The following is a 1,153,433-nucleotide window of genomic DNA, read 5'->3' as shown; positions in this document are numbered from 1 at the left end:
AGAAGAATACTATTTGTTACACAAAATTATAAATTCCTGGTTTCAAATCCAGACTTGTGGTTAGATGCATGTAATATTTATAAGTAACAGTGTAAATGAAACTATTTTTGCCCAGAAATAAGTGTGAATATGAAAGGTGCACAAGCAATGAATATCTATTATGTTTATATAAAAATCATTCAAAATCCATATTAACATTCTAATTTTTATCCCAAAAAGTTTTACATTTCACTGAAATAAACACATATGATTGTTAATCTCTAATGCACACTGTATGGCGATATGTATAATATCTCGAGTGGACATCTCACCACCTCACCAATATGAACTTATTGAACATCCGGTTCAAAAACAATAGACAGTGACATAGGCCTTACTTGCTGCCAAATTTCTATACCTCACTCTTGTGGAGTAAGTGTGCCTTTTCACCCCAAAAAAACATGTAAGAGTTGTAAGGTCAGACACTTCTAATACATGCTTCAATTCATCCTAAGAGACCAGTGATCTGTGCTGATCTTTTGACCTCATCCAAACCATGGTTTTTAGGGTCATGATTTGCTTTGTTCAGAGACACAGTCATGCTAGAGAATGAAAGGGAAACCAAAGGAAAATGGACACCTGAGCTAAATAAAAAAATTCTGTTAATTTTATTGCAAGATAATTAAAACAAAAATTAATACATACAATAGAGACAAAAACTATTTAAAAATGTGAAAACAACACCAAAGTGCCACGTCCAGGCAGGAGGCGTTGGAGAATATAATCAGTGAGCCAATCGGTCAAACTGAGCAAAATCAATCCAAATTGATATGTATAACAATAGACTAAGTACAGATGATGTAATCAAATATATATGAGGTAATATCCCTAATAGTGAAGGTTATATACAGAAAATTAATTAGTACAAATCCATAGTCCCAATGACATAATTGCAGGTATAACCTCCCCTTCAGTAGTTAGAATATACGTATATACATGGATATTACGAAGGCTCAAGAAATAATCAAATTACAGCAGAGTTAATTAGAAAGGTAGATATAGTAAGGTGCATAGTGCCATAGTGCAATATAAAATGAAATATAGTATGGCCACAATTGGCTTAAAAAATGGAAGGTCCTTTAGTATAAGGACATTAAAGAAAAGACATAGAGGTAAAGGTACCTAATAATATGGGAAGTCCTGCAACCTTATAGGAAACCCCACAATATTGAAATGAAATAAAGCATAGGTAACAGATACATGCATGATCCAACCTGCAATGGATGCGGAAGGAGCGAGACCCCAACACGCGTTTTGCACACTGCTTCTTCGGGGCGTGAAAGGGCCTTTCCAAAACTGCTGCCACAAATATGAGACAACAATCTAAAATTCTTTTGTGTGATGCAGCATTTATGTTACTTTAGACTAGAAATAAAGGGAACAGTTCAGGCCCAATTCATCCTCTACTTTAACAGTATGAACTGTACACAAGGTAGCATTCTCCATGCATCAGCTAAAGCTAGATTGATCTATCATCACATTGATTCATCACTTCATAGCACATTTTTCCACTGCTCATGAGTCACTTGGCAGTCTGATTTACCACACTTCAGCCAATGCTTGTTATTATGCATGGTCATCTTAGTGTGCATCTCCTGGACTATGGAATTCATGAAGCTCCCAATGCACAGGTCTTGTGTTTATACTGGTCACACAGGTAACTGTTAGTGGTCATCTGGCAGCTGTAAAAATGGCTACCATGAACCGTCTTGGTGCTAGCCACTCCATTTACCAGATCCACAGGCTTGTCTTGGCCTTCGTCCTTTAAGCACTGTACAGGAATATGGACTCACACAGGGACCACATAGTTGGCTGCTGGCTGGTGGTGCAATCTTGCAACATGAATAGTCGGGTAGCCGGGTGAGAACCAGGAGGTACCGGTAAGTACAAAATCATCAGGGAGGAGAAAAGCCAGTAAACAACCTTAAGCCAAAATCAGGACTATGCAAATAGATGCAGAAGCTTTGATTCATGCAAGAGCTAGTTAGGCCCTACCCAGCAGTGGGAACTGATTCTCAGGGGTTTAAATAGTGAACAGCCCCAACCCAGGGCTGACAGCAGGAAGAAAGATCAACTAACTAGAGGTTAACCCAAAAGGTTTCAGACTTGCCCGAGTCACATGCCCCAGCAGTAAAACAGGCTACTGAATAGTCATCCAGTGTAGGCCAAGGATTAAAGTGGGACTAGACAGAGGCAGTTTGTGACTCTTTAGCGATGTGAACAGAGAAGGAGCTATTTTTATGTGCTACACGCTTCACTTGACCATTGAACATCTAGCAGATCAGAAAGTTGAAAACTGAGTTATGTCAAAGATGGCATCTTATGACAGTGCTGTGTTTAAAGAGTATTTCTTACTTTGTCTTTTCAAGAGCTCCCTGCTCCTCAGCCATCTTGGTGGGCAAGTTTCCTGGGGGCAGGAACCCCTGCCTGAGTGACACTTCAGGCCAGCAGCATTAAGGTACCTTCACACGAAGCGACGCTGCAGCGATAGCGACAACGATGGCGATCGCTGCAGCGTCGCTGTTTGATCGCTGGGGAGCTGTCACACAGACAGCTCTCCAGCGACCAACCATGCCGAGGTCCCCGGGTAACCAGGGTAAACATCGGGTTGCTAAGCGCAGGGCCGCGCTTTGTAACCCGATGTTTACCCTGGTTACCAGCGTAAAAGTAAAAAAAACAAACAGTACATGCTCACCTGCACGTCCCCCAGCGTCTGCTTCCTGACACTGACTGAGCTCCGGCCCTAACAGCAGAGCGGTGACGTCACTGCTGTGCTTTCACTTTCACTTTAGGGCCGGTGCTCAGTAAGTGCTCTTTATTATACTATACCTATATCTCTCCGCCGTATCTGTGCATTATGAATCGTGGTATGTGTTATAGGGGCCTATTGAGAGTCTTTTGCTTGGGGCCCTCAAAAACCTGGAGCCGGACCTGCCAGTGCTGTTCTATTGGCAACAGGAAACTTACCCACTGTATGGCAGATGGTTTTAATTTTATGGTTGACCATTAGACAGCCCAGGAATTTATAGGAACTGGAGGCTATTTGCCAAGAAGAGTGGGCAGCTTTACCATCTGAGAAAATATAGAACCTCATTCACAACTACCACAAAATACTTCAAGCTGTCATTGACGTTAGAGGGGATTAAGAAATGGGGTATGTGAACTTATGATCAGGGTCATTTGGATGTTTTGGGTTGTCATTATGATTTAAAAAGAGAAAACACGGTAGTTTGACAATAAATGGCTTCACCCAACCACTAACCATGAGTGGAGAAAAAGTTTTGGTGTTATCATTCATATTCTCTTAAAAAAGGCCAAGAAAGCAAAAATTCTGACAGGGTATGTAAACTTTTGAGCACAATTGTAAGTTGTAACAGCTGGGAAAAAAAACTAATACTCACCCCACAAATGCCTCTGCTCCGATGCTCACTATCCGGTCATCTTCTTTCCACCATTGCATGCTGTATCTCCAACCTTTTCACTATACCCTAGGTTTTCCAGCTGTGTCCAGGTCTGGAGATTACTGAGTGTCATAAAGTCATGACTTCAGTCTTAAGATGTGCAGCGACCTCTGTTGCCTGGAGGCCTCCAAAAGGCTTGGCACTCCAACACACAATCCAGCACACAGTGGCGGAAAGGAGAAAAACAGACGGCAAGCAGTGAGGCGGCTGGAGAGGTGAGTATTAGGGTATGTGCACACATCAGGATTTCTAGCAGAAATTTTCCTGACAAAAACCGGACATTTCTGCCAGAAATTCGCATGCGTTTTTTTCGCGTTTTTTCATGCGTTTTTGACGCTTTTTTTGTGCGTTTTTTTCCAAATGCATAGAATTGCGGGAAAAACGCGGAAAATCCGCAAAATTAATGAACATGCTGCTTTTTTTACCGCGATGTGTTTTTTTCGTGGAAAAAAACGCACCATGTGCACAAAACATGCAGAATGCATTCTAAATGATAGGATGCATAATGTATGCGTTTTTAATGAGTTTTTATTGCGAAAAAACCTGAACGTGTGCACATACCCTCAGTGTTATTTATTTTATTAACCAATACTCACCTCTTCAGCTGCCTCGCTGCTTGCTTTCTGATCTTTTTGTCTACAGGCAGACCACTTCCCCAGACTTTTCACTATAGGCCAGGACTTCTGGCAGCGACAAAGCCTCAGAGGTTAGAGCTCCAGCCTGGATGAAGCCAGGAGTCCAAGTCTATAGTGAAGAGGCATGACGGTGTAAAGAATAGGACTGGACAGCGTGACCAGAGAGGTCAGTGGTATGGGTTTATTTTTTTTAACATTAGACTGTCGTAACTAGGGATCACATATAACACATCCCTAGTGCTCTACAACCTAAAAAACATACTACATATCAACCACTATGTACAATAATGAGGTTTAGGGGTGTTTTTTTTTTTAAGGTAATGCGTAAAATTTTCAAAAATCGTTTTTGTCATTTTTAAGACTCTCACTGTTGAAGTTACTCATGTGAATAGAAGTCTTGACGAGACAGGCGGAAGACATTGTGCAGTGAAGCAATTAGAGTGGTGACCACAATACAATGTGTAATGAAGCAATCAGCTTCAGAAGAGGAACTCTGTCTCTCCTCATAAAACAGATTGGATTTGGCCACTTTGTTTTGCTCAGGGTAGAATTGGTTCTTTTAGTTGCCAGCATGAAACATATGAAAGTATGTGGTAAACAGCTTGTGTATGTTCAGAATTATGGTGTGCAAAGTGTCCACAAAAAGCAATAAAAAACTACCGACGACATCAATTAAGACACAATTACAGTCAGTCTCTATCGAGTGATCAGCAAAACGACCGATGAAGCGAACAGTTAATCGGCTAAAGGCTTATTATTCTTAGAAAAGGAGACACTATAGGAAACCACAGATACTGAAAATAATGTCGGAACGTAAAATAATTACAGATTATTAGGATCAATTTAAGCCATCAATATGGGCATGTAGGTCATAGGCAGCTGAATAAACTGACACCTTGATGTCTGCGATCTGATGTATTATTCCAGAGAAATCCACGGTTTTCTAACATGGAAATGACAATATGCTCAAAAAAGAGAAAGGAAAGCACCTCCAAAAATCATACAATGATCTAATGCCTCTCGGCAAAAATATATATAACTGAACATGAGGTTCTTAGTTTAACATTCTGATCAGACTGTATGAAACCCACTGCCACGTCACGGCAAACCTCGTAGCGGGTCCTACCGCCCTAACGGAGCGGAGCCGTGTGCCAACCATCACCACAGCAGCAATGCACCAGCTGTAGATAAGCCCCCGATGTAACCTGAAAGAGCAGGAAAACAAGTTAGATTATATTCACCTGGGGGGAGCGGTCCGATGGGCGTCGCGGTCTGGGGCCTCCCATCTTCATACGATGACGTCCCCTTTTTTGCTTCCTGTCACGGCTCCTGTTCAGGCGTACTGATTTGCCCTGTTGAGGGCAGAGCAAAGTACTGCAGTGCGCAGGCGCTGGGAAAGGTCAGAGAGGCCCAGCGCCTGCGCACTGCAGTATTTTACGCTGCCCTCAACAGGACAAATCAGTACGCCTGCACAGGAGCCGCAACAGAAGCAAGGAAGAGGACGTCATCGTATGAAGATTGGAGGCGCCGGACCCGGACCGCGACGCCCATCGTACCTGACTGCCCCTGGGTGAGTATAATCTAACTTGTTTTTCTTATCTTTCAGGTAACATCAGGGGCTTATCTACAGCATTACAGAATGCTTTAGATAAGCCCCTGATGGCGGTAGCCTTAAGGGTATGTGCACACGTTCAGGATTTCTTGCAGAAATTTCCTGAAGAAAACCGGAAATTTTCTGCAAGAAATCCGCATTTTTTTTTTGCGTTTTTTTTCCGCGTTTTTTTAGCATTCTGCAAGCGTAATTAGCTTGCAGAATGCAAAAATTTTCCAAGCGATCTGTAGCATCGCTTGGAAAACTGACTGACAGGTTGGTCACACTTGTCAAACATACTGTTTGACAAGTGTGACCAACTTTTTACTATAGATGCAGCTTATGCAGCATCTATAGTAAAAGATAGAATGTTTAAAAATAATAAAAAAAATAAAAAAATGCTTATACTCACCCAGACATCTCCTCACCGGCGTCCGTTCCTCTTCCTATAGCTGGTCTGTGCGCACAGGACCTTCCGTGACGTCACGGTCACGTGAGCGGTCACATGACCGCTCACGACCAATCACAGGACAGTGACGTCATCGGCAAGGTCCTTCACCGCACATCAGCTACAGGAACCGAAGCGACAGCGTGTAGTGGAGGCGGGAAGACATCGAGGGTGAGTATAGGACTGTTTTTTATTTTAATTCTTATTTTTTTACCAATTATATGGTGCCCAGTGCGTGGAGGAGAGTCTCCTCTCCTCCACCCTGGGTACCAACCGCACATAATCTGCTTACTTCCCGCATCGTGGGCACAGCCCCGTGCGGGAAGTAAGCAGATCAATGGACCCCTAGGTGTGCGGAATCCCCTGAAATTCCGCATTTTAATGAACATGTTGCTTTTTTTTCCGCGATGCGATTTTTTCGCGGAAAAAAAGGCTACATTTGCACAAAAAATGCGGAATACACTTAAAATAATGGGAGGCATATGTAAGCGTTTTTTTCGCGTTTTTATCACGTTTTTATAGCGAAAAAACGCGAAAAAAACGTGAAAAATACTTAACGTGTGCACATAGCCTAAGGCCCCGTCTCACATAGCGAGATCGCTAGCGAGATCGCTGCTGAGTCACAAGTTTTGTGACGCAACAGCGACCTCAGTAGCGATCTCGCTATGTGTAACACGTACCAGCGACCAGGCCCCTGCTGCGAGATCGCTGGTCGTGTCGGAATGGCCTGGACCTTTTTTTGGTCGTTGAGGTCCCGCTGACATCGCTGAATCAGTGTGTGTGACATGGATTCAGCGATGTCTTCACTGGTAACCAGGGTAAACATCGGGTTACTAAGCGCAGGGCCGCGCTTAGTAACCCGATGTTTACCCTGGTTACCAGTGTAAAATGTAAAAAAAACAAACAGTACATACTCACCTTCACATCCCCCGGCGTCCGCTTCCCACACTGACTGAGCGCCGTAAAGTGAAAGTGAAAGCACAGCACAGCGGTGACGTCACTGCTCTGCTGTTAGGGCCGGCGCTCAGTCAGTGCAGGAAGCGGACGCCGGGGGACGCGAATGTAAGTATGTAGTGTTTGTTATTTTACATTTTACACTGGTAACCAGGGTAAACATCGGGTTACTAAGCGCGGCCCTGCGCTTAGTAACCCGATGTTTACCCTGGTTACCAGGGGACCTCGGCATCGTTGGTCGCTGGAGAGCGGTCTGTGTGACAGCTCTCCAGCGACCAAACAGCGACTAAACAGCGACGCTGCAGCGATCAGCATCGTTGTCTGTATCGCTGCAGCGTCGCTGTGTGTGACGGGGCCTTTAGCTTATAGGCGTAAAATGGGGTGACAGATTCCCTTTAAGTCATAGCAGAAAAAGGATGTTAGGTATAACCTTTGTGCTAACTAGTTATAGGGTCCTACAATTATTTTGATTTGTACTAAAAACACCTGTAATTGTGTCCAACATTTTGACCCAATTATAATTAATCAAGCATGTCAGATGCCATGCTACCTGCTGATTGTGCACACATCCTGACCGGTATATGCTGATGGAATGTCCTCATAATGCAGAAATGTGAGGCACAGGACTACCCCTCAGGGTATGTGTCCACGGTCAGTAAACGCTGCTTGTTTGACGCTGCGCAGAGCTGCAGCGTCAAACACGCAGCGTCCAGATGTTCCAGCATAGTGGAGAGGATTTTTTGAAATCCCGTGTCCACTATGCGTGGAAACACGCACGCGTCGGCCCTGCGACTCCGGACATGCTGCGCGTCTTTTCAGATCGCAGCATGTCCGTGTTACCTGTGGCGACGCTGCGTCGCCGCAAGTAATATCACAGGGCGCTATGCGAGGGTGCAATGATCCCGGATGTGTACAGTTAACACATCCGGCATCATCGCGTCCCAGAAAGGGGGCGGGGCTTAGCGCCGAGCGGCTTCGCCGCTCCGACGATACCGCCGGCCATCCTGACCGTGGACACGCACCCTAAGGGTATGTGTCCACGTTCAGGATTGCATCAGGATTTGGTCAGGATTTTCCATCAGTATTTGTAAGCCAAAACCAGGAGTGGGACAATTAGAGGAAAAGTATAAAAGAAACATATGCTCCACTTCTGTATTTATCACCCACTCCTGGTTTTGGCTTACAAATACTGATGGAAAATCCTGACCAAATCCTGATGCAACCCTGAACGTGGACACATACCCTTAGGGTATGTGTCCACGTTCAGGAAACGCTGCGTTTTTAACGCAGCGCTGAGCCGCAGCATCAAAAACGCAGCGTCCAGATGTTACAGCATAGTGGAGGGGATTTAATGAAATCCCGTCTCCACTGTGCATTAAAAAACACATGCGTTTTTCCTGCAAAAACGCACATGTGGTGCATTTTTTCAGAACGCAGCATGTTGCTACAATGAGCAAAACACGCAGGAACACCGCAGGTGACCTGCCAGTGACCTCAGGTGCATTTTTGGTCAGGATTTTACCTGCATAAAATCCTGACCAAAGCCTGAAGCAAACCTGAACGTGGACACATACCCTTAGAGGACTTTTCAGCATTTTTGTGTTATGACATACTGTATATGGCTCTGTGAGGAGAGCAGAGCTCAGTGTCAGATTGGTGTATGTAGTGAAAGACACAGTGAGATCTCTGTGTGACCTGTGTAGACGCATCAGTCACAGGAGATCACACAGAGAGCCTGGTTTACGCTTCTTTGGGGCATAGTTTTTTTTTCCCCTGAATGACACTGCCTGCTTATGATTGGCCAAACTCATGCAGGGGAAGAAGCACACGCCCCCAGAGAGTAATCTCTGGTAACGCCCAGTTGCTTTTAGAGAAAATTATAACCTAAACTTTAAAAGCGAATATCCCCACACTGGAGAGGAGGGACTAAAGAATACAAGCTAAAACTAGCGAAGGTCCGCCTTGAGGGAAAAACACGCTAAGGGCTCACGGATACTCAGTCTTTTCCACGTATGAGAAATACGGACCGATTATTCTACGCAGACTTTAATCGCAGTTTGACCAGACTGTGGTCCGTGTGCCAACAGTGGACCCTCGGATCAAACTCCGACATGTCTCTGATATTTTCCACGGACCAGAGGAAAAAATCATACACGTGCACATCCCCATAGAATATCATGTGCTCTCCGTGAAACCCATGGATACCGCTTAGCTGAGAAAATCGCTTATAACCGGGTTTTCATTTCTGTGAAAGCTGCAGGACAAAAAAAACATTTTTCTAAATCAAAAACGCAAGAAAGTCGCAGTATGCGCGACTTCAGCTGACGCACAACTGCAGAAGCCCGCAGCAATGTACGAGCCCATCGTGTCCCCGGTCCCCTTCTCATCAGTTCCCCAGCTTTCATAGAAGACAGTGGAGGAAGCGTTCCCATGTTGCCCCCTAGTGCCGGGAGCCAGGCAGGACACACGCCCCCCGGTCCCGACTCCCTCAGGTCTGTGTGAGGAGCAGGATACCGCGCTCGCTCGTCAGAGGAAGACGCCGGCGCCCCCCCGTCTCCTGGGACAGTGCACTACAGCGTCCTTCCCTCCACAAGAGGTGGAACTTCTGCACCAATCACAATACAGAGTGACGTGTGAGGCCGTGAGTGACCGCGCATGTGACCAATCAGCTCCCGGGGATTCTCTAGGCTTCCATGTGTGCGGCGCTACAGGAGGTTGTTGTGTTTTCCAATTTCCAGCAGCGGAGACATCGGGAAGTATCAGCTGTCCGGTCACAGGCGACGGCTATAGATGTGCAGGTGACATACGGGTGTCTGAGGCGGGAGCACCAGCGCTTCACTGGGGTAATGTCTGCGTCACTGTGCTGGGTGTACATATGTACACTAGATACCCACTGCAGGAGGGCTGGACAGATAGCCTGGTAATGTAATAGCCATGGCATAGCCTGGTAGTGTAATAGCCATGGCATAGCCTGGTAGTGTAATAGCCATGGCATAGCCTGGTAGTGTAATAGCCATGGCATAGCCTGGTAGTGTAATAGCCATGGCATAGCCTGGTACTGTAATAGCCATGGCATAGCCTGGTAGTGTAATAGCCGTGGTATAGCCTGGTAGTGTAATAGCCGTGGCATAGCCTGGTAGTGCAATAGCCGTGGCATAGCCTGGTAGTGTAATAGCCGTGGCATAGCCTGGTAGTGTAATAGCCGTGGCATAGCCTGGTAGTGTAATAGCCGTGGCATAGCCTGGTAGTGTAATAGCCGTGGCATAGCCTGGTAGTGTAATAGCCGTGGCATAGCCTGGTAGTGTAATAGCCGTGGCATAGCCTGGTAGTGTAATAGCCGTGGCATAGCCTGGTAGTGTAATAGCCGTGGCATAGCCTGGTAGTGTAATAGCCGTGGCATAGCCTGGTAGTGCAATAGCCGTGGCATAGCCTGGTAGTGTAATAGCCGTGGCATAGCCTGGTGGTGTAATAGCCGTGGCATAGCCTGGTAGTGTAATAGCCGTGGCATAGCCTGGTACTGTAATAGCCATGGCATAGTCTGGTATCCTGCACTGTAATAGCCGTGGCATAGCCTGGTAGTGTAATAGCCATGGTATAGCCTGGTAGTGTAATAGCCATGGCATAGCCTGGTAGTGTAATAGCCATGGCATAGCCTGGTAGTGTAATAGCCATGGCATAGCCTGGTAGTGTAATAGCCATGGCATAGCCTGGTAGTGTAATAGCCGTGGCATAGCCTGGTAGTGTAATAGCCGTGGCATAGCCTGGTAGTGTAATAGCCATGGCATAGCCTGGTAGTGTAATAGCCATGGCATAGCCTGGTAGTGTAATAGCCATGGCATAGCCTGGTAGTGTAATAGCCATAGCATAGCCTGGTAGTGTAATAGCCATGGCATAGCCTGGTAGTGTAATAGCCATGGCATAGCCTGGTAGTGTAATAGCCATGGCATAGCCTGGTAGTGTAATAGCCATGGCATAGCCTGGCACTGTAATAGCCATGGCATAGCCTGGTAGTGTAATAGCCTTGGCATAGCCTGGTAGTGTAATAGCCATGGTATAGCCTGGTAGTGTAATAGCCATGGCATAGCCTCGTAGTGTAATAGCCATGGCATAGCCTGGTACTGTAATAGCCATGGCATAGCCTGGTAGTGTAATAGCCGTGGCATAGCCTGTACTGTAATAGCCATGACATAGCCTGGTAGTGTATAATAGCCATGGCATAGCCTGGTAGTGTAATAGCCATGGCATAGCCTGGTAGTGTAATAGCCATGGCATAGCCTGGTATCCTGTACTGTAATAGCCATGGCATAGCCTGGTATCCTGCACTGTAATAGCCATGGCATAGCCTGGTAGCTTGTATTGTAATAGCCATGGCATAGCCTGGTAGCCTGTACTATAATAGCCATGGCATAGCCTGGTATCCCTCACTGTAATAGTCATGGCATAGTCTGGTATCCTGCACTGTAATAGCCATGGCATAGCCTGGTATGCTGCACTGTAATAGCCATGGCATAGCCTGGTAGCTTGTACTGTAATAGCCATGGCATAGCCTGGTAGCCTGTACTATAATAGCCATGGCATAGCCTGGTATCCCTCACTGTAATAGCCATGGCATAGCCTGGTAGCCTGTACTATAATAGCCATGGCATAGCCTGGTAGCCTGCACTGTAGTAGCCATGGCATAGCCTGGTATAGCCTTGTACTATAATAGCCATGGCATAGCCTGGTATCCTGCACTGTAGTAGCCATGGCATAGCCTGGTATAGCCTTGTACTATAATAGCCATGCATGCTCTATTCTTGTATAACTAATACTGTAGTTATCACACAGCCTCGTACTGCAATAAGCATTGATACTGTACCAGCCAACGTGTGCAGAGAAGGCACTACACTACGATAGCCATGTGTAATAGATTGTACTGGTACGGGTGGCTATTACATTGGTGGGTTTGGGCCCCAAAATGTTGTGATATGATGAGAAGCAGGTGATGCGAAGCTCAGTACTGTGTACGCTTCATGAAGACCACTCGAAGGCGTCTTTCACACATCCGTGTCTCCGGTACGTGTGGTGTCAGTTTTCATACGTACCGGAGACACTGACACACGTAGACCCATTCAAATGAATGGGTCTGTGCACATGTCAGTGTGTTTCCACGGATTGTTTGTCCATGGGCAAAACACGCTGCATTTCCATTTTCTACCATCAGCAAGGGCCGCAAAATGTCCCGCACACGTGCACATGGATAGCACACATTGATGTCATCCGAGTGACACACATCGGCGCCAGGGAAGAAGCGTTACAGTAAGTGCTGTTCCTTGGCAGCGGGTGCTGAACAGGGCTCTCATCATTCTCCCCTGCTCTGCCGGCGATCGGCGGTAGCAGAGGAGAATGATGAGAGTTATATTAAAGTCAGAACAATGACAGCAGGTCGGGGCTTTTGGGACTATTACTCCCATCAACTTACACCTGCTGCCGCTATGAACAGTGACAACAGGAGTGGATGATGGGGGTTTTCCTCACCCGCAGCCTGCAATATATCTAAATGAATGAAAACCCAAAAGTCACTATCTCAGTAAATTAGAATACTTTATAACATCAGTTTGAAAAATGAGTTTAAAATCCAAAATGTTGGCCTACTGAAATGTATGTTCAGTAAATGCACTCAATACTTGGTCGGGGCTCCTTTTGCATCAATTACTGCATCAATGCGGCGTGGCATTGAGGCGATCAGTCTTTGGTATTGCTGAGAGGCTATGGAAGCCCAGGTTGCTTTGATAGCAGCATTCAGCTCATCTGCATTGTTGGGTCTGGTGTCTCTCATCTTCCTCTTGACAATACCCCATATATTCTCTATGGGGTTAAGGTGAGACAAGTTTGCTGGTCAATCAAGCACAGTGATACTGTTGTTTTTAGACCAGATATTGGTCCTTTTGGCAGTGTGGACGGGTGCCAAGTCCTGCTGGAGAATTCAATTTCCATCTCCAAAAAGTTTGTCAGCAGAGGGAAGCATGTAGTGCTCTAAAATTTCCTGTTAGACGGCTGCGCTGACTTTGGTCTTGATAAAACACAGTGGACCTACACCAGCAGATGATATGGCTCCCCAAACCATCACTGATTGCGGAAACTTCACACTAGATCTCAAGCAGCTTGGATTGTGGCCTCTCCACTCTTCCTCCAGACTCTGGGACCTTGATTTCCAAATGAAATGCAAAATTTACTTTCATCTGAAAACAATGCCTTGGACCACTAAGCAACAGTCCAGTTCTTTTACTCCTTGGCCCAGGTTAGACACCTCTGGCGTTGTCTATTGGTCATGAGTGGTTTTACACAATGAATGTGACACTTGTAGCCCATGTCCTGGATACAGCTGTGTGTGGTGGCTCTTGAAGCAACGACTCCAGCAGCAGTCCACTCCTTGTGAATCTCTCCCAAATTATTGAATGGCCTTTTCTTAAAGAGAACCTGTCACTCCCAAAATCGATGGTGAGGTAAGCTCACCGTCATCAGGGGCTTATCTACAGCATTCTGTAATGCTGTAGATAAGCCGCTGATGTAGCCTGAAAGAGGAGAAAAAGATGTTAGATTATACTCACCTGGGGCGGTCCCGCTCCGATGGGCGTCTCAGGTCCGGTACAGCGCCTCCCATCTTCATGCGATGACGTCTTCTAGTCTTCACGCCGCGGCTCTGGCGCAGGCGTACTTTGCCCTGTTGAGGGCAGAGCAAAGTACTGCAGTGCGCAGGCGCTGGAAAGGTCAGAGAGGCCCAGCGCCTGCGCACTGCAGTACTTTGCTCTGCCCTCAACAGGGCAGACAAAGTACGCCTGCGCCGGAGCCGCGGCGTGAAGACCAGAAGAGGACGTCATGGAATGAAAATAGGCGCCGGAGCGGACCTGAGACGCCCATCGGACCGGACCGCAGCGGGACCGCCCCTGGGTGAGTGTAATCTAACCTCTTTTTCTCCTCTCTCAGGATACATCGGAGGCTTATCTACAGCATTACAGAATGCTGTAGATAAGCCCCCGATGATGGTGAGTTTACCTCATCATCGATTTTGGGGGTGACAGGTTCCCTTTAACAATCCTTTCAAGGCTGCGGTTATCCCGGTTGCTTGTGCACCTTTTTCTTCCACACTTTTTCCTTCCACTCAACTTTCCATTAATATGCTTTGATACAGCACTCTGTGAACAGCCAGCTTCTTTAGCAATGATCTTTTGTGGCTTACCCTCCTTGTGGAGTGTGTCAATAACTGCTTTCTGGACATCTGTCAAGTCAGCAGTCTTCCCCATGATTGTGGAGCCTACTGAAACAGATGAAGAGACCTTTTAAAGCATTTAGGAAGCCTTTGCAGGTGTTTTTTTGTTAATTACCGTATTCTAATTTACTCAGATAATGACTTTGGGGTTTCATTGGCTGTAAGCCATAATCATCAATATTAACATAAACACTTGAAATAGATCACTCTGTTTGTAATGACTCTATATAATAAGAGATTCACTGTTTGTATTGAAGAACTGAAATAAACTTTTTGATATTCTAATTTAGTGAGAAGCACCTGTACCATGTTATGGCCTCAAGGTTAAAATGCAGTATATAGTGTAAGACTGTGGGTCATCAGATGTGTTTCCTAACTGCCCCTTCATTCGGTCTGCCCTCTTTCTTTTTTCTTGCATTCCTCTGGATGATCTCTGTAGCAGTATAGGGTGGATTTGATGACCCCCATGTATTTTTATTCTTCTTATAAACTATACTGAGATATCTTTATACTGTAATATTCAAAAATCACTTGGCACTCAGAAGAATACTTTTGCAAGTTGATTATTCCATTTATTTGTGCATCCAGTTAAAGAATAAACGTTTTCGGTCAATACATCAGACCTTCATCAGAAATTCCTTTTTATCAAACTGGAAAAGTAATGCACATGGGTATATCAAGGCCTAACAGGCCAAAGGCTGGGTAGCCCGGGACAAAGGCAGAAAGCCTCTATATGCCTGAAGAGGTTATACTGGGTGAGGGCGCAGAACCGCTGCTATGGATGGCGCTTGAGACGCCAGCTGTGTGGCGTGCAGACTGAAGTTCCCGGGGACCGAAAACGTTTATTCTTTAACTGGATGCACAAATAAATGGAATAATCAACTTGCAAAAGTATTCTTCTGAGTGCCAAGTGATTTTTGAATATTGGATTTAAGGGCTGGAAACCCGACTTGAGCACCATACAGGAACCTTGAGTGCCGTGTGCATTTTCTTTATCTTTTTATACTGTAATAGCCATAAACACCTAAAATAATTTCTGCAGAAGAAGGGTAATATGAAAGATATTACTAAATGGTTTAGTGGTCATATCCATCAGTGCGCTCATTCTAGGCCTTCTATAACCAGATTTTACATGGGGAAAGTAGAAAGCAATGCTTGCTGGTTGGCTGTGTTCAATATTTAAGTTTTATTTTTCTGCTATTTTCTAACACTTTTTTTTCCCAATAAGCTGATTGCTTTTACCTGTCCATACTATGGCAACATTCACATGAGCAGAAAAAAAACTGTCTGATTTTCATCCAGAGGAAAACGGATGATTCTTCATCTCTGTCACCTGTATGCAATTTGTATGTCCATTTACAGTTATCTGTTAACAATTGTACCTTATTAAAAGAGTAACGGTGAATTGAGCAGCAGGCTTTTGCTAATGCCGGACGTAAGCGGATCAATGCATTCCTATGTGTGCGGAATCCCCGCGATTCTGCACAAAGAATGAGCATGCTGCATATTTTTCCGCAATGCGATTTCGCCGCCGAAAAATATGCAGCATTAGCACAGCATTGCGGAATCCCATTGAATTCAATGGGTTGTGTTTGTGTATGCGTTTTCGAAGCGTTTTCGCAGCGAAAAACCGTGGCAAAAACGCATACAATCCACAACTTGTGCACACAGCTAATCTGAGAGAAGCATAAAATAAAGCAAGAAAGCCTGATTCCAGTGATGCGTCACTTACTAGGCTCTGTGTTGTAGTTTCAGTGCGATCAGTGTTGTATCAGCAAGAGACTATCACTGCCTGAGTAGGTAGGTTTCATGTCCTCAGTAGTCCAGCTAATCTGTGTAACCCTGTCCTCAATACGTAAACTGCACAACTCCGTTAACCATAATATGGATTGGTCCTCAGTACTTTGGTGAAAAACACCTTTAGAACTGCTAGAGAAGTCCTATATGTATGGTTATGTACAGGGGCGTAACTACCGCGGTCGCCACTGCGACCGGGCCTGGCAGATCAGGGGCCCGGCAGGTCAGAGGCACCTGACTCCCCCCACCACCGCCGCAATAAACTATACCGGTGTCTATGACCTACATGCCATATACAGGCTTAGGAGGAACCATCCTACTGTCAGGCTCCTGTGACTGCTGTAAGGCACTGCTCCAGAAATTGTTAACCTTCCTCGCTGCCCATGTGTCCGCATTACAGGCAGCGGTCCTATATGGTCTCCATGCGCCCCGTAGCCCTCACCGCCGCCATCACCGCATCCCTCACTAGTCTAACCCCGCACAGAACGGAGCCTACGCTGACAGGTTTCCATAGTGATGAGCGCAGCGCCGAATGGTGACAGGCATGTCAGGGAGCACAGGGCCGTGACGTAGGCGGCGAGGATGCGGTCACCTGCAGCTCACTGAACATGGAGGAATCCCGAGCAGAGGAGACTGGACAGAACGAGGCCGAGGGTCAAGATTGATGTGGAGGAGGCTGCGGGGAAGATGAAAGTCGCAGGGAGGAGGTGGGGCAGGAGGCGGGGCCAGCACCTCAGACCCTCCGTGCTGGACATTCAGGTGTGTGTGCTCCCGGTGGCGTCCTCTCCTCCCCATGGGGATTCTGCCAGTGCAGCCCTGTCTGCAGATGGTGCTGGTGTGCGGGGACGTTATTTTCTGTGCATGATGCATAAGGGGACATGTAACTACCGTGTACACACCCTGTAACTACCCTATACATGGCCAATAAATACTCTGTACCTACCCTATACACATCCTGTATCTACCCCTTACACACCCTGTACATGGCAAATAAATACCCTGTACCTACCCTATACACAGGGGCGTAACTACCACGGTTGCAGTGGTCGCCGCTGCGACCCGGGCCTGGCAGGTCAGGGGCACCCTACTCCCCCCGCCGCCACCGCAGTGAACTGTCTTTGACACCGGTACAGTTCATAGCAGTGATGGAGGAGAGAGTGTCAGATGACGCTCCTTCTCCCATCATTCCCCTCTGCGTCTGACACTGTGGGTGCACGGTGATGTAACTTCATCGCGCACCCACTGTGCAACATCTGCAGAGGTGATGGCGGCTGCCATATTGGCGGAGCCTGTGGCGGCTGCTGGGACTGGGAACAGGCAGCTCCAGAGCTGGCAGGGGGGCAAGTGGACCGAGCCACCCAGGAAGGTGATGCCGCAGCGGCTCAGCCACGTTGAGGATTGGAAAATGGAGGTGTACGAGATCGGCGGCAGTGAGGTATGTCTGCTGCCCATGTGTCACCGTGCCAGGCCCCCTGTGACACCAGCCCCGCTTCCTCCCTGCTCTCCCGTGCCCCATGTCCTCGTAGGTCCCCAGGTTCAGGTCATTGTGCTCCTCCGGGCCCCCATACGTGCCTTGTCCCTCCTCCCATGGTCCCCAATGCTCCCCATCTCCCAAACCCTGAGTCCTCCTGCACCCCCCATTCATTCCCTGCCCCTTGTCCCCGTGTGACACATCTGCCCTGCTCTCAAGTCTCCCCTGTCCCCTTTCTCACCATGTGTTGTCCATCTACCCTGTCCTCGTAATCCCTGTGCCCCCTTCTTCCCAGTCTCCCCCCCCCATAATCTTCCCCTGTCCCTTTGCAGCCCCGTCTCCCCGTGCATCCCTATCTACACTATGTTCCAAATTATTATGCAAATGACATTTTTCTCTGATTTTCCTAAAAGGTTGGTGCAAATGACAGTCAGTCTAATAAAAGTAATCACCCGTTAGAGTGTACATCGAATTTTATTGAATAAACCTCCCAATGATAACAGTATAATCTCCAAAATGAATAAAAACTCAAAATGCACTGTTCCAAATTATTATGCACAGTAGAATTTCTAAACATTTGATATGTTTTAAAGAACTGAAAATGCTCATTTGTGGAATTTGCAGCATTAGGAGGTCACATTCACTGAACAAAAAGCTATTTAACTCCAAAACATCCTAACAGGTCAAGTTACATGTTACCATAGGACCCCTTCTTTGATATCACCTTCACAATTCCTGCATCCATTGAGTTTCTGCTTTTTTTCTTTGCATGAAGTCAGAATAGCCTCCCAGAGCTGCTGTTTTGATGTGAACTGCCTCCCACCCTCATAGATCTTTTGCTTGATGATACTCCAAAGGTTTTCTATGGGGTTGAGGACAGGGGAAGATGGTGGCCACACCATGAGTTTATCTCCTTTTATGCCCTAGCAGCCAATGACTCAGAGGTTTTCTTTGCAGCGTGAGGTGGTGCATTGTCATGCATGAAGATGATTTTGCTCCTGAAGGCACGTTTCTGCTTTTTATACCATGGAGGAAAGTTGTCAGTCAGAAACTCTATATACTTTGCAGAGGTCATTTTCACACCTTCAGGAATCTTAAAGGGCCCTTCCAGCTGTTTCTCCATGATTTCGGCCCAAAACATGACTCCTCCACCTCCTTGCTGTTGTTGCAGCCTTGTTCAGACATGGTGGCCATACACCAACCATCCACTACTCCATCCATTTGGACCATCCAGGGTTGCTCAACACTTATCAGTAAACAAGAATGTTTGGAAATTAGTCTTCATGTATGTGTGGGCCCAATGCAACCATTTCTGCTTGTGAGCACTGTTTAAGGGTGGCCGAATAGTAGGTTTATGCACCACAGCAAGCCTTTGAAGGAGCCTACACCTTGAGGTTCGAGGGACTCCAGAGGCACCAGCATCTTCAAATAACTGTTTGCTGCTTTGTAATGGCTTTTTAGCAGCTGCTCTCTTAATCCCATGAACTTGCCTGGCAGAAATCTTCCTCATTATGCCTTTATCAGCACAAACACATCTGTGCTCAGATACAGCCACAAATCTCTTAACAGTACGATGATCACGCTTAAGTTTTTGGGAAATTTCTAATGTTTTCATCCCTTCACCAAGGCATTGCACTATTTGATGCTTTTCAGCAGCAGAGAGATCCTTTTTCTTTCCCATGTTACTTGAAAACTGTGGCCTGCTTAATAATGTGGAACATCATTTTTGAGTAGTTTTCCTTTAATTAGAATCACCTGGAAAACCAATTATCACATGTGTTTAAGATTGATTTCAGTGATCCATTGAGCCCTGAGACACAATACCATCCATGAGTTTATTTGAAAAACAAAACAATTAAATCTTTATCACACTTAAATCCAATTTGCATAATAATTTGGAACACAGTGTACTCTGCCCTCGGAGTCCCATTGTGTCCTCTTGTGCCTGTCTCCCTTGCCCCCTTGTGCCCTTCTCCCCTTACTCATAGACCCCATGAGTCCCCTTGTGCTTGTGTCCCTTGTCCCCGTGTGTCCCCTTGTGTCATTCTCCCTTGCCCACTAGTCCCCGTGTATCCCCTTGTATCAGTCTCCTTTGCCCACTAGTCCCCGTGTGTTCCCTTGTCAGTCTCCCTTGCCCACTAGTCCCGGTTTGTCCCCTTGTGTCAGTCTCTCTTGTCCCCTTGAGTCCCCTTGTCAGTCTCCCTTGTCAAGATGGAATATAAACCAGCTCACCCGTGATACATAAACCAAACCTCGGGAGCACGGACCCGCTGTGTCCAGGCGTATAAAGTCCAAAAAAGAAAAGAATGTCCAGCTTCACCGAGTCCGTAAAAAAGAGTTTTCTTTATTCACAAACTTTAAACATGGAGGATACAGACTTCAGCACGAACCATATGGGTAAGAATCTCAACGCGTTTCTGGAGACTAAGCTCCCTTAATCATGACATGAAAACTCTTTTTTACGGACTCGGAGAAGCTGGACATTCTTTTCTTTTTTAGTCTCCCTTGTCCCCTTGTGTCAGTCTCCCTTGCCCACTAGTCCCCGTGTGTCCCCTTGTCAGTCTCCCTTGCCCACTAGTCCCCGTTTGTCCCCTTGTGTCAGTCTCTCTTGTCCCCTTGAGTCCCCTTGTCAGTCTCCCTTGTCCCCTTGTGTCAGTCTCCCTTGCCCACTATTCCCCTTGTGCCCTTCTCCCCTGCCTCCTAGCCCCGTGTGTCCCCTCGTGCCTGTCTTCCTTGCTCCCTAGCCCCCCTGTGTCATCCTTGTGCCTGTCTCCCCTAGCCCCCTCGTGCTTCTCCCCTGCCCCCTAGTCACCGTTTGCCCATGTCTTTCTCACTGCCCCTGTAGGGAGGGGCTGCATTATACTATGAGCGGGGCTGCATTATATCCTATGGGGGTTACATTATACTGTATGGCGGGGCTGCATTATAGTTTTGTGTGGTGGCTGCATTATACTATATGTGAGCTGCATTATACTGTATCAAGGACTATGGGGAATACATTATACTATATGAAGAACTTTGGGGTGCATTATACTATGGGAAGTGAATTACATAGTTACATAGTTATTAAGGTTGAAGGAAGACTAAGTCCATCTAGTTCAACCCATAGCCTAACCTAACATGCCCTAACATGTTGATCCAGAGGAAGGCAAAAAAAACCCATGTGGCAAAGAGTAACTCCACCATGGGGAAAAAAATTCCTTCCCGACTCCACATACGGCAATCAGACTAGTTCCCTGGATCAACGCCTTATCAAGGAATCTAGTGTATATACCCTGTAACATTATACTTTTCCAGAAAGGTATCCAGTCCCCTCTTAAATTTAATTAATGAATCACTCATTACAACATCATACGGCAGAGAGTTCCATAGTCTCACTGCTCTTACAGTAAAGAATCCGCGTCTGTTATTATGCTTAAACCTTCTTTCCTCCAGACGTAGAGGATGCCCCCTTGTCCCTGTCTCAGGTCTATGATTAAAAAGATCATTAGAAAGGTCTTTGTACTGTCCCCTCATATATTTATACATTAAAATAAGATCACCCCTTAGTCTTCGTTTTTCCAAACTAAATAGCCCCAAGTGTAATAACCTATCTTGGTATTGCAGACCCCCCAGTCCTATAATAACCTTGGTCGCTCTTCTCTGCACCCGCTCCAGTTCAGCTATGTCTTTCTTATACACCGGAGACCAGAACTGTGCACAGTATTCTAAGTGTTGTCGAACTAGTGACTTGTATAGAGGTAAAATTATGTTCTCCTCATGAGCATCTATGCCTCTTTTAATACATCCCATTATTTTATTTGCCTTTGTAGCAGCTGCCTGACACTGGCCACTGAATATGAGTTTGTCATCCACCCATATACCCAGGTCTTTTTCATTGACGGTTTTGCCCAGAGTTTTAGAATTAAGCACATAGTTATACATCTTATTACTTCTACCCAAGTGCATGACCTTACATTTATCCCCATTAAAGCTCATTTGCCATTTATCAGCCCAAGCTTCTAGTTTACATAAATCATCCTGTAATATAAAATTGTCCTCCCCTGTATTGATTACCCTGCAGAGCTTAGTGTCATCTGCAAATCTGCAAATCTGCAAATCTGCAAATCTGCAAATATTGAAATTCTACTCTGAATGCCCCCTACAAGGTCATTAATAAATGTTAAAAAGAAGAGGGCCCAATACTGACCCCTGTGGTACCCCACTGCTAACCGCAACCCAGTCCGAGTGTGCTCCATTAATAACCACCCTTTGTTTCCTATCCCTGAGCCAGCTCTCAACCCACTTACACATATTTTCCCCTATCCCCATTACTCTCATTTTATGTAGCAACCTTTTGTGTGGCACCGTATCAAAAGCTTTGGAAAAGTCCATATACACTACGTCCACTGGGTTCCCTTGGTCCAGTCCGGAACTTACCTCTTCATAGAAGCTGATCAAATTAGTCTGACATGAACGGTCCCTAGTAAACCCGTGCTGATACTGGGTCATGAGGTTATTCCTCTTCAGATACTCCAGTATAGCATCCCTTAGAATGCCCTCCAGGATTTTACCCACAGTAGAGGTTAAGCTTACTGGCCTATAATTACCGAGTTCAGTTTTTGCCCCTTTTTGAATATTGGCACCACATTTGCTATACGCCAGTCCTGTGGTACAGACCCTGTTATTATGGAGTCTTTAAAGATTAAAAATAATGGTCTATCAATGACTGTACTTAGTTCCTGCAGTACTCGGGGGTGTATCCCATCCGGGCCCGGAGATTTGTCAATTTTAGTTATTTTTAGACGCCGCTGTACTTCCTGCTGGGTTAAGCAGGTGACATTTAATTGGGAATTTTTATCACTAGTCAGTCATATTGTCTGCCATGGGATTTTGTTTTGTAAATACTGATGAAAAAAAGTCATTTAGCAGATTGGCTTTTTCCTCATCCTCATCCACCATTTCCCCCAGATTATTTTTAAGGGGGCCAACACTGTCATTTTTTAGTTTCTTACTATTTATGTAAAGAATATTTTGGGATTATTTTTACTCTCTCTGGCAATGAGTCTCCCTGTCTCAATCTTTGCTGCCTTGATTTGCTTTTTACAGAATTTAATTTTCTGTATTTATTTAATGCCTCCTCACTACCCACTTCCTTTAATTCTCTAAATGCTTTCTTTTTGTCCCTTATTGCGCCCCTTACAGCTCTATTTAGCCATATTGGTTTCCTCCTATTTCTAGTATGTTTATTCCCATACGGTATATACTGTGCACAGGTCCTATCCAGGATGCTAATAAATGTCTCCCATTTTCTTTGTGTATTTTTGTGTCTCAGGATATCGTCCCAGTTAATTGCACCAAGATCCTCATCCGTTGGAAATTTGCCCTCCTGAAGTTTAGTGTCCTTGTCACCCCCCTACTACCCATCTTATTAAAGGTTACATGAAAACTTATTATTTTGTGATCACTATTCCCCAAGTGACCCCCAACCCTTATATTTGATATGCGGTCTGGCCTGTTGGTTAATATTAGGTCTAGCAGTGCCCCCCTCCTTGTTGGGTCCTGAACCAGTTGTGAAAGGTAATGGTCTCTCATAGTTGTCAAAAACCGATTACCTTTGCTGGAACTGCAGGTTTCTGTTCCCCAATCTATTTCAGGGTAGTTGAAGTCCCCCATAATAATGACTTCTCCTTGAGTCGCAGCTTCATCTATTTGCTTTACGAGGATATTCTCCATTGCTTCCATTATTTTTGGAGATTTATAACAAATCCCTATCAGTAATTTATTATTTTTTCCCCCTCCCCTTATCTCCACCCACAGGGACTCTACATTTTCATTAGATTCACCTATATTATCACGCAGGATGGGTTTTAAGGAAGATTTTACATATAGACACACCCCTCCCCCTCGCTTATCTGTACGGTCATTTCTGAACAGGCTATAGCCCTGCAAGTTAACAGCCCAGTCATGGCTCTCATCCAGCCACGTCTCAGATATCCCCACCATGTCATAATTATGCTCCAACAACATTAGTTCTAATTCATCCATTTTGTTGGCGAGGCTTCTGGCAGCCTAATTCCCTGAAATCATCTTTAAGGACCTTCCACCTACCTCTAACTTTGTCATTTGTGCCAATGTCCACCATGACCGCTGGGCTCTCACCAGCCCCTCCCAGTAATCTGTCCACCCGATCAGCGATGTGTCGGACTCGAGCGCCAGGTAGGCAGCACACCGTTCGACGATCCCTGTCTTTGTGACAGATTGCCCTATCTGTTCCCCTAATAATTGAGTCCCCCACTACCAGCACCTGTCTGGCCTGCCCTGCTCTCCTATTTCCCTCCTTACTGGAGCAGTCACTCCTCCGGCTTTCAGAGGACATGCCTGGCTGCAGCAGTGCTACCCCTGTACTGGCACCCCCCTCATCTGCCAACTTAACAAACTTATTGGGGTGTGCCAGATCAGGACTAGCCTCCCTGGCACTCTTCCCTCTACCCCGCCTTCTATCTGTCACCCAGCTAACTGCCACACTGTCCTGCAGCTCCATCCTACCATCCCCCTCCTCATCTATCCCATTGAGCGTCTGCTCTGTGAGCAGAAGACTCCTCTCCATATTGTCTATGGATCTCAGTGTTGCCAGCTGCACATTTAGATCCAGTATCTGGGTTTCCAAATGCACAATGTGCTCACATCTCGCACAGCAGTATGCACCCTCGACCAGCTGGTCAAGGACTGCATACATGTGGCAAGATGTGCACTGGATGGCATTAACAATAGTGGAGCACATTTCCTAATGGGGATTGCACCACACAGAAACGTTAATTAAAAATAAATACAAAGTATTAATTAAAAAAAAACAAAAAACAAAACAGAAGCAATTCCTCCCTTGGAAACTCCCTGATTCTAAAGTCACTGAATCACAAGTCACACACTTACCGCAGTTCACACTTACACTCAGGTCACACTCAGCTCGCTCACACTCGCTGTGCTGAAGATTTATAGATATTTTTTTTTTCTCTCTATCTCCCCTCAACAGCAATTCACCTTGCTGTTCAGATGCAGTTCCAAAAAGGACTTGAGCCCCAAACAGCTGCCCCTTATATCCCCTTAATTATGAGCCCCCACCCTAAGTTAACTCCTTATGAATATAGCTACTCCCAATTCAGCAACTCACACAAATTCACACAGGTATTTGTTAAAGGCCTTCCAAATACCTCCTCACTGAATCACAAGTCACACACTTACCGCCGTTCACATTTACGCTCAGGTCACACTCAGCTTGCTCACACTCGCTGTGCTGAAGATTTATAGATATATTTTTTTTCTCTCTCTATCTCCCCTCAACAGCAATCCACCTTGCTGTTCAGATGCACTTCCCAAAAAAAAATTGTACAACATGGATGACGATGGCGGTGCATTATACTATATGGAGCACTATGAGGAGTGTATTATACTATATGGAGGACTGAGCAGTGTATTTTAATATATGGAGGACTATGAAGAGTATTATACTATATGGAGGATTGAGGAGTGTATTATACTATATAGAGGACTGAGCAGTGTATTATACTATATGGAGCACTATGAGGAGTGTATTTTAATATATGGAGGACTATGAGGAGTGTATTATACTATATGGAGGACCGAGGAGTGTATAATACTATATGGAGGACTATGGGGAGTGTATAATACTATATGGAGGACTATGAACTGTGCAGTATATTATATAGAGGACTGTGGCGTGCATTATATTATATGCAGGACTATGGGGGTGCATTATACTTCTTATATGGATCCCCATGACTTCTATGTAAGCCCCTGATGAGTATAATGGTTTATTTCCTTTTATACATTACATAACAACGGCAGTACGGGGACAAATATATACCAGGATGGGGCACCGGATAGTTACGCCACTGAGGTCACACTATACAACAAAGTTATAATGTGCAAAATGAATAGGGAAGATTTGAATTTGGGTGGAAAATATTTTGGCATGGTGGGGGAGCCCCATTTGAAAGTTCGCACCGGGGCCCATAACTTTGTAGTTACGCCACTGGTTATGTATAAAACTGTGATAGGCTTGTGCATGTAGCATTTCAGTATATTTTTGTGGAAAAGTGAAATCTATAAGATGTGTAGCTATCTGTGTGAAACTGGTGGTTGTGTTTGAGATATTCAGTTAAGACAGTGGAAAGTGACAAATAATGGAGGAAGCGCTGGGGCCGCTTACCGCAATGAGGAAATGCAGCATACTTCTATATGATCCTGTAAGCAATGCTTTACCTGCAACTCTTATTCCCTGAATTAAAAAAGGTTTTCCCACTTCAGCTTTTTTCACGTCATCGGTTTGCACACCTTCCCTGCTCCAGCGTTCACTCTCCACCGCTGCTGCAGATATGTAACAGCTACAGCACCCATCACCGCTGCAGCCTCTCACTGCCCTCAGCTGCTCCGCAGATGTAGATGGTGCGAGACTCTGAGCCCAGTGAGTGGCTGCGGGTGCTGGAGCAGTGAGGTGGAGTATCGCTGTTCTTATTTTCATTATCTGGAAGTCTGTGAGCTGTAAAAAGTTGAAGGGTAAAACCCCTTTAAGTTTATCAGTAGAGGAAAATAGCCTAAATTACAGGATCGTTTTTAATGTCTTGAGTTCAATCACAATAGAGTAATATACTAGGCTATTTTTGAGAAATCTGTGTATGGTCCTGTGCACACATTGCAGATTTGTCGTATTTTTTTCCGCACAGATTTGTCACAAGCCCTGAAGGGTTACCTGATGCCAGCAAAGGGCATGAGAATCCTGACATCTCATGCACACGTTGCTTATTTGTGACTTACAAATTTGGTGCACATATAAATCTGCTGAATGTCCATTCTTTCAGTGTTCTTGTTGCAGATTTCACCCATACTAATTATTATTAACCCACACTTTATTGTATTTCGACATTGGAATGGTGCTAATAATGTAAGTTTGCTGCCCCTAGTATTATACTCATCTGCTGCTGTCTTCAGCTCTTCCCGTCGCTGCTCGGGTCTTGATCCGCCATCTTGTGACTGTAACTTCTGACTGACCGAAAGCCAGAGGTAACCGTCTCAAGCTTTCAGGGTAAGTCTATGGTGGGTGGGGGCCTCGTTCTGGCTCTCATAGACTTACATTGAGTTGTGACTTCTGGCTCACTCAGGAAACACTGGAGCGATCTGGGAAGTCACAGCCTGCCGAAGAAGACCAGAACGGCGCTGGGAACACATCTGAAGACGGCAGCCGATAAGTAGAAGACTGGGGGCAAGAAACTTAGATTTGTGGCACCATTCCAGCGCTAAAATGCAAAAAAAAAAAAAAACGCTAAAGTGTATTGCTTACACCATATCTCACTGCTAAACTAGCTGTATTGCTACACTATTTAGGTACACAAACTATTTTTTAACGCTCAGTGACTTAATAGTTAATTAATTTTCTGTTTTGTATGATATTTTTCAGTCTTATTGCAGATTGTGAGTTGTTTCTCCTTCTTGCTTCCTTTTTCGGCATCGCTGTGAGTAAACATACCTGAGAGGCAGCGACTTGTGGTGTGATCATATGAATGTGATGGGTGTGACTAATTCAAGTATCTTCTTATTTCAGTCAGTTCACCTCACTCTTATTACTTCCGCAGGTTTCGGTCTGCTCTGTCCATTCTGCAGTGGAAGTTGCGCCCACTTTGATGAGATGAAGGAGTGATCCAGTACCCTGACAGAGAGAAACCATGAACAGCACGGTAGATCTAATAGAGAATGTCAAGAAGCTGGTTGTCCGCCTTAGAAATGTGGAGGAAGGGAAGCAGATAGACAATCTGGTTCAGATATTGGAAGATTTGCATGCTCACACCTTTTGTGATGACGGTACGTTTTGTCATGGATTGCTGCTGTGTCTTCTCTCTGTAATTATGAGAGCTAACACTGTTATGTATTTTTTATTAAATATCAGCTCCAGAAATATTCAGTCATGTGAACGTCCATCTGCCCCTGTTACTGGTGCTAGAGTCCTACATAAAAGTCGCTGTCATACAGGAGGTAATGTAACCTCATACAAGAATGCTTGTTTGTTTTTTTTCATTATTTGCTTTTTGGGTCAACCTCATGACTACATGTTTTACATACCTCGGTTCCTGTAGCGTGCAGTGCTCGATAGTTTCTACCTGGTAAAGCCTGCTGGACGCTTCATCAAGCAGGAAGCATACCTTATTTTTCTTTACAAAGTAATCTGATAACCTGACAGTAGAAAGTGTAACGAGGGTTTGATACCAGGTTCAAAATGGCAAGTTTTTACACTTTATTCCATTGTGTGATTTCCTGAGTAATCCATTTTTTTTAACGCACCGTACAGTTCCAGAAATATGGACCTTTTTATTTAGTGCTAATTTTATGGCTTTAACTAAGGGGGCATGGTTCACAGATTTTCCTGAAGACGTGTCTCAGTCTGCTGTGCATTATTAAAGTAAAGTACTGCAGTGCACAGATGTCAGGGCACTTTCACCTTTCCCTGCACTTGCGCATTGCAGTACTTTGGTCAGCGCAGAGAAAAGTACGCCTGCGCAGGAGCTTGCTGTCAGGGAGACTGTGTGGATGACGTAGGACGCATCATCCTCATTAGGCAAGAAGAAGGGAGCCACTGCACCGAGACCGCAATGCCCGTTGGACCCGACCACCTTGTTGGTATTAAAAACAGGGCTGTAGAGTAGAGTTGGAGTCGGTGTCCATTTTGGTGGAGTCTGTATAAAATGGACCGACTCAGACTAAAAATATATTATTATTATTATTATTTATTTATATAGCACCATTAATTCCATGGTGCTGTACATGAGAAAGGGGTTACAAACAGAGTTACAGATATCATTTACAGTAAACACGTTTACAGTGACAGACTGGTACAGAGGGGAGAGAGGACCCTGTCCTTGCGGACTTACATTCTATGGGACTAAAAATATATAATAAATTGGGTACAGTAGTACAATGCAGGATATGCTGTAAATGTTTTTCATAATAATTTGGGAAAGTTACGAAATGTCCTATAAATGTCTGTTCTGTTCCTGATCTAAGGATCTCGGCTTTTAGTTGAGATGAATCTGTGCTGCACTTTATGTACATGCTCAGTAGGGGGGATGAATCTGTGCTGCACTTTATGTACATGCTCAGTAGAGGGCAGTGCTGTGGAGTTGGGAGTCAGGGAAATGGAGGAGTCTGAGTCGGATGTTTCGCTAACCGACTCCACATCCCTGATTATAAAAGGTCTTTTTCTTGTCTTGTCAGCTAGATTGGGGGCATATATACAGCATATTAGAATGCTGTATATCAAGGCTGAAAAATACTGACCTTATCTCACATGGTACAAATCTGGTGACAGATTCCCTTTAATCTAACTGCCAGCCAAAAAACTGTGCACCCTAACCAAAAGAGTACTAGCTCAGACATGATTTTTTTAAAAAATCGATAGAGAATCAAGTTGTTCTGAAAAGAAAACACAAATTTTCCAATAGAACAAAATTTTGCATGATGAAGTACTCATTACTTCAGTGTTTACCTTTGTGGCACAGTAAAGGGGAGTCAAAACATTATATTATTGGCAGAATCCACCTAAAAGATGCCTAGGGTTTTCTATTGCAACCATGGGCACTGAAAAAAATATGTATATTTACAAAAGTTGTGTTGGGAATTCCTTTTTTATTTGGTGCTCCTCCACAGTATGTGTGATGCCTATGTCTGGGGATACTTGACAAACTTAGTTACATAACGGTATAGTCCGATGACTGAAGATTTAGGTGAAAACGCTGAGATAGAAGCTTTGTGTAATTTGCTTCCTCTATCGCTTCTGATTGCACCAAAGTTATGGCTGACAGTAACTATGGCGTGATGTGCCAAATCATATAACAGTCACATCCTATACATTGGCATGGGAGCCATGGTTCACTTTTTTGTAGTGCGACATACCGATATTTTTACTAAATTCAATACAATTGGGGAGAAAATAGTCACTTGAAAGTTGAGCAAAAGTGTCCTGTGCGATCTAGTATGGCATAACCACAGTCATTATGTCATACATATTGGTTAGTTGGACAAATGACAATGTGTTATGCGTTCTTTAATACCATAATAAGGCTGTAGCTGTATTAACAGTACCTTTCTATGGAGCTGTAACATCATAAAGTGTACTGGTGATGATCAAAGGGGTTGTCCACTAAGTGTCCACTTCTTAAAAGCCTATACTCACCTCCCATGCCGGCTCCGTTCCAGGTGTATCAGCACTCGCTGTCCCGGGATGAGATGCAGTGGAATGACAAGTGGTGTCCGGACCCCAATCAGTGCTGGTGTCACTGTCTTCGCCTTCAGACAAACTGACCATGAAGAAGAAGTCCGGGCTGCAGCTGATCCCTGGCTTCCTCTTCATGTTCAGTTTGTCCAAACGTGGAGACAGTGATGCCAGCGCTGACTGGGCACAACACCGCATCACAACCCCGTGGAAAACAAGTGCCAACAACATGGGACTGGCGCCGGCACGGGAGGGTAGTATAGGCTTTATTATTTTATTGGGGCCGAACATTTAGTTTAAGAAGGGCTTTTCCTAGTAGTGGACAGCCCCTTTAAGGTAAATCAAATGTGGACATTCTGTTCCTTCATCCATTAGTAGCAAGTGCCTCCTTCAGACATAATGATTCTTATCTCACAGCCAGCTCTGTATACTGAAATGTTTGTTTTAAACTTGCCTTGATTTGGAAGTATTTGAATCAATTGGTCAATTAAGCAATCTGCCTGCAAAAGTAAACCTATTAGCATTATGCAATAGTAACCTTTCATGCATGGCAAGCGTAAAGGCTAATATTTGTATTGTTCAAGATTATTGTACTTGTTTTTATTATGTATACCCCTCCTCACTTGTAAAGCGCCATGGAATAAATGGCGCTATAACAATAAATAATAATAAATAATATTTGCTTTACAGCTACAAATATTCATGTAACATGCATTTGTTCGCCACCAAATAACTAGCCATATTGTATTTGCTATCTGTAAATTTCACTACTATGGTAGTGTTATGGAAAGCAATCTTCCCCTTCCAAACACATTTATCTCCAATGCGTTTGCTATGTGATGAAAGGTTTTTTTTTTAGTGTGGGGTCCCACTGATTACTGCATAAGGCTGCTGACATCAATAACATAGGCATTAAATGGAGTGAATGATGGATGCCTGGGTGATCACTGCTTTAGGGCTCTTTCACATCTCAGTGTCTTCAGTACGTGTGGTGACAGTTTTCACACGTACTGGAGACACTTACAAAGGTAGACCCATTCAAATCTATGGGTCTGCACACATCAGTGTGTTTCCACGGACTATCCCTGTGCAAAACATGTAGACATGTCTGTTTTTTACCAGCAGCACAGTCCACAAAGCATGCCACATCTGTGTGTCATCAGTGTGACACCGACGACTGGGAAAAACTTTACAGTTAGTGCTGTTCAAGGCGCCGGTTACTGAATCCAACTCTCATCATTGTCGTCTGGTCTCCCTGTATGTGTATCGCTCACATAAAGTTAATAAAAACAGCATGAGGTCCCCCTTATTTTTCCGAACCAGTTGAGGCAAAGCAGACAGCTGGGTGCTATTATGATTGTGGGATGGAGCCAATAGCCATAAAGGTTCCCAGCCTATTACATAGTTACATAGTTACATAGTTATTAAGGTTGAAGGAAGACTTTAAGTCCATCTAGTTCAACCCATAGCCTAACCTAACATGTTGATCCAGAGGAAGGCAAAAAAAACCCATGTGGCAAAGAGTAAGCTCCACCTTGGGGAAAAAAATTCCTTCCCGACTCCACATACGGCAATCAGACTAGTTCCCTGGATCAACGCCCTATCAAGGAATCTAGTGTATATACCCTGTAACATTATACTTTTCCAGAAAGGCATCCAGTTCCCTCTTAAATTTAAGTAATGAATCACTCATTACAACATCATACGGCAGAGAGTTCCATAGTCTCACTGCTCTTACAGTAAAGAATCCGCGTCTGTTATTATGCTTAAACCTTCTTTCCTCCAGACGTAGAGGATGCCCCCTTGTCCCTGTCACCGGTCTATGATTAAAAAGATCATCAGAAAGGTCTTTGTACTGTCCCCTCATATATTTATACATTAACATAAGATCACCCCTTAGCCTTCGCTTTTCCAAACTAAATAGCCCCAAGTGTAATAACCTATCTTGGTATTGCAGACCTCCCAGTCCTCTAATAACCTTGGTCGCTCTTCTCTGCACCCGCTCCAGTTCAGCTATGTCTTTCTTATACACCGGAGACCAGAACTGTGCACAGTATTCTAAGTGTGGTCGCACTAGTGACTTGTATAGAGGTAAAATTATGTTCTCCTCATGAGCATCTATGCCTCTTTTAATGCATCCCATTATTTTATTTGCCTTTGTAGCAGCTGCCTGACACTGGCCACTGAATATGAGTTTGTCATCCACCCATACACCCAGGTCTTTTTCATTGACGGTTTTGCCCAGAGTTTTAGAATAAATCACATGGTTATACATCTTATTACTTCTACCCAAGTGCATGACCTTACATTTATCCCCATTAAAGCTCATTTGCCATTTATCAGCCCAAGCTTCTAGTTTACATAAATCATCCTGTAATATAAAATTGTCCTCCCCTGTATTGATTACCCTGCAGAGTTTAGTGTCATCTGCAAATATTGAAATTCTACTCTGAATGCCCCCTACAAGGTCATTAATAAATGTTAAAAAGAAGAGGGCCCAATACTGACCCCTGTGGTACCCCACTGCTAACCGCGACCCAGTCCGAGTGTGCTCCATTAATAACCACCCTTTGTTTCCTATCCCTGAGCCAGCTCTCAATCCACTTACACATATTTTCCCCTATTCCTATTATTCTCATTTTATGTAACAACCTTTTGTGTGGCACCGTATCAAAAGCTTTTGAAAAGTCCATATACACTACATCCACTGGGCTCCCTTGGTCCAGTCCGGAACTTACCTCTTCATAGAAGCTGATCAAATTAGTCTGACATGAACGGTCCCTAGTAAACCCGTGCTGATACTGGGTCATGAGGTTATTCCTCTTCAGATACTCCAGTATAGCATCCCTTAGAATGCCCTCCAGGATTTTACCCACAGTAGAGGTTAAGCTTACTGGCCTATAATTACCGAGTTCAGTTTTTGTCCCCTTTTTGAATATTGGCACCACATTTGCTATACGCCAGTCCTGTGGTACAGACCCTGTTATTATGGAGTCTTTAAAGATTAAAAATAATGGTCTATCAATGACTGTACTTAATTCCTGCAGTACTCGAGGGTGTATCTCATCCGAACCCGGAGATTTGTCAATTTTATTGATTTTTAGACGCCGCTGTACTTCCTGCTGGGTTAAGCAGGTGACATTTAATTGGGAATTTTTATCACTAGTCATATTGTCTGCCATGGGATTTTGTTTTGTAAATACTGATGAAAAAAAGTCATTTAGCAGATTGGCTTTTTCCTCATCCTCATCCACCATTTCACCCAGACTATTTTTAAGGGGGCCAACACTATTATTTTTTAGTTTCTTACTATTTATGTAAAGAATATTTTGGGATTATTTTTACTCTCTCTGGCAATGAGTCTCCCTGTCTCAATCTTTGCTGCCTTGATTTGCTTTTTACAGAATTTATTTAATTTTCTTTATTTATTTAATGCCTCCTCACTACCTACTTCCTTTAATTCTCTAAATGCTTTCTTTTTGTCACTTATTGCGCCCCTTACAGCTCTATTTAGCCATATTAGTTTCCTCCTATTTCTAGTATGTTTATTCCCATACGGTATATACTGTGCACAGGTCCTATCCAGGATGCTAATAAACGTCTCCCATTTTCTTTGTGTATTTTTATGTCTCAGGATATCGTTCCAGTTAATTGCACCAAGATCCTCTCTCATCCGTTGGAAATTTGCCCTCCTGAAGTTTAGTGTCCTTGTCACCCCTCTACTACACATCTTATTAAAGGATACACGAAAACGTATTATTTTGTGATCACTATTCCCCAAGTGACCCCCAACTCTTATATTTGATATGCGGTCTGGCCTTTTGGTTAATATTAGGTCTAGCAGTGCCCCCCTTCTTGTTGGGTCCTGAACCAGTTGTGAAAGGTATTTGTCTCTCATAGTTGTTAAAAACCGATTACCTTTTCTGAAACTGCAGGTTTCTGTTCCCCAATCTATTTCAGGGTAGTTGAAGTCCCCATAATAATGACTTCTCCTTGAGTTGCAGCTTCATCTATTTGCTTTACGAGGATATTCTCCATTGCTTCCATTATTTTTGGAGATTTATAACAAACCCCTATCAGTAATTTATTATTTTCCCCCCCTCCCCTTATCTCCACCCACAGGGACTCTACATTTTCATTAAATTCACCTATATTATCACGCAGGATGGGTTTTAAGGACGATTTTACATATAGACACACCCCACCCCCTAGCTTATCTGTTCGGTCATTTCTGAAAAGGCTATAGCCCTGCAAGTTAACAGCCCAGTCATGGCTCTCATCCAGCCATGTTTCAGATATCCCCACCATGTCATAATTATGCTCCAACAACATTAGTTCTAATTCTTCCATTTTGTTGGCGAGGCTTCTGGCATTAGTATACATGCACTTGATGTTCCTCTCTGTACCTCTATTCTTTCTTAAATTATTAACTGTTCTAACCCCACCTCCCATGCCACCGCCACCCCCAACTTCCTTATTTGTGCCCAGGTCTCTATCTGCACTATCTTCCCCTCCTATAAATTGAATACCCTCCCCCCCAATCCCTAGTTTAAACACTCCTCCAACCTTCTAGCCATTTTCTCCCCCAGCACAGCTGCACCTTCCCCATTGAGGTGCAGCCCGTCCCTAGCGTAGAGCCTGTAGCCAACTGAGAAGTCGGCCCAGTTCTGCAGGAACCCAAACCCTTCCTTCCTACACCAATTCTTGAGCCACTTATTAACCTCCCTCATCTCCCGTTGCCTCTCTGGCGTGGCACGTGGTACAGGTAGTATTTCGGAAAATACCACGTTGGAGGTCCTTGCTTGCAGCCTAATTCCCTGAAATCATCTTTAAGGACCTTCCACCTACCTCTAACTTTGTCATTTGTGCCAATGTCCACCATGACCGCTGGGTTCTCACCAGCCCCTCCCAGTAATCTGTCCACCTGATCAGCGATGTGTCGGACTCGAGCGCCAGGTAGGCAGCACACCGTTCGACGATCCCTGTTTTTGTGACAGATTGCCCTATCTGTTCCCCTAATAATTGAGTCCCCCACTACCAGCACCTGTCTGGCCTGCCCTGCTCTCCTATTTCCCTCCTTACTGGAGCAGTCACTCCTCCGGCTTTCAGAGGACATGCCTGGCTGCAGCAGTGCTACCCCTGTACTGGCATCCCCCTCATCTGCCAACTTAGCAAACTTGTTAGGGTGTGCCAGATCAGGACTAGCCTCCCTGGCACTCTTCCCTCTACCCCGCTTCCTAAATGTCACCCAGCTTGCTACTTCACTGTCCTGCAGCTCCATCCTACCATCCCCCCCTCATTTATCCCATTGAGCGTCTGCTCAGTGAGCAGAAGACTCCTTTCCATGTTGTCAATGGATCTCAGTGTTGCCAGCTGCACATTTAGATACAGAATCTGGGCTTCCAAATGCTCAACGTGCTCACATCTCGCACAGCAGTATGCACCCTCGACCGGCTGATCAAGGCCCTCATACATGTGGCAAGATGTGCACTGGATGGCATTAACAATAGTGGAGCACATTTCCTAATGGGGATTACACCACACAGAAAAAGTTAAATAAAAAATAAATACAAAGTATTAATAAAAAACAGACAGCAATTCCTCCCTTGGAAACTCCCAGATTCCAAAGTCACTGAATCACAAGTCACACTTACCGCCGTTCACACTTACACTCAGATCACACTCAGCTCGCTCACACTCGCTATGCTGAAGATTTATAGATTTATTTATTTTTTTCTCTATTTCCCCTCAACAGCAATCCACCTTGCTGTTCAAATGCACTTCCAAAAAGGACTTGAGCCCCAAACAGCTGCCCCTTATAACCCCTTAATTATGAGCCCCCACCCTAAGTTAACCCCTTGTGAATATAGCTACTCCCAATTCAGCAACTCACACCAATTCACACAGGTATTTGTTAAAGGCTTTACAAATACCTCTTCACTGAATCACAAGTCACACTTACCGCCGTCCACACTTACGCTCAGGTCACACTCAGCTCGCTCACACTCGCTATGCTGAAAATTTATAGATTTTTATTTCTCTATTTCTCCTCAACAGCAATCCACCTTGCTGTTCAAATGCACTTCCAAAAACAGCTGCCTGCTTAGCCTTTGCTGGTTAGTATGATGATATGGGGTCCCCCTATTTTTGCTAACCAGCAAAGGCTACACAGAAAGCTGTGGGCTAATATTAAAAGGCCGGGAAGGGGTCATGGATATTAGCCCCTCCCAGACTGAACATCAGTCCTCAGCCGCTCCATAATAGGGGCATCCAGTAAATGCACCAATTCTGATGCTTAGCTTTCCCACTTGCTCTGGTGCGTTGGCAAGTGGGGTAATAGTTTTGGGGTTGATGTCTGCTGACATCAAGCCCACAGGTTAGTAATGGCGAGGTGTCTATCAGACACCCCCATTACTAACGCCGGTAGTCAAAATTAATAAGGACACACAGAGAAAAGTCATTTTAATAGTACAAATCACTCCCCGACAATTTCCTCTTTTACCCATTTATTAATCTAAAAATAAATATCAAAATTTCTCACAGTGCAAGCGGTGACATCAGTAAGGTTAAAGCGATTCACATGCCGGCTCACACAGAGCTTGCCTTCAGAACTGCTGCCTGTGACCTACGGTAATCTTAATTATGTCATTGCAGGAGGAAATATCTCACGGTTCTCTCATTGTGTCCTGGCTGGCGTGGTGAGCGTTCCTGATGTCACCGCTAACCACACCATCCAGATGTAGCAGAGTTGGGGATCATCATTATGGAGTAATGGCAGACAGATGAGGGCTACTTAGATTTTTAATTTTTTTTGTATTTTTGGGGGTTAATTAGCCATCTTCAGAACTTAGTCATGCGCAGTGCGCCTTTGAAGCTATGCGTACATTCCTGGGATCAGAGGCCCGCACTGTGCATGTCTGGAAGTTTAGAAGATGGCTTCTGGTCATGCCCAGTGCGCACTTCTGAAGCCGATAAACATACACCTGGCTTGAGAGACGCAGTGATGCTGCTGGAATGAGCAGCGCGCATGTGCTAGATTTATTAGAATACACAGATGCTCCAATAAAAATTAAACCAATAATAATACAAGATAAAATTCAATAAAATATATATTGTATATCGGTGCTCTGTGAAAGGTAGTGACTAAACACTCAAGTAAGAAACAACCGCCACAGTCAGGACATGGAATGCCAGAAAGAGTTGACCCACACAGGAGATAGATATAAAATAGCCTTTATTATAGTGAGTGGCAAAACAAGAAGAGTTATATATACATAAAATTTGCAATAAAATATAGGATAAAGACAAGTACGCGATTTACTTTCAGGACAATAGAAAAAAATATAAAATATTTTATAATATATGGTGCCCTCCAATCATGGTTGGAACAGATAGAAACCTACTTAAATAAATATAAAAATTGTATAAACAGTGACCACCTAAGATATCACCTCAATAAAACGCATTAAAGTGCATAAGTGAAAAAAGTTTTATGGTGGTAGTGTGTGGGACTGCAGAATATAAAAGCACACCATTCAATGCGTGCAAAGCCACTCACAAAAGCAGCATGTAGCTGCACAGTGAACACACCAAAAAAAAGTGCAGAGTGCAAAGAAAATAGAGGGGTATTCTATCTGTAAATTACCAGTGAGGAGAGACGCCAGGTCCTGACACCGCGCACCCCTAAGGGGTGCGCGGTGTCAGGACCTGGCGTCTCTCCTCACTGGTAATTTACAGATAGAATACCCCTCTATTTTCTTTGCACTCTGCACTTTTTTTTGGTGTGTTCACTGTGCAGCTACATGCTGCTTTTGTGAGTGGCTTTGCACGCATTGAATGGTGTGCTTTTATATTCTGCAGTCCCACACACTACCACCATAAAACTTTTTTCACTTATGCACTTTAATGCGTTTTATTGAGGTGATATCTTAGGTGGTCACTGTTTATACAATTTTTATATTTATTTAAGTAGGTTTCTATCTGTTCCAACCATGATTGGAGGGCACCATATATTATAAAATATTTTATATTTTTTTCTATTGTCCTGAAAGTAAATCGCGTACTTGTCTTTATCCTATATTTTATTGCAAATTTTATGTATATATAACTCTTCTTGTTTTGCCACTCACTATAATAAAGGCTATTTTATATCTATCTCCTGTGTGGGTCAACTCTTTCTGGCATTCCATGTCCTGACTGTGGCGGTTGTTTATGTGCTAGATTTGCATAAGCGGCAATGACTGCGCTCGTGCACATTATGTTATAAAGCCCACAGGGGCGTGATAACGTGGAAAAAGGACTGACTAGTCTGTGGAACTAACACCCCATCGACTAGTCAAAGCCCTCATTAGCGTAAGAAAATCGGAGGTTATAAATGTCTTTTTAAAGCATTTATTTAACCGAATTATGTTATACAGGGCTGATTAGGGAGGGAGTTTAATCACACATAGCTGAATGCTGCTGGATTGGAGGGAACGGGGGACCTGACAGGTTAATGTTTGCATGCAGTGTAGCTCTTGCAGAGTGCTGTTGTATTCTTTTGTTTGTATATTATGCAGCTTGCACCTGTTCAGTTACTTTATTATGTTCTGAAGCGCTAATTAGAGTTTTGGTTGTTGTATTAGCACGTACCCTCTGAATAATTAATAAAGGGGTCTTCTCACAAAGTAAATTTACAGGGAACCTGTCACCCCCAAAATCGAAGGTGAGCTAAGCCCACCAGCATCAGGGGCTTATCTACAGCATTCTGTAATGCTGTAGATAAGCCCCCGATGTATCCTGAAAGATGAGAAAAAGAGGTTAGATTATACTCACCCAGGGGCGGTCCCGGTCTGGTCCGATGGGTGTCTCGGTCCGCTCCGGCGCCTCCCATCTTCTTACGATGACGTCCTCTTCTTGCCTTCACGCTGCGGCTCCGGTGCAGGCGTACTTTGTCTACCCTGTTGAGGACCTTTCCCGGCGCCTGCGCACTGCAGTACTTTGCTCTGCCCTCAACAGAGCAGACAAAGTACACCTGCGCCAGAGCTGCGGCAGGAAGACAAGAAGAGGATGTCATCGTAAGAAGATGGGAGGCCCCGGACCGGACTATGACGCCCATCGGACCCGGACCGCATCGGGACCGCCCCTGGGTGAGTTTAATCTAACCTCTTTTTCTCATCTTTCAGGAGACATCGGGGGCTTATCTACAGCATTCCAGAATGCTGTAGATAAGCCCCTGATGCTTGTGGGCTTAGCTCACCTTCGATTTTGGGGGTGACAGGTTCCCTTTAAAGGGAATCTGTCACTATGATCAACCCTCTTAAGCCGGCTATATGGGCATGTGCAGTTCATAGGAAACTGAATAAAATGATATTTTAATATCTGTGATCCAATGTCTTAGTCCAGAAAAATCCACATTTTGCTTGAGTTATAAATGAGCTGTTAAGATCTATTGGTCAGACATAGATCTCTCTGAGAACCTGCCTCCAGAGCTTATTGTAAATGAATGGGGCATTACCAGTGTGAGACATGTAATGACTGACAGTCTGTGCTCCTCATCACCATGCTATTTCTGTGTTTCAGGCGGGCTGGTCTCTGCTATGCAGATTGATAACGGTGTGCCCAAATATACTACATAGTTTACATACACCAGTAGATATTGGGCATGAGTGGGAAGTCCTTGGCATCCATCAGTAAGTAGATGTGTTCTTAATTTATAGAATAATGGCATTTATCATTTAGATCTCTTTTGTTTAAAAGGTGTCATGATCATAATTGGTTTAGGATTACTAAATGATCATTTAGTGATGTAATAGGGTTATAGATGTGACCTCACCAATGCAGCTGATCACCAGAGACCAGTGGTGGAGACCCAACGTTGGATCCAAGAATGGCGAGCTCAGTTAGTTTGTATTTTTACTCATAACTGAGCCGATAGGAAAACGTTTGTGAAAGAGGACAATCTTTTTACTTGACTGTGGTTTTTGGAGTCCACACAACCAGTATTAATGAATGGGAAGTGGTTTTGTTGTTGTGTTGAAGCATGCTGGCATTTTTCTTTATACAATGCAACCATCTCATGGTGTGACATTATTTACAAAGAGGAAAAGAGGAAAAACCACAGGCAGAAAACAAAGATAGCATGCAGCAGTATTTGTCCAGTATTTCTTGGAGTAATTTTACTAAAATGTCAAAGGAAAACACCAATGGCGGGGAACATACAAACTTCATGCAGGATTCCAAGTTGCCCAGATATAATATCTTGATTATCACTGCCCCCCTGTCTGTCGCCCCCAAAACTAGAATTGAACAATTTACACTTTCATATTGGGGACTTGGCCTCTATAAAAATCATCCTGACACAGTAGAATTTAGTAAATGTGTTTTTATAGAAAAAACGTTTTATTACATATGTAAATGAGGGGGCTTCGGTTCACTATTGATGAGGCCAAGGGCTCATTGCACCTTTCCATCTCCTTAATTACGCACCCCATAGTGACTGGCAGCAGCCTCTTCAGAGCCCTGCCTGATCTAACTCCCCAGCACTGCGCGCACTAACACTGGTGTGGTTGAGCCAAGTTATTATCCCTTTCCTCTGTATAGCAGCCGTTCGCTACACACAGGATCACACTGAAGCTGGTGACTATAGAAGGGGCAGATGGGAGCGTGCATACACTGACATTGGTGACTACAGGGGGGCAGATGGGAGCGTGCATGCACTGACATTGGCGACTACAGGGGGGCAGATGGGAGCGTGCATACACTGACATTGGTGACTACAGGGGGGCAAATGGGAGCGTGCATACACTGACATTGGCAATCACAGGAGGGGCAGATGGGAGCGTGCCTGCACTGATATTGGCGACCACAGGAGGGGCAGATGGGAGCGTGCATACACTGACATTGGTGACTACAGGGGGGGCAGATGGGAGCGTGCATACACTGACATTGGCGACTACAGGGGGCAGATGGGAGCGTGCATACACTGACATTGGCGACTACAGCGGCAGATGGGAGCGTGCATGCACTGACATTGGCGACTACAGGGGGCAGATGGGAGCGTGCATACACTGACATTGATGACTACAGGGGGGCAGATGGGAGCGTGCATACACTGACATTGGTGACTACAGGGGGGGCAGATGGGAGCGTGCATACAGGGACATTGGCGACTACAGGGGGGGCAGATGGGAGCGTGCATACACTGACATTGACGACTACAGGGGGGGCAGATGGGAGCGTGCATGCACTGACATTGACGACTACAGGGGGGGCAGGTGGGAGCGTGCATGCACTGACATTGGCGACTACAGGGGGGGCAGATGGGAGCGTGCATACACTGACATTGGTGACTACGGGGGGGCAGATGGGACCGTGCATACACTGACATTGGCGACTACAGGGGGCAGATGGGAGCGTGCATACACTGACATTGACGACTACAGGGGGGGCAGATGGGAGCGTGCATACATTGACATTGGTGACTACAGGGGGGGCAGATGGGAGCGTGCATACAGGGACATTGGCGACTACAGGGGGGGCAGATGGGAGCGTGCATACACTGACATTGGCGACTACAGGGGGCATATGGGAGCGTGCATACACTGACATTGACGACTACAGGGGGGGCAGATGGGAGCGTGCATGCACTGACATTGGCGACTACAGGGGGGGCAGATGGGAGCGTGCATACACTGACATTGACGACTACAGGGGGGGCAGATGGGAGCGTGCATGCACTGACATTGACGACTACAGGGGGGGCAGATGGGAGCGTGCATGCACTGACATTGGCGACTACAGGGGGGGCAGATGGGAGCGTGCATACACTGACATTGGTGACTACAGGGGGGGCAGATGGGAGCGTGCATACACGGACATTGGCGACTACAGGGGGGCAGATGGGAGCGTGCATACACTGACATTGGCGACTACAGGGGGCATATGGGAGCGTGCATACACTGACATTGACGACTACAGGGGGGGCAGATGGGAGCGTGCATGCACTGACATTGGCGACTACAGGGGGGGCAGATGGGAGCGTGCATACACTGACATTGGCGACCACAGGAGGGGCAGATGGGAGCGTGCATACACTGACATTGGCGACTACAGGGGGGAGATAGGAGCGTGCATACACTGACATTGGCGACCACAGGGGGGAGATGGGAGCGTGCATACACTGACATTGGCGACCACAGGAGTGGCAGATGGGAGCGTACATACACGGACATTGGCGACTACAGGGGGGAGATGGGAGCGTGCATACACTGACATTGGCGACTACAGGGGGGGCAGATGGGAGCGTGCATACACGGACATTGGCGACTACAGGGGGGAGATGGGAGCGTGCATACACTGACATTGGCGACCACAGGAGTGGCAGATGGGAGCGTACATACACGGACATTGGCGACTACAGGGGGGAGATGGGAGCGTGCATACACTGACATTGGCGACCACAGGAGTGGCAGATGGGAGCGTGCATACACTGACATTGTGCGTGTTCTCATCCCTCTTCTGTCAGCGTCATGCGGCACTGCATGCAGTCTAAGGCTGCTGTGAAGAGCGATGAGACCTCGGCCCCTGTGCACACTGACGCCGTGTATGCAGGCACTCAGCCGCTCTAGTGTCAGTATGTGCAGGGCTCGGTGCTTAGATCTGATAGTGCTTCAGAGCGATCACGGCCAATCACCATGAGGAAAGTGGAGGAGTTTTGTAATTGAGTGAAGTGAAGTGTTACACCGAGCCCTTGAAATATAATGTACCAGTATGATTTTTATAGGGGCTAAGTTCCCAATCTGAAGGTATAAATAGTTTTATTTTCACTTTTGAGGGTGACAGACTCCCGTTATTAACCTTTTTTTTTACATTTGTTTCTGATAATTATACGTCTTGTTGTCATGACATTTTTTTCTTATTGCCTTTTCAGACAGATTCTGAAGATCCTGTCTGCTTATCTCACAAATCTCAGGGTCTTGACGATTGGATTACAAGCTTTGACCATAATCCTTGAATCGGGTACATTGGATAACATTTTTAATCTGTTTGTTTTTAATTATAATCCTTGACATTTCCGAACAATCTGTCTTTGTAAGAGCCTGTTTATTTGCCTCCCTTACTGGCTGATCTAACCACATAATGGCATGGTTTCCAGACTAATAATCTAGAAATGGGACTGCTAATTTCACATGTCCTGTTTATCCAGTCATTCAACAGTAGAGATTGTGTTTTATTATGTTTTTATCATCTTACTTTAGAGGTTTTTTCCCTTGTATGTCTTGTACTGTTATTATCATTCATGCATGAGGAAAATGGGGTATTCAGCAGGTACACTACTAATAAATCAGAAAGTCTCCAGTATTATTAGTGGAAGGAATTACAGGGCATACATTTAAAGAAGCCCTTCTATGAAAATTTGTTTAATTTCTTTATTTTACTAAATCTGTGTATATGTGTATGTAGTTTGTTGATATATTCACCTCCTGCCGCCTTCTCCGGGATCCAGATTTGCTTTGCTCCTTCCCAGTGATATCCCCACTATTCAGACAATCCTGCTCACTTTATGATCTATGTGTGAGACGTAAGTTTCTTACAATGTATAATGTTGTGATGCTCCATAGACTTACATTGTAAAAGCCCCTTGCGGGTCACATAGAACACAACGTGACCCGGACTGTTTGAAGAGCGGTGATGTCACTGAGAAGAGAAGCAGAACGGATCTGGTCACCGGACAAGATGGCAGTAGGTGAGTAAATTAATCCACTGACACTACACCACGTATATACACAGATTTATTAAAAAAAATCTTCATGGGAGGGCTTTTGTAATAAAATGCTTAATGAAAAGGGATATATGTCCTTCACATGGCCAGGGCAGATATTACCCCTGGCTTCTGCATTTAGGAACAGAACATTCAACTATGAGTGTGATCACTGGCGGTCTTACTGACACTCATTCAGCACCCGTACTTTCTAGATATGAAATATTTATATATTTTTTTTCTCCTAGATGTAATACATCTTCTAGTTTTGGATCATGAAGCCGATGTTTTTCTGTTGATTTTTGAAGCCATGAAGCTGTTTTCTGACAAGGAAGATATTCAGATATATGGCTGCCAAGCTTTATATTTGCTTCTTATGAAAGGTATAGTGTGCTGAATTATGCAAATATTAAAGTAGTCCTAATTTACTTCTAGAGATCTTCTAGGCGTCTTAGTCATATTTAGGCTTAGTGTATCTTCTACATGAATGTGCACAAAGATTATATGCAAAACAATCAAGGAAAAGAAAATTAGTAGAACTAAAGGCCCCGTCTCACATAGCGAGATCGCTAGCGAGATCGCTGCTGAGTCACAAGTTTTGTGACGCAACAGCGACCTCAGTAGCGATCTCGCTATGTTTGACATGTACCAGCGACCCGGCCCCTGCTGTGAGATCGCTGGTCGTGTCGGAATGGCCTGGACCTTTTTTTGGTCGTTGAGGTCCCGCTGACATCGCTGAATCGGTGAGTGTGACACCGATCCAGCGATGTCTTCACTGGTAACCAGGGTAAACATCGGGTTACTAAGCGCAGGGCCGCGCTTAGTAACCCGATGTTTACCCTGGTTACCATCGTAAATGTAAAAAAAACCCAAACACTACATACTCACATTCCGGTGTCCGTCAGGTCCCTTGCCGTCTGCTTCCCGCACTGACTGACTGCCGGCCGGAAAGTGAAAGCACAGCACAGCGGTGATGTCACCGCTCTGCTGTTAGGGCCGGCGCTCAGTCAGTGCAGGAAGCGGACGCCGGGGGACGCGAAGGTGAGTATGTAGTATTTGTTTTTTACATTTTACACTGGTAACCAGGGTAAACATCGGGTTACTAAGCGCGGCCCTGCGCTTAGCAACCCGATGTTTACCCTGGTTACCCGGGGACCTCGGCATCGTTGGTCGCTGGAGAGCTGTCTGTGTGACAGCTCTCCAGCGACCACACAGTGACTAAACAGCGACGCTGCAGCGATCGGCATCGTTGTCTGTATCGCTGCAGCGTCGCTATGTGTGACGGGGCCTTTAGAAATCCTGAATTGTAATGTACCAGTGCTTTGGAGTTATTGTTTATATTACTCTTTTAAGACTACAGTCACACTATCAGTATTTGATCAGTATTTCACATTAGTATTTGTAAGCCAATACCAGCAGTGGGTCAAAAATGCAGAACTGGTGCACTTGAATTGGTAGGTAGATCATCACACCAGATTGGTGGGCGTCCTCCACCCGGCACCCCCTCAGATCAGGTGATATAAGCTCTGGAGGCAGCTTGGTGTACATATTAACCCTGGTTCGGCAAGACTGACGTTTTCAACACCAGCCTTGACAGATCCATAAGAAAAAAAATGTGGATGTAAGGTGTATGATAAAAAAATGGATATACTTGCTTTAACGAGAACCTGTCAGCAGCATTTATCACTATAAAGTAAAGGTATGGCCATAATGGTGCTATTGCACTGATTAAATTGATACCTTTGTTGAAGGAATCTGATCAGTGGTTCTTTTTTAATCATAGTTTTCTTCTAATGACTTCTTATGTGCTCTGCTCGGTTCTCGATCTGCGCATGCGCCAACTATGGCGCCATTTTATTGAATATCAGACATGGAATCTCAAACTGTTCACACGCTGCCCAATGAATGATGGTGGCAGTGTGAAATTTCAAAACTGAGGTAGGTCACTGAATGATCATTGACCTATAGAAACACAATAGGCAGGCAGAGGGGTCGGAGAAAACTCAACTTCCCCATGCCTGCCCTGATGTACAAAAGACGTCATCAGAAGAAAACTTAAAACCATGATTAAAAAAGAAACACTGATCAGATTTCTTCAAAAAAGTATCAATCTAATCAGTGTTAGGCTATTTGCACAGGTTGCGGATCCGCAGCGCTTTTGCACGTGTGGAATTGCACCAAATCCGCAGTGTAGTGCACAACCGATGTTAGTCAATGGGAAATCCAGAATTGGTGTGCACATGCAGCGTTTTATTTTCCGCAGCATGTCAATTCTTTTTGCGGATCTGCAGCGATTCTGCATTCATTGATTTACATTGAGTCAGTCAAATCCGCAGGTGTAAAAGGGTCTGTGGATTTGCTGCGGATGTGTGTGCGAAAAACGCTGCAGAAAGGCAGGAGAAAGAGTGTGTGGGTGGGTGAAGACTGTGAGCGGAGGAGATGTGCGTGTCTGTGTGCGGGTGTCTGTGTGCTGGTCTGTGTGTGTGTGTCTTTGTGGGTCTGTGTAGGCAGGCATCGTCTGATGGGACTCTGCTCCCATCCGGCTATGTCTGCTGCCACATATGACAGTGACAGCATTAGCCGATGATGGGACAGATGCCTGTGTTCAATTGTAAAAAAAAAACATACAACATACAGTACATACTCACCAAACAGCTAGTCCCCCACGCCCTCATTCTCCTGTAACAAAAATAAAATAATAAACCACCATATACTTACCTTTCCGCCGTAGTCCATTTAATAACGAGTGTCCCATGACATCTCCCGTGTAGAACAGTGATGTCGGGAGATGTCACTGTTGTACAGGGCCTCCCACGATGTACTGACAAGAGGTAATCCTCCGCAGTGTATCCCTCTGCCCCCGGAAGAGAGGTCACCTGAGTTCATGCTGTCACCGGCAACGCTGTCTGAGAAAATTCTCACGCAGAGGAACCGTAAAGTAAGAGCCCAAACTTCGGTGACCTCTTCAGTGATGCACTGCAGGAGCCATGTGTTTTGGAAGCCGAAACGTTGCACTACGCCATGTGGGCCCAATATAGTCCACTTATATTTTTGCTAAAACCTGGAGTGCTGCCTTCCATTTTTTGGTCCCTATCTATCTATCTATCTATCTATCTATCTATCTATCTATCTATCTACAGAGCCTTGCGACAGTATTCAGCCCCCTTGAACTTTTCAACTTTTTCCCACATACATGCTTCAAACATAAAGATACCAAATGTAAATTTTTGGTGAAGAATCAACAACAAGTGGAACACAATTGAGAAGCTGAACGAAATATATTGATTATTTTAAATTTTTGTGGAAATTCAAAAACTGAAAAGTGGGGCATGCAATATTATTCGGCCCCTTTACTTTCAGTCCAGAGAACTCACTCCAGAAGTTCATTGTGGATCTCTGAATGATCCAATGTTGTCCTAAATGCCTAATGATGATACATATAATCCACCTGTGTGTAATCAAGTCTCCGTATAAATGCACCTGCTCTGTGATAGTCTCAGGGTTCTGCTTGAAGCACAGAGAGCATCATGAAGACCAAGGAACACAACAGGCAGGTCCGTGATACTGTTGTGGAGAAGTTTAAAGCTGGATTTGGATACAAAATGATTTCCAAAACTCTAAATATCCCAAGGAGCACTGTGCAAACGATCATATTGAAATGGAAGGAGTATCATACCACTGCAAATCTACCAAGACCCGGCCGTCCCTCTAAACTTTCATCTGAAACAAGGAGAATACTGATCAGAGATGCAGCCAAGAGGCCCATGATCACTCTGGATGAACTGCAGAGATCTACAGCTGAGGTGGGACAGTCTGTCCATAGGACAACAATCAGTTGTACACTGCACAAATCTGGCCTTTATGGAAGAGTGGCAAGAAGAAAGCCATTTCTCAAAGATATCTATAAAAAGTGTCGTTTAAAGTTTGCAACAAGCCACCTGGGAGAACAAACATGTGGAAAAAGGTGCTCTGGTCAGATGAAACCAAAATCGAACTTTTTGGCAACAATGCCAAATGATATGTTTGGCGTAAAGGCAACACAGCTCATCACCCTGAACACACCATCCCCACTGTCAAACATGGTGGTGGCAGCATCATGGTTTGGGCCTGCTTTTCTTCAGCAGGGACAGGGAAGATGGTTAAAATTTATGGGAAGATGGATGGAGCCAAATACTGGACCATTCTTGAAGAAAACCTATTGGAGTCTGCAAAGGCCTGAGACTGGGATGGAGATTTGTCTTCCAACAAGACAATGATCCCAAACATAAAGCAAAATCTACAATGGAATGGTTCACAAATAAACATATCCAGGTGTTAGAATGGCCAAGTCAAAGTCCAGACCTCAATCCAATCGAGAATCTGTGGAAAAAGCTGAAAACTGCTGTTCACAAACGATCTCCATCAAACCTCACTGAGCTCGAGCTGTTTGCCAAGGAAGAATGGGCAAGAATTTCAGTCTCTTGATGTACAAAACTGATAGAGACATACCCCAAGCGACTTGCAGCTGTAATCGCAGCAAAAGGGGGCGCAACAAAGTATTAAGTTAAAGGGGCCAAATAATATTGCACACCCCACTTTTCAGTTTTTGAATTTCCACAAAATGTTAAAATAGCCAATAAATTTTGTTCAACTTCACAATTGTGTTCCACTTGTTGTTGAGTCTTAACCAAAAATGTACATTTGGTATATTTATGTTTGAAGCATGATATGTGGGAAAAGGTTGAAAAGTTCCAGGGGGACGAATACTTTCGCAAGGCACTGTATGTCTATCGATATATCTATCTATAGATAAATCTGTATATCTATCTATAGTTTTATCTATCTATCTATCTATCTATCTATCTATCTATCTATCTATCTATCTATCTATCTATCTATCTAAAAAAAGAGAAGAATTAGAGCAGCACAAAACTACAAAAGGAAGAAGAAGAAAATATTGGGTGCAAAGCCCCCCAGGCATAGACCAAATCCCAATTAGAGGAATCCAAAAATTGGAGGCAGCACATCATTCTCAGTGAAAAAAAGCAGGAGCTGCTTTTGTTAGCCCATCTCAGCAACGTTTTGGTTCATAAAGATGTGAACCTTTTTCCTTTGTGAAACGTTGCTGAGATGGGCTAATAAAAGTAGCTCCTGCTTTTTTTGTCACAGAGAATGGTGTGCTGCCTCCAATTTTTGGATTCCTATCTATCTGTCTATAGATATATCAATCTATCTATAGATATATCTGTCTATCTATAGCTACAGTACAGACCAAAAGTTTGGACACACCTTCTCATTTATAGATTTTTCTGTATTTTCATGAAAATTGTACATTCACACGGAATGCATCAAAACTATGAATTAACACGTGGAATTATATACTTAACAAAAAAGTGTGAAACAACTGATATTATGTCTTATAGTCTAGGTTCTTCAAAGTAGCCACCTTTTGCTTTGATGACTGCTTTGCACACTCTTGGCATTCTCTTGATGAGCTTCAAAAGGTAGTCACCGGGAATGGTTTTCACTTCACAGGTTTGCCCATTTCAGGTTTAATAAGTGGGATTTCTTGCCTTATAAATAGTGTTGGGACCATCAGTTGTGTTGTGCAGAAGTCTGGTGGATACACAGCTGATAGTCCTGCTGAACAGACTGTTAGCTGATGTTTTCTTGCCATAATACAAATTCTAAGTAAAGAAAAACGAGTGACCATCATTACTTTAAGAAATGAACGTCAGTCAGTCCGAAAAATTGGGAAAACTTTGAAAGTGTCCCCAAGTGCAGTGGCAAAAACCATCAGCGCTACAAAGAAACTGGTTCACATGAGGACCGCCCCAGGAAAGGAAGACCAAGAGTCACCTCTGCTTCTGAGGATAAGTTTATCTGAGTCACCAGCCTCAGAAATCACAGGTTAACAGCAGCTCAGATTAGAGACTAGGTCAATGCCCCACAGAGTTCTAGCAGCAGACATATCTCTACAACAACTGTTAAGAGGAGACTTTGTGCAGCAGGCCTTCATGGTAAAATAGCTGCTAGGAAACCACTACTAAGGACAGGCAACAAGCAGAAAAGACTTGTTTGGGCTAAAGAACACAAGGAATGGACATTAGACCAGTAGAAATCTGTGCTTTGGTCTGATGAGTCCAAATTTGAGATCTTTGGTTCCAACCACCGTGTCATTGTGCGACGCAGAAAAGGTGAACGGATGGACTCTACATGCCTGGTTCCCACCGTGAAGCATGGAGGAGGAGGTGTGATGGTGTTGGGGTGCTTTGCTGGTGACACTGTTAGGGATTTATTCAAAATCGAAGGCATAGTGAACCAGCATGGCTACCACAGCATCTTGCAGAGGCATGCTATTCCATCCGGTTTGCGTTTAGTTGGACCATCATTTATTTTTCAACAGGACAATGACCCCAAACACACCTCCAGGCTATGTAAGGGCTATTTGACCAAGAAGGAGAGTGATGTGGTGCCACGCCAGATGACCTGGCCTCCACAGTCACCAGACCTGAACCCAATCTCGATGGTTTGGGGTGAGCTGGACCGCAGAGTGAAGGCAAAAGGGCCAACAAGTGCTAAGCATCTCTGGGAACTCCTTCAAGATTGTTGGAAGACCATTCCCGGTGACTACCTCTTGAAGCTCATCAAGAGAATGCCAAGAGTGTGCAAAGCAGTCATCAAAGCAAAAGGTGGCTACTTTGAAGAACCTAGAATATAAGACATAATTTCAGTTGTTTCACACTTTTTTGTTAAGTATATAATTCCACATGTGTTAATTCATAGTTTCTCCTTCGCCTCATTGGGGGACACAGACCATGGGTGTATGCTGCTGCCACCAGGAGGCTGACACTAAGTATTACAAAGAAAGTTAGCTCCTCCCCTGCAGTATACACCCCTCTGCTGGCTCCCAGCTAACCAGTTCTTGCTTAGTGTCCGTAGGAGGCACACGGACTGGTCTGCTATTCAGACCCAAAGAATCTTTTTACTTTTACCTTTTACCGGACGAAGGGGGCGACGGATTCTTTCATGTTCCGATCTCCCCCGAACCAACAACAGGTGAGCACGGGAGTTTCACCTCTCCGTATCCTCTCCTGCGACGTGGGAAGCCACTGCCTGAGCTGATTCTAGGGGCGACGGGCCCTTTCATGGGACCGATCTCCCCCCTCCCTTATCAGACGAGCACTGGAGTGTCACCTCCAGTATCCTCTTCTGCAGCCAGGCCTATTGCCGGACATCAGCCCTGACCACCAGGTTTTACCCTCGGCTGTTCAGAGGCACAATCCAATGTGGCGTCCGAGCAGCCCCCACTGCACCACCACTATTAAGAGCGGATGGTACAAGCAGGCGGACGGTTCCTCTCCTCCTCCCTAACAAACGGATGATGGATTGAGGTTTATCCCTGCACCGTCCACGCTGCACAGAACAGCGCTGAAACCCACATCCGCGGCGGCTCCATGCCGGGACGCGCAACGATGGTGAGTGGACCCATCTTCAGAGGGATATCCATAAAGGCGCAGGCAGCCTTAGCCACTTTCCTGTGGCCCACCTCTCTGAGGTAACACTCTGGCCGGCTACAAAAATTTAGCCCCTGGCTTCGGCCGATGTGTAGGCCGCATCCCGGAAGTCTCCTGAAACGCCCCGCTGGTGTCGCCCGCCTGCTACAGAAATTTAGGCCCCGGCTTGGGCCTATTCAGCATCGTGTCCGTCGCTCCGCCCCCCGAGTTGGCGCTTCTCGCTCTCTGCGAGATTTTATCTACTCTGCAGCTCACAGCGGCCATCTTGGTCCACCCGGCCGGCTCACACTGAGGCAACGATTTTTAGCATTAAGGGGGCACAACCACTCTACATCAAGGCATTAAACGCGCAAGTATTCTCCCTTCTTAAAGGCGCATGTAGTATTGTCTGGTTTTAAAGGCGCATGTCCAGTATTGTCTGTTCTTAAAGGCGCAGGTCCAGTATTGTCTGGTCTTAAAGGCGCATGACCAGTATTTTCTGTTCTTAAAGGCGCATGTCCAGTATTCTCTGTTCTTAAAGGCGCATGTCCTGTTTTGGCTGGTCTTAAAGGCGCATGTCCTGTTTTGGCTGGTCTTAAAGTCGCATGTCTCGTATTGTCTGTTCTTTAAGGCGCATGTCCAGTATTGGCTGTTCGTAAAGGCACAGGTCCAATATTGTCTGTTCTTAAGGGCGCATGTCCAGTATTGTCTGGTCTTAAAGGAGCATGTCCAGTATTGTCTGGTCTTAAAGGCGCATGTCTAGTATTGTCTGGTCTTAAAGGCACGTGACCAGTTTTTCCCTGGTCTTAAAGGCGCATGGCCAGCATACCCTGGTCTTACGCACATGGCCGGTATGCCCTGGTCTTAAAGGCGCATGACCAGTATTCCTGGTCTTAAAAGCACGTAACCAGTATTCCCTGGTCTTAAAGACGCATGACCAGTACTCCTTGGTCTTAAGGGCACATGTCCAGTATTACCTGGTCTTAAAGGCACATGACCAGTATGTCCTGGTCTTAAAGGCACATGACCAGTAGGCCCTGGTCTTACGCACTTGGCCAGTATGCCCTGGTCTTAAAGGCACATGACCAGTACGACCTGGTTTTTAAGGGCACATGACCAGTATGACCTGGTTTTAAAGACACATGACCAGTATGCCCTGGTCTTAAAGGCACGTGACCAATATGCCCTGGACTTAAAGGCACATGACCAGTATGCCCTGGTCTTAAAGGCACGTGTTCAATATGCCCTGGACTTAAAGACACATAACCAGTATGCCCTGGTCTTCAAAGCATATGACAAGTATGTCCTGGTTCTTAAAGGCACATGACCAGCATGCCCTCATCCTAAAGGCACAAGACCAGTATACCCTGGTCTTAAAGGCGCATGACCAGTATTTACTGGTCTTATGGGCACATCATCAATACTAAGCTGGTCACTCTAACTGAGCTCCGGAGCCTTCCGCCGCTCATCCCTAACCGCAACCCAGATATACATGGTCCCTTTCCTACATGGGAGCGTCCGCTAGCAGGGGCCGCAAGTGTTCTAGAAAAACGTACAGGCGTCTGCAAAACGGAAGTTTTCATTTCCTAATCTCTCCCCCATGATTTGTTGAGAACAACGCTGAATATGGATCGCATATTGCCTTGGATTGCAAGAGCTTCAGAAAAGGAGGGACTCTCCTATTTATACCATCAACAAATCGACGAGCAATTCACTGGACAGAAGCCGCTAAGTAGGTTGCCATACCTGGTCTGGTTTTTATGGGCGACGGATCCTTTTAAGGGCACCGATTCCTCCCACATCTTCAACAGACGAACACATGCAGTGTCGCCTCCATGTATCCTCTTCTGCATCCAGGCCTAATGCCAAACAACCTGCCCTGTCCACCCGGGGACCTCAACTCTGGGGATGTACAGAGGCACACATCTTTGGCGTCCGAGCACCCCCCTTTGTATCAATTTAGGGGATGATGCAAGAAAGCGGACGATTCCTCTCCACGTCCCTGTTAACAGAATGGTGGATCGAAGGTTCCTAATTTTCTACTCTGCACGAAGATGGCAAGAGGCCTGCTGGTTGCAGCCCCGCATTCTGCCACTTGGCAGTCTAACCAGGTGGAATTTCTTGAGGTATACCTACCAGTATCCCTGCCCGATGTATCATCAATTAAAAAAACCACAGACGGTTGGATAGCAAATCTGGTTCGTTCCGTCTTGTGGCTTCGGGTTCAGCGCTCTACCCTTCTTTAGCGCCACATGATGTTGCTTGACCAATAGTGTCCTGGTCAGACCTTATCTACTTCAATTCAAATCAAATCTTCTGAGCGGGAGACTAACAAGGGATCGTATTTTTTCTACAGACCCATCCAGCAGTAGAAGCATTGTCCTGGACAGTCTAGATCTAAGGGATCTTGGTTTCACGAAGGAGAAAAGGGAAACTATGATCATTCCTGGACCTCAAACTTCTAACAACCTTTGACAAGGCCCTCCTTTTTCAGATGCAGTTCCTCCGCTCAGCCATTACTTCAACAGAAAAAAAAAAAAAAAAAAAAAAAGAGTTTTCTGGCATCCATCGACATTCGGTTTTCTTACCCTCACATGTCTACTTTTTTTTTTTTTTCCCCTCTACAATTATCTCTTCTCCTTTCCATTCGCGAACAGCATTTTCAAGTCACGACCTTGCCCTTCAGCCTGGCTACCGCACCACAGTGGTCGCAACGCTCATAGCAGTTGTCATGTGCTTCTTGCACCCTAGAAACATGGTCGTCCTGCCCTACTCGGTCGACTTTCTAGCCGCTCTACAAGGACTACGCTAAGTCGTCTATATCACTTGCAATACCCTCTCACTTGGGCTAGCAGCTAAACTTAGACAAGTTTTTTTTTTTTCCTCATTCCCAGCCCAGCAGATCCTCTTTGACGATGATCCTGCACAAGAAGGATGGTAATTCTCTCTCTCGAGTCAAGGTCGTGGCCCTTCAACACGGAGCTTGTGCACTTGATCACTCATTCCCTCGGTTCATTCAATTAGCTAGGAGGGTTCTGAACAATAAGACGAAAACGGAAGTAGTTTTCTTTTGCTCCGCTCGTTTTCAGCAAGTCAATCAGGCTTTCAAAAGGTAGTCTCTAAGCTCCTTCCTCATCCAGAGCCTTCTTCTGGTCCAATGGTTATTAGGGATACCAATGCCCGTCTTCTTCTCCCGATCATTTCTCTGGGGATCCGAACAGTACGGCTAATCCTACAGCAGGTCCACTGCCCTTAGGCGGGTCAACCATCCGTCTTCAATTTGGATAATGCCACGGCTGTGCCATACGTCAATCATCTCGCAGGTACCCACAGTCAAGCGCCATGGCCGAGGTACCTCGCACTCTCTGATGGGCCGAGATCTATCATTCGGTGATCTCAACAGTACATGTCCCTGGAGTAGAACACTGGGCGGCTGACATATTCAGCCGTCAGGGTTTTTCTCCTCTAGTGAGTGGGAACTTCACTCGGAAGTCTTCCTTCACATCTGCCTTCACTGGAGTACTCCAGATGTAGGTCGGATGGCGTCCAAGCTGAACGCCTATGTACTCCAGTTCATGGTTTGGCTTCAAGATCCAAGTCCATCGCAGCGCATGCTCCGTTTCTTCCACGGTACCAATTTCCATAACTCCTCTTCCACTACGTCTGAGATCTTTTTGGAAGCAGAAAAGGCCCCCAGTGATCCCGGGAGACCCGCACTGACCATGTCAGGTTTTCTCGCTTGCGGTACTAGTATTTCTCCGTCTTATTTCGTCAAAACTGGAAATATGGACCTTCTCGCAGGGAGCCTTCACCTGTAGTTCTTCCCTACCGCGTACCGTTAGATCTAGGGGACCTTAATGGTCCTGGGGATCTTACAGTAGACTCCTTTTTCGATCCAGAAAGACTTTACTATCAGGGAACGTCACTCACCTTTTTTCTCTGCGTTCTTGTCATCCTGATGAGTCTTCAGAGCTTGCCACTCTGTTCTTTTCAGTCTTTTTTCCTTATTACCATCAATGCATCGTTGCCCTCAAGCCATCCCCTTCCCTCATTGCCAAGGTGGTTTTGTATTCCCACTGTTGCAGGGGCATCGTCCTCTCATCTCTTTCGGCTCCAGTCCACACAACGGAATGGGTTCGCCATAATCCGGAAGAAGTGAGTGCTCCAAGTGGGTACGTATCGAGGACGGCGTCCTTCCGAAGGTTGGACACTTTGCTTGGGCTTCTCGATGGTAAGTAGGCTTCCCGATGGTCACAGGAAGGGTTTAGCCGTGTTCATCGGCCACGTTAGCCTGGTGGATTCTTTTCACCATCCAGGAGTCCTTCCGTGCTAGATGTCAGCCTATCTCCCTGTCTCAGGGCTCTAGGCACCAGGCGTCGGCAAGCACGACCGCAAGCTTGCGAATTCCTCCAGTCCGCATGCATTCTTGAAGCACTATAATTCACACACTTCCACAGATGTGAGTCTGGGCAGGCGGACTTTGCAGGCCGCCTTGGCGCACTTGTAAGTAGCGGTTACACGGCCTGATCTGATGTTGTCCCCACCCAGGGACTGCTTTGGGACGTCCCATGGTCTGTGTCCCCCAATGAGGCGAAGGAGAAATAGGGATTTTTGTGTACTCACCGTAAAATCCTTTTCTCCGAGCCATTCATTGGGGGACACAGCTCCCTCCCTATTATTAGTTGTATTTGTTTTTATCATTTGATATGTTATACTCTCATATATAATGTGACATGCTATACACTTATATGTTGTTATTGATCTCCTACTGCTTTTGCACCGAACTGGTTAGCTGGGAGCCAGCAGAGGGGTGTATACTGCAGGGGAGGAGCTAACTTTCTTTGTAATACTTAGTGTCAGCCTCCTGGTGGCAGCAGCATACACCCATGGTCTGTGTCCCCCAATGAATGGCTCGGAGAAAAGGATTTTACGGTGAGTACACAAAAATCCCTATTTTGATGCCTTCAGTGTGAATGTACAATTTTCATAGTCATGAAAATACAGAAAAATCTTTAAATGAGAAGGTGTGTCCAAACTTTTGGTCTGTACTGTATATCTATCTATCAATAGATATATTGATCTATCTGTGTATAAAAATTATTCTTCAATAGAGTATGTAAAAGAGAAGGTTGGACAAGGAAATTACATCACAATTCTTTTTTTTTTTTGTTAAATAATATATCTTTATTTAGCTTACAAAAACGCATACAAATCCGCATGAAAAACACGCATGAAAATCCGCATCAAATCCGCATAAAAAACGTGCTGATTTTCAACTGCGTTTTCTGCCAAGAGAGGAAGAAACTGCACAGAAAATTCCACAGGCAAATCCGCAACGTGTGCACATAGCCTTATAGCACCATTACGGCCATACCTTTACTTTCTTGTGATAAATCCTGTCAACAGGTTCCATTTCAGTGCTTCTGTTTGTGTCAGTTCTCCCAGTTTGTTTTTACAATTCTAAAAACATTAGGCGATTGAAAATTCCGAAAATGTGGTTTGAAGCAGACGGGCCTAAAAATTGACAATCATAGTATATTCCACTAAAGGTCTGATACAATGTAATACACTTCTTGGCGTGAATAATCAGTAAGTGCTCAGATTAGGTCAAACTATATAACCCGCTTTTGACAAGAGTCTCTAGAACTCAGCTGATTCTGGTCATTGTTATACATAGGAGGCTTGGAGCCATGGAGAGAGAATCCACCCCTAAGGACAGGAAACCCTACAGCTTTAAAAGATGGAGCCCTCTAGTACACTTCAGTGGTTTCCTGTCCTTGAGAGAGATACTACAGTTCCCAAGTGCTGCCAGGGAGAAAGGAGTCTACCTGGGCTGCTGTGACAGCATCGCTGACATCGGTCAGTTTTCAGCCAAATGTCTCTGGTCTGGAACAGCTACATGCATGGTGCAAGCAGGAGACAAGGGCATCTCTGGCAGGAGCATGGCCCGGTGGGGCTCAGTGCATCCCTGGCATCCAGCTTAATGGATGACGTCATTTCCTTTGACACAGCTTGGCATTGTGCGGTGCTTCCACGGAACGGAGGAGAGCGTCTGATGTCACTACCAGGGGCATGGCCTGGTATGGGGCAGTGCATCCCCGGAATCAAGCTGGCTGAAGTCACTTCAGGGAGCACGGCCTGGTATGGTTCAGTGTATCCCCAGGCAGGAGCAGCACTATCCTCGGGAGGGTGGGGCAGGACGCATCCTCAGCCCACCCGTGACTTGATCCAGGTGGAACCGGGCAGAAGAGGGTTTGAAGGGGATAAAAACCTCTCCTTACAACAGGACCATGTTGCAGAAAAGGGATTCCATATGCATGTTAATAACCAGCCTGGAGAGCCTATGGATGCAGCCCCTCCAATTTTGGTAGTCCTGAGTCAGGTGGGGGTGAATCGGGTTCGATCCCTGTGTAAATGATCCTAAATGCCTGTATTTTTATTTATATGTTTTGTAGGACAGGCCCAGGAAAGTGCAGTCTAAATCAAAGCACAAGGAATGTGCATTATGCAAGGGCAGACTAGCGGTCTCTTACACTAAAAATCTATGTAAGGAATGCATCGAAAGAACCCTATCCCATTCCTTTATGGAGGGATGATCAGATCGCCTGTATGTAGCAGAATTGCTGACTTGCTAAGAGCGCCGACCACCGGAAGTACGTGTTAAATGCCAGAGTTTGACAGTGGCATTTAATGGGTTAACAGCCGCAGGAGGATCGGGATTCCTCAAGCGACTGTTAGTGGCAAATGTCAGCTGTTCAAAACAGCTGACATGTGCCAGAAAAGTTGTGGGCTCGCCCCCGGATCTCACATCAAAGGGTGGGTGTCCGACATCGGCGTATTATTACGCCCGATGTCGGAAAGTTTAGTTAAACTAAGCAAACGGAGTTCCTCTTGTGCTCTGTAAACCACTGAAGCATACTAGAGGGCTCTATCTTTTAAAGCTGTAGGGTTTCCTGGTCTTGGGGGTGGATTCTCTCTCCATGGTGCTGTCGTTGGTTCTGGAAAATCCGATTCCCAGTAAGTAATCGTCATTTTAATAATCTTGGAGCATATTTTTAATATTTTATTTAAAACCAGCATGCGTTATGACTGTTGCATCATTTATGGCATTACATTAGGAATACCCATATGAGGGAAATTTTGTTTCTGACTTATTGTGAAAGTCTCTAGTCATCAACTTCCTCTTTGATGCAGCTAAGCAATGAAACAGGACCTGGCGGTTCTCTTGACATGTCTATTTTAGTAAATGTGTATTCTTCCTGAAATAATAATTCCGGAGCATCTTTTCTCATAGCTCTTCTTTGTGTTGTTCCTCTTTTATTCCTCCTCGAAATTTGGGAATAAGTTAGTAACTGGGAGTTACCAGTTGAGATTGTGACCCTTCACACACAGACACTGTCCACCTTTCTAGGTGCAGCTATGGTCAGGAGAGATTCAGCATATGATCAGAATTTATTTTGTCAAATATATATTGAATTATTATTACTTTTACCTTTTTTTCCCATTTTTCTCCAGTTCCAGAAGAGCAATTAACCGAATTTGTAGAGAGCAAAGATCATCTGATCATCCTGAAGGTTCTTACACAGTATAAAGATACAGAGTCTGTCATTTACCAAGCTTTACGTGTGTTGATCCCATTGGCAGGCCCACGTAAGTTACTATAATATTAGCATTTCAAAAAAAGCCTAGCTTTTCTTATTCTGTGTGCATGATGGGTTCACACAGAGTGCTTCAGGTACATTTTGACCTCTTCAGCCGTACACACAACGTACTTTTTTTTTTTTTTTAGGAAACGCCTCATTCCATGCACTATTGGCAATTTTTTTTTCCACTATAGTTTTCTATTGTTCTTCCCTATTGATTTTCATTGGGAACACTTTGTCATACAAAGTCATATGTTTCTTTTATATTATTTTCTGTAAAAATTATTTTGTGCTTGATTACATTGCAAAGCATCATTCAAAAATTGATAAAAGATAAAGTAAACCTTTTACTTTCCCTCTTAGGCCCCAAATCATCATTTGGGGTTTTCTTAAAGTACCACTTCAGACTTTTTTTTTTTCGATCCCTGTTTATGTCAGTACTCCCTGGTCAGTGTCTTAATCTGTTTTCTGCCCCGGCTCAGTCGCCCTGGCACCATTGAATTGCTTTTATAAGCTGCTGGATTGCTCTGTATTCCCAAAGTCATTTTTCTCAATATGAGTATAGGACTCATAATGTGGCTACAGAGCCTCGCTCTAAATCCCCATAGACTTTGCATTGAGAAGATTTAAAAAAAGTGACTTCATATTAATCACTGCGTGATCGGGCAGGTCACAAGTGCAGTCTTTCTAAAATTGGTAACATTTTACTGTTTTGTTTTTTTTAAAACTTATTACATTCGGCAACATTTTTCAAAAATTCTGCAAAAGAATTCTGCTGTATGTAAAATCTCTACAGTGGGAAATTGCACGTACATTTGCGCAAAAATGTTGAAATATTTTTAAAAGTTGCAAACGATGAATCAAATTAAACCCAACCAACAATGGCGACCTGAAAAAAAAACGGACCAGACAAATACATAAAAAAATGACTAAAAAAAGGCAAAAATGAAAAGATTACTATAGATCAAACAAAAAGAAAATGCAAAACACGCAGAATTAGAAAAAAATGGAAAAGTAATGAAGAATTTGTGTCATTGATGTTTTTACATACTGCACTACCTGGGGTAGAAACACTACGGCAAGCCAAAGTTTTTATTATTTTGAGTGAAATTTCATACATGCATATGAGAATACATATTCTAATGCCTTTTTATTGTAATGTTAACGTTCTTGCTCTGATCGTAGATGTGACCACTTTCTGCACTTATTCGCATGTGGTTATAGACGTATCTTGCTCTTTGCCCAAATTTATGTAAATTACTAGATGGTGGCCCGATTCTAACACATCGGGTATTCTAGAATATGTATTTATGTATGTATATAGCAGCCACATAGTATATAGCACAGGCCACGTAGTATATAGGAGCCATGTAGTATATAGCAGACAAATACTACGTGGCCTGTGCTATATACTATGTGGCTGCTCTATACATACATACATATTGTAGAATACCCGATGCGTTAATACAGGCCACGCAATATATAACAGTGGCCACGCAGTATATAACACAGCCCAAACAGTAAATAACACAGCCCACGCAGTATATAACACAGCCCACGTACTATATAACACAGCCCACGCAGTATATAGCAGCCACGCAGTATATAACACAGGCGTCGTAGTATATAACACAGGCCACGTAATATATAGCACAGCCCACGCAGTATATAGCAGCCACGCAGTACATAACACAGGCACACAGGTGACGTAATATATAACACAGCCCACGCAGTACATTACACAGCCCACATAGTATGTAACACTGGCCAGGTAGTATATAGCAGCCACGCGGTATCTAACACAGCCCACGTAGTATACAGCAGTGTGGGCACCATATCCCTGTTAAAAAAAAAAAATAATTAAAATAAAAAATAGTTATATACTCACCCCCTGGAATCCAGCGAAGCTCCAGCGATACGCGCGCGGCTGCCGCCATCTTCCGTTCCCAGGATGCATTGCGAAATTACCCAGATGACTTAGCGGTCTCGCGAGACCACTAAGTCTTCTGGGTAATTTCGCAATGCATCTCTGGGAACGGAAGATGGCGGCAGGCACGAGCGCATCGTCGGACGACGGAGGGTGAGAATAGCAGGTTTTTTGTTTTTTTATTATTTTTTAACATTAGATCTTTTTACTATTGATGCCGCATAGGCAGCATCAGTAGTAAAAAGTTTGGGACACACAGGGTTAATAGCGGAGTGCGTTACCCGCGGCATAACGCGGTCCGTTACCGCCGGCATTAACCCTGTGTGAGCGGTGACTGGAGGGGAGTATGCGGGCGCCGGGCACTGACTGCAGGGAGGAAAGAGCGGCCATTTTGCCGCCTGACTGTGCCCGTCGCTGATTGGTCGTGGCTGTTTTGCCGCGACCAATCAGCGACTTGGATTTCCTTGACAGACAGAGGCCACGACCAATGAATATCCGTGACAGACAGACAGACAGAAGGACAGATGGAAGTGACCCTTAGACAATTATTTAGTAGATGTTATAGTGTAGAATATTTCTAAAAAATATCTTATTTCTGTTACAGCTTGCAATGTGGAAGTGCTAATGTCTGGCAATGTCAGATGCTACAACATAATAATGGAAGCAATGAAAACATTTCCAAACTGTGAAAACATACAAGAAGTCTGCTGTTGTTTGTTCCAGAAACTTACATTTGGTGGGTAAATGAATGTGTCTCAAATCAGTTTTCTATATAATTTTAAGAAAACAATTAACTGTTTATTTGGGTAGAAATAGTAAATGGGTAATATGTACATTTCTCAAAAAATAGTGGGAACACTTCAACAACACAATGTAACTCCAAGTCAGTTACACTTCTGTGGAATCAACCTGTCCAGTTATGAAGCAACACTAATGTAATTGTGAATCCGTTTCTCCTGCTTTTGTGCAAATGAAACAAACAGGAAGAAATTATAGGCAATTAGCAAGACAACCCTATAAAGGAGTGGTTCTGCAAGGAGTGACCACAGACTATTTCTCTGTTCTCATCCTTTTTGGCTGTTGTTTTGGTCACTTTGGCATTTTGTCATTGCTCTCACCCCTAGAGGTACAGTAGCGACCCACAGAAGTTGCTCAGGTAGTGCAGCTCATCCAGGATGGCACATCAATGCGAGCTGTGGCAAGAAGGGTAGCTGTGTCTGTCAGCACCATGTCTAGAGCATGGAGTAGATGCCAGGAGACAGGCCACTATACCAGGAGACTTGGAGGCGGCCGTAGGAGGGCAACAACTTTAGCATTCTTTTCTTATCTTGAAGCATTTATACTGAAGTTGGATTAGTCTGTAATTTGATTTTCCACTTTAATTTTGAGTATCATTTCAAATCCAGACCTCCATGGGATATTCATTTTTAGTTTCCATTGATCATTTGTATGTTTTATTGTTGTCAACGCATTCCACTATTTAATGAATAAAGATTTGCAACTGGAATATTTAATTCAATGATACCTAGGATGTTGTATTTTATTTTTTTGAGCAGTGTATATGTTTTATGATTTTATTTGTGTATGTATCTTCAATCCTTCATGTTGAAGTCATTGAAACATGATCGCTGAGCCCCATGATTGACTTCAATGGTCAAGTGCGCTGTAGTTGTGACATCACTGCTGCGGCCTGTCATCAGATTGGGGGCAGTGATGGGAAGCCGCTGCTGGAACAGAGTAAAGCTTTGTTGATTTTTAAGTTTTTGAAAGCCCTACTAAATACTGTATTCTTGGAAAACACTATGAATGGTGGAAAAAATTTTTTTCTTATTTTGCTTTCACATATTTTGTAACTAAAATAATAATGTTGTTACTTTATATCTTTTTAAAGGAAGCTTTTTTAATATCCTGGTGTTAAATGAAGCCCATGAAGTCATTATAAAAGCTCTGATAAGCTATTCTGCAAATTCAAGACTGCAAGCAGCTGCGCTAACATGCATGGCTCTTCTTAGTAAGTCTTCACTTTTCCCCATCCTTCCTCTACACATAAGAAAAAACATGTATATTTATGCACTACACCCCCCCTAAAAAGTTTGTGCTGCCTAACAGTTCAGCTATAATTAATTTATCATGTGGCGCAGTAATAATTTTAAAGGTGTAATCAGATGTTAAAAGGATTATCCATTACAAACCATTCCAGCAAAATCTGAACTCCAATTTGGTGCTTCTTTCGTTCTGTGCATCAAAAGTAGTACTCGACCACATATGGGGTACTCAGAAGAAATTGCACAACAAATTATATGGTCCGCTTTTCTGCGTTACCCTTGTTTGAATGAAAAATTTGGGGCAAAATCAACATTTGTTTGGGAAAAATTTTATTTGTTCATTTGTGAAGCACCTGTAGGTTGAAGGTGCTCACCACACATCTAGATACATTCCTTGAGGGGTCTAGTTTCCAAGATGGGGTCATCTTCAAATATGACATGATGTCCGCTAATGATTCTAGTAAATTATGCATTCAAAAAGTCAAATGGCGCTCCTTCCCTTCCGAGCCTTCCGTGCACCCAAACAGTAGTTTTTTCCCACATATGAGGTATCGGCGTACTCAGGAAAATTGCACAACCAATTGTATGATCTATTTTCTCTTGTTACCTTTTTGAAAATGTAAACTTTGGGGCTAAAAGAACTTTTGTTTTGTGGGAAAAATATGATTTTAAATTTTTTTATTTTCATGGCTTTACGTTATAAACCTCTGTGAAGCACCTTGGAGGTTCACGGTGCTCACAACACATCTAGATACATTTCTTGAGTGGTCTAGTTTCCAAAATGGGGTAATTTGTGGGAGGGTTCCACTGTTTAGGTGCCTCAGGGGCCCTCCAAACTCAACATGGCGTCTGCTCTTGATTCAAGCTATTTTTGCTTTCAAAAAGTCAAAAGATGCTCCTTCTCTTCTGAACCTTGGCGTTTTCTCCCACAAATGGTGTATTGGCTTACTAAAGAGAAGTTGCACGAGTTGTGAAAGCAAAAACATTTGGGGCTAAAGTGAAAATTTGTAAAAAAAAACAAACAAAAAAAAAACCTATAAATGTTAATTTTTTTTCCTTCCACATTGCTTTAATCACTGTGAAGCACCGGAAGGGTTAATAAACTTCTGGAATGTGGTTTTCAGGACTTTGAGGGGTCCACTTTTTAAAATGGTTTCATTTGGTTTTTGATTTCAATGGTTTTTGATTTGAACCTGCTATAATTTGATCACTTATACTAGTTCTGCAAGTGGGCAGTATATAGTTAAATTGAGGCTCTCCAAAATAGACCAGGCACAGTGAGCTTCATAGGGGGATCAACAAGGATTATATGGGCCTTCACCAGGACCCTGACTATTGTAGTAACCTATTGGCACTCCACAGTCACATTACATGGTCAAGGGTTCCATTTAAATGCCACTTTCAGTAATTGACAGCGGCATTAAAAAATGTAAACCTCAACGATTGAAGTTCCTTCTGGGTATGATGCAACCTCAATTCCTTATAGTGCCTTATACACACTCTGGCCCTATATCATGTAAAGTTATATTATTTGGTTGCTATAGGTTTATAGGTCACTTAATGCACATAATGGAAAAGGAGGTTAGGTGCTTTATAATAATATTTTCAATGTTAAATCAAGTATTTTGATAGATCTGCCCCCTATGACTTTAGCCGTGCAACTGTTGATGAATAAGTCTGTGCACAGAAATGGCCTTTTCTAGAAGTTTTAGGAAACAATAACTGCAGTGCAACTTGCTACTATTTATTTATTATTTATTGCTATAGGAAAAAAAAATTAGTTGCCCAACTTGCCTGCAATTGTTGTACAACTTATAGCCTAGTCTACACTCTATTGTAGTGTTTTTAATTCTGGAAAACAAACATGCCATGTGTGACCTTCCCCTCAGAAGGGTGCTTTGAAATCAAACGAAATTGCATGCAAGGAAGCAGGATGGCCAAAGATAACTTTTGGTCATTAACCCTGTGGCATGCTCTGCTTTGCCATGCAGTTTGGTTGTTACAGATGCACTCAGTAAAGTGGTGTTATTAGTACTTGCCTAGTACAAATAATGGTTTTATGTTAAATAATTCCCAAAGTTACGATTTCCCTGCTACATGTAGTAATAATAATAATAATCTTTATTTTTATATAGCGCTAACATATTCCGCAGCGCTTTACAGTTTGCACACATTATCATCGCTGTCCCCGATGGGGCTCACAACCTACATTCCCTATCAGTATGTCTTTGGAATGTGGGAGGAAACCGGAGAACCTGGAGGAAACCCATGCAAACACGGGGAGAACATACAAACTCCTTGCAGATGTTGTCCTGTGTGGGATTTGACTTTTTTTTTTCATTTTAATCTCTATTTGTTTTCTTTTATATTTTCTTTATAAAGCGGAAACTATATTTTTGAACAAGGACTTGGATGATGGAGAAGACGCCGGCAATATTAGAGGGCAACTGTATTGGTTTGAAGCTTCATTTAAAGCTTTAAAACTTCATAAGAAGAACACAGAAGTCCAGGTTGGCAAATTGATGCGTAACATATGACAAATGTGTTATTTATTAGCAAGATTGTCTCATTAGACGTTGGCTTAACTTCAAATGTACAGTACAGTTTTGTAAAGGGATCCACATGTCCACAGCTACCAAATCACTCGGGGACAGACATTGCATACATATCACTTGGATAAGCCGTCCATGTCTGATTGGAGGAAGTTTGCCAGCCTTGGTACCTTCATTAAACAGTAAAACAAATTGGAAAGGATGGTGGAATATCTGACACCCTGGAAAAGTTTCTGTAGCTGGTGAATGCTCCACCATGTTGCTTAGTAGCACTTTTGTCACTTCTGGCAATTAGATGGGCTCACAGTGGTCGGACTGCCACTAATTAGACAGTGATGTTAGAGATGATAGGAACCGATTCACATTACCTGGTCTAGAGGTCAGTAACCTGTGGGCATCAGACAGGGGCCCGGTGAACCACCTCTAAACTAATGGCATGTAGGACTCCTCTTGTGATCTGCTGGCTTGATGCAAAGAGTAGCGACAGATGCAGGGAGGTAAGAGGCAGTCCCCAGAGCTCCAATTTAATGGCTACAGAATACAGACCTGGCCCCTTTAACGGGTGCTGTGAGTCAATTGTCACCATCTCTAATTGATGGCATAACATTATAAATGTCATGAGACAACCATTCAAAGGAACACTAAACATTCACAAAAGACAAATATCCCAGCAATTTACCAATTAATATTCACCTTTCCTTTGATTCTTATTGTGTTATACAAGAGCTCAAACCTAAGAAATGTTTAAAAAAAAAATCTGTGTGTCCAAGGAGCTCAGCCACCTTCCCACTCTTCCTCCCTGTCTTGTGTATGGCTGAAAGGGAAAATCTGCAAAGCAGAATTTATCGTCCTTGTGCTGCTTTGTAATGGAACTTAAAAAAGAAAAAAGAATTGAACCATTCACACATCATTTTTATGTTTGGTGCATGTCCTACTTTGGCTTTCTTATACGTTTGGATAGGCCCTAACACTACCATCTACAGTAGGACATGTAGATTGCAGTTTGCCTTTCAATTGGTACAGATGAGCAGAACTTTGTGTTCTCTTAAAGATTTGTAAAAGATGCTTTGTGTCAAAAATGTGCAGACTGATAAGCCGTATGGACTAGTTTATCTTCACTTTACTATTATTGATTAGTTTTTTTAATGTTTGAGTACAACTCAATTGGTGACATTATCAGTAGCTGGAATTCTACAAGTCTTACCTTTTTAACAAGTGAAGAAAAAATGACAGTGTTATTTGGAAATCCCTTTAAATGGTTAATTTTAATACAAAATGTATTGTTTTTCATTCATTGTGCTGCAGAATAGTTCTACTCCAGATGCAAGAAAATATTGTCTAATGTTACATTTAGGAGGGTAATTGTTTTCGCTCTTCTATGAGATCTGTTCAGACTACTTTTTAGAAAAAAATCTGGTTCTTAAGACTTCTTAGGGTAGGTGCACACTGTAAGTAAACGCTGCGGGTTGGACGCTGCATACTTGGGCATAGTCCAACCCGCAGCATCCAGATGTTACAGCATAGTGGATGGGATTTTAAGAAATCCCATCTCCACTATGCGTACACAGATGCCCACGGCTCACCCATGGAGACGGACATGTGGCACGTCTTTACAGACCGCAGCATGTCTATTTATCTTGCGGAGTCGCACAGTCTCTGCAAGATAAATGTCACAGGTACAATGTATTGGGCGCTTGTGATTCCGCACGATTCAGTGATCACATGCGGAATCGCCTGCATTCAGCCAGCAGCACTTTGGACACAGCAGACATGTGCTGTGTCCAAAGCGCTGCCTAATACTGAACGTCTGCACCTACCCAAAATGTTAATTTGATGTTTAAGGTATATTGTGTCAGTTCTTTTAAGATTATCTTGTTAATTTCTGCAACTGATCTTTATATCTAAATAAGGTTTGTAAAACTTTAAGGCCCCTTGCACTTTTAACCATTAAATGCCATATTAAAGGGAACCTGTCATGTAAAAAAGCTCTAATAATCTGCAGGTGTGTGGTTAATTTGCAGGTTAACAGCATTCTAAAGCTGCCTATTCCCCTTACTGAAAGCTTAGAAATTAACTGTATTACTCCCAGCAGCCCTTGGTTTTCAGTCAGAGGCGCAGCTTCAGTCACTGCTCAGTACATAGTGAGCGGTGGTGGCTTTGACCACGTAAGCACTTATGCAATGCAGTGCCAGCTGTCAGTCACTGCCGGGGCTGTTATGGACCTGGTGGTTAGGAGCACCTGGAATGACCTGATGAGTAAACTAAAAAACGGAACTAGCTCTGGGGAAGTGGGAACTCTGCTGACCGCAAACACTACTCCTATCGCACACACTAGAAATAGCCGTGGAGCGTACCTAACTCTCCCTAGACGCCTCTTCACAGACCAAGAGCTAACTACCCCTAAAGATAGAAATAGAAGCCTAACCTTGCCTCAGAGAAATTCCCCAAAGGTATAGGCAGCCCCCCACATATATTGACTGTGAGTTAAGAGGAAAGTCACAAACACAGGAATGAAACAGGTTTCAGCAAAGGAGGCCAGACTTAACTAAATAGTCAGAGGATAGAAAAGAATACTATGCGGTCAGCATAAAAAAACTACAAAACCACGCAGAGTATGCAAAAAGACCCCCGCACCGACTCACGGTGTGGAGGTGCAACACTGCACCCCAGAGCTTCCAGCTAGCAAGGAAATATCATGATAGCAAGCTGGACTAGAATTAAGCAGTAATAAGAAATATATTCAGGCAGCAGTAACAACAAATTAACTAGCAGGGACTTAGCTTCTGCTGGAGTAGACAGGTCCTCAGAGAAGTCCAAGAGAGATCTGAACCAATTCTGATACATTGACAGCTGGCATGAGGTAACGATCTGAGTGGAGTTAAATAGGGAAGCCAGCATAGCAACATAACGAGAGCAGCTGATAAAGCCCACCTCAGTGAGCAGCAGTTCCGCTCGAAGCCACCAGAGGGAGCCCAAGAGCAGAACTAACCAAAGTACCATTCATGACCACAGGAGGGAGTCCGAGAACGGAATTCACAACACGGGGCGTGGTTATGGCCGCCGCTCACTATGTCCTGATTGATGACTGACGCCACACCCCTATGACTGAAAGCCAGAGGCTGCTGGGGGGAATAAAGTTAGTTTTCTCCTGGTAGCTAGGCTTTTAGGTGTGCGGCTGCACAGCTTTTATAACTCTATTACTCTGCAGATTATCCCCATATCTGCAGGTTGATAGCTTTTGTAGCATGACTGGTTCCCTTTAAATGTAGAGATTGGCTAATTCTAACCACAACATGATGAATAAATTAGAAGCCACATATACATTCTCTGAATTGCATTGATGATAGATTATTAAATATTGTACTGATGGAAAATAGTATAAATTGAAGATCATTTCTAAACTTTTAAGAACATTATTATTTTTTTTACTATTCTTATTACCAGGAAGCTGCTTGCTGGTCCTTGAATAATCTTCTTATGTACCATCCTGAGCTTCATGATAGAATCGGTGATGAACAAAATCAGTAAGTAGTAATCGTTATTTCTTAGGTGGAAATGTGGTTAGGCCCTTGAGATTTAACCATGCGCACCTCCATCAGGTACCCTTTACACAGAGAAGTCATGCTGTCCATGCTGATGCACTCTTCTTCCAAGGAGGTTTTCCAGGCAACCACAACTGCTTTGGCCACTCTCTCTGGACACAATGGTAATATACTTTCAGTTCATTTTCTTTGTGTTATAGAATGAGTTGAGCTATAATTTGCCTCAATGATACAACTAGTTAATATTCAGATCAAAATGCCAGACTCCATAAATGTAGCTTTTGTAACTTTGCTTTTCTCATATTGTACCTTGCATTACACTTGAACGAACTACAGTTTTTTTCTTATAAATGTCTCAAGCTAACTTCAGAATCTTGCTGGTCTTCCATTGCTGGAGATCTTATGATACTCTGGATATTCACAGACAGAAGAGGTGATAAATTACTGAGTGTTGGTGGTCCCACTTCTGTCACCTCCGAGATTCGTAGCATGGTAGCACCATTTGTGGCCAGGTGATCACTTAGTAAGGCAATCCCATTAGGCAAGGGCTATATGGCAACATTTGTCGTCCAATATAAAAATCGCAGCTTCTTATTGTTACATTGCATCTAATGCTTGTCTATAGAGTCAAATATGATGCATGACCTACTGAGACCCCAATTATGCCATTGCAAAAATAAACAATGTTTGATTCATGGTCACAGTTCTTATGCAACTTTCCCCCCAAAGGCTTCATTGTAAGAGGTGGGCAACATGTGACTTAAATGTGACCCATATTTTAATTATTTATTTACTTTTTCTTACATCTTCCTTGCGCGCTGTTAACCATTCTTGAGCATGAGACGTCATGCAGTGGGGAAAAAAAGAACATTCCTCCAGAGAAGGTTATCACAGTGTGAGATACACACGTGGTTAAAATTACTGGTACCCCTTGTTTAATGACAGAAAAACCCACAATGGTCACAAAAATAACTTGAATCTTATTTTTTTTTTAATTCTTTGGAAGCATGGTTGAAAAGCAATGTCTGACTTTCATTTGTTCATTTTCGTAGCGCTTTTATTTATTATTACTTTTGTCAGATTCAAGTTATTTCTGTGACCATTGTGTGTTTTTCTGTCATTAAACGAGGGGTACCAACAATTTTGACCACGTGTATGTAGTAACACGCTGCTGTCCTAACTGATCTCTCTGCCAGCATCTACTGTGATTCCAAAGGGGAAGGAGACCAGATCTGTATGTCACTACAAACACATCTGCAGCTCTCCTTTCATATTGTTGTGAGAGGAGAGCTGTAGAAGTGTTTGTAATGATGTGCATCTCTGCTCTACTCCCCACCTATACTTGTAATCACATTAGTTGTCAGCAGTGATATCAGTGAGCAGAGCAGGGCTGTGTGTCATTATCTCTCACTCAGTCTGTTCTGTCCTTCTTCTGTTAATGAAAGGTCAACATCATAGTGGGTAAGATATACACTCCCCTAGACGAATCTCTGCTAACACCCTCTTGGTGTTACTGAAAGTTGAAATCATAACTTTACTACCGAATATCTCCATAACCGAGATGAGAAATTAAAAATAAAAGCTACGTTTTATTCCGCTCTGCAGCCATTATTCCATGAGGTCATTTTTTTTTAATTTAAACTATGGCATGTTATTAAAAAGGAAAGCTACATTGCGAATATTCTCCAAATTTCATAACTTTACCTCATTTCCAGCAATCATTAGAAAGATTTTATTGGAGAAAGGCGTTCATATCAATGTGCTTGAAATCATGAAGGAACATCTAGATTCTCCGGAAGCTGCAGAAAGTGCCTGTCGAGTCCTTTTTCAGCTTTTTAATGGAAGGTACGTATACATCTTTTTACTATTAAATGAACATCCTAGAAAGTTCTTGTTAGAACACTTATCATTTCACATTTGCCTTACATGCTGTGGAAAGAGATGGTGGGTCAGAAATAGATTATGAAGAATGTCGCTGTCAGGAATAGTTACAAACTCCTTGCATTGTCATGAGAAATGAGCCGTGCTAGGAGTTGTCCAGATTTTGCTCGCTGGAGGTTCATGTCTCTCATGACCCTGTCTAAAACTAGATGGGGGAGAGCTTAACATGTATTAACTTAAAATACTGTTCAGAGACGCTGTATTTCTTAAAGGGGATCTGTCACCAAGTCTTTGCTATTTAATCTGAGAGCACAATAATATAGGAGCAGAGAATCTGATTACAGTGATGTGTCACTTTACTGGGCTGTGTTTTGCTGTTCCAATACAATGGGTGTTTTATCAGGGGGAGATTATCACTACAGGACAAGTTACCACGTGCTTCCTAGTCCAGCCACGACACCCAGCATGCTTTCTGTCACTACACATTGTGCACAGAAAGCTTTGGTGTGTGCGCGGTTATACACAGCTCAACAATTGAGCTCTGCTAGATCTGCAGCAGAGAAGACTGTGACTCTTATTACAACTGCTTCACCCAGTAAACTAAGTGATACATCGCTGGAATCAGGATCTGTGTCCCTACTTCATGTTGCTGTTAAATTACATAGCAAAAACCTGCTGACAGATTGAAAGTTGCATCATAAATATTTTCTCTAAGGTGTATATACTATTAAATAGATAGCGCTTTTAACCTTAAAAAGTAACCTTTATTTTAATTTTTATTTAAAAAAATCAATAGTACAAATGAAAATAAACAACTTTGTAATATATCTTATTAGAGAAATCTGCTTCTTTCCTCTCCTGGATTCATCTTTCATTCTCAATTAATGGGTATAATCTGTATTCAGTGAAGACAGACTCTCCCATTACTGAGATAGGAGACGGTGGTTGGTGCTTTGAACCCCTTACGATCTGCATACCTATACATCTTGGGCCACCTCACTCTCTTTGATGCTGGCTCCGGCACTGAGACTGCATCTTTTTAGGCTCATGACAGCTGATCTGACCAGCTGTCATGTGCACCTAACAGTTGCTGGTGGAATCGCGATCCACCCACGCCTGTTAATATGAATGCCGCTGTCAATCTCTTGCAGCCATTTAACATGAGCGCTCTGGAAGCTTGTCAGAAACTACACCCATCGGCGCCCTTTGTCACATGATCGCTGTAGGAGACCCCTGTGCATATCATTACAGATCTGCTATGAGCGCCACCTTGTGGCCGGCGTTCATAGGAGATAGTGATTTTTGCTAAACATTGCAGGGCTGAAGCACAGCTTCAAGTCTCCTAAGAAGACTATTGAAGCAAGTAAAAAAAAAAAAGTTTTAAAAAATATAAAATAAATACGAAAACATAACTTAAAATCACCCCCTTTTTACCCCATTCAAAAGAAAACAATAAAAAAAAATCAAAAATACACATATTTGTTATTGCTGGGTTAAAAAATGCCCGATCTTTCAAAATATAAAAATAATTAGTCTGATTGGTAAACGGCATAATGAGAAAAAAAAAATAAAGCCCCCAGAACTGCACTTTGTTTGGTACCTGCAACAAAATGCAATGAGAGGCAAGTAAAACATCGTATCAACTCCAAATTGGTATCAATAGATGCATCAGCTCGGTGAACAAAAACTAAGCCCTCACCCAGATCCAGAAAAATGGCGATGCTATGGGTCTCGGAAAATGGCCTCTTTTTTTTTTTTTCAATTTATTTATTTATTTTACGAACTTTAGATTTTTTTTTCTCCACTTTCTGTGACCTCGTAATGACCTGGAGAATCAGAATAGCCGATCAGTTTTAGCATTTACTGAACATAGTAAAAACAACAAACTGTGGAATTGCACTTTTTAAAAAAAATTTCACCTCACTTGGTATTTTATTTCCCATGTTCTATTACAATATATGGTAAAATCAATGGTGTTATTCAAAAGTACATTTCGTCCCGCAAATACCAAAGTGGCTATATTGACGGAAAAATAAATAAGCTATCGCTCTGGGAAGGAGGGGAGTAAAAAACTAAAATGCAAAAAATTTTCCACTCCTTTCATTCACTGATGACAGATTTTACCTGTGAATTTTGTGAGTGAAGGAGGAGAAAGAAGTGGCTTTCTCTAATGAGATATATTGCAAAATTGTTATTTTCAAATGTACTATTGATCTATGACGAAACAGATTTAAAACAAGGGTCACTCTTTAAGTCTTTTTTGGTTGTCTCTTTTTCCCAAGCTTCTTTAATTTGGATGTGCTGACTGTGACAATGGCAAGTCTGTTGAATGTCATGAAAAGGCACAAAAAGGTTCCTGGGGTCCAGCTGAAGGCTTTGCGGGTAATGGTGCAGATTATATGTGATGGTAAGTGCTTATATATCATTGTCTTTATGTACATATTAGCCTGCAGGGGTCTTCAAAATATATTTCTTTTCTTTCCAGACACTACATACGATGAGACAAATAGTCCTATAAAAACAGAAGAGAGTTCCTTCCTAAATCTGCCACGTAAAGTGATTAGGAACCAGTGCTTGCTTGAAGGCACGCACAAGTTCATTTTGCAAGCCCTCAACAAGGTACGTGCAATTGAACCCTATTCCCTTTACTAAACACTAAATAAATACAACATTTAGACTTGAAATTCATTAATTAACGAATATTTTGTGTAATTCATCAGCTGCTTTAACCCCTCCACAACATATGATGTAAACTTACATCATATGTCGTGTCCCTGCCTTTCATACGGACTCACCCAAATTTTTCCCCGCACATGATGGCTGATTTAATCAGCCATCATGTGCCATTAACAGCCGAGGACGGAGCTGAGCTTGTGGTTGTTAACCCGTTAAATCCTGCTTTCAATCTCTGACAGTGGCATTTAACACGCTGTTCTATGCTCCTCTCTATATTTGGTACATTCGTAAAAGTCCGATCTATCAAAAATTATAATAAATTAATCTGATCGGTTAAATGGTGTAATGGAAAAAAAATGACACTTTACATTTTTTTGGGTGTCGCAGCAGTGTAGTAAAATGTAATAAGATGTGATCAGAACATTCTATCTACCCCAAATTGTATCAGTAAAGACATCAGCTCGTGGTGCAAAAAATAACACCCCACATAGCCCTACATCCCAAAAAATGAAGACATTACGGGTCTCAGAAAATGGCAAGGAAATGATTGTTTGTTTTTTTTTCAAATTTCCTAAATTATTTTTACCACTTCATTAAAAAAAAATAAAAAAAATCCATGTTTGGTATATGCGTACTCGTCCTGACCTGGAGAATCCTAATGGCAGGTCCGTTTTACCATATAGTGAACATGGTAAATAAAAAAAACCTTCAAAAAGTTGTTGTGAAATTGCACTTTTTTTGCAGCTTCAACGCACTTGGAATTTTTTCCATTACACTATGTGACAGAATGAATTATGTCATTCAAAAGTACAAGTTGTCCTGCAAACAACAAGCCCTCGTACGGCTATACTGATGGAAAAACTAAAAAAGTTATGGCTCTTGGATAGTTGGAACATGGCCATGGTGTGACGGGGTTAACATGAAATAAGACTATTGGAGAGATTTGACAAAGTGGAGAGCAGCGGACAAGTGGACGAGTTGCTTATAGCAGCGAATCTAAGTGCAGGCCTTATTTCTCAGAGGCTTTATCGTAAATTAAAATGGTTTCTAGACAAATCGAATGGTAACAGCCTACAATGAGCACGGTCACAAATTCCAAAAAATAGAAAATAATTTCATTTTTTTTTTTTATATATAATACATTTTCTTCCGATTTTGTATGTCGATTTCTCATTAGCCAGTAGTCCTTTCCCAGTGTAACTTTCTATCCATCCTTTTGTTTTCATAGTTTATTTCTAATCCAGGAATACAAGAATGTGGGCTGAAAGTAGTGCGTTGTCTGTCCCAATGTTCGGGGTCTCTGGAGTTGCTGTCAGAGCAGGGAGCTTTCGATACAATTTTACACAGTATCCAGATGTATCCTGGAAATGAAGGTGATGCATGTAACAAAACGTTACTGTGGAAATGAGGTCATGATGGCTACTTGATGGTTATATGACTTGCCTCCTGGCTCCGTTTTGATCACATTTTTTGCTTCCTATTTGGTTGAGTGCTAATTTAATTCTGTACTTTAATGTAAGGGGAGTACTGGTTCTCTTTAAGGCCATGTTCACACAGTGCGTTTTTTACCGCGGAACCGCGGCGGTTTTGCCGCTGCGGTTCCGCAGCTGTTTTCCATGCAGGGTACAGTACACTGTACCCTATGGAAAACAGGACACACTGTGCACATGGTCCGGAAATTTAAAAAAAAAAGCCGTGCTGAATAGCTCCCGGAAAAAAGAAGGAGCATGTCAATTCTTCTTCCTGAACCGCAGCGGTTCTGCACCCATAGACCTCCATTGTGAGGTCAAAATCGCAGTAAAACACGCAGATCAAAAATATATCTGCGTGTTTTACTGCGGTTTGATGTGCAGAACCGCTGCTGCAGGAAGTGCGGGGAAGCCGGCGGAAGTGCGGGGCCGGAAGTGCGTGGGCGGAGAGACATGGAGGCATAGCGTCGCATGGGGATCGTGTCGGCCGTTTGATTGATTTGGTGTGTGTGTGTGTGTGTGTGTGTGTGTGTGTGTGTGTGTGTGTGTGTGTGTCCCCGTCCCCATGCGACGATAGTGCCTCCATTGTGCTAAGTCGCCGTATGGGACTACTACTCCCATCCGGTATTAGGATGGGAGAGTTGTCCCTGTGTCCGGCGACTTAGCACAATAGTAAAGTTTACACCAAACACCTACACACAATACACAAACATGACACACAGTACAGTACATACAACACATAACACAGAGTATATACTCACCAACAGCACACTGGTAGGCGAAGCCCTCGATCCTCCAGGAAAAAATCCAAAAATAATAAACCAAATCCATACTCCCTGTCCGCAGAATCCATAAAACGAGTGTCCCACGCCGATCCCCTGCTCTCCGGCGATACACTGCCAGGAGCGAAGCTCCTAGCAGTGTATCGCGTACTGTTCCGGAGTTCAATGGCTCCGGCGTCTCGGTTAACAGCAGTACAGCTGCGTTGAACTTTCCCACGCAGCACTGCCGTTAAGCGAGAGTGCCGGGGTCAATGACCGCCGGTAAACTCGCTCGCGCATGCGCAGTGACACACCGACAGGAACTATGGCTCCTGTCAGTGTGTTGCTGCAGCCGTGGAGAGCAGACATATCTCTGGATGTGTCTGTTCTCCATGAAAAATCTTCGTGGGATACGTGGATACTTAAATACGTGACACGTGTCACTTAAATACGTGATACGTGTCACTTAAATACGTGGCACGTGGCACTTAAATACGTGGCACGTGGCACTTAAATACGTGATACGTGGCACTGAAATACGTGGCACGTGGCACTTAAATACGTGATACGTGGCACTGAAATACGTGGCACGTGGCACTTAAATACGTGGCACGTGGCACTTAAATACGTGATACGTGGCACTGAAATACGTGGCACGTGGCACTTAAATACGTGATACGTGGCACTGAAATACGTGGCACGTGGCACTTAAATACGTGGCACGTGGCACTTAAATACGTGGCACTTAAATACGTGGCACGTGGCACTGAAATACGTGGCACGTGGCACGTGGCACTTAAATACGTGGCACTTAAATACGTGGCACTTAAATACGTGGCACTTAAATACGTGGCACTGAAATACGTGGCACGTGGCACTGAAATACGTGGCACGTGGCACTTAAATACGTGGCACGTGGCACTTAAATACGTGATACGTGGCACTGAAATACGTGGCACGTGGCACTTAAATACGTGGCACGTGGCACTTAAATACGTGGCACTTAAATACGTGGCACTGAAATACGTGGCACGTGGCACTGAAATACGTGGCACGTGGCACTTAAATACGTGGCACGTGGCACTTAAATACGTGGCACTTAAATACGTGGCACGTGGCACTGAAATACGTGGCACGTGGCACTGAAATACGTGGCACTGAAATACGTGGCACGTGGCACTTAAATACGTGGCACGTGGCACTGAAATACGTGGCACTTAAATACGTGGCACGTGGCACTTAAATACGTTGCACTTAAATACGTGGCACGTGGCACTGAAATACGTGGCACGTGGCACTGAAATACGTGGCACGTGGCACTGAAATACGTGGCACTTAAATACGTGGCACTGAAATACGTGGCACGTGGCACTGAAATACGTGGCACTTAGGCTATGTTCACATTTGCGTTGTGCGCCGCAGCGTCGGCGCCGCAACACACAACGCAAAGTAAAACGCAGCAAAACGCATGCACAACGCTGCGTTTTGCGCCGCATGCGTCCTTTTTTTGATTGATTTAGGACGCAGCAAAAATGCAACTTGCTGCGTCCTCTGCGCCCGGATGCGTGCGCTGCAGTGACGCATGCGGCGCAAAACGCGGAGCGCTGTCATTCAAAACACGTCCACTCATTTTGGTGTTTAGTCCCAAAATGGAGGATGGAAGAAGAAAAGGGTTGGACAAGGAAATGACATCATTTTTTTTTTTTTTTTTCCCCCCACTGCAGTAAACTTTATTTCTGTCAAACACAGACAATCTGCAGACAAAACTGCATCAAAAAACGCACTAAAAAACGCACTAAAAAACGCACCAAAAAACGCACCAAAAACGCACCAAAACGCACCAAAAAACGCACCTGCGTTTTCTGCAGAGACCTGCAGTTTCAGTCAGGAAAAAAAAAGGATGGAAATCCTGAACGTGTGAACATAGCCTAAAGCACCACTCTGGCATTTTTGTTTGTTACAGTGCTGGAGTGGTGATTCTAATCTAAGGTTTCTGCCCCTAGTTTTATGCTTTTACAGCCGCCGTCTTCACCTTCTATAGCCACCACTCCCTTCGGTCTCCAGCAGTTTTGTGACTTGCCGGACCGCTCCAGTACTTTCTGGAGTGAGCTGGAGGTCATTTTTCAATGTAAGTCTATGAGGGCCTCGTTCTGGCATTTAGAGATTGCGACAACTATCTCTAATTTCCGATCAGTCAGAAGTTATGGTCCCCAGATGGCTGCATAGGACCGGAACTATACCGAGAAAAGATGATGAGGCCGGCGGGTAACTATAAGACTATGGTCAGGGGCCGCAGATTAGACGCACCACTCCAGCGCTGAAGTAAAAATGCCGGCATGGTGCTTTCAAAGAGACCAGTTGAGTCTTACAGTCAGTGCTCCATGAGCGAACTTAGCTGGTACTTGTGTAATAGCTTCTTCTGTTTTGTGAGCAGGGCTGTGGAGTCGGTAAGCCAAACCTCCGACTCCTCAATTTCCAGGACACCGACTCCGCCAAAATGGGCTCCGACTCTACAACCCTGTTTGTGAGAGAGCTAATCTGCACAATTAGTTGATTTGCTTTCTGAAAAATTAATCAAGGGGTATCAGTCAGCAGGTTTTGCTATCTAATCTGAGGACAGCAAGAGGTAGGGGTTAAAACACAAATTTCAACAATGTGTCACACGTCGGGCTGGGTGCTGTTGTTTACGTACAATAAATGTTTTATCACCTGGTGATTCATTGTCTGTACTACAGCAGCTCGTGCATGCTAGTCAGACTGTTAATATGCAACGTATGTAGAGAGCTGTGGTGTGTGTGGAGTTACCTTTCTCAACTCTGCTTCATCCTATATATAAGAACTCTGATTGTGTGAAAACGGTGAAAAAGTGATACTTGAGTGAGTTGCATTCATGGTCTCTTTGCCTACATCATGCTGCTCACAGATGAGGTAGCAAAAGCCTAGTGACAGGTTCCCTTTAAGGATTCCAACATCTGACAATATTCAATATTTTATTGTGACTTGCTAATGAGACTGAAATTCATATTGCATCCACTGGATGGCGGCATAGAGCAAGAACATCTACTGCGAAAGTATAAAGAAATCATGTTTGTTTTTTTTTGTTTTTAAAACTGGGTCATAATTTGCTTATTATCTCTGGATATGTCAAGACAAGAGAAAAAAGAAGGAAGGACACATCTGTACTTTGTATATATTCCATTATTTATCTGCTCACTATCTTTCATTTTGTTTTATGAACCTTGTTTATTCTTGAGTGACGCGTCAGAAATGGTTTCTTAAACTTATTTTTGCTCATTTTTTCAGACATTCAATACTTTGGTATCTCTCTCTTGTCTTTTCTAATATCAAGAAAAAACTTATGCATTGCAACAATGCACTTATTATCAAGTCATTTGGTTTCTACATTACAGCGGTGTAAGGATGCTGTCAAAATACAAGAAGAGGTCAGCGGTGTTTCAGCAGTTATATTAGTATTGTTCATTACTCTGTGAATAAAATTGGTTGAACCCTCAGCTGTAATTTTTTTTTCCTTTGTATTTTTGCACTTGCAGGGATTTCGGGCTGCTCTAATACTTATAAAGCTTTCATACAGTTTTGCAAAGCTTTTAGAGCTGCAGGATTTTGACACTGTACTTTTTTATCAAATGTCTATGTGCTTGGCAAACAAACGGGATCAGAAGGTAATCCAAGATTTCTTGTTTATTTTGGTACATTTTCCTTCAAAGGAAATAATCTTCACAGAATGGCCATTAGATGTTATAAGTTTAGAAATAATCCAACGATTGTGCTAGAATTAAAACAAAAAAAACATATTTACTGACAGGGGGGTCAGTAAATATGTTTTTGCTTTTTTCTTTCTCCTTTTTTTTGGCGTCACTGGCAGCAGTATGTAGAAGTGACATGGGTCCAGTACCGTAGATGAATATGTGTTTTTTATTTTAGAACGAACATGGGCCCAGTTTTATACTCATAAGGTTCAGTGAAAAAAAAACCTTTTGATACATTGAAATGATGACACCGGTGCTCAGGAAGGATATAATGGAACTAGAGCGAGTACAAAGGAGGGCAACAAAATTAAGGGGATGGGGGAACTACAATACCCAGAGAGATTGACAAAATTAGGATTATTTAGTCTAGAAAAAAGATGACTGAGGGGCGATCTAATAACCATGTATAAGTATATAAGGGGACAATACAAATATCTCGCTGAGGATCTGTTTATACCAAGGAAGGTGACGGGCACAAGGGGGCATTCTCTGCGTCTGGAGGAAAGCAGGTTTTTCCAACAATATAGAAGAGGATTCTTTACTGTTAGGGCAGTGAGAATCTGGAATTGCTTGTCAGGAGTTGGTGATGGGGAACTCGGTCGAGGGGTTCAAGAGAGGCCTGGATGTCTTCCTGGAGCAGAACAATATTGTATCTTACAGTTATTAGGTTCTTTAGAAGGACGTAGATCTGGGGATTTATTCTGACGGAATATAGGCTGAACTGGATGGACAAATGTCTTTTTTCGGCCTTGCTATGTTACTATGACAATGTTGAGAAATTAAATACTTTAGCCCCATCATATTTAGCGTAGACCTTTAAAAATTCTGTTTGTGATCTACTGCTATATACTGAGTAAAAAATGTTTTCTTTTTCTCTGCATTCTTCATACGATCGCTGTCTGTGGTTTAGTTTCAGGTTTTATGTTATCGCTGTTTTGCTGAAATGACCTTGGAAGACGATTTAAAGAACAGATTGCTGGTGAAAGCCTGTGCAGAAAATAATTTGGTCATTGTGGAAGCTTTACTATTGCTTGGAGCAGATATCAATAAGATAACCAAGCCCACATCTTTAATTTTTCAGGTACACTGCAATTTAGTCTCTACTTTGGGTTGTCTTTGTAAATCTTTTCTTCTTTTTGTCCCAGGTCTCTTTTCTTAGGGTACCGTCACACAGTGCCATTTTCATCGCTACGACGGCACGATTCGTGACGTTGCAGCGTCATATGATTATCGCTCCAGCGTCGTAGACTGCGGTCACACGTTGCAATGCACGGCGCTGGAGCGATAATTTCATGACGTATTTGCGATGTAGAAGCCGTTGGTTACTGTGCGCACATCGTATACAACCTGTGTCACACAATGCAATCATGCCGCCACAGCGGGACACTAGACGACGAAAGAAAGTTTCAAACGATCTGCTACGACGTACGATTCTCAGCGGGGATCCGGATCGCAGTAGCGTGTCAGACACTACGATATCGTAACGATATCGCTAGAACGTCACGAATCGTGCCGTCGTAGCGATGAAAATGGCACTGTGTGACGGTACCCTTACCCTCCTTCATCAAACCACTTAGATGCTATTGTTGTTGTTGACCAGGATATCTAAGGGTTTAATCTGTTAAAATCAGATTATATCCCGCTTTATACACTTAACATGCATAATTGAAGTATTTGAATATAGCTTATCCCTTCACTTCTGAAGGTTTCACACTTCAGTTTACTTTTTTTTTTTTTTGTATATATTCTTTATTTAGAAAATTTCAATAATATAACAGGAAAGGAAAAAAGGATAAATATTTTCCAGAAATAGTAAAAGTATAGAAAAACAAACAAACAAAAATACAATCGTAATAAACCACAACGATAACGCTACAAGGCTGCAGATTTGCGAACCAAAATGGTTGTAAGAAGAATTTAAAAAACAAGGGGCAGTGGTGGGGAGGGACACGGGAAGGAAAGGGAAGGGTAGGGAGTCAGAAAGTCCTGCTTAAAATATAGAGATTAACTAAGCGATTTGGGAGATCAAACTCAAATCAAGGCATCAACATTACAGAACAGACTATATGTAAGGCCTGTTTCACACGTCAGTGGCTCCGGTACGTGTGGTGACAGTTTTCTCACGTACCGGAGACACTGACACACGTAGACACATTAACCCCTTCCCGACCTTTGACGCATACGCTGCGTCATGAAAGTCTGTGCCAATCCGACCTATGACGCAGCGTATGCGTCATGGAATGATCGCGTCCCTGCAGATCGGGTGAAAGAGTTAACTCCAATCTCACCCAATCTGCAGAGACAGGGGGAGTGGTGCTTCACCCCCCCGTGGCTACGATCGCTCTGATTGGCTGTTGAAAGTGAAACTGCCAATCAGAGCGATTTGTAATATTTCACCTAAAAAACTGGTGAAATATTACAATCCAGCCATGGCCGATGCTGCAATATCATCGGCCATGGCTGGAAATACTGAAGTGACCCCCCCCACACCCACCGATCGCCCCCCAGTCCTCCGTTATGGGGTCCGGTCCCCTCCGTCCGCCTGCCGGCTCCCCCGTCCTCCTGTCCGCTCCCTCCCTGTTTGGATTCACCCCCCTGTGGTCCGATTACCCCCCTGTGCTCCGATCCACCCCCCCCACCACCCCTTCATACTTACCGATCCTCCCGGTGTCCGTACGTCTCCTCGCTGGGCGCCGCCATCTTCCAAAATGGCGGGCGCATGCTCAGTGCGCCCTCCGAATCTGCCAGCCGGCAGATTCCTTACAAGTACATTTTGATCGCTGTGGTAGGTTCTATCACAGTGATCAAAATAAAAAAAATAATAAATAAACCCCCCCCTTTATCACCCCCATAGGTAGGGACAATAATAAAATAAAGAAAATATTTTTTTTTATTTTTTTTTTCGTTTTCCACTAGGGTTAGGGTTAGAACTAGGGGTAGGGTTAGGGTTACGGGTAGGGTTAGGGTTAGGGTTATGGCATGTGCACACAGTGCGGATTTGGCTGCGGATCCGCAGCGGATTGCCGCGGATCTGCAGCGGATTGGCCGCGGATCCGCAGCGGATTGGCCGCGGATCCGCAGCGGATTGGCCGCGGATCCGCAGCAGATTGGCCGCTGCGAATTCGTAGCAGTTTTCCATCAGGTTTACAGTACCATGTACACCTATGGAAAACCAAATCCACTGTGCCCATGGTGCGGAAAATTCCGTGCAGAAACGCTGTGTTGTATTTTCCGCAGCATGTCAATTTTTTGTGCGGATTCCGCAGCGTTTTACACCTGTTCCTCAATAGGAATCCGCAGGTGAAATCCGCACAAAAAAACACTGGAAATCTGCTGTAAATCTGCAGGTAAAACGCAGTGCCTTTTACCTGCAGATTTTTCAAAAATCGTGCGGAAAAATCTCACACGAATCCGCAACGTGGGCACATAGCCTTAGGGTTAGGGTTGGAATTAGAGTTAGGGTTGGAAATAGGGCTAGGGTTGGAAATAGGGTTAAGATTAGGCTTGTGGTTAGGGTTACGGATAGGGTTAGGGGTGTGTTGGGGTTACAGTTGTGGTTAGGGTTGGGATTAGGGTTAGGGTTGGGATTAGGGTTAGGATTAGGGTTAGGGTTGGAATTAGGGTTACGGGTGTGTTGCGGTTAGGGTTGTGGTTAGGGGTGTGTTGGGGATAGGGTTGTGATTAGGGTTATGGCTACAGTTGGGATTAGGATTAGGGGTGTGTTGGGGTTAGTGTTAAAGTTAGAATTGAGGGGTTTCCACTGTTTAGGCACATCAGGGGTCTCCAAACGCAACATGGCGCCACCATTGATTCCAGCCAATCTTGCGTTCAAAAAGTCAAATGGTGCTCCCTCCCTTCCAAGCCCCAACGTGCGCCCAAACAGTGGTTTACCCCCACATTTGGGGTACCAGCGTACTCAGGACAAACTGGGCAACAACTGTTGGGGTCCAATTTCTCCTGTTACCCTTGCAAAAATAAAAAATTACTTGCTAAAACATAATTTTTGAGGAAAGAACAATTATTTTTTATTTTCACGGCTCTGCGTTATAAACTTCTGTGAAGCACTTGGGGGTTGAAAGTGCTCACCACACATCTAGATAAGTTCCTTGGGGGGTCTAGTTTCCAAAATGGGGTCACTTGTGGGGTGTTTCTACTGTTTAGGCATATCAGGGGCTCTGCAAATGCAACGTGACGCCCGCAGACCATTCCATCAAAGTCTGCATTTCAAATGCCACTACTTCCCTTCCGAGCCCCGGCATATGCCCAAACAGTGGTCTACCCCCACATATGGGGTATCAGCGTACTCACAACAAACTGGGCAACAAATATTGGGGTCCAATTTCTCCTGTTACCCTTGTGAAAATAAAAAATTGCTTGCTAAAACATCTTTTTTGAGGAAAGAAAAATGATTTTTTATTTTCACGGCTCTGCGTTGTAAACTTCTGTGAAGCACTTGGGGGTTGAACGTGCTCATCACACATCTAGATAAGTTCCTTGGGGGGTCTAGTTTCCAAAATGGGGTCACTTGTGGGGTGTTTCTACTGTTTAGGCACATCAGGGGCTCTGCAAATGCAATGTGACGCCCGCAGACCATTCCATCAAAGTCTGCATTTCAAATGCCACTACTTCCCTTCCGAGCCCCGGCATATGCCCAAACAGTGGTCTACCCCCACATATGGGGTATCAGCATACTCACAACAAACTGGGCAACAAATATTGGGGTCCAATTTCTCCTGTTACCCTTGTGAAAATAAAAAATTGCTTGCTAAAACATCTTTTTTGAGGAAAGAAAAATGATTTTTTATTTTCACGGCTCTGCGTTGTAAACTTCTGTGAAGCACTTGGGGGTTCAAAGTGCTCACCACACATCTAGATAAGTTCCCTTGGGGGTCTAGTTTCCAAAGTGGAGTCACTTGTGGGGAGTTCCTACTGTTTAGGCACATCAGGGGCTCTGCAAACGCAACCTGACGCCCGCAGAGCATTCCATCAAAGTCTGCATTTCAAAACGTCACTACTTCCCTTCCGAACCCCGACGTGTGCCAAAACAGTGGTTTACCCCCACATATGGGGTATCAGCATACTCAGGAGAAACTGGACAACAACTTTTGGGGTCCAATTTCTCCTGTTACCCTTGGGAAAATAAAAAATTGTGGGCTAAAAAATCATTTTTGAGAAAAGAAAAATTATTTTTTATTTTCATGGCTCTGCGTTATAAACTTCTGTGAAGCACTTGGGGGTTCAAAGTGCTCACCACACATCTAGATTAGTTCCTTGGGAGGTCTAGTTTCCAAAATGGGGTCACTTGTGCGGGAGCTACAATGTTTAGGCACACAGGGGCTCTCCAAACGCGACATGGTGTCCGCTAATGATTGGAGCTAATTTTCCATTCAAAAAGCCAAATGGCGTGCCTTCCCTTCCGAGCCCTGCCGTGCGCCCAAACAGTGGTTTACCCCCACATATGGGGTATCATCGTACTCAGGACAAACTGGAAAACAACATTTGGGGTCCAATTTCTCCTATTACCCTTGGGAAAATAAAAAATTCTGGGCTAAAAATCATTTTTGAGGAAAGAAAAATTATTTTTTATTTTCACGGCTCTGCGTTATAAACTTCTGTGAAGCACCTGGGGGTTATAAGTGCTCACTATGCATCTAGATAAGTTCCTTGGGGGGTCTAGTTTCCAAAATGGGGTCACTTGTAGGGGAGCTCCAATGTTTAGGCACACAGGGGCTCTCCAAACGCGACATGGTGTCCGCTAACGATTGGAGCTAATTTTCCATTCAAAAAGTCAAATGGCACGCCTCCCCTTCCGAGCCTTGCCGTGCACCCAAACAGTGGTTTACCCCCACATATGAGGTATCGGCGTACTCAGGAGAAATTGCCCAACAAATTTTAGGATCCATTTTATCCTGTTGCCTATGTGAAAATGAAAGAATTGAGGCTAAAAGAAATTTTGTGTGAAAAAAAAGTACTTTTTCATTTTTGCGGATCAATTTGTGAAGTACCTGGGGGTTTAAAGTGCTCACTATGCCTCTAGATAAGTTTCTTGGGGGGTCTAGTTTCCAAAATGGGGTCACTTGTGGAGGAGCTCCAATGTTTAGGCACACGGGGGCTTTCCAAACGCGACATGGTGTCCGCTAACGATGGAGATAATTTTTCATTCAAAAAGTCAAATGGCGCTCCTTCCCTTCCGAGCCTTACCATGTGCCCAAACAGTGGTTTACCCCCACATGTGAGGTATTGGTGTACTCAGGAGAAATTGTCCAACAAATTTTAGGATCCATTTTATCCTGTTGCCCATGTGAAAATGAAAAAATTGAGGCTAAAATAATTTTTTTGTGAAAAAAATGTACTTTTTCATTTTTACGGAACAATTTGTGAAGCACCTGGGGGTTTAAAGTGCTCACTATGCTTCTAGATAAGTTCCTTGGGGGGTCTAGTTTCCAAAATGGGGTCACTTGTGGGGGAGCTCCAATGTTTAGGCACACGGGGGCTCTCCAAACGCGACATGGTGTCCGCTAAAGATTGGAGCCAATTTTTCATTCAAAAAGTCAAATGGCGCTCCTTCCCTTCCGAGCCCTGCCGTGCGCCCAAACAGTGGTTTACCCCCACATATGAGGTATCAGCGTACTCAGGACAAATTGAACAACAACGTCCATGGTCCAGTTTCTCCTTTTACCCTTGGGAAAATAAAAAAATTGTTGCTAAAAGATCATTTTTGTGACTAAAAAGTTAAATGTTCATTTTTTACTTCCATGTTGCTTCTGCTGCTGTGAAACACCTGAAGGGTTAATAAACTTCTTGAATGTGGTTTTGAGTACCTTGAGGGGTGCAGTTTTTAGAATGGTGTCACTTTTGGGTATTTTCAGCCATATAGAACCCTCAAACTGACTTCAAATGTGAGGTGGTCCCTAAAAAAAATGGTTTTGTAAATTTTGTTGTAAAAATGAGAAATCACTGGTCAAATTTTAACCCTTATAACTTCCTAGCAAAAAAAAAAATTGTTTCCAAAATTGTGCTGATGTAAAGTAGACATGTGGGAAATGTTACTTATTAACTATTTTGTGTCACATAACTCTCTGGTTTAACAGAATAAAAATTCAAAATGTGAAAATTGCGAAATTTTCGCCAAATTTCCGTTTTTTTCACAAATAAGCTCAGAAATTATCGACCTAAATTTACCACTAACATGAAGCCCAATATGTCACGAAAAAACAGTCTCAGAATCGCTAGGATCCGTTGAAGCGTTCCGGAGTTATTACCTCATAAAGGGACACTGGTCAGAATTGCAAAAAACGGCAAGGTCATTAAGGCCAAAATAGGCTGGGTCATGAAGGGGTTAAATTCAATGTGTCTCTGCAGATGTCAGTGATTTTTCGTGGACCGTGTGTCTGTGTGCAAAACATGGAGACATGTCCACATTTCTCCGGCAGCACGGTCCGCAAAACGTCCCGCACACGGAGAACAGTGTGCACTCTTCTCCGTGTGCACGTACCGCCGCAGGAGAAACAGCGCTAGAGTTAAGCGCTGTTCCCTGCTTTTGGTGCTGAAGCCGGCGGGAGGTGACCCCAAACTTTATTTTTAACAAAAAAAATTAAGAAAAACCTTGAGTTTTCATTCCTTCTCTCCAGCCAACGCTGCTGGGGAGAAGGAATGAATGCCGGCTTCAGCACCAAAAGCAGGGGACAGTGCTTAACTCTAGCGCTGTCTCCTGCATGGTCCGTGTGGTCCTCAGTTGGCACACGGGCGTCACACAGCTGCCGTACGTGTGCCACACTGATGTGCCACGTGAGCACACGGACACGGATAACTCCGGTACCGATTTTTCCGGTACCGGAATTATCTGGACGTGTGAGACTGGCCTAAAGAAGAAAGAGAACAAGGGAATAACAAAGGAAATTTGTAGGGAGACAGAAATTAAGGATTACTGGTTGTGCTTATTTGGTGATCCTCTGAGGCGTTCTACCAGGCTATCCATGCGTTTAGAGTCTTTAGGTTTTTAGATCCTGAAAGTCTAATTTTCTCGAATATACCCATTTGGTTAGATTATTTTATCCATTCTTTGCAAGTAGGCGTCTCTGTATCTTTCCAATGTCTTGCGATGATTATTTTAGCTGCGTTGAGCAGGTGAGGTATCAGTGAGCCTTTTTCAAAGTGTACATTTGAAGGATCCAGATTGAATAGAATGAAACTTAACGTTAATGGGATGTCTACGTTTAAGGTTTTCTTTATATGCTCTCTAACTCTCTCCCAGAAACTTTTAATTTTTGTGCATTCCAACCAAATTTGAGATGGAGAACCCTTCTCTTTGGTGCATCTCCAACAAAGAGGGGAGATTGAGCTGTCTATTTTATTCAATATGTCAGGTGTTTTATACCATCTTGACATGATTTTATAGTTAAGTTCTTGGAATCTCACTGAAGATGTTCGGAAGTGGATGTTTTTGAAGAGTGTATGAATTTCTTCTGGGAGAAATGCTGTGTTTACTTCTAATTCAGTTTACTTTTTATATTTTTAGGTTTGTGAGAAGGGAACAAATGCTAAGCTGGTGGAGCTTTTGCTAAATCATGGAGTTCATGAACAGGATTCACGGAAGGCTCTTGAAGCGAGCATTAAGAATGGCAATAATGAGGTTATCAGCTTGCTGCTGAAAAAACTTGGCTTAGATGCGGCTAATAACAGCATTTGCTTGGGAGGTTTTCATATGGGAAAGATCCAACCTTCATGGCTTAATCCTCTGTTCTCAGAAAAACAAAATGCACTTAAACATCCTTCAGTAGATCTTGAAGCTAACCAAGGTATGTTTTTTGCTTGCATGTTTTTATGTTATTTTTATACTAATGAGGCTGCTATCATTACCAGAGCACACTGTTCACATTTTCTCCACTGAAACAAAACATCACCTACAACTCTCGGCCAGAAAACAGTAATATATGATCAACCGATGCAGAATCTAAAGCGAGAAACAGATGTAAAATTATTTTTTTTTAATTAGTCTATTTAACCCCTTTACCCCCAAGGGTGGTTTGCACGTTAATGACCGGGCCAATTTTTACATTTCTGACCACTGTCCCTTTGAGGTTATAACTCTGGAACGCTTCAACGGATCCCGGTGATTCTGACTTTGTTTTCTCGAGACATATTGTACTTCATGGTAGTGGTAAAATTTCTTTGATAACTACCTGCGTTTGTTTGTGAAAAAAACAGAAATTTGGCGAAAATGTTGCAATTTTCCAACTTTTAATTTTTATGCCCTTAAATCACAGAGATATGTCACACAAAATACTTAATAAGAAACATTTCCCACATGTCTACTTTACATCAGCACAATTTTGGAATTTGGAATTTTTTTTGTTAGGGAGTTATAAGGGTTAAAAGTTGACCAGCAATTTCTCATTTTTACAACACCATTTTTTTAGGGACCATGTCACATTTGAAGTCATTTTGAGGGGTCTATATGATAGAAAATACCCAAGTGTGACACCATTCTAAATACTGCACCCCTCAAGGTGCTCAAAACCACATTCAAGAAGTTTATTAACCCTTCAGGTGTTTCACAGGAATTTTTGGAATGTTTAAAAAAAAAAGAAAAAAAAATGAACATTTAATTTTTTTTCACAAAAAATGTACTTCAGCTCCAATTTGATTTATTTTACCAAGGATAACAGGAGAAAATGGACCCCAAAAGTTGTTGTCCAATGTGTCCTGAGTACGCTGATACCCCATATGTGGGCGCCATTTGACTTTTCAATGCAAAATTGGCTGGAATTGAGATGGAACGCCATATTGCGTTTGGAGACCCACTAATGTGCCTAAACATTGAAACCCCCCACAAGTGACACCATTTTGGAAAGTAGACTCCCTAAGGAACTTATCTAGATGTGTGGTGAGCACTTTGACCCACCAAGTGCTTCACAGAAGTTAATAATGCAGAGCCGTAAAAATAAAAAATAATATTTTTTCACAAAAATGAACTTTTCGTCCCCAATTTTTTATTTTCCCAAGGGTACCAGAAGAAATTATACCCCAAAAGTTGTTGTGCAATTTGTCCTGAGTACGCTGATACCCCATATGTGGGGGTAAACCACTGTTTGGGTGCATGGCAGAGCTCAGAAGGGAAGGAGCGCCGTTTGACTTTTCAATGCAAAATTGGCTGGAATTGAGATGGGAATCCATGTTGCGTTTGGAGAGCCCCTGATGTGCCTAACCTTTGAAACCCCCCACAGGTGACACCTTTTTGGAAAGTAGACCCCCAAGGATCTTATCTAGATGTGTTGTGAGAGCTTTGAACCCCCAAGTGTTTCACTACAGTTTATAACGCAGAGCCGTGAAAATAAAAATTATTTTTTTTTTCCACAAAAATTATTTTTTAGCCTACCAGTTTTGTATTTTCCCAAGGGTAAAAGGAGAAATTGGACCCCAAAAGTTGTTGTGCAATTTGTCCTGAGTACGCTGATACCCCATATGTGGGGGGGAACCACCGTTTGGGCGCATGGCAGAGCTCGGAAGGGAAGGAGCGCCATTTGGAATGCAGACTTAGATGGATTGGTCTCCAGGTATCACGTTGCATTTGCAGAGCTCCTGATGTACCTAAACCGTAGAAACCCCCCCACAAGTGACCCCCATATTGGAACCTAGACCCCCCAAGGAACTTATCTAGATGTGTTGTGAGAACTTTGAACCCCCAAGTATTTCACTACAGTTTATAACGCAGAGCCGTGAAAATAAAAAATCATTCTTGTCCCACAAAAATGTTTTTTTAGCCCCCCAATTTTTATTTTCCCAAGGGTAACAAGAGAAATTGGACCCCAGAAGCTGTTGTCCAATTTGTCCTGAGTACGCTGATACCCCATATGTTGGGGTAAACCCCTGTTTGGGCGCACGGGAGAGCTTGGAATGGAAGGAGCACTATTTTACTTTTTCAAGCAGAATTGGCTGGAATTGAGATCAGACGCCATGTCGCGTTTGGAGAGCCTTGATATGCCTAAACAGTGGAAACCCCCCCAATTCTAACTGAAACCCTAACCCAAACACCCCTAATCCCAACCTGACCCCTAACCCCAACCCTAACTAAACCCCTAACTCCAACACACCCCTTACCCTAATCCCAACCATAACCCTAACCACACCCCTAACCCTGACACACCCCTAATCCCAACCGTAAATGTAATCCAGACCCTAACCCTAGCCCCAAGCCTAACCCTAGCCCCAAGCCTAACCCTAGCCCCAACCCTAGCCCTAACCCTAATGGGAAAATGGAAATAAATACATTTTTTTAATTTTTTTTATTTTTCCCTAACTAAGGGAGTGATGAAGGGGGGTTTGATTTACTTTTATAGCGTTTTTTTTTAGCGGATTTTTATGATTGGCAGCTGTTACACACTAAAAGACGCTTTTTATTGCAAAAAATATTTTTTTGCATTACCACATTTTGAGAGCTATAATTTTTCCATATTTTGGTCCACAGAGTCATGTGAGGTCTTGTTTTTTGCGGGACGAGTTGACGTTTTTATTGGTAACATTTTCGGGCACGTGACTTTTTTTGATCTCTTTTTATTCTGATTTTTGTGAGGCAGTATGACCAAAAAAACAGCTATTCATGAATGTCTTTTTTGGGGGGGCGTTTATACCGTTCCACGTTTGGTAAAATGGATAAAGCAATTTTATTCTTCGGGTCAGTATAATTACAGCGATACCTCATTTATATAGTTTTTTTATGTTTTGGCGCTTTTATACGATAAAAACTATTTTATAGAAAAAATAATTACTTTTGCATTGCTTTATTCTGAGGACTATCACTTTTTTATTTTTTCGCTGATGACACTGTATGGCGGCTCGTTTTTTGCGGTACCATGGTTATTTATATCTGTCTTTTTGATCGCGTGCTATTCCACTTTTTGTAAGCCGGTATGATAATAAAGCGTTGTTATTTGCCTCGTTTTTTTTTTTTTTTTTTTTTTTTTTTAACGATGTTTACTGAAGGGGTTAACTAGTGGGACAGTTATATAGGTTGGGTCGTTACGGACGCGGCAATACTAAATACGTGTACTGTTATTGTTTTTTTGGTTTTTTTTTTAGATAAAGGAATGCATTTATTGGAACAATATATACAGTTAGGTCCATATATATTTGGACAGAGACAACATTTTTCTAATTTTGGTTATGGACATTACCACAATGAATTTTAAACAAAACAATTCAGATGCAGTTGAAGTTCAGACTTTCAGCTTTCATTTGAGGGTATCCACATTAAAATTGGATGAAGGGTTAAGGAGTTTCAGCTACTTAACATGTGCCACCCTGTTTTTAAAGGGACCAAAAGTAATTGGACAATTGACTCCAAGGCTATTTCATGGACAGGTGTGGGCAATCCCTTCGTTATGTCATTCTTAATTAAGCAGATAAAAGGCCTGGAGTTGATTTGAGGTGTGGTGCTGCATTTGGAAGGTTTTGCTGTGAAGTAAACATGCAGTCAAAGGAGCTCTCCATGCAGGTGAAGCAAACCATCCTTAAGCTGCGAAAACAGAAAAAACCCATCCGAGAAATTGCTACAATATTAGGAGTGGCAAAATCTACAGTTTGGTACATCCTGAGAAAGAAAGAAAGCACTGGTGAACTCATCAATGCAAAAAGACCTGGGCGCCCACGGAAGACAATAGTGGTGGATGATCACAGAATAATCTCCATGGTGAAGAGAAACCCCTTCACAACAGCCAACCAAGTGAACAACACTCTCCAGGAGGTCGGCGTATCTATATCCAAATCTACCATAAAGAGAAGACTGCATGAAAGTAAATACAGAGGGTTCACTGCACGGTGCAAGCCACTCATAAACATCAAGAATAAAAAGGCTAGACTGGACTTTGCTAAAAAACATCTAAAAAAGCCAGCACAGTTCTGGAATAACATTCTTTGGACAGATGAAACCAAGATCAACCTCTACCAGAATGATGGCAAGAGAAAAGTATGGCGAAGGCGTGGTACAGCTCATGATCCAAAGCATACCACATCATCTGTAAAACACGGCGGAGGCAGTGTGATGGCTTGGGCATGCATGGCTGCCAGTGGCACTGGGTCACTAGTGTTTATTGATGATGTGACACAGGATAGAAGCAGCCGAATGAATTCTGAGGTCTTCAGAGACATCCTGTGTGCTCAGATCCAGCCAAATGCAGCCAAACTGATTGGTCGTCATTTCATACTACAGATGGACAATGACCCAACAATGACCCAAAACATAAAGCCAAAGCAACCCAGGAGTTTATTAAAGCAAAGAAGTGGAATATTCTTGAATGGCCAAGTCAGTCACCTGATCTCAACCCAATTGAGCAGCATTTCACTTGTTAAAGACTAAACATCAGACAGAAAGGTCCACAAACAAACAGCAACTGAAAACCACTGCAGTGAAGGCCTGGCAGAGCATCAAAAAGGAGGAAACACAGCGTCTGGTGATGTCCATGAGTTCATGACTTCAGGCAGTCATTGCCAACAAAGGGTTTTCAACCAAGTATTAAAAATGAACATTTCATTTAAAATTATTGAATCTGTCCAATTACTTTTGGTCCCTTTAAAAACAGGGTGGCACATGTTAAGTAGCTGAAACTCCTTAACCCTTCATCCAATTTTAATGTGGATACCCTCAAATGAAAGCTGAAAGTCTGAACTTCAACTGCATCTGAATTGTTTTGGTTAAAATTCATTGTGGTAATGTCTATAACCAAAATTAGAAAAATGTTGTCTCTGTCCAAATATATATGGACCTAACTGTATATATTTTTTACATTTATTTAGGATTTTTTTTTTTTTACACAATTTTTTTTTTTTACTTTGCCCCAGGGGGGGCATCACAGTAAAGTGACAGATCGCTGATCTGACACTTTGCTGTGCACTGTGTTAGATCAGGGATCTGGCGTGCACTCCTGCAGGCTTGCCGGCGCCTGCTCTGAGCAGGCGCTGGTAAGCCACCTCCCTGCAGGACCCGGATGCAGCCCCGCGGCCATTTTGGATCTGGGGCCTACAGGGAGAAGGTAGGAGACCCTCGGAGCAACGCGATCACATCGTGTTGCTCCGAGGGTCTCAGTGAAGCTCGCAGGGAGCCCCCTCCCTGCGCAATGCTTCCCTATACTGCCGGAACACTGCGATCATGTTTGATCGCAGTGTGCTGGGGGTTAATGTGCCGGGGGCGGTCCGTGACCGCTCCTGGCACATAGTGCCGGATGTCAGCTGCGATAGCTATGACGTTCTATCCCGTCGAGGGTCAGATAGGCCCAGATAGTACGTCTAAGTCTCGACTGGATAGTACGTCTAAGGTCAGAGAGGGGTTAAGATGATGAAAAAAAACCAGGAACTATGGTTATTCACCGTAAAATCTGTTTCTCGGATCCTTCATTGGGGTCACAGGAAACCACGGGTGTATGCTACTGCCACTAGGAGGCTGACGCTATGAACAAAAAAATTAGCTCCTCCTTCGCAGTGTACACACCACCGACTGGCACTAGTTTAATCAGTTAGTGAGAAAGCAGTAGGAGACGCATCATGTAAAAGAAACAAACACAACTCAAACTGTAACAATGTATCACAGTAAAACATGGGAATGTGCTGTGTCCCCCAATGAATGCTCCGAGAAACAGATTTTACGGTGAGTAATCAAAAATCCTGTTTTCTCTATCACTTCATTGGGGGACACTGGAAACCATGGGACGACCCAAAACGGGACTGGGGCGTGGAACAGTTAACGAAAACTGACTGTCACGGAAAGCCAAGGTAAGTTAGGCTGATTACCCGGGACCCTGCGATAACCCTCAGACTAGGGGAAACCCTGTCTGTCCCTCTCCCAGAATTTACACTAATGGTGTGCTTGTCTGGGCCACCAGGCCTGGCCCTAACTCCTGTTTCAACCCTATGCTGAAACCGCCACCCGCCACCCAGTGAAGAGATAACACACCAACTACCACAGAAAGCACAGACAGGGAAAACTAAAAACGCAACACACCGCTGACGAACTGGAAAACACAATAATGTGCTCAGGGCAAAACAAATACAAATATAGGAAGGAGAAATATAACAAAGGATAATACACCACCAGATACGATACTCCTTCTACCAGACCACCACTCCAGACCGGAAACACTAGGCACGAGGCACAAGCTATAATCGGCGACGCCCAAAATCCAGCACGACTATTTAAAGGCCGTGGGAGTGACCCAGCCTTCAACCCGAGTACCAGCCAGATTAACGCTGGACAACCTGGATAAAGTCTAGCCGGCGCCACTGAGCGTATAGTGGACGTAAGTGGAATTACCGCTGTCTGTCGGACGCCCTAGTGTGAATAGCGTCCGACATGACACTGACATTGCGGATACACCCATATATTGTCAAAAGTGAACCTACTACTGACAGTGAGGGCTGCTCCCAAGCATATATAAGTCCTACAGAGAAAAATGGAGCAAAAATGCTCTCAATAACTGTGGTGAGGCAAATTGTAAAAAAATATAGATTTTATTTATAACTCACTCACAAACATAAATTATAATTAACACATACAAATATATGGACAAGTGAAAGAGGGGAGGAATGTCAGATACACAACAACTCCATCTGATTCCATCAAAGCATCAAATGAGGGCACATAGTATCAAAACTTCATTATAATTAGTCTCCAATAGGAGTCATCATTAATTTATAAAATATCTCCATATGAAGGGGTTAGCATAATGTATGTCTGCGCACAAGTGTTGCTACTATCCCTACATATAAAGTGCCACTCATAGTGCAAGATTCTGATAGTTCTTACCCATGTGGGGAGAAAAAAGCAGTGGATCGATGATCAAAGACGCATGTATCCATAGCCCCGACGCGCGTTTCGCGTATTCCGGCTTCTTCGGGGGGCTTCGGGAGGGAACAGCAGAAACTTCGTTCAGGTCGGAAAATACACCACTGCCACCTGCAAGACCCGTCTACTTATGCTGGCATCCGCCGAAGCGTAGATATGGACCCTATAAAATTTGGCGACCGTGTGGATGGAGGACCAGGTTGCCGCTTTGCAGAGTTGCAGGGCAGATGCCCTATGGTGTACCCCCCAGGGGATGCCCACTGCCCGGGTAGAGTGTGCCTTAATCCCGGGGGAGATGCTCTGTTCTTTACCCAGTATGCCTCCAAAATTGCCATCCGGATCCAGCGAGCAATCTTGGCCTTGAAGGCCTCTACGCGCACCCTCAGGAATGACAAAAAGAAAGTGTGTCTTCCTAACGGGGGCGGTCCTAGCCAGATAGACCCACACCGACCTGACCAGGTCTAACCTGTTTAGTGAATGCTCTAGAGCAGGGGTGGGGAATCTTTTCTGTGAAGGGCCATTTGGATATTTATACCATCCTTCTGGGGCTGTACAAACTCTGCCCACAAAGTATATCCTGACTCTGGCACTGGTGTCAGGACGTAATCTTTCATTGCATGCCCTTCAATGTTCAGTAGTGAACACTGTGTGTGTGTGTGTGTGTGTGTGTGTGTGTGTGTGTGCGCTAACAGAGCAAGAAAAAAATAATGAGCTGGTGGCAATCAAAATACAGATCCTTGGGGGCATGGCTATGTAGTACAGGAGAGAGGACGCACGTCGTGAGAGCTCCGGTCATCCTGATCCTAATCCTGCCATAAATCCCCCTGACTCACTGATTGCACCGGCTGGAACGGTGCTCTTAGGACCTCAGGAGACCGGCGATCCCCGGAAGTGGCAGTTTCGGAGCCCTGAGACGTCGGGCGGTGAAGTGGCCTGGACAGGCGGCAGAATCCCTGTGCTGCTGCGGCCATTTTGGGGCGCGTGTTCCAGCAAGCAGGACACAGCGCCGGCGGTTGCCTAAGCCGGGTGCATTCCCCTGGAGGCGGCAGATACCTGCACTGAAGCGGGAGCGCTGTGGAACGCTGATATACAGGTGCTGGGTCTGAGGCAGCGGGCGGTACCTGGGGAGACGGCAGCCATCACTGCAGTGCGCTCTCCAGCAGTAAGGAGAGCGGCGCTATACAGCATGACCGCGGTACAGCTCAGGAGGTGAGCACATCGCTGAAATAATAGAGGGGTGGTGCGGTGTGTGCCCTGGAAGATTGGGCCCTGCAACCCCCTTATCTGACAAGCTCCTGTCTGTGCCATAAACTTTAGAGGGATTAACCCCTCCCTCCCTGCTGTTCTGCCTGTGGAAGCTGTGGGCTGCTCTGGGGCGTAGTGCCTGGGTGAATCCTGAGTTGCTGCTTCTATGAATATCTGATAACCCCCTTATCTGGCTGGTGATCTTCCTAGGATCTATTCCAGTGTTTAACTTTGCCGGGTCAGCTGTTGGAGAATAGACCAGCTATAACTATACGTGTGATCATTCTGAAGGGTCCTTCTGCTGACCGCCATGCAGCATTCCAAATTAGCGGGGGCTGCTGATAAATTAAAGAAATATGCCAGGGAAGACGCCTCTGATAATGTACGCACTCTCAGAAATAATCCCACGCAGAACCAACGCAAAAATCGTCTTTCTGACAGTAATGAGGAGGGAGAACAGGGCGAACTGACTCTTAAACAAGCGTCTGAGCAATTGATGCAGGCCATATACCTCACTAGATCTTCTCTTACTGAGAAAATAGAAGACGTACATACTGAAGTGGGTTGTTTACGACATGATATGCAAGCTATGAGAGGGCGTATTTCGGAGGTTGAAACAAGAGTGTCTCAGAAGACACCATCACCCCTATGGAAACTAAACTGTCAAAAGCCGCCGGGTCCGTGAATGCCTGGAAACAAAAAGCAAACGACCTGGAAAACAGACTGCGCCGTAATAACATTCAAATTATTGGCCTGCCGGAGCGCTCGGAGGGTCAGCAACCTGAGCAATTCCTAGAGGATTGGCTTAAAACCTCCCTGGGAGATGGATTCTTCTCAACATTTTCTGTGGAGAGGGCCCATAGGGTTCCAACGAGGCCTCTTCCCCCCGGAACTCCACCATGGCCCTTTTTGGCGCGTCTTCTTAACTGCAGAGACAGAGATGCGATACTCCGCCTGGCAGAAGGGCCCTATTAAATTCAACAACACTACTATATCAATTTTCCCGGATTTCTCCATGGAGCTCCAAAAACAGCGAGTTCAATTTGTGGAAGTTAAGAAGCGGCTCAGGGATAAAAACATCATTTATTCCATGCTTTACCCAGCTCGACTCCGCATTGTCCATGATGGCTCTTCCTTGGTTTTTACAGATCCGGCGGAGGTAACCGAATGGTTATGAACATACAAGGTGTGTAATGTGCCGGACTCCTGAGCAATCTCCCTTATCTAATGGCAACACAAAATGGAGCTCTCCGTACAGGTGTTGAGCTTATCAACAATACCGAACGCTGATTCCAGTGAGGGTATCCCCTTTCTATTTGACTGTAGGAGTGTAGGATTATACTCCTCCACTGTTCAAGCTTTGTTTTGTTTGGGTTTTTACACCAGTTTTGATTGTTGGATATGTTTGTTAGTCGCCATTGATAATTCTGTGCTCTGCGTGGTGTCCCTGATCTCTACACGGGTTATGGTGTATATTATTCCTTTTCTTAAGTGTAGATATGGGGTCTGAGCTTGTATGCATGACGTGGAATATACGGGGTATTAAGACTCCCCGTAAGAAAATCAAGGTATTTTCACAGATTAAACGGTATCATCCCCATGTTGTAGCACTTGTAGAGACACATCTGACCAGAGACACAGCTAAATGTACACAAAAGCCATGGGTGCAGTGGTCCCTTCACGCATTTCATACCAGTTATTCAAGAGGGGTCTCTCTGCTAATCCATAGAAGTGTTAGATGGGAGGCCAGGGAGGCACGACGAGATCCCGAAGGTCGCTTTGTTTTTGTACATGCCTTTATTAACACGCGGGAATACGTGATACTGTGCGTCTATAACCCACCCCCGGCTAATATATCGGTTCTCCGCATGGCAATGGGATTCTCCCTAAATTATCCTGATGCTAGTATTATTTGTATGGGAGATTTTAACTTAGTCATGGATAATTCCTTAGATTGAGACTGGATGACTGGATGTCTGGGGGGCCTCCTCCTCAATCCCCCTCTCAATTGGCACTGTTTATGAGTGGTAGTGGATGGCTGGAACTATGGAGAATACGTCACCCTGAGATAAGGGATTACACTTGCCACTCGTCAACTAGGCGGTCTCTATCTCGTATAGACTATATATTTGGATCTAGTGACCTAGCATTATGGGTGGATAGTGTTGAGCATGGCAATAGGGGGATATCGGACCACAGTCCAGTTATTCTTAAATTTAAATACGGTCAGTCAAATAATACTATACCCTGGAAATTGAATCCCTTCTGGTTGAAATTAATAGAGTCTAGCGATAGAACGGTGGATCAGCTGAACTGCTTTATCTTTACCCACTCAGACCCCTCAAATCTTAGTCTGTTTTGGGATACGCTAAAAGCATATCTAAGGGGATGTCTGTCTTCCACAATTTCTTATATTAAAAGGATGACGGCGGGAGAGGATGACGAGATGGAGTGACGGCTGAAGGAATCCGAGGCCGCCTATGTAACCAATCAAACTAGTGGCAACGGTGGCATGGCTTACTTCCCAAAGGTTATATACCCAACATATAGACACTAAATCAAAACGCAAATTATTCTTTACCCGTCAATCCTATTTCAAATTGGGGAACCAGGCCAGTAAACTATTGGCTTTTTTAGTACGCCAACATAACACCTCTAATACAGTATTACAGATCCGGGCACTTGATGGTTCATTGGTATCCTCTACTAAGGAGATTCTCCAGTGTTTTCATGATTACTATAAATTTTTATACAGGTCTGGTAGTGGTTTTGGTGTTCCTGAATGTGTAGACTGTTTATCGGATATAACATTCCCCTCACTGAGTCCAGCTCAGCAAGCCTTTATGGAGGCTGAGTTTACTCTAAAGGAAGTGGAGCAAGCTATAATGGACATGGCCACCGGGAAGGCCCCTGGACCTGACGTGTTTCCTATTGAGCTGTATAAGAAATATCGGGGTCACCTGGCGCCACTTTTATTGAAGGTACTTCGGAGTATATGGGAGGGAGAATCCATGCCTGAAACATTTTATGATGCAAATATTATTGTACTTAAAAAAGAAAGGAAGGATCCTTTGGAATGTGGATTGTATCGCCCCATATCACTGGTAAACGTAGATTACAAAATTTTCACTAAAATATTGGCTACTAGACTAAATACGGTCATATTAGACCTTATACACCCAGATCAAACCGGCTTTATGCCTGGGAAAAGTACTTCTATCAATATCAGGCGGGTCCAATCGGTGATTCAATATAGCTCTCTAGAGCCGGATAATAATTGGGCACTAGCATCGTTAGATACGGCCAAGGCGTTCGACTCTCTCGAGTGGCCTTTGCTCTCTGCGTGTCTACAGAAATACGGTTTTGGAGAGAAATTTATTAGGGGGATAGACACACTGTATAAGAATCCCAGGGCGCGTGTAATTGTAAATAACTCCATCTCTGATTCTTTTACCTTACACAGGGGAACCCGTCAGGGATGTCCTCTGTCCCCGGCTCTCTTTGCCCTTGCGATAGAGGCTTTGGCAATATGCATAAGATCCACCACGGATATCAAGGGAATAAATATTGCGGACCGTGTGGATACCATTGGCCTTTATGCTGATGACATGATAATATTTATGGATAAAATAGAAGAAACACTACCACAAGTGATAGCGACCATAGATAAATTTAGTAAATTCTCCGGTCTATATATAAATTGGGATAAATCTGCCCTGATGCCTCTATCTCGTACTTCAGTACCCTGTCTTGGGACTCTCTCGTCGCTACCTGTGGTCTCCAATTTCAAATATCTAGGTATTCATATGTCTCAATATAGTCGGTTAGACCTACAACTTAACATCTATCCACTGCTGGATTTGGTCAAATCTAAATTTATAACCTGGAGTAGACTCCCCCTCTCTGTTGCAGGCCGCATTAATCTAATTAAAATGATATTGCTTCTCAAACTTAATTACTGCTTTCAACATAGTGCTGTACCAATACCCAAGTCATTTTTTGCAAATTTAAACTCCTTAATCACATCCTTTATATGGGGGAAGACCAGGCCCAAACTTAAACTATCTACTCTACAGAGACCGAAAAAGGGGGGTGGGGCGGCCCTACCAGACCTCTATCTATACTACCTTGCCGGGCAGGCTAGGGCGATAAGCAAATGGATGCCCAATAACTCCCTACCTAATTCCGAGAGTCATTTAATTTATTCTGCCCAGATTGATTGCCCACTGGGATTCTTGGAGATAGAGAAAGTTAGTGCTTGTCGTCTGTTGCCTTTGCTCCGGCTGGCGAGATTAATATGGAGACAAATTAAGAGTTATTAAATTTGTAGATGTCATAGCCGAAATGCCACTGTGGAATAATAGTTATCTCCCAGAACTACTAAATCACCCATCCACTGATTTCTGGATTTCCTGTGGTGTTCTCTCGGTGAGCGATATACATGACCAGGGGTTTTTTGTAACCTTCGAACAATTACAGAATAATTACAACATCCCGAGATCTCAATTCTTCCGTTACTTACAGCTAAGGTCAGCTTTCCAATCGCACATACGAAATGTAGGTACGGGTCGGGCGATCTCATCTTTACCTTTGATAGGCATCCTCAACTCACAGGGTCCTCGAGGACTCATTTCCTCTTTATATACATATTTATTATCCGTGGGAGATGGGTCTGTCATCAATTCTATCAAGGGGAAGTGGGAGGAACTTCTTCCCGATGTACTGGGTGAGGAATGGGAAGATATTCTAGAATCTCCAACTAAAGTTTCTCCTTCAGTCAATAATAGGATGACCCAGTTATATATTATATATCAGACCTATTTGACCCCGACACGACTCTTTAAAATGGGTCGCCTACACTCGTCAGATTGCTTACGGTGTCATGCGCATGATGCAGATTTTATCCATATGATTTGGAGGTGTCCTGTAGTTCATTACTGGAAAGAGGTCACAACATTACTAACGTCTTTACTGTCGATCCCTGTCCCGCTTGAGCCATTGACCTGCTTATTCGGGGTATGGGATATGGAGACCTGGGATCATTATACTGGGATCTTTCTCCGAGAGACCCTCTTTTTGGCACGGAAGGTATTGGCGTTGAGATGGATGGGTGGCTCCCCCCGCGACCCTTAGAGTTTGGATTGACCTGGTGAATTCGATTGTCCCATATGAAAGTACAATATATCAAAATAGAGGTTGTCCAGGTAAATTCGAAAAGATATGGGGCGGATGGAATTCCTCTTATCGTACTCTATAGTCTGCACTGACTGGACATTTAAATAGGAAGGTGGGCTTGTGGTTTTTGGGGGCAACACCTATAGAGCAGGATTTAAATCTGTTTTTTTCCTTTCGGCGACTCACTATTAATGGTTAAAGTTGTATAATAGGTATTTTATAAGGTACTAATGATTTAACATGCACAGTCCATTACCTTTGTAACCTCTGGATATGACGATATTCTGCAACTACTTGTATTCCATGGTATAATTAATGATGATAATTGCAAATGTGTGCAATGTTTGTTTTATTCTGAACTAATAAACGAATTAAAAAAAAAATACAGATCCTTGCCCAAGGATGCGGTCCCTGAGAATCTGCTCGAGAGCCTGATAAAAGGTCATCAAGGGCTGTAAATAGCCCTGGGGCCTGAGGTTCCCCACCCCTGCTCTAGAGGATAAGTTGGATGCGGGCAAAAGGAAGCGAGGACAATATCCTCATTTAGGTGAAGGGCTGACAACAGCTTGGGAAGGAAAGGAGGTAGAGACCGCAAAACCACCTTGTCCTCGTGGAGGCGACAGGAAAGTGGGTGACAGGAAAGAGCAGCCAATTCCGTGACGCGCCTAATGGAGGTGATGGCCACAAGAAGCACCACGTTCCAAGACAGAATGGAAAGAGAGACCTCTCGGAGTGATTCAAAGGGAGAACTCCTAAGGGCCTCCAGGAATAGATTGAGGTCCCAGGGCTCCACTGGTGTCTGGTACGGGGCAGCCGCGGGCGCTAACCCTTGGAGAAAGGTTCTGACCTGAGAACGGGAGGATACATTTTTTTTAAAAAAAGAATAGGAAGTGCTGACACCTTGCCCTTTAGTTAACTAAGAGCAAGATCAGCGTTAAGTCCCGCCTGGAGAAACGCCAGAATGGAAGGGAGCGCAAAGGACATAGACGGGATGTGATTAGGCTCACACCAGCTGAAGTAGACTTTCCAAGTCCTATAATAGACCCGGAACAACGACGGCTTGTTAGCCTGGATCATGGTCTGAATCACCTGATCTGAAAACCTGGAGGCTCTTAAAACTGCGGTTACAACAGCCACACCAATAAATTGAGCGAGCAAGAATTCTGGTGGCAGATCGGCCCTTGGGACAGAAGATTTGGTCTTACTGGGAGCTTCCGCGAGAATATTAATAATCTCTACGAACCAAGACCACCTGGGCCAATCCGATGCTATCAGAATGACTGACATCCCTTCTGCCTTGGTCTTCTTCAACAGCCTTGGAAGAAGTGGGAGGGGAGGAAACAGGGAAGAACAAACTGTGACCAGGGTATTGCAAGAGTGTCAGCGTCCACCATGAGAGGATCGCGGGACCTGGAAATGAACCATGGAACCTTCCTGTTCAGCCGGGATGCCATGAGGTCTACAATCCAGAGTGCCCCATCGAAGGCAAATCTGATGGAAGACTTCCTATGTAAAGACCACTCTCCCACTGTGAGACCCTTGTGGCTGAGAAAGTCGGCTTCCCAATTGTTCACCCCGGGGATAACTTACCTGAACCTCCTCAACACCTCTGGACAGGAACCTGAGAGGGAGAAAAAACGAGATGTACCTCTACATTGAAGACCATCGATAGATGTCCGAGCCTCTTGGATTGAGGGATATCCATGCCTCCTGAAACCTACAGGCTCTGGTGGGCGAGTGGGTAGGAGACGGGGGCCAGGACTAAAGTTTGGATCACCTAAACACTCTTCATGTGTTAGGGGTTGGGTTCCTGCCAGGTAGACCTATGAGAATACAGGGTGGTTGTACACGCCGTACTCATAGTCTCTGTGACTGTTCACACTGTATCTCTCCAGAGGTAAAGGAGAAGATCCATCTAAAAAATAAAAAAGGGAGATGTTACAGGAAAACGCCCAAAACAGAGGTGGATATGGGTATAGTAAAAGACATGTGTCCACCTCCTACTGACACTAAGCTAAAACTGATTAACCTTGTGCCACTCGGTGGGTAGTACACTGCGGAGGAGGTGTTAACTTTTTTTGTGCATAGTGGCAGCCTCCTAGTGGCAGCAGTATACACCCATGGTTTCCTGTGTCCCCCAATGAAGCGATAGAGAAAACAGCAATAAAACAATACAAAACTGTTATCTAATGTGAGGGGTTGACTCACTCAGCTGCTTCCAAAGGTAGACAGAAGGAACGCTTCTTGTGGTACAATACCTGCTGGTTTATTATGGAACAGCATAAACCTTAGCAGGGTTCAGCAAAGTAAACATGGCCTTTCTGGCATAATGACAAAACAAAAAGATAATGTAGCAAAGTCCATATGTCTGAGGGATTCGCCCGCTCAGACGATCATGTGTCTTCAGCTCCACATGGAGCCACGTCTGGTGTCTCTCCTCTCCACACCTCAACACAGAAAAAAAAATTGTGGCCTTACATTTAGGCTATGTGCACACGTCAGGATTTCTGGCAGAAATTTTCCTGACAAAAACTGGACATTTCTGCGAGAAATCTGCATGCGTTTTTACCGCGTTTTTGACGCGTTTTTTGTGTGTTTTTTTCCCAATGCATAGAATAGCGGTAAAAACGCAAAAAAAACGCAAAATTAATGAACATGCTGCTTTTTTTTACTGCGATTCTTTTTTTTGCGGAAAAAAAACGCTCCATGTGCACAAAACATGCAGAATGCATTTTAAATGATAGGATGCATAATGTATGCGTTTTAATGAGTTTTTATAGCGTTTTTATCGTGAAAAAATGCGAAACAAACGCGAAAAAACCTGAACGTGTGCACATACACTTAACATCCCAGCCACACCCTTTAGGTGGAGATATGGTGAGTAGCCCATCTCTTATTTTCCTACAAATCTGTCCCAACATGGATGGATAGCTTGATGAAGAGAAACTTATAGGTGTTTAGATCATGGAATAAAGCAATCTTCGTGACACATATCTCCCCTCATATACCGTGCCAGTGACCCTGTCACACTAATCAAACAAGTGGTCATATATACAACAAAAAAAGAAGTCACATTGTTACAGTCTGGGAGAACATATACATGGAGCAGATGTATATGGGCTAAAAAAGACATCTAGACTGATTCAGAGACCCAAGCAAAATGTGAAAGCAACGCTGGTACTAGGTCTCCATCACTACAAAGAAAAAAGAAAGAAACTAAAAGAAAAACAGAACACATATAGTAGAAAAGAACACAACAGAAACCAAATGTAATTACTGTGATACCTAAGGGTTGAGGGTTAGAAGACTATCTATCCAAAGACCCCAAACCTTTTGGCCTTTACCTGGACATACTCTATTTTGAAAGTCATCTTTCAAATTCCATTTCAATGCATTTACTCTGCCCCTTTGAAAATAGCAATGTTGAGGTTTCATATGTTACTCGAACAGAACTAATTTACCGTATTGACAAAATAAATTACACACTCCGCAGAGTGCCAAATATACCACCAGAGCCATGGGGCTCACAGTGGGTATGAATATCTGTCTGTAGTATGCATACATTTGTTGGAAGATTTCATTAAAATTACTAGAATAAGGCTTTGTTACTTTGTTACTGCGTTTTGAATTGATTATATGTAACGTTCACATTTCTTTCAGACTATGGGCCCATTTTGGCAAGAATGGTTTTTCGTTACCAAAGCAAACACTATGGCTGCAGATCTTCAGGAGATTTAAGTTCTGTGCATGACTTACTTGATAAAGACGATTCCTTCTCACATGATGGTTTTGATGATGTATTTGCGAACGGTGATGACATAGATAGTGAAGGTAATGTACTTTCCACAAATGCTTTTTGGTTTTGTGTCTTGGGTAATTTTCATGAAAACTTATGTATTAGGAAATATCTCTTGTATAACGTAACAAATATAGAACATCTTTTTCTATGCTTTGGGCTGTTGTTCCTCTGTTATTTTTCCTGGAAATTAATGAATAATTTGACAAATGGGTATTGTATTTTCTCTTGCCCATAGGGGATTTTCCTATAATATTTATTATTTATTTTAATTTATGGGTAATTCAAGTATATACTAAAAATGTAAAGGGACCTGAGAGGGCCTTTAAGGGAATGTATTTTCTTTCCAAAAAAAGTAATTGCATTTTTACATTGGCCACTACAGCATTTATAATTGCCTGATAATTCCCTAGTGAAAAAAAGGGAAATTGGGAACCTCATGCAGAGGATGAATCTGTTACATGAGTGATTTAAATGGCACTGGAAGGACACCATTGACTATACGAACATAGCCTAACATAGCCTGTGTATGGTGTGGGCTGACTGCTTTCTATGGCTCAGGGGCACCTTTAGCTTAGTGTCAGGGTATCACTTTTTACTGTATAGGTTGGTATACTATATGTGTGGTGCTAAGCTGTCTTGAAGTCTTTTTCAGATCATAAAGGGTTTGTGAAAAGTATGTGTGCCTCTACTTGTTCTAAGACTTCTTTCACATTGTGTTTTTGCCCACTTTTGCTTGTGTGGTCGGGGCTTGCGCCTGAACCCCCTCGCAAAACGGGATTCGAGCGTATATGTCAATGAGGCCTTTGACTATAATGGTGCTGGCAGTCAACGCGTCCTTTGTTGTTCATCAATCCCCGACAGGACCAATGAACGTGGGCAAAAACGCAATGTGAAAGGAGCCTAAGATAATCATTACCTGTTAATCATCATTTAAATGATTACTTCTTATTTTATGTTTAAAGGCAGTGAAGGAACACATCCTGTGAAAAAACCGCACTCATTTGTCAGCCTTGATATTCATAAGGAAAACTCAAAGCTGAATCATGTGACATCAGATCAGAGGCAGACTAACTCCTTGGTATGATGTGTTACTTGGTGTTAAGGCATGTTAAAGTTGACTTTCAGACTGATTGCTTGTCTTTAGATCCCTATTTCTCCCTGACCTCCTGATAAGACATGGTTACACTTCAAGGGGTTATCCATTTTATCTTGATATTTGCAAATTTTTGGGGGACATGATTTTGTGGCACGTACTAATTTATAAACATGACAAGCCCATATTAGTATAGCTTTTCTCACAGACTGCGCTTCTGTCCATAAAATGGCTGCTGGAGGAGCAGGTGACCAGACCTGTCCATCGGCCTACTACAGCTGAAATTCAGATTTCACATGTGACATGTTTTTTAAATGAAGGAGGCTAGGTCAGGTCAAATGCTCCTACACTCCCAGCCATTTTAAGGATTGTGTTCACCAGTCTGAGGCTAGCAACGCTAACAAGGAAAACCTATAATTCTTGTATGTCCATAGGAGCTACAAAATCATATCCCAAACAGAGCTGTTAAAATAACAATGAAGTGTCCTACCCCTTAATCTTCAGACTTTCTCTAGGATTGCTGCTCCATGTATTGTCTACAATAAAGGTAAATGGCACTAACAACATTGTTCTCCAAAAAGCCGAACAAAGAAACAATAAGTCCTTAGTCACTTTTGGTCTTGTTTTGTTCTGTAAAATCTACAAAAAATGTTTGTGTGATGGTGTAATCTGTTAAAATTTGAGGCCCACTTTTAATTTTTGCCCATGTCTACACCTCGTCTAAAACCGGCCCAGACACTGCCAGAAGATGGTGTCTGTCTATGCAACATGTTTGCACAGGTCATCACAGCCAAAAGACACACTAAAGATGCTTGTTATTAATTGATTGAATAGTCTTGAGATTTTGCTGTTGAATTTGGAGAAACCACTTGATATATTAGTTGTGCTGAAGTTATTTTTGGTTCATTGCGAAAGCAAAAGGTTTACTAGTTTTGATAGTTAACCTAGTTTGCAAAGGGGGTTTGCAGCGTACTCACCACATACAGTCATGTACTCATATAAATTGTTACAATATACATGGATGCAGTCCTACATACTCCCCTCATACAGTGATGCACTCATACACACATTCAATATATGCATGAATGCACACATTCACCATGTGTATGGACAGCCTTTTACATGTTCACCATGTTTAGCAACAGCGATGAGCTCTCTCCACCCCCACTCTCTATAGTAAAAATGATAGTGGCAAATCTTTGAAATATTGCCTAAAAATAGGCAACCCACCAATAATTACAGTGACTGCAACAAAGCCTGGCAGTGCCCCACCCCATAATAACAACAGTGACTGCGGCATACTCACCAAGTGAAATTCTGCTTTTTATACAGAGAAAGGGGGTTCTCCTGTTCACATCGGCGTCCTTCTCTTACATTGTTCTGTTCTGTTATAGGAGCAGAACAACACAAACTATAGTAGTGCCGGATCCGTCTCATTACAGACATCGGCTGTGCCCAAGGGATTCAATTGACTATAATGTAGTCAGTCGAGTTTCCGTCTTTGTGTGTTCTTGTACCAGACAAAGATTTTTTGGTATTATTCACTGATTGGCAACTGAATTTCCAACACAGAAATGAACAGATTGTTGTAAATAGTATGAGGCAGTGACCCTGGTCATATGCGAGGGTCGCTATGTGTCCCCCAGGATGCGCACACATGCATATTGAGGCCGTGGGAGTGCATTGCAGCGCAGAATAAAAGTGAATATAAGTCTTGGGCAAGCTATTTGTCCAAGGCAGATTTAGGAAAACCTGCCATGGGCTTTTATTTTTTAAACGACTACAGAAAGGTAGTGGGGCTGTCTATTTTCTTCCCTACCGGGTTTTTTCCATGTGGTCTATGGCCACAGGTTCCTTGTAAAAAAACAAACAAACAAAACCCTGCAGCAGAGGGGTGTGCCAGATTGGTTTTGCAACCGTGCAGAGCAGAAGGCTCTGTAGAGATCGATCTGTGGGAAGCAACACAGAACCTAAGCAAAGCCAAAAGGCCTGGCACCCCTCAGGATACACGGCGGTGCAGTCCCCCTCGGTAACCGGGTGCATTTACAGACAGTCTTGTTTACCGGCTGTGATCTGGAGGATACCGTTGTTTTGTTTTTGGACATTAAAACTACGTTTACTTTGATCTTTGCTGGGTCACTGCCTCATCACTGCACAGTGTGGACACCGCTGTGCTACAATGGGCAAAAGGTAAATGTGTACCAAAATATTTATTATAGGGGTAACTGCAGATGGGGACTTGGCAGGAGACACACAAAAGCTGGTGACAGGCAATAATTCATATTTTCTGTTATTTGGATATGGATTATTAACTTTCACTTATTTTTTAGTCCCCCTAGCAGTCACAGATTTCCATGCTAATGGCCTGAATGCAGTCGTGTCTAAATGCTTAATGCAGCACTTGTTTTTATTGTATGAGGGACATTGACATTTTTGCTCAATTTTTTTTTCTGCCTCTCAAGTACTAGATGCTCCTTGGTGCAGAAGTCTCATGCCAAGTAGTAGGCTTTTACTCTTACTAGGGTATAAAACCGGGGCATTCTGACCTCCTAGAGTTAGATGCATCAATTTAAAATCCAATCATAAATTTTGGCTTTTGTTTTTAGCGCTGCATGTTTTTAATCAGTGAACTCAAGCAGCAACATCAGCCCGATAGTGTGGCCTTCCTGCATTTTGAACATTAAATGGAACAAACGCTACAAAATTCCCAGGTTTCAAGTTCGTTGTGTGCAATGGGATTTTTAAAGTTCCTATTTACTTAGAACTGTTACTTGTACAGCGCAAAAAAAAAAACTGAAAAAGTAAACATATGCTAGCTGTAAACTTGGTCTTAAGGAAAAGTAAATTAAAAAAAATGTATGTTTAATTTTTTTTATTAATTTTGTTAGTTTTTTTTGTTTGTTCAATAGGGCGGATTTGGGGATGAACCTAATTTACGTCGCAGAAAAGATTTTCCTCAAATTGAATATCCTTGTAAGTTTGTGAGACTGGCAGCATGAAAATCTCCGCTCTTTTGCAATCATAGTGTTAAAAGAACTTTATTTATATGTCTTTAAAATAGTGTTTGTTTTCTTTAAGTGGGTAAAGCACTTTTTTCACTGCACATGAAGCGAACCGATAGCACCTCTTCCTTGACTGAAAAAGAACATATTCGATCGTTAGACCTGTCGGCAAATGATCTGGAAAGCATAGATTTAATAAATAAAAAGTCCCAATTGACCATTCACTTGGAACGTCTTGAGAAATTAGAGCTCCAACAGAATACTTTAACATCTATTCCTAAATCGCTCTGTGATGTAAGTTGAGATTTGTTTGAATTCTAAAAATTAGTTGAAGTACCGTATATAGCTGCAGGAATCCTAATTCCATGTCAGATATTCAGTGTCTGGAAATTTTAGGGGGATGAGTATGTGAACATTTGTGTAGCTGTAAACCAGTTCATTGTAAACTGTTAACCAGTTCCAGAAGAAATGATAAATTGGATAAATAAATTTGTTGTTTTATCCAGGTTTTCAAATCTTTGACTTATCTTGATTTGCGCAATAACAACTTCAAAACGTTCCCTGCTGCTATTTTGGAAATGAGTAGTATCTCATTCCTTGATATATCAAGAAATGAAATTGGACCCTTGTTAGATTTGCAAGCAAACACGATATGCCTAACATTGAAGCATCTTAATCTGTCATACAATCAGCTGAAAGAAATTCCTGAATGTATTGGAAATATCACACAGAAACTAGAAGAATTAATCCTTGAAGGGTAAGGTATCTTCCGATGTAGTGTGGAGAAATTCTGTCATATAATTGTTTTTGTGTATGCAATGTGTTATCATTCTAGACCAAGGGTGCTCAACATTTTTTGTATCGAGGCATAACCTATGAACAGTGAAACACAAGGTTTACAAAATGTCACTGATGACAAGTTCACACCAGTCTAAATGGCTGCATTAAGCTTAAAAGGGAATTAAATCTGAGAGATCTCAAAATCTGTAATACTGTATGTGAAAAGTCAACTTTCAACTTATTTGTTGAATGGGGATCCTCCAAATGCATGTGGGTGTCTCAATTAAAGAGCATTGGGTTTTGATGATAATCTAGCCTTCAATAACTCATATAAACTATAATTGAGAGTTATGTGCATAGACAACCACCTCTCTAAGGCCCCTTTAACACATCAGTTTTTTGCCATCGAAAAACTGATGCGACGGATTTATTTTTTCGACGGATCCGACTAGCGGATCTGGCTAAATAAATCGGAGCATGCTCAGTTAATAAAAACCAGAATCCGTCGCCCATAGGCTTCCATTCGAGGAAACGACGGATGGCGATGGATCCGTCGCTGTCCGATTTTTCAATGTACACAAAAAACGTTACTTTATCCGTTGTCACCGGCCGCCAGACAAACCATTTTCGACGGATCCTGCGAACGATGGATGAAACGTGAGGCCATCCATCGCTAATACAAGTCTATGAGAAAAAAAACAGATCCAGCGGCATCAGTCACTGGATTCGTTTTTTTCGAAATTCGACGGATTGTGACTGATAGCAAAAAAGTGATATGTGAAAGGGGCCTAAATCAAAAATTTAGGTCCTTACAGGAGCCAAGTAATCCCACTGTAATAAATAAAAATTCAAAAGTCATATGCATCCTAAAAACGGTATCAATAAAAATCACAGCTCAGTACAGATTAACAAGCTCTCATGAATCTCCATTGATAAAAAAAAAGAGTCTTAATAAAAGAAAAACAATTACAGAAACCCAAGGTTTATTTTACAACATCCGGAATTTTTTTTAAAAGCTATAAAATATATATATAAAAAAAATAAATTTGTTGCCTCCATAATTGTTCTGTCCTGGTTAACTTTTACGAGCCTATCGGTGCTAAGAAGATAATTTCCAAAAAACAATGTTAGAATTGTGGATGTTTTTAATCAATTTTCTCCGTTTGGAATTTATTTCTTACTTTTCATTACATTTTAGGGTAATATATATTCTACTGCTTAAAACAAACCCTAAAATTTCAAGTGGCCCTTGTATATGTCTTGTGTGTATCTGTTTTATTTTAGGTGCCATTGTGGGTTGTAGTAGAGCCTTTTCAGATTGCTCTTGCGCCTATCTAATGGCAGCAATGTAATAGATCAGTGACATAAAACTGCTGTCCCCTTACCCTGTAAAGTATTAAAGGATATGTCAGCAGGTTTTTGCTATCTCCTCTAAGAGCAGCATGATGTAGGTAAAGACAAGCTGAATCCAACGATGTATCCCTTAGATTACTGGGTGCGTCTCTTCTGTTACAATCAGAGCTGTTCGATTTAGAATGAAGCAGAGCTGAGAAAGCTAACCCCTCCCACTTCAGGTTCTGTATCTACAAAGTCCATAGATAGCTGGTTTCTTGCTGGACTAGTCTGGCAATGTTAAAGGGAATCTGTCACCCCAAAAATCGTATATATGAGCTGCGGCCACCGGCATCAGGGGCTTATCTACAGCATTCTGTAATGTTGTAAATAAGCCCCCGATGTATCCTGAAAGATGAGAAAACAGGTTAGATTATACTCACCCAGGGGCGGTCCAGGTCCGATGGGCGTCGCGGTCCGGCGCCTCCCATCTTCATACGATAATGTCCTCTTCTTGTCTTCCTGCCGTGGCTCCGGCGCAGGCATCCTTGTCTGTCCTGTTGAGGGCAGAGCAAAGTACTGCAGTGCGCAGGCGCTGGGCCTCTCTGACCTTTCCCGGTGCATGCGCACTGCAGTACTTTGCTCTCCCTCAACAGGGCAGACAAGGATGCCTGCGCCAGAGCCACGGCAGGAAGACAAGAAGAGGACGTCAGCGTAAGAAGATGGGAGGCGCCAGACCGGACCGCGACGCCCCTGGGTGAGTATAATCTAACCTCATTTTCTCATCTTTCAGGATACATCGGGGGCTTATCTACAGCATTACAGAATGCTGTAGATAAGCCCCTGATGCCGGTGGCCTTATCTCATATACGATTTTTGGGGTGACAGATTCCCTTTAATGTCTTAGTGATAAATCCTTCACAGTTAGTAAACTACAGTACACACTTTAACAAGTGACACATCCTTGAATTCTGTGTCTCAGCCTCTTTCTCCTGCTGTCTTCAGTTTGCAAAGCAAAAACCTGACAGATTCCATTGAAGTCCCCTGCTTGTGATGTCTTTCTCCTTTTAGCGGCTTCACATTGCTAAGAGCATTACATAAAAACAGCAGAAAATGAGCATGGCAAAATATAAAAAATGAACATATTTATATCGTTGTGTGCAAAATTGCGCAAACTGAATTAATAAAATATAAAGGTATTTATCCCATAAGGTGAATGGCGCACCACATTTCCACCCAAAAATGCAAGAGAAAGTGATCAAAACTTAGTATGTTGCCACAAACGGTAACAGTGAAAAGTACAGCTAGATGTTCAAAAAAATAAGTCCTCCTATGGGTCCAAGGACTGAATAATTAAAACAGTTTTGGGTCTAAGAAAAATGCGTCACAAACAAATTTTATTTTTATTTTTTTACAAAGTTCTGATATCTTTTTAACCACCAAAATATAAAAAACCTTTTGTTTGGCATCATCATATTCGGACTGACCTGGAAAATCATGTTGCCAGATTATTTGGTTGCACAATGAACACTGTAAGGCTACGTTCACATTTGCGTTGTGCGCCGCAGCGTCGGCGCCGCAGCGCACAACGCAAACAAAAACGCAGCAAAACACATGCACAACGCTGCGTTTTGCGCCGCATGCGTCGTTTTTTTCATTGAATTTGGACGCAGCAAAAATGCAACTTGCTGCGTCCTCTGCGCCCCGACGCGGGCGCCGCAGCGACGCATGCGGCGCAAAACGCAAGTGCGCCGCATGTCCATGCGCCCCCATGTTAAATATAGGGGCGCATGACGCATGCGGCGCCGCTGCGGCGCCCGACGCTGCGGCGCTGGCCGCAAATGTGAACGTAGCCTAAAAGCAAAATACAGGGCGTAATTGCGGGGTGTTTTTTTCTCACCGTTTTAGTGCACTTGGATATTTTTCCTAATTTTTGCAATAAATGGCAAAATGAATAGTGTCATTCAAAACTGCAACTCGTCTCACATAAGTGGAGCCCTTACATGGCTACGCTAACTGAAAAATAAAGTTATAAAGATAAAGGGGAGGAATAACCTAAACAAAATCGCCTTGTTGTTTAGGGGTTAACAATACCACCTGGCTTTATTCTGAACCAAGTATTTTATGTTTTAATAATTATATTTTAAATTCTTTATTTGTACAGATAAGCTGTTTTGTGTATGTATTGCTGATTTTACAAGCATTGAAAGAACGTTTCTCTTTGTACAGTAACAGTATTTCCCAAATTCACGTACCGCTATGCCTGCCTGAGCTCAGGACACTGAATGTGAACAAGAACATGATTTCGGCACTTGGGCCTAATATCCTGAATAACTGTGTTAAGCTAGAGGTGTTTTGTGCCGCGATGAACCAATTAGGTGAGTGAACACGTTCTAATGCATACATTGTGTAATTTTCTCCAAATTCTGAGCAAATCACAGAATGCTAACATTATGGGTTACTTAACGTGGCATGTGGAAAGTGCCGCATTATGCCGCTCTCCTTATATCAGTGGTCTTGTGCTATATTTAAATGACTTCACAAGCCATCAATTTAATTCTTGTTAGATATGTCTCATACGGAAAAGTTACTGATCACAATCAGATCATGTTCTGCTCAAAATCATATTTTAACACAACCAATTGTGGAACTTCTTTTTATGCCGAAATCTATTAAATAAAATGTGCTTTGTTTTTGCGTAAAGCCTTTTAATGGACAGAACGACAGAACAGCAGGTCTAGAAACAGCCACACATGGACTTTATCAGCGTTGCTACATTGGGTCCATGTTGCTTCCTTTATTCCAGTAATCTACAGGGTGGGCCATGTATATAGATACACCTAAATATAATGGGAATGGTTGGTGATATCCACTTCCTCTATGACATCAGAGAGCAGCATAATGTAGGAAATGAGACCCTAAAGACAAAGTGCTCGGACCTGTGCTCACAAGCTGCTGTAGTCCCGCAGTGATAATGTCCTAGTGTTAAAACCTTCATTGCAAGTAAACCGTACACAGCCAAAAAAGTGACACATCGTAGAAATTTGTGTTTCAGTTCCTATCTCCTGCTGTCTTCTGGTTACATAGCAAAAACTGTTGACTGATTCTCTTTAAGATGTTTTTTCTTTACACATGCAGCTTTTTTATTCCATTTTGTGTAGTACCACAGGTGATGAGTGCCTGGAAAGACCAAGCTGCACTACGATAAATTGAAGCATTGCCCCTGCCTCTGTTAATAACATAGCACTAAAACCATAATAAGTCACATCAGCTTTTTCTACGGGGTGTGGAGGTTCTCTCTGACAACTAGGCACTTTTTATCACTTGCATAATGACTAGTAGAAGTATTTTATGTCTGGTGGTGAATATTGTTATATACCATGATAAAAAGCCATTGGTAATGTACCAAATATTCATAGTACATAATGTAACAGTGTTTTGTTATTATTTTCAGCATCGTTGCCCAATATTCCTTCAAAATTAACAACTTTAAGGCTGCCCCATAATAAATTTACAAATTTCCCGAAAGAAATTCTTCACCTCTCATAGTAAGTACACCCCTTTCTTTTGCAATTATCTTTTAAAATAAACTAATTAATGAAAAGATAAATGAAGGTGTTGTCATTATTCATGTAGAATGGCACCTTATTCTTCAATAGTCCACTAAAAATGTTATATTGCTATGCTTACTACAGTATTAGTTATTCACTGGCACTGAAACTAACTAATAACCATGAAGGAAAAGTTACAGAATATGCAGCATCTTAGTGCAAGAGTCTCAGCAGAGGCTTAAAGTATATTTCTTTATCGCCTCTCATTGGGGGACACAGGAACCATGGGGGTGTATGCTGCTGCCACTAGGAGGCTGACACTATGCAAATAAAAAGTTAGCTCCTCCTCTGTAGTGTACACCCCACCGACTGCCATTATACTCTTCAGTTTTAGCTTAGTGTCAGTAGGAGGTGGACACGGGTCTTTCATTAGACCCTTATCTACCTCAATGTGCGTCGTTTCTTTTCAGGTTTTTTTCCGGATGGGATACAGGGTGAACAGTCACACCTGTGTTCCCACAAGGCGGACTATGAGTACGGCGTGTACTGCCACCCCGTATCCTCATAGATCCCTCTCCAGGACCAAGAGCCTAGCACACAAGCGTGCTCAGAAGTCCGGTCCTGGCTCCGTCCCTCACCCACTCGCCCACCAGAGCCTGTCGGTTGGAGGAGAAGAGGACGTCCAGCTCCACGGACGTCTAATACTTTCCACGTTTTAAGGTTAGTACCGGACGGTGTGGGATGTTAGGTGAGTATTTTTTCCCCCTATCAGTTTCCCCTTAGGGGGCCTCTGCGGACTCCCTTCCTTTCCTGCGGCCGCATCTTTACTCTTGCGGCGCTGCGCCTTACAGGCAGCCGCACTGCTATTACTGCGGCCGCACTTCTATACTGCGGCTGCACCTTTTTCTGGCAGACCCCCGCAGCAGTCTGGGCGACAGTCCTATCGTTTGCGCGGGGCCCTGATGACCGTTCGCGCTGCTCGGCGGCCGCATTTTAGCGGCCGCATCTTTTCTCTCTGTGGCGCGGCCCCCTACAGGCAGCCGCGCCGTTTTCCCCGGCGCCGTACCTTTCGGAGCTGACTCGCGGCCCGCGGTCCTCTCCAGCATCCGCCGGCTTCTAATATAGGCCCCGGCTTTTCCCGGAGCCTACTGCCTGCGGCAGCACTTCCCTTTCTATGCGGCGGCTGCCACGCCTCTCAGCCGGGCAGCGCCCGCACCGCTGTTTACCTCCAGCGGTCGCCGGCTTCTAATTTAGGCCCCGGCTTTTCCCGGGGCCTACTTCCGGTGCCGCGCTCCGCCCACTTCCGTTTTCATCTGGCGGGCTTTCTCCCGCCCGACCATCTCTGTCCGGCGCCATCTCGGCTGACTCCGCCCCTTCCTCTATGCCGCTGCCGGCACATTCTCAGCTGTATTCTAACCCACAGAGCGCACATTCCTGACCTGACCCCCTTCAGCGGTCACCATCTGCGCGGATTGCAGCAGGGGCTCGTCTTCTCTCCGGAGATCCACCGCAAGCTGGACAGCTTCCTCCACCTGGTATCCGTTTTCTCGTCTGCCGTGAGTAGCTCTGCATTGCAGACTGACACCCCCCTCTGCCCCACTGTCCCATAACCCGCTGACATTTTCTTCAGGGACCTCTTCAAAATGTCTAACTCTAAAGGGGGCCACTCTCATCCTCCTACTTCTTCCTCTTCTGCCTTAGTCAAGTACTTTGCATGTTCGTCCTGTAACAGCAAACTTCCCACAGGTCAGTCCTCTCCGCTCTGTCAGGCCTGCAGCAACCCGATTGTCCCCACCGCCCAGGATCCCTCGGCCGATCCGCCCGAGAGTGATACCCCCATCCCAGGCTGGGCCTCCTCTCTGTCACAGTCGGTGGCCGATCTAACATGGGTGTCTCAAACTTTGGTGTCCGTGCTGGATCGATTACCTCTGCAGACCCTCGCAGTAGCCAGCGGGTCGCAGGAGCCTCCGTCCGAGACCTCCTTGATAAGCCGAAAAGGTCCAGACAGGAACGACGGTCTGAGTCCTCTTCTCGCTCCTTCTCGCCACACGGTCCTCCTCTGCGGTCGGCGTCCTCCCGATCCTCCTCCCCTGAGTCAGGCGAGGCGTTCTCTGATGCGCCCTCGGAGGATTTTTCGGAGCTGGATTCTAACCAAATCGCCACCATGAGGGATATGGTTCAGAATCTCATTAGAGCTATAAACCAAACCTGTGTCATCAAGGATCCCTCTACGGAACCCGCAGATCAGGCGGTTTCGTTTAGACGGGCTAAACCACCTTCCAAGTTTTTTGCTCCTCATCCTGAATTCGAGGAAATCATGAACAGAGAAAGCGAGAACCCGACCAGACGTTTTCAGAGGGGAAAACGCCTTGGTGTTTTGTATCCTTTTTCTCCATAACTTACCGCCAATTTGATGGTCTGTCCCTTCGTGGATCCCCCGTTTTCCAGGCTGTCCACCAACACGGTGCTTCCACTGTCCGGCGGAGCATCTCTGAAGGATTCTAACGATAGAGTTATAGAATCCTTTGCGAAGTCAGCCTTTGAAGCGGCTGCAGCTGCTCTATGCCCAGCCTTTGCTTCTACTTGAGTTTCCAAATCCATTTCCAAATGGGCCAAAGAACTCCGCCGAGATATCCTGGACGGGGTGCCTCCCGTGCAGCTGGCGGAGCTTGCCAACCAGATTGCCCACGCTGGTGAATACCTGGTCTCCGCCTCTCTGGATGCCGCGTCCTGTGCTGCTCAGGCATCCAGCAATGCTGTTGCCATCCGCCGGACCGTTTGGCTCAAAGGCCTGGCAGGCGGACTTATCTTCCAAAAAGTCCCTTACCAGTCTGCCCTTTCAGGGCTCGCGTCTCTTTGGTTCCAAGCTGGACCAAATCATTAAGGACGCCACCGGGGGTACAAGTTCCCTTCTCCTCCTGGCTAAGCCTCGTCGTCCTCCTCCTAGACGGCAATTTCGGTCCTTTCGGCCTTTTCGTCGCTTCGCGGCATCAAACTCCTTTTCCCAGCAGCAACAGAGGCCACAGGCGCGTCAAGAGAAGAAGACAGTATCCTTTAGGCCCACTCCGTCCTGGCGTCCTCGCTATTCCCAGGGTAGATCCTCCAGGTCCAGGACTGGAAGATCCACCTCGGCATGACTCTCGGCAAGACCCCAGCCCACCTCCCAGGCTGGGCGGCCATCTTCTCTTCTTCAGGGACGTCTGGATCTCCTCAGTAGAGGACGCATGGGTCAGGGAAGTTGTATCCTAGGGATACAAAATAGAGTTCGTTTCCCGACCCCGGGATCGTTTCTTCGAATCCCGACCTCCAAGAGATCCCGCTCTAGTTTCGGGTTTCTTTGCAGCCATCGCTTCTCTTCTCAAAGCCGGGGTAATCGTTCCTGTCCCAGAAAGAGAACGGTTCACAGGTTTCTATTCAAACCTTTTTGTGGTACCGAAAAAAGACGGCAAGGTTCATCCCATTCTGGACCTCAAATTGCTGAACAGGAGAGTTCATCTGAAGCACTTCAGGATGGTATCCCTTCGTTCAGTAATTGCTTCCATGGAGGCTCAGGAATTTCTGTGTTCCATAGATATTCAGGACACCTACCTCCATGTCCCGATATTCCCCGGACATCACCGATTCCTGCGCTTTGCGGTGCTCCAGGATCATTTTCAGTTCGTCACCCTGCCGTTCGGTCTTGCAACCACCCCAAGAGTCTTCATGAAGATCATGGCAGCGCTGATGGCCATCTTGAGGGTCAGAGGCCTGGTTCTGTTTCCATACCTCGACGACATCCTCATCAAGGCTCCGTTCTTTTCTCAGGCTCACGAAAGTCTGTCCATCGTTCTCGACACCCTAGCCCGTTTCGGGTGGCTGGTCAATTGAAAGAAGTCCTGCCTTATTCCCTCTCAGCGCATCATCTTTCTGGGCATGCTTTTCGACACTCGTCAGACCCAGGTCTTCCTTCCCAAAGACAAGAGATCCACCCTTTGTCAGGACATACGTTTGCTCCAGGGTCCTCGGCCTCCCTCCCTCCGATCGGCCACGAAGGTTCTGGGGAGGATGGTAGCAACTTTAGAGACGATTCCCTTCGCCCAATTTCATTTGCGACCCCTTCAGCAAGCCATTCTGTCTCAGTGGGACAGGTCCGTCTTCTCCCTGGATCATCCGATCCGACTCTCTTCTCGGGTCAAACGGTCCCTCAACTGGTGGCTGACGTCACCTCTCATCTCCCAGGGCAGGTCCTTCCTTCCAGTTCACTGGCAAGTGGTGACGACGGACGCCAGCCTGCTCGGCTGGGGTGCGGTTTTTCGCCACCTGATGGTTCAGGGCCGTTGGTCGGCGCAGGAGTCATCTCTGCCGATCAATGTCCTCGAGATTCGGGCCATCTTTCTGTCCCTCCGCCACTGGGAAAGGATTCTCAGGGGCCTGCCAATCTGAATCCAGACAGACAATGCCACGGCTGTGGCGTATATCAACCATCAGGGGGGGACTCGGAGCCCCTTGGCCCTGGCCGAGGTATCCAAGATCCTCCTTTGGGCAGAGGCAACGGTTCCAGTGATATCCGCGGTGCATATCCCAGGCGTGGACAATTGGGCCGCCGACTTCCTCAGCCGCGAGGGCCTTTCGGCAGGGGAATGGTCCTTTCATCAGGAGGTCTTCCATCAGATTTGTCTTCGATGGGGGACTCCGGACGTGGACCTCACGGCATCTCGAATGAACAGGAAGGTCCCGCAGTTCGTCTCCAGGTCTCGCGACCCTCTTGCAGTGGGCGTTGACGCTCTCGCCATTCCTTGGTCACAGATCGTGCTACCCTACCTGTTCCCACCCCTTCCATTACTTCCCAAACTGTTGAAAAAGATCAAAGTGGAAGGGGTGCCGGTCATTCTAATCACCCCGGATTGGCCCAGGAGAGCTTGGTTCGCGGAGCTCGTCAACCTTCTCGCGGACGCTCCCTGGCGCTTTCCAGACAGGCCCGATCTGCTGTCTCAAGGTCCGATCTGCCACCCAAATTCTCGGTCGCTCAGTTTAACGGCGTGGCTGTTGAGACCGCAGTTTTAAGCGCGTCCGGCCTTTCGGATCGGGTGATTCTCACCATGATCCAGGCTCGGAAGCCTTCGTCTTCCAGGATCTACTATCGTACCTGGAAGGCTTACTTCCGTTGGTGCGAGTCCAACCGCGTTTCATCTATGTCCTTTTTCCTGCCTTCCATCCTGGCCTTCCTTCAGGCAGGACTGGATTCGGGCCTTGCTCTGAGTTCCCTCAAGGGCCAGGTCTCTGCGCTTTCCATCCTTTTTCAGAAGACTTTAGCTTCTCATTTCTTATATTCACTTGTAATATTTATTTATGCAGAGTCTGTTGAAATGACAATGACTATTAGAGTTTTTTTAGTAGATTACATAAAAGTGGTTTTATATGTGAAGTTTTACTGTAACCGTTTATAGCTTCGCATTATAGTGTCTCGTCTTTCTAAGATTAAAGATGGGTATGGTGGGTGTTTTCTGTAAATTGCTGTAGTATTGCATCATGGTGATTATTTTGGCACCAGAGGTGTGCCAGAGCCATCACCAGAGAGTGCTGGTTGTAACTTCAATCCTGGGGATGAAAGACCAAGTTCGCTGCCTGTCTGTGTATCTCAAGTATGCTTTCACATTACCTTCTGTGTCCCCGTCGGGACATATGTCCGAAATCCCCCGCAAGAAGCGGTCCGGACGCATGCGCCGAAGGGGCTTATAGACTGTAATGGTGATGGCAAAGCTATCGTGGTTTCTGCTGCGCTCTTTTTTGTGGAGTTTATGTCTACAGGAGGCGGACACTTAGACGTAGTAGACTGCATCTGAGTGTCCGCCTCCTGTAGACGTACACTCTCAAAAAAAGTGCGCGGCAGAGTGAACGTGAGGCTGCGCGCACGATCAGACAGGATCTTTGAGCACCTCTGGGGAGATTTGAGTGATTGGTGGGGGGTCTCAGGAACTACATTCCCACCAATCTGCTTGCAATTAAAGGGGCACTCGAATATACAAAGAAAAGATAAAGGCTTTATTTAGTTACTGCTTAACTTTAATAAAACATATTTTTTCACTATAGATCTATTATTTTTTATAAAGTTAAAATGATAATTCTGCTGCCCTGTGGAGGAAGTAAAAATATCAGGAAAACTACTTTTGTTGTATAAAGGCGTACATTGCGACTGACATAATTACTATTGTCGTGATTGTAATGACCCATAGAAGTATAAATATTAAAGGGAATCTGTCACCTACTTTTTCGTATATAAGCTGTGGCCACTACCATTAGGGGCTTCTCTACAGCATTCTGTAATGCTGTAGATAATCCCCCGATGTAACCTGAAAGATGAGAAAGATAAGATATATTATACTCACCTGGGTGGGGGCGGTCCTGTCTGATGGGTGTCGCAATCCGGGTCCAGCGCCTCCCATCTTCATACGATGACATCCTCTTCCTTGCTTCCTGTCGTGGCTCCTGCGCACGTGTACTTCATCTGCCCTGTTGAGGGCAGAGCAAAGTACTGCAGTGCGCAGGCGTCGGGAAAGGTCCGAGAAGCCCAGCGCCTGCGCACTGGAAGTACGCATGAAGATGGGAGGCGCCGGACCCGGACCTGTGACGCCCGTCAGACACAGACAGGTTACATCTGGGGCTTATTTACATCATTACAGAATGCTGTAGATAAGCCCCTAAAGGCGGTGGCGGCATCTTATATACAAAAAAGTAGGTGACAGATTCTCTTTAAACAGCATGGTAAACAAGTGAAATTTTGTAGTCCCCTTTCCCCCCTCAAAAAATCAAAACATTAAATGAATCATTGATTTATAAGTAGTCCAAAAATGGACTACAATTAAACATAAGTCATCCTACAGATGACAATATAGGCACTCAGAGTTCACAATATAGTGATTTATATAAAAATAAAATTACCTCTGTTAAGACCGCTGGAGATAATAGTATAGGTCTCGGCTCTCTTGTCAACCCCATAAACAGTGAATGCAGCCGAGACCATTGTTTTTAACCGTAAATGCTGTATAATGTCTTATTGCATAAACGGAATATTTTACTATGTAATGTGAGAGCAGTATAATGTAGGGGCAGACACATAATTGAAATTAAGCTATCACTTACTAGACTGCTTGATATAGTTTTGATAGAATTTCTATTTTCTCTTATTCTCTGTATTAGGCTGCTCACTCCCCTGATTGGCATCTTGTGGAGAGTTCACAGTAAACACAAGATGCTGCCAATCAGTGGTGGGGGCGGAGTTAGACAGATTAGCCAGACTGCTCTGCATGTGAGACCTGGTCCGGAAACAATAATCTTCTGCTAATAAAACACTTATGGTATTGAAACTTCAACATACCGCCTAATAAGTGACACATCCCTGAAATCAGGATCTCTTGCTCTACATCATGCTGCTCTCAGCTTAAATAGCAAAAATCTGCTGATAGATTCCCTTTTAAGAAAAAATCAAGAATGAAAATAAAATACTCCTCAGTAAGTGGTTCACTTGTTGACTTGCATTCCTGTGTTTTGGCTCTTAGTTTACGGACAGTGGATTTGAGCAACAATCAGATCAATAGTCTGCCCGCTCCACTGGAATGGACTTCAGTAAATCTGAGAGAAATCATGTTGAACCACAATCAGATTAGCGTGTTGAATCTCAAGGACCTCCGTAAAGATGCAAACAGATGGTCACGTCTTGAGAAACTACATCTTTCCAATAATATGATCAAGGAGGTAACGCTGCACATTGCAATCATAGTATAACCGCTCTTCAGAATTCAGGACTTTCATGTTAATGATTGGCTGTGTTTTAGATACCACCTGAAATTGGCTTTCTTGTGAATGTCACTTGTTTTGATATAAGCCACAATCCAGATTTAAGGTCATTTCCGGATGAAATGGGAAAGCTTACTAAAGTGTGGGATCTTCCTCTGGACGGACTACATCTTGACATTGATCTGAAGCATATAGGGTGCAAAGCTAGAGACCTTATCCGGTACGGTGTTTTCTTTATCTCCTTTTATTATTGCACTGTTAATTTAACTATATTTATAGGGCTTTGTGTATTATTATATTAAAGCAATATTCATTAGCAATGTTTAGCTACGCAACTTTACCATTGAGCCACCTAACCATGAGAACTACCAACGTGATTGGCTCTGAGGGTCATTGTGGTTATTCCAGGAGTGAAGTCATGGGTATGGTTATGCACTTGCTTCGTTCATTCCTCATAGATATAAGGGTAGACAATGTCAATATGCTGTGCTTCTGCTACACTTAAAAGGAATCCGTAAGCAGGTTTTTGCTATGTTATCTGATAACAGCATGAGGGTTAAAACATAGAATTCAATGATGTGTCACTTACCAAGCTGTGTGCTGTTGTTTACTTACAATAACTGTTTTATCACTAGGAGATTATCATTGCCAGGTCTGTGTATGTGACTGGTAGTCCAACTCCACCTTACTGTCTATGGACAGTAAAGCTACACAGCCTGGTATGGGCGGGGTTAGCTTTCTCAGCTCTGCTGCATTATGCTAAATCTAAAAACTGATTTTGTCAGAACCTCTGCACCCAGAATACTAATTGATACATCGTTGGATTCAGGGTCTCTTTGACTACATAATGCTGCTATCAGATGAGCTAGCAAAAACCTGCTGACAAATGCTCTTTAACCCCTTCACGACATTGGGATTTTCAGTTTTTTGTGTTTTCTTTTTTTGCTCCCCTTCTTCCCAGAGCCATAACTTTTTTAGTTTTCCATCAATATGGCCATAAGAAGGCATGTTTTTTTGCAGGACGAGTTGTACTTTTGAACATCATTAATTTTACCATTCAGTGTTCTGTAAGATGGGAAAAATTGCAAGTGCGGTGAAATTGCCAGAAAAGTGCAATTCCACAATTTTTTTTAATTTTTTTATCATGTTCACTAAATTAAAACTGATTCTCCAGGTCATTACGCATTCTCAGATACAAAACATGGATAGGTTCTTTTTTATTAACGTGGTGAAAAAAATCTCTAAAGGTTTTTGTAAAAAAAAAAAAATGTCACCATTTTCAAAGACCCGTCTAGTGTCTCCATTTTTCCAGATCTGGGGCTGGGTGAGGGCTTATTGTTTGCTCGCTGAGCTGATATTATAGCAATGTTGCGGCAACCGTAAAAACATAATTCTGGTCTTTTGATTTTTTTTCTTGTTACACCATTTACTGATTGGATTAAATCTTTTTATATTTTGATAGATTAGGTGTTTCTGAATGCTGTGATACCAAATGTGTATTTTTGTTTTTTATAGTTTTGTTTTGAATGGTGCAAAAGGGAGGCGATGTGAATTTTTTTTTCTCGATTTGGAGCGAGGCATGGACCTTCACACAATGGTTCACCAGCAATTAATAACAAGCTAGTCCAAATGTGTATAGTCCATCAATGCTCCCTGACTCATAGCAGGTTGTATAAAACGGTTAGATCCACCATTGCAGACTGCCATAGGTGTGGAGAAGACGCAGCAGATTTTATACTCCTGATGTGGTATTGCCCTCCTATTGCAGACTTTTGGAAAGAAGTCATAGGTATATTCATTGAGGTTATACAATCCCCTGTTCCACTTTGCCCTAACCTGTGTTTATTAGGAATCCTAGATGAGAAGATCTGGCCTCACTACCCTCACACTCTTTTCAAGGAAATATTGTTTTTGGCTCGCAAGGCTATCGCCGTGATATGATTCCCCCTTGACTCACATTAGTCCCCCACCCAATGAGAAGTATTCACTCATGATAAAGTATGTGATATTTGGTGCCTGACATGAGTGTCTTATAGATTTGGATTAAGATATGAGACTCATGGTATGTTAAGAGTAGGGTTAACTTTGCCAGCCAGCATTAATGACGAGAATTACTCTTTGTTGTTTTGTTCTATGATGTTAACTTTTTATGTTGTATACCGTAATTGTCGTGATATTGTAACTGGATTTCCCAGGAAAATGGGCTCCTCTATCCCTAAAGCTGAAGGGCGCCCTTGCTATCCCTGCTTCCCGGACTGCTTCCTAAATGCACACTTTTTGTGTGATCAGTATTTTGTGCTTTGCTGCGTTTTTTGGACATAGAGCATGTCACATCTTTTAGCGTTTTTGCTGAGTTTTTTTACCCATTGACTTGAATGGGTATCGAAAAAAACACAGGTATCATTATTTGCTGCATTTTTGCTGCTGAAAATCCAAGGACATTAGCATGGACAAAGAGAAAAAAACGCACAAAACAATTCATTAAAAAAACGCACCAAAGACGCAACAAATATGCAACAAAACAACAGCTTCTTTCCTGCCAAGATGATCAGGTTTTGCTGCAAAAACTAAAGCAGCAAAAATGTCCTCTGTAAACTTACCCTTAGGCTGCTTTCCCACAATGAGCTTTTGGTGCGTTTTTGACTCTGCATATTTTTGCTGCATCAAAAACAAATCATTTTACAGAAAAGTGAATGGGATTTACAGAAATCTCATGACCACTGTTTTTTTTTATTCACTCAGCGTAAACTGACCTATAGTGCGTGTTTCAAAGCCGCAAAATGTCAATTTCTCTTGCGTGTGCACTGAGGTTTTTTTACCGATTTTTCCCTGTCGACTTTCATTAGATGCAGAAAATACACAAGTAAAAAAAAAAATGTGTTTCGGATCAAAAACACATGTAATCTGCACCTAACTATATCAGTAGAGTTTTGTCAAGACCAAATACCAGGAAATATCAAAAGCAAAGCAGCTTTAGGCCGGTTTCACACGTCAGTGTCTCCAGTACGTGAGGTGACAGTTTCCTCACATACTGGAGCCACTGACACACGTAGACCCATTAAAATCAATGCATCTGTGCAGATGTCATTGAATTTTTGCGGACCGTGTCTCCGTGTGCCAAACACGGAGACATGTCAGTGTTCGTGGGAGCGCACGAATTACACGGACCCATTAAAGTCAATGGGTCCGTGTAAAACATGGACCTCACACGGACGTTCTCTGTGTGCGGTACCTGTGGCATGCAGGAGACAGCGCTACAGTAAGCGCTGTCCCCCCCACATGGTGCTGAAGCCGCGATTCATATCTTCTGTGCAGCAGCGTTTGCTGCATAGAAGATATGAATAATAGTGTTTAAATGAAAGATCTACCTGTCCGCCGCCCCCCCACCCCCTGTGCGCCCCCCGCTGTTCAGAAAATACTCACCCGCTCCCACGTTGGCTGTCGCTGCTTCCTGGTCTGGCCCCGGCTTCTACTGTATGCGGTCACGTGGGGCCGCTCATTTACAATCATGAATAGTCGGCTCCGCCCCTATGGGAGGTGGAGCCGCCTATTCATGACTGTAAATGAGCGGCCCCACGTGACCGCATACAGTGGAAGCCGCGGCCAGACCAGGAAGGAGCGACAGCCAACGAGGGATGCGGGTGAGTATTTTCTGAACAGCGGGGGGGCGCACAGGGGGTGGGGGGGCGGCGGACAGGTAGATCTTTCATTTAAACACTATTATTCATATCTTCTATGCAGCAAACGCTGCTGCACAGAAGATATGAATCGCGGCTTCAGCACGATGCAGGGGACAGCGCTAAACTTTAGCGCTGTCTCCTGCACGCTCCGTGTGGTACCCACTCGCCACACGGGCGGCACACGTGTGCCGCACGTATGGCCTACGTGAGCTCACGGGCACACGGACACGGATAACTCCGGTACCGATTTTTTCCGGTACCGGAATTATCTGGACGTGTGGGACAGCCCTAAGTTAAAGCATGAAACACCAAAAGAAACAAAGAAATGTAGCTGTAAAAATTCATGTTAAAAAAAACGGGCACACAAGCGCTTTGAAAAGTTGCAAGTAACCCAATTTAAATAATATGTGCAGAAATTATTTAAGTAAAAAAAAACTCAGTAAAAGCTCATAGTGGGAACATAGCCTGAGGTTTCAGACAACACGCACTCTGGCCAGGCAAGAGCTGCCAATCAGAATCAAGGAACTGCTCAACATGCACATGAGGGTGCGTAAAGGTGCACCAAGCTCTTTGCTATGCTAGAGGTGCACCAAAACCCCCTCATTTACATATGGAATAAAATGAGTTTGAAAAGTAATTTAGCTGCCTAATTCCATTTTGTATTTCGGGGTGATAGACCCTTTAACTAATGTGAGGTTACAGTACTATTACTTTAGTGCCAATTTCCAAAGAGAATGATGAATGAATGGCACCAGGGGAATATGTACTAGTAGACAAAAGATCCGTTTTTAAACCGGAAGCTAGCGTTATAAAGCAATGGGTATATGGTGCTCCGCATCAAAAAATCATAAGACCGTTTTTGTATAGAGTGAACAGTGATGCGGCACTCACCCGCGTGCAGAAAAAAAGAAGTCCTTTATTGTACCATTGCAAGGTTAAGAACATTGTCCATTGGAACAGCAGGTGTGCACAGGGATGCGGGGAAGGAGAGACGGCCGTTTTGCACGGCAAGCGCTTCAACGGGACCTGGACCTGTTGGAAGGAGGTGGCTGCCATGTTTTTGAAGCCTAGTGCAATGGTCTTGATCAGCAAAGATGGGCTTGTTATAGAATGGCTGCGACGGTGGATAGGGGCAGGAACAGCTCTAATCACATTTATTAGGGGCAAATCAGTGGATTTTAGTGCAGCTGAGGTGGTTATCCTCCCCTTCCTTTTTTGAACGCAAAAAAGAAGAGGAGTGACATCACACCGGTGGGAGTAGTGTCAGTGCATTTATGCAGCAATTGTAAAGTTACATAGCACTACTAATCATTTTCTTGGCAAATGTGAGCAGCTGCTCCCTCTACTGTCCAAGGGTGAGAAATATGAAAAAAAACCTAAATTTATAGGAATTTTTTAAAGCAAAATGGTTGCAAATTGCATATGTGTGTAAATATACAGGTGCCTCTCACAAAATTAGAATATCATCAAAAAGTTAATTTATTTCAGTTCTTCAATAGAAAAAGTGAAACTCATATATTACCGTATATACTCGAGTATAAGCCGACCCGAGTATAAGCCGACCCCCCCCCTAATTTTGCCACAAAAAACTGGGAAAATTTAATGACTCGAGTATAAGCCTAAGGTGGAAAATGCAGCAGCTACCAGTAAATGTCAAAAGTAAAAATAGATACCAATAAAAGTAAAATTAATTGAGACATCAGTAGGTTAAGTGTTTTTGAATATTAATATTGAATCAAGAGCCCCATATAATGCTCCATAAAGTTTATGATGGGCCCCATAAGATGCTCCATATTAAAATATGCCCCATATAATCCTGCATAAAGGTTAATAATGGCCTCATAAGATGCTCCATAGACACATTTGCCCCATACAGTGCTGCACAAACGTTGATTATGGCCCCATAAGATGCTCCATAAAGATATTTGCCCCACACAGTGCTGCACAAACGTTAATTATGGCCCCATAAGATACTTCATATAGACACTTGCCCCATATAATGCTGCACAAACGTTGATAATGGCCCCATAAGATGCTCCATACAGACACTTGCCCCATATAATGCTGCACAAACGTTGATAATGGCCCCATAAGATGCTCCATACAGACACTTGCCCCATTTGCTGTTGCTGCAATAAAAAAAAAATTTAAAAAAATCACATACTCAGCTCTCGTCGCTCAGGCCCCCGGCACTTGCTATATTCACCTGCTCCACGTTCTGGTGCCGCTCCGTCTTCAGCGTTGTCACGCTCACGCCCTGACTGGTAGGCGTGAGCTTGGGGGGTTTGTGGCCCCACTGTGCCACAAACCAGACTACCCTGGAAGGGGCGTGACTATGACAGCTGCCTGGGTTTTCACTGGAGCCCCTGATGGTGAGGTCAGGCTTGTGCAGCAGGCAGCTGCCAGGTGCTACTCCAGGGCGGTGTCTGGCTGTGGCTGCTGATCCCACTTGGGAGACAGGAATACCAGGATTGGTGCGGGCATCAGGCAGGACTGGCAGAAGAGCACGGCTGAAACTCAGACAAGTAGGCTGGCACGGCTGAGACAGGGCTGTCAGAGACTCGGCAGAGATCACAGGGCTGGCAGAGACACGGCAGAGAACACAGGACTGGCAGGAACACAGGACTGGCAGGGACGGCAGGAAACACAGGACTGGCTAGGACGGCAGGAAACACAGGACTGGAAGGCACGGCAGGAACGGTAGGACTGGCAGGAACACGGGATTGGCAGGAACGGTAGGACTGGCAGGAACACGGGATTGGCAGGCACGGCAGAGAACACAGGACTGGTAGATGTGGTGTAAGAAGGAACAGGTAGGGACCTGTTCACACTAGAGGTGCAGGTACGGATATGTAGTTAGGAGGAACAGGTAGGGACCTGTTCACACAAGTGGTGCGGGAAAGGATATGAAATATGAAGGAACAGGTAGGACCTGTTCACACAGGAGATGTAGGTATGGAAATAAACCAAAAGGAAGGGAGAATGAAGGAACAGGTAGAGCAGCAAGAGATAGCGCAGCAATAAAAGCAAAGCAGAGCAGAACCGCAAGGAATGCGGAGAGGAGCTGCAGAAAGAGATTCTTACAGCAACGGGAGCGGAGCAGAGAAGAATGGAGCAGAACCGCAAGGAATGCGGAGAGGAGCTGCAGAAAGAGATTCTTACAGCAACGGGAGCGGAGCAGAGCAGAACGGAGCAGAACCGCAAGGAATGCGGAGAGGAGCTGCAGAAAGATTCTTACAGCAACGGGAGCGGAGCAGAGATGAACGGAGCAGAACCGCAAGGAATGCGGAGAGGAGCTTCAGAAAGAGATTCTTACAGCAACGGGAGCGGAGCAGAGAAGAATGGAGCAGAACCGCAAGGAATGCGGAGAGGAGCTGCAGAAAGAGATTCTTACAGCAACGGGAGCGGAGCAGAGAAGAACGGAGCAGAACCGCAAGGAATGCGGAGAGGAGCTTCAGAAAGATTCTTACAGCAACGGGAGCGGAGCAGAGATGAACGGAGCAGAACCGCAAGGAATGCGGAGGGGAGCTGCAGAAAGAGATTCTTACAGCAACGGGAGCGGAGCAGAGAAGAACGGAGCAGACTGAGAACACAAGGAAAGACACAGCAGGGAAGGAAGCCACAGACAAGGAGACAGAGATAAGACTAAGTACAGACAAGGCAATGGAACAAGACACAAGGACAAAGACACAGGGACCAGGATATTCTGCCTCCTGGAGGGCGGACAACAAGACCAAGGCAAAAGTACAGAGAAAAGCCTCCAGAGAGGGAGTAACTCATAGCAAGGCCTGGCAAACTCAGAAGCAAAACACTAACTGAGCTAACACATTGCACAGGCCCAGAACACTGGGTGGAGCTGCACTATATACTGGAGGCCTCTTGGTAATTGGTCAGGAACAGATTAGACAGATGCACCTGATAGCTATAAGAACCAGAGACTTCAGGCGCCGCCCCCCTATACACAAAGCCATGAAGCATGCAGAGAGCAGAGACACAGAACATGGAGCTGGCATAAAACAGAAACCACATCATGGCCTGGAGCAGTGGGTAAGATAGTGTGAGAGATGTGAGGCCATGCCGTGATGCCAGCAGAGTTGTTACAGTACCCCCCCCTTTACGGCCCCTCTTCTTCAAGCCCGCCAGAATAACTTGTAGAAGAAGGATAGGAGCACACATAGTCCTGGCCAACATGACATCTTCAGAGTAGAATAAGGCAGGCGGGCCACCAGGAATCTCAGAAAACAAAGTCTCTTTGTGCTCTGCAGGGTTAGCTTCATCAGAAATCTTGGATAGCAAAGTCTCGTTGTACCCAATGGGGTTAGCTTTCTCAATGGACTGGACCATTTCCTCAGGGTAGACAAGAAGCAGGGACTTGGAAGCTACCGACTTGTTATCCTCACCAGCCGGCCACACGGAAGCCGAAGGAATCCAGAGACAATCGTCCAAACAGCGGGGATGTTCCTAGGAACGGATTACAGGTAGAGTCGTAGGAGATGTGTGGAGAGATCGTCACCGCTCTCTCATCTTCGGTGACGTTAGCACACCTTGACTCGACGACTAACTGTTTACTGGTATAGTCGCTGGAGATGTGTGGAGACATCGTCACCGTTTCCCCATCTTTGGTGACGTCATCACACCTTGACTCGACAACTAGCAGACCAGCTGAAGAAGATGTCACTGATGAGCGTCTTTGACGCATGGGAACCAGATTGGGCAAGTTCAAACGAAGCACTTTACTGGAATTCTTGACCAGAGCAGGTGGTTGAGTCCTAGACTCAGAATGACCCATGGGCATAACAGACAGCATACGGAAAACAAACTTCTTCGTGTATAAGGCTCCAACTTGGAGCTGTAGTTGTCCTTGCAGGACTAGACTGCTCTTTAGCAGGGCTCGGCCATTACCAGGCAACGCCCACACCGGGTTCTGGAGCTGTAGAACGGAGACCATACACCGACCCCGTATGACAGGCGGCTTAAACACACCAAAGCTCCCAGAAGGTAGAGAAACAGTCATTAACTTAGATGGAGAGGGAGTACTCTCGCCAGGGACAGTCTCTCCTACTGGCCCAGGGTTTTGGAGTACAGGCTTCACAGGGCAAAGACCATCAGAATGTTCCTTACAACCACAGGGATGCCGTATTTCAATCTCAGCACCAGATTCAGGCTGCAGATTTGCCAGCCCCCTCTTATTAGACCTCTTGGATCTTACTCGGGTGGCTGCTTTGGCAGGTTGTGGAACAGGTGAGTCTTGGACGGTCATTGATGGAAGTGACGGTTTACCTACAGGTTTCTTTCGTCTGGACCGTCTCTGTGAGCTTGGAGGGGAAGACTTCTCAGGAGATGCAGTACTTGGCTCATCGAAGGCTTTACAGAAGGCCACCAGGAAGGCCGGCAGATTCGAGGTGACGGGATCCCCTGCTTCCCAGAGGGGGTTGAGCCACATCAAGGCATCTCCTCTTAGGTAGGTCATTAAGAAACCTACTTTAACACGGTCTGTGGCGAAATAGGCACCATGCCACTTGAAATAACGCAAGCACCGCTCCAAGAACACACGACATTGCTTTGGATCCCCATCGTAACATGGAGGATCTGCTGGGACGGGTTCATCATTAGGAGCGCAGGCTTGAAGTCGATCAAACAGCTCATTAGAGATGACAATTGTGGGAGGAGCAGAGAAGGACTTGATTTCAGACCGGGTAAACTTTTCACTCGGAGGCCAATACTGGCAAGAAGAGAGTTCATCTTGCTCCGAGAGCGAAGGCACATGGAACTCAGCGGGGACCATGGCCTGTGCAAACTGTCACGCTCACGCCCTGACTGGTAGGCGTGAGCTCGGGGGGTTTGTGGCCCCACTGTGCCACAAACCAGACTACCCTGGAAGGGGCGTGACTATGACAGCTGCCTGGGTTTTCACTGGAGCCCCTAATGGTGAGGTCAGACTTGTGCAGCAGGCAGCTGCCAGGTGCTACTCCAGGGCGGTGTCTGGCTGTGGCTGCTGATCCCACTTGGGAGACAGGAATACCAGGATTGGTGCGGGCATCAGGCAGGACTGGCAGAAGACCACGGCTGAAACTCAGACAAGTAGGCTGGCACGGCTGAGACAGGGCTGTCAGAGACTCGGCAGAGATCACAGGGCTGGCAGAGACACGGCAGAGAACACAGGGCTGGCAGGAACACAGGACTGGCAGGGACGGCAGGAAACACAGGACTGGCTAGGACGGCAGGAAACACAGGACTGGAAGGCACGGCAGGAACGGTAGGACTGGCAGGAACACGGGATTGGCAGGAACACTGGATTGGCAGGCACGGCAGAGAACACAGGACTGGTAGATGTGGTGTAAGAAGGAACAGGTAGGGACCTGTTCACACTAGAGGTGCAGGTACGGATATGTAGTTAGGAGGAACAGGTAGGGACCTGTTCACACAGGTGGTGCGGGAAAGGATATGAAATATGAAGGAACAGGTAGGACCTGTTCACACAGGAGATGTAGGTATGGAAATAAACCAGAAGGAAGGGAGAATGAAGGAACAGGTAGAGCAGCAAGAGATAGCGCAGCAATAAAAGCAAAGCAGAGCAGAACCACAAGGAATGTGGAGAAGAGCTGCAGCAAGAGATTCTTACAGCAACGGGAGCGGAGCAGAGATAAACGGAGCAGAACCGCAAGGAATGCGGAGAGGAGCTGCAGAAAGAGATTCTTACAGCAACGGGAGCGGAGCAGAGATGAACGGAGCAGAACCGCAAGGAATGCGGAGAGGAGCTGCAGAAAGAGATTCTTACAGCAACGGGAGCGGAGCAGAGCTGAACGGAGCAGAACTGCAAGGAATGCGGAGGGGAGCTGCAGAAAGAGATTCTTACAGCAACGGGAGCGGAGCAGAGAAGAACGGAGCAGACTGAGAACACAAGGAAAGACACAGCAGGGAAGGAAGCCACAGACAAGGAGACAGAGATAAGACTAAGTACAGACAAGGCAATGGAACAAGACACAAGGACAAAGACACAGGGACCAGGATATTCTGCCTCCTGGAGGGCGGACAACAAGACCAAGGCAAAAATACAGAGAAAAGCCTCCAGAGAGGGAGTAACTCATAGCAAGGCCTGGCAAACTCAGAAGCAAAACACTAACTGAGCTAACACATTGCACAGGCCCAGAACACTGGGTGGAGCTGCACTATATACTGGAGGCCTCTTGGTAATTGGTCAGGAACAGATTAGACAGATGCACCTGATAGCTATAAGAACCAGAGACTTCAGGCGCCGCCCCCCTATACACAAAGCCATGAAGCATGCAGAGAGCAGAGACACAGAACATGGAGCTGGCATAAAACAGAAACCATATCATGGCCTGGAGCAGTGGGTAAGATAGTGTGAGAGATGTGAGGCCATGCCGTGATGCCAGCAGAGTTGTTACAAGCGTCTTCTGCACGGACGTTCAGGCAGAGGGCGCGCACTAACCACGTCACCGCGCCCTCTGACCTGAGCGTCACTGCAGAAGACGCTGAAGACGGAGCGGCACCGGAACGAGGAAAGGTGAATATCGCGCAGCGCTCCCCCACCCCATTATACCCACCTGCTCCTGGCGCGGTCCCTGCAGATCCCTGGTTCCCCGGCGCTGCAGCTTCCTGTATTGAGCGGTCACCGTTACCGCTCATTACAGTAATTAATATGCGGCTCCACCCCTACGGGAGGTGAAGCCGCATATTCATTACTGTAATGAGCGGTACCATGTGACCGCTCAGTACAGGAAGAAGCTGCAGCGCCAGTGAACCAGGGACCTGCAGGGACACTGTGCCAGGAGCAGGTTGGTATAATTAGACAGCCCCCGCTCCCCCTCCCCTGGTGACCCCTGGGTATGACTCGAGTATAAGCCGAGAGGGGGACTTTCAGCCCCCAAAAATGGGCTGAAAATCTCGGCTTATACTCGAGTATATACGGTATATAGAGTCATTACAAACAGTATGATGTATTTCAAGTGTTTATTTAGTTAATGTTGATGATTATGGCTTACAGTCAATGAAAACCCACAAGTCATTATCTCACTAAATTAGAATACCTTTATAGCACCAGCTTGAAAAATGATTTTAAAATCCGAAATGTTGGCCTACTGAAATGTATATTCAGTAGATGCGCTCAATACTTGGTCGGTGCTCCTTTTGCATCAGTTACTGCATCAATGCAACGTGGAATGGAGGCGATCAGCATGTGGCACTGCTGAGATATTATGGAAGCCCAGGTTGCTTTGATAGCAGCCTTCAGCTCCTCTGCATTGTTGGGTCTGGTGTCTCTCATCTTCCTCTTGACAATGCCCCATAGATTCTCTATGTGGTTAAGGTCAGGCGATTTTGCTGACCAATCAAGCACAGTGACACTGTTGTTTTTAAACCAGGTAGTGGTACTTTTGGCAGTGTGGACAGGTTCCAATTCTTGCCGGAGAATGAAATTTCCATTTCCAAAAATCTTGTCGGCAGAGGGATTCATGAAGTGCTCTAAAATTATCTGGTAGACGGCTGTTCTGATTTTGGTCTTGATAAAACACAGTGGACCTACACCAGCAGATGACATGGCTCCCCAAACCATCACTGATTGTGGAAACTTCACACTAGGCCTCAAGCAGCTTGGATTGTGGCCTCTCCACTCTACCTCCAGACTCTGGGACCTTGATTTCCAAATTTTTGAATGGCCTTTTCTTAACAATCCTTTCAAGGCTGTGGTTATCCCGGTTGCTTGTGCACCTTTTTCTACCACACTTTTTCCTTCCACTTAACTTTCCATTAATATGCTTGGATACAGCACTCTGTGAACAGCCAGCTTCTTTAGCAATGACCTTTTGTGGCTTAGTGTATGTGTCCACGTTCAGGAAACGCTGCGTTTTTGACGCAGCGTTGAGCAGCATGCATAAAAAACGCAGCGTCCAGATGTTACAGCATAGTGGAGGGGATTTCATGAAATTAAACAGAAATACTTCACATAGATCACTCTATTTGTAATGACGCTATATAATATGAGTTTCACTTTTTGTATTGAAGAACTGAAATAAATTAACTTTTTGATGATATTCTAATTTTGTGAGAAGCACCTGTATATGTAATTTTTTTATATTTTTTTTTGTGTGTGTGTGACAGATTCCTTTCAATGTGTTATTGATGCATCCCTGGTGGTTTAGAGCCGTGAAGCAGTTAGTTTCACGCTCACTTGCATACTGTATTCTTTTATATATTTAAACAGACCCAAAATTCTGCACTGATCAATGTCCTAATGTACAGTATTTTTATTAGGAGTGCCTTTTGTTCTCCATTAGTCAATATAACGTGTGTGTATGTGTATATATATATATATATACATATATATATATATATATATATATATATATATATATATATATATATATATATATATACACACACACACACGAGTTCTATATATAAAATGTGTGTGTATGTAAGTGAAAAAAAAATCCATGGGCGGATGCAGATGTGCTATCTGTTTAATAATTCTACTTAGGCTGATTCATTAACCAAACAGTATGTACTAGTTAAAAGGATGTCCACTACCTAGACAACCACTTTTTAAGTCAAGTTTTCCCACTTGTAAATAAATATAATAGATCTTCCCCTCCTACAGCGGCACCATTGTAGCTATGTCAGTGTTGGGTTCCCTGAGGCTCAAGGTTCGTTATGCCACGTGAGCCCCACTGCTTCAGCTCAGTAGTGGCCGGGTTTGTGTAGATCTCTGTATAGACTTTTCTGTTATTGTTCACATCCATAGTAGATGAGACAGCAGGTTGCCTAGATCCTTCAAAGGTTATATACAAAGTGCTGACATCCTGTTTCTCCTCCAAAACATCCCAAGTCAGACTGCTTCCTACAAAAATGGTTACCCTAGGGCAGGGGTGGGGAACTTTAGGCTCCAGGGCCATTTGCAGCCCTCGATGACCTTTTATCAGGCCCCCGGGCAGATGCTCAGGGACCGCATTCTTGGGCAGGGAGCTGCATTTTGATTGCCACCAGCTCAGTAATTTCTTCTTGCTCTGTTAGCACACACATGCAGTGTTCACTACTGGTCACTGAAGGGCATGCAATGAAAGATTACGTCCTGACACCAGTGCCAGAGTCAGGATGTACTTTGTGGGTGGAGTTTGTACGGCCCCGAAGGATGGTATAAATATCCACATGGCCCTTGGCAGAAAAAAGATTCCCCATCCCTGCCCTAAGGCATTAGTTTTAATTGTGGTCAAAATATGCTTGCAATACAAGTAGGTCGTCAGAAAATTAAAGATGTGATGTTGATGGCCAATTTATTTAAATTTTTTTTTCTGTACAAAGTATTCTATGGATTGGTACATATGGCTTTGCTTATGTTCTTAAGGTATATTAACTGAGCTATAAAACACAGATTTCATACACCTAATAACACCATATACCTTGTTTAGATTTCTTCAGCAACGATTAAAAAAAGCTGTTCCTTATAATCGTATGAAGCTGTTGATCATGGGAAATACCGGAAGTGGCAAGACAACGCTTGTACATCAGCTAATGAAAGAAAGGCACCCAGGGCACGGTGCGGAGAAGGCCACCATCGGCATTGATGTGAAGGACTGGCCCATTCTAATAAGGGGGAAAGTTAAGAAGGAAATCACCCTGAATGTCTGGGACTTTGCGGGTAATAAACCTGTATACATTTATTCTTGGATAGCTTGTTACATTTTCCAATTGGTGCCAAATGGGTTGTCCACCTTTAGAGATCCTTTCTTTTCCGCTTAAATGAATATAGTTGGGACTAAAAAAATGTTTTGCATTTGGGATTCATCTAAAAAGTGGCGCAGAACGACTTTTACAGGCCGTTTGTTATGCTGCACAGTCAAACTTGATATGGCAGGTTTTCATATATCAGCAGGTAGGGACTCTGGAAAAGACAGACAAGAGTTAAATGCTCCCTGTCAGACCTTCTCACTGATGAATCCTCTGTTAACTCATTCCATAACCAGCAATGGACAGTTTAGCACAAAGGATAAAGGGGTAAATCGGAATTTTTTTTTATTGAAACCCAATTGAAAAGAAAAAGAATTTTAACCTCAAATATAAGCACTCAATCCTTAACGACACATGATGTACAGTCATATGGGGGCTCGCAAACAGTCTACTTCTATTCTAGCATATGATAGTTGTACTAGTTAGCCTTCATCTGCCACTAAAAGCCGCAGGTGGAGCAAACCTCCTCCCGCCGCTATTAACCTGTTAAATGCCCTTTTAAATCTGTGACAGCAGCATTTACAGGAGGGTACGCTGTTCTAGTCGCCCATCAGTGAGGTGCAGATGGATTGCCGTGACGGCCAGGGTCTGTTAAAGGCCTTCTGTGCCTTTGAAGACAGTACTTCTATGAAAGCTAGCCCGTGGCTGGTGTTCTTAGGAGACAGAGATTTTTATTATATACTGCAATACTGTGTTATTTTTTTATATATAGTACAGACCAAAAGTTTGGACACACCTTCTCATTTAAAGATTTTTCTGTGTTTTCATGACTATGAAAATTGTACATTCAAACTGATGGCATAAAAACTATGAATTAACACGTGGAATTATATACTTAAAGGGCCACTGTCACCCCCCTCCAGCCGTTATAAACTAAAAGAGCCACCTTGTGCAGCAGTAATGCTGCATTCTAACAAGGTGGCTCTTTTAGTTTTTGGTTCAAGTATTCCCAAAATAAAGCGTTTTGAAACTTATCCAAAATACCTGTCTTTAGCCAGGGAGGCGGGTCCTCACTCCCCAGCTTGAACCGCTACTCTGCCGTCACTCAAATCTTCAGGGGCTTTCAGCGCCGCCCCCTCCGCGCTTTTTTCGCTTCAAAACCGGCACCTGCGCTGTGTTTAAGCTCTGGCCGTCTGACGTCCCAGCCAGGCTTGCAGACTGTGCCTGTGCGGGCATTGCGGCCACCCACCTTGGGAATCCCAGCCCCTCAGTGTGTTATGCATTATGCACAGTGCGGGGCTAGGATTCCTGGGCATGCGCACTGCATGTGTCAGCCTGTCACCCAGGTCCCCCGCCTTACAGCGTCTGTATACTGTATTCAGCTGATCGTGCCTCCTCATACAGTACAGTATACAGTACAGTACAGTACAGTATAAAAAAGCGTGGAGGGGGCGGCGCCGAAAGCCCCTGAAGATTTGAGTGACGGCATGGCTCACCCGTAGCTGTCCTGGTATGTGTGGCTCCCCCCCACACTAGCTGTCCTGGTATGCGTGGCTCCCCCCGTAGCTGTCCTGGTATGTGTGGCTCCCCCATAGCTGTCCTGGTATGCGTGGCTCCCCCCCTCGTAGCTGTCCTGGTAAGTGTGGCTCCCCCCCTCGTAACTGTCCTGGTATGCGTGGCTCCCCCCCGTAGCTGTCCTGTCCTGGTATGCATGCTTCCAATTAAAAAAAAACAACATCCAGCGTGCTGTCGCAGCACCTCGTTTCGGCGCCAGCAGCTCTTCCTGTGCTGTGTGATCACGTGGTACCGCACCTTAAGATAATGAATATTCCCTGCCTGCCTATGGGAGTGGAGACGCGTGCATATTCATTACCTTAATGAGCGGTGCCTTGTGATCGCTCAGCACAGGAAGAGCTGCTGGAAGCCGTAACCAACAAGATGCTGTGAGGGCGCCGGGACCATCGAGATGCTGCGAGGGCACGCTGGAGGATGAGTAGCATGTTTTTTGGAAGCCGGCGGCTGTGGGTGTCACTGTGCGCGCTATAAGAGAAATTAATATTAATTTCTCTTTAGCCGCGGCACAGGCTTTAGCCCCAGCCGCTGGTTCCTGCCTCTGTGACCAGCTGCTCCCCCTGCCCCGCTGACTTTGAGACAATTGACTCTTGTATAAGCTGAGGGAGGCGTTTTCAGCACAAAAAATGTGCTGAAAAACTCGGCTTATACACGAGTATATGCGGTAACTCCCTTTTCCTTCCATTAAAAAAATGTAAAAACTACACGTATATGATATTGCTGAGTTTGTAAAAGTCAGATGTAGCAAAATATAAAATAAATTAATCTGATCTGTAAACCGCATAATGGGGGAAAAAAAAAGAAATGCGGAATTGTTCTTATTTTTCAAAATGAACCACACCCAGGGGTGGAGATATGGTGAGTGTGTATCTATCTATCTATCTATCTATCTATCTATCTATCTATCTATCTATCTATCTATCTATCTATCTATCATATATGTGTATATAATATGTGTGTGTGTGTGTATATATAAACCACAACTAATATCCCAAGGAGATTTGGAGTTGAAATGATGCTCAAAATCAAAGTGGAAAATGAAGTTACAGGCTGATCCAACTTCAGTGGAAATGCCGCAAGACAACGAAATGATGCTCAGTAGTGTGTGTGGCCTCCACATGCCTGTATGACCTCCCTACAGCGCCTGGGCATGCTCCTGATGAGGCGGCGTATGGTCTCCTGAGGGATCTCCTCCCAGACCTGAACTAAAAGCATTCGCCAACTCCTGGACAGTCTGTGGTGCAACGTGACGTTGTTGGATGGTGTGAGACATGATGTCCCAGATGTCTTCAGTCGGATTCAGGTCTGGGAAATGGGAGGGCTAGTCCATAGCTTTAATGCCTTCAACTTGCAGGAAATGCATTGTCCTGCATTAGGAGGAACCCAGCGCCAACCGCACCAGCATATGGTCTCACAAGGGGTCTGAGGATCTCATCTCTGTACCTAATAAGGCTACCTCTGGCGAGCACATGGAGGGCTGTGCGGCCCTCTAAAGAAATGCCACCCCACACCATTACTGACCCTCTGCCAAACTGGTCATGCGGAAGGATGTTGCAGGCAGCAGATCGCTCTCCATAGGGTCTCCAGACTTTGTCACGTCTGTCACATGTGCTCAATGTGAACCTGCTTTCATCTGTGAAGAGCACAGGGTGCCAGTGGCAAATTTGCCAATCCTGGTGTTCTGTGGCAAATGCCAAGCGTCTTGCACGATGTTGGGCTGTGAGCACAACCCCCATCTGTGGAGGTCGGGCACTCAGACCATCCTCATGAAGTCGGTTTCTAACCGTTTGTGCAGACACATGCACATTTGTGGGCTGCTGAAGGTCATTTTGCAGGGCTCTGGCAGTGCTCCTCCTGGTCCTCCTTGCACAAAGGCTGAGGTAGTGGTCCTGCTGCTGGGTTGTTGCCCTCCTACGGCCCCCTCCTCATCTCCTGGTGTACTGACCTGTCTCCTGGTAGCGCCTCCAGCCTCTGGACACTACGCTGACAGACACAGCAAACCTTCTTGCCACAGCTCGCATTGATGGGCCTTCCTGGATGAGCTGCACTACCTAAGCCACTTGTGTGGGTTGTAGAGTCCGTCTCATGCTACCACGAGTGTGAAAGCACAACCAACATTCAAAAGTGACCAAAACATCAGCCAGAAAGCAGTGGTACTGAGATGTGGTCTGTGGTCCCCACCTGCAGAACCACTTCTTTATTGAGTGTGTCTTGATAATTTCCATCTGTTGTCTATTCCATTTGCACAACGGCTTGTAAAATTGATTGTCAAACAGTGTTGCTTCCTAAGTGGACAGTTTAATTTCACAGAAGTTTCATTTACTTGGAGTTATATTCTGTTGTTTAAGTGTTCCCTTTATTTTTTTGAGCAGTGCATATATATATATATATATATATATATATATAACAAACATTCAAAATTTCAAGTCACCTCCTTTTTCCCATCAAGTACACTGCTCAAAAAAATAAAGGGAACACTTAAACAACAGGATATAACTCCAAGGTCATACAGGCACATGGAGGCAACACACAACTGAACATCATTTCCTTGTCTTGAGACATTTCCACTGAAGTTGTATTAGCCTGTAATTTGATTTTCCTCTTTGATTTTGAGTATCATTCCAAATCCAGACCTCCATGGGATATTCATTTTGATTTACATTGATCATTTTTATGTTTTATTGTTCTCAACACGTTCCACTATATAAGGAATAAAGATTTGCAACTGAAATATTTCATTCAGTGATATCTAGGGTGTGGGATTTTAGTGTTCCCCTTATTTTTTTTGAGCAGTGTATAATAAAAAATATATGTGAGATATTTGATATCACCCCATTGATAAAATATAAAATTAATCCAATCTACAAGAAATAAGATCAAAATGCCAGAATTGGCATTTTGAGGCACCACTCTTCTCTAAACAATGCAATAAATGCGGATCAAAAACAAGCATTCACTTACCACAATCTATTAAATAATAAAGTTTACTAGTCTCAGAAAATCATTCCAAATACTTTTTAATATAGAATGTATGCGATAAAGTCAGCAAGCTCCTTCCCCACCAAAAAAAATCATGGCAATATTGATTTCTTTCACAATTTCCCCATGCTTTGAATGTTTTTGAATTTTAAAACAAATTGATCTTTCAAATCATTCAAAACTACAGTTTGTAGAGCAAAAAATAGGCCCTCATTAGGTTATATTGACTGATTAATGAAAAAAAGGTATTGATCCCTACAAAGTGAAAAAGTATGCCATATTTGTTTAATTTACATTACATACAGTGCATAATTCTGAAGAGTATAAGATTTGGTTTTTAAATTTTTTTTGGCCATTTTTTTCTGATTTTTGTTACGTGAATAAAGTTGGTTAGTGATTGTGATTTGTTTGGTTTCAGGCCAAGAGGAGTTTTATAGCACTCACCCACATTTTATGACTCCACGTGCTTTGTATCTGGTGGTTTATGATCTTAGCAAAGGGGCCTCAGAAGTTGATGCAATAAAACCTTGGCTCTTTAACATAAAGGTAATCTTTTTGTATGGTGTTAAATAATGTTAATAAGAGAATGAAAATATAAACTCCTACTCCACTAATACAGCCTTCTTTTAGTGGTGAGAGCAACAGAAAATGAAGAACAGTTCCTAGTACTCGTCCTCTATGGAGAGACAATTTTCATATTTCCCAGAGTAGCATTGCAAGGCTTAAAAGTTTACTCAACTTGGCATGTCAGGCTTGAGATGTCACTCTCCGCAATGAGAAATGTTACCCCTTTGATCCTAGACAAGAATAAGGAATACATAGTACACATACATATGCACATATACATAGTACATAGATTCTATTAAAAAACAGATGCCAAAGTGTATGTATGCTCTATTGTAAGTGGAATCATAGATTAATTTCACTGAATTGTAAGCTAACATTAGCATAGGTAATAAAACGGGACACTTGTAACCTCCTAAGTAGGGTTGAGCGAAACGGGTCGGCCATTTTCAGAAGTCGCCGACTTTTGGCAAAGTCGGGTTTCATGAAACCCGACCTGACCCCTGTGTGGGGTCGGCCATGAGGTCGGCGATCTTCTGAAACTGGTATCGGAATTCCGATACCGAGTTCCGATATGTTTGCGATATCGGAAATCGGTATCGGAATCCACATTTAAGTGTAAAATAAAGAACTAAAATAAAAAATATTGATATACTCACCTCTCCGGAGGCCCCTGGACATCGCCGCTGGTAACCGGCAGCCTTCTTTGCTTAAAATTAGCGCGTTCAGGGCCTTAGATGACGTCACGGCTTGTGATTGGTCGCGTGGCGGTCACATGGGCTGCCGCGACCAATCACAAGCGTGACGTCATCTAAGGCCCTGAACGCGCTCATTCTTAAGAAGGAAGGCTGCCGGAAAGAAGCAGGGCGCGTCCGAGGCTTCTTTCCGGCAGCTTTCCTTCCTAAGAATGAGCGCGTTCAGGGCCTTAGATGACGTCACGGCTTGTGATTGGTCGCGGCAGCCCATGTGACCGCCACGCGACCAATCACAAGCCGTGACGTAATTCTCAGGTCCTAAATTCCTAATTCTAGGAATTTAGGACCTGAGAATTACGTCACGGCTTGTGATTGGTCGCGTGGCGGTCACATGGGGGGCCGCGACCAATCACAAGCCGTGACGTCATCTAAGGCCCTGAACGCACTCATTTTAAGCAAAGAAGGCTGCCTGTTACCAGCGGTAAGGTCCAGGCTGCGTCGGAGAGGTGAGTATATCAATATTTTTTATTTTAATTCTTTATTTTACACATTAATATGGATCCCAGGGCCTGAAGGAGAGTTTCCTCTCCTTCAGACCCTGGGAACCGTAGTATCCCATTGCACTGCATTGGGTTTCGTGTTTCGGCCGACCCCGACCCAGACTTTTTTATAGGATCGGCCGATTTCACTCGACCCGACTTTTGAGAAAGTCGGGTTTCGTGAAACCCGACCCGATCCTATAAAAATAAAAGTCGCTCAACCCTACTCCTAAGGTTAAGTGTAATTTTACAGTAAATTTAAAGCTCCGGCAGTTAAGGGTATGTGCACACGTTGCGGATTCTGCTGCGGATTTTTCCGCAGCGGATTTGGGAAAATCCGCAGTGCAAAACCACTGCGGTTTTCACTGCGGATTTTCTTGCGGTTTCTTCTGCGGATTCCTCTGCGGTTTTTCAACTGCACTTTCCTATTGGTGCAGGTTGAAAACCGCTGTGGAATCCGCACAAAGAATTGACATGCTGCGGAAAATAATCCGCTGCGTTTCCGCGCGGATTTTTCTTCAGCATGTGCACAGCGGGTTTTTTTTCCCATTGGTTTACATGGTACTGTAAACTTTGGGAAAACTGCTGCGGATCCGCAGCGTCAAAACCGCTGCGGATCTGCAGCAAAATCCGCAGCATGTGCACATACCCTAAAGCTCCAGCAATCTAGCAGGAACAGATCGAGTCTTTGTGTGTCAAACACAGCCAGGGACCATGGGGAGAAGACAGAAGTTGTTTATTACAGCTCCTGTCTTCTATTTTGAGTTACATAACTCTCATTGAGTGCTATGTAGTGTACAAAAGCATCAGCAGTGCCGAACCTTCTGTAGAACCTGGTGATCACGAGTCCTTGCAGCCCCAATACCAATGCTTTGCCAAATCAGTGACAAAAAGTCTATGTCAGCTATGTCAGTGAAAAAAATGTGAATAGTTGTGGTTACTGAAAACCAGAGATGCAAAAATGGAAAACAGTTGGAAGTTCGTTAATGGGTTAATAGAATTCGTTTGTATTTTCTCTAGGCCCGTGCCTCTTCCTCACCTGTTATTCTTGTTGGAACACACCTAGATGTGTCTGATGAAAAACAGCGAAAAGCATGCATAAATAAAATAAAAATGGAGCTGTTTAATCAGCGCGAGCTTCCATGTGTCCAGGATTACCATTTTGTGAACGCTACAGAGGAGTCAGATGCTTTAGCAAAACTTAGGAAGTCAGTCATAAAAGAGTGTTTGAATTTCAAGGTAAGTGTACCCCAGACCTCTGCGCTGGGTGCACGGAGCCATTTCATTGCATTCTGTACACCTGTTTACAGCACAGTTTATCCATGTAACCTAATGGAGAGGGAATATTACTGACAAGTGGATGATGCACACCGCTGCAACTGATTGCAATTCCATATTTCTTGAAAATAAAGAAGACTGCGGGAAAAAAAGTGCATTCCTTCTTTTTAAGAATATATCAAGTTGTTGATTTAGCAATTCAAAAGTCTCTCCTATCCCTCTGCTTGTTTTGTTTTTTTTCGCAGTTTATTTCTGGCCTCTTTCCTTGTATTGGCACTTCATTAGACTATGAACAGCTACCAAATGCAAATTCTATACATGAAATTAAAAGGAATCTTTCATTTGCTCTGACTGTCCCAGCTGCCACTGTAGGCTACTTATGAGGATTTTTTTTTAAATCTGATGATGTTTGATGTGGATTTCCAAGGCTGCAATCTTAGAAGAATGCACTTTTATCCTGCTTTTTTCAGATGATAATGAGCAAGGACTAGTCAGCCAGGGTGTCTTTCCATGGACTAGTACCACTCAGATCTTCTAGTCATGTCTCCCCAGGAGTGATTGACCATCTTCATAAGACTGGATTGACATTTATTCGCCTCATAGACTGTAAGCTTGCGAGCAGGGCCCTCTCTCCTTTTGGTATCTGAGTTATGTGTTATTCTGTATTGTCTTTATTGTCTGTACAAGTCCCCTCTAAAATGTAAATCACTACGGAATATGTTGGTGTTATAGAAATAGAAATTCTTATAATTATTACATGTCCATATTTCAGAGTCCGAGTACAGACCGCGGTACACAGATAGTCCTCAGGTCTTCTGACCTGATCTTCATAGGTAGATATGTCTATGTGGCTTTGAGTTTGGATCAGGAGAACAGCGGCTGGTTAATGAATTGCCTTCCATACAAGAACTGCAAAACACTGATGTGTGAATCCGGCCTTAACGTCCTGCTATAACGAATATTATACGCAGTCTGTCAATCACATCTGGTGACGATTCATTGGGAGATCCAAGGCAGGACTAGTCTGGGGGAAGAGGCACCCATTGGACTGGTCCTGCCTAATTATCATGTGAAAAATAAAAGTATATGTTTCGAAGATTGCACAATTAGTAATCTAATCAAACATCTTAGCAGATGAAAAATCTGCATGAATGCCTCTATAGTAGTGTTTGGAGACAATCGGGGGACCTTACATTACGCAGGACCCTTTTTCTCTTTAATTTGTCATTCGCCATAACGGACCATGTAAATCTTCACCTGTCTTAGTTGTAAGCCTTTGAAAATGGAGGAATTATAAAGAAGTAACTGGAAAGTTGTTGTTTCCAAAATACTTAGAAACTATTTTGGTATTTTATTATGCCTTAGAGCACTTTTTTTTATACTTTAGTATTGTTCCTTAATTTATTTAGATCCGGGACCAAGCAGTTCTTGGGCAGCTGATTCCTGATAGTTATCTGGAACTTGAGAAGAGAATTCTTATTGAAAAGCAAAATGCTCCAGTTGAATTTCCTGTAATTAACCACAGGAGGCTGCAAGATATCGTACAAGAAAACCAGCTGGATTTGGATGAGCACGAACTTCAGCATGCCGTTCATTTTCTAAATGAATCTGGTAATTGAATTGTTTTTGTATATTACCAAAGTGCTTGCTTATGCAGTGAAAAAGTACTCTCTTGTCTTGTGCCTGTAGCATTAAAGGGGTTTTTCACTTTTGTGAAAGTGTACCCTAAATGCTCTAAAATACCTATGATATTAGACAGAGTAGGTACTCGTCCTCCCCAGGTGCAGTGCTAACTCTCTGCTGCTACTCCGGACTTGTTTTGGCTGCAGTGGTGCTGTCACGTTGACAGCGCTGATCACCGCTGTAGCCAGTCTCTGAGCAAAGATGATACAAGCTTCCGAGCTCCGTGATTGGCCACAGTGATGCACGTTGTTGACGTAAGGTCACCACTGCAGCCAAAACACCGAGATCCGAGAAGAGGTGGGGACTTGGTGTTGGACCTCTGGAAGGTATGTATTAGTTCTGTTTGTTATTTTAGGTATTTTACAGTGTTTTGGTCCAATTTCCAGAAAGTGAAAAGCCCTTGAATGCTTTACTGGTGTCTATGAGCCACACAATCCATACCAACCCAAAATGTTGCTGTGGCTCCGGTCACCAGTCATACAATCCTAACATTTTATGTAGAAAAAAAAAGAGAAAAAAATATTACCATAAAAAAGGTGTAAAAAAAAAAAATCTGTGTTAGCAAAATGAAACACATTATTTTGATAGCCCAACATATGATGAAGTTAGGGTCTTTAAATTGTCATGTGTGCACAATCACTAATATGTGACTGGTGGTTTAGAAGCAAAATGCTCTAATCGTAAATGGGTTAAATTGCCAAGGCAAGATAGAAAATGATTTGCTTTATTATACATTAGAATGCCGTAAACCATTTCAATTTATGGGAAAAGCTGTATATTTATACTATACCTCTGCATGTCAGCTACAGTGAGAGATTTAATTTAACTGATAGGTACGCATAGTTTAAAAAATAAAAACTAAAAAATAATAATGTGTTCTCGAGTCTATTAATATTGAAAATGAGCAATTAAATTGTATCCTTGCTTCTTTATAGCTTTGTCTTCATTTATATTTTGGCAGGAGTATTACTGCACTTTGAGGACCCTGCTCTACAGCTGCGAGATCTGTATTTTGTGGACCCTGAATGGCTCTGTAAAATAATGGCACAGGTTATTATTCTAGTCTATCACTGCATTTATTTTTCCCGGATAGCATACAATATAAAAAAAAATGTCTGCATAAAAGAATTAGCATTAAGAGCTTATCTCTTATTTTCTTTAGGTGACATTATTAGTAAATTTCCTAGTGTCTTTCTTTACATTATGTGTACAGTGAAAAAATGAAAATTTTGCTCATATTCCTAATTTTTTAAAAATGTGCCCTAATGAACACTTTGAGGATTCATGTGACTTACCATCCAGATAGAAAAAAAACGGTAAACTTTTCGTTTGTGTGCATTTTTTTTAATTTTTATAGACTATGCTCAAATATAAATGAAAATGTATATTTTATTGTTGTTTTTTATATTTTCTTTTTTTTTCTTTCTTTTCAGATTTTGACAGTAAAAGTTGAAGGATGTCACAGATATCCAAAAGGGATTATCCACTGTCTAGATGTTGAAAAATTTCTATTTAAAAAGAAGAAATTTCCTGAAAGCTATATTTTACAATATTTTAAGCTTCTGGAAAAGTTTCAGATTGCTTTACCCTTGAGTGAAAAGCAACTTCTCATTCCAAGCAGGTATTGGTGTTGGCACATGTCATTCGTTGGAGCACTTGTGCATGCTCTTGACGTGACCTGCAAATCATTTGGCTGCGTCTATAGAACTCTAAATATAGTGTGTATGTAGTATGGTTTTAGGATAATACATTATTACTGTAAAACATTGCCATTCTTCTTGTTTAAATTGGTTTTAATTACATTAAATTATTTTTTGTTTTGTAGTTTATCTGACCAACGACCAGTGATAGAACTACCTCACTGTGAAAATTCAGAGGTTATCGTAAGACTGTATGAAATGTCATATTTTCCCATGGGATTTTGGTCCAGGCTCATCAACAGGCTTTTGGAAGTGTCGTCATACATGCTTTCTGGCCGAGGTGTGCAATCCATTTTGTGTTCTTGTTTATTAGTGTTTCTAAAGCACATAAAGAGAGAAGATCTGCCCCCAAGAAAAGTAAACCCTAAAGCCTTAAAAGGCGAAGTCCTCCAGTACGCTTCAGTGGTTTGCTGTCCTTGAGGGAGACTTTACAGTTCCCCGGTGCTGAAGTCTTAGGCTTCTTTCACACTTCCGTCTTTGAGCTCCCTTCGAAATCCGTCGATTTTTGAAAAAACAGGATTCAGCAAATTTTTCTGCTGGATCCTGTTTTTACCCATAGACTTGTATTAGCGACGGATTGTGACGGATGGCCATCCATTTCATCTGTCGAGCACTGGATCCGTCGGAAAATTGTTGTCCGTTGGGCGGAGAAAACGTTCAGAGGAACGTTTTTTCTGTACGTCGGAAAATCGCTCAGCGACGGATCCTGAGCTGCCCGTCATTGGCTATAATGGAAGCCTATGGACGCAGGATCTGTCGCTGACTGTCAAAAGCAGGAATTCAGCGACGGATGCTGTCTTTTGAAACTGAGCATGCGTGAAAGAATTTCCAGTCAGGAAAATTCTCTCTCGCTCGCTCTTTCTCTCTTTTTACTATTGATGCAGCTTCAATAGTAACAAGATATAATGTTAAAAAAAAAAATCGCAATATTCTTACCTTCCGGCGTCCCGCGCAGCGTTGCCGATGCTCCCAGCAGCTAGCATTCCCAGTAATGCATTGCGAAAAGACCCGATGACGTCGCTACGTCATCAGAGGTCATTGCACGCAAGGCATTACTGGGAACGTCAGCTGCCGGGAGCATCGCGAGCATCGGTAACGCTGCGCAGGACGCCGGAAGGTAAGAAAAATGCGATTTTTTTAAAATTATTTTTAACCTGGGTTGTGTTGTGTATGCGTTGTGAAGACGCATACACAACAGGTGCGCATGGCCTTGATGGGTCCATCAGAATAACGGGCCCAGTGGACCCGTATTTTATTTTTCAATCTGCACAATTTTGACGGATCCTGTGCAGATTGTAAAAACTGAAGTGTGAAAGAAGCCTTACCTGGGGCTGTGGTCCCAACATCGTCATTGCATTTTCCATTCAGATGTCCCAAGCAGGGCATCTGACATCACTTTCAGGGGCACAGCCTGGTATAGCTTAGTACGTTCCCAGATAGGAGCAGAGGTGGGAGGGTGGGGTAGGAAACGCAAAGTGACACTGGTAAGTATTGTAACATTTGGTCTGGTCACATAGGTGAAAACAGGCTTGGGAGTAAAGGAGCTACAGCGGTAAAGTTCCACAACAGATCTTGTAATTATTAGGCAGTGCAACGTTGAGCTGTGTATGTTGTCTTACCGACAAGTTAGTGATGTTAAACAGCAGATGATGCTCTGTTGATGCATATGGAAGATAATCCTCTGCCATATGCATCAACAGAGCAGTATTTGCAATTTTACATCACTGATCTGTCAGCAGTAGGCAGCAAACAAAGCACAACTCTGCAATGCCTAGTAATTACAAGCTCCATTCTGGAGAAGTGCAGGAGAGTTGAGCTCTGGGAGAAATCAGTTATGTAAAAACACATAGGCTGCTATGCTGATGTACTTGACAGGAAAAAAAACGGTCAGGTTGGGTATTGTATAGAAGACAGCACAGAGAAGCATAAAATGTATTATAAAAGCTAGAATACACTTTGTCAGTGATGGAAGTCATCTTAGAAGCACTGCACTCTGTGTATGATCAACCAGGATTATTGTAACTACAGCAGGACGGTTCCAATGGCAACTGGAGGGAAATAGAGTTTGGAGGGGCACTTTTGGGAGGTGATATGTGCAAAACAGGGCAGCATTATTTATATTGGCACGAATGAGTAAATATATGTACTGTATACGTTATTATAAGATCACGTGCTGATTTTGGGAATCCCCATTTAACCTTTTAGTGACAGAGCCAATCTTGTACTTGATGACCAAGCCAATTTTTACAATTCTGACCACTGTCAGTTTATGAGGTTATAGCTCTGGAATGCTCCAACTGATTCTGAGATTGTTTTTTCGTGACATATTGTACTTCGTGACATATTGTACTTCATGTTAGTGGTAAAATTTCTTTGATATGACTTGCGTTTATTTCTGAAAAAAATGGAAATTTGGTCAAATTTTTTAAAATTTAGCAATTTTCAAACTTTCAATTTTTGTGCCCTTAAACCAGGGGTGGGGAACCTCAGGCCCTAGGGCCATTTACGGCCCTCGATGACATTTTATCAGGCCCCCGGGCAGATTCTCAGGGACCGCATTCTTGGGCAGGGAGCTGTATTTTGATTGCCAACACCTCATTAATTTCTTCTTGCTCTGTTAGCACACACACACAGTGTTCACTACTGAACACTGAAGGGCATGCAATGACAGATTACGTCCGGACACCGGTACCAGAGTCAGGATGTACTTTGTGGGTGGAGTTTGAACGGCCGCCGAAGGATGGTATAAATATCCAAATGGCCCTTGGTAGAAAAAAGATTCCCCACCCCTGCCTTAAACCATAGAGTTATGTCACACAAAATAGTTCATAGATAACATTTCCCACATGTCTACTGTACATCAGCACAGTTTTTGAGACATATTTTTTTTGTTAAGAAGTTAGAAGGGTTAAAAGTTGATCAGCAATTTCTCATTTTTCCCTAAAATTTAAAAAAACATTTTTTTAGGGACCACATCATTTAAAGTCAGTTTGGGGGGTCAATATGACAGAAAATACCCAAAAGTGACACCATTCTAAAAACTGCACCCCTCAAAGTGCTCAAATCACGTTCAAAAAGTTTATTAACCCTTCAGGTGCTTCACAAGAATTAATGGAACATCGAAGGAAAAAATGAACATTTAAATTTTTCCCACAAAAAATGTTACTTTAGTGCCAAATTTTTCATTTTCACAAGGGAAACAGAAGAAAATGCCCCACAAAATTTGTTGTGCGATTTCTCCTGAGTACGACAATACCACATATGTGGAGGAAAACTACTGTTTGGGTGCACGGCAGGGCTCGGAAGGGAAGGAGTGCCATTTGACTTTTGGAATAAAAAATTGGCTTGAATTAATGGCCAACGCCATGTCGCGTTTGGAGAACTCCTGATGTGCCTAAACAGTGGAAACCCCCCACAAATGACCTCATTTTGGAAACTATATCCCTCAAGGACTTTATCTAGATGTGTGATGAGCACATTGAATATTCAAGGGCTTCACAGAATTTTATAATGTTTTATAATGTTGAGCCATGAAAGTTAAGAAAAAAAAATTACATTTTTTTTACCACAAAAAAAAATGTTTTGGTTCCAGATTTTATACTTAAACATTGGCAAATAGGTACAAATGGTGCCAAAATGTGTCACACAATTTATGCTGAACTTGGCAATACCCCATATGTGGCTGTACAGTACTGCTTAGTCACACAGCGAGACTCGAGAGGGACAGAGCGCTGTTAGACTCTTGGAGAACAAATTATTAATTAATAGTTTCCAGACTCCATATACAGAGCCCCTAAATGCCAGAAAAGCAGAATACCCTCTCAAGTGACCTCATTTTGGGAATTTATTTACAGGTGTAGTGACGATTTTGACTCCACAAGTGATTTCCGGAAAAAAGCAGCAGTGGATGTTGTTGAGTGAAAATTGCAAACTGCCGTTGTAGTGACCAGTACATTAAGCGCAGCCCATGCTTTTGGAGATATGCACTTGTAAATTAGACGGGCTCTCATCGCTACAGAAATGCCAAACACGCGGACTTTAAATGTGGATAAAGCACACTGAGGCTCAGAAGGGGAGAGGGCAATGGAATTTGGGAGCGCAGAATTTGCTGAATTTCTTTTATGGGGGTGAGGAGCCATTTTGCTTTTCCAAAGCCTTTGTGCTACCAGTAACGTAGAAGGCTGCTATTTTTCCTTTAACAGATGACGGACCTGAGTGGGAACTTGCTTTTTTTTGTAGATTGAGCTGAAGCTTTTTTTGGGAACATTTTACATAACGTTTGGGATCACATTTATCCGGCGCTCTGAGCACTTACTTTGGGGTTTCCATCCAAACCTCAGAGTGACGTGATTCAGATGAAACCCCTGATAGATCCATTCACTATAATGAAACAGCAGCATTACTCTGGACTCCGTCTGTCCTCTGTTCAGCGGTGTCCTTCTTTTCAGAGGTGCACAAACCTGGCGGACCGCTCTTTTATGTATGACTAAATAGACGGACACCGTTGGATCACAGCTCAGAGAGCGTCCACAGTGTCTCCATCTGCCTCATAGTAGGGGGTTCTGTCTGAATCATGTATTTCCGGGATTTACACGGAAGCCCCGATGCGAGCGCAGGATAAATATGAGCCCAGCATTACTGCAATCTTTGTGAGACAAAATGAACAACTCAACGGCAGGAGAAGAATTGGTTTTATTTATTTTTTACGCCATGCCTCGTACGGTATAAGTGATGAGGTGACTTTATTCTTCAGATCGGTGCAATTACAGTGATACCAGATTTATTTCGGGGTTTTATGTTTGGCTGCTGTCACACACTAAAAGATGCTTTTTATTACAAAAACAAGTTTTTGCATCACCATATTTTGAGAGCTATAATTTTTCCATATTTTGGGCGACTGAGTCATGTGACGGCTTGTTTTTTTGCGCAACAAGTTCATGTTTTTATTGATACCATTTTCGGGCACATGACATTTTTTGATCGCTTTCTATTCTGATTTTTGGACGACAGAATGATCAAACACTAGCAATTTAGGAATTGTTTTTTAGGGTTAATATTTATGGCCATTCTGCGTGTAGTAAAATTGATAAGGCAGTTTTATTCTTTGGGTCAGTACTATTATAGCGATACCATATTTATGTTGTTTTGGCGGCATGACAAATTTATAAGTTGGCTCGTTCTGGACTCGGCGATACCAAATATGCATACTTTGTTTTTATATAAGTATATGTATTTATTGGTAAAATATTTTTTTTCTTCTCTTTTTCTAATTTATTTTGTGATTTTTTTTTTTACTAGTTTTAAAACATTTTTTAACTTTTATGTTGCTTTTTTACTTAGTCGCTCTATGGGACTTCAATTTTTATTTCTCTGATCACTGGTTTCATACAGTGCAATACAATATCTCATGTGTATTTTTCTTTAATCTTTATTTTATATGGGAAAAAGAGGGGTGATTTGAATTGGTGTGGTTTTTTATGTTATTTAAAATCATTAAATTTTAGATTTGTTAGTCCCCATAGGGGACTTAAACCTCCAATCATTCAATCGCTTGTATTATATACAGCAATACCATAGTATTGTAGTGTATAACAGGGGTGTCAAACTGCATTCCTCGAGGGCCTCAAACCATGCGTGTTTTCAAGATTTCCTTAGCATTGCACAAGGTGCAGGAATCATTATCTGTGCAGGTGGTTAAATTATCACCTGTGCAATACAAGGAAATCCTGAAAACATGACCTGTTTGCGGCCCTCGAGGAATGCAGTTTGACACCCCTGGTGTATAACACAAATCATGGTCTCCATTGACCATCAGCCAGAAGCCTTGAGCAGACCTCCGGTTGTTATGGGAACCCATGGTGGTTGATGAGCAGTTAGAACAGTGCATCCTCCAGGACGCAAACTGTTAATGCAGCTGTCACAGAGAAAGACAGCAGCATTTCACAGGTTAACAACTGTGGGTGCAGTGGTTAAAGGCAAATGGTGGCTGAATAACATAGCCATCATCTGCTGGGAATTAAATAGGCACAGTTCTTGATCCCTCTCCATTCATCCTTTGCAGAACAGTAGTAGTTAGGGGTTAAAACTCCAATAATAACTCAAAAGAAAATGTAAAAGAGCAGTAATCATAGTAATCAAATCAGTTGAAAGAAATGAATGGTATATTCCAAGTCGTTTAAAGGGCTTGTACATTACTAGGGCAACGTGTTCTTGATCTAAATGTTTGGCGGCGATAAAATAAAAAAAACTTATACTCCTCTCACGTGCCAGCGCCGTTCCAGCGATGTCTGCACTCGCGTTTCTGGGGCTTTTGTGCGGTTGTTATGTTACATGAGCCTGGAGTTCAATCATTGCTGGAGTCACGGTCTTCAGACAAATCGAACATCAAGAGGAAGTGATGGATAGCAGCTGCAGTTCTGACTTCCGCTGTGATGTTCAATTTGTCTGAAGGCGGAGACAGTGATGCCAACACTAAGGACGGGTTCACATTAGTGTATGTGTGCGCAGCGTACAATACACATTGATCCGCGTACATATCTTTAACATGGTGTACGCAGGGACACTCTTTTGCATGCGAATGCATACGAATGCGTCTTGTGGTTTGCGGCGGTGTCTGGCGAAACGCAACATGTTGCATTTTTTGAGGCGTCAAATATTGTGCATGCGGACGATTGCAGATGGTTGCTTCCAAAAATGCATTACTGTCTATGGGAACGCATTGGTACGCAAGGACATGTGTACGCATGCGTTCGATAAGCGTGCGTACTTTAGACTTCGCATGTCCAGAAAATGTCACTGCCTCCACCATGCACATAAAAAACACAAACACATGGCAAAACGCATTTAAACGCATGCATATGCAGCGTTTTTGTTTGCGTCATGTGCAAAACGATGCGCAGGCGTAAGCATGCTCTGGCATGCGTTTGCGCATGCAAACGATACGCTGCGGACACATACGCAAATGTTTTTTGGGCACCAGGCTCATCTGTCATCATAACCGCATGAGAGCCCTGGGAACGCGAGTACTCACACCACTGAAACGGGAAAATAAACTTTTTTTTAAATTTATTTTATTGGGGCTAAACTTGGGCATTGTAAACCCGCGCAGCCGTCTCACTGAAAGCCCATCTCCTGGAAGGAAATTAACTTTATTCCTCCTGGCAGCCTCCGGACCTCAGTCGTAGAGGTGTGCTCAGGTGTGCTCAGCTTGGCTTCAGCCACCGATCAGTACATAGTCAGCAGTGGCTGTAACTTTTCCCCCGCTAAGATGACTGACAGACGTTTATGCTTTTCATTAGTGCTGCATATACCACAGAACTTCTCTTCGGGCATTTGCTTTTTTCTCCCTTGTCGCCGGCCAATCAAAACACAGCCATACCCATATAAAAGTTCTGTGGTTTACGCCCAGTTGGATGTTGGATTATTATCATGGGGCATAACTTTGGAATGGAGGGGCACAGAAGAAAAGGAAAAACAGTTTCAGAAACCGTGGAACAGCTATAATTGTAGGAGGTACTCGAATTGAAAAAATCCAGTTAAAGGTGGTCTTTAAAGACTAAACAGTCCTAGTGATTATGTGCACATGAACATTTCTAAAAGAAGCAGGGAAGTAAATGTGAAATTCTCATTGGCCTAAAAGTTTTTGTTTGTATTTTCTTCACATATAAAATCAGAAAGAGTCCAGCGTCCTAACAGGATGTACTGGAGACAAGGTATCTACCTTAATTGGTCTCCCGAAGCTTACTGTTTGGTGGAATCGACAAGCCTACACGGCAGCCCAAATAGTTTTTTGAAAATTACCGTTCCATCCTGTAGAAAAGGTAAATTATAATTTTTTTGTTATTTAGGAGACACCATACTTGACATGCATCAACAGGCAGACTTCATGGTTAACCAAGACATTTAATGTATCGTATGTATACAATGCAAAGCTATCACTAATTAGAAGAACAAAGTTTACAGCACGTTACTCTAATTACTAGCTTAGACATTACGCGACCTCTAAGCCAGTAATTACAGTAACACGTTTTAATCTTTGAGCGGAAGCCACCCTTGGAGAGTAAATGTAGGACATTTAAAAGAAAGGTTCACACTTATTATTATCATTACATGTGAAAAGCGGTATACATAATAAAAAACAAGTACAATAATCTTAAAGGGAACCTGTCACCCCCCTCAGGCGTTTGTGATTAAAAAAGCCACCTTGTGCAGCACTAATGCTGCATTCTGACAAGGTGGCTCTTTTAGGCTGGTTTCACATTTGCGTTTCCCTGATCTGCGGACGGCTGCGGACTTCCTCAGTGAAGCCCCGCCCTCCGCCGCTAGCTCCGCCTACTTCTGCATGCGGCCCGCATGCGACCTGCGTACCTATCTTTAACATTAAGTATGCAGGTCGTGCGGCTGTATGCGGAGGCTGCCGCATGCGTCGTTTTGACGATGCGGCGACCAGCGTAGGACGCAGCCTTTTTTTCCGCATCGTCAAAACGATGCATGCGGCAGCCTCCGCATACAGCCGCATACAGCCGCACGACCTGCGTACCTAATGTACCTAAAGATAGGTACGCAGGTCGCATGCGGGCCGCATGCAGAAGTAGGCGGAGCTAGCAGCGGAGGTGCGGCCGAGGGCGGGGCTTCACGGAGGAAGTCCGCAGCCGTCCGCAGACCAGGGAAATGCAAATGTGAAACCAGCCTTAGTTACAAACGCCTGCACACGCTGAAATAAACACTTATAAAATGTGCCCCCACATACCCTAAAATAGTCCCGGGGGCGGGACTTTCCTTCCTAATCAGATGCAGCACAGCCGTCACTGCGGGCCTGTGCACGCCGGGCACCGCCTCCTCTTCCTGCAATATCGTCCCCGGTGCCTGCGCTGTAAGTTTTTTCCAGGCATGCGCAGTTGCGCTGCCCTTCTAACTTACAGCGCAGGCGCCAGGGACGATAATGCAGGAAGAGGAGGCGGCGCCTGGAGTGACGGCTGTGCTGCGTCTGGTCTGATTAGGAAGGAAAGTCCCGCCCCGGGACTATTTCAGGGTATGTGGGTGCACATTTTATAAGTGTTTATTTCAGCGTGTGCAGGCATTTGTAACTAAAAAGCCACCTTGTCAGAATACAGCATTAGTGCTGCACAAGGTGGCTCTTTTAGTTACAAACGCCTGAGGGGGTGACAGGTTCCCTTTAAGTAATACAAGTCACGACTGGTACAGGAGGAGAGAGGACAGTTAGATGTTGAATTAGTAAACGTCTGTTCATATATGCACTGCAGCCAATATTCCTGTATTTTTGGCTGAACAAATAGCAGAGGCTGCATTTGTATTCTTGCTGTCAATAAATCCTGGAACCAGATGGACCACCATTAAGTTAGGTTCGCCAGTAAACATTTGGATCAATTGAATATTAGGTACCGCTAGAGTATCATCGCTAGTGTTATAATTGGAAGCCATGTCACTTGTTTTTTTTCATCACTTTCAAAAAAATTATTACTTAATATAATGTTTCATTTAGGATGCATTCTGCTGGGACAGGTTGTGGATCATATTGATTCCCTAATGGAGGAATGGTTTCCTGGTTTGTTAGAAACTGATATTTCTGGTGAAGGAGAAACATTATTAAAAAAGTGGGTGCTATACAGTTTTGATGACGGTCAAGAGCACAAAAAAATTCTACTATCTGATTTGCTGGTAAAAGCTGAAGAAGGTAAGATTTACACATAAATCTAATATAGCTGTTTATCATTTTTTAAGCAGTAAGTGTTTGCCTGATATTTCACCTGGTAGACAATTTTTGATATTTAAACTAAATAGTTCATGACAACATGTTTTACAACCTCATAGTGATAATTCCTCTCTAACTTACCCCAGAAGGGCAGCTATGTACTACAGTAACACATTATTTCCTCCTCCTCACATATCAGGAATCCCTGGGACACTTAGCAGACTAAAACTGAGAATAGGCCAAAATGTTCTCGGTTTCCTTCTTCCATCATTGTGCCTCCATTTTCACTGATAGTAGTAGACACCTCATCACTTCTTTTATGTTCCAATATCCTCTCTATACAGGTCACCTAAATGTATCTGGTCCGGACTTTGTGGTCCTGATTCTCCATTAGCCATTTTTTCTTCCTTGTGATTGTTTTTTTTTTTTACCGGCCATTATGAATATTGGTCTTTCTTAAATATTATATTCCCCCATGTAAAATAAAAATGAGAGATAATCATCTACTGCATCGGTGCCATGTCTCCCAGGGCTCATGTAACATTGTTATGCCACATGTGCCTTAGATTCGACCAAAGGAAGTGAGAGTGAAGCAGTCCATTACCGATTGCTGACTGGCTGCAGTGTTCACGTGGCATAAGAAACATGAGCCCTGAAGGTGAGTTTCTATTATGTTTATTTTACACAGGGGAATATAGTATATAAAGAGGGGTTTGTTTGAGAAGTGTACAGATCCTTTAATCTAGGCAAGGCTAACCTTAGGATTTTTCTCTTAAAATTTGCTCTCCAGCCTGAAATATCCATAGTTCTCAACAGCATGCCACAGTCGCTATCCCAACAAAATTTGCATAGGGGGAATCTTTAGAGCTGGCACTGAAATTTAATCCTTATGTTAACGTTTTCTACTCCCATTGCGATTGTATTCCACAATCGTCATGTTGTCAGCTGCAAAGAAAATTCCTTTTCTTGACCTTTCTTGAGTTGCTCGTTGTTGTATCTGCTCCTTTTTCTAATAGATAGTAAAGATATATGGAGAGGGCTCAAGTTATCAAGTTAATTGTATAAGAATTCTTGTACAATTTTTGCTCCCTCACCCCCAAAAAACAAAATTCAGTCTTGCACCATATATATGTGTTATGGACCCTTTATCTGAAAAGGAGGCGAAGGTATGCTGTAAAAAGACCTGGACTAACATGCAATATCATGAGCAAAAAATTGCACAAAAAATTTGGCTCGAATTTCTGTCACAAAGTAAGCCAACTAATCGGTAATGTAATCTTTAGACTAGACAGTCTTATAATAAAGCATACAGAATTAGACTTTACCTCTAGTCAAAAATTAATTATCCCTGACAAAGGAGGTGCTAGCTCCGAAATGCGTCACAGCCAGTGAAACGTTGAGTTACCAGACAGTGACTGTTAAATGCTGACGGGGAATTTCAGACAGAACCTTTTTGGGACTTCGACGCTTGGATTTATAAGGAAAATACCATTATTTGTATAGAGAAAATATTTGGAAGATGCTTTCATAGGAATGATACCAGTGCATTGCAGCTAGATCCCCTGATAGAGCAGATTAATTCATATTAAGGAGCATAGCTCATTTCTGCTTATATATGATATTCCCTCTAAGTTTCTATTTCTTTTATTTATTCAGTCTTTTGGTTATTTGCACACACAGTATTGATAAATTTACCCTTTTGTGATTGTTCCAATGCTTTACTTTCCATAGTGTTATGTTAAGGATTTTTGGAGCTCATGGTGCTATTTGCAGGGAATTATTACTAAAGTACAGGTTCTACAGATGTGTTTTAAAAGTATAGTAAACGTCTCTCATCTACAGGTGACTTGTTGGTGAATCCGGAAGATCCAAGATTTACAGTTCCAATCTCACAAATTGCTCCTGATATTGTTCTAGCTGATTTGCCGAGAAATATTATGTTAAATAACGAGGAGCTAGAATTTGATCAGTCTCCTGAGTACTTACTGGGTATGTATTTTACTGCGGAATAATATTTTTATCTTCAACTTTCTGTGCTAACTTGTGGAATCATAACGGCAACGGTGTTCATTTCATGTATGTAGTTATTTTACGTACAAGATATGATTGCTGAAAATTGTTATGTATGTATGTAATAGGAGGAACAGCTCTGAGGCCCAAACCGGTACAATTGAAATTTAGTTTAAAATAAGAACAGAGAAAACCATTAACCCCATAAGTTTAATTACTTGGGCACAGATGCACCTTGGAGTGTGAAACCTTCTAAGTCTGGCAGGAACATGCTAAGTGTAGATATGGCTCATCTGATCATGGAAATTAAATGGCCAAACCATTAAGCTTTTTAGATACACCCTGCCATCATCTTCCAAGCTGTGAACAAAAATAAAAGTTTACCCAACTTGCTATGATCCTTTTTTTCTTTTCATTTTTTATAGGGTAGCACTGATTAAATGAGGGGGTGGAGGGCTGTCTGTAGGGAAGGTGCTCACCTTTTTCCTGGTGTGTCCAACCCCAACAACAATAGTGGCAGGTAGTCAATTTCCAGAAAGGAGCTACAGATGTAAGTGGAAACACCAACCAAAACAGATCCTGGGCAAAGAAAAATTTCCAGGCACTAACTTCCTCCTGGTAAAACACTGGTGCCTTTAATTGTTTCTAAAAATAAGAAAAAACACTACGCTGCCATGTGGAATAAAAACAAAACCGAGAATATCTCCAGTGTAAACATGTCCATAGAAACTGCTTGGGGAAGACCTAGATCCAGAAAAATAAAACTAGAACATCCCACTCTGTCAGTCCAGTTTAATGCCCGTAGATATATTGCAGAGTGAAATGTTCTAGTTTTTAATTTTTTTTGTATCTAGTACTTTCCCATGAATGATCTGATTTGTGTACACTGGACAAATTCTGTCCCGCGTAGCAGCTCGGCGATATGTCTTATTTTTGGTCTAGTGAATGGGATTGTTGACCGATCCTGTCCACGCAGTGGGCTCTGATGGGGACTTTTTTGGATTGATGCAGCTATACCTACATGAGTTTTACTTATGTTTTTTTTAATTGTTTCTACTACTTTTGTTGACAAATTCCCTATAGTGGGACATGTATCTACCATACAGTATTGCAAAATTAGTGTTCAAGAGACATATATGCCTTTTGATATCTCAGTGCTACATTTTGTCTCTTCAATATTCCCCTTATTACATATCATAGGATCCAATTCGCAAGTGCAATTTAAATTAGGATTAAGCATAGCCAAAATCCTGTCTCAGAATCAAATTAACTTCGAACCTCGCCGTAATAGATGCATTAGATTGGCATCATGTCTAAGGCATTTTGGATACTTTCAATTTTGTCTCCTTTCCATCTTGAGCATTTTTTAGGTGTATGTGTGCAATGAAAGCTTTGAAGCGAAAAATATTGACATTGCAGAAATCTAAGGATTTGTGTTCATAGCTAAATTAATATCAGAATGGAATAATGTTGAGCTTTCACCAACACCCTCTTTTCTACTTTTGCAAACACATATGTAGTGATCATGCATTATACATCTCATCATTATATTATAATACAACAAGCAATGTGATTTTCCTAGCCTTGGTATGCTTTAACCCTGTTCATATCTCTTATTCTTGTGTTTTTTGAATTTTTTATTAAGTAGTAAAACTTTAAAAACCTTATCAAATTGATACTTCTATAAACAATACTGAATGGAAGAGTTACAAATTAAGTTGTGGCATTAAAAAATACAAATTTTTCTTCCAAAACACAAGCTCTTACACAGGTATGGCAACAGAAAATTAAAACTGTTACACCTCTTGGAAAGCTGTGATAACAAATATAAGATCCAAAATGATAATTGGTCTGGTTTTGAAGAGGTTAAGAAATGAATTTGATTAGAATTCACCACATTAAGTGTACCTATATCAGTTACTGAGTAGACGGTAATTTATCAGTTGTGCATATCTAAACCAGTCATGATCTCACATGCCAAGTTCATCTCAAAACACTTCAAATTATTTGTAATTTCCGCGTATTAACAAATCCGCTAAAAATGCTCTGTATTCCCTCCAGTGTAACTTCCCTTCTGATTCTGTAGTTGTTCCAAATGATTCTGCCAACTATCAACACCAGAATCATCTACTGCTAGTTTAGACACTAAAGTCACATGTGGACAAGGAGACCACAGATTCAAATATTCATATTTCAGAATATAAATGTGTCTTTCAGGTGACGGTGGCTTTGGATCAGTCTATAGGGCTGTGTATAGAGGTAAAGATGTAGCAGTGAAAATTTTCAACAAATACACTTCCCCAAGGCTTTTAAGGCAGGTAAGAAACCCAAGTAGAGCAAATCTATCATTATATACCTCTTTCTATTTTATCCTTTTAACAGTTGCATAAAAATAATAGACTGCAATTGTTTTCCTTATTTTGTTATGTAAAATCGGTCAAATGTGGCGACAGATTCCCTTTGAAAGACGTATCCCGACAAGGGTCTAGTCCAGCTCTTCTCAGGGTCTACTAGCGTTGATTGATGGGTCTCTTGTTATGGCCACGTTCTCAGTATTTGGTCAGTATGTTACATCAGTATGTGTAAGCCAAAACCAGGTGAGGAAAAGTATAATAGAAACACGTCACCACTTCTGTATCTATCACCCACTCCTGGTTTTGGCTTACAAATGCTGATGTACTTTGTGCTGGATCTGAGTTAAAGTGAACTTGTTGCCAGAAAAGTTGTTGTTAACTTGCAGATATGGGGTTCATTTGCAGGTTAATAGCGTTACTAACCTGCCCGGCACCTGCATGAAGCCAAACGTTGCGGGGAGAAAATTAACTTTATTCCTCCTGGCAGCATTAGGTTTCAGTCAAGGGGATGGCACTGGGGCTAGGTGTCACTGCTCTGAAAATACAGAGCGGCGACTGTAACTATGCCCCCAACCCTGACTGCCTCCTCCAATGCAGAGCCAGTGTCAGTCAGGTTCAGGGACGCGGTTCAGGTGACTGAACCAGCTCCGTCGCCGCCCCGTGGCTGAGACCGGGATTCTGCCTAGTAAAATAAAGTTTATTTTCTCCCCACAGCGTTCGGCTACGTGCAGGCAATGGGCAGTAATGCTATTAACCTGCAAATCAACCCCATACCTGCAGGTTAATAATGTTTTTTTCTGTTGTCAGGTTTCCTTAAATAACATGATAGGATCACTAAAATCATACACTCATGTAATATCATTGTCATTCCAGGAACTGACAGTACTTAGTCATCTCCATCACCCAAGCCTAGTGTGTTTACTTGCAGCTGGGGTTCGACCTAGAATGCTAGTAATGGAACTCGCTCCAAAAGGTTCCCTTGATCATCTGCTTCAGCAGGACAGCAGTAGCCTGACTCGAACTCTTCAGCACAGAATAGCTCTTCATGTTGCTGACGGGCTCAGGTAAAAGTGAAAAAAATAATGAATTTCAAGGGGTGTTTTCATGTTATTAAATTGTTTAATTAAGCAGCATAGAAATAAGCAAGTTTGTAATTGACTTTGCTATTTACTTTCATTCTTCTGCAATGAAAGCCCATATAATGCATAGCTTTTTGTCAAGAAAATAGACAATATGAGGCTGGCCTAGTGTACGCCGACGTTCCATTACAGGAGAGGAGTTAACTCCTAACATTTCACTTAGCTCAATCCAACCAACTGATTTCCATACAGAAGCTATGAGCAAAAACAGCATGAAAAACTGATTGAGAGCGACAGTCACCAATGGTATGTGAAAAGCAGCACTTTATTGTGGTTGTCACATGTGGCGAGAATGCATAAAGAGGAAAGTACGGGACAGCTGTTTAGCTTAAGTTATGCTTCTTTTGGCTCAGAAGAATTGTAGTTTACGCGAAGCAGCTGTCTCTTACCTCTTTATATCTACTCTCCTCATGGAAAGACCATAACAAAGTGCTTCATATGCCGCTCTCATTCAATTTTTCATGCTGTTTTTGCTCACAATTTTGCACTGCTTTATCTCAAGCTGAACACCACTATATCTGGCAATCTGCTAGTCATGTTTGCCTGAATGCATTAATGCAGGGTGTGCTATCAGTGCCTCTATTTCTGCTATTATTTCTGTGATTTTTATATGTGTTGGACCATACATCAGTTAGCTGCTTCTCTCCTTCCCCTTTCCCTCTCATCTCCTAACCAAGGTTCTCTTATCAGTCCTGTATAGTGTTGAGCGATACCATGCGATACTTGAAAGTATCGGTATCGGAAAGTATTGGCCGATACCGGCAAAGTATCGGATCCAATCCGATACCGATACCCGATACCAATACAAGTCAATGGGACTCAAGTATCGGACGGTATCCTGATGGTTCCCAGGGTCTGAAGGAGAGGAAACTCTCCTTCAGACCCTGGGATCCATATAAATGTGTAAAATAAAGAATTAAAATAAAAAATATTGCTATACTCACCTGTCTGACGCAGCCTGGACCTCAGCGAGGGAACCGGCAGCGTTGTTTGTTTAAAATTCGCGCTTTTACTTGGTTACGTGAAGTCCCGGCTTGTGATTGGTCAAGGCGGCCATGTTGCCGGGACGCGGACCAATCACAGCAAGCCGTGACGAAATTACGTCACGGCTTGCTGTGATTGGTCCGCGTCCCGGCAACATGGCCGCCATTAACCAATCACAAGCCGTGACGTCACGGGAGCCTGGACACGCGTGCTTTTTAAAATACGCGCATGTCCAGCCTCCCGTGACGTCACGGCTTGTGATTGGTTAATGGCGGCCATGTTGCCGGGACGCGGACCAATCACAGCAAGCCGTGACGTAATTTCGTCACGGCTTGCTGTGATTGGTCCGCGTCCCGGCAACATGGCCGCCCTGACCAATCACAAGCCGGGACTTCACGTAACCAAGTAAAAGCGCGAAATTTAAACAAACAACGCTGCCGGTTCCCTCGCTGAGGTCCAGGCTGCGTCGGAGAGGTGAGTATAGCAATATTTTTTATTTTAATTCTCTCTTTTACACATTATTACATTAATGTTGTTGCGATACCCGATACCCGATACCACAAAAGTATCGGATCTCGGTATCGGAAATTCCGATACAGCAAATATCGGCCGATACCCGATACTTGCAGTATCGGAATGCTCAACACTAGTCCTGTAGCATCACAATGGGTGCCAGCATGTGCAGTTTCCATAGCAGTGCTTTTAATCAGGGCTTCCACTTTCCTGAGTCTTGTGCTTGTTTCCATGTCCTGTTATTCCTAAATGTAAATATAGTAATAACAGTGTAGAACACATACTGACAAACCGTTAATGTGTAATAGCAAGTCGGAGCTCCTGACCAGAAGTGTTATTCAAGGATGAGTACCTGCCCCTTAAGCAACAAGAAAGTAATGCGACTACATAGCTCCGAGCTGCACAAGAGACAACTTGGGAATACCCCTTTTAAAACAGTTGTCCACTAATTGTATAATCCCTTCTGAATCCCCATGTTTCCCCCAGCAAAATAATAACACTTTTATACTCCCCTACGGTGCTGGCGCTGTTTTAGCGTTCCTGCCATTGCCACTCCTGGGGCTCGTGTGACATTATGTCATGCGATCCCTGCAGCCAATCAGTACTGGCTTCACTCTACTCTCCTGCAGATGTAGCTGACATCCGGAGAAAGTGAGAGGGCAGCAGCTCCCATTTACTCCAGATGTCTTGAGTAGAGAGTGAAGCCAGAGCTGATCGGCCTCAGGGATCGCATGGCATAATGTCACACAAGCCCCAGGAGAACCAGTGCCTACACGGCATAGGCATCAGAGGTGAGTATAAGTATTATTTTACTGAGGGGGAGAAATATAGGGATTCAGGCGGAGTTGTATGAGCAGTGGACAACCCCCTTTTTAATGTTGATTTTGTTTTTTCTAAATAGCAATGATTTTACTTCATTTACAGGCCATGTGACAACATGTAAATCATACTTTTTAGCGACATTCTGTATTACTTATTACATTCTAAAGTTCAGTAGATTCAACTGTCTTTTTATTGCAAATGTTTAGATCATGCATCATCTATACCGTTCCCTCATTCTCTGAACAAGCATACACATTCACTCTTACCAGACAGCAAACTATTAACATTTTCTAACTTATCATGATTGTAACTCCCCCTGTTCTAGTTCTCACATATAGCTTGTTAGTTATATTAAATTCTCTTAGTTTACTAAAAAGGTAAATTTAGCGCTTTTTTTACATTTTATACATGTTGTAACTGAAGATTTTTGCATACAACTCAATCATTCTCTGAGATTCTCTGTATGTACGCTAATTACTAATTTAAGCAATTAACATATCCAGTGATTTATTGCTCCAGTTTGTTGGCTTATATTATGCATTTGAACTCTATTGTTTTCTCCAAAAGTTGTATTCTCTATATCCTTATGTCATAGGTACCTTCATTCATCTATGATCATTTATCGAGATTTAAAACCTCACAATGTTCTGCTGTTTACGTTACATCCAAGTTGTGAAGTTATTGCCAAGATTGCAGACTATGGTATTGCTCAATATTGTTGCAGAATGGGGATCAAAACTTCAGAAGGCACCCCAGGTAATGATGATCCCACCTTAACCATAGACCTTGCTAAAGTATAAAGTAACATTCTCAGTGGTTTCTGTGTAAATATATATTGTACATGAAACACAGTCTTAACATGCTCAGATTTTTTGCACCTTGACCTGAAAGATTCCAAATTGCTCCAACATGCAGAGGGACAAACATTGATATTGGTATATATAAGGCAAATATTGGCAAACCCAGTTAAATGACAAAAATCCAAACCACATATTTAAAGGACTAACACTGGTGATTTATTTTTATTGCCCACCCACCCCTCTTCCTGTTAAATTGTGTGTAGAGAGAATGTATAGAAATACTCACCGGGTGCCATCATCTGACATTTATTATCAATACTCCAATAGTCTGCTTGGCATGACTTGACCACATTTGTGACCTGTTGTCTCACACAACTTGTGACGTGACAGGTCACTAATGTGGTTACATGATGCTTGCGAAGCAAACAGCTGCTCAGTTGTAGTGATGGGGGTCAGAACTTCATCTGTCCAATATAGATGGCTTATCCTAAAAATAGGCTATCCTAAAAATGGCTTATCCTAAAAATAGGTTAAATTCCTCAGCACCGATTTTTAAAGGCACTAAGGAATAACAGTATAGCGCCGCCTGGCAGTGGCAATTGATAGCTTACACCTTCCGGTAACATCCACGGCCAGTTTTGAAGACAATTGAAGCTGATTAACACCTTTAATCTCGACATTGATATTTACAGGGTTACAATGGGGTCACAAGACCCCCTTAGTAACCATCGGAACTGCACGATAAGAATCGCTGGACCTTATGTGATAACCCCAGGGTACGGTGGCCTATGAGATCCAGCAATAAGCAGTGACTGCTCTCATCCACTGCAGTACACAAGTATTTGCAGCAAATACAGAAATTTCATTTTTACACCTAAAATGTCATATTTCCAAATCTCAATGTTATAAAATTCTGTGAGGCACCTATGGGTTCAAAATACTCACTACACCCCTAGATGAATTCTTTAGGCAGTGAAAATTCCAATATGGAGTCACCAGGGGGCTTTTCTGCTGTTCTTGCATATCAGAGGCTCAGCTAATGGAGCCCACAATCTAGTCAAATGAAATCTGCATTCTAAAATCCAAGTAGCGCTCATTCCCATCCAATCCCTGCCGGGGGCTGCAAAAGTAGTGTCCAACCACATATTGGGTATTGCTACAGTCAGAAGAAATTGCATAAAAATTGTGGGGTCAAATTTCTCTCGAAGACGAAAATGTACGTAGTATAAGGTCCTCAAAACTGCTAAATAATAAAAAAAAACTTAAAAGTCACAAATTTTATTAGAAAATATTAAAATGGAATAACTTTTAGGGTATGTTCCCTCTGGGCGTTTTTGCTGCTTTTTTTTTACTGCATTTTTGTATGCTAATTTTCAACTGCTTTTTACAGTACCAGTAAAGCCTATGAGATTTCAGAATCATTTTTTCTTCCACCTGAACCTGCAGGGTAGAGCGTGTCTGCATTGCCATGTTTTTTAACCTACTATTTCAGCAACCCTACTCGGTGATCTAATTACATATAAAGGGGCCGCACCTTCAAACATATCACACAATTGTGATTCTATACACTTAGGGTATGTGCACACGGTGCAGAAATGTGTGCGGATTTTTACATGCTGATTTTGGTAAATCTGCCGGAAATTCGCACTGCGGATTTACCACGGTTTTTCCGCAGTTTTTGTGCGGATTTCACCTGCAGTTTTACACCTGCGGATTCCTATTATGGAGCCGGTGTAAACCCCTGCGGAATCCGCACAAAGAATTGACATGCTGCGGAATAAACAATGCAGCGTTTCCGCTCGTTTTTTTCTGCAGCATGTGCACTGCGGATTTTGTTTTTCATAGGTTTACATGGTACTGTAAACTCATGGAAAACTGCTGCGAATCCGCAGCGGCCAATCCGCTGTGGATTAACAGCAAAATCCGCAACGTGTGCACATACTCTACCTGAAACCATGGGTTGAATTGTATTTGTGCTGGCTATATCCTCTATACCCACGATTTTAACAACCCTATTTAGTGATCAAGCTACATATAAAGTACCCCACCTTTATTTATCTCACACGTTTTGAGACTACTGGCATCATTGTCACTTTTGTGTTAGCACATACCCTCGAGCGTGGTATCATTTACTGTTCAAGATTTCAGAAATCTCATGCACACACATTGATTTTTTTTGTCACCAGAATTTTGTGCTTTGCAGTGTTTTTTTGATATGGAGCATGTCACTTCTTTCAGCGTTTTTTCAGTGTTTTCACCCACTGACTTGAATGAATGATGAAAAAACGCTGCAAATATGCAGGTTGACTTTTTTTTGCAGCTTATTTGCTGCAGAAAAGTCAAGGACAGCAGGATGTGACCTTGCAGTCTGCTCTGTTATCTCTAGATGGCAGGCTGCATGGTTGCATGATGCGTCCATACAGCCTGTCATCGAGAAGAGACACTGAACAGCGGACCCAAACCCCATTCACTTAAATGGGTCACCAGATAATGCAGTGCTTGCCAAACTGTCGTGTTCATGACAGCACGGCAAACACCGTTTCTGATCGGCGATGAAACCATCCCCACCAGTCAGAGAGCCGCGGTTCCCATGCTGTTAAAAGACCAGGTGAGCCAGCAGCTGTGATTGGAAGTATAAATTTTACCTCTGGTTACTGGTGTCGGCTGATGGGACTACCGCTCCCATCGTCCGACACCTGCTGCTAATAACAGTGAGAGCTGGAGCAGCTGATGGGAGTATTCATCATCGTCTCCTGCGCTGTAAATAAATAATAAAAAAAGAACCCTGCATGTGTTCCCCGTATTTTTGATAACCAGCCAGGCAAAACTCACAGCTTGGTGCTGTAACCCTCAGCTATCAGCATTAGCAAGGCTGGTTATCAAGAATAGAGGGGTCCCCAAGCTGTTTTTTTTTAAATTATTTAAATAAATAATTAAAAAAAAACAAAACGGTGTGGTGTCCTTCCCCCTATTTTTGATAACCAGCCCTTTTAAAAACAGACAGCTGGGAGACAGCCGCCCAGAGAAGCCACATCTGTTAGATATGCCAATTTTGGTGCTTTCCCGAATCTTCCCACTTGCCCTGTAGAGGTGGCAAGTGGGGTTCATATTTGTGGGGTTTGTCACCTTTGTATTGTCAGGTGACATCAAGGCCACGGATTACTAATGGAGAGGCGACTATAAAACACCTATCCATTACTAATCCTATAATATACATGGTAAATAAAGACACAGCCAGAACAAAGTCCTTTATTTTAAATAAAACAAAACACACTTTTGATTTTTTATTTTAAAATAACAAACACATTTATACTCGCCTAATGCCTAATTCCACCGAAGCCCCCGTCTTCTGTAATAAAACAAAAATAAAAACAACAATATCCCTCAGCTCTCCGTCGTTCTGTCCCACGCCGTAATCCATGTCTGGGGGATAAACATTTTTCAACCTGGACCAAGCCATCCAGGCTGAGAAACACTGGTGAATGAGCTGTTGCGAGCCCAGCCTCAGTGACTAGCTGTTATGTCACGGAGGCTGCGTTCCCAGCCGGGCTGAACTGCGGTGACCTCGGTGAGATCTCCGATAGCACTGTGAGAAAGTCAGACGGTGTAGCGGCAAGTTCACCGCTGTTCAAATTCACCGCAGTGAAATTCTCCCTGTGAACTCGCTTCTGCACCGTGCGACTTTCTCACGGTGCTAGCAGGGATCTAATTCATTCATGATATCACATTAAATATCCACAACCTTCTACAGTAGATGATATAGCAGATTGATATTTGTCTTGATACTGAACCCAGACAGTGTAATAGACAAAGGGAAAGGGACTACTAAGGTACCATATTATAATAAAGTGCCAGTGCTTAATCTATAAACATGGTCATGCAAAGTAGCTGATGTTAACACACCAGATACTATAGAATAGTATTGTGACAAGATTCCACAATAGAATGGAGAACCCAACAGATAAATTGCCTATGCTGTAATTATACACATAAGAACTAATGTTTACTAAAAGACTGAAACACATAAGACACTATTAGATACTTAATCTTATCATTCCAGATTCAATTGGAGAAATAAACAAATATAGTGCCTATACTTTGATAAATGCAGTCCACAATAATAGGATATGAGCAATTTATCACATGCTGAACTGCCCCAAAACAGGATAATGCAACATCCATTCCTTATGAGGCTGATCTATGTCCATGGGTTACTTATTTCTAATCTTGTTTCCCGTATGTGTTTCCCCCATTGAAATTTCATCAGGAGGCTTTGATAGACATGTTGGCCAGTCATGAGGTCAGATAAAGGATCTTTGATTACTTGTAGGGTTTTTACACTGGTTAAGCATATCAAGGGCCCTCCAAACACGAGCCCGCAAACCATTCCATCAATGTCTGTATTCCAAAACGTCTCTCTTGCCTTACTGAGCTGTGCTGCGCGCTCAAACAGTAGTTTTCCTCCACATATGGGGTATCTGTGTACTTAAAAAAGAAATTGCCCAACAGAGTTTTTGGTCCATTTTCTACTGTTACCTTTGTGAAAATAAAAAATGTTGGGCTAAAACTATATTTTGCAAGACCTTTTTTTTTTCATGGCTCTACATTATAAACTTCTGGGAAGTACCTGGGAGTTCAAGGTGCTCAACACACATCTAGATACATTCCATCAGGGGTCTAGTTTCCAAAATGGGGTCATTTTGTGGGGGGGGGTTTCACTGTGCTGCACATCAGGGGCTTTCCAAACACGACTTGGTATCCACTCTCGATTCCAGAGATTTTTGTGTTCAAGTCAAGAAGCTCTTTGCCTTCCTAGCCCTGCCATGCACCAAAACAGTTTTCCCTCACATATGGGGTTATCGACGTACTCAGGAGAAGTTGCACAACAAATTTTGGGGTCTATTTTCTCCTGATACTCTAGTGAAAATAAAAATTTTGGGGCTAAAGTAACATTTTTTTGAAAAAAAAACTAAACTGTTCATTTTTTTCCTTCCACATTGCTTTGGTTCCTGTGAAGCACCTGAAGGGCTAACGAACTTCTTGAATGTGGTTTTGAGCACATTGGGAGGGGTGCACTTTTTAGAATGGTGTCACTTTTGGGTATTTTCTGTCGTTTAGGTCCCACAAAGTCACTTCAAATGTGGTGTGGTCCCTAAAAAAAATGGTTTTGTAAATTTTGTTGGAAAAATTAGAAATTGTTGATCAACTTTTAACACTTCTAACTTCCTAACAAAAAAAATGTACGTTTAAAAAATGATGCAGATATAAAGTAGACATGTGGGAAATCTTATCTATTAACTATTTTGCGCGACATATCTCTCTGGTTTAAGGGCATAAGAATTAAAATTTGAAAATAGCAACATTTTCAACATTTGCACGAAATATCCAATATTTTTACAAATAAACAATAATAAATCAATGGAACAATTCTTTTTAAGGCCCCCGTAAACATTAGATTGTTGTCAGCGGAACAGTGCTTCAGCCAAGCATTTGGCCAACAGCCATCTTGGCCGTCTATCCCATACACAGAAGCTCCCTTTCAGCTGTGCACTCCTGTGTTCTCTGTGAAAATGCCGAAAGACATGTCTGCCAGTGGTTTATCTCCAGGAGAATAAAGTGATCGGATATCCAAAATCAGACATGTCTGATCAGCATCTCCTTTGACAATCAGTTCGCTGACACCACCACACACACAATCATGTAGGGTCGGACATATCATTGGTGCAACGTAGGCAGCCACAGAGGGGCCCAAGAGGTAAGGGGTGCCACTTTCACCTTCAAGTTAACAAACAGTTTCTGTCATAGACACAAAGAGAGGGTCATATACTGTTCTTGCACATGGGCCCTCTCCATTTATGTCCGCCAATACTTCTGTTAACCAAACCTATCGATATCAGTGGGTGCAGCCGACATTAGTTTACGGGAGCTTTAGATTGCTGTTTAAAGGTTTGTTTTATAACATACTGACCACATTATTTTATTGTATTTATTGTTTTAGGATTTAGAGCACCTGAAGTTGCAAGAGGAAATGTAATTTACAACCAGCAAGCTGATGTCTATTCGTTTGGATTGTTGCTCTATGATATTCTGACAGCTGGAGCTAGGATGGTTGAAGGGTTGAAGTTTCCAAATGAATTTGATGAATTGGCTATCAATGGGAAATTGCCTGGTAAGTTTTCTGTCTGTCGAGCTATTATGCCAAATTCCCTGTCCACCTTCACATCAGGACTAATCTGCTAAAACTATGCAAGAAAAGGTGTCTCTAGCCAGTGAGATATTATTTATCTGCTCGGAAAAATAAAATTTACTGTCTGTCTGGTTGCTATGGGCAGTAATGTCAGTGTTTCTGTTAATTTAGATTATTGCCGCCCTCTTCTTTCCACCATAATCGCTCTTTGTATAACAGCCTAGCAGATCTGACTTTATAGTACACTGCAAGATATTTAAGATATTTACATCCCATATCCACCTTAATCACAATGTGCGAGTTGATTAATGTTCACTTTTTGCATGTCTTAATGTTTTAGATCCAGTCAAAGAATATAATTGTGCTGCATGGCCAGAAGTTGAAGTATTGATTAAAAAATGCTTAAAAGAAAATCCTCAAGAACGTCCTACATCTGCCAAGGTACACAATTCTGGGAAGGACACTTTTTGTGAATATATATACTAGCTGAAGAGCCCGGCGTAGCCTTGGCATAGTAAATATCTGTGGTTAGTTATAGCACCTCACTTCTCTTATTTTCCCATCACGCCTCTCATTTTCCCCCTCACATCTCTCATTTTCTCCCTCACATCTTTCATTTTCCCCCTCACATCTCTCATTTTCTCCCTCACACCTCTCATTTTCCCTCTCACTCCTCTTATTTTCCCCCTCACTCCTCTCATTCCCCCCTAACACTTGTCATTTCAACCTCACATCTGTCATTTTCCGATCACTCCACTATTTTCCGTCACTCCTCTCATTTTGCACTCACACCTTTTCATTTTCACCTCACACCTCTCATTTTCACCTCACACCTCTAATTTTCCCCTCACACCTCTCATTTTCCCCTCAGTATATACATGTTTGTCATCTCCTTTATATATAGTATACACCTGTATGTCATCTCCCCTGTAAATAGTATATACCTGCTGTATGTCATCTCCTCCTGTATATTGTATATACCTATGTGTCATCTCCTCCTGTATATAGTATATACCTGTATGTCATCTCTTCTGTATATAGTATATACCTGTATGTCATCTCCTCCTATATATGGTATATACCTGTATGTCATCTCCTCCTGTATATAGTATATACCCGTGTGTCATTTCCTAGTGTATATAGTATATACCCATGTGTCATCTCCCCTGTATATAGTATATACCTGCTGTATGTCATCTCCTCCTGTATATAACTATGTGTCATCTCCTCTTTTATATAGTATATACCTGCATGTCATCTCCTACTGTATAAAGTATATACCTGTGTCATCTCCTCCTGTATATATAGTATATACCTGTATGTCATCTCCTCCTGTATATAGTATATACCTGTAAGTCATCTCCTCCTGTATATAGTCTATACCTGTGTATCATCTGCTCCTGTATATAGTATATACCTGTCATCTCCTCCTGTATATAGTATATACCTGTAAGTCATCTTCTCCTGTATATAGTCTATACCTGTGTGTCATCTGCTCCTGTATATAGTATATACCTGTCATCTCCCCTGTATATAGTATGTACCTGTATGTCATCTCCTCCTGTATATAGTATATATCTGTGTCATCTCCTGTATTAGACCTCGTTCACACGTTATGTGGTCAGTATTTTTACCTCATTATTTGTAAGCTAAATTGGCAGCCTGATAAATCCCCAGCCAACAGGAAGCCCTCCCCCCTGACAGTATATATTAGCTCACACATACACATAATAGACAGGTCATGTGACTAACAGCTGCCGTATTTCCTATATACATTTGTTGCTCTTGTAGTTTTTCTGATTATTAATCAGATTTTTATTTTTGAAGGATAATACCAGACTTGTGTGTGTTTTAGGGCGAATTTCATGTGTCAAGTTGTGTATGTTGAGTTGCGTGTGGCGACATGCATGTAGCGACTTTTGTGAAATGAGTTTTATGTGGCGACATGCGTGTAGCAACTTTTTGTGTGTCGAGTTGCATGTGACAGGTTAGTGTAGCAAGTTATGTGCAGCAAGTTTTGTGCGTGGCGAGTTTTATGTGTGGTGCTTTTTGAGTATGTGCAAGTTTTGTGTGAGGCAACTTTTGCATGTGTTGCAACTTTTGTGCATGTGGCAATTTTTCTGCGTGTGGCGAGTTTTCCATGAGGTGAGTTTTGCACGTGTGGTGAGTTTTGCGTGAGCCTAGTTTTGCATGTGGCGAGTTTTGAGTGGCGACTTTTGTGTTTCGACTTTTATGTGGAGAGGTTGGTGTATGTGTGGAGAAATGTGTGCTGAGGGTGGTATATGTGTTCAAGCACGTGGTAGTGTGTGGCGCATTTTGTGTGTGTGTTCATATCCCCGTGTGTGGTGAGTATCCCATGTCGGGGCCCCACCTTAGCAACTGTACGGTATATACTCTTTGGCGCCATCGCTCTCATTCTTTAAGTCCCCCTTGTTCACATCTGGCAGCTGTCAATTTGCCTCCAACACTTTTCCTTTCACTTTTTCCCCGTTATGTAGATAGGGGCAAAATTGTTTGGTGAATTGGAAAGCGCGGGGTTCAAATTTCGCCTCACAGCATAGCCTATGACGCTCTCGGGGTCCAGACGTGTGACTGTGCAAAATTTTGTGGCTGTAGCTGCGACGGTGCAGATGCCAATCCCGGACATACACACACACACACACACACACACACACACACACACACACACACACACACACACACACACACACACATTCAGCTTTATATATTAGATTGTTTCTTTTCATGGGACAACACTGAAGATATGACACTTTGATATAATGTAACGTAGTCGGTGTACAGCTTTTATAACTGTATGAATTTGCTATGCCCTCTAATTAATTCAACACACAGCCTTAGGCTACTTTCACACTAGCGTCGTGCACTGCACGTCGCTATGCGTCGTTTGGTTGAAAAAACGCATCCTGCAAAAGTGCTTGCAGGATGTGTTTTTTCACCATTGATTTGCATTAGTGTCGCATTGCGACGCTTTGCCACACGTCGCAACCGTCGTGCGACGGTTGCGCCGTGTTGTGGCGGACCGTCGACTGCAAAAAAGTTACATGTAACTTTTTTGCTGCAGATAAACCGCCATTTCCGACCGCGCATGTGCGGCCGGAACTCCGCCCCCACCTCCCCGCACCTCCCCGCACCTCACAATGGGGCGGCGGATGCTCTGGAAAAATGCATCCGCTGCCCCCGTTGTGCGGCGCATTCACTGCTAGCGTCGGTACGTCGGCCCGACGCACTGCGACGGGCCGAGTACGACGCTAGTGTGAAAGTAGCCTTAATGTTTAAACCGCTGGCAACAAAAGTGAGTATACCTCTAAGTGAAAATGGCCAAATTGTGCCCAAAGTGTCAATATTTTGTGTGGCCACCATTATTTTCAAGCACTGCATTAATTTTCTTGGGCAAGGAGTTCACTACAGCTTCACATATTGCAACTGGAATCCTCTTCCAATCCTCCATGATGACATCACGGAGCTAGTGGATGTTAGAGATCTTGCACTCCTTCACCTTAGGTTTTAGGATGTCTCACAGATGCTGAACAGGAGATATGCTCGGTCAGTCCAACACCTTTACCCTTAGTTTCTTTAGCATGTCAGTGGTCATCCGGGAGGTGTGTTTTGGATCGTTAACATGTTGGAATTCTGCTGTGGCCCAGTTTCTGAATGGAGAGGATCATGCTCTGCTTCAGTATGTCACAGTACACCAAATAAGTTTATATTGGTCTCATCAGACCACTTTACATGTTTCCGGTAAGCCATGTTCTCAGTCTGCTTGCCTTCAGCAAACAGTTTGCAGGCTTTGCTGTGCATCATCTTTAGAAGAGGTCTCCTTCTAGGACGACAGCCATGCAGACCAATTTGATTGTATGGTCTGAGCATTGACTGGCTGACCCTCTACCCTTTTAACCTCTGCAGCAATGCTGGCAGCACTCATACGTCTATTATGAAAAGACAACCTCTGCATATGATGCTGAGCATGTGCACTCATTTTTTTTGGTCGACCATGGCAAGGACCGTTCCGAGTGGAACCTGTCTTGTTAAACCACTGTAATGTCTGTCTTGGCCACCTTTATGTAGAGCAACAATAATTTTTTTCAGATCCTCGTCAAGTTCTTTACTGTGATGTGCCTTTTTGTACTTACAGTGACCGGTATATGAGAATGTGAGAGCGATAGCACCAAATTTTACAAACCTGCTCCCCATTCACACCTGAGACCTTGTAACACTAATGAGTCACATGACACTGGGAAGAGAAAATGGCTAATTGGACACAATTAGGGGTATATTCACTTTTGTTGCTAGCTGTTTAGACAATAATGACTGTGTTGAGTTATTTAAATAGAACACCAAATTTACACTGTTACTGTACACTGATTACCTTACATTGTTTCAAAGTGTCATATCTCCAGAGTTGTCCCACGAAAAGATATAATAAAATATTTGCAAAAATGTGAGCGTGTACTCTATTTTGAGACAATGCTGTGTGTGTACTGTATGTGTGTTTTTGTAAATAGGTTCTTTAAAAAAAAAATTATATATACACATACTAGATGGTGGCCCGATTCTAACGCATCGGGTTAGAATATGCATGTAGTTTATTTATGAAGATTTAAGAATAATGCAATGAATACACAGGATTTTCCGGGTAAAATATATACATTATCAGTGAAGCGGTGTTTAAATCTTGCGCCAATGTCACCGATTGGTCGCGCCCGGCCGGCCGCAACCAATCAGCGAAGCGTGGTTCAAATCCCATGCCAATTCACGGACGGACTGCTCCTGTTGCTGATTGGTCTCGCCAGCTGCCCGTGACCAATCAGCAACGTGGGATTTCCGTTACAGACAAACAGACAGAATTAGACGATTATATAGTACATACCCGATGCGTTAGAATCGGGCCACCATCTAGTATTCATATAAACATTGGTGCTTACATTTATGTTTTAACCCATTGGACACACAGCCATTGTTTTTCTCCTGTCTTTAATTTAAGAGTCAAAACTTTATTAGTCATCTATCGCTGTATGACAGCTTGTTTTCTACAGGATGACTTATAGTTTTCAAAGACCCCATATATTTTACCATATGATAAACTTAAAAATGAGGAAAATTTTTATTCTCTCCCTTACACACTGTCCTCCATGTTGTTCTCTCCCTCACACACTGTGCTCCCATGTTATTCTCTCCCTCACAGACTGTCCTCTATGTTGTTCTCTCCTTCACAGACTGTCCTCCATGTTATTCTCTCCCTCACAGACTGTCCTTCATGTTATTCTCGCCCTCACAGACTGTCCTTCATGTTATTCTCTCCCTCACACACTGTCATCCATGTTATTCTCTCCCTCATAGACTGTCCTCCATGTTATTCTCTCCCTCACAGACTGTCCTTCATGTTATTCTCGCCCTCACAGACTGTCCTCCATGTTATTCTCTCCCTCACACACTGTCCTCCATGTTATTCTCTCCCTCACAGACTGTCCTTCATGTTATTCTCTCCCTCACAGACTGTTCTCCATGTTATTCTCTCCCTCACAGACTGTTCTCCATGTTATTCTCTCCCTCACACACTGTCCGCCATGTTATTCTCGCCCTCACAGACTGTTCTCCATGTTATTCTCTCCCTCACAGACTGTCTTCCATGTTATTCTCTCCCTCACACACTGTCCTCCATGTTATTCTCGCCCTCACAGACTGTCCTTCATGTTATTCTCGTTCTAGTATATGTGTGTGGTTTATTTATGAACGCTGTTTGGTCGCGCCCGGCCGGCCTCGACCAATCAACGATGCAGGATTTCGGTTACAGACAAACAGACCCTTAGACAATTATATATATAGATATATATATATATATATTTTTTTTTTAAAGAACCTATTTTCATAAAATCTTTTTGGGTTGGTGGAAACTATTTTGAGCAAGCCTACAGGTTGAGCCTTATTGGTGTGCAATTTGGCACTGTTGTGGGCCTTCAGTAGGCCCCATCTGCCATGTACACCTATTAGCATCCTTCGCAAGTGTTAACAAACCACCAAATTTATGGTATTACAATTGCATTTTTATAGCCAACTTCATCAGTAGTCTGTGTCCATGAGCTGTTCTTCTATTGGAGGCTTCTGATGAACAGGTCGGGTCACATGCTCCTCCATCAGCAGTCATTTAAGTGGACCGGAGAACATTGCAGTCTTTGATGAAGGCTAGGCTAACAAGTGGAGGAGAGCCTGTAATAATTAGACATTAGTTAGCTCCACAATATCGTGACCCAATACAACTGATAAAATGAAGATAAAGTGGCCAATGCCTCTAATGAGGCACTGTTTTTATTTCATCATTTACAAGGTTGCAAAGCATTGGTGTTTTAGAGGGGATTTGTTGCAGGTTTGCAATCTTAGCCTTGGCTAATTGGCGTCTACAGGTGGCAACAGTTCTCTTACCTTGTTTTTATTACTCTAGACGCATTTTGGCCAAAAACCACACCACTACAATACTACAGTAATTCTCTGTAAAATGTGCGTGTTTTATTCGGACTCCCATGACGGCACCACAAGAGAGGGGATCCGCCCATTAGGAAGAGGAAACCTACAGATACAAAAGGGCGGCACCTCTCACACGTATCAGTTGGTTTCCTGTTCCTAAAGGGACTGGATCCTACAGAAGATTTTTAGGAATCCCAGGCCGGCCGGCCGATTCAGGTAGCGGTGGGGGGTCTCCTACCTCGGCCGGTGCGGAGCACCTGAAGTGGTCACGGTGGTCCTGGCAGGGCTGCACGGCGGTGACATGATCACCAGGGAGCGGTCGCCGGTGGTGTCCTGTCTCCGGGGCCGGCGCGCGGTAAGTATCTCTGGTCCCCCTCCCTCGAGTGCTGTGCGGGCTCTGTTGGGGCGGCGGCATCAAGGTGGCGCAACACCCGGAGCGTGGCTGGCTGGCCTCGGCGTCCCACGTTGTTTGCAGCGCTGACAGGAAGCGCTGCGGGCCGAGGGTGACGTCGGAAGGCGGAGCCGGCGATGACTTCCGGGTCGCGGGGTTTCTGCGCATGCGCTGGGGCTCCAAGATGGCGGCACCCTCCGGAGATTGCATGCCGCTCACCCTCAGGCCCTGGGGCGATCCCCTGCAGCTGCGGGGAGGTGGGTGGGTAACCGAATGAGCGCTGAGCAGATATGCTGACCGAAGGAGGGGCTATATAAGAGAGCTCCAGGTGCGTGTTCCTTGCTTCTGGCCTCCAAATTTCTAAGGATGGAGTCTGATCAGGATCAGCAGCCCTTGCTGCTGGACAAAGTATCCCAGAAGCCCATGGATAAAGAACACGAGAAAAGGAGCAATGGATCTGGCTGCAAAAGCTCCTCCAGACAGGGGTCTGGAGCATCAGCCAGAAAAGATCCCCCTCGTACTTCGGTATCTCTGTGGGTGTGGGCAACCACTGGTAAGTGATCTTCGAGAAAGTTCACTCAGTGACCGATCTCCCCTCGTATGTTTTGTCATAGGGAAAGAAAAGCATCAGTAAGGCGACGCATAGGGAATGTGCCATCTGCGGGGTTCCCTTGCCTGACTCGTGCCCTAAAAAACTATGCGACCCCGGTATCCAGCAGACGGTGAGGTCTTGGAAAGGGGGAGGGGATATGGCATTAGATCTTTATAGACTAGTCTGCCTTACTTGCCCCCTCAGGTAGCGGAAGAATCCTCTTCTATTGCGGCCAGTCTGAAGGAAATGGTTAGAATGGAAGTTACACAGTCCATTAGGAACCTTTCACAAGCAGGAGGCTCTAAGCAAAAAGCTCAGTGGACATCCGATTCGTCTATGGATAAGGACAAGAGCGAAATCTCAGACGATTCAGCGGCATCATCCTCCTCTTCGGATGAAGACGCTGCTCGTTTTTGCTTACCCCTAGAGAGGATAGATAAATTAATAAAGGCGGTCAGAGGCACAATGGGTATAACAGAACCCAAGCCTCAACTATCTAAAGAAGAAATGATGTTCAGTGGACTAGAGCAAAAGAGACGTAGAGTTTTCCCTCTGAATGAAAAAATACAGGAACTTATTAACAGGGAGTGGAAAAAACCTGAGAAAAAAGGTTCCTTACCGCAAGCACAGAAGCGTAGGTATCCTTTTGATGACCCAGCAGTCAACAATTGGGAAAAAGCCCCTAAATTGGATGCGGCAATTGCCAAGGTGGCAAAGCGATCCTCTCTCCCATTTGGGGATATGGGAACTCTCAGAAACCCCCTGGATAGAAAGGTGGACACCTTCCTAAAAGGTACTTGGGAAATGGCGGCCGGCTCCTTAAGACCTGTGGTGGCGTCAACCTGTACGGCAAGGTCAATGATGGTTTGGCTGGACCAATTAGAGACTCCGTTAAAACAGGGGGCCTCTAGAGACTCTATACTCTGTCATGAATCCCCAATGGCTAGGGATAGCACAGGACAAGCAAAGTACAAATGAATAACGGACGAGCTCTAGGATGATGGAACCTGGGCTGACCGCTGCCCTACGCCTGACAAACGCAACTAGAGATAGCCAGGGAGCGTGCCTACGTTGGTTCTAGACGCCACGCACCAGCCTAAGAGCTAACTAGTACTGCAGAGAAAATAAAGACCTCACTTGCCTCCAGAGGAATGAACCCCAAAAGATATAGTTGCCCCCTCACATGTATTGACGGTGAAATGAGAGGAAGGCACACACATAGAGATGATATATATAGATTTAGCAATTTGAGGCCCGCTGTAAACTAGAAAGCAGAACGATACAAAAGGGGACTGAGCGGTCAGCAAAAAACCCTAATCAAAAAACCATCCTGAGATTACAAGAACCCATGTGCCAACTCATGGCACATGGGGAGAACCTCAGTCCACTAGAGCTACCAGCTAGCATAGAGACATAATAAGCAAGCTGGACAAAAAACCAAACAACTGAAAATCAGCACTTAGCTTATCCTGAAAGATCTGGGAGCAGGTAGGCAGGAACCAAACAGAGCACATCTGAATACATTGATAGCCGGCAAGGGAATGACAGAAAGGCCAGGTAAAATAGGAAACACCCAGCCTCTGATGGACAGGTGGAAACCAAAGGCCGCAACCCACCAAAGTCACCCAGTACCAGCAGTAACCACCAGAGGGAGCCCACAAACAGAATCCACAACAGTACCCCCCCTTGAGGAGGGGTCACTGAACCCTCACGAGAACCCCCAGGGCGATCAGGGTGAGCTCTATGGAAGGCGCGGACCAAACCAGTCGCATGAACATCGGAGGCGACCACCCAGGAATTATCCTCCTGACCATAACCCTTCCACTTAACCAAATACTGGAGTTTGCGTCTGGAAACACGAGAATCCAAGATCTTCTCAACAACATACTCCAATTCTCCCTCCACCAGCACCGGAGCAGGAGGCTCAACCGAAGGAACAACGGGCACCTCATACCTCCGCAACAACGACCGATGGAACACATTATGAATAGCAAACGATGCTGGGAGATCCAAACGAAAAGATACAGGGTTAAGAATCTCCGAGATCCTATAAGGACCGATGAACCGAGGCTTGAACTTAGGAGAAGAGACCTTCATAGGGACAAAACGAGAAGACAACCACACCAAATCCCCAACAAGAAGTCGGGGACCCACGCGGCGACGGCGATTAGCAAACTGCTGAGTCTTCTCCTGAGATAACTTCAAATTGTCCACCACCTGATTCCAAATCTGATGTAGCCTGTCCACCACCATGTCCACTCCAGGACAATCCGAAGACTCCACCTGACCAGAGGAAAAACGAGGATGAAACCCTGAATTACAAAAAAAAGGAGAGACCAACGTGGCAGAACTAGCCCGATTATTAAGAGCAAATTCGGCCAGTGGCAAAAAAGCAACCCAGTCATCTTGGTCAGCAGAAACAAAACACCTCAAATAAGTTTCCAAGGTCTGATTAGTTCGCTCCGTCTGGCCATTCGTCTGAGGATGGAATGCAGACGAGAAAGACAAATCAATGCCCATCTTGGCACAAAACGTCCGCCAAAATCTAGACACAAACTGGGATCCCCTGTCAGAAACGATATTCTCCGGAATCCCATGCAAACGAACCACGTTCTGAAAAAACAAAGGAACTAACTCAGAGGAGGAAGGCAACTTAGGCAAGGGCACCAAATGAACCATCTTAGAAAAGCGGTCACACACAACCCAGATAACGGACATTTTCTGTGAAACCGGGAGATCAGAAATAAAATCCATGGAAATGTGCGTCCAAGGCCTCTTCGGGATGGGCAAGGATAACAACAACCCACTGGCCCGAGAACAGCAAGGCTTAGCTCGAGCACACACTTCACAAGACTGCACAAAGGTACGCACATCCCTAGACAAGGAAGGCCACCAAAAAGACCTGGCCACCAAGTCTCTAGTACCAAATATTCCAGGATGACCAGCCAACACAGAAGAATGGACCTCGGAGATGACTCTACTGGTCCAATCATCCGGAACAAACAGTCTTTCTGGTGGACAACGATCCGGTTTATCCACCTGAAACTCCTGCAATGCACGTCGCAAGTCTGGGGATATGGCAGACAATATTACCCCATCCCTAAGGATACCAGTAGGCCCAGAGTCTCCAGGAGAGTCAGGCACAAAACTCCTGGAAAGAGCATCTGCCTTCACATTCTTTGAACCTGGCAGGTATGAAACCACGAAATTGAAACGAGAAAAAAACAACGACCAACGAGCCTGTCTAGGATTCAAACGCCTGGCAGACTCAAGGTAAATGAGATTCTTGTGATCAGTCAAGACCACCACACGATGTTTAGCACCCTCAAGCCAATGACGCCACTCCTCAAATGCCCACTTCATGGCCAAAAGCTCCCGATTACCCACATCATAATTGCGCTCGGCGGGCGAGAATTTTCTAGAGAAGAATGCACATGGCTTCATCACCGAGCCATCAGAACTTCTCTGTGACAAAACCGCCCCCGCTCCAATCTCGGAAGCATCAACCTCAACCTGAAAAGGAAGTGAAACATCTGGTTGACACAACACAGGAGCAGAAGAAAACCGGCGCTTAAGTTCCTGAAAGGCCCCCACAGCCGCAGGAGACCAATTAGCAACATCAGCACCCTTTTTAGTTAAATCAGTCAAAGGTTTAACAATACTGGAAAAATTTGAAATGAACCGACGATAAAAATTAGCAAACCCCAAGAACTTCTGTAGGCTCTTAACAGATGTAGGTTGTGTCCAGTCACAAATTGCCTGAACCTTAACGGGATCCATCTCAATAGTAGAAGGAGAAAAAATGTACCCCAAAAAAGAAATCTTCTGGACTCCGAAGAGACACTTTGAGCCCTTCACAAACAGAGAATTGGCCCGCAGAACCTGAAACACCTTCCTGACCTGTAGAACATGAGACTCCCAGTCATCAGAAAACACCAAAATATCATCCAAATACACAATCATAAACTTATCCAGATATTCACGGAAAATATTGTGCATAAAGGACTGAAAGACTGACGGAGCATTGGAGAGTCCAAAAGGCATTACCAAATACTCAAAATGGCCCTCAGGCGTATTAAATGCGGTTTTCCACTCATCACCTTGTTTTATCCGCACCAGATTATACGCACCGCGAAGATCTATCTTAGTGAACCACCTAGCCCCTTTAATGCGAGCAAACAAGTCAGTCAATAATGGCAATGGATACTGATATTTGACTGTAATCTTATTCAGAAGGCGATAATCTATACAAGGCCTCAGGGAACCATCTTTTTTTGCCACGAAAAAAAACCTGCTCCCAGAGGGGACGAAGATGGACGAATATGTCCCTTTTCCAAGGACTCCTTAATATAATTCCGCATAGCAGTATGCTCTGGCAGTGACAGATTAAATAAACGACCCTTAGGGAACTTACTGCCAGGAATCAATTCTATAGCACAGTCACAATCTCTATGAGGAGGGAGCGAATTGAGCTTAGGCTCCTCAAAAACATCCCTATAGTCAGACAAAAACTCAGGGATCTCAGAAGGAGTAGATGAAGCGATAGAAATCGGAGGTGCATAATCATGAACCCCCTGACATCCCCAGCTTAACACAGACATTGTTTTCCAGTCCAGGACAGGATTATGAGTTTGTAACCATGGCAGACCCAGCACTAGTACATCATGTAAATTATACAGTACAAGGAAGCGAATCACCTCCTGATGAACGGGAGTCATGCGCATGGTCACTTGTGTCCAATACTGCGGTTTATTCATAGCCAATGGTGTAGAATCAATTCCCTTCAGAGGAATAGGGACTTCCAGAGGCTCCAGACTAAAACCGCAGCGTTTAGCAAATGACCAATCCATAAGACTCAGGGCGGCGCCCGAATCCACATAGGCATCAACGGAAATGGAAGACAGTGAAAAAATCAGAGTCACAGACAAAATGAACTTAGGCTGCAGAGTACCAATGGCAAAAGATTTATCAAGCTTTTTTGTGCGTTTAGAGCATGCTGATATAACATGAGCTGAATCACCACAATAAAAACACAATCCATTTTTCCGCCTATAACTTTGCCGTTCACTTCTGGACTGAATTCTATCACATTGCATAGTCTCAGGTGCCTGTTCAGAAGACACCGCCAACTGGTGCACGGGTTTGCGCTCCCGCAAACGCCGATCAATCTGAATGGCCATAGCCATAGACTCATTCAGACCTGTAGGCGTAGGGAACCCCACCATAATATCCTTAATGGCCTCAGAAAGACCATTTCTGAAGTTTGCAGCCAGGGCGCACTCATTCCACTGAGTAAGCACCGACCATTTCCGAAATTTTTGACAATATATTTCCGCTTCATCATGCCCCTGAGAGAGGGCTAATAAAGCCTTTTCAGCCTGAATCTCCAGGTTGGGTTCCTCATAGAGCAATCCCAATGCCAGAAAAAACGCATCCACACTGAGCAATGCAGGATCCCCTGGTGCCAATGCAAATGCCCAATTCTGAGGGTCGCCCCGCAGGAAAGATATTACAATCCTGACCTGTTGAGCAGGGTCTCCAGAGGAGCGAGATTTTAAAGAAAGAAACAATTTACAATTGTTCCTGAAATTCAGGAAGGTAGATCTATCTCCAGAGAAGAACTCTGGAATAGGAATTCTAGGTTCAGACATGGGAGTGTGAACAACAAAATCCTGTATGTTTTGAACTTTTGCCGCGAGATTACTCAGGCTGGAAGCCAAACTCTGGACATCCATGTTAAACAGCTAAGATCAGAGCCATTCAAGGGTTAAGAGGAGGTAAGAAGCAGCTAGACAGCAATTAAGGGCTAGGCAGCAAAACTCTGAAGGGAAAAAAAAAAATTTCCCTTAAACACTTCTTTTTCTCCTGCTTCAGCCCAAACAATTAACATTTTGTGGGCCGGCTATACTGTCATGAATCCCCAATGGCTAGGGATAGCACAGGACAAGCAAAGTACAAATGAATAACGGACGAGCTCTAGGATGATGGAACCTGGGCTGACCGCTGCCCTACGCCTGACAAACGCAACTAGAGATAGCCAGGGAGCGTGCCTACGTTGGTTCTAGACGCCACGCACCAGCCTAAGAGCTAACTAGTACTGCAGAGAAAATAAAGACCTCACTTGCCTCCAGAGGAATGAACCCCAAAAGATATAGTTGCCCCCTCACATGTATTGACGGTGAAATGAGAGGAAGGCACACACATAGAGATGATATATATAGATTTAGCAAATTGAGGCCCGCTGTAAACTAGAAAGCAGAACGATACAAAAGGGGACTGAGCGGTCAGCAAAAAACCCTAATCAAAAAACCATCCTGAGATTACAAGAACCCATGTGCCAACTCATGGCACATGGGGAGAACCTCAGTCCACTAGAGCTACCAGCTAGCATAGAGACATAATAAGCAAGCTGGACAAAAAACCAAACAACTGAAAATCAGCACTTAGCTTATCCTGAAAGATCTGGGAGCAGGTAGGCAGGAACCAAACAGAGCACATCTGAATACATTGATAGCCGGCAAGGGAATGACAGAAAGGCCAGGTAAAATAGGAAACACCCAGCCTCTGATGGACAGGTGGAAACCAAAGGCCGCAACCCACCAAAGTCACCCAGTACCAGCAGTAACCACCAGAGGGAGCCCACAAACAGAATCCACAACAATTCTCGCAGCATTACCAGTAAATCAGGAGGGGGCTGCCTTCTTGTCAGACGCTTCCATTGATTCCGTTAAGTTGGCAGCTAGAGCAGCAGGACTCTCCAATGCTGCTAGAAGAGCCCTATGGTTAAAATGCTGGCCGGGGGATATGCAAGAAAAAGCAAAGCTCTGTGCTATCCCTTGTAAAGGAGAATATTTATTTGGACCCACCTTGGACGAACTCCTAGAGAAAGCAGGAGATGACAAGAAGAAATTTCCCAATTTATTCGGTTCATATTGTCGTCCCCTCAACAAATGGAGGTTCAATAGGGGAAGGAAGCGCACCTTTTCACCCGTTAGAGATCGATCCAGATGGGATGATAAGCGGAAACGAGGTACAGGATTCATGTTTCGCCATTCCTCGAGAGAAAGGAAAAAACAGGACCAATGACTAGCAATCCCGGTGGGGGGGAGATTGTTACATTTCTCTGCAGAATGGTCGAGAATCACAAATAGTGTGTGGATACAAGACACTATATCCCAAGGACTCAAACTCGAGTTTATTCATACTCCACGGGGTAAATTTAAGTTAACCCTCTTAACGTTCATCTCCCACTGAACAATCTGCTTTAGAAGAGGAAGTGACGACTCTTTGTTCTAAAAATGTCCTGATAGAAGTTCCGCATTCTCAGAGAGGAAAAGGTTTTTACACTCCCCTATTCCTGATTCAGAAACCTGATAGTTCTATAAGTCTTATTATAAATCTTAAAGGTCTCAATAAATTTTTGGTCAAACATACTTTCAAAATGGATTCCATCAATTCAACAATAAAAATGCATTTTAACAACTGTTTTATGGTGGTAGTAGACTTAAAAGACGCCTACTATCATGTACCCATTCATGCGGATTTCCAACAATACCTGAGGGTAGCGGTGTTAATGGGGGGAACGATTTTACATTTTCAGTTCAGAGCACTTCCCTTTGGGATAACTTCTGCCCCTAGAGTATTCACAAAACTAATCGCTGAAGTCATGGCACATTTAAGAGCATCAAATATCCTTATAATCCCCTATTTAGATGATTTCCTCATTGTGGGAAATTCGGTAGATCACTGCCTGTCACAATTGGAGATTACTAAAACTAAATTAGAACACCTAGGCTGGGTCATAAACTACGAAAAATCTAGGTTACAGCCCCCAAATATTCAAAAATTCCTGGGGTTAATATTGAATTCAAAAACGCAAGTGCCTTCTCCCTATAGAGAAATTAGAACAGATTCAGAATCAAGTGTTGAAAGCAACTAAAACACCCTCCATGACGCTTCGACAAGCTATATCCCTACTAGGGTCCCTCACATCATGCATTCCAGCGGTTAAATGGGCTCAGTTTCATGCCAGATCCCTACAAAAAGAAGTCTTGTTCCATGACAGAGCTTTAGGAGGCGCTTTAAATAAAAAATTAACGTTGGGGTCAATAACATTGGAATCCCTTAAGTGGTGGCTAGATAAACGAAATTTATCAGCGGGTGTTCCCTGGATAGTAGATATTACCCGGGTGATAACCACAGATGCCAGCTCTTCGGTTTGGGGAGCCTATATGGGGGACATGGTGGTCCAGGGGCAATGGGAACCCTTCACAACATCCTCATCCAATCAAAGGGAGTTGTTGGCGGTTGAATTGGCTGTAAAAAAATTCCTCATATATCTGCAGGGCCAGCACGTCAGAATCCTATCGGACAACAGAGTTGCAGTCGCTTATATAAACCGTCAAGGGGGAACACGTTCCGAGACATTAATGCAGATCACGGATCGCTTGTTCCAGGTGGCAGAGTCAAATTTTTGATCTTTGACGGCTCTTCACATCAAAGGAAAAGAGAATGTGACAGCAGATTTCCTCAGCCGCAATATATTAAAGCAAGGGGAATGGTCTCTCAACAAGGACATTTTCAATCATATCGTCCACAGATGGGGTTTGCCAGTGGTGGATCTGTTTGCCACCAGAAGCAACAAAAAAGTAAAAAAATTTTGCTCTCTAAATCCCAGGGAGAATCCCCTGGCGGTGGACGCATTCCTAATAAAATGGGATTTCCCGCTGGCCTATGCTTTCCCACCGTTGAACCTGTTACCTCTAGTTGTGAGAAAAATCAGGGAAGATCGAGCAAAAGTTATCCTTATCGCCCCCTTTTGGCCCAGAAGAACCTGGTTTGCCTGGCTCAGGACAATGTCAGTATCGGTTCCCTGGGTACTACCAGAGATCCCGGACTTACTTTCTCAGGGACCGATCTGCCATCCACAAGTGGCAGCGCTCCATTTAACGGCTTGGAGTTTGAGCGGTCATTGTTAGAAGCTTCTCTCCAAATTTGGTGGAAACACTCCTAAAGAGTAGAAAGCAGATAACTACGAGAATCTACTCTAGGACCTGGAGGAAGTTCTTGACCTGTTCAAAATTTAATATCCAAGAAGGGGTGCCAATACATCAGATTTTAGAGTTTCTGCAGAAGGGGTTTGAATTAAATCTCTCTACTAGTACCCTAAGAGTGCAGGTCTCAGCCCTGGGTGCCCTGTTTTCCTGCAATATAGCTAACAACTATTGGGTAGCGAGATTTATTAAAGCAGTTAGTAGAACTAGACCAGTACTTAAAGACAGAACGGTTCCATGGGATCTAAATTTAGTTCTCTCATCTCTAACAAAAACCCCCTTTGAACCTCTACAGGATGCCTCAATCAAAATATTGACCCTTAAGACAGCCTTTCTGGTTGCCATAACCTCAGCTCGCAGGATAGGGGATATCCAGGTGCTTTCTAGACTTCCCCCATACACGGAATTCTTATCAGACAGAGTAGTCCTTAGGCCAGACCCAGCATACCTACCAAAGGTAGCGACACGATTTCATAGATCACAGGAGATAGTCTTATCATCCTTTATTCCTAATCCTTTTAATCCTAAAGAGCAAGAGCTTCATACGTTAAGGTACCGTTACACTAAATGACTTACCAACGATCACAACCAGTGATACGACCTGGCCGTGATCGTTGGTAAGTCGTTGTGTGGTCGCTGGGCAGCTGTCACACAGACATCTCTCTCCAGCGACCAACGATCAGGGGAACGACTTCGGCATCGTTGAAACGGTTTTCAACGATGCCGAAGTCCCCCTGCAGCACCCGGGTAACCAGGGTAAACATCGGGTTACTAAGTGCAGGGCCGCGCTTAGTAACCCGATATTTACCCTGGTTACCATTGTAAAAGTATTTACAAGACAGTTTCAACGATGCCAAAGTCGTTCCCCTGATCATTGGTCGCTGGAGAGAGCTGTCTGTGTGACAGCTCCCCAGCGACCACACAACGACTTAACAACGATCACGGCCAGGTCGTATCGCTGGTCGTGATCGTTGGTAAGTCGTTTAGTGTAACGGTACCTTTAGTGTTCCCTTTATTTTTTTGAGCAGAGTAGATAGATCTATCTGTCTATAGATCTATCTATCATCTAGCTATATATCTATCATCTACCTATTATCTTTCTATCATCTATTTATCTATCATCTATCTATATATCTATCTACATATCTATTTTCTATCTATCTATAGATGTATCTATTATCTATCTGTGTGTATAAACATTATTCTTCAATGGATTATGTAATGAAGAGGTTGGACAAGAAATGACATCACAAATCTTTTTTTTTTTTGTTCAATAATAGATCCTTATTTAGCTTTCAAAAATGCATACAAATCCGCATGAAAAAAATGCATGAAAGTCCGCTTCAAAAACGAGTGGATTTTTACCTGCGTTTTCTGGCAAGAGATGCAGAATCTGCATAGAAAATTACACAAGCAAATCTACATCGTGTGCTTATACCCTTATAGTTATAATAATGTTGAAACGCTTCCTGAAATTTGAGTATTTTAATTTTTTGTTTTGAGTCCGTTAATATTGGGCACATTTGAGCAGGTTGTAACACAATTTCAGATTTATTACTTAAAAAAAAAAAGCCCCAAAATTAAAAGCTAATGAAATTGTATTATTTTAAAAATAAGTTCAAATGTATAACCTTTCAATGTTAAGGTGCACGATCCTAATGAATTGAAAGTTGCATTATATATAACGCTTACCTTTCTGTCAAGGTTGTTGTTGAATTTTAATTAATTAAAAACGGTTTGTATTAATGTTGCAAGTATTTGCGCTGGCGTGGAGGATATAGACATTGTGTCTCGACATAATTGAACAGTGTTCATTACATCTTTAAATATTTACTTTTCTTTTGGTATGTTAATCATTTCAGTTTCTTCCACTTTTAAGACTTACCAGGAGTACTATATCATACTTCTCACCTAGGTTTAAATAGGTTTATGTATAGTATCACTTACGGTTTTATAATGATATTGTTAACATGAGTTAGGCATTAGTCTTTATATTCAATTTAGTTACAAAAAGTATTCAGACAATTAAAACGCACAATACTTCTCCTAAACAGTCAATAAAACCTTTACATTACCTGACAAGAAGTCGCTTGGATAATATGAAAATAATTTTCATGTGACTTTTATACAAAAATTGCACAACATTGATAGCATATGGATCATACTTAAAGGGTCTGTCTACTGCTCGGACAACTCCTTCTCAATTACGGTACAATGTTTCCTCCCAATAAAATAACACTTCTACTCTCCTCTGGTGCCGGCGCTGTTCCAGCCATGTCGGCATTGGCTCTCCCGAGGCTCGAGTGACATTGTTATATCATGCGATAGCTGCAGTCAGTCAACAGCTGCTTCAGTGACCCTTACTGTTGACGTAATTGACATCCAGAGGAAGTGACATTGTAGCCGCAGCTCATGACTTCATCCCAATGTCAATTATGTCCGATAGAGGGGTCATTGAAGCCAGCACTTATTAGCCACAGAGATCTCATGACATAACAATGTCAATCAAGAGTCGGTTCCGACACCACTGAAATGGCACTGGCTTTGGAGGGTGAGTATGGGTGTTGTTATTGTACTGGGGGGGAAACATATTGATGGGTTGTCCGACTATTGGGGAGGCGTCAGTGCGAGGTCAGTCACCGCTCTGTGTATAGCAGTGTTTCTCAAACGCCAGTCCTCACAGCTCCACACATTATGTTTTCAGGATTTTCTTGTATTGCACAGGTGATGGATTTATTATTACAGCATAAGAAGCTGCCACTGGTTTTCTCACTTGTGCAAACCTAAGGAAATCCTGAAAACATGATGTTTTGGGGGCCGTGAGGACAGGGTTTGGGAAACACTGGTGTATAGAGAGCGGTGGCTGTAACTGCTGTTGTGAATTCCGTTGTCGGACTCCCTCCTGTGGTCATGAATGGTACTTTGGTTAGTTCTGCTCTTGGACTCCCTCTGGTGGCTTTGAGTGGAACTGCTGGTCACTGAGGTTGGCTTTGTCAGCTGCTCTCGTTTATTGCTTGCTGGCTTCTCTATTTAACTCCTCTCAGATCGTTACTTGATGCCAGCTGTCAATGTTTCAGTACTGGTTCAGATCTCTCTTGGACTTCTCTGAGGACCTGTCTGCTCCAGCAGAAGCTAAGTCTTTGCTAGTTCATTTGTTGTTACTGCTTCCTGAATATATTTCTTAGTATTGCTAATTTCTAGTCCAGCTGCTATCATGATATTCCCTTGCTAGCTGTAAGCTCTGGGGTGCAGAGTGGCACCTCCACACCGTGAGTCGATGTGGGGAGTCTTTTTGCTTACTCTGCGTGGTTTTTGTAGTCTTTTGTGCTAACCGCATAGTTTCCTTTGCTATCCTCTGACTATTTTAGTGAAGTCTGGCCTCCTTTGCTAAAACCTGTTTCATTCCTGTGTTTGTGACTTTCCTCTTAACTCACAGTCAATATATGTGGGGGGCTGCCTTTACCTTTGGGGAATTTCTCTGAGGCAAGGTTAGGCTTCTATTTCTATCTTTAGGGGTAGTTAGCTCTTAGGCTGTGAAGAGGCGTCTAGGGAGAGTTAGGTACGCTCCACGGCTATTTCTAGTTTGTGTTATAGGAGTAGGGTTTGCGGTCAGCAGAGTTCCCACTTTCCCAGAGCTTGTTCCGATTACTAGTTTACTCATCAGGTCATTCCGGGTGCTCCTAACCACCAGGTCCATAACAGTACAGCTGGCCAACAAAGTGTTAATGCATCTCAAAAGAGGGATAAGAGAAGTTCTGAACCCATTTTTTTTTCTTTGCAGTGTGTTTTGTCTCTCTTTTCCCCTTAATCTCTGGGTGGTTCAGGACTCAGGTGTAGATATGGATATTCAAGGTCTGTCCTCTTGTGTGGATCATCTCACTGCAAGAGTACAAAGCATTCAAGATTATGTAGTTCAGAATCTGATGTTAGAGCCTAGAATTCCAATTCCTGATTTGTTTTCTGGGGATAGATCTAAGTTTCTGAATTTAAAAAATAATTGTAAACTGTTTCTTGCTTTGAGACCCCGCTCCTCTGGTGACCCCATTCAGCAAGTAAAAATTGTTATTTCTTTCTTGCGTGGCGACCCTCAAGACTGGGCATTCTCCCTTGCGCCAGGAGATCCTGCATTGCTTAATGTAGATGCGTTTTTTCTGGCGCTGGGATTGCTTTATGACGAACCGAATTCAGTGGATCAGGCAGAGAAAATCTTGCTGGCTTTGTGTCAGGGTCAGGATGAAGCTGAGATATATTGTCAGAAGTTTAGAAAATGGTCTGTGCTTACTCAATGGAATGAGTGTGCCCTGGCAGCAATTTTTAGAAAGGGTCTTTCTGAAGCCCTTAAGGATGTTATGGTGGGATTCCCCACGCCTGCTGGTCTGAATGAATCAATGTCCTTGGCCATCCAAATTGATCGGCGGTTGCGTGAGCGCAAAATTGTGCACCATTTGGCGGTGTCCTCTGAGCAGAGGCCTGAGCTTATGCAATGTGATAGAACTTTGACCAGAACTGAACGACAAGAACACAGACGTCAGAATAGGCTGTGTTTTTACTGTGGTGACCCCACTCATGCTATCTCTGATTGTCCTAAGCGCACTAAGCGGTTCGCTAGGTCTGTCACCATTGGTACTGTACAGCCTAAATTTCTTTTGTCTATTACTCTGATTTGCTCTTTGTCATCCTACTCGGTTATGGCATTTGTGGATTCAGGCGCTGCCCTGAATTTGATGGACTTGGAGTTTGCCAGGCTCTGTGGTTTTTTCTTGGAGCCTTTGCAGTATCCTATTCCATTAAGGGGAATTGATGCCACGCCGTTGGCCAAGAATAAACCTCAGTACTGGACTCAGTTGACCATGTGCATGGCTCCTGCACATCAGGAAGATATTCGCTTTTTGGTGTTGCATAATTTGCATGATGTGGTCGTGTTGGGTTTGCCATGGCTACAGGTTCATAATCCAGTATTGGATTGGAAATCAATGTCTGTGTCTAGTTGGGGTTGTCAAGGGGTACATGGCGATGTTCCATTGGTGTAAATTTCTGCTTCCACTCCTTCTGAAGTCCCTGAGTTTCTGTCGGATTACCAGGATGTATTTGATGAGCCCAAATCCAGTGTCCTACCCCCTCATAGGGATTGTGATTGTGCTATAAATTTGATTCCTGGTAGTAAGTTTCCTAAGGGCCGACTTTTCAATTTATCTGTGCCAGAGCACGCCGCTATGCGGAGTTATATAAAGGAGTCCTTGGAGAAAGGGCATATTCGCCCGTCTTCATCACCGTTGGGAGCAGGGTTCTTTTTTGTGGCCAAGAAGGATGGTTCTCTGAGACCCTGTATAGATTACCGCCTTCTCAATAAAATCACGATCAAATTTCAGTACCCTTTGCCTCTGCTGTCTGATTTGTTTGCTCGGATTAAGGGGGCTAGTTGGTTCACCAAGATAGATCTTCGAGGGGCGTATAACCTTGTGCGTATTAAACAGGGCGATGAATGGAAAACAGCATTTAATACGCCCGAGGGCCATTTTGAGTACCTGGTAATGCCATTCGGGCTTTCAAATGCTCCATCTGTGTTTCAGTCCTTTATGCATGACATCTTCCGAAAGTATCTGGATAGATTCATGATTGTATATTTGGATGATATTTTGGTCTTTTCGGATGATTGGGAGTCTCATGTGAAACAGGTCAGAATGGTATTCCAGGTCCTTCGTGCTAATTCCTTGTTTGTGAAGGGGTCTAAATGTCTCTTCGGAGTTCAGAAGGTTTCCTTTTTGGGCTTCATTTTTTCCCCTTCCACTATCGAGATGGACCCTGTTAAAGTTCAGGCCATTTATGATTGGACTCAACCTACATCTGTGAAGAGCCTCCAGAAATTCCTGGGCTTTGCTAATTTTTACTGTCGCTTCATCGCTAATTTTTCTAGTGTGGTTAAACCTTTGACTGATTTGACAAAGAAAGGTGCTGATGTGGTGAATTGGTCCTCTGCGGCCGTTGAGGCTTTTCAAGAGCTGAAGCGCCGTTTTTCTTCGGCCCCTGTGTTGCGTCAGCCAGATGTTTCGCTCCCTTTTCAGGTCGAGGTTGATGCTTCTGAGATTGGAGCAGGGGCTGTTTTGTCTCAAAGAAGTTCTGATGGCTCTGTGATGAAGCCATGTGCCTTCTTTTCTAGAAAGTTTTCGCCTGCTGAGCGTAATTATGATGTTGGCAATCGGGAGCTGCTGGCTATGAAGTGGGCATTCGAGGAGTGGCGACATTGGCTTGAGGGAGCCAAGCACCGCGTGGTGGTCTTGACGGATCACAAAAATCTGGCTTATCTCGAGTCTGCCAAACGGTTGAATCCTAGACAGGCTCGATGGTCGCTGTTTTTCTCCCGTTTCGATTTTGTGGTCTCATACCTTCCAGGTTCTAAGAATGTGAAGGCAGATGCCCTTTCTAGGAGTTTTGTGCCTGATTCTCCGGAAGTCCCTGAGCCGGCTGGTATCCTCAAAGAAGGGGTAATTCTGTCTGCCATCTCCCCTGATTTGCGGCGGGTGCTGCAGGAGTTTCAGGCTGATAGACCTGACCGTTGTCCAGCAGAGAAACTGTTTGTCCCTGATAGATGGACTAGCAGAGTTATTTCTGAGGTTCATTGCTCAGTGTTGGCTGGTCATCCTGGGATTTTGGGGACCAGAGATTTGGTGGCTAGGTCCTTTTGGTGGCCTTCCTTGTCACGGGATGTGCGTTCTTTTGTGCAGTCCTGTGGGACTTGTGCTCGGGCTAAGCCCTGCTGTTCTCGTGCCAGTGGGTTGCTTTTGCCCTTGCCAGTCCCGAAGAGGCCTTGGACGCATGTTTCCATGGATTTTATTTCAGATCTTCCTGTCTCTCAAAGGATGTCTGTCATCTGGGTGGTTTGTGATCGCTTTTCTAAGATGGTCCATTTGGTACCCTTGCCTAAATTACCTTCTTCCTCTGATTTGGTGCCATTGTTTTTTCAACATGTGGTTCGTTTGCATGGCATTCCGGAGAACATTGTGTCGGACAGAGGTTCCCAGTTTGTCTCTAGGTTTTGGCGGTCCTTTTGTGCTAAGATGGGCATTGATTTGTCTTTTTCTTCGGCTTTCCATCCTCAAACAAATGGCCAAACCGAACGAACCAACCAGACTTTGGAAACCTATCTGAGATGCTTTGTTTCTGCTGATCAGGATGATTGGGTGACCTTTTTGCCATTGGCTGAGTTCGCCCTTAATAATCGGGCTAGTTCGGCTACTTTGGTTTCGCCTTTTTTCTGCAATTCTGGTTTTCATCCTCGTTTTTCTTTGGGGCAGGTTGAGCCTTCTGACTGTCCTGGTGTGGATTCTGTGGTGGACAGGTTGCAGCAAGTTTGGACTCACGTAGTGGACAATCTGACGTTGTCCCAGGAGAAGGCTCAACATTTCACTAACCGCCGTCGTTGTGTTGGTCCTCGACTTCGTGTTGGGGATTTGGTTTGGTTGTCTTCTCGTTATGTTCCTATGAAGGTTTCTTCTCCTAAGTTTAAGCCTCGTTTCATTGGTCCTTATAAGATTTTTGAAATTCTCAACCCTGTGTCATTTCGTTTGGTCCTTCCAGCTTCTTTTGTCATCCATAATGTGTTCCATAGGTCGTTGTTGCGGAGGTACGTGGCGCCTATGGTTCCCTCCGTTGATCCTCCTGCTCTGGTGTTGGTTGAGGGGGAGTTGGCGTATGTGGTGGAAAAATATTTGGATTCTCGTACTTCGAGACGGAAGCTTCAGTACCTGGTTAAGTGGAAGGGCTATGGTCAGGAGGATAATTCCTGGGTTGCCTCCGATGTCCACGCTGCCGATTTAGTTCGTGCCTTTCATTTGGCTCGTCCTGATCGGCCTGGGGGCCCTGGTGAGGGTTCGGTGACCCCTCCTCAAGGGGGGGGTACTGTTGTGAATTCCGTTCTCGGACTCCCTCCTGTGGTCATGAATGGTACTTTGGTTAGTTCTGCTCTTGGACTCCCTCTGGTGGCTTTGAGTGGAACTGCTGGTCACTGAGGTTGGCTTTGTCAGCTGCTTTCGTTTATTGCTTGCTGGCTTCTCTATTTAACTCCACTCAGATCGTTACTTGATGCCAGCTGTCAATGTTTCAGCACTGGTTCAGATCTCTCTTGGACTTCTCTGAGGACCTGTCTGCTCCAGCAGAAGCTAAGTCTTTGCTAGTTCATTTGTTGTTACTGCTTCCTGAATATATTTCTTAGTATTGCTAATTTCTAGTCCAGCTGCTATCATGATATTCCCTTGCTAGCTGTAAGCTCTGGGGTGCAGAGTGGCACCTCCACACCGTTAGTCGGTGTGGGGAGTCTTTTTGCTTACTCTGCTACTACTACTACTACTTTTTGTAGTCTTTTGTGCTGACCGCATAGTTTCCTTTGCTATCCTCTGACTGTTTTAGTGAAGTCTGGCCTCCTTTGCTAAAACCTGTTTCATTCCTGTGTTTGTGACTTTCCTCTTAACTCACAGTCAATATATGTGGGGGGCTGCCTTTACCTTTGGGGAATTTCTCTGAGGCAAGGTTAGGCTTCTATTTCTATCTTTAGGGGTAGTTAGCTCTTAGGCTGTGAAGAGGCATCTAGGGAGAGTTAGGTACGCTCCACGGCTATTTCTAGTTTGTGTTATAGGAGTAGGGTTTGCGGTCAGCAGAGTTCCCACTTTCCCAGAGCTTGTTCCGATTACTAGTTTACTCATCAGGTCATTCCGGGTGCTCCTAACAACCAGGTCCATAACAAACTGCGTCCCCTGCACTCAGGGCTGCCACCATAAACTTCAAGGTATCATAATAGCAAAATTTTCAGGCCCTCGTGAGACTCTGCCCAGGCACTACCCCAGCTCCTCCTCCACCCCTCGAACCTTCTACTGTTCACTCTTGGAAAAAGTCCACGTCTTCACTAATCACACATTAGCAGTCCCTGTCGAACACCATATCACATATATAGCCATCAGCTTTTGTTTTGGCCAAAAGATTTTTTAAGCCTGCCACCACCACAAGTTAGACTCTTTTGGCAGGGCCCTACTGTAGTCTAACCTATTAAACATTTGTTAAGATATCCAATACACTTTTTACGTATATTTTTATTTAATTTTCTTTAGGGGAATGTGTCACATACATTTTATAAAATTACCAATAATACCACATACAAGGGACAAATACTGTTACACTATGGCTGGAACACATATTACCACGGCATAGTGACCGAATAGTACCATCTGCAAGGGACAAATACTGCCACACCAAGACCAGACCATATATTACCAACAAATTGTGACCAAATAATACCATATACAAAGAACAAATACCACCACACCATGACCAGACCACATATTACGACTAAATAGTGTCCGATTAGTACCACATACAGGGAACAAGTACCGCCACACTTTGACCAGACCACATATTACCACCATATAGTGACTGTATACTACAATACTGATCTCCCATCCAGGCCCATGTGTCTCCATCTTGCCGCATAAGTCTCCATCCTGCTGCATATATCTTCATCCTGCCCCACTTGTCTCCATCCTGCCCCACGTGTCTCCATCCTGCCCCACGTGTCTCCATCCTGCCCCACGTGTCTCCATCCTGCCCCACGTGTCTCCATCCTGCCCCACGTGTCTCCATCCTGCCCCACGTGTCTCCATCCTGCCCCACGTGTCTCCATCCTGCCCCACGTGTCTCCATCCTTCCCCACGTGTCTCCATCCTTCCCCACGTGTCTCCATCCTTCCCCACATGTCTCCATCTTGCCCTACTTGTCTCCATCCTGCCCCACGTGTCCCCATACTGCCCGCATCTTGTTTCTACTTTCTGGGCCTCCATATACCAGTACAAGCATTAATGGCCCTGATGGCATTCGTGCCCGCACTGACTGACATCAGTATCAACATTAGGGCGTTTTCTCACGTGACAAGTTCCCTTTAAGTCGTGGAAACCTGTTTCACTTTCAGGCAGAGTTACGTACAAAATTGAGTTCAGCAGATGCACCATACACTACCAGAATGCATAGCCCCTTCTGTAAATGTTGATGTAGGAAAAACAATACTGTTTGGTTTTTTTTGGTTCGGGTTCAGCTACACCCCTATTTTTAGAAAATGTTAGGTCTGACTTTTTTTCCCCAACAACTGGAAAAAAAACATCTTTTGTTTCAGCATAACTGACCTCCTGTGCACAAATTGGAGTCTAGAATCTCGGGTGTCTCACACAAAGCCCTAACGTTCACTCAGCTAAATATCAAAAAGTAACAGTGTAACAGGCATCACATATATATTAATGAAGTGCTAACCTAAATATGTCTAAAACATATGCAATAAAAAAAAAATGGGAAAAGACTCATACAAAAATCGGTTGCACTTCCTGAACTGAAACTATAGAAATACTTATTATGTAACAAACACAAAAACCTAGACAACACAAATAAAAGCATTTTAAAAAAACTGTCACTGGAATCCAACTCGTGTGACCGGCATGATAACCAATAGAGCCATGTAAATATAAAAGATATCTAAAATAAGTATGAAGACACACTTCCCCCTAAAATGATGTCAACGTTCACTCAATTGAATACCATTGCAAAAGCTAGAAAACTGCTTACAAGCTAGATCTTCATGTGCTTCATTAATGCCTGACATCACTAATGCACTTAATTGAGTTTAACTTAAACAAATTGGACTGGCCAACAAACACATATTAGTCATGATCAGGTCTACATACAGTACATGTGGCCATATGGAATATATTTAGAGCCAAATTTATTATCACATTTGGATTTGGTGATTTTTGGCTGTTTTTAATTTGCATCAAAATCTTCTTTTAATTTGCTTTACAATAAAAAAAAAAAAAAAAAAGTCAAAAATTGCCAGTATAAGAATAAGACAAATCGCCCAGAGGATCTGCCTCCAGAGCTTATTTTAAAGCGTAACTGTCATTTTAATTTGTATTAAATAATAATGTAGAGCAAGCAATTTTAATAATCTTACAAATATTGTCTTGGTTGACGTCACAGAGCTCCTCTGCCTGTCAGCTGTGTGGTAAACACTGGAGGGAAGTGCCAATGTTACTAAGCTTCTTCTGCCACGTCAGCTTATTGTCTTGTGTGTTTGTGCTATACACTGAGAAGTGCCGATGTCACTGAACGCACAGGAACCGCTGACAGGCAGAGGAGCTGTTAGGCAACAACCAACAGCTGACAGACCTCATGCATAATGTGACTGAGGTAACCTGCTGAAGCACTGACATACAGTGCATGGGACACAGCCAGGAGCGCTATCTATCTGTAGAATGTAAGTCCACAAGGACAGGGTCCTCTCCCCTCTGTACCAGTCTGTCATTGTAAATTTGTTTACAGTAAAAGATATCTATAACTCTGTACGTAACCCCTTTCTCATGTACAGCACCATGGAATTAATGGTGCTATATAAATAAATAATAATAATTTTCAGTTTTGAAGATGAGTTCAGAAAGGGTTTGAGCACCGCAGTTTACTGCAATTATTTCAGTTACGAAATTGGCAGGGGTTAGAATAGCAGACCACAGTTGATATAGAAGTGTACGTCAGGCCAAGTCTACTCTTAAGAACTATCTGATACGCTATACATGTCTGACCCTTTTTTTCAAGTGCCCACACACAATCTCAACTGAAAATTGATAAGTGGCTTCTACCACCCTAGTATGCCCCCATCCTATTAGAAAATGCATGGGCAGAAATGTATATAACTGATATTTACAACACCTATAAATCATTATTACCTTTATACACTGTCCTTTGCTTTAGAGACAAATTAAACATGCTACCAATTGTCTTTATGTTAAGGAAAAAAATAATGTTATTAAATTTTAATGTTTAAAATGCTCCTGTAAGTGGTTGTATCTGATTTCTTACAGGTATATGAGATCCTCAACTCTGCGGAGCTCCTGTGTTTAAGGAGGAATCTTGTAATTCCAAGCCCTTTAACGGCTGAGTGCATGGTGGCTGCTAATCCACGTCTTAAGGTGCCCACTGTTTTGGTTGGAAGCGGCAGCACTGACAAGGGGCAGCTATCTTGTTTGAACTTAGTGAAAGGTGGACATACTTGTGAGGTAACGTATTTAGTCTTCAAAACCACATAAATGGATTTGTGCCATTACATCCTCATTTACATTTTTTCCCTATAAATACGTCCGTTCTATAAACTCCTGCAAAACATGTTCTACCCTTACACACCATTATAGCAATACATGGAGAAATAAGGTGTGTTCTCTGGGAAGCTTTTGTAAATCACTTTGAGTTGGAGAGATTCTTTTCCTAACAGAACTTTGTTCCTGCTAATTTGCTCTAGGAGTTCTTGCTTCATTGGTAATATTGTGATTAGGACAGACAATTTGTTATGTTTTTTTAGAACATGAAATGATATTGTTAGGAAGAAAATATGTCAAACTGGTTAGTCTTCTATGTTTCTGCACAGGTATGTCAAATAGTTGAAACGGAATGTAATTCATGGGGATAATTTCTCTCCCCAACAACTTACAATATTGCGGTGTGTTCATAATTTGTCAAGTGATTCATGCTGCCCCAGCCAGAAGAATCAAAGATTGGATCTTATGTTGTAGATAACTGTGACTATTTCTGAAACTCTAAGGTATTTCGGAGGAAGCATACATTACTTAGGGGACGGTAAAAAGATGACTGAGAAGACCATTAGCCAAGGTGGATCCTCTCTGCCTTTTACCCTACTGACTCTGCTTGAAAGACAGGTCTCCACTTGTGTGTATAGGGAGAGACCTGTGAATCAAAAAGAGCCAGGTGGAGAGAAGCCAGTGACTTGTTTTCTCAGTTAAGTTGTAGTTTATTTTTAAAATGTGTATTCGAGTTCATAGCTTCATTGACAATCTACGTGAACTTGTCAGTGTCTAGTCAGGGATCTGTCATGGTTAGGGATAAATTGTTACTAAAACTAAATTCAAAGACAAGGTTCAATGATTGAAATGCATGGGAAATAACTAGGGCAAGTTAACATTAAAAGGAACTTGTCATATCCCCAGATTCTATTAACTTGCCGATGTGGGGTTAATTTGCAGGTTAATAACGTTCTAATGCTGTCCAACCACCTTACTGAAAGTGCAGCTATCAAAGAAAATGAATTTTATTCCTCCCGGGTGCTCCTGGTTTTCAGTGATCGAGGCATGCTTGCAGTGGCTACAGTCACTGCTCATAACGTTGTGTAAGCACACCTCGACACTTAGATTGACAGCTCACTCTACAGCTTACAGACACTGCTAATTGTGTATTAAGTGATGAGTGTAGCCTGGCAAACCTCAGCTGAAAGCAAGCGGCTCCTGGGAGGATTAAAGTTCACTTTCTCCTGATAGCAGCGGCATGCAGGCATCCAATTCCCTGTGGAGTATTATTAAACAAAGAGGAATATAGAATCTACTCTTCTGTACTAGTTAGTTCTGATGAAGGTCCTCCTGTGGACCGAAAACGTTTAACAAAGTATTTGCACAGATGCACAGTAAATGTAACTCTCTTTCCATATTCTTTGAGTGCCAAGTTTTTTCAATTCTTTTTAAAGAAGTAACAGTCACTTTGTGTTTTGTCTTGCCTCTGTTTCGGCACTGTCAACCTTATTGAAGCACAAAAGTGTGGTTGACCGCCGAGAACAAAGTCACTCAGTCTCCCTCATTAAAATTTGCCCCAATTCGGTATCCGCTTGAATTCCATTTTTCACGGCTTCAGACAGAAGCACCAACAGAGGCACAGACGTGTATCAAAAACGCAATATTAACACAGCCTTACAAGTAATGTACCTCAAGTTTCTCTTCTGGATCATGCTCTTAGTATTTTTGCAAGTTGCATAGGATAAGGCTTGGTAGGTAAAATTTGCCTGTTTGCTGATGAAATAAAATTATTCAATAAGGTTGATAATTCCTGTATGCATCTACGTTATGGAAAATGATTTCGCATTTCCAGAAATGGTGAAAATTATGGCGTTTGCAATTCAGTATTTCTATGTGTATAATTACAGACTTGTGAAGATTCTCAGTTTGAGTATTGTTTTGGTAGTTCTGTATTAGGGAAACTAATTTAGAAAATGAATCAAAAATGGGTCAATGCCGTTAGTAAAACGTGTTAAGCAGTAGAAAAAGAGAACTTATGATCCCACTGTATAGAAATACCTTATGTAGAATACTGTGTACAGTTCTGGAGACCTCACCTACAAAACACATAGATAAAGTAGATTCTAAAGGCTAAGTATACAGTTGTGGGCTTATATTAATAGCCTGGGAAGCTCCATGGGCATTGGCCCCTTCCCAGGCTATAAACATCGGCCCCCAGTCGGCGGCTTTCCCTCTTCTGGTTAAGAAAATGACGTGGGAACCCATACAATTTTTTTCAGAAACATAATCTTTTATTAATTAAATACATGTACAGTAAGCTGCACACACACTGTACTAATTATATTTGTCACAGACATCTATATATCTACCTATTCTATATGTATTTACTGTATGTAATACATATATTCTATCCTGTTGGGTCCTGCAGTGATTTTATACTACGGGCTGCTGAATTGCCAGCTTTTCATCTATCTATCTATCTATCTATCTATCTATCTATCTATCTATCTATCTATCTATCTATCAATCTATATATGTGTGTCACTGACATCTATACATCTATGTATTCTATGTGTATATATATCTATTCTATCCTATTCTAACCTGTCACTCTGATTTTACTGTACGCGGCAGATGAATTGCCGGCTTTTATTGTATCTATCTGTTTAAAAAAAATAAAATAAAATAATATATATATATATATATGTGTGTGTGTCACTGACATCTATATATCTACCTATTCAATTTGTATTTACTGTATGCAATCCATCTCTTCTATCCTGTCGGCTCCTGCTGTGATTTTATACTACGGGCTGCTGAATTGCTAGCTTTTCCTCTATCTATCTATCTATCTATCTAATATACATATATATATATATATATATATATATATATATATATATATATATATATATATATCTAATATACATATATAAAATTGGAGCAGCATCAAGTATTACCTTACAGATTATGCAAAGCTCTCCCAACCAGCAATCTAATGGTCTCCAATAGTAGAATCAAATAAAGGAAAGCAGCACAAAAAAGCTAAAGAGAATAAGTGGACTTTAATGCCTGAACGGCGTGGCAACGTTTCGGATGTAATATCCTTTTTTAAGCTTGAAAAAGGATATTGCATCCGAAACGTTGCCACGCCGTACAGGCATTAAAGTCCGCTTATTTTAGTTTTTTTGTGCTGTTTTCCTTTTTTTTATTATATATATATATATATATATATATATATATGTCACTGACATCTATATATCTATGTAATCTGTGTGTATATATCCTATTCTAACCTGATATTACTGTGCGCGGGCATGTGAACTTGCCGGCTTTTCCAAGGAGATTGGTGTGTAAAAATCGGACAGCACTCGCATGGTCCGAGTGCTGTGAGATTTTTTTTTCTCGCACCCATTGACTTCTATTGTGGGATGCGATTGCAATCGCAGCATACTGCAAGTTGTTTCCAGTCCGATCGTGATCAGATCCAAGCTGGAGAAGAAAAAAACGCAGATGAAAACACAATTATAGAATAATATTGGTCCGAATGCAATCTGATTTATAAGTGGGAATGAGCCCTAACACATTTGTTTCCTGAGGGACACTTTGTATGGGGAAAGACTAGATGGACCATGTGGCAAGGATCGTGAGCTGCTTTTATGACTTTCTAACATTTATGTTTAATGTGTTCACAATTATTCCACTTTCTTTTCAGGATTTTTGTGATGGTACAATCCTTTGTCTTGCATGTGTGACTGTCCCTGATGAAAGAGAACATTGGATCTTGGTGGGGACACAGTCTGGTGACATTCTGGCTGCACGTGCAGAAGACGTAAAGACAAAACATCGTCTTCAGAAACTGTCTGACTCTATTACATGTTTCTTGTTTTCTTGTCAAATACGACAAAGGTATGATTTTAAGTAGTCAACATTATGATAACTTGTATTTGTACCGTCTGAATTGTAAAATGCTGTAGAATACTGCTCTAAAGGAATTTGAGTTACAAATTGACTGGCATATTAATCTAGCGTATAAATTAAATCTATATAAATATATTCTGTTTATAACCTATTTATTTAATTTTAGTCAGAAGAAATATTTTCTCCTGGTTGGAACAGCTAATGGCCACATTGCAGTTTTCGAAGCTGCTACAATAAAGGTTAGTAATTCGGATTTTGCATAATCTATCTTCTTACAGGCTTGTCTTTCAGCAAAAAAATACCTTTTCATGTAAGTGTCAAATTGTAACATAATTTTTGACCACTAGTGCACACATTTCTACACTTTCTTTCTCTGTTGTTCAGTGTAAGTTATTATTCGAACTCTTTTTTTTTCCATTAGCAAGAGCAATCCACACCGTGCTTGGTAGATAAATCTCCAATCCGGGCTTGGTGTGTCGTGGAGACAAGCTCAGCCATTTTATATCAAAATACTACACTACTTGCTAATGTGTGGACGTAACAGCTATCTGGATTGTTATGAATTCAGATCAACGTCCCAGAGATTTTTTTTACCTGTTCTATCTCATAGTTCTTTTATAATACTTACAAATTTGTTAACAACCATTTGGGGTTTTTAACTTAATACTCTTAAACTTTTATTTCATAAAGAAGAAAAATAACAATTTTCAATCAACTAGAGCTGTGCAGGAAGTAATGGTGCACCCAAGTTTTGATTCATGCCGCCAATAGTTTAGGCAGCATGAACCAACTGACAGATTTCTTTAAAATAAAATAGAATGGCCAACAAATATATATGGGCAGGTAGGAAGCCCAGAGTTAAAGCAGACATGTCATAAGATTTCACAAGAAAAACCAAACACATTAATAAATAGATCTCGGATTAGACTAATTGCCTCTTCAGAGAGGAAGAGTGCTTGAACTCTAGTACTAACTATTGGAAGTAGCAGTCCTGAAAGTTACTTTCAACCCTTTAACCCCTTAACGACTAGAGGTATTTCAGTTTTTGCGTTTTCGTTTTTTGCTCCCCTTCTTCCCAGAGCCATAACTTTTTTTATTTTTGGGTGAAAATGGCCATGTGAGATCTTTTTTTTTGCGGGACGAGTTATACTTTTGAGTGACACCATTAGTTTTAACATATCTTGTACTTGAAAACGGGAAAAAAATTCCAAGCTCGATGAAATTGCAAAAAAAGTGGAATTCCACAGTTTTTTTTTCTTTAACCATGTTCACTAAATGCTAAACCTGACCTGCCATTATGATTCTGCAGTTCATTGCGAGTTCATAGACACTAAACATGTATAGGTTCTTTTTTTATTTTACTTTTTGCATGCTTCAATAGTCTCTATGGGAGACTAGAAGCTGCAGTGTTTAGCAGAAATTCTCACTTGCTATGAGCGCCAATCACGGGGTGGCGCTTTTAGCAATCTGGCAATGACAACCATAGAGGTCTGCTTCAGACCTCTGGTTGTCATGCCAACCCATCGGTGACCCGCGATCATGTGACTGGGACACCGATGGGCGGGATTAGCAATGTGCTTCCACTAAGCTCGAGTTAAACTAGTTAACAGCTGCTGAATGATTGCTATCCCACCCAGGGATGTTGCTGGCACATGTCATCTGTATAGATCAGCTGTTATGTGCCTGGAAAGGTGTGGGCTCCGGCGCTGAGCCCGCACCAAACTGGGAGCCCGGCATCAGCGTACTCTTGTGCCCAATGTCGGAAAGGAGTTATTGAGCCTTGCCACATGACTTATGATAGAAGCCAAACCAGAATCTCAATCTTCAAATATAAATATGCAGGATAGATAAAATAATTATCAATTGAAGTTTCTTCCATTAACCAATTGTTCCAGGGAATATCAGAAATTGCACCCACATTTATGTGCAGGATATATACTGATGTATCCTTTTAGCCAGAGATCTCCTGATGACCTAACGTCCTGTGAGGAAAGTCGTCTAGATGGAACCTAGATGAACATGTGGACTGATAAGTACCAGGACACATGTTTCTCTATCCTTAACATGTTCTTATCTTGTTCCACATTTATCTTTATCCTGATGCTAGGAATCTATTTATATTATATACTGTCTATGGTTTGATGGAAATACGCCTACCCTTCATAGTAATACTGATAGTACTCACTTATTGATTATATCTTACCCTTACCTTTGGTGTGTCCACACAATCAGTGGAATTAGGGACATACAGGGATATTGAGGGTCAGACGACTAGTGAGTGGGGGCGCCACTGGCAAGCAGGAATAGGGTGGCAACCTCCACGGACTGGAAGGGTAAGTGTAAAGGGTATATCGAGTATAGAAAGATATTTTCCCTTTAAATTGGTGATATATTAGGTACACAAACCATCCCCATATACCTTTGTCCAACATTTTTAAATACATAAACTATCATTTCTATGAGTTAAACTAATTGCACCTATTTATTCTGTCTGTCCCTATTATGTCCAAATTATAGGGACTTCTAGGGAAACTGAGGGACAAGACGACATGTGAGGGGGGGGGGGGGCACCAACCTCCTCGGACAGGAAGAGCGAGCTTAGGTGATATTAAGGATAGTATTTTCCCCTTTTTGCTTGGGTACCTGTTTTTGATCCTGACAGTAATTGTAACTAAGCATCTATCTTATGCTTTAGCATCTTATTCACTTTACTTAGGTGGGATTATTTTGGCTTGAGAACTATTTTAATGCTTGTAATAAAATATATATTTTTTTGTATTGCACTTGCCCAAGTTATACACTCGTATGAGCGAGCTCTAACACAGCCTTTCAAAATACATACTGTCACAATATAGAAGATCCTGCAAGGGGTCGGTCAACGGATGGCACAGCGCTCACACAACGGGAATGGTAAAGGGGAGAGGAAGGCCCTACCGATAGGGAATGAGGGATGGTCACCACCTGAGCTGAAAAATGAGCCTGTCCCTGCACTCCCCTAACGCCCTAAGTGGGTCCTTCCCTCTGCCGCCGTCAGGAACCTCGTCCCTTGCTATCACCTCATACTGCCCTGGCTAATGCACTGGCCGGCAAGGGTGTGAGCCTCACCACTGCAGATGGTACAACACGGGACAGTGACAAACACGAGACAGATGAGGTATAAGCGCAACACTTAGCTTCCAAGCTACTGCTCTAAAATCCACTCAGCATAGAATACAAAACCAGGACCTCAAACTGCTGATACACGCCGGCACCAGAGAGCTCCTCACACATTGGCTGGTCTCCAGAGAAACTATCACTAACAGTCAGCTGATGCATCAGGTGACCATCTAAAGGATGGTGGGAGTGGTCACCACCCACATCAGCTGACACAGCAACTCTGCAGTTGCAGCAGATTGCCAGCGAGGAAAAACTGACATTAACCCTCGCTGGTCCTGAAAGGAAATTCTACATTTAAAACAGAGTGGAACCAGAGCTGCCACGAATTCAAAAATGGATCATGACACATACACCAGCCTCATGAGGTCTGAGATCTATTTAATATAAGCAATTTGTATGGTTCATTTTAGTGACAGACCTTCTTTAAATATACGCCTAGACTATATAATTGCAAAGTAAACAAGGAATAATCATGGAATTATGGAAATCACAGGATTGATAGACGTATTTCTGATATTCAAATTATGAAAAAATGGAAACAACATTTTCTAAACATGTCGACTTAGTCTTTGTTGAGTATGAGTGCCACTTGTAGAAATACATGCATTTACACTCCTTGGCATGCTATTAGTGAGTTTATTAATGGTTGAGGAAAGTTCTGTTTATTGAATGGACTTGGCCTCGCAAATCATCAAGATCCACTGGTGGCAGCATCCATTGCAATTGCTGACCAATGAATTCCCAGATGTGCTCGATGGGATAAAAGTGTGAAGGCACTGCAGACCATTGTGGCACGTTTAAGCCATGCAGACTGCTTACAGTAATGTAAGCAACATGCGGTATGGCATTGTCGTGTGGATACAAAAACATCCAAAGACTTTATTGAACATATGTAAGTTATTTTAAAAGATCAAATGAAAATAGATATCATAGTGAGAAAAAGACTAGTAAGATTTTTGAGCTTATAATATTATTTATATTACATTTAAAGGGTTATTCTCAGTATCTCATTGGTCTTTAGCAGGGTACATGCATACTTATTGTTAATATACATACTACGCACAAAGTAACATTTTTTTTTATTGTACCTGTGTCTTTTTTCATCTCCTTCTGCACCTCTGTGCATCCAGCTTCACATAGAAAAATTGGCTGTCCTATACTTATCTGCTAAAACTGTATTTGCCAGCAGCATTTGCGTTTCCTCAGTGCTGCAGAACCAGTCCTACCTTTTCTGTGTGCCCTTGACTTGCCCCACTTCTTTGAGTTATCATCAAGCTAATCTAGATGTAAAATTCCTTTATTATTCTGTGCACTTTCTGCTCCTGTGCAGTACCCTACCTGGCCGATTTTCTGTTATGTCATCTACATCAGTAGAGCTGCCTGTGTGGTTCTTACATCGTTAGCTAGTTATAGCAAAGCTCAACTGTCCTGCCCTCTTCTACAGCAAAGCTGGCAATGCAGAGCATTTTTTGTTGCCTGGTGCTGACAGATATGTTTTCTGAAACCCAATCCTACCTCTACTCTCCTTCAACATTCCTACTTTTAAAGTACAATCTGCCTATGTCCAAGCTCTTTCCAAGTTGCCATCATATACTAACCCCCGGGCTCTGCCACTGCCTTTAATGACCACTTAACCATCTGGCTTCTACACCATTTCTTTTGATATTCCTGCCTTCATTATGAGTGATTTAAAAATCCTTATTGACACCAACCAGTCAGCAACCTCCAAACAATTTTCACTTGCTTCATCCTTTGGTCTCATACAATGGTTTTCTACAACCACCCATAAAGATGGTAATACCCTAGATCTCATCTTCACCCACCTCTGTTCCCTATCTAACCTTGTAACCTCACCTCTCCCCCTCTCTGACCATCACCTACTTAAATTCTCATCCCTGTTTTCTTAAACTGCCTCTCAAGTCTAGCAATTGTCACACCCTCGCAGAAACCTCAGGAGTGGACATTCATACACTCTGACTCTCTTCTAACTCTGTCCACCATATTCTCACTCCAAGACATAAACACAGCCAGTGTTTTCCAAAACACCACACTCACATCAGCTGTGGCCCCTCTCGTACATAGCAGAATGCAACAAATAGACAACCCTGGCACACCAGCCTCACAAAAAGAGCTGCATCCAGGGTTGGTTTTGACTTATAAATATGGATGAAAAATAGTGACCAAATACTGAACGTGTGAATGTTGCCTAAAAGATGTAGCGGCTTTCAGCTGAATTTTTATAAAATCTTAGCAAACTGCTTATTGTTTATCTGTTTACCGCCTGTGCGGCCGCCCTGCCTGGGAATCCCCGCCCTGCAGTGTCTTCTGATTTATTCTCACTGCGGGGTTGGGATTCACAGGCAGGGCGGCCGCACAGGTGCAGTCAGCTAGACTGCATATGAGGACAGAGGACGGGCAACGCTCACTGCGCCTGCCCAAGGCATGACAAAAGAGCGCAGGCGCCGGCTGATTTCAAAACAGCGCTGAGGAGGCGGCGCCCGGCGCCAAGAAGACTTGAGTGACGGCTGTGTGGCGTCTGCAGCAGGGGGGGGAAGACCTGCCTCCAGGACTGAAGAAAGGTATTTAGGACAAACTAGATGGTGGCCCGATTCTAACGCATCGGGTATTCTAGAATATATATGTCCACATAGTATATAGCACAGCCACGTAGTATATTGCCCAGTCACGTAGTATATTGCCCAGTCACGTAGTATATTGCCCAGTCACGTAGTATATTGCCCAGTCACATATTATATTGCCCAGCCACGTAGTATATAGCACAGCCCATGTAGTATATTGCCCAGCCCACGTAGTATATAGCAATGTGGGCATCATATCCCTGTTAAAAAAATAAAATAAAAATAGTTATATACTCACCTTCCGGAGCCCCCGGATCCAAGCGAAGCGGTTACCGACGCTGCTCGTGCACTCCAGTCTCAAGAGTACGTAGCGGTCTCGCGAGACCGCTACGTCATCATCTCGCGAGATCGCAGCACGGACCGGTTACCGGAGCGTCGCGAGCGGGAAAAGCCTGTTGTCGATCCGGGGGCCGATGGACGGTGAGTATGTAACGATTTTTTATTTATTTTTTTATTATTTTAAACATTAGATCATTTTACTATTCATGCTGCATAGGCAGCATGAATAGTAAAAAGTTGGTCACACAGGGTTAATAGCAGCGGTAACGGAGTGCATTACACCGTAGCATAACGCGGTCCGTTACCGCTGCCATTAACCCTGTGTGAGGACAGACTGGAGGGGAGTACGGAGCGGGCACTGACTGCGGGGAGGAAGGAGCGGCCATTTTTTCGCCGGACTGTGCCCGTCGCTGATTGGTCTTGGCTGTTTTGCTACAACCAATCAGCGACTTGGATTACATGACAGACAGAGGCCGCTACCAATGAATATCCGTGACAGACAGACAGACAGACGGAAGTGACCCTTAGACAATTATATAGTAGACTAGCTGAAGAGCCCGGCGTTGCCTGGGCATAGTAAATATCTGTGGTTAGTTATAGCACCTCACTTCTCTTATTTTCCCATCAAGCCTCTCATTTTCCCCCTCTCATCTCTCATTTTCCCCCTCACTCCTCTTATTTTCCCCCTCACTCCTCTCATTACCCCCTAACACTTGTCATTTCGACCTCACATCTGTCATTTTACGATCACTCCACTATTTTCCCTCACTCCTCTCATTTTGCACTCACACCTTTTCAATTTCACCTCACACCCCTCATTTTCACCTCACATCTCTCATTTTCCCCTCAGTATATACATCTTTGTCATCTCCCTTATATATAGTATACACCTGTATGTCATCTCCTGTATATAGTATATACCTGTATGTCAACTCCCCTGTAAATAGTATATACCTGCTGTATGTCATCTCCTCCTGTATATTGTATATACCTATGTGTCATCTCCTCCTGTGTATAGTATATACATGTGTGTCATCTCCTCCTGTATATAGTATATACCTGTATGTCATCTCCCCTGTATATAGTATATACCTGTATGTCATCTCCCCTGTATATAGTATATACCTGTATGTCATCTCCTCCTGTATATAATATATAGCTGTATGTCATCTCCTCCTGTATATAGTATATACCTGTGTGTCTTCTCCTTCTGTATATAATATATACCTGTAAGTCATCTCCCCTGTATATAGTATATACCTGTATGTCATCTCCCCTGTATATAGTATATACCTGTATGTCATCTCCCCTGTATATACCTGTATGTCATCTCCTCCTGTATATAATATATAGCTGTATGTCATCTCCTCCTGTATATAGTATATACCTGTGTGTCATCTCCTCCTGTATATAGTATATACCTGTATGTAATCTCCTCCTGTATATAGTATATACCTGTATGTCATCTCCTCCTGTATATAATATATAGCTGCATGTCATCTCCTGTATATAGTATATACATGTATGTCATCTCCCCTGTATATAGTACATACCTGTATGTCATCTCCTGTATATAATATATAGCTGTATATCATCTCCCCTGTATATAGTATATACCTGTATGGCATCTCCTTCTGGCTGTCAATTTGCCTCCAACACTTTTCCTTTCACTTTTTCCCCATTATGTAGATAGGGGCAAAATTGTTTGGTGAATTGGAACGCGTGGGGTTAAAATTTCGCCTCACAACATAGCCTATGACGCTCTCGGGGTCCAGATGTGTGACTGTGCAAAATTTTGTGTCTGGCTGTCAATTGGCCTCCAACACTTTTCCTTTCACTTTTTCCCCATTATGTAGATAGGCGCAAAATTGTTTGGTGAATTGGAACGTGCGGGGTTAAAATTTCGCCTCACAACATAGCCTATGATGCTCTCTGGTTCCAGACGTGTGACTGTGCAAAATTTTGTGGCTGTAGCTGTGACGGTGCAGATGCCAATCCCGGACATACACATACACACATACACACATTCAGCTTTATATATTAGATTACAAAATGGATTACCGTATATACTTGAGTATAAGCCGAGATTTTCAGCCCAAATTTTGGGGCTGAAAGTGCCCCTCTCGGCTTATACTCGAGTCATGATCGGTGGTGGGGTCGGCGGGTGAGCACTGGCATATACTTACCTAGTCCCGGCGATCCTGGCGCTCCCCCTGCCTGTCACACTGTCTTCGGTGCCGCAGCCTCTTCCCCTGAGCGGTCACGTGGGACCGCTCATTAGAGAAATGAATAGGCGGCTCCACCTCCCATAGGGGCGGAGCCGCCTATTCATTTCTCTAATGAAGCGGTGCCGGTGACCGCTGATAGAGAAAGAGGCTGCGGCACCGAAGACCAGCTGTCCGGGGGAAGGAGCGGGACGCCGGGAGCAGGTAAGTATGACATATTCACCTGTCCTCGTTCCACACGCCGGGCGCTGTCTCCATCTTCCCGGCGTCTCTCCGCTCTGACTGTTCAGGCAAAGGGCGCGATGACGCATATAGTGTGCGCGCCGCCCTCTGCCTGATCAGTCAGTGCGGAGAGACGCCGGGAAGATGGCGCCGAGGAGCTGCAAGCAAGACAGGCGAGTATGTTTTTTTTATTTTTTTTATTGCAGCAGCAGCAACAGCTATGGGGCAATAATGGACGGTGCAGAGCACTATATGGCACAGCTATGGGGCAATGGTGCAGAGCACTATATGGCACAGCTATGGGGCAATAATGGACGGTGCAGAGCACTATATGGCACAGCTATGGGGCAATGGTGCAGAGCACTATATGGCACAGCTATGGGGCAATGGTGCAGAGCACTATATGGCACAGCTATGGGGCAATGGTGCAGAGCACTATATGGCACAGCTATGGGGCAATGGTGCAGAGCACTATATGGCACAGCTATGGGGCAACGGTGCAGAGCATTATATATATGGCACAGCTATGGGGCAACGGTGCAGAGCATTATATATATGGCACAGCTATGGGGCAACGGTGCAGAGCATTGTATATATGGCACAGCTTTATGTGGAGTATCTATGGGGCAATGGTGCAGAGCATTGTATATGGGGCACAGCTTTATGTGGAGCATCTATGGGGCCATAATGAACGGTGCAGAGCATTATATATATGGCACAGCTATGGGGCAACGGTGCAGAGCATTGTATATATGGCACAGCTTTATGTGGAGCATCTATGGGGCCATAATGAACGGTGCAGAGCATTATATGTGGCACAGCTTTATGTGGAGCATCTATGGGGCCATAATGAACGGTATGGAGTATCTATTTTTAATTTTGAAATTCACCGGTACCTGCTGCATTTTCCACCCTAGGCTTATACTCGAGTCAATAAGTTTTCCCAGTTTTTTGTGGCAAAATTAGGGGGGTCGGCTTATACTCGGGTCGGCTTATACTCGAGTATATACGGTATTTCTGCAGTTACAGCACCAATAACTAAAAGAGCCACCTTGTCAGAATGCAGCATTACTGCTGCACAAGGTGGCTCTTTTAGTTTCAAACACCTTGGGGGGGGGGGGTGACAGGTTCCCTTTAAAGAATAACTTCTCATTTAGATACATAACTAGAAAGTGGAGACATAGCAGGATTGATAAATGTTACAAGTTAAAGCTTTCATCAGTTCTACCATTTTATTTGGCCTATCTGTTTAGGCTACAGTCACATTTTCCGTATTTGGTCAGTATTTCAAATCTGTATTTCAAAGCCAAAACTAGAAGTGAGAGAAAAATGCATAAGTAGTGACGTGTTTCTTTTATATCTTTCCTCTCAGTGCTCTTCACCTAGTTTTGGCTACAAATACTGATGTAAAATACTGACCAAATACTGCTAGTGTGACCATAGCATAGCCTTAGTTCTATAATCTGACCTTTTCCACCTTTTGTCCTGTGTTTAAATGATGCATGTTATAAGCATTGTGTTGATGAAGAGCTGTTTCTCAGGCTTCTAATTATTAAAATTATTATTTTTTATTCTAGAGCAGTAATGTTACTCCTATGAAGATACTTAATGTGGGAGATATCCGTACACCAGTCATGTCCTTGTGCGAATCAACCTATTCCTCTGAGAAGACTGCTGTATGGGGGATTTGTGGAACAAAAATCTTATTCCTTTCTAATGATTTTTCCGTTCAAAAGACTATTGAAACAAAAAACGCCATGCCGTGAGTCTAAATCTCAACTTCAATTTTTTGTCATTCTGCAAATGACTGTGTATTACTTTCTATTAATTGAGGCACTATACTTCTTTATAATGGAGAAACCCACATTTTCTGATCTGTACCCTTTCTGGTTACAGCTTGTTCAGGAGGGACAAGTTTCTTGTTGGCAGTGCCCTATACAATACATCTTGGGGTACTTTCACACTAGCGTTTTTTTGCATACGTCGCAATGCGTCATTTTGGCGAAAAAACGCATCCTGCAAAGTTGTCTGCAGGATGCGTTTTTTCCCCATAGATTTATATTGGCGACGCATTGCGACGTATGCACACACGTTGCAACCGTCGTGCGACGGTTGCGTCGTGTTTTGGCGGACCACCGGCAGCAAAAAACGTTACATGTAACATTTTTTTTGTGCCGGAACTCCGCCCCCACCTCCCCGCACCTCACAATGGGGCAGCGGATGCCTGGAAAAACAGCATCCGCTGGCCCCGTTGTGCGGCGCATTCACTGCTAGCGTCGGTACGTCGGCCCAACGCACTGCGACGGGCCGAGTACGACGCTAGTGTGAAAGTAGCCTGTTTAATTTTTTGTCTCACTTTGGCTGTCGTTAAAGTACACATTTATTTAGTGTTAGATACTTAATAAATAAAAACACACCCAGTTTATAGAGAATAAGTGCTTGCTTTTTCTGCAGAGCTTACCAGCACGTAGTCACTTTTGGCTTCCAGCTAATTTATGGTAATAAGCCTGTTAATTTCAGACCAGGGAAAACATGAAGTCATTATTTATTGAATGCAAAAATGGTACAAAATGAAACTAAGATTAGTAAAAAAAAAAAATAATTATAGACTGTGTTTGGCTAGTTTCACACTAGCGTTTTGCTGAGCTGCAGAGGGCTGCGGACTTCATCCGTGAAGCCTCGCCCTTGGCCGCACCTCCACCCCTCAGCTCCGCCCACTTCCGCATGCGGCCTGCGTACCTATCTTTAACATTAGGTACGCAGGTCGGGCGGATGTATGCGGATGTCTCCGGAACCCTAACACCAACACAACCCTAACCCTAGCTCCAAACCTAACCCTAACTGCAAAGAATGCAAAAAAATACATTTTTTTATTTTATTATTTTTATCTAACTAAGGGGGTGACAAAAGGGGGTCAATTTACTAATCTTTTTTATTTTGATCACTGTGATAGGGCCTATCACAGTGATTATTATTATTTATTTATATAGCACCATTAATTCCATGGTGCTGTACATGAGAAGGAGTTACATCAAAATACAAATATCACTTACAGTAAACCAACTAACAATGACAGACTGGTACAGAGGGAAGAGGACCCTGCCCTTGCCGGCTTACATTCTACAGGATGGTAGGGAAGGAGACAGTAGGTTGGGGGTTGCAGTAGCTCCGATGGTGTTGAGGTAGCCGTGTGGTCATTACAGGTTGTAAGCTTTATTGAAGAGATGGGTTTTCAAGTTTCTTTTGAAGGATCCAAATGTGGTGGATAACCGGACCTGTTGGGGAACAGAATTCCAGATGATGGGGGATATTCGGGAGAAGTCTTGGAGGTGATTGGGTGAGGAGCGAATAAGTGTGGAGGAGAGAAGGAGGTCTTGGAAGAACCGGAGATTACGTGAGGGAAGATATTGAGAGATTATGGATGGCTTGGTAGGTCAGTGTTAGGAGCTTAAACTAAATACGCAGGGAAATTGGGAGCCCGTGAAGGGATTTGTAAAGAGGGATAGCAGGAGTGTAGCGAGGAGATAGGTTAATTAGTTGGGCAGCAGAGTTAAGGACGGACTGGAGGGATGAGAGAGTGTTATAAGGTAGGCCACAAAGTAGGATGTTGCAGTAGTCGAGGCGGGAGATTAGGGCATGCACAAGTATTTTGGTAGAGTGAGGGTTGAGGAAAGTATGGATTCTGGAAATATTTTTGAGCTGGAGGCGACAGGAGGTGGCGAGAGCTTGGGTGTGTTTGAAGGACAGGGCAGAGTCAAGGGTTACTCCGAGGCAGCAGATTTTGGGGACAGGGGAAAGTGTGATTTCATTTATTTTGATAGATCAGGTAGGGAAGATATGCGAGATGGAGGAAAGATAATTAGTTCAGATTTGTCCACGTTGAGTTTGAGGAAGCGAGAGGAGAAGGAGGATATGGCTGATAGACACTCTGGGATTCTGGAGAGCAGAGAGGTGACATCTGGGCCCGAGAGGTAGATCTGAGTGTCATCAGCATATAGATGGTACTGGAAGCCATAGGACCTTATGAGTTGTCCCAGGCCGAGTGTATAGATTGAGAAGTAATCAAAATGAACCAATAGGAAAAATCTCCTATTGTTACCGGGTACCGGCCGACAGATCTCAGAGGCCGCGCTGCGCATGCACCCGCCATTTTCTTACAGGAAGATGACATGGAGGGATGGAGCCAGAGATACCGGGGTGGCTCGGTGGACCCCATTTCTCTCTCCTCTGGTATGCTAGATCATATCAGAGAAGAGAGAAATTAATGGGAAAACCAGACTTTTTTTCTTTTTTTTTTTTTGTGATCGCCGTTTTTTTGTGATCGCCGGTGATCACGTGACTGGGGACGGTAAAAATCGTCCCAAATCATGTTCTCCAAAGTCTCAGCCACCCCCGGAGATTTTCTGACGCTTGGGGCGCTATACATTTATTTTTCGGCGCCATTAAAAAGCGGCTCTGAGGAATAAGGCCCCTTGACTGCCGGTGTTAAAAGGCATGTCGGCGGTTGTTAAGGGGTTAACACCCTGTTTTACATGTATGCTTACTGAGCGATTTGTGATTGTTCGATGCGTACAGGCTGCTATTGATCTTGGTAGCAAAGGTCTTGTTGATCTTTTGTGCAAAGCAAGAGATAATTTCACCTAATGAACTAGAGTTTTGCTCATTCATCATTTCCTAAGTAAATATATTTCCATAGATGCTATTGACATGAAATTCTCACCAGATGTCAGTATCAACCCAACCAGTCCACAAAGTGAAAGAAATCAAACCATACATGCCCATAAATTATGTGTAATAATGAGAAAAGATACAGGGGAAAAGTATTGAACACATGAGAAAGAGGTGTAGAAAGCCACGGAAAGTTATGTCACCAGCTGAAATCTATCATTAGTTAGAAAGCAATCCTGCCACTTAGTGAAAAATATCAGCTGGTTCAACTGATCGCCTATAAAAAGGTGTCTCATTACGAAGGTGCCACACAAGAAACCTCTCAATGGGTAAAACCAGTGAGCTGTCTCAAGACCTTCACAACCTTATTGTTGTAAAACTTGTTGATGGCATTGGTTAGAGAAGAATTTCTAAATTACTGTAGGTTTCAGTGAGCACTGTTGGGGCCATAATCCATAAGTGGAAAGAGCATAATTTATATAATAAAATACACACTTTAGGATTTCCCATTAGACCTCATCATGCTCTAAAAGAGATTTTCCACTGTACGTTAAAAGCCATACTTAATTATGGCTATGACATAGTATGAAAAGTTGCATGACAAAAACATTTGTGTGACTTGCCATCGCACAACTATTTTAGAGCTCTGATTTTTCTGTAATTAAAACAGCAAAGTTGCAGACAAGTTGGATTGAAGACTCATGTGACTTGTATTGAAATCTCGCAAAGTCTAAAAAATCTCGCAAAGTCTAAAAAACTCTCTGGTTCTCACTGAGTGCTCTACGGGGCACTGTATTGCAACAAGTGCTGATAGGGAGTGAAAGCTGATGGTAGTGCAGCAGGCACTGTGTGCTAGCCTGTCAACCACAAAGATAAGTGTATCAATAAAAGCCGCACTATTGGGAACAGGAGCCACTGGTAAGCTATTAAAGTGGCTGGAAGATTTTTTTTTTGTGAGAATACCACTAAGTATTAAAACACAGATAAAATTAAGTTAAACAGAATTATCCAGTTTCAGCTCTTTTCGGATGGGTAAGGTGTCAATTCCTGTGTCTGATATTAAAAGTGCACTTACAAGTAAATTACGAAGTTCTTTTTTTAAAAGCACTTTGCAATTTTACCAATTTTAGTGGTTGGCGCTCATAGCAAGTGAGCATTTCTGCTACACAGGCGAGCTGATCATCGCCTGTGTATAGCAGAGACGATCAAAGTATTTCAGCTTCTAGTCTCCCATGCAGACTATTGAAGCATGCAAGAAGTAAAAAAAAAAAAGATTTTAAAAATATTAAAAAATATAAAAGTTCAAATTGCCCCCTTTCACCCCATTCAAAATAAAACAATAAAAAAAATAAAAAATCAAATATACACGTTATACACATATTCAGAATCGCCCAATCTATCAGTATATAAAAAGAATTAACCAGATCGCTAAACGGCGGAACGAGAAAAAAGTCAAAATGCCAAAATTATGTTTTTTTTGGTCACCACTGCATTGCAGTAAAATACAATAATGGGCGATAAAAATATCGTTTCTACACCGAAATGGTATCGCTAAAAACTTCTACTCTTAATACATATGTATTTTAATCTTGTTTAAATAAATTGTATTTTAATTTTGGTACTTTCTACTGTGGTCTTCTCTTGTGGTGCATAGAGTTCATTCAGTTTTCTGTGCCCTTGACATTTAGTATGGGTTTAATTGTAAAGTTATATCATCTGAGAGCAGCCTGATGGTAGGCAAAGAGACCCTGATTCCAATGATGTGTCACTTAGATTACTGGGTGCAGCAGTTGTGACACAGAGTTTTTGCAACGGAGCTGAAGAATCTACCCCCTATATGTACATTGTTTATAGACAAAGGTCTGCTTATCGCAGAAGGGGGCGGGGTCAGTCTGACATGTGGCAGCTAGTTAGAGCAATGATAATGTCCAAGTGAGAAAACCTGTAGTGTAAGTAAACAGCAGCACACAGCTTGTTAAGTGACACATTGTTGAATTCTGTGCTTTAACCCCTACTTCATGCTGTCCTCAGATCACATAGCAAAAACCTGCTGACAGATTCCCTTTAATTCACACTGTTTTTATTTAAATTCTTGTCCTCATGTTTTGCTAAGACTTCATGGCTTGAATGTGTTGTGTTTTATTTCTAGGTTTTCACATGGATCAGTGAGTGATTCAAATATCACTTCTGTTGCGGTTGACAAATACATCTATGTGGCAAAAAAATACAGTCCGTATGTGGAGATTTGGGATAAAAAGACAGAGAAACTATGTGAAGTGCTTGACTGTGCCCAGCTGCTAAAGTAAATAATTGCTTACTTTTTTCTCTGCAAGGATCTGTTCACAATGTCCGTTTACGCTTCCATTTATAACAGGAAAACAGGACTGTGTGTGGAATCGGGCTGTGTGCATATGCTCGGTATTTGCAGCATTTTTCTGTTTGGTAGAAAACACGCTGCGTAGAATACGTGGGTTTTTACGTGCATTTATTTATGCATTTTGTTACACAGTTATTTGGCTGAAAAATGCTGTAAGAATGCTGAAAGAGTTGACATGCTGAAGGTTTGAAAAAAACAAAAACGCTTTGGTTCATATCTTCAAGGAAAAACTAAGCCGCATGCGCATTGGTTTGAGAAATCTCATTCACTTTGCTGGTGTTGCAAAACGCGGTGTTTTTTTCCTTGGCAAAAATGCAGCGTGTGAACAATCTCTAGGCATCTTGGGCTCTTCCTGTTTGAAATCGAAGCAGTAGGGGGGGGTTACTACTGGGTCTATTCACTTTCCGTTTGTGTTTTGAACAGAAAAAATAAAAAAGATCCCGCAGGCAGGACTTTCTGTAAAAGAACATAACGCAGACAGATCCCATATAAGCATTGTGGTCCCTTCTGTATGACAAAGGAATGCGAGCAGACAACAGGAAAAGATAAACTGACATGTGACCAGAGTCTTATCAGCATGATTGCCTGTGTACTGGGATTGTCAGATACGGTCAATTGCTACACGAGGTTCTGTGCTCCGGGCCACTAGCCTGATACATCTGCCCTACTGGCTACAAGAACCGCAGTTTATAGTGGCACCTAAACAAATCCTATTTATCAGTATCATTAGTTTTCTCACTTCTATGATGGTAAATGCAATATTTGTCCAGCTGATAATGTAGGTTACGGTAGTTACGGTATATTGTTGTAACCATAAAGTACCGGTATGTGGAAACAAATTTGTTATAAAGTGGATCTGTCATCATTTGTGACAGTCGCCTTGATACATTTTTGTTTTATTATTTTGAATCATTTATTCTTATTAATCTTTGTTGTAATGTTCCTCAGTTACTCCTCCTGAAAATGTGGGAATATATTGACAGCTGGATATTACTGGTTGATGGTGTTTACATATATAATATACTAGATATTGAACTCACTCTATGCCCAGGTGGCGGGCATTTTTATTGATCCATTTATACAGTGCTTTTAATAAAATGGCGCCGGAGATCGCGATATGCGCACATGCTGACTCAGCGCTATTTCTTTGAAGTAATGTTCTACAACGTCAACATAGCAGTGCGCACAAGCCGCCTATTGCTATTATCCCTATGGCCAGCGCAGTGTGGCGCCGGAGTCAGTGCACGCACATTCCATAATATCCCCCGCCATTTTGTTGAAGACGCTGTGTAAGCGAATTTGCATAGACAACGTCTTGAATAAAATGGCGCCGTAGTGAGGTATGCGCGCACACTGACTCCGGCGCCGCACTGCGCAAGGTGTTGCCCATCCAGGCTTTGGCCAGAAGATCGTATCCACCATTATATAGAAGATGTCCATATATTTTATAGAAACACACAATGGAGCAACCATCAGCTCACCAGGTTGAGAGATTCCTGGAATAAGGGTGCCGTGCACAGAGACTTCAGGCTGGTTTCCTGAGTAAGTGAACCGTGAAAAAAAAGGGAAAATCCAGCAACCGCAAAAGTCCTAAAACATCACATTAGTAGATTAAAACATGAACGGTTGACGCGTTTCGAGCTACACTAGATCTGATTAAGAGCTAGTGTAGCTCAAAACGCATCGACTGTTATCATGTTTTTTACATTTTTCCCTTTCATGTTTTAATCTACTAATAAATGTGATGTTTTATGACTTTTTCGGTTGCTGGATTTTCCCATTTTTTTCACGGCCCATATATTATATACTGTTCCAGTCAGTGCTGACTGTATCAAGTTGTGCTGTCAATGCATTCGTAGATATCTAGTAGGAATGAGTAGCTGTACAATATAGGGTTGTAAGGAAATCTGTTCTAGAATTGTTGTTTTCTGGGAATTACATGTATATTTCTCACGGAAACATGTCAGGAGATGGTCTGCCTTGTGTACAAGAATGCACTTTTGACAATAGTGTTTTTCTGTTTTAGAGAAGAAATTGCAAAGCAGAGAAAATTAAATAAAGAAGATGCTTATACTGCTCGAGTCAAAGCGATGTTTTTACAGAAAAATACGGCTCTTTGGGTTGGAACAGGCGGAGGACATATCTTGCTTATTGACATTTCGACTCGACGACCGATAAGAATCATCTCTAGTTTCTGTGACTCTATTCGCTGCATGGTTCCTTCTCAGCTAGGTAGATGTATATGAGACGAGAATGCATCGTTTTAGCTGCCTTTTTTATAGTTTATATCATCTGACCTCGTGCCCAAAACTAAGAATTACTGGAACATAGAATTTTTCAAGCTGCTGTGTAGACAATGCAAATTTAATGGAAATACTGCAGATCTGATTTTTAATATTTTAGCTTTTCATAGATATTGTTATTTTGGAATGCAACATGCTACTTATAGGTCTGTTATTTTATTTATTTTTTATTTCTTTTTATTCCTAGACAAGGGAAATGTAAAGAATGTTGTGCTTGTATTAGGATGCCGCGGCTCACAACATAAAGGTAAATGTCTGTTTCTGAAGCATTTGTTCCCTTTTATTCTTTAAAATTAAAAAAATAGGAATGCTTTTATTTGTTTAAAAAGCCTTAGGCCATGTTCACACTTTGCGTTTTTTACCGCGGATCCGTGGCAATTTTGATGCTGCGGGTCCGCAGCAGTTTCTATTGCGTTTACATTTACATGTAAACCCTATGGAAACCGCAAACCGCAGTGCACATGCTGCGGGAAAAACCGCGCAGAAACGCAGCGGTTTACAACCCGCAGCATGTCACTTCTTTGTGCAGAATCGCTGCGATTCTGCACCCATAGGAATGCATTGAACCGCTTACTTCCCGCATGGGGCTGTGCCCACGTTGCGGGAAGTAAGCGGATAATGTGCGGGTGGTACCCGGGGTGGAGGAGAGGAGACTCTCCTCCAGGCCCTGGGAACCATATTTGGGGTAAAAAAAATAATTAAAATAAAAAATCATGTTATACTCACCTCTCAGCGCTGCACGCGGCCGGCCGGTCAGAGTTGCTGTGCGAACAGGACCTGCGGTGACGTCGCGGTCACATGTCCGTGACGTCGCGGTCACATGACCGTGACGTCACGAAGGGTTCTTCTCGCACAGCATCTTTGGAACCGGAGCGCCTTGTGCAGCGCCGAGGAGATCGAGACGTCAGAAGGTGAGTATATAAACTTTTTTTTTTATTTTTACATTACTATTGATGCTGCATATTGCTGCATATGCAGCATCAATAGTATAGGCGGAAACCCGCAGCGGAAACCGCCGAACAAACCGCGATAAATCTGCAGTGATAACCGCAGCGGTTTTGCCCTGCAGATTTATCAAATCCGCTGCGGGAGAACCCGCAGAGGGACGCCGCAAAGTGTGAACGTGGCCTTAAGGTTATAACAATACTTTGTTATAGAAAGTACTAGATGGAGGCCTGATGCTATCGCATCGGGAGGGTGGTAATGTAACGATGGGGTCAGGCTTTGCAGCGTTGAGAATCTCTCCCCCTATGTGCTCACCCACCTATCCACTCTCTCTTTCCCTTTTGTGAGGTAAAATATTTTTTAAAACCAGTCAGTGAAATATTTTACCTCACAAAATGAATCCTCTGTGATCCCCTGCTGTAATGTCAGTATTGTATTTTGCTTCCTTCCCTGCCCAGGAGATGTGGTATGTTCGGTACACGGTCAGACAGACAATTTTTAACCCCTTTCTGACCTCGGACGGGATAGTACGTCTGAGGTCAGGTCCCCCTGCTTTGATGTGGGCTCCGGCGGTGAGCCCACATCAAAGCCGCGACATGTCAGCTGTTTTGAACAGCTGACATGTGCACGCAATAGCGGCGAGTTGAATCGCGATCCACCCGCCGCTATTAACTAGTTTAATTCCGCTGTCAAACGCTGACAGCGGCATTTAACTACCGCTTCCGGCCGCGCGGCCAGAAATGCGCTCATCGCCGACCCCCGTCACATGATCGGGGGTCAGCGATGTGTCGGCATAGTAACCAGAGGTCTCCTTGAGACCTCTATGGTTACTGATGCCGGCTTGCTGTGAGCGCCACCCTGTGGTCGGCGCTCATAGCAAGCCTGTAATTCAGCTACATAGGAGCGATCTGATGATCGCTGCTATGTAGCTGAGCCGATCAGGTTATGCCATTGAAGGCTATTGAAGCATGGCAAAAGTAAAAAAAAAAAAAAATGCTTAAAAAAATATGAAATAAATAAAAAAAATATAAAAGTTTAAATCACCCCCCTTTCGCCCCATTCAAAATAAAACAATAAAAATAAAATAAAATATACACATATTTGGTATCGCCGCGTTCAGAATCGCCCGATCTATCAATAAAAAAAGGACTAACCTGATCGCTAAACGGTGTAGCGAGAAAAAAATTTGAAAGGCCAAAATTACGTTTTTTTGGTCGCCGCAACATTGCATTAAAATGCAATAACGGGCGATAAAAATAACGTATCTGCACCAAAATGGTATCACTAAAAACGTCAGCTCGGCACGCAAAAAATAAGCTCTCACCCAACCCCAGATCACGAAAAGTGAAGACGCTACGGGTATAGGAAAATGGCGCCATTTTTTTTGGCGAACTCTGCTTCAGGAATATGTCCGCCGCGATCTCCATCTGCGCACGCGCGGCATCCCGCGGCCATTTTCCTGAAGCCCCGGGCAGCAGAGCGCTCGATCTGCGCACGCGCGGCCACAGGAAGATGGCCGCCCCCACCGATCACCAGGGGAATAGCGCAGATCGCGCTATTTTCCCTCCCCTGTGCAGTGGATTCTGGACTTGGGCATGCGCACACCACTACGCCACCAACGGAAAACTAAGCAAGATCTGGGGGAAGACACCACACCCATCTGACCAGACCAGCCTGATTGACAGGCGAAAACGACTACTTTGGTAACGTATTTCGGCAGCATAGGTGGGGAATCGGGGTCCACAAAATACACTATTGTAATGCACAGCTCAGGTCCTATTTAACAGTATTTTTATCTCATACGGAAAAAACGGGGTGACAGGTTCCCTTTAATATCTAGACTTCTAATGTGTTTTCTGGTATTTCAGAAATACAGTCATTTCTTTCTGTGTGGGATATGAACCTTCCTCATGAGGTACAAAACCTTAAGAAGCATAATGAAATAAGACAGGAGCTGGCAGAAAAATCAAGAGGTTTATCACTGGACTGATAGACGCTGGTAAGTCATAGAAAACAGTGGTAAGTCGTAGTGCTGTATATGTCACTCAGCAGTCCATGTACCTCATATGCATATAACCTTTAACTACTTACGATGGCTTGGGACTCAGTATTTTGTGAAACTGGTAGCATAGTTTTGTAGATCTGACATTAACCCCTTCACATCCTTTGACTTAAGTTTACGTCATGGTCAGAAAGGGGTTCATAACTTATGACATAAACTTATGTCATGACAATCGTGCAGGCACAAGCGTTGTGCCTGCGCAATTGACCCTGGGAGCTCGGCGTAAGTAATAACTGAGATCCAGCTGTCACTGCCAGGAGCAGTGCCCGCACCACCATTGGCCATTTAACCCCCTAAATGTTGCGACTGATATCAATCACAGCATTTAAGAGACTGTGGGGAGGGGCTTCCTCTTCCTTCCCATCGGCACCCCCGCGACATGGTGAGGGCTTGATCATTGCCATTGCAACTCAAGATCGTAATGACGAACTCCCGGTCAGCCAGATAAGACAAGCCTGTTAGACCATGCTCGGAGCCTGGTGTACGAGGCTTCTGTTGGTGTAGTACCGACAGGTATAATGCATTGCGATCAAAGTATATACATACATTTTTCGATATACTTATATGTCAAAACAAAAATAAACAAAGCATGCATATTTAGCATCGCCGCTTCCGACCCAAACTATCAAACTGTCACAGTAGTTAACCCCTTAAGTGTACACTGGAAAAAAAAAAAAGGCAAAACATTATGTTTATTCCTCAAAAAGTGGACTTAAAACACGATCAAAAAGTAGAATGTAAATAAAAATGGTATCGCTGAAAATGCCATCTTGTCCCATCGAAAAAACAACACACAATACAGCTCTGCCAGTTGAGAAATAAAAAAAAGTTATAACTTTCAGAATAAAGTGGTGCAAAAACAATTCTATTTTCCCCAAAAAAAATTATTGTAAAAGCACCAAAACATAAAAGATAAAATTAAATTAAAAAATGTTTGTGGTATCGCTCTGCCATATCACGTTTACCAGGGAACGGCATAAAAAAGCACGTTAGATCCGTTGAAGAGTTCCAGAGTTATTACCATATAAAGTGACACTGGTCAGAATTGTAAAATTTGGCCTGGTAATCAATGTGAATACAGGCTCCGGAGTAAAGGGTGTAAGTTAACTGTTCATTTACAGGGAAAAAAAAGATTTGAGATGATTTAGTCACTATTTTAATCTCTAAATGCCTATAACAAAGTTGTATAACTATAAAAAGTTTAAATGTCCTCAAATAAAAATTATGTGCACCCAGGCTGTTTCCTACCCAACATGCGATGTACTATTATGTCATATGGCGGAACTCCATCTTTGATGCAGGCTCAGGAGCTGAACCTGTGTCATTCCCAGCAGACCCTGGCTGTGTGGCACAGCCTTTATTTGTCTCTAACAGCACAGCTGAGCTCTACCTGCTGCTGTTAACCCCATACATGTCTGTCAATCTGTGACGGCAGCTTCTACAGAGCACTGTCCCTGGCGCAGCACTCCACACACCCATTGGCTTTGCTGCGATATGAGTGCCAATGTGTTCCCATAGTTGCCAGTCTGCCTTGGTTGTGCTCCTATAAAGACCACTCTGTGGCTTGTGTTCATATAGGACCATGATTCTTTACAAAATACTGCAATGCTGTGTTATTACAGTATATAGGATAAACAATCGTCCGGACGATCACAGGTTGAAGGTTCACTAAGAAGACAAAAAAATGTTTTTAAAAATATAAAAAAAAAATTCAAAATTCTAATTGCCCCCTTTTAGCTCATTGTAAAAAAAAATATTTCTTTTACACATATTGGATATTGCTACATCCATTTGATTTATCAAAATGTTTAATGTTTAACTCTTAAGGAGAAAAAAAATCAAAACCCCAGAAATGTGTATTTTTGGTCTCAGCAACACCGCAATAAATGCAATGAGAAGTAATCAAAACATAGTCACTACCCCAAAATACTCTTTATTTAATTTACTCACTTATATAGCGCCATTATTTCCTTAGCGCTTTATAGACATCATCACAACATTCCCCATTGAGGCTCACAATCTAGATTCCTTATCAGTATGTCTTCAGAGTATGGGAGAAAACTGGAGTACTCGGAGGAAACCCACGCAAACACGGGGAGAACATACAAACATCTTACAGATGGTGGGATTTGAAGCCAGGACCCCAGCTCAGTAAGGCTGTAATGCTAACCACTGAGTCAGCGTGCTGCCCTAAGAATATAAACATAAGCAAGATGGAAGCCTCCATTAATGCAAATATGAAAATGTTAAGGGGTCTCGGAAAATGGCAACACTTGCAGTTTGTTTCATTAAAAAAAAATATATATATATGTTTTTTTTAGGTGTTGAAAAAAAATTCAGAAACAAACTACAAGTTTAGTGTCACTGTAATTAATGAATTCAGTAGAAACAAAGGTTTTGCGGGTGCATTTTTTGTCCATGTTAATCACAGCTGGATTATTCCCGTTTTTCCTGTACAATAAATAATACATTAAATTGGGTCATTTAAAACTAAAAATTTTAGTGTTAAAAAAACAGTCCTCATACAGCTATGAGGATAAAAAAATAAAAAGTTATAGTTATTGGAATGAGGCGGAAAAAAAAATGAAAGCTGAAAATCGTAAAAAAGTGCCCATCAGGAAAGGGTTGCATAGGGGATAGTTTGTTGTCACCAGACAACCCATTTACAGAACTTATTAATTGTCGGGGGACACTGACAGAATAGGGAACTCCTTAGCTAGTTAGAATGGATAGAACGGCCGATCATATGCTCAACTGTATAGGATTGCCAACCGCTGTGCTTGTTTGTTTATGGCAGTACCATAGAGAATGAATGGGATAAAAGTGCCCCGTTAGGGAAAACAATTTCGTGTTCTGACAATCAGTGTGAGTCCCAGATAGGTAATTACCGGTGATGAGCGAACGTGCCCGGATAAGGTGTTATCTCAGCATGCTCTTGTGCTAATATAGTATCAGTGTGCTCAAATACAGTGTGTGAATCGCCACGGCTGCATGTCTCGCGGCTGTCGAACAGTAATAACTTGTTTTCACCAAACAACCTGTTTATCTCATACCATCCAATAGAATGGGTACTTCTGAAGTATTACACACTTGTTCGATTTGTAGTAAAATAGTTATTTATGATCAAAATAGCACCTTTTATAGTTGTAGGATCATCACTTATAGCAAATGTTTTCTTTTAGCAGTAGAATCATCTATCAACATTTTGCCTTTGACGAAAACCTCAACATGACTGCAACCCTACCCCATACTGCTCCTGGAGAGCTACTGTATGAAGACAAAGAAAAAAATTATGTATATTGTACTTCAGTGTCTATTCATAATGAATCCATCTTCATATTGATTTATTTTAGATATACATTTAATATTTTGTCTTATTTTGTGCATGTATAATATGTATGTAAATATCAGTATATATTTCTGATATATTCTGCAGATTTTTTTATATTTAAAGGGAACCTGTCAGCAGGATTGTGCACAGTAAACTACAGACAGTGTTAGGCGGGCGCCTTTATACTGATTAAAATGCTACCTGGGCTGATGAAATCTGTCTTCTGGTTGTTTTTTTTTAATCTTTATTTTCAGTTTTGAGCTAATAATATGCTCGTGCTCCAGGGCAGCCTGTTGGGGATCTTCATGTGGTGCTCTGATTAGGGATATACATAATACAGACTGCTGACCGGTCACTGATCCCTCACTGTCCTGCCCCCTAGTTTAAATAATAAATATACTAATGTGTGTATTTGAAAAAAAAAAAAAGTTGCGTCATCAAAAAGTGCGCAGACGCCGTCAATCATGTGTCAGTTTCTGCATATGTAGCCTTGTTTAAAAAAAAAAATCACTTCATCAAAATGGCGGCACATGCACAGTATCATCTATCGCATTCCAGTAGATACTACTGCGCAAGCGCTGCCATCGCCGACTTGTTGCTGGAGCTATTCTCTTTTTTATTTTTTTATACTACAACAGAATGGCACCAAAGGCAGCGCATGCACAGTATTATTGGCAATCGATCCTGTCAAACTGTGCATGCGCCACCCACTGTCTTCAGAGGACCAGTGCGCAGGAGCTCCCACAAAGAGGAAATCACCCCTGAACACAACAACTTAGTGCCATGGTAAAATAGTTATCAAGTACAGAATAATGTTTTCACCCCCAGTGTGACACCAAGTATTAAAATTGATAATGAATATTACTAAACTGAATGGCTACATGATAAGATGGTAATAGGGTGAGATAGTATAGGTGTATACATAGGGCTACAGTGGGTACAGAAAGTATTTAGACCCCTTTAAATTATTCACTCTGTTTCATTGCAGCCATTTGGTAAATTAGAAAAAGTTATTTTTTTTTCCTCATTAATGTACACTCTGCACCCCATCTTGACTGAAAAAACCCAGAAATGTAGAATTTTTTGCAAATTTATTAAAAAGGAAAAACTGAAATATCACATGATCATAATTATTCAGACCCTTTGCTCAGACATTCATATTTAAGTCACATGCTGTCCATTTCCTTGTGATCCTCCTGAGATGGTTCTACTCCAAGGAACTGGCCAAGGCGCTCAGAGACAGAATTGTGGCAAAGCCCTGATCTAGCCAAGGTTACAACAGAATTTCTGCAGTACTAAATGTTCCTAAGAGCGCCAGTGGCGTCATTAATCCTTAAATTGAAGAATTTTGGGAACACCGGAAGTCTTCCTAGACCTGGCCATTCATCCAATCTGAGCAATCATGGGAGAAGAGCCTTGGTGAGAAAGGTAAAGAAGAACCCCAAGATCACTGTGGCTGAGCTCCAGAGATGCAGTCGAGAGATGGGAGAAAGTTCCACAAAGTCAACTATTACTGCAGCCCTCCACCAGTCGGGCCTTTATGGCAGAGTGGCTCAACGGAAGCCTCCCCTCAGTGCAAGACCTATGAAAGCCTGCATAGAGTTTGCTAAAAAACAAAACAAATGAAAGACTCCCAGACTATGAGAAATAAGATTCTCTGGTCTGTGTGTGTGTGGAGAAAACCAGGCACTGCTCATCACCTGCCTAATACAATCCCAACAGTGAAACATGGTGGTGGCAGCATCATGCTATGGAGGTGTTTTTCAGCTGCAGTGACAGGACGACTGGTTGCCATTGAATGAACCTTAAATGCGGATCAGACTTGGCTGAAGGTTCACCTTCCAACAAGACAATGATGGTAAGCACACAGCTAAAATAACAAAGGAGTGCCCCCAGAACAACTCTGTGACCATTCTTGAGCCCTGACCTAAATCCAATTGAACGTCTCTGGAGAGACCTGAAAATGACTGTTGTGGATTCTGTTTTTGGGCTCCCTCTGGTGGTTGCGACTGGTACTGGGTGACTTTGGTGGGTTGCGGCCTCTGGTTTCCACCTGTCCATCAGAGGCTGGGTGTTTCCTATTTAACCTGGCTTTCCTGTCATTCCCTTGCCGGCTATCAAGGTATCAGTGTGTCTCTGTTACCTTTGCTACCTGCTCCTAAGGCCTTCAGGACAAGCTAAGTCTGATTCCCCTGTTTCATGTTTGCTTTCATGCTTTTAGTCCAGCTTGCAGATATGTAATTCTCTGTTGCTGGTTGCTCTAGTGGGCTGAAATTACCACTCATGTACCATGAGTTGGCACATGAGTTCAAGTAATTTCAGGATGGTATATTGCAGGGTTTTTAGCTGACCGCGCAGTTCACCTTTTGTATCCTCTGCTATCTAGCTTAAGCGGGCCTCATTTTGCTGAATCTGTTTTCATAACTACGTTTGTGCCTTCCTCTCATTTCACCGTCATTATATGTGGGGGGCTGCTATTTCTGTGGGAATATTTCTCTGGAGGCAAGACAGGTCTATTATTCTTCTGATAGGGGTAGCTAGATCTCCGGCTGGCGCGAGACGTCTAGAGTCCCCCCAGGAACGTTCCCCGGCTGCTGTTAGATGAGTGTTGAGGTTCAGGATCGCGGTCAGCTCAGGTTCCATCACCCTAGAGCTCGTCCTGTATTTTCCCGTGTTATGTGTTTAATTCCCTGCCATTGGGAATCATGACAGTATAGCCGGCCAACAAAGTGTTAATTGTTTGGGCTGAAGCAGGAGAAAAAGAAGTGTTGAGGGGAAATTTTTTTTTTTTTTTTTTTTTCCCTCAGAGTTTTGCTGCCTAGCCCTTAATTGCCGTCTAGCTGCTTCTTACCTCCTCTTAGCCCTTGAATGGCTCTGACCTTAGCTGTTTAACATGGATGTCCAGAGTTTGGCTTCCAGCCTGAATAATCTTGCTGCAAAAGTTCAAAACATACAAGATTTTGTTGTTCACACTCCTATGTCTGAACCTAGAATTCCTATCCCAGAGTTTTTTTCTGGAGATAGATCTACCTTCCTGAATTTCAGGAACAATTGCAAATTGTTTCTTTCTTTGAAATCTCGCTCCTCTGGAGACCCTGCTCAGCAGGTCAAGATTGTAATATCTTTCCTGCGGGGCGACCCTCAGAATTGGGCATTTGCATTGGCTCCAGGGGATCCTGCATTGCTCAGTGTGGATGCGTTTTTTCTGGCACTGGGATTGCTCTGAGGAACCTAATCTGGAGATTCAGGCTGAAAAGGCTTTATTAGCCCTCTCTCAGGGGCAAGATGAAGCGGAAGTATATTGTCAAAAATTTCGGAAATGGTCGGTGCTTACTCAGTGGAATGAGTGCGCCCTGGCTGCAAACTTCAGAGATGGTCTTTCTGAGGCCATTAAGGATATTATGGTGGGGTTCCCTGCGCCTACAGGTTTGAATGAGTCTATGACTATGGCCATTCAGATTGATCGGCGTTTACGGGAGCGCAAACCTGTGCACCAGTTGGCGGTGTCTTTTGAACAGGCACCTGAGACTATGCAATGTGATAGAATTCAGTCCAGAAGTGAACGGCAAAATTATAGGCGGAAAAATGAATTGTGTTTTTATTGTGGTGATTCAGCTCATGTTATATCAGCATGCTCTAAACGCACAAAAAAGGTTGATAAATCTTTTGCCATTAGTACTCTGCAGTCTAAGTTCATTTTGTCTGTAACTCTGATTTGTTCACTTTCATCCATTTCCGTCGATGCCTATGTGGATTCGGGCGCTGCCCTGAGTCTTATGGATTGGTCATTTGCCAAACGCTGCGGTTTTAGTCTGGAGCCTCTGGAAGTTCCTATTCCTTTGAAGGGAATTGACTCTACACCATTGGCTATGAATAAACCGCAGTACTGGACACAAGTGACCATGCGCATGACTCCCGTTCATCAGGAGGTGATTCGCTTCCTTGTACTGTATAATTTACATGATGTACTAGTGCTTGGTCTGCCATGGTTACAAACTCATAATCCAGTCTTGGATTGGAAAACAATGTCTGTGTTAAGCTGGGGATGTCAGGGGGTTCATGATAATGCACCTCTGATTTCAATCGCTTCATCTACTCCTTCTGAGGTCCCTGCGTTTTTGTCTGACTATCGGGATGTTTTTGAGGAGCCTAAGCTCAATTCGCTCCCTCCTCATAGGGAATGTGACTGTGCTATAGAATTAATTCCTGGCAGTAAGTTCCCTAAGGGTCGTTTATTTAATATGTCAGTGCCAGAGCATACTGCTATGCGGAATTATATTAAGGAGTCCTTGGAAAAGGGACATATTCGTCCATCTTCGTCCCCTCTGGGAGCAGGTTTTTTTTTTGTGGCTAAAAAAGACGGTTCCCTGAGGCCTTGTATAGATTATCGCCTTCTGAATAAGATTACAGTCAAATATCAGTATCCATTGCCATTATTGACTGATTTGTTTGCTCGCATTAAGGGGGCTAGGTGGTTCACTAAGATAGATCTTCGCGGTGCGTATAATCTTGTGCGGATAAAGCAGGGTGATGAGTGGAAAACCGCATTTAATACGCCTGAGGGCCATTTTGAGTATTTGGTAATGCCTTTTGGACTTTCTAATGCTCCTTCAGTCTTTCAGTCCTTTATGCACAATATTTTCCGTGAATATCTGGATAAGTTTATGATTGTGTATTTGGATGATATTTTGGTGTTTTCTGATGACTGGGAGTCTCATGTTCTACAGGTCAGGAAGGTGTTTCAAGTCCTGCGGGCCAATTCTCTGTTTGTGAAGGGCTCAAAGTGTCTCTTCGGAGTCCAGAAGATTTCTTTTTTGGGGTACATTTTTTCTCCTTCTACTATTGAGATGGATCCCGTCAAGGTTCAGGCGATTTGTGACTGGACACAACCTACATCTGTTAAGAGTCTTCAGAAGTTTTTGGGTTTTGCTAATTTTTATCGTCGGTTCATTACAAATTTTTCCAGTGTTGTTAAACCTTTGACTGATTTGACTAAAAAGGGTGCTGATGTTGCTAATTGGTCTCCTACGGCTGTGGAGGCCTTTCAGGAACTTAAGCGCCGGTTTTCTTCTGCTCCTGTGTTATGTCAACCAGATGTTTCACTTCCTTTTCAGGTTGAGGTTGATGCTTCCGAGATTGGAGCGGGGGCGGTTTTGTCACAGAGAAGTTCCGATGGTTCGGTGATGAAGCCATGTGCATTCTTTTCTAGAAAATTCTCGCCCGCCGAGCGCAATTATGATGTGGGTAATCGGGAGCTTTTGGCCATGAAGTGGGCATTTGAGGAGTGGCGTCATTGGCTTGAGGGTGCTAGACATCGTGTGGTGGTCTTGACTGATCACAAAAATTAGATTTACCTTGAGTCTGCCAGGCGTCTGAATCCTAGACAGGCTCGTTGGTCGTTATTCTTTTCTCGTTTCAATTTTGTGGTTTCATACCTGCCAGGTTCAAAGAATGTGAAGGCGGATGCTCTTTCCAGGAGTTTTGTGCCTGACTCTCCTGGAGACTCTGGGCCTACTGGTATCCTTAGGGATGGGGTAATATTGTCCGCCGTCTCCCCAGACTTGCGACGTGCATTGCAGGAGTTTCAGGCGGATAAACCTGATCGTTGTCCACCAGAAAGACTGTTTGTTCCGGATGATTGGACCAGTAGAGTCATCTCCGAGGTCCATTCTTCTGTGTTGGCTGGTCATCCTGGAATATTTGGTACTAGAGACTTGGTGGCCAGGTCTTTTTGGTGGCCTTCCTTGTCAAGGGATGTGCGCACCTTTGTGCAGTCTTGTGAAGTTTGTGCTCGGGCTAAGCCTTGCTGTTCTCGGGCCAGTGGGTTGTTGTTATCCTTGCCTATCCCGAAGAGGCCTTGGACGCATATTTCCATGGATTTTATTTCAGATCTCCCTGTCTCACAGAAAATGTCCGTTATCTGGGTTGTGTGTGACCGCTTTTCTAAGATGGTTCATTTGGTACCCTTGCCTAAGTTGCCTTCCTCCTCTGAGTTGGTTCCTTTATTTTTTCAGAACGTGGTTCGTTTGCATGGGATTCCGGAGAATATCGTTTCTGACAGAGGATCCCAGTTTGTGTCTAGATTTTGGCGGACGTTTTGTGCTAAGATGGGCATTAGTTTGTCTTTCTCGTCTGCATTCCATCCTCAGACGAATGGCCAGACAGAGCGAACTAATCAGACCTTGGAAACTTATTTAAGGTGTTTTGTTTCTGCTGATCAAGATGACTGGGTTGCCTTTTTGCCACTGGCCGAATTTGCCCTTAATAATCGGGCCAGTTCTGCTACTTTGGTTTCTCCTTTCTTTTGTAATTTGGGGTTTCATCCTCGTTTTTTTTCTGGTCAGGTGGAGCCTTCAGATTGTCCTGGAGTGGACGTGGTGGTGGACAGGCTACATCAGATTTGGAATCAGGTGGTGGACAATTTGAAGTTGTCTCAGGAGAAGGCTCAGCAGTTTGCTAATCGCCGTCGCCGCGTGGGTCCCCGACTTCGTGTTGGGGACTTGGTGTGGTTGTCTTCTCGTTTTGTCCCTATGAAGGTATCTTCTCCTAAGTTCAAGCCTCGGTTCATCGGTCCTTATAAGATCTTGGAGATTCTTAACCCTGTATCTTTTCGTTTGGATCTCCCAGCATCGTTTGCTATTCATAATGTGTTCCATCGGTCGTTATTGCGGAGGTATGAGGTGCCCGTTGTTCCTTCGGTTGAGCCTCCTGCTCCGGTGCTGGTGGAGGGAGAATTGGAGTATGTTGTTGAGAAGATCTTGGATTCTCGTGTTTCCAGACGTAGACTCCAGTATTTGGTTAAGTGGAAGGGTTATGGTCAGGAGGATAATTCCTGGGTGGTCGCCTCTGATGTTCATGCGACTGATTTGGTCCGCGCCTTCCATAGAGCTCATCCTGATCGCCCTGGGGGTTCTCGTGAGGGTTCGGTGACCCCTCCTCAAGGGGGGGTGCTGTTGTGGATTCTGTTTTTGGGCTCCCTCTGGTGGTTGCGACTGGTACTGGGTGACTTTGGTGGGTTGCGGCCTCTGGTTTCCACCTGTCCATCAGAGGCTGGGTGTTTCCTATTTAACCTGGCTTTCCTGTCATTCCCTTGCCGGCTATCAATGTATCAGTGTGTCTCTGTTACCTTTGCTACCTGCTCCTAAGGCCTTCAGGACAAGCTAAGTCTGATTCCCCTGTTTCATGTTTGCTTTCATGCTTTTAGTCCAGCTTGCAGATATGTAATTCTCTGTTGCTGGTTGCTCTAGTGGGCTGAAATTACCACTCATGTACCATGAGTTGGCACATGAGTTCAAGTAATTTCAGGATGGTATTTTGCAGGGTTTTTAGCTGACCGCGCAGTTCACCTTTTGTATCCTCTGCTATCTAGCTTAAGCGGGCCTCATTTTGCTGAATCTGTTTTCATAACTACGTTTGTGCCTTCCTCTCATTTCACCGTCATTATATGTGGGGGGCTGCTATTTCTGTGGGAATATTTCTCTGGAGGCAAGACAGGTCTATTATTCTTCTGATAGGGGTAGCTAGATCTCCGGCTGGCGCGAGACGTCTATAGTCCCCCCAGGAACGTTCCCCGGCTGCTGTTAGATGAGTGTTGAGGTTCAGGATCGCGGTCAGCTCAGGTTCCATCACCCTAGAGCTCGTCCTGTATTTTCCCGTGTTATGTGTTTAATTCCCTGCCATTGGGAATCATGACAAATGACTGTCCATCAACGTTCACCGTCCAACTTGGTCGAAATGGAGAGGATCCCCAAATCCAGGTGTGAAAAACTTGTTGCATCATTCCCAAGAAGACTCATGGCTGTACTAGCTCAAAAGGATGATTCTACTCAATACTGAGCAAAGGGTCTGAATACTTATGACCATGTGATATTTCAGGGTTTTTTTTTAATAAATATGCAAAAATATCTAAATTTCTGTTTTTTTCAGTCAAAATGGGGTGCAGAGTGTACATTAATGTGAAGAAGAATGAACTTTTTTGAATTTACCAAATGGCTGCAATAAAACAAAGAGTGAAAAATTTAAAGGGGTCTGAATACTTTCCGCACCCACTGTATATAAATAACCTACTCATCTACTATTGACAGCTGCTGACCTTTGATGTCTGAGGATGTACATCCAATTGACGTTTCTGCTGGTGTCGGCGGGCCCCTGATCCGCCAGGCCCCTGATCCGCCAGGCCCAATCGATGTGACGAACACAGTCATTACGCCCGTTTCCATTTATCTCCATACTTCTCTGGCTCACAAAAGTATTGAGGCAAGCATAATACAATAACAAATGAATAGCGTATATCCTGTATGGAACTAAATCAAATATGCAAAAGGGACTGATAAGGATCAGCTGCAAAAAATGCAACGCAAAACAACCAAGAAACAACAGCCATGAAGATCCTATATAAAATATTTTTATTTAAACATCATTAAAAGTACCAAAAGTGAGCAGGTAGAGAAGCACAAGGGAGGGGGGCACCCATAGAACCATGACTAAGCCAGAATACACAGGACCATGCCTATAAATAAATATCCAAGTCATGGGCAGTGCAGTACTGCAAAACAGTCACCATATCAACATGTACATACCTGAGCTGCAAGACCGGTGCACGGGCAGGACAGCTGGGCCAAACCCCAACGCGCGTTTCGGAGCTAACACAACGCTCCTTCCCCTGAGGTATGTACATGTTGATATGGTGACTGTTTTGCAGTACTGCACTGCCCATGACTTGGATATTTATTTATAGGCATGGTCTTTAATTCTATATGGGCTTGTGCAGTACATAATCTGGTATAATGCTGTACCTCTGCTGCCGACCTGGTTCATGAATGGACACCTGGTCCTGTGTATTCTGGCTTAGTCATGGTTCTATGGGTGCCCCCCTCCCTTGTGCTTTTCTACCTGCTCACTTTTGGTACTTTTAATGATGTTTAAATAAAAATATTTTATATAGGATCTTCATGGCTGTTGTTTCTTGGTTGTTTTGCGTTCTCTGGCTCTATGAAGACAGAGCTGTCAATCAAAGATATTGAGGGAAAACAAGCAGGTGTGAAGGTGTATTTAAGTGATTGGCCCTTCATGATGTACGAAGAGCCTGTGCTTGGTTTAAACAGCCATTCTGTGTTGACAGAGTCCCTTTAAAGAGCTGGTACCTGGGAGAAGATGAACTCTATTCCTCCTGGAAGCCAACAGCTTTGACACAGGCATGCCGAGGAGGCTACAGCCGTCACTTACAGCATTGTGCGCTGTGGATGTACCCCCCCACCCGCCACTTTGACAGACGGCTCTGCATTGATGCCCTGCACATTTCTGTCAGGCAAAGGCCCAAGATGTACTTAGTCACTGCTCACTGCGTACTGAGCAATCACTGTAGCCATGCCGCAAAGTCTATGTTACTGAAAGCCAGTGGCTCCCCGGAGGAATAAGATTATTTTTCTCCCAGGTGCCGCACTTTCAGTACGGCGACAAGGCACTTTCCAAACTCTATTGACCTGATCATCAGCAGACACAGGCAGAAGAAGCCCCTGTGCAAGAACAATATGTGAGCCTTTTTCAGTCCCATATCCCATTATAATGCACAATCCCACCTTCTTTGGAATTGATAGAGGGTCCCCTTACCATCAGGTTCCTATAAGTGTCCACTAAAGTAGAAGACTTGTGGAACATGTGATTTAATTTATTGGAAAACTGAGCAATTTGTAGAACATTATTTCTCCATTGTGCAGTTTTAAAGCTGTTTTTCCTGATCATAAGAGTATTCATGTTTTTTCAAAAGTGCAGATAACACATCTGAGGCAATAAGGGCGCATATGGTGAAATACAGAATTATAGATAGCTAGCTAAAGTCACTTTGAGTGGTTTATCAGTACAAAAAAGATAACAGCTTTTACCCTTATGAGTAATGTTTGTCTTTTCCCTAGTAATCTTCTCTTAATCTTCTGTATGTGCTACTGTCTGGTGCCTTGTAAGACAGCTATCTATTCTATATAATGCAAGAGACAAGACAAGAGAGAAATGTCACCGAGCTAACTGACTAGCAGAATAGATTATCTGACAATATGAATGTAGGCTATGTAGATTACTACATTAGACTAAAGAGGACCGTACTGATGAAAATACAATGGGGTGTATTTATCAATACTGTCTAATTTTCAGACAGAGCAATCTTAAACTAGACAGTCTCCAAATGCACAAAGTTTTTATCATTTTGGTTCAAGCTCTTTGATAAATATGGTGCAGACAAGATGCAGAAAGTCTCTAAATGACATAATAAGCATGGCACATGCCATGAATGACAGTTTTTTGGCACAATTTGTGCCAGAATTCCAGCACACTTAGCTTGATAAATATGCCTCAATGTGAGTGTTTTAAATATATTTAAATACAAATTGGCATTTAATAGAAAATAGGTTTATAGTCAAGCTGAATTCCTCATTCAGGTTAATCTACCTATGAATAGATGGGTGGCTAAATAAATTAGATTATTATTAGAAAAAACTTTAAATCCATAAGACATCTCCGGAGAGGGGACATATCACCCTCACATTGAACATATGTGATTATTTATAGCTGAGGAAGAGAGAAACTAATTATAACTGGGGAAGTGAAAGAGAACTAACACTTCAACCTCCATTGCAGTAGGGCCCTCACGAAGTGAACAGATTTGCTATGGAAAAAACACACCAAGACAAATTCTTTTACGCAGAGGCTGGGAAGTGCACTTCCGGCATAAGCCTCTTCTGATGAAAGCAAGGCTCACAGACCTTTTGGAGCCAAGGGTCAGTGTTGGATATAAGGGTTTTCATTGATCCAATATTTATGGGACATATATTTTTGGCGTCGTAGCAAAGGGACGAACATAATGCATTCACATCACCGTAAGAATGGCAGCACCCATGGATGATGCTATCCATGCTATGTTTCATCTCTATAGACAGGTAAACTCACGATAAGAAACATGACTACAATACTGCATGGGACCTACAGGTGCGAAGGTATCCTGTAAGTTGTGGATCTCCTAAAATTCTAAAGAACATAGCACAACCCACAACCGGCCCCCACATGAGCTCACCAAGGGGAGGTATGTGGGCTTAACCTTGATATACACTGCTCAAAAAAATAAAGGGAACACTTAACAACAGAATATAACTCCAAGTAAATCAAACTTCTGTGAAATCAAACTGTCCACTTAGGAAGCAACATTGTTTGACAATCAATTTCACATGCTGTTGTGCAAATGGAATAGACAACAGATAGAAATTATTGGCAATTATCAAGACACTCAATAAAGGAGTGGTTCTGCAGGTGGGGACCACAGACCACATCTCAGTACCAATGCTTTCTGGCTGATGTTTTGGTCACTTCTGAATGTTCGTTGTGCTTTCACACTCGTGGTAGCATGAGACGGACTCTACAACCCACACAAGTGGCTCAGGTAGTGCAGCTTATCCAGGATGGCACATCAATGCAAGCTGTGGCAAGAAGGTTTGCTGTGTCTGTCAGCGTAGTGTCCAGAGGCATGAGGAGACAGGCCAGTACACCAGGAGATGTGGAGGGGACCGTAGGAGGGCAAAAACCCAGCAGCAGGACCGATACCTCAGCTTTTGTGCCAGGAGGAGTACTGTATATATACAGTCATGACCAAACCTGTTGGCACCCTTGAAATTATTCCAGAAAATTAAGTATTTTTCCCAAAAATTATTGCAATTACACGTTTTGTTATAAACATGTTTATTTTCTTTGTGTTTATTGGAACAACACAAAAAAACAGAAAAAAAGGACATTGGATGTAATTTGACACAAAACCCCCAAAATAGGCAGGACAAAATTGTTGGCACCCTCAACTTAATATTTGGTTGCACACCCTCTGGAATAAATAACTTGCAGTCAATCACTTCCTATAACCATCAACAAGCTTCTTACACCTCTCAACTGGAATTTTGGACTACTATTGTTTTGCAAACTGCTCCAGGTCTCTCATACTTTAAGGGTGCCTTCTCCCAATAGCAATTTTAGGTTCTCTCTGTAGGTGTTTAATGGGATTTAGATCTGGACTCATTGTTGGCCACTTAAGAACTTTCCAGAATGCTTCAGAATACTTAATTTTCTGGAACAATTTCAAGGGTGCCAACACTTTTGGCTGTGACTGTATATTCTATGCATTGGAATCAGAGGTGTATGTACCTTATGCTCACTGGGATCTCCCCAATATCCGGCCTAATAGTGGAAGCAGCCGCGGCTTCGTCCGTCACTCGGCAATCAATTGTGTAACTGTCCTGACGACTGGAGGCAACGGAGTTGCGCCTCCATGACATACACTGATGAGCGAAAGGGTAACAATGTTTTGAACTCTTGAATTTCAGGCTCCATATCTTACCATCCATTACTGCTTCAAATGTGAGACTACCATCATTTGATAGACAGTAATCTTGGCTATCTCATACATAAATTTGACTTGCAACTATTTAGCATATGATTAGTTATGAAGATTCTTGTCATGTCACTGCATAGTTACTGTTTTGCTGGTGGTGAAAAAATATTACTACAAAATACAACCTGTTCTCACATTCACATTCTGACATCACCGCACGAACACTGCCGGAAAAAGCCAAAGACTGCCGAGTGCAGTGAATACCGCCGGAAGGTAATGAGGGTCCCCGGAAGCAGATGCAGCAGGGAGACAGCGGGACTGGAGGACGCATTGCTGGACAGGTAAGTATAATTATAATGTTTATTATTTTATTCTTTCTTTCATAGCCCCCCGCCCCATCCCATATCTGTAGTGTCCAAGTTCGGGGTTCGGACGCAAGTCCACGTCATCTCGGGCCCTGAATTCGAACTTAACAAAAAAATTCGAGCGAACCCGCTGATCCCGATTATCGGGGGTTTCGCCCATCACTAGTCACGAAATGTAACGACCCAACAAGGGGGTTGGTCAGCAGACAGTACAACAAACACTCAACAGGATAGAAAAGTGGAGAGGAAGGCCCTACCAATAGGGAATGAGGGATGGACACCTGCTCCAACCTGAGCCTGTCCCTGTATTCCCCTAACACCCCAAGCGGGTCCTTCCCCCACCGCCGTCACGAACTTCATTTCACTGCTGTCACCTCGCACTGCCCTGGCAGTCGGCTCATCACAAGGTCTATCGGTTCTGGAGGGACAAACATGGCAGTGGAGGTGGATCATATGCTTTGTAATAGTAAGATCACAGACGTCCCTGCAAGCACCAAGCAATGCACGTTAGACAAGTCTGGAATGGTGGCCCAAAATAAGGTGTAGAAGCCTCCATTTCAATATTGTAATAAGAAGTCGACAGTAAAAGATTGGAAAAGGGTGATATGGAGAGTTGAGACTAAAGTCAATAGACTAGGCTCTGATGGGTGCAAATGGGTCTGGAAGAAACAAGGGAAAAAGGCTAATGGATCGAGAAATTGAAGGAACTGTCAGGTTTGGTTTTGGTGGTGGAAGCCTGATGATATGGGATTATTTCACAGCCAAAGGCATTACAGGATCGATGATGGTCTCAATGCTGAGATATGTGTGAGTATCCTACAAGACGAGTTACTTCATACACTTGAGTACTGTGGGTATGAAAAGGATGATAATGGTGTTCTAGTAGGACAACTACCCAAAGCATATGTCGAGATTGACAAGGAAATGGTTCAATGTCAATGAAGTAGAGGTGCTGGATTGTCTCACACAGTCCCCAGACCTCAACCCAATCAAACACTTGTGGGTAGAGTTGAAGAAAAAGCTGTATACATAGCCAAGTGAAACGACCAGTACGCACTAACTTTGGGAACGTATAGAAGAGTCCTGGGATCATATTTCGGTCGAGTCATACTCAAATCTGATCAAGAGCATGCCTAGAAGTATTCGGACAGTGTTGAGTCAAAGGTGGATTTACATAATAATAAAAATTAAACTTTAGATTTTTAGGAGCAAAACAGTAACAATGCAGTGACATGACAAGAATCTGCATAACTAATCATATGCTAAATAGTTGCAAGTCAAATTTAAGTAATTGATAGTCAAGATGATTGTCTATAAAATGATGGTAGTCTCATGTTCGAAGCAGTAGTGGATGGGGAGATAAGGAGCCTGAAAATCAAAAGCTCAAAACATTGTTACCCTTTTGCTCATCAGCGAAGATGAAAAGAAAAATGAGCAGATTTGTATAAAAAGATAAAAAAACAATATTTATACTTGGCAGATTATCACTACCACTATAAGTTTAGATACAATTTAATAGGAATGTCTTCTGTGTTCTCCTCCTCCCATGCCCTATCAGATTATGTTATGTTGAGTTAATAGAGGTAAGGCCTTCCAATGGAAACCCCTCTATTAGTAAGAGCTAAAAATAATTTCTGTTGAAGCATTTGGCACCAGGATCCTTGATGTCCGGTAAAATGTAAACCTATCGATTTTGATTTGTGCCACGTAATGGCTAGTAAAGGTCAATTACACAGCATTTATCCTTGTCATAATATCTGGCTACTTCATATCAAAACATGTCTAGCGTATGAAAGGGTTGTGACTGGTGGAAGCACCGTGCCCAGCTATCATGGCAGAAGACAACCCCTTTAACCCCTTTCTGACCTCGGACGGGATAGTACTTCTGAGGTCAGATCCCCTGCTTTGATGTGGGCTCCGGCGGCGAACCCGCATCAAAGCCAGGACATGTCAGCTGTTTTGTACAGCTGACATGTGCCCGCAATAGCGGCGGGTGGAATCGTGATCCAGCCATCGCTATTAACTAGTTAAATGCCGCTGTCAAAAGCTGACAGCAGCATTTAACTAGAGCTTCCGGCCATCGGGCCGGAAAAGCGCACATCGCTGACTCCGCCACGTGACCGGGGGTTGGCATGACAACCAAAGGTCTATTGAAGACCTCTATAGTTGTTGATGCCGGATTGCTGTGAGCGCCACCCTGTGGTCGGCGCTCATAGCAATGCAGTAAATCTACTACATAGGAGCGATCTGAGCATCGCCTCTATGTAGCAGAGGCGATCGAGTTGTGCCAACTTCTTGCCTCCCATGGAGGCTATTGAAGCATTGCAAAAGTAAAAAAAAAAAAATTAAAAAAAAATATGTAAAAAAGAAAAAATATATAAAAGTTTAAATCACCCCCTTTTCGCCCCATTCAAAATAAAACAATAAAAAAAACCCCTACACATATTTGGTATCGCCGCATTCAGAATCGCCCGATCTATCAATTAAAAAAAGGATTAAAAACCTGATCACTAAATGGCTTAGCGAGAAAAATATTTGAAATGCCAGAATTACGTTTTTTGGATTGCCGCAACATTCCATTAAAATGCAATAATGGGCGATCAAAAGATCGTATCTGCACCAAAATGGTATAATTAAAAACGACATCTTGGCATGCAAAAAATAAGCCCTCACCCAACCCGAGATCACGAAAAATGGATACACTGCGGGTATCGGAAAATTGCACAATTATTTTTTTTTTTTAGCAAAGTTTGGAATTTTTTTTACCACTTAGATAAAAAACAACCTAGACATGTTTGATGTCTATGAACTCGTAATGACCTAGAGAATCAAAATAACAGGTCAGTTTTAGCATTTAGTGAACCTAGCAAAAAAAAACAAACAAAAAATGTGTGGGATTGCACTTTTTTGCAATTTCACCGCACTTGGAATTTTTTTCCCATTTTCTAGTACACGACATGCTGAATCCAATGATGTCATTCAAAAGTACAACTTGTCCTGCAAAAAATAAGCCCTCACGTGGCCATATTGACGGAAAAATTAAAAAAGTTCTGGCTCTGGGAAGGAGGGGAGTGAAAAACAAAAACGCAAAACCGAAAAAAGCTGGGGTCATGAAGGGGTTAATGGGAATCTGTAGCTAGATTCATGCTGCCCAAACCATGGACTACATGAATCAGTACCTGACAGCATGACTTCAGCCAGATAAGTCTAAGAATAGAGAGATGCGGCGTTTCAAAGAAAGCACAGTTTGAAAAGCCGGACAGGGACTATAGAGAGACACCTGACTAGTCCAGAGAGGCTTTTCCCCTCCCTGCTCCAGTTGATTGACGGGTCCTTTGCTATGTAAACATGAGAGAGATCGGTCAATCAACTGAAGTGGTGCAGGGAGAAGCCTGACAGTGACCACATAGGACTTGTCAGGTCTCTCACTTTCCATCTCTGAAATACCTCAGCATTAACAGAAAACATACCTGGCTGCAATGGGTCAGCTAGGCTCTTATTCATGCTGTCTGTGGTTCTGGGAGCATGAATGTAGTGACAGGTCCCCTTTAAGGAATAATTCTGATAATTCAGAAGGTTGCAAAATTATAAAGTACCGCTGTACCAAGCACTTGAAATCTTTTACTATTCATTAAGAAAAATAATTTGTAGTATCTTGCTAAACATTCATTCTTGATTATCTGTAATTTAATGATGACAAAGTAGAAGTTTGTAAATTACTAGGTAATAATCTGAATCTCTGAATAGATGTGGCAGTATATTAGGAAGGTTGAAAAATAGGTCCAAATGGCATATTTTGATGTTAAGCATTAATAATTGTTGAATATTAAATCCTGTGTGAACACAGAGAAGAACTACGCTGTAATGTCAGTGTCAATGATCAAAGTACTAGTCTATGCAAAATGATAAGATGCCTAGCTGTGACCAACCTTAAGATAACATTGTTACTGGCAAGAAGGCTGTTTAATCCAGATAGAAGGTCTTATAAATACTGAGGATTGTAAGGTTTTTCTTTCAGAAATTCTGGAATTAGAACATACATTATTGTAGGACCTTACCTTGGGTGGCCACTTGGACCTTGAGAGTGCAGGTAAGGCTTTTACAAATCTTATAGCAATGTTCTACTGATACATCTAACATGCTCATGTTTGAGGCACGGGTCCATGTAGGTACATACTACATTTAGTCAACAGTCATTTTTGGCGTGGTACTGAGCAGGCATTTTTGTGTATAAGTAACAAGATGCCAACCAATGATGTGATGATATGTTTGCCGAACCACCTAAGTTATTCATGCACAGAAAAGTAACCAAGCAGTTGTGAGACGCGTACAAGAACACCTTATTAAAATTATGTTGTTGAAGTAATCCACTTGTGCTATCAGGCCTTAAAGCTACCCATCACCCAAATTTATTGTTTGTCAAAGGCCTCGTTCACACGTCAGTATCTGGTCAATATTTTGCATCAGTGTATGTATCCCAAAGCCAGGAGTAGAATTTTCAAAAACTGTAATTGAAAGGTTGACACCTGTTTTGTGTTTTGGAGACACTCCTGGTTTTGGTATACTAATACTGATCAAAAAATACTGACCTGTGAATAAGGCCTAAGCGAATACCAAATACGAAAAATCCTCAGAATCATTATTAAAATCTGCTTGTGGGAAATCTGACTTTTATTGTTGGTTTTGGTATGGAATTAAATCTGTGACAGCAAATTAACAATGCCCACATCTTCCCTTATGACCTGAATCTTTGCATAAAAAAAGTGATTAGTCTCAATTGCTGTTGATGATATTAGTTAAAAAATAGAGCTACGCTCCAAATGTACATTGACATGGAATGGAAAAATCCATTGCAGGTTTTGCCACAAGGATGTCTCAGATTTGCCATGAAATTTAACCTGCCCATCACAAAGGCAGAAATCCCTGCCTAAAATCCTCACATACCTTCGTTTCTGCATTATGACAATACTTGTAATAAATTAATGGAACCCATTTCTGGCAGCTGTATTCTGCTGCACAGTTTCAAACTTGAAAGCTGGATTGAAAAAACATAAAAAGTGCATGTACAAAACATTATAAAATAAAATACCACAAAAAAAACCACTACACAATATTGAATTTGCAACGTAAAGAAGACAAAGTCATGAAATTATGGAAATGACAGAATCTATGGACATGTTAATGACACGCAAATGATGAAAAAATGGAAACCAAATTTTCAAAGCATCTCGATTTATTCAGTATGAGCACCACAAGCAGAAATAAAGTACATGCACTTACTTGTCTAGGCATGCTATCAGTGAGGTTGTTAGAGGAATGTTCTGCCATACTGAGTGCAGTTGGGCATGCAAATCAGCTGCTGGCAGCTCCCTTTATGATTGCCAGCCAATGACATCTCAGATGTGCTCTATCGGAGACAAGTCTGGAGACGATGTAGGCCATGGTAGCCAGTTCAGGCTAAGCAGGCTGTTTACAGTAGCATGAGCATTATGCAACCTGGTGTTGTCACGTAGACCTCCATTCCTGTGTCCATTGCAGTCTTACTATGCACCATAATAACCTTTGAGAGAGATGGTGTGAGGTTGATGGACACCTGGACATCTATGTTGTAGCCCAATATGCAAATGCTTTCTAATAGTTTGTACAGACACTATTTGTCGCCTTAGGCTTTGCATGTGATCTCCAATTTCCCTTGCAGTACAGAATGGATAAATCGTGGAACTAGTGCAATGGTCATTTCTCCAAGAGCCGTTATTGAATTGCGATCCACCCGCCGCTATTAACTAATTAAATGCCGCTGTCAAACGCTGACAGTGGCATTTAACTACCGCTTCCGGCCGCGTGCGCTCATCGCCGACCCCCGTCACATGATCGGGGGGTCAGCGATGCGTCGGGATAGTAACCAGAGGTCTCCTTGAGACCTCTATCGTTGCTGATGCCGGCTTGCTGTGAGCGCCACCTTGTGGTTGGCGCTCATAGCAAGCCTGTAATTTAACCCCTTTCTGCCAGCTGATGGAATAGTACGTCAGCTGGCAGATCCCCTGCTTTGAGGTGGGCTCCGGCGGTGAGCCCACCTCAAAGCCGCGACATGTCAGCTGTTTTGTACAGCTGACATGTGCGCGCAATGAGCGCGAACGGAATCGCGATCCGCCTGCACCCATTAACTAGTTAAATGCCGCCGTCAAGCGCTGACAGCGGCATTTAACTAGCGCTCCCAGCCGCGCGGCCGGAGGTGCTCGCACTGCTGACCCCAGTCACATGATCGGGGGTCAGCGGTGCATTGCCATAACAACCAGAGGTCTCCTTGAGACCTCTATGGTTGTTGATGGCTGATTGCTTTGAGCGCCACCCTGTGGTCGGCGTTCAAAGTACACCTGGATTTCTGCTACATAGAGGTGATCTGTACTACACCTCTATGTAGCAGAGCCGATCGAGTTGTGCATGCTTCTAGCCTCCTATGGAGGCTATTGAAGCATGCCAAAATGAAAAAAAAGTGTTTAAAAATATAAAAAAATAAAAAATATATAAAAGTTCAAATCACCCCCCTTTCGCCCCAATCAAAATAAAACAATTAAAAAAAATCAAACATACTCATATTTGGTATTGCCGCATTCAGAATAGCCCGATCTATCAATAAAAACAAAAGATTAACCTGACCGCTAAATGGCGTAGCGAGAAAAAAAATCAAACCGCCAAAATTATGGTTTTTTGGTCGCCGCAACATTGCATTAAAATGCAATAACGGGCGATCAAAAGAACGTATCTACACCAAAATGGTATCATTAAAAACGCCAGCTTGGCACACAAAAAATAAGCCCTCACCTGACGCCAGATCACGAAAAATGGAAACGCTACGGGTATCGGAAAAAAGCGCAATTTATTTTTTTTTTTTAGAAAACTTTGGAATTTTTTTTCACCACTTAGATAAAAAATAACCTAGACATGTTAGGTATCTATGAACTCGTAATGACCTGGAGAATCATAATGGCAGGTTAGTTTTAGCATTTGGTGAACCTAGCAAAAAAGCCCAACAAAAAACAAGTGTGGGATTTGCAATTTCATCACACTTGGATTTTTTTTCCCGTTTTCTGTTACACGGCATGGTAAAACGAATTATATCGTTCAAAAGTGCATCTCGTCCCGCAAAAAATAAGCCCTCGCATGGCCATATTGATGGAAAAATAAAAAAGTTATGGCTCTGGGAAGGAGGGGAGCGAAAAACAAAAACGAAAAAACGGAAAAAGCTCCGGGGGTGAAAGGGTTAAGCTACATAAGAGTGATCTTATGATTGCAGAGCCAATCAGGCTATGCCCGCTTCTAGCCTGCCATGGATGCTGTTGAAGCATGGCAAAAGTAGAAAATATAAAAAATAAAAAATATGAAAAAAATATAAAAGTTTAAATCACCCCCCTTTCGCCCCATTAAAAATAAAACAATAAAAATAAAATCAAATATACACATATTTGGTATCACCGCGTTCAGCATCATCCGATCTAGCAATAAAAAAAAAGGATTAACCTGATCGCTAAACGGCGTAGTGAGAAAAAAATTTGAAACACCAAAATTACGTTTTTTTGGTCGCCGCTACATTGCATTAAAATGCAATAACGGGTGATCAAAAGAACATATCTGCACCAAAATGGTATCATTAAAAACGTCAGCTCGGCACGCAAAAAACAAGCCCTCACCCGACCCCAGATCACGAAAAATGGAGACGCTACGGGTATCAGAAATGGCGCTTTTTTTTTTAGCAAAGTTTTGAATTTTTTTTCACCACTTAGATAAAAAATAACCTAGACATGTTTGGTGTCTATGAACTCGTAATGACCTGAAGAATCATAATGGCAGCTCAGTTTTAGCATTTAGTGAAGCTAGCAAAAAAGCCAAACAAAAAACACGCATGGGATTGCACTTTTTTTGCAATTTCACCGAACTTGGAATTTTTTTTCCCATTTTCTAGTACACGACATGGTAAAACCAATGATGTTATTCAAAAGTACAACTCATCCCGCAAAAAGTAAGCTCTCACATGGCCATATTGATGGAAAAATAAAAAAGTTATGGCTCTGGGAAGGAGGGGAGTGAAAAACGAACACGGAAAAACGAAAAATCCCAAGGTCATGAAGGGGTTAACAAGTCTATCGACCTTTGATCCTGTTATTTCCATAATCCCATGATTTTTCTTTCATGGTTTTACAGTTGCAGTGCTCAGGAGTCTAAATAAAAAAACACAATAAAACATGCTTGAAACACATGTAATTTTATTACATAACAATCTATAGCATACATTTCCGTCATAGGTCGCCAAGGAAAGTACAAAATCAGCTAAGGAGCTGAGACTGCTTCCTACCAGACAAATACCAACTGGATTACACAACCGGCATCTGCCTGTAACAGTGACTGGAGCTTTCTCCAGTTGCTGCAACTAAACCAATTAAGCGTCACTCTCAACCTCTGACAGTGGCATTTAAATTACACCATTACCGATGGGTGCGCGTGCTCCCATCAGCCTCGCTTGATGCGATTGCAGGGAACTGATGAGTTACGATGACAGCCAGGATTCAGCTGAAGGCCCCTGTAACTACCATCTTGGTCCTCCCGTGAATCTCAACCAAGAGCTGAGCTCTATTGGAGAATTTCGATTTCAATATACTCTGAAATGCTTACAAGTAGTGTTGAGCATTCCGATACCGCAAGTATCGGGTATCGGCCGATATTTGCGGTATCGGAATTCCGATACCGAGTTCCAATATTTTAGCGATATCGGGAATCGGGATCGGAATGCATATTCATGTGTAAAATAAAGAATAAAAATAAAAAATAGGGATATACTCACCCTCTGACGCGCCCTGGTTGTAACCGCTGCAACCGGCAGCCTCCGTTCCTAAGAATGAGCGAGTGAAGGACCTGCGATGACGTCGCGGTCTTGTGATTCGTCGCGTGAGCGGTCACATGAGCGGTTACGCGACCAATCACAAGCCGCCATGTCATCGAAGGTCCTTCACTTGCTCATTCTTAGGAACGTAGGCTGCCGGTTAACACCGCTAGATCCAGGGTCCGCCGGAGGGGTGAGTATATCCATATTTTTTATTTTTATTCTTTATTTTTTACATGAATATGGATCCCAGGGCCTGAAGGAGAGTTTCCTCTCCTTCAGACCCTGGGAACCATCCAGGATAGCTTCCGATACTTGTGTCCCATTGACTTGTATTGGTATCGGTATCGGCGATATCCGATATTTTTCGGATATCGGCCGATACTTGAAAGTATCGGTATCGGATAGTATCTGAAGGTATCGCTCAACACTACTTACAAGTGATCGAGGTACAAGGTACAAATTCCCCAAGTGGACTAAAAAATAATATAAAGTGCATTGAAAGAGTATTCATACCCTGTGACCTTTTCTACATTTTTTCACAATACACCCACAAGCTTAAATGTATTTTTTTTGGATTTTATGTGATGTAACAATACAAAGTGGCAATTATTTGTGAAGTGTAAAGAAAATGACCCGTGGTTTTCTAATTATTTTAGAAATATAAATCTGAAAATTGTGATGTACCTTTTATATTCAGCCCCTCTGAGTCAGTACTTTGTAGGACCACCTTTTGCTGCAGTTACTGCTGCAAGGCTTTTGGGGGTAAAGCGGCATGTAAAAATGTTGGCACCCTTGGTCAAAATTACTGTTATTGTGAACAGTTAAACAAATTGAAAATGAAATGATCTCTAAAAGGCCTAATCTTAAAGATGACACATTTCCTTTGTAATTTAGGTATATATATATATATATATATATATATATATATATATATATATATATATATATATTCAAAAAAGAAGGCAGCACTCCATTTTTCTTTACAAATGTGCAGGATTTTAATCAGACCCACATGTCTGTGCGACGTTTCGGCTCTGAATGAGCCTTTCTCAAGCTGGCTTGAGAAAGGCTCATTCAGAGCCGAAACGTCACACAGACATGTGGGTCTGATTAAAATCCTGCACATTTGTAAAGAAAAATGGAGTGCTGCCTTCTTTTTTGAATTTATGGACTTTGGATAACCAGTGGACAGGTTGCCTGGAGGCTTTGCACCCAGAGATAAGTAAAAAGTGTTGTGCTGTTCCTTTTTTGTGAATATATATATATATATATATATATATATATATATATATTATATATAGATAGATAGATATATATATATGTGTGTGTATATATATATATATGTGTATATATATATATATATATATGTATATATATATATATATATATACACTGCTCAAAAAAATAAAGGGAACACTTAAACAACAGAATATAACTCCAAGTAAATCAAGCTTCTGTGAAATCAAACTGTCCACTTAGGAAGCAACACTGTTTGACAATCAATTTCACATGCTGTTGTGCAAATGGAATAGACAACAGATGGAAATTATTGGCAATTATCAAGACACTCAATAAAGGAGTGGTTCTGCAGGTGGGGACCACAGACCACATCTCAGTACCAATGCTTTCTGGCTGATGTTTTGGTCACTTTTGAATGTTGGTTGTGCTTTCACACTCGTGGTAGCATGAGACGATATCTACAACCCACACTAGTGGCTCAGGTAGTGCAGCTCATCCAGTATGGCACATCAATGCTAGCTGTGGCAAGAATGTTTGCTGTGTCTGTCAGAGTAGTGTCCAGAGGCTGGAGGCGCTACCAGGAGACAGGCCAGTGCACCAGGAGACGTGGAGGAGGCTGTAGGAGGGCAACAACCCAGCAGCAGGACTGCTACTTCAGCTTTTGTGCAAGGAGGAGCACTGCCAGAGCCCTGCAAAATGACCTCCAGCAGGCCACAAATGTGCATGTGTCTGCACAAACGGTTAGAAACTGACTCCATGAGGATGGTCTGAGTGCCCAACGTCCACAGATGGGGTTGTGCTCACAGCCCAACACCGTGCAGGATGCTTGGCATTTGCCACAGAACACCAGAATTGGCAAATCCGCCACTGGTGCCCTGTGCTCTTCACAGATGAAAGCAGGTTCACACTGAGCACATGTAACAGATGTGACAGAGTCTGGAGACGACATGGAGAAAGATCTGCCTGCAACATCCTTCAGCATGACCGGTCTGGCAGTGGGTCAGTAATGTGTGGGGTGGCACTTCTTTGGAGGGCGGCACAGCCCTCCATGTGCTCTCCAGAGGTAGCCTAACTGCCATTAGATACTGAGATGAGATCCTCAGACCCCTTGTGAGACCATATGCTGGTGCGGTTGGCCATGGGTTCCTCCTAATGCAGGACAATGCCAGACCTCATGTGGCTGCAGTGTGACAGCAGTTCCTGCAAGATGAAGGCATTGAAGCTATGGACTGGCATGCCCGTTCCCCAGACCTGAATCCGATTGAACACATCTGGTACATCATGTCTCGCACCATCCACCAATGTCACATTGCACTACAGACTGTCCAGGAGTTGGCGGATGCTTTAGTCCAGGTCTGGGAGGAGATCCCTCAGGAGACCATCTGCCGCCTCATCAAGAGCATGCCCAGACATTATAGGGAGGTTATACAGGCACTTGGAGGCCACACACACTACTGAGCATCATTTCCTTGTCTTGAGGCATTTCCACTGAAGTTGGATCAGCCTGTAACTCCATTTTCCACTTTGATTTTGAGCATCATTCCAACTCCAGAGCTCCGTGGGATATTAGTTGTGATTTATGTTGATCATTTTTAGGTGTTATTGTTCTCAACACATTCCACTATGTAATGAATAAAGATTTACAACTGGAATATTTCATTCAGTGAGATCTAGGATGTGGGATTTTAGTGTTCCCTTGTGTGTGTGTATATATATATATATATATATATATATATATATATATATATATATTCATTCATTAAGTTTTAAAAATTACAAAATGGAAAATTGGCACTGGAAAAGTTTGGGCACCCTGCATGGTTAGAAAAGCTGTGATACTTGCAAAAGGGGGTGGTACTAGGCAGTAGTACCCCATTTTGCAAGTATCACAGCTTCTAAATGCTTTTGTAGCCAGACAAAAGTCTTTCAATTCTTATGTGAAGGATTTTCATCCATTCTTCCTTGGAAAATTCTTCTAGTTCTGTGAGATTCCTGGGTCATCTTGCATACACTGCTATTTTGAGGTCTAGCCACAGATTTTCAATGATGTTCAGATTAGGGAACTGTGGGGGCCCTGTAAAACCTTCAGCTTGTGCCTTTTGAGGTAGTCTATTGTGGATTTTGATGTGTGTTTAGGATCATTATCTTGTAGAAGCCATCTGTCATGGGTTTACCGCAATGGAGCAGAGCCAGAAGACTGCAGCGTTTGGTTGTGCCTACTCTGCCGCTGAGTAGAAGCACTTCACCTGGCCGTCCCTAACAATGATAGTGAACATGCCATAACCCTAACAGGATAATTAAGGTCTGAAACCTTGGTCAAAGTTATTTGAGCATACAAATTTCCAAGGGTGACTAAACTTTTGCATTAAGCCATTTTCCTTTTAGTAATTTTTAAAGTGTAAAAAATGACAATACCTTTTTTGCCTAAAAAACAAAGAAAATGTGTCATCTTGAACTTTAGGCCTTTTAGCGATCATTTCATCTTCAACTTTCTAAACTGTTCCCATTTACAGTAATTTTGACCAGGGGTGCCCAAATTTTGAAATACCGCTGTATGTCATTACCAGCTTTGCACATCTGGAGGCTGACATTTTTGCCCATTCTTCTTTGCAAACTAGCTCTAGCTCAGTGAGATTGGATGGAAAGCTTCCGTGAATTGCAATTTTTATACTGCAATTTCTACTAAGCTTAGTAAATTGCCCTTCATGTGTCATGATTAACTGAGATAAAACACTATATTTATGATATTTATGGCTACCCTATAAGTTATAATATATAATGGGGTAGAGGAGCAAAATCACTTCATAATGCAACATTTAGATTTACAGATGTAGTATAAGTAGTATAAGTTAAAACATAATGCACTCAAAAGAAAAGTTTGGGCACCCTGCATGGTTAGAAAAGCTGTGATACTTGCAAAAGGGGGTGGTACTAGGCAGTAGTACCCCATTTTGCAAGTATCACAGCTTCTAAATGCTTTTGTAGCCAGACAAAAGTCTTTCAATTCTTATGTGAAGGATTTTCATCCATTCTTCCTTGGAAAATTCTTCTAGTTCTGTGAGATTCCTGGGTCATCTTGCATACACTGCTATTTTGAGGTCTAGCCACAGATTTTCAATGATGTTCAGATTAGGGAACTGTGGGGGCCCTGTAAAACCTTCAGCTTGTGCCTTTTGAGGTAGTCTATTGTGGATTTTGATGTGTGTTTAGGATCATTATCTTGTAGAAGCCATCTGTCATGGGTTTACCGCAATGGAGCAGAGCCAGAAGACTGCAGCGTTTGGTTGTGCCTACTCTGCCGCTGAGTAGAAGCACTTCTCCGGTTTGTTAAGTGTTAAGTGTTTATTTCTTCCAGCAGAACAGGGGTTAATCAGCCATGGTGGAAATTCCTGTGTTCAGCTGTGCTCGTTTAGCCACTCCTTTTCCCTATGAAATCTGGGCTCTATTACCTAGTCCTTGTCAGAGTTAGCACTTGCTTCATGACAATAGGAGGGAGAAAAGTTGGTTTGAGAAGGATTGGCAGAAGAGTTAGAAGCAACTGTTGCTTTGTTTGTATGCTTGGTAATTCCTTATCCTTCCCTGTTTTGCTTTCTTCCCCTTCCTGCACACCCTGTTAGATTCCTCTGTTATATGTGAGAGAATATTTTTGTGTGTGTGATGTTTTCAGTTTACCCCAGTCTTTGTTGCCCTGTTTGTTGGGTTAGTGTACTGCGGTGCACAGGAGCACCCTTGCTTTCCTGGGTGGGGGAAGGGGACAGACAAAGGGCTAACTTAGGAGATAAGGCAAGGGTGGAGGCCCGGCATCTTTGCCATCTGAAAAATCCCAGCGAACAGGGCAAGCTAGGGCGTCCCCTAGTGTTAGGGCCAGGAAAGGAGCCCCTGGTCCCTGGTCACTCGACAGTTGTGTTGGGACACCATCCTCTTTTCAACTTCAACTCTTTTCAGCTTTTTTACAGATGGTGTTATGTTTGCATCAAGAATTTGTAGAAATTTCATTGAATTTCATTGAATCCATTCTTCCCTCTACCCGTGAAGTGTTGCCTGCGGCTGCAACACAACCCCAAAGCATGATTGATCCACCACCATTCTTAATGGTTGGCAATATGTTCTTTTCCTGAAATTCTGTGCCCCTTTTTTCTACACATATTTTTGATCATTATGGCCAAAGAGTTCTATTTTCACCTCATCAGTCCACAAGACTTGATTCCAAAATGCATTAGGCTTGTTTAGTTGTTCTTTTTCATACTTCTGATGCTGAATTTTATGATGAGGATGCAGGAGAGGTTTTGTTCTGATGACTTTTCCATGAAGGCCATGTTTGTGCAGGTGCCTCTGAACGGTAGAACAATGTACTATAACTCCTGAGTCTGCCTAATTTTGCTGGAGGTCTTTTGCAGTTAAGTGATGGTTCTGATTTGCCCCTCTAGCAATCTTACGAGCAGCTCTCACTGAAATTTTGACCTTATCTTAGCCTCTACTGTTCTTGTTAACTGTCATCTCTCAATTACTTTTCAAACGAAGGAAATGGCAACTTGAAAATGCTTTGCTATCTACTTATAGCGTTCTCCTGGTTTGTGGGCCTCCACCATTTTCATTTTCAGAATGCTAGGCAGCTGCTTAGAAGAACCCATGGCTACAGTTTTTTGGTGCAAGGTTAGACGAGGCTGGGTATTTCTAAAACTGGCAAATTTGCATCACCTGGCCGTCCCTAACAATGATAGTGAACATGCCATAACCCTAACAGGATAATTAAGGTCTGAAACCTTGGTCAAAGTTATTTGAGCATACAAATTTCCAAGGGTGACTAAACTTTTGCATTAAGCCATTTTCCTTTTAGTAATTTTTAAAGTGTAAAAAATGACAATACCTTTTTTGCCTAAAAAACAAAGAAAATGTGTCATCTTGAACTTTAGGCCTTTTAGCGATCATTTCATCTTCAACTTTCTAAACTGTTCCCATTTACAGTAATTTTGACCAGGGGTGCCCAAATTTTGAAATACCGCTGTATGTCATTACCAGCTTTGCACATCTGGAGGCTGACATTTTTGCCCATTCTTCTTTGCAAACTAGCTCTAGCTCAGTGAGATTGGATGGAAAGCTTCCGTGAATTGCAATTTTTATACTGCAATTTCTACTAAGCTTAGTAAATTGCCCTTCATGTGTCATGATTAACTGAGATAAAACACTATATTTATGATATTTATGGCTACCCTATAAGTTATAATATATAATGGGGTAGAGGAGCAAAATCACTTCATAATGCAACATTTAGATTTACAGATGTAGTATAAGTAGTATAAGTTAAAACATAATGCACTCAAAATAAGCTTAAAGGTGTATTCTCCAAAATTGCATGCCAATATTTGGTAGGTGTAATGATAATAATAATATTAGAAAATCTTATCAGAAATGTCGTATAGTTCTTCACAAGGGATATGTCGCATACCCCATGTGCAGGGCATTGCAGTAGCTTAGATATCCATGGTTATGACCAATAACAACTACCGTATTTTCCGGCGTATAAGACGACTTTTTAACCCCCGAAAATCTTCTTAAAAGTCGGGGGTCGTCTTATACGCCGGGAATCGACTTGTACGCCGGTGTATATGGTGGGTGGGGAGGGGGAGTGATCCTGATGACGAGGGGGCGTCTCACAGGAAAGTGAGTAATCCCCATTACCTTATCCTAGCGGTGCAGCGTGGGGGTGTCAGTGCTGGGAGCGGCGGCGGCTGCTGTGTTCTGGTGCGGCGGCTCCTCTTCTGTGTGGGGCCTCTGTGCTGTGAGGTGGCGGCGGCAGCGGCGTATCTTTATCCAGTTGGGGCTCCTCCGGCATCTCCTTAGCCCTGGAGGCCCCGCCGCAACTCCATCGGTGCAATGTGGTGGCCTCCGGGAAAATGGCCGCTGCTCAGATTCAGATCTCGTGTCCCGAGATTTCGGGACGAGATCTGAATCTGAGCAGCGGCCATTTTCCCGGAGGCCACCGCATCGCACCTATTGAGCTGCCTCCGGGAAAATGGCCGCTGCATTGCACTCATGGAGTTGCGGCGGGGCCTCCAGGGCTAAGGAGATGCCGGAGGAGCCCCAACTGGATAAAGATATGCCGCCGCCACCGCCACCGCACAGCACAGAGGCCCCACACAGAAGAGGAGCCGCCGCACCAGAGCACAGCAGCCGCCGCACCAGAGCACAGCAGCCGCCGCCGCCACTCCCAGCACTGAGACCCCCACGCTGCACCGCTACGATAAGGTAATGGGGGATACTCACTTTCCTGTGAGACGCCCCCTCGTCATCAGGATCACTCCCCCCCCCCCCCCCCAAAAGGCACATATTCACCGGCCCTATAAGACGACATAGGGTGTATAAGAAGACCCCCGACTTTTAAGAAGATTTTATATTTTAACTGGTAAAGTTGGGGGGTCGTCTTATACGCCCAGTCGTCTTATACGCCGGAAAATACGGTAACTAATTAACTGTCACTATATGAGTGGTCGTAACTGGATACCTAAGCTACTGCAATAGCCTGCACATGGGGTAAGCGACATAGCTAATCAGAAGAACTATACTATATTTCTCATTGAAAGTATTTGCTAATATTATTATTACATCTACTACATATTGGGATAGGATGTTGGAGATGGGAATTCCCTTTTTAATATTAACTTTATAAACATTTTATTCTTCTATTTTCTCCACAGGTATGAGTAATTCTTGTTTTCTAAGAAAAGAATCCATAACTATTAGGCTTTTCTTGCATTCACAATGAAAGTAATTTCTATATTGCTAAAGACACTATTTTTACTAACACTGAGGACTTCTTGCCAATTGGTTAAACAAAGAGCATCAGCCGGAATGTACTCACCCTTTGTGGCTATATGGAATGCACCAACTGAACTGTGTATGAGAAAATACAGAATCCCTATTGATGTCAGTTTATTTGAGCCTGTGGGAAGCACGCTCCCGACTGCCACCAGCCAGAACATTACTTTATTTTACACTGATAGACTAGGCTACTATCCATACATAGATCCTGCTACTGGTATTAGTTATAATGGAGGTATTCCTCAAATAAGCAATATGGCACAACACTTAAAAAAAGCCGAAGAAGATATTCGTTATTATATATCGTCAGCATCACAAAAAGGACTTGCCGTTATTGATTGGGAAGATTGGAGGCCAACCTGGATAAGAAACTGGGCTTCTAAGACAATATACAAGAAACACTCTATTGACTTTGCTCAGCAAATAGACCTGACACTTGATCATGCAAAGGTAGAATCTACAGCCAGACTACAGTTTGAATCTGCAGCAAAAAGCTTTATTCTAAACACGCTCCGACTCGGGAAACAACTGAGACCCAACCAACTTTGGGGGTTCTATCTATTTCCCAACTGCTATAACTATGATTATAAGCAAAATCCTCATCAGTACACGGGACGCTGCCCGGACATTGAAATGATAAGAAATGATAAATTGTGGTGGTTATGGAAAGAAAGTACAGCACTGTTTCCAAACATGTACTTAGAGACTGCGCTAATGTCTTCACACCTTGGCGCTCTATATACACGTCACCGTATCCAAGAAGCAAGAAGACTATCGACACACTCAAATAAGCTTCACCCCCTTCCCATATATATGTACAGCCGCCCTGTATTTACTGATCATGCTGAGAAATATTTGACACTGGTAAGAAATCTATGAATTACAGATAAATTGAGTAGTTCATGAAATTTTTTTTTCGATATTATTATTTAAATTTTTTTCCCTCTATATATGTCATACATAGTTTTACCTCTTCAACAACATAAACAAATGTAATAAGAGGCAATTAAGACATAATATTTACCCCAAAATTATATCAATCAAGACATGAGCTCTATGCGCAAAAAATAAGTCCCTCACAGCGCAATATCCCAAAAATTGAAAACGTTATGGCTCTCTAAAAAAGATATCTAAGCACACCTAAATACACAACATTAATAACAGAACATGTATTATCAGTGGATCTAGAAAGCTAAGCAGCTAAGCATAAAAAATTATATCATTTCTCTGCGATTCATAAAACAATTTAGTTTTATTAAACAAGATTATAAAATATTTTTAAATACATACAGTACAGACCAAAAGTTTAGACACACCTCATTTAAAGATTTTTCTGTATTTTCATGACTATGAAAATTGTACATTCACACTGAAGGCATCAAAACTATGAATTAACACATGTGGAATTATATACTTAACAAAAAAGTGTGAAACAACTAAAATTATGTCTTATAGTCTAGGTTCTTCAAAGTAGCCACCTTTTGCTTTGATGACTGCTTTGCACACTCTTGGCATTCTCTTGATGAGCTTCAAGAGGTAGTCACTGGAAATGGGTTTCACTTCACAGGTGTGCCCTGTCAGGTTTAATAAGTGGGATTTCTTGCCTTATAAATGGGGTTTGGGACTATCAGTTGTGTTGAGCAGAAGTCTGGTGGATACACAGCTGATAGTCCTACTGAATAGACTGTTAGCTGCTTTTTTCTTGCCATAATACAAATTCTAAGTAAAGAAAAACGAGTGTCCATCATTACTTTAAGAAATGAAGGTTAGTCATTCCGAAAAATTGGGAAAACTTTGAAAGGATCCCCACGTGCAGTTGTAAAAACCATCAAGCGCTACAAAGAAACTGGCTCACATGAGGACCGCCCCAGGAAAGGAAGACCAAGAGTCACCTCTGCTTCTGAGGATAAGTTTATCCGAGTCACCAGCCTCAGAAATCGCAGGTTAACAGCAGCTCAGATTAATGAACAGGTCAATGCCACACAGAGTTCTAGCAGCAGACACATCTCTACAACAACTGTTAAGAGGAGACTTTGTGCAGCAGGCCTTCATGGTAAAATAGCTGCTAGGAAACTACTGCTAAGGACAGGCAACAAGCAGAAGAGACTTGTTTGGGCTGAAGAACACAAGGAATGGACATTAGACCAGTGGAAATATGTGCTTTGGTCTGATGAGTCTAAATTTGAGATCTTTGGTTCCAACCACCGTGTCTTTGTGCGATGCAGAAAAGGTGAACTGATGGACTCTACATGCCTGGTTCCCACCGTGAAGCATGGAGGAGGTGGTGAGATGGTGTGGGGGGTACTTTGCTGGTGACACTGTTGGGGATTTATTCAAAATTGAAGGCATACTGAACCAGCATGGCTACCACAGCATCTTGCAACGGCATGCTATTCTATCCGGTTTGCGTTTAGTTGGACCATCATTTATTTTTCAAAAGGACAATGACCCCAAACACACCTCCAGGCTGTGTAAGGGCTATTTGACCAAGAAGGAGAGAGATGGGGTGCTACGCCAGATGACCTGGCCTCCACAGTCGCCAAACCTGAACCCAATCGAGATGGTTTGGGGTGAGGTGGACCGCAGAGTGAAGGCAAAAGGGCCCACAAGTGCTAAGCATCTCTGGGAACTCCTTCAAGATTGCTGGAAGACTATTCCCGGTGACTAACTCTTGAAGCTCATCAAGAGAATGCCAAGAGTGTGCAAAGCAGTCATCAAAGCAAAAGGTGGCTACTTTGAAGAACCTAGAATATAAGACATAATTTCAGTTGTTTCACACTTTTTTGTTAAGTATATAATTCCACATGTGTTAATTCATAGTTTTGATGCCTTCAGTGTGAATGTACAATTTTCATAGTCATAAAAATACAGAAAAATCTTTAAATGAGAAGGCGTGTGCAAACTTTTGGTCTGTACTGTAAATGTAAAAAAACAAGGAGGGAGACACATAGTACAAATTGTAAGGGTATACACAGACAAGGGGCAAACAAACCACTATAAAAGTAGGTCAATAGATTATAATTCTATGGATGTAAATGATTACATTGTAGAGATTTATAAATAGTAAAATGTATCCAAGAGGTGTATAAAATGACTGCATAAATGGGAATACCCGTGATTGAGGAAATTATATAAATCTAAATAAAATACAAAAATTCATCATCATAGTATAACTTTAACCTCTTCCCGACCTGTGACGCCACGTAGGCGTCATGAAAGTCGGTGCCAATTCGACCTGTGATGCCTATGTGGCGTCATGGAGGGATCGCATCCCTGCAGATCGGGTAAAAGAGTTAACTCCAATTTCACCCCATCTGCAGGGACAGGGGGAGTGGTAATTTAGCCCAGGGGGGTGGCTTTGCCCCCACGTGGCTACAATCGCTCTGATTGGCTGTTAAAAGTGCAACAGCCAATCAGAGCAATTTGTAATATCTCACCTATGAAATTTGGTGAAATATTACAATCCAGCCATGGCTGATGCTGCAATTTCATCGGCCATGGCTGGAGACCGCGATCTGACCCCCGCACCGACTGACAGCAGCGATCTGCCGCCGCTGTCAGTCTTTCCTCCCTCCATTCGGTGCTCCGCTGCCCTCTGCTGCTTTTTTCCCCTCCGGTGCCCTCCCGCTGTCCGATCCCACCCCCCGTACCGCTGGAGTCCCGGGAGTTCCGTCCGGCATCTTCGATGGGTGCCGCCATCTTCCAAAATGGTGGGCGCATGCGCAGTGCGCCCGCCGAATCTGCCAGCCGGCAGATTCATTACAGGTACATTTTGATCACTGTGATAGGTTATATCACAGTGATCAAAATAAAAAAAATAGTAAATAAAGCCCCCCTTATCACCCCCATAGGTATGGAAAATAATGAAATAAATAAAATATATTTATTTTTATTTTTCCACTGGGGTTAGGGTTAGAACTAGGGTTAGGGCTAGGGTTAGGGTTGTAATTAGGGTTAGAATTAGGCTATGTGCACACAGTGCGGATTTGGCTGTGGATCCGCAGCGGATTGGCCGCTGCGGATTCGTGGCAGTTTTCCATCACGTTTACAGTACCATGTAAACCTATGGAAAACCAAATCCGCTTTGCCCATGGTGTGGAAAATACCGTGCGGAAATGCTGCGTTGTATTTTCCGCAACATGTCAATTCTTTGTGCAGATTCCGCAAAGTTTTACACCCGTTCCTCAATAGGAATCCGCAGGTGAAAACCACACAAAAACCACTGGAAATCTGCAGTAAATCCGCAAGTAAAACGCAGTGAGTTTTACCTGCGGATTTTTCAAAAACGGTGTGGAAAAATCCGCACACGAATCCGCAACGTGGGCACATAGCCTTAGGGTTAGGGTTGGAACTAGAGTTAGGGTTGGAATTAGGGTTAGGGTTGGAATTAGGGTTAAGATTAGGGTTAGGGGTGTGTTGAGGTTAGGGTTATGGTTAGGGTTGGGATTAGGGTTGGTTGTGTGTTGGGGTTAGGGTTGGGATTAGGGTTAGAGTTGGGATTAGGGTTAGGGGTGTGTTGGGGTTAGGGTTGTGATTTGGGGTGTGTTGGGGTTAGGGTTGTGATTACGGTTATGGTTAGAGTTGGGATTAGAGTTAGGGGTGTGTTGGGGTTAGTGTTGGAGTTAGAATTGAGGGGTTTCCACTGTTTAGGCACATTGGGGGGTCTCCAATCATGACATGGCGCCACCATTGATTCCAACCAATCTTGCATTCAAAAAGTCAAATGGTGCTCCCTCCCTTCTGAGCCCCGATGTGTGCCCAAACAGTGGTTTACCCCCACATATGGGGTATCAGCGTACTCAGGAAAAATTGTACAACAATTTTCGGGGTCTAATTTCTCCTGTTACCCTTGGAAAAATAAAAAAATGGGGGCTAAAAATTATTTTTTGGGGAAAAAAAAGGTTTTTTATTTTCACGGCTCTGCGTTATAAAATTCTGCGAAGTACTTGGGGGTTCAAAGTGCTCACCACAAATCTAAATAAGTTCCTTGGGGGGTCTAGTTTCCAAAATTGGGTCACTTGTGGTGGGTTTCTACTGTTTAGGTACATCAGGGGCTCTGCAAACGCAACGTGACGCCCGCAGACCATTCCATCAAAGTCTGCATTTCAAAAACGTCACTACTTCCGTTCTGAGCCCCGACGTGTGCCCAAACAGTGGTTTACCCCCACATATGGGGTATCAGGACAAACTGGGCAACAACTATTGGGGTTCAGATTCTCGTGTTACCCTTGTAAAAAAAACAAATTGCGGGCTAAAAAAATCATTTTTGAGGAAAAAAATGATTTTTTATTTTCACGGCTCTGCGTTATAAACTTTTGTGAAGCACTTGGGGGTTCAAAGTGCTCACCACACATCTAGATAAGTTCCTTGGGGGGTCTAGTTTCCAAAATGGGTTCACTTGTGGGAGGTTTCTACTGTTTAGGCACATCAAGGGCTCTGCAAACGTAACATGACACCTGCAGACCATTCCATCAAAGTCTGCATTTCAAAAAGTCACTACTTCCCTTCCGAGCTCTGCCATGCACCCAAACAGTGGTTTACTCCCACATATGGGGTATCAGCGTACTCAGGACAAACTGCACAACAACTTTTGGGGTCCAATTTCTCCTGTTACCCTTGTAAAAATAAAAAATTGCGGGCTAAAAAATAATTTTTGAGGAAAGAAAAATATTTTATATTTTCATAGCTCTGCGTTATAAACTTCTGTGAAGCACTTAGGGGTTCAAAGTACTCATCACACATCTAGATAAGTTCCTTGGGGGGTCTAGTTTGCAAAATGGTGTCACTTGTGGGGGAGTTCAAATGTTTAGGCACACAGGGGCTCTCCAAACGCGACATGGTGACTGCTAACGATTGGAGCTAATTTTTCATTCAAAAAGTCAAATGGCTCTCCTTCCCTTCCGAGCCTTGCCGTGTGCCCAAACAGTGGTTTACCCCCACATGTGAGGTATTGTTGTACTCAAGAGAAATTGCCCAACACATTTTAAGATCCATTTTATCCTGTAGCCCATGAAAAAATGAAAAAATTGAGGCTGAAGGAATTTTTTGGTGAAAAAAAAGTACTTTTTCATTTTTACGGATCAATTTGTGAAGCACCTGGGGGTTGAAAGTGCTCACTATGCATCTAGATAAGTTCCTTGGGGGGTCTAGTTTCCAAATTGGGGTCATTTGTGGGGGAGCTCCAATCTTTAGGCACACAGTGGCTCTCCAAACATGACATGGTGTCCTCTAAAGATTGGAGCCAATTTTTCATTCAAATAGTAAAATGGCGCTCCTTCCCTACTGAGCCCTGTCGTGCGCCCAAACAGTGATTCCTCCCCACATATGGGGTATCGGCGTACTCAGGACAAATTGTACAACACCTTTCGGGGTCCAGTTTATCCTTTTACCCTTGGGAAAATAAAAAAATTGTTGCTAAAATTTCATTTTTGTGACTAAAAAGTTAAATGTTAATTTTTTCCTTCCATGTTGCTTCTGCTGCTGTGAAGCACCTGAAGGGTTAATAAACTTCTTGAATGTGGTTTTGAGCACCATGAGTGGTGCTGTTTTTAGAATGGTGTCACTTTTGGGTATTTTCAGCCATATAGAACCCTCCAAGTGACTTCAAATGTGAGGTGGTCCCTAAAAAAATGGTTTTGTAAATTTTATTGTAAAAATGAGAAATCGCTGGTCAAATTTTAACCCTGATAACTTCCTAGCAAAAAAAATTTTGTTTCCAAAATTATGCTGATGTAAAGAAGACATGTGGTAAATGTTATTTATTAACTATTTTGTGTCACATAACTCTCTGGTTTAACAGAATAAAAATTCAAAATTTGAAAATTGCAAAATTTTCAAAATTTTCGCCAAATTTCCGTTTTTTTCACAAATAAACGCAAAAATTATCGACCTAAATTTATCACTAACATGAAGCTTAATATGTCACAAAAAAACAATCTCAGAATCGCTAGGATCTGTTGAAGCGTTCTTGAGTTATTACCTCATAAAGGGACACTTGTCAGAATTGCAAAAAATGGCCAGGTCATTAAGGTCAAAATAGGCTGGGTCATGAAGGGGTTAAGAGACATATCTAATAGGTAGAGCCTACATTCCGGCGTACATTTCACACACAGCATTAGCATTTTTTTTTTTTACAAATTTCTGAATTTTTTTAAGTAAAACTAAAACTATGGCTCTGCGAATAAGGGGAGGAAAAAACTAACGCACCAGAAATGAAAGATCCCCATGTCCTTAAAGATTGACTGTAAATTTAGAATTACTGGATAAAGTTTAAGTGGTTCAGAAATTCACAATACTGAATTTGCACTGTATATATCAACTCTTTCAACAGTAAGGCCCTCTGACGCCTCAATACCTAGTATAAATATTTTTTTAATTTGGTATTTTTTGAAGGACAGGGATTACTGAATGTGTAGTTTTATTGTAGAAATACCGTTAGAATTGCTTTTCTTTTCTCATTTTCAGCCTGATCTTGTTAATACAATTGGTGAAAGTGCTGCTTTGGGAACCAATGGATTTATAGTATGGGGTAGTGTGAACCTGACACGAAGTATGGTATGTAGTTTATACTCTGACCATTAGAATGCATTTACTTTTTTTTTTTTTTCAAGAAATGTGCCGTTATTGTGCAAAAGTAGTAAAATATCACTTGTAAAACTTAAAGCTATAGGAATTAATATTAGATTATATATAATGTTCCAAGGGCAATGGAAGAATCTTGCACTGCTGATTAAATGATAAACCACAATGAAATGAGGAATTATTGGTTTCATATCAATGCATTTCAGAGTCACTCCGACGCCTTCTTTAGGACAAACCAAAAATAATTTTGGTTTGCCCTGTAGAAGGAGTTGGAATGAGTCCGAAACGTATTGACATTAAGCCAATAGCTCCTCATTTCATCATGGCTTATTGTTTAATCAGCAGTGGAAGATACCTCCATCGCCCTTGAAACATTATATATAATCTTTGAAAGGGGATAACTCTTTTATTATTGTGCTTTATTGCTTTGTATAAGGTTTTGTAAAAAATGAACAGTAGGTAGAACTTATTTATACATAATGACCAACTTACTTTATGGAATACGCATTATATATTTGTGATAAAGATAGATCTAATCTTTATGTTGTTCTTCTTTTTAGAACACGTGCATGAAATTAAATTCTTTCATCATCAACACTCTGAACCCATACATCATTAATGTTTCATTATCCGCTAAACTGTGTAGTGCTGTACTTTGCCAAAATAATGGAGTCTGCGCCCGCAAAGACTGGAACACAAACACTTACCTTCACTTAAATATAACAAACATTACAATAGAAAGATATAAAAACAGTTATAAGGTGAGTGGAAGTCCAAGTCTAGAAGACCTAAAATATTACACTGACAAGTTTATCTGCCATTGTTATGCTGGATATCAATGCAAAGAGCCTCTAGAGCGGCTTAAAATTAAATCCATGAATGTTTGCATGGCACAAAATATCTGCGTTAAGCTAAATAAAAAATTATTGTAAGTTTATGCTAAGTATAATATGTAAAGCACTAGCATTTTATATTTTAAAATGTTATGTACATGTTTCACTTTTATTGTGGTGAAGGATGGACTTTCCCATTTTTGTACAGTACAAGTTCCATGTGATATTTATATTAACTATAAGTCTGTCACAAGTCTGTTGTGAGAATACCAGGGGCCAGGGGCTCCTTCCCTGTCCCTAACGCTGGTCACAGATCAACACTCCAAATGCCTCTACCAACAAACAACTCCACTCCACATCAGGCTGTGCAAGACGAACACTGGAAATCCAGTATATATAGGAGTGGCCAATACTGAACAGCTGAGACCATCAAAGCAGGGATGCTTCAAAGACTCTAAGCTAAACAATTTAACTCCTGCACTGCTAAAAGAAACCTGCACTACTTAATATGAAAAAGTGTTTCAAACCAGTGCAGGAGTACGTGAAATCAGACGCTACAGTCTTCTGGCCCCTCTCTGTCGCGGTGAACCTGTGACAGTGTCATTGTGTAATTTCATTTTTTTAGGCCTCATGCACACAACAGTTTTAGGCACAATCCATACTTTGGACCCATATTGTACTCCATCCACTACAGTTATTACCATAGGCACTGAATACGCTGTTTGCCACATTTTTTGCTTCTGCTAATATTTTGTGTGAAAACACCATAAAATTACAGAATAACTATATATTCATCAAGACTACTCCACAAGTTTAGTGCTAGAACCAAGCATAATATATACATTTTTCAACATTGAAATTGCAACACCAAGAAGGAAAATTTGTGCAAATGTGGAAATAACAGGATTGATAGCCATGTTAATGATATGCAAATGTTGAAAAAGTGGAAAAAAGTTTTCAAAACATCTCAATTTATTCAGCATCGAATGTGAGCATCACACACAAAAATACATACACTTCACGTCTTGGCATGCTATCAATGAGGTTATTAATGGTTGTCTGAGGAATGATCTTCCACTCTAAATGAACTGGGACATGCAAATCCTTTTGGAATTGCTGATTAACAATGTTCTAGATATACTGAGTGGTAAAAAGAAGTCCAGAGATGCTGCCAGACCTGGTAATTAGTGTTGAGAATTCTGATACTGAAATATCGGGTATCGACCAATATTCGCGGTATCGGAGTTCTGATACTGAGTTCCAATACTTTTAGAATATCGAATACCGGAATTGGAAGTTCCCATAATGCAATGAGCCAGTTTGATTTTATTCAGCCAATGAGGATCCTAAAAAGTGTGGACACATCCTGTTAGGCATGTTAGGCGTGTTAACTAATGGCATGGCTGTGATTGGCTGCTGAAATGATGTCATGATGCACTATGAAAGCCGCCGCTGACATTTTGGGTTCACTCTGCTGTGAATTCAGTTAGGGACAGGACGCTGCTGTTCTGAGGGACAGTTTGAGCTAGCGATTTGCTTTATTGTGCTTTACCCAGGCTACTTTATCAACCGCTGTGTGAGAAGCTTTCTTTTGCCTTGCAGCGCTGTTCATGGCTGTCTGTGAGGTCTCTGTGTGTGAGGGCAGCTCATGCTGTAGTGTGTTCTGCAGCCACCTCCGGTTGTAGTCTGCTCAGCGTGCGTCACTGCCTCATACATTGTCCTTTTTTGCATTAGTGCTGCTCATTTTTCCTGATTTCTCCTATTAGTGTGGTTCCATCCTTATCCAGCTAGATTGCTTGCAAACACTATATAGGAGTAGATAGAGGAGCCTTTCTGCAGCCTTTCAGCGCTAGTGCACAGTTCTCTGCACTGTTCACGGCTGTCTGCGAGGTCTCTGTGTGTGAGTGCAGCTCACGCTGTAGTGTGTTCTGCAGCCATCTCCAGTTGTAGTCCGCTCAGCGTGCATCACTGCCTCATACATTGTCCTTTTTTGCATTAGTGCTGCTCATTTTTCCTGATTTCTCCTATTAGTGTGGTTCCATCCGTATCCAGTTAGATTGCTTGCAAACACTATATAGGAGCAGACAGAGGAGCCTTTCTGCAGCCTTGCAGCGCTAGTGCACAGTTCTCTGCACTGTTCACGGCTGTCTGCGAGGTCTCTGTGAGTGCAGCTCACGCTGTAGTGTGTTCTGCAGCCACCTCCGGTTGTAGTCCGCTCAGCATGCGTCACTGCCTCATACATTGTCCTTTCTTGCATTAGTGCTGCTCATTTTTCCTGATTTCTCCTATCAGTGTGGTTCCATCCGTATCCAGCTAGATTGCTTGCAAAAACCTATATAGGAGTAGATAGAGGAACCTTTCTGCAGCCTTGTGCCCTGCAGCCCCAGCCAGATTAGTATTAGCCTATTTTTTGGAGCCTCATCTATTGCATTGTAGGTTACCTTCCTGCATTGTAATAGCTACAAAAAGTTTGTGATACTATCGGTTTTACATCTTTGGGCACATCCAGTGTCTTTTTGTGAAAAAAAAAGTTAATAAAGTTCACCAAACACTCCACTTTACAGTTGTGTAGGCCACATTAGCTCATATTAATCTGATGATGAGACTCAGGTGCCACTTTCTGGTGCGTACTGTGCTGTGGAGACTACCCAGGAGAAGCAGTTGTTGAAGAGGGTATTGTAGATAATGAGGTCCTTGACCCATCATGGCGTAAGGTACAGGAAGGTGGTGGGAGCAGCTCTGAGGAAGAGATTCCCCGAATGGCCCAAAAAGGAGGGAGAGGGAGGGGGCAGACTTGGTTACCTGTAGCCTCCACTTCGGCACCCATTAGGAGCATGCATCTTCCAAAACCAAAACGGGCGCTCCCAAGTCTTGCAGTGCCTGGTCCTTTTTTGACACAGTTGCAGATGACATTTGCTTTGTCAAATGCAAGCTGTGTAATCAGAAAGTGAAAAGAGGGAAAAGTGTCAGCAACCTCAATACCACAAATATGTGGAAACATGTGCGGACCAAGCACGTGGTGGAGTTACAAAAACACACTGAAGACCTAGGCCAACCTACAGCGGCACCTACCACCTCTGCAGCCTCTTCCTCCAGCTCACACACAGCTGGTTCGGCTTCCTCACATGATCGCCATGGAAGAACCTCTGGCACTGTTGTACAGAGACACAGTGTCATTCCATCCACAGCACCACGTTCCCTGTCATCCTCACACTCCAAGGCCAGTCTACAGCCATCGGTAGCACAGGCATGGGAGAAAAGGTGCCCATACTCGGCAAACCACACTGTTATGACCCCAATGACAGAGGGTCTCTGCAATAAATACCAAGTCTGCAAACTCAAAAAACCAGCTCATAGGGCAGTGGTAACTGGGCTGACTGTATATCTAATCCTAGCACCACAAATAGCAGCAGCCGGGGAACGTGCCTACGTTGGTTCTAGACGTCTCGTGCCAGCCGGAGAACTAACTAACCCTAGAAGGGAAAAGATAGACCTTTCTTGCCTCCAGAGAAAAGACCCCAAAAGTTGGATACAAGCCCCCAACAAATAATAACGGTGAGGTAAGAAGAAAAGACAAACGTAAGAATGAACTAGGTATTTAGCAAAGAGAGGCCCACTGACTAATAGCAGAATATAGTAAGATGACTTATACGGTCAGCAAAAACCCTATCAAAAATATCCACGCTGGATATTCAAGAACCCCCGAACCGTCTAATGGCCCGGGGGGAGAATACCAGCCCCTTAGAGCTTCCAGCAAAATCAGGAATCACATTTAGTACAAGCTGGACAAAAAATGAGAGCAATACAAATAACCAAAAAACAAGGAAGCAGGACTTAGCTTAATTTTGCATGAACCAGGACCAGCAGACAGGAGCAAACAGAAAGGACTGATTACAACGATGCCAGGCACCAGACTAAGAATTCAGGAAGTTCATATAGCAACACCCCTGGACTAACGACCCAGGTGGGTGCCAAACTAGGAAAAGACAATCTCAGAGTCATACCACTAGTGACCACAAGAGGGAGCCAAAAAAGTCTAATTCACAACACCACCCCGAGCACAGGCTCTGAATGCTGGCATTGCAAAACTACTGTCCCTTGAAATGCTCTCATTCAGGCTGGTGGAGACTGACACCTTCCGTAACTTCATGGCATTGGCAGTCCCACAATACAACATGCCCAGCCGCTTTTATTTCAGCAGGCAAGTAGTCCCTGCCCTGCAAAAGCATGTGGAGGAAAACATTAAACATGTGCTACTAAACGCCGTCAGTAGCATGGACCACTCAGAGTTAGAAGAACAGCGCTCCAGCTGGGTGTTATGGTCCAATAGAAGAAATCTTTATTTCAGCCATGATAAAACAGCAACGTTTCGACCGCACAATCGGTCTTTTTCAATGCTTGAAAAAGACCGATTGTGCGGTCGAAACGTTGCTGTTTTATCATGGCTGAAATAAAGATTTCTTCTATTGGACCATAACACCCGGCTGGAGCGCTGTTCTTCTAACTCTGAGTATACGTTTCACCCAGGAGGGTTCCCTGGATTTGGAATGAGCGCCCTAAGAAGTGAGTGCTGCTAGTCATCTAAACATTGTAATAGTAGCAAGGACAACCTGACCACCGATGCATGGACCAGTAACCATGGACAGGGACAATACCTTTCCCTCACTGCCCATTGGGTAAATGTTGTGGAGCCGGGTACAAATCTTGAGAGTGGCACTGTACGTGTTCTGTAAAAGATCAATCTGAGGGCAAAAATAAGATATGCAGAATATATCTTTTATTTATCTTCGACCAGACATACAATAATACGCCAACGTTTCGGCCAAATCTGGCCTTTTGCACGGCAATTTATCTAGAAATACATTCCAGGAAACAAAATTAAATCACAATAAACAAAATAAATTGCATGTCACATATAAATCAATATCATTTAAGTTCCTCATGGTCGAAAGTAACAAAACAGAAGTTTCCATCCAAAGTGATATATCCACTTGATGATCCTAATATTCATATATACAAAAGAAAGGAAAAGTAGAAAATAAAGGCAAATCCTAACACCAAGCAGTGCTATAAAGTCCCAACAAGATAGACATATAATCCTGGTATATCAGAGTCAGTCCAGTGGGTCTAAAAGGAAAAGGTGAGAAGTGAAATAAATAATTACCTGTATGTCGGTATAGGTAATAATGCTGAAATAGTAAGGTGAGTAATAATAAGTAGACCGATCAATAGATAGGTGCTCAATCAGAAAGGTGAAAAAAAGAAGAAACAACTAAACATACCTGAGCGTGTACGGGAAATCCGGATACAACCGGCAAGGAGCGTGGTGTACTGAGACGCTAGTACAGCGCCTATTTATGACGTTAGAAATCCGGGACGCCGGAAATGAGGAAGCGCTGCTAATGTGTCACGGCGCATGCGCAAAATAAGATAGCGCGTTTGCGCAATGAAAAGAAAAGGACGGAAGTGGGGCAATGAAATCCAGAAGAAGGAAAAGTCGATGTTATGAGACTGCGCAGGCGCGGGTGCATGACAGTACGCTTGCATAATGAGGAGAAAAAGAGGAGGAGGGAAAAGGGGGGAGTAAATGCCGATAATAAAGATAATGAAGATAAATGGTAACGTTGTACTATAATATAATATGCTATCAGCATGTACTCGCGCTCTAAGATATGTGCTGGATCTTGGTAAGTGACATATGTGTGTAGGACGTGAATAATATACCAGAGGTAATATTATAAGAATTCATGGTGACAGATAAGAGAAATACAAGAGGGGAACAAACATAAAGGGGAAACCCACAAACCTGTTAAAGAACCGGACACCCAATAAGTGAAAGACCACTGGACTATGTCTGAAAAAAAGAGAAAGAGGACAAATTTTACATAGAAGAATAAGTAAAAATATGGGAGATCTCTCACAATTATGGAAAGCAAAAATACTAAGTTCAGTGTACTATATACTTGAGACCCACTAGTTTATCCATTACTAATAAAACACCTCATATTCCCTATTCAAGCCATTAGGTTCCAAGGTCTGAAGAGTGTATATCCAATAAGCCTCTTTTTCTTTTAATTTGGAGATCCGATTTCCTCCTCTTCGTGCTGGAGGTATACTATCAATAACTTGATATCTTAGCTGTGATATGTTATGATTATGAGAGATGAAGTGGGCTGGTATGGGCAGCATTAATCTTTTACACCTAATGGTGGATTTGTGTTGGGAAATACGGTCTCGGATATGTTGGGTAGTTTCACCAACATACCCGAGACCGCAAGGGCATTTAATAAGATAAATGACATATGTGGCGTCGCAGCTGTAGAAGTTGCGAATGGAGAATAGTTTCCCAGATCTTGGGTGAGTAAATGTGTCCCCTTTTGTAATATTGGAACATTGGAGACAGTGGTGACATGGAAAGGTGCCCCTCCGTGTTGTCGTTAAAAAAGTTTGTCTTGCAACTATTTTAGAACTTCCAATATCAGCTGAGACCAAAAGGTTACGTAAATTTGGTGGTTTTTTATGGCACATGAGTGGAGGGACGGAGAATTCGGGAATATCGGGATATGATTGTCCCAGTACTGGCCAGTGTTTATGGATGATGCCATGAAATATCCGCATAAACGGATGATGTGTGTTTACGAAGGCCATCCTTTTAATTTTAGGTCGTTTTGTAATGGAATTTGTGGTTATCGGGGGAAATTCCAAAAGAGTATTGGGATATCCCCGATTGCGAAATTTATTGGCCATATCATTGAGTCTCAACTGACGTTGTGAAGGATCAGAAACAATTCTATTGATTCTCTGGAACTGAGATTTGGGAAGGGCCCTAGTGATGTGACGAGGATGACAGCTTGTGAAGAAAAGTAAGCTGTTTTTATCAGTCGATTTGATATATAGATCCGTGGATAACGATCCATCCTCATTAATAATGACCCTAGTGTCCAAAAATGCAATGGATCTCTGATCATATTGTATAGTGAAGGTGAGCTTGGACAAACTATTATTAATATTATCATAAAAAGACATCAATGATTCCAGGTCACCACTCCATATCAGGAAAATGTCGTCTATATATCTCTTCCACAATACTCCGTATTGTTGGAAGAGAGAGTGTGTATACACAAATTTCGACTCAAAATCTGCCATAAAAATATTGGCATAAGGGGGCGCCACATTGCTCCCCATTGCAGTCCCGTTCTGTTGAATGAAGAAATCGTCCTCAAATAGAAAAAATTTTTTTGTTAAGACAAATGTAAGTAAAGAAATACAAAATTGTTTCAAATCCGGATGAAATTGGGTCATATTGTCCAGAAATATTTCCATTGCTTGGATACCTTTGTCATTGTCAATGTTGGTGTATAAGCTATTTACATCTAGCGTCACCAAATAACAGTCAGAGGCATCTATATCAATATCCCTAATATGGGTCAAAAATTGAGATGTATCACGGAGAAAAGAGGGAATATGCTTCATTAATGGAGATAGGATTTTTTCTAAGACTATTGCTAAAGGGGAAAGTAATGAACCAATAGAGGCCACAATTGGTCTGCCCGGGGGATCAGTGAGATTTTTGTGAATCTTGGGTAGTGTATATAGTACCGGACAAATAGGGTGTTCATTAATCAGGAATTCTGCCAATTTCTGATCTATCACTCCTCGGGTCCTGAATTGATGAGATAAATTACGAATTTCTTTAGTGATCTTAAATGTGGGATCATTTGGGATCAAACGATAAATTTCAGAGTCATTCAATTGTGAGCGAATTTCGCTAATGTAACAATATTTGTCCATAACAACAACAGCCCCGCCTTTGTCCGCGGGTTTTATGGTCAAATTTCTATTCGACTTTAAGCTATTAATGGCTAATTTTTCTGTTTGAGTCATGTTACTCGTTACATTCAGTCGACTATGTTGAATATCAATTAAATGTTTATTTAGTTCTCTCTGAACCAATGAAATAAATGTCTCTACTGGATGATAGGTTCTAGGGGGAGAGAAGTTACTTCGTTGGATCAGATCAAGTTTCTTCAAGGTTAATGTCTCAGTGGATGGTACAAATGTGTCAATGTCAGGTCTCAGTAAATTAGAAAAATGTACTTTCAGGCGAAGAGATCTGTAGAACCGATTCAACTCTTGATCTAACAAAAAACCATTGAAGGGAGGAGTAGGGCAGAAGGAGAGACCTTTTTGTAAAACGGAAATTTCCGTACGTGTTCTGCCAACTCCAAGGATTGCAGGAATCCAGTCTGTACACATTAACTCCTCCTCATACTCCAGTTCCTCTGAATCAGCGCTGAAGGAGCCATCACAGTCTACCTCCACATGGACCCATGAACATTTACCTGTTATGACCGATATGAGCACAGCCGTGACCAAACGTCAACAGGCCGTATTGAAATTAATTTATTTGGGGAATCGAAGCCACACAGCGCAGGAGCTCTGGAATGCCATCAAGCAGCACAGCGACATGTGTTTTGTGCCAGCGAATCTCCAGCCAGGCATGGTGGTGTGTGACAATGGCCGAAATCTGGTGGCAGCTCTGGGCTTAGGCAACCTCACTCACATCTCATGTCTGGCACATGTGCTCAACTTGGACGTGCAGAGATTTTTGAGGGCCTATCCGTATCTTGATGCACTGCTGCACAAGGTCCGCATAGAGGGCGCTCACTTGCGGCGTTCCAGCATGGCAAGATCGCGCATTGCAGCGCTGATTCCGCCTTCCGGAACATCGCATCATATGTGACCTACCCACCAGGTGGAATTCAATGTTACATATGTTGGAGAGGTTGTGTGCGCAGCAGGCAGCAGTAATGGAGTACCAGCTGCATGAGGCGCAAACAAGTCGCACTGCGCACCGTTCACACTTTACCAACAATGAGTGGGCCTCTATGAAGGACATCTGCCACATTTTGCGTGCCTTCGATGATTCCACGTGGATGGTGAGTGCAGATGATGCACTAGTCAGCATGACTATCCCCCTTATCTGCCTGCTTGAAAAAACACTGCACTAAGGGAGGAGGTTTTGGAAGAGGTGGAGGATGAGGAGTCACAAATGCCATCTTCTTCTGTACAGTCTGCGCAACGTGGTTCCTCACAAAGGCATAGGCAGGGGACACTTTGTGAGGAGGATGAGGAGGAGTCAATGGAGGAGGAAGACATCTGTCCAGAGGAGGGAGCTACACAATGCTCTAGTAGTCATTATGTAGAGCGAGGGTGGGGTGATGCAGAGCAGGCAGAGATGACGCCTCAAGCAGGGGACAGCATTTCCTGGCCAGTTGGCAGTCTGAAGCACATTGTTGATTTCATGTTGCAGTGCCTGAGAAACGGCCCCCGCATCGCCCACATTCTCAACACTGCTGATTATTGGGTGTACACCCTCCTAGATCCTCGCTACCGGGACAACTTACAAAGCCTCATAAGACCATTGAACCGGGAGCGTAAAATGTGGGAGTACCAAGACACACTGGTGCATTCCTGTTGTGAATTAGACTTTTTGGCTCCCTCTTGTGGTCACTAGTGGTATGACTCTGGGATTGTCTTTTTTCTGTTTGGCACTCACCTGGGTCGTTAGTCCAGGGGTGTCGCTATATTAACTTCCTGGATCCTTGTCCAGTGCCTGGCATCGTTGTAATCAGATCCTTCTGTTGCTCCTGTCTGCTGGTCCTGGCTCTTGCAAAATTAAGCTAAGTCTTGCTTCTTTGTTTTTTGAGTTACTTGCTTTGTTACTATTTTTGTCCAGCTTGTACTAAATGTGATTTCTGACCTTGCTGGAAGCTCTAGGGGGCTGGTGTTCTCCCCCCGGCCGTTAGACGGTTCGGGGGTTCTTGAATATCCAGCGTGGATATTTTAATAGGGTTTTTGCTGACCATATAAGTCATCTTACTATATTCTGCTATTAGCTAGTGGGCCTCTCTTTGCTAAATACCTAGCTCATTCTTATGTTTGTCTTTTCCTCTTACCTCACCGTTATTATTTGTTGGGGGCTTGTATCCAACTTTTGGGGTCTTTTCTCTGGAGGCAAGAAAGGTCTTTCTTTTCCCTTCTAGGGTTAGTTAGTTCTCCGGCTGGCGCGAGACGTCTAGAACCAACGTAGGCACGTTCCCCGGCTACTTCTATTTGTGGTGCTAGGATTAGATATATGGTCAGCCCAGTTACCACTGCCCTATGAGCTGGTTTTTTGTGTTTGCAGACTTGGTATTTATTCCTGAGACCCTCTGCCATTGGGGTCATAACACATTCCATCATATTCTCCATTCCACCCGAGAGCAGTGCTGCTAGTGCTTTACAAAGCAGCTCAGTGTGTCGAGGCAGTGGAGGAAGCTCTGCACAAAGAGGGATGCGAAGCAGCGCCTCAGCACAAGGCAAGACCAGTATGGCCCAAATGTGGCAAAGTTTTGTGTCCCCGCCACAAATGTCTACACCATCACAGACGGCTCCAGTCAGCAGGAGGCAACGTTTCCGTCAGATGGTGACAGACTACATGTCTTGCCCTCTCAGTGTTCTCCCAGACGGCTCTTCCCCCTTCATGTTTTGGGTCTCTAAGCTGTATACATGGCCAGAGTTTAGCCAGTATGCATTGGAGGTGATGGCTTGCCCTGCTGCTAGTGTATTATCGGAACCCGTCTTTAGTGCAGCAGGTGGTGTACTAACAGACCGTCGCATGTGACTATCCTCCAATAACGTTGACCAGCTTACTTTTCTGAAAATAAACAAGGCCTGGATCTCACAGGAATTTGCCAGTCCTCTTCCATATTAAATAATTGGTTGGCAACAGTATCCAGGTCTCCTGTTGTGTTCATGTTTCTAACACCTGAACTGTAATCCCTGGGCTCCAACACCGCCAGTTGCTGCTCAGAAGTGCCATCTGCACAGTCAACACATGCTCCAGTGTTATTGGGGTTCAGTAAAGTCAGCTGATCCCCTGCTGTGTGTCCGGCAATTTCTCCTGCTCTGTCCACATTCACACTACTACTGATTTTAAACTTGCTCCAATTAGGTCTCTGGCTACACTCTGTTTCTAGTACTTACCCTGGGCTCCAACACCACCAGCTGTTTCCCAGCAGTGTCTTTGGCATGGGTACTCCCTCCTGCCCAGCCTGGTTCCAGCACGCCAGCTGTTTCCGGGTAGTGTCAACATCATTTTGCCTCCAATACGTTGTCCTGTCGGGTTGCGGTCAGGTTAGCCGACTCTATGGTGCCTGCAGTTTAGGTGCTTCCTATGTGGGCTGCGGGATCTGGCAATGAAGGCTGGTTCCATAGTGCCAATAGGACAAGCTCCCCCTGTAGGACTGTGGGTTTCGGTGACTCTGGCCGGCTCGCGGCCTTGCAACTTTTTTTTTCATGTGCACCTTCTGCTGCCTATCTGAGTTCCAGTACCGTTAGCTGGTTCTTTGGAAGTCAATCTTGAATATGTCCCCCTGGGTTCCAGTAACATCAGCTGGTTCCAGGCAGTGCCTTTGGCTTAGGTGCCTCCTTCTCGGTATCCGAGTTCCACCAACGTCTGCTGGTCCTTGGTAGTGCTTTCTGGCACAGGTACTTCCTGCTCAGTAACCGGGTTCCAGTACCATCAGCTGGTCCTCAGTAGTTCCATTGGCTCTTGTACCTTCTGCTGCCCATCAGGGTTCCAGTACCATCAGCTGGTTCTCGGCAGTTCCTCAGCCTTCTTGTACCTTCTACTACATTTCCAAGTTCAAGCTTTTTGAAATGGTTTTTGGTAATCACTCTGGATCTCCCTGACGACGACCCTGAAGACGGCGACCCTGAAGACCACCCCGAAGAAGACGACGACCCTAAAGACAACGACCCTGAAGACCACCCCGAAGAAGACGACCCTGAAGAAGACGACCCTGAAGACCGCCCCAAAGAAGACCAAGAGGATGATGAAGGAGAAAGTGTGGGAGAAGTAAAAAAGAAGGTATAGAGCATGGAAGTAGTGAAACATAGATATCTGACAAAATATAAAAAAGCTTAACATAGTCAATATCTTTGTAACTCCGAACGTCTTAAAAAAAAATTAATTCCTGCTATTCCATTTGATGGGGCTAAACCTCTATGCCTTTAATGTCTCCTCCACTTCCCCAATACATTCCACATTATTCTTAGTTGTTTTCCTTCATGTAGAATTAACCTACAAGGAAAGAAAGGGTTTTTTTCTTTTCGATATTTGTGTCCCATTGACTTGCATTGGTTTGCGGTATCGGAATCGGCGATATCCGATATTTTTTGGGTATCGGTCCGATCCAATCCGATCCGATATTTCCCGATATCGGAAGGTATCGCTCAACACTACTGGTAATACATGTAGGTCACCCTGGCTGCCCATAGTAGCACAAGCAAAGTGTGGCATGTCATTGTGTTGAATAATAGCTCCTGAGACACTTTGGCGAAAAGGCCATACCACTGGTTGCATGACTGAATCAATGTAGCACCGAGCTGTTAGTGTACCTAGAATGAAGACTAAGCGGGTCCAACTACCGTATGTTACATCACACCAAGCTATAATCTTGGGAGTAGGACTGGTGTGATGTTCCTTACTAAAGGCCTCTTTATGCCATAACCTACATTGTCTAGAGATCAATCTATCATTGCATGCAAAACAAATGTGGGACTCATCGTCTGTAATTGAGGATAAACCTCCATTCCAGCCTCCATTGACATCTTGATCTGCACCATAATTGCTTTTGAGAGCAGTGGTGTGAAGTCAATGAAATACTCGTAGCTGGATGTCAGGCTTACTACCTAATGTTGTGCAAGTGCCTGCTGATTGTTTGTTTTGATGCCATAGTCTTGTCATGGGGTGCATGTACAGAATTGATCAATTGTGGAACTAGTGGAGCAGCCATTTATCCAAAGTATCCCAGAAGCCATTTTTCAACACCAGGCCATATGCTACTTGTGTTTCTGGGAACAGCCTGCATGGGTCATTATTACTATCATTACCTGCAGTATATCCAGATTTGGCTTGCATCGAGCACACCTGGGATGTGATTGGTTGGCAATGGCAAAGAGAGCTGCGAGTAACAGATTTTGAAGGTTTGCATATCTATGTGCCTTCAGCATGGTAGAACAATTCTCAGACAATTATTAATAACCTCATTGATAGCGTGCCAAGGTGTCTAAGTGCTTGTATTCCTGTGCATTGCGCTAATACTCTATACTGAGTAAATCGATGTTTTGAAAATTTTGTTTACAATTTTTCATCATTTGTACATCATTAACATGTCTATCCATCATGTGATTTCTCCTTCTTATTGTTGTAATGTGAAAGTGAATCTGTCAGCAGGTATTTGCTAGGTGATCTGAGAGCAGTATGATGTAGTGTCAGAGATCATGACTTTAGTGATGTGTGCTTGTGCTTACTGGGCTGCTTCTCATAGTTTCAATAAAATCAGTATTTTATGAGCAGGAGATTATTACTAGAGGACTAGTTGTCTTGTACCATGTCATCATCCTGCTGTGTGATACGCTGTCCCTACTACTGATTAACAGCTTTCTGTCAATGTACACTACACATAAATCTGCCAATTAGCGGTGTGGGTGGGCTTACGCAGAGCTCAGCATTTAGTGAACTGGTAGGTCTGCAGCAGAGAAAACAGTGATGATTTCAAAATTGCACCAAGCAGACCCTTAAGTGATACCTTTCTGGAATCAGTCCTTGTCTTTATATCATGCTCCTGTCAAATTGCATAGCAAAAACCTGGTGACAGATTCCCTTTAATGACAATAGATGGAAACTTGCTATATACAGTAGGTTCCATAACAGAATCAAGACTGCAACCTAGATAAGGTGACAGATCCAATGTTACTGTATTGGTACAGTAAAAGAACCAAGCGAACTATATAGATGTGGTAACAAAACCAAGATCACTCCTTAAATAGATAAAAAAACCATGTTCAATGTATAGATACAGGTATATACTATATACAGAAGAGATGACATACAGGTATATACTATATACAGGAGGAGATGACACATAGGTATATACAATATACAGGAGGAGATGACATACAGCGGGTATATACTATTTAGAGGGGAGATGACATACAGGTATATACTATATACTGGGGAGATGACATACAGGTATATGCTATATACAGGAGATGACATACAGGTGTATACTATATATAAGGGAGATGACAAACATGTACATACTGAGGGGAAAATGAGAGGTGTGAGGTGAAAATGAAAGGTGTGAGGTGAAAATGAAAAGGTGTGAGTGCAAAATGAGAGGAGTGAGGGAAAATAGTGGAGTGATCGGAAAATGACAGATGTGAGGTCGAAATGACAAGTGTTAGGGGGCATTGAAAGGAGTGAGGGGAAAATAAGAGGAGTGAGGGGGAAAATAAGAGGAGTGAGGGGGAAAATGAGAGGTGTGAGGGAGAAAATGAGAGATGTGAGGGGGAAAATGAGAGGCGTGATGGGAAAATGAGAGAAGTGAGGTGCTAAATGAGAGGCGTGATGGGAAAATAAGAGAAGTGAGGTGCTATAACTGACCACAGATGTTTACTATGCCCAGGCAACGCCAGGCTCTACAGTTAGTATAACAATATATCACAATTTCTTAAGGGTGGTAGGCAACAATGACTGATTGCAGGTGTACTAATGTCAATTAACAGTGACTTATATACCTGAACTACCCACATTTATTAGTTATGTAATGGTATACTTGTGCAAGATTTGTGTCCTAATATTTTATGTACTGCTGTTTGTATTGCTGCTGTAATAACGTAATTTCCCCCGGGATCAATAAAGTGTATCGTATCGCAAGGAAAAATTTACCACAGAATTTACATGCAATTTGAAATTGTTTCAAAATCGCTATCTATGTTGGAAACGTCTATGACAATTCCCCATACAACTCATTCAGTACTTTTAGTTTACAAAATTGCAAAAAAAGTAGTGGGCATGACCTTACAATGAAGAGATCAACCAAAAAAAGCTTTTTTAATTTTTTGTACTCTTTTTTTTGTGGTTTGTTCTATATTTAATAAAATAATTTATTGTTATTTATAGGTGATCCATGTGTTTTGCATACCCCTTTATCTTTTGTTACGGTAATTTTAGTTCACAAACACAAATGTGAATTTGGTTTATAAATATGGGACAATGATTTACCAACTTGCCCATAAATTTCAATAGCTAAATGTAAGGCAAAAGAATGTGCTTTTGGCCTATGTTTTGCCGGTATACATCTCTCTCTCTCTCTCTCTCTCTCTCTCTCTCTCTCTCTCTCTCTCTCTCTCCTCTCTCTCTCTCTCTCTCTCTCTCTATATATATATATATATATATATATATATATATATATATATATACACTGCTCAAAAAAATAAAAGGAACACTAAAATCCCACATCCTAGAAATCACTAGATCCTAGATCCACATAGTGGAATGCGTTGAGAAGAATAAAACATAAATATGATCAATGTAAATCAAAATTAAAATCCCATGGAGGTCTGAATTTGGAATAATACTCAAAATCAAAGTGGAAAATCAAATTACAGGTTTATCCAACTTCAGTGGAAATGCCTCAAGACAAGGAAATGATGCTCAGTAGGGTGTGTGACAACCAGGTGCCTGTATGACCTCCTTACAACGTCTGGGCATGCTCCTAATGAGGCGGCGGATGGTCTCCTGAGAGATCTCCTCCCAGACCTGAACTAAAGCATCCGCCAACTCCTGGACAGTCTGTGGTGCAACGTGACATTGGTGGATGGTGCATGACATGATGTCCCAGATGTGTTCAATCGGATTCAGGTCTGGGTAATGGGCGGGCCAGTCCATAGCTTCAATGCCTTCATCTTGCAGGAACTGCTGTCACACTCCAGCCACATGAGGTCTGGCATTGTCCTGCATTGGAGCAACCCAGGGCCAACCGCACCAGCATATGGTCTCACAAGGGGTCTGAAGATCTCATCTCGGTACCTAATGGTAGTCAGGCTACGTCTGGCGAGCACATGGAGGGCTGTGCAGTACTACAAAGAAATGCCACCCCACACCATTACTGACCCAATGCCAAACCGGTCATGCTGAAGGATGTTGCAGGCAGCAGATCACTCTCAACGAGTGTGAAAGCACAACCAGCATTCAGAAGTGACCAAAACATCAGCCAGAAAGCATTGGTACTAAGATGTGGTCTGTGGTCCCCACCTGCAGAACCACTCCTTTATTGAGTGTGTCTTGATAATTGCCAATAATTTCCATCTGTTGTCTATTCCATGTGCACAAGAGCATGTGGAATTGATTGTCAAACAGTGTTGCTTCCTAAGTGGACAGTTTGATTTAACAGAAGATTGATTTACTTGGAGTTATATTCTGTTGTTTAAGTGTTCCTTTTATTTTTTCGAGCAGCGTATATATACGGTGGGTACGGAGAGTATTCATATCCCTTTACATTTTTCACTCTTTGTTTCATTGCCATTGCAGCCATTTGGTAAATTCAAAAAAGTTCATTTTGTTTCACATTAATGTACACTCTTCACCCCATCATGACTGAAAAAAACAGAAATGTAGTAATTTTAGCAAATTTATAAAAAAAAAACAAACCCTGAAATATCAAATGGTCATAAGGTATTCAGACCCTTTGCTCAGTATTGAGTAGAAGCACCCTTTTGAGCTAGTACAGCCATGAGTCTTCTTGGGAATGATGCAAGCTTTTCACACCTGGATTAGGGGATCCTCTACCATTCTTCCTTATAGATCCTCTCCAGTTCCGTCAGGTTGGATAGTGAACGTTGGTGGACAACCATTTTCAGGTATCTCCAGAGAAACTAAATTGGGTTTAGGTCAGGGCTTTGGCTGGGCCAGCCAAGAATGGTCACAGAGTTGTTCTGAAGCCACCCCCTTTGTTATTGTAACTGTGTGCTTAGGGACATTGTCTTGTTGGAAGGTAAACCTTCGGCCAAGTCTGAGGTCCAGAGCACACTGGAAGAGGTTTTCATCCAGGATATCTCTGTACTTGGCCGCATTCATGTTTTCTTCAATGACAACCAATCGTCCTGTCCCTGCAGCTGAAAAACACCCCCACAGCATGATGCTGCCACCACTATGTTTCACTGTTGGGATTGTATTGGGCAGATGATAAGCAGTGCCTGGTTTTCTCCACACATAAAACTTAGAATTATCACCAAAAAAGCCTATCTTCATCTCATCAGACCAGAGAATCTTATTTCTCATATTTCTCAGTTTTGGAGTCCTTCATGTGTTTTTTAGCAAACTCTATGCGGGCTTTCATATGTCTTGCACTGAGGAAAGGCTTCCGTCAGGCAACTCAGCCATAAAGGCCCGACTGGTGGAGGGCTGCAGTGATAGTTGACTTTGTGGAACCTTCTCCTATCTCTCTACTGCATCTCTGGAGCTCAGCCACAGTGATCTTGGAGTTCTTCTGTACCTCTCTCACCAATGCTCTTCTCCCACGATTGCTCAGTTTAGCTGGACAGCCAGGTCTAGGAAGACTTCTGGTGGTCCCAAACTTCTTCCATTAAAGGATTATGGAGGCCACTGTGCTCTTAGGAACCTTGAGTACTGCAGAAATTCTTTTGTAACCTGGCCAGATCTGTGCCTTGCCACAATTCTGTCTCTGAGCTCCTTGGCCAGTTCCTTTGACCTCATGATTCTCATTTGGTCTAACATGCACTATGAGCTGTGATGTCTTATATAAACAAGTGTGTGCCTTTCCAAATCAAGTCCTATCAGTTTAATTAAGCAAAGCTGGACTCTAATGAAGAAGTAGAACCATCTCAAGGAGGATCACAAGGAAATGGACAGCATGTGACTTAAATATGAGTGTCTGAGCAAAAGTTCTGAATTCTTATGACCATGTGATATATCAGTTTTTCTTTGTTATTAAATGTGCAAAAACTTCTACATTTCCTTTTTTCTCAGTCAAGTTGGGGGGCAAAGTGTACATTAATGTGAAAAAATGAACTTTTTTGAATTTACCAAATGGCTGCAATGAAACAAAGAGTGAAAATTTAAAGGAGTCCGAATGCTTTCTGTACCCGCTGTGTGTGTGTGTGTGTGTGTGTGTGTGTGTGTGTGTGTGTGTAATATATATATATATATATATATATATATATATATATATATATATATATATATATATATATATATGTATACAGGGTCGGCCATTTATATGGATACACCTGTGTGGGCCAACTATAAAGTTGCATTAAAAAATGGCAGACTTTAATGTTCTCCATGGTCACCACCCATCTTCTAAAGTTCCCCCCCACATACTAATGTGCCACAAACAGGAAGTTGATATCACCCACCATTCCCACTTTATTTAGGTGTATCCATATACATGGCCCACCCAGGTGTATCCATATAAATGACCCACCCTGCATAAATAAATATATATATATATATATATATATATATATATATATATATATATATATATATATATACAGGTGCTTCTCACAAAATTCCAATTTCATCAAAAAGTTAATTTACTTCAGTTCTTCAATACAAAATGTGAAACTCATATATTACACTATGTTCCAAATTATTGTGCAAATGACATTTTTCTCGGATTTTCCTAAATGGTCAGTGCAAATGACAGTCAGTCTAATAAAAGTCATCACCCGCTAGAGTATACATCGAATTTTATTGAAGAAACCTCCCAATGATAACAGTATAATCTCCAAAATGAATAAAAACTCAAAATGCACTGTTCCAAATTATTAGGCACAGTAGTATTTCTAAACATTTGATATGTTTTAAAGAACTGAAAATGCTCATTTGTGGAATTTGCAGCATTAGGAGGTCACATTCATTGAACAAATATGCTATTTAACTCCAAAACATCCTAACAGGCCAAGTTACATGTTAACATAGGAGCCCTTCATTGATATCACCTTCACAATTCTTGCATCCATTGAACTTGTGAGTTTATGGAGAGTTTCTGCTTGTATTTCTTTGCATGAAGTCAGAATAGCCTCCCACCCTCATAGATCTTTTGCTTGATGATACTCCAAAGGTTCACTATAGGGTTGAGGTCAGGGGAAGATGGTGGCCACACCATGAGTTTATGTCCTTTTATGCCCATAGCAGCCAATTACTCAGAGGTATTCATTGTCATGCATGAAGATGATTTTGTTCCTGAAGGCACGTTTCTGCTTTTTAGACCATGGAATAAAGGTGTCAGTCAGAAACTCTATTTACTTTGCTGAGGTCATTTTCACACCTTCAGGAAGTTTAAAGGGCCCTACCAGCTGGTTCCCCATGATTCCAGCCCAATACATGACTCCTCCACCTCCTTGCTGACGTCGCAGCCTTGATGGGACATGGTGGCCATCCACCAACCATCCACTACTCCATCCATCTGGACCGTCCAGAGTTGCTCGACACTCATCAGTAAACAAGACTGTTTGAAAATTAGTCTTCATGTATGTCTGGGCCCACTGCAACCTTTTCTGCTTGTGAACACTGTGTAGGAGTGGCCGAATAGTAGGTTTATGCACCACAGCAAGCCTTTGAAGGATCCTACACCTTGAGATTCGAGGGACTCTAGAAGCACCAGCAGCTTCAAATAACTGTTTGCTGCTTTGTAATGGTATGTTGGCAGCTGCTCTCTTAATCCAATGAATTTGTCTGCCAGAAAACTTCCTCATTATGCCTTTATTTGCATGAACTCTGTCTGTGCTCTGTTTCAGTCACAAATCTCATCAGAGTTTGATGATCACTCTTAAGTTTTCGTGAAATATCTAATTTTTTCATACCTTGTCCAAGGCATTGCACTATTTAACGCTTCAACAGCAGAGAGATCGTTTTTATTTCCCATATTGCTTGAAACCTGTGACCTGCATAATAATGTGGAACATCATTTTTGAGTAGTTTTCCTTTAATTAGAATCACCTGGAAAACTAATTATCACGTGTTTAAGATTGATTTCAGTGATTCATTGAGCCCTGAGACACAATACTATCCATGAGTTTATTTGAAAAACAAAACAATTAAATCTTTAAGACACTTAAATCCAATTTGCATAATAATTTGGAACACAGTGTATATAGTCATTAAAAACAGAGTGATCTATTTTGAGTGTTTATTTCTGTTAATGTTGATAATTATGGCTTACTGCAAATGAAAATCCAAAAATCATTATCTCAGTAAATCAGAAAAATTAACAAAAACCACCTGCAAAGGCTTCCTTAGCGTTTAAAAAGGTTCCTTAGTCTGTTTCAGTAGTCTCCACAATCATGAGAAAGACTGCTGAGTTGACAAATATCCAGAAGGCAGTCATTGACACACACCACAAGAAAAGTAAATTTTGCATTTCATTTGGAAATCAAGGTTCCAGAGTCTGGAGGAAGAGTGGAGAGGCACACAATCCAAGCTGCTTGAGGTCTAGTGTGAAGTCTCCACAATCAGTGATGGTGTAGATCCATTGTGTTTTATCAAGACCAAAGTCAGCGCAGCCGTCTACCAGGAAGTTTTAGAGCACTTCATGCTTCCCTCTCACGACAAGCATTTTGGAAATGGAAATTTAATTCTCTAGCAGGACTTGGTACCTGTCCACACTGCCAAAAGTACCAATACCTGGTTTAAAAACAATAGTATCACTGTGCTTAATTTGCCAGCAAACTTGCCTGACCTTAACCCCATAGAGAATCTATGAGGTATTGTCAGGAGGAAGATGAGAGACACCAGACCCCACAATGCAGATGAGCTGAAGGCTGCTATCAAAGCAACCTGGACTTCTATAGCACCTCAGCAATGCCACAGGCTGATTGCCTCCATGCCACGCCACATTGATGCAGTAATTGATGCAAAAGGATCCCCGACCAAGTATTGAGTGCATTTACTGAACATACATTTCAGCAGGCCAACATTTTGGATTTTAAAATCATTTTTCAAGCTGGTGTTATAAAGTATTCTAATTTACTGAGATAATGACTTTTGGGCTTTCATTGGCTGTAAGCCATAATCATCATCATTAACAGAAATAAACACTTGAAATAGATCAGTCTGTTTGTAATGACTATAAAATATGAGTTTCAATTTTTGTATTGAAGAACTGAAATAAATTAACTTTTAGATGATATTCTAATTTTGTAAGAAGCACCTGTGTGTGTATAGTAGAGACCAAAAGTTTGGACACACCTTCTTATTTAAAGATTTTTCTGTATTTTTATGACTATGAAAATTGTAAATTCACACTGAAGGCATCAAAACTATGAATTAACACATGTGGAATTATATACTTAACAAAAAGTGTGAAACAACTGAAAATGTTTTATATTCTAGGTTCTTCAAAGTAGCCAACTTTTGCTTTGATGACTGCTTTGCACACTCTTGGCATTCTCTTGATGAGCTTCAAGAGGTAGTCACCAGGAATGGTTTTCACTTCACAGGTGTGCCCTGTCAGGTTTAATAAGTGGGATTTCTTGCCTTATAAATGGGGTTGGGACCATCAGTTGCGTTAAGCAACTGGTGCATACACAGCTGATAGTCCTACTGAATAGACTGTTAGAATTTGTATTATGGCAAGAAAAAAGCAGCTAAGCAAAGGAAAATGAGTGCCCATCATCCATCATTACTTTAAGAAATGAAGGTCAGTCAGTCTGGAAAATTGGGAAAACTTTGAAAGTGTCCCCAAGTGCAGTTGCAAAAACCATCAAGCGCTACAAGAAACTGACTCACATGAGGACCGCCCCAGGAAAGGAAGACCAAGAGTCACCTCTGCTTCTGAGGATAAGTTTATCCAACTCACCAGCCTCAGAAATCGCAGGTTAACAGCAGCTCAGATTAGAGACCAGGTCAATGCCACACAGAGTTCTAGCAGCAGACACATCTCTACAACAACTGTTAAGAGGAGACTTTGTGCAGCAGGCCTTCATGGTAAAATAGCTGCTAGGAAACAACTGCTAAGGACAGGTAACAAGCAGAAGAGACTTGTTTGGGCTAAAGAACACAAGGAATGGACATTAGACAAGTGAAAATCCGTGCTTTGGTCTGATGAGTCCAAATTTGAGATCTTTGGTTCCAACCACCGTGTCTTTGCGCGACGCAGAAAAGGAGGTGTGATGGTATGGGGGTGCTTTGCTGGTGACACTGTTGGGTATTTATTCAAAACTGAAGGCATGCTGAACCAGCATGGCTACCACAGCATCTTGCAGCAGCATGCTATTCTGTTGTGAAATTGGATTTTGGGCTCCCCCGGTGGCCACTGGTGGAATTGAACTGGTGTGCATCATCCCCTCTGTTCACCTGTTTCCATCAGGATGTGGGAGTCGCTATTTAACCTTGCTCCTCTGTCACTTCCATGCCGGTCAACATTGTAATCAGAAGCCTTTCTGTGCATGTTCCTGCTGCTAGACAACTCCCAGCTAAGTTGGACTTTAGTCCTCGTTTGTTTTTGCATTTTGTTCCAGTTCACAGCTGTAGTTTCGTTTCTGTGTCTGGAAAGCTCTTGTGATCTGAAATTGCCACTCTGATGTTATGAGTTAATACTAGAGTCTTAAAGTAATTTCAGGATGGTATTTTGATAGGGTTTTCAGCTGACCATGAAAGTGCCCTTTCTGTCTTCCTGCTATCTAGTAAGCGGACCTCAATTTTGCTAAACCTATTTTCATACTACGTTTGTCATTTCATCTAAAATCACCGCCAATATATGTGGGGGCCTCTGTCTGCCTATCGGGGAAATTTCTCTAGAGGTGAGCCAGGACTATATTTTCCTCTGCCAGGATTAGTTAGTCCTCCGGCCGGCGCTGGGCGTCTAGGGATAAAAAACGTAGGCAACGCTACCCGGCTACTGTTAGTTGTGCGGCAGGTTTAGTTCATGGTCAGTTTAGTTTCCATCCTTCCAAGAGCTAGTACTTATGTTTGCTGGGCTATGTTCTCTTGCCATTGAGAACCATAACAGTTTGACCGGCCTAAAAGGGTTAAATTAATTGACAGAGAAAGGAGAGAAAAGAGAAGTCTGCTGAAGATTTTTTTTTTTTTTTTTCCCCTTCCCTTCAGTTCTGAGTGTGCTTGTAATTGAATCTCTTGCAAGTCTGCCTATATTGCAGCCTTTCTCTCTCTCTCTCTCTCTCTCTCCTTCTAATCCTGGAATGGCTCTGTGTTCACCTGTTTAAAATGGATATTCAGAGTTTAGCTGCAGGTTTGAATAATCTCACCACGAAAGTTCAAAATTTACAAGATTTTGTTGTTCATGTTCCTATATCTGAACCTAGAATTCCTTTGCCTGAATTTTTCTCGGGGAATAGATCTTGCTTTCAAAATTTTAAAAATAATTGCAAGTTGTTTTTGTCCCTGAAATCTCGCTCTGCTGGAGATCCTGCTCAGCAGGTCAGGATTGTGATTTCCTTGCTCCGGGGCGACCCTCAGGATTGGGCTTTTGCATTGGCTCCAGGGGATCCTGCGTTGCTCAATGTGGATGCGTTTTTTCTGGCCTTGGGGTTACTTTATGAGGAACCTCAGTTAGAGCTTCAGGCGGAAAAGGCCTTGATGTCCCTATCTCAGGGGCAAGACGAAGCTGAAATATACTGCCAGAAATTCCGTAAATGGGCTGTGCTTACTCAGTGGAATGAGTGCGCCCTGGCGGCGAATTTCAGAGAGGGTCTCTCTGATGCCATTAAGGATGTTATGGTGGGGTTCCCTGTGCCTGCGGGTCTGAATGAGTCCATGACAATGGCTATCCAGATCGATAGGCGTCTGCGGGAGCGCAAACCTGTGCACCATTTGGCGGTGTCTACTGAGAAGACGCCAGAGAATATGCAATGTGATAGAATTCTGTCCAGAAGTGAACGGCAGAATTTAAGACGAAAAAATGGGTTGTGCTTCTATTGCGGTGATTCAACTCATGTTATATCAGCATGCTCTAAGCGTACTAAGAAGCTTGATAAGTCTGTTTCAATTGGCACTTTACAGTCTAAGTTTATTCTATCTGTGACCCTGATTTGTTCTTTATCATCTATTACCGCGGATGCCTATGTCGACTCTGGCGCCGCTTTGAGTCTTATGGATTGGTCCTTTGCCAAACGCTGTGGGTATGATTTGGAGCCTCTTGAAACTCCTATACCCCTGAAGGGGATTGACTCCACCCCATTGGCTAGTAATAAACCACAATACTGGACACAAGTAACTATGCGGATTAATCCGGATCATCAGGAGATTATTCTCTTTCTTGTGCTGTATAACCTACATGATGTGTTGGTGCTTGGATTGCCATGGCTGCAATCTCATAACCCAGTCCTTGACTGGAAAGCTATGTCTGTGTTAAGCTGGGGATGTAAGGGGACGCATGGGGACGTACCTGTGGTTTCCATTTCATCATCTATTCCCTCTGAGATTCCTGAATTCTTGACTGAATTTCGTGACGTTTTTGAAGAACCTAAGCTTGGTTCATTACCTCCGCACCGGGAGTGCGATTGTGCCATAGATTTGATTCCGGGTAGTAAATACCCTAAGGGTCGTTTATTTAATCTGTCTGTGCCTGAACATGCTGCTATGCGAGAATATATAAAGGAGTCCTTGGAAAAGGGACATATTCGTCCTTCGTCATCTCCCTTAGGAGCCGTTTTTTTCTTTGTGGCTAAGAAAGATGGCTCTTTGAGGCCGTGCATTGATTATCGGCTTTTGAATAAAATCACGGTTAAATATCAATATCCGTTGCCACTGCTGACTGATTTGTTTGCTCGCATAAAGGGGGCCAAGTGGTTCTCTAAGATAGATCTCCGTGGGGCGTATAATTTGGTGCGAATTAAGCAGGGGGATGAGTGGAAGACCGCATTTAATACGCCCGAGGGCCACTTTGAGTATTTGGTGATGCCTTTTGGTCTTTCAAATGCCCCTTCAGTCTTTCAGTCCTTTATGCATGACATTTTCCGTGATTATTTGGATAAATTTATGATTGTGTATCTGGATGATATTTTGATTTTTTCGGATGACTGGGACTCTCATGTCCAGCAGGTCAGGAGGGTTTTTCAGGTTTTGCGGTCTAATTCCTTGTGTGTGAAGGGTTCTAAGTGCGTTTTTGGGGTTCAAAAGATTTCCTTTTTGGGATATATTTTTTCCCCCTCTTCCATCGAGATGGATCCTGTCAAGGTTCAGGCTATTTGTGATTGGACGCAACCCTCTTCTCTTAAGAGTCTTCAGAAATTTTTGGGCTTTGCTAACTTTTATCGTCGATTTATTGCTGGTTTTTCTGATGTTGTTAAACCATTGACTGATTTGACTAAGAAGGGTGCTGATGTTGCTGATTGGTCCCCTGCTGCTGTGGAGGCCTTTCGGGAGCTTAAGTGCCGCTTTTCTTCCGCCCCTGTGTTGCGTCAGCCTGATGTTGCTCTTCCTTTTCAGGTTGAGGTCGACGCTTCTGAAATCGGAGCTGGGGCAGTTTTGTCGCAGAGAAGTTCCGATTGTTCCGTGATGAGACCTTGTGCCTTTTTCTCGCGTAAATTTTCGCCCGCCGAGCGGAATTATGATGTTGGGAATCGGGAGCTTTTGGCCATGAAGTGGGCTTTTGAGGAGTGGCGTCATTGGCTTGAGGGGGCTAGACATCAGGTGGTGGTATTGACTGACCACAAAAATCTAATTTATCTTGAGTCCGCCAGACGCCTGAATCCTAGACAGGCGCGCTGGTCGTTGTTTTTCTCTCGGTTTAATTTTGTGGTGTCCTACCTGCCGGGTTCTAAGAATGTTAAGGCGGATGCCCTTTCTAGGAGTTTTGAGCCTGACTCCCCTGGTAACTCTGAACCTACAGGTATCCTTAAGGATGGAGTGATATTGTCTGCCGTTTCTCCAGACCTGCGGCGGGCCTTGCAGGAGTTTCAGGTGGATAGACCTGATCGTTGCCCACCTGGTAGACTGTTTGTTCCTGATGATTGGACCAGTAAAGTCATTTCTGAGGTTCATTCTTCTGCGTTGACAGGTCATCCTGGAATCTTTGGTACCAGGGATTTGGTGGCAAGGTCCTTCTGGTGGCCTTCCCTGTCTCGAGATGTGCGAGGCTTTGTGCAGTCTTGTGACATTTGTGCTCGGGCCAAGCCTTGTTGTTCTCGGGCTAGTGGGTTGTTGTTGCCCTTGCCTATCCCGAAGAGGCCCTGGACGCACATCTCGATGGATTTTATTTCGGATCTTCCTGTTTCTCAGAAGATGTCTGTCATCTGGGTGGTGTGTGACCGTTTCTCTAAGATGGTCCATTTGGTTCCCCTGCCTAAGTTGCCTTCTTCTTCCGAGTTGGTTCCTCTGTTTTTTCAAAATGTGGTCCGTTTGCATGGTATTCCGGAGAATATCGTTTCTGACAGAGGAACCCAGTTCGTGTCTAGATTTTGGCGAGCATTCTGTGCTAGGATGGGCATAGATTTGTCTTTCTCGTCTGCTTTCCATCCTCAGACTAATGGCCAGACCGAGCGGACGAATCAGACCTTGGAGACATATTTGAGGTGTTTTGTGTCTGCAGATCAGGATGATTGGGTTGCTTTTTTGCCTTTAGCGGAGTTTGCCCTCAATAATCGGGCCAGCTCTGCCACCTTGGTGTCTCCTTTTTTCTGTAATTCGGGGTTTCATCCTCGATTTTCTTCTGGTCAGGTGGAATCTTCGGATTGTCCTGGAGTGGATGCTGTGGTGGAGAGGTTGCATCAGATTTGGGGGCAGGTAGTGGACAATTTGAAGTTGTCCCAGGAGAAGACTCAGCTTTTTGCCAACCGCCGGCGTCGGGTTGGTCCTCGGCTTTGTGTTGGGGACTTGGTGTGGTTGTCTTCTCGTTTTGTCCCTATGAGGGTTTCTTCTCCTAAGTTTAAGCCTCGGTTCATCGGCCCGTACAAGATATTGGAGATTCTTAACCCTGTGTCCTTCCGTTTGGACCTCCCTGCATCTTTTTCTATTCATAATGTTTTTCATCGGTCATTGTTGCGCAGGTATGAGGTACCGGTTGTGCCTTCCGTTGAGCCTCCTGCTCCGGTGTTGGTTGAGGGCGAGTTGGAGTACGTTGTGGAAAAAATCTTGGACTCCCGTGTTTCCAGACGGAAACTCCAGTATCTGGTCAAATGGAAGGGATACGGTCAGGAGGATAATTCTTGGGTGACTGCCTCTGATGTTCATGCCTCCGATCTGGTCCGTGCCTTTCATAGGGCTCATCCTGATCGCCCTGGTGGTTCTGGTGAGGGTTCGGTGCCCCCTCCTTGAGGGGGGGGTACTGTTGTGAAATTGGATTTTGGGCTCCCCCGGTGGCCACTGGTGGAATTGAACTGGTGTGCATCATCCCCTCTGTTCACCTGTTTCCATCAGGATGTGGGAGTCGCTATTTAACCTTGCTCCTCTGTCACTTCCATGCCGGTCAACATTGTAATCAGAAGCCTTTCTGTGCATGTTCCTGCTGCTAGACAACTCCCAGCTAAGTTGGACTTTAGTCCTCGTTTGTTTTTGCATTTTGTTCCAGTTCACAGCTGTAGTTTCGTTTCTGTGTCTGGAAAGCTCTTGTGATCTGAAATTGCCACTCTGATGTTATGAGTTAATACTAGAGTCTTAAAGTAATTTCAGGATGGTATTTTGATAGGGTTTTCAGCTGACCATGAAAGTGCCCTTTCTGTCTTCCTGCTATCTAGTAAGCGGACCTCAATTTTGCTAAACCTATTTTCATACTACGTTTGTCATTTCATCTAAAATCACCGCCAATATATGTGGGGGCCTCTGTCTGCCTATCGGGGAAATTTCTCTAGAGGTGAGCCAGGACTATATTTTCCTCTGCCAGGATTAGTTAGTCCTCCGGCCGGCGCTGGGCGTCTAGGGATAAAAAACGTAGGCAACGCTACCCGGCTACTGTTAGTTGTGCGGCAGGTTTAGTTCATGGTCAGTTTAGTTTCCATCCTTCCAAGAGCTAGTACTTATGTTTGCTGGGCTATGTTCTCTTGCCATTGAGAACCATAACACTATTCCATCTGGTTTGCGTTTAGTTGGACCATCATTTTTTTCAACAGGACAATGACCTCCAAACACACCTCCAGGCTGTATAAGGGCTATTTGACCAAGAAGGAGAGTGATGGGGTGCTACGCCAGATGACCTGGCCTCCACAGTCACTAGACCTGAACCCAATCGAGATGGTTTGGCAGAGTGGAGGCAAAAGGGCCTACAAGTGCTAAGCATCTCTGGGAACTCCTTCATGATTGTTGGAAGACCATTTCTGGTGACTACCTCATCAAGAGAATGCCAAGAGTGTGCAAAGCAGTCATCAAAGCAAAAGGTGGCTACTTTGAAGAACCTAGAATATAAGACATGTTTTCAGTTGTTTCACATTTTTTTGCTAAGTATATAATTCCACATGTGTCAATTCATAGTTTTGATGCCTTCAGTGTGAATTTACAGTTTTCATAGTCATGAAAATACAGAAAAATCTTTAAATGAGAAGGTGTGTCCAAACTTTTGGTCTGTACTGTATATATATATATATATGTGTATATATATATATATATATATATTTACATACATATATATATATATATATATATATATACATACATATATATATATATATATATATAATGTCTGCTGATTTTTGGGGACAGATGTCTAAATCATTCATGTGTATTTTGAAATATGCCATTGTTTTGCATGTTTTACAGTTCACTGTCAATCGAACATGTTGTCATAGCACCAAATGAAAATTAATTGTGATTTTTTTTTTGTCTTAGTAGTATATAGGTGGATGAAAATAAGTAATGATGCTGACTGGATTTTCCAAGTGATAAAATCAAACAACATTTGGTGATTGGAAAAAAAATGAGAGCGGCACTTCCAGCAGCTCAATAAAAAAAGGCTTATTTAGCAAGCCATAAAAAAGACAAACGGGGTTAAAAAAAACTGACGCGTTTCTGGCATTCAGGACGCCCTTAATCATATATGACCATCACATATGATTCATAGATTATCACTATGATTCATTTTCAGTCCCACTCACCATCTAATTTCCTTACATTGCTGCTGTGCTGCACCAGCTGGAGACATGGCACCCATCGGTTTTGTCTCACATGGACTCAAATATTACAAGAGTAGAAAGCTCCAACCACCACTTTTTTCTCAACATATGGTGCTTGTTGTTAGTGACTCCATCAAATAACATGGCATTACTATCTGTGAGTTTTCATTTTAAAGGGTTCTTCTCATGTTTCATCTGCAGGAGCAGAAAGATGTCCAGCTCCCAGACTTTCTGTTGAGAGAGGGTTGGTACGCTCCTGAAGATTGACAGCTTCAACCGATTGCATGATTGTGGACTCTCCACTGTTATGTAGCGCGGCAGTAGCTACAGGCATACACGTATCTTCTGTGACGCCCTGGCACGCTACATGAAAGAGTTGGTCCTGGCTGGGTGTTGGTATTGGTACTGTGAGAGCTTTGCACCCATGCAGGCTTCTGGTAGCCAGTGGTGTAGGCTAGCCAGGACAACAGGTTTCAAAGTTTCAAAGTTCAATGAAGGAGACTCCCGTTTTCAAACACAGTCTTTACTGAACGGTAAATAGTTAAGAGTTATGTACAAGAATAGCAGGTACAAAGTCTTATGGACATTTCCTTCACAGTGTAAATCATTTTCATACACATCATTTCCTTCCAATGTAGTTTACTCCAGGGCTGGTGAAGCATACTGTTTTGCCCTACTTTGTCACAGTCCAGCTCATCACCACAGTACTGATCAGCAAATATCTGTCACGTAGTGACCAGGAACAGTGGGCGCCTACCTGGTCCATCATACTAGGGGGCATCCTAATTTCTCCCTGTCCCCTCCCAGGTAGGTGTGAAGCTGAAGTGTATAGAATTACACTAACTAGACAGACACAGATGAAAGAAAACTACAATCAATCAAATATACTTACAAAACAATAAAGTGGAACACAGGGGAAGGATGAGTAAGAGAAACCAAATAGGATAGGATGAGTATAAGCATGCAAAGCAGAAATCTCCTGAATGACTATCCAACCACCTTCTCCAAATATTTAAACTTTTTTTTTCTTGTGTTTACTTTTTTACTTTGTCCCACTATGGAACTATCATTTTTTGCATTCTGGTCACTTGTACATACTATGCAAACTGTCAGCTCTGCACTGACAGTGTCATGTCTCACGACTTGGGAAATCATTCAATGTTTGCATTGCTTGTGTTCTATCCTTCTTTCTAGGCAGAAGTTTGCTTTTCCCTGTATTTTGTCCCAACTCTCTCACTGTAGTCCTGTGATGTATGTTTGTTCACGCCCTTATTCTCCATTTTGTCATCATTCCTCCATCTGTATGCATCCTACTACATGTCCTCTGTTGAATATTCCTTTTTACCTGCTACTTTCATCATAATACAAGAGTTTCAGTTAAAGCAATCCTCTTTTCCTGGAGTCTTCTTACATGAGATCGTGGCTGAGTTAAGCTATCTGATAAATTGGTATGAACGTGAGTACAGGTCAATACGGAAGCGCCCAAAAGAAAGGCCTATCCAGGCACCACTGCGTTCTACATATCCATGAGTCAGAATAGACAGATAAAGTTGCTCATCATGCTCTGAGCATCATCTAGCAACTTTATTAGCTCTGGTGACCCGGATATCGTCATGTCGACATCGGGTCACCATGGTAACGATCGGGAACCTGCGTCACGCCGTGCGGTCTCTGATCCAAGGGCAGAGTGGCTCTCATCCCTCTGCCTGCTCCCAGAATGCTGGGATCGCAGCATTTAGGGGGTTAAAGTGCCTGGAGCAGTGCAGGACTGCTCTCTTGGCACTTAGTGCTGGGTGTCAGCTGTCAGAATCAGCTGACACCAGGCGGCGATCTCGCACAACCTGTGTGGGCACATGATTGTGATGCAGAAATAATATGTCCCTGGTCAATGAGGCCCAGGGCACAGGGATGTATTATTACTGAAAATGTTGGAAAGGGGTTAGAGGAAGTCTATCAGCAACAAAATGCCTTTTAGACTAACTATACAGTGATATAGAGGACTTCACTCCTATAAAAATCATACAAGTGCTGTAGCTGTTATTGGTACATTTCTTGTGAAAACAACTTTTAATCCATAGGCCAATGAGAGGGCTTTGGTCTGACAATGGCATGGCCATGAGCTGGGTGCACAGAAATGAGCCCTGAATTTTTGCCTTGTGGAATGTCTTAGCTTGTAATGGACATCACTCACACCTAGTGTGAACTCTGCCCTGCATATATACGCTGTGCCAACTTTTCTTCCTGGTGCACGAGCGGCATTAGCAGACAAGACCATACCAGGAAGGAGAACATGCCCAGCCACTGTGTGCGTCTGTGGCTGGCACAGCCAGTATCCGTGTACACGTGCAGACACACAGGGCAGCATTCACTCTTGCAGTTAGTGCCGTCCTTCATAAGCTAGGGAAGTAGCCAAGATGCAAATTGTGGGGGTGAAACAGTGCACTCACCTTATTGCTATTTCATGGGTGTTCACTGTTATTTTTTCAAACAATGTACCAGTAATAGGTACAGTGTTAGTATGATTTTTTATGGGTGAAGTCCCCTGTCACTGCATAGTTTGTCTAAAAGACATTTTAGGGGTGACAGAGTCTCTTTAAATCTCAATTCTGCCTCTAAAATGGGCATTCATGTTGACCTGTATGTAGATAACACACAAAAAAATTCAAGCTACTTCTCCTATGTACGTTGAACAACAACCTATGTTTAGAATATACAGAATAGGATTATTACTGCAAAAATTAATTACGGCATTATGTTGACGTTGCTGTAAGTTCAGCAAACAAAGTTGGGGAAGTATGAAATATAAAGTTGAATTTTGGCAGAATCTGATGTTTGCTTAGATGTTCTGATTAGAGGTGCCATGTTTTCTATGCAAAGTAACCTGAAAGTACATGTCATATAAAAGCTACCTGCAAAGCAAATCTATACAGCTGAGTCTATGATGCTCATGATAGACTTCTAGTTTTAACAATGCAGTTGAAAACAATTGTCCTTCTAGGTCTTCTTGTCATTCTTCTCCAGCTGTGTTCATGCTCAGGTGAGTCTGACATCGTGATTTCTCTCTGTAATTTTAAATCAGATTCTCCAAGTCACAGAGTAATAACTCTGTATGTTATTTTATCTGTTTGAAACTTAAGGGCTCTAATAACCAAACATGAAAACTTTTTTTTTTTTTTTATTGTTGCAATTGAAGAGCTATATTATTTCATTTTTATATTGTTCTATTGACATATTCATCATCATTGTATCTTGGCTTGGTTTTTGTTTAACAGCCTGTATCTTTATGGAGCACGTATAATATATTTAAAATAGTTTTTTTCTTTTTGTTTTCTTTTTTAGTAAAAATAAAAAAAAATGTAATTAAGTAATTTGGAGTTTTCAGATTTCATTTTTACAGCATTATCATTTGGTAAAAATAACGTGATTTTTATTCAGTGGATTAGTCCGATATTGGCACTACCAAATACATGTAGTAATTTATACTAGCCGTTTTCTGAGAAACACGACTTTTTTTTATCAATTGAGCAGTGTAAGTCTCATTCAGACCTCTTATTATTATACATTTTTTATAGTGCCATCTATTCCATTGTGCCTTACAAATGGGCGAATATAGACAAACACAATAAACATGAGCAAAAGCAAGGCACTAACAGGTACAGAAGGAGGGAGGACCCTGCCCTTGAGGGCTCACAGTCTACAGGGGATGAGTGAGGATACACTAGGAAAGTGTAGAGCTGGTTGTACGGCAGTTCAGTAGGTTGAGGATCACTGTAGGCTTGTCAGAAGAGGTGAGTCTTCAGGTTCTTTTTGAATGTTTCCGTGGTAGGCGAGAGTCTGATGTGTTGGGGTAGAGAGTTCCTGAGTATGGGGGAAGCACGGGAGAAGTCTTAAGGCCCCGTCTCACATAGCGATTTACCAACGATCACGACCAGCGATACCACCTGGCCGTGATCGTTGGTAAGTCGCTGTGTGGTCGCTGGGGAGCTGTCACACAGACAGCTCTCTCCAGCGACCAACAATCAGGGGAACGACTTCGGCATCGTTGAAACTGTCTTCAACGATGCCAAAGTCCCCCTGCAGCACCCGGGTAACCAGGGTAAACATCGGGTTACTAAGCGCAGGGCCGCGCTTAGTAACCCGATGTTTACCCTGGTTACCAAAAAAACAAACAGTACATACTCGCCTTTCGGTGTCCGTCAGGTCCCTTGGCGTCTGCTTCCTGCTCTGACTGAGCCGCCGTACAGTGAGAGCAGATCACAGCGGTGACGTCACTGCTGCGCTCTGCTCTCACTGTACGGCCGGATCTCAGAGCAGGAAGCAGACGGCAAGGGACCTGACGGACACCGAAAGGCGAGTATGTACTGTGTTTTTTTTGGTAACCAGGGTAAACATCGGGTTACTAAGCGCGGCCCTGCGCTTAGTAACCCGATGTTTACCCTGGTTACCAGTGAAGACATCGCTGGATCGGTGTCACACACTCCGATTCAGCAATGTCAGCGGGACCTCAACGACCAAAAAAAGGTCCAGGCCATTCTGACACGACCAGCGATCTCACAGCAGGGGCCTGATCGCTGGTACGTGTCACACATAGCGAGATCGCTACTGAGGTCGCTGTTGCGTCACAAAACTTGTGACTCAGCAGCGATCTCGCTAGCGATCTCACTATGTGAGACGGGGCCTTTAGATGTGGTTGTGGGAAGAAGAGATAAGAGGGGAGTAGAGTAGGAGATCTTGAGAGGTGTAGGTAAGTACCAGGAGACCATATTACAGATGTATGGAGGAGATAGGTTGTGGATGGCTTTGTATGTCATAGTTTGAACTGGAGCCTCTGGACAATAGGAAGCCAGTGATGGGCTTGGCATAGGGGAGAAGCTGGGGAATAGCGGGGAGACAGGTAGGTTAGTCGGGCAGCAGAGTGTATGATGGATTGGAGTGGTGCCAGAATGCTAGAGGGGAGGCCAGAGAGTAGGGGGTTGCAGTAGTCTAGTGTTGTGAACTCTGTTTTCGGGCTCCCTCTTGTGGTTACTGGTGGTATGGTGTGACTTTTGCTTTGGGCTCCCCCTGGTGGCTTTGTTTGTTATCCTGCTGGTCTCTGGCTATCAGCTGGTTCGTTATCCTCTGGGAGGTTCCTATATAGCTCTGTTTTACTTCCACTTGTGGCCGGCTGTCGATGTAATCAGTGCTACTCAGATTCCTTCTGACTACCTTGCTCCCAGTCCATCCAGGATAAGCTAAGTTTTGTTTGCTCATTTTTTGATCAGCAGTGTTTATCATGTTTTCTGTTCCAGCTTGCTAAAATGTAATTCCCTCGCTTGCTGGTTGCTCTAGTGGGCTGAGTTTCTCCCCACACACCGTTAGTTGGTGTGTGGGTTCTTGAAATCTCAGGATGGATATTTTGTAAGGGTTTTTTATTGATCGCATAGACCCCTGTTCTATTTTCTGCTTTCTAGTACTAGTGGGCCTCTTTTGCTGAATCTGATTTCATCCCTATGTATGTGCCTTCTTCTTACTTCACCGTTAATATTTGTTGGGGGCTTCTATATCTTTGGGGATTATTTCTCTGGAGGCAAGCGAGGTCTTTCTTTCGCTTTAGGGGTAGCTAGTTCCTCAGGCTGGCTCGAGACGTCTAAGAATTTTTTAGGCACGTTCACCGGCTACCTCTAGTTGTTTTGGATAGGTTCAGATTTGCGATCAGTCCAGTTACCATCTCCCTAGAGCTCGTCCTTAGTTTAATCACTTGCTGATCTATTTGTGATCCTCCGCCACTTGGGTGTTATGGTTCTCAATGGCAAGAGAACATAGCCCAGCAAAACATAAGTACTAGCTCTTGGAAGGATGGAAACTAAACTGACCATGAACTAAACCTGCCGCACAACTAACAGTAGCCGGGTAGCGTAGCCTGCGTTTTATCCCTAGACGCCCAGCGCCGGCCGGAGGACTAACTAATCCTGGCAGAGGAAAATATAGTCCTGGCTCACCTCTAGAGAAATTTCCCCGATAGGCAGACAGAGGCCCCCACATATATTGGCGGTGATTTTAGATGAAATGACAAACGTAGTATGAAAATAGGTTTAGCAAAATTGAGGTCCGCTTACTAGATAGCAGGAAGACAGAAAGGGCACTTTCATGGTCAGCTGAAAACCCTATCAAAATACCATCCTGAAATTACTTTAAGACTCTAGTATTAACTCATAACATCAGAGTGGCAATTTCAGATCACAAGAGCTTTCCAGACACAGAAACGAAACTACAGCTGTGAACTGGAACAAAATGCAAAAACAAACGAGGACTAAAGTCCAACTTAGCTGGGAGTTGTCTAGCAGCAGGAACATGCACAGAAAGGCTTCTGATTACAATGTTGACCGGCATGGAAGTGACAGAGGAGCAAGGTTAAATAGCGACTCCCACATCCTGATGGAAACAGGTGAACAGAGGGGATGATGCACACCAGTTCAATTCCACCAGTGGCCACCGGGGGAGCCCAAAATCCAATTTCACAACAGTACCCCCCCCTCAAGGAGGGGGCACCGAACCCTCACCAGAACCACCAGGGCGATCAGGATGAGCCCTATGAAAGGCACGGACCAGATCGGAGGCATGAACATCAGAGGCAGTCACCCAAGAATTATCCTCCTGACCGTATCCCTTCCATTTGACCAGATACTGGAGTTTCCGTCTGGAAACACGGGAGTCCAAGATTTTTTCCACAACGTACTCCAACTCGCCCTCAACCAACACCGGAGCAGGAGGCTCAACGAAAGGCACAACCGGTACCTCATACCTGCGCAACAATGACCGATGAAAAACATTATGAATAGAAAAAGATGCAGGGAGGTCCAAACGGAAGGACACAGGGTTAAGAATCTCCAATATCTTGTACGGGCCGATGAACCGAGGCTTAAACTTAGGAGAAGAAACCCTCATAGGGACAAAACGAGAAGACAACCACACCAAGTCCCCAACACAAAGCCGAGGACCAACCCGACGCCGGCGGTTGGCAAAAAGCTGAGTCTTCTCCTGGGACAACTTCAAATTGTCCACTACCTGCCCCCAAATCTGATGCAACCTCTCCACCACAGCATCCACTCCAGGACAATCCGAAGATTCCACCTGACCAGAAGAAAATCGAGGATGAAACCCCGAATTACAGAAAAAAGGAGACACCAAGGTGGCAGAGCTGGCCCGATTATTGAGGGCAAACTCCGCTAAAGGCAAAAAAGCAACCCAATCATCCTGATCTGCAGACACAAAACACCTCAAATATGTCTCCAAGGTCTGATTCGTCCGCTCGGTCTGGCCATTAGTCTGAGGATGGAAAGCAGACGAGAAAGACAAATCTATGCCCATCCTAGCACAGAATGCTCGCCAAAATCTAGACACGAACTGGGTTCCTCTGTCAGAAACGATATTCTCCGGAATACCATGCAAACGGACCACATTTTGAAAAAACAGAGGAACCAACTCGGAAGAAGAAGGCAACTTAGGCAGGGGAACCAAATGGACCATCTTAGAGAAACGGTCACACACCACCCAGATGACAGACATCTTCTGAGAAACAGGAAGATCCGAAATAAAATCCATCGAGATGTGCGTCCAGGGCCTCTTCGGGATAGGCAAGGGCAACAACAATCCACTAGCCCGAGAACAACAAGGCTTGGCCCGAGCACAAACGTCACAAGACTGCACAAAGCCTCGCACATCTCGAGACAGGGAAGGCCACCAGAAGGACCTTGCCACCAAATCCCTGGTACCAAAGATTCCAGGATGACCTGTCAACGCAGAAGAATGAACCTCAGAAATGACTTTACTGGTCCAATCATCAGGAACAAACAGTCTACCAGGTGGGCAACGATCAGGTCTATCCGCCTGAAACTCCTGCAAGGCCCGCCGCAGGTCTGGAGAAACGGCAGACAATATCACTCCATCCTTAAGGATACCTGTAGGTTCAGAGTTACCAGGGGAGTCAGGCTCAAAACTCCTAGAAAGGGCATCCGCCTTAACATTCTTAGAACCCGGCAGGTAGGACACCACAAAATTAAACCGAGAGAAAAACAACGACCAGCGCGCCTGTCTAGGATTCAGGCGTCTGGCGGACTCAAGATAAATTAGATTTTTGTGGTCAGTCAATACCACCACCTGATGTCTAGCCCCCTCAAGCCAATGACGCCACTCCTCAAAAGCCCACTTCATGGCCAAAAGCTCCCGATTCCCAACATCATAATTCCGCTCGGCGGGCGAAAATTTACGCGAGAAAAAGGCACAAGGTCTCATCACGGAACAATCGGAACTTCTCTGCGACAAAACTGCCCCAGCTCCGATTTCAGAAGCGTCGACCTCAACCTGAAAAGGAAGAGCAACATCAGGCTGACGCAACACAGGGGCGGAAGAAAAGCGGCGCTTAAGCTCCCGAAAGGCCTCCACAGCAGCAGGGGACCAATCAGCAACATCAGCACCCTTCTTAGTCAAATCAGTCAATGGTTTAACAACATCAGAAAAACCAGCAATAAATCGACGATAAAAGTTAGCAAAGCCCAAAAATTTCTGAAGACTCTTAAGAGAAGAGGGTTGCGTCCAATCACAAATAGCCTGAACCTTGACAGGATCCATCTCGATGGAAGAGGGGGAAAAAATATATCCCAAAAAGGAAATCTTTTGAACCCCAAAAACGCACTTAGAACCCTTCACACACAAGGAATTAGACCGCAAAACCTGAAAAACCCTCCTGACCTGCTGGACATGAGAGTCCCAGTCATCCGAAAAAATCAAAATATCATCCAGATACACAATCATAAATTTATCCAAATAATCACGGAAAATGTCATGCATAAAGGACTGAAAGACTGAAGGGGCATTTGAAAGACCAAAAGGCATCACCAAATACTCAAAGTGGCCCTCGGGCGTATTAAATGCGGTCTTCCACTCATCCCCCTGCTTAATTCGCACCAAATTATACGCCCCACGGAGATCTATCTTAGAGAACCACTTGGCCCCCTTTATGCGAGCAAACAAATCAGTCAGCAGTGGCAACGGATATTGATATTTAACCGTGATTTTATTCAAAAGCCGATAATCAATACACGGTCTCAAAGAGCCATCTTTCTTAGCCACAAAGAAAAAACCGGCTCCTAAGGGAGATGACGAAGGACGAATATGTCCCTTTTCCAAGGACTCCTTTATATATTCTCGCATAGCAGCATGTTCAGGCACAGACAGATTAAATAAACGACCCTTAGGGTATTTACTACCCGGAATCAAATCTATGGCACAATCGCACTCCCGGTGCGGAGGTAATGAACCAAGCTTAGGTTCTTCAAAAACGTCACGAAATTCAGTCAAGAATTCAGGAATCTCAGAGGGAATAGATGATGAAATGGAAACCACAGGTACGTCCCCATGCGTCCCCTTACATCCCCAGCTTAACACAGACATAGCTTTCCAGTCAAGGACTGGGTTATGAGATTGCAGCCATGGCAATCCAAGCACCAACACATCATGTAGGTTATACAGCACAAGAAAGCGAATAATCTCCTGATGATCCGGATTAATCCGCATAGTTACTTGTGTCCAGTATTGTGGTTTATTACTAGCCAATGGGGTGGAGTCAATCCCCTTCAGGGGTATAGGAGTTTCAAGAGGCTCCAAATCATACCCACAGCGTTTGGCAAAGGACCAATCCATAAGACTCAAAGCGGCGCCAGAGTCGACATAGGCATCCGCGGTAATAGATGATAAAGAACAAATCAGGGTCACAGATAGAATAAACTTAGACTGTAAAGTGCCAATTGAAACAGACTTATCAAGCTTCTTAGTACGCTTAGAGCATGCTGATATAACATGAGTTGAATCACCGCAATAGAAGCACAACCCATTTTTTCGTCTTAAATTCTGCCGTTCACTTCTGGACAGAATTCTATCACATTGCATATTCTCTGGCGTCTTCTCAGTAGACACCGCCAAATGGTGCACAGGTTTGCGCTCCCGCAGACGCCTATCGATCTGGATAGCCATTGTCATGGACTCATTCAGACCCGCAGGCACAGGGAACCCCACCATAACATCCTTAATGGCATCAGAGAGACCCTCTCTGAAATTCGCCGCCAGGGCGCACTCATTCCACTGAGTAAGCACAGCCCATTTACGGAATTTCTGGCAGTATATTTCAGCTTCGTCTTGCCCCTGAGATAGGGACATCAAGGCCTTTTCCGCCTGAAGCTCTAACTGAGGTTCCTCATAAAGTAACCCCAAGGCCAGAAAAAACGCATCCACATTGAGCAACGCAGGATCCCCTGGAGCCAATGCAAACGCCCAATCCTGAGGGTCGCCCCGGAGCAAGGAAATCACAATCCTGACCTGCTGAGCAGGATCTCCAGCAGAGCGAGATTTCAGGGACAAAAACAACTTGCAATTATTTTTAAAATTTTGAAAGCAAGATCTATTCCCCGAGAAAAATTCAGGCAAAGGAATTCTAGGTTCAGATATAGGAACATGAACAACAAAATCTTGTAAATTTTGAACTTTCGTGGTGAGATTATTCAAACCTGCAGCTAAACTCTGAATATCCATTTTAAACAGGTGAACACAGAGCCATTCCAGGATTAGAAGGAGAGAGAGAGAGAGAGAAAGGCTGCAATATAGGCAGACTTGCAAGAGATTCAATTACAAGCACACTCAGAACTGAAGGGAAGGGGAAAAAAAAAAAAAAAAAATCTTCAGCAGACTTCTCTTATCTCTCCTTTCTCTGTCAATTAATTTAACCCATTTTGGGCCGGTCAAACTGTTATGGTTCTCAATGGCAAGAGAACATAGCCCAGCAAAACATAAGTACTAGCTCTTGGAAGGATGGAAACTAAACTGACCATGAACTAAACCTGCCGCACAACTAACAGTAGTCGGGTAGCGTAGCCTGCGTTTTATCCCTAGACGCCCAGCGCCGGCCGGAGGACTAACTAATCCTGGCAGAGGAAAATATAGTCCTGGCTCACCTCTAGAGAAATTTCCCCGATAGGCAGACAGAGGCCCCCACATATATTGGCGGTGATTTTAGATGAAATGACAAACGTAGTATGAAAATAGGTTTAGCAAAATTGAGGTCCGCTTACTAGATAGCAGGAAGACAGAAAGGGCACTTTCATGGTCAGCTGAAAACCCTATCAAAATACCATCCTGAAATTACTTTAAGACTCTAGTATTAACTCATAACATCAGAGTGGCAATTTCAGATCACAAGAGCTTTCCAGACACAGAAACGAAACTACAGCTGTGAACTGGAACAAAATGCAAAAACAAACGAGGACTAAAGTCCAACTTAGCTGGGAGTTGTCTAGCAGCAGGAACATGCACAGAAAGGCTTCTGATTACAATGTTGACCGGCATGGAAGTGACAGAGGAGCAAGGTTAAATAGCGACTCCCACATCCTGATGGAAACAGGTGAACAGAGGGGATGATGCACACCAGTTCAATTCCACCAGTGGCCACCGGGGGAGCCCAAAATCCAATTTCACAACACTTGGGATCATAACAGTCAAGGCAGGAGATAAGGGCGTGCACTAGTGTTTTTGTGGTTTCCTGGTCAAGGAATAGATCCGGGAGATATTTTTGAGTTTGAGATGGCAGGAGGAGGCAAGGGTGTTGTGAATTTGGATTCTGGGCTCCCCCGGTGGCTACTGGTGGAATTGAACTTGTGACATCATCTTCCCTGTTCACCTGTTCTGATTAGATCTGGGTGTCGCTATATAACCTGGCTTCTCTGTTAGATGCTTGCCGGTCAACAATGTTATCAGAAGCCTCTCTGTGCTTGTTCCTGCTCCCAGACATCTACTAGATAAGTTGGACATTCGTCCATGTTTTGTTTTTGTATTTTGGTTCCAGTTCACAGCTGCAGTTTCGTTACTGTGTCTGGAAAGCTCTTGTTGATCAGGAATTGCCACTCTGGTATTATGAGTTAATGCCAGAGTCCTAAAGTAATTTCTGGATGTGTTTTGTTAGGGTTTTCTACTGACCATGAAAGTATGCTTTCTGTCTTCTGCTATCTAGAAAGCGGACCTCAAATTTGCTAAAACTATTTTCCTGCTGCGTTTGTTGTTTCATCTCATATCACCGCCAATATATGTGGGGGGCTTCTGTCTCCTTTTTGGGCATTTCTCTAGAGGTGAGTCAGGTCTTATATTTCCCTCTGCTAGCATTATTTAGTTCTCCGGCCGGCGCTGGGCATATAGGGATAAAAAGTAGGACATGCTACCTGGCTACTTCTAGATGATGCGGTAGGTTTAGTTCATGGTCAGTATAGTTACATCTTCCAAGAGCTTGTTCTTATTGAGGCTTATGCTAGTTCTCTGGCCATGGAGATCATGACAGTTTGACCGGCCCACTAAAGGGTTAAAATCCTTGGCTGAGAAAGGAGAGAAATAAGAAGTCTGCTGAAAATTTTTTTTTTTTTTTTTTTTTTTTTTTTTTCTCTAGTAGTTAGTGTGCTCTTAATTGGATCACTTGCCAGTCTGTCTATGCTGCAGTCTTTCTTTTTTTTCTCTCTCCTTCTAATCTTTGAATGGCTCTATGTTCACCTGTCTATAATGGATCTACAGAGTGTAACTGCAGGTTTGAATAATCTCGCCACGAAAGTACAAAGTTTGCAAGATTTTGTTGTTCATGCTCCGGTATCAGAGCCGAGAATTCCTTTGCCGGAATTCTTCTCAGGGAATAGATCTAGCTTTCAGAATTTTAGAAATAATTGTAAGTTATTTTTGTCCCTGAAATCTCGTTCTGCTGGAGACCCTGCACAGCAGGTTGGGATTGTGATTTCCTTGCTCCGCGGCGACCCTCAAGATTGGGCTTTTGCATTGGCACCAGGGGATCCTGCGTTGCTCAATATGGATGCGTTTTTTCTGGCCTTGGGCTTGCTGTATGAGGATCCTCATTTGGAACTTCAGGCAGAAAAAACTTTGATGTCCCTATCGCAGGGGCAAGATGAAGCTGAAATTTACTGCCAAAAATTCCGTAAATGGTCTGTGCTTACTCAGTGGAATGAGTGTGCCTTGGCGGCTACTTTCAGAGAGGGTCTCTCTGATGCCATTAAGGATGTTATGGTGGGGTTCCCTGTGCCTGCGGGTCTGAATGAGTCCATGACAATGGCCATTCAGATCGATAGGCGTCTGCGGGAGCGCAAACCAGTGCACCATCTGGCGGTGTCCACTGAGAAGACGCCAGAAAACATGCAGTGTGATAGAATTCTGTCCAGAAGCGAGCGGCAGAATTTTAGACGGAAAAATGGGTTGTGTTTCTATTGTGGGGATTCTACTCATGTTATATCAGCATGCTTTAAGCGTACTAAAAAGCTTGATAAATCCGTTCCCATTGGCACTTTACAGTCTAAGTTTATTTTGTCTGTGACCCTGATTTGCTCTTTGTCATCTATTACTACGGACGCCTATATCGACTCTGGCGCCGCTTTGAGTCTTATGGATTGGTCCTTTGCCAATCGTTGTGGGTATGATTTAGAGCCTTTGGAGACTCTTATTCCTCTGAAGGGGATTGACTCTACCCCATTGGCTAATAATAAACCACAATACTGGACACAAGTGACTATGTGTATTAATCCGGATCACCAGGAGACTATTCGTTTTCTGGTGCTGTATAATCTACATGATGATTTGGTGCTGGGATTGCCATGGCTGCAGTCTCACAACCCAGTCCTTGACTGGAGAGCTATGTCTGTGTTGAGCTGGGGATGTAAGGGGACTCATGGGGACGTACCTTTGGTGTCCATTTCATCATCTATTCCCTCTGAAATCCCTGAGTTCCTGTCTGATTATCGTGACGTCTTTGAAGAACCCAAGCTGGGTTCACTACCTCCGCACCGTGAGTGCGATTGTGCTATAGATTTAATTCCGGGTAGTAAATACCCAAAGGGTCGTTTATTTAATCTGTCTGTGCCTGAACATACTGCTATGCGAGAATATATAAAGGAGTCCTTGGAAAAGGGACATATTCGTCCATCGTCATCTCCCTTAGGAGCCGGTTTTTTCTTTGTGTCAAAAAAAGACGGCTCTTTGAGACCATGTATTGATTATCGGCTTTTGAATAAAATCACGGTTAAATATCAATACCCATTGCCGTTGCTGACTGATTTGTTTGCTCGCATAAAGGGGGCCAAGTGGTTCTCTAAGATTGATCTCCGTGGGGCGTATAATTTGGTGCGGATCAGGCAGGGGGATGAGTGGAAAACCGCATTTAATACGCCCGAGGGCCACTTTGAGTATTTGGTGATGCCTTTTGGTCTTTCTAATGCCCCTTCAGTCTTCCAGTCCTTTATGCATGATATTTTCCGCGATTTTTTGGATAAATTTATGATAGTGTATCTGGATGATATTCTGATTTTTTCGGATGATTGGGACTCTCATGTCCGGCAAGTTAAGAGGGTTTTTCAGGTTTTGCGGTCTAATTCTCTGTGTGTCAAGGGTTCTAAGTGCGTTTTTGGGGTTCAGAGAATTTCCTTTTTGGGATATATTTTTTCTCCCTCTTCCATTGAGATGGATCCTGTCAAGGTTCAAGCTATTTGTGATTGGACGCAGCCCTCTGCTCTTAAAAGTCTTCAGAAATTTTTGGGCTTTGCCAACTTTTATCGTCGATTTATTTCTGGTTTTTCGGATGTCGTTAAGCCATTGACCGATTTGACTAGACAGGGTGCTGATGTTGCTAATTGGTCCCCTGATGCTGTGGAGGCCTTTCAGGAGCTTAAGCGCCGTTTTTCTTCTGCCCCTGTGTTGCGTCAGCCTGATGTGACTCTTCCTTTTCAGGTTGAGGTCGACGCTTCTGAGATCGGGGCTGGGGCAGTGTTGTCGCAGAAAAGTTCTGACTGCGCCGTGATGAGGCCTTGTGCCTTCTTTTCCCGTAAATTTTCGCCCGCTGAGCGGAATTATGATGTTGGGAATCGGGAGCTTTTGGCCATGAAGTGGGCGTTTGAGGAGTGGCGCCATTGGCTCGAGGGGGCCAGACATCAGGTGGTGGTATTGACTGACCACAAAAATTTGATCTATCTTGAGACCGCCAGGCGCCTGAATCCTAGACAGGCGCGCTGGTCATTATTTTTCTCTCGGTTTAATTTTGTGGTATCGTACCTACCGGGTTCTAAGAATGTTAAGGCGGATGCCCTTTCTAGGAGTTTTGAGCCTGATTCACCCGGCAACTCTGACCCCACAGGTATTCTTAAGGAGGGAGTTATCTTGTCAGCCGTTTCTCCAGACCTGCGGCGGGCCTTGCAGGAGTTTCAGGCGGATAGACCGGATCGTTGTCCGCCTGATAGGTTGTTTGTTCCTGATGATTGGACCAGTAGAGTCATCTCTGAGGTACATTCTTCTGCATTGGCAGGTCATCCTGGAATTTTTGGTACCAGGGATTTGGTGGCAAGATCCTTCTGGTGGCCTTCCCTGTCACGAGATGTGCGAGGCTTTGTGCAGTCTTGTGACGTTTGTGCTCGGGCCAAGCCTTGTTGTTCTCGGGCTAGTGGATTATTGTTGCCCTTGCCTATTCCTAAGAGGCCTTGGACACACATCTCGATGGATTTTATTTCAGATCTGCCTGTTTCTCAGAAGATGTCTGTCATCTGGGTGGTGTGTGACCGTTTTTCTAAGATGGTCCATTTGGTTCCCCTGCCCAAATTGCCGCCTTCTTCCGAGTTGGTGCCCCTGTTTTTTCAAAATGTTGTTCGTTTGCATGGTATTCCTGAGAATATCGTTTCTGACAGAGGAACCCAATTTGTGTCTAGATTTTGGCGGGCATTCTGTGCTAGGATGGGCATAGATTTGTCTTTTTCGTCTGCTTTTCACCCTCAGACTAATGGCCAGACCGAGCGGACTAATCAGACCCTGGAGACATATCTGAGGTGTTTTGTGTCTGCTGACCAGGATGATTGGGTTGCTTTTTTGCCATTGGCGGAGTTCGCCCTCAATAATCGGGCCAGCTCTGCCACTTTGGTGTCCCCGTTTTTCTGTAATTCGGGGTTCCACCCTCGATTTTCCTCCGGTCAGATGGAATCCTCGGATTGTCCTGGAGTGGATGCGGTGGTGGAGAGATTGCATCATATCTGGGGGCAGGTGATGGACAATTTAAAGTTGTCCCAGGAGAAGACTCAGCTTTTTGCCAACCGTCACCGTCGTGTTGGTCCTCGGCTTTGTGTTGGAGATTTGGTGTGGTTGTCTTCTCGTTTTGTCCCTATGAGGGTCTCATCTCCTAAGTTTAAGCCTCGGTTCATCGGTCCGTATAAAATATTGGAGATTCTTAACCCTGTTTCCTTCCGTTTGGACCTCCCTGCATCCTTTTCTATTCATAACGTTTTTCATCGGTCGTTATTGCGCAGGTATGAGGCACCGGTTGTGCCTTCCGTTGAGCCTCCTGCTCCGGTGTTGGTTGAGGGTGAGTTGGAGTACGTTGTGGAAAAAATCCTAGACTCCCGTGTTTCCAGACGGAGACTCCAGTATCTGGTCAAGTGGAAGGGATACGGCCAGGAGGATAATTCTTGGGTCACTGCATCTGATGTTCATGCCTCTGATCTGGTTCGTGCCTTTCATAGGGCCCATCCTGATCGCCCTGGTGGTTCTGGTGAGGGTTCGGTGCCCCCTCCTTGAGGGGGGGGTACTGTTGTGAATTTGGATTCTGGGCTCCCCCGGTGGCTACTGGTGGAATTGAACTTGTGACATCATCTTCCCTGTTCACCTGTTCTGATTAGATCTGGGTGTCGCTATATAACCTGGCTTCTCTGTTAGATGCTTGCCGGTCAACAATGTTATCAGAAGCCTCTCTGTGCTTGTTCCTGCTCCCAGACATCTACTAGATAAGTTGGACATTCGTCCATGTTTTGTTTTTGTATTTTGGTTCCAGTTCACAGCTGCAGTTTCGTTACTGTGTCTGGAAAGCTCTTGTTGATCAGGAATTGCCACTCTGGTATTATGAGTTAATGCCAGAGTCCTAAAGTAATTTCTGGATGTGTTTTGTTAGGGTTTTCTACTGACCATGAAAGTATGCTTTCTGTCTTCTGCTATCTAGAAAGCGGACCTCAAATTTGCTAAAACTATTTTCCTGCTGCGTTTGTTGTTTCATCTCATATCACCGCCAATATATGTGGGGGGCTTCTGTCTCCTTTTTGGGCATTTCTCTAGAGGTGAGTCAGGTCTTATATTTCCCTCTGCTAGCATTATTTAGTTCTCCGGCCGGCGCTGGGCATATAGGGATAAAAAGTAGGACATGCTACCTGGCTACTTCTAGATGATGCGGTAGGTTTAGTTCATGGTCAGTATAGTTACATCTTCCAAGAGCTTGTTCTTATTGAGGCTTATGCTAGTTCTCTGGCCATGGAGATCATGACACAAGGGCTTGGATATGTGGCTTGAAAGAGAGGGCAGAGTCGAGGATCGCCCCGAGGCACCAGGCGTGTGGGACTGGGGAAAGTGAACAGCCATTGACATTGATGAATAGGTCTGGTGGAGGGGTAGAGTGAGATGGGGAAAGATGATGCATTCTGTTTTGTCCATGTTCAGTTTTAGAAAGCAAGCAGAAAAGAAGGCTGAGATAGCAGACAGACAGTGTGGGATTTTGGTGAGTAAGGAGGAGAGGTCTGGTCCGGATAGGTAGATCTGCGTGTCATTGGCGTAGAGATGATACTGCAAACCGTGGGATTCTATGAGCTGTCCCAGGCTGAAGGTGTAGATGGAGAAGAGTAGGGGTCCTAGAACTGAGCCTTGAGGAATGCCGACAGACAAGGGGCGAGGTGAGGAGGTAGTGTGGGAGAGGGCGACACTAAATGTTTGGTCTGTTAGATATGACGAGATCCAGGATAGGGCCAAGTCTGTGATGCCAAGAGAAGAGAGAATCTGTAGCAGGAGGGAGTGGTCCACAGTGTCAAAGGCAGAAGACAGGTCCAGGAGAAGGAGGACAGAGTACTGTTGCTTGCTCTTGGCAGTTAGTAGGTCATTGATGACTTTAGTTAGGGAAGTTTCATTTGAGTGATGGGGTCGGAAGCCAGATTGTAACTGGTCAAAGAGGGAGGAGAGGTGGGAGGACAGTTCAAGATGGACATGCTGTTCCAGTAGTTTTGAGGCATATGGGAGAAGAGATATGGGCCATAGCTAGACATGGAGTATGGATCGAGAGAGGGCTTTTTGAGGATGGGTGTGATGAAGGCATGCTTGAAGCATGAGGGGAAGACACCAGTTCTGAGTGAGAGGATGAAGAGGTGTGTTAGGGTTGGGATGAAGACTGTGGTGAGGTTAGGGATGAGGTGGGATGGGAGCGGGTCAAGCGTGCAAGTGGTGAGATGTAATCTTGACAGAAGGGTGGAGAGCTGATCTTCTGTCATGGTGGAGAAGCTGGTTTTGGAGGAAAAGGGTTGAGCAGCTAAGAGGGGCATTGTGGGCTGTGGGCCAACGCTTTCTCTGATTGCATCAATCTTCTGTTTAAAGAAAGAGGCAAAGTCTTCAGCAGAAATGAGAGGAGAGGGAGGAGGTGCTGGGTGACGGAGTAGAGAATTTAAAGTGTTGAAAAGATGTTTAGGGTTGTGAGACATGGAGGATATGAGAGATGAGAAGTAAGTTTGTTTTGTTGCAGTGAGCGTGGACTTGAAGTTGGCGAGGAACTGCTTGCATGCAATGAAGTGGTCAGCAGAGCGGGATCGCTTCCATCTCCACTCAGCGACCCTGAAAGCCCACCTCAGTTCTTTGGTCAGGCTGGTCAGCCAGGGCTGCCTGTTAATTGTATGAGTTTTGCTTTGTATGAGGGGGGCGGCCGAATCAAGTGTTGCTGTTATTGTGGTGTTCTAAAAAGTGGCAGCAGCATCTGTGTCATGAAGGGAATCTATGTCTGTAAGAGGGAGAAGGGACTCGGAGAGAGATTGTAAATTGAGGTGTTAGAGATTTCTGCGTGGGTGAGTGAGTTTGTGGAGTGGGGTTTGCGCACTAGGAGAGGAGAGGGAAGAGAATGTCAGTAGGTTGTGGTCAGACAGGGGGAGGGGTGAGTTAGTGAGATTAGTAAGGGAACAGAATCGGGTAAAGATAAAGTCCAGCATTTCACCATCTTTGTGAGTGGCCGCAGAGGACCATTGAGTGAGGCTGAAGGAGGCAGTGAGTGATAAAAGTTTAGAGGCAGCTGAGGTGGAAGTGTCAATGGGGATATTGAAGTCACCCATGATGATAGTGGGGATGTCAGCAGAGAGGAAGTGAAGTAGCCAGGTGGTGAAGAGGTTGAGAAAGGTGGAGATTAGTGATGAGCGAGTATACTCGTTGCTCGGGTTTTCCCGAGAACGCTCGGGTGGTCTCTGAGTATTTGTGACTGCTCGGAGATTTAGTTTTTGTTGACGCAGCTGCATGATTTACAGCTGCTAGCCAGCCTGAGTACATGTGAGGGTTGCCTGGTTGCTAGGGAATCCCCACATGTAATCAAGCTGTCTAGTAGCTGCAAATCATGCAGCTGTGGCAAGGAAAACTAAATCTCCGAGTAGTCACAAATACTCGGAGACCACCCGAGCGTGCTCGGGAAAACCCGAGCAACGAGTATACTCGCTCATCACTAGTGGAGATGGCTAGTTCTGGGGGGCAGTAGATGACAGCCAGCTGGAGATTGGAGGGGTAATAGTTGTGGACAGGAGCAAGCCAACTCCACCATGTTTGTTGCTGGGGCAAGGGGTGTGAGAGAGGTGGAATCCGCCATAGGAAAGTGCAGCTGGAGAGGCTGAGTCAGAGGGGGTGAGCCAGGTTTCAGTTATGCCAAGGAAGGAGAGTTTGTTAGTGATGAAGAGGACATGGATATATGACAGTTTATTGCAGATGCAGACCGAACGTGCGTTCCATAGTGCTCCAGGTAGGGGGATTGTGGGAGTGGGAGCTGGATGAATGGGTATGAGGTTATCATGGTTGGGAAAATGTGTAGAGGATCATGGCAGGTGGTTAGAAAAGAGAGTGGGGATGTGTTGAGGAGGGCCAGGATTTGGGGATACGTCACCAGCTATGAGGAGTAGCAGACAGAGTGTTAGAAGGTGGGAGCAGGATAGGACATGATGCGGCCGTGTGTGTCTTGAGAAAAAGGATTGTATGTGGAGGAACAGCTGTGAGGAGGAGGTCAGATGGCTGGGGAGGATGGAGGGGGAAATTACTAGGTCCTTACTAGGTGGGGGGATTACAGGAGGTAGGGAAAATAGAGTATTATGGTGGTGAAAGTGAAAAGAAACCGAAACATTGCAGTGGTTTTATATTCCATTACCTTACAGTCAAATTCCAGTCCAATTCTAGTCTTATTCAGAGTAATGTAATTAGAAATTTGTAATTTGGAAGATGGAATTTGAAAGATGCCTGAATCAGACTTCGTCTGAATCAGACCCATGGCTCTGAATATATCTGGGATTAACACTGCTCAGCTGTGAGAGAATGTGGGTGTGTGGGGCCAGGACACATGTTCACAGCTAAACAAAGGTCATAAAAGGGGAGAGAGGTTACACTGACCACTCGGATATGGGTGCAAACACAGGAGCAGTGAAATACATCGTGGATACAGAGTGGTGGGGTAAGCACAGCATACTATAGAAAATCAATGCAATTTACAGAGACATTCAGGAGCCGGAAAAAGTTGGAGACAGTCAGTGCATACCTGTCGGAAGAGGAGAACAGCTCGAATTAGATGGTACAGATGGTGATGATGAATGTTTGTGTTCTCTCCATACCATTATTGTCTATGGGGTTGTTCACATGTCTGTGTTTTTTTTTTAAGATAATGTATCAATGCAACAATTATGGAGACATGTTTTTATTTTTTATCGGCATCACAGATGAAAACTACCAATGCAAGCCAATGAGTCTGTGAAAATCACGGACAGCACATGAACGGATCAGTGTGCAGTTTGTGTGCTGTCTACAATAACAATGCAAAGAATAAGAGAAGCTTTGTAATTTATTTATCCATATGTCAAATCACTAATGAAAAACTAATGGTAAAAACTGACACTGACCAAACACGGATGTATCCAAAACACTGATGAGACTCACAGACATCTGAATGAGGCCGAAGAGCTTCTTTTTGTTGTTGGAGGAGTTAATTTTTTCATTGGTATTTTTTTTTATCTCTTTTCATCAATCTTTTGAGATACAGGAGAAATAAACAGCAAAAATTCTTGCATTTTTTTTTACATATTATTCTTTATGGAGTTTACCAAGCAAGTTAAATAATTTGATAATTTTATAGTTAGGATTTGGCAATACCTATTATATTCACTTTCCCCCTTTTTTTTTTTTTATACAATTTAACTAGTTTACTGGGTGAATTGTTGTTTGTGCTCTCTTTAGTAGTTATAAACATTTCGCAACATTTTTAAAATTTTTATTTTAACCTTCCCGACCAGACAATTTTCCATTTTTGTCCTTTGTATTAACTGTCCCTTATTCCAAAAGCTATATCTTTTTTTATTTTCCCATCGACATAGCTGTGTGAGGGTTTGAGCTTTGCAGGATGAGTTGAACTTTTGAATGGCTCCATCCACTTTATAATGTAATGACTGGAAAGTGAGGAAAAAAATCCAAGTGCAAGAAGTAGTGAAAAAAGTGCAATTCCGCATATTTTCTTTTATTTTCAGCATTCATTTTACTGTAAAAATTACCATGCAATATGATTATCCAAGTCAGTACGATTATGCAGGCATACTTTTTATTTCATTTAAGTGATGAAACAAATTTGGAAATTTGTGAAAAAAAATAAAATATTTAGATTGTATCTCCATTTTTCGAGTTCTGTAATGTGTGGAAAATTTAAAGGGGTCTGAATACTTCAGTGGGTTTATTATAAAGGCAACAAAATGTTAAATACAAGTACAGTTCATGATATGGATAAGCCACATATGTGGAGAGAGTAATGTATATGAATAATCTATAGAATAATGTGTGCGAATAAGCCCGTATAAAACAGGACATTCTGTCTATAAAATGTATGTCCCTAAAATTGCTGCAATTGAGGTTGATTTGTAAACTGAACATAGTTTGATTTTTGTGTTCATTGCAATATGAAGCTAATAAAACCTGTATCACATACAGCATTGGACTGGAGCACCTTGGGCCCACCAGAAAAACTCTGGAGCACCTTGGGGCCCACTATGTAGCTACATAGAAATAAATACAAGACCACCAATTGTGCTGTAAAACACTTTAATATCAGGGTATAATATAAGGCAGTACACATCTTAATTATGTAGCAGGGGTTGGGGTAGCCCCCCTTATAGAATATAACGTAGCCCCCTTATAGAATATCAAGTATCCCTCATATAGTATAATGCAGCCCCCTCATAGAATATAATGCAGCCCCCGCATAGAATTTAATGCAACCCTCAAATAGAAAACAATGTAGCCCCCTCATAGGGTATAATGCTGCCAGCCTCATATACTGTAATATAATTCAGATCCCCACAGAATATAATGTAGCTCCCTCAGAGTATAATGCAGCCCCCCATAGAATATAATCTAGCCCCCTCATACAGTATAATGCAGTCCCCTCATAGGGTATAATGCATCCCCCATAGAATATAATGTAGCCCCCTCAAACAGTATAATGCAGCCCCCTCAGAGGGTATAATGCAGCCCCCCATAGAATATAATGTAGCTCCCTCATAGGGTATAATGCAGCCCCCCATAGAATATAATATAGCTCCTTCATAGGGTACAATGCTGCCCCCTCATATGGTAAAATGCAGCCCCCTCATAGGGTACAATGCAGCCCCCATATAATATGCTGTAGCTCCCTCATAGGGTAAAATGCAGCTCCCCTTCATATGGTGCAATGGAGCCCCCCATAGAATGTAATGTAGATACCTCATAGGGTATAATGCTTCCCCACTCGTAGAGTATAATGCAGCCCCCTCATTATGCATAATGCAGCCCCCCATAGAATATAATGTAGCTCCCTCATAGGGTACAATGCTGCCCCGCTCATATGGTGTAATGCAGCCCTCTCATAGGGTATAATGCAGCCCCCCATAGAATATAATGTAGCTCCCTCATAGGGTAAAATGCAGCTCCCCTCATACGGTATAAAGGAGCCCCCCATAGAATGTAATGTAGTTCCCTCATAGGGTATAATGCTGCTCCCCTCATAAGGTGTAATGCAACCCACCTCATAGGGTATAATGCAACCATGACTCACATATATATATATATATATATATATATATATATATATATATATATATATATCTCTAAAAACAAACACAATACTCACCACTCCTCATTCCCATGCTGATACTGGCTCTGCTCTGGTCTCAGTAGCTGCACTGCAGTCTGACTGGCACACAGCGGGTACACGATGAAGTGACATCATCATGCACCTTCTTTGTCAGAGGCAGAAGGGAATGATGGGAGAGGGAGCATCATCTGACGCTCTCCTCCATTATTGCTTTCAACTGTATCGACATCTATGATGCCAATACAGTTGAATGCGGCGCGCACAGGGGGCTGCGCTGGCACCAGGCTCCCCTGACTTACGGCCCCCTAGCAGCCACGTGGGCTGGGGGCCCCTGTGGGGCGGGGCCATGGTCTTCCAGCTATGATAGTGGGCAGTGTTAGCCGGCTGTTGCGGCTAACACTGCCCGCTATTAAAGTGAATTGAAAATGTACCCCTCTCAACGCCCATGGGGGTGTGGGGAAGATTGAATATTGATTTCTCTTTAGCAGCGGGGACAGGCTTTAGCCGCAGCAGCCAGCTTCTGCCTCCTGTCACCCACTGCTGGTCTGCTGGCACCGGGGGCCCCATAGCAGCTGCGTGGTATGCCGCTATTAGTGACACGCCACTGGCTGGGGGGCCCCTGGAGCAGCGGGGGCCCTAGGCAGCTCCTGGCTCTGTATGCCAGCATCTGTCTCCACCCTTCTCTGGTTCTGTGAAGCCAGAGCTGTCAGTCAAAGAAGACTGGGGTGGAAATTGAGGGAAAACAAGCCGGTGGGAAGGTGGATTTAAATGTTTGACCCCGCCATAAGGCACTGAGCGGCGGGACTTAGTTTGAGCAATCATTCTGTGCTGATAGTGTCCCTTTAACATCTATTTCTAGATGATGGAGAAAAGCAATTGTATTCCTTATTTTTTTATGTTATGATAAGGTTCTTATAATAGTTTACTATATTTTTAATCCCCATAAGTTTTAAAGTAGGGAAAATCCAATTAATTTTATTATGATTACCATTAGAGATGAGAGGATAACTTCGCTCAACCCTGGTCAATGGTCCAGGTCAGTGCTCTCTGGCTGTGGACAGGAGCTGAGAGAATTTCCTTATCCTTATGATTAACCTTATAATTAGGCAGGCTGGCAAGATGTCACTAGTGTGTGCCACAGGCGACAGCACATTAGGCCATGAATCAAACTCCACGCTGGGGAAACCTAAGGCTCAGGAAATTTGTAAAACTCCTGTCCAAAGCGAAAGGGCACTGACCTGGACAGCAGACCACGGTTGCATGGAGCGATATGCTCATCTCTACAGTACTACAATGATTGTGAGAACTCCAAATACTTTAAAACTTTATAGTTCACTGTTATTTTAATTAAAGCACATCTTCAACCAATCCTATGAAACAACAGGTGGAAATAAGACAGCAGAATAAGGAGTTAAAGCACTTGTCGAATTTGAAATTTCTAGTTTTTCACTCCCACAAGTAAGAAAAATAAAAACAGAACCATGGCAGGGTGACAAGATTGTGTGAATTTGTGACAAAAAAACTAATTCAATAGCTGCTAAAAATGGCTAATACCACTATTTAGTTCCTTGTCGTGACTAAAAAAGTAAAAGATATCTGGTGGTGTTAGAAAAAAGCATACCTATGAGTCATGGATTAGGAACCATTTCATCACAATTGAATAACATTTTTAAGTAGATTGTTTTAAGTTGTCTGTATTCATAACAAAATGTAAATGTTTGCTAAAGTTAGTTCTCCTGGACTTGCTAGTTGTGTAGTTGTGTTAAAGGGGTTATCTGGGACTTTACTTATTTTTCCCTATGGGGATAAGAAATTATAGGCAGGTAGTTGCTAACCACACCTGCCTGTTCTGCCCGCTGCTGATCTCTACCAGTTCAGAGCGGAAACAGATCACTCCAGCTATTCTGCAGTTTCCAGCAACGTCGAGTCAACAAAGCAGCTTCTTCTCTTCCGCTCCGCTCTGTTGACTAGATGCCATGCTGATTTACAGCTAACTCCCCGTTGCCTAACTGCAGGGACTCACCACATTCACTAGCGCCTCCAGAAGAATAAGTGAGTGCACTCCGGTATTTGCAACAATCAGAATCTATCTCCCATGAAGTCTTCTGGGCAAATAATGGTAGACATGGTAGACATAGTGAAAAAATAAAGTAGTTGTTGAAAAAAATTCGCAAAAATCAAACAATAAATGTATAACTATTTAGAAGGCACATAGTACTCTGTACTAATTTGACAAAAGGCTTTGCACTTATTTACTTTACTAGAGATAAAAGAACATATACACAACGGTCCACATCAAAGAACATCACGTATTTATGGTGCGCAGCGGGTAAAGCTATTTAGATAGATAACTTTTTTACCTTAAATGTGGGCGCTGCTAAGGAGTCGTAATTTGTGACAAATATATTATTGGGGAGGCCCAGTTTTTACTGCATATACAGTTACGTCCATATATATTTGGACAGAGACAAGATTTTTCTAATTTTGGTTACAGACATTACCACAATGAATTTTAAACTAAACAATTCAGATGCAGTTGAAGTTTAGACTTTCAGCTTTCATATGAGGGTATCCACATTAAAATTGGATGAAGGGTTTAGGAGTTTCAGCTCCTTAACATGTGCCACCCTGTTTTTAAAGGGACCAAAAGTAATTGGACAATTGACTTCAAGGCTATTTCATGGACAGGTGTGGGCAATCCCTTCGTTATGTCATTCTCAATTAAGCAGATAAAAGGCCTGGAGTTGATTTGAGGTGTGGTGCTTGCATTTGGAAGGTTTTGCTGTGAAGTAAACATGCGATCAAAGGAGCTCTCCATGCAGGTGAAACAAGCCATCCTTAAGCTGCGAAAACCGAAAAAACCCATCCGAGAAATTGCTACAATATTAGGAGTGGCAAAATCTACAGTTTGGTACATCCTGAGAAAGAAAGAAAGCACTGGTGAACTGAATCTGAATTGTTTTGTTTAAAATTCATTGTGGTAATGTCTATAACCAAAATATATATGGACTTAACTGTATTACATAAGAGTTGGCTAAGTAAAAGTATAGTATCTATGAGTGATAAATAATCCCTTATGTCTTACATTACATTCTTATATGCGGTACTGGACTCTGGCCATTACAGCCAATTTACCCTTTTGTTGTATTCTTTATTGGAGCAGACTTCAGCAGGCAGGTCACATTTGCTTTGTAGTGATCTCAGGATTGATAATTTAAAATATATATATATATATTGCTCTTTTTTTCCCTTATTTTGTAAATATCAAAGACTAATACACTTTTTGCTACTTTGGGGCATGTCCTAGTTTCTAGCATGCTTCTTTCAGTATATGAAACGTACATCCATCCCACATCATCGCTCAGTCTTTTTCTTTATATGTTTGCAGGCCCATTGTCTCTTATTGGATGCAAATTCTGTTGGCCAGGTCTAAATTCATGTTGTCTTACTATTAGACAGCATTAGGCCCAATATGTATCCTCAGAATAACTTCTAAGAATAACTAGAAAAATTAATGGAAGTTATAGATTGAGATTGTTTTAATGTTGGCCTTGTTGTTTTTTGCACTGTAAACAATCACTACTGTCTCTCTTTTAGGAAAACATGGCTCAGGTATGTTTTAGATGCTGTTAATTATTTATGGCCAATGATCAGCCTGTTATACTTTAAAGTTCAGAAATGCCAGATGATAAAAAGTAGCAGTAGAATAAATATAATAATTGTCAGATATAGAACTATCACAGAGCGAAAGACATCAGCTTTTTAATTTTTTTTTATTATTGTTATTATATAATAATAATAATATATTTCCATGAATACAATGTTTTGACAGATTGCAAAGTTTGGACATTTCCCTGCTGCTTTTTTTAATAATATTCAGATGTTGCCTCTATCCATCAAACCAGTCTATCTAATGCAGCTTAGATAATATTGGAGTTTATTTGCTTAAAGAAATATTTATTTTCCTCACTTATAAAACACCATTAATTCCACAACGTTTTACAGACATTATCACTGTCCCCATTGGGGCTCACAATCTAGATTCCCTATCAGTATGTCTTTGGAGTGTGGGAGGAAACCGAAGTACCCGGAGAAAACCCACGCAAACCCAGGGAGAACATACAAACTCCTGGCAGATGTTGTCCAAGGTGGGATTTGAACCCAGGACCCCAAGGCTGCAGTGCTAACCACTGAGGCATCGTGTTGCCCCAAAAATATAATTTTAGTCATTACAATTTGTATTAGTGAGGCCTGGAATAAATTCCATCTGGGTCATTAATTTATTATAAATGATAAATGTACTAATTAAAGTATGATTTATTTACAGATTCCAAAGAAAATAAAGGCAAGTATTCACATGGTGCCGAAATGTAGTCCATTTTGTTATTTTTACATTAATTATTCAAATCAATTAAATCTACTATTATCTTCTCCTATAAACTTGTTGGCAAGTTGTCTCAAAGGAAAAATGCATGTAGAAAAAAGTTGTCTTTAATTTAAATGATTGCTTTTAATATAAATGTATGATCCACAAGCAGCAGGAAAAAGAGCCGAGATCTACGCTTACAAATTATTATGTTTTACTCTGCAATGGTGCAGCATATATTCAATATATTCAAATGCTGGAGTGAGGAGTGACAGAACTGACAGGATTTGTCATTGTTTTCTTTGCCCAGTTCTTCATAATTGACAGGTCATTGACCTGTGTATGTAAAGGCAGAGACCGGTCAGCCTGTAGCTGTGTGGGCAAGGAAAAGCCAGCATGGAGGACCCCGCCCCATGACTAGTCCTGCCAATCATGTTCTTCACAACTCCTAATTTCAACTGCATTTTCTTTGAAATTGTGCAGCATTTCAGAGTAAAACATACATGTTATAATTATGGATATGGCCTATAATTCATGTTGGCTATGGTTCACAAAGCTTGGTGGTCCATGGAGGCAGACTAGCAACACTATACAGAGTCTGCATTCATCTCACCTTTCACCCCTCAGGCGGGCTATACACAAGAGAGGGTTGTGGTCTGCAGCTGAGCGCTCCCCCTGACTGACACGTTGGTCAGTGGCTTATCTCTGGGAGAACTGTTGTGAATTCGGTTTTTGGGCTCCCCCGGTGGTCTGTTATGGTAGTGTCTCTTATGTGCCTTCCTCCATCTCTGATTACCTGTCGCCACCCTCTTGGGGAGTTTCCTATTTAAGGCTGCTTGGCTGTTAGTCACATGCCGGCCAACAATGTGCTAGTAGCATTCTGTTGCATTCACCTGCCTCAAGTTCCAGTTCAGCTAAGTTGAATTTTGTTTCTTGTTTTGCTATTTTTGTCCAGCTATCTGCAATGTGACTCTTCAGTGCTGGAAGCTCTTGTGGACAGAAAATTACTACTCCAGTGGCATGAGTTGTCACTGGAGTTTAAAGTAATTTCTGGATGGTGTTTTTGAATAGTGATTTTTAGGTCGACCGTGAAGTAACTCTTTCCTGTCCTTCTGCTATCTAGTAAGCGGACCTCACTGTGCTAAATCTGCTGTTCATCCTACGTATGTCATTTCCTCTGAACTCACCGTCAATATCTGTGGGGGCTTACTATCATCTTTTGGGGTTCCTCACTGGAGGTAAGGCAGGCCTGTATATTCCTCTTATAGGGGTAGTTAGATCTCCGGCTGGCGCGTGGTGTCTAGGGCATCGTAGGTACATCCCCCGGCTACTGTAAGTGTTGGGTCAGGTTCAGGTCACGGTCGACCTTAGTTTCCATCACCCGAGAGCTAGTCCGTTTTGTATTTTTTCCCATGGTCATTGGGGTAACCATAACAGTTTGGCCGGCCAGTAAAAAATCTATGTGTTAAAATATGCACTAAAGTAGGAAGGAGAAGAAAAGGTTTTTTTTTTTTTTTTTTTTTTTTTTTCTGTGTTTGAAAGTGCACCTTAGTTTGATCATTTGTATTCCTTGCTTAAACTGCAGTCTTCAGCCTTTTTTTTCTCCTCTCCTCTTAACCTCTGAATGCTTGGGTTACACCCATTTGAAACATGGATCCACAGAGTTTAGTTGCGGGTTTGAATAACCTTGCGACAAAAGTACAGAACCTACAAGATTTGGTTATACGTGCTCCAATGTCTGAACCTAAGATTCCTCTGCCTGAATACTTTACCGGAGACAGATCCCGGTTTTTGAGTTTCAGAGAAAATTGCAAATTGTTTTTGTCTCTGAGATCTCACTCTGCTGGTGATCAGACTCAACAAGTTAAAATTGTTATCTCTCTACTGCGCGGCGACCCACAAAGTTGGGCATTTGCATTATCGCCAGGGGATCCTGCGTTGTTAAATGTAGATGCGTTTTTTCAGGCTTTGGGGTTGCTTTATGAAGAACCTAATTTGGAGATTTTGGCTGAGAAAGCCTTGATAGCTCTTTCCCAAGGGCAAGATGAAGCTGAGATATACTGCCAGAAATTCCGTAAATGGTCGGTGCTTACTAAATGGAATGAGTGCGCTTTAGCAGCTAATTTCAGAGAAGGTCTCTCTGATGCCGTGAAGGATGTCATGGTGGGGTTCCCTGTGCCTACAGGTCTGAATGATGCCATGAAATTGGCTATCCAGATTGATCGGCGTTTGCGGGAGCGCAAATCTGTGCACCATATGGCGGGGTCTTCTGAGGAAGAATCTGTGCACCATATGGCGGTATCTTCTGAGCAAAAACCTGTGCACCATATGGCGGTGTCTTCTGAGCAAAGACCTGTGCACCATTTGGCGGTGACCTCTGAAAAGGCATTAGAGCATATGCAATGCGATCGTGTTTTGTCTAGAGGCGAACGTCAAAATTACAGGCGCAAAAATGGATTGTGCTTCTACTGTGGAGATCCAGCTCATGTTATATCAGCATGCTCTAAACGTATAAATAAGGTTGATAAAAAGGTTGATAAATCTTTTTCTACAGGTACCTTGCAGTCAAAATTTCTTTTGTCCGTGACATTGATTTGTACCTTATCATCTGTGACTGTGAATGCTTATGTGGATTCTGGCGCCGCTCTGAGTCTCATGGATTGGTCCTTTGCCAAGCGTTGTGGGTTTGATTTGGAGCCGTTGGAAGTTTCTATTCCCCTGAAGGGTATTGATTCTACACCTTTGGCTAGCAATAAACCACAATATTGGACACAAGTGACTATGCGTCTTACCCCAGACCATCAGGAGATTATTCGTTTCCTTGTATTATATAACCTACATGATGTCTTAGTGCTTGGATTACCATGGTTACAGATTCATAATCCCGTCTTGGACTGGAAATCTATGTCTGTGTTGAGCTGGGGATGTCGGGGTATTCATGGGGATGCACCTTTGGTTCCTATTTCTTCATCTACTCCCTCTGAGATCCCAGCATTTCTGTCAGATTTTTATGATGTCTTTCAAGAGCCTAAAGTTGATTCTCTCCCTCCCCACAGAGAGTGTGACTGCGCTATTGAATTGATCCCCGGTAGTAAGTTTCCTAAGGGTCGCTTGTTTAATTTGTCTGTACCTGAACATACTGCTATGCGGGAGTATATCAGAGAATCCTTGGAAAAGGGTCATATTCGCCCCTCGTTGTCTCCACTAGGGGCAGGATTTTTCTTTGTAGGTAAAAAGGATGGTTCATTGAGACCTTGTATCGACTATCGACTTTTGAATAAGATTACAGTTAAATACCAGTACCCGTTACCTTTACTGACTGATCTGTTTGCTCGTATAAAGGGGGCTAAGTGGTTCACTAAGATCGATCTACGTGGTGCGTATAATTTGGTGCGGATTAAGCAGGGGGATGAGTGGAAGACCGCATTTAATACGCCTGAAGGCCATTTTGAGTATTTGGTAATGCCTTTCGGTCTCGCAAATGCCCCTTCCGTTTTTCAGTCCTTTATGCACGATATTTTCCGTGAATATCTGGATAAGTTTATGATTGTGTATTTGGATGATATTCTTGTTTTTTCGGAGGACTGGGAATCTCACGTTCAACAGGTCAGGAGAGTTTTTCAGGTTTTGCGAGCTAATTCTCTTTTTGTAAAGGGCTCAAAGTGTAGTTTTGGAGTTCAGAGAATTTCCTTTTTGGGATATATTTTTTCCCCTTCATCTATGGAGATGGACCCTGTCAAGGTCCAGGCTATTTGTGATTGGATGCAACCTACTTCTTTGAAGAGTCTGCAAAAGTTCTTGGGTTTTGCTAATTTCTATCGCCGATTTATAGCGGGTTTTTCTGCCATTGCTAAACCTTTGACTGATTTGACCAAAAAGGGTGCTGATGTTGCTAATTGGTCCTCTGCGGCTGTGGAGGCCTTTCAAGAGCTTAAGCGCCGCTTTTCTTCCGCTCCTGTGTTACGCCAACCTGATGTGTTACTTCCGTTCCAGGTTGAGGTGGATGCTTCGGAGATCGGAGCAGGTGCAGTTTTGTCGCAGAAAGATCCTGACTGCTCAGTAATGAGACCATGTGCGTTTTTCTCCCGAAAGTTTTCGCCCGCTGAGCGAAATTATGATGTGGGAAATCAGGAACTTCTGGCCATGAAGTGGGCGTTTGAGGAGTGGCGTCATTGGCTTGAGGGTGCTAGACACCAGGTGGTGGTCCTCACTGACCACAAGAATCTAATTTATCTTGAGTCGGCCAGGCGTCTGAATCCTAGACAGGCGCGCTGGTCGTTGTTTTTCTCCCGATTTAACTTTGTGGTGTCATATCTGCCTGGGTCCAAGAATGTGAAGGCGGATGCCCTCTCTAGGAGTTTTGAGCCTGACTCGCCTGGCGATTCCGAACCTACCGGCATCCTGAAGGATGGGGTGATATTGTCAGCTGTCTCCCCAGACCTGCGGCGTTCTTTGCAGGAGTTTCAGGTGGATAGGCCTGATCGCTGTCCGCCTGGTAGACTGTTTGTCCCTGATGATTGGACCAGTAGAGTTATCTCGGAGGTTCATTCTTCCGCGTTGACAGGTCATCCTGGAATTTTTGGCACCAGGGATTTGGTGTCTAGGTCCTTCTGGTGGCCTTCTTTGTCTCGAGATGTGCGCATGTTTGTGCAGTCTTGTGATGTTTGTGCTCGGGCCAAGCCCTGCTGTTCTAGGGCCAGTGGGTTGTTGTTGCCCTTGCCTATTCCTAAGAGGCCTTGGACGCACATCTCTATGGACTTTATTTCTGACCTTCCGGTTTCTCGTAGGATGTCTGTCATCTGGGTGATTTGTGACCGTTTTTCCAAGATGGTTCATTTGGTACCTTTACCCAAATTGCCCTCCTCCTCTGAGTTGGTTCCTCTATTTTTTCAGAATGTGGTGCGTTTGCATGGTATTCCTGAGAATATAGTGTCTGACAGGGGTACTCAGTTTGTGTCTAGATTTTGGCGGACGTTCTGTGCCAGGATGGGTATCGATTTGTCTTTTTCGTCTGCATTCCATCCTCAGACTAATGGCCAGACTGAGCGTACTAATCAGACCTTGGAGACTTACTTGAGGTGTTTTGTGTCCGCTGATCAGGATGATTGGCTTGACTTTTTGCCATTGGCAGAGTTTGCCCTTAACAATCGGGCTAGTTCTGCCACTTTGGTTTCTCCATTTTTTTGTAATTCAGGGTTTCACCCTCGGTTTTCGTCCGGTCAATTGGAGTCTTCGGATTGTCCTGGAGTGGATGCTGTGGTTGATAGGATGCATCAGATTTGGGGACAGGTTGTGGACAATCTGAAGTTGTCCCAGGAGAAGACTCAACAGTTCACTAATCGTCATCGGCGTATTGGTCCTCGTCTTTGTGTTGGGGACCTGGTGTGGCTGTCTTCTCGATTTGTTCCTATGAAGGTCTCGTCTCCTAAGTTTAAGCCTCGGTTTATCGGCCCTTATAGGATTCTGGAGGTTCTTAATCCTGTGTCCTTTCGTTTGGACCTCCCAGCATCTTTTAATATCCATAATGTTTTCCATCGGTCATTATTGCGGAGGTATGAGGTACCGGTTGTTCCTTCTGCTGATCCACCTGCTCCTGTGTTGGTTGAGGGTGAATTGGAGTATGTGGTGGAAAAGATCTTGGACTCCCGTGTTTCCAGACGGAAACTTCAGTATCTGGTTAAGTGGAAAGGTTATGGCCAGGAGGATAATTCTTGGGTGACAGCATCCGATGTTCATGCTCCCGATTTGGTTCGTGCATTTCATAGTGCTCATCCAGGTCGCCCTGGTGGTTCTGGTGAGGGTTCGGTGCCCCCTCCTTAAGGGGGGGGTACTGTTGTGAATTCGGTTTTTGGGCTCCCCCGGTGGTCTGTTATGGTAGTGTCTCTTATGTGCCTTCCTCCATCTCTGATTACCTGTCGCCACCCTCTTGGGGAGTTTCCTATTTAAGGCTGCTTGGCTGTTAGTCACATGCCGGCCAACAATGTGCTAGTAGCATTCTGTTGCATTCACCTGCCTCAAGTTCCAGTTCAGCTAAGTTGAATTTTGTTTCTTGTTTTGCTATTTTTGTCCAGCTATCTGCAATGTGACTCTTCAGTGCTGGAAGCTCTTGTGGACAGAAAATTACTACTCCAGTGGCATGAGTTGTCACTGGAGTTTAAAGTAATTTCTGGATGGTGTTTTTGAATAGTGATTTTTAGGTCGACCGTGAAGTAACTCTTTCCTGTCCTTCTGCTATCTAGTAAGCGGACCTCACTGTGCTAAATCTGCTGTTCATCCTACGTATGTCATTTCCTCTGAACTCACCGTCAATATCTGTGGGGGCTTACTATCATCTTTTGGGGTTCCTCACTGGAGGTAAGGCAGGCCTGTATATTCCTCTTATAGGGGTAGTTAGATCTCCGGCTGGCGCGTGGTGTCTAGGGCATCGTAGGTACATCCCCCGGCTACTGTAAGTGTTGGGTCAGGTTCAGGTCACGGTCGACCTTAGTTTCCATCACCCGAGAGCTAGTCCGTTTTGTATTTTTTCCCATGGTCATTGGGGTAACCATAACAGAGAACAATACAACCGGCAGTCCGTAATCCATGTCTCTCCAGACCATCAGTCAGATGACACCCCTATACACCTTAGACTGTCGGTCAAGTGCATTGATATTGGCGGGTTCAGCCAACTTTAGTCTCATGTGTATGGGAGCTTTTAGACTCTAGGGGAGGATGATGTCTGGGGAGATAAGGATTAGATTAGGCAGATAAACAGCTGCCACATGATTCTGACAGATGTTTACTCAGCTCTCCCCATTGAGGACACAGGAGTGTTCAGCTGAGAAAAGTGTTCCTGTGTGTGGGGAAGTTGGCAGAGATAGTTGGCCAACAATTATCTAACGTGCATGGCCAACTTTAATAACACATGTATGTTACACATATGTTTACATATTGGTTACTAAAATTACAATGCCTATTGGGCAACCACATATTTGGACTTGAAGTGGTATTCCCATCTCCAGGATCCTAACCCAATATGTGGTAGGTGTAATAATAATATTAGCAAACACCTCTAATTAGAAATGTAGTATAGTTTTTCTACCACTAGATGGCAATATATAACCACAAGTGCAAAAAAAGGAATAATGTCTGTCAGTAAAAGAGAAGCAATATAGCAAATGTACTAGAACCAAGGGATATAAGGCCCCAATCCATTCCACAAACAGGTGTGGTCCCCAAAAAAGCCCCCCTCCAAAGAAAGCCTGATGACGCTAGAAAAAAGGTGGCATACACCCACAGTAATACAGTCAAAGTGAAATAAGGCATAATAGCAGGGAGCCAGGGACCCACCTCATATGGGTCTCTTTTGGAAAGCTTGTCCAGGGGTAAATCAAGTAGATTTATTAATACTGTAATTAAAGGGAGTTTCCAGGCTCAGCAGAATAGCACTATTACGTGGTGTGAATTAGAATCTAATCGTCATATAACTATGCCAATTGCATACTTGCAGAAAAGTTGTGCTGGAGATAGAGGGGAATTAAGAACACTCACAGTATGCTCAATGTCACAATTTGGTATTTCTATGGTCTCTTAAAAACCCCTTTAACTATCAGCAGAAATATACAATAATTTGTATATTGTTTCCTTAAACATTGTGTAACACACCGGAGCACAGGGTCAAACCCTCCAGTACGTTGGGCGTGGGTTGGATCCTCTGGTCCCTGGTACATGGACGGTGGTGGCCGTGCCAGCGCCTGGTGCTTTGGAGGCAATGCAAAGAGAGGCACATGGCCGTTGGTTACCTGGGGGTTAAACACCGGTTTTACTGTCCCCTCTGAGTATGATGGGAATAGCGTTCCCCATGATGGAACAGGTTAACTCTTACTTTGAGCACAGCAAGGAGGATGACAGCCATAGGTGCTACAATGGAAACAAGTGCAGATGGCAAAACAGTCCCAAATCACAGACAGTATATGGTAGCAGAGGCAGAGAACCGGGTGCATAAGAGAAGCGCATGACAGCAACTCCCTCCAGTGTCTAAATCTGGTGTCCAGTACTGACGCTATGGAAATAGCTTCCATCCTTTCAGGGCTGCAATCCCTGGACGGCCTCCATGTCCTAGCCTCACTTACCTTCATTATGTGTGAGTCGTGTTTGCAGACGTTTTCCCCATAGTTGCTAAGTAACTTATTTCTGGTTGAGTGTTCTTCCTGTATTCTAGGCATGCTTGTAATGCAGTTCTCTGTGTGCAACAGCGAATCAGGGCATCACAACACACCCAGTAGTAGACAGTTTCACTCACACTCTCTTCCAACTAGCTGCTCCATAACGGCCTGGTGGAACAGGGGAATGAACTCCCTCACATATTTCTGCTAGAGCTGTTATTCTGCTCTGTGGCTCATTGAACTTCCCTTCTAGACTCCATACAGAATGTTGTAGACTCTAGACTCCATACTGAACTCTGTAGACTCTAGAGTTTATACTGAACTCTGTAGACTGTAGACTCCATACTGAACTCTGTAGACTCTAGACTCCATACTGAACTCTGTAGACGCTAGACTCCATACTGAACTCTGTAGACCCAACCTGAGATCACGGAAAATGGAGACGCTACGGGTATCGGAAAATGGCACAATTTAAAAAAAAAAAACTTTGGAATTTGTTTTCACCACTTAGATAAAAAAGAACCTAGACATATTTGATGTCTACACTGTGTTCCAAATTATTATGCAAATTGGATTTAAGTGTCATAAAGATTTAATTGTTTTGTTTTTCAAATAAACTCATGTATGGTATTGTGTCTCATGGCTCAATGGATCACTGAAATCAATCTTAAACATGTGATAATTGGTTTTCCAGATGATTCTAATTAAAGGAAAACTACTTAAAAATGATGTTCCACATTATTAAGCAGGTCACAGTTTTCAAGTAACATGGGAAAGAAAAAGGATCTCTCTGCTGCTGAAAAGCATCAAATAGTGCAATGCCTTGGTGAAGGGATGAAAACATTAGAAATTTCCCGAAAACTTAAGCGTGATCATCGTACTGTTAAGAGATCTGTGGCTGTATCTAAGCACAAATGTGTTTGTGCTGATAAAGGCATAATGAGGAAGATTTCTGCCAGGCAAGTTAATCAGATTAAGAGAGCAGCTGCTAAAAAGCCATTACAAAGCAGCAAACAGATATTTAAAGCTGCTGGTGCCTCTGGAGTCCCTCGAACCTCAAGGTGTAGGCTCCTTCAAAGGCTTGCTGTGGTGCATAAACCTACTATTCGGCCACCCTTAAACAGTGTTCTCAAGCAGAAATGGTTGTATTGGGCCCACACATACATGAAGACTAATTTCCAAACAGTCTTGTTTACTGATAAGTGTTGAGCAACCCTGGGTGGTCCAGATGGATGGAGTAGTGGATGGCCACCATGTCCCAACAAGACTGCAACGTCAGCAAGGAGGTGGAGGAGTCATGTTTTGGGCCGGAATCATGGAGAAACAGCTGGTGGGGCCCTCTAAGGTTCCTGAAGGTGTGAAAATGACCTCTGCAAAGTATATAGATTTTCTGACTGACAACTTTCCTCCATGGTATAAAAAGCAGAAGCGTGCCTTCAGGAGCAAAATCATCTTCATGCATGACAATGCACCATCTCATGCTGCAAAGAAAACCTCTGAGTCATTGGCTGCTATGGGCATAAAAGGAGATAAACTCATGGTGTGGCCACCATCTTCCCCTGACCTCAACCCTATAGAGAACCTTTGGAGTATCATAAAGCAAAAGATCTATGAAGGTGGGTGGCAGTTCACATCAAAACAGCAGCTCTGGGAGGCTATTCGGACTTCATGCAAAGAAATACAAGCAGAAACTCTCCAAAAACTCACAAGTTCAATGGATGCAAGAATTGTGAAGGTGATATCAGAGAAGTGTCCTATGTTAACATGTAACTTGGCCTGTTAGGATGTTTTGGAGTTAAATAGCTTTTTTGTTAAGTGAATATGACCTCCTAATTAGGGTTGAGCGAAACGGGTCGGCCATTTTCAGAAGTTGCTGACTTTTGGCAAAGTCGGGTTTCATGAAACCCGACGCGACCCCTGTGTGGGGTCGGCCATGAGGTCGGCGATCTTCTGAATCTGGTATCGGAATTCCGATACCGAGTTCCGATATGTTTGCGATATCGGAAATCGGTATCGGAATCCACATGTAAGTGTAAAATAAAGAATTAAAATAAAAAATATTGATATACTCACCTCTCCGACGCAGCCTGGACCTTACCGCTGGTAACCGGCAGCCTTCTTTGCTTAAAATGAGCGCGTTCAGGGCCTTAGATGACGTCACGGCTTGTGATTGGTCGCGGCCGCCCATGTGACCGCCATGCGACCAATCACAAGCCGTGACGTAATTCTCAGGTCCTAAAATCCTAGAATTAGGATTTTAGGACCTGAGAATTACGTCACGGCTTGTGATTAGTCGCATGGCGGTCACATGGGCGGCCGCGACCAATCACAAGCCGTGACATCATCTAAGGCCCTGAACGCGCTCATTTTAAGCAAAGAAGGCTGCCGGTTACCAGCGGTAAGGTCCAGGCTGCGTCGGAGAGGTGAGTATATCAATATTTTTTATTTTAATTCTTTATTTTACACATTAATATGGATCCCAGGGCCTGAAGGAGAGTTTCCTCTCCTTCAGACCCTGGGAACCATAGTATCCCATTGCACTGCATTGGGTTTCGTGTTTCGGCCGACCCCGACCCCGACTTTTTTATAGGATCGGCCGATTTCACTCGACCCGACTTTTGAGAAAGTCGGGTTTCGTGAAACCCGACCCGATCCTATAAAAATAAAAGTCGCTCAACCCTACTCCTAATGCTGCAAATTCCACAAATGAGCATTTTCAGTTCTTTAAAACATACCAAATGTTTAGAAATTATACTGTGCCTAATAATTTGGAACAGTGCATTTGAGTTTTTATTCATTTTGGAGATTATACTGTTATCATTGGGAGGTTTCTTCAATAAAATTCGATGTATAATCTAACGTGTGATGACTTTTATTAGACTGACTGTCATTTGCACCGACCATTTAGGAAAATCTGATAAAAATGTAATTTGCATAATAATTTGGAATATAGTGTATGAACTCGTAATGACTTGGAGAATCATAAAGAACTTCAGTTTTAGCATTTAGTGAACCTAGTAAAAAAGCCAAACAAAACACAAGTGTGGGATTGCACTTTTTTTGCAATTTCACCGCACTTTGATTTTTTTCCCATTTTCCAGCACAGGATATGTTAAAAGCAATGATGTTGTTCAAAAGTACAACTCGTCCTGCAAAAAACAAATTGATGAAAAAAATGAAAACGTTATGGCTCTGGGAAGAAGGGGTGCGAAAAACGAAAACGCAAAAATGAAAATACCTCTGGTCATGAAGGAGTTAATATGCACAGTTTACATTAAGTTATGACATAAAAATAAATATAATTCTAATAATAAAGAGAAATACATGTCAACGTAAAATTGCGGTTGTAAATGTTTCTTTTTTTAAATCTAAGGGAAATGGGGGTTAGCAGCTCATTCGATTCCTTAACAATTAAACTTTTAATAACTGAATACATACCGTACTTTAAAGGCTTTGTCCAACTTAGCAATTAGTTGGAATCCAACAATAATTACAATTACCGATGTATTCTTCATTACTTCAGTGGATTGACACTTTACTACGTCTTTGAATATTTTTTTCTGATATTGGCTCTATCCATTAACCCCTTCCTGACATCAGACGTACTATCCCGTCGAGGTGGGGTGGGCCCGTATGACCACCGACGGGATAGTACGTCATCACCGATCAGCGGCGCTCACGGGGGGAGCGCGGCCGATCGCGGCCGGGTGTCAGCTGCATATCGCAGCTGACATCCGGCACTATGTGCCAGGAGTGGTCATGGACCGCCCCCGGCACATTAACCCCCGGCACACCGCGATCAAACATGATCGCAGTGTACCGGCGGTATAGGGAAGCATCGCGCAGGGAGGGGGCTCCCTGCGGGCTTCCCTGAGACCCCCGGAGCAACGCGATGTGATCGCATTGCTGCGAGGGTCTCCTACCTCCTTCCTGGCTGCAGGTCCCGGATCCAAGATGGCCGCGGCATCCGGGTCCTGCAGGGAAGGAGGTGGCTTACCGAGTGCCTGCTCAGAGCAGACACTTGGTAAGCCTGCAGCCCTGCACAGCAGATCATCGATCTGGCAGAGTGCTGTGCACACTGCCAGATCAATGATCTGTGATGTCCCCCCCTGGGACAAAGTAAAAAAGTTAAAAAAAATTTTTTCCACGTGTAAAAAAAAAATAAAAAAATTCCTAAATAAATAATAATAAAAAAAAATATATTATTCCCATAAATACATTTCTTTATCTAAATAAAAAAAACAAAACAATAAAAGTACACATATTTAGTATCGCCGCGTCCGTAACGACCCAACCTATAAAACTGCCCCACTAGTTAACCCCTTCAGTAAACACCGTAAGAAAAAAAAAAAAAAAACGAGGCAAAAAACAACGCTTTATTACCATACTGCCGAACAAAAAGTGGAATAACACACGATCAAAAAGACTGATATAAATATCCATGGTACCGCTGAAAACGTCATCTTGTCCCGCAAAAAACAAGCCACGATACAGCATCATCAGCAAAAAAATAAAAAAGTTATAGTCCTGAGAATAAAGCGATACCAAAATAATTATTTTTTCTATATTTTAGTTTTTATCGTATAAAAACGCCAAAACATAAAAAAATGATATGATATAAATGAGATATCGCTGTAATCATACTGACCCGACGAATAAAACTGCTTTATCAATTTTACCAAACGTGGAACGGTATAAACGCCTCTCCCAAAAGAAATTCATGAATAGCAGGTTTTTGGTCATTCTGCTTCACAAAAATCGGAATAAAAAGCGATCAAAAATGGTCACGTGTCCGAAAATGTTACCAATAAAAACGTCAACTCGTCCCGCAAAAAACAAGACCTCACATGACTCTGTGGAGCAAAATGTGGAAAAATTATAGGTCTCAAAATGTGGAGACGCAAAAACTTTTTTGCTATAAAAAGCGTCGCTGGTTTCACACTTGCGTTTTTGTCTGCAGCGTTTTTTGCACAAAAAAACGCATGCGTTTTTTCCCTATATTTAACATTGAAAACGCATGCGGTTTTTTTGTACGCGTTTGGTCGCGTTTTCAAACGCATGCGGTTTTTTTCTGCATGCGTTCATTTTCAGAAATACAACCTGCAGTATTTTCTTGCGTTTTTAAGCACATGCGTTTGTTTGAGTTAAAAACGCATGCATTTTTATCGAAAAAAAACAGAAAACACACTGAAAAGCCACCCACCACCATCAAGGTGATAAAGGGATCCAAACCCTAACTCTACCCCTAACCTCACCCCTAACCGTTTAATGAACATTTTCTGACAGTCATAGTGCCACGAATTTCAGTGCCACGAATTTCAGTGCCACGTATTTAAGTGCCACGTATTTCAGTGCCACGTATTTCAGTGCCACGTATCACGTATTTCAGTGCCACGTGTTTCAGTGCCACGTATTTAAGTGCCACGTATCACGTATTTCAGTGCCACGTATTTCAGTGCCACGTATTTCAGTGCCACGTATTTCAGTGCCACGTATTTCAGTCACGGTTAGGGTTAGGGGTAGGGTTAGGGTTAGGGCTAGGGTTGGAGGTAAAGTTAGGGTTGGGGCTAAAGTTAGGGTTGGGGCTAAAGTTAGGGTTAGGGTTTGGATTACATTTACGTTTGGATTAGGGTTGGGATTAGAATTATGGGTGTGTCAGGGCTAGGGGTGTGGTTAGGGTTACCGTTGGGATTAGGGTTAGGGGTGTGTTTGGGTTAGGGTTTCAGGTAGAATTGGGGAGTTTCCACTGTCCAGGCACATCAGGGGCTCTCCAAGCGCGACATGGCGTCCAATCTCAATTCCAGCCAATTCTGCGTTGAAAAAGTAAAACAGTGCTCCTTCCCTTCCGAGCTCTCCCGTGCGCCCAAAAAGGGGTTTACCCCAACATATGTGTTATCAGCGTACTCGGGACAAATTGAACAACAACTTCTGGGGTCCAAGTTCTCTTGTTATCCTTAGGAAAATAAAAATTTGGGGGGCTAAAAATCATTTTTGTGGGAAAAAAAAGATGTTTTATTTTCACGGCTCTGCGTTATAAACTGTAGTGAAACACTTGGGGGTTCAAAGTTCTCACAACACATCTAGATAAGTTCCTTGGGAGGTCTAGTTTCCAATATGGGGTCACTTGTGGGGGGTTTGTACTGTTTGGGTACATCAGGGGCTCTGCAAATGCAACGTGACGCCTGCAGACCAATCCATTTAAGGCTGCATTCCAAATGGCGCTCCTTCCCTTCCGAGCTCTGTCATGCACCCAAACAGTGGTTCCCCCCCACATATGGGGTATCAGCGTACTCAGGACAAATTGGACAACAACTTTTGGGGTCTAATTTATCCTGTTACCCTTGTGAAAATACAAAACTGGGGGCTAAAAAATCATTTTTGTGAAAAAAAAAAAGAATTTTTATTTTCACGGCTTTGCGCTATAAACTTTAGTGAAACACTTGGGGGTTCAAAGTTCTCAAAACACATCTAGATAAGTTCCTTGGGAGGTCTAGTTTCCAATATGGGGTCACTTGTGGGGGGTTTGTACTGTTTGGGTACATCAGGGGCTCTGCAAATGCAACGTGACGGCTGCTGACCAATCCATTTAAGTCTGCATTCCAAATGGCGCTCCTTCCCTTCCGAGCTCTGTCATGCGCCCAAACAGTGGTTCCCCCCCACATATTGGGTATCAGCGTACTCAGGACAAATTGGAAAACAAATTTTGGGGTCCAATTTATTCTGTTACCCTTGTAAAAATACAAAGCTGGGTGCTAAAAAATCATTTTTGAGAAAAAAAATAAAAATTATTTTCACGGCTCTGCGTTATAATCTGTAGTGAAACACTTGGGGGTTCAAAGCTCTCAAAACACATCTAGATAAGTTCCTTAGGGGGTCTACTTTCCAAAATGGTGTCTCTTGTAGGGAGTTTCAATGTTTAGGCACATCAGGGGCTCTCCAAACGTAACATGGCGTCCCATCTCAATTCCAGTCAATTTTGCATTGAAAAGTCAAATGGCGCTCCTTCCCTTCCAAGCTCTGCCATGCGCCCAAACAATGGTTTACACCCACATATGGGGTATCATCGTACTCAGGACAAATTGCACAACATTTTTTGGGGTCCAATTTCTTCTCTTACCCTTGGGAAAATAAAAAATTGGGGGCAAAAAGATCATTTTTGTGAAAAAATATGATTTTTTATTTTTACGGCTCTGCATTATAAACTTCTGTGAAGCACTTGGTGGGTCAAAGTGCTCACCACACATCTAGATAAGTTCCTTAGGGGGTCTACTTTCCAAAATGGTGTCACTTGTAGGGAGTTTCAATGTTTAGGCACATCAGGGGCTCTCCAAACGCAACATGGCGTCCCATCTCAATTCCAGTCAATTTTGCATTGAAAAGTCAAATGGCGCTCCTTCCGTTCCAAGCTCTGCCATGCGCCCAAACAATGGTTTACACCCACATATGGGGTATCATCGTACTCAGGACAAATTGCACAACATTTTTTGGGGTCCAATTTCTTCTCTTACCCTTGGGAAAATAAAAAATTGAAGGCAAAAAGATCATTTTTGTGAAAAAATATGATTTTTTATTTTTACGGCTCTGCATTATAAACTTCTGTGAAGCACTTGGTGGGTCAAAGTGCTCACCACACATCAAGATAAGTTCCTTAGGGGGTCTACTTTCCAAAATGGTGTCACTTGTAGGGGGTTTCAGTGTTTAGGCACATCAGGGGCTCTCCAAACGCAACATGGCGTCCCATCTCAATTCCAGTCAATTTTGCATTGAAAAGTCAAATGGCGCTCCTTTCCTTCCGAGCTCTGCCATACGCCCAAACAGTGGTTTACCCCCACATATGGGGTATCAGCGTACTCAGGACAAATTGTACAACAACATTGGGGGTCCATTTTCTCCTGTTACCCTTGGTAAAATAAAACAAATTGGAGCTGAAATAAATTTTGTGTGAAAAAAAGTTAAATGTTCATTTTTATTTAAACATTCCAAAAATTCCTGTGAAACACCTGAAGGGTTAATAAACTTCTTGAATGTGGTTTTGAGCACCTTGAGGGGTGCAGTTTTTAGAATGGTGTCACACTTGAGTATTTTCTATCATATAGACCCCTCAAAATGACTTCAAATGAGATGTGGTCCCTAAAAAAAATGGTGTTGTAAAAATGAGAAATTGCTGGTCAACTTTTAACCCTTATAACTCCGTCACAAAAAAAAATTTTGGTTCCAAAATTGTACTGATGTAAAGTAGACATGTGGGAAATGTTACTTATTAAGTATTTTGCGTGACATATGTCTGTGATTTAAGGGCATAAAAATTCAAAGTTGGAAAATTGCAAAATTTTCAAAATTTTCGCCAAATTTCCATTTTTTTCACAAATAAACGCAAGTTATATCGAATAAATTTTACCACTAACATGAAGTACAATATGTCACAAGAAAACAATGTCAGAATCGCCAAGATCCGTCAAAGCATTCCAGAGTTATAGCCTCATAAAGGGACAGTGGTCAGAATTGTAAAAATTGGCCCGGTCATTAACGTGCAAACCACCCTTGGGGGTGAAGGGGTTAAAGGGGTTGTCTGGTCTAAAATGATAAGCCTGCAGTCACTCTGTGTGACTTTGCCAAGTTAACCTAATAAATATCTTTCTGTGAAAAATGTATTCACCTGATAAACTACATTTTTTGACAAAGTAATGAATTCCATCTATGTTTTGCATTTATTATGGATGACTGTTGTAGTAATTAATGCATTATTATCTTTTTTACAGATTCTAAGGAAAATAAAGGCAAGTATTCACTTGATGATGCATAGCAAAATGAAATAAAATGCCCATTTCGTTAAATTCGATGTTTAAAAGTTTTTTTCAAAGATGAAAATGTTCCATGCCATATGCTTCCACATGTAAAAAATAGCAAACTAATGTTTGCTTATTCTCCTCCACCCCAATGCCAACTCTCCGCTGCAGCCACTGATCTTTTAATAGGCTGCAGTGGTGATGTCATGGCTGCAGTGTGCTTAACAACTGTAGCCAATTACAAAGCTCAGCAGGCACATGCCAACCAGGTTGGAATAACCGCTAAGCCAAGATATTAAAGGTGTAATCCCATCTCCAAGATCCTATTCCAATATGTAGTAGGTATAAAGGTATGTTCACACTGGGCGTTTTTTCTGCATTTTTTTCTGCAGCAAAACCTGATCCCTTGGCAGGAAAGAAGCTGCGGCAAAAACGCATGTTTTGGTGCATTTTTGTTTGCGTGTTTGTTAATAAACTTGTGTGCCCTCAGAGGAAAAAAAACGTACTTCCTGCAGAACCATAGATCCTTTGAAAAGCCAGCAATTCATCTGCCGCGTACAGTAATATCACACTGACAGGTTAGAATAGAATAGATAGAATAAATATATACACATAGGATAACAGGGATTGCCTGTTTGTTAGGGAATCCCCACATGTATTCAGGTTGTCTAGCAGCCGCAAATCATGCAGCTGCAAGGACTCAAACATATTATAAGAGCACGCCCAAGATAATCGGAGAACACCCGAGCATGTTCGGAAAACTCAAGTAATGAGCACACTCTCTCTTCACTAGATGTCAGTGACACACACATATAGATATGTATTTATATTACATACATACAGTAGATAGAAGAAAAGCCGGCAATTCAGCAGCCGCGTAGTGTAAAATTACAGCAGGAGCCGACAGGATAGAAGAGATGGATTGCATATAGTAAATAAAAATAGAATAAGTAAATTTATAGATGTCAGTGACAAATACAATTAGTACAGTGTGTGCAGCTTACTATACATGTATTTAATTAATAAAAGATTATTTTTCTGAAAAAAAAATGGTGTGGGCTCCCACGTAATTTTTGTAACTAGCAGAGGGAAAGCCGATGTTTATAGCCTGTGAAGGGGTAATACCCATGGAGCTTTCCAGTCTATAATTATCAGCTCACAGCTGTATCCTTTACTGTCTATTAAAATGGGGGACTCTATAAAAATGAGTTAGGGTCCCCCTATCATTGATAACCAGAAAAGGCTATGCTGACAGCTGGGGGCTGATATTAATAGCCTAGGAAGGGGTCATGGACACTGGTTCCCCCAGGCTAAAAACACAGCGCTATGTAATATGATGACTGCAATATATTAGGAGGATAAAAACTTTGATTTAATTGAACATTAAAAAAGTTTTAGTTGTAGTTGGAGCGCCCCCAGACGCAGGGCCGCGGGGTACTCAGTACCGGGCCTCTCTGTCTCGGTCCTGGGGTTGTCACGGTGGCTAGACCCGGTCCGAGACCCTGCTAAGGGGCGTCCAATGAAAGGTGTGATGGTGGTGCGTGGTGCACGTCGCGATGAATAACGAGGACACAGGGTTGCAGTCTCTTTACCTCTTTACTGAAGGCTTCAGGGTCCGCAATCCAGAGCACTGCTAACAGGGCTGGCTGAGACCGGCCGGTCCGAAGGCACATCCAGAGTTCCCTTTGCAGGTGGAAATCAGTGCCTACCTTCTAGCGCCTGTGTGTTGTAGTACCTCCCTGCTGAGCACCACGGGATAGTCCTCACAACTGTTGTGTCCGTTTCTGATGTTCTTTCTCACAACTCTCGTTTCTGTTCTGATGTTCTTCTCCGTCTCCCAGATGATATGGCTAGGATGCACCCGTATGACGGGTAGGCCTGGAGTTCTTCCGGGACCCTAGAGTCGCCCCTCTCCCACAATTGCCTCCTATGTCTGCTTAGGTGATTTAGGTGTGACAGCCAACCTAAAGTCAACTGCCCTGCCGCTGTTTGAAGTAATGCTTGGAGCCCAATGCTTCCTCGGCGTTCCGTCCACCGGCTACGCGCCTCAGTAGGATGTTGCCACGATCTTAAGGCACGACTCCTACTGGTTCTATTCTCCTTTGTGCTGTGATCTCGTTTCTCACTTCTCCACAATAAACCTCGCTTCTTATCCTTTCTTAAGATACCGCCGCAATCAGGTGCAGGCGTGGTTCCGTAACGATCTGTTCTTTTCGCTAGGCCTCTGTCAGGATCCCACCCCTGACAGGGACCCCCCTGAATCTTCCCCTGCAACAGCCTCTGCCACAGGATGTTGCCTGGATCAAACCCAGTCAGCTTCTCACTAACTTCCTATCCAACCCCCAGTTTTACCAGATTGTGAGGAGTGGCCTAATACATAGAACCCTTTGCTCCCCCTGGAGGCCAGAGTGTGAAGTGTAATGTGTGACTGTGATACCTGGTCAGGTGAACTCCTTAAGTGCCATCAGATGTACCATCACTCCCCTTAGTGGCGGAGCGTCAGTACTGCAACGACCAGGACTCTGGGGCACTGCACTATTCCTTGTAAGATTAGCAGAATTTTACTAATTAAAGGGGTTACGTGGGACTTGTTTTTTTCTTAATGGGCTAAGATCTTACAGGCTGGTAGCAACATACCTTTCTGCACTGCAATGATTCATCCTGGTTCAGAGTGGTGATGAGCTTCTCCTTCTGGTGATGTCACGTTGATAGAGCTTTGCCCTGTTGAAAAGCATCTTTGCTAATGTCATGCCGATTGATAACTGGTCCCCTGCTGCCTAATTGTGGGGAGATGGCTGTCAATTAACATGACATCTGCAGTTATGCCCTGTCAAAAGAAGGGTCTGTTAGGCTATGTTCACATTTGCGTTGTTGTGTGTTGCGTCGGCGACGCATCGGCGATGCAACGCACAATGCATGCAAAACGCATGCAAAACGCATTGTTTTGTGACGCATGCGTCCTTTTTTTGCTTGATTTTGGACACACAAAAAATGCAACTTGCTGCGTCCTCTGCGCCCTGACGCATGCGCCGCAGTGACGCATGCGTTACAAAACGCAAATACAACGCATGTCCATGCGCCCCCATGTTAAATATAGGGGCACATGACGCATGCGTCGCCGCAGCGGCGCCCGACACTGCGTCGCACAACGCTAATGTGAACGTAGCCTAAGAGAAGGGGCTGCTCTGTTTACGTGTGGTCAATAAACGCAAAGTAATCACCATCTGGGCCGGGAAAGATCTTTCCTGGGTAGAACAAGTAAGTTCTTAACTCAATGGAAAAAATGTAAGTCCCAGATAATTAATCGGTTAATATTTGAATAGGTAGTATAAATTTCTATATTTTAACCTATCTCTGTTTTTGTCTTCATTTTTTTTATAGGAAAGCACCTCGGTTCAGGGAACAATTGCATAATATTTTTAATTGCTCCATATATTATACAGGCAAAAACCATTACTCACGAAAGTACTATTAGTATCATTATCATTTCTTTACTTAGAAACTATCAAAGTTGAATATTTTGGTAATATTTAGACAGTGTAGTACAGGCAAGTAAAATGTTAATTACAAGTTACTATAGAAGCTCTCCATATGAATTTACAATCTATAAGGAATAGGGCATAGCTACAAGTGGATGAATAATGATACAAGTTGCTTTACATATGCCAGTTGGAGATCTTATTGGAATACCAGTTGGGTGACCTCTTCCAGTTCAATTTCACTCTACTTTAGTGTCATTGTGCATGAGAAACATAGAAGCGGAGCAGCGCTTTTAATGGGAGTCCCAAACATCAGACACATACCATTCATACATGACTTGCCCCATTTTTTGTTACATTTTATTTTATGAATGTTCATTAGTTACCATATATTATATGCAATATAATTGCATTATATTGTACGTTACATATTTTTTATGTAACTTGTTCTTGTTGTGTTTGTCCATATTCTGTAGGAAAGAAGATAAATTCAGGTAATAAACTTAATTATTAATAAAACCGAATAGAAAGTCTTCTTCCTCATTTGTCCATGACATACATAACACTTGAATCCACAGGTTTCATTTAGGAGCTCTGAAAAATGTGTACTCATCCCCATTTAAGAGTTCATATAGACTAATATATTAAACATCTGTGTTCATATATTAAACATCTGTGTTCTGTCCATGTGCAAAACTGAGAGAATACAGAAAGCACACTGATCAATGCAAGACAATGTGGTAATTCACATGAATATTTTCACTCATGGTCTGCATGTGAAAAATCACAGCATACTATACCTTGACCCATATTTTGAATCAGACTCGTCCATTGTAAGTCAATGGGTGCATGAAAAATGGATCACGCACTGGTTACCATCTATATATCATGCATTTTTCTTTGATACATTAAAATGATAAAGATAGGAAACTGTGTTTGTCCTGTGTTATTAAATTGCTCATGTAAAAAATGGATGCCATACAGATTAACAAAATGTTAGCAAAATTAGTCCACAAGTAATCTATCAAATCATACTTCTCAAATCAATAATAATGCTACAGCTTGACTCTAGATGTGTATCACTAGGTGACAAGAAGAAGTATATAAAGTATAGTGTTTAAATAAAAAAATTTTATTTCACAACAAAATGTTAAAACAGTTACTTAAAAACATACATGATTAATATAGAAAGGTGCTGGAAAAAGAAGGGAATAAGTACCAACATTGTGCAAAGTGTTTCCAGGCAGCTCAGAATAATAGATGATATATATTTAGTATAAAATAGGTTAGGGAGATATTAACCATTTTTCGCTGCTATCATTAGCATGCTTAATGTTGTGGTCACTCCCTTGTCCCTGTAAAAATGCAAGTTAAATATAACTGACAAGTGTGGCGTTTAGGGACTCATTTTTTACTGTATTAAGATCCTTGGTTGTAAGGTGCATAAAGTGTCACAGAGAAATAAATCATGTCAGAGTTCCTAATGTGATTTACAATAGCTGTAATAGCTGAGCCTCTATTGTGCAAGGTGGAATCCCTGTAACCCGACGCACGTTTCGCGCCGCTTCTTCGGACATACGAATGGCACAAGGACGTAAGAAAATGTGCAAACGGATTGCATATGCATGGATATGCCACTTGCTCAGCAACTTGCTGTAGTTTTCAGTACAGTCAGTGTTTTATCAGCAGGAGAGTATCACTAAAGGAGTAGGTCTCTCCTGCAAGTCAGTCCAGCTAATCTGTGTCACCCCACTGTAACGTCCGCCACAGGCTCAAATAGGCTACCTCAGACAGACTTGGCACAAATAGTGAGGATAAATATTACCTGATGGGGTCCAGTGGATTGCTACGTACAGGAGGTCTGCAGTTTGGAAGTGCGAGCCAGGAATGGTCACCAAGCTGGGTCAAAGCCAAGAAGTCTTGTAAAGGACAAAATCAAGATATTCAAAATAGTCAGAAGACATAAGCCAAGGTCAAAACACTGAGCAATGATAACAGCAAAAAGCCAACAGACAGGAATGAACCAGAAAAGCGCAAGACTACATCTGGCATCTTCCAGCAGCTGGAAGGTTTAGTAGGTTGTGGTGCTTTCCAATAGGCTGTAGTAAGTAGCAGATAACTTAAGATAGACAGCGCACACACATTCTGTCAGACTAGATGGCACTGCAGGTACCGGCCACTCTAAACTTAGTGGCCAGACACAGCCTGAGGCATCCAGAGCTTCTAGCACTTCTGACATCTCTTCTATCATCAGCGCCACCCATAGAGTGAATATGGCAGTGTCTGACAACAGAAGCAGACATTGCAGGAGCAGGTTCTGGAAGAACCAAAAACACTGGACATGGATTAAAAAATAAAAAAAATAATGAAAGTATAAATAAGTTTTTTTTAGGAAATATATCTACTATATAATCTGGATTAGTATAGAACAAGGCTGACAAAAAAACTAATACCATAAAATCTATAAAGTTTATTCAAAAAACCAACCCAAACGTAAAAACATTAATATTAAACCAGGTCACTATTTATTGACCCACCATGCTAGACAACATCTAAGGTACGTAAGGGTATGGGTATACCTAATTCACCCTTTCCACCCCTAACTTAACCCTTCCTATCTGCGGAGGTTGGCACCCACTTGTACGCAATATGGCGCCCCCCGCTCCCTGGCAGCTCACCCTTCTATAAAAATATCTTACATTACTGGCAACCTCCGCTGGCAGGTAGGGATCACCTTAGGGATTCACTAGGGTCACTATAGCTGTCCCATTAGTCCATGATTGTCTAAATGGTTAATTTGTACTAGACAGAGTTTTTTGTGGTGGTGATGTCTTAAGTAGAATTTCCTGGTTGGGTACATACTGTTTCAGTAATGTAAGATGTTTTGTACGGTATGTTTTTTTGTGGAGGTATATCCGGTAACTCCAATTGATGTTATAATTAGGGATAGAAGGGTGAGCCGCCGGGGAGTGGGGGCACCATATTGCGTTCAAGAGGGTGCCATCCTCCGCAGATAGGAAGGGTTAAGTTAGGGGTGGAAAGGGTAAATTAGGTATACCGATGCCCTTACATACCTTAGATGTTGTCTAGCATGGTGGGTCAATGAATAGTGAACTGGTGTTATATTAATGTTTTTAAGTTTGGTTTGGTTTTTTGAATAAACTTTATAGATTTTATGGTATTAGTTTTTTGTGAGCCTATGTATTTGAAAGTGAATTAGCAAATACTAGGCACTATGTGCAAGAGTGCCCACACACATACATAATAAAAGAAAATTGAAAAAGAAAAAAGACACTTGTATATAACATACAAATAATAGAGACAAAATGGGGACCACATACTGGTTGTAGTGTATGGAGGGACTATATACCTATAGACAATAATGAATCAAAATCTAATCGAAATAATATAGATTAAGTCCCTGATGATACCAGAAAAATCAATAATAAAAGGTGTGATCAAAAAGATAAATACCCAGGGCAGACATATAATTGTGTATAGGAATGTGCCCAACATAATCTGAATATAAACCAGTAATGATAATGTTACTCATCAATAATATCCATGTGCCTAAAGAAACTCACTTAGATATGTAAATCAATACACCATAATGGAATACCAAAGGTCCAATATCAAGGACTAGGCAATCAAGCAAAAAGAGGTGTATATAAAGCGGTATACACATGGATATAGATAGTATAAGTAGTGAGGATAAATATTACCTGATGGAGCTCTAGTGGTGGTCCCCGGTTTGAGGTGCGGCGCACGCCCCAATCTATCATCAGCGCCACCCGTAGAGTGAATATGACAGAGTCTGGCAACAGAAGCAGACATTGCAGGAGCAGGTTCTGGTGGAGATCCACACCCAGCCCACCAATATATGGCAGCTTGCTGAGAATGTACAATGTACACAGAAAGCTGGCAATCAATGGTTTGGGTAAGATTATACACAGCTCAACATTCTGGCCACTGCTACATTTACAGCAGAGAAAACAGGGATCCTATCAAAGCTGCACTATGAAGCACAGTAAGTGATACATAGCTGGAATCAGGCTCTCTGTCCCTAAATCAGGCTGCTCTCAGATTCTGTAGCAAAAACCTGCTGAGAGATTCCTTTTAACCACAAACTTCTCCCTTCAGGTGCAACAAAATGTTCTGACAAATGCCTTCTTCACACGTTTGTTTTTAGTGTATGTATGCGGTCCCTTTTTTTTAAGGGCTGCAAATATAGACACACGCACACCCATTGTATTCAATGATGGTACGCACATATCAGGTTTTTCACATGGACCATGTATCAGTGAGAAAAACCCGCAGACATGTCAATTTTTTTGCGCAGCTTGAACAAAAAGTGTGCTGCACACGTGCACAGTGATGACACACGGATGACATCTGTGTGTCATCAGCGTGACACATGCTGGCGCCTGGGAAGAAGTGGTACAGTTTGCACTGTTCCCAGGTTCCGGTGGCTGAAGGCAGCTCTCATCATTGTCCTCTGAGATCAGCGTGACCAGGGACAATATCCCATAAGGTTCCCAGGCTATTAATAACAGCTCATAGCTGTTTGCTTAACCTTTACTGGTGAATTTATGGGGACCCCAGAAAAAAAATGATGTAGGGTCTCCCTATAAATTCAAACCAGCAAAGGCTAAACAGACAGCTGTGGATTCATATGAATAGCCTGAGAAGGGGTCATGGATGTTAACCCCTCCCATGCTAGCCCTCAGCCGACCCAAAAATGGCACATCCATAAAATGTGCCAAATCTGATGCTTAGCCTCACTCTTCCCACTTTCCCTGGTTAAGTTTCAAGTGGGGTAATACTTGTGGGGTTAATGTCAGCTTTGTATTGTCAGCTGGCATCAAGCCCAGGGCGTCTTATAGATGCCTCTACATTACTAACCTCTGGGCTTGATGTCACATGACAATACAAAGGCATCAACCCCAACCCTATTACCCCACTTGCCACGGCCAGAAGACAAGTGGAAAAGCGAGGTTAAGCACCAGATTTGGCGCATCTTAAGCATGCACCATTTTTGGGGCAGCTGAGGACTGATGTTGGTAGCCTGAGAGGGGGGTAATAAATGTGGCCCCATCCCAGGCTATTAATATTGATCCACAGCTGTCTTTTTAGCCTTTGCTGGTTTTAATTTATAGTCATTTTTTTCTGGGGTTCCTTGTAATTTCACCAGAAAGGCTAAGCAAACAGCTATAAGCTGTTATTAATAACCTGGGAACCTTATGGGAATTTGGTCCTTTTCCAAGATTACATCAGCTGTGGGCTTTCCCTCTGCTGTTTATGAAAATTGTGCGGGAACCTACACCTTTTTTTATTTAATTCTTTATTTTACATGGGAGGGACAAAGCTGCTGATGAATGCAACTTCCATTATTGTTGCCTGGTCGTGCTGATCTCAGGTAGACCAAGCAACAATGATGAGAACTGCCTTCAGCAGCCGGCACCTGGGATGACATGTCACACAGACTGCATACGGATGCCACACTGATGTTAAACCCGGACATACGGAATCAGACAGCAAACAGACACACTGATGCCACATACGTACATGCAGATGGATTACGGACACAGATCCCAGATCTCACCAGTACTGAGTTTTCCTGTACAGGAATCAATAGGATGTGTGAAGGAGGCCTAATACTAATCATCCATTTCTTAAAACATCATCACTAATATTGTGGTATTTTCTCTTCTTCACAGATTTTGATGAAAACGGTATGTTTTACAGTATATTAAATGTATATAGTTAGTAAAAGTAGATTGGAATAATGTATACATAGTATATTTATTTAACTTGAAATACTCACTACTTCCACTAAAATAGTGTAGTAGTACTGAAATCTACTTTGATTCTCAGATAGAGATATAATAATTGCATATTTAAATAGTATCATACAGCACATTTGTGTTTATCAGTTTAGAAATATCTGTACCGGTATATAATATATGTGTTCTCCTTCCCCAAGATTCACATAAGCAAAAAGGTAAGCATTTTAAATATATGTATATACACATACGAATATATACAGCTCTGGCAAAAATGAAGAGACCACTGAAAAATGTTTAGTTTGTCTGATTTTTCTCTTTATAGGTATATTTTTGAGTAAAATGTAAATTGTTAATTTATTCTATAAACTTCTGACAACATGTCTGCGAATTTCCAAGCAATACATTTTGTATTTTTTTTTCTGAAAAGGAGAAATGGTCAAAATTAAAAAAAAAAAAGACCCAGTGCTTTCAGACCTCAAATAATGCAAAGAAAACAAGTTCATAATCATTTAGAAACAACAATACTAATGTTTTAACTCAGGAAGAGTTCAGAAATCAAATTTTGTGGAATAACCATGATTTTTAATCACAGCTTTCATGCGTCTTGGCATGCTTTCCACCAGTCTTTCACACTGCTCCTGGTGCAAAAATGTAAGCAGTTCTTCTTTGTTTGATGGCTTGTAACTATCCATCATCCTCTTGATTACAGTCCAGAGGTTTTCAATGGGGTTCAGGTCTGGAGATTGGGCTGCCCATGACAGAGCTTTGATGTGGTGGTCTCTTAATTTTTGCCAGAGCTGTATAGATAGATTAATAGATTAATAGATTAATTAATAGATTATTCTTGGTATTTGACTCTTATAATATAAGTTAAAGTGTACCTTACATGTTGCACGTGCACGCCTATATGTGGTCAGCATAATTTATAGGCAGATTGATATATGGTTTTGTTGGGAAAGACTCAGTGGACTCGTGAATTATTCATTTAAATTATTTTTCTTTCTATGCTTAGAAGTCCAGTGGGTGGTCCTAAAGAAATTGACAACTATTTTTATGTGCATATTTTTATAGAGAAGGCATAATAGGATGTATTTTAATCAATTTATGCTCTCTTATCTGACAACTGGAATTATATAGTTCATGTATATAGGGAAACCTCTTTTGAGTAAAATACTCCAAATTACATGGGAATAACATGACATTGGAGTATTATTAGAAGCAGAAGTATTGACACATGAAACAATATTGAAACAGAAGTAGTGATGGCTTAGGTGTAATACAAAATTACTGATGCAAGTTGGAGTGGCAGAGGTTAGAAGACAATGATGACATAATAAAATACCAAATAAAAAAAAATAGCTTGAATAATTATAACTTTCTGGAATAAAAACAATCAGATAAACAAGATAAATCCAGTAGTTTTGGCTATTTATTCATATCTGTCCATGGAAAAATATTTTTACTTACATTTTCAAATTATACCAATTCTATTACCGTACTTTGATGTGTTAATATACATTTTGCAATTTTGTATATTTACAAGAGTGACTACCCTTTTCTGCAAAATCGGGACAGGGTCCTCATATGGTCACCCCCACCAGGGAAGCTCCTGGACAAAGTATCAACCTTGAGATTTTTGACCCCTGGATGGAAAGTGACTACAAAATTTAACCTAGTAAAAAACAGGGACCATCTAGCTTGCCTAGGGTTGAGACGTTTAGCCGATTGAAGATATGACAAGTTCTTATGGTCAGTGATAACAGTAATGGGATGGACAGCCCCTCCAACCAATGTCGCCATTCTTCAAATGCCAATTTAATTGCCAAAAGCTCCCTATTACCCATGTCATAATTTCTCTCAGCCAAAGGAATTTATTTTGGAAAAGAAGGTGCATGGATGCCATTTACCAGGGGATGGACCCTGAGACAACACAGCCCCAACCCCCACCTCCAATGCCTCAACCTCCACAACATTGGGCTGGGAAACATCTGGTTGGCTAAGTATAGGATCCATGACAAAACAGCTCTTAAGGGAGGAAAAGGCCCACAGGGCATTGTCCGACCATTTGGAAAAGTCCAACCCCTTCCTTCTTCTGAATAATTCCATATGAATTTCTGGTAAAAATTAGTAATGAACTGATCCCACCCTCAGTCGTACATTCTGTACAATATGAGTGAGAGCTTTCTGTGCAAGTGGCGCTGAGTCAATGGCAAAGATGGGAATGGGCTTAGCTAAAGCACAGCAAACCAGCCCATGAGCTCTGGCAAACTCAGCATCAACTATGCTGACTACAGCAGGAGAAATGGGAATATCCAGCACGTCCATCCAGTGTAAGTAAAATAACCAAAATTTATTAGAACATTTTAAAAAACAATTTTAAAAAAAGAGAGAAGAACCCTCTTTGGTGATGCGTTTCTGGCGCACCACAGCGCCCTTAGTCATAGGAACTAATACAACATGGATAAACAGGTTTATATGTGACAGGGAACCAATCACAGACATAGCATTCAATTACATTGGAAAAGGCTGCAGCTAGACTCACATAACAGAACTTTATCTTATTTTTCTCCAAATAAATTGAAAATACATGAATATGTTTTAAATATCCACAAAATCTGTTTGTCAATTCAATATATATAAAAAAGATCATTTTTGTAATTCATACCATGTGGATATTTGGTGTCTAAAGTTAGAATCCAAAAGGCTTCCCGCAGAGCTAATTGCTTCCTCCAATCTCCACCTCTAGGTGACTGACTAACCCTTTCAATACCAAAAAAAGAAAAATCTGATAGATCGCCTCTGTGCACAGAAATAAAATGTTTAGTAGCCCCAGAATAACCTAAATTATTGTTTTTTATATTTGCTATATGTTCCGAAATTCTTTTTTTAATTTTCCTTGTGGTATAACCTATATAGCAAATATTGCAAGCTTTACATTTTATGCAGTATATGACATGATCAGAGTCACAATTGATAAATGATTTTATATTATAAGTAACATTGTGATTTGAGGAAAAAGAAGTTCTTTTGTTGTCTGCAAATTGGCAGACATTGCATCTATTACCAAAACATTTAAAGAAACCCTTCACTGATAGCCATGATGTGGGAGTTTTTTTCGGGCGCACCATACTGGGAGATAAAACATTCCCCAGTGTGCAACCTCTTTTAGCCACTACCCTGCATCCGTTTTGAAGAATTGTACATAAAGATCTATCTTGATTGACTACAGGAAGATATTTGAGAATGATCTGTCTGATTTTGTTATACTGACTGCTGTAAGCAGTAGAAAAGGTGATCTGCGTTTCAGGAGCGGCACTTGCATTCTCATTTTCAGAATACAATAAATTGGCACGTGGAATTTTGGAAACTTGTCTGAATGCATGCTTTATGTTAGATTGTTTGTATCCTCTATCAAGTAATCTGTTAGAAATAATGCGGCTTTCCTTATGGAAATTTTCTTCACTGGAGCAAATTCTTCTCACTCTAGTGAGCTCACCCCTAGGAATGGCATGAATGGTGTGACGAGGGTGTGCGCTTGAAGACATTAGGATCGTATTACCAGAATTGTCTTTTCTATAGAGTGAGGTGTTAACCCTCTGTGTTGTGTTACTGCCGGTAAGGAGTACATACAAAAATGAAACTTCATCCGATGGAATGCCGCTGGTGAAACGCAGATTGAAACACACGTGTGCACAAGCCAACACACGTGTGCACAAGCCTGTATATACATATTCCCCCTTTTTTTGTCTATTATAAGTGCAATACTTTTTTTAGGAGTGTGATAGCAAATGAACACACTCTTTGCACTAATTGTGACAATTATTTGTCTGTCTGTTGTGTATGGTCTGCTGGATGTGTTATTTCTATTTTTCTGCATGACAGGGTTTATTAGGGCTAGTTAGGATCAGTCTATGTTGAGCAGGGGCGCCATTGCGCAGGTATATATAGGGTTCCAACCTCTGCTGCTAGGAAGGGTACAGATAGTTGGTCCAGTAGGGAGTTTGTGCACCCTGTATCTTTGTCAGCAGCCATACGTGTATTAGATCGTGTATGTGGTATAGAGAGTTTTATTTAAAAGAAGTAAATGTTAAGTTTTATTGTGTTATTTACTCTATTTGAAATAGTGTCTTTTTCTGCGGTGATGAAACGCAGATTGCACTGATTGTCATTCAGGTAGGACATAAAGTCAGAAAATTTAGTCGCTTCCCCCTGCCAGATTAGCAAAATATCATCCACAAATCTCCCATACCAATTAAGGTATGGGAGAAATGGATTGTCATCTGTAAATATGTAAATTTCTTCCCACCATGCCATAAATAAAACTGCTAAAGATGGAGAGAACTTAGACCCCATAGGAGCACCCATGGTCTGAATATAGTACTCATTTTGGAACATAAAGAAATTGTGCTTTAGTAAATAATGTAAAGACGCAAGAATAAACCATTTCAATGAGTCTGAGTAACTGCTATACTTATTTAGGTGATATTCAATTGCTGTCATAGCCAAAGAGTGGGGAATGCATGAATATAAATTTATGACATCACAAGTTACAAAAGAATAATTGTGGCACCATTGAAAAGTGTCAAAAACCTTCAAAACTGATGAGGTATCTTTAAGATACCCTGGAATTCTGGGATCAAAGGCTGAAGATACTCGTCAATCAAATTACTAAGATTTTCATTTAGGGAACCCATCCCAGAAATTATAGGTCGCAAAGGTGGAGGGAAAACATTTTTGTGTGTTTTTGGGAGCCCATGAAAAATGGGAATAATTGGATGTTCAGGAAGTAGCCATTTATAAATCTTGTTGTTAATGACCCCCAATCTCTGTGCATTATTGAGTATATCAGTCATGTCATATTTGAAAGACAATGTAGGGTCAGATCTTAAAGAAGTGTATGTGCTGGTATCCTGTATAATAGATATTATCAATTTACAGTACAAAGCAGTATCTATGACTACTATACAGCCCCCTTTGTCCGACTGACGGACTGTCAAATTATGATTGCGTTGTAAATCTCTAATGGCCTGAGATTGATCTTTACTCAAGTTACTTCGATAGTTAGCATTCCGAGTTTCAGCATGTAATTTTTTCAAATCCTGTTCTACTAAAGTCTGAAACAGGTCTAGAGCAGGAACTCTTGAATGGAGGGATTAGATGAAAGCACCTGCACATCTTCGTCCTTTATTTTGTCCTCATCAGAATTTTCCTCCTGCAGAGAGGTTAAAGTAAGTAGCGTGCATTGTTCCATAAAGGAAAGGGACGCATTGTTTTCCCTGGTGCAATATGATCTTTTACTACCAAGATTAGTCATTTTGATTGTCTGAAAAAAAGTGTCTTTTGATCGTAAGAAGACGAGTAAATTTGTTGACATCTTTAATAGTCTCAAATAAATTGAAATTGCCAGTTGAAACAAAGTTCAGACCTTTGGCCAATACTTCAATTTGTGTAGGGGATAGAATGGTAGGAGTCAGAACTATGACACTATCCAGGTGCTGACTCAATACTGATATCTGCGTTGCCTTTCCCTCCTGGGATATCTTCTCCATTCGTCTCTTGCGGGCTCTCCTGCCCCCCCTCCTCCTCCGGCGTTTTTTGACATAGCAGTGTTGTGAACATGTCTGGCATCTGCACTGGAAAAAGACGCATCTGTTTCACAATCCGATGGATTATACTCTGATGAAGAAAAAGACACAGATTTTCTACGTGCATGTTCACATTGATCCCACTGAGGTTGATTTCTAAGTATAGGCTTGGGTGTATTGTCAGTCCGTTTTTTCCATGAATACACTTTGTCATTTTTGTAATCAAAAGAGTCTCTGTTGAACTTAGATTTTTTCATTTTTATAATGGAGTCCTCCATAATCTTTTTGGAAAGCATATCAAAATCAGGCTGGTCAGTATATTACCCTCTCCTGTATGGGTTCACTGCTAGACTGCTCCCCTGGCAAAGGGGCAATACCTCAAAGAGGCTCTGGAGAAGGTGGTCTAACCCACCTATCCCAAAGGTGTCTGTCAACATATATAGCCAACGACATAGTGGCCTCCAAGGACTCAGAGGTTTCATATACTGCCAAATCATCTTTCAAAGTTTCAGTGAGAACCTTAGCTTTTGAGAGCTGGATTTAGCATCAGTTGCCCACCTGCAGAATTCGGAGCTATACGTCTCCACTGGCCGATTCCCTTGCTGAGGGCAATGCAACCTGGACTCAGCCATGGCGACTTGGTCAGGGTTATCTTACATAAGGGCTAGAGCCCCAAAAAATCCCTCAACAGACTGGAGACAAACCAAATCCTGTGGCAAAGAGAAAGCCCAGGACTGTGGATCTCCCTGTAGTAGAGAGATCACAATACTGACTCATTGCTCTTCATTTCCGGAGGAGTGAGGATGAAGTTTAAAATAAAGTTTGCAAGCTTCCTTAAGCACAAAAAACTTGTTTCTTCCTCCGGAAAACCTGTCTGGGAGGGCAACCTTAGGCTCAGGTTGGATCGGCCTACCTGCAGAGACCCCAACATCAGCGACCTGCAGCCGCTGTCACAGCTGCGGAACCTCATATCGGAGGTCACTCACCTCCAGAGATAGACAGCATAGCTGCTCTGTCAGCCCTGCAACCGAATTCATACCAAGTGAGAAAAGGAAAAAAAAAACACACATGAAAAAAAAACACACACAAATAAAACCAAGTGTCATTTTTTTCCCCCTTAAATATGCTGGTGATAATGTCACGCATGGTGTAGGAAAGACTAAGTGCAACACAAAGGTATGAGGGGAAGGGGGAAGTGGGGACTAGGGTTGAGCGAAACGGATCGGTCATTTTCATAAATCGCCGACTTTCGGCAAAGTCGGGTTTCATGAAACCCGACCCGATCCCAGTGTGGGATCGGCCATGTGGTCGGCAATCTTTGCGCCAAAGTCGCGTTTCATATGATGCGTTCAGCACCATTTCTCAGCCAATGAAGGTGGACGCAGAGTGTGGGCAGCGTGATGACATAGGTCCTGGTCCCCACCATCTTAGAGAAGGGCATGGCAGTGATTGGCTTGCTTTCTGCGGTGTCACAGGGGCTATAAAGGGGCGTGCACGCCGACCGCCATCTTACTGCTGCCGAGCTGAGCATAGGGAGAGATTGCTGCCGCTTCATCAGAAGCAGGGATAGCGTTAGGCAGGGTACATTATTCCCCAAACCGCTTGTGCTGTAGCGATTTCCACTGTCCAACACCACCTTTTCTTTGCAGTGACAGTGGAGGCTAGCTTTTTCTTCATCAGCTCTGTAGCTTATTGGGCTGCCCTAGAAGGCTCCCTGATAGCTGCATTGCTGTTTGTACGCCGCTGTGCAAACCAACTGCTTTTTTAAAAGCACAAATCCTGTTGCTCCTTCCTTTCTGCACAGCTATCTTGTTTGTTTGTCCACACTTTTGTGTGCAGCAGTCCTTTTTATTGCTGCCTGCCATGCTTTTCTGAGATTATTGTAGGGAGATAGTAATTGTAGTACAGTCCCTTTTTTTTATATATATATCTTCAAGCCACTTTCTGCCCCTGAAACTGTGTAGTGTAAAACAGTGGGCCTGTATTTTTCTGCACTGTCCCACACCTAAAAAGGGAGATTAATATTGCCAAATCTGTGCATCTGCGCCAGGCCTGTCTGTGGTATCTGTCAGACATTTTCTGCCACAGAAACTATACAGTAATACAGTGGGCCTGATTTATTCACTAGTCTCCCATATAAAAAAAAAGGGAGATTAATATTGGCAAATCTGTGCATCTGCGCCAGTCCTGTCTGTGGTATCTGTCAGTCATTTTCTGCCACAGAAACTATACTGTAATACAGTGGGCCTGATTTTTCTGCTGTCTCCCACACATAAAAAAGGAGATTTAAATTCACAACAAGTTTACGTACACCTTCTACCTGGTTTTACAGGACCATATAACGGTTGTTAGTTTGGTTACATTTTTCCAAGAATGAGGAAGTCTGGTGGAAGAGGTCGTGGCCGTGGGCGGTCATTTCCAGCTGGTAGTGGTGGTGGTCGTGGAGCATCAGGTGGTCGTGGGAAAAGCAATATAGCCCCTAAGTCTAGAGTTGTTGAGCCAGCATCACCATCTGGCTACACAAGGCCTCGAATGCTCCCTTTTCTGGGAGTAGGAAAACCGCTTTTAAAGCCGGAGCAGCAGGAAAAAGTTTTTGCTTTCTTTGCTGCCTCTGCCTCTAGCTCTTTCGCCTCCTCTTCGGAAAGTGCAAAATTTAAAAGCAGCGCGTCGTCAGTGGATGCTCCCGGTCAGGAACAAGTCGCTTCCTTGTGTCCTTCACCCAGAACAACAGTGAAGGATGCGTCAGGTGACACAACAGGTTACTCCATGGAGCTCTTTACACATACCGTGCCTGGGTTAGAAAGGGAAATTGTTAACAGGCCATACCCATTACAAGATGAATTGGACATGGAGTGCACAGATGCACAGCCACAGCTAGATCATTATGCTGTTCCATTGACTCAGATCACAACATTGCCCTCGCAGTGTACTGAGCCAGAATCTGACCCTGATGAGACTATGGTGCCCCGTCCCGAACGCTATAGCACTGGCTTACACGGTGACACAGAGGAAGGTGCACAGGACATAGAAGAGGAGGTGATAGATGACCCAGTTGTTGACCCCGATTGGCAGCCATTGGGGGAACAGGGTGCCACTGGCAGTAGCTCTGAAGCGGAGGAGGAGAAGCCACAGCAGGCATCAACATCGCAACAGCTTTCATCTGGCAGGCCCGTATCTGGCCAAAAACGTGTGTCAAAACCAAAAACAGTTGTAGGACAGCGTGGCCATCCGGTTAAAGTAGCACAGTGTGCCTGAAAAGGTATTCGATAGTAGGAAGAGTGCAGTCTGGCAATTTTTTAACCAAGATCCGAATGATCACCGCAAAGTGATCTGTATAAATGCTCAAGGACCTTTAGCAGAGGTCAGACTGTCCAAAATGTAAATACAACTTGCATGCGTAGACATTTAACCGCCATGCACTTGCAAGCCTGGACTAACTACCAAACATCCCGTAACGTTGTTGCACCCGCTCACAATGAAGCTAGTCAGCAACGCTACATTCCTTCGCTCACTGTAAGCCCACTGTTTACGACACCACCTGCAGCAAATGTGGAGGTATCGTCGCAAGGCCAAAGCAGTCAGGGAATCACCAGGTTGTTGGTAGGAAACACTGTATGTAGGCCAACAGCAAGAATACCCTCACCAACCCTCTCTCAGTCTGCCATGTCCACCACCACCCCCGCTAGTTCCACCATATGCAGCTCTCCAGTCCAGCTCACCCTACAAGAGACTCTCGTTAGGAAAAGGAAGTACTCAGCCTCTCATCTGCGTACACAGGGTTTGAACGCCCACATTGCTAGACTAATCTCGTTAGAGATGATGCCCTACCGGTTGGTTGAAAGCGAAGCTTTCAAAGCCCTGATGGCCTACGCAGTACCACGCTATGACCTACCCATTCGACACTTCTTTGCGAGAAAAGCCATCCCAGCCCTCCACCAGCATGTCAAAGACCGCATTGTCCATGCACTCAGGCAATCTGTCAGTAGAAAGGTGCACCTCACAACAGATGCATGGACCAGTGGGCATGGCCAGGGACGTTACGTGTCCATCACGGCACACTGGGTTAATGTGCTGGATGCAGGGTCCACAGGGGACAGCCATAGTGGGACAGTTCTGCCTAGCCCACGGTCTAGGAAACAGTTGGCTGTAGGCGTTCGCCACCCCCCCTCCTCCTCCTCCAGCAGAAGCGAGAGCTCGTCCACAGACCGCAGTCACACGACCACTCCATCCGCAGCTGCCAGTGTTGCACACGAGGTGTCCCATTATGGAACAGCTAGTGGTAAGCATCAGCAGGCTGTGTTGGAAATGAAGTGTTTGGGCGACAACAGACACACCGCGGAAGTTCTGGCCAAGTTCTTGCAGCAAGAAACTCAGTCATGGCTGGGCAGTGTACATCTTGAGGCAGGCAAGGTAGTCAGTGATAATGGAAGGAATTTTATGGCTGCCATAGCCCTTTCACAACTGAAAAACATACCTTGCCTGGCTCACACCTTGAACCTGGTGGTGCAGTGCTTCCTGAAAAGTTATCCGGGGTTACCCGCCCTGCTCCTGAAGGTGCGAAGACTTTGCTCGCACATCCGCTGTTCGCCCGTACACTCCAGCCGTATGCAGAACCATCAGCGATCTTTGAAGCTTCCCCAGCACCGCCTAATAATCGACGTTGCAACAAGGTGGAACTCCACACTGCACATGCTTCAGAGGCTGTGCGAACAGAGGCGTGCTGTTATGTATTTGTGGGAGGATACACATACACGGGCAGGCAGTTGGATGGCAGACATGGAGTTGTCAGGTGTGCAGTGGTCGAAGCTACAAGACCTGTGTCAAGTCCTTCAGTGTTTTGAGGAATGCCCATGCCTGGTTAGTGCAGACGACGCCATCATAAGCATGAGCATCCCCCTAATGCGTCTGCTGATGCAAAGTTTGACGCACATAAAGGAGCAGGCGTCTGCAGCCGAGGACGAGGGAAGCCTTGATGACAGTCAGCCATTGTCTGCTCAGGGAAGTCTCCTGGACGAGGTGGAAGACGAAGAGGAGGAGGACGAGGAGGATGATGGGGATGAATATCTATGGGAGGAGGAAGCTTCTCAGGGGGCAATACAAACTGGTGGCTTTGCAAGGTCAGGTACAGGGTTTTTGAGGGAGACAAGTGATGTTGATTTGCCAGAAAGTGCTCCTCAACCCAGCACAAGCAGTGAATTGACACCTGGAACATTGGCCCACATGGCGGATTATGCCTTGTGTATCCTAAAAAGGGACCCCCACATTATCAAAATGATGACCGATGACGATTACTGGTTGGCCTGCCTCCTGGATCCACGCTATAAAGGGAAATTGCAAAATATCATGCCACATGAGAACCTTGAGCAAATATTGGCTACCAAACAAGCAACTCTTGTAGACTGCTTGGTTCAGGCATTCCCAGCACACAGCGGCGGTGATGGTTCTCACACAAGCTGCAGGGGGCAACATGGCAGAGGTGTTAGAGGTGCACAAATCAGAAGTGGCATTGGACAGAGGGGTTTTATGACCAGGTTGTGGAGTGATTTTGCAATGACCGCAGACACGACAGGTACTGCAGCATCGATTTAAAGTGACAGGAGACAACATTTGTCCAGTATGGTTACTAACTATTTTTCATCCCTTATCGATGTTCTCCCTCACACGTCATTCCCATTTGAATACTGGGCATCTAAAATAGACACCTGGCCTGAATTGGCAGAATATGCATTACAGGAGCTTGCTTGCCCCACTGCTAGTGTGCTATCAGAAAAAGTATTCAGTGCTGCTGGTTCAATACTGACCGAAAAAAGGACTCGTCTGGCTACCCAAAATGTTGATGATCTAACCTTCATTAAAATGAACCAATCATGGATTTCTAATTATTTTGCCCCACCTTTCCCTGCTGACACCTAGCTTTCCTGTAAAAAGGTCTTGCTTTTGGACTGGTCTTACTGACTGTTCCAATTTCTCAATTTGCAGCTGCTGTATGTCCAGCATACGACATTTGTAAACCACCCTAAATGGGCTGACTCCACCCATGGGGCCGTGGTCAGTCACCACTTGGCGCAAGCACCCGTGAGAGTGCCGTTTGTCTGAAGAGGTGGGTGTGCCCACTTTTGGGCAATGGCACTGGCACAGGGTCCCTCATAGTACAATGAAGTGTCTCTGGCGGTGGTGGTGCGCACCCAACATCAGACACACCATTGTAACATGAGGGGCCATGGGCCAGTACCGCCGCCCACGAGAGAGTGTTGTACCGCCGCCCACGAGAGAGTGTTCCTCCCAGCTCAAACAGTGCTCTACCACTTGCAAAATTATCTCTCACTGCTCCACCACTGTTTAGTCTATGCGGTTAAATCCTTCAATGGCACTTCCAATAACAATTTGTTAACATGTATGATACTAGTAAAAATATTCAGGGGCCCTGTCCTACATTTACACCAGTTAATACTTTGCGCCAAATACCAATGCCTGCAAGTCAGCAGAGGAGCCCAACCCTGTACCTAGGTATGCCACCTGTTCATTTATTTTTTTTGTTCTTGGGTGAGACATTAACACGCATTTATTATTTTGGAGTACTAACTGTGTCAGACACTCCTTCCAATTGTCCTCCGCTGACCACAGCAATGCTGCCTGTGTACCCCTGTAACCTAATAAAACCTACATCGAGCCAACTTTTTTAATTTAAGGCCTACTAAGTCTGTCTGCGGTCCCTCCTTCCAATTGTCCTCCGCTGACCACACCAATGCTGCCTGTGCACCCCTGCAACCTAATTAAACCTGCATTGAGCCTGATTTTTGTTATTTTAGACCTACTAAGTCTGTCTGCGGTCACTCCTTCCAATTGTCCTTCGCTGACCACAGCAATTCTGCCTGTATACCCCTGTAACCTAATAAAACCTGCATCGAGCCAACTTTTTTAATTTAAGGCCTAGTAAGTCTGTCTGCGGTCCCTCCTGCCAATTGTCCTCCGCTGACCACACCAATGCTGCCCGTGTACCCCTGTAACCTTTTTTAAACCTGCATCTAGCCAACTTTGTGGTGTAAGGCCTACTACAAGTGTCTGTCTGCTCCACTAAATACAGCTGTCCTCCTTTTAAAAAAGCTGAGCTGCAATTGTCAGGTTTTCAGCCTATCGGAATTTGAAAACTGCATTGGGGCTACAAGTTTGGTTGGGTTCTACAAACGGTGTCTGCCGCTCCAAGGTGTTCTCCAGGTTTACTTTCCTGAGCTTCAATCTTCAGGCTCTCATTAATTAGTTGTCAATATAACACTGCATTAGGCCTACTAGTTTGGTTGGGGCCTACTAACGGTGTCTGCCGCTCCAAGGTGTTCTCCAGGTTTACTTTCCTGAGCTTCAATCTTCAGGCTCTCATTAATTAGTTGTTCATATAGCACTGCATTAGGCCTACTAGTTTGGTTGGGGCCTACTAACGGTGTCTGCCGCTCCTTGGTGTTGTCCTCCACTGAACAAAGCTGAGCTTCAATCTTCAGGCTTTCGGCCTATATCAGATATTAAACTGCATTTGGCCTACTAGTTTGGTTGGGTGTTGTGAAATTGGATTTTGGGCTCCCCCGGTGGCCACTGGTGGAATTGAACTTGTGTGCATCATCCCCTCTGTTCACCTGTTCCCATCAGGATGTGGGAGTCGCTATTTAACCTTGCTCCTCTGTCACTTCCATGCCGGTCAACATTGTAATCAGAAGCCTTTCTGTGCATGTTCCTGCTTCTAGACAACTCCCAGCTAAGTCGGACTTTTGTCCTTGTTTGTTTTTTGCATTTTGTTCCAGTTCACAGCTGCAGTTTCGTTTCTGTGTCTGGAAAGCTCTTGTGATCTGAAATTGCCACTCTGATGTTATGAGTTAATACTAGAGTCTTAAAGTAATTTCAGGATGGTATTTTGATAGGGTTTTCAGCTGACCATGAAAGTGCCCTTTCTGTCTTCCTGCTATCTAGTAAGCGGACCTCGATTTTGCTAAACCTATTTTCATACTACGTTTGTCATTTTCATCTAAAATCACCGCCAATATATGTGGGGGCCTCTGTCTGCCTTTCGGGGAAATTTCTCTAGAGGTGAGCCAGGACTGTATTTTCCTTTGCCAGGATTAGTTAGTTCTCCGGCTGGCGCTGAGCGTCTAGGGATAAAACGTAGGCACGCTACCCGGCTGCTGTTAGTTGTGCGGCAGGTTTAGTTCATGGTCAGTTTAAGTTTCCATCCTTCCAAGAGCTAGTTCATATGTATGCTGGGCTATGTTCTCTTGCCATTGAGAACCATAACAGTTTGACCGGCCTTCAAAGGGTTAAATTAATTGGCAGAGAAAGGAGAGAAAAAAGAAGTCTGCTGAAATTTTTTTTTTTTTTTTTTTTTTTCCTTCAGTTCTGGGTGTGCTTTCAATTGAATCACTTGCAAGTCTGCCTATATTGCAGCCTTCCTCTCTCTCTCTCCTTCTAATCCTGGAATGGCTCTGTGTTCACCTGTTTAAAATGGATATTCAGAGTTTAGCTGCAGGTTTGAATAATCTCACCACGAAAGTTCAAAATTTACAAGATTTTGTTGTTCATGTTCCTATATCTGAACCTAGAATTCCTTTGCCTGAATTTTTCTCGGGGAATAGATCTTGCTTTCAAAATTTCAAAAATAATTGCAAGTTGTTTTTGTCCCTGAAATCTCGCTCTGCTGGAGATCCTGCACAGCAGGTCAGGATTGTGATTTCCTTGCTCCGGGGCGACCCTCAAGATTGGGCTTTTGCATTGGCTCCAGGGGATCCTGCGTTGCTCAATGTGGATGCGTTTTTTCTGGCCTTGGGGTTGCTTTATGAGGAACCTCATTTAGAGCTTCAGGCGGAAAAAGCCTTGATGTCCCTATCTCAGGGGCAAGATGAAGTTGAAATATACTGCCAAAAATTCCGTAAATGGTCTGTGCTTACTCAGTGGAATGAGTGCGCCCTGGCGGCGAATTTCAGAGAGGGTCTCTCTGATGCCATTAAGGATGTTATGGTGGGGTTCCCTGTGCCTGCGGGTCTGAATGAGTCCATGACAATGGCTATCCAGATCGATAGACGTCTGCGGGAGCGCAAACCTGTGCACCATTTGGCGGTGTCTACTGAGAAGACGCCAGAGAATATGCAATGTGATAGAATTCTGTCCAGAAGCGAACGGCAGAATTTTAGACGAAAAAATGGGTTGTGCTTTTATTGTGGTGATTCAACTCATGTTATATCAGCATGCTCTAAGCGCACTAAGAAGCTTGATAAGTCAGTTTCAATTGGCACTTTTCAGTCTAAGTTTATTCTATCTGTGACCCTGATTTGTTCTTTATCATCTATTACCGCGGACGCCTATGTCGACTCTGGCGCCGCTTTGAGTCTTATGGATTGGTCCTTTGCCAAACGCTGTGGGTATGATTTAGAGCCTCTTGAAACTCCTATACCTCTGAAGGGGATTGACTCCACCCCATTAGCTAGTAATAAACCACAATACTGGACACAAGTAACTATGCAAATTAATCCGGATCATCAGGAGATTATTCGCTTTCTTGTGCTGTATAATCTACATGATGTGTTGGTGCTTGGATTGCCATGGCTGCAATCTCATAACCCAGTCCTCGACTGGAAAGCTATGTCTGTGTTAAGCTGGGGATGTAAGGGGATGCATGGGGACGTACCTTTGGTTTCCATTTCATCATCTATTCCCTCTGAGATTCCTGAATTCTTGTCTGACTATCGTGACGTTTTTGAAGAACCTAAGCTTGGTTCATTACCTCCGCACCGGGAGTGCGATTGTGCCATAGATTTGATTCTGGGTAGTAAATACCCTAAGGGTCGTTTATTTAATCTGTCTGTGCCTGAACATGCTGCTATGCGAGAATATATAAAGGAGTCCTTGGAAAAGGGACATATTCGTCCTTCGTCATCTCCCTTAGGAGCCGGTTTTTTCTTTGTGTCTAAGAAAGATGGCTCTTTGAGGCCGTGTATTGATTATCGGCTTTTGAATAAAATCACGGTTAAATATCAATATCCGTTGCCACTGCTGACTGATTTGTTTGCTCGCATAAAGGGGGCCAAGTGGTTCTCTAAGATAGATCTCCGTGGGGCGTATAATTTGGTGCGAATTAAGCAGGGGGATGAGTGGAAAACCGCATTTAATACGCCCGAGGGCCACTTTGAGTATTTGGTGATGCCTTTTGGCCTTTCAAATGCCCCTTCAGTCTTTCAGTCCTTTATGCATGACATTTTCCGTGATTATTTGGATAAATTTATGATTGTGTATCTGGATGATATTCTGATTTTTTCGGATGACTGGGACTCTCATGTCCAGCAGGTCAGGAGGGTTTTTCAGGTTTTGCGGTCTAATTCCTTGTGTGTGAAGGGTTCTAAGTGCGTTTTTGGGGTTCAAAAGATTTCCTTCTTGGGATATATTTTTTCCCCCTCTTCCATCGAGATGGATCTTGTCAAGGTTCAGGCTATTTGTGATTGGACGCAACCCTCTTCTCTTAAGAGTCTTCAGAAATTTTTGGGCTTTGCTAACTTTTATCGTCGATTTATTGCTGGTTTTTCTGATGTTGTTAAACCATTGACTGATTTGACTAAGAAGGGTGCTGATGTTGCTGATTGGTCCCCTGCTGCTGTGGAGGCCTTTCGGGAGCTTAAGCGCCGCTTTTCTTCCGCCCCTGTGTTGCGTCAGCCTGATGTTGCTCTTCCTTTTCAGGTTGAGGTCGACGCTTCTGAAATCGGAGCTGGGGCGGTTTTGTCGCAGAGAAGTTCCGACTGCTCCGTGATGAAACCTTGTGCTTTTTTTTCTCGTAAATTTTCGCCCGCCGAGCGGAATTATGATATTGGGAATCGGGAGCTTTTGGCCATGAAGTGGGCTTTTGAGGAGTGGCGTCATTGGCTTGAGGGGGCTAGACATCAGGTGGTGGTATTGACCGACCACAAAAATTTAATTTATCTTGAGTCCGCCAGACGCCTGAATCCTAGACAGGCGCGCTGGTCGTTGTTTTTCTCTCGGTTTAATTTTGTGGTGTCATACCTACCGGGTTCTAAGAATGTTAAGGCGGATGCCCTTTCTAGGAGTTTTGAGCCTGACTCCCCTGGTAATTCTGAACCTACAGGTATCCTTAAGGATGGAGTGATATTGTCTGCCGTTTCTCCAGACCTGCGGCGGGCCTTGCAGGAGTTTCAGGCGGATAGACCTGATCGTTGCCCACCTGGTAGACTGTTTGTTCCTGATGATTGGACCAGTAAAGTCATTTCTGAGGTTCATTCTTCTGCGTTGGCAGGTCATCCTGGAATCTTTGGTACCAGGGATTTGGTGGCAAGGTCCTTCTGGTGGCCTTCCCTGTCACGAGATGTACGAGGCTTTGTGCAGTCTTGTGACGTTTGTGCTCGGGCCAAGCCTTGTTGTTCTCGGGCTAGTGGATTGTTGTTGCCCTTGCCTATCCCGAAGAGGCCTTGGACGCACATCTCGATGGATTTTATTTCGGATCTTCCTGTTTCTCAGAAGATGTCTGTCATCTGGGTGGTGTGTGACCGTTTCTCTAAGATGGTCCATTTGGTTCCCCTGCCTAAGTTGCCTTCTTCTTCCGAGTTGGTTCCTCTGTTTTTTCAAAATGTGGTTCGTTTGCATGGTATTCCGGAGAATATCGTTTCTGACAGAGGAACCCAATTCGTGTCTAGATTTTGGCGGGCATTCTGTGCTAGGATGGGCATAGATTTGTCTTTCTCGTCTGCTTTCCATCCTCAGACTAATGGCCAGACCGAGCGGACGAATCAGACTTTGGAGACATATTTGAGGTGTTTTGTGTCTGCAGATCAGGATGATTGGGTTGCTTTTTTGCCTTTAGCGGAGTTTGCCCTCAATAATCGGGCCAGCTCTGCCACCTTGGTGTCTCCTTTTTTCTGTAATTCGGGGTTTCATCCTCGATTTTCCTCCGGTCAGGTGGAATCTTCGGATTGTCCTGGAGTGGATGCTGTGGTGGAGAGGTTGCATCAGATTTGGGGGCAGGTAGTGGACAATTTGAAGTTGTCCCAGGAGAAGACTCAGCTTTTTGCCAACCGCCGGCGTCGGGTTGGTCCTCGGCTTTGTGTCGGGGACTTGGTGTGGTTGTCTTCTCGTTTTGTCCCTATGAGGGTTTCTTCTCCTAAGTTTAAGCCTCGGTTCATCGGCCCGTACAAGATATTGGAGATTCTTAACCCTGTGTCCTTCCGTTTGGACCTCCCTGCATCTTTTTCTATTCATAATGTTTTTCATCGGTCATTATTGCGCAGGTATGAGGTACCGGTTGTGCCTTCCGTTGAGCCTCCTGCTCCGGTGTTGGTTGAGGGCGAGTTGGAGTACGTTGTGGAAAAAATCTTGGACTCTCGTGTTTCCAGACGGAAACTCCAGTATCTGGTCAAATGGAAGGGATACGGTCAGGAGGATAATTCTTGGGTGACTGCCTCTGATGTTCATGCCTCCGATCTGGTCCGTGCCTTTCATAGGGCTCAACCTGATCGCCCTGGTGGTTCTGGTGAGGGTTCGGTGCCCCCTCCTTGAGGGGGGGGTACTGTTGTGAAATTGGATTTTGGGCTCCCCCGGTGGCCACTGGTGGAATTGAACTTGTGTGCATCATCCCCTCTGTTCACCTGTTCCCATCAGGATGTGGGAGTCGCTATTTAACCTTGCTCCTCTGTCACTTCCATGCCGGTCAACATTGTAATCAGAAGCCTTTCTGTGCATGTTCCTGCTTCTAGACAACTCCCAGCTAAGTCGGACTTTTGTCCTTGTTTGTTTTTTGCATTTTGTTCCAGTTCACAGCTGCAGTTTCGTTTCTGTGTCTGGAAAGCTCTTGTGATCTGAAATTGCCACTCTGATGTTATGAGTTAATACTAGAGTCTTAAAGTAATTTCAGGATGGTATTTTGATAGGGTTTTCAGCTGACCATGAAAGTGCCCTTTCTGTCTTCCTGCTATCTAGTAAGCGGACCTCGATTTTGCTAAACCTATTTTCATACTACGTTTGTCATTTTCATCTAAAATCACCGCCAATATATGTGGGGGCCTCTGTCTGCCTTTCGGGGAAATTTCTCTAGAGGTGAGCCAGGACTGTATTTTCCTTTGCCAGGATTAGTTAGTCCTCCGGCTGGCGCTGAGCGTCTAGGGATAAAACGTAGGCACGCTACCCGGCTACTGTTAGTTGTGCGGCAGGTTTAGTTCATGGTCAGTTTAAGTTTCCATCCTTCCAAGAGCTAGTTCATATGTATGCTGGGCTATGTTCTCTTGCCATTGAGAACCATAACAGTTGGGGCCTACTAACGGTGTCTGCCGCACCTTGGTGTTGTCCTGTGTTTTTCTCCTGAGCTTCAATCTTCAGGCTTTCGGCCTGTATTTAGAATTTTAAACTGCATTTGGGCTACTAGTTTGGGTGGGCATACTAACGGTGTCTGCCGCTCCTTGCTGTTCTCCTCCACTCAACAAAGCAGTGCCGCCTGTTTACAACTGTTACCAATTTTGAACTGCATTTAGCCTACTTACTTATTTGGGCCTACTCACTGTGTCAGCCTCTCATTACAGTTGTCCTCCACTGAACAAAGCAATGCCGTCTGGTTAGTCCTGTTACCAATTTTGAACTGCATTTAGCCCACTTTATTATTTGGGCCTATATCTGTGTTTCCTGTTATGACCCCAATGGCGAGGGTCTCAGAGGAACGTGGAAGTCTGCAGAATACAAAAATCCAGCTCATAGGGCAGTGGTAACTGGGTTGACCATATATCTACTCCTAACGCCAACACTAGAAGTAGCCGGGGATCATTCCTACGTTGATTCTAGATGACACGCGCCAGCCGGAGAATCTAGCTACCCCTAGTAGAGGAAAACAAAGACCTTTCTTGCCTCCAGAGAAGGGGACCCCAAAGCTGGATAGAAGCCCCCCACAAATAATGACGGTGAGGTAAGAGGAAATGACAAACACAGAAATGAACCAGGTTTAGCACAGAGAGGCCCGCTTACTGATAGCAGAATAAAGAAAGGTAACTTATATGGTCAACAAAAACCCTATCAAAATCCACACTGGAAATTCAAGAACCCCCGAACCGTCTAACGGTCCGGGGGGAGAACACCAGCCCCCTAGAGCTTCCAGCAAAGGTCAGGATATAGATTTGGAACAAGCTGGACAAAAATACAAAACCAAAACAAATAGCAAAAAGCAAAAGGCAGACTTAGCTGATATAACTGGAACCAGGATCAGTAGACAAGAGCACAGCAGACTAGCTCTGATAACTACGTTGCCAGGCATTGAACTGAAGGTCCAGGGAGCTTATATAGCAACACCCCTAACTAACGACCCAGGTGCGGATAAAAGGAATGACAGAAAAACCAGAGTCAAAAAACTAGTAACCACTAGAGGGAGCAAAAAGCAAATTCACAACAGTACCCCCCCCTTAGTGAGGGGTCACCGAACCCTCACCACGACCACCAGGGCGATCAGGATGAGCGGCATGAAAGGCACGAACTAAATCGGCCGCATGAACATCAGAGGCGACCACCCAGGAATTATCCTCCTGACCATAGCCCTTCCACTTGACCAGGTACTGAAGCCTCCGCCTGGAGAGGCGAGAATCCAAGATCTTCTCCACCACGTACTCCAACTCGCCCTCAACCAACACCGGAGCAGGAGGCTCAGCAGAAGGAACTACAGGCACAATGTACCGCCGCAACAAGGACCTATGAAATACATTGTGAATAGCAAACGACACAGGAAGATCCAGACGAAAAGATACAGGATTAAGGATTTCCAATATCTTGTAAGGCCCAATAAAACGAGGTTTAAATTTGGGAGAGGAGACCTTCATAGGAACAAAGCGGGAAGAAAGCCACACCAAATCCCCAACGCGTAGTCGGGGACCCACACCGCGGCGGCGGTTGGCAAAGCGCTGAGCCTTCTCCTGTGACAACTTCAAGTTGTCCACCACATGATTCCAGATCTGCTGCAACCTATCCACCACAGAATCCACCCCAGGACAGTCAGAAGGCTCCACATGACCCGAAGAAAAGCGAGGATGGAAACCAGAGTTGCAGAAAAAAGGCGAAACCAAGGTGGCGGAACTAGCCCGATTATTAAGGGCAAACTCAGCCAACGGCAAGAATGTCACCCAATCGTCCTGATCAGCAGAGACAAAACACCTCAAATAAGCCTCCAAAGTCTGATTGGTTCGCTCCGTCTGTCCATTAGTCTGAGGATGGAAAGCAGACGAAAACGACAAATCAATGCCCATCCTACTACAAAAGGATCGCCAGAACCTGGAAACGAACTGGGATCCTCTGTCTGACACAATATTCTCAGGGATGCCGTGCAAACGAACCACGTTCTGGAAAAACACAGGAACCAGATCGGAAGAGGAAGGCAGCTTAGGCAAAGGAACCAAATGGACCATCTTGGAGAAGCGATCACATATCACCCAGATAACGGACATGCCCTGAGATAGCGGAAGATCAGAAATGAAATCCATGGAGATATGTGTCCAAGGTCTCTTCGGGACAGGCAAGGGCAAGAGCAAACCGCTGGCACGAGAACAGCAAGGCTTAGCTCGAGCACAAGTCCCACAGGACTGCACAAATGACCGCACATCCCTTGACAAGGAAGGCCACCAAAAGGACCTGGCCACCAGATCTCTGGTGCCAAAAATTCCCGGGTGACCTGCCAACACCGAGGAATGAACCTCGGAAATGACTCTGCTGGTCCACTTATCCGGGACAAACAGTCTGTCAGGTGGACAAGACTCAGGCCTATCAGCCTGAAATCTCTGCAACACACGTCGCAGATCCGGAGAAATAGCTGACAAGATAACTCCATCTTTAAGAATACCAACAGGATCAGCGACTCCAGGAGCATCAGGCACAAAGCTCCTAGAAAGAGCATCGGCCTTCACATTCTTTGAACCTGGTAAATACGAGACAACAAAATCAAAGCGGGAGAAAAACAATGACCAGCGGGCCTGTCTCGGATTAAGGCGTTTAGCAGACTCGAGATACATCAGATTTTTGTGATCAGTCAAGACCACCACACGATGCTTAGCACCCTCGAGCCAATGACGCCACTCCTCAAATGCCCATTTCATGGCCAACAACTCCCGATTGCCCACATCATAATTTCGCTCGGCAGGCGAAAACTTCCTAGAGAAAAAGGCACAAGGTTTCATAACAGAGCAACCAGGGCCTCTCTGCGACAAAACGGCCCCTGCCCCAATCTCCGAAGCATCCACCTCAACCTGAAAGGGAAGTGAGACGTCAGGCTGGCACAAAACAGGCGCCGAAGTAAACCGGCGTTTCAACTCCTGGAAAGCCTCCACGGCAGCAGGAGCCCAGTTAGCTACATCGGAGCCCTTCTTGGTCATATCCGTCAAAGGTTTCACAATGCTAGAAAAATTAGCGATAAAACGACGGTAGAAGTTAGCGAAGCCCAAGAACTTCTGAAGACTCTTAACTGACGAGGGCTGAGTCCAATCAAGAATAGCTCGGACCTTGACTGGGTCCATCTCCACCGCAGAAGGGGAAAAAATGAACCCCAAAAAGGGAACCTTCTGTACACCAAAGAGACACTTTGAGCCCTTGACAAACAAAGAATTTTCACGCAAAATTTTAAAGACCAACCTGACCTGCTCCACATGCGAATCCCAATTATCAGAAAAAACCAAAATATCATCCAGATAAACAATCAAAAATTTATCCAGATACTTCCGGAAAATGTCATGCATAAAGGACTGAAAAACTGAAGGCGCATTGGAGAGCCCAAAAGGCATCACCAAGTACTCAAAATGACCTTCGGGCGTATTGAATGCGGTTTTCCATTCATCACCTTGCTTAATGCGCACAAGGTTGTACGCACCACGAAGGTCTATCTTGGTGAACCACTTGGCACCCTTAATCCGGGCAAACAAGTCAGACAACAGCGGTAAAGGATACTGAAATTTGACAGTGATCTTATTCAAAAGCCGATAATCAATACAAGGTCTCAAAGATCCGTCCTTTTTTGCCACAAAAAAGAATCCCGCACCAAGAGGGGAAGAAGACGGACGAATATGTCCTTTTTCCAGAGACTCCTTGATATATGAACGCATAGCGGCATGTTCAGGTACCGACAGATTAAACAGTCTTCCCTTAGGAAATTTACTGCCTGGGATCAAATCTATAGCACAGTCACAGTCCCTATGAGGAGGCAGTGCACTGGACTCAGACTCACTGAAGACATCCTGATAATCAGACAAATACTCCGGAACTTCCGAAGGCGTAGAAGAAGCAATAGACACAGGCAGGGAATCCTCATGAATACCACGACAGCCCCAACTTGAGACTGACATAGCCTTCCAGTCCAGGACTGGATTATGGGTCTGTAACCATGGCAGCCCTAAAACAACCAAATCATGCATTTTATGTAAAACCAGGACACGTATCACCTCGCGGTGTTCAGGAGTCATGCACATGGTAACCTGAGTCCAATACTGCGGTTTATTTGCTGCCAATGGTGTAGCATCAATACCCCTAAGAGGAATAGGATTTTCTAATGGTTCAAGAGTAAATCCACAGCGCTTAGCAAATGAGAGATCCATGAGACTCAGGGCAGCACCTGAATCTACAAACGCCATGACAGGATAAGATGACAGTGAGCAAATCAAAGTTACAGACAGAATAAATTTAGGTTGCAAATTACCAACGGTGACAGGACTAACAACCTTAGCTATACGTTTAGAGCATGCTGAGATAACATGTGTAGAATCACCACAGTAGTAGCACAAGCCATTCCGGCGTCTATGAATTTTCCGCTCATTTCTAGTCAGGATTCTATCACATTGCATTAAATCAGGTGTCTGTTCAGACAACACCATGAGGGAATTTGCGGTTTTTCTATCACATTGCACCGAATTAGGTGTCTGTTCAGACAACACCATGAGGGAATTTGCGGTTTTGCGCTTCCGCAACCGCCGGTCAATTTGAATAGCCAGTGCCATAGTATCATTCAGACCTGTGGGAATGGGAAAACCCACCATAACATTCTTAATGGCTTCAGAAAGGCCATTTCTAAAATTAGCGGCCAGTGCACACTCGTTCCAATGTGTCAGCACGGACCATTTCCGAAATTTTTGGCAATACACTTCAGCCTCGTCCTGCCCCTGAGACATAGCCAGCAAGGCCTTTTCAGCCTGAATCTCAAGATTGGGTTCCTCATAAAGTAAACCGAGCGCCAGAAAAAACGCATCAAGATCAGCCAATGCCGGATCTCCTGGCGCCAGCGAAAAAGCCCAATCCTGAGGGTCGCCCCGTAAGAACGAAATAACAATTTTTACTTGCTGAGCAGAATCTCCAGATGAACAGGGTCTCAGGGACAAAAACAATTTACAATTATTCACGAAATTCCTAAACTTAAACCTGTCTCCGGAAAACAGTTCAGGAATCGGTATTTTAGGTTCTGACCTAGGATTTCTGATAACATAGTCTTGTATGCCCTGCACACGAGTAGCCAGCTGGTCCACACTTGTAATCAAGGTCTGGACATTCATGTCTGCAGCAAGCATAGCCACTCTGAGGTAAAGGGGAAGGAGAAAGAAAAAAAAAAAAACTCAGAATCTTCTTTCTTATAATCCCTCTTCTGCAATGCATTAAACATTTAATACTGGCCTGGCAAACTGTTATGACCCCAATGGCGAGGGTCTCAGAGGAACGTGGAAGTCTGCAGAATACAAAAATCCAGCTCATAGGGCAGTGGTAACTGGGTTGACCATATATCTACTCCTAACGCCAACACTAGAAGTAGCCGGGGATCATTCCTACGTTGATTCTAGATGACACGCGCCAGCCGGAGAATCTAGCTACCCCTAGTAGAGGAAAACAAAGACCTTTCTTGCCTCCAGAGAAGGGGACCCCAAAGCTGGATAGAAGCCCCCCACAAATAATGACGGTGAGGTAAGAGGAAATGACAAACACAGAAATGAACCAGGTGTTTAGCACAGAGAGGCCCGCTTACTGATAGCAGAATAAAGAAAGGTAACTTATATGGTCAACAAAAACCCTATCAAAATCCACACTGGAAATTCAAGAACCCCCGAACCGTCTAACGGTCCGGGGGGAGAACACCAGCCCCCTAGAGCTTCCAGCAAAGGTCAGGATATAGATTTGGAACAAGCTGGACAAAAATACAAAACCAAAACAAATAGCAAAAAGCAAAAGGCAGACTTAGCTGATATAACTGGAACCAGGATCAGTAGACAAGAGCACAGCAGACTAGCTCTGATAACTACGTTGCCAGGCATTGAACTGAAGGTCCAGGGAGCTTATATAGCAACACCCCTAACTAACGACCCAGGTGCGGATAAAAGGAATGACAGAAAAACCAGAGTCAAAAAACTAGTAACCACTAGAGGGAGCAAAAAGCAAATTCACAACAGTTTCCTCCTCATCCTGCCCATTGCCCATCCAGTGCTAGATGAGTCTGCTGGTACATTGACCTAGACCACTACATTCCCCTTGCACGCTACACAGCCAGAATCTGACCCTGCTGAAAGTCAGGTTCCCCTTCCCGCATACTATACCACCTTACACGGGGACAAAGAGGAAGGTGCAGATGAAAGTGCAGGTTCCTTCATCAGGTGGGGGGGCATACTCGTTGGCGACGTCACTGGCACAGGGCCCCTCATAGTACGCAAAAGTGTCGCTGCCGGTGGGAGGTGCCCCCGCCGTGCAAACACACCGCCGTACTTTGAGGGGCCCTGTGCCAGTGCCAATGCGAACGAGTGGGCCCCCCCTGCTTGCTCAGGATCACAGCACTTGCAAAGTTGAAATACTTACCTCTCCCTGCTCCACCGCCGTGACGTAGTCAACGTTTCCTGGGCCCACTAAAAACTTGAACCAGCCCTACCCCCCACAACTTTAGCCAAATGACCCCCAATTTCCTTTGCCTAACTATTAATATAAAGTTAATTAAGATTGACAAGCTTCAGTAACAAGAATGGATGTTTTTGGCATTAAAATGGGCACTGTAGGTGTTTTCCTGGCCTCCACTCACTGCCGACTATGCTTCCCCATTGACTTGCATTGGGTTTCGTGTTTCGGTCGATCCCCGACTTTTCGCGATAATCGGCCGATTTCACTCGACTCAACTTTTGAGAAAGTCGGGTTTCGCGAAACCCGACTCGATCTTAAAAAAGTAAAAGTCGCTCAACCCTAGTGGGGACCGCTAGGCAGATCTAAAGTCAATCTGTCTGCCCTAAATGTCCTTAAATAGGTTCTGCACTTATCGCTGAGCAGGAACCTAATCCCTGTCTGACCCTGGCAATATGCCCTGCTTAGGGAAGGATAGGATAAGCACTAGTCAATCCCCACTACAACTAAAGACAGCTGGGATAAATAAACAAGAGGAACATTTATCTTGAGAAGACCCAGAGAGATAATACAGACATCCTCCAGCAACACCAAAGAGGAAGATAGCCGACTGCTATAGCTCCAAGCCTCAACAGGGGTAAACAGAAATATCACTGGCAATTCCCAGAAGCAGACAGGAAGTCTATAAATACGCAGTCCAGGTGTGTCAATTAGAGCCAGGGGAGGTTGCCACTGAGTCCAAGAGTCAGAAGGACTAGGAAGGCGTCTGCAAAGCCAGCCGCAGAGACCTTCTGCAGCCAGACGCTGTGCGACTGTCTGCAGCCTCTGATACATGGTGATAACTAGTTTACTATGAGACCTACCTCATTTTCTGCTGTATAAAGCTCTATGGCTAAAAACCATATTATAAAAATGTGGCAACAAATGACAGCTTTCATTTTTAGAACACTTTAAAAAACTTAAATCTGATCTCTGCTTATTTCATAGAAACATAAAGACCAATTTTTCAGTTAGGGTCCTGTCACACAGTGGCACTTTTGTCGCTACGACGGTACGATCTGTGACGTTCCAGCGATATCCATACGATATCGCTGTGTCTGACACGCAGCAGCGATCATGGACCCTGCTGAGAATCGTACGTCGTAGCAGATCGTTTGGAACTTTATTTCATCGCTGGATCTCCTGCTGTCATCGCTGGATCGTTGTGTGTGACAGCGATCCAGCGATGCGTTCGCTTGTAACCAGGGTAAACATCGGGTTACTAAGCGCAGGGCCGCGCTTAGTAACCCGATGTTTACCCTGGTTACCAGCGTAAAAGTAAAAAAAAAAAAAACCGTACATACTCACATTCCGGTGTCCTTCAGGTCCCTTGCAGTCTGCTTCCCGCTCTGACTGACTGCCGGCCGTAAGGCAGTACAGATCACAGCGGTGACGTCACCACTGTGATCTGCTTTCACTTTATGGCGGCACTCAGTCAGAGCGGGAAGCAGACGGCAAGGGACCTGACGGACACCGGAATGTGAGTATGTACTGTTTTTTTTTTTTTACTTTTACGATGGTAACCAGGGTAAACATCGGGTTACTAAGCGCGGCCCTGCGCTTAGTAACCCGATGTTTACCCTGGTTACCCGGGGCCTTCGGCATCGTTGGTCGCTGGAGAGCGGTCTGTGTGACAGCTCTCCAGCGACCACACAACGACTTTCCAACGATCACGGCCAGGTCGTATCGCTGGTCGTGATCGTTGGAAAGTTGCAGAGTGTGACAGTGCCCTTAGACATTTTGATAAATGATGCCTATAGTCTATTCCCTTTAAATGGGGTCTTTCAAAATGAGTAGGTCAGTGCATCTTAGTTCTCTAAATAATGACAAAAATCATAACTGTATGAATTTTATTTTTCAAGGTTCTGGCTCTCATGAAAGGTGTGCCAAGATTTACAATGTTGAGCTTTTTTTTTTTTTTTTTTTTTAGAAGGAAGATGATGTTAAAGTTGATGCAATAGTGTTATCAGCTTGGAAGTCAAGGGGGAGGTCCTACAGGGATTAACAGCTATACCAATATAATAAATAAATGTAATATATTTATATTATGTATAAATATACTGTATAATTAGCAGAGTTTTAATGGTAAGGCTGTCAATCTATAAAGAGGACCAACTACTTGACTTCTAAGCAGAGAAAGAACAGGATTGTAAAGTGGCCTTCCTTTTGAATTTTTAATGCAAATAAATTCCTCACAGACATTTGTATTCTCTAGAAACCTATTTAAATAGATGAAATGTATCAACTATGCTAAATATATTACTATACTGTATATTAACTTGCTCATCTTATGTTTGGCTCAATTACACTGCCTTCAAATTGAACACCAAATTCGATATGACAGGGTATCATTAGCTTTAAGAGAGGTCATGATTAGAGATGAGTGAATTTGATCGGGTCAGGGCTTATTCGGCAAGCTATTGCACTTAACAAATAAGCTGCAGCAGGAACCCGGCTTCCTGGATCGCTCCTAGGGTTGAGCGAAACGGGTCGTTCATTTTCAAAAGTCGCCGACTTTTGGCAAAGTCGGGTTTCATGAAACCCGATCCGACCCCTGTGCGGGGTCGGCCATGCGGTACGCGACTTTCGCGCCAAAGTCGCGTTTCAATGACGCGAAAAGCGCCATTTCTCAGCCAATGAAGGTGAACGCAGAGTGTGGGCAGCGTGATGACATAGGTCCTGGTCCCCACCATCTTAGAGAAGGGCATGACAGTGATTGGCTTGCTGTCTGCGGCATCACAGGGGCTATAAAGGGGCGTTCCCGCCGACCGCCATCTCACTGCTGCTGATCTGAGCTTAGGGAGAGGTTGCTGCCGCTTCGTCAGAAGCAGGGAGAGCGTTAGGCAGGGTCCATTAACCACCAAACCGCTTGTGCTGTAGCGATTTCCACTGTCCAACACCACCTTCGGTGTGCAGGGACAGTGGAAGTTACATTTTTTTTTTTTCTCTCAGCGCTGTAGCTCATTGGGCTGCCCTAGAAGGCTCCCTGATAGCTGTATTGCTGTGTGTATGCCACTGTGCAAACCAACTGCTTTTTTCAAAGCACAAATCCTCTTGTTCCTTCCTTTCTGCACAGCTATCTTTTTTGTTTGTCCACACTTTTTATTTAATTTGTGCATCAGTCCACTCCTTATTGCTGCCTGCCATACCTGGCTGAGATTACTGCAGGGAGATAGTAATTGTAGGACAGTCCCTGTTTTTTTTTTTTTGTTTTTTTTGTGGGAGATTAAGATTGGCATTTCTGCTAGAGTGCCATCCCTGTGTGTGCCATCTCTCACTCAGTGGGCCATAGAAAGCCTATTTATTTTTTTGCTTGATTTGGGTTCTAAAATCTACCTTTAAAAAAATCACTACATCAATCAGTGGGAGAAAAATATTGGCCTCAGTCAGGGCTTGTGTGCCACTCCTGTTATGGTTCTCAATGGCAAGAGAACATAGCCCAGCAAACATAAGAACTAGCTCTTGGAAGGATGGAAACTAAACTGACCATGAACTAAACCTGCCGCACAACTAACAGTAGCCGGGTAGCGTAGCCTGCGTTTTATCCCTAGACGCCCAGCGCCGGCCGGAGGACTAACTAATCCTGGCAGAGGAAAATATAGTCCTGGCTCACCTCTAGAGAAATTTCCCCGAAAGGCAGACAGAGGCCCCCACAAATATTGGCGGTGATTTTAGATGAAATGACAAACGTAGTATGAAAATAGGTTTAGCAAAATTGAGGTCCGCTTACTAGATAGCAGGAAGACAGAAAGGACACTTTCATGGTCAGCTGAAAACCCTATCAAAACACCATCCTGAAATTACTTTAAGACTCTAGTATTAACTCATAACATCAGAGTGGCAATTTCAGATCACAAGAGCTTTCCAGACACAGAAACGAAACTACAGCTGTGAACTGGAACAAAATGCAAAAACAAACAAGGACTAAAGTCCAACTTAGCTGGGAGTTGTCTAGCAGCAGGAACATGCACAGAAAGGCTTCTGATTACAATGTTGACCGGCATGGAAGTGACAGAGGAGCAAGGCTAAATAGCGACTCCCACATCCTGATGGAAACAGGTGAACAGAGAGGATGATGCACACCAGTTCAATTCCACCAGTGGCCACCGGGGGAGCCCAAAATCCAATTTCACAACACACTCCTGACTCCTGTGTGTGCCATCTCTCACTCAGTGGGCCATAGAAAGCCTTTTTTTATTATTATTATTTGGTTTCTAAATTGTCCCTGAAAAAATCATTTTATCTTATTTGGTTTCTAAAGTCTCCCTGAAAAAAAATAAAAAAATAAAAAAACAGTGGGAGATTAATATTGCCCTTTCTGCTTGTGTGCCAGTCTTGACTCCTGGGTGTGCCATCTCTCTCTCTCAAATTGTGGGCCATAGAAAGCCTATTTATTTTTTTGCTTGATTTGGGTTCTAAAATCTACCTTTAAAAAAATCACTACATCAATCAGTGGGAGAAAAATATTGGCCTCAGTCAGGGCTTGTGTGCCACTCCTGACTCCTGTGTGTGCCATGTCTCACTCAGTGGGCCATAGAAAGCCTATTTATTTTTTTGCTTGATTTGGGTTCTAAAATCTACCTTTAAAAAAATCACTACATCAATCAGTGGGAGAAAAATATTGGCCTGAGTCAGGGCTTGTGTGCCACTCCTGACTCCTGTGTGTGCCATCTCTCACTCAGTGGGCCATAGAAAGCCTATTTATTTTTTTGCTTGATTTGGGTTCTAAAATCTACCTGAAAAAAAATCACTACATCAATCAGTGGGAGAAAAATATTGGCCTCAGTCAGGGCTTGTGTGCCACTCCTGACTCCTGTGTGTGCCATCTCTCACTCAGTGGGCCATAGAAAGCCTATTTATTTTTTTGCTTGATTTGGGTTCTAAAATCTACCTTTAAAAAAATCACTACATCAATCAGTGGGAGAAAAATATTGGCCTCAGTCAGGGCTTGTGTGCCACTCCTGACTCCTGTGTGTGCCATCTCTCACTCAGTGGGCCATAGAAAGCCTCTTTTTTTTTTTTATTATTTGGTTTCTAAATTGTCCCTGAAAAAATCATTTTATCTTATTTGGTTTCTAAAGTCTCCCTGAGAAAAAAAAAATAAAAAAATAGGTGGGAGATTAATATTGACATTTGTGCTTGAGTGACAGTCCTGCGTGTGTGGCATCTCTGTGATTTGGTGCCACAGAAAACAGAGTGTGTAACATTGTGCCTGATTTTCCTTGTGGTCTCACCAACCTGTTAAGGGATATTGAAATCATACTGAAGTTATAGCTCACCGTGTAAGTTGTTTGACAGCAACAAATAAAGTTACTTTGGTTAAGTTTTTAAAACAATGAGGAAGTCTGGTGCAAGAGGTCGTGGCCGTGGGCGTTCATTGTCAGCTGGTAATGATGGTAGTGGTAGTGGAGCATCAGGTGGTCGTGGGGATAAAAATATTCCACCTAAGTCTGGAGCTGTGGAGCCAGTTTCGTCATCTGGCTACACAAGGCCTCGAACGCTCTCTTTTCTGGGAGTAGGAAAACCGCTTTTAAAGCCGGAGAAGCAACAGCAAGTTTTGGCTTACATTGCAGACTCAGCCTCTAGCTCTTTTGCCTCCTCTTCTGAAACTGGTAAATGTAAAAGCAGCGCGTCGCTTGTGGATGTTCACGGTCAGGGACAAGTCGCTTCCTTGTCCTCTTCAGCAAAAACTACAACAAGAGAGAAGGATGCAGCAGGCGACACAACGGGTTACTCCATGGAGCTCTTTACACATACCGTCCCTGGCTTAGAAAGTGAAACACTTAACAGGCCATGCCCATTACAAGTAGATTCTGACATGGAGTGCACTGATGCACAGCCACAGCCAGAGTACTATGCTGCTCCTTTGACTCAGACCACAACATTGCCCTCTCAGGGTACTGATCCACAATCAGACCCTGATGAGACTATGTTGCCCCGCCACGAACGCTATACCACCGACCGACACAGTGACACAGACGAAGTTGCACACGAGCTCGAAGAGGAGGTAATAGATGACCCAGTTGTTGACCCCGATTGGCATCCATTGGGGGAACAGGGTGCAGGCGGCAGTAGTTCAGAAGCGGAGGTGGAGGAGGGGCCGCAGCAGGCATCAACATCGCAACAGGTTCCATCTGCCGGGCCCGTATCTGGCCCAAAACGCGTGTCAAAGCCAAAATCTGTTGGAGGACAGCGTGGCCATCCGGTTAAAGCTCAGTCTGCAATCCCTGAAAAGGGATCCGATGCTAGGAAGAGTGCAGTCTGGCATTTTTTTAAACAACATCCAATTGATCAGCGCAAAGTCATCTGTCAAAAATGTTCAACTAGCTTAAGCAGAGGTCAGAATCTGAAAAGTCTCAATACTAGTTGCATGCATAGACACTTAACCACCATGCATTTTCAAGCCTGGACTAACTACCAAACGTCCCTTAAGGTTGTAGCACCCTCGGCCAATGAAGCTAGTCAGCAACGCAACATCCCTTCCGGCACTGTAAGGCCACCATTTTCCGCACCACTGGCAGTATCTGTGCAGGTTTCTTTGCCAGCCAAAAGCAGTCAGGGTCAGGGAATCACCAGTTTTGTAGGAGGAAATATTGCATCTAGGACACCGGCGGAAACAATACCGTCTCCAACCGTCTCTCAGTCTGCCATGTCCACCGGCACACCCGAAAGTTACACGATCTCCAGCTCTCCAGTCCAGCTCACACTACATGAGACTCTGGTTAGAAAAAGGAAGTATTATCCTCGCATCCGCGTACACAGGGTTTTAACGCCCACATAGCTAGACTAATCTCGTTAGAGATGATGCCCTACCGGTTAGTTGAAAGCGAAGCTTTCAAAGCCCTGATGGAGTACGCTGAACCATGATACGAGCTGTTGTGAATTTGCTTTTTGCTCCCTCTAGTGGTTACTAGTTTTTTGACTCTGGTTTTTCTGTCTTTCCTTTTATCCGCACCTGGGTCGTTAGTTAGGGGTGTTGCTATATAAGCTCCCTGGACCTTCAGTTCAATGCCTGGCAACGTAGTTATCAGAGCTAGTCTGCTGTGCTCTTGTCTACTGATCCTGGTTCCAGTTATATCAGCTAAGTCTGCCTTTTGCTTTTTGCTATTTGTTTTGGTTTTGTATTTTTGTCCAGCTTGTTCCAAATCTATATCCTGACCTTTGCTGGAAGCTCTAGGGGGCTGGTGTTCTCCCCCCGGACCGTTAGACGGTTCGGGGGTTCTTGAATTTCCAGTGTGGATTTTGATAGGGTTTTTGTTGACCATATAAGTTACCTTTCTTTATTCTGCTATCAGTAAGCGGGCCTCTCTGTGCTAAACCTGGTTCATTTCTGTGTTTGTCATTTCCTCTTACCTCACCGTCATTATTTGTGGGGGGCTTCTATCCAGCTTTGGGGTCCCCTTCTCTGGAGGCAAGAAAGGTCTTTGTTTTCCTCTACTAGGGGTAGCTAGATTCTCCGGCTGGCGCGTGTCATCTAGAATCAACGTAGGAATGATCCCCGGCTACTTCTAGTGTTGGCGTTAGGAGTAGATATATGGTCAACCCAGTTACCACTGCCCTATGAGCTGGATTTTTGTATTCTGCAGACTTCCACGTTCCTCTGAGACCCTCGCCATTGGGGTCATAACAGTTTGCCAGGCCAGTATTAAATGTTTAATGCATTGCAGAAGAGGGATTATAAGAAAGAAGATTCTGAGTTTTTTTTTTCTCCTTCCCCTTTACCTCAGAGTGGCTATGCTTGCTGCAGACATGAATGTCCAGACCTTGATTACAAGTGTGGACCAGCTGGCTACTCGTGTGCAGGGCATACAAGACTATGTTATCAGAAATCCTAGGTCAGAACCTAAAATACCGATTCCTGAACTGTTTTCCGGAGACAGGTTTAAGTTTAGGAATTTCGTGAATAATTGTAAATTGTTTTTGTCCCTGAGACCCTGTTCATCAGGAGATTCTGCTCAGCAAGTAAAGATTGTTATTTCGTTCTTACGGGGCGACCCTCAGGATTGGGCTTTTTCGCTGGCGCCAGGAGATCCGGCATTGGCTGATCTTGATGCGTTTTTTCTGGCGCTCGGTTTACTTTATGAGGAACCCAATCTTGAGATTCAGGCAGAAAAGGCCTTGCTGTCTATGTCTCAGGGGCAGGACGAGGCTGAAGTGTATTGCCAAAAATTTCGGAAATGGTCCGTGCTGACACATTGGAACGAGTGTGCACTGGCCGCTAATTTTAGAAATGGCCTTTCTGAAGCCATTAAGAATGTTATGGTGGGTTTTCCCATTCCCACAGATCTGAATGATACTATGGCACTGGCTATTCAAATTGACCGGCGGTTGCGGGAGCGCAAAACCGCAAATTCCCTCATGGTGTTGTCTGAACAGACACCTAATTCGGTGCAATGTGATAGAAAAACCGCAAATTCCCTCATGGTGTTGTCTGAACAGACACCTGATTTAATGCAATGTGATAGAATCCTGACTAGAAATGAGCGGAAAATTCATAGACGCCGGAATGGCTTGTGCTACTACTGTGGTGATTCTACACATGTTATCTCAGCATGCTCTAAACGTATAGCTAAGGTTGTTAGTCCTGTCACCGTTGGTAATTTGCAACCTAAATTTATTCTGTCTGTAACTTTGATTTGCTCACTGTCATCTTATCCTGTCATGGCGTTTGTAGATTCAGGTGCTGCCCTGAGTCTCATGGATCTCTCATTTGCTAAGCGCTGTGGATTTACTCTTGAACCATTAGAAAATCCTATTCCTCTTAGGGGTATTGATGCTACACCATTGGCAGCAAATAAACCGCAGTATTGGACTCAGGTTACCATGTGCATGACTCCTGAACACCGCGAGGTGATACGTTTCCTGGTTTTACATAAAATGCATGATTTGGTCGTTTTAGGGCTGCCATGGTTACAGACCCATAATCCAGTCCTGGACTGGAAGGCTATGTCAGTCTCAAGTTGGGGCTGTCGTGGTATTCATGAGGATTCCCTGCCTGTGTCTATTGCTTCTTCTACGCCTTCGGAAGTTCCGGAGTATTTGTCTGATTATCAGGATGTCTTCAGTGAGTCTGAGTCCAGTGCACTGCCTCCTCATAGGGACTGTGACTGTGCTATAGATTTGATCCCAGGCAGTAAATTTCCTAAGGGAAGACTGTTTAATCTGTCGGTACCTGAACATGCCGCTATGCGTTCATATATCAAGGAGTCTCTGGAAAAAGGACATATTCGTCCGTCTTCTTCCCCTCTTGGTGCGGGATTCTTTTTTGTGGCAAAAAAGGACGGATCTTTGAGACCTTGTATTGATTATCGGCTTTTAAATAAGATCACTGTCAAATTTCAGTATCCTTTGCCGCTGTTGTCTGACTTGTTTGCCCGGATTAAGGGTGCCAAGTGGTTCACCAAGATAGACCTTCGTGGTGCGTACAACCTTGTGCGCATTAAGCAAGGTGATGAATGGAAAACCGCATTCAATACGCCCGAAGGTCATTTTGAGTACTTGGTGATGCCTTTTGGGCTCTCCAATGCGCCTTCAGTTTTTCAGTCCTTTATGCATGACATTTTCCGGAAGTATCTGGATAAATTTTTGATTGTTTATCTGGATGATATTTTGGTTTTTTCTGATAATTGGGATTCGCATGTGGAGCAGGTCAGGTTGGTCTTTAAAATTTTGCGTGAAAATTCTTTGTTTGTCAAGGGCTCAAAGTGTCTCTTTGGTGTACAGAAGGTTCCCTTTTTGGGGTTCATTTTTTCCCCTTTTGCTGTGGAGATGGACCCAGTCAAGGTCCGAGCTATTCTTGATTGGACTCAGCCCTCGTCAGTTAAGAGTCTTCAGAAGTTCTTGGGCTTCGCTAACTTCTACCGTCGTTTTATCGCTAATTTTTCTAGCATTGTGAAACCTTTGACGGATATGACCAAGAAGGGCTCCGATGTAGCTAACTGGGCTCCTGCTGCCGTGGAGGCTTTCCAGGAGTTGAAACGCCGGTTTACTTCGGCGCCTGTTTTGTGCCAGCCTGACGTCTCACTTCCCTTTCAGGTTGAGGTGGATGCTTCGGAGATTGGGGCAGGGGCCGTTTTGTCGCAGAGAGGCCCTGGTTGCTCTGTTATGAAACCTTGTGCCTTTTTCTCTAGGAAGTTTTCGCCTGCCGAGCGAAATTATGATGTGGGCAATCGGGAGTTGTTGGCCATGAAATGGGCATTTGAGGAGTGGCGTCATTGGCTCGAGGGTGCTAAGCATCGTGTGGTGGTCTTGACTGATCACAAAAATCTGATGTATCTCGAGTCTGCTAAACGCCTTAATCCGAGACAGGCCCGCTGGTCATTGTTTTTCTCCCGCTTTGATTTTGTTGTCTCGTATTTACCAGGTTCAAAGAATGTGAAGGCCGATGCTCTTTCTAGGAGCTTTGTGCCTGATGCTCCTGGAGTCGCTGATCCTGTTGGTATTCTTAAAGATGGAGTTATCTTGTCAGCTATTTCTCCGGATCTGCGACGTGTGTTGCAGAGATTTCAGGCTGATAGGCCTGAGTCTTGTCCACCTGACAGACTGTTTGTTCCGGATAAGTGGACCAGCAGAGTCATTTCCGAGGTTCATTCCTCGGTGTTGGCAGGTCACCCGGGAATTTTTGGCACCAGAGATCTGGTGGCCAGGTCCTTTTGGTGGCCTTCCTTGTCAAGAGATGTGCGGTCATTTGTGCAGTCCTGTGGGACTTGTGCTTGAGCTAAGCCTTGCTGTTCTCGTGCCAGCGGTTTGCTCTTGCCCTTGCCTGTCCCGAAGAGACCTTGGACACATATCTCCATGGATTTCATTTCTGATCTTCCGCTATCTCAGGGCATGTCCGTTGTCTGGGTGATATGTGATCGCTTCTCCAAGATGGTCCATTTGGTTCCTTTGCCTAAGCTGCCTTCCTCTTCCGATCTGGTTCCTGTGTTTTTCCAGAACGTGGTTCGTTTGCACGGCATCCCTGAGAATATTGTGTCAGACAGAGGATCCCAGTTCGTTTCCAGGTTCTGGCGATCCTTTTGTAGTAGGATGGGCATTGATTTGTCGTTTTCGTCTGCTTTCCATCCTCAGACTAATGGACAGACGGAGCGAACCAATCAGACTTTGGAGGCTTATTTGAGGTGTTTTGTCTCTGCTGATCAGGACGATTGGGTGACATTCTTGCCGTTGGCTGAGTTTGCCCTTAATAATCGGGCTAGTTCCGCCACCTTGGTTTCGCCTTTTTTCTGCAACTCTGGTTTCCATCCTCGCTTTTCTTCGGGTCATGTGGAGCCTTCTGACTGTCCTGGGGTGGATTCTGTGGTGGATAGGTTGCAGCAGATCTGGAATCATGTGGTGGACAACTTGAAGTTGTCACAGGAGAAGGCTCAGCGCTTTGCCAACCGCCGCCACGGTGTGGGTCCCCGACTACGCGTTGGGGATTTGGTGTGGCTTTCTTCCCGCTTTGTTCCTATGAAGGTCTCCTCTCCCAAATTTAAACCTCGTTTTATTGGGCCTTACAAGATATTGGAAATCCTTAATCCTGTATCTTTTCGTCTGGATCTTCCTGTGTCGTTTGCTATTCACAATGTATTTCATAGGTCCTTGTTGCGGCGGTACATTGTGCCTGTAGTTCCTTCTGCTGAGCCTCCTGCTCCGGTGTTGGTTGAGGGCGAGTTGGAGTACGTGGTGGAGAAGATCTTGGATTCTCGCCTCTCCAGGCGGAGGCTTCAGTACCTGGTCAAGTGGAAGGGCTATGGTCAGGAGGATAATTCCTGGGTGGTCGCCTCTGATGTTCATGCGGCCGATTTAGTTCGAGCCTTTCATGCCGCTCATCCTGATCGCCCTGGTGGTCGTGGTGAGGGTTCGGTGACCCCTCACTAAGGGGGGGGTACTGTTGTGAATTTGCTTTTTGCTCCCTCTAGTGGTTACTAGTTTTTTGACTCTGGTTTTTCTGTCTTTCCTTTTATCCGCACCTGGGTCGTTAGTTAGGGGTGTTGCTATATAAGCTCCCTGGACCTTCAGTTCAATGCCTGGCAACGTAGTTATCAGAGCTAGTCTGCTGTGCTCTTGTCTACTGATCCTGGTTCCAGTTATATCAGCTAAGTCTGCCTTTTGCTTTTTGCTATTTGTTTTGGTTTTGTATTTTTGTCCAGCTTGTTCCAAATCTATATCCTGACCTTTGCTGGAAGCTCTAGGGGGCTGGTGTTCTCCCCCCGGACCGTTAGACGGTTCGGGGGTTCTTGAATTTCCAGTGTGGATTTTGATAGGGTTTTTGTTGACCATATAAGTTACCTTTCTTTATTCTGCTATCAGTAAGCGGGCCTCTCTGTGCTAAACCTGGTTCATTTCTGTGTTTGTCATTTCCTCTTACCTCACCGTCATTATTTGTGGGGGGCTTCTATCCAGCTTTGGGGTCCCCTTCTCTGGAGGCAAGAAAGGTCTTTGTTTTCCTCTACTAGGGGTAGCTAGATTCTCCGGCTGGCGCGTGTCATCTAGAATCAACGTAGGAATGATCCCCGGCTACTTCTAGTGTTGGCGTTAGGAGTAGATATATGGTCAACCCAGTTACCACTGCCCTATGAGCTGGATTTTTGTATTCTGCAGACTTCCACGTTCCTCTGAGACCCTCGCCATTGGGGTCATAACAACGAGCTACCCAGTCGACACTTTTTTTCCAGAAAAGCCATCCCAGCCCTGCAGCAGCATGTTAAACAGCGCATCGTCCATGCACTCAGGCAATCTGTGAGTACAAAGGTGCACCTGACTACAGATGCATGGACCAGTAGGCATGGCCAGGGACGTTATGTGTCCATCACGGCACACTGGGTGAATGTGGTGGATGCAGGGTCCACAGGGGACATCAATTTCGGGACAGTTGTGCCTAGCCCACGGTCTAGGAAACAGTTGGCTGTAGGCGTTCGCACCTCCCCCTCCTCCTTCTCCTCGTCCTCCTGCAGAAGCTACAGCTCTTCCACAGACCGCAGTCGGCCAACCACTCCATCGGCAGATGACACTGTTGCACACCAGTTGTCCCATTATGGGCCAGCTACTGGCAAGCGTCAGCAGGCTGTATTGGCTATGAAGTGTTTGGGCGACAACAGACACACCGCGGAAGTTCTGTCCGAGTTCTTGCAACAAGAAACGCAGTCGTGGCTGGGCACAGTAGATCTTGAGGCAGGCAAGGTAGTGAGTGATAACGGAAGGAATTTCATGGCTGCCATCTCCCTTTCCCAACTGAAACACATTCCTTGCCTGGCTCACACCTTAAACCTGGCGGTGCAGTGCTTATTGAAAACTTATCCTGGGTTCTCCGACCTGCTCCTCAAAGTGCGTGGACTTTGCTCACATATCCGTCGTTCGCCTGTACACTCCAGCCGTATGCAGACCTATCAGCGGTCTTTGAACCTTCCCCAGCATCGCCTAATCATAGACGTTGCAACAAGGTGGAACTCAACACTGCACATGCTTCAGAGACTGTGCCAACAGAGGCGGGCTGTTATGTTTTTGTGGGAGGATACACATACACGGGCAGGCAGTAGGATGGCAGACATGGAGTTGTCAGGTGTGCAGTGGTCGAAGATACAAGACATGTGTCAAGTCCTTCAGTGTTTTGAGGAATGCACACGGCTGGTTAGTGCAGACAACGCCATAATAAGATGAGCATCCCCCTAATGTGTCTGCTGATGCAAAGTTTGACGCACATAAAGGATCAGGCGTCTGCACCAGAGGAAGAGGAAAGCCTTGATGACAGTCAGCCATTGTCTGGTCAGGGCAGTGTACAGGACGAGGTAGCGGGCGAAGAGGAGGTGGAGGATGAGGAGGATGATGGGGATGAGTATATTTTTAATGCGGAAGCTTTCCCGGGGGCACTGCAAATTGGTTGCGTGGCAAGGCCGGGTTCTGGTTTTTTGAGGGACACAAGTGACGTAGATTTGCCTGAAACTGTCCCTCAACCAATCACAACCGGAGATTTGACAACTGGAACTTTGGCCCACATGGCGGATTATGCCTTACGTATCCTAAAAAGGGACACACGCATTACGAAAATGATGAACGATGACGATTACTGGTTGGCCTGCCTCCTTGATCCACCCTATAAAGGCAAATTGCAAAATATTATGCCACATGAGAACTTGGAACTAATATTAGCAACCAAACAATCAACTCTTGTTGACCGTTTGCTTCAGGCATTCCCAGCACACAGCGCACGTGATCGTTCTCACACGAGCTCCAGGGGGCAGCAGACTAGGAGTGTTAGGGGTGCACACATCAGAAGTGGCGTTGGACAGAGGGGTTTTCTGACCAGGTTGTGGAGCGATTTTGCTATGACCGCAGACAGGACAGGTACTGCTGCATCAATTGAAAGTGACAGGAGACAACATTTGTCCAGTATGGTTACTAACTATTTTTCATCCATTATCGATGTTCTCCCTCAACCGTCATTCCCATTTGATTACTGGGCATCAAAATTAGACACCTGGCCAGAATTGGCAGAATATGCATTGCAGGAGCTTGCTTGCCCGGCAGCAAGTGTCCTATCAGAAAGAGTATTCAGTGCTGCAGGTTCAATATTAACCGAAAAAAGGACTCGTCTGGCTACCCAAAATGTTGATGATCTAACATTCATTAAAATGAACCACAACTGGATTTCGAAATCTTTTGCCCCACCTTGCCCGGCCGACACCTAGCTTTCCTATGAAAAGCTCTTGCCTGTGGACTACTGTGAATTACTTTTCTGATGTCTAATTTGCTGCAGCTGATTGTCCAACATGTTTACACCTCCCTAAATGGCCAAACTCCCCACATGGGGCCATGGTATCGCGACTTGGCGCAAGCACCCGTGAGACTGCTGTTTGTCTGAAGAGGTGGGTGTGCTCGCTTTTGGTCGACGGCATTGCTACTGGGTCCCTCATAGTACAATAAAGTGTCTCTGGCGGTGGTGGTGCGCACCCAACGTCAGACACATTGTTGTAACATGAGGGGCCCTGGGCCTGTACCGCCGGCCACAAGAGAGTTCACCCACCCCCAGGTCAAACATTGCTCTACCACTTCCACAGTTATCTCTCACACTTCCACCAATGTTTAGTCTATGCGCTGACATCCTTCCATACCTGCCACTAACAATACCATTGTGTTGACATGTATGATGGTACTTAACATAGTCAGGGGCAGTGTCCTCTATTTACCACAGTAAATACTTTGCGCTAAATTAGTAGGTCTGAAACAACGCAGAGGATCCCACCCCTGAACCTAATGATTGCACCCTTTAGTGTTTTTGTTTTGTTTTAATGCGAGACATTCACATTTATTTGTTGTTTTGGACTACTAACTGGCAGACACTCATTACAATCGGCCTCCGTTGACCAGACCACTGCTGCCCGTGTACCCCTGGAACCTATGTTACAGTGCCTACAGCCAGCCCATTTTATGATGTTAGGCCTTCGAAGCCTGTCTGCGGTCCCTCCTTCCACTAGGCCTCCACTCACCTGACCACTGCTGCCCGTTTACCCCTGGAACCTATGTTACAGTGCCTACAGCCAGCCCATTTTATTATGTTAGGCCTTCGAAGCCTGTCTGCGGTCCCTCCTTCCACTAGGCCTCCACTGACCAGACCACTGCTGCCCGTGTACCCCTGGAACCTATGTTACAGTGCCTACAGCCAGCCCATTTTATTATGTTAGCCTTCGAAGCCTGTCTGCGGTCCCTCCTTCCACTAGGCCTCCACTGACCAGACCACTGCTGCCCGTGTACCCCTGGAACCTATTTTACAGTGCCTACAGCCAGCCCATTTTATTATGTTAGACCTTCGGAGCCTGTCTGCGGTCCCTCCTTCCACTAGGCCTCCACTCACCTGACCACTGCTGCCCGTGTACCCCTGGAACCTATGGTACAGTGCCTACAGCCAGCCCATTTTATTATGTTAGGCCTTCGAAGCCTGTCTGCGGTCCCTCCTTCCACTAGGCCTCCACTCACCTGACCACTGCTGCCCGTGTACCCCTGGAACCTATGTTACAGTTCCTACAGCCAGCCCATTTTATTATGTTAGGCCTTTGAAGCCTGTCTGCGGTCCCTCCTTCCACTAGGCCTCCACTCACCTGACCACTGCTGCCCGTGTACCCCTGGAACCTATGTTACAGTGCCTACAGCCAGCCCATTTTATTATGTTAGGCCTTCGAAGCCTGTCTGCGGTCCCTCCTTCCACTAGGCCTCCACTGACCAGACCACTGCTGCCCGTGTACCCCTGGGACCTATGTTACAGTGCCTACAGCCAGCCCATTTTATTATGTTAGGCCTTCGAAGCCTGTCTGCGGTCCCTCCTTCCACTAGGCCTCCACTGACCAGACCACTGCTGCCCGTGTACCCCTGGAACCTATGTTACAGTGCCTACAGCCAGCCCATTTTATTATGTTAGGCCTTCGAAGCCTGTCTGCGGTCCCTCCCTCCACTAGGCCTCCACTCACCTGACCACTGCTGCCCGTGTACCCCTGGAACCTATGTTACAGTGCCTACAGCCAGCCCATTTTATTATGTTAGGCCTTCGAAGCCTGTCTGCGGTCCCTCCTTCCACTAGGCCTCCACTGAACAGACCACTGCTGCCCGTGTACCCCTGGAACCTATGTTACAGTGCCTACAGCCAGCCCATTTTATTATGTTAGGCCTTCGAAGCCTGTCTGCGGTCCCTCCTTCCACTAGGCCTCCACTGACCAGACCACTGCTGCCCGTGTACCCCTGGAACCTATGTTACAGTGCCTACAGCCAGCCCATTTTATGATGTTAGGCCTTCGAAGCCTGTCTGCGGTCCCTCCTTCCACTAGGCCTCCACTCACCTGACCACTGCTGCCCGTGTACCCCTGGAACCTATGTTACAGTGCCTACAGCCAGCCCATTTTATTAGTTAGGCCTTCGAAGCCTGTCTGCGGTCCCTCCTTCCACTAGGCCTCCACTCACCTGACCACTGCTGCCCGTGTACCCCTGGAACCTATGTTACAGTGCCTACAGCCAGCCCATTTTATTATGTTAGGCCTTCGAAGCCTGTCTGCGGTCCCTCCTTCCACTAGGCCTCCACTGACCAGACCACTGCTGCCCGTGTACCCCTGGAACCTATGTTACAGTGCCTACAGCCAGCCCATTTTATGATGTTAGGCCTTCGAAGCCTGTCTGCGGTCCCTCCTTCCACTAGGCCTCCACTCACCTGACCACTGCTGCCCGTGTACCCCTGGAACCTATGTTACAGTGCCTACAGCCAGCCCATTTTATTATGTTAGGCCTTCGAAGCCTGTCTGCGGTCCCTCCTTCCACTAGGCCTCCACTCACCTGACCACTGCTGCCCGTGTACCCCTGGAACCTATGTTACAGTGCCTTCAGCCAGCCCATTTTATTATGTTAGGCCTTCGAAGCCTGTCTGCGGTCCCTCCTTCCACTAGGCCTCCACTGACCAGACCACTGCTGCCCGTGTACCCCTGGAACCTATGTTACAGTGCCTACAGCCAGCCCATTTTATGATGTTAGGCCTTCGAAGCCTGTCTGCGGTCCCTCCTTCCACTAGGCCTCCACTCACCTGACCACTGCTGCCCGTGTACCCCTGGAACCTATGTTACAGTGCCTACAGCCAGCCCATTTTATTATGTTAGGCCTTCGAAGCCTGTCTGCGGTCCCTCCTTCCACTAGGCCTCCACTCACCTGACCACTGCTGCCCGTGTACCCCTGGAACCTATGTTACAGTGCCTACAGCCAGCCCATTTTATGATGTTAGGCCTTCGAAGCCTGTCTGCGGTCCCTCCTTCCACTAGGCCTCCACTGACCAGACCACTGCTGCCCGTGTACCCCTGGAACCTATTTTACAGTGCATAGAGCCTATTTTTTTATTTTATTTAATATTAATAAAGCCATGATGGACTACGCTGTACCACGCTATGAGCTACCCAGTTGACAATTCTTTTGCGAGAAAAGCCATCCCACCCCTCCACCAGCATGTTAAAGACCACATTGTCCTTTCATTCTGTCAATCTGTGAGTCCAAAGGTACACCTGACAACAGACACATGGAGCGGTAGGCATGGCCACGGAAGGTTACGTGTCCTTTGTGGCGCAATGGGTTAATGTATTGGATGCATGGTCCACACAGGGGACAGCCTGGTAAGTCTGTCTGCAGTCCCTAATTCAAGTTGTCCTCAACTGAATAAAGCTGAGCTTCTACCTTCTGGCTCTGATTAACTGCTGTTTTTTAAAAAATTGGTGGTTCCGGCCTACTAACGGTGTCTGCCCCTGCCTGGTGTTGTCCTCAACTGAATAAAGCTGAGCTTCTACCTTCTGGCTCTGATTAATTTTTTTTTTTTTTTTTTTTTTTTTAATTGCTGGATGGGGCCTAATACCTCTGTTTGCTGCTCCCTGGTGTTTGTCCTCAACTGAATAAAGCTGAGCTTCTACCTTCTGGCTCTCATTAAGTGCTGTTTTTTAAAGATTGTTGGTTATGGGCCTACTAACGGTGTCTGCCCCTGCCTGGTGTTGTCCTCAACTGAATAAAGCTGAGCTTCTACCTTCTGGCTCTCATTAAGTGCTGTTTTTTAAAAGATTGTTGGTTATGGGCCTACTAACGGTGTCTGCCCCTGCCTGGTGTTGTCCTCAACTGAATAAAGCTGAGCTTCTACCTTCTGGCTCTGATTAACTGCTGTTTTTTAAAAAATTGGTGGTTCCGGCCTACTAACGGTGTCTGCCCCTGCCTGGTGTTGTCCTCAACTGAATAAAGCTGAGCTTCTACCTTCTGGCTTTCGGCCTATACTATCAGATATTAAACTGCATTTGGCCTACTAGTGTGGTTGGGCCCTTGAAACAGTGTCTGCTGCTCTTGGGTTTGCTACTCCACTGAACAAAGCAATGCCGCCTGTTTAGTCCTGTTACCAATTTTGAACTGCATTTAGCCTACTTTATTCTTTGGCCCTATATCTGTTTCCTCCTCATCCTGCCCATTGCCCAGCCACTGCTAGATGAGTCTGCTGGTACATTGACCTAGACCACTACATTCCCCTTGCACTCTACACAGCCAGAATCTGACCCTGCTGAAAGTAAGGTTCCCCTTCCCGCATGTTATACCACCTTACACAGGGACAAAGAGGAAGGTGCAGATGAAAGTGCAGGTTCCTTCATCAGGTGGGGGGGCATACTCGTTGGCGACGTCACTGGCACAGGGCCCCTCAGAGTACGCAAAAGTGTCGCTGCTGGTGGGAGGCGCCCCCGCCATGCAAACACACCGCCGTACTTTGAGGGGCCCTGTGCCAGTGCCAATGCGAACGAGTGGGCCCCCCCTGCTTGCTCAGGATCACAGCACTTGCAACGTTGAAATACTTACCTCTCCCTGCTCCACCGCCGTGACGTAGTCCGCGTTTCCTGGGCCCACGAAAAACTTGAGCCAGCCCTACTCCCCCCACAACTTTTGCCAAATGACCCCCAATTTCCTATGTCCAACTATTATTATAAAGTTAATTAAGATTGACAAGCTTCAGAAACAAGAATGGATGTTTTTGGCATTAAAATGGGCACTGTAGGTGTTTTCCTGGCCTCCACTCACTGCCGACTATGCTTCCCCATTGACTTGCATTGGCTTTCGTGTTTCGGTCGATCCCCGACTTTTAGTGATAATCGGCCGACTGCACTCGACTCGACTTTGGACAAAGTCGGGTTTCACAAAACCCGACTCGATCTTAAAAAAATGAAAGTCGCTCAACCCTAATCGCTCCTGCTGATCGGCTGTCTGGCGCCGCAGCTGCATGTGTCGCGGCTGTGTGAGTAGGAAAAATCTGCATAAAAAATGCAAGTAAAAAAACACAACAAAAATGCAGTGTTGCCTGGTTGCTACGGAATCCTCACATGTACTTATGCTGGCTAACAGATGTAAATCATTCAGCTGTGGCAATAAAAAACTAAATCTCCGAGCACTAAAAATTACTCGGAGACCCCCGAGCATGCTCGGGAAATCTCGACTAACGAGTATATTCGCTCATCACTAATAATCAGCTGTTCTGCCAGACTGAATCGGCATATTTTTTCAGTAAATCCTTCTACAGGGTATGGAATTTCAATTTTAACTACAGATTCCCTTTTTGCATGTAGGATGTCTGTAGTGTAGTATGCTGCTAAAATTTTTCCTATTCTAATAACTAAAAAGAAACAATTGCCAATTCAGATTAAAATGCGATGTAGATGTTTGTAGTATGTGAAATCCGGCTCCCTGTTTGATCTGGACAGCAGTAAGCATACACCTCTGTGCCCTTTGGCAATACTCTACTGCAGGGGGCGTGGCCTATGTCTTGAGACATGAGGACATAGGAACCGGGTGCTCCTGTGAATCCCACACAATCCGACTCAAACAGCTACAGATCTGAACCATCAAAGCACAGATTCCATCCTATCATCATCCCAAGAAGCCACTAGACCGTTTGGGATCAATTTCAATCAATTTTGGACCTCCTTGAGGCCTTTGCGGCCTTCCTTTCTTGCAGGCCTGAAGCCAGGGGCTAAATTTTTACAACCGGCCCGGCTCCTCCCGCATCCTCCTAAGAAGCCTGCGACAAACAGAGACCTCCTCATACCCTCCAGGACTACACAAGTTGTCTCCCTGAAGAGAGAAGTAGCACTAAAGCTCCCTGAGAAGCAATCACCAGTGCAATACAAAAGGCCACAGTCCATGGCCTGAACCGCCACAGCCTTCCCGACTAGGCTTCCGCAGTTATAGGACTCTTACTAAAGATCAGCTGACCCCTACATCCTCGCAAGGACACACAGCTGACGAGGATCCAGATCCATAGCAATGACACCTCAGCAGCGGACAGCCCAACAACATCACCACAAAGTCATCGGGCTTCTCTAGCCCCATCCTTCACCATAGGAACCAGCCCTGTTCATCACTGGTAAGCGCTCGCCATTATCAGAAAAGACATCGCTACCCCCCACTCACCGGCACGGAATCTCCAGGCGCGGCCTATATCAGCTGTCTTACCCGGCTGGAAGCGCGGCTCCCTCTGAAGTCTCGACATCTCCAGCATCCCTCCTGCTGGGAGACTAAGTAATTCGTCAAGCGGCGCTCATCCATCCACCCCAGCAGCAACACCGAAGAGGAGGTAGGCGGCGGCACATGAGAGCTGTGGTTGCAGAGGTGACCCGCTGAAGCTCCGGTGCACTGTTCCACCCACCCCTTTACTAACAGAGCGGCAGGGAGGCAGGCTATCTGTCAGAAGCGAGCAAGGCACAGGGGACAGGTCGCTGGGATTATTCCACCAGTTCTCAGATCCAGTTTAAAGTTCTTTCTGGGTCGGCAGCCCTACGGACACCGGCCAAGCTAGACACAACCAGCTCTATTATATTAACCAACCAGCCTTGCTGCATCAGCCTAGCTGTTTATTACAATTATCTTTTAAAGGGGAAGCCTACTACCCTCTCTTCCTCGAGAGTTTATACCTGCCACTATAACCCAAGTAAGAAAAAAGGTGGGACTGATTTTGCCCTATAGATTTACCAAACCTTACCCTATCTCCAGAATGAGTAACACCAAACATAAAGCGTTTTCTCCTGCCTCAAAAATTCCTAACCCACCAAAAAGTAGTAAAGCTTATCCACAACGCCAAGCCAACAGAGATAGAGCTAACACTGCAAATAGAGACAGATCTCGCTCACCATGCAGACTCAATTCTCCTACAAAACAAACCTCTTATTACTAAAGCATACCCGATAATCTGGGTAAAAATAATCAGCCCCTTGCGGAGATGAACACATCTCAAAGTCTCAAAAGAAGTGCTTCAGGAGTATGGGGAAATGTTTACACCTCCTCACATGAACAACCCGACTCGGACGTAGAGTCGGAGGACATTTCTCCGAATTGCTCCCCTGCCAAAACCAAGGCTAAGAAAAATCCCTCAAACTACAACTACGAAAAAGACTTTCCATCTTTAGTGAGACCCAAATCAGGTCTTGAATCGCTACTGTCATGTCGGACGCTGTTCAGACCAGGTCGTTCGACAGACAGCGGTAATTCCGCTTTTGACCACTATGCGCTCATTGGCGTCGGCTAGATTTTATCTAGCTGGTCCAGGGTTAAATTACCTGGTGCTCGGATTGGAAGCTGGGCCATGCCCACTGCCTTTAAATAGTTCTCCTGAACATTGGGCATCGCCGATTATAGGTTCTGTCTTGTGCATGTTATCTCAGTCTGGAGTGGTGAGCTAGTAGTTGGAGTATCGTTGCTGGTGGTGTATTTCCCTTTGTCTTATTTGCTCCTTCCTATATTTGTATTTATTTTTCCCTTTGCATTTATAGTGTATGCCTGAGTGACTGCGGCGTGGTGCTTATTTTTCCGTTATCCTTGTCTGTGCTAACTGTGGGTATTGGAGTGTGGACTCTTCACTGGGTGGTGGGTTGTGGTTTCAGCCTAGGGTTGAAACAGGAGATAGGGCGAGGGTGGACATGCACACCATCAGTGTAAACTCTGGGAGAGGGTCAGTCAGGGTTTCCCTAGTCTGAGGGAAATCACAGGGGCCCGGGTTATTAGCTCTTTCCTGCCTAGGTCTCCCGTGACAGCTACAGGGTGATGTACTATCCTGCTTGGTCAACCTATCCGAGAAAATTGAAAACATGAGAAGAGATATGGACAAAAATTTCAAAGATCAAAGACAACCGTTTGACCTCAAATTGGATACCATGTTCGAAAAGTTCTCCGAAAAAATTATCAACCATGAAGAGAGACTACAAAAACTCAAACGCAAATCTGCTGACTCGTCCTTCAACATACAGGAACTCTCTGCAGAGGTCCATAAACTCAAACTCAAACTCTCAGACGTGGAAGACAGAAGTCGCCGCAATAATTTAAAGATATGCGGCATCCCGGAGAGTGTCCCACCAGAACATCTTTTCGACCATATCAAAGATATTTTTAAATCAGCCATCCCAAAACTTTCTTCATTTGATCTCGAGATAGACAGGGCCCATAGACTTCCACGGCCCCCATAACTAGCAGCCGACATACCCAGGGACACAATCCTGAGGGTACACTTTTTCCAGACGAAGGAAAAAATCCTAAAGTACCTAAGAGAACAAAAAGTGTTTCCAGACCCATACAGTAGCCTGAAAGTCTTCCCAGACCTGTCAAAATCTACGTTGGAAGCTAGACGCTCCTTTTCCAGCATCACCTCTGCCCTCAGAGACAGAGAAATCTCGTACAATTGGGGCTTCCCTCTTAAACTCCTAATATGCTACCAAGGTAAAACTATTCCCGTCTTCACCCCAGAGGAAGGTTCCAATTTTCTAAAGTCCATCTCAAGACCAAGACAAAGTAATGGAAAATAATAAGTAACTTCACTGTTTACTAGGTTCTTCTCATGTTTACACTGGGTTTCACTATTACCCGTCCACAAGTAATACCCCGAGTGCTTAGTAGCGGTTCACTATTGAGTGAATTGCCTATGTTTATTGTTCTATTCTGTTTCTTTTCACAGGTCGACTCTTGCTGAATCTCACTGATTGTATTTGAGTATTTGAGTATTTTCTATAATTGTAATTGTTTGTTACAGGATACACAGTTACTTACTAAACATTCTTGCACCTTATCCAAACTAGATCTATCATAAGCTTTAAACTTACCTCTTACAACGTGAAAGGCTTGAATAGCCCATGGAAGAGGTTCTCCCTTTGGAGGGAATTAAAAAGATCTCATACTGATATCGCCTGTATTTAGGAGTCTAAATTTATGATTAATAACCATCCACACCTTAAACATAACAAGTTCCCCCATATTTTTGAATCTTGCGGCCCTCAGAAAAAAGCAGGAGTAATCACCATGATTGGTCACTCCACTCCCTTTGAAGCTATAACTGAATACAAGGACGCTAATGGAAGATACCTCATCTTAGTCTGTAAAATTAATGAACAACTTTGCACTCTAGTAAACCTATATGCTACTAACCGCCACCAGATTCACTTTTTAAACAAACTCCTGAAAATTATTTCCAAAGTTAGAAAAGGGGAACTAATTCTCGTTGGAGAATTTAATATCACACCGAATAGTACTGTAGATTCCTCCTCATACATTCGTAGTCCCTCAAAAAATCTAAACCAGTGGATTTTCAAAAATGAACTATTCGACGCATTCCAGTGCCTTAACACGTCATCAAGAAAATATACATTATTTTCTGACACTCACCAGTCCGCATCTCGGATTGATTTAATCCTTACGGATGTGTTCACTCTCCCCAGACTTCTGGATGCTTCCATAGGTAAAAAGTCTTTTTCCGATCACTCACCAGTCCTTAGTCTAATTCAATTAGGTCCCCCTCTCAAAAAAGCCAACATGTGGAAATGCAATTCTAATATTATTCACAATCCCATTCACAAGCAAAATATAGAAAAGGCCATCTATCAATTCTTTCTAGACAACAAATCCTCTTATACCAACCCTTTTAACAATTGGTGCTCCCACAAAGCCGTACTTAGAGGTACCCTCATTGATATCTCGTCAAAAATTAAAAAAGAGACTAGAAGAAAAATTTTAGAAACCCAAACCCAAATCCATAATAAAGAATCAGAAATATTAGCCCATCAACCTCAATCTTCCTCTCTCCAATCTGAACTTTTAAATCTGAGACAAAAACTTAAATCACTAATTTCCATTCCCTATGATGCCGCAGTAAAATCCTCAAAATATAAACACTATTCCGCACTAAACAAACCAACATCTTTTATGTCAAATAGAATAAACAATAAAAGAATCCACAACAGAATCAACAAAATTGTAGCCACCTCCAAAAATGATATTTTAACTCATCCCCAAGATATAGCAAACGAATTCGCTCAATTTTATCAAAAATTCTATAACCTCAAACCAACCTCCTCCCCCTCACAACCCAATCTTCCAGATATTAATGAATACCTCAAATCAATAAATCCCCCCTCTCTATCAACCGATGACCTAGCTTATATGTCTGCCCCTTTCTCCCCTACCGAAATAGAAGATACCATCAACAAGCTAACCCTTCACAAATCCCCAGGCCCCGACGGATTCAACAACTCATACTGTAAAACCTTAAGTAAACTTTTATCTCCCCACCTTGCTGAAGTATTTAATTTTGCTGCAGACCAGGGATTATTTCCAAAGGAAATGCTTTAGGCTTCGATTGTCCTAATACCGAAACCAAAAGGAAACCCTGAACTAATGACCAATTACCGTCCCATCTCTCTTATTAATACAGACATAAAATTATTCTCCAAAATAATAGCCAATAGACTGAGTAACTTTCTCCCGAATCTACTGGTCAATGATCAAATGGGATTCACCCAAGAGAGACAACCCTCAGACGCCACAAGGAGATCAATAAACGCTATTAGGTACGCTAACTCAACCAAAACTCCAACCACTTTAATTTCACTTGATGCCGAGAAGGCCTTCGATCGTATAGATTGGGACTTTCTTCGGCACACTCTCTTCAAATTTGGCTTTAATCAAGAACTTGTGACCACTATCATGGCATTATATTCCAATCCAAGTGTAAAAATACTCTCCAATAACCACACCTTGAACTCCTTTGCTATCACAAATGGCACCAGACAAGGGTGCCCCTTGTCACCCTTACTTTTCAATCTAGCCCTTGAACCCCTAGCCGAATGCATCCACAATAACGACCAAATCAAAGGTATCCTTACCCACCATAAGGAACATAAAATCAGCCTATTTGCAGATGACATCATACTGACACTAACTGACCCTCAAAATTCTACATCTGAGGTTTTCAACGAATTGGACAAATTCTCGGTTCTATCTAACTATAAAATCAGTTAAAATCGAATATCCTCCCCCTTAACCTCGATACTAAACAAATAGATGCAATAAAGGATAAAACATCTCTTAACTGGTGTGACAAAGAAATTCCCTACTTAGGCATTACTCTTTGTAACAATCTCCATCATATGGTGAAAATAAATCTGAGAAATCTGTCAGAATCAGTAAGTAAGGACTGTTCAATTTTTAAAGAGAAACAACTTTCATGGTGGGGGAAAAACTACACTCTAAAAACATTTATCCTTCCAAAAATTTTATATGTTCTCCGATGCCTGCCTCTGCCCATTCCTGTCCTACTTTTGATAAACATTCAATCCATGTTAAACACATTCTTGTGGGGAGGAAAAAGAGCTAGGACTTCTACCCTATCATTATACAGGAAAAACGGGAACGGGGGCATGGGCCTTCCCAACATTATTGCCCACTACCAAACTTTGCTGATCAAACACAGTGCTCATTGGATTTTCCAGCATGAGCCTCCAGCTTGGTTTGACTTAGAACTATTTTTAAATAATGGTAAACAACTAAGAAACATTATTATTCAAGCAATCTCCAACCACCTTCCCAACCTTAATGCCCATCCTCTTTTCCTTGCCATTGCCCAAGCATGGCGCAAATTCTCCAAACCAAGGAGGCGGACACACAAATTCTCCATTCTGAAAAACTTACCCCTCACTCTCATTTTTAGCCCCACTAACAAAACTCTCCCTGCCGTTTGGTCAGAATTGAAAATTACAAAATTAGGGGATATTCATAATGGCTCAAGTTTCCTAGATTTTGTATTGCTGAGGAAAAATTTCAATGTCTCCTCTTCTCTATTCATAGAATTTATTCTCCTAAAAGATAATGTCTTTACATTTCTCAATTCAAAAATGAACTTCACCCATGCTTCCATAAAAGTCCTAAATAACCCGCATCATAAAATCTTCTGGAGCCATGGCTTCCTTTACGACTCCTTCAACAATGACGAAAATTTGTCAAAAAGCCCTTACATGATTTCCTGGGCAAAAACCCTTGACTCTACCTTTTCCCCAGAGCAATGGGAAGAGGCTCTCTCCATAACTTATAACTCCACAATCTCATTTCCGTTTCAAGAGACGCACTTCAAAACTATCAGCAGATGGTATCTTACGCCGGCAAAACTGGCACACTTTGGCTCCTCAACCCCAACCTCACCCCTCTGCTGGAGAGATTGCGGCCTCAAGGGAGACCTAATGCATATGTTTTGGGAATGTCCAGGTGTCAAAACAATTTGGTCTTGGATTTCTAATACTTTCAATAAACTTTCCAATAAAGTCATTACCCTCACCCCTCAAATGGCCCTTCTATCCCTTAATCTGGGCGAATTGGATTTGGCACTCCAACCTTTATTCATTCATTTATGTCTTGTAGCAAAAAATACCATCACTTTCCACTGGAAAAACAAAACACTCCCAAATCCTGATATCATTCTACAATTATTTCAGCAACATAGATCTCGTGAACTGAATTTCGCTCTGATCAATAATCAGTTTGGAAAATTCTACAAGAAGTGGAGCAAATGGGATAAGGCCTTTCCGCCACCCATTACTTAATTCATTCACCACCAACTTTTAGGTGCAATACTATTCAATTGTATTTTTCTGTTCATTAACTAATTGTTAAATTGTTGTTTACATATGATTGGCCTTAAATGACTTGCAATCTTATTTTTTCTGTATCTCATATGTCCCCAGAATTTCTGGGCATTATGTATACTTTAATTTATAATCTAATATGTGTTCCTTTAGTCATATTACATGAAGTGAAATAATTGCTATACTTGCTATATTTGTTTTGTTTGTATACCGTTCCCCTATGTCCCCCTCTCTCCCCCTCCCTACCCCCCCACCATTCCTCCCCCCTCCCACTTTCCTTCCCGCCCTTATTCCCGAATTGCCTGTTTATCTTAAAATTAAAATAAAATCTTTGGAAAAAGAACTGGCTACTGTAGAACAATGCAGGTGGCCCAGAATCTATGACTCCCTTGCACCTGGAATTATTTAACAATTCCATTTCACCTGTGTCTTAAAGTGGTTGTTTGGGATAACATTTTAGTAGGCCATAGGGTTGCAGATGTAGAAAAAAGAAACACAGATATACACACCTTCTTCAGGTCCGGCCCTACCTCTTGCTTCCTTCTCATTTATTAACAATCACTGGGCTGAGCGGCTTTTGGCATTACTGCTGCATCCAGTGATTGCTGGCAGTGGTCACTTGTGCAGTATTTGGGTTGTGTTGCTGCTTCAGCCTTTAAAAAAAGATTGGGGAAGAGACAGAGACACAGTGCTGGACCTGGGCCGGGCTGTATATCTGTTTTTGTTATTTTCTACAGCAGTATCCTTATGGTAAAGTAAAATGTAAATCTGGAAACTCCAGGATCTAAAGGACCCGAGTCACCATTTCTTTTCCACCCAATTCCTCTGAACTATTATTTTAATAACTGCTTTGGAAGAATCAGAAATAGACATCTTGAGCAGTGTTTCTCAACTCCTATCCTCAAGACCCTCCAACAGGTCATGTTTTCAGGATTTCCTTAGTATTGCATAGGTGATGGAATTAATGCATGAGCAGGTGATGAAATTATCACCTGTGCAATACTAAGGATAGCCTGGAAACTTTACCTGTTGGTGGGCCTTGAGGACTGGAGTTGAGAAACACTGTTCTAGTCGCATTTATACTTAAAATACCCAAGGTCATCCCCACTGTGTAATGGATATTGGTCTCTCTCTCTCAAGATATAAAATTATACACTCTCTCCCCCATATATATTTTAAATGCATTAATGTGAACTAAGTTTTGGCTAGGTGTTCACTTTCTACTGCAATTTCTCACTAGAATGTGGCTATCCTATGTTGTATGTTTCCCAACAGATAGGTCAACAGTATACACTTGTTTATTGCAGTCTATATGACATGTCAAACTTTACCTTGCCCTGCTAACATTGAATGTAAACCCAAGTTATTTCTCCAGAGGGATAAGGGAGGAGAAGTACCCTGCTGGCACTTATTCCCCCTTACCATCGAGACTATACATTTCTTCAGCTAGTCAGAATGAACATGTTTACATGTAGACCTAGGAAGCATATATTGGGAGACAGATAGGCTTTCCTACATTTTATAGAAAGTAATGATAGCTCTAATTGACACGCCCCCTGACAGAGCTTGGGTGAAACGCGCGCTGGGGATGGAGTATCACACTATACTTTACCCAACTGAGTGCATCACTTGATGTAAGTATTATGCCTGCTCTGTCTATGTTCTTTTGTTATCAGTACACACCATTCTATTTGTTATAGTCGAGAGCTTGAGGCCGACACATTGCTGTCTGCGTACTTTGTATATGTTCTTTATTATTTACATATTTATGTATAGTTATTACCCCTTTTTGGATACTCTGCATTTATTTAATATCTTTACTTACCTTGTATTGTTTTAATATATTCAATAAATTGTATATTTTATGAGACTAAGTTAGCACTTTATTGGTTTCTGCTGGTATTGTATGTTTTCATGTAGACCTAGGAAGCATAGATTGGTAGATAGATAGAACTATCAATACTTTCTGGAAATTGTAGGAAAGCCTAATTTACGCAGTGTACAGTAAATAGTTAATCCAATTATAAATATTGAAATCAATGGTAGCATCTTCCACACCTATAAACGACTTACTAACAAAAAAGTTATTAATTAAGGGAAAACCAAAAAATAGCTTACAAAGAGAAGAATATCCCCCATAAAATGGAATACTTTATTGAATATTACACTAAAAAATACATATAGCCCTTATCTAATAAATCAGTGCAATGGGGCAATAAACCCCAATATATAAACACACGCCCTATACTGAAAATATACCAGAGATAAACATCATAAAAATGTCCTATTCAAGTGATATAACATAGGTGGTACAATATATACCTAAAGGGTGTCAGGATATATGTGCACTACTCCTAACAATAAGGCAATAATTAATATGCAACCCTATGGTATCTCCCTACCTAGGTGCGGGGGTTGGCACCCTAAGAAAATACGAGAATGGCGCCCCCGCTCGTACGGCGGCTATCCCTGGTCTCCTAACAATTCCCTATAAGGGATAGAGTGAGAAACAGAAGGCCAGTGGGCTGTATTAACTTGTCAAAATATGTGATACCATTAACACAGTATATTAGGCCCGCATTCTGCAATGTGCTGTAAGATAGGGATAGAGGTAGAAGTTAAATATCACTCATTAACGGAAAAATGATATCTAATAAACAATGAACATATACGATATATTCAGCATTATAAAGGACTAATACCATGAAGTATATTAATGCCATAAAAAGCAATAATCACAACGAGCCCCCACCACATAAGGCTGGATATGGACAAATTAATGCAATCAGCTCAGTAGAAAACGCAGTAAGTGATGGAAATACATATAAATAAAGATTGTAGTATACTCATCTGCTGCAAAAAACAACCCAGCCGAGCGTCCATCCAGCAATAGTGGCTCATATAGTGAATCAGGGCAAACCAGCTCCATAAAAAACCTCTCGACGCGTTTCCCCCATAACCATGGGTTCATCAGGAGAGTTAGGATATCAACATGGCAGTAAACGATATATGTAGATACAAACAAAGATAGGGCTGCAGCGACATACCAGAGGCTTATTGTTTAAATAGATGGTCTCCCAACAAGGAAATCAGTGTGTTTCCTGTTCCCTGATAAAAACCTGTGGCCGTCTCTAAGTACAGAGTATAAGCATAGCAAGTGTGGGTAAACCAACACAAACCGCCATCTTAGTGGAGTACATAGCGGCCCCACACGGAAGTATAAAGTGAGGACTGCCTCTATCAACCTCATCACGCCGATAGTGTCCGGTATCAGCGCTAAATTCAGCGCATGCGCCGAGCTCAATACAAAGATAGAGCAAAACCCCTCAATACGCCATGATGCTGGAGTCCAGAGATGCGCTGTATAAATGATAGAAATAGCGCATACGCCGGAACGCACAAGTAAGTGCGAATAAACCACCATCATGCTAGGGTACAGGGGGTACCCCAAACACAGGGTATATGCATATAAAGCGCCCATTAAGGTGATACCAATACAAAGATACTTATTATAATAGATACACCGGCCTGGGGACAGGAGAGGCATAATATACTGAGCACATTAATATATGCGCATACAGACCAAACATTAAGAGTATGGTAATGTATCCCCACCCCCCGCGGGGGAAAGGAAAAACTGAGCTACATATACAAAACTAATATAAATGATAGAACAATGAGATAAATGTGCTACATCCTAAATAAATAAATAACTTTACTACCAATAAATAAAATAAATACATAAACGGTGAAACAAATGAATTAATATGTTTAACAGACCACTGTACAATGGGAAACCACATGGTGACGCTGCAAAAAACGATGTGTTAGAATAGATAAATACAGATAAATGTTATAAACCGGGAAAAATAACCCAGACACAGACTAGCTAGTATTAATATACGGACCCATCATAGGAAGCAGCAATAATTTTGCTGCTCATTCAAGCCATGTGGTGCAAGAGTGCGTAGCCTAAAAATCCATTGACACTCCTTTTGAAGGAGCAATTTATTAAGATTACCACCCCTGGAATTGCGTCGCACAACTTCAAGCACACAGAAGGAGATAGCTCTATTATCATTCAAATGAACACACCTAACATGTTTGGCTATTGGTGTATCCCGCTGATGTTTTATGTCCCCCAAATGTTCACCGATACGTCTCCGTAACTCTCTCTTAGTTTTCCCAATATAACTGAGTGGACATGGACAGGTAGCCATGTATACCACTCCCTCAGATTTACAATTGGCAAAATCCCTCATGTAGTAGATCTTATTTGATGTGGTGCTCTTGAATGTTTTCTCCTTTCTTACCCATGGACAGAATTTACAGCTACCACATCTAAACGTACCACATGGTTTACGATCCAACCAAGTACCAGATGCTATGGGGCGTTCATAGAAGCTATGGACTAAACGGTCCTTGATTGACCTACCCTTCTTGTATGTAATTCTTGGGGTAGAGGGGACAAAATCCTTAAGATCAGGATCCGCCCTAAGAATCCCCCAATGTTTTTTCAAGATGTTTTGTACCGCATTTGATCTGTTATCAAACATACCAATAATTCTCGGTACCTCAGGTAAGTCCTCTTTACGTGGTGGATGAAGCAAATCTTGCCGAGGACAGTCAGCTGCATGTCTCAAAGCCCCATCCAAAACCCCCCCAGGGTAACCCCTCTGGCCAAATCTACACCTGAGATCATAGGCCTGCTCAGAAAAATCATGGTTATTGGAGCAGTTTCTCCTGATGCGCAGAAATTGACCTTTGGGGATCCCTTTACGCAGGGGGCCAGGATGGAAACTATCCCACCTAAGGAGACCATTGGTGGACGTGGGTTTCCTAAAGGTCTTGGTGGTAAGCCTACCCCTCTGATCCTTACTTATATTAAGGTCAAGGAAGTTGATGGATTCTTCCTGAATCTCGGATGTGAACCTCATATTGATGTTATTCTTATTAATACACAAAATAAACTGGTTGAATTCAGTAACAGTGCCTGACCATAGTACGAACACATCGTCGATAAATCTCGACCAAAATAAAATCTTGGGGAACCACCAAGCTTCTTCCACAAAGATAACGGTCTCCTCCCACCAGCCCAGGAAGAGGTTGGCGTACGATGGGGCACAGGAACTCCCCATCGCCGTCCCCCTGAGCTGGTGGTAGGTCTTACCAGAGAAAAGAAAACAATTATGGTTCAGTATGAATGTCATTAATTCAACCATAAATTTGTTATGCGGAATACATTGGGTGGCACGTGTATTGAGGAAAAACTCCATCCCCCTGATACCTGCCTCATGCGGAATGTTGCTATACAACGCTTCCACATCTATGGACGCCAAAAAAATGTTGGTATCAACGTCCAGATCCTCGAGTTTGGTAAGTAAGTCCAGGGTATCCCTAAGGTATGAGGGCAGAGACACAACAAAAGGGCGGAGGATCTTATCGATGTAGACCCCCACATTCTGGCCCACAGAATTAACCCCCGACACTATAGGACGACCTTTGAGGGGCGAGAGTCCCTTATGAACCTTAGGGAGACAGTAGAAGGCAGGTACCAGAGGGAAGGAGGGGGAGAGAAACTCAAATTCATCTTTGGTGATCAACCTAAGATCAAGGCCCCTAGTAAGAAGACACATTAACATATCCGTATATTGGGGAGTTGGATCCTTATTGAGAATTTCATATGTCTCTCTATCATCGAGTATCAACTTACACATGGACATATATTGGTCATGGTTCATTATGACCATGTTGCCCCCCTTGTCGGAGGGCTTGATTATTATATCTTTGTTTTTCTCTAATTCAGTTAGAGCCAACATTTCCGATCTAGTCAGGTTAGACGATAGAGTATCCCTCCTCTCCTTGGGATCAATCCTCAATAAATCATCCTCTACCACTTTGAGAAAGATGTCAATGGAGTCCAAACCCCCAGCCGGGGGTACCCTAGTGCTTTTGCGTTTAAGTGATGTAAAGGGACCCAAACCATCATTGCGTTCATTATCCCTCAATAGGTCAGTCAAGATGTCAACAGCTTCAAGGTCATCGACCGAAATACCCAAATTTGCACACCTTTCTCTATCCTTATCAAGATGGAACTTGTGCCATTTAAGTTTACGCGCGAACAAATTAATGTCTTTAACCCAACCAAAAACATCAAACTTAGTTGTGGGGACAAAATTAAGACCCTTGTAAAGGACATTGCATTCATCAAATGATAACTTATAATTACTCAGGTTAATGATTTGACTAGACCCCACATGTGCTAAGCCATTCTGTTTCTCAGTGGATAGCCAAGTGGGGCCCTCTGCTCCAAAAAAGGAGAGGAGGAAGGCAAGGAGAGTGTAGATCCAGATGCTTGCATGGGGAGGGATGGCTCGCCCAAACCAATAGTGGAGCTGTTTGTTTGTATACCTCCTTGTGTCTGTATACCCATGTTGGTGGGACCCGTAGGGGTATGTACGTGTGTGCCATAACCTTGCCATCTCTGTGCAAATTTGGGTATTTCGGTCGATGACCTTGAAGCTGTTGACATCTTGACTGACCTATTGAGGGATAATGAACGCAATGATGGTTTGGGTCCCTTTACATCACTTAAACGCAAAAGCACTAGGGTACCCCCGGCTGGGGGTTTGGACTCCATTGACATCTTTCTCAAAGTGGTAGAGGATGATTTATTGAGGATTGATCCCAAGGAGAGGAGGGATACTCTATCGTCTAACCTGACTAGATCGGAAATGTTGGCTCTAACTGAATTAGAGAAAAACAAAGATATAATAATCAAGCCCTCCGACAAGGGGGGCAACATGGTCATAATGAACCATGACCAATATATGTCCATGTGTAAGTTGATACTCGATGATAGAGAGACATATGAAATTCTCAATAAGGATCCAACTCCCCAATATACGGATATGTTAATGTGTCTTCTTACTAGGGGCCTTGATCTTAGGTTGATCACCAAAGATGAATTTGAGTTTCTCTCCCCCTCCTTCCCTCTGGTACCTGCCTTCTACTGTCTCCCTAAGGTTCATAAGGGACTCTCGCCCCTCAAAGGTCGTCCTATAGTGTCGGGGGTTAATTCTGTGGGCCAGAATGTGGGGGTCTACATCGATAAGATCCTCCGCCCTTTTGTTGTGTCTCTGCCCTCATACCTTAGGGATACCCTGGACTTACTTACCAAACTCGAGGATCTGGACGTTGATACCAACATTTTTTTGGCGTCCATAGATGTGGAAGCGTTGTATAGCAACATTCCGCATGAGGCAGGTATCAGGGGGATGGAGTTTTTCCTCAATACATGTGCCACCCAATGTATTCCGCATAACAAATTTATGGTTGAATTAATGACATTCATACTGAACCATAATTGTTTTCTTTTCTCTGGTAAGACCTACCACCAGCTCAGGGGGACGGCGATGGGGAGTTCCTGTGCCCCATCGTACGCCAACCTCTTCCTGGGCTGGTGGGAGGAGACCGTTATCTTTGTGGAAGAAGCTTGGTGGTTCCCCAAGATTTTATTTTGGTCGAGATTTATCGACGATGTGTTCGTACTATGGTCAGGCACTGTTACTGAATTCAACCAGTTTATTTTGTGTATTAATAAGAATAACATCAATATGAGGTTCACATCCGAGATTCAGGAAGAATCCATCAACTTCCTTGACCTTAATATAAGTAAGGATCAGAGGGGTAGGCTTACCACCAAGACCTTTAGGAAACCCACGTCCACCAATGGTCTCCTTAGGTGGGATAGTTTCCATCCTGGCCCCCTGCGTAAAGGGATCCCCAAAGGTCAATTTCTGCGCATCAGGAGAAACTGCTCCAATAACCATGATTTTTCTGAGCAGGCCTATGATCTCAGGTGTAGATTTGGCCAGAGGGGTTACCCTGGGGGGGTTTTGGATGGGGCTTTGAGACATGCAGCTGACTGTCCTCGGCAAGATTTGCTTCATCCACCACGTAAAGAGGACTTACCTGAGGTACCGAGAATTATTGGTATGTTTGATAACAGATCAAATGCGGTACAAAACATCTTGAAAAAACATTGGGGGATTCTTAGGGCGGATCCTGATCTTAAGGATTTTGTCCCCTCTACCCCAAGAATTACATACAAGAAGGGTAGGTCAATCAAGGACCGTTTAGTCCATAGCTTCTATGAACGCCCCATAGCATCTGGTACTTGGTTGGATCGTAAACCATGTGGTACGTTTAGATGTGGTAGCTGTAAATTCTGTCCATGGGTAAGAAAGGAGAAAACATTCAAGAGCACCACATCAAATAAGATCTACTACATGAGGGATTTTGCCAATTGTAAATCTGAGGGAGTGGTATACATGGCTACCTGTCCATGTCCACTCAGTTATATTGGGAAAACTAAGAGAGAGTTACGGAGACGTATCGGTGAACATTTGGGGGACATAAAACATCAGCGGGATACACCAATAGCCAAACATGTTAGGTGTGTTCATTTGAATGATAATAGAGCTATCTCCTTCTGTGTGCTTGAAGTTGTGCGACGCAATTCCAGGGGTGGTAATCTTAATAAATTGCTCCTTCAAAAGGAGTGTCAATGGATTTTTAGGCTACGCACTCTTGCACCACATGGCTTGAATGAGCAGCAAAATTATTGCTGCTTCCTATGATGGGTCCGTATATTAATACTAGCTAGTCTGTGTCTGGGTTATTTTTCCCGGTTTATAACATTTATCTGTATTTATCTATTCTAACACATCGTTTTTTGCAGCGTCACCATGTGGTTTTCCCATTGTACAGTGGTCTGTTAAACATATTAATTCATTTGTTTCACCGTTTATGTATTTATTTTATTTATTGGTAGTAAAGTTATTTATTTATTTAGGATGTAGCACATTTATCTCATTGTTCTATCATTTATATTAGTTTTGTATATGTAGCTCAGTTTTTCCTTTCCCCCGCGGGGGGTGGGGATACATTACCATACTCTTAATGTTTGGTCTGTATGCGCATATATTAATGTGCTCAGTATATTATGCCTCTCCTGTCCCCAGGCCGGTGTATCTATTATAATAAGTATCTTTGTATTGGTATCACCTTAATGGGCGCTTTATATGCATATACCCTGTGTTTGGGGTACCCCCTGTACCCTAGCATGATGGTGGTTTATTCGCACTTACTTGTGCGTTCCGGCGTATGCGCTATTTCTATCATTTATACAGCGCATCTCTGGACTCCAGCATCATGGCGTATTGAGGGGTTTTGCTCTATCTTTGTATTGAGCTCGGCGCATGCGCTGAATTTAGCGCTGATACCGGACACTATCGGCGTGATGAGGTTGATAGAGGCAGTCCTCACTTTATACTTCCGTGTGGGGCCGCTATGTACTCCACTAAGATGGCGGTTTGTGTTGGTTTACCCACACTTGCTATGCTTATACTCTGTACTTAGAGACGGCCACAGGTTTTTATCAGGGAACAGGAAACACACTGATTTCCTTGTTGGGAGACCATCTATTTAAACAATAAGCCTCTGGTATGTCGCTGCAGCCCTATCTTTGTTTGTATCTACATATATCGTTTACTGCCATGTTGATATCCTAACTCTCCTGATGAACCCATGGTTATGGGGGAAACGCGTCGAGAGGTTTTTTATGGAGCTGGTTTGCCCTGATTCACTATATGAGCCACTATTGCTGGATGGACGCTCGGCTGGGTTGTTTTTTGCAGCAGATGAGTATACTACAATCTTTATTTATATGTATTTCCATCACTTACTGCGTTTTCTACTGAGCTGATTGCATTAATTTGTCCATATCCAGCCTTATGTGGTGGGGGCTCGTTGTGATTATTGCTTTTTATGGCATTAATATACTTCATGGTATTAGTCCTTTATAATGCTGAATATATCGTATATGTTCATTGTTTATTAGATATCATTTTTCCGTTAATGAGTGATATTTAACTTCTACCTCTATCCCTATCTTACAGCACATTGCAGAATGCGGGCCTAATATACTGTGTTAATGGTATCACATATTTTGACAAGTTAATACAGCCCACTGGCCTTCTGTTTCTCACTCTATCCCTTATAGGGAATTGTTAGGAGACCAGGGATAGCCGCCGTACGAGCGGGGGCGCCATTCTCGTATTTTCTTAGGGTGCCAACCCCCGCACCTAGGTAGGGAGATACCATAGGGTTGCATATTAATTATTGCCTTATTGTTAGGAGTAGTGCACATATATCCTGACACCCTTTAGGTATATATTGTACCACCTATGTTATATCACTTGAATAGGACATTTTTATGATGTTTATCTCTGGTATATTTTCAGTATAGGGCGTGTGTTTATATATTGGGGTTTATTGCCCCATTGCACTGATTTATTAGATAAGGGCTATATGTATTTTTTAGTGTAATATTCAATAAAGTATTCCATTTTATGGGGGATATTCTTCTCTTTGTAAGCTAGCATCTTCCACACCTCCCTAAGACTACAGTCACATGTTCAGTTTTTGGTCAGTATCTTACCTCAGCATTTTTAAGCAAAAACCAGGAGTGGGTGAAAAATACAGAAGTGGTGACAGGTTTCTATTATACTTTTCCGCTGATTGTTCCACTCTTGGTTTTGACTTACAAATACTGATGTAAAATACTGATAGTGTGGCTGTAGCCTTAGTTATAGTCCCTCATGGAACTACCTTCCATAGCCATAAGAAGGCATGTTTTTTTGCAAGATAAGTTGTAGTTTTGAATTACATCATTGAATTTACCATGTGATCAATGATTAAAAAAATGCATGATATAGGAAAGATATATATCTTGGTACCGTGTATCAGATTTTTTTACTTTTATGTGTATAGCATTCATCATTTGGTAAAAATTATATGGCCGTATTATTCTTCAAATGCACAAATACAGGGACAACAAACCAATAAATTCCAAACTTTTGCAAAAAAAACCAAACTGTTTGCGTCACCATTGTATGAGCCCCATAAGTTTTTTATTTTATTTTGCCAATGTGCAAAATGTAATTCTGGCAGTTCGTTTTTTTTTTTCTCGTTACACTGTTTACTGATCAGATTAATTTATTTTATATTTTGATACATGGAACATTTCTGAACACAACAATACCAAATATGTGTATTTTGTTAATCGTTTTATTTTCAATGGTGCAAAAGGGTGATTTGAACTTTTTTCATACTTTTTAAAAATATTTCTTCACATTTTACTTTATTTAATTGTCCCCTTAGGAGACTTGAAGCTGCAATTATCCAATCGTCTGTGTTATACATAAGAAAAATCACGATCTCCTATGAATGTCGGCCATGAGTCGGTGTTCACAGGAGTATCGTAATGATAGGAACACATTGGCGCCCCACAAACATGAGAAATGGATGCCGATTGTTTTTACTAAACAAATTTGCAAACCATATGCACATTTGATAGCAGGAATGACACTTAAGCAACATATCTTCTGTACAGTACAGTGGTGCAAACTTGATGGTTAGGAATGGTGGCACATGGCTTGTTGTACATAGTACACTGTGGCAGCAAACTTTAGTGAGGGTCTCGATCTTCACTAGGGGAAGGGCCACACGGGTCAAGTTGTATTGAGGCAGCACATCACAAGCATGATTATCTTCCAATTCATAAGAGCCACACAGATAGAGGTGTGTCGCTGTGGCTTTCATGAGAAATGTGCCCTACCATGACAAAATTAACATTTATTCACTAAAGCTTTCAGGTTTGGCTAACACTTGGCTGCTGTATGAGGTTACTTCTGCCACTTGGTTTCTTCAGGAATTGTTACCTGAGTATAACCCCTCCTCTTCTCTACACATAATACCCTTAAAAAGTTGTTGGGTGTCCCAGGATCATGGGCTCCTTCCCTGTCCCTAACGCTAGGGGTGCCCTAGCTCGCTCTGCTCTCTGTATTACTTCTGATGGCGAAGACACTGGCTCTACGAATCTTGCCTTAGCTCCTTAATCCGCCCTCAGTCTGTACCCTTCCCCCACCAAGGGAAGAGGGGAGGAAGTAGTGTAATGTAATACAATAACCCGACTAATAAAGTAATCCGAACAGGGATAAAGGAAAATACTAATCATACAAGTATACTCACAAAGACAACAAAGGTAAACACCAGGGAGTGGAGGATGGGGTTAAACCAAACTAAGAGAATAAAGGGAAATATCACACATTCAAAAACTAGCAACAGTCTCAGATAAATCTACCAAATGACTTCTCAAATAACAGCCACCAACCAGCAACCTCCAGCAATGCAGCATAGGCTATCTATGACAATAAGTGCTAGCCAGAGCCCAGTTTATATAGGAGATTGGAGAGGCTAACAGTGCACAGTTGAGAGCCTTAATGCAGGAAAGCTTAGAAGAGCTCTCAACTGAGCAGATTAACTCGTGCACTTCTAAACGAAATTTACAGCTTTTAATATGAAGGTGAAGGACTTCTAATCAGTGGAGAAGTATTAGAAATCAGAAGCTGCAGTCTTCTGGCTCCTCTCTGTTTTAGTAAACCTGTGATAGGTTATTGGAGAATTGTTATAAAATAAATAGATAAAATAAATAATACTCATTTAAATATTAAAACTTTTTCTACATACCTTTATTTAGCAGAAAATGTATGCTTTATCTACTGCACTCCTTCAGGATTTTAAAGATGTCAACTGACATAAATCATTGTGCACCCATGAAAGATTTCAGAGGACATGCAATAAGATGGAAGCACTGGGTAAAGAACATCTGCTTGAGATAGAGGTCAGATCAAAGCAGAGTCCTGTCAGGCATCATGAACGCACATTCCTCTGTTCAGTTAAGCTGAAAGGATACTGGGTGGAGCCTGACTAAAGGAGAAGTTAAACACTTTCTTCAGCTGACTGAGTAGGAACATCCATATCAGTTAGCCTGACAGTTTAAGTGTAATGCAAGGACAGGGCCACTTTTAGGCAGAGTGGGGCCCTAGGCTAAAGTTTGAAATGGGGCCCTAAATGCTAACATATTGCACATCACACAGAAGCATTTCTGTTGTATTTACGTGCTCTGAGTTCAGGCCGCTAAACGAGTGTGATCGACTGTATTGAAGTCGTTCAACACTTGTCTCCTGGCCTCTTTACTCCAACTGAGAAAAAATGATGGGAACAGAACAATCACTATTAGATCAATTTGTCCCCATACAGTATCATGTTATCAGCAGCACATCTACAGTTTACACCGGCGATGTGCTGCTGAGAATAATGATTTCTGTTCCGGCATAAACAATCCAATCACTCGATGAATATGCAGCATTTTGATTGCTTAGTATAATACACCCCATAGTCCTCCATATATTATAATGTGCACCACAGTCCTCCATATAGTATAATACACTCCGTATAGTACTTCATATATTAAAATACACTCCTCAGCCCCCCATATAGTATTATACACTTCCTATAGTCCTCCATATAGTATAATACACTCCTCATAGTCCTCCATATATTAAAATAAACTTCTCAGTCCTCCACATAGCATAATACACTTCTCATAGTCCTCCATATATTAACATGCACTGCTCAGTCCTCCATATGTAAAACCTACAAGAGAAAAAGTGAGCAAAAACCATGCTGTAACTAAGTAAATAAAAAGCAAAAAAGTGCATTTAAATAACAGAGTTTTTAGTAATACTTCTAAAAAAAAAAAAAAAAAATAGCACAAAAGCCATCCCATCACGTCAAGGTAACTCTGATCGGGACAGTCCTACACTGTCTAATATTAAAACCTTACCATGTGTCAATGTTGACCTCAGTATGAATAAGGGCAGATAAAAGGACTGGGCCCAACCAGTGAAACACCAGACTGGGGAAGCCTTATATACAATTTCCAACTCAGGAGAGGGGGAGGCCACACCCCGGCTTGCACAGAATGCAATAATACAGTACAAAGACAAAAACACAAAAGTTGAGCTTCACTTAAGTTGGTACACAGGCAGAATTTAAACGCATGCTCACATTGGCCACAAATCATATAAAACCTACAAGAGAAAAAGAATATAATGCAGCCCCCATAGAATACAATGTAGCCCCCTGATATAGTATAATGTAGCCCCCTCATAGAGTATGATGCAATCCTCCCTCATAGAATATAATGTAGTCCCCCATAGAATATAACAGAGCCCACCTCCCCATAGAATATAATGTAGCCCCATCAAAGAGTATGATGCAATCCTCCCTCATAGAATATAATACAACCCCCATAGAATATAATGTAGCCCCTCATAGAATATAATGCAGCCCCCCCATCGAATATAATGTAGCCACCCATAGAATATAATACAGCCCACCTCCCCATAGAATATAATGTAGCCCCATCAAAGATTATGATGCAATCCTCCCTCATGGAATATAATAGAGCCCCCATAGAATATAGCACAGTCCACCTCCCCATAGAATATATTGTAGCCCCATCAAAGATTATGATGCAATCCTCCCTCATAGAATATAATACATCTCCCCATAGAATATAATGTAGCCACCCATAGAATATAACTAGATGTTTCCAGCCAGCTAACGCTCGGCACGCTCATTGCTATCTAATTAACACTGCTGGTGATTAAACTAAAGTAAATAATGACAACACTCAATAGCGCTTACGCAGGTGGTAAATTAACTTAAAATGAAGTTAATAACAATAGTGTGGTGATGTTTTGGGGGCGGGATTATGTGTGGTAATGTGGTGGGGGGCAGGATTATCTGTAGTAATGTGATGGGGGCTGGATTATGTGTGGTAATGTGGTGGGGGGGCGGGATTATGTGTGGTAATGTGGTGGGGGGCGGGATTATGTGTGGTAATGTGGGGTGGCGGGATTATGTGTGGTAATGTGGTGGGGGGCAGGATTATGTGTGGTAATGTGGTGGGGGCAGGATTATGTGTGGTAATGTGGGGGGGGCGGGATTATGTGTGGTAATGTGGTGGAAGGCAGGATTATGTGTGGTAATGTGGGGGGGCGGGATTATGTGTGGTAATGTGGTGGGGGGCAGGATTATGTGTGGTAATGTGGTGGGGGGCAGGATTATGTGTGGTAATGTGGTGGGGGGCAGGATTATGTGTGGTAATGTGGTGGGGGCAGGATTATGTGTGGTAATGTGGGGGGGCGGGATTATGTGTGGTGATGTGGTGGGGGGCGGGATTATGTGTGGTGATGTGTTGGGGGCGGGATTATGTGTGGTAATGTGGGGGGCAGGATTATGTGTGGTAATGTGGTGGGGGCGGGATTATGTGTGGTAATGTGGGGGTGGGATTATGTGTGGTAATGTGGTGGGGGGCGGGATTATGTGTGGTGATGTTGTGGGGGGCGGGATTATGTGTGGTAATGTGGTGGGGGCGGGATTATCTGTAGTAATGTAATGGGGGCGGGATTATGTGTGGTAATGTGGGGGGGATCATGTGTGGCAATGTGGCGGGGGGGCGGGATTATGTGTGGCAATGTGGTGGGGGAGCAGGATTATGATTGGTAATGTGGGGGGCGGGATTATGTGTGGTAATATGGTGGGGGGCGGGATTATGTGTGGTAATGTGGTGGGGGGTGGGAATATGTGTGGTAATGTGGTGGGGGGCAGGATTATGTGTGGTAATGTGGTGGGGCGGGATTATGTGTGGCAATGTGGTGGGGGGCGGGATTATGTGTGGCAATGTGGTGGGGGGATTATGTATGGTAATGTGGGGGGTGGGATTATGTGTGGTAATGTGGTGGGGGGCGGGATTATGTGTGGTAATGTGGTAGGGGGTGGGATTATGTGTGGTAATGTGGTGGGGGGCGGGATTATGTGTGGCAATGTGATGTGGGGCGGGATTATGTGTGGCAATGTGGTGGGGGTGGGATTATGTGTGGTAATGTGGTGGGGGCGGGATTATGTGTGGTAATGTGGTGGGGGTGGGATTATGTGTGGTAATGTGGTGGGGGGCGGGATTATGTGTGGTAATGTGGTGGGGGCGGGATTATGTGTGGTAATGTGGTGGGGGTGGGATTATGTGTGGTAATGTGGTGGGGGGCAGGATTGTGTGTGGTAATCTGGGGGGCGGGATTATGTGTGGCAATGTGGTGGGGGGCGGGATTATGTGTGGCAATGTGTTGGGGGGGATTATGTGTGGTAATGTGGTGGGGGGTGGGATTATGTGTGGTAATGTGGTGGGGGCAGGATTATGTGTGGTAATGTGGTGGGGGGTGGGATTATGTGTGGTAATGTGGTGGGGGGCGGGATTATGTGTAGTAATGTGGTGGGGGCGGGATTATGTGTGGTAATGTGGTGGGGGTGGGATTATGTGTGGTAATGTGGTGGGGGGCGGGATTATGTGTGGTAATGTGGTGGGGGCGGGATTATGTGTGGTAATGTGGTGGGGGGTGGGATTATGTGTGGTAATGTGGTGGGGGGCAGGATTGTGTGTGGTAATGTGGGGGGCGGGATTATGTGTGGCAACGTGGTGGGGGGCGGGATTATGTGTGGCAATGTGTTGGGGGGATTATGTGTGGTAATGTGGTGGGGGGTGGGATTATGTGTGGTAATGTGGTGGGGGCGGGATTATGTGTGGTAATGTGGTGGGGGGCGAGATTATGTGTGGTAATGTGGTGGGGGGCGGGATTATGTGTGGTGATGGGGTGGGGGGCGGGATTATGTGTGGTAATGTGGTGGGGGGGCAGGATTATGTGTAGTAATGTGGTGGGGGCAGGATTATGTGTGGTAATGTGGTGGGGGCGGGATTATGTGTGGTAATGTGGTGGGAGGTGGCATTATGTGTGGTAATGTGGTGGGGGGGCGGGATTATGTGTAGTAATGTGGTGGGGGGCGGGATTATGTGTGGTAATGTGGTGGGGGGCGGGATTATGTGTGGTAATGTGGTGGGGGGCGGGATTATGTGTGGTGATGTGGTGGGGGGCAGAGCTACTGTGCTGGGGGCGGGATTAGCGAGTAATCACGATGCCTCTTATATATATAGATACAGCCCACCTCCCCATAGAATATAATGTAGCTCCATCAAAGGGTATGACGCAATCCTCCCTCATAGAATATAATACAGTCCCTCCATAGAATATGATGTAGCCCCCATAGAACATAATACAGCCCACCTCCTCAAAGAATATAATGTAGTCCCATCAAATATTATGATGCAGTCCTCCCTCACAGAATACAACATAGCCCCCCATAGAATGTAATGTAGGCCCCATGGAATTCCCCCTGGGAATTGCTCCACAGTTCAGTACTCACTCACTGATGTATTTTTTTAAAAAAAGGAAAAAAACCACAATCCTCACCTCTCCCGGTGCCCAGTGCTCCTCCAGGCTTGGCTTCGCTCTCAGCGGCGGCACACAGTGTGTGCGTGATGAAGTGATGTCATCGTGCACCCACAGTGTCAGAGGAAGAGGGGAATGATGGGAGAGGGAGCGCAGGTACGGACTGGAGCTGAAATTCAGTCCTGGCATTGGAAATCGCACAGGCCCATGTTGCCCCCATCCCCATGAATCAGATGGGATATATTAATAATATTACCCTGGATGCAGGAAAGGAAGATTTACTACAAGACCAATATTTCTAATGATACTCGTGGCCTGCTGGGGTAAGTGACTGAGTCAGCAACTTTGTGCTCCATCACAACTCTTAGCAGTATGGATGTCTTGAGAACACCGATTCTGTTAACAACATAGCAGGCAAGGCGGCCCATGATCAGACAGGCCCTTCTGGCATTTGCCAGAATTACAAGATGGCTAGTCCGGCCCTGAGGGAGCGTCATCTGACGCTCTCTCCATCATTGCTTTGTACTGAACTGGAGTCATAGACGCCAACACAGTTGAATGTAGCGGCGGCAGGGGAAGTCGGCACTGGTGTTAGGTGGGCCCCCCGACTCACGGGCTCCATAGCGGCTGCATGATGTGCCGCTATCAGTGGCACACCACTGGCTGGGGGCCCCTGGGGAGCGGGGGCCTTAGGCAGCTGCCTGGTCTGCCTGCTACTAACGCCGGCCCTGTGCAGGGAGAAGGTCTGTCTCACCAGTCCTAGGGCGGCTGCACACTGCTAGATGGAAGTTGCCATCATTAAAATATTGACAGAATGTACTGCATAAAGCATACCTTTTTGATAAATATAGGGATATAGAAAATTATTTTCATATTTAAAAGTATTTTAATTATTTATTTTATCACATTTCTCGAAGAACCCATTTAAACAATGCTGGTCTGCAAATATGGGTTCCTTCTTTTCCAAGGCTTTGTCTGACTCAGTAGAAAGAGGGACTAACTTTCTATGCTCACTTAAATTCTCCCATCATGGGCTGGCCCAATTGTTAATCCTGTCCCACATCTGTAAAAGTCTCAGAAAATGACAACACAAACCATTTTTATTTATTTCTAGAGAGTTTTTTGTTTTGTAACTTATCTTGTTAGCTAACTACTTTCTATGTCCTTATGGAATGGACTGCTTCCTTTTAAGACATACTGATAGGGAATTTAGATTGTAAGACCCATCGGGGACAGCGATGATAATGTGTGCAAACTGTAAAGTGCTGCGGAATATGTTAGCGCTATATATATAAAAAAAAAGACATGAAAAGTCGTCTGCAGATTCCATGCACAATTGTGCATTACCCAGAGAACTTTCTGCTACAAGCTCAAACAAGGCAGAAGGAAGTGAGCAGGGTGGGTGTTCAAACATGGCTGAGTCAACTCCTTAGATGTGCGTGGTCAACACCAACTGCTACATTTAAGGTGTTTGACAGACGGGCACTCCCTTTCACAATTGGCACCTTGGAAAGCAATTGTGGGATCTGATTATGTAAGAGGCATTTGCCAGTTTGTATGCCAATTTATACTGACAAGCAATCAAACCTTGGAATACTATGTATTTGAAAACATTACATAAATAAATGCTCATGTCAATTATGGGTCCCCTGAGGTCAACATCTAATTTCATATTGCCTATAAATTGTGATGGTAGCAACCCCATTTATTTTCCTTGTGATGGTGCCTCCATGAATTCAAACATTTCTAGATTTCCCCATAGATAACAACTGAGAGTTCTAGAAGGGGTTCATTAGTGATCTTATTATCAAGGCACTTTCCAACAAGTATGGTCTGTACAATGCCTGTGACAATGTTGACTCAAAACCATATAAATATGTAAATATGTTAACCCCATAGTGACAGGTCCAAATTTTTTCCATCTGACCAGTGTCACTTTATGTGGAAATAACTCTGGAACGCTTCAACATATCCCAGTGATTTGGAGATTTGTTTTTTCTTTATGATAATGGTGAATTTAGGTTGATGTTTTGTGTGTATTTATAAAAATATCCTAAATTTGACAAATCTGTAAAAAATAGCAAACTTTCAATGATTATCCCTTTAAGGCCGGCGTCACACATAAGGTATAAAAATACGGTCCGTTGTTTACGGCCGAGATACGCAGAAATGTTCCGGAACAGTGATCCATATGTCATCCGTGTGCAATGCGAGGATACGATTTTTCCTCAAAAAAGTATCCGTGTGACATCGCAATGGCATCCGTATGGCGAGATTTTCTCGCCGGCTTGCAAAATGGACATATAATGGATTCATGGGCTCAAATATTCGAGAAAACATATATATAGTCTATATATATTTATATATATATATATATGTCAGTGAAAAACATATATATATATAAATATTTATATTTCTTACAGAGTTAGATAGCAGAAAGCCGGTAATTCATTTGTTGGCTTTTGCTAAATCATTACGGAACCCGACAGGATATGAGACACGGTTTACATGCAGTAAACCATTGTATATCTGTTATACTTTTATATATCCCTCCCTAATAATGTTAGTAGTGTGTGTAGAATTTTGGAGCTGTAGGTGTTAAATTAAAGGATTAATTCACAGAAAAAACTGGCGTGGGCTCCCGTACAATTTTCTCCGCCAGAGTGGGAAAGCAGGTGACTGAGGGCCGATATTAATAGCCTAGAGAGGGAACATGGTTATAGGACCCCCCCTGGCTAAAAACATCTGCCCCCAGCCACCCCAGAAAAGGCTCATCTGTAAGATGCGCCTATTCCGGCACTTAGCCTCTCTCTTCCCACTGCCCTGTAGCATAGGCATATGGGGTAATAAGGGGTCAATGTCACCTTGCTATTGTAAGGTGACATTAAGCCTGATTAATAATGGAGAGGTGTCAATAAGACACCTATCCATTATTAATCCAATAGTATGAAAGGGTTAAAAATACAAAGTAAAGAAAAAATGACTAAGACCATTAGGTCGAAACGCGTAGATCGTCATTAGGTTCTATAGCCAGTGTGTACTGAGTGCTGGATACCATATATATGGATATATTTTTAATTTATTTTCATTAAAAGTTATTTTTACGTCACCACTCGCTGGACACACCTACTTTTACTGTTGGTTAAAAATACACACACACATTAAGAATAAAGTATGTAAGATAATGTAAGACTATTCTTACTGAGTGTATTGGGGGACACTCGCTTGGCCGCGATATTCAGCAGACGGGCACGGGTTTTTAAAACCAAAACAGTCCATGCGGTTTATTATGCCTCATAAACCGGGTTATGCACAGTTCATTGTGTACATCTCATGAAACACAAGCAGCACCAACTGGTGATATAAACTTGCAGCTTTAACTTACACTTCATTTACGGCTTTGACTCACGGACACTAAACACGCTGGTCCTCACTGACCAGTTGCCGTGGGTCTACCTCGCCGTTCATGTTACAAGCACCAACAGTTTATGGAGGTACCTTATGGGAGCTCCTGCTCCATCTGCTGACTCCTTGTCAGTCCTCACTCCTGGGGAAACTACCTTACGGGGTTCACCAACTTGCCTGGCCGGCACACAACAGTCAGTCCAGAGCCACCGAAGGACGGTAGCTTCCCCAACACTGATCAACCAGGTCCACAGTCTCTCAGGTGCTCCAAGAAGACTCCACTCACCGGAGCTTCTCACACAGACTGTCTAGGACCAGGATCATACTGTGGTCTTCAGAACGTCCATCCCACCTGGGACCGTTCAACACAGAGGCATGTGGCCTGTCTGGGTGCTATTCAGGACTTAGTCCAACACCACAGGCCACCAGGTCCAAACCATGTGCATACACAGGAAGCCTCCTCCCAGGGCTTCCAACACGGGAGCACACAGCTCATGCACAGGCTTCCAGGACCTTGCACTTGGACCATTCAGGTCCAAACACTGGAACCACACAGGAACCACACAGAAGACCATGTGACCCACACCCTGGCCACATTATGTACCCGTAAGCACACCCACAGTAATGGATCACCTGGGCGGGTCACGTGATCCTGATGGAGCGCCCCCACACCGCCGCAGGGCCGAGGGGTACCCGGAGCCGGGCCTCTGGGATCTCAGTCCTGGGGTTGTCACGGTGGCTAGACCCGGTCCGTGGCCCTGTCTGTCAGTGGGGGACGTCCGGTGCAATAAGTGGTGTTGTAACGGTGCAGTTGTGGGGTGCAGGTCGCGATAAATAATGAGGACACCAGGTTGCAGTCTCTTTACCTCTTTACTGAAGATCTCTGGGTCCTCAATCCAGAATACGGCTCACCAGGCTGCGCAAGTCCGGCCGGTCCAATGACACTTCCAGAGTTCTCTTCACAGGAGGAAATCTGTGCCTTCCCCCTAGCGCTATGTGTTGTAGTCCTTCCCTGCTGTGCTTACGGAAAGTACCCCACAACTGTTGTGTCTGTTTCTGATGTTCCCTCACAACTCGACTAGATGATGTTCTGCTAATCCTCCGTCCCTCCCTGAGGTTCGGGTAGGAACGGCACCCGTTTGACGGGTAGGCCTGGAGTTCTTCCGGGACCCTAGAGACGCCCCTCTCCCACAATTGCCTCCCAAGACTTCATAGGTGATTTGAGTTAGACAGCCCGCCTGAGACTGACTGTCCTGCCGCTGTTTGGAGTATTGCTTGAAGCTGAATGTTGTTCTACTCCCTCGGCGTTCCGGCCACCGGTATTGCGCCTCAGTAGGATGTTGCTTCGGTCTTACAGCACGACTCCTACTGGTATTTCTCCTTTGCGTGATCCCGTTTCTCACTCAGCACAATCTATCTCTCTTCTAATCCTTTCTTGGGCACCGCCGCTACCCGGAGCAGGCACGGTCCCGTTACGTTCGTTCTCGTTGCCAAGCCTCTGTCAGGATCCCACCCCTGACAGAGACCCTACTGTATCTTCCCCTACAACACCCTCTGCCACAAGGTGTTGCCTGGTTCCAACCCAGTCAGCTTTCTGATCTAACTTCCTGCCTGACCCCCAGTTTACCCACTATGGTGGGGAGTGGCCTAATGAATAGCACCCTTAGCTCCCCCCGGAGGCCCGGCTGTGAAATGTATTGGTGTCTGTGATACCTGATCAGATGAACTCCTTCAGTGCCATTGGACGCACCATAGCTCCCCATAGTGGCGGAGCCACAGTACTGCAACGACCAGGACTCTGGGGCGCTGCACTGACATCACTGCAGGTCAATTCTCATGGCCTCAATACGACTCCGTGCACATACCGGGGAGACCATGCAGCGCCCCCTACCTGTTATAGGGGTCACTGCTTCACAAGTATTAAAAGTATTATTGAAATAATGAAACACACAGGTTTAACATATTTATTGCATGCTCAATCCAAGAGAAGCCCTCGTTCTCCTGTAAAAAATTCCTAATTAAAAAGCCAACAATATCCCATACCTGTCCACTGTACAGTCAAGTCCCACGCTGTAAATCCATCTCAGGGGGTTAATTAGTTCACAACCCGGAGCGGTGCTAATGCTACCGGCTGAGCTGTAAACCACAGAGGAATGAATGAAAAGCTGCCTGCGCAGCCTCCCCACCTGACTGGACATGAACTCTGTAGTGTGGGAAAGTTTCTGAGCATTTTCCCACGCTGTCAAGTTCACCACGTTAGGCGGGGAGTCAGAGCATGCTCAGTGACTACTACCGCTGATGTCACTTACAGCTACACCTTTTCTGGGGTGACTGGGGGCAGATTTTTTTGGCTAGAGGGGGGCAATAACCATGGTCCCTCTCTGGGCTATTAATATCTGCCCTCAGTCACTGGCTTTTCCTCTCTGTCAGAGAAAATTGCGCAGGAGCCCACACCAGTTTTTTCCGTGAATTAATCTTTTAATTTAACACTTACAGCTCCAAATGTTTACACAAATACACTGTTAACATTATTATTGAGGGACATATATAAATCTAACTGTTCTGCAATGGCTTACTCTATGTAAACCATGTCTCATATCTTGTTGGGTTCTGCAATGATTTTGCAGAACCCGACAATTGAATTATTGCCTATTTTGATATCTAACTCTCTATGAACTATAAAGATATATATATGTGTGTCAATGACATATATATATATATATATATATATATATATATATATATATATATATATATATATACACCTATACTATGTGTATACATTGATTTTATCTATTCTATTCTAACCTGTCAGTGTGATTTTACATTACACCGCACTGAATTGCCGGCTTTTCTATAGGACACCGGTGCGTATTTCTCGCAAGTCACACACCTGGTCAGTGTGGTGTGTGAGTTTTTCTCGCACCCATAGACTTGCATTGGCGTATTTCAGGCGTAATACGGTGACAATCGCAGCATTCTGTGGTTTCCTCAGCACGTATAATACATCCAAGAAAACAACGGATGATGGGAGCTTCCCCATAGATTAACATTGGTCCGAGTGCTATGCGATTTTTTATCGCATAGCACTCGTCCGTATTTCTCTCTAGTGTGATTCCGGCCTAATCCAAATAGTCATACCACAGCAAAACATTAATTAATAACATTTCCCACATGCCTGCTTTACATCAGCACCATTTGTAAAATGTTCTTTTATTTTGTTAGCATTTTAGGAGGTTTAAAAATGTAGCTGCAATTTTTCCTTTTTCCCAGGAAATTTACAAAATATATTTTTTTAGGGACTTATCCAGGTTTGAAGTGACTTTGGGGGTCCTATATATTGGAAAGTCCCAAAAGTGATACCATTTTAAAAACAGCACCCCTTGACATATTGAAAACTGCTGTCAGGTAGTTTATTAACCCTTCAGGTGCTATTCAGGAATTAATACAAAGTGACATGACAGGAATGAAAAAGTATTTTTTTACCACCTAAATGTTGCTAATGTCTGAACATGTAACTATAGCCGGTTAACTCTAAGGCTGCTATTTGGTCGTGAATTGCCATGGCCAACAGCAGGACTACACAATAATGATCTCAGGCTGCCGATGGGGATAAAGAGAAGCCCCCATACTCTGTTAACCATTTATATGATACTAGATGGTAGCCCGATTCTAACGCATCATGTATTCTAGAATATGTATGTAGTTTATTTATGAAGATTTTAGAATAATGCATTGAATACACAGGATTTGGCTGGCTGGGCGCGTCCAATTAGCGAAGCGTGGTTCAAATCCCGCACCAATTCGTGGCCGGACTGCGCCTGTCGCTGATTGCTCGCGGCCGGCCACGTAGTATATAGCACAGCCACGTAGTATATAGCACAGCCACATAGTATATAACAGCCCACATAGTAAATAGCACAGCCATGTAGTACATAGCACAGCCACGTAGTATATTGCACAGCCACGTAGTATGTTGCCCAGCCCACGTAGTATATTGCACAGCCACGTAATATATTGCACAGCCATGCAGTATATTGCACAGCCACATAGTATATAGCACAGCCACACAGTATATTGCACAGCCCACGTGGTATATTGCACAGCTACACAGTATATTGCACAGCCACGCAGTATATTGCACAGCCAAGTAGTATATTGTACAGCCACTCAGTATATTGCACAGCCACGAAGTATATTGCACAGCCCACGTAGTATATTGCACAGCCCACGTAGTATATTGCACAGCCCACATAGTATATTGCACAGCCACATAGTATATTGCACAGCCCACGTAGTATATTGCACAGCCACGTAGTATATTGCGCAGCCACTTAGTATTTTGCACAGCCCACGTAGTATATTGCACAGCCACGCAGTATATTGCACAGCCACGCAGTATATTGCACAGCCACGTAGTATATAGCACAGTCACGCAGCATATAACACAGCCCACATAGTATATTGCACAGCCCACATAGTATATTGCACAGCCACGTTGTATAAAGCACAGTCACGCAGTATATAACACAGCCCATGCAGTATATTGCACAGCCACGTAGTATATTGTACAGCCACGCAGTATATTGCACAGCCACGAAGTATATTGCACAGCCCATGTAGTATATTGCACAGCCCATGTAGTATATTGCACAGCCCATGTAGTATATTGCACAGCCACGTAGTATATTGCACAGTCACGCAGTATATTGCACAGCCACGTAGTATATTGCACAGCCCACGTAGTATATTGCGCAGCCACGTAGTATATTGTGCAGCCACGTAGTATATTGCACAGCCACGCAGTATATTGCACAGCCCATGTAGTATATTGCACAGCCCACATAGTATATTGCACAGCCACGCAGTATATTGCACAGCCACGTAGTATATTGCACAGCCACGTAGTATAAAGCACAGTCACGCAGTATATAACACAGCCCATGTAGTATATTGCACAGCCACGTAGTATATTGCACATCCAATGTAGTATATTGCACAGCCACATAGTATATTGCACATCCAATGTAGTATATTGCACAGCCCACGTAGTATATAACACAGCCCACGTAGTATATAGCAATGTGGGCATCATATACCTGTTCAAAAAAAGAATTTAAATAAAAAATAGTTCTATACTCACCCTCCGTTGGCCCCCGGATCCAAGCGAGGCGTTTACCGATGCTCCTCGCACTCTCCGGTCCCAAGAGTGCATTGCGGTCTCGCGAGATGATGACGTAGCAGCCTTGCGAGACTGCTACGTCATCATCTTGTGAGATCGCAATGCATGGAGCGGTCACCGGAGAGTCACGAGGAGCAGGAAAGGCCTGTTCCTGATCCGAGGGGCTAACGGACGGTGAGTAGATAACTATTTTTTTTAAAATTATTTTTAACATTAGATCTTTTTACTATTGATGCTGCATAGGCATGGACTGTGCCCATCGCTGATTGGTCGTGGCTGTTTTGCCGCGACCAATCAGCGACTTGGGATTTCCGTTACAGACAGACAGACAGATAGAAGGACAGAAAGATGGAAGTGACCCTTAGACAACTATATAGTAGATAGTCTCTATTGACAGCAGCATCTAAGGGGTTAAACAGATTTGGATGGTGCCAACACTGATCGTGGCTGATGCAGCAAGTTGTCAGCTATAGTGTACAGCCGACAGCTGTTCAATTGTCACCTGTATGGGGATTCTATTCTCTTACAGCTCAGGTCATTAAAAAGACATATTGGTGGTCATTAAGGGGTTAAAATAAATTGTTAAATTGACTTATTCATAAATCGCTTCAACACTTGTATTATCATTTTAACAGAAAAGAAAGATAAGCATGATAATCAGGATAAATCAGGTATGTTGTATCTATCTATCTATCTATCTATCTATCTATCTATCTATCTATCTATCAGTAATAACATATCTATCATTATTTAGTGTGTTTACTCTTTATTTATGAACACCCAATTGCCGGTTTAGGCTTCATCACCACTTCTGTTGGGTTACCATCTACAACAGAAATTATACCCTAATCTGTGGCATAGCAGATATAATTTGCAAATGACAGTATATCCTCTACTGTGAAACTTTAACCCCTTTCTGATCTCGGACAGGATAGCACGTCCTAGGTCAGATCCCCTGATTTGATGCGGGCTCCTGCGGTGAGCCCGCAACAAAGCCGGACATGTCAGCTGTTTTGAACAGCTGACATGTGCCCGCAATAGCGGCGGGTGGAATCGCGATTCACCCGCTGCTATTAACTAGTTAAATGCCGCTGTCAAATGCTGACAGCAGCATTTAACTAGTGCTTCCAGCCATCGGTCCGGAAATGCTCGCATCGCTGACCCCGTCACATGATCGGGGATCATCAATGCATCGGCATAACAACCAGAGGTCTCCTTGAGACCTCTATGGTTGTTAATGCCGGATTGCTATGAGCGCCACCCTGTGGTCGGCGCTCATAGCAATGCAGGAATTCAGCTACATAGGAGCGATCTGAGCTTCGCTCTTATGTAGGTGAGCTGATCGAGTTGTGCCAGCTTCTAGCCTCCCATGGAGGCTATTGAAGCATGGCAAAAGTTTAAAAAAAGTTTTAAAAAATATGAAAAAATAAAAAAAATATAAAAGTTTAAATCACCCCCCTTTCGTCCCATTCAACATAAAACAATAAAAAATAAATCAAACATACACATATTTGGTATCGCCGTATTCAGAATCGCCTGATTTATCAATAAAAAGGATTAACCTAATCGATAAATGGCGTAGCAAGAAAAAAATTAAAAACGACAGCATTACATTTTTTTAGTCTCCGCGACATTGAATTAAAATGCAATAACGGGCGATCAAAAGATTGTATCTGCACCATCATGGTATCATTAAAAATGTCAGCTTGGTGCGCAAAAAATAAGCCTTCACCCGACCCCAGATCATGAAAAATGGAGACGCTACGAGTATCGGAAAATGGCACAATTTTATTTTATTTTTTTTAGCAAAGCTTGAAATTTTTTTTCACCTCTTAGGCTGGTTTCACACTTGCGTTTTGATCTGCAGCGTTATTAAAAAAACCGCATGTGGTGAAAAAACGCATGTAAACGCGGCAAAACGCCGCGGTTTTTAGACGCATGCTTTTTTGCATGCAGAAAAAAAACACGGCGTTTTGCCGCATTTACATGCGTTTTTTCCTGCGTTTGCGTTTTTTAAACGCATGCTGAGAAGTGTGTGACAGCTGCCAATCATCAAAATCAACTAGAAAACCTACTATAAACAGAAATAGCTAGTGTTAGGGTTAGGGTTAGGATTCCTAGTAACCCTAGGGATCCTAACCCTAACCCTAACCCTAGGGATCGTAACCCTAACCCTAACCCTAACTCTAACCCTAACCATAACCCTAGGGATCCTAACCCTAACCCTAACCCTAGGGATCCTAACCCTAACCCTAACCCTAACCCTAACCCTAGGGATCCTAACCCTAACTCTAACCCTAACCCTAACCCTAGAGATCCTAACCCTAACCCTAACCCTAAGGGTTAGGATCCTAACCCTAAGGGTTAGGGTTAGGATCCCTAGGGTTAGGGTTAGGGTTAGGGTTAGGATCCCTAGGGTTACTAGGGATCCTAACCTTAGGGTTATGGTTAGGGTTAGGGTTAGGATTCCTAGGGTTAGGGTTAGGGTTATAGTTAGGATCCCTAGTAACCCTAGGGATCCTAACCCTAACTCTAACCCTAACCCTAGGGATCCTAAACCTAACCCTAACCCTAACTCTAACCCTAACCCTAACCATAACCCTAGGGATCCTAACCCTAACCCTAACCCTAGGGATCCTAACCCTAACCCTAACTCTAACCCTAATCCTAACCCTAGGGATCCTAACCCTAACCCTAACCCTAGGGATCCTAACCCTAACTCTAACCCTAACCCTAACCCTAGGGATCCTAACCCTAACCCTAACCCTAAGGGTTAGGATCCTAACCCTAACCTTAAGGGTTAGGGTTAGGATCCCTAGGGTTAGGGTTAGGGTTAGGGTTAGGATCCCTAGGGTTAGGGTTAGGGTTAGGATCCCTAGTAACCCTAGGGTTAGGGTTAGGGTTTTCTTGTTTTTTCTTGTGTTTAGGGTTAGGGTTTTCTTGTTTTTTCTTGTGGTTAGGGTTAGGGTTTTCTTGTTTTTTCTTGTGTTTTTCTATAAAAACGCATGCGTTTACATAGACAGCAATAATATTTGCCGCGAATAAACGCATGCGTTTTTTGCGGCAAAAAAACGCCGCTAGAAATTACTACAGGTTGCATTTCTGCAACTAAACGCACGCGTCAAAAACGCATGCATTGCCGAAAACGCGTCCAAACGCATGCTAAAAAACGCATGCGTTTTTTAGCGCTAAAACGCTGCAGATCAAAACGCAAGTGTGAAACCAGCCTTAAATAAAAAATAACCTAGACATGTTTGGTGTCTATGAACTCGTAATGACCTGGAGAATCAAAATGGCAGGTCAGTTATAGCATTTAGTGAACCTAGCAAAAAAAGCCAAGCAAAAAACAAGTGTGGGATTGCACTTTTTTTTCAATTTCACCGCACTTGGAATTTTTTTCCCGTTTTCTTGTACATGATATGCTAAAACCAATGATATCGTTCAAAAGTACAGCTCGTCCCACAACAAATAAGCCCTCATATGGCCATATTGACAAAAATATAAAAAAGTTATGGCTCTGGGAAGGAGGGGAGTGAAAAACGAAAGCGAAAAAGCCAAAATACCCCGGGTCATGAAGCGGTTAATATCATACTTATCATTCTTTAGTTTTTACTCTTTATTTATTCATCCACACTACTGTTGGGGTTACTATTTACAACAGAAATTATGGCCTAATCTGTGGCATAACACATATCATTAGCAAGTGACAAAGCCCTTGGATTCCTCTGACGTTCCAATCACTTTGACATGAAAAAAAAAAATCCTAGCAGAATAGAGTATCCGATATAGATGTTAACTCACTCAAGAAAAAAAGGTCAAAAGGCAAAGTAAAATGAATAAATAAAAATAAATACTGATATGAGATCTACATGTATATCATGTAATGCTGCTGCAGTGCAGTATAGCGCAACCTCCACCAGGGGATGCTGGTGAGGGAAGAAAGGTTGCACACAAAGCGCAGCACTTCTGGGCAGCAGCACTACTGGGCAGCAGCACAGGGTGCCACCAGGTGGCACAAGAGTAGTCAGATGGGCTGAAAAGCAACAGTCAGGAACAGAAGTACCAGAGGTCACAGCAATACACGTGGTCAAATACAAGACAGAAGTCAGAGCCAGACGGGAGCAGAGATAACCAAGACGTGAGACAGTAAAACAGGTCAGAAGACTATCCGGGTAACATACCAAGAGGTCCAAGCACAGGGAGCGAACACTAAGACAAGCGGGGTGGCAGGAAAGGGAAGTCATGGGAACAGAGCAAATGGGCAGAGGACAAAATACGGTATCAAGGGGTCAGCTGCTCTATCCTGGGAGCATGAACTATCACTGACATTGGTCTGCAGGCCACAGCAGACTGAAGTAGCCATAACAAATCCAGAACGAGGCAGAAAATGTTAACCCCCGCATGACCAGACCGAGGAGAGAATAATAAGAAAAATCCCAGCCTGGATCATGACATGTCACATGTAAGGTATCAATGTATAAAGTGGGCTCAGGAGGAGAACCCGCTCCATGCTCAGAACACAAAGCGCACAACCTCATTAAACATAATATACTTAGGCCTCGAATTATCAAGACTTTATTCATTTGATGAGGGGGCGTGCAGGAGTCAGATGCTCCCGATTCAATAAAAAGGCTCACACCTCTTCATGAATCAGGAGTCACCACGTAAATTCTCTCTGCAGCTCTTGCCTTAGCAAGGAAGGGTCACCAGGTTTTCCCGCTGGGCCGCAAGTCTCTCTTTGACATAGTTTATTAACACATGTTGGGCTTGCAATGCACCAACCTGTTCTCCTAATCCAAGCCAACCCTGGTACTGTAGGGTATAGCTGGAAGTGATGGCCCTGCTCACTAGTGTTGTTCCACCGCAATTGGAGGCATGCCTCCCCTGTTGCAGTCTCCTTGCAGATTTTCTTGGCTTGATGTCGACTGACATCCTTTAGGCTCGGGTTAAAGAGAACTAGGCTCTTGGGAGTCGACACCAGGTCTCGGAGGCTTGACCAGCCCAGGGCATGGATGCTGGTCCTGACCAGCGTAGGCAGAACTTGGAGTTCTCCTGAGGGGAATCCAGACCTGGCCAAGCGGTGACCGGCACCTTGGTTGTGTAGACTTTGTGCTGAGGCCTGTCATGCTGGTCTCAGCAGCATCTCTGGAGCACATCTGCTGCACTCTCTTCCCAGGTACCAAATCCACCTGTGGTTTGACGCACAGGGCTTTTAAATCAATGAAGTCCTTCCTGTGGGTCACCTGATCAAGTTCCACTGATTACACCCCTGCAAATCTTCCTGCACAATTTGGTTCCGCTTCATTTCACCTTGCCAGTAGATAGCAGTCTCTCCTCATTAATGGCACATCCTGCAAGGGCTCTTCAGGGATATCAATGCTTCTTATTACAATAACACAGTAATTGCAAAATATTTTTTTCAACTTTTCAAAGCAATTTACTCCAGAATTCTGGAAAATGTATTTGATGAATTAGTAGTCATAAAAATATGAAAATGTAATTCTAGACTTAAAAAGTGACCTGTCTTATTCTAAAACTTCTTCAAGACTTCTGTTATAATTTTACCATAGGAAAGAAAGACAAGCATGATAATCATGATAAATCAGATATGTTGTAACATTTAAAGATGTTACATTACAATTGAAGAAGCTGAATGAGGCTACTTTCACACTAGCGTTAACTGCATTCCGTCACAATGCGTCGTTTTGCCGAAAAAACACATCCTGCAAAAGTGTTTGCAGGATGCGTTTTTTCGCCATTGATTAACATGAAGCGACGCATTGTGGCGGATTGCTACACGTCGCACCCGTCGTGCGATGGATGCGTCGTGCAGTGGCGGACCGTCGGGAGCAACATGTAACGTTTTTTGCTCACGACGGTCCGCTTTTTCCGACCGCGCATGCGCGGCCGGAACTCCGCCCCCACCTCCCCGCGCTTCCCCGCACCTCACAATGGGGCAGCGGATGCGCTGGAAAAATGCATCCGCTGCCCCCGTTGTGCGGCGGAGACAACGCTAGCGTCGGGAACGTCGTGAAAGAAGCCTGACTTGCTGGGTCTGAAAGGCAGACAAACTTAAAAATAGGTCTATTGTAGAGGTTTGTATTCACTCAGCTGCTCGTGAGGTAGGCACAGGAGGCAGTTTCCATGCAATAGTCCAGGCAAGTTTCTTTCACTTCATAAACCGCTCCGGGAGGCAAAACAAAACAGAGCATCTTCTGGCATAAAGTGAAAACAAACTGAAAAGAAATCCATATTGTATTGCGTGTCTGCTCGCTCAGGTCAGTGCCTTTAGCAACACACACTGAAGGTAAACACGAACTGCAGGTAAATAGTCCATATAGCCCTGCGGGTCCACCTACTCAGGTCAGTGTCTTTAACAACACACACTAGAGGGCTCCACACCTCCAGCCACAGACCCTGAATGAAAGACTCGGCCTCCATTTTATCTGCCAAACCACGCCCCTGAGGTTGGGATATGTGAGCTGTCATTCCCACCCATCTATTATTACTGCTCGTAAAGCCTGGCCGTGGAATGGCCCAAATAACTCTCTCAGCACTATAGGTGCTAGAGCATACTTCCGAGCTCACATCATCGCAGCTATCAGTCACGATGACACATATCTCTCGTCAAGGACTTGTCTGGCGGCCATCTTACACTATCTATCTATCTATCTATCTATCTATCTATCTATCTATCTATCTACAGTGGCATGTAAAAGTTTGGGCACCCTTGGTTAAAAATACTGTTATTGTGAACAGTTAAGCAAGTTAAAGATAAAATGATCTCTAAAAGGCCAAAATTTAAAGATGACACATTTCCTTTGCATTTTAGAAAAAAAAATATATATATTTTCAACTTTTACATTTTACAAATTACAAAAAAGAAAATGGGCCAATGCAAAAGTTTGGGCACCTTTGGAGGTTTGTATGCTCAGATAACTTTGACCAAGGTTTCAAACCTTAAATTAGACTGTTAGAGTTATGGATTGTTCACAATCATTATTAGGAAAGGACAGATTATGCAAATTTCCCAGCTTTATAAAATCCCAACCTCCTCTAACCTTGTACCAGAAAACAGCAGCCATGGGTTCTTCTAAGCAGCTGCTTAGCACTCTGAAAATGAAAACGAAAACGGTGGAGGTCCACAAAGCAGGAGAAGGTTATAAAAAGATAGCAAAGTGTTTTCAAGTTCCCTTTACGCAGTTTGAAATGTAATTAAAAAATGGCAGTTATCAGGAACAATGAAGGTCAAGATAAGGTCAGGAAGACCAAGCAAAATTTCAGTGAGAGCTGCTCGTATGATTGCTAGAGAGGCAAATCAGAACAGCCGCTTGATTGCAAAATATCTTCATAAAGATTTAGCAGAGTCAGGAGTTGTGGTACATTGTTCTACTGTTCAGAGACACCTGTACAAATATGGCCTTCATGGAAGAGTCATCAGAAGACAACCTCTCATGCATCCTCACTATAAAATTAAGCATCGGAAGTATGCAAAAGAACATCTAAACAAGCCTGATGTATTTTGGAAACAAGCCCTGTGGACCATGGTGGCTAAAATAGAACCTTTCTTCCACAATGATCAAAGGTATGCGTGGATAAAAAAAGGGCACAGAATTTCAGGAATAGAACATCTCGCCAACCATTAAGTGTGGGGTGTATCAATCATGCTTTGGGATTGTGTTGTAGCCAATGGAATGGGGAACATTTCACAGGTATAAGGATGAATGAATTCAATAAAATTTCAACTACTTATTGATGCAAACATAACACCATCTGTTAAAATGCTGAAGTGTAAAAGTGGAAGACTTCTACAAATGGATAATCAAACACCCATCAAGATCCATAATAGACTACCTCAAAAGGCGCATCTGAAAGTTTTCCAAAGGCCCTTCCAGTCCCTTGATCTGAGCATCATTGACAATAATAATAATAATAATAATAATAATAATAATAATAATAATAATTTGTGCCAAGATCTCAAAATAGCAGTGCATGCAAAATGACCCAGGAATCTTACAGAACTGGAACAATTTTCCAAGGAAGAACTGAAAGACCCTTGGCTGGCTACAAAAATTGTTTACAAGCTGTGATACTTGCAAAAAGGGGATGCTAATAGGTACTAACCATGCAGGGTACCCAAATGTTTGCAGTGGCCCTTTTTATTTTTTGAAATTTTTATGATGTAATATATATATTTGTTTTGCTTAAAATACAAAGGAAATGTGTCATCTCTAACTTTGGACCTTTTAGAGATTATTTTATCTACAACTAGCTTAACTGTTCACAATAGCAGACATTTTGACCAGGGGTGCCCAAACTTTTACATGCCACTGTATCTTTCTTTTTTTCCTTTCTTTCGTTTCTTTTTCATCCAGTTTACATTTCTCAAACAAACAATCACACTGGCGCTCACCACAAGGTGGATCGGTAGCTCAAAAAAGAGAGAAATTAATATAGGACGAGAAGAACCGCCCCTAGCTGCTGGGATCAGGAGCAGGATATGTGCCTATCCTGTAAATGCATAAAATAACTACCATAATATATGATACCACGCTTGGGGTTCGGTTGTCAGGGACCCTGATGAAGAAGGTCATTCACCTTCGAAACGCGTTGGTTACCCTCCTCTATTGCTCCTAACACCGCTCCGTAGCTGTGTGACGTCACATTCAGGCACGTGTGAGCAGGTACCGGTAGCCATTTCCTCCAGCTGTAACTAGGGACGCCTTCGGCCGAGGCTCCCGTGTTATCGCACAGCTGTGGCCCGCTCCCTGCTCCCTTACTAGCAAATAGCAAGCAGCAAGCCTCACACGACCCCCTTCATGTTCAACGCCGACTAGTCGGACCAATCCTCAGGGATCCTGGCACAAGAACGTACTCTCACGGCAACTAGGGTAAGCGCTGATCATTGCAATTGCCCATAGAACTTAGAAAACACTGAGGGGTGATGTTTTAATGCCATGTCTGCTTTGCACATTTATCACTAATATACCTTTCCTGTGAAGCTCTTATAATAAGAAAGTGGGTAAATACATTGACAACCGAACCCCAAGCACGGTATCATATATTGTGGTAGTCAGTTTATATTTCTGGTTCATCTATGATAAATTGCTAGATCATTCTGCAGATGTGGCAATGGGAACCCTTTAGCCTGTATTTAATATTCATAAAAAAACAATCGCAGTGTACTGAAATGTTTAGGTGCCTATTATATTTTTGTGCAGACCACAAGAGCATAGAGGTGTGCTTGATACCTTAGAATGCTCTAATAGAATAGTTTATAAGAAATTGTCTGTAGGACAAAATAATTATTCCCCAAATTATGTTATCCCATGACTATAGGATAGATCCCGATAACTGTGCTCTGCAGAGCCCCCTCATGAAAGGCTTGGAGGTGCACATTCTCGACCTCTGCTTCATTCACTGTCTATGGGATTAATTAAAGAGCAGAGCTCTGCACTCCCTTTTCTCCCACAGTTCCATAGACTGGACTAAAATACTGATCAATAATTAAATCTGAAAGGCGAATACAGTGCTCAGCTTTTTTCGGCAGTACCATAGACAATGAATGGAGCATAATTTGAGCATGTGCACCTCTGCTACATGCAAATGGATAATTAGTAGTGTATAACTGGAAGGACAAAAAGCATAATAGGGTCTTATCCAGGATGACAATTATGATGGTAGATGAGAAATTGCTCACCTGGTATAGCTGTGTGTCCACAACCAAAGATGATACCTTATAAAACTGCTGCCATAGATAAGATGGAGAGAAGAATGCTGGAGGAAGAGAAGGGGTTAAATCTGCGCTGCAAATGGACTTATGGAGCCATGGAACTTGATGAAGTAGGAATATAGTACAATATTGGCGCATTTCAAAGTTACACCAAAACATCTTCTTCATGGCAAGTCAAAGGTATGGTTTTTCCTGAAGAAGAAGTTTTGGTGTAACTTCGAAACGCTTTGACATCAAACTACATTCCTACTTCATAAAGTTCTCTGGCTTCATATATTGAAAAGGAGACAGCAGAACCTAGTTTGTGGGATCTAGAGCCCCATCTCAGAATAACTGGATGTCTTAGCAGTTGGACCCTCAGCGACCAGTAAGTTACTCTGCATCCTATGGATAGGGAAGATTTACAATTTTGGGTATTATCCTTTAACCCCCTTGCCAGAAATGACATGGAGTGTAGACCCTAACTAGTATGGCAAAAAATAATTGTGTTTGTTTTAAAAATAAATCATAGTCGAAATCCTTTTCCATTGTGAATAGAATAATTTAAAGTAATAATTTAAGTAAGTCCATGTTCTTAATGAAGATAAAAATGTTAACTATTTTTATACTATCTACCATTTATTTATAAGGTTCTGGTTCTGATGAAGAAGAAGGTAAGCATCTGACTTTAGGCATTTTCAAAAATATATGTACACTACTGTGCAATTTCAAGTAATATTAAAGAGTAACTGTCATTATAATTTTTATCTAATAAATTTAAATTATACGTGAAAATAAGAAATAAGCTTTTTTTTCCTCCTAAACTGATCTTTCACTCTCAATTTACAGGTAAAATCTGTAACATTTAGATTATTCAGTGAAGACAGATTTTATCTGTGAATTTGAATTGAGAATTTTAAGAAGGAAAGATCAGTCCCGGAGTAGAAAAAAGCAGATTTCTCTATTAATACAGTATATATTACAGTTTCGTAATTTCAGGTTTAATTTATGAAAAAATAGAAATGAACAAACAGTTATACTTTAACTCCTTAACAACCACTGATACACATTAAAATGGCGGCCACTAAGGGCTTTTTTTCCCTTATTTGAGAATAAGCCTTTAGCGCTCCCCAGATTCTGAAATTTTCCAGAGTCTCACTGAGACCTCCGAGAACATGATCAGGTCCAGATATTTTCTGGTTCCCGATCACGTGATCGCCGTTATTCAATAGATATCGACGATCACGTAAAAAAATAGTGTGCCCACTATTAAAATAATTTCCCTCTCTTCTGACATGATAAACATGTCAGAGGAGAAGGAAATGATGTCCCAAAGCCTCCCTCTGGTACCTCCACCATTCCCCGGGCTCTCCTGCTCAGTCCCCCAACCCTTCATCTCCTCTTCCTGAAAAGAAATGGCGGGCGCATGCTCAGGGCTCTTGCTGAGATCTGCTGGCCAGCACTTGGCAACAGCAGGTATTTCATATTGGTTCCTTTTCATCACTGAGACAGACCCTATCACAGAGATGAAAAGTCAATAATTAGTATGTCATCCCCTGGTGTTTGGGGTTAAGAAATAGTGTTGGGCTTAGGTTTACAGTTGGGCTTAGAGTTAGGATTGGGGTTGAGCTTATGGTAGGGGTTAGGTTTAAGGATAGGGTTGAGGTTAGGTTTGGTTTTTTTTCAAAAGTAAAAAAAATGAAGACGATATGATGACTAGTATTGAGCGCAAGTGATCGCTACTCAAGTTTGTGTCGGATTCTAGGGTATGCAAACCCTGCATGTTTATTTTGGGTGTCTAACAGCCACAAAAAATGTGGGGCGGAGACTCAAGCATATCACTCGAGCGCTTGCGATCCTTGGTGCATACCGAAGCGCCTAATGCAAACTCAATAAGCAAGCAATTGAGCTAAACAGTAATGACTACATGTTCATTTTGACAACCTAATGTTATTAAATTCTATGCAGTATCTTTGATTTCAAAATCCTTACTATACCCCTGAATAAAATCATTGAGGGGTGTAGTTTCTAAAAATGGGGTTAGATGTGGGGGTTTCTGCTGTTAGGTCGCCTTAGGGGCCCTGAAAATGTCACATGTCGCCCACAATCTATTTCATCCAATTTATGTTCCAAAATTCAAATATTGCTCCTTTCATTCTAAGCCCTGCCGTTTGTCCAAATAAAACTTTTTGACTAAATGTAGGGAATCGTCGCACTCTTAAGAAATAATGTCTAATAGACTGCTGGGTTCACTTTTTGGTGTTATCTCTTGCAAAAGTGAGAAATTTGGGGTTAAAGCAAAAATTAGAGTTAACATATTTTTTTCATTCCACTTTACATTAATTCCTGTGTAGTAATCGTAAAATATTTCCCAACAACAGTATTAAAGTATTTGAGGGGTGCAGCTTTAAGAATGGTATCCCTTTTGGGGAGTTTCCAATTTATAGGCCCCTCAAAGTCCACTCTCTCAGCAGGTCATGGCAATCATAGCAGTAAAATCTGCACTAAATAATGGCACTCCTTCCCTTCTGAGTATTGCATTGTGCCTAAAAAATAGTTCCCGATTACATTTAGAGGTATTGGTGTACTCAGGAGAAATTGTGCAACAAACTCTGAGGTCCATTTTTTCCTATTAGCCCTTATAAAACTAAAAAAATTGGGACTAAAACAGCATTTTTACTGTAAAAATTTAATTATTCTTGCTTCACTGCCCAGTGGTATAATTTTCTGTGAGGCACATATGGAGTCGACATGCTCACTGCACCCCTAGATGTATTCATTGGCAGATGTAGTTTGTAAAATGATGTCACTTTTATGGGGGTTTTCTGCTGTTCTTACACCTCAGTGGCTCTGCCAGTATGATATGGCATCCTTAAACCATTCCAGCAAAATCTGAACTCCAATATAGCACTTCTTCCCATCTAAGCTTTGCACTGTGCCTCAAAAGTAGATTCCGACCACATATAGGGTATCAGTGTACTCAGGAGAAATTGTACAACAAATTGTATGGTCCATTTTTCTCCATTCCTTTAACATTTGTGAGGGCTCTCACTCCTACATTTGGGAGGACCCTCCCTCATACCAATAGTTAGCAAGATAGTGGAATATATATTTCCCATCTCTTTACAATGCCATTTCAAACATGCCCATGCACGCCACCACCACCATGTCCACCACCATGTCATTATGCATCCCTCGCTGAGTGCCAGCAGGTGCCTTGAAACCTGAGTTTGGTTAGGGCCCTCAGGCGGCCCTGTATCATACATTTGGGAGAGCTCTCACTCCTACATTTGGGAGGTCCCTCCCTCATGCCAAATAGTTAGCCAGATAGTGAAATACACATACCCCATCCCTTTACAATGCCATTTCAAACATGCCCATTTGAATTTTGGGCTTTGCCCGCCACCATGTCATTATGCGACCCTCACTTACAATTTGCAGAGGGTCAGCAGGTCTGTGAAACCTGCTTTTTTGTAAGCTCTTCAGTTCATTTTGGTCACCAGATCCCAATGGAACAACTGTCATAGCGGGTAAAGCCAATGTCAGGTGAATATAATACAGGAGTTGGGGGAGCTGTATGATCAATGTCAGTAAATTGGATTCTACCAGACACCAAAAGCATTAGAAATAAATTCTGAATACAGTGTATGCAAATGAGGGCCTGTATTGTGGTCAGTCTGTCAGGTCTGAAACCCATGTCAGGAGCATGTACAAGTCTCATTTTACTTGGAAGCACCCTCCTCAAGGGAAAGAGACAGGAGTGCAATTTACCAATCTGCACAAGCCTACACATTTTCTATTGGATTAATAAATAGCGTATCTTTATCTAGCAGTTGTGCGACTGGCGCAAAGCCTGCAGAGATACGCAAACATATTTATTAGACTATTTATCTCTGATTTTCATGAGTCTGTTGTTGCCATGTGTAATAAAGCTGATATCTTAAAAAAAAATTTCCACGCACTGCTAGATATATTGAATTTGTACATAACACCTCTGTGAGGGTACTTGTTAAAAATAAAGCCAGGAATTTTTTTTTTCATAAGCATAAAGCATTCAATATGAGAAAGGGTGATGTTAAGGGACGTGGATGTGGTGGTTTCCACCAAAGCTGTGTTACAGATCAGAAGGTGACTGAATCTCATTCTAGTTTCCTGACAAAATGTGGTCAGCGCGGTACACCACTGATGAACCCAGACAATTGCCAGGATGTTGTGGGTTGGATGGAAGACAAAGGCTCCAGTGTGTCGACAAGTAGCACCATGAAGTCTTCCACATGGTTCAGTCTCAGTAGCCAAGAGGCTGGGCCTCCTTCCTCCCACCATCAAGAGTCCCAGGGGACTGGCCACTGGCCACTGTGAGGAACTGTTTGTGCTCCCTTATAATTTGTCAGGCCTCTCAGTGTGCTCCATTAAATAGAGTCATGGGGAGGTGGAGTGCAGTGATGCCCAAACATTTGAGCGCCCACGACCAGGAGAAAGCCACGTTGGGGAAGCTCAATTCATGTCTGAAGAGGTGGAGGATAATCATGACTCAGTGTTGCTATGAGGTCAGCCTAAAATCACAGCCCAGAAGGAGGATCAGAGTGAGGAATTGGAAGATGACGTGGTTGATGATGAGGTCACTGATCCAACCTGGCACGGTGGTACACCTAGTGAGCACAGCAGTGCAGACAGGGATGGATCCATAGCACAAAAGCAGGCAAGAAGAGGTAGTGGTTTGAACAGAGGGAGAACTTGGTCAACTGTTCCACAGAGGCCCTGCACTCGGCTAGATAACAGGTCAAGAGTGCGTTTTTCCTTGTATGGCAGTTTTTTCTGAAATTCCTTCAGACAAAACAATTATAATTTGCATCCTCTGCCAAACCAAGCTAAGAACAGGCAAGAACACTGCCAACCTGAGCACCACCAGCATGCAAAAGCAAATGGCAGCCAAGCACCCCAGTAGGTGGGCAAAACGCCTGAGTAGAAAATCTTTTTCTGATGATGAACCCACTGCCCCTTCCCCTGTGTTATGGCCTTCCAAATCTGCTGTCTATGAAGGAGACGCGCTGATGCTTCCGGACCACAAACTGTAGTTGCACGGACACAGCAGTCAGCAACCATGTACAGTTCGTTGAACCAGTGCAGCTCTCGCTTGTCCCTGCCCCAGACGCTTAACAGAAAGCAGAAATATCCACCCACCAACAGGCAAAAACTATAAACACCCACTTTGGCAGATTCATAGCCCTGGAAATGTTGCCGTTTTGACTTGTGGGAACTGAGTCTTTTCACGACCTCTTGTCGGTGGCAGCACCATGGTTCTCGATTCCCATCCGACACTATTTTTCATGGTGTGTCATCAATGTGTTACATAAGCAAGCACGTGTTACACAATATCAGCCGTGCTGTGGCCAGCACAATCACAGGAAAGGACTACTTTACCACAGACACAGGAACAAGTTCTTGTGGACAAGGATGCAGCATTTCCCTTATGGCACACTGGCTGAACCTGGTAGAGTTTGAGACAGTCAGAGGCTGGGACATCACACATGTTACCCACACCAAGAATAGCAGTCCCAACTTCCATCAGGGTTTCAGTCTCTCCTCCTCCTTACCGAAAGTATCCTCCCCATCACTCCCCAGCTGGGAGGTCTGCAGCACTGCCTTGGCAAAGCTGCAGCACGCTCTGCTAAAGCCCATCTGTTTTGGTAATAAAGCTCATAATGCAGCCGAGCTTTTGAAGGTGATAAAAGAACAGACTGATCATCTCTCTCCGCTGAACCTCCAACCAGGTCTGGTTGTATGCGATAATGGGTATAGCTTGATGGCGGCTTTAAAGCTTGGCAAGCTGGTAAACACGTTTCTTGCATGGCCCACATGCTGAACTTGGTTGTACAGCATTTTATAAAAACATACGCCGACTTGCCGGACCTACTTGCCAAGGTACAGAGTGTCAGCGCACATTTGCGGAAGTCATCTCAGGCTTTCACCAGATTAGCTTTGCTGCTGCCTCGCATTAGTTTGCTTTGTCACCAACTGATTTGTGACCTGTCCACACACTATAATTCGACCTTAAAAAATAAATAAAAATAATAATAATAAATCATAATAATTTCTATAGCGCCAACATATTCAGCAGCACTTTACATTTTACTGCCATAAATCTGTGTGCACCCATGAGAGATTTCAGAGGACATGCAAAAGGATGGGCTGGGTAAAGAACATCTGCTTGAGATAGAGGTCAGATCAGAGCAGCCTCCTGTCAGGCATCATGAACTCACATTCCTCTGTTCAGTCAACCTGACAGGATACTGGGTGGAGCCTGACTAAAGGAGAAGATAAACACCTTTCTTTAGCTGACTGAGGAGGAACATCCATATCAGTTAGCCTGATGGTTTTACTGCAATGCAGGGAGTAGGTCTGTCTCCCCCAGTCCTAGGTAGGCTGCACACTGCTAGATGGAAGTTGCCATCATTAAAATACTGACAGAATGCACTGCATAAAGTATACCTTTTTGATAAATATAGGTATTTATAAATTTGTTTTCGTATTTAAAAGCATTTTAATTATTTATTTTATCACATTTCTTGAAGAACCCATTTAAACAATGGTGGTCTGCAAATATGGGTTCCTTCTTTTTCAGGGCTTTGTCTGACTCACTAGAAACAGGAACTAAGTTCCTTTGTCCACTTAAATCCTCCCATCATGGGCTGGCCCAATTGTTAACCCTTTCTTCAGGCTAACTGTTGCAAGTAGTGTTGAGCATTCCGATACCGCAAGTATCGGGTATCGGCCGATATTTGCGGTATCGGAATTCCGATACCGAGTTCCGATATTTTTATGATATCGGAAATCGGAATCGGAAGTTCCCAGTGTATGGTTCCCAGGGTCTGGAGGAGAGGAGACTCTCCTTCAGGCCCTGGGATCCATATTCATGTAAAAAATAAAGAATAAAAATAAAAAATATGGATGTACTCACCCCTCCGGCGGAGCCTGGACCTTAGCGATGTAACCGGCAGCCTCCGTTCCTAAGAATGCAGTGAGTTTAGGACCTGCGATGACGTCGCGGCTTGTGATTGGTCGCGTGAGCGGTCACATGAGTGGTCACGCAACCAATCACAAGCCGCGACGTCATCGAAGGTCCTTTACTCAGCATTCTTAGGAACGGAGGCAGACGCTTGGACCGGTGAGAGCCAGGGGCCGTCCGAGGGGTGAGTATATCAATATTTTTTATTTTTATTCTTTATTTTATACATGCATATGGATCCCAGGGCCTGAAGGAGAGTTTCCTTTCCTTCAGACCCTGGGAACCATTCCGATATTTTGTGTCCCATTGATATGCATTGGTATCGGGTATCGGTATCGGCGATATCCGATACTTTTTGGGTATCGGCCGATCCAATCCGATACCGATACCTTTGCATATCGGAAGGTATCGCTCAACACTAGTTGCAAGCCACAAAGTAGTTAAAACACACATATAAAACAGATACACTCACCGGCCACTTTATTAGGTACACCATGCTAGTAACGGGTTGGACCCCCTTTTGCCTTCAGAACTGCCTCAATTCTTCGTGGCATAGATTCAACAAGGTGCTGGAAGCATTCCTCAGAGATTTTGGTCCATATTGACATGATGGCATCACACAGTTGCCGCAGATTTGTCGGCTGCACATCCCAAAGATGCTCCATACAAGGCAGGATGGATCCATGCTTTCATGTTGTTTACGCCAAATTCTGACCCTACCATCCGAATGTCGCAGCAGAAATCGAGACTCATCAGACCAAGCAACGTTTTTCCAATCTTCTACTGTCCAATTTCGATGAGCTTGTACAAATTGTAGCCTCAGTTTCCTGTTCTTAGCTGAAAGGAGTGGTACCCGGTGTGGTCTTCTGCTGCTGTAGCCCATCTGCCTCAAAGTTCGACGCACTGTGCGTTCAGAGATGCTCTTAGGCCTACCTTGGTTGTAACGGGTGGCGATTTGAGTCACTGTTGCCTTTCTATCAGCTCGAACCAGTCTGCCCATTCTCCTCTGACCTCTGGCATCAACAAGGCATTTCCGCCCACAGAACTGCCGCTCACTGGATTTTTTTTCTTTTTCGGACCATTCTCTGTAAACCCTAGAGATGGTTGTGCGTGAAAATCCCAGTAGATCAGCAGTTTCTGAAATACTCAGACCAGCCCTTCTGGCACCAACAACCATGCCACGTTCAAAGGCACTCAAATCACCTTTCTTCCCCATACTGATGCTCGGTTTGAACTGCAGGAGATTGTCTTGACCATGTTTACATGCCTAAATGCACTGAGTTGCCGCCATGTGATTGGCTGATTAGAAATTAAGTGTTAACAAGAAGTTGGACAGGTGTACCTAATAAAGTGGCCAGTGAGTGTAAATGAGTTATATTATTACAAGGTCTTCAGAATGGATGCCAACAGCTTTTCCAGTCCTCTGCAGTATCACCACATCATCAAAAATCTCAGAAAATGGCAACACAAACCAATTTTTCTAATTTCTAGAGAGTTTTTTTGTTAGCTAACTACTTTCTATGTCCTTATGGAATGGACTGCTTCCTTTTAGGACATGAAAAGTCTTCAGATTCCATGCACAATTGTGCATTACCCAGAGAACTTTCTGATACAAGCTCAAACAAGGCAGAAGGAAGTGAGCAGGGTGGGTGTTCAAACATGGCTGAGTCAACTCCTTAGATGTGTGTGGTCAACACCAGCTTCTACATTTAAGGTGTTTGACAGATGGGCACTCCCTTTTACAATTGGCACCTTAGAAAGCAATTGTGGCATCTGATTATTTATGTAAGAGGCATTTGCCAGTTCGTATGCCAATTTATACTGACAGGCAGGGCTGCCACTAGTTATTTTGGGGCCCCATACTGGCAAATTTTTTTTGGCCCCCTTGAGACTCCACCCAGGCTCCACGCCAGCCCCACCTTCACCCCTCGAACTGTCCACAGTCCCACCACGCTCTCTTGGAAAAACTTCACTTCTCACCTATCACACATTAAAAGTTCCCATCACCAGATCACACATATAGCCAGCAGCTTTTGTATTGGCCAAAAGATTTTTCTAATCTGCCACCACAACAAGGTAGACTCTTTTGGCCGGGCCCTACTCTATGCTAACTGTTATGGTTCTCAATGGCAAGAGAACATAGCCCAGCAAACATAAGTACTAGCTCTTGGAAGGATGGAAACTAAACTGACCATGAACTAAACCTGCCGCACAACTAACAGTAGCCGGGTAGCGTTGCCTATGTTTTTTATCCCTAGACGCCCAGCGCCGGCCGGAAGACTAACTAATCCTGGCAGAGGAAAATATAGTCCTGGCTCACCTCTAGAGAAATTTCCCCGATAGGCAGACAGAGGCCCCCACATATATTGGCGGTGATTTTAGATGAAATGACAAACGTAGTATGAAAATAGGTTTAGCAAAATTGAGGTCCGCTTACTAGATAGCAGGAAGACAGAAAGGGCACTTTCATGGTCAGCTGAAAACCCTATCAAAAACCATCCTGAAATTACTTTAAGACTCTAGTATTAACTCATAACATCAGAGTGGCAATTTCAGATCACAAGAGCTTTCCAGACACAGAAACGAAACTACAGCTGTGAACTGGAACAAAATGCAAAAACAAACGAGGACTAAAGTCCAACTTAGCTGGGAGTAGTCTAGCAGCAGGAACATGCACAGAAAGGCTTCTGATTACAATGTTGACCGGCATGGAAGTGACAGAGGAGCAAGGTTAAATAGCGACTCCCACATCCTGATGGAAACAGGTGAACAGAGGGGATGATGCACACCAGTTCAATTCCACCAGTGGCCACCGGGGGAGCCCAAAATCCAATTTCACAACAGCTAACCTATTAAAAATTTGTTAAAGTATGCAATACAATTTAGGTAAATTTTTATTTATTTTTCAATTTTGAAAATAACCAATAGTATCACATCCAAAGGGACAAATATCACCACACCATGACCAGACACCATATTACCACCACATAGTGACCTATAATACCACATACAAGGAACAAATACTGCCACACCATGTCCAGATCCCATATTACCACCACAGTGAACGAATAATAGCACATACAAGGAACAAATACCATTGCACCATGTCCATACCACATGGTGACTAATAATACCACATACAGGGAACAAATACCACCACACCATGACCAGACCACATATTACCACCACATGGTGAAGAATAATACCATATACAGGGAACAAATACCGCCACACCATGACCAGACCACATATTACCACCACAGTGACCGAATAGTAGCACATACAAGGGACAAATACTTTCACACCATGGCCGGACAACATATTTCCACCACATAGTGACTGAATACTACAATACTGATCATTAATAAAGAAAAAACACAATACATAGTGTCGCTCTGCACAGTAACAGGACCACCCCTCCATAAATTAGCCCCTATGGTAATAATATCCCCCATCCTGGCCCTGTGTATCGCATTCCTGGCTCCAGTCATATGTTTTCCTATTCTGCCCTCATGAGTATCCATTCTGCTCCATATGATCTCCCCATTCTGCCCCATCTGTCCCATGATCCTGACCCATCTGTCCCATGATCCTACCGCCCCATCTGCCTCTATTGTATCCATCCTGCACCATGATCCTGCCCCACCTGTCTCCACCTGCCCCATCTGTCTCCATCCTGCCCCCATGTCTCACATTCTGCCCCGTGTCTCACATCCTGCCCCCCGTGTCTCACATCCTCCCCCTCTGTGTCTCACATACTGTCCCCTTTGTCTCACATTCTGCCCCCTGTGTCTCACATTCTGCCCCCCTGTGTCTCACATTCTGCCACCTTGTGTCTCACATTCTGCCATCCTGTGTCTCACATTCTGGCCCCATGTCTCACATCCTGCCCCCTGTCTCACATTCTACCCCGTGTCTCAAATTCTTCCCCCGTGTCTCACATCCTGCCCCCCTATGTCTCAAATTCTGCCACCCTGTGTCTCACATCCTGCCCCCTGTGTCTCACATCCTGCCCCCTGTGTCTCACATTCTGCCCCCTGCGTCTCACATTCTGCCCTGTGTCTCACATCCTGCCCCCTGTGTCTCACATTCTGCCCCTGTGTCTCACATTCTGCCCCCTGTGTCTCACATTTTTCCCCCGTGTCTCACATCCTGCCCCCTGTGTCTCACATTCTGCCCCCCCGTGTCTCACATTCTGCCCCCTGTGTCTCACATATTTCCCCCGTGTCTCACATTCTGCTTCCCTGTGTCTCACATTCTTCCCCTGTCTCCATCCTGCCACCTGTGTTGTTTCCATTCATGCCCCCTGTGTTTTCATTCCTGCCCCCTGTGTTTCCATTTCTGCCCCCTGTGTTTCCATTCCTGCTCCCTGTATCTCCATCAAGCCCCCATATCTCCCATCCTGCCCCCGTGTCTCCAATCTGCCCCGGGCTTGCTGCATTCAGTAAAAATAAAAAAAACCCACCTTTCTCCTTACTTGGCCGCACTCCAGCGCCGACGTCCATCCCAGGCATTTCAGTGCAGACTCGTCAGCGAATGACAATGACGTCATACGCCAGCAACATGCACGCTGACGTCAGCTGCCAGCCTCTGATTGACTGGTGGCTTTAACTACTGCCTTGTGGTCCCACACGGGCCCGCAAGGCAGTAGCATAACTGAACCTGCATCTCGGTACCGTCAGAAGCCTGCTGCCGGGGCCCAGGCCTGATGGGAAGATGAGATGGGGCCCAATGTGAGCACCCTCTGCCTACCGGGCTCCATACACCAGTCAGGGCAGTAATGCGCTGATGGCGGCCCTGCTGACAAGCAATCAAACCTTGGAATGCTATGTATTTCAAAGTATTACATAAGCGATCAATAAATTCTTGTGTCAGTTATGGGACTCCTGCAGTCAACATCTAATTCCATATTCCCTGTAAATTGTGATGCTAGCAACCCCATTTATTTTCCTTGTGATGATGCCTCCATGAATTCAAACATTTCTAGATTTCCTAATTACAGAAAATATAATATATATTAAAAAAATATATATATATATATATATATATATATATATACCTGCGCTAAGATATGCATATACAAAAAACCTTAATTAATTACCTATCAAGAGGGGAGGCGATGTTGAAGATAATAAGATGATCCTTAGTAAAACTGTATAATAATCCGTATGTGAATCTACCAGGAACTTCCAACTCTAAGAACAAGAATAATTACATGGAATGGTGAGCAAGAGGATTTGGAACTTAGTACAACAGCTACACTTTGTACAGGATTGCGAAACTACATTTAAAATTGCGCGTAATAGTAACCAAAAGAAAAAAGGTGTGTTACATACTGTTCAGCGTGCAGACCTTTGAAGCTGAAGAACGCCGGTAACGAAGACACTGGTGCCCTTATCCAAGTTGCGATAGATGATTTACTTTCCTTGTTGGTGAGCAACGATATGCAGAGGTAGTGATCCCTTCGGCGTGCTGTCCCGGCCAGTGACAGCCGCCCGTGCAGGGAGAAGTAGATATGAAGTGAGCGCTCGATAACGTTGCAGCTGACAGGACCTTCGGTGTATTCGGGTCACGTGACCAGTACGTCACGTGGTGCCCTAGTTTGAAGGTACGGAGCACTGTAGGAGCCAACGCGTTTCGGAATAAACACGGATTCCTTCTTCAGGGTATGGCTCCCGTTGTGCTTTGTTAGCTATATATAGCCTTGGCTCCCATATTAAGTGTCAGTCAAATGCAAAAAGTTCCACTCCCGTATTAAGTCCCTTCGGCTTTAATGTGTCTAACTCAAAGATACATCTAGTTTCCTCCCTAGACATCTGTCTAATATAATCACCTTTGCGCCAGTCGGTGTGGACCACCTTAATTCCAGACACTTTGGTCCCTGATACGGAACCCCCATGATAAATTGAAAAATGTTTTGAAAGCGGGTGATCCCCACATTTTTTCTTTATATTGCGGAGATGTTCACTAATTCTCCTATTGAGAGAACGTTTTGTGCGTCCTATATAAAGTTTCTTACAGGGACATTCAATTGCATAGATCACTCCTTTGGTGGTACACGTGATGAAATCAGAGATTTCTATCTGTGACCCATTGTGAGATGCCACAAATTTTTGTTTCTTTAAATTGAGTGATCTACACATTCTGCATTTCTGGCATGGGAAAAAACCTTTGATTATTTGTTTAAAAGGACCTACATATTTCTCTGTTGTAATTGGACGCTGTACAGTGGGGGCGACCAGGAGACCTAAATTACGTGCCTTTCTAAACACAAAGCTTGGATGGCTTGGGAGTTTATCTCCTATAATTTTGTCATCTTTTAAAAGTGGCCAATGTTTTTTAACAATATTTCTAAGAATCTGGGTGTTCGAATTATACTGTGTGATGATAGGGATAGAAATCTTCTCATCACTTTCTATACGGATATCCACATTACCAATCTGATTACTCAAAAGTTGCTCCCTGGAGATGTCCCCCACATCATTTCTTGTTCTAATCAATTGGTTACGATCATAGCCCTTGTTTACAAATTTCTCTATCAAAGTATCAGATTCCTTGGTATAGTCATCCACTTTAGAGCAATTTCGATTTAATCGCATAAACTGGCTACGTGGGACATTAAGTAGCCATCTAGGGAGATGACAACTTCCCATAGAGATGAAACTATTAGAATCCGTCGGTTTTTTATATGTATTTGTTTGAATAATGCCATTTTCTATAAAAATATTTAAGTCCAAAAAATGAATACTTTATTAATAGTTGCAGAAAATTGAAGATAAAATTTGTTAGTATTAATACTGGTTAAAAACTGATTCAGTGAGACATCATCGCCCTCCCAGATAAAAAGGATGTCGTCTATGAATCTAAGCCATAGGGCCAGGCCCGCGCGCAGACTGCCCCCCTGGAAGATGTGGAGATCTTCCCACATACCTACATAGAGGTTTGCATAGCTGGGCGCGAACCTGGTCCCCATGGCTGTACCCCATTGCTGGGTATAGTAGTCCGCCTTATATTTAAAAACATTATGATTTAAAATAAAAATTGCGCAATCCTTTAAAAAATCAATTTTAGTCGAAGAAAAAGATTTCGATGAGTTTAAAAAGTGACTCATTGCTGTAGTGCCTTTTTCATGCTGTATAACCGTGTATAGCGAGGCTACATCCAGAGTACCAAATATATAGTTTTCCTTCCATTTTATATTATTTAAAACTTGTAGTACATGTTTACTGTCCTTTAAATAAGCTGGTAATGTTGGAACCAGTTTTTGCAATTCCAATCCCCGAGATAATGGGGCGGCCTGGAGGGTTAGTTGCATCCTTGTGGATTTTCGGAAGATGGTAAAAGATAGGGGTCCTGGGATGTAATGTATAAATATAATCAAACTCTTGTTTATTAATTAGGCCCTGTTCTAGGCCTCTATCCAAAAGTATTTTTAAATCTTGCATAAATTGCACTGTGGGATCCCTATCTAGCCTTTTATACATCCTTGTATCGCCCAGGAGTCGTCGTGATTCTTTATCATAATAAGCCTCATCCAGGATGACGATGCCGCCCCCTGAGGCTTATTAATGTTTTTTGTGCTAATGTTTTTAAATATAAGGCGGACTACTATACCCAGCAATGGGGTACAGCCATGGGGACCAGGTTCGCGCCCAGCTATGCAAACCTCTATGTAGGTATGTGGGAAGATCTCCACATCTTCCAGGGGGGCAGTCTGCGCGCGGGCCTGGCCCTATGGCTTAGATTCATAGACGACATCCTTTTTATCTGGGAGGGCGATGACGTCTCACTGAATCAGTTTTTAACCAGTATTAATACTAACGAATTTTATCTTCAATTTTCTGCAACTATTAATAAAGAAAGTATTCATTTTTTGGACTTAAATATTTTTATAGAAAATGGCATTATTCAAACAAATACATATAAAAAACCGACGGATTCTAATAGTTTCATCTCTATGGGAAGTTGTCATCTCCCTAGATGGCTACTTAATGTCCCACGTAGCCAGTTTATGCGATTAAATCGAAATTGCTCTAAAGTGGATGACTATACCAAGGAATCTGATACTTTGATAGAGAAATTTGTAAACAAGGGCTATGATCGTAACCAATTGATTAGAACAAGAAATGATGTGGGGGACATCTCCAGGGAGCAACTTTTGAGTAATCAGATTGGTAATGTGGATATCCGTATAGAAAATGATGAGAAGATTTCTATCCCTATCATCACACAGTATAATTCGAACACCCAGATTCTTAGAAATATTGTTAAAAAACATTGGCCACTTTTAAAAGATGACAAAATTATAGGAGATAAACTCCCAAGCCATCCAAGCTTTGTGTTTAGAAAGGCACGTAATTTAGGTCTCCTGGTCGCCCCCACTGTACAGCGTCCAATTACAACAGAGAAATATGTAGGTCCTTTTAAACAAATAATCAAAGGTTTTTTCCCATGCCAGAAATGCGGAATGTGTAGATCACTCAATTTAAAGAAACAAAAATTTGTGGCATCTCACAATGGGTCACAGATAGAAATCTCTGATTTCATCACGTGTACCACCAAAGGAGTGATCTATGCAATTGAATGTCCCTGTAAGAAACTTTATATAGGACGCACAAAACGTTCTCTCAATAGGAGAATTAGTGAACATCTCCGCAATATAAAGAAAAAATGTGGGGATCACCCGCTTTCAAAACATTTTTCAATTTATCATGGGGGTTCCGTATCAGGGACCAAAGTGTCTGGAATTAAGGTGGTCCACACCGACTGGCGCAAAGGTGATTATATTAGACAGATGTCTAGGGAGGAAACTAGATGTATCTTTGAGTTAGACACATTAAAGCCGAAGGGACTTAATACGGGAGTGGAACTTTTTGCATTTGACTGACACTTAATATGGGAGCCAAGGCTATATATAGCTAACAAAGCACAATGGGAGCCATACCCTGAAGAAGGAATCTGTGTTTATTCCGAAACGCGTTGGTTTTTTGGCTCCTACAGTGCTCCGTACCTTCAAACTAGGGCACCACGTGACGTACTGGTCACGTGACACGAATACACCGAAGGTCCTGTCAGCTGCAACGTTATCGAGCGCTCACTTCATATCTACTTCTCCCTGCACGGGCGGCTGTCACCGGCCGGGACAGCACGCCGAAGGGATCACTACCTCTGCATATTGTTGCTCACCAACAAGGAAAGTAAATCATCTATCGCAACTTGGATAAGGGCACCAGTGTCTTCGTTACCGGCGTTCTTCAGCTTCAAAGGTCTGCACGCTGAACAGTATGTAACACACCTTTTTTCTTTTGGTTACTATTACGCGCAATTTTAAATGTAGTTTCGCAATCCTGTACAAAGTGTAGCTGTTGTACTAAGTTCCAAATCCTCTTGCTCACCATTCCATGTAATTATTCTTGTTCTTAGAGTTGGAAGTTCCTGGTAGATTCACATACGGATTATTATACAGTTTTACTAAGGATCATCTTATTATCTTCAACATCGCCTCCCCTCTTGATAGGTAATTAATTAAGGTTTTTTGTATATGCATATCTTAGCGCAGGTATATATATATATATTTTTAATATATATTATATTTTCTGTAATTTTTAGATCATTTCTTCACCCTTTGTGGTTTAGGGGCTATACCAGCTGCTTTTTTATGCTTCCCCCTCCTTTTCATTAGCGCCGCTACACCACCCGATTACATTTCTAGATTTCCCCATAGATTACAACGGAGAGTTCTAGAAGGGGTTCATTAGTGATCTTATTATCAAGGCATTTTCTAACAAGTTTGGTCTGTACAATGATTACAAAAATGTTGACGCAAAACCATATAAATATGTAAATATGTTAAAATAAATTGTTAACTTGACTTATCCATAAATTGCTTCAACACTTGTATTATCATTTCAATAGAAAAGAAAGCTAAGCATGATAATCGAGATAAATCAGGTATGTCATAACATCTATCTATCTATCTATCTATCTATCTATCTATCTATCTATCTATCTATCTATCTATCTATCTATTTACAGTATATTCTCTACTGTGAAACTTTAAATAATAGAATACCTATCACTATTTAGTGTGTTTACTCTTTATTCATGAACACCCAACTGCCAGTTTAGGCTTCATCCACACTACTGTTGGGGTTACCATCTACAACAGAAATTATAGCCTAATCTGTGGCATAGCAGATATCATTTGCAAATGAAAAAAACCATGGATTCCTCTGATGTGCCTATTATTTTGACTGGACAATATAATTCTTAGCAGAATGGACTATCCAATTTAGATGTGAACATAAAATTACTTAGGAAGGAAGCAAAAAGGTAGAAAGGTAAAGTAAAATGAATAAATAAAAAGGAGGTTAATGCCATACTGACTTGAGATCTACATGTATGTCACATGTCGGGTGTCAGTGTATAAAGTGGACTCAGGAGGAGAACCCGCTCCATGTTCAGTACACAAAGCGCACAACTTCGGTAAACATAATATACGTAGGCCTCACTTCATTAAGACTTTATTCACTTGATGAGGGGGTGTGCAGGAGTCAGATGCTCCCAATTCAATAAAAAGGCTCACGCCTCTTCATGAATCAGGAGTCATCACGTAAATTCTCTCTGAACCTCTGGCCTTAGCAAGGGTTACCAGGTTTTCCTGCTGGGCCCAAGTTTCTCTTTGATGTAGTTTATTAACGCACATTGGGCCTGCCACGCAACAACTGGCCCCCTCTCAATCTGTTGTCCTAATCCAAGCCAACCTCGATACTGTAGGGTATGGCTGGAAGTGACGGCCCTGCTCAATATCGTTGTTCTTCCGTAATCGGAGGCATTCCTCTCCTGTTGCAGTCTCCTTGCGGATCTTCTCGGCTTGATGTCGGCGGAAGTCTCTTAAGCTTGGGCAGAGAGGACTGGACTCTTGGCAGGTCTTGGAGGCTTGACCAGCAAAGGGCACGGATCCTGGTCCCAACCAGCATAGGCGGAACTTGGCATTCTCCTGAGGGGAATCTGGACCTGGCCAGGCGGTGACCGGCACCTTGGTGGTGTAGATTTTGCCCTGAGGCCTGTCACGCTGGTCTCAGCAGCGTCTCTGAAATACATCTGCTCCACTCTCTTCTCAGGTCTCAAATCCACCTGTGGTTTGATGCACAGGGCTTTTATATCAAAGAAGTGCTTCCTGTGGGTCACCTGATAAAGTCCCACTGATTACACCCCTGCAAATCTATCTTCCAGTACAATTTGGTTCCACTTCATTTCACCCTGGCCAGTAGATGGCAGTCTCTCTTCATTAATGGCACACCCTGCAAAGGCTCTTCGGGGATACCAATGCTTCTTATTACAATAACACAAATAATTGCAAAAAAATGTTTTTCAACTTTTTAAAGCAATTTACTCCAGAATTCTGGAAATATTTGTCTGGCAAATTAGTAGTCATAAAAATCTGAAAATGTAATTATAGACTTAAAAAGTGACCTGTCTTATTTTAAAACTTTTTCAAGACTTCTGTTATAATTTTACCATAGGAAAGAAAGACAAGCATGATAATCATGATAAATCAGGTATGTTGTAACATTTAAAGTTGTTACATTGCAATTGAAGAAGCTGAATGACTTGCTGGGTCTGGAAGGCTGACAAACTTAAAAATAGGTCTATTGTAGAGGTTTGTATTCACTCAGCTGCTCGTGAGGTAGGCACAGGAGGCGGTTTCCATGCAATAGTCCAGGCAAGTTTCTTTCACTTCATAAACGGCTCCGGGAGGCAAAACAAAACAGAGCCTCTTCTGGCATAAAGTGAAAACAAACTGAAAAGAAATCCATATTGTATTGCGTGTCCGCTCGCTCAGGTCAGTGCCTTTAGCAACTCACACTGAAGGTAAACACGAACTGCAGGTAAATAGTCCATATAGCCCTGCGGGTCCACCTACTCAGGTCAGTGTCTTTAACAACACACACTAGAGGGCTCCACACCTCCAGCCACAGACCCTGAATGAGAGACTCGGCCTCCATTTTATCTGCCAAACCACGCCCCTGAGGTTGGGATATGTGAGCTGTCATTCCCACCCATCTATTATTACTATCTATCTATCTTCAGTGGCATGTAAAAGTTTGGGCAAAAATACTGTTAATGTGAACAGTTAAGGCTACTTTCACACATCAGTTTTTTGTCTTCAGGCATAATGCGGCAAATTGTTAAAAAAACGGATCCGGTGCAAATTGTGAAAAAACTGATTCACCGGATTCGTTTTTTTGCTGGATCCATTTTTCTTTACCGGGCATTGAGTTTGGACTTCCTGTTCCAGGGAAAAGGAGAGAGAGAGAGGGAGAGGGAGAGAGACTCAAGCATAGAAAACGAAGTTATGGTGCATGCTCAGTGTAAAAATACCGGAATCGGTAGCCCGATCCACTCATTTCACCTCACGTTCCATCTGTTTATTGCTGGAACCATTGCTGTGCATTTTTTCGCCGGACAGAAAAAAGGTTCTTCTGAACGTTTTCTCCGTCCACCTGAAAAATCATTTTTGACGGATCCGGCAAAGACCGGATGAAACATGTGGCCATCAGGCAGAATCTGGCGCTAATACAACTCTATGAGAAAAAAATGGATCCGAGGAAAAAAAAACGGATCCGTTTTTTTCAAAATTCGCCGGATTGTGTCTGAAGGCAAAAACCCGATGTGTGAAAGTAGCTGTTACGGCTGGCGGAATGCACCGAGTAAATATGGAGATAGTATAGGTGCGTTCGCAGCCCGGGGTCCATTGTGCAGGAGTGGAACCTGCTGCTAGTAGTTGGTGGCACTATATGGCGGTACTACGCCTGAATAGACACGGGTTCCGTCACCTGGTCTGTATAGGAGCGAACCCTGTTGCTTCACAGAGTTGCTGGATTAAAGGTAACGCTGTGCTCTGTTAACTTCACAGAGGATCACAGCTCACTAACGGAGCAGGTAGCATACAGTGGTTGTTCAGTCAGCAACAGCACACAAACAACTGCTCTCCGGAGCTGGTGGCTATACGCCAGCCCTAAATTCACTCACACAAACTCCTCTCCGGAGGTGCCGGAATTCTAGTGGCTATACAGCCAACCCTGAGCACATGCTGACACAGACCACAAAGTAGCTAAGCTACCTTCCTAGTGGTCCAATAGGAACTGCTTCAGGACCTGAGCATGTGACCCCTGACCTCCAATGAGAGGTCATCCCTTGGGCATGCTCAGTAGCAGAAAAGCAGGACTTAGTCCCAGGAGCATCTGCTTGCCGCTGAACAGTGCTGGTTACAATGGCTGAGCCTGGAAGATCTGCAGTAACCAAGCGCACAGTATCTGACTGAGCCAGATGCTGGGACCGACCTCTCCGCTGAGCAGGTTCTGCTGCAGCTGAAGAAGAGTGGGAGACCACAGTGGAGGTGGCTGGGGATTCCCCCTGTGCAGCGGTTGGAACTCGACACCTAACAGTAGCATAAGCATGTTGAAGATTAAATGCTATCTAAAAGGCCAAAAGTTAAAGATGACACATTTTCTTTGTGTTTTAAGCAAATGTATTTATGTGTTTAAATATTTTCATCTTTAACATTTTACAACTTACAAAAAAGAAAATGGGCTGATGCAAAAGTTTGGGCACCCTTGGAGATTTGTATGCCCAGATATTTTTGCCAAGGTTTCAAACCTTAATTAGCCTGTTAGAGTTATGGATTGTTCGCTATCATGATAATGAAAGGCCAGATAATGCAAATTTCCCAGCTTTATAAAATCCCAGCCTCTTCTAACCTTGTGCAAAAAAGTAACAGCCATGGGTTCTTTTAAGGAGCTGCCTAGCACTCTGAAAATTAAAATGGTGGAGGTCCAAAAAGCAGGAGAATGTAATAAAAAAATAGCAAAGCGTTTTCAAGCTGCCCTTTCCGCATTTTGAAAAGTAATTAAAAAATGGCAGTTATCAGGAACAATGAAGCTCAAGATAAGGTCTGGAAGACCAAGCACAATTTCAGTGAGAGCTGCTCTATGATTGTTAGAGAGGCAAATAAGATAATAAAAAAAAATAAAATAACAGCTGCTTAATTGCAAAAGATCCTCCGAAAGATTTAGCAGAGTCCGGAGTTGTGGTACATTGTTCTACTGTTCAGATACACCTGTACAAATATGGCCTTCATGGAAGAGTTATCAGAAGAAAACCTCTCCTGCATCCTCACCATAAAATTCAGCATCAGAAGTATGCAAAAGAACACCTAAACAAGCCTGATGTGCCTGATGTATTTTGGAAACAAGCCCTGTGGACCATTGTGGTTAAAATAGAACTCATTGGCCACAATGATCAAAGGTATGTGTGGAGAAAAAAGAGCACAGAATGTCAATCATGCTTTGGGATTGTGTTGCAGCCAATGGCATGGGGAACATTTCACAGGTAGAAAGATGAATGGATTCAATGAAATTTCAACTAATTATTGATGCAAACAACACCATCTGTAAAAATGCTGAAGTTTAAAAGAGGATGACTTCTACAAATGGATAATCCTAAACACATCAAAATCCACAATAGACCACCTCAAAAGGCGCAACTGAAGGTTTTCCAAAGACCCTCCCAGTCCCCTGATCTGAGCATCACTGAGAATTTGTGCCTAGATCTCAAAATAACAGTGCATGCAAAATGACCCAGGAATCTCACAGAAGTGGAACAATTTTAAAAGGAAGAATTGAAAGACTCTTGGCTGGCTGCAAAAAGACTTTGCAAGCTTTGATACTTGCAAAAAAGTGGGTGCTACTAGGTACTAACCATGCAGGGTGTCCAATTGTTTGTGCAGCGCCCCAGAGTCCTGGTCGTTGCAGTACTGTGGCCCCGCCACTAAGGGGAGCTATGGTACGTCCGATGGCACTGAAGGAGTTCATCTGATCAGGTATCACAGACACCAATACATTTCACCGCCGGGCCTCCAGGGGGAGCTAAGGGTTCTATTCATTAGGCCACTCTCCACATACTGGTAAAATTGGGGGTCAGGCAGGAAGTTAGACAGAAAGCTGACTGGGTTGGAACCAGGCAACACCTTGTGGCAGAGGGTGTTGCGGGAGAAGATTCGGTAGGGTCTCTGTCAGGGGTTGGATCCTGACAGAGACTTGGCAACTTGAGAGAAAGTAACGGGACCGTGCCTGCTCAGTATAGCAGCGGTGCCCAAGAAAGGTTTGGAATCGAGATAGATTGTGCTGAGTGAGAAACGAGATAAAAGCAAGAAGGAGAATACCAGTAGGGGTCGTGCTGTAAGACCGAGGCAACATCCTACTGAGGCGCACAACCGGCGGCCGGAACGCCGAGGGAGTATTACAATATTCAGCTTCAAGCAATACTCTAAACAGCGGCAGGACAGTCAGTCTAAGGCGGGCTGTCTCACCTAAATCACCTATGCAGTCTTAGGGGGCAACTAGTGGAGAGGGGCGACTCTAGGGTCCCGGAAGAGCTCCGAGCCTACCCGTCAAACGGGTGCCGTTCTAACCGTAACATCAGGGAGGGACGGAGAATTAGCAGAACATCATCTAATCGAGTTGTGAGGGAACTTAAGAAACGGACACAACAGTTGTGGGGACTTTCCGTAAGCACAGCAGGGAAGGACCGCAACACATAGCGCTAGAAGGAAGGCACAGATTTCCACCTGCTAAGAGAACTCTGGAGGTGCCATTGGACCGGCCGGACTTGCGCAGCCTGGTTATCCGGATTCCGGACTGAGGACCCAGAGATCTTCAGTAAAGAGGTAAAGAGACTGCAACCTGGTGTCCTCGTTATTTACTGCACCGCACCACTACAGCGTCACCACCACCACCATCATCTACCCACATCTATCACTGTACGCCCCTCAGCAGGGTCACGGACCGGGCCTAGCCACCGTGACAACCCCAGAGCAGAGACTCACAGGCCCGGTACCGGGTACCCCTCGGCCCTGCGGCAGTGGGGGCGCTACATTTGCAGTGGCCCATTTCATTTTTTTTAATTTTTAAGATGTAAAATATTGCTTTGCTTAAAATACAAAGGAAATGTGTCATCCCTAACTTTAGGCCTTTTAGAGATTATTTCATCTTCAACTTGCTTAACTGTTCACAATAACAGAAATTTTGACTAGGGTTGCCCAAACTTTTACATGTCACTGTTTCTTTCTTTCTTTTCTTGCTTTCTTTCTTTTCTTTCTTTCTTTTCTTTCCTTTCTTTCTTCCAGTTTATATTTCTGGCTAATCTATGATAAATTGCTATATCATTCTGCAGATGTGGCAATGGGAACCCTTTAGCCTGTATTTAATATTCATAAAAAAGTAATCACAGTGTACTGAAATGTTTAGGTGCCTATTATATTTTTGTGCAGACCACAAGAGCATAGAGGTGTGCTTGATACCTTAGAATGCTCTAATAGAATAGTTTATAAGAAAATATCTGTAGGACAAAATAATTATTCCCCAAATTATGTTATCCCATGACCATAGGATAGATCCCGATAACTGTGCTCTGCAGAGCCCCCTCATGAAAGGCTTGGAGGTGCACATTCTCGACCTCTGCTTCATTCACTGTCTATGGGATTAATTAAAGAGCAGAGCTCTGCACTCAGTTTTCTCCCACAGTTCCATAGACTGAACTAAAATACTGATCAATAATTAAATCTGAAAGGCGAATACAGTGCTCAGCTTTTTTCGCCAGTACCATAGACAATGAATGGAGCACAATTTGAGCATGTGCACCTCTGCTACATGCAAATGGATAATTAGTAGTGTATAACTGGAAGTACAAAAAGCGTAATAGGGTCTTATCCAGGATGACAATTATGATGGTAGATGAGAAATTGCTCACCTGGTATAGCTGTGTGTCCACAACCAAAGATGATACCTTATAAAACTGCTGCCATAGATAAGATGGAGAGAAGAATGCTGGAGGAAGAGAAGGGGTTAAACCTGCGCTGCAAATGGATTCATGGAGCCATGGAACTTGATGAAGTAGGAATATAGTTCAATATCGACGCTTTTCAAAGTTACACCAAAACATCTTCTTCATGGAAAGCCAAAGGTATGGTTTTTCCTGAAGAAGAAGTTTTGGTGTAACTTCGAAACGCTTTGACATCAAACTACATTCCTACTTCATAAAGTTCTCTGGCTTCATATATTGAAAAGGAGACAACAAAACCTAGTTTGTGGGATCTAGAGCCCCATCTCAGAATAACTGGATGTCTTAGCAGTTGGACCCTCAGCGACCAGTAAGTTACTCTGCATCCTATGGATAGGGAAGATTTACAATTTTGGGTATTATCCTTTAACCCCCTTGCCAGAAATGACATGGAGTGTAGACCCCTTACTAGTATGGCAAAAAATCATTGGTTTGTTTTAAAAATCATAGTTGAAATCCTATTTTTTTTTTTAAATAATTTAAAGTAATAATTTAAGTAATTCCATGTTCTTAATGAAGATAAAAATGTTAACTATTTTTATACTATCTACCATTTATTTATAAGGTTCTGGTTCTGATGAAGAAGAAGGTAAGCATCTGACTTTAGGCATTGTAAAAAATATATGTACACTACTGTGCAATTTCAAGTAATATTAAAAAGTAACTGTCATTATAATTTTAATCCAATAAATTAATATTACATGTTAAAATAAGAAATGAGCTTTTTTTTATCCTCCTGAACTGATCTTTCACTCTCAATTTACTGGTAAAATCTTAAAATTTTTGATTATTCAGTGAAGACAGATTTTCCCATTGATGAGAAAGCAGACATTCTGCTGAAAGTCTGTATTCACCAAACACATATTTTTACCTGTGAATTTGAATTGAGAATTTTAAGAATTAAAGATCAGTCCCGGAGGAGAAAAAAGCGGATTTCTCTAGTAATACAGTATATATTACAGTTTATTAATTTCAGGTTGACTATTGATTTATGAAAAAATAAATAAACAGTTATACTTTAACTCTTTAACAACCACTGATACGCATTAAAATGGCGGCCACTAAGGACCTTTTTCCCTTTATTCGAGAATATGTCTATAGCGCTCCCCAAATTCTGAAATTCTCCGTGATCTCACTGAGTCCCTGGAGAACATGATCAGGGACAGATATTTTCTGGTCCCTGATAACGTGATCACCATTATTCAATAAATAACGGCGATCACATAAAAACAAAAGTGTGCCCGCTATTAAAATAATCTCTCTTTCTTCTGACATCGTAAACATGTCAGAGGAGAAAGAATGATGTCCCACAGCCTCCCTCTGGTACCTCCACCATTCACCAGGCCCTCCTGCTCAGTCCCCTAACCCTTCACCTCCTCTTCCTGAAAAGAAATGGCGGGCGCATGCTCAGTGCTCTTGCTGAGATCTGCTGGCCAGCACTTGGCAACAGCAGGTATTTTTCATATTGGTTCCTTTTGATCACTGTGACAGACCCTATCACAGAGATGAAAACCCAATAATTAGTATGTCATCCCCTGGTATTAGGGGTTAAGAAATAGTGTTGGGCTTAGGTTTACAGTTGGGTTTAGAGTTAGGATTGGGGTTGGGCTGATGGTTGAGGTTAGGTTTAGGGATAGGGTTGAGCTCAGGGTTAGAATTGGGTTTTTCAAAAGTAAAAAAAAAATGAGGACGATATGACTGCTAGTATTGAGCGCAAGTGATTGCTACTCAAGGTTGTGTCGGATATTAGTGTATGCAATCCCTGCATGTTTATTTTGGGAGTCTAACAGCCACAAAAAATGTGGGGCAGAGACTCAAGCATGTCACTCGAGTACTTGCAATACTTGGTGCATACCCAAACAACCTGACGGAAACTCGATAAGCAAACACTTAAGTTAAACAGTAATGATGACATGTTCAATATGACAACCTAATATTATTAACCCCTTTACCCCCAAGGGTGGTTTGCACGTTAATGACCAGGCCAATTTTGACAATTCTGACCACTGTCCCTTTATGAGGTTATAACTCTGGAACGCTTTAATGGATCCCCGTGATTCTGACATTGTTTTCTCATGACATATTGTACTTCATGATAGTGGTAAAATTTCTTTGATATTACCTGCGTTTATTTGTGAAAAAATGGAAATTTGGCAAAAATTTTGAAAATTTCGCAATTTTCAAACTTTGAACTTTTATGCAATTAAATCACAGAGATATGTCACACAAAATACTTAATATGTAACATTTCCCACATGTCTACTTTACATCAGCACAATTTAGGAACCCCAATTTTGTTTTTAGGGAGTTATAAGGATTAAAATTGACCAGCAATTTCTCATTTTTACAACACCATTTTTTTTTAGGGACCACATCTCATTTGAAGTCATTTTGAGGGGTCTATATGATAGAAAATAACCAAGTGTGACACCATTCTAAAAACTGCATCCCTCAACGTGCTCAAAGCCACATTCAAGAAGTTTATTAACCCTTCAGGTGTTTTCACGGGAATTTTTGGAATGTTTAAATAAAAATGAACATTTAACTTTTTTTCACAAAAAATTTATTTCAGCTCCAATTTGTTACCAAGGGTAACAGGAGAAAATGGACCCCAAAAGTTGTACAATTTGTCCTGAGTACATCAATACCCCATATGTGGGGGAAACCACTGTTTGGGCGCATGGCAGAGCTCGGAAGCGAAGGAGCACCATTTGACTTTTCAATGCAAAATTGACTGGAATGGAGATGGGACGCCATGTTGCGTTTGTCTGATGTGTCTCAACATTGAAACCCCCCACAAGTGACACCATTTTGGAAAGTAGACCCCCTAAGGAACTTATCTAGATGTGTGGTGAGCACTTTGACCCATTAAGTGATTCACAGAAGTTTATAATGCAGAGCCGTAAAAATAAAAATTCATATTTTTTCACAAAAATGATCTTTTCACCCCCAATTTTTTATTTTCCCAAGGGTAAGAGAAGAAATTGGACCCCAAAACGTGTTTTACAATTTGTCCTGAGTACGCTGATACCCCATATGTGGGGGTAAACCACTGTTTGGGCACATGGGAGAGCTCGGAAGGGAAGGAGCGCCATGTTACGTTTGGAGAGCCACTGATGTGCCTAAACAGTAGAAACCCCCACAAGTGATGCCATATTGGAAAGTAGACCACCCAAGGAACTTATCTAGATGTGTTGTGAGAACTTTGAACCCCCAAGTGTTTCACTACAGTTTGTAACTCAGAGCCGTGAAAATAAAAAATCTTTTTTTTTCCACAAAAATTATTTTTTAACCCCCACTTTTGTATTTTTCCAAGGGTAACATTTGAAATTGGACCCCAAAAGTTGTTGTCCAATTTGTCCTGAGTACGCTGATACCCCATGTGTGGGGGGAACCACCGTTTGAGCGCATGGCAGAGCTTGGAAGGGAAGGAGCGTAATTTGGAATGCAGACTTAGATGGATTGGTCTGCAGGCCTCACATTGCGTTTGCAGAGCCCCTAATGTACCTAAACAGTAGAAACCCCCACAAGTGACCCCATATTGGAAAGTACACCCCCCAAGGAACTTATCTAGATGTGTTATGAGAACTTTGAACCCCCAAGTGTTTCACTACAGTTTATAACGCAGAGCCGTGAAAATAAAAAATCCTTTTTTTTCCACAAAAATTATTTTTTAGCCCCCAGTTTTGTATTTTTCCAAGGGTAACAGGAGAAATTGGACCCCAAAAGTTGTTGTCCAATGTGTCCTGAGTATGCTGATACCCCATATGATGGGGTAAACCCCTGTTTGGGTGCACGGGAGAGCTCTGAAGGGAAGGAGCACTGTTTTACTTTTTCAACACAGAATTGGCTGGAATTGAGATCGAACGCCATGTTGCATTTGGAGAGCCCCTGATATGCCTAAACAGTGGAAACCCCCCAATTATAACTGAAACCCTAATCCAAACACATCCCTAACCCTAATCCCAATGGTAACCCTAACCACACCCCTAACCCTGACACACCCCTAACCCTAATCCCAACCCTATTCCCAACCGTAAATGTAATCCAAACCCTAACCCTAACTTTAGCCCCAACCCTAACCCTAACTTTAGCCCCAACCCTAACTGTAGCCTTAACCTTAGCCCCAACCCTAACCCTAACCCTTGCCCTAACCCTAGCCCTAACCCTAACCCTTTCCCTAACCCTAGCCCTAACCCTAACCCTAGCCCTAACCCTTTCCCTAACCCTAGCCCTAACCCTAACCCTTGCCCTAACCCTAGCCCTAACCCTAACCCTTGCCCTAACCCTAACCCTAACCCTAGCCCTAACCCTAACCCTTGCCCTAACCCTAGCCCTAACCCTAACCCTAATGCGAAAATGGAAATAAATACATTTTTTTTAATTTTTTTTATTTTTCGCTAACTAAGGGGGTGATGAAGGGGGGCTTGATTTACTTTTATAGCATGTTTTTTAGCGGATTTTTATGATTGGCAGCCGTCACACACTAAAAGATGCTTTTTATTGCAAAAAATATTTTTTGCGTTACCACATTTTGAGAGCTATAATTTTTCCATATTTTGGTTCACAGAGTTATGTGAGGTCTTGTTTTTTGCGGAATGAGTTGTCATTTTTATTGGTAACATTTTCGGGCACGTGACATTTTTGATCGCTTTTTATTCCGATTTTTGTGAGGCAGAATGACCAAAAACCAGTTATTCATGAATTTCTTTTGGGGGAGGCGTTTGTACCGTTCCGCGTTTGGTAAAATGAATAAAGCAGTTTTATTCTTCGGGTTAGTACGATTACAGCGATACCTCATTTATATCATTTTTTATGTTTTGGCGCTTTTATACGATAAAAACTATTTTATATAAAAAATAATTATTTTTGCATCGCTTTATTCTGAGGACTATAACTTTTTTTTTTTTTCTTTGATGACGCTTTATGGTGGCTCGTTTTTTGCGGGACAAGATGACATTTTCAGCGGTACCATGGTTCTTTAGATCCGTCTTTTTGATCGCGTGTTATTCCACTTTTTGTTTGGCGGTGTGATAATAAAGCGTTGTTTTTTGCCTCGGTTTTATTTATTTTTTTACGGTGTTCACTGAAGGGGTTAACTAGTGGGACAGTTTTATAGGTCGGGTCGTTACGGACGTGGCGATACTAAATATGTGTACTTTTATTGTTTTTTTTATTTAGATAAAGAAATGTATTTATAGGAACAATATATTTATTTTTTTTGGAATTTTTTGGGGGAATTTTTTTAATTTTTTTTTACACATGTGAATATTTTTTTTTTTACACTATAACATTGCCCCGGGGGTCATTATGTTATAGTGTAAGATTGCTGATCTGACACTTTGCTGTGCACTGTGTCAGATTGGCGATCTGACATGCACAGCTCCTTGCTTCCCGGCGCCTGCTCTGAGCAGGCGCTGTGAAGCCACCTCCCTGCAGGACCCGGATGCCGTGGCCATTTTGGATCCAGGCCTGCTGCAGCAAGGAGGAGGTAAGAAACCCTTGAAGCAACGCGATCACATCGCGTTGCTACGGGGGTCTCAGGGAAGCACGCAGGGAGCCCCCTCCCTGCGCGATGCTTCCCTATACCGCCGGAACACTACGATCATGTTTGATCGCAGTGTGCCGGGGGTTAATGTGCCGGGGGCAGTCCGTGACCGCTCCTGGCACATAGTGCCGGATGTCAGCTGCGATAGCCAGCTGACACCCGGCCGCGATCGGCCGCGCTCCCCCTGTGAGCGTGGCCGATCGCATATGACGTACTATCCCATCGGTGGTTATACGGGCCCACCCCACCTCGATGGTATGGTACGTCTAATGTCAGAAAGGGGTTAAATTCTGTGTAGTACCTTGATTTCAAAATCCTCACTATATCCATGAATAAAATCCTTGAGGGGTGTAGCTTCCATAATGGGGTTAGTTGTGGGTGGTTTCTGCTGTTAGGTCACCTTAGGGCCCTGAAAATGTAACGTGTCGCCCAATTTGTGTTCCAAAATTCAAATATTGCTCCTTTCATTCCTAACCCTGCCGTTTGTCCTAACAGAACTTTTTGACTGCATGTGGGGCATCGCTGTGCTCATAAATTGGGTAACAAACTGTGGGGTCCACTTTTTTATGTTACCTCTTGCAAAAGTGAGAAATTTATGATTAAAGATTTTTGTGTAAAAACTTTTTCAATATGATAATGCTGTGGTGATGAAAACGAAATCTCCGACCACGCCCAAATACTCAGAGACCACCTGAGCATGCTCAGTGAAACACGAGTAAGGGTTCATACTCACCTGCGAGAAACTCAGATGAGTCTCGCATGTTAATACCCGGCACTGCACCCGTCACTCAAATCGGAGCGTGCAGCCGCATAGGAATACATGCAGCCGCACGCTCCGCTCCTGAGTGCCGGCAGCAGCGCCGGGTATTGACGTGTGAGACTCATCCGAGTTTCTCGCAGGTGAGTATGAGCCCTAACGAGTATACTTGCTCATCACTAGTGGCTAACAGACTGCTGGGTTCACTGTTTAGTGTTACCTCTTGCAAAAGTGAGAAATTTTGGGCTAAAGCAACAGCTGGAGGTAAAAAAATATTTTTCATTCCATTTTACATTAATTCCTGTGTAGTAATTGAAGGGTTAAAAAATTTCCCAACAACAGTTTTAAAGTATTTGAGGGTGCAGCTTTTAGAATGTATCCCTTTTGGGGAGTTTCCAATATATGGGCCCCTCAAAGTCCTTTCTCCCAGCAGGTCATGGCAAACATAGCAGTAAAATTAGCCCTAAATTATGGTGTGCCTTTCCTTCTGAGTATTGCATTGTGCCTCAAAAATAGTTCCCGATTACATGTAGGGTATTGGTGTACTCAGGAGAAATTGCACAACAAATTCTGAGGTCCATTTTTTTCCTATTAGCCCTTATAAAATTAAAAAATGGGACTAAAACAACATTTTTATGGTAAAAATGTGATTATCCTTTCTTCACTGTCCAATGGTATAATTTTCTGTGAGGCAAATATGGAGTCCACATGCTCACTGCACCCCTAGATGTATTAATTGGGAGATGCAGTTTGTAAAATGATGTCACTTACGGGGGTGTTCTGCTGTTCTTACACCTCAGTGGCTCTGCCAGTGTGATATGGCATCCTTAAACCATTCCAGCAAAATGTGAACTCCAATATGGCGCTTCTTCCTATCTGAGCTTTGCACTATGCCTCAAAAGTAGTTTTTAACCACATATAGGGTATTAGTGTACTCAGGAGAAATTGCACAACATATTGTACAGTACATTTTGCTCCATTACCAGTGATGACTGAATAGTGAAATATTTGGATTTGGGAAAATCGGCACAAATAATTTCTAATATCCAAATAACAAATCCAATGCAAGTCAATGAGAAAGCCAAATATTTTCTGCTGGACCCAACTAACAGGTCTGGGGGCATGAGAAAAATGCTGAAATGGGCGGGAAAGAGCTAAAACTAAATGGGAACGGCATGGAGAAGATGCCTGCATTCCTTTCTGACTCACGTATCATATTTGGGAATAATGTTGTCAGACGATTGCGCTGGCTTCACGGATTTTTAAAAAGACCTACTAAACCAAGCTAAAAAATTTTTCAGGGAAAAATGCTAAGAAGCATTATTTCCTACACAATTGCATGTATATAAAGCAAAAAAATATATATATACCTCCCCTTTGGCATATGTTCACTTGGAGCATTTTGGCTTTAGTTTTTCCTTTAAAATTTGTGAGGGCTTTCACTCTTACATTTGGGAGGACCCTCCCTCATGCCAAATAGTTAGCAAGATAGTGGAATACATATTACCCATCTCTTTACAATGCCACTTCAAACGTGCCCATTTAAATGTTGTTTTTTGCCCACCACCACCACCACGTCCACTGCCATGTCATCATGCGGCCCTTGCTGACAATTAGCAGAGTGCCAGCAGGTGCCATGAAACTTAAGTTTGGTAAGGGCCCTCAGATGGCCCTGTATCATACGTTTGGGGAAAGCTCTCACTCCTACAATCGGGAGGTCCCTCCATCATGTTAAATAGTTAGCCAGATAGTGTAATACATATTCCCCACCCTTTACAATGCCATTTCAAACATGCCCATTTTAATTTTGGGCTTTGCCCGCCACCCCCACCACCATGTCCACCGCCATATCACTATGCAGCCTTCGCTGACAATTAGCAGAGTGCCAGCAGGTCCTTTGAAACTTGCGTTTTGTAAGCTCCACAGTTCATTTTTGCCACCGGATCCCAATGGTACAACTGTTATAGCGGGTGAAGCCGCTGAAAGCTGAATATAATACAGGAGTTCGGGGAGTTGTATGATCAATGTCAGTAAATTGGATTCTACCAGACACCAAAAGCATTAGAATTAAATTCTGAATACAGTGTATGCAAGCGAGGGCCTGTATTGTGGTCAGTTAGTTAAGCCTGAAACCCATGTCAGGAACATGTACAAGCCTCATTTTACTTGGAGGCAGCCTCCTCAAGGGAAAGAGATAGGAGTGCTATTGTCCAATCCACACAAGCCTACACATTTTCTGTTGGTTTAATAAACAGCATATCTTTAACAGTTTTGTGACTGGAGCAAAGCCTGCAGAGATACGCAAACATATTTATTAGACTATTTATCTCTAATTTTTGTGAGTCTGCTGTTGCCATGTGAAATAAAGCTGATATATTAAAAACTAGACTGTGGCCCGATTCTAATGCATCGGGTATTCTAGAATATGCATGTCCCTGTAGTATATGGACAATGATGATTCCAGAATTCGCGACAGACTGTGCCCGTCGCTGATTTGTCGAGGCAACCTTTATGACATCATCATCTCCATGGCAACCATTATGACATCTACGTCGATACTGTGCCCGTCGCTGATTGGTCGAGGCGAATTCGCGGCAGACTGTGCCCGTCGCTGATTGGTCGAGGCAACCTTTATGACATCATCGTCGCCATGGCAACCATTATGACATCTACGTCGATACTGTGCCTGTCGCTGATTGGTCGAGGCGAATTCGCGGCAGACTGTGCCCGTCGCTGATTGGTCGAGGCAACCTTTATGACATCATCGTCGCCATGGCAACCATTATGACATCTACGTCGATACTGTGCCAGTCGCTGATTGGTCGAGGCCTGGCGTCTCTGATTGGTCGAGGCCGCCACGGGTATTCTAGAATATGCATGTCCCCGTAGTATATGGACAATGATGATTCCAGAATTCGCGGCAGACTGTGTCTGTCGCTGATTGGTCGAGGCAACCTTTATGACATCATCGTCGCCATGGCAACCATTATGACATCTACGTCGATACTGTGCCCGTTGCTGATTGGTCGAGGCCTGGCGGCCTCGACCAATCAGAGACGCGGGATTTCCAGGACAGACAGACAGACAGACAGACGGAAAAAACCCTTAGACAATTATATATATAGATAATTGCCACACATTTCTAGATATATTGAATTTGTACAAAACACCTCTGTTAGGGTACTTGTCAAAAATAAAGCCAGGAATTTTTTTTTCTCATAAGCATAAAGTATTCAATATGAGAAAGGATGATGCGAAGGGATGTGGTGGTGCTTGCCAAGGCCGTGTAACAGATCAGAAGGTGACTGGATCTCTTTCTAGCTTCCTATCAAATTGTGGTCAGAGTGTTACACCACTAAGGAACCCAGACAGTTGCCAGGATGTTGTGGGTTGGCTCCAGTATGCTGACAAGCAGCACCACGAAGTCTTCCACATGGTCCAGTGTCAACAGCCAAGAGGCTTGGCCTCTGAATCCTCAACCTGATCCTCCTTCCTCCCACCATCAACAGTCCCAAGGGATATATGACCCCAATGCTGGCCACTGTGAGGAACTGTTTTCATTCCCTATGTAGTGCAGCGGTATCCACACTGTGCAGTGATGAGGCAGTGACTCAGCAAAGTTCAAAGCAAAACGTGTTTTAATGTTCAACTCAGAGAAATACATAGCACGATATCCTCCAGATCGCAGCCGGGAAAATTATCCTCCAGATTGCCGCCGATAAACAAGCCAGTCCACCACCGAGACCGGTTACCGTGGTGTTGTGAATTAGACTTTTTGGCTCCCTCTTGTGGTCACTAGTGGTATGACTGGGATTGTCTTTTTTCTGTTTGGCACTCACCTGGGTCGTTAGTCCAGGGGTGTCGCTATATTAACTTCCTGGATCCTTAGTCCAGTGCCTGGCATCGTTGTAATCAGATCCTTCTGTTGCTCCTGTCTGCTGGTCCTGGCTCTTGCAAAATTAAGCTAAGTCTTGCTTCTTTGTTTTTTGAGTTACTTGCTTTGCTACTATTTTTGTCCAGCTTGTACTAAATGTGATTTCTGACCTTGCTGGAAGCTCTAGGGGGCTGGTGTTCTCCCCCCGGCCGTTAGACGGTTCGGGGGTTCTTGAATATCCAGCGTGGATATTTTAATAGGGTTTTTGCTGACCATATAAGTCATCTTACTATATTCTGCTATTAGCTAGTGGGCCTCTCTTTGCTAAATACCTAGCTCATTCTTATGTTTGTCTTTTCCTCTTACCTCACCGTTATTATTTGTTGGGGGCTTGTATCCAACTTTTGGGGTCTTTTCTCTGGAGGCAAGAAAGGTCTTTCTTTTCCCTTCTAGGGTTAGTTAGTTCTCCGGCTGGCGCGAGACGTCTAGAACCAACGTAGGCACGTTCCCCGGCTACTTCTATTTGTGGTGCTAGGATTAGATATATGGTCAGCCCAGTTACCACTGCCCTATGAGCTGGTTTTTTGTGTTTGCAGACTTGGTATTGATTCCTGAGACCCTCTGCCATTGGGGTCATAACAGTATGCCAGGCCAACATTGAATGTTTAATGCATTGCAGAAGTGGGATATAAGAAAGGAAATTCTGAATTTTTTTTTTTTCCTCTCTTCCTCCCCTTTACCTCTGAGTGGCTTGAGCTTGCTGCAGACATGAATGTCCAGACCTTGATTACAAGTGTGGACCAGCTTGCTGCTCGTGTGCAAAGCATACAAGATTTTGTTACCAGTAGTCCTATGTCTGAACCTAAAATACCTATTCCTGAACTGTTTTCTGGAGACCGATTTAAGTTTAGGAATTTCAGGGATAATTGTAAATTGTTTCTATCTCTGAGACCCCGTTCATCTGGAGATTCAGCTCAGCAAGTTAAAATTGTTATCTCTTTCTTATGGGGCGACCCTCAGGATTGGGCTTTCTCGCTAGCGCCAGGAGATCCGGCATTGGCAAATATTGATGCGTTTTTTCTGGCACTCGGATTGCTTTACGAGGAACCCAATCTTGAGGTTCAGGCAGAAAAAGCCTTGCTGGCTATTTCTCAGGGCCAGGATGAAGCTGAAGTGTATTGCCAAAAATTTCGGAAATGGTCCGTGCTTACTCAGTGGAATGAGTGTGCTCTGGCCGCAAACTTCAGAAATGGCCTTTCTGAAGCCATTAAGAATGTGATGGTGGGTTTCCCCATTCCTACAAGTCTGAATGATTCCATGGCACTGGCTATTCAAATTGACCGGCGTTTGCGGGAGCGCAAAACCGCTAATCCTCTGGTGGTGTTGTCTAAACAAACACCTGATTTGATGCAATGTGATAGAATTCAGACCAGAAATGAGCGGAAAAATCATAGACGTCAGAATGGGTTGTGTTTTTACTGTGGTGATTCTACACATGTTATATCAGCATGCTCTAAACGCCTAACAAGGGTTGTTAGTCCTGTCGCCATTGGTAATTTGCAACCTAAATTTATTTTGTCTGTGACTTTAATTTGCTCATTGTCCTCTTACCCTGTTATGGCGTTTGTGGATTCAGGTGCTGCCCTGAGTCTTATGGATCTGTCATTTGCCAAGCGCTGTGGTTTTGTTCTTGAGCCGTTGGTTATTTATTATTATTATTATTATTTATTTATATAGCACCATTAATTCCATGGTGCTGTACATCAGAAGGGGTTACATCAAAATACAAATATCACTTACAGTAAACAAAACTAACAACGACAAGCTGGTACAGAGGGAAGAGGACCCTGCCCTTGCGGTCTTATATTCTACAGGATTATGGGGGAGGAGACAGTAGGTCGAGGGTTGCAGTAGCTCCAATAGTGTTGAGGTGGCCGTGTGGTCTTTACAGGCTGTAAGCTTCTTTGAAGAGATGGGTTTTCAGGTTTCTTTTGAAGGATCCAAAAGTAGTGGATAACCGGATGTGTTGGGGCACTGAATTCCAAAGGATGGGTGATATTCGGGAGAAGTCTTGGATGCGATTGGGTGAGGAGCGAATAAGCATGGAGGAGAGAAGGAGGTCTTGGGAGGACCGGAGATTACGTGAGGGAAGATATTGAGAGATTAGTGTGGAAATATACGGAGGAGAAAGATTATGGATGGCTTTGTAGGTCAGTGTTAGTAATTTAAACTGGATACGCTGAGAAATTGGGAGCCAGTGAAGGGATTTGCAAAGAGGGGAAGCAGGAGTGTAGCGAGGAGAGAGATTAATTAGTCGGGCAGCAGAGTTAAGGATGGACTGGAGGGGTGCGAGAGTGTTAGAAGGTAGGCCACAGAGCAGTATGTTGCAGTAGTCGAGGCGGGAGATGACTAGGGCATGCACGAGCATTTTGGTAGAGTGTGGGTTGAGGAAAGGACGGATTCTGGAAATATTTTTGAGCTGGAGGCGACAGGAGGTGGCGAGAGCTTGGATGTGCGGTTTGAAGGACAGGGCAGAGTCAAGGGTTACTCCGAGGCAGCGGATTTTGGGGACAGGGGAAAGTGTGATTTCATTTATTTTGATAGATAGATCAGGTAGGGAAGATATGCAAGATGGAGGAAAGATAATTAGTTCAGATTTGTCCACATTGAGCTTGAGGAAGCGAGAGGAAAAGAAGGAGGATATGGCTGATAGACACTCTGGGATTCTGGAGATCAGAGAGGTGACATCTGGGCCAGAGAGGTAGATCTGAGTGTCATCGGCATATAGATGGTACTGGAAGCCGTAGGACCTTATGAGTTGTCCCAGGCCGAGTGTATATATTGAGAAGAGTAAGGGTCCTAGGACAGAGCCTTGAGGGACACCAACTGAGAGGGGGCGAGATGAAGAGGTAGTATGTGAGAAGGAAACGCTAAATGTGCGGTTGGCAAGGTATGAGGAGATCCAAGATAGGGCAATGTCTTTGACCCCAAAGGAAGAGAGGATCTGTAGTAGGAGGCAGTGGTCAACTGTGTCGAAGGCAGAGGACAAGTCTAGGAGGAGGAGTATAGAGAATTGTCTGTTAGCTTTGGCTGTAAGTAAGTCATTAGTAATTTTGGTCAGGGCAGTCTCAGTGGAATGGTGGGGACGGAAGCCAGATTGTAGGTTGTCGAAGAGAGAGTTAGATGCAAAGTGAGAGGAAAGTTCAGCATGGACGTGCTGCTCAAGGAGTTTGGATGCAAATGGGAGCAAAGATATGGGGCGATAGCTGGACGTAGCGCTTGGGTCAAGGGATGGCTTTTTGAGGATAGGTGTGATTGTGGCATGTTTGAAGGCAGAGGGGAAGGTACCAGAAGTTAGTGAAAGGTTGAAGAGATGGGTTAGGGATGGGATTAGTGTGGTGTTGAGGTTGGGGAGGAGGTGGGATGGGATGGGGTCAAGTGCACAAGTGGTGAGGTGCGATTTGGAGAGAAGATGAGCAAGCTCCCCTTCAGAGATTTTGGAGAGTGAAATTATGGGGTTTGGGCATTGGTCTCTCATACAAAGGGGTTGTGGTGGTTTGACAACAAAGACTTGCCTTGTTTGGTCTATCTTATTTTTGAAGTGCGTGGCAAAGTCCTCGGCAACGATTAGGGAAGTCGGAGGGGGCAGTGGTGGGCGGAGGAGGGAGTTAAAAGTGTTGAACAACTGTTTGGGGTTGTGGGATAAGGTTAATCCTATCCCTTTGAGGGGTATTGATGCTACGCCATTGGCGGAAAATAAACCGCAGTTTTGGACACAGGTAACCATGTGCATGACTCCTGAACATCGGGAGGTGATTCCTTTTCTTGTTCTGCATAAAATGCATGATTTGGTCGTTTTGGGTTTGCCATGGTTACAGACTCATAATCCAGTCTTGGATTGGAAGGCAATGTCTGTGTCAAGTTGGGGCTGTCAGGGTATTCATGGTGATTCCCCGCCGGTGTCTATTGCTTCCTCTACTCCTTCGGAAGTTCCTGAGTATTTGTCTGATTATCAGGATGTGTTCAGCGAGTCCAGGTCCAGTGTTCTGCCTCCTCATAGGGACTGTGACTGTGCCATAGATTTGATTCCAGGTAGCAAATTTCCTAAGGGAAGACTATTTAATCTGTCTGTACCTGAGCATACCGCAATGCGTTCGTATATCAAGGAATCTCTGGAGAAGGGGCATATCCGTCCTTCCTCTTCCCCTCTTGGTGCGGGATTCTTTTTTGTGGCCAAGAAGGACGGATCTTTGAGACCTTGTATTGACTATCGGCTTTTGAATAAAAACACTGTTAAATTTCAGTATCCTTTGCCTCTGTTGTCAGACTTGTTTGCCCAAATTAAAGGTGCCAAGTGGTTTACCAAGATAGATCTTCGTGGTGCGTACAACCTTGTGCGCATTAAGCGAGGAGATGAATGGAAAACCGCGTTTAATACGCCCGAAGGTCATTTTGAGTACTTGGTGATGCCTTTTGGGCTCTCTAATGCTCCTTCAGTGTTTCAGTCCTTTATGCATGATATTTTCCGGAAGTATCTGGATAAATTTATGATCGTTTATCTGGATGATATTCTGTTTTTTTCTGATGACTGGGACTCGCATGTAGAGCAGGTCAGGATGGTGTTTCAGGTTTTGCGTGAGAATGCTTTATTTGTTAAGGGCTCAAAGTGTCTCTTTGGAGTACAGAAGGTTCCCTTTTTGGGGTTTATTTTTTCCCCTTCTGCGGTGGAGATGGACCCAGTCAAGGTCCGTGCTATTCATGATTGGACTCAACCCACGTCAGTTAAGAGTCTTCAGAAGTTCTTGGGTTTTGCTAACTTCTACCGTCGTTTTATTGCTAACACAAGTCAACAAAAAAAAAATTTTTTTCTGGTGTCCAAAATATTTTAATGAATTTGGGGTATTTTTGGGGTGCTGATTCTGAATATGCTATCAGTTTTGCCAGATTGGCTCAAGTTTTTGACATTTTTGGTATCTTATTTATAGCACTTGTTGGTAAATGCGACGCATCATCTCATTAATTTCTTTGGATTAGTACTTGAACTGAGCAGTTCTCAATATAGTTTTGTGTTAATTAGTGTTCTAAAAGTTTGTTCATAGCTTGATTTTTGCACTAACTTTATGTTGTTGTCTGTTTTCCAGTGAAAAGCATGAACTCATCAAGAAGAAGTTGTCTTAACGATCCAGACTCATTCTGTTATATTTGTGGTGAATACACACTGCCAAAACATAGAAGAAACATAACAGACTTCGTAAAAAAAGTGTATTTTGCCTATTTTGGGGTTATGCTTGGGGACCAAGACAAGTTTTGGGCACCACACATAGTGTGCAAAGCATGTATCGAATTATTACGAAAATGGAGCAAAGGACAAAGAAAAAGCTTCAAATTTGGTGTTCCAATGGTGTGGAGAGAGCCAAAAAATCATCATGATGACTGTTATTTATGGTAAACACAGGTACAGGCACATCTTCACAATGAGGGACAGGCCTTCTTGCAGATTCCATGTTACTCCCATTTTCGTTTCTTATGCTTATTGAATCCTTGCACTTGCGATGCACAGAAATAACAGTCATCATGATGATTTTTTAGCTCTCTCCACACCATTGGAACACCAAATTTGAAGCTTTTTCTTTGTCCTTTGCTCCATTTTCGTAATAATTCGATACATGCTTTGCACACTATGTGTGGTGCCCAAAACTTGTCTTGGTCCCCAAGCATAACCCCAAAATAGGCAAAATACACTTTTTTTTACGAAGTCTGTTATGTTTCTTCTATGTTTTGGCAGTGTGTATTCACCACAAATGTAACAGAATGAGTCTGGATCGTTAAGACAACTTCTTCTTGATGAGTTCATGCTTTTCACTGGAAAACAGACAACAACATAAAGTTAGTGCAAAAATCAAGCTATGAACAAACTTTTAGAACACTAATTAACACAAAACTATATTGAGAACTGCTCAGTTCAAGTACTAATCCAAAGAAATTAATGAGATGATGCGTCGCATTTACCAACAAGTGCTATAAATAAGATACCAAAAATCTCAAAAACTTGAGCCAATCTGGCAAAACTGATGACATATTCAGAATCAGCACCCCAAAAATACCCTAAATTTGATGAAATATCTTTGGCACCAAAAATGCTGTTGACCAGTGTAATTTTTCTAGCATTGCTAAACCTTTGACGGATATGACCAAGAAAGGTTCTGATGTTGCTAACTGGGCTCCTGCAGCCGTGGAGGCTTTCCAGGAGTTGAAGCGCCGGTTTACTTCGGCGCCTGTTTTGTGCCAGCCTGATGTCTCACTTCCCTTTCAGGTTGAAGTGGATGCTTCTGAGATTGGGGCAGGGGCCGTTTTGTCGCAGAGAGGCCCTGTGTCATGATTCCCCAATGGCATGGGAACATCAGAAACACAAAATAACAGACTAGCCCTCGGGTGATGGAAACTCAAGCTGACCGTGACCTAAATCTACCACACAACTAACAGTAGCCAGGAAGCATTCCTACGGCTGCCTAGATGCCATGCGCCAGCCGGAGAACTAACTACGCCTGGAAGAGGAAGGAACAGACCTGGCTTACCTCCAGTGAAATTCCCCAAAGATGATAGTAGCCCCCACATATATTAACGGTGAGTTCAGAGGAAAAGACATACACAGTATGAAGGTAGATTTAGCAAAGCGAGGTCCACTTACTAGATAGAGGAAGGATACAAAAGAGGACTTCACGGTCAGCTGAAAAACCCTTTCAAAAACCCATCCTGAAATTACTTTAAGACTCCTGTGTCAACTCATGACACAGGAGTGGCAATTTCAGTCCACAAGAGCTTCCAGTAACAGGAAATGACAAACTGTAAACTGGCCAAAAAATACAAAACAAAAAGGACAAGAGTCCACTTAGCTGATCAGCAGACTGGTAGCAGGAACATGCAACTGAAAGACTCAGGTTACAATGATGACCGGCAAGGAAGTGACTGGAGAGCAAGGCTAAATAGGGAACTCCCAAAACTGATGGAAGCAGGTGAGCTGAGGCAGAAAAGAACACACAAGTCTCCAGTACCACCAGCCACCACTAGGGGAGCCCAAAAAGCGGATCACAACAGTACCCCCCCTTAAGGAGGGGGCACCGAACCCTCACAAGAACCGCCAGGGCGACCTGGATGAGCCCTATGAAAGGCACGAACCAAATCCGAGGCATGAACATCAGAGGCAGTTACCCAAGAATTATCTTCCTGACCATAGCCCTTCCATTTAACCAGATACTGGAGTCTCCGCCTGGAAATACGGGAGTCCAAGATCTTCTCTATAACGTACTCCAATTCACCCTCAACCAGCACAGGAGCAGGAGGCTCAGCAGAAGGAACCACCGGCACCTCGTATCTCCGCAACAACGACCGATGGAACACATTATGGATAGCGAAAGATGCCGGGAGGTCCAAACGAAAGGAAACAGGGTTAATAATCTCCAAAATCCTATAGGGACCGATGAACCGAGGCTTAAATTTAGGAGAAGAAACCCTCATTGGGACAAAACGGGAAGACAACCACACCAAGTCCCCAACACGAAGGCGAGGACCAACCCGACGCTGGCGGTTAGCAAACCGCTGAGTCCTCTCCTGGGACAAATTCAAATTGTCCACCACTTGTTCCCAAATCCGATACAACCGATCCACCACAGCATCTACTCCAGGACAATCCGAAGACTCCGCCTGACCAGAAGAAAAACGGGGATGAAACCCCGAATTGCAAAAGAAAGGGGAAACCAAAGTGGCCGAACTAGCCCGATTATTAAGAGCAAACTCCGCCAACGGCAAAAAGGCAACCCAATCATCCTGATCCGCAGACACAAAACACCTCAAATACGTCTCCAAAGTCTGATTAGTTCGCTCCGTCTGGCCATTAGTCTGAGGATGGAAGGCAGACGAAAAAGACAAATCAATGCCCAACCTGGCACAGAATGCCCGCCAAAATCTAGAAACGAACTGGGTACCCCTATCAGAAACGATATTTTCAGGAATACCATGCAAGCGAACCACATTTTGAAAAAACAAAGGAACCAACTCAGACGAGGAAGGCAACTTCGGCAATGGCACCAAATGAACCATCTTAGAAAAACGGTCACACACCACCCAGATAACAGACATCCTCTGAGAGACAGGAAGATCAGAAATAAAGTCCATCGAGATGTGCGTCCAAGGCCTCTTCGGAATAGGCAAGGGCAACAACAACCCGCTAGCCCTAGAACAACAAGGCTTGGCCCGAGCACACACATCACAAGACTGCACAAAAACACGCACATCTCGAGACAGAGATGTCCACCAGAAGGATCTAGCCCCCAAATCCCTGGTACCAAAAATTCCAGGATGACCCACCAGCGTAGAAGAATGAACCTCCGAGATGACTCTACTGGTCCAATCATCAGGAACAAACAGTCTACCAGGTGGACAGCGATCAGGTCTATCCGCCTTAAACTCTTGCAAAGCACGTCGCAGATCTGGGGAAATAGCGGATAATATCACCCCATCCTTAAGGATACCTGTAGGTTCCGAATCACCAGGGGAATCAGGCTCAAAACTCCTAGAAAGGGCATCTGTGTTGTGAAATTGGATTCTGGGCTCCCCCGGTGGCCACTTGTGGAATTGAACTTGTGTGCATCATCCCCTCTGTTCACCTGCTCCTATCAGGATGTGGGAGTCGCTATATAACCTTGCTCCTCTGTCAGTTTCTTGCCGGTCAACAATGTAATCAGAAGCCTTCTGTGCTTGTTCCTGCTACTAGACTACTCCCAGCTAAGTTGGACTTTTGTCCTTGTGTGTTTTTGCATTTTGTTCCTGTTCACAGCTGCTGTTTCGTTACTGTGTCTGGAAAGCTCTTGTGATCGGAAATTGCCACTCTGGTGTTATGAGTTAATGCTAGAGTCTTAAAGGAATTTCTGGATGGTGTTTTGATAGGGTTTTCTGCTGACCATGAAAGTGTCCTTTCTGTCTTCCTGCTATCTAGAAAGCGGACCTCGATTTTGCTAAACCTATTTTCATACTACGTTTGTCATTTCATCTAAAATCACCGCCAATATATGTGGGGGCCTCTGTCTGCCTTTTGGGAAAATTTCTCTAGAGGTGAGCCAGGACTGTCTTTTCCTCTGCTAGGATTAGGTAGTTCTCCGGCTGGCGCTGGGCAGCTAGGGTTAAAAAATGTAGGCATGCTACCCGGCCACTTCTAGTTGTGCGGCAGGTTTAGTTCATGGTCAGTATAGTTTCCATCTTCCAAGAGCTAGTTCTCATATTTGCTGGGCTATGTTCTCTCGCCATTGAGAATCATGACAGTTTGACCGGCCCAAAAAAGGGTTAAATTACTGGCTGAGAAAGGAGAGAAAAAAAAAGTCTGCTACAATTTTTTTTTTTTTTTTTTGCCTCTAGTTCTGAGTGTGCTCTTAATTGAATCACTTGCTAGTCTGCCTATACTGCAGCCTTCCTCTCTTTCTCTCCTTCTAATCCTTGAATGGCTCTGTGTTCACCTGTTTCAAATGGATCTTCAGAGTGTAGCTACAGGTTTGAATAATCTCGCCACAAAGGTACAAAATTTGCAAGATTTTGTTGTTCATGCACCTATGTCTGAGCCTAGAATTCCTTTGCCTGAATTCTCCTCGGGGAATAGATCTCACTTTCAAAATTTTAAAAATAATTGCAAATTGTTTTTGTCCCTGAAGTCTCGCTCTGCCGGAGACCCTGCACAGCAGGTCAGGATTGTAATTTCCTTGCTCCGGGGCGACCCTCAAGACTGGGCTTTTGCATTGGCACCAGGGGATCCTGCGTTGCTCAATGTGGATGCGTTTTTTCTGGCCTTGGGGTTGCTTTATGAGGAACCTCATTTAGAGCTTCAGGCGGAAAAGGCCTTGATGTCCTTGTCTCAGGGGCAAGATGAAGCTGAAATATACTGCCAAAAATTCCGCAAATGGTCTGTGCTTACTCAGTGGAATGAGTGCGCCCTGGCGGCGATTTTCAGAGAAGGTCTCTCTGATGCCATTAAGGATGTTATGGTGGGGTTCCCTGTGCCTGCGAGTCTGAATGAGTCCATGACGATGGCTATTCAGATCGATAGGCGTCTGCGGGAGCGCAAACCTGTGCACCATTTGGCGGTGTCTACTGAGAAAACGCCAGAAAATATGCAATGTGATAGAATTCTGTCCAGAAGCGAGCGGCAGAATTTTAGACGAAAAAAATGGGTTGTGCTTCTATTGTGGTGATTCAACTCATGTTATATCAGCATGCTTTAAGCGTACTAAGAAGCCTGACAAGTCTGTTTCAATTAGCACTTTACAGTCTAAGTTTATTCTATCTGTGACCCTGATTTGTTCTTTGTCATCTATTACCGCGGACGCCTATGTCGACTCTGGCGCTGCTTTGAGTCTTATGGATTGGTCCTTTGCCAAACGCTGTGGGTATGATTTGGAGCCACTGGAGGCTCCGATACCTCTGAAAGGGATTGACTCCACCCCATTGGCTAGTAATAAACCACAATACTGGACACAAGTGACTATGCGTGTTAATCCGGATCACCAGGAGGTTATTCGCTTTCTGGTGCTGTATAATCTACATGATGTTTTGGTGCTGGGATTGCCATGGCTGCAATCTCATAACCCAGTCCTCGACTGGAGAGCTATGTCTGTGTTAAGCTGGGGATGTAAAGGAACTCATGGGGACGTACCTTTGGTTTCCATTTCATCATCTATTCCCTCTGAGATTCCTGAATTCTTGTCTGACTTTCATGACGTTTTTGAAGAACCCAAGGTTGGTTCACTACCTCCGCACCGGGAGTGCGATTGTGCCATAGACTTGATTCCGGGTAGTAAATACCCTAAGGGTCGTTTATTTAATCTGTCTGTGCCTGAACACGCTGCTATGCGAGAATATATAAAGGAGTCCTTGGAAAAGGGACATATTCGTCCTTCGTCATCTCCCTTAGGAGCCGGTTTTTTCTTTGTGTCTAAGAAAGACGGCTCTTTGAGGCCGTGTATTGATTATCGACTTTTGAATAAAATCACGGTTAAATATCAATATCCGTTACCACTGCTTACTGATTTGTTTGCTCGTATAAAGGGGGCCAAGTGGTTCTCTAAGATTGATCTCCGTGGGGCGTATAATTTGGTGCGAATCAAGCAGGGGGATGAGTGGAAAACCGCATTTAATACGCCCGAGGGCCATTTTGAGTATTTGGTGATGCCTTTTGGTCTTTCAAATGCCCCTTCAGTCTTCCAGTCCTTTATGCATGACATTTTCCGCGATTATTTGGATAAATTTATGATTGTGTATCTGGATGATATTCTGATTTTTTCGGATGACTGGGACTCTCATGTCCAGCAGGTCAGGAGGGTTTTTCAGGTTTTGCGGTCTAATTCCTTGTGTGTGAAGGGTTCTAAGTGTGTTTTTGGGGTTCAAAAGATTTCTTTCTTGGGATACATTTTTTCCCCCTCTTCCATCGAGATGGATCCTGTCAAGGTTCAGGCTATTGGTGATTGGACGCAACCCTCTTCTCTTAAGAGTCTTCAGAAATTTTTGGGCTTTGCTAACTTTTATCGTCGATTTATTGCTGGTTTTTCTGATGTTGTAAAACCATTGACTGATTTGACTAAGAAGGGTGCTGATGTTGCTGATTGGTCCCCTGATGCTGTGGAGGCCTTTCGGGAGCTCAAGCGCCGCTTTTCTTCCGCCCCAGTGTTGCGTCAGCCTGATGTTGCTTTTCCTTTTCAGGTTGAGGTCGACGCTTCTGAAATCGGAGCTGGGGCGGTGTTGTCGCAGAGAAGTTCCGACTGCTCCGTGATGAGACCTTGTGCTTTTTTTTCCCGTAAATTTTCGCCCGCCGAGCGGAATTATGATATTGGGAATCGGGAGCTTTTGGCCATGAAGTGGGCTTTTGAGGAGTGGCGTCACTGGCTTGAGGGGGCCAGACATCAGGTGGTGGTATTGACTGACCACAAAAATTTAATTTACCTTGAGTCTGCCAGGCGCCTGAATCCTAGACAGGCGCGCTGGTCGTTGTTTTTCTCTCGGTTTAATTTTGTGGTGTCGTACCTACCGGGTTCTAAGAATGTTAAGGCGGATGCCCTTTCTAGGAGTTTTGAGCCTGACTCCCCTGGTAATTCTGAGCCCACAGGTATCCTTAAAGATGGAGTGATATTGTCTGCCGTTTCTCCAGACCTGCGGCGGGCCTTGCAGGAGTTTCAGGCGGATAGACCTGATCGTTGCCCACCTGGTAGACAGTTTGTTCCTGATGATTGGACCAGTAGAGTCATCTCTGAGGTTCATTCTTCTGCGTTGGCAGGTCATCCTGGAATCTTTGGTACCAGGGATTTGGTGGCAAGGTCCTTCTGGTGGCCTTCCCTGTCACGAGATGTGCGAGGCTTTGTGCAGTCTTGTGACGTTTGTGCTCGGGCCAAGCCTTGTTGTTCTCGGGCTAGTGGATTGTTGTTGCCCTTGCCTATCCCGAAGTGGCCTTGGACGCACATCTCGATGGATTTTATTTCGGATCTGCCTGTTTCTCAGAAGATGTCTGTCATCTGGGTGGTGTGTGACCGTTTCTCTAAGATGGTCCATCTGGTTCCCTTGCCTAAGTTGCCTTCTTCTTCCGAGTTGGTTCCTCTGTTTTTTCAAAATGTTGTTCGTTTGCATGGTATTCCTGAGAATATCGTTTCTGACAGAGGGACCCAATTCGTGTCTAGATTTTGGCGGGCATTCTGTGCTAGGATGGGCATAGATTTGTCTTTTTCGTCTGCTTTCCATCCTCAGACTAATGGCCAGACCGAGCGGACTAATCAGACCTTGGAGACATATTTGAGGTGTTTTGTGTCTGCGGATCAGGATGATTGGGTTGCTTTTTTGCCTTTGGCGGAGTTCGCCCTCAATAATCGGGCCAGCTCTGCCACCTTGGTGTCCCCGTTTTTCTGTAATTTGGGGTTTCATCCTCGATTTTCCTCCGGTCAAGTGGAATCTTCAGATTGTCCTGGAGTGGATGCTGTGGTGGAGAGGTTGCATCAGATTTGGGGGCAGGTGGTGGACAATTTGAAGTTGTCCCAGGAGAAGACTCAGCTTTTTGCCAACCGCCGTCGTCGTGTTGGTCCTCGGCTTTGTGTTGGGGACTTGGTGTGGTTGTCTTCTCGTTTTGTCCCTATGAGGGTTTCTTCTCCTAAGTTTAAGCCTCGGTTCATCGGCCCGTACAAGATATTGGAGATTCTTAACCCTGTGTCCTTCCGTTTGGACCTCCCTGCATCCTTTTCGATTCATAATGTTTTTCATCGGTCATTGTTGCGCAGGTATGAGGTACCGGTTGTGCCTTCCGTTGAGCCTCCTGCTCCGGTGTTGGTTGAGGGTGAGTTGGAGTACGTTGTGGAAAAGATCTTAGACTCTCGTGTTTCCAGACGGAGACTCCAGTATCTGGTCAAATGGAAGGGATACGGTCAGGAGGATAATTCTTGGGTCACTGCCTCTGATGTTCATGCCTCCGATCTTGTCCGTGCCTTTCATAGGGCTCATCCTGATCGCCCTGGTGGTTCTGGTGAGGGTTCGGTGCCCCCTCCTTGAGGGGGGGGTACTGTTGTGAAATTGGATTCTGGGCTCCCCCGGTGGCCACTTGTGGAATTGAACTTGTGTGCATCATCCCCTCTGTTCACCTGCTCCTATCAGGATGTGGTAGTCGCTATATAACCTTGCTCCTCTGTCAGTTTCTTGCCGGTCAACAATGTAATCAGAAGCCTTCTGTGCTTGTTCCTGCTACTAGACTACTCCCAGCTAAGTTGGACTTTTGTCCTTGTGTGTTTTTGCATTTTGTTCCTGTTCACAGCTGCTGTTTCGTTACTGTGTCTGGAAAGCTCTTGTGATCGGAAATTGCCACTCTGGTGTTATGAGTTAATGCTAGAGTCTTAAAGGAATTTCTGGATGGTGTTTTGATAGGGTTTTCTGCTGACCATGAAAGTGTCCTTTCTGTCTTCCTGCTATCTAGAAAGCGGACCTCGATTTTGCTAAACCTATTTTCATACTACGTTTGTCATTTCATCTAAAATCACCGCCAATATATGTGGGGGCCTCTGTCTGCCTTTTGGGAAAATTTCTCTAGAGGTGAGCCAGGACTGTCTTTTCCTCTGCTAGGATTAGGTAGTTCTCCGGCTGGCGCTGGGCAGCTAGGGTTAAAAAACGTAGGCATGCTACCCGGCCACTTCTAGTTGTGCGGCAGGTTTAGTTCATGGTCAGTATAGTTTCCATCTTCCAAGAGCTAGTTCTCATATTTGCTGGGCTATGTTCTCTCGCCATTGAGAATCATGACACATCTGCCTTCACATTCTTAGAACCTGGTAGATATGAGACCACAAAATTAAACCGAGAGAAAAACAACGACCAGCGCGCCTGTCTAGGATTCAGGCACCTGGCAGACTCAAGATAAATCAGATTCTTGTGATCAGTCAAAACCACCACCTGATGTCTAGCACCCTCAAGCCAATGACGCCACTCCTCAAATGCCCACTTCATGGCCAAAAGCTCCCGATTACCGACATCATAATTTCTTTCGGCGGCAGAAAATTTTCGAGAAAAGAACGCACAAGGTCTCATCACTGAGCAATCGGAAGTTTTCTGCGACAAAACCGCCCCCGCTCCGATCTCGGAAGCATCGACCTCAACCTGAAAGGGGAGAGAGACATCAGGCTGGCGCAACACAGGGGCAGACGAAAAGCAGCGCTTAAGTTCCCGAAAGGCCTCCACAGCGGCAGAGGACCAATTGGCAACATCAGCACCCTTCTTAGTCAAATCCGTAAGAGGCTTAGCAACACCAGAAAAACCAGTTATAAATCGACGATAAAAATTAGCAAAGCCCAAGAACTTCTGAAGACCCTTTAGAGAAGTAGGCTGCGTCCAGTCACAAATAGCCCGAACCTTGACAGGGTCCATCTCAACAGAAGAAGGGGAAAAAATGTACCCCAAAAAGGAAATCTTTTGAACCCCAAAAACACACTTAGAACCCTTTACACACAGAGAATTCTCCCGCAAGACCTGAAAAACCCTCCTGACCTGCTGAACATGAGACTCCCAGTCCTCAGAAAAAATCAAAATATCGTCCAAATACACAATCATAAATTTATCCAGATATTCACGGAAAATATCATGCATAAAGGACTGAAAAACTGAAGGTGCATTAGAAAGGCCGAAAGGCATTACTAAATACTCAAAGTGGCCCTCAGGCGTATTAAATGCGGTTTTCCACTCATCCCCTTGCTTAATTCGCACCAAATTATACGCCCCACGGAGATCAATCTTGGCGAACCACTTAGCCCCCCTTATGCGAGCAAACAAATCAGTAAGCAGCGGCAACAGATACTGATATTTGACAGTAATTTTATTCAGGAGTCAATAATCAATACAAGGCCTCAGCGAGCCATCCTTTTTAGAGACAAAGAAAAACCCAGCTCCTAAAGGTGATGAAGAAGGACGAATATGTCCCTTTTCCAGGGACTCCTTAACATACTCTCGCATGGCAGCATGCTCAGGTACAGATAGGTTAAACAAACGACCCTTTGGAAATTTACTGCCTGGAATCAGATCTATGGCGCAATCACACTCTCTGTGGGGAGGGAGAGAACCAATTTTAGGCTCTTCAAAAATATCCCCAAAATCCAACAAAAATGCCGGAACCTCAGCGGGAATAGATGACGAGATAGAAACCAAAGGTATGTCCCCATGAGCCCCCCGACATCCCCAGCTTAACACAGACATAGTTTTCCAGTCCAGTACTGGGTTATGAGATTGCAACCATGGTAATCCAAGCACTAACACATCATGTAAATTATGCAACACGAGGAAGCGAATCATCTCCTGATGGTCTGGAGTCATACGCATAGTCACTTGCGTCCAGAACTGTGGTCTATTACAAGCCAGAGGTGTAGAATCAATACCCTTCAGAGGTATAGGAACTTCCAGAGGCTCCAAATCAAACCCACAGCGCCTGGCGAAGGACCAATCCATGAGACTCAGAGCGGCGCCAGAGTCCACATAGGCATCCACGGTAATAACTGATAATGAACAAATCAGAGTTACAGACAGAAGAAATTTAGACTGTAAAGTGCCAATAGAAACAGACTTGTCAACCTTCCTAGTACGTTTAGAGCATGCTGATATAACATGCGCGGAATCACCACAGTAGAAGCACAAGCCATTTTTGCGCCTATAATTCTGCCGCTCGCTTCTTGACAGAATTCTGTCACATTGCATTTTCTCTGGCGTCCCTTCAGAAGATACCGCCAAATGGTGCACGGGTTTGCGCTCCCGCAAACACCGATCAATCTGAATCGCCATTGTGATGGACTCATTCAGACCTGTGGGCGTAGGAAACCCCACCATGACATCCTTAACGGCATCAGAAAGGCCTTCTCTGAAAATTGCCGCTAGGGCACACTCATTCCACTGAGTAAGCACAGACCATTTACGAAATTTTTGGCAGTATATCTCAGCTTCATCTTGCCCTTGAGACAGGGCTATTAAAGCTTTTTCAGCTTGAATCTCCAAATTAGGTTCCTCATACAGCAACCCTAAAGCCAGAAAAAACGCATCCACATTGAGCAACGCAGGTGTCGTGAATCCCCAATGGCTAGGGATAGCACAGGATGAGCAAAGTATAATAAATATCGGACGAGCTCTAGGGTGATGGAACCTGGGCTGACCGCTGCCCTACGCCTGACAAATGCAACTAGAGATAGCCAGGGAGCGTGCCTACGTTGGTTCTAGATGCCACGCACCAGCCTAAGAGCTAACTAGTACTGCAGAGAAAACAAAGACCTCACTTGCCTCCAGAGGAATTAACCCCAAAGATATAGTTGCCCCCCACATGTATTGACGGTGAAATGAGAGGAAGGCACACACATAGAGATGATGTATATAGCTTTAGCAAATAGAGGCCCGCTGAAAACTAGAAAGCAGAATGACACAAAAGGGGACTGAGCGGTCAGCAAAAAACCCTAATCAAAAAAACCATCCTGAGATTACAAGAACCCATGTGCCAACTCATGGCACATGGGGAGAACCTCAGTCCACTAGAGCAACCAGCTAACCAAGAGACATTCTAAGCAAGCTGGACAAAAAACCAAACAACTGAAAATCAGCACTTAGCTTATCCTGAAAGATCTGGGAGCAGGTAGGCAGGAACCAAACAGAGCACATCTGAACACATTGATAGCCGGCAAGGGAAATGACAGAGAGGCCAGGTAAAATAGGAAACACCCAGCCTCTGATGGACAGATGGAAACCAAAGGCCGCAACCCACCAAAGTCACCCAGTACCAGCAGTAACCACCAGAGGGAGCCCGCAAACAGAATCCACAACAGTACCCCCCCCCTTGAGGAGGGGTCACCGAACCCTCACGAGAACCCCCAGGGCGATCAGGGTGAGCTCTATGGAAGGCGCGGACCAAATCAGTCGCATGAACATCGGAGGCGACCACCCAGGAATTGTCCTCCTGACCATAACCCTTCCACTTAACCAAATACTGGAGTTTGCGTCTGGAAACACGAGAATCCAAGATCTTTTCAACAACATACTCCAATTCTCCCTCCACCAGCACCGGAGCAGGAGGCTCGACCGAAGGAACAACAGGCACCTCATACCTCCGCAACAACGACCGATGGAACACATTATGAATAGCGAACGATGCTGGGAGATCCAAACGGAAAGATACAGGGTTAAGAATCTCCGAGATCCTATAAGGACCGATGAACCGAGGCTTGAACTTAGGAGAAGAGACCTTCATAGGGACAAAACGAGAAGACAACCACACCAAGTCCCCAACAAGAAGTCGGGGACCCACGCGGCGACGGCGATTAGCAAACTGCTGAGTCTTCTCCTGAGATAACTTCAAATTGTCCACCACCTGATTCCAAATGTGATGTAGCCTGTCCACCACCACGTCCACTCCAGGACAATCCGAAGACTCCACCTGACCAGAGGAAAAACGAGGATGAAACCCCGAATTACAAAAAAAAGGAGAGACCAACGTGGCTGAACTAGCCCGATTATTAAGAGCAAATTCGGCCAGAGGCAAAAAAGCAACCCAGTCATCCTGATCAGCAGAAACAAAACACCTCAAATAAGTTTCCAAGGTCTGATTAGTTCGCTCCGTCTGGCCATTCGTCTGAGGATGGAATGCAGACGAGAAAGACAAATCAATGCCCATCTTGGCACAAAACGTCCGCCAAAATCTAGACACAAACTGGGATCCCCTGTCAGAAACGATATTCTCTGGAATCCCATGCAAACGAACCACGTTCTGAAAAAACAAAGGAACCAACTCAGAGGAGGAGGGCAACTTAGGCAAGGGCACCAAATGAACCATCTTAGAAAAGCGGTCACACACAACCCAGATAACGGACATTTTCTGTGAAACCGGGAGATCAGAAATAAAATCCATGGAAATGTGCGTCCAAGGCCTCTTCGGGATGGGCAAGGATAACAACAACCCACTAGCCCATGAACAGCAAGGCTTAGCTCGAGCACACACTTCACAAGACTGCACAAAGGTACGCACATCCCTAGACAAGGAAGGCCACCAAAAAGACCTGGCCACCAAGTCTCTTGTACCAAATATTCCAGGATGACCAGCCAACACAGAAGAATGGACCTCGGAGATGACTCTACTGGTCCAATCATCCGGAACAAACAGTCTTTCTGGTGGACATCGATCCGGTTTATCCACCTGAAACTCCTGCAATGCGCGTCGCAAGTCTGGGGATACGGCGGACAATATTACCCCATCCCTAAGGATACCAGCAGGCCCAGTGTCTCCAGGAGAGTCAGGCACAAAACTCCTGGAAAGAGCATCTGCCTTCACATTCTTTGAACCTGGCAGGTATGAAACCACGAAATTGAAACGAGAAAAAAATAACGACCAACGAGCCTGTCTAGGATTCAAACGCCTGGCAGACTCAAGGTAAGTGAGATTCTTGTGATCAGTCAAGACCACCACGCGATGATTAGCACCCTCAAGCCAATGACGCCACTCCTCAAATGCCCACTTCATGGCCAAAAGCTCCCGATTACCCACATCATAATTGCGCTCGGCGGGCGAGAATTTTCTAGAGAAGAAAGCACATGGCTTCATCACCGAGCCATTAGAACTTCTCTGTGACAAAACCGCCCCCGCTCCAATCTCGGAAGCATCAACCTCCACCTGGAAAGGAAGTGAAACATCTGGTTGACACAACACAGGAGCAGAAGAAAACCGGCGCTTAAGTTCCCGAAAGGCCTCCACGGCCGCAGGAGACCAATCAGCAACATCAGCACCCTTTTTAGTCAAATCAGTCAAAGGTTTAACAATACTGGAAAAATTAGCAATGAACCGACGATAAAAATTAGCAAACCCCAAGAACTTCTGAAGGCTCTTAACAGATGTAGGTTGTGACCAGTCACAAATAGCCTGAACCTTAACGGGATCCATCTCAATAGTAGAAGGAGAAAAAATGTACCCCAAAAAAGAAATCTTCTGGACTCCGAAGAGACACTTTGAGCCCTTCACAAACAGAGAATTGGCCCGCAAAACTTGAAACACCTTCCTGACCTGTAGAACATGAGACTCCCAGTCATCAGAAAACACCAAAATATCATCCAAATACACAATCATAAACTTATCCAGATAGTCACGGAAAATATTGTGCATAAAGGACTGAAAGACTGACGGAGCATTGGAGAGTCCAAAAGGCATTACCAAATACTCAAAATGGCCCTCAGGCGTATTAAATGCGGTTTTCCACTCATCACCCTGTTTTATCCGCACCAGATTATACGCACCACGAAGATCTATTTTAGTGAACCACCTAGCCCCCTTAATGCGAGCAAACAAATCAGTAAATAATGGCAATGGATACTGGTATTTGACTGTAATCTTATTCAGAAGGCGATAATCTATACAAGGCCTCAGGGAACCATCTTTCTTTGCCACGAAAAAAAAACCTGCTCCCAGTGGGGACGAAGATGGACGAATATGTCCCTTTTCCAAGGACTCCTTAATATAATTCCGCATAGCAGTATGCTCTGGCAGTGACAGATTAAATAAACGACCCTTAGGGAACTTACTGCCAGGAATCAATTCTATAGCACAGTCACACTCTCTATGGGGAGGGAGCGAATTGAGCTTAGGCTCCTCAAAAACATCCCTATAATCCGACAAAAACGCAGGGATCTCCGAAGGAGTAGATGAAGCTATAGAAATCAGAGGTGCATCATCATGAACCCCGTGACATCCCCAGCTTAGCACAGACATTGTTTTCCAGTCCAGGACAGGATTATGAGTTTGTAACCATGGCAGACCAAGCACTAGTACATCATGTAAATTATACAGTACAAGGAAGCGAATCACCTCCTGATGAACGGGAGTCATGCGCATGGTCACTTGTGTCCAATACTGCGGTTTATTCATAGCCAATGGTGTAGAATCAATTCCTTTCAGAGGAATAGGAACTTCCAGAGGCTCTAGACTAAAACCGCAGCGTTTAGCAAATGACCAATCCATAAGACTCAGGGCAGCGCCTGAATCCACATAGGCATCGACGGAAATGGAAGATAGTGAAAAAATCAGAGTCACAGACAAAATGAACTTAGACTGCAGAGTATCAATGGCAAAAGATTTATCAACCCTTTTTGTGCGTTTAGAGCATGCTGATATAACATGAGCTGAATCACCACAATAAAAACACAACCCATTTTTCCGCCTATAATTTTGCCGTTCACTTCTGGACTGAATTCTATCACATTGCATAGTCTCAGGTGCCTGTTCAGAAGAAACCGCCAACTGGTGCACGGGTTTGCGCTCCCGTAAACGCCGATCAATCTGAATGGCCATAGCCATAGACTCATTCAGACCTGTAGGCGCAGGGAACCCCACCATAATATCCTTAATGGCCTCAGAAAGACCATTTCTGAAGTTTGCAGCCAGGGCGCACTCATTCCACTGAGTAAGCACCGACCATTTCCGAAATTTCTGACAATATATTTCCGCTTCATCATGCCCCTGAGAGAGGGCTAATAAAGCCTTTTCAGCCTGAATCTCTAGGTTAGGTTCCTCATAGAGCAATCCCAATGCCAGAAAAAACGCATCCACACTGAGCAATGCAGGATCCCCTGGTGCCAATGCAAATGCCCAATTCTGAGGGTCGCCCCGTAGGAACGATATAACAATCTTGACCTGTTGAGCAGGGTCTCCAGAGGAGCGAGATTTCAAAGAGAGAAACAATTTACAATTGTTCCTGAAATTCAGGAAGGTAGATCTATCTCCAGAAAAAAACTCTGGAATAGGAATTCTAGGTTCAGACATGGGAGTGTGAACAACGAAATCCTGTATGTTTTGAACCTTTGCCGCGAGATTACTCAGGCTGGAAGCCAAACTCTGGACATCCATGATAAACAGCTAAGATCAGAGCCATTCAAGGGTTAAGAGGAGGTAAGAAGCAGCTAGACAGCAATTAAGGGCTAGGCAGCAAAACTCTGAAGGAAAAAAAAAAAAAAATTTTCCTTGAACACTTCTTATTCTCCTGCTTCAGCCCAAACAATTAACACATTGTGGGCCGGCTATACTGTCGTGAATCCCCAATGGCTAGGGATAGCACAGGATGAGCAAAGTATAATAAATATCGGACGAGCTCTAGGGTGATGGAACCTGGGCTGACCGCTGCCCTACGCCTGACAAATGCAACTAGAGATAGCCAGGGAGCGTGCCTACATTGGTTCTAGACGCCACGCACCAGCCTAAGAGCTAACTAGTACTGCAGAGAAAACAAAGACCTCACTTGCCTCCAGAGGAATTAACCCCAAAGATATAGTTGCCCCCCACATGTATTGACGGTGAAATGAGAGGAAGGCACACACATAGAGATGATGTATATAGCTTTAGCAAATAGAGGCCCGCTGAAAACTAGAAAGCAGAATGACACAAAAGGGGCCTGAGCGGTCAGCAAAAAACCCTAATCAAAAAAACCATCCTGAGATTACAAGAACCCATGTGCAAACTCATGGCACATGGGGAGAACCTCAGTCCACTAGAGCAACCAGCTAACCAAGAGACATTCTAAGCAAGCTGGACAAAAAACCAAACAACTGAAAATCAGCACTTAGCTTATCCTGAAAGATCTGGGAGCAGGTAGGCAGGAACCAAACAGAGCACATCTGAACACATTGATAGCCGGCAAGGGAAATGACAGAGAGGCCAGGTAAAATAGGAAACACCCAGCCTCTGATGGACAGATGGAAACCAAAGGCCGCAACCCACCAAAGTCACCCAGTACCAGCAGTAACCACCAGAGGGAGCCCGCAAACAGAATCCACAACACGCAGGATCCCCTGGTGTCAATGAAAATGCCCAATTTTGAGGGTCACCTCGCAGCAAAGAAATCACAATCTTAACCTGCTGAACAGGATCTCCAGAGGAGTGAGGTCTGAGAGAAAGGAATAATTTACAATTACATTTGAAATTCAGAAACCGAGATCTATCTCCGGAAAATACCTCTGGTGTAGGAATCTTAGGTTCAGAAATAGGAGTACATATAACATAATCTTGTAAATTCTGAACCTTCGTAGCAAGATTATTTAAACCTGCAGCCAAACTCTGAGAGTCCATCCTTAAACCGGAGAGATCAGAGCCATTCAAGGATTAGAAGGAGAGAAAGGCAAGGCTGTAAATAGAGCAGAAATACAACTGAGCCAACTAAGTAGCAAACATGTGAGGAAAAAAAAAAAAAAAAATCTACAGACTTCTTTTACTCTCCTTTCTTCTGCCAATTACTTTAACAGTGGCCGGTCATACTGTCATGATTCCCCAATGGCATGGGAACATCAGAAACACAAAATAACAGACTAGCCCTCGGGTGATGGAAACTCAAGCTGACCGTGACCTAAATCTACCACACAACTAACAGTAGCCAGGAAGCATTCCTACGGCTGCCTAGATGCCATGCGCCAGCCGGAGAACTAACTACGCCTGGAAGAGGAAGGAACAGACCTGGCTTACCTCTAGTGAAATTCCCCAAAGATGATAGTAGCCCCCACATATATTAACGGTGAGTTCAGAGGAAAAGACATACACAGTATGAAGGTAGATTTAGCAAAGCGAGGTCCACTTACTAGATAGAGGAAGGATACAAAAGAGGACTTCACGGTCAGCTGAAAAACCCTTTCAAAAACCCATCCTGAAATTACTTTAAGACTCCTGTGTCAACTCATGACATAGGAGTGGCAATTTCAGTCCACAAGAGCTTCCAGTAACAGGAAATGACAAACTGTAAACTGGCCAAAAAATACAAAACAAAAAGGACAAGAGTCCACTTAGCTGATCAGCAGACTGGTAGCAGGAACATGCAACTGAAAGACTCAGGTTACAATGATGACCGGCAAGGAAGTGACTGGAGAGCAAGGCTAAATAGGGAACTCCCAAAACTGATGGAAGCAGGTGAGCTGAGGCAGAAAAGAACACACAAGTCTCCAGCACCACCAGCCACCACTAGGGGAGCCCAAAAAGCGGATCACAACAGCCCTGGTTGCTCTGTGATGAGACCTTGTGCCTTTTTCTCGAGGAAGTTTTCGCCTGCTGAGCGGAATTATGATGTTGGCAATCGGGAGTTGTTGGCCATGAAGTGGGCATTTGAGGAGTGGCGTCATTGGCTCGAGGGTGCTAAGCATCGTGTGGTGGTCTTGACTGATCACAAAAATTTGATGTATCTCGAGTCTGCTAAACGCCTGAATCCTAGACAGGCCCGCTGGTCATTGTTTTTCTCCCGTTTTGACTGTGGTCTCGTATTTACCAGGTTCAAAGAATGTGAAGGCTGATGCTCTTTCAAGGAGCTTTGTGCCTGACTCTCCGGGAGTCGCAGAACCAGTTGGTATTCTTAAAGAGGGAGTTATCTTGTCAGCCATTTCTCCGGATTTGCGACGTGTGTTGCAGAGATTTCAGGCTGGTAGACCTGACTCTTGTCCACCTGACAGACTGTTTGTTCCTGATAAGTGGACCAGCAGAGTCATTTCCAAGGTTCATTCCTCGGTGTTGGCAGGGCATCCGGGAATTTTTGGCACCAGAGATCTGGTGGCTAGGTCCTTTTGGTGGCCTTCCTTGTCACGGGATGTGCGGTCGTTTGTGCAGTCCTGTGGGACTTGTGCTCGAGCTAAGCCTTGCTGTTCGCATGCCAGCGGGTTGCTCTTGCCCTTGCCTGTCCCGAAGAGGCCTTGGACACACATTTCCATGGATTTCATTTCAGATCTCCCGGTGTCTCAGGGCATGTCTGTCATCTGGGTGGTATGTGATCGCTTTTCTAAGATGGTCCATTTGGTACCTTTGCCTAAGCTGCCTTCCTCTTCCGATCTGGTTCCTGTGTTCTTTCAGAATGTGGTTCGTTTACACGGCATTCCTGAGAATATTGTGTCTGACAGAGGATCCCAGTTTGTTTCCAGGTTCTGGCGATCCTTTTGTGCTAGGATGGGCATTGAGTTGTCGTTTTCGTCTGCCTTTCATCCTCAGACTAATGGACAAACGGAACGAACTAATCAGACTCTGGAGGCTTATTTGAGGTGTTTTGTTTCTGCGGATCAGGATGATTGGGTGACCTTCTTGCCGTTGGCTGAGTTTGCCCTTAATAATCGGGCTAGTTCCGCTACATTGGTTTCGCCATTTTTCTGCAACTCTGGTTTCCATCCTCGTTTTTCCTCGGGACATGTGGAGCCTTCTGACTGTCCTGGGGTAGATTCTGTGGTGGATAGGTTGCAGCAGATCTGGAATCATGTGGTGGACAACTTAAAGTTGTCACAAGAGAAGGCTCAGCGTTTTGCCAACCGCCGCAGCGGTGTGGGTCCCCGACTTCGTGTTGGGGATTTGGTATGGCTGTCTTCTCGATTTGTTCCTATGAAGGTCTCCTCTCCTAAATTTAAGCCTCGCTTCATCGGTCCTTACAAGATATTGGAAATCCTTAATCCTGTGTCCTTTCGCTTGGATCTTCCTGTGTCGTTTGCCATTCACAACGTGTTCCATAGGTCTTTGTTGCGGCGGTACGTTGTACCTGTGGTTCCTTCTGTTGAGCCTCCTGCTCCGGTGTTGGTTGAGGGCGAGTTGGAGTACGTGGTGGAGAAGATCTTGGATTCTCGTCTCTCCAGGCGGAGGCTTCAGTATCAAGTGGAAGGGCTATGGTCAGGAGGATAATTCCTGGGTGGTTGCCTCTGATGTGCATGCGGCCGATTTAGTTCGTGCCTTTCACGCTGCTCATCCTGATCGCCCTGGTGGTCTTGGTGAGGGTTCGGTGACCCCTCCTTAAGGGGGGGTACTGTTGTGAATTAGACTTTTTGGCTCCCTCTTGTGGTCACTAGTGGTATGACTCTGGGATTGTTTTTTTTCTGTTTGGCACTCACCTGGGTCGTTAGTCCAGGGGTGTCACTATATTAACTTCCTGGATCCTTAGTCCAGTGCCTGGCATCGTTGTAATCAGATCCTTCTGTTGCTCCTGTCTGCTGGTCCTGGCTCTTGCAAAATTAAGCTAAGTCTTGCTTCTTTGTTTTTTGAGTTACTTGCTTTGCTACTATTTTTGTCCAGCTTGTACTAAATGTGATTTCTGACCTTGCTGGAAGCTCTAGGGGGCTGGTGTTCTCCCCCCGGCCGTTAGACGGTTCGGGGGTTCTTGAATATCCAGCGTGGATATTTTAATAGGGTTTTTGCTGACCATATAAGTCATCTTACTATATTCTGCTATTAGCTAGTGGGCCTCTCTTTGCTAAATACCTAGCTCATTCTTATGTTTGTCTTTTCCTCTTACCTCACCGTTATTATTTGTTGGGGGCTTGTATCCAACTTTTGGGGTCTTTTCTCTGGAGGCAAGAAAGGTCTTTCTTTTCCCTTCTAGGGTTAGTTAGTTCTCCGGCTGGCGCGAGACGTCTAGAACCAACGTAGGCACGTTCCCCGGCTACTTCTATTTGTGGTGCTAGGATTAGATATATGGTCAGCCCAGTTACCACTGCCCTATGAGCTGGTTTTTTGTGTTTGCAGACTTGGTATTGATTCCTGAGACCCTCTGCCATTGGGGTCATAACACCGTGGGCGATTGCACCGCCATGTATGTTGTGGTTGCCAGGCCTTTCAGCTCCCTTGGCCTTTTGGCTCTGCTTGCCCGTGTTACCACATACAGGTGGAGCTCTTCAGGCCTTCTGCTGTGCACACTTGCAAAAACCACCCTCTGTTTCAGGTTTTTTTTTTACAAGGAACCTGTGGTCATAGGCCACATGGAAAACCCTGCTGGGAAGAAAATGGACTGCCCCACTACCAACCTGTAGTCCCTTTCAAAAATAAAAGCCCAGAGCATTTTTTGTTAAATCTGCCTTGGACAAATAGCTTGCCCAAGACGAACACTTAATTTTATTCTGCATTGCAATCACAGCTATGCCTGTGACTGCAATGCACTGCCAAGACCTCAATATGCCTCTGTGTGCATCCTGAGGGAGACACCCAGTGACCCATGCATGTGACACTGGTCACTGCCTCACACCTTGTAGTTTGTCAGGCCTCTCAATGTGCCCCATTAAAGAGGGTCATGAGAAAGTGGAGTGCAGTGATGCCCAAACATTTGAGCACACACGACCAGGAGAAAGCCACTTTGGGGAAGGTCAATTTATGTCTGAAGAGGTGGAGGATAATCATGACGCAGAGTGGCTATGAGGTCAGCCTAAAATCACAGCTCAGAAGGAGGATCAGATTAAGGTATTGGAAAATGACGTGGCTGTAGAGGAGGTCACTGATCCAAACTGGAACTCTGGCACGCCTAACGAGCACAGCAGTGCAGATAGGGATAGATCCTTAGCACAAAAACAGGCAAGAAGAGGTAGTGGTTTGACCAGAGGGAGAACTCGGTCAACTGTTCCACAGACTTCCCCTCACTTGGCTAGATAACCTGCAAAGGGTGTCTTTGTTCCCCTGTATGGCAGTTTTTTCTGAAATTCCTTCAGACAAAACAATTATAATTTGCATCATCTGCCAAACCAAGCTAAAACAGGCAAGAGCACTGCCAACCTGAGCACCACCAGCATGCAAAAGTACATGGCAGCCAAGCACACCAGCAGGTGAGCGGAGCACCTGAGTTCAAAATCTTTGTCTGATTGGTGAAACCATTGCCCCTTCCCCTGTGTTACGGCCTTTCAAATCTGCTGTCCATGAAGCAGTCGCTGGTGCCTCCTACCCACAAACTGCAGTTACACAACAGACAGCAACCACGTCTTTGTTGTTCCAGTGCAGCGTTCATTTATCCCTGCCCCAGACGCTTAACAGAAAGCAGAAATATCCACCCACCCACAGGCAAAAACTTTAAACACTCACATTGGCAGATTGGTAGCCCTGGAAATGTTGCCGTTTCGACTGGGAACTGAGTCTTTCCGTGACCCCTTTGTGGTGGCAGCACCACGGTACTCGATTCCTATCTGACACCATTTCTCACGTTGTGCCATCAATGTGTTACATAAGCAATCACGTGTAACACAATATCACAGGTAAGGACTACTTTACCACAGACATGGAGACAAGTTCTTGTGGACAGGGACATTACATTTCCCTTATGGCACACTGGCTGAACCCTGTGGAGTTTGGGACAGAGTCAGAGGCTGCGACATCACACATATTACCCACACAAAGAATAGTGGTTCCAACTTCCATCAGGGTTTCAGTCTCCTCATATTACAGTTCCTGTCTCTCCTCCTCCTCACTGAAAGTAGCCTCCTCATCACTCCCCAGCTCGGAGGTCTGCAGCACTGCCTTGGCAAAGCAGCATCACGCTCAGCTGAAGCTCATCTGTTTCGGTAATGAAGCTCATGATGCAGCCAAGCTTTTGAAGGTGACAAAAGAACAGACTTTCCAACCAACCATCCAGGTTTTCCCCGCTGAACCTCCAACAAGGTCTAGTTGTGTGTGATAATAGGTGTAACTTGGTGGCGGTTTTAGGCTGTGTGCACACGTAGCAGATTTTTGCGTTTCTTTCGCGGTTTTTCGCTATAAAAACGCTATAAAACCATGAAAAAAACGCTCACATTAAGCATCCTATTTAATAGAATGCAAACCGCATTTTTTGTGCACATGCTGCGTTGTTTTCCTGAGCAGAAACGCTTTCCAGAAAAAAACGCAGCATGTTCATTAAATTTGCGGAATCGTGGGTGTTCCGCACACCTAGGAATGCATTGATCTGCTTACTTCCCGCTTGGGGCTATGCCCACCAGGCGGGAAGTAGGCAGATCATGTGCGGTTGGTACCCAGGGTGGAGGAGAGGAGACTCTCCTCCACGGACTGGGCACCATATAAATGTTAAAAAAAGAGTTAAAATAAAAAATCGTGATATACTCACCTTCTGATGGCCCCGGAGTCTTCCCGCCTCTCAGCAGTGCACGTGGCCGCTTCCGTTCCTATAGATGCTTTGTGTGAAGGACCTGCGATGATGACCGTGATGTCATCGAAGGTCCTGCACACAAAGCGTCTATAGGAACAGAAGCTGCTGAGGAGATCGAGGGCCATCAGAAGGTGAGAATAACCATTTTTTTTATTTTTTTCATTATTTTTAACATTCTATCTTTTACTATTGATGCTGCATAGGCTGTATCAATAGTAAAAAGTTGGTCACACTTGTCAAACACTATGTTTGACAAGTGTGACCAACCTGTCAATCAGTTTTCCAAGCGATGCTACAGATCGCTTGGAAAATGCTAGCATTCTGCAAGCTAATTATGCTTGCAAAACGCTAGTGTTAAGCGGGAATATGCATGCCAATTCTGCATGCGATATTCCCGCGGCAGGAGTTGCAGAATTGCCGCGGAAATTTCCGCGGCAATTCTGCAACATGTGCACTTAGCCTTAAAGCTTGGCAAAGCTGGTAAACACATTCCATGCATGTCCCACATGCAGAACTTCATTGTACAGCATTTTTTAAAAACATACCCTGACTTGCCTGTGCAAATTTGTGAAAGTCATTGAAGGCTTTCGCCAGATTAGCTGTGCTGCAGCAGCGCATTAATTTGCCTTGTCACGAATATTTGTGCCCTGCCCACAAGCTATAATTCAAACTTTAATAATAATAATAATAATAATAAAACTAAATCATAATAACATAATAATTTTATTTCTATAGCGCCAACATATTCCGCAGCACTTTACATTTTAGAGGGTACATGTACAGACAATAAAAGACATTGCAAAATAACAATAATAACATAAACAACAGATACCAAGAGGAAAGAGGGCCCTGCTCTCAAGCTTACAAATTATGAAAAAATAGGGAAGCCATGAAAGGTGAATGGTAACAATTTTTTTCATTGTTCTGACCAGCCATAATGTAATAAATCGGGTGTTCATGTAATGCTGCATGAACGTGTTGCCAACCAGTATGTGTAAAAGTACAGACACAGAAGGCTATTAAATGCGTAAAGCCTGTGAGAACAAGATACAAGGATCCTGGTTATGAAGAAAATTTTGAATGGGCAACACAGGGATAGTTAGATAAATGTGTTGAGGCAGTAGGTGGTTCACATGTTGACAACGCTTATTGAGCAGCAGATGGCAGTGTCTGAATTCCAGCTTATTAATGCCCATCAGAGTAACACTCAGCCCCCACACATAACAACTGCCATTTGGGTATGGATCGATGACATTTCTGAGGTTCTTCAAAACTTTGAGTACTGCACCAAGATGGTGTGCGCTGATGATGCTATTGTCAGCATAACCATCCCACTGCTCTGTCTATTAAAATGTTTGCTGCAGAACCTCAAAGAGGAGGAGGATAAGGAGGAACAGGAGTTTTTGGTCTGCGCTTTGTGGGGACTCCCAATCCCGGCTTCATGCTTGTCCAGCATGGATGGCCTGAAGAGGAGGATGAGGAGAGGATGGCTAGTGTTCTTCCTGGTGAGGACACTGAATGTTTGACTCTTTGTAGTCTGCCACACATGGCAGAGTTCATGTCCAGATGCCTTTCCCAAGACCCTTGCATGAAATACATTTTGTCCATCATGAAATACTGGATGTGCACCATTCTTGACCCACAGTACAAGGAGAAATTGCTTCTCTCATATCTGAGGCAGATGGGACATTTTCAGTGCATGCATGCCAGGGGGCCTTTGTGGAAGACTTGCTAAAAAGATTATGCTCAGAAAACGCTGCTGGCAGAGGTACTGGCTCTTTTCACTCATAAGGATTACAGGGGAGGGTGACAAACACCAGGTGCACCTCAGAGGGGGGAAGAAATGTCCACCAACTGGGCCATTTTTATGAGACTGTCATATCAGCAAGGGCTATCTGTGGGTGTAACTATGATGAGGAGGGAGAAGTTGACCAAGATGGTGAAGGACTACTTACATTACCATACCAGTGTCCTTCCTTATTCTTCTGTGCCCTTTAACTATTGGTTGTCCAAGTTCCACATTTGGCCCAACCTCTCCTTCTACACCTTGGAGGTTCTGCCATGCCCTGCTGCAAGTGTGTTGTCTGAGCGGGTTTTTAGTTAAGCTGGTGCAATCGTAACGGATAGGTGCACACACCTGTCAACAGAAAATGCAGACAGGATGACTCTTCTAAAATTGAATAAGAGCTGGAATTAGTGTGACTTTGTAACCCCTATGGATGACAGCAACGTAATGTAAAAGCAGCCCAAACATTTTTTGGGGAAAGTTGTCTTAACATTCATCCCTTACCATCCACACCCATTTTGTTCATGAATTCACCACCTCCTCCTGCTTCTGCAGCAGGTACTTAGTGGTCATGTATGTAAACTTCATGTGGCTAATGTTTTGTACTTGGTGAATACTTGGCACATTGTGCAATGGTGAAACTCGTACTCCCTATTGGTTGTCTTGCTGACACACTTCAACAGTGGAATAATGAAGATTATTACCCCTGCTAAATTGTCATGTAAGATTATCTTTATTCAGAATGCGCCAGTTGCATAACTGCTAGACAAAGAAACACTATTTTTTTTAAACAAATATTCTGTGGGGGGGATTTTTTTAACCCCTTCCAGCCATCAGACGGAATAGTAAGTCCAATGGCAGATCCCCTGCTTGGATGCGGGCTCCAGCAGTGAGAATAGATAGAATAGAAATATACATATAGAATATATATAAATATATATATACATGTCAGTAACACATATATACAGTATATATTTTATTTAATTGGTTCAAAAAAATTTGGAAATTTGTCAGAAAAATGTTTGCTTTCTTTTCTGAAATCCAGTTTTTGTTTATAGGGATATGGGGCTGTGGGATAGCTTATTTTTTTCACCCTGAGCTAACCTTTTTATTGATACCATTTTGGGTAGATACAATGTTTTAATTGCCTTTTATTGCATTTTATTGCAATGTTGTGGATGCCAAAAAAAACAAATTCTGACTTTTTGAATTTTTATTTAATTACGCAGTGTACCAATTGGTTTATTTTCTATTTTGGTAGATTATACATTTCTGAGCGCAGTGGTACTTCACCAACCGTTACACCGATGCCTCTACCGTGTGCCAGTCATTACACTGGCTACCCATCCACTCCAGAATCCAGTACAAAACTACTATCCTCATCCACAAAGCACTCCATGGCTCAGCACTACCCTACATCTCCTCTCTGGTCTCAGTCTACCACCCTACCCGTGCCCTCCGCTCCGCTGATGACCTCAGGTTAGCATACTCAATAATCAGAACCTCCCATTCCCGTCTCCAAGACTTTACACGTGCTGCGCCGATTCTTTGGAATGCACTACCTAGGTTAATACGATTAATCCCCAATCCCCACAGTTTTAAGCGTGCCCTAAAAACGCATCTGTTCAGGCTGGCCTACCGCCTCAACGCATTAACCTAACTATCCCTGTGTGGCCTAAAAAAAAAAATAAATTAAATAAATAAATAAATAAATTAAAAAAAAAAAAAAACATAATGAGGTTCCTCGCATCATGTTCTCATACACTCTATGCAGTCAATAGCCTCTGTGTCTGTACTGCTACATACTTAGGCTGTTAACTGGTTCATGCAGCTTTACATGAACACCCGAGCCTTACACTATGGCTGATCCAAATAACTAAAGCAATTGTTACCATCCACCACTTGTGTCTCCCCTTTTCCTCATAGTTTGTAAGCTTGCGAGCAGGGCCCTCATTCCTCCTGGTATCTGTTTTGAACTGTGATTTCTGTTATGCTGTAATGTCTATTGTCTGTACAAGTCCCCTCTATAAGTTGTAAAGCACTGCGGAATATGTTGGCGCTATATAAATAAAATTATTATTATTTATTATGTTTTATTTTTTAACTGTTTTATTCTCAATGAGGCAAAAGGGGGGTGATTTAAACTTTTTTATAGTTTTTTCCATATTTTTAAAGCTTTTTTTTTTTTTTTTTTACTTCTCTTTGTATTTAATAGTCCCCTTAGAGGAATTAACATTTCAATCATCCGATCGCTTGTGCTATACATAGCAGTGCATCATCATGCATAGCAGAAACCATGATGTCCTATTGACATCCTGGTTGATGACTGGCATTCACAGGAGGATTGCAATTACAGGCACAGGGGTCATCAGCAGAGCTACGGCTGTCATGACAACCCATTAGTGCCTCGCGATCATGTTATGGGTGCCCCGATGGAAGCGTGGAATGACCTGCTCCCTACCAGCTTGTGTCCAATCCCGGAGTCCACTGCAAAGGACTTATACGAACATTCCGCCTGCGAACTGGATGATAAATATTTGAATTTATTTTGTAAATTGGCAAATAAAGATGTTTAAGTTGAACTTACTTGGGCCACTGCCTCCTTACCATACGGATATGAAAATCCGCTTCCTTACAATGTGTATTGGGAGGACTTTATATTTTTTTTTGATCAAGCAAGACACAGTTGTTTAATCTGAGTAAAAGAAACATGTCAACTTTTTAAATAACGTCAAATTTATATTCCTAAAATAGTGCATATGGAACACTGAGTAATACACTTAAAAGGATTAATTTCTCTTTTTCTCCATGCAATTTATACAACAGCAGCTCAATGTAAGAAGTTTGTGTTTTTAAATGTATACATATCACCCCTTAAAGGATGCCCCTCTTGGTTTGACTTGTCCTACTCTTAATATTGGAACAGTCTTGCTGAAATTCTAGTGCTCCTGGTTGATGGAGTTGGGGGGAAAGGACGGTTTACTTCCAAGCACAAGCTAACAATGAGTCACGCCTCTTAAATGCTACAGTCAGAGATTGATTATAGTAAGATTTAAGTGGTTAAGCAACAGCCATCAGCGCTCCCTACTGTTTCAGTGGTCTATTAGGTGCATTTTGCTCTGCCATACATGTACATTGGATATTAGGAAGGGGTTAAAATAGTTTTGGTTGGAAATTAATGCTTCTAAAACCCAAATTCGAAGCAGAGAATTTGGCTCAAACCCCTTAGAGACACAGATGAATTGAGTTCCTGCTGTATCAAGGGTATGTTCAAGCATGGCAGAGTTGTGAAAGAAAATTCTGTGACTGTTTTTCACTGTTTTGTATAAGTTCAGGTGTACATATTGTGGTAGATCGGCTCTCTCGGCTGTGCATGGAGGAACACTGTCTTTTGAAGAACTTCCTTTGGTTTATTATAGCTAGCATAATCCAAGGAGTAGTAAAACAAATACAGCCCTCTGGGTAAAAACAGCAAAACAAAAAAAAAAATGGCAGCACAAAGCACAGTCCTTCTGAGAGTGGGGTTCCTCCTGCTCATCGCTAGCTGAACACACACAGTTCAGGTTGGTTCCAGCACAACCGCTTATCTGGAGTGTTTCCTTTCCAGACACCGAACAACTACTTCCTCTAAAGTCCAACTATTTAAGCCCCAGACCACACCCTGGGGTTGAGATAAGGTGGACATCCTTCCACCCACTCTATGGATGTCCATGTAAAACTCATTCCATTCTGCAAATTGGCTGTTAACCCCTCACCACACTTAATGTGCTGGAAGAAAATCGCTGAGTTTTATATCACTGACGACATTAAGAGCAGCACTTTACCAGTGACTTTGTCACAATATACATTTTTTTGTTGCAAAAATCTCTGCCATCAATTTGCCATTCGCCATAGAGCGATAGTAACATTATATCCAATATGGTCTATTTTTATTCTATAGCAAAGAACCAAAGTTGGCCAGCAATGTATGTACATATTCTTGTCTCTTCCTATTAAGCATAGTATTTTATTAGCTGTAACAATAAGTAAACCTTTTTTTAAGGGGACATCTAAAATGTTTCTTTTTTTTTAACATTTTAATAGTAATCATGGAATCACCACCAGAAGAGCGAGAAATGTCTGGTAACTATATTACACATGCTGTATTTAATTACGTAGATTATTGCATTGATTATAGATTTTTGCATTCATTACTAACAAATGTGTCACAATTATGGACAAACACAATCAAAACTAAAAAAACACCAACAATTGTGTTGTTCATGTCTTTTACTGTGCACGAAATGCAGAGACAAAAAACAAGTGAATTCTTGAATTCAATGAACTGTAGATGCCTTTTAGCAGCAATCATTTTCACCAAACACTTACAATAGAAATTAGTACATTTTGCACATTTAGACGGTGCTTTGGACCATTGCTCCTAGCAAATGTGTTTCAGTTCATTAATATTTCTGGAATTCCTTGAATACGCAACCCTTCAACTAATGCCAGAGTAATTCAATATGGGTATGGTCAAGACTTTGTCTTTGAAATTCCAAAACAATTTTTTTAAAAAAATTATTTCGTTGATTTACGGTACTTGTGACATTTGGATCATTGCCTTCTTGCAGCACTCAGTGTCTCCTCAATTTGAGTTTATGACCTGCTGCTCTTTGATACGCATTTGGATGTGTTGTTTTCTCATTGATCTCGTGGCTTCCAGGCCCAAGTAAGGGGTGGGGGAGACCAGTCCTAAACCATGAATCTCCCTCCAGCATGCTATGTATAGTTGGGATGAGGCTTCGGTGTAGGTGGGAAGTTATTTTTTTAATTTATCTAAACATATTTTGGAGCATTTTTGGTAAAACGTTTCACTTTTGTTTAATCTGTCCATTAGAATATTTTCTCAGAAGTCTTACAGAACATAAATTTGTTGCAATGCTTTCTTTGGACAGCAATGTTTTCTTTTATATAGTCATTTCATTAACACCATTCTTATTCTGTGTTTTTGTAATAGTTATTTGCAGTTTGAATAGTTTACAGATTTTTTTTGCTGTTACCCTTAATTTTTTTCAGACAATATTTGATAATTGCTGCAAAAATATAGATACTGTATATTCAAAAGACTCACTTTTTGCCAACTTGTTTAGCCTTTATTTTGACAAATAGTAATTGTACCCTTCCTTTACAGGCCTCTGTGGTACATGGGGAAAAGGAGGTTATAAAACATTACTTGGCCAAGTATTTTATGCTAAATGCTCAAGCACTGTAGCTTTATGCTATCACCATATTGAAGAAGCTCCTGAATTCAGTGTCCAAGCAAAGCGCAGTAGTGATGGATCACTAGAAAATATTCATGTGAAATTTGACAGCATTGAAATTGAAGTCAGTGCTATTGGTATCAACGTTAACAGTGAACTGTGAGTAGAAATACTATTCTAAACATCACAAATCTTATCATATTTCTTAAAACAGTCACCTTTCTTTAAATAACTACATAATGACTGCTTGTTAAATAGGATCTTTCACTTTTTTGTATATGTTAAACTGGTCACATTGTGATAAAGTAGCTGAAGATCTGAATAAAACAGTTTTTTTTTAAATAGTGTTTATCATCTTTGTTGTAGATTTGCTCTATAACCAGTGGGGCAATAGCAGAGACTCTTCACTGTTGGTGTATACTTTTTCCCCTTCATTATGTTGCCTAATCATAAGGAGAATGCGTCAAGCAGCTGGGGAAAAAGAACACCCCAAAGAAGTTCAGAACGGCCTTTCTCTGTGTGATATGGTAAGACTGTATAACCATGTTACACTGATCTCACTGCTTGCTGCTTGCACCTACTGTGATTACAATTGCAGGGGGAGGAAAGCATTGCTGTGAGTCGATCATTACATATATCAATATGCATCTATACCAAACACACAGCTCTGCTTGCCTCTTAGCACTTGAAATCACAGATGATGCAGAGTAGGGTATGTAATGACACCCTGTTCTGCTCTCCTCACCAAGTCACAGAGAAATCGCTGTGAATAGAAGTCCTGGGTCAAGAGTAGAGCAGTGTGTGGGATGGCTGCAGAGTGATGTATGTGATATGCTGCAGCTCTCATCTCACATCACTGTCAATATGGGCGGAGGAGAGCAGAGTGGTGTGTCATTACATACACAGCTCTGTACTACCTGAGATTTAAAGTGTCAGGAGTAGAGCAGTGCTGCGTGTCTGGGATAGATGCAGAGGAGTGTGTGTGACACACAGCTCTGCTCTCCTATCCATCACACTTGTAATCACAGTAGGTGCCGGCAGTGTGACTTGATTGGACATATCAGTCTTACCATATCGCATAGAAAAAGCCTGTACTAAGGTTCTCAGGGGTGTTTACTTTTTTTCTCTGCTTGACACTGTTCTTATGATTGGGCAGTGTCATAACAGGTGAAAAGTAAATACCCGCAGGGAAGAATCTCTACTAAAACCCCCTTCATTACATTCCGAATTAGCGTATAAACTTTACAAGTTAATATTTCCGCAACAAAGATGAGAGACAATAAAATAAGGCCAGTTTAGCATGTAAAAAATGGTGACATGACCTCTTTAACTAGCATAATATTGCTATCTTAGTGAATGGCCAAGATGGCTAATTGCCACTGTACAACTTTTTAACTTTTATGTGTTTAATGGATTAGATGACTCTTAAATATTTAATTGGGCTGCAGAATATAAAGGTATCACTAAATAACAGCACGCAAAAACTTTAGGAAGTTGCATGCAAGCATGGAGGTAGAAAACCAGTGTAGATCAAAAAGATGCAGTGTTGAATTGGTTGCATGATGGACATCATCTTCTGACTTATCCTATTGATATATAATAGAGTCTGTCACATTCCCCATTTGGTGTTCATCATTACAACTCGAAGAATAGCCCAACAATAGATCTTTTTCTTGCCATCAAATATAATGGAATTTGTGAAAGAGGCTTTGACAGAGCTTCTAATTATAAAGTGGAAATGTTTACCTATTTTTGCTTGTTACACTGAATTCACAAATGCAGTTTATTTAGCAAATATCCAGTTTTAATGCTGTTTTCTGCGCCAATGTCAAAAGTGGTAATGAATATAAAAATGAAAAAAAAATGGAAATCATCTAAAAAAAAGTATAAATGTGCAGTACTGTGCAAAACTATTAGGCAAGTGTGTTTAAAATGCTTTATAATAGAAATGCTTTTAAAAATACAAGTGCTAAGGAGTACAAGGGGTGTGAATGTATCGGTATAAAATATGTATTTTGCTATGATCATTTCAATTATTAAAATTATTATTCCTGATGTTATATCTATTAGTATATTGTTATTGTAGATCAGGGAGGAAAATAATTATACCCCAGACCGATATCCCCAATATATTATCATCCAGTCAGTATTGTATGATAGTCTCTTGTTAGGGGAATCACAATAAGACGGGCGATGAGGAGCAGACATAAGATAGACTGGAATGTACTATTAAATAGCTGTATTATCTATCTATCTTTTAAATCAGTACACTGATTATATTAGAAATTATTATAATACACATAGCCAAATCAGTTCTCATGCTTCGCACTGACGAGGGCCAACAGCCCGAAACACCGTGTCTGCGAATTGAGATACTGATTTGGCTTTTATCCTAAGTCATATTGAACGGCTCGTTAAAGGGTTGATTGTGACTTGTAGGATCGCTACTACCAACAGGTGGCGCCATAGAGTTAAGTCCTCTTTTTCTCAGAAGAGGCAATTTGCATATTTAAATTCCCAGAGGAGCATTGCACGGCGAATAAGCCTCGTTACCTTGACAAGCCAGCTGGTATGTCACTCTCCATAAGGAGAAACATTACCCCTTAGACCCCAGTCCAGAGCCTCTCACCTAGCCAAATCAGTTCTCATGCTTCGCACTGACGAGGGCCAACAGCCCGAAACACCGTGTCTGCGAATTGAGATACTGATTTGGCTTTTATCCTAAGTCATATTGCATGACTCATTAAAGGGTTGATTGTGACTTGTAGGATTGCTACTACCAACAGGTGGTGCTATAGAGTTAAGTCCTCTTTTTCTCAGAAGAGGCAATTTGCATATAATATACAGTAACTCATCACTTGAAAGAACATTATATGGTTCTATAGGAGCATTAATATCATACATATACAGTAAATGCAATTTTATCAACACGACCCTTATTTCAGGTGTCGGTTGTCTCCCTATACTAATGTCAAGATTGATGACCCAATGTGTGTTTTTCCCTGGTTTCCTGGCTTCTTCCAGGGATATAACACTGGGAAATAATTTTTAACATAACTTATTTGAACATCATTTCTAACATAATTTTTGTTGAGTTTGACTTTTTAACTGATTTAGACTTAAATAGGCATGCTGATTTCAAAACTGCGGTTAGTTTTTTTTATCACATCAGGTTTTTCTCTACAACTTATCTAAATGCAAATACTCTAGGCTAGAACGAGGGTAACACTAGTGCTATCCTATTCACTGTGAGTGAACACCCTCGAGAGCTGTGTAGGGATGGGCGAACCCAAACTGTAAAGTTCAGGACCGTACCGAACACATAGTGTTTGGTCACACGGTTTGGTCATTCTAGAATGCTGTAGATAAGCCCCCGATGTATCCTAAAAGATGAGAAAAAGAGGTTAGATTATACTCACCCAGGGGCGGTCCCGGTCCGGTCCGATGGGTGTCGCGGTCTGGTCTCATCAGATGACGTCCTCTTCTTGTCTTCACATTGCGGTTCCAGCATAGGTGTACTTTGTCTGCCCTGTTGAGCGCAGAGCAAAGTACTGCAGTGCGCAGGTGATGGGCCTCTCTGACCTTTCCTGTCTTAGCAGTAGATACTGCAAACTCCCACAGAGTGCGCTGCCACACAGATCTCCTCTATCTGGATGACTGATGAAGGTCAGGTATTGACCGAAATGTCTCATTTATGTCTGGAAATTCTTCACTCAGTAAATAAGTTCTTCAACACACCTATACAAGTGCCAAGTATTTCTACATCACAGCTGACGGATTTGGTTATCCTACTTGAGCACCACCAGAATTCCATAAGTGCCGTGTTTTCTTAATTACCTGTGAACTCGTAATGACTTGGAGAATCATAATGGCAGGTCAGTTTTAGCATTTAGTGAACATGGTAAAAAAAAAAACAACTGTGGAATTGCACTTTTCTTGCAATTTCATTGCACTTGGAATTTTTTTCCCATTTTCTAGTACACGATATGTTAAAACCAATGGTGTCATTCAAAAGTACAACTTGTCCTCCAAAAAAACAAGAACTCACATGGCCATATTGACCAAAAAATAAAAAAACGTTATGGCTCTGGGAAGAAGGGGAGGAAAAAGCAGAAATTCAAAAACTGAAATACCCCTGGTTGATAAGGGGTTAAAGCATACAACTTCTTCATCAGGACAAGCACAGCAGCGCAGAACAACCCATTTGCTCCTTCTTTTATGCATATTTTCTACCTATACATTCATACTCCTCCTGCTTTCCTTTTCACTAAAAGTAATTTCAATATAAATTTGGAGCCAATGAGATACCTTCAAGAACTATATATTGGTTTCCAGTACCATCTCTATGCTGATGACACCCAATTATACACCTCTTCTCCTGTTATCACGCTGACCTTTTTAGAAAACACCAGTGATTGTCTTACCGCTGTCTCTAACATCATGTCCTCCCTCTATCTGAAACTGAACCTGTCAAAAACTGAACTCCTCGTGTTCTCTCCCTCTACTAACCTACCTTTGCCTGACATTGCCATCTCCGTTTGCGGTTCCACCATTACTCCAAAGCAACATGCCCGCTGCCTTGGGGTCATCCTTGATTCCGAGCTTTCATTCACCCCCCACATCCGATCACTGGCTCGCTCTTCCTATCTGCATCTCAAAAACATTTCTAGAATTCGCCCTTTTCTTACTTTCGACTCTGCAAAAACTCTTACTGTCTCACTTATTCATTCTCGTCTGGACTATTGTAACTCTCTACTAATCGGCCTCCCTCTTACCAAACTCTACCCGCTCCAATCTGTCCTGAATGCTGCAGCCAGGATCATATTCCTCACCAACCGTTACACCGATGCCTCTACCCTGTGCCAGTCATTACATTGACTACCCATACACTCCAGAATCGAGTACAAAACTACTACCCTCATCCACAAAGCACTCCATGGCTCAGCACCACCCTACATCTCCTCTCTGGTCTCAGTCTACCACCCTACCCATGCCCTCCGCTCCGCTAATGACCTCAGGTTAGCATCCTCAATAATCAGAACCTCCCATTCCCGTCTCCAAGACTTTACACGTGCTGCACCGATTCTTTGGAATGCACTACCTAGGTTAAGAAGAGCGAGCCAGTGATCGGATGTGGGGGGTGAATGAAAGCTCGGAATCAAGGATGACCCCAAGGCAGCAAGCATGTTACTTTGGAGTAATGGTGGAACCGCACACAGAGATGGCAATGTCAGGCAAAGGTAGGTTAGTAGAGGGAGAGAACACGAGGAGTTCAGTTTTTGACAGGTTCAGTTTCAGATAGAGGGAGGACATGATGTTAGAGACAGCGGTAAGACAATCACTGGTGTTTTCTAAGAAGCTCGGCGTGAAAGCAGGAGAAGAGGTGTATAATTGGGTGTCGTCAGCATAGAGATGGTACTGGAAACCAAATCTACTGATTGTTTGTCCAATAGGGGCAGTATACAAAGAGAAGAGGAGGGGGCCTAGGACTGATCCTTGAGGAACCCCAACAGTAAGGGAAAGGTGAGAGGAGGAGGAACCAGCAAAACATACAGTGAAGGATCGGTCAAAGAGATAGGAGGAGAACCAAGAGAGAACGGTGTCCTTGAGGCCGATGGAGCGGAGCATAGTGAGGAGGAGCTGATGATCCACAGTGTCGAATGCTGCGGAGAGATCCAAGAGAATTAGCATGGAGTAGTGACCATTAGATTTAGCTGTTAGTAGGTCATTAGAGACTTTAGTGAGGGCAGTTTCAGTAGAGTGTAAAGAGCAGTAGCCAGATTGAAGAGGGTCGAGAAGAGAGTTATCTGAGAGATAGCGGGTAAGACGGGAGTGGACCAGGCGTTTGAGGAGTTTAGAGATGAAGGGAAGATTAGAGACAGGTCTATAATTAGCGGCACAATTTTGGTCGAGGGAGGGTTTTTTAAGTAATGGATGTATGATTGCAGTGTGTTTTGTCTCTCTTTTCCCCTTAACCTCTGGGTGGTTCAGGACTCAGGTGTAGATATGGATATTCAAGGTCTGTCCTCTTGTGTGGATCATCTCACTGCAAGGGTACAAAGCATTCAAGATTATGTAGTTCAGAATCCGATGTTAGAACCTAGAATTCCAATTCCTGATTTGTTTTCTGGGGATAGATCTAAGTTTCTGAATTTCAAAAATAATTGTAAACTGTTTCTTGCTTTGAAACCCCGCTCCTCTGGTGACCCCATTCAGCAAGTAAAAATTATTATTTCTTTGTTGCGTGGTGACCCTCAAGACTGGGCATTCTCCCTTGCGCCAGGAGATCCTGAATTGCTTAATGTAGATGCGTTTTTTCTGGCGCTTGGATTGCTTTATGACAAACCGAATTCAGTGGATCAGGCAGAGAAAATCTTGCTAGCTTTGTGTCAGGGTCAGGATGAAGCGGAGATATATTGTCAGAAGTTTAGAAAATGGTCTGTGCTTACTCAGTGGAATGAGTGTGCCCTGGCAGCAATTTTTAGAAAGGGTCTTTCTGAAGTTGTCCTAAGTGCACCAAGCGCTTCGCTAGGTCTGTCACCATTGGTACTGTACAGCCTAAATTTCTTTTGTCTGTTACTCTGATTTGCTCTTTGTCATCCTACTCGGTTATGGCATTTGTGGATTCAGTCGCTGCCCTGAATTTGATGGACTTGGAGTTTGCCAGGCGCTGTGTTTTTTTCTTGGAGCCTTTGCAGTATCCTATTCCATTAAGGGGAATTGATGCCACGCCGTTGGCCAAGAATAAACCTCAGTACTGGACTCAGTTGACCATGTGCATGGCTCCTGCACATCAGGAAGATATTCGCTTTTTGGTGTTGCATAATTTGCATGATGTGGTCGTGTTGGGTTTGCCATGGCTACAGGTTCATAATCCAGTATTGGATTGGAAATCAATGTCTGTGTCTAGTTGGGGTTGTCAAGGGGTACATGGCGATGTTCCGTTGGTGTCAATTTCTGCTTCCACTCCCTCTGAAGACCCTGAGTTTCTGTCGGATTACCAGGACGTATTTGATGAGCCCAAATCCAGTGTCCTACCCCCTCATAGGGATTGTGATTGTGCTATAAATTTGATTCCTGGTAGTAAGTTTCCTAAGGGCCGACTTTTTAATTTATCTGTGCCAGAGCACGCCGCTATGCGGAGTTATATAAAGGAGTCCTTGGAGAAAGGGCATATTCACCCGACTTCATCACCGTTGGAAGCAGGGTTCTTTTTTGTGGCCAAGAAGGATGGTTCTCTGAGACCCTGTATAGATTACCGCCTTCTCAATAAAATCACGGTCAAATTTCAGTACCCTTTGCCTCTGCTGTCTGATTTGTTTGCTCGGATTAAGGGGGCTAGTTGGTTCACCAAGATAGATCTTCGAGGGGCGTATAACCTTGTGCGTATTAAACAGGGCGATGAATGGAAAACAGCATTTAATACGCCCGAGGGCCATTTTGAGTACCTGGTAATGCCATTCGGGCTTTCAAATGCTCCATCTGTGTTTCAGTCCTTTATGCATGACATCTTCCGAAAGTATCTGGATAGATTCATGATTGTATATTTGGATGATATTTTGGTCTTTTCGGATGACTGGGAGTCTCATGTGAAACAGGTCAGAATGGTATTCCAGGTCCTTCGTGCTAAAGTTTGTGAAGGGGTCTAAATGTCTCTTCGGAGTTCAGAAGGTTTCCTTTTTGGGCTTCATTTTTTCCCCTTCTACTATCCCTTTTTCCCCTTCTACTATCGAGATAGATCCTGTTAAAGTTCAGGCCATTTATGATTGGACTCAACCTACATCTGTGAAGAGCCTCCAGAAATTCCTGGGCTTTGCTAATTTTTACCGTCGCTTCATCGCTAATTTTTCTAGTGTGGTTAAACCTTTGACTGATTTGACAAAGAAAGGTGCTGATGTGGTGAATTGGTCCTCTGCGGCCGTTGAGGCTTTTCAGGAGCTGAAACGTCGTTTTTCTTCGACCCCTGTGTTGCGTCAGCCAGATGTTTCGCTCCCTTTTCAGGTCGAGGTTGATGCTTCTGAGATTGGAGCAGGGGCTGTTTTGTCTCAAAGAAGTTCTGATGGCTCTGTGATGAAGCCATGTGCCTTCTTTTCTAGAAAGTTTTTGCCTGCTGAGCGTAATTATGATGTTGGCAATCGGGAGCTGCTAGCTATGAAGTGGGCATTCGAGGAGTGGCGACATTGGCTTGAGGGAGCCAAGCACCGCGTGGTGGTCTTGACGGATCACAAAAATCTGACTTATCTCGAGTCTGCCAAGCGGTTGAATCCTAGACAGGCTCGATGGTCGCTGTTTTTCTCCCGGTTTGATTTTGTGGTCTCATACCTTCCAGGTTCTAAGAATGTGAAGGCGGATGCCCTTTCTAGGAGTTTTGTGCCTGATTCTCTGGGAGTCCCTGAGCCGGCTGGTATTCTCAAAGAGGGGGTAATTCTGTCTGCCATCTCCCCTGATTTGCGGCGGGTGCTGCAGGAGTTTCAGGCTGATAGACCTGACCGTTGTCCAGCGGATAAATTGTTTGTCCCTGATAGATGGACTAGCAGAGTTATTTCTGAGGTTCATTGCTCGGTGTTGGCTGGTCATGCTGGGATTTTTGGTACCAGAGATTTGGTGGCTAGGTCCTTTGGTGGCCTTCCTTGTCAGGGGATGTGCGTTCTTTTGTGCAGTCCTGTGGGACTTGTGCTCGGGCTAAGCCCTGCTGTTCTCGTGCCAGTGGTTTGCTTTTGCCCTTGCCAGTCCCGAAAAGGCCTTGGACGCATGTTTCCATGGATTTTATTTCAGATCTTCCTGTCTCTCAAAGGATGTCTGTCATCTGGGTGGTTTGTGATCGCTTTTCTAAGATGGTCCATTTGGTACCCTTGCCTAAATTACATTCTTCCTCTGATTTGGTGCCATTATTTTTTCAACATGTGGTTTGTTTGCATGGCATTCCGGAGAGCATTGTGTCGGACAGAGGTTCCCAGTTTGTCTCTAGGTTTTGGCGGTCCTTTTGTGCTAAGATGGGCATTGATTTGTCTTTTTCTTCGGCTTTCCATCCTCAAAGAAATGGCCAAACCGAACGAACCAACCAGACTTTGGAAACCTATCTGAGATGCTTTGTTTCTGCTGATCAGGATGATTGGGTGACCTTCTTGCCATTGGCTGAGTTCACCTTTAATAATCGGGCTAGTTCGGCTACTTTGGTTTCGCCTTTTTTTTGCAATTCTGGTTTTCATCCTCGTTTTTCTTCGGGGCAGGTTGAGCCTTCTGACTGTCCTGGTGTGGATTCTGTGGTGGACAGGTTGCAGCAAATTTGGACTCACGTAGTGGACAATCTGACGTTGTCCCAGGAGAAGGCTCAACGTTTCTCTAACCGCCTTCGTTGTGTTGGTCCCCGACTTCGTGTTGGGGATTTGGTTTGGTTGTCTTCTCGTTATGTTCCTATGAAGGTTTCTTCTCCTAAGTTTAAGCCTCGTTTCATTGGTCCTTATAAGATTTCTGAAATTCTCAACCCTGTGTCATTTCATTTGGTCCTTCCAGCTTCTTTTGCCATCCATAATGTGTTCCATAGGTCGTTGTTGCGGAGGTACGTGGCGCCTATGGTTCCCTCCGTTGATCCTCCTGCTCCGGTGTTGGTTGAGGGGGAGTTGGAGTATGTGGTGGAAAAAATTTTGGATTCTCGTATTTCGAGACGGAAGCTTCAGTACCTGGTTAAGTGGAAGGGCTATGGTCAGGAGGATAATTCCTGGGTTGTTGCCTCCGATGTCCATGCTGCCGATTTAGTTCGTGCCTTTCATTTGGCTCGTCCTGATCGGCCTGGGGGCCCTGGTGAGGGTTCGGTGACCCCTCCTCAAGGGGGGGTACTGTTGTGAATTCCGTTCTCGGACTCCCTCCTGTGGTCATGAATGATACTTTGGTTAGTTCTGCTCTTGGACTCCCTCTGGTGGCTTCGAGCGGAACTGCTGGTCACTGAGGTTGGCTTTATCAGCTGCTCTCGTTTATTGCTATGCTGCTTCCCTATTTAACTCCACTCAGATTGTTACTTCATGCCAGCTGTCATTGTTTCAGTATTGGTTCAGATCTCTCTTGGACTTCTCTGAGGACCTGTCTACTCCAGCAGAAGCTAAGTCTTATCTAGTTCATTTGTTGTTACTGCTAATTTCTAGTCCAGCTTGCTATCATGATATTCCCTTGCTAGCTGGAAGCTCTGGGGTGCAGAGTGGCACCTCCACACCGTGAGTCGGTGTGGGGAGTCTTTTTGCTTACTCTGCGTGGTTTTTTGTAGTCTTTTGTGCTGACCGCATAGTTCCCTTTTCTATCCTCTGACTATTTAGTGAAATCTGGCCTCCTTTGCTAAAACCTGTTTCATTCCTGTGTTTGTGACTTTCCTCTTAACTCACAGTCAATATATGTGGGGGTCTGCCTTTACCTTTGGGGAATTTCTCTGAGGCAAGGTAAGGCTTCTATTTCTATCTTTAGGTGTAGTTAGCTCTTAGGCTGTGAAGAGGCGTCTAGGGAGAGTTAGGTACACTCCACGGCTATTTCTAGGGTCTGTGATAGGAGTAGGGTTTGCGGTCAGCAGAGTTCCCACTTACCCAGAGCTAGTCCCGATTTTGAATTTACTCATCAGGTCATTCCGGGTGCTCCTAACCACCAGGTCCATAACAGTTTAAAGTTATTGGACAGCGAGGTGATGAGGGTGTTGAAATAGGTTTGTTTGGAGAGGTGAAGGGCAGAGTTGTATGTTTTTAGCATGAACTTATAATGGATGAAATCTTCGGGTAGATTAGATTTTCTCCACAGACTTTCGGCGCACCTGGAGCACCGCTGCAGGAAGCGTGTTTGCAGCGTGTGCCACGGTTGTCTCCGTCTGTGTCGAGTTGTTCTATGTATAGGAGGTGCAGCTTCATCCAGGGCACTTTGCAGGGTTTCATTGTAATGCTTCAGAGCAGAATCAGGACATGAGATGGAGAAGATTGGGGCCAATGAGGACTGCAAGTTCTTCATAAGTTTCTGGGTGTTAATGGCCTGTATGTTTCTATAAGTTTGGAAAGTGGGGGTGACCTGAGCGGCATGGCAGTTCTTGATAGAGAATGAAAGAAGGTTGTGGTCAGAGAGCGGGAGAGGGGAGTTTGTGAAATCATCCAGTGAGCAAAGCCGGGAGAATACCAAGTCAAGGGAGTTTCCATCTTCATGCGTTGGAGAGTTAGTATGCTGCGAGAGGCTGAAAGAGGAGGTTAGAGATAAAAGGTGAGAAGCAGATGGGGAGAGGGGAGAAGCAATGGGGATGTTGAAATCACCCATGATGAGGGTGGGGGTGTCACAGGAGAGAAAGTGTGGAAGCCAGGTGGCAAAGTGATCCAGGAATTGATGAGAGGGGCCGGGAGGACGATACACCACCGCCACTCGCATGGAGATGGGGACGTAGAGTCTGACAGCATATATATATATAAATATATATATAAATGTACACAAATATTAAGAATACATAAGATATGTCATTTTATGTATGAATATGTATTATTGACCCAGCTACTGCTGACAGCCTCATGAGGGTCAGAATTTGGCCAAATGACACGTCATAAAAAGGCGTAAAGTTCAATTTCCTGATTTAGCCCTTTGGGTGCCAGGCTGTCAAGGGAGAAGATCCATTTATATTCAATTCTTGACATGGTTTTGATGTAGTGGCCACCCCTTGGGTTCTTTGGTACGGTTTGGATACCGTAAAAGGAGATACCCTCAAATGATTTATTGTGTTTCTCATAGAAGTGTCGGGATAAGGGATGACCTTTGAAACCCAAGGGGTAATGATTACTCATTTAGTAAGGGCTCTCTTATTCATTTATTCATCTATTTTTCATTTTATTGTTCGTTTTTGTAGACAGCGCAGGTGAATACCACTTTTTTTTTTATTTCTCCAATTGTTAACCATCACATGAACATAAATAACAGCTTGAACTGGAAGCAGAGCTTGATTGTGGAAGTGTGAAGTACTGTATGTATTAAAGGTATTTTTGAGTCAGCAAGGCTCAGCTGCGAATGCTGGTGGTAAGGTACAAGGCATATATTTATATTTAGTGCGTAATATTTTCATGGGTACTATTAATTTATTAAATAAAAATTAAAACAACTGTTACTCTTTAAATTGGTGTTTAGGCATTATGATTGATTTGCATGCAGTTAATTAGCTTTTAAATATAGTAGGGAAAAGTAAACATTACGAGTAGTGTTGAGCATTCCGATACCGCAAGTATCGGGTATCGGCCGATATTTGCTGTATCGGAATTCCGATACCGAGATCCGATATTTTTGTGGTATCGGGTATCGGTATCGAAACAACATTAATGTGTAAAATAAAGAATTAAAATAAAAAATATTGCTATACTCACCTCTCCGACGCAGCCTGCACCTTACCGAGGGAACCGGCAGCGTTGTTTGCTTAAAATTCGCGCGTTTCCTTCCTTACGTGAAGTCCCGGCTTGTGATTGGTCGCGTGCCGCCCATGTGGCCGCGACGCGACCAATCACAGCAAGCCGTGACGTAATTTCAGGTCCTTCAGGATTTTAAAATTACGTTCCGGCGTTGTGATTGGTCGCGTCGCGGTCACATGGGCGACGCGACCAATCACAAGCCGTGACGTCACGGGAGGCAGGACAAGCGCGCATTTTAAAATTATTATGCAATCGGGGGTTAAATAAAAATACCCTAGAACGATAAAAGACAAGCACACATACGTTACGTAGACAAACATATATAAATTACACCTGTGTAGAAAAAGTCAGTGTTAATCTAACAAATAACATACTATCAGTATTTAAGGTATATGCCGGTTTGTCAAATCTGGTCTGACAACACCATTGGTGACCTAAAGACCAAATGGAGGAAAAGTTTGGTTTCTTTTCTCAAGCTATATTAGTGGAACATACGTCCTATACATATATTCAGAGCTATTATTAGTCTTTTTTAAAGGGAAAATATTAGTTATGATTCAAAGTGGTGAATGAACAACATCAGTAGTCCATGATTTTCAAGTGGGATGAAGATCCTTTGTAGACGGGGGTATACCCCCGGGAGGAAACGTTGAGGAGATAATTCCAGCATTTTTAAGAAAGTTAATACCCTCTTCTGGAGATTGAATAGTAATAAACTTGGAGGCAAATGTCACATGTAGAGTGGACATTTGGGACCAATTATAGTATATACCTGCACACTGAAGTTCTCTTGTAGTTTGATAAAATGACCTGCATTTTTGTATACTGTTTCTGGATAAATCCTTGAAGAAAGTTAAATTATTATAGGGCGATGAAAGGAAGATTAACTCTTTAGAAATGCCTAGGAGCGTATTTCTCACCCAATTAGGGTAGAACGAAACAATGACATCTCTGGCTAAGTCAGATGACAGAGAGGGTGGTCTTCGAATCCTGAATGCTCTCTCAATCAGATTTTTCCCCTTGATATCTGGTATCAAATGGCATTCCATTGAAGAGATGTAGTCCTTCAGTCGAGATGAATTAATTGATTCCGAGATTCCTCTGATCTTCAGATAATTTTTCCTTTTTAAATGTTCGTAGTTGGACAGACAACATCTGAAAATAATGATATTATTCTGAATATTTCTCAGAGATTTCAAGAGTCCATAGATACGATGCTTGGAACGTTATTAGAATACGAGATTTCTTGATTATTATTTGAAGAATCAAGTATTTTTGAGTCTTGGGAAGTGTTGAATACAGTATTAGGCTTTACATCGATATCTCCAGCTATTGATAATAATGTGTCTTTAAATAGTTTCTTGATAAAACTCTCTGATGCCATGACTATGTCTGTGTGCTGAGGGTATATTTCTTTATGTATAATTTCAGACGGTAGTCCTGAATTACCCTCACTGTTAGTAAGTTTCCCCAGAGTATCCAATGATATTAAAAATTAAAATTGCATAAATTAACTAAAAAAACCTTCAGTGGGGTCTTTGTCGGAAGCTGGGATAGTATCTAATAATAAAGTGTTAATCATAGATTCTCCAAGACCCGCACCAGGTTCCTTTTGAACCATATTAAGTTTATCAGTTTGTAATAAAGATCTCTGTTCATATTCAATGCTCTCATAGTAAAAAGAATTCTCTGAAGAAGGGTAAAATGAAGAAACTTCATCAGAATCTGCCTCTTTAGAAGGGTCATTTCCCATATCCTCAGAAGAAACCATCTCATCAGTAAGCTTTTCCAAATGTGTACTTTCTGGCTTTTCCCCGGATTCAGAAGACATATCTGATTCAGAATATAAAATATGGTTTGAGTCTGACTGTTCTTTTTGTTCTTTTATATCTTTATTGAAACTACGAAAGCTGACAATCAAGTGCCTATTATCTTCAAACATAGAGTTTAAACAGGATTTATAATTAGCTATTGATTGTTCAAAGGAAACATTTGATTGATTATTAAGAGACAGGTTTTTGTCTGGTGGACTGCTTTGAGCTGTGTTATTATTCTTTATAGACCGTGTCTCAGAATGTTTACAGATAGATGGAGTGGACTCATGACAGACGGTTGTAAATTCAGAGGAGTTGTCACTTTTAACACCAAAAGCTTCCCCTTTCTTTGATGGTGCTAAGAATGGTCCCTCCAGAGTCACAATAGATATAAATATGGTCCCATTTCCCTGCAACCCCCCACTGGAGGAGGTAGTAACACTTACAGGTAATATACCTTCCATATTATATTGATAATTAATAGGATTCTTTAATCCAGAAGAAGGCTGCCCTTCATTATATTCTGGTAGCGACTTTTCACTTACCGCTCCAGATAGTAGCTGAATTGAAGCATCTTTAATGAGATTGGCAGTTTTCGGGGAGGATTTCTCCCCTGTCTCAGATTGTCCCAACCGATCACCAAGGTGTACATCCTCTCTGCTATCAGGAGGAAATCCTTCTGGCAAGCGATGCTGTTGTTGGGAGTTCCCCACCACCACCGTCTCCGTCCCAAACACCCGGCTTTTACTGATACCTGCAGCAGCATGTACGAACTCCTTTGCGTTGTGCCGAAGGCCGGGTTATGGAGGGTGATCTGACAGCTCTGTGCAGCGACGGAGCAGGAAGCTCTGATCCAGCTCTCCCCATCAGCGGCTCAGCCGCGGCGTTTACCTTGATCTCCCGGAGCTTCTTTAAAGCTTCAGCGTCTGGAGCAGGAGCCGTGCAGAGCACAAGAAACTTCACCACTGATGTCCCTGGGGTTGTCTGGACTCCACTGGATCTCGAGTTCACCAGCTTGTAGCTTAGATCAGCTGCTTGATGTGCTGACTTAGTTTGCTTACCTCCAGGCCAGAATAGTCCTAAACTTGCACACCTCACTTCTCCAAAACAGGTGTAGGTAAAACAGCAGCTTTACTACATAAAGGAAATGTGCTTATATTAGAAAGGTTAGTAAGACCCAATAACTGCAGCGAGTGTGATGTCTATTAGAATACAAGGAAGACAAAGATTAAATCCAAGTAGATGGAAGTACTTACAAAAGTGCCCAGTGCTTTATGAGGTAGATTGCAGCTTGTCACCACCCCTGGGTGAAGAGTGCGAGTTTAGGACTGTTCTGGACAGTATATTTGACAATATTCAATGCCCATTATGATAATTTCGACTGTAATCATGATCGCATAAGTCTGCACGTGTCACTTTTATACAACTTGCTTGAATTTTTATTACCTTATACTGTTTTAAACAATTTGAATTAAAATTCTGTGATTTTTAATTTATTTTTGTGCAATAGATACTCCTTTTCCCTAAACTATGCTATATTTAGGCTTGTGTTGACACCTGAGCACAATGTAAGCCTAGTAATTTTTTCAATAGCCCAATATTGGTATAAATACCAAACCTGGTCTATTATATGCAAGATTTCTTTAAATTAACAATTTTGTTCTAAAACTATTTGCAGTACTATAATTTTCTAATTATAATTGTCAGATTTATAAAGAGCTAGTTTTATTTTTATTTTCTTTGTATTACATTGTTTTATTTTTAATTTTAATGCAGTGTTACAGTACCTTATATGAACAAGAAGTTCCACATCCACAAAAGTGGCATTTATACTAAGATCACCAGCCATCGGAATATTTTATCTTTAACATTCAGTTTAAGACTAAGTCATTTAGATGTAAGTATTTCCATATTCAATTTAAATTAAATTTGCAACATAAAACAACCAGGATTTATTATTATTATTGTTATTATTATTATTATTATTATACAGGGTGGTCTGTTTATATGGATACACCTAAATAAAATGGGAATGGTTTGTGATATCAACTTCCTGTTTGTGGGACATTAGTATAGGGGAGTGGGAAAACTTTTCAAGATGTGTGGTGACCATGGCGGCCATTTTGAAGTTGGCCATTTTGGATCCAACATTATTTTTTCCAATGGGAAGAGGGTCATGTGACACATCAAACTTTTTGAGAATTTCACAAGAAAAACAATGGCTTGCTTGGTTTCAACGTAACTTTATTCTTTCATGAGTTATTTACAAGTTTATGACCACTTATAAAATGTGTTCAAAGTGCTACTCATTGTGTTGGATTGTCAATGCAACCCTCTTCTCCCACTCTTGACACACTGATAGCAACACAGCAGAAGAAATGCTAGCACAGGCTTCCAGTATCCATTGTTTCAGATGCTGCACATTTCGTATCTTCACAGCATAGACAATTGCCTTCAGATGACCCCAGCTTCTGAAACAACATATACTGGAACCCTGTGCCGGCATTTCTTCTGCGGTGTTGCTGTCAGTGTGTCAAGAGTGGTAGAAGAGGGTTGCATTGAAAAGTCTCTGCTTCATTCTCTACTAATATCCTTTTTATTAAACTCTAAGACATCTGTATTGGACTCTCAAAAAATTCACCTTTGGAGATAATATATATGATAACTAACCAAATATCCTTTTATCCTGGAAAGATCTTGGATTAAAATTCATTAAAAATGTACTTGGTGGGAATAATTTTCTTCCTTTTATTCAACTTAAACTAAAATATAAAGTTCCTGATTTGATATCGCTGCGGATATGTTGGCGCTATATAAATAAAAATTATTATTATTATTATTATTATATTACTGAGGAAAACTATTAGGGGACTTTTCGATTCTAAATACCCTTTTCTCAAGTATGGGAATTTAATTTGCAATCACAACAACGAAACTTTGTGGAAAACCAAAAAGATCTAGACTATTCAACCAAGATTATGATCTCCAAAAATGTTCACAGATAAGCAATTGGGAAAGAGATCTAAAGAAATAATTTCCTATTGAAAGCTCGAAAAAAAAGCTATTTCCTTGTCATACACATCTAATCTCTGTGTCTCTCTTCACAAGGCATTTTTTAAGATGTTATCAAGGTGGTATTTAAACCCTGATAGATTGGCTGAAGCCATTAAGAATCTTACACCTCTTTGCTGGAGAGAATGCGGAAATAAAGGAGACTTGATCAATATTTTCTAGTATTTCTCTAAAATCCAGAGTTTTTGGAGTGACATTTCCACTTTAATAAAAAATTTTTTTACTTGTAGCGACATTATTATCACCCCACAATTAGCTCTTCTTTCTCTAGAAATAGAGCATATCAACTCACAACATAGATTTATTCTAATACACATTTTCTCAGTGGCTAAAAATGCTGTAACGTTAAATTGGAAAAGAGCTACTATTCCTACACTTCAAAATATAATAGAGAAAACATCATTACATAATTCTTACAAATATAGACTAGCAATTGTTAATAACACTTGGGAAAAATACTTATTTAAATGGAAACCATGGCTTACCTTTTTGGAAAAAATCTCAGGCTGGCAACCTACTAGTCTAGATTTTTCTGTGTTCTTTAATTTTCGCAGTGCTGATGTTGCTGTAAGTTATTTCATAACAACTGTATCTCCCTTTTTTTCTCTAAGATTTGGTTTACCTTTTTCCTTTGTCCATCCTTTTCTCCCTTCCTCTCTCCTTTCTTTACTTAAGGGTATCAAGATCTGTATAATACTAATCCCTGACTTACCCTAATGTCTCCCTTTTCTAAATAGTTAAAATTTGTTAATAAAAATGTATTTAAACAAAAACATTACAAAACAAATGCAATCAATTGTCTTTAGAAAAAAACGCTGCTGTAATTTTTCTGGAGTGTCTGTGTTTGTAAAAATCGATCAATATATCGTCTTCTAAAAGACACCATATACAGTGCCTTGCAAAAGTATTCGGCCAACTGGAAATTTTCAACCTTTTCCCACATATCATGCTTCAAACATAAAGATACCAAATGTAAATTTTTGGTGAAGAATCAACAACAAGTGGAACACAATTGTGAAGTTGAATGAAATTTATTGGTTATTTAAAATTTTTGTGGAAATTCAAAAACTGAAAATTGGGGCTTGCAATATTATTCGGCCCCTTTACTTTCAGTGCAGCAAACTCACTCCAGAAGTACATTGTGGATCTCTAAATGATCCAGTGTTGTCCTAAATGCCTAATGATGATAAATATAATCCACCTGTGTGTAATCAAGTCTCCGTTTAAATGCACCTGCTCTGTGATAGTCTCAGGGTTCTGTTTGAAGCACAGAGAGCATCATGAAGACCAAGGAACACAACAGGCAGGTCCGTGATACTGTTGTGGAGAAGTTTAAAGCCGGATTTGGATACAAAATGGTTTCCAAAACTTTAAACATCCCAAGGAGCACTGTGCAAGCGATCATATTGAAATGGAAGGAGTATCATACCACTGCAAATCTACCAAGACCCGGCTGTCCCTCTAAACTTTTATCTCAAACAAGGAGAAGACTGATCAGAGATGCAGCCGAGAGGCCCATGATCACTCTGGATGAACTGCAGAGATCTACAGCTGAGGTGCGACAGTCTGTCTATAGGACAACAATCAGTCGTACACTGCACAAATCTGGCCTTTATGGAAGAGTGGCAAGAAGAAAGCCATTTCTCAAAGATATCCATAAAAAGTGTTGTTTAAAGTTTGCAACAAGCCACCTGGGAGACACACCAAACATGTGGAAGAAGGTGCTCTGGTCAGATGAAACCAAAATCGAACTTTTTGGCAACAATGCCAAACGTTATGTTTGACATAAAGGCAACACAGCTCATCACCCTGAACACACCATCCCCACTGTCAAACATGGTGGTGGCAGCATCATCGTTTGGGCCTGATTTTCTTCAGCAGGGACAGGGAAGATGGTTAAAATTGATGGGAAGATGGATAGAGCCAAATACAGGACCATTCTTGAAGAAAACCTGTTGGAATCTGCAAAAGACCTTAGACTGGGACGGAGATTTGTCTTCCAACAAGACAATAATTCCAAACATAATGAAAATCTACAATGGAATGGTTCACAAATAAATGTATCCAGGTGTTAGAGTGGCCAATCAAAGTCCAGACCTCAATCCAATCAAGAATCTGTGGAAAGAGCTGAAAACTGCTGTTCACAGACTATCTCCATCAAACCTCTCTGAGCTCGAGCTGTTTGCCAAGGAAAAATGGGCAAGAATTTCAGTCTCTCGATGTATAAAACTGATAAAGACATACCCCAAGCGACTTGCAGCTGTAATCGCAGCAAAAGGTGGTGCAATAAAGTATTACGTGAAAGGGGCCAAATAATATTGCATGCCCCACTTTTCAGTTTTTGAATTTCCACAAAAATGTAAAATAAGCAATACATTTCATTCAACTTCACAATTGTGTTCCACTTGTTGTTGATTCTTCACCAAAAATGTAAATTTGGTATCTTTATGTTTGAAGCATGATTTGTGGGAAAAGGTTGAAAAGTTTCAGGGGCCGAATATTTTCGCAAGGCACTGTACATACACCCAAAGCCTAAGGCATCAATATCGAAGCCCTGCAAAACCTTGTTCTGCTCTAAATCATTCCTCCTCTTAGAGGAATATTCCTACCTTGGCTCCGACTGTCTGGAAAGAGCAAGATGGGACTACATTCTGAAAATAAATGAGGGTCCCCAAAGTGTGACCTGCACTTTTCAGATATTTATTCTGGGAATATATCATAAATGTCTGTGGTAGGAATATCAATGTAAGTGGACAAATGTTACCTTATTTTTCAGACTATAAGACGCACCAGACCATATGATGCACCTAGGTTTTAGAGGAGGAAATTAGGAAAAAAAAATAAAGTAAAAAATGTGGTCAATTCTGTACTTAATATCCCCTATCCTGGTATATATGGTCCCCTCATCCCAATCCTGATACACATAGCTCCCTCATCCCCATCCTGGTATGCATGGTCCTCTTCATCCATACCCTGGTATGCATGGCTCCCTTATCCCTACCCTGGTATGCATGGTCCACCTAATCCCCATCCTGGTATGTATGGTCCCCATCATCCATACCCTGGTATGTATGGCTTCCTTATCCCTACCCTGGTATACATGGTCTCCCTCATCCATCACCATCCTAGTATGCATGGCTCCCTTATCCCTATCCTGGTATGCATGGTCCCCCTCATCCATACTCTGGAATGCATGGCTCCCTCATCCCTATCCTGGTATGCATGGCTCCCTCATCCCCATCCTGCTATGCATGCCCCCTTATCCCTATCCTGGTAGGAATGGTCCCCCTCATCCCTATCCTGGTATGCAGGGTCCCCCCATCTTGTCCTAGTATGCATGGCTCCATCCCTATACTGGTATGCAGGACCCCATCCTGATACTGGTATCATTGGCCCCCATCCCAGTCCTTGGTATGCATGGTCCCATCCTTACCCTGGTATGATTGGCCCCATCTTTATTCTGGTATGATTGGCCCCAAACTCCACTCCTGGTATACATGGCCCCATCCTTATGATTAGCCCCCACCCACACACCCCCATCCTGGTATGCATAGCCCCATCCTTATGATTAGCCCCCACCCACCCACATTCTGGTATGCACTGTCTGATCTTTATGATTGGCCCCCACCCCATCCTGGTATGCATGGCCCAATCAGAAAACATTAAAAAATGAACCATTATACTTACCTTCCCGGCGCCCCCTGGCAGCATCCTGTTCCGATGCTTTATCTTTGTAAGCAGCGCATGGCAGGGACAAGCAGAGCATAGCTGCCGGAATACTCAATGCTTTGCATGCCGGGACTGTGTGTGCGCAAAGCAGTTAGTATTCATTGCTCTCTAGCGAGCACAGTGTCAGATGGAGACTTCCTGCTGCTGCCGGCGGTCATGTGTGTCGATACTTAAGAGAAATCAATGTTCATGGAATCAGGTGAATATTCAATTCTCTTAAGTAGCTGCACACATGACCGCTGGCAGCAACAGCAGGAAATCTCTGGCTGACACTGTGCTCGCTAGAGAGCAATGAGAACTCACTGCTTTGCACGCACACAGTCCTGGCGTGCAGACCATTGAGTATTCCGGCAGCTGCCCTTTGGCTTGCGAGCAGCGTATGACTTCCCTGCCATGCGCAGCTTACAAGCATAAAGCAGTTGCTGGCATTGGAACAGGACACTGCGGGGGAGCACCAGGACGATAAGTATAATGGTTTGTTTTTTTAATATTTTCTGTTGGGGCCATGCATACCAGGATGGGGCCAATCATACCAGGATAAGGAAAGGATGGGACCAATCATGCCAGGACCTGGATGGCGGCCAATCATACCAGGATGCCATTAAGAGAAATGAATATTCATTGCCCTCCACTCCCATGGGCTTGGAATGCAGTGAATATTAATTTCTCTTTAGCAGCAGGAACAGGAGTTAGCAGCAGCAACCGACTCCTGCCTCTGTGACCCCCTGCTCCGCCAAAACCGCTCCCCCACCTCCCCACCATAGCCAGAATTGGTACATCCGGACTATAAGATGCACCCCCCATTTTCCTCCACCTTTTTAGAGGGAAAAAGTGCTTCTTATAGTCCGAAAAATATACGGTATCTGGAGAATACGTTATAAAAAAATCTTTATTGATTTCTTGTCTTTCTGTAGTATATAAAAATAAAGAGTTGTAGTAACAAAAATTTTGTTATTAATTTTCAGATACACCTTGAGAAGAGTTTTAAAACCGGTGGACTTTTGGGAGAGTCTAAACTTATTTTAGGTAAATCTATTTATCTATCTATATAAAGATGCATAATCTGGAAAGTTTAAAATTAGATGTGAAATGCTATTTTTTTCTTAGATTAATACCAGTATATAGAAAACATAAGGAATTTGTTTAGTCATGGCTGCAGCCATGCACTGGTGTAGAATCGGGTCTTTTTCACTTATACAGAAAAACTTTTACATAGAGGGTGAAATAAGTATTGAACATGTCACCAATTTTCTAAGTAAATATATTGCTAATGGTGCAATTGACATGATATTCTCACCAGATGTCAATAACAAGCCATCCAATCCACACAGGCATGAAATCAAACCATAAATTTTGTATAAGAATGAAAAAAGACAAAGGGAAAAATTGAGCACATGAAGAGAGGTGCAAAAAGCCATGTAAAGTTTTGACACCAGCTGAAATCTATCAGTAATTAGAAAGCAATGTTGCCATTTAGTGAAAAATAATATCAGCTAGTTCAACTGATGGCCTATAAAAAGATGTCGCATTGCCAAGTTGCCTCAAAAGAATCATCTTATGATGGGGAAAACTGGTGAGACCTTTGCACCCTTGTTGTTGCAAAACATACTGATGGCATTGGTTACAGAAGAATTTCTAAGCTACTGAAAGGTCCAGTGAGCACCGCTGAGATCATAATACGGAAGAGGAAATAATATAATTTCTTCATAAATCATCCACGACAAGGTGCTTCCCACAAGATTTTAGACAGAGTAGTGAAAAAATGATCAGAAGAGTTGTCCAAGAGCCAAGGATCACCTGTAGAGAGCTAAAGAAAGACCTGAAATCAGCAGGTACAATAGTTTCAAAGAAAACTATAAGTAATGCCCACTCATCATAATGACTGCATTGCTGAACAAAAAAGCATGTTCAATCACTTTTAAAGTTTGCTCAACAACATTTAGACAAGCCTGTGAATTACTGGGAGAATATAGTTAGGTCAGATGAAACAAAAATTGAACTCTTTGGATGCTCTTATGTAACCACTGTATGTTTTATTGCAATGAATATTGCAACTAATGAATCCTAATGGGTAGCGTTGAAAAACTTGTGTTTGGAAGTAACATTGTCAAAAGTTGTTTTCTGCTGCAATCACTGTAAATCATATATAAAAGCATTTTTTTTACTTAACTACTTAAATAAGTACATTTGTATGAATCCTTCACATAACTTAAGTCTTTCCCTCATCACTCTGCTCTTCTAACTGCAAGACTTTATCCTGATAACTATGTCAAGTATAAAGTGAAGCGGGGCGGTAGCTGTGGGCGAGACACTAATCTCTTATGCCATAGCATGTTACCTGAAAGTGGAGGTCCCGGCTGGGTGTGGACTTGTGCTGTGAGAGCGCTACACCCATACAGTCCGCATGTAACCGATGTTGCTGGTTTGCCAGGACCAGATGTGTTACAGTTCAATGAGGGATACCACCATTTAAAAATAAACTTTCTTTTATTTAAGAATAACTTGGTAAGAACAATATACAGTAGATAGTAGGCATTTATCTTCAAGGATGTTTCTTTAACAACAAGCAACATCACACTCTATATCCCATGGGCACTTCCACTTTTGCACAGCCCAGCACACTATCATGGGAGATTCTGCTTTACTCTATGGGGACTGAACGGGTCGAAGTGTAATGCTATGGGCCCTCACAGCTATCTTGGGAGCTTCCATTTTCGCATGCTGGCATAGAGTCCCAGTATGGACGGGCTTTTCAGGACATAAGCAAGCAAATAGCTGCACAAGTGACTTTACCCTCTGGGCAACCGCCACCAGCTAGCCCACCTAAGTTGCCCCCATTCAGATTTAATGGTGATCGCGACAAATTTCGTGGCTTTGTGAATCAATGTATGCTATATTTTGATGTGCATGCTGACCGTTTTTCTACTGATAGATCCAAAGTATTGTGTGTAATAATGCTACTGACCTCACGAGCGCTCGCCTGGGCGAATCCGATGATTGAGTCTCGTGACCCACGGTTAAATAAAATGGATGATTTCTTGGCCGCTATGGCATTAATGCTTGATGACCCTAATCGCCGTGCAACCACTGAATCTGCTTTGTTGTCTTTACGCCAGGCTAAACGTTCTGTTATTGAGTATGCCACTGAATTCAGGAGATTAGCAGTAGATACCAATTGGGACAGTTATGTACAATTGCCTATTTTTAAAAGGGGTCTGTCTAGTATTATAAAAGATGAACTAGCTCGCTCTGAGTCACCACAAGAGCTAGAGACATTTATACAGCATTGTGTGCGCATAGACATTCGCCTTACTGTGTGTAGGCAGGAGAAATTTGCTGCATATAACCGTATTTCTAACTTTTCCCTTCCTCCCAAAGAGCCTGCAGGTAAAACCTCTCGGGAGGTGGAGGAGGTGCCCATGCAAATTGATTCCGTTCAGAGGCGCGAGATCAATGAGCGCCGGGAGCATCGCCTTCGTGAAAGTCTATGTTTCTACTGCGGCCAGTCTGACCACTTCTTGATCAATTGTCCTAAGTGTCCTACACGGCCTAACAAGGTGCTAGCAGCAGAAGGGGAGTATGACAACTGTGATGATGAATCTGACATCTCTGAATGTAGCCTGCCTTTAAACGCTGTATTCCATTCACTTTCTATGACTTCACCCCCCAAGGAGCTGAAAGAGAAGAACTCTCACTGTTCTCTCCCTATTAAGATCCTGTGTTCAGGACAGTGGATTACCAGTGCAGCTATGATTGACTCTGGTGCAGGTGGCAATTTCATGGATATCGCATTTGCCAAGGAACATGGTATTGAAATTCAGTAAAGAGCCTCTCCAATTACCATGGAAACAGTGGATGGGTCACCTTAAATCCCTGGGCATGTGGATCAGGAGACCGTACCCCTTGAAATTTTGTTGGAGCCTAATCATCAGGAGCAACTTTCTTTCTTGCTAATTTCTTCTCCTCATTTTCCTGTGATTTTAGGCATTCCTTGGTTGCGTTCTCAGAACCCAATTATCAACTGAGAGACCAAGGAGATTATCTTTCCAACAAGGAGCAACTCAGGGTTAACAGAAGCTGTCCCTGAGTCCACAGCTACGGAACCACATGTACAGGCATTTTCTTTACATCCAGCATATAAAGAGTTCTCTGACATCTGTGACAAGAAGAATGCAGATCAGCTTCCTCCACACAGGCATTATGACTGTCCCATTGAGCTGCTTCCTGGGGCATCTATTCCTTTTGGTAACATATACCCTTTGGCGGCACCTGAGCTTCAAGCCTTAAAGGAGTATATTGATGAAAATCTGGCCAAAGGCTTCATACGTCCTTCTTCCTCACCAGCAGGGGCACCTATATTTTTTGTAAAAAAGAAGGATGGGACCCTGAGACCCTGTGTTGAGTATCGGGAACTCAATAAGGTAACCGTACGAAACCGTTACCCTTTGCCTCTGATTCCCAAATTACTGGAAAGAGTCCGCCATGCTAAGGTGTTCTCTAAACTGGATCTTCGTGGGGCTTATAATTTGTTGCATATTCATCCAGGGGATGAGTGGAAGACAGCATTCCGATGCCGGTATGGACACTTTGAATATCTTGTGATGCCCTTCGGGCTTTGTAATGCCCCTGCAACGTTTCAACACCTTGCTAATGACATTTTCAGAGATTTGTTGGACCAGTTCGTGGTGATCTATTTGGACGATATTCTAATCTTTTCTGACTCTCTACAGGAACATGAAGAACATGTCAAAGCTGTGTTAAGACGTCTGAAAGAGAACCATCTGTATATCAAGCTGGAGAAATGCGAGTTCCATCATTCTGAGATACAGTTCTTAGGTTATATCATCTCTCCCCAGGGGCTGAACATGGAATCTGGTAAGATTCAGGCTATCCTTGACTGGCCGGTACCCAAGAACGTTAAGGAGGTCCAACGTCTTATTGGTTTTGCAAATTTCTACAGACGCTTCATTCGAAATTTTTCTGATATTGTCCGTCCCATTACTTCTTTGACAAAGAAGGAAAAGCCCTTTAAGTGGTCATCACAGGCTCAATAAGCTTTTGATCGGCTTAAGATCTGTTTCACATCAGCACCGCTGTTGATACACCCAGATCCAACACTTTCATTCATTCTGGAGGTGGACGCTTCTGATAATGCTTTGGGGGCTATTCTCTCCCAAAGAACTGGAGAGAAGGGTCTGCTACATCCTTGTGCTTTCTTTTCCCGTAGACTAACCTCAGCAGAGAAGAATTACGACGTGGGAGAGAAGGAATTGCTGGCTATTATTGCGGCTTTTAAAGAATGGAGGCATCATCTGCAAGGAGCTGCACAACAGATCATAGTGCTAACTGACCATCGCAATTTAGAATTCCTTAGATCCGTTAGATGTCTTTCTCCTCGTCAGGCTCATTGGAACTTATTTTTAAATCAATTTAACTTTGTTATCTCGTACCATCCAGGTTCTCGTAATGGGAAGGCTGATGCTTTATCCCGAATCCATGCTACGGATTCCGTACCTGGAGACCCGTCCAAGACCATTCTATCTGATGCCAATTTCATCGGAGTTATCCACGATCAGGACTTGTGGAAGGAGTGCAGGGAGGCGTATGACAGTGATGTATTTCTGGCCAACTCACCTGTGGATATTAATCTTGTCTTTAAGGGTGGCATGTGGTTCAGAGATTGACGTATCTACATCCCTGAGGTCATCCGTCTGCAAATCCTCAAGTTGGTACATGACTCCAAGTTGGCTGGTCACAGGGGGGTACAGAAGACACAAGAGTTCCTGAGCCGATTCTTCTGGTGGCCAACTTGCCTGAAGGATACCAAGGACTATGTTCTCTCTTGCGAGGTATGTGCCCGTTACAAGACTCCTCATGTGGCACTTACGGGTCTTCTACAACCTGCTGCCTACATCGGGGGGCATGAATACAATCATTGTGGTAGTTGATCGCCTGACTAAAGCTACTCATTTTGTTCCATGCACCGGCCTCCCCTCAGCTAAAGATACAGTGAACTTGGTTATACAGAATGTCTTTCGGTTGCATGGGGTTCCGGATTAGATCATCTCTGACCGTGGAGTACAGTTCAGTTCAAGATTCTGGAAGGGGTTTTGCTCTGCACTCAATATAAATGTCTGTCTCTCTTCCGCTTACCATCCCCAGACAAATGGTCAGACTGAGCGTACCAACCAGACGCTGGAACAATATCTAAGATGCTATGTCAGCCATCTCCAGGATGATTGGTTGGAGTTGCTGCCGTTAGCCGAATTTTCATATAATAATTCTCAGAGCGCCTCCACTAAATTTACACCTTTCTTTGCCAATCTGGGTTATCATCTGTGTATTTTACCTAGGTCTCCAATTAATTCTCTGGTTCCGGCAGTGGAGGAAAGGCTGACTGCGATGAGACAAAATCTGGAGGTTCTGAAGGAATGCCTGACCACAGCTCAAGAACGTTATAAGAGATCGGCTGATAGATTCCATAAACCTGCACCCATGTTCAAGGTAGGAGATTCCGTGTGGTTATCAACTAAGAATCTGAAGTTAAACGTTCCTTCACAAAAACTTGGACAGAAATTCATTGGCCCTTTCAAGATCAATGGTATTGTGAGCTCTGTGGCCTGCCTCCTGAAGCTGCCTAGGACTATGAAGGTACACCCAGTTTTTCATGTATCTTTACTAAAGCCTGTATCTCCTAATACCTTCCAGGGACATGTTGTGCCACCTCCGCAGCCTGTGGTGATTGATGGGCAAGAACAATTTGTGGTGGAGGAAATTATTGATTCCAGGATTCGCAGGAATCGGCTCCAATATCTGATAAGATGTCAGGGATATCCCCCTGAGGAAGACTCTTGGGAACCTGTGGAAAACATCAATGCCCAACAGAAGATTTCTCGTTTTCATCAGAGATTCCCTGAGAAACCAGGTCCAGGATCGTCCTGAGGCCGCTTCTAAGGAGGGAGTAATGTCAAGCCTCTGAACATTTTTTACCTTTTGTGCATTACTGCCCTTTTCCAAGATGGAATCTTTGGTCTCATGTGCACTGTGTCTTCCTGCTATAAAACTCCACCCCAGCCTCCAGTCTGTGCTAGAGTATTCTGCCTTGCATCCAGCTCCTGACCTGTGAACCTGTGTGGTGATCCTGCTACTCTGCTCTGAGTTCCTGCTGCATACACCAGATCCCAGTAATCCTCCTTCATCTGCTGCTCGTGTTTACTTCCATCTCATTTACTGGACATGTAAGCTGTTTCTGCTCTGCAAAAACCTGAGACTATTAACCAGGCCTCCCTGGTTGAGCTAAGATATGATTTGAACTGCCTTATAAGCATATCTATCTGTGTTTTGGACTAAGCAAGGATTTATTCGTGTCAAGTATCCTCAAGAATAACTGTGCTTCATAGACTTTCTGCTTGATTGCATTTTCCTCTGAAGTTTCCTATAGACTGCTAAACTGCATTTAATATTTACTCCAAGTGTTGTGGACTTGAGTTTCTCTCTGCACCTGTTTGAATCACCGTGTGATAATATAGACTTTACCACTTATAAAACTGTGTCCTGTAGATGTCTTGTTCCACGCAAGGAGTCTCCTGAGTTATCCCCTATAATTATTACACCCTAGCTTCCTCAGGGACCTCTCGACCACCTGGTACCTTTCTACGAGGCCCACCAGTTCATCTGCACTCCAGGGGTCTCCTTGGGCAACCCAGGTCTGCACTGGCTTGGGTAGCGAGTGAACAAATCTGTCAATGACGACCTGCTCGACAATCTGAGCTGGAGATGAGGACTCTGGCTGCAACCATTTCTGAACCAAATGCAGCAAGTCAAACCTTTGTGAGCGGAGAGGTTTGTCACCAAGCTATGCCCAGTGATGAACCCTTTGGGCTCTGACAGGCATAGTGACCCCTGAGTGTGCCAGTATCTCTATTTTCAACATGGCATATTCCTGGGCATCCTGCAAGGTCAAGTCAAAATAAGCTTTCTGGGGTTCACCTGTCAGATAGGGGTCCAACACCTCCACCCACTGCTCCGGCGTCAGCCTCTCCCACTCTGCACCCCATTCAAAAACAGTCAAAAATGCCTCTATATCATTCCCTGGGGTCATCTTTTGCATGGCTCATCTTACAGCTTTCCGGACGTATGAGTCATCACCTTTTTGTGGGGGATGGGTGGTTTCTCTGCTGCGGACATTTCCCACCAGAAGTTCCATCTGTTTTTGCTGTTTGTTGCAGCTGCTGTATTAGGAGCTTATTAGTCTCTTGCTGTACCTGGTGCTGTTGCTGCTGGCTCAGGATCAGGTGCTTGAATAGCTCCTCCACTTTGTTGGAACACTGTTCCATCCCTGTACCGCCTTCACCCAGGACATACGGTTTATCCACCGCTGCTACACGTGTTCCTGGACGTTGCGTTGTCTGCATTCTCCACCACTTGTGAGGGGTTGACAGGCTTAGCTGCTCCTCGAGGTAGACTCAGGCACACGGGTGGTTAAAGTCTCTCTGTGTTTTATTGCCTCATAAACCAAAAAAACAAAATATGTGCAAGTAGAGATAGAATGGCACCAGGTGTTTTCACCACAGATTAAATATCACGTGGAACTTGCCTTAATCTCAGATTCCAAATGTGGACAAAAAAGACTCAATTTAGAACCACTACGGCGTGCATTTAAGCAATAGCGTTGGGGCGGTGCTCAACATCAGCAGCAATGCAAATCCAAAATGTGAAGAAAGAGAAGTGGCACTCACCCGATGATGCTGTACAAAAAATGTCCTTTATTCAGAGCATACACTCACAGACATATAATGGAGAGGCGGCTGGTGAGGAGAGGAGTGCAAGGGGAGGCAAGAGGACGACGGCCGTTTCGCGCCTGCGCGCTTCCACGGGTCCAGGGACCCGTGGAAGCGCGCAGGCGCGAAACGGCCGTCGTCCTCTTGCCTCCCCTTGCACTCCTCTCCTCACCAGCCGCCTCTCCATTATATGTCTGTGAGTGTATGCTCTGAATAAAGGACATTTTTTGTACAGCATCATCGGGTGAGTGCCACTTCTCTTTCTTCACATTTTCAAAAAAACAAAATGGTAACAGAAAAACAGCCTGTCTCAAATCAAAATAAACAGTTCATACACCGTCCTGCCAAGGTCCTCTGGGATAACACACACTGCAGCTCTCGCAGGAGCTAGCCATCTGGAGGCTTGCTTTCCTCCACGCACATAGACAGAGAAGAAAAAATGGCTGGACATTTATCTCCCCTCCAGCCACACCCTGGAAGTGGAGATATGGTGGGTTGGCGTCCCGCCCAACTCTGAACTACCCGTCCATGAAAGCCATACCCATATAGCAACTGGATTGCTCTCAGGACATAACATGCTGGAGAAAACACTTATGGCTTTCACATCAAACAGGAAAGCAATCTTTATGACACATATCTCCCCTCATATACAACATCAGTGACCCTGTAGCAATACCTTACTTACATACTCTTATATAAATATGCTTTACTTACTTTTATACTTGCCTTACTTTTATAATGTGAAAAGTAATTTTGTCATGCATACAGCTATTTACACATTGTACACACATTTTATATGCATATTTAATTGCAATATAATTACATTTGTTTATATATTCTTTTAGAAAAAGACTTGGAAGCCTTCTTTTCAAAATATGTTATTGGGCATGAGGACACAATTGAGATTCCACGCAGTCTACCTCCTGTTGATGGAACAGCTGTAAGTATGAATATCCATGTTTATACTGTATGGATGCAAACAAATATCCTGATGTTACATTTTTAAAAATAAGAAATTTTCACTGTGCAGTATGAGTGTTTGAGCATCTACATGGTTTAAAGGATTCAATGTGGAAAAATATAAAGCTACTGTATGTATCAGGGTAGTAAAAATCTGTGAACATCAAACATGTCTAGTGTAGTGCAGTGGGGTTGGTGCAGTGTGACAGACAGGCAGTGACCACAGGTAAAGTTAAAAAACAAAGTCTCTTTAATAGCCAACGTACTCACAGATGGAAAAACAAATGGAGTCCTCCAGTTCACAGCCGGGAATCAAGACAGTCTGTGTCCAAAACTGGTTGCTGTGGGCGACTGCACCACCATGCTACACTGAGGGGTGCCAGGCCTTTTGGCTTTGCTTGGCTCCATGTTACTTCACACAGGCTCAGCTTTGTAGAACCACCTGCTCTGCAAGTTTGCAAACCAAGACTGACACACCCCACCCTTTGCCGCAGGGTCTTTTAAAATGGAATCTGTGGCCATGGGTCACTTGTATGACACGGCATGGAGGGAGCGAACTGCCCCACTACCATCCTGTAGTTAACTCCAAAAATAAAAGCCCATGCTGGGTTTTCTTAAATCTGCCTTGGGCAAATAGCTTGCCCAAGACCAAACTTACTTTTATTTTGCTTTGCACAGCTATAGCTGTGACTGCAATGCACTCCAGCAGTTTTAATATTTTTCACATGCGCATCCTGGGGGACACAAAGAGACCCTCGCATATAACACCTGTCACTGACTCACCCCCCTTCTGTTCAAACTTGTGGGGTTGAGCATTTGTCACCATACAGGGGGCCCGTGACAGGGTATCCGCATTTCCCTGCAATTATTGGCTGAGATAGTATGGATACAGATACTGAAATGTGGACTTATGGCTGGACCACACAATTAGCACTCCAGATTTTTAGGCTGGAAGTTCAATTTGACACAGTAAAACATCTAACTATTACCTGAGAATAAACCGCCTAGCTAACAATCTGACTACTTGCAGCAGCAGCCTCACTATGCTGTTACAGTCACAAACTGGCACCAAAGCCACATGTCAGCTTTTTATATGGAAAGGGACAAGTTACTTTGGCAGTCAATGACACAGGCCCTTGTGTCTGGACATTGTGGATGGTTTCTGCACCCTGATTAGCTCCCAGAATGTCCACACATTAATTTAATAAAAAAAAGTAAATAACAGTCTGCTGCTCCTTTGACCTCTCCCCACACTCTTCCCTCATCAAACACATCCCCCGCTCATCACACAGCACCACTATCCTAGCCAATGTCTTAGCAAAAGCTTTAAAGAAAACTTGATCATTTACCGAACTTTGGCCAAATTTGACTGATTTTGAGAAAAAATCTGAACATGATTCCGAATGTGCAATGTTCGTGCCGAATTTGAGATTGGCTAGAATTTCCGATCAAGTTCACTCATCTCTAACCCTGTGGATGCTGTTGAGGAAGATGGAAATGAGGTACCCATTCCCCTGTTGGTCCTACTGTTGCCACTACATGCCAACAGTCTTCTGCCATGAAGGTTTGGAACATGTTTACCACCTACTTCCTGACAGTAGAGAGTGCAATTCCCTGGCAATAGTCATGTGTTGCTGTTCCCTTAATTTAAATTGTTATGTAACGTTTGTCATGTGTTTACAGTACTTATATTTTTGGACACCTAAACTTGTTTTGTACCTGCTTGATCCACTACCCACACGTGTATTCCAAAAAGCAAGCAATATAGGATTTATTTGTTCAAAAACATTTTTGTTCACTAATAAAGTTGTAGCCAACCTGGCAACGTGATTAATATTTCTTTCAAATAAAGACATAAATTAAAATGGGTTAAAAATAAAACCACATCTAAATAACCAGAAAATAAAATACCACTAATAGAGTACAGGACATCACGCACACATCGCAAATTGTGATATGTGATGGGGGGTTGTGGATGAGAGGCAGGGTTGGTTACTGCATGTTGTTGTGGTGCTGACCGATATTGCAGCCAAAAGGTTTGGGTTCTGGAACCCAAAGTCAAAGGAGGCCTCTGTGGATGTGACTTGGTGGTGAAATAGTATGGTCCACTTATGCCATCATATGCGGCATCAATAGGCACATGGCTGGACCATGGGCACTGCATCTGGCCCCCACTGATGCTGGCCATTGAAGGGCCTGGCACTGGCCACTCAGCTTGACTTTTGGTGCTGATGAGTTCATACACAGCGAGTCCTTGTTGCACTTCTACCGGCAGTGGTGATGGTGGAAGATGTTGCAGTGGTGTTGGTTGGTTTGAGGCCACGTGCTGCTCCACTTCCTCTGGCAGGCAGAGACAATTGCCTTCAGACTGCCGCCACCATTTAAAGTACTCAAATACCTGTCATGGGTTGTTGGGTGTTGTGCAGGCATCAAGCAAAATGTGGATGCACTTCTTGAACAGCTTCCCAGACCTGGCAATGTCATGCAAATGCATCCTCCCCATCATCCTTTACAGTGCGAGATAGTCTGAAACTCAACTATCTACCTCACACCTGGGCCTACTGGTGGGGAGATCCCTCATGCCGTGGACTTGTTGTGGGATGGGTTCCATTTGGGGGAGTTATCCAGCAAAATCAGATGTCATTTGGATTGTCTGTGTGGCATCCAGTTTTTCATCACAACCATTGAATTCCATTAGCAAGTTTTGTCCGATGTTCGGGACAATAACAGCATACTGAGATTTTTTTCTCAAGCTGAATTCAGTTGAGAAAAAAATTGCAGGTATGTACTGCACCATTGAATAACATTGGTCAGAGTTCAATCATTACTTTTATCAGATTGCACTCGTCCGATTTTTTATGCTCATGTGAGCGGGCACATAGTGAGGTCTAATTTGGAATATGAAATTCAATTTCGGGCACCAATTTACACAAAGCATGCGCTGGAGCTAGAAAAAGAAGTGACACAAAGCTAATATGGGGCACGAAAGATCTTATTTATGAGGAAATTAAATAATTACATTTATTTATCTTTGAGAATAAACAACTAAGGGGGTGGTGACATGATTAACTTATAGAAGTTCATACGGTAAATGGATCATACAAAAAACAGTCAAAATATGTTTAATATAAAAATCCTTGCAAGACATGGGGACACTTGTGTCACACATAGTGTGACTGCAGACTTTAATCCCAATCCTGGACGACGCCTTTAATTAATAAAATTACAAGTAATTTTATAATTACTTTTCTATTTAATATATTTATTATATTCAGTATTTTTTGTAAGGAAAAATGTCATCATATAAACCCCAAGTATCAATACACTGCCACCATAGTGTTGTGCATAATAATACTAGCTTTTGAAAACCTCTCTGAAATGGATGTTAACCTCTCACTCCCTTTGATGTGGGCTCCAGCACTGAGCCACATCTTTCCCGGCACATGTCAGTGGAGCGGCCCCCAGACTCAGGGCAGCGGGATACTCGGTACCGGGTCCCTCGGTCTCGGTTCTAGGGGTGTCACGGTGGCCCGACCCGGTCCGTGGCCCTGCTAAGGGGCGCCCAAATAAAGGTGTAGGTGAAAGTTTGTCAAGTGTTCGTGATGCCACCTGTGGTATTCGGTCAGGGTGACCGACGCTGCTAGGGGTCCGCTGGGGTGATGGAATGGCAGCTAGATGTTGTAACTTCCCACAGGTGAAGTATGTCCCCAGGGCTACCCTTGATGAGTAGATGGTAATGGTGTAGGCCGCAGTAAATGACGAGGACACAGGGTTGCAGTCTCTCTACCTTTTTACTGAAGGCTTCGGCATCCGCAATCCAGAGCACTGCTAACAGGGCTGGCTGAGACCGGCCGGTCCGAAGGCACATCCTGAGTTCCCTTTGCAGGTGGAAATCAGTAGCCATCCTACTAGCGCCTGTGTGTTGTAGTACCTCCCTGCTGAGCACCACGGGATAGTCCTCACAACTGTCGTGTATGTTTCTGTTCTTTCTCTCCGTCCCCCAGATGGTTTGGATAGGACGCACCCGTATGACGGGGTAGGCCTGGAGTTATTTTATTGGGATCCTAGAGACGCCCCTCTCCCACAATTGCCTCCGTTGTCTTCATTAGGTGTAAAGGTGAGACAGCCAACCTAGAGTTAACTGCCCTGCCATAGTTCAAAGTAATGCGTAGAGCCTATTACTTCCTCGGCGTTCCGGCCGCCGGCTACGCGCCTCAGAAGGATGTTGCCGATCTTGGGGCACGACACCTCCTGGTTCTATCTCCTTTGTGCTGTGATCTCATTTCTCACTTCTACACAATATACTTTGCTTCGTGTCCTTTCTTAAGATGCTGCCGCAATGAGGTGCAGGCACGGCTCCGTAACGATCTGTCTCATGCTAGGCCACTACCAGGATCCCACCCCTGACAGGGACCTCCCTGAGTCTTCCCAAGCAATGCTCTCTCTCACTAGATGTTACCTGGGCAAAACCCAGTCAGCTTCTCACTAACTTCCTATCCGACTCCCAGTTTTACCAGAGTGTGAGGAGTGGCCTAATACATGGAACCTTTTGCTCCCCCTGGTGGCCGGAGTGTGAAGTGTAGTGTGTGACTGTGATACCTGGTCAGGTGAACTCCTTTAGTGCCATCAGACGTACCATCACTCCCCCTTGTGGCAGAGCGAGAATACTGCAACGACCAGGACTTTGGGGCGCTGCACTCCCCCCCGTTATATCCAGTACTCCCGGACTGGGAAAAGAAGAACAACAATACATGTTAGCAAAAGACATACAAAATTTTGGAATGCTGTAAACAAGTAAATTTAACAGTGCTTCCCTTTATGGGAGGTGAGGACACTTGAACGTTGCAAACAGAAACATATTTACATTGTGCTTAAGATTTTAAATAACACTTATAATTAACTAACTATAAATAACTATCATTACTCAGCCGGGCATACTATCTACTTTCTACTAAGTGCAAACTTTTCTTGAACAATAACTTAACTTTTCCTTTAAGGGCGTAAGGGCAAGTACCCACTAAAGGTATATTATCTAACGCTACAGTACAAATTAACTCTTCTTTATTTTCCTAAGTGCAAGATTTATCAACCATCTATCTATGGCTCTCTAGAGGACTCACTAACCCCTACGGGTTCACTTTCATTGAAATTCGGCTTTCAACTTTTCTTCTGTCCTCAGTTTCTATTTCTCATCATCATCAAACATTTCCTATTATTAGCTTACCAACTACATACTACTACGTATCAACATTATTACTATCTAACTTCTTTAAGGCACATTATGGTTTTGGCTAAGTGCAACAATTAGACATTCCCTTTAAGAGGAAACCAAGTCTCTTCTGAGGTAGTGCAAATTATTTGCAAGTCAGTTTAAAGTAAGAACTTCTGCGCTGTACTCAGGAACAGTCTCTTCAAAAAGCTCTTCTTTCTGTAAAACCAGTAGGGGCACCTTTAAGGAGGTGCAAACTATTTACAAGCAGTTTGTAATCATGCACAGTTCATGATTCCAGTGTTCTTTGAAAAACAATGATAAACCAGTGCAAAACTTGAAAACAATAGGGATCCCGGGTCAACAAAGGGATCCCTTTAAGAAGTAACCATAGACGGGTTTAGCAGCAAAACAGAAAAACAAACAGTTAACTATGTACATACTCGTGGTTCCAAGGTTTATTCTCATAGTAGGTTGCAAGGCATCAGTCGGTAGCGGATGCTTCCTGACCGGGAAAGCTTTGATTCCATGTCCTCATCTGATGTGGTGTCAGTATCAGTGGTTCGTCTCTCAGGTGCGGCCAGGTCACCAGGGGTCTGAATTCAAATGTCAGTTTTGGTAGCAAATTCAGTAGCGGCAATAATGCACACAGTGGTGGTAGTAGTAGAATTTGTCATGTCAGAGTTAGCCGTAGTCAGGACAGCAGGTGGCGCCACTGCAGGCTCACACCATTGAACGTTCCGAGCGCACCACCCTTGCGCACTCTGATGGTGAGTGTAGGTCACCTGGTCCTCTCTACGTAGAAGTTGGTTGTCATATGCGTTGCGGAACAGGGTCTTCACGTTGTAACTGGTAAAGAAGACTTTAGTTGGCAGTCCCGGCTCCTGTATAAAGCCCCAACCCCGTTTCAGGTGAAAGGCTAGTACAGTCCCCTGTTTTACCGAGTCTTTCTTACCGCGTTCAGTCTTTGGTTCTTGTACTTTCGGTGGGTCTCTTTGTTCTGTCTCTTTTTGTTTTTTCCAGTGTAGAATTAAGCATTGTTTATATTGTTCCCAGGTGAGCACAGCAATGCTGAGGCCCTCCTGCCTGGCCCCATCTGGTCCAATCCTTGGGGTATCCCATTGGAAGATCACCCCCTCTGAGCTCACATCTAGTGGTTCCCCCATAGTTGTCGGTAACGGAGGCACCAGCTTCTCCATAGTGTCGGGGGTTATCACTACCAGCTCAGCGGCGAGGAATCGGTCATTGTCGGGACAGGGAGCGGTCACGGGAGCAGGATCGGTCGGTGGAGCAGGGGCGCTTTCCATACCTGCATCTGATGTGGTTCCATCGATGCCGGTCCGTTCCATTGACGAGGACACTGGAGTCGGCAGCGGCTCGGACCGCGGTTCTTCCAATGCGACCCTCTGGGACAGCTCCGACTTCCATTGCTTCACATCTGCTGGCTCCGTGTTCGGGATAGGTTGACTCAGCTGCTCCGCCCGCGGCTCCAAGAGGTGCGGATCCTCCAGTGTCGGCGGCTTCGGGTCCGCCTCTGGTCAGCAGGGACATTCCTGGATCACTTGTCGTCGTTCAGGTACTCGCTGGTCACCCTCGCTGTTTCGCGGTCGGCAGCTGCACACACATATGGTTCCGCCATTTTCTGAGGGTGGGGCTCCTTCTCGTCTTGGTTCCCGCCGTTGCAAATCAGGGGGCGGTTCTCCTGTACTTCAGGGCATGTCGTCTTCTTGCAGCAGTAGTCGGAGGGGGCGGTTGTCACTTTTGGCGTCACTTTGGTAGTTCCCTCCCATGGCATGCCCTTCTTCTTCTCCTGCCCTCCTCATTGCGCTGTAATGGCAGCGGTTTTGGCGGGAATTTTTGGCGGCAAATAACAATACACAGTCTTTGGAATAAATCACAATTCAAGCACAATTCAGTCACAGTTCCAAGGCACACATGACCTGATTCTCAGGCTTAAGTAGATCCTGTTCGTGATGCCAAGTTTTGGAGCGGCCCCCAGACGCAGGGCAGCGGGGTACTCGGTACCGGGTCCCTCGGTCTCGGTTCTAGGGGTGTCATGGTGGCCAGACCCGGTCCGTGGCCCTGCTAAGGGGCGGTGTAGGTGAAAGTTTGTCAAGTGTTCGTGATACCACCTGTGGTATTCGGTCAGTGTGACCGACACTGCTAGGGGTCCGCTGGGGTGATGGAATGGCAGCTAGATGTTGTAACTTCCCACAGGTGAAGTATGTTCCCAGGGCTTCCCTTGATGAGTAGATGGTAATGGTGTAGGCTGCAGTAAATGACGAGGACACAGGGTTGCAGTCTCTTTACCTGTTTACTGAAGGCTTCGGCATCCGCAATCCAGAGCACTGCTAACAGGGCTGGCTGAGACCGGCCAGTCCGAAGGCACATCCAGAGTTCCCTTTGCAGGTGGAAATCAGTAGCCTTCCTACTAGCGCCTGTGTGTTGTAGTACCTCCCTGCTGAGCACCACAGGATAGTCCTCACAACTGTCGTGTATGTTTCTGTTCTTTCTCTCCGTCCCCCAGATGGTTTGGATAGGACGCACCCGTATGATGGGGTAGGCCTGGAGTTATTTTATAGGGACCCTAGAGACGCCCCTCTCCCACAATTGCCTCCGTTGTCTTCATTAGGTGTAAAGGTGAGACAGCCAACCTAGAGTTAACTGCCCTGCCGTAGTTCAAAGTAATGCGTAGAGCCTATTACTTCCTCGGCGTTCCGGCCGCCGGCTACACGCCTCAGAAGGATGTTGCCGATCTTGGGGCACGACTCCTCCTGGTTCTATCTCCTTTGTGCTGTGATCTCATTTCTCACTTCTCCACAATATACTTCGCTTCGTGTCCTTTCTTAAGATGCCGCCGCAATGAGGTGCAGGCATGGCTCCGTAACGATCTGTCTCGTGCTAGGCCACTGCCAGGATCCCACCCCTGACAGGGACCTCCCTGAGTCTTCCCAAGCGACGCTCTCTCTCACTAGATGTTACCTGGGCAAAGCCCAGTCAGCTTCTCACTAACTTCCTATCCGACTCCCAGTTTTACCAGAGTGTGAGGAGTGGCCTAATACATAGAACCTTTTGCTCCCCCTGGTGGCCGGAGTGTGAAGTGTAGTGTGTGACTGTGATATCTGGTCAGGTGAACTCCTTTAGTGCCATCAGACGTACCATCACTCCCCCTTGTGGCAGAGCGACAATACTGCAACGACCAGGACTCTGGGGCGCTGCACTAGCTGTTTTGAACAGCTGACATGTGCCTCTAACAGCCGCTGGTGGAATTGCGATCCACACACGTCTGTTAACCCATTAAATGCCGCTGTCAATCTCTGACAGCAGCATTTAACTCACGCTTCCTGAAATTCCGCCCATTGGTGACCCCGGCCCCGGAAGAAGCTGGCTGCAAAACACGCACCAGGGTGAGGGAACGCTGAGCAGACCTATGTGACCTGTTGCTACTGGTAATGTTACCTTTACTAATAATAGCTTTACTTCTGGGCATAACAGACAATCTCCATCACAGCTATTATATCATTATTATTGCCTTTGCTCTTTGGGTGTTATGATATTGGGATTCATACTGTCTTATGTCTCATCTATTTATGGTACCTATTTATAAGGGGGAACGTCATTAGGATATTGTTCACATATAATTTTGCACTGGTTATGGATTGTACCTACTTATAAACTTGAACAATTATTGTTCTTATAAGGTGGGCCTTTTTCATATCTATCCCTTGCCCTTGGTTACTAATATTAATTTTGGTGCAATATTCCCCCCTTTTTTCTGCTTGGTGTCCCTTGATGGTATTTTGCTTTTCACATGGTATTTTTTAATTAATACTTAATAAAGTTGATTTTTAATATTAATTTGCATTGGATCTCTTCATGTTCCCATGGGTATTACACATATGGGAGTTTTCTATTGTTACATTTAGAAAGCTATTACTAACACAGTATGTATAACATCAAGATGTCAGATTAGTCTTGTTAGAAAATAATTCTCAACATGAAATCATTCTCAAACCCCAAGAAGAGTTTACAGTTGTGCTGATAGTTGACTATATTTATTACTCTAGATCTTATTGTCTTTCAGTATTGTGCTGGAGTCATCAGACGCAACTTTTTGCAACTAGAACCTGAGGATCAAGATAATTATATCAACATTTGTGCCTATGAATACAATGACTGTGAAGATACAGACAAGAGATCATGTGCATGTTCAACATTTACGAACATAGCGTTTCTCTGTGGCAAGAATGGATGCTCAGACTCTCTGAGTGCTTGGAGAAAAGATCAACATGTAGTATGTGGTATGTACTTTGATGAAAGGCAAGTGACAGTGACCACATTGTCAGTCCATAGGCACTGACAAAGAGCCTTTTGAACCTCCTCCTACCTCATGGCAACCCACATCTTTATGATCATCTCTATAAGTAATATTGTGTGCAAATGAAAGTATGAATTAATGCATGGACCTTGCTTTATGCTTTCACAAGGGGTCTAGATATTCCTGATTGTGCTCTAAGTACTTTAGTGTACAAAACTAGATGGTGCTTTAAGTAAAATTTTCTTTACCAGCAATTATATTGGTCATAAAAAAATAGTCATGCTAGAATAAAGACCCATTCAGAGTTAGTAATCTAAATAGAAAAAAATACATCTCTGATATTTTATCAAACTGAGTAGAAGATATGAACGTGTCTGTGTCTATACATTTCAAAGTAATTAACTGACTATACAGTATTTATAAATAATGTATTAAAATAAAGTTTTAACTTTAAAATTTGTAGAAAGAATGTGATTCAGTTAGGAGTTCTTTATATATTGTATATTTATAGCTATAAAAGTGTACTTGATTTACGAAATCACCTTTAAAGATCCACTTTATTTATCTGTCTAGGAGCACCAGTGTGTCCAAAAACACAAATCTTTGACGAATGTTCCCCTATTTCTCAACGGACATGCTCGAATCTATCTCCTAGTGAAGTTGTAGAAGTTGTAGCCGGCTGTACATGTCCTGAAGGTAAGATGAACATAAAATTTTATATTTTGTGTGTATCTATCTCATACATCTATGTCATATTCTTAGGATATTCCATATATGTATAGATGTGAGTCTACCCAACAGTACCTACATCTGTCTAGAAAAGAGGACCCAGCCAGAAAAGGGTGCTGTCAGGGAGAGGTGGTCGGAACTGCAATACATATGAGTAGGAATTGTGACTATCTTCTCTGCTTACATCAGTGAACACCAGGGCTGTTCTAAAACCATTCTCTAGACATCCGACATAACATGACGGGACATCCTTTAAGACATGTCTTAATCCCTTCACGACATGCGCCATACATGTATTGTACATGTCGGGTCTCCCCCTTTGATGTGGGCCCTGGCGTTCTGATTTTGTGTCCATTTATATCGCCTTTTAAGTGCGCCCTAAAAGCCATAAATAACTTTATGTTTTAGCAATATTTTTTGCAGGACAAGTTGTAGTTTTCAATTGAATCATTCACTTTATGACATGATACATTGAAAAAGAGGAAAACAATTGCAAATGGGTTTACATAACAAAAGAAAAAATGCAATTCCGCCATTTATTTTTTTACGGTCTTTTTTGTATAGTAAGCATGCTCTGGTCTAATTAATTATTGAGATACTAAACTGAATATTTTTTTTATTATTATTGTCTTAGTGTTTAAAAAATTCAAAATTTCATAAAACAAAAATGTTTTTTGTTGCCATTTTCTCAGACTTGTAACTTTTTTTTATATCTAAACCAATGGAGTTGTGTGAGGACTTACTTTTTGAGTGGAGAGCTATCATTTTTATTGATACCATTTTAGGGTACATATTATGTTTTAATCAATTTGAATCATTTTTTTAAATTATTATGGATATAATGTAAATGATGGTTTCCTATGTAGCGATGCCTGTGACTTGGCTTCACAGGAGTATTCAGAAGGCTGCTATAGGGTTTTCCAGCAGTGATTGACAATGACATCTAAATAGATAAACAGCATCAATTGTAGCTCTCTTGGGTTGTCGCTGTTAGGTGCTGGCTGTATAGCACAGATTGCATCTGCCTTGTGTGGAGCAAGCTCAGCTCATGACTCTGCGTTACAAAGGGGGACCCTGGCATAGATATACAGTTATGTCAGCTATCACAGTGATCTCAGCACCTTGACCTCAGCTAATTAAAAAAATAAATGCTCACCAATACCAGTTCAATTTATACTCTCAGCAGTCTTGAAATCCACAGAGAAAACTTGTCAGCTTCAGTCAATAAATATGAAAATAGAAAAAGCGCTGCTAGATTTATAAAAAAAAATATGAATCCTTTATTTAAACTTAATTAAAATTACATATGAATGTCTGGAAAAGCAGTAACAAATGATGAGTTTCGACCCTTAAATTTTCTTAGTCATATCAAGAACAATTTAGACAGGAAATCCTATTTAAAAGCAAAGACCACTCCCCTTTCACTATTTACATATGACTTATCAAAACTAAATTTAATTAAAGGACTGTGGATATGGGGAAGCCTATGCTACCACTAATTAATAAATATTTAATAAATCACTGTGAAAATTAATTCCACTATGAAAGCGAGTATTGAGCTACAATGCTTCCAACTTATACAGGACTTTATGCTAGTCTCCACCCCCGTTTGGGCTTACTAGCCTCTTAAATCCCCAAAATATGTAAAAATTGTAAGCTGCCATTATGTTTATCTAAAAAATTCTAGGAAGTTCCCCATATATTTGCAGCTTACTTTTATTTATACATATCAGCTATATATTCAGCAATATTTAATTTAATTTTTCGTTTTGTACAGCCAACATATCTGAGTTTGCAAGGGGTGTATTCTTTAATATAAACTGCATGTGTAGTCCCACAATTTATGAAGGATCAAATTATTTTTCTGACTCTGCTGTTTGTGGAAAAGTTTTAGTTTTATTTGCAAAGTGACAAAGAACTTGCTGCCATCATATTTGACAAAATTCATGTAATGACAAGAAGTTGTTGTTAGATTTGGCAACATTGAAAAGTAGCTAGGAGACTGAGTGATTTCAATAGAAATCGACCTTTTTTAAACACTTTTATTGCCATATTGCAATATTTTGTGGAGTGACACATCCTGATCAAGAATAGGTAAATATTTTAAAATAATTGTTGTAATTTAATTGGAAAAAATGGTAAGTATTTACCCATATTAACATTTTTATTTTTGTGGTTATTTTTTTCTTTCAACCCCTTAGGGTAATGTTCCCCAACTCCGGTCCTCAAGAGCCACCAACAGGTCATGTTTTCAGGATTTCCTTAGTATTGCAGAGGTGATGGAATTATTGTCTGTGAAGGTGATGCAATTATCACCTGGGCAATACTAAGGAAATCCTGAAAACATGACCTGTTGGTGGCTCTTGAGGACCGGAGTTGGGGAACACTGGCTTAGGGTATGTTGCATGGTCGTCAGTAATTGCTGGGATTGGATGCTGCATACAGCTGCAGCGTCCAATCTGCAGAGGCCAGATGTTACAGCATAGTGGATGGGATTTTATGAAATCCCAACTCCACTATACGGTACAAAGACGCAGGTGGCAGATCTGCGTATACGCACATGTGGTGCGCCTTTCTAGACCGCAGCATGTCCATTTAACTTGCGGAGATGCTCAGTCTCCGCAAGGTAAATTACACAGTCTATGTATAGGATGCGGTATTTCCACCTGTGTTCAATAAGCAGATGCGGAATCACTGCGTGTTCAAAAGCTGGCAGCGCTTTGGACAGAGCGGGTATTTTCTGCGTCCAAAGCGCTGCCTTTAAGGAACGTGGAAACATACCCTTAGTGACCAGGCCAAATTTTAGAAATCTGACCAGTGTCACTTTTTGTGGTAAAAACTATGGAACTTTTCAATTGATCCCACAGATTCTGAGACTGTTTTTTCGTGACACATTGCACTTCATGTTATTGGCAAATTTTGGCCTATATTTTTTGCATTATTTGTGGAAATATTGCAATTTGGTGAAAATTTTTAAAAAATCGCAATTTTCAAACTTTCAATCCTAATATTCTCCATCCAGTTAGTCTTGCTGTACAAAATAACTAATAAATAAAATTTTCCATACGTCTACTTTATATCTGCATCATTTTTGCAATGTCATTTTAATTTGTTAGAATTTTAGAGGGGTTAAAAGTCTAGCAGCAATTTTTCATGTTTAAAACAATTGTACAAAACCTGTTTCTTAACCCCTTTCCCCCCAAGGTTTGTTTGCACGTTAATGACCGGGCCAATTTTTACAATTCTGACCACTGTCCATATATGAGGTTATAACTCTGGAACGCTTCAATGGATCCTGGTGATTCTGACATTATTTTCTCATGACATATTGTACTTCATGATAGTGGTAAAATTTCTTTGATATTACCTGCGTTTATTTGTGAAAAAAAACAGAAATTTGCGAAAAGTTTGAAAATTTCGCAATTTTCCAACTTTTTATTTTTATGCAATTAAATCAGAGATATGTCACACAAAATACTTAAAAAGTAACATTTCCCACATGTCTACTTTGCATCAGCACAATTTTGGAACCAACATTTTTTTTTGTTAGGGAGTTATAAGGGTTAAAAGTTGACCAGCAATTTCTCATTTTTACAACACCATTTTTTTTAGGCACCACATCTCATTTGAAGTCATTTTGAGGGGTCTGTCTATATGATAGAAAATAACCAAGTGTGACAACATTCTAAAAACTGCACCCCTCAAGGTGCTCAAAACCACATTCAAGAAGTTTGTTAACCCTTAATCTGTTTTACAGGAATTTTTGGAATGTTTAAATAAAAATGAACATTTAACTTTTTTTCACAAAAAATTTACTTCAGCTCCAATTTGTTTTATTTTACCAAGAGTAACAGGAGAAAATGGACCCCAAAAGTTGTTGTACAATTTGTCCTGAGTACGCCAATACCCCATATGTGGGGGTATACCACTGTTTGGGCACATGGCAGAGCTTGGAAGTGAAGGAGCGCCATTTGACTTTTCAGTGCAAAATTGACTGGAATTGAGATGGGACGCCATGTTGCGTTTGGAGAGCCCCTGATGTGCCTAAACATTGAAACCCCCACAAGTGACACCATTTTGGAAAATAGACCCCCTAAGGAACTTATCTAGATGTGTGGTGAGCACTTTGACCCATTAAGTGATTCACAAAAGTTTATAATGCAGAGCCGTAAAAATAAAAAAATCATATTTTTTCACAAGAATGATCTTTTTGCCCCCAATTTTTTATTTTCCCAAGGGTAAGAGAAGAAATTGGACCCCAAAGGTTGTTGTACAATTTGTCCTGAGTATGCTCATACCCCATATGTGGGGGTAAACCACTGTTTGGGCGCACGGGAGAGCTTGGAAGGGAAGGAGCACTGTTTTACTTTTTCAACTCAGAATTGGCTGGAATTGAGATTGGACGCCATGTCGCATTTGGGGAGCCCCTGATGTGCCTAAACAGTGGAAACCCCCAATTATAACTGAAACCCTATTCCAAATACACCCCTAAACCTAATCCCAATGGTAACCCTAACCACACCCCTAACCCTGACACACCCCTAACCCTAGTCCCAACCCTATTCCCAACCGAAAATGTAATCCAAACCCTAACCCTAACTTTAGCCCCAAACCTAACCCTAACTTTAGCCCCAACCCTAACTGTAGCCTTAACCCTAGCCCCAACCCTAACCCTAGCCCTAACCCTAGCCCTAATCTAACCCTTACCCTAGCCTTAACCCTAACCCTAGCCCTAACCCTATCCCTAACTATAACCCTAGCCCTAATCCTAGCCCTAACCCTAGCCCTAACCCTAACCCTAGCCCTAACCCTAACCCTAATGGGAAACTGGAAATAAATACATTTTTTTAATTTTTTTATTTTTTTCCTTTAATTTTTCCTTACTCGGGTCCTCCGAGTATTGTTTAGTGCTCAGAGATTTAGTTTTTCTTGCCGCAGCTGAATGATTTACATCTGTTAGCCAGCATAAGTACATGTTGGGATTCCCTAGCAGCCAGGCAACCCCCACATGTTCTTATGCAGGCTAACAGATGTATATCATTCAGCTGCGGCAAGAAAAACTAAATCTCCGAGCACTAAAAATACTTGGAGGACCCCCGAGCATGCTCGAGAAATCTCGAGTAACGAGTATATTCACTCATCACTATTATACACCTCAGGAAAAGACCTCAGTGACCTATCAGCTGTCTGCATTATGGATACCTAATCAGAGCACCACATAAAGACCACCCCTCCATGCCCACCCTGGGGCACGAGCATATGTGTGTCAAGAGTGGGAGAAGAGGGTTGCATTGACCAATCCAAAACAATGGCCAGCACTTTGAACACATTTTATAAGTGGTCATAAACTTGTAAATAACAAATGGAATAATAAAGTTACGTTAAAACCAAGCACACCATTGTTTTTCTTGTAAAATTCTCAATAAATTTGATGTGCCAGATGACACTCTTCCCATTGGAAAAAATAAAGTTGGATCCAAAATGGCCGACTTAAAAATGGCCACCAATGTCACCACCCATTTTGAAAAATTTCCCCCCTCCCATATACTAATATGCCACAAACAGGAAGTTGATATCTCCAACCATTCCCATTGTATTTAGGTGTATCCATATAAATGGACCACCCTGTATATTCCTCATGATGATTATTATATATAATCTGTTAATTATTATTTATATTTTTATCTGTTAGGTCTGGTGCTCAATGACATTGGAATAGGACCAATTAATCAATGTGTAGATATTAATGATTGCCCCTGCTCTTATGGTGGGATATTTTATCAACCTGGATCATCACGTGAAAGCACATGCAATTCTAAATGGTTAGTATGTAAAACATATTATTTTTGTACATATTTAAAACATTTTTTTCTTAATGTTTGATATTGACATATTGATGTATTTTGTTCTAATATTTATGGTTAACGCGAAATTCATGGCAAGGCTTGCTGCAGAAGCAAATCTAGGCTTTCCTACATGCAGGAAAAAATCAGTTCCTTCCTATATATAACATATAGGGGTTGTCTACTTACTCAGACAACCCCTTCTCAATTACTGTATTCTCCCACGTAGAATAAAATATATACTGTCCTCCAATGCCCCATCACGTTTCATCAACATCAGCACCATGTGTTACAGAGCTCACTGAACATTGTTATGTCACCTTAAATCTGCAGCCAATCAACAACTACTAATGGGCCACATCAGTCTTGCTTCCTTCAGATGTAAATGACATATCGAGGAAGTCAGAGAGCAGCAGAAGCTCTCACTTCTACTGGTTGTCAGTTTAATCTGACGAAAGTGATCGTGAAATGGCACATTAATGGCCATGGATTATCTGTAAGGGATTATGTGACTAATTCAGATGTAGTAATCCTTAAGTTTTCAGACCGTACAATACTTTACTAACATAGCGATGTATAACATTATGTGACAAATTATTAATTGCTGCCTGTATACTGGATTAAAATCATTAACTGTATATGTATACATCACCATAACTGCCAACAGTATGAAAATACATAATTACTACTACCATCAGTACAGATATACATCACCAACACAACCAACAGTACAGAAATACATCACTAGATCTCCATCAGTACATAAATACATCACTAGAACCACCATTAGAACAGAAATACATCACCAGAACCACCTACAGTACAGAAAAGCAGCATCATAATCACCAACAGTACTGGAATGCATCACCAGAAGCACCATCAATACATGAATACATTACTAGACATACAATTAGTACATGAATCCATCATCAGAACCCCACTCAGTTCATGAACACATCACCAGAACCACCAACATTATGGTAATACAGCATCACAATCACCAACAGTACATACTGTAAATACATCAACAGAAGCATTGAAAGTATGTAAATACATCACCAAAACCCCCTATCAGTACATACTGTAAATGTAGCACAAGAACTATCATTAATGAATGAATGCGTCTCCAAGCTTATTACAGTGATCAATTGCCATTTTAATTGTATTGCATGAGCTTACAGCTCCCAGTATGTCCTCAACAATGTTAAGGTAATGTTGATACTGGGAGTTGTTGTTAACAACCTTCATCAGACGGTGGGTCACACAGGAATAACAGTACTGATAAGGCATAGTCATTATATCACAAATAAACATTTACATCCATTACCTTATAGGTGACATTTTCCCTATTCTGTGCCTTCTACCCAGACACCTCCTTCTGCATTTCTGCATGCTGTACTCTTTCTGCAGTGCGCTCACACTGTCCCTCGACACTGCCTACTCTCTATCTTGCCCTCCCGCTACCCAATCTCTGTACTCTGGTTCTCTACACTTCTCCCCCCACACTATTCCCTCATGCTTTCCCCCATATTGCCCTCTCACTTCCAACCCTACTGTACCCTCACATTATTCTCCAATACTGTCCCCTCACAATATCCCCCCATACTCTTCCTTCACACTTCCCCCACACTGTCTTCTCACACTTTTCTTCCCATATTTCCCCTCATGCTTTTCTCCCCCATACTGTCCCCTTACACTACTCTCCCGGCTCACTATTCCCACATACTTTTCTTCCCCATACTGTGTTTTCACACTTTTATCCACTATATTGCTCCCAAACATTTTTCTCCTCATGCTGTCGCCTCACATTTCCCCCCATACTGTTCCCTCACACTATTCCCCCATATACAGAATGCTGTAGATAAGCCCCCAATGGTGGTGGCCGCAGTTTATATATGAAAAAGTAAGTGACAGATTCCCTTTAACAGAGCTGTGAGCTGTCCTCCTAAAACTGTCATGTCGGACGCTAGTCACACTAGGGCATCCGACAGACAGCGGTAATGGTGGTGTATTATCCTTTGTCATATTTCTCCTTCCTATATTTGTATTTGTTTTGCCCTGTGCACATTTCAGTGTTTTCCTGTGTGTCTGCGGCATGGTGCGTTTTTAGTTTTCCCTGTCTGTGCTTTCAGTAGGGGTTGGTGTGTGGTCTAATCACTGGGTGGCAGGTGGAGGTTTCAGCATAGTGCTGAAACAGGAGTCAGGGTCAGGCCTGGCAGCCCAGACAAGCACACCATCAGTGTAAATTCTGGGAGAGGGACAGACAGGGTTTTTCCTAGTCCGAGGGATATTGCAGGGGCCCGGGTAATCAGCGGTAGTCTACCCAGTACACGCATGACAATATAATCAGCCTAAATAAATTTTGGATGCCATGGATCCCATGACTTCCATAACCCGCCAGTTGGAGGCGCTGTCCTTACAGGTCACTGAGTTGAAGGGGGCAGTTCAGCAACAGGGTCTTGTAATATCTAATGTGCAAGCTGAAAATGCAGGTAGAGTTGCAGAGCCAAAGATTCCTTTACCTGAGAGGTTTGCTGGGGAACACAGTAAATTTGTTGTTTTTCGTGAAGCTTGCAAATTATATTTTTATATGCGCCCAGTTTCCTCAGGTAATGAGGCTCAGCGTGTGGGCCTGGTATTGTCATTACTGAACGGAGACCCCCAAGCATGGGCATTTTCATTACCATCTGATTCAGCTGCATTTAACTCAGTGGAGTTTTTTTTCTGCTCTTGGGCTCATATATGATGATCCTGACAGATTGGCTCTAGCAGAATCTAAAATACGCGCTCTCCGCAAGGGGGAGCGAATGGCGGAGGATTACTGTTCTGAATTTCGCTGCTGGGCGGTGGACACACAATGGAATGACCCGGCGCTGCGGAGTCAGTTGGTATATGGGGTTTCGAGAAGGGTTAAACAAGCCCTCCTGATGTATGAGACTCCTGCTTCTCTAGAGTCTGCTATGAGTCTTGTTGTCCGCAATGATCGCCGTTTGCATCAGGGGGTGCAAGAGACGCCGCTTATGGGGGAGGGTGTAGGTGCACGTGAGGTTGCTGCAGGTGAGCCCACGGAGCCTATGCAAATCGCAGGGGGTGTCACATCATCGAGCCCCCTCACTCAGAAAGCAGGGAGCCTGTTTTTGCTGTGGTAAAAAAGGACATTATGTTAATGTTTGTCCTCTGTTTTCTAAGAAAAGCGCAACGGCGGAAAACTACTAAGCTCAGAGGGTATGGAGGAGGCCAATCTGAGCTTATGCATATCCTCCATGGTGGTCTCTCAATGTATGCTTCCTGCCAGAGTTATGGTCGCTGGCAGAGAGCTGCCAATCACTGTTTTTGTGGATAGTGGGTCGGCCACTAATCTCATTGATGAGGAGTTTGCGCGCACGGCTGGGTTAACGGTCGGAAAACTGCCTCATCCTATCCAGGTGGTCACCATCAATGCTACTCCACTCCCACAGGGGGAGATTACTGAGTTTGTGGCTGAGGTTAAACTCCACATTGGGGTCCTACATTCTGAGCAAGTTACATGTAGAGTGCTCAGTAATCTTCCTGCACAAATGGTTCTGGGTTTTCCTTGGTTGTCTATGCACAACCCGGTAATTGACTGGAAAACTCAGGACATAATTCAGTGGAGCGGATTCTGCCAGGAGAATTGCCTGGCCATATATGTGTCCGCTGTGACTTCTAGCATTCCTGAGTCACTGCTGGAGTTCGCAGATGTGTTCTCTGAGAAGGGTTGCTCAGAATTGCCACCACATCGACCCTATGACTGTACTATTAGGTTTAAACCAGGGGCCAAATTGCCGAAAGCTAGGATGATTAACACCTCTGGTCCTGAGAGGCAAGCTTTAAAAGACTACATTGCTGAGAGATTGAGCAAAGGGCACATCAGGCCTTCGTCCTCGCCGGTGGCAGCGGGGTTCTTCTTCGTTAAGAAGAAAGATGGCGGACTACGCCCGTGTCTGGATTTCAGGGAGTTAAACCAGATTACGGTTCGTGATCTATACCATATGCCACTGATACCTGATTTGTTCAACCAGGTGGCTGGTGCTAAGTGGTTTTTCAAGCTTGACCTCAGGGGGGCGAACAACCTCATAAGAGTCCGTCAAGGTGATGAGTGGAAGACGGCTTTTAATACGCCTGAGGGTCATTTTGAAAATTTGGTGATGCTATTTGGGTTGACAAACGCGCCTGCTGTATTTCAACATTTCATAACTCATGTGTTCTCACATGTACTGGGGAAATTCGTTATTGTGTACCTAGATGACATTCTCATTTATTCATGCGACCATGATACTCATTTAGAGCATGTGAGGCAGGTGTTACAGCTACTCAGAGAAAATAAGCTCTGTGCAAAACTGGAGAAATGTGTTTTTTCGGTTCAGGAGTTGCCTTTCTTGGGTTATATTGTGTCTGCTTCAGGGTTTAAAATGGATGCCGCTAAGGTGCAAGTGGTGCAGTACTGGGAACGGCCTGATAATCTAAAAGCACTCCAGCGGTTCCTTGGATTTTCTAATTATTATAGAAAATGTATCAAAGATTTTTCTACCATTGCTAAACCGCTTACTGACATGACGAAAAAGGGTACCAATTTCTTCGCCTGGCCTGAGGCTGCTGTGCGCGCATTCGAATTTCTGAAGAACAGTTTTGCTTCGGCCCCCATTCTGGTGCAACCGGATGTATCAAAACTGTTTACCATGGAAGTCGATGCATCTGAGATTGGAGTGGGGGCGGTGCTGTCACAAGGCTCATCCTTAGGCGAGTTGCGTCCATGCGCCTACTTTTCCAAGAAGCTGTCACCCGCCGAACGTAACTACGATATCGGCAACAGGGAGTTGTTGGCTATCAAGTTGGCTTTTGAGGAATGGCGACACTTCTTGGAGGGGTCTGTCCACCAGGTTACAGTTATCACCGACTATAAAAATCTGCTTTATTTAGAGTCAGCCAAGCATCTGTCCCCCAGGCAGGCTCGCTGGGCATTGTTTTTCACGCGATTCAACTTTTTTGTTACGTACCGACCGGGTTCTAAGAACACTAAGGCAGATGCTTTATCCAGGTGTTTTCCGAGGGGAGAACCTTGGAAAGATCCAGTACCCATCCTCCAAAAGGGTGTAGTGGTCTCGGCTCTCACGACAGAGGTTGAGGCTGAGATTGCCGAGGCTCAGGAGGAAGTACCACCAGAGCTTCCCATTAACAAATCATTTGTACCACTCCATCTTCGCCTAAAGGTGTTGGGTGAGCATCATGATGCTGTTCTGGCTGGCCATCCAGGGGTTAGGGGTACCTTGGAGTTGGTGTCGCGTCGGTTTTGGTGGCCCAAAATCCGACAGGATGTGGTCTCGTACGTGTCAGCATGTACCACGTGTGCTAGGGCTAAGACGCCTCGCTCCCATCTAGCTGGCTCGTTACATCCTCTAGGGGTACCCAGTAGGCCATGGACAGAGATATCTATGGATTTTATTACAGACCTACCCTCCTCAGCAGGGAACATGGTCATCTTGGTGGTTGTTGATCGGTTCTCAAAGATGTCGCACTTTGTGTCCTTGCCTTCGTTGCCTAACGCAAAGACTCTGGCTCAGGTTTTTGTGCAGGAGGTGGTCAGACTTCACGGGGTCCCGTCTGACAGTGTCAGATAGGGGTACTCAGTTTGTGGCAAAGTTTTGGAAAGCATTTTGCTCACGGCTGGGGATCAAGTTGTCGTATTCTTCGGCGTTTCATCCTCAGTCAAATGGTCAGACCGAGCTTATGAACCGGAATTTGGAGCAGTATTTATGCTGCTTTGTTTCTGATAATCAGGAGGAGTGGTCGACGTTCCTTCCTTTGGCTGAGTTTGCCATTAAAAATCACCGCCAGGAATCGTCTGGGGAGTCCCCGTTTTTTTGTGTTTACGGGTACCATCCTCAATTTTGTACTCTGCGTCAGGGTAACTCTGCTGGCGTTCCGGAGGAGGACCAGCTAGGAGCACAACTGTCATCCGTTTGGAGGAGAGTGAAACAGCGCTTGCTGAGTGTGGGTGCAAGGTACAAGCGAGTGGCTGACAGTAGACGTGTGCCAGGTCCAGACCTGAGTGTGGGTGATTGGGTGTGGTTGTCCACAAAAAAACATAAAACTCAAAGTACCATCCCTGAAATTGGGTCCAAGGTTTATTGGTCCATTTAGGGTCGCCTCCATCATTAACCCGGTAGCCTACCGATTGGAGCTTCCTATGGTTTATAAGATACACAACGTGTTTCACAGATCTCTTTTAAAGAAGGTGGTGGGTTCCGTGGACGCGGCGCCGATGCCACCTCCAGTCTTGGTAGATGGCAATTTGGAGTTTGAAGTCTCCAAGGTGGTTGACTCTCGTATAGTGCGCCGCACATTACAGTATCTGGTACACTGGCGTGGTTATGGGCCGGAGGAGAGGTCTTGGGTACCAGCTTCGGACATACATGCGGACCGGCTGGTCAGTATGTTTCACCGCTGCCATCCGGACAAGCCGGGTCCTATAAGTCGTGAGGCCCCTGGGGTCCCTCGTAGAAGGCGGTGTACTGTCATGTCAGACGCTATTCACACTAGGGCGTCCGACAGACAGCGGTAATTCCACATTCGTCCACTATACGTTCTGTGGCGCCAGCTAGACTTTATCCAGGTTGTCCGGGGTTAATCTAGCTGGTAATCAGGTTGGAGGCTGGGTCACACCCGTGACCTTTAAATAGTCATTCTGGACTTTGGGTGTTGCCGATTATAGCTTGTGTCTTGTGCCTGGTGATCTCGGACTGGAGTGGTGGTCTAGGAGAAGAAATATCGTATCTGGTGGTGTATTATCCTTTGTCATATTTCTCCTTCCTATATTTGTATTTGTTTTGCCCTGTGCACATTTCAGTGTTTTCCTGTGTGTCTGCGGCGTGGTGCATTTTTAGTTTTCCCTGTCTGTGCTTTCAGTAGGGGTTGGGGGGTTGGTGTGTGGTCTAATCACTGGGTGGCGGGTGGAGGTTTCAGCATAGGACTGAAACAGGAGTCAGGGTCAGGCCTGGCGGCCCAGACAAGCACACCATCAGTATAAATTCTGGGAGAGGGACAGACAGGGTTTTCCCTAGTCCGAGGGATAACGCAGGGGCCCGGGTAATCAGCGGTAGTCTACCCAGTACCCGCATGACAAAAACAGTAGATTGTCATGAACAGTTCCTCAATCACTATATTACTTACACTACAAACAGGTGATGGTTTTTACTTCATAGCCCAGAATTATGCAATCTTAGTATTATGGAAAAATCCATATAATCATTTAAAACTATTGCTTATATATATATTTAGTAAGATTTCTGTTTCATTATAGTTTTTTATATTAATATTGTCAAACACATATTGTATACTGAAGCAGTTAGTTAAATTGGTATTTTAAGTTGTATCTATTTGACAGTCAATGTGTAGCTGGAGAATGGAAATGTTCAGATGCAAAATGTCCTGGAACCTGCAAAATTGAAGAAGGTCTATATGTCACAACCTATGATGACAAGAAATACAATCTTTTTGGCAACTGTGAATATATCGTATCACATGTAAGTACATTGATGATCTCAGGTTTCATGCTGGGTTTATGAATTCATAAATGTATGTTTTTTTCTTCAATATGTAACACATCTTTTTTACTAACCCCATACTATCTAAGTCTGTTTTTACCTTCCTGACTAGGACAAATTTTTCAAACCTGATAAGTGACACTTTATATGTTATTACGGTATACTCTGGAATGCTTCAACATATCATTGCCGTTCTGAGATTGCTTTTTTTTTCATTTCACATTGTACTTCATGATAGTAGTGATTTTAGATTTATATAATTTGTTTTTATTTATAACAATTTCTAAAATTTGACGAGAATTTAGAAAAATTCAACATTTTCAAATTTTTAATGTTACGTCCATAAATTAGATAGTCACACCACACAAAATAGTTGATAAATAACACCGCATATTTTTTCATTGAAATATAAAACCTGTATTTTTAGAGACTATTTCACTTCTGAAGTGACTTTGAAGTGCATATATGTCACAAAAACCACACACGGGACCCCATTTTAAAAACTCTTTAACCCCTTAACCCTCCGAAGCTTTTTTCGGTTTTGCGTTTCCATATTTTGCTTCTCTTATTTTCAGAGCCATAACTTTTTTATTTTTTCGTCAATATGGCCATGTGAGGACTTGTCTTTTGCAGGACAAGTTGTACTTTTGAACGACACCATTGGTTTTACCATGTTATGTACTACAAAACGGGGAAAAAATTCCAAGTGTGGTGAAATTGCAAAAAAAGTACAATCCCACACTTGTTTTTTGTTTGGCCTGTTTATAAGGTTCCCTAAATGCTCATACTTCAATGAGGTCCAAGTCCATGATGTCTTGGTGGTGGGATAACACTCAAGCTTGCTTCCTACGTTCCCTCCCACAAACTATGGACAACAGAGAGAGGATTATTATCCTTTTCCTCTCCTGACTATTGCACACCCATCACCTCTTCTGCACCTTCACTAACAGTTTGTCTGGTACCATGAACCCCCTTGATTGCTGTAATTCACCCTCCGATGGCACTCGCTGAACTTTGAGATATTGTTATCCCTTCTGCATCCTCCTCTGATTCTACTACTTCCTCTGGAACCACCACCTCCTCCTCCCGCAGATTATTCAAAGTGTGCTCCAGCATGTAGATCACCGGAATAGTAATGCTGATAATGGCATTATCAGTGCTAACCATCTTAGTAGCCATTTCAAAACTGTGCAGAAGGGTGCAAAGGTCCTTCATCTGTACCCACTCCGCAAGCCTGATTTGCACCACATCTGGACTGCGATGGCCCAAGCTATGCAAAAGGACATACAACACCAAAGATCCTCACTGCTGCTGCAGTCGCTGCAACATGTGCAAAGTGTATTTCCAACGTGTAAGCACATCGCATATCAACAGGCAGATGCAGTGGAGGAATTGTGAAATACAGAGATTTGTCCTGCAATCCTTGGGGATTCCAAGACTTGCTGTCTGTTTGCACCTTGTTGTCTAATGGTTTAGTTCACCATTCCTTGTTGTGTAGTGGGTTAGTTCTCTTTCCCCTGGTGTGTAGTGGTTTATTTATCCATCTCAAGATGTTTAGTAGTTTAGTTCTCCTACCCATGTTGTGTAGTAGTTTAGTTCTCAATCAACTGCTCTGTAGTTATTCAGTTCTCCATCCCTGAGGGCCCTGCAAACCTTGGGAATTCCAAGAATGTGGAGCAGACCATCACCTGCCCCCAGCACCACCAGAGTCACACAGTGCCCAGTCAATGAGATGTAATGCCCCTGGCCATGCTTGCTGGTCCAGTTGTCAATTGTGCAAGGCACGCTCACAGACATAGGTTTTTTCAAGGAATGAGTGATGTTGTCTGCAACATGCTGGTGTACTGCAGGCACAGCTTTATTAGATGAAAAAGACAACTGGGAATTTGGTACTGGGTGACAGCTTTTGGAAACCATCGGTTTGACAAACTGCTGTACTGTGAATGAGGTGCAGGTGGAGATATTATAGTGGAGTGAGAAAGATATGAAGTGCTTTGATGTCCTAAGGTATGTGTACTGGAGACTGAGGGTATGTGCACACGTTGCGGATTTCTTGCAGAAAATTCCTGAAGAAAACCGGAAATTTTCTGCAAGAAATCCGCATTTTTTTTTTGCGTTTTTTTTCCGTTTTTTTCGCGTTTTTTTAGCATTCTGCAAGCGTAATTAGCTTGCAGAATGCTAAAGTTTTCTAAGCGATCTGTAGCATCGCTTGGAAAACTGACTGACAGGTTGGTCACACTTGTCAAACATAGCGTTTGACAAGTGTGACCAACTTTTTACTATAGATGCAGCTTATGCCGCATCTATAGTAAAAGATAGAATGTTTAAAAATAATAAAAAAAATAAAAAAAATGCTTATACTCACCCAGACATCTCCTCAGCGGCGTCCGGCTCCTCTTCCTATAGCTGGTCTGTGCGCACAGGACCTCCCGTGACGTCACGGTCACGTGAGCGGTCACATGACCGCTCACGACCAATCACAGGACAGTGACGTCATTCGGCGAGGTCCTTCAGCGCACACCAGCTACAGGAACCGAACGGCAGCGTGCGAGGAGGCGGGAATACATCGAGGGTGAGTATAGGACTGTTTATTATTTTATTTCTTATTTTTTGACCACTTATATGGTGCCCAGTGCGTGGAGGAGAGTCTCCTCTCCTCCACCCTGGGTACCAACCGCATATAATCTGCTTACTTCCCGCATGGTGTGCACAGCCCCGTGCGGGAAGTAAGCAGATCAATGGACCCCTAGGTGTGCGGAATCCCTGCAATTCCGCATTTTTAATGAACATGTTGCTTTTTTTTCCGCTATGCGATTTTTTCGCGGAAAAAATCGCAACATTTGCACAAAAAATGCGGAATACCCTGTAAATAATAGGAGGCTTATGTAAGCGTTTTTTTTCGCGTTTTTATCACGTTTTTATAGCGAAAAAACGCGAAAAAAACGCTAACAATCCTGAACGTGTGCACATGGCCTGAAACTGCCTCCAATTAGGATAAACATCTCCTGTGAAATATCTAATCAGGTAGCTCTCTGTTTGAATGCCAACAATCCTTTGTTAGTAAATAAGCAAATTACTGGTCATTTACATTCCTTTGTTAGATAAGTGTAACAAAAACTGGTTATATGCACTCACTGGACAATTGACTATGTGGTTGAACAAGTTTCAATGACCGTCTGCGAACTCCATTCAGTAAAGGTACCTTCACACTGAACAACTTAACAACGATAACGATAGCGATCCGTGACGTTGCAGCGTCCTGGATAGCGATATCGTTGTGTTTGAAACGCAGCAGCAATCAGGATCCTGCTGTGACATCGTTGGTCGGAGCTAGAAGGCCAGCACCTTATTTCGTCGCTGGATCACCCGCTGACATCGCTGAATCGGTGTGTGTGACTCGGATTCAGTGATGTCTTCACTGGTAACCAGGGTAAACATTGGGTTACTAAGCGCAGGGCCGCGCTTAGTAACCCGATATTTACCCAGGTTACCATTGTAAATGTTAAAAAAAACAAACACGCTTACACAGTGCAGGGAAGCTGACGCCGGGGGACCCGACAGACACCGGAATGTAAGTATGTAGTGTTTTTTTTTTTTACATTTACACTGGTAACCAGGGTAAACATCGGGTTACTAAGCGCGGCCCTGCGCTTAGTAACCCGATGTTTACCCTGGTTACCCGGGGACTTCGGCATCGTTGGTCGCTGGAGAGCTGTCTGTGTGACAGCTCTCCAGCGACCACACAACGACGAAACAGCGACGCTGCAGCGATCGGTTGTCTATATCGCTGCAGCGTCGCTTAATGTGACGGTACCTTAAGGATATACTGAATATTATATAATAAACTGATTGAAACCATATCAATATTTCAATAATTAGTATTAATTAATTGGAGTGTTTGAAACCATTAACCCCTTAACGACCGCCGATACGCCTTTTAACGGCGGCCGCTAAGGGTACTTAAACCACAGCGCCGTTAATTAACGGCGCTGTGGAAAAAGTGAATAGCGCCCCCCAGAGTCGGATTTTCTCTGGGGTCTCGGTTGCCGAGGGTAGCCGAGACCCCAGAGAACATGATTCGGGGGGTTTTTACCGACCCCCGAGTTGCGATCGCCGGTAATTAACCGTTTACCGGCGGTCGCAACAAAAAAAAAAAAAACGCGATTTGCCGTTTAATTTCTCTGTCCTCCGATGTGATCGCACATCGGAGGACAGAGAAATGTGGTCCCCGATGGCCCCCAATAGCCCCCCAATACTTACCTACCTCCCCCGGTGCTCCTCGTGTCTCCCCATGGGCGCCGCCATCTTTTTTCCGGGAAAAAATGGCGGGCGCACGCGCAGTACGCCCGCCGCCCGGCACCCGGATGTTCTTTGGGGTCTCGGCTGCCGGGGGTAGCCGAGACCCCAAAGAACATGATCGGGGTCGATTTGCACCGACCCCTGCTTTGCGATCGCCGGTAATTAACAGTTTACCGGCGACCGCAAAAAAAAAAAAAAAAAAAAAAGCGATCAGTTATTTCTCTGTCCTCTGATGTGATCGCACATCAGAGGACAGAGAAATAGGGGGATTCGGGGACCCTATCATACTCACCCGGGGTCCCTGGGTCCTCTTCTGTCTTCTCCTGCCAGCCGGCTTTTTCATCATGGCGGGCGCATGCACAGTGCGCCCGCCATCTGCTGCCATCTGCCGGCCGGCAGGAGAAGACAAGTTGGGGCTAAAATTAGGGTTAGGGTTAGGGTTAGGGTTAGAGTTAGGGTTAGGGTTAGAGTTAGGGTTAGGGTTGGGGCTAAATTTAGGGTTAGGGTTAGGGCTAGGGTTAGGGTTAGGCTACTTTCACACTAGCGTTTTTTGGCTTCCGTCGCAATGCGTCGTTGGAGAAAAAACGCATCCTGCAAAAGTGCTTGCAGGATGCGTTTTTTCTCCATTGGCTTGCATTAGCGACGCATTGCGACGGATTGCCACATGTCGCATCCGTCGTGCGACGGATGCGTCGTGCTTCAGCGGACTGTCGACACAAAAAAAACTACATGTAACTTTTTTGTGCGACGTGTCCTACATATTTCAGTGCCACGTGCCACGTATTTAAGTGACACGTGCCACGTATCAAAGTGCCACGTGCCACATATTTCAGTGCCACGTATCAAAGTGCCACGTGCCACGTATCAAAGTGCCACGTGCCACATATTTCAGTGCCACGTGCCACGTATTTAAGTGACACGTGCCACGTATCAAAGTGCCACGTGCCACGTATCAAAGTGCCACGTGCCACATATTTCAGTGCCACGTATCAAAGTGCCACGTGCCACGTATCAAAGTGCCACGTGCCACATCTTTCAGTGCCACGTGCCACGTATTTAAGAGACACGTGCCACGTATCAAAGTGCCACGTGCCACATATTTCAGTGCCACGTATTTAAGTGACACGTGCCACGTATCAAAGTGCCACATATCACGTATTTCAGTGCCACGTATTTAAGTGACACGTATCACGTATAAGTGCCACGTGTCACGTATTTAATTGCCACATATTTAAGTGCCACGTATCAAGATTTTCCATGGAGAACAGACACATCCAGAGATATGTCTGCTCTCCACGGCTGCAGCAACACACTGACAGGAGCCATAGTTCCTGTCGGTGTGTCACTGCGCATGCGCGAGCGAGTTTACCGGCGGTCATTGACCCCGGCACTCTCGCTTAACGGCAGTGCTGCGTGGGAAAGTTCAACGCAGCTGTACTGCTGTTAACCGAGACGCCGGAGTCATTGAACTCCGGAACAGTACGCGATACACTGCTAGGAGCTTCGCTCCTGGCAGTGTATCGCCGGAGAGCAGCCGATCGGCGTGGGACACTCGTTTTATGGATTCTGCGGACAGGGAGTATGAATTTGGTTTATTATTTTTGGATTTTTTCCTGGAGGATCGAGGGCTTCGCCTACAAGTGTGCTGTTGGTGAGTATATACTCTGTGTTATATGTTGTATGTACTGTGTGTCATGTATGTGTATTGTGTGTAGGTGTTTTGTGTAACTTTACAATTGTGCTAAGTCGCTGGACACAGGGACAACTCTCCCATCCTAATACCGGATGGGAGTAGTAGTCCCATACGGCGACTTAGCACAATGGTGGCACTAGCGTCGCATGGGGACACACACACGCACACACACGCACACACACACACACACAGAAGGACTCCATGCTGCTTCACTGGGGGGCGGGGGCTTCCCTCTTCCTGTCCGACGTCACGTCCGGTCCTGGGTGTCAACCCCTCCGTACAAAGACGCCAACACCCAGGACAAAGGCGCTGTGTGTGGAAGGTAATATGGGGCCCTAGGGGGATACGCAGACACGCCGCTGCGTAAAGAATTGACATGTCAATTCTTTTTACGCCGGCGTGTTTGCAGACAAAAGCGCCGCGTTTTTTTGCGGTGTGTCTGAACGGCAAAGTGAATTTCTCATTCACTTTGCCGGCAGACGAAAATGACATTGCGCATTTTTGAAAAGCGCCCGCAAAATAGCGCTCAAAAATGCGCTATGTCTGAAAGTAGCCTAAGGCTTCTTTCACACTTGCGTCGGTACGGGGCGGTCGCAATGCGTCGGCCCGATGTACCGACGCACGTTGTGAAAATTGTGCACAACGTGGGCAGCGGATGCAGTTTTTCAACGCATCCGCTGCCCAGTCTATGTCCTGGGGAGGAGGGGGCAGAGTTACGGCCACGCATCCGCGGAAATGGCGGACGCGACGTACAAAAAAAAGGTTACATTGAACTTTTTTTGTGACGACGGGGGCTAAAGTTATGGTTAGGGTTGGGGCTAAAGTTAGGGTTGGGGCTAAAGTTAGGGTTAGAGTTGGGATTAGGGTTAGGGTTTGGATTAGGGTTGGGATTAGTGTTACGTTTGGGATTAGGGTTAGGGTTGGGATTAGGGTTACAGGTGTGTTGGATTTAGGGTTTTGATTAGGGTTATGGTTAGGGTTGAGATTAGGGCTGTTTTGGGGTTAGGGTTGTGATTATCGTTAGGGTTGTGATTAGGATTATGGATCGGGTTGAGATTAGGGTTAGGGCTGTGTTGGGGTTAGGGTTGGAGTTAGAATTGGGGGGTTTCCACTGTTTAGGTACATCAGGGGGTCTCCAAACACGACAGCCAATTTTGCGCTAAAAAAGTCAAATGGTACTCCCTCCCTTCTGAGCTCTGCCGTGCGCCCAAACAGTGGTTTACCCCCACATATGGGGCATCAGCGTACTCGGGATAAATTGGACAACAACTTTTGGGGTCCAATTTCTCCTGTTACCCTTGTGAAAATAAAAACTTGGGGGCTAAAAATCTTTTTTGTTGGAAAAAAATATATTTTTTTATTTTCACTACTCTGCATTATAAATTTCTGTGAAGCACTTGAGCTTTCAAAGTTCTCACCACATATCTAGATAAGTTCCTTAGGGGGTCTAGTTTCCAAAATTTGGTCACTTGTGGGGGTTTCTACTGTTTAGGTACATTAGGGGTCTGCAAACGCAACATAACGCCCGCAGACAATTCTATCAAAGTCTGCATTGCAAAATGGCGCTCCTTCCCTTCCGAGCTCTGCCGTGCGCCCAAACAGTGGTTTACCCCCACATATGGGGTACCAGCATACTCAGGACAAATTGGACAACAACTTTTGGGGTCCAATTTCTCTTGTTACCCTTGTGAAAATAAAAATTTGGGGGCTAAAAAAATCTTTTTTGTGGGAAAAAAAATATTTTTTATTTTCACTACTCTGCATTATAAACTTCTGTGAAGCACTTGGGCATTCAAAGTTCTCACCACATATCTAGATAAGTTCCTTGGGGGGTCTATTTTCCAAAATGGGGTCACTTGTTGGGGGTTTCTACTGTTTTGTTACATTAGGGGTCTGCAAAGGCAACATAACGCCCGCAGACAATTCTATCAAAGTCTGCATTCCAAAATGGCACTCCTTCCCTTCCGAGCTCTGCCATGCGCCCAAACAGTGGTTTACCCCCACATATGGGGTACCAGCATACTCAGGACAAATTGGACAACAACTTTTGGGGTCCAATTTCTCTTGTTACCCTTGTGAAAATAAAAACTTGGGGGCTAAAAAATCTTTATTGTTAAAAAATATATATTTTTTATTTTCACGACTCTGCATTATAAACTTCTGTGATGCACTTGGGCATTCAAAGTTCTCACTACACATCTAGATAAGTTCCATGGGGGGTCTAGTTTCCAAAATGGGGTCACTTTTGGGGGGTTTCTGCTGTTTAGGCACATCAGGGGCTCTCCAAACGCGACATGGCGTCCGATCTCAATTCCAGTCAATTTTGCATTGAAAAGTCAAATGGCGCTCCTTTGCTTCCGAGCTCAGCCATGCGCCCAAACAGTGGTTTACCCCCACATATGGGGTGTCGGCGTACTCAAGACAAATTGTACAACAGCTTCTGGGGTCCATTTTCTCCTGTTACCCTTGGTAAAATAAAAATTTGGAGGCAAAAAGATCATTTTTGTAGAAAAAATGCGATTTTTTTATTTTCACGGCTCTACGTTATAAACTTCTGTGAAGCACCTGGGGGTTTAAAGTGCTCACCACACATCTAGATAAGTTCCTTAAGGGGTCTAGTTTCCAAAATGGTGTCATATGTGGGGGGTCTCTACTGTTTAGGCACATCAGCGGCTCTCCAAACGTGACATGGCGTCCGATCTCAATTCCAGCCAATTCTACATTGAAAAAGTAAAACGACACTCCTTCTCTTCCAAGCTCTGCGGTGCGCCCAAACAGTGGTTTACCCCCATATATGGGGTATCGACGTACTCAGGAGAAATTGCACAACAACTTTTGTGGTCTAATTTCTCCTGTTACCCTTGTGAAAATAAAAATTTGGGGGCAAAAAGATCATTTTTGTAGAAAAAATGAGATTTTTTATTTTCACGGCTCTACGTTATAAACTTCTGTGAAGCACTTGGGGGTTCAAAGTGCTCACCACACATCTAGATAAGTTCCTTGGGGGGTCTAGTTTCCAAAATGGTATCACTTGTGGGGGGTTTCCACTGTTTAGGCACATCAGGGACTCTCCAAACGCGACATGGCATCCGATCTCAATTCCAGCCAATTCTGCATTGAAAAAGTCAAACGGTGCTCCTTCACTTCCAAGCTCTGCGGTGCGCCCAAACAGTGGTTTACCTCCACAAATGGGGTATCGACGTACTCAGGAGAAATTGCACAACAACTTTTGTGGTCTAATTTCTCCTGTTACCCTTGTGAAAATAAAAATTTGGGGGCAAAAAGATCATTTTTGTAGAAAAAATGAGATTTTTTATTTTCACGGCTCTACGTTATAAACTTCTGTGAAGCACTTGGGGGTTCAAAGTGCTCACCACACATCTAGATAAGTTCCTTGGGGGGTCTAGTTTCCAAAATGGTATCACTTGTGGGGGGTTTCCACTGTTTAGGCACATCAGGGACTCTCCAAACGCGACATGGCATCCGATCTCAATTCCAGCCAATTCTGCATTGAAAAAGTCAAACGGTGCTCCTTCACTTCCAAGCTCTGCGGTGCGCCCAAACAGTGGTTTACCTCCACATATGGGGTATCGACGTACTCAGGAGAAATTGCACAACAACTTTTGTGGTCTAATTTCTCCTGTTACCCTTGTGAAAATAAAAATTTGGGGGCAAAAAGATCATTTTTGTAGAAAAAATGAGATTTTTTATTTTCACGGCTCTACGTTATAAACTTCTGTGAAGCACTTGGGGGTTCAAAGTGCTCACCACACATCTAGATAAGTTCCTTGGGGGGTCTAGTTTCCAAAATGGTATCAGTTGTGGGGGGTTTCCACTGTTTAGGCACATCAGGGACTCTCCAAACGCGACATGGCATCCGATCTCAATTCCAGCCAATTCTGCATTGAAAAAGTCAAACGGTGCTCCTTCACTTCCAAGCTCTGCGGTGCACCCAAACAGTGGTTTACCTCCACATATGGGGTATCGACGTACTCAGGAGAAATTGCACAACAACTTTTGTGGTCTAATTTCTCCTGTTACCCTTGTGAAAATAAAAATTTGGGGGCAAAAAGATCATTTTTGTAGAAAAAATGAGATTTTTTATTTTCACGGCTCTACGTTATAAACTTCTGTGAAGCACTTGGGGGTTCAAAGTGCTCACCACACATCTAGATAAGTTCCTTGGGGGGTCTAGTTTCCAAAATGGTATCACTTGTGGGGGGTTTCCACTGTTTAGGCACATCAGGGACTCTCCAAACGCGACATGGCATCCGATCTCAATTCCAGCCAATTCTGCATTGAAAAAGTCAAACGGTGCTCCTTCACTTCCAAGCTCTGCGGTGCGCCCAAACAGTGGTTTACCTCCACATATGGGGTATCGACGTACTCAGGAGAAATTGCACAACAACTTTTGTGGTCTAATTTCTCCTGTTACCCTTGTGAAAATAAGAATTTGTGGGCGAAAAAATCATTTTTGTGAAAACAAATGCGATTTTTTATTTTCACGGCTCTACGTTATAAACTTCTGTGAAGCACTTGGGGGTTCAAAGTGCTCACCACACATCTAGATAAGTTCCTTGGGGGGTCTAGTTTCCAAAATGGTGTCACTTGTGGGGGGTTTCCACTGTTTAGGCACATTAGGGGCTCTCCAAACGCGACATGGCGTCCGATCTCAATTCCAGCCAATTCTGCATTGAAACAGTCAAACGGTGCTCCTTCACTTCCAAGCTCTGCGGTGCGCCCAAACAGTGGTTTACCTCCACATATGGGGTATCGGTGTACTCAGGAAAAATTGCACAACAAAATTTGTGGTTAAATTTCTGTTTTTACACTTGTGAAAATTAAAAAAAATGGTTCTGAAGTAAAATGTTTGCAAAAAAAAGTAAAATGTTAATTTTTTTCTTCCACATTGTTTTAGTTCCTGTGAAGTACGTAAAGGGTTAATAAACTTCTTGAATGTGGTTTTGAGCAGCTTGAGGGGTGCAGTTTTTAGAATGGTGTCACACTTGGTTATTTTCTATCATATAGACCCCTCAAAATCACTTCAAAGGTGATGTGGTCCCTAAAAAAAACATGGTGTTGTAAAAATGAGAAATTGCTGGTCAACTTTTAACCCTTATAACTCCCTAACAAAAAAAAAATTGTTTCCAAAATTGTGCTGATGTAAAGTAGACATGTGAGAAATGTTATTTATTAACTATTTTTTGTGACATATCTCTCTGATTTAAGGGCATAAAAATACAAAGTTTGAAAATTGCAAAATTTTAAAATTTTTTGCCATATTTCCATTTTTTTCATAAATAATCGCAAGTAATATCGAAGAAATGTTACCACTAACTTGAAGTACAACATGTCACGAAAAAACAATCTCAGAATCAGCGGGATCCGATAAAGCGTTCCAGAGTTATAACCTCATAAAGTGACACTGGTCAGAATTGTAAAAATTGGCTCGGTCATTAAGTACCAAATTGGCTCTGTCACTAAGGGGTTAAGGATAATATAGCATACTACACATACCACCCCTGTTTTCAACCACTTTAATTAATCCTACAACTAAGCTATGCAAATTCTTCATAAAGCATTTTAACATTTTTGCCTATATATTTATTTGGTGGCTACCCATAGAAAACCACTTTGGTACAACAACATTAGACATAAAAACAAAACATTGGACCAAACACAAAAGAAACAAAAACAAAAACATTGGACCAACAGGTACTGGAATATCAACTGTCTTTGCAGAAATCTTCTTTTCTTTGGCTCTTCTTAGACCACACATCTAAATTGGTCTCTGGTGCAGGGAAAGCAAGGGGATTATTATGCCCTCATTATCTTAAATGCCAAGATGACATCACTACTCTCCCTGGATAGCAAAAGAACAGACTCATAAAAGCAACCTGTCCCTGCCCTTTATGACATTAACCCCTAGTTTCTTCAAAGCAATGGGTGAGGGGAGTACAGGTGTCCATGGCTGAACATAAGAGTGCCTTCATCTTCTATTGCTGCAGCTGGCCAGGGCCTCATTTTATAGGCCATTTGGATTCAGGCAAAAGCTTCTAGGGTTAGTTCTCCCCTCGCTTGTCATTAGCTGGCAGTTATGATGATTCACCCTGGTAATAGTTTAGCAGCATCTGGGCGTGGTCTCAGCGCTCAGTTGGATATTTGCAGCATGTGCACAGATACAGCCTGCACTGTGGGAAAGTAAAATTCAAAGTCACACTTGCAAAAGTTTCAAAATCCTGGTAGATGTAAACTCAGTGCAAAGCAACAGTCCAAGATAGATTAACTTGGTCCAAGATAACTCAGTCCATTATAAATTCACAGTCCTGGTGGCTTGTTTCTCCACCCCTTCATCAAAATGAATAAAACAAAATTACTTGGTCCAATTATACTGTGCCCAGAACGACCTTTTACATTTTCTACGGTAGCAAATAGATATTTCTAATCTACATCATAACTACTAAATAAAATATGTGTATCATATATATATATACATATATATATATATATATATATATATATATATATATATACATATATAAATATATATATATATATATATATATATATATATTGTAGGGGTTTCACTCACTCAGGTGCGACGGCTGACACTTAGGAGGCAGGTTCCAACAAAAGTTCAAAAGTTTATTGCTCCATAAACCAGTTAGCATAAACAGAAAACAAATAGCCTTTAGCTCAGGCAAAGGACAAAAACAAGTGTCCATTCCTTCAGGCTCAGTCCGAGAGCCTTAACACCCTCTGGAGGCTAGCACCTCCACACATATCCAGTGTGTTAAGCATTAGGCTGTCTTATATAGAGCTAACCACACCCAGTAACCTATCACATGATTAGCCATGTGGTCTGACATCACCACAGGTCCTGGAACATATATATATATACACATGGTTATGTGCAACAAAGAAATACTTCGGGCTACATTACAGCAACAAGCCAGCTATGCGACACATATCTCCATTCGACTACACACCCTTTAGCCATGCTACATACCTCCCCCCTCTGCCTAAAGCTGTGGGGCTTGGCACTTTCCCCCACTAAACAAGGGATTCTTGATAGGGCATCTGCATTACCGTGCCATCACCATGTATGCACCGCACTCCGACCTTCTTTCCTGGGAGCAGGTGGAGAGGAAAAGTGGCCCTCACCAGGGTCACTAGGCTCCCCGAGTCTAACAGTGCCGTGACTGCTCGACCGTTCACCTTTTCGGGACACGCTTGAGGTCCCTTGTTGGGCGGAGAGTTCACACTGCAGGCTGGATACGCATAGTATGAACAATGGCGTCCCATGCTGCAGTCCATCTGCTCAGTGGTCTGGGAACAACGGGCAGCTATATGTCCTGGCCCGTGGCACCTCCAGCAAATAATATCACCCGTAGGGACCTTGGGCACCACCTCCCCCGCCCTTTGTGACCTTGGACGCGCCACCCCTTTTTGGGACTCAGCAGCTTTCTGGGACCCCCAGTACGGCATGGGCTGCCTCCCAAAGGAGCCTTCCATCCCTTGGTATCTCTCGACCAGTCCGATCAGTTCGTCGGCATTCTGGGGATCACCCTGGGCAACCCAAGTCTGTATGGGCCTCGGGAGGGAATGCACAAACCGATCCATCATCACCCATTCTACCATCTGTGCAGGCGTAGAGGACTCTGGCTGCAGCCATTTCTGGACCAGGTGCAACAGGTCAAACATTTGGGAGCGAGGCGGTTTGTCCCGGTGATAGGCCCAGCAGTGAACTCGCTGTGCCCTAACAGTCAGTGTCACCCCCAAACGTGCGAGAACCTCGGCTTTCAATTTGTGATACTCTTTAGCATCCTGCAAGGTCAAATCATAGTATGCCTTCTGAGGTTCCCCCATCAGGTAAGGCGCCAACACCTCTGCCCACTTCTCTGGCGGAAGTTTTTCCCTCTCAGCGACCCTCTCAAACACCGTTAGGAAGGCCTCAACATCATCCCCGGGAGTCATTTTCTGTAATGCGCGTCTTACCGTCTTCCGGACGTGGGTGTCATCAGCCAAACCTGGGGTTTTGCCCTGGATGGCGGTTGCCAGAAGCTGCATCTGCTGGCTCTGCCATTGCTCCTGCTGGCTCTGTTGTATCTGCTGCTGGCTCTGTTGTATCTGCTGCATCAACAGCTTGTTGGTCTCTTGCTGCCGCTGCTCCTGCTGTGACTGCAACTGGACCAAGTGTTTCAGCAGGTCCTCAATTTTCCCCGCCAATGCTTGCTGGTTTACAACAGACTTGACCCAGGACATCCAATAATAGACTTACGTCTCCGCTGGGAACGCTGCCCGCACGTCTACCACCAATTGTAGGGGTTTCACTCACTCAGGTGTGACGGCTGACACTTAGGAGGCAAGTTCCAACAAAAGTTCAAAGGTTTATTGCTCCATAAACCAGTTAGCATAAACAGAAAACAAATAGCCTTTAGCTCAGGCAAAGGAAAAAAATAAGTGTCCATTCCTTCAGGCTCAGTCCGAGAGCCTTAACACCCTCTGGAGGCTAGCACCTCCACACATATCCAGTGTGTTAAGCATTAGGCTGCCTTATATAGAGCTAACCACACCCAGTAACCCATCACATGATTAGCCATGTGGTCTGACATCACCACAGGTCCTGGAACACATGTATATACACATGGTTATGTGCAACAAAGAAATACTCCGGGCTACATTACAGCAACAAGCCAGATATGCGACACATATCTCCCGCCGGCTACACACCCTTTAGCCATGCTACAATATATATATATATATATATATATATATATATATATATATATATATATATATATATGTCTGGACTGCACTGAAATGTATCATAACTCCAGAATATCAAACACCAGTTATCATATACATCAAATTCATGTCAATCACATTTGCATAATAATGATGATCATAATTACTAGTAAATCATGTCAATCCAAATTACAAAATTATGTTAATACTAATGAAAATCAGTAATTAAATATTTCCACTTTTTTTCTGAAAAAACAGAACCGAAACCAATATGCTTTTAAACCAATTCTAGCAAATTATTTTTCATATCATAGCAAACACATTACATCCACACACTATCCCTGACTTCAGCAATGCATTCATTCAGTAAACATTAAAGTTTCTCATGTACATATAAGCAAAGAAACATACACTTTGGGTAACCCACACATTTGTATTGCATGCTAATAATGTACTCAAGTGTAGATGAACATCAAGAACAAAAGACTGATATTAACAAACAAGCATTCACTAAAATAATTTCTTTTTAATGTATACGTTTTTCAAAACTCAATATGCATGGGAGCTCCCAAAAACAAAAATATGAAAAACTCAAAAATAAAAGTCAAATAAAAATATTCAGTACTGCAAAAATGAACTATTTACTGTGCACTGTAATCTCATTAAATGGCCAAAGGTTTCTTCTTTCACTCCTGCAGACAAAACAAAAGGTTAATTACACTATCCCGCCCTCCAATCCAACATTTAGTGGTCTGAAAGGAGAAAATAGCTCCTTTCATAACCAAACACAGTACAAAAAAAATTGAAAGAATGAGAAACAAAGAAAAAAATAAAAATGCCACCTGATTTTCTCTTTGGCTGTGAACCAATGTAAACAAAGGATATCCATGACAATTAAGCTGGAGTCACACTAAACGACTTACCAACGATCACAACCAGCGATACGACCTGGCCGTGATAGTTGGTAAGTAGTTGTGTGGTCGCTGGGGAGCTTGTTGTGAACTCTATTTCTGGGCTCCCTCTAGTGGTCACAAGCGGTACTGTGTAGTGTTCTTTCTGCAGGTTGGCTTCATCAGCTGGTTCGTTATCCTTGGTTGGTTTTCTATTTAGCCCACCTGGATACTCAGTTCCTTGCCTGCTATCAATGTATTCAGTGCTCTTCAGATTCCGTGTGTCTACCTTGCTCCCAGTCTCTCCAAGACAAGCTAAGTTTTTGTTTGATCATTTTTTGATTATCAGTGTTCATTATGTTTTTAGTCCAGCTCGCTAAAATGTGATTTCTTCACTTGCTGGTTGCTCTAGGGGACTGAGTTTCTCCCCCCACACCGTTAGTTGGTGTGGGGGTTCTTGAAATCTCAGAGTGGATATTTTGTAAGGGTTTTTTACTGACCGCATAGATTCCCTTTTCTATTTTCTGCTATCTAGTATTAGTGGGCCTCATTTGCTGAATCTGCTTTCACCCCTGTGTATGTGCCTTCCTCTTACCTCACCGTTATTATTTGTTGGGGGCTTCTATATCTTTGGGGATTATTTCTCTGGAGGCAAGAGAGGTCTTTCTTTCTCTCTAGGGGTAGTTAGTTCCTTAGGCTGGCTCGAGACGTCTAGGAATTCAGGCACGTTCACCGGCTACTTCTAGTGTGTTTGGTTAGGTTCAGATTTGCGGTCAGTCCAGCTTGCCACCTCCCTAGAGCTTGTCCTATGTTTGTTACTTAGCTGGAGTAATTTGTGATCCTCAACCACTAAGGATCATAACAGTATAGCAGGCCAAAAAGTGTTTAATGCATCGCAGAAGTGGGATAAAAAAAAGACCTGAGTACATTTTTTTTTTTCCTTCCTCCCGCTTTTCCTTTGCTGCAGTCTGTTTAGCTTCTTTCATCCCCTTGAACTCTGGGTGGTTTTGAGCTCAGCTGCAGACATGGATGTTCAGACTCTGACTTCTAATGTGGATGCGTTTTTTCTAGCTCTTGGACTGCTTTATGAGGAGCCTAATCTTGAGAATCAGGCAGAAAAAGCGTTGCTGGCCCTTTCTCAAGGGCAGGATGAAGCAGAGGTGTATTGTCAAAAATTTCGGAAATGGTCAGTGCTTACTCAATGGAATGAGTGTGCCCTGGCTGCAAATTTCAGAGAAGGTCTTTCTGAAGCCATTAAGGATGTTATGGTGGGGTTCCCCACCCCTACAAGTCTGAGTGATTCTATGGCTTTAGCCATTCAGGTTGATCGGCGTTTGCGGGAGCGCAGATCTGCTCATCCTTTGGCGGTATTTTCTGAACAGAGACCTGAGTCTATGCAATGTGATCGAACTCTGACCAGAATTGAGCGACAAAGTCATAGACGTCAAAATGGGTTGTGCTTTTACTGTGGTGATTCTGCTCATGTTATCTCAGCATGCTCTAAACGCTTAAAAAAGGTCGCTAAACCTGTCACCATTGGTACTATACAGCCTAAGTTTATTTTGTCTGTTACTTTGATTTGTTCTTTGTCGTCCTACTCGGTTATGGCCTTTGTGGATTCGGGTGCTGCCCTGAATCTGATGGATTTGTCATTTGCCAGGCACTGTGGTTTTGTCCTGGAGCCTTTGGAATTTCCTATTCCTCTGAGGGGAATTGATGCTACGCCATTGGCTGAGAATAAACCTCAGTATTGGATGCAAATGACCATGTGCATGACTCCCGTTCATCAGGAGGTGATTTGCTTTCTTGTTCTGCATAATTTACATGATGTTGTCGTTTTGGGTCTGCCATGGTTGCAGGCTCATAATCCAGTTTTAGATTGGAAAGCTATGTCTATGTCTAGTTGGGGTTGTCAGGGAATTCATGGCGATACTCCATTGGTGTCTATTGCTTCTTCCACTCCTTCTGAGGTCCCTGAGTTTTTGTCTGACTACCAGGATGTATTTGATGAGCCCAGGTCCAGTGCCCTGCCCCCTCATAGGGATTGTGACTGTGCTATAAATTTAATTCCTGGTAGTAAATTCCCTAAGGGATGACTTTTTAATTTGTCTATACCAGAGCATGCCGCGATGCGGAGTTATATAAAGGAGTCTTTGGAGAAGGGACATATTCGCCCATCCTCTTCCCCTCTTGGTGCAGGATTCTTTTTTGTGGCCAAGAAGGACGGTTCTTTGAGACCGTGTATAGATTATCGCCTTCTGAATAAAATTACAGTCAAATTTCAGTATCCTTTGCCACTATTATCTGATTTGTTTGCTCGGATTAAGGGTGCCAGTTGGTTCACCAAGATAGATCTCCGTGGTGCGTATAATCTTGTGCGCATTAAGCAGGGAGATGAATGGAAAACAGCATTTAATACGCCCGAAGGCCATTTTGAGTACTTGGTGATGCCTTTTGGACTCTCTAATGCTCCTTCTGTGTTTCAGTCCTTCATGCATGACATTTTCCGAGAATATCTGGATAAATTTATGATTGTTTATCTGGATGACATTTTGGTCTTTTCTGATGATTGGGAGTCCCATGTGAAGCAGGTCAGGATGGTGTTTCAGGTCCTGCGTGCCAATGCTTTATTTGTGAAGGGCTCAAAATGCCTCTTCGGAGTACAGAAGGTCTCCTTTTTGGGTTTTATTTTTTCTCCTTCTGCTGTGGAGATGGACCCAGTCAAGGTCCAGGCTATTCATGACTGGACTCAGCCCACGTCTGTTAAGAGTCTTCAGAAGTTCTTGGGTTTTGCTAATTTTTACCGTCGTTTCATTGCTAATTTTTCTAGCGTGGTTAAACCTTTGATGGATTTGACCAGGAAGGGCTCTGATGTTACTAATTGGTCTCCTGCGGCCGTGGAGGCCTTTCGGGAGCTTAAGCACCGGTTTTCTTCAGCTCCAGTCTTATGTCAGCCAGATGTCTCTCTCCCCTTTCACGTCGAGGTTGATGCTTCCGAGATTGGAGCAGGGGCTGTTTTGTCACAGAGAAGTTCTGAGGGCTCTGTGATGAAGCCGTGTGCTTTCTTTTCAAGAAAGTTTTCGCCTGCCGAGCGAAATTATGATGTTGGTAATCGGGAGTTGTTGGCTATGAAGTGGGCATTTGAGGAGTGGCGTCATTGGCTAGAGGGAGCTAGACATCGTGTGGTGGTCCTGACTGATCACAAAAATCTGATTTACCTCGAGTCGGCCAAGCGCCTTAATCCTAGACAGGCTCGTTGGTCGTTGTTTTTCTCCCGTTTCAATTTCGTGGTCTCATACCTGCCTGGTTCGAAGAACGTGAAAGCTGATGCACTTTCTAGGAGCTTTGTGCCTGACTCTCCGGGAGTTTCTGAGCCGGCTGGTATTCTTAGAGAGGGAGTGATTTTGTCTGCCATTTCTCCAGATTTGCGACGAGTGCTGCAGAAATTTCAGGCGGATAGACCTGACCGTTGTCCACCAGAGAGACTGTTTGTCCCGGATAGATGGACCAGCAGAGTTATTTCCGAGGTTCATTCTTCGGTGTTGGCGGGTCATCCTGGGATTTTTGGTACCAGAGATTTGGTGGCTAGGTCCTTCTGGTGGCCTTCCTTGTCGCGGGATGTGCGTTCCTTTGTGCAGTCTTGTGGGATTTGTGCTCAGGCTAAGCCTTGCTGTTCTCGTGCCAGCGGGTTGCTTTTGCCTTTGCCTGTCCCGAAAAGGCCTTGGACGCACATCTCCATGGATTTTATTTCGGATCTGCCAGTATCTCAGAGAATGTCTGTCATCTGGGTGGTGTGTGATCATTTTTCCAAGATGGTCCATTTGGTGCCCTTGCCTAAGCTGCCTTCCTCCTCCGATTTGGTTCCTGTATTTTTTCAGAATGTGGTTCGCTTGCACGGCATTCCTGAAAATATTGTGTCGGATAGAGGATCCCAGTTTGTGCCCAGGTTTTGGCAAACTTTTTGTGCTAAGATGGGCATTGATTTGTCTTTTTCGTCGGCCTTCCATCCTCAGACTAATGGCCAAACCGAGCAAACTAATCAGACGTTGGAGACTTATTTGAGATGTTTTGTTTCTGCTGATCAGGATGATTGGGTGACTTTTTTGCCATTGGCCGAGTTTGCCCTTAATAATCGGGCTAGTTTTGCTACCTTGGTTTCGCCTTTTTTCTGCAATTCTGGTTTCCATCCTCGTTTTTCCTCGGGTCAGGTTGAGTCTTCTGACTGTCCTGGGGTGGATTCTGTGGTGGATAGGTTGCAGCAGATTTGGAGCCATGTGGTGGACAATCTGAAATTGTCACAGGAGAGGGCTCAGCGCTTTGCCAACCGCCGCCGCGGTGTGGGTCCCCGACTTCGTGTTGGGGATTTGGTGTGGCTGTCTTCTCGGTATGTTCCTATGAAGGTCTCGTCTCCTAAGTTTAAGCCTCGCTTCATCGGTCCTTATAAGATCTTGGAAATCCTTAACCCGGTGTCTTTTCGTTTGGATCTCCCGGCATCATTTGCCATCCATAATGTGTTCCATAGGTCTTTGTTGCGGAGGTATGTGGTACCTGTGGTTCCTTCTGTTGAGCCTCCTGCTCCGGTGCTGGTTGAGGGCAAATTGGAGTACGTGGTGGAGAAGATTTTGGATTCTCGTATCTCTAGACGGAGACTTCAGTATCTGGTTAAGTAGAAGGGCTATGGTCAGGAGGATAATTCCTGGGTTGTTGCCTCTGATGTTCATGCGGCCGATTTGGTTCGCGCCTTCCACGCAGCCCGTCCTGATCGCCCTGGGGGTCTTGATGAGGGTTCGGTGACCCCCTCCTCAAGGGGGGGGTACTGTTGTGAACTCTATTTCTGGGCTCCCTCTAGTGGTCACAAGTAGTGTTGAGCGATACCGTCCGATACTTGAAAGTATCGGTATCGGAAAGTATCGGCCGATACCGGCAAAGTATCGGATCCAATCCGATACCGATACCCGATACCAATACAAGTCAATGGGACTCAAGTATCGGACGGTATTCCTGATGGTTCCCAGGGTCTGAAGGAGAGGAAACTCTCCTTCAGGCCCTGGGAACCATATTAATGTGTAAAATAAAGAATTAAAATAAAAAATATCGCTATACTCACCTGTCCGACGCAGCCGGGACCTCAGCGAGGGAACCGGCAGCGTTGTTTGTTTAAAATTCGCGCTTTTACTTGGTTACGTGAAGTCCCGGCTTGTGATTGGTCAGGGCGGCCATGTTGCCGGGACGCGGACCAATCACAGCAAGCCGTGACGAAATTACGTCACGGCTTGCTGTGATTGGTCCGCGTCCCGGCAACATGGCCGCCATTAACCAATCACAAGCCGTGACGTCACGGGAGGCTGGACATGCGCGTATTTTGAAAAGCGCGCGTGTCCAGCCTCCAGTGACGTCCCGGCTTGTGATTGGTTAATGGCGGCCATGTTGCCGGGACGTCACTGGAGGCTGGACACGCGCGCTTTTCAAAATACGCGCATGTCCAGCCTCCCGTGACGTCCCGGCTTGTGATTGGTTAATGGCGGCCATGTTGCCGGGACGTCACTGGAGGCTGGACACGCGCGCTTTTCAAAATACGCGCATGTCCAGCCTCCCGTGACGTCCCGGCTTGTGATTGGTTAATGGCGGCCATGTTGCCGGGACGTCACTGGAGGCTGGACATGCGCGCTTTTCAAAATACGCGCATGTCCAGCCTCCTGTGACGTCCCGGCTTGTGATTGGTTAATGGCGGCCATGTTGCCGGGACGTCACTGGAGGCTGGACACGCGCGCTTTTCAAAATACGCGCATGTCCAGCCTCCCGTGACGTCACGGCTTGTGATTGGTTAATGGCGGCCATGTTGCCGGGACGCGGACCAATCACAGCAAGCCGTGACGTAATTTCGTCACGGCTTGCTGTGATTGGTCCGCGTCCCGGCAACATGGCCGCCCTGACCAATCACAAGCCGGGACTTCACGTAACCAAGTAAAAGCGCGAAATTTAAACAAACAACGCTGCCGGTTCCCTCGCTGAGGTCCCGGCTGCGTCGGACAGGTGAGTATAGCGATATTTTTTATTTTAATTCTCTTTTTTACACATTATTACATTAATGTTGTTGCGATACCCGATACCCGATACCACAAAAGTATCGGATCTCGGTATCGGAAATTCCGATACAGCAAGTATCGGCCGATACCCGATACTTGCAGTATCGGAATGCTCAACACTAGTCACAAGCGGTACTGTGTAGTGTTCTTTCTGCAGGTTGGCTTCATCAGCTGGTTCGTTATCCTTGGTTGGTTTTCTATATAGCCCACCTGGATACTCAGTTCCTTGCCTGCTATCAATGTATTCAGTGCTCTTCAGATTCCGTGTGTCTACCTTGCTCCCAGTCTCTCCAAGACAAGCTAAGTTTTTGTTTGATCATTTTTTGATTATCAGTGTTCATTATGTTTTTAGTCCAGCTCGCTAAAATGTGATTTCTTCACTTGCTGGTTGCTCTAGGGGACTGAGTTTCTCCCCCCACACCGTTATTTGGTGTGGGGGTTCTTGAAATCTCAGAGTGGATATTTTGTAAGGGTTTTTTACTGACCGCATAGATTCCCTTTTCTATTTTCTGCTATCTAGTATTAGTGGGCCTCATTTGCTGAATCTGCTTTCACCCCTGTGTATGTGCCTTCCTCTTACCTCACCGTTATTATTTGTTGGGGGCTTCTATATCTTTGGAGATTATTTCTCTGGAGGCAAGAGAGGTCTTTCTTTCTCTCTAGGGGTAGTTAGTTCCTTAGGCTGGCTCAAGACGTCTAGGAATTCAGGCACGTTCACCGGCTACTTCTAGTGTGTTTGGTTAGGTTCAGATTTGCGGTCAGTCCAGCTTGCCACCTCCCTAGAGCTTGTCCTATGTTTGTTACTTAGCTGGAGTAATTTGTGATCCTCAACCACTAAGGATCATAACAGGAGCTGTCACACAGACAGCTCTCTCCAGCGACCAACGATCAGGGGAACGACTTCGGCATCGTTGAAACTGTCTTCAACGATGCCGAAGTCCCCCTGCAGCACCCGGGTAACCAGGGTAAACATCGGGTTACTAAGTGCAGGGCAGCGCTTAGTAACCCGATATTTACCCTGGTTACCATTGTAAAAGTAAACAAAAAAAACACTACATACTCACATTCTGATGTCTGTCACGTCCCCCGCCGGCGTCCACAGGGTTAAAACTGCTTTCGGCAAGAGCGCTGCTAATGCACGCGCTGCTGCCAAGAGCTTCCCTGCACTGAATGTGTCAGCACCGGCAGTAACAGCGGTGACGTCACCGCTGTGCTCTGCTTTAAGGCCGGCGCTGACACAGTCAGTGCAGGGAAGCTCTAGGCAGCAGCGCGTGCATTAGCAGCGCTCCTGCTGAAAGCAGTTTTAACCCTGTGGACACCGGGGGACGTGACAGACATCAGAATGTGAGTATGTACTGTTTTTTTTTTTAACTTTTACAATGGTAACCAGGGTAAATATCGGGTTACTAAGCGCGGCCCTGCGCTTAGTAACCCGATATTTACCCTGGTTACAAGTGAGCACATCGCTGGATCGGCGTCACACACGCCGATCCAGCGATGACAGCGGGTGATCAGCGACCAAAAAATGGTCCTGATCATTCCCCAACGACCAATGATCTCCCAGCAGGGGCCTGATCGTTGGTCGCTGTCACACATAACGAGATCGTTAGCGGGATCATTGCTACGTCACCAAAAGCGTGACGTTGCAACGATATCGTTAACGATATCGTTATGTGTTACTCAGCCTTTACAGGGGTTGCACAAACACATACAGTGACAAACAACATGTAGTACAAATACGTCATTAAGTCATCTATTACTTTAGTCAACCCCATGATATTATCAGTCATCTCACTTGTCTTAAATTCATTGTCTGTCTTTCACTCCCTCTTTTCCTTGTATGCCTCTTTCACATGGCTTTCACATAGAGTCATCTTGCATCTGTTGTGATCTTTTGCCATTTAAAAACATCAAAGTCTAGCACCAAGTGACAGTGGTATGTCAATTGGAAGGTATTACAAACCCTAAAATGAGAAATGCACATTTATGCATCACCAAGATCAAACCAAATTTATCATATATCTCAGCCAGGGCATACAACATAGTATGCTTACAGGGATATTTCTCTTCTTAAAAAAAACAACTCTAGAACGAAAACAAAAATCATTAGATATCAAAAATGGCAAAAATGTTCAAACACGATTCTCATAGAATGTTCCGCAACTTTTATCTTAAAATCTGCAATTAAGATTAGTCCATGAGAGAATAAGGACATGGTATTGGAGGAGTGAAAGGGGTGGTTGCAGTAGGGACTTTGTCATCAGGTGTCCCACCTCTATCTTTCCAATCCCTTATCTCATTTGTTCCCACCCTCCTAAGCTTAGCGATTTGCAGTTTGCCTTTTCTCCTCAGATCTTGCCATCTTCTGAGCAGGTCACTAGTAGAGATCCCATCTATCTCCTGGAATGGAACTCCACTTGCTATCAGGTCACAAAACAACTCCTTCCTGCTCTTTCTAATTTGGGTATCATCCTGTTTTCTCCTTTCCTGATCTACTCTCTACAGTGAAATTTTTTTACACTTTTGCTTTCTCTAGAGCAGATAACTGGGAGATTAAATTGCATGCTGTGTAGACAGTAGTGGAATTTCCCATAAGCGCACTAAACATGGTAAATAATGGGGATTTGTAAGCAGCTGGGGCACCCTCTATGAACTTATTCTTCATCAATACTGTCTGCATTGCAGCATCTGGTCCCTTCCAATTCTCAACAACAGCAAAGTGATCATTCAAATCTGGCAAAGGATTGCGAGTTATACCACCTATGCACTCGATTTCTGTCAATCTCTGAATTCCGTCTGCAAGATACTCCAATCGTGTTTGTGTATTAATTCAATAGGAGTGTCATACATTTGTGCCACAGAATCCCTCACGAAATGCTATAGGGAAAAATTATCTGCAGTGTCCCTTGCACGTCTTACTTTTAGACGTAACATAGGATCAACACAAATACTACCAATTCCTACTGCCTCAAGACAGTTCAAAATTATAGTATCAGCTCCCTGATCCCATAATCTGAGAATCCATGTTAACAAATGCTCTCCTGCTTGCTGCCTGTATCTGGTAGCTAATTCTGTTAACTCTCCTGTGGTATAATTCCTAGTTTCCTCTGTCATGGCGGCTTGTGCTCCAACAGCTGAATTTCCTGCATCCATCCTATCTCCACTATGCTGTGTGACTTCTCTCCTAGGTTTTGTTATTACAATAGGTCTGGCATGCCTTTCTTCCTCATTTGTCTCACTGTCAGAGCCATCTCATTCTAGCAAATCTGACCATTTCTCGTGTGCAATTATAGTTGTAATCTGTGTAGTATGAATAGCTGACACTGGCTGCTGTCTCCTGCACTTATTCTTATTCACATTTTTTACTACATAAGCTTCAAAACTCCTTTGCATATTGTGATGCTGTTTTACTTGGTCTTTCAAGGCTGATTGCAAGCTGATCCTTTGCTCTATATCCGTTAGCAGCTCTAAACGCAAGTTATCAGTCTCCTCCTGCAAACTTTGAAGTGCCTGGACACATACCCATCTGACGCCTGCTGCTGATTTCTGCTCTTTTGAATCATAACTTGAGTGATCAAATTTGGCAGCCACATCCTGGGGATTTGGTAAATGCTGTTCCTCCATATACGTATTACATTCCTGTGCCTTTGGGGTCCACGATCCTGATAACACCCATTCTGGCTAGGATCTGACACTCAACTGCTTTCTTATTCCTAGCAAACTTATTCAATTTTGCAAACATTTTTATTCAAAACAATCCCACTTCTGACACAACTTTGTCTTGTTAAGGATTCTAGGAATTGTGATGAATAAATAAATGCTCACACGAAAATTGAATAAACAAAAATGAATTTACCTAATAAATAATAAGAAAATACAGTCACTAAAAACAGTAAAATAACATTATATACATTACATCATTATGGTAGAAGTAAATCAGGCTTGTCTCTCTCTGTCTATGTATCTCCTCATCTCTCTTCCATCTGTCTGTCTGTCCTTACTAAAATTCAGTTCTCTTTTTATATGTTAAACAACTGTACATTTAAACTTCTCTAAAGGCTTTATTTCCCAAGGTAAGTGTACTGGAGACTGAAACTGCCTCCAATTAGGATAAACATCTCCTGGAAATATCTAATCAGGTAGCTCTCATCTTTGAATGTCAACAATCCTTTGTTAATAGATAAACAAATTACTGGTCATTTACATTCCTTTGTTAGATGAGTGTGCAAAAACTGGTTATATGCTCTCACTGGACAATTGACTATGTGGTTGAACAAGTTTCAATGACCTTCTGCGAACTCCATACAGAAAGGCTATACTGAATATTATATAATAAACTGATTGAAACCATATTAATATCTCAATAATAAGTATTAATTAATTGGAGTGTTTGAAACCATTAAAGATAAAATAACATACTAGACACTCACAATGAAACTGAAGTTTAAGAACACTCCACGTGTTCGAAACGCATCCAGTTGTTTCAGGCACTCTTCCTCCAGTATTACCGACATAATTGTCCAACAGCTTTGTTTCTCATTTTAAGCTATATAAATAAAGATTTTTTATTTTGTTTCCGAAGCTGGATATCTTTCCGTACTTTCTATGTCACTCAATACCTATGATATCTGGTGCATACCCGAGCACCCGATGCAAGCGTGAGTAGCGAGCACTCATGCTCAACACTAATGACGACATATTCAAGATGACAATCTAATGTTAGTAAATTTTGCATCGTACCTGTAGGTTCAAAATGCTCTCTATACCCCTGGATAAAATCCATGAGAGGTGTAGTTTCCAAAATGGGGTAATTTGTGCTTGGTTTCTACTGTTTAGGGACATTAGGGGCTCTCCAAATACAACAAGGTGTCTGCTCTCAATTTCAGCCAATTTTATGCTCAAAAAGTCAAACGGTTCTCCTTCCATTCTGAAAACAGTGGATTTCCCCCACATATGTGGTATAAGCGTGCTCTGTAGAAATTGCACAACAAATTTTTTCACCCAATGTTAGGGGTCGAGTTCCCGCCTCTGCACAGGGGGAATCTCGAGCCATCTCCGCTGCGGTCTCCCATTCTTCTCCTGCCACAGTGGTGTCTGCTCAGCGGAGACGTTGATCCCAGCATCTCGCTCAGTCTGACTCTGTGCAAAGGGTTACTGCTGTCTTTCCAGCTTCTGCCATTGTAGCCAGTACTGGGCAGCGGTGAGCAGATGTTTTTGGGACTAAGTCCTGCTTTTCCCATTCTGAGTATGCCCAGGGTAAGATCTCTCATTGGAGATCAAGGGTCACATGCTTAGATACTGCAGCTAATCCCATTGGTCCTCTAGGAAGGTCCTGAAGGTACTCAACTTCTGTGGCAGCCTCCCATTGGTCCTTCTGGGAAGGTCCTGTACTTGCTGCAGCTATAAAAGGTTTGCATGACCGTATGGCCATGAGCTAGTATCAATCCAAGTTATGTGCTTTGCGCCAGTGTGGTTATGTGTGATTGTATTCAGGGACCCGGCTGAAATAAGCCCCTAGAATACCGGCACCTCCGGTGAGGAGATTGTGTGTTTGTATTCAGGGACCCGGCTGAAATACGCACCTAGAATACCGGCACCTCCGGTGAGGAGATTGTGTGCTTGCATGATTACTGACTGCTATCAGTTCAGCAGTTAGCTTGTGCTCCTGTGAGTCTAACAGGGCACAGTGCTTTCCTTTCATGGCTATGCTGTGAAGTAACAGAGCTAGCCTATACTGCCAAATAGTGCCACCATTCACTAGCAGCAGGTTCCTCCTGCACGGTGGACCCCGGGCTGCGAACGCACCAATAACAATAAACATCTATATTTACTCGGTGCGTTCCGCTAGCCCTAACACCCATTTTCTCATGTTACCCTTGTGAAAATAAAAACATTTGGGTCAGTAAATTTTTAGTGAAAAAAGTCAAATGCCCATTTTTTCCATCCACATTGTTTCAGTTCTCGTGAAGCAACTGAAGGGTTAATAAACTTTTTGTATGTGGATTCGAGCACTGTGAGGGGTACAGATTTTAGAATTGTGTCTTTTTTCGATATATTGTGTCATATAGGCCTCTGAAAGTCACTTCAAATGTGATGTGGTACCTAAAATGTTGTTGGAAAACTGAGAAATCGCTGGCCAACTTTTAACCCTTCTAACTTTCTGACAAAAAATAGTTTCCAAAATTGTGCTAATGTAAAGTAGATATGTGGGAAATGTTATTTATTAACTATTTTGTGTGACATATCAATCTGATTTAAGGGCACAACAATTAAAAATGTGAAAATTGCAAAATGTTAAAAATGTTTGGCAAATTTAATTTTTTTTCATAAATAAACGCAAGTCATATTGAAAAATTTTTTACCACTGTTAAGGAGTACAATATGTCTTGAAAACACAGTCTCAGAATCAGTGGGATCCATTGAAGCATTCCAAAGTTATTTGCTCATAAAGTGACAGTGGTCAGAATTGTAAAATATGGCTTGGTCATTAAGGTCAAAATTGACTTGGTCACTAAGGGGTTAATTTTATTCACATGAGACAAGCATCATATAGATCTGCGGTTTCATAATTTCTACTGAAAACATACCTATTTTGCATGAATACTTACAAATACTTTTTTTAATTAACAGGATGACAGCTGGCTTATTTCTGTAAATGTAGCACAGACTGCAAATGCTCAATCAACAAGTTCCATAAATAGCATTACTCTACTCTTTAATAGGGTAAGTTGAATATGTGTGACCACTATTAATTAATATGGCAAAACCTAAAATAAAAAAAATAAACTAATGTATCGTACCATACAGGCTGATTCACTCACTACTTTACCCCCAAAATTGGTGTACCTTTTAAAAGAGATGATCTATTGTACTGCAATTTGGACTGCACATACTTTGGTTCATAAGAAACTGATCTTTTAAAGCAGGTGTTGAAAATGTTCACCATTCGCATCCAAGCACGCCTGCACGCACCATTCCATATTATTGAATGTATTCCGTCAGGGGTCATAGCCTGAATTTCTCGCTATAGGTTTTTTCAAAGTGCCTGTCATATTTGAGGCTTTTCTCTTGGTGTGGCCCTTTCAATTGGTGAATGACAGTGACTTTTTACGGGTGAACACGACCTTTATTGGCTACTTGTTGACATGTGTAATACGACATGCCTGTCTCCTGGGAAAGTCTGTGCAACAAGGAGATTCCAGAAGTCACTGTTTCACATCTTAAATTGTTTCTACACACATTTTCAGACATCCTCCATCATATATATCCAATAATGTTCCTGTACATTCCAGCTTACTCTCCAATGACAGAATACGTGGCTTGGACAGTGGATTTCAACCTTCAAATGCTTTAGAAGCTCACTTTGACACCTCTTTAACAACTCAGTTTTCCAATAAGTTTTCACAATGAAAATATGCTCCTCCATACTGTATCTGTACATTGTTAACAAATGAAGAATTAATTCAGCAGGAGTGAAATGTAAGCTCCACACACAAACTATCAACATAGAAAGATGTAGCCTTTGATTCTCGTGAATGGCCCTTTCTGTCAGCATGCTTACAGAGGTATGGTTTTGGGGATACATTTCTGAAATGGATCAATATACTATACATGAAACCTAAAGCCCGTATAATTGTAAATAACTCTATTTCTGAGTCCTTCTCATTATATAGGGGGACCTGTCAAGGGTGCCCCCTTTCTCCAGCTCTTTTTGCTCTCACAATGGAGGCAATGGCAATACGTATAAGATCTTCCCCTGACATTAAGGGTATAGATATAGCGGGTCGTGAGGATACCATCAGTTTATATGCTGACGACATGGTGATATTCATGGATAGGGCAGAGGAAACCTAGAAAGATGCGTGGCAAATCTATCTCATAGTGATGACGTCCGATGGGGTGAAAAGTCGACGGTGCCACTCAGCATGAAGATGTTTCTCTTTGCTCTAGCTGAGGTTCATTACACTCTCACTTCTTAAAGGGAAGGTGCCATCCCAAAAATTTTTTTCCCAGTGATTGAAAAAATGTAAAGAATTAAAATTAAGAAAAGAAATTTTCTTAAAAAATATTATCATTTGTTTATAATTTAGTAAAGTATGAAAAATCATTTTAAAAGGTGTGGCATTTCCACTTTTAAACACTAGGGGGAGCAGCTACTGAAATTTGACAAAAAACCTAGTGTACAACTAGCTCACATTACTGCACTGCAGTAATTATGGGCGGAGTCTGCTGACGTGTGTGATGTCACTCCTCTCCTCCCCTTCTGGGTGTTTGCCAAGGCCGGTTTCACACATCAGTGGCTCCGGTACGTGCAGTGACAGTTTTCTCACGTACTGGAGAAACTTATACACGTAGACCCATTCAAATGAATGGGTCTATGCACATGTCTCCGTGTTTTCATGGACCGGGTGTCCGTGTGCAAAACTCGGAGACATGTCCGCTTTTCTCCGGCAGCACGGTCCGCAAATCGTCCCGCACACATGCACATGGAGAACAGTGTGCACTCTCCTCCGTGTGCACGTACCGCCCGCAGGAGAAACAGTGCTACAGTAAGCGCTGTCCCCCCTGCTTGTGGTGCTGAAGGCGGCATTCATCTCTTCTGTCCTGCTCAGCTGAAAGCTGCACTTGCAGAACAGAAGAGATAAAAAATGATGTTTAGTTTTTTTTTCTTCTTTAAAAATAAAGTTTGGGGGTCACTTCCCGCCTCAATAGTAAGCTTCAATATGCAGCTCCACCTCCCATAGGGGTGGAGCCGCATGTTCATCACTGTAATGAGCGGTACCACATGACCGCTCACACAGGACAAGCAGCCGGCGCTGAGAGGAGGCATCGCGGGAGCTGGGTGAGTATTTCTCTGCAAGCGGGGGGGGGGGGCGCACAGGGGGTGGGGAGGAGTGGTAGGCGGGAGGTGACCCCCAAACTTTATTTTTAAAGAAAAAAAAACGTCATTTTTCATCTCTTCTGTTCTGCAAGCGCTGCTTTCAGCCGAGCAGGACAGAAGGGATGAATGCCGCCTTCAGCACCACATGCAGGGGACAGCACTTACTGTAGTGCTGTCTCTCCTGCACGGTCTGTGTGGTCCTCAGGCGGCACACGGGCGGCACACGGCTGCCGCTCGTGTGCCACACTGATGTGCCACGTGAGCACACAGACACGGATAACTCCGGTACCGATTTCTCAGGTACCGGAATTATCTGGACATGTGAGACTGGCCTAAGGGATAAGAGCGGATGATATTCAGGAACCCAGTGAGCAGCCATTTTGCTGGTGACTGCAGAGTTATACTGACAAATAGACAGTCACAGAGGATGGCAGGCAGCAAGGATTCTGGGAGATATATGGTGGAGGGAGCAGGGTGACAGCAGCACAGAGTATTTCAGGAGAGCAGTGTGCAGGTCTATGGGGGGCACCATGTTTGGTGTGCGGACTCGCCAGCGATTGTACATGGACGCTGTCTTTTATACACATGGATGGAACGTCTGCTTGTCTGCTCCACAGAAATCCAGGAAACATTTCTGTGGATTGATGGCCTGTTCTGATCCAGACATTGCATGCAAAGACCCCATTCCCCTCCTCAGATCCTGTCCTGGCAATGACTGAAAGCAAGGCGACAGGTGCAGTCAGGGTGACGCTGGGGGGAAATGTAGCCACATAGTAACGATAAAAATGAGACCCCTCTCTTCAGCTGCACCTAACTGGAGGTCATGCTGCCCCCTCTATTACCCCAGACCCGTGTGCAGCTGCTCAACCAGAACCACCCTAGATTGGGTCCCCTTTCTGAAGATAATACTGCCGTAGTGTTCTCACATAATACCGCCATATAGATCACACATAATACTGTCCTATAGTTCTCACATAATACCATCATATAGATCGCAAATAACGACGCAATAGTGTTCTCACATAATACCGACATATAGATCTCACATAATACCACCACATAGAGCACACATAATACCACCATATACTTCACACATAATACCGCCATATACTTCACACATAATACCGCCATATACTTCATACATAATGCCGCCATATAGATCTCACATAATACCGCCATATACTTCACACATAATACCGCCATATAGATCTCACATAATACCGCCAGTGTTCTCACATAATACCGCCATATAGATCACACATAATACCGCCATATAGATCACACATAACAGGGGGAGAGGAGTGCATAGGAGAGGATTAGATACACAGCTCAGTCAGTATCATACAGGATAGGATTAGATACACGGCTCAGCAGACAGTATCACACAGAAGAGGATTAGATACACAGCTCAGTCAGTATCACACAGGACAGGATTAGATACATGGCTCAGCAGACAGCATCACACAGGAGAGGATTAGATACACGGCTCAGCAGACAGTATCACACAGGATAGGATTAGATACATGGCTCAGCAGACAGTATCACACAGGAGAGCATTAGATACACGGCTCAGTCAGTATCACACAGGATAGGATAAGATACACAGCTCAGCAGACAGTATCACACAGGAGAGGATTAGATACATGGCTCAGTCAGTATCACACAGGACAGGATTAGATACATGGCTCAGCAGACAGCATCACACAGGAGAGGATTAGATACATGCCTCAGCAGACAGCATCACACAGGAGAGGATTAGATACACGGCTCAGCAGACAGTATCACACAGGATAGGATTAGATACACATCTCAGCACATTATCATACAGGTTAGGATTAAATACATGGCTCAGCAGACAGCATCACACAGGAGAGGATTAGATACATGCCTCAGCAGACAGCATCACACAGGAGAGGATTAGATACACATCTCAGCACATTATCACACAGGTTAGGATTAGATACATGGCTCAGCAGACAGCATCACACAGGAGAGGATTAGATACATGCCTCAGCAGACAGCATCACACAGGAGAGGATTAGATACACGTCTCAGCACACAGTATCACACAGGACAGGATTAGATACACATCTCAGCACATTATCACACAGGTTAGGATTAGATACATGGCTCAACAGACAGTATCACACAGGAGAGGATTAGATACATGGCTCAGCAGACAGTATCACACAGGAGAGGATTAGATACACGGCTCAGTCAGTATCACACAGGACAGGATTAGATACATGGCTCAGCAGACAGTATCACACAAGTAGGATTAGATACATGGCTCAGCATACAGTATCACACAGGAGAGGATTAGATACTCATCTCAGTACACAGTATCACACAGGACAGGATTAGATACACATCTCAGCACAGTATTACACAGGGTAGGATTAGATACATGGCTCAGTCAGTATCACACAGGATAGGATTAGATGCATGGCTCAGCAGACAGTATCACACAGGAGAGGAGTAGATACACAGTCAGCACAGTAACACACATGGGAGGAGATACAGTGCTCAGAGTCAGCATCACAAAGGATAGGATTAGATTGCCTCTCCCCCTCCCCCACTGATACTTCACTGCTCCGCTGCTGAGTCCTTTCTCCCTCCTGTCCTTGGTCTCCTCCTCCTCCTATAACCACAGGGCTCCAGCGATTATACTGGGAAACTGGAGCTCACAGATGCACTGTGAGCTCCAGAAAGATGGCGCCGATCTCCTGCCTCTGCTGTGGTGTGGACGGCTCAGGGGGCGTGGCCACATCACAGCAGGGAGCAGCTCAATGTAAAGTATAGGGTCGGATGCTGACCGCAGATCTCTATGCCCAGGAAAGCCGTATTTGCAGAGTGTAAGTGTCGTGCAGCTACACTTACACTCCTGCAAAGCAAAATGGCGGCGGTACAGCCAAAGTATGTACAGTCCAAATTTCAGTACGGTCGACCGCTCTTTTAGAAGTTACAGCAATTCAGGTAAAGTAGTGAGTCACCCCGTACTATAATATACATTTATGTACTCTGAATGCTGCCTAGGATTCTTTTTATTTCATAATTAGTGTAGGAAGAAATTGTGTTCTCCATCTTCTCCTCACTTGAGCTACAATTCTCTTATCTTCACTAAGCTGATACTCAGATCAGAGTTTGATTGGAGTGTCATTAACATAATGGATCCAATTCTCTCAGTGGAGTGAATATACATTCCTGTGACAGGGACATTAGAATATTAAAAATGTACCAAATGTATTTAAAGAGTAACCATTGTTTTATTTTTTTCCATTCATTGATAGTACACAAGAAAATAAGAAACTGAATTATATCTCATCAGAGAAATGTTGTTTTTTCTTTTCCTGGGCTGATGACAGTTGCTGCTCATAACGTTGTATAGAGAGGTGAGGAGGAGGAGCTAGAGACATGTACAGACATTCTGCTGCAAGTTCTCCTGAAACTACAGCTACTTTTTAAAAATGACCTTTGACCCTTTCATGTTGAACTGGGTGAACAATTTAATAGTAGCTACAAGCGGTATTAAACATTTTTTTTTACTTTCACCTCTCTGTTGTGGAGATATTAACAATCAAAGTATTTAGACACCTGATGAGTTAACTTTTTTTTAAGCTCACGTGGGGTATCACACAGTTTTCCCTGGGGGTATGTACATCTTCTCCCCTGTGGTGTGCTGACCAATCATAAGCAGGCAATCAAGACAAGGAAGAAACCACATGCCCACCATAGTTTAGAGCAGGGGTGGGGAATCTTTTTTTCTGCCAAGGGCCATGTGGATATTTATACCATCCTCCGGGGGCCGTACAAACTCTGCCCACAAAGTCCATCCTGACTCTGGCACTGGTGTCAGGACGTAAGCTTCCATCGCATGCCCTTCAGTGTTCAGTAGTGAACACTGCATGTGTGTGCTCACAGAGCAGGAAGAAATTAATGAGCTGGTGGCAATCAAAATACAGCTCCCTGCCCAAGAATGCGGTCCCTGAGAATCTGCTCGGGGGCCTTATAAAAGGTCCTGGGCCTGAGGTTCCCCATCCCTGGTTTAGAGCAAGCTTTTGTATGTGAGATATAATGATGCAGCTCTAATCTCCTGGTTAAATCTCCTGCAGGAGTCAGTGTGGGGTGAGGGGCAGTGCAGCTTTGTTTAGCTGTGTCACATTTCAAACGTTTATATCAGCCTTCATGATTATAAAGTTGTGGCAGTATCGCACTTATATCTGTTGTATGGAAACAACTTGTAATTCCTCAGACAGTAAGATCAGGGCTGTCATTATATCTCACACAGTAGTAACCTGGCTGTTCTGGACTCCTGCGTTAGATGTATTTAGACTCAATGCAGAGCAAGTACAAGTTAGCACAACAGACATAAGTGTGATAGTGACACATCTCGGGACGGGCAGTGTTTAGTGTGGGGAAAGGGCAGTACGGCAAAGGTGACAGTGCTATGAGAGGAGGAGAGCTGATGGAAGGGTCTGTAATGTGATACAACTAAACTCATCTGTACTGCTCCTTCCTACCCAGGGACCTTATCTGAAAGGTGTGAGTTGTCTGGGCTATCTAAACATGCATAAAGTTGGACCAGGAGATCAGGGCTGTCTGACAATATACATCTCAGTCTGTGAAGACGTATTCTTCTTTTCTTTGAGTGTTGCTGCCTGCTTGATTGGTTAGCATCACACATGGAGAAGAAATATACATCCCAGTGAACACCCACTTGGACTTATAAAAAGTGACCTCATTACGTGGCAAATATTTTTATTGCTAATATCTCCACAATGGAGAGGTGAAATGAAAAAAAAAATTTTTTTCCTCTCTGTAGCCACTATTACATCATGTGTCAAGTTCAACATGAAAAATTTGGTGAAAGATCCTCTATAGAGGTGTTGCATCTTTTAATGCCTTCAGCTCAAATCACTACAAATGCCTTTTTTATTTTGATTGGTGTAAAAATATGTTGACAATTTTTATGTTTCCATGTATCCTTCCAACTGGTATTTCTTTCCTTCTGGAGCAACAGAGGGAAAACTATTGTAAGAATTGATCATTAATTGTTTGTTCCACGTGATTGGTTTTAGAACCAGATCAGAAAATGCTACAATCAGCCTATAGCTATCTCTCTATGAATGCTAAACCAGTGCAAAATGTGCACACTTTCTGATCAAATAGTGCAAAATACATCCAACCAGGATAAGGTGTACCTTTTATATGTGTCTCATCTCTCTGCATGCAAAGTCAGGACTCATATGAACTTGCAAAGTGAAAGGAAACCATTCATAGCTCATAATTAAACCTTTGTTAGGGAAAGATGGGTGGATATTGGTGCTTGACCTAGGATGGTGCCCTCCTCCTCAAATGCATACTACAAAATAAGCAATAAACAAAAAAGGGCCTCCAAATCTTTAGTATTAAAGGGAACCTGTCAGGTCCCCCGTGCCCCCAGAACCACCAGCAGTTGTGTCTGCATATGTAAAAACCCTGCCTAACAGTCCTTGTATTGCATTACACGCATAAACACATCTTTAGAAAAAGTATTTCTAAAGTCCATTTATGATATGTAAATAAGGGCTTTGACTAGTCAATGGGGCGTTAGTGTCCCAAGACTAGTCAGCCACTTAGCATGTTATCACGCCCCTCTGAGCGTGATAACGTAACCTACAAGCACCGGCGTCATCGCTAGTGCTATACTTACCTTGCACATGGGCATGGCTTCTTCCCCTCTCATCATTGATCCTCTGGAGCTGGGTGTATGCGTCCCAGCTTCAGAAGGGCACACTGTGCATGATTGGAAGTTTCTGCACTTTCGATCAATTGTAATGTGCCTCTCTGAAGCTAGAACGCATACAGCTAGCTTTAAAGGCTCAATGATGAGAGGGGAAGAAGCAGTGCACATGCGCAAGGTAAGTATAGCGCTAGCGATGACGATGACACCTGTAAGTTATGTTATCATACCCACAGGGGCGTGATAACATGCTAAGTGGCTGACTAGAATGGGAGAATGACGCCCCCTTGAGTAGTCAAAGTTCTTATTTACATATCATAAACAGACTTTAGAAATACTTTTTGTAAAAATCTGTTTATGTGTGTAATGTAATGCATTGGCTGTTATGGAGTGGTTTATATATGCAGACACAACTGCTGGTGGTTCTGGGGGCACGGGGTCCTGATAGGTTCCCTTTAATTTAAAGGGAACCTGTTACCCCCAAAATCGATGGTGAGGTAAGCTCACCGGCATCAGGGGCTTATCTACAGCATTCTGTAATGCTGTAGATAAGCCAAGATGTATCCTGAAAGATAAGAAAAAGAGGTTAGATTATACTCACCCAGGGGCGGTCCCGCTCCGATGGGCGTTTCAGGTCCGGTACAGCACCTCCCATCTTCTTACGATGCTGTCCTCTTCTGGTCTTCATGCCGCGGCTCCGGTGCAGGTGTACTTTGTATGTCCTGTTGAGGGCAGAGCAAAGTACTGCAGTGCGCAGGCGCCGGAAAGGTCAGAGAGGCCCAGCACCTGCGCACTGCAGTACTTTGCTCTGCCCTCAACAGGGCAGACAAAGTAGGCCTGTGCCGGAGCCGCGGCGTGAAGACCAGAAGAGGACGTCTGTTGTGAAATTGGATTTTGGGCTCCCCCGGTGGCCACTGGTGGAATTGAACTGGTGTGCATCATCCTCTCTGTTCACCTGTTTCCATCAGGATGTGGGAGTCGCTATTTAGCCTTGCTCCTCTGTCACTTCCATGCCGGTCAACATTGTAATCAGAAGCCTTTCTGTGCATGTTCCTGCTGCTAGACAACTCCCAGCTAAGTTGGACTTTAGTCCTTGTTTGTTTTTGCATTTTGTGCCAGTTCACAGCTGTAGTTTCGTTTCTGTGTCTGGAAAGCTCTTGTGATCTGAAATTGCCACTCTGATGTTATGAGTTAATACTAGAGTCTTAAAGTAATTTCAGGATGGTGTTTTGATAGGGTTTTCAGCTGACCATGAAAGTGCCCTTTCTGTCTTCCTGCTATCTAGTAAGCGGACCTCAATTTTGCTAAACCTATTTTCATACTACGTTTGTCATTTCATCTAAAATCACCGCCAATATTTGTGGGGGCCTCTGTCTGCCTTTCGGGGAAATTTCTCTAGAGGTGAGCCAGGACTATATTTTCCTCTGCCAGGATTAGTTAGTCCTCCGGCCGGCGCTGGGCGTCTAGGGATAAAACGCAGGCTACGCTACCCGGCTACTGTTAGTTGTGCGGCAGGTTTAGTTCATGGTCAGTTTAGTTTCCATCCTTCCAAGAGCTAGTTCTTATGTTTGCTGGGCTATGTTCTCTTGCCATTGAGAACCATAACAGTTTGACCGGCCGGAAGGGTTAAATTAATTGACAGAGAAAGGAGAGAAAAGAGAAGTCTGCTGAAGATTTTTTTTTTTTTTTTTTTTCTCTCAGTTCTGAGTGTGCTTGTAATTGAATCTCTTGCAAGTCTGCCTATATTGCAGCCTTTCTCTCTCTCTCTCCTTCTAATCCTGGAATGGCTCTGTGTTCACCTGTTTAAAATGGATATTCAGAGTTTAGCTGCAGGTTTGAATAATCTCACCACGAAAGTTCAAAATTTACAAGATTTTGTTGTTCATGTTCCTATATCTGAACCTAGAATTCCTTTGCCTGAATTTTTCTCGGGGAATAGATCTTGCTTTCAAAATTTCAAAAATAATTGCAAGTTGTTTTTGTCCCTGAAATCTCGCTCTGCTGGAGATCCTGCTCAGCAGGTCAGGATTGTGATTTCCTTGCTCCGGGGCGACCCTCAGGATTGGGCTTTTGCATTGGCTCCAGGGGATCCTGCGTTGCTCAATGTGGATGCGTTTTTTCTGGCCTTGGGGTTGCTTTATGAGGAACCTCAGTTAGAACTTCAGGCGGAAAAGGCCTTGATGTCCCCATCTCAGGGGCAAGACGAAGCTGAAATATACTGCCAGAAATTCCGTAAATGGGCTGTGCTTACTCAGTGGAATGAGTGCGCCCTGGCGGCGAATTTCAGAGAGGGTCTCTCTGATGCCATTAAGGATGTTATGGTGGGGTTCCCTGTGCCTGCGGGTCTGAATGAGTCCATGACAATGGCTATCCAGATCGATAGGCGTCTGCGGGAGCGCAAACCTGTGCACCATTTGGCGGTGTCTACTGAGAAGACGCCAGAGAATATGCAATGTGATAGAATTCTGTCCAGAAGTGAACGGCAGAATTTTAGACGAAAAAATGGGTTGTGCTTCTATTGCGGTGATTCAACTCATGTTATATCAGCATGCTCTAAGCGTACTAAGAAGCTTGATAAGTCTGTTTCAATTGGCACTTTACAGTCTAAGTTTATTCTATCTGTGACCCTGATTTGTTCTTTATCATCTATTACCGCGGATGCCTATGTCGACTCTGGCGCCGCTTTGAGTCTTATGGATTGGTCCTTTGCCAAACGCTGTGGGTATGATTTGGAGCCTCTTGAAACTCCTATACCCCTGAAGGGGATTGACTCCACCCCATTGGCTAGCAATAAACCACAATACTGGACACAAGTAACTATGCGGATTAATCCGGATCACCAGGAGATTATTCGCTTTCTTGTGCTGTATAACCTACATGATGTGTTGGTGCTTGGATTGCCATGGCTGCAATCTCATAACCCAGTCCTTGACTGGAAAGCTATGTCTGTGTTAAGCTGGGGATGTAAGGGGACGCATGGGGACGTACCTGTGGTTTCCATTTCATCATCTATTCCCTCTGAGATTCCTGAATTCTTGACTGAATATCGTGACGTTTTTGAAGAACCTAAGCTTGGTTCATTACCTCCGCACCGGGAGTGCGATTGTGCCATAGATTTGATTCCGGGTAGTAAATACCCTAAGGGTCGTTTATTTAATCTGTCTGTGCCTGAACATGCTGCTATGCGAGAATATATAAAGGAGTCCTTGGAAAAGGGACATATTCGTCCTTCGTCATCTCCCTTAGGAGCCGGTTTTTTCTTTGTGGCTAAGAAAGATGGCTCTTTAAGGCCGTGCATTGATTATCGGCTTTTGAATAAAATCACGGTTAAATATCAATATCCGTTGCCACTGCTGACTGATTTGTTTGCTCGCATAAAGGGGGCCAAGTGGTTCTCTAAGATAGATCTCCGTGGGGCGTATAATTTGGTGCGAATTAAGCAGGGGGATGAGTGGAAAACCGCATTTAATACGCCCGAGGGCCACTTTGAGTATTTGGTGATGCCTTTTGGTCTTTCAAATGCCCCTTCAGTCTTTCAGTCCTCTATGCATGACATTTTCCGTGATTATTTGGATAAATTTATGATTGTGTATTTGGATGATATTTTGATTTTTTCGGATGACTGGGACTCTCATGTCAGGAGGGTTTTTCAGGTTTTGCGGTCTAATTCCTTGTGTGTGAAGGGTTCTAAGTGCGTTTTTGGGGTTCAAAAGATTTCCTTTTTGGGATATATTTTTTCCCCCTCTTCCATCGAGATGGATCCTGTCAAGGTTCAGGCTATTTGTGATTGGACGCAACCCTCTTCTCTTAAGAGTCTTCAGAAATTTTTGGGCTTTGCTAACTTTTATCATCGATTTATTGCTGGTTTTTCTGATGTTGTTAAACCATTGACTGATTTGACTAAGAAGGGTGCTGATGTTGCTGATTGGTCCCCTGCTGCTGTGGAGGCCTTTCGGGAGCTTAAGCGCCGCTTTTCTTCCGCCCCTGTGTTGCGTCAGCCTGATGTTGCTCTTCCTTTTCAGGTTGAGGTCGACGCTTCTGAAATCGGAGCTGGGGCGGTTTTGTCGCAGAGAAGTTCCGATTGCTCCGTGATGAGACCTTGTGCTTTTTTCTCGCGTAAATTTTCGCCCGCCGAGCGGAATTATGATGTTGGGAATCGGGAGCTTTTGGCCATGAAGTGGGCTTTTGAGGAGTGGCGTCATTGGCTTGAGGGGGCTAGACATCAGGTGGTGGTATTGACTGACCACAAAAATCTAATTTATCTTGAGTCCGCCAGACGCCTGAATCCTAGACAGGCGCGCTGGTCGTTGTTTTTCTCTCGGTTTAATTTTGTGGTGTCCTACCTGCCGGGTTCTAAGAATGTTAAGGCGGATGCCCTTTCTAGGAGTTTTGAGCCTGACTCCCCTGGTAATTCTGAACCTACAGGTATCCTTAAGGATGGAGTGATATTGTCTGCCGTTTCTCCAGACCTGCGGCGGGCCTTGCAGGAGTTTCAGGCGGATAGACCTGATCGTTGCCCACCTGGTAGACTGTTTGTTCCTGATGATTGGACCAGTAAAGTCATTTCTGAGGTTCATTCTTCTGCGTTGGCAGGTCATCCTGGAATCTTTGGTACCAGGGATTTGGTGGCAAGGTCCTTCTGGTGGCCTTCCCTGTCTCGAGATGTGCGAGGCTTTGTGCAGTCTTGTGACGTTTGTGCTCGGGCCAAGCCTTGTTGTTCTCGGGCTAGTGGATTGTTGTTGCCCTTGCCTATCCCGAAGAGGCCCTGGACGCACATCTCGATGGATTTTATTTCGGATCTTCCTGTTTCTCAGAAGATGTCTGTCATCTGGGTTGTGTGTGATCGTTTCTCTAAGATGGTCCATTTGGTTCCCCTGCCTAAGTTGCCTTCTTCTTCCGAGTTGGTTCCTCTGTTTTTTCAAAATGTGGTCCGTTTGCATGGTATTCCGGAGAATATCGTTTCTGACAGAGGTACCCAATTCGTGTCTAGATTTTGGCGAGCATTCTGTGCTAGGATGGGCATAGATTTGTCTTTCTCGTCTGCTTTCCATCCTCAGACTAATGGCCAGACCGAGCGGACGAATCAGACCTTGGAGACATATTTGAGGTGTTTTGTGTCTGCAGATCAGGATGATTGGGTTGCTTTTTTGCCTTTAGCGGAGTTTGCCCTCAATAATCGGGCCAGCTCTGCCACCTTGGTGTCTCCCTTTTTCTGTAATTCGGGGTTTCATCCTCGATTTTCTTCTGGTCAGGTGGAATCTTCGGATTGTCCTGGAGTGGATGCTGTGGTGGAGAGGTTGCATCAGATTTGGGGGCAGGTAGTGGACAATTTGAAGTTGTCCCAGGAGAAGACTCAGCTTTTTGCCAACCGCCGGCGTCGGGTTGGTCCTCGGCTTTGTGTTGGGGACTTGGTGTGGTTGTCTTCTCGTTTTGTCCCTATGAGGGTTTCTTCTCCCAAGTTTAAGCCTCGGTTCATCGGCCCGTACAAGATATTGGAGATTCTTAACCCTGTGTCCTTCCGTTTGGACCTCCCTGCATCTTTTTCTATTCATAATGTTTTTCATCGGTCATTATTGCGCAGGTATGAGGTACCGGTTGTGCCTTCCGTTGAGCCTCCTGCTCCGGTGTTGGTTGAGGGCGAGTTGGAGTACGTTGTGGAAAAAATCTTGGACTCCCGTGTTTCCAGACGGAAACTCCAGTATCTGGTCAAATGGAAGGGATACGGTCAGGAGGATAATTCTTGGGTGACTGCCTCTGATGTTCATGCCTCCGATTTGGTCCGTGCCTTTCATAGGGCTCATCCTGATCGCCCTGGTGGTTCTGGTGAGGGTTCGGTGCCCCCTCCTTGAGGGGGGGTACTGTTGTGAAATTGGATTTTGGGCTCCCCCGGTGGCCACTGGTGGAATTGAACTGGTGTGCATCATCCTCTCTGTTCACCTGTTTCCATCAGGATGTGGGAGTCGCTATTTAGCCTTGCTCCTCTGTCACTTCCATGCCGGTCAACATTGTAATCAGAAGCCTTTCTGTGCATGTTCCTGCTGCTAGACAACTCCCAGCTAAGTTGGACTTTAGTCCTTGTTTGTTTTTGCATTTTGTTCCAGTTCACAGCTGTAGTTTCGTTTCTGTGTCTGGAAAGCTCTTGTGATCTGAAATTGCCACTCTGATGTTATGAGTTAATACTAGAGTCTTAAAGTAATTTCAGGATGGTGTTTTGATAGGGTTTTCAGCTGACCATGAAAGTGCCCTTTCTGTCTTCCTGCTATCTAGTAAGCGGACCTCAATTTTGCTAAACCTATTTTCATACTACGTTTGTCATTTCATCTAAAATCACCGCCAATATTTGTGGGGGCCTCTGTCTGCCTTTCGGGGAAATTTCTCTAGAGGTGAGCCAGGACTATATTTTCCTCTGCCAGGATTAGTTAGTCCTCCGGCCGGCGCTGGGCGTCTAGGGATAAAACGCAGGCTACGCTACCCGGCTACTGTTAGTTGTGCGGCAGGTTTAGTTCATGGTCAGTTTAGTTTCCATCCTTCCAAGAGCTAGTTCTTATGTTTGCTGGGCTATGTTCTCTTGCCATTGAGAACCATAACAGACGTCATGGAATGAAGCTAGGAGGCGCCGAAGCGGACCTGAGACACCCATTTGACCGGACCAGCAGCGGGACCGCCCCTGGGTGAGTATTACTATACATATACATTCTACAGATAGGACCTTAAAAGGATTTTCTAATAACTTAATTTTAAAGTTCATTTTATTCAATATATCTTAGAATAAGAATAATTTCCACGATTGAATGTGTTAAAAAAATGTTCCTGTGTTGAGACAATCTTATAAATGTGCCTCTGCTGTGTACTGTGTAATGGCCGTGTCTGACCGTACAGGAGCATGGTCTGATCATACCACAGCTCCTGGACAGGGGGAAGCAAAACAGAGTATACAGACAGCACAGCAGGGGGTCACAACTGATTATTTTTGTGAGTTAAATTATTTCCCTGCTTGTTTTAAAAATGATTTACCTCATAGAAATAATTATTTGCAGTCCTGTGCTGTAATATCTGTATACTTTTTTGCTTCTTCCCCTGCCCAGGAGCTGCGGTATGATCAGACCATGTCCCTGTATGGTCAGACACAGCCATTACACAGCACACAGCAGGGGCACATTTATAAGATTATCTCAGCACAGGAACATATTTTTTAAACTCATCCAATTGTGGAATTTATTATTATTCCAAAATCTATTGATTATGATGAACTTTGTTTGTGGGACAACTCTTTTAACTGCAGTGCACATGATGCCTCATGGGTAGTGTTGAGCGATACCGTCCGATACTTGAAAGTATCGGTATCGGAAAGTATCGGCCGATACCGGCAAAGTATCGGATCCAATCCGATACCGATACCCGATACCAATACAAGTCAATGGGACTCAAGTATCGGACGGTATTCCTGATGGTTCCCAGGGTCTGAAGGAGAGGAAACTCTCCTTCAGACCCTGGGAACCATATTAATGTGTAAAATAAAGAATTAAAATAAAAAATATCGCTATACTCACCTGTCCGACGCAGCCGGGACCTCAGCGAGGGAACCGGCAGCGTTGTTTGTTTAAAATTCGCGCTTTTACTTGGTTACGTGAAGTCCCGGCTTGTGATTGGTCAGGGCGGCCATGTTGCCGGGACGCGGACCAATCACAGCAAGCCGTGACGAAATTACGTCACGGCTTGCTGTGATTGGTCCGCGTCCCAGCAACATGGCCGCCATTAACCAATCACAAGCCGTGACGTCACGGGAGGCTGGACATGCGCGTATTTTGAAAAGCGCGCGTGTCCAGCCTCCAGTGACGTCCCGGCTTGTGATTGGTTAATGGCGGCCATGTTGCCGGGACGTCACTGGAGGCTGGACACGCGCGCTTTTCAAAATACGCGCATGTCCAGCCTCCCGTGACGTCCCGGCTTGTGATTGGTTAATGGCGGCCATGTTGCCGGGACGTCACTGGAGGCTGGACACGCGCGCTTTTCAAAATACGCGCATGTCCAGCCTCCCGTGACGTCACGGCTTGTGATTGGTTAATGGCGGCCATGTTGCCGGGACGCGGACCAATCACAGCAAGCCGTGACGTAATTTCGTCACGGCTTGCTGTGATTGGTCCGCGTCCCGGCAACATGGCCGCCCTGACCAATCACAAGCCGGGACTTCACGTAACCAAGTAAAAGCGCGAAATTTAAACAAACAACGCTGCCGGTTCCCTCGCTGAGGTCCCGGCTGCGTCGGACAGGTGAGTATAGCGATATTTTTTATTTTAATTCTCTTTTTTACACATTATTACATTAATGTTGTTGCGATACCCGATACCCGATACCACAAAAGTATCGGATCTCGGTATCGGAAATTCCGATACAGCAAGTATCGGCCGATACCCGATACTTGCAGTATCGGAATGCTCAACACTACTCATGGGGCCTTTGTTTACCTCCATAAGGCAAAGAATGGTCCCCTAGAAGTACTACATACTTGGAAAGAAGTCTTCTGGGGCTGTGTGTTAAAAGTAGAGATTTGTTTCCCAATAACTGTCTGATGAACCCTAGGCTTTTACTAAAAAAAAGAGAAATACTGTAAAAGATTAGAAGCAAAGTAAAGGGCTAATGGGAAAAGCAACGGATGTTACTGTATATCCTTTTTACGGTCTGTATTCCATTGTTACTTATGCCCCACTATGCTGTAGAGATAGGATGGAGAATGGTTTTGTTTATTATTACCTGCTGGAAAAGAATACTGTACAGTAGAAAATGAATGCGTTTCGAAACTGTTTGCACAAATATTTCATTTTTTTCATTTTTGTTCTCTGCATTTCATATATTTTTCATAGCTACAATTTCTAACATTAATGTTTTATTCTTAACAGAATGGAAAGGTGGAAACTAAATTTGTGATTCGGAAAGATGGAGTGATATCAAATAGTGACATTTATGACCAAAATCACTACAAATCAGGTACCTACATTAAATACTTAAATATTTTAATTGCATTTTGTGTATTACATAAAAACAACATGCTAATTTTCTCCCCTTTCAGACCAGTTGAGCTTCCTTCGAATGGATGACCATATTCACTTTGCACATTTTCCTTCTCGTATGCAATTATTAGTGACAGTAAAGCCTATGATGCAACTATATATCTCAGTCCCAGAAGGCTTAGAAAACACAAAAGGTAAGATTTATTCTATGAAAACAACTTTGAGCCTCTTTGATAAAAGCTGTGAAGTGTCCGATCACGGGTTAAAGGTCATTAAAATTCAAATCCAAGTAACTTAGTCAATATTTGAAAAAATATACCTTGCATGGGTATCATAGCACCAAAAAAGCCAACTATGTAAAAAAGGAAGTGAGTCACCTAAAATAGGATTGTATCTCCATATATCACAATCCAATAGAAGTTAGCATTACATATGTGGATACTACTCACATATATTTAACCATAGAAAAAAGGAAAAAAGAAACAGCGCTACATAGATCAATGCTAGTTTCACAATGTTAGATCTCTTCACCTTTTGGTGTTGTGTTAACCCATTATCTACCAATGTCCTTTTTTGGGACGCCTAATCTTTAGCTTCTAGCAACTAAGATTTTATAATTTTTATAATTAGGTCCAATTTTTTGTGTTGTGTTGGTAAAATGAATGTTTTCAAAATAGGAAATCATGTCATTGTCATTTTTAATTGAATATTGGGATGCCCTTTTCTGAAAAATCCATACTTGTAAAAATTCTAATTTGGCAAGCAACGGGTTAAGAGTGCAACACCTCAGCCTGGAATACAGTATATCTACCGCCTTCAAAACTATTTCCATTCACAACTCACAAAGATGTGAAATGTACAGACATTGCATGTGTTATGGCGACTGCTTGCATGACTCCTCAGTGCCGTCCCACTCACTGTGCAGTTTCTCCTCGTCTCAAGCTGTTCCACTAAAGTTTGCTGTCTCTTCTGCTCCACTGCATTTCTGCGACAGCATGGTGCTTCCATCTACGGGACCATGGCCGGTCTCTGAAGGAATGTAACCCTGCTATGTCCTGAAGAGATTTGGCTCCAAAGCCTATCACATGAGAGCAGGTTTTATACAAGGCAGTTCCTTGGGGGCTGCCCTGGAATGGTACCTGGTGACAACCTGCAGCTAAGCCTAACTTTACCACAGAGGCTCTAGCGAACATCAGGTCATCTCTTAGTCACAGCCCTCCAGTGTCGACCTTCTAGCATTTGAAAAAGGCCTTCGCAATTTTTTCGGTGCTACATCACACTGACCCCAACAAGTTGTTTGTCTTGAAGTTAGATGCCTCATTTGTCGGTACCAGGCCAGTATCTGGCCAACCATGCTGAAAATCCTTTGTGACATTGCACTGGAGACTGGACATGACAGTAAATCCATAGCAAACTCGGACAATTCTTTCACTGGTCCAGTTTATTGACCCAGAAATCAATGGGATTGAGACTTAGGGTATCTACTTCAGAAAAGACACTGTCTAGGTGTGACTGAACCTGACTGCTCAAGTGAAACAACTTTGTTTGTCGATAAACATGCACCCACAGATATGCAGTAAATGGTGAGGCTGTTATCTTGGTTATTTGTAAAATTGTTAATTTTGTTAAAAAAATTGATCTTCAAAGAATTTGGGCGAAAATGTTAAAACAATTTAGCCCTTTCTGATAATTTTTTCCTTCTCGCCTGCCTTCTGCAATGGCTACCACAGACAGGGAATAGTGTTGAGTTGACTCCACTGGGAGCTTATGATAATTGAAGAAACATCATAATTAATTTGCTGTTAAATTTTGCTCAGTTATTGAGCTGTAATGTGACCTCCATCTCCTTATTTACTATTACTGTCTATTCAAAGCACAGAATGCAAAGTCTTCGTGTCTGTGCTTTGAATGTAGCCTGTTATTCAAGTACAGCCCTTTGTGCTGGAGGCAGGACACATTCAGCATGTCACAAATGTGCCGCACTCTGCTGGGACCTGCAGTGTGTCTGGGATTAGAAGAACTCAGTGATTAGCTCAGCACAGGTCCTCTTTGAAATCTACATGGCTAATCATAAGCTAAACAGGTTTTTGATTTCTTGTGTTATGGAAGGGTTTAAGACTAGTTCCTTGTTGTAACTCTGCTGAGTTTTTCTGTTAGCTCTTGGGTCAGGTGCTGCTTTTCGGAACTACGCCCCTTTCATTATTTAACCCCTTTCCGACATCAGGTGTAATAGTACACCGATGTCGGACTCCCTTTGATGTGATCTCCGGCGGTGAGCCCACATCTTTCCCGGGACATGTCAGCTGTTTTGAACAGCTGATATGTGCCCGGAATAGCCGCGGATGGAATCGTGATCCACCCATGGCTATTAAAACTTTAAATGCCGCTATCAAATGCTGACAGCAGCAGTAAACTCGCGCTTCCTGCCATTGGGCTAGAAATCTGCCCACTGGTGACCCCCGTCATGTGATCGCGGGTCACTGGTTCATTGGCATGACAACCAGAGGTCTCCTGGAGATTTATATGGTTGTCAGTGCTGAATTGCTGTGAGCTCCACCTGTTGTTGGCGCTCATAGTAACTGAGTTATTCAACTGCATACAGTGGGTACGCTAAGTATTCATACCTCTTTAATTTTTTCACTCTTTCTTTCATTGCAGCCATTTGGTAAATTCAAAAAAGTTAATTTTTTTCTCGTTAATGTACACTTTGCACCCCATCTTGACATGCAATAAGTTTTTCACACCTGGATTTGGGGATTCTCTGACATTCTTCCTTGCAGATCCTCTCCAGTTCCGTCAGGTTGGATGGTGAATGTTGGTGGACAGCTTTTTTTTTAAATTCCAATTAATTTTTATTAAGATTTCAAAATTCAATACAAACAGCCACCTGCCAACATGGCTGGCGGAACCACATAACTAACTGAACTAACAGAGGATATCTGTGCGATATATCAAAACACTGTGATCTCAGCTTTTCCATCATGTAATCATGTATTGTATATTAACTTTTGAAGATTAAGCAGTAAACATAATGTATTGGACAAGGAGGCAATATGAACTGTTACTCCATAATTACACCCAAACTAAACATGTGCATGGTCACATAGGAGCTGGAGATTCCATCATTACTTTCAAATTCTCGTCCTGTCTCAGTGAAGTGGGGTGGACATAGGACTATCTAACCAGGGATCCCATATGCGAGATATTCTATTCTTAGCTGCTAAGGCCTGAGCCAAAGATAATTCATGTTGACAATTTACGTTAATTCTGTCAAGCACTTCTCTAATAGTAGGTACATTCTGATCTTTCTATTTAGCTGCGAGAGTTAATCTAGCCGCAATGAAAATGTGAGTTAGGGAACCTCTAAGGTCAAAAGGAACCTTATCCATTCCAATGGGTCCAATAATATCTGCATCATGAGAACCTTTTTAATAAGATCGGCTACACCCTCCCAAAATTTAGTGACTATAGGACAAAACCATCACAGAAGACCCAATGTACCTTTCTCCTCACATACTTTCCAACATAATGAGGACAGATTTGGAGCAAAATGAGCTAGTTTCGCTGGCCACTGGTACTATCATAGGTGCATCTTTTTCAAGTGTTCAAGATGGTTTATACATGAGGATACACGATGTACCTCTCCCAAACCCACCTTCCAATTATCTGGATCCAGGGATATGCCTAATTCCAATTCCCAGTGCTTCATATAGGGTAGTTTATCAACTAAATCTATCTCCTTCAGAGCTTTGTATAAAATTGAAACCCCAGCTCCAGCTCTGTCCCCAGTTGCCTAAAATCTAATTTTCATTTTTTTAAGATTACATGCATAAATAAAAAGGAGATTTTCTCGTAATTTAAATCTAAGCTTGCATATATCCTCTGAGTTATCAAAAAAAGGGTTGGATTAATTAATTACGTATTTTTCGGACTATAAGACGCACCGGACTATAAGATGCACCCAGGTTTTAGAGGTTGAAAATAGGGAAAAAAATATTCGAAGCAAAAAAAAAAATGTGGTAAAATTTAATAACATACTATTATATGTGGTGTTATTATATGCAATAGTATGTTATTATGTTGGAAGCTGCGGGTAGAAGATGGCACTGCGGGGCCAGTGTGGTGTCTGTAAAGTACTGTATGAAGACGCTGGAGGGTGAGTATAAGAATGGGGGCACAGGGCTTATATTTAAAGCACCACTCCAGCACTGAAAAATAACACTGGAGTGCTGCTTTAAGATCCCATTGGGAGAACTATAACTCCCAGCATGTCCTGCAGATCCTATGGCATGCTGGGAGTTATAGTTCACCACAGGAGTGGAAGAGTGCTTTATTGTGTGTTGTAAAGACTAACCTTTTAATTGTGGCAGCCAGCCAGCCACTGTGTGTTAGGTGAAAAGCTGGAGCATCCCATCACTGCACACACAGAGCTCTCCCTCTTGTTGCTTCTCCACAGCACAGGTCATAAGAGGAAGCCAGCAGATTCTAGTGCGGTGTCTGAAGGACCTGTCAGAAGATGGCAGGCTCTGTGCTGTCATGTGATTCTCCAGCCCACCCACTTCATGACATCACACAGGTCCTTATGCCACAGCATCCAGCACAACCAGGCAGGCAAGCAGCGATCTTGTCTCCTCTGGCCCCTGCTGCCCCCTCATCCACCACACACAGATCTCCCCAGCCACTGCCGGAATCCAGCGCTGGGGAAACCATGTGTGTTTCGGTGGAGGAGTATTCATGTGTTGCTCCCCGCTCACTGCTCAGCTGACAGGTGGGCCAGTAAGCGGCTAATGAATATTCACTGCACTTTAATTATGGGGACATGGTTTCCCCAGCGCTGGATTCAGGCAGTGGGGACATTTTTCTGCCTCCTGAAGTGGGATCACAGTGCGACCCCACTAGCCGCTGCCCCCCTCCCCACATGCTACTTTCTGACCATAAGACGCACCCACACTTTCCTCCCAAATTTGGAGGAAAAAAAGTGTGTCTTATGGCCGGAAAAATACGGTAGTTCTAATTGATGGAGTTGCGTCATTATCTTATTTCTGCTCTTCTCTCTTTTTCCTCTTCAAATAAGACCTGTTGAATGAATATTCCTCTGATGACCACCTTATGTGCTGACCATAAGGTCTCATCTGAAACCTCCCCCACATAATTAGTGTTAAAGTAATGTGAAAGTTCTGATGACACTTTCTCCATCATATGCTTGTCAAGGAGAAGAGAAGTATTTAATCCAATTTCACCTGTCAGAAGTGTAGACTAGTGGCCCTTTTAGAAGAAAAGGTGCGGGGTCTGGAAGAAAGAATAGCAACTTTGAAACTCATCAAAGAGAATGAAGACTTCCTAGACAGAACAGAAGCATCTCTACTGGTCACAGAAGGTGAAAAAAGTGTCAGAGAACCTCCAAAAGCAGATGAGTGGAAGCATGTGACCAAAAGAAGCAAGAAGACCATGGAGAAATCACCAACCACACAACTGAAGAACCGATATCAAATCTTTGTAGAGGATGAAGATGGCACACCTAAGGATGAAGCACTACCAGCAAGCAAAAAAGAAAAGGGTACACAGCAACAAGTGACAGCAAAAAGTACAGCCAAGAAGCAACGAAGAGTGGTGGTGGTGGGAGACTCACTACTGAGAGGCACAGAAGCAGCCATCTGCAGACCGGACATAACCGCAAGAGAAGTATGCTGCCTTCCAGGTGCGATGATCAAGGATGTGACCGATAGGATACCAAAGCTCTTCAGCTCCAAGGACGTCCACCCATTTCTTCTGATACATGTTGGCACCAATGACACGGCAAGGAAGGACCTACCGACAATCTGCAAGGACTTTGAAGAGTTGGGGAAGAAAGTAAAGGAACTGGATGCACAGGTAGTTTTTTCTTCTATCCTTCCAGTAGATGGGCATGGCACCAGGAGATGGAACAGGATCCTTGATGCGAACAACTGGCTAAGACGATGGTGCAGACAACAAGGATTCGGATTCCTGGACCACGGTGTGAATTACTTGTACGATGGACTCCTCGCCAGAGATGGACTACACCTCAACAAACCTGCGAAACACACATTCGCCAGAAGACTCGCTACACTCATCAGGAGGGCGTTAAACTAGAAGAAGAGGGGACGGGAAGAAAAACATTAGACTCGAACAAAGAAGACCCAGGAAAACATACTCAGAAGGGAGGTAAGAACATTTCTAAAACAATCCACAGCGAGGAGATTGGAACAAAACAAAATCCTCTAAACTGCATGCTCGCAAACACCAGAAGCCTGACAAACAAGATGGAAGAACTAGAAGCAGAAATATCTACAGGTAATTTTGACATAGTGGGAATAACCGAGACATGGTTAGATGAAAGCTATGACTGGGCAGTTAACTTACAGGGTTACAGTCTGTTTAGAAAGGATCCTAAAAATTGGAGAGGAGAAGGGGTTTGTCTCTATGTAAAGTCTTGTCTAAAGTCCACTTTAAGGGAGGATATTAGCGAAGGGAATGAGGATGTCGAGTCCATATGGGTCGAAATTCATGGAGGGAAAAATGGTAACAAAATTCTCATTGGGGTCTGTTACAAACCCCCAAATATAACAGAAATCATGGAAAGTCTACTTCTAAAGCAGATAGATGAAGCTGCAACCCATAATGAGGTCCTGGTTATGGGGGACTTTAACTACCCGGATATTAACTGGGAAACAGAAACCTGTGAAACCCATAAAGGCAACAGGTTTCTGCTAATAACCAAGAAAAATTATCTTTCACAATTGGTGCAGAATCCAACCAGAGGAGCAGCACTTTTAGACCTAATACTATCTAATAGACCTGACAGAATAACAAATCTGCAGGTGGTCGGGCATCTAGGAAATAGCGACCACAATATTGTACAGTTTCACCTGTCTTTCACTAGGGGGACTTGTCAGGGAGTCACAAAAACACTGAACTTTAGGAAGGCAAAGTTTGACCAGCTTAGAGATGCCCTTAATCTGGTAGACTGGGACAATATCCTCAGAAATAAGAATACAGATAATAAATGGAAAATGTTTAAGAACATCCTAAATAGGCACTGTAAGCGGTTTATACCTTGTGGGAATAAAAGGACTAGAAATAGGAAAACCCCAATGTGGCTAAACAAAGAAGTAAGACAGGCAATTAACAGTAAAAAGAAAGCATTTGCACTACTAAAGCAGGATGGCACCATTGAAGCTCTAAAAAACTATAGGGAGAAAAATACTTTATCTAAAAAACTAATTAAAGCTGCCAAAAAGGAAACAGAGAAGCACATTGCTAAGGAGAGTAAAACTAATCCCAAACTGTTCTTCAACTATATCAATAGTAAAAGAATAAAAACTGAAAATGTAGGCCCCTTAAAAAATAGTGAGGAAAGAATGGTTGTAGATGACGAGGAAAAGGCTAACATATTAAACACCTTCTTCTCCACGGTATTCACGGTAGAAAATGAAATGCTAGGTGAAATCCCAAGAAACAATGAAAACCCTATATTAAGGGTCACCAATCTAACCCAAGAAGAGGTGCGAAACCGGCTAAATAAGATTAAAATAGATAAATCTCCGGGTCCGGATGGCATACACCCACGAGTACTAAGAGAACTAAGTAATGTAATAGATAAACCATTATTTCTTATTTTTAGGGACTCTATAGCAACGGGGTCTGTTCCGCAGGACTGGCGCATAGCAAATGTGGTGCCAATATTCAAAAAGGGCTCTAAAAGTGAACCTGGAAATTATAGGCCAGTAAGTCTAACCTCTACTGTTGGTAAAATATTTGAAGGGTTTCTGAAGGATGTTATTCTGGATTATCTCAATGAGAATAACTGTTTAACTCCATATCAGCATGGGTTTATGAGAAATTGCTCCTGTCAAACCAATCTAATTAGTTTTTATGAAGAGGTAAGCTATAGGCTGGACTACGGTGAGTCATTGGACATGGTATATCTCGATTTTTCCAAAGCGTTTGATACCGTGCCGCACAAGAGGTTGGTACACAAAATGAGAATGCTTGGTCTGGGGGAAAATGTGTGTAAATGGGTTAGTAACTGGCTTAGTGATAGAAAGCAGAGGGTGGTTATAAATGGTATAGTCTCTAACTGGGTCGCTGTGACCAGTGGGGTACCGCAGGGGTCGGTATTGGGACCTGTTCTCTTCAACATATTCATTAATGATCTGGTAGAAGGTTTACACAGTAAAATATTGATATTTGCAGATGATACAAAACTATGTAAAGCAGTTAATACAAGAGAAGATAGTATTCTGCTACAGATGGATCTGGATAAGTTGGAAACTTGGGCTGAAAGGTGGCAGATGAGGTTTAACAATGATAAATGTAAGGTTATACACATGGGAAGAAGGAATCAATATCACCATTACACACTGAATGGGAAACCACTGGGTAAATCTGACAGGGAGAAGGACTTTGGGATCCTAGTTAATGATAAACTTACCTGGAGCAGCCAGTGCCAGGCAGCAGCTGCCAAGGCAAACAGGATCATGGGGTGCATTAAAAGAGGTGTGGATACACATGATGAGAGCATTATACTGCCTCTGTACAAATCCCTAGTTAGACCGCACATGGAGTACTGTGTCCAGTTTTGGGCACCGGTGATCAGGAAGGATATAATGGAACTAGAGAGAGTACAAAGGAGGGCAACAAAATTAATAAAGGGGATGGGAGAACTACAATACCCAGATAGATTAGCGAAATTAGGATTATTTAGTCTAGAAAAAAGACGACTGAGGGGCGATCTAATAACCATGTATAAGTATATAAGGGGACAATACAAATATTTCTCCGGGGATCTGTTTATACCAAGGAAGGTGACGGGCACAAGGGGGCATTCTTTGCGTCTGGAGGAGAGAAGGTTTTTCCACCAACATAGAAGAGGATTCTTTACTGTTAGGGCAGTGAGAATCTGGAATTGCTTGCCTGAGGAGGTGGTGATGGCGAACTCAGTCGAGGGGTTCAAGAGAGGCCTGGATGTCTTCCTGGAGCAGAACAATATTGTATCATACAATTATTAGGTTCTGTAGAAGGACGTAGATCTGGGGATTTATTATGATGGAATATAGGCTGAACTGGGTGGACAAATGTCTTTTTTCGGCCTTACTAACTATGCTACTATGTTACTAATCTCCACTTAGAGGATGAGTTTGTTTGGGGTCGCAGGGCGAGTATCAAGGTCACTGGGCGTGATCCGACCAGGAAATTAATCCAATTTTTGCTGAGACGCATCTGCCTAAGGCCTTATTATCGACTAGAAAATAATCCAGTCTACTGTAGGTCTGATGTCGACAATAGTATACGCCTCACTGCTAAGAGAGAACACTAAAATCAGGAATTGACCCTCTGGGTCTTTATAAGAATTTATACACTGAAACGCCAGCGTATTTTTAATTCATATACATACCCCTGCTTTCTGGCCAGGGTTATTTGCAAAGAATGTGTGTGGGAATTGGGGATGGCTAATCCTATTATTATCGGACTCAAGCAAATGCGTCTCCTGCAAGCACACCACATCAGCCTGTAATTTCCGCTCTACCCTCCACATCATGGACCTTTTCCCTGGGGAGTTCAGTCCTTTAATATTGAGTAATAGTATTTGGATGCTCATGGTGGAACATCACCTAGAACTTCCCATATGCCTCCAAGTACAATCCAACAGTGTAATCAATATGACTAAAGACTCTTCCATCATAGTATTACTTTGAAGGCAGAGACGCATCAATAAATGTAAACAAGTCAGGGCGACATATTTGGTATCGCCGCCTTTAGAATCGCCCAATCTATCAATAGAAAAAGGAATAACCTGATCACTAAATGGCGTAGCGAGAAAAAAGTCAAAACGCCAGAATTACGCTTTTTTGGTCGCATCGACATTGCATTAAAATGCATTAATGGGTGATCAAAAGATTGCATCTGCACTAAAATGGTATCATTAAAAACTTCAGCTCGGCACACAAAAAATAAGCCCTCACCTGACCCCAGATCACAAAAAATGGAGATGCTATGGGTATCGGAAAATGGCGCAATTTTTTTTTTAACAAAGTTTGGAATTTTTTTTCACCACTTAAATAAATAAGAACCTAGACATGTTTGGTGTCTATGAACTTGGAATGACCTGGAGGATCATAATGATCATAATGTCAGGTAATTTTTAGCATTTAGTGAACCTAGTAAAAAAGCCAAACAAAAAGCAAGTGTGGGATTGCACTTTTTTGCAGTTTCACCTCACTTTGAATTTTTTTTCCCTTTACTAGTGCACAACATGGTAAAACCAATGGTGTTGTTCAAAACTACAACTCATCATGCAAAAAACAAGCCTTCACATGGCCATATTGACAGAAAAAGAAAAAGGTTATGGCTCTGAGAAGAATGTTAGCAAAAAACGAAAGCGCAAAGCCGAAAATACCTCCGGTCATAAAGGGGTTAAACCTGGCTGTCTCCCATGCCAGCTGTAGAGTTACTTTTCTGTGCCTGACTACTCTGAGGAAGGTGTTCTTGGAGAAATTGTTGTGCTGAAGCTTGCGGATTTCCATTTGTTTGTGTGTTTTCCCGTGTTGTCTTTACCATAGTAGTTAGACTAGCCAGGGCAAGGTGCAGGGTCAGTAAGGGCTTAGGCATGTGATTGCGCATGGGGTGAATAACCCATCTAGGGCCATAGGGATCTCAGGTTTCAGTATAAGATGGGCTCAGTTGCCCACTCGGATGCTGGGGCATGCTGAGCTGTCAGTGCCTTGATATTTAACCAGCTCTTTGCCTCAGACTAGGGCCATTTGTAGCTTCATGCTCACTGGTGTATGTTTGCCTTGCTTCTCTGTGCTCTTATCTACTGCTGCCAGAACTTGAACCTCGTTCTGACCATCCGTTTGCTTTGACCCTTTGCTGTCTTCCTTGTCATTAGACCTCTGGATCGTGATCTGACTATTCTTTATTTCACACCCTCCTGGCTTTTGACCCCTGGACTGTGACCTGACTATTCTTTTGTATCACCCCTCTGTCTTTAACATACCCTCCTGGCATCTGACATCAGGCCTTTTGATTACTCAGATTCTCTGCTTATCCATGAGCAGTGACTAGCATCACATTCAGCCTCTCTTCTTGTCCGTGTGTATGTGACTAGCGTCACATACACCTTTTCTTTGGATGTTTTAGTTTTATCTTTGTTTGTCAGTTTTGGGTGTCATGTTTTTTCATTTACTTTGTTTATCTGTCCTATCACATTTCAGGTGCAGCTTTAAATACTCTCCCCTAGAGTTGAGCGACTTTCATTTTTTTAAGATCGAGTCGGGTTTTGTGAAACCCGATTTTGTCCAGAGTCGAGTCGAGTGCAGTCGGCCGATTATCGCTAAAAGTCGGGGATCGACCGAAACACGAAACCCAATGCAAGTCAATGGGGAAGCATAGTCGGCAGTGAGTGGAGGCCAGGAAAACACCTACAGTGCCCATTTTAATGCCAAAAACTTCCATTCTTGTTTCTGAAGCTTGTCAATCTTAATTAACTTTATAATAATAGTTGGGCATAGGGAATTGGGGGTCATTTGGCAAAAGTTGTGGGGGGAGTAGGGCCGGCTCAAGTTTTTCGTGGGCCCAGGAAATGCGGACTACGTCACGGCGGTGTTGCAGGGAAAGGTAAGTATTTCAACGTTGCAAGTGCTGTGATCCTGAGCAAGCAGGGGGGGCCCACTCGTTCGCATTGGCACTGGCACAGGGCCCCTCAAAGTACAGCGATGTGTGTTTGCATGGCGGGGGCGCCTCCCACCAGCAGCGACACTTTTGCGTACTCTGAGGGGCCCTGTGCCAGTGACGTCGCCAACGAGTATGCCCCCCCACCTGATGAAGGAACCTGCACTTTCATCTGCACCTTCCTCTCTGTCCCTGTGTAAGGTGGTATAACATGCGGGAAGGGGAACCTTACTTTCAGCAGGGTCAGATTCTGGCTGTGTAGAGTATAAGGGGAATGTAGTGGTCTAGGTCAATGTACCAGCAGACTCATCTAGCAGTGGCTGGGCAATGGGCAGGATGAGGAGGAAACAGATATAGGGCCAAAGAATAAAGTAGGCTAAATGCAGTTCAAAATTGGTAACAGGACTAAACAGGCGGCATTGCTTTGTTCAGTGGAGTAGCAAACCCAAGAGCAGCAGACACTGTTTCAAGGGCCTAACCACACTAGTAGGCCAAATGCAGTTTAATATCTGATAGTATAGGGCGAAAGCCAGAATGTGGAAGCTCAGCTTTGTTCAGTTGAGGACAACACCAGGCAGGGGCAGACAGACACCTTTAGTAGGCCGGAACAGCCAATTTTTTAAAAAAACAGCAGTTAGTAAGAGGCAGAAGGTAGAAGCTCAGCTTTATTCAGTTGAGGACAACACCAGGCAGGGGCAGACAGACACCTTTAGTAGGCCGGAACAGCCAATTGCATTTTTAAAAATGGTAATTTGGAACTGAAGGTTGAAGCTCAGCTTTATTCAGTTGAGGACAACACCAGGCAGGGGCAGACAGACACCTTTAGTAGGCCGGAACAGCCAATGGCATTTTTAAAAATGGTAATTTGGAACAGAAGGTAGAAGCTCAGCTTTATTCAGTTGAGGACAACACCAGGCAGGGGCAGACATTCACCTTTAGTAGGCCGGAACAGCCAATTGCATTTTTAAAAATGGTAATTTGGAACAGAAGGTAGAAGCTCAGCTTTATTCAGTTGAGGACAACACCAGGCAGGGGCAGACATTCACCTTTAGTAGGCCGGAACAGCCAATTGCATTTTTAAAAATGGTAATTTGGAACTGAAGGTTGAAGCTCAGCTTTATTCAGTTGAGGACAACACCAGGCAGGGGCAGACATTCACCTTTAGTAGGCCGGAACAGCCAATTTTTTAAAAAAACAGCAGTTAGTAAGAGGCAGAAGGTAGAAGCTCAGCTTTATTCAGTTGAGGACAACACCAGGCAGGGGCAGACAGACACCTTTAGTAGGCCGGAACAGCCAATTGCATTTTTAAAAATGGTCATTTGGAACTGAAGGTTGAAGCTCAGCTTTATTCAGTTGAGGACAACACCAGGCAGGGGCAGACAGACACCTTTAGTAGGCCGGAACAGCCAATTTTTAAAAAAAACAGCAGTTAGTAAGAGGCAGAAGGTAGAAGCTCAGCTTTATTCAGTTGAGGACAACACCAGGCAGGGGCAGACAGACACCTTTAGTAGGCCGGAACAGCCAATTGCATTTTTAAAAATGGTAATTTGGAACTGAAGGTTGAAGCTCAGCTTTATTCAGTTGAGGACAACACCAGGCAGGGGCAGACAGACACCTTTAGTAGGCCGGAACAGCCAATTGCATTTTTAAAAATGGTAATTTGGAACAGAAGGTAGAAGCTCAGCTTTATTCAGTTGAGGACAACACCAGGCAGGGGCAGACATTCACCTTTAGTAGGCCAGAACAGCCAATTGCATTTTTAAAAATGGTAATTTGGAACTGAAGGTTGAAGCTCAGCTTTATTCAGTTGAGGACAACACCAGGCAGGGGCAGACAGACACCTTTAGTAGGCCGGAACAGCCAATTTTTAAAAAAAACAGCAGTTAGTAAGAGGCAGAAGGTAGAAGCTCAGCTTTATTCAGTTGCAGCTTCTTGGCAATAATATAAAGAAGACGCGACAGGACAACACTCGGTGGATGCCATATCTGTGTTTTCAATGGAAAAAAACCTTTCAGTTAACTACTTGCAGGAGCAAGTTTTTGTAGCTGGTGGCCAATTTTTGTACTGTACCAGTTTTTTGTTGTATGTGTTTTTGTTTTTAATGTTAAAATGTCTGCATTTGATATCTCTCCAGTATTTTCTTTTTTATAAGCAAAATACTGCAGTTTTACATCGGTTACATGGATACACAGGCAGCTTGGTGGTCAGTGGAGGAGTATTTAAAGTAGGGACCGCAGACAGGCTATCAAAGGCCTAAAATAACAAACAATAGGCTCATGGCAGCTTTACAGCGGTTACATGGATACACAGGCAGCTTGGTGGTGAGTGGAGGAGTATTTAAAGTAGGGACCGCAGACAGGCTATCAAAGGCCTAAAATAACAAACAATAGGCTCATGGCAGTTTTACAGCGGTTACATGGATACACGGGCAGGCAGCTGGTGATGAGTGGAGGAGTATTTAAAGTAGGGACCGCAGACAGGCTATCAAAGGCCTAAAATAACAAACAATAGGCTCATGGCAGTTTTACAGCGGTTACATGGATACACGGGCAGGCAGCTGGTGATGAGTGGAGGAGTATTTAAAGTAGGGACCGCAGACAGGCTATCAAAGGCCTAAAATAACAAACAATAGGCTCATGGCAGCTTTACAGCGGTTACATGGATACACAGGCAGCTTGGTGGTGAGTGGAGGAGTATTTAAAGTAGGGACCGCAGACAGGCTATCAAAGGCCTAAAATAACAAACAATAGGCTCATGGCAGTTTTACATCGGTTACATGGATACACAGGCAGCTTGGTGGTGAGTGGAGGAGTATTTAAAGTAGGGACCGCAGACAGGCTATCAAAGGCCTAAAATAACAAACAATAGGCTCATGGCAGCTTTACAGCGGTTACATGGATACACAGGCAGCTTGGTGGTGAGTGGAGGAGTATTTAAAGTAGGGACCGCAGACAGGCTATCAAAGGCCTAAAATAACAAACAATAGGCTCATGGCAGCTTTACAGCGGTTACATGGATACACAGGCAGCTTGGTGGTGAGTGGAGGAGTATTTAAAGTAGGGACCGCAGACAGGCTATCAAAGGCCTAAAATAACAAACAATAGGCTCATGGCAGCTTTACAGCGGTTACATGGATACACAGGCAGCTTGGTGGTGAGTGGAGGAGTATTTAAAGTAGGGACCGCAGACAGGCTATCAAAGGCCTAAAATAACAAACAATAGGCTCATGGCAGTTTTACAGCGGTTACATGGATACACGGGCAGGCAGCTGGTGATGAGTGGAGGAGTATTTAAAGTAGGGACCGCAGACAGGCTATCAAAGGCCTAAAATAACAAACAATAGGCTCATGGCAGCTTTACAGCGGTTACATGGATACACAGGCAGCTTGGTGGTGAGTGGAGGAGTATTTAAAGTAGGGACCGCAGACAGGCTATCAAAGGCCTAAAATAACAAACAATAGGCTCATGGCAGTTTTACATCGGTTACATGGATACACAGGCAGCTTGGTGGTCAGTGGAGGAGTATTTAAAGTAGGGACCGCAGACAGGCTATCAAAGGCCTAAAATAACAAACAATAGGCTCATGGCAGCTTTACAGCGGTTACATGGATACACAGGCAGCTTGGTGGTGAGTGGAGGAGTAGTGCAAGGAGTGTCTGTCCCAGTACTCCCAAAATATAAATAGATGTTAATGTCTCGCAAAACAACCAAAACAAAAAAAAAGGTGGCATACTTAGGTACAGGGGTGGGCTCATCTACTGAGTTTCTGACATAGTAATTTGGCAGTAACTATTTAATGGTGCCAATATAGGACACAGACACAGACTACTTTAAGTTGCATCATAGATGTCTACAAATTTGTATTGTCAGTGCCAGACATTGAATGATGTCAGCGAATAGACTAAAGATTGGTGGAGCTGTGCGACATAATTTTGCACGTGGTAGAGCACATTTTGAGCTGGGGTAGGGGGGAAATCTCTTGAGGCCGGCGGGACCGCCCCAGGGCCCCTCATGTTACAATGGTGTGTCTGACGTTGGGTGCGCACCACCACCGCCAGAGACACTACATTGTACTATGAGGGACCCAGTAGCAATGCCGTCAACCAAAAGCGAGCACACCCACCTCTTCAGACAAACAGCAGTCTCACGGGTGCTTGCGCCAAGTCGCGATACCACGGCCCCGTGTGGGGAGTTTTGCCATTTAGGGAGGTGTAAACATGTCGTATGCTGTACAATCAGCTGCAGCAAATTAGACATTAGAAAAGTAATTCACAGGCAAGAGCTTTTCATAGGAAAGCTAGGTGTCGGCCGGGCAAGGTGGGGCAAAAGATTTCGAAATCCAGTTGTGGTTCATTTTAATGAATGTTAGATCGTCAACATTTTGGGTAGCCAGACGAGTCCTTTTTTCGGTTAATATTGAACCTGCAGCACTGAATACTCTTTCTGATAGGACACTTGCTGCCGGGCAAGCAAGCTCCTGCAATGCATATTCTGCCAATTCTGGCCAGGTGTCTAATTTGGAGGCCCAGTAATCAAATGGGAATGACGGTTGAGGGAGAACATCGATAAGGGATGAAAAATAGTTAGTAACCATACTGGACAAATGTTGTCTCCTGTCACTTTCAATTGATGCAGCAGTACCTGTCCTGTCTGCGGTCATAGCAAAATCACTCCACAACCTGGTCAGAAAACCCCTCTGTCCAATGCCACTTCTGATGTGTGCACCCCTAACACTCCTAGTCTGCTGCCCCCTGGAGCTCGTGTGAGAACGATCACGTGCGCTGTGTGCTGGGAATGCCTGAAGCAAACGGTCAACAAGAGTTGATTGTTTGGTTGCTAATATTAGTTCCAAGTTCTCATGTGGCATAATATTTTGCAATTTGCCTTTATAGCGTGGATCAAGGAGGCAGGCCAACCAGTAATCGTCATCGTTCATCATTTTCGTAATGCGTGTGTCCCTTTTTAGGATACGTAAGGCATAATCCGCCATGTGGGCCAAAGTTCCAGTTGTCAAATCTCCGGTTGTGATTGGTTGAGGGGCAGTTGCAGGCAAATCTACGTCACTTGTGTCCCTCAAAAAACCAGAACCCGGCCGTGACACGCAACCAATTTCCTGTGCCCCCGGGAAAGGTTCGGCATTAAAAATATACTCATCCCCATCATCCTCCTCGTCCTCCACCTCCTCTTCGCCCGCTACCTCGTCCTGTACACTGCCCTGACCAGACAATGGCTGACTGTCATCAAGGCTTTCCTCTTCCTCTGGTGCAGACGCCTGCTCCTTTATGTGCGTCAAACTTTGCATCAGCAGACGCATTAGGGGGATGCTCATGCTTATTACGGCGTTGTCTGCACTAACCAGCCGTGTGCATTCCTCAAAACACTGAAGGACTTGACACATGTCTTGTATCTTAGACCACTGCACACCTGACAACTCCATGTCTGCCATCCTACTGCCTGCCCGTGTATCCTCCCACAAATAAATAACAGCACGCCTCTGTTCGCACAGTCTCTGAAGCATGTGCAGTGTTGAGTTCCACCTTGTTGCAACGTCTATGATTAGGCGATGCTGGGGAAGGTTCAAAGACCGCTGATAGGTCTGCATACGGCTGGTGTGTACAGGCGAACGTCGGATATGTGAGCAAAGTGCACGCACTTTGAGGAGCAGGTCGGAGAACCCAGGATAAGTTTTCAATAAGCACTGCACCACCAGGTTTAAGGTGTGAGCCAGGCAAGGAATGTGTTTCAGTTGGGAAAGGGAGATGGCAGCCATGAAATTCCTTCCGTTATCACTCACTACCTTGCCTGCCTCAAGATCTACTGTGCCCAGCCACGACTGCGTTTCTTGTTGCAAGAACTCGGATAGAACTTCCGCGGTGTGTCTGTTGTCGCCCAAACACTTCATAGCCAATACAGCCTGCTGACGCTTGGCAGTAGCTGGCCCATAATGGGACAACTGGTGTGCAACAGTGTCATCTGCCGATGGAGTGGTTGGCAGACTGCGTTCTGTGGAAGAGCTGTAGCTTCTGCAGGAGGACGAGGAGGAGTAGGAGGAGGGGGTGCGAACGCCTACAGCCAACTGTTTCCTAGACCGTGGGCTAGGCACAACTGTCCGTAAATTGATGTCGCCTGTGGACCCTGCATCCACCACATTCACCCAGTGTGCCGTGATGGACACATAACGTCCCTGGCCATGCCTACTGGTCCATGCATCTGTAGTCAGGTGCACCTTTGTACTCACAGATTGCCTGAGTGCATGGACGATGCGCTGTTTAACATGCTGGTGCAGGGCTGGGATGGCTTTTCTGGAAAAAAAGTGTCGACTGGGTAGCTCGTATCGTGGTTCAGCGTACTCCATCAGGGCTTTGAAAGCTTCGCTTTCAACTAACCGGTAGGGCATCATCTCTAACGAGATTAGTCTAGCTATGTGGGCGTTAAAACCCTGTGTACGCGGATGCGAGGATAAGTACTTCCTTTTTTTAACCAGAGTCTCATGTAGGGTGAGCTGGACTGGAGAGCTGGAGATCGTGGAACTTTCGGGTGTGCCGGTGTACATGGCAGACTGAGAGACGGTTGGAGACGGTATTGTTTCCGCCGGTGCCCTAGATGCAATATTTCCTCCTACAAAACTGGTGGTTCCCTGACCCTGACTGCTTTTGGCTGGCAAAGAAACCTGCACAGATACTGCCGGTGGTGCGGAAAATGGTGGCCTTACAGTGACGGAAGGGATGTTGCGTTGCTGACTAGCTTCATTGGCCGAGGGTGCTACAACCTTAAGGGACGTTTGGTAGTTAGTCCAGGCTTGAAAATGCATGGTGGTTAAGTGTCTATGCATGCAACTAGTATTTAGACTTTTCAGATTCTGACCTCTGCTTAAGCTAGTTGAACATTTTTGACAGATGACTTTGCGCTGATCAGTTGGATGTTGTTTAAAAAAATGCCAGACTGCACTCTTCCTAGACTCGGATCCCTTTTCAGGGATTGCAGACTGAGCTTTAACCGGATGGCCACGCTGTCCTCCAACAGGTTTTGGCTTTGACACGCGTTTTGGGCCAGATATGGGCCCGGCAGATGGAACCTGTTGCGATGTTGATGCCTGCTGCGGCCCCTCCTCCACCTCCGCTTCTGAACTACTGCCGCCTGCACCCTGTTCCCCCAATGGCTGCCAATCGGGGTCAATAACTGGGTCATCTATTACCTCCTCTTCGAGCTCGTGTGCAACTTCGTCTGTGTCACTGTGTCGGTCGGTGGTATAGCGTTCGTGGCGGGGCAACATAGTCTCATCAGGGTCTGATTGTGGATCTGTACCCTGAGAGGGCAATGTGGTGGTCTGAGTCAAAGGAGCAGCATAGTACTCTGGCTGTGGCTGTGCATCAGTGCACTCCATGTCAGAATCTACTTGTAATGGGCATGGCCTGTTAAATGTTTCACTTTCTAAGCCAGGGACGGTATGTGTAAAGAGCTCCATGGAGTGACCCGTTGTGTCGCCTGCTGCATCCTTCTCTCTTGTTGTAGTTTTTGCTGAGGAGGACAAGGAAGCGACTTGTCCCTGACCGTGAACATCCACAAGCGACGCGCTGCTTTTACATTTACCAGTTTCGGAAGAGGAGGCAAAAGAGCTAGAGGCTGAGTCTGCAATGTAAGCCAAAACTTGCTGTTGCTGCTCCGCCTTTAAAAGCGGTTTTCCTACTCCCAGAAAAGAGAGCGTTCGAGGCCTTGTGTAGCCTGACGACGAAACTGGCTCCACAGCTCCAGACTTAGGTGGAATATTTTTATCCCCACGACCACCTGATGCTCCACTACCACTACCATCATTACCAGCTGACAATGAACGCCCACGACGACCTCTTGCACCAGACTTCCTCATTGTTTTAAAATCTTAACCAAAGTAACTTTATTTGTTGCTGTCAAACAACTTACACGGTGAGCTATAACTTCAGTATGATTTCAATATCCCTTAACAGGTTGGTGAGACCACAAGGAAAATCAGGCACAATGTTACACACTGTTTTCTGTGGCACAAAATCACAGAGATGACACACACGCAGGACTGTCACTCAAGCACTAATGTCAATATTAATCTCCCACCTAATTTATTTTTTTTTTTTTCTCAGGGAGACTTTAGAAACCAAATAATATTAAAAAAACCAAAAAAATAAATAGCCTTTCTATGGCCCACTGAATGAGAGAGAGAGGTGGCACACCCAGGAGTCAAGACTGGCACACAAGCTGAAAGGGCAATATTACTCTCCCACTGTTTTTTTATGTTTTTTTTTTTTTCAGGGAAACTTTAGAAACCAAATAATAAGAAAAAAAATAAATAAATAAATAGGCTTTCTATAGCCCACTGAATGAGAGATAGCACACACAGCAGTGGCACACAAGCCCTGACTGAGGCCAATATTTTTCTCCCACTGATTGATGTAGTGTTTTTGTGTTGAGGTAGATTTTAGAACACAAATCAAGGAAAAAAAAATGCTTTCTATGGCCCACTGAATGAGAGAGAGAGGTGGCACACCCAGGAGTCAAGACTGGCACACAAGCTGAAAGGGCAATATTACTCTCCCACTGTTTTTTTATGTTTTTTTTGTTTTCAGGGAGACTTTAGAAACCAAATAATATTAAAAAAACCAAAAAAATAAATAGCCTTTCTATGGCCCACTGAATGAGAGAGAGAGGTGGCACACCCAGGAGTCAAGACTGGCACACAAGCTGAAAGGGCAATATTACTCTCCCACTGTTTTTTTTATGTTTTTTTTTTTTTCAGGGAGACTTTAGAAACCAAATAATATTTAAAAAAAATAAATAAATAGGCTTTCTATGGCCCACTGAATGAGAGAGGTGGCACACCCAGGAGTCAAGACTGGCACACAAGCTGAAAGGGCAATATTACTCTCCCACTGTTTTTTTATGTTTTTTTTGTTTTTTAAGGGAGACTTTAGAAACCAAATAATATTAAAAAAACCAAAAAAATAAATAGGCTTTCTATGGCCCACTGAATGAGAGAGAGAGGTGGCACACCCAGGAGTCAAGACTGGCACACAAGCTGAAAGGGCAATATTACTCTCCCACTGTTTTTTTATGTATTTTTTGTTTTTTAAGGGAGACTTTAGAAACCCAATAATATTTAAAAAAATAAATAAATAGGCTTTCTATGGCCCACTGAATGAGAGAGGTGGCACACCCAGGAGTCAAGACTGGCACACAAGCTGAAAGGGCAATATTACTCTCCCACTGTTTTTTTATGTATTTTTTGTTTTTTAAGGGAGACTTTAGAAACCCAATAATATTTAAAAAAATAAAATAAATAGGCTTTCTATGGCCCACTGAATGAGAGAGGTGGCACACCCAGGAGTCAAGACTGGCACACAAGCTGAAAGGGCAATATTACTCTCCCACTGTTTTTTTATGTTTTTTTTTTTTTCAGGGAGACTTTAGAAACCAAATAATATTAAAAAAACCAAAAAAATAAATAGGCTTTCTATGGCCCACTGAATGAGAGAGAGAGGTGGCACACCCAGGAGTCAAGACTGGCACACAAGCTGAAAGGGCAATATTACTCTCCCACTGTTTTTTTATGTATTTTTTGTTTTTTAAGGGAGACTTTAGAAACCCAATAATATTTAAAAAAAAAAAAAAATAGGCTTTCTATGGCCCACTGAATGAGAGGGAGAGAGGTGGCACACCCAGGAGTCAAGACTGGCACACAAGCTGAAAGGGCAATATTACTCTCCCACTGTTTTTTTATGTTTTTTTTTTTTTCAGGGAGACTTTAGAAACCAAATAATATTAAAAAAACCAAAAAAATAAATAGGCTTTCTATGGCCCACTGAATGAGAGAGAGAGGTGGCACACCCAGGAGTCAAGACTGGCACACAAGCTGAAAGGGCAATATTACTCTCCCACTGTTTTTTTATGTATTTTTTGTTTTTTAAGGGAGACTTTAGAAACCAAATAATATTTAAAAAAAAAGAAAAAAAAAAAGGCTTTCTATGGCCCACAATTAGAGAGAGAGAGGTGGCACACCCAGGAGTCAAGACTGGCGCACAAGCTGAAAGGGCAATATTACTCTCCCACTGTTTTCTTAAGTTTTTTTTCTTTTATTTTCAGGGAGACTTTAGAAACCAAATAATATTAAAAAAAACAAAAAAATAAATAGCCTTTCTATGGCCCACTGAATGAGAGAGAGGTGGCACACCCAGGAGTCAAGACTGGCACACAAGCTGAAAGGGCAATATTACTCTCCCACTGTTTTTTTTTTTTTTTTTTTTTTCAGGGAGACTTTAGAAACCAAATAATAAGAAAAATAAATAAATAAATAAATAAATAGGCTTTCTATAGCCCACTGAATGAGAGATAGCACACACAGCAGTGGCACACAAGCCCTGACTGAGGCCAATATTTTTCTACCACTGATTGATGTAGTGTTTTTGTGTTGAGGTAGAATTTAGAACACAAATCACGGAAAAAATAAATAGGCTTTCTATGGCCCACTCAGTGAGAGATGGCACACACAGGGATGGCACTGTAGCAGAAATGCCAATCTTAATCTCCCACAAAAAAAAAAAAAAAAAAAAAACAGGGACTGTCCTACAATTACTATCTCCCTGCAGTAATCTAAGCCAGGTATGGCAGGCAGCAATAGGAGTGGACTGATGCACAAATTAAATAAAAAGTGTGGACAAACAAAAAAGATAGCTGTGCAGAAAGGAACAAGAGGATATGTGCTTTGAAAAAAGCAGTTGGTTTCCACAGTGGCGTACACACAGCAATACAGCTATCACGGAGCCTTCTAGGGCAGCCCAATGAGCTACAGCGCTGAGGAAAAAAAAAAAAAATAGCTTCCACTGTTCCTGCACACCGAAGGTGGTGTTGGACAGTGGAAATCGCTACAGCACAAGCGGTTTGGTGGTTAGTGGACCCTGCCTAACGCTCTCCCTGCTTCTGACGAAGCGGCAGCAACCTCTCCCTAAGCTCAGATCAGCAGCAGTGAGATGGCGGTCGGCGGGAACGCCCCTTTATAGCCCCTGTGACGCCGCAGACAGCAAGCCAATCACTGCAATGCCCTTCTCTAAGATGGTGGGGACCAGGACCTATGTCATCACGCTGCCCACACTCTGCGTTCACCTTCATTGGCTGAGAAATGGCGCTTTTCGCGTCATTGAAACGCGACTTTGGCGCGAAAGTCGCGTACCGCATGGCCGACAAGCACAGGGGTCGGATCGGGTTTCATGAGACGCCGACTTAGCCAAAAGTCGGCGACTTTTGAAAATGATCGACCCGTTTCGCTCAACCCTACTCTCCCCTACTACCTACTATTGTTTACTGCTGGTGATAGATTTTGTTGGATTCATTCACTGTGCTGTAGTTTGTTTTGGTTGCAGTTGTTTTGTATGTGATTCCTTACTCCTTAGGGAACTTGCTATTCTAGCGATCCTAGGAGCTGTGAAGCACATTCAGCTTAAGCTACTGTTGAGTGGGGGTGCCATTGCATTATCTTAAGGTGCCAAACTCCTTGGTCAGGCAGGGACAGACCAGGGTCAAAGAAAAGCTTTCGTAGTCTGAACAGGAACCTGTCAGACTAAAGTATTTGTCTTCCTGGTTTTATGTTATGTTTGGCAGTCATAACAGTTCAATTGAAATTCTTCATTCATTTGCATAGTATTATAAAATAAGCACTCCCATCAAAGTTTTTGCCTCCTTAATATATTGCAGTCAACATATTATATAGCACTATGTACTTACAATTGCTCATTTTCTCTTTCTACCCAGTTAATTCTTCTCTTTTCCATTAGGTCTATGACATCACATAATTAAAAACAGAGTAACTGAATACTTCTAAGCTCTATCTAAAAATAGGAAGTCTCTTTCCCTTGCTCTACTCCATCCCTCTGCCAGGAACATTGCACTGATACAGAATTGTAGTTTTAATTATTACTAGTGCACCAAAAAGAGGATTCCTATTTTTACATAGAGCTTAGAAGGATTCAGCTAGTATGCTCTTAATCATGTGATGTCATGGACATAACGGAGAACAGTAGAATAAGATATATACAGCTCTGGCAAAAATTAAAAGACCACCACATCAAAACCCTGTCAAGGGCAGCCCAATCTCCAGACCCGAACCGAACCCCATTGAAAACCTCTGGAATGTAATCAAGAGGATGATGGAAAGTCACAAGCCATCAAACACAGAAGAACAGCTTATAGATTTTTGCACCAGAAGCAGTGTGAAAGAATGGTGGAAAGCATGCCAAGACGCATGAAAGCTGTGATTAAAAATCATGGTTATTCTACAAAATATTGATTTCTGAACTCTTCCTGAGTTAAAACATTAGCATTGTTGTTTCTGAATGATTGTGAACTTGTTTTCTTTGCATTATTTGAGGTATGGAAGCACTGTTTGTTTTTTTAATTTTGACCATTTTTCTTTGTCAGAAAAAAATACAAAGTTTATTGGTTGGAAATTCGGAGACATGATGTCAGAAGTTTATAGAATAAAAAAAAAATTACATTTTACATTCACACTAAAGGCATCAAAGCTATGAATTAACACATGTGGAATTATATACCGTATATACTCGAGTATAAGCCGACCCGAGTATAAGCCGACCCCCCTAATTTTGCCACAAAAAACTGGGAAAACTTATTGACTCGAGTATAAGCCTAGGGTGGAAAATGCAACAGCTACCGGTGAATTTCAAAAATAAAAATAGATGCTCCATACTGTTCATTATGGCCCCATAGCTGTGCCATATAGTGCTCTGCACCATTATTGCCCCATAGCTGTGCCATATAGTGCTCTGCACCATTATTGCCCCATAGCTGTGCCATACAGTGCTCTGCACCATTACTGCCCCATAGCTGTGCCATATAGTGCTCTGCACCATTATTGCCCCATAGCTGTGCCATACAGTGCTCTGCACCATTACTGCCCCATAGCTGTGCCATATAGTGCTCTGCACCATTATTGCCCCATAGCTGTGCCATACAGTGCTCTGCACCATTACTGCCCCATAGCTGTGCCATATAGTGCTCTGCACCATTATTGCCCCATAGCTGTGCCATACAGTGCTCTGCACCATTACTGCCCCATAGCTGTGCCATATAGTGCTCTGCACCATTATTGCCCCATAGCTGTGCCATACAGTGCTCTGCACCATTACTGCCCCATAGCTGTGCCATATAGTGCTCTGCACCATTATTGCCCCATAGCTGTGCCATACAGTGCTCTGCACCATTACTGCCCCATAGCTGTGCCATATAGTGCTCTGCACCATTATTGCCCCATAGCTGTGCCATACAGTGCTCTGCACCATTACTGCCCCATAGCTGTGCCATACAGTGCTCTGCACCATTACTGCCCCATAGCTGTGCCATATAGTGCTCTGCACCATTATTGCCCCATAGCTGTGCCATACAGTGCTCTGCACCATTACTGCCCCATAGCTGTGCCATATAGTGCTCTGCACCATTACTGCCCCATAGCTGTGCCATACAGTGCTCTGCACCATTACTGCCCCATAGCTGTGCCATATAGTGCTCTGCACCATTGCCCCATAGCTGTGCCATACAGTGCTCTGCACCGTCCATTATTGCCCCATAGCTGTGCCATATAGTGCTCTGCACCATTATTGCCCCATAGCTGTGCCATATAGTGCTCTGCACCATTACTGCCCCATAGCTGTGCCATACAGTGCTCTGCACCATTGCCCCATAGCTCTGCCATATAGTGCTCTGCACCGTCCATTATTGCCCCATAGCTGTGCTGCTGCTGCAATAAAAATAATAAAACACATACTCACCTGTCTTGCTTGCAGCTTCTCGGCGCCATCTTCCCGGCGTCTCCCTGCACTGACTGATCAGGCAGAGGGCGGCGCGCACACTATATGCGTCATCGCGCCCTCTGACCTGCACAGTCAGTGAGGAGAGAGAGACGCCGGGAAGATGGAGACAGCGCCCGGCGTGTGGAACCAGGACAGGTGAATATGCGATACTTACCTGCTCCCGGCGTCCCGCTCCTTCCCCCTGCCTGTGTTCGGTGCCGCAGCCTCTTCCTCTGTCAGCGGTCACCGGCACCGCTTCATTAGAGAAATGAATAGGCGGCTCCGCCCCTATGGGAGGTGGAGCAGCCTATTCATTTCTCTAATGAGCGGTCCCACGTGACCGCTCAGGGGAAGAGGCTGCTGCACCCGGAGACCGTGGGACGGGCAGGGGGAGTGACAGGATCGCCGGGACTAGGTAAGTATGCCTCAGCGCCCTCTCCCCCTCACCCGCCGACCCTGCCACAGACCGTGACTCGAGTATAAGCCGAGGGGGCACTTTCAGCCCAAAAATTTGGGCTGAAAATCTCGGCTTATACTCGAGTATATACGGTACTTAACAAAAAAGTGTGAAACAACTGAAATTATGTCTTATATTCTAGCTTCTTCAAAGTAGCCACTTTTTGCTTTGATGACTGCTTTGCACACTCTTGGCATTCTCTTGATGAGCTTCAAAAGGTAGTCACAGGGAATGGTTTTCGCTTCACAGGTGTGCCCTGTCAGGTTAAATAAGTGGGATTTCTTGCCTTATAAATGGGGTTGGGACCATCAGTTGTGTTGTACAGAAGTCTGGTGGATACACAGCTGATAGTCCTACTGAATAGACTGTTAGAATTTGTATTATGACAAGAAAAAAGCAGCTAAGTAAAGAAAAATGAGTGGCCATCAATACTTTAAGAAATGAAGGTCAGTCAGTCTGAAAAATTGTGAAAACTTTGAAAGTGTCCCCAAGTGCAGTGGCAAAAACCATCAAATGCTACAAAGAAACTTGCTCACATGAGGACTGCCCCAGGAAAGGAAGACCAAGAGTCACCTCTGCTTCTGAGGATAAGTTTATCCGAGTCACCAGCCTCAGAAATTGCAGGTTAACAGCAGCTCAGATTAGAGACCAGGTCAATGCCACACAGAGTTCTAGCAGCAGACACATCTCTACAACAACTGTTAAGAGGAGACTTTGTGCAGCAGGCCTTCATGGTAAAATAGCTGCTAGGAAACCACTGCTAAGGACAGGCAACAAGCAGAAGAGACTTGTTTGGGCTAAAGAACACAAGGAATGGACATTAGACCAGTGGAAATCTGTGCTTTGGTCTGAGGAGTCCAAATTTGAGATCTTTGGTTCCACCGTGTCTTTGTGCGACACAGAAAAGGTGAACGGATGGACTCTACATGCCTGGTTCCCACCATGAAGCATGGAGGAGGTGTGATGGTGTGGGGGTGCTTTGCTGGTGACACTGTTGGGGATTTATTCAAAATTGAAGGCATACTGAACCAGCATAGCTGCCACAGCATCTTGCAGCGGCATGCTATTTCATCTGGTTTCCGTTTAGTTGGACCATCATTTATTTTTCAACAGGACAATGACCCCAAACACACCTCCAGGCTGTGTAAGGGCTATTTGACCAAGAAGGAGAGTGATGGGGTGCTATGCCAGATGACCTGGCCTCCACAGTCACCAGACCTGAACTCAATCAAGATAGTTTAGGGTGAGCTGGACCGCAGAGTGAAGGCAAAAGGGCCTACAAGTGCTAAGCATCTCTGGGAACTCCTTCAAGATTGTTGGAAAACCATTCCCGATGACTACCTCTTGAAGCTCATCAAGTGAATGCCAGGAGTGTGCAAAGCAGTCATCAAAGCAAAAGTTGGCTACTTTGAAGAACCTAGAATATTAGATATATTTTCAGTTGTTTCACATGGAGCGCCCCCAAGGGCTAGGGGAACTCGGTACCGGGTCCTTCGGTTCTCAATTGGGATGTCACAGTGGCTGACCCAGTCCATGGCCCTCGGGAGGTTCATTGTAAAAGGGGAAAGGTCTTTAAAGGGGAAATGTTCGTGAAGCCACCTGTGGTATTCGGTCAGGGTGACCGACTCTGCTTTTAGGGGTCCGCTGGGGTGATGTTATGGCAGCTAGATGGTATACCTTCCCACAGGTGAAGTATGTCCCCAGGACTTCCCAGTGTGTAGATGGTGGATGGTGTAAGGTGCAGTGAAGAACGAGGACACAAGGTTGCAGTCTCTTTACCTTTACTGAAGGCTTCAGCATCCACAGTCCCGAGCAAAAGATCACAGGGCAGACAGAGTCCGGCCGGTTTGGAGGCAAATCCAGAGTCCCCTTATCCAGGTGGAAATCAGTAGCCTTCCTCTAGCTCCTTGGTGTTGTAGTACCTTATTGCTGAGCCTCTCATAAGGTCCTCACAGATGTTATAGATGTTCTCTCTCTCTGTCCCTCAGATGGATAGGACAACCCATATGACCGGTGGCTTGAGGCTTTTTACAAGGACCCTATCATGCCCCGGCTTCTCGTGGGTGCCACCTTGCCTCCTGGGTATGGGGTGGATCAGTAACATGAAATTAGCTGTCCTGTCGGTCTCTGGAGTAAGGCATAAAGGACTGTTGCTCCCTCGGTGTTCCAGCTACCGGATCCTGCGCCTCAGAAGGAGGCAGCCTGTGCAGGGCAAAACTCCTTCTGGTATCCACTCCTTTGCTATTACTTCTTTTCTCACCCTCTCTACAATACAGTTCTCTGCTCATGTCTTTTCTTAGGAACTGCCGCACGTGCGGCAGGCACAGCTCCGTGACCTTCTGTCTAGGCCTCTGACAGGCTCCCACCCCTGTCAGGGACCAACTACCTGAGCGGAGCTCAGACAGCAACTGCCTAACTTCCTCTCCAGGCCACCAGTTTTACCTAAGTGTGAAGAGTGCCCTAATAAATAGGAGCATAGCTCCCCCTGGTGGACTGGAGTATGAAATGTGTTGTATGTTTGTGATACCTGGTAAAGAGATCTCCTTCATTGCCTCCAAACGTAACATCACTCCCCCCTTGAGGAGAATGATATTACTGCAACGACCAGGACCCTGGGGCGCTGCAAACACTTTTTTGTTAAGCATATAATTCCACATGTGTTAATTCATAGTTTTGATGCCTTCAGTGTGACTGTACAATTTTCATAGTCATGAAAATACAGAAAAATCTTTAAATGAGAAGGTGTGTCCAAACTTTTGGTCTGTACTGTATATATATATATATATATATATATATATATATATATATATATATATATATATATATATATATATATGAAATATGATGACTGCAATATAATAAGAACATAAACATTTTGATGAGAGGAGTGCTTCTTTTTAGAAGCATTCCTTATTATATTCCAAGAAAATGTTTTAATTGGTATTCAGATTAATTCCACTATTGTTTATATCATTACATTAAATAAGGACAACAGCATTTTTTAATGTTATACAGTTTATTTTATACCTCTCCTTTCTTTTCTTTAAAGGACTATGTGGTTCATACAATAATAAAGGCGACGATGACTTCTTGACAAATCAAAACATAGTGGAGTCTTTACCAGAAGTCTTTTTCAGCTCATGGACATTGTCTTCTTGCCAAAAACCAGATCCGCCAACTTGCATCAGCTTTGATAATGGTAAACAAAACAAACAGCACATATAGTATAATTTGATATGTTCTCTTTTGCCATGTTGTTGCGTTTTTTAAAATTTTAAATGTTTCATAATTATCTCTAGCTAAATGTGAAAAATAAAGAACTGATAGCAACCTAGGCTGTATCGTTGCATTACAGTCAGCTATCTAGGAATGTTAAAAAATGTTCTATGCTTTTTTTGGGAAATCTAAATCCAATACTCTAATGCAAGTCTCTTTTTCGTTTAGTAAATTTTGCTGAAGAGCATTGTTCTCGGCTTAAAGATCCCAATGGACCATTTGCTAGGTGTCATTTTGACGTGGATTACAGAAGCTACTATGATGTATGGATTCTTTCATAAAATGTGGTTTGCTCTTTATATATTGCTTTATTTAAACAATATGTTTCTGTATTATCAATGTAATAGTAATATTTAAATTCTATTTTTGCCATATGCACAAATACTGTAGGTCTAAAACTTTTTTAGATTTGTACTCTCTTTTACTAAATTGGTCTCTTGCCTGGTTATATTCCTATAACAATTGGTGTTCAATATCATTGCGGGGAAAATAAAGAATTACACAGTGCTCTTTACTAGAGGGCTATATCCAGTATGGATGTGCTAGTGTTGGATCTTCTTAGATATTTGGTTTTGTAGTAGATATGATGGCAGGAAGTCTTAAAGGGAACCTGTCACCTGAAAATGATGTTAACCTGCAGATATTAGGTTAATCTGTAGTTTAACAGCATTGTGCACCTGCCCGGCACCATCACTTAGATGTCACGTCTTGTCAGCTGCGTTTTTTGACTCTTTTTGGTGTGTCCTGGTTTCAGTAAAACTATTTGCTTTTGAAACTTCCTTTTTATGAGTTACCTAGCTTTCATAAAACTTTATTGATAAAGTTATGTGAGGATTACATATGTTTTTAATGCTTTTCCACTATGAAGTCTTTATCTGTAAATGTTTTACGTCTCATTCATTTTAATGGGGAAAATATTTAAATAAAATTCTTAATTACAGCATGACAAATACACATGTTGCGAATTTAAAAAACACACCGCAGGTCAATTTCCACAGTTGTAAAAAATACAGCACAGTGGGCATAAGATTTACAATAATCTTATCACCTTTGCTGGAACTGAAATATGCTACATTTTTTGTGCATGGAAATACTTTGCAGAAAAAAACGCACCGAATTGCCATCATTCGAATTTAGACATAGTCTGTCATTTCATTTAGATGAAAAAGCTGTTTGCTAGCCTGAGTTACATGAATTGCTTGAGTTATAGTGAAAATAATTTCCTTTTAGAGGAAAATTGGATTGTGACAGTGAACATGGCATATTTTAGTTTTGGCAAGGCCTCCTTCACACGTTTGTATAAAACACATACATGAAAAACAGATACCGGTGTCATCTGTGTTTTCCTTCAGTGTGTCATCTGTGTGCCATCTGTGTGTCCATTTTTACCATGAGTGTATAATTAGTGGTTTTCCGGTATAGATAAAGAAAAAATTAAATTACAAAGCTTCTCCTGTACTTTGCAATGTGCACGTAGAGCATACGGATGCCATCATTGCACTGTACTCGCTTTTCACAGACCCATAGACTTGTACTAGCTCTTGTCATCCATGCGGCCAGAAAAAATTGATATGTTTCCATGTTTTTTGCATGGAAACATGGTCCATGTAAAAACACAGACATTTGCATAGCAGCATAGATTTTAATGGGTATGTGTGGTATCCATGAAAAAAATGGATGCAACACATACTGGAAAAACGGACATATGAAGAATGCCTAACAAGCATTTTATGGAAGTCTGTGTGCCATACTAAGGAGAGCAAATTAAAATGATAATTTGTTAATAATGATTAATCACAATTTTGTAAAAGTAAGTAACTGGAGTTGAGCAGTTGGTGACAGTTTCTAAATACTTCTCTCATAGTGAATGAGAAATTGAAAAAGTTAATATTACACTAATGTATTTCCATTTATATTCCCATTCTTTTAATCTGTAGAGATGTGTGGAATCAACTTGCATAAGTGAAGATCTTACAGCAGGTTTGTGCACTGCATTAAAAAATTATGCATTGGCTTGTGCTGAAAATAACATTTTTATAAAGGATTGGAGAAGCAATATTTGCGGTAAGTGCTTTCCCTTTTATTGCAGTAGTAGTGTTGTAACAGCAGCAATCAGAACTAAGCTCCGAAATCTGCTGTTTACCCCCTTAAATACAGCTGTCACTTTCTGACAGCAGAACATAAGTTGCATGGTCCCGTGAGTGTTTATTCTAATATGGGCAGTTGATGGACACTTTTGAACTTCCTGAAGGCCATGAGGCATCATTTTAGCAATATTGTGCAATACTGTTTGATCGCCGACTCAAGTCCCCAAAGGGCACTAAAAAAAAGTAAAACATAAGATTTTAAAAGCTTTTAAAGAATTGAAAAACTGGAATCACCTCTATTTTTGCCATTAAATATAAACAAGTCAAAAATTTAAAATAAACATATTCAGCATTATTGCATATGTAAAAGTCTGATCCTTGAAAGTATACAATTATTTAACCAGTATAGTAAATGCTAAAAAGCAAGACCAAAAAAATTGCTCACACAGCTCAAATATCAGAATTTTTATTCATGACTAAAATAAAAAAAAATTGCATTAAAATTATCTGAAAATCATATTGCTGCATCTTATTTACCATCCAATCAATGTCATATTATGCAAAGTCAGTCATTGGAGAAAGACATCATGCTTTGATCAGTCAGAGGCAGAAGAAGAAGAGGACATCCAAGAATCCGCTGGCTCAAGACCCTACAGAGCGACATCGGAATGACCATTGGTGAACTGAAAAAGCAATGGGGGATAGAACTGCCTGGGGGGCAATGAGTGATAGAATGACCTAGAGTCGTACTAGACTGAGTGGCAAAGAGGGAGATTGCTGTAAAATCAAAACAAAAAATAACAATTGCTGCAAAATATGTTTTTTGCAATTGCATCGCACATGACATTTTTTCCTGATTACCAGCGCAATACATTGTAAACTGAATGTTGTCATTCAAAGCTCCAACTCATCCTGCAAAAAAACAAGCCCTTATAAGGCTATGCTGACAGAAAAATAAACAGAAATTGTGGCTACTTGAAGAAGGGGAGGAAAAAATGAAAGCTGCAAAAAAATTAAAACTAGTTTAAGGATGTCTTTGTGTAATAGCATGGCCAGGACAAGGTATTTTGGTGTCTTAGAAAGATGAATCCAATGAACCCCAATCTGCCAGCCCCAAAGAATAGGAATGGGTCAGAGACTAGGCTAACAGTAGTCTTAATGCAACCCTTTCCCCTCCAATGGGTCAGGTAACAAGCTCTGACAACCACTTCCACTAGAATTATTACCTCTGTCACCAAAAATTACCAGCAGAAGTAAAGAAACATGGTATACTTTAGTGGTATGACTTAACAGGGAGTGCAATTTAAAAGTTGTATATAGAATCATTCATTGTGTGAGATCTTTTGGAACACCTGGAGTGGACCCGCAGATCCACGACAACGAACCTCCCAAGGGTGAGCTGACCAGGTAGACCACCCACTATACAGGGAGCGTTAAGGGCAGACCCAAGGGAGACTATTGCCACAGAAGCTGGAACCCGGAGACAGGTAGTAGGAGGTACAAAATAGAGAAGCTGGGCGTAGGACGGACAGAGTGGGGTAAGATGAAGTACAGTTTGGTAAGAGCCGAGTACAGGCAAGACCAAAGGAGAACTGGGAAGGGGAAGACACAAAAGAAGCAGGACAGGACAGAGACACCAGACTAACAGAGTACGGAGCAGACACTGGGAAGGCTAGACTGGATGAGGAGACAAGGAAGGCTGTTGTGAACTCTATTTCTGGGCTCCCTCTTGTGGTCACAAGTGGTACTGTGTGAGTGCTGTCTTTCTGCAGGTTGTGACTGGCATCAGCTGTCTCGTTATCTGTGGGCTGGTTTTCTATTTAAGCTCACTTGGACTCTCAGTCCATGCCTGCTGTCAATGTATTCAGTGCTATTCTGATTCCTTCTGACTACCTTGCTACCAGTCTCTTCAAGAGAAGCTAAGTTTCCGTTTTGTTCATTTTTTGATCATCTGTGTTCAATATGTTTCTTGTCCAGCTTGCTAATATGTGATTTCCCAGCTTGCTGGTAGCTCTAGGGGGCTGAGTTTCTCCCCCCACACCGTTAGTTGGTGTGGGGGTCTTGAATTCTCAGCGTGGATATTTTGGTAGGGTTTTTTGCTGACCGCACAGTTCTCTATCTGTTTTCTGCTATCTAGTATTAGCGGGCTGTTGTGAATCCGCTTTTTGGGCTCCCCTGGTGGTTGCTGGTGGTACTGGTGACTTGTGTGTGCTTTGCTGTCTCAGGTCACCTGCTCCCATCAGTGTTTGGGAGTTTCCTATTTAGCCTTGCTCTCCAGTCATTTCCTTGCCGGTCATCATTGTAACCAGAGCCTTCGGTTGCATGTTCCTGCTACTAGTCTGCTGATCAGCTAAGTGGACTTTGTCCTTTTGTTTTGTATCTTTTGTCCAGTTTGCAGTTTTGTTATTCTCTGTAGCTGGAAGCTCTTGCGGGCTGAAATTGCCACTCCTGTGTCATGAGTTGACACAGGAGTCTTAAAGTAATTTCAGGATGGTTTTTTGAAAGGGTTTTCAGTTGACCGTGAAAGTCCTCTTTTGTATCCTTCTGCTATCTAGTAAGTGGACCTCTCTTTGCTAAATCTACTTTCATACTGTGTATGTCTTTTCCTCTTACCTCACCGTCATTACATGTGGGGGGCTGCTATCATCTTTTGGGGTATTTCCCTAGAGGTAAGCCAGGTCTGTTCCTTCCTCTACCAGGCGTAGTTAGTCCTCCGGCTGGCGCGTGGCATCTAGGAAGTCGTAGGTATGCTCCCTGGCTACTATTAGTTGTGTGGTAGATTTAGCTCACGGTCAGCTCGAGATTCCATCACCCAGAGCTCGTCCGTTATTTTTGTGTTCTGATGTTTCCCTGCCATTGGGAATCATGACAGTATGACCGGCCCATGTTAAAGTTATTGGCAGAAGAAAGGAGAGAAAAAAGAAGTCTGTAGATTTTTTTTTTTTTTCTTCCCCCTATGCTTGCTCCATAGTTGGATCAGTTGTATTTCAGCTCTAATTACAGCCTTTGCCTTTCTCTCCTTCTAATCCTTGAATGGCTCTGATCTCACCTGTTTAAAGATGGACCCTCAGAGTTTAGCTGTAGGTTTAAATAATCTGGCTACCAAGGTTCAAAATTTACAAGATTTTGTTATACATACTCCGATGTCTGAACCTAAAATTCCTACACCAGAAGTGTTTTCCGGAGATAGATCTCGGTTCCTGAATTTCAAATATAATTGTAAATTATTCCTTTCTCTCAGACCTCACTCCTCTGGAGATCCTGTCCAGCAGGTTAAGATTGTAATCTCTTTGCTGCGAGGTGACCCTCAAAATTGGGCATTTTCATTGACACCAGGGGATCCTGCGTTGCTCAATGTGGATGCGTTTTTTCTAGCTTTAGGGTTGCTTTATGAGGAACCTAATTTGGAGATTCAAGCTGAAAAAGCTTTGATAGCCCTATCTCAAGGGCAAGATGAAGCTGAGATATACTGCCAAAAATTTCGTAGATGGTCTGTGCTTACTCAGTGGAATGAGTGCGCCCTAGCGGCAAATTTCAGAGAGGGCCTTTCTGATGCCGTTAAAGATGTTATGGTCGGGTTCCCTGCGCCCACAGGTCTGAATGAGTCCATGACAATGGCTATTCAGATTGATCGGCGTTTGCGGGAGCGCAAACCCGTGCACCATTTGGCGGTATCTTCTGAAGAGACGCCAGAGAAAATGCAATGTGACAGAATTCTGTCCAGAAGCGAGCGGCAGAATTATAGGCGTAAAAATGGGTTATGCTTCTATTGTGGTGATTCTGCTCATGTTATATCAGCATGCTCTAAACGTACAAGGAAGGTTGACAAGTCTATTTCAATTGGCACTTTACAGTCTAAATTTATTCTGTCTGTAACCTTGATTTGTTCATTATCAGTCATTACCGTGGATGCCTATGTGGACTCTGGCGCCGCTCTGAGTCTTATGGATTGGTCCTTTGCCAGGCGCTGTGGGTTTGATTTAGAGCCTCTGGAGGTCCCTATACCTCTGAAGGGTATTGATTCTACGCCTTTGGCTTGTAATAAACCACAATTCTGGACGCAAGTGACTATGCGTATGACTCCAGACCATCAGGAGGTGATTCGCTTCCTTGTGTTGTACAATTTGCATGATGTTTTGGTGCTTGGATTACCATGGTTACAATCTCATAACCCAGTCCTTGACTGGAAAACAATGTCTGTGTTAAGCTGGGGATGTCGGGGGGCTCATGGGGACATACCTTTGGTTTCCATTTCGTCATCTATTCCCTCTGAGATTCCGGCATTTTTGTCTGATTATCGTGATATTTTTGAGGAGCCAAAAATTGGTTCACTTCCTCCCCACAGAGATTGTGATTGCGCCATAGATCTGATTCCTGGCAGTAAATTTCCAAAGGGTCGTTTGTTTAACTTATCTGTACCTGAACATGCTGCTATGCGAGAGTATATTAAGGAGTCCCTGGAAAAGGGACATATTCGTCCTTCTTCATCTCCTTTAGGAGCTGGTTTTTTCTTTGTATCTAAAAAGGATGGCTCTCTGAGGCCTTGTATTGATTATCGACTCCTGAATAAAATTACAGTCAAATATCAGTATCCGTTGCCTTTGCTGACTGATTTGTTTGCTCGCATAAGGGGGGCTAAGTGGTTCTCTAAGATTGATCTTCGTGGGGCGTATAATTTGGTGCAAATTAAGCAGGGGGATGAGTGGAAAACCGCATTTAATACGCCTGAGGGCCATTTTGAGTATTTAGTAATGCCTTTCGGCCTTTCTAATGCACCTTCAGTCTTTCAGTCCTTAATGCATGATATTTTCCGTGAATATTTGGATAAATTTATGATTGTGTATTTGGATGATATTTTGATTTTTTCTGATGACTGGGAGTCTCATGTTCAACAGGTCAGGAGGGTTTTTCAGGTTTTGCGGGAGAATTCTTTGTGTGTAAAGGGTTCAAAGTGTGTTTTTGGGGTTCAAAAGATTTCCTTTTTGGGGTACATTTTTTCCCCTTCTTCTATTGAGATGGACCCTGTCAAGGTTCGGGCTATTTGTGACTGGACGCAGCCTACTTCTCTTAAGAGTCTTCAGAAATTCTTGGGCTTTGCTAATTTTTATCGTCGATTTATAACTGGTTTTTCTGGCGTTGCTAAACCTCTGACGGATTTGACCAAGAGGGGTGCTGATGTTGCCAATTGGTCCCCTGCTGCTGTGGAGGCCTTTCGGGAGCTTAAGCGCCGCTTTTTGTCTGCCCCTGTGTTGCGCCAGCCTGATGTTTCTCTTCCCTTTCAGGTTGAGGTCGATGCTTCCGAGATCGGAGCGGGGGCGGTTTTGTCGCAGAAAAGTTCCGACTGCTCGGTGATGAGACCTTGTGCGTACTTTTCTCGAAAATTTTCGGCCGCCGAGCGAAACTATGATGTTGGTAATCGGGAGCTTTTGGCCATGAAGTGGGCATTTGAGGAGTGGCGTCATTGGCTTGAGGGTGCCAGACATCAGGTGGTAGTTTTGACTGATCACAAGAATCTGATTTATTTAGAGTCTGCCAGGCGCCTGAATCCTAGACAGGCACGATGGTCGTTGTTTTTTTCTCGGTTTAATTTTGTGGTTTCATACTTACCGGGTTCTAAGAATGTTAAGGCAGATGCTCTTTCTAGGAGCTTTGAACCTGACTCTCCTGGGGATTCTGAACCTGCTGGTGTCCTTAAGGATGGAGTGGTTTTGTCTGCTGTCTCCCCAGATCTGCGACGTGCTTTGCAAGAATTTCAGGCGGATAGACCTGATCGTTGTCCGCCTGGTAGACTGTTTGTTCCTGATGATTGGACCAGTAGAGTCATCTCGGAAGTTCATTCTTCTTCGCTGGCAGGTCATCCTGGAATCTTTGGTACCAGAGATTTGGTGGCTAGATCCTTCTGGTGGCCTTCCCTGTCTCGGGATGTGCGTGTTTTTTTGCAGTCTTGTGATGTGTGTGCTCGGGCCAAGCCTTGTTGTTCTAGGGCTAGTGGGTTATTGTTGCCCTTGCCTGTTCCGAAGAGGCCTTGGACGCACATCTCTATGGACTTTATTTCTGATCTCCCTGTTTCTCAGAAGATGTCTGTCATCTGGGTGGTGTGTGACCGTTTTTCTAAAATGGTTCATTTGGTACCATTGCCTAAGTTGCCTTCCTCATCTGAGTTGGTCCCTCTATTTTTTCAAAATGTGGTTCACTTGCATGGTATTCCGGAAAACATCGTTTCTGACAGGGGAACCCAGTTCGTGTCTAGATTTTGGCGGGCATACTGTGCCAGGTTGGGCATTGATTTCGTCTGCATTCCATCCTCAGACTAATGGCCAGACGGAGCGAACTAATCAAACTTTGGAGACTTATTTGAGGTGTTTTGTGTCTGCGGATCAGGATGACTGGGTTGCCTTTTTGCCGTTGGCAGAATTTGCTCTTAATAATCGGGCTAGTTCTGCCACTTTGGTTTCTCCTTTCTTTTGCAATTCAGGGTTTCATCCTCGTTTTTCATCTGGTCAGGTGGAATCTTCGGATTGTCCTGGAGTGGATGCGGTGGTGGATCGGTTGCATCAGATTTGGGGACAAGTGGTGGACAATTTGAAGTTGTCCCAGGAGAGGACTCAGCAGTTTGCTAATCGCCGTCGTCGTGTTGGTCCTCGCCTTCGTGTTGGGGACTTGGTGTGGTTGTCTTCCCATTTTGTCCCTATGAGGGTTTCTTCTCCTAAGTTTAAGCCTCGGTTCATCGGTCCTTATAGGATTTTGGAGATACTTAACCCTGTGTCCTTTCGTTTGGACCTCCCGGCATCTTTCGCTATCCATAATGTATTCCATCGGTCGTTGTTGCGGAGATATGAGGTACCGGTGGTTCCTTCTACTGAACCTCCTGCTCCTGTGCTGGTGGAGGGTGAATTGGAGTACGTTGTAGAGAAGATCTTGGATTCCCGTATTTCCAGACGGAGACTTCAATATCTGGTTAAATGGAAGGGCTATGGTCAGGAAGATAATTCTTGGGTAACTGCCTCTGATGTTCATGCCTCGGATTTGGTTCGTGCCTTTCATAGGGCTCATCCAGATCGCCCTGGCGGTTCTCGTGAGGGTTCGGTGCCCCCTCCTTAAGGGGGGGGGGTACTGTTGTGAATCCGCTTTTTGGGCTCCCCTGGTGGTTGCTGGTGGTACTGGTGACTTGTGTGTGCTTTGCTGTCTCAGGTCACCTGCTCCCATCAGTGTTTGGGAGTTTCCTATTTAGCCTTGCTCTCCAGTCATTTCCTTGCCGGTCATCATTGTAACCAGAGCCTTCGGTTGCATGTTCCTGCTACTAGTCTGCTGATCAGCTAAGTGGACTTTGTCCTTTTGTTTTGTATCTTTTGTCCAGTTTGCAGTTTTGTTATTCTCTGTAGCTGGAAGCTCTTGCGGGCTGAAATTGCCACTCCTGTGTCATGAGTTGACACAGGAGTCTTAAAGTAATTTCAGGATGGTTTTTTGAAAGGGTTTTCAGTTGACCGTGAAAGTCCTCTTTTGTATCCTTCTGCTATCTAGTAAGTGGACCTCTCTTTGCTAAATCTACTTTCATACTGTGTATGTCTTTTCCTCTTACCTCACCGTCATTACATGTGGGGGGCTGCTATCATCTTTTGGGGTATTTCCCTAGAGGTAAGCCAGGTCTGTTCCTTCCTCTACCAGGCGTAGTTAGTCCTCCGGCTGGCGCGTGGCATCTAGGAAGTCGTAGGTATGCTCCCTGGCTACTATTAGTTGTGTGATAGATTTAGCTCATGGTCAGCTCGAGATTCCATCACCCAGAGCTCGTCTGTTATTTTTGTGTTCTGATGTTTCCCTGCCATTGGGAATCATGACAGCGGGCCTCATTTGCTGAATCTGTTTTCATTCCTACGTGTGTCTTTTTTCCTTACCTCACCGTTATTATTTGTTGGGGGCTTCCTATATCTTTGGGGTTATTTCTCTTGAGGCAAGTGAGGTCTAGCTTTCTCTTTAGGGGTAGTCAGTTTCTCAGGCTGCATCGAGAAGTCCAGGATTTTAGGCACGTTCACCGGCTACCTTTAGTGTGTTTGGATAGGATCAGATTTGCGGTCAGTCCAGCTACCACCTCCCTAGAGCTTGTTCTTTGCCTATTAACTTAGCTGGTATTTCCTGTGATCCCCAGCCACTGGGATCATAACAGTACAGCAGGCCAATAAAGTGTTTAATGCATTGCATGAAGTGGGATAAAAGAAGTCCTGAGTACAAATTTTTTTTTTTTTTTCCTCCTTTGCTGCAGTCTGTCCAGCTTCTCTCATCCCCTTAATCTCTGGGTGGTTTTGAGCTCAGCTGCAGACATGGATATTCAAAGTCTGACTTCTAGTGTGGATCATCTTGCTGCAAGGGTGCAAAATATTCAGGATTTTGTTGTTCATAGCCCTATGTCTGAGCCTAAGATACCTATTCCTGAGTTGTTTTCTGGAGATAGATCTAGGTTTCTGAATTTTAGGAATAATTGTAAATTGTTTCTAGCTTTGAGACCTCGTTCCTCTGGTGATTCCGCTCAGCAAGTTAAAATTGTTATCTCCTTGTTACGCGGCGACCCTCAAGATTGGGCTTTCTCTCTGGCGCCAGGAGATCCTGCATTGCTGAATGTGGATGCGTTTTTTCTGGCGCTTGGACTGCTTTATGAGGAACCTAATCTTGAGAACCAGGCAGAAAAGGCTTTGCTGGCTATCTCTCAAGGTCAGGATGAAGCTGAGGTGTACTGTCAAAAATTTCGGAAATGGTCAGTGCTTACTCAATGGAATAAGTGTGCCCTGGCTGCAAATTTCAGAGAGGGTCTTTCTGAAGCCATTAAGAATGTTATGGTGGGGTTCCCCACGCCTGCAAGTCTGAGTGATTCAATGGCTTTGGCCATTCAGATTGATCGGTGTTTGCGGGAGCGCAAATCTGCGCATCCTCTGGCGGTGTTCTCTGAACAGAGACCTGAGTCAATGCAATGTGACAGAATTCTGACTAGAATTGAGCGACAAAATCATAGACGTCAAAATGGGTTGTGCTTTTACTGTGGTGATTCTACTCATGTTATCTCAGCATGCTCTAAGCGCTTAAAAAAAATCGCTAAACCTGTCACCATTGGTACCATACAGCCTAAGTTCATTTTGTCTGTTACTTTAATCTGTTCTTTGTCATCCTACTCGGTTATGGCTTTTGTGGATTCAGGTGCTGCCCTGAGTCTTATGGATTTGTCGTTTGCCAAGCGCTGTGGTTTTGTTCTGGAGCCTTTGGAATTTCCTATTCCACTGAGGGGAATAGATGCTACGCCATTGGCTGAGAATAAGCCTCAGTATTGGACTCAAGTGACCATGTGCATGACTCCTGTACATCAGGAGGTGATTCGCTTTCTTGTGCTGCATAATTTGCATGATGTTGTCGTGTTGGGTCTGCCATGGCTGCAGGCCCATAATCCAGTTCTGGATTGGAAAGCTATGTCTGTGTCAAGTTGGGGTTGTCAGGGGATTCATGGCGATGTCCCTTTGGTGTCAATTGCTTCTTCCACTCCTTCTGAGGTCCCTGAGTTTTTGTCGGACTACCAGGATGTATTTGATGAGCCCAGATCCGGTGCCCTGCATCCTCATAGGGATTGTGATTGTGCTATAAATTTGATTCCTGGCAGTAAGTTCCCTAAGGGACGACTTTTTAATTTGTCTATACCAGAACATGCCGCGATGCGGAGTTATATAAAGGAGTCTTTGGCAAAGGGACATGTTGTGATTTTGCTTTTTGCTCCCTCTAGTGGTCATTAGTGATTTGACTCTGGAGCGTCTGTCTTTTCCTATATCCTCACCTGGGCCGTTAGTTCAGGGGCGTTGCTATATAAGCTCCCTGGACCTTCAGTTCAATGCCTGGCATCGTTGAAATCAGAGCTAATCTGTTGTGCTCTTGTCCTCTGATCCTGGTTCCTGTTTTTCAAGCTAAGTCTGCTTCTTTGCTTTTTGCTTTTGTTTTGTTTGGTATTTTTGTCCAGCTTGTTCCTATCTGTATCCTGACCTTTGCTGGAAGCTCTAGGGGGCTGGTGTTCTCCCCCCGGACCGTTAGACGGTTCGGGGGTTCTTGAATCTCCAGCGTGGATTTTTATAGGGTTTTTGTTGACCAGATAAGTTATCTTGCTATATTCTGCTATTAGTAAGCTGGCCTCTCTTTGCTGAACCTGGTTCATTTCTGTGTTTGTCATTTCCTCTTACCTCACCGTTATTATTTGTGGGGGGCTTGTATCTTGCTTTGGGGTCCCTTTCTCTGGAGGCAAGAGAGGTCTTTGTTTTCTTCTCCTAGGGGTAGTTAGATTCTCCGGCTGGCGCGAGTCATCTAGCGATCACCGTAGGCATGATCCCCGGCTACTTCTAGTGTTGGCGTTAGGAGTAGCTATTTGGTCAACCCAGTTACCACAGCCCTATGAGCTGGATTTTTGTATCTTGCAGACTTACACGTTCCTCTGAGACCCTGTCCACTGGGGTCATAACAGTATGCCAGGCCAGTATTAAATGTTTAATGCATTGCAGAAGTGGGATTATAAGAAAGAAAATTTTGAGTTTTTTTTTTCCCTCTCTCATTTTTTTTTTTTCTTTTCCCCTTTACCTCAGAGTGGCTTAAGCTTGCTGCAGACATGAATGTCCAGACCTTGATTACAAGTGTGGACCAGCTTGCCACTCGTGTGCAGGGTATACAAGATTATGTTACCAGAAATCCTAGGTCTGAACCCAAGATTCCGATTCCTGAACTGTTTTCAGGAGACCGATTTAAGTTTAGGAATTTCAGGAATAATTGTAAATTATTTTTGTCCCTGAAACCTTGTTCGTCTGGAGACTCTGCTCAACAAGTAAAAATTGTTATTTCATTCTTACGGGGTGACCCTCAGGATTGGGCTTTTTCGTTGGCGCCAGGAGATCCGGCATTGGCTGATATTGATGCGTTTTTTCTGGCGCTCGGTTTACTTTATGAGGAACCCAATCTTGAGATTCAGGCAGAGAAAGCCTTGCTGGCTATGTCTCAGGGCCAGGACGAGGCTGAGGTGTATTGCCAAAAATTTCGGAAATGGTCCGTGCTGACACATTGGAACGAGTGTGCACTGGCCGCTAATTTTAGAAATGGCCTTTCTGAGGCCATTAAGAATGTTATGGTGGGTTTTCCCATTCCCACAGGTCTGAATGATACCATGTCCCTGGCTATTCAAATTGACCGGCGGTTGCGGGAGCGCAAAACCGCAAATTCCCTCATGTTGTTGTCTGAACAGACACCTGATGTGATGCAATGTGATAGAAAAACGGCAAATTCCCTCATGGTGTTGTCTGAACGGACACCTGATTTGATGCAATGTGATAGAATCCTGACTAGAAATGAGAGGAAAATTCATAGACGCCGGAATGGCTTGTGCTACTACTGTGGTGATTCTACACATGTTATCTCAGCATGCTCTAAACGTATATCTAAGGTTGTTAGTCCTGTCACCGTTGGTAATTTGCATCCTAAGTTTATTCTGTCTGTAACTTTGATTTGCTCACTGTCATCTTATCCTGTCATGGCGTTTGTAGATTCAGGTGCTGCCCTGAGTCTTATGGATCTCTCATTTGCTAAGCGCTGTGGTTTTATTCTTGAACCATTAGAAAATCCTATCCCTCTTAGGGGTATTGATGCTACGCCATTGGCAGAAAATAAGCCGCAGTATTGGACACAGGTTACCATGTGCATGACTCCTGAACACCGCGAGGTGATACGTTTTCTCGTTCTACATAAAATGCATGATTTGGTTGTTTTGGGGCTGCCATGGTTACAGACCCATAATCCAGTCCTTGACTGGAAGGCTATGTCAGTGTCTAGTTGGGGCTGTCGTGGTATTCATGAGGATTCCCTGCCTGTGTCTATTGCTTCTTCTACGCCTTCGGAAGTTCCGGAGTACTTGTCTGATTATCAGGATGTCTTTAGCGAGTCCAGGTCCAGTGCATTGCCTCCTCATAGGGAATGTGACTGTGCAATATATTTGATTCCAGGCAGTAAATTTCCTAAGGGAAGACTGTTTAATCTGTCAATACCTGAACATACCGCTATGCGTTCATATATCAAGGAGTCTCTGGAGAAAGGACACATCCGTCCGTCTTCTTCCCCTCTTGGTGCGGGATTCTTTTTTGTGGCTAAAAAGGACGGATCTTTGAGGCCTTGTATTGACTATCGGCTTTTAAATAAGATCACTGTCAAATTTCAGTATCCTTTGCCGCTGTTGTCTGACTTGTTTGCCCGGATTAAAGGTGCCAAGTGGTTTACCAAGATAGACCTTCGTGGTGCGTACAACCTTGTGCGCATTAAGCAAGGGGATGAATGGAAAACCGCATTCAATACGCCCGAAGGTCATTTTGAGTACTTGGTGATGCCTTTTGGGCTCTCTAATGCCCCTTCAGTTTTTCAGTCCTTTATGCATGACATTTTCCGGAACTATCTGGATAAATTTCTGATCGTTTATCTGGATGATATTCTGTTTTTTTCTGATAATTGGGACTCGCATGTGGAGCAGGTCAGGATGGTCTTTAAAATTTTGCGTGAAAATTCTTTGTTTGTCAAGGGCTCAAAGTGTCTTTTTGGTGTACAGAAGGTTCCCTTTTTGGGGTTCATTTTTTCCCCTTCTGCTGTGGAGATGGACCCAGTCAAGGTCCGAGCTATTCTTGATTGGACTCAGCCCTCGTCAGTTAAGAGTCTTCAGAAGTTCTTGGGTTTCGCTAACTTCTACCGTCGTTTTATCGCTAACTTTTCTAGCATTGTGAAACGTTTGACGGATATGACCAAGCAGGGCTCCGATGTGGTTAATTGGGCTCCTGCTGCCATGGAGGCTTTCCAGGAGTTGAAACGTCGGTTTACTTCGGCGCCTGTTTTGTGCCAGCCTGATGTCTCGCTTCCCTTTCAAGTTGAGGTGGATGCTTCAGAGATTGGAGCAGGGGCCGTTTTGTCGCAGAGAGGCCCTGGTTGCTCTGTTATGAGACCTTGCGCCTTTTTCTCTAGGAAGTTTTCGCCTGCGGAGCGAAATTATGATGTGGGCAATCGGGAGTTGTTGGCCATGAAATGGGCATTTGAGGAGTGGCGTCATTGGCTCGAGGGTGCTAAGCATCGTGTGGTGGTCTTGACTGATCACAAAAATCTGATGTATCTCGAGTCTGCTAAACGCCTGAATCCTAGACAGGCCCGCTGGTCATTGTTTTTCTCCCGATTTGACTTTGTTGTCTCGTATTTACCAGGTTCAAAGAATGTGAAGGCCGATGCTCTTTCCAGGAGCTTTGTGCCTGATGCTCCTGGAGTCGCTGAACCTGTTGGTATTCTTAAGGATGGTATTATCTTGTCAGCTATTTCTCCTGATCTGCGACGTGTGTTGCAGAGATTTCAGGCTGATAGGCCTGATTCTTGTCCACCTGACAGACTGTTTGTGCCTGATAAGTGGACCAGCAGAGTCATTTCCGAGGTTCATTCCTCGGTGTTGGCAGGTCACCCAGGAATTTTTGGCACCAGAGATCTGGTGGCCAGATCCTTTTGGTGGCCTTCCTTGTCTAGGGATGTGCGGTCATTTGTACAGTCCTGTGGGACTTGTGCTCGAGCTAAGCCTTGCTGTTCTCGTGCCAGCGGGTTGCTCTTGCCCTTGCCTGTCCCTAAGAGACCTTGGACACATATCTCCATGGATTTCATTTCTGATCTTCCGGTGTCTCAGGGCATGTCTGTTATCTGGGTGATATGTGATCGCTTCTCCAAGATGGTCCATTTGGTTCCTTTGCCTAAACTGCCTTCCTCTTCCGATCTGGTTCCTGTGTTTTTCCAGAACGTGGTTCGTTTGCACGGCATCCCTGAGAATATTGTGTCAGACAGAGGATCCCAGTTCGTTTCCAGATTCTGGCGATCCTTTTGTAGTAGGATGGGCATTGACTTGTCGTTTTCGTCTGCTTTCCATCCTCAGACTAATGGACAGACGGAGCGAACTAATCAGACTTTGGAGGCTTATTTGAGGTGTTTTGTCTCTGCTGATCAGGACGATTGGGTGACCTTCTTGCCGTTAGCTGAGTTTGCCCTTAATAATCGGGCTAGTTCCGCCACCTTGGTTTCGCCGTTTTTCTGCAACTCTGGTTTCCACCCTCGTTTTTCTTCGGGTCATGTGGAACCTTCTGACTGCCCTGGGGTGGATTCTGTGGTGGATAGGTTGCAGCGGATCTGGAATCTTGTGGTGGACAACTTGAAGTTGTCACAGGAGAGGGCTCAGCGCTTTGCCAACCGCCGCCGCGGTGTGGGTCCCCGACTACGTGTTGGGGATTTGGTGTGGCTTTCTTCCCGCTTTGTTCCTATGAAGGTTTCCTCTCCCAAATTTAAACCTCGTTTTATTGGTCCTTACAAGATATTGGAAATTCTTAATCCTGTATCCTTTCGCCTGGATCTACCTGTGTCGTTTGCTAACCACAACGTGTTTCATAGGTCCTTGTTGCGGCGGTACGTTGTGCCTGTGGTTCCTTCTGCTGAGCCTCCTGCTCCGGTGTTGGTTGAGGGCGAGTTGGAGTACGTGGTGGAGAAGATCTTGGATTCTCGTCTCTCCAGGCGGAGGCTTCAGTACCTGGTCAAGTGGAAGGGCTATGGTCAGGAAGATAATTCCTGGGTGGTCGCCTCTGATGTTCATGCGGCCGATTTAGTTCGTGCCTTTCACGCCGCTCATCCTGATCGCCCTGGTGGTCGTGGTGAGGGTTCGGTGACCCCTCACTAAGGGGGGGGTACTGTTGTGATTTTGCTTTTTGCTCCCTCTAGTGGTCATTAGTGATTTGACTCTGGAGCGTCTGTCTTTTCCTATATCCTCACCTGGGCCGTTAGTTCAGGGGCGTTGCTATATAAGCTCCCTGGACCTTCAGTTCAATGCCTGGCATCGTTGAAATCAGAGCTAATCTGTTGTGCTCTTGTCCTCTGATCCTGGTTCCTGTTTTTCAAGCTAAGTCTGCTTCTTTGCTTTTTGCTTTTGTTTTGTTTGGTATTTTTGTCCAGCTTGTTCCTATCTGTATCCTGACCTTTGCTGGAAGCTCTAGGGGGCTGGTGTTCTCCCCCCGGACCGTTAGACGGTTCGGGGGTTCTTGAATCTCCAGCGTGGATTTTTATAGGGTTTTTGTTGACCAGATAAGTTATCTTGCTATATTCTGCTATTAGTAAGCTGGCCTCTCTTTGCTGAACCTGGTTCATTTCTGTGTTTGTCATTTCCTCTTACCTCACCGTTATTATTTGTGGGGGGCTTGTATCTTGCTTTGGGGTCCCTTTCTCTGGAGGCAAGAGAGGTCTTTGTTTTCTTCTCCTAGGGGTAGTTAGATTCTCCGGCTGGCGCGAATCATCTAGCGATCACCGTAGGCATGATCCCCGGCTACTTCTAGTGTTGGCGTTAGGAGTAGCTATTTGGTCAACCCAGTTACCACAGCCCTATGAGCTGGATTTTTGTATCTTGCAGACTTACACGTTCCTCTGAGACCCTGTCCACTGGGGTCATAACAGGGACATATTCGCCCATCCTCCTCCTATCTTGGTGCAGGATTTTTTTTTGTGGCCAAGAAGGATGGTTCTCTGAGACCTTGTATAGATTATCATCTTCTAAATAAAATCACGGTCAAATTTCAGTATCCTTTGCCATTATTGTCTGATCTGTTTGCTCGGATTAAGGGATCCAGTTGGTTCACCAAGATAGATCTTCGTGGTGCGTATAACCTTGTGCATATCAAGCAGGGGGACGAATGGAAAACAGCATTTAATATGCCCAAAGGCCATTTTGAGTACTTGGTGATGCCTTTTGGACTCTCTAATGCTCCTTCTGTGTTTCAGTCCTTTATGCATGACATTTTCCGAGAATATCTGGATAAATTTATGATTGTGTATCTGGATGACATTTTGGTCTTTTCTGATGATTGGGAGTCCCATGTGAAGCAGGTCAGGATGGTGTTTCAGGTCCTGTGTGCTAATGCTTTATTTGTGAAGGGCTCAAAATGTCTCTTCGGAGTACAGAAGGTTTCCTTTTTGGGTTTTATTTTTTCTCCTTCTACTATTGAGATGGACCCAGTCAAGGTCCAGGCTATTCATGACTGGACTCAGCCTACATCTGTTAAGAGTCTTCAGAAGTTCTTGGGGTTTGCTAATTTTTACCGTCGCTTCATCGCTAATTTTTCTGGCGTGGTTAAGCCCTTGACGGATTTGACCAAGAAAGGTTCTGATGTGACTAATTGGTCTCCTGCGGCAGTGGAAGCCTTTCGGGAGCTGAAGCGCCGGTTTTCTTCAGCTCCAGTCTTATGTCAGCCTGATATTTCTCTTTCCAGGTCGAGGTGGATGCTTCTGAGATTGGAGCAGGGGCTGTTTTGTCGCAGAGAAGCTCTGATGGCTCTGTGATGAAGCCTTGTGCCTTCTTTTCAAAAAAGTTTTCGCCTGCCGAGCGGAATTATGATGTTGGGAATCGGGAGTTGTTGGCTATGAAGTGGGCATTTGAGGAGTGGCGACATTGGCTCGAGGGAGCTAGGCATCGTGTGGTGGTCTTGACTGATCACAAAAATCTGATTTATCTCGAGTCTGCCAAGCGTCTGAATCCTAGACAGGCTCGTTGGTCGTTGTTTTTCTCCCGTTTTGATTTCGTGGTCTCGTACCTGCCTGGTTCGAAGAACGTGAAGGCTGATGCCCTTTCTAGGAGTTTTGTGGCTGACTCTCCGGGAGTTTTAGAGCCGGCTGGTATCCTCAAAGAGGGAGTGATTTTGTCTGCCATTTCCCCAGATTTGCGACGAGTGCTGCAGAAATTTCAGGCTGATAGACCTGACCGTTGCCCACCAGAGAGACTGTTTGTCCCAGATAGATGGACCAGCAGAGTTATTTCCGAGGTTCATTCTTCGGTGTTGGCAGGTCATCCTGGGATTTTTGGTACCAGAGATTTGGTGGTTAGGTCCTTCTGGTGGCCTTCCTTGTCGCGGGATGTGCGTTCCTTTGTGCAGTCCTGTGGGATTTGTGCTCGGGCTAAGCCTTGCTGTTCTCGTGCCAGCGGTTTGCTTTTGCCTTTACCTGTCCCGAAGAGGCCTTGGACGCACATTTCCATGGATTTTATTTCAGATCTTCCAGTATCTCAGAGAATGTCTGTCATCTGGGTGGTGTGTGATCGTTTTTCCAAAATGGTCCATTTGGTGCCCTTGCCTAAGTTGCCTTCCTCCTCCGATTTGGTTCCTTTGAATTTTCAGAATGTGGTTCGCTTGCACGGCATCCCTGAAAATATTGTGTCTGACAGAGGATCCCAGTTTGTGTCCAGATTTTGGCGGATTTTTTGTGCTAAGATGGGCATTGATTTGTCTTTTTCGTCGGCCTTCCATCCTCAGACGAATGGCCAAACCGAGCGAACTAATCAGACGTTGGAAACTTATTTAAGATGTTTTGTTTCTGCTGATCAGGATGATTGGGTGACTTTTTTGCCATTGGCCGAGTTTGCCCTTAATAATCGGGCTAGTTCTGCTACTTTGGTTTCGCCTTTTTTCTGCAATTCTGGTTTCCATCCTCGTTTTTCCTCGGGTCAGGTTGAGCCTTCTGACTGTCCTGGGGTGGATTCTGTGGTGGATAGGTTGCAGCAGATTTGGAACCATGTGGTGGACAATTTGAAGTTGTCACAGGAGAAGGCTCAGCGCTTTGCCAACCGCCGTCACGGTGTTGGTCCCTGACTTCGTGTTGGGGATTTGGTATGGCTGTCTTCTCGGTATGTTCCTATGAAGGTTTCCTCTCCTAAATTCAAGCCTCGCTTCATCGGTCCTTATAAGATTTTGGAAATCCTTAACCCGGTGTCTTTTCGTTTGGACCTCCCAGCATCGTTTGCCATTCATAATGTGTTCCATAGGTCTTTGTTGCGGAGGTATGTGGTGCCTGTGGTTCCTTCTGTTGAGCCTCCTGCTCCGGTGCTGGTTGAGGGCGAATTGGAGTACGTGGTGGAGAAGATCTTGGATTCTCGTATTTCCAGACGGAGGCTTCAGTATTTGGTTAAGTGGAAGGGCTATGGTCAGGAGGATAATTCCTGGGTTGTCGCCTCTGATGTTCATGTGGCCGATTTGGTTCGTGCCTTCCATGCGGCTCATCCTGATCGCCCTGGGGGTCTTGATGAGGGTTCGGTGACCCCTCCTCAAGGGGGGGGTACTGTTGTGAACTCTATTTCTGGGCTCCCTCCTGTGGTCACAAGTGGTACTGTGTGAGTGCTGTCTTTCTGCAGGTTGTGACTGGCATCAGCTGTCTCGTTATCTGTGGGCTGGTTTTCTATTTAAGCTCACTTGGACTCTCAGTCCATGCCTGCTGTCAATGTATTCAGTGCTATTCTGATTCCTTCTGACTACCTTGCTACCAGTCTCTTCAAGAGAAGCTAAGTTTCCGTTTTGTTCATTTTTTGATTATCTGTGTTCAATATGTTTCTTGTCCAGCTTGCTAATATGTGATTTCCCAGCTTGCTGGTAGCTCTAGGGGGCTGAGTTTCTCCCCCCACACCGTTAGTTGGTGTGGGGGTCTTGAATTCTCAGCGTGGATATTTTGGTAGGGTTTTTTGCTGACCGCACAGTTCTCTATCTGTTTTCTGCTATCTAGTATTAGCGGCCCTCATTTGCTGAATCTGTTTTCATTCCTACGTGTGTCTTTTCTCCTTACTTCACCGTTATTATTTGTTGGGGGCTTCCTATATCTTTGGGGTTATTTCTCTTGAGGCAAGTGAGGTCTTGCTTTCTCTTTAGGGGTAGTCAGTTTCTCAGGCTGCGTCGAGACGTCCAGGATTTTAGGCACGTTCACCGGCTACCTTTAGTGTGTTTGGATAGGATCAGATTTGCGGTCAGTCCAGTTACCACCTCCCTAGAGCTTGTTCTTTGCCTATTAACTTAGCTGGTATTTCCTGTGATCCCCAGCCACTGGGATCATAACAGAAGGCTGGGAAAGGCAGAGAAGCTGAACTGGCTGGACAGAGCGGAGACTCAGTACAGGCAGTGCAAAGACAAAGGTGGACCTGAGTCACAGAAGCACAAATGACAGACAGGCAAGGAGCAGAGGAAGGAATCGCCTTAAATACATGGAGTGCTGAAGGACTTCCGGGTCACGGTCCTCCAGGATCACAGAGAGGAGATACAGAGTGCCTGTAAATCAGAAAGAGGAAGTGCTGGAGTGGGCGGTGCGCACGCGCACCCGACGAGGACCAAGGAGCGGAGAAGAATAAAGGAGAGGATGCACGCCTGCAGGAGGAGCGCGCCGCAGTGGGTAAGTATGAGCGGGGAGCGGCGGTGGTCCCGGCAGCAAGCACGGCCGCAGAAGGAGTGGCCGTGACACATTGTTTACGTACCTTTTAGACAATACAAGGAAAAATAGCGATATTCATCACTGATGTCATAGATTTTAAATGTCAGATCTAAGGACAGTCATGGATATTACTATAGCTTAACTATAATGGGAGCAATTTGGTTTGAATTAAAGTGTCCAGCATTTGGCAGATACCCAAATAGAACCTAAATAGACCCCATTATAGATAAAGGGATGCATATGATGGTTTTTGCATCCATCATGTAGCAAATACAGCTTGTGCAAAACTGTTGGTGGTTCTGCTGATGTATATATGTACTGGTGGTGGCTCTGGTTATGTATTCTTGTACTGATGGTGGTCCTGGTGAAGGATTCATGTACTGATGTTGGTTATAGTGATATATTCAGGTTCTGATGACATATCTACAGTATGTAGTGATGGTTGCTCTGGTGTTGTATTCATATACTTCTGAAAGCAATAGTGATGTATTCTGGAGATATATTCCTCAGAAGAACCATCATTCATACATGAAAATGTCACCACAACCAGTATCAGTACATGAATACGCTGCCACGAGTAAATGACTGTCACCAAAACTACCATGAGTACATGACTATATCACCAGAATCTCCATTAGTACATAAATGTATTACTAGAACCACCATCTGTACATGAATACATCAACAGATCCACCATAAATACATCACCAGAACCATCACTAGTACATGAATACAACAAGGGAACCACCATAAGTGCATGAATACATTACCAGAATCACAATAATTACATGAATGCATCACCAGAATTATTCTAAGTACTTGAATTAAAACCAGGCTTAGTATAATGATCGTCGGGGTGATTGCAGCCAACCTCTTCATGGCATTGTGTGCACGATCTTGAAGCTTCTTACAGGTATAGTAACCAAAGTTACTACGTTGTTTCTATCTATCTATATGCTGCACCACCAATTCCAAATAAGGAAGGATCACATTCCAATGATATTGCAAAGATATTTCACCAAAGTGATTATTAGCAACTAATAAAAAAGCTACAAAAATCAAAGTAAGTTGTTCAATAGGGGTAATCATTCTTACCATTATTATCTTTTACTTTTATTGGTTCCTTTTGCAAAGCCTGAAAAGTGACAAAACTGCATTGATCAACTATAATGCTATCAGCAATTGTCAGTAACAAATCTCCAGAGTGACAACCTGTGGAACACGTTATGAACCTGCATTACTGTGGGTAACTGTAACTGGAAGGTCTCGGGGCTGAGAACAGCCAATACCCGACACGGACTGATCACCCTAGAACTCCAAGTCCACCTGATGTTTTTAGTGGACACCCACACAAATTCATTCACACAAGTCTGAACCTGAACATTTATTTCCATGCTTATGTTTGCCAAAAGATGGTAATCTCCTTGAGAAACAGACAACACAGGTGTCCCTCCTTGTCATCAAACATATACCCTCACTATATTCAGAGGGAATCACCACCCTCCCCTGATCCCTCCTCTTGAGAGGATACTGAGACTCAGAGTTTACCTGTGGTGAGGGTTGAGTCTTGCCCCTATTGCTTGGTAGTACCTTAGCTGCCTCCACTGGAGAAGAAGGGGTAGATTTATGAAGGATGGCAGAGATTGTAGCTCCCAGGCAACCATTTTTACAAAACATGCCCCAACTAACTACTTCCATAGACCACCAATCAATGACTGGATTGTGTCTCTTCAGCCAGAGGAACCTACTGTAAGATGATGTGAGTAGGCATACCCTCCAAGACATAGTACGACAGGGATTCTTCATCAAGAGACACTATGCATAAGTTTATATTATCTATGACTTGAGTCAAACTACTGTGGCTGAGAGGAATAGAGTCAAATGCAGAAATGGGAATGGGTCTTGCCAGCATCCTACCAATCAGACTATGGGTCTCTGAACAATGTAATAATCCACCAAATTGACTCCAGCTCCACTATCCACAAGAACTGGTATAGTCTCAGTCTCCCCTACAGCCACTACTTCAGCAGAAATGGTAAACTGAGATGAAAAGGTGGAGGAATTGTCACACCCTGTTCATCCTCCACACGACCAGGGGAATTTGGCTTTTGTGATGGAGTACAAATTTTGACATATGATTGGGCAGACATTAATATAATGATCAGTCAGACCACAGAAAAAACATGCCCCTATACCACAGTGAACCGCAGGCCACCTAGCTTGAGAAAATACTCCTCCCACCTACTTGGGTTCGTCCATCTGCACCCATGTGTCCTCCTCCCTAGGAAGTACAACAGGGGGTAAAAATCAGTGAATGTCTACCTGAGGCATCTATCTACCCGGTTAGCAAGGGACATGGTGGTCTCCAACAACCAAGAAGTAGCATACTGCATCAGAGTATCCTGTAGCCTAGCTGACAGACCCTTACAGAAATGACTCCTAAGCACAGGGTCTGTCCAGTGAGTATCAGTGGCCCACATCTGGAACCCTGAGCAGTGCTCCTCAGCCAGCTGGCCCCACTGCTTGATTTTATGGAGACTCAGCCAGGGAGACACCATCAGGATCCCTATACACCAGCACCAAAGCGTGAAAAACTAGTCCACCAACCGAAAAGATGGAGAATCGGTCGTTAGAGAGAAGGCCCAGGATTGTACAACATACACCAACAATGGGATGGAATAGGGAGGGGAGGGCCCTAACAGTAGGTAGCGAAGGATAGGACACCCCCTGACTCCAACATGTGCTTATCCCCAAGCTCCCCTAATGCCCATTGTGGGTCCTTCCCCCATCTGAATCAGGCATGCAAACATTCAAAAACCTCCACTTGAGCCATAGGGTCTCAGAAGGAATGGTTGGGTCAGTAATAATGTCATGTTCGGAGTGAGTAAGTCAGGCGGATGGCACAGCATACCCCTACTATGGGATGGAATAGGAAGAGGAAGGCCCTAACAGATGGGAGCGAAAGATAGGACACCTCCTGACTCCAACCAGTATCTATCCCTAATCTCCCCTAACGCCCAATGCATTTCCTTCCCCCACCGCTGTAACGTGCCTAGTCACTAATTGTCACCTCAATATACCCTGGCTAGTGCACTGACCAGCAAGGACACTAGCCTCACCACTGCAGATGGTATCAACACTGGGAAGTGACAAACATAGGATATGCAAAGATCAGGGAAACAATGCTCAGCTACTGCCTCTGCTGCAAAGCTACAAAAAGCAAAGGATATGGCACCAGGAACCCGAACTCCACAGAAGCAGCAGATACACCACTGACACAAGAAAACTCCTAACTTCAGGCTGGTCTTCATAGAATAACTCTATTATACTGATGCGTTATGTGATTATTTAAAGGATGGTGGGAGAGGTCACAAAGCACATCAGCTGACCAGCAACAAAGCAGCTACCAGCAAAGATACTGACATTAACCTGTAGCAACCCTGCTGGCATCACTGCATGGCCTTCCATTCCCCACCTGCCTTACACTTACTCACTGCTCCAGGCCATGCTGTGAGTTCTGTCTGCTGCCAGCTCCATGTTGTGTACCTCATGTCTGCTGTCAGCTCTTTGCATACTTCCTGGCTGTCTGCATAGGGCGTCACCGCCGACACTTCCTGAGTCTTATGGAGATGGTGTGCACCTTCCTAAGGTGTCCCCAGCCAATTGCCATGAATCCTCAGGTACTTAAGACATCGCCACCCCTAGGGTGGGGCCTGAGCAACGTACTCTGTCAGTCTGTACTTTGCTGCTGAGTTATCAAGTCCTGTCCAGTCTCTGCCTTCTCTGAGGGCTGCATACCCAGACTTCTTTCTGTACTCCGTATGTTCTGTCTCTGCCTTCTCTGGGGCCTGCATACCCAGACCTGTTACCATGCTTTGTATGTGCAGCGACCCAGAGTCCTGGTCATTGCAGTACTGATGGTCCGCCGCCAAGGGGAGTGATGGTACGTCTGATGGCACTGAAGGAGTTCACCTGACCAGGTATCACAGACACCAATACACTTCATAGTCTGGCCTCCAGGGGGAGCTAAGGGCGCTATGTATTAGGCCACTCCTCACAGTCTGGTAAAACTGGGGGTTAGATAGAAAGTTAGACAGAAAGCTGACTGGGTTGGAACCAAGCAACATCCTGTGGCAGAGGGTGTTGCAGGGGAAGATTCAGGGGGTCCCTGTCAGGGGTGGGATCCTGACAGAGGCCTAGCGAACAGGAAAGAACGTTAAAGAACCGCGCCTGCACTACATCGCGGCGGTATCTCAAGAAAGGACAAGAAGCGAGGTTTATTGTGGAGAGTGAGAAACGAGATCAAAGCAAAAAGGAGATAACACCAGTAGGAGTCGTGCTGTAAGACTGAGGCAACATCCTACTGAGGCGTGTAGCCGGTGGCCAGAACGCCGAGGAAGTATTAGGCTCCAAGCAATACTTCAAACATAAGCAGGACAGTTGATTTTAGGTTGGCTGTCTCACCAAAATCACCTAAAAAGACATAGGGGGCAACTGTGGGAGAGGGGCGACGCTAGGGTCCCGGCAGAACTCCAGGCCTTCCCGTCATACGGGTGCGTCCTATCCATATCATCTGGGGGACGGAGAAGAAAATCAGAACAGACATAAGTTGTGGGAAGTAACATCAGAAACAGACACAGCAGTTGTGAGGACTATCCCGTGGTGCTCAGCAGGGAAGTACTACAACACACAGGTGCTAGAAGTTAGGCACAGATTTCCACCTGCAAAGGGAACTCTGGAGGTGCCATCGGACCGGCTGGTCTCTTGCAGCCCTGTTAACCGTACTCTGGATTGAGGACCTTGAAGCCTTCAGTAAAGAGGTAAAGAGGCTGCAACCCTGTGTCCTCGTTATTCATCGCGACCTGCACCACGCACCACCACTTACAACTTTCATTGGACGCCCCTTAGCAGGGTCACGGACCGGGTCTAGCCACCGTGACAACCCCAGAACTGAGACCGAGAGGCCCGGGACCGAGTACCCCGCGGCCCTGTATCTGGGGGCGCTCCATATGTTTTTGTTTCCGCCTCCCTGAAGGCTGCATACTCAGGCTTGTGTCCTTGCCCAGAATCTGTGCCCATTCTTGTCTGTACTGTTTCCTACTCTTGTATCTTACCCTGTTCCTGTACCTGACCTAGTCTGAACTCAGTCCTATACCTGTGTTTACTTGTAACCTTGTCTGTAGCCTTCCCTAGCTTGCTGGGTGTATCCTTGTGCTCCGCTTTCCGTGTTTACTTCTGCTCTGCTTTCCGCAGCCTGCGGCTTTGCTGTGCTTTGCTTGCCGCACCCTGAGGCTTTGCTCTGCTCTGCTCTCGGTTCTGCTCCTTGCGGCTCCATTCTGCTCTTGGCTCCACTCTGCACCCAGCTCTGCTCACTTGTGGTTCCATCTTGCTCTCACTTCATGCACTGCGATTCCGTCCTGCTCTTGCTCCGTGCCTTGCGGTTCTGCCCTGCTTCGCTCCTTGCGGTGCTGTCCTGCTACACTCCTTGCAGTTCTGCGCTGCTTCGCTCCTTGTGATTCTGCCCTGCTCTCGTTCCGCACCTCGCTGGTGTTTGTCCTGCAGTCTGAACAGGTCCCTAACTGTTCCCATATATCTCTCATTCCCGTCCATGTACCTGTCCTCCCTGAATCTGTCCCTTCTCCTACAGTGTGAACAGGTCCCTACCTGTCTCCATATACTACGCATACCTGTCTTATTGCCTGTCTTACCTGTACCGGTTCCAGTCCTGTTAGCTGTGCCTGTCTGCCAGTGTCTCAGCTATGCCTGCCTTTCTGCCAGTGTCTCAGCCGTGCCTGCCTGTCTGCCAGTGTCTCAGCCACGCCTGCCTGTCTGCCAGTGTCTTAGTCATGCCCGCTTGTCTGACAGTGTCTCAGCCGTGTCTGCTAGTGTCTCAGCCGTGCCCCCCTATCTGCCAGTGTCTCAGCCATGCTCGCCTGTCTGACAGTGTCTCAGCTGTACCCACCTGCCTGTCAGTGTTCTTTTCCCCAGTGGGATCAGCAACCACAGCCAGACTCCACCATGGAGTGGTACCTGGCTGCTACCTGCCGCACAAGCCTGACCTCACCATCACAGGCTCCAGTGAACACCAAGGAACAGGGCCGGCGTCAGCACCCGGCATACCCGGGCAAGTGCCGAGGCCCTGGCGAGACGGGGGGGCCCATTTATGGCAGTAACATCCAAGTATTGTACACACACATGCGCTCCTGGGGCCCTGCAGCTGGACTACATCCCTGCTGTGTGTGACTCTTGACAGCACATCAATCATCCCCGCCGCGCCGGAGCCCCGGCAGCAGGCGGCACAGAGTCTGAGGGTTTCGCTGGCGCTGCGCAATACTCACCTCCGCCGTCACCATGGATACATAGTCACTTCCGGGCCGGCGGTCATCTGTCCTGTCACTTCCGGGCAGGTGAGAATATCTAGAGCTCATCATCCTAAGAGGCAACAAGAGCTCAAGAGAGGATCATCCATTCCACGTCCACCGTCCAGGACAGGTCCGGAAGCGGCACTCGGCAGTCGGCAGCGCCAAGCAGAAGACGAGCAGCAGCTGCAGTCAGGAACATGGTTGGTGCATGCACAAAGGGGGCAGCGGCGCCACGTGAAGCAATGACTGGGTGAGTGAGTCTTCGGTCCCAACGCATTGCGGGGGCGAGGGGATGCAGCCTGCTGCCTGGGAGCCGACTCCTGAGGACAAGGTACGAGTACGACCCGTACCGTACAGGCGGCGGCAGGAGTGGATGGTCTCTGCAACTTACTTGCAAGACAGTACTGTCTGGGTCCTCTGGGACTTGTGTGCAGCCAGCTACAATATGGTATGTTAGCTATGCTGGCTGGGACTTGTCATAGACTGCTGTATATTCTAAATGGCTGGCTGTGTTATACTACGTGGGCGGTGTAATGTTATATACTACGTCACGGGGCTGTGCTGTATACTGCATGGGCTGTGCTGTATACTGCATGGGCTGTGCTGTATACTGCATGGGCTGTGCTGTATACTGCATGGGCTTTGCTGTATACTGCATGGATGTGCTGTATACTGCATGGGCTGTGCTGCATACTGCATGGGCTGTGCTGTATACTGCATGGGCTGTGCAATATAGTACATGGCTGTGCTATATACTACGTGGCTGTGCAATATACTACGTGGCTGTGTTACATTCCACGTGGCTGTGCTATATACTACGTGGCTGTGCAATATACTACGTGGCTGTGCAATATACTACGTGGCTGTGCAATATACTACGTGGCTGTGCTATATACTACGTGGCTGTGCTATATACAGTGGGGCAAAAAAGTATTTAGTCAGTCAGCAATAGTGCAAGTTCCACCACTTAAAAAGATGAGAGGCGTCTGTAATTTACATCATAGGTAGACCTCAACTATGGGAGACAAACTGAGAAAAAAAAATCCAGAAAATCACATTGTCTGTTTTTTTATCATTTTATTTGCATATTATGGTGGAAAATAAGTATTTGGTCAGAAACAAAATTTCATCTCAATACTTTGTAATATATCCTTTGTTGGCAATGACAGAGGTCAAACGTTTTCTGTAAGTCTTCACAAGGTTGCCACACACTGTTGTTGGCCCATTCCTCCATGCAGATCTCCTCTAGAGCAGTGATGTTTTTGGCTTTTCGCTTGGCAACACGGACTTTCAACTCCCTCCAAAGGTTTTCTATAGGGTTGAGATCTGGAGACTGGCTAGGCCACTCCAGAACCTTGAAATGCTTCTTACGAAGCCACTCCTTCGTTGCCCTGGCGGTGTGCTTTGGATCATTGTCATGTTGAAAGACCCAGCCACGTTTCATCTTCAATGCCCTTGCTGATGGAAGGAGGTTTGCACTCAAAATCTCACGATACATGGCCCCATTCATTCTTTCATGTACCCGGATCAGTCGTCCTGGCCCCTTTGCAGAGAAACAGCCCCAAAGCATGATGTTTCCACCACCATGCTTTACAGTAGGTATGGTGTTTGATGGATGCAACTCAGTATTCTTTTTCCTCCAAACACGACAAGTTGTGTTTCTACCAAACAGTTCCAGTTTGGTTTCATCAGACCATAGGACATTCTCCCAAAACTCCTCTGGATCATCCAAATGCTCTCTAGCAAACTTCAGACGGGCCCGGACATGTACTGGCTTAAGCAGTGGGACACGTCTGGCACTGCAGGATCTGAGTCCATGGTGGCGTAGTGTGTTACTTATGGTAGGCCTTGTTACATTGGTCCCAGCTCTCTGCAGTTCATTCAGTAGGTCCCCCCGCGTGGTTCTGGGATTTTTGCTCACCGTTCTTGTGATCATTCTGACCCCACGGGGTGGGATTTTGCGTGGAGCCCCAGATCGAGGGAGATTATCAGTGGTCTTGAATGTCTTCCATTTTCTAATTATTGCAACCACTGTTGATTTCTTCACTCCAAGCTGGTTGGCTATTGCAGATTCAGTCTTCCCAGCCTGGTGCAGGGCTACAATTTTGTTTCTGGTGTCCTTTGACAGCTCTTTGGTCTTCACCATAGTGGAGTTTGGAGTCAGACTGTTTGAGGGTGTGCACAGGTGTCTTTTTATACTGATAACAAGTTTAAACAGGTGCCATTACTACAGGTAATGAGTGGAGGAAAGAGGAGACTCTTAAAGAAGAAGTTGCAGGTCTGTGAGAGCCAGAAATCTTGATTGTTTGTTTCTGACCAAATACTTATTTTCCACCATAATATGCAAATAAAATGATAAAAAAAACAGACAATGTGATTTTCTGGATTTTTATTTCTCAGTTTGTCTCCCATAGTTGAGGTCTACCTATGATGTAAATTACAGACGCCTCTCATCTTTTTAAGTGGTGGAACTTGCACTATTGCTGAATGACTAAATACTTTTTTGCCCCACTGTACTATGTGGCTGTGCTATATACTACGTGGCTGTGCTATATACTACGTGGCTGTGTTACATACTACGTGGCTGTGCTATATACTACGTGGCTGTGTTACATACTACGTGGCTGTGTTACATACTACGTGGCTGTGTTACATACTACGTGGCTGTGTTACATTCTACGTGGCTGTGTTACATTCTACGTGGCTGTGCTATATGCTACGTTGGATGTGTTAGATGCTACGTGGCCTGTGCAATATACTACATGGCTGTGTTATATGCTACATGGCTGTGCTATATTTCTGTGCTGTATCTGTGCATCATGAATCGTGGTATGTGTTAAAGAGGAGGGCCCACTGAGACTCTTTCGCCCGGGGCCCTCAAAAACCTGGAGCCGGCCCTGCCAAGGAAGCTGCTTAGTCACGCCCCTTCCAGGGAAGTCTGGTTTGTGGCACAGTGGGGCAACACCCCCCATGCTCATGCCAACCAGTCAGGACATGAGTGTTTCATAACCCTTGCTGGCCCAAAAGGAAAATAAGCAACATTTAAATTATAGCAGAACCAGAGCTGCCAAGAGTCCAAAAATGAATCGTGACAGATAACACACATGAAGGAGACCTAAGTTGGAGTCCAAATATTTCAAAAAATTATTGCCACACACCACTGAAGTGGCATCAATTTCCCCAGAGTAGAAATAGTATAATGGCGCTCTGATGCACCTCGCACTCCTCGCCCTGAGAGTCACCCTGCTCCTCTTCCTGCCCTGACAGCACAGTACAGTCCACGTGCGCCTCAGGTATCTGAGTCTCATGAGGATCACTTCCACCCCTGGGGGTTAATGTCTGCTGATGAGGGTCTGGATTCTGCTCAGAACCTACTTCACCCAGCACCGGATCCAACAAAAATTAATTGTGGGGATCGGTGCAGATGCTTCCCTCTCCTTGAATCTGTGAATTTTTGGAGCAGACCTCTGATGGCCATGGAATACAATGTGTTAACAGCTCTGCAGATTCATCCATCTGTGGCTCCCCACAGTCAGTTGGGTAGTTGGAGATTTGATTACATTGGGGGAAACAAGGGTAATTGGCACCTCTGAAGATTGTACTGTGTGTGATGTTAAGCTAGAGTAGGGGAAGAGTAAGAGAGTCCACTTGATGCAGCACTTGCCATCCACTGGATCACATTTTGTTTCTGGCCTTCATCTACAAGGCGCAGCGCTATGCAGCTGCCAAACAGAGTCAAGTAGCCCGTCCAGTAACAAATGTTGTCAGTTGTCTTTGGATAGAACGAGATGGTGTTGGTTCAGTACACCTTGAATGCCACGCTTATTTCCTCTTCCACAACAACCTCACTTTTTCTCACTCATGTTGGTTGTACCCTTCCACTCACAAACCTAGGTCCAGACCTGTCAGTCACCTGTCACTAAATTAACAATCAATATTTATTTGCTGAGCTAGTGTGTCTGGACCACACTATTAACAGAAAGAATTCAGATTCAGAAATGTGGGTTGGTGTCTGGACCACACTATTAGCAAAAAGGATTTAGATTCAGAAATGTGGCCTGATGTCTTGATCACACTATAAGCATAAAAGAGTTAGATTCAGAAAATGGCCTGGTGTCTGGGCCACACTATTAGCAGAAAGGATTTAAATTCTAAAATGTGGCCTGGTGTCTGGATCACACTATTAGCAAAAAGGATTTAGATTCAGAAATGTGGCCTGATGTCTGGACCACACTACTAGCAGAAAAAAAATAGATTCAGAAAACTGCCTGGTGTATGGCCCAAACTATTATCATAAAGGATTTAGATTTGAAATATGGACTCCTGGTTGGACCACACTGTTAGCACAAACGATTTAGATTTTGAAATGTGTACTGGTGACTGGCCCACATTATTAACACAGACAATTTAGATTCTGAAATGTGGCCTGGTGTATGGCCCACACTATTAGCAGAACGGAATTACATTCTGAGGGCTCATACTTATCTGCAAGGAAAACGGACGAGTGTAATCCGATAAAATATCAGATTGCACTCTGACCAATATTAAGTTATGAGTCACAGCTCATCTGAGATTTTTTTCCTCAGGTGAAATCGGATTGAGAAAAAAATTGCAGCATGTTGCAAGATACTCACCAATGCAAGTCAATGGGTGTGAGAAAAAAATCTCAGGGCACTCAGACCATGCGAGTGCTGTCTGATTTTTACACACCCATGTTCTTTGAAAAGCTGGGAATTCAGCTACCGTTTACAGTAATATCACATACCCAACAAAATAGAATATATATACGCATAGAAAAGAAAGATATAAAATGTCAGTCTCATGTATAATTAGTATAGCGCTTGTGTAGCTTACCGTACATGTATTGTATTATATAATAAACTGTTTTCTGAAAAAAATAGCGTTGAATCCCCCGACATTTTATTAACCAGCAGAGGGAAAGCGGAGAGCTGGGGGCAGATTTTTATAGCCTGGGAAGAGGTAATACCCTTGAAGCTTCCCAGGCTGTTAATGTCATCTCACAGCTGTATGCTTAGCTTTAACTGGTTATTAAAATGGTTGCCCTTGTTCTTTTTTCCCTTAATCTCTTGATATCTCCACATTGTCCCCCTGCCATGCTAACCTCTCTCCACCTTGTGCTCCATTTCATGCTACCTCCGCTTCATATCAATTATGCCCCCCTTTTTATACTATGCGCTCATACAGCCAACCACGCTGCCCCTCCAAACTGTTCCCCTTCCTCACACTGTCCCCCAGTACACTATGATGGTCACCAAAGAAACCCATATGGCATGATATCTACAACATCCCCCCATTATATATAATATGGTCACTACCACAACCCTCTATATATAGAATGATGGTGTCACAACTCAGCTGCCAGGACTAGGTGCTCCTCCCCTGTCACAACCACTAGGGGGTGCCATAGCTTGCCCTATTACCCAGGATACTTCTGAAGGTGATGAGGCCGGGGCCACCACCTTTGCCTTATTTCTTGAGTTAGTCCTCCGTCATTCTCTTCCCCAACTCAGGGAAGAGGGGAAGTATACCAACTGACAACCAAGGGTATGCAAACAAGGGTAAACTGAAAACACCAAGCACACAAATATTCACTCACATATAACAGAGGAATGTACCAGAGAGTGCAGGATGGGAAAAAAACAAAGTAAGAGGAGGGAAGGGAATTATCACACTTACGAACCACACAACAGTCAAACATAACTCCTCCAAAACTCCTTCTCATATGAACACCTCTCCTCCTAAGCCATGCAGCAAAAAGCTAGCTCTGATGTGGGTTTGAATGAGGACCCAGTTTATAAAGGTAATGGGAGTGGCTAACTGAGCTCAGCTGATTGTTCAGAGTTTCCAACATGGCCAATTAACCCCTGTTCTGCCAAAAGAAATAAACATTATTAAAAAGAACTGCTTCTTCTTAGCTCCCCACACAGCCCCTCATATGATGTCCCCACACAGCCCTAAGTTGATTGCCCCACAAAGCCCCTTATTTAAAGGCTCCAGACAACCCCTCTTTTGATGGCCCCACAAAGCCCCTCATATGATGTTCCCACACAGCCCCTCAGTTGATGACCCCACACAGCCTCTCAGTTGATGTTCCCACACAGCTCCTCATACATTGTCCCCCGCACAACCCCTAATTTGATGTCCCCTGCACAGCCCCTCAGTTAATGTCCCCACACACCCCTCACATGATGTCTCCTCATAGACCCTCATATGATAGCCACACACAGCCCCTCAGTTAATAGCCCTACACAGCTCCTCAATTGATGACCCCACACAGCCTCTCAGTTGATGATCCCACACAGCCCTTCATATGATGTCTCCTCACAGTCCCTCATATGAAGGCCACACACTACCTCTCAGTTAATAACCCCACACAGCCCCACATTTGATGGCCCCACGCAGCCACTATTTGTATGGGCAAATAATATAAGAATGATTTATCATATAACCCAGGCTCCCTGTACACCGCAGCTGTCATCTTCTCTTCTATTCTGGTTAGCAGAGGGCACTGGACAGCATGATACAGCGATGTCCAACGTCCACTGCGTGCATTATCTCAAGCAGGGTGTAGGCCAAAAGAGTAGCCTGTGTTCTGCTGGAGTTCCTGGCAGAGAAGGGAGCTGATTACAGCTCCTCTCCTACTGTCCTGGACAACAAGCGTCTCACATCAATTGTGTTCATGGCATACAGATGTGAATACAATTGAATGTAGAGAGGGAGTGATAACCGGGGCACAGGTGGTGAGCGTGGTGAGTGGTTTTAGTGATTCATTGACACCGCTCACCTGTCAGCCTGTGCCCTGTCTATCAGTGTGCTGAATGCCTGCAGCCAGAGGAAGGTGCCGTCCAGCTGCAGGCATTCAGGTGTTTTGTTATTTTCAAAGTGCACCCCCTCAGGGAGAAAAGAGGAAGTACACTAGTGGGTGCCTACTCTGCCTATTCTTCGTTATGGCCTTGTGAAGTAGTGAACATCAGTGACAAATTGATAATGTCTAGTGTGACCCAAATAATCTCTAGTGGTTTGAGTCTTGAGATGTGAACAATATTTATGACAAATATAAAAAAAACCTCAATGTATGGAGGCAAAGGGGGTGTTTTGTTTTGTTATTATTTACAGAACAGAAAATAATGTGGTTTTCAAATATAAATGTATTTTTTAAAGAACTGATCTGTGCAAGATATCTATGAACTAACTGAAAAGTTTTCAATAGAATTACATAACATACATACAGGGCCGGCTCCAGGTTTTTGAGGGCCCCGGGCGAAAGAGTCTCAGTGGGCCCACCTCTTTAACACATACCACGATTCATGATGCACAGATACAGCACAGAAATATAGCACAGCCACGTAGCATATAACACAGCCATGTAGTATATTGCACAGGCCACGTAGCATCTAACACATCCCACGTAGCATATAGGCCAGCCACGTAGAATGTAACACAGCCACGTAGAATGTAACACAGCCACGTAGTATGTAACACAGCCACATAGTATGTAACACAGCCACGTAGTATGTAACACAGCCACGTAGTATATAGCACAGCCACATAGTATGTAACACAGCCACGTAGTATATAGCACAGCCACGTAGTATATAGCACAGCCACGTAGTATATAGCACAGCCACGTAGTATATAGCACAGCCACGTAGTATATTGCACAGCCACGTAGTATATTGCACAGCCACGTAGTATATAGCACAGCCATGTAGAATGTAACACAGCCACGTAGTATATTGCACAGCCACGTAGTATATAGCACAGCCATGTAGTATATTGCACAGCCATGCAGTATATTGCACAGCCCATGCAGTATACAGCACAGCCCATGCAGTATACAGCACAGCCCATGCAGTATACAGCACAGCCCATGCAGTATACAGCACAGCCCCGTGACGTAGTATATAACATTACACCGCCCACGTAGTATAACACAGCCAGCCATTTAGAATATACAGTAGACTATGACAAGTCCCAGCCAGCATAGCTAACATACCATATTGTAGCTAGCTGCACACAAGTCCCAGAGGACCCAGACAGTACTGTCTTGCAAGTAAGTTGCAGAGACCAGCCACTCCTGCCGCCGCCTGTACGGTACGGGTCGTACTCGTACCTTGTCCTCAGGAGTCGGCTCCCAGGCAGCAGGCTGCATCCCCTCGCCCCCGCAATGCGTTGGGACCGAAGACTCACTCACCCAGTCATTGCTTCACGTGGCGCCGCTGCCCCCTTTGTGCATGCACCAACCATGATCCTGACTGCAGCTGCTGCTCGTCTTCTGCTTGGCGCTGCCGACTGCTGAGTGCCGCTTCTGGACCTGTCCTGGACGGTGGACGTGGAATGGATGATCCTCTTTTGAGCTCTTGTTGCCTCTTAGGATGACGAGCTCTAGATATTCTCACCCGCCCGGAAGTGACAGGACAGATGACCACCGGCCCGGAAGTGACTATGTATCCATGGTGACGGCGGAGGTGATTATTGCGCAGCGCCAGCGAAACCCTCAGACTTTGTGCCGCCTGCTGCCGGGGCTCCGGCGCGGCGGGGATGATTGATGTGCTGTCAAGAGTCACACACAGCAGGGATGTAGTCCAGCTGCAGGGCCCCAGGAGCGCATGTGTGTGTACAATACTTGGATGTTACTGCCATAAATGGGCCCCCCCGTCTCGCCAGGGCCCCGGCACTTGCCCGGGTACGCCGGGTGCTGACGCCGGCCCTGCGATACATATGATGAGTCAACACATAGGAGACGTCCATGGGATATCTAATAGCACTAATGATGGAAAACTGATTTTCCATTAACGTTTTGCAACATTTACGTATTTCACTGAGTATTTAATGGCTGCATGTCTCTTGGTGTTGACGTCATATTGATGTAAAACAGAAACATAACACGCACCAGGCACACACATGGACAATGTATTAGCTGCTTCTGCACATACACCCACAAACAAGATGCTGAGGTCCTGTTATAGCTAGTGATACTGTGCAAATCCCACTTCTCAGTTAACTACTATTAACATGGGCAAACCATTCCACCAGTCTGCAAAATGAAAAAAAAGCATACTTTTCTCCATGACTGGTCCTGCTCCGATGATTACCCTGCTGTGTATTCCATCAGAGCAGACTTCCACTCAGATGGAGTTCCGAAAGGCTGCAGCTGGTCAACACGCGCTGATTGGCCGCTGAGGTCATGTGATATCACAATGTCAAGTGTTCACAGGGAGAGGTAGCAGAAAGATTACAGAAGCAGCACCGGGCCAATAGATAAATATGCATTCTTTATTTTGTATTTGAAAAGTACCCTTTCTGAGTTTACTAAATTCCTTTGTTTAAAAAGAGCTAAAATTGTGATGTTTTCAAAGGGATTGTCAGTCACTATAAGAACTATAATCATATCAATAGTATGGTAATATGACAACCAAGGCTTGATGTGATTTACACAAACAATATATTTAGTGGCATTCAGAAATATCAACTAGATGACCTTTATTAAACTAGTCTTTAGTAATTAACAAAATTTGTATCTTTACAGAAAAGACTTGCAAAAATAATCAAGTACTCCAATACAGTTATGGGTCCTGCTTCCGAACGTGTTTCTTAAGTTCTTCCAATGAACAATGTGATAAACAACAAGGACTAGTCGCTGAAATATGTGGTTGTCCAGATGGACAATACCTGAACAGTGATGAAACTTGTGTTACAAAATCAGAATGTGATTGCTTCCATGTTTCCGACGTTATATCAGCACACCAGAAAATTGAAATAGATGGTCGTCAATGGTAAGAGGGACAAATGTTAAATGTTTATTTCTATCTTCAATTCATAAATTAGAAGTTCTGACAGAGATTAATTATCTGACACCTCTACATGTTAGGCTAAATTCACCCAACTGTATTAAAAAGTGTCCAATTTTCATCCATGAAAACCAAAATTTTTCATTTGTATTGTCACCCATATGCCATCTGTAGGCAATCTGTATGGCATGTATATGGCATTAATTGTTAAATATCAACAGTGAATAAAATGTGCAAGACCATCAACAGTTTCCTATGTTAAGAATTGCAATGTATCGGTAAAAAACTGGTTGCTACACAATTGATCTGCATGAGATCTGAATTTTTATTTGCTTCTCCAATAAACATGAACGGGTGAGTCTCAACCAAAATAAGTGAGAGATTAGAGCATGCTGCAATTTTAATAATATGGACATTCAGCTCCTGTAAAAAAAATATGTTTATCTGAACAGACCAATTGAATAACATTGGTTCTTGTGTTGTATATGATGCCATTTTTTTCCCCAGACAACACTCGGATCAAAAGTATATTTATGTGAAAATAGCCTAAGAAACAGTAAAATATAAACGTTGGTTTTTCGGACAATGTTTACACACAAAGTGCACTTTTTTTCAGACAAATTTGCACCAAATCCAGATTGTAATTTGCATTGAGAATTTTGTTGCAAATTTTAATATGAATACATTTTTTCCTCAATGTATAAATGGAATTTTGAAAATCCTATTTACTTGCATTACACTATACTGTCAATTACTGTGGTGTTTGCATATAGGAAATCCTCAGCAAATTCAGTATGAATATGCCCTAATTTTTTAATAGTGCTCCTGTTCCAGCACTTCTGCTAACTGCAATAGTCTTTAATCCAAGCAAGTCTATTTCTAAATGCTCATTTGGATCCCCTACATCAAGGAGACTAGAATTTTCCTTTAAAATTACATTTGAGTAATAAAATGTATTGAACATTAAGGGAACCTGTCAGCTGATACATGCTGCCCAAACTGTGGGCATCATTTATTAGCCACTGGCTCTATGACCACAGGGTCTTTTCCCTGCCTGCTGACAGTGACTGACAAGCCTCTGTCTATACACGCGTCAGCTGTCAGGGGGCGTTGAGAAATCGCCGGGGACCTGCTTGTACGACTAGCCAATAGCGCTATCTGTCACTGGCAGCTATTAAAAGTACTCTTTTATCTAAAGTGCCATAGTGGTTCAGAGACAACATACCTGGCTGGTCTACTGCAGCCAGTGTGATACATTATGCCCATGGTTTGGGCAGCAAGTATCAGCAGACAGACTATACTTAAAGGGAACCTATTAGCAAAACATTATAACATTTCCAATACATTTTTTTAATGGATAAAAAGCTGAATAAACTATACGGGCAGTTTTACATCACCGGACTTGCATCATTAAAAGCCTGTCAATAAGGTACTTGTTTGCTGATTGGTGGTCATTTAAGCTGGTTTTACACTGATTGCTTATTGTGAAGGAGTATTTCTAGGAATGCTTGTTTCCTGATAATTGGTCATTGTAAACAGGCTGCCAACTGCCTGACATACGAGCAAAACACACATTTGTCTGGTGAAGTAATTTTTAAGCATAAAACTCAGCAGCACTCTCAGCAGCACATTATCCTATGAAATTAGGACAAGTGCTGTCGAGAACAATGATAGTTTATATGCGCAGAACTACACTGTATATTACTGTTTGCTCTGTGCGCATTAGAAATGTGATCTGCCTGTCTAAACTGACTATTATACAATCACCTATCGGCAAACAAGAAGCCAATTGGCATTCATTTAATGCCACAAGTCAAGTGGCATAAGCTTGCCCTTAGGCAGGCAGACCATATCTCCAATGTGAACGGAATTATCAATAATTGATTGTTTTCTATGAAAATAGACTGTCAAATATGCTGCTGAGATCTATGATTTTTAACCAAGCTTAAAAACTAATTTCACCCTATGAACGCACATTTTGATTGTTCGTCAGGTGATTGGCAGCCTATGATATATTGTTTCTTTATCTGCCTCAGATACTGATCAAATTATGTTATCTTCCTTTCAGTGAATGCGTTGACGGAAAAATTGACTGCCGTTCAAATATTAGTGAATTTCCAGGTACAAATATAAAAAAAAACACTTGTTCTGCTCTCTTATGGATTGCTAAAGTCTCTCTTTCTACATTTTGTCTACGTATCTATGGCATATAACTACACTTAAGACAATTACATGTAAATAAAGATCTCCAAGAGAATGTCCTTATTTTTATTTTCAGAACTCTGCTCAGGAAATGCTGAATTTGTAGACTGCAGCTTTCCAAACAACCAAAGACGTATTGACCTAGATTGCAGTACAAAGAATCTGCCAATTATCAGTGTAAGTTATTAAGGACTTCATATAAATGGCAAGTGAAAAAACTATCAGAAAGCATATCAGTAAATATCAAGCATTTTGAAAATATGTATGGATTAAATACTATGAGCAAAAAACACATTTTTAAATACCTAACTATAAATAGATTGACAAATACCTATGATAATTTATATATATTGTCAATTTATTAGGTTTAACCCTTAGTAATTTTTCAAATCTGATCAGTGTCACTTTATGTGGTAATAACTCTGGAACGCTTAAACAGATACCATTGATTTTGAGACTATTTGTTCGTCACATATTGTACTTTATAATAATGGTACATTTATACATAATTTCAATATTTTCTGTGTTTATTTATAAAAATATCACAAATTTTGCAAAAATTTAAAATTGCAATTTTTTAACTTTTAATGATTATCCTTTTAATCCAGAGAGTCATACCACACAAAAAAATTAATAAATAACATTTCCCTCACATTTGAAAAATGTTGTTTTATTTTGTTAGAATTTTAGGAGGTTTAAAAATTAAGCAGTACATTTTATTTTTTTCAAGGAAATTACCAAAACATATTTTTTAGGGACCTATTAAGTTTTGAAGTTACTTTTTGGGGTTTCCAATATGTAAGACCCCCAAAGTCATACCATTATAAAAACAACACCCTTAACATATTCAAAATTGCTTTCAGGTAGTTCATTAACCTTTCACATGCTTTTCAGGAATTAATGTAAAGTGGCATACCAGGAATGAAAAAGTTTATTTTTATCATTTAAATGTTGATAACTTCTGAACAGATCACTGTTGCCAGCAGACTTTAAGGCCATTATTTGGCAATGAATTGCCATCATCAACATCAGGACCACACAATCAAGATCTCAGGGTGCCAATGGGGTTAAAGAGAGACCCCTGACACTCTGTTAACCATCTAGATGCTTTTGTCATTATTCACAGCAGGACTTAAAGTGTTAAACAACTTTTGTCAGTACCAAAACTGATCATGGCTGATGCAGCGAGGTGTTACCTATTGAGTACTGCTAACTGCTATTGTATTGTCAACCATAAGAGGTTGTTAGCCTCTTATATCGCAGGTCAGTAAAAAGACGTATTGGTGGTCACTAAGGTGTTAATAAAACAGTTGACAGCACATCAGAAAGCCCCAAAACTGTCCCAAACATCAAGCAGAATTGGTTGTTTTTACCCTTTCACTACATCCACCATACTTGTATGGCGCTGCAGAAGGTGTGTTCCCGTGAATCACCATACATGTACAGCACTGGCACGATCAGAAACGGTGTTAGTACTCTATGACAGCTGACACCTTGGGGCAATGCCCACAACTGATACTAGCACCAATCACGGTAATTTAACAGCTTTGATGCCACTGTCAATAGTGACAGCAACATCGATGGGCATTGCAGAGGGAGAGAGCACCCTCTCTGCTCTGATTGGCACAACACCATTTCTCTCAAGTTATGCCGATGGACTCCATGGTGACACTGGGCCAAAAGATGGCTGCAGGGTCACCTGGGTACGATCGCCTGTAGGTTCCTGCACAGAGCAGAAGTTGATATGTCTCTCCCTGTCTGCGAGATGCTGATTTGATGCCCTGGAATGCAAAAGCTTTGCGAAGTACTAGATCAGCGATCAGGGCAGGACAAGGTAAAAATGTAAAAAAAAGTTAATTTTTTTTAAAAAAGTATAGAAAAAAAATCACAAGATAAAGAACAAAAAAGATGAAACATTTTAATCCAATAAATACATATATTTCTGTAAAAACAAAAATAAACAAAAATAATAAACATATTTGGTAATGCCGCGTCTGGAACAACCTGACCTGTAAAACTGTCACACTTGTTTATCGTTTCAGTGAACGTCGTAAAAAAAATAGCAAAAAACTATGATTTTTCATCAACAAAAAGTGGAATAAAAATGTCATCTAGTCCGTCAAAAAACAAACTGCCATCCAGCTTCATCAATTGAAAAATAAAAAAGTTATAGCTCTCAGAATAAAGCAATGCAAAAACAATTACTTTTTCTAAAAATAGTTTTTATTGTGTAAAATTGGCAAAACATAAAAACGTATATAAATGTGGTATCACTGTAATCATCATGAGCCAAAGAATAAAGCGGCCTTATCACTTTTACCACACGGAGAACAGCATAAATTCTCCCCTCAAAAAAATTGCATTGACTTGCAGGATTTTGTTTATTTTGCCTCCCAAAAGTCGAAATAGAAAGTGATCAAAAATATTATGTGACCGAAAATAGTAAAATGTCAAGCTGTTCCACAAAAAAACAAGCCCTCAAATGACTTTGTCACCAGAAATATAGAAAAATTATAGCTCTCAAAATATGGTGATGCAAAAACTTTGTTTTGCAAAAAAAATCTGTCTTTTAGAGAGCAGCCATTGCTGTATTCTCACTGACCCGAAGAATAAAGTTGTCTAATCACTTATACCGTGTGAGAACAGTAGACTTCTGGAAAAGTTTCCTGCCATATACTGCAGGCTGGGTGCACAGACGCAGTGTGCAACTAGCCTAAGCGATGTTTGGGCTATATACAGCAACCCCATAAATTGCTTGATGGCCGCTGCAGGAATAGTGCAGTACATTCACTTCAATGGGAGACAAAGCTCAGTACTCATTTACTAAGCAATGTGCAGGGCTGCTGTGTTTCGTTTGTACATCGCTTAGGTCTGGCCCCTGCAGGAGCAGTTTTTAGCTGTAGGTAGGTGTGCTGGTGTTGGAGCCCCACCGATCTCATATTGAAGAACAATCCAGTGGATAATCAATCATTAGGCCCAGAGAACCTCTTTAAGTGCTTTCTCCCCTTTGCAGCAGTGCTATACATGACGTTAAGCGTGGTTTAGGCACACTGCAGTGCTCAGAAAAGAGGGCCATCTGGCTTTCTGAGTGTGGATTTTACTGGATTGGTTTCTTGCAAGTCGTGTGTTTTCCAATGCCTCTGAACTACTAGGAGCAAGGGAAACTTCAATTTTTCCATTTGCAGATGGCAGCCAGGTTTGCGTAGCGGCTTGTTTTTGCATGAAAAGATAAAGTATTTATTGGTGTCATTTGTGGGTAAATAACAGTTTTATTCCAATTTTTGATAAACAAAATGAACAAATAAAAAGCAATTCAGGAATTGTCTTTAACTTTTGAATTCCATTTTACACTGGTCATGGTTGGTAAACTTGATAAAGCGACTTTTTTTGGATCAGTACAAATAGAGGGTTATTTATTGATGCCACCATTATTTAGTAGTTTTTAGAATTTGCTATTTTTGCATGCTAAGACACCAATTTACAATAAAAAGTATTCCTTATTGCATCGCCATATTCTGAGAGCAATAATTTTTTTTATTTTTCCGCTGAAAGTGCTGCATTGGGGCTTGTTTTTTTGTGGGATGAGTCGAAGTTTTTATTTGTAGAAAATTTGGAATACATAACATTTTTTAATCTTTTATTTTCTGCGATTTCTGGGTGGCAGTGTGAACAAAAACCAGAAATTTTAAATACATTTTTTTATTCGCGCCATTCTCTGTGCAGTAAAAGTGATCAGGTAATGTTCTTAATCTTATTACAATAGCCGTGATGCCAGATGCATAAAAGTTTTATATGTTTTACATTTTTGCATATTATGATACATTTTTTGCAAACATTTGCTTTTCCATCATCATATACTCTGATATCTGAAACTTTTTTAATAGCGACAACACTATATAAGGGCTTTTTTGTATGTGACAAGATGACGTTTTCATTGATGATATTGGGTTTTTTTGTATGTGATTTTTGGATCACTTGTTATTCTATGTTGTGTGTTAGTATGATGAAAAAGCTTTATTTTTTATGTGTTTTTATTTATTTAAAAAAATGGGTTAAATAATATGACAGTTTTATAGGTTGGTTTGTTCCAGACACAGCAATACCAAATATCTGTACTTTTTTTTTACTTTTTTTATGTGAAAAACTGCATTTTTACTTGCAAAACATTTTAAAATCTTTTTTGGACTTTCAATTTTATTTTTGCACATTTTTACAAACTTTAACTTTTTTATTTATTTTTTTGCCTAATCCCAGTATGGGACATCAACTTTCCTTATGCTGACCTTACAGGCCACTGTACCTGGGTGACCCTGTGCCATTATTCGACCTGGAGTCACCATGGGGACTATCGGCACAATGCGATTACAATCACATTGTGCCGATAGACGGAAAGAGGAAGCCCCCTCTTTTTGTAAGCAGATAGACACCACTGTTGCTATTGAAATCGATATTAGGGGTTAAATGCGCATAATTGGCACTAGCACTAATTGTGTGTGTTACTGCAGAGTGCCAACTATGATATATAGCTGACACCCGCTGATGATTTCGGCTAGTGAGCCAGTGAGATAGTTGCATCGTACATGTACGACAGTTTCTGGAGAGGTATTTTCCGCAGTGCCATTAAAGTACAGTGCATGTTGTGAAAGGGTTAAATAAAAATGCATGGATGCCACTTTATAAGGGATAAAAACACAGTAAATGTTATTTATCTATTTTATTAAACATTTTCTGTTTACAGGATGACGACGAATGTAAACCTGGATACTACTGCAGATTTGGTATGGTTAGGGACTCAAAAGGGAATTGCGTACCATTCACAGATTGTCCATGTCTTTACGGTGGTCAGGAATATGCAAGTGGTCGTTCTGTGAATATTTCCTGCAATCAATGGTAATTATTTGACTAAAATTCATTTTGATGGATTAATATTATATTATTTAAAAAAAATGTGTTCTATGTGGCTAAACTATATACAGTGACAAGCAAAAGGATAACAATGCTTTGAACTTTTGACTTTCAGCTCCAAATCTCACCATCCACTACTGCTTCAAACGTGTGGCTACCATCATTTTATAGACAATCGTCTTGGCTATCTCATATATAAATTTGACATGTCACTATTTAGCATATGATTAGTTATACAAATTCTTGTCACTCCATTGTTACTGTTTTGCTTCTTCCTGTATAGTACAAAATACAACCTGTTATCACATTCCCTAATAGCTCAGTGTGCTATTAGGTTGATTGCTAACTGAAAGGTCACTGGTTTGAATCAAGGAGCAACCATGAAGATGATCTCCCAAGAAAAGAGAAACAGCATCATCTAACTGATCGCTAGTGCTCTCTCTGCCAAGAAAATTACTAAACTGTTTCATGTGAGTGCTATGACAGTTGGAAAAATACAAATTAAGTCCATCCATCCATTCAAAAGACAAGATGTGTACGTGCAGGCAAAATATTGGTGTCAAAAAGTTGTCTCATCATAGTCTATCAGTTCTGATGCGACAAACAAAGCATTGGAGGTGACTCGTTTGCTTCGTAAAGTGAGTAGTGAGATCACAGACATCCATACAAGTATCGTGTGACACACATTACACAAGTCTGGAATGGTAGCTTGAAAAAAGTTTAAGGAGCCTCAAATTCAATATTGTCATAAGAAGCATTGGCTAGAGTTTGCAAAAATGTATGAAAAGTGGACAGTAGTAGATTGCAAACAGGTGATTTGGAGCAATGGGACAAAAGTTAATAGACTAGGCTCTAATGGGTGCAAATAGGTATGGAAGAAGCAAGGGAAAAAGGGGCTAACGGATGAAAAACCTAATAATATGGGGTTGCTTCACAGCCAAAGGCGTTGGATACTTCATAAGAATTGATTGTGGTCTCATTGCTGAGTTATATGTGAGTATCCTACAAGACAAGTTATTTCGTACTCTTGAGTACTATGGGTATGAAAAGAATGACATAGTGTTCCAGCAGGACAAAGACCAGAAGCATATGTTGAGATTTGCAAAGAAATGGTTCAATAACAATGGAGTAGAGGTGCTGGATTCCCAGACCACAACGCAATTGAACACTTATGGTTAGAATTGAAGAAAAAAATGTATACATTCGCAAGTGAGTCGACCAGTATGCGCCAACTTTGAGAATGTGTAGCAAAGACCAAGGATCAGATTTTGGTTGAGACATGCTTGAATCTGATCGAGAGCATGCCCAGAAGGATTCAGGTAGTGTTAAAAGCCAAAGGTGGATTTGCAAAATTCTAAGAAAATAATAAAATTAAATATTAGATTTTTAGGAGCACAACAGTAACAATGCAGTGACAAGAATTGGCATAACTAATCATATGCTAAATAGTTGCAAGTCAAATTTATGTAAGAAATAGCCAAGATGATTGTCTCTAAAATGTTTGTAGTCTCACATTTGAAGCAGTAGTGGATGGTGAGATATGGAGCCTGAAAGCTAAAAGTGGAAAACATTGTTACCCTTTTGCTTGTCACTGAACTTACATAAGAAAGGAAGAAAAAGGAAAAACTATAACCAATAAAGGTACATCTATATATGGAAACAACAAAAAAATGTAGACATAATATACACATAATGTATACAGAAGCCAAAAAAATTATCTAAAAATTACATGAAAAAATACTAACAGCATGATAAAGTGTGTCAATTAGACTACACTGCAGAAATATATGAGTGCTGATATTATCTAAAGATTGGAATTCGCATATGGATTTAGCGTCTATAAAAACCTGTGAAAAGAAAGTCCTCATTAATACCCATTGGTAAAACACAATCGAGTTTATACATCCAATGGGACTCATAAAGTAACAATGGTGGAACAATGTTGCCAACCCTGAAGTTTGAGGAGACAGCATCTAGGTCGACAACCCTGGTGCCCTTAATTCTACATTTGTGCTGTTGCACATAGTGTGAGGCTACTATAGATAGCACCTTGCTCTCTTTTTCAGTTAGGGCAATATTAGAAAAGTGTTGCTTTAGCCTTTTTCGCAATTCATATGTGGTTTGTCCAACATAAAACATAGAGCAGGGACAAATGAGGACATAGATGATATTTTTAGATTGACAGTTAATATACAATGCTCAAAAAAGATAAAGGGAACACTTAAACAACAGAATATACAGTAACTCCAAGTAAATCAAACTTCTGTGAAATCAAACTGTCCACTTAGAATGCAACACTGTTTGACAATCAATTTCACATGCTGTTGTGCAAATGGAATAGACAACAGATGGAAATTATTGGCAATTATCAAGACACACTCAATAAAAGAGTATGGTCTGAGTGCCCGACGTCCACAGATGGGGGTTGTGCTCACAGCCCAACACCGTGCAGGACACTTGGCATTTGCCACAGAACACCAGGATTGGCAAATTCACCACTGGTGCCCTGTGCTCTTCACAGCAGGTTCAGGAAACCTCCTGAAAGCAGGTTCACACTGAGCACATGTGACAGACGTGACAGAGTTTGGAGACGCCGTGGAGAGTGATCTGCCTGCAACATCCTTCAGCATGACTGGTTTGGCAATTGGTCAGTAATGGTGTGGGGTGGCATTTCTTTGGAGGGCCGCACAGCCCTCCATGTGCTCGCCAGAGGTAGTCTGGCTGCTATTAGGTACCGAGATGAGATCCTCAGACCCCTTGTGAGATCATATGCTGGTGCGGTTGGCCCTGGGTTCCTCCTACTGCATGACAATGCCACAGCTCATGAGTCTGGAGTGTGTCAGCAATTCCTGCAAGATGAAGACATTGAAGCTATGGACTGGCCCGCCCGTTCCCCAGACCTGAATCTGATTGAACACATCTGGGACATCATGTCTCGCACCATCCACCAACGTCACGTTGCACCACAGACTGTCCAGGAGTTGGTGGATGCTTTAGTCCAGGTCTGGGAGGAGATCCCTCAGGAGACCATCCGCTGCCTCATCAGGAGCATGCCCAGGTATTGTAGGGAGGTCATATAGGCACATTAAGGCAACACACACACAACTGAACATCATTTCCTTGTCTTGAGGCATTTCCACTAAAGTTGGATCAGCCTGTAATTCAATTTTCTACTTTGATTTTGAGTATCATTGCAAATCCAGACCTCCATATTATTTTGATTTACATTGATAATTTTTATGTTCTCTTGTCCGCAACACATTCCACTATGTAATGAATAAAGATTTGCAACTGAAATATTTCATTCAGTGATATCTAGAATGTGGTATTTTAGTGTTCCCTTTATTTTTTGAGCAGTGTACTTACAGAGTGGATATTCATGCTGATCCTTAGGGTTATTGAAAGTATACGTAGAAGACAAAGGGACAGACCGAGCAATTTCCACATGCATGTGAACCTTTGAGAGAGAAGCCTCTATTAAGGCTTGTAGGTGGTCGTACAAAATGACTTGGTGACTTACTGAGATTGTCATTTAAATCCTTAGCCCTTCTAGCCATTATGAGTGGTTATGAGTGGTTCTAAGAAATAATGTCCCTTAGTTTTGGTTCCACCAGTAGGGTACTCCAATTTTTATTGACAATTTGTGAAGATCATGCCACTGGTTATTGAAGGAGGTGACCTGCCGGATGAAAATTTCACATGGTTTCATCCTGGGATGTAACAAGTCGGTTCTATTTTATTGATGAGCACAATGAAAGACTTCATTAATTACTCATTTGGGGTACCCTTTGGTCCTAAACTGTTGAATAAGTTCTCCAACCTGCAAGTTAAAATCAGATTTGTAACTACACTTAAATTTAGCCTTGATAAATTGACCAAAAGGAATCGTTTTCTTAAGGTGTGAAGGGCAAAAGCTAGAGAAGTGAATTAAGCTGTGTGTAGAAGTAGCTTTCCAAAAAAAGAGTTGAGGTCATCCTATTGTCCTGTTTTGAGAGCCAAAGTGAAAGTAAGAACTATGTTAGAAGAGTTAGAGTTCAGAGTTGAAATCAACTCAGAACACAAGTCCGGAGGGCTAGTCCAAAAGAAGAGGACATCATTGATGTACCTATATCACTTTAATACATGATGTTTAAAGAGGTCTAGGGTATACACGTGTGTCACCTTCCACCACCCCAAAAAGAGGTTGGCAAAGGAGGGGGCACAACAGATATTTGTTTGTAGTAGGTATGATCAAAAAGTAAATAATTGTGCTTAAATACAAACAACAATAACTCCAAAAGGAATAGATTATATGAACTGTCAGGATCACCTGTTTGTTCCTAAAAGAACTTTGTAGCTTGCAGATCCAACTCATGTGGTATGCTAGTATAGAGAGACTCCACATCAAGTGATACCAGCGTACTTCTAAGTGGAAGAGAGATTATCTTCAAGATCTCCAACACATGCATGTTGTCATGAATACAGGAGTCCAGTTGGGGTAACCATAGGTTGAAGATAAAACTCTAAGTATTCACACATCCGTGAGGCCATTAATTCTGGCCAGAATAGGTCTGCAAGGGGGATTAAGTAGATTTGTGGACCTTTGGTAAAAGATGGGGATGACAGGTTTAGAAATGATTAAAATATCCCGCTCAGCTTTATTGATGGTTCCCCTGTGAAAACACCAAGTTCACCAATAAATCCAGTTTCTTCTTGAAGGTTACTGATGGATCTGAAAGGCATACAACATATCAATTTTAATCACTTAATCATCGCCTTTCCTCTGTCATTTATAAATGGACTGGCCACAGGACCTTATTCCCATCTTTATCCACCTCTTTGATGATAAATGAAGTCTGAAAAGACATACCGTATATATAGCTTTTACCGGATGAAGTCATATTACATTTTCTATTACTTAGTGTCTGTACTAAAGGAACATGGAAATGTTCTTTCGATGACTGCCAAACAACTTGCAGTGTTTTTGGAGATGGTCATTTCCAAACCTTTGATGGAATGTGGTACACATATGATGGAGTCTGCCAGTACACTCTAGCACAAGTGAGTATAAATTATAAATTGAACAATTTCATATTCAGCAATACCTAAATGTACATTTGTTTCAGTTTGTGCACAAGCAACATTAGACCAAACAATTAGCAGGTTCAGTCAATTGTCACTATATTAGGTAGGTTTTTCCTTTTTTTAGAGATCTTTTTATTGATTACAAATAACAAGAGAGCATTTTAATCCAAAAAGTGTTTTACAGACGTTAATGCACAGTGGATTTTGTAGGGTGAAAATTGTAATTTTTCAATATTTGTTGCTTGTTTTTTGTTTGACAATCTGTATCTTTTATAGGTATAAATTTTGTGTACATGTGGCTTTTTAATCAATTTGTATTCCTTTTTTTGAGAGGTATAGTGCAGCGGTGTCCACACTGTGCAGTGATGAGGCACTGACCAAGGAAAAGTTCAAAGTAAAGTCTCTTTTAATGAACGGTTTACTCACAAACAGAAGGTAAATCAGATCCTCCGGATCGCAGCCAGGAGAATAAAGACAGTCTGTGACCCATTGACGTGGGCGACTGCACCGCTGTGTAGGCTGAGAATGCCAGAACTTTTAGCTCCGCTTGGCCCTGTGTTGCTTCACACATGCTTGAGCCCTGCAAAACCGTCTGCTCTGCCTACTTGCAAGACCAAAACTGACACAGCCAACCCTCTGGTGCAGGGGTATTTGCAAACAAACCAGTAGCCATAGGCCACATGGAAAACCTCGGGCCGAGGAAGGAAATGGACCACCCCACTACCATCCTGTAGTGCATTTCAAAATAAAAGCCCATGATGGGTTTTCTTTAAACTGCTTTGGACAAATAGCTTGCCCAAGCTTGACACTTACTTCTATTCTGTCTTGCAATCACAGCTATGCCCGTGACAGCAATGCACTCCCCCTGCCTCCATATACTTCTTTGCACATCCTTGGGGACACAGTGACTATCACATATAACAGCAGTCACTGCCTCACATACTCCCCTCCCTCTATTCAAACTTGTGGGGTTGAACATTTGCCACCATACAGGGGGCCTGTGACAGGGCATCCGTGCAGCACCCCAGAGACCTGGTCATTGCAGTAACGTCCCTCTGGCCACCAGGGGGAGCAAAGGATTCTATGTATTAGGCCACTCCTCACACTTTGGTAAAACTGGGGGTTGGATAGGAAGTTAGAGAGCAGCTGACTGGGTTTTGCCCGAGCAACATCTAGTGAGAGAAGAGGTTGCTTGGGAAGATACAGGGGGTCCCTGTCAGGGGTGGGATCCTGACAGTGGCCTAGCGAACAGGACAGATCATTACGGAGCCGCGCCTGCACTACATTGCGGCGGTATCCTAAGAAAGGACAAGAAGTGAGGTATATTGTGGAGAAGTGAGAAACGAGATCACAGCACAAAGGCGCGAGAACCAGTAGGAGTCATGCCCCGAGATCGGCAACATCCTACTGAGGCGCATAGCCAGTGGTCGGAACGCCAAGGAAGTATTGGGCTCTAAGCATTACTTCAAACCAACGGCAGGACAGTTAACTCTAGGTTGGCTGTCTCACCTAATTCACCTAATGAAGACAACGGAGGCAAATTGTGGGAGAGGGGCGTCTCTAGGGTCCCTATAAAATAGCTCCAGGCCTACCCCATCATACGGGTGCGTCCTATCCATATCATCTGGGGGACGGAGAGAAAGAACAGAAACATACACGACAGTTGTGAGGACTATCCCGTGGTGCTCAGCAGGGAAGTACTACAACACCCAGGCACTAGTAGGTAGGCACTGATTTTCACCTGCAAAGGGAACTCTGGATGTGCCTTCGGACCAGCCGGTCTCGGACAGCCCTGTTAGCAGTGCTCTGGATTGTGGATCCCGAAGCCTTCAGTAAAGAGGTAAAGAGACTGCAACCCTGTGTCCTCGTTATTTCATCGCACCACGCACCACCACCTTTAATTGGATGCCCCTTAGCAGGGTCACGGACCGGGTCAGGCCACCGTGACAACCCCAAGACTGAGACAGAGAGGCCCGGTACCAGGTACCCCTCGGCCCTGCGTCTGGGGGCGCTCCATCTGCATTTCCCTGTGATTTCCCCGCCCGATGTTCCACTGAGAAACTAAAGTTTTATCGGGACAGGAACCATCTGGTGACTCGGGCATTCCTCTCATTTGCACTTCTCATCCAGTTGAGGGGTGAATGGTCCATTACCAAATGAAACTGACACCCGAGCAAATGGTAGCATACGGACTCCCAGGCTCACTTAATCGCCAAGCACTTCTTCTCCACTACGCCATATTTTTTCTCTGCCGGGGTCAGTTTCCTGCTCAAGTAGGTGATTGGAAGCTCATCCCCATTTACCTCTTGTGACAACACTGCTCCAAGGCCTACCTCTGAGGCATTGGTTTGCACGATAAAGGTTTTCTTGAAGTCAGGGCTGATGAGGACCGGCTGTCCACACAATGCTGACTTCAGGGACTGGAATGCTTCCTCCGCTTGAGGGTTCCACCGGACCATCATCGTCTTCTTACTTTTTAACAGGTCCATTAGGGGTGCTGATTTCCCAGCAAAATTGAGTATAAACTGAACTGGTGGTAGTACCTAATGATGCCAAGTAATGCCCTCACCTGTTTGGTACTTAAGGGCTTGGGCCAGTTTTGAATGGCCTCAATCTTGTTTACTCGGGGCTTGATAACCCCGCAACCGATCACGTAACCTAAGTACCGAGCCTCCGTGAATCCTATCATGCATTTCGTAGGGTTTGTTGATAACCCCATGATTCTGAGATACTCCAGCACTGCTTGTACCTGAGACAGGTGGGTAACCCAGACAGTACTAAAGATGACTATGTCATCCAAATAGGCCGACGCGTAATCCCAGTGAGGCTCTAAGAGAATGTCCATCAGCCTCTGGAATGTGGCCGGAGCCCCATGGAACCAAAAAGGCAAGACAACATACTGGTAGAGACCCTCTGTTGTGATAATAGTGGTCTGTTCTTTTGCAGACACCGTTAACGGGACCTGCCAGTAACTTTTAGTGAGATTGAGCGTGGTGAAGTACTGGGCCTTCCCCACTCAATTAGCTGGTCCACACGGGGCATTGGATAGAGGTCAAACTTAGATACCTCATTTAATTTCCTGAAGTCATTACAAAAACTTAACAACCCTTCTGGCTTTGGGATTAGGACAATAGGGCTAGCCCTCTCACTCCGGGACTCCTCAATGACTCCCAACTGAAGCATTTGCTTCACTTCAGCCGTGATGGCCTGCCTTCGGGCTTCAGGCACTCGGTACGGTTTCATCCGTACACTTACCCGGGGCTCGGTGAAGATGTTATGTTGTATCATAGAGGTCCGCCCCGGCAGTTTTGAGAATATGTCCTTATTCCGCTGCACCAGAGCATGAGCCTCCCACTGCTGCTGTTTGGTGAGGGCATCATTTATTTTAACTTGACCCTCTGCTGGGTCCTTGGCCAGTGCCAGAGGGATCCCCATTGGCACGACCGGATTTGCCTCCGCGATCAAACATTCCCGGTCTTTCCAGGCTTTTAGCAGGTTGACGTGGTATAGTTGTTCGGATTTCCTTTTTCCGGGTTGGTGCACTCTATAATTCACCTCTCCTACCTTCCCCCATATCTCATATGGCCCTTTCCACTTGGCCATGAGCTTACTCTCTGGGGTGGGCACTAGTACCAACACCCGGTCCCCTTCTTTAAAGGCCCTGACCGTGACTCTCTTATTGTACGTGTAGCTCCGCGCAGCATGGGCATCCATTAGATGCTCTTTTACTATGGGCCATACTGCCGCAATCCGGTCCTGCATGCTCACCGCGTGCTGGATTATGCTCTGATGCGGAGTTGGCTACTATTTCCACGTCTCCTTAGCTATGTCCAGCAGGACCCTCGGGTGCCTGCCATGCAGTAGCTCAAATGGAGAGAACCCCGTGGACGCCTGCGGTACCTCGCGGATAGCGAATATTAGATGGGGCAGTAACGGGTCCCAATTCCTCCCATCCTTGGCGACCACCTTTTTTAGCATGGACTTAGGGTCTTTTTAAATCTCTCCATGAACCGTCGGTTTGTGGGTGGTACACCGACATGCATAGCTATTTAATCTGGAGCAGCTTACATAGCTCCCTGGTCCCTTTAGACATAAAAGGAGGACCCTGATCTGTAAGGATATCCTTTGTCAGCCCAAGGCGACAAAACACGGCAAATAGCTCACGGGCTATTAGCTTGGCTGATGTGTGGCGGAGAGGTATCACCTCTGGTACCAGGTGGCGTAGTCCACTATGACTTGAATATGTTAATGGCCATGGGCGGATTTCACTGTGGGACGTACCACATCCATTGTGATCTGATCAAATGGTACCTCTATGATGGGCAGAGGTACCAATGGACTTCAGTAGATCGCAGTGGGTGAGAAGAGTTGGCACTCTGAACCTGTGTCACAGTACCTCTGGACCTCCGTGTGGATCCCAGACCAAAAAAATGCTGCAGAATGCGCTCCTGCGTCTTTTTGGTCCCTAAGTGCCCTTGTAGCATATGGGTGTAAGCCATGTCGCGCACCACCCGACGGTAGGGCTGGGGTACCACCAGCTGTTCCACACCTCATCACGGATTTTATCTACCCAGTACAACAACTCCTGGTGGATAGCCATGCAAGGAAAAATTGTCTCAGCACCCAGTTGCTGAGCTATCCCATTGATTTCAACCACCCTTTCTCGTGCCCAGGACAGGGTGGGATCCTGGAGCTGAGCTGTCCTGAACTTACCAGGGGACATCTCCAGCTTAGGGATCGGTTGGGTCTCCTCGACCTCTCCTGCCATTACCTCTAGGGGGAGTCTTTCTGGGTTGCACTCTGTCCCTATGTTGGAGACCTGTTGTGAATTCCGTTCTCGAACTCCCTCCTGTGGTCATGAATGGTACTTCGGTGAGTTCTGTCCGTGGACTCCCTCTGGTGGCTGTGAGTGGAACTGCTGGTTCTGAGGTTGCTTCCTCAGCTGCCCTCGTTTGCGGCTAGGCTGGCTTCTCTATTTAACTCCACTCAGATCGTTACTCCATGCCAGCTATCAATGTATCAGTACTGGTTCAGATCTCTCTCGGATCTTTCTGATGACCTGTCTACTCCAGCATAAGCTAAGTCCCCGCTGGTTCATTTGTTGTTTATTGTGTACTGAATATGTTTCTTAGTGTTTGCTAAGTTCTAGTCCAGCTTGCTAACATGATATTGCCTTGCTAGCTGGAAGCTCTGAGTTGCAGAGTGGCACCTCCGCACCGTGAGTCGGTGCGGGGGTCTTTTTGCACACTCTGCGTGGCTTTTTGTAGTTTTTTGTGCTGACCGCATAGATCCCTTTCCTATCCTCAGTCTATCTAGTAAGTCTGGCCTCCTTTGCTGAAACCTGTTTCATCCCTGTGTTTGTGACTTTCCTCTTAACTCACAGTTAATATATATGGGGGGCTGCCTTTACCTTTGGGGGATTTCTCTGAGGCAAGGTAAGGCTTATTTTCCTATCTTTAGGGGTAGTTAGCTCTTAGGCTGTGAAGAGGCGTCTAGGGAGAGTTAGGTACGCTCCACAGCTATTTCTAGTGTGTGTGTTAGGATTAGGATTTGCGGTCAGCAGAGTTCCCACTTCCCAGAGCTTGTCCTGTCATTTAGTTTAACCATCAGGTCATTCCCGGTGCACCTAACCACCAGGTCCATAACAGAGACCCCTACGGCAGGTATCCCTGACATGGGAACTTTGGAAATAGCATTTACCTTGGGAGGGTTAACCCTGGTCTCCTACAGGGACCAGAACAGGGGCAAGTCTCTTCCCAACACAGTCCCATACGGAAGAACCTTTACCACTCCCTCAACATGTCTTATTTCCACACACGGTGTGGAAAATGTGACTTCCACGGTCGGGTACTCCCGGAGTTCCCCATGATTATGCACCACCCCCACTTTACATTCATTGGGGTTGTTCCCAACAGCAATGGATCCATGAACCAGAGTTACTAGGCTCTCCGAGTCCAAGAGTGCCTCCGCCTGGTACCCGTTGAAGAGTACCTAGCACAGTTGGGGTTTGCTGCTGGCAGTGCCCATAGTTGTGGTACAGATTGGCTGGGGATACATAGACACCTGGCGAGTATACCCACAGTCCATGGATTCAGTTGTTAGGGGGCAGTTGGCAACCACATGTCTGGGCCCTTGGCACCACCAACACTTAACAACTGCGACAAGAGGGACCTTGGGGCTGATTTAAGGGACATGGGTCTGTTGTCATTCTCCTTCTGGTATACCCCCTCAGTACGGGCACAGTCCGGATTGGCCCCAGTGGAGGTTCGTGGACTTTTCCCAGGCTCCTGATCTGGTGGGGCCTTACATGACAGCCAAAGTGGAGCAGTGTCCCGTATAAAGTCCTGAGTGGCTGTATACCACTCAATCAGTCCTACCACCCAGTCCAGAGTGCCTGAGTCCCCTTGTCCCACCCAACTCTGTATAGCTCTTGGCAGAGCCCTCACCAGCTCGTTGACCACTACCCTCTCTACCATCTGGAAAGGATTTAAGGTCTCAGGCTGAAGCCATTTTGTAACCAGCTGCATCAACAGGCTGGAGCCATTTTGTAACCAGCTGCAGCAAGTCATATGTCTTAGATCTGGCAGGACGCGACTCCACAAACAACCACTGGAATACCCGTTGAGCCCGCACATATGTATTAACCCCCAGTCGGGCAAGGATCTCATCTTTCAGCTTCCCATACTCCAAGGCATCATTGCAACTGAGGTCCAGGTAGGCCTTCTGGCATCTCTTGTCAGGAAGGGGGCCCCCACTTCAGCCCACTGGGTCATCGGCAAGCTCTCCCACTCTGCTGTGCATTCAAACACGGTGAGAAAGGCTTCCATATTGTCCTCAGGACTCATCTTTCTTAAAGCTGACCGAACTTTATAATGAGCCTTTGAATGGATTGAGGTTGCTGGTGGGTTTTCTTAAAACTGCCTTGGACAAATAGCTTTGCCTAAGATTAACACTTACTTATATTCTGCCTTGCATTCACAGCTATGCCTTTGACTGCAATGCACTCCCCCGTCCTCCATATGCTTCTTCGCACATCCTTCTTCGCTTATAACATAGGTCACTGCCTCACAGAGGCAACCATAAACTAGAATTTTCATTTATTATTATGTATTCATTTTTGTTTACGGTGGTCATTGTGAATGATGTGAATGGATGTTATGTGGACACTTGTGTTAGAGCTGCTTCAGATGTCGGTATAACTTAGTCTAATCACTAGGGTTGAGCGACTTTTGCTTTTTTAGGATCGAGTCGGGTTTCGTGAAACCCGACTGTCTCGAAAGTCGGATCGTGTGAAATCGGCCGATTATTGTGAAAAGTCGTGGGGCCGACCGAAACACGAAACCCAATGCAAGTCAATGGGGATTGTTTTTTTTTTTTAATCAATCTCTCAATCGCTCTCTCTCTCTCTCTCTCTCTCTCTCCGTCCCTGCAAAGTTTGTGTTTCACTGTGGGAATCGCTATATCCCAAACGTTAAGATGGCAGTTTTACCCCTTGTGACGCCGCACAAAGCGAGCCGGAACCCATGTCATCACGCTGCACACACTCCTTCATTGGCTGAAAAAAATGGCGGGGAAAGCGTCATACGAAACGTGACTTTGGCGCGAAAATCGCCAACCGTGTGGCCGATCCCACGCTGGGGTCGGGTCGGGTTTCACGAAACCCGACTTTGCCAAAAGTCGGCGACTTTTGAAAATGACCGATCCGTTTCGCTCAACCCTACTAATCACTAGTGTTGAGCAATACCGTCCGATACTTGAAAGTATCGGTATCAGATAGTATCAGCCGATACCCGAAAAGTATCGGATATCGCCGATACCGATACCCGATACCAATACAAGTCAATGGGACACCAAGTATCGGAAGGTATCCTGATGGTTCCCAGGGTCTGAAGGAGAGGAAACTCCCCTTCAGGCCCTGGGATCCATATTAATGTGTAAAATAAAGAATAAAAATAAAAAATATTGATATACTCACCCTCTGACGCGCCCTGGTTGTTACCGCCAGCCTTCGTTCCTAAGAATGAGCGCTTGAAAGACCTTAGATGACGTCACGGCTTGTGATTGGTCGCGTGGCGGTCACGTGACCGCTCCGTGACCAATCACAGGCCGCGACGTCATATAAGGTCTTTCAAGCGCTCATTCTTATGAACGGAGGCTGGCGGTTACAACCAGGGCGCGTCAGAGGGTGAGTATATCAATATTTTTTATTTTTATTCTTTATTTTACACATTAATATCGATCCCGATACCAATTCCCGATACCACAAAAGTATCGGATCTCGGTATCGGAATTCCGATACAGCAAGTATCGGCCGATACCCAATACTTGCGGTATCAGAATGCTCAACACTACTAATCACAGATTGCAATGTAATGACTCTCCCCAGATCTCCCGAAACAGGCGTCACAGGCTCACAGTCATTCATGAAGCTGTTATGCTTGTTTTGAGAGACTTGCGAACAGTCTGTACATTATGGCTGTTGCTCAGACCAATTTTCATACTGTAGGTGTCTGAAGCAGCCCTTACTTACAGTGCATTAAAAAATATTCATACCCCGTGAACTTTTGCAAATTTTATCACATTACACTCACAAACTTAAATGTATTTTTTTTAATTCATTTATTACACAACAACAACAAAAACAAATGGACATACATAGTTTACATGTATCCATGTCAGCACAAATACACTCATCATAATACTCATAAAGAACACAGTAAAAGTATATAATGAATTTGCATTAATGTATGTCTCAATACATAGACCGGATCATATAATTTCAGGAAATTACAGTATGCCTACAGTACTTAAAACCTTAAAACTATTTTACTGCCAAAACAATCCCCATCTCATTTATAAAGTAATGCTGAAGCACAGCGTGAACCATGCATATTTTACCTTAAGCTCTATCACATTGGAACTAGACCATCAACCACGTGATGACACAGTAAGGTACGACGAGTTTCATACATCCCAGATTTTATAAAATTTCTCTAAACAGCCCCTATTCTGGTATAAGGTACGTTCGTATGGTATGATTGAATTTACCAGCTCAATCCATGCCCCAAGAGATGGATGCACATTGCCTATCCAACACAAGGCTATTAGTTTCCTTGCCAAGAAAAGTGTCTCTCTCAAGAAAATTTGAACATGGTGTCCCCACGACTCTTCCTCTAGTACCCCAAATAGACAGACTAATGGATTCAGAGGAATGGGAATAGTAAAAGAGAGGTCAACAATGACGTTACCTCGTTCCAAAAAGATAGTATAACTGGACATCCCCATATCATGTGTATAAAGTCTGCCTCTCCTGTATGGCATCTAAGGCATTCTGAAGATTGAGACCACCCAATTTTGAATAGTCGTAATGGGGTTAAATATGATTGATGTGTTATATACATTTGTATCATTTTATTGTTAGCCGAAGGGGATACTTTAGTTGGGGACTCAAGAACCATCTCCCAGTCCTCATCGTGAAGATCAGGTACTAAGAGTTTCCACTTTTCTCTAACTGGTAGTAGAGCAGAATCAGCGGATAACAGATATGTGTATAGCGCAGAGATAAGACCACGGGGTCCCTGTGATTTAAGGATCCCTATCAGTGGGAAGGATGATATTATTTGCATTGTATTTATGCTACGCATATGTGATTGAATCGCTGATCTGAGTTTCAAATAGCGAAAGAACTGAGGCTGTGGGATATCATATTTAAGTTGCAATTGTTCAAAAGACATTAGGGCACCCTGTTCATATAGATCATTAACCGAAAGAACACCATATGATGTCCAGAATTGAGCAGATGGGTGATTCAGTAGCCCGGGGAAGTATTCATTATTCCATAAATGCATTTCGGCTACAATACCATTAAAGTGAATTACTTTTTTTACCTGCCTCCAAATCAACCTCACCAGCCAGAGTAATGGTAATAGTCTAGGGGTATTAGGTCTATTTACTTCCAAGAAACCCAACGGACAAGCAATCCTTGCGGCATGGACCACATGGCTCTCTGAATTTGGCAAACAGCCCCCAGGCATCCATTTCCCCAAAGCTCTAAGCTGTCCTGCCAAATAATATAAAAAAAAATCTGGCAACGCCGCTCCTCCCATTTGTTTAGACCTATGCAAGGTAGACAATTTAAGTTTAGGCCTAGCCTTCCCCCATATAAAGGACGAGGCTAGCGAGTTTAAGCTTGAAAAAAAGATCTAGGAACTGGTGCTGCACTATGTTAAAGGGAGTAATTAAGCTTCGGAAGTAATATCATTTTAATCAAGTTTATGCGACCTGAAACAGACAGTGGTAATTTACTCCATATAACAAATTTGTGTTTAACTAAGTCCAGCAACGGAAGAATATTAAATTGTAGATCAAGTCTACTACATTTTGGTACAATTATTCCTAGGTATTTAAAATTAGACACGACCGGTAGTGGGGATAACGTTTCGAGGTGATCTATTAAAACATGGGAAAGAGGCATTAAGGCGGATTTATCCCAGTTGATGTATAGTCCCGAGTGCTTACCAAATCCCTCTATAATGGTGATCACATGTGGTAGGGTCTCTTCTACTTCATCTATAAATATTACCATGTCATCCGCATATAAACCAATAATATCCGTGCGGTCTGCTATGCTAATACCTCTGATAGCTGGAGTGGATCTCATTGCTAGTGCTTCAATCACAAGAGCAAAGATGGCTGGAGAGAGAGGGCATCCTTGACGAGTTCCCCTTCCCAAAGAGAATGCCTCAGACATAGAGATATTAATAATTATCCAGGCTTTTGGTTTCATATATATTGCGCCAATCCATTTTTCAAATTTAGGACCAAATCGATATCTCTGTAAGCATGCAGATAGGAAAGGCCATTCGAGAGAATCAAATGCCTTGGCCGCGTCCAGCGAGGCCATGGCCCACCTATTCTCCAATACTCAACGTACTATATTGGGCTATTGACTGAACTCTCCTGATATTAATAGATGTACTTTTACCCGGCATAAATCCAGTCTGGTCTGGGTGTATTATTTCCAATATTACTGTATTTAACCTGGTGGCCCAAATTTTAGTAAAATTTTTATAATCTACATTTACTAATGAAATAGGACGGTAAGATCCACATTCAAAGGGGTCCCTCCCTTCTTTTTTTTAAATTATAATATTTGCTTCATAATAGGAGTCTGGCAAAGAACCCCCCTCCCAAATCTCCAGAAATACTTTCAAAGGAATTGGTGCCAAAATGTCTCGATATTTCCTATATATCTCTATGGGGAATCCATCTGGGCCAGGTGCCTTTCCAGAAGTCATATCTGCTATGGCCATATTTATCTCATCAAGAGTAAAATCTACGTCTAAGAAAGCTTGTTGTGCGGGACTCAGTGTAGGGAACTCTATGTCTGATAAATAATTTAGGCATTCCAGAGTGTCAGAATCCCCCTTGAAGCTATACAATTCTTTATAGTAGTCATGAAAACATTGAAGTATGTCGTCCGTCAAATTTACTATTGAACCGTCTGGTTTCCGGATTTTAAGTATAGTATTGGATGTATTATGTAAGTGTACCATATATGCTAAAAGCTTACTAGACTGGTTTCCCAGTTCAAAATACGCCTGTTTAGTAAAAAACAGCTTTTGTTTAGATTTGGTATCAACATATTGACTATGTAATCTATAAGAATGTAACCACTCAGCTCTATTTTCGCATGTCTGACTAGCTATGTAAGCCGCCTCCGAGTCTTTCAGATGCCTCTCCATGTCATCATCTTCCTGTGTAGTCAAGCGTTTAATATAAGAGATTGTAGAGGACAAACATCCTCTCAGATATGCTTTAAGAGCATCCCAGAAAACATTAATATTTTGCGGCTCTGGATGGGACGCGATGAAACAGTCCAGTTGATCTATAGTCCTGTCGTTGGGGCCTATTAGCTTCAGCCAAAATGGGTTTAATTTCCAAGTCATATTGTTTATTATTTGACCAAACCTAAGTTTAAGAATTACCAGGCTATGATCGGAAACGCCCCTATTCCCATACCTCACCTCCCCCACCCGCACCGCCAAGTTACTAGATCCAAATATATAATCAAAAGTGAGATAGAGTGCGTCTAATGGACGAATGACAGGTAAGTTCTCTTACATCAGTATGGTGCATTCTCCATAAATCTAACCAGCCAGTACCTTCCATAAATGTTGACAGTCGAGACAGAGGAGGGTTCACCCCTTAATCTCCGCTATCCAGTCTGAATCTCTCCAGGCAATCATCCATGATCAAATTAAAATCTCCCATTCACATAACATATGCATCCGGACAGTTTAAGGCAAAGCTCACCGCTTTTTTAATGACTGACATATTTGCTGGGGGGGATTATATATACATATTATAACATAGTCTTTCAAGTTCAACATCGCATGTACAAACACAAAATGTCCCTCTGGATCTCTCCGAACCTCTCCAACCTCCCATCTAATATCTTTGTGTATTAATAAAGAAACTCCTCTGGAGTAACTAGTGTGAAATGCATGTACAGACCATTGCACCCAAGACTTTTGCACATAACAAGCCGAGTCCCTAGTCAGATGCGTTTCAACCAAAGCTATAATATGAGGATGATAGCGTCGCATCTGGGAAAATACTTTATCTCTCTTTCGAGGTGATCCGAGGCCTCTCACATTCCAAGTCATACATGTAATACCAGATGCCATATCCTCTCATCCAAATATAATATGCATTGTCACGCCGATCATATTTCTTACATATAATGTAAAAAATCATGGCAGCAATTTCTATATAAGCAACAACTAACAACACTAAAACAGTAAAGAGCAAAAAATGCTTCAAAAGGGATCAAAGGTTCATGCTCTTAACCCAGTCCAAAAAGGGGATACCATCTCTGAACACAGAGTCCTGTATGGTTATCTCGGACATTGGCGATAAGAGCTCCTCCTTGAAAAGGGGGAAGAGAAAAAGGAAAAGCAGAAAAAAAACCCATAGTGAGGAAGTTCCATTTCCTATATACCCATATTCAAAAACGACAAACAGTTTAGGATTTTTTCCCCCCACCCACTCCCAAGTGAGACCTCATCCATTCCTCAGCTTCTGCTGGGGACGCAAAAAAGGAAGAAGTACCCTCGTAAACAACTCAAAGTCTGGCATGATAGACCATTGAATAGAGAATGTTCTTTTCTCTGAGCTGTTTCTTTATCTCCATGAATTGAGCCCGTTGCTTTTGAAGTTCCATAGAAAAATCTGGGAATATTGAAACAGTAGCATTATCAAATTTGATGGGACTCTTTTGTCTTGCCATGCGAAGTATAGCATCCCTGTCTCTGCAGTTTAGAATGCTTGCCAAAAATGGTCTTGGTGGGGCGCCTGGAGGAAGAGGCCTTGTAGGAACCCTGTGGGCCCTCTCCACAGAGAATGTTGAGGAGAATTCATCCCCTAGAGCATCCTTGAGCCAGTTCTCCAAGAATTGTTCAGGTGGCTGGAATCAAGCCTTTGCAAACTCTATAATACACACGACAAGCTAAATTAATCTCGGCCTACTTAATAGCAATGCTGGTGAGCATAAAAGAGCAGCACTTTTGGAACTTTGCTTATGAGCTAAGCCAATAAAGCCAGCCAAAAACCCCAAACACGCATGCAGTTTCTTGCAGTATACTTTGAAAAAAAAAAAAGACATTGCTGTCCACCTAAACTGACACCCCCAAGAAAGGAAAGCACTAATTATAGAAGCAACCGAGAGGTCGCTGTTTACTCTGAAGGAGCTGTAGAGATCCACAGCTCAGGTGGAAGAATCTGTCCACAGCACAACTATTAGTCATACACTCCAGAAATATTTCCTTTATGTAAAAGTGGCAAATAAACCATTTTTGAAAGCAAGCCACAAGAAGTCCTGTTGGCAGTGTGGAAAGCGCCTTGTAGAGTGCACAGCTAGCATTTGGAAGAAGGTACTCTGATCACATGAGACAAAAGTAGAACTTTTTGTGCTAAATATAAAACACTATATGTGGTGGAAAACACACAGCACATTACCCTGAAAACACCATCCCCACGCATCATGTTGTGGTGATGTTTTTCTTCAACAGGGACAAGGAAGCTGATCAGAGTTGATGGGAAGATGGATGCAGCTAAATACAGGGCAATTCTGGATGAAAACCTATTAGAGGCTGCAAAAGACTACAAACAGGGTCATAGGTTTACCTTACAGCAGGACAATGACCTTAAACATATTGATAGAGCTACAATGGAATGGTTTAGATCAAACCAAAGTCATGTAATTGAATGGCACAGTCAAAGTGCAAACCTTAATCTCATTAAGAATCTGTGGCAAGACTTGAAAAGTGCTGTTCACAGACACTCTCCATTAAACTCACTGAGCTACAGCCATTTTGTAAAAGAAAAATGAGCAAACATTTTACCCTCTATATGTGCAAAGTCTGTAGAGACATATTCCAAAAGACTTATAGTAATTGCAGTTATTGCAATGAAAGGTGGTCCTATAAAGTATTAATTCAGGGGAGTTGAATGCAAATGTATGTCACAATTTTCAGATTTATATTTTTAAATATTTAGAAAACCTTATATCATTTCCTTTACACTTCACAAATACTGGCTACTTTGTGTTAGTATACCACATAAATCCAAATAAAATACTTTTAAGTCTGTGGGTGAATGTGAAAAAATGTAGAAAAGTTTATGGGGTATGAATACTTTTTCAAGACACTGTAGAAACCTGTGTATACAATTTGGGAACTTTATATAGGCCATGTTGTAAGGGGTTGTGCAATATATATAATTTGTAATTCTTTGCACAGTGTTTCAAGTTTTAGGTTTGGTGTTCTCATACATGTGTGATCTCAACTAAGTTTTCAGGCTATCATGCTACAATAAGGCCTTTATTCCCAAGTCACATTGTCATAATTTTATCATCTTTGTGTTTTTTATCATTGTTCTGTAGTTGGTTAATAAAATGTATTGTATTTTGATGTGGTTTGTGCTCCATTTACTGATATGTTTAGTTTGGTGTTTTGGAAATACTAACTTGTGATATACAGTTTGCTCTTTTGGCTATAACATTAGTTTACTTCTGTAGATGACAGAGCCAGAGGCAAACCAGAGTCACTCCATGATTACACTGCAGTGGAGTCTGGGGTATAGCGGAAGCTCCCACTATCAACCACTTTGGGGTCAAGCATGGACTAAAGGTACCTTCACACGAAGCGACGCTGCAGCGATAGCGACAACGATGTCGATCGCTGCAGCGTCGCTGTTTGGTCGCTGGAGAGCTGTCACACAGACCGCTCTCCAGCGATCAACTATGCCGAGGTCCCCTGGTAACCAGGGTAAACATCGGGTAACTAAGCGCAGGGCCGCGCTTAGTAACCCGATGTTTACCCTGGTTACCAGCGTAAAATCTAAAAAAAACAAACAGCACATACTTACATTCACGTCCCCCTGCGTCCACTTCCTGACTGACTGAGCGCCGTACAGTGAGAGCAGAGCGGTGACGTCACCGCTGTGCTGCTTTCACTTTCACTTTGCGGCGCTGAGTCAGAGGAGGAAGCAGACTGCAGGGGACGCAATGTGAGTATGTGCTGTTTGTTTTTTTTACATTTTACGCTAGTAACCAGGGTAAACATCGGGTAACTAAGCGCGGCCCTGCGCTTAGTTACCCGATGTTTACCCTGGTTACCAGTGTAAAATATCGCTGGTATCGTTGCTTTTGCTTTCAAACACAACGATACACAGCGATCGGACGACCAAATAAAGTTCTGGACTTTATTCAGCGACCAGCGACATCACAGCAGGATCCTGATCGCTGCTGCGTGTCAAACGAAACGATATCGCTAGCGAGGACGCTGCAACGTCACGGATTGCTAGCGATATCGTTATAATGTCGTTTCGTGTGAAGGTACCTTAAAGGGTTAATTGGTTTGTCTACTAATTGTTATGCAAGAGACTGTTAAATCATTGGTTAGACCGCACATGGAGTACTGTGCACAGTTTTGAGCACCGGTGCTCAGGAAGGATATAATGGAACTAGAGCAAATACAAAGGAGGGCAAAAAAATTAATAAAGAGGATGGGGAACTACAATACCCAGAGAGATTAGCAAAATTAGGATTATTTAGTCTAGAAAAAAGACGACTGAGGGGCGACCTAATAACCATGTATAAGTATATAAGGGGACAATACAAATATCTCTCCGAGGATCTGTTTATACCAAGGAAGGTGACAGTCACAAGGAGGCATTCTTTGCGTCTGGAGGAGAGAAGGTTTTTCCAACAATTTAGAAGAGGATTCTTTACTGTTAGGGCAGTGAGAATCTGGAATTGCTTGTCTGAGGAGGTGGTGATGGCGAACTCAGTCGAGGGGTTCAAGAGAGGCCTGGATGTCTTCCTGGAGCGTAACAATATTGTATCTTACAGTTATAAGGTTCTTTAGAAGGACGTAGATCTGGGGATTTATTCTAACAGAATATAGGCTGAACTGGAAGGACAAATGTCTTTTTTGGACCTTGCTAACTATGTTACTGTGTTACATCAGTTGAAAATTATTTGGATTGTTGCACCAAACAAGTGTGTAAGTGTACATTATGATACTCCATATGAAATGTTTTTTTTTGCTGTGCTGTAATTATATAGTGTACAGAAATAAGGAGTTATAAGTGTGTAATATTTTATTCACATGTGATAAGTGCATAACCATGCTATATAATTACTTTAGAACAATAAATCACAAACTTTCTTTTGCAGGATAATATTGAGGGCACTTTCCGAATCTCTGTTCACAGTGTTCCTTGCTGTGAAGAAGGACTTACCTGTTCTAGAAATATTATCATACATGTAAAAGTATGTGCTCTAAATAATTCTACATATTATGTTAGAAATAATTGCTTACACCAGATGTTTTTGTTTATGTAGCTATATCTGCTATTACTATTAAACAACTGTTATCGCCTGTGAGGTCTTAGTCTTAATACCCTAACCAAAAGGGCTCACTATCAATGCTGGGCCCATCACCGCGTCACTCTCTAGGCATTGTAGAATGTCAGACAGCCCCTAATGGGGGTCGATTATACTACCTGCTAAGCCACATGTCCCAGATTGGTGGGTTACTCTGTACACTTGACATGCTGGCTGCCTTCATTCCATGAAGCGCAGCCCCAGTCTCCACTTTGTAACGTACGTCTACATTGGAACTGATGGCCCACACAAATGTCCCTCCACTGCAGCTTAGTCATCTCACACCCTGATTCTGCTTACTCAGCTTAGCTTTCCTGGCTCTGGTTTCTCTCAGGCCTTTTTTCGGGTTTGGTCTCTCTTGGGTCTTTAGTCAGTTCTCTTCTCTCTTGGGTCTTCACTCGGTTCTGGTTTCTCTCGGGCCTTCACTTAGGTCTGGTCTCTCTTGGATCTAATCTCTCATAATGGTGACTTTATACCAACTCCGCTGCTCACATGACCGTCCTGCTACAAGACCAGGTGCCGACTCCACCCCTTCTTGACCCTCCCAGGCTTTTTAATTATTATTAACTGCACCATAGATGTCACCTGACCAGGCATCTCTTCTGATCTCTTCCCTGAGGAAACATGCACTTCATTCTTGAGTTCCTTCCAATGTAATTCATTCAGCTTTTCCTTTCTTTTTGATCTTTGACCAGTAGATGGTGATGTTCGCTTGCAGACACTCTGTTAGGCATTAACTGTGAGCGTGTTCTCATTTGTCCCGCTCTTTACATAGCTATATTTGATTTCATTACATTATGATATTACAGTATATGACAGCTATTAGTCAATTTTCTACAGAACTCTTTTTTGATTCCCTTAATTACTACAACAATTAGTGGTAAAGCAATATGTACAAAGGTATCCACCAGTATCTGTTATGAACCTGAACAAAACAGATAATAATAGATGCATTACGCTATAGTGGCTCATGTTCAATTGATAGTCCTGATGCCAGCATGAACACAACTCTTAGTATATGTTTATCAAGATATGTTATTATTGCCTTAATTTTTCCCACTGCTTCCACTTTTTTTTTTAAATTTAGGGTGCGATACTTACTCTTGAAGATGGAAAAGTTAATAGTGACCATTCAAAATCAGACTGTTCAAGCTCAGATAGCTATTCTGTGACTAAAACTGGGACATACATAATTATCACTCTTCTAGATGGACTTTCAGTAATATGGGATAAAGGTACATCAGTTTCAGTTACGATGAGTCCAGTGTGGAATGTAAGTCTTCTAAGTTTAATTTTTATTTATGTTGTTTTGTACATAAAGAGGATCTGTCACCAAGCCTAACCATCTGTATAAAACATGAAATAGGTCACCTGCCCTGATGATGAAGGTATACTTACATTGCAAATCCACCCTGTAATGACTTTAAACCTTTCTGAACAGTCAGCATTTTATAAATTAAATTATACATTGCCAGATACGTATTATGTCCAAGAACATTCATGCTGCAAATTTTATATCTGCCCAATATTTCTACTTGAACAAGTTCTTTTCACTGTCGTCGTCCTGTCCTATGCTGAGTTCTGACTCATTCTCAGTCTTCTATCAACACTTTTAGTGTGTAATAACAGCTTTTAACACCAACTGCTGCAAGAGTAGGTTCATCAAGATAACTGTATACATGGCATCATTTCATCAAAGCAATTATAGTAGAATTCTGTTGTAAATAGCTTTGAAAGGGCACATAGTTTTTGCAACTTTTGGTGTTTTCATGACTGGAGCAAGATTTGTGGCGAAGCACACAAAGATGCATGCTACTTTTCACATGATCCTGGTGCAGAAGTGTCTGACTCCAATATGCCCCCTCATCAAGACTGGCATGAACATCACTGATCTTGATAAATCTGGTTCTTTAGGGTAGAGCGTGATAGACTTGACCAGCGTTCAGGAAGGTCTTGGCTGTCAATCACATGGGATGGGAGAGTAGATTAAACTGAATATTGATAAAGCCTAACCTGATGAAACATCATCTTTACATGATTTACATATTACAATAATAAATGTTTTTATTCCCATTTACACATCCACCATACATGTGTAGCACATGTCGGGTGAGGGTGTATGGGGGGGGGGGGGTTTCAGAAGCTGAAATTACACTATAACTGGCAGATGTTGGACATGTCATACAACCGGCAGCACTGATCACTGCTGTTAATCACTTAAATGTTATTGTCAACCTCTGACAACATCATTAAAAGTCACAATTCAAGAAGAGTACATACTTAAGATCCTCGCAGCTGCCCTGGTACTCCGATGAAGCTCAGCGATAAGCTTGTCTTCATAGGAGACCATAAATTAGCTCTATGTGGTAATACTATGGGATTGCAGTCTATAGAGAAATGTTCAGAAACGTAGTCAAAGTTAGAAAAAAGTTTTTCTAAGCAAACGCACATAAAAAACTTGAATCAAAGCTCATTTTCTCCCTTTAATTAAAACTAGAGACTAAAGAAAAAAAATCATTCCATACTGTTGTGTTCATCTAAATTTATGTCAAAATATGTGTCTAGCAAAATATAAAAATTATCTTATCTTAACCAAGATTGACCCCATAATAATCTTTAGGCCTAATTCACACATCAGTTTTTCTAGTCAGAGTTTCATCAGTATTTTAAAGTATAAACTATGAGTAGCTCTAAAACACAGAGCAGGACTATTTATTTTATCTATAGTTTTTTTCTCAAAGGTTCCATTGCTGATTTTTGCTTATAAACACCGATGAAACATGGATAAAAAAGAAACTGACGTGTGAATAATATTTTTAATAGGCTAATCTGGATGGACAAATGTCTTTTTTTTGGAATTGCTAACTGTGTTACTATGTTACTATGAAATGATGTCTTAGAGCAGCGGTTCTCAACGTGTGGGTTGCGACCCTGGCGGGGGTTGAACAACCAAAACACAGGGGTCGCCTAAAGCCATCGGAAAATACATATTTCCGATGGCTTTAGCCACTGAGAAGCCGCGCTACCATCTTCAGCAGCGCTATTCAGCTGGAACGCATGTCGTTATGGACGTCCATTCCAAACTGAATGCCTGAGCGCATGCGCAGACGTGATTGCGTCATCCGTCCGGGGCCTAAGGGGCGGGGAAGCGGGGGGAATGCTCCACAGTCCATAGCAGCACTCCTGCTCATCCATAGCAGCGCATTACGTGTGTCCGGCGCTTGCTGACGTCATCAGTGGGCGGACGCAGCAAGCGCCGGAGGACAGAAGCCTAGGAGGCGGAGAGCCAAGAGAGCCTGCGAGACAGCCTGCTGGTGTAAAAAAGGTTAATAATGTAAAAACAGTACACACCATACACACAATACTGTGTAAGTGTAAGGTGCTTTTTTCAGTGCTCAATTTTCAGTGCTCAATCTTTTGGACTCCCATTGATGAAAATAGGAGGCAAACCATTTTCAGCGCTAAATTTACTGCATAGGAAAATGTAGTGTGAACGGGCCCTAAGGCTCCATTCACACTGAGGAATCTGCCAGCCAAATAGGCAGGCAGAATCCTCAGTCCTCACAGAGCCAAGTGCCCCGTTTAGTGTCAAAATGCTGCTGTGAATCCTGCAGACTCAGAGCAGTGTTCTGCCTCCAGCTAAGTCGGAATTAGTAATAAATATTTCTCAACATATACCGTATATACTCGAGTATAAGCCGAGATTTTCAGTCCAAATTTTTGGGCTGAAAGTGCCCCTCTCGGCTTATACTCGAGTCACGGTCTGTGGCAGGGTCGGCGGGTGAGGGGGAGAGAGCGCTGAGGCATACTTACCTAGTCCCGGCGATCCTGACGCTCCCCCTGCCCGTCACACTGTCTTCGGGTGCCACAGCTCTTTCCCTGTACAGCAGTCACGTGGGACCGCTCATTAGAGAAATGAATATTCATTTCTCTAATCAGCGGTGCCGGTGACCTCTGATAGAGGAAGAGACTGCGGCACCCGGAGACCAGCTGTCCGGGGGAAGGAGCGGGACGCCGGGAGCAGGTAAGTATCGCATAGTTACCTGTCCACGATCCACACGCCGGGCGCCGCTCTGTCTTCCCGGCGTCTCTCCGCTCTGACTGTTCAGGTCAGAGGGCGCGATGACGCATATAGTGTGCGTGGCGCCCTCTGCCTGATCAGTCAGTGTGGAAAGACGCCGGGACCGGACGCTGGGGAGCTGCAAGCAAGAGAGGTGAGTATGTGTTTTGTTTTTTTTATTGCAGCAGCAGCAGCATTATATATGGCACAGATTTATGTGGAGCATCAATGGGGCCAAACTGAACGGTGCAGAGCATTCCATATGGGGCAGCTTTATAATGAGCATCTATGGGGCCAAATTGAATGGTGCAGAGCATTCCATATGGGGCAGCTTTATAATGAGCATCTATGGGGCCAAATTGAACGGTGCAGAGCATATAGGGCACAGCTTTATAAGGAGCATCTATGGGGCCAAACTGAACGGTGCAGAGCTTATAGGGCACAGCTTTATAAGGAGCATCTATGGGGCCAAACAGAACGGTGCAGAGCTTATTGGGCACAGCTATATAAGGAGCATCTATAGGGCCAAACTGAACAGTGCAGAGCATATATGGCACAGCTTTATAAGGAGCATCTATGGGGCCAAACTGAACGGTGCAGAGCATATAGGGCACAGCTTTATAATGAGCATCTATGGGGCCATACTGAACGGTGCAGAGCATATAGGGCACAGCTTTATAATGAGCATCTATGGGGCCATACTGAACGGTGCAGAGCATATATGGCACAGCTTTATATGGAGCATCTATAGGGCTATAATGAACGATGCAGAGCATTGTATATGGGGCACAGCTTTATATGGAGCATCTATGGGGCCATAATGAACGGTGCAGAGCATTCTATATGGCACAGCTATATATGGATAATATATGGGGCAATAATCAATGGTATGGAGAATTATATATGGCACAGCTTTACATGGAGCATCTATGGGGCAATAATGAATGGTATTGAGCATCTATTTTTATTTTTGAAATTCACCGGTAGCTGCTGCATTTTCCACCCTAGGCTTATACTCGAGTCAATAAGTTTTCCCAGTTTTTTGTGGCAAAATTAGGGGGGTCGGCTTATACACTTGGGTCGGCTTATACTCGAGTATATACGGTAATTAAATATTGTTTTCGTGAATAATCACTGTGTTTAAATTATGTTTGATTTGTAGCAATGAGAATACATAATGCATATCAGGTATTTACATTCCGAATCATAACTGCAGCAAAATTACAGCTATGAAGTAGCCACCAAAATTATTTTTTGGTTTGGGGTCACCGCAACATGAGGAACTGTATTGCGGGGTCACGGCATTAGAAAGGTTGAGAACCACTGTCTTAGAGATACAGCAATTTTTTTTTTCATTTTGTTACTATGTTTCAAAAGCCATCATTATTTCATTTTCTAGACAACTTAGTCATATGTTGAAGTTTTTTTTGTGTGGGATGAGTTGTGTTTTTTATTGTGTCATTTTGGGGTGCCTATGATATGTTGATTATTATTTATTGTTTTTTGCTTTACTTTTTATTTTAGTCTCGCTAGAGAATTTTAACTTAATGAGCTTGATCTTCATATAATACACTAACCTACATCTGTACAGCAGCGTTTTATGCCTATCAACATGATAATATACTATTAAGACCAGCTAGAGTCTAATAGTAGGATTAATATGGTAGCAATGCCCTCCCACACTTTAATAGTGACATTGCATCTGCACCCCCACATTATGTCATAGCAGACATTGGGCTTTCAGAGGAAGCCTTCTCCCTCTATCTTACAAATTAAATGCCTCTGTAAGGGTATGTGCACACGTCCGGATTTCTTGCAGAAATTTCCTGAAGAAAACCGGAAATTTTCTGCAAGAAATCCGCATTTTTTTTTTGCGTTTTTTTTCCGTTTTTTTCGTGGTTTTTTAGCATTCTGCAAGCGTAATTAGCTTGCAGAATGCTAAAGTTTTCCAAGCGATCTGTAGCATCTCTTGGAAAACTGACTGACAGGTTGGTCACACTTGTCAAACATAGCGTTTGACAAGTGTGACCATCTTTTTACTATAGATGCAGTCTATGCAGCATCTATAGTAAAAGATAGAATGTTTAAAAATAATAAAAAAAATAAAAAAAATGGTTATACTCACCTGCAGGCGTCCGTTTCTATAGATGCCGGTGTGGTTCAGGACCTTCCATGACGTTGCGGTCACGTGAGCGGTCACATGACCGGTCTCGACCAATCACAAGACCGTGACGTCATCACAGGTCCTTCACCGCACACCAGCTATAGAAACCGAAGCGGCAGCATGCAGCAGAGAGGCAGGAAGACATCGAAGGTGAGTATAGGACTATTTTTTATTTTAATTCTTTTTTTTGGACCAATTATATGGTGCCCAGTCCGTGGAGGAGAGTCTCCTCTCCTCTACCCTGGGTACCAACCGCACATGATCTGCTTACTTCCCGCATGGTGTACACAGCTCCGTGCGGGAAGTAAGCAGATCAATGCACTCCTAGGTGTGCGGAATCCCCTGCAATTCCGCATTTTAATGAACATGTTGCTTTTTTTTCCGCGATGCGATTTTTTCACGGAAAAAAGGCTACATTTGCACAAAAAATGCGGAATACACTGTAAATAATGGGAGGCATATGTTAGCGTTTTTTTCGCGTTTTTATCACGTTTTTATAGCGAAAAAAACGCGAAAAATACTGAACGTGTGCACATGGCCTAACTGTTGACTGTAGCTTTTAAGTAGTTAAACTGCTGGGATTAGTGTTCTGCCTGATCACTACGGTTTCAGCAGGAGCCTGGCTATGAATATCAGTCAGGCTCCTGACGCTGATTGCATGGGTACGCAGTGCACACACCTATATATCGGTCACTTTAGGCTAGTTTCACACTAGCGTCGGGAACAACCCGTCGCTGTGCGTCGGGCCGACGTTCCCGACGCTAGGGTGGTCTCCGCCGCACAACGGGGGCAGCGGATGCATTTTTCCCATGCATCCGCTGCCCCATTGTGAGGTGCGGGGAAGTGCGGGGAGGTGGGGGCGGAGTTCCGGCCGCGCATGCGCGGTCGGAAAAAGTGGACCGTCGGGAGCAAAAAATGTTTTTTTCTCCCGACGGTCCGCTACCACACGCCCAAGCGTCGCAAAACGGACGCGACGTTTGGCAATGCGTCGCAAATGCGTCGCTAATGTTAGTCTATGACGAAAAAACGTATCCAGCAAGAACTTTTGCTGGATGCGTATTTTCGGCAAAACGACGCATTTGCGACGTATTGCAGTTAACGCTAGTGTGAAACTAGCCTTACTGGTGATCATCAGATAGGTCATGTAGTGGAAATCTATGAGCAGGAGAGCCACCCAAGTGCTGTGAGTGCCGGCACTAGATTTGGTGTGCAGTATACCAGCTCTGTGAATGATATGTTGGCAGCAGTAAAACAGCAGTAAAACCAATTATTTTCCCATTAGAAATGTTAAAAGTAATATCTTTGTTTAAGTACAAAATTACTGGACTTTTAAACCAGGTTTTTGCTGCTAATAATAAAGTAGCTGAATTAAAAAGCATCTAAAATGTTGTGATAGTGTTAAAGAGAATCTGTATACAGATTTTTGCTATGTAATCCGAGAGCAGCATGCTGTAGAGGCAGAGAGCCTTATTTCACATATTGGACTACTTGGTGTACTTTTAATCTCTGTTTTCTCTGCTGTAGATGTAACAGTGGTCAGAGTGCTGAGGTCACGATTCTGTATTGGGCTTTCCTAGGGCAATGAGCTCCTTCCCTGTCCCTCAAGCTACGAGGAACCGAGGTTATCCCTGTTCACCAGATTACCTGTGATGGTGGAGATGCAGGGGTGTCTTACCTTCCAATGCTCCAATATGCATGCCGATCTGTTTCCTCCCCCATCCACAGAGTTATGTGACAGGAGTGTATAAGATAACACAAAACCTGACAGACAGGGGAAACAGACAGGGATAAAAAAAACTCCAAGCATACAAAGACACTCACAAAACAACTGATTGGAATCCCCTGTTGATAAAACACTGATTGTATTGAAACTACAGCACACAGCTTAATAAGTGACAAATTGCTGGAATCAGGCTTTCTTCCCGTATATTATGTTGCTCTCAGATTAAATAGGAAAACCCTGCTGACATAATCTCTTTAACAAATGGCTGGACAATTATGTGGTACTGATGAAAAACAGTTGGAGGGTCAATTTTTAGATAAGTTACTTGACTATGTATAAAGCAAGCATGTTAGAGAGGCAGAGTCTCTCAGGAGAAAAAGGTAGTCAGAGGTTCACCAATCTGTGAACAACTGCATTTAAAAATTGTGCAACCATTTTAGAAAAATGTTCCTCATTGTAAAATTGCAAAGAATTGGAATATGTCCATCTATACAGTATAAAATAATAACAAAGATGTTTTCTCTACATTTTACACAGTAATTTGCTTGCTCTCTTTAATACAGAATAAAGTTGGTGGATTATGTGGAAATAGTAATGGTGATATGAAGGATGATTTCACAGCAAGAAATGGCATCAAGGTAACAAGAGCAGTAGACATGGGTTACAGCTGGAATGAAGTCTCGACTTGTTTAGACACAGAAGCGCAAAAATTCCCATGTGATATTAATCCTTACTGCAAACCCTGGGCACAGAGAAAATGTCAAATAATAAAAGATGCTGTATTCAAAGACTGCCACTCAAAAGTAAGATTTTCTTGTGAATTTTTAAGTGATCATCCTTAGTACACATATTCAATAAGTTGAAACTTTTATTACTAATTTTAATAAACTATATGATTGTAGAAGAAGCATTAATTGTGCAAATGAATTTAATTACTGTTAGGGCTAGCGGAACGCACCAAATTATAAGAGAGATGGTATAAGGTGCGTTTGCAGCCCGGGGTCCACCGTGCAGAGATGGAACCTGCTGCTGAGTAATGACGGACTATATGGCGGTACAATGTGGATACACACACGGGTTAACTTCACCCTGTGTGAAGGAAGCAAACCCTGTTGCGTCACAGGGCCACGGTACCGCACCAAGAGCGCAAGCAAGGAGTCTCAGGACTCTACCCCAAGACACAGGATTAGAGTACGTTCAGACCACTTGCGCTCGACACCGCAACTGGGGTGTCAGAGCAACTGCAAATATAGCTTAAAGCACAAGAGTGCATGCAGTGCCGCTCTGGCGGACGCCACTAACCACCCAGACTTGGGATAGGAAAGCGCTCTAATAGCGCACGGCGCCGCACTGGCGGTCACAGCAATTAGACGCTGTATCGTGTGTTTAGTACTGATGGCTCTGTCGGGTGCTAGATAGCAAACATCCACCTTACACAAGCAGTCATACACAAGGGAGGGGATGATTAATGAGCGACTTTCACACATCAACACACACACAATTTCAAGAATACACTAGCGCATGACCGTGCGGTCATGCGAACCTTTTATAGCTGCAGCAAGTACAGGACCTTCCCAGAAGGACCAATGGGAGGCTGCCACAGAAGTTGAGCACCTTCAGGACCTTCCTAGAGGACCAATGGGATTTGCTGCAGTATCTAAGCATGTGACCCTTGATCTCCAACGAGAGATCTTACCCTGGGCATGCTCAATATGTGAAAAGCAGGACTTAGTCCCAGAAAGACCTGCTCGCTGCTGAACATTGCTGGCTACAAAGACAGAGCCTGGAAGGGCAGTAGTAACCAGTCATCCAGTATCAGCCTGAGCTAGATACTGGGACCGATGTCTGCGCTGAGCAGACTCTACTGCGGCTGGAGAAGAATGGGAGACCGCAGCAGAGATGGTTCGAGATTCCCCCTGTGCAGAGGCAGGACCTCGACACCTAACAATTACAGCTGGAATTTTCTATTTTGCATACAGTTAGCTTCAATATTCACACATGTTTCAACTACCATAGAATACCATGTTATTTTCATTTAGGTTGATCCAACATCTTATTATGAATCCTGTATGAGAGAAGCATGTGTGGGTGACATGGAAGGAAAATACCTTGGGTTTTGTACATCTGTTTCCAAGTATGCTCATGCCTGTATTGCTGTAGGAGTATGTGTTAACTGGCGCAACCCCGATCTTTGTCGTAAGTACCAAATCTAAGTTATGAAATTGTAGTGGGAATCTGTTTAAGATATAACATTTCTCATATAATTTAAATGAGGCGTGTTACAGAAAACACTACTGTGATTTTTGCTCATACTTATTTATTTGCGCCAATATGTTCATGTAGTTTACTGTTCGTATTTTGATGAAAAATATTGGACCCACAATCTTCATATCCATATTTGCATTCTAAGCACCAATATTTGGCTAATGAAATGATTGTTGGTGTATAGTGATGATGAGCGAATATACTCGTTACTCGAGATTTCTCGAGCATGCTCGGGGGTCCTCCGAGTATTTTTTAGTGCTTGGAAATTTAGTTTTTCTTGCCACAGCAGAATGATTTACATCTGTTAGCCAGCTTGATTACATGAGCTTGATTCCCTAGCAGCCAGACAACCCCGTTTTCAACAGGACAATGACCCCAAACACACCTCCAGGTTGTGTAAGGGCTATCTGACCAAGAAGGAGAGTGATGGGGTGCTACGCCAGATGACCTGGCCTCCACAGTCACCAGACCTGAACCCAATTGAGATGTTTGGGGTGAGCTGGACCGCAGAGTGAAGGCAAAAGGGCCAACAAGTGCTAAGCATCTCTGGGAACTCCTTCAAGATTGTTGGAAGACCATTCCAGGTGACTACCTCTTGAAGCTCATCAAGAGAATGCTAAGAGTGTGCAAAGCAGTCATCAAAGCAAAAGGTGGCTACTTGGAAGAACCTAGAATATAAGACATAATTTCAGTTGTTTCACACTTTTTTGTTAAGTATATAATTCCACATGTGTTAATTCATAGTTTTTATGCCTTCTGTGTGAATGTACAATTTTCATAGTTATGAAAATACAGAAAAATCTTTAAATGAGAAGGTGTGTCCAAACTTTTGGTCTGTACTGTATGACAATGTTAAATCAAGACATTAAACTCAGAGAAATTCTAAAAAAAACTATATACGTTTTGTGGCTAAATGAGCACCCACTTTGGGATCTATTTTATCTCCTAGTTTATTTTCTAGTCAATTAGATAATATATTTAATAATAAAATATTGTTAGACTCTATTGGGTTCTTCAAATGTGGGGCGAACCGCTGTTTAACATGTGAACAATACATGCAGGTAAAACAAAAGAATTTCGCTCTATGCATAATTCATCTACTCATAAAATTAGAGATTATATTAATTGCAACACTGCTCATGTTGTATATGTTATTGAATGCATCAAATGCAAACTACAATATACGGAATGTACAACCTGTCATTTGAAAACTCGCATTTGTCGACATCTTCTCAGACGCTGCGAATACTGCAGCTGTGGGAATCTCAGCAGCATCGAAACATATGGAACACGAGAGCAATACATTTTATTTTAAATTCTATGGCATATAAATAGTCTATAAACCCCATATAGGAGGAAACCATAAAAAAAATTATTAAACAGAGAATCTTACTGGATTTATACTTTGGACACTTGTACTCCACATGGTATAAATGCGAGACATGATTTAATCACTCAATATTAATTGTCTTTGCTACAAGGAATATGTTTGAGTCACTCTCTCTATATATTTTATATTCTGAAAATGTAAATGCTGATTTTAAATGTGTGTTTTTTTGTATTATTGTGTCCACACTATCTGTGCAGGTGAAGTTAATTATATGTAAACTAGCTATTGAACACGTTCTACTCCCGGGTGGCAAGCATTTATATTGGTATATGGTCTCCATCCTGGTATGTGCTGCTTCCATCCTGCGCCCTAATCCTGTCATGTGGTGCTACCATCTTGCACCCCCATCCTGTCATATGCTGCTCCCATCCTGCGCCCTTTCCTGTCATGTGCAGCCCCCATCCTGTACCCTCATCTTGTTTTGTGCGCCTCCATCTTGTCTTGTTCTACTCTCTTCCTGTGCCCTCATCCTGTCATGTGCTCCCATCCTGTGCCCCAATCCTGTCATGTGGTGCTCCTATCCTGCGCACCCATCCTGTCATGTGGTGCTCCCATCCTGCATCCCCATGCTGTCATGTGCTGCTCCCATCCTGCACCCCCATTCTGGTATGTGCTGCCCTCATCCTGGTATGTGCTACTCCAATTCTGCGCCCCATCCTGTCATTGGTGCTCTCATCCTGCATCCCCATCCTGTCATGTGGTGCTCACATCCTGTCATGTGCTGCTCCCATCCTGCACCCCCATCTTGTCATGTGCTGCTCCCATCCTGCACCCCCATTCTGTCATGTGCTGCTCCCATCCTGCACCCCCATTCTGTCAAGTACTGCTCCCATCCTGTGCCCCCATTCTGTCATGTGCTGCTCCCATCCTGCACCCCCATTTTGTCATGTGCTGCTCCCATCCTGCTCCCCCATTCTGTCATGTGCATTAAAAAGTCACTGGCTTGCTGTGCTGATGTATTTTCTATATATATTCAGTAGAAAGTGGCTGGATTGCTCCGCTGATGTATTTTATATATAGATTCACTATATAAAAGTGGCACCGGAAAGCACGGACTGCGCAGGTGCCGATTCCGGTGCCACAACCCTCCTCCCCGGATACGTAACTTACAAAATGGCCCCTGAAGTGCGCTATACGCATGCACCATTTCCGACGGAGGATTCCTGTCCCGGGCCTCCGGCCCGAAGAGGCCCCGCGGCAATACCGGATAGGTACCGTATATACTAGAGTGTAAGCCGACCCGAGTATAAGCCGAGACCCCTAATTTTGCCACAAAAACCTGGCAAAACTTATTGACTCAAGTATAAGCCTAGGATGGGAAATGCAGCAGCTACTGGTAAATTTCAAAAATAAAAATAGATACCAGTAAAAGTGAAATTCACTGAGACATCAGTAGGTTAAATGTTTTTGAATATCCATATTGAATCCGGAGCCCCATAAGTTGCTCCATGCAAAATACGCCCCATATAATGCTCCATAAAGTTCATTATGGGCCCCATAAGATGCTCGATAAAGTTCATGATGGGCCCCATAAGATGCTCCATACAAAATACACTCCATATAATGCTCCATAAAGTTCCTGATGGGCCCCATAAGATGCTCCATACAAAGATATGCCCCATATAATGCTGCACAAAGGTTAATAATGGCCTCATAAGGTGCTCCATATTAAAATATGCCCCATATAATGCTGCACAAAGGTTAATGATGGCCCCATAAGATGCTCCTTAGAATAATATGCCCCACATGCTGCTCCATAACGGCTGATGGCCCCATAAGATGCTCCATAGCATAATATGCCCCATATAATGCTCCATAAAGGTTGATGGCCCCATAAGATGCTCCATAGCATAATATGCCCCGTACGCTGCTCCATAAAAGTTGATGGCCCCATAAGATGCTCCATAGCATAATATGCCCCGCATGCTGCTCCATAAAGGTTGATGGCCCCATAAGATGCTTCACAGCATAATATGCCCCATATAATACTGTGGAAAGGTTGATGGTCCCATAAGATGCTTCAGAGCATAATATGCCCCATATGCTGGTCCATAAAGGTTCATTGCCCCATAAGACGCTCCATAGCATAATATGCCCTGTATGCTGCTCCATAAAGGTTGATGGACCCATAAGATGCTCCATAGCATAATATGCCACATATGCTGCTCCATAAAGGTTGATGGCCCCATAAGATGCTCCATAGCATAATATGCCCCATATGCTGCTCCATAAAGGTTGCTGGGCCCCATAAGAAGCTCCATAGCATAATATGCCCCATATGCTGCTCCATAAAGGTTGATGGCCCCATAAGATGCGCCATAGCATAATATGTCCCATATGCTGCTTCATACAGGTTGATGGCCCCTATAAAATGCTCCATAGCATAATATGCCCTGTATGCTGCTCCATAAAGGTTGATGGCCCCATAAGATGCTCTATAGCATAGTATGCCCCATATAATGCTCCATAAAGGTTAATGGCCCCATAAGGCCATTAACCCAAAATTAATAAAGGGGATGGGAGAACTACAATACCCAGATAGATTAGCGAAATTAGGATTATTTAGTCTAGAAAAAAGACGACTGAGGGGCGATCTAATAACCATGTATAAGTATATAAGGGGACAATACAAATATCTCGCTGAGGATCTGTTTATACCAAGGAAGGTGACGGGCACAAGGGGGCATTCTTTGCGTCTGGAGGAGAGAAGGTTTTTCCACCAAAATAGAAGAGGATTCTTTACTGTTAGGGCAGTGAGAATCTGGAATTGCTTGCCTGAGGAGGTGGTGATGGCGAACTCAGTCGAGGGGTTCAAGAGAGGCCTGGATGTCTTCCTGGAGCAGAACAATATTGTATCATACAATTATTAGGTTCTGTAGAAGGACGTAGATCTGGGGATTTATTATGATGGAATATAGGCTGAACTGGATGGACAAATGTCTTTTTTCGGCCTTACTAACTATGTAAGATGCTCCATAGCATATTATGCCCCATATGCTGCTTCATAAAGGTTGATGGCCCCATAAGATGCTCCGTAGCATAATATGCCCCGCATGCTGCTGCTGCGATAAAAAAAGACATACTCACTTCTCATCGCTGGGGAGAGGTGCTGGGGGCCTGAGCTATGGGGGTCAGGTGTCGGTGTCGCCGCTGGCTCAGGCTCCTGGCACTTGCAATATTCACCTGTCCCCGTTCCACCGCAGCACGCTGCTGTGTCTTCCGGGTCCTCTCACTGTGACTGCTCAGTCACGGGGCGCGCATTAAACACATCATCGCACCCTCTGACCTGAACGTCACAGCCAGAGGACATGGAAGACACAGCACAGCGGTGGATCGGGGACAGGTGAATATAGCATGGCTCACCCTCCTCCATTATACTCACCCCATCCTGGCACGTCCCTGCTTCTCAGTCATCCCAGGCCAGCAGCGACTTCCAGTGCTGAGCGGTCACATGGTACTGCTCATTAACGTAATGAATATGCGTCCATATTCATTACTTTAATGAGCGGTACCACATGACCGCTGAACACAGGAAGAGCTGCAGGGGCCAAAGAGATCGCAGTATGCATTCAGTGCTTACGCATACCGCTATCTCCTGGGCTGCGTTACTCTGTGGGGCCCAGACTGCACAGGCGAGTCATGCTAGCGCAGTCTATAAAGGCTTCAGACAGAGTGACGCTCTCAGTGTTATATTATAGATAGCCACCAATGAAATCTTTTGAGAAAACTATTTACTTGTGAGCATTCTGTAACATGTATGTTTGTAATGTATGTATGTATGTAACATATGTATGTATGTATGTATATTTGTAATGTATGTATGTATGTAACATGTATGTTTTGATGATCAAATTCAGATCATGACTAAGACTTGAAGTCGAAACGCGTTGATCATATCTAGGCTCTGAGCCAGTGTGTACATAATGCTGGACACCATATGTATGGATTATTTTTTTTGTGCCCATTAAAAGTTATTTTTTACCTTCACCATTCACTGGACACACCTGTTTTCTCTTGGCAAAATTAGTTAAGTTCAACAGTTTTAGTCTCTGAACCAATTTGGGTGTAAAACCGTGAAATCAAAGCCTGCACACCTAGTATTTTACGCTAGCCTACCTGGCATTGTTACAATATATCTACAGCACTGGCAAAAATTAAGAAACCACTGCAAAATGTTCAGTTTGTCTGATTTTTCTCTTTATAGGTATATTTTTGAGTAAAATGCAAATTGTTCTTTCATTCTAGAATCTTCTGACAACATAACTCCGAATTTCCAAGCAATAAATTTTGTATTGTTTTACTGAAAAGGAGAAATGGTCAAAAGTAAAACAAAAATGCTTTCAGACCTCAAATAATGCAAAGAAAACAAGTTCATAATCATTTAGAAACAACAATACTAATGTTTTATCTCAGGAAGTATTCAGAAATCAATATTTTGTGGAATAACCATGATTTTTATTCACAGCTCTCATGCGTCTTGGCATGCTTTTCACCAGTCTTTCACACTGCTTCTGGTGCAAAAATGTAAGCAGTTCTTCTATGTTTGATGACTTGTGACTATCCATCATCCTCTTGATTACATTCCAGAGGTTTTCAATGAGGTTCAGGTCTGGAGATTGGGCTGCCCATGACAAATCGGACATCATTTCACACAAAACCTTAAACACGGACTGGACAAAATTCTTGACAGCCTTAACTTAATATTGGTTGCACAACCTTTGGAATAAATAACTGCAATCAGTTGCTTCCTATAACCATCAGCAAGCTTCTTACACCTCTCAATTGGAATTTGGATCACTCTTCTTTTGCAAACTTCTCCAGATCTCTCCTATTTGACGGGTGACTTCTCCCAACAGCAGTTTGAAGATCTCTCCCAGTTTTTCAATGGGATTTAGATCTGGACTCATTGATGGCCATTTCTGAACTGTCCAGCACTTTGTTTCCACCCATTACTGGGTGCTTTTTGTTTAACTTAATTGTCTCCATAAGCACAAGCTGGGGACAATGTACAGTATGAACACTACAATGTATGGACACTACAACATATAGACACTACAATGTACAGACACTGCAATGGCAGATTTGCAACAATATCCATTGCTGTTTGTTTCTGGAAAATGCCCATAAGGTCAAAATTATCACTACACCTGTAGCTGCATTCCCAGAGGGCAGTAATTTCCAGTATGTGATCACTTGAGGATTTCTTCTATTCTGACACATATGAGCTTTGCATGTGGGGTTGTAAACTATTGTACAATCTGGACGGCAAGAGTCAAATAACTTGCCTTCCCTCCAGAGTCTTGCCGTGTGGCTCAGCAGTACTGTACAGACACATATAGAGTATTGCCATGCTCAGCAGAGATTGTATGACAAATTTTCATGCCATTTTTACCCATTTCCCTCTTTTTTCTTCAAAGTAGTTTCCGATTACATGTAGGCTATTGGCGCACTCAGGAGAAATTGCACAACATACTATTTGATCCATTTTATTCCTATCGGCCCTTATCAAAATTTAAGAATTGAGGCTAAAACAACATTTTAGTGGTAAAAATGCAATTATTCTTTCTTCACCACCCAAAAGTGTAAAATTCTGTTACACACCTTTTGTGTTAATATGTTTACTGCACCCTTCAATGAATTCATTTAGGGGTGTAATTTGTAAAATGGGGTCACTTATGCAGAATCTGCTCTTTTGGCATGTCAGGGGCTCTGCCAGTGTGACATGGCACCCTCAAAATCTGAACTCCAGTATGGTAATTATTCCCCTCTGAGCTTTGCACTGTGCTTCAACAGTAGTTTTTGGCCCTATAGGGGGTACTGGTGTACTCAGAAGAAATTGCATAACAAATTGTAACATTAGCCTTTATGACAAAAAAAACTTGGGGCTAAAGCTTTATGTTAGTGGAAAAACAGTGATTCTTCATTTACTCATCCCAATGTTATACAACTCTGTGAATTACCTTATGATTAAAAATGAGGTATCATTGTACTCAGGAAAAATTGCACTTCACATTTTGTGGTCCAATTACATCTGCTTCTCTCAAGAAAATAAAAAATTTGGTGCTAGTCAGATCAACATTTTTTGTGGAAAAAATGTATTTTTTAATTTTTACTCCCTAATGATATAAAATTCTTTGAACCAACTACATGTTCGCTACACCCCTATATGAATTCTTTGAGGGGTGAAGTTTCCAAAATGAGGTCACTTATGGGGGTTTCTGCTGTTTTGACATGTCAGGGAGGTCTTGAAATGCAACATGTCATCCACAATCTATTCCAGCCAAAATGGTACTTAAAAACACAAATAGCGCTCCATCCCTTCTATGACTTGATGTGTTCCCAAATGGTGGTTTCTGACCACATGTAGGATGTTGGCGCATCCAGGAGAAATTGCATAATTAATTGTGAGGTCCATTTTCTCCTCCTACTGTTGGGAACATGAAAAGTTTGGGACTAAAGCAACATTTTTGTGAAAAAAAATAATTTTTCATTTTCATGGTCCAATGTTATAAAGTTCTGTGGAGCACCTTTGGGACATAGATGCTCACAATATCCATACGTTAATTTCTTGAGGAGTGTAGTTGCAGCGCCCCCACTGCCACAGGGCCGAGGGGTACCCGGTACCGGGCCTCTGAGTCTCTGCTCTGGGGTTGTCACGGTGGCTAGACCCGGTCCGTGACCCTGCTGAGGGGCGCCCAATGAAAGGTGTGGATGGTGGTGGTAGTGCGGTGCAGTAAATAACGAGGACACCAGGTTGCAGTCTCTTTACCTCTTTACTGAAGGCTTCAGGGTCCTCAATCCGGAATACGGTTAACTGGGCTGCGCAAGCCTGGTCGGTCCGATGGCACCTCCAGAGTTCCCTTTGCAGGTGGAAATCTGTGCCTACCTGCTAGCGCTTGTGTGTTGTAGTCCTTCCCTGCTGAGCACCACGGGATAGTCCTCACAACTGTTGTGTCTGTTTCTCATGTTCCCTCACAACTCTATTCTGATGTTCTTCCACGTCCCCCAGATCTTATGGATAGGACGCACCCGTATGACGGGGAGGCTCGGAGCTCTTCCGGGACTCTAGCGTCGCCCCACTCCTGTTGTTACCCCCCTGTGTCTTCCTAGGTCAATTGGGTGAGACAGCCCGCCTATAACTGACTGTCCTGCTGTAGGTTTGAAGTTTGGCTTGGAGCTCTATACTTCCTCGGCGTTCCGGCCACCGGTTATGCGCCTCAGTAGGATGTTGCCTCGTCTTACAGCACGACTCCTACTGGTATTCTCCTTGTTGCATTGATCTCGTTTCTCACTCAGCACAATATACCTCGCTTCTTATCCTTTCTTGGGGTACCGCCGCTATATCGTGCAGGCGCGGTCCCGTAGCGTTCTCTCTGGTTGCTAGGCCTCTGTCAGGATCCCACCCCTGACAGGGACCCCTCTGAATCTTCCCCTACAACACCCTCTGCCACAAGGTGTTGCCTGGTTCCAACCCAGTCAGCTTTCTCTCTAACTTCCTGCCTAACCCCCAGTTTTACCAGACTGTGAGGAGTGGCCTAATGAATAGTACCCTTAGCTCCCCCTGGAGGCCAGACTGTGAAATGTATTGATGTCTGTGATACCTGGTCAGATGAACTCCTTCAGTGCCATCAGACGTACCATAGCCCCCCTTAGCGGCGGAGCCACAGTACTGCAACGACCAGGACTCTGGGGCGCTGCACTCCCCCCCGGTTAAATCCAGTACTCCTGGACTGGGAAGAAAACAACAATACATGTCAGCAAAAAGACATACAATTTTGAAAATGCAAGTACAAGTAAACTTTTTAACAGAGCTTCCCTTTATGGGAGGTGAGGACACTTGAACGTTACAAACATGGTTAATACTTTAAATAACTTACTATAAATAACTTTTCTTACCCAACCGGGTATTCTACTAAGTGCAAAATCTTTGAACAATAATTTAACTTTGCCTTTAAGGACGTACTCGCTGAATCCACTAAAGACCTTCTTATAAAACATTATAAGGCTAATCAACTTTTATGCATTCTCCTTCTTTACATTGGCAGGACCGCCTGTCCTAACTGCTCCAGACCTACTGCCTCTCCTTTCTGTTACAGGACCGCCCCTTTCCACCCGGGCCTACTGTCTTTCTACTACTATACACAGTATAGAACATATAATCCATCTTTCAGTTCAGGATTACTGAGCTATCTCTATATGGCTCCTAGGAGGACTCACTGACTAACCCCGTACGGGTTCACTTTCTGTCCTCATTTTCTAGCACATTATTAAACATTTTCTACTAAATAAAACATTAAACTTCCTTCATTACTTTCTTACTGACATGTATGCAGGACGCTATGTCTACCCCTACAGGTCTGCTGTATCTTTCTTCTAGCTTTCACCTTTACAGGACTTTATTTCAGAGCACATTACCAACATTTCTTACAATCAACTAGTTAGTTACATTTAACTTCTTCTTTCAAGACATTATTGCCATTTAACCATCTTAAGGCAACACTGTTCATAAGTGCAATATGTGGACATCCCCTTTAAGAGGGGACCAAGTCTCTATGAGGTAGTGCAACTTCTCAAGCTGCAAGTCTGTTCGCAGTAAGGACTCCAGTGCTGGTTCCAGGACCAGTGTCTTCGCAAAGAGTCCTTTCTTTGTGTAAAACCAGTAGAGAGCACCCTTAAGAAGGTGCAAACTATTTTCAAAATCAGTTTTTGAATCATTCACCGTCCATGATTCGGCAGTCTCTTGATAACGGAAACAAGTAGAAAACAAACAAAAAGGCAATAGGGATCCCGGCTCAACAAAGGGATCCCTTTAAGAGTTAACCCTGGACGGGTTTAAAGTAGCAAAACAGCAGAGAAAAACAATGAACTATGTACAATCAATAAAGCATTCTTGCTTACTTAGTTTTCTTGCAGTGCAGGGGGTGGTCTCCTTCCAGGCCTCACCCGGCCAACGGGTCGCGTTGGTGCAGCAAGGGCCGGTCCTGGCTCCAGCAACGACAGGATCCCTCTGCGGGATGCCATCCTTACTCGTGGGCAAGCGCGACCCAGGGGCACACGATGAGCCCGGACTTCCGGGGGTTCCACGGAGGCAGGTTCCATCGCCTTCTCTGCAGGGGGCTCGTCCTCAGATGTCTCGTTATCGGCCTGGAGTGCGACACGCCGCTGGACGCCCTGAGCTATCCAGCCAGTTTCAGCAGCTTCCCTCCTCCACCGGGTATAGGTCACTGCGTCGCCAGGCTCCAGGTCACAATCGTACCTTCCCCCGCAGGGCTCCACTTCCTCTCGATCTACACGGACCTGTAATGGCTCCCCGATCTCCTGGATAACTCCCCTTCCCTTCCGGGAGTTAAAGGACACCACAACACCCCAGTGTGACGGTGGAGTCTCCGCGACGCTTGTCAGATCGACCTGGGCTGCAGGTTGGGGTCTGTTCCGCCAAGCCATCATCAAGCGTCGCAGGTGTTCTGCCTCCGGTAGGATCCTCAAGCCCTGTGCCTGCAGCTCACACTCCGCTGCGGTCGGGATGGAAGAAGCGGGGGACACCGGAGACAGGCGGACCTCCGTAGGTTGGCCCAGCTGTTGTGAATTTGCTTTTTGCTCCCTCTAGTGGTTACTAGTTTTTTGACTCTGGTTTTTCTGTCATTCCTTTTATCCGCACCTGGGTCGTTAGTTAGGGGTGTTGCTATTTAAGCTCCCTGGACCTTCAGTTCAATGCCTGGCAACGTAGTTATCAGAGCTAGTCTGCTGTGCTCTTGTCTACTGATCCTGGTTCCAGTTATATCAGCTAAGTCTGCCTTTTGCTTTTTGCTATTTGTTTTGGTTTTGTATTTTTGTCCAGCTTGTTCCAAATCTATATCCTGACCTTTGCTGGAAGCTCTAGGGGCTGGTGTTCTCCCCCCGGACCGTTAGACGGTTCGGGGGTTCTTGAATTTCCAGTGTGGATTTTGATAGGGTTTTTGTTGACCATATAAGTTACCTTTCTTTATTCTGCTATCAGTAAGCGGGCCTCTCTGTGCTAAACCTGGTTCATTTCTGTGTTTGTCATTTCTTCTTACCTCACCGTCATTATTTGTGGGGGGCTTCTATCCAGCTTTGGGGTCCCCTTCTCTGGAGGCAAGAAAGGTCTTTGTTTTCCTCTACTAGGGGTAGCTAGATTCTCCGGCTGGCGCGTGTCATCTAGAATCAACGTAGGAATGATCCCCGGCTACTTCTAGTGTTGGCGTTAGGAGTAGATATATGGTCAACCCAGTTACCACTGCCCTATGAGCTGGATTTTTGTATTCTGCAGACTTCCACGTTCCTCTGAGACCCTCGCCATTGGGGTCATAACAGTTTGCCAGGCCAGTATTAAATGTTTAATGCATTGCAGAAGAGGGATTATAAGAAAGAAGATTCTGAGTTTTTTTTTTTCTCCTTCCCCTTTACCTCAGAGTGGCTATGCTTGCTGCAGACATGAATGTCCAGACCTTGATTACAAGTGTGGACCAGCTGGCTACTCGTGTGCAGGGCATACAAGACTATGTTATCAGAAATCCTAGGTCAGAACCTAAAATACCGATTCCTGAACTGTTTTCCGGAGACAGGTTTAAGTTTAGGAATTTCGTGAATAATTGTAAATTGTTTTTGTCCCTGAGACCCTGTTCATCAGGAGATTCTGCTCAGCAAGTAAAAATTGTTATTTCGTTCTTACGGGGCGACCCTCAGGATTGGGCTTTTTCGCTGGCGCCAGGAGATCCGGCATTGGCTGATCTTGATGCGTTTTTTCTGGCGCTCGGTTTACTTTATGAGGAACCCAATCTTGAGATTCAGGCAGAAAAGGCCTTGCTGTCTATGTCTCAGGGGCAGGACGAGGCTGAAGTGTATTGCCAAAAATTTCGGAAATGGTCCGTGCTGACACATTGGAACGAGTGTGCACTGGCCGCTAATTTTAGAAATGGCCTTTCTGAAGCCATTAAGAATGTTATGGTGGGTTTTCCCATTCCCACAGGTCTGAATGATACTATGGCACTGGCTATTCAAATTGACCGGCGGTTGCGGGAGCGCAAAACCGCAAATTCCCTCATGGTGTTGTCTGAACAGACACCTAATTCGGTGCAATGTGATAGAAAAACCGCAAATTCCCTCATGGTGTTGTCTGAACAGACACCTGATTTAATGCAATGTGATAGAATCCTGACTAGAAATGAGCGGAAAATTCATAGACGCCGGAATGGCTTGTGCTACTACTGTGGTGATTCTACACATGTTATCTCAGCATGCTCTAAACGTATAGCTAAGGTTGTTAGTCCTGTCACCGTTGGTAATTTGCAGCCTAAATTTATTCTGTCTGTAACTTTGATTTGCTCACTGTCATCTTATCCTGTCATGGCATTTGTAGATTCAGGTGCTGCCCTGAGTCTCATGGATCTCTCATTTGCTAAGCGCTGTGGTTTTACTCTTGAACCATTAGAAAATCCTATTCCTCTTAGGGGTATTGATGCTACACCATTGGCAGCAAATAAACCGCAGTATTGGACTCAGGTTACCATGTGCATGACTCCTGAACACCGCGAGGTGATACGTTTCCTGGTTTTACATAAAATGCATGATTTGGTCGTTTTAGGGCTGCCATGGTTACAGACCCATAATCCAGTCCTGGACTGGAAGGCTATGTCAGTCTCAAGTTGGGGCTGTCGTGGTATTCATGAGGATTCCCTGCCTGTGTCTATTGCTTCTTCTACGCCTTCGGAAGTTCCGGAGTATTTGTCTGATTATCAGGATGTCTTCAGTGAGTCTGAGTCCAGTGCACTGCCTCCTCATAGGGACTGTGACTGTGCTATAGATTTGATCCCAGGCAGTAAATTTCCTAAGGGAAGACTGTTTAATCTGTCGGTACCTGAACATACCGCTATGCGTTCATATATCAAGGAGTCTCTGGAAAAAGGACATATTCGTCCGTCTTCTTCCCCTCTTGGTGCGGGATTCTTTTTTGTGGCAAAAAAGGACGGATCTTTGAGACCTTGTATTGATTATCGGCTTTTAAATAAGATCACTGTCAAATTTCAGTATCCTTTACCGCTGTTGTCTGACTTGTTTGCCCGGATTAAGGGTGCCAAGTGGTTCACCAAGATAGACCTTCGTGGTGCGTACAACCTTGTGCGCATTAAGCAAGGTGATGAATGGAAAACCGCATTCAATACGCCCGAAGGTCATTTTGAGTACTTGGTGATGCCTTTTGGGCTCTCCAATGCGCCTTCAGTTTTTCAGTCCTTTATGCATGACATTTTCCGGAAGTATCTGGATAAATTTTTGATTGTTTATCTGGATGATATTTTGGTTTTTTCTGATGATTGGGATTCGCATGTGGAGCAGGTCAGGTTGGTCTTTGAAATTTTGCGTGAAAATTCTTTGTTTGTCAAGGGCTCAAAGTGTCTCTTTGGTGTACAGAAGGTTCCCTTTTTGGGGTTCATTTTTTCCCCTTCTGCTGTGGAGATGGACCCAGTCAAGGTCCGAGCTATTCTTGATTGGACTCAGCCCTCGTCAGTTAAGAGTCTTCAGAAGTTCTTGGGCTTCGCTAACTTCTACCGTCGTTTTATCGCTAATTTTTCTAGCATTGTGAAACCTTTGACGGATATGACCAAGAAGGGCTCCGATGTAGCTAACTGGGCTCCTGCTGCCGTGGAGGCTTTCCAGGAGTTGAAACGCCGGTTTACTTCGGCGCCTGTTTTGTGCCAGCCTGACGTCTCACTTCCCTTTCAGGTTGAGGTGGATGCTTCGGAGATTGGGGCAGGGGCCGTTTTGTCGCAGAGAGGCCCTGGTTGCTCTGTTATGAAACCTTGTGCCTTTTTCTCTAGGAAGTTTTCGCCTGCCGAGCGAAATTATGATGTGGGCAATCGGGAGTTGTTGGCCATGAAATGGGCATTTGAGGAGTGGCGTCATTGGCTCGAGGGTGCTAAGCATCGTGTGGTGGTCTTGACTGATCACAAAAATCTGATGTATCTCGAGTCTGCCAAACGCCTGAATCCTAGACAGGCCCGCTGGTCATTGTTTTTCTCCCGCTTTGATTTTGTTGTCTCGTATTTACCAGGTTCAAAGAATGTGAAGGCCGATGCTCTTTCTAGGAGCTTTGTGCCTGATGCTCCTGGAGTCGCTGATCCTGTTGGTATTCTTAAAGATGGAGTTATCTTGTCAGCTATTTCTCCGGATCTGCGACGTGTGTTGCAGAGATTTCAGGCTGATAGGCCTGAGTCTTGTCCACCTGACAGACTGTTTGTCCCGGATAAGTGGACCAGCAGAGTCATTTCCGAGGTTCATTCCTCGGTGTTGGCAGGTCACCCGGGAATTTTTGGCACCAGAGATCTGGTGGCCAGGTCCTTTTGGTGGCCTTCCTTGTCAAGGGATGTGCGGTCATTTGTGCAGTCCTGTGGGACTTGTGCTCGAGCTAAGCCTTGCTGTTCTCGTGCCAGCGGTTTGCTCTTGCCCTTGCCTGTCCCGAAGAGACCTTGGACACATATCTCCATGGATTTCATTTCTGATCTTCCGCTATCTCAGGGCATGTCCGTTATCTGGGTGATATGTGATCGCTTCTCCAAGATGGTCCATTTGGTTCCTTTGCCTAAGCTGCCTTCCTCTTCCGATCTGGTTCCTGTGTTTTTCCAGAACGTGGTTCGTTTGCACGGCATCCCTGAGAATATTGTGTCAGACAGAGGATCCCAGTTCGTTTCCAGGTTCTGGCGATCCTTTTGTAGTAGGATGGGCATTGATTTGTCGTTTTCGTCTGCTTTCCATCCTCAGACTAATGGACAGACGGAGCGAACCAATCAGATTTTGGAGGCTTATTTGAGGTGTTTTGTCTCTGCTGATCAGGACGATTGGGTGACATTCTTGCCGTTGGCTGAGTTTGCCCTTAATAATCGGGCTAGTTCCGCCACCTTGGTTTCGCCTTTTTTCTGCAACTCTGGTTTCCATCCTCGCTTTTCTTCGGGTCATGTGGAGCCTTCTGACTGTCCTGGGGTGGATTCTGTGGTGGATAGGTTGCAGCGGATCTGGAATCATGTGGTGGACAACTTGAAGTTGTCACAGGAGAAGGCTCAGCGCTTTGCCAACCGCCGCCGCGGTGTGGGTCCCCGACTACGCGTTGGGGATTTGGTGTGGCTTTCTTCCCGCTTTGTTCCTATGAAGGTCTCCTCTCCCAAATTTAAACCTCGTTTTATTGGGCCTTACAAGATATTGGAAATCCTTAATCCTGTATCTTTTCGTCTGGATCTTCCTGTGTCGTTTGCTATTCACAATGTATTTCATAGGTCCTTGTTGCGGCGGTACATTGTGCCTGTAGTTCCTTCTGCTGAGCCTCCTGCTCCGGTGTTGGTTGAGGGCGAGTTGGAGTACGTGGTGGAGAAGATCTTGGATTCTCGCCTCTCCAGGCGGAGGCTTCAGTACCTGGTCAAGTGGAAGGGCTATGGTCAGGAGGATAATTCCTGGGTGGTCGCCTCTGATGTTCATGCGGCCGATTTAGTTCGTGCCTTTCATGCCGCTCATCCTGATCGCCCTGGTGGTCGTGGTGAGGGTTCGGTGACCCCTCACTAAGGGGGGGGTACTGTTGTGAATTTGCTTTTTGCTCCCTCTAGTGGTTACTAGTTTTTTGACTCTGGTTTTTCTGTCATTCCTTTTATCCGCACCTGGGTCGTTAGTTAGGGGTGTTGCTATTTAAGCTCCCTGGACCTTCAGTTCAATGCCTGGCAACGTAGTTATCAGAGCTAGTCTGCTGTGCTCTTGTCTACTGATCCTGGTTCCAGTTATATCAGCTAAGTCTGCCTTTTGCTTTTTGCTATTTGTTTTGGTTTTGTATTTTTGTCCAGCTTGTTCCAAATCTATATCCTGACCTTTGCTGGAAGCTCTAGGGGCTGGTGTTCTCCCCCCGGACCGTTAGACGGTTCGGGGGTTCTTGAATTTCCAGTGTGGATTTTGATAGGGTTTTTGTTGACCATATAAGTTACCTTTCTTTATTCTGCTATCAGTAAGCGGGCCTCTCTGTGCTAAACCTGGTTCATTTCTGTGTTTGTCATTTCTTCTTACCTCACCGTCATTATTTGTGGGGGGCTTCTATCCAGCTTTGGGGTCCCCTTCTCTGGAGGCAAGAAAGGTCTTTGTTTTCCTCTACTAGGGGTAGCTAGATTCTCCGGCTGGCGCGTGTCATCTAGAATCAACGTAGGAATGATCCCCGGCTACTTCTAGTGTTGGCGTTAGGAGTAGATATATGGTCAACCCAGTTACCACTGCCCTATGAGCTGGATTTTTGTATTCTGCAGACTTCCACGTTCCTCTGAGACCCTCGCCATTGGGGTCATAACACCCAGCCGAGCGATCACACGAGCATCGGCTTCCAGGCGGTAGGCTATCTGCCGGGCCTCGGCTGCAGCCACACACTCTTCGGACGACGGCCATGGGGGTCGGCCCATCGGTAGCTCCGCAAGGGTCAGTTCCCGCAACGATGGCGTGTCCGGGGCTGTGTCGGCTTGTGCATCCTCTCGCTGAGTCGGGTCATTCCCACGCGGTGCTCCTGGCGTCGCCATCTTCGCTTCCTCTCCAGTGTCCTCTTCCCGCGGTCTCTTTCGTGGGTGGCCCCTTCTCCATGGTCTCCACCCTCCAACGAGGATGAGAAGGCGGACCTCGGCTGTTGACGGACACGTCCTCAGGACGCAGAAATATTTAGACTGGGCGGCCATTGTCGTTCGCGCTCTTCAGCTTGTTTACGCCCACTCCACGCCCCTCTTCTTCTCCTGCGCTCTCCTCAGCGCTGTAATGGCGGCGGATTTTGGTGGCAAGTGGCACAGCACAGTCTTTGCAATAAGTCACAGTCCAAGTATAATAAATCACAGTTCCAAGGCACACATGACCTGATTCTTCAGGCTTAAGTAGATCCTGTTCGTGACGCCAAAATTGCAGCGCCCCCACTGCCGCAGGGCCAAGGGGTACCCGGTACTGGGCCTCTGAGTCTCTGCTCTGGGGTTGTCACGGTGGCTAGACCCGGTCCGTGACCCTGCTGAGGGGCGCCCAATGAAAGGTGTGGATGGTGGTGGTAGTGCGGTGCAGTAAATAATGAGGACACCAGGTTGCAGTCTCTTTACCTCTTTACTGAAGGCTTCAGGGTCCTCAATCCGGAATACGGTTAACTGGGCTGCGCAAGCCTGGTCAGTCCGATGGCACCTCCAGAGTTCCCTTTGCAGGTGGAAATCTGTGCCTACCTGCTAGCGCTTGTGTGTTGTAGTCCTTCCCTGCTGACCACCACGGGATAGTCCTCACAACTGTTGTGTCTGTTTCTCGTGTTCCCTCACAACTCTATTCTGATGTTCTTCCACGTCCCCCAGATCTTATGGATAGGACGCACCCGTATGACGGGGAGGCTCGGAGCTCTTCCGGGACTCTAGCGTCGCCCCACTCCTGTTGTTACCCCCCTGTGTATTCCTAGGTCAATTGAGTGAGACAGCCCGCCTATAACTGACTGTCCTGCCGTAGGTTTGAAGTTTGGCTTGGAGCTCTATACTTCCTCGGCGTTCCGGCCAACGGTTATGCGCCTCAGTAAGATGTTGCCTCGTCTTACAGCACGACTCCTACTGGTATTCTCCTTGTTGCGTTGATCTCGTTTCTCACTCAGCACAATATACCTCGCTTCTTATCCTTTCTTGGGGTACCGCCGCTATATCGTGCAGGCGCGGTCCCGTAGCGTTCTCTCTGGTTGCTAGGCCTCTGTCAGGATCCCACCCCTGACAAGGACCCCTCTGAATCTTCCCCTACAACACCCTCTGCCACAAGGTGTTGCCTGGTTCCAACCCAGTCAGCTTTCTCTCTAACTTCCTGCCTAACCCCCAGTTTTACCAGACTGTGAGGAGTGGCCTAATGAATAGTACCCTTAGCTCCCCCTGGAGGCCAGACTGTGAAATGTATTGGTGTCTGTGATACCTGGTCAGATGAACTCCTTCAGTGCCATCAGATGTACCATAGCCCCCCTTAGCGGCGGAGCCACAGTACTGCAACGACCAGGACTCTGGGGCGCTGCATAGTTATAAGGGGTTTCTGCTGTTTTGGCATATCAGAGGCTCTGCAAGTGCGACATGTTGCCCACAATCTACAGTAGTGCTCAAAAGTTTACATACCCTGGCAGAACTTTTGCTTTCTTGGCCTTATTTCAGAGAATATGATTGATAACACCAAAACTTTTTCTCCACTCGTGGTTAGTGGTTGGGTGAAGCCATTTATTGTCAAACTACTGTGTTTTCTCTTTTTAAATCATAATGAGAACCCAAAACATCCATTGATTGTTAGAGAAGGAAAGCAGTGCACTTCTCTGAATAGTGTGCCCGTAAGGCAGTGATTTGTGCTGCTCAAAGAAAGTTGATTGTGAACATATTAATAAACTAACAAACTCCCTGAATGTAAGGCTTATGCCTGTTATTGAAAAGAAGGGTGGCTATTAGTGTTGAGCATTCCGATACTGCAAGTATCGGGTATCGGCCGATACTTGCTGTATCGGAATTCCGATACCGAGATCCGATATTTTTGTGATATCGGGTATCGGTATCGAAACAACATTAATGTAAAAATGTGTAAAAGAGAGCATTAAAATAAAAAATATTGCTATACTCACCTCTCCGACGCAGCCTGCACCTTACCGAGGGAAGCGGCAGCGTTCTTTGTTTAAAATTCGCGCTTTTCTTTCCTTTACGTGAGTCCCGGCTTGTGATTGGTTGCGTGCCGCCCATGTGACCGGGACGCAACCAATCACAGCAAGCCGTGACGTAATTTCAGGTCCTTCAGGATCTTAAAATTACGTTCCGGCGTTGTGATTGGTTGCGTCGCAGTCACATGGGCGACGCAACCAATCACAGCAAGCCGTGACGTAATTTCAGGTCCTTAAGGATTTTAAAGTTACGTCCCGGCTTTGTGATTGGTTGCATCGCAGTCACATGGGAGACGCAACCAATCACAAGCCGTGACGTCACGGGAGGCTGGACACGCGCGCTTTTTAAAAAGCGCGCGTGTCCAGCCTCCCGTGACGTCACGGCTTGTGATTGGTTAATGGCGGCCATGTTGCCGGGACGCGGACCAATCACAGCAAGCCGTGACGTAATTTCGTCACGGCTTGCTGTGATTGGTCCGCGTCCCGGCAACATGGCCGCCCTGACCAATCACAAGCCGGGACTTCACGTAACCAAGTAAAAGCGCGAATTTTAAACAAACAACGCTGCCGGTTCCCTCGCTGAGGTCCAGGCTGCGTCGGACAGGTGAGTATAGCGATATTTTTTATTTTAATTCTTTCTTTTACACATTTATATGGATCCCAGGGCCTGAAGGAGAGTTTCCTCTCCTTCAGACCCTGGGAACCATCAGGAATACCGTCCGATACTTGAGTCCCATTGACTTGTATTGGTATCGGGTATCGGTATCGGATTGGATCCGATACTTTGCCGGTATCGGCCGATACTTTCCGATACCGATACTTTCAAGTATCGGACGGTATCGCTCAACACTAGTGGCTATATTGGTAGCTGATATCTTTTTTCAAAATTTCAGGAATGTATTTTTGTACATTTTGAGTTGTGTGGTTATTATTCTCACTTCAATAGATTATGAAATGCAATTGAGATGGGAAAATTCACATTTTTCATTTAGTTGCATATTTAATTCTGTACACTTATCATTGCCCAATAATTATGCACACATAGATATCCTTCTTAGAAATTCAAAACCTCACTTTTACTTTATTAAATGATAAGGTTTCATGTTTATTAACCTTTTGGCTTCACTATCAGCACTGTGTTTGTTAAATAATAAAACAAGTCATCAAAAATACAAATTGCCTAATAATTCTGCACAAAGTGTAGCTCTTAGGCCGGGGACACACTTACCGTATGAAAAATCAGTCTGAGTCTCCCTGCTGAGAGTCGCACAAGTGTTCTCCATATGGTCATCCGTGTGTAATGGGTTTGCAATGCGATGATGCGATTTTCTCGCACCTATGTATCCGTATGACATCTGTATAGCTTTATATTTCTCACTGCTTTTCCCAATTGAATTTAATGGCTCAATGGGCTGAAATTAGGAAAATGTGTGCGCATTTCTCACAAGTCACAATGTTGGTCCGTGTGGTGTCCGAGTTTTTTCGCACCCATAGACTTACATTGACGAGTCTCGGATGACATACGTGTACAATCGCAGTATGCAGCGATTTTACACGCATGCTGAATACGCCTGAGAAAAATAACGGTGGTGAGAGCTGCCCCATAGATTAACACTGGTCCTAGTGCAATGTGATGTTTTCTCGCATAGCACTCGTCCGTATCATACGCTAGTGTGACCCCAACCTTAGGCTAAGGCTACACAGCAAAATTTCAAGCAACACTGAAATCGGAGTGAGATATTTCACTGTTGGATGTAATATACAACATACAGCATTTGTTTTAAAATCTGTTGGATTATCTGTTGCTGATAGTAAGTCATATGCGAGACACTTGCCATAGACTTCAATACATGTTACGTGACATGGTGACTTGTGTGAGAATTGTCCACAACTTCGCTTTTTTATTTTTAGAAAAATCAGATCTGTAAAATATTTGCATTATAGCAATTCACAGACAAGTTACACAAATATTTTTGGTTACACAAACTGTGGGAGAACAGCTCTTGTGTGACACTTGCCGCCCTGTAGCCCTAGACTTACTCTTAGTTGACCAACCAGTTGATAAAATCCATTCTACCTTTTCTTATAGTTCCTGTTAACAGCTCTGAGGAGGACTAACATCATGGCAAATGCATTATGATAAGTCAATGGTTTTGTGGCATTGAATATTTTTCCTACTTCAGCGGGTTAACCATATAGAAATACTTAAAAAATATGTTATAAGAAATGTTTGTAATGCATTTAAATTTTTGCACCCTATTCTAAAATCTGAGAAGGTTGTGTTGCTTGATTATTTTTCAAAATTCCATTTACTTGATCTAAGAGGTATTTTTCCCTGAATTTTATGTCCTTGTAGCAATGTGCTGTGATTATTACAATGCCAAAAGAGAGAACATTTGGCATTATGAACCATGTGGAGCAACCTATGTGAAAACATGTAGCAATCAAGAAATTTTTGATAAGTTTGCACCATTCTTAGAAGGTATGACTATTCATAGCATGATTATTTTAAGTACATTTAATAAACACAGATGTTAGCGATAAAAACCAATATGGACCTGTCAATTACATTAGCAGTTAATAAAAGAAAGTAGATATTTAGAATAAATATATAATGACCAGATTGTTACAGGTTTGGCTTATAACGCTGAATATGTTCATAATTTTTTTGATAGTTTGTTTATAATTGTATGTTTAGTTAAATTAATATGTAGCTACTCATCAGTGAATTACACTGATCATGATACAGTATGGTGAATGGTATAATTTCAGTTTAACATTTTGAGTGAAAATTATTTTTTTGTATGTGTTTTTTTATATGCTCACAAAACAAATATGGTAGGTTTATCATTGGGGGGAAAATAGCCCTATCAAATAATATTAAATGTTTTCATGTAGGTTTTCTTTCTTAAGTAAGATTGTAACTAATGCTGTGAATAAGAAACAATGATACTTGATATATTGCCTCTATTTTAGGTTGCTACCCAACCTGTCCCCCTGGAGCTCCTTACCTGGATCAAAATGTTATGCAATGTGTTCCACTTTCAAAATGCAGTTGTTTACATAATGGCCAAGTAATTGCAGCAAATTCAATGATTTATGATCATTGCGACAAACAATGGTAATCAATTTAATTAGCTGTGGTGACATTTTTACAATTTTGGAACATGTATTGAAATAAACAGTAATGCCAATTCCTGAATTATAGTTGTGCTCAAAAGTTTGCATCCCCTGGCAGAATTTTTGCTTTCTTGGCATTTTTTCAGAGAATATGAATGATAGCACCAAACCTTTTTTCCACTCATGATTAGTGGTTGGGTTAAGCCATTTTGTTGTCAAACTACTGTGTTTTCTCTTTTTAAATCATGACAACCCAAAACATCCAAATGACCCTGATCAAAAGTTTACATACACCATTTCTTAATACTATGCATTGCCCCCTCTAACATCAATGACAGCTTGAAGTCTTTTGTGGTAGTTGTGGATGAGGTTCTTTATTTTCTCAGATGGTAAAGCTGCCCACTTCTCTTGGCAAAAAACATCCAGTTCCTGTAAATTCCTGGGCTGTCTAGCATGAACTGGGCACTTGAAATCTCTCTAGAGTGGCTCAATGATATTGAGGTCAGGAGACCGAGATGACCACTCCAGAACCTTCATTTTGTTCTGCCAAATGACAGGTCAACTTGGCCTTCTGTTTTGGATCGTTGTCATGTTGAAACGTCCAAGTACATCCCATGCGCAGCTTCTGGGCTCATGATTGCAAATTTGCCTCCAGTATTTGCTGATAACATGCTGCATTCATCTTTCCTTCAACTTTGACCAAGTTTCCTGTGCCTTTGTAGCTCATACATCCCCAAAAGATCAGCGATCCACCTCTGTGCTTTACAGTAGGAATGGTGTTTCTTTCATCATAGGCCTTGTTGACTTCTCTCTAAATGTAACATTTATGGTTGTGGCCAAAAAGTTAAATTTTGGTCTCATCACTCCACATTACCTTATTCCAGAAGTTTTGAGGCTTGTCTCTGTGATGTTTTGCACTTTGTAGGCAATATACTTTGTGGCATTTGCGCAGTAATCACTTTCTTATGGCGAATGGACCATGCAGCCCATTTTTTTTCAAGTGCCTCCTTATTGTGTTTTTTGAAACAGCCACACCACTAGTTTTCAGAGAGTCCTGTATTTCAGCTGATGCTATTTCTGGGTTTTTCTTTGCATCCTAAACAATTTTCCTGGCAGTTGTGGATGAAATTTTTGTTGGTCTACCTGACCGTGGTTTTGTTTTTACAGAGCTCCTGTTTTTCCATTTGTTAATCACAGTCTGAACACTGCTAACTGGCATTATCAATTCCTTGGACAGTTTTTTTATCCCTTTCCTGTTTTATACAGTTCAACTACCTTTTCCCGTAGATCCATTGACAGATCTTTTCCTTTCCCCATGACTCACAATCCAGAAACATCAGTGGCTGCATGAAAGATGCAAGAGTCTGTCTAGATCCCAGAAACTCACTCAGCTTTTATGCACACACACTGATTACAAGCAAACAGGTCACAGGTGAGGATATTATCTTTAGTAGCCATTCAAATCCATTTGTGTCAACTTCTGTGCATGCTATCAGGTCAAAATCACCAGGGTATGTGAACTTTTGATCAGGGTCTGGTAGATGTTTTGGGTTGTTATTATGATTTAAAAAGAGAAAGCACAGTAGATTGACAGTAAATGGCTTCACCCAATCACTAACCATGAGTGGAGAAAAAGTTTTGGTGTTATCATTCATATTCTCCGAAAAAGGCCAAGAAAGCTAAAATTCTGCCAGGGTATGTAAACTTTTGAGCACAACTGTATATGGATATAAAATATGCTGAATCAAAAACCAAGTGTTCTGATAGGATGGCATTGACTGTCATGTTTCAGCAATTTTTTTTAGCAATGTTTTTCATTATATACAGTATAGTAATATTTAGTGTTTTAGGAGCCCAAAGAAGTAAAAAAAGAGGTAAATATAGCCTTCTTTTAGTGCTCATACGTGAAAGTCAAACATCAGTTGAGCTTATGATAATGGAAGTATATTAATAAGTTGAATGTTTTTCCATTTCTAACTCCTTCTCGACATAGGTTGTACTTGTACATTTTATGTCAGCTGCCTGTGTGTATATTGTACTTAACAAACTGAGCCTACACCATACCTGGCAGATGCTGACTGCCAGTTTCGGTAACAGCGTGACTGCTGAAGGCACCTAAGGATGCTGGCTGGGCTTCATAGAAGACAGTGATTTTAGCTATATACTGCAATATTATAATAATGCAGTACATAAAACAAGTGATGAGAGGATAACAGGTTCAAGTTCACTAAGGGCACTAAGAAATAATATAAACAAAAGTTTTAAAAAATAAAAAGCAAATATTAAAAACAGGAATTCTATTACAATTTTTTCCCCTTTCAAAAATAAAGAAATGAAAAAACTTATTTGGTTTTGCTACACAACAAAAAATAAAAAGAGTTTTTCATTTTTTTCGGGCACCCCTAACGCTACAAAAAAATGCAATAAAATGTGATCAAAATGTCATTTGTACCTTACAATGGTACCAATAAAAAACAATAGTCCTGTTGATAGTAAACTGAAAAAGTTACAGGTCTCAGAAAATATCAACACAAAACTATTTTTTTATTTGCAAATTTCTTATTTTATTTTCACAACTTAAATAATATTTGTTTTTAAAGTTTGGCATTGCTGTAATCATACTGATTACAGCAGGTCATGTTTACTGCACAATGAAAGCTGCTAAAGCAAAACCTCTAAAACTATCGCAAAATACAATGTGCGCATGTGTGGTAGTGGATCACCTTTTCACTGCATTTGGAATTTTTTTCTTAAGTTACTGTGCATGACATGGTAAAACAAATGGCATCATTCAAATCTGTAGCTCATACTACAAAAAACACATTCTATAATAGCTATGTTGACAGAAAAAATGAAGGTTCTTGAAAGAGAAATGGAGTAAAAAATGAATGCTCAAAAACAGAAAATCACCCTGTCAGGAAGGTGTTAAACATATCTAGCTGGATAAATCCATGTAACTATATTTTGGGCTTATAGGTAAACGTTTGGAAATGCCACATAATGTTATCTTGAAATCTTGAAAAAATTTTTTGAAGTACACTATTCCCTTCTTTTCAGCTACTGTATTAATGGAAATGTAATTTGCCAAGGTGAGCATTATTTTATGTAGTATAAGCTATAGCACTATCCATTGTAGGAGATAGAGTAAAATTGATTTGTTCAGTATGTTCCAATTGCTGTTTTTAATTTACTGATTATCAATAGATAATACTAATTTTCACCCACACCCCCCAAAAAAATAAACTATTGTGACCTTGCTAAATGTCGTTTGTATGAGACAACATTCACACTTGTGTCTTTTGTGTCTGTATTTTTGTGTCTATATTTAATTAAGGACTGCATAGTGGTCTACATTATTTTTGTATCAATTAACCAAACTGTATTTTTTTGTACTTTTTTGACTATGAAAAAAAGCATGTCTCTAAAAACAAATGTAAAGGGAACAGGTCACCACACATAATGCTATTTACCTGTAGATAATGGGCTAATGTTACTAACATTAGAAATATGAAGTGCAGCTTCTGGGAGTAAGTGGACTTTATTCGTCCTGGGAGCCATCAGCTTTCAGTCATACAGGCGAGCTGGTGCGGCTACATTCACTGCTTATAGTGCTGTGAGACATAATTATAGCCATGGCAATATGCCCGTATGACTGAAAGCCGGCACCTCCTGGGAGGAACAAAGTTAGTTTTCTCCAGTGAGTCGCAATTTCATCATGGAATTCTACAGGTTAATAGCCTATAAGCTTTCCTATAAGCTACTCACTAGTACATATTAGACAACAGCAAAAACATGTATTAGTTATGAAAGCTCTAGCATGAAAAAAATGTAAATTAATCTTTTAGAACATGGTATGTTATAACATGGTATGCTATATGGGTGCGAGTCTCGGCTCGCTCGCACCCATATAAGCCTATGGGTGCGACTGAGACAACGCACATCACTTAGATATCATCCGAGTGATGTGTGATATACAGTTAGGTCCATATATATTTGGACAGAGACATCATTTTTCGAATTTTGGTTATAGACATTAGCACAATGAATTTTAAACAAAATAATTCAGGTGAAGTTGAAGTTCAGACTTTCAGCTTTCATTTGAGGGTATCCACATTAAAATTGGATGAAGGGTTTAGGAGTTTCAGCTCCTTAACATGTGCCACCCTGTTTTTAAAGGGACCAAAAGTAATTGGACAGATTCAATGATTTTAAATAAAATGTTCATTTTTAGTACTTGGTTGCAAACCCTTTGTTGGCAATGACTGCCTGAAGTCTTGAACTCGTGGACATCACCAGACGCTGTGTTTCCTCCTTTTTGATGCTCTGCCAGGCCTTCACTGCGGTGGTTTTCAGTTGCTGTTTGTTTGTGGGCCTTTCTGTCTGAAGTTTAGTCTTTAACAAGTGAAATACATTCTCAATTGGGTTGAGATCAGGTGGCTGACTTGGCCATTCAAGAATATTCCACTTCTTTGCTTTAATAAACTCCTGGGTTGCTTTGGCTTTATGTTTTGGGTTATTGTCCATCTGTAGTATGAAACGACGACCAATCAGTTTGGCTGCATTTGGCTGGATCTGAGCACTGTTGTGATTCGGTTCGTGGGCTCCCCCGGTGGTCTCTTGTGGTACTGGTGTCCTGCAAGCTTTGCCTTCTCAGTTCACCTGTTCCTATCAGGATGTGGGAGTATCCTATTTAACCTTGCTCCTCAGTCATTCTAATGCTGGCCATCAATGTATCCAGAGTGATTCTGTTGCATGTTCCTGCTCCCAGTTTTCTGCTCAGCTAAGTTGGACACTTTAGTCCTTAAGTCTATTTTTGTATGTTTTGTCCAGTTTGCACTTATGTGAATCTCTGCAGCTGGAAGCTCTTGTTGGGCTGAAATTACCACTCCGGTGTCATGAGTTGTCACATGAGTTAAGGTAATTTCAGGATGGTGTTTTGAAGGGTTTTGCAGCTGACCGCGAAGTCCTCTGTTGTATCTTTCTGCTATTTAGTTAGCGGGCCTCTCTGTGCTAAATCTGCTTTCATACTACGTGTGTCTTTTCATCTGCTCTCACCGTTATTATATGTGGGGGGCTGCTATCTCCTGTGGGGACATTCTCTGGAGGCAAGCCAGGACTGTGTTTTCTTCTACCAGGGGTAGTTAGTTCTCCGGCTGGCGCGCGGCATCTAGAGACAACGCAGGAATGCCCCCTGGCTACTTCTAGTGTGGTGTGTAGGTTTAGCATCGCGGTCAGCTCTAGTTTCCATCACCCGAGAGCTTGTCCGTTTATTCTATGCTTCTGATGTTTCCTTGCCATTGGAAACCATAACAGAGCACACAGTATGGCTCTGAATACCTCAGAATTCATTCGGCTGCTTCTGTCCTGTGTCACATCATCAATAAACACTAGTGACCCAGTGCCACTGGCAGCCATGCATGCCCAAGCCATCACACTGCCTCCGCCGTGTTTTACAGATGATGTGGTATGCTTTGGATCATGAGCTGTACCAAGCCTTCGCCATACTTTTCTATTTCCATCATTCTGGTAGAGGTTGATCTTGGTTTCATCTGTCCAAAAAATGTTTTTCCAGAACTGTGCTGGCTTTTTTAGATGTTTTTTAGCAAAGTCTAGTCTAGCCTCTTTATTCTTGATGCTTATGAGTGGCTTGCACCGTGCAGTGAACCCTCTGTATTTACTTTCATGCAGTCTTCTCTTTATGGTAGATTTGGATATTCATACGCCGACCTCCTGGAGAGAGTTGTTCACTTGGTTGGCTGTTGTGAAGGGGTTTCTCTTGACCATGGAGATTATTCTGCGATCACCCACCACTGTTGTCTTCCGTGGGTGCCCAGGTCTTTTTGCATTGATGAGTTCACCAGTGCTTTCTTTCTTTCTCAGGAAAGATTATTCTCCTAATATTGTAGCAATTTCTCGGATGGGTTTTTTCTGTTTTCGCAGCTTAAGGATGGCTTGTTTTACCTGCATGGAGAGCTCCTTTGACCGCATGTTTACTTCACAGCAAAACCTTCCAAATGCAAGCACTACACCTCAAATCAACTCCAGGCCTTTTATCTGCTTAATTGAGAATGACATAATGAAGGGATTTCCCACACCTGTCCATGAAATAGCCTTGGAGTCAATTGTCCAATTACTTTTGGTCCCTTTAACCCCTTTCTGACATCGGACGTACTATCCCGTCGAGGTGGGGTGGGCCCCCATGACCACGGACGGGATAGTACGTCCAGCGCGATCGGCGGCGCTCACGGGGGGAGCGCGGCCGATCGCGGCCGGGTGTCAGCTGCCTATCGCAGCTGACATCCGGCACTATGTGCCAGGAGCGGTCACGGACCGCCCCCGGCACATTAACCCCCGGCACACCGCGATCAAACATGATCGCGATGTGCCGGCGGTGCAGGGAAGCATCGCGCAGGGAGGGGGCTCCCTGAGGGCTTCCCTGAGCCCCCAGCAGCAACGCGATGTGATCGCGTTGCTGCGAGGGTCTTACCTCCCTCCCTGCCTGCTCCAGACCCGGATCCAAGATGGCCGCGGATCCAGGTCCTGCAGGGAGGGAGGTGGCTTCACAGAAGCCTGCTCAGAGCAGGCACTGTGAAGCAGCCTGCACTTCTCGCAGATCGGTGATCTGTCAGAGTGCTATGCAAACTGGCAGATCACCGATCTGTATTGTCCCCCCCTGGGGCAAAGTAAAAAAGTAAAAAAAAAAAATTTCCAAATGTGTAAAAAAAAATAAAAAAAAATATTCCAAAATAATGAAAAAAAATATATATATATTATTCCCATAAATACATTTCTTTATCTAAATAATAAAAAAAACAATAAAAGTACACATATTTAGTATCGCCGCGTCCGTAACGACCCGTGTCTTGATCTCAATGGCAAGAGAACATAGCATAAGTATATATAGGAACTAGCTCTTGGAAGATGGGAACTGAGCTGACCATGAACTAAACCTAACGCACAACTAGCAGTGGCCGGGTAGCATGCCTACGTTGATTCTAGATGCCCAGCCCAGCCGGAGGACTAAATAAAGCTAGCAGAGGAAAATATTAGTCCTAGCTCACCTCTAGAGAAATACCCCGAAAGGAGACAGAGGCCCCCCACATGTATTGGCGGTGAGTTGAGATGAAATAACAAACGTAGTATGAAAATAGGTTTAGCAAATTTGAGGTCCACTTACTACATAGCAGAAGACAGAAAGGACACTTTCATGGCCAGCTGAAAACCCTATCAAAAACACCATCCAGAAATTACTTTAAAACTCTGGCATTAACTCATAACACCAGAGTGGCAATTCCCGTTCACAAGAGCTTTCCAGACACAGTAACGAAACTACAGCTGTGAACTGGAACAAAATGCAAAAACAAACATGGACAAGAGTCCAACTTATCTAGTAGTTGTCTAGGAGCAGGAACAAGCACAGAGAGGCTTCTGATAACATTGTTGACCGGCAAGCAACTAACAGAGCAGCAAGGTTATATAGCGACTCCCACATCTTGATGGGAACAGGTGAACAGAGAAGATGAAGACACCAGTTCAATTCCACCAGTAGCCACCGGGGGAGCCCAGAATCCAAATTCACAACAGTACCCCCCCCCTCAAGGAGGGGGCACCGAACCCTCACCAGAACCACCAGGGCGATCAGGATGGGCCCTATGAAAGGCACGAACCAGATCGGAGGCATGAACATCAGATGCATTCACCCAAGAATTATCCTCCTGGCCGTATCCCTTCCACTTGACCAGATACTGGAGTCTCCGTCTGGAAACACGAGAGTCCAAAATTTTCTCCACAACGTACTCCAACTCACCCTCAACCAACACCGGAGCAGGAGGCTCAACGGAAGGCACAACCGGTACCTCATACCTGCGCAATAATGACCGATGAAAAACGTTATGAATAGAAAAAGATGCAGGGAGGTCCAAACGGAAGGAAACAGGGTTAAGAATCTCCAATATCTTATACGGGCCGATAAACCGAGGCTTAAACTTAGGAGAAGAGACCCTCATAGGGACAAAACGAGAAGACAACCACACCAAATCCCCAACAGAAAGCCGAGGACCAACACGACGGTGGCGGTTGGCAAAAAGCTGAGTCTTCTCCTGGGACAACCTCAAATTGTCCACCACCTGCCCCCAGATCTGATGCAATCTCTCCACCACAGCATCCACTCCAGGACAATCCGAAGATTCCACCTGACCAGAGGAAAATCGAGGATGAAACCCCGAATTACAGAAAAACGGGGACACCAAAGTGGCAGAGCTGGCCCGATTATTGAGAGCGAACTCCGCCAATGGCAAAAAAGCAACCCAATCATCCTGGTCAGCAGACACAAAACACCTCAGATATGTCTCCAGGGTCTGATTAATCCGCTCGGTCTGGCCATTCGTCTGAGGATGGAAAGCGGACGAAAAAGATAAATCTATGCCCATCCTAGCACAGAATGCCCGCCAAAATCTAGACACGAATTGGGTCCCTCTGTCAGAAACGATATTCTCAGGAATACCATGCAAACGAACAACATTTTGAAAAAACAGAGGAACCAACTCGGAAGAAGAAGGTAACTTGGGCAGAGGAACCAAATGGACCATCTTAGAAAAACGGTCACACACCACCCAGATGACAGACATCTTCTGAGAAACAGGCAGATCTGAAATAAAATCCATCGAGATGTGCGTCCAAGGCCTCTTAGGAATAGGCAAGGGCAACAATAATCCACTAGCCCGAGAACAACAAGGCTTGGCCCGAGCACAAACGTCACAAGACTGCACAAAGCCTCGCACATCTCGTGACAGGGAAGGCCACCAGAAGGACCTTGCCACCAAATCCCTGGTACCAAAAATGCCAGGATGACCTGCCAACGCAGAAGAATGAACCTCAGAGATGACTCTACTGGTCCAATCATCAGGAACAAACAGTTTATCAGGTGGGCAACGATCAGGTCTCTCCGCCTGAAACTCCTGCAAGGCCCGCCGCAGGTCTGGAGAAACGGCTGACAATACCACTCCATCCTTAAGGATACCTGTGGGCTCAGAGTTACCAGGCGAGTCAGGCTCAAAACTCCTAGAAAGGGCATCCGCCTTAACATTCTTAGAACCCGGTAGGTATGACACCACAAAATTAAACCGAGAGAAAAATAATGACCAGCGCGCCTGTCTAGGATTCAGGCGCCTGGCGGTCTCAAGATAAATCAAATTTTTGTGGTCAGTCAATACCACCACCTGATGTCTGGCCCCCTCAAGCCAATGGCGCCACTCCTCAAAAGCCCACTTCATGGCCAAAAGCTCCCGATTCCCAACATCATAATTCCGCTCAGCGGGCGAAAATTTACGGGAAAAGAAGGCACAAGGCCTCATCACGGAGCAGTCAGAACTTTTCTGCGACAACACTGCCCCAGCTCCGATCTCAGAAGCGTCGACCTCAACCTGAAAAGGTAGAGCAACATCAGGCTGACGCAACACAGGGGCAGAGGAAAAACGGCGCTTAAGCTCCCGAAAGGCCTCCACAGCATCAGGGGACCAATCAGCAACATCAGCACCCTTCTTAGTCAAATCGGTCAATGGCTTAGCAATATCCGAAAAACCAGCAATAAATCGACGATAAAAGTTAGCAAAGCCCAAAAATTTCTGAAGACTCTTAAGAGAAGAGGGCTGCGTCCAATCACAAATAGCTTGAACCTTGACAGGATCCATTTCAATGGAAGAGGGGGAAAAAATATATCCCAAAAAGGAAATCCTCTGTACCCCAAAAACACACTTAGAACCCTTCACACACAAAGAATTAGACCGCAAAACCTGAAAAACCCTCCTGACTTGCTGGACATGAGAGTCCCAGTCATCCGAAAAAATCAGAATATCATCCAGATACACAATCATAAATTTATCCAAATAATCGCGAAAAATATCATGCATAAAGGACTGGAAAACTGACGGAGCATTAGAAAGACCAAAAGGCATCACTAAATACTCAAAGTGGCCCTCGGGCGTATTAAATGCGGTTTTCCACTCATCCCCCTGCCTGATTCGCACCAAATTATACGCCCCACGAAGGTCAATCTTAGAGAACCACTTGGCCCCCTTTATGCGAGCAAACAAATCAGTCAGCAACGGCAATGGGTATTGATATTTAACAGTGATTTTATTCAAAAGCCGATAATCAATACATGGTCTCAAAGAGCCGTCTTTTTTTGACACAAAGAAAAAACCGGCTCCTAAGGGAGATGACGATGGACGAATATGTCCCTTTTCCAAGGACTCCTTTATATATTCTCGCATAGCAGCATGTTCAGGCACAGACAGATTAAATAAACGACCCTTTGGGTATTTACTACCCGGGATTAAATCTATGGCACAATCGCACTCTCGGTGCGGAGGTAACGAACCAAGCTTGGATTCTTCAAAGACGTCACGATAGTCAGACAGGAACTCAGGAATTTCAGAGGGAATGGATGATGAAATGGAAACCACAGGTACATCCCCATGAGCCCCCTTACATCCCCAGCTCAACACAGACATAGCTCTCCAGTCGAGGACTGGGTTGTGAGATTGCAGCCAAGGCAATCCTAGCACCAAATCATCATGTAGATTATACAGCACCAGAAAGCGAATAATCTCCTGGTGATCCGGATTAATACGCATAGTTACTTGTGTCCAGTATTGTGGTTTATTATTAGCCAATGGGGTGGAGTCAATCCCCTTCAGAGGAATAGGAGTCTCCAAAGGCTCTAAATCATACCCACAGCGTTTGGCAAAGGACCAATCCATAAGACTCAAAGCGGCGCCAGAGTCGACATAGGCGTCCGTGGTAATAGATGACAAAGAGCAAATCAGGGTCACAGATAGAATAAATTTAGACGGTAAGGTGCAAATGGAAACAGATTTACCAAGCTTTTTAGTGCGCTTAGAGCATGCTGATATAACATGAGTAGAATCACCACAATAGAAACACAACCCATTTTTCCGTCTAAAATTCTGCCGCTCGCTTCGGGACAGAATTCTATCACACTGCATACTCTCTGGCGACTTCTCAGTGGACACCGCCAGATGGTGCACTGGTTTGCGCTCCCGCAAACGCCTATCGATCTGAATAGCCATTGTCATGGACTCATTCAGACCCGCAGGCACAGGGAACCCCACCATAACATCCTTAATGGCATCAGAGAGACCCTCTCTGAAAGTCGCCGCCAGGGCGCACTCATTCCACTGAGTAAGCACAGACCATTTACGGAATCTTTGGCAGTAAATTTCCGCTTCATCTTGCCCCTGAGATAGGGACATCAAAGTTTTTTCTGCCTGAAGCTCCAAATGAGGTTCGTCATAAAGCAACCCCAAGGCCAGAAAAAACGCATCCACATTGAGCAACGCAGGATCCCCTGGTGTCAATGAAAAAGCCCAGTCCTGAGGGTCGCCCCGGAGCAAGGAAATCACAATCCTGACCTGCTGTGCAGGGTCTCCGGCAGAGCGAGATTTCAGAGACAAAAATAATTTGCAATTATTTCGAAAATTCTGAAACCCGGATCTATTCCCCGAGAAAAATTCCGGCAAAGGAATTCTCGGCTCAGATACAGGTGCATGACAAACAAAATCTTGCAAATTTTGTACCTTCGTGGCGAGATTATTCAAACCTGCAGTTACACTCTGAAGATCCATTACAAACAGGTGGACACAGAGCCATTCAAGGGTTAAGAGGAGGTAAGAAGCAGCTAGACAGCAATTAAGGGCTAGGCAGCAAAACTCTGAGGGGAAAGAAAAAAAAAAAAAAAAAATTTCCCTTCAACACTTCTTTTTCTCCTGCTTCAGCCCAAACAATTAACACTTTGCTGGCCGGTCAAACTGTCATGATCTCAATGGCAAGAGAACATAGCATAAGTATATATAGGAACTAGCTCTTGGAAGATGGGAACTGAGCTGACCATGAACTAAACCTAACGCACAACTAGCAGTGGCCGGGTAGCATGCCTACGTTGATTCTAGATGCCCAGCCCAGCCGGAGGACTAAATAAAGCTAGCAGAGGAAAATATTAGTCCTAGCTCACCTCTAGAGAAATACCCCGAAAGGAGACAGAGGCCCCCCACATGTATTGGCGGTGAGTTGAGATGAAATAACAAACGTAGTATGAAAATAGGTTTAGCAAATTTGAGGTCCACTTACTACATAGCAGAAGACAGAAAGGACACTTTCATGGCCAGCTGAAAACCCTATCAAAAACACCATCCAGAAATTACTTTAAAACTCTGGCATTAACTCATAACACCAGAGTGGCAATTCCCGTTCACAAGAGCTTTCCAGACACAGTAACGAAACTACAGCTGTGAACTGGAACAAAATGCAAAAACAAACATGGACAAGAGTCCAACTTATCTAGTAGTTGTCTAGGAGCAGGAACAAGCACAGAGAGGCTTCTGATAACATTGTTGACCGGCAAGCAACTAACAGAGCAGCAAGGTTATATAGCGACTCCCACATCTTGATGGGAACAGGTGAACAGAGAAGATGAAGACACCAGTTCAATTCCACCAGTAGCCACCGGGGGAGCCCAGAATCCAAATTCACAACAGACCCGACCTATAAAACTGGCCCACTAGTTAACCCCTTCAGTAAACACCGTAAGAAAAAAAAAAAAACGAGGCAAAAAACAACGCTTTATTATCATACCGCCGAACAAAAAGTGGAATAACACGCGATCAAAAAGACAGATATAAATAACCATGGTACCGCTGAAAGCATCATCTTGTCCCGCAAATAACGAGCCACGATACAGCATGATCAGCAAAAAAATAAAAAAGTTATAGTCCTGAGAATAAAGCGATGCAAAAATAATTATTTTTTTCATAAAATAGTTTTTATCATATAAAAGCGCCAAAACATAAAAAAATAATATAAATGAGATATCGCTGTAATCGTACTGACCCAACGAATAAAACTGCTTTATCAATTTTACCAAACGCGGAACGGTATAAACGCCTCCCCCAAAAGAAATTCATAAATAGCTGGTTTTTGGTCATTCTGCCTCACAAAAATCGGAATAAAAAGCGATCAAAAAATGTGACGTGCCTAAAAATGTTACCAATAAAAACGTCAACTCGTCCCGCAAAAAACAAGACCTCACATGACTCTGTGGACCAAAATATGGAAAATTTATAGCTCTCAAAATGTGGTAACGCAAAAAATATTTTTTGCAATAAAAAGCGTCTTACAGTGTGTGACGGCTGCCAATCATAAAAATCCGCTAAAAAACTCGCTATAAAAGTAAATCAAACCCCCCATCATCACCCCCTTAGTTAGGGAAAAATAAAAAAAATGTATTTATTTCCATTTTCCCATTAGGGCTAGGGTTAGGGTTAGGGTTGGGGCTAGGGTTAAGGCTACAGTTAGGGTTGGGGCTAAAGTTAGGGTTAGGGTTGGGGCTAAAGTTACGGTTAGGGTTTAGATTACATTTACGGTTGGGAATAGGGTTGGGATTAGGGTTAGGGGTGTGTCAGGGTTAGAGGTGTGGTTAGGGTTACTGTTGGGATTAGGGTTAGGGGTGTGTTTGGATTAGGGTTTCAGTTATAATTGGGGTTTTTCCACTGTTTCGGCACATCAGGGGCTCTCCAAACGCGACATGGCGTCCGATCTCAATTCCAGCCAATTCTGCGTTGAAAAAGTAAAACAGTGCTCCTTCCCTTCCGAGCTCTCCCGTGTGCCCAAACAGGGGTTTACCCCAACATATGGGGTATCAGCGTACTCAGGACAAATAGGACAACAACCTTTGGGGTCCAATTTCTCCTGTTACCCCTGGAAAAATACAAAACTGGGGGCTAAAAAATAATTTTTGTGGGGAAAAAAAAAAGATTTTTTATTTTCACGGCTCTGCGTTATAAACTGTAGTGAAACACTTGGGGGTTCAAAGTTCTTACAACACATCTAGATAAGTTCCTTGGGGGGTCTAGTTTCCAAAATGGGGTCACTTGTGCGGGGCTTCTACTGTTTAGGTACATTAGGGGCTCTGCAAACGCAATGTGATGCCTGCAGACCATTCCATCTAAGTCTGCATTCCAAATGGCGCTCCTTCCCTTCCGAGCCCTTCCATGCGTCCAAACGGTGGTTCCCCCCCACATATGGGGTATCAGCGCACTCAGGACAAATTGGACAACAACTTTTGAAGTCCAATTTCTCCTGTTACCCTCGGGAAAATACAAAACTGGGGGCTAAAAAATAATTTTTGTGGGAAAAAATTTTTGTTTTATTTTTACAGCTCTGCATTATAAACTTCTGTGAAGCCCTTGGTGGGTCAAAGCGCTCACCACACATCTAGATAAGTTCCTTAGGGGGTCTACTTTCCAACATGGTGTCACTTGTGGGGGGTTTCTACTGTTTAGGTACATTAGGGGCTCTGCAAACGCAATGTGACGCCTGCAGACCATTCCATCTAAGTCTGCATTCCAAATGGCGCTCCTTCCCTTCCGAGCCCTTCCATGCGTCCAAACGGTGGTTCCCCCCCACATATGGGGTATCAGCGCACTCAGGACAAATTGGACAACAACTTTTGGGGTCCAATTTCTCCTGTTACCCTCGGGAAAATACAAAACTGGGGGCTAAAAAATAATTTTTGTGGGAAAAAAATTTTGTTTTATTTTTACGGCTCTGCATTATAAACTTCTGTGAAGCCCTTGGTGGGTCAAAGCGCTCACCACACATCTAGATAAGTTCCTTAGGGGGTCTACTTTCCAACATGGTGTCACTTGTGGGGGGTTTCTACTGTTTAGGTACATTAGGGGCTCTGCAAACGCAATGTGATGCCTGCAGACCATTCCATCTAAGTCTGCATTCCAAATGGCGCTCCTTCCCTTCTGAGCCCTTCCATGCGTCCAAACGGTGGTTCCCCCCCACATATGGGGTACCAGCGCACTCAGGACAAATTGGACAACAACTTTCGGGGTCCAATTTCTCCTGTTACCCTCGGGAAAATACAAAACTGGGGGCTAAAAAATAATTTTGGTGGGAAAAAATTTTTGTTTTATTTTTACGGCTCTGCATTATAAACTTCTGTGAAGCTCTTGGTGGGTCAAAGCGCTCACCACACCTCTAGATAAGTTCCTTAGGGGGTCTACTTTCCAAAATGGTGTCACTTGTGGGGGGTTTCAATGTTTAGGCACATCAGGGGCTCCCCAAACGCAACATGGCGTCCCATCTCAATTCCAGTCAATTTTGCATTGAAAAGTCAAATGGCGCTCCTTCGCTTCCGAGCTCTGTCATGCGCCCAAACAGTGGTTTACCCCCACATATGGGGTATCAGCATACTCAGGACAAATTCTACAACAACTTTTGGGGTCCAATTTCTTCTCTTACCCTTGGGAAAATAAAAAATTGGGGGTGAAAAGATAATTTTTGTGAAAAAATATGATTTTTCATTTTTACGGTTCTGCATTATAAACTTCTGTGAAGCACTTGGTGGGTCAAAGTGCTCACCACACCTCTAGATAAGTTCCCTAGGGGGTCTACTTTCCAAAATGGTGTCACTTGTGGGGGGTTTCAATGTTTAGGCACATCAGGGGCTCCCCAAACGCAACATGGCGTCCCATCTCAATTCCAGTCAATTTTGCATTGAAAAGTCAAATGGCGCTCCTTCGCTTCCGAGCTCTGTCATGCGCCCAAACAGTGGTTTACCCCCACATGTGGGGTATCGTCGTACTCAGGACAAATTGTACAAAAACTTTTGGGGTCCATTTTCTCCTGTTACCCTTGATAAAATAAAACAAATTGGAGCTGAATTAAATTTTTTGTGAAAAAAAGTTAAATGTTAATTTTTATTTAAACATTCCAAAAATTCCTGTGAAACACCAGAAGGGTTAATAAACTTCTTAAATATGGTTTTTAGCACCTTGAGGGGTGCAGTTTTTAGAATGGTGTCACACTTGGGTATTTTCTATCATATAGACCCCTCAAAATGACTTCAAATGAGATGTGGTCCCTAAAAAAACAATGGTGTTGTAAAAATGAGAAATTGCTGGTCAACTTTTAACCCTTATAACTCCCTAACAAAAAAAATTTTGGTTCCAAAATTGTGCTGATGTAAAGTAGACATGTGGGAAATGTTACTTATTAAGTATTTTGTGTGACATATCTCTGTGATTTAATTGCATAAAAATTCAAAGTTGGAAAATTGCGAAATTTTCGAAATTTTCGCCAAATTTCCGTTTTTTTCACAAATAAACGCAGGTACTATCACAGAATTTTTACCACTATCCTGAAGTACAATATGTCACGAGAAAACAATGTCAGAATCACTGGGATCCGTGGAAGCGTTCCAGAGTTATAACCTCATAAAGGGACTGTGGTCAGAATTGTAAAAATTGGCCCGGTCATTAACGTGCAAACCACCCTTGGGGGTGAAGGGGTTAAAAACAGGGTGGCACATGTTAAGGAGCTGAAACTCCTAAACCATTCATCCAATTTTAATGTGGATACCCTCAAGTGAAAGCTGAAAGTCTGCACTTCAACTGCATCTGAATTGTTTTGTTTAAAATTCATTGTGGTAATATCTATAACCAAAATTAGAAAAATGTTGTCTCTGTCCAAATATATATGGACCTAACTGTACGTTATCCCCGGCAATGGAGGAGATGGAGAAATTCATTTCTCTGCCTCCTCCGCAGCTGTGCTCTGATCCTCCATGTGCAAGAGGCTCGGAGCACAGATGCATGACACTCTGCTCCTGCTCGCAGAAGAACAGGAGCCAAGAGTCATTAGCATATCGCATCCGATGCTCTCGCATTGGATGCCATATGCTAGTATGACCCCGGCCTTAGTGTTATACTTGAATAAACATATGTGATCTTCCAAGGGTTTTTTTATCGGCTCGGAAGCAAGCACGCATCTTCAATAAAAAAGTTAAAGAAAAAAATGGAAGCAATTAGAATGACACCTGATAAAAAAAATTGGTCAATTACTCACAGATGGTAACATCATATGAATGTGTGAGTCTATACTAAAAGTCACAGTCAACCCAACTCAACTTCACAAAAAAATGGTTGCAGAAATGTCTGTGACAATACCATGCATTTCAATAAAAGGATAGAATTTGACAAAGAGTACATTTGGATTAATGATATAAATGTCTGAAGAGTATGAAGTTTAGGTGGTATAATTTAATTTTTACCCATTTATTCAGGAAAACCATTTATACTGTCTTGATGATGATGCAACATATGTTTTGTGTAAATATTATTAAGTTGATTCATTTATTTTTAGAAAAACCTACTCCAACACCTACAGGTACAGTTAAAACACCTGTAATTTTATTGGTGTTATTTCATTTTATTTTCTTACATTTCACTTTTCATCTTATTTGTTTGCCGTGTTGCTGCAGATGAACTGCTGATTGATTACATTAAAACTTGTTGTATGTAATTTCAAGTAAATTCTTTCTTTCAGAGGAGCCAACACAATCAACATTCTCACACTACAAAGGTACAATGAGGACACAAATAAAATATCAATATTATATAGCATTAATTTTTTAAATAAATTTAGTGTGATTAAATTCTGAAGTAATAATTTAATCAAGCAAACTAGCAACTCACTCCACAGACATGGGTACAAAAAAATCGTGCAAGGATATTAACCAGGTAAAATACACCACTTACAAAGCAAAAAGGTAAAGGAAGCTCTAGGGATTCTAGTGTATCCAGTGCAGCATTTCAATTGTCAGAGTTCATGCATCGTCTGTTCGATATGATGCCAGGTACCATTGGCCTGGACACCGAATCAAAGTCCTGAAAATTAATCTACTCATCTCTAGGCATCTCTCCAAATATGCAATGTAAAAATTTAGTGAGTCTTAATTTACTCAGATTGCTATGTTTTGTCTTGTACAATGATATTTTATCTTTACAGGCCTTGAAAACCAAGCTTACATCAAAATTAAAATAAAACCTTTCCAGTTTTCTTAGATTCTCATGTACAGCACCTATTAAATTAATTCTCCTTGAAATCTCAACCACTTCTGTTGCAGACTTGTTTCTGTCACTTTTCTAACAGTTGTCAGAGCTTAGTAAAAGGGGCATTGACCAACCAGCATGCAACAAATTAACTGCTTTGCACTCCAGAAAACTGATATAAACTATGGCTGAAATCGGAACCAGCTCATATATACAGTAGCTAAGACAACTTACTGTGCCACAGACAGCATTAAAGTACAAGGCAAGTGACTTGATAAATCTGGTGCACCTTACACCAACAGTCTTTACAGATCCCCCTTATGATTGTTGCTGCAGATGTTCTGTTTGTAGAAACCTGTTAGTTCACATTAGAAGTTCAAATATATCTGTGGAAAATTATGCTGTGGATTCACTGCAAGTTTTACTCTTTGTATAAAATGAAATATGTAATGGAAATTGCAGCATTCCTGCGGAAGAATGAGCATGCTGTGTTTCATCTGACTGTGATCCGATTCTTTCGCATGAGAGTATCGCAGCACAGGTGTGAAGAAGACAGAGGACTTAATTTCTCCATCCTCTCCAAAGTCTCTGTGTAAATAGGACTGTACTTGGATGACAACCGACTGCAGTCTGATTTTCACATGCATTCAAAGACTTGTATGGGTGCACATGATCCGAATATCGGTTCCACACGCAGCATGCTGTGATTTTTTTCTCATGTCAGATCGACATGAGAAAAAAGTGCTAGTTGCCACTGCCGCATAGTATAATCTTGGCCTGAGTGCTCTCCCAAAAAAAACCCCCAGCGCTTACTCGTTTTGTACGCTCATGTAAGCGAGCCCTTTCAGATAGTAGGTTCCCTCCACAGATCCACACACTGCTTTTTAAGACCCTCATACATGTTGGATTAAAGTTAGCTATACCCATCCATTTCAGCAGGATTGGTTGACCATCTAAGGTGTGTGGGGGTCTCCCAACTCTATCCTGACAGATTATGTCAGAGGTCATAAGAATGAGAGAATTTAAATTCATTCTCTAGATCCTAATATTCTGAGGGTTGATAAGCCACTGCCAGTTTATTCTAGAAGTGGCTCTTTGGTAAAGAACACAGGAACCCCTTATCTAGCCTTAATAAATAATTTTTTGCCAAACGATAGTGCATGACCAGTGAATTCACCTTTTGTGCAAGATATAGAAGTTAATGATAAGGTGAAAGTATATTGTTACAGTTATTCTTCTTCTTAAAGTGAATTAGTTAAACAACTTGCATGAGTTAATGAATGAGTAGCATAGAGCAACATGAGATTGTAAACTAAAAACCTATAAACTAAGATACACATCCTAAGTAGAGATGAGCGAACTTGTTCGGAAAACGTTCATCAATGTCAAATTCGGCACGAACGTAGCACAATCGGATTTGTGTTCGGTTTCACCAGCATCTTTACTCAAAGTCGGTATAATTCAGTCACAGTTCAGTAAATCATCGCGTTTCCACTAATTCTTCTGTTATTACTTTGGCTAGGATGGTGATGTTGTTTGATGGGCAGAGGAATGGGGAGATGTGTTTGATGAGATACTAGTTTAGTGCACAGTCCAGACACCAGATCTTTTTTCATAATCCAAATTATTTGGGATATTAGTCTTGTGCAGGTACCAGACGTCATTTCATAATCGAAATCATTTGAGATAATAGTCTGGTGCAGGCACCAGCCCTCAATTCATAATTATATAGCTTTTGTGCTAATTCTATGTTCTAGCCACATTATATCAGCCAATAAATACTGATTCTTAATTTTGTTACAGGTGACTGGCAAGTTTTGGCCTAGGGATGTGAATCAGCTGGTTAAAAGAGGATAAGTGTACATACATGATTGTGAAAAAGTGAGGTTATGATGGAAGGGGTAATAGGCTTGGTGTTCGACATGTGCGTGTGTTAGGTATTGATATTAATGAAAGCTCAAGTGAACAAACATCATCTTATCCTATCCAAAGACAAATGACAACTGTCATGTTCCCAATGGCAGGGAATTAAACACATAACACGGGCAAAAACAGGACGAGCTCTAGGGTGATGGAACCTGAGCTGACCGCGATCCTGAACCTCAACACTCAACTAACAGCAGCTGGGGAACGTTCCTGGGGGGACTCTAGACATCTCGCGCCAGCCGGAGATCTAGCTACCCCTATCAGACGAATCACAGACCTATCTTGCCTCCGGAGAAATATTCCCACAGAAATAGCAGCCCCCCACATATAATGACGGTGAAATGAGAGGAAGGCACAAACGTAGTTATGAAAACAGATTCAGCAAAATGAGGCCCGCTTAAGCTAGATAGCAGAGGATACAAAAGGTGAACTGCGCGGTCAGCTTAAAACCCTTCAAAATACCATCCTGAAATTACTTGAACTCATGTGCCAACTCATGGTACATGAGTGGTAATTTCAGCCCACTAGAGCAACCAGCAGCAGAGAATTACATATCTGCAAGCTGGACTAAAAACATGAAAGCAAACATGAAACAGGGAAATCCAGACTTAGCTTGTCTTGAAGGCCTAGGAGCAGGTAGCAAAGGTAACAGAGACACACTGATACATTGATAGCCGGCAAGGGAATGACAGGAAAGCCAGGTTAAATAGGAAACACCCAGGCTCTGATGGACAGGTGGAAACCAGAGACCGCAACCCACCAAAGTCACCCAGTACCAGTTGTAACCACCAGAGGGAGCCCAAAAACAGAATCCACAACAGACAACATTTGTTTACTGGATGGGCTACTCGACTCTTTCTTTGGCAGCCACACAGTGATCCGCCTTGCAGATTAGGCTCGGAAAGAGCATATGCCCCAGTGGATGTCAAGTGCAACATCAAGTGGCCTGTCCTCCTCTTCCTCCACCTTAACATCACACACACAGTACACCCCAATCCGCATCACAAATTTCCAAGCACCCAACTGATTCTGGGGAACCAGAGATGGGCTATTATGCAGAGCTGTTTACACATTCTATTCCATGAGTATCAGAGACCTGCTCCAAAGATTCACAGAATCCAGAGGAAAGAAAGCATCTTCACTGATTCCCAAAACTGTTTTAATGTTGAATCTGGGGCTGGACGAAGTAGGGTGAAAGCAGAATCCTGGGCCTTGTCACCAGACGTTAACCACCGGGGGTGGAGTCAATCCTGATGAGACTCAGGTACCACTGGTACACTGTGACTGTACTGTACTGTAGTGTCAAGGCAGTATGTGGTGGAGGGTGACACTCAGGGTGAGGAGCTTGAGAACAGAGAGAATAACGATGAGGTTGTAGATCCCATTTGGTGAGAATTCAGAGGTGCCCAGCTCAGTAGCTTAGCAGAGGAGGTGGAGGAGAAGGAAGACGAGGAGGTTATGTTGTGGCTTCCTGAACTGACACAAAGTAATGCAAACACGATATGCACTGCATCCTCAGCCACAACTCTGGCTGTGGTCAGCACCAGTTGCGAGTGTGCAGTTTGCAGGGGCAGCAAGGGATGCCCAGCCTGGGCCTTTTTTGAGAACTTAAAGGAAAACCCAACTCAGGTTATCTGGGAAATTTGCAAAAAAAAAAAATCAGTAGAGGCAAAAATTGCAATAATTTGACAACTACATTCATGAACCACCTCATGCGCGATCAACATGAATTAGTCTGAGAATCTCACTGTGCTAAAATGCTGACTAGCGCCAACCACCAACCGCATCTGCTGCTTCTTCCTCCTCCATCACTGTGCCAAATGTTCTTACATGGGTCTCAGGCCGTAGCATACCTTCTAAGGTCGGGGTGAGTGAGTACCAGTCAGTTGTTATAGAAGTGGATATGACTGCTGTTTTTGTGTCACTTAGCACAACACATCCTTCTCAATCCATCTCCCCCTGCCACTCACTCACAGTCCAGCAGTTTGTCCTGTTTACCCTAATCCACCATCTCTTAGCACAGCAGCCACAGTTGTGGTCACGTAAAAGAATGTTTTGTTACATCTCGCTGACTGGAAACTGGGTGACTCTGGTGGCTGATGGGGCAGCCAGTCAAGGAGCTGCTCCACAAGTCTTTGAATCCCCAAGAATTGCAGACAAACCTCTGTAGCTAACACTTCTTCCATTGCATCTGGCTCCTCCACCTCCTCTAGGGCCTCCACCTGTGCTCTCAACCTCTCTCTTAAGACACACATTCAAACAGTGCAGAGCAAATCCCCACCACCTCCATATGGCGCAGCCAGGGCTCACCGCAATCAGGCAGTGTTAAAATTAATACGCCTTGGAGATCGCAGTCATACAGCTGAAGAGTTTTGAACAGCTCCCCAGGACAAGTTTGAGCAATGGCTGTTTCCAATGAACCTGGAACCAGGGAAGGCTGTGTGCAATAACAGTGTAAACCTGGTGACGACCTTACGCTGGGGCAACCTCACACTCGTGCTTTGCATAGGTCATGTGCCTTAACCTGGTGGTACAGAAATTTCTATGCAACTATCCTGGCCTGAGTGCGCTGCTGCAGAAAGCATGGTCGCTGTGTGCTCTCTTCCACTAATAGCACCTCGTAGGTCATCAACTTGCATCGCTACAGAGGTCTTTTGGCCTATTGGTTAACTGTTTGATTTGTGATGTCCTGACACAGTGGAATTCCACTCTGCACATGTTGCAGTGACTGTGGGAGCAGCGAAAAGCCCTGGTGCAGTATGTCCTTTTGCAAAGTCTAGGCCAGAGCAGTATGTACGTGGTGCAAATCACGCTTGCAGATTGGGCGCCAATGAAGGACCTCTACACCTTTCTGTACAATTTTGAAATGGCTACTAAGATGGTTAGCTCTGACGATAACATTGTAATAATTATAGGGGATAACTCAGGAGACTCCTTGCGTGGAACAAGACAACTACAGGACACAGTTTTATAAGTGGTAAAGTCTATATTATCACACGGTGATTCAAACAGGTGCAGAGAGAAACTCAAGTCCACAACACTTGGTGCAAATATCAAATGCAGCTCAGCAGTCTATAGGAAACTTCAGAGGAAAATGCAATCACTCAGAAAGTCTATGAAGCACAATTATTCTTGAGGATACTTGACACGAATAAATCCTTGTCTTAGGCCAAACACAGATAGATAAGCTTATAAGGCAGTTCAAATAATATCTTAGCTCAACCAGGGAGGCTTGGTTAATAGTCTCAGGTTTTTGCAGAGCAGCAAACAGCTTACATGTCCAGCAAATGCAGATGGAAGTAAATACGAGCAGCAGATGAAGGAGGATTACTGGAACTGGTGTATGCAGCAGGAACTCAGAGCAGAGTAGCAGGATCACCACACAGGTTCACAGGAGCAGGTATATAGCCAGGGAGTAATCAGAGGTCAGGAGCTGGATGCAAGGCAGAATACTCTAGCACAGACTGAAGGCTGGGGTGGAGTTTTATAGCAGGAAGACACAGTGCACATGAGACCAAAGACGCCATCTTGGAAAAGGGCAGTAATGCACAAAAGGTAAAAAATGTTCAGAGTCCTGACAACCATCATAAGCATCACTATTTTGGTCATCTACATTTTCGAGCATACTTTGAATAGTCTGTGTGAGGAGGTGGTGGTCCTAGAGGAAGAGGTGGAAGTAAAGGAGGATTCAGAAGGGATAACAATATCTCAAATTTCTGGACCGTCATCACCCAGGCGGGTGCCATGGGAGGGTGACTTAGAGAGATCAAGGAGGCTCATGGTACTAGACAAACTGTTAGTGAAGGTGCAGGAGCCCAAGAACAAATGGAGTAGGGTGAGGTGATTGATGCGCAACAGTCAGGAGATGAATATGATAATGATCCCCTCTCTTTTCCCCCCACATCTGAAAGTGATGCGCGCATGCTGGAGTATTGAAACATGCTCGTAGATAATCTTAAGAGTGGTTTTCCCCAAGACAGCAGTGAGACACGCAATGCGCATCCCAGTTCTAGACGTCCAACCCTGAGAATGTCAAGGCATCATTGCCAAAACATTAGCAGCAGCAGTCTAAGTGGCATAAGCAACTTCTGTGAGTCGTTTCACACATTTTTTTAGACCAGCCATGCACCAGCAGAACAGAGCACAAGTCTGACACATTGTAAATAACTGGAGAGGATGGTGCAGGAATAGCTGGAGATCAATATCAATGCCACACGGGGTGGGGGTGGGTGGTTTGGACCCTTTTGCATTTGAGCTTGCCTGTCACGCCTTGGAGGCTTTGTCATTATGTCTGGCACCTAGTGTTCTCTCAGAATGTGTCTTCAGCGCTGCTGGTGGTATGGTGGTATCCTGATCGTTAAACACATCTGGCTGTACCCTGAAAGTGTAGACCACCTAGTTTTAATGAAAATTAACAAGTTATGTATCACCAATAACAACCACACAGTCGCAGACTGGGCAGACTAGGTGATGGTGTTATCTTTAGTGCCATGCATTGATCTTGCGTTATTGCAGTCTTTCCATCTTTGTGGTGTCTTCTGTGCCTGCTGTTGCTACTGCTGCTGATTAGGGTTGAGCGAAACAGATCGGCACTTTTCAAAAGTCGCCGACTTTTAGCAAAGTCGGGTTTCGTGAAACCCGACCCGATCCCAGCTATGCACACTGTCAGATCAACGATCTGATCTAAAACAGTGATGTCCCACCCTGGGACAATAGTAGAAAGTAAAAAAAAAAAAAATAGGATGTATAAAAATAAAATAAAAAAATCCCCAAATAAAGAAAAAAAAAAACATTTCCCAATAAATCCATTTATTTATTTAAATAAAAAAAAACAATAAAAGTACACATATTTGGTATCGCCACGTCCGTAACGACCAACTTTATAAAACTATCCCACTAGTTAACCCCTTCAGTGAACACCGCAAAAAAAATAAATAAAAAACAAGGCAAAAAACAACGCTTTATTATCATACAGGCGAACAAAAAGTGGAATAACACGCGATCAAAAAAACGGATATAAATAACCATGGTACCGCTGAAAACGTCATCTTGTCCCGCAAAAAAAAAGCCACCATACCAGTTTTTATTGTGTAAAAGCGCCAAAACATAAAAAAATTACATAAATGAGGTATCGCTGTAATCGTACTGACCTGAAGAATAAAGCTGCTTTATCAATTTTACCCCACGTGGAATGGTATAAACGCCCCCCCCCTAAAAGAATTTCAGGAATTGCTGGTTTTTGTTCATTCCGCCTCCCAAAAATCGGAATAAAAAGCTATCAAAAAATGTCATGTGCCCAAAAATGGTACCAATAAAAACGTCAACTCGTCCCGCAAAAAACAAGATCTCACATGACTCTGTGGGCCAAAATATGGATAAATTATAGCTCACAAAATGTGGTGATGCAAAAACTATTTTTTGCAATAAAAAACGTCTTTTAGTGTGTGATGGCTGCCAACCATAAAAATCCGCCAAAAAACACTATAAAAGTAAATCAAACCCCCCTTCATCACCCCCTTAGTTAGGGAAAAATAATAAAATTTAAAAAAATGTATGTATTTCCATTTTCCCATTAGGGTTAGGGTTAGGGTTAGGGTTAGGGCTAGGGTTAGGGCTAGGGTTAGGGTTAGGGCTAGGGTTAGGACTGGGGTTAAGGTTGGGGTTAGGATTTCAGTTAGAATTGGGGAGTTTCCACTGTTTAGGCACATCAGGGGCTCTCCAAACGCGACATGGCGTCCGATCTCAATTCCAGCCAATTCTGCTTTGAAAAACTAACACAGTGCTCCTTCCCTTCCGAGTTCTCCTGTGCGCCCAAACAGTGGTTCCCCCCAACATATGGGGTATCAGCGTTCTCAGGACAAGTTGGACAACAACGTTTGTGGTCCAATTTGTCCTGTTACCCTTGGGAAAATAAAAACGTGGGGGCTAAAATATCATTTTCGTGGAAAAAAAAGGATTTTTTATTTTCACGGCTCTGCGTTATAAACTGTAGTGAAACACTTGTTGGTTCAAAGTTCTCACAACACATCTAGATAAGTTCCTTGGGGGGTCTAGTTTCCAATATGGGGTCACTTCTGCCGTGCGCCAAAACAGTAGTTCCCCCCCATGTATGGGATATCAGCGTACTCAGGACAAATTGGACAATAACTTTTGTGGTCCAATTTCTCCTGTTACACCTTGGGAAAAAAAAATTGCGGGCTGAAACATCATTTTGTGGAAAGAACAAATTAATTTTTTAATTTTCACAGCGCTACATTCTAAACTTTAGTGAATTAATTGGGGGTTAAAAGTGCTCACCACACATCCAGATAAGTTCCTTAGGGGGTCTTCTTTTCAAAATGGGGTCCATTGTGGAGGGTTTCCACTGTTTAGGCATGTCAGGGGCTCTCCAAACGCGACATGGGTTCCGATCTCAATTCCAGCCAATTTTGCATTGAAAAGTCAAACGGCGCTCCTTCCCTTCCGAGCTCTGCCATGTGCTCAAACAGTGGTTTATCCCCATATATGAAGTATCAGCGTACTCAGGACAAATTGCACAACAACATTTGAGTTCCAATTTATCCTGTTACCCTTGGGAAAATAAAAATTTTGGGGCAAAAAGATCATTTTTTGTGAAAATTAATATGAAATTTTTTTTACGGCTCTACATTATAAACTTCTGTGAAGCACTTGGAGGTTCAAAGTGCTCACCACACATCTAGATTAGTTCCTTAGAGGGTCTACTTTCTAAAATGGTGTCACTTGTGGGGGCTTCCACTGTTTAGGCACGTCAGGGGCTCTCCAATCGAGCCATGGGTTCCGATCTCAATTCCAGCAAATCTTGCATTGAAAAGTCAAATGGCGCTCCTTCCCTTCCGAGCTCTGCCATGTGCCCAATCAATGGTTTACCCCAACATATGGGGTATCGGCGTACTCAGGACAAATTGTACAACGACTTTTGTGGTCCAATTTCTCCTGTTACCCTTGGTAAAATAAAACAAATTGGATCTGAAGTAAACATTTTGTGAAAAAAAAGTTAAATGTTCAATTTTTTTTAAACATTCCAAAAATTCCTGTGAAGCACCTGAGGGGTTAATAAACTTTTTGAATGTGGTTTTGAGTACCTTGAGGGGTGCAGTTTTTAGAATGTTGTCACTTTTGGGCATTTTCTGTCATATAGACCCCTCAAAGTCACTTCAAGTGTGAGGTGGTCCGTAAAAAAAATGGTTTTGCAAATTTTGTTGCAAAAATAAGAAATCGCTGGTCAACTTTTAACCCTAATAACTCCCTAACAAAAAAAAATTATGTTTCCAAAATTGTGCTGATGTAAAGCAGACATGTGGGAAATGTTGTTTATTAACTATATTATGTGATATAACTCTCTAATTTAAGGGCATAAAAACTAAAAGTTTGAAAATTGCTAAATTTTCATAATTTTCAACAAATTTTTTGTTTTTTTCACAAATAAATGCAAGTCATATCAAAGAAGTTTTACCACTATCATGAAGTACAATATGTCACGAGAAAACAGTGTCAGAATCACCAGGATCCATTGAAGCGTTTCAGAGTTATGACCTCATAAAGTGACAGTGGTCAGAATTGTAAAAATTGGCCCTGTCACTTAGGTGAAAACAGGCTTCGGGGTGAAGGGGTTAAGAATGCAGCATGTCCTTGCATTGCTGAAACAATGCAAGGACAATGCAGGTGACCTGCCAGTGACCTCAGGTGTAGATTTGGTCAGAATTTTACCTGCATAAAATCCTGACCAAATCCTGAGGCAATCCTGAATGTGGACACTTAGGGTATGTGTCCACGTGCCGTTTTACATCCGGAATAGCAGCGGATTGAATGCTGCGTGGGGCCGCAGTATTCAATCCACAGCGTCCAGATGTTACAGCAGAGTGGAGGGGATTTTATGAAATCCCATCTCCACTATGCGTGGTAACACGCACCCAGCGGCCCTGCGATTACGGATATGCGGCACGTCTTTTTAGATCTCAGTGATGCTGCGCCGCCGTAAGGTAAATCACAGGGCCCTATGTGTGGGGTGCGATGATGCCACATGTGTGCAATGAACACATCCGGCATCATCGCGTCTCCAGAAGGGGAGCGGAGCTTTGGTCGGAGCAAGTTTGCCGCTCCGTCCAAACCGCCGGCCATCCTGAAAGTGGACACTGTCACGATTCACACCGTGACTGTCACCAATTGTCAAGGTCCCTTAGCCGCTGCCCACAATATGTCACGGATTGGGGTGACTTTAGACCAGCAGACGGCTATCACATGTGCAGGGGCTTATCCTAGTTATCCCTCCACTGCCACAATGTGATGAAAAAACACCCACGAGGCTATTGACCTCTTAGTTTACAGCAGGGGCTTATTTTAGGTATCCCACTGCTCTTCAGTATACCATGAACTGCAGGGATTTGTGTCTATCCCGCTTACAGTTCCACTTAACACTTGCAGCTCTCTGGCGCCCCCCTTACTCTCAGGTCAGATTAGGTACTGCACCTGGGGTAATTAGTCGCCAGAAAGGCTGCCTGCTATGTACTGGCTATTGGGCGCACTGCAGCAACGCGATAACTACTCCCACTCAGGCAGGAACAATAATTATCAAGCCGCAGTCGCTACAGTGACCCCCCCAAAAAGCCGGCACACGGTAAGCTGCCACCAGCGCCGATTAAACGGGTTCGGCTGCTAACCCAAAACAGTAGCGTAAATTCCCTTCAAAGACAGGGTACGTTTTTAGAGCATGGAGAACGAACTAGTAATAACTATGATACCCCATAAATGATTTTTAGGCAGTGTTTATAAAATATTTTACAAAGATGTTACAAATGAGACAATTGCAAATATGTACAAGGTAATTATGAAAATAAAAGGATTAAAGGAAGAAACGGTAACACTCACATATTCTCAGATCATTGCATTGCAGGCTAGGCTAGGAGAGCTTTCCATCTATCCCAGTGCATTGGCACTCGCAGTCTGGTCGCTTCAGGTAAAAACTCCCAACTCCCCTCTCTTGGATGCCTGCCAGCACTTAAAACCTACAGTCTGTGACCTCACAGAAAGGGCTTGGTTTTCCAACTCCTCCTACCTCTTCGGTTTCACTAACTGGGCATTAAATATATCTGATGCCCGTAACTTCGCCACCGAACATAAAATAATCGCACCATACCCATCGTTCATCTCATAGTATCGTGGGCATTCCGATGAGATCAAATATGTCCTATTTGTCACGCACACTGACAGAGAAATCCCCACCTCTGTACCAGATGGAGCTACAAGCCTGTGATTAGAGTGATGCGTAGATCCTCCGAGTGTGATTATGACGATATATTTTGGTGTTCGTAACTTAAACGGTTTGCATAATATCTTCCAAAAACAGAACAAAGACCTTCTATGCGTTCTAGAAGTTTCTCTAACAGTTCCTGCTAACACAAATTTCTCTTGCAGCTATGCTAGTCGTAAATACCTTTCGTCAATAAAACTCCCCCCACAAGGCAAGCTCTTCTACACAGACAGATAGAAACACAGGAAAGGAAAGAGAACCAGAGAGAGGGGGGGGGGTTTAGCCCCCGCATGCTAGCAAGAAAACTAACTTATGATATTTCATACCATATCGTGACACCTCCCCCTTTTGGCGTGCGCTACGGCGGCAGGACCTCTCGGTATGCCTCCATGCGCACCTCCGTGGGTTCACCCTGGCGGGAGAGTCCATCTGCATTACCATGCTCTTTGCCCGCTTTGTGTTTAACGGTGAAGTCAAATTGCTGAAGGGCAAGGCTCCAGCGTAGCAACCTGCCATTGGTTCCACACATGGTGCTTAGCCAGCGCAGAGGGTTGTGGTCGGTCACCACGGTGAAGGTGCGACCGTACAAGTAGGGCTGCAAGCGCTGCAGGGCCCAGACTATGGCCAGGCACTCCTTCTCAATGGTGGAGTAGGCCACTTCCCTCGGCAAAAGTTTCCGGCTCAGGTACAACACGGGGTGCTCTTGGTCCTCCGAGTCCACCTGGCTGAGCACAGCACCAAGGCCAAACTCGCTGGCGTCGGTCTGTACCAAGAATAGTCGACTGCTGTCGACTGCTTTCAACACAGGGGCGTTGCACAGTGCGGTTTTCAACGCCTGGAAGGCCCCCTCACAGCCATCTGTCCAGTTGACGATGTGGGGTAGCTTCTTCCTGGTGAGGTCCGTCAAAGGTTTTGCCAGGCTACTATAGTGCTGCACGAAGCGCCTATAGTACCCTGCAGTGCCCAGGAAGGACATCACCTGTTTCTTGTTCCTGGGAGTGGGCCAGTTCACGATCACGCCCACTTTGTCAGGCTCCGGTTTCAGGGTGCCTCCGCCTACCCGGTGCCCCAGGTAGTGAACCTCCCTCATGCCCATCTGGCACTTTCCCGGCTTGATAGTCAGTCCTGCTCGGTGAATTCGCCCGAGCACCTCCTCGAGATGCTGCAGGTGTTCATCCCAGGAAGGACTGAAGATGGCAATGTCATCTAAGTACGCCACGGCGTACTTCTCCAGTCCCTGAAGCAGGAGATTGACCATCCGCTGGAAAGTGGCAGGGGCATTCTTCATGCCGAAGGGCATGACCGTGGACTCGTACAGTCCAAAGGGTGTGATAAAGGCGGACTTCTCCTGCGCCTCGGGGCTCAGGGGAATCTGCCAGTATCCGCGACTCAGATCCATGATTGTCAGGTATTTTGCGCCAGCTAACTTCTCAAGCAGCTCTTCGATGCGCGGCATTGGGTGCGCGTCAGAGGCTGTAATGGCGTTGAGCCCCCTGTAGTCCACGCAGAACCGGGTGGTCCGGTCCTTCTTTGGCACGAGAACTACAGGTGAGGCCCATGCGCTCTTTGACCGTCGAATCACCCCCAGCTGTAACATCTCATCGATCTCCTGGCGCATAATCTGCTGCACCTGGTCAGAGATTCGATAGGGTGTTCGCCGTAGTGGGGCGTGATTCCCGGTGTCCACCTCGTGGACGGCTAACTCAGTCCTTCCAGGCCGGTTGGAGAACACGACCCGGAAGGGTTCCAGCATGGTTTGCAACTGCAACCGCTGTGGTTCATCTAGCGAGGCGCTTACCTCCACGTCCTCAATGGACCCATGGGCCTTGGCTTGGGCCAGCATGTCCAGGAGGGTGTCTTCCTCCCCTTCTTCGGGTGCGCTGCAGACCGGTAGGACGAAAGGTTCGCGTTCGTGATGAGCCTTCATCATGTTGACGTGAAAGGCCTTTCGCCTACCCCGAGTGTGGTCAAGCGTGACCACATAGGTGACCGGGTTGAGCTGTTGGTGGACGACGTACGGGCCCTCCCAGGCTGCCTGAAGCTTATCCGTTGGTACAGGAACCAGCACCCACACCTTTTGACCCACGTGGTAGGTCCGCTCCCGGGCGTTCTGGTCGTACCAGTGCTTCTGATCAGCCTGAGCCTGCGTCATGTTGTCATGCACCAACTGCGTCAAGGTCTGCATCTTGTCACGGAAGCGCATGACATACTCCACTATGGACACTTCAGAAGGGTTCGGCTCCTCTTCCCAGGATTCTCTTACCAACCCAAGGGGTCCCCGGACTCGCCTGCCGTACAGGAGCTCGAAGGGGGAGAACCCCGTCGAGGCCTGCGGAACCTCTCTGTAAGCGAATAGCAGGTGTGGGAGGTACCGCTCCCAGTCGCGCCCTTGTGTCTCAACCAGCATGCGTAGCATCTGTTTGAGGGTACCATTGAAGCGTTCACACAAGCCATTGGTCTGTGGGTGATACGCACTCGATACCAGGTGCTTCACCTGCATTTTCTCACAGAGAGCCTCCATTAGGTGAGACATAAATTGGGTCCCTCGATCAGTAAGCATTTCCCTGGGAAATCCTACCCGTGAAAAGATGGCCAACAGGGCATCCGCCACCTTATCTGCCCTAGTTGACGACAGAGCTACTGCCTCTGGGTACCGGGTAGCGTAGTCTACCACAGTAAGAATAAATCGCTTTCCAGAGCTGCTGGAGACGGCCAGCGGGCCCACAATGTCCACCGCAATCCTCTGGAAAGGCTCCTCTATCACTGGCAAAGGGATCAGGGGAGCCTTAAGAGCAGGCCCCGCCTTCCCCACTCTTTGACAGGTGACACAGGAGCGGCAGTAGTTTGACACATCTGTCCCCATCTTAGGCCAATAGAAGTGTTGAGACAGCCGGGCCTTAGTTTTGCTGATACCCAAGTGTCCAGCTAGCGGGATCTCATGGGCAATCCGCAACAACTCACCCCGGAATTGCTGTGGGACGACCAGCTGTCTTTCCCTCAACCACTCCTTTTGTGATTCTCCGGGTACTGTCTCCCGGTACAACCTTCCTCCTTCCCAGAACACCTTCTCCTTATCAGTCTCGGAGAAGCGCGTCCCGGCGAGTTGTCTCAAACTCTCTAGGCTCGCATCTGTGTGCAGAGCGGCCTGAAACTCCTGGCTAGGGGAAGCCAAAAGCGATGTCAGGGTCCCTTCCCCACGGGAGCCCTCTGGGACCTGCACTGGGTCCACCTCTGGTTCAGTCATACTGATGACTGAGGAGGGTCCGGAAGGCAGACAGGTATCTGTGTTCCGGGCACTCTGACTGCGGGTGACAGCAGCTACGTAGGCTGTCTCCCCGGGGATTTCTACAGACCCAACAGCCGACGCTGCTATGGGCTCTACCTCCCCATCCACCCCCGTTACCTCAGGAGCATTGCTACTTATGGGCCAGTTACCTTCCTCGGTGGCACTGGTCAATTTCATGGCGTCACCTGTCTCACGGTTCCCATGTATCTCCCCATTTCTTGTAGCACCGACACTTGCCCCTGCTAGGGGTTCCTCAGCCGTCTCACTCCGCAGAGCAACGTGGCTGAGCACTCCTGTACCTATGGACACATCAACTTTTACAGAAACATCATTATCAGATACAGTTGGCACAGGTACAACATTTTCACCATCAATCCTAGGGAAAAAATGGTTAGCAGATGCATCACTACAAGATAAAGCATGGTCAGGTAACACATGCGATTTCCCATCATCATCATCATCATCATCCCCAGGGTTAACTTTACCCTCATTAGTAGATTGGGGAGGAGGGTCATCCACGAAGTATGCAACCAACCTCCCCAAATCAGTCCCCAACAAAACATCAGTGGGCAAATTATCAGACAGCCCCACTTCCTTCACCCCGCTCCCAGCACCCCAATCAATAAAAACCCGGGCCATCGGTAAGGGACAGCTGATGCCCCCAATCCCAGTGACAGTTAGGGTTTTCCCCGGAATGATTTCTTCAGGGGCCGCCAGTTCGGGTCGGATGAGGGTTCGTTCAGCCCCGGTGTCCTTGAGGCCTGTAGCAACACGACCTCCCACAGTGACATGCTGTACGTTATCACACCCCCTCCCAACCACACCACCCACCAAAAGAACGGCTGCATTAGGCCCTGGGGCCTGGGATGAGGGGTTCTTCTGCCTGGCTGGACATTGGTGACTGAGGTGTCCAGTCTGCCTGCAGTGGTAACACTGGCGATGTTCGGTGGTAGGTCTGGTGCTGTTGGCCACGGGGACAGGACCTCTGGTGTGTTGGCTGGCAGGGGTACTGGCGTTGGCTGCAGGCTTACCCCCTCTCCAGCTGGTGGTGACTGGCTTCCGCACTTCCGATCTACGGTTGGCCTCATAGGCATCGGCAATCTGCGCTGCTTTCGTCACGTCTTTGGGTTCTCTGTCCATCACAAACTGTCGCACCTCAGTTGGGCAAAGACGGAAGAACTGGTCTTTGATCATCAGGTCTCGCAGCTGTACAAAGGTGGTCACTGACAGTCCTTGGGTCCACTGGTCAAAGTGGGTCCCCAGTCCATGCACCACATCACTGTAACTGTCGTGTGGGCCACGTTGGAGGGTCCGAAACTTTTTACGGTACACCTCGGGTGTAAGCTGGTACTTGGCTATCAGAGCCTGCTTGATGGCCTCATAGTCACCATCTTGTTCTTGAGGGAGTGCAGCAAACGCCTCCAGAGCTTTTCCTCTCAGCCCTGGTGTCAGGTACCGTGCCCATTCTTGTGTAGGCAGCTGGTACTGTCTGCAGGCTTTCTCAAAGGCCCGCAGAAAAGTGTCCAAGTCCCCATCCTTTTCCATAACAGGAAAGTGGTCGGGTCGGGGTTTTGGTGTCTGAGCGCTGCTGGGCTCACGGCTGGACTGGGACGACCCCTGCATTTGCAGTTGGGCCATCTGCAGCTGGTACTCCCGCTGCGCTTGGGCCTCTCGCTCGGCTCGCTGGGCCTGGGCCTCTCGCTCGGCTCGGGCCTCGGCCTCCTGCCGGTATTGCTGAATCAGCTGCAGACGTCTCTCTAGATCATCTGCGGGGCATTGTTGCAGAGCCAGCTGCAGGAGGAGGTCTGCGCCCCCTTGGTTGCCAGTAGGGCCCGTATTCAGTGGTTGGACCTCTGCGGCAGCACCATGCTCGCTTGTGCCAGCTTCTGCGGCCTCTGGGCTCTGTGGCCTGGCTTGGTCTGCTTCAAATTGCACCAGTTCAGCGACCATTTGAGCCTTGGACTTGTCCTGGGGTTTCAGGCCATGGTACATGCATATCCCAGCAAGAGTGTCTTTCTTCTGCTGGGTGTACCAGGCTTCTCCTTTCGCAGCCATGGTTGCCAAATAAAAGATAGAATAGAAAAACGAAAAGAAAGGGAAGGGATAATTACCAGTACACAATTGTCTCACAACTAATAAACACTGAGTTCGTTCTCCAAACTTATTTGCGCAGAGTTCTCGCAAGAACTTTCTGCAAGTTTTTAGTGAGAGGAATGATTGCTCAAACCAAATCACTAATGCTCTAATATCCCACCGCTGCCACCAATATGTCACGATTCACACCGTGACTGTCACCAATTGTCAAGGTCCCTTAGCCGCTGCCCACAATATGTCACGGATTGGGGTGACTTTAGACCAGCAGACGGCTATCACATGTGCAGGGGCTTATCCTAGTTATCCCTCCACTGCCACAATGTGATGAAAAAACACCCACGAGGCTATTGACCTCTTAGTTTACAGCAGGGGCTTATTTTAGGTATCCCACTGCTCTTCAGTATACCATGAACTGCAGGGATTTGTGTCTATCCCGCTTACAGTTCCACTTAACACTTGCAGCTCTCTGGCGCCCCCCTTACTCTCAGGTCAGATTAGGTACTGCACCTGGGGTAATTAGTCGCCAGAAAGGCTGCCTGCTATGTACTGGCTATTGGGCGCACTGCAGCAACGCGATAACTACTCCCACTCAGGCAGGAACAATAATTATCAAGCCGCAGTCGCTACAGTGACCCCCCCAAAAAGCCGGCACACGGTAAGCTGCCACCAGCGCCGATTAAACGGGTTCGGCTGCTAACCCAAAACAGTAGCGTAAATTCCCTTCAAAGACAGGGTACGTTTTTAGAGCATGGAGAACGAACTAGTAATAACTATGATACCCCATAAATGATTTTTAGGCAGTGTTTATAAAATATTTTACAAAGATGTTACAAATGAGACAATTGCAAATATGTACAAGGTAATTATGAAAATAAAAGGATTAAAGGAAGAAACGGTAACACTCACATATTCTCAGATCATTGCATTGCAGGCTAGGCTAGGAGAGCTTTCCATCTATCCCAGTGCATTGGCACTCGCAGTCTGGTCGCTTCAGGTAAAAACTCCCAACTCCCCTCTCTTGGATGCCTGCCAGCACTTAAAACCTACAGTCTGTGACCTCACAGAAAGGGCTTGGTTTTCCAACTCCTCCTACCTCTTCGGTTTCACTAACTGGGCATTAAATATATCTGATGCCCGTAACTTCGCCACCGAACATAAAATAATCGCACCATACCCATCGTTCATCTCATAGTATCGTGGGCATTCCGATGAGATCAAATATGTCCTATTTGTCACGCACACTGACAGAGAAATCCCCACCTCTGTACCAGATGGAGCTACAAGCCTGTGATTAGAGTGATGCGTAGATCCTCCGAGTGTGATTATGACGATATATTTTGGTGTTCGTAACTTAAACGGTTTGCATAATATCTTCCAAAAACAGAACAAAGACCTTCTATGCGTTCTAGAAGTTTCTCTAACAGTTCCTGCTAACACAAATTTCTCTTGCAGCTATGCTAGTCGTAAATACCTTTCGTCAATAAAACTCCCCCCACAAGGCAAGCTCTTCTACACAGACAGATAGAAACACAGGAAAGGAAAGAGAACCAGAGAGAGGGGGGGGGGTTTAGCCCCCGCATGCTAGCAAGAAAACTAACTTATGATATTTCATACCATATCGTGACAGACACATACCCTTAGAAGGCTTTCATTGCTCCCTTAATCACCAGGTTCTAATTGAAACTTCAATTCCAAGCTGTAAATGCTGAGCCAGACCCTGATACCTCATGAATGAGCCATGACTGACTGCTACTGTGCCATTATAAAAGGTTCTAATGTGAGTCAATTGAGCAGTCAACAACCTGTGTTACTTTCCTCACATTTTTCTACCAATAGTACTGTATGAAACTGATGTTTGTGCCATCTGAGTGTGGCTTTCTTTGGAAATAATATGTACAGTGCCTACAAGTAGTATTCAACCCCCTGCAGATTTAGCAGGTTTACACATTTGGAATTAACTTGGCATTGTGACATTTGGACTGTAGATCAGCCTGGAAGTGTGAAATGCACTGCAGCAAAAAAGAATGTTATTTCTTTGTTTATTCTTTTTTTTAAATTGTGAAAAGTCTTTTCAGAGGGTCATTTATTATTCAACCCCTCAACCCACCAGAATTCTGTTTGGTTCCCCTAAAGTATTAAGAAGTAGTTCAGGCACAAAGAACAATGAGCTTCACATGTTTGGATTAATTATCTCTTTTTCCAGCCTTTTCTGACTATTTAAGACCCTCCCCAAACTTGTCAACAGCACTCATATATGGTCAACATGGGAAAGACAAAGGAGCATTCCAAGGCCATCAGAGACAAGATCGTGGAGGGTCACAAGGCTGGCAAGGGGTACAAAACCCTTTCCAAGGAGTTGGGCCTACCTGTCTCCACTGTTGGGAGCATCATCCGGAAGTGGAAGGCTTATGGAACTACTGTTAGCCTTCCACGGCCTGGAAAGCCTTTGAAAGTTTCCTCCCGTGCCGAGGCCAGGCTTGTCCGAAGAGTCAAGGCTAACCCAAGGACAACAAGGAAGGAGCTCCGGGAAGATCTCATGGCAGTGAGGACATTGGTTTCAGTCAATACCATAAGTAACGTACTCCACCGCAATGGTCTCCGTTCCAGACGAGCCCGTAAGGTACCTTTACTTTCAAAGCGTCATGTCAAGGCTCGTCTACAGTTTGCTCATGATCACTTGGAGGACTCTGAGACTGACTGGTTCAAGGTTCTCTGGTCTGATGAGACCAAGATCGAGATCTTTGGTGCCAATCACACACGTGACGTTAGGAGACTGGATGGCACTGCATACGACCCCAAGAATACCATCCCTACAGTCAAGCATGGTGGTGGCAGCATCATACTGTGGGGCTGTTTCTCAGCCAAGGGGCCTGGCCATCTGGCCCGCATCCATGGGAAGATGGATAGCACGGCCTACCTGGAGATTTTGGCCAAGAACCTCCGCTCCTCCATCAAGGATCTTAAGATGAGTCGTCATTTCATTTTCCAACAAGACAATGACCCAAAGCACACAGCCAAGAAAACCAAGGCCTGGTTCAAGCGGTCAGCTGTCAGAAATGCAGCAATAAAACAAAACAAAAAAAATGCTAAAAAAATAAAGTGATATAAAATGTACAATATATAGATATAAAAATATAGCAATATCATGATAAAATTAAATATAATATTTGACCTAAAGATAATATATTTCAAAGTGATTCATCCACCTAATTACCTGCAAAATGTTTTTTAACAAAATATTTTTTACAAACTATGTATCATACACAATCTAAAAATACTAATAACAGGTTATACTGTAAAATTCTTATTTAAAACTATAAGAACACAAAGGAAATATCAATTGATCTGTTTTACCTTTTCTTTCTTTATTAATGTCATAACTAGGGACTCCCAGCCAGTCTACCATGCTAGTTCTGACCCAGCCTCAACCTGCTTAGCATCTGCAATCTGACGAGTAAATGCACATTCAGTCTTTTCCTCCTATCCTTTTCTAATCATTACCATGCAGTGCATTTCTTTTATCCTTACTACTGTTACTTAGCCACATTCTCAATGGTTAAATTCAGATCCCCAGGACTCAAAGTACCCAATTTAAACATCCAAAAATTACTTTCTTTATCAAGTTGCTATAACGATTCAGAGCAGTAACAGCTACTTGATCTATAATTATAAGTTTTGCAGGTGATTAAGTGGTTGAATCACTTTGAAATACATTATCTTTAGGTCAAATACTATATTTCATTTTATCATGATATTGCTATATTTTACATATTTTTATATCTATATATTGTACATTTTATATTTTATATCACTTTATTTTTTGAGCATTTTTTTTGTTTCATTGCTGCATTTCTGACAGCTGACCGCTTGTATAGAAAGGGTTAATCGACATCATTGAATGCTTCCATCCTATTGGTCACTACTCCTATTTAATGTGTCACTTCCTACACTGTCTGTAAATTCACCTGAGGAAGGTAGCAGTCCATTGCCGAAACACGTAGTGGTTTAATAAAAGGTTTGTTTACCACTAATCTACTGCAGTGTGCTCTATAGCCATAGCACTCCTTAAATTGACCACATACATATTTTTCTAAAAAACATTGATATTCCTCTTGAGGGATTGTGACTGGAGCAGCTTGGGGCCATAGAGTTCATCTCCAGGAAACATTACCTGAAGTGAAGTCACATCCTGTGTAGTGGCATCACATGACTGGATCTTGGGCCCACGTGACCAGACCAGGAAGCACAGCACAGGAGCAGTCCTGGAGCAACAGAGCAGGAGTACACAGAGACGTCCGCTACCGGAGTTGTGCCGGGGTGCACAACCCTTCCAGATGAATGGCTAATTCCCCCACCTTTCATTGAAACATCCCAATTCAACCACCTGGTGCTTCTCATGCTGTGCTCTTCCATGTTTGTTATCTTATCTGAATATGGCTGGAATATAAAAAAAATTGGAGGTGCTGCATGAGGTATCAGGGCTTACACTGCTCCCTTAACCACCAAGTCCTCATTGAAACTTCAATTACAAGCTGTAAATAGTGAGCCAGACCCTGATACCTCATGTATGGGCCATGGCTGACTGCTGCTGTGCCATTTGCAAATTTCCACTATGGGTCATTTGATGCCACGTTTCATGAAATCTGCCCATAATTTTAACTGTTTGGGAAGCTCTTTAAGGTGTTGTGTATATGTTTTGTTTGGCCTCCCATTGAATCTGATTGTGGTCAGGTACGTTCGTCGAACCGTTTTGCACACATATTCGCTGGACGTCTAAACATTCGGTGAATTGAACCGAACCTTGAAAGGTTCGCTCATCTCTATTCCTAAGTGGTTTAAAATCGGATCACTGGAGATAAGATCGTCAAATACCTGAATGTTCAGTCTGAAAACAGCACAAAGCCTGTATTTTTGCATGTACTTTACATTTCTTAGCATATATTTTATAGTATGTAATGTAATATGTATTTTATCTATCATTGTTAACAAAGTAGATTGTTTTCGTTCAGACGAACCTTCACCACCGACACCATCGAAGTACACAGGTACTAAAACACATCACATTTTGCTACATCGAAACATACTTATTGATTTTTAACCAAGTAACATTTTTCTCTGTAAGCATAAAGTAGAGTGCACTAATAACTACAGATATTGTATACAGATATTCTGCTGTTTCTTAGAATAGTACTGAGGTAAAACAATTATTTTTCTGTCCCCGCACATGACATTCAGGACCGTTGGAATAAAAAATGGTCAGTCTGTCATTTGCATGTAGTCTGTAGTTTTGAATGTACCTTACATATTTTAGAATATTTTATTCCAACATTTTTTCTATCTACATAGGGCACAGTTATAACTGCAAATATTATATTGTACTTTTCTTCTGTAAAAAAACATTGTCAAAAGTAAAATAGTTGTCAGTAGGATTAAAGTATCTTGTAAAATATAATTAATAAATGGTAAAAGAACATTTGCAATCAGAAAAAAATAACTTGTTGCTTAACTAGTTTACATATTAATACTTTTCAATAAATTGTATTCAATATTCAACCTGCGGCTGAGTCTATCAGTCAGTTTCTTCCTCCATTGTAATTGATAACTTTGTATTATCACATGCTCATTGAGGGACTAGGGAAAGATAGAATACTTGATACAAAAACCCAACACTTTTCTTTTTTTTATTACCAATATTATAACCAGTATTATTATTAATTTGTTTCCTTCTTTTGATTTTTTTAATATTGCAAAAGCATAAACCTTAAACGTAAATGCGCATTTAGACATACAAATAAGTGGCATAAGTCAGTAAATATTTACCAATCGGTGGTCATTTAAAAGCCTCTTTATATAGTTAGACTGTGCTGAATGTCCTGTAATACGTATATCATTCAGTGCACATAGGCTGCTATTATCCTCAAAAGCATAAGTCCTCTTTACACAGGACGATTCACTGCTGAAAACAATGATTTTTAATCAAGTAAAAAAATAATTTCACCAAACACACAAGCATTTTACTTGTTCATTGGGCTGTTGGCAGGCTGTTTACACTGCAAGATTATTGTGAAATGAGCATTTCTAGCGATGCTCATTCACAGCAATCTTTTATTGTAAATGCACCTTAAAGTAAATATCTTAAGTCATTTTGAAATGGATCACTGGATATAAGATTAAAATATAGCTAAATGGTCAGTTTGTAAACAGCACATAGCCTGTATTTTTGCATGCACTTTTCATTTCTTAGCATACATTTTAAAGCACGTAATATATTTTATCTATTAATGTTAACAAAGTAGATTGTTTTCTTTCAGATGAACCATCAAAACCAACACCATTGAAGTACATAGGTACTAAAACACATCACTTTTTGCTACTTGTTGAAGCATACTCATTGATATTTAACCAAGGAACATTATTTTTCTATTTAAATGGGTTTTTTTTACACTAATCATTGTAGATACTGTATGCTGGTATTCTGTTAGAAGTTTATTGGAATAGTGCTGAGGTTTGACAATATGATTTTCTAGTCCCCATGTATGACATACAGGGACCACTGGTTTCAGAAATGGTCAGTGTGTCATTAGCATATAGTCTCTATTTTTGTATGTACTCTACATGTTTAGCATTTTAATTAACTTATGGTATATATTTTGATGTAAACATTTTTTTTAGAAAAACCATTGTCATATGACTTAGGATTAAGCCTCTCATAGAGCCAAATTAAATTTCATGCTTTGCATTTAGGAGGGGCAACAGTGGGCTCCCAGGCTGGGAATATGGAGACTCTGAGACCTCATGGGACTATATTAGCCTTGATATATTCTTCTAGGCTCCTAATATTCCACCAAAGTCTAATAACTCTTTTGTGTGCTGAAATAAGCTCATGTACTGTATGAGTTTAGAAAAATCTGATCCAGCCTCTCTATATATATATATATATCTCTATATATATTTGTCTAAGGGTTTTTCTGTCTGTCTGTCTGTCCTGGAAATCCCGCGTCTCTGATTGGTCGAGGCCGCCTGGGCCTCGACCAATCAGCGCCGGGCACAGTATTGACGTAGATGTCATAATGGTTGCCATGGCGACGATGATGTCATAAAGGTTGCCTCGACCAATCAGCAACGGGCACAGTCTGCCGCGAATTCTGGAATCATCATTGTCCATATACTACGGGGACATGCATATTCTAGAATACCCGATGCATTAAAATCGGGCCACAGTCTAGTATATATATATATATATAGGCAGATTGGGCAAGCCATGCTGCCTCACGAGCATCCAAATCTAAGACACAACATAGAGACATACACAAGCAAGCTGGAGGGCAACCAGTGAAAAATACAAGATACTATTTCCAAAAGAGCCAAGCTAAACCACAATAAGCTGTGTGCTACCCAAGGATGTAAACTCCCATGCAAGAGGAGGTTAACAAAGCCAAGAAGATAAATGTGTAAGGAGGGTTGGACTACTAATAGGCTAATTGGATAAATGTAGGGTGCTGCATCATACATTAGATACATACATGGGAAAAAGAAGAGAAAAAAAGTACATTCATATACGATTACTGGTCAGGTATTCATGCATGCACCCTCTGGCTTGAACAACTTCCCCGACGAAGCTACGTGAGCAGTGATACACATGTGGCTTGTTCCTCACACCTGGCTGGGTAACCATGCACTCATGCACTTTTTTGACAATCCTATATCTTTGCACCTTACATTGCATGGGCTTCCAGCTTTTTATGCACTACTATTTTTTGTAGGCAGGAACTTTACATTAGGATTCCTGCACTGAGCCCTGTGGATAATGCCTTACTGTCACTTATATGCTGTTCATGTTGAGGTTTCTTAATTTTGCCCCACTTTAAGGGCTGTGCGTAATGGGTTATCTATCAAACGGATGCACAATTTAAGGATTTTGTTCATCCTATGTACCCCATGTTGTTTACATATTATGTTCATTCTTAGAAGTCGGGTTTTTTCAATCTTTAACTGTCTTGGGGACACCCATTTATATATGTGTTTATATGCCTATGACTGTCACTTTCTGCGTTTAATTTTGCATTTATTTGTATTCTCATATATCATAGCGGTATGGGTTATTTACCTTTATTTATTTCTGCTTGACTTGACAAAGTATATATGCAGATTACAGTATTGTGTATACGGTTTCTGATTGTATATTACATCCATGGGTATTTTGCATATCACCGTTATGTGGTTTCTTTTTTACATGTTTTTAATTGTTTGTAGGTAGATGTAATAAAGTTGTTACCTATTATCATACATCTCAGGAATGCACAACGTATATGCATGTACTTTTTTCCCCCCCTTTTTCTGACACCGTAGAATTCAATTCTGCACATGTTGCAATGACTGTGGCAGCAGCGCTAATTTCTTGTGCAATATGACATTTTGCATAACCTGGCCCAACACGGTACGGACGTGGTGCAATTCACACTTGCAGAGAGGACACAGCTGAAGGATCTCTGCACCCTTCCGCACATTTTTGAAATGGCTACTAAGATGGTTAGCTCTGACGATGCAGTCTTCAGCATCACTATTCCGGTAATCTACATGTTGGAATACACTTTGAATAGTCTGTGTCCGATGGCAGAAAGGGGTTAAGATCCAATTTTATAAATCAGCATTTTACCCATTTCATAAAATGTTTTTTGTTTTTCTATTCTCAAAAATCCAGTACATGAACCACATAAAATATAAGGGTATGTTTCCACAGTCAGTAAATGCTTCAGATTGGATGCTGCGTACAGCCAGATATTACAGCATAGTGGATGGGATTTTCTGAAATCACATCTCCACTATGGGTGCACAGACGCCTCCGGCTTTCCTGCAGATACCACATGCGACACGTCTTTCTAGACCGCAGCATGTCAATTTATCTTGCAGAGATGCTTGGTCTCTGCAAGATAAATATCACCGTCCAATGTATAGAGAGCGGTGATTCTGCATGGTTCAATGAATATATGCGGAATCACCGTGCTTACAAAAGAACATTGGACGGAGCGGACATGTGCTGTGTCCAAAGCGCTGCCAATACTGACCGTGGAAACATACTCTTACACAATGCTGCCTTTTAATATCATTTTAATATTTTATTCTATAGAAAATTTGGGGAAAGCTTCTATTAATCTTTTTAAGAATAAGCACTAGTGACTGTTTTAATGTTCCAGTGAAGGAATGTTCAATACTCATACATTTGGCTATGTCAAATCTGTTGTGGCATTTCTTAGAAATCTGAAGCTAACATCTTCTATCCCAGTTGGGCCTCAGATGTGTGCCCAGACTCACCCATAACACTAGACTTATTTAATAGGGTCAAACCTTCTGGGGTTAATCAACTGGATTTTTCTTGTGGAGTCTATGGAAGGAATGAGCATGCTCATTTTCATCTGCCTCTGCCTCACATAATAATATTACTTTCCAGAGTTTATTTCCTGGGCCCTTTAAAAAGCGAACATCTCTTTCTATTTTGAGCTCCCTGGAGCTTACAACTTGTTTTCAATAAAATCACAGACAGCATCTTTAGAAAATAAGATTTATTTAGATTATATCTTATTAATGCTTTACTTGCAGGCTGTGAACCAGGATCTCCTTACTGCATACAAACTGAATCAGGAGGTAAGTGTCATGAAAAATATAAAAGCTCCTCTTTGTAGCCTAATAAATTAACCATACAGTTATCATTTCATGATATATATTACTCTTGTAAAGTAACTGAAGTACAGAAAAGTTTAACTGTTGTATAAAAAGAAGGAAGAACAAAAGTATGTGTTTTACCATAAGATGATTATTCTACAAAACGTACTTTGGTGTAGAGACAAGAGATGTATTAATATACCTAAATTCACATTTTTGTTTAGAATTTTAACATTTTCGCTCTCTTAATACATCTACAGTATTGAATCAAAGGTTGAAAGAGAATGCGTGGCACAAAACCATGATATAAGACATGTTAAGAGTTGGTACTTATTAGACATTTTTCTTCTTTTTTTTGGGAGTGTATCTTATGATCGCTCAAAAAAATGATCATTATGATAATTTTATTTCCTAGAATAGGATAGTAATAGGTATATGTAGATCTTTTATCTGAAATATACTGTTAAAAAAATATTTCTACCTTATTTTCATATTTTTCAATATATTTTCCTTAAATTTTTTATACAATTATCTAATTATATATTATGGAATCCAATTCAATAAGTCAGCATTGTACTGATTTCATAAAATGATTTTGTTTATTCTCACTATTCCAGAATACATTTTTGAATTCCAAACTGAAATGGGTAAAGTATACCATTATGGGTTGGTTTTTTTCAATTTATTTATAAAAATAATTTTTTAATATATTTTAATTTTAAAGAATGCATGCCAACTTTTTTTGTAATATTTAGCTCTAGGAATTGTATTAATGATCTATTTAACCCCTTTCTGCCAGCTGACGGAATAGTACGTCAGCTGGCAGTATCCCTCGCTTTGAGGTGGGCTCAGGCGGTGAGCCCACCTCAAAGCCGTGACATGTCAGCTGTTTTCAACAGCTGACATGTGCGTGCAATGGGCGCATGTGGAATAGCGATCCACCTGGGCCCATTAACTAGTTTAATGCCACTGTTAAACTCTGACAGCGGCATTTAACATGCGCTCCCGGCCGCGCGGCCCAGCTTGCACCGCTGACCCCCGTCATTGCCATCACAACCAGAGGTCTCCTTGAGACCTCTATGGTTGATGATGGCAGAGTGCTATGAGCGCCACCCTTTGGTCGGTGCTCATAGCAAGCTTGCAATTCTGCTGTTTAGAGGTGATTTGTGTATCACCTCTATGTAGCATAGGCGATCAAGTAGTGCATGCTTCTAGCCTCCCATGGAGGCTATTGAAGCATGCCAAAATTTTAAAAAATGTGTTTAAAAATATAAAAAATAAAAAAATATAAAAGTTCAAATCACCCACATTTCACCCCAAAATGTAGCAATAAAAAAAATCAAACCTATACATATTTGGGATAGACACGTTCAGAATCACCCGATCTATCAATAAAAAAAGGATTAACCTGATCGCTAAACAACGTAGCGAGAAAAAAAATCAAAATGCCCAAATTAGTTTTTTTTGGTCTCCACGACATTGCATTAAAATGCAATAATGGGCAATCAAAAAAATGTATCTGCACCAAAATGGTATCATTAAAAACGTCAGCTCTGCATGCAAAAAATAAGCCCTCACCTCACCCCAGAACATGAAAAATGGAGATGCTACCTTTATCGGAAAATTGTGCAATTTTTTTTTTTTAGCAAACTTTGGAATTTTTTTTTACCACTTAGATAAAAGAGATCCTAGACATGTTTGGTGTCTATAAACTCATAATGAACTGGAGAATCAATCATAATGGCAGGTCAGTTTTAGCATTTAGTGAACCTAGCAAAAAAGCCAAACAAAAAACATGTATGGGATTGCACTTTTTTTGCAATTTCATCGCACTTGGAATTTTTTTCCCATTTTCTGTTACATGACATGGTTAAACCAATGGTATTGTTCAAAAGTACATCTCGTCCCGCAAAAAATAAGCCCTCACATGACCATATTGATGGAAAAATAAAAAAATTATGGCTCTGGAAATAAGGGGACCAAAAAACAAAAATGAAAAAACGAATAAAGCTCCGGGGGTGAAGGGGTTAAGGCATATTTCAATGTAGAAGAGTTTCTCATGGCTTATTGGACATGTGGTACTTTCAAGTAATTCTTGGCACATATATAAAACTAATGCTTATATTTCTGCTACAGCTAAACTTCACATGTGCCTTTGGATGGTTAATACAGTAGATTATTCTGTGTGACACTAATATTCTAGCTTTTCTTCATTATTTTTTCTGCCACAGAAATCAATGCTTTAGACATTTTCTTAATACAATACCAATTAACTCAAAAAAATAAATAAAAAAAATAAATTAAAAGTGCTTCATGAAGTGTTTACTAAATATAACATAACATGATTATCCTTGCTTTTTATTAATGTTTATTTTATTATTTGCATAAGTTTCATGCTTTTTATCTCAGCATTAATTTACCGTATTTTCCGGCGTATAAGACGACTGGGCGTATAAGACGACCCCCCAACTTTTCCAGTTAAAATGTAAAATCTTCTTAAAAGTCGGGGGTCTTCTTATAAACCGTATGTCGTCTTATAGGGCCGGTGACTTTTGTGCCTTTTGGGGGGGGAGAGTGGGCCTGATGACGACGAGGGGGCGTCAAACAGGAAAGTGAGTATCCCCCATTACCTCATTGTAGCGCTGCAGCGTGGGGTCTCTGCTGGGAGCGGTGGCTGCTGCTCCTCATTGTGCCGCGTGGGTGCTGTGGGGCGGCGGCTCCTCTTCTTCAGTGTGGGGCCTCTGTGCTGCTGGGCGGCGGCGGCGGCTTATCTTCAGGCAGTCGGGGCTCCTCCGGTATCTCCTTAAAGCCCGGAGGCCCTGCCGGCAACTCCATCGGTGCAATGCAGTGGCCTCCGGGAACATGGCCGCTGCTCAGATTCAGATCTCGTCCCGAGATCTCGGGAGACGAGATCTGAATCTGAGCAGCGGCCATTTTCCCGGAGACAGCTCCATTGCTGCTATGCGGTGGCCTCCGGGAAAATGGCCGCTGGGGGCGGCGCATGCTCAGATTCAGATCTCTGAATCTGAGCAGCGGCCATGTTCCCGGAGGCCACTGCATTGCACCGATGGAGTTGCCGGCAGGGCCTCCGGGCTTTAAGGAGATACCGGAGGAGCCCCGACTGCCTGAAGATAAGCCGCCGCCGCCGCCCAGCAGCACAGAGGCCCCACACTGAAGAAGAGGAGCCGCCGCCCCACAGCACAGCCGCCGCCGCTCCCAGCAGAGACCCCACGCTGCAGTGATACAATGAGGTAATGGGGGATACTCACTTTCCTGTGAGACGCCCCCTCGTCGTCATCAGGCCCACTCCCCCCCACCCACCATATACACCCGGCAAGGCGATACCCGGCGTATAAGACGACCCCCGACTTTTAAGAAGATTTTCAGGGGTTAAAAAGTCGTCTTATACGCCGGAAAATACGGTATATAATTTTCTGTTTGCATATTAATATCCCATTTTATAAATTAGAATTTTACTAATTTTGTAAAATATGTTTGTTTTTCTATTCTCAAAAAATCCTACTCTTATATAAATGATATATAAGTAAAATATTACACAATGCTGCCTTTAAATGTATTTTTAATATTTTTATGTTATAGAAAATTTTGGAAAAGCTTCTATTAATCTTTCTTACAATCAGCGCTAGTGATTGTTTTTATGTCCCATCGATGGCATGTTCACTTGTCACAGATTTGTCTATGGCAAATATGCTGTGGTAATTCCTATAAATCTGCAGCTTAAATCTAAGTACTATCATAGTTGTGCCTCAGATGTGCACCTGGACTCTCCTGAACACTAGACTCATTTAATAGGGGCAAACCTGGTGGAGCCAAGCAACTAGATTTTTCTTGTGGAGTCTATGGAAGGAATGAGCATGATCATTTTCATCTGCCTCTTCCTCACAAAAAATTGCCTGCCATGTTTTTTTTTGCCTGGGCATTTCAAAAAGAGTGCATCTCTATCTATTTTGAGCTTCCCCGAGCCTACAACTTTTTAAAATAAAGTAAAATCACTGACAGCACCTTTAAATAATATGATTTATTTAGGTTATATCTTATTAATATTTACTTACAGGCTGTGAACCAGGATCTCCTTATTGTGTACAAACTGAATCAGGAGGTAAGTGTCATGAAAACAATAAAAGCTCCTCTTGCACTATACCTTGACTATGACTTTTTTCATGGTACAGAAGCAGAGAAAAGGAATTCCTTCCATATTTTTCTCAAGTCGGTGCTTTCGTACATTAAAAATATATAGCTAGAGAAAATATTGTTAAACAAAACCTCTTTCACCATTTCTACCACAGAAAAAGCAAAAACATTAGCAAAGAAAAATCAACGTGAATAATAAACCATCACACACATGTATAATTGGATATTTCAACCCCCTGTTTGGGGAATATAATCCAAATCTCAATTCTCAGTCAGAGATAAAAAGTAAGTATAGATATTTTCACATCACATATATTCCGTGAACCAATATAGGACCCAAAGCCCCACCTTGGGGAAATCGAAATTAGTTATTTTTATCTATATTGTTCACATACAGGGCCTTGCGAAAGTATTTGGCCCCCTGGAACTTTTCAACCTTTTCCCTCATATTATGCTTCAAACATAAAGATGCCAAATGTAAATTTTTGGTGTAGAATCAACAACAAGTGGAACACAATTGTGAAGTTGAACGAAATTTATTGCTTATTTTAAATTTTTGTGGAAATTCAAAAACTGAAAAGTGGGGCGTGCAATATTATTCGGCCCCTTTACTTTCAGTGCAGCAAACTCACTCCAGAAGTTCAATGTGGATCTCTGAATGATCCAATGTTGTCCTAAGTGCCTAATGATGATAAATATAATCCACCTGTGTGTAATCAAGTCTCCGTATAAAAGCACCTGCTCTGTGATAGTCTCAGGGTTCTGTTTGAAGCACAGAGAGCATCATGAAGACCAAGGAACACAACAGGCATGTCTTTGATACTGTTGTGGAGAAGTTTAAAGCCGGATTTGGATACAAAATAATTTCCAAAACGTTAAACATCCCAAGGAGCACTGTGCAAGCGATCATATTGAAATGGAAACCACTGCAAATCTACAAAGACCCGGCCGTCCCTCTAAACTTTCATCTCAAACAAGGAGAAAACTAATCAGAGATGCAACCAAGAGGCCCAAGATCACTCTGGATGAACTGCAGAGATCTACAGCTGAGGTGGGACAGTCTGTCCATTCAGTAGTACACTGCACAAATCTGGCCTTTATGGAAGAGTGGCAAGAAGAAAGCCATTTCTCAAAGATATCCATAAAAAGTGTTGTTTAAAGTTTGCAACAAGCCACAAAGAAGACACACCAAACATTTGAAAGAAAGTGCTCTGGTCAGATTAAACCAAAATCGAACTTTTTGGCAACAATGCCAAACGATATGTTTTGCATAAATGCAACACAGCTCATCACCCTGAACACACCATCTCCACTGTCAAACATGGTGGTGGCAGCATCATGGTTTGGGCCTGCTTTTCTTCAGCAGAGACAGGGAAGATGGCTAAAATTGATGGGAAGATGGGTGAAGCCAAATACAGGACCATTCTTGAAGAAAACCTGTTGGAGTCTGCAAAAGACCTGAGACTGAGGTGGAGATTTGTCTTCCAACAAGACAATGGTCCCAAATATAAAGCAAAATCTACAATGGCATGGTTCACAAATAAGCGTATCGAGGTGTTAGAATGGCCAAGTCAAAGTCCAGACCTCAATCCAATCAAGAATCTGTGGAAAGAGCTGAAAACTGCTGTTCACAAACGATTTCCATCAAACCTCACTGAGCTCGAGCTGTTTGCCAAGGAAGAATGGGCAAGAATTTCAGTCTCTCTATGTACAAAACTAATAGAGACATACCCCAAGTGACTTGCAGCTGTAATCGCAGCAAAAGGTGGCGCAACAAAGTATTAAGTTAAAGGGGCCGAATAATATTGGACGCCCCACTTTTCAATTATTGAATTTCCACAAAAATGTAAAATAACCAATACATTTCGTTCAACTTCAAAATTGTGTTCCACTTGTTGCTGATTCTTCACCAAAAATTTACATTTGGTATCTTTATGTTTCAACCATGACATGTGGGAAAAGGTTGAAAAGTTCCAGGGGGCTGAATATTTCAATGTTCGACTTTGATTACATTCACCCAATTTGCAATATTCGACGATTAATTAATCGAATATTCGCTGAACATAACCGAACGCCATTCAAGTCAATAGGAGGCAAAAACAAACGCATGCACAACACCTTAGAACGGCCCCAAATTCTGCAAAAACACATCAAATGAGGGACAGATGCCAGGAAAGTGGCCTCAAATTACCCACAGTACAGATTGCAGCATTGAACTGCATTAAACTGCAGCAATCAGCCAGGCATGAGGTATCGGGGTTTGGGACAGCATTTATAGCTTTACAATGAACATCACAGCAGGATGAGGTGGGTGAGGGATCAGTGTAGAGCCCCTTTGCTGAGAGCCCTGACACCACATGCAACACCTCTACCTGCTTTCATGCTGAGACACAGTCAGGTGGCACAAATATCAGTTTTCTTGACTACCATTGTTTTAAAAATTTAAGGAAAGTAACACTGGTAGTTGAGTACAAGGAAGTGGAGGCCTGACGGTCTCGGAGGCCTACTGCTACTGGCAACATGCATGAAGGAGACCTAACCAGGAGTGTTCACAATTCCTAAAATGATTGGGAGACACAACCAAAGTGGCATCAATTTCACCACAGTAGAAATAGTCTAATAGGGACCAACAGTAGTGATGGGCGAGCACTAAAATGCTCGTTGCTTGGGTTGAGCAAATTTGAATACTCGGGTACTCGATCCGAGAAATGAGCCCAATGTAAGTCTATGGGAAACCCGAGTATTTTTACAGCGATCCCACCTGGGGGTCCTTTTAAGGTCTAAAAACGTCTGAAAGTTATGGAAACACTGCTCAAATGACACGGGAACATAATGGGAATCGCCCCTAGAAGCATTTCTGATTCCTAGGTCACAGGTGTAAGCAATGTTGTCAGAGTTTCACACCATTTATAGAGGTGCACCAAAAAACATACAAAAGTGAAACCAAAATGGATTTTGCTGGGAAATATGTTACGGTACATCCTTTCCTGGGTAATTACTTGCCTATAAGGCAAAATAATTAACACAAGACTAAAATGTTCCTCCACCACTTGGGCTATGTTCACATGCAGCGTTTTTGATGCGTTTTTCAACTTTAACATTGCTTTCAACCAATACAAATGCATTCACTGGGAAATGTCATTGCAACATTTAACAAACCTAGCTGACCATGTGTGTGTGACACTTAAGGAGACACATCTTGTTTCATTTATGAAGGATGGACTCTTAGGGTATGTGCACACGTCAGGATTTCTTGCAGAAATTTTCCTGACAAAATCCGGACATTTCTGCCAGAAATCTGCATGCGTTTTTTGTGCGGTTTTTTTTTGCGGATTTTATGCAGATTGCTTGCGTTTTTTTCCTGACACTCCAATTTTATGGAAAATCCGCAAAAAAATAACGAACATGTTGCTTTTTTCGGAATGCGTTTTTTTTGCGGAAAAAAACGCAACATTTGCACAAAAAATGCGGAATGCATTCTAAATGATAGGATGCACAATGTATGCGCTTTTTTATGCGGTATTGTAGCATTTTTATAGGGGAAATCCGCAAAAAAAATGCTAAAATTCCTGAAGAAATCCTGACGTGTGCACATACCCTTAGAGTGACTTTTGCATCACGGAATACGTTCACCCTGATGTTCGTATGGCTGTGAATGATGAGGATGAGGATAAGGAGGAGAACACCAAACAGACCAAATCAGGAAGCATATACCCATGTGTGGTTGTGAAGATGTGCCTGAGAATATACCTCCACAAAAAAGACAATGCATTTGAGGTTATGTTTCGCTGTTTTCATTCAGTAGTGTACAGATATCTTGCCCAATCCAGCCCTTATTCATTTTTATAAGAGTCAGCCTGCCAGCATTGTCAGTTGACAGGCGGATGCGCTTATCTGTTATAATTCCACCAGTGGTGCTAAAAACCCGCTCTGAGAGAACGCTAGCAGCAGGGCAGGCCAGAACCTCCAAGGCATAGAGAGCCAATCCATGCCACATGTCCAGCTTGAGTACCCAATAATTAAAAAGGCACAGAGGAATCATGGAGGACATTTGTACGATCAGCAAGGTACTCCCTCAGCATCTTCCCAAACATTGCACTTCTTGTGACAGCACTCCTAGCCTCTGTGCCGGCACAATTGGAGGATCTGAAAAAACTGTCCCAAAACTTTGCCATTGTTCCCCTGCCTGAGCTGCATTGTACTTCTGTCACTCTCGCTTGGTCTCCTTGCTTGTACAACAAACTCTGACGTCTGTTGCCAGCGTTCTCAGATGGGAATTCTTTTAGTAATTCCGCTACAAGGGCCCTCTGGTACTGCAACATTTTAGTACACACGTCTGCCTCTGGAAGAAGAGATTGAAAGTTCTCCTTGTAGCGTGGGTCTAGCAGTAACACCAACCAGTAATGAGAGTCACAGAAAATTTTAATAATGTGAGAGTCATGGGAAAGGCAGTGCAACATAAAGTCAGCCATGTGTGCCAGACTAACAGGCAAGACTTCTGTGTCCTCACCAACAGGACGACTGACCATGCTGTCCTCCTCCTCCACATCCTCCTCCTCCCTGTCCTCATGCCATTCCTGCAGAATGCAGGACAGAGGGTATGACAGCTGTGCTTGTAGTACCATCTATAGCGCATGAAAGTAGCTCCTATTCTTCCTCCTCTTCCTATTCCTCATTGTCTACCAATCCACATTGGGATGACATGAGGCTGGGCTGAGTGTAATCACCCTGTATGGCTCCTTGCTTCATGTCCTTGTGCTCTGCCTGCAATGCACCCTCTTTAATTGTGAGCAGAGAGGTTTTCAGAATGCAGAGAAGCAGGAAGGTGACACTAATTATGGTGCCATTGCCGCTCACCATCTTGGAGCAGTCCTCAAAGTTTTTGAGGACTGTACATATGTCTAACATCCATGTCCACTCCTGAGGTCTTATGTGTGGAGTCTGAACTGAATAACAATGGCCTTGTTGATGCTGGTAGTCAACAACTGCACTCTTCTGCTCACAAATCTTTTCCAACATATGCAGTGTAGAGTTCCAACGCCTGGGGACATCACACACCAGTCAGTGAGCCGGACGCTGCAAATGCTGCTGAAGCACGGCAAGGGTGGCTGAAGCTGTGGCTGACTTTCTAAAATGGGCATACAGGTGGCGTACTTTCACTAGAAGATCTTCCAGCTCCGGGTAGATTTTAAGAAAACGTTGAACAACGAGGTTAAGCACATGGGCCAGGCAAGGTACGTGTGTGAGCTCACCTTGCCTCAGAGCAGCCACCAGGTTCCGGTCATTGTCGCACATGACCATGCCTGGCTGTAGGTTCATCAGTGTAATCCAAAAATCAGACTGCTCTTTCAGCGCTGTCCACAACTCTTCAGCATTGTGCGGTTTGTCACCTAAGCAGAATAACTTCAGCACAGCCTGTTGCCGCTTGGCTGACACAGTACTGCAGTGCTTTCAGCTTCTGACTGCTGTGCTCATTTCAGAGATGGAGGCTGAGGAGGAGGAGGTGCAGGAGCTGTAGACTGTGGGGGCAACTCTGATTGACGTAGGTCCCGCAATCCTCAGTGTGGGGAGGATGTGTTCCATCCCAAGATCCGACTGGGTCCCAGCTTCCACTATGTTATTCCAGTGTGCTGTCAGTGAGATGTACTGTCCCTGCCCATAAGCATTTGTCCAAGTGTCCATGGTTAGATGGACTTTCCCAGTAACAGCATTGTTGAGGGCATGGGTAATGTTGTGGGACACGTGCTGGTGTAATGCCGCTACGGCACACCAGGAGAAATAGTGGCAACGGGGGACCGAGTACCTTGGGACTGCCACTGCCATCAGGTTGTGGAAAGCTTCCATCTCAAGGAGCCTAAAAGGCAACATTTCGAGCGCAAGGAGATGAGAAATGTTAGAATTTAGTACTGTGGCCTGTGGGGCATTGGCTGGGTATTTCTGCTTGCTTTCCAATGACTGGGGTATAGACAACTGAAGGCTGTGCTGGGACAAGGACGTGGACGGACTTGATGATGGTGCTGGCTGACTGTGGGCAACAACAGGTGCAGGGCATGAGGCATCTTCACATGCACCGTGGACTGGGGATTGGCTTCTATGCAAAACAGTGGAAGAAGCAGTGGGGTCTCCTGCAGACAATGTTCCTGGAGACTGGGGTTCAGCCCACAAAGTCGGGTGCTTTGCTGCCATGTGCCTGATCATGCTGGTGGTGGTCAGGCTGGTAGTTTTGCTACCCCTGCTGATGAGGGCATGGCAGGTGCTGCAAATGGCCTGTTTGGGGTTATTGGCAGAGTCTTTAAAAAATGACCAGACTCGAGAAGATCTAACAGTTGGAATGTCAACTTCCGTCATGTTGGTGTTATGGAGAATGGATGCACGGCTTCTGTCTGCAGCAACCACACTGCTTCTTCCTGCCTGTTGGGCTGCTATGCCTCCTTCCCCATGTGTACTGCTGTCCTCGCTCTGCATGTCCTCCTGCCTGGTTGGGTCAGTTACAATGTCATCCACCACCTTGTCTTCCACATCCGCACCCTGCTTCTCCTCCTGACTTTCTGGCAATTGTGTCTCATCATCGTCCACCTCTTGTGACACTTTCCCACTATCGCCTTCTTGTGACCGTGGCTGCTCAAATCTTTGGGCATCACTACATGGGATCTCATCTTGCCTCACTTCAAGTTGACCAGCCAAGAGTCTGAAATCTTTAAAGGAAAACTGAACAGCTCTTCGGAGTGTCCAAGTGTGGGATCAGTTGTCTCAGGGCACTCGGCATGGTGGGAGGAAGGAGGATCAGGGTGAGTAATGTGCAGTTCACACTCATGGCTACTCAGACTTGACCGTATAATAAAAAAAGGCAAAAATGAAGGATAAATCACTACTTTTCTCCACCATGCTCACAACCACAATGGGGGAGCCTGTAGAGGAAAAATATGTGTGCAGAATGCACAAGGGACACTCCCACAAGCTAGATCCATAAAAAGAAAAACAGTGGAGTACAAGTCCATCAGTATACAAATGCAGATTTATTAATTAAACAGTTGACAACAATACAAAATGTAATGTGGTTCACATAATAAATTAATTAGTTCAGACAGAGAAAAACTAGGTAGCACAGACCAAAAACCCGATGTGGGACCCAGCTGATGCCATATACAAACATAAAATGCATAGTGCAAAAGTAAGTAGGCATAGAACCGGGGATATAGTAAAACCGTATGGGAAGATCACTAAGCCCTGTACACAGGCTACGAAATCATTACATCCACAATCAATCCCACCCCAGGTTCTTACCCATATGCTGGCATCAGGAAGGGATCCACACCGTTGCCCCACCGTTGGGGCAACGGTGTGGATCCCTTCCTGATGCCAGCATATGGGTAAGAACCTGGGGTGGGATTGATTGCAGCTAAATATTTTTTGCCCAGCTACAGATTTTCAGGGCAGCAAAATGGTGTCCAAAAATGTTGTAATACACTCCAAAAAATAATATAGTTCCTAAAAAAAGGCCAGATTTTTCTGCGCACTCATATCTGATGCCAGGGACAAAAAAAAAAATTAAAATTGTTAGATTTTTACTCTCTTGTATTGCAATGACCCGCCTGTAGTCTGCAGCATGACCAAACAAATACATGTAGAAAAAAGGGGGCTATGGATTGCTTTCTTTTAAAATGAGCAGGTATAAGCTGCAAAAAAAAAAATTGCCATGGATACCTGCAGCTACGTATATACAGTGCCTTGCGAAAGTATTCGGCCCCCTGGAACTTTTCAACCTTTTTCCACATATCATGCTTCAAACATAAGATACCAAATGTAAATTTTTTATGAAGAATCAACAAGTGGAACACAATTGTGAAGTTGAACGAAATTTATAGGTTATTTAAAATTTTTGTGGAAATTCAAAAACTTAAAAGTGGGGTGTGCAATATCATTCGGCCCCTTTACTTTCGGTGCAGCAAACTCACTCCAGAAGTTCATTGTTGATCTCTGAATGATCCAATGTTGTCCTAAATGCCTAATGATGATAAATATAATCCACCTGTGTGTATCAAGTCTCCGTATAAATGCACCTGCTCTCTGATAGTCTCAGGGTTCTGTTTGAATCACAGAGAGCATCATGAAGACCAAGGAACACAGCAGGCAGGTCTGTGATACTGTTGTGGAGAAGTTTAAAGCCGGATTTGGATACAAAATGATTTCCAAATCTTTAAACATACCAAGAAACACTGTGCAAGTGATCATATTGAAATGGAAGGAGTATCATACTACTGCAAATCTACCAAGATCCGGCCGTCCCTCTAAACTGTCATCTCAAACAAGGAGAATACTGATCAGAGATGCAGCCAATAGGCCCATGATCACTCTGGATGAACTGCAGAGATCTACAACTGAGGTGGGACAGTCTGTCCATAGGACAACAATCAGTCGTACACTGCACAAATCTGGCCTTTATGGAAGAGTGGCAAGAAGAAAACCATTTCTCAAAGATATCCATAAAAAGTGTTTTTTAAAGTTTACAAGCCACCTGGGAGACACACCAAACATGTAGAAGAAGGTGCTCTGGTCAGATGAAACCAAAATCTAACATTTTGGCAACAATGCCAAACTATATGTTTGGCGTAAAGGCAACACAGCTCATCACCCTGAACACACCATCCCCACTGTCAAACATGGTGGTGGCAGCATCATGGTTTGGGCTGCTTTTCTTCAGCGGGGACAGGGAAGATGGTTAAAATTGATGGGAAGATGCATAGAGCCAAATACAGGACCAATCTTGAAGAAAAACTGTTGGAGTCTGAAAAAGACCTGTGTAATGTTATCAGAGGCAAGAACAAGAGTGGACCCTCTGGACCGTGGATGAGACCTACCCCCGGGCGAGCTGACCTTGTGTTAACCAACCCCTGTGCAGGGGCTGTCAGGAGCAGGCCCAGAGATCACCAATCCACAGTAGCAGATACCAAGAGGGATGGCTCAGGAGGAAGGGAACAAAAGAAGAGAACAAAACAGAAACACAGGAACGAGGAAGGTGGAACCAACAGCAGTGGACACGGAGAATGGACGTCAGGCTTGAACTGAAGGAAAACTGAGACGGAGGCGAAACTGTAGGGAGAGAGAGAAAGGGAGAGCTGAGTAAGTGGAGGCACAAAAAGCGCGAGGCAAGGTGTAGAACACAGAGCTAGCACGGAGGTACTAAACACAGAGCGGAAAGTGGCCGGAGGCAGAAGCAAATGCAAATGACACTCAGGCACCTCCTAGCAGCGGAGGTGGCCTGAAATACCGTGAACCTTACCAGGATTGGCTGCTGAGGCTCTCCGGATCAAAACATCCGGAAGCAGAAGATCCAGGACTGGGACGTGTGCGACTATCGCAGAACCCTGCGCACCTGCGCAGAAGCTGGACTCCTCCAGCAGAGCAGGCAGCAGGATGTGGGGGAGGAGCCCGCTGAGGACGAGCGCGTCGCCTCCCGGAAGCAGGACAGCAGGGACGAGCAGCGATGGAAGGAGTCAGCGCCGCCAAGGAGGAAGAGAGAGCAGCGCGCCGGGACCCGGAAGAAGAGCGGCCAAGGCGAGCAGGGACAGCAGCCACAGCTGATGAAGCAGGAACAGCACACCAGGAGCGGAGCGACGAAGGTGAGTAGCGGCTGTAACAGTACCCCCCTCCTTAAAATCCCCTCTCCCAAAACTGGAGAGGAATTTGTTTAGAAGACAAGGTGCATTGATATTCTCCAGAGGCTCACACGATCTCTCCTCAGGACTAAAACCCTTCCAATCCACCAAGAACAATTCTCTCCCACGAACCCTCTTCATGGCTAAAATATCCCTTACCTCAAAAATGTTATCGGCACAGACAGGCTGAATGTCAGCCAAGGAATTGGTCATAAATAAACTGGTGGCATAGCGAGGTACAGGGGTGGGCTCCTCTGCAGAGTTGCAGACAGGGGTAGTTGGCGCAAAGTATTAAGGGGTCTAAATGGAGGCCAGGGCCCCTGTATATTTTTACTATCATCTATCATTGCAACAAATTTGTTATGGCAGTGCCACTTAAGGATTTAACAGCACAGACTACACAGTGGTGGGGCAGGGAGAGGTAAGTTTTGCAAGTGGTAGAGCACAGTTCGAGCAGGGGGGACACTCTCTCGTGGGCGGCGGTACTGGCCCAGGGCCCCTCATATTACGACGGTGTGTCTGACGTTGGTTGTGCACCACCACCGTCAGAGACATTTCATTGTACCATGAGGGACCCTGTGCCAGTGCCGTGGCCCAAGAGTGGGCACACCCACCTGTCCAGGCAAACGGCACTCGCATGGGTGCTTGCGCCACGTTGTGACCACGGCCCTGTGGGGGGAGTCAGCCCATTTAGGGAGGTATACAAATGGCCTATGGTGGAAATTCGGCACCTGCAAATGGCAGAATTGGAGCAGTCAGTAAGAGGCCAAAAACAAGAAATTTTTCTGGCAAGCTACGTGTCAACAGGGGAAGGTGGGGCAAAATAATTTGAAATCCATGATTGGTTCATTTTAATGAAGGTTAGATCATCAACATTTCGGGGAGCCAGACGTGTCCTTTTTTCGGTCAGTATTGAACCAGCAGCACTGAAGACTCTTTCTGAGAGCACACTAGCAGCTGGGCAAGCGAGCTCCTGTAATGCATATTCTGCCAATTCAGGCCAGGTGTCTAGTTTAGATGCCCAGTAATCAAAGGGGAATGACCTGTGAGGGAGAACATCGATAATGGCGGAAAAATAGTTGGTAACCATACTGGACAAATGCTGTCTCCTGTCACTTTGAATCGATGCAGCTGTACCTGTCGTGTCTGCGGTCATTGCGAAATCACTCCACAACCTGGTGAGAAATCCCCTCTGTCCAATGCCACTTCGGCTTTGTGCACCTCTAGCACCTCTGCCATGTTGCCCCCTACAGCTCGTGTGAGAACCATCAGCGCCGCTGTGTGCTGGGAATGCCTGAACCAAACGGTCTACAAGAGTTGCTTGTTTGGTAGCCAATATTTGCTCAAGGTTCTCATGTGGCATGATATTTTGTAATTTGCCTTTGTATCGTGGATCCAGGAGGCAGGCCAACCAGTAATCGTCATCGGTAGGGTTGAGCGACTTTTACTTTTTTAGGATCGAGTCGCGTTTTGCGAAACCCGACTTTGTCAAAAGTCGGGTTGAGTGAAATCGGCCGAAACACGAAACCCAATGTAAGTCAATGGGGAATCAAAGTCGGCAGTGAGTGGAGGACAGGAAAACACCTACAGTGCCCATTTTAATGTCAAAAACATGAATTCTTGTCACTTAAGCTTGTGAATCCTAATTTACCTTAAAATAATAGTTAGGCATTGAAAATTGGGGGTCATTTGGCAAAAGTTTTGGGGAGGGGGTAGGGCTGGCTCAAGTTTTTTGTGGGCCCAGGAAACGCGGACTACGTCACAGCGGTGGAGCCGGGAGAGGTAAGTATTAAAACTTTGCAAGTGCTGTGATCCCGAGCAAGCAGGGGGGTCCACTCGTTCGTATTGGCACTGGCACAGGGCCCCTCAAAGTATGGCGGTGTGTTTGACGGTGGGGGCGCCTCCCACCGGCAGAGACACTTTTGCGTACTATGAGGGGCCCTGTGCCAGTGACGTCGCCAACGAGTATGCCCCCCCACCTCATGAAGGAACCTGCACTTTCATCTGCACCTTCCTCTTTGTCCCCGTGTAAGGTGGTATAGTATGCGGGAAAAGGAACCTGACTTTCAGCAGGGTCAGATTCTGGCTGTGTAGAGTGCAAGGGGAATGTAGTGGTCTGGGTCAATGTACCAGCAGACTCATCTAGCAGTGGCTAGGCAATGGGCAGGATGAGGAGGAAACGCAGATTTAGTCCCAAAGAATAAAGTAGGCTAAATGCAGTTCAAAATTGGTAACAGGAGTAAACAGGCGGCACTGCTTTGTTCAGTGGAGGAGAACACCGCTAGTAGGCCCAACCAAACAAGTAGGCCAGATGCAGGTTAATAACTGATATAGGCCAAAAGCCTGAAGATTGAAGCTCAACCTTGTTCAGTGGAGGAGACAAGCGTCGAGCGGCAGACACCGTTACTAGGGCCCAACCAAACTAGTAGGCCAAATGCCGTTTAATATCTGATATAGGCCGAAAGCCTGAAGATTGAAGCTCAGCTATATTCAGTGGAGGAGAACACCAAGGAGCGGCAGACGCCGTTACTAGGGCCCAACCAAACTAGTAGGCCAAATGTAGTTTAAAATTTCCTATAGGCCAAAAGCCTGAAGATTGAAGCTCAGCTTAGTTCAGTGGAGGAGACAAGCAAGGAGCGGCAGACACCGTTACTAGGGCCCAAACAAACTAGTAGGCCAAATGCAGTTTAATATCTGATAAAGGCTGAAAGCCTGAAGATTGAAGCTCAGCTATATTCAGTGGAGGAGAACACCAAGGAGCAGCAGACGCCATTACTAGGGCCCAACCAAACTAGTAGGCCAAATGCAGTTTAAAATTTCCTATAGGCCGAAAGCCTGAAGATTGAAGCTCAGCTTTGTTCAGTGGAGGAGACAAGCAAGAAGCGGCATACACCGTTACTAGGGCCCAACCAAACTAGTAGGCATACAAATGGCCTATGGTGGACATTCGGCACCTGCAAATGGCGGAATTGGAGCAGTCAGTAAGAGGAGGCCAAAAACAAGAAATTTTTCTGGCAAGCTACATGTCAGCAGGGGAAGGTGGGGCAAAATAATTCGAAATCCATGATTGGTTCATTTTAATGAAGGTTAGATCATCAACATTTCGGGGAGCCAGACGTGTCCTTTTTTCGGTCAGTATTGAACCAGCAGCACTGAAGACTCTTTCTGAGAGCACACTAGCAGCTGGGCAAGCGAGCTCCTGTAATGCATATTCTGCCAATTCAGGCCAGGTGTCTAGTTTAGATGCCCAGTAATCAAAGGGGAATGACCTGTGAGGGAGAACATCGATAATGGCGGAAAAATAGTTGGTAACCATACTGGACGAATGCTGTCTCCTGTCACTTTGAATCGATGCAGCAGTACCTGTCGTGTCTGCGGTCATTGCGAAATCACTCCACAACCTGGTGAGAAATCCCCTCTGTCCAATGCCACTTCGGCTTTGTGTACCTCTAGCACCTCTGCCATGTTGCCCCCTGCAGCTCGTGTGAGAACCATCAGCGCCGCTGTGTGCTGGGAATGCCTGAACCAAACGGTCTACAACAGTTGCTTGTTTGGTAGCCAATATCAGGCCCACTATATTACACTACACAGTTTCAGTGGCAGACAGTGGCTGGCAGATATATAAAAAAAGGGACTGTACTACAATAACAATCTCCCTACAATGATCTCAGGAAAAGTATGGCAGCCAGCAATAAAAAGGACTGCTGCACGCAAAAGTGTGGACAAATAAACAAGATAACTGTGCAGAAAGGAGCAACAGGATTTTTGCTTTTAAAAAAGCAGTTGGTTTGCACAGCGGTGTGCAATGCAGCTATCAGGGAGCCTTATAAGCTACAGAGCTGATGCACAGAAGTCTAGCCTCCACTGTCCCTGCAAAGAAAAGGTGGTGTTGGACAGTAGAAATCGCTACAACACAAGCTGTTTGGGGGTTAATATTTCCTCCCTAACAATATCCCTGCTTCTGACGAACCTGCAGCAAACTCTCCCTATGCTACGATCGGCAGAAGTAAGATGGCAGTCGGCATGCACGCCCCTTTATAGCCCCTGTGACGCCGCAGAAAGCAAGCCAATCACTGCCATGCCCTTCTCTAAGATGGTGGGGACCGAGACCTATGTCATCACGCTGCCCACACTCTTCGTGCACCTTCATTGGCTGAGAAATGGCGCTGAAAGCGTCATACAAAACGCGACTTTGGAGCGCAGATCGCCGACCTCATGGCCGATCCCACAGTGGGATCGGGTCGGGTTTCACGAAACCCAACTTTGCCAAAAGTCGGCGACTTTTGAAATTGTCCGATCCGTTTCGCTCAACCCTAGTCATTATATGTAATAGGCAGCAGACAGTAATGGAATGGACACTCTTGATGTAAGCAATGATATCTATATACCCACATACTGTGCCTGCATGCCTTGCACTGATATGTATAGAGCCACATACACTCCCCTGCCTTCCCAGCACTGCAATATACTCCATAATTAGTCCTTAGAAGGACTGTTGGTTTAGCTGGATGTGTGTATTCTATGATGGTTTACCCACACTAACTGAGAAACCCCCAAATCTGACCCTATCTCGGCAGCACCTCTCCCTACACTGTCTGAATCCAAAGCTGAATGCGATGAGCAGGGCGGTGGCAGGTGTCTTATAGACCTGATGACGCTGTACGGCGAGCCAATCACTACCATGCCACAACCAATATGGCTGCGTCATTACAGTGCGTGGCAGACAATCCCTGCATGTTGATTGGCTCTCTAAAGAGCGCCAAACATGCAGGGTGGGGACTCGAGCTCCCACTGAGCAAATCCGGAAATGCTCGGCGCTCACAAAGTACCGCGAGTACAGCGATCGGGTGAGTAACGAGCATTACCGAGCATGTTCTCTCATCACTACTTATTAGGCATTTTTCTTCTTTTTTTGGGAGCATACCTTATGAGCGCTCAAAAAGTTATGTTTTGGTAAAAAAATTATTTTCCTGGAATAAGAAAGAAATACGTACATTTAGATCTTTTTTTTTTACAAAAGAATTCACAGAAAACACTACTATAGCAAAATTTTTAATGTATTGTAAGAATTACAATCTGCAACTACTTATTATATTTTTTTCCCCCAGGCTTTCTTTTTGCATTTTTTAGAGCCATCATAGCCAAATTACTTGTGTATTTGTGCCAAAAAGCATACATTTAATGCAACATTTTATCTGAAATATACTGCTGTTTAAAAAAAATTCTACCTTATTTTCATATTTTCCAATATCTTTTCCTTTAATTTTTTTATACAGTTATCTATTTTTTTTAACAGAGTCTCAAAGAGCTTATTTCTGAGGTACAACACAATTCTTCTAAAATTAATCAGTACCAACACAAAACCCTAAATATAAATAGTTTAGGGAAAAAGAGGATCCATTGCACAAAAATAAATTTATTTAACAATCACAAAATTTTAATTCAAATTATTATAAGTACAGTATAAAGTAGTACAAATTCAAGCAGGTCAAATAAAAGTGACGCGTGCAAATTATTACATCATAGTCAAAGTCAAAATCACCATTCTGGGCATCAGAGATTATAAAATGTTAGTGACCAAATAGTCCTAACCTGGCACTCCTGACTTCACAGAAACAGAAATAGGTAAAACAACAGCTATTCTCCATAAAGTGTATGTACTTGTATTAGAAAGCTTAGGAAAGCCTATTAACGTAAGTGAAAGTAATGCATATTGAAGTGCAAAGAAAGACTAAGGTTAATCCTGAATAAATGGAAGTACTCACAAAATTGCCTGATGCTTATGAGTTAGATTGCAGTGTGTCATCATCCGACAGCGCCGTTTCGCCATATGCTTCTTCAAAAAAGGGGGCGTTAATTACCAAAAGGGCTGTTACCTTTATATAGACCAGTGCAATGAAAATTAGACTTCTCATTGGTGGTCAGCGGTTGTTCGGCGCATGTCAAGTCCCTGCTGTGAATCCTTTAGCTTTTGTCTATAATGGTGAAGGTTGTGGGTTCGAGATTCATAGTTCTAGACATGCTATCACTCCTGTGCACAAACCCCAATGTATGTTTCACTAAGCAATAGCTTCAATATCATTTCAATATCTTTTCCTTTAATTTTTTATACAGTTATCTATATATTATTGAATCCAGTTCAGTAAGTCGGCATTGTACTGATTTCATAAAATGATTTTGTTTATTCTCATTATTCCAGAATACATTTTTGAATTTCAAAGTGAAATGGGTAAAGTACTATATACCATAATTTTTTTTCAATTGACTCATAAAAATAATGTTTTTTATGATATTTTAATTTTAAAGACTGCATGAAAAAACTTATTTTGCAATATTTAGCTATATAAATTGATTTCATGAACTACTTAAAGCATGTTTCACTGTTAAAGAGTTTCTTATGGCCGATTGGACATGTTGTATTTTCAAATAATCCATGGCGCAAATATAAAACTGATGCTTTTATTTCTGCCAGTTATGCCTTATATTTGCCATTGGATGGTTAGGAACATTAACTCCAATCAACGTGATTATTCTGTGTGCACTAATATTCTAGCTTTTCTTAATTATTTTTAATGCCACAGAAATCACTACTATAGATTTTTTCTAAATTTACTATTAACTCTGGATCTGAATCTGCCTGTGGTTTTTGTTTTCATTAATGTTTAATAAAGGAAAAAATCTTAATTATTTTAAAATCGCTTCATGAAGTGTTTATTAAATATAACATAACATAATGATGCTTGCTTTTCATTAATTCTTTTATTTTATTATCTTCAGAATTTTCTTGCTCTTTCTCTGGTCACTTATTTATATACATTTTTGTTTATATATTAATATCCAATTTTGTAAGTTAGCATTTTACTAATAATATAAAACATGGTTTTTCTATTCTCAGAAATTCCTGAACATGAACCACATATAGGTAAAATATAATGCTATAAATGCTGCATTTAACACCTTCATGGCTGGAGATATTTTTGGTTTTGCGTTTTTGATTTTTGCTCCCCTTCTTTCCAGAGCCATAACTTTTTTATTTTTCCGTGAATATGGCCATTTGAGGGTTTGTTTTTGCGGGATGAGCTGTACTTTTGAATTACACCATTGGATTTAACATATCAGGTCCTGGAAAACGGAAAAACAAATTGCGGAAAAATTACAAAGAAGTGCAATCCCAGTTATTTTTTGTTTTGCTTTTTAACTAAGTCCTCTAAATTCATAAAACTGACATGCTACTATGATTCTCCAGGTCACTGCGAGTTCATAGACACCATTTGTAGGTTCTTCTTTAAAAATCCACAAAATGGAGGCAGCACACCATTCATAGTTGAAGTTAAAGGTGCTTAATTTTAATAGCCCATCACAGTGACACTTCGGCTCATGTTAAGCTGTTCTCAAGCAACACAGTAGTGCAGAAACAGGATATTTATGGTACACAGACAATTGAATGTGCTTAACATTAATTAGACAAAAAAGGTATGACAATTCATATGAAATGACAAACTGAACATGAAGTGCATAGTAGACCAAAATGGACACAAGTATATCAAAGTGCAGTGCAGTGACATATATGTAAAGATCAACATACAATAACTGATCAGACATTAATTAGCAATTTGTACACAGCTGAATAACATAAATCATTTTCATGGCTCACCCAATTCTGTATTCACATGTGCGCGTCGATACCGGCATCCTGCTTGACAAAATGCGCATGCCCCAATAGAAAAAAATCAATATCGCATTGCTGGAAGTATGTATAAACCCGCGCATGCACGGGAGAAACTCCTGGAATCGGCGCTATTTTATTCAATGGAAAGATAAAGTACGCCCAACGGAAGCCTCTGCATCATCAGAATGGATGGCAGCCATGGGGAATAGAGAATTCACTATAGCGGCGACATTTTTAACATGGGCAAAAATAATACTTTGTAACCAATAATATAGAATGAACTCTCTACCTGCAATTTTATAAGGCACATATATCAGCTCTCAGTATTTCTATAAAAAAGAGTCCATCTATTGGTTCAATTATGGAACAAGTTCAAAACCCATCACTATAGGAAATGGCTAAGGTGGAACCCATAATAGTGCGTACACCCCCCCATTAACTCGGGCTGGTTACCCATCATATAAGGAAAAGGGGGAGACATGTGCCCTGTGACAAGCTCAATCTCAACCCCAATGCCAATTGGGTAACATATAACCTATTCACCATTAAACAAAAAAGTGTGGGTTAAAAAACCTCCATATAGTATGCCCATATAAATGCAACTCTATTAATAATATATATACAAAGGTAACAAATTAATGAACAAAGGCGATCCAATATATATAAGAACTTAATGATTAGGGTAAGTCATGAACCATGATCCTTGAAAAAATGTTTTCATATTTCACAGCTTATCTAGAAAAAATAAAAATAAAACATTAATACACCCATAAAGTAGGCAAAATCCAAAAAGAAAAAACAACAAAAAAATACTGCATATTATTAAAATGTTACTTGCAGCTTGACATACACATTTAACCCATACGGTCTGAATGTATTCAATTTGCAAATCCATTTAAGTTCCCTAATTTTTAAAAGCTTAATCCTGCCCCCTCCCCCCCCCGTCTTAATGGGGGTATGTGATCAATAATCCGGAATTTCAAACTTTTTCCTGTGTGCCCATATTCTGCAAAATGCTTAGGAACTGGTAAATTTATTTTTTATTTCTTATTGTGTATCTGTGGTGATTCACACAGGTTTTAAAATCCCCACATACCATAATTTGCAAGGACACTCTAAGAGATAGATTAAAAAATCATTAGAACATGTTAAAAAATGGTTTCATTAAATTTTTTTCATTGGTGACCGGATGAAAAAAGAATCACGCTTCAACATGTTATTACAGTTTATACATCAAAGGCAAGGATAACATTCTACTTGATTTTTACCAGTGAGGGAAGGCTGTAAGGAGGATTTTTTAGGACCCATATCTGAACAGAGTAATCTTTTATGTTTTTTGAACGCTTATAAGATATAAGTGGTGGATTCTTATCTTCATCTATTTCTGGAAGGCATCAGCCTAAAATTGGCCAGTGTTTTTTTAGCAATATCCATCACTACATTGCGCTCATCACAAAAGGTAGTAACTAATGGAATCCTATTCAAAGATTTTTCTTTTTTTCTTTTACATAAAAGATTCTCCCTATCTATACCTCTTACTTTAGCTTCCCTTATTTTTAGAACTTTGATGGGATAGTTCATATGTTTACATTTTTTTGTTATCATTTTAAGTGAGGTTTCCAATGCTTAATTTTTACTTACTATCCTCTTAATTTGTAAATATTGACTATGTGGCAACGGCCCTATCAATTTGTGAGGATAGTGATTTCATATTTTAAAAAATTGTTTTTATCAGTGGACTTTACATATATTTCAGTGGATAATCTCATATCTTCAAATTTTACTAATACATCCAGGAATTGTATTTCTTTCTCCGAATACACCAATGTAAACTTAATATCCTCATTTAGGCCATTCAAAAATAATCCAAATTCCTCCAATTCAACAGTGGTCCCCTTCCATAGGAGGAAGACATCGTCTATGTATTGCCACCACATTGTGGAAATGGTGGGACACATAAACAAGGTCCTCCTCCATGGCCATCATAACCAAATTAGCATAAGCAGATGCCATATGGGCACCCATGGCCATACCCCTTTATTTGCAAAAAATATTCATCTCTAAACAGGTAATAATTATTACTGATTACAACCTCCAAAAGTTTCTAAATAAACTCTATAGTATCTACTGTATATTCAGTACCGATAAGCTTCCTATGCACTGCAGTAAGATCTGTAATGTGATTAATAGATGTATAAAGAGAAACTACATCAAATGATGCCAATATGATCTTCTGCTCAATTTTAACTGTTACAAGTTTACATAAAAAATCAGTTGTATCCTCTACAAAGGATGAGGTCTGTGTAGACCAGAGGTCTCAGACAGCATTCCTCGAGGGCCGCAAACAGGTCATGTTTTCAGGATTTCCTTGTATTGCACAGGTGATAATTTAACCACCTGCACAGATAATGATTCCAGCACCTTGTGCAATGCTAAGGAAATCTTGAAAACATGCATGGTTTGATGCTCTCAAGGAATGCAGTTTGAGACCTCTGGTCTAGACCAGATGAAGGAATCCGTTGTAATTCCGAAACGTATTGGTTATTGGCTCCTCTCACACACCATACTGCATACAGGGGCACCACGTGACCGAGTTTGTCACATGACCTGAACGTCACGCAGGTCCTGCAAACTGCTGCTTAGTACAACGAAGCACCACGAGCGCCTGTCACCGGCCGGGACAGCACGCTCAGAAACTCTCCTACAAGCCGACTACCTAGGACTAAGGAGATAAGTACTATTCCATTACTTTATAGTAAAAGGACATTTTCTCTCGGAAACAACGTGTACCTTAGTGCACAGGTACTTTTTCTTTTATTGACTAGAAGTCCTGCCATTTTTATAGTACCAATCTAGGAGGTAAATCCTCCATTAAGACTCTATTTTTTGTGTTCTATTTTTCATATGTAAATCCACAAGCAGCTGAACATTATTTCTATTTAGATACACTTACCCTAGTATTCCTAATTGTCGCATATTTTCTGCTAAATAGGTGTGTATACTAAATACCTTGTTTTTTTACTTTAGTTGTACTCATACACATTCCCCTGAAATTGCCTCTCTCAACATACAGCGTCAGACAGCCCACTGTACACTACCAAAAAAGGTAATTATTCGCATTAACTTTTGCATTTATTGATATCTTACACGTGCATATATCTAAAGCACGGGTATTACATTATATATCTCCTTGTAGCTTCACTCTCCCAATGTGGTTTGGGATTTTACTTGCAGCTGACTTTATGCACCTGCACTAGCGCTGCTACAAAACACTTATTTTTTCTGGTCTAAACAAAGGTCGCAAAATTTTACCAAGAAAAATGCCTATGTGGCTAAAAATTGAATCACTACCCGACACTATTGGTCGGCCCGACTGATTCTTTAAAGACTTGTGAATCTTTGGTAATACATATATAACAGGAGTGATTGGATTTTCCACTATCAAAAATTTATAAAGATCATCATCTATAATATTAAGATGTTTGGCTTCATCCAATATTATTTTAATTTTCTTGATAATCATAAACGTAGGGTCGCTTGACAGCCTCACATATACATCCGAATCCATGATGATGCAGAGGCTTCCATTGGGCATACTTATGTCTTTCCAGTGATTAAAATGGCGCCTGTTCCAGGAGTTGTCTTCCGCGCATGCATGGGTTTATACATACTTCCAGCAATGCGATCTTTATTTTTTCTTTTTGGATATGCGCATTTTGTCAAGCAGGATGCCGGTATCGACGAGCACATGTGAATACAGAATGGGGTGAGCCATGAAAACGATTTATGTTATTCAGCTGTGTACAAATTGCTAATTAATGTTTGATCAGTTATTGTATGTTAATCTTTAGATATATGTCACTGCACTGCACTTGGATATACTTGTGTCCATTTTGGTCTATCTATGCACTTTATGTATGTCACTTCATATGAATTGTCATACTTTTTTTGTCTAATTAATATTAACCCCTTCCCGACATGTGACGGTATAGTACGTCACATGTCGGGACCCCCGCTTTGATGTGCGCTCCGGCGGTGAGCGCACATCAAAGTCGCGACATGTCAGCTGTTTTTTACAGCTGACATGTGCGCGCAATAGCGGCGGGTGAAATCGCGATCACCCGCCGCTATTAACTAGTTAAATGCCGCTGTCAAGCGCAGACAGCGGCATTTAACTACCGCATCCGGCCGTGCGGCCGGATATGAGCGCATCGCCGACCCCCGTCACATGATCGGGGGTCGGCGATGTGTCAGGAAGGTAACCATAGAGGTCCTTGAGACCTCTATGGTTACTGATTGCCGGTGGCTGTGAGCGCCACCCTGTGGTCGGCGCTCACAGCACACCTGCAAATCTGCTGTGTAGCAGCGATCTTATGATCACTGCTGCATAGCAGAGCCGATCGGGCTGTGCCTGCTTCTAGCCTCCCATGGAGGCTATTGAAGCATGGCAAAAGTAAAAAAAAAAAGTTTTTAAAAATGTGAAAAAAATAAAAAAAATATAAAAGTTTAAATCACCCCCCTTTCGCCCCAATCAAAATAAATCAATAAAAAAAAAACCCAACCTACACATATTTGGTATCGCCGCGTTCAGAATCGCCCGATCTATCAATAAAAAAAAAGCATTAACCTGATCGCTAAATGGCGTAATGAGAAAAAAATTCGAAACGCCAGATTTACGTTTTTTTGGTCGCCACGACATTGCATTAAAATGCAATAACGGGCGATCAAAAGAACGTATCTACACCAAAATGCTATCATTAAAAACGCCAGCTCGGCACGCAAAAAATAAGCCCTCACCTGACCCCAGATCACGAAAAATGGAGACGCTACGAGTATCGGAAAATGGCGCAATTTTGTTTTGTTTTGTTTTTTGCAAAGTTTGGAATTTTTTTTCACCACTTAGGTGAAAAATAACCTAGTCATGTTAGGTGTCTATAAACTCGTAGTGACCTGGAGAATCATAATGGCAGGTCAGTTTTAGCATTTAGTGAACCTAGCAAAATAGGCAAGCAAAAAACAAGTGTGGGATTGCACTTTTTTTGCAATTTCACTGCACTTGGAATTTTTTTCCCGTTTTCTAGTACACGACATGCTAAAACCAATGATGTCGTTCAAAAGTACAACTCGTCCCGCAAAAAATAAGCCCTCACATGGCCAAATTGACGGAAAAATAAAAAAGTTATGGCTCTGGGAAGGAGGGGAGCGAAAAACGAAAATGGAAAAACGGAAAAAGCTCCGGGGGTGAAGGGGTTAAGCACGTTCAATTGTATACCATAAATATCCTGTGTTGCTTGAGAAAGGCTCAACATGAGCTGAAACGTCGCTGTGATGGGCTATTAAAATTAACCCCTTCATGACCTTGGGATTTTCCATTTTTCTGTGTTCGTTTTTCGCTCCCACCTTCCCAGAGCCATAACTTCTTATTTTTCCATCAATATTGCCATGTGAGAGCTTATTTTTTGTGAAACAAGTTGTACTTTTGAACAACATCATTGGCTTTAGAATGTCATGTACTAGAAAACAGGAAAAAAATTCCAAGTGCTGTGAAATTGCAAAAAAAGTGCAATCCCACACTTATTTTTTTGTTTGGCTTTTTTGCTAGGTTCACTAAATGCTAAAACTGACCTGCCATTATGATTCTCCAGGTCATTAAGAGTTCATAGACACCTAACATGTCTAGGTTATTTTTTATCTAAGTAATGAAAAAAATTCCAAACTTTGCTAAAAAAAAAAATTGCGCCATTTTCCGATACCCGTAGCGTCTCCATTTTTCATGATCTGGGTCGCTTGATTGCCTATTTTTTGCATGCCGAGTTGCCGTTTTAATGATACCATTTTGGTGCAGATATGTTTTTTTGATCGTCTGTTATTGCATTTTAATGCAATGTCGCGGCGACCAAAAAAACGTAATTCTGGCGTTTTGAATTTTTTTCTTGCTACGCTGTTTATCGATCAGGATAATCCTTTTCATAGGAGGCTAGAAGCTGGCCCAACTCATCATCAGATCGCTGCTATGCAGCAGAAATGCAGGTGTGCTATGAGCGCTGACCACAGGGTGGCACTCACAGCTAGCCGGGATCAGTAACCATAGAGGTCTCAAGGACCTCTATGGTTACTATGCAGAAGCATTGCTGACCCCCGATCATGTGACGGGGGTCAGCGATGCGCTCATTTCCGGCCGCACGGCCGGAAGCGCCGGTTAAATGCCACTGTCAGCGTTTGACAGTGGCATTTAACTAGTTAATAGAGGTGGGTGAATCGCGATTTGACCCGCCACTATTGCGGGCACATGTCAGCTGTTCAAAACGGCTGACATGTCCCAGCTTTGATGGGGGCTCACCGCCGGAGCCCTGCATCAAATTGGGGGTTCTGACCTCGGTTGTACTATCCCGTCCGAGGTCAGAAAGGGGTTAAGCACCTTTAACTTCAACTATGAATGGTGTGCTGCCTTCATTTTTTTGGATTTTTGTAATAGGGTTTGGTACATGCCTGAGGGGTAGTGTTGAGCGATACCTTCCGATATTCAAAAGTATCGGTATCAGTTTGGATCTGCTGATATCCCAAAAATATCGGATATCGCCGATACCGATACCCGATACCAATACAAGTCAATGGGACACAAATATCGGACGGTATCCTGGATGGTTCCCAGGGTCTGAAGGAGAGGAAACTCTCCTTCAGGCCCTGGGATCCATATTCATGTAAAAAATAAAGAATAAAAATTAAAAATATGGATATACTCACACCTCCGACGGACCCTGGACCTTAGCAGTGCAACCGGCAGCCTCCGTTCCTAAGAATGCAGTGAGTGAAGGACCTTCGATGACGTCGCGGTCATGTGAGCGGTCACATGAGCGGTCACGCGACCAATCACAAGACCGCAACATCATTGCAGGTCCTGTACACTCACTGCATTCTTAGGAACGGAGGCTGCCGTTTGCACCGCTAAGGTCCAGGGTCCGCCGGAGGGGTGAGTATATCCATATTTTTTATTTTTATTCTTTATTTTTTACATGAATATGGATCCCAGGGCCTGAAGGAGAGTCTCCTCTCCTCCAGACACTGGGAACCACACACCGGGAACTTCCGATTCCGATTTCCGATATCACAAAAATATCGGAACTCGGTATTCGGAATTCCGATACAGCGAATATCGGCTGATACCCGATATTTGCAGTATTGGAATGCTCAACAGTACTGGGGGGCCTTGCACCCTAATTCTGATTTTTTGGGGGGCTCCTCTTATTCTTTTTTGTCTTTTGTAGGTTCTTCTTTATCTATGTGGTAAAACAAGTTCCCAACTTTGTAAATAAAAACATTGTGATATTTTCCAATACCCATAGTGTCTCCATTTTTCGTGATCTCAGATCGGGTGAGGTGTTATTTTTTGCGGTCTGATCTGATATTTTTAATGATACTATGCTGGTTCAGATACGATCTTTTGATCGCCTGTTATTTCATTTTAATGCAATCTCATGGTGACCACAAAAACGTAATTCTGGCCTTTTGACTTTTTTCTCGCTACGCCAATTAGCAATCAGGTTAATCCTTTTTTTTATTGATAGAACAGGCGATTTGGAATGCGGCAATACCAATGATGTGTATGTTTGATTTTTTCATTGTTTTATTTTAAAATGGGAAAAAAGGGGGGTGATTTGAACTTTTAAATATTTTTAATTTTCTTATATTTTAAAAACATTTTTTTCAGTCTTTGCATACTTCAATAGTCTCCATTGGAGACTAGAAGCTGCCACAACCCGATCGGCTCTGCAACATGCAGGCGATGATCATCGCCTGCATGTAGCAGAATACCTCACTTGCTATGAGCACTGACCACCAGGTGGCGCTCATAGAAATCCAGCAGTGACAACCATAGGGGTCTCCAGGAGACTAACCCATTGGTGACCGGCGATCATGTGACAGGGTCACCGATGGGCATATCTCCAACGCGATTGCCAGAAACGCATGTTAAATGCCACTGTCGGCATTTGACAGCGGCACTTAATGGGTTAAAAGCCACAGATGGATCGCAACTCCACCTGCAGCTGTTCTGGACACACGTCAGCTGTTCAAAACAGCTGACATGGGCCGGGAAAGATGTGTGCTCACCACCAGAGCCCACATCAAAGGGAGGGAGTCCGATGTGGGCGGACTATTACTCCCAACATCGGAAAAGGGTTAAATATAATTTTAATATTTTATGCTATAGAAAGTCTTGGATAAGCTTCTACTAATCTTTCTGACAATCAGCACTATTGATTGTTTTAATATCCCAGTGACGGTATGTTCACTCATCACAGATTTGGCTATGGCAAATATGCTGTGGTATTTCCTAGAAATCTATAGCTTAAATCTAAGTACTATCATACTTATACCTCAGATGTGCATCTGGACTCTCCTGAACACTAGACTCATTTAATAGGGGCAAACCTGGTGGGGCCAAGCAACCATTTTTCTTGTGGAGTCTATTGAAGGAATGAGCATGCTCATTTTCATCTGCCTTTTCCTCACAAAAAAATACCAGCCAGATTTTTTTTCCTCGGCTTTTCAAAAAGCGAGCATCTCTTTCTATTTTGAGCTTCCTGGAGCTTATTTCTTGTTTTCAATAAAATCACTGACAACACCTTTAAACTAAAAGATTTATTTAGGTTATATCTTATTAATGCTTTACTTACAGGCTGTGAGCCAGGATCTCCCTATTGTGTACAAACTGAATCAAGAGGTAAATGAAAATTATAAAAGCTCCTCTTTGTAGCCTAAGCCTAATAAAATGACCATACAATTACCTTTGATCACTGAACTCAGTAAAAATATCGAAAAAAAATCCATCACATATTGTTTTTTCACAGACACTGACTCGGGCTTTTTTTTACACCATCCTTTGACCCTTGGTGGATGATTTGGGTGTCATTTGATTGGTTAGAAAATGTTTTTTTATTGTACAGAAGCAGAGAAAAAGATTTCCTTCCATACTTTTTTCATGATGGTTCTCTAGTGTATTCCAGTGATGTTCTTGAGCTGATGGAAAAATTTAACATGTGAGCGAATTGAGACTTTGAGAATTTACACTTTATTCTTAAGAGTCTTAACTACGAATATCAAGGATGGTTAGTATATAGTGATCTGAATGCTTTATATGCTCCTTTGGCAGCCAAGAGAATACACAAAGAACCCATGCTTTTTGTGTGAATGGGACAGTCAGAATAGGACTCGTCACTGGAGGCAAAAAAGTTGACCAATGAGAACATTTTTCCACCTGAACAAGAGAACATAGTTCCACAAAATTTAGTTCATCCCACTAAAGTTTGCCTGCCACCACTCCACATTAACCTTGGACTAATCAAGCAGTTTGTGAAAGCTCTACTGAAGGAAGGAGATAGTTTTATGTACCTGTGTACCATGTTTCAGGGACTGTCCTAAGCAAAACTGAATTAAGGCAGTTTTGTGGGTTCGGATATTCATAAACTTATGAAGTACAAAGTTTTCTAAACAAAAATGAAAACTTTTGAGAAAAGGACTTGGAATTCTATCAAGGATGTCATAAAGCAATTTCTAGGTAACAACAAAGATCCAAAATTTAATTCCATTGTGGAGAACATGCTGAAAAGTTTTAAAGCCTTGGGTTTTCTGATTAATTTAAAGTTAGAAATATGGAATAACACTGGCGCTCACCCTAGAAAACAATCCTCCTCAGCTGCTGGAATCAAACAGGGTAGTGCCCACCCGTATACATGAAACTTATAAAACCAGGTAGAAACCGTGCTTGAGGAAAAAAGAAAAAAGAAAAAGAACATATAGAGTGACCCCTAGGATAAATGTCAAGCAGAGCAACAATAATACTCCAATTGGTGGAATAGTGGTATGAAATAGTTAAATGATGGAAAGTAATTCAACAAACTGCCCACACAGTAAGTCTTTAATCCTAACACCCAAGAGAAACCAATGGCCATCAGCTTACCTACATGTTTTGGGTGCTGCGGCGTGCGGTGCGCTGCTGAGGAGTTACTTTCCGATTGTAGGTTGCAGATCACCAGGGCCGTGGCACTGTTAGTGCCAGGTGGTGGAGCACAGTGTGGAATCAGGGGGGCTCCGGTCGGTAGCACTTCCTGGAAACCACGAGGAGTAAGAAAAAAATGTCCAATAGGCTCCTCCTGCTTGTGACGTCACTTCCAGTATGGAGCGCTCAGGCACTCAAAAAAGGGGGGGGAGAAGGAGACTATCAACGCGTTTCAAAGAGGCTGCGCTCTTCTTCATCGGAAAGTAACTCCTCAGCAGTGCACCACACGCCGCAGCACCCAACACATATAGGTAAGCTCTTGGGTGTTAGGATTACAGACTTACTGTGCGGGCAGTTTGTTGAATTACTTTAGTTCCATGATTTAACCATTTCATACCACTATTCCACCAATTGGAGTATTATTGTTGCTCTGCTTGACATTTATCCTTGGGGTCACTATATATGTTCTTTTTCTTTTTTTCTTTTTTCCTCAAGCGCGGTTTCTACCTGGTTTTATAATTTAAAGTTACATTTTTTCATTCCAGTTTGGACTACTTTCCTGAACACCTTGCTGCTGTTAGCGAAGGGCAAGGAGAAAGATTTCATCAGAATATCAAGGAGATAGAACCACCATACTGAGGTAGATGGAACATGAGCATGATGGGCTTCAAATGCTGCATGCTACACAGCGAAGATCTGCAGGCCTTTTAAATGAGAAAATGTGTCAAAAGAAGCTTTGAAGAGAAAAGGGAAAAGCACAATAATTAATTTCCAATAAAGTTGCAGAATTAAAGTTCAATACTTTTTTTTATATAATATTGTTTACATTTTTGACTATAATAATTATTTTTTTTCTTTATTTCATTTTTACGTAATTTCAAAATCCAAATGTGTTGGCTAAAAATATTGGTGTTTTTATTTAAATTCGGGCATAAGAAAACAAAAGAATTAGTCATTGGATTTGAAACAATTTTTATACACCCAAATTTTGCATACTTGTGTTATTATTTCATCACATATTTTACTCTTGTAAAGTAATTGAATTAGTGGAAAGTTCAACTGTTGTATAAAAAGAACGAAGGACAAAAATAATACATTCAATTGAGTGTTTTACCATAAGATGATTATTCTACAAAACATTCTTTGGTGTAGAATCAAGGGATTTTATACATATGCAAGGGATTTTATACATCTGAATTCACATTTTTGTTTAGCATTTTCACATTGTTGCTCCCTTAGTACATCTACAGTATCAAATTAAAGGGTGTAAGAGAATTTGTTACAAAAAACCATGTTATAAGACATGTTAAGAGTTGTTGCTTATTAGGCATTTTTCTTCTTTTTTTGGGAACATATCTTATTAACGTTCAAAAAAATTATAATTTTTGAAAAAAAAATATTTTCCTGGAATAAGAAAGTAATACATACATTTAGATCTTTTTTTTTTTTACAAAAGAATTCACAGAAAACACTACTGTAGCAAAAATGTTAATGTATTGTAAGAATTACGATCTGCAGCTTCTTATTATATTTTTTCCTCCCAAGCATTTTTTTAAATTTTTTTAGAGCCATCATAGCCAAATTACTTTTAATTATTTACAAATTAGTTTTTCTACCAAGAAGCATGCGTTAAATGGAACATTTACTGCTGTTAAGAACATATTTCTACCTTATTTTCAGATTTTTTAATATCTTTTCCTTTAATTTTTTATACAGTTATCTATGTATTATTGAATCCAATTTAATAAGTCAACATTGTACTGATTTCTTAAAATGATTTTGTTTATTCTCATTATTCCAGAATACATTTTTGAATTCCCAATTGAAATGGGTAAAGTATACCATATTTTTTTTTTAGTTAACTTCTAAAAATAATCTTTTTTAATGATATTTTAATTTGAAAGAATGCATGCAATCTTTTTTGCAATTTTTAGCTCTAGATAGTGATGAACGTGTATACTTGTTGCTCAGGTTTTCCCAAGCACGCTCAGGTGGTCTCCGAGTATTTGTTAGTGCTCAGAGATGTAGTTTTCGTCAAAGCAGCTGCATGATTTACAGCTGCCAGCCAGCCTGAGTACATGTGGGGGTTGCCTGGTTGCCAATGAATTCCCACATGTATTCAAACTGTCTAGCAGTCGTAGATCATGCAGCTGTGTGGACAAAAACTAAATCTCCGAGCACTAACAAATACTCGGAGACCACCAGAACAACGAGTATACTCGCTCATCACTAGCTCTAGAAATTTTTTTCATGAACCGCTTAAAGCATGTGTTAGGCACCAGGATAATCCCGCTGCATGGGGTAGATACCAAGCCTTGCCTGCATCTGTGGTCTCCCATTTTGCTTTGATCACTGCAGGTGCTGCTGAGCATAGATGTCGGTCCCAGCATCTTATTCAGGCTCATGCTATTCATCTGGTTACTGCTGGCTCTTCAGCCACGCCTATGATAACCAGCAGTAGTCAGAAACGAGCAAACACTCTGGAGACTAAGTCCAGAAATCACCCTACTGAGCATGCTCGTGATGGGGCGATGTCTCATTGGTGGTCAGTCGTCAGCTGCTCTGGTGATTTGGCAGCTCCAGATTGGTCCACAGGCAAGGTCCTGTCCAACTGGACTTGAGCTTTATGTATAAATGGTTTTCAGAGGTGCATGCCGGTGTGCTAGTATCAACTTTATGTGTGTATTGTGAGATAGTGCTACCTGAGTGTGTTGGGGAATCTTGCTTGGCATCGGGCTTAAAGCACTCAGGCATGGTTTCTCCACATAAACAGTCTATCTGGTTTATTAAACATCATAAACCGTGTCACAAACAGTTCATTATATACATCAATAGTACACATTAACCACCGACAGTCTGTTCCAATGGCAGATCCTTCTCTGCCCGTAACCCCTGTTATCTGGAGTTACCTTACAGGAGCTCCGGCTCCACACACTGACTCCTGTCAGTTCGGGTTCCCAGGGTAAAGCTGTCTCACTGGGGTCACCGTCCTTGTGACCAGGGCACTTCAGATAGTCCAGACCCGCAGTAGGAACTGTAGTTTCCCCAACACAGTAGTAATCCCAGGCTCTGCAGATACGGCCTCTCCATGTGCCTTTCAGGAAGTCCAGTCCCAGGCACTTCCAACACACAGGCCTTTAGTCCATGGTTTCAACATGTGCTTCCAGGAATCCAGTCCCCTCCAGAACATTCCAACACACTGACCATTCAGTTCATAGCCTCAGCAGGTGCTTCCAGGAATCCAGTCCATTCCAGGACATTCCAACACACAGGCTATACAGGAACTCACACTCTGGTCAAATTATATACCTGTAACCACCCCCATAGGTGGGTGGTGTGTGGTTAGCCAGTCCCACCCAGCTCACCAGCTAACCCTGCAAGCCTCCCATTATAAACGATACAAATACTTGTGGGACTACAGGTCCCAGAACAACAATACTACAGGCTTACAGTGCAGACTCCCTCTGTGACACATACCGGCCATTTACAATCATGCCAGACATTGTTTCACCATCACAATTACAAGCACACCTCCACGCATATCCTGAGGAGCACAAACAGCGCCCCCTGGCTGTAACATGGGTCACTGCATCACAGTATGAACTTTGCTACTGTGTGGGCTGATCAATGAAAATTCTCTGTATCCTCTGTATTTTTGTGGTGATGCCCAAAAATATTTATTTGCCGTTCGTGGGAACAGAAAAAATAGAAATAGGTAAAGCACAGGAGAAAATTCTAAAGCAACTATTTTTGAGTGATGTTTCGACCTGTCCCAGGTTTAATTCAATACGACGCCCCAAGATGAGAAAAATAAGGCACCATGCTTTAAGTCACATTACTGGCTGTGCTCTTGCACCATGTCTGTCTTCCTGCTGCTGGTGTGACAGCATGTGCTCAGGGTCGGCTGTAAGCCATTAGAATTCTGGCACCTCCAGAGACAAGTTTGTATTAATTCAGGGCTGGCATATAGCCAATAGAGATCCGGCACCTCCGGAGAGGAGTTGTTTTGAGTGCTTTTGCGGCTTGTATGACCACTGTATGCTACCTGCTCCGTTAGTGAGCTTCGATCCTCTCTGACAATAACAGGGATCATATCTAGTATCATATATTTCGTTACTTTGTGCGAGTGGCACAGTTCTATTGCAGAGCATCTGTTCTTTTACTGTGTGCGAGTGACACAGCTCTATTGCAGAGCATCTGCTCCGTTACTGTGTGCGAGTTACACTACTCTGTGTGCTGTTCACTGAGTGACGTCTAACTCAGTGAGAGCTAGCAATCGCTCACTGCCTTCTCCACCATTGTTTACTTTAGCTGCAGTTTTACATCTCTGTACAGTGGACCCCGGTTTGTGATTGCACTTCCTCATTTAATTTATTTAGTGCAATCCGCCAACCCTAACAGCATGTTTCAATGTTGCAGAGTTTCTTATGGCCTATTGGACATGTGATGTTTTCAAGTAATCCATGGCGCAAATATAAAACTGATGCTTTTATTTCTGTCACCGTTATGCCTTACATGTGCCACTGGATGGTTAGGAATATTAGTTCCAATCAATGTGATTATTCTGTGTGTACTAATATTCTAGCTTTGCTTAATTATTTTTTATGCCACAGAATTTACTACTATAGATATTTTCTTAATATACTATAAACACTGGATCTTAGTGGGGCTGAGTTTGTTTTCATTAATGTTTTTAAAAAAGAAAACAATCTTAATTATTTTAGCCCCTTTACCCCCAAGGGAGGTTTGCATGCTAATGACCAGGCCAATTTTTACAATTCTGACCACTGTCCATTTATGAGGTTATAACTCTTGAATGCTTCAGTATACGTTCAATTTTGAATAAATCCCCAAAAGTGTGACCAGCAAAGCACCCCCACACCATCACACCTCCAACTCCATGCTTCACGGTGGGAACCAGGCATGTAGAGTCCATCCCTTCACCTTTTCTGCGTCGCACAAAGACATGGTGGTTGGAACCAAAGATCTCAAATTTGGACTCATCAGACCAAAACACAGATTTCCACTGGTCTAATTTTCCTTGTGTTTAGCCCAAACAGTGGTTTCCTAGCAGCTATTTTACCATGAAGGCCTGCTGCACAAAGTCTCCTCTGAACAGTTGTTGTAGAGATGTGTCTGCTGCTAGAACTCTGTGTGGCATTGACATGGTCGCTAATCTGAGCTGCTGTTAACCTGCGATTTCTGAGGCTGGTGAGTCGGGTAAACTTATCCTCAGAAGCAGAGGTGACTCTTGGTCTTCCTTTCCTGGGGCGGTCCTCATGTGAGCCAGTTTCTTTGTAGCACTTGATGGTTTTTGCAACTGCACTTGGGGACACTTTCAAAGTTTTCCCAATTTTTCGGACAGACTGACCTTCATTTCTTAAATTAATGATGGCCACTCATTTTCTTTACTTAGCTGCTTTTAAATGTCTATTCAGTAGGTCTATCAGCTGTGTATCCACCAGACTTCTGCTCAACACAACTGATGGTGCCAACCCCATTTATAAGGCAAGAAATCCCAATTATTAAACATGACAGGGCACAAGTGAAGTGAAAACCATTTTCGGTGACTACCTCTTGAAGCTCATGAAGAGAATGCCAAGAGTGTGCAAAGCAATCATCAATGCAAAAGGTGGCTACTTTGAAGAACCTAGAATATAAGACATATTTTCAGTTGTTTCACACTTTTTTGTTAAGTATATAATTCCACATGTGTTAATTCATAGTTTTGATGCCTTCAGTGAGAATTTACAATTTTCATAGTCATGAAAATACAAAAAAATCTGTAAATGAGGTGTGTCCAAACTTTTGTTCTGTACTGTATGTCACACAAAATACTTCAAAACTAACATTTTCCACATGTCTACTTTACATCAGCACAATTTTAGAACCAACAGTTTTTTGTTAGGAAGTTATCAGGGTTAAAATTTGACCAGCGATTTCCCAATTTTAAAACACCATTTTTTTAGGGCCCACATCATATTTGAAATCATTTTGAGGGGTCTATGTGATAGAAAATACCCAAAAGTGACACCATTCTATAAAGAGCACCCCTCAAGGTCCTCAAAACCACATTCAAAAAGTGTATTTACCCTTCAGGTGCTTCACAGGAAATTTTGGAATGTTTAAAAAACATGAGCATTTAACTTTTTTCACAAAATGTTTTACTTGAGATCCAATTTGTTTTATTTTACCCAGGGTAATAGGAGAAATTGGACATAAAAAGTTGTTGTTCAATTTGTCCTGAGTATGCCGATACCCCATATTTGGGGTAAACCACTGTTTGGGCGCATGGCAGAGCTCGGAAGTCAAGGATCGCCGTTTGACTTTTCAGTGCAAAATTGGCTGAAATTGAGATCGGACACCATTGTCATGATCTCCATGGCCAGAGAACTAGCATAAGCCTCAATAGGAACAAGCTCTTGGAAGATGTAACTATACTGACCATGAACTAAACCTACCGCATCATCTAGAAGTAGCCAGGTAGCATGTCCTACTTTTTATCCCTATATGCCCAGCGCCGGCCGGAGAACTAAATAATGCTAGCAGAGGGAAATATAAGACCTGACTCACCTCTAGAGAAATGCCCAAAAAGGAGACAGAGGCCCCCCACATATATTGGCGGTGATATGAGATGAAACAACAAACGCAGCAGGAAAATAGTTTTAGCAAATTTGAGGTCCGCTTTCTAGATAGCAGAAGACAGAAAGCATACTTTCATGGTCAGTAGAAAACCCTAACAAAACACATCCAGAAATTACTTTAGGACTCTGGCATTAACTCATAATACCAGAGTGGCAATTCCTGATCAACAAGAGCTTTCCAGACACAGTAACGAAACTGCAGCTGTGAACTGGAACCAAAATACAAAAACAAAACATGGACGAATGTCCAACTTATCTAGTAGATGTCTGGGAGCAGGAACAAGCACAGAGAGGCTTCTGATAACATTGTTGACCGGCAAGCATCTAACAGAGAAGCCAGGTTATATAGCGACACCCAGATCTAATCAGAACAGGTGAACAGGGAAGATGATGTCACAAGTTCAATTCCACCAGTAGCCACCGGGGGAGCCCAGAATCCAAATTCACAACAGTACCCCCCCCTCAAGGAGGGGGCACCGAACCCTCACCAGAACCACCAGGGCGATCAGGATGGGCCCTATGAAAGGCACGAACCAGATCAGAGGCATGAACATCAGATGCAGTGACCCAAGAATTGTCCTCCTGGCCGTATCCCTTCCACTTGACCAGATACTGGAGTCTCCGTCTGGAAACACGGGAGTCTAGGATTTTTTCCACAACGTACTCCAACTCACCCTCAACCAACACCGGAGCAGGAGGCTCAACGGAAGGCACAACCGGTGCCTCATACCTGCGCAATAACGACCGATGAAAAACGTTATGAATAGAAAAGGATGCAGGGAGGTCCAAACGGAAGGAAACAGGGTTAAGAATCTCCAATATTTTATACGGACCGATGAACCGAGGCTTAAACTTAGGAGATGAGACCCTCATAGGGACAAAACGAGAAGACAACCACACCAAATCTCCAACACAAAGCCGAGGACCAACACGACGGTGACGGTTGGCAAAAAGCTGAGTCTTCTCCTGGGACAACTTTAAATTGTCCATCACCTGCCCCCAGATATGATGCAATCTCTCCACCACCGCATCCACTCCAGGACAATCCGAGGATTCCATCTGACCGGAGGAAAATCGAGGGTGGAACCCCGAATTACAGAAAAACGGGGACACCAAAGTGGCAGAGCTGGCCCGATTATTGAGGGCGAACTCCGCCAATGGCAAAAAAGCAACCCAATCATCCTGGTCAGCAGACACAAAACACCTCAGATATGTCTCCAGGGTCTGATTAGTCCGCTCGGTCTGGCCATTAGTCTGAGGGTGAAAAGCAGACGAAAAAGACAAATCTATGCCCATCCTAGCACAGAATGCCCGCCAAAATCTAGACACAAATTGGGTTCCTCTGTCAGAAACGATATTCTCAGGAATACCATGCAAACGAACAACATTTTGAAAAAACAGGGGCACCAACTCGGAAGAAGAAGGCAATTTGGGCAGGGGAACCAAATGGACCATCTTAGAAAAACGGTCACACACCACCCAGATGACAGACATCTTCTGAGAAACAGGCAGATCTGAAATAAAATCCATCGAGATGTGTGTCCAAGGCCTCTTAGGAATAGGCAAGGGCAACAATAATCCACTAGCCCGAGAACAACAAGGCTTGGCCCGAGCACAAACGTCACAAGACTGCACAAAGCCTCGCACATCTCGTGACAGGGAAGGCCACCAGAAGGATCTTGCCACCAAATCCCTGGTACCAAAAATTCCAGGATGACCTGCCAATGCAGAAGAATGTACCTCAGAGATGACTCTACTGGTCCAATCATCAGGAACAAACAACCTATCAGGCGGACAACGATCCGGTCTATCCGCCTGAAACTCCTGCAAGGCCCGCCGCAGGTCTGGAGAAACGGCTGACAAGATAACTCCCTCCTTAAGAATACCTGTGGGGTCAGAGTTGCCGGGTGAATCAGGCTCAAAACTCCTAGAAAGGGCATCCGCCTTAACATTCTTAGAACCTGGTAGGTACGATACCACAAAATTAAACCGAGAGAAAAATAATGACCAGCGCGCCTGTCTAGGATTCAGGCGCCTGGCGGTCTCAAGATAGATCAAATTTTTGTGGTCAGTCAATACCACCACCTGATGTCTGGCCCCCTCGAGCCAATGGCGCCACTCCTCAAACGCCCACTTCATGGCCAAAAGCTCCCGATTCCCAACATCATAATTCCGCTCAGCGGGCGAAAATTTACGGGAAAAGAAGGCACAAGGCCTCATCACGGCGCAGTCAGAACTTTTCTGCGACAACACTGCCCCAGCCCCGATCTCAGAAGCGTCGACCTCAACCTGAAAAGGAAGAGTCACATCAGGCTGACGCAACACAGGGGCAGAAGAAAAACGGCGCTTAAGCTCCTGAAAGGCCTCCACAGCATCAGGGGACCAATTAGCAACATCAGCACCCTGTCTAGTCAAATCGGTCAATGGCTTAACGACATCCGAAAAACCAGAAATAAATCGACGATAAAAGTTGGCAAAGCCCAAAAATTTCTGAAGACTTTTAAGAGAAGAGGGCTGCGTCCAATCACAAATAGCTTGAACCTTGACAGGATCCATCTCAATGGAAGAGGGAGAAAAAATATATCCCAAAAAGGAAATTCTCTGAACCCCAAAAACGCACTTAGAACCCTTGACACACAGAGAATTAGACCGCAAAACCTGAAAAACCCTCTTAACTTGCCGGACATGAGAGTCCCAATCATCCGAAAAAATCAGAATATCATCCAGATACACTATCATAAATTTATCCAAAAAATCGCGGAAAATATCATGCATAAAGGACTGGAAGACTGAAGGGGCATTAGAAAGACCAAAAGGCATCACCAAATACTCAAAGTGGCCCTCGGGCGTATTAAATGCGGTTTTCCACTCATCCCCCTGCCTGATCCGCACCAAATTATACGCCCCACGGAGATCAATCTTAGAGAACCACTTGGCCCCCTTTATGCGAGCAAACAAATCAGTCAGCAACGGCAACGGGTATTGATATTTAACCGTGATTTTATTCAAAAGCCGATAATCAATACATGGTCTCAAAGAGCCGTCTTTTTTTGACACAAAGAAAAAACCGGCTCCTAAGGGAGATGACGATGGACGAATATGTCCCTTTTCCAAGGACTCCTTTATATATTCTCGCATAGCAGTATGTTCAGGCACAGACAGATTAAATAAACGACCCTTTGGGTATTTACTACCCGGAATTAAATCTATAGCACAATCGCACTCACGGTGCGGAGGTAGTGAACCCAGCTTGGGTTCTTCAAAGACGTCACGATAATCAGACAGGAACTCAGGGATTTCAGAGGGAATAGATGATGAAATGGACACCAAAGGTACGTCCCCATGAGTCCCCTTACATCCCCAGCTCAACACAGACATAGCTCTCCAGTCAAGGACTGGGTTGTGAGACTGCAGCCATGGCAATCCCAGCACCAAATCATCATGTAGATTATACAGCACCAGAAAACGAATAGTCTCCTGGTGATCCGGATTAATACACATAGTCACTTGTGTCCAGTATTGTGGTTTATTATTAGCCAATGGGGTGGAGTCAATCCCCTTCAGAGGAATAAGAGTCTCCAAAGGCTCTAAATCATACCCACAACGATTGGCAAAGGACCAATCCATAAGACTCAAAGCGGCGCCAGAGTCGATATAGGCGTCCGTAGTAATAGATGACAAAGAGCAAATCAGGGTCACAGACAAAATAAATTTAGACTGTAAAGTGCCAATGGGAACGGATTTATCAAGCTTTTTAGTACGCTTAAAGCATGCTGATATAACATGAGTAGAATCCCCACAATAGAAACACAACCCATTTTTCCGTCTAAAATTCTGCCGCTCGCTTCTGGACAGAATTCTATCACACTGCATGTTTTCTGGCGTCTTCTCAGTGGACACCGCCAGATGGTGCACTGGTTTGCGCTCCCGCAGACGCCTATCGATCTGAATGGCCATTGTCATGGACTCATTCAGACTTGCAGGCACAGGGAACCCCACCATAACATCCTTAATGGCATCAGAAAGACCCTCTCTGAAAGTAGCCGCCAAGGCGCACTCATTCCACTGAGTAAGCACAGACCATTTACGGAATTTTTGGCAGTAAATTTCAGCTTCATCTTGCCCCTGCGATAGGGACATCAAAGTTTTTTCTGCCTGAAGTTCCAAATGAGGTTCCTCATACAGCAAGCCCAAGGCCAGAAAAAACGCATCCACATTGCGCAACGCAGGATCCCCTGGTGCCAATGCAAAAGCCCAATCTTGAGGGTCGCCGCGGAGCAAGGAAATCACAATCCCAACCTGCTGTGCAGGGTCTCCAGCAGAACGAGATTTCAGGGACAAAAATAACTTACAATTATTTCTAAAATTCTGAAAGCTAGATCTATTCCCTGAGAAGAATTCCGGCAAAGGAATTCTCGGCTCTGATACCGGAGCATGAACAACAAAATCTTGCAAACTTTGTACTTTCGTGGCGAGATTATTCAAACCTGCAGTTACACTCTGTAGATCCATTATAGACAGGTGAACATAGAGCCATTCAAAGATTAGAAGGAGAGAGAAAAAAAAAAAAGACTGCAGCATGGACAGACTGGCAAGTGATCCAATTAAGAGCACACTAACTACTAGAGAAAAAAAAAAAAAAAAAAATTTCAGCAGACTTCTTAATTCTCTCCTTTCTCAGCCAAGGATTTTAACCCTTTAGTGGGCCGGTCAAACTGTCATGATCTCCATGGCCAGAGAACTAGCATAAGCCTCAATAGGAACAAGCTCTTGGAAGATGTAACTATACTGACCATGAACTAAACCTACCGCATCATCTAGAAGTAGCCAGGTAGCATGTCCTACTTTTTATCCCTATATGCCCAGCGCCGGCCGGAGAACTAAATAATGCTAGCAGAGGGAAATATAAGACCTGACTCACCTCTAGAGAAATGCCCAAAAAGGAGACAGAGGCCCCCCACATATATTGGCGGTGATATGAGATGAAACAACAAACGCAGCAGGAAAATAGTTTTAGCAAATTTGAGGTCCGCTTTCTAGATAGCAGAAGACAGAAAGCATACTTTCATGGTCAGTAGAAAACCCTAACAAAACACATCCAGAAATTACTTTAGGACTCTGGCATTAACTCATAATACCAGAGTGGCAATTCCTGATCAACAAGAGCTTTCCAGACACAGTAACGAAACTGCAGCTGTGAACTGGAACCAAAATACAAAAACAAAACATGGACGAATGTCCAACTTATCTAGTAGATGTCTGGGAGCAGGAACAAGCACAGAGAGGCTTCTGATAACATTGTTGACCGGCAAGCATCTAACAGAGAAGCCAGGTTATATAGCGACACCCAGATCTAATCAGAACAGGTGAACAGGGAAGATGATGTCACAAGTTCAATTCCACCAGTAGCCACCGGGGGAGCCCAGAATCCAAATTCACAACACACCATGTTGCATTTCGAGAGCCCCTGATGTGCCTAAACAGTGGAAACCCCCCACAAGTGACCCCATTTTGGAAACTAGACCACCCAAGGAGCTTATCTAGATGTGTGGTGAGCACTTTGAACCCCCAATTATTTCACTAAGGTTTATAATGTAGAGCCGTGAAAATTAAAAAAATCATTTTTTTCAATAAAAATGATTTTTATCCCGCATTTTTTTATTTTCCCAAGGGTATCTGGAGAAATTGGACATAAAAAGTTGTTGTGCAATTTGTCCTGAGTATGCTGATACCTCATATGTGGGCGGGAATCACCGTTTGGGTGCATGGCAGAGCTCGGAAGTGAATGAGCGCCATTTTAGAATGCAGACTTTGACGGAGTGGTCAGGGGCGTCACTTTGCGTTTGCAGAGCCCCTGATGTATCTAAACAGTGTAACCCCCCACAAGTGACCCCATATTGGAAACTAGAACCCCCAAGGAGCTTACCTAGATGTGTTTTGAGAACTTTCATCCCCTAAGTGTTTCACTAAAGTTTATAATGCAGACCCGTGAGAATAAACAATTATTATTTTTCCACAAAAATGATTATTTAGCCCCCAGTTTTGTATTTTCTTAAGGGTAACATGAGAAATTGGACCCCAGAAGTTGTTGAGCATTTTGTTCTGAGTACGCTGATACCCCACATGTGGGGGTAAACCTCTGTTTGGGCACATAGCAGAGCTCGGAAGGGAAGGAGCGCCGTTTGACTTTTCAGTGCAAAATTGGCTGGAATTGAGATCGGAAGGCATATCACATTTGGAGAGCCCCTGATGTACATAAACAGTAGAAACCCTCCACAAGTGACCCCATATTGGAAACTAGACTGTTGTGAATTCTGCTTTTGGGCTCCCTCTGGTGGTTGTAGGTGGTAATGCAGTTGCCCCTGAGTTGCAGCCCTGGTCAGGTGTATCTGCTGATTGCAGTTCTGACTGGGGTATTTAGGCATGCAGGATTCATTTGTCCTTGCCAGTTGTCAATTGTTCTTGGGAGGTTATGGACCTCTGCCTGGTTCCTCCTGCCTTTCTGCCAAATCAGCAAAGATAAGTGTCTGGGTTTTTTTTTCTGTGGCACACATGCTGTGTGCTTCACAATTCAGTGCTATTCTTTGTGTTTTCTTGTCCAGCTTCGATTGCGTCAGTATTTTCTCAGTCTTGTTGGATTCTCTGGAGTGGCAGATATACATTCCATGTCTTTAGTTAGATTGTGGAACTTTTTGTATTATCTGCTGTGGATATTTTTGGAAGGGTTTTAATACTGACCGCCTAGTAATCTGTCCTATCCTTTCCTATTTAGCTAGAGTGGCCTCTTTTGCTAAATCCTGTTTCTACCTGCGTGTGTCTATTCTTCTCCTACTCACAGTCATTATTCGTGGGGGGCTGCCTATCCTTTGGGGGTCTGCTCTGAGGCAAGGTAGCATTCCTATTTCCATCTATAGGGGTATTTAGTCCTCCGGCTGTGTTGAGGTGTCTAGGTTCGTGTTAGGCACACCCCATGGCTACTTCTAGTTGCTGTGTTAGTTCAGGATTGCGGTCAGTACAGGTTCCACCGACTCCAGAGAAAGTTTCATGCGGCTCCAAGGTCACCGGATCATAACGGTACAACTGGCCAATAATGAGTTAAATGCATCTCAGAAGAAGGGAAGAAAGGTGTTGAGCCATTTTTTTTTTTGCAGTCTGTTTTGTCTTTTTTTCCCTCTTTATCTATGGGTGGCTGAAGAGTCTTGTGCCAGCATGGATGTTCAGGAATTAGCTTCTCGTGTAGACCAGCTTGCTGCTAGGGTACAGGGTATTTCTGATTATATTGTTCAGGCTCCTGCTTTAGAGCCGAAGATTCCTACTCCTGATTTGTTTTTTGGTGATAGGTCCACATTTTTTGGTTTTAAAAACAATTGCAAACTGTTTTTTGCTCTGAGACCGCGATCCTCCGGTGATTCTATTCAGCAGGTTAAAATTGTCATCTCCCTGCTGCGTGGCGATCCTCAGGATTGGGCATTTTCCCTGGAATCTGGGAATCCTGCCTTGCTTAATGTAGATTCCTTTTTTCAGGCTTTAGGATTATTATATAATGAACCGAATTCTGTGGATCAAGCGGAGAAAACCTTGTTGGCCCTGTCTCAGGGTCAAGAGGCAGCAGAATTGTATTGTCAGAAATTTAGAAAATGGTCTGTGTTGACTAAATGGAATGATGATGCTTTGGCGGCAATTTTCAGAAAGGCTCTTTCTGAATCCATTAAAGATGTTATGGTGGGGTTTCCCACGCCTTCCGGTCTGAGTGATTCTATGTCTCTGGCCATTCAGATTGATCGGCGCTTGCGGGAGCGTCAAACTGTGCGCGCTGTGGCGTCGTCCTTAGAGCAAGGTCCTGAGCCAATGCAGTGTGATAGGATTTTGTCTAGAACGGAAAGACAAGGATTCAAACGTCAGAATAGGTTGTGTTATTATTGTGGCGACGCTTCTGATGTCATTTCAGTCTGCCCTAAGTGGACAAAAAGGATCGCTAGTTCATTTACTATCAGTACTGTACAACCTAAATTTCTGTTATCGGTGTCCTTGATCTGCTCATTGTCATCATTTTCTGTCATGGCGTTTGTGGATTCAGGCGCCGCCTTGAACTTAATGGATTTTGAGTTTGCCAGGCATTGTGGTTTTCCCTTGCAGCCTTTGCAGAACCCTATCCCTTTAAGGGGGATTGATGCTACACCTTTGGCTAAAAATAAGCCCCAGTTTTGGACACAGGTGACCATGCACATGGCGCCAGTCCATCAGGAAGATTGTCGATTTCTGGTGTTGCATAATTTGCATGATGTTATCATGCTGGGTTTCCCGTGGTTGCAGGTACATAATCCTGTGTTGGATTGGAAATCTATGTCTGTGACTAGTTGGGGTTGTCAGGGGGTTCATAATGATGTTCCTTTGATGTCAATCTCCTCTTCTTCCTCTTCTGAAATTCCAGAGTTTTTGTCTGATTTTCAGGATGTATTTGATGAGCCCAAGTCCAGTTCCCTTCCACCGCGCAGGGACTGTGATTGTGCTATAGACTTGATTCCAGCCAGTAAGTTTCCTAAGGGCCGACTTTTCAACCTGTCTGTGCCTGAACATACCGCCATGCGGAGTTATGTTAAGGAGTCTTTGGAGAAAGGGCATATTCGGCCATCTTCTTCACCATTGGGAGCAGGTTTTTTCTTTGTTGCTAAGAAGGATGGCTCCTTGAGACCTTGTATTGATTATCGCCTCTTGAATAAGATCATGGTCAAATTTCAATACCCTTTACCTTTGCTTTCCGATTTGTTTGCTAGGATTAAGGGGGCTAGTTGGTTTACGAAGATTGACCTTCGGGGGGCATATAATCTTGTTCGTATTAAGCAGGGTGATGAATGGAAAACTGCGTTTAATACGCCCGAAGGCCATTTTGAATACCTTGTGATGCCATTCGGGCTCACTAACGCTCCATCTGTTTTTCAATCCTTCATGCATGATATCTTCTGGACTTATATTGATAAATTCTTGATTGTATATTTGGACGATATTTTGATTTTTTCCAATGATTGGAAGTCTCATGTGGAACAGGTCAGGATGGTATTTCAGATCCTTCGTGACAATGCTTTGTTTGTGAAGGGGTCTAAGTGTCTCTTTGGGGTGCAGAAGGTTTCTTTTTTAGGCTTTATTTTTTCTCCCTCATCTATGGAGATGAATCCTGTTAAGGTTCAGGCCATTCATGATTGGATTCAACCTACATCCGTGAAGAGCCTTCAGAAATTTTTGGGTTTTGCAAATTTTTATCGCCGTTTCATTGCTAACTTTTCCAGCGTGGTTAAACCCTTGACTGATTTGACGAAAAAAGGCGCTGATGTGGCAAATTGGTCCTCTACGGCTGTCTCTGCCTTTCAGGTGCTTAAACGCCGATTTACTTCTGCTCCGGTGTTGCGCCAACCAGATGTTTCTCTTCCGTTTCAGGTTGAGGTTGATGCTTCTGAGATTGGGGCAGGGGCCGTTTTGTCTCAGAGGGATTCTGTTGGTTCTTTGATGAAACTGTGTGCCTTCTTCTCCTGCAAGTTTTCGCCTGCTGAACGCAATTATGATGTCGGCAATCGGGAGTTGTTGGCTATGAAGTGGGCGTTTGAGGAGTGGCGACATTGGTTTGAGGGAGCTAAGCACCGTATTGTGGTCCTGACCGATCATAAGAATTTGATTTACCTCGAGTCTGCCAAACGGCTCAGTCCTAGACAGGCTCGATGGTCCTTGTTTTTTTCCCGTTTTGATTTTGTGGTTTCGTATCTTCCGGGTTCTAAGAATATTAAGGCTGATGCCCTTTCTAGGAGTTTTTTGCCTGATTCTCCTGAGGTCCTTGAACCGGTCGGCATTCTGAAAGAAGGCGTGGTCTTTTCTGCCATTTCCCCTGATTTATGGCGGGTTCTTCAGGAATTTCAGGCTGATAGACCTGACCGCTGTCCTGTGGGGAAATTGTTTGTTCCTGACAGATAAACTAGTACAGTGATTTCTGAGGTTCACTGTTCTGTGTTGGCTGGTCATCCTGGTATTTTGGGTACCAGAGATTTGGTTGGTAGGTCCTTTTGGTGGCCTTCGTTGTCACGTGATGTGCGTTCTTTTGTGCAGTCCTGTGGGACTTGTGCACGGGCCAAGCCTTGTTATTCCCATGCTAGTGGGTTACTTTTGCCATTGCCGGTCCCTGAGAGGCCCTGGACGCATATTTCTATGGATTTTATTTCTGATCTTCCGGTTTCCCAGAGGATGTCGGTTATCTGGGTTGTTTGTGACCGGTTTTCTAAGATGGTTCAATTGGTGCCTTTGCCTAAATTGCCTTCCTCTTCAGAGTTGGTTCCATTGTTTTTTCAGCATGTGGTTCTTTTGCATGGTATTCCGGAGAATATTGTGTCCGACAGAGGTTCCCAGTTTGTTTCTAGGTTTTGGCGGGCCTTTTGTGCTAGGCTGGGCATTGATTTGTCTTTTTCTTCTCCATTTCATCCTCAGACAAATGGCCAGACTGAGCGAACTAATCAGACTTTGGAGACTTATTTGAGATGCTTTGTGTCTGCCGATCAGGATGATTGGGTGGCCTTTTTGCCATTGGCCGAGTTTGCCCTTAATAATCGGGCTAGTTCGGCTACTTTGATTTCGCCTTTTTTTTGTAATTTTGGTTTTCATCCTCGTTTTTCTTCAGGGCAGGTTGAGCCTTCTGACTGTCCTGGTGTGGATTCTGTGGTTGACAGGTTGCAGCAGATTTGGGCACATGTGGTGGACAATTTGGTGTTGTCTCAGGAGGAGGCTCAACGTTTTGCTAACCGTCGTCGGTGTGTTGGTTCCCGGCTTCGGGTTGGGGATTTGGTTTGGTTGTCTTCCCATCATGTTCCTATGAAGGTCTCTTCCCCTAAGTTTAAGCCTCGGTTTATTGGTCCTTATAGGATTTCTGAGATTATTAATCTGGTGTCTTTTCGATTGGCGCTTCCGGCCTCTTTTGCTATCCATAATGTCTTCCATAGATCTTTATTGCGAAAATATGTGGTGCCCGTTGTTCCCTCTGTTGATCCTCCAGCCCCTGTTTTGGTTGATGGGGAGTTGGAGTATGTGGTTGAGAAGATTTTGGATTCTCGTTTTTCGAGGCGGAGGCTTCAGTACCTTGTCAAATGGAAGGGTTATGGCCAGGAGGATAATTCTTGGGTTTTTGCTTCTGATGTCCATGCTGCTGATTTGGTCCGTGCCTTTCATCTGGCTCGTCCTGATCGGCCTGGGGCGCTGGTGAGGGTTCGGTGACCCCTCCTCAAGGGGGGGTACTGTTGTGAATTCTGCTTTTGGGCTCCCTCCGGTGGTTGTAGGTGGTAATGCAGTTGCCCCTGAGTTGCAGCCCTGGTCAGGTGTATCTGCTGATTGCAGGTCTGACTGGGGTATTTAGGCGTGCAGGATTCATTTGTCCTTGCCAGTTGTCAATTGTACTTTGGAGGTTATGGACCTCTGCCTGGTTCCTCCTGCCTTTCTGCCAAATCAGCAAAGATAAGTGTCTGGGTTTTTTTTTTCTGTGGCACACATGCTGTGTGCTTCACAATTCAGTGCTATTCTTTGTGTTTTCTTGTCCAGCTTCCATTGTGTCAGTATTTTCTCAGTCTTGTTGGATTCTCTGGAGTGGCAGATATACATTCCATGTCTTTAGTTAGATTGTGGAACTTTTTGTATTATCTGCAGTGGATATTTTTGGAAGGGTTTTAATACTGACCGCCTAGTTATCTGTCCTATCCTTTCCTATTTAGCTAGAGTGGCCTCTTTTGCTAAATCCTGTTTCTACCTGCGTGTGTCTATTCTTCTCCTACTCACAGTCATTATTCGTGGGGGGCTGCCTATCCTTTGGGGGTCTGCTCTGAGGCAAGGTAGCATTCCTATTTCCATCTATATGGGTATTTAGTCCTCCGGCTGTGTCGAGGTGTCTAGGTTCGTGTTAGGCACACCCCACGGCTACTTCTAGTTGCTGTGTTAGTTCAGGATTGCGGTCAGTACAGGTTCCACCGACTCCAGAGAAAGTTTCATGCGGCTCCAAGGTCACCGGATCATAACACTAGACCATCCCAAGGAACTTATCTAGATGTGTTGTGAGAACTTTAAACCCCCAAGTGTTTCACAAAAGTTGTTTTCCAATTTGTCATGAGCATGCTGATACCCCGTATGTGGGAGACAACTACTGTTTGGGCACACGTCGGGGCTCGAAAGAGAAGTAGTGGCATTTTGGAATGCAGACTTTGATGGAATGGTCTGCGGGAGTCATGTTGCATTTGCAGAGCTACTGATGTGCCTAAACAGTAGAAACTCCCCACAAGTGACCCCATTTTGGAAACTAGACTCCCGAACGAACTTATCTAGATGTGTTGTGGGAACCTTGAACCCCCAAGTGTTTTACTAAAGTTTATAATGCAGAGCCATGAAAATAAAAAATATTTTTTTCCACAAAAATGATGTTTTAGACCCCATATTTTTATTTTCACAAGGTTAACAGGAGAAACTGGACCACAAACATTATTGTCCAATTTGTCCTGAGTACGCTGATACCCCATATGTGGGGGTAAACCAGTGTTTGGGTGCACAGAAGAGCTCGGAAGAGAGGGAGCACCATGCACCTTTTTCAACGCAGAATTGGCTTGAATTGAGATCGGACGTTTCTGATGTGCCTAAACAGTGGAAACCCCCCAATTCTAACTCCAGCCCTAACCCCAAGACACCACTAACCCTAATGCCAACCCTAACCATAACCCTATCCACACCCCTAACCCAAACACACCCCTAACCCTAATCCCATCCCGAACCACATCCCTAACCCTAACACACCCCAAACCCTAATCCCAACCCTAACCATAACCCTAACCACACCCCTAACCCTGACACACCACTAACCCTAATCCCAATCCTAATCCCAACCCTAACCCCAACCATAAACGTAATCCAAACCTTAACTCCAACTCTAGCCCCAACCCTAACCCTGAATTTAGCCCCAACACTAACCCTAACTTTAGCCCCAATCCTAACCCTAACTTTAACCCTAACCCTAATGGGAAAATGGAAATAAATTTAAAAAATATATATTTTATTATTTTTCCCTAACTAAGGGGGTGATAAAGGGGGGGTTGATTTACTATTTATAGCGGGTTTGTATGTTTGGCAGCTGTCACACACTAAAAGATCCTTTTTATTGAAAAAATAGTTTTTGCATCACCACATTTTGAGATCTATAATTTTTCCATATTTTGATCCACGAGGTCATGTGAAGTCTTGTTTATTGCAGGACAAGTTGAGGTGTTTATTGGTACCATTTTCGGGCACATGACATTTTTTGATTGCTTTTTAATCCGATTTTTGTGAGGCAAAATGAACAAAAACCAGCAATTCATGAATTTCTTTTGGGGGCCATTTATACCATTCCACCTGTGGTAAAATTGATAAAGCAGGTTGGTTCTTCAGGTCAGTAAGATGACAGCGATACCTCATTTATATTTTTTTATGTTTTGATGCTTTTATACAATAAAAACTATTTTATATAAAAAATAATTATTTTTGCATTGCTTTATTCTGAGAGCTATAACCTTTTTATTTTTCTGGTGATGGAGCTATATGGTGGCTTGTTTTTTGTGGGACAAGATGTCGTTTTAAGTGGTACCAATTTTATTTATATCCATCTTTTTGATCGCGTGTTATTCCACTTTTTGTTCAGTGGTATGATGATAAAGCATTGTTTTTTTGCCTTGGTTTTTTTTTGTTAATGGTGTTCACTAAAGGAGTTAATTAGTGGTACAGTTTTATAGGTCAGGTTGTTACGGACGCAGCCATGCTATAAATATGTACATTTATTGTTCAGATTTTTTGTTTTATTCAAATACACTGTGTTCCAAATTATTATGCAAATTGGATTTAAGTGTCTTAAAGATTTAATTGTTTTGTTTTTCAAATAAACTCGTGGATGGTATTGTGTCTCAGGGCTCAATGAATCACTGAAATCAATCTTAAACACATGTGATAATTAGTTTTCCAGGTGATTCTAATTAAAGGAAAACTACTCAAAAATGATGTTCCACATTATTATGCAGGTCACAGGTTTCAAGCAATATGGGAAATAAAAAGGATCTCTCTGTTGCTGAAAAGCGTTAAATAGTGCAATGCCTTGGATAAGGTATGAAAAAATTAGATATTTCACGAAAACTTAAGAGTGATCATCATACTCTGATGAGATTTGTGACTGAAACAGAGAACAGACAGAGTTCATGCAAATAAAGGCATAATGAGGAAGTTTTCTGGCAGACAAATTCATTGGATTAAGAGAGCAGCTGACAAAATACCATTACAAAGCAGCAAACAGTTATTTGAAGCTGCTGGTGTGTCTGGAGTCCCTCGAACCTCAAGGTGTAGGATCCTTCAAAGGCTTGCTGTGGTGCATAAACCTGCTATTCGGCCACTCCTAAACAGTGTTCACAAGAAGAAATGTGTTGTGAATTCCGTTCTCGGGCTCCCTCCTGTGGTCATGAGTGGTATTGTGTGAGTTCTGTTCTTGGGCTCCCTCTGGTGGCCTTTAGTGCTTACTGCGGGTCTGTAGCTGGAATCCAGCTGCCTCGTTTTCTGCTAGTCTGGCCTCTATTTAACTCCACCTGGACCTTCACTTTTGGCCTGCTGTCGTTGTATTCAGTACTGGTTCTGATCTCTCTGGACTTTCCTTGTGACCTGTCTCCTCCTGAGAAGCTAAGTCTTGCTAGTTCATGTTTGCTCATTATTTCCTTGAAAATGTTTCTCTGTATATGATGAGTTCTGTCCAGCTTGCTTATATGTAATGTTTTCGCTTGCTGGAAGATCTGGGGTGCAGAGTTGCGCCCCTCACATCGTGAGTCGGTGTGGGGGTTCTTGTAATCTCTGCGTGGATTATTTTTGATAGCATTTTATACTGACCGCACAGATCCCTTGCTGTCTTCTGTCTATTTAGTGTTAGCGGGCCTCATTTGCTAAAAAACCTGTTTTCATTTCTACGTTTGTGTTTTCCCCTTAACTCACCGTTATTATTTGTGGGGGGCTGTCTAAAACTTTGGGGTGATTTCTTTGAGGCAAGTGAGGCTTGCTTTCTCTCTAGGGGTAGCTAGTTTCTCAGGCTGTGACGAGGCGTCTAGGATTTTAGGTAACGCTCCACGGCTGCCTATAGTGTGTATTGATAGAATCAGGGTTGCGGTCAGTATAGCTCCCACATCCCCAGAGCTTGTCCTAAGGATTTCTGTTACTTAGCAGGTCAGTTTGCGATCCTTGCCACCAGGATCATAACAGTACAGCAGGCCATAAAAGAGTTAATGCATCGCAAAAGAGAGATAAGAGAGATCCTGAGTTAATTTTTATTTTTTTTTCCTCTGCAGTGTGGCTAGCCTCTCTCCTCCCTTTAATCTCTGGTTGGTTCAGAATTCAGCTGCAGACATGGACATTCAGAGCCTGTCCTCTAGTCTGGATCATCTCACTGCAAGGGTACAAGGTATCTAGGATTATGTAGTTCACAGTCCTATGTCAGAGCCTAAAATACCAATTCCTGAGTTATTCTCTGGAGATAGATCTAGGTTTTTGAATTTCAAAAATAATTGTAAATTATTCCTTTCTCTGAGACCTCGTTCCTTTGGTGACCCTGTTCAGCAAGTTAAAATTATTATTTCTTTGTTACGTGGTGACCCTCAAGTTTGGGCATTCTCTCTGCCGCCAGGAGATCCTGCATTACTAAATGTGGATGCGTTTTTTCTGGCGCTTGGATTGCTTTATGAGGAACCTAATCTAATAGACCAGGCAGAAAAGGTTTTGCTGGCTCTCTCTCAGGGTCTGGATGAAGCAGAGGTTTACTGTCAGAAGTTTAGGAAATGGTCTGTGCTCACTCAGTGGAATGAGTGTGCCCTGGCAGCAATTTTCAGAAAAGGTCTTTCTGAAGCCGTTAAGGATGTTATGGTGGGGTTCCCCACGCCTGCGGGTCTGAATGAGTCTATGTCGTTGGCCATTCAGATTGATCGGCGTTTGCGGGAGCGCAAACCTGTGCACCATCTGGTGGTATTTTCTGAGCAGAAGCCTGAGTCTATGCAATGTGACAGGATTCTGACCAGAATTGAACGGCAGAATTACAGACGTCAGAATGGGTTGTGCTTTTACTGTGGTGATTCTACTCATGTTATCTCTGATTGTTCTAAGCGCACAAATAGGTTCACTAAATCTGTCACCATTGGTACTGTACAACCCAAATTCATTTTGTCTGTTACTTTGATTTGCTCCCTGTCATCCTACTCAGTTATGGCTTTTGTGGATTCAGGTGCTGCCCTGAACTTGATGGATTTGTCATTTGCCAGGCGCTGTGGTTTTATCTTGGAGCCTTTGCAATTTCCTATTCCACTAAAGGGAATTGATGCTACGCCATTGGCCAAGAATAAGCCTCAGTACTGGACTCAAGTAACTATGTGCATGACTCCTGCACATCAGGAGGTGATTCGTTTTCTTGTGTTACATAATTTGCATGACGTTGTCGTGTTGGGTCTGCCATGGCTGCAGGCTCATAATCCAGTCCTGGATTGGAAAGCAATGTCTGTGTCAAGTTGGGGCTGCTAGGGGATTCATGGCGATGCTCCTTTGATGTCAATTGCTGCTTCTACTCCTTCTGAAGTCCCTGAATTTCTGTCGGACTACCAGGATGTATTTGATGAGCCCAAATCCAGTGCCCTACCTCCTCATAGGGATTGTGATTGTGCTATAAATTTGATTCCTGGTAGTAAGATCCCTAAGGGACGACTTTTCAATTTATCTGTACCAGAACATACCGCTATGCGGAGTTATATAAAGGAGTCTCTGGAGAAGGGGCATATTCGCCCGTCCTCGTCCCCTTTGGGTGCGGGGTTCTTTTTTGTGGCCAAGAAGGATGGTTCTCTGAGACCTTGTATAGATTATCGCCTTCTAAATAAAATCACGGTCAAATTCCAGTATCCCTTACCATTGTTGTCTGATCTGTTTGCTCGGATTAAGGGGGCTAGTTGGTTCACCAAGATAGATCTTCGAGGAGCGTATAATCTTGTGCGTATAAAATAGGGCGATGAAAGGAAAACGGCATTTAATACGCCCGAAGGCCATTTTGAGTACTTGGTGATGCCTTTTGGGCTCTCTAATGCACCTTCCGTGTTTCAGTCCTTCATGCACGACATCTTCCGAGAGTATCTGGATAGATTTATGATTGTGTACCTGGATGATATTTTGGTATTTTCTGACAATTGGGAATCCCATGTGAAGCAGGTCAGGATGGTATTTCAGGTCCTGCGTGCCAATGCCTTATTTGTGAAGGGCTCTAAATGTCTCTTCGGAGTCCAGAAGGTTTCCTTTTTGGGCTTTATTTTTTCTCCTTCCACTATTGAGATGGATCCAGTTAAGGTCCAGGCTATATATGACTGGACTCAACCTACATCAGTGAAGAGTCTTCAGAAGTTCTTGGGCTTTGCTAATTTTTACCGTCGCTTCATCACTAATTTCTCTAGTGTGGTTAAGCCTTTGACGGATTTGACCAAGAAGGGTTCTGATGTGACCAATTGGTCTCCTGCGGCCGTGGAGGCCTTTCAGGAGCTGAAATGTCGGTTTTCTTCGGCTCCTGTCTTGCGTCAGCCGGATGTCTCTCTCCCTTTCCAGGTTGAGGTTGATGCCTCTGAGATAGGAGCAGGGGCTGTCTTGTCGCAGAAAAAATCTGATGGCTCTATGATGAGGCCATGTGCTTTCTTTTCAAGAACGTTTTCGCCTGCCGAGCGGAATTATGATGTTGGTAATCGGGAGTTGTTGGCAATGAAGTGGGCATTTGAGGAGTGGCGACATTGGCTTGCGGGAGCCAAACATCGTGTGGTGGTCTTGACGGATCACAAGAATTTGACTTATCTCGAGTCTGCCAAACGGTTAAATCCTAGACAGGCTCGATGGTCGCTGTTTTTCTCCCGTTTCAATTTCGTGGTTTCATACCTTCCGGGTTCAAAGAACGTGAAGGCTGATGCCCTTTCTAGGAGTTTTGTGCCTTACTCTCCGGGAGTTTCTGAACCGGCTGGTATCCTCAGAGAGGGGGTGATTCTGTCTGCCATCTCCCCTGATTTGCGGCGGGTGCTGCAGGAATTTCAGGCCAATAAACCTGACCGTTGTCCACCGGAGAGACTGTTTGTCCCGGATAGATGGACCAGTAGAGTTATTTCCGAGGTTCATTCTTCGGTGTTGGCGGGTCACCCTGGAATTTTTGGTACCAGGGATTTGGTGGCTAGGTCCTTTTGGTGGCCGCCCTTGTCGCGGGATGTGCGTTCCTTTGTGCAGTCCTGTGGGATTTGTGCTCGGGCCAAGCCTTGCTGTTCTTGTGCCAGTGGTTTGCTTTTGCCTTTGCCTGTCCCAAAGAGGCCTTGGACGCATATTTCCATGGATTTTATTTCGGATCTTCCAGTCTCTCAGAGGATGTCTGTCATCTGGGTGGTTTGTGATCGTTTTTCTAAAATGGTCCATTTGGTGCCTTTGCCTAAGCTGCCTTCCTCCTCCGATTTGGTGCTGCTGTTTTTTCAGAATGTGGTTCGTTTGCATGGGATTCCGGAGAACATTGTGTCTGACAGAGGATCCCAGTTTGTGTCCAGATTTTGGCGGTCCTTTTGTGCTAAGATGGGCATTGATTTGTTGTTTTCGTCGGCCTTCCATGCTCAGACGAATGGTCAAACTGAACGAGCTAATCAGACCTTGGAAACTTATCTGAGATGTTTTGTTTCGGCTGATCAGGATGATTGGGTGTCCTTTTTGCCATTGGCTGAGTTTGCCCTCAATAATCGGGCTAGTTCTGCTACTTTGGTTTCACCTTTTTTTTGCAATTCTGGTTTTCATCCTCGTTTTTCCTCAGGTCAGGTTGAGCCTTCGGACTGTCCTGGGGTGGATTCTGTGGTGGATAGGTTGCAACAGATTTGGAACCACGTAGTGGACAATTTGACGTTGTCACAAGAGAATGCTCAGCGCTTTGCTAACCGCCGTCGCTGTGTGGGTCCCCGACTTCGTGTGGGGGATTTGGTATGGCTGTCTTCTCGTTTCGTTCCTATGAAGGTTTCCTCTCCTAAGTTCAAGCCTCGATTCATCGGTCCTTATAAGATTTTAGAAACCCTTAACCCTGTGTCATTTCGTTTGGACCTCCCAGCATCGTTTGCCATTCATAATGTGTTCCATAGGTCATTATTGCGGAGGTATGTGGTGCCTGTGGTTCCTTCTGTTGATCCTCCTGCTCCGGTGTTGGTTGAGGGAGAATTGGAGTATGTGGTGGAGAAGATCTTGGATTCTCGTATTTCGAGACGGAAGCTTCAGTACTTGGTTAAGTGGAAGGGCTATGGTCAGGAGGATAATTCCTGGGTTGTCGCCTCTGATGTCCATGCGGCTGATTTGGTTCATGCCTTTCATCTGGCTCGTCTGGATCGGCCTGGGGGCTCTGGTGAGGGTTCGGTGACCCCTCCTCAAGGGGGGGGTACTGTTGTGAATTCCGTTCTCGGGCTCCCTCCTGTGGTCATGAGTGGTATTGTGTGAGTTCTGTTCTTGGGCTCCCTCTGGTGGCCTTTAGTGCTTACTGCGGGTCTGTAGCTGGAATCCAGCTGCCTCGTTTTCTGCTAGTCTGGCCTCTATTTAACTCCACCTGGACCTTCACTTTTGGCCTGCTGTCGTTGTATTCAGTACTGGTTCTGATCTCTCTGGACTTTCCTTGTGACCTGTCTCCTCCTGAGAAGCTAAGTCTTGCTAGTTCATGTTTGCTCATTATTTCCTTGAAAATGTTTCTCTGTATATGATGAGTTCTGTCCAGCTTGCTTATATGTAATATTTTCGCTTGCTGGAAGTTCTGGGGTGCAGAGTTGCGCCCCTCACATCGTGAGTCGGTGTGGGGGTTCTTGTAATCTCTGCGTGGATTATTTTTGATAGCATTTTATACTGACCGCACAGATCCCTTGCTGTCTTCTGTCTATTTAGTGTTAGCGGGCCTCATTTGCTAAAAAAACTGTTTTCATTTCTACGTTTGTGTTTTCCCCTTAACTCACCGTTATTATTTGTGGGGGGCTGTCTAAAACTTTGGGGTGATTTCTCTGAGGCAAGTGATGCTTGCTTTCTCTCTAGGGGTAGCTAGTTTCTCAGGCTGTGACGAGGCGTCTAGGATTTTAGGTAACGCTCCACGGCTGCCTATAGTGTGTATTGATAGAATCAGGGTTGCGGTCAGTATAGCTCCCACATCCCCAGAGCTTGTCCTAAGGATTTCTGTTACTTAGCAGGTCAGTTTGCGATCCTTGCCACCAGGATCATAACAGAAATGGTTGCAGTGGGCCCAGACATACATGAAGACAAACATAATGATGCTTGCTTTTATTAATGTTTATTTTATTATTTTCATAATTTTCTTGTTCTTTATCTGAGCATTTATTTATTTATATTTTTATAAATCAGCATTTTACTAATATTATAAAATGTTTTTTCTCTTCTCAAAAATTCCTGAACATGACCAAAATATAGGTTAAATATAACACAATATAACACAATGATGCCTTTAAATATAAATTGAATATTTTTATGCTTTATAAAAACTTGGAAAAGCTTCTATTAATCTTTCTTACAATCAGCATTACTAATTGTTTAAATATTCCAGTGACGGTATGTTCACTCGTCACAGATTTGGCTATGGCAAATATGCTATGGTGTAGTGTAGAAATCTGCAGCTTAAATCTAAGTACTATCATAGATGTGCCTCAGATGTGCACCTGGACCCTTCTGAATACCATACTCATAGGGGCAAATATGGTGGGGCCAAGCAACTGGATTTTTCTTGTGGAGTCTATGGAAGGAATTGGCATGCTCATTTTCATCTCAAAAAAATACCTGCCAGATATTTTTTCCTGGGCCTTTCAAAAAGTGAGCATCTCTATCCACATATTTTGAGCCTCCTGGAGCTTACAATTTGTTTTCAATAAAATCACTGACAACCCTTGTAAATAATAAGATTTATTTAGGTTAAATCTTAGTAATTCTCTACTTACAGGCTGTGAGCCAGGATCTCCTTATTGTGTACAAACTAAAATTACACAGATCTACAAAAGTTGTTTTCACAAACAGTGACTTAGGGATTTTTTGCACCATACTTTGACCTTTTTGCCTGCCCTTGTGTGGATGACTTTGGTGTCATTAGATTGGTTACAAATGCTTTTTCATTGTAAAGAAGCAGAGAAAAAGATTTCCTTCCATACTTTTCTCAAGACGGTGCTCTAGTGTATTGCAGTGATATTCTTGGGCTGATGGAAAAATTTAACATGTGATCGAATGGAGACTCTTTATTGATTTATCAAAAAAAGTGTTAAAGCTGTACTACTGCATCATGGCACCAAATATGCTTCAATGACTGCAGAGCATTCTGTGCACTTTAAGGAAAGCTTTATTCTTAAGAAACTTAACTACGAGGATCAAGAATGGTTATTATGTAGTAATCTGAAAGCTTGTTTTGCTCCTTTGGCAGCAAGGAGGATGCACAAAGTACCCATGCTTCTTATGTGAATGGGACAGCCAGGATAGGACTCACCACTGAAGCCAAAAAAGTTCTTTGCAACCTGGACAAGAGAACATAGTTGCAGAAAGTTTAATTGATCCCACTAAAGTTCTCTTGCCAAAATGCAACATAAATCTTCGACAGATCAAGCCGTTTGTGAAAGCTCTATTGACAGAAGGAAAGAGTTTGAAGTACCTGTGTACCATGTTTCAGAGACTGTCCGAATCAAAACTGAATTAAAGGGAATCTGTCACCCCAAAAATTGTATATGAGATAAGGCCACCGGCATTAGGGGCTTATCTATAGCATTCTGTAATGCTGTAGATAAGCCCCCAATGTAACCTGAAAGGTAAGAAAAATAGGTTATATTATACTCACCCAGGGGTGAGTATAATTGTCTGAATCAAAACTGAATTAAAGGGAATCTGTCACCCCAAAAATTGTATATGAGATAAGGCCACCGGCATTAGGGGCTTATCTATAGCATTCTGTAATGCTGTAGATAAGCCCCCAATGTAACCTGAAAGGTAAGAAAAACAGGTTATCTTATACTCACCCAGGGGCGGTCCCAGTGCGGTCCGGTCCGATGGGCGTGGTCTGGGTCCATCGCCTCCTGTTGTGAATTTGGATTCTGGGCTCCCCCGGTGGCCGCTTGTGGAATTGGACTTGTCTTCCTCTTTCCTGTTTCACCTGGTTCCATCAGTAGTGGGTGTCGCTATTTAAGCTCATTTCTCTGGTGGTTTCTTGCCGGTCAACAATGTTATCTGATGCCTCTCAGTGCTTGTTCCTGTTTCTAGACAACTACTAGATAAGTTGGACTTTTGTCCATGTTTTGTTTTGCCTATTTGTTCCAGTTCACAGCTGAAGTTTTGTTACTGTGTCTGGAAAGCTCTCGTTGATCAGGGATTGCTACTCTGGCGTTATGAGTTAATGCCAGAGTTTAAGGTAATCTCTGGATGGTGTTTTGTTAGTGTTTTTCTGCTGACCATGAAAGTATACTATCTGTCTTCTGCTATCTAGTAAGCGGACCTCAAATTTGCTAAGACTATTTTCCTGCTGCGTTTGTTGTTTCATCTGAACTCACCGTCATTATATGTGGGGGGCTACTGTCTTCTTTGGAATATTTCTCTAGAGGTGAGCCAGGTCTTATATTTCCCTCTGCTAGCTATTTAGGTCTTAGGCCAGAGCTGGGCATCTAGCGATAAATAGGAAATGCTACCTGGCTATTTCTAGTTGCGCGGCAGGCTTAGTTCATGGTCAGTATAGTTCCATCTTCCGAGAGCTTGTCCCTCTATAGGCTTGCTATGATCTCTGCCTGCAGAGATCATGACAGTTTGACCGGCCACTAAAGTGTTAAAGACCCAGGTTGAGAAAGGAGAGTTATAAGAAGTCTGCTGGAATTTTTTTTTTTTTTTTTTCCTCCAGTCTGCCTTGCTGCAGTCTTTTTTCTCTCTCTCCTCCTAATCTCTGTATGCTCTGTGTGCACCTGACAATAATGGATCTCCAGAGTGTAACTGCGGGTTTGAATAATCTCATCACGAAAGTACAAAATTTACAAGATTTTGTGGTACATGCTCCGGTATCTGAGCCGAGAATTCCTTTGCCGGAGTTCTTCACAGGGAATAGAGCTAGCTTCCAGAATTTCCGAAATAATTGTAAGCTTTATTTGTCCCTGAAGTCTCGTTCAGCTGGAGACCCTGCTCAGCAGGTTAGGATTGTGATTTCCTTGCTCAGGGGTGACCCTCAAGATTGGGCCTTCTCATTGCCAGCAGGGGATCCTGCGTTACGCGATGTGGATGCGTTTTTTCTGGCCTTGGGCTTGCTTTATGAGGAACCTCATTTGGAACTTCAGGCAGAAAAAACTTTGATGGCACTATCTCAGGGGCAAGACGAAGCTGAAGTTTTCTGCCAAAAATTCCGTAAATGGTCTGTGCTTACTCAGTGGAATGAGTGCGCCTTGGCGGCAACTTTCAGAGAAGGTCTCTCTGATGCCGTTAAGGATGTTATGGTGGGGTTCCCTTTGCCTGCAGGTCTGAATGAGTCCATGACAATGGCTATTCAGATTGATAGGCGTCTGCGGGAGCGCAAACCGGTGCACCATCTGGCGGTGTCTATGGAAAAGACGCCAGAAAGTATGCAGTGTGATAGAATTCTGTCCAGGAGCGAGCGACAGAATTTTAGACGGAAGAATGGATTGTGTTTCTATTGTGGTGATTCTACTCATGTTATATCAGCATGCTCTAGGCGTACAAAGAAGCTTGATAAGTCTGTTTCCATTGGCACCATTCAGTCTAAGTTTATTTTGTCTGTAACCCTGATTTGCTCTTTGTCATCCATTGCCACGGACGCCTATGTTGACTCTGGCGCCGCTCTGAGTCTTATGGATTGGTCCTTTGCCAATCGTTGTGGTTTTGATTTAGAGCCTTTGGAGACTCTTATTCCTCTGAAGGGGATTGACTCCACCCCATTGGCTAATAATAAACCACAATACTGGACACAAGTAACCATGCGTATCAATCCGGATCACCAGGAGATTATTCGTTTCCTGGTGCTGTATAATTTACATGACGATTTGGTACTGGGATTGCCATGGTTGCAGTCTCACAACCCAGTCTTGGACTGGAGAGCAATGTCTGTGTTGAGCTGGGGATGTAAGGGTATTCATGGGGACGTACCTTTGGTTTCTATTTCGTCGTCCATTCCCTCTGAAGTCCCTGAGTTCCTCTCTGATTATCAAGACGTCTTTGACGAACCCAAGCTTGGGTCGTTACCTCCGCACCGTGAGTGCGATTGTGCCATAGATTTGATACCGGGTTGTAAATATCCAAAGGGTCGTTTGTTTAATTTGTCTGTGCCGGAACATGCTGCTATGCGGGAATATATAAAGGAGTCTTTGGAAAAGGGACATATTCGTCCATCTTCTTCTCCCTTGGGAGCTGGGTTTTTCTTTGTCTCAAAAAAAGACGGCTCTTTGAGACCATGTATTGATTATCGGCTTCTGAATAAGATCACTGTTAAGTATCAATACCCATTGCCATTGCTTACTGATTTGTTTGCTCGTATAGAGGGTGCTAAGTGGTTCTCTAAAATTGATCTTCGTGGGGCGTATAATTTGGTGCGGATCAGGCAGGGGGATGAGTGGAAGACCGCATTTAATACGCCCGAGGGCCACTTTGAGTATTTGGTCATGCCTTTTGGTCTTTCTAATGCCCCTTCAGTTTTCCAGTCTTTTATGCATGATATTTTCCGCGATTTTCTGGATAAATTTATGATAATATATCTGGATGATATTCTGATTTTTTCTGATGACTGGGACTCTCATGTCCAGCAGGTCAGGAGAGTTTTTCAGGTTCTGCGGTCTAATTCTTTATGTGTGAAGGGGTCTAAGTGCGTTTTTGGGGTCCAGAAAATTTCCTTTTTGGGGTATATTTTTTCTCCCTCTTCCATTGAGATGGATCCCGTCAAGGTGCAAGCTATTTGTGACTGGACTCAGCCCTCCTCTCTTAAGGGTCTTCAGAGATTTTTGGGCTTTGCCAACTTTTACCGCCGATTTATTGCTGGTTTTTCGGATGTCGTTAAACCACTGACTGATTTGACCAGACAAGGCGCTGATGTTGCTAATTGGTCCCCTCATGCTGTAGAGGCCTTTCAGGAGCTTAAGCGCCGTTTTGCCTCTGCCCCTGTGTTGCGTCAGCCTGATGTGAATCTGCCTTTTCAGGTTGAGGTTGACGCTTCGGAGATCGGAGCTGGGGCAGTGTTGTCGCAGAAAGGTTCCGACTGCTCCGTCATTAGGCCTTGTGCCTTCTTTTCTCGCAAATTTTCGCCCGCAGAGCGGAATTATGATGTTGGGAATCGGGAGCTTTTGGCCATGAAGTGGGCGTTTGAGGAGTGGCGCCATTGGCTCGAGGGGGCTAGGCATCAGGTGGTGGTATTGACTGACCACAAAAATTTGATTTATCTTGAGACTGCCAGACGCCTGAATCCTAGACAGGCGCGCTGGTCTTTATTTTTTTCTCGCTTTAATTTTGTGGTGTCATACCTACCGGGTTCTAAGAATGTTAAGGCAGATGCCCTTTCTAGGAGTTTTGACCCGGACTCTCCTGGTAATTCTGAACCCACAGGTATCCTTAGGGAGGGAGTAATTTTGTCGGCCGTTTCTCCTGATCTGCGGCGGTCCTTGCAAGAGTTTCAGGCGGATAGACCGGATCGTTGTCCGCCTGATAGACTGTTTGTTCCGGATGATTGGACCAGCAGAGTCATCTCTGAGGTACATTCTTCTGCATTGGCAGGTCATCCCGGAATTTTTGGTACCAGGGATTTGGTGGCAAGATCCTTCTGGTGGCCTTCCCTGTCACGAGATGTGCGAGTCTTTGTGCAGTCATGTGACGTTTGTGCTCGGGCCAAGTCTTGTAGTTCTCGGGCTAGCGGACTGCTGTTGCCCTTGCCTATTCCTAAGAGGCCTTGGACACACATCTCGATGGATTTTATTTCAGATCTGCCTGTTTCCCAGAAGATGTCTGTCATCTGGGTGGTCTGTGACCGTTTCTCTAAAATGGTCCATTTGGTTCCTCTGCCCAAGTTGCCTTCTTCTTCTGAGTTGGTTCCTCTGTTTTTTCAGAATGTTGTCCGATTGCACGGTATTCCTGAGAATATTGTTTCTGACAGAGGTACCCAATTTGTGTCTAGATTTTGGCGGGCATTCTGTGCTAGGATGGGCATAGATTTGTCTTTTTCATCTGCTTTTCACCCTCAGACTAATGGCCAGACCGAGCGGACTAATCAGACCCTTGAGACATATCTGAGGTGTTTTGTCTCTGCTGACCAGGATGATTGGGTTGCTTTTTTGCCATTGGCAGAGTTCGCCCTCAATAATCGGGCCAGTTCTTCCACCTTGGTGTCCCCGTTTTTCTGTAATTCGGGGTTTCACCCTCGATTTTCCTCCGGTCAGGTGGAATCCTCGGATTGTCCTGGAGTGGATGCGGTGGTGGAGAGATTGCATCACATCTGGGGGCAGGTTATGGACAATTTGAAGTTGTCCCAGGAGAAGACTCAGCGTTTTGCCAACCGTCATCGTCGTGTTGGTTCTCGGCTTTGTGTTGGAGATTTAGTGTGGTTGTCTTCTCGTTTTGTCCCTATGAGGGTCTCTTCTCCTAAGTTTAAACCTCGGTTCATCGGCCCTTATAGAATATTGGAGATTCTTAATCCTGTTTCTTTCCGTTTGGACCTCCCTGCGTCCTTTTCCATTCATAACGTTTTTCATCGGTCGTTATTGCGCAGGTATGAGGTACCTGTTGTACCTTCAGTTGAGCCTCCTGCTCCGGTGTTGGTTGAGGGTGAGTTGGAGTACGTTGTGGAGAAAATTTTGGACTCTCGTGTTTCCAGACGGAAACTCCAGTATCTGGTCAACTGGAAGGGTTACGGCCAGGAGGATAATTCTTGGGTCAATGCATCTGATGTTCATGCTTCTGATCTTGTTCGTGCCTTCCATAGGGCTCATCCTGGTCGCCCTGGTGGATCTGGTGAGGGTTCGGTGCCCCCTCCTTGAGGGGGGGGTACTGTTGTGAATTTGGATTCTGGGCTCCCCCGGTGGCCGCTTGTGGAATTGGACTTGTCTTCCTCTTTCCTGTTTCACCTGGTTCCATCAGTAGTGGGTGTCGCTATTTAAGCTCATTTCTCTGGTGGTTTCTTGCCGGTCAACAATGTTATCTGATGCCTCTCAGTGCTTGTTCCTGTTTCTAGACAACTACTAGATAAGTTGGACTTTTGTCCATGTTTTGTTTTGCCTATTTGTTCCAGTTCACAGCTGAAGTTTTGTTACTGTGTCTGGAAAGCTCTCGTTGATCAGGGATTGCTACTCTGGCGTTATGAGTTAATGCCAGAGTTTAAGGTAATCTCTGGATGGTGTTTTGTTAGTGTTTTTCTGCTGACCATGAAAGTATACTATCTGTCTTCTGCTATCTAGTAAGCGGACCTCAAATTTGCTAAGACTATTTTCCTGCTGCGTTTGTTGTTTCATCTGAACTCACCGTCATTATATGTGGGGGGCTACTGTCTTCTTTGGAATATTTCTCTAGAGGTGAGCCAGGTCTTATATTTCCCTCTGCTAGCTATTTAGGTCTTAGGCCAGAGCTGGGCATCTAGCGATAAATAGGAAATGCTACCTGGCTATTTCTAGTTGCGCGGCAGGCTTAGTTCATGGTCAGTATAGTTCCATCTTCCGAGAGCTTGTCCCTCTATAGGCTTGCTATGATCTCTGCCTGCAGAGATCATGACAGCCTCCCATCTTCATGCAATGACGTCCTCTTCTTGTCTTCCTGCCGCGGCTCTGGTGCAGGTGTACTTTGTCTGCCCTGTTGAGGGAAGAGCAAAGTATTGCAGTGTGCAGGTGCCGGGAATGGTCAGAGAGGCCTACATTTTTGGCTACAATAACAAATTTTCTTATTTCATCTTGCTTGCATCTAATTTCACGAACTTTTCTGCAAAATCCATACTTGGTTTCAAATACAAGTGTTTTTGAAAACGGGGCATAAGAAAACATAAGAATCAGTCATTGGATTTGAAACAATTTTCATAACCCTGATTTTGAACATCTGCGTTATCATTTCATGATATGTTTTACTCTTGTAAAATACCACATATACTTGAGTATAAGTCGACCTGAGTAGAAGCCGAGGCACCTACTTTTCCACGGAAAACTGGCTAAGCTTATGGACTCGAGTATAAGCTGGGTATGCATTTTCCCCTCATCCTTGTCCTGCTATATGTGGCTCCCTCCATTGCTGTCCTGGTATGAATGCCTCCCCATCCCTGTCTCTGTCTGCATGCCTTGGTAAGAATGCCTCCCCATCCCTGTCTGCATGCCTCCCCTGTCTCTGTCATTGTATGCATGTCTTCCCCTTCCCTGTCCTGGTATGAGTGCTTTCCCATCCATGCCCCTGTCTGTATGCCTCCCCTGTTCCGTCCCTGAATGCATCCCTCCCATGTCCCATTCCTGCCCCTGTCTGCATGCCTCCCCGTTCCGTCCCTGTATGCATGCTTCCTTGTTCCGTCCATGTATATATGCCTCCCCGTTCCATCCCTGTATGCATGCCTCCCCAGTTCCATCCCTGTATGCATGCCTTCCTCATTCCGTCCCTGTATGCATACCTCCTTATCCCCTATCCCTGTGTGCATGTTCCCTGTTGAAAAACAAAACAAAAGCAAAACATCATACTCACCTACCTGTGCGCCCTGGGTGCTGGCACTGCATCTCATTCCGGCCGCTGGCGCCTGTCTGCAGCTCTTCCTGCACTCAGTGGTCATGTGGTACCGCTCATTAAGGTGATGAATATGCGCTCCACGCCTATGGGAGTGGAGACGTGTCCATAGTCATCACCTAATGAGTGGTACCACGTGACCTCTGAGCACAGGAAGAGCTGCAGGCAGGCACCGGCAGCCAGAATGGGATGCAGTGCCAGCACCAAGGGTGTGCAGGTAGGTGAGTATGATGTGTGTGCATGCTCCTGGAACCTGCTGCCCAACCGGCTTTCTGTACCATGACTCGTTTATAAGTCAAGGGGGGCATTTTCAGCCCCCCAAAAAATGTGCTGAAAAACTCGGCTTATACACAAGTATATACTGTAATTGAAGTAATGGAAACTTTGACTGTTGTTTAAATAGAAGGAATGACAAAAGTAAGAGATTCAAGTTAAGGTTTTACCAGAAAATTATTATTCTATGAAACTTTTTTTTGTAGGTTCAAGGTATGAATCCTTTCTCTGTCTTTTCTAGTGTTAGCTATCCCTCCTAGCTTTGCATCATCTACAAATTTGATCAGTTTACCTTCAGTTCCATTATCTAGTTTATTAATACAAAATGTTGAACAACACTGGGCGAAGCACAGAGCCTTGTGCTACCCTACTTAAAACACTCTTCCAATTGGATGTGCAGCCATTTATTAACACTCTTTGAGTACAATCACTGAGCCAGTTATGAATCCATCTAACCATAGCCTTGCCAATCCCATACTTGGTCATTTTTTTAATAAGGATAGTATGAGATACTTTATCAAATGTTTTGCTAAAGTCAAGATATACTATGTCTACCAAATTTCCATTATCAACATAGTCAGTGATTTCATCATAGAAGGAAATCACATTAGTCTGGCATGACTTGTTTGCTACAAACCCATGCTGGCTCTGGTTAATTACTGTATTCTTATTCAAGTACTTACTTACATGTTGTTTAATAATTTGTTCAAACATCTTTCCTGGTATAGGAGTAAAGGTACCATTACACTCAGCAACTTTGCAAAGAGAACGACAACAATCTGTGACGTTGCAGCATCCTGGATAGCGATCTCGTTGTGTTTGACACGCAGCAGCGATCTGGATCCCACTGTGCCATTGCTGGTCGGAGCTAGAAGTCCAGAACTTTATTTCGTCGCCAGGTCGGCGTGTATCTTCATGTTTGACATCAAAAGCAACGACGCCAGCAATGCCAGACATGGAGCTATCAACCAGCGAGAACGATAAATGAGTCGCCATTACGTCACTGGATCGCTCCTGCATCGTTCTGGAGTTGCTGTGTTTGACGTCTCTACAGCGACCTAAACAGCGACGCTCCAGCGATCTAGTTTAGGTCGGCTCGTTGTCTATATCGCCGCAGCGTCGCTGAGTGTGACGGTACCTTAAGGCTCACTGGCCTGGCACTAGCTCCATCTTCTTTCTTTTTTTAAAGATAGTGAAAACATTTGCCTTTCTCCAATCTTCTGGGACTTCTTCTGTTCTCCAGTATTTTTGAAAACTTCTGGCTAGCAGGTCTGCAAATTTCTCTACTACCTCTTTCAGGACTCTAGAATGTAATTTTATCTGGACCAAAGGTTTAAATTAATTTAAATTAGCTAAGTGTTCCCTCACCAGTAGTGTTGAGCATTCCGATACCGCAAGTATCGGGTAACGGCCGATACTTGCGGTATCGGAATTCCGATACCGAGTTCCGATATTTTTGTGGTATCGGAAATCAGAATCGGAAGTTCCCAGTGTATGGTTCCCAGGGTCTGGAGGAGAGGAGACTCTCCTTCAGGCCCTGGGATCCATATTCATGTAAAAAATAAAGAATTAAAATAAAAAATATGGATATACTCACCTGTCCGGCGGCCCCTGGACCTTACCGATTGTAACCGGCAACCTCCGTTCCTAAGAATGAGGGGTTTAGGATCCTCGATGACGTCGCGGCTTGTGATTGGTCGCGTGCCGCTCATGTGACCGCTCATGCGACCAATCACAAGTCGCGACGTCATCGCAGGTCCTAAACTCCTCATTGAGGATCCAGGATAGCTTCCGATACTTGTGTCCCATTGACTTGTATTGGTATCGGGTATTGGTATCGGCGATATCCGATATTTTTCGGGTATCGGCCGATACTATCCGATACCAATACTTTCAAGTATCGGAAGGTATCGCTCAACACTACTCACCAGCTCTCAGTTTATAGATAGTGTGGATTCTTTTATTCCTTCGATGGCACCATGAAAATCAGTTGATGTTACAATTGTTTTTATTAGAGAACACAGATGCAAAAAAAGGAATTTAAAAGTTCTGCCTTCTTAGCATCACTTTTGACCACTTCACCTTTTCACCTTGTAAAAATCCTATAGCATCTTTTACTTTACTTTTGCTTTTGACATACACCCAAATCCTTTTTTACTGCTTTTGATGTCCCTTGCAAGCCTCACTTCATTACTGGCTTTTTTTATTCTAATGCTTGCCCTGCATTTCTTGAAAACAGCATTATATTCTTATTTGTGCCCCCTTCTTTCCATTTAATATAAAAAAAATAGTTACCCATTGTGCAGTGAGAATTTCATTTAGCAAAATCCCCCATCCTTCTTGGACACTTCTGTCCTTTAGAATATCCAACTAACAAATAAAGTAGCACTCTAAGAGAGTGCTACTTTATTTGTTAGTTGTATATGGAGATGTCTACTTTTAGTAACCACTTGTTCACACCTGATTTCTGTTTGGAAGTGACTGTCAGTTCTTTAGAATATCCTGTCATTAGACCTTTCCTACCTTCTTTCTGAGTCCATTAAAATCTTCCTCTCTGAAGCCGAGACTTAAAGTCTGAGTTCTCGCTAGTCTTACTCCTCTTGTAATTCAAAATTCAAGGATAGCATGATCGCTGCCTCCTGAATTCCCAGCCACCTTTACTTCCTCAACCATTTCCTCCCAGTTGGTAAGAATTAGGTCCAAGATTGCAGATTCTCTTGTTGTCTCATCTACCTTTTGAAAGCTAAAGTTGTCAGCAAGAGAAGATAACAGTTTTTGGGACCCATTACTTTTGCCTGAGAGAGATTGTAAGCAAACATTTGGATAGTTAAAATCTTCAATGATCACTATGTCATACTTTATTGAGAATAGAGACATCGGATGTAAAAATAGCTCATTCATATCTTCAGTCTGGCTAGGTGTCCTACTGTCTAGGAGGCATTTCTTCATATCTTCATACTGTCTAGGTGGCATATCTTGAGTCTGTCCAGCTGGCCTATGTATTATTGAATCCAATTCAATAAAATCAGGGCTGTACTAATTTCATAAAATGAATTTATTATTATTATTATTATTATTATTATTATTTATTGTTATAGCGCCATTTATTCCATGGCGCTTTACAAGTGAGGAGGGGTATACATAATAAAATTAAGTACAATAATCTTGAACAATACAAGTCATAACTGGTACAGTAGGAGAGAGGACCCTGCCCGCGAAGGCTCACAATCTACAAGGGATGGGTGAGAATGCAGTAACAAATTTGTTTGTTATTATTTCAGAGTACATATTTGAATTCAAAAGTGAAAAAGGTAAGGAATACCATAAAGTTGTTTTTCAATTCATTTCAAAAAATAATTTTTTACAATATTTAGCTCTAGAAATTGTTTTCATTAACAATTTAAGGCATGTTTCAATGTTGAAGAGTTTCTTATGGCAGATTGAATATGTGGTATTTCCAAGTAATTCATGGAGCAAATATAAATCTGATGCTCAAATTTCTGACAGAGTTACCTTATATGTGCCATTGGATGGTTAAGAAGATTAGATCCATTTAATGGGATTATTCTGTGTGACACTAATATCCTAGCTTTTCTTAATTATATTTTCTGCAACAGAAATCACTGCTATAGACCTTTCATTAATATATTGTTAACTCCGGACCTGAAGCTGCTTGTGGTTTTTTGTTTTCATTAATGCTTTTTAAAAAAACAAAATAGAAATAAAACAATATTCATATAGCAATTATTTTAAAATTGCCACATGAAATGTTCACTAAACATAGAACAGAATTATGCTTGCTTTTTACTATTTTTTAAATCTTTGCATAATTTTCTTGATCTTTATTTGGGCACTTATTTATGTAGTTTTATGGTTATATATTAGTATCCAATTTTATAAGTTAGTATTTTACTTATTTCATTTTTTTATTCTCAAAATTACATGTACAATGAAAAAAATTACAAGTACATGAACCACATAGAGGAAAAGTATAGCACAATGCTGCATTTTCATATAATTTTAATATTTTAATGCTATAGAAAATTTTGGAAATCTTCTATTAATCTTTTTGAGAATCAACACTAATGAATGTTTTAATGTACAAGTTAGGGTATGTTCACTCATTATAGGTTTGGCTATGGTAAATCTGCTGTAGTAATTTTTTAAAAATCTAGCTCAAATCTAATATCTATCATAGTTGAGCCTCAGATGTGCTCCCAGAGTCACCTGAACAATAAACTCATTTAATTGTTGCAAACCTTGGGGGGCCAAGCAAATTGATTTTTCTTGTGGAGTCTATGGAAAGAATGAGCATGCTCACTTTCATCTTCCTCACACATAATTAGCTTTCAAAAAGCGAGCATCTCTTACTATCTTGAGCTTCCTTTAGCTTGTATCTTGTTTCCAATACCATCACAGACAGCACCTTTAAGTAATAAGATTTATTTGTTATATCTTATTAATGTTTTACTTACAGGCTGTGAACCAGGATCTCCTTACTGTGTACAAACTGAATCAGGAGGTAAGTGTGATGAAAAATATAAAATCTCCTCTTCCACTATATTTTGACCACTTTGTGTGACTTTTCGTGGATTATGCAGCACATGTGGAGGCTATGGGGGTGTTATGCTGCACATTCGGAGACTATGGGGTGTCATGCTGCACATGGGGAAACTATGAGGGCCTCATGCAGTATATACGGAGGTTGTGGGGCTCATGTAGTATATAGGGAGGCTGTTGGGCTCATGCAGTATATAGGAAGGCTGTGGTGGCCTCATGCATTATATACAGAGGCTGTGGGGCTCATGCAGTGTATAGGGAGGCTGTGGTGTTCATGCAGTATATATGGAGGCTGTGCGGCTCATGCAGTTTATAGGAAGGCTGTGGGGCCTCATGTAATATATAGGGAAGCTGTGGGGCTCATGGTGTATATAGGGAGGCTGTATGGGTCTCATGCAGTATATTATTATTATTTATTATTATAGCACTATTTATTCCATGGCGCTTTACATGTGAGGAGGGGTGTACATAATAAAAACAAGTACAATAATCTTAAGCAATGCAAGTCACAACTGGTACAGTAGGAGAGAGGACCCTGCCTGTGAGGGCACACAATCTACAAGGGATAAGTGAGGATACAGTAGGTGAGGGTAGATCTGATCGTGCAGGGGTTTAGTGGATCGTTGCTTACTGCAGGTTGTAGGCTTGTCGGAAGAGGTAGATCTTCAGGTTCTTTTTGAAGGTTTCGATGGTAGGCGAGAGTGTGATATGTTGTGGTAGAGAGTTCCAGAGTAGGGGTGATGCGCGAGAGAAATCTTGTATGCGATTGTGGGAAGAGGAGATAAGAGGGGAGTAGAGAAGGAGATCTTGTCAGAATCAGAGGTTGCTTGCAGGTAAGTATCGGGAGACGAGGTCACAGATGTATAGAGGAGACAGGTTGTGTATAGCTTTGTATGTCATGGTTAGGGTTTTATACTGGAGTCTCTGGGCAAGGGATTGACAGTGAAGGGATTGACAGAGAGGAGAGACAGGGGAATAGCGGGGGGAAAGATACGTTAGTCGGGCAGCAGAGTTTAGAATAGATTGGAGGGGTGGGAGAGTGTTCGAGGGGAGGCCACAGAGCAGGAGATTGCAGTAGTCAAGGTGGGAGATGATGATGGCATGGACTAGGGTTTTTGCAGATTCTTGGTTTAGGAATGTACGGAACCGTGAAATATTTTTGAGTTGAAGGTGGCAGGAAGTGGAAAGGGCTTGAATATGTGGTTTGAAGGAGAGATCAGTGTCAAGGATTACCCCGAGGCAGTGAGCTTGTGGGACTAGGGAGAGTGGGAAGCCGTTTACTGTAATGGATAGGTTAATCAGGGTGGTCGTGTGAGATGGGGGAAAGATGATGAATTCTGTTTTGTTCACGTTAAGTTTTAGAAATCTAGCGGAGAAGAAGGATGAAATAGGGGACAGACATTGAGGGATTCTGGCTAGTAGGCTGGTGATATCTGGTCCAGAGAGGTAGATTTGTGTGTCATCAGCATAGAGGTGATACGGAAAGCTGTGAGATTCTATGAGCTGTCCCAGGCCGAAGGTGTAAATGGAGAAGAGCAGGGGCCCTAGTACTGAACCTTGCAGGACTGCAACAGAAAGAGGGCGAGGTGAGTAGGTGGTGTTTGAGTCAGAGACGCTGACTGTCCGGTCTGTTAGGTATGATGAGATCCAGGATAGGGACAAGTCTGTGAGGCCAATTATAGGGAATGGTCTACTGTGCCAAAGGCAGAAGACAGGTCCAGGAGGAGGACAGAGTAGTATCACTTGCTCTTGGGGGTTAATAGGTCATTGGTCGCTTTAGTTAGGGCAGTTTCAGTGGAGTGGTGTGACTGGAAGCCAGATTGTAAGTGGTCGAAGAGGGAGCAGGAAGACAGATGGGAGGACAGTTCAAGATGGATGTGCTGTTCCAGTAGTTTTGAGGCATAGGGAAGAAGTGATATAGGGTGATAGCTAGATACAGAGGATGGGTAAAGAGAGGGCTTTTTGAGGATAGGTGTGATTGAGGCATGTTTAAAGCTTGAGGGGAAAACACCAGTTGTTAGTGACATGTTGAAGAGATGGGTTAGAGTTGGGATGAAGACTGTGGCAAGGTTTGGGATGAAGTGGGATGGGATCGGGTCAAGTGCACAGGTGATTCGATCTTGAGAGCAGAGTGGAGAGTCGATCTATATGTAGGGAGGCTATGTGGGGCTCATGCAGTATATAGGGAGGATGTGTGGGGCTCATGCAGTATATATGGATGTTGTGTGGGGCTCATGCAGTATATGGGGAGGCTTTGTGGGGCTCATGCAGCATATGAGGAGGCTATGTGGGACTCATGCCGCATATGGGGGAGGCTGTGTGGGGCTTTTGCCGTATATGGGGAGGCTGTGTGGGGCTCATGCCACATATGGGGGTGGCTGTGTGGGGCTCATGCCGCATATGGGGGAGGCTTTGTGCGGCTCATGCTGTATATGGGGGAGGCAGTTTAGGGCTCTTACAGTATATAAAGGGCCGTTGGGGGTTCATACAATACATAGAAGGGGCTGTACTTGGGTTCAAAAAATATATAAGGGTATCCGCATACTTAATTCTGCTCAATATTAAGTGATACAATTAATAATAATATAATTATCAATAATATAATTATAATATATCAATATTAATATTGAGTAGAATTAATTTCAGCCTATTGGTTCGGCCTTCCACAATTGTCACGTTCTCTCATGTCATGTAATAAGCTTGGCACTCAACTTAAGTTTCTTTGATGTAACATTATTTAAGGCAATCCAGAAGTTGTACAATCCAGAAATGTTTCGGTCATACAGTGACCTTCCTCAGTGTACTAGAGATATATATATACAATTAGATATCATTGTACTGAAATATAACTTAAAACAAAATATCATGTAAAGGGAAATAAAGAATAACATATCAAATAATAATAGAGGAACTGTTGTGAACTGTATTTCTTGGCTCCCTCTTGTGATCACTAGCGGTATGACACTTGGATTGTCTTTCTCCAGGTTGGTACCCACCTGGTTCGTTAGGCCTTGGGTGTTCCTATTTAGACTTCCTGGAAACTCAGTCTAGTGCCTGGAATCGATGTAGTCAGTCTATGTCTGTTTGCTCCTGACTCCTGGTCTCCTGCTTTTTGCAAGATAAGCTAAGTCCCGCTTTCTTATTTTTGTTTATTCGCATTGCTGCTATTTTGTTCCAGCTTGATACAATGTGATTCCTGATTTTTGCTGGAAGTTCTAGGGGGCTGATATTCTCCCCCCACACCGTTAGTCGGTGCGGGGGTTCTTGTATATTCAGTGTGGATATTTTTGTAGGGTTTTTGCTGACCGCATAAGTCCTCTTCCTATTTTCGGCTATTAATTAGTGGGCCTCTCTTTGCTAAATCTAGTTCATACTTACGTTTGTCTTTTCTTCTTACCTCACCGTTATTATTTGTTGGGGGCTTGTATCATTACTTTGGGGTCCTTTCTCTTGAGGAAAGTGAGGTCTTATTTTCTCTGAAAGGGTTAGTTAGTTCTCCGGCTGGTGCGAGACGTCTAGAATCAACGTAAGTACGTTCCCTGGCTACTTTTAGTTGTTGTGCTAGGATCAGGTATACGGTCAGCCAAGTTACCACCTCCCTATGAGCTGGTTTTTGTGTTTGCGGACTTAGCTGGAACTTCTGAGATCCTCTACCACTAGGATCATAACAGTATTCCAGGCCTAAAAGTGAATATTTAATGCATTGCAGAAGCGGGATTAAAAGAAAAGAAGTTCTGAGTTTTTTGTTTTTTTTTCTTCTTCCCCTTTTTCCTCTGAGTGGCTTGAAGCTCTGCTGCAGACATGAATGTTCAGACTCTGATTACTAGTGTGGATCAGCTTGCTGCACGAGTGCAGGGCATTCAGGATTTTGTTACTAGTAGTCCTATGTCAGAGCCTAAGATACCTATTCCTGAGCTTTTCTCTGGTGATCGATTTAAATTTGGGAATTTTAGGAATAATTGTAAATTGTTTCTATCTTTGAGACCGCGTTCGTCTGGAGACTCAGCTCAGCAAGTTAAAATTGTTATCTCTTTCTTGCGTGGCGACCCTCAAGATTGGGCTTTTTCATTGGCGCCAGGAGATCCGGCATTGGCAAATATTGATGCGTTTTTTCTGGCGCTCGGATTGCTTTATGAGGAGCCCAATCTTGAAATTCAGGCAGAAAAAGCGTTGCTGGCTATCTCTCAGGGCCAGGATGAGGCTGAAGTGTATTGCCAAAAATTTCGGAAATGGTCCGTGCTTACTCAATGGAATGAGTGTGCTCTGGCCGCAAATTTCAGAAATGGCCTTTCTGAAGCCATTAAGAATGTGATGGTGGGTTTTCCCATTCCTACAAGTCTGAGTGATTCTATGGCTCTGGCCATTCAGATAGATCGGCGTTTGCGGGAGCGCAAATCTGCTAACCCTCTGGCAGTGTTGTCTGAACGGACGCCTGACTCAATGCTATGTGATAGAATTCAGACTAGAACTGAACGACAAAATCATAGACGTCAGAATGGGTTGTGCTTTTACTGTGGTGATTCTACACATGTTATCTCAGCATGCTCTAAACGCCTAACAAAGATGGTTAGTCCTGTCGCCATTGGTAATTTGCATCCTAAGTTTATTTTATCTGTAACTCTAATTTGCTCATTGTCTTCCTACCCTGTTATGGCATTTGTGGATTCAGGTGCTGCCCTGAGTCTTATGGACTTGTCGTTTGCCAGGCGCTGTGGTTTTGTCCTGGAGCCTTTAAAAAATCCTATTCCTCTTAGAGGAATTGATGCTACGCCATTGGCGGAGAATAAACCGCAGTATTGGACACAAGTGACCATGTGCATGACTCCTGAACATCGGGAGGTGATTCGTTTTCTTCTTCTGCATAAAATGCATGATTTGGTCGTTTTAGGTCTGCCATGGTTACAGACCCATAATCCAGTTTTGGATTGGAAGGCAATGTCTTTGTCAAGTTGGGGTTGTCAGGGAATTCATTGCGATTCCCCGTCGGTGTCTATCGCTTCTTCTACTCCTTCTGAAGTTCCGGAGTATTTGTTGGACTATCAGGATGTATTCAGTGAGTCCAGGTCCAGTGCCCTTCCTCCTCATAGGGACTGTGACTGCGCTATAGATTTGATTCCTGGTAGTAAATTTCCTAAGGGACGATTATTTAATCTATCTGTACCTGAGCATGCCGCAATGCGTTCTTATATAAAGGAGTCTTTGGAGAAAGGACATATTCGTCCATCCTCTTCCCCTCTTGGTGCGGGATTCTTTTTTGTAGCCAAGAAAGACGGGTCTTTGAGACCTTGTATAGACTATCGGCTTCTAAATAAAATCACGGTCAAATTTCAGTATCCTTTGCCACTATTGTCGGACTTGTTTGCTCGGATTAAGGGTGCCAAGTGGTTCACCAAGATAGATCTTCGTGGTGCGTACAACCTTGTGCGCATTAAGCAGGGAGATGAATGGAAAACTGCGTTCAATACGCCCGAAGGTCATTTTGAGTACTTGGTGATGCCTTTTGGGCTCTCTAATGCTCCTTCAGTGTTTCAGTCCTTTATGCATGACATCTTCCGGAAGTATCTAGATAAATTTATGATTGTTTATCTGGATGATATTCTGTTTTTTTCTGATGATTGGGATTCTCATGTAAAGCAGGTCAGGATGGTGTTTCAGGTTTTGCGTGACAATGCTTTGTTTGTGAAGGGCTCAAAGTGTCTCTTTGGAGTGCAGAAAGTTTCCTTTCTGGGTTTCATTTTCTCCCCTTCTACAGTGGAGATGGACCCAGTCAAGGTCCGAGCTATTCATGATTGGACTCAACCCACGTCTGTTAAGAGTCTACAGAAGTTCTTGGGTTTTGCTAATTTCTACCGTCGTTTTATTGCTAATTTCTCTAGCGTTGTTAAACCTTTGACGGATATGACCAAGAAAGGTTCGGATGTGGCTAATTGGGCTCCGGCAGCCGTGGAGGCTTTCCGGGAGCTGAAGCGCCGGTTTACTTCGGCACCTGTTTTGTGCCAGCCTGATGTCTCACTTCCCTTTCAGGTTGAAGTAGATGCTTCTGAGATTGGTGCAGGGGCTGTTTTGTCGCAGAAAGGCTCTGGTTGCTCTGTGATGAGATCTTGTGCTTTTTATTCTAGGAAATTTTCGCCTGCGGAGCGGAACTATGATGTTGGTAATTGGGAGTTGTTGGCCATGAAGAGGGCATTTGAGGAGTGGCGTCATTGGCTCGAGGGAGCTAAGCATCATGTGGTGGTCTTGACTGATCACAAAAATTTGATGTATCTCGAGTCTGCTAAGCGCCTGAATCCTAGACAGGCTCGTTGGTCGTTGTTTTTCTCCCGTTTTGACTTTGTGGTCTCGTACCTGCCTGGTTCGAAGAATGTGAAGGCTGATGCTCTTTCTAGGAGTTTTGTGCCTGACTCTCCGGGAGTCTCAGAGCCAGCTGGTATTCTTAAAGAGGGAGTAATCTTGTCGGCCATTTCTCCTGATTTGCGACGTGTGTTGCAGAGATTTCAGGCTGGTAGACCTGACCCTTGCCCACCTGATAGACTGTTTGTTCCTGATAAATGGACCAGCAGAGTTATCTCCAAGGTTCATTCCTCAGTGTTGGCAGGGCATCCTGGGATTTTTGGTACCAGAGATTTGGTAGCTAGGTCCTTTTGGTGGCCTTCCTTGTCACGGGATGTGCGTTCTTTTGTGCAGTCCTGTGGGATTTGTGCTCGGGCTAAGCCTTGCTGTTCTCGTGCCAGTGGGTTGCTTTTGCCCTTGCCCATCCCGAAGAGGCCCTGGACGCACATTTCCATGGATTTCATTTCAAATCTTCCGGTGTCGCAGGGAATGTCTGTCATCTGGGTGGTGTGTGATCGCTTTTCCAAGATGGTCCATTTGGTGCCCTTGCCTAAGTTGCCTTCCTCTTCCGATCTGGTTCCTTTGTTCTTTCAGAATGTGGTTCGTTTGCATGGAATTTCTGAGAATATCGTGTCTGACAGAGGATCCCAGTTTGTGTCCAGGTTCTGGCGATCTTTTTGTGCTAAAATGGGCATTGATTTGTCGTTTTCGTCTGCCTTTCATCCTCAGACTAATGGCCAAATGGAGCGAACCAATCAGACGCTGGAGGTTTATTTGAGATGTTTTGTTTCTGCGGATCAGGATGATTGGGTGACCTTCTTGCCATTGGCTGAGTTTGCCATCAATAATCGGGCTAGTTCCGCTACTTTGGTTTCGCCATTTTTCTGCAACTCTGGTTTTCATCCTCGTTTCTCCTCGGGTCATGTTGAATCTTCTGACTGTCCTGGGGTAGATTCTGTGATGGATAGGTTGCAGCGGATTTGGAATCATGTGGTGGACAACTTGAAATTGTCACAGGAGAAGGCTCAGCGTTTTGCCAACCGCTGCCGCGGTGTGGGTCCCCGACTTCGTGTTGGGGATTTGGTTTGGTTGTCTTCTCAGTATATCCCTCTGAAGGTTTCCTCTCCTAAGTTTAAGCCTCGCTTTATTGGTCCGTATAAAATTTTGGAAGTCCTTAATCCAGTGTCTTTTCGTTTGGATCTTCCGGTGTCGTTTGCCATTCACAATGTGTTCCATAGGTCTTTGTTGCGGCGGTACGTTGTGCCTGTGGTTCCTGCTGTTGACCCTCCTGCTCCGGTCTTGGTTGAGGGCGAGTTGGAGTACGTGGTGGAGAAGATCTTGGATTCTCGTCTCTCTAGACGGAGGCTTCAGTATCTGGTCAAATGGAAGGGCTATGGTCAGGAGGATAATTCCTGGGTGGTCGCCTCGGATGTTCATGCGGCCGATTTGGTTCGTGCCTGCTCATCCTGATCACCCTGGTGGTCTTGGTGAGGGTTCGGTGACCCCTCCTTAAAGGGGGGGTACTGTTGTGAACTGTATTTCTTGGCTCCCTCTTGTGATCACTAGCGGTATGACACTTGGATTGTCTTTCTCCAGGTTGGTACCCACCTGGTTCGTTAGGCCTTGGGTGTTCCTATTTAGACTTCCTGGAAACTCAGTCTAGTGCCTGGAATCGATGTAGTCAGTCTATGTCTGTTTGCTCCTGACTCCTGGTCTCCTGCTTTTTGCAAGATAAGCTAAGTCCCGCTTTCTTATTTTTGTTTATTCGCATTGCTGCTATTTTGTTCCAGCTTGATACAATGTGATACAATCCTGATTTTTGCTGGAAGCTCTAGGGGGCTGATATTCTCCCCCCACACCGTTAGTCGGTGCGGGGGTTCTTGTATATTCAGCGTGGATATTTTTGTAGGGTTTTTGCTGACCGCATAAGTCCTCTTCCTATTTTCTGCTATTAATTAGTGGGCCTCTCTTTGCTAAATCTAGTTCATACTTACGTTTGTCTTTTCTTCTTACCTCACCGTTATTATTTGTTGGGGGCTTGTATCATTACTTTGGGGTCCTTTCTCTTGAGGCAAGTGAGGTCTTATTTTCTCTGAAAGGGTTAGTTAGTTCTCCGGCTGGTGCGAGACGTCTAGAATCAACGTAGGTACGTTCCCCGGCTACTTTTAGTTGTTGTGCTAGGATCAGGTATACGGTCAGCCAAGTTACCACCTCCCTATGAGCTGGTTTTTGTGTTTGCGGACTTAGCTGGAACTTCTGAGATCCTCTACCACTAGGATCATAACAAGGAACCATCCGTATATGATGGTTAAACTAGTATCAATAATAGCATGGGGAAAAAAGGCATATAGAGATAGAGGATCATATGAATAGGAAGCCTCCCCGACTGCTTGAAAGAATTAGGTCTGCTGTTGTTATTTGATGCAATTGGCCTATATGAGTTTAATAGTCCTGAAAGAGAGGATGTGCCTTATAAAGGTATCCAATATTAGGAAGGGGAAAAAAATGTGGGATAAATTCACCCACCTATTCTTTTTTGAAGGAAAGGTAACCAAAGACTGGTGCTGCTATATTTTATAGAGAATCATTGAGTTGTTATATTATACTAGACTGTGGCCCAATTCTAACGCATCGGGTATTCTAGAATATGCATGTCCCCGTAGTATATGGACAATGATGATTCCAGAATTCGCAGACTGTGCCCGTCGCTGATTGGTCGAGGCAACCTTTATGACATCATTGTCGCCATGGCAACCATTATGACATCTACGTCGATACTGTGCCCGTCGCTGATTGGTCGAGGCGAATTCGCGACAGACTGCGCCCGTCGCTGATTGGTCGAGGCCTGGCGGCCTCGACCAATCAGAGACACGGGATTTCCAGGACAGACAGACAGACAGAAAAACCCTTAGACAATTATATATATAGATAATGAGGCTTCATTATAAATAAATATGAAATATAAATTAAATAACCCACCTATTATTTGTAGGGCTATGTGCCTGTAGTATGGCGGGTGGATCCGGTATCCATCGGTTATCCTGATTGCACAGTCTAGTACAAAGACCATTCTGGTTAGTAGGCAAATGTATATGAGGTAGTTCAGATTGTTGCTTACCAGTGGTGAGTCTGACAGTGGTGATTCTGTCCTCTATGGAACGGAGTGCCCGCTGTGGGTAGTGATGGCTCGGGATAGAGCTTTTATACAGCTGGTGTTTAGGCTGAGGGGGGGAATTCTCGAAGCGTGCACGGCAGAAGTGACACGGACGGAAATGACGTGGTCTGCGTTCCATCGGCAGGAAGTGCTCCTAGTATGCTTTCCACTGTCCTTCTAGTGTGCGTTCCAAAACTCGGGGACTTGCGTTCCACTGTCCTAGTTGCCCGATAGTGTGCGCTCCAAATCTAGGAAACGCATTTCACCATGAACTATACATAATATGCTTTATTACGTCTTGTGTACTATGTGCTGAACATTAAGAAAAGTTGCGGGTTGTTAGAAAGTGGAATGAATGGTAGCTTGTGGCCAATGGTTTTGCAGTTGGATAGGGAGAGAGATCTGTAGTAGAGGCCAATGAGACATTTGCAAGTAGATTTTCAATATAATCGGCTCTGTAAAGAGGAACATGAGAATTAGTAATGCAGCATAAATAAATAGGTATGTCATAATATAAAATCTGACAACTCAATCATATATTCATCAACTGCAATAAAATGGAAAGACAAATTCAGGTAATTCCGAAAGGAATTTTAAGTAAAGGATAGCAGGTCATATTCCCTATTCAGACCTTTGGGGCTAAGGGTTTGCAGTTCGTGTGTCCAGAATGCTTCCCTCTGTTTAAGCATAAGTACCCTAGCACCCCCTTGTGAAAGTGGGCATAAGGAGTTGGGAGATACTGTGACCTGCTTAATTAAAATGGGCAGGTAAAGGCAAGAGGAGATTTTTGCAGCGAATGGTGGATTTATGTTTAGAAATCCTGTCTTTGATAGGTTGAGTTGTTTCACCTATATACACTAGGCCACATGGACACTTAATAACGTAAATGACGTAAGATGTATCACATGTTGTAAAATCCCTGATGTCATATTTTTTCCCGAGTGACGATGGTAAAAGATATTGCCCCTCAATACATTATTGCATTGATGGCATTGTAGGCAGGGAATGGTACCAGTCTTCGGAGTTTGCAAAAACCGTTGGGTAAGTTTGGGTCTGGATCCACCTATATCAGCTCTAACTAAAATCCTTGATATTAGAGGACCTCTTAAAACAGGAAAAAATTGAAGAGATTGAAAGAAATGCACTCCAAATTTACAGAAAATGGATATCCTACTAACTTACTCAATGAATCTATGCACCCAGAGATAATCACACACCCTGAAACAGAGAGTCTTATTCCTTTTGTCCATACTTTTCATCCTTATGCCCACTTTCACAAGGGGGTGATAGGGTTCGTATGGCTAAACAGAGGGAAACATTCTGGATACACGAACTGCAAACCCTTAGCCCCAAAGCTCTGAATAGGGAATATGACCTGCTATCCTTTACTTAAACTCTAATATTCCTTTCCGAATTACCTGAATTTGTCTTTCCATTTTATTGCAGTTGTTGAATATATGATTGAGTTGTCAGATTTTATATTATGACATACCTATTTGTTTGTGCTGCATTACTAATTATGATGTGCCTTTTTACAGAGTCGATTATATTGAAAATATACTTGCAAATGTCTCCTTGGTCCCTACTATAGATCTCTCTCCCTATCTGACTGCAAAACCATTGGCCACAAGCTATCATTCATTCCACTTTCTAACAACCTGCTACTTATCTTAATGTTCAGCGCATAATACACAAGACGTAATAAAGTATATTATGTATACTTCATGGTGAAACGCAAATTTCCTAGATTTGGAGCGCACACTATCGGGCAACTAGGACAGTGGAATGTAAGTCCCTGAGTTTTGGAATGCAAACTGGAAGGACAGTGGAACGCATACTAGGCCCACTTCCTGCCGATGGAGTGCAGACCACTTCATTTCCCTCCGCGTCACTTCCGCTGTGCATGCTTCGAGAATTCCCGCCCTCAGCCTAAAACACCAGCTTAATCCGAAACACGCGTCGGGGTGCTCTGTACTTGGAGGGACGGACATTATCAGGTATAAATATCATGAATTATTTTCTTCATTTATGCTTAGCACAACTTTGGCCCATTACAGTCGCTTTTCCCTTTATTGTCTTTTATTATATTTTCCTCATTTACCCAGCCCGTAGCACAAGTTTACACGCCCCTTATGCTCGGTTACATATTGCACTATTTTCACTCCCATCATATAAGTTATATTCCTTCACATATTGTCCTTGGTACTTTACACGTATAATGTAAGGCAGTATATACCGCTCATACACATAGATATATTTTCCCTTTCCATCGTTAGTTAGTTACCAGCCTAAGTTTGTTTTATCACCCTTATTTATTTTTGTTTACATTAGCATATTGCCCCCCTTTTTTCCATCACCTCCACACATTGTTTGGCATTGTACACCCTTTTGTGTTTTTATAATATTGCACATTTGCAATACACATGGCTGTGTACTTATGAGATATAGCTATATACAACTATATGTATACATATATATATATATATATATTTATATTTTATTTTTGTGGGTATACTGTACTCACTTCCAAGTTTATAGACTGTTGGCACTATACACTTTTGTACATTTTTGTCTCTTTGCATATTTGCAAATTTGCGTTTTTCCACATGACTGTGTACCTATGAGATGTAGTTATATATAGTGTGAGGCTGTGGCCTCTGATGCAGCTAGGGGGCGCTGTTTGTTCTCCCCAGAATGTGCATGCAGACGGATGAAGTCCATAGGTGTGCATGAGAGTCATGGATTTCCGGTCCGGGTTTTCCATGTGGCTAAAGGCCACAGGTTTGTGTGTGTTTAAAAACCCTGCAGTAGTGGGTATGGGTGTGTCATGCCGTGCAGGCCATGTCAGGTGTCTGGCCAGGTCAGGCCAGGTGTGTGAGGTGCACATCAGTGTCAGACTGGTGTGTGCTGGTCTGCAGAGTGCATGGAGGCCAGCAGAGCCAGCACCCAGGGCAGCTGAATAGCCTGGCACCCGCAGCGTACACAAAGATGCATATCGTCCATAGTACTGGTCTCGGATGTGGACAGTCCTGTGCCCGGAGGTGGACAGTCCTGTGCCCGGAGGTGGATGTCCTGTGCCCGTAGGAGTCGGATGTGGACAGTCCTGTGCCCGGAGGTGGATGTTCTGTGCCCGGAGGTGGATGTCCTGTGCCCGAAAGAGGACTAGCATGTGCAACGATTGCAAACAGGTGGATATGGTGCCCGGCTGCTGCCCGGGGGATATCCTGAATTGTGTACGACTGTGTGAGTTAAGAGTCTGTAAGAGACTGTGATACAGCGATGCAGGACACCCACGAGAACTAGTCAGAGGAGGGCTGGCATGAGTAGTGTCTGCAACATATGAGGCTGTGTGTATGGAGACCTATAGAGACTGAGATGGCGTGCAGTCGCCCAGGGAAACTGGACAAGGGAAGTCTGGCCTGTTTAGGGACCGCAAATCTAAAGCCATGTGAAATGTATTGCATTGAACTGGTGTAAACTGATCACTGAAGTTATATGCATTTATGAGTACGAGGCTGCACTCCAGAGGATAAAGAGTGCAGTGCGCTGAGTGTGTACAGTGACTTGTTACCGGCGTGCGGTCACCCAGGGAAACTGGACAGTGGGAAGTTCGGCCTGTGTATTGACTGCGTCATATAGCCATGCATTATTAATGGACTGTATGAAGAAGCCGTTTACTATATTGACTGTGTGAAGTAACACAATAAAAGAGACTTTTGTGTTTGAATTTGTGGGTCACTGCTTCTTCACTGCGTACGAAGCTACTGCAGCTTTACAATAGCTACATATATGTATAAATATTCATTTTTCTGTGGGTATATTGTGCTGCTTATTCTGAGTCTTACACAAGTTGGTATATACCATTGTCCGTCCTGATAATTCTTTTATATATTTTTAACTACACAAGTACAGGCACATGTTGTAGTGCCAGCCGCCAAAAACTAAATAAAGGCTATTTTATCCTTATATATATTTCTTTGGCTTTATTTCTATATAATATATTATTTACATCATTATTTGTTTCCTATCCCGGTTCCTTTGCTGTTTATCTTACATATTTTTGGGGGGTATTTGTCGTAGTCAAAGCCCCTTCCATTTTGCTATCTATGTGTAATTAGAAGTACCTCTGCTCCAACTCTCTGAAAAGACAATTTCCTATCTTAATTATTTGTCCAATCTATAACTCTTTGTCCACGCACAATTGACACTGCTTTTTCACTGCATCGCCCTTTGTCCTAAAAAGAGAAAAAAAGCCAGGTCCTGGCACTCACATGTTGGATAATTGCATTTTTATTTCAATGAAGGCTTTTTTGAATAGGGATGACCTGGGATGGGTTGAAACAGATAATTGGATTTGTGCATTGAAATAAAAAAGCAATTATCAAACACGTGAGTGCCTGGACCTGGTTTTCTTTACTCTGCATTGACTTTCCATGAGCACCACTATTAGCTACAAGGAGTGCTGACCTATCTTCCTTCTACTTTGTCCTAAAAGGGACTGCCTGCATTTTATTTAGGATGGTTCACTTCATAACTATACAGAAATTCCTAGTTCCTATTGTGCATTGTTCAGTCTATCAAGCTTCAGGGACTGTCCATAGCAATACTGAACAAAAGCATTTTCATGGGTCCGGAAATTAGTAACCTCATGAAGTACAACATGTGAAAAACAAAAATGAAACCTGTTGAGCAAAGGGCTTGGCATTCTTTTAAAGAAGTTGTGAAGAAATTTTTAGGTAACAGCAAAGATACAAAAATTAAGTCCATCATGGAGAACATGCTGAAAAGTTTTAAAGCCTTGGGTTTTCTGATGAAGGTACATTTTTTAAATTCCCATTTGGACTACTTTTCATACAACACTGTTAGCGAAGAGCAAGGTGAAAGATTTCAACAGGATAGCAAGGAGATGGAATGACTATACCAGACAGAACGTGAACATGATGGGCGACTACTAGTGATGACTGATGAGCGAACGTGCTCGCCACTACTCATTACTCACCCGAGTATCATGGTGCTCGGTGTACTCGGCGAGCTCCGAGCATTTCCGGGATTATTCGTCAGGAGCTCTGGTCTCCGCCCTGCAATTTTGGCGTCAATGAACATGCAGGGATTGTCTGACATGCACTGCAATACCGCAGCCATCTTTGTTGTGGTATTACAATGATTGGCTGGCCACACAGCGTCATCAGGTCTATAAGAGACCTGACACCGCCCTGCTCCGGACTCAGCTAGTGGAGGGAGAGCTGTTGCTGAGATAAGGCCAGATTTGTTCTTTTATTAGTTAGTGTGGGTCTACCATCACAGAATCCACGAATCCTGATAAACCAACAGTCCTTCTTATGGCTAATTCGGGAGTATATAGTTTGCAGTGCTAGGTAGGCAGGGGAGTCTATGTGCGCATATCCACATCAGTGCAAGGCATGCAGGCACTGTATGTGACTATATAGATCTCACTCCATGTATCAAGAGGGTCCATCACTATCTGCTGCTGCCTATTTTATATACACCTAGCTGCAGGTATCTGTGGCTAGGATTCTTTTTTTTTGTTTTGACACCTGAATCCTGCTAATTTTATTGCAAAGCAATCCAGAGCCCCCTTTTTTTCTACATTTATCTGCTCAGTCACACTGCAGACTACAGCCAGGTCATTTTAATACAACAGTGTGAAAATCTAGCAATTTAAAACTGCTTTTTTTGTCCCAGGCATCAGATCTGAGTGTGCAGAAAATTCTGGCCTTTTTTTTATAATGCAGTATTTTTTGCAGTATCTTACATTTTTGGACACCATTTTGCTGACCAAAAAATCTTTATCTGTTTTGTACGCCACACGCAAATATTTAACAATTTTCATGCTACAACTTTTTTTTGTGTCATAGCCTACTTATTGACACAATTTTGGTGGGCCCCAAAAAATCCAGGCCACATATTTAACAGTGTTCTATCTCCATCAGACTCCAGATCTATCTGTGCACTACAAATAATTGCTTTTCAGGCCTACATTCCACTTTTTTGGCTGTCCACTACCCTAGATCCATACAGTATTTTGGAGTAAAAAAAATTGAAAAACTCCAGGCCACATACTGAAGAGTGTGATATCTCCGTCAGACTCCTAGTCTATCTGTGCTCTCCAAATAGTTGCTTTTCAGGCGTACATTCCACTTTTTGGGCTGTCTCCTACCCTAGGTCTATACACTATTTTGGGGTAAAAAATTAAAAAATACAGGCCACATATTGAACAGTCTGTTATCTCCGGCAGACTCCTGGTCTATCTGCGCTCTCCAAATAGTTGCTTTTCAGGCCTACATTACACTTTTTGGGCTGTCTGCTACCCTAGGTCTATACACTATTTTGGGGTAAAAAATACAGGCCACGTATTGAACAGTCTGTTATCTCCATCAGACTCCTGGACTATCTGTGCTCTGCAAATAGTTGCTATTCAGGCCTACATTCCTCTTTTTTGGCTGCCTTGTACCCAAGGTCTATACATTATTTTGAGTTAAAAACTAAAAAAATACAGGTCACGTATTGAACAGTCTGGTATGGCTGTCAGACGCCTGATCTATTTGTGGCCTACAAATTGTGGCAATTCAGGCCTACATTCCACTGTATTTGCTGTTTCTTACCCTAGTTCTGTACGCTATTTTTGGGTTTAAAATAAAAAAATACAGGCCACATATTGAAGAGTGTGATATCTCCGTCAGACTCCTTGTCTACCTGTGTGCTACAAATAGTTGCGTTTCTGGCTTACATTCCACTTTTTTGGCTGTCCACTGCCCTAGGTCTATACACTATTTTGGGGTAAAAAAAAAAAAATTCCAGGCCACATATTGAATAGTGTGATATCACCGTCAGACTCCTGGTCTATCTGTGCTCTAAAAATAGTTGCTTTTCAGGCCTACATTCTACTTTTTTTGCTGTCTGCTACTCTAGGTCTAGTATACACTATTTTATGGTAAAAAATAAAAAAATATCGGCCACATATTGAACAGTCTGGTATCTCTGTGACATGCCTCATCTATCAGTGGGCTACAAAGTGTGCTTTTGAGGCTTTCATTCTCATCTTTTTGCTGTGTGTTACATTAGGTCAAAACACTGTTTTGGGGTATAAAATTTAAAAATACAGGCCACATATTGAACAGTCTGGTATCACTGTCAGGCGGCTGAGATATTTGTGGCTTACAAATTGCTGCATTTCAGGCCTACATTCCACTGTATTTGCTGTCTGTTACCCTAGTTCTGTACACTATTTAGGGGTGCAAATTTTAAAAATACAGGGCACATATTGAAATGTCTGGTATCTCACTCAAACACCAGATGTATCTGTGGCCTACAAATTGTGTCTTTTCAGAGCTACATTCCACTGTATTTGCTGTCTGTGACCCTATTTCTGTACACTTTTTTGGGGGACAAAATAAAAACACAGGCCACATATTTTACAGTGTGGTATCTTGGTAAAAATACTTCTGTTTCAAGTTGTTATGGCTGCTTCAGGACTGTGTCTTAAATGCACCATCTACTACCACCATCATCTTCTGCCAAGAGGCAGTCACTGCGCAGATGCTTGGGCAGTGTTGTATTCTGTCTCTGGATTACGAAGGTGAAATCTTCTAGATTAAATCGTGACTGGAAGAGCCAGATCAAGAGCATGTGGAAGAGCACGGGGCCAGGACTCGCAACTACTTAAGCCATGTGTTCCTGGGCCGGATTCTGACAATCCATCACCTACTAATTCTGAACTTGTTGGATAAGGATGTAAAAAAGGAGCCCCTGCAGTCTCTAGAACAGAAGCTAGAGATTTTGACATTTTGGCTGTATTTCAAGAGGTGTCAATTGGAAAGCGTTGTGGTCGTAGATGTGGCTTCTACTATATGGGTGTTTCCACTGGACAATCCATCCAACATGTTATTGAATCAAAATCTTTTTTTTTTCGCAACTATGTTCAGCTGTGCACAAACTACACTATGTCAAATTGGTAGATAGACCCTGGTGGGTCTTGTCACAGTGTCATGTTGACTACAGTCCACAGATTTTATGTAGATCAGTAATCTCACTTCTACTTTACCAGCATGATGAATTAATAGGAAAAGCATGTGGTATTGATGGAGCTGTTGTTTTCTTGCCAAAGAAACAAAATAAGATCAATAAGGTGGTTAGCCACACAAGCAATGGAGAAATAGGAAAGATGACAATTACTTTCACATTTCAGTTAACACACACTTCACCAACTTGCTTTCAGTTTTGCAACATTATATTCTGAAGCCTTGAAGAAAAAGATCAATATGTTGCGAAGCAAATAGGTATGAAAAGTTATCACCCAAATGATGTTACAGAAGTCAGAACATACACAACCTATCTGTGCGGAAATGATTTACCACCAAAATTTTGAAGTATGAGACTAGTTTCATCTTATGGATTGATATGAGCCACAAAGTCCTTCAAAATGAAACTGTTCTGAATGTAATGTACAATTTGCTCTTGAAAATTAGAACATGCCTTCTATGATGCTTGCATTAAAGAACTGATTGGCCAGATATGTATGGACTCAGGATGACTGGACTGCGGGTACCTGTGCTGCGCCAGGTCCGGAAATGTCAAGTCTGCGTCCCCTGTTTCCCAGGGGAAGAAATAGGGGAACGGACAGGCCCTATTACCCAAGAAGAGGGGGCATGTTTAGACAGGGAACCTGGCTGGAAGCTGAGGGAAAAAGCACGTAAAACAGGAGTGTGTCCCCAGCTTGCCGGCGCTGCGATGAACTGCAGCAGACAGACCAGGTGACCTAGAGGCAGGGGGGCCAGCTTAAGAGAAAGCAGGCACGACAGCAGAGATTTTTGGTGTGGATAAGCATCACATAGGAGGCTGAGCAGTGTGCTCCGTGTTTAGAGCACTGGCGCCACAAAGGGCTTATCCCAATGGCTCCCACCACTAAAAGTGGTACTGCCAGAGAGCAAGGCGCCGTGTGCCCAGTGACCGCCAGAGAGTAAGGTGCCGTGCGCTACATGACCGTGAGTACAGCGCACGTGTGCAGGAGAGCGAGCCAGTTCATGTCACGTGTTCAGTTTTGCTAACCAATAAATATAAGGCGCAGAGGAATGACAGAGGACATTGGTACAGTAAGCAAGGTACTCCCTCAGCATTTTCCAAACTTTGCACTCCTTGTGAGAGTCCCCCCGTGCCTCAGGGCCAGGGTAATGGGAGGGTCTGAGAAAACTCTCCCAGAACTTTGCCAGTGTTCCACTGCCTCTGCTGAATTGGAGTTGTGTCTCCCTCACCTGTACTCCTTGCTTTGCCAACAAACTGTGTCTGTGACCTCTGCTGCCAGCGTTTTCAGATGGGAATTGTTTAAATAATTCTGAAAGAAGGGCCCTCTGGTCCTGCAACATTTTAGTGCACCTGTCCACCCTATTGAATAAGAGATATAAAGTTCTCCTTGTAGCGTGGGTCTAGAAGTGTCACCAATCAGTATTGAATATTACCCAAAATTTTGAGAATGCAAGGGTGACAGAAAAGGCAGTGTAACATAAACTCAGCCATGCATGCAAGACTGGTAACAGTCAATACTTCCGTGTCCTCACCAAGAGGATGAGTGACCATGCTCTCCTCCTCCTTGTCCTCAGGCCTCCACAACTTTCGACTAACCTCAGTACTATCATTGTAAATATATCATTGTAAACACATTATTGTAAATACACCCCTGTAGTTTTTATCTCCCCCACCTCAATGTAGATTGTAAGATGTCAGGAGCAGGACCTTTTTTTTTTTTAAATTATTGTCATCGTTGTTACTTATTGTAGATTGTAAGCTGTCACGAGCAGGGTCATTTTATTTTGGTCTAATTGTATTATTGTTATCGCTGTTACTTAAGACTGTTATGTTTGAAACTGTAAAACTGTAAATATGTTGGCGCTATATAAATTAATATAAATATTATTATTAGTACACAGATAAGCAGGATGAAGACGTTGCTGCTCACCATCTTGGTGGATTCCTCAAAGTTTTGGAGGATGGTACATATGTCTGACATCCATGTCCCCTACAGAGATGTTTTGTGTGACTGGGTCCCCACTTCCACTATGTTAATCCAGTGTGCCAACAGTGAGATGTAACATCCCTGCATACTGTACATATGTGACATGGTCTCCCAATGTCCAACTGGGTCATGGCTTCCTCTACACTAACCCCCAGTGCTGTCAGCGAGATGTACCATCCCTGCCCACAAGCACTTGTCCACGTGTCCATGGTTAGGTGCACTTTCCCAGTAACAGCATTGTTGGGGGCTCGGGTACTGTTGTGGGACACATGCTTGCTTGTGTAATGCCATGCCAGCAGACCAGGAGAAATTGTGGCTGCTGGGGACCGAGTACCTTGTGACAAATGCCACCATCAGGTTGTGGAAAGCTTCCATTTCCCATGAGCCTAAAATACAAGATTTCGAGTGCAAGCAGATGAGAAATGTGTGAATTTAGTACTCTGGCCTGTGTGGCGTTGGCTGCGTATTTCCACTTGCGTTCCAAGGACTGGGATATGGACAACTGAACCCTGCACTGGGACAGGGACGTTGTCATGCTTCTTGATGGTGCAACTACAGATGCAGGGCAGTAGGCATCTTTGCATGCACCATGGACGGGGGATTGGCTTGCACGCACAACAGCGGAAGAAGCAGTGGTATCACCCGCATACACTGGTCATGGAGCCTAGTTTTCGGCCTACAAAGTTGGGTGCTTTCCTGCCATGTGCCTGATCATGATGTTGGTGGTTAAACTAGCAGTTTTGCTATCCCTGCTGATGCAGATATGGCCGGTGGTGCAAATGGCCTTTTTTGGGTTATTGGCAGAGTCTTTAAAAAACAACCAGATTGTTACGGGGACATTCAGTGTCTTCATCTCCCACACCACCTGACCTCGACCCCTGTCTTTCGGTGTTCCCCCGGCAAGGTTCTAGGACCCCTACTCTTCTCCATCTACATCTTCAGCCTGGGACAGCTTACGTATTGGCATGGTTTGCAATATCATCAGTACGCCGAAGACACAAAGATCTACCTATCTGTACCTGACATCACCTCCTTACTGACCCAAATCACACGTCTTCCCGCTATTTCATCCTTCTTTTCTGTTCGCTTTCAAAAAGTGGACATGGACAACACAGAATACATCATCTTTCAACATCTCACGCTGAGTAGACATGAGAGCTATGTATGCATTTTTCTGTATCACTTTAGTAAGAGGGAAAGTTTGCCCAAGAGAAAATGAATTTCTAGACATTCACAGCCTTTTTTGAACATTGTTTGCAGCTGTGATCTTTATCTTCTTGGTGGGGATGTGGCAAAGTTTAAAATCGTCATCAATACTATCATCATCCAAATCTTGTAAAGAACAAATCTGGTGTTTCCCAGGTTGGTGGTTATCTACATTTAGTGGCATTCCTTTAACCGTGTTTGTTACACTTGAACAAATAATTTTCGTCTGTGACATTTTGATATTATTGGTAATATGTATGGCTGAAGATGAAGAACCTTGTGCCACGGGTGTGTTGATAGTTACGGACGGTGCACTCCTCTTTAATCTTAGTTTTTCACGAGCATCCATCAATTTGTTTGGCTTTCCTCCAACACTGATCTGCTTTCTCTAATTCAGCATCTCACGAACATGTTGCAGTTTGCCCTTTATACGGACACGTACATCTTTGGCAACATATTTTTTACAGGCATTTTTATGCCGGGCTCCACACACACACATCTGTTACACCTATCTTCTGACGGGCGTGAAACACAGTCGGGTAATTGGTGGTGGGCCGGCTAAATGACTAATCATTGTAGGCTGTATCCTGGATGTCATACCTCCCATAGCCACCGCTGTTATTAATCCTGTACGTTACCATTCCTGCCGACACCATGCCCCTTTTCTTGATCACTTCATCCAACGATTCGTCCGCCATAGTCTTAATAAAAATCTGCACCTTACCAGCAGCAACTGTATAGGAAACCATGTTACTGTTTTCCAAGGTGTTTATAATGCCCCTAAAAAAAAATATACACTATGTTGATATGTACCCCCCAGGGGGAAATGTTTGTCAGCTCATACACTTAGTGTATGGGCATTCCAAGTATAGAAGAACCGCTCCTTTGTAATGTACATTTTTTTTATGAAACACTCCTCCTCGTTTCTTCCAAGTGGGGGTTGTGGTGCGTGCAAATTAGGGCCAGGCCTTGCATTCACTTCATGGACAAACCTTATGGAATCTTTTGTTTCATGTGGCCATCCAGTACATGGTTTTAAGCGGTTATTGGGGTGCATGTAACATTGGTGCAGGCCAGGCCTTGAATTCAGTGCATAAATGCACCCCGATAACCATTTCAGCAGATGTACTAGAGGGCCTCATGACAAAATTGTTCCCATAATAACAAAGTGTGTCTCCTATATTGTTTGCTTAACTTTGTGGCCATCAGGCTTTGCATTCAATGAATAACCAAACAGTATGTGAGACACACTTTCTTCTAATGGGAACAATTTTGTCATGATGCCCTCAAGTACGTCTGCTGAAAGGGTTATTGGGGTGCATGTAACTTTGGTGCAGGGCAAGCCTTGCATCAAATGCATAAGCAAACAGTATAGGAGAAACACTTTCTTCTAATGGTAACAATTTTGTCATGAGGCGGTAAAGTACATCTGCTGAAAAGGTTATTGGGGTGCATGTAACATTGATGCAGGGCAGGCCTTGCATTCAGTGCATAAGCAAACAGTATGGGAGACACACTTTCTTTTAATGGGAACAATTTTGTCATGAGGTGGTAAAGTACGTCTGCTGAAAGGGTTATTGGGGTGCATGTAACTTTGGGGCAGCCCAGGCCTTGCATTCAATGCATAAGCTAACAGTATGGGAGACACACTTTCTTCTAATGGGAACAATTTTGTCATGAGGCCCTCAAGTCCATCTGTTGAAATGGTTATTGGGGTGCATATAACATTTGTGCAGGGCAGGCCTTGCATTCAGTGCATAAGCAAACAGTATAGGAGACACACTTTCTTACAATGGGAACAATTTTGTCATGAAACCCTCAAGTCCATCTGTTGAAATGGTTATTGGAGTGCATATAACATTGGTAGAGGGCAGGCCTTGCATTCAATGTATAAGCAAACAGTATGGGAGACACATTTTCTTCTAATGGGAACAATTTTGTCATGATGCCCTCAAGTACGTCTGCTGAAACAGTTATTGGGGTGCATGTAACTTTGGTGCAGGGCAAGCCTTGCATTAAATGCATAAGCAAACAGTATGGGAGACACACTGTCTTCTAATGGGAACAATTTTGTCATGAGGCGGTAAAGTATGTCTGCTGAAAGGGTTATTGGGGTGCATGTAACATTGATGCAGGGCAGGCCTTGCATTCAGTGCATAAGCAAAAAGTATGGGAGACACACTTTCTTTTAATGGGAACAATTTTGTCATGAGGTGGTAAAGTATGTCTGCTGGAAGGGTTATTGGGGTGCATGTAACTTTGGGGCAGGCCAGGCCTTGCATTCAATGCATAAGAAAACAGTGTGGGAGATACACTTTCTTCTAATGGGAACAATTTTGTCATGAGGCCCTCAAGTCCGTCTGTTGAAATGGTTATTGGGGTGCATACAACATTTGTGCAGGGCAGGCCTTGCATTCAGTGCATAAGCTAACAGTATGGGAGACACACTTTCTTATAATGGAAACAATTTTGCCATGAGGCCCAAAAGGCCGTCAAGTACGTCTGCTGAAAGGGTTATTGGGGTGCATGTAACTTTGGTGCAGGGCAGGCCTTGCATCAAATGCATAAGCAAACAGTATAGGAGAAACACTTTCTTCTAATGGGAACAACTTTGTCATGAGGTGGTAAAGTACGTCTGCTGAAAGGGTTATTGGGGTGCATGTAACTTTGGGGCAGCCCAGGCCTTGCATTCAATGCATAAGCAAACAGTATGGGAGACACACTTTCTTCTAATGGGAACAATTTTGTCATGAGGCCCTCAAGTCCATCTGTTGAAGTGGTTATTGGGGTGCATATAACATTTGTGCAGGGCAGGCCTTGCATTCAGTGCATAAGCAAACAGTATAGGAGACACACTTTCTTACAATGGGAACAATTTTGTCATGAAACCCTCAAGTCCGTCTGTTGAAATGGTTATTGGAGTGCATATAACATTGGTAGAGGGCAGGCCTTGCATTCAATGCATAAGCAAACAGTATGGGAGACACACTTTCTTCTAATGGGAACAATTTTGTCATGATGCCCTCAAGTACGTCTGCTGAAATAGTTATTGGGGTGCATGTAACTTTGGTGCAGGGCAAGCCTTGCATTAAATGCATAAGCAAACAGTATGGGAGACACACTTTCTTCTAATTGGAACAATTTTGTCATGAGGCGGTAAAGTATGTCTGCTGAAAGGGTTATTGGGGTGCATGTAACATTGATGCAGGGCAGGCCTTGAATTCAGTGCATAAGCAAAAAGTATGGGAGACACGCTTTCTTTTAATGGGAACAATTTTGTCATGAGGTGGTAAAGTATGTCTGCTGGAAGGGTTATTGGGGTGCATGTAACTTTGGGGCAGGCCAGGCCTTGCATTCAATGCATAAGAAAACAGTATGGGAGATACACTTTCTTCTAATGGGAACAATTTTGTCATGAGGCCCTCAAGTCCATCTGCTGAAATGGTTATTGGGGTGCATAAAACATTTGTGCAGGGCAGGCCTTGCATTCAGTGCATAAGCAAACAGTATGGGAGACACACTTTCTTATAATGGAAACAATTTTGCCATGAGGCCCTAAAGGCCGTCAAGTACGTCTGCTGAAATGGTTATTGGGGTGCATGTAACTTTGGGGCAGGCCAGGCCTTTCATTCAATGCAACATTTTTTCTGGAGGCCATCCTATACGTCTCGTGAAAGGGTGTGTCCTAATTTTGGCATCCCTGCCACTCACTGCATAGGCAATAACAGTATAGGAGACCCACTGTTTAATGGACCTTTAAGAAGATTAATGCCACCTGATCCCCCTCTAAAAATAAGCTCTGTGACTTTAAGAGTTCCTCCTTGATAAATGAAACAAGATGTGTCTGCTTATGTGTCACACAACACATGGCCAGCCAGGATTGTTAAATGTTCCAATGACCTTACCCAGTGAATGCATTTGTATTGGTTGAAAGCAATGCTAAAGTTGAAAAACACATAAAAAACGCTGCGTATGAACATAGCCTAAATGGTGGAGAAACATTTTTGTTTGGGGTTAATTATTTTGCCTTATATACAAGTCATTACCCTGGAAAGGATGTTCCTTAACATATTTCCCAGCAATATCCATTTGGGTTTTGTTTTGTATGTTTTTGGTGTGCCTGTAAAAATGGCATGCAACTCTAACAACTTTGTTTACAGCTGTGACTTACGTAGGAGTCAGAAATGCTTCCAGGGACATTTACCATGATGTTCCCATGTCATTTGAGCAGTGTTTCCATCATTTTCAGTCATTTATAGACCTTAAAAGGACCAATGGGGGGATTGTGGGAAAAAATGCTCGGGTCTTCCATAGACTTACTTTGGGCTCGTTGTTCTGTCCAAGTACCCAAGTATTACAAATTGTTCGACCCGAGCAATGAGCACTCGAGCATTTTAGTGCTTGCCTATCACTAGCAACTACTGCTGATGCTACACAGCGAAGATCGGAAGACCTTCTATATGAGAAAAGGTATAGCAATAAGCTTTGTAGAGAGAAGGAAAAGGCGCAATAATTAATTTACAATAAAGTTGCAGAATTAAAGTTTAATATATTTTTTTCTTTAATATTGTTTACATTTTTGGCTATGATAATGATTTTTCTTGTTTATTTTGTTTGTACTTAAATTTCAAAATCCATACATGTTGGTTAAAAATGCTAGTATTTTTTAAATCAGGGCTTAAAAAAACATAAGAATTAGTCATTGGACTTGAAACAATTTTCATAAACCCAAATGTTGCATACCTGTGCTATTATTTCATGACATACAGCTCTGGCAAAAATTAAGAGACTACTGCAAAATGTTCAGTTTGTCTGATTTTTCTCTTTATAGGTATATTTTTGAGTACAATGTAATTTTTTTTATTCTATAAACTACTGACAACATGTCTCTGAATTTCCAAGCAATAAATGTTGTATTTTTTTTCTGAAAAGGCGAATGGTCAAAAATACAAAAAAAATCCCCACTGCTTTCAGACCCCAAATAATGCAAAGAAAACAAGTTAATAATCATTTAGAGACAACAATACTAATGTTTTAACTCAGGAAGAGTTCAGAAATCAATATTTTGTGGAATAACCATGATTTTTAATCACATCACAGCTTTCATGCGTCTTGGCATGCTTTCCACCAGTCTTTCACACTGCTTCTGGTGCAAAAATTTAAGCAGTTCTTCTTTGTTTGATGGCTTGTGACTATCCATCATCCTCTTGATTACATTCCAGAGGTTTTCAATGAGGTTCAGGTCTGAAGATTGGGCTGCCCATGACAGTGTTTAGATGTGGTGGTCTCTTAATTTTTGCCAGAGCTGTATGTTACTCTTGTAAAGCAATTGAATTAGTTAAAAGTTTAGCTGTTGTATAAAAAGAAGTAAGGACAAAGATAAGACATTCAATTGAGTGTTTTACCATAAGATGATTATTCTACAAAACTTTGGTGTAGAATCAAGAGATTTTCTTATACATCTGAATTCACATTTATGTTTAGCATTTTCACATTGTTGCTCTCTTAGTACATGTACAGTATCAAAGGGCTTAAGAGAATTTGTTACACAAAACCATGTTATAAGACATGTTAAGAGTTGTTGCTTATTAGGCATTTTTCTTTTTTTGGGGAGCGTATCTTATGATCGCTCAAGAGATTATCATTTTGGTAACATTTTTTCTTTTCCTGGAATAAGAAAGTAATAGATACATTTAGATCTTTTTTTTACAAAAGCATTCACAGAAAACACTACTGTAGCAAAAATGTAAATGTATTGTAAGAATTATGATCTGCAGCTTCTTATTATATATTATTTCCCAGGCTTTCTTTTTTTTGTTTTAGAGTCATCATAGCAAAATTACTTGTGTATTTCCACCAAGAAGCATACATTAAATGCAACAGTTTATCTGAAATATACTGCTGTTAAAATATTTCTACCTTACTTTCATATACTGTATTTCAATATCTATTCCTTTAATTTTTTTAGCCAATTTTCTAATTATGTATGATTGAATTCAATTCACTAAGTCAGCATTTTACTGATTTCATAAAATGATTTTGTTTATTCTCATTATTCCAGAATACATTTTTGAATTCCAAATTGAAATGGGTAAAGTATACGATAATATTTTTTAAAATTAATTTCTAAAAATAATCTTTTTTATGATAATTTAATTTTAAAGAATGCATGCCAACATTTTTTTTGCAATATTTAGCTCTTGAAATGGATTTCATGAACTACTTAAAGCATGTTTCACTATCAAAGAGTTTCTTATGAACAATTGGACATGTGGTATTTTCAATTAATCCATGGCTCAAATGTAAATCTGATGACTTTATTTCTGCCACAGTTATGCCTTACATGTGCCATTGGATGGTTAGAAACATTAGCTCCAATCAATGTGATTATTCTTTGTGCACTAATATTCTAGTTTTCTTAGTTATTTGTATGCCACAGAAATCACTATTATAGATATTTCCTTAATATACTATTAACTCTGGATCTGAATCTACCTGAGGTTTTTGTTTTCATTAATGTTTAAAAATGTTTTAAAAATCTTAATCATTTTGAAATTGCTTCATGAAGTGTTTAATAAATATAACATAACAAAACATAATGATGTTTACTTTTTAGTAATGTTTATTTTATCATTTTCATAATTTTCTTGCTCTTTCTCTGGGCACTTATTCATATAACTTTCTGTTTATATGTTAAATATCTCATTTTAAAAACCAGCATCTTACTAATTTTCTAAAATATGTTTTTTCTATGCTCAGAAATTCCTGAACATGAACCACATATAGGTAAAATATAACACAATGCTGTCTTTAAATATAGTTTTAATATTTTTATGCTATAGAAAATCTTGGAAAAGCTTCTATTAATCTTTCATACTGATTGTTTTAATATCCCAGTGACAGAATGTTCACTTGTCACAGATTTGGCTATGGCAAATATGCTGTGGAATTTCCTAGAAATTTGCAGCTTAAATCTAAATACTCTCATGCCTGCGCCTCAGATGTGCACCTGGACCTTCCTGAACACTAGACTCATTTAACATGGGCAAACCTGGAGGGGCCAAGCACCTGGATTTTTCTTGTGGAGTCTGTGGGAGTCTATGGAAGAAATGAGCATTCTCATTTTCATCTGCCTCTTCCTCGTAAAAAATTACCGCCAAAATATTTTTTTTCCTGGGTCTTTCAAAAAGCTAACATCTCTTTCTATTTTGAGGTTCCCGGAGCTTACAACTTGTTTTCAATAAAATCACTGACAACAACTTTAAAAAATAAGATTTTGTTTAGATTATATCTTATTAATCCTTTACTTACAGGCTGTGAGCCAGGATCTCCTTATTGTGTACAAACTGAATCAGGAGGTAAGTGTCATGCAAAAAATAAAAGCACCTCTTTGTTGCCTAAGCCTAATAAAATAATCATACAATTACACAGGTCTACAATGATAAAATAGTTTGAAAAAGGTTGGTCAGTATGTAGTGATATGAAAGCTTTATTTGCTCCTTTGGCAGCCAGGAGCATACACAAATTACCCATGCCTCATCACTGGAGACAAAAAGGTTGGCGAACGAGAACATCTTTGCAACCTGGACAAGAGAACATAGTTGCAGAAAGTTTAGTTGATCCTACTAAAGCTTGCCTGCCACCACTCCACAGAATCTGGTTTGGCTTTTATCCTAAGTCACGTTACAAGGCTCATTAAAGGGTCGACATTGACTGTTAGGATTGCTACTTCCAATAGGTGGCATGAGAGTTCTAGTCCTCTTCCTCTCTGAAGAAACAATTTGCATATTTCCCAGAGGAGCATTGAGGCTTTAAGTCTCCTCACCTCGACATGCTTAACATGTCACTCTCTGCAAGGAGAAATGATACTTCTTGGATCTAAACAAAAATGAAAGATGTTGAGAAAAGGACTTGGGAATCTTTCAGAGAAGTTTTGAAGAAATTTCTAGGTAACAACAAAGATCCAAAATTTAATTCCATTGTGGAGAGCATGAGGAAAACTTTTAAAGCCTTGGGTTTTTTGGTGAATTTAAAGTTACATTTTTTTAATTCCAATTTGGACTACTTTCCTGAAAACCTTGGTGCTGTTAGCGAAAAGCATGGAGAAAGATTTAATCAGGATATCAAGGAGATGGAGCAACCATTCTGAGGTAGATATAGATAGAAAGTGAACATGATGGGCGATTACTGCTGGATGATTCACAGAGAAGATCAGCAGGCCTTCTATAAGATAAAAGATATCAAGATAAGCTTTCAAGAGAATAGGAAAAGGTGCAAGAACTTATTTCCATTAGAGTTGGAGAATGAATGTTCAATACATTTTTGTGTATAATACTGTTCAGGGCTACCCCTTACTGTCAAAATTTTGGGCCCCCTTGAGACTCCAGCCTTATCTCTGCCTCCATCAAGCTCCACCTCCACCCCTCAAAACTTCCACAGTCCCACCGCCCACTCTTGGAAAAATTCCTGCACCACGTCTTCATCAATCACACATTAACACCATATCACATACCTATGTCTGTAAAGCCAAAAGATTTTTTCAGCCGCCACCATGACAAGGTAGACTGTTTTGGCAGCTTATGACTTAGCTTTTGACTTCTAGCCAGTCAGAAGCTGTGCTTACAAGATGGTACCATAAGACCAGATTGGTGCTGAAAATTGATGACGATGTCTGAAGGTGAGTATGAGAGGGGACGTTTAAAGGGACCCTGTCAGCACAGAATCCCTCCTCTCTGTTTCACGGCGGGGCCAATCATTTAAATTCACCTTCCCACTTGCTTATTTTCCCTCTATCTCCATCCCTTCTTCTGTATTTGACAGCTCTGGCTTCAGAGGGCCAGAGAAGGGTGGAGATAGAGGGAAACTGTTATGACCCCAATGGCGAGGGTCTCAGAGGAACGTGGAAGTCTGCAGAATACAAAAATCCAGCTCATAGGGCAGTGGTAACTGGGTTGACCATATATCTACTCCTAACGCCAACACTAGAAGTAGCCGGGGATCATTCCTACGTTGATTCTAGATGACACGCGCCAGCCGGAGAATCTAGCTACCCCTAGTAGAGGAAAACAAAGACCTTTCTTGCCTCCAGAGAAGGGGACCCCAAAGCTGGATAGAAGCCCCCCACAAATAATGACGGTGAGGTAAGAGGAAATGACAAACACAGAAATGAACCAGGTTTAGCACAGAGAGGCCCGCTTACTAATAGCAGAATAAAGAAAGGTAACTTATATGGTCAACAAAAACCTTATCAAAATCCACACTGGAAATTCAAGAACCCCCGAACCGTCTAACGGTCCGGGGGGAGAACACCAGCCCCCCTAGAGCTTCCAGCAAAGGTCAGGATATAGATTTGGAACAAGCTGGACAAAAATACAAAACCAAAACAAATAGCAAAAAGCAAAAGGCAGACTTAGCTGATATAACTGGAACCAGGATCAGTAGACAAGAGCACAGCAGACTAGCTCTGATAACTACGTTGCCAGGCATAGAACTGAAGGTCCAGGGAGCTTATATAGCAACACCCCTAACTAACGACCCAGGTGCGGATAAAAGGAATGACAGAAAAACCAGAGTCAAAAAACTAGTAACCACTAGAGGGAGCAAAAAGCAAATTCACAACAGTACCCCCCCCTTAGTGAGGGGTCACCGAACCCTCACCACGACCACCAGGGCGATCAGGATGAGCGGCATGAAAGGCACGAACTAAATCGGCCGCATGAACATCAGAGGCGACCACCCAGGAATTATCCTCCTGACCATAGCCCTTCCACTTGACCAGGTACTGAAGCCTCCGCCTGGAGAGGCGAGAATCCAAGATCTTCTCCACCACGTACTCCAACTCGCCCTCAACCAACACCGGAGCAGGAGGCTCAGCAGAAGGAACTACAGGCACAATGTACCGCCGCAACAAGGACCTATGAAATACATTGTGAATAGCAAACGACACAGGAAGATCCAGACGAAAAGATACAGGATTAAGGATTTCCAATATCTTGTAAGGCCCAATAAAACGAGGTTTAAATTTGGGAGAGGAGACCTTCATAGGAACAAAGCGGGAAGAAAGCCATACCAAATCCCCAACGCGTAGTCGGGGACCCACACCGCGGCGGCGGTTGGCAAAGCGCTGAGCCCTCTCCTGTGACAACTTCAAGTTGTCCACCACATGATTCCAGATCTGCTGCAACCTATCCACCACAGAATCCACCCCAGGACAGTCAGAAGGCTCCACATGACCCGAAGAAAAACGAGGATGGAAACCAGAGTTGCAGAAAAAAGGCGAAACCAAGGTGGCGGAACTAGCCCGATTATTAAGGGCAAACTCAGCCAACGGCAAGAATGTCACCCAATCGTCCTGATCAGCAGAGACAAAACACCTCAAATAAGCCTCCAAAGTCTGATTAGTTCGCTCCGTCTGTCCATTAGTCTGAGGATGGAAAGCAGACGAAAACGACAAATCAATGCCCATCCTACTACAAAAGGATCGCCAGAACCTGGAAACGAACTGGGATCCTCTGTCTGACACAATATTCTCAGGGATGCCGTGCAAACGAACCACGTTCTGAAAAAACACAGGAACCAGATCGGAAGAGGAAGGCAGCTTAGGCAAAGGAACCAAATGGACCATCTTGGAAAAGCGATCACATATCACCCAGATAACGGACATGCCCTGAGATAGCGGAAGATCAGAAATGAAATCCATGGAGATATGTGTCCAAGGTCTCTTCGGGACAGGCAAGGGCAAGAGCAAACCGCTGGCACGAGAACAGCAAGGCTTAGCTCGAGCACAAGTCCCACAGGACTGCACAAATGACCGCACATCCCTTGACAAGGAAGGCCACCAAAAGGACCTGGCCACCAGATCTCTGGTGCCAAAAATTCCCGGGTGACCTGCCAACACCGAGGAATGAACCTCGGAAATGACTCTGCTGGTCCACTTATCCGGGACAAACAGTCTGTCAGGTGGACAAGACTCAGGCCTATCAGCCTGAAATCTCTGCAACACACGTCGCAGATCCGGAGAAATAGCTGACAAGATAACTCCATCTTTAAGAATACCAACAGGATCAGCGACTCCAGGAGCATCAGGCACAAAGCTCCTAGAAAGAGCATCGGCCTTCACATTCTTTGAACCTGGTAAATACGAGACAACAAAATCAAAGCGGGAGAAAAACAATGACCAGCGGGCCTGTCTCGGATTAAGGCGTTTAGCAGACTTGAGATACATCAGATTTTTGTGATCAGTCAAGACCACCACACGATGCTTAGCACCCTCGAGCCAATGACGCCACTCCTCAAATGCCCATTTCATGGCCAACAACTCCCGATTGCCCACATCATAATTTCGCTCGGCAGGCGAAAACTTCCTAGAGAAAAAGGCACAAGGTTTCATAACAGAGCAACCAGGGCCTCTCTGCGACAAAACGGCCCCTGCCCCAATCTCCGAAGCATCCACCTCAACCTGAAAGGGAAGTGAGACGTCAGGCTGGCACAAAACAGGCGCCGAAGTAAACCGACGTTTCAACTCCTGGAAAGCCTCCACGGCAGCAGGAGCCCAGTTAGCTACATCGGAGCCCTTCTTGGTCATATCCGTCAAAGGTTTCACAATGCTAGAAAAATTAGCGATAAAACGACGGTAGAAGTTAGCGAAGCCCAAGAACTTCTGAAGACTCTTAACTGACGAGGGCTGAGTCCAATCAAGAATAGCTCGGACCTTGACTGGGTCCATCTCCACAGCAGAAGGGGAAAAAATGAACCCCAAAAAGGGAACCTTCTGTACACCAAAGAGACACTTTGAGCCCTTGACAAACAAAGAATTTTCACGCAAAATTTTAAAGACCAACCTGACCTGCTCCACATGCGAATCCCAATTATCAGAAAAAACCAAAATATCATCCAGATAAACAATCAAAAATTTATCCAGATCCTTCCGGAAAATGTCATGCATAAAGGACTGAAAAACTGAAGGCGCATTGGAGAGCCCAAAAGGCATCACCAAGTACTCAAAATGACCTTCGGGCGTATTGAATGCGGTTTTCCATTCATCACCTTGCTTAATGCGCACAAGGTTGTACGCACCACGAAGGTCTATCTTGGTGAACCACTTGGCACCCTTAATCCGGGCAAACAAGTCAGACAACAGCGGTAAAGGATACTGAAACTTGACAGTGATCTTATTTAAAAGCCGATAATCAATACAAGGTCTCAAAGATCCGTCCTTTTTTGCCACAAAAAAGAATCCCGCACCAAGAGGGGAAGAAGACGGACGAATATGTCCTTTCTCCAGAGACTCCTTGATATATGAACGCATAGCGGTATGTTCAGGTACCGACAGATTAAACAGTCTTCCCTTAGGAAATTTACTGCCTGGGATCAAATCTATAGCACAGTCACAGTCCCTATGAGGAGGCAGTGCACTGGACTCAGACTCACTGAAGACATCCTGATAATCAGACAAATACTCCGGAACTTCCGAAGGCGTAGAGGAAGCAATAGACACAGGCAGGGAATCCCCATGAATACCACGACAGCCCCAACTTGAGACTGACATAGCCTTCCAGTCCAGGACTGGATTATGGGTCTGTAACCATGGCAGCCCTAAAACAACCAAATCATGCATTTTATGTAAAACCAGGAAACGTATCACCTCGCGGTGTTCAGGAGTCATGCACATGGTAACCTGTGTCCAATACTGTGGTTTATTTGATGCCAATGGTGTAGCATCAATACCCCTAAGAGGAATAGGATTTTCTAATGGTTCAAGAGTAAAACCACAGCGCTTAGCAAATGAGAGATCCATGAGACTCAGGGCAGCACCTGAATCTACAAACGCCATGACAGGATAAGATGACAGTGAGCAAATCAAAGTTACAGACAGAATAAATTTAGGTTGCAAATTACCAACGGTGACAGGACTAACAACCTTAGCTATACGTTTAGAGCATGCTGAGATAACATGTGTAGAATCACCACAGTAGTAGCACAAGCCATTCCGGCGTCTATGAATTTTCCGCTCATTTCTAGTCAGGATTCTATCACATTGCACCGAATTAGGTGTCTGTTCAGACAACACCATGAGGGAATTTGCGGTTTTGCGCTCCCGCAACCGCCGGTCAATTTGAATAGCCAGTGCCATAGTATCATTCAGACCTGTGGGAATGGGAAAACCCACCATAACATTCTGAATGGCTTCAGAAAGGCCATTTCTAAAATTAGCGGCCAGTGCACACTCGTTCCAATGTGTCAGCACGGACCATTTCCGAAATTTTTGGCAATACACTTCAGCCTCGTCCTGCCCCTGAGACATAGCCAGCAAGGCCTTTTCTGCCTGAATCTCAAGATTGGGTTCCTCATAAAGTAAACCGAGCGCCAGAAAAAACGCATCAAGATCAGCCAATGCCGGATCTCCTGGCGCCAGCGAAAAAGCCCAATCCTGAGGGTCGCCCCGTAAGAACGAAATAACAATTTTTACTTGCTGAGCAGAATCTCCAGATGAACAGGGTCTCAGGGACAAAAACAATTTACAATTATTCACGAAATTCCTAAACTTAAACCTGTCTCCGGAAAACAGTTCAGGAATCGGTATTTTAGGTTCTGACCTAGGATTTCTGATAACATAATCTTGTATGCCCTGCACACGAGTAGCCAGCTGGTCCACACTTGTAATCAAGGTCTGGACATTCATGTCTGCAGCAAGCATAGCCACTCTGAGGTAAAGGGGAAAAAGAAAAAAAAAACTCAGAATCTTCTTTCTTATAATCCCTCTTCTGCAATGCATTAAACATTTAATACTGGCCTGGCAAACTGTTATGACCCCAATGGCGAGGGTCTCAGAGGAACGTGGAAGTCTGCAGAATACAAAAATCCAGCTCATAGGGCAGTGGTAACTGGGTTGACCATATATCTACTCCTAACGCCAACACTAGAAGTAGCCGGGGATCATTCCTACGTTGATTCTAGATGACACGCGCCAGCCGGAGAATCTAGCTACCCCTAGTAGAGGAAAACAAAGACCTTTCTTGCCTCCAGAGAAGGGGACCCCAAAGCTGGATAGAAGCCCCCCACAAATAATGACGGTGAGGTAAGAGGAAATGACAAACACAGAAATGAACCAGGTTTAGCACAGAGAGGCCCGCTTACTAATAGCAGAATAAAGAAAGGTAACTTATATGGTCAACAAAAACCTTATCAAAATCCACACTGGAAATTCAAGAACCCCCGAACCGTCTAACGGTCCGGGGGGAGAACACCAGCCCCCCTAGAGCTTCCAGCAAAGGTCAGGATATAGATTTGGAACAAGCTGGACAAAAATACAAAACCAAAACAAATAGCAAAAAGCAAAAGGCAGACTTAGCTGATATAACTGGAACCAGGATCAGTAGACAAGAGCACAGCAGACTAGCTCTGATAACTACGTTGCCAGGCATAGAACTGAAGGTCCAGGGAGCTTATATAGCAACACCCCTAACTAACGACCCAGGTGCGGATAAAAGGAATGACAGAAAAACCAGAGTCAAAAAACTAGTAACCACTAGAGGGAGCAAAAAGCAAATTCACAACAGGAAACCAAGCAGGTGGGAAGATGTATTTCAATCATTGGCTGCCGTGAAGCACCAAGCTCCTGTACTTGGTTGAACAGTCATTCTGTGCTGACAGAGCTCCTTTAAAGCACCACTCCAGTAGTGAAAAAAAATGCTGGAGTGGTGCTTAAAATGGCTACAGTGCCCAAATGTTTTACACACTGTGGTTGAAGTTTTCAAAACCAGTTTAAGACTAAAGTGATTTTGTTACCTAGACCAAAAAAAATTACTATATACCTATATAAAACACACAAACACAGTTTATATATTACAAGCCCATATATAAAACAAAGTATATATAATACTGTATATATACAGGCAGGTATGTATATAATACATGCCTGCCTGTACTATACAGTGTGTGTATATAAAGTTTGCTCTTATATATTATATGTAGATATTTATTGCACCTATTTCTCTATAGTACAAAAGTTCAGCATAACAAGACTGTAATAACTGAAGGCTGCTCTGTCACTGGAGCTACGGGGCCATTGGTGCTGCTGTGTGTGGCTGAGAAATGTAATCCTACAGCGACTAACATGGAGTTCCGGAATCACATGGAGTAAATCACTGTTGGTGAATATCGGTCTGCACTTGGACCGCAGTGCATGGAATGGTCGCAGATTTCCTGACCTGAACTCAGCTCCTCACAGCATGTATGAGGCCGGGAGTTCAGCACCCATTCCATGCACTGCAGTGCCAGCGCAGATCAATTTCCCACTTATATTAATCATTCCCTCCCCTCTTCCATTCCTCAACCAATACTTATAAGCTACTGGATGATCCTGAGCTGCTGCCTTATGTTGTAATCGGGCATTTGGTTTTGTAGCAGCGCTCAGGGTCATCCAGTAGGTTATTTAGTCTAGTTGGGAAGTGGAAGGAGGAAGGGGACGGAATTATTATATTATACAATCACATACTGTAATGGTGGACAAATTAATACATGGACTTAAGTTAGCTACACAGCGCAGCCCAAAAGAATCTTCCTGTGGAACGCAGACTCCCCTCAGCAGCCTCCACCTGCGGGATGCAGCCACCCCCAGTCCCCTCACTGCCTCCTGAGGGAAAAAACACGTAAAGCAGGAGTGTGTCCCCAGCTCACCGGTGCTGCGATAAACTGCAGCAGACAGACCTGGTGACCTAGAGGCAGGGGGGCCAGCTTAAGAGAAAGCAGGCACGACAGCAGAGATTTTTGGTGTGGACAAGCATCACATAGGAGGCTGAGCAGTGTGCTCCATCTTTAGAGCACTGGCGCCACAAAGGGCTTATCCCAATGGCTCCCACCACTAAAAGCGGTCCTGCAAGAGAGCAAGGCGCCGTGTGCCCAGTGACCGCCAGAGAGTGAGGTGCCGTGCACTACATGACCGTGGATACAGTGCACGTGTGCAGGAGAGTGAGCCAGTTCATGTCACGTGTTCAGTTTTGCTAACCAATAAATATAAGGCACAGAGGAATGACAGAGGACGTTGGTACAGTCAGCAAGGTACTCCCTCAGCATTTTCCAAACTTTGCACTCCTTATGAGAGTCCCCCATGCCTCAGGGCCAGGGTAATGGGAGGGTCTGAGAAAACTCTCCCAGTACTTTGCCAGTGTTCCACTGCCTCTGCTGGATTGGAATTGTGTCTCCCTCACCTGTACTCCTTGCTTTGCCAACAAACTATGTCTGTGACCTCTGCTGCCAGCGTTTTCAGATGGGAATTGTTTAAATAATTCTGAAAGAAGAGCCCTCTGGTACTGCAACATTTTAGTGCATCTGTCTACCCTCTGGAATAAGAGATATAAAGTTCTCCTTGTAGCGTGGGTCTAGAAGTGTCACCAATCAGTATTGAATATTACCCATAATTTTGAGAATGCAAGGGTGACGGGAGAGGCAGTGTAACATAAACTCAGCCATGCGTGCAAGACTGGTAACAGTCAATACTTCCGTGTCCCCACCAAGAGGATGAGTGACCATGCTCTCCTCCTCCTTGTCCTCAGGCCTCCACAACTGTCGACTAACCTCAGTACTATCATTGTAAATACAGAATTGTAAACACATTATTGTAAATACACCCCTGTAGTTTTTATCTCCCCCACCTCATTGCAGATTGTAAGATGTCAGGAGCAGGATCTTTTTTTGTTTAATTATTGTCATCGTTGTTACTTAGTGTAGATTGTAAGCTGTCACGAGCAGGGTCATTTTATTTTGGTCTAATTGTATTATTGTTATCACTGTTACTTAAGACTGTTATGTTTGAAACTGTAAAACTGTAAATATGTTGGCGCTATATAAATTAATATACAGTAAATATTATTATTAGAACACAGATAAGCAGGATGAAGTTGTTAATTATGGCATCCTTGCTGCTCACCATCTTGGTGGATTCCTCAAAGTTTTGGAGGATGGTACATATGTCTGACATCCATGTCCCCTACAGAGATGTTTTGTGTGACTGGGTCCCCTGTTGTGAATTCCATTCTCGGACTCCCTCCTGTGGTCATGAATGGTACTTTGGTTAGTTCTGCTCTTGGACTCCCTCTGGTGGCTTTGAGTGGAACTGCTGGTCTCTGAGGATTGCTTTCTCAGCTGACCTCGTTTACTGTTAGGCTGGCTTCCCTATTTAACTCTACTCAGATCGTTACTTCATGCCAGCTGTCAATGTATCAGTATTGGTTCAGATCTCTCTTGGACTTCTCTGAGGACCTGTCTACTCCAGCCGAAGCTAAGTCTTTGCTAGTTCATTTGTTGTTACTGCTTCCTGAATATATTTCTTAGTACTGCTGATTTCTAGTCCAGCTTGCTATCATGATATTCCCTTGCTAGCTGGAAGCTCTGGGGTGCAGAGTGGCACCTCCACACCGTGAGTCGGTGTGGGGAGTCTTTTTGCTTACTCTGCGTGGTTTTTTGTAGTCTTTTGTGCTGACCGCATAGTTCTCTTTTCTATCCTCTGACTGTTTAGTGAAGTCTGGCCTCCTTTGCTAAAACCTGTTTCATTCCTGTGTTTGTGACTTTCCTCTTAACTCACAGTCAATATATGTGGGGGGCTGCCTTTACCTTTGGGGAATTTCTCTGAGGCAAGGTTAGGCTCTATTTCTATCTTTAGGGGTAAATAGCTCTTAGGCTGTGAAGAGGCGTCTAGGGAGAGTTAGGTACGCTCCACGGCTATTTCTAGTGTGTGTGATAGGAGTAGAGTTTGCGGTCAGCAGAGTTCCCACTTTCCCAGAGCTTGTTCCGATTACTAGTTTACTCATCAGGTCATTCCGGGTGCTCCTAACCACCAGGTCCATAACAGTACAGCTGGCCAACAAAGTGTTAATTAGTGATGAGCGAACACTAAAATGTTCGGGTGCTCGTTGTTCGAGTCGAACATCTCCCGATGTTCGAGTGTTCGTTTCGAATAACGAACCCCATTGTAGTCAATGGGAGACTCGAACATTTTTCAGCGGGACCAAAGCTCTGCACAGGGAAGGTCGCCTAAAAACCTGGGAAGCTCAGAAAATGATGGAAACAACACTGGAATGGACAGGAAACAGCAGGGGCAGCATGCATAGTTGCCTCTGAGGCTGCCCAAATGCACCATTACGCCAAATTATGGCCAACAGCTTTGTGGTGACAGAGTGACCCACTTTGATGAGGTAGCAGGTGAAACACACCGAAATTGAGCCTGACACAGCATGGCAGCTATGGGCACGGCATGCGGAGGCAGCATCAGGCCGGAGAGCGGCACAGTGACGGACCCTTGAGGAGGCGGCAGCAGCATCATTCCTTACACATTGAGGCCACAGAGTGGCACAATTACATAGTTTGGAGGTAGCGAAGACCCAGCATGTGGAGGCGTCAGCACGGAGAGTGGCACGGTGACGGACCCTTGAGGAGGCGGCAGCAGCATCATTCCTTAATCCTTACACATTGAGGCCACAGAGTGGCACAATTACATAGTTTGGAGGTAACGAAGACCCAGCATGTGGAGGCGTCAGCACGGAGAGTGGCACGGTGACGGACCCTTGAGGAGGCGGCAGCAGCATCATTCCTTTCACATTGAGGCCACAGAGTGGCACATTTACATAGTTTGGAGGTAGCGAAGACCCAGCATGTGGAGGCGTCAGCACGGAGAGTGGCACGGTGACGGACCCTTGAGGAGGCGGCAGCAGCATCATTCCTTACACATTGAGGCCACAGAGTGGCACAATTACATAGTTTGGAGGTAGCGAAGACCCAGCATGTGGAGGCGTCAGCAGCGTCAGCACGGAGAGTGGCACGGTGACATGACAGACTTCAGTTTGAGCTGCTTTAACACGGTGGCGAGTGGAAATCTGTAGAAATCCATACTTTATTCATCTTGATAAGCGTCAGCCTGTCAGCGCTGTCAGTTGACAGGCGTGTACGCTTATCGGTGATGATGCCACCAGCTGCACTGAAGACCCGCTCTGACAACACGCTAGCGGCAGGGCAAGCCAGCACCTCCAAGGCGTACAGTGCCAGTTCTGGCCACGTGTCCAGCTTTGAAACCCAGTAGTTGTATGGAGCAGAGTGATCATGCAGGACGTTGGTATGGTCACCTAGGTAGTCCTTCACCATCTTTCTGTAAATCTCGCCTCTACTCTGTCTAGACTGTGGATTGGTGGCATACTCTTGCATGGGTGACATAAAACTGGCAAAGGCCTTGGAGATTGATCCTCTGCCAGCGCTTGACAAGCTGCCTGCTCCCCTCCTCTCCCTCGCTTGTTGGCCCTCAGAACCACATCCTCTGCCGCTAGCGGTGTCAGATGGGAAGGCTATTTTCAGCTTGTGCACCAGGGCCAGTTGGTATTGATGCAGTCTCATACTCCTTTCCTCTATAGGAATTAGAGTGGAAAAGTTGTGCTTGTACCGGGGGTCCAAGAGGGTGAACACCCAGTAATCGCTGGTGGAAAATATTTTTCTCACGCGAGGGTCACGGGAAAGGCAGCCTAACATGAAGTCAGCCATGTGCGCCAGAGTCCCAACACGTAAGAATTCCCCCTCCGCAACAGGCCGACTCTCCATTTCCTCCTCCTCCTCCTCCTCCAACTCCTCCTCCTCAGCCCAAACACGCTGAACTGAGAAGAGGGAATGGGTACCGTCTTCAGTCTCGCCCACAGTCTCCTCCTCTTCATCCTCATCTTCCTCCTCCCCCTCCTCAGTTACACTCTGAGAAACAGACTGGCTGGTGTTCTGGCTCTCAGTCAACTCTTCTTCCCCCATCTCCTGTGACAATCGATGCGCCTCAGACTTCATGCTGAGCAATGATTTTTTCAGCAGACAAAGCAGCGGGATGGTGACGCTGATTATGGCGTCATCCCCGCTGACCATCAGTGTTGACTCGTCAAAGTGGCTTAACACCTTACATATATCAGACATCCACGTCCACTCCTCATTGTAGATTTGAGGAAGCTGACTAACTTGACTACCGGTTCTGGTGGAAGTGGTCATCTGACAGTCTACAATGGCTCTGCGCTGCTGGTAAACCCTGTTTAACATGTGTAGGGTGGAATTCCATCTCGTTGGCACGTCGCACAACAGTCGGTGAGCTGGCAGTTGTAAGCGCCGTTGCACTGCCCTCAGGGTGGCAGCATCAGTGGTGGATTTGCGGAAATGGGCACAGATGCGTCTCACCTTGGTGAGCAAATCTGACAGATTGGGGTAGGTCTTGAGGAACCGCTGAACCACCAGATTGAACACGTGGGCAAGGCATGGAACGTGTGTGAGTCTGCCCAGTTGCAGAGCCGCCACCAGATTACGCCCGTTGTCACACACGACCATGCCTGCTTTCAGGTTCAGCGGCGCCAGCCAAAGATCCGTCTGAGCCGTCATGCCCTGTAACAGCTCCTGGGCAGTGTGCCTCTTGTCACCTAAGCTCAGCAGTTTTAGCACCGCCTGCTGGCGCTTGCCCACTGCGGTCCTGCTGCGACTGCAGCTGCCGACTGAAGGTGGCGTGTCCACGGATGGAAATTTACAAGTGGTGTTTGTGGAGGAGGAGGAGGAGGAGGAGGAGGAGGGGGGAGAAGTATAGTAATCCTGGGAAACAGTCACCGAGGTAGGCCCCGCAATCCTGGGTGTGGGCAACACATGAGCTGACCCCGGTTCAGACTCTGTCCCAGCCTCAACCAAATTAATCCAATGTGCCGTCAGGGAGATATAGTGTCCCTGCCCCCCAGCACTGGTCCACGTGTCCGTGGTTAAGTGGACCTTTTCTGTAACCGCGTTGGTCAGGGCACGGTTGATGTTCTGAGACACGTGCTGGTGTAGTGCTGGGACGGCACATCGAGAAAAATAGTGGCGGCTTGGGACGGAGTAGCGAGGGGCAGCCACCGCCATCAGGTTGCGGAATGCCTCCGTCTCCACCAGCCTGTAGGGCAGCATCTCCAAACTCAGGAGTTTGGAGACGTGGACATTTAAGGCCTGTGCATGTGGGTGGGTGGAGGCATATTTGCGCTTGCGCTCAAATGTTTCATGCAAAGACAGCTGAACACTGCGCTGGGACACATTGGTGGATTGTGGGGGGGATGGTGAAGGTGCAGGGGTGGTTGCATGGCGGGAGTCGCTGGTGCCGGGCTCCTGGGCTGGGGAGTTACTGGCAGAGCCAGCATGTGACACAGGGGAAGGAGCAGCGGTGCGACCAGAAGGAGGTGAACGGCCTTGATTCCAATGAGTTGGGTGTTTAGCACTCATATGCCTGCGCATGCTGGTAGTGCTTAGGTTGCTAGTGGTGGCTCCCCTACTGAGCTTGGTGTGGCACAGGTTGCACAACACAGTCCGTCGGTCCTCCTCACTTTCTTTAAAGAAGCTCCAGACTTTAGAACACCGAGGCCTCGACCAAACTGGTTCACTTGTTGAACCTCTGTCTGATGAAATTACTCTGGCCCTGCCTCTCCCTCTGGTCGCACGTCTACCTCTTGCAACGTTTTCTGATGTTACACTTGCCTCCCCCTCCGAAGCACTCTCTTGACTAGGCCTAACAACCCAGCTGGGGTCAGTCACCTCATCATCCACCGGCTCCTCCTCCTCCCATTCATCAGCCTGCTCCCCCCTGGGAATTACTGCACTGACAAGCACCTCACTGTCTGACACCCGTGTCTCATCCTCAGACACCTCTCCACAGACTATTTGTAAATCCCCACTTTCATCACCCACAGACTGGGAAAGCTCTCTATTTTGGGCATCGGGACAGACCCACTGGTCAGGTTGCTGCTCAGCAGTGCTTTGTGAATCTAGGAAGGGTTGGGAAAACAGTTCCTGGGAGTATGCAGGATTTGAATCACTAATTTCCAAGGAGGGGCCAGGCTGGGCGGGAGGAGGTTGAGCTGAAAGATCCTGAGGTCCACTCCCTTGGCTAGCGTTGGTGGACTGCGTGGAAGACTGGGCGGTGGATAAACTACTGGATGCATTATCCGCTATCCAGTTGATCACCTGTTCGCACTGCTGGGGATCCAATAGGGGTGTGCCACGTGACACTGTAAATTGGGACAGGAAGCTAGAAAAGGGTACTCTGCGGCGTTCCAGTGCTCCATCAGAAGCAGGTACTGTGTCACCCTGCCCAGGACTACGGCCTCTGCCTGCAACCTCACTTTGACGCCTACGACCACGTCCTCGTCCTTGTCCCTTACCCCTGGGGTTCACCATTGTAAAGGTTATGCTAGAAAAGCTAGTTATGAAGGTGAAATACACTCTATTTGTCCAAACAGAGGATATATTGCGTGTTGCAAAAAGGACTATTCGGTAAAGAGCGTATTTTATGCAACCAAACCTTGGTTTACAGCAAACTGATGTGTATCAGTAACAGATATAAAACTGTGTTTTATATTTGTGGTATTTCTTCAGATCAAATACCCCTTGTTTCTGTAACTATTAGATATGGCGTGCACAAAACTGGCCACAGGCCTAGTCACTAAATACAGAGCTTATATTTGGACCACAAAACTTGGGTACCAGTAACAGATATAAAACTGTGTTTATATTTGTGGTATTTCTTCACATCAAATACCCTTTATTTCTTTAACTATTAGATATGGCGTGCACAAATCTGGCAACAGGCCTAGTCACTAAATACAGAGCGTATTTTTGAACCACAAAACTTGGGTACCAGTAACAGATATAAAACTGTGTTTATATTTGTGGTATTTCTTCACATCAAATACCCTTTATTTCTTTAACTATTAGATATGGCGTGCACAAATCTGGCAACAGGCCTAGTCACTAAATACAGAGCGTATTTTTGAACCACAAAACTTGGGTACCAGTAACAGATATAAAACTGTGTTTATATTTGTGGTATTTCTTCACATCAAATACCCTTTATTTCTTTAACTATTAGATATGGCGTGCACAAATCTGGCAACAGGCCTAGTCACTAAATACAGAGCGTATTTTTGAACCACAAAACTTGGGTACCAGTAACAGATATAAAACTGTGTTTATATTTGTGGTATTTCTTCACATCAAATACCCTTTATTTCTTTAACTATTAGATATGGCGTGCACAAATCTGGCAACAGGCCTAGTCACTAAATACAGAGCGTATTTTTGAAGCACAAAACTTGGGTACCAGTAACAGATATAAAACTGTGTTTATATTTGTGGTATTTCTTCACATCAAATACCCTTTATTTCTTTAACTATTAGATATGGCGTGCACAAATCTGGCAACAGGCCTAGTCACTAAATACAGAGCGTATTTTTGAACCACAAAACTTGGGTACCAGTAACAGATATAAAACTGTGTTTATATTTGTGGTATTTCTTCACATCAAATACCCTTTATTTCTTTAACTATTAGATATGGCGTGCTATAAAAATGCAATTTTTATCTAATGCGGTTTTTTGGACACACAAAACCTTGGATTAGAATGTAGGGTATTCTATACTATATATATATACTATATATGTGGCAGAATTGCGTATTCTGTACACTGCGCTTATGTGTACGCTAAACAAATATTTTTGGGCCAGGTGTGGTATATCTGTATTACTCAAAAATGCATTTTTATATCTTATGCGGTTTTATTTTTAGGCCGCAAATATTTCCTTTTTTAATTTATTAATTATTGTTATTAATTAATATTATTATTATTAAATGAGGTGACAGCGTGTGCTGTACCACTCTACGGAGTCTGAGGCACTACAAGTCCCAGACAGCAGCACAAATGAGGTTACAGCGTGTGCTGGAGTCTGAGGCACTACAAGTCCCAGACAGCAGCACAAATGAGGTTACAGCGTGTGCTGGAGTCTGAGGCACTACAAGTCCCAGACAGCAGCACAAATGAGGTTACAGACAGCGTGTGCTGGAGGCTAAATGGAGTCTGAGGAACATCCAGCAGCCGATATTCTAATAGTGCGGCGTTCGCCCAAAATGGCGGACGCCGCACTATAAAGCCCAGCCTAATGCACACACGATCCCTGCCTAATGCCTAATGCCTATAAAGATTGACTTGGAGACTGAGATTGAGACTTGGCACTGAGACAGTGAGTGCGCAGCTAAGATGGCGGCCGCTGCACTCCTGGTCCCAGCTGCCACACAGCTAGCCAGCAAATACAAGAGAGGACTAGTAGTAGTAAACGTAGATTAGCCCTGACAAGGGCTGTTGATTTCTGCACCCTGCCTGCCTGATTAATTCTGGTCTTTGTCCCTGCTCTAGTCCCTATCAATTCCCAGTCCCCCCAGCACGTCTGTCCCTATGCTCTTTCACACTGCAAATGGCTGAAAGCGCCGAACATAATGAAAGCAGTCTATTGGCTGGTCAGGTCACCTGATCTGGCCAGCCACTCACTGCTCTCGTCTTGTACATGTCCCTACGTCATGCTAGTAGCTTAGAAGGCTCACCTAACATGATTGGCTCCTTGAAAAACCGCCAAAAATGAGAAAAACAAAAACGAGATTTCACTCGAGTACCGCGAGATGTTCGGCCGAATACCGAACACCTTCGAACGCCCTAATGTCCGATCGAACACCAGGTTCGAGTGAACATGTTCGCTCATCACTAGTGTTAATGCATCTCAAAAGAGGGATAAGAGAAGTTCTGAACCCATTTTTTTTTCTTTGCAGTGTGTTTTGTCTCTCTTTTCCCCTTAATCTCTGGGTGGTTCAGGACTCAGGTGTAGATATGGATATTCAAGGTCTGTCCTCTTGTGTGGATCATCTCACTGCAAGAGTACAAAGCATTCAAGATTATGTAGTTCAGAATCCGATGTTAGAGCCTAGAATTCCAATTCCTGATTTGTTTTCTGGGGATAGATCTAAGTTTCTGAATTTCAAAAATAATTGTAAACTGTTTCTTGCTTTGAAACCCCGCTCCTCTGGTGACCCCATTCAGAAAGTAAAGATTATTATTTCTTTGTTGCGTGGCAACCCTCAAGACTGGGCATTCTCCCTTGCGCCAGGAGATCCTGCATTGCTTAATGTAGATGCGTTTTTTCTGGCGCTTGGATTGCTTTATGACGAACCGAATTCAGTGGATCAGGCAGAGAAAATCTTGCTAGCTTTGCGTCAGGGTCAGGATGAAGCAGAGATATATTGTCAGAAGTTTAGAAAATGGTCTGTGCTTACTCAATGGAATGAGGGTGCCCTGGCAGCAATTTTTAGAAAGGGTCTTTCTGAAGCCCTTAAGGATGTTATGGTGGGATTCCCCACGCCTGCTGGTCTGAATGAATCAATGTCCTTGGCCATCCAAATTGATCGGCGTTTGCGTGAGCGCAAAATTGTGCACCATTTGGCGGTGTCCTTTGAGCAGAGGCCTGAGCTTATGCAATGTGATAGAACTTTGACCAGAACTGAACGGCAAGAACACAGACGTCAGAACAGGCTGTGTTTTTACTGTGGTGACCCCACTCATGCTATCTCTGATTGTCCTAAGTGCACTAAGCGGTTCGCTAGGTCTGTCACCATTGGTAATGTACAGCCTAAATTTCTTTTGTCTGTTACTCTGATTTGCTCTTTGTCATCCTACTCGGTTATGGCATTTGTGGATTCAGGCGCTGCCCTGAATTTGATGGACTTGGAGTTTGCCAGGCGCTGTGGTTTTTTCTTGGAGCCTTTGCAGTATCCTATTCCATTAAGGGGAATTGATGCTACGCTGTTGGTCAAGAATAAACCTCAGTACTGGACTCAGTTGACCATGTGCATGGCTCCTGCACATCAGGAAGATATTCGCTTTTTGGTGTTGCATAATTTGCATGATGTGGTCGTGTTGGGTTTGCCTTGGCTACAGGTTCATAATCCAGTATTGGATTGGAAATCAATGTCTGTGTCTAGTTGGGGTTGTCAAGGGGTACATGGTGATGTTCCGTTGGTGTCAATTTCTGCTTCCACTCCTTCTGAAGTCCCTGAGTTTCTGTCGGATTACCAGGATGTATTTGATGAGCCCAAATACAGTGTCCTACCCCCTCATAGGGATTGTGATTGTGCTACAAATTTGATTCCTGGTAGTAAGTTTCCTAAGGGCCGACTTTTCAATTTATCTGTGCCAGAGCACGCCGCTATGCGGAGTTATATAAAGGAGTCCTTGGAGAAAGGGCATATTCGCCCGTCTTCATCACCGTTGGGAGCAGGGTTCTTTTTTGTGGCCAAGAAGGATGGTTCTCTGAGACCCTGTATAGATTACCGCCTTCTCAATAAGATCACGGTCAAATTTCAGTACCCTTTGCCTCTGCTGTCTGATTTGTTTGCTCGGATTAAGGGGGCTAGTTGGTTCACCAAGATAGATCTTCGAGGGGCGTATAACCTTGTGCGTATTAAACAGGGCGATGAATGGAAAACAGCATTTAATATGCCCGAGGGCCATTTTGAGTACCTGGTAATGCCATTCGGGCTTTCAAATGCTCCATCTGTGTTTCAGTCCTTTATGCATGACATCTTCCGAAAGTATCTGGATAGATTCATGATTGTATATTTGGATGATATTTTGGTCTTTTCGGATGATTGGGAGTCTCATGTGAAACAGGTCAGAATGGTATTCCAGGTCCTTCGTGCTAATTCTTTGTTTGTGAAGGGGTCTAAATGTTTCTTCGGAGTTCAGAAGGTTTCCTTTTTGGGCTTCACTTTTTCCCCTTCTACCATCGAGATGGACCCTGTTAAAGTTCAGGCCATTTATGATTGGACTCAACCTACATCTGTTTAGAGCCTCCAGAAATTCCTGGGCTTTGCTAATTTTTACCGTCGCTTCATCGCTAATTTTTCTAGTGTGGTTAAACCTTTGACTGATTTGACAAAGAAGGGTGCTGATGTGGTGAATTGGTCCTCTGCGGCCGTTGAGGCTTTTCAGGAGCTGAAACGTCGTTTTTCTTCGGCCCCTGTGTTGCGTCAGCCAGATGTTTCGCTCCCTTTTCAGGTCGAGGTTGATGCTTCTGAGATTGGAGCAGGGGCTGTTTTGTCTCAAAGAAGTTCTGATGGCTCTGTGATGAAGCCATGTGCCTTCTTTTCTAGAAAGTTTTCACCTGCTGAGTGTAATTATGATGTTGGCAATCGGGAGCTGCTAGCTATGAAGTGGGCTTTCGAGGAGTGGCGACATTGGCTTGAGGGAGCCAAGCACCGCGTGGTGGTCTTGATGGATCACAAAAATCTGACTTATCTCAAGTCTGCCAAGCGGTTGAATCCTAGACAGGCTCGATGGTCGCTGTTTTTCTCCCGTTTCGAATTTGTGGTCTCATACCTTCCAGGTTCTAAGAATGTGAAGGCGGATGCCCTTTCTAGGAGTTTTGTGCCTGATTCTCCGGGAGTCCCTGAGCCGGCTGGTATTCTCAAAGAGGGGGTAATTCTGTCTGCCATCTCCCCTGATTTGCGGCGGGTACTGCAGGAGTTTCAGGCTGATAGACCTGACCGTTGTCCAGCGGAGAAACTATTTGTCCCTGATAGATGGACTGGCAGAGTTATTTCTGAGGTTCATTGCTCAGTGTTGGCTGGTCATCCTGGGATTTTTGGGACCAGAGATTTGGTGGCTAGGTCCTTTTGGTGGCCTTCCTTGTCTCGGGATGTGCGTTCTTTTGTGCAGTCCTGTGGGACTTGTGCTCGGGCTAAGCCCTGCTGTTCTCGTGCCAGTGGGTTGCTTTTGCCCTTGCCAGTCCCGAAAAGGCCTTGGACGCATGTTTCCATGGATTTTATTTCAGATCTTCCTGTCTCTCAAAGGATGTCTGTCATCTGGATGGTTTGTGATCGCTTTTCTAAGATGGTCCATTTGGTACCCTTGCCTAAATTACCTTCCTCCTCTGATTTGGTGCCATTATTTTTTCAACATGTGGTTCGTTTGCATGGCATTCCGGAGAACATTGTGTCGGACAGAGGTTCCCAGTTTGTCTCTAGGTTTTGGCGGTCCTTTTGTGCTAAGATGGGCATTGATTTGTCTTTTTCTTCGGCTTTCCATCCTCAAACAAATGGCCAAACCGAACGAACCAACCAGACTTTGGAAACCTATCTGAGATGCTTTGTTTCTGCTGATCAGGATGATTGGGTGACCTTCTTGCCATTGGCTGAGTTCGCCCTTAATAATCGGGCTAGTTTGGCTACTTTGGTTTCGCCTTGTTTTTGCAATTCTGGTTTTCATCCTCGTTTTTCTTCGGGGCAGATTTAGCCTTCTGACTGTCCTGGTGTGGATTCTGTGGTGGACAGGTTGCAACAAATATGGACTCACGTAGTGGACAATCTGACGTTGTCCCAGGAGAAGGCTCAACGTTTCGCTAACCGCCGTCGTTGTGATGGTCCCCGACTTCGTGTTGGGGATTTGGTTTGGTTGTCTTCTCGTTATGTTCCTATGAAGGTTTCTTCTCCTAAGTTTAAGCCTCGTTTCATTGGTCCTTATAAGATTTCTGAAATTCTCAACCCTGTCTCATTTCGTTTGGTCCTTCCAGCTTCTTTTGCCATCCATAATGTGTTCCATAGGTCGTTGTTGCGGAGGTACGTGGCGCCTATGGTTCCCTCCATTGATCCTCCTGCCCCAGTGTTGGTTGAGGGGGAGTTAGAGTATGTGGTGGAAAAAATTTTGGATTCTCGTATTTCGAGACGGAAGCTTCAGTACCTGGTTAAGTGGAAGGGCTATGGTCAGGAAGATAATTCCTGGGTTGTTGCCTCCGATGTCCACGCTGCCGATTTAGTTTGTGCTTTTTATTTGGCTCGTCCTGATCGGCCTGGGGGCCCTGGTGAGGGTTCGGTGACCCCTCCTCAAGGGGGGGTACTGTTGTGAATTCCGTTCTCGGACTCCCTCCTGTGGTCATGAATGGTACTTTGGTTAGTTCTGCTCTTGGACTCCCTCTGGTGGCTTTGAGCGGAACTGCTGGTCTCTGAGGTTTGCTTTCTCAGCTGACCTCGTTTACTGTTAGGCTGGCTTCCCTATTTAACTCTACTCAGATCGTTACTTCATGCCAGCTGTCAATGTATCAGTATTGGTTCAGATCTCTCTTGCACTTCTCTGAGGACCTGTCTACTCCAGCAAAAGCTAAGTCTTTGCTAGTTAATTTGTTGTTACTGCTTCCTGAATATATTTCTTAGTACTGCTAATTTCTAGTCCAGCTTGCTATCATGATATTCCCTTGCTATCTGGAAGCTCTGGGGTGCAGAGTGGCACCTCCACACCGTGAGTCGGTGTGGGGAGTCTTTTTGCTTACTCTGCGTGGTTTTTTGTAGTCTTTTGTGCTGACCGCATAGTTCTCTTTTCTATCCTCTGACTGTTTAGTGAAGTCTGGCCTCCTTTGCTAAAACCTGTTTCATTCCTGTGTTTGTGACTTTCCTCTTAACTCACAGTCAATATATGTGGGGGGCTGCCTTTACCTTTGGGGAATTTCTCTGAGGCAAGGTTAGGCTCTATTTCTATCTTTAGGGGTAGTTAGCTCTTAGGCTGTGAAGAGACATCTAGGGAGAGTTAGGTACGCTCCACGGCTATTTCTAGTGTGTGTGATAGGAGTAGAGTTTGCGATCAGCAGAGTTCCCACTTTCCCAGAGCTTGTTCCGATTACTAGTTTACTCATCAGGTCATTCTGGGTGCTCCTAACCACCAGGTCCATAACAGTCCCCACTTCCACTATGTTGACCCAGTGTGCCGACAGTGAGATGTAACGTCCCTGCATACTGTACATATGTGATATGGTCTCCCAATGTCCAACTGGGTCATGGCTTCCTCTACACTAACCCCCAGTGCTGTCAGCGAGATGTACCATCCCTGCCCACAAGCACTTGTCCACGTGTCCATGGTTAGGTGCACTTTCCCAGTAACAGCATTGTTGGGGGCTCGGGTACTGTTGTGGGACACATGCTTGCTTGTGTAATGCCATGCCAGCAGACCAGGAGAAATTGTGGCTGCTGGGGACCGAGTACCTTGTGACAATTGCCGCCATCAGGTTGTGAAAAGCTTCCATTTCCCATGAGCCTAAAACACAAGATTTCCGAGTGCAAGCAGATGAGAAATGTGTGAATTTAGTACTGTGGCCTGTGTGGCATCGGCTGCGTATTTCCGCTTGCGTTCCAAGGACTGGGGTATGGACAACTGAACCCTGCGCTCTGACAAGGATGCTGTCATGCTTCTTGATGGTGCTAGTTGAGTTTGTGTGCAACTACAGATGCAGGGCAGGAGGCATCTTTGCATGCACCATGGACAGGGGATTGGCTTGCATGCACAACAGCGGAAGAAGCAGTGTTATCACCCGCAGACACTGGTCATGGAGCCTAGTTTTCGGCCTACAAAGTCAGGTGCTTTCCTGTCATGTGCCTGATCATGCTGTTGGTGGATAAACTGGTAGTTTTGCTACCCCTGCTGATGCAGATATGTGGTGCAAATGGCCTTTTTGGGGTTATTGGCAGAGTCTTTAAAAAACAACCAGATTGTTATGGGGACATTGTGTCTTCATCTCCCACACCACCTCACCTCGACCCCTGTCTTTTGGTGTTCCCCGGCTAGGTTCTAGGACCCCTACTCTTCTCCATCTACATCTTTGGCCTGGGACAGCTTATGTAATGGTATGGTTTGCAATATCATCAGAATGCCAAAGACACAAAGATCTACCTACCTGTACCTGACATCACCTCCTTACTGACCCAAATCACACGTCTTCTCGCTATTTCATCCTTCTTTTCTGTTCGCTTTCAAAAAGTGGACATGGACAAAACAGAATACATCATCTTTCAACATGTCACGCTGAGTAGACATGAGAGCTATGTATGCATTTTTCTGTATCACTTTAGTAAGAGGGAAAGTTTGCCCAAGAGAAAATGAATTTCCAGACATTCACAGTAGTGATGAGCGAACACTAAAATGTTCGGGTGCTCGTTGTTCGAGTCGAACATCTCCCGATGTTCGAGTGTTCGTTTCGAATAACGAACCCCATTGTAGTCAATGGGAGACTCGAACATTTTTCAGCGGGACCAAAGCTCTGCACAGGGAAGGTCGCCTAAAAACCTGGGAAGCTCAGAAAATGATGGAAACAACACTGGAATGGACAGGAAACAGCAGGGGCAGCATGCATAGTTGCCTCTGAGGCTGCCCAAATGCACCATTACGCCAAATTATGGCCAACAGCTTTGTGGTGACAGAGTGACCCACTTTGATGAGGTAGCAGGTGAAACACACCGAAATTGAGCCTGACACAGCATGGCAGCTATGGGCACGGCATGCGGAGGCAGCATCAGGCCGGAGAGCGGCACAGTGACGGACCCTTGAGGAGGCGGCAGCAGCATCATTCCTTACACATTGAGGCCACAGAGTGGCACAATTACATAGTTTGGAGGTAGCGAAGACCCAGCATGTGGAGGCGTCAGCACGGAGAGTGGCACGGTGACGGACCCTTGAGGAGGCGGCAGCAGCATCATTCCTTAATCCTTACACATTGAGGCCACAGAGTGGCACAATTACATAGTTTGGAGGTAGCGAAGACCCAGCATGTGGAGGCGTCAGCACGGAGAGTGGCACGGTGACGGACCCTTGAGGAGGCGGCAGCAGCATCATTCCTTTCACATTGAGGCCACAGAGTGGCACATTTACATAGTTTGGAGGTAGCGAAGACCCAGCATGTGGAGGCGTCAGCACGGAGAGTGGCACGGTGACGGACCCTTGAGGAGGCGGCAGCAGCATCATTCCTTACACATTGAGGCCACAGAGTGGCACAATTACATAGTTTGGAGGTAGCGAAGACCCAGCATGTGGAGGCGTCAGCAGCGTCAGCACGGAGAGTGGCACGGTGACATGACAGACTTCAGTTTGAGCTGCTTTAACACGGTGGCGAGTGGAAATCTGTAGAAATCCATGCTTTATTCATCTTGATAAGTGTCAGCCTGTCAGCGCTGTCAGTTGACAGGCGTGTACGCTTATCGGTGATGATGCCACCAGCTGCACTGAAGACCCGCTCTGACAACACGCTAGCGGCAGGGCAAGCCAGCACCTCCAAGGCGTACAGTGCCAGTTCTGGCCACGTGTCCAGCTTTGAAACCCAGTAGTTGTATGGAGCAGAGTGATCATGCAGGACGTTGGTATGGTCACCTAGGTAGTCCTTCACCATCTTTCTGTAAATCTCGCCTCTACTCTGTCTAGACTGTGGATTGGTGGCATACTCTTGCATGGGTGACATAAAACTGGCAAAGGCCTTGGAGATTGATCCTCTGCCAGCGCTTGACAAGCTGCCTGCTCCCCTCCTCTCCCTCGCTTGTTGGCCCTCAGAACCACGTCCTCTGCCGCTAGCGGTGTCAGATGGGAAGGCTATTTTCAGCTTGTGCACCAGGGCCAGTTGGTATTGATGCAGTCTCATACTCCTTTCCTCTATAGGAATTAGAGTGGAAAAGTTGTGCTTGTACCGGGGGTCCAAGAGGGTGAACACCCAGTAATCGCTGGTGGAAAATATTTTTCTCACGCGAGGGTCACGGGAAAGGCAGCCTAACATGAAGTCAGCCATGTGCGCCAGAGTCCCAACACGTAAGAATTCCCCCTCCGCAACAGGCCGACTCTCCATTTCCTCCTCCTCCTCCTCCTCCAACTCCTCCTCCTCAGCCCAAACACGCTGAACTGAGAAGAGGGAATGGGTACCGTCTTCAGTCTCGCCCACAGTCTCCTCCTCTTCATCCTCATCTTCCTCCTCCCCCTCCTCAGTTACACTCTGAGAAACAGACTGGCTGGTGTTCTGGCTCTCAGTCAACTCTTCTTCCCCCATCTCCTGTGACAATCGATGCGCCTCAGACTTCATGCTGAGCAATGATTTTTTCAGCAGACAAAGCAGCGGGATGGTGACGCTGATTATGGCGTCATCCCCGCTGACCATCAGTGTTGACTCGTCAAAGTGGCTTAACACCTTACATATATCAGACATCCACGTCCACTCCTCATTGTAGATTTGAGGAAGCTGACTAACTTGACTACCGGTTCTGGTGGAAGTGGTCATCTGACAGTCTACAATGGCTCTGCGCTGCTGGTAAACCCTGTTTAACATGTGTAGGGTGGAATTCCATCTCGTTGGCACGTCGCACAACAGTCGGTGAGCTGGCAGTTGTAAGCGCCGTTGCACTGCCCTCAGGGTGGCAGCATCAGAGGTGGATTTGCGGAAATGGGCACAGATGCGTCTCACCTAGGTCTTGAGGAACCGCTGAACCACCAGATTGAACACGTGGGCAAGGCATGGAACGTGTGTGAGTCTGCCCAGTTGCAGAGCCGCCACCAGATTACGCCCGTTGTCACACACGACCATGCCTGCTTTCAGGTTCAGCGGCGCCAGCCAAAGATCCGTCTGAGCCATCATGCCCTGTAACAGCTCCTGGGCAGTGTGCCTCTTGTCACCTAAGCTCAGCAGTTTTAGCACCGCCTGCTGGCGCTTGCCCACTGCGGTCCTGCTGCGACTGCAGCTGCCGACTGAAGGTGGCGTGTCCACGGATGGAAATTTACAAGTGGTGTTTGTGGAGGAGGAGGAGGAGGAGGAGGGGGGAGAAGTATAGTAATCCTGGGAAACAGTCACCGAGGTAGGCCCCGCAATCCTGGGTGTGGGCAACACATGAGCTGACCCCGGTTCAGACTCTGTCCCAGCCTCAACCAAATTAATCCAATGTGCCGTCAGGGAGATATAGTGTCCCTGCCCCCCAGCACTGGTCCACGTGTCCGTGGTTAAGTGGACCTTTTCTGTAACCGCGTTGGTCAGGGCACGGTTGATGTTCTGAGACACGTGCTGGTGTAGTGCTGGGACGGCACATCGAGAAAAATAGTGGCGGCTTGGGACGGAGTAGCGAGGGGCAGCCACCGCCATCAGGTTGCGGAATGCCTCCGTCTCCACCAGCCTGTAGGGCAGCATCTCCAAACTCAGGAGTTTGGAGACGTGGACATTTAAGGCCTGTGCATGTGGGTGGGTGGAGGCATATTTGCGCTTGCGCTCAAATGTTTCATGCAAAGACAGCTGAACACTGCGCTGGGACACATTGGTGGATTGTGGGGGGGATGGTGAAGGTGCAGGGGTGGTTGCATGGCGGGAGTCGCTGGTGCCGGGCTCCTGGGCTGGGGAGTTACTGGCAGAGCCAGCATGTGACACAGGGGAAGGAGCAGCGGTGCGACCAGAAGGAGGTGAACGGCCTTGATTCCAATGAGTTGGGTGTTTAGCACTCATATGCCTGCGCATGCTGGTAGTGCTTAGGTTGCTAGTGGTGGCTCCCCTACTGAGCTTGGTGTGGCACAGGTTGCACAACACAGTCCGTCGGTCCTCCTCACTTTCTTTAAAGAAGCTCCAGACTTTAGAACACCGAGGCCTCGACCAAACTGGTTCACTTGTTGAACCTCTGTCTGATGAAATTACTCTGGCCCTGCCTCTCCCTCTGGTCGCACGTCTACCTCTTGCAACGTTTTCTGATGTTACACTTGCCTCCCCCTCCGAAGCACTCTCTTGACTAGGCCTAACAACCCAGCTGGGGTCAGTCACCTCATCATCCACCGGCTCCTCCTCCTCCCATTCATCAGCCTGCTCCCCCCTGGGAATTACTGCACTGACAAGCACCTCACTGTCTGACACCCGTGTCTCATCCTCAGACACCTCTCCACAGACTATTTGTAAATCCCCACTTTCATCACCCACAGACTGGGAAAGCTCTCTATTTTGGGCATCGGGACAGACCCACTGGTCAGGTTGCTGCTCAGCAGTGCTTTGTGAATCTAGGAAGGGTTGGGAAAACAGTTCCTGGGAGTATGCAGGATTTGAATCACTAATTTCCAAGGAGGGGCCAGGCTGGGCGGGAGGAGGTTGAGCTGAAAGATCCTGAGGTCCACTCCCTTGGCTAGCGTTGGTGGACTGCGTGGAAGACTGGGCGGTGGATAAACTACTGGATGCATTATCCGCTATCCAGTTGATCACCTGTTCGCACTGCTGGGGATCCAATAGGGGTGTGCCACGTGACACTGTAAATTGGGACAGGAAGCTAGAAAAGGGTACTCTGCGGCGTTCCAGTGCTCCATCAGAAGCAGGTACTGTGTCACCCTGCCCAGGACTACGGCCTCTGCCTGCAACCTCACTTTGACGCCCACGACCACGTCCTCGTCCTCGTCCCTTACCCCTGGGGTTCACCATTGTAAAGGTTATGCTAGAAAAGCTAGTTATGAAGGTGAAATACACTCTATTTGTCCAAACAGAGGATATATTGCGTGTTGCAAAAAGGACTATTCGGTAAAGAGCGTATTTTATGCAACCAAACCTTGGTTTACAGCAAACTGATGTGTATCAGTAACAGATATAAAACTGTGTTTTATATTTGTGGTATTTCTTCAGATCAAATACCCCTTGTTTCTGTAACTATTAGATATGGCGTGCACAAAACTGGCCACAGGCCTAGTCACTAGTGTTGAGCGATACCGTCCGATACTTGAAAGTATCGGTATCGGAAAGTATCGGCCGATACCGGCAAAGTATCGGATCCAATCCGATACCGATACCCGATACCAATACAAGTCAATGGGACTCAAGTATCGGACGGTATTCCTGATGGTTCCCAGGGTCTGAAGGAGAGGAAACTCTCCTTCAGGCCCTGGGAACCATATAAATGTGTAAAAGAAAGAATTAAAATAAAAAATATCGCTATACTCACCTGTCCGACGCAGCCGGGACCTCAGCGAGGGAACCGGCAGCGTTGTTTGTTTAAAATTCGCGCTATTACTTGGTTACGTGAATTCCCGGCTTGTGATTGGTCAGGTCGGCCATGTTGCCGGGACGCGGACCAATCACAGCAAGCCGTGACGAAATTACGTCACGGCTTGCTGTGATTGGTCCGCGTCCCGGCAATATGGCCGCCCTGACCAATCACAAGCCGTGACGTCACGGGAGGCTGGACACGCGCTCATTTTAAAATGGGCGCGTGTCCAGCCTCCCGTGACGTCACGGCTTGTGATTGGTTGCGCCGCGGTCAACCAATCACAAGCCGGGAGGCTGGACGCGCTCATTTTAAAATGGGCGCGTGTCCAGCCTCCCGTGACGTCACGGCTTGTGATTGGTCAGGGCGGCCATATTGCCGGGACGCGGACCAATCACAGCAAGCCGTGACGTAATTTCGTCACGGCTTGCTGTGATTGGTCCGCGTCCCGGCAACATGGCCGACCTGACCAATCACAAGCCGGGAATTCACGTAACCAAGTAATAGCGCGAATTTTAAACAAACAACGCTGCCGGTTCCCTCGCTGAAGTCCCGGCTGCGTCGGACAGGTGAGTATAGCGATATTTTTTATTTTAATTCTCTCTTTTACACATTTTAACATTAATGTTGTTGCGATACCCGATATCCGATACCACAAGAGTATCGGAATCCCGGTATCGGAATTCCGATACAGCAAGTATCGGCCGATACCCGATACTTGCAGCATCGGAATGCTCAACACTACTAGTCACTAAATACAGAGCTTATTTTTGGACCACAAAACTTGGGTACCAGTAACAGATATAAAACTGTGTTTATATTTGTGGTATTTCTTCACATCAAATACCCTTTATTTCTTTAACTATTAGATATGGCGTGCACAAATCTGGCAACAGGCCTAGTCACTAAATACAGAGCGTATTTTTGAACCACAAAACTTGGGTACCAGTAACAGATATAAAACTGTGTTTATATTTGTGGTATTTCTTCACATCAAATACCCTTTATTTCTTTAACTATTAGATATGGCGTGCACAAATCTGGCAACAGGCCTAGTCACTAAATACAGAGCGTATTTTTGAACCACAAAACTTGGGTACCAGTAACAGATATAAAACTGTGTTTATATTTGTGGTATTTCTTCACATCAAATACCCTTTATTTCTTTAACTATTAGATATGGCGTGCACAAATCTGGCAACAGGCCTAGTCACTAAATACAGAGCGTATTTTTGAACCACAAAACTTGGGTACCAGTAACAGATATAAAACTGTGTTTATATTTGTGGTATTTCTTCACATCAAATACCCTTTATTTCTTTAACTATTAGATATGGCGTGCACAAATCTGGCAACAGGCCTAGTCACTAAATACAGAGCGTATTTTTGAACCACAAAACTTGGGTACCAGTAACAGATATAAAACTGTGTTTATATTTGTGGTATTTCTTCACATCAAATACCCTTTATTTCTTTAACTATTAGATATGGCGTGCACAAATCTGGCAACAGGCCTAGTCACTAAATACAGAGCGTATTTTTGAACCACAAAACTTGGGTACCAGTAACAGATATAAAACTGTGTTTATATTTGTGGTATTTCTTCACATCAAATACCCTTTATTTCTTTAACTATTAGATATGGCGTGCTATAAAAATGCAATTTTTATCTAATGCGGTTTTTTGGACACACAAAACCTTGGATTAGAATGTAGGGTATTCTATACTATATATATATATACTATATATGTGGCAGAATTGCGTATTCTGTACACTGCGCTTATGTGTACGCTAAACAAATATTTTTGGGCCAGGTGTGGTATATCTGTATCACTCAAAAATGCATTTTTATATCTTATGCGGTTTTATTTTTAGGCCGCAAATATTTCCTTTTTTAATTTATTAATTATTGTTATTAATTAATATTATTATTATTAAATGAGGTGACAGCGTGTGCTGTACCACTCTACGGAGTCTGAGGCACTACAAGTCCCAGACAGCAGCACAAATGAGGTTACAGCGTGTTCTGGAGTCTGAGGCACTACAAGTCCCAGACAGCAGCACAAATGAGGTTACAGCGTGTGCTGGAGTCTGAGGCACTACAAGTCCCAGACAGCAGCACAAATGAGGTTACAGACAGCGTGTGCTGGAGGCTAAATGGAGTCTGAGGAACATCCAGCAGCCGATATTCTAATAGTGCGGCGTTCGCCCAAAATGGCGGACGCCGCACTATAAAGCCCAGCCTAATGCACACACGATCCCTGCCTAATGCCTAATGCCTATAAAGATTGACTTGGAGACTGAGATTGAGACTTGGCACTGAGACAGTGAGTGCGCAGCTAAGATGGCGGCCGCTGCACTCCTGGTCCCAGCTGCCACACAGCTAGCCAGCAAATACAAGAGAGGACTAGTAGTAGTAAACGTAGATTAGCCCTGACAAGGGCTGTTGATTTCTGCACCCTGCCTGCCTGATTAATTCTGGTCTTTGTCCCTGCTCTAGTCCCTATCAATTCCCAGTCCCCCCAGCACGTCTGTCCCTATGCTCTTTCACACTGCAAATGGCTGAAAGCGCCGAACATAATGAAAGCAGTCTATTGGCTGGTCAGGTCACCTGATCTGGCCAGCCACTCACTGCTCTCGTCTTGTACATGTCCCTACGTCATGCTAGTAGCTTAGAAGGCTCACCTAACATGATTGGCTCCTTGAAAAACCGCCAAAAATGAGAAAAACAAAAACGAGATTTCACTCGAGTACCGCGAGATGTTCGGCCGAATACCGAACACCTTCGAACGCCCTAATGTCCGATCGAACACCAGGTTCGAGTGAACACGTTCGCTCATCACTAATTCACAGCCTTTTTTGAACATTGTTTGCAGTTGTGATCTTTATCTTCTTGGTGGGGATATGGTAAAGTTTAAAATCGTCATCAATACTATCATCATCCAAATCTTGTAAAGAACAAATCTGGTGTTTCCCAGGTTGGTGGTTATCTACATTTAGTGGCATTCCTTTAACCGTGTTTGTTACACTTGAACAAATAATTTTCGGCTGTGACATTTTGATATTATTGGTAATACGTATGGCTGAAGATGAAGAACCTTGTGCCACGGGTGTGTTGATAGTTACGGACGGTGCACTCCTCTTTAATCTTAGTTTTTCACGAGTATCCATCAATTTGTTTGGCTTTCCTCCAACACTGATCTGCTTTCTCTAATTCAGCATCTCACGAACATGTTGCAGTTTGCCCTTTATACGGACACGTGCATCTTTGGCAACATATTTTTTACAGGCATTTTTATGCCGGGCTCCACACACACACATCTGTTACACCTATCTTCTGACAGGCGTGAAACACAGTCGGGTAATTGGTGGTGGGCCAGCTAAATGACTAATCATAGTAGGCTGTATCCTGGATGTCATACCTCCCGTAGCCACCGCTGTTATTAATCCTGTACGTTACCATTCCTGCCATCACCATGCCCCTTTTCTTGATCACTTCATCTAACTATTCGTCCGCCATATTTTTAATAAAAACCTGCACCTTCCCAGCAGCAACTGTGTGGGAAACCATGTTACTGTTTTCCAAGTTGTTTATAATGCCCCTAAAAAAAATACACACTATGTACCCCCCAGGGGGAAATGTTTGTCAGCCCATACACTTAGTGTATGGGCATTCCAAGTATAGGAGAACCGCTCCTTTGTAATGTAAATCTTTTTTTATGAAACACTCCTCCTCAGTAGTGTATCAGAGGGACCATTCGTCAAACTCAATCTGACAGGTGCCCCGCCCCTATCAAAATGTATCAAAAGGGGTTTAACCCCTCCTCCCCTCTCTGTCAGCCAGCTGTCCCTCCTTGTCTGGTTGTCAGCTTTTGATACACTTTGATATAGTTTGATACAGTGCTTATTACCACAGTATTTTTTTATATTAGATTTTGATATTGTTACTTTGATACAGCGATTGCATTCTGTAATCAGGGGCACTGTGTTTTATTACCAATGGTATGTCGTGTTTCTTTTTATAACAACAGCCTCATTATATGGTCACATTATCTCATTTACACAGAGTCCTTGTTGCGAGATTAACACAGTTGTTTGTGGCTTCTGTAATATGTATTGTATTAAGTTTACTCTTATTTGCAAGTGCTGCGAGTTTGTTGTGTTTATAACACACCATGCTGTTTTTTTTATATCCTATGAGATTAGTTGTCAATTCCCAACCGTGACCGGCTTACATATAACTCGTCAATAACTCTGTAATATGTATTTTAGAAGCAGTGTTCTCTGTGTAGCTGAGATTCGTTGTCAATTCCACTGACCGCTACATATTTAGAAAGAAAGCACCGCCAGCATAATTTTTCAGCGTGTCCAGGGCTGTGTTAGGTGTGATAATGCCCCACCCTGTACAGATAAACGGTTGTGTTAGGTGTGATAACGCCCCACCCTGTACCGAAAATGACCATGCAAAGCGCTGCCGGCTAACCACAGTCACACTGGTTAACAGATAAAATAGATTGTATAATTCTCAATATTATGAAAAAATGACAATCATTGTATGGGTTTTAAAAGGCTTTATTAAAGTATGTATCAGACACAATACTGTGTATGTGGATTACAGCGTGATATACACAGCATGATAATGTTAGCTAAATCTCAATACAACTGTGCACAAAGACACATACATTTTTGATGAAAAAGATGATGAGTGTTATAATGGTTCTTTAAAGTTGCTAATTTTGATTCCACAAACTCTGATACGATTCTATCATTTCTTTGCAAGTCAGGAGCGAAATGTTGTAAAAGCTTCTTGAATGGTAACCCGAGCGCTAAATGGTGCAAAACATATATGCAATAATGTCCGCATACACGACTATACATATCTTGGATTTGGACGTCTTGATAACAATACGAGTCACAATTCTTGTTCAGGAATGCCACAAAATCGCGTGGGAAGATAATATTGTCCGCACGAAACCCATAACTATCAAAAAATATGCCTGTCTTATAATCGCAGAGTACAATTAATACCCAGTGGCGTCCAGCTTGATTCGCAGGGTCTGTATTCACGATATATGCCGCGGGTCTCTGAGTCACTCTTTCTTCCGGAAGCAAATCACACGGAAACACACCGGCGAATATGCGGTCTGTATAATTATCGGCCTTCAGTATCGCTGTAAGCTGCAGACTGTCCATCGTTACTTAATTAAAATCGTACAAGATCTCACGCCTATTATTAATTTCCAGAATGGTGTGGATGACTGCAAAAACAATCATATTTATCGTGTGGGGTGTCGCTAGCACAAAGCGAACTTCAGCACGTAGGTTGCCTGTTTTAATGAGCGAGAAATGGCCTCCAGGCTTTTGATCAGGTGATAAATCAAAAGCAAATAGAGTGAATCCGGCCATAAATTCTTCACGATCTATCGCCATGGCACAATCAGCCTTTTGCTTGCCAGATATATGGGCAAGCGCCATATACTCTCTGATGGCTAAATCATCATTAAAATTAGGATTATAAGGTCTCGCGGGTATCTGCTGGCCGTCCAGATATAAAGCGGCGTGGTTGACGTGGTAGTGGTGGAAGTGCAACGAATTTTTCGAGTATGAACCGCTGAAGGCGTCATTATCTACAAACCCCATTATAACAGTCTTTGGTATCTGGCCTAGGAAGAGGTTCTCGTGGTTCGTGATCCGTGTCCCTGCGGCGATGCTGTACACTTTCAGACATGTTCGGTCAATAGCGTACTTGGCGGTTGCTGATAGGAGGGCCTGGCTGTGGCCGATTCGGACAGCCGGAGACACCTGCACTCTCTTCACATAGAGAGCCGCTTACGTGATTTGCACCTTCAGCGGCTCGCCTTCTGCGGACATGAGGCAGAAAGCATCCTTATTTCTTGTTAAGTCTACGTTCACATTTGCGGTCTGCGCCGCAGCGTCGGGCGCCGCAGCGTCGCCGCATGCGTCATGCGCCCCTATATTTAACATGGGGGCGCATGGACATGCGTCGCGCTTGCGTTTGGCGCCGCATGCGTCACTGCGGCGCACGCGTCCGGGTGCAGAGGACTCAGCAAGTTGCATTTTTGCTGCGTCCAAAATCAATGAAAAAAAGGACGCATGCGACGCAAAACGCAGCGTTGTGCATGCGTTTTGCTGCGTTTTTGTTTGCGTTGTGCGTTGCGGCGCACAACGCAAATGTGAACGTAGCCTAACTTAACCTTAAGGTCAAGACCATTTAATATTAACTTTGGCTGATTAAATATATCCCCAAAAATGGGCCCCAAGAGGTCGATGGGTTTTGAGCGAGAAGTGGCATTGGCTCTTTTGATAAACCCTGCATTTGTGCCATCCAAGCTCCGGCCATTATGATGGCCTGCAGTGTCTTTATAGAACAAACCGGCTGTAAATTGTGATGCCAGCGTCTGCGAGCTGTAATTTAGAAGGGTCTCTATGTACGCTCTATAGCTGTAGAGATTGTCCGATTGTGAGATCAGTCGATCTCCCAGAGTAATATCGACCTGTTAAAAAGGGTGGCTAGAGGGTAATTTATGAGGGCCACACGGGCACCATCAGCGATAGCTGTATTATCATGCTTCACGATGCGACAGCTTATGTACAACAGCGTGTTGTTCAGATCATAATAATAATCGCCGCTCCCAGATATGAAAAATTCCAATGGTCCATTGTCTGACAGAGCCGCAACCGGTTGTACTTCTACAAATAGAGATTTCTCTATACTTGTTTGTGTTGGGGGTACGTCAAAAATATCCAGTTCAGATTTTGCGCACTCTACAGAAGCGTCATGCAGGAAAGCCATGATAACTGATTAGAAGATGTCGTCCGCAGAGCGTCTTACTCGTTTCTGACGGGGGCGTCTCTTGGTGGTAGTTTTATTCATGAGCATCGGCGGTAAAGGGGGGCAAGCGCGCCTCTTTCTTTTTTGTGCTTTTTTAGCGACATAAATTACCCCAGATCCGTCTTGCTGTGGTTGTGTATTTATCCGTTTCATAAGGGCCGTTGAGGCGGTCGTGACGGAGTCCGTCGCGATGTTCCGGACCGCCGTCTTTATGTGCGGTTTTACTAATTCTAAGCCTTTTCTGAAAAGCGGCACGGCGCGACGAAATAAGCCTTTAAATATCCTGGCCAGGCCAGAGCCATACATGTACTCGCTCCCGCGGAACCCCTCTAGCCCGTGCCCCGACTGGGCAGTATAGTAGCGGGCATAAACAGCGGGATCTCCATACACCCTTTGAGACACCATTTTATCGTGTCAATACTGTCGCGGTCTAAAATGTAATCGCACTATACACTTGCCGTATCTGAATTTAACCGGCGTAGCCTGGTCCGACATGACTGTAATGTTTATGGAGTCAAAGTGTTGTTTGCACAGCGGTATGTAATCGGGATGCGTGTAGCGCACCGTGACAATATCATTATCATCACCGCTAACTTCTATGGTTCGTAACAGTTGAACGTAACTGTCACGTACAAGCTGATGTTGAATTATATCAGTGTATACAAAAAGCGAATAAAAACCAGCCTTTGAATCGGGGTAAAAGCGGCGATTCCACGGCATTAAAGCAATGGGGGAGTCATCGACGGTCTGTAGGCCGAAAATAAATTTTTGCTTAGTACCCAGAGCAAACTGTATAGGGGCTGGGTCGGGCAGGATCACCTCTTGGCGTAGCTCATCATACCGTATTCTGTAGGCAGGCGTGGATAAATTCAGCGCCTTTATTCGGGCATTGACCGCGCCAACCAGCTTATGAATGTTCGAGTAAAATCCTGATTTTATGTGATAATGTTCTAACAGATCTTGTGTTTACCCGTGTAGAAGTTCCCTTCAAAAGCCTCAAATGTGTTCCACATATGGGGGTACTGTATTTCCGTTAACGCCACTTCATAAGCGTCTGAAAGATGAACGGCCCTCGCTAACTTGGTATTGTAATTCGATATGGTGTTATCGGGGTAGATTTTAATTGAGGAATTGCTGGGTAATGTGACAAAAAACTAACCCATTTCCATGGCTATATATCTCTCAACTCCAAAGCCGGGATCCAACTATTGAATTTTTCGGGGTACCCCAGCCATTTGACGAAGCAGTGACTCACACCCCCGACACGTTTTTTTCTCAAAATCTTTTCTACTCTGTAGACACGATTCTCATCCATAGGTATTTTTTGCAGCTCTTCCTTATAAAATGACCCCTCTACAGCCTCACCGGCTAAATCACTAATTTTATAAAGAGGTTTATGAAATTTATTGGAGACTGCGGTAATTAAAAAAATCTCTTCGCTGTACGTTTTCTCATAGCTCTTACAGAATGTTCCCTTATAGCGCGACATTCTGACATGATCTACAACCTTTAAAGACGGTTTAATCGGTTTATTAGTAATAGTAGAACTGTAAATATTGCGCCAGATTTTCATCGCGTTTTGCGTACTCACTTCAGCGGGACTACAGCGTATGGTAGAATGATAAGTATGATTGTAGCTATGCACCAAATCCGGTAAAATATCAATATACCTAAAGGTATTATGCTGTGTAAGATAGCGCCACATACGGGTTTTTAATGTGCAATTAAAGCGTTCTACCATAGATGCCTTCACATCATTATTGGTAAAAAAGTGGTGAATATTATGCATATTACATAGTTGCTTGAGTTGTGAATTTATAAATTCTTTGCCGCGATCCGTCTGCAATTTCTTCGGTATGCGCTTATCATTTTGAAATATTAATTCGAACGATCTGGCTACACTCTCGCCGGTCTTGTTTGACAAGGCCACGCACCATGCGTATCTCGATAGATCACAAAAAAGAAAAAATAAATAAAGCCGCACAGCCACTGTTGTGTGAGCGAGGAACGTTACGTTCACTTGCGGTGTGAATGAATAAGTGAATACTCCTCAGAAATGTTGGCGGTGCTTGCAAGAAACAAAGTCTATACGAATGTGTGAACCAAAGAGAAAAAATGCGGCAGCACTCACCACTGCGGTGAACAGACGATCCTTTATTCAGCAGTCAAAACTTGAAGACAACATCTTCACGGCAATGGGGGTGTGTGCATGAAGGAAGAGGTGAGCAGGGAACGACGACGGTAACCATTTCGCGCTGAGCACAGCGCTTCTACGGGTCTGATGAGCTGGGAAGTGACGCCAGTAGAATTGAGGAATTGCTGGGTAATGTGACGAAAAACAAACCCGTTTCCATGGCTATATATCTGTCAACTCCAAAGCCGGGATCCAACTATTGAATTTTTCGGGGTACCCCAGCCATTTGACGAAGCAGTGACTCACACCCCCGACACGTTTTTTTCTCAAAATCTTTTCTACTCTGTAAACACGATTCTCATCCATGGGTATTTTTTGCAGCTCTTCCTTATAAAATGACCCCTCTACAGCCTCACCGGCTAAATCACTAATTTTATAAAGAGGTTTATGAAATTTATTGGAGACTGCGGTAATTAAAAAAATCTCTTCGCTGTACGTTTTCTCATAGCTCTTACAGAATGTTCCCTTATAGCGCGATATTCTGACATGATCTACAACCTTTAAAGACGGTTTAATCGGTTTATTAGTAATAGTAGAACTGTAAATATTGCGCCAGATTTTCATCGCGTTTTGCGTACTCACTTCAGCGGGACTACAGCGTATGGTAGAATGATAAGTATGATTGTAGCTATGCACCAAATCCGGTAAAATATCAATATACCTAAAGGTATTATGCTGTGTAAGATAGCGCCACATACGGGTTTTTAATGTGGGATTAAAGCGTTCTACCATAGATGCCTTCACATCATTATTGGTAAAAAAGTGGTGAATATTATGCATATTACATAGTTGCTTGAGTTGTGAATTTATAAATTCTTTGCCGCGATCCGTCTGCAATTTCTTCGGTATGCGCTTATCAATTTGAAATATTAATTCGAACGATCTGGCTACACTCTCGCCGGTCTTGTTTGACAAGGCCACGCACCATGCGTATCTCGAGTATCAATCACCATCAGGATTTATTTGACATTATCATTTTCCCTTGAATAGTCAATTAAACTTACGAGATCCGCTTGCCACTGCGCGTCAATGTCCGAGACGTAAATTTTATTTGTCAAAAAGCGTGTTCTAACAGGTTTGTGTAGAGTGTAGGCATCTTGTTTATTCAACCAGCCAGTCACATCCGATTTCTTTATTCCACTGTCTCTTGTCTCTCTAAATAATTTGTCAATTCCGCAGAATGACCCTGGGGCTTTAGGTGTAAAATATTGTCTTTCTAATATGGTATCATACGATTTAGACGTCATGATTGAATAAAATGATTGTGTCTCGATGATCAATAACCGTCTGCTTCTTTCAGAAATTCAGCTGTATAAAATTTCCTGTTTTAATCCGACTATATCATGCTTGAGTTAATACAAGCAATAATTGTCTGTATGGGTGTGTTCTGGGTGTTAACAGAAGGCGTGTGGCGAAGCGTAACTGGGTGTGTTTCTGGGTGTTAACAGTTGGCTTGTTTTCTGACACTCGGATGTTGTGAATTTGGTTTTTGGGCTCCCCCGGTGGTCACTGGTGGTACTGGACTTGTGTGCTTCACTTTCTCTGTTCACCTGTTTCCATCAGGATATGGGAGTATCCTATTTAGCCTTGCTGCTCAGTTATTCTAGTGCCGGCCATCAATGTAACCAGAGCCTTTCTGTTGCATGTTCCTGCTTCTAGACTACTATCAGCTAAGTTGGACTCTTAGTCCTAAGTTTGTTTTGCATTTTTGTTCCAGTTCACAGTTATGTTATTTTTCTGTAGCTGGAAGCTCTTGTGGGCCGAAATTGCCACTCCGGTGTCATGAGTTGACACATGAGTCTTAAAGTAATTTCGGGATGGTATGTTAATAGGGTTTTCAGCTGACCGTGAAGTTCCCTATTGTATCTTCTTGCTATCTAGTAAGCGGACCTCGCTTTGCTGAACCTACCTTCATACTACGTATGTCTTTTCCTCTGAACTCACCGTCAATATATGTGGGGGGCTTCTGTCTCCTTTTTGGGGGAATTTCCCTAGAGGTAAGCCAGGTCTGTCTTTTCCTCTATTAGGGTTAGTTAGTCCTCCGGCTGGCGCTGGGCGTCTAGGGATAAAACGTAGGTACGTCACCCGGCCACTGTTAGTTGTGTGATAGGTTTAGCTCACGGTCAGCTCGAGATTCCATCACCCAAGAGCTGTTCTGTTATTTATCTTCTCTGACCTTCCCTTGCCATTGGGAACCATGACAGTATGGCCGGCCAAGGGTTAAAACCGTTGGCAGAAGAAAGGAGAGAAAAAGAAGTCTGCAGATTGTTTTTTTTTTTTTTTTTCTTCTGAGCTTGCTTTTTAGTTGACTCAGTTGCATTTCTGCTCTAATTGCAGCCTTTGTCTCTCTCTCTCCTTCTAATCCTTGAATGGCTCTGATCTCACCTGATTAAAATGGATCCTCAGAGTTTGGCTACAGGTTTGAATAATCTTGCTATGAAGGTTCAAAATTTACAGGATTTTGTTATTCATGCTCCTATATCTGAACCTAGAATTCCTATACCAGAATTTTTCTCCAGGGATAGATCTCGTTTCCTGAATTTCAAAAATAATTGTAAATTATTTCTTTCCCTGAGATCTCGCTCCGCTGGAGATCCCGCACAGCAGGTTAAGATAGTAATTTCCTTGCTGCGGGGTGACCCTCAAAACTGGGCATTTGCATTGGCACCCGGGGATCCTGCGTTGCTCAATGTGGATGCGTTTTTTCTGGCTTTGGGGTTGCTTTATGAGGAACCTAACTTAGAGATTCAGGCTGAAAAAGCCTTGATGGCCCTATCTCAAGGGCAAGATGAAGCTGAAATATACTGCCAAAAATTTCGTAAATGGTCTGTGCTTACTCAGTGGAATGAGTGCGCCCTGGCGGCGAATTTCAGAGAGGGTCTCTCTGATGCCATTAAAGATGTTATGGTGGGGTTCCCTGCACCTACAGGTCTGAATGAGTCCATGAAAATGGCTATTCAGATTGATCGGCGTTTGCGGGAGCGCAAACCTGTGCACCATTTGGCGGTGTCTTCTGAGAAGGCTCCAGAAAATATGCAATGTGATAGAATTCTGTCCAGAAGCGAACGGCAGGATTTTAGGCGAAAAAATGGGTTGTGCTTCTATTGTGGTGATTCAACTCATGTTATATCAGCATGCTCTAAACGTACAAAAAAGGTTGATAAGTCTATTTCAATTGGCACTTTACAGTCTAAGTTTATTCTGTCTGTGACCTTGATTTGTTCATTATCGTCAATTACCGCGGATGCCTATGTCGACTCTGGCGCCGCTTTGAGTCTAATGGATTGGTCCTTTGCCAGGCGCTGTGGGTTTGATCTAGAGCCTCTGGAAGTTCCTATACCTCTGAAGGGTATTGACTCTACACCATTGGCTAGTAATAAACCACAATACTGGACACAAGTGACTATGCGTATGAATCCAGGCCATCAGGAGATGATTCGCTTCCTTGTGTTGTACAATCTACATGACGTTTTGGTGCTTGGATTACCATGGTTACAATCTCATAACCCAGTCCTTGACTGGAAAGCAATGTCTGTGTTAAGCTGGGGATGTCAGGGGGCTCATGGGGACGTACCTTTGGTTTCCATTTCGTCATCTATTCCCTCTGAGATTCCGGAATTTTTATCTGATTATCGTGATGTTTTTGAGGAGCCTAAGCTTGGTTCACTACCTCCTCACAGAGATTGCGATTGTGCCATAGATCTGATTCCGGGCATTAAGTTTCCAAAGGGTCGTTTATTTAATCTATCTGTACCTGAACATGCTGCTATGCGAGAATATATTAAGGAGTCCCTGGAAAAGGGACATATTCGTCCTTCTTCATCTCCCTTAGGAGCCGGTTTTTTCTTTGTATCTAAAAAAGATGGCTCTTTGAGGCCGTGTATTGATTATCGACTCTTGAATAAAATTACAGTCAAATATCAGTATCCTCTGCCACTGCTTACTGATTTGTTTGCTCGAATAAAAGGGGCTAAGTGGTTCTCTAAGATTGATCTCTGTGGGGCGTATAATTTGGTGCGAATTAAGCAGGGGGATGAGTGGAAAACCGCATTTTATACGCCCGAGGGCCATTTTGAGTATTTAGTAATGCCTTTTGGTCTTTCAAATGCCCCTTCAGTCTTTCAGTCCTTTATGCATGACATTTTCCGTGAATATTTGGATAAATTTATGATCGTGTATCTGGATGATATTTTGATTTTTTCGGATGACTGGGATTCTCATGTCCAACAGGTCAGGAGGGTTTTTCAGGTTTTGCGGGCTAATTCCTTGTGTGTGAAGGGTTCTAAGTGTATTTTTGGGGTTCAAAAGATTTCTTTTTTGGGGTACATTTTTTCCCCCTCTTCCATTGAGATGGATCCTGTCAAGGTTCGGGCTATTTGTGATTGGACGCAACCTTCTTCTCTTAAGAGCCTTCAGAAATTTTTGGGCTTTGCTAATTTTTATCGTCGATTTATAACTGGTTTTTCTGATGTTGCTAAACCTTTGACTGATTTGACCAAAAAGGGTGCTGATGTTGCTGATTGGTCCCCTGCTGCTGTGGAGGCCTTTCGGGAGCTTAAGCGCCGCTTTTGTTCCGCCCCTGTGTTGCGTCAGCCTGATGTTACTCTTCCTTTTCAGGTTGAGGTCGATGCTTCCGAGATCGGAGCTGGGGCGGTCTTGTCGCAGAAAAGTTCCGACTGCTCCGTGATGAGACCTTGTGCGTTCTTTTCTCGAAAATTTTCGCCCGCCGAGCGAAATTATGATATTGGTAATCGGGAGCTTTTGGCTATGAAGTGGGCTTTTGAGGAGTGGCGTCATTGGCTTGAGGGGGCTAGACATCAGGTGGTGGTATTGACCAATCACAAGAATTTGATTTATCTTGAGTCTGCCAGGCGCTTGAATCCTAGACAGGCGCGCTGGTCGTTGTTTTTCTCTCGGTTTAATTTTGTGGTCTCATACTTACCGGGTTCTAAAAATGTGAAGGCGGATGCCCTTTCTAGGAGTTTTGAGCCTGATTCCCCTGGTGATTCTGAACCTACAGGTATCCTTAAGGATGGGGTGATATTATCTGCTGTTTCCCCAGACCAGCGACGGGCTTTGCAGGAGTTTCAGGCGGATAGACCTGATCGTTGCCCGCCTGGTAGACTGTTTGTTCCTGATAATTGGACCAGTAGAGTCATCTCGGAGGTTCATTCTTCTGTGTTGGCAGGTCATCCCGGGATCTTTGGTACCAGGGATTTGGTGGCTAGGTCCTTCTGGTGGCCTTCCCTGTCTCGAGATGTACGAGTTTTTGTGCAGTCTTGTGATGTCTGTGCTCGGGCCAAACCTTGTTGTTCTCGGGCTAGCGGATTGTTGTTATCTTTGCCTATTCCGAAGAGGCCTTGGACTCACATCTCTATGGATTTTATTTCTGATCTCCCTGTTTCTCAGAAAATGTCTGTCATCTGGGTGGTGTGTGACCGTTTTTCAAAGATGGTTCATTTGGTGCCCTTGCCTAAGTTGCCTTCCTCATCCGAGTTGGTTCCTCTGTTTTTTCAAAATGTGGTTCGCTTGCATGGTATTCCGGAGAATATCGTTTCTGACAGGGGGACCCAGTTCGTGTCTAGATTTTGGCGGGCGTTCTGTGCTAGGATGGGCATTGATTTGTCTTTTTCGTCTGCGTTCCATCCTCAGACTAATGGCCAGACTGAGCGAACTAATCAGACCTTGGAGACTTATTTGAGGTGTTTTGTGTCTGCAGATCAGGATGACTGGGTTGCCTTTTTGCCGTTGGCGGAGTTTGCCCTCAATAATCGGGCTAGTTCTGCCACTTTGGTTTCTCCTTTCTTTTGCAATTCGGGGTTTCATCCTCATTTTTCTTCCGGTCAGGTGGAGTCTTCGGATTGTCCTGGAGTGGATACTGTGGTGGATAGGTTGCATCGGATTTGGGGACAGGTGGTGGACAATTTGGAGTTGTCCCAGGAAAAGACTCGGCATTTTGCTAACCGCCGTCGTCGTGTTGGTCCTCGTCTTCGTGTTGGGGACTTGGTGTGGTTGTCTGTTATGACCCCAATGGCGAGGGTCTCAGAGGAACAAGTAAGTCTGCGAAGTACAAAAATCTAGCTCATAGGGCAGTGGTAACTGGGTTGACCATATATCTACTCCTAACGCCAACACTAGAAGTAGCCGGGGAACATGCCTACGTTGGTCGCTAGATGTCTCGCGCCAGCCGGAGGACTAACTACCCCTAGAAGAGGAAAACAAAGACCTCTCTTGCCTCCAGATAATAGACCCCAAAAGTTGGATACAAGCCCCCCACAAATAATAACGGTGAGGTAAGAGGAAAAGACAAACACAGAGATGAACTAGGTTTAGCAAAGAGAGGCCCACTTACTAATAGCAGAATGTAGTAAGATAACTTATATGGTCAACGAAAACCCTATCAAAATTCCACACTGGAAATTCAAGAACCCCCGAACCGTCTAACGGCCCGGGGGGAGAACTCCAGCCTCCCTAGAGCTTCCAGCAAGGTTAGGATACAGATTATGTACAAGCTGGACAAAAATGCAAACAAAAGCAAATAGCAAAAAGCAAGAAAGCAGACTTAGCTTAATCTAGCAGGAACCAGGATCAGTAGACAAGAGCACAACAGATTAGCTCTGATTACAACGTTGCCAGGCATTGAACTGAAGGTCCAGGGAGCTTATATAGCAACACCCCTGAACTAACGGCCCAGGTGAGCATACAAGGGATGACTGACATACCCAGAGTCAAATCACTAGTAACCACTAGAGGGAGCCAAAAAGCAAATTCACAACAGTACCCCTCCCTTAGTGAGGGGTCACCGAACCCTCACCAAGACCACCAGGGCGATCAGGATGAGCGGCGTGAAAGGCACGAACCAAATCGGCCGCATGCACATCAGAGGCGACCACCCAGGAATTATCCTCCTGACCATAGCCCTTCCACTTGACCAGGTACTGAAGCCTCCGCCTGGAGAGACGAGAATCTAAGATCTTCTCCACCACGTACTCCAACTCGCCCTCAACCAACTCCGCAGAAGGGACCACAGGCACAACGTACCGCCGCAACAAGGACCTATGAAATACGTTGTGAATGGCAAAGGACACCGGAAGATCCAGGCGAAAGGATACAGGATTAAGGATTTCCAATATCTTGTAAGGACCAATGAAGCAAGGCTTAAATTTGGGAGAGGAGACCTTCATAGGAACAAATCGAGAAGACAGCCATACCAAATCCCCAACGCGAAGTCGGGGACCCACACCGCGGCGGCGGTTGGCAAAACGCTGAGCCTTCTCCTGTGACAACTTCAAGTTGTCCACCACATGACTCCAGATCCGCTGCAACCTATCCACCACAGAATCCACCCCAGGACAGTCAGAAGGCTCCACATGTCCCAAGGAAAAACGAGGATGGAAACCAGAGTTGCAGAAAAATGGCGAAACCAAGGTGGCGGAACTAGCCCGATTATTAAGGGCAAATTCAGCCAACGGCAAGAAGGTCACCCAATCATCCTGATCAGAAGAGACAAAACACCTCAAATAAGCCTCCAGAGTCTGATTAGTTCGCTCCGTCTGTCCGTTAGTCTGGGGATGAAAAGCGGACGAAAACGACAAATCAATGCCCATCCTACCACAAAAGGATCGCCAGAACCTGGAAACAAACTGGGATCCTCTGTCTGACACAATATTCTCAGGAATGCCGTGCAAACGAACCACGTTCTGGAAGAACACAGGAACCAGATCAGAAGAGGAGGGCAGCTTAGGTAAAGGAACCAAATGGACCATCTTGGAGAAACGATCACATATCACCCAGATGACAGACATGCCCTGAGACACCGGAAGATCAGAAATGAAATCCATAGAGATGTGTGTCCAAGGTCTCTTCGGGACAGGCAAGGGCAAGAGCAACCCGCTGGCACGAGAACAGCAAGGCTTAGCTCGAGCACAAGTTCCACAGGACTGCACAAATGACCGCACATCCTTAGACAAGGAAGGCCACCAAAAGGACCTGGCCACCAGATCTCTGGTGCCAAAAATTCCCGGGTGCCCTGCCAACACTGAGGAATGAACCTCGGAAATGACTCTGCTGGTCCATTTAGCAGGCACAAACAATCTGTCAGATGGACAAGAGTCAGGCCTACCAGCCTGAAATCTCTGCAACACACGCCGCAGATCAGGAGAAATAGCTGACACGATAACTCCTTCCTTAAGAATACCCACAGGTTCAGTGACTCCAGGAGCATCAGGCACAAAGCTCCTAGACAGAGCATCGGCCTTCACATTCTTAGAACCTGGTAAATATGAGACCACAAAGTCAAAACGGGAGAAAAACAATGACCAGCGGGCCTGTCTAGGATTCAGGCGTTTAGCAGACTCGAGATACATCAGATTTTTGTGATCAGTCAAGACCACCACACGATGCTTAGCACCCTCGAGCCAATGACGCCACTCCTCAAATGCCCACTTCATGGCCAACAACTCCCGATTGCCCACATCATAATTTCGCTCTGCCGGCGAAAACTTCCTGGAGAAAAAGGCACAAGGTCTCATAGTAGAGCAACCAGGGCCTCTCTGCGACAAAATGGCCCCTGCCCCAATCTCCGAAGCATCCACCTCCACCTGAAAGGGAAGTGAGGTGTCAGGTTGGCACAAAACAGGCGCCGAAGTAAACCGGCGTTTCAACTCCTGGAAAGCCTCCACGGCAGCAGGAGCCCAGTTAGCTACATCAGAGCCTTTCTTGGTCATATCCGTCAATGGTTTAACAACGCTAGAAAAATTTGCGATAAAACGACGGTAGAAGTTAGCAAAACCCAAGAACTTCTGAAGACTCTTAACTGACGAGGGTTGAGTCCAATCATGAATAGCTCGGACCTTGACTGGGTCCATCTCCACAGCAGAAGGGGAAAAAATGAACCAATGCCGGATCTCCTGGCGCCAGCGAGAAGGCCCAATCCTGAGGGTCGCCCCGTAAAAAAGAAATAACAATTTTCACTTGCTGAGCGGAGTCTCCAGATGAACAGGGTCTCAGGGACAAAAACAATTTACAATTATTCCTGAAATTTCTAAATTTAAATCGGTCTCCGGAAAACAGTTCAGGAATCGGTATCTTAGGTTCTGACATAGGATTTCTGATAACATAATCTTGTATGCCCTGCACACGAGCAGTAAGCTGGTCCACACCTGTAATCAAGGTCTGGACATTCATGTCTGCAGCAAACACAAGCCACTCAGAGGTAAAGGGGAAAAGAAAAAAAAAAATGAGAAAAAGAAAAAAAAACAACTCAGAATTTTCTTTCTTATAATCCCGCTTCTGCAATGCATTTAACATTTAATACTGGCCTGGCAAACTGTTATGACCCCAATGGCGAGGGTCTCAGAGGAACAAGTAAGTCTGCGAAGTACAAAAATCCAGCTCATAGGGCAGTGGTAACTGGGTTGACCATATATCTACTCCTAACGCCAACACTAGAAGTAGCCGGGGAACATGCCTACGTTGGTCGCTAGATGTCTCGCGCCAGCCGGAGGACTAACTACCCCTAGAAGAGGAAAACAAAGACCTCTCTTGCCTCCAGATAATAGACCCCAAAAGTTGGATACAAGCCCCCCACAAATAATAACGGTGAGGTAAGAGGAAAAGACAAACACAGAGATGAACTAGGTTTAGCAAAGAGAGGCCCACTTACTAATAGCAGAATGTAGTAAGATAACTTATATGGTCAACGAAAACCCTATCAAAATTCCACACTGGAAATTCAAGAACCCCCGAACCGTCTAACGGCCCGGGGGGAGAACTCCAGCCTCCCTAGAGCTTCCAGCAAGGTTAGGATACAGATTATGTACAAGCTGGACAAAAATGCAAACAAAAGCAAATAGCAAAAAGCAAGAAAGCAGACTTAGCTTAATCTAGCAGGAACCAGGATCAGTAGACAAGAGCACAACAGATTAGCTCTGATTACAACGTTGCCAGGCATTGAACTGAAGGTCCAGGGAGCTTATATAGCAACACCCCTGAACTAACAGCCCAGGTGAGCATACAAGGGATGACTGACATACCCAGAGTCAAATCACTAGTAACCACTAGAGGGAGCCAAAAAGCAAATTCACAACAGTTGTCTTCTCGTTTTGTCCCTATGAGGGTTTCTTCTCCTAAGTTTAAGCCTCGGTTCATCGGCCCGTATAAGATTTTGGAGATTCTTAACCCCGTGTCCTTTCGATTGGACCTCCCAGCATCTTTTTCTATCCATAATGTCTTCCATCGGTCATTATTGCGCAGGTATGAGGTACCGGTTGTGCCTTCCGTTGAGCCTCCCGCTCCGGTGTTGGTTGAGGGTGAATTGGAGTACGTTGTGGAGAAGATCTTGGACTCCCGTGTTTCCAGACGGAAACTTCAGTATCTGGTCAAGTGGAAGGGCTACGGTCAGGAGGATAATTCTTGGGTGACAGCCTCTGATGTTCATGCCTCTGATTTGGTCCGTGCCTTTCATAGGGCTCATCCTGATCGCCCTGGTGGTTCTTGTGAGGGTTCGGTGCCCCCTCCTTGAGGGGGGGGTACTGTTGTGAATTTGGTTTTTGGGCTCCCCCGGTGGTCACTGGTGGTACTGGACTTGTGTGCTTCACTTTCTCTGTTCACCTGTTTCCATCAGGATATGGGAGTATCCTATTTAGCCTTGCTGCTCAGTTATTCTAGTGCCGGCCATCAATGTAACCAGAGCCTTTCTGTTGCATGTTCCTGCTTCTAGACTACTATCAGCTAAGTTGGACTCTTAGTCCTAAGTTTGTTTTGCATTTTTGTTCCAGTTCACAGTTATGTTATTTTTCTGTAGCTGGAAGCTCTTGTGGGCCGAAATTGCCACTCCGGTGTCATGAGTTGACACATGAGTAGTGCTGAGCATTCCGATACCGCAAGTATCGGGTATCGGCCGATACTAGCGGTATCGGAATTCCGATACCGGGATTCCGATACTTGGCGCGTATCGGATACCGGAATCGGAAGTTCAATGATTCAAAATTCAGAAATTCAGCCAATGAGAAAGATTCCAAGTGTGGGCACATCCTGTTTAGCATGGAGGGCATGAAACTACTGGCAAGGCTGTGATTGGCTGCTGAAATGATGTCATGATGCAGTTTAAAAGTCGCTGGCGCCATTTTGCGATCACTCTGCTGTGAATTCAGTTAGTGACAGGACGCTGTTTGCTGACTGAGGGACAGTTTAGAGATAGCGATTTGCTTCTTTGTGCTTTCCAAAGGCTAATTTAGCAACCGCTGTGTTCACCTACTATTCACCTTCCTTTTGCCTTGTAGCGCTGTTTTCACAGCGATCTGCAAGGTCTCTCTGTGTGTGTGTGTGTGAGTGCAGCCCACTCTCTAGTCTGAGTGCAGCCACATAGGCCATCCATAGCTGGTTGTATTCAGTTCAGGGAGGGTGGTTCATTGCCTCATACTGTCCTTTTTTTTTTTTTTTTTGAAGTAGTGCAGGCTGCTGCACATTTTTTCCAAAAATTCCTATTAGTGTCTTTCCACCCGTCTCCAGCTAATTTGTGGAAAAACACTACATAGGATAAAGTAGAGGAGGGTTTTTGGGCCTTGCAGCGCCGTTTACGGCTGTCTGCACGGTCTCCGTGTGACTGCAGCTCGCCCTGTAATCTGTGAGCAGCTATAGCCTGGTTGTCTCCAGCTCAGGGTTTTTCACTGCGTCATACCGCCAAATCAATTTTCTTTTTTTTCAAAGTAGTGTAGTCTGCTGCTAATTTATTTTAAAAAATCCTATTAGTGTCTTTCCACCCGTCTCCAGCTAATTTGTGGAAAAACACTACATAGGATAAAGTAGAGGAGGGTTTTTGGGCCTTGCAGCGCCGTTTACGGCTGTCTGCACGGTCTCCGTGTGACTGCAGCTCGCCCTGTAGTCTGTGAGCAGCCGTAGCCTGGTTGTCTGCAGCTCAGGGTTTTTCACTGCGTCATACCGCCAAATCAATTTTCTTTTTTTTCAAAGTAGTGTAGTCTGCTGCTAATTTATTTTAAAAAATCCTATTAGTGTCTTTCCACCCGTCTCCAGCTAATTTGTGGAAAAACACTACATAGGATAAAGTAGAGGAGGGTTTTTGGGCCTTGCAGCGCCGTTTACGGCTGTCTGCACGGTCTCCGTGTGATTGCAGCTCTATCCGTTGTCAGTTCAGCCCCCAAAAAATAAATAAATAATAAAGTTCACCAAACACACCAGTTACACACCACTTTACATTTGTGTAGGCCACATTAGCTCATATTCAAGTCTAGTCCACACTTTAGAAAATTAGTGTGTCTTATACCTGTTAGGAGGAGTTGCTCAGGAATAAGCACACAAAGCCGTTAGTACTTTTCTGCTTATCTTTATCAGTCAACCAAGATGAAGAAGGCAGTGAGTAAGGCACGTGGGCGTGGGCGTGGGCGCGGAGCAGGGAGGGGACGTGGGGATTCTGTGCCTGCTGCGGGCACCGGTGAGTCATCAGCACCCACTTTCACAAGGGAACAGTCGTTCATGCGCAGCTTTGTCGCCGAGCGCCGTACACCGCTGCTGCGTGAAGACCAAATTGAAGCCGTTGTGGGATGGATGGCAGCTAATGCATCAACTTCCATTAGTGCCACATCCTCTCAGACACAGAGCACTGGAGAGCAGCCATCTGTCTCTTCACCACCTGCAAAATTGCCCAGGCAGACAGAGATCCCAGGACAGGAGGAGTCTCTACTTCTGTTCTCTGAATCATCTCTTGGCTTGGAAACAGGGGGCCAGCCAAGCAGCATTGGAGAAATGGAAGAAGAGGCAGGGTGCAGTGATGCCCAACAGCTTTTTCTGTCTTCCTCTGAAGAGGCGGGTGGGCCAGTGGCTCCGGTCACCACCTCGCAGGCCGCATCAGCTGATGATGACACTCAGGTGCCACTTACTGGTGCGTGCTCTGCTGCTGAGACTACCCAGGAGGAGCAGTTGGGGGCAGAGGGTAGTGTAGATGATGAGGTCCTTGACCCATCTTGGCGTCAGGGACAGGAAGGTGGTGGGAGCAGCTCTGAGGAAGAGATTCCCCGTACGGCCCAAAGAGGGAGAGGGAGGGGGAAGACTGCGGATCCTGCAGCCTCCGCTTTGGCACCCGTAAGGAGCATGTCTCTTCCAAAAGTCAAAAGGGGGGCTCCCAAGACTTGCAGTGCCTGGTCCTTTTTTGACACAGTTGCAGATGACATTTGCTATGTCAGATGCAAGGTGTGTCATCAAAAAATCAAAAGAGGTCAAAAAGTCGCCAACCTCAATACCTCCAACATGTGGAAACATGTGCGCAACAGGCACCCGGCGGAGTTAGACAAACACACTGAAGAGCTAGGCCAACCAACAGCGGCAGCTACCACCTCTTCAGCTCGTGTTGCCTCTTCCTCTAGCTCACACGCAGCTGGTTCGGCTTCCTCCCAGGATCGCCGTGGAAGAACCTCTGGCCCTGTTGTCCAGAGACCCGCTGTCATTCCACCCGCAGCACCACTTTCCCAGTCAACCACACACTCCCAGCCCAGTCTACAGCCATCGGTAGTACAGGCATGGGAGAAAAGGCGGCCTTTCTCGTCAAACCACCCACGAGCACAGGCTCTGACTGCAGGCATTGCCAAACTTCTGTCACTGGAAATGCTGTCATTCAGGCTGGTGGAGACTGACAGCTTCCGTGACTTGATGTCATTGGCAGTCCCACAGTACAGTGTGCCCAGCCGCTTTTACTTCAGCAGGCAAGCCGTCCCTGCCCTGCACAAGCATGTGGAGGGACACATAAAACACGCGCTACTGAACGCCGTCAGTAGCAAGGTCCACCTCACCACCGATGCGTGGACCAGTCAACATGGACAGGGGCGATACCTTTCCCTCACTGCCCATTGGGTTAATGTCGTTGAGCCGGGTACAGACCGTGCGAGTGGCGCAGGACGTGTCCTGCCCACTCCAAGGATTGCAGGAATCCATTCTGTACGCATTGACTCCTCCTCTTACACCAGTTCCTCAGAATCATCGCTGCAGGAGCCGTCACAGTCCACCTCCACATGGACCCGTGATGAACGTGTACCTGTTACGACTGACATGAGCACAGCCGTGGCCAAACGTCAACAGGCCGTCTTGAAATTAATTTTTTTGGGGAATCGTAGCCACACAGCGCAGGAGCTCTGGAATGCCATCAAGCAGGAGAGCGATGTGTGGTTTGAGCCAGCGAATCTCCAGCCAGGCATGGTAGTGTGTGATAATGGCCGAAATCTGGTGGCAGCCCTGGGCCTCGGCAACCTCACTCACATCCCATGTCTGGCACATGTGCTCAATTTGGTCGTGCAGAGTTTTTTGAGGGACTATCCGGATCTTGATGCACTGCTGCACAAGGTCCGCCTAGAGTGTGCTCACTTGCGGCGTTCCAGCACGGCAAAAGCGCGCATTGCGGCTCTGCAGCGCCGACACCGCCTGCCGGAACATCGCATCATATGTGACCTACCTACCAGGTGGAATTCCACGTTACATATGTTGGAGCGGTTGTGTGAGCAGCAGCAAGCTGTAATGGAGTACCAGCTGTATCAGGCGCAAAAAAGTCGCAGTCAGCGCCGTACAGACTTCACAACCACAGAGTGGGCCACTATGAAGGATGTCTGCCAGGTTTTGCGTCCCTTTGATTATTCCACGCGGATGGCGAGTGCAGATGATGCACTAGTCAGCATGACTGTCCCCCTTATCTGCCTGCTTGAAAAATCACTGCAAGCGCTAAGGGATGATGTTGTGGAAGAGGTGGAGGATGAGGATTCACCACTTCCATCATCTTCTGGACAGTCAGCGCCACGTGGTTCCTCACAAATGCGTAGGCAGGGGACAGTTTGTGAGGAGGATGAGGAGGAGTCAATGGAGGAGGAAGACATCCGTCCAGAGGAGGGAGTTCCCGAATTGTCCAGTACTCAGTGTGTACAGCGAGGGTGGGGTGATGACGAGCGGGCAGAGATCACGCCTCCAGCTGGGGACAGCGTTTCTTGGGCAGTTGGCAGTCTGCAGCACATGGTGGATTACATGCTGCAGTGCCTGAGAAACGACCGCCGCATCGACCACATTCTCAACATGTCTGATTATTGGGTGTTCACCCTCCTCGATCCTCGCTACCGGGACAACGTAGAAAGCCTCATCACACCGTTGAACCGGGAGCGAAAAATGCGGGAGTACCAAGACACACTGGTCAGTTCCATCATCTTCTCCATTCCAACTGAGAGAAGTGCTGCTAGTGCATTCCAAAGCAGCTCAGTGCGTCCAGGCAGTGGTGGAGGCTCTGCACAAAGAGGGAGCAGAAGCAGTGCCTCTGCCCAAGGCAAGACCAGTATGGCCGAACTGTGGCACAGTTTTCTGTGCCCGCCACAAAAGTCTACACCATCACAGACGGCTCCAGTCAGCAGGAGGCAACGGTTCCGTCAGATGGTGACAGACTACATGTCTTGCCCTCTTGCTGTACTCCCAGACGGCTCTTCCCCTTTCAAGTTTTGGGTCTCAAAGCTGGATACATGGCCAGAGCTAAGCCAGTATGCATTGGAGGTGCTGTCTTGCCCTGCGGCCAGTGTATTATCGGAACGTGTCTTTAGTGCTGCAGGTGGTGTACTAACTGACCGTCGCATGCGACTATCCTCCGATAACGTTGACCGGCTTACTTTCCTGAAAATGAACAAGGCCTGGATCTCGCAGGAATTTGCCACTCCTCCTCCTGATTAAATAATTAGGTCACTGTATACGTTATCCAGGTCTCCTGTTGTGTTCATCTTTCTACCACCTGAACTTAAATTCCTGGGCTCCAACACCGCCAGTTGAGGCTCAGATGTGCCGTCTGCACAGTCAAAACATACGACCCAGTGTTATTGGGTTTCAGTAACGTCAGCTGATCCCCAGCTGTGTAGCCGGCAATGTGTCATGCGACCGCCACGCTGACACAACAACTGAAATGTAAGGGAATCTGTCCCCCCCCCCCCAAGGCGTTTGTTACTGAAAGAGCCACCTTGTGCAGCAGTAATGCTGCACAAGGAAAAAGGTAGCTATTTTGGTTTTGCTCCTTGCACACGCAAAACTTAACACTTATAAAATGTGTCCACTGATACCGTAAAACCGTCCCGGAGGTGGGACTTTCCTTCGTAATATGACGCAGCACAGCCGTCATTCCTACCCCCCCGGCGCCGCGCCCCGGCTCCTCAGCGTTGTTTGATTCCGTCCCGGAGCCTGCGCTGTTATGTTATCCCGTGGCCAGGCACACTTAGCGCTGCCCGTCTTCTGGCATCATTTGGTGTCAGGCTGGCTGCGCCTGTGCGGCCACGCTGGCCGAGAGCCCGCCTCGCAGTGTCTTCTGATTTAATCCCACTGGGGGCCTGGGATCTATGGACATGCGCAGTGCATATCTGAACCTCCACCTCTCACTCATCTCCCTATGGCTTCTTCAGACTGTTCGGTGTCAGCTGGTCCCTAATAGCATGCCACGGCCGTGACACCGCACAGTCTGAAAAAGAAGCCGTAGGGAGGGGAGTGAGAGGCGAGGATATGCACTGCGCATGGCCATGGATCCCAGGCCCCCAGTGGGATTACATCAGAAGACACTGCGAGGCGGGCTCTCGGCCAGCGCGGCCGCACAGGCGCAGCCAGCCTGACACCAAATGATGTCAGAAGATGGGCAGCGCTAAGTGTGCCTGGCCACGGGATAACATAACAGCGCAGGCTCCGGGACGGAATCAAACAACGCTGAGGAGCCGGGGCACGGCGGCGGGGGGGTAGTAATGATGGCTGTGCTGCGTCATATTACGAAGGAAAGTCCCACCTCCGGGACGGTTTCACGGCTTCAGGGGACACATTTTAAAAGTGTTTAGTTCTGTGTTTGCAAGGAGCATGATGAAAAGAGCCACCTTTTCCTTTTGCATCTTTTGTGCTGCACAAGCTGGCTCTTTCAGCTACAAACGCCTTGGGGGGGGGGGGGTTAAAGGTTCCCTTTCGACTTTCTCAGGCTTCGGCCTACATTGTGTTCCTCTGCTTTTCCACCTGCCCCTGGGCTCCAACACCGCCAGTTGCCGTCCAGAAGTGCTGTACGCACAGTCAACAGTCCCTCCTCTGTTATTGGGGTTCAGTAACGTCAGCTGTTCCCCTGCTGTGTGTGTGGCAATCCCTCCTACCTCCTCCTACCTCCTCCAACCTCCTCCTCCTCCACCTGTCCCTGGGCTCCAACACCGCCAGTTGCCGTCCAGAAGTGCTGTACGCACAGTCAACAGTCCCTCCTCTGTTATTGGGGTTCAGTAACGTCAGCTGTTCCCCTGCTGTGTGTGTGGCAATCCCTCCTACCTCCTCCTACCTCCTCCAACCTCCTCCTCCTCCACCTGTCCCTGGGCTCCAACACCGCCAGTTGCCGTCCAGAAGTGCTGTACGCACAGTCAACAGTCCCTCCTCTGTTATTGGGGTTCAGTAACGTCAGCTGTTCCCCTGCTGTGTGTGTGGCAATCCCTCCTACCTCCTCCAACCTCCTCCTCCTCCACCTGTCCCTGGGCTCCAACACCGCCAGTTGCCGTCCAGAAGTGCTGTACGCACAGTCAACAGTCCCTCCTCTGTTATTGGGGTTCAGTAACGTCAGCTGTTCCCCTGCTGTGTGTGTGGCAATCCCTCCTACCTCCTCCAACCTCCTCCTCCTCCACCTGTCCCTGGGCTCCAACACCGCCAGTTGCCGTCCAGAAGTGCTGTACGCACAGTCAACAGTCCCTCCTCTGTTATTGGGGTTCAGTAACGTCAGCTGTTCCCCTGCTGTGTGTGTGGCAATCCCTCCTACCTCCTCCAACCTCCTCCTCCTCCACCTGTCCCTGGGCTCCAACACCGCCAGTTGCCGTCCAGAAGTGCTGTACGCACAGTCAACAGTCCCTCCTCTGTTATTGGGGTTCAGTAACGTCAGCTGTTCCCCTGCTGTGTGTGTGGCAATCCCTCCTACCTCCTCCTACCTCCTCCAACCTCCTCCTCCTCCACCTGTCCCTGGGCTCCAACACCGCCAGTTGCCGTCCAGAAGTGCTGTACGCACAGTCAACAGTCCCTCCTCTGTTATTGGGGTTCAGTAACGTCAGCTGTTCCCCTGCTGTGTGTGTGGCAATCCCTCCTACCTCCTCCAACCTCCTCCTCCTCCACCTGTCCCTGGGCTCCAACACCGCCAGTTGCCGTCCAGAAGTGCTGTACGCACAGTCAACAGTCCCTCCTCTGTTATTGGGGTTCAGTAACGTCAGCTGTTCCCCTGCTGTGTGTGTGGCAATCCCTCCTACCTCCTCCTACCTCCTCCAACCTCCTCCTCCTCCACCTGTCCCTGGGCTCCAACACCGCCAGTTGCCATCCAGAAGTGCTGTACGCACAGTCAACAGTCCCTCCTCTGTTATTGGGGTTCAGTAACGTCAGCTGTTCCCCTGCTGTGTGTGTGGCAATCCCTCCTACCTCCTCCAACCTCCTCCTCCTCCACCTGTCCCTGGGCTCCAACACCGCCAGTTGCCGTCCAGAAGTGCTGTACGCACAGTCAACAGTCCCTCCTCTGTTATTGGGGTTCAGTAACGTCAGCTGTTCCCCTGCTGTGTGTGTGGCAATCCCTCCTACCTCCTCCAACCTCCTCCTCCTCCACCTGTCCCTGGGCTCCAACACCGCCAGTTGCCGTCCAGAAGTGCTGTACGCACAGTCAACAGTCCCTCCTCTGTTATTGGGGTTCAGTAACGTCAGCTGTTCCCCTGCTGTGTGTGTGGCAATCCCTCCTACCTCCTCCTACCTCCTCCAACCTCCTCCTCCTCCACCTGTCCCTGGGCTCCAACACCGCCAGTTGCCGTCCAGAAGTGCTGTACGCACAGTCAACAGTCCCTCCTCTGTTATTGGGGTTCAGTAACGTCAGCTGTTCCCCTGCTGTGTGTGTGGAAATCCCTCCTACCTCCTCCAACCTCCTCCAACCTCCTCCTCCTCCACCTGTCCCTGGGCTCCAACACCGCCAGTTGCCGTCCAGAAGTGCTGTACGCACAGTCAACAGTCCCTCCTCTGTTATTGGGGTTCAGTAACGTCAGCTGTTCCCCTGCTGTGTGTGTGGCAATCCCTCCTACCTCCTCCAACCTCCTCCTCCTCCACCTGTCCCTGGGCTCCAACACCGCCAGTTGCCGTCCAGAAGTGCTGTACGCACAGTCAACAGTCCCTCCTCTGTTATTGGGGTTCAGTAACGTCAGCTGTTCCCCTGCTGTGTGTGTGGCAATCCCTCCTACCTCCTCCAACCTCCTCCTCCTCCACCTGTCCCTGGGCTCCAACACCGCCAGTTGCCGTCCAGAAGTGCTGTACGCACAGTCAACAGTCCCTCCTCTGTTATTGGGGTTCAGTAACGTCAGCTGTTCCCCTGCTGTGTGTGTGGCAATCCCTCCTACCTCCTCCTACCTCCTCCAACCTCCTCCTCCTCCACCTGTCCCTGGGCTCCAACACCGCTAGTTGCCGTCCAGAAGTGCTGTACGCACAGAGCCAAACACCTCGCCAATGTGTTAGTGGGGTTCAGCACCGCCAGCTGTTCCCCTGCTGTGTATACGGCAACGTGTACTGCGACCGCCACGCAGACACAACAAGTTAAATGTAAGGGAACCTGACACCCCCCCCCCCCAGGCGTTTGTTACTGAAGGAGCCACCTTGTGCAGCAGTAATGATGCAAAGGGAAAAAGTGCCTCTTTTCGTGATGCTCCTTGCACATGCTGAACCAAACACTTATGAAATGTGTCCCCACACAGCGTTAAACCGTCCGGTAGGTGGAACTTTCCTTTGTCGTGTGACGCAGCACAGCCATCATTTTTACCCCCTTGGCGCCGTGCGCCCCCTCCTCAGCGTTGTTTGAATCTGTCCCGGAGCCTGCGCTGTTAGGTTAGCCCTTGGCCATGCACACATGTTGCGCTGCCCGTCTTCTGACCTCATTTGGTGTCAGGCTGGCTGCGCCTGTGCGGGTGCGCTGGCCGAGATCCCGCCTCGCAGTGTCGTCTAATGTAATCCCACCGCGGGCCTGTGATCCGTGCCCGTGCGCAGTGCATATCCTCTCCTCTCACTCCCCTCCCTACGGCTTCTTCAGACTGTGCGATGTCAGCTGGTCCCTAATAGCATGCCACGGCCGTGACACCGCACAGTCTGAAAAAGCCGTAGGGAGGGGAGTGAGAGGAGAGGATATGCACTGCGCACGGGCACGGATCACAGGCCCGCGGTGGGATTACATTAGACGACACTGCGAGGCGGGATCTCGGCCAGCGCACCCGCACAGGCGCAGCCAGCCTGACACCAAATGAGGTCAGAAGACGGGCAGCGCAACATGTGTGCATGGCCAAGGGCTAACCTAACAGCGCAGGCTCCGGGACAGATTTAAACAACGCTGAGGAGGCGGCGCACGGCGCCAAGGGGGTAAAAATGATGGCTGTGCTGCGTCACACGACAAAGGAAAGTTCCACCTACCGGACGGTTTAACGCTGTGAGGAGACACATTTCATAAATGTTAGGTTCCGCATGTACAAGGACCATAATTAAAAGAGCTAAGTTTACCTTTTCCAGCATTAGTGCTGTACACAATGGCTCTTTCAGCTACAAACGCCTGGGGGGGGGGGGGTTAAAGGTTTCCTTTCAACTTGCTCGAGTGCAGGCTTCGGCCTACACTCCGCTCCCCCTGCTCCTCCTGCTGACCCTGGGCTCTAACACCGCCAGTTTTTGCCCAGATGTGCTAGCTGCACAGAGAAAAACACCAGCCAATGTGTCAGTGGGGTTCAGCACCGCCAGCTGTTCCCCTGCTGTGTAGCCGGCAACGTGTCCTGCGACCGCCACGCAGACACAAGAACTGAAATTGAAGGGAACCTGTCCCCCCTCCCCCAGGTGTTTCTATGTTTTACAGCTACCTTGAACAGCAGTAATGCTGCATGTGTTCAAGGTGGCTCAGAAACGTATTCTCCTCGCACATGTGGAACTGAAAACACGTCTGAAATGTGTCCTCTGTGTGACCATTTAACCGTCCCGGTGGTGTGACTTTCCTTTGTAATGACACGCTGCAACCCCCTTGGTAGCGCTGCCCGTCTTCTGGCATCATTGTTTGGCTGGCTGCGCCTCTGCGGCCGCCCTGACCCACACAACGCCCCTCGGTGTCTTATTTATTGGGACTGCGAGGGTGTGATTGATGGGCAGGATCAGTGCATCAGTTCGCCTGTCCCTCCTCTCCTTCCGCCTTCTTCGGACTGTGCGGCTTCATGGCCGTGGCATGCGATAAGGGATCAGATGACGCCGCACAGTCTGAAGCGGGTGTAAGGACCCGAGTGTGAGAGGCGAACATATGTGCTGCGCCAGGCCCTGAATCCCAGCCCCGCAGTGTTTTAACAATGTTAAGACACTGCGGGGCTGGGATTCAGGGGCATCGCGAACCGCACCGGCCGACATTACATGATGCCAGAAGATGGGCAGCGCTAACGGCGCTAGGCCAGGGGATAACACGACAGCGCAGACTCCTGTACAGCAAATAACAACGCTCGGGAGGCTGCACCCAGCACCAAGGTGGGATTCTTGACACCTGTGCTGCGTCTCATTACAAAGGGAACTCTCGCCTCCATTACACAGTTTGACTGTATAAAGGGCTAAATGTTATACGTGTTCCATTCAGCGTGTGCAAGGAGAAAAATTACAAGAGCAACCTTTGACTTGCGCAGCACTGCTGCTGCATAAGCTGTGGCTCTTCTACTTTGTAACCCCTGAGGGGGGGTTAAAGGTGACTTTTGAAATCGGTTCAATTAGGCTTCGGCCTACACTCTGCTCCACCTGCAGAGCCCGGGCTCCAACAACGCTAGTTGCTGTCCGGAAGTGCTGGCTGCACAGAGCCAAACACCTCGCCAATGTGTCAGTGGGGTCCAGCACCGCCAGCTGTTCCCCTGCTGTGTAGCCGGCAACGTGTCCTGCAAAAGCCACGCAGACACAACACACCCAAAGCTGCCGCCTGTGCAGGCTTCGGCCTACACTCCCCTCCCCCTGCTCCTCCTCCTCCTGCTCCTCCTCCTGCTGTCCCTGGGCTCTAACACACCGCCAGTTGGGGCCCAGATGTGCTAGCTGCACAGAGAAAAACACCAGCCAATGTGTCAGTGGGGTCCAGCACCGCCAGCTGTTCCCCTGCTGTGCAGCCGGCAACGTGTCCTGCAAAAGCCACGCAGACACAAGAACTGAAATTGAAGGGAACCTGTCCCCCCTCCCCCAGGCGTTTTTACGTTATCCAGCCACCTTGTACAGCGGTAATGCTGCATGTGTGCAAGGTGGCTCAGAAACGTATTCTCCTCGCACATGTGGAACTGAAAACACGTCTGAAATGTGTCCTCTGTGTGACCATTTAACCGTCCCGGTGGTGTGACTTTCCTTTGTAATGACACGCTGCAACCCCCTTGGTAGCGCTGCCCGTCTTCTGGCATCATTGTTTGGCTGGCTGCGCCTCTGCGGCCGCCCTGACCCACACAACGCCCCTCGGTGTCTTATTTATTGGGACTGCGAGGGTGTGATTGATGGGCAGGATCAGTGCATCAGTTCGCCTGTCCCTCCTCTCCTTCCGCCTTCTTCGGACTGTGCGGCTTCATGGCCGTGGCATGCGATAAGGGATCAGATGACGCCGCACAGTCTGAAGCGGGTGTAAGGACCCGAGTGTGAGAGGCGAACATATGTGCTGCGCCAGGCCCTGAATCCCAGCCCCGCAGTGTTTTAACAATGTTAAGACACTGCGGGGCTGGGATTCAGGGGCATCGCGAACCGCACCGGCCGACATTACATGATGCCAGAAGATGGGCAGCGCTAACGGCGCTAGGCCAGGGGATAACACGACAGCGCAGACTCCTGTACAGCAAATAACAACGCTCGGGAGGCTGCACCCAGCACCAAGGTGGGATTCTTGACACCTGTGCTGCGTCTCATTACAAAGGGAACTCTCGCCTCCATTACACAGTTTGACTGTATAAAGGGCTAAATGTTATACGTGTTCCATTCAGCGTGTGCAAGGAGAAAAATTACAAGAGCAACCTTTGACTTGCGCAGCACTGCTGCTGCATAAGCTGTGGCTCTTCTACTTTGTAACCCCTGAGGGGGGGTTAAAGGTGACTTTTGAAATCGGTTCAATTAGGCTTCGGCCTACACTCTGCTCCACCTGCAGAGCCCGGGCTCCAACAACGCTAGTTGCTGTCCGGAAGTGCTGGCTGCACAGAGCCAAACACCTCGCCAATGTGTCAGTGGGGTCCAGCACCGCCAGCTGTTCCCCTGCTGTGTAGCCGGCAACGTGTCCTGCAAAAGCCACGCAGACACAACACACCCAAAGCTGCCGCCTGTGCAGGCTTCGGCCTACACTCCCCTCCCCCTGCTCCTCCTCCTCCTGCTCCTCCTCCTGCTGTCCCTGGGCTCTAACACACCGCCAGTTGGGGCCCAGATGTGCTAGCTGCACAGAGAAAAACACCAGCCAATGTGTCAGTGGGGTCCAGCACCGCCAGCTGTTCCCCTGCTGTGCAGCCGGCAACGTGTCCTGCAAAAGCCACGCAGACACAAGAACTGAAATTGAAGGGAACCTGTCCCCCCTCCCCCAGGCGTTTTTACGTTATCCAGCCACCTTGTACAGCGGTAATGCTGCATGTGTGCAAGGTGGCTCAGAAACGTATTCTCCTCGCACATGTGGAACTGAAAACACGTCTGAAATGTGTCCTCTGTGTGACCATTTAACCGTCCCGGTGGTGTGACTTTCCTTTGTAATGACACGCTGCAACCCCCTTGGTAGCGCTGCCCGTCTTCTGGCATCATTGTTTGGCTGGCTGCGCCTCTGCGGCCGCCCTGACCCACACAACGCCCCTCGGTGTCTTATTTATTGGGACTGCGAGGGTGTGATTGATGGGCAGGATCAGTGCATCAGTTCGCCTGTCCCTCCTCTCCTTCCGCCTTCTTCGGACTGTGCGGCTTCATGGCCGTGGCATGCGATAAGGGATCAGATGACGCCGCACAGTCTGAAGCGGGTGTAAGGACCCGAGTGTGAGAGGCGAACATATGTGCTGCGCCAGGCCCTGAATCCCAGCCCCGCAGTGTTTTAACAATGTTAAGACACTGCGGGGCTGGGATTCAGGGGCATCGCGAACCGCACCGGCCGACATTACATGATGCCAGAAGATGGGCAGCGCTAACGGCGCTAGGCCAGGGGATAACACGACAGCGCAGACTCCTGTACAGCAAATAACAACGCTCGGGAGGCTGCACCCAGCACCAAGGTGGGATTCTTGACACCTGTGCTGCGTCTCATTACAAAGGGAACTCTCGCCTCCATTACACAGTTTGACTGTATAAAGGGCTAAATGTTATACGTGTTCCATTCAGCGTGTGCAAGGAGAAAAATTACAAGAGCAACCTTTGACTTGCGCAGCACTGCTGCTGCATAAGCTGTGGCTCTTCTACTTTGTAACCCCTGAGGGGGGGTTAAAGGTGACTTTTGAAATCGGTTCAATTAGGCTTCGGCCTACACTCTGCTCCACCTGCAGAGCCCGGGCTCCAACAACGCTAGTTGCTGTCCGGAAGTGCTGGCTGCACAGAGCCAAACACCTCGCCAATGTGTCAGTGGGGTCCAGCACCGCCAGCTGTTCCCCTGCTGTGTAGCCGGCAACGTGTCCTGCAAAAGCCACGCAGACACAACACACCCAAAGCTGCCGCCTGTGCAGGCTTCGGCCTACACTCCCCTCCCCCTGCTCCTCCTCCTCCTGCTCCTCCTCCTGCTGTCCCTGGGCTCTAACACACCGCCAGTTGGGGCCCAGATGTGCTAGCTGCACAGAGAAAAACACCAGCCAATGTGTCAGTGGGGTCCAGCACCGCCAGCTGTTCCCCTGCTGTGCAGCCGGCAACGTGTCCTGCAAAAGCCACGCAGACACAAGAACTGAAATTGAAGGGAACCTGTCCCCCCTCCCCCAGGCGTTTTTACGTTATCCAGCCACCTTGTACAGCGGTAATGCTGCATGTGTGCAAGGTGGCTCAGAAACGTATTCTCCTCGCACATGTGGAACTGAAAACACGTCTGAAATGTGTCCTCTGTGTGACCATTTAACCGTCCCGGTGGTGTGACTTTCCTTTGTAATGACACGCTGCAACCCCCTTGGTAGCGCTGCCCGTCTTCTGGCATCATTGTTTGGCTGGCTGCGCCTCTGCGGCCGCCCTGACCCACACAACGCCCCTCGGTGTCTTATTTATTGGGACTGCGAGGGTGTGATTGATGGGCAGGATCAGTGCATCAGTTCGCCTGTCCCTCCTCTCCTTCCGCCTTCTTCGGACTGTGCGGCTTCATGGCCGTGGCATGCGATAAGGGATCAGATGACGCCGCACAGTCTGAAGCGGGTGTAAGGACCCGAGTGTGAGAGGCGAACATATGTGCTGCGCCAGGCCCTGAATCCCAGCCCCGCAGTGTTTTAACAATGTTAAGACACTGCGGGGCTGGGATTCAGGGGCATCGCGAACCGCACCGGCCGACATTACATGATGCCAGAAGATGGGCAGCGCTAACGGCGCTAGGCCAGGGGATAACACGACAGCGCAGACTCCTGTACAGCAAATAACAACGCTCGGGAGGCTGCACCCAGCACCAAGGTGGGATTCTTGACACCTGTGCTGCGTCTCATTACAAAGGGAACTCTCGCCTCCATTACACAGTTTGACTGTATAAAGGGCTAAATGTTATACGTGTTCCATTCAGCGTGTGCAAGGAGAAAAATTACAAGAGCAACCTTTGACTTGCGCAGCACTGCTGCTGCATAAGCTGTGGCTCTTCTACTTTGTAACCCCTGAGGGGGGGTTAAAGGTGACTTTTGAAATCGGTTCAATTAGGCTTCGGCCTACACTCTGCTCCACCTGCAGAGCCCGGGCTCCAACAACGCTAGTTGCTGTCCGGAAGTGCTGGCTGCACAGAGCCAAACACCTCGCCAATGTGTCAGTGGGGTCCAGCACCGCCAGCTGTTCCCCTGCTGTGTAGCCGGCAACGTGTCCTGCAAAAGCCACGCAGACACAACACACCCAAAGCTGCCGCCTGTGCAGGCTTCGGCCTACACTCCCCTCCCCCTGCTCCTCCTCCTGCTGTCCCTGGGCTCTAACACACCGCCAGTTGGGGCCCTAGGAAGACAAGCTTGAATAGGTCCCCATCCGGGTTCCAGTACCGTCAGCTGGTTCTCGGCAGTGTCTTTTGGTCTTGTACCTTCTGCTCCCCATCCTGGTTCCAGTACCGTCAGCTGGTTCCGGGCAGAGCCTTTGGCTTAGGTGCCTCCCTCTGGGTATCCGAGTTCCACCAACGTCAGGTGGTCCTTGGTAGTGCTTTCAGGCACGGGTACCTCCTGCTTAGTAACCGGGTTCCAGTAACGTCAGCTGGTCCTCGGTAGTTCCATTGGCTCTTGGACCTTCGGCTACCCATCCGGGTTCCAGTACCGTCAGCTGGTTCTCGGCAGTGTCTTTTGCTCTTGTACCTTCTGCTCCCCATCCTGGTTCCAGTACCGTCAGCTGGTTCCGGGCAGAGCCTTTGGCTTAGGTGCCTCCCTCTGGGTATCCGAGTTCCACCAACGTCAGGTGGTCCTTGGTAGTGCTTTCAGGCACGGGTACCTCCTGCTTAGTAACCGGGTTCCAGTAACGTCAGCTGGTCCTCGGTAGTTCCATTGGCTCTTGGACCTTCGGGTAGCCATCCGAGTTCCAGTTCCATCAGCTGTTTCTCGGCATTTTCTCAGCCTTCTTGTACCTTCTGCTACATTTCCAAGTTCAAGACCCGAAAGACGATGACCCGGAAGACCACCCCTAAGATGATGACGACACCAGAGACGACAACCACCGAGATGACGACGACCCTGGAGACGATGACCCTGAAGACGACCCCGATGACGACGACCCCGATGACGACGACCCCGATGACGACGACCCTGGAGATGACGACCCTGGAGATGACGACGACAACCTGGAAGACCGAGAAGCAGAAGAACAAGAGGCTGCAGAACAAAGAGCAGAAGAACATTAAGCATAAGACTAAATATCAGAGCAAAAGATATTATCTAAATTATAAGCAGAAGAAGACTAAGCAGTGTATGGGGGTGAGTCCGTTCCTCCTCGTGGTGCCCCTGGATAAAGCCTGATGCTGCAGGCCAAACTGAACGCGGACAAATGTAACTGTTTTGTGACAGGCAGAACGGAAGGTGTAATCTTCAAACTTTTATAGATAACAACTACGGGAATGCCTGTCACAAATAAGAATATGATGAAGAAGTTGAATATAAAAAAGATAATAGTTAAATAAAAAGAATATGAACAATGTAAAAAAAAATATATATATATACGTAGAAAAGAAGAAGATGAATAAGGTGAAGAAGTTGATGTCACAGAAGCTGATGATGAGGATAATGAAGAAGAAAGTGTGGGAGAAGTAAAAAATAGGGTGAAGGGCGTGGAAGTAGTGAAACATCAATATCTGACAAAATAAATAAAAAATTAACATAGTCAAATTCTTTCTAACGCCGAACGTCATAAAAAAATTAAAAATACTGCTATTCTATTTGATTGGGATAAACCCCTGTGCCTTTAATGTCTCCGCCACCTCCCCCAATACATCCTACATTATTCTTAGTTGTTTTCCTTCATGTAGAATTAACCTACAAGGAAAGAAAGGGTTTATTTTAATTCCGATATTTTCGTCCCATTGACTTGCATTGGGATCGGGTATCGGTATCGGATTGGATTCCGATACTGTGACGGTATCGGCCGATACTTTCCGATACCGATACTTTCCGATATCGGAAAGTATCGCTCAACACTACACATGAGTCTTAAAGTAATTTCGGGATGGTATGTTAATAGGGTTTTCAGCTGACCGTGAAGTTCCCTATTGTATCTTCTTGCTATCTAGTAAGCGGACCTCGCTTTGCTGAACCTACCTTCATACTACGTATGTCTTTTCCTCTGAACTCACCGTCAATATATGTGGGGGGCTTCTGTCTCCTTTTTGGGGGAATTTCCCTAGAGGTAAGCCAGGTCTGTCTTTTCCTCTATTAGGGTTAGTTAGTCCTCCGGCTGGCGCTGGGCGTCTAGGGATAAAACGTAGGTACGTCACCCGGCCACTGTTAGTTGTGTGATAGGTTTAGCTCACGGTCAGCTCGAGATTCCATCACCCAAGAGCTGTTCTGTTATTTATGTTCTCTGACCTTCCCTTGCCATTGGGAACCATGACACTCGGAATAAATACAGCTGTTTGTACAGCTGCACTACACCAGACATCCACCAGAAGTCAGACCAGGCTAATCTCTGAGCAATTCTAAATGTAAGTATATACAGAGCTCCGTATTATTCTACTTTGTCTTATTATTCGCAAATGCTTAATTATATTTAACTATGTATAGCTAAAACCATAATTAAGGTTGTTATTTGTTTTAATAAGTTAGTATTATATTGATGGTTAGCCGCATTATATGTTTTAATAATTTAACCGTATATTTATTATGACATAATTTGTGTAATACAGTAGTTAATAGCTGTTAATACACCCTAACTAGCGTACTTACTTATTACATATGTTTTGTTTAACACAGACATATTTATAGTCATATTTATACAGTAGGTGCATATTTAGTTGCGCTGTATAATATAGTTTTACTGTATAAACCATATTTGTGGTGCAAAATTAATATAGAAAGACTTAACCGTGTTTCCTGTGATTTGCTTAGTATAAACATATGTATACACTAGGCGCAAATTTATTTGCTGCGGTATATAAATGAGTTTGTCTGTCTTGTAAAATTAATATAGATAGCACAAAAATTTACACAGATAATTTATTTTAGATGGAATCCCAAAATTTTTTGGATGTTTCCGACCAAGTTGAGGATTTGGTATTAGGTATGTTTCAAGCTTTACATACATGCATCTGTTAGTGTGCCATTCTAAGTAAGGGCTGTTTTGTATATTATTTTTATATTGTTTTATTCTTTCTTGTTTAAGATGAAATTATCAGAACCATGCCAGATGATTTTTTAAACAGCTTCAGCGTGCCTGCTCTGGAGTGTGATACAGCCGGAGCTGAGTATAGTAACACTAGTGAAGCTGACGCTGCTTTGTGGAATTTGGCGCAAGAAATCATAGGTGCGTTGTGTGTCTGTGTGTATATATATATATCTTTTAAGTATTTAGAAGTTAAAATATATATTAATTCTTTACAGATGTCGGCCTGAATATCTTTTAAGTATTTAGACGTGTAAATATATATTAATTCTTTACAGATATCGACCTGATTCCAGAACCAATTACCTCGGAACACAATCAGATGTCCGCTGAAGACCTGTTGTACCAGGCCCCCACACCGAGAAACAGCCCTTTTTCTAGAACCCCTAAAAAACTGCGAGGGCCAGCGAGCAAGAAAGGAAAAGGTAGCAATCGTATGAAAACGCGTTTTTGCACAACCGCTCTGAGAAAATCCACCACGCCTCTGCTAAGTCCTATATCTTTATTTATAGCTTGTAAACTGAAGCCTAGAAGAATTTTCACAAAAGAGAATATACATCTGCTAATGGAGAACCTCACAGAAGCTCCAGAAGCCGCCACGACAATCATCCACCCCACATCGCTAGTCCGTAAGTGTATATTTTGATATACATGCACAGTCTCTGTACAATCAATGATACACGTGCTTCTCCAATGAGATCCTGGTACCACACATATCTGACACATGTATAATCTTTCCCGCAGCTAAGCGCAGCGACATGCGGCGGTCTCGCATATATCTGACACATGTATAATCTTTCCTGCAGCTAAAAGCAAAGTCATGAGAAAAACACCTCCAGCACCTCTACAGCCGCTACAGCTCTCCGAGAATGGCACAGTACCAGTGTGGACGGCCATACAGTCGGCTAATGGAGTTGTTAGAACATCCCCACTATCACCGATCTGTGTGGTACAGGGCGCAGGAAACCCTGTACCGGCGGACCATCGTGAAATACTCCATTCAAGTGCTGGACAGCCATCGACCAGCCGTGTGAATGACCCACCGCAACTATGCCCAGAAGTGGTAGAGCAACCCTGAAAACATAAGTGAAAAACAAAGCATATTACAGAGCCACCGACCACATCCAGCGCTGTGGGTACCGCAGCTCCGATGGCTGGTGAAGCGCTTGATCGCGCAATTGATCAGCTCGCTGATGGTAAGCAATCATCCGTAGAACCACTCATTATATGCGTGGCACACACTATGCAACCACCAGCAGCATGTCTAACTGTACCTGCTAATGCCTCTGGGGCTCGCCCCTCAGGAGCCTCTAATTTGGGTGGCACATCTCATGTCTGTGTATCTAACTCTGTTAATGTTAAGAAACGGTTAAAGAGGTCGTTACCATCGGCTGTTAAGGTGTGCAAAAAGCCAAGGATTCAGGAGGCATCTACAAATCTACGGCATGATTCCATTGGCTGGGGAACCGCTGAAATGGCGGTGTTTCAGGAACAGTTCTGCCGCTACTTACGCTACAAACTCCGGGTCCCCAAAATAATGTTTTTTTGTGATACTTTTGAAAAATTATTATCAACACTAATCCCAACACATGCTAATAAGGCCAAACTATATGCACTCCGGAATCTGCAGCTGGATGGGGAGATGACATCTGCAGCTAGCCCATTATGACTGGATATGGTCGGCTACGGCCTGCATAAACCACCTAAACCAACACTACCCAGGTATAATAGGGCTAGAGTTATAAAGAGGACTCTAAAATTGTTGGTCAGCGCTAAATGCGCGCTATGCGCTAGGAGACGTCGTGGTGTCACGTGTCCTGCAATAGCTCTACAGACTCCCCAGTTATTGTCACAAGAGTCAGATCACCAAATGTCCTGCATGCATCTACACAAAATTCACAAGCCTCAGACGCTGGCTTTGTCGCTGATGGTGATGTGTTGTACCCCGATCATGCAGTATTTTTGCAGCGCATCCATCATCATCAAAGGGCCCTCCGCAATTTCAACGGTCATATACATACAAATCATTTTAGATTTGTAAATTTGGAGCATGTACGATCATTTGAGGAGGGTGTGAATATCGTTCATGACGGTATTCAGGCATTACTGGATAGAATCATCAGGGGCATTGAACCTGGCGACTTTGTACAGTTAAGGTTTGAAGGTAGCGATACTTTAGACCCTATTTTCACTACAGAACAAACCAGGGAAGATTTTAATTCTGAATCTTTTTTAAATGCCGTTGCCAACACACTTCAAAGTAACGCTGAATGCATATCATCCAATTCGCTAAAGCTAGTCGTTAACATCATTAAAAACCGACGCGGTGGTGTAAAATAGCGCTTGAAAGCTAAAGCGAGCAGTCAGATCATTGAACAAAAGAGGCAATGGCTGTATGATTTTAACAATTACACGACAAATCTGTGTTTGGCTGCTAGTGTGTGCGCCCTGATGGACGACACGGATCTCGCTGATGCCGTTTTACTGAGCCGCTCTAAAAACATACACACAGCACTGGGTATCCCTGATGATCAGTTAGTGAGTTTTAGCGACATCCCGGCATTTGAAAAATATTTGGTGATCACCATGAAAGTGCTGTACTATAGTCAGGGTGATTGGCGCTACTTTCAGAGCGGCAATACAGCTAATGGTAAAACCGTATTCATATTGTTCCATGATAATCACTACTACGGTATCAAAAATATGAAGGGTTTTATCGGTGCTGATTACTTTTGTGAGCTCTGCAATTCTGTGTTTCACCACAAGAACAACCATTCCTGTCAGTATTTTTGTAAAGCCTGTCAGAGAGAGGGTTGTGTAGAAAGCAGTGCCGCCCAACAACCCAGGTGCCCTGTTTGCAGAGTTTATTGTCGCTCGAGCGAGTGCTTAGATTATCACACACAATTGGCTGTAGGCGACCCAGCATTCTGCAGGCTTAAAACATTTTGTGATAAATGCAACCGTTTTGTTCTCAGAAATAGCGAGACTGAGCATAGATGTAATGGTTTGCGCTGTCCTGTATGTCGCAGACGTATAAAAAAATTTGATGCCCATCTCTGTTACATGTGGAAGTATGTAGCACAGGATGAGTCAGATTGTTATATCTTTTATGAGTTTGAATGTATGCAGGAGACAGGCACGCACATCCCGAATTACATTTATGCTACTATGCTGTATGGTCACCACTCCTGGGAGTTTGAGGGGGATACCTGTACACATGACTTTGTACAGTTCTTTACAAGCGGCAAATTTTCAGATCATACATTTATTGCCCACAATAGCGGAAGATACGACTCGTACTTTATTGTTAAGGAACTGATTTCTGAAAAACTACAAGTACAGTTGATAACCCAAGGTGGCCGCCTCTTGTGTGTAATGCTACCCGATTTGTCTATAAGGTTCATAGACTCTCTAAATTTTATCCCCATGAAACTCAGTAAATTACCACAGGCCATGGGCTTTTCAGGAGGCAAAGGACATTTTCCACACTTTTTTAATACCAGAGAAAACCAAAACTATGTAGGCCCCATACCTGATGTAAAATATTATGGGGTAGAGTACATGGCACCTGGTGAGAGGGTAGAGTTCATGGAGTGGTATGAGACACAGGTAAACACAACTTTTAACTTCAAGGCGGAGCTAAAATCTTATTGCAAACAGGATGTTGAAATTTTGAGACACGCCTGCGAGATCTATAGAGAGCGTATTATGCAGATGACACAGAAAAATGTTAATACTGTAAGCGTCAAAAGCAAACGGTTGTAGTGAGCAGATGTGTTTACCCTTTTCAGCTCATCACCCTGGCCTCGGTGTGTATGGCAATGTACAGGTTTAAATTTCTTTCAAAAAAGACAATCGCCATTTTACCTGGCGATAATTATCACAAGGCAAAAAAGCGCTACTCGTCACCCGCTATACAATGGCTCATGTATGTAGCCCACTCCGAGAACATCGACATACAGCACGCTTTGAGAGGCGGTGAAAAACAAGTCGGGAAATATTTTCTAGATGGTTATGCCTATGTTAGCGGCCAACACATAGCCTTTGAATTTCAGGGGTGTTTTTACCACGGATGTCCTGTGTGCTATAATGAAAATGACACGAATAAGGTCACAAACACTTCCTACGGTCAGTTATATTATACCTTTTTAGCTAAAAAGCGTTACTTACAGTGCTGCGGGTACACAATAAGAGTGATGTGGGAGCATGAGTGGAATGAAATGGTTGAAAATGATTCTAACCTTCAAGCATTTCTCCACCAGATGGAATTCCCCATCCCTTTAGACCCCTGTGATGTGCTTTATGGTGGCAGAACTAACGCCATTAAGCTCTATCACCATCTGGAAGAAAGGGAGACTTTACATTACTACGATTTCACCAGCCTGTACCCCTTTGTAAACAAAACTAAAACATACCCTGTAGGCCATCCAGACATCATCTATGACAATTTTGGATTCATTAAAAAATACTTTGGCATTGCTAAAGTCAAGGTCTACCCGCCGAGAGATTTATTTTTTCTAGTTCTACCGGTAAAACTCAACAAAAAATTAATGTTTCCCCTTTGCTACACTTGCGCTGTAAATTCCCAGGCAGGTGTTTGTGCTCATAGTGATGAAGAACGTGCCCTGACAGGCACCTGGTGCACTATAGAGCTCGAGATGGCAATAGAAAAAGGGTATTGGATCGCGCACATCTATGAAATATGGCATTTTCCTAAAACCACTGATGAACTGTTTGCTCCCTACATTAAATTACATCTTAGGGATAAGCAGGAAGCCTCTGGTTATCCTAGCTGGTGCACTGATGAGGCCAAGAAAAGGCAGTACATTGACTCCTTTCTTGAAAAAGAAGGTGTCCAATTACGGCCTGAAAATATAGCGGTCAATCCTGCTAAGAGACAGATCTTCAAGCTTTTCTTAAATTCTTTATGGGGAAAGTTTGCTCAGAGATCTAATCTATCATGTACCAGCATTGTTAGGGACCCAGATGCGCTTTTTAAGTATTTGTTCCTGCCTTACTATGACATCTCGATGTTACATTTCCTTGATGATGACACCGCAACCATTAACTGGAAATACGCAAAAGGCCACCACACACTCAACAAAAATACAAACATTTTTATAGCGTGTTTTACAACAGCGTATGCCCGGCAAGAGCTCTATTCGCTGCTGGACCGGCTGCAGGAGAGGTGCCTTTATCACGACACAGATTCTGTTATTTTTGTACAGAGAGATGGTGAGTGGCAGCCGCCTTTAGGCGATTACCTGGGGGAACTGACCAGTGAAATACCCGATGGTACACACATCACAGAATTTGTATCCGCGGGCCCCAAAACTTACGGATAAAAACTCAATACCGGTAAAACTGTCTTAAAAGTTAAGGGGATAACACTAAATGTTGGTAACTCTCAATCTATTAATTTCAAGAGTCTAAAAGATCTAGTTCTGGACTACCCGCGCAATTCTGACACAGATACACAGAAACGTATTGTCGTACAGCAACCGTCCATTGTGAGAAACAAAAAGTGTTGGGAGATTGAAACGAGGCCATTACGCAAAACACAAAAGTGCGTTTACACAAAGCCGCGCTAATTGACGATTTTACCACCCTGCCTTTTGGCTATTAGTCGCGTATTGTGGTGATGGATACACGCCTGCAACACCCATTCTCATGCATTGTAGCAGGGCCGTCTAATTCTGGAAAGAGCTATTTTGTAAAACAACTGCTATATAATATTGAAACTAATTTTTCTCAGAAACCTGATAATATTGTTTGGTTTTATTCGTGTTGGCAGAAACTATATGATGAAATCTCTCTCTCTTTTCCCAACGCCAGATTTGTGGAGGGTCTGCCGAATACATTCGTAGAAGACGAATTATTCCCGCCGGAGAAGGTGAATTTGACTATTGTTGATGATTTCATGGAGATTGCTAGTGAAAATTGTGAGATAGTAAAAGCCTTTACCAAGTATGTGCACCACAGAAATCTCAGCATTTTCTACCTGGTACAAAACATATTTTGCCAGGGTAAAAAAAGCCGCACGATAAATTTAAACACAAAGTACATGGTGCTTTTTAATAACCCCCGAGATAAATTACAAATTTTAACTCTAGCTCGGCAGATGTATCCTGGAAAAACACGTTTTTTCCTAGAAGCTTTTGAGGATGCCACGCGGGAGCCTTATGGGTATTTGCTTGTAGATTTGAGAGCTAATACCCCTGAGGATCATCGCTTAAGGACTGTATTGTTTCCACCAGCATTGCCTGCTGTTTATGTTCAAAAGAAAAAACCTTCTAAAAGTGAATTTTACCCGGTATCAGACATTCTATGCTGTGTGCGTTGTGATGTAAAGATGTCTGAGAGACTCCGGCGTAGCTGGGCTCTCTTAAAAACGCTGGTGAAAGCAACCCCCGCTTTCAGAAAGTCTATTTTGCGCAATGCAAGCAATGATTTAATTACAGCCATAGGCGAGATTGCTTTAAACATCTTAAAAGGCAGGATTCCTCTGAAAGAGCGTCAAAAAGGTATATTAAAGAAGTGGCGTAAAGCTATAAGAACCCTGAGCGACAGATCTCAGCCCATAAAGAAAAAGAAGCGGCTACTAAAGCAGGCCGGCGGGTTTATCGGCTCTCTTTTAGCTTTTGCAATTCCAATAATAACAAGCCTGCTCGCAGGAAGATAATGGAGCATACAGAGAAAATGTATCTAGTGCCCAAACAGGAGCTAGACAAACTATGGCCCAGTACTACAGATAACATACGTGAGTGTTATTCGGCACCTTGATGGTGAAATTAGTGCCATTTTACAACGTCGTGACATTCCCGATGATGTGAAAATTAAAATGTATAGCACCGTGCTACAGCGCTACTTGGTACATACGCGGCACAGCTCAAAAAAAAGTAACGGCTTTAAATCTCGTTAGCACTCCTGATCCTGGTCAGCAACATTTGTCAAATACCGACTCTGATAAAAATCAAGAGGTCGCTGAAATTGTCAGTCATATAAACCAAAGATATAAAAAGAATGCTGAATTTTTACTAAACAGGTTACTGCAGAATAAAAATGTTACAGCCTGGAATAATAAAGCCGAATTTATTTTCAAAGGATCCGTAATACCAGGGTCTAACTTACTGGATTTGGTACATAGTACAACGCAGAGTCATGCTCTGACCGGCCGGAATTTACCTCCGGGTTGGGATTCATTTATGCATGCTATGGCCGAGCTAAATATACCGTCTACAGTTGTGGGTAATCCCACTACTAGGAAGCTTTTAGATGAATTAAAAATTTCCAGCAGTGAGACACACGCTGTATCTACTCCACAGAAGTTAACTCCGATGCCACGTACAATTCAATCTTTACATTCCCCGTCATTAGGCACCACACGTGGAACTCTAATGCCTAAAAAAAGGTCTCTACCGATGCTACAAACCATGTGGCTCACGATGTAAAGAATGTACTGGATAAATGCTGTACTTGGCTTGTTACACTTTATTATTTATTTCAGCAAGAAGTGTAATGATGTATGTTCATTGTACTTGTGATACTATTTATTTATTTTGTAAGAACTGTGTTGATGTATGATCATTGTACTATTTAATGTTTTTGCTTTTTATACTCTGTAATAATTTTTATAGTATTGAAATGTCTTTGAGATGTGTTTATTTTACAACAATAAAATCTTTTTAAATTTTTACAATATCGTGTCTTTGGTTTTTTATAATTGTATAAAACACACCGCTTCTTACTTGCGGGTGTTGGAATATGGCCACATACATAATGTGCCCAATTGAGTTTGACGAGTTATATGTAAGACGGTCACGGTTGGGAGTTGACAACTAATCTCATAGGATATAAAATAAACAGCATGGTGTGTTATAAACACAACAAACTCGCAGCACTTGCAAATAAGAGTAAACTTAATACAATACATATTACAGAAGCAACAAACAACTGATTGTGTTAATCTCGCAACAAGGACTTGTGTAAATGAGATAATGTGACCATATAATGAGGCTGTTGTTATAAAAAGAAACATGACATACCATTGGTAATAAAACACAGTGCCCATGATTACAGAATGCAATCGCGGTATCAAATTAACAATATCAAAATCTAATATAAAAACAATACTGGGGTAATAAGCACTGTATCAAACTATATCAAAGTGTATCAAAAGCTGACAGCCAGACAAGGAGGGACAGCTGGCTGACAGGGAGGGGAGGAGGGGTTACACCCACTTTTGATACATTTTGATAGGGGCGGGGCACCTGTCAGATTGAGTTTGACGAATGCTCCCTCCGATACACTACTCTCCTCGATTCTTCTAAAGGGGGGTTGTGGTGCGTGCAAATTAGGGCCAGGCCTTGCATTCACTTCATGGACAAACTTTATGGAAACTTTTGTTTCATGTGGCATTACAGTACATGGTTTTAAGCGGTTATTGGGTGCATGTAACATTGGTGCAGGCCAGGCCTTGCATTCAGTGCATAAATGCACCTCGATAACCGTTTCAGCAGATGTACTAGAGGGCCTCATGACAAAATTGTTCCCATAATAACAAAGTGTGTCTCCTATATTGTTTGCTTAACTTTGGGGCCATCAGGCCTTGCATTCAATGCATAAGCAAACAGTATGGGAAACACACTTTCTTCTAATGGGAACAATTTTGTCATGATGCCCTCAAGTACGTCTGCTGAAAGGGTTATTGGGGTGCATGTAACTTTGGTGCAGGGCAAGCCTTGCATTAAATGCATAAGCAAACAGTATAGGAGAAACATTTTCTTCTAATGGGAACAATTTTGTCATGAGGCGGTAAAGTACATCTGTTGAAAGGGTTATTGGGGTGCATGTAACATTGGTGCAGGGCAGGCCTTGCATTCAGTGCATAAGCAAACAGTATGAGAGACACTTTCTTTTAATGGGAACAAATTTGTCATGAGGTGGTAAAGTACGTCTGCTGAAAGGGTTATTGGAGTGCATGTAACTTTGGGGCAGGCCAGGCCTTGCATTCAATGCATAAGCAAACAGTATGGGAGTTACACTTTCTTCTAATGGGAACAATTTTGTCATGAGGCCCTCAAGTCCATCTGTTGAAATGGTTATTGAGGTGCATATAACATTTGTGCAGGGTAGGCCTTGCATTCAGTGCATAAGCAAACAGTATAGGAGACACACTTTTTTACAATGGGAACAATTTTGTCATGAAACCCTCAAGTCCGTCTGTTGAAATGGTTATTGGGGTGCATATAACATTGGTGGAGGGCAGGCCTTGCATTCAATGCATAAGCAAACAGTATAGGAGACACACTTTCTTCTAATGGGAACAATTTTGTCATGATGCCCTCAAGTACGTCTGCTGAAACAGTTATTGGGGTGCATGTAACTTTGGTGCAGGGCAAGCCTTGCATTAAATGCATAAGCAAACAGTATGGGAGACACACTTTCTTCTAATTGGAACAATTTTGTCATGAGGCGGTAAAGTATGTCTGCTGTAAGGGTTATTGGGGTGCATGTAACATTGATGCAGGGCAGGCCTTGCATTCAGTGCATAAGCAAACAGTATGGGAGACACACTTTCTTATAATGGAAACAATTTTGTCATGAGGCCCTAAAGGCCGTCAAGTACGTCTGCTGAAATGGTTATTGGGGTGCATGTAACTTTGGGGCAGGCCAGGCCTTTCATTTAATGCAACATTTTTTCTGGAGGCCATCCTATACGTCTCGTGAAAGGGTGTGTCCTAATTTTGGCATCCCAGCCACTCACTGCATAGGCAATAACAGTATAGGAGACCCACTGTTTAATGGACCTTTAAGAAGATTAATGCCACCTGATGCCCCTCTAAAAATAAGCTCTGTGACTTTAAGAGTTCCTCCTTCATAAATGAAACAAGATGGGTCTGCTTATGTGTCACACAACACATGGCCAGCCAGGACTGTTAAATGTTCCAATGACATTACCCAGTGAATGCATTTGTATTGGTTGAAAGCAATGCTAAATTTGAAAAACACATAAAAAACGCTGCGTATGAACATAGCCTAAATGGTGGAGAAACATTTTTGTTTGGAGTTAATTATTTTGCCTTATATACAAGTCATTACCCTGGAAAGGATGTTCCTTAACATATTTCCCAGCAATATCCATTTGGGTTTTGTTTTGTATGTTTTTGGTGTGCCTGTAAAAATGGCATGAAACTCTAACAACATTGTTTACAGCTGTGACTTACGTAGGAGTCAGAAATGCTTCCAGGGACATTTACCATGATGTTCCCATGTCATCTGAACAGTGTTTCCATCATTTTCAGTCATTTATAGACCTTAAAAGGACCCCTGGGGGGATCGTGGGAAAAAATGCTCGGGTCTTCCATAGACTTACATTGGGCTCGTTGTTCTGTCCGAGTACCCAAGTATTACAAATTGTTCGACCCGAGCAACGAGCACCCGAGCATTTTAGTGCTTGCCTATCACTAGCAACTACTGCTGATGCTACACAGCGAAGATCGGAAGACCTTCTATATGAGAAAAGGTATAAAGATAAGCTTTGTAGAGAGAAGGAAAACATAAGAATTAGTCATTGGACTTGAAACAATTTTCATAAACCCAAATTTTGCATACCTGTGCTATTATTTCATGACATACAGCTCTGGCAAAAATCAAGAGACCACTGCAAAACGTTCAGTTTGTCTGATTTTTCTCTTTATAGGTATATTTTTGAGTACAATGTAATTTTTTTTATTCTATAAACTACTGACAACATGTCTCTGAAATTCCAAGCAATAAATGTTGTATTTGTTTTCTGAAAAGGCGAGTGGTCAAAAATACAAAAAAACCCCCAGTGCTTTCAGACCTCAAATAGTGCAAAGAAAACAAGTTAATAATCATTTAGTGACATCAATACTAATGTTTTAACTCAGGAAGAGTTCAGAAATCAATATTTTGTGGAATAACCATGATTTTTAATCACAGCTTTCATGCGTCTTGGCATGCTTTCCACCAGTCTTTCACACTGCTTCTGGTGCAAAAATTTAAGCAGTTCTTCTTTGTTTGATGGCTTATGACTATCCATCATCCTCTTGATTACATTCCAAAGGTTTTCAATGAGGTTCAGGTCTGAAGATTGGGCTGCCCATGACAGTGTTTAGATGTGGTGGTCTCTTAATTTTTGCCAGAGCTGTATGTTACTCTTGTAAAGCAATTGAATTAGTTAAAAGTTTAGCTGTTGTATAAAAAGAAGTAAGGACAAAGATAAGACATTCAATTGAGTGTTTTACCATAAGATGATTATTCTACAAAACTTTGGTGTAGAATCAAGAGATTTTCTTATACATCTGAATTCACATTTTTGTTTAGAATTTTCACATTGTTGCTCTCTTAGTACATGTACAGTATCAAAGGGCTTAAGAGAATTTGTTACACAAAACCATGTTATAAGACATGTTAAGAGTTGTTGCTTATTAGGCATTTTTCTTTTTTTTGGGAGCGTATCTTATGATCGCTCAAGAAATTATCATTTTGGTAACATTTTTTCTTTTCCTGGAATAAGAAAGTAATAGATACATTTAGATCTTTTTTTTACAAAAGCATTCACAGAAAACACTACTGTAGCAAAAAAGTAAATGTATTGTAAGAATTATGATCTGCAGCTTCTTATTATATCCTTCCTCTTGTGTTAGGGTCGTGACCGACCCGTTTTAGGTTTTAAATGCATACAAATTCTACATATGTTTGTTTATTGCATCAATACTTTTTGACTTTTTCAGGAACTTATTATTAAACAAAATACAATAAATAAAACAATTTTACTAAATTGTAAAATGCTCTTATTAACCCCTTTCTGACATCGGACGTACTATCCCGTCGAGGTGGGGTGGGCCCGTATGACCACCGATGGGATAGTACGTCCAGCGCAATCGGCCGCGTTCTTGAGGGGAGCGCGGCCGATCGCGGCTGGGTGTCAGCTGACTATAGCAGCTGACATCCGGCACTATGTGCCAGGAGCGGTCACGGAACGCCCCCGGCACATTAACCCCTGGCACACTGCGATCAAACATGATCGCAGTGCTCTGGCGGTATAGGGAAGCATCGCACAGGGAGGGGCCTCCCTGCGAGCTTCCCTGAGACCCCCGGAGCAACGCAATGTGATCGCTTCGCTCCGAGGGTCTATTACCTCCTCCTCCCTGCAGCAGGCCCGGATCCAAGATGGCCACGGCATCCGGGTCCTGCAGGGAGGTGGCTTCACTGCGCCTGCTCAGAGCAGGCGCCGGGAAGCCTCCAGGAGATGTGCACATCAGATCGCCGATCTGACACAGTGCACAGCAAAGTGTCAGATCGGCGATCTTACACTATAACATCATGCCCCCCCTGGGGCAATGTTACAGTGTAAAAAAAAAAATTCACATGTGTAAAAAAAAAAAAAATGCAAAAAAAAAATGCAAAAAAAAAAAAAATATTGTTCCTATAAATACATTTCTTTATCTAAATAAAAAAAACAAAACAATAAAAGTACACATATTTAGTATCGCCGCGTCCATAGTGACCCGACCTATAAAACTGTCCCACTAGTTAACCCTTTCAGTGAACACCGTTAAAAAAAAAAAAAAACAGAGGCAAAAAACAACGCTTTATTATCATACTGCCAAATAAAAAGTGGAATAACACGCGATCAAAAAGACGGATATAAATAACCATGGTACCGCTGAAAACGTCATCTTGTCCTGCAAAAATCGAGCTGCCATTCAGCATCATCAAAGAAAAAATAAAAAAGTTATAGTCCTCAGAATAAAGCGATGCAAAAATAATTATTTTTTCTATAAAATAGTCTTTATCGTATAAAAGCAACAAAACATTAAAAAATGATATAAATGAGGTATCGCTGTAATTGTACTGACCCAAAAAATAAAACTGCTTTATTCATTTTACCAAACGCGGAACGGTATAAAAGCCTCCCCCATAAGAAATTCATGAATAGCTGGTTTTTGGTCATTCTGCCTCACAAAAAGCAGAATAAAAAGCGATGAAAAAATGTCACGTGCCCGAAAATGTTACAAATAAAAACGTCAACTCGTCCCGCAAAAAACAAGACCTCACATGATTCTGTGGACCAAAATATGGAAAAATAATAGCTCTCAAAATGTGGTAATGCAAAAAATATTTTTTGCAATAAAAAGCTTCTTTCAGTGTGTGATGGCTGCCAATCAAAAAAATCCGCTAAAAAACCCGCTATAAAAGTAAATTAAACCCCCCTTCATCACCCCCTTAGTTAGCGAAAAATTAAAAAATTAAAAAAATGTATTTATTTCCATTTTCCCATTAGGGTTAGGGTTAGGGCTAGGGTTAGGGTTAGGGCTAGGGTTAGGGCTAGGGTTAGGGATAGGGATAATAATAATAATAATCTTTATTTTTTTATATAGGGCTAACATATTACGCAGCGCTTTACAGTTTGCACACATTATCATCGCTGTCCCCGATGGGGCTCATAATCTAAATTCCCTATCAGTATGTCTTTGGAATGTGGGAGGAAACCGGAGTGCCTGGAGGAAACCCACGCAAACACGAAATAGGGTTATGGCTAGCGCTAGGGTTAGGGCTAGGGTTAGTGTTAGGGCTAGGGATAGGGCTAGGGTTAGGGCTAGTGTTAGGGTTAGGGCAACGGTTAGGGTTAGGTTTGGGGCTAGGGTTAAGGCTACAGTTAGGGTTGGGGCTAAAGTTAGGGTTAGGGTTGGGGCTAAAGTTAGGGTTAGAGTTTGGATTACATTTACGGTTGGGAATAGGGTTGGGATTAGGGTTAGGGGTGTGTCAGGGTTAGGGGAGTGGTTAGGGTTACCTTTGGGATTAGGGTTAGGGATCTGTTTGGATTAGGGTTTCAGTTATAATTGGGGGGTTTTCACTGTTTAGGCACATCAGGGGCTCTCCAAACGCGACATGTCTTCCGATCTCAATTCCAGCCAATTCTGCGTTGAAAAAGTAAAACAGTGCTCCTTCCCTTCTGAGCTCTCCCGTGCACCCAAACAGGGGTTTACCCCAACATATGGGGTATTAGCGTACTCAGGACACATTGGACAACAACCTTTGGGGTCCAATTTCTCCTGTTACCCTTGGGAAAATACAAAACTGGGGGCTAAAAAATAATTTTGTGGAAAAAAAAAGATTTTTTATTTTCACGGCTCTGCGTTATAAACTGTAATTAAATACTTGGGGGGGCAAAGTTCTTACAACACATCTAGATAAGTTCCTTAGGGAGTCTAGTTTCCAATATAGGGTCACTTGTGGGGGTTTCTACTGTTTAGGTACATTAGGGGCTCTGCAAACGCAATGTGATGCCTGCAGACCAATCCATCTAAGTCTGCATTCCAAATGATGCTCCTTCCCTTCCGAGCTCTGCCATGCGCTCAAACGGTGGTTTCCCCCACATATGGGGTATCAGCGTACTCAGGACAAATTGGACAACAACTTTCAGGGTCTAATTTCAACTGATACCCTTGGAAAAATACAAAACTGGGGGCTAAAAAATAAGTTTTGTGGAAAAAAAATAATTTTTATTTTCACGGCTCTGCGTTATGAACTGTGTTATGGACCTGGTGGTTAGGAGCACCCGATATGACCTGATGGTTAAAACAGAAAACCTGGGACAAGCTCTGAGGAGGTGGTAACTCTACTGACCGCAATCCCTAATCCTATCACACACACTAGAAATAGCCATGGAGCGTACCTAACTCTCCCTAGACGCCTCTTCACAGCCTAAGAGCTAACTACCCCTAAAGAAAGAAATAGCAGCCTACCTTGCCTCAGAGAAATTCCCCAAAGTAAAGGTAGCCCCCCACAAATATTAACTGTGAGTTAAGAGGGAAGTGACAAACACAGGAATGAAACAGATTTTAGCAAAGGAGGCCGAATCTTCTCTAGATAGACAGAGGATAGGAAAGGGAACTATGCGGTCAGTATTAAAAACTACAAAAACCACGCAGAGTGTGCAAAAAGACCTCCACACCGACTCACGGTGTGGAGGTGCAGCTCTGCACCCCCAGAGCTTCCAGCTAGCAAGGAAATATCATAATCGCAAGCTGGACTAGAAACATAGCATGTACTGAAAAATATATTCAAAAACCGATGAACAGCAACTGACTAGCAAGGACTTAGCTTCTGCTGGAGTAGACAGGTCATCTGAGAAATCCAAGAGAGATCTGAACCAGTACTGAGACATTGACAGCTGGCATGAACTAACGACCTGGGCAGAGTTAAATAGGGAAGCCAGCAGAAGCAATAAACGAGGGCAGCTGAGAAAGCCAACCTCAAAGATCAGCAGTTCCACTCAAAGCCACCAGAGGGTGTCCAAGGACAGAACTCACCAAAGTACCATTCACGACCACAGGAGGGAGCCCGAGAACGGAATTCACAACAGTACCCCCCCTTGAGGAGGGGTCACCGAACCCTCACCAGAGCCCCCAGGCCGATCAGGACGAGCCAAATGAAAGGCACAAACCAAATCGGCAGCATGGACATCGGAGGCAACAGCCCAGGAATTATTCTCCTGACCATAGCCCTCCCATTTAACCAGGTACTGAAGCTTCCGTCTCAAAATACGAGAATCTAAAATCTTCTCCACCACATACTCCAACTCCCCCTCAACCAACACCGGAGCAAGAGGATCAACGGAAGGAACCATAGGCACCACATATCTCCGCAACAACGACCTATGGAACACATTATGGATGGCAAAAGAAGTTGGAAGGGCCAAACGAAACGACACAGGATTGATAATTTCAGAAATCTTATAAGGACCAATGAAACGAGGCTTGAACTTAGGAGAAGAAACCTTCATAGGAACATAACGAGAAGACAACCAAACCAAATCCCCAACACGAAGTCGGGGACCAACACAGCGACGGCGGTTAGCAAAACGTTGCGCCTTCTCCTGAGACAATGTCAAATTGTCCACCACGTGAGTCCAAATTTGTTGCAACCTGTCCACAGAATCCACACCAGGACAGTCAGAAGGCTCAACCTGCCCTGAAGAAAAACGAGGATGAAAACCAGAATTACAAAAAAAAGGCGAAACCAAAGTAGCAGAACTAGCCCGATTATTAAGGGCGAACTCGGCCAATGGCAAGAAGGTCACCCAATCATCCTGATCAGCAGAAACAAAGCATCTCAGATAGGTTTCCAAGGTCTGACTAGTTCGTTCGGTTTGGCCATTTGTCTGAGGATGGACCGCTGAAGAAAAAGACAAATCAACGCCCATCTTAGCACAAAAGGACCGCCAAAACCTAGAAACAAATTGGGAACCTCTGTCCGACACAATGTTCTCCGGAATGCCATGCAAACGAACCACATGCTGAAAAAATAATGGAACCAAATCAGAGGAGGAAGGCAATTTAGGCAAGGGTACCGAATGGACCATCTTAGAAAACCGATCACAAACCACCCAGATGACAGACATCCTTTGAGAGACAGGAAGATCAGAAATAAAATCCATGGAAATATGTGTCCAGGGCCTCTTCGGGACAGGCAAAGGCAAAAGCAACCCACTGGCACGAGAACAGCAAGGTTTGGCTCGAGCACAAGTCCCACAGGACTGCACAAAAGAACGCATATCCCGTGACAAGGAAGGCCACCAAAAGGACCTGGCAACCAAATCTCTGGTACCAAAAATCTCAGGATGACCAGCCAACACTGAACAATGAACCTCAGAAATAACCCTACTAGTCCATCTATCAGGGACAAACAGTTTCTCCACTGGACAGCTGTCAGGTCTATCAGCCTGAAACTCCTGCAGCACCCGCCGCAAATCAGGGGAGATGGCAGACAGAATCACCCCCTCTTTAAGAATACCAGCCGGCTCAGGGACTCCCGGAGAATCAGGCAAAAAACTCCTAGAGGGGGCATCAGCCTTCACATTCTTAGATCCCGGAAGGTATGAGACCACAAAATCGAAACGGGAGAAAAACAGTGACCATCGAGCCTGTCTAGGGTTCAACCGCTTGGCGGACTCGAGGTAAGTCAGATTCTTGTGATCAGTCAGGACCACCACGCGATGTTTGGCTCCCTCAAGCCAATGTCGCCACTCCTCGAATGCCCACTTCATAGCCAACAACTCCCGATTGCCGACATCATAATTACGCTCGGCAGGCGAAAACTTTCTAGAAAAGAAAGCACACGGCTTCATCAAGGAGCCATCAGAACTTCTCTGAGACAAAAGAGCCCCTGCCCCAATCTCGGAAGCATCAACCTCGACCTGAAAAGGGAGCAAAACATCTGGCTGACGCAACACAGGGGCCTAAGTAAAACGACGTTTAAGCTCCTGAAAAGCCTCAATGGCCGCAGGGGACCAATTCACCACATCAGCGCCTTTCTTCGTCAAATCAGTCAAAGGCTTAACCACACTAGAAAAATTAGCGATGAAGCGAAGGTAAAAATTAGCAAAGCCCAGGAACTTCTGAAGACTCTTGACAGATGTAGGTTGAGTCCAATCATAAATGGCCTGAACTTTAACAGGATCCATCTCGATAGTAGAAGGGGAAAAAATGAAGCCCAAAAAGGAAACCTTCTGAATAGGGTTGAGCGACTTTCATTTTTTTAAGATCGAGTCGGGTTTTGTGAAACCCGACTTTGTCCAGAGTCGAGTCGAGTGCAGTCGGACGATTATCGATAAAAGTCGGGGATCGACCGAAACGCGAAACCCAATGCAAGTCAATGGGGAAGCATAGTCGGCAGTGAGTGGAGGCCAGGAAAACACCTACAGTGCCCATTTTAATGCCAAAAACATCCATTCTTGTTTCTGTTTCAATCTTAATTAACTTTATAATAATAGTTGGGCACAGGAAATTGGGGGTCATTTGGCAAAAGTTGTGGGGGGAGTAGGGCTGGCTCAAGTTTTTCGTGGGCCCAGGAAATGCGGACTACGTCACGGCGGTGTTGCAGGGAGAGGTAAGTATTTCAATGTTGCAAGTGCTGTGATCCTGAGCAAGCAGGGGGGGCCCACTCGTTCGCATTGGCACTGGCACAGGGCCCCTCAAAGTACGGCGGTGTGTTTGCATGGCGGGGGCGCCTCCCACCAGCAGCGAGACTTTTGCGTACTCTGAGGGGCCCTGTGCCAGTGACGTCGCCAACGAGTATGCCCCCCCACCTGATGAAGGAACCTGCACTTTCATCTGCACCTTCCTCTTTGTCCCTGTGTAAGGTGGTATAACATGCGGGAAGGGGAACCTTACTTTCAGCAGGGTCAGATTCTGGCTGTGTAGAGTACAAGGGGAATGTAGTGGTCTAGGTCAATGTACCAGAAGACTCATCTAGCAGTGGCTGGGCAATGGGCAGGATGAGGAGGAAACAGATATAGGGCCAAAGAATAAAGTAGGCTAAATGCAGTTCAAAATTGGTAACAGGACTAAACAGGCGGCATTGCTTTGTTCAGTGGAGTAGCAAACCCAAGAGCAGCAGACACTGTTTCAAGGGCCTAACCACACTAGTAGGCCAAATGCAGTTTAATATCTGATAGTATAGGCCGAAAGCCAGAATGTGGAAGCTCAGCTTTGTTCAGTTGAGGACAACACCAGGCAGGGGCAGACACCTTTAGTAGGCCGGAACAGCCAATTTAAAAAAAAAACAGCAGTTAATAAGAGGCCGAAGGTAGAAGCTCAGCTTTATTCAGTTGAGGACAACACCAGGCAGGGGCAGACACCTTTAGTAGGCCGGAACAGCCAATTTTTTAAAAAAACAGCAGTTAATAAGAGGCCGAAGGTAGAAGCTCAGCTTTATTCAGTTGAGGACAACACCAGTCAGGGGCAGACACCTTTAGTAGGCCGGAACAGCCAATTTCATTTTTAAAAATCGTAATTTGGAACAGAAGGTTGAAGCACAGCTTTATTCAGTTGAGGACAACACCAGGCAGGGGCAGACACCTTTAGTAGGCCGGAACAGCCAATTTCATTTTTAAAAATCGTAATTTGGAACAGAAGGTTGAAGCACAGCTTTATTCAGTTGAGGACAACACCAGGCAGGGGCAGACACCTTTAGTAGGCCGGAACAGTTAATTTTTAAAAAAAACAGCAGTTAATAAGAGGCCGAAGGTAGAAGCTCAGCTTTATTCAGTTGAGGACAACACCAGGCAGGGGCAGACACCTTTAGTAGGCCGGAACAGCCAATTTTTTAAAAAAACAGCAGTTAATAAGAGGCCGAAGGTAGAAGCTCAGCTTTATTCAGTTGAGGACAACACCAGGCAGGGGCAGACACCTTTAGTAGGCCGGAACAGCCAATTTCATTTTTAAAAATCGTAATTTGGAACAGAAGGTTGAAGCACAGCTTTATTCAGTTGAGGACAACACCAGGCAGGGGCAGACACCTTTAGTAGGCCGGAACAGCCAATTTTTAAAAAAACAGCAGTTAATAAGAGGCCGAAGGTAGAAGCTCAGCTTTATTCAGTTGCAGCTTCTTGGCAATAATATAAAGAAGACGCGACAGGACAACACTCGGTGGATGCCATATCTGTGTTTTCAATGGAAAAAAACCTTTCAGTTAACTACTTGCAGGAGAAAGTTTTTGTAGCTGGTGGCCAATTTTTTTTAAAAAAAGCAGTTAATAAGAAGGCAGAAGGTAGAAGCTCAGCTTTATTCAGTTGCAGCTTCTTGGCAATAATATAAAGAAGACGCGACAGGACAACACTCGGTGGATGCCATATCTGTGTTTTCAATGGAAAAAAACCTTTCAGTTAACTACTTGCAGGAGAAAGTTTTTGTAGCTGGTGGCCAATTTTTTTTTAAAAAAAGCAGTTAATAAGAGGCAGAAGGTAGAAGCTCAGCTTTATTCAGTTGCAGCTTCTTGGCAATAATATAAAGAAGACGCGACAGGACAACACTCGGTGGATGCCATATCTGTGTTTTCAATGGAAAAAAACCTTTCAGTTAACTACTTGCAGGAGAAAGTTTTTGTAGCTGGTGGCCAATTTTTGTACTGTACCAGTTTTTTGTTGTGTGTGTTTTTGTTTTTAATGTTAAAATGTCTGCATTTGATATCTCTCCAGTATTTTCTTTTTTATAACCAAAATACTGCAGTTTTACATCGGTTACATGGATACACAGGCAGCTTGGTGGTCAGTGGAGGAGTATTTAAAGTAGGGACCGCAGACAGGCTATCAAAGGCCTAAAATAACAAACAATAGGCTCATGGCAGTTTTACATCTGTTACATGGATACACGGGCAGGCAGCTTGGTGGTCAGTGGAGGAGTATTTAAAGTAGGGACCGCAGACAGGCTATCAAAGGCCTAAAATAACAAACAATAGGCTCATGGCAGTTTTACATCGGTTACATGGATACACGGGCAGGCAGCTTGGTGGTCAGTGGAGGAGTATTTAAAGTAGGGACCGCAGACAGGCTATCAAAGGCCTAAAATAACAAACAATAGGCTCATGGCAGTTTTACATCGGTTACATGGATACACGGGCAGGCAGCTTGGTGGTCAGTGGAGGAGTATTTAAAGTAGGGACCGCAGACAGGCTATCAAAGGCCTAAAATAACAAACAATAGGCTCATGGCAGTTTTACATCGGTTACATGGATACACGGGCAGGCAGCTTGGTGGTCAGTGGAGGAGTATTTAAAGTAGGGACCGCAGACAGGCTATCAAAGGCCTAAAATAACAAACAATAGGCTCATGGCAGTTTTACATCGGTTACATGGATACACAGGCAGCATTGTGGTCAGTGGAGGAGTATTGCAAGGAGTGTCTGTCCCAGTACTCCCAAAATATAAATAGATGTTAATGTCTCGCAAAACAACCAAAAAAAAAAAAAGGTGGCATACTTAGGTACAGGGGTGGGCTCATCTGCTGAGTTTCTGACATAGTAATTTGGCAGTAACTATTTAATGGTGCCAATATAGGACACAGACACAGACTACTTTAAGTTGCATCATAGATGTCTACAAATTTGTATTGTCAGTGCCAGACATTGAAAGATGTCAGCGAATAGACTAAAGATTGGTGGAGCTGTGCGACATAATTTTGCACGTGGTAGAGCACAGTTTGAGCTGGGGGAGGGGGGAACTCTCTTGAGGCCGGCGGGACCGCCCCAGGGCCCCTCATGTTACAACGGTGTGTCTGACGTTGGGTGCGCACCACCACCGCCAGAGACACTACATTGTACTATGAGGGACCCAGTGGCAGTGCCGTCGACCAAAAGCGGCCACACCCACCTCTTCAGACAAACAGCAGTCTCACAGGTGCTTGCGCCAAGTCGCGATACCACGGCCCCGTGTGGGGAGTTTGGCCATTTAGGGAGGTGTAAGTGCAGCGCCCCAGAGTCCTGGTCGTTGCAGTACTGTGGCTCCGCCACTAAGGGGAGCCATGGTGCGTTCGATGGCACTGAAGGAGTTCCTCCAATCAGGTATCACAGACACCAATATGTTTCACAGCTGGGCCTCCGGGGGGAGCTAAGGGTGCTATTCATTAGGCCACTCCCCACCATAGTGGGTAAACTGGGGGTCAGGCAGGAAGTTAGTGGAGAAAGCTGACTGGATCGAACGAAGCAACACCTAGTGAGAGAGGGTGTTGTGGAGGAAGAGACAGTAGGGTCTCTGCCAGGGGTGGGATCCTGGCAGAGGCTTGGCATTGAAAGAACGTAACGGGACCGTGCCTGCTCAGAATAGCGGCGGTGCCCTAAGAAAGGATTCGAAGCGAGATAGATTGTGCTGAGTGAGAAACGAAATCAAGCAGAAGGAGAATACCAGCAGGGGTTTTGTTGAAAGAGGCAGCACCTTGCTGAGGCGCATTACCGGTGGCCGGAACGCCGAGGGAGTGGAATAATATACAGCTTTAAGCCATACTCCAAACAGCGGCAGGACAGTCAGTCTCAGGCGGGCTGTCTACCACATATCACCTATGAAGTCTTGGGGGGCAATTGCGGGAGAGGGGCGTCTCTAGGGTCCCGGAAGAACTCCAGGCCTACCTGACAAACGGGTACCGTTCTTACTGTAACATCAGGAAGGGACGGAAGATTAGCAGAAGATCAGTTAATCGAGTTGTGAGGGAACTTAAGAAACAGACACAACAGTTGTGGGGTACTTTCCGTAAGCACAGCAGGGAAGGACTACAACACAAAGCGCTAAGAAGGAAGGCACTGATTTCCACCTGTGAGGAGAACTCTGGAGGTGCCATTGGACCGGCCGGACTTGCGCAGCCTGGTGGGCCGGATTCCGGACTGAGGACCGAGAGATCTCCAGTAAAGAGGTAAAGAGACTGCAACCTGGTGTCCTCGTTATTTACCGCGACCTGCACCCCACAACTGCACCGCTACACCACCGTTAACAGCACCTATTTACAACAGACGTCCCCCACTGGCAGACAGGGCCACGGACCGGGTCTAGCCACCGTGACAACCCCAGGACTGAGATCCCAGAGGCCCGGCTCCGGGTACCCCTCGGCCCTGCGGCGGTGTGGGGGCGCTCCGCAACTTGGCGTCACGAACAGGATCTACTTAAGCCTGAAGAATCAGGTCATGTGTGCCTAGAGACTGTGATTTGTTGTGCATGAACTGTAACTTTATTGAAAAGACTGTGTTGTGCCATTTGCCGCCAAAATCCGCCGCCATTGCAGCGCTGAGGAGAGCGCAGGAAGAGAAGAGGGGCGTGGAGTGGGCATAGACAAGTTGGAGAGCGCGAACAGCAATGGCTGCCCAGTCTAAATATTTCTGCACGGTGAGGACGTGTCCGTCAGCAGCAGAGATCCGCCTCCTAATTCTTAATGGGGGGCGGAGGCAGAGAAAACGAAACCGCTCCCGAAGGAGAGAGCGGGAAAAAGACCAGGAAGTGACCCGCGTGGAGGACGCTATGGCCAGCAGCTCCGAACCCGACAGTGGGGTTGAAGTGGAAGTCTCCCCCGACTACCCGGATGAGCCCAGTAGCCCGTCCTCCGTGGATAACACCAGATTCCTGAGAGCTGAGATGGAGGACTTATATAACCAGCTCCTCCAACTGAATGTGAGAGTCCAGGCTCCGCACCCGGTGGAGCCGGTAGAGGGTTCCCGGACATCGGAGTTCTCACCGGAAGAACCAGCGGGACCTGCTACGGAAAGTGAACTCGTACCAGTTGGTGAGTCCGCCGATCCTGCCCCGCCAGCCGAGGGTGTGTTAGTGGGTCCTGTAGCGGCACCACCTCTCCCGGGAACCCACAGACTCCAACGCCTGCTACCATGGGAGGAAGCCACGGGCATGGAACACCATATGCGAGCCCCAATCACCCCTACTCCCTTGCTGTGTGAGGTCCACGCGGAGCGCACGGTGTGCCGCTGGGTGAACCCCGGATCCAATCTTATGGGGTTCCCCGGGGTGGAGACCCAGAAGGGGGAGATGGTACAGGCCCTAAGCTGGGAGGAATACCAAATCCAGCTAGAACATCGGTGGCGAGAGGAGGAGAAAGTACATCAGGCTGGGCGGGAGGCCCACCATCAAAACGATTTGGCGGTCAAGGATCGGGCCCGCAAGGACCCCACCACTCACCAGGCCCCGCGCAGGCAGGGCATCGTCACCACCTTTAAGCTCCAAGGAGGCTGGGGCTTTATTAAGGAACCGGGGCTATATGCGGAGATCTTTGTCAACCGACGGGATGTTGAGTCACACCTTAGAGAGGGCCACCCCGATCGGGACCTCTACCCGGGGGATAGCGTTACTTACACCCGGCATTTTGGGGAAAAGGGATGGTTTGCTCTGAACGTCTACAAGAAAGAGAAACCAGCCCCTGTAGCCAAGGTGCCACCATGTGATCGATCCGTAACCACCCCGGTCGGCCCCACCTGTCTGATCACAGAACCTGCGATCTGCCGCATGACCCCCGCAACCACCGTAGTGGTCAAGGAAGTGCCTTTCCAAGTGACCAATGTTCCTGATATACCAGCGCAGAAAGACGTGGGAACGCAGACCCTCATCACCGCACACGATCTGGTTGTGCAACAGACCCGCACCCATGGGGTGTACCTGGCCGCGGGAGTGAATCTGGAACCTGACCTGCCTGTATTGCGGGGGTTCCCCCGCCAGGTGGCGCCTCGTGGGGGATTCTGAATTGAATGCTCTTTTATGAAAATGTAAATAGTTACTGTTTGTTCTTTAAGTTGCTGCTAAACCCGTCCAGGGTAAACTTTAAAAAAAGGTGACCCCTTTGTTGACCCGGGGTCACTATTGTTGTTTTCTTGAAGTTTTGCACAAAGTTACACAAACTGCGAAATCATGGACTGTGCATGATTTGAACTTTCTTGTAAATAGTTTGCACCTTCTTAGAGGTGCTTCCTACTGGTTTTGTTTAAAGACATTTTGCGAAGATACCATTCCGGAGCCTTTGCATGGACTGGTAAGCTGAGAAGAAGAGCTACCTCAGAAAGACTTGATCTCCTCTTAAAGGGGAGGTTAGAATTGAACTTGAAAGTGATACTGTTTTAGAACAGTAATGTCGAGATAATGCTTTGAAGAAAATGTAACTGTTTTTCATGGAAAAGTTATGTGTGTTTAATTTGTTTAAAATGTGAAACCTAGATAATGTTCTTTGAAGAGAAAGATGCAGAAAGCCCGTAGGGGTAGATGTAGAGTTCCGTTTAACTGAAAGTAAAGAAGTAATAACGAAGGTGAGGATAGAAGGTAAACCCTGCGTCCCCATAGAAAGTTAGTTCGTTACTAAGGACAGAAAGTAGACCCGTAGGGGTTAGTGAGTGAGTCCTTATAGGAGCCAAGCAGAGTGGGCTCCATGCTCTCAAATTGAAAGGAATGTTATGTCTATACTATGTATAGTAGAGAAAGGCAGTAGGCCCTGGCTGAACAAGGCGGTCCTGTAAAAGAAAGGAGAGGCAGTAGGTCTGGTGCCATAGGGACAGGCGGTCCTGCAGGTTCAAAGTAGGAGAATGTGAAGTTACCTTGCCCTGTAATGTGATTATAGGAAGGCCTTTGATAAACTAAGAGTGTATGTTTCTTAAAGGCAATGTTAATTTATTGTTCCAGCATTTGCACTTAGTAGAATACCCGGTTGGGTAATGAGAGTTAATTGTAGCCTGTTGCTATGATATTTGATTATGTTTTGTAACGTTCAAGTGTCCTCACCTCCCATAAAGGGAAGCCTGTTCAAGTATGCTTATTGTTTTGCACTCAACAAATTTGTATGTCTTTTTGCTAACCTGTATTGTTGTTTTCTTCCCAGTCCCGGAGTACTGTGTTTAACCAGGGGGGAGTGCAGCGCCCCAGAGTCCTGGTCGTTGCAGTACTGTGGCTCCGCCACTAAGGGGAGCCATGGTGCGTTCGATGGCACTGAAGGAGTTCCTCCAATCAGGTATCACAGACACCAATATGTTTCACAGCTGGGCCTCCGGGGGGAGCTAAGGGTGCTATTCATTAGGCCACTCCCCACCATAGTGGGTAAACTGGGGGTCAGGCAGGAAGTTAGTGGAGAAAGCTGACTGGATCGAACGAAGCAACACCTAGTGAGAGAGGGTGTTGTGGAGGAAGAGACAGTAGGGTCTCTGCCAGGGGTGGGATCCTGGCAGAGGCTTGGCATTGAAAGAACGTAACGGGACCGTGCCTGCTCAGAATAGCGGCGGTGCCCTAAGAAAGGATTCGAAGCGAGATAGATTGTGCTGAGTGAGAAACGAAATCAAGCAGAAGGAGAATACCAGCAGGGGTTTTGTTGAAAGAGGCAGCACCTTGCTCAGGCGCATTACCGGTGGCCGGAACGCCGAGGGAGTTGAATAATATACAGCTTTAAGCCATACTCCAAACAGCGGCAGGACAGTCAGTCTCAGGCGGGCTGTCTACCACATATCACCTATGAAGTCTTGGGGGGCAATTGCGGGAGAGGGGCGTCTCTAGGGTCCTGGAAGAACTCCAGGCCTACCTGACAAACGGGTGCCATTCTTACTGTAACATCAGGAAGGGACGGAAGATTAGCAGAAGATCAGTTAATCGAGTTGTGAGGGAACTTAAGAAACAGACACAACAGTTGTGGGGTACTTTCCGTAAGCACAGCAGGGAAGGACTACAACACAAAGCGCTAAGAAGGAAGGCACTGATTTCCACCTGTGAGGAGAACTCTGGAGGTGCCATTGGACCGGCCGGACTTGCGCAGCCTGGTGGGCCGGATTCCGGACTGAGGACCGAGAGATCTCCAGTAAAGAGGTAAAGAGACTGCAACCTGGTGTCCTCGTTATTTACCGCGACCTGCACCCCACAACTGCACCGCTACACCACCGTTAACAGCACCTATTTACAACGGACGTCCCCCACTGACAGACAGGGCCACGGACCGGGTCTAGCCACCGTGACAACCCCAGGACTGAGATCCCAGAGGCCCGGCTCCGGGTACCCCTCGGCCCTGCGGCGGTGTGGGGGCGCTCCGCATAAACATGTCATATGCTGGACAATCAGCTGCAGCAAATTATACATTAGAAAAGTAATTCACAGTAGTCCACAGGCAAGAGCTTTTCATAGGAAAGCTAGGTGTCGGCCGGGCAAGGTGGGGCAAAAGATTTCGAAATCCAGTTGTGGTTCATTTTAATGAATGTTAGATCGTCAACATTTTGGGTAGCCAGACGAGTCCTTTTTTCGGTTAATATTGAACCTGCAGCACTGAATACTCTTTCTGATAGGACACTTGCTGCCGGGCAAGCAAGCTCCTGCAATGCATATTCTGCCAATTCTGGCCAGGTGTCTAATTTTGATGCCCAGTAATCAAATGGGAATGACGGTTGAGGGAGAACATCGATAAGGGATGAAAACTAGTTAGTAACCATACTGGACAAATGTTGTCTCCTGTCACTTTCAATTGATGCAGCAGTACCTGTCCTGTCTGCGGTCATAGCAAAATCACTCCACAACCTGGTCAGAAAACCCCTCTGTCCAACGCCACTTCTGATGTGTGCACCCCTAACACTCCTAGTCTGCTGCCCCCTGGAGCTCGTGTGAGAACGATCACGTGCGCTGTGTGTGCTGGGAATGCCTGAAGCAAACGGTCAACAAGAGTTGATTGTTTGGTTGCTAATATTAGTTCCAAGTTCTCATGTGGCATAATATTTTGCAATTTGCCTTTATAGCGTGGATCAAGGAGGCAGGCCAACCAGTAATCGTCACCGTTCATCATTTTCGTAATGCGTGTGTCCCTTTTTAGGATATGTAAGGCATAATCCGCCATGTGGGCCAAAGTTCCAGTTGTCAAATCTCCGGTTGTGATTGGTTGAGGGGCAGTTTCAGGCAAATCTACGTCACTTGTGTCCCTCAAAAAACCAGAACCCGGCCTTGCCACGCAACCAATTTCCAGTGCCCCCGGGAAAGCTTCCGCATTAAAAATATACTCATCCCCATCATCCTCCTCGTCCTCCACCTCCTCTTCGCCCGCTACCTCGTCCTGTACACTGCCCTGACCAGACAATGGCTGACTGTCATCAAGGCTTTCCTCTTCCTCTGGTGCAGATGCCTGCTCCTTTATGTGCGTCAAACTTTGCATCAGCAGACGCATTAGGGGGATGCTCATGCTTATTACGGCGTTGTCTGCACTAACCAGCCGTGTGCATTCCTCAAAACACTGAAGGACTTGACACATGTCTTGTATCTTGGACCACTGCACACCTGACAACTCCATGTCTGCCATCCTACTGCCTGCCCGTGTATGTGTATCCTCCCACAAAAACATAACAGCCCGCCTCTGTTGGCACAGTCTCTGAAGCATGTGCAGTGTTGAGTTCCACCTTGTTGCAACGTCTATGATTAGGCGATGCTGGGGAAGGTTCAAAGACCGCTGATAGGTCTGCATACGGCTGGCGTGTACAGGCGAACGTCGGATATGTGAGCAAAGTCCACGCACTTTGAGGAGCAGGTCGGAGAACCCAGGATAAGTTTTCAATAAGCACTGCACCACCAGGTTTAAGGTGTGAGCCAGGCAAGGAATGTGTTTCAGTTGGGAAAGGGAGATGGCAGCCATGAAATTCCTTCCGTTTTCACTCACTACCTTGCCTGCCTCAAGATCTACTGTGCCCAGCCACGACTGCGTTTCTTGTTGCAAGAACTCGGACAGAACTTCTGTGGTGTGTCTCTTGTCGCCCAAACACTTCATAGCCAATACAGCCTGCTGACGCTTGCCAGTAGCTGGCCCATAATGGGACAACTGGTGTGCAACAGTGTCATCTGCCAATGGAGTGGTTGGCCGACTGCGGTCTGTGGAAGAGCTGTAGCTTCTGCAGGAGGACGAGGAGGAGGAGGAGGAGGGGGTGCGAACGCCTACAGCCAACTGTTTCCTAGACCGTGGGCTAGGCACAACTGTCCCGAAATTGATGTCCCCTGTGGACCCTGCATCCACCACATTCACCCAGTGTGCCGTGATGGACACATAACGTCCCTGGCCATGCCTACTGGTCCATGCATCTGTAGTCAGGTGCACCTTTGTACTCACAGATTGCCTGAGTGCATGGACGATGCGCTGTTTAATGTGCTGGTGCAGGGCTGGGATGGCTTTTCTTGAAAAAAAGTGTCGACTGGGTAGCTCGTATCGTGGTTCAGCGTACTCCATCAGGGCTTTGAAAGCTTCGCTTTCAACTAACCGGTAGGGCATCATCTCTAACGAGATTAGTCTAGCTATGTGGGCGTTAAAACCCTGTGTACGCGGATGCGAGGATAAGTACTTCCTTTTTCTAACCAGAGTCTCATGTAGTGTGAGCTGAACTGGAGAGATGGAGATCGTGGAACTTGCGGGTGTGCCGGTGGACCTGGCAGACTGAGAGACGGTTGGAGACGGTATTGTTTCCACCGGTGCCCTAGATGCAATATTTCCTCCAACAAAACTGGTGATTCCCTGACCCTGACTGCTTTTGGCTGTCAAAGAAACCTGCACAGATACTGCCGGTGGTGCGGAAAATGGTGGCCTTACAGTGATGGAAGGGATGTTGCGTTGCTGACTAGCTTCATTGGCCGAGGGTGCTACAACCTTAAGGGATGTTTGGTAGTTACTCCAGGCTTGAAAATGCATGGTGGTTAAGTGTCTATGCATGCAACTAGTATTGAGACTTTTCAGATTCTGACCTCTGCTTAAGCTAGTTGAACATTTTTGACAGATGACTTTGCGCTGATCAATTGGATGTTGTTTAAAAAAATGCCAGACTGCACTCTTCCTAGCATCGGATCCCTTTTCAGGGATTGCAGACTGAGCTTTAACCGGATGGCCACGCTGTCCTCCAACAGGTTTTGGCTTTGACACGCCTTTTGGGCCAGATACGGGCCTGGCAGATGGAACCTGTTGCGATGTTGATGCCTGCTGCGGCCCCTCCTCCACCTCCGCTTCTGAACTACTGCCGCCTGCACCCTGTTCCCCCAATGGCTGCCAATCGGGGTCAACAACTGGGTCATCTATTACCTCCTCTTCGAGCTCGTGTGCAACTTCGTCTGTGTCACTGTGTCGGTCGGTGGTATAGCGTTCGTGGCGGGGCAACATAGTCTCATCAGGGTCTGATTGCGGATCAGTACCCTGAGAGGGCAATGTTGTGGTCTCAGTCAAAGGAGCAGCATAGTACTCTGGCTGTGGCTGTGCATCAGTGCACTCCATGTCAGAATCTACTTGTAATGGGCATGGCCTGTTAAGTGTTTCACTTTCTAAGCCAGGGACGGTATGTGTAAAGAGCTCCATGGAGTAACCCGTTGTGTCGCCTGCTGCATCCTTCTCTCTTGTTGTTGTTTTTGCTGAGGAGGACAAGGAAGCGACTTGTCCCTGACCGTGAACATCCACAAGCGACGCGCTGCTTTTACATTTACCAGTTTCAGAAGAGGAGGCAAAAGAGCTAGAGGCTGAGTCTGCAATGTAAGCCAAAACTTGCTGTTGCTGCTCCGGCTTTAAAAGTGGTTTTCCTACTCCCAGAAAAGAAAGCTTTCGAGGCCTTGTGTAGCCAGACGACGAAACAGCCTCCACAGCTCCAGACTTAGGTGGAATATTTTTATCCCCACGACCACCTGATGCTCCACTACCACTACCATCATTACCAGCTGACAATGAACGCCCACGGCCACGACCTCTTGCACCAGACTTCCTCATTGTTTGAAAAACTTAACCAAATTAACTTTATTTGTTGCTGTCAAACAACTTACACGGTGAGCTATAACTTCAGTATGATTTCAATATCCCTTAACAGGTTGGTGAGACCACAAGGAAAATCAGGCACAATGTTACACACTCTGTTTTCTGTGGCACCAAATCACAGAGATGACACACACGCAGGACTGTCACTCAAGCACAAATGTCAATATTAATCTCCCACCTATTTTTTTTTTTTTTTCTCAGGGAGACTTTAGAAACCAAATAAGATAAAATGTTTTTTTCAGGGAGACTTTAGAAACCAAATAATAAAATAAAAAAATAAAAAAGGCTTTCTATGGCCCACTGAATGAGAGATGGCACACACAGGAGTGGCACACAAGCCCTGACTGAGGCCAATATTTTTCTCCCACTGATTGATGTAGTGTTTTTTTTTAAGGTAGATTTTCGAACCCAAATCAAGGAAAAAAATAAATAGGCTTTCAAGGGCCCACAATTTGAGAGAGAGAGAGGTGGCACACCCAGGAGTCAAGACTGGCACACAAGCTGAAAGGGCAATATTAATCTCCCAGTTTTTTTTTTGTTTTTTTTTTTTTCAGGGAGACTTTAGAAACCAAATAATAAAATTAAAAAAAAAAAAGGCTTTCTATGGCCCACTGAATGAGAGATGGCACACACAGGAGTGGCACACAAGCCCTGACTGAGGCCAATATTTTTCTCCCACTGATTGATGTAGTGTTTTTTTTAAGGTAGATTTTCGAACCCAAATCAAGGAAAAAAATAAATAGGCTTTCTATGGCCCATAATTTGAGAGAGAGAGGTGGCACACCCAGGAGTCAAGACTGGCACACAAGCTGAAAGGGCAATATTAATCTCCCACTGTTTTTTTTTTTTTTTTTTTTTTTTCAGGGAGACTTTAGAAACCAAATAATAATAATAATAAAAAAAAGGCTTTCTATGGCCCACTGAATGAGAGATGGCACACACAGGAGTGGCACACAAGCCCTGACTGAGGCCAATATTTTTCTCCCACTGATTGATGTAGTGTTTTTTTGTTAAGGTAGATTTTAAAACCCAAATCAAGGAAAAAAATAAATAGGCTTTCTATGGCCCACTGAATGAGAGATGGCACACACAGGAGTGGCACACAAGCCCTGACTGAGGCCAATATTTTTCTCCCACTGATTGATGTAGTGTTTTTTTTAAGGTAGATTTTCGAACCCAAATCAAGGAAAAAAATAAATAGGCTTTCTATGGCCCACAATTTGAGAGAGAGAGGTGGCACACCCAGGAGTCAAGACTGGCACACAAGCTGAAAGGGCAATATTAATCTCCCACTGTTTTTTTTTTTATTTTTATTTTTTTCAGGGAGACTTTAGAAACCAAATAATAAAATAAAAAAAAAAAAAGGCTTTCTATGGCCCACTGAATGAGAGATGGCACACACAGGAGTGGCACACAAGCCCTGACTGAGGCCAATATTTTTCTCCCACTGATTGATGTAGTGTTTTTTTGTTAAGGTAGATTTTAAAACCCAAATCAAGGAAAAAAATAAATAGGCTTTCTATGGCCCACTCAGTGAGAGATGGCACACACAGGGATGGCACTCTAGCAGAAATGCCAATCTTAATCTCCCACAAAAAAAAAAAAAAAAAAAACAGTGACTGTCCTACAATTACTATCTCCCTGCAGTAATCTCAGCCAGGTATGGCAGGCAGCAATAAGGAGTGGACTGATGCACAAATTAAATAAAAAGTGTGGACAAACAAAAAAGATAGCTGTGCAGAAAGGAAGGAACAAGAGGATATGTGCTTTGAAAAAAGCAGTTGGTTTCCACAGTGGCGTACACACAGCAATACAGCTATCACGGAGCCTTCTAGGGCAGCCCAATGAGCTACAGCGCTGAGAGAAAAAAAAAATGTAGCTTCCACTGTCCCTGCACACCGAAGGTGGTGTTGGACAGTGGAAATCGCTACAGCACAAGCGGTTTGGTGGTTTATGGACCCTGCCTAACGCTATCCCTGCTTCTGACGAAGCGGCAGCAACCTCTCCCTAAGCTCAGATCAGCAGCAGTGAGATGGCGGTCGGCGGGAACGCCCCTTTATAGCCCCTGTGACGCCGCAGACAGCAAGCCAATCACTGCAATGCCCTTCTCTAAGATGGTGGGGACCAGGACCTATGTCATCACGCTGCCCACACTCTGCGTTCACCTTCATTGGCTGAGAAATGGCGCTTTTCGCGTCATTGAAATGCGACTTTGGCGCGAAAGTCGCGTACCGCATGGCCGATGCAACGCTGGGATCGGCTCGGTTTCATGAGACGTCGACTTTGCCAAAAGTCGGCGACTTTTGAAAATGAACGACCCGTTTCGCTCAACCCTACTTCTGAACTCCAAAGAGGCATTTAGAGCCCTTCACAAACAACGCATTAGCACGAAGGACCTGGAACACCATCCTGACCTGCCTTACATGAGACTCCCAATCATCCGAAAAGACCAAAATATCATCCAAATATACGATCATGAACCTATCCAGATACTTCCGGAAGATGTCGTGCATAAAGGACTGAAACACAGATGGAGCATTAGAAAGCCCGAATGGCATCACCAGGTACTCAAAATGGCGTATTAAATGCTGTTTTCCATTCATCGCCCTGTTTAATACGCACAAGATTATACGCCCCTCGAAGGTCAATCTTGGTAAACCAACTAGCCCCCTTAATCCGAGAAAACAAATCAGACAACAGAGGCAAAGGCTACTGAAATTTGACCGTGATTTTATTGAGAAGGCGGTAATCTATACAGGGTCTCAGAGAGCCATCCTTCTTGGCCACAAAAAAGAACCCTGCTTCCAACGGCGACGAAGACGGGTGAATATGCCCTTTCTCCAAGGACTCCTTTACATAACTCCACATAGCGGCATGTTCTGGCACAGATAAATTGAACAGTCGGCCCTTAGGGAACTTACTACCAGGAATCAAATTAATAGCGCAATCACAGTCCCTATGAGGAGGTAGGGCACTGGACTTGGGCTCATCAAATACATCCTGGTAATCCGACAAAAACTCAGGGACTTCAGAAGGAGTGGAAGAAGAAATTGACATCAAAGGAACATCACCATGTATCCCTTGACAACCCCAACTAGACACAGACATTGATTTCCAATCCAGTACAGGATTATGAACCTGTAACCATGGCAAACCCAACACGACAACATCATGCAAATTATGCAACACCAAAAAGCGAATATTTTCCTGATGTGCGGGAGCCATGTACATGGTCAGCTGAGTCCAGTACTGAGGTTTATTCTTGGCCAGTGGCGTAGCATCAATCCCCCTTAAGGGAATAGGACTCTGCAAAGGCTCCAAGGAAAAACCACAGCGCCTGGCAAACTCCAAGTCCATCAAGTTCAGGGCAGCGCCCGAATCCACAAATGCCATAACAGAGTAGGACAACAATGAGCAAATCAGAATAACAGACAAGGGAAATTTACGCTGCAAAGTACTAATGGTGACAGACCTAGCGAACCTCTTAGTGCACTTAGGACAATCAGAGATAGCATGAGAGGAGTCACCACAGTAAAAACACAGCCCATTCTGACGTCTGTGTTCTTGCCGTTCAGCTCTGGTCAAAGTCCTATCACATTGCATAGGCTCAGGCCTCCGCTCAGAGGACACCGCCAAATGGTGCACAACTTTGCCCTCGCGCAATCGCCGATCAATCTGAATGGCCAAAGACATTGACTCATTCAGACCAGCAGGCGTGGGGAACCCCACCATAACATCCTTAAGGGCTTCAGAAAGACCCTTTCTGAAAATTGCTGCCAGGGCACACTCATTCCATTGAGTAAGCACAGACCACTTTCTAAACTTCTGGCAATATACTTCTGCCTCATCCTGACCCTGACATAGAGTCAGCAAGATCTTTTCTGCCTGATCCACAGAATTAGGTTCGTCATAAAGCAATCCAAGCGCTAGAAAAAATGCATCCACATTAAGCAATGCAGGATTTCCTGGCTCAAGGGAGAATGCCCAGTCTTGCGGGTCACCACGCAACAAAGAAATAATAATCTTTACTTGCTGAATGGGATCACCAGAGGAGCGGGGTTTCAGAGCAAGAAACAGTCTGCAATTATTTTTGAAATTCAAAAATTTAGATCTATCCCCAGAAAACAAATCAGGAATTGGAATTCTAGGTTCTAACATCGGATTCTGAACTACATAATCTTGAATACTCTGTACCCTAGCAGTGAGTTGATCCACACAAGAGGACAAACCTTGAATATCCATATCTACACCTGAGTCCTGAACCACCCAGAGGTTAAGGGGAAAAGAAAGACAAAACAAGCTGCAAAGAGAAAAAAAAATTGACTCAGAACTTCTCTTATCTGTTGTGAATTTGGATTCTGGGCTCCCCCGGTGGCTACTGGTGGAATTGAACTGGTGTTTTCATCTTCTCTGTTCACCTGTTCCCATCAAGATTTGGGAGTCGCTATATAACCTTGCTGCTCTGTTAGTTGCTTGCCGGTCAACAATGTTATCAGAAGCCTCTCTGTGCTTGTTCCTGCTCCTAGACAACTACTAGATAAGTTGGACTCTTGTCCATGTTTGTTTTTGCATTTTTGTTCCAGTTCACAGCTGTGGTTTCGTTACTGTGTCTGGAAAGCTCTTGTGAACAGGAATTGCCACTCTGGTGTTATGAGTTAATGCCAGAGTTTTAAAGTAATTTCTGGATGGTGTTTTGATAGGGTTTTCAGCTGACCATGAAAGTGCCCTTTCTGTCTTCTGCTATGTAGTAAGTGGACCTCAAATTTGCTAAACCTATTTTCATACTACGTTTGTTATTTCATCTTGATTCACCGCCAATACATGTGGGGGGCCTCTGTCTCCTTTCGGGGTATTTCTCTAGAGGTGAGCTAGGACTAATATTTCCCTCTGCTAGCATTATTTAGTCCTCCGGCTGGTGCTGGGCATCTAGAATCAACGTAGGCATGCTACCCGGCCACTGCTAGTTGTGTGTTAGGTTTAGTTCATGGTCAGCTCAGTTCCCATCTTCCAAGAGCTAGTTCCTATATATGCTGATGCTATGTTCTCTTGCCATTGAGAACATGACAGTTTGACCGGCCACTAAAGGGTTAAAATCCTTGGCTGAGAAAGGAGAGAAATAAGAAGTCTGCTGAGAATTTTTTTTTTTTTTCTCCTTCTAATCTTTGAATGGCTCTGTGTCCACCTGTTTGTAATGGATCTTCAGAGTGTAACTGCAGGTTTGAATAATCTCGCCACGAAGGTACAAAATTTGCAAGACTTGGTTTGTCATGCACCTATATCTGAGCCGAGAATTCCTTTGCCGGAATTTTTCTCGGGGAATAGATCTGGGTTTCAGAATTTTCGAAATAATTGCAAATTATTTTTGTCCCAGAAATTTCGCTCTGCCGGAGACCCTGCACAGCAGGTCAGGATTGTGATTTCCTTGCTCCGGGGCGACCCTCAAGACTGGGCTTTTTCATTGACACCAGGGGATCCTGCGTTGCTCAATGTGGATGCGTTTTTTCTGGCCTTGGGGTTGCTTTATGACGAACCTCATTTGGAGCTTCAGGCAGAAAAAACTTTGATGTCCCTATCTCAGGGGCAAGATGAAGTGGAAATTTACTGTCAAAGATTCCGTAAATGGTCTGTGCTTACTCAGTGGAATGAGTGCGCCCTGGCGGCGACTTTCAGAGAGGGTCTCTCTGATGCCATTAAGGATGTTATGGTGGGGTTCCCTGTGCCTGCGGGTCTGAATGAGTCCATGACAATGGCTATTCAGATCGATAGGCGTTTGCGGGAGCGCAAACCAGTGCACCATCTGGCGGTGTCCACTGAGAAGTCGCCAGAGAGTATGCAGTGTGATAGAATTCTGTCCCGAAGCGAGCGGCAGAATTTTAGACGGAAAAATGGGTTGTGTTTCTATTGTGGTGATTCTACTCATGTTATATCAGCATGCTCTAAGCGCACTAAAAAGCTTGATAAATCTGTTTCCATTTGCACCTTACCGTCTAAGTTTATTCTATCTGTGACCCTGATTTGCTCTTTGTCATCTATTACCACGGACGCATATGTCGACTCTGGCGCCGCTTTGAGTCTTATGGATTGGTCCTTTGCCAAACGTTGTGGGTATGATTTAGAGCCTTTGGAGACTCTTATTCCTCTGAAGGGGATTGACTCCACCCCATTGGCTAATAATAAACCACAATACTGGACACAAGTAACTATGCGTATTAATCCGGATCACCAGGAGATTATTCGCTTTCTGGTGCTGTATAATCTACATGATGATTTGGTGCTAGGATTGCCTTGGCTGCAATCTCACAACCCAGTCCTCGACTGGAGAGCTATGTCTGTGTTGAGCTGGGGATGTAAGGGGGCTCATGGGGATGTACCTGTGGTTTCCATTTCATCATCTATTCCCTCTGAAATTCCTGAGTTCCTGTCTGACTATCGTGACGTCTTTGAAGAATCCAAGCTTGGTTCATTACCTCCGCACCGAGAGTGCGATTGTGCCATAGATTTAATCCCGGGTAGTAAATACCCAAAGGGTCGTTTATTTAATCTGTCTGTGCCTGAACATGCTGCTATGCGAGAATATATAAAGGAGTCCTTGGAAAAGGGACATATTCGTCCATCGTCATCTCCTTTAGGAGCCGGTTTTTTCTTTGTGTCAAAAAAAGACGGCTCTTTGAGACCATGTATCGATTATCGGCTTTTGAATAAAATCACTGTAAAATATCAATACCCATTGCCGTTGCTGACTGATTTGTTTGCTCGCATAAAGGGGGCCAAGTGGTTCTCTAAGATTGACCTTCGTGGGGCGTATAATTTGGTGCGAATCAGGCAGGGGGATGAGTGGAAAACCGCATTTAATACGCCCGAGGGCCACTTTGAGTATTTAGTGATGCCTTTTGGTCTTTCAAATGCTCCGTCAGTTTTCCAGTCCTTTATGCATGATATTTTTCGCGATTATTTGGATAAATTTATGATTGTGTATCTGGATGATATTCTGATTTTCTCGGATTACTGGGACTCTCATGTCCAGCAAGTCAGGAGGGTTTTCCAGGTTTTGCGGTCTAATTCTTTGTGTGTGAAGGGTTCTAAGTGTGTTTTTGGGGTACAGAGGATTTCCTTTTTGGGATATATTTTTTCTCCCTCTTCCATTGAAATGGATCCTGTCAAGGTTCAAGCTATTTGTGATTGGACGCAGCCCTCTTCTCTTAAGAGTCTTCAGAAATTTTTGGGCTTTGCTAACTTTTATCGTCGATTTATTGCTGGTTTTTCGGATATTGCTAAGCCATTGACCGATTTGACTAAGAAGGGTGCTGATGTTGCTGATTGGTCCCCTGACGCTGTGGAGGCCTTTCGGGAGCTTAAGCGCCGTTTTTCCTCTGCCCCTGTGTTGCGTCAGCCTGATGTTGCTCTACCTTTCCAGGTTGAGGTCGACGCTTCTGAGATCGGAGCTGGGGCAGTGTTGTCGCAGAAAAGTTCTGACTGCTCCGTGATGAGGCCTTGTGCCTTCTTTTCCCGTAAATTTTCGCCCGCTGAGCGGAATTATGATGTTGGGAATCGGGAGCTTTTGGCCATGAAGTGGGCTTTTGAGGAGTGGCACCATTGGCTTGAGGGGGCCAGACATCAGGTGGTGGTATTGACTGACCACAAAAACTTGATTTATCTTGAGACCGCCAGGCGCCTGAATCCTAGACAGGCGCGCTGGTCATTATTTTTCTCTCGGTTTAATTTTGTGGTGTCATACCTACCGGGTTCTAAGAATGTTAAGGCGGATGCCCTTTCTAGGAGTTTTGAGCCTGACTCGCCTGGTAACTCTGAGCCCACAGGTATCCTTAAGGATGGAGTGGTATTGTCAGCTGTTTCTCCAGACCTGCGGCGGGCCTTGCAGGAGTTTCAGGCGGATAGACCGGATCGTTGCCCACCTGATAAACTGTTTGTTCCTGATGATTGGACCAGTAAAGTCATCTCTGAGGTTCATTCTTCTGCGTTGGCAGGTCATCCTGGCATTTTTGGTACCAGGGATTTGGTGGCAAGGTCCTTCTGGTGGCCTTCCCTGTCACGAGATGTGCGAGGTTTTGTGCAGTCTTGTGACGTTTGTGCTCGGGCCAAGCCTTGTTGCTCTCGGGCTAGTGGATTATTGTTGCCCTTGCCTATTCCTAAGAGGCCTTGGACGCACATCTCGATGGATTTTATTTCAGATCTGCCTGTTTCTCAGAAGATGTCTGTCATCTGGGTGGTGTGTGACCGTTTCTCTAAGATGGTCCATTTGGTTCCTCTGCCCAAGTTGCCTTCTTCTTCCGAGTTGGTTCCTCTGTTTTTTCAAAATGTTGTTCGTTTGCATGGTATTCCTGAGAATATCATTTCTGACAGAGGGACCCAATTCGTGTCTAGATTTTGGCGGGCATTCTGTGCTAGGATGGGCATAGATTTGTCTTTTTCGTCCGCTTTCCATCCTCAGACGAATGGCCAGACCGAGCGGACTAATCAGACCCTGGAGACATATCTGAGGTGTTTTGTGTCTGCTGACCAGGATGATTGGGTTGCTTTTTTGCCATTGGCAGAGTTCGCTCTCAATAATCGGGCCAGCTCTGCCACTTTGGTGTCCCCATTTTTCTGTAATTCGGGGTTTCATCCTCGATTTTCCTCTGGTCAGGTGGAATCTTCGGATTGTCCTGGAGTGGATGCTGTGGTGGAGAGATTGCATCAGATCTGGGGGCAGGTGGTGGACAATTTGAGGTTGTCCCAGGAGAAGACTCAGCTTTTTGCCAACCGCCACCGTCGTGTTGGTCCTCGGCTTGGTGTTGGGGATTTGGTGTGGTTGTCTTCTCGTTTTGTCCCTATGAGGGTCTCTTCTCCTAAGTTTAAGCCTCGGTTCATCGGCCCGTATAAGATATTGGAGATTCTTAACCCTGTTTCCTTCCGTTTGGACCTCCCTGCATCCTTTTCTATTCATAACGTTTTTCATCGGTCATTATTGCGCAGGTATGAGGTACCGGTTGTGCCTTCCGTTGAGCCTCCTGCTCCGGTGTTGGTTGAGGGTGAGTTGGAGTACGTTGTGGAGAAAATCTTAGACTCTCGTGTTTCCAGACGGAGACTCCAGTATCTGGTCAAGTGGAAGGGATACGGCCAGGAGGATAATTCTTGGGTGAATGCATCTGATGTTCATGCCTCTGATCTGGTTCGTGCCTTTCATAGGGCCCATCCTGATCGCCCTGGTGGTTCTGGTGAGGGTTCGGTGCCCCCTCCTTGAGGGGGGGGTACTGTTGTGAATTTGGATTCTGGGCTCCCCCGGTGGCTACTGGTGGAATTGAACTGGTGTTTTCATCTTCTCTGTTCACCTGTTCCCATCAAGATTTGGGAGTCGCTATATAACCTTGCTGCTCTGTTAGTTGCTTGCCGGTCAACAATGTTATCAGAAGCCTCTCTGTGCTTGTTCCTGCTCCTAGACAACTACTAGATAAGTTGGACTCTTGTCCATGTTTGTTTTTGCATTTTTGTTCCAGTTCACAGCTGTGGTTTCGTTACTGTGTCTGGAAAGCTCTTGTGAACAGGAATTGCCACTCTGGTGTTATGAGTTAATTCCAGAGTTTTAAAGTAATTTCTGGATGGTGTTTTGATAGGGTTTTCAGCTGACCATGAAAGTGCCCTTTCTGTCTTCTGCTATGTAGTAAGTGGACCTCAAATTTGCTAAACCTATTTTCATACTACGTTTGTTATTTCATCTTGATTCACCGCCAATACATGTGGGGGGCCTCTGTCTCCTTTCGGGGTATTTCTCTAGAGGTGAGCTAGGACTAATATTTCCCTCTGCTAGCATTATTTAGTCCTCCGGCTGGTGCTGGGCATCTAGAATCAACGTAGGCATGCTACCCGGCCACTGCTAGTTGTGTGTTAGGTTTAGTTCATGGTCAGCTCAGTTCCCATCTTCCAAGAGCTAGTTCCTATATATGCTGATGCTATGTTCTCTTGCCATTGAGAACATGACACTTATCCCTCTTTTGAGATGCATTAACACTTTGTTGGCCAGCTGTACTGTTATGGACCTGGTGGTTAGGAGCATCCGAAATGACCTGATGGTTAAAACAGAAAACCTGGGACAAGCTCTGAGGAGGTGGTAACTCTACTGACCGCAATCCCTAATCCTATCACACACACTAGCCGTGGAGCGTACCTAACTCTCCCTAGACGCCTCTTCACAGCCTAAGAGCTAACTACCCCTAAAGATAGAAATAGCAGCCTACCTTGCCTCAGAGAAATTCCCCAAAGTAAAGGTAGCCCCCCACAAATATTAACTGTGAGTTAAGAGGGAAGTGACAAACACAGGAATGAAACAGATTTTAGCAAAGGAGGCCGAATCTTCTCTAGATAGACAGAGGATAGGAAAGGGAACTATGCGGTCAGCATTAAAAACTACAAAAACCACGCAGAGTGTGCAAAAAGACCTCCACACCGACTCACGGTGTGGAGGTGCAGCTCTGCACCCCCAGAGCTTCCAGCTAGCAAGGAAATATCATAATAGCAAGCTGGACTAGAAACATAGCATGTACTGAAAAATATATTCAAAAACCGATGAACAGCAACTGACTAGCAAGGACTTAGCTTCTGCTGGAGTAGACAGGTCATCTGAGAAATCCAAGAGAGATCTGAACCAGTACTGAGATATTGACAGCTGGCATGAACTAACGACCTGGGCAGAGTTAAATAGGGAAGCCAGCAGAAGCAATAAACGAGGGCAGCTGAGAAAGCCAACCTCAAAGATCAGCAGTTCCACTCAAAGCCACCAGAGGGTGTCCAAGGACAGAATTCACCAAAGTACCATTCACGACCACAGGAGGGAGCCCAATAACGGAATTCACAACAGAACTGTAGTGAAACACTTGCGGGTTCAAAGCTCTCACAACACATCTAGATAAGTTCCTTAGGGGGTCTACTTTCCAAAATTGTGTCACTTGTGGGGGGTTTCATTGTTTAAGCACATCAGTGGCTCTCCAAACACAACATGGCGTCCCATCTCAATTCCACTCAATTTTGCATTGAAAAGTCAAATGGCGCTCCTTCCCTTCTGAGCTCTACCATGCGCCCAAACAGTGGTTTACCCCCACATATGGGGTATCATTGTACTCAGGACAAATTGTACAACAACGTTTGGGGTCCAAGTCCTTCTCTTACCCTTGGGAAAATAAAAAATTGGGGGCGAAAAGATCATTTTTGTGAAAAAATATGATTTTTTTATTTTTACGGCTCTGCATTTTAAACTTCTGTGAATCACTTAATGGGTCAAGTGCTCACCACACATCTAGATAAGTTCCTTAGGGGGTCTACTTTCCAAAATGGTGTCACTTGTGGGGGGTTTCAATGTTTAGGCACATCAGGGGCTCTCCAAATGCAACATGGCGTCCCATCTCAATTCCAGTCAATTTTGCATTGAAAAGTCAAACGGCGCTCCTTCCCTTCCGATCTCTCCCATGCGCCCAAACAGTGGTTTACCCCCACATATGGAGTATCATCGTACTCAGGACAAATTGTACAACAACTTTTGGGGTCCATTTTCTCCTGTTACCCTTGGTAAAATAAAACAAATTGGAGCTGAATTAAATTTTTTGTGAAAAAAAGTTAAATGTTCATTTTTATTTAAACATTCCAAAAATTCCTGTGAAACACCTGAAGGGTTAATAAACTTCTTGAATGTGGTTTTGAGCACCTTGAGGGGTGCAGTTTTTAGAATGGTGTCACAATTGGTTATTTTCTATCATATAGACCCCTCAAAATGACTTCAAATGAGATGTGGTCCCTTAAAAATGATGTAAAAATGAGAAATTGCTTGTCAACTTTTAACCCTTATAACTCCCTAATAAAAAAAATTTTGGTTCCAAAATTGTGCTTATGTAAAGTAGACATGTGGAAAATGTTACTTATTAAGTATTTTGTGTGACATATCTCTGTGATTTTATTGCATAAAAATTCAAAGTTGGAAAATTGCAAAATTTTCTAAATTTTCAACAAACTTCTGTTTTTTTCACAAATAAACGCAGGTAATATCAAAGAAATTTTATCACTATCATGAAGTACAATAGGTCACGAGAAAACAGTGTCAGAATCACCGGGATCCGTTGAAACGTTCCAGAGTTATAACCTCTTAAAGGGACAGTGGTCAGAATTGTAAAAATTGGCCCGGTCATTAATGTGCAAACCACCCTTGGTGGTAAAGGGGTTAAAATGATAACATTTGTAATGTTGGGGTCAATTTCGACCCAGGTCTAATATAAGAGTAAAAAAACAGTAATAAGTCCCAAAACTGAACTCATAAACACAATATAACCAACAGCCCACAGCCAGCTCTACCTCCAATAACTTGAGTTATGTCCAGGCATGTATGGCCAAATCAGCTTAGAGTTGGTACTTTGCAGAGTATACATCTCCAGTTTACCCATGCAACAATGAGGAGAAGATTTGATGTAAGCCAAATTCTGAATTATATCTTAGATGATAATGAATCAGAGGACACACAGCAGCAAACTGATACAGAAGAACAGGTTTCTGAGGAGGAAGATGATGTGGAGTATCCACCGGAAGACACAGACAGTTCTGATCAGTCTGATGAGGAGCTCACTGGTGCTGAAGCTGCTCCCGCTGAAAGATTCAAATCCAAAAGTGGCAAGATCAGTTGGAGCTCAGTACTGTTGTGAATTCCGTTCTTGGGCTCCCTCCGGTGGTTGTAAATGGCACTTTTGTGAATTCTGCCCTTGGGCTCCCTCCAGTGGTTTTAAGTGGAACTGCTGCTCCTTGGATTTAGCTTAGCAGCTGCTTCCACTGATCGTCTCTCCTGCTCTGCTATTTAGCCTGGCTCTGATCTTCAGCCAGTGCCAGCTGTCAATGTTTCTTGGTTGGATTCAGATCTCTTCTTGGATTTCCTTGATAGTCGGTCCTGTTCAGCAAAGATAAGTCCTTGCATGTTCATTTGTTGTCCTCTTGCTGTGGACTTAATCATTCAGCTAATTTTATGTTTGCTCTAGTCCAGCTTGTCAGTATTCTATATTCAGTTAAGCTGGAAGCTCTGGGGAAGCAGATTTTCCCTCCACACCGTTAGTCAGGTGTGGAGATTTTGCAAACTCTGTGATGGATTATTCTAGCTTTTAATACTGACCGCACAGTATCCTTTCCTATTCTGTCTATCTAGTTAGAAGTGGCCTCCTTTGCTAAATCCTGTTTTCATTCTGTGTATGTCATTTCCCTCTCCACTCACAGTCCATATTTGTGGGGGCTGTCTGTCCTTTGGGAGCTTTCTCTGAGGCAAGATAGCTTTCCTGTTTCCATCTTTAGGGGTAGCTAGTTCTCCGGCTGTGATGAGATGTCTAGGGAGTGACAGGAACATTCCACGGCTACTTCTAGTGTTGTGTTAGGTTCAGGAACTACGGTCAGTAATGATACCATCTCCTCAGAGCTCGTCCCATGTTGCTCCTTAACCACCAGGTCATAACAGTACAGCTGGCCAACAATGTATTGAATGCATCTCAAAAGAGGAAAAAAAAAGTTCTGAGCCATTTTTTTTTCTCTGCAGCCTGTTTTGTCTTTTTTTTCCCCTTAGTCTCTGGGTGGTTCAGGATTTTGGCGCTGACATGGATGTTCAGGGTTTGTTTTCTCATGTGGATCAACTTGCTGCAAGGGTACAGAGTATCCAAGATTATGTTGTTCAGACTCCGGTTTTGGAGCCTAGAATTCCTACTCCTGATTTGTTTTTTGGGGATAGATCTAAGTTCTTGAACTTTAAAAATAACTGCAGATTGTTTTTTGCTTTGAGACCCCGTTCCTCTGGTGACCCCATTCAGCAGGTGAAAATTGTCATCTCTCTGCTGCGTGGCGATCCTCAGGACTGGGCATTCTCCCTTGAGTCAGGGGATCCGGCATTACTTAATGTAGATGCATTTTTTCAAGCGCTCGGATTACTGTATGATGAACCTAATTCTGTGGATCAGGCAGAAAAAACCTTGTTGGCCCTGTGTCAGGGTCAGGAAGCGGCAGAAGTATACTGCCAGAAATTTAGAAAATGGTCTGTGCTCACTAAATGGAATGAAGATGCTCTGGCTGCAATTTTCAGAAAGGGTCTTTCTGAAGCCCTTAAAGATGCTATGGTGGGGTTCCCCACGCCTGTTGGTTTGAACGAATCTATGTCTCTAGCCATTCAGATTGATCGGCGCCTGCGTGAGCGCAAGGTTGTGCACCATATGGCGGTGTCCTCTGAGCAGAGTCCTGAGCCTATGCAATGTGATAGGATTTGGACTAGTGCGGAACAGCAGGAATTCAGATGACAGAATAGGCTGTGTTTTTACTGTGGTGATTCTGCTCATTCTTTTTCGGATTGCCCTAAGCGTACTAAGAGGGTCGCTAGGTCTGTTACCATTAGTACTGTGCAGCCTAAATTTCTCTTGTCTGTTACCCTGATTTGCTCATTATCGTCCTTTTCTGTCATGGCATTTGTGGATTCAGGCGCTGCACTGAATTTAATGGACTTAGAGTTCGCCAGACGCTGTGGGTTTTCCTTACAGCCTTTGCAGAGCCCTATTCCCTTAAGGGGAATTGATGCGACACCATTAGCCAAGAATAAACCTCAGTACTGGACTCAGCTGACCATGTGCAAGGCTCCAGCACATCAGGAAGAGTGTCGTTTTCTGGTGTTGCATAATTTGCATGATGTGGTTGTACTGGGTTTTCCATGGTTGCAGGTACATAATCCAGTGCTGGATTGGAAATCCATGTCTGTGACTAGTTGGGGTTGTCAAGGGGTACATAGTGACGTTCCTTTGATGTCAATCTCCTCTTCCCCCTCTTCTGAAGTTCCTGAGTTTTTGTCAGATTTCCAGGATGTATTTGATGAGCCCAAGTCCAGTTCCCTTCCTCCTCATAGGGACTGTGATTGTGCTATTAACTTGATTCCTGGCTGTAAGTTCCCTAAGGGCCGACTTTTCAATCTGTCTGTGCCAGAGCATGCCGCCATACGGAGTTATATTAAGAAGTCCTTGGAGAAGGGGCATATTCGGCCCTCTTCGTCACCGTTGGGAGCGGGATTCTTCTTTGTTGCCAAGAAGGATGGCTCCTTGAGACCCTGTATTGATTATCGCCTTCTTAATAAGATCACGGTCAAATTCCAATACCCTTTACCTTTGCTTTCTGATTTGTTTGCTCGGATTAAGGGGGCTAGTTGGTTTACTAAGATTGACCTTCGAGGGGCGTATAATCTTGTTCGTATTAAACAGGGTGACGAATGGAAAACTGCACTTAATACGCCCGAAGGCCATTTTGAATACCTTGTGATGCCATTCGGGCTCTCTAATGCCCCATCTGTGTTTCAGTCCTTCATGCATGATATCTTCCGGAATTATCTTGATAAATTCATGATTGTATATTTGGATGATATCTTGATTTTTTCCGACGATTGGGAGTCTCATGTGAAACAGGTCAGGATGGTATTTCAGATCCTTCGTGCTAACACTTTATTTGTGAAGGGGTCTAAATGCCTATTTGGAGTTCAGAAGGTTTCTTTTTTGGGTTTTATTTTTTCTCCCTCGGCTATAGAAATGGATCCTGTTAAGGTCCAAGCCATTCATGATTGGATTCAACCCACTTCTGTGAAGAGCCTTCAGAAATTTTTGGGCTTTGCTAATTTTTATCGCCGTTTCATTGCCAACTTTTCCAGTGTAGTTAAGCCCCTGACCGATTTGACGAAGAAAGGCGCTGATGTGATGAATTGGTCCTCTGTGGCTGTTGAGGCCTTTCAGGAGCTTAAATGCCGATTTACTTCTGCCCCTGTGTTGCGTCAGCCGGATGTTTCTCTTCCTTTTCAGGTTGAGGTTGACGCTTCTGAGATTGGGGCAGGTGTTGTGAACTCTGTTGTGGGTTCTGCTCTTAGGCTCCCTCCGGTGGTTATAAGTGGTAGTGCTGCTGTTTGTCCTTCACAATAGTCATCAGCTGCTTCCACTTTGGACGGGGCTATTTAGTCTGGCTCCTTCCTTTATTGAGTGCCAGTTGTCCATTGTTTTCTAGGGATCCACATCTCTGCTTGGTTTCTCCTTCTGGATTGTCCAAATCATCAAAGATAAGTCCTGGCTCTGTTTTTGCAGTCCACATGCGGTGGACTTAATAGTTCTGTGAATTCCTATGTTTTTTCTTGTCCAGCTTTGTCTGTGTTAAGATTTACTCAGCCAAGTTGGAAGCTCTGGAGTCACAGAGTTACCCTCCATGCCTTTAGTTAGGTGTGGAGATTTTTGTATTCTCTGTGGTGGATTTTGTAGTATTTTTTATACTGACCGCACAGTACTCTTTCCTGTCTTTTCTTTCTAGGTAGCGTGGCCTCCTTTGCTAAATTCTGTTTTCAGTTTGCGTTTGTAATTTTCCTCTCCTCTCACAGTCAATATTTGTGGGGGGCTGCCTTTCCTTTGGGAATTTTCTCTGAGGCAAGATAGTATTCCTGTTTCTTTCTTTAGGTGTAATTAGTCCTCCGGCCGTGACGAGGTGTCTAGGGAGTGACAGGAACATCCCACGGCTACTTCTAGTTGATGTGTTAAGTTCAGGGTCTGCGGTCAGTATAGAGGCCACCTACTCCAGATCTCGTCTATGCTGCTCCTAGGCCACCAGTTCATAACAGTACAACTGGCCAACAATGAGTTAACCGCATCTCAAAAGAAGGGAAAGAAAGTGCTGAGCCATTTTTTTTTGTACTCTGCTGTGTTTTTTTTTCCCTCTTCACTTCTGGGTGGCTCAGGAGTTAGGCGTTGACATGGATGTTCAGGGACTTGCTTCTCAGGTGGATCAACTTGCTTCTAGAGTACAGGGTATTTCTGATTATATCGTGCAGACTCCTGTTTTAGAGCCTAGAATTCCTACCCTCGATCTGTTCTTCGGGGACAGGTCCAAATTTTTGAGCTTTAAAAATAACTGTAAACTGTTTTTTGCTCTTAAGCCCCGTTCCTCTGGTGATCCCATCCAGCAGGTAAAAATTGTCATTTCTCTGTTGCGTGGTGACCCGCAGGATTGGGCATTTTCCCTGGAATCTGGGAATCTGGCCTTGCTTAATGTAGACACCTTTTTTCAGGCGCTTGGGTTATTGTATGATGAACCTAACTCTGTAGAGCATGCTGAGAAAACACTTTTGGCCCTGTGTCAGGGTCAAGAAGCGGCAGAGTCATATTGCCAGAAATTCAGAAAATGGTCTGTGCTTACTAAGTGGAATGTGGATGCTTTGGCGGCAATTTTCAGAAAGGGTCTTTTTGAATCTGTTATAGATGTTATGGTGGGGTTCCCCACGCCTGCAGGTCTGAGTGATTCTATGTCTCTGGCCATTCAAATTGATCGGCGCTTGCGTGAGCGCAGAGTTGTGCACACTATGGCGTTGTCTTCTGAGCGGAGTCCTGAGCCTATGCAGTGTGATAGGATTGTGTCTAGAGCGGAACGCCAAGGATTCAGACGTCAGAATAGGTTGTGCTTTTACTGCGGCGATTCTGCTCATGTTATTTCTGATTGCCCTATGCGTGCCAAGAGAATCGCTAATTCCGTTACTATCAGTACTGTACAACCTAAATTTCTGTTATCTGTGACCCTGATCTGCTCATTATCATCATTCTCTGTCATGGCATTTGTGGATTCAGGCGCCACTTTAAATTTAATGGACTTAGAATTTGCCAGACGTTGTGGTTTTTCCTTACAGCCTTTGCGGAGTCCTATCCCTTTGAGGGGGATTGATGCTACACCATTGGCTAAAAATAAACCTCAGTTTTGGACACAGTTAACCATGTGCATGGCGCCAGCCCATCAGGAAGATTGTCGCTTCCTGGTGTTACATAATTTGCATGATGCTGTTGTGCTGGGGTTTCCATGGTTACAGGTACATAATCCGGTGTTGGATTGGAAATCTATGTCTGTGACTAGTTGGGGTTGTCAGGGGGTTCACGATGACGTTCCTCTGATGTCAATTTCCTCCTCCCCCTCTTCTGAAATTCCTGAGTTTCTGTCTGATTTCCAGGATGTTTTTGATGAGCCCAAGTCCAGTTCCCTTCCACCGCATAGGGACTGTGATTGTGCTATTGATTTGATTCCAGGCTGTAAGTTTCCTAAGGGCCGACTTTTCAACCTGTCTGTGCCTGAACATGCCGCCATGCAGAGCTATGTAAGGGAGTCTTTGGAGAAGGGGCATATTCTGCCATCTTCTTCTCCATTAGGAGCAGGTTTTTTTTTTGTTGCCAAGAAGGATGGCTCCTTGAGACCCTGTATTGATTATCGCCTCTTGAACAAGATCACGGTCAAATTCCAATACCCTTTGCCTTTGCTTTCTGATTTGTTTGCCAGAATTAAGGGGGCTAGTTGGTTTACTAAGATTGACCTTCGAGGGGCATATAATCTGGTTCGTATTAAGCAGGGTGACGAATGGAAAACTGCGTTTAATACGCCCGAGGGCCATTTTGAGTATCTTGTGATGCCATTCGGACTCTCTAATGCCCCATCTGTGTTTCAGTCCTTCATGCATGATATTTTTTGGAATTATCTTGATAAATTCATGATTGTATATTTGGATGATATTTTGATTTTTTCAGATGATTGGGAGTCTCATGTGAAACAAGTTAGGATGGTATTTCAGGTCCTTCGTGACGATGCCTTGTTTGTGAAGGGGTCTAAGTGCCTCTTTGGTGTACAGAAGGTTTCTTTTTTGGGCTTCATTTTTTCTCCATCATCTATAGAAATGGATCCGGCTAAGATTCAGGCCATTCATGATTGGATCCAGCCCACATCCGTGAAGAGCCTTCAGAAATTTTTGGGCTTTGCTAATTTTTATCGCCGTTTCATTGCCAACTTCTCCAGTGTGGTTAAACCCCTGACCGATTTGACGAGGAAGGGCGCTGATGTAGCTAATTGGTCCTCTGAGGCCGTTTCTGCCTTTTAGGAGCTTAAGCGCTGATTTACTTCTGCCCCTGTGTTGCGTCAGCCGGATGTTTCTCTTCCTTTTCAGGTTGAGGTTGACGCTTCTGAGATTGGGGCAGGGGCCGTTTTGTCTCAGAGGAATTCTGATGGTTCCTTGATGAAACCATGTGCCTTCTTTTCTCGAAAGTTTTCGCCTGCGGAACGCAATTATGATGTCGGCAATCGTGAGTTGTTGGCTATGAAGTGGGCATTTGAGGAGTGGCGACATTGGCTTGAGGGGGCCAAGCACCGTATTGTGGTCTTGACCGATCATAAGAATCTGATTTACATCGAGTCTGCCAAACGGCTGAATCCTAGACAGGCCCGATGGTCCCTGTTTTTCTCCCATTTTGATTTTGTTGTCTCGTATCTTCCAGGTTCTAACAATGTTAAGGCTGATGCCCTCTCTAGGAGTTTCTTGCCTGATTCCCCTGGGATTCTTGAGCCGGTTGGTATTCTTAAGGAGGGGGTGATTCTTTCTGCCATCTCCCCTGATTTGCGACGGGCTCTTCAGGAGTTTCAGGCTGATAAACCTGATCGCTGTCCAGCGGGGAAACTGTTTGTTCCTGACAGACGGACTAGTAAAGTGATTTCTCAGGTTCACTGTTCTGTGTTGGCTGGCCATCCTGGGATTTTTGGTACCAGAGATTTGGTTAGTAGGTCCTTTTGGTGGCCTTCTTTGTCACGGGATGTGCGTTCTTTTGTGCAGTCCTGTGGGACTTGTGCGCGGGCCAAACCTTGCTGCTCCCGCGCCAGTGGGTTGCTTTTGCCTTTGCCGGTCCCTGAGAGGCCTTGGACGCATATTTCTATGGATTTTATTTCGGATCTTCCTGTTTCCCAGAGGATGTCTGTTATCTGGGTGGTCTGTGACCGGTTTTCTAAGATGGTTCATTTGGTACCTTTGCCTAAGTTGCCTTCCTCTTCTGAGTTGGTTCCGTTGTTTTTTCAGCATGTGGTTAGTTTGCATTCTGGAGAATATTGTGTCCGATAGAGGTTCCCAGTTTGTTTCTAGGTTTTGGCGGTCCTTTTTTTGCTAAGCTGGGCATTGATTTGTCTTTTTCTTCCGCATTTCATCCACAGACAAACGGCCAAACCGAGCGAACTAACCAGACTTTGGAAACTTATTTGAGATGCTTTGTGTCTGCCGATCAGGATGATTGGGTGGCTTTCTTGCCTTTGGCCGAGTTTGCCCTTAATTATCGGGCTAGTTCTGCTACCTTGGTGTCACCATTCTTTTGTAATTCTGGGTTTCATCCTCGTTTTTCTTCAGGGCAGGTTGAGTCTTCTGATTGTCCTGGGGTGGGCTCTGTGTTTGACAGGTTGCAGCAGATTTGGGCTCATGTTGTGGACAATTTGGTGTTGTCTCTGGAGGAGGCTCAGCGTTTTGCCAACCGTCGTCGGCGTGTGGGTTCCCGGCTTCGGGTTGGGGATTTGGTCTGGTTGTCTTCTCGTCATGTTCCTATGAAGGTTTCTTCCCCGAAATTCAAGCCTCGGTTTATTGGTCCTTATAGGATTTCTGAGATTATCAATCCAGTGTCTTTTCGTTTGGCCCTTCCAGCCTCTTTTTCCATCCATAATGTTTTTCATAGATCTTTGTTGCGGAAATATGTGGTGTCCGTGGTTCCCTCTGTTGATCCTCCTGCCCCGGTGTTGATTGATGGGGAGTTGGAGTATGTTGTGGAGAAGATCTTGGATTCTCGTTTTTCTAGACGGAGGCTTCAGTATCTTGTCAAGTGGAAGGGTTATGGCCAGGAGGATAATTCTTGGGTTTTTGCCTCCGATGTTCATGCTGACGATTTGGTTCATGCCTTCCATTTGGCTCGTCCGGATCGGCCTGGGGGCTCTGGTGAGGGTTCGGTGACCCCTCCTCAAGGGGGGGGTACTGTTGTGAATTCTGTTGTGGGTTCTGCTCTTAGGCTCCCTCTGGTGGTTATAAGTGGTAGTGCTGCTGTTTGTCCTTCACAACTGTCATCAGCTGCTTCCACTTTGGACGGGGCTATTTAGTCTGGCTCCTTCCTTTATTGAGTGCCAGTTGTCCATTGTTTTCTAGGGATCCACATCTCTGCTTGGTTTCTCCTTCTGGATTGTCCAAATCATCAAAGATAAGTCCTGGCTCTGTTTTTGCAGTCCACATGCGGTGGACTTAATAGTTCTGTGAATTCCTATGTTTTTTCTTGTCCAGCTTTGTCTGTGTTAAGATTTACTCAGCCAAGTTGGAAGCTCTGGAGTCACAGAGTTACCCTCCATGCCTTTAGTTAGGTGTGGAGATTTTTGTATTCTCTGTGGTGGATTTTGTAGTATTTTTTATACTGATCGCACAGTACTCTTTCCTGTCTTTTCTTTCTAGGTAGCGTGGCCTCCTTTGCTAAATTCTGTTTTCAGTCTGTGTTTGTAATTTCCCTCTCCTCTCACAGTCAATATTTGTGGGGGGCTGCCTTTCCTTTGGGAATTTTCTCTGAGGCAAGATAGTATTCCTGTTTCTTTCTTTAGGTGTAATTAGTCCTCCGGCCGTGACGAGGTGTCTAGGGAGTGACCGGAACATCCCACGGCTACTTCTAGTTGATGTGTTAAGTTCAGGGTCTGCGGTCAGTATAGAGGCCACCTACTCCAGAGCTCATCTATGCTGCTCCTATTCCACCAGTTCATAACAGGCAGGGGCCGTTTTGTCTCAGAGGAGTTCTGATGGTTCTTTGATGAAACCATGTGTCTTTTTTTCCAGAAAGTTTTCGCCTGCGGAGCGCAATTATGATGTTGGCAATCGGGAGTTGTTGGCCATGAAGTGGGCATTTGAGGAGTGGCGACATTGGCTTGAGGGAGCCAAGCACCGCGTTGTGGTCTTGACCGATCATAAGAATCTGATTTACCTCGAGTCGGCCAAGCGGTTGAACCCTAGACAGGCTCGATGGTCCCTGTTATTCTCCCGTTTTGATTTTGTGGTCTCGTATCTTCCGGGATCTAAGAATGTTAAGGCTGATGCCCTCTCTAGGAGTTTTTTGCCTGATTCTCCTGGAGTCCTTGAGCCGGTTGGCATTCTTAAGGAAGGGGTGATTCTTTCTGCCATCTCCCCTGATTTACGGCGGGTTCTTCAGGAATTTCAGGCTGATAAACCTGACCGCTGTCCTGTGGGGAAGCTGTTTGTTCCTGATAGATGGACAAGTAAGGTAATTTCTGTGGCTCATTGTTTGGTGTTGGCTGGTCATCCTGGGATTTTTGGTACCAGAGATTTGGTTGCTAGGTCCTTTTGGTAGCCTTCCTTGTCGCGGGATGTGCGTTCTTTTGTGCAGTCCTGTGGGACTTGTGCCCGGGCCAAGCCTTGCTGTCCCCGCGCTAGTGGGTTGCTTTTGCCTTTGCCGGTCCCTGAGAGGCCCTGGACGCATATTTTTATGGATTTTATTTCGGATCTTCCCGTTTCCCAGAAGATGTCTGTTATCTGGGTGGTTTGTGACCGGTTCTCTAAAATGGTCCATTTGGTACCTTTGCCTAAATTGCCTTCCTCCTCTGATTTGGTTCCATTGTTTTTTCAGCATGTGGTTCGTTTGCATGGCATTCCGGAGAATATTGTGTCTGACAGAGGTTCCCAGTTTGTTTCTAGGTTTTGGCGGGCCTTTTGTGCCAGGATGGGCATTGATTTGTCTTTTTCTTCGGCGTTTCATCCTCAGACTAATGGCCAAACTGAGCGAACTAATCAGACCTTGGAAACCTATTTGAGATGCTTTGTGTCTGCTGACCAGGATGATTGGGTGGCTTTCTTGCCGTTGGCCGAGTTTGCCCTTAATAATTGGGCTAGTTCGGCTACTTTGGTTTCGCCTTTCTTTTGTAATTTTGGTTTTCATCCTCGTTTTTCTTCGGGGCAGGTTGAGCCTTCTGATTGTCCAGGTGTGGATTCTGTAATGGACAGGTTACAGCAGATTTGGACTCATGTGGTAGACAATTTGACGTTGTCTGAGGAAAAGGCTCAACGTTTTGCTAACCGCCGTCGGTGTGTTGGTCCCCGGCTTCGGGTTGGGGATTTAGTCTGGTTATCTTCTCGTCATGTTCCTATGAAGGTTTCTTCCCCTAAGTTCAAGCCTCTGTTTATCGGTCCTTATAAGATTTCTGAGATTATCAATCCGGTATCTTTTCGTTTGGCCCTTCCAGCCTCTTTTGCCATCCATAATGTTTTCCATAGATCTTTGTTGCGGAGATATGTGGTGCCCGTTGTTCCCTCTGTTGATCCTCCTGCCCCGGTGTTAGTTGATGGGGAGATGGAATATGTGGTGGAGAAAATTGGATTCTCGTTTTTCGAGGCGGAGGCTTCAGTATCTTGTCAAGTGGAAGGGTTATGGCCAGGAGGATAATTCTTGGGTTGTTGCCTCCGATGTTCATGCCGCCGATTTGGTTCGTGCTTTTCACTTGGCTCGTCCTGATCGGCCTAGGGGCTCTGGTGAGGGTTCGGTGACCCCTCCTCAAGGAGGGGGTACTGTTGTGAATTCTGTTGTGGGTTCTGCTCTTATTCTCCCTCCGGTGGTTATAAGTGGTAGTGCTGCTGTTTGTCCTTCACAATAGTCATCAGCTGCTTCCACTTTGGACGGGGCTATTTAGTCGGGCTCCTTCCTTTATTGAGTGCCAGTTTTCCATTGTTTTGTAGGGATCCACATCTCTGCTTGGTTTCTCCTTCTGGATTGTCCAAATCATCAAAGATAAGTCCTGGCTCTGTTTTTGCAGTCCACATGCGGTGGACTTAATAGTTCTGTGAATTCCTATGTTTTTTCTTGTCCAGCTTTGTCTGTGTTAAGATTTACTCAGCCAAGTTGGAAGCTCTGGAGTCACAGAGTTACCCTCCATGCCTTTAGTTAGGTGTGGAGATTTTTGTATTCTCTGTGGTGGATTTTGTAGTATTTTTTATACTGACCGCACAGTACTCTTTCCTGTCTTTTCTTTCTAGGTAGCGTGGCCTCCTTTGCTAATTTCTGTTTTCAGTCTGTAATTTCCCTCTCCTTTCACAGTCAATATTTGTGGGGGGCTGCCTTTCCTTTGGGAATTTTCTCTGAGGCAAGATAGTATTCCTGTTTCTTTCTTTAGGTGTAATTAGTCCTCCGGTCGTGACGTGGTGTCTAGGGAGTGACAGGAACATCCCACGGCTACTTCTAGTTGATGTGTTAAGTTCAGGGTCTGCGGTCAGTATAGAGGCCACCTACTCCAGAGCTCGTCCATGCTGCACCTAGGCCACCAGTTCATAACAGGAAGCTCTGGGAAGCAGATTTACCCTCCGCACCTTTAGTCAGGTGTGGAGATTTTTGTAAACTCTGTGGTGGATTTTTCTAGTTTTTAATACTGACCGCACAGTATTCTGTCCTGTTCTATCTATCTAGCTAGATTGGCCTCCTTTGCTACATCCTAGTTTCATTCTGTGCATGTCATTTCCCTCTCCACTCACAGTCAATATTTGTGGGGGGCTGTCTGTCCTTTGGGAATTTTCTCTGAGGCAAGATAGCTTTCCTGTTTCTATCATTAGGGGTAGTTAGTTCTCCGGCTGTGATGAGGTGTCTAGGGAGTGACAGGAACATCTCATGGCTACTTCTAGTGTTGTGTTAAGCTCAGGAACTGCGGTCAGTACAGGTACCACCTCCTCCAGAGCACATCCCATGTTGCTCCTAAACCACCAGTTCATAACAGCTGGGGAACCAGGGACTGCGCCACGATCAGGTGAGTATGATTACACAGCTGCTGCTCCCCCTCCTCTGCCGACACCTGGGTATGACTCGAGTATAAGCCAAGAGAGGCAATTTCAGCCTAAAAAATGGGCTGAAATTCTCGGCTTATACTCGAGTATATACGGTACATATTTTTTTAATTTTGTTTAGGTTTTTTTTTTTACACTTGTAAATATTTTTTTTTTACTTTTTTACTTTGTCCCAGTGTGGGACATTATGGTAAAGTGTCAAATCGCTGATCTGACACTTTGCAATACACTGTGTCAATTCAGCAATCTGACAGGCACTGCAGGAGGCTTGCTGGCACCTGCTCTGAGCAGGCGCTTGCAAGCCACCTCCCTGCAGGACCCGGCAGGAGCCCCACGGCCATCTTGGATCAGGGGCCTGCAGGGAGGAGGACGGAGGAGACCGGAATGCTGCGATCATCTTTGATCGCAGTGTTCCGGGGGTTAATGTGCCAGGAGCGGTCCGTGACCACTCCTGGCACATAGTTCCAGATGTCAGCTGTGATAGTGAGCTGACACCCGGCCGCGATCGGCCGCTCTGATCACGTTAGATGTACCATCAGAAAGGGGTTAAAATTTGAGTTGTTGCTGGTCTTCCTCCTCTTGCATTCCAAAATTCAAGGATAGCATGATTGCTGCCTCCTGAATTCCCAGCCACCTTTACTTCCTCAACCATTTGCTCCCCACTGGTAAGAATTAGGTCCAAGATTGTAGATCCTCTTGTTCTGTCGTCCACCTTTTGAAAGATAAAGTTGTTAGCAAGAGAAGAAAACAATTTTTGAGACCCATTACTTTTGCCTGAGATTGTAAACAAATATCTGCATGGTTAAAATCTTCCATAATCACTATGTCATACGTTTTTGAGAATAGAGACATCTGATTAAAAATAGCTCATTCATATCTTCATTCTGGCCAGGTGGCCTTTTGTCCTGGAGGCATTTCTTCATGTCTTCATACTGTCTAGGTGACATATCTTGAGTCTATCCAGCTGGCCTATGTATTTTTGAATCCAATTCAATAAATCAGCACTGTACTAATTTCATAAAATGATTTTGTTTATTATTATTTCAGAGTACATATTTGAATTTAAAACTGAAAAAGGTAAAGCAAACCATAAAGTTTAATTAATAATTTATTTCAATATTTAGCTCTAGAAATTGTTTTCATTAACAATTTAAGGCATGTTTTAATGTTGAAGAGTTTCTTATGGCAGATTGAACATGTGGTATTTCCAAATAATTCATAGAGCAAATATAAATCTGATGCTCTTATTTCTGGCAGAGATACCTTACATGGGCCATTGGATGGTTTGGAAGAATATACCCAATGAATGTGATTATTCTGCTTGGCACTATTATCCTAGCTCTTCTTAATTATTTTTTCTGCAACAGATATCACTGCTATAGACATTTTATTCATATATTGTTAACTCTGGACCTGAAGCTGCTTGTGTTTTTTTTTTCATTAATGCTTTTTAAAAAATAAAACAAAAAAAACTAATCATATTGTAATTATTTTAAAATTGCTGCATGAAATGTTTACTGAACATAACAAAACAGAATTATGCTTGTTTTTTTACTATTATTTTTATTCTTTGCATCATTTTCTTGCTCTTTATCTGGACACTTGCTTATATAATTTTCTGTTTATATGTTACTATCCAATTTTATAAGTTAGTATTTTACTTATTTCATAATTTGTTTTTTTTTTCGATTCTCAAAATTCCAGTACATGAACCACATACAGGTAAAGTATAACCCAATGCTGCTTCTTAATATAGTTTTAATATGTTTATGCTATACAAATTTTTGGAAATCTTATATTCATATTTCTTAGAATCAGCACTAATGACTGTTTTAACCCCTTAACCCCCAGAGCTTTTTTCAGTTTTGCATTTTCGTTTTTCGCTCCCCTCCTTCCCAGAGCCATAACTTTTTTATTTTTCCGTCAATATGGCCATATAAAGGCTTATTTTTTTGCAGGATGAGTTGTACTTTTGAACAACAACATTTGTTTTACTATGTTCTGTGCTAGAAAACGGGGAAAAAAATTCAGAGTGCAGTGAAATTGCAGAAAAATTGCAATCCCACACTTGTTTTTTGTTTGACTTTTTTGCTAGGTTCACTAAATGCTACAACTGACCTGTTGATATTATTCTCCAGGTCATTATGAGTTCATAGACACCAAACATGTCATGGTTCTTTTCTATCTAAGTGGTGAAAAAAAATTCTAAATTTGCTCAAAAAAAATTGCGCAATTTTCCGAGACCCGTAGCATCTCCATTTTTCGGGATCCTGAGTTGGGTGAGGGCTTATTTTTTTCTCACTTAGCTGACATTTTTAATGATACTATTTTGGTGCAGATACGTTCTTTTGATTGCCTGTTATTGCATTTTAATGCAATGTCACGGCGACCAAAAAAACGTAATTCTGGCATTTTTAATTTTTTCTTTGCTATGCCATTTAATGATCAGGTTAATTCTTTTTTTTATTGATAAATAGGGCAAAACTGAACACTACGATGCCAAACGTGTAGGTTTTTTATGTGTGTGAAACTGCAGACCTAAGGCACATTAAATAAAAAATGTTTTCTGTTGTTAAATGAGAAACAACCTGCTGTATCCAAACTTGTAATTTTGTGCTGTGGTGATATAAAACTGTTTGCAGTAATTTTTCAGTTGCGAAAAGTTTGACAGCCCGCCGTATCACACTTTGTCATTTTCTTGCATTGAAAGTAAGCTGTAGAGGCCTGATCCAGAGGGCACAAAAACTGTTCAGTTCTTAGTGTCATACGGTAGGAGACCTGACTTTCAAATAGCTTGTAGTATCTAGTGTGCTATAGAGGCCTGATCCATAGGCCACCAAAAAATCCTTCTGTTTCTAGTGTCATACAGTAAGGCACCTGACTTTAATATAGTTTGTAGTATCTAGTGTGTTATAGAGGCCTGATCCAGAGGCCACAAAACTTCTTCTTTTCCTACTGTCATACAGTATTGGACCTGACTTTAAAATAGTTTCAATCAACCAATGCTGATCCCTATTATTTCATTGTGTATATCCATATACTCAAATCAACCAATAAAGTCAAAATTGCCATACAAACCGCGCAACCAGACTTAGCCACAATATTAAATGCATAGAAAATAGTTTATTAATGATTACAAAATATATCAAAATGGTTTTAAACAAAGAAAAAACCTCCAAATGTTAATGGAGCGGAGAAATCCACATAACATCAATAGACACAGCAGATAGAGGAATAAAATTGGCAATACAGCTGCCCATACAAAGACTATGGCCTCACATAGAATTCAATCATGGTGCATAAGGCTCATTAGATATCTGTAATATAGTGGAGCTTAATGAATTAACCGCTGCTAAACAGCATATATTATAACGCTCACTACCTTTGTGCAATCATGCTGATAACAAATTGTAATAAATTATGTAAAATACAAAAGGGCACACGTAAGCCAACAATTCACTCACATGCGGTCTGATGTCCGTGTCTCCGTTCCTGTACCCCGACACGCGTTTCGTAACACTTCTTCAGGGGGCGTCTTACACTTCTTCAGGGGGCGTGTCGGGTGTTGTGAAATTGGATTTTGGGCTCCCCCGGTGGCCACTGGTGGAATTGAACTGGTGTGCATCATCCTCTCTGTTCACCTGTTTCCATCAGGATGTGGGAGTCGCTATTTAGCCTTGCTCCTCTGTCACTTCCATGCCGGTCAACATTGTAATCAGAAGCCTTTCTGTGCATGTTCCTGCTGCTAGACAACTCCCAGCTAAGTTGGACTTTTGTCCTTGTTTGTTTTTGCATTTTGTTCCAGTTCACAGCTGTAGTTTCGTTTCTGTGTCTGGAAAGCTCTTGTGATCTGAAATTGCCACTCTGATGTTATGAGTTAATACTAGAGTCTTAAAGTAATTTCAGGAGGGTGTTTTGATAGGGTTTTCAGCTGACCATGAAAGTGCCCTTTCTGTCTTTCTGCTATCTAGTAAGCGGACCTCAATTTTGCTAAACCTATTTTCATACTACGTTTGTCATTTCATCTAAAATCACCGCCAATATTTGTGGGGGCCTCTGTCTGCCTTTCGGGGAAATTTCTCTAGAGGTGAGCCAGGACTATATTTTCCTCTGCCAGGATTAGTTAGTCCTCCGGCCGGCGCTGGGCGTCTAGGGATAAAACGCAGGCTACGCTACCCGGCTACTGTTAGTTGTGCGGCAGGTTTAGTTCATGGTCAGTTTAGTTACATCCTTCCAAGAGCTAGTTCTAATGTTTGCTGGGCTATGTTCTCTTGCCATTGAGAACCATAACAGTCGGGGTAGAGGGACGTCGGACCTTTAAATCATGCCTGAACCAATCAGAGGGATGTTTAGGACGCCGAGAACAAAGCCACGTGGTTCCGGAAATGGAAAGGGCGCTGATGCCGTCAGACGCGCACCGGAAATGACATCGCCAGTTCCGGACTGTGGACCGCAAGCAGGCAGGCGCTCAATGATGAGCGCAATGCGTGCCAGCTAAATCTCAAATGCCGGAATCGGTGACGTCCGTGCGCAGTCAGATCAACCAGCAGCGCACATTCCGGAAAAACCAGGCTGGGAAACCTTAAAGAGGACACAGGTATTTGTGACAATACACAGACATATATATTATAAAACAATTAAAAAGGACAAATGCATAATGTGTATCTCATGAAAAAATTACTGTGACAATATTCAATGAAGAATTAATATTACATAACAATTACTAAATAGAATTAACAGTGTATAAAAACACAAATATATAGATATATAATACATAATATAAAGTGACCAAGTGACTAATAAAGTGCTTAATTATAATAATTTATTGCATAAATCCCCATATTAAGTAAATAACTACATAGATTTAAAGTGACAGGTGCCGCGTAAATGATATATTTCATTCTTTCTGTGTCTTCAATGGTAGTATCTTAAGCCGTCCTCTATAAATACTGAATGGAAGAAGGATGACACATGAAGTCCAAATACCATAACAAATGGAATCTATAATGATGATAAAAAGAAAAATAATTAAAATCCTTAAAACATCCCAATACCCCTAAAAAACACTAAAATACCCAAAGACCGGACTACTACAAAAAAGCCGAAAAACCAAAATTTTCATTAAGCCCTATAGGGGCTATACTACCTAATCTGTAAATCCATTTGCTTTCCAGTCTAGCGAGATTTTTCGCCATGTTTCCCCCTCTTACCCCCATTTGGACAATGTCAATACCCTTAATTTTCAAATGACTGGACTCACTATTATGATGTTCAAAGAAATGTCTCGGTATAGTTTTCAATTGAGACGGGTCCTCAATATTTTTACTTTTCTCAATGTCCCTGACATGTTCCCTTGTGCGAATACGTAGTTCTCTGGTGGTCAATCCTATATAAATTTTGCCACACGGGCACTCAGCGCAATAAACCACGCCCTTAGTAGCACACGAAATAAAGTGTCTAATAGAGTATGTTCTATTACCTCTGGCATTCGTGAAGGTTTTACTTTTGACCACATTATCACACGCCTTGCAATGCCCACATGGATAGAAACCTACGGTATCCAGCCAAGTTTCTTTTTTCTTTGGTTCGTAATGACTATGAACCAACATGTCTTTTAAATTTTTGGCTCTCCTGGCCGTAATGAGGGGAGAAGGGGGCAGACATTTTTTCAGGATCGGATCCGTTAATAGAATTTGCCAATGTTTACGGATTATTTGGCAAAACTCCGGCCATTTGTTGTTGTACGTGGCAATTAGACGCGGACAAAAATCTTCTTCACGACTATCCCCATTATTTAAATTATTTTTATACAACAGCTCATTTCTTGATTTGTATTTAGCATTATGGTATCCCTTTTTGATATTATTGTGACTATATCCTCTATTTTTAAAACGCGTGCTCAATTCCCTTGCCTGTCTCTCAAAGGAATGATCATCCGAGCATATGCGTTTAATCCTCAGGAATTGTCCCGTGGGTATCCCTTTAATTACCGAAGGTGGATGGGATGATGTGGCATGCAACAGAGTATTTGTTGCTGTTGCTTTTCTGAAAACTTCAGTGGATAGATTACCATTAGCCGAAGCATTGATCTGTAAATCTAAGAATTCCAAATTACGACCAGATTTGAAAGTCAGCCTGATGTTAAGCCCATTGTCATTAAGGTCCGCCATGAGTGCTTCCAACTGAGATACGGGCCCCTCCCACACGAACCACACATCGTCAATATAACGCATCCAATGATGTACATTGTCAATGCCAGGGATGGGGTTGCTGATAAAGATATCTCTTTCCCATGCCCCCAGAAATAAGTTGGCATAGGAAGGAGCACAGGAAGCACCCATGGCGGTCCCTTGTTTCTGCAGATATACCCGTTTGTTAAAAATGAAACAATTATGGGTGAGAATAAATTTCAACAGGACCAACAACAAGTCAACCAAATCTGAATCCAAATTACTTGTTCTCAGAAACCACTCCGCAGCCGCCAAACCATCATTGTGTCTAATTGAAGTATACAGGGACTCCACATCTGCCGTGACCATAACCATGTCTTCAATCAGACACAAATTGTCTAACCTTTTCAAGGCAGATGTGGTGTCTCTGATATATGACGGCAGGCTGGCTACCAGTGGCTTAAGGAAGTAGTCCACGGTATTGCAAACAATTTCACAGAGGCCCTCGTTTCCCGCCACAATGGGTCGTCCCGGAGGGTTCTCTAAATTCTTATGGACCTTAGGGATCAGATAGAATGTTGGAAGTTTTGGTACCATCTTTTGAACTGAATCCAGCATTTGTTTTGGGATAATCCCCTTACTATACGCATCATCCAAGATTTTTACTAGCTCTAATTGATAGGCTGAAAGGGGGTAGCTTGTAGTATCTAGTGTGCTATAGAGGCCTGATCCATAGGCCACCAAAAAATCCTTCTGTTTCTAGTGTCATACAGTAAGGCACCTGACTTTAATATAGTTTGTAGTATCTAGTGTGTTATAGAGGCCTGATCCAGAGGCCACAAAACTTCTTCTTTTCCTACTGTCATACAGTATTGGACCTGACTTTAAAATAGTTTGTAGCATCTAGTGTGTTATAGAGTCTTGATACAGTGGCCACAAAAAAATCTTGTGTTCTAATCCTAACGTCATACAGTAGGCGACATCTGACTTTCAATTTGTTTGTAGCATATCTTCATTGTTATACAGACCTCATCGACACTCAAACAATTATTTCGTCTAACACGATACAGCACGCCATTTTTCACCTTGGAATTTACTGTGGCTGAAATTCAGCTGTTTGCAGAGATGGTGCACAATTTAAAGTTGAAGTTTTAGTTGCTAATTCTGTGCTCCTACCACACTATCTGAGCAACACAACTGGGAAAAAATTATGCTATGGTAGAAGGGGAATTAGGCTTGGTGTTCAAAGTGTACATGGGGTAGGTTGTAATGTTTGTGAAAGCACTAGTGAACCAATGTCACGTTCTATGCAAAGACAAATTAAAACTTCTGTTACTGGACAGGCTACTCCACTACCTGTCTTTGGCAGATGCACAGTGGTATGCCTTGTTGATGAGGCCCAGAAAGAGCATGTGCTTGAGTGGATGGCAAGGGCAGCTTCAAGTGACCTCTCCTCCTCTTCCTCCACCTCAACATCACACCTAGTACAGTCCACAAATGTGGCACCCAAATTCCCCTTGCTTCCCCCCATGTACCAACTCTCCATCCATAGAACTGACTGCTGTTCACACATTCTATGCCATGGTCATCAGAAGTGTACTCAAAAGCTTCACAGAGACAAGAGGAAGAAATCTGCACCGATGCCTAAATGTTTTTTAACTTGGATCTGGGGTAGGGCGAAGTAGGGTCCGAACAGCATCCTGACCCTCATCATCAGACGTTAACCACTGAAAGGGCAGGTGATCCTGATGAGACTCAGATATCTGAGGCTCACACAGACAGTACTGTACTGTCAAGGCAGGAAGAGGAGGATGGTGACACCAAGGGCGAGGAATATGATAACACAGAGGATGACTGTATTGCTGCTGTAGTGCAGTAGAGCGCAACCTACAACAGGGAATGCTGGTGAGGGAAGAGAGGTTGCACACAAAGTGTAACACCACTGAGCAGCAGCACAAGTGCCACCTGGTGGTGAGAGGGTGGTCAGATGGACCTAGTTAGAAACAGTCAGGGCAAGAAGTACCAGAGTTTGCAGCAATGCACGGGGTCAAATACAAGCCAGAAGTCATAGCAAGACGGGAGCAGATATAGCGAAGAAGAGACACAGATAAACAGGTCAGAAGACAAGCTGGGTCATATACTGTCATGGTTCTCAATGGCAAGAGAACATAATTAAGCATACAAAAGGACTAGCTCTTGGAAGATGGGAACTCGAGCTGACCATGAGCTAAACCTACCGCACAACTAACAGTGGCCGGGTAGCGTGCCTACGTTTTATCCCTAGACGCCCAGCGCCAGCCGGAGAACTGACTGACCCTAGCAGAGGAAAATACAGACCTGGCTTACCTCTAGAGAAATTTTCCCCAAAAGGCAGACAGTAGCCCCCACATATATTGGCGGTGATTTTAGAGGAAAATGACATACGAAGTATGAAGATAGGTTTAGCAAATTGAGGTCCGCTTACTAGATAGTAGGAAGACAGAAAAGGGAACTTCACGGTCAGCTGAAAAACCCTTTCAAAATACCATCCTGAAATTACTTTAAGACTCTAACATCAACTCATGACACCAGAGTGGCAATTTCAGTTGACAAGAGCTTCCAGCCTCAGAAATATTCAATCACAGAGAACTGGAACAAAAATGCAAAACAAACTTAGGACAACAAGTCCAACTTAGCTGATAGTAGTCTAGGAGCAGGAACATGCAACAGAAAGGCTTCTGGTAACATTGTTGGCCGGCATAGAAATGACTGAGGAGCAAGGCTAAATAGAAAACTCCCACATACAGATGGAAAACAGGTGAACAGAGGAGATGAAGCACACAAGTGCAGTATCACCAGAAACCACCGGGGGAGCCCAGAAACCAAATTCACAACAGTACCCCCCCCTCAAGGAGGGGGCACTGAACCCTCACCAGAACCACCAGGGCGATCAGGACGAGCCCTATGAAAGGCACGGACCAAATCGGAGGCATGAACATCAGAGGCTGTCACCCAAGAGTTATCCTCCTGACCGTAGCCCTTCCACTTGACCAGATACTGAAGTCTCCGTCTGGAAACACGGGAGTCCAAGATCTTCTCGACAACGTACTCCAACTCACCCTCAACCAACACCGGAGCAGGAGGCTCAACGGAAGGCACAACCGGTACCTCATACCTGCGCAACAATGACCGATGGAAGACATTATGAATAGAAAAAGATGCAGGGAGGTCCAAACGAAAGGACACAGGGTTAAGAATCTCCAATATCTTGTACGGGCCGATGAACCGAGGCTTAAACTTAGGAGAAGAAACCTTCATAGGGACAAAACGAGAAGATAACCACACCAAGTCCCCAAAACAAAGACGAGGACCAACACGACGACGGCGGTTGGCAAAATGCTGAGTCTTCTCCTGGGACAACTTCAAATTGTCCACCACATGCCCCCAAATCTGATGCAACGTCTCCACCACAGCATCCACTCCAGGACAATCCGAAGACTCCACCTGACCGGAAGAGAAACGAGGATGAAACCCCGAATTACAGAAGAAAGGAGAAACCAAGGTGGCAGAACTAGCCCGATTATTGAGGGCAAACTCCGCCAAGGGCAAAAAGGCAACCCAATCATCCTGATCCGCAGACACAAAACACCTCAAATAAGTCTCCAAGGTCTGATTAGTTCGCTCGGTCTGGCCATTAGTCTGAGGATGGAAAGCAGACGAAAAAGACAAATCAATGCCCATCCTAGCACAGAACGCTCGCCAAAATCTAGACACGAATTGGGTTCCCCTGTCAGAAACGATATTCTCCGGAATACCATGCAAGCGCACCACATTTTGAAAAAACAGAGGAACCAGCTCGGATGAGGAAGGCAATTTGGGCAAGGGAACCAAATGGACCATCTTAGAGAAACGGTCACACACCACCCAGATGACAGACATCTTCTGAGAAACAGGGAGATCAGAAATAAAATCCATGGAGATGTGAGTCCAAGGCCTCTTCGGAATAGGCAAAGATAACAACAATCCACTAGCCCGAGAACAACAAGGCTTGGCCCGAGCACAAACATCACAAGACTGCACAAAACCTCGCACATCTCGCGACAGGGAAGGCCACCAGAAGGACCTAGCCACCAAATCCCTGGTACCAAAGATTCCAGGATGACCTGCTAATGCAGAAGAATGGACCTCCGAGATGACTCTACTGGTCCAATCATCAGGAACAAACATTCTACCAGGCGGGCAACGATCAGGTCTATTCGCCTGAAACTCCTGCAAGACCCGTCGCAAGTCTGGGGAAACAGCAGATAATATCACTCCATCCTTAAGGATACCTGTAGGTTCAGAATTACCAGGGGAATCAGGCTCAAAACTCCTAGAAAGGGCATCCGCCTTCACATTTTTAGAACCTGGTAGGTAAGAAACCACAAAATTAAACCGAGAGAAAAATAACGACCAGCGCGCCTGTCTAGGATTCAGGCGCCTGGCAGACTCAAGATAAATCAAATTCTTGTGGTCGGTCAATACCACCACCTGATGTCTAGCCCCCTCAAGCCAATGACGCCACTCCTCAAAAGCCCACTTCATAGCCAAGAGCTCCCGATTACCAATATCATAATTTCGCTCAGCGGGCGAAAATTTACGAGAAAAGAACGCACAAGGTCTCATCACGGAGCAGTCGGAACTTTTCTGCGACAAAACCGCCCCAGCTCCGATTTCTGAAGCGTCAACCTCAACCTGAAAAGGAAGAGTAACATCAGGCTGACGCAATACAGGGGCGGAAGAAAAGCGGCGCTTAAGCTCCCGAAAGGCCTCCACAGCAGCAGGGGACCAATCAGCAACATCAGCACCCTTCTTAGTCAAATCAGTCAACGGTTTAGCAACATCAGAAAAACCAGTTATAAATCGACGATAAAAATTAGCAAAGCCCAAAAACTTCTGAAGGCTCTTAAGAGAAGAGGGTTGCGTCCAATCACAAATAGCCTGAACCTTGACAGGGTCCATCTCAATGGAAGAGGGGGAAAAAATGTACCCCAAAAACGAAATCTTTTGAACCCCAAAAACGCATTTAGAACCCTTTACACACAAGGAATTAGAGCGCAAAACCTGAAAAACCCTCCTGACCTGTTGGACATGAGAGTCCCAGTCATCCGAAAAAATCAAAATATCATCAAGATACACAATCAAAAATTTATCCAAATAATCACGGAAAATGTCATGCATAAAGGACTGAAAGACTGAAGGGGCATTTGAAAGACCAAAAGGCATTACTAAATACTCAAAATGGCCCTCAGGCGTATTAAATGCGGTTTTCCACTCATCCCCCTGCTTAATTCGCACCAAACTATACGCCCCACGAAGATCAATCTTAGAGAACCACTTGGCCCCCTTTATTCGAGCAAACAAATCAGTAAGCAGTGGCAAAGGATACTGATAATTAACCGTGATTTTATTCAAAAGCCGATAATCAATACACGGCCTCAAAGAGCCATCTTTTTTAGATACAAAGAAAAAACCGGCTCCTAAGGGAGATGACGAAGGACGAATATGTCCCTTTTCCAAGGACTTCTTAATATATTCCCGCATAGCAGCATGTTCAGGCACAGATAGATTAAATAAACGACCCTTTGGAAACTTACTGCCCGGAATCAGATCTATAGTACAATCGCAATCTCTGTGCGGAGGTAGTGAACCAAGTTTAGGCTCCTCAAAAACGTCACGATAATCAGATAAAAATTCCGGAATCTCAGAGGAAATAGATGATGAAATGGAAACCAAAGGTACGTCCCCATGAGTCCCCTGACATCCCCAGCTTAACACAGACATTGCTTTCCAGTCGAGGACTGGGTTATGAGATTGCAGCCATGGCAATCCAAGCACCAACACATCATGTAGATTATATAACACAAGGAAGCGAATAATCTCCTGGTGATCCGGATTAATACGCATAGTTACTTGTGTCCAGTATTGTGGTTTGTTACTAGCCAATGGCGTGAAGTCAATACCCTTCAGAGGTATAGGAACTTCCAGAGGCTCTAAATCAAACCCACAGCGTTTGGCAAAGGACCAATCCATAAGACTCAAAGCGGCGCCAGAGTCGACATAGGCGTCCGCGGTAATAGACGATAAAGAGCAAATCAGGGTCACAGATAGAATAAACTTAGACTGTAAAGTGCCAATTGAAACAGACTTATCAACTTTCTTAGTACGTTTAGAGCATGCTGATATAACATGAGTTGAATCACCACAGTAGAAGCATAACCCATTTTTTCGCCTAAAATTCTGTCGTTCGCTTCTGGACAGAATTCTATCACATTGCATAATCTCTGGCGCCTTCTCAGTAGACACCGCCAAATGGTGCACAGGTTTGCGCTCCCGCAAACGCCGATCAATCTGAATAGCCATTGTCATGGACTCATTCAGACCTGTAGGCACAGGGAACCCCACCATAACATCTTTAATGGCATCAGAGAGACCCTCTCTGAATTTCGCCGCCAGGGCGCACTCATTCCACTGAGTAAGCACAGACCACTTACGAAATTTTTGGCAGTATATTTCAGCCTCATCTTGCCCTTGAGACAGGGCCATTAAGGCTTTTTCAGCCTGAATCTCTAAATGAGGTTCCTCATAAAGCAACCCCAAAGCCAGGAAAAACGCATCCACATTGAGCAACGCAGGATCCCCTGGTGCCAAAGCAAATGCCCAATCCTGAGGGTCGCCCCGGAGCAAGGAAATTACAATCCTGACTTGCTGTGCAGGATCTCCAGCGGAGCGAGATCTCAGAGACAAAAATAATTTACAATTATGTTTGAAATTCTGGAAGCGAGATCTATCCCCAGAGAAAAATTCAGGCAAAGGAATTCTAGATTCAGATGTAGGAGCATGAATAACGAAATCCTGTAAGCTTTGAACCTTCATAGCGAGATTATTCAAACCTGTAGCTAAACTCTGTGGATCCATATTAATCAGGTGAAATCAGAACCATTCAAGGATTAGAAGGAGAGAGAGACGAAGGCTGCAGTAAGCAGAGATGCTAGTGAATCAACTAATGAGCAAACTCAGGAAAAAAAAAAAAATTCTCTGCAGACTTCTTTTCTCTCCTTTCTTCTGCCAATTATTTTAACCCTTGGCCGGCCAAACTGTCATGGTTCTCAATGGCAAGAGAACGTAATTAAGCATACAAAAGGACTAGCTCTTGGATGATGGGAACTCGAGCTGACCATGAGCTAAACCTACCGCACAACTAACAGTGGCCGGGTAGCGTGCCTACGTTTTATCCCTAGACGCCCAGCGCCAGCCGGAGAACTGACTGACCCTAGCAGAGGAGAGGGATCTTAATCAAATCCGAAACGAACATTGAAATATTCGTAGAAGCAGAGCAAAGGAATTCCTTCCATATTTTTCTCAATACAGTGCTTTAGTGTATTGCAGTGATGTTCCTATGTCTATGGAAAAATTTAATATTGATGTCAAAGATCACAGCCTGGGAGGTCGCGCAGACCGGTTATTTGGACACTGACATTGAGTATATGGTAAAAACATCCCTGATTCCAACTAGTTATGAGTAGGGTTGAGCGAAACGGATCAGACAGATTCAAAAATCGCCGACTTTCGGCAAAGTCGGGTTTCATGAAACCCGACCCGATCATAGTTTTGGATCGGCCATGCGATCTGCGATCTTCGCGCCAAAGTCGCGTTTCGTATGATGCGTTCAGTGCCATTTTTCAGCCAATGAAGGAGGATGCAGAGTGTGGGCAGCATGATGACATAGGTCTCGGTCCCCACCATCTTAGAGAAGGGCATGACAGTGATTGGCTTGCTTTCTGCGGCATCCCAGGGGCTATAAAGGGGCATGCACGCCGACCGCCATCTTACTTCTGCTGATCTGAGCATAGGAAAGGTTGCTGCAGCTTCGTCAGAAGCAGGGATATACTTAGGGAGGGAAGATTAACCCTCAAACCACTTGTGCTGTAGCGATTTCCACTGTCTAACACCACCTTTTCTTTGCAGGGACAGTGGAGGCTAGATTTTTGTGCATCAGCTCTGTAGCTTATTAGGCTGCCTTGTAAGGCTCCCTGATAGCTGCATTGCTGTTTGTACGCCGCTGTGCAAACCAACTGCTTTTTTAAAAGCAAAAATCCTGTTGCTCCTTTCTGCACAGTTCTATTGTTTATTTGTCCACACTTTTGTGTGCAGCAGTCCTTGTTATAGCTGGCTGCCATACTTGTCCTGAGATCATTGTAGGGAGGTTGAAATTGTAGTACAGTCCTTTATATATATATATATATATATATATATATATATATATATTCCAGCCACGTTCTGCCTTTTACATTGTGTAGTGTAATACACAGGGCCTGTTTTTTGCTCCAGTCTCCCCCCAAAAAAGGGAGATTTAAATTGCCAACAAGTTCATATACATCAGTTCTGTTTGTCGTATATCTTCCAGCCACGTTCTGCCACTTACATTGTATAGTGTAATACACAGGGCCTGTTTTTTGCTCCAGTCTCCCCCCCAAAAAAAGAGAGATTTTAATTGCCAACAAGTTTATATACGTCAGTTCTGTTTGTCGTATATCTGCCAGCCACGTTCTGCCTTTTACATTGTGTAGTGTAATACACAGGGACTGTTTTTTGCTCCAGTCTCCTCCCCCCAAAAAAGGGAGATTTAAATTGCCAACAAGTTTATATACATCAGTTCTGTTTGTCGTATATCTGCCAGCCACGTTCTGCCTTTTACATTGTGTAGTGTAATACACAGGGCCTGTTTTTTGCTCCAGTCTCCCCCCCAAAAAAAGGGAGATTTAAATTGCCAACAAGTTTATATACGTCAGTTCTGTTTGTTGTATATCTGCCAGCCACGTTCTGCCACTTACATTGTATAGTGTAATACACAGGGCCTGTTTTTTGCTCTAGCCTCCCCCACAAAAAAAGGGAGATTTAAATTGCCAGCAAGTTCATGTACGTCAGTTCTGTTTGTCGTATATCTGCCAGCCACGTTCTGCCTTTTACATTGTGTAGTGTAATACACAGGGCCTGTTTTTTGCTCCAGTCTCCCCCCCAAAAAGGGAGATTTAAATTGCCAACAAGTTTATATACACCTTCTACCTTGTTTTACAGTACCATATAATGGTTGTAAGTAGGGTTACATTTTCCCAAAAATGAGGAAGTCTGGTGGAAGAGGCTGTGGGTGGTTGTTGCCAGCTGGTAATGATGGTGGTGGTGGTGGAGCATCTGGTGGTAGTGGGAAAAGCAAAATAGCACCTAAGGCTCGAGTTGTTGAGCCAGCGTCATCGTCTGGCTACACAAGGCCTCAAAGGCTCCCTTATCTGGGAGTTGGAAAACCGCTTTTAAAGCCGGAGCAGCAGGAAAAAGTTTTGGCTTTCCTTGCTGACTCAGCCTCTAGCTCTTTCGCCTCCTCTTCCAAAAGTTCCAAATTTTAAAGCAGCGAGTCGTCAGTGGATGCTCCCGGTCAGGAACAAGTCGCTTCCTTGTGTCCTTCACCCAAAGCAAAAGTGAAGGATGCGGCCGGCGACACTACAGTTTACTCCATGGAGCTCTTTACACATACCGTGCCAGGGTTAGAAAGGGAAATAGTTAACAGCCCATTACAAGATGAATCGGACAAGGAGTGCACAGATGCACAGCCACAGCTGGATTATTATGCTGTTCCATTGACTCAGATCACTACATTGCCCTCACAGTGTACTGAGCCAGAATGTGACCCTGATGAGACTATGGTGGCCCGTCCCGGACTCTATAGCACCTTACATGGTGACACAGAGGAAAGTGTCATGATCTCAATGGCAAGAGAACATAGCATAAGCATATATAGGAACTAGCTCTTGGAAGATGGGAACTGAGCTGACCATGAACTAAACCTAACGCACAACTAGCAGTGGCCGGGTAGCATGCCTACGTTGATTCTAGATGCCCAGCCCAGCCGGAGGACTAAATAAAGCTAGCAGAGGAAAATATTAGTCCTAGCTCACCTCTAGAGAAATACCCCGAAAGGAGACAGAGGCCCCCCACATGTATTGGCGGTGAGTTGAGATGAAATAACAAACGTAGTATGAAAATAGGTTTAGCAAATTTGAGGTCCACTTACTACATAGCAGAAGACAGAAAGGACACTTTCATGGTCAGCTGAAAACCCTATCAAAAAACACCATCCAGAAATTACTTTAAAACTCTGGCATTAACTCATAACACCAGAGTGGCAATTCCCGTTCACAAGAGCTTTCCAGACACAGTAACGAAACTACAGCTGTGAACTGGAACAAAATGCAAAAACAAACATGGACAAGAGTCCAACTTATCTAGTAGTTGTCTAGGAGCAGGAACAAGCACAGAGAGGCTTCTGATAACATTGTTGACCGGCAAGCAACTAACAGAGCAGCAAGGTTATATAGCGACTCCCACATCTTGATGGGAACAGGTGAACAGAGAAGATGAAGACACCAGTTCAATTCCACCAGTAGCCACCGGGGGAGCCCAGAATCCAAATTCACAACAGTACCCCCCCCTCAAGGAGGGGGCACCGAACCCTCACCAGAACCACCAGGGCGATCAGGATGGGCCCTATGAAAGGCACGAACCAGATCGGAGGCATGAACATCAGATGCATTCACCCAAGAATTATCCTCCTGGCCGTATCCCTTCCACTTGACCAGATACTGGAGTCTCCGTCTGGAAACACGAGAGTCCAAGATTTTCTCCACAACGTACTCCAACTCACCCTCAACCAACACCGGAGCAGGAGGCTCAACGGAAGGCACAACCGGTACCTCATACCTGCGCAATAATGACCGATGAAAAACGTTATGAATAGAAAAGGATGCAGGGAGGTCCAAACGGAAGGAAACAGGGTTAAGAATCTCCAATATCTTATACGGACCGATAAACCGAGGCTTAAACTTAGGAGAAGAGACCCTCATAGGGACAAAACGAGAAGACAACCACACCAAATCCCCAACAGAAGGCCGAGGACCAACACGACGGTGGCGGTTGGCAAAAAGCTGAGTCTTCTCCTGGGACAACCTCAAATTGTCCACCACCTGCCCCCAGATCTGATGCAATCTCTCCACCACAGCATCCACTCCAGGACAATCCGAAGATTCCACCTGACCAGAGGAAAATCGAGGATGAAACCCCGAATTACAGAAAAACGGGGACACCAAAGTGGCAGAGCTGGCCCGATTATTGAGAGCGAACTCCGCCAATGGCAAAAAAGCAACCCAATCATCCTGGTCAGCAGACACAAAACACCTCAGATATGTCTCCAGGGTCTGATTAATCCGCTCGGTCTGGCCATTCGTCTGAGGATGGAAAGCGGACGAAAAAGATAAATCTATGCCCATCCTAGCACAGAATGCCCGCCAAAATCTAGACACGAATTGGGTCCCTCTGTCAGAAACGATATTCTCAGGAATACCATGCAAACGAACAACATTTTGAAAAAACAGAGGAACCAACTCGGAAGAAGAAGGTAACTTGGGCAGAGGAACCAAATGGACCATCTTAGAAAAACGGTCACACACCACCCAGATGACAGACATCTTCTGAGAAACAGGCAGATCTGAAATAAAATCCATCGAGATGTGCGTCCAAGGCCTCTTAGGAATAGGCAAGGGCAACAATAATCCACTAGCCCGAGAACAACAAGGCTTGGCCCGAGCACAAACGTCACAAGACTGCACAAAGCCTCGCACATCTCGTGACAGGGAAGGCCACCAGAAGGACCTTGCCACCAAATCCCTGGTACCAAAAATGCCAGGATGACCTGCCAACGCAGAAGAATGAACCTCAGAGATGACTCTACTGGTCCAATCATCAGGAACAAACAGTTTATCAGGTGGGCAACGATCAGGTCTCTCCGCCTGAAACTCCTGCAAGGCCCGCCGCAGGTCTGGAGAAACGGCTGACAATACCACTCCATCCTTAAGGATACCTGTGGGCTCAGAGTTACCAGGCGAGTCAGGCTCAAAACTCCTAGAAAGGGCATCCGCCTTAACATTCTTAAAACCCGGTAGGTATGACACCACAAAATTAAACCGAGAGAAAAATAATGACCAGCGCGCCTGTCTAGGATTCAGGCGCCTGGCGGTCTCAAGATAAATCAAATTTTTGTGGTCAGTCAATACCACCACCTGATGTCTGGCCCCCTCAAGCCAATGGCGCCACTCCTCAAAAGCCCACTTCATGGCCAAAAGCTCCCGATTCCCAACATCATAATTCCGCTCAGCGGGCGAAAATTTACGGGAAAAGAAGGCACAAGGCCTCATCACGGAGCAGTCAGAACTTTTCTGCGACAACACTGCCCCAGCTCCGATCTCAGAAGCGTCGACCTCAACCTGAAAAGGTAGAGCAACATCAGGCTGACGCAACACAGGGGCAGAGGAAAAACGGCGCTTAAGCTCCCGAAAGGCCTCCACAGCATCAGGGGACCAATCAGCAACATCAGCACCCTTCTTAGTCAAATCGGTCAATGGCTTAGCAATATCCGAAAAACCAGCAATAAATCGACGATAAAAGTTAGCAAAGCCCAAAAATTTCTGAAGACTCTTAAGAGAAGAGGGCTGCGTCCAATCACAAATAGCTTGAACCTTGACAGGATCCATTTCAATGGAAGAGGGGGAAAAAATATATCCCAAAAAGGAAATCCTCTGTACCCCAAAAACACACTTAGAACCCTTCACACACAAAGAATTAGACCGCAAAACCTGAAAAACCCTCCTGACTTGCTGGACATGAGAGTCCCAGTCATCCGAAAAAATCAGAATATCATCCAGATACACAATCATAAATTTATCCAAATAATCGCGAAAAATATCATGCATAAAGGACTGGAAAACTGACGGAGCATTAGAAAGACCAAAAGGCATCACTAAATACTCAAAGTGGCCCTCGGGCGTATTAAATGCGGTTTTCCACTCATCCCCCTGCCTGATTCGCACCAAATTATACGCCCCACGAAGGTCAATCTTAGAGAACCACTTGGCCCCCTTTATGCGAGCAAACAAATCAGTCAGCAACGGCAATGGGTATTGATATTTAACAGTGATTTTATTCAAAAGCCGATAATCAATACATGGTCTCAAAGAGCCGTCTTTTTTTGACACAAAGAAAAAACCGGCTCCTAAGGGAGATGACGATGGACGAATATGTCCCTTTTCCAAGGACTCCTTTATATATTCTCGCATAGCAGCATGTTCAGGCACAGACAGATTAAATAAACGACCCTTTGGGTATTTACTACCCGGGATTAAATCTATGGCACAATCGCACTCTCGGTGCGGAGGTAACGAACCAAGCTTGGATTCTTCAAAGACGTCACGATAGTCAGACAGGAACTCAGGAATTTCAGAGGGAATGGATGATGAAATGGAAACCACAGGTACATCCCCATGAGCCCCCTTACATCCCCAGCTCAACACAGACATAGCTCTCCAGTCGAGGACTGGGTTGTGAGATTGCAGCCAAGGCAATCCTAGCACCAAATCATCATGTAGATTATACAGCACCAGAAAGCGAATAATCTCCTGGTGATCCGGATTAATACGCATAGTTACTTGTGTCCAGTATTGTGGATTATTATTAGCCAATGGGGTGGAGTCAATCCCCTTCAGAGGAATAGGAGTCTCCAAAGGCTCTAAATCATACCCACAGCGTTTGGCCAAGGACCAATCCATAAGACTCAAAGCGGCGCCAGAGTCGACATAGGCGTCCGTGGTAATAGATGACAAAGAGCAAATCAGGGTCACAGATAGAATAAATTTAGACGGTAAGGTGCAAATGGAAACAGATTTACCAAGCTTTTTAGTGCGCTTAGAGCATGCTGATATAACATGAGTAGAATCACCACAATAGAAACACAACCCATTTTTCCGTCTAAAATTCTGCCGCTCGCTTCGGGACAGAATTCTATCACACTGCATACTCTCTGGCGACTTCTCAGTGGACACCGCCAGATGGTGCACTGGTTTGCGCTCCCGCAAACGCCTATCGATCTGAATAGCCATTGTCATGGACTCATTCAGACCCGCAGGCACAGGGAACCCCACCATAACATCCTTAATGGCATCAGAGAGACCCTCTCTGAAAGTCGCCGCCAGGGCGCACTCATTCCACTGAGTAAGCACAGACCATTTACGGAATCTTTGGCAGTAAATTTCCGCTTCATCTTGCCCCTGAGATAGGGACATCAAAGTTTTTTCTGCCTGAAGCTCCAAATGAGGTTCGTCATAAAGCAACCCCAAGGCCAGAAAAAACGCATCCACATTGAGCAACGCAGGATCCCCTGGTGTCAATGAAAAAGCCCAGTCTTGAGGGTCGCCCCGGAGCAAGGAAATCACAATCCTGACCTGCTGTGCAGGGTCTCCGGCAGAGCGAGATTTCAGAGACAAAAATAATTTGCAATTATTTCGAAAATTCTGAAACCCGGATCTATTCCCCGAGAAAAATTCCGGCAAAGGAATTCTCGGCTCAGATACAGGTGCATGACAAACAAAATCTTGCAAATTTTGTACCTTCGTGGCGAGATTATTCAAACCTGCAGTTACACTCTGAAGATCCATTACAAACAGGTGGACACAGAGCCATTCAAGGGTTAAGAGGAGGTAAGAAGCAGCTAGACAGCAATTAAGGGCTAGGCAGCAAAACTCTGAGGGGAAAAAAAAAAAAATTTCCCTTCAACACTTCTTTTTCTCCTGCTTCAGCCCAAACAATTAACACTTTGCGGGCCGGTCAAACTGTCATGATCTCAATGGCAAGAGAACATAGCATAAGCATATATAGGAACTAGCTCTTGGAAGATGGGAACTGAGCTGACCATGAACTAAACCTAACGCACAACTAGCAGTGGCCGGGTAGCATGCCTACGTTGATTCTAGATGCCCAGCCCAGCCGGAGGACTAAATAAAGCTAGCAGAGGAAAATATTAGTCCTAGCTCACCTCTAGAGAAATACCCCGAAAGGAGACAGAGGCCCCCCACATGTATTGGCGGTGAGTTGAGATGAAATAACAAACGTAGTATGAAAATAGGTTTAGCAAATTTGAGGTCCACTTACTACATAGCAGAAGACAGAAAGGACACTTTCATGGTCAGCTGAAAACCCTATCAAAAAACACCATCCAGAAATTACTTTAAAACTCTGGCATTAACTCATAACACCAGAGTGGCAATTCCCGTTCACAAGAGCTTTCCAGACACAGTAACGAAACTACAGCTGTGAACTGGAACAAAATGCAAAAACAAACATGGACAAGAGTCCAACTTATCTAGTAGTTGTCTAGGAGCAGGAACAAGCACAGAGAGGCTTCTGATAACATTGTTGACCGGCAAGCAACTAACAGAGCAGCAAGGTTATATAGCGACTCCCACATCTTGATGGGAACAGGTGAACAGAGAAGATGAAGACACCAGTTCAATTCCACCAGTAGCCACCGGGGGAGCCCAGAATCCAAATTCACAACAGGAAAGTGCACATGACATTGAAGAGGGGGTGATAGATGACCCAGATGTTGACCCAGATTGGCAGCCATTGGGGGAACCAGGTGCCGCTGGCAGTAGCTCTGCAGTGGAGGAGGATGATCCACAGCAGGCATCTACATCGCAACAGCTTTCATCTGGCAGGCCTGTATCTGGCCAAAAACATTTGACAAAACCAAAAACACTTTTAGGACAGTGTGGCCATCCAGTTAAAGTAGCACAGCGGGCAATGCCTGAAAAAGTATTCGATAGTAGGAAGAGTGCAGTGTGGGAGTTTTTTTAACCAAGATCCGAATGATCTGTGCAAAGTTATCTGTAAGAAATGCTCCAAGACCTTTAGCAGAGGGAAGAATGTCCAAAATGTAAATACAATGTGCATGCGTAGACATTTAACCAGCATGCACTTGCAAGCCTGGACTAACTACCAAACGTCCCGTACCGTTGGTGCACCCGCTCAGAATGAAGGCAGTCAGCAACGCTACATTGCTTCCCTCACTGTAAGCGAACCAGTTAGGACACCACCAGCAGCAAATGTGGAGGTATCGTCGCAAGGCCAAAGCAGTCAGGGAATCACAAGGTTATTGGTAGGAAACACTGTATGTAGGCCAACATCAAGAATACCATCACCAACCCTCTCAATCTGCCATGTCCACCACCACCCCCACTAGTTCCACCATATGCAGCTCTCCAGTCCAGCTCACCCTACAAGAGACTCTCATTAGGAAAAGGAAGTACTCATCCTCTCATCCACATACACAGGGTTTGAATGCCCACATTGCTAGACTAATCTCGTTAGAGATGATGCCCTACCGGTTGGTTGAAAGCGAAGCTTTCAAAGCCGTGATGGCCTATGCAGTACCACGCTATGACCTACCCAGTTGACACTTCTTTTTGAGAAAAGCCATCCCAGCCCTCCACCAGCATGTGAAAGACCGCATTGTCCATGCACTCATGCACTCAGGCAATCAGTCAGTAGAAAGGTGCACCTCACAACAGATGCATGGACCAGTAGGCATGGCCAGGGACGTTACGTGTCCATTACGGTGCACTGGGCTAATGTGGTGGATGCAGGGTCAACAGGAGACAGCCATAGTGGGACAGTTCTGCCTAGCCCACGGTCTAGGAAACAGTTGGCAGTAGGCGTTCGACACCCCTCCTCTTCCTCCTCCTCCTCCTCCAGAAGCGAAAGCTCGTCCACAGAGTGCAGTCGCCCTACCACTCCATCTGCAGCTGCCAGTGTTGCACACGAGGTGTCATATTATGGAACAGCTAGTGGTAAGCGTCAGCAGGCTGTGTTGGAAATGAAGTGTTTGGGCGACAACAGACACACCGCGGAAGTACTGATCGAGTACTTGCAGCAAGAAACTCAGTCATGGCTGGGCAGTGTACATCTTGAGGCAGGCAAGGTAGTCAGTGATAACGGAAGGAATTTTATGGCTGCCATAGCCCTTTCAGAACTCAAACACATACCTTGCCTGGCTCACACCTTGAACCTGGTGGTGCAGTGCTTCCTGAAAAGTTATCCGGGGTTACCAGCCCTACTCCTGAAGGTGCGAAGACTTTGCTCGCACATCCGCTGGTCGCCCGTACACTCGAGCCGTATGCAGAACCATCAGCGATCGCTGAAGCTTCCCCAGCACTGCCTAATAATCGACATTGCAACAAGGTGGAACTCCACACTGCACATGCTTCAGAGGTTGTGCGAACAGAGGCGTGCTGTAATGTATTTGTGGGAGGATACACATAAATGGGCAGGCAGTTGGATGGCAGACATTGAGTTGTCAGGTGTGCAGTGGTCGAAGCTACAAGACCTCTGTCAAGTCCTTCAGTGTTTTGAGGAATTCACACGGCTGGTAAGTGCAGACGACGCCATCATAAGCATGAGCATCCCACTAATGCATGCGTCTGCTTATGCAAAGTTGACGCACATTAAGGAGCAGGCGTCTGCAGCCGAGGATGAGGGAAGCCTTGATGACAGTCAGCCATTGTCTGCTCAGGGAACTCTCCTGGACGAGGTGGCGGACGAAGAGGAGGAGGAGGAGGAGGATGATGAGGATGAATATTTATGGGAGGAGGATGTTTCTCAGGGGGCAATAGAAACTGGTGGCGTTGCAAGGTCAGGCACAGGGTTTTTGCGGGAGACAAGTGATGTTGATTTGCAAGAAAGTGCTCCTCAACCCAGCACAAGCAGTGAATTGACACCTGGAACATTGGCCCACATGGCTGATTATGCCTTGCGTATCCTAAAAAGGGACCTCCGCATTATAAAAATGATGACCGATAATGATTACTGATTGGCCTGCCTCTTGGATCCACAATATAAAGGGAAATTACAAAATATCATGCCACATGAGAACCTTGAGCAAATATTGGCTACCAAACAAGCAACTCTTGTAGACCGTTTGGTTCAGGCATTCCCAGCACACAGCGGCGGTGATGGTTCTCACAGGAGCTGTAGGGGGCAACATGGCAGAGGTGTTAGAGGTGCACAAATCAGAAGTGGCATTGGACAGAGGGGTTTTATGACCAGGTTGTGGAGTGATTTCGCAATGACCGCAGACACGACAGGTACTGCTGCATCGATTCAAAGTGACAGGAGACAGCATTTGTCCAGTATGGTTACGAACTATTTTTCCTCCCTTATCAATGTTCTCCCTCACACGTCTTTCCCCTTTGATTACTGGGCATCTAAAATAGACACCTGGCCTGAATTGGCAGAATATGCATTACAGGAGCTCGCTTGCCCAGCTGCTAGTGTGCTATCAGAAAGAGTCTTCAGTGCTGCTGGTTCAATACTGACCGAAAAAAGGACTCGTCTGGCTACCCAAAATATTGATGATCTAACCTTCATTAAAATGAACCAATCATGGATTTCAAATTATTTTGCCCCACCTTCCCCTGCTGACACGTAGCTTGCCTGAAAAATGTCATGCTTTTGGACTCCTGTTACTGACTGCTCCAATTCCTCCATTTGCAGCTGCTGAATGTCCACCATAGGCCATTTTTTTACCTCCTTAAATGGGCTGACTCCCCCCACAGGGCCATGGTTGCCACCTAGCGCAATTACCCATGCAGGTGCCGTTTGCCTGGACAGGTGGGTGTGCCCACTCTTGGGCGACGGCACTGGAACAGTGTCCCTCATAGTACAAAGAAGTGTCTCTGACGGTGGTGGTGCACAACCAACATCAGACACACCGTCGTAATATAAGGGGTCCTGTGCCAGTACCGCCACCCACGAGAGAGTGTTGCCCCCAGCTCGAACAGTGCTCTACCACTTGCAAAACCTAACTCTCCCTGCTCCACCACTGTGTAGTCTGTGCTGTTAAATCCTTCAATGGCACTGACAATACATATTTGTTGAAATGATAGATGATAGTAAAAATATACAGGGGCCCTGGCCTTCATTTAGACCAGTTAATACTTTGCGCCAACTACCACTGTCTGCTATTCAGCAGAGGAGCCCACCCCTGTACGTAGCTATGCCACCTGTTTATTTATGAAATTTTTTTTGGCAGACATTTACCTCACTTTATTATTTTGGCCTACTAACTGTGTCAGCCACTCCTTACAGTTGTCCTCCACTGAACAAAGCTATGCTGCCTGTGTACTCCTGTAACCAGTCTTGAACTGCATTGAGCCTACTTTTTAATTTTAGGCCTACTAAGTCTGTCTGCGCCACTCATTACAATCGTCCTCTGCTGAACAACGCTATGCGGCCTGTGTGCCCCTGTAACCAATCTTAAACTGCATTGAGCCTACTTTTTTATTTTAGGCCTATTAAGTCTGTCTGCTCCACTCATTACAATCGTCCTCCGCTGAACAACGCTATGCCGCCTGTGTACCCCTGTAACCAATTTTAAACTGCATTGAGCCTACTTTTTTATTTTAGGCCTACTAAGTCTGTCTGCGCCACTCATTACAATCGTCCTCCGCTGAACAAAGCTATGCCGCCTGTGTACCCCTGTAACCAATTTTAAACTGCATTGAGCCTACTTTTTTATTTTAGGCCTACTAAGTCTGTCTGCGCCACTCATTACAATCGTCCTCCGCTGAACAAACCTATGCCACCAGTTTACTCCTGTTTCCATTTTTGAACTGCTTGGAGCCAACTTTTTTAATGTGGGCCTACAAACTGTGTCTGCGCCACTCAATTCAGCTGTCCTCCACTGCACAAAGCTATGCCGCCTGTTTACTCCAGTTACCAATTTTGAACTGCATTTAGCCTACTTACTTTTTGGGGCCTACTAACTGTGTCAGCCTCCCATTACAGTTGTCCTCCACTGCACAAAGCTATGGCAACTGTTTACTCCTGTTTCGAATATTAAACTGCATTTGGCCTGCTTGTTTGGTTGGACCTACTAACGGTGTCTGCCGCTCCTTGCTTTTCTCCTCCACTGAACAAAGCTGAGCTTCAATTTTCAGCCTATATCAAATATTAAACTGCATTTGGCCTATTTGTTTGGTTGGGCCTACTGAAGGTGTTTGCCGCTCCATACTTTTCTCCTCCATTGAACAAAGCTGAGCTTCAATTTTCAGCCTATATCAAATATTAAACTGCATTTGGCCTACTTGTTTGGTTGGGCCTACTAACGGTGTCTGCCGCTGCTTGTTGTTCTCCTCCACTGAACAAAGCTGAGCTTCAATTTTCAGCCTATATCAAATATTAAACTGCATTTGCCCTACTTGTTTAGTTGGGCCTACTAACGGTGTCTGCCGCTCCTTGCTTTTCTCCTCCACTGAACAAAGCTGAGCTTCAATTTTCAGCCTATATCAAATATTAAACTGCATTTGGCCTACTTGTTTGGTTGGGCCTACTAACGGTGTCTGCCGCTCCTTGCTTTTCTCCTCCACTGAACAAAGCTGAGCTTCAATCTTCAGCCTATATCAAATATTAAACTGCATTTGGCCTACTTGTTTGGTTGGGCCTACTAACGGTGTCTGCCGCTGCTTGTTGTTCTCCTCCACTGAACAAAGCTGAGCCTCAATTTTCATCCTGTTTCAGATATTAAACTGAATTTTGCCTACTTGTTTGGTTGGGCCTACTAACGGTGTCTGTTGCTCCTTGCTTTTCTCCTCCACTGAACAAAGCTGAGCCTCAATTTTCAGCCTATATCAAATATTAAACTGCATTTGGCCTAGTTGTTTGGCTGGGCCTACTAACGGTATCTGCCGCTGCTTGTTGTTCTCCTCCACTGAACAAAGCTGAGCTTCAATTTTCAGCCTATTTTAAATATTAAACTGCATTTGGCCTACTTGTTTGGTTTGGGCCTACTAACGGTGTCTGCCGCTGCTTGTTGTTCTCCTCCACTGAACAAAGCTGAGCTTCAATTTTCAGCCTATATCAAATATTAAACTGCATTTGGCCTACTTGTTTGGTTGGGCCTACTAACGGTGTCTGCCGCTCCTTGCTTTTCTCCTCCACTGAACAAAGCTGAGCTTCAATCTTCAGCCTATATCAAATATTAAACTGCATTTGGCCTACTTGTTTGGTTGGGCCTACTAACGGTGTCTGCCGCTGCTTGTTGTTCTCCTCCACTGAACAAAGCTGAGCCTCAATTTTCATCCTGTTTCAGATATTAAACTGAATTTCGCCTACTTGTTTGGTTGGGCCTACTAACGGTGTCTGTTGCTCCTTGCTTTTCTCCTCCACTGAACAAAGCTGAGCCTCAATTTTCAGCCTATATCAAATATTAAACTGCATTTGGCCTAGTTGTTTGGCTGGGCCTACTAACGGTATCTGCCGCTGCTTGTTGTTCTCCTCCACTGAACAAAGCTGAGCTTCAATTTTCAGCCTATATTAAATATTAAACTGCATTTGGCCTACTTGTTTGGTTTGGGCCTACTAACGGTGTCTGCCGCTGCTTGTTGTTCTCCTCCACTGAACAAAGCAGTGCCGCCTGTTTACTCCTGTTACCAATTTTGAACTGCATTTGGCCCACTTTATTACTTGGGCCTACTAACTCTGTCTGCCACTCATTACAGTTGTCCTCCACTGAACAAAGCAATGCCGCCTGTTTAGTCCTGTTACCACATTTGAACTGCATTTAGCCTACTTCATTATTTGGGCCTACTAACCGTGTTTCCTTCTCATCCTGCCCATTGCCCAGCCACTGCTAGATGAGTCTGCTGGTACATTGACGCAGACCACTACATTCCCCTTGCACTCTACACAGCCAGAATCTGACCCTGCTGAAAGTCAGGTTCCCCTTCCCGCATACTATACCACCTTACACAGGGACAAAGAGGAAGGTGCAGATGAAAGTGCAGGTTCCTTCATCAGGTGGGGGGGCATACTCGTTGGCGACGTCACTGGCACAGGGCCCCTCATAGTACGCAAAAGTGTCTCTGCCGGTGGGAGGCGCCCCCACCGTCAAACACACCACCGTACTTTGAGGGGCCCTGTGCCAGTGCAAATGCCAATGAGTGGGCCCCCCTGCTTGCTGAGGATCACAGCACTTGCAAAGTTTAAATACTTACCTCTCCCTGTTCCACCGGCGTGACGTATTCCGCGTTTCCTGGGCCAACGAAAATCTTGAGCCAGCCCTACCCCCCACAACTTTAGCCAAATGACCCCCAATTTTTAATGACTAACTATTATTATAAGGTAAATTAAGATTGACAAGCTTAAGTAGCAAGAATTGATGTTTTTGGCATTAAAATGGGCACTGTAGGTGTTTTCCTGTCCTCCACTTACTGCCGACTTTGATTCCCCATTGACTTGCATTGGGTTTCGTGTTTCAGTCGGCCCCTGACTTTTCGCAATAATCGGCCGATTTCACCCGAACCGACTTTTGACAGTTGGGTTTCGCGAAACCCGACTCGATCCTAAAAAAGTAAAAGTCGCTCAACTCTAGTTATGAGCGAATACATTCAGCACTATTCCTTACTCGCATGAAAAGTACGGAATTTAGGCTATTTGTTACTCGACGATTAATTAGTAGTGATGAGCGAATATACTCGTTACTCGAGATTTCCCGAGCACGCTCAGGTGTCCTCCGAGTATTTTTTAGTGCTCGGAGTTTTAGTTTTTAGCGCCGCAGCTGAATGATTTACATTTGTTAGCCAGCATAAGTACATGTGGGGGTTGCCTGGTTGCTAGGGAATCCCCACATGTACTTATACTGGCTAACAGATGTAAATTATTCAGCTGCGGCGCTAAAAACTAAAACTCAAAGCACTAAAAAATACTCGGAGGACACCCGAGTGTGCTCGGGAAATCTCAAGTAACGAGTATATTCGCTCATCACTATTAATTAGGTATTCGCCACGGTTAGTGATGGGCGAGCACTAAAATGCTCGGGTGCTCGTTGCTCAGGTTGAGCAATTAGGAGTGCTCAGGTGCTCACCCTGAGCAATGAGCCCAATGTAAGCCTATGGGAAACTCAAGCGTTTTTCAGACGGCCACCTGGCGGTCTGTTGAGGGAATAGAAATTGCAGAAATTGATGGGAACAGAGATCAAATGACATGGGAAAAGCATAAGAAAGACCCATGGAAGCATTTCTGACTCCCAGGTCACTGCTGTGAACAATGTTGTCAGAGTCTTACGCCACTTTTACAGACTCACAATAAAGCATACAAAAACTAAATCAAAATGGATTTTCCTGGGAAATATGTTAAGGAACATCCTTTCCAGGGTAATGACTTGTATATAAGGCAAAATAAATAATCAAAAACAAAAATGCTCCTCCACACCTTGGGCTATGTTCACACGTAGCGTTTTTGATGCGTTTTCGAACTTTAGCATTGCTTTCAACCAAGACAAATGCATTCACTGGGGAAATGTCATTTTAACATTTTACAACCTTATCTGCCATGTGGTGTGCATGTGTGACACATCATCAGACACATCCTGTTTCATTTTTGAAGGAGGGACTCCCGAAGTCACAAAGCCTATTTATATAGGGCCATCAGGTGGCCTTTACTATTCTTAAAGGGCCAGCAGTCGGCACTCACTATTCTTAGAGAGCCATCAGCTGGCTATGCTTTGTTGTTCCCATTATTTAACAGTGGGTCTCCTATACTGTTATTGCATATGCAGTGAATAGCAGGGTTGCCCAAAATTTGGACGCACCCCAATGCCCCTTTGAAGAGACATACAGGAGAGCCTCCTGAAAACAATGTTCCTATTATTAGGATATGGGTCTCCCATACTGTTTGCCTATGCAGTGAATACAAGGGCTGCCAAAAATTTGGAGGCACTCCAATGACCCTTTGAAGAGACGTAGAGGAGGGCCTCATGAAAAAATGTTCCCATTAGAAAAGAGCAAGTCTCCGAGACTTGTAATGCCCATGCACTAAGTGTATGGGCTGACAAACATTTACCCCTGGGGGATATATATGAACATACTGTATACCAATTTTTTTAAGGGCATCATAAACACCCTTTAAAAAAATATGTGGGTGTTGCTGTTAGGGGTCGAGTTTTCGCCTCTTCACAGGGGGAATCTCGAGCCATCTCAGCTGCAGTCTCCCATTCTTCTCCAGCCACAGTGGAGCCTGCTCAGCAGAGTCTTTTTACTAGGCACTGCTCCTAATAGCCAGTTTCCTACTCCACACCGATGAGGGGCAAATACCCCGAAACAGCTGTCTGTGGATGGATACCATGTTTTGGCATAGGTGGTTTTCCTTTCTTGGATGCTGCCCTTCCCGTAGTTGTTCCTTCCTGGTGAAAGACCTGGCTATTCATTGCTTGCATTGAGAAACACGTGATGGTGTCTCCGCAGCTTTTCTACATGCATTTACATATTTCCCTTTAGGGATGGGGGCAGTGTTCTGGATCACTGCGTTGAGAAACACGTGATGGTGTCTCCGCGGTGTTGGATGTTTTGATCTCCCCGAGGTCATTCATCCTTATGTTTATATGCCCAGCAGAGATGTCGGTCCCAGCATCTGGCTCAGCCTGATATGGTGCGGATGGTTACTGCTTCCTTTCCAGGCTCAGCCATTGTAGCCAGTATTGGTCATAAGCGGGCAGATGTCTCTGGGACTAAGTCCTGCTTTTCCCCTACTGAGCATGCCCAGGGTAAGTCCTCTCATTGGAGGTCAGGGGTCACATGCTCAGGTATTACAGCAGCTATAAAAGGTTTGCATGGCCACACGGCCATGCGCTAGTATCAACTATGTCATGTGTTCTGCACCAGTGTAGTCATATGTATGTGGTTTCAGGGTTCGGCTGAAATAAACCCCTAGAATACCGGCACCTCCGGTGAGGAGTTTTGCGTGTGCTATTCTGAATGCATGACCACTGTTCACTCTATTTGGTAGCTGTGTTCCTCTGTGAGGTTAACAGGGCACAGCATTCTCTTGTCTTAAGTGACTGTGAAGTAACAGAGTTCACTCATACCACCATATAGTACCGTCAGTTACTAGCAATGGGTTTTACTCCTGCATGGTGGACCCCGGGTTGCGAACGCACCAATTACTCTATAAATACATATTTGGTGTGTTCCACCAAACCCTAACAGCTGCATCACAAACCACGGTCACCCTGGTGATATGGTGGTGGAGGATGAGGATGAGGACAAGGAAGAGGACAACATCAAATAGCCAAAATCAGGAAGCATATACCAATGTGTGGTGTGAAGAGGTGCATGGGAATAGACCTCCCCAAAAAGACACTGGATTAGAGTCTATGTTATGCTGATATCATTCGGTGGTGTAGAGAAGTCTAGCACAATCCAGCCCTTGTTCATTTTTATAAGAGTCAGCCTGTCAGCATTTTCATTTGACAGGTAGATGCACTTATCAGTTATAATTCCCCAGCGGCAATAAAAACCCACTCTGACAAAACACTAGTGGCAGAGCAGACCAGGACCTCAAAGGCGTAGAGAGCCAGGTCATGCCACATGTACAGCTTGGATACCCAATAATTATAAGGTACATAGGAATCACAAATGACATTGATACAGTCAGCAAGGTACTTCCTCAGCATCTTCCCAAATGTTTCACTCCTTGTGATAGTACCCCATGCCTCAGGGCCTGTGCGATGGGAGGGTCTGAGGTAACTCTCCCAGAACTTTGACAGTGTTCCCCTGCCACTGCTGGATTGGAATTGTATCTCTCTCACCTGTACTCCTTGGTTGTCCAATGAACTGTGACCTCTACCACCAGTGTAATAGTTGATGCTGGTAGTCAACAACTGCCCTCTTCTGCTCACAAATCCTTTCCAATATGTGCAGTGTAGAGTTCCAATGCATGGGGACATCATACACCAGTCAGTGAGTCGGAAACTGCAAACGCTGCTGAAGCACAGCAAGGGCGGCTGAAGCTGTAGCTGACTTTCAAAAATGGGCACACAGGTGGTGTACTTTCACAAGCAGATCCAGCAGCTCTGGGTAGCTTTTGAGAAAGTTTTGAGGTTAAGCACATGGGCCAGGCATGGTACCTGTGTGAGCTCACCTCACCTCAGAGCCACCACCAGGTTCCAGCCATTGTCACACACGACTATGCCTGGCAGTAGGTTCAGCGGTGTCAGCCACAAATATGACTGCACTTTCAGAGCTGTCCACAATTCTTCAGCATTGTGCGGTTTGTCAACTAAGCATATTAGCTTCAGCACAGCCTGTTGCAGCTTGACTGAGGCAGTGCTGCAGTGCGTGCGTCCAGCTTGTGACTGATGGGCTCATTTCAGAAATGGAGGCTGAAGATGTGAAGGAGGAGGAGATGCAGTAGCTGTAGACTGTGGGGGGTGACCCTGATTGACATAAGGTCCGCAATCCTCAGCGTCGGGAGGACGTGTCCCATCCCAAAGTCCGACTGGGTTCCGGCTTCCACTATGTTAACCCAGTCTGCCGTCAGTGAGATGTACCGTCCCTGCCCACAAACATTTGTCCACGTGTCTGTGGTTAGGTGGACTTTCCCAGTAACAGTAATGAATCTATAAATGGAAAAGTAAACAGCTCCTCGGAGTGTCCAAGTGTGGGATCAGTTGTCTCCGGGCACTCGGCATGGTGGGAGGAAAGAAGATCAAGGTGAGTAATATGCAGTCCAGACTCACGGCTACTCAGACTTAACCACGTGGAAGACGTGGTGGTGGTGGCAAAGTGACTGGAAGCATTATCCACTATCCAACCAACAACCCTTTGACACTGCTCTGGGTTCAATAGTGGTGTGCTGCTGTCCCCTAGTAATTGGGACAGGAAGGTCAAGCGAGAAGATTTGGGTGTTTGTTGTGGCCCAATTTCAGCTTGCCCATGTCCCTGGCCTCTGCATGCACCATAAGCATCACGTCCATTTCCCCGTCCCTTGCCACGCGCCTTGCCCATTTTAAATGCACTACAATATTTTCCACGTTCACTACAAATGGTTGAATTTGGAGCAAACTTATATGTGATCAGTGTGTGAAGAAAACCACAGCTTAAAATATCTGGGATGCAAGTGTAGGGGACAGGGACCTGGTGAGCTGTGCAGACGGGTGGAACCATTGTTGCCGGGAGTCGGGGTTCCGGGGGACGGATTTGAGGGGTGCATGGGAAGCCAGGCTCATGTGACAGGAGGAAGAGTGACGCAGGGAGAGGAGAGGATAAAAAGCAAAACGCGCGAAAGCAGGGGCAGAGAAGCGCGGGAAATCTCTGAGGAGAGGAAGCTGCAGCGCAGCTGGTGTGTGTGTGCAGGCCGCAGTGAGACTTGCTGGAAGCAGGGGGAAAACGTGCAACAGACACTGCGGGCAACTACCAGAGCCCCCAAAAAGAGGCGCATTCGTCGTCAGCGACCCCCCAGGCAGAGGGGTAGTGCTGACCAGCTCAGGGACAGTATTACCGCGCTCCCTGAGAGCACCTTGCCAGAGAGTGCTACGGACTCGCATGGTTTCGTCTCAGCTGTGACTGATACTGATTATTCTCCTAATCCTCCTCAAAAAGACTCTTCTCTGGACTGGGAGGCTGTTACCTCGGATCAACGTCCGCCTGCAGGAGGGAGCGCAGCACCGCAAAAGACATTCTGGACTCGACTCTACGCCTGGGCCCGTCGCCAGAAGACACCTCCTTCCTCCGCCATCAGGACTACGGCGTTGTCGGAGCCTCACCGTCAGGACTACATCGCTGAACCAGCACTGATAAGTGACCGTTGTTGACTTTATCTTAGTAGGGAGTCACTAGTGAGGCGCTGCCGCGTTCTATGGGTATAGTTCAGGGCGGTCATATAGTAATTAGGATTTACTGCGAGATTGTGTTCTTGTATATAAGTTCCCTGCGTGGAAAAACGTTTGTCACCTTTTTGGTTGGAAGTTAAAAAGAAAGTTAAAAATGCTATTTGCTTTCTGGCTCCTATTTGTCCCTGCATCCTTCTTTACCTGCGGTCCCTACACAAGTAACAATTCTTTTTTTTTACCAAACTGTTGTTAATAACTAGTGTAAGACACAGCAAAAACAGTTCAATGGAGCCCTCAAATGCCACAATTTATAGCCCACAGATAGAGGAGGCATTTGACAGAGATTCCACACTGTTCAATATGTAGCCTGTATTTTTTTTACAGAAAAATGCTGTATAGAACAAAGGTAACACACCGCCAAAAAAGGTGAATGTAGGCCTGAAATGCTTAAATTTGTACCACCCAGATGGATCAGGCATCTGACAGAGATAGCACACTGTTCAATATGTGGCCTGTATTTTTTTTTTTACAGAAGAATACTGTATAGAACTAGGGTAACACACCGCAAAAAAGGTGACTGTAGGCCTGAAATGCCCAAATTTGTAGCCCACAGATAGATCATACATCTGACAAAGGTACCACACTGTTCAATAGTTGGCCTGTATTTTTGTTTTTTACAGAAAAATACTGTATAGAATTAGGGTAAGACATAGCAAAAACAATTGAATGGAGCTCTCAAATGCCACAATTTTAGCCCACAGATAGAAGAGGCATTTGACAGAGATACCACAATGTTCAATATGTGGTCTGTATTTTTTTTTTGCCACCAAAATTGTGTCAATAAGTAGGCTATGACACAACAAAAAAAATTCTATGGAGGCCTGAAATGGTACAATTTTTAGAGCAATGATATGCGATCTGTGTGGCAGACAAAACACAGTGTTTTAATATCTAAACTGTAGCTAAATATTTTTTGGCAGCAAAATGGTGTCAAAAATTTGACGCTCCAAAAAATACCACAGTACCACTAAAAATTCCAGAATTTTCTGGTCACTCAGATGTGATGGCTGGGACGGTCAAACCCATTTAAAATAGCTGAATTTTCATGCTGTATTATGAAAAGGATCTGGCTGTAGTCTGCAGTGTCAACAAGCAAATGGAAAAAAAGGGGCTCTGGAATAAAATAATCAGTATTAAGATGCAACAAAAATTATTCCTAGCCACTGGTACCTGGGGCTAGGTATAATACGGTCAATATATGTAATAGGCAGCAGCAGACAGTAATGGAATGGACCCTCTTGATGCATGCAATGATATCTATATATCCACATACAGTGCATGCCTTGCACTGATATGTATAGAACCACATACACTCCCCTGCACTGCAATCTATATATTCGATAATTAATCCTTAGAAAGACTGTTGGTTTAACTGGTTTTGTGTAAATTATGATGGTATAACACTAACTGATAAACCCCCAAATCTGACCCTATCTTGGCAGCACCTCTCCCTACACTGTCTGAATCAGGAGCTGAATGTGACGAGCAGGGTGGCACCAGGTCTCTTATAGACCTGATGACTCTGTGCAGCCAGACAATCACTGTAATGCCACAACCAAGATGGCTACGGCATTACAGTGTGTGGCAGACAATCCCTGCATGTTGATTGGCTCTCTAAAGAGCGCTAATCATGCAGGGTGGGGACCCGAGCTCCCACCGAGCAAACCCGGAAATGCACGGTGCTCGCCGAGTACTGTGAGTACAGCGATGCTTGGGCGAGTAACGAGCATTACCGAGTATGCTCACTCATCACTAATAATGTGCATGATAAATAAATAAATAAAGTTCATCACTAAGTCTAAGAGTGGATATTAAGATAATAAAAATTGATATTTAAATAACATAACTATACATTTGATAATTAATCTTCAAAGCAAAATATTACAGGTCATATGATTATCATACCGTAGGAGAAAATCATTGCTATTGCAGTAAGGTCTTCATATGACTGCTTTACTTGTAATCACATCATGGTTTTCCCTCCAATCCCAGTTTCAACACAAGAGGACGTGCCAAGTTACAGAGGTGACGGCGAGACACCAGCAGCGCAGAAAACATCATCACGTCAACAGGGGCGCAGCGACTTTACGGCCACAACAGCGAGCGGTAAGTATGGCATGCATGAGTGTAAGGTACTACAAATAGAGAAGAGAACAAAATGATTACAAAACATGATAAAAATAATAAAAACATGAAAAGTTAAAGGGGGCAAAACTTAAAACTTCATTAAGACCATGTAGGTATACATATTAGTCAATTAACCAATTTTCCGAGAGCATATTCAAAATATGATAAACACACAAAGACCCCCCAAAAAATATTAGACTGGCCACAAAAATGTTAAGTTAAAAAAACATATCATTTTATTTGTATCAAAGAGATAAAAACCTCAAACCATTATACACCATCCAAAGCGATGTAAAAGTACCTCCGATCTAAAAGCAGATCTCATGTAAAATACACTGATATCCATATGTTGATAACTATACCGTAAATATTTAAGCAGGCCACAAGTGGCTTTATGTCATATATATCAACATAACAGTAGTAAATAATATGTCTGATGAAAAAAACCTAAGAGGGAAACCCCCAAATTAAAGTGCTAAGTGCATAAACATGAACAACCTCGCATATAAGCCAATCTGGCCAGATATTAGAAGGCTAAAGGTAGTAGTCCTAACGGTATTGCCCTAACATTGGTAATCAATATCCTGATGGGAACACCTAAAAAAACAAGTGCCAAAATGCCTACGATGATGCGGGTTCATTTGCTAATTATGGAAAAACCTCAGAGCATATTTACCACAGTGGGAAACCACAAGACCTGTGTAAACCCCTACGTGCGTTTCGATGAATTCATTCAATGAATTCAAGAACCTGAAGACCTACCTCTTCCGGCAAGCCTACAACCTGCAGTAACCATCGATCGACCAAACCACTGCACGACCAGCTCTATCCTCACCTACTGTATCCTCACCCATCCCTTGTAGATTGTGAGGCCTCGCGGGCAGGGTTCTCTCTCCTCCTGTTCCAGTTTTGACTTATATTGTTCAAGATTATTGTACCTGTTTTTATTATGTTTGTATACCCCTCCTCACATGTAAAACGCCATGGAATAAATGGCGCTATAATAATAAATAATAATAATAATAACTTAACATTTTTGTGGCCTGTCTAATATTTTTTTGGGGGTCTTTGTGTGTTTTTCATTAAGACCATGTGGTTGAACTGATCCAATTCTGGAAATCAATTGGGCATCTAATTGAGAAATTTCTTCAATTACCCCCTCTCAAGTCAATATGCACCTTGTCAATGCCAGTATCCAACAAAAGTTTGGCATCACAGTCATGGAAAATTTTAAAGTGTCTTGGCACAGGTTTTAAAAGGGAAATATCTTCTACATCACTTGTATTCAGCATATCACGATAGTGCTCCCTTACTCAAACATTGAGGGGTCCTGATGTAAGACCCACGTATATTTTGGGACATGAACAAACCGCATAGTAAACTACCCCTACAGTATTACATGTAATATGTTGGGTGATTGTGAAGGTTTTCTTACTGTCATTTGATTTGAAAGTAGTGGCACGGGACATCTGGGGGCAGGCGATACAACTGTCACAAGGATAGAATCCCCATTTCAGGCCTTTGGAACTGAAAGCTTTGTCAAACTCAGGTCCAGAATAATAGGTGTGGACAAGCTGGTCTCTGATATTGGATGAACTTCTGTAGGTGATTGATGGTTGATCAGATAAGTATTTAAATAGGGCATGGTCCATTTTGAGTATGGGCCAGTATTTACTTAGAGTGTTCCTCATTTAAGTCCACTTACTGTTATATGTGGAGATAAATCTTACCTTAGATTCATCAGCAGTTTTTCTACATGGTTGCAGTAGTTCAATTCTTTTGGCCCTGTTAGCTATTTTCAGACCTCTTTTTATACTTCTCCTAGAATAGCCTCGTTCCTCAAATCTATTGGGAACAAGGTTTGCCTATTTAAGGAAAGATTGTTCATTTGAGCAGATCCTCTTAGCTCTAAGGAATTGCCCAGTGGCTATTCCATTAATGAGTGAGGCTCAGATGTGATGATTTAGCGTGAAGAAGAGAGTTAATGGCAGTCTCTTTTCGGAAAATATTAGTCTCCAGGAGGCCATCCAAAAAGTCAGTAGTAGTCTGACTGTATTCACATGTTAGCATGATGTTTAGGATATTGTTTTTCACAATTTCCAAAAATTCAAGAAGGTCTCGTTCTGAGCCCTGCCAAACCAATAAAATGTCATCTATGTAACGGGCCCACAATAAGACCTTCTCAATTTTTTCCCACATCCCCAACAATAAATTTGCATACGATGATGCGAAGGCCGCTTCTATCGTGGTACCTTGCTTTCATCAGGATTGTGGTCTGTCATTGTTAAAAAAGTTCTAACTGCTTGAATCCCATGATGATGCTGGATGAATGTGTACAAGGACTCAACATCCATGGTAACAAGCCACATATCATCATCTAAGGGTATTCCTTCAATTTTTTTCAGGATATCACCTGTGTCCTTTACATACGAAAGAATGTCATAGACCAGTGGTTTCAAATGAAAATCCAGGTATTTGCATATGATCTCACATAGGTTTCCATTACCTGAAACGATGGGACATCCCTGTGGGTTGGTGGCATTCTTATGTATTTTAGGAATAAAATAGATGCAAGCCATCTTGGGATATGGTGGTATCAGATGGTATTTGAGGTCCTTAGTTGATGTGCCTTCATAGAAGGCTTTGTCCAAAATGCCTTGCAACTCTTCCTAAAAGTTTAGAGAAGGGTTAAAGGTAAATTTTTTATAACAATTTTCATCTCTTAATTGCCTGAAAGCCTGCCTCTCATATATTTTAACGGGCCAGATCACCACGTTTCCCCCTTTGTCTGCAGGTTTTATTATAATTTCCATCAAGTTTTTAAATTCTCTTAATGCTGTTCTTTGGGCAGATATAAGATTATCCCTTTATCTTAGATGTAATTTGTTCGAATTCTTTAGTGGCTCATTTTACGAACATCTCAATATTGGGGTACAAATTCATGGGGGGAATTTTTTTTTTGGACAGGTGGTATGAATTTACCTACCTTGGAGTTTTCTTGCGATTTGTCGCTTAAGGCTATGTGCTCACGTTGCGGATTAGGCTTAGGAATTTCTGGTGCGGATTCTGCCTCTCCTGGCAGAAAACGCACCTGCGTTTTTTTGTGCGGTACCACAGCATTTTTTTGTGCGTTTTTGCTGCGGTTTTCTTGCGGATTGGCTTCGGTTTTTACCCCTGCGGTTTTCTATAATGGAGTGGGTACAAAAACACTGCAGATTCACAAAAAAGAAGTGACATGCTACTTCTTTTAAACCGCAGCATTTCCGCAGCGGATTTTCCGCGAAGTGTGCACAGCATTTTTGTTTTCTCATTGATTTACATTGTAATGTAAATCAATTGCAGATCTGCAGCGTTTCTGCACCTCAAAAAACGCTGCGGATCTGCAGCAAATCCGCAACGTGTGCACATACCCTAATTCTTCCAAGATAGAAATGACCTGCAATTCTCATTCTGTCCACTCTTCTCCAACATGACATCTCTTGTGTAGATTTTTTAGAACTAGTTTATGGGCAAATAGCTGGAGGTCTTTGATGGCTAAAAAAGAATCAAAGGGGAATGTAGGTGAAAAAGACAGGCCTAAACTTAATACCTCTAATTGGGGTAAAGTAAGTTGAATCTCGGAAAGATTGATCACCTGTAATTTGGAAGAAGAATTTTCAATACATCTGTCATATCTTCTGGGGGTATCGCCCTTCCTTCTGCAATTAGTTTTCCGCAGATTATACATATGCTTGTGGGTTTCATCACCCTATCTCAATGAAAGAGATGAAAGGGAGGATGATCGGCAGGTATTGAGTTCACCATTTTGAGCAGAGTGCCATATATAAATGGTACCAATTTTGAAATCATGAAGGCCTCTTTGGAACCTTTTCACCTTTGTCTCCTTGGCCTCCCTTTCCCAAACAAGAAATTGGTTGTCAATATCTTTTTTCAAAGAGTCCATTTCAGATGCTGATAGATATTCAAGTAATTTTTGACATGTGCCCTCTATGTCAGTATACTATTTGTCAAGGCTTCTTTTATTATTTCCGATAAGAAGTTCCATCAAAGATTTTGAACATGTGGTACAAATTTCCTTGCATCTTGTTCTGAATGTGGTGTCCTCCACTGGAAAGCAGGGCATAATGCGTACCCATAAGCCCCTTGGAATGAGCCCTTTAGCCAAATAATTTTCCAGTGAAGCTTTGTTCCACCAAGTTCTGGTCCTTATTTTTAGAAGATATTTCATAGCATTTTTTAATTCTGTTTTTTGCCCATTTTCTGTTGAACTATGCTGCATGGTGTCCCCACTAAAAACAGTATTAATGCAAGTAAGCCAGTTTTTGTCTCTGGCTTTTATATCCATCCTGGCAAAAAAAGATAACTGTAAACTAAGTTCAGTAGAAAATGAAATACATCAAAATAATGCAGCGCCTACTGGCAACTTCCAAATACAAATGCAATTGAAAAAAGAAAAGAGGAAGCCATAAAAATACAAAATGTTATTGAAACAAAGTTAAAAAGGTGATTAAAAAGGTAACATAAAGTAGGGACAACATATGCAAAATGAGGCCACTTCTTAGTGGCAATACGCCAAAAGAAATAGAAGTACTCAATTTAATGACCACAACATGATAAATATATAAAAGGGTTAACAGAACCTCCTAAATCAATATAATCATCCATTACGAGTTTGTGAAGAGGGTTTAAGAAAAAATTGTATAGCCCTTCCTCAGAATAATATAGTATCAGAGACCTTGCATTTGTCCTAAAGTCCAGACAAAACTATGACTCAAATATGTGAGCAAGCTGATGATTACATGGCACAAGAGTATAAGTGATAAGCACGAGCCAAAGTGGCAAGTTTAAGAAGGATAGTTAAGGAGGATTATGCTGGCACATTACCTCTAAATGGTGGCGGTACCCTGACACGTGTATTTTTTTCCAGTGGACGAGTGTATATCGTGCTTGCCATGTGGGATACTTAAATACCATCTCTTTGTCTATCATTGGTGGACAGCGGTTTAGTTGTGGCGCTTCTGCCGGTAGACCCGCCTGACATAATCGCAGGTTGGCATCACATGATGCCCGGCCACATCCCCGCTCGACTTGTTAGAGCAGGGGATGGAGTGGGCAGCAACCTAGATGCGTCTCCTAGGCGACGCCAAGACAAGAATCCGGCAGGAGCGCACACCGCAAGGAAAGTGTGCGAATGTGTTTGTTAATGTATTGCCAAGTGCGTGTTGGACGGGTGTGAATAAGTTACCTAAATGATGCGATATGAATATAAAAAGGATCTTAAAGGGCACTGAAGAATCAAGAAGGACATTGGTATGGTCACTTAAGTAGTCCTTCACCATCTTGGTCAATTTCTCCCCCCTTGTCATAGTTATACCCACAGATAGCCCTTGCTGATATGACAGTCTCATGAAAATGCCCCAGTTGGTGGACATTTCAACTCCCCTGAGTTGCACCTGGTGTGCTTGGCCCTCCCCTGTAATCTTTGTGGGTGAAAAGAGCCAGTACCTCTGCCAACAACATTGTATGAGGGTAATCTTTTTAGGAAGTCTTCCACAACAGCCCTCTGGCATGCTGGCACTGAAAATGACACATCTGCCTCCGACATGAGAAGGAAATTTCTCCTTGTACAGTGAGTCAAGAAAGGTGCACAGCTAGTATATCATGTTGGACAAAATGTCTTTCAAGTGAGTATCTTGGGAAAGACATCTGGACATGAACTCTGCCATGTGTGGCAGACTACAAAGAGTTAAACGTTCATTGTTCTCACCAGGAAGAACACTAACCATCCTCTCCTCCTTACTACACATTGCCTCATCCTCCTCCAACTCAGGACTCCCATGCTGGACAGGTATGAAGCTGGGATTGTGAGTCCCCACTGTAGCACAGACCAGAAACTCCTGTTCCTCCTCACCCAATGTGGCTTGAAAATATTGTGTAAGACTGGGCTGTGTGGTATCAGCCACTGTACAATCTTGAATCCATAGCCACCTGCTTTGAGATTTTATTAGAGAGAGCAGCGGGATGGTTACACTGATAAATAGCGCTCTCCATTTTGGTGAAGTACTCAAAGTTTTGAAGAACCTCACAAATGTCATCGATCCACACCTACTCGGCAGTTATGTGTGGGTGTTGAATGTTACTCTGACGGACATTGAAAAGCTTGAATTCAGACACTGCTCTCTGCTGCTTCATAAGCCTTACTAACATATGAACCTCCTACTGCCTCAACAAATTAATCTAACTATCCCTGTGTTGCCCATTCAAAATTTTCTTCAGAACTGGGATCCTTGTATCATGTTCTCACATGCTTTATGCATTTAATAGCCCTCTGTGTCTGTACTTTTATACATACTGGTTGTTATCCGGTTCATACAGCATTACATAAACACCCGATTTATTACATTATGGCTGGTCAGAACAATGAAAGCAATTGTTACCATCCACATTTTGCATCTCCCCTATTTCCTCATAGATTGTAAGCTTGCAAGCAGGTCCCTCATTCCTCTTGGTATCTGCTGTTTATATGATTATTGTTATTCTGTAATGTATTTTATGGTCTGTACAAGTCCTCTCTGAAATGTAAAGTACTGCGAAATATGTTGGCGCTATAGAAATAAAATGACTATTATTATTATGAAAGGTCGAATTAGAGCTTGTAGGCAGGTCACAAATCAGTCATTGAGGAGGCAAATTAAAGCACTGCTGCAGCAAAACTAGTCCAACGAAAGCCAGAGATGACTTTCAGAAATGTGCGCTGACACGACGTACCTTGTCATGTAGGGCCAGCACGTCAGGGTATATTTTTAAAAAATGCTTTACAACCAAGTTCAGCACGTGCGCCATGCATGGAATGTGTTTACCAGCTTGCCAAGCTTTAAAGCCACCCCAAGTTACACCCATTATCGCACACAACCAGACCTGGTTGAAGATTCAACGGGGAGAACCACTGATCGGTCTGTTCTTTTATCACCTTCAGCAGCTCAGCTGCATTGTTTGATTTGCCACCTAAACAGATGAGCTTCAGCAGAGCGCACTGCTGCTTTGCCAGGTCAGTGCTGCATACCTCCCAGCTGGGGAGTGATGGGGAGACTAGTTTCGGTGATCAAGAGGAGGAGAGACAGGAACTGTAATACGAGACTGAAACCCTAAAGGGAGTTGAGCCCGCTATTCTTGGTGTGGGTAAGATGTGTGATGTCCCAGCCTTTGACTCTGTTCCAGACTCGACTAGGTTCAGCCAGTGTGGCATAAGGGAAATATAGCGTCCCTGTCCACAAGAACTTGTCCACATGTCTGTGGTGAAGTAGACCATCCCTGTGACTGAGTTGGCCAGAGTGCGGCTGATATTGTGTAACACATGCTTATGTAATGCGTTGATGGCACACTGTGACAAAATGCCGTCAGATGGAAATCGTGTACCATGCTGCTGCCACCGTCAAGAGGTCACGGAAAGACTCAGTTCCCACAAGTCGAAACGGCAACATTTCCAGGGCTACCAATCTGCCAATGGGGTTGTTTAGTGTTTTGGCTTGTGGGTGGATATTTCTGCTTTCTGTTAAACATCTGGGGTAGGGACAAGTGAATGCTGCGCTGGCACAATGAACTGGACATGGCTGCTGACTGTTGTGTCTGTGCAACTTCAGGTTGTGGGTAGGAGGCATCAGCACCTGCTTCATGTAAAGCAGATTGGGAAGGCTGTAACACAGGGGAAGGAGCAGTGGTTTCACCATCAGACAAAGATTTTGTACCTAGGCGTTGCGCCCACCTACTGGGGTGCTTGGCTGCCATGTGCTTTTGCATGCTGTTGGTGCTCAAATTGGCAGTGTTCTTGCCTCTTTTTAGCTTGGTTTGGCAAATGCTACAAATTAGAGTTGTTTTGTCTGAAGGACTTTCGGAAAAAAACTGCCATACAGGGGAACAACACACCCTTGGCCTATTATGTAGCCGAGTGGGGGCTCTATTGAACAGTTGTCCGAGTTCTCCCTCTAGTCAAACCACTACCTCTTCTTGCCTGTTTTGTTGGTAAGGATCCATCCCTCTCTGCACTACTGTGCTTGCTAGGCATGCCACCGTGTCAGGTTGGATCAGTGGCCTCATCATCGACCACATTGTCTTCCAATTCATCAGTCTGATCCTCCTTCTCAGTTGCGATTTGAGCATGACCTAATGGCGATTGGGCATCATGTTTATCCTCCACCTCTTCAGACACCCTGGCCATGGGTGCTCAATTGTTTGGGCATCATTGCACTCCACCTCCTTATGACCCTCTTTAATGGTGCACATTGAGAGGCCTGACAAATTACAATGGAATGTAAACAGTTCATCAGAGTGGCCAGCATTGGGGTCATATGTCTCCTGGGACTCTTGATGGTGGCATGAAGGAGGACAAGGTTGAGGATTCGGAGGCCGTGCCTCTTGGCTACTGAGACTGGTCTGTGTGGAAGACTTTGTGGTGCTGCTTGTCAACACACTGGAGCCTTTGTATGCCATTCAACCCACAACATCCTTGCACTTGTCTAGGTTCATCAGTGGTATAGCGAGCTGACCACATTTTGACAGGAAGCTAGAATGAGATCCAGTCACCTTCTGATCTGTAACATGGCCTTGGCAGGCACCACCACATTCACGTCCCTTAACTTCACCCTTTATCATATTGAATGCTTTGTGCTTATGAAAAAAAAATGTCCTGGCTTTATTTTTGACAAGTACCCTCACAGAGGTGTTATGTACAAATTCAATATATCTAACAATGTGTGGCAATTTTTTTAAATATATCAGCTTTATTACAAATGGCAACAGCAGACTCACGAAAATTAGAGGTAAATAGTCAAGTTTGCGTACTTCTGCAAGCTTTGTGCCAGTCGCTCGCACAACTGCTAGATAAAGATACACTATTAAACCAATAGAAAATTATTACTTTTTTTGTATACCTCTTGTAACAACTGCAAAGTGTATTGTGATGTCCCCATCCAGCGTCTTTCAGCATATATGATACAGACCCCTTGGGTTAATTTTTGGAAACCTTTGTACATTGTGCAAAGGTCAAATTTCTACTCTCAATCTCTATATATTATATTATTATAATTTGTTTATTGTGTTGCCCTTCTAACGGTCTCTTTAACCCCTTAATCCCATATGACGTACTATCTTGTCGAGGTGACCTGAGACTTAATTCCCAGTGATGGGAGGGGGGAGCACGGCCAGGTGTCAACTGACTATCGCAGCTAACATCCAGCACTATGTGCCAGGAGCGGTCACGGACAGGCCCTGGCACATCAACCCCTGGAACACTGTGATCAAATATGATCGCAGCGTTCCGGCAGTACAGGTGGCTTAGCAGCGCCTGCTCAGAGCAAGCGCTGGTAAGTCTGCAGCCCTACATGTCAGATCGCTGATCTGACACAGAACTCTGCAAAGTATCAGATCAGCGATCAGTCCCTATAACATGATGCTACCCCTGGGGAAGTGTTATAAAGTAAAAAAAAAAATATTCACATGTGTAAAAAAAATAAAAATAAAAAATAATTTCCTAAATAAAGAAAAAAATAAATATATTGTTCCCATAAATAGATTTCTTTATCTAAATAATAACAAAAAAAAAACAATAACAGTACACATATTTAGTGTCGCTGCGTCTGTAACGACCCCACCTATAAAACTGTCCTGCTAGTTTACCCCTTCAGTGACCGCAGTAAAAAAAAAAAAAAAAAAACGAGGCAAAAATCAACGCTTTTTTATCATACAGCCTAGCAAAAAGTGGAATAACACGTGATCAAAAAGACAGATATAAATAACTATGGCACCGCTGAAAATGTCATCTTGTCCCGCAAAAAACAAGCTGCAATACAGCATCATCAGTGAAAAAATAAAAAAGTTATAGTCCTCAGAATAAAGCGATGCAAAAATAATTATTTTTTCTATAAAATAGTTTTTATCGTATAAAAGTGCCAAAACATAAAAAAAATGGTATAAATGAGGTATCGCTGTAATCGTACTGACTCGAAGAATAAAACTGCCTTTATCCATTTTACCAAACGTGGAACGCTATAAACGCCCCCCCAAAAAAGAAATTCATGAATAGCTGGTTTTTGGTCATTCTGCCTCACAAAAATCGGAATAAAAAGCAATCAAAAAATGTCACGTGCCCGAAAATGTTAGCAATAAAAATGTCAACTCGTCCAGCAAGAAACAAGACCTCACATGACTTTGTGGACCAAAATACGGAAAAATTATAGGTCTCAAAATGTGGAGACACAAAAACTATTTTTTGCAATAAAAAGCGTCTTAACCTGTGACGGCTGTCAATCATAAAAATCCGCTAAAAAACCCACTATAAAAAGTAAATCAAACCCCCCTTCATCACCCCCTTAGTTAGGGAAAAATATTAAAATAAAAAAATTTATTTATTTACATTTTCCCATTAGGGCTAGGGTTAGGGTTAGGGTTAGGGCTAGGGTTAGGATTAGGGCTAGGGTTAGGATTAGGGCTAGGGTTAGGGGTAGGGTTAGGGCTAGGGTTGGGGCTAGGGTTAGGGTTGAGGCTAGTGTTAGGGTTGGTGCTAGGGTTAGGGTTTCAGTTAGAATTGGGGATTTCCACTGTTTAGGCACATCAGGGGCTCTCCAAACGTGACATGGTGTCCGATCTCAATTCCAGCCAATTCTGCATTGAAAAAGTAAAACAGTGCTCCTTCCCTTCCGAGCTCTCCCGTGTGCCCAAACAGGGGTTTAACACAACATATGGGGTATCTCTGTAATAAGGACAAATTTGTCAACAACTTTTAGGGTCCAATTTCTCTTGTTACCCTTGGGAAAATAAAAATTGGGGGGGGGGGCTAAAAAACCATTTTGTGGGAAGAAAATGATTTTTTATTTTCACGGCTCTGTGTTATAAACTGTAGTGAAACACTTGGGGGTTCAAAGTTCTCACAACACATCTAGATAAGTTCCTTGGGGGGTCTAGTTTCCAATATGGGGCCACTTGTGGGGGTTTTTACTGTTTAGGTACATTAGGGGCTCTGCAAACGCAATGTGACGCCTGCAGACCATTCCATCTAAGTCTGCATTCCAAATGGCTCTCCTTCCCTTCCGAGCTCTGCCATGCGCCCAAACGGTGGTTTTCCCCCCACATATGGGGTATCAGCGTACTCAGGATAAATTGGACAACAACTTTTGGGGTCTAATTTCTCCTGCTACCCTTGGGAAAATACAAAACTGGGGGCTAAAAAATAATTTTTGTGGGAAAAAAAATAATTTTTATTTTCACGGCTCTGCGTTATAAACTGTAGTGAAACACTTGGGGGTTCAAAGCTCTCACAACACATTTAGATAAGTTCCTTAGAGGGGTCTACTTTCCAAAACTGTGTCACTTTTGGGGGGCTTCAATGTTTAGGCACATCAGTGGCTCTCAAAACACAACATGGAGTCCTGTTATGATCCTAGTGGCTTAGGATCACAAATCTAACCAGCTAAGTAGAAGATAATAGGACAAGCTCTGGGGAAGTGGTAACTGGACTGACCGCAAACCTGATCCTAACCGCAAACACTATAGGCAGCCGTGGAACGTTTCCTGAAATCCTAGACGTCTCTTCACGGCCTGAGAAACTGACTACCCCTAAAGAGAAAGTAAAGACCTCACTTGCCTCAGAGAAATAACCCCAGAGATATAGAAGCCCCCCACAAATAATAACGGTGAGTTAAGAGGAAAAGACAAACGCAGAGATGAAACAGGTTGAGCAACTGAGGCCCGCTAACGCTAGATAGCAGAAAATAGCAAGGGATCTGTGCGGTCAGTAAAAAACCCTATGCAAAAATATCCACGCAGAGAATGCGAGAACCCCCACACCAACTAACGATGTGGGGGGAGCAACTCAGCACCCCAGAGCACCAGCAAGCAAGGAAATCACATATTAGCAAGCTGGACAAAACTCATCATATACTAGGAGACATCTTGAACACAGATGAGCAAAAATAAGCAAACAAAACTTAGCTTCTCTTGAGAGACTGATAACGGATGTAGACAGGAGCAATCAGAATAGCACTGAATACAACGACAACAGGCAAGGAATGAAGGACCAGTTGGATTAAATAGGAAACCTGACTAGCAGATGACGAGACAGCTGATCCGAGCCAGAAACCTGCAAACTAACAAAAAGAGCCACCATGAGGAGCCCAAAGAGAGAACTCACACAGTACCACTCACGACCACAGGAGGGAGCCTGGAAACAGAGTTCACAACAGAGTCCCATCTCAATTCCAGTCAATTTTGCATTGAAAAGTCAAACGGCGCTACTTCCCTTTCGAGCTCTGCCATACGCCCAAACAGTGGTTTACCCCAAGATATGGGGTATCAGCATACTCAGGACAAATTGCACAACTTTTGGGGTCCAATTTCTTTTCTTACCCTTGGAAAAATAAAAAATTAGGGGCGAAAAGATCATTTTTGTGAAAAAATATGATTTTTTATTTTTATGGCTCTGCATTATAAACTTCTGTGAAGCACTTTGTGGGTCAAAGTGCTCACCACACATCTACATAAGTTCCTTAGGGTGTCTACTTTCCAAAATTGCATCACTTGTGGGGGGTTTCAATGTTTAGGCACATCAGTGGCTCTCCAAACGCAACATGGTGTCCCATCTCAATTCCAGTCAATTTTACATTGAAAAGTCAAATAGCGCTCCTTCCCTTCCGAGCTCTGCCATGCGCCCAAATAGTAGTTTACCCTTACATATGGGGTATCGGCCTACTCAGGACAATTTGTACAGCAACTTTTGGAGTCCATTTTCTCCTGTTACCTTTGGTAAAATAAAACAAATTGGAGCTGAAGTAAATTTTGTGGTAAAAAAAGTTAAATGTTCATTTTTATTTAAACATTCCGAAAATTCCTGTGAAACACCTGAAGGGTTAATAAACTTCTTGAATGTGGTTTTGAGCACCTTGAGGGGTGCAGTTTTTAGAATGGTGTCACACTTGGTTATTTTCTATCATATAGACCCCTCAAAATGACTTCAAATGAGATGTGGTCCCTAAAAAAAATGGTGTTGTAAAAATGAGAAATTGCTGGTCAGGTTTTAACCCTTATAACTCCCTAACCAAAAAAAATGTTGGTTCCAAAATTGTGCTGATGTAAAGTAGACATGTGGGAAATGTTACTTATTAAGTATTTTGTGTGACATATCTCTGTGATTTAATTGCATAAAAATTCAAAGTTGGAAAATTGCAAAATTTTCCAAATTTTCGCCAAATTTCCATTTTTTTCACAAATAAATGCAGGTAATATCAAAGAAATTTTACCACTATCATGAAGTACAGTATGTTATGAGCAAACAGTGTCAGAATCATCAGGATCCGTTGAAGCATTCCAGAGTTATAACCTCATAAAGGGACAGTGGTCACAATTGTAAAAATTGGCCCGGTCCATAACGTGCAAACCACCCTTGGGGGTAAAGGGGTTAAGGTCTGGCTTTTATATTTCCTAAAACTGGGTTGCAGTATAGTATAAAGCAGAATGGTAATGCCTTTGTAAAATTGAAACTGAGAAATGTTAATTGGAACATAAATAAATATTTGTACAAAGTAGCAATTCCTACAATAAATAATCACATGGGCAGGCCCAGTGTGTCCTACTTCACACAGTGTAATTGCAATATACAGTATGTTGTAGTTGCTGTGGCATTGGGTGCATGTGCACATAAAGCTGACTTTTGTAGACCATGCTTCACTTCATCTTGCTTTATTTTGAGAACAATACATAATAGAACTTGATTCTATTTAATATTTTTGAATCAACAGATTGCTGTTCATCTTCAGGAGATATTATAAATGTAAGTTCTTAGGAGCATGCATCTAAATAACTCCTATATAAATGTAGCTAAATTCTAAATAATTGTGCTGTTACTTTAGGCTGGAGAGACCTGGGAAATTGCCTGTATTGTATGCACTTGCGATGGAAAGACTGGAAGAATGAATTGTGCCCCTCGTAATTGTAACCAATACAATGTCTGTCTGAAAAACGAAAGAAGGGTTTTTGGAGATCCAGCAAAGATATCTGGAGACTCCTGTTGTGGACATTGTGGTAAGTGTCTTTTTGTCCATCTTCATATTTTTTGCAAAGCATTTTCGACGTATATACTCGTGTGTAAGCAGACCCATATAAGCCGAGGCCCCTACTTTTGCCACGGAAAACAGGGTAAGCTTATTGACTCGAGTATAAGCTGGGTATGCATTGTCCCCTAATCCCTGTCCTGCTATGCATGGCTCCCCTTTCCCTGTCCTGGTATGAATACCTGTCCCTGTCTGCATGCCTCCCCCTTACCTGTCATTATATGCATGCCTCCCTCTTCCCTGTCCTGGTATGAATGCCTCCCAGTCCGTGCCCCTGTCTGCATGCCTCCCCATTCCTTCCCTGTATGCATGCCTCCCCATTCCTTCCCTGTATGCATGCCTCCCCATTCCTTCCCTGTATGCATGCCTCCCTGTTCAGTCCCTGTATGCATGCCTCTCCTTTTCAGTCCCTGTATGCATGCCTCTCCTTTTCAGTCCCTGTATGCATGCCTCCCCATTCAGTCCCTGTATGCATGCCTCTCTCGTTCAGTCCCTGTATGCTTGCCTCCCCCATTCAGTCCCTGTATGCATGCCTCCCCTGTGCCTGTCTGCATGCCTCCCCTGTCCCTGTCTGCATGCCTCCCCTGTCATTGTATGAATGCTTCCCCTTCCCTGTCCTGGTATGAATACCTCCCCCGTTCAGTCCCTGTATGCATGCCTCCCCTGTTCAGTCCCTGTATGCATGCCTCCCCCATTCAGTCCCTGTATGCATGCCTCCCCCATTCAGTCCCTGTATGCATGCCTCCCCCATTCAGTCCCTGTATGCATGCCTCCCCTCTTCAGTCCCTGCATGCATGCCTCCCCCGTTCCGTCCCTGTATGCATGCCTCCCTCTTCCCTGTCCTGGTATGAATGCCTCCCAGTCCGTGCCCCTGTCTGCATGCCTCCCCATTCCTTCCCTGTATGCATGCCTCCCCATTCCTTCCCTGTATGCATGCCTCCCCATTCCTTCCCTGTATGCATGCCTCCCTGTTCAGTCCCTGTATGCATGCCTCTCCTTTTCAGTCCCTGTATGCATGCCTCTCCTTTTCAGTCCCTGTATGCATGCCTCCCCATTCAGTCCCTGTATGCATGCCTCTCTCGTTCAGTCCCTGTATGCTTGCCTCCCCCATTCAGTCCCTGTATGCATGCCTCCCCTGTGCCTGTCTGCATGCCTCCCCTGTCCCTGTCTGCATGCCTCCCCTGTCATTGTATGAATGCTTCCCCTTCCCTGTCCTGGTATGAATACCTCCCCCGTTCAGTCCCTGTATGCATGCCTCCCCTGTTCAGTCCCTGTATGCATGCCTCCCCCATTCAGTCCCTGTATGCATGCCTCCCCCATTCAGTCCCTGTAAGCATGCCTCCCCTCTTCAGTCCCTGCATGCATGCCTCCCCCGTTCCGTCCCTGTATGCATGCCTCCCCCTTCCCTGTCCTGGTATGAATGCCTCCCCCGTTCAGTCCCTGTATGCATGCTTCCCAGTTCCATCCCTGTATGAATGCCTCCCAGTTCTGTCCCTGTATGCATGCCTCCTTATTCCCTATTCCTGTATGCATGTTTCCTATTGAAACAAATAAAAAATCATACTCACCTACCTGAATGCCCTGGGTGCTGGCACTGCATCTTGTTCCGGCCGCCGACGCCTGCCTGCAGCTCTTCCTGTGCTCAGCAATCACGTGGTACAGCTCATTAAAGTGATGAATATGCGCTCCACCCCTTTGGGAGTAGAGATGCGTCCATATTCATTACCTTAATGAGCGGTACCCTGTGACCGCTGAGCACAGGAAGAGCTGCAGATGCCAGCAGCCAGAGCCCAAAATGAGATGCAGTGCCAGCACCGATGGCGAGCAGGTAGGTGAGTATGGTGTGTGCGCCGACTCCTGGCACCCACTGCTCCGCCCCCCCTCCCCGCTGGCTTTCTGTACCGTGACTTGTGTATAAATCAAGGGGGGGCGGCGTTTTCAGCGCACAAAAATATGCTGAAAAACTCGACTTATACACAAGTATATACAGTACTTCTTCGGGATTAAATACAACAGGTGATAGCCGCATTCAGAACCATTGTTAAGAGAAGTGACAGAAGCGTTGAATATAGCAGCGACCTTTTTCTACTATGAGGGGAAAAAAATAATTTACTTGCATATTTTCTTTCTTGTAATGTTTTTGCCCTTGATTCTTTTTTCATGGACATTTTTGACAATCTGTTAGTTTGAACAAAACTATTTGGCTGTGTTTTGCAGGTTTACTAGACTTTAAAATTAAATAATTATCAATAAATATGTATCAATGTGAGAACACTAATTGGTCAAAATATTATCACTAATATAGTACTGTTTCAATTTATTATACTGGAAAACATGATCTCTTAAGGGAATTTTCCCCTACTTTAAAAGTTATTTTCAATGGCAATGGAAAAAAGCAAACAAAGGTAAACAAAAGAAAGGAGGATAAAACATGAAGCAATATAAAGCAAGAATACAATAGTAGAACAGTAAACGCTACAGCATAAGAGTCAAACACAACTGAACACATTAAATAACCAATCTTACAATGTACATGAAGTACCAGGGTAGTATAAAGGGGGAGGGATTTTAAAAAGAACAGGGAAGAATGGTAATATTAAAAAAAAAGTAATGGGAAATTAAAGGTAAAGGGAAAAGGGGCAGAAAAACAGACAACAAACAATGGCCATGGTGTCCCCCACCTGGGACATACTACCTATTCAGTCAAAAAGACTTAAGGCATAATAACGAGCTCAATCCATATTCTTTCCATACCCATATCAGAATGATAGTTTAGACAGGACCCCCAAATACCATAAAATGTTACAATTCAGGGAGATGCCTTAAATGGCTATCATAGAGATGACCCCCCTCCAACTCCTCAGAGAGACCCCTCCACCTCCTGAAATGTGTAATTGTTACCAGTAGAATAAATAATTTGGGGTAAGATCCCTCAACAGCTTTCTAGCACAGAAAACTTGATTCTTTCATAGCAAGGAGAAACAAGGAATTGTAAAATAGAGGGGGGAAGGGCCCATTAAAATGGATAAACCACCCTCCCTAATGTGCTTCCTCCATATCACTAATGACTGATGAGTAAAGGAGGGTAAGTCACTAAATCCTAGGAATGGATGTTCCAAAGAACAGAGCAAGTAACAGAGTGAAATGCCTGAGAGGGCTGACTTCAGCCGTACTCACTGTTTCATTGGGGAGGAGTGAAAACAGTCAACCAGACTGAGAAGAAGTGCTGCATTGTAATAAAGCTGAAAATTGTCAGTCCTGCCGCCTCCCCTCCCGCATTTCGGTCTACACAGCATTTCTAATTGAATGTGAGGCTGACCAGGACCCCATACAAACAAGCGGTTCATCTTAACAAGCTATATACAGAAGGAAGAAGGGGTTATGGAAAGGGCATCATTATGGCTTATTGTATAGCACTATAGCTTTGCAGTGCTGTAGTCGAGGGATTAAATTCATGATGTTAGGAACACAAGAATTTTTTTGTTGGCCTCTGGATCAGGCCTCTATAACACACTAGATGCTGCAAACTATTTTAAAGTCAGGTCCCCTACTGAATAACACTAGGAACACAAGGATTTTTTGGTGTCTCTTGATCAGGCCTCTATAACACACTAGATGCTACAAACTATTTTAAAGTCAGGTCCCCTACTGTATGACACTAGGAACAGAAACATTTTTGGTGGCCTCTGGATCAGGACTCTATAACACACTAGATGCTGCAATTTTTTTAAAAGTCAGGTCCCCTACTGTATGACACTAGGAACAGAAGAATGTTTGGTGGCCTCTAGATCAGGTCTCTATAACACACTAGATGCAACAATCCATTTTAAAGTCAGGTCCCCTACTGTATGACACTAGGAACGAAGAATTTTTGGTGGCCTCTGGATCAGGCCTCTATAACACACTATTTGCTACAAACTATTTTAAAGTCAGGTTCCCTACTGTATGACACTAGGAACAGAAGAATGTTTGGTGGCCTCTGGATAAGGCCTCTATAACACACTATTTGCTACAAACCATTTTAAAGTCAGGTTCCCTACTGTATGACATTTATCAACAGAAACAATTTTTTGTTATGTGCGTGAGATCTGCAGACAGCTTAATTTCAACCCAACTAAATGACAAAGTATGATATGGCGGGCTGTCTAACTTTTTGCAACTGAAACATTTTAATTTTCTTTTATTTGCATTAGGTCTGCAGACAGTTTCATATCACCACAGCACTAAATGACAAGGTGGGATATAGCAGGCTGTTTCACATTTAGCTAGTGAAAAAATATTATTTAGAATGCTATACTCGTGTATGGAGCACAATAGAAGCAGTGCACAACACACTTGTAGGACATGTGCCCTGCTGGCTTTGTCTGTGAACCTCAGTAATGACCAAAAAAAAATGCTGGAAGGTAAATTTAACCACACTGGACACTAGCTAGCTACACTATCTGACTAATATACAACCGCCTAGCTAACTAGCTAAAGTCTTGCTAGTAACAGTGGGAGCGTCAGGATCAGCCTTTCTTCACTGTTAGTGTCAAAATGGTGCTAAAACAAGATGTCTGCTCTTTATATGTAAATAAATGGACATATGATTTCAGCAGCCATTGAAACAAGCGGTGGTTTCAAGACATTGTGGATGTTTCCTGCGCCCTGATTGGCTAGCCGAAATGTGCACAACCTGTATAAAGTTAGGAAAGATATATATTTTTCCACACTTTTCACCGAATTATACCGATTTTTAACAATTTTATTAAATTTTGCTCATGTTTCCAATCACAAATCCGAATGTGCTATATTCATGCCGAATTTATGATTGGCGATTGTTTTCTGAACAAATTCGCTCATCACTACTCGCAAGCGTATGATCTATAGGTAACTAGAGGTAACACAAAAGATATAGGTAAAAATAAAGTACTTGTCATGTATGGACCAGCCATCTTAAACCAGTCACCAGGCAGTATGTTTTCAAGTATAGGTACAAAGTACTACCAAGTGCCTGGAAGATAGTTTCTTAGAATAGTGAGGTAAGATGATAGGGCAGTCGGTTCAGATGGTAAAGGGTGTTAGTCATGTGATTAGGGAACAGAGAGGATGGATAGGGTTTTAGGCAGAGATCAGGAGCACTGTGCCATTCCCTGAGAGATAGCACTCTGCACTGCATGCTGAGCTGGCTCAGTCCTGACAAAGGATATAATCGTTCACCGCAGCCTGCATCGGATCCAGGAGCTGGGCAGCTGATCGCTCCCCTCCAGCAGTGTCACAGCTATCAGGCTGAGGAATAACATGGAGGGGCATGGCTAAAGGGAGGGGTGGGGCTGAGACAACCAAAGAGAAGGAGGCAGGGCCATATTTAGAGTTTCTGCTGCCCTAGGCACTTTTAGTGAGTATGACACTATCGGCAATGACTTTGCCATAAATCGCTGATGTGAAAGTCACCTTTTGAAGCAGATCCGGCAGTTTTTCCGCATCTGCCGTGTAACGGATCACTTACGTCAACACTGCGTTCAGCCTCATTCATTCCCTATGGGACTTGCGGACATGTGCGGCACTTGCAGTTTTGCCGCGTTCTGGCAAATGCGATACTTGCAGCAACGGAAAAAACACTGCTAGCAGTGTTTTTTACATAACGCGGAAAGAAAAAAGATGACAAATGGTCACACACAATAAATAGAAATACTATAAACTTTATTAATAGCATACCACAATATTAAAACCAGGTGAAAGGAGGGAAGGTAGTAACAGCACAAAAACCTCTGTTATAGAGTTAACAGGAAGGGTGCCACCAGGAATACCAGTCCTACAGGCTTATACATTATCAGAGTAGAAAAAATAGCAGTGTTTTTTGTATCACCACAAGTGAAAACCGCAAGTGCCGCACATGTCCGCAAGTAGCCATCACTACCTGTCCCTGCACCTTCCTAGCTCATCCCTAACCATCCCTCTCTGACCTAAAACTACACTATAAAGCTTTAGAAAAACAATTTATTAACTGACATATTCCTATGATAATGAGGCTCCAGGCTAGGGCGTAGACTGGGATGGGCAATCTCCGGGTCTCGATTCTCTCTGTGCACACCCTCAGTCCCTACCTCACTACCTGTGCACAGACATTCCTCCACCGGAGCCGGTAATCACCGCTTGCAATGGCATACCGGCAGAGGTGTATCTAGGGTTTCTGGCACCAGGGGCAAGAATTCATTTTGGTGCCTTCCCCACACAGGACATATGTGATTTGCACACTTAGTCATGTACCGACGAGCTCCTCTCCCTAATGCTCTCAATGTTCAGTGAAAAACAGAGAAGCAGAAGAGAAGCTCGTTGTCACAGGACCACAAGTATGAAAATCGCATATGAGTGAAGTGTCCATGTGATGACTACTGGAACCTGCAGAGCTGAATCCTGACTAGATGTGCCCAGCCTCGCTCAGTTCATTTTCCTTGACGGAGGCCACATATGTCTAGTCAGCATGTGACCGCATTAATGTAAATCCCCAGCACGAGAGAATCCTGACAGCGTGCAGCGCGCACTGTGAGAATTCAGAAGTCTGCAGTCACAAAGAATGACTGCAGACTCATCACAAACCTGGACATCCCCTTTAATGCTCCTAACATAAATAAAAACATGAGAGTTAGTTAGTATAACAAATAACATTCACATCCAGGTACTGTACCTTATAGATGACGTCGCCTCTGGAGCCGTTCTTCTTTTCTTCATCTTGTCCAGATCCCATGATGAGTTTTCTCATCCACAGCCGTCTCTGCAGACTTACATCTTCTCCGCTCTTTTGCAGAAAATCTCCACATGACGCCCTTAAAGATACAAGTGTCATTATAATGCTCCTGAATAAAAAATTGCCCCTCACTATTTTGTCTGCACAAAATATGACCTCCACACTGTCCCTCTTATGGTACATGCTCTTCACACTGACCTCTCCTTTCCATACCGGCCCCCCTCTTCACATTGTCCTCTCACACTACGTCCCCCTATAGGGCTCAGTATTTATACTGTACTCTCTCATCACACTCCCCCTCCTTGGTATACTGTCCCCTCCTGGCTGTGCCCTTACACTGTCCCTCCATGCTACGCCCCCACTACTCAGTTTCTATTCTGTGCCCACTCACTTTTCTGCCCCCATACTGTCTCCTCACACTATTCCCCTCCCTCCTCATACTGTCTCCTCTCACATCCCCCTGTTCACCATCCTATCTCCTCATATATTTACCCCCTCACTTTCTATACTGCCTGCTCACCTGACTCCCAATACTTTGTCTGCACACATCCCATCACCCTCACTCCCCGTACTCTGTCCACATCCATTTTTCACATCGCTACTCATACTGTGTCCACACACATTCCCTCGTTCGCTCCCCATACTGTCTGCACCCATCCCCCCATATTGTTTCCTCATATATGCCCCTCATTCCCCAGTTCTGTTTCCTCATACATGTCCCCCATCCTCCCATCCTGTATGCATGGCTCGGCTCCCCCATCCTCCCACCCTGTATGCATGGTTCCCCCATACTGTATGCATGGCTCCCCTATCCTCCCACCCTGTATGCATGGCTTCCCCATCCTCCCACCCTGTATGCATGGCTCCCCCATCCTACCACCTTGCATGCATGGCTCGGCTCATCCATCCTCCTATCCTGTATGCATGGCTCTCCCATCCTGTATGCATGGCTCGGCTCCCCCATTCTTCCACCCTGTATGCATGGCTCCCCCATTCTCCCATCCTGTATGCATGGCTCTCCCATCCTCCCACCCTGTATGCATGGCTCCTCCATCCTCCCATCCTGTATGCATGGCTCCCCCATCCTCCCATCCTGTATGCATGGCTCCCCCACCCTGTATGCATGGCTCGGCTCCCCCATCCTCCCACCCTGTGTGCATGGCTCCCCCATCCTCCCACCCTGTATGCATGGCTCCCCCATTCTTCCATCCTGTATGTATGGCACCCACATCCTCCCACCCTGTATGCATGGCTCCTCCATCCTCCCATCCTGTATGCATGGCTCCCACATCCTCCCATCCTGTATGCATGGCTCCCCAACCCTGTATGCATGGCTTGGCTCCTCCATCCTTCCACCCTGTGTGCATGGCTACCCCATCCTCCCACCCTGTGTGCATTGCTCCCCCATCCTCTCACCCTGTGTGCATGGCTCCCCATGCTCCCACCCTGTATGCATGGCTCCCCCACCCTGTATGCATGGCTCGGCTCCCCCATCCTCCCACCCTGTGTGCATGGCTCCCCCATCCTCCCACCCTGTGTGCACGGCTCCCTCATCCTCCCACCCTGTGTGCATGGCTCCCCCATCCTCCCACCTTGTGTGCACGGCTCCCCCATCCTCCCATCCTGTATGCATGGCTCCCACATCCTCCCATCCTGTATGTATGGCTCCCCCACCCTGTATGCATGGCGTGGCTACTCCATCCTCCCACCCTGTGTGCATGGCTCCCCCATCCTCCCACCCTGTGTGCATGGCTCCCCCATCCTCCCATCCTGTATGCATGGCTCCCACATCCTCCCATCCTGTATGCATGGCTCCCCCACCCTGTATGCATGCCGCGGCTACTCCATCCTCCCACCCTGTGTGCATGGCTCCCCCATCTTCCCACCCTATATGCATGGCTCCCCCACCCTGTATGCATGGCTCGGCTCCCCCATCCTCCCACCCTGTGTGCACGGCTCCCCCATCCTTCCACCTTGTGTGCACGGCTCCCACCATCCTCCCACCCTGTGTGCACTTGACCCCGGACTTTATTTAAAAAAAAACCTTGCTCAAGTGTGCCCCCCATATCCTGCCGCCCTAGGCACGTGCCCTCAAGTGCCTAGTGGCAAATATGGCCCTGGGAGTGACCTAATAAATCAGAGCAGAAGCTCCCCCTGGTGGCCTGGAGTGTGAAATGTGTTGCATGTTTGTGATACCTGGATGCAGTTATCCTTCTTTGCCTCCAAACGTAGCATCGCCCTCCCCGAGAGGAAAGCAATACCACTGCGACGACCAGGACCATGGGGCGCCGCATGTGCGTGTGTGGTGCAATGGTGTTCTGATGATGGTACCACGCAAGAGGCTGGTACCACCAGCAGTTTCCATATTGAGACACCCATCAAAAGAGAGTTGCAGTAGTCCAGATGAGAGTGAATAAGAGCGACAGTAAGAGTTTTAGCAGTTTCAAAGGTGTGAAAAGGGCGGATTCTGGAGATGTTTTTACGATGCCTTGTGTGCATGGCTCCCCCATCCTCCCACCCGGTGTGCATGGCTCCCCCATCCTCCCACCCTGTGTGCATGGCTCCCCCATCCTCCCACCCTGTGTGCATGGCTCCCCCATCCTCCCACCCTGTGTGCATGGCTCCCCCATCCTCCCACCCTGTGTGCACGGCTCCCCCCTCCTCCCACCCTGTGTGCACGGCTCCCCCATTCTCCCACCCTGTGTGCACGGCTCCCCCATCCTCCCACCCTGTGTGCACGGCTCCCCCAACCTCCCATCCTGTATGCATGGTTCCCACATCCTCCCATCCTGTATGCATGGCTCCCCCACCCTGTATGCATGGCTCGGCTAATCCATCCTCCCACCCTGTGTGCATGGCTCCCCTATCCTCCCACCCTGTGTGCATGGCTCCCCCATCCTCCCACCCTGTGTGCATGGCTCCCCCATCCTCCCACCCTGTATGCATGGCTCCCCCACCCTGTATGCATGGCTCGGCTCCCCCACCCTCCCACCCTGTGTGCATGGCTCCCCCCATCCTCCCACCCTGTGTGCACTTGACCCCGGACTTTATTAAAAAATAAACCTTGCTCAAGTGCGCCCCCCGTATCCTGCCGCCCTAGGCATGTACCCTCAAGTGCCTAGTGGCAAATACGGCCCTGGGAGTGACCTAATAAATCAGAGCAGAAGCTCCCCCTGGTGGCCTGGAGTGTGAAAAGTGTTGCATGTTTGTGATACCTGGATGCAGTTATCCTTCTTTGCCTCCAAACGTAGCATCGCCCTCCCCGTGAGGAAAGCAATACCACTGTGACGACCAGGACCCTGGGGCGCCGCATGTGCGTGTGTGGTGCAACGGTGTTCTGCTGATGGTACCACGCAAGAGGCTGGTACCACCAGCAGTTTCCATATTGAGACACCCATCAAAAGAGAGTTGCAGTAGTCCAGATGAGAGTGAATAAGAGTGACAGTAAGAGTTTTAGCAGTTTCAAAGGTGTGAAAAGGCCGGATTCTAGAGATGTTTTTAAGATGCAGATAATATGAGCGAATGAGTAAACTAACAAAACAGCTTAAAGTGAACCTGTCACCAGATTTTTCATATCTGAATTAAGACCAGCACCTTAATCAGTGTCTGTGCTGCATTCCACAGGGGTAAATAAACCCCTGACTCTCCCTGTATGCTCCCTAAAAATCTTTTCAAAGTCTCCTGCTCTCTGTGTAAATCTTGCCAATCCAGTCCGATAGGCATCTTTTGCTGCAGTGTCTATCCCTGCTCCCTGCTCCTGTTCACTGTGTTCCTGCTCTGATTAATATTGATGACACCTCCTGCGTCATCCACATAGCAGGGTGACAGCTCGCGCCTGTGCAAAGACATTGCCAGCTTGTGTCAGCGCAGTTAGCTCTTCGCTACAGCGGGTAGAGCCTAAAGCATAAGAGCACAATTGTAAGTACACACTACTATATAATATCATGATTTCAATATATTAAGAGGATAAAAACGTTGATAGGAATGCATCTTTAAATGAGTTATCAGCAACTAAAAAATAGATGATCTATTTTTACCTAATGGCTAGGTCATCAATATTAGGTCAGTGAGGGTCTAAAACCTGGCACCCACACTGATAAGCCTGAAACCTGCTCCTGTGATTGCCTACCATAAAGGTAGTGTGCTGGATGGAATACAGAAGCCCTGCATATTACTCAGTGGATGTAGATAGGTTATCTTATCAATTATTTACTGCCAGAAAACTTTGTGCCCTCCAGAACCACCAGCATTTGTGTCTGCATATGTAAATACCCTGCCTAACAGTCCCTTTATTACATTACACACATAAACAGATCTTTAAAACAAGTAATTCTAAAGTCCATTTATGATATGTAAATTAGGCCTTTGACTAGTCGATTGGGCGTTAGTGTCTCCAAAGCAGTCGCCCCAGTGGGTGTGATAACATAACTTACAAGTGCCAGTGTCGTCACTAGCACTATACATACCTCGCGCATGTGCTCAACTCCCCTCACATCATTGATCCTCTGAAGCCGGGTGTACGCGTGCTAGTTTCAGAGAGGCACACTTCTCTTCTGCACTTCTGATTATGCACATCTCTGAAGCCGGGATGCGTACACCCAGCTTCATAGGATGAATGCAATGAGGGAGAGAAGCCGCGTGCATGCGCAAGGTAAGTACAGCACTAGTGATGAATCTGGTGCTTGTAAGTTTTGTTATCATACCCACAAGGATTTGATAACATCTAAGTGGGCCAACTAGTCTTGGGACACTAATGCCCCATCGACTAGCCAAAGACTTCATTTACATATCATAACGGACTTTAAAAATACTTTTTCTAAAGATCTATCTGTGTGTAATGTAATACAGGGATTGTTAGGCAGGGTATGTACATATGCAGACACAACTGCTGGTGACTCCGGGGGCACGGGGGGACCTTACAGGTTCCTTTTAAGTTTTCGGATCATAAGACGCACTTTTTTTCCCCAAAATTGGGGGGGGGAATGCAAATGTACTTTACCAGTACAGTTGCTGCAGGCCACAGGCTGGGATGAAGGGGTGTCCGGTCCGGTGGTGCTGAGGGTGTCCGGCGCTGCTACCCAGTGCAGGGCAGCAGCACTGGACACCTGCAGCAGGGCTGCCGGACACCCCTGCAGGGCCTCCGGGCACCGGAGACACTCACAGAGCACCGGGCAGCAGCACCAGACAACAGAAGCACTGCTGGACACCCCTTCATCCCAGTCTGCGGCCTACAGCATCACCCCACTCTTGCCTCCTCCAACAGCGACCCCGCTTCACCGCAGCCACCACCCCCAGTAAGCCATAAGATGCATGGATTATAAGAAGCACCACCACTTTATAAAAAAAAATGTTTCCTATTTTTCTACTCAAAATTTGGGGTGCGTCTTATAATCCGGAGCGTCTTATAAAGCGTAAAATACGGTAAGTCTAGATTTTAGCTATTGTTTAGAATTTGAACATAAATTGATTATTAAGTTATTAATACCAATGTCATAGTAACAGTAAATTTTTTTTTTAACAGAACCAATAACATGTAAACATAATGGTGCAGAGGTACAGGTAAGCAAAATGTGTGTCTGTTATTAATTATTTCCTTGTATGTAATACATGCTTATCCAACTGTTATTACACCATGAGTTCACAATATCTTACTTGTGCAGGGAACATAAAGATAACAATATTGATGCAGCGTAAAAGTGCACAATTTTTGTAGTCTGTTACCTTACAAATACCTTACAACTTTGTACATTATCATTATTTTTTCTGTTAGATGATTTAAAACATAAAAATGTTTGCAAAGGTGGACATATCCTTTCATTTTTATCCATTCTTTAGTAAAATAGAATAGAATCAAGTGAAACTTATGAATGGAAACATTACATTATAAAGATTGCTATTTAATCTTAGTCCCATAAATACCAGGCCGGCCTGTTTTCACCTTCTTTACTAGGCCAAATTGCACAATTCTGACCAGTGTCAATTTATTTGGTAATAACTATGGAATACTTCAACGGATCCCAGTGATTATTTATGAGATTGTTTTCTTATGACATATTGTACTTCATTACAGTGGTAAAATTTGCATTTATTATCTGACTTGCATTTATTTTTAAAAATATCAGAAAGTTGGTGAAAATTATGAAATTTTTGCAATTTTAAAACTTTTAATTCTTATGCCCTTAAATCAGAGAGTTATATCACACAAATTAATTAATAAATAACATTTACCATATGTTTACTTTACATCAGCACAATTTTGAAACATCATTTTTTTGTTAGGAAGTAAGAAAAGTTAAAAGTTGATTAACAATTAGGCTATGTGCCCACGTTGCGTTTTTTAAGCATTTTTGCTGCAATTTTCTGCTGCGGAAACGCTTAAAAACCGCTTGCAAACAGCATCCCATTAATTTCTAATGCATTCCGCAATTGATGTGCCCATGCTGAGTTATTTTCCATCGCCGTAAAAGACACAGCATGTTCATTATTTTTGCGGAATCGCTGCAATTCTGCACCCAAAGACATGCATTAGAAAAATGCTTGAAAACCGCATGAAAAATGCATGCAAAATGCGTCAATTACACGTCAAAAACGCGTATAAAATGCATATAAATCTGCATGCGTTTTTCCTGCCAAGGGTGAGCAGATTTGAAGCAGAAAATTCTGCTTCAATTCTGCAACGTGGGCACATAGCCTTACTCATTTTTCCAACAAAATTAACACACCATTTTTTAGGGACACATCACATTTGAAGTGACTTTGGGAGGCCTATATGACAGAAAATACCCAAAGGTACACAACTCTAAAAACTGCATCATCCAAACAAATTTCACAAAGTTTATTAACTATTTTTATTAGCAATGTAGAAGGAAAAAAATGAGCATTTTACTTTTCTTCATAAAATGTTTACTTTAGCCCCAATTTTTTTTATTTTCATAAGGGTAACAGGAAAAAATGGGCACCAAAATTTGTTGTTCAATTTCTCCTGAGTACACCGATACCCCATATGTTGGGGAAAACTACTGTTTGGATGCATGGCAGGGCTTGGAAGGGAAAGAGCACAGATTGATTTTTTGAACGCAAGAATGGCTGGAAACAAGAGAGCCATGTCGCATTTGGAGAGTCTTTGATGTGCCCAAACAGTGGAAAAACCCAAAGGTGACCCCATTTTGGAAACTAGAACAATCAAGAAATTTATGCAGATGTGTAGTGAGCATCTTGAACCCTAAGGTGCCTCACAGAAGTTTATAGCGTAGAGCCGTGAAAATAAAAAAATCTAATGTTTCCCACAAACATTTTTTTAGGCCCAATTTTTTATTTTACAAGGGTAACAGGAGAAAATGAAACAAAAAGTGTGATGTGAAATTTCTCCTGAGTTCTCAGATACTCCATATATAGTCCAAAACTACTGTTGAGGCACAGTGCAAATGTTAGAAGGGAAGAAGCGCCTTTTTGGAGTTCAGATTTTGATGGAATAGTTTGAGGGTGCCATGTCACATTAGCAGAGCTCCTGAGGTGCCAGAATTGCAGAAACCACCCATAAGTGAACTTCCTTTACAAACTACACTCCCCAATTAATTCATCAAGGTATGCAGGGAGCATGTTGACACCACAGGTGTAGGCAGTGAAGAAAGAACAATTACATTTTTACCACTAAAATGTACTTTTAGTTCCAAGTTGTTATTTTTATAAGGGCTAAAGGGAAAAAATAGACCTCAGTTTGTTTTAAAAAATTCTCCTGAGTGCGCCAATACCCTACATGTAATTGGGAAATATTGTTCAGGCACAGTGAAAAGCTCAGAAGGGAAGGAGCGCCATATTATATTGCAGATTTTACTGCTGGTGCCTTAAAGAGCCCCTGAGGTGCCAGAACAGCAGAACCCTCCATAAGTGACCCCATTTTGCAAATTACGCCTCTCAATGAATTACCACCCAAATTTTATTTCAGCCTCAGAGTTTACATTTACAGTTCATGGTGGATTCCCGATCTCTAATGCCAACTCCCTACTGAATTCACTATTGTGTTATCTCAGACTGTTTGCAATTTTAGGTATCTTTTATCTATATTGAGTCTATAGGCCATGATACTACATCACTGTATCCCTATAAAAAACAACAAAGAACCCTAAACATGGAAATCAAAAAAATATAAAAATTTAGTAAAAATTAGGGTTGAGCGAAACGGATGGGTCATTTTCATAAGTCGCCGACTTTTGGCAAAGTCGGCGTCTCATGAAACCCGACCCGATCCCTGTGTGGGGTCGGCCATGCGGTACGCGATCTTGGCGGCAAAGTCGCGTTTCGTATGACGCCTTCCCCGCAATTTTTTCAGCCATTTAAGGAGTGTGGGCAGCGTGATGACATAGGTTCCGGTTTGGTTTCTGCGGCATCATAGAGCCATATTACCGTTTGGGCTGCAGTGATTTCCGCAGTCAACCACAGCATATGCTTTGCACGGAGGAGAGAGAGAGAGAGAGAGAGAGAGAAAAAAAAAAAAATCCACATTGACTTGCATTGGGTTTCGTGTTCCGGTCCGGAACCCGACTTCACAGTAGAATCGGCCGATTTCACGCGATCTGACTTTCGAGAAGGTCGGGTTTCACAAAACCCAACTAGATCCTAAAAAAACAAAAGTCGCTCAACCCTAGTAATAATAATAAGAAAGAAATATTTATGTATCTCAATAGAATTAAAATAAACAGAGCAAAAGCATAATAAAGTGTAAAATGCCTTTATTGAATTTTATTTTGCAAAAAAATGCCACTAATGAAGTGTGCCTGTACTTGGAGATCAATAAAAAATATATACTTTAAAAATATATGTATAAAAAATGTATAAGAATTATACAAGATTGTAATTATCTTTTAATCGAACCATGGTGCGCACAACAGTGCATTCAGGAGTAGTGTTGAGCATTACGATACCGCAAGTATCGGGTATCGGCCGATACTTGCGGTATCGGAATTCCGATACCGAGATCCGATACTTTTGTGGTATCGGGAATCGGTATCGGGATTAATATCAATGTGTAAAAGAAAGAATTAAAATAAAAAATAGGGATATACTCACCTCTCCGGCGGCCCCTGGACTTTACCGCCGTAACCGGGAGCCGTTGTACCTAAGAATGCGCGCTTGAAGGGCCTTAGATGACGTCACGGCTTTGTGATTGGTCGCGTAGCGGTCACGCGACCGCTACGCGACCAATCAGAAGCTGCGGACGTCTTCTAAGGTATTTCAAGCGCTTGAAAGACCTTAGGTGATGTCACGACTTTGTGATTGGTCGTGTAGCGGTCACGCGACCGCTACGGACCAATCAGAGCGCCGTGACGTCATCTAAGGCCCTTCAAGCGCGCATTCTTAGGTACAACGGCTCCCGGTTACGGCGGTAAAGTCCAGGGCGCGTCAGAGGGTGAATATATCCTTATTTTTTATTTTAATTCTTTCTTTTACACATTGATATGGATCCCAGGGCCTGAAGGAGAGTTTCCTCTCCTTCAGACCCTGGGAACCATACAGGATACCGTCCGATACTTGGTGTCCCATTGACTTGTATTGGTATCGGGCATCGGTATCGGATTAGATCCGATACTTTGCCGGTATCGGCCGATACTTTCCGATACCGATACTTTCAAGTATCGGACGGTATCACTCAACACTATTCAGGAGCATATATTAAAATATATATGTATGGACATGTGCAAAAACGCAAACAAATAACGCGCACAACAGTGCATTCAAGAGAGCATATGTTAAAATATATATGTATGAATATGTGCAAAAGAGCAAGCAAATAACAATATATGTGCAAAAGTGCAAAAAAAGTGCACAAGTGCGAGGAAAATATATACTAAATCTATTATAAGGTGAGAAATAGAGAAACAATAGTTCAATCAGGAAGCACGCAAATATAAGTGATATGGTATATGTCCCCAAAACACATAGAGTGAGCACCAGGTTCAATATAGGACAATAATGTATAATATATACCTTCAAGGGTCCATTCCTCCAAGTACAGCGCATCCCTACGCACATTTCAGATAAATACTTCATCGGGGTGGTGCACAGGAGGAACTGGAGGGTCCATATATACACAGACAAGGACGCCGGTGAAAAGAAGCAGAGGCATAGTGGCACATGCGCCGCAAGGAGGACCCGGAAGTGTACAGAGCCCGCGTCACGCGGCCCGGCAGCAGAAGGGACGCTACCATGGCAACAAAGACGCGAGATGCGCACAACCCGGGACACAGGCAACACACGCACACAGCGACGGCTACCCAACATGGGTGTATGCAGGAAGGGGGAGAAGAGCTCATGTAGAGCAAGGGGGGATACATTATGTGCACGTGCGAGGAACAACGCACAACAAATATAGAATAGGGAAGATAAATATAATAAGTGCATGCGAGGTACAAGATCCAAGAAAAAACAAGGGAGATTAATATATAAGTGCATATGAGGAGCAATGCTCAAAAATAAAACTAAATAAAGTAAATATAATTCTATGAAAAAATCATTAAATATACACAATTAAATAAAATAAAGTGCTGGTAGTGTAAAAAAAAATGCGCCTTAAAAATAATGCATCCAATCAGTAGCGCGCGCACACACAAAAATATCGAATTAGAAAACATCATATATAAAATAAATAATATAATAATGTATCCCTATATAGAATACTGCAGCCTCTATCTAAGATACTGTGGGATCCTTATGACATAAGGATTTATCTATAATTATTTGATGTCCTTGACCTATTTGAAACTAGTGATAGTCATCTGAGAGATTATACATCAGTAGCTAGGTGTGCTTAGTGTTGGAAATTGCAGAGACACTTGATCCATTATATGGGTCTGAGTGCATCTATTTTTTTGTTTCTGTGTATATATTTTATATATAGGGATTAACAGGGATTGAAAGGACAGTCGTCGCTGAGTGGGGGCGCCACAGCACAAAATTAGGGTGCCAACCTCTGCTGTCAGGTAGGCCATCAGATCATATGGCCTACTAGGGGGAGTTATAGGTTTAGTAATATCATTCCTTATAGACCGTTGCCATGATTCCCTGTTTAATATCCTCACTTGGGTGCTTTTTTGTATATTAATATTTGTTTTTACTATATCATTACTAATAAAATATATTTTTAGGGAGTTTTCTCTACATGGTTTTGGTTTAGTACTTCGTACACCCCTCATTATTTATCCATATTGGTTCCACAACATACAATATTGTTGACCTATCATGAGGGCTGATTGTTTTCAGGTCTGACCAGATGTATTCAAAGGACATAGCTAGACCATCACGGCTATGTTCACTGTTAAATAGGAGCTGAACTGTATTTCTCGACAACAGCCTCAAAATGGTGATTGGAAGCTATTCTGGCTTTGTTCTGCTGTTTACAAGAGTCAGACGCTTGCTGATCTGATATTGATAGAGAGAGTTCATCAATATCATAAGGCAGGACAACCCTTTTAACACATAGTGGAAAATGTACTTGTACAACAACATTGCTTTACTTACTTACTGTTTTTAAATTACTGTTTTATCCTATTTTAGATAGGTGAAACCATCAGGGATTCAGAAGATCCATGTATTGTTTACACTTGTGAAGACACAGGCCTATCAGTATTTGTTGACGAATGTCCAAAACAGAAGTACTGCACAGAGGTGAGACAATCATTTTCTCTCCTTAAGGTACCTTCACACGAAACGACTTTGTAACGATATCGCTAGCGATCCGTGACGTTGCAGCGTCCTGGCTAGCAATATCGTTTAGTTAGCGATCAAGATCCTGCTGTGATATCGCTGGTCGTTCAGCAAAGTTCAGAACTTTATTTGGTCGTCCGATCGCCGTGTATCGTTGTGTTTGACAGCAAAAGCAACGATACCAGCGATATTTTACACTGGTAACCAGGGTAAACATCGGGTTACTAAGCGCAGGGCCGCGCTTAGTAACCCGATGTTTACCCTGGTTACCAGTGTAAAATGTAAAAAAACCAAACAGTACATAATGTGACAAAACACTCCGGGATCGCCTTTGCTGGGGTCAAAGGTCACGTGGTTTGTGCATTGAATCTGAGGCGTACAGCTGGTTACGAAGTATGCTGACCTCTGGTCAGGTTTATTTAAGGTGAAAGCAACATAAAGAAAACAAAGCATAAAAGAAAATCCTTGCCTGTCCGGCACTTACTAGACAAATACGTTCCTATCTAACAACTGGGGGGCTACTCCCACCCAGCAAACATAACACAGGTCATGAGCACAGCTCCTTACTCACATTTGTCCCACACAGACAAGCATTCTGTGTGCCCCAGGCTGACGCCTGATTCCTCCAGCTGGTCATCTTTTGAACCTGCACTAATTAACCCATGAGTATGCTGAAGACACAGAGCAGCCTAACACACATAGGACAGGTATCTAGGCGAGATATACCTGCCCCCAACTACCAGACCGACCTGACTCTTACAATACTTACATTCGCGTCCCCCAGCCTCTGCTTCCCACACTGACTGAGCGCCGCAAAGTGAAAGTGAAAGCACAGCACAGTGGTGATGTCACCGCTGTGCCCTGCTACTGCCGGCGCTCAGTCAGTCAGTCAGTGCAGGGAAGCGGACGCCGGGGGACGCGAATGTAAGTATGTGCTGTTTGTTTTTTTTACATTTTACGCTGGTAACCAGGGTAAACATCGGGTTACTAAGCGCGGCCCTGCGCTTAGTAACCCGATGTTTACCCTGGTTACCCGGGGACCTCGGCATCGTTGGTCGCTGGAGAGCGGTCTGTGTGACAGCTCTCCAGTGATCAAACAGCGACGCTGCAGCGATCGGCATTATTGTCGCTATCGCTGCAGCGTCGTTTCGTGTGAAGGTACCTTTAGAATTATATCTACTGCAATCTGGTAGAACAAGTTTAATTTTATTGTAATCATTTTTCCCCATATATTCTTCTTTATAGGCTTTCTATAATTTATACTGTTTCACAAATCATCCTATGCTACAAATGTTTCACTAAGTTTTATAAACCTTATGTCTATGACACCTGGAATTGTTGGAAAGGCTGCATTGACACCAATTTTTACCATTTATGTGATGTATGTTTTTCTTTCAGAAAAAAACAATGTGCAAAGACAATCACAAGAAGACAAAAAAATAAATAACAGGATACAGTTTTGGCATATGTGTCCACAATAAAAGCCATTGGGTATCTTTTAATAATAGTAGTTGAAATGTAGTACTGAGCAATGGCCACTAGACAGTGTGATGGAGCTGTGGTCTTCTGTTCCATGCACAGGTTACATCTAATAGCTGAATATAGCTGATCGATGGGTGTATGGTGATGGTTTGGCTTTAAGGGAGGCCACAATAGGGTCGCTTTGGGCTAGTCCACATTGAGCGGGGGCACCATAATCACTTCCTAGGGTGCCAGGTAGGGTCAGTGAGGGTAATAACCCCCCTCATTCTCCTAAAATTATTTTCTAATTATTTGTGGCAGCTGAAACATTTTTACTGTGTCTTGACCCTCCCTATATTTTCATATAACATGTAAGAAAAACCTATAGTCTCCTCACCAATGTGGTGCATTCACCGCCTCGCACTGATCAAGTCAGAGCAGCTGTAGCAGATATTTTTCCCTTTATATAACATTGTTTAGATGTTTTATCTGATAAATAAAGATGAGCGAGCACAAAAATGCTTGGGTGCCTTTTTCTCGAAAGGAGCAATTACTAATACTCGAATGCTCATTTCGAATAACGAGTATAATGGAAGTGCATAGGAAATCCAAGCTTTTTTTCTGGTAGATTCTACAATGAGGTCTGGGGGGCAGTGAAAATGTTGAAATGGATGGGAAAAGAGCTGAATGGAAAGAGAAAAGCATGGGGAAGACCCCAGAATCATCTCTGACTCCCAGATCTGTTGTTAATTCTGCTCTTGGGCTCCCTCCGGTGGTTATAAGTGGCAGCGCTGCTGTCTTTGGATCGCAGCATTCATCAGGTGTGTCCACTTATTGCAATTCTGACTGGGCTATTTAGTCTTGCTTTACCCTTTAGTCAGTGCCAGTTGTCCATTGTTGCCTGGAGGATTCACTTCCCTGCCTGGTCTCTCTTGCTTTGCTGTTCATTTCATCAAAGATAAGTTCTGGCTTTGTTTTTTGCAGTCCACATGCTGTGGGCCTTATCATTCAGTGCTTTTCCATGTTTTGTCTTGTCCAGCTTGGTCTGTATAAGGATTTGCTCAGCCAAGCTGGTATCTCTGGAGATGCAGATATACCCGCCATGTCTTTAGTTAGATGTGGAGATTTTTGTGTTTTCTGTGGTGGATATTTTCTAGTGTTTTAATACTGACCGCATAGTACTCTGTCCTATCCTTCCTATTTAGCTAGAGTGGCCTCCTTTGCTAAATCCTGTTTTCAGTCTGCGTATGTTATTTCCCTCTCCTCTCACAGTCAATATTTGTGGGGGGCTGTCTATCCTTTGGGGATTTTCTCTGAGGCAAGATAGTTTTCCCTTTTCTATCTTTAGGAATAATTAGTCCTCCGGCTGTGTCGAGATGTCTAGGGAATGTGTTAGGTACATTCCACGGCTACTTCTAGTTGTGGTGTTAAGTTCAGGGTCTGCGGTCAGTACAGGTACCACCTTCTCCAAAGTACGTCTCATGCTGCTCCTAGGCCACCAGATCATAACACAGATCACTGCTGAAAACAATGTTGTCACACTTTTACTCCACTTTACGGCGTGACAATAAATCATTCAATACCAACGAGAAATTGTATTTTACAGGAATTAAAATGTTAAGAAACATGTTTTCCTGTACAATCACTTGTATATAAGACAACATTTTAAAAGGATTAAAAAATTATAATTAAAGAAAACCAAAATTGATTTTTTATTTTAAAAAATTGGAAATTTCAGTTTAATTTATGAAGAAAGCAAGACCTGCAAAATATCGACTCAGAGGGACTCAGATGCACCCTGTATTAGGCATAAAGGAAGGCTTCATACACATTCTGTTCAAATTGTCATGTATTAGTACTCCTAGACTCATAAAGGCTATGCATTAAGTGCAAATCCTGCCAAACATTACAAGCAGAGTCATCCATACACCCTTGAAGGCACAAACTGTATTGCCTCATTCAAATATTGTGAACAAAGTATATTTGTGGTATTCCCATACTCATAAAGGCTTTGCATGAAGTGCAAAGCCAGGAACAAATTATAAGTAGGGTCATCCATAGACCCTAGAAGGCAACAACTAGCGCACCTCATTCGAATATAGAACATTAAAAATACTTTATGTGCTGCTATCATCTGTTGGTGTGTAAAATGTGAGCCTAAGCTAGGCTTTATTCATTCTTATCAGAGTGAGCCCGTCAGCACTTTCTGTTGACAGATGAATGCATCTGTCTGTTATGACCCCATTGTGGTACTAAAAAATCTGCTCAGACAAGATGTTAGTGGCAGGGCATCCCAATACATCCAAGGCATAGAGGGACAGCTCATGCCAGGTGTCCAGCTTTGAAACCCAATACCTGATGGTCGCAGAAGAGTTAGTGAGTACTCTGGTTTGGTTGACTGTCTTGAAAAACTTTTCACTCCTTGTCAAAAATACCAGATCATGTGGCCCTGATGTCTGGGATGGTGTCATTATATTGTCCCACACTTTTTAAAAGCATACCCCTGCCTCTGCTGTGTTTGTCTCTGGCTTCTCCTCCTTTTTGGTTAGGCAAAGAAGCTTGCCCCCTGCTGCTAGCATTGTCTGAAGGAAATTTTTTCAACATATTTTACACAATGGCTTTTTAGTATCGAACCATTTTAGAAGACCTCTCTACCTCACAAGGAAGAGATGCAAAGTTCTCCTTGTCATTTGGGTCTAGCAGGATGAACAACCTGTACTTTTTTTGGCCAAGATGAATGTAACGTGAGGATCATGGAAATACAGCAGTGTGTAAAGTCGGCCATATGTGCCAAGCTCCATACAGCCAACACTTCCCTGTCTCCACCATGATGACGACACTCCATTGCCTCCTCCTCCCTCTTTTCCTCCTCATTTCTATCCACAGCTCATCCACGAAGGAGTGACGGGATGAAGGTTATGTGGCTACTAGCCTCTGTTGCACTAGCCACCAGCTCCTGTTCCACCTATTCCTGCTCCTCGGTGTCCATCTCCTCATTGTTACTGAATCCACACTGAGAAGATAAGATGAGGCTGCACTGGCTACAATCTCTCTGAGTTATGTCTTCCTCCATCCACACTTGGTCTGCATGCAAAGCTTCATATTTAATTGTGAGCCGCGACTGTTTAAGTAGGCACAGAAACGGGATCTTTGCCCTGACTATGGCATCATAGTAGCAGTCTTGCGGGAATAGGTGCTGACGCAGCATACTTTGGCCAGTAGCTCTGGCAAATCTGTGTATGTTTTCAGAATCCGCTGAACTGCCAAGTTGAGCACATATACAAAGCATGGTACGTGTGCTTGCCAAGCTTCACAGCTGCCACCACGTAACACCAATTATCACACACGACCATGCGTGGTTGGAGGCTCAATGACAAAAAACACAGCTCTGTCTGGTCTGTTATTCCTTTAAGTAACTCTGCCGCAGTGTCCAGTTTGTCTTCTAGACAAAGTAGGGTCAGCAGAGCCTGTTGCCGCTTCGCTGAGGCAGTGCTGCAGAGCTTCCAGCTTCTCGCGAATGTGGATGACTTGCTCTGAGATAGCATTTCGGAGATGGAGTATGAGGAGGAGCAGGAGGGGGGTAGGAACTTCTGTAGGAGTAGGAGGAAACCCTGATTGAGGTAGGACCAGCAATCATTGGCATCGGGAGCACATGTGCCATGCCAGGGTGTGACTAGGCCCCAGCCTCCACAATGTTCACCCAGTGTGCCATCAGAGAAATGTGGTGTCCCTGGTCACAAGTGCCTGTCCACATGTCGGTCGTTAAGTGAACAATTCCAGTAAGAGCACTGGTGAGGGTATTGGTGATTTTCATGGACACATGCTGGTGCAAGGCTGGCATGCCACACCAGGAGAAAAAGTGGCAGCTGGGTACAGAGTACCGAGAGATGGCTGCTGCCATGAGACAGTGGAAAATCTCCATGTCAACCAGCCAAAACAGCAACATTTCCACCGTAAGCAGCCTGTAAATGTGTCCGCTTAGCCTTTGTACCCATGCCTGAGCTGCAAACTTTCTCTTTCATTCTGAGGCCTGGGGTAGGGACAGCTGAATGCTGCGCTGAGACAAAGATTTAGAATTGCCTGATGATGGTATGTCAGAATGTGCAAGGATAGGTGCAGGGCAGGATGTATCTGTGCCAATGTTTTGCCTCAGGGCTGCTGGCCTTGTTCTGCATGCCAGCTTCCCAGGTTGGGTCACTGACTTTGTCATCCACCACCTCATCTTTCACCTCTGCACCCTGGTCCTCCACACTTGGTGACTTGACAACAACATGCTAACTTATTGACAACTGTGTCTCATCACACCTGTAACTTAACAGCAAGACTTAGCGGCAACTATGTCTCATCATCATCTTCCTCCTTAGCCAAAAGTTGCCCTTCCCCACCGTCATCTTCTTGTGGCCGTGGCTGCTCTAAGTCGCTAAACAGCATGCCTTCATGTCCCTCTTGGAGCACGCAGGTTGAGAGGCCACAATCAAGAAATGTTGCTGTAAAGACCTTTTCGGAGTGTCCTAGTAGGGGATCACTAGTCTCTTAGGACTCAACATGGTGGGAGGAAGGATGATCAGGCAGAGAATTAAGTGATTCAGACTGAAAGCTGGTGAGAGTGGACCATGTGCAAGCCTGGGTAGTGTTTCCAAGCCTGCTATCCAACCAACCACCTGTTCGCACTGCTCTGGCTTCAGAAGTGGTGTATCATGCCTCCCTGCAAAGTAGGACAGGAACCTATGTGTCATTGATGGGCATGTTTCTTGTGCTGCAGCAAAAGGCGTAGTTGCACCTGCACTATGTCCTCCGCATCTGTGTGCACCATCATCGGCACTCCACTTCCCTGTCCCTTATCGCACACCTTATGCATATTGTAATTGCTAGGTCTCTTGAAACCAAGTTTATTTTTAATAAAAAAAAATGGGTCACCTGCACCATTCAAAGTGCTTCTTAGAGTTTTACAAAACTGTAATATAACAGAAAGAAAGTAATACTGTATGGGTGAGAAATTTAAACCAAAAACATTTTTAAACTCTCTTTTGGAGTGTTACATATCACAGACATGTTCCCCATACCGCATAATACTGTATGGCTGAGAAATTTAAGCCTGCAGTTTTGTTTTTTTTTATGAAAAGAGACAAGACACTTCTGGAACAGAAGTGGTGCACAAGTAGGATACCAAATACATCATCAATATTGTAAAAAATGTGGCACTTTGGTGTATTCAACAAAAACATTTATTGACAGTGTCAAAATCCAGAAAAAAAGTTGTCATTTCTATCACTGCTGCAGCTCCAGGTGCTGATCTGCGGTGTCCACCACTCAGAATGGAAGTGCTTCCAGTCAGAGTAGTGGACCCCAGACCATGTAATGCTGTATGGGTGCCAAATTTAACAATGCAACATTTTTAAATGATTTTTTGGAGTGTTATATATACAAAATGTTTAATCCAGACACAGAAAAATGCATAGGTGGGAAATTTTTTAACAATTGCAAAATAATAACACAAGCACGTAATATTTGATAGTTCAAAATATATTATACTTTTTCACCCCCCAAAAAAACTGCAGTTATATATTTGGCAATGCACTGCACAGCCCTAATCCCTGTCTACTGATTGCATTAGTCCACTCTCTCTACTCATACGAAATGGAGAATGTATGTGCTAAAAACAGCAAAGCAAAAGATTAGCACATAGAAAGGCTGTTAGTATGATGGCTCAGCTTCAGCACCAGAATCAACACTACAGGCCTCTGATTTGTTATATTGGGCACACACAGGCCTTGACAAGCACTCTCCCCCTCCAATATGAAGTGTTACAGAGTTGTGTAATGGTGTCAGTGTGCTGAGCCGGAAGGCACCTGTTCTTTTATAACCCCTGATGTCACACAGCCAGCCAATCACATTAATGCCACAATCAAGATGGCTGCGGCATTACAGTGATGTGCAGGCAATCCCCGCATGCTTATTGGCTGTGTAACAGGTGCCACAAATGTGATGCATAAAATGTAATGAGTACATCCAAGCACCTTGATACTTGAGTGATAACCAAGTATCACCAAGCACGTTCTCTCTCCCTTTTGATAAATAATAAATGTTATTTTATAGAGGTTTTTCTTCTTTTCATTTGGTGTACTACTTTGTTACCCCTGTAAAGTGGACCCTCATCAATCTAATATGGTTAATCTATCCCTGGGATAGGACATCAGGATAAAAGAAGTGGAAAACCCACTTAACTGAATGGAATCCCACTTCTATAGATTCTACAAATGGCATTTCTAGCTTTTAAAGCAAAATATGGCTTTAATATCTGTTCTGATAAATGTTATATGAAAAATTGATAAAGTAATAAAATAAATGTGTTAAGTTATATTTTTTGTATCCAGTTGAGCAAAACGCATAAGATAGGCTGCGCTGCTAGAGTAAATTGATTCTTCAAAAATGATTCTAAAAAGGTTTTTTATTCACAACATATTTCAACATCGTACCAGCATCTTTATCAAGTATGGAAACCAAATGTGTGACATTTGTTTGTTTTTTTTAAGTTCATAATGATGCGGGTATGATGTTTAAACCCATTGTGAATAAAAAACTTTTCATCATCATTGTTGAAAAATCAATTTAACTCCAACAGTGCAGCCCACCTTACATGTTTTTCTGACTGGATCCAATATCACCTGGAGGATTTATTCACAAGCCACTGTGTTGTGCGCTCTGTTCTCCACTTCTAAGTTTATTCATGTTCCATTTTTTGGTTTTTGTATTTTTAGTTGTTGACAGCTGAATGTTGACCAAGTAGTTAACATTGCCATTACCTATTACCATTAGCTATAAGGTTATTAGCCAGTCTTAAACAGCAAACTTGAATTATATGTAGTGATTTAATATCTTCCCTACTACTGTTTTACTGCATAATTTGACAAATGTGTTGATCAGGTATTTAGGAAAAAATGAGTAGCCTGTAATGATTGAGTAGTCTGTTATGTTGGTCATATCTGTTATTATCGCCCACCTTTATAAAGATCAACTGAATCAAAATTTATTTAAAAAACTTAATTTAAAAAGTATTTTCTCTTTCTTTTAATGTTCTCCTTTATGTTTATAGGATAGAAGAATTTATGATGGAAATAGATGTTGTTATACTTGTAAGTAAAACTGCATTAGATATATATGGGGCCTTTGTGTTGGTTTTCTATCTTAAAATTTTTACAAACTTTGGGACTTAAAATGTTGATTTATTCATTTAGTGATGATGGTTCTGGTGATGTATTTCCTCATTAAAAATAAATAAAGAAAAAATATATATTTATATTTGATAGGGCCACATCCATAAAAGTTCGGTCTATCGAAATGATCAAAATATAATGCTTATTAACCAAGAAAAAAAATTGTAAGAACTGCTTTTTCTGGTCATCTTACCTTCTTAAAACATGCAGTAAAAAGCAATTACAATGTTGTATATACCTCAAATTGGTTTCCATAAAAACATCAGATGACTACGCAAAAAGCAAGCCCTCGTGTAGTTGTATGGACGGAACAATCAACATGTTACAATTCTCAAAAAATGGATATAGGTGAAATTGTGGATTTTCTGATGAGTAAATGATAAGGTAAAGAACAAGGAACTTTTACTTATTTTCTTTTTATTTAATGTGGTTTTTAATCCTTGCTTTTCAAAGTACATACACTTCTTCCTCAGGATATAACCCCATTTAGAAAGAAGTCCGTAGGCACTACTATGGTCGTGGTGCTTAAGTAGGTGCCCAAGCCGTACAATATTAGAGATAAACTTGGCACACACGTCGTGAGATGCAGTGAAGATTTAATATAAACAAAGTACGCACTGGACTAGTGGTGGATGCCGTGTCCGTTACCTCTGTCATTGGCGCCTGTCACGGTCTTACCTAAGACTGCTGTCTTATTACAAGTGGGGTATTTTACCCTTTGTGACCCCCAAAAAACTGTAATCTCAAAGTGAGGTACATTGATGAAGGTCTGAAAGTTAACGAAACATCTACTGTATGTACTTTGTTTATATTAAATCTTCACTGCATCTCACGACGTGTGTGCCAAGTTTATCTCTAATAACCCCATTTAGATACATGACACAGTCAGACAGATTTATAGGAGTAGAATAGGGTAAAATATATAGGGTAAAATATATACATTATCATTAAATTTTATTGCTCATAGAACTTAATACAACTGAACGAAATTATTAAACAGATCATCAAAATATATAAACCATTACATGAATATCTAGCTATATTTAAATAAATCATCGGACGAAAGAAGTACATCGACACTATAATATATTTGTTAACAATATCAACCCAAAATATTTCTGTACACCACATTGACTGACTGAACGTGTTCGCCGACGCAAACCCGACGCACATTAGCTTAACGCTAATGTGAACGTAGCCTGACTGACAGAACTTGTTCAGTAAACATGACTGAACTACATGGCACTGTGACTGACAGAACTTGTTCAGTAAACGTGACTGAACTACGTGGCACTGTGACTGACAGAACTTATTCAGTAAACATGAGTGAACTATGTCTCACTGTGACTGACAGAACTTGTTCAGTAAATGTGACTGAACTACGTGACACTGTGACTGACAGAACTTGTCCAGTAAACATGACTGAACTATGTGGCACTGTGACTGACAGAACTTGTTCAGTAAACATGACTGAACTACATGGCACTGTGACTGACAGAACTTGTTCAGTAAACGTGACTGAACTAAGTGGCACTGTGACTGACAGAACTTGTTCAGTAAACGTGAGTGAACTATGTGGCACTGTGACTGACAGAACATGTTCAGTAAACATGACTGAACTGCATGGCACTGTAACTGACAGAACTTGTTCAGTAAACGTAAGTGAACTATGTGGTGACCAGTCAGCCACGCGGGATTTCCATTACAGACAAACAGACAGAATTAAATGATTATATAGTAGATAAATTTGTGTTTAAATAGATAGAAAAAAATAAAAATTTTATTTAAAAAAATATATATGAATTTGTGCACTGAACAATATTTTTTCATTGTATGAACACCATAAAAACCAACCAAATTAAAGTTCTAAAGAAATACAGTTATATGAAAAAGTTTGGGCACCCCTATTAATCTTAAGCTTAATGTTTTCTAAAAATTGTTTTTTTTGCAACAGCTATTTCAGTTTCATATATCTAATAACTGTTGGACACAGTAATGTTTCTGCCTTGAAATGAGGTTTATTCTACTAACAGAAAATGTGCAATCTGCATTCAAACAAAATTTGACAGGTGCATAAGTATGGGCACCTCACCAGAAAAGTGACATTAATATTTAGTAGATCCTCCTTTTGCAAAAATAACAGCCTCTAGTCGCTTCCTGTCACTGTTAATGAGTTCCTGGATCCTGGATGAAGGTATTTTTGACCATTCCTCTTTACAAAACAATTCCAGTTCAGTTAAGTTTGATGGTCACCGAGTATGGACAGCCCTCTTCAAATCATCCCACAGATGTTCAATGATATTCAGGTCTATGGACTGGGATGGCCATTCCAGAACAATGTAATTGTTCCTCTGCATGAATGCCTGAGTAGATTTGGAGCGGTGTTTTGGATCATTGACTTGCTGAAAGATCCATCCCCTGCGTAACTTCAACTTTGTCACTGATTCATGAACATTATTGTCAAGAATCTGCTGATACTGAGAGGAATCCAGGCGTCCCTCAACTTTAACAAGATTCCCGGTGCCAGCATTGGCCACACAGCCCCAAAGCATGATGGAACCTCCACCAAATTTTACTGTGGGTAGCAAGTGTTTTTCTGGGAATTGCCGCCATGCATAACGCCTTTTTGTATGACCAAACAACTCAATCTTGGTTTCATCAGTCCACAGGACCTTCTTCCAAAAAGAAATTGGCTTCTCCAAATGTGCTTTTGCATACCTCAGCCGACTCTGTTTGTGGCGTGCTTGCAGAAACGGCTTCTTTCGCATCACTCTCCCATACAGCTTCTCCTTGTGCAAAGTGCGTTGTATAGTTGACCGATGCACAGTGACACCATCTGCAGCAAGTTGATGCTGCAGCTCTCTGGAGGTGGTCTGAGGATTGTCCTTGACTGATCTCACCATTCTTCTTCTCTGCCTTTCTGATGTTTTTCTTGGCCTGCCACTTCTGGCCTTAACAAGAACTGTACCTGCGTTCTTCCATTTCCTTACTAGGTTCCTCACAGTGGAAATTGACAGGTTAAATCTCTGAGACAGCTTTTTGTATCCTTCCCCTGAACAACTATGTTGAATAATCTTTGTATTCAGATCATTTGACAGTTGTTTTGAGGAGCCCATGATGCCACTCTTCAGAGTAGATTCAAACAGGAGAACAACTTGCAAGTGGCCACTTTAAGTAGCTTTTCTCATGATTGCATACACCAGGCTATGAAGTTCAAAGCTCAATGAGGTTACAAAACCAAAAAAAGTGCTTTAGTAAGTCAGTAAAAAGTAGGTAGGAGTATTTAAAACAAGAAAATGATAAGGGTGCCCATACTTATGTACCTATCAAATTTTGTTTGAATGCAGACTGCACATTTTCTGTTAGTACAATAAACCTCATTTCAAGGCAGAAACATTACTGTGTCTAACAGTTATTAGATATATGAAACTGAAATAGCTGTTGCAAAAAAACAATTTTTATAAAACATTAAGCTTAAGATTAATAGGGGTGCCCAAACTTTTTCATATAACTGTATGCTTGATATTTGCATATAGTGTAAATAATTATTAGATATAAATAGATGTGTTTCAATAGATAAAAAAATACTAAAAAATGTATTTAAAATAATACATGGAATCGGATTTGAACTTGTGATTTTCATGTACTGGTGTGGGAGAATGGGTTTATTGAGTGAGCCATGTACAGAATGAATGTGAAATGACTTTCTAAAGGATCTTAAAGGGATTAGTGGATAGAAAAAATATGTATACTATTTTGAGATATAAAATAGTACAGTATATTATAATATTGAATTACATCATAAAGATAATTAATTTAAATTCAATAATATATATAATTATACAATGAGAAAGAAAATTATTAAAGAGAAGAAACAATAGTTGTTCAAAAGACTGAGTGTGTGATGTATGCGTTAGAAAGTAGGTTAGCGGGAAAGTCCCTTTCATTGTACTATAGTGATCTTTGGAATTCCCCCACCGCTGCGATTGAATATACATATTATATATTATAAAATATGTATTAAAATACTATATATTTTCTAATCTATCCGTTAAACCCTTCACAATTTTTTAGAAATTCATTCCACATTCATTCTACATGGCTCACTCAATAAACCTACTCTCCGACACCAATTAACAAAAAACACAAGTTCAAATTCAATTCCTTACATATTTTAAATAAAATTTGTATTACTTTCTATCTATTTAAACGCATTTATTTATATATAATTATTATTTACACCATATGCAAATGTCAAGCATATTTCTTTGGAACTTTCTTTTGGTTGATTTTATAATGTTCATACAATTAAAAAATTTTGAAAATCATATAGAGGACATGCACCACCAGGAATCAATAAGTGTAAAAGTATCAAAGCTTTATTTTAAACAATTACATAAAGTAAGATTATAAAGGAATGTGACAGAGGTAAGCCAACCTATCTGGGATCACGATAAGCACCAGGCACCAGCAGGTATATAAAAATTAAGTAAGTTGCTCAATAATTTACACATACATATTATAAGTATTGAAAGTAATTTTATAATATAGAATCTTAAGCGAAGAGAACCAGTCTCCAAAAGGGCTGTGTGCCACATCTAGAAAGAGTCGAGCAAGAAGTGTCTGAATAAGACCATAATAATTACCTTGGAAGTGCCTGGAGCCCTGTGATGCCCACCATCCCCAACGCGTGTTTCGGCGCTCAGACTTCTTCCGAAAAAGTTTTGTTTAGTGAACAAACGATAATGAATGAACTTTGACATACAATGTGCTTCTTGGTGCCATTATTTGAATTCAACCCCTATAAATCAATTAAAAACCACATTAAATACAGTTCCTAGTCCAGGACCTTATTATCTATTTATCAGCAGCATGGAAAACCAACAAATTTCTCCCATATCTATAATACAGGTCGGATGATCTGCGGATCTCCAGCAGCTGGATATTCATGCTTCTTTATTGTGTATATACAACTTTACCAGACTAGCACAACTCTATTAATTTATAATTTATATTGTTTTTGCTGGGTAAGACCGTATTGCGCTTTTCTGCTCCCCAGCTCCTGTATAAAATTCTTGACAAATGGCATCACAAATCAAACCTTTTTTATTTGCAAAAAAGAAAAAAAATTATGAAAGTTTGACAACGCTGTAATTGTCCTGACCTGGAAAATCATATTCACAATTCACATTTACCATACAATGAATACCATAAAAGCAAACATTGACCGAATTGCGTTGATTCACTGCAGGTTTATATAGCACAGTAGGCAGGGGCACCATTTCAATTTTTCCAGAGGCAGCAGAAAAGGTAGAACTGGTCCTACATGCATGCTAAATATGGAGGGAAAACATCATGTGAATGGGGATTGATGCATCTCTATACTTTACATCATAATTAGGTCCCCAAGGAAAACTGCAGCATAAGCCTTTCCTGAAAAACCACAATGTGTCCGTAACTCCTTAAAATATCACACATACAAGAATACATGTAAATAGCCATATACACTCATTTACACACGGAAAATCACACGTAACAAACACAGTGTATATACACATACAGTGGGGGAAATAAGTATTTGATCCCTTGCTGATTTTGTAAGTTTGCCCACTTAGGTTAATTTTAACATTGAGAGATAGAATATCAAAAATAAAATCCAGAAAATCACATTGCATAAATTGTATAAATTTATTTGCATTTTACAGTGAGAAATAAGTATTTGGTCCCTCTGGCAAGCAAGTCTTGGTGGCAAAACCCCTGTTTTGCAAGCACAGCAGTCAGACGTTTTTTGTAGTTGATGATGAGGTTTGCACATGTCAGAAGGAATTTTGGTTCACTCCTCTTTGCAGATCATCTGTAAGTTATTTAGGTTTGGAGGCTGTTGCTTGGCAACTCAGAGCTTCAACTCCCTCCATAACTTTTCTATGGGATTAAGGTCTGGAGACATGCTTCTTTTTGAGCCACTCCTTTGTTGTCTTGGCTGTTTGTTTTGGGTCATTGTCTTGATGGAAGACCCAGCCACGACCCATTTTCAATATCCTGGTGGAGGGAAGGAGGTTGGCATTCACGATTTTATGGTGCATGGCTCCATCCATTCTCCCCTTGATGCGGTGAAGTAGTCCTGTGTCCTTAGCAGAGATACATCCCTAAAACAATGTTTCCACCTCCATGCTTGACAGTGGGGACAGTGTTCTTTGGGTCATAGGCAGCAGTTCTCTTCCTACAAACACAGCGAGTTGAGTTAATGCCAAAGTCCTCAATTTTTGTCTCATCTGATCACAGCACCTTCTGTCAATCACTCACAGAATCATCCAGGTGTTCATTGGAAAACTTCAGATGGGCCTGCACATGTGCATTCTTGAGCAGGAGGACCTTGTGGGCACTGCAGGAATTTAAACCTTTACGGCATAATGTGTTACCAATTGTTTTCTTGTAAACAAAAAAACCCTGTTTGGGAGAGAAGAACAGACAAATCGCGGCGCCCTAAGTGCGTAAACACAATATTATAGTCTTTAAAGGGTGCACAATTTTATGCACTCACCTAATAAAAGACTAAAATGGCTCTGAGATACTTTTCAATATACAGGGCTTGCAGCTTGCCTCGGGTGGATCCAAGGGAAAGAGACAGAGTAAGGCTCACACAGGATGAGTAATTCAAGAAAAGCACATCCAGCCCATGAATGGCAGCGCTTCCCAGGACTCACATCCAAAGATGATATTTTATATTTTTTTATTTCATAACTAGAAATAGAAGAGATACAACACGTTTCGGATACAGTATATATCCTTCTTCAGGTATCATAAAAACACAGTACAAATCCTACTAGTATAAAATTCAATTACACTTATATATAGTATCAAACCTTTTATCCCAGCCTCAGAAACTTGATTTGTGTGGACCAAGTTCAGGAAAACACCCACTGATTGATACAGCCTTGTTAACATTTATGCAAGAAAGAGAGAGAAAAAAATAAATAAAAAACAACCTTTAAACTCTCTCTATGATATCATTCAATCGATTTGGAAATAATGTTCCCAAACGATATATCCAAAACTTTTCTTTCCTGTTTAAAAGAGCATTCCTGTTTGCAACTCCAGAGGGTATCTGCTCCACTGGAGTTACTTTTATGTTAAAAATGTTATTATGTTTAATTAGCAGATGCCTTGAGAGACTATGTTTTAAAAAGCCGTTTTTTGCTCTATTTCTGTGGCCATTAATGCGGGAGCGCAGTGTCTGTACAGTGCGTCCCACATATTGCAAACCACAACTGCATGTGATATATGTATATGTCATCACATGCAGTTGTGGTTTGCAATATCAAGTTTCTGAGGCTCGGATAAAAGGTTTGATACTATATATAAGTGTAATTGAATTTTATACTAGTAGGATTTGTACTGTGTTTTTATGATACCTGAAGAAGGATATATACTGTATCCGAAACGCGTTGTATCTCTTCTATTTTTAGTTATGAAATAAAAAAATATAAAATATCATCTTTGGATGTGAGTCCTGGGAAGCGCTGCCATTCATGGGCTGGATGTGCTTTTTTTAATCAATTGTTTTCTTGGTGACTGTGGTCCCAGCTGCCCCCTAGGTGAGATTTTGCATGGTGCCCCAGATCGATGTCGATTGACAGTCATTTTGTATTTCATCCATTGTCTTACTATTGCACCAACAATTGTCTCCTTCTCACCCAGCATCTTATTTATGGTTTTGTAGCCCATTCCAGCTTTGTGCAGGTCTATGATCTTGTCCCTGACATCCTTAGAAAGCTTTGTGGTCTTACCCATGTTGTAGAGGTTAGCGTCTGACTGATTAATTGAGTCTGCAGACTTGAGTCTTTTATAAAGGTGGCTATGTAAGACAGCGGTCTTTAAAGGGAACCTGTCGCCCCCCTCAGGCGTTTGTAACTGAAAGAGCCACCTTGTGCAGCACAAATGCTGCATTCTGACAAGGTGGCTCTTGTCATGATCTCCATGGCCAGAGAACTAGCATAAGCCTCTATAGGAACAAGCTCTTGGAAGATGCAACTGCACTGACCATGAACTAAACCTACCGCATCATCTAGAAGTAGCCAGGTAGCATGTCCTACTTTTTATCCCTATATGCCCAGCGCCGGCCGGAGAACTAAATAATGCTAGCAGAGGGAAATATAAGACCTGACTCACCTCTAGAGAAATGCCCAAAAAAAGGAGACAGAGGCCCCCCACATATATTGGCGGTGATTTTAGAAGAAATAACAAACGCAGCAGGAAAATAGTTTTAGCAAATTTGAGGTCCGCTTTCTAGATAGCAGAAGACAGAAAGCATACTTTCATGGTCAGTAGAAAACCCTAACAAAACACATCCAGAAATTACTTTAGGACTCTGGCATTAACTCATAATACCAGAGTGGCAATTCCTGATCAACAAGAGCTTTCCAGACACAGTAACGAAACTGCAGCTGTGAACTGGAACCAAAATACAAAAACAAAACATGGACGAATGTCCAACTTATCTAGTAGATGTCTGGGAGCAGGAACAAGCACAGAGAGGCTTCTGATAACATTGTTGACCGGCAAGCATCTAACAGAGAAGCCAGGTTATATAGCGACACCCAGATCTAATCAGAACAGGTGAACAGGGAAGATGATGTCACAAGTTCAATTCCACCAGTAGCCACCGGGGGAGCCCAGAATCCAAATTCACAACAGTACCCCCCCCTCAAGGAGGGGGCACCGAACCCTCACCAGAACCACCAGGGCGATCAGGATGGGCCCTATGAAAGGCACGAACCAGATCAGAGGCATGAACATCAGATGCAGTGACCCAAGAATTATCCTCCTGGCCATATCCCTTCCACTTGACCAGATACTGGAGTCTCCGTCTGGAAACACGGGAGTCTAGGATTTTTTCCACAACGTACTCCAACTCACCCTCAACCAACACCGGAGCAGGAGGCTCAACGGAAGGCACAACCGGTGCCTCATACCTGCGCAATAACGACCGATGAAAAACGTTATGAATAGAAAAGGATGCAGGGAGGTCCAAACGGAAGGAAACAGGGTTAAGAATCTCCAATATTTTATACGGACCGATGAACCGAGGCTTAAACTTAGGAGATGAGACCCTCATAGGGACAAAACGAGAAGACAACCACACCAAATCTCCAACACAAAGCCGAGGACCAACACGACGGTGACGGTTGGCAAAAAGCTGAGTCTTCTCCTGGGACAACTTTAAATTGTCCATCACCTGCCCCCAGATATGATGCAATCTCTCCACCACCGCATCCACTCCAGGACAATCCGAGGATTCCATCTGACCGGAGGAAAATCGAGGATGGAACCCCGAATTACAGAAAAACGGGGAAACCAAGGTGGCAGAGCTGGCCCGATTATTGAGGGCGAACTCCGCCAATGGCAAAAAAGCAACCCAATCATCCTGGTCAGCAGACACAAAACACCTCAGATATGTCTCCAGGGTCTGATTAGTCCGCTCGGTCTGGCCATTAGTCTGAGGGTGAAAAGCAGACGAAAAAGACAAATCTATGCCCATCCTAGCACAAAATGCCCGCCAAAATCTAGACACAAATTGGGTTCCTCTGTCAGAAACGATATTCTCAGGAATACCATGCAAACGAACAACATTTTGAAAAAACAGGGGCACCAACTCGGAAGAAGAAGGCAATTTGGGCAGGGGAACCAAATGAACCATCTTAGAAAAACGGTCACACACCACCCAGATGACAGACATCTTCTGAGAAACAGGCAGATCTGAAATAAAATCCATCGAGATGTGTGTCCAAGGCCTCTTAGGAATAGGCAAGGGCAACAATAATCCACTAGCCCGAGAACAACAAGGCTTGGCCCGAGCACAAACGTCACAAGACTGCACAAAGCCTCGCACATCTCGTGACAGGGAAGGCCACCAGAAGGATCTTGCCACCAAATCCCTGGTACCAAAAATTCCAGGATGACCTGCCAACGCAGAAGAATGCACCTCAGAGATGACTTTACTGGTCCAATCATCAGGAACAAACAGCCTATCAGGCGGACAACGATCCGGTCTATCCGCCTGAAACTCCTGCAAGGCCCGCCGCAGGTCTGGAGAAAAAAATAATGACCAGCGCGCCTGTCTAGGATTCAGGCGCCTGGCGGTCTCAAGATAAATCAAATTTTTGTGGTCAGTCAATACCACCACCTGATGTCTGGCCCCCTCGAGCCAATGGCGCCACTCCTCAAACGCCCACTTCATGGCCAAAAGCTCCCGATTCCCAACATCATAATTCCGCTCAGCGGGCGAAAATTTACGGGAAAAGAAGGCACAAGGCCTCATCACGGCGCAGTCAGAACTTTTCTGCGACAACACTGCCCCAGCTCCGATCTCAGAAGCGTCGACCTCAACCTGAAAAGGAAGAGTCACATCAGGCTGACGCAACACAGGGGCAGAAGAAAAACAGCGCTTAAGCTCCTGAAAGGCCTCCACAGCATCAGGGGACCAATTAGCAACATCAGCACCCTGTCTAGTCAAATCGGTCAATGGCTTAACGACATCCGAAAAACCAGAAATAAAGCGACGATAAAAGTTGGCAAAGCCCAAAAATTTCTGAAGACTTTTAAGAGAAGAGGGCTGCGTCCAATCACAAATAGCTTGAACCTTGACAGGATCCATCTCAATGGAAGAGGGAGAAAAAATATATCCCAAAAAGGAAATTCTCTGAACCCCAAAAACGCACTTAGAACCCTTGACACACAGAGAATTAGACCGCAAAACCTGAAAAACCCTCTTAACTTGCCGGACATGAGAGTCCCAGTCATCCGAAAAAATCAGAATATCATCCAGATACACTATCATAAATTTATCCAAAAAATCGCGGAAAATATCATGCATAAAGGACTGGAAGACTGAAGGGGCATTAGAAAGACCAAAAGGCATCACCAAATACTCAAAGTGGCCCTCGGGCGTATTAAATGCGGTTTTCCACTCATCCCCCTGCCTGATCCGCACCAAATTATACGCCCCATGGAGATCAATCTTAGAGAACCACTTGGCCCCCTTTATGCGAGCAAACAAATCAGTCAGCAACGGCAATGGGTATTGATATTTAACCGTGATTTTATTCAAAAGCCGATAATCAATACATGGTCTCAAAGAGCCGTCTTTTTTTGACACAAAGAAAAAACCGGCTCCTAAGGGAGATGACGATGGACGAATATGTCCCTTTTCCAAGGACTCCTTTATATATTCTCGCATAGCAGTATGTTCAGGCACAGACAGATTAAATAAACGACCCTTTGGGTATTTACTACCCGGAATTAAATCTATAGCACAATCGCACTCACGGTGCGGAGGTAGTGAACCCAGCTTGGGTTCATCAAAGACGTCACGATAATCAGACAGGAACTCAGGGATTTCAGAGGGAATAGATGATGAAATGGACACCAAAGGTACGTCCCCATGAGTCCCCTTACATCCCCAGCTCAACACAGACATAGCTCTCCAGTCAAGGACTGGGTTGTGAGACTGCAGCCATGGCAATCCCAGCACCAAATCCTCATGTAGATTATACAGCACTAGAAAACGAATAGTCTCCTGGTGATCCGGATTAATACACATAGTCACTTGTGTCCAGTATTGTGGTTTATTATTAGCCAATGGGGTGGAGTCAATCCCCTTCAGAGGAATAAGAGTTTCCAAAGGCTCTAAATCATACCCACAACGATTGGCAAAGGACCAATCCATAAGACTCAAAGCGGCGCCAGAGTCGATATAGGCGTCAGTAGTAATAGATGACAAAGAGCAAATCAGGGTCACAGACAAAATAAATTTAGACTGTAAAGTGCCAATGGAAACGGATTTATCAAGCTTTTTAGTACGCTTAGAGCATGCTGATATAACATGAGTAGAATCCCCACAATAGAAACACAACCCATTTTTCCGTCTAAAATTCTGCCGCTCGCTTCTGGACAGAATTCTATCACACTGCATGCTTTCTGGCGTCTTCTCAGTGGACACCGCCAGATGGTGCACTGGTTTGCGCTCCCGCAGACGCCTATCGATCTGAATGGCCATTGTCATGGACTCATTCAGACCCGCAGGCACAGGGAACCCCACCATAACATCCTTAATGGCATCAGAGAGACCCTCTCTGAAGGTAGCCGCCAAGGCACACTCATTCCACTGAGTAAGCACAGACCATTTACGGAATCTTTGGCAGTAAATTTCAGCTTCATCTTGCCCCTGCGATAGGGACATCAAAGTTTTTTCTGCCTGAAGTTCCAAATGAGGTTCCTCATACAGCAAGCCCAAGGCCAAAAAAAACGCATCCACATTGCGCAACGCAGGATCCCCTGGTGCCAATGCAAAAGCCCAGTCTTGAGGGTCGCCGCGGAGCAAGGAAATCACAATCCCAACCTGCTGTGCAGGGTCTCCAGCAGAACGAGATTTCAGGGACAAAAATAGCTTACAATTATTTCTAAAATTCTGAAAGCTAGATCTACTCCCTGAGAAGAATTCCGGCAAAGGAATTCTCGGCTCAGATACCGGAGCATGAATAATAAAATCTTGCAAATTTTGTACTTTCGTGGTGAGATTATTCAAACCTGTAGTTACACTCTGAAGATCCATTATTAACAGGTGAACACAAAGCCATTCAAAGATTATAAGGAGAGAGAAAAAAAAAGAAAGACTGCAGCATAGACAGACCGGCAAGTGATCCAATCAAGAGCACAGAGGAAAGAAAAAAAAAAAAACTCTCAGCAGACTTCTTATTTCTCTCCTTTCTCAGCCAAGGATTTTAACCCTTTAGTGGGCCGGTCAAACTGTCATGATCTCCATGGCCAGAGAACTAGCATAAGCCTCTATAGGAACAAGCTCTTGGAAGATGCAACTGCACTGACCATGAACTAAACCTACCGCATCATCTAGAAGTAGCCAGGTAGCATGTCCTACTTTTTATCCCTATATGCCCAGCGCCGGCCGGAGAACTAAATAATGCTAGCAGAGGGAAATATAAGACCTGACTCACCTCTAGAGAAATGCCCAAAAAAAGGAGACAGAGGCCCCCCACATATATTGGCGGTGATTTTAGAAGAAATAACAAACGCAGCAGGAAAATAGTTTTAGCAAATTTGAGGTCCGCTTTCTAGATAGCAGAAGACAGAAAGCATACTTTCATGGTCAGTAGAAAACCCTAACAAAACACATCCAGAAATTACTTTAGGACTCTGGCATTAACTCATAATACCAGAGTGGCAATTCCTGATCAACAAGAGCTTTCCAGACACAGTAACGAAACTGCAGCTGTGAACTGGAACCAAAATACAAAAACAAAACATGGACGAATGTCCAACTTATCTAGTAGATGTCTGGGAGCAGGAACAAGCACAGAGAGGCTTCTGATAACATTGTTGACCGGCAAGCATCTAACAGAGAAGCCAGGTTATATAGCGACACCCAGATCTAATCAGAACAGGTGAACAGGGAAGATGATGTCACAAGTTCAATTCCACCAGTAGCCACCGGGGGAGCCCAGAATCCAAATTCACAACAGGCTCTTTTAGTTGCGCTCCCTGCACATGCTGAAATAAACGTTTATAAAATGCGCCCCTCATACCCTGAAATCTCCAGGGAGGCAGGTATTTTCTTCCTAAGCCAGACGCCTCCCAGCCGTCACTCCGGACCTGTGTGCACTGGGCACCGCCTCCTCTTGCTTCATTATCGTCCCCGGCGCCTACGTTGTAAGTACGAAGGGCAGCGCAACTGCGCATGCCTGAAAAAAAAACCTTAATGCGCAGGTGCCGGGGACGATAATGAAGCAAGAGGAAGCGGTGCCTGACACGCACAGGCCCGGAGTGACGGCAGGGAGGCGTCTTAACCTACCCTTAAAATTATAGACTGTTCGTGTCTTCGTCTTACAAAATCAGCAAGGGATGAAATACTTATTTCCCCCACCGTACACTCTACTTAATACACTTACTGCTACTTAATTTCTCATGGAGTCTCCTGGAGCACTTAAGGCCCTCAAAACTATGCCCCATCCAAGAACAGTTACCTAAAGAACTCCCTGGTCGGTAGGAGGAAGACAAAGTACAGCACTGGAGAGGAGGATTGTTACATGAGCAAGCTCATTATCCTGAGCCTTGCAGACACTGGAGCTCACATTCTGTCCATTTCTTCCATCTTAATGGCCCCTGGTAATAAGGACTTAACTCATAGACTGAACACGTGCTATGTCTCAGTCTTTCCTATCTCATTTAAAACATGACTAATATTCCTCAGTGGCCTCAACAATCATACTGCTAAAAGAGGATTGTGCTGCCCACTGAGAGATAACTCAGATTACCTCCTGAAATGAGAGGCTCAAGTCACCTTTTGACAATGCAACCTGAAAGGAAGGACATTACAGTGCTTCAAACTTGACCCCCTAGTCACTCAGTTAAGAGCTCTTTTTTCTCGCTTGTCCACATCTGATTATATACAAGCTTGTTCACTCACATACCGATGCACCCCAGGCCTGCGAAGATCAGAAATGAGGGTGGACATCTCAGCTGTCAACAATGGCAGTGATTTTGTCGACATGGAGTGCAATAAGAGTGATTATTTTTAAGACTTCTTCAATACTATAAAAGAAAGAATCCTGCACTGCTGCAACACCTGAGCTTAAAAATCCACTGTGTGTAATTACCACACTAAATACACTGCCCTTTCGGATTCACGGGTCCCAAACCCTGTAAACAATTGCATAAATCTATATACTAAAGAGAAAAAAGGGTGGCTCTCAGCGTTTCTAAAATCCAATCTTTATTAAGACAATTTAAAACATCTTCAGCAGGGGGGTGTAGAACGGGAAGAAAAAAATCGGATGACAGCCGTTTTACGCTCCCTTGCACTTCCGTCGTGCGATTTACGTTCTGTTACGTTAAGCCAGAATTAGTTTTTTTTGTCGCCACTACATTGAAATAAAATGCTATAACGGGCGATCAAAAGATCGTATCTACACTAAAATGTTGTAAATAGTGTTGAGCGATACCGTCCGATACTTGAAAGTATCGGTATCGGAAAGTATCGGCCGATACCGGCAAAGTATCGGATCTATTCCGATACCGATACCCGATACCAATACAAGTCAATGGGACTCAAGTATCGGACGGTATCCCTCATGGTTCCCAGGGTCTGAAGGAGAGGAAACTCTCCTTCAGGCCCTGGGATCCATATTAATGTGTAAAAGAAAGAATTAAAATAAAAAATATTGCTATACTCACCTCTCCGACGCAGCCTGGACCTCACCGAGGGAACCGGCAGCGTTGTTTGCTTAAAATTTGCGCGTTTACTTCCTTACGTGAAGTCCCGGCTTGTGATTGGTCGCGTGCCGCCCATGTGGCCGCGACGCGACCAATCACAGCAAGCCGTGACGTAATTTTAGGTCCTTCAGGATTTTAAAATTACGTTCTGGCTTGTGATTGGTCGCGTCGCGGTCACATGGGCGACGCGACCAATCACAAGCCGTGACGTCACGGGAGGCTGGACACGCGCGCATTTTAAAATGCGCGCATGTCCAGCCTCCCGTGACGTCACGGCTTGTGATTGGTCGCGTCGCGTCGCGACCAATCATAAGCCAGAACGTAATTTTAAAATCCTGAAGGACCGAAAATTACGTCACGGCTTGCTGTGATTGGTCGCGTCGCGGCCACATGGGCGACGCGACCAATCACAAGCCGAGACGTCACGGGAGGCAGGACACGCGCGCATTTTAAAATGCGCGCGTGTCCAGCCTCCCGTGACGTCACGGCTTGTGATTGGTCGCGTCGCCCATGTGACCGCGACGCGACCAATCATAAGCCAGAACGTAATTTTAAAATCCTGAAGGACCTGAAATTACGTCACGGCTTGCTGTGATTGGTCGCGTCGCGGCCACATGGGCGGCACACGACCAATCCCAAGCCGGGACTTCACGTAAGGAAGTAAACGCGCGAATTTTAAGCAAACAACGCTGCCAGTTCCCTCGGTGAGGTCCAGGCTGCGTCGGAGAGGTGAGTATAGCAATATTTTTTATTTTAATTCTCTCTTTTACACATTTTTACATTAATGTTGTTTCGATACCGATACCCGATACCACAAAAGTATCGGATCTCGGTATCGTAATTCCGATACCTGCAAGTATCGGCCGATACCCGATACTTGCGGTATCGGAATGCTCAACACTAGTTGTAAATAAAAAGATCAGCTCGGCACACAAAAAATAAGTAATCTCCCAGCCCAAAATCATGAAAAATGAAGACAATACAGGCATTGTAAAATGGCGCCATTTTTTTTTACCAAAGTTTGGATTTTTTTTCACCACTTAAATAAAAAAGAACCTAGACATGTTTGGTGTTTATGAACTCGTAATGACCTGGAGAATCATAGTGGCAGGTCAGTTTTAGCATTTAATGAACATGGTAAAAAACAACAACTGTGGAATAGCACTTTTTTTGCAATTTCACCGCACTTGGATTTCATTTTTTTTCCAGTTTTCCGGTACACGATATGTTAAAACCAATAGTGTCGTTCAAAATTACAACTTGTCGTGCAAACAACAAGGCCTCAAATGACCATTTTGACAGAAAAATAAAAAAGTTATGGCTCTGGGAAGAAGGGGAGCAAAAACTGAAAACACAAAAATGGAAAATGGCCCGGGGGTTATGGGGTTAAATCAGATTTTTTTTTTTGTAAATTGTACTGGAAAATTAAAATCTAATACTAAAAATGAAATATTGAACTATTTAAGATATTAACCCTATTGGAATTTTCCTGATTGTAAACTTCAATACATGATGTCTGATTTCCTTTTTGCAGGTGACAACTCATGCAAACCTTCGCCATCACCAATTGATTTAGTTTTTACTTACCCAGACTCAGATGAATACTCTGTAATAACCTGTTCAGCATTTGTTACAATGGCAACATGCAATGGCGAATGTGAAGAAGCTAAACCAAGGCAAGCTTAAAGTTAGAAATACAGATTAAAATAATGTTCATACTGAAATGGCACTGTGAAAAAAACATGAAACCTATAAAATATTGGTATTTGTTTGTTAGTAATTTAAGGCAAGCTGATAGTTAAAATATTCCAAATCCTTGTTTTGTTGAAAGACTGGTTATTAATTCATGCTACTTTAAAATGTATGATAAGACCAAGTGAGATCCTTGTCAATCATCCAGGACTCATCTTGATAACTATTTAGTTTTTGGGTATATAACTTGCCACACAAAGGCACCTCAGCAAAAAATAAACCTAAAGCCTTATTCTTCTCACAACAGTATTTGTGTACTTAAAGGGGCAGAATTAGTGAAATTTCTGCTGAGTCTAGAGAGTCCAGCTAGACCGTTTTTTCCCAACACTTGTTTTTTCTGCTCACACAGTGTGAGGATTGTTTCCGTATACTACTAAAATCGCCCCTTCTTTCTCACCATTAGAAAGTTAACAAGCTCAGATCCAGCAGTTTACCATCATTCACTTTAACAATTACAATTGCCAATTCCATTACCACTTCCTTCTGTCATAGTAGCTGTACCATCACCCACTTACCTTTTCAAATTGGTTATTGAAAGTCATCTATATACAGTATAGACCAAAAGTTTGGACACACCTTCTCATTTAAAGATTTTTCTGTATTTTCATGACTATGAAAATTGTACATTCACACTGAAAGGCATCAAAACTATGAATTAACACATGTGGAATTATATACTTAACAAAAAAGTGTGAAACAACTGAAATTATGACTTATATTCTAGGTTCTTCAAAGTAGCCACCTTTTGCTTTGATGACTGCTTTGCACACTCTTGACATTCTCTTGATGAGCATCAAAAGATAGTCTTCCGGCTGGCAGATTCGTTCCATGTACATTTTGATCACTGTGATAAAACCTATCACAGTGATCAAAATAAAAAAAATTGTAAATGAACCCCCCTTTATCACCCCCATAGGTAGGAACAACAATAAAATAAAATATTTTTTTTTAATTTTTTTTTCACTAGTGTTAGAACTAGGGTTAGGTCTAGGGTTAGGTCTAGGGTTAGGGCTAGGGCTAGGGTTAGGGTTAGGGTATGGCTATGCACACATATTCTTGTCCTCTGCGGATTTTTCCGCAGCAGATTTGATAAATCCGCAGTGCAAAACTGCTGCGGACTTATCGCAGATTCAGCGTGGTTTTTCTGCAGATTTCACTGCGGTTTTACAACTGCGGTTTTCTATTGGAGCAGTTGTAAAACCGCTGCGGAATCCGCAGAAAGAAGTGACATGCTGCGGAATGTAAACCGCTGCGTTTCCGTGCAGTTTTTTCCACAGCATGTGCACAGCGTTTTTTGTTTCCCGTAGGTTTACATTGAACTATAAACTCATGGGAAACTGCTGTGGACCCACAGCGTTTTCCGCAGCATGTGCACATAGCCTTAGAATTAGGCTATGTGCATACGGTGCAGATTTGGCTGCAGATCCGCAGCGGATTGGCCACTGTGGATTTGTAGCAGTTTTCCAACAGGTTTAGAGTTCCATGCAAACCTATGGAAAACCAAATCCGCTGTGCCCATGGTGCAGAAAATACTGCACGGAAACGATGCGTTGTATGTTCCGCAGCATGTCAATTCTTTGTGCGGATTTTGCAGCGTTTTACACCTGTTCCTCAATAGGAATCCGCACGTGAAATCCACACAAAAACCACTGGAAATCCGTGGTAAATCCACAGGTAAAACGCAGTGCCTTTTACCTGCGGATTTTTCAAAAAGGGTGCGGAAAAATCTCACACGAATCCGCAACGTGGGCACATAGCCTTAGAGTTAGGGTTGAAATTAGAGTTAGGGTTGGAATTAGGGCTAGGGTTTGAAATAGGGTTAAGATTAGGCTTGTGGTTAGGGCTATGGTTAGATGTGTGTTGGGGTTAGGGTTGTGGTTAGGGTTGGGATTAGGGTTAGGGTTAGGGTTGGGATTAGGGTTAGGGGTGTGTTGGGGTTAGGGTTGTGGTAAGGGGTGTGTTGGGGTTAGGGTTGTGGTTAGGGTTATGGCTAGAGTTGGGATTATGGTTAGGGGTGTGTTGGGGTTAGTGTTGGCGTTAGAATTGAGGGGTTTCCACTGTTTAGGCACATCAGGGGTTTCCAAATGCAACATTGCGCCACCATTGATTCCAGCCAATCTTGCGTTCAAAATAATCAAATGGTGCTCCCTCCCTTCTGAGCCCCGACGTGCGCCCAAACAGTGGTTTACCCCCACATATGGGGTACCAGCATACTCGGGACAAACTGGGTAACAACTATTGGGGTCCAATTTCATCTTTTACCCTTGTGAAAATAAAAAATTGCTTGCTAAAACATAATTTTTTAGGAAAGAAAAATTATATTTTATTTTCACGGCTCTGCGTTGTAAACTTCTGTGAAGCACTTGGGGGTTCAAAGTGCTCACCACATATCTAGATAAGTTCCTTTGGGGGTCTAGTTTCCAAAATAGGGTCACTTGTGGGGGGTTTCTACGGTTTAGGCACATCAGGGGCTCTGCAAATGCAACGTGACGCCCGCAGACCATTCCATCAAAGTCTGCATTTCAAAACGTCACTACTTCCCTTCCGAGCCCCGACATGTGCCCAAACAGTGGTTTACCCCCACATATGGGGTACCAGCATACTCGGGACAAACTGGGCAACAACTCCGGTCCAATTTCTCCTTTTACCCTTGTGAAAATGAAAAATTGCTTGCTAAAACATCATTTTTGAGGAAAGAAAAATGATTTTTATTTTCACAACTCTGCGTTGTAAACTTCTGTGAAGCACTTGAGGGTTCAAAGTGCTCACCACATATCTAGATAAGTTCCTTGGGGGATCTAGTTTCCAAAATGTGGTGACTTGTGGGGGGTTTCTACTGTTTAGGCACATCAGGGGATCTGCAAATGCAAAGTTACGCCTGCAGACCATTCCATCATAGTCTGCATTTCAAAACGTCACTACTTCCCTTCCGAGCCCTGACGTTTACCCCCACATATGAGGTACCAGCATACTCGGGACAAACTGGGCAACAACTGGGGTCCAATTTCTCCTTTTACCTTTGTAAAAATAAAAAATTGCTTTCTAAAACAACATTTTTGAGGAAAGAAAAATGATTTTTTATTTTGACGGCTCTGCGTTATAAACTTCTGTGAAGCACTTGGGGGTTTAAAGTGGTCACTGCATATCTAGATTAGTTCCATGGGTGGTTAGTTGCCAAAATTGGGTCACATGTGGGGGAGCTCTAATGTTTAGGCACACAGGGTCTCTCCAAACACGACATGGTGTCCGCTAACAATTGGAGATAATTTTGCATTCAAAAAGTCAAATGGCGCTCCTTCCCTTCCGAGCCCTGCCATGTGCCCAAACAGTGGTTTACCCCCACATGTGAGGTATCAGTGTACTCAGGAGAAATTGCCCAATAAATTTTAGGATCCATTTTATCCTGTTGCGTATGTTAAAATGAATAAATTGAGGCGAAAATAATTTTTTTGTGAAAAAAAGTACTTTTTCATTTTTACGGATCAATTTGTGAAGCACCTTGGGGTTCAAAGTGCTCACTATGCATCTAGATAAGTTCCTTGGGGGGTCTAGTTTCCAAAATGTGGTCACATGTAAGGGAGCTCCAATGTTTAGGCGCACAGGGGCTCTCCAAACGCGACATGGTGTCTGCTAACGATTGGAGCTATTTTTTTATTCAAAAAGTCAAATGGCGCTCCTTCCTTTCCGAGCCCTGCCGTGTGCCCAAACAGTGGTTTAACCCCACATGTGAGGTATCAGTGTACTCAGGAGAAATTGCCCAATAAGTTTTAGGATCCATTTTATCCTGTTGCCCATGTGGAAATGAACAAATTGAGGCTAAAAGAAATTGTCTGTGAAAAAAAAGTACTTTTTCATTTTTACGGATCAATTTGTGAAGCACCTGGGGGTTCAAAGTGCTCACTATGCATCTAGATAAGTTCCTTGGGGGGTCTAGTTTCCAAAATGGGGTCAATTGTGAGGGATCTCCAATGTTTAGGCACACAGGGGCTCTCCAAACACGACATGGTGTCCGCTAAAGATTGGAGCCAATTTTTCATTGAAAAAGTCAAATGGCGCACTTTCCCTTCCGAGCCCTGTCGTGCGCCCAAACAGTGGTTCCCCCCACATATGGGGTATCGGCGTACTCAGGACAAATTGTACAATAACTTTTGGGGTCCAGTTTTTCTTTTTACCCTTGGGAAAATAAAAAAATTGTTGCTAAAATATCATTTTTGTGACTAAAAAGTTAAATGTTCATTTCTTCCTTCCATGTTGCTTCTGCTGCTGTGAAGCACCTGAAGGGTTAATAAACTTCTTGAATGTGATTTTGAGCACCTTTAGGGGTGAAGTTTTTAGAATGGTGTCACTTTTGGGTATTTTCAGCCATATAGACCCCTCAAACTGACTTCAAATGTGAGGTGGTCCCTAAAAAAAATGGTTTTGTAAATTTTGCTGTAAAAATTAGAAATCGCTGGTCAAATTTTAACCCTTATAACTTCCTAGCAAAAAAAAATGTGGTTTCCAAAATTGTGCCGATGTAAAGTAGATATGTGGGTAATGTTATTTATTAACTATTTTGTATTTTGTGTCACATACCTATCTCGTTTAACAGAATAAAAATTCAAAATTTGAAAATTGCTAAATTTTCTAAATTTTAGCCAAATTTCCATTTTTTTCACAAATAAACGCAAAAATTATTGACCTAAATTTACCACTAACGTGAAGCCCAATATGTCACGAAAAAACATTCTCAGAACCGCTAGGATCCGTTGAAGCATTCCTGAGTTATTACCTCATAAAGGTACACTGGTCAGAATTGCAAAAAATGGCCAGGTCATTAAGGTCAAAATAGGCTGGGTCATGAAGGGGTTAAACACCGCTTCACTTTTTACTATTGATGCTGCCTATGCAGCATCAATAGTAAAAACATAGAATGTTAAAAATAATTAAAAAAAACCCATTATATTCTCACCTTCCGAAGTCCGCCGCCATCCGCGTCAGCCTTTCCCGCTCCTCGCGATCTGGTCCCAAGAATGCATTGCGGCAATGACCCGAGATCACATGGCAGTCTCGCGAGACCGCTACATGATCATGGGTTATTTCCGCTAGGCATTACTGGGAACGGAGCATCGCGATCGGTAAAGGCCTCGGCTTGATCCGGGGGCCGACAGAAGGTGAGTATATAACTGTTTTTTATTTTAATTGTTTTTTTAACAGGGATATGGTGCCCACATTGCTATATACTACGTGGCCTGTGTTATATATTGTGTGGGCTGTGTTATATACTGCGTTGGCTGTGTTATATACTACGTGGGCTGTGCTATATACTACGTGCCTGTGCAATATACTATGTGGCTGTGTTATATACTGTGTGGGCTGTGTTTCATACTGCGTGGGCTGTGCTATATACTATGTGGCTGTGCAATATACTATGTAGCTATGCTATATACTATGTGGGCTGTGTAATATACTACGTGGCTGTGCTATATACTGCTTGGGCTGTGCTATATACTACGTGGCTGTGTTATATACTGTGTGGGCTGTTACATGGACTGTGTTATATACTACGTGGCTGTGCAATATAATACGTGGCTTTGTTATTACTGTATGGGCTGTGCTATATACTACGTGGGCTGTGCAATATACTACGTGGCTGTGTTATATACTGTGTGGGTTGTGTTATATACTGCATGGGCTGTGCTATATACTGTCATGATCTCAATGGCAAGAGAACATAGCATAAGCATATATAGGAACTAGCTCTTGGAAGATGGGAACTGAGCTGACCATGAACTAAACCTAACGCACAACTAGCAGTGGCCGGGTAGCATGCCTACGTTGATTCTAGATGCCCAGCCCAGCCGGAGGACTAAATAAAGCTAGCAGAGGAAAATATTAGTCCTAGCTCACCTCTAGAGAAATACCCCGAAAGGAGACAGAGGCCCCCCACATGTATTGGCGGTGAGTTGAGATGAAATAACAAACGTAGTATGAAAATAGGTTTAGCAAATTTGAGGTCCACTTACTACATAGCAGAAGACAGAAAGGACACTTTCATGGTCAGCTGAAAACCCTATCAAAAACTCCATCCAGAAATTACTTTAAAACTCTGGCATTAACTCATAACACCAGAGTGGCAATTCCCGTTCACAAGAGCTTTCCAGACACAGTAACGAAACTACAGCTGTGAACTGGAACAAAATGCAAAAACAAACATGGACAAGAGTCCAACTTATCTAGTAGTTGTCTAGGAGCAGGAACAAGCACAGAGAGGCTTCTGATAACATTGTTGACCGGCAAGCAACTAACAGAGCAGCAAGGTTATATAGCGACTCCCACATCTTGATGGGAACAGGTGAACAGAGAAGATGAAGACACCAGTTCAATTCCACCAGTAGCCACCGGGGGAGCCCAGAATCCAAATTCACAACAGTACCCCCCCCTCAAGGAGGGGGCACCGAACCCTCACCAGAACCACCAGGGCGATCAGGATGGGCCCTATGAAAGGCACGAACCAGATCGGAGGCATGAACATCAGATGCATTCACCCAAGAATTATCCTCCTGGCCGTATCCCTTCCACTTGACCAGATACTGGAGTCTCCGTCTGGAAACACGAGAGTCCAAGATTTTCTCCACAACGTACTCCAACTCACCCTCAACCAACACCGGAGCAGGAGGCTCAACGGAAGGCACAACCGGTACCTCATACCTGCGCAATAATGACCGATGAAAAACGTTATGAATAGAAAAGGATGCAGGGAGGTCCAAACGGAAGGAAACAGGGTTAAGAATCTCCAATATCTTATACGGGCCGATAAACCGAGGCTTAAACTTAGGAGAAGAGACCCTCATAGGGACAAAACGAGAAGACAACCACACCAAATCCCCAACAGAAAGCCGAGGACCAACACGACGGTGGCGGTTGGCAAAAAGCTGAGTCTTCTCCTGGGACAACCTCAAATTGTCCACCACCTGCCCCCAGATCTGATGCAATCTCTCCACCCCAGCATCCACTCCAGGACAATCCGAAGATTCCACCTGACCAGAGGAAAATCGAGGATGAAACCCCGAATTACAGAAAAACGGGGACACCAAAGTGGCAGAGCTGGCCCGATTATTGAGAGCGAACTCCGCCAATGGCAAAAAAGCAACCCAATCATCCTGGTCAGCAGACACAAAACACCTCAGATATGTCTCCAGGGTCTGATTAATCCGCTCGGTCTGGCCATTCGTCTGAGGATGGAAAGCGGACGAAAAAGATAAATCTATGCCCATCCTAGCACAGAATGCCCGCCAAAATCTAGACACGAATTGGGTCCCTCTGTCAGAAACGATATTCTCAGGAATACCATGCAAACGAACAACATTTTGAAAAAACAGAGGAACCAACTCGGAAGAAGAAGGTAACTTGGGCAGAGGAACCAAATGGACCATCTTAGAAAAACGGTCACACACCACCCAGATGACAGACATCTTCTGAGAAACAGGCAGATCTGAAATAAAATCCATCGAGATGTGCGTCCAAGGCCTCTTAGGAATAGGCAAGGGCAACAATAATCCACTAGCCCGAGAACAACAAGGCTTGGCCCGAGCACAAACGTCACAAGACTGCACAAAGCCTCGCACATCTCGTGACAGGGAAGGCCACCAGAAGGACCTTGCCACCAAATCCCTGGTACCAAAAATGCCAGGATGACCTGCCAACGCAGAAGAATGAACCTCAGAGATGACTCTACTGGTCCAATCATCAGGAACAAACAGTTTATCAGGTGGGCAACGATCAGGTCTCTCCGCCTGAAACTCCTGCAAGGCCTGCCGCAGGTCTGGAGAAACGGCTGACAATACCACTCCATCCTTAAGGATACCTGTGGGCTCAGAGTTACCAGGCGAGTCAGGCTCAAAACTCCTAGAAAGGGCATCCGCCTTAACATTCTTAGAACCCGGTAGGTATGACACCACAAAATTAAACCGAGAGAAAAATAATGACCAGCGCGCCTGTCTAGGATTCAGGCGCCTGGCGGTCTCAAGATAAATCAAATTTTTGTGGTCAGTCAATACCACCACCTGATGTCTGGCCCCCTCAAGCCAATGGCGCCACTCCTCAAAAGCCCACTTCATGGCCAAAAGCTCCCGATTCCCAACATCATAATTCCGCTCAGCGGGCGAAAATTTACGGGAAAAGAAGGCACAAGGCCTCATCACGGAGCAGTCAGAACTTTTCTGCGACAACACTGCCCCAGCTCCGATCTCAGAAGCGTCGACCTCAACCTGAAAAGGTAGAGCAACATCAGGCTGACGCAACACAGGGGCAGAGGAAAAACGGCGCTTAAGCTCCCGAAAGGCCTCCACAGCATCAGGGGACCAATCAGCAACATCAGCACCCTTCTTAGTCAAATCGGTCAATGGCTTAGCAATATCCGAAAAACCAGCAATAAATCGACGATAAAAGTTAGCAAAGCCCAAAAATTTCTGAAGACTCTTAAGAGAAGAGGGCTGTGTCCAATCACAAATAGCTTGAACCTTGACAGGATCCATTTCAATGGAAGAGGGGGAAAAAATATATCCCAAAAAGGAAATCCTCTGTACCCCAAAAACACACTTAGAACCCTTCACACACAAAGAATTAGACCGCAAAACCTGAAAAACCCTCCTGACTTGCTGGACATGAGAGTCCCAGTCATCCGAAAAAATCAGAATATCATCCAGATACACAATCATAAATTTATCCAAATAATCGCGAAAAATATCATGCATAAAGGACTGGAAAACTGACGGAGCATTAGAAAGACCAAAAGGCATCACTAAATACTCAAAGTGGCCCTCGGGCGTATTAAATGCGGTTTTCCACTCATCCCCCTGCCTGATTCGCACCAAATTATACGCCCCACGAAGGTCAATCTTAGAGAACCACTTGGCCCCCTTTATGCGAGCAAACAAATCAGTCAGCAACGGCAATGGGTATTGATATTTAACAGTGATTTTATTCAAAAGCCGATAATCAATACATGGTCTCAAAGAGCCGTCTTTTTTTGACACAAAGAAAAAACCGGCTCCTAAGGGAGATGACGATGGACGAATATGTCCCTTTTCCAAGGACTCCTTTATATATTCTCGCATAGCAGCATGTTCAGGCACAGACAGATTAAATAAACGACCCTTTGGGTATTTACTACCCGGGATTAAATCTATGGCACAATCGCACTCTCGGTGCGGAGGTAACGAACCAAGCTTGGATTCTTCAAAGACGTCACGATAGTCAGACAGGAACTCAGGAATTTCAGAGGGAATGGATGATGAAATGGAAACCACAGGTACATCCCCATGAGCCCCCTTACATCCCCAGCTCAACACAGACATAGCTCTCCAGTCGAGGACTGGGTTGTGAGATTGCAGCCAAGGCAATCCTAGCACCAAATCATCATGTAGATTATACAGCACCAGAAAGCGAATAATCTCCTGGTGATCCGGATTAATACGCATAGTTACTTGTGTCCAGTATTGTGGTTTATTATTAGCCAATGGGGTGGAGTCAATCCCCTTCAGAGGAATAGGAGTCTCCAAAGGCTCTAAATCATACCCACAGCGTTTGGCAAAGGACCAATCCATAAGACTCAAAGCGGCGCCAGAGTCGACATAGGCGTCCGTGGTAATAGATGACAAAGAGCAAATCAGGGTCACAGATAGAATAAATTTAGACGGTAAGGTGCAAATGGAAACAGATTTACCAAGCTTTTTAGTGCGCTTAGAGCATGCTGATATAACATGAGTAGAATCACCACAATAGAAACACAACCCATTTTTCCGTCTAAAATTCTGCCGCTCGCTTCGGGACAGAATTCTATCACACTGCATACTCTCTGGCGACTTCTCAGTGGACACCGCCAGATGGTGCACTGGTTTGCGCTCCCGCAAACGCCTATCGATCTGAATAGCCATTGTCATGGACTCATTCAGACCCGCAGGCACAGGGAACCCCACCATAACATCCTTAATGGCATCAGAGAGACCCTCTCTGAAAGTCGCCGCCAGGGCGCACTCATTCCACTGAGTAAGCACAGACCATTTACGGAATCTTTGGCAGTAAATTTCCGCTTCATCTTGCCCCTGAGATAGGGACATCAAAGTTTTTTCTGCCTGAAGCTCCAAATGAGGTTCGTCATAAAGCAACCCCAAGGCCAGAAAAAACGCATCCACATTGAGCAACGCAGGATCCCCTGGTGTCAATGAAAAAGCCCAGTCTTGAGGGTCGCCCCGGAGCAAGGAAATCACAATCCTGACCTGCTGTGCAGGGTCTCCGGCAGAGCGAGATTTCAGAGACAAAAATAATTTGCAATTATTTCGAAAATTCTGAAACCCGGATCTATTCCCCGAGAAAAATTCCGGCAAAGGAATTCTCGGCTCAGATACAGGTGCATGACAAACAAAATCTTGCAAATTTTGTACCTTCGTGGCGAGATTATTCAAACCTGCAGTTACACTCTGAAGATCCATTACAAACAGGTGGACACAGAGCCATTCAAGGGTTAAGAGGAGGTAAGAAGCAGCTAGACAGCAATTAAGGGCTAGGCAGCAAAACTCTGAGGGGAAAAAAAAAAAAAAAAAATTTCCCTTCAACACTTCTTTTTCTCCTGCTTCAGCCCAAACAATTAACACTTTGCGGGCCGGTCAAACTGTCATGATCTCAATGGCAAGAGAACATAGCATAAGCATATATAGGAACTAGCTCTTGGAAGATGGGAACTGAGCTGACCATGAACTAAACCTAACGCACAACTAGCAGTGGCCGGGTAGCATGCCTACGTTGATTCTAGATGCCCAGCCCAGCCGGAGGACTAAATAAAGCTAGCAGAGGAAAATATTAGTCCTAGCTCACCTCTAGAGAAATACCCCGAAAGGAGACAGAGGCCCCCCACATGTATTGGCGGTGAGTTGAGATGAAATAACAAACGTAGTATGAAAATAGGTTTAGCAAATTTGAGGTCCACTTACTACATAGCAGAAGACAGAAAGGACACTTTCATGGTCAGCTGAAAACCCTATCAAAAACTCCATCCAGAAATTACTTTAAAACTCTGGCATTAACTCATAACACCAGAGTGGCAATTCCCGTTCACAAGAGCTTTCCAGACACAGTAACGAAACTACAGCTGTGAACTGGAACAAAATGCAAAAACAAACATGGACAAGAGTCCAACTTATCTAGTAGTTGTCTAGGAGCAGGAACAAGCACAGAGAGGCTTCTGATAACATTGTTGACCGGCAAGCAACTAACAGAGCAGCAAGGTTATATAGCGACTCCCACATCTTGATGGGAACAGGTGAACAGAGAAGATGAAGACACCAGTTCAATTCCACCAGTAGCCACCGGGGGAGCCCAGAATCCAAATTCACAACAATATACTACGTGGCTGTGCAATATACTATGTGGCTATGCTATATACTACGTGGGCTGTGTAATATACTACGTGGCTGTGCTATATACTGCTTGTGCTGTGCTATATACTACGTGGCTGTGTTATATACTGTGTGGGCTGTGTTATATACTGTGTGGGCTGTGTTATATACTGCGTGGGCTGTGTTATATACTACGTGGCTGTGCAATATACTACGTGGCTATGCTATATACTACGTGGGCTGTGTTATATACTACGTGGCTGTGCTATATACTACGTGGGCTGTGTTATATATTACGTGGCTGTGCTATATACTATGTGGGCTGTGTTACTGTATATACTCTGGGGCTGTGCATTCTAGAATACCTGATGAGTTAGAATCGGGCCTCCATCTAGCACATCATATTTATCATTTCTTGATTTCAACAGATAACCTGATCCTTGCAGGAGGCAATTGTAGGAACAAGTCTGGATGTTGCAGACAAATAGAAATTACAAAATAGTGGTCTGTCAGTGCTTTATCAGATCAACTTCTTCCCATCCTAATGATATATGCACTACTAAAGAGGCCTCCTTTTATGCTAAAAGGTCACTAACATTAAAAAAAAAACTTTACATAAATCTTGTGACTGTAAGAAACTTTGTAAAAAATCTTCATGCAATAAATACACAGACATGCACAAGCGCTACTACCAAATAATAACTCTGCAGCAGAGTGAGGTGTGTTTGCATATAACCTAACACCCATAATAATACTTTACATCTCATTGACATATGCACCTTATTGAAAAGTCAACTTTTCCTTTTTCAGATATGACCTAGAAGAACATAAAATAAAGAGTGACTGTCACTGCTGCAATGAAGCATCATCTGAGGATCAAACCATTGAGCTGACTTGCGAAGATAGGACCCCAAGGACATATACCTACAAGCATATAACATCTTGCAGCTGCCATGCTTGTTCTGTTGCATTTACTTACAGTTAATCAGATTTTGATTATATTCATACAGGGTAGTAAATGAATCTACAAGTACGTTAAGTAATTCTACTACTGATCTTTTAGACATTGCACTTTATTGTACGTCGTCATTTTCTTGGTATAGTATACATACTCATTTTGCTTTAGTAATGAAACATACTCACTGTTTCCTGATTATCTAGTATGAATTTTAATGTTGGTCAATACTGAAAAGATGCATTTAGAAAAGTAACCAAAAATTCAAGTGTCTCTCCTGGCTGTCACTTTTTTCAATAAAGCATATTTTCTTCAGCATACGTGTTTGTCAATTACTATTATATTCTCACTGGTAGTTCCCCCAAAAAAACACAGCAGCGGGGAGATATAAACAGCAGTCCAAGCATTTGAAAAGAAAGGGTGTGGATTATAGTTTCATTAAACCATGCATTTGTGCTGCAATCAAATCATATCCCTGCCTTAATTACTGTAATTTCCATTTTTTTCCATAAATCAATAGTACACATGCAAACATAAAACTTTGCAATATATCTTATCAGAGAAATCCACTTTTGAACTGCACAGCGGTGCATCAAGGTGTGGCCAAAATTTACTTCCACCTTCTACCTGCTTGTTTTTCCTCCAACACCCTCTTCTTTGACTGATAGCACTGGCTTTATAGAGCCAGAGAAACAAGTTGAAGAATGGGTAGACTACAGCTGATTACCCGGGCCCCTGCAATATCCCTCAGACTAGGGAAAACCCTGTCTGTCCCTCTCCCAGAATTTACACTGATGGTGTGCTTGTCTGGGCCACCAAGCCTGACCCTGACTCCTGTTTCAGTCCTATGCTGAAACCTCCACACGCCTCCCAGTGATTAGACCACACACCAACCCCTACAGAAAGCACAGACAGGGAAAACTAAAAACACACCACGCCGCAGACACACAGGAAAACACTGAAATGTGCACAGGGCAAAACAAATACAAATATAGGAAGGAGAAATATGACAAAGGATAATACACCACCAAATATGATATTTCTTCTCCTAGACCACCACTCCAGACCGAGATCACCAGGCACAAGACACAAGCTATAATCGGCGACGCCCAAAGTCCAGAATGACTATTTAAAGACCACGGGCGTGACCCAGCCTTCAACCCGATTACCAGCTAGATTAACCCCAGACAACCTGGATAAAGTCTAGCTGGCCCCACAGAACGTATAGTGGATGAATGTGGAATTACCGCTGTCTGTCGGACGCCCTAGTGTGAATAGCGTCCGACATGACACATTCTGTACCGACAGAGTCCCTTTAACCCCTTTCTGACCTCAGGTGGATTCGTGATCCGCTCGCTGCTATTAACTAGTTAAATGACAAAATTTAAGATTCTAATTCATTGCCTTCATTGCCTTCGATTTGATGACAGAACTACCCAAACCAAATGTAAAACATATGACCGACTTGCTCCAATTACAGTAAACGGCTGCCCACTCTCCCCAGTCCCACAAGCTTGCTGCCTCAGGGTAATTCTTGACACTGATCTCTCCTTCAAACCGCATATCCAAGCCCTTTCCATTTCCCCCTGCCTTCAACTCAAAAGTATTTCACGGATCCGTACATTCCTAAACCAAGAATCTGCAAAAATCCTAGTCCATGCCCTCATCATCTCCTGCCTCGACTACTGTAACCTCCTGCTCTGTGGCCTCCCCTCTAACACTCTCGCACCCCTCCAATCTATTCTAAACTCAGCTTCCCGACTAATCCACCTGTCCCCCCGCTATTCCCCGGCCTCTCCCCTCTGTCAATCCCTTCACTGGCTCCCCATTACCCAGAGACTCCAGTACAAAAGCCTAACCATGACATACAAGGCCATCCACAACCTGTGTCCTCCATACATCTGTGACCTCATCTTTCGGTACTTACCTGCACGCAAACTCCGATCCTCACAAGATCTCCTTCTCTACTCCCCTCTTATCTCCTCTTCCCACAATCGCATACAAGATTTCTCTCGCGCATCAACCCCAACTCTGGAACTCTCTACCACAACATATCAGACTTTCACCTGCCATCGAAACCTTCAAAAAGAACCTGAAGACCTACCTCTTCTGACAAGCCTACAACCTGCAGTAATCACCGATCGACCAAACCACTGCAAGATCAGCTCTATCACATACTGTAATCTCACCCATCCCTTGTAGATTGTGAGCCCTCGCGGGTAGGGTCCTCTCTCCTCCTGTACCAACTGTGACTTGTATTGTTTAAGATTATTGTACTTGTTTTTCTTATGTTTACCTCTCCTCACATGTAAAGCGCCATGGAATAAATGGCGCTATAATAATAAATAATAATAATAATAATAATAATAATAATAATTCGCGATTTATTCCAAAAATTTGTTGAAAACTGTAAGAAAAGCTATTGCACTGGGGAGAACGTCACTATTAACCCCTTACTGACATCGGACGGGATAGTACGTCCGATGTCAGCTCCCCTGCTTTGATGCAGGGCTCCGTGGTGAGCCCGCATCAAAGCCAGGACATGTCAGCTGTTTTGAACAGCTGACATGTGCCCGCAATAGCAGCAGGTGAAATCGCGATTCACCCGCCGCTATTAACTAGTTAAATGCCGCTGTCAAACGCAGACAGCGGCATTTAACTACCGCATCCGGCCGGGCGGCCGGAAATGACGGCATCGCCGACTCCGGTCACATGATCTGAGGTCGGCGATGCTTCTCCATTGTAACCATAGAGGTCCTTGAGACCTCTATGGTTACTGATCGCCGGTAGCTGTGAGCGCCACCCTGTGGTCGGCGCTCACGGCACACCTGATTTTCTACTACATAGCAGTGAACAGCAGATCGCTGCTATGTAGCAGAGGCGATCGTGCTGTGCCTGCTTCTAGCCTCCCATGGAGGCTATTGAAGCATGGCAAAAGTAAAAAAAAAAAGTTAAAAAAATGTGAAAAAAATAAAAAAAATATAAAAATTTAAATCATCCCCCTTTCGCCCCAATCAAAATAAATCAATAAAAAAAATCAAATCTACACATATTTGGTATCGCCACGTTCAGAATCGCCCGATCTATCAATAAAAAAAAGCATTAACCTGATTGCTAAACGGCGTAACGAGAAAAAAATCGAAACGCCAGAATTACGGGTTTTTTTGTCGCCGCGACATTGCATTAAAATGCAATAACGGGCGATCAAAAGAACGTATCTGCACCAAATTGGAATCATTAAAAACGCCAGCTCGGCACGCAAAAAATAAGCCCTCAACTGAACCCAGATCATAAAAAATGGAGACACTACGAGTATCGGATAATGGCGCAATTTTTTTTTTTTTTCAGCAAAGTTTGGAATTTTTTTTCACCACTTAGGTAAAAAATTACCTAGTCATATTAGGTGTCTATGAACTCATAATGACCTGGAGAATCATAATGGCAGGTCAGTTTTAGCATTTAGTGAATCTAACAAAAAAGCCAAGCAAAAAACAAGTGTGGGATTGCACTTTTTTTGCAATTTCACCGCACTTGGAATTTGGAATTTTTTTTCGCGTTTTCTAGTACATGACATGGTAAAACCAATGATGTCGTTCAAAAGTACAACTCGTCCTGCAAAAAATAAGCCCTCACATGGCCAAATTGATGAAAAAATAAAAAAGTTATGGCTCTGGGAAGGAGGGGAGTGAAAAACGAACACGGAAAAATGAAAAATCCCACGGTCATGAAGGGGTTAATGAAATGCTCCATGGCTTTCGTGGCAGATGTGCATGTCATCAATATATTACATCAAAGCTTAGCAAATACGAAATTAAAATTTATGCCCTTGCTGATGCCTGGAAGACCTACACATACAACCTTGAAATTTATGCAGGAAAACTGCCAGAAGGTCCATATCGTGTCAGCAAAGTGAAGCTGAATCATCATACCAAGAGCTGTTCTAAAAGCTAATTGTTTGCTTTGCTGTTTCTATCGCATACATTCTTCATTTAAAGAAAAATCACGTCACGTCACAGCACGTCAGTCCCAAGATGCATGTTCCAAGTCCAATGACCCAATTGGACTTAAAGTGATGCAAACAATAGAAAGGAACAGCATCCAGTCCAGGATATGACAAAGAAAAAAGCCTTTATTCTGACGACGTTTCAACCACAATTGGTCTTTATCAAGTATACACAAAGCATAAAATGGCAGCCTTTTATAGTGTGGTGGCACATGCACACCAATCACAAACAAGGTACTGCCCAATTTACATTGTTACAAAAAACATATACAAAATCACAAAATACATAATAATATACACATTAACAAATGCAATATAAATATCATGTCAATTTAAGAAAAAACATCAATAAGCTAAGAATACATTTGCACAGAGTTCACCTCATAACTAATAATAACAAACCAATCATATTATGGCATCGCAGTTGTTATAGTGACTGCACTCCAATCCAATCCTCCGACTCATGATGGGTGCATACATTGAAGCCCCTGACCTATCGGTGCATATATTAACATTGGCGCTCCATTAAATCAGTTTTAATTAACTAATCACAAGTACTCATACTACCGCAATGAACCTGGAACACGCCATCATTAGCTGCTTCCCCGCCAGCTGACAAGCACCAGCTTGCATCTGCGCACCAGACCAGTGACCCGGGAGTATGATCACGTGACCAAGTAACACGACCATATCCACAGGTCCTCGACACAGTGCACACGCTCACCAGGCTGACAGCTGAATGCAGAGAAGCGATGGAGTGTGGCCATGTCAATGGCAACAGGGATACACTTGGAGTGGAGAAAATTTAACTGTTTAGTATCCGAACTAGCGAATGAGTAGGATTGTTATTAATATGACCAAATGTTAAAAACCTAATCCTTCACTATACAAATCAATCATTTTATTAAACTTCTAGCACCTAATTAGATCAGGGACAAAACTACAAATACAAGACATATCTCATGACACTAAGGGAGGGAACAGAGGGTACAGGGAATAATCCAACTACCACTCAAAAAAACATGTACATAATATCAATGATCTTCCAGATTCTAAATCCCCATATCTCCCGCTGCCAATTCCTATACCTGAAAAGAAGAGAAAAGAAAAAACAAAATTAAAAATGAAACATTAAAAACAATCAACCAATCAGATGCCACTATCTAACAGCAAGGAGAATCAAGTCACACAAACCTGAAAATTATAATCAATATTAAGTCCCCTGGGTTGCAGCGTGCCAGCGTAGAAATCCATCTCATCTTCTTCTTCTTCAAAATCTTCAATCTGTCTTCTCCCCTCCTCTGTAAAGAAACACTATCTATGACCCTAAACTTAGCTTGGTTACCCGAATGTCTACACTGACAAAAATGCCAAAGGTACTGGTAAATCAAGTAAGTTAGTCCTAATGGTGCTTTTATGTTTGCTGATGCGTGCTTTGAACTTCCTGGAGGTCTCACCTACATACATCAACCCACAAGGGCACACAAGCATATAAATAACAAAGCTTGAAGTGCAGGTATATCTCTCCTTTTTTGGGAACTTCTTCCCAGTATGCGGGTGATTAAAATAATCACCTTTTAACATATTCCCACAACATACACAGCCCAGACCGGGAAAATTCCCCTGCCTGGGAGGGCATAATGTTCTTTCTATAGATTTGTATAAACAGGTTCCCACATCTAACTTCACAAGTTTGTCCCTAAAATTGTAACCACGTCTATATGATAGAATAGGTTGAGAAGCAAATTCAGATACCTGTGGTAAGCCCTCATGAAGTAATTTCCATTGTTTCCTCACTATGTTTCCAATTTGTCTACTTACCGGGCCATAGGTGGAAACAAATTGTAAACGTTTAGAGACAGAATTGTCCCTTTTTAAATGTAACTCCTCCTGTGTCAGGCCCACCACTTTATCCTTATAACATATCAGCTCATGCTTCAGTTAATTCCTTTTAATAAATTTATTGCACATGTTCTCAAGTCTCAAATCAAGTCTCTCATCATCAGAAATGATCCTTCGTACCCATATCATCTGAGTCCAAGGTAGAGAATCCACCATCTTCCTTGGGTGATTGCTACTATAAAGGAACAGACTATTTCTGCCAGTCTTCTAAATGAATAAATCAGCAGTATCCAAGATATCACCTTTCTTATATACCATACCTCAAGAGGGCTTACCACAGGTACCTGAATTTGCTTCTCAACCTATTCTATCATATAGATGTGGATACAATTTTTGGGACAAACTTGGGGACCTGGTTAAACAAATCTATACAAAGGACATTATGTCCTCCCAGCCTGGGGAAATTTCCCTGTATGGGCTGTGCATGTTGTGGGAATATGTTAAAAGGTGATTATTTTAATCACCCGCATACTGGGAAGAAGTTCCCAACAAAGGAGAGATATACCTGCACATCAAGCTTTGTTATTTATATGCTTGGGTGCCCCTGTGGGTTGATGTATGTAGGTGAGACCTCCATGGAGGTCAAAGCACGCATAAGTAAACATAAACGCACCATTAGTACTAAATTACTTGATTTATCGGTACCTAGACACTTTTGTGAGTGTAGATGTTCAGTTAACTAACTTAGGTTTAGGGTCAAAGATAGTGTTTCTTTACAGAGGAGGGGAGAAGACAGATTGAAGATTTTGAAGGAGATGAGATGGATTTCTACACTGGGCACGTTGCAACCCAGGGGACTTAATATTGATTTTAATTTACAGATTTGTGTGACTTGATTCCCCCTGCTGTTAGATAGTGGCATCTGATTGGTGAATTGCTTTTTAATGTTTCATTTTTAATTTAGTTTTTTCTTTTCTCTTCTTTTCAGGTATAGGAATTGGCATCGAGGAGCGACCTGAGGATATGGGGATCTAGAATCTGGAAGATCACTGATATTATATACATTTTTTTGTATGGAAGTTGGTTTATTCCCAATATATTCTGTTCCCATTCTTGGTGTCATGCTATATATGTTTTGTTTTTGTAGTCTTATCCCTGGTCTAATTAGGTGCTATGAGTTTAATGAAATAATTGATTTCTATAGTGAGGGATTAGGTTTTAACATTTGGTCATATGAATAACAATCCTCCTCATTCAGCTAGTTAGGATACTAAACAGTTAAATTTTCTCCACTCCGAATGTATCCCTGTTGCCATTGATATGGCCACACACCATCGCTTCTCTGCATTCAGTTGTCAGCCTGGTAAGCGCAAGCACTGTGTCGAAGACCTGTGGATATGGTCGTGTGACTTGGTCACATGATCATACTCCTGGGTCACTGGTCTGGGCGCAGATGCAACCTGGTGTTTGTCAGCTAGCGGGGAAGCAGCTAATGATGGCGTGTTCCGGGTTCATTGCAGTAATGTGAGTACTTGCAATTAGTTAATAAAACTGATTTATAGAGCGCCAATGTTAATATATCCACCGATTGGTCAGGGGTTTCAATGTATGCGTCTGTCATGAGTCGGAGGATTGAATTGGAGTGCAGTCACTATTAGTGATGAGTAGTGTTGAGCATTCCGATACCGCAAGTATCGGGTATCGGCCGATATTTGCGGTATCGGAATTCCGATACCGAGTTCCGATATTTTTGCGATATCGGGAATCGGGATCGGAATGCATATTCATGTGTAAAATAAAGAATAAAAATAAAAAATAGGGATATACTCACCCTCTGACACGCCCTGGTAGTAACCGCTGCAACCGGCAGCCTCCGTTCCTAAGAATGAGAGAGTGAAGGACCTGCGATGACGTCGCGGTCTTGTGATTGGTCGCGTGAGCGGTCACATGAGCGGTCACGCGACCAATCACAAGCCGCCACGTCATCGAAGGTCCTTCACTCGCTCATTCTTAGGAACGGAGGCTGCCGGTTGCAGCGGTTACTACCAGGGCGCGTCAGAGGGTGAGTATATCCCTATTTTTTATTTTTATTCTTTATTTTACACATGAATATGGATGACAGGGCCTGAAGGAGAGTTTCCTCTCCTTCAGACCCTGGGAACCATCCAGGATCACTTCCGATATTTGTGTCCCATTGACTTGTATTGGTATCGGGTATCGGTATCGGCGATATCCGATATTTTTCGGATATCGGCCGATACAATCCGATACCGATACTTTCAAATATCGGAAGGTATCGCTTAACACTAGTGATGAGCAAACATGCTCGCCACTACTCGGTACTCGCCTGAGTATCACTATGCTCGGTGTACTCAGTGAGCACCGAGTATTTCCGGGATTATTCGGCGGGAGCTCGGGTATCCTCCTTTTAATTTTGGCACTTCTTAGAGCACCAATCAGCTTGCAGTGATTGTCTGCCATGCACTGTAATACCGCAGCCATCTTTGTTGTGGTATTATAGTGATTGGCTCGCCGATCAGCGTCATCAGGTCTATAAGACACCTGACGCCGCCCTGCTCACCGCATTCTGCTCCGGACTCAGCTAGTGTAGGGAGAGCTGCTGCTGATATAGGGTCAGATTCTTACATTTATTAGTTAGTGTGGGTCTACTAGTGTTCAATCCACAAATTCTGCACGTATCCACATCAGTGCAAGGCCTGCAGGCACTGTATGTGAGTATATGGGTCTCACTGCATGCCTCAAAAAGCTCCATTGCTGTCTGCTGCTGCTTATTTTATATATACGTTGCTGCAGGTATCCGTGGCAATTTTTTTTTTTGCAGCTTATACCTGCTAATTGTATTAGAAAGCAATCCATAGCCCCCTTTTTACTACATTTATTTGCAGACTACAGCCAGGTCATTGCAATACAAGAGCGTGAAAATCTAACAATTTACCTTTTTGCTTTTTGTCCCAGGCATCAGGTGTGAGTGCGCAGAAAAATCTCACCTTTTTTTTGGTACTATATTATTTTTTGGAGTGTCTTACAACATTTTTGGACACCAGTTTGCTGCCCAAAAAATCTGTATCTGGCCCAAATATATTTAGCTACAGTTATTATGTTTATCACTGTGATTTGTACGCCACACGCATCGCATATCATTGCGCTAAACATTTTACAATTTTAGTACTCCAATTTTTTTGTGTCATAGCCTACTTATTGACACAATTTTGGTGGGCCCCAAAAAATCAAGGCCACATTTTGATCAGTGTATTATCTCCGCCTGACGCCTGGTCTATCTGTGGTCTCCAATTATTTATTTTCAAGCATACATTGTAATTTTTTGTCTGCTAGCCTTGGTCTACTACTTATCTAGTGGTTTAAGAAACATAAAAAAAGGCTACATATTTAAAAAGTCTGTTTTCTTTGCCAGACACCTGGTGTATCTGTGGTGTCAAAATCCTCGCTTTGCAGGCATATATTGCATTGTTTTATCTGCTAGCCTTGGTCTGATTATTATTTTGTGGTTTAAAAATTATTATTATTTTTTTTTTTTTAAAAAGGCCACACATTTAAACAGTCTGTTATCTCTCTAGATGGGTCGTCCATCTGGCTAATCAGTATCCAGATGTATCCGCTCCTTGCCAGTCGTTACACTGGCCGCCCATTCATTATAGAATCCAATTCAAAGTACTTGTTCTCATCCACAAAGCTCTCCACAGTGTGGCTCCCCCTTACATCTCCTCCCTCATTTCTGTCTATCTGCCTAACCGACGGCTGCACTCTATAAACGACTTTCGACTATCCTTTGCATCAATCCGTACCTCCCACTCCCAGCTCCAAGACTTCTCCCATGCTGCGCCAATCCTCTGGAATGCTGTACCCCAATATATTAGGACCATCCACTATTTGCATAGTTTTAGGTGCTCTCTCAAAACACATTTGTTCAGAGCGGCCTATCAGGTTCCCAAATCAAAGTCATTTTAGATTTGTGTGTGTGTAGCCCATTCACTACTTCCATCTATCCCTAATCCCCTGAATATGGCTGGACCATCATTGTAAATACATCATTGCAAATACACACCTGTGCTTTGTATCTCCCCCACCTCATTGTAGATTGTAAACTCTCACGAGCGGGGTAGTCTTATTTTGCTTTAATTATTGTATTGTTAACATTGTTACTTATGACTGTTATATAAATAATGATTATCTCCGTCAGACGCCCGGTGTATCTGTGGTGTCAAAATCCTTGTTTTTCAGGCATACATTCCACTTTTTGATCTGATATCCTTGGTCTATACAGTATTTGTTGGTTAAAAAAATTTAGCAAAATCCAGGCCACATTTTGCAACAGTCTGTTGTCTCAAAGACACAAAAGAGCACAGTGAGGTCAAAAATACTCTGTTGTTAAAAAAAAAAAAAAATCACAGTAATCAGCAAGTGCTAGTCAAAAGATGTAAAGAAAACAGGGTATTTAGTTGATACGTTTTTTTGCAAAAAAATGTATACTAAGCTGCTCCACCAAATCGTCAAGGTATACCCCTTATAGAGCAGTCCTAACTAATGTATAGAATCCCTATCTGATGTATTTAAAACCTGATCATCGGTATAGTACCTGTATAAGCAGGGTTCAGAGAAGGACTATCCATGTGGACATGCAGGATGGAACAGCTTAAATGCAAATGACCCACAGAGGAGTGGTGGACTCCCCAGTCTTGTAGAAACAAGAGAACAATTATAGAACCAGAAACACATGGGCCACTTGCACATTGAACAAGTCTGTAGGAACCTGTTCACACCACCAGAAAACTTGAAGACACAAAAGAGCACAGTGAGGTCAAAAATACTCTGTTGTAAAAAAAAAAAAAAAATCACAGTAATCAGCAAGTGCTAGTCAAAAGATGTAAAGAAAACAGGGTATTTAGTTGATACGTTTTTTTGCAAAAAAATGTATACTAAGCTGCTCCACCAAATCGTCAAGGTATACCCTTATAGAGCAGTCCTAACTAAGGTATAGAATCCCTATCTGATGTATTTAAAACCTGATCATCGGTATAGTACCTGTATAAGCAGGGTTCAGAGAAGGACTATCCATGTGGACATGCAGGATGGAACAGCTTAAATGCAAATGACCCACAGAGGAGTGGTGGACTCCCCAGTCTTGTAGAAACAAGAGAACAATTATAGAACCAGAAACACATGGGCCACTTGCACATTGAACAAGTCTGTAGGAACCTGTTCACACCACCAGAAAACTTGAAGACACAAAAGAGCACAGTGAGGTCAAAAATACTCTGTTGTAAAAAAAAAAAAAAAATCACAGTAATCAGCAAGTGCTAGTCAAAAGATGTAAAGAAAACAGGGTATTTAGTTGAGAAGTTTTTTTGCAAAAAAATGTATACTAAGCTGCTCCACCAAATCGTCAAGGTATACCCTTATAGAGCAGTCCTAACTAATGTATAGAATCCCTATCTGATGTATTTAAAACCTGATCATCGGTATAGTACCTGTATAAGCAGGGTTCAGAGAAGGACTATCCATGTGGACATGCAGGATGGAACAGCTTAAATGCAAATGACCCACAGAGGAGTGGTGGACTCCCCAGTCTTGTAGAAACAAGAGAACAATTATAGAACCAGAAACACATGGGCCACTTGCACATTGAACAAGTCTGTAGGAACCTGTTCACACCACCAGAAAACTTGAAGACACAAAAGAGCACAGTGAGGTCAAAAATACTCTGTTGTAAAAAAAAAAAAAAAATCACAGTAATCAGCAAGTGCTAGTCAAAAGATGTAAAGAAAACAGGGTATTTAGTTGATACGTTTTTTTGCAAAAATTATCTCCGTCAGACGCCCGGTGTATCTTTGGTGTCAAAATCCTTGTTTTTCAGGCATACATTCCACTTTTTGATCTGATATCCTTGGTCTATACAGTATTTGTTGGTTAAAAAAATTTAGCAAAATCCAGGCCACATTTTGCAACAGTCTGTTATCTCAGTCAGACGCCCGGTCTATCTGTAGTCTACAAAAACATATAAGTTTTCTCAAAATTAATCCATTTGTATTGAACTTTTCAAATATTTCAATAGTCTATTGAAAATTGGCAAGGCAAGGGGCAAGGGATGGGGAAGTGGACGTGATGCTGATGGTGTATGCAGAGGATGAGGCTGTGGCCAAGCTTAATGTTGGCCACCACAAAGACCCACGTCTTCTTGCTCGACCTTCCTTGCCCAATTTCTGGAGGACAGCAGCACACCACTATTGAAGCGAGAGCAGTGTGAAATGGTTGTTGGCTGGATAGTGGATAATGCTTTCAGTCACTTAGCTGCCACCACCACCACCACGTCTTCCACATGGTCAATTCTGAGTAGCTGTGAGTGTGGACTACATATTACTCACCCTGATCCTCCTTCCTCCCACCATGCTGAGTGCCCTGAGACAACTGATCTCACACTTGGACACTCCGAAGAGCTGTTCAGTTTTCCCTTTAAGATTCCAGACACTCGGCCTGCCAACTTGAAGTGGGGTCAGATGAGATCGCATGTAGCGATGGCCATAGATTTGAACAGCCACATGGTCACATGAAGGCGATGGTGGGAAAGTGTCACAAGAGGTGGATGATGATGAGACACAATTGCAAGAAAGTCAGGAGGAGGAGCAGGGTGCAGATGTGGAAGACTAGGTGGTGGATGACAAAGTAACTGACCCAACCTGGCATTAGGACATGCAGAGCGAGGACAGCAGCACACATGGGGAGGAGGCATAGCACCCCAACAGGCAGGAAGAAGTACTGTGGTGGCCGCAGACAGAAGGTGTGCATCCGTTCCCCATAACACCAACATGACGGAAGTTGCCATTCCAACTGTTAGATTTTCCCAAGTCTGGATATTTTTTAAAGACTCTGCCAATAACCCCAAACAGGCCATTTGCAGCACCTGCCATGCACGCATCAGCAGGGGTAGCAAAACTACCAGCTGGCCACCACCAGCATGATCAGGCACTTGGCAGCAAAGCACCTGACTTTGTGGGCCAAACCCCAGGCTCCAGGAACACAGTCTGCAGGTGACACCACTGTTCCACTGTTTTGGAAAGAAGCCAATTCCCAGTCCACGGTGCATGTGAAGATGCCTCTAGTCCTGCACCTGTTGTTGCCCACAGTCAACCAGCACCATCATCAAGCCCATCCAGCCTTCAGTTGTCTATACCCCAGTCATTGGAACACAAGCAGAGATACCGAGTCAACGCCCCACAGACCACAGTACTAAAATCTAACATTTATCGTCTGCTTGTGCTCAAAATGTTGCCTTTTAGGCTCATTGAGACGGAAGCTTTCCACAACCTGATGGCAGCAGCCATCCCAAGCTACTCGGTCCCAGTTGCCATTATTTCTCCCAGTGTGCCATACTGGCATTACACCAGCACGTGTCCCACAACATTACCTGTGCCCTCAACAATGCTGTTACTGGGAAAGTCCACCTAACCACGGACAAATGGACAAGTGCTTGTGGGCAGAGATGGTACATCTCACTGATGGCACACTGAGTTAACTTAGTGGAAGCCTTTACCCAGTCGGACCTTGGGATGGAACACATCCTCCCCACGCCGAGGATTGCGGGCCCTACGTCAATCAGGGTTGCCCCCACAGTCTACAGCTCCTGCAACTCCTCAGCCACCATCTCTGAAATGAGCACATCAGTTAGAAGCTGTTAGCACTGCAGCACTGCCTCAGCCAAGCGGCAACAGGCTGTGCTGAAGCTAATCTGCTTAGGTGACAAACCGCACAAGGCTGAAGAGTTGTGGACAGCGCTGAAACAGCAGTCAGATCTTTGGATGACACCGCTGAACCTACAGCTAGGCATGGTCATGTGTGACAATGGCCAGAACCTGGTGGCGGCTCTGAGGCAAGGTGAGCTCACACATGTACCTTGCCTGGCCCATGTGCTTAACCTTGTCATTCAACGTTTTCTCAAAAGCTACCCGGAGCTGCCGGATCTGCTATTGAAAGTATGCCGTCTGCCAGCCCATTTTAGAAAGTCCGCTACAGCTCCAGCCTAGACTGCATATGTTGGAAAGGACTTGTGAGCAGAAGAGGGCAGTTGTTGACTACTAGCATCAAAAGGACATCGTTATTCAGTTCAGACTCCACACATAAGACCTCAGGAGTGGACATGGATGTCAGACAACTTTGAGGATTGCACCAAGATGGTGAGCGGTGATGATGCCATAATTAGCATCACCATCTCGCTTCTCTGCATTCTGAAAACCTCTCTGCTCACAATTAAAGAGGATGCATTGCAGGCAGAGCATGAGGACATGGAGCAAGGAACTATACAGGGTAATTACACTCAGCCCAGCCTCATGTTGTCCCAATGTGGCTTGGTAGACAATGAGGAAGAGGAGGAGGAGGAGGAAGAACAGGATCTACTTTCATGTGCTTTAGACGTACTACAAGCAAAGCTGTCATACCATCTGTTCAGCATGGATGGCCTGAGGACAGGGAGGAGGAGGAGGATGATGAAGAGGAGGACAGCATGGTCAGTCATCATTTTGGTGATGACACGGAAGTCTTGCCTGTTAGCAGTCTAGCATGCATGGCTGACTTTGTTGCGCTGCATTTCCCGTGACCCTCACATTTAAAAATTTTTCGGTAACACTCATTACTGGTTGGTGACAATTCTAGACCCATGCTACAAGGAGAACTTTCAATCTCTTCTTCCAGAGGCAGACAGGTGTACTAAAATGTTGCAGTACCAGAGGGCCATTGTAGCAGAATTACTTAAAAAATTACCATCTGAGAACACTGGCAGCAGACGTCAGGGTTTGTTGTACAACCAAGGAGTCCAAGTGAGAGAGACAGAAGTACAATCCAGCTCAGGCGGGGAACAATGGCAAAGTTCTGGGACAGTTTTCTCAGACCTTCCCATCGTGCCACCACAGAATCAAGGGGTGCTGTCACAAGAAGTGAAATGTTTGGGAAGATGCTGAGGGAGTACCTTGCTGATTATACAAACGTCCTCCATGATTCCTCTGTGCCTTTTAAGTATTGGGTATCCAAGCTGGAAACATGGCATGAACTGGCTCTCTATGTCTTGGAGGTCCTGGCCTGCCCTGCTGCTAGCGTTCTGTCAGAGCGTGTTTTTAGTGCCGCTGGTGGAATTATAACAGATAAGCGCATCCGCCTGTCAACTGAAAATGCTGACAGGCTGACTCTTATAAAAATGAACAAGGGCTGGATTGGGCAAGACTTCTGTACACCATCGAATGAAAACAGCGAAACATAACCTCAAATACATTTTTTTTGTAGAGGTGTATTCTCATGCAACTCTTCACAACTACACATGGGTGTATGCTTCCTGATTTGGTCTGTTTGGTGTTATCCTTGTCCTTATCTTCATCCTCATCATCCACAACGAACACCAGGGTGAAGGTATTCTGTGATGCAAAAGTCACTCATTTTTTTGTGCAAGGGTGTTTTTATGATGCCCATTAATAATTTTAAATCCCAAAAAATGTTACTCCCCCAGGGAGAAATGTTTGTCAGCCTATGCACTTAGGGTATGGCCATTACAAGTCTATGAGACCTGCTCCTTAACATTGGGCCTAGTTTTTAATAAGGCCTTCCTCCACATCTCCTCATTCTCCGCCACTAGATCACCAGGGTTTACGTGTTCCTTTCTGCTGCAGCCCGTCAATTTTTGGGCAAGGGTGTCTACAATCCCCATAAAATATTTTTTAAAAATGTACCTCCATGGGGAAATGTTTGTCAGCCCATGCACTTAGTGTATGGGCATTACAAGTCTAGGAGATCTGCTCCTTTACATTGGGCCTAGTTTTTAATTGTGCTACGTAGGCAAGGGAGTCTATGTGCACATATCCACATCACTGCAAGGCATACAGGCACTGTATGTGAGTCTATAGATCTCCCTGCATACATCAAAAGGCTCCATTACTGTCTGATGCTACGTATTTTTTGAAACATAATCTTTTTGCTACGAAGTTATAAGGGTTAAAAGTTGACAAGCGTTTTCTCATTTTACAACAAAGTTTGCAAAACCATTTTTTTTAGGGACTACCTCACACTTGAAGTGACTGTGAGGGGCCTATATGACAGAAAATACCCCAAAATGACACCATTCTAAAAACTGCACCCATCAAGGTACTCAAAACCACATTCAAGATGTTTATTAACCCTTCAGGTGCTTCACAGGAATTTTTGGAATGTGAAAGGAAAAAATAAACATTTACTTTTCTTTCACAAAAATTTTCCTTTAGACCTATTTTTTTACTTTTGCAAGGGTATCAGGAAAAAATGGACAATACATTTTGTTGTTCAATTTCTTCTGAGCATGCCAGTACTCCATATGTGAGGGAAATCTACTGTTTGGGTACACGTCAGGGCAGGGCCGGACTGGGACTAAAATTCAGCCCTGGCATTTGAAGGTACACAGGCCCACTTGTCACATGGTGAATATGTAATATCTTTGTGCACCTGTAGGTCACAAGAAGTGAGGGGAGTGTAACACGACTACGGTATATAACATACAGTCACAGCTGTGCCGAGTATTACAGCTCAGTCCTATTTATTGCTCTTAGGCGTAGGAGCGGGCAAAACTGCTATTTTACACACAGAGTGGGGTCTCATAGATAATGAAGATGATGCTGCGCTCTACATGGTGCTGCGGCCTCTTCATACACAGTAGCTGATGGACAGTGATGCAAAGGGTCAGATACCAATGAGCTAATATTTATGTATTTATTTTACTCACTGATATAGCACCACAGGTCTTTACAGACGTTATCATCACTGTCCCCATTGGGGCTCACAATCTACATTCCCTATGAGTCTTTGGAATGTGGGAGGAAACCAGAGAACCGGAGAAAACCCACACAAACACAGGGAGAACATACAAACTCATTGCAGATGTTGTCATTGGTGGGATTTGAACTCACGACCCCAGCGCTGCAGTGCTAACCACTGAGCCACCACAAATCTCTACAAAGGCCAAGATCTGTATTAACGCCATATCGTTACCATATAGCAGTAGATATCAGCTCTGCATAACATATAAGAGATCACAGCACAGTTACAGATAATGACTTACAGATTACTTTCTTTCTGATTGACTCGTTCACTTTTCCCATCTTTTTCATCTGGCCTAGATTGACACGACAACTTCTCCAGCCACAACTCGTCTGCAGAGAATACAACAAAGACAAATTTCACTTCTCATATTCCAGCCTCATCACCATCTATTCCCAACCTGCACAAACTCCTCATCCTGCTGATACCCCAAAACTGAGCCCCTGCAGCCATATGTGACCCTATTACTGCACCTGATACCCCAATACTGAGCCGCTGCTGCCGTATGTGTCCCTATTACTGCCCCTAATACTCCAATACTGAGCCGCTGCTGCCGTATGTGTCCCTATTACTGCACCTGATACCCCAATGCTGAGCCGCTGCTGCTGTATGTGTCCCTATTACTGCACCTGATACCTCAATACTGAGCCGCTGCTGCCGTATGTGTCCCTATTACTACACCTGATACCTCAATACTGAGCCGCTGCTGCCGTATGTGTCCCTGTTACTGCACCTGATACCTCAATACTGAGCCGCTGCTGCCGTATGTGTCCCTATTACTACACCTGATACCTCAATACTGAGCCGCTGCTGCCGTATGTGTCCCTATTACTGCACCTGATACCCCAATACTGAGCCGCTGCTGCCGTATGTGTCCCTATTACTGCCCCTGATACCCCAATACTGAGCCGCTGCTGCCGTATGTGTCCCTATTACTGCCCCTGATACCCCAATACTGAGCCGCTGCTGCCGTATGTGTCCCTATTACTGCCCCTGATACCCCAATACTGAGCCGCTGCTGCCGTATGTGTCCCTATTACTGCCCCTGATACCCCAATACTGAGCAGCTGCTGCCGTATGTGTCCTTATTACTGCACCTGATACCCCAATACTGAGCCGCTGCTGCCGTATGTGTCCCTATTACTGCACCTGCTGTGTGGTACAAAAACAGCACTCCTTTTACTGCCCTACATAATAATGCCACCACTGTGCCCTTTAAATAGTAATAATGCCTTTGTGCCCTCTATATGGTAAAATTGCCCCCACTAGAAAATATTAATGCACTGTGCAAATGCACTTGAAAACAGTATCCACATTTTTCCCCTAGAAAGTAATAATGCCCCTTGTGCACATGACTGCCATAATACTGAGTGCCCCTATAACAATGATGCTTCTTAAGTGCCCAGTTAACATCTACTAAAGTCCCCTGAGTCCCCAATGTACAACTCCTTTATATACATTATGATGGGAAAACAGCTCCCCTATATACAGTATAATACACCCACAGTTACTCTATACACAATATGATGTTCCCACAACTGCCCTCTACACAACATTATGGGCCTTAAACTCCACTATACATAGTGTGCCCACAGCTCCCCAATACACAGTATGGTGGGCCCACAGCTCTCCAATACACAGTATGGTGGTCCCAAAGCTCCCCTATACACAGTATATTGGGCCCACAGCTCCGCTATACAGAGTATGAAGTCCCCACTGCTCCCCCAAAATACTGACTACCACAGTAGCCCTCAGACTGTATAATGACCTCCAAATTAGTCACCAAACTGCATAATGGCCCCCGCACATTAGCTCACAAACTGTACACTATAATGCTCCTCCACATTAGCTCCCAAACTGTATAATGGTCCCTGCATTAGTCCTCAAGCTGTATAATGGCCCCTGCATTAGTCCCCAAGCTGTAAAATGTCCCCTGCATTAGTCCCCAAGCTGTATAATGGCCCCTGCATTAGTCCCAAATCTGTATAATGACCCCTGCATTAGTCCCCAATCTGTATAATGGCCCCCGCATTAGTCCTCAAGCTGTAAAATGTCCCCTGCATTAGTCCCCAAGCTGTATAATGGCCCCTGCATTAGTCCCCAATCTGTATAATGACCCCTGCATTAGTCCCCAATCTGTATAATGGCCCCCGCATTAGTCCTCAAGCTGTAAAATGTCCCCTGCATTAGTCCCCAAGCTGCATAATGGCCCCTGCATTAGTCCCCAATCTGTATAATGGCCCCAGCATTAGTCCTCAAGCTGTATAGTGACCCTTGCAATAGTCCACAAGCTGTATAACAGATGCTGAATTAGTCCCTGAATTGTATGAGGGCCCCCCACAAAGTTTCAGAGTCCCACACACTACGTAGAAGGGTCTCTCATTGTTTATGATGCCCCCACATCACATCACAAGTTTTAATTAAAAAAAAATCATATACTCATCTAACCCAGGATCCTGACAAGTCCAGTGGCAAGGCAACGCAGTGTAGCATGCGCCAGGACTCTGACGTCCCCAGCGTGCGTCAGGGCCTCGGTGGTTCTGTAGACCTGAGGCATAAAGTGATCTGCGGTCTACAGAACAGAGAGCGGTAGTGCAGGGAGATCTACTGCAGGGCTCAACTGTATATGCACATTATACATGCTGATTAATTAAGGGTAGTGCAGCTTTGGGTGCTCCCCCTGAGGCCCAGGGTAACCGTCCACTCTGCACCCTGGTAGCTGTGCTACTGTATACTGTGGCTACAGACAACAGACGTTACACCAATCACATAGTTCCCTGTATATAACTTCCGATATCTGTGCGCCACTTATATCATATCCCTGATATATCCTATACTATGTGTACAGACATCAGATGCTATATACAGGATTATATGTCATGTTGTATATTACACTATGAGTACAGACATCAGATCTTATATCATCACATATTATCCTGTATATAAGATCAGATGTCTGTGCCCATAGTATAGGATATGAGTGATATTCTCCTGTACAGTATGTGTACTATGTGCACTGTGTATTGTATATTAGGACATATGCATTGACCGATTGCTCCTGGACCGGGCTACAGGACATACATGATATAATATACAGTGGCTATATATATATATATATATATATATATATATATATATATGTATATATATATGCAGTGTATGATGTCCTGCAGCCAGGCTCAGGAGCAGTCAGCCTATGATCCTGTATACAGCTGTCTGCTGGGAGTTATTGCTGCAGCTTGTTCCTGCACACAGATCAGGACACACTGGAGCTGATGACCCCACTGACAGCGCGACCCCATCTGTGTGAAGCTTCAAGCTGGACAATAAATCATCTCTCCGGCCTCAGCTCGACTGCAGACACCACGGCCAGACAAGATCCGATTCTGTCAGAGACCTCCTGCCCCGGCCCCCTGCTCTGCTGACCTCATCACTGAAGCTCCTCTCAGTCCAGCCGGCTCGCAGGTGACGTCCACCCTCCATCATGTGGTGTGTCTGCAATGCTGGGATGGCCGGGCCGGCACTTGTACAACTTGATGGTACAGTACAGTGCCGGGAGGCCTAAAACTTCTGCACGGGGCAGACCTGCACAGCGCCCCCTGCTTGTGTGCATGATGGCGCTGCAGAATTGAAATCAGCAGAGCCAAGGGGCGGCACAGAACAGCACAGTGCCGCCCCTTTCCTGGTCCTGCTGGTTTCATCAGTGCAGCGTGATTGTGTGTGCTGTGCAGGCAAGCTAATGCTGCGCCTGCCAGACATGCACGCTGAAGAGGGAGTGGAGGTGATCGAGCGGCCCATTAGAGGGACCGGCCGTTCTGGCATTTGCCAGAAGTGCCCAATGGCCAGTCCGGCCCTGCGTCAGGGCTCCGAAGAGAAGGAGCACCATTTGGCTTTTTGAATGTAAAATATGCTGGAATAATTAGCGGTTGCCATGTCGCATTTGGAGAGCCCCTGATGTGCCTAAACAGTGGAAACCCCCAACAAGTGACACCATTTTGGAAACTAGACCCCTTATGGAACTTATCTAGATGTGTATTGAGCACCTTGAACACACAGGTGCTTCACCGAAGTTTAATGTGTAGAGCCGTTGAAATTTAAAAATCACATTTTTTACTAATAAATCTGTTTTAGCTCTATATTTTGCATTTTCATAAGGGTAACAGGAGAAATTGCTCCATACAATTTGTTGTGCAATTTCTCCTGAGTATGCCAATACCTCTATGTGGGGGAATACTACTGTTTGGACACATGGCAGGACTTGGAAGGGAAGGAGCGCCACTTGACTTTTTGAATGCAAAATTTGATGGAGCAATTATCAGACGCCATATTACGTTTGAAGAGCCCCTGATGTGCCTAAACAGTGGAAACCCCCACAAGTGACACCATTTTGTAAACTAGACCCTTTTGGGACCTTATCTAGATGTGTATTGAGCACCTTGAACCTTCCTGGTACTTTAAACGTTAAGCAGTGAAAATATAAAAGATCACATTTTTCCCCACAAAAATCTTTTTTAGCTACAAAGTTTGTATTTTCACAAGGGCAAAAGGAGAAAATGGACTTCAACGTTTGTTGTGAAATTTTTCCTAAGTTCACCCATGCCCCATATGTGGTCAAAAACTACTTTTGAGGCACAGTGAAAAGCTCAGAAGGGAAGTAGCTCCATAGTAGAGTGCAGATTTTGCTGCACTTGTTTGAGGGTGCCATGTTACATTGATAGAGCCCCTGAGGTACCAGAACAGCAAAACCCCCCCTTAAGAGACCCCATTTTACCAATTAAACCTCTCAATGAATTCATCTAGGGGTGCAGTGATTATATGGACATCACAGGTGTGTCACAAGCTTTTATACCATTGGGAAGTGAAAAAACAATAATTTACATTTTTACCACCAAGATTGTGTGTTAGCACCAAGTTTTACATTTTCACATGGGGAAATGGGTAAAACTGGCACAAGAATTTTCCCACAATTTCTACTGAGTGTAAAAATACCCCATATGTGGCTGTACAGTACTACTTTGCCATAGAGAGTGACTCGGGTGGGACAGAGCACTATTTGCTTCCTAAAACACAGATTTTCCTAGACTAGTTTGTGGATTCCATAAAGAGCCCCTAAGTGCTAGAAAAGCAGAATACCCCCTCAAGTGACCCCATTTTGGAAATAATAACCCTTTGGGAATTTACCTACAGATGTAATGACGATTTTGACTCCATGGGTGTTTTCCAGAAACAGGCAACAGTGGATGTTGCTCAGTGAAAATTACAAACTGCCGTTGTAGTGACCAGTACATTATGCCCAACTGATGCTTCTGGAGACACGCACCTGTAAATTAGGTGGGCTCTCATCACTACAGAAATGCCAAACATGTGGGAGCTAAATGTTGTTTTGGGACAATGGGGCTCAAAATGGAGGGGGGCATTTGGATTTGGGAGCAGAGAATTTGCTGAATTTCTTTCTGTGAGTGAGGAGCCATTTTACTTTTCCGCAGCCTTTGTGCTACCAGTAACGTGAAAGACCCTTATATTTCCATTAACAGATGACAGATATGCGTGGGGACTTGCTTTTTTGGATTGAGTGAAAGCTTTTATTGGGAAGATTTTCCATAACATTAGGGATCACAGTTAACCAGCGGTCTACGCAGACCACTTACTTTGGGGTTTCCATCTAAATCTAAAGTGACGTGATTCAGATGAAACCCCCATGGATCCATTCACTATAGTGAGGCAGCAGAGTTACTCTGGACTCCATCTGGCCTCTGCTCTGTGGTGTCCTTTTTTTCAGAAGTGCATAAAACTGTGGCCGACGGCACTTTTATGCAATCAAAAAAAGATGGACACTGACGGATCACAGGTCCTATGGTGTCCACATTGCCTCCATATGCCTCATTATAGGGACTCTTTCACTAGAGGTTCTGTCTGAATCACGTATTTCAGAGATTTACATGGAAACCTCGATGTAAGTGCAACACCCCAGGTAACCGGTTGTTGCAGTGATGTTGCTTTCCTTTCGGGGAGGGTGATGTCACGCTTGGAGGCAAGGGAGATTCTTTATATCAGGTAAGGCACTCACATTCAACACATCTGAATCTAGGCCAGGAGGGGGAGCTTAGGACCCAGGATTCAGGGGAGCTTCCTCAGACTTTATGTATCTTGGTCTAGAGGAGGAGTCAGCCAGCTGTAGAGGAGTGAGGAGAGGAGAAGGACGTCTAGAAGAGACTGAGGGGCTGCACAACCACATAGGAGCTGTGGCCCCTGGAAAGAGTGAGAACTTGAAGGAGTTGAATAGTGGAGGAGCTTAGAGGGAAGAAGCACAGAGGAGGAAGAGGCTCAGGAGCAGAACAGCAGAAGGACACCCTAGGAGCCAGAGCGCAGAAACCAGGTACCGGGAGCCCAAGGTCGTGCTGTTCTCCAGGATGCGCGATAGAACCGGAGGGCATAGGACTGTATGTCAATTGTCTGTATCAAGTCTGAGGTGAAGCAGTAACTTGAGAGCCTGGGTCATTATAGAGACCCTATAAACAGGCTCGCACTGCCTATCATACAGACATCTGTCTTAGGACAGGAGAGAGGGGACTTTGCAACTAAGCTTCAAGCGGCAGGGACCTCGCCAACTAAAGTAGCGCAAGTAGAAAAGGCTTACGGACCTCACCTGGGAGAGGGATCTCCTATTGTCTGCAAGCCGGCCAGACCACAGCTACCCTGCACTTGGTACCCTGTACTGAGGACTGCTATCATCAGTAAACCAGGTAAAGACTGCAAACCTGTGTCCTCGTTCTTTACTATACCATCCACCACACCATCTGTGACTTACACCTGGGAAGCCCTGGGGACCCCGCTTCACCTGTGGAAATGTCACCATCTAGCCACCATACCATCACCCCAGAAGACCCTTTTAAGCGGCGTTGGTCCCAACTGACCAAACACCACAGGTGGCGTCACGAACAATAGAGTTTATTCACCATAACCCTTAAAAGACCTTTCCCCTTTAATTGGGCGCCTGGGTCACAGTCACCGTGACAGCCCCTTTAAGACCGGACCCGGTACCGAGTACCCCACGACCTTCGTGGGCGACCCATAAGCATTCAGCACAGAGTGCAGGTTAAATGTGCGACAAGCCTTACTGTGATCCTTGGGAGGTAGAATGAAAAAATCAACAGCATGTGAAGAATTGGTTTTGTTTATTTTTTATGCCGTTCCATGTGTGGTATAAGTGATTAGGTGACTTTATTCTTCTGCTCGGTGTGATTACAGTGATATCAGATTTATATCGGGTTTTTATGTTTGGCTGCGGTCATACACTAAAAGACACTTTGTATTGCGAAAACTAGTTTTTGCATCACCATATTTTCAGAGCTATAATTTTTTCATATATCGGCTGACAGAGTCATGTGAGGGCTTGTTTTTTGTGGGATTATCTGACGTTTCTATTGGCATCATTTTCGGGAACTACTGATAGCAGCATCAGAGGGGTTAAATGCCCATGATTGGTGCTAGCATGCATGATTGTGCGTGTTGCTGTAGGGTGTCAGCAGTCACGTACAGCTGACACCCACACGTGATCGCCACAGCGCTCAGCAATCGCAGGGCCATACTAGTACTGCTCTGGGCACGAACGCACCTTTCACAGAGCAGTACTAGTACGGCGAATGTCGCGAAGGGGCTATATTAAAAAAACGCTTTGAGTGAAAACGATGAAAACATTTTTTATTTGTATTTAAAAAACTTGGATTCAATTAACATAGCAATTAGAAAATGCCTAAGGGGTGCGATAAGGGATAGGGAAGTGGAAGTGATGATGATGGTGCGCATAGATGCCGAGGACATGGAGCAGGTGCGACTATGCTTGTTGCTGAAGCACAAGAAACACGCCCGTACATGACGCATAGTTTCCTGTCCCACTTTGTAGGGAGGCACGGTACACCACTTCTGAAGCCAGAGCAATGTGAACAGGTGGTCGGTTGGTTACCAGATAATGCTTCCAGCATGCTTGGCAGCACCACCAACTCGTACATACAGTCCAGTCTCACCAGCCAACAACCATGATCACTTTATACTCACCACGATGCTTCTTCCTCCCACCATGTTGAATCCCAGGAGACTAGTGATCCCACACTAGGACACTCAAAGGAGCTCTTTACAATATCATTTTTTGATTATCACCCCTCATGAAGCATGATCAAAGAGGGACATGAGGACATGCTGCTTAGTGATGCACAAAACTTAGAGCAGACTTGGCCACAAGAAGATAACAGAGGGGAATGACAAACTTTGTCTAAGGAGGAAGATGATGAGACACAGTTGCTAATAAGTTAGTTTGTTGTCGTCAAGTCACCATGTCAGAAGGACCAGGGTGCGGATGTGGAAGACAAGGTGGATGATGAAGTAACCAACCCAACCTGGGAAGTTGGTATGCATAGCAAGACCAGCAGTGCTGATGAGGAGGGATCAGCTGCATTGAAACAGGTAGGAAAAGGCAGTGGTGTGACCAGAGGGACAAGGTGGGAAACTGTTCCGCAGAGCACCGGCACTCCTGAATTTCTACATCTAAGAGTTAGGTGTTCCCCAGTTTGAGACTTTTAAAAGAGAGTTCTGAGATTCAAAAAATGGTAATTTGCAACATGTGCCATACCAAGATCAGCAAGGGCCTGACCACTAAGAACCTAACCACTACCAGCATAATCAGGCACATGTCATCTAAGCACCAAACTCAGTAGTCCGAATGCCGCAGTCCATGATTGGTGCCATTGGGTGACACCACTGCCTCTTCCCCTGTGATAGGTGCTTCCCTATCCCATGTCCATAACACTGGTGCAGATGCCTCCCACTCTGCACCTATCCTTGAACATTCTGACTTACCATCATCAGGCACTTTCAAATCCTTGCCCCAGTACAGCATTCACTTACCCCAGGCCTTGGAAAGAAAGAAAAACTTTGCAGCCACCCACAGGCCCAAAGGCTAAACAGACACATTTCCAGGGCTGATTGCCATGGAACTATTGCCATTTTGGCTTGTTGACAAGGAGGATTTCTGCCGACTTATGGAAGCACACAGTACTCAGTCCCCAGCTGCCACTTTTTCTCCCGATGTGGCATCCTCATCTTCTACCAGCATGTGTCCAGGAACATCAACCATGCCCTTACCAATGCAGTTACTGGGATTGTCCACTTAACGATTGACAGGTGGACAAACGCTTGTGGCCAGGGATGCTACATTTCACTGACGGCACACTGGGTGAACATTGTGGAGGCCAGGGCTGTGTCCCACCCTGGCACGGCATATGTGCTCCTGACACTGAGGATTGCTGGCCCTACTGTTATCAGCATTTCCTCCACTTCATACATCAGTTCCTGCCCCACCCTCCTACTTCTCATCATCCGCCATTTCCGATGTGTTACCTCAAAGCACGTTGTCAACGTCAGCCGGGAGCTTGAAGCTCTGCAGCACTGCCTCAGCAAAGCGGCAACAGGCTCTGCTGAAACTGATATGTCTAGGAGACAAACTGCACCCCGTGGCAGATCTACTTAAAGGAATAACAAACCAGACAGATCTGTGGCTTTTGTCTCAAACCAGGCAAAATAATGCTTAATAATGGCCGTAACCTGGTGGTGGCTGCGAAGCTTGGCAAGCTGACACACAAGCCATGTTTGGCACATGTGCTCAACTTGGTAGTTGAGCTTTTTCTTAAAACCTACCCAGATTTGCCAGAGCTTCTGGTCATGGTATGCTATAGGAGCGCCCATTTCTAAAAGTCGGCTACAGTTACAGCCGCTCTAGCAGTGCTGCAGCAGCGCATGCAAGTGCCAACTCACCAACTGGTGTGCGACCTGCCCACACACTGGAACTCTAAACTGCACATGCTGGCAAGGTTTATTGAGCAGCAGAGGCCAGTTGTTGAGTTCCAGCTCTAACATGCCAGTCAGTATTCTGGTCAGCCTCTGGCCATAACAACTGGAGGGCGGGCATAGATGTTTGACCTTTGTGCAGTTGTCAAAGACTATGAGTACTTCACAAATATGGTGAACGGTGATGATGCCATAGCCAGTGCAACAATCCCACTTCTGTGTCTACTTAAACAGTTGCTGCTCATAATTAAACATTAAGCTATGCATATGGACCAGGTGGAGATGGAGGAAGACATGAGACATGGAGATACTACCCAGCCCAGCCTCATCTCATCTGCTCAGCGTGGATTGGGTAATAATGAGGAGCTGGACACTGAGGAGGAGGAACAGGAGCTGTTGGCTAGCGCAACAGAGGTTAGTACCCACACAACCTTCGTCCTGTCTCTCCTACGTGGATGGGCTGATGAGTGAAATGAGGAGAAGAGGAGATTGAAAATCATCATCATGGTGGAGACATGGAAATGTTGACTGTAGGTGGCTTGGCACATATACAGTTGTGCTCAAAAGTTTACATACCCTGGCAGAATTTTTGCTTTCTTGGCCTTTTTTTAGAAAATATGAATGATAACACCAAAACTTTTTCTCCACTCATAGTTACTGGTTGGGTGAAGCCATTAATTGTCAAACTACTGTGTTTTTTCTTTTTTAAATCATAATGACAACCTAAAATATCCAAATGACTCTGATCAAAAGTTTACATATCCCATTTCTTAATACTGTGTATTGACCCCTCTAACATCAATGACAGTTTGAAGTCTTTTGTGGAAGTTGTGGATGAGGTTCTTTATTTTCTCAGATGGTAAAGCTGCACACTCTTCTTGGCAAAACACCTCCAGTTTCTGTAAATTCCTGGGCTGCCTAGCATGAAGTGCGTGCTTGAGATCTCCCAAGAGTGGCTCAATGATATTGAGGTCAGGAGACTGAGATTGCCACTCCAGCACCTTCACTTTGTTCTGCTGTAGCTAATGACAGGTCGACTTAGCCTTGTGTTTTGGATCATTGTCATGATAGAATGTTCAAGTACGTCCCATGCTCAGCTTCCGGGCTGATAATTGCAAATTTGCCTCCAGTATTTGCTGATGATGCGCTGCATTCATCTTTCCTTCAACTTTGAACAAGTTTCCTGTGGCTTTATAGCTCACACATCCCCAAAACATCAGCAATCCACCTCCGTGCTTTACAGTAGGAATGGTGTTCCTTTCATCAGAGGCCTTGTTGACCTCTCTCCAAATGTAACGTTTATGGTTGTGGCCAAAAAGTTCAATTTTGGTCTCATCACTCCCAAGTACCTTGTTCCAGAAGTTTTGAAGCTTGTCTCTGTGCTGTTTTGCATATTGTAGGCGAGATACTTTGTGGCATTTATGCAGTAATGGCTTTATTCTGGCGACTTGACCATGCAGCCTATTTTTCTTCAAGTGTCTCCTTATTGTGCATCTTGAAACAGCCACACAGCTGATTTTCAGAGGGTCCAGCATTTCAGCTGCTGTTATTTGTGGGGTTTCCTTTGCATCCCAAGCAATTTTACTGGCAGTTGTGGACAAAATCTTTGTTGAACGTGGTTTTGTTTTTACAGAGCCCTGATTTTCCATTTGTTAATCACAGTTTGAATGCTGCTAACTGGTATTATCAATTCCTAGGATATCTATTTGTATCCCTTTTCTGTTTCATAGTTCAACTACCTTTTCCTGTAGATCCGTTGACAATTCTTTTGCTTTTCCCATGACTCACAATCAAGAAATGTCAGTGACTGGATGAAAGATGCAAGAGTCTGTCTGGATCCCAGAAACTCACTCAGCTTTTATGCACACACAATGATTACAAGCAAACAGGTCACAGGTGAGGATGTTAACTTTAGTATCCATTCAAACCCATTTGTGTCAGCTTCTGTGCATGTTTTCAGGCCAAATTCACCAGGGTCATTTGGATGTTTTGGGTTGTCATTATGATTTAAAAAGAGAAAACACAGTAGTTTTGTAAGGTTCTAGCAGAAATGAGGGATGCAGTGACAGGCAGGAGACAGAGCAAGAGTTAACGGGTTCTTTATCATTAACCAATTCAGCAGTAACTCTCCACACATGGAGAATGGGGGAACAATATGTAAACAACACAAAAACGATAACAGCAACAGGGTAATAGCAGAGGGTCAAGTAACAAGATTACTTATCAGTCCCCTTTTATACCTGATCCACCCCCATCAGTCAGGTGCAAAGGTCTGCTCCAGTCAGGAAGTCTTTCCCCCGACAGCCCCAACAGTTCCAGCCCAGACACACAAGAGGGACCACTATTCCGGTCCATCTTCCTACATTGCCCCACTCCTTTTTCTGCCATTCCACGGGCGAGAATTCTTGTGAAACGTGTGACTGTCTTCCTTTCTTTCATACATATTGTTGCAAAATGACATTTTCTTGATCATAACGATTGGGGGGTTTGCCAGCTGTTGTTGGTTCGGAGCGCCGTAAGTTGGAAGGAGTAGTGGAGTCCCCTTGAGGGGCCAGATCAGGTAGTATAGGAGGGGGCAAAGATGTGCCTGTACTCTCTGGGTCAGATTCTTTGGGGACCCTGGCTCTTAGCTCATCACTCTCCTCCTCTTCTTCTTCTATTAACATGGAAACTGGCTCGAGGTTCTCTGGCACCTCTTCCACTTATGCAGGATCTTTTGATAGACAAGGCCGAAGCATATTGCAGTGGACTGTCTGAGTAGGAGTGTTCTCTTCCCCTTCAGGGTGAATCTCATACACAGGCCCCTCAGGACAGACTCGTCACTTCGCCCAATATGGGTCCTTTCCCATCGATCTTCCAGTTTGTCTTGAGGACGCCTATCTCATACTAAGACACGGTCTCCGACCTGAAATTCTGTTGCCTGCAGTGGAGTTCTCTCAGCATGCTGCAACTCCCGAAGCCTGGTTTGTACCAACCGATGTAAATTCTGCAGGCGATGACGATGTTCACGAACCCAGCAGTACACCCTCGTCCGCGGGTAGTCTTCTTCAGGATCTAACTATAACTCAGTGATCCTTTTTCCATCCTGACCAAATAAGAGGGAATATGGCGTAAACCCCATAGGTCGATGTGTTTGGTTGTTATATATCCACACCAACTCTGATACATATTCAGGCCTCCGGGATTTTGCGATCTTCTTCTAAAGTTCCCAACATTTGAATTAACATCCAGTTGAACCATTTACAGGCGCCATTTCCCTGAGGGTGATATGATGTTGTGCGGGATTTATCAATCCGGTACATGCAATTTAACTCTTCCATTACTTTTCCTAGGAAGCAGGCTCCCTGGTCAGAATGGATATGTCTCGGACATCCATAAAGTTGAATGAAGTTCTTGCAGATTGCATGTGCAGCGGATTCCACAGTCTGATCCCAGGCTGGAGTCACAACGGCAAATTTCGTGAAGTGATCCACCATCACTAGGCAATGTTCATAACCCTGATAGACTACCTGACCATTGGGCCGGCCTATCATTAACAGTTCCAGACAGGCAGACGTCACAATGTATAGGGGCTCTCTGCTCCGGCGGTTTAGCCAATTCACATGTCTGGCATGTCCTACAAGCCTCTTCCACTGCCATCTTCAGCTGAAGATGGTAAATGAACCGCTATAACCACTGAATAGCTTTTTCCTGGCGAAAATGTGCTCCTCTTTCTTGTGCTGTGGTAGCAACCTCAGACAGTAACATTGCTGGAACTATGACTTGCCAGGTCACACCTAGCTCCGTCTGCAGTTCCACTTTCCTGTACAGCAATCCATTCTTCATCCAAAGACGTTCCCACTGCCGAAGAATTTGCAGTCCATCCGGGGATAGAGTGTTCCTTTCTGTCAAGTTATCAAGTTAACTTATGAGTCTTTGGTTCCTGGACAGTGCAGGCTGGAAAATCCCACAATGGCGCTGTAGGTGGTGTGAGAAATCTCTGCTCCGATCCTGGAGAAAAGTGAAGCACGGCGGTGAAGTATCCGATTTTTTCTGCATGGAGTCTCCTGATCTTGGAATGGGGATCTGTCCACGAGCACGTTTGTAGCACCACTGGTGAAGTGCAAAGTCCAGGAGAGTAGGCCCCAGTCTCACTTCTGTACTCAGCATGCACCGCAGGAATGCACGGTACATCTGCGGTTGTCAAAGGCACAGTCTGGTAAGCACTCTCCGGGTCACAGGGCGGTGTGTAAATGTACCTTTTAGAAACAAGGTCTTTCTGAGCAAGGACTGTAGTCAGATCACGAGGCCCTGTCATTTGGCGTTCTTCAGCAAAGAGGGAGTCAACCTTCTGTAGTCGCACACGCTGGGTACCCGCCAAAAGCCTCGTCTTCCCACGCTCAGCCCCTTTTATACCTGATCCACCCCCAGTAGTCAGGTGCAAAGGTCTGCTCCAGTCAGGAAGTCTTTCCCCCAGCAACAATGGGGACAGCCCCAACAGTTCCGGCCCAGACATAAAAGAGGGACCACTAGCCCGTACCATCTTCCTACAGTTTGACAATAAATGGCTTCACCTAAACACTAACCATGAGTGGAGAAAAAGTTTTGGTGCTATCATTCATATTCTCTGGAAAAAGGCCAAGAAAGCAAAAATTCTGCTGGGGTATGTAAACTTTTGAGCACAACTGTAGCTGACTTTATGTACCAATGCCTTTCCTGAGACCCTTGTGTTATATTTATGTTGAACAAAAAAGAATACTGGCTGTTCATCCTGCTAGATTGACGCTATAAGGAGAACTTTGCTTCTCTCTTTCCTGAGGCGGAGAGGGCTTCTAAAATATTGCTATACCAGAAGGCAATTGTTGAAAATTTTTGGAAGGCTTTGGACTGTGCACAGCCTTTTGAAGTCTAGGAGTATGACTACAAGACAATATTAATAGAAAGTCTATGAGTCCCTCCTTTATGTGTAAGGTAGGGTGTACCTGAGTCCCTCTTACATCACATTTTTGGCAGTTTTTGCTTCCTTCATAAATTACACTGAAATTTCCAACTTCCCATTTTTTACTAAAAATTTCAATTTTGGTTTACTTAAATTATTATTTTTTCTTTTAAAAAACATCCTTTCAAAATTTTGCCTTATAGAAAACTCATTATACAAGAAAGAATGATTTTTTTAAAAAAATTTCGCAAAAACTACAAATTCTTGTTGATTTTGAATGTTTTTTGTCAGCCCTTAAAGTGGAGTAAAAGTGTGACACCATTATTCTCAGCAGCGATCTGGGTGTCACAGATACTTCCATGGGTTTCCCCATCCTGTTGTCCTTCCATTCAGCACTTTTTCCATCCATTTCAACATTTTCACTGCTCCCAGACCTCTTTGTAGGGTCTGCTGGAAAAAGACTTTGATTTCCTATTGTCTTCTATTACATTCGTTACATGAAACGAGCATTTGAATATTAGGAATTGTTCATTCCGAGTACCGAACATACCAGTATTTTTTCGCTTGCTCATCTCTACTCTTCTCCAAAACTTTATCCCTGACCTATCCTCTGATGTGTTTTTTGGTTTCCATAATGCTGTTTGATATCTAATGTTCACAAACAAACATCTGAGGCATTCACAGAAAAGCTGTAATTATACTGAGAATAAATTACTCAAGGAGGACTCAATCTACTGATTAGGTGACTTTTGGAAGCTATTGATCACTCAGGATTATTTTTAGGGGTATCAGACTACAGGGTGCTGAATACAAATGCACATCACAATTTACAGATATATAGATTTAAAATATTTAGAACACCATGTATCATTTATTTTACACTTTACAAATACTTGCTACTAAGTAATGGTATATCATATACAGTGAGGCAAAAAGTATTTAGTCATCCACCAATTGTGCAAGTTCTCCCACTTAAAAAGATGAGAGAGGCCTGTAATTAACATCATAGGTAGACAACTATGAGAGTCAAAATGAGAAAACAAATCCAGAAAATCACCTTGTCTGATTTGGCAAGATTATTTAGCAAATTATGGTAGAAAATAAGTATTTGGTTATTACAAAAAGTTCATCTCAATATTTTGTTATATATCCTTTGTTGGCAATGACAGAGGTCAAATGTTTTCTGTAAGTCTTCATAAGGTTGGCACACACCGTTGGTGGTATGTTGGCCCATTCCTCCATGCAGATCTCCTCTAGAGCAGTGATGTTTTGGGCCTGTCGCTGGGAAAAATTGACTTTCAACTCCCTCCAAAGGTTTTCTATGGGGTTGAGATCTGGAGACTGGCTAGGCCACTCCAGGACCTTCATATGCTTCTTATGAAGCCACTCCTTCTTTGCCCTGGTGGTGTGCTAGGGATCATTATCATGCTGAAAGACCCATCCACGTTTCATCTTCAATGCCCTTGCTGATGGAAGGAGGTTTGCACTCAATATCTCACAATACATGGCCCCATTCTTTCTTTCATGTACTGTACACGGATCAGTAGTCCTTGTCCTGTTACAGAGAAATAGCCGCAAAGCTTGATGTTGCCACTCCCATGCTGCACAGTAGGTATGGTGTTCTTTGGATGCTCTCTAGCAAACTTCAGACGGGCCCAGATATGCACTGCCTTAAACAGGGGGATACATCTGGCACTGCAGGATCAGAGTCCCTGGTGGCGTAGTGTGTTACTGATTTGTAGCCTTTGTTACGGTGGTCCCAGCTCTATGCAGGTCATTCACTAGGTCCCCCCATGTGGTTGTGGGATTTTTGCTCACCATTCTTGTGATCATTTTGACCCCACGGGTTGAGATCTTGCCTGGAGCCCCAGATCGAGAGAGATTATCAGTGGTCTTGTATGTCTTCTATTTTCTTATTATTGCTCCCACAGTTGATTTCATCACACCAAGCTACTTGGCTATTGCAGATTCAGCCTTCCCAGCCTGGTGCAGGGCTACAATTTTGTTTCTGGTGTCCTTCCACAGCTCTCTGGTCTTCACTATAGTGGAGTTTGGAGTGTGACTGTTTGAGGTTGTGGACAGGTGTCTTTTATAATGATAACAAGTTCAAACAGGTGCCATTACTACAGGTAATGAGTGGATGATAGAGGGGCCTCTTAAAGAAGAAGTTAAAGGTCTGTAAGAGCCAGAAATCTTGCATGTTTTTAGGTGACCAAATACTTATTTTCCACCATAATTTGCAATATAAATCTTGCCAAATCAGACAAGGTGATTTTTTGGATTTGTTTGACTCTCAAAGTTGTTGTCTACCTATGATGTCAATTACAAGCCTCTCTCATCTTTTTAAGTGGGAGAACTTGCACAAATGGTGGCTGACTAAATACTTTTTCCCCACTATAAAATCACAATAAAATAAATTTAAGTTTGTGGATGTGACATGAAAAATGTGTAAAAGTTCACGGGGTATGAATACTCTTTCAAGGCACTGTGTATGTTTTATATGTCCATGTGTAACTACGCAGTGGTTGTGATGTAAGTTGCAATAAGTCAAGATTTAGCTATTATGTTGAGAAATGTTATTGAATTTGATTTCTGAGAAATTGGAGTCCCTATCCCTTCCGGACAGTGCGAATTCTTGTTGGGGGGGGGGGCTTTCATTTATCCCTCCCCTTCTTCCAAGAGTCATAGCTTTTTTACTTTCTTTGTACTCTGTCAATATAGTCTTATGAGGGCTTATGTTTTCCTATACGATTTGCAATTTTTAAGTGGCATTGTACATTTTATCGTTCAGGGTGCTGGAGAATGGGAAGAAAATTCCTAATGGTGTGAAATTGCAACAACTGCTAGATAAATATATGCTATTTATTTAACTAACAGCACAGTCATTTTTTCGTATCGCCTTTATTACACACATCAGCAGGAGACTTGGGAAAATAACTGGTCGCTAGTGTTGAGCGATACTTTCCGATATCGGAAAGTATCGGTATCGGAAAGTATCAGCCGATACCGTCACAGTATCGGAATCCAATCCGATACCGATACCCGATCCCAATGCAAGTCAATGGGACGAAAATATCGGAATTAAAATAAACCCTTTCTTTCCTTGTAGGTTAATTCTACATGAAGGAAAACAACTAAGAATAATGTAGGATGTATTGGGGGAGGTGGCGGAGACATTAAAGGCACAGGGGTTTATCCCAATCAAATAGAATAGCAGTATTTTTAATTTTTTTATGACGTTCGGCGTTAGAAAGAATTTGACTATGTTAATTTTTTATTTATTTTGTCAGATATTGATGTTTCACTACTTCCACGCCCTTCACCCTATTTTTTACTTCTCCCACACTTTCTTCTTCATTATCCTCATCATCAGCTTCTGTGACATCAACTTCTTCACCTTATTCATCTTCTTCTTTTCTACGTATATATATATTTTTTTTTTACATTGTTCATATTCTTTTTATTTAACTATTATCTTTTTTATATTCAACTTCTTCATCATATTCTTATTTGTGACAGGCATTCCCGTAGTTGTTATCTATAAAAGTTTGAAGATTACACCTTCCGTTCTGCCTGTCACAAAACAGTTACATTTGTCCGCGTTCAGTTTGGCCTGCAGCATCAGGCTTTATCCAGGGGCACCACGAGGAGGAACGGACTCACCCCCATACACTGCTTAGTCTTCTTCTGCTTATAATTTAGATAATATCTTTTGCTCTGATATTTAGTCTTATGCTTAATGTTCTTCTGCTCTTTGTTCTGCAGCCTCTTGTTCTTCTGCTTCTCGGTCTTCCAGGTTGTCGTCGTCATCTCCAGGGTCGTCATCTCCAGGGTCGTCGTCATCGGGGTCGTCGTCATCGGGGTCGTCGTCATCGGGGTCGTCGTCATCGGGGTCGTCTTCAGGGTCATCGTCTCCAGGGTCGTCGTCATCTCGGTGGTTGTCGTCTCTGGTGTCGTCATCATCTTAGGGGTGGTCTTCCGGGTCATCGTCTTTCGGGTCTTGAACTTGGAAATGTAGCAGAAGGTACAAGAAGGCTGAGAAAATGCCGAGAAACAGCTGATGGAACTGGAACTCGGATGGCTACCCGAAGGTCCAAGAGCCAATGGAACTACCGAGGACCAGCTGACGTTACTGGAACCCGGTTACTAAGCAGGAGGTACCCGTGCCTGAAAGCACTACCAAGGACCACCTGACGTTGGTGGAACTCGGATACCCAGAGGGAGGCACCTAAGCCAAAGGCTCTGCCCGGAACCAGCTGACGGTACTGGAACCAGAATGGGGAGCAGAAGGTACAAGAGCAAAAGACACTGCCGAGAACCAGCTGACGGTACTGGAACCCGGATGGGTAGCCGAAGGTCCAAGAGCCAATGGAACTACCGAGGACCAGCTGACGTTACTGGAACCCGGTTACTAAGCAGGAGGTACCCGTGCCTGAAAGCACTACCAAGGACCACCTGACGTTGGTGGAACTCGGATACCCAGAGGGAGGCACCTAAGCCAAAGGCTCTGCCCGGAACCAGCTGACGGTACTGGAACCAGGATGGGGAGCAGAAGGTACAAGAGCAAAAGACACTGCCGAGAACCAGCTGACGGTACTGGAACCCGGATGGGGACCTATTCAAGCTTGTCTTCCTAGGGCCCCAACTGGCGGTGTGTTAGAGCCCAGGGACAGCAGGAGGAGGAGCAGGGGGAGGGGAGTGTAGGCCGAAGCCTGCACTGGCGGCAGCTTTGGGTGTGTTGTGTCTGCGTGGCTTTTGCAGGACACGTTGCCGGCTACACAGCAGGGGAACAGCTGGCGGTGCTGGACCCCACTGACACATTGGCGAGGTGTTTGGCTCTGTGCAGCCAGCACTTCCGGACAGCAACTAGCGTTGTTGGAGCCCGGGCTCTGCAGGTGGAGCAGAGTGTAGGCCGAAGCCTAATTGAACCGATTTCAAAAGTCACCTTTAACCCCCCCTCAGGGGTTACAAAGTAGAAGAGCCACAGCTTATGCAGCAGCAGTGCTGCGCAAGTCAAAGGTTGCTCTTGTAATTTTTCTCCTTGCACACGCTGAATGGAACACGTATAACATTTAGCCCTTTATACAGTCAAACTGTGTAATGGAGGCGAGAGTTCCCTTTGTAATGAGACGCAGCACAGGTGTCAAGAATCCCACCTTGGTGCTGGGTGCAGCCTCCCGAGCGTTGTTATTTGCTGTACAGGAGTCTGCGCTGTCGTGTTATCCCCTGGCCTAGCGCCGTTAGCGCTGCCCATCTTCTGGCATCATGTAATGTCGGCCGGTGCGGTTCGCGATGCCCATGAATCCCAGCCCCGCAGTGTCTTAACATTGTTAAAACACTGCGGGGCTGGGATTCAGGGCCTGGCGCAGCACATATGTTCGCCTCTCACACTCGGGTCCTTACACCCGCTTCAGACTGTGCGGCGTCATCTGATCCCTTATCGCATGCCACGGCCATGAAGCCGCACAGTCCGAAGAAGGCGGAAGGAGAGGAGGGACAGGCGAACTGATGCACTGATCCTGCCCATCAATCACACCCTCGCAGTCCAAATAAATAAGACACCGAGGGGCGTTGTGTGGGTCAGGGCGGCCGCAGAGGCGCAGCCAGCCAAACAATGATGCCAGAAGACGGGCAGCGCTACCAAGGGGGTTGCAGCGTGTCATTACAAAGGAAAGTCACACCACCGGGACGGTTAAATGGTCACACAGAGGACACATTTCAGACGTGTTTTCAGTTCCACATGTGCGAGGAGAATACGTTTCTGAGCCACCTTGCACACATGCAGCATTACCGCTGTACAAGGTGGCTGGATAACGTAAAAACGCCTGGGGGAGGGGGGACAGGTTCCCTTCAATTTCAGTTCTTGTGTCTGCGTGGCTTTTGCAGGACACGTTGCCGGCTGCACAGCAGGGGAACAGCTGGCGGTGCTGGACCCCACTGACACATTGGCTGGTGTTTTTCTCTGTGCAGCTAGCACATCTGGGCCCCAACTGGCGGTGTGTTAGAGCCCAGGGACAGCAGGAGGAGGAGCAGGAGGAGGAGGAGCAGGGGGAGGGGAGTGTAGGCCGAAGCCTGCACAGGCGGCAGCTTTGGGTGTGTTGTGTCTGCGTGGCTTTTGCAGGACACGTTGCCGGCTACACAGCAGGGGAACAGCTGGCGGTGCTGGACCCCACTGACACATTGGCGAGGTGTTTGGCTCTGTGCAGCCAGCACTTCCGGACAGCAACTAGCGTTGTTGGAGCCCGGGCTCTGCAGGTGGAGCAGAGTGTAGGCCGAAGCCTAATTGAACCGATTTCAAAAGTCACCTTTAACCCCCCCCTCAGGGGTTACAAAGTAGAAGAGCCACAGCTTATGCAGCAGCAGTGCTGCGCAAGTCAAAGGTTGCTCTTGTAATTTTTCTCCTTGCACACGCTGAATGGAACACGTATAACATTTAGCCCTTTATACAGTCAAACTGTGTAATGGAGGCGAGAGTTCCCTTTGTAATGAGACGCAGCACAGGTGTCAAGAATCCCACCTTGGTGCTGGGTGCAGCCTCCCGAGCGTTGTTATTTGCTGTACAGGAGTCTGCGCTGTCGTGTTATCCCCTGGCCTAGCGCCGTTAGCGCTGCCCATCTTCTGGCATCATGTAATGTCGGCCGGTGCGGTTCGCGATGCCCATGAATCCCAGCCCCGCAGTGTCTTAACATTGTTAAAACACTGCGGGGCTGGGATTCAGGGCCTGGCGCAGCACATATGTTCGCCTCTCACACTCGGGTCCTTACACCCGCTTCAGACTGTGCGGCGTCATCTGATCCCTTATCGCATGCCACGGCCATGAAGCCGCACAGTCCGAAGAAGGCGGAAGGAGAGGAGGGACAGGCGAACTGATGCACTGATCCTGCCCATCAATCACACCCTCGCAGTCCCAATAAATAAGACACCGAGGGGCGTTGTGTGGGTCAGGGCGGCCGCAGAGGCGCAGCCAGCCAAACAATGATGCCAGAAGACGGGCAGCGCTACCAAGGGGGTTGCAGCGTGTCATTACAAAGGAAAGTCACACCACCGGGACGGTTAAATGGTCACACAGAGGACACATTTCAGACGTGTTTTCAGTTCCACATGTGCGAGGAGAATACGTTTCTGAGCCACCTTGCACACATGCAGCATTACCGCTGTACAAGGTGGCTGGATAACGTAAAAACGCCTGGGGGAGGGGGGACAGGTTCCCTTCAATTTCAGTTCTTGTGTCTGCGTGGCTTTTGCAGGACACGTTGCCGGCTGCACAGCAGGGGAACAGCTGGCGGTGCTGGACCCCACTGACACATTGGCTGGTGTTTTTCTCTGTGCAGCTAGCACATCTGGGCCCCAACTGGCGGTGTGTTAGAGCCCAGGGACAGCAGGAGGAGGAGCAGGAGGAGGAGGAGCAGGGGGAGGGGAGTGTAGGCCGAAGCCTGCACTGGCGGCAGCTTTGGGTGTGTTGTGTCTGCGTGGCTTTTGCAGGACACGTTGCCGGCTACACAGCAGGGGAACAGCTGGCGGTGCTGGACCCCACTGACACATTGGCGAGGTGTTTGGCTCTGTGCAGCCAGCACTTCCGGACAGCAACTAGCGTTGTTGGAGCCCGGGCTCTGCAGGTGGAGCAGAGTGTAGGCCGAAGCCTAATTGAACCGATTTCAAAAGTCACCTTTAACCCCCCCTCAGGGGTTACAAAGTAGAAGAGCCACAGCTTATGCAGCAGCAGTGCTGCGCAAGTCAAAGGTTGCTCTTGTAATTTTTCTCCTTGCACACGCTGAATGGAACACGTATAACATTTAGCCCTTTATACAGTCAAACTGTGTAATGGAGGCGAGAGTTCCCTTTGTAATGAGACGCAGCACAGGTGTCAAGAATCCCACCTTGGTGCTGGGTGCAGCCTCCCGAGCGTTGTTATTTGCTGTACAGGAGTCTGCGCTGTCGTGTTATCCCCTGGCCTAGCGCCGTTAGCGCTGCCCATCTTCTGGCATCATGTAATGTCGGCCGGTGCGGTTCGCGATGCCCATGAATCCCAGCCCCGCAGTGTCTTAACATTGTTAAAACACTGCGGGGCTGGGATTCAGGGCCTGGCGCAGCACATATGTTCGCCTCTCACACTCGGGTCCTTACACCCGCTTCAGACTGTGCGGCGTCATCTGATCCCTTATCGCATGCCACGGCCATGAAGCCGCACAGTCCGAAGAAGGCGGAAGGAGAGGAGGGACAGGCGAACTGATGCACTGATCCTGCCCATCAATCACACCCTCGCAGTCCAAATAAATAAGACACCGAGGGGCGTTGTGTGGGTCAGGGCGGCCGCAGAGGCGCAGCCAGCCAAACAATGATGCCAGAAGACGGGCAGCGTTACCAAGGAGCTTGTTGCGTGTGTCAATACAAAGTCAAATCACACCTGAGGGACGTTTTAATGGTCACAGAGGACACATTTTAGACGTGTTCACTTCAACATGGGCAAGGAGAATAAGTTTCTGAGCCACCTTGAACACATGCAGCATTACTGCTGTTCAAGGTAGCTGTAAAACATAGAAACACCTGGGGGAGGGGGGACAGGTTCCCTTCAATTTCAGTTCTTGTGTCTGCGTGGCGGTCGCAGGACACGTTGCCGGCTACACAGCAGGGGAACAGCTGGCGGTGCTGAACCCCACTGACACATTGGCTGGTGTTTTTCTCTGTGCAGCTAGCACATCTGGGCAAAAACTGGCGGTGTTAGAGCCCAGGGTCAGCAGGAGGAGCAGGGGGAGCGGAGTGTAGGCCGAAGCCTGCACTCGAGCAAGTTGAAAGGAAACCTTTAACCCCCCCCCCCCCCCTTCAGGCGTTTGTAGCTGTAAGAGCCATTGTGTACAGCACTAATGCTGGAAAAGGTAAACTTAGCTCTTTTAATTATGGTCCTTGTACATGCGGAACCTAACATTTATGAAATGTGTCTCCTCACAGCGTTAAACCGTCCGGTAGGTGGAACTTTCCTTTGTCGTGTGACGCAGCACAGCCATCATTTTTACCCCCTTGGCGCCGTGCGCCGCCTCCTCAGCGTTGTTTGAATCTGTCCCGGAGCCTGCGCTGTTAGGTTAGCCCTTGGCCATGCACACATGTTGCGCTGCCCGTCTTCTGACCTCATTTGGTGTCAGGCTGGCTGCGCCTGTGCGGGTGCGCTGGCCGAGATCCCGCCTCGCAGTGTCGTCTAATGTAATCCCACCGCGGGCCTGTGATCCGTGCCCGTGCGCAGTGCATATCCTCTCCTCTCACTCCCCTCCCTACGGCTTTTTCAGACTGTGCGGTGTCACGGCCGTGGCATGCTATTAGGGACCAGCTGACATCGCACAGTCTGAAGAAGCCGTAGGGAGGGGAGTGAGAGGAGAGGATATGCACTGCGCACGGGCACGGATCACAGGCCCGCGGTGGGATTACATTAGACGACACTGCGAGGCGGGATCTCGGCCAGCGCACCCGCACAGGCGCAGCCAGCCTGACACCAAATGAGGTCAGAAGACGGGCAGCGCAACATGTGTGCATGGCCAAGGGCTAACCTAACAGCGCAGGCTCCGGGACAGATTCAAACAACGCTGAGGAGGCGGCGCACGGCGCCAAGGGGGTAAAAATGATGGCTGTGCTGCGTCACACGACAAAGGAAAGTTCCACCTACCGGACGGTTTAACGCTGTGTGGGGACACATTTCATAAGTGTTTGGTTCAGCATGTGCAAGGAGCATCACGAAAAGAGGCACTTTTTCCCTTTGCATCATTACTGCTGCACAAGGTGGCTCCTTCAGTAACAAACGCCTGGGGGGGGGGGGGTCAGGTTCCCTTACATTTAACTTGTTGTGCCTGCGTGGCGGTCGCAGTACACGTTGCCGTATACACAGCAGGGGAACAGCTGGCGGTGCTGAACCCCAATAACAGAGGAGGGACTGTTGACTGTGCGTACAGCACTTCTGGACGGCAACTGGCGGTGTTGGAGCCCAGGGACAGGTGGAGGAGGAGGAGGTTGGAGGAGGTTGGAGGAGGTAGGAGGGATTGCCACACACACAGCAGGGGAACAGCTGACGTTACTGAACCCCAATAACAGAGGAGGGACTGTTGACTGTGCGTACAGCACTTCTGGACGGCAACTGGCGGTGTTGGAGCCCAGGGACAGGTGGAGGAGGAGGAGGTTGGAGGAGGTTGGAGGAGGTAGGAGGGATTGCCACACACACAGCAGGGGAACAGCTGACGTTACTGAACCCCAATAACAGAGGAGGGACTGTTGACTGTGCGTACAGCACTTCTGGACGGCAACTGGCGGTGTTGGAGCCCAGGGACAGGTGGAGGAGGAGGAGGTTGGAGGAGGTTGGAGGAGGTAGGAGGGATTGCCACACACACAGCAGGGGAACAGCTGACGTTACTGAACCCCAATAACAGAGGAGGGACTGTTGACTGTGCGTACAGCACTTCTGGACGGCAACTGGCGGTGTTGGAGCCCAGGGACAGGTGGAGGAGGAGGAGGTTGGAGGAGGTTGGAGGAGGTAGGAGGGATTGCCACACACACAGCAGGGGAACAGCTGACGTTACTGAACCCCAATAACAGAGGAGGGACTGTTGACTGTGCGTACAGCACTTCTGGACGGCAACTGGCGGTGTTGGAGCCCAGGGACAGGTGGAGGAGGAGGAGGTTGGAGGAGGTAGGAGGGATTGCCACACACACAGCAGGGGAACAGCTGACGTTACTGAACCCCAATAACAGAGGAGGGACTGTTGACTGTGCGTACAGCACTTCTGGACGGCAACTGGCGGTGTTGGAGCCCAGGGACAGGTGGAGGAGGAGGAGGTTGGAGGAGGTAGGAGGGATTGCCACACACACAGCAGGGGAACAGCTGACGTTACTGAACCCCAATAACAGAGGAGGGACTGTTGACTGTGCGTACAGCACTTCTGGACGGCAACTGGCGGTGTTGGAGCCCAGGGACAGGTGGAGGAGGAGGAGGTTGGAGGAGGTTGGAGGAGGTAGGAGGGATTGCCACACACACAGCAGGGGAACAGCTGACGTTACTGAACCCCAATAACAGAGGAGGGACTGTTGACTGTGCGTACAGCACTTCTGGACGGCAACTGGCGGTGTTGGAGCCCAGGGACAGGTGGAGGAGGAGGAGGTTGGAGGAGGTTGGAGGAGGTAGGAGGGATTGCCACACACACAGCAGGGGAACAGCTGACGTTACTGAACCCCAATAACAGAGGAGGGACTGTTGACTGTGCGTACAGCACTTCTGGACGGCAACTGGCGGTGTTGGAGCCCAGGGACAGGTGGAGGAGGAGGAGGTTGGAGGAGGTTGGAGGAGGTAGGAGGGATTGCCACACACACAGCAGGGGAACAGCTGACGTTACTGAACCCCAATAACAGAGGAGGGACTGTTGACTGTGCGTACAGCACTTCTGGACGGCAACTGGCGGTGTTGGAGCCCAGGGACAGGTGGAGGAGGAGGAGGTTGGAGGAGGTTGGAGGAGGTAGGAGGGATTGCCACACACACAGCAGGGGAACAGCTGACGTTACTGAACCCCAATAACAGAGGAGGGACTGTTGACTGTGCGTACAGCACTTCTGGACGGCAACTGGCGGTGTTGGAGCCCAGGGACAGGTGGAGGAGGAGGAGGTTGGAGGAGGTTGGAGGAGGTAGGAGGGATTGCCACACACACAGCAGGGGAACAGCTGACGTTACTGAACCCCAATAACAGAGGAGGGACTGTTGACTGTGCGTACAGCACTTCTGGACGGCAACTGGCGGTGTTGGAGCCCAGGGACAGGTGGAGGAGGAGGAGGTTGGAGGAGGTTGGAGGAGGTAGGAGGGATTGCCACACACACAGCAGGGGAACAGCTGACGTTACTGAACCCCAATAACAGAGGAGGGACTGTTGACTGTGCGTACAGCACTTCTGGACGGCAACTGGCGGTGTTGGAGCCCAGGGACAGGTGGAGGAGGAGGAGGTTGGAGGAGGTAGGAGGGATTGCCACACACACAGCAGGGGAACAGCTGACGTTACTGAACCCCAATAACAGAGGAGGGACTGTTGACTGTGCGTACAGCACTTCTGGACGGCAACTGGCGGTGTTGGAGCCCAGGGACAGGTGGAGGAGGAGGAGGTTGGAGGAGGTTGGAGGAGGTAGGAGGGATTGCCACACACACAGCAGGGGAACAGCTGACGTTACTGAACCCCAATAACAGAGGAGGGACTGTTGACTGTGCGTACAGCACTTCTGGACGGCAACTGGCGGTGTTGGAGCCCAGGGACAGGTGGAGGAGGAGGAGGTTGGAGGAGGTTGGAGGAGGTAGGAGGGATTGCCACACACACAGCAGGGGAACAGCTGACGTTACTGAACCCCAATAACAGAGGAGGGACTGTTGACTGTGCGTACAGCACTTCTGGACGGCAACTGGCGGTGTTGGAGCCCAGGGACAGGTGGAGGAGGAGGAGGTTGGAGGAGGTTGGAGGAGGTAGGAGGGATTGCCACACACACAGCAGGGGAACAGCTGACGTTACTGAACCCCAATAACAGAGGAGGGACTGTTGACTGTGCGTACAGCACTTCTGGACGGCAACTGGCGGTGTTGGAGCCCAGGGACAGGTGGAGGAGGAGGAGGTTGGAGGAGGTAGGAGGGATTGCCACACACACAGCAGGGGAACAGCTGACGTTACTGAACCCCAATAACAGAGGAGGGACTGTTGACTGTGCGTACAGCACTTCTGGACGGCAACTGGCGGTGTTGGAGCCCAGGGACAGGTGGAGGAGGAGGAGGTTGGAGGAGGTTGGAGGAGGTAGGAGGGATTGCCACACACACAGCAGGGGAACAGCTGACGTTACTGAACCCCAATAACAGAGGAGGGACTGTTGACTGTGCGTACAGCACTTCTGGACGGCAACTAGCGGTGTTGGAGCCCAGGGGCAGGTGGAAAAGCAGAGGAACACAATGTAGGCCGAAGCCTGAGAAAGTCGAAAGGGAACCTTTAACCCCCCCCCCAAGGCGTTTGTAGCTGAAAGAGCCAGCTTGTGCAGCACAAAAGATGCAAAAGGAAAAGGTGGCTCTTTTCATCATGCTCCTTGCAAACACAGAACTAAACACTTTTAAAATGTGTCCCCTGAAGCCGTGAAACCGTCCCGGAGGTGGGACTTTCCTTCGTAATATGACGCAGCACAGCCATCATTACTACCCCCCCGCCGCCGTGCCCCGGCTCCTCAGCGTTGTTTGATTCCGTCCCGGAGCCTGCGCTGTTATGTTATCCCGTGGCCAGGCACACTTAGCGCTGCCCATCTTCTGACATCATTTGGTGTCAGGCTGGCTGCGCCTGTGCGGCCGCGCTGGCCGAGAGCCCGCCTCGCAGTGTCTTCTGATGTAATCCCACTGGGGGCCTGGGATCCATGGCCATGCGCAGTGCATATCCTCGCCTCTCACTCCCCTCCCTACAGCTTCTTTTTCAGACTGTGCGGTGTCACGGCCGTGGCATGCTATTAGGGACCAGCTGACACCGAACAGTCTGAAGAAGCCATAGGGAGATGAGTGAGAGGTGGAGGTTCAGATATGCACTGCGCATGTCCATAGATCCCAGGCCCCCAGTGGGATTAAATCAGAAGACACTGCGAGGCGGGCTCTCGGCCAGCGTGGCCGCACAGGCGCAGCCAGCCTGACACCAAATGATGCCAGAAGACGGGCAGCGCTAAGTGTGCCTGGCCACGGGATAACATAACAGCGCAGGCTCCGGGACGGAATCAAACAACGCTGAGGAGCCGGGGCGCGGCGCCGGGGGGGTAGGAATGACGGCTGTGCTGCGTCATATTACGAAGGAAAGTCCCACCTCCGGGACGGTTTTACGGTATCAGTGGACACATTTTATAAGTGTTAAGTTTTGCGTGTGCAAGGAGCAAAACCAAAATAGCTACCTTTTTCCTTGTGCAGCATTACTGCTGCACAAGGTGGCTCTTTCAGTAACAAACGCCTTGGGGGGGGGGGGGACAGATTCCCTTACATTTCAGTTGTTGTGTCAGCGTGGCGGTCGCATGACACATTGCCGGCTACACAGCTGGGGATCAGCTGACGTTACTGAAACCCAATAACACTGGGTCGTATGTTTTGACTGTGCAGACGGCACATCTGAGCCTCAACTGGCG

The 1,153,433-nt window shown here is 44.0% G+C and overlaps 3 protein-coding genes across 5 annotated transcripts; all 3 read left to right on the top strand.

Annotated features, from left to right (window-relative positions):
• Positions 1–9,756: 9,756 nt before the first annotated feature.
• On the top strand, positions 9,757–229,819 carry LRRK2 (leucine rich repeat kinase 2). Of its 3 annotated transcripts, none has more exons than XM_077264815.1 (53): positions 9,757–9,926; positions 27,275–27,500; positions 27,586–27,671; positions 39,466–39,575; positions 42,815–42,903; positions 43,894–44,028; positions 58,636–58,770; positions 61,295–61,426; positions 62,582–62,701; positions 65,118–65,245; positions 68,732–68,811; positions 68,887–68,993; positions 70,545–70,674; positions 72,993–73,117; positions 73,196–73,329; positions 74,615–74,759; positions 78,920–79,059; positions 79,168–79,296; positions 80,294–80,464; positions 87,902–88,181; positions 105,296–105,466; positions 106,397–106,512; positions 109,437–109,500; positions 109,606–109,823; positions 110,036–110,286; positions 113,871–114,019; positions 115,096–115,189; positions 122,728–122,923; positions 123,004–123,185; positions 137,073–137,302; positions 142,301–142,428; positions 144,701–144,919; positions 146,368–146,569; positions 147,603–147,691; positions 148,075–148,262; positions 148,467–148,621; positions 156,015–156,161; positions 157,844–158,035; positions 159,896–160,042; positions 162,281–162,381; positions 163,291–163,481; positions 166,471–166,631; positions 172,674–172,844; positions 173,203–173,303; positions 201,264–201,458; positions 205,192–205,385; positions 205,564–205,636; positions 215,496–215,680; positions 220,736–220,888; positions 222,990–223,195; positions 223,454–223,513; positions 226,080–226,210; positions 229,456–229,819. In XM_077264815.1, exons 2-52 carry the CDS (start codon positions 27,365–27,367, stop codon positions 226,199–226,201), a joined length of 7,563 nt encoding a protein of 2,520 aa, XP_077120930.1. In that variant the 5' UTR covers positions 9,757–9,926; positions 27,275–27,364; the 3' UTR covers positions 226,202–226,210; positions 229,456–229,819. The 3 variants fall into 3 exon arrangements, with proteins under 3 accessions (XP_077120930.1, XP_077120931.1, XP_077120929.1); XM_077264816.1 differs by having other exon boundaries at positions 9,774–9,971; positions 229,459–229,819; XM_077264814.1 differs by having other exon boundaries at positions 9,774–9,971.
• Positions 229,820–259,193: 29,374 nt separating this feature from the next.
• LOC143775009 (hyaluronidase PH-20-like) lies at positions 259,194–267,779 on the top strand. Its single transcript, XM_077262826.1, has 3 exons — positions 259,194–260,130; positions 266,731–266,820; positions 267,408–267,779. The coding sequence occupies exons 1-3, from the start codon at positions 259,207–259,209 to the stop codon at positions 267,777–267,779; spliced, it is 1,386 nt and encodes a 461-aa protein (XP_077118941.1). The 5' UTR covers positions 259,194–259,206.
• A 77,276-nt stretch (positions 267,780–345,055) lies between these two features.
• MUC19 (mucin 19, oligomeric) lies at positions 345,056–1,108,141 on the top strand. Its single transcript, XM_077264813.1, has 59 exons — positions 345,056–345,069; positions 350,293–350,307; positions 350,559–350,576; positions 429,724–429,759; positions 439,451–439,474; positions 455,722–455,757; positions 457,332–457,367; positions 463,274–463,297; positions 507,163–507,201; positions 508,250–508,478; positions 524,314–524,434; positions 530,304–530,364; positions 538,964–539,058; positions 548,372–548,588; positions 549,179–549,301; positions 555,027–555,156; positions 562,580–562,718; positions 591,086–591,178; positions 607,956–608,043; positions 608,126–608,260; positions 637,087–637,236; positions 637,482–637,576; positions 639,251–639,377; positions 674,600–674,846; positions 676,930–676,982; positions 677,140–677,240; positions 681,802–681,953; positions 686,870–687,008; positions 703,774–703,869; positions 705,071–705,256; positions 712,494–712,733; positions 713,970–714,126; positions 735,598–735,723; positions 736,218–736,362; positions 739,419–739,450; positions 753,591–753,614; positions 753,774–753,809; positions 775,863–775,898; positions 777,165–777,200; positions 780,451–780,495; positions 781,131–781,160; positions 784,589–784,633; positions 813,789–813,818; positions 850,968–850,997; positions 852,164–852,208; positions 879,025–879,054; positions 879,723–879,749; positions 880,277–880,321; positions 1,002,395–1,002,424; positions 1,003,052–1,003,069; positions 1,037,126–1,037,239; positions 1,039,666–1,039,731; positions 1,051,045–1,051,076; positions 1,051,156–1,051,327; positions 1,063,605–1,063,642; positions 1,069,634–1,069,744; positions 1,078,338–1,078,377; positions 1,095,278–1,095,419; positions 1,107,681–1,108,141. The coding sequence occupies exons 9-59, from the start codon at positions 507,168–507,170 to the stop codon at positions 1,107,853–1,107,855; spliced, it is 4,908 nt and encodes a 1,635-aa protein (XP_077120928.1). The 5' UTR covers positions 345,056–345,069; positions 350,293–350,307; positions 350,559–350,576; positions 429,724–429,759; positions 439,451–439,474; positions 455,722–455,757; positions 457,332–457,367; positions 463,274–463,297; positions 507,163–507,167; the 3' UTR covers positions 1,107,856–1,108,141.
• The last annotated feature ends 45,292 nt before the right edge of the window (positions 1,108,142–1,153,433 follow it).

This window comes from Ranitomeya variabilis, chromosome 5, assembly GCF_051348905.1.
Source record: "Ranitomeya variabilis isolate aRanVar5 chromosome 5, aRanVar5.hap1, whole genome shotgun sequence".
Lineage (NCBI taxonomy): Eukaryota > Metazoa > Chordata > Amphibia > Anura > Dendrobatidae > Ranitomeya > Ranitomeya variabilis.
Note: the sequence above shows the minus strand (reverse complement) of the source record. Positions and strands in the feature narration are given on the sequence as shown.

What these genes read in the sequence shown, in the direction of transcription:
- LRRK2 (XM_077264815.1), top strand. Translation starts at nt 27,365, where the DNA reads ATGAACAGCACGGTAGATCTAATAGAGAATGTCAAGAAGCTGGTTGTC. An exon ending in TCATTTTCTAAATGAATCTG is followed by an intron (nt 146,570 to 147,602) that starts GTAATTGAATTG and finishes ATATTTTGGCAG; the next exon opens with GAGTATTACTGCACTTTGAG. An exon ending in AACTTCAGAAGGCACCCCAG is followed by an intron (nt 166,632 to 172,673) that starts GTAATGATGATC and finishes TTATTGTTTTAG; the next exon opens with GATTTAGAGCACCTGAAGTT.
- LOC143775009 (XM_077262826.1), top strand. Translation starts at nt 259,207, where the DNA reads ATGAAAGTAATTTCTATATTGCTAAAGACACTATTTTTACTAACACTG. An exon ending in CTGAGAAATATTTGACACTG is followed by an intron (nt 260,131 to 266,730) that starts GTAAGAAATCTA and finishes TCTCATTTTCAG; the next exon opens with CCTGATCTTGTTAATACAAT. An exon ending in TGAACCTGACACGAAGTATG is followed by an intron (nt 266,821 to 267,407) that starts GTATGTAGTTTA and finishes TCTTCTTTTTAG; the next exon opens with AACACGTGCATGAAATTAAA.
- MUC19 (XM_077264813.1), top strand. Translation starts at nt 507,168, where the DNA reads ATGGAATCACCACCAGAAGAGCGAGAAATGTCTG. An exon ending in CCAAAATCACTACAAATCAG is followed by an intron (nt 608,044 to 608,125) that starts GTACCTACATTA and finishes CTCCCCTTTCAG; the next exon opens with ACCAGTTGAGCTTCCTTCGA. An exon ending in TGAATTCCAAACTGAAATGG is followed by an intron (nt 781,161 to 784,588) that starts GTAAAGTATACC and finishes ATTTACTTACAG; the next exon opens with GCTGTGAACCAGGATCTCCT.